The 883236-nt window shown below is 42.3% G+C and overlaps 12 protein-coding genes, 6 non-coding genes and 2 pseudogenes across 41 annotated transcripts in view; 10 read left to right on the forward strand and 10 right to left on the reverse strand.

Moving 5' to 3' along the window:
- Window positions 1-5084: 5084 nt before the first annotated feature.
- NR6A1 (nuclear receptor subfamily 6 group A member 1) lies at window positions 5085-211994 on the reverse strand. 4 transcript variants are annotated; one of them, XM_022578766.2, is made up of 10 exons: window positions 211437-211993; window positions 182586-182627; window positions 44743-44985; window positions 35513-35568; window positions 27244-27398; window positions 25669-25893; window positions 24106-24360; window positions 16697-16818; window positions 11840-11992; window positions 5085-10111 (listed from the first exon to the last, which is right to left on the reverse strand). In XM_022578766.2, exons 1-10 carry the CDS (start codon window positions 211534-211536, stop codon window positions 10023-10025), a joined length of 1440 nt encoding a protein of 479 aa, XP_022434474.2. In that variant the 5' UTR covers window positions 211537-211993; the 3' UTR covers window positions 5085-10022. The 4 variants fall into 4 exon arrangements, with proteins under 4 accessions (XP_022434474.2, XP_022434473.2, XP_089769871.1 ...); XM_022578765.2 differs by having other exon boundaries at window positions 25669-25896; window positions 211437-211992; XM_089913745.1 differs by lacking the exon at window positions 25669-25893 and having other exon boundaries at window positions 211437-211994.
- Window positions 105394-210769, reverse strand: LOC149749050 (large ribosomal subunit protein eL6 pseudogene; annotated as a pseudogene).
- On the forward strand, window positions 210057-245761 carry OLFML2A (olfactomedin like 2A). The gene is made up of 8 exons (XM_022578762.2): window positions 210057-217772; window positions 225892-226155; window positions 230737-230844; window positions 232981-233190; window positions 234991-235237; window positions 237416-237646; window positions 238719-238904; window positions 239891-245761. Exons 1-8 carry the CDS (start codon window positions 217653-217655, stop codon window positions 240493-240495), a joined length of 1971 nt encoding a protein of 656 aa, XP_022434470.1. The 5' UTR covers window positions 210057-217652; the 3' UTR covers window positions 240496-245761.
- A 6380-nt stretch (window positions 245762-252141) lies between these two features.
- Window positions 252142-252245, forward strand: LOC115802732 (U6 spliceosomal RNA). Its single transcript, XR_004023265.2, has one exon. It is a non-coding gene; the product is annotated as a U6 spliceosomal RNA (small nuclear RNA).
- A 21630-nt stretch (window positions 252246-273875) lies between these two features.
- WDR38 (WD repeat domain 38) lies at window positions 273876-278048 on the forward strand. Its single transcript, XM_089912651.1, is given in 11 exon segments — window positions 273876-274015; window positions 274899-275071; window positions 275677-275695; window positions 276030-276147; window positions 276262-276359; window positions 276711-276748; window positions 276750-276789; window positions 276998-277129; window positions 277263-277412; window positions 277834-277881; window positions 277974-278048. Coding segments are annotated over 11 exon segments (960 nt in total). The 5' UTR covers window positions 273876-273946.
- Window positions 278049-278347: 299 nt separating this feature from the next.
- RPL35 (ribosomal protein L35) lies at window positions 278348-282981 on the reverse strand. The gene is made up of 4 exons (XM_022578761.3): window positions 282877-282981; window positions 282268-282404; window positions 281024-281105; window positions 278348-278530 (listed from the first exon to the last, which is right to left on the reverse strand). Exons 1-4 carry the CDS (start codon window positions 282877-282879, stop codon window positions 278381-278383), a joined length of 372 nt encoding a protein of 123 aa, XP_022434469.1. The 5' UTR covers window positions 282880-282981; the 3' UTR covers window positions 278348-278380.
- A 3622-nt stretch (window positions 282982-286603) lies between these two features.
- ARPC5L (actin related protein 2/3 complex subunit 5 like) lies at window positions 286604-294242 on the forward strand. Its single transcript, XM_022578760.3, has 4 exons — window positions 286604-286873; window positions 291102-291174; window positions 292389-292565; window positions 293687-294242. Exons 1-4 carry the CDS (start codon window positions 286725-286727, stop codon window positions 293747-293749), a joined length of 462 nt encoding a protein of 153 aa, XP_022434468.1. The 5' UTR covers window positions 286604-286724; the 3' UTR covers window positions 293750-294242.
- GOLGA1 (golgin A1) lies at window positions 293745-348174 on the reverse strand. Of its 5 annotated transcripts, none has more exons than XM_022578758.2 (23): window positions 347710-348171; window positions 346856-346905; window positions 345715-345937; window positions 340948-341038; window positions 338885-338959; window positions 337853-337950; window positions 336411-336443; window positions 333878-334006; window positions 332444-332613; window positions 331851-331962; window positions 324105-324230; window positions 322061-322156; window positions 318242-318337; window positions 317214-317363; window positions 316564-316659; window positions 304065-304154; window positions 303145-303247; window positions 302880-303043; window positions 302397-302543; window positions 299343-299402; window positions 298614-298784; window positions 298001-298087; window positions 293745-297415 (listed from the first exon to the last, which is right to left on the reverse strand). In XM_022578758.2, the coding sequence occupies exons 3-23, from the start codon at window positions 345847-345849 to the stop codon at window positions 297335-297337; spliced, it is 2310 nt and encodes a 769-aa protein (XP_022434466.2). In that variant the 5' UTR covers window positions 345850-345937; window positions 346856-346905; window positions 347710-348171; the 3' UTR covers window positions 293745-297334. The 5 variants fall into 5 exon arrangements, with proteins under 5 accessions (XP_022434466.2, XP_022434464.2, XP_089769865.1 ...); XM_022578756.2 differs by having other exon boundaries at window positions 345715-346012; window positions 346780-346905; window positions 347710-348170; XM_089913739.1 differs by lacking the exon at window positions 299343-299402 and having other exon boundaries at window positions 345715-346905; window positions 347710-348174.
- TRNAA-UGC (transfer RNA alanine (anticodon UGC)) lies at window positions 300325-300397 on the reverse strand. The gene has a single exon. It is a non-coding gene; the product is annotated as a tRNA-Ala (tRNA).
- A 633-nt stretch (window positions 348175-348807) lies between the features above and the next one.
- On the reverse strand, window positions 348808-494561 carry SCAI (suppressor of cancer cell invasion). 5 transcript variants are annotated; one of them, XM_089913744.1, is made up of 20 exons: window positions 494397-494444; window positions 493638-493682; window positions 490235-490287; window positions 449488-449585; window positions 426745-426876; window positions 406459-406554; window positions 405766-405852; window positions 404461-404559; window positions 395926-396022; window positions 394779-394877; window positions 394475-394627; window positions 392667-392768; window positions 392011-392112; window positions 391190-391268; window positions 389194-389293; window positions 387292-387373; window positions 371345-371417; window positions 368302-368475; window positions 368009-368109; window positions 348808-358536 (listed from the first exon to the last, which is right to left on the reverse strand). In XM_089913744.1, the coding sequence occupies exons 5-20, from the start codon at window positions 426849-426851 to the stop codon at window positions 358390-358392; spliced, it is 1698 nt and encodes a 565-aa protein (XP_089769870.1). In that variant the 5' UTR covers window positions 426852-426876; window positions 449488-449585; window positions 490235-490287; window positions 493638-493682; window positions 494397-494444; the 3' UTR covers window positions 348808-358389. The 5 variants fall into 5 exon arrangements, 4 of the variants coding, with proteins under 4 accessions (XP_089769870.1, XP_089769869.1, XP_022434462.1 ...); XM_089913743.1 differs by having other exon boundaries at window positions 490235-493682; window positions 494397-494554; XM_022578754.2 differs by lacking the exon at window positions 449488-449585.
- Window positions 429154-429281, forward strand: LOC115802744 (small nucleolar RNA SNORA64/SNORA10 family). The gene has a single exon (XR_004023273.1). It is a non-coding gene; the product is annotated as a small nucleolar RNA SNORA64/SNORA10 family (small nucleolar RNA).
- A 5695-nt stretch (window positions 494562-500256) lies between the features above and the next one.
- Window positions 500257-529816, reverse strand: PPP6C (protein phosphatase 6 catalytic subunit). Its single transcript, XM_022578752.3, has 7 exons — window positions 529584-529816; window positions 512716-512811; window positions 507092-507157; window positions 505929-506070; window positions 502377-502456; window positions 501985-502194; window positions 500257-501054 (listed from the first exon to the last, which is right to left on the reverse strand). The coding sequence occupies exons 1-7, from the start codon at window positions 529656-529658 to the stop codon at window positions 500806-500808; spliced, it is 918 nt and encodes a 305-aa protein (XP_022434460.1). The 5' UTR covers window positions 529659-529816; the 3' UTR covers window positions 500257-500805.
- On the forward strand, window positions 502530-502601 carry TRNAK-UUU (transfer RNA lysine (anticodon UUU)). Its single transcript has one exon. It is a non-coding gene; the product is annotated as a tRNA-Lys (tRNA).
- A 5471-nt stretch (window positions 529817-535287) lies between the features above and the next one.
- On the forward strand, window positions 535288-553986 carry RABEPK (Rab9 effector protein with kelch motifs). 3 transcript variants are annotated; one of them, XM_022578749.2, is made up of 8 exons: window positions 535291-535367; window positions 536586-536650; window positions 539415-539572; window positions 543602-543754; window positions 547913-548074; window positions 550614-550763; window positions 553026-553175; window positions 553464-553954. In XM_022578749.2, the coding sequence occupies exons 2-8, from the start codon at window positions 536598-536600 to the stop codon at window positions 553754-553756; spliced, it is 1119 nt and encodes a 372-aa protein (XP_022434457.1). In that variant the 5' UTR covers window positions 535291-535367; window positions 536586-536597; the 3' UTR covers window positions 553757-553954. The 3 variants fall into 3 exon arrangements, with proteins under 3 accessions (XP_089769873.1, XP_022434459.1, XP_022434457.1); XM_089913747.1 differs by lacking the exon at window positions 543602-543754 and having other exon boundaries at window positions 535288-535367; window positions 553464-553986; XM_022578751.3 differs by lacking the exon at window positions 547913-548074 and having other exon boundaries at window positions 535289-535367; window positions 553464-553969.
- A 1145-nt stretch (window positions 553987-555131) lies between these two features.
- HSPA5 (heat shock protein family A (Hsp70) member 5) lies at window positions 555132-559829 on the reverse strand. Its single transcript, XM_022578748.3, has 8 exons — window positions 559457-559829; window positions 559132-559363; window positions 558557-558694; window positions 558135-558247; window positions 557647-558037; window positions 557279-557516; window positions 556808-556975; window positions 555132-556042 (listed from the first exon to the last, which is right to left on the reverse strand). The coding sequence occupies exons 1-8, from the start codon at window positions 559579-559581 to the stop codon at window positions 555480-555482; spliced, it is 1968 nt and encodes a 655-aa protein (XP_022434456.1). The 5' UTR covers window positions 559582-559829; the 3' UTR covers window positions 555132-555479.
- Window positions 559830-570700: 10871 nt separating this feature from the next.
- GAPVD1 (GTPase activating protein and VPS9 domains 1) lies at window positions 570701-644018 on the forward strand. Of its 5 annotated transcripts, XM_089913737.1 has the most exons (27): window positions 570701-570821; window positions 596175-596392; window positions 597184-598027; window positions 599557-599643; window positions 601536-601670; window positions 601817-602006; window positions 604486-604569; window positions 606033-606193; window positions 608441-608570; window positions 609662-609787; window positions 611738-611911; window positions 613773-613913; window positions 614976-615110; window positions 615578-615697; window positions 619091-619168; window positions 619286-619656; window positions 622957-623044; window positions 624032-624112; window positions 627500-627622; window positions 629299-629428; window positions 631519-631628; window positions 632310-632469; window positions 633483-633670; window positions 634155-634368; window positions 636561-636633; window positions 637905-638102; window positions 640005-644018. In XM_089913737.1, the coding sequence occupies exons 2-27, from the start codon at window positions 596208-596210 to the stop codon at window positions 640143-640145; spliced, it is 4467 nt and encodes a 1488-aa protein (XP_089769863.1). In that variant the 5' UTR covers window positions 570701-570821; window positions 596175-596207; the 3' UTR covers window positions 640146-644018. The 5 variants fall into 5 exon arrangements, with proteins under 5 accessions (XP_089769863.1, XP_022434450.1, XP_022434452.1 ...); XM_022578742.2 differs by lacking the exon at window positions 604486-604569; XM_022578744.3 differs by lacking the exon at window positions 604486-604569 and having other exon boundaries at window positions 608441-608507.
- Window positions 644019-675727: 31709 nt separating this feature from the next.
- Window positions 675728-675818, reverse strand: LOC115802734 (U6 spliceosomal RNA; annotated as a pseudogene).
- Window positions 675819-696014: 20196 nt separating this feature from the next.
- On the forward strand, window positions 696015-696131 carry LOC115802753 (U5 spliceosomal RNA). Its single transcript, XR_004023281.1, has one exon. It is a non-coding gene; the product is annotated as a U5 spliceosomal RNA (small nuclear RNA).
- Window positions 696132-709557: 13426 nt separating this feature from the next.
- The window catches only part of MAPKAP1 (MAPK associated protein 1), a 230645-nt gene continuing 56966 nt past the window's right edge, over window positions 709558-883236 (reverse strand). For 4 of the 7 annotated variants that reach the window (XM_022578738.3, XM_022578737.3, XM_022578741.3 and 1 more), the window contains 8 exons: window positions 840413-840585; window positions 818350-818526; window positions 803094-803203; window positions 769124-769231; window positions 753688-753828; window positions 735970-736107; window positions 715934-716031; window positions 709558-710110 (listed from right to left, as the gene is read on the reverse strand). In XM_022578738.3, coding sequence (XP_022434446.1) covers window positions 709985-710110; window positions 715934-716031; window positions 735970-736107; window positions 753688-753828; window positions 769124-769231; window positions 803094-803203; window positions 818350-818526; window positions 840413-840585 — 1071 coding nt within the window. In that variant the 3' untranslated portion in view covers window positions 709558-709984. Of the gene's footprint in view, window positions 710111-715933; window positions 716032-735969; window positions 736108-753687; window positions 753829-769123; window positions 769232-803093; window positions 803204-804663; window positions 804879-818349; window positions 818527-840412; window positions 840586-883236 lie in introns of those variants that run through there. The other 3 variants (XM_022578740.3, XM_022578739.3, XM_089913749.1) reach the window with 3 other exon arrangements.
- LOC115802731 (U6 spliceosomal RNA) lies at window positions 750003-750106 on the forward strand. The gene has a single exon (XR_004023264.1). It is a non-coding gene; the product is annotated as a U6 spliceosomal RNA (small nuclear RNA).

Genomic DNA, 883236 nt, shown 5'->3' on the forward strand with positions numbered 1-883236 from the left:
TTGTGGAGGCAGAGTGGGGCTCCTGGCAACACGTGGAAATGTAAGCACATGGACGTGCACATAGGCTCACACACGTGCATGAGTGTGCAAAGCCACATGGGGACAAATCACAGTCCTGCTGAGCTGCTCCATGACAGCGCCCCTGTGCTGGAGGCCTGCTCTGCATGGTTGGCTTAGAGACCACCCCCGCCCCCAGCCCCCTTACCTGAGCCAGGGCTGCAGCCAGAGCTGGAGAAGTGAGACTCTGTGGCTGGCGGTGTTCCCAGGGCACCCCACTCTTCTATGAATGGCAATCTGCATACCCTCAAGGGCTAGGCTGAGGGTCCTGAGATCTTCTAGACTGTGAGGCCTGGTTGAGAGCCTCAGGAGGAGATGCAGGAGATGGGTGTGGGGCAGGGCTGGGGCTCCAGCCTTGGGCCCGGGCCTCTCCGCCACGCTTCTGGAGCATGCAGCCGCAGCTGGGGCCCCCTTCCTGGGGTAGTTTATCTTACAGTGCACACGCTTGGCCCTCAAGGGGTGACCCAGCCTTGCTCCCCACATTCCTCTTCAGCCATGCAGCCGGTGGGCCCCCACAGCCCTGAGACAGAGCCCGTACTTGGAGGTGGTCAGGAGCAACCACTCAGAGACACCCCACTGCCCTCTTGGCCCCAGCCCTTTGCAGCTGTCTCTCTGCTTTTGTCTCTGCCACAGTCAATCTATCAGTTTTTGCCCCTTTCTCTGGGAATATCCCAGTTTTTCTCTCCCTAAGGTCCTTGAGTGGGACCAAGTCTGGGGATACCTCTGCTCTTCTTTCTGGCTCAGAGTGGCCAGCCTCAATGGGAAGGTATAGGAGAAATCAGGCTGCGGGCGAGGATCCTGGGCAAGTGAAGGCCTTAGACTTGTAATGGGTGAACCGGGACAGCCCAAGCAGCAGAAGTCCAGACCCCCTCCCACCCACCTGCTAAGAGACAGCCCAGATAATGGACACTGATCAGGGCCTGGAGCTGGTGGGCTTCCCCATGTATTAGCGAAGACTGCGGGGGCGGGGATGTAAGAGGAGGAAGCTGGGGCTGGAGGTCCCGGCCTGAGAGCCTCCTTCCTGTTTGTAGGGAAGTGACTGCCTCAGAAAGCTGCTTAGGGAAGAGGAGGGAGGCCATGGTGACTTCCGGGAAGCTGGCCAAGGGCCCGAGGCCACCCTCCCTGTGCCCACATGGGGCCTGCCGGCCCTGGCTTAAAATAGTGCAGTTCCTCCACTGCTGCTGCCAGATGCCAGCCCAGAACCCAAAGGACTGCTGCTCCTGCTCCTGCTCCTGGCAGAGGCCTAGAGCAGAGGGGACTCACCCACCTACCTAACCCTCCCCAGACTGAGGCTGGAGGCTGTGTCTTGACAATGTGTGTGTGTGTGTGTATGTGTGTGTGTGAGTGTGGCAGGGGCAGTTGCATTGAAAGCAGGGGTTCCTGGTTCAGAAACCCTGGATTCAAGTCTCGATTCAAAACTGACCAGCTGTGAGACTTTGAGCTGGTCCACCTTGTCTCCTTGAGCCTCAGTTTCCACTTACATAAAATAGGGTGAGTGTCTGACTTTCAACCTAAATGAGGCCACATATGTAGACCCCACAGAACCATGCTAAGCATACAGTAGACACAAAATATGTGAGTTCCCTTAGCCTCTCTTCCTGGCTGTGCCTCAAAGTCCTCAGCCTGAGGAAGGGCCTCCTTGAGGCTTTCCTCAGTTCCTACACTGCTCCTAGGACTAGGTGTTGAATAGGGAAGGTCTGTGGAGAGGGAGCTTGCAGGGAGGGCAAGGATGGGGCTGTGGTCTCCATGGTGAGACTTGTTGCCAAGGGAACAAGACTCCAAGAGCCCTGGGTCTGACAGTTGGGCACTTTTGCCACAGGATCTGAAAGAGGCTGATTACCACTGTGGACCTAAAACCTGGGTGGGCAGCCAGGCCAAGTCAGAGAGGGGGCTTCTGGCTTTTCTGGGTTTCTGCTATTGGAGTATGAGGGGTTGCAGCTCCCCTCACACAGCTTCCTTTTATGGACTGACTTCATTGAGCCCCTACTTTGAACCAGCTATAGTGAATCCTCCTTAAACCTCCAAGATACAAGCACTGTCAACTCCATTTATCTGACAGGGACAGTGAGGATCAGAGAGGTATCTATCTGGGCCAAAGCCACATATGACTGACTGGAAAAGGAAAGAGCTGGAATTAGAACTCAGGTGGTGAGACCCCTGGTTGATGTGTATGCTGTCACACAATCTGCCTGAGGAAAATGATCCCCAAGAGAGAGCTCCATGTAGCCACATCCAACCTCATCCTAACACCCTCCCCTGCCCACCATTTCTGGGGGTTTCTGGCTTCAGATTCTGACAACCCAGAGCTGCCAGCATGCCCTGTTTCCTCCTCAGTTAAATAGAGATGATCTTACCTCAGAGGGTTTGCATAAGAATAAGGGTCTCTGTAGATCCTAGTAGAAGGCACTCAATCAGTGCTGGTTTTTATTCATTCCTGAGGTTACATACAAGTTATGTAAACTTAGGCACATTACTTACCCTTTCTGGGCCTTTGTTTTCTTATCTGTAAAATGGGATCATTATAGCATCAACTTCATAGGGTTGAGGAATCAGTAATCAAATGCACATAAAATGCTTACTAGCACAGCACTTAGCCTTGCTCTATATGTGTTAATTACTTTATTATTCTTTACTTCCAGGTTATTGCCTGGCACTCAAAGAAACCAAAAGTTCAGCATTAGTTAAGTAGCAATTTATAAATTTAGAGCAGTGTCCTAAATTTTATTCCATGGAACACTGTCCCAACAGAATTTTAACAGGAGGAAAGAATGGTCCATGGTCAAATACTTTTGGTAGACCCTGAGCTAAACAAAATTAAAGTTTTCTTTAGGTAGGACTTCTCAAAGCCTTTAATATGCCAGGGAAGGTTGGGAACCAATAAGAGGAAGGTAAAGTGAGTTCAGTATTTCCCAGATTTTCGGCAGCAGAACTCCTACTTCTCTTTCCATGGAGACACCTGTGGGTTCTCTACGTTCTGATAAACCACAATTTGGTGTCTGTAGCATTCTACATATATTTGGGACAGCACTGCTTTTCAGATCAATTTGGGTCTGTTCATTCACCTCTTATAGAAATTAATCCTTTATTAGTTTAATAGAGCTTTGTTTTGTTAATAGCAAAAAGGTTCAACCAAAGGCCATTCCTGAGCTTTGTTACAAACTCCAGACATTCATATTCAGCACTATTTGAGTTGCTAAGGCCCATCAGGGAGGAAGCCTGTTGTAACTTTGGTATCAGATAGACCTGGATTCAAAAGCCAATTCTGTCACTTACTCGTGTGTCATTTTAGGCAAATGGCTTAACTTCCTGGAGCCTCAATTTGCTTATGAGTAAAGCGGGGCTGAGACCTATACCTTGCAAAATCGTTAGGAGGATTACAGGAGCCAAGGCATGTAAAACACCAATCCTAGAGCCTGGCACTCACTTACTAGGCTTTTAGCAAATATGTTCCTTGCACCTCTGTGTCTTATCTGTTCCCTCTTGTGGGGCAAAAAAGAATCTACTAATTAGTTCTGCAGCATTTCCTTTATTCTAAAACCATCTCTTTCAAACCTCAAGGGCTCTCTGGTCCCTTGTGCTGGAGGAGCCTGAGGTATGGGAAGGCAGCTGGGCTTCCCCTCATTTTCACACATGGGATTTAACAGAACTTGATCAGACTCCTCAGCTTTTAGCTTTCCGAACTGAGCTTTCATCTTTCCTGTCTTCAAATAACCCTCAACCCAAACTCTGCCACTTCTCTGATCGTAGGAACAACAGGATTACAGGACAGTTGGGCAGATCTAGGTTCAAGTCAGGACTCTGCCACTTCCTGTGTGACTTTGGGCACATCCCTTGACCTCTCAGAGCTTCCATTTTCTCAGCTCTAGAAATCCTCATCTATTTTCTGGAAAAACAGGTATTAACTGCTTGGACCATAGTGACATACAGGCAGGCCACCCACCAGCACACTGCTGTCACTGAGATTTAGCTCTTTCCTGAGATTTATCAGATGGTTTTCCTTCCTCTAACTCCTGAATGTGGCATTCAAGGCTCCAAGTCCTTCTCCAGCCTCAACTCTTGCAAAAACCTCCCATCTGCCACCATTCCTGCCATGGCAGAACCCTGTTATGTCTGAATATTCCATATGTTTCTGATTCACAGCTGGGCCTTCAAACATGTTGTTGACCCCTCTCTGACTTGGTCTATCCTCCTCTTTCTGTCTGGTGACTTTCTTCAAGGCCTACCTTCAACACTCATCTGTGAAGCTCTTCCTGAGTCCCATGACCTCTCCTCTCAGAGACTCCATTTTCTCAGCTCTAGAAAACCTCATCTATTTTCTGGAAAGCCAGGCATTAATTGGTTGGACCACAGTGACATAAACGTCCATACACATCCCCATATACATCCTTAATTACAATCCTGATCCCACTGTACTGCAAAGGTCTGAGTTTGCCTCTCCTGCTAGACTCAATTCCTCTAGTTGTGCCACTTTCTGGCTGGTTAGTCCCTTACCCTCATTTAACCTTAGTTTCTTCATTTACAAAATAGAGGTAATAGTTCTTGAAGTTCAAGGAGGTTCAGGTTTGTGAGAAGTCCCAACACACTGCCTGGCACACAGAGCAGGCACTTCAGTCAGTATTGGCTCACTGATTCAAACAGTTCTGAGAGATATCTCTCTGCCAGACTCTCTCAGCAATAGGAAGTGGGCGAGTGTCAGCTACAAGCAGAAGCAATTGGTCTGAAGGCACACCCAGCACCTAAGGACAACCCATCGTCCCTCCTCGGAACCCCAGACACGCTTCACAAACAGATGCCATGTGCAGAAGGATTCACATTTATTGGTTCAAATACAGTACCTAACATTTTCTAAACATGCATTTCACACTAATTGGTCACATTTCCACAGGTAGTCAATTCACAGAAAAGGGCCCATCCCTTGCCAGATGGCAGGGTGGGAGGTAGCAGAGGGCCTGGGTAGCAGAGCCCGCCAACTATCACTTGGTCATGCAGGATTGATGGAGCCAGGTTGGCGGGCAGACCTTGGCCGGCCCTTGGCCGGCCCTTTGGGGACAAGGGCTCAAAGACATCCTGTTTACTCGACTCCTATATAGGACTGTGGGTAGAGGTGGGCCTCGGGTAGGCAGCCCAGGGGAAGGCTCATGGATGCACGTGCCACCAGAGCTCCTGAGGGTGGTGTCACGGGAGGTGGTGCTCCCTGTGCCTTGGATCATAGGAAGGAAATGGAAGCCTCTTCAAGGGGGTGGCTAGTCCCTGGCTGGGCAGGTGGGAAGCACTCCTCAGACATGGCCCAGACATTACAACACAGCCACAAGCCCCTATTGCAGGCCTGGGATGGCAACATAGACAAAAACACCAACACCCCAGGGCAGGCGGGGTTTCTTTCCTAACAGAAACATGTAAACAGAGCAGAAGCTACAGTATTCTTTTCCCACATGATTCCTCAGAGAGGAATAGACCAGGATGTCACTCAAGAGGTAGTTTTTTTTTCTTTTTCATGGAAATTTGAGTCAACAACATTATCACCTATTATAAGACATTTCAGAGAAAGAAAACAATGGTCACCAAAGGGCAAACATGATCCTTTGGCTGGCAGGGCTGGCTCTCGGATTTGGAAGACTAGCCTCCACCATTAAGACAACTTTTTTCTTGGGCTCGAAGCAAGCTCTGGCCTGATTCACAGCTTCCATTTGAGCCTGCAACTGATTCCTGAGCAGGCTGTGGCCCATTGAGGGCCACAGGCCCAGAGAAGGGAGGCCAGATGGGGACTGGATTAGGCAGAGGGACCAGGCATCTTGTGAGCCGGTAGCGGCAGGGTCACTGTGGCTCATGTTGCAGGACAGCCATAATTCGTCAAGTCTCAAGGGAGCCCAGCTCTGGCCAAAGAGGAAGCCCCAGCATCTTTTCTGGGGGCCCTGCCTCTGAGGAAACAGTCCAGGTCTGGCTCCCAAGCCCAGAAAAGAAGCTGTTGCTTGTGGTAGCCAGGAGAGGGGTTTCTGGGGACCCTGTAATTAAATACACATCCCTGAGCTGTGGTCCTAGAAACCCTTGCCTCAAGGCTAACCAGTTTCCAGCACCTGGTGGAATGATTGCCGTTTCTTATCCTGAGACACAGATAAAACATCACTTCACAGACACTGGACATAGATGCTTCAAGCTGAGGGAAAAGGGAGGAATGATCAACTGCAAAGGCAGAGGGGAGTGCAGGGGGACTCTCATGGGTCAAGTTGGGGAAAATAAGAGTGGTGGCGTTTTTGTTTAGTTTTTTTTTTTTAATTTTTTTTTTTTTTTACTTTAAAAAAATCAAAGAAAAATTTAAAGTTTAATAAAAGGGCTGGTCTAAAAGACTGGATTTCTTAAAACAATTGCAAAATTTTAAAAAGCAACAAGGAAAAAAAAGACATAGACCAGGGGCCCAGAGCTAAAGACTTGGAACCACTGCTCAACTTCCTGCCCTGCTGGGAGGCCAGAGTCCCTTTACTTTGGCCAACCTTGGACATGGCCTACATGTTGCCCATACTGGGTTTGTCTGTCTGTCTCTGTCTGTCCCATTCCCCAGTAAATTGAGAACAAACAAAGGTAGGATATGGGCAGCAGAGCAAGGCAGCTAGCTCAGAGAGTCCAGGGCTTTAAGGACCTGGTGACACACTGGCCACGGCAGGACTCTCTTCCCTCATAGGGGGTGGCAGGTGAGAGGCACGGCGCTGTGGAGAGGGTGACTGTGATGATGCCATGGAGACCCCTCAGTTCCCTCTATCCCTCCTCCTCTGGATCTGGGGAATAGGACAGAGGTTCTTGCCTGCTGCTTTCTGTCCCTGGAGGTTTGCCTACCTCACTTACAGATCAGGCCTGGCTGGGGGGCTGGGTATCCTCTGAGCCAGATGGAGTGCTTTGAGACAGGTTCTGGGGAGTTTCTCCAGACTGAGGGTAAGACCACCAAGCCTTGTGAAAAGACTCCAAAAGTCTACAAAGGAGCCATAGAGCATGAGTTGTAGGTGAAGTTCCAAGATTCCAAACTTCTGTCTTGGGTCAAGAAAACATTCAAAGGGAAAGGAAGGGAATAGCTTGTACGTTTAAACGCAGTGCAATGAGGTGGGATTCTCCTTTACCACACAGCCTTCATGGTCATATTTTTATGGTGGAAAAATTCTCACTCAAAGTGAGTGCTGCTGGTGGCAGGGGATCAGAGAGAGGACAGAAGGGAGGGGAATTACAGACAACATGCACAACTTTTTTCTTTTCCACTAGCAAAAAGGCTACCTGTTAACCAAACACCATGGGAAGAAAGGCAAAACATAAACACATCAAACCTCCCCCTCCAACCTTTCTCTGTGTCCTTCAAACTGAATTCACAAATACATCTAGTGGCTGACCTAATGTCTCCACACTGCTAGCTACACTCCTACCTTCCTCTCATAATACCTGAGTTTGCGACGCAACACAGTCACTTTACCCTGTTTTAAAAAAGCCCACGTCATAAAAGGACTGGGTGCAGAAGACATTAAAGGTGGTCCACAGGTCAGGCTCCAGCTCGGAACACAAGGCCACTTGGCTCAGAGATTCTGCAGGGCTCTCAGCAATGAATGGGCTCTTTGTTCTTGTGGAATCTGCTGCAAACATTTGTAAAAATGGATTTGTACAATGGCAACTTGCAGAACCTTTCCCCCACTCCACAAATTAACAACTTGCTCTGTTTAATGCTGCATTATCAAAGAGACATGTTGCTGCCTCATGGAGAGCAGTTCCCTCTGACTCCCAACCCAACCAGTAAAATGCTTAATTTAAGAGAAAAGCAATTTCAAAAAATAATAATAATTTGGCTGATGGAAATCTAGCAAAGAAAGATGCAGCACATAAGAGCCATCCTGGAGAAGGGGTCTCTGATATGTGTATCTTCCCCTACCTTGAGGAAAGCGGCTCGGAGTCTGACCTGTAGCCAAAGAGTGTGATCTAGTTGGTTAAATAAAAGAGCAGAAAAACAAAACTATTGTGAATTTAGAAATAAACAAATGCACACACACAAATCTTCCCACTGACATGTGAAAAACATTCTGGTTGGCGCTTTTCCTGAGGACCACGTCTCTTCTTTTTCTTTTCCTTTCTCAGAGCAAATGGGGAAACGGCACTGGGAAGTAATGCTCTGAGTTTTAGATCCATCAAGGGATAAAGTCATCACTCTGCTGGTACCCGTAACATTTCACCGGAAAGAAAAAATTACAATCCGACACGGACTACCCGATATGCACACAATGTGGTGGCCCTCTGAGTAAGAGTGCTAGGCTGAGCTGGGAAGAGAGCAAACAGCCTTTGACTAAACAGGCAAAAGGAGGTCCTGTAGGCCCCTCAAGCCTAGCCAGGGATGTACCCAGCTAACTGGCCTGTCTGCTGCATTGGCTGTGGGAGGTACGTGGGTTTAGGCAGGGACAACTGCTGTAGTAAGGCAGAGAAGGGAAAAGCACCTGAAAGAGTCCCATGACAGACCTTGTGTGACTGCTGGCCAAAGCCAAGAGGGTAAGGAACATTTCCCAGGACTAGGTGGGGCAGGTAGTGAAAGAACAAGGGGTCCAGGCCATACCTGCAGAGGGGGCAGCCAGGCCTTTAGGAACATGAGGTAGTTTAAAGCCCCCCTTCCCTTCCAGAAGCTTTGGACTCCAGCCCTCCAGACCTTGGTCAGTCAGGCCACTGATAACTCTAAGGGGCAGCTGGGCCACTCTGGATCTTGGGCTTACTATTCTGAAGAAACCTGGTTTCATTTTGGGAGAGATCAGGAGAGCATGGAGTAGAATGTAGGGACAAAAATTCTGGTCAGCAGATGGGTGAATGATCCTTCCAGCTGTTTGGAAAAGAGACTGCAGTTTCAGATTCAGATCTGGAGGTGGAATGGGATGGGGTGGGGAGAGAAACAGGGAACTCCAAAAGAGGAGTGTTTATGCTATTAGCAGTCTGGCCTTTGTCCCACTACTCTTTGAAGGTGAAAGGAGAGTAAATCAGTAGTGGGCATCAGGATTCTGGACATGACATTCTGAACTCACCTGTTCTTTTCAAAGGGCCAGTAGGAAGTCAAGTTTATAAGGGAGAGGCAATGAGTCTAAGGAAAGTAAGGAAACTAGGTAGCTGTGAGCCCCAAGGGAGACCGTAGGCAAATCCCAAGGATTAGCTTACCGCTAGGGCTTTGCCTAGGTAAAAAGGTGACAGTGGCAGAAATTAGTAGTGGTCGTATGGATGGTGGGGAGGGGAGGCCCCACAGTGTGGTGTGAGAGAAGAAACCCTTCTCCCTGAGGACTCGTCTGGAGGGAGGACACCTAACTTAGATTTGGTCACTGTGCCCAACTCTCAGCTTTCATGCTTTCCAAAGAAAAGAGATAGCTAAATCCTCATCTCTTGTCCTGTTCCCAATGTCTCACCCACTTTGCTTAGTAAACCTCCTAATACCACTTTCCCTTTTATGGTGTGCTCTCTTACCTGGTAATTCTGTAGCTAGAAAAAGGCAGTTTGCTCTCTGACAGACAAACGTATGAATCTGCTGAGAGCATGTGGAAAAAGTAGGGTTGGTCACACCCCTCCCTTTCCAATGAGGTAGTCATCTTTGTCAATATTATGGAAATAGTCATCTCAGCCCCATCCCACCCTCTCCCTCAAAATACAAAAGAACTATCTCTAAACAATGACAACACTGTAACATTAAACATCTTCACATTCTGTAAACTGCAAGGAAATGCATCGGCTGCATTCACACAAAAGCATGTGCATCATGTTGAAGGCCATACATTCAACTCTGTCGTGAAATAAATATATAGAAAAATGAGGTTAAAAAAACAAGACAAACAAACAAAAACTCTTTTGCTATGGAGGCAACTGGCAAGGCTGCTCCACAGCCTCCATCTTGGTCTCTCTGGCTCTTTCTTCCGGAGCCTGTCCTGCCCACCCCAGGCCTTGCCATTGGCCTGAGAAGGGGTGCTGGGGACAGGTCACTCCTTGCCCACACTTGTCTTGCAGGAATGCAGCACCACCTTAAAGAGGAGGGGCAGCTGCTCCAGGGGTACATTCACCATCTTTCCTGGGAAAAGGCAGAAAAAGAAGAGTTAGCCGTGGCCACTAGTAGAAGGGCGTGTTTGCCTCCTCTTGGGCTGGTGAAAGAACACTGCCTTTTCTAGTGACTGGGGCGAGGAAAGTGCCATGAGTTATTACAAAGGTAAAACGGACTGGGCTAACATCCTATTACCCAGACCTATTTTGGTGCCTTAGGGAGTCCAGTAATGGTGCAAGCTCTAATTGTTGCTACTATCCAAAGAATACTGAACTGTATGCTAGGTGTTTAAATACATTATCTCATTTAATTCTCACAGTATTTCTGTATGACAGATTTTACTTTTTATCCCCATTTTACAGATGAGGAATCTGAAACTGAAAGGTATTCCTAGATGTCCTCTTAGAGAGAAAATAACGAGAAACTTATATCCTATTTCATTTCCTAGTAGATTCTTTAACTAGCATTCTATAAAATACTGCTCTTCAGAATAGTATAATGGGTTAATAAAACGTAGCAAGGAAAAAGGAGATGGGGTTTACAGGGGCAAATAAATTGAGAAATTCAGGGTTAAAACAGGTTTTTTTTTTTTATTGGCAGATTTCTAAGAGCACTCAGTATGCTAATATACTTTGTAAATATGAAGCTATAGTTCTTCTCCCTGACAGAACCCTACAGTCACCTGGTAATTTTTTTTTAAAATACTGATGACCAGGCTCCACTCCATATCAATTAAGTCAGAATCTTTAGAGGTGCAGCGCAAGAATGGATATTTTTTAAAAGCTTCCCAGGTGATTCCAAGGGCTGTCACTGTCAACCCAGCTCTGTGGGGGAGAGTGGGGTATAATTATTGACCTGTATTTCACAGAGCACCTGATTAATATTTTGCTTGGTAGAACATAGTTTCAAAAATGCTGAGACATACACTATCAAAACACTCCTAAAATTCCAATAGTTTATTTAAGTCCAGTTCACACCTCCTAGATTACTTTGTGGCCCAAAAAGTAAAATTTGATTTTATCAGACTGAAAATTTTTTTCCTTCAAAATTGTACTGCTGAATTTTACAGGAACAATCTCAGCCCAGAGGTCACATTTCTGAGCTGCCCCTCAGTATGTGCTAGATAACTATAAACAAGAATCTTTACCAAATGAAGTAAAGCAACAACAAAAGCCAGGATTTCATGTTGAAATGGACCTATTTAAATGTCAAGAAGCTCAGAAAGGGGTTAAGGCCACAAAACAACTAAAACAAAAATTTCTTTATGAACACAGAATTTTTGAGATTTTAAAGATATCACTTTTAATGAAAGATCCTCAAAAACCTATAGGCAATTCTATGAAATAAAATCAATTAAAACATTGAGATATAGTTAGTTCACATGCCATAAAATCACCCTTTTAACGTATATAATTCAGGAAATGATGTTAATTTGAGAAACTCTGAGCTTCTTTCCCCATCCATAGAATGGCCATAATATCACCAACCACCAGTCCTGCAGAAATTGAGATTAAGTGATATCAGGTCACAAAGGATCCTGCACATCACAGGAGCTTAGGAAATGTTAGATTCTCTTCCCTACAAAGGAAAAACAAACTTCTCATTATAATATAACTTTTCTGAGGGCAGGGGTAGTACCTCTTTTATTGAGCTGGTGATAGGCCTGGCATCAGCATCCTGAAAACATTGCTTTCCTCATTCCCTTCACAAGTTAAGAAAAGCAAGGAAGGGTTGGAAGCCCAGGACCCAGAATGTTACCTGCAATATAGCGAATCTCAGGTAAGCACATCATGAGGTCAGGAAAACGGTTCGGCTGATGTGTATATTTATATTCAGTGAAATCCTGGCAAATGTACCAATATCGTTTGTTCAATTGTTCCAGCTGCGAGGCACTGGTCAGACCCCTGATATCTGTGAAAAAAACCACAGGAAATGGGAGGGGCTTTATAATGTGGAAGAAACACTGGCTCCTTGAATATGTGTATCTTTCAATGAAAAGTTATTAAACATTGCCTCAACAGGGGATCTTCTCTGTTTCTGACAGGGAGGAACAAAAGCTCTGGGTCAGGGAAGAGAAATAAGATAAAGGAAAAAATTATCAAGGACAATCACTAGACTGAGCCCCCTGAGGGCTAGGCTTATCTTTCTCAACTCTGTACCCAGCTCCCAGCACAGGGCTTGGCACACATGGGCACCAGTGGATGTTGAACAACTAACTGAATAATCTACCTTTCCCAATTCATCCTTCACAGTATCTTTAAATTTGCTCTTTGCTGGAACCATTCAGAAATCTTCACGTTTCTACATACAGTTACACATGGTATCCTATGTGCTTCTACTCATACTATTCTACCTGGGCCACTGGTATTCTACTGGGTCACTCCAGTTTTTTTTTCTGTGTATATCTTGTTTTATTGTGCTTTGCTTTATTGCACTTCACAGATATTGCATTTTTTACAAATTGAAGGTGTGTGGCAACTCTGCACCAAGCAAGTCTATCAGTGTCATTTTTTCCAATGGCATTTGCTCATTTCGTGTCTCTGTCACATTTTGGTAATTCTTGCAATATTTCAAGCTTTTTCATTATTATTAGAATTTGTTATGAGGATCTATGATCAGTGATCTTTGATGTTACTATTTTAATTGTTTTGGGGTGCCACAAACCGCGCCCGTATGAGACGGTAAACTTAATTGATAAATGTTGTGCATTCTGACTATTCCGTTAACTGGCTGTTCCACTGTCTCTCTCCCTCTCATCGGGCCTCCCTATTCCCTGAAACACAACAATATTGTAATTAGGCCAATTAATAATCGTACAATCGCATGTTAAGTGTTGAAGTGAAAGGAAAAGTCACATATCTCTCACTTTAAATCAAAAGCTAGAAATAATTAAGCTCAGTGAAGAAGGAATGTCAAAAGCCGAGACAGGCTGAAAGCTAGGTCTCTTGTGAGTTAGCAAAGTTGCGAATGCAAAGGAAAAGTTCTTGAAGGAAACTAAGAGCACTACTCTAGTGAACACACAAATGATAAGAAAGCAAAACAGCCTTATTGCCGATATGGAGAAAGTTTGATTGGTCTGTATAGATCAAACCAGCCACAACATTCCCTTAAACCGAAGCCTAATCCAGAGCAAGGTCCTAACTCTCTTCAATTCTATAAAGGCTGAGAGAGGTGAGGAAGCTGCAGAAGAAAAGTCTGAAGCTACCAGAGGTTGTTTCATGAGATTTAAGGAAAGCCGCTATCTCCATTAAAGTGTGAGGTAAAGCAGCAGTGCTAATACGGAAGCTGCAGCAAGTTTTCTAGAGATCTAGCTAAGATAATTAAAGAAGATGGCTACACTAAACAACATATTTTCAATGCAGACGAAACAGCCCTATATTGGAAGAAGACACTATCTAGGACTTTTCATAGCTCGAGAGAAGTCAATGTCTGGCTTCAAAGCTTCAAAGGACAGGCTGACTCTCGTGTTAGGGGCTAATGCAGCTGACGACTTTAAATTGAAGCCAATGCTCATTTACCGCTCCGAAAATCCTAGGGCCCTTAAGAATTACGCTAAATCTACTCTGCTTGTGTTCTATAAATGGAACAACAAAGCCTGGATGACAGCACTTCTGTTCACAACCCGGTTTACTAAATATTTCAAGCCCACTGTGCAGACCTACTGCTCAGAAAAAAAGATTCCTTTCAAAATATTACTGCTCACTGACAAAGCACCTGGTCACCCAAGAGCTCTGATGGAGATGTACAATGAAATTAATTTTGTCTTCATGCCTGCTAACACAACATCCATTCTGCAGCCCATGGATCAAGGAGTAATTTCAACATTCAAGTCTTTCTATTTAAGAAATACATTTCCTAAGGCTATAGCTGCCCATAGATAGTGACTCCTCTGAAGGATCTGGGCAAAGTAAACTGAAAACCTTCTGGAAAGGATTCACCATTCTAGATGCCATTCATGATTCACTGGAAGAGGTCAAAATATCAACATTAACAGGATTTTGGAAGAAGGTGATTCCAACCCTCATGGATGACTTTGAGGGGTTCAAGACTTCAGTGGAGGAAGTACTGCAGATGTGGTGGAAACAAGAGAACTAGACAGAATGAGAAGTGAAGTCTGAAAATGTGACTGAATTGATGCAATCTCATGATAAAACTTTAGCAGATGAGGAGTTGCTTCTTATGGATGAGCAAAGAAAGTGGTCCCTTGAGATGGAATCTACTCCTGCTGAAGAAGCTGTGTGAAGACTGCTGAAATAACAACAAAGGATTTAGAGTATTACATAAACTTAGTTGATAAAGCAGCAGCAGGGTTTGAGAGAATTGACTCTAAATTTGGAAGGAGTTCTACTGTGGGTAAAATGTTCAAACAGCATTGCACGCTACAGAAAGTTCGTTCATCAAAGAAAAAGTCAATTGACGTGGCAAATGTCACTGTGGTCTTATTTTAAGAAATTGCCACAGCTACCCCAACCTTCAGCAACCAGCACCCTGATCAGTCAGCAGCATCAACACTGAGGCAAGGGCTTCCCTGGTGGCGCAGTGGTTGAGAATCCACCTGCCAATGCAGGGGACACGGGTTCGAGCCCTGGTCTGGAAGGATCCCACAAGCGGCAGAGCAACTGAGCCCGTGCGCCACAACTACTGAGCCTGTGCTCTAGAGCCTGCAAGCCACAACTACTGAGCCTGCGTGCCACAACTACTGAAGCCCAAGTGCCTAGAGCCCGTGCTCTGCAACAAGAGAAGCCACCGCAATGAGAAACGTGCGCACCTCAACGAAGAGTAGCCCCCGCTCGCCGCAACTAAGAAAGCCCACATGCAACAACGAAGACCCAATGCAGCCAAAAATAAATTTAAAAAATAAATTAAAACAAACAAACAAAAACAACACTGAGGCAAGACCCTCCACCAGCAAAAAGATTACAACTCGCTGAAGGCTCAATGATGGTTAGCATTTTATAGCAATTTTTTTTGAGGTATGTGCTCTTTTTAAATAAATTTATTTATTTATTAATTTATTAACTTTTTGGCTGCATTGGGTCTTCGTTGCTGTGTGCGGGCTTTCTCTAGTTGCGGTGAGCGGGGACTACTCTTGGTTGCAGTGTGTGGGCTTCTCATTGCGGTGGCTTCTCTTGTTGCGGAGCACAGGCTCTAGGCACACGGGCTTCAGTAGTTGCGGCACGTGGGCTCAGTAGTTGTGGCTCGCAGGCTCTAGAGCCCAGGCTCAGTAGTTGTGGCACACGGGCCTAGTTGCTCCGTGGCATGTGGGATCTTCCCGGACCAAGGCTCGAACCCGTGTCTCCTGCTGCATTGGCAGGCGGATTCTTAACCACTGCGCCACCAGGGAAGTCCCCTGTACTCTTTTTTAAGACATAATGCTACTGCACGCTTAACAGATCACAGTATAGCATAAACATAACTTTCACAGGCACTGGGAAACCAAAAAATTCATGTGACTCACTCTATTGCAATATTCACTTTATTGTGCTGGTCTGGAACCAAACCTGCAATATCTCCAAGGTACGCCTGTAGACGTCTCTCTCATTCTCATATATGTATATGAATATTATATAGTGTGTTCATATACATATAAACACACACAATCCCCCTTTTTCATATATAGAATATAAATATTCTATACATAAATCGTACCCAGCCTTTGAGGCCCAGATCTCAGATTTCTGGTCCTCCAAGTAGTTGTTACTGATCTCCCCCCCATTTGAGGCTCAAGCAATGTAACAAGTGCCATCAGAATGTATACTTCTTGAGGCCAGGAACCTGGGATCTAATTTATTTCAATGTCTTTAATGCTCAACACAGGGCCTGGCCCAAGGGAGGCACACAGAACACCAGATAAATGCATGAAAGGTGCAGAAGCAAGAGGAAGAGGTCAGTATTGAGGGAGGAGTAAGCAAAGAGGGGGGGATCAAGAGTCTCTGGACTAGGAAACTGAATACAGGAACACAGCATTTTCAATGTCGTAGGCCGCAAAACAGCCCAGCCCCACTCTGAGAGTAGAGTACTCATACGCTACTCTGGAAGAAAGGGAACACAAATTCTCCTTGCATACTCTGCTTACCAGCAGCTACCAAGCGCCGCTCTGCAGGTAATACTCCATGTAAATCACACCCACCACTCTTCAAATTAAAGCCATGCTTGATATGGGTGTGTGAGTTTTGTGCACCCCCGCTCTGCCCTGAAGGGGCCCGTCAGCCTGTCACAGATCCCTTATCTCTAGTAGTTTCATCAGTCACTCTGCTCTTCTTCAGTCACTGGTAAACTTGGTGCATATTTTAAATGACGCATGTACTGTCCTTGATGTCTGTGTTTAAATGCATTAAAACTGACTAAACAAAGCAAATCCTCTTCCTTCCTCTATGAGTTATAGAGGCTGTGGCATTTAGGTTTGAAGAAAAAAATCCAAACCATGCTCTGTGCTATAGTGGGGCAGAATGATGATGAGGGCAGCACAGGACTTCCAAGATCGGTACCCACATGGTGTGACAGATTGTGTGACAGTCCTGAGGGTAAAGGGGGTAGGGGTGAAACATGAAGGCAAAAGGGCAAATATTCACTGACAAAAAAAAAAGTCTTTTCTTCCCACCCCCAGTTACTCACCTTGATTTAGGAAGTTAATTGCTTTCATGCAAGCATACTCCTCATTGCTCACTTTTAGCTGATGGAACTTGTGATACAGGTAGATGAGCCGCTCAATCACCTCCATCCCTTCATCACTAAATCTGGGGAACAGACACCGGTGTTAATAATGGGCTCTGTTACCAGTGGAGATAATGGAAGGGAGACAGAAGTCACCTACAGCTCCTTAAGGCAGCTAAGATAGGAAAGAGGTTGAGCTTGGGGGAAATGGAATCCAGACACATTTGTGAAAGACAGGTGAATCCATGGTTTGTCGAGAGGCCAAGGCAGCTCATACGAGCTGCTCTTCCCCAGGTCAGTTGGGGTCAATCAAATCTAAGTTCAAATCCAGCTCCATCACATACAAGCTATGAGGCCTTGGGAAAGTCCTCTGACCTCTCTAAGCTTTGAGGACCTCCTCTGTAAAATAATGCTTGCCTGCTTGGGGTAACAAGGGTCACGGGGGTTTGGGATGTAAATGTAGAGAAGTATGACATCGTTAAGATACTGCTGTTGTTGCGATGCAGCCTGTAGTAACAATGGCAGCTACCATGGTGACTCTATGTGAGCTACTGCCACAATGAAGAAAAAGCTGCTGATTGTATTTAAGTTCACTGTTTCCAGCATGGCTGAGGTTATGTACAGTGAACATTTTTACTGGTATCCCTTGACTTCAGCTAGAGAGGGAGGGGGGGAAACATAAATTGAGCCTCCATGTCATGCCAGTTTCTGTGCTGGGCACTTTATGTGCATTATCTCATTTAGTTTTCTCAGCCCTACGTGCTAGGTGAGATTATAATCACCATTGTACAGATGAGAAACTGAAGTTCAAAGAATAGAAGGGACTGGTCCACAAGCACACAGCTGGTTAGTAGCAGAGCTAGAACCTTGAACCTGGGCTAACTCCCTAAGGCCTTGATTTTCTCAATATCTGAGGTAGCATCCATTAGCAGAGAAGACTCAATGCTGACCATGCTGCTTTTTTTTTTTTTTTAATGTTTTTTCTTTCAGGAGTGTTTTTTTTTTTAATTTTAATTTTATTTATTTTTGGCTGCATTGGGTCTTTGTTGCTGCACGCGGGCTTTCTCTAGTTGCAGTGCACAGGCTTCTCGTTGCGGTGGCTTCTCTTGTTGCGGAGCTCAGGCTCTAGGAGCGCAGTCTTCAGTAGTTGTGGCACACGGGCTCAGTAGTTGTGGCTCACGGGCTCTAGAGCGCAGGCTCAGTAGTTGTGGTACGTGGGCTTAGTTGCTCAGCGGCATGTGGGATCTTCCCAGACCAGGGCTCGAACCCATGTCCCCTGCACTGGCAGGTGGATTCTTAACCACTGTGTCACCAGGGAAGCCCCCATGCTGCTTTCTTTGGATTAGGAGTTAATTCCTTGGGGAAACACCAAGTTTTAGGCAAAGGAGCCCTAGGCTGGGGAACTAATACTCTGCGTCATAGTGGGTAATATCTTATACCAGAAATGGAGATACTCCCAAACCAAGGAGGCAAAGGCTTAGTGGGGAAATAGTTTATAAAAGCTGGGGTAAGGCCCAGCATCCACTCTTCTAGGTGTTCCAGGCAGGCCTCTGATGCAGCTGAGTCACAGAGAGATGCTTAGCCTCAGAGTTGCTTCCTGGTGACTTGTTCAGATCAGGGTACTACAGCCCCATGCTAGGCAAGAAGCCCCTATCTGGGTAGGGTCCAGAACTCCTGGGAATGTACTACTGCTGTCTGGGTCCTATTGCTTTCTGTGTTGACTGTGAAGGCTTCGCAAGGGCTTGGCTTCCTGGCCAGGCAGGACATTTTCTCTTCCCTTGGGGAAAGCCTGGCTCCTGTTGGGGCCAGAGGCACCTGTACTTCTCAAGCACCAGGGGGAGCCACAGCAGCAGCTACTTGCAATCCGGAGCCCTGACCCTCTGGGTCCCAGTTTGCTAGTTTGAACTACCATGTTTCTCTCTGCTCCTGGCCCAATGGCTTTTACAACTTTATTAATACGTTCTCAGATTGGCTGATAGACACACTTACATTTAATAACCACTATAATAACCATACCTATTATTCTACCATTTGTTGAGTGTTTGCTACTTGCCAGGCCCTTTGTTAAATATTTTACATACATCATTTCATTGGATACTTCCAATAAATCCACAAAAAAGGATACTATAATCCTCTTTGTTCACTTGTGGAAACAAAGGCTCAGAGAGGTTATTTACTGTGCCCTTATTGTATTCTTACATTTTACCCTCCTGATAATCTGTGAGAAAAGTAATATCACCTTCATGTTAGGGAAGAGGAAGCAGAAGAGATGCCTTCTCCAAAGTTCTAAGTGAATAGAACAAATTAGTGGTGGTGGGGACAAGGTTTAAACCCAAGTTTTCTCATTCCAAGTCTGTTGCTTTCTCAGCACTACACTGTCCATTCCCTGACTGTCTTGTTCTTAACTGGCAACTGGGAAAGGCTACCACATGCTACCACAGGGGATACCTCAGGAGGTCTGTGTTCCCAGAGCAACTCAGCTCAGGGCCCAACCCAGAGTGGGTGTCGGACTCGCTGCAGTGCACAGAACTGCCCCTCCGCTGCCTCCATGATGCTGAGACCTGCAGGAAGCAGTATGCCTGTGAGTGAAGATCACTCCTCATCACAGCACTTTGTCAGCTACTTCTGTTCTTGCGAGGGAAAAGGTCTTTACTAAAAATGCCCATCAGTGTCTGTTTGGAAGGGTGGGGAAGAGACGGGATGGGGTAGGGCTTGAAAAAGGAGGATGCGGCAGTGTCAGCATCTGTCTGGTGGCCGAGCAGTATAGCAAGGAAAGATAACACTCTCTCCCCTCATCAGTAACCTCCTGCCGCAAGCGCTCGCTCTGACTCTGCAGAACCTGCAGGTGTGTGGCTACCAGCCAGACCCCTAGACAGCAATGCTAAACCTATTCCCAGTTGAGTCTTGACCTGAGGGACACAAAGGAACTCCCACATGCCTGGCCTGAGTATATGACCCAGATCTGCCCTCTCTCTTGGGGAGAGCACATACCCTCTTTCCCAAGCTTCCTAGGATAGGCAACCAGCATGGACCCCTGGCAGCCAGCCCAGCAGCCCCCACTCAATCTCCACAGCCTGACTGCAAAGATTTCCTCCACACCCCGCATCCCACCCCTTGATAAACAAATTGTTCTCTGTTCCATGGGCCTGCTTTCTCCTGCAGCCGTGCCTCCTCCACATCTGCCCACTCCACAGTTCTAACGCCCCTGTATTCCCTGTCTACAAATTATCAACATTCAAAGCCTGAAAGTTGGACAAACACACCCATTCTTCTTCTAGGTTACCATTACACAAGCACGTTAGGACAAGGAAAACATTCCTGCCAGGATCCCCCAAACCACTGGACCATTCAGTCAGCAATTGAAGCTGACACTGTGTAAGTTATGTCCCATTAAGGGGGCTGAAAGGCCCAGTTGTCTCTTTTTCACTCATCTAAATGCACCTACTCCCAGAAGCAGCCATCAGCCACATCCTTAGAGGAATTGCCATCTCAGCACCCACATATAGACTCCAAGGTGAAAAGTAAGACTGCAGCTCCACGACACATTCCAGAAAGTCAAACTTTTGAGAAGGCTGAAAAATGTAGTAATGGTAAAGAATCTGGGCTTTAGAGCACAACAGATCTAGATGATAATCTCAACTCCATCTCTTTTAGCTTTAGAGCCTTGAGTTTCCACCTCTCTGAACCTCATGCTCCTTCCTCATGTGTGGAACAGGGTTAATATTAGTACAGTCTCTTAGGGAAGTGGTGAGGACTAAACAAATGTTTGCAAAGCACTTAAGATGGAATTTGGCACAATAAACAGTCTATAATTGTTAGCTACTATCATTATTAACAGCAGCAGCAGCAGCATCACTCGTGTTATCACAGCAAAAAGAAAAGACTGTGTTTCCTGAACCTTACAGCTAGGGTCTTAGCAGGGAAGCTGTGAGGCAACTTTCCAGAGATCTGGCAGAAATGGAGCAAGTGTTCACGAGATAGAAGTGTCCATTAAAGCCCATCTAGTGCAAGGCATCTTCTCCTAAGAGTGAAGGAGTCTTGATTAGGGCCAGGAGCAGTCACTGGCTGGTGCTACAATCTGCTTTAAATCAAATTCACCCGGCTCACTGTCTGATAACAGCCTGATTAAGGAAAATGGGCACCATAAATTTGATTCAATATTTGAGAAGAGAAAAGGAGGTGGTCATGTATCATCTGGGAAAAGTCTTTCATGACAGCAGGAACTCGCTTGCACTCAACAGTTGTGAAAAAGTAAAGGCATTTTGTGGGAGTGGGAGTAATGCCAGAGTAGGCAAGGTAGGGAAGAGCTGTGGCCAATTACAGACTCCATGCTCTCCACAGTCTGGGGACTGCCTTACAGTGATGAACCTGATTCCAAAGGTTCTCGTACTTCCATTTCCTCTGGCCTCCTGGGCAGTTCCATATGCGTCTCAGACTCAACAGACCCCAAGTCAAACTCAGAGCGGCTCATCTCTCAACCTGTTCTTCCCAGGCTCCATTATCTTCGCTAAGAGAATTGGTGTCCACCTGCCTGGCAGTATCCCCAACTTTTCCACTCACTGAGGTCCCACTGACTTTACCTCCCTGTCATCTCTTAACTGTGTGCTGCCCTCTCTATTCCCATCGTCACTGCTGCCTTGACCAGGACTTGTATATTTTTACCTGGGCTATGGAACAGCTTCCTACACAGCCACTGTCTTCTAGCCTTGTCTATGCAATCCATCCTGAACTTTATAGCCACAGGGATCTTTCCAAAATGCAACTTGACATGTAATTGCTCGACTTAAAAATGTCCCATGACTTAATACTATTCACACAATAAAATCCGAGTTTTTTTGATTAGCATTTGAGCACCTTCATGACTCGTCTTTCCTGTACCTTTCTCTCCTGTCATTTCTCCCCTAATTTCCCTGCTTCTCAGATATATCCTCTCTATACCCTAATCCACAGGATTGCTTTTTGTTATCTGCACAAACCAACCACCCAGAATCTCTAACTTCTAGGACTCTGTGTTATTCCCTGCCTGCCTCTTATTCTCTATATCTACCTAGAAAAATGCCACTTCAAGATGCAGCTCAAATGTCTTTTCCTCTTTGGCAACCATTCCCTGATTATGCAAGTAGAGGTACTCACTCCTTAGTCTATGCTTTCACAGTCCCTCATATGCCCCTCAATCTCCACTAATATCACCCTGAACTGTAGATTCTATCTGCTTCTATTTGCCCCCCCCAATCCCCTAAACCAAGAATACGGGCTCTCATCTCAGAAACCATGTCTGTATTATCTGTTATCCCAACACCCCTCCTCCAGGCACACATAACAGGTGCTCAATAAATGGGCATGTTGAACTAACATGTTGAAGTTTAACTTGTATTTTTCCATTGAAGGATTCCACAGTGGAGTGAGAGTCCTAACAACGAATCTACTTCTTATCCTCAGAACCCACTTGCAAGCTCAGCTGCAACATGTGTTCCAGAGTTAGCACTGTTCAATACAACTTTCTGTGACGATGGAAATATATATACATCTGCAACTGTCCAATACAGTAGCCACTAGCCACATGTGGCTCCTGAGCACTTGAAATGTGGCTACTGTAAACGAGGAACTGAATTTTTCATTTTAAGTAACTTAAAGAGCCACCTGAGGCTAGCAGCTACTATACTTGATAGTGCAACTCTAGATTCTCCTTGGTAAGGACCCTTCCTAGAAAATAAAACTTCCCTCACTAGTTCAGCTGCTACTGGTCCCTGCCTTGCTCTCGGGGCTCAACGGATTGGAAACAGTGGGATGGGGTGTCTTTCATGAAGCTTAAAGCCACGGAGAACCCTGCATGGCCAGTGATCCTTGCCTACCTGCAGAGGGCTTGGGGAAACTCACCATTCTATAGAGAGGGGAGCCCACAGGCTGACTTTGTAGGCAGCCTCAGGCTGCACTGGTGGATTCCAGGCAAATAGGGAGGCCGGGCTCACTGCTGCAAACCCTGACAATATTAGAGCAGGCTGACTGCTATCCAAACACTCAGTCAGCCCAGAGATACAGAGCAGGAGACAGGAATTTGATGGAAACAATGAATTAGAGGCTCAAGACAAGGGGTTAGGTTATCTGCAAAATCAGATAGCTCTGTTTAAGGACAAAATGTCATCTGGGTTAAAAACTCTGTCATTTATAGATTACCATCAAGCCTGTAAGCATCATTAATAAGGAAATATTAGAAAACCAGGGGGAGAAAGTACCCAGACTCCTCCCTCCCTCAGCTGTGCAAAGGGCCCTTGAAGGTGTTAGAGCTTCGCTCCCAGCCTAAGTCTCAACTTATCTTTACGCCATGGTGATTAAGTGGCAGAGGGAGATGCACCTCAGTCCTGTGTAGAGAAGTTTGGGGGCTGGTACTCTACCTTCTCCAGCTTTCTTCGATGGAGGAACCTTTACTTCCCTCTCTCTTGGTGCTCTGGAATCCCATGACTTCCATTATTTTAAACTGTCTAATAAAGGTGAACTATTGAAAGGACTTTTAAATGCGATTTAAACTTTATGTTTCACATGGATAAATCAGTAAGTCAGAAAAATTGTATAAAGAGATCATTTTTCCTGATTTTGGGGTATTACCATGTGCTCCAGGTCTCCAAAGTGAGTGAGGAAAAGACCTGCTCTAGGCAGGGAGGTTAGAAGGATCCTAGCTGGCTGTGATGAAACTTTATGCCAGAAAACATCGAGGAGGAGAGTTTAGTATTTCAGTCCCATTCTCCTATCTCACTGCATCTGAGATACAGTGAAAGAGCCTTGACTTTCAGTTGGGCAGGTATAGGTTCAAATCCAGGCTCTGGGTTCAAATCCAAAACCCTCAAGGGTAGGCCCCTCTGAACTTCAGTTTTCTCATCTATAAAATGGGCATAACAACACCTACAGCGCTGGAGACTGTGACAAAGAAAGATAATAATGTAAAATACCAAGCCCAGTGCTTGGCACACAGTAGGTACCACAATAACTCCTGAGTCTTTTTCTTGGATTGTAAACTACAGCTCAGAGCCCCTCACCTTGTAGGAAATGTTCTTTCCAGATACATTATCTTATCTCAGTAATCTAGATGTGACCAAAATAACAGCTTAGCACTTGCTAAGCTTGCTGCACATTATCATTTATTCCTCACAACTACCTTGTTGGGGAGATACTGTCATTACCCCACTTTATAAATTCAGAACCTGAGGATCAGAGACTTGACCAAAGTTACAAAGCTAGTCAGCAGCAGAGTGAAGATTCAAGTCCAGCCACGTGTGGCTTTAATGCCCATCCTCTGGAGTGTCAGGCAGCCCTGTCTTGCAGAGATGACAATGGTTTGGTTGCCTGAGACTTTCTCCCCAGCCAGCAGCTCTCACCTATGTAGTTCTTCATCAGAGGGTGAGTACTTGGCGGTGACATCAGCCAGCTCCCCGAAGATCTGCTTGCTGTAAACAGTGAGGGAGGACAGCAGGATTAATTCCTGCCACGTAGAGCTCAGGAGGCACGTGTAATCCTTGATTGAGAGCTCGCAGAAGAAAGGCAGTTTCTTGATCCAGGCAATCTGCCTAAAAAGCAGCTCGTCAGCCAGGCGGCAAAGCAGGGCAAATAGCTCTGCTTGAGTCACAGCATATCTGGGGGGGTAGGAACAGGAGAAATTTACTTCTAGTGGCCAGAATGGTGAGGATGGGGGCAAAGGGAGAGAGTACTCCTAAGGGCACAAAGGGTCTCTGGCAGTGGGCTCCTTGCCCTTGACCAAGCATCTCCAGCTCCATTCAATTCAGTTTAATGATAAAGGGGCAGGACTGGGGCCAGCAGTAAGCTCAGGGCTGGAGGAGCAGATTTGATAAGAAAAGGTTGCAAAGGGGAAAGGAGGCTTAGAAATTTGTGCAATTATCAGGGAGTATGACTTTTAATGCTCCATGTGTTAGAAGAAAATTCCGTCACTTTTGCACCAGTTTTGGAAATGAGAGCTCCATTAGGGTGAATCTGGTGCCTACTCAATACAGGGATTGGCACAAAAATGAGCCTTGGGGCGAGATGGCTGAAAGAGAAGAGAACAGGTTCAGAAGCTTTTCTTGCTCTCATTGCACCCCCTGGTGGTGCGAGTTCAGGAAAGTAAGCTACTGCGGGATGGAAGGAGCAGGGCATTTCTCATCTCTGGGCTGGAGGGGATAGGGTCCCAGTTTTCTTTCTCTCAAGGCCCCTGTCATGACTCTTCCCCACACCCCCACATCAGATTTATAAAGGTTTTGGTGGTGGCCTTCTTGTGGCAGACATCTGAATTTCCTCTTCTGAAATTGGAAACTAGCTTAAGAAATCTCAGGATATCTTTTGGAGCAGAGGGGGCAGTCTAAGCTTAATAACACTCAAACAGCCTATGCTCCAGGCTAAATGAATAATGAGTACAGCAATGGGTGGGCTGAATTATTATCTACTCAGGCAGAGCTGACAGGATTGAAAGAGTATTCCTTCCACCCGCTCAGGCCTGCACACAGAGCACACGGCCCTAGGCTACTGATGAGTATGTTGACTACAGATACAGGCAGATCACAACCAGTTAGTGCCTTGAGTGCCCTGTTAAGAAGACTAAACTTAATGTATGATTATTCCCAGAATTACAGCTCATCTCTGGCACAGAAGCACTCAGACCCATTCCAGAGACTGGCGTACCTCGGCCCAACTAGAAACAAAAGTCCTTTAATCCCAACTCCATAGGGATTGATAAATAGCCCCCACTCTATGAGAAAAGATGCTCAAGAGAAAAATGAGGGACCACTAACTTCAACGATAAGCAAAGATTTGTCCTCTGATGCTCGAGTCATTGCTTATTATCCCCCAACTCATTCCAAAGCCTGAGGTACAGCAGCCAGGGATGAAGATGGGTGTGGGGTAGGGACCACTTTGAAGCTACAGGGCTAAATAGACCAAGGCTCACTCACCCATCTTCAATCAACATGGGCGTGCCCAATGGCTCCAGGTCCTCGGCTGACACCAGCTGATGAATCAGACTATATGACTGGGGATCCAGGCTGCGAGCTTGTGGGGGCAGAAGTGGAGAGTGGGCAGAATAGCTAAAAAGGTGCGGTATATATTGATAGTGTGGAGGCACAGACATCCCCATGTATTGATCCCTGAATGCCATGAATCCATTTAGTTCCACAGACCTACTGGAGAGAAAAGTCTCATGTCAAGCAGAAACATTGCAGGTCTACTGCCTACTCAAAGGAAGTGAGCTAGGAGGTGGCTCAGGTGTTCTCTGGCCATGCACTCTGTCTTCATTAAGCTAAGGACATAATCAATGGTTACACGCATGTCTTCCCTACTAGATGGGGTCTCTGTGCAAATGTGCATATGTGTGGCTCACCTCTGGACACCCAGAACTTGGCAGAGCTGTACTGAAAAACACTGGTTAAATGACCTCTCTGTACAGGTGCCACATTTGGAGAGTTTCATGGAATATTCATAGACTATGATGACAAAGGTGAGTGTTTGTATTTTATACTGCTAGGACAACTAAGTCAGAAACAGGCTAAGTGCCTTGCCAGGCCACAAAACAAATCCAGCACCTAGCAAAGAACCTGGCATGTGGCAACAACTCCCTAAACATTCAAAGGAAGGAACAAACTAAGGAACAAACGAATGAATGAAATATCAAGAGAAAGGAATATTCTTATCTTCCCCACCTTTCTTGGAGAAATCTAACAGTCAACTAGTTTTACCTAGATGACCCCTCCTGTAACAGGGGCTGGCAAACTATGGTCCATGGCCTGTTTTGGTAAATGAAGTTTTATTAGAACACAGCCACACTCATTCATTTACATATTGTCTCTGGCTGCTTCCACACTACAATGGCAGAACTGAGTAGTTGAGACCTAGACTGTGTGGATTGCAAACCCTAAAATATTTACTATCTGGCCTTTATAAAAAATGTTTCTCAACCCATGTCCTAAAATAAAGATTTCTGGAGAAAGAAAATCTTCCTTGGTAGCTGATGGCTGTATTTTACACCTAACAACTAACTTAAGATATCATTCTAGAACCAAGAGTCTTCAAACTGGTATTTCATGACACGAGCAAATCTGACTAACTTGAAAAGTTTTCACTGTTTCCTAAAATTTATAATGTGAAAATCTTCACTCTTGCTGAGGCAGAGAAATGATAACTTAATTCGATATTGTCAATGTGGTTTTTTTTTAAATGATAAAGTAAGTGAGAGAAAAGAGCTACAATTAAAATGTTATTCTGTTAGGTGAAGAATGTATGGGCACGGATAGTGGCTATAGCACTTTATCAATCTGCGGAAGAGACTGCTGACATTTTCAAGGTCTTTTGCTAAAAAATGGGCTGTAAAATGCTGCTTTGCGTCATCGTCACCCCAACCCCAAAAGACTGAGGAAGCAAGAGTACAATGGCTGAGACGGACTGGCAGGAATACCCAGCCCAGCTCAGAGGTTGCTTGTGGGTCCATTCTTTGGGTGATCCCTAGATGATGTTGGGTTTGCCTTGAAGCTCACCTGCAGGACAGTGTGGAGCCTGGTGAGGGCTGGTTGCTCTCTGAAGCCCTGTTCCCAGGGGAACTGTGGTCGCTGTCACCATGGTTGCTCCAGTGAGTGGCCTCTTCCTCAAATTCCTGCCCAGACATAATCCTTTCGATCTCTTCCTCTGATATCTTTGACAAGGAATTGATATATGTTAGACTGGGTGTTCCTTCTTTAGGACTGAGAACTTATTTAAACGTCATGGGGCTTCTTAGAACTCTCTAGAGAGAAAGCCAAATTCCCTCCCCTCCACCCACATACTCCAGGTCTCTCTCTCACTAATCTTAGGACAGCTTGGTTGCCTGCCTGCCAGCACTATGGCTCACCATGGCATTCCTTTTGTCCATTTACCCTCCTCCCAGCCACAAAGCCTCTAGGTTCCTCAACACTCCTCTTTGTCCTTAGTCTATTCTTTCCTGCCGCTGAAACACCACTCTTCAATAACAAACTCCTACTTGCCATTTAAGACCCAATTCAAATGTCACCTTCTTTTTGAATCCTTCTATTACTAAGCGCAGACAGAATTTTAGGTCCTTCTTCTATCCACTCATAATTCTGTGTATTCTGAGAGAGGCAGAATACCATAACGGTTAAGAGTTTGAATTTTACACTCAAATCACCTTTGTTCTAATCCAGGTTCTGCCACTTTCTAGTTGTACAATCTTGGGCAAGTCATACAACTAGTTAAACCTAAGTTCCTTCACCTGTATAGTGGAGAGAATAATAGTATCTATCACATAGGACTGTTTTGAGGATTAAATTAATATATTATCACATGTTTAGAAAAGGGCCTAGCACATAACAACTATTATGGAAGGCTGACAATGATATCCTGATTATTATTGTTATTTTTATAGCACTTATGGTAATGTATCATAAAAATATCCTCTGTAAGACCTTAGGCTATGACAGGATCTAGAAAAAAGCAGTACTCAAATAAATGCATGTTGGATAAATGAATAAATGTCCACTTACTAAGTACTGACTACATACCTTTGCATGAGATTTCTTAGTAAGAAAGACATTTCTAAGCCTACTGAAAAAAGAAGAAACTGTAGCTCAGACAAGCAAACTGACTTGCCCATGTCTGAGCAGGAGTTTGAGGAAGAGGCCAAAGTAGCCAAGTATTCAGTCCAGTGCTCTAGCTACTATGCCATATAGGGAGTGGACACACACTTCTTCTCTAAAGTGTTTAATCCAGAGTTGAGGCCAAGCTGGCTAAAGTCAGCACACAGAATGAGAGTGAGTGCTGAGGAAAAAGAGCCAGATGAATTTTTGTTTCTTGTTCCTATGGAAAGCCTGGGAGGACATTTTCTCCCAAGTCTGTCTGACACAAACCTACATACTTCTTTGCCTGTGAGGGAACCTTGAGTTGCTCCAATCATAGATATAAATAGGCATTTAGAACTGGAAGTTAGCCAACACAGAGGACTTTGAGGGAAAACGAGAAATGTTTAACTGGTGTTCAAGTTGAGTGATTGGTTTTAAATAGTTTGGGTTGCATATTGAATTAGAGGGTTTGTCTTTTTTTATTCAGTCACATGTAGCAAAAAAACCCAAATCTTTTCTCTTAGAGGTCCTTAGAACACTGAAATCATTGTTTACATTTTATAAGACACATGAACACAAATGGTGCCATCAAATTACAAGCCATCTACTGAGGCCCCGAATGTGCAGCCTCAGTGATGGTGGTGAGAGCAAAACCAGAACGTCGAGGTCATGGAAGTACTTGAGCTTGGTAAAAAGGGCCAGTTATGGTAAAATCAAGCTTATTCCAGCTGGAAGTCAAAGTTGGACTGTACTTGTCTCTCCCTGAGGGTCTCATGGGACACTAAGCAATCATTAAGGCATTGAACAGGGGATGGAACTTGTTGGGAGTGCTTGAATCTGGGTGTAAATCTCATCTGTCACTTCCTAGCTGGTTACTTACTGTTGGGCAAGTCACTCAAGTTCTCTGAGCCTTAGCTCCCTCATTGGTAAAATGGAGATAATACCACTTCCCTCATAGCTCATGATTCCCTCACTGGGTGCTGGAGCAAAGAAGCATACAGGTTTGAGTCAGATAGACTTGGGAGGTTAATCTAAGATAAAGTTGTTAAGTGAAGGTGCACAATAAATGGAAATTCTATCACTTCTTTTTTTTTTTTTTTAAAGATGTTGGGGTAGGAGTTTATTTATTTATTTTTGCTGTGTTGGGTCTTCATTTATGTGCGAGGCTTTCTCTAGTTGTGGCAAGTGGGGGCCACTCTTCATCGCGGTGCGCAGGCCTCTCACTATCGCAGCCTCTCTTGTTGTGGAGCACAGGCTCCAGACGCGCAGGCTCAGCAGTTGTGGCTCACAGGCCTAGTCGCTCTGCAGCATGTGGGATCCTCCCAGACCAGGGCTCGAACCCGCGTCCTCTGCATTAGCAGGCAAACTCTCAACCACTGTGCCACCAGGGAAGCCCACTTCTTATTTTTAATTAAACACGGTTAAGAACTTGGAGATAACAGCTCTCTCTTCCTAACACACCACCTAGAAACAGTAAAAGACTAAAAGGAAAATTATATGCCAAGTATCAAAAACCCAAAAGCAATGACAGATGAAATAGGTTTTTCTGAGCATCAGCCTCCTCAATTCTGGAGAGAACATAGAGTCTGGAGATGTAAATGACTGAGGATCCCTTGGCATGGTGAGAGAGCCACAGAGGGTACTCAAAAAACATTAGGTAATAGTGAGGAAGGTTTTTCATTGAAAAAATGCTTAAGAATTCTCCCCAATGGATAAACTTTCTATTGTATCTAAGTATAAAAAGAATAAATACAAATAAGGCCATATATGAAAAGCCCATAGCTAACATCATACTCAGTGGTGAAAAACGGAAAGCTTTTCCTCTAAGATCAGGATCAAGACAAGGATGCCCACTCTTACCACATCTATTCAAGATAGCACTAGAAGTCCTCGCCAGAGCAATAGGCAAGAAAAAGAAACAAAAGGCATCTAAATCAAAAAGAAGTAAAACTATCTCTGTTCACAGAAGACATATGATCTTATATGTAGATAACTTAAAGATGTCACCAAAAAACTATTAGAACTAATATAAGAATTCAGCAAAGCTGCAGGATACAAAGTCAACATAGAAAATCAGTTGCATTTTTATATACTAATAATGAATTATCTGAAGAGAAAATTAAGAAAACAATCTCATTTACAATAGTATCAAAAAGAATAAAATAGGGGCTTCCCTGGTGGCGCAGTGGTTGAGGGTCCGCCTGCCGATGCAGGGGACATGGGTTCGTGCCCCGGTCCGGGAAGATCCCACATGCTGCGGAGCGGCTAGGCCCGTGAGCCATGGCCGCTGAGCCTGTGCGTCTGGAGCCTGTGCTCCGCAACGGGAGAGGCCACAGCAGTGAGAGGTCCGCGTACCACAGAAAAAAAAAAAAAAAAAAAAAAAAAGAATAAAATACTTAGGAAAAAACTAAGGAGGTGAAAGGCTTGTACACTGCTGAAAGAAATTAAAGACATAAATAAATGGAAAGACATCCTGTGTTCATACATTAAAAGACTTAATATTGTTAAAAAGTCCATACTATCCAAAGTGTTCTACAGATTCAATGTAATCCCTATCAAAATTCCAATGGCATTTTTTTGCTGAAAAAAAAATCCTAAAATTCATATGAAACCACAAAGAACCCCAAATAGCCAAAACAATCCTGAGAAAGAACAACAAAACTAGAGGCCTTGCACTTCCTGATTTCAAAACATATTACAAAGCTAAAGTAATCAAAACAGTAACGTACTGGCACAAGGACAGACATACAGAGCCCCCAAATAAACCCAGACTTATGGTCAAAAGATCTTTGACACAGATGCGAAGACTACACAATGGGAAAAGGAGAGTATCTTCAACAAGTGGTGTTGGGGGTTTCCCTGGTGGCGCAGTGGTTGAGAGTCTGCCTGCCGATGCAGGGGACACGGGTTCGTGCCCCGGTCCAGGAAGATTCCACATGCCGCGGAGCAGCTGGGCCTGTAAGCCATGGCCTCTGAGCCTGCGCGTCCTGAGACTGTGCTCCGCAATGGGAGAGGCCACAACAGTGAGAGGCCCGTGTACGGCAGAAAAACACAAAAAAAAACAAGTGGTGTTGGGAAAATCGGATATCCATATGCAAAAGAATAAAATTAGAGTTTTACCTTATGCCATATGCAAAAAGCAACTCAGTGGATTAAAGACTTAAACATAAGACCCAAAACAGTACAACTCCTAAAAGAAAACACAGAGAAAAAACTTCTTGACATTGGCCTTGGCAATAATTTTTCTTTTTTTAATTGGAGCATAGTTGAGTTACAATATTGTGTTAGTTTCAGGTGTATAGCATAGTGATTCAGTATTTTTACAGATTCTATTCCATTACAGGTTATTACAAGATAATGGGTATAATTCCCTGTGCTACACAGTATTATCCTGTTGCTTATCTATTTTATATATAGTAGTTTGCATCTGTTAATCCCATACCCCTAATTTGTCAATGACTTCTTGAATATGACATCAAAGCAAAAATAGAAATATAGGATTACATCAAACTAAAAGACTTCTGCAAAGCAAAGGAAACAATCGACAAAGTGAACAGGAGACTTCCAGAAAATTTTTGCAAACTATGTATCTGATAAAGGGTTAATATTCAAAATATATAAGGAATTCCTACAACTCAATAGCCAATTAACTAATTAATCAGCCTGATTAAAAAAAGCAAATACTAGGGACTTCCCTGGTGGCACAGTGGTTAAGAATCTGCCTGCCAATGCAGGGGACACAAGTTCGAGCCCTGGTCCAGGAAGATCCCACATGCCGCAGAGCAACTAAGCCCATGTGCCACAACTACTGAGACTGCACTCTAGAGTCTGTGAGCCACAACTACTGAGCCCATGTGCCACAACTACTGAAGTCCGCCCGCCTAGAGCCCGTGCTCTGCTACAAGAGAAGCCACCTCAATGAGGAGCCTGCGTACCACAACAAAGAGTAGGCCCCACTTGCCGCAACTAGAGAAAGCCCACGTGCAGCAACGAAAACCCAACACAGCCAAAAATAAATAAATAAATTTTTTTTAAAAGTAGCAAATACTTGAATAGATATTTCTCCAAAGAAGACATACAAATACCCAACAGGCACATGAAAAGATGCTCAACGTCACTAATCATCAGGGAAATGGAAATCAAAGTCATAATGAGAAATCACCTCATGCCTATTAGGATAGCCAGTATCAAACAAGCAAGCAAGGAAGCAAGCAAGCAAGCAGACAAACAAACAAAAAGCTCCAGAAAATAAGAAGTGCTGGAGAGGATGGGGAAAACTGGAACCCTGTGCACTTGGGTGAGAATATATAAATAAAATGTTGTGGCGACTATGGAAAACAGTATGGAGGTTTCTCAAAAACTTAAAAACAGAATTATCATATGACACAGTAATCCCCCCACTCGGTATTTATCCAAAAGAGTTGAAATCAGGATCTTGAAGAGATATCTGCACTCTCATGTTCCCAGCAGCCAAGGCCATGTTCACTTTAGCCAAGAGGTAGAAACAACCTAAAATGTCCATCGATGGATGAATAGATAAACAAAATGTGCTATATTCTATTTACAAAAGCCAGGAAATGGAAGCAACCTAAATGTCCATCAACACAGGAATGGATAAAGAAGGCGTGGTACATACTACTCATGGAATATTACTCAGCCATAAAAAGGAATGAAATAAAGCCATTTGCAGCAACATGGATGGACCTAGAGATTGTCATACTGAGTGAAGTAAGACAAATAAAATATCATATGATATCACTTATATGCAGAATCTTAAAAAATGGTACAAATGAATGTATTCACAAAACAGAAATCAAGTCACAGATGTAGAAAGCAAACTTATGGTTACTGGGGGGAATGGGGGGGCGATAAATTGGGAGATTAGGATTGAGATATAGACACTACTATATACAAAACAGATAACTAAAAAGGACCTACTCTACAGCACTGGGAACTCTACTCAATATTCTGTAATGACCTATATGGGGAAAGAATCTAAAAAAGAGTGGATATATGTATATGTATAACTGATTCACTTTGCTGCATAGCAGAAACTAACACAACATCATAAAGTCAACTATACTCCAATAAAAATTAAAAACAAAAAGCAAAAACAAAAAATGTGCTATATACATACAGTGGAATATTACTCAGCCTTAAAAAAGAAGGAATCCTGTCATATGCTGCAACATGGATGAACCTTGAGGACATTATGCTAAGCAAAATAAGGCAGTCACAGGACAAGTCCTGCATGATTCCACTTATATGAGGTATCAAAAGTTGTCAAACTCTTAGAAGCAGAAAGTAGAATGGTGGTTGCCAGGAACTGGGGGGAGGACGAAATGAGGAGTTGCTGTTCAATAGGTATAAAGTTTCAGTGGTAAGATTAAGAAGTTCTAGAGATCTGCTGTACGGAATGTGCATATAGTTGACACTACTGTACTGTATACTTAACAATTTGTTAAGGAGGTGTATTTCCTGTTACATGTTTTTTACCACACAAAAAAGAGCAGCTATGAATGGAGACCGAAATAAATTAATTTGCAAGAGACACATATGACTTGAATAAATGAATAAAAATGTTTGATTTAAAAAAGAGAATGAATGCAGCACACACCCCACACCTGAGTGCATATGTGTACCAAGCTCATGTGACAGAAAACCCTCCCATACATCATCAGCGTATGTCTCAAACCAACTCTGAATTCCTGTCTTTCTCTCATTCCCTCATATTCAATTGGATAAATCCTATCAATTTTACCTATTAAACATTTCTTGAATCTATTCCCTCTCTTCAATCTGCACTATCACTGTCCTACTTGAAACCACACTGTCTATATCTCTCGCCTGGACTTCTGTAAAACCCTTTTAACTGCTTTTTCTCTGCTACCAGTTTCACTGACCCTTACCCAGCTCCTCATAAACAATTTACATGGCTAGAACGATCTTTCCAAAATGCAAATTTGACCATATCCCTCTTTCTACTTAAAACCTTTTAGTAGTTGCCTCTTGGTCTACCCCCATAATTCTTGAATCATGGTCCCTGCCCACTAGGGTACTGAAGGATTCACTTCATGGGTCGTAAGCAGATCCAATTCTCTATCATGATGAAGTTCTTCTGCTGGCCAAGTAAGAACAAGCGATGCAGGCTGGCCCCACAAAGGCTTTACTGAAGGAGCTATAATCAAAGTTAGCTGAAGGCCACTTTTTAGAGAACTGATTCCAAACTCAAGGAATCTGCCTTATCTCCTGCCACTTCACAACATGTGCCCAGTGCTCTAGCCTGAGTGAATGAACTCCTTGCCATTCCTTGAAGATTCCTTTTACAGTCTATTCTGTCTAGCAGGAATAAAAGATGTTTGGGTTTCCACCCCTTCTCAACATAGCTAATTCTTCTTTTTCCTTGAAGACTCAGTTCAAACTTATCTTCTCCAGGAAGCCTTTCCTGAGTGTCTTCAGTCCTCAACCATGGCTCTGGTCCAAATGAAAAGAAGCCCCTTCTTTCTGTACTCCCTGGGCAACCTCTGTTATCACCCACTGTATTATGATGTCCGTTTACATATCTGTCTTTCCCACTACACTGAATTTACAGTACAGGGGGCCTGGTACAGAGTAAGTAATACTGAGTAAATGTTTGTGGAACTGAATGGGTATTACCTTCCCTACTTTACAAACAGGCAATCAATGAACTTTCTGCTGAAATATCTTTAGTGACACTGAACAGCAAAGTAGTCTTGCTGATTTCTGCCAGACTAAGTAACTATAACCTTAAGTGACTGACATAAAAAGTCCTCTGGGAAATTCCCTGGTGGTCCAGTGGTTAGGATTCCGCGCTCTCACTGCGGAGGGCCTGGGTTCACCTCCCGGTCAAGGAACTAAGATCCCATAAGCCGCGTGGCAAGGCCAAAAAAAAGAAAAAAATCCTCTGGATGCTTTAGAACCAGAATTGGATTCATCTTCTGTAAAAATCCTTAGGAAGAGTTGAGGCATCACAAGTGGAGCTTTAACCATTATCTTATATATTTAAGATTTTCAAAGCACTTTCATATCCAGACTCTAAAAGCAGTTTCACAGGAATGAAAGTAAAGATGGCTCCCCCTAGCAGCAGATAAGAGGATCAAGGTGAGCAGCTACAGGAGCAACTGGAGGCCTGAGCTTTCGGGGTAGATCACAAAGAGTAAGACCTAGAACTCACCTGGACTGGCCCAATGCTCTTATTCCGGCCTCCAGGCATGCCATCTTCTCTGATTGCTGGAAGGAAACATAAGTTAAGACAGTAAGAAGCATGCCCACAGAAGTCTAGGCACAAAAAGAGAACTTATTTGGCCAAAAGCATAAAGTAGTAATTGGTGAAGCTAAGATTAAAACACCGATCTTTCTGGACCCAAAGCACATATCCTTTCCATCATTCCAGGTTAGCTCATAGGCAGCAGATACTTTGGGGCCCCCAAAGCACTGGATACACACTACACACACTGTATACATTCAATATGCTCAACAAAGATGACAGCCTTATTAATAGTCCTACAGTTACAAATAACCCACCAAGATAATGCATTTGAAGGCCTTGATAAATTCAAGGGGGCAGGGGGGTAGATAAAAAGAATACTCCCATTTTTAAATAAAATATTTTTTATATCTAGTTTAGGTTTGAGACTAATTTGCAGGATGAGGAAAACAGGTTTTTTGTTTTTTAATTACTCAGAATTTTGACCTCATTGGCTCTTTTCTACAAAGGCAGTCAGTAGAGTTCCCTTGCAGTTGATTTCCCACTCATGTAATTCAACAAAAAGAAGCTATTTAGCATTTCCTAACTATAAAAAGCAGACTTTAAATAGTACCAGCCTCATTAAGAATAACAACTACTAACACTATTACCATCATTGTTTACAGAGTACTTAATACAGGGGCACAGACAAGGAACCCCTGATTTGCAATTACAGAAGGGTTCTGGTGTCTGGCAAAGCTTTCTGGAAAATATAACTTCTGAACCGAGTCTTAAAGGATAAATATGATTTATGCAGGCAGGAAAAGGGTGCTCCAGGTTGAGTGGACAGCATACAGAAAAGCTTCAAGTTGAAAGTAAGCGTGTGTGTGTGTGTGTGTGTGTGTGTGTGAGAGAGAGAGAGGGGGAGAGAGAGAGAGAGAGAGAGAGAGAGAGGGAGAGAGGGAGAGAGGGAGAGAGGGAGAGAGGGAGAGAGGGAGAGAGGGAGAGAGGGAGAGAGGGAGAGAGGGAGAGAGGGAGAGAGGGAGAGAGGGAGAGAAGAGTAGCAAGAGATAAGGCTGAAGAGGCCAACTGGGGCCAGATCATAGAGAGCCTTGGATGCCAGGCTAAGAGTATGGACTTTAGCAGAGGAGCCTGAGGATAAGATGGAATGCAGGGGAGGATGTGGTCATGTTGGCATATTTGAAAAATCTTTGTGATGGCAACTGTGGAAGGTGGCTTGGAGAGGGTAATATTAACAGAGAAGTAATGGCATCATGTGAGAGCAAGCTTTGCTATAATACACCTGGCTCCAAAAAAAATTAACATGCACAATCTGTAAAGTCGTTAGGGCAGGGCTGGTTGCCTCAAAAGCTAAGGGCTCCAAGTCTAACAGTTACCTGTGGTAACTGAAAGGCTGACAGGAAGTTCATTTTCCTTAAAGCAGCCATTATTCTTAGTCTTAGAAGATCACACACTCAGAATTAGACAAGCTTGAGTCTAAATCCAGTTTCTGCCAGGTCTGTGTAATTACAGACAAGTTTTTTTCATCTCTCTGAACTTCAGTTTACTTAAGAATAAAGAGGGCTATTGGAACCTGTCTTATGGGGTATTGTGAGGATAATATATAATTTAGCTAAAGCACCAAGCACAGGGCCTGGCATATGAAGTAGGAGGTAACAGCCTGCTTTACAAGGCTGCTGTGAATTTGGGTCAAGAAACATAGACAGCTAGATATATATTATCTAGATGCATGCTGGTTGTTGTCTAGAAGCTCTCTTTCAACCTTATTTCAAGTTCTAAACATCCTTAAAATTCCTCCTCTGCTGATCCAGGGTCAATGACAGTCTTCAGATACTCATATTTCCAATACTGATATCTCATATGTCTTTGCTTCAGCTCACAGGTACAGAACAAAGATCTGTCACTGGCAGATAGAACACTGAATATTTCTCACTTGATACTCCACTCTCAGTGTCTTGGAGGTGAGGAAGGAACTCAACTTGCTTTCCTTTTTGTTTAAAGGGCCACAAATCTTAAAGATTTACATCTTGCCAATTTCACCTTCTGATATTTAAAAACTCGTGCTGTCCCTCAACCCCACCTGGAGTAAGAAACTCCTATACGTGTTAGATAGTATCATCGGTAAAATTAACCCACGAGGAACGTATTAGTATTATCACTCCCACTGAACAGGTGACTCTAATGCTCAGAAAAATGAAGTATTTTGCTTAGGGTGATAGAAACTAAATATCAGAACCAGACTATCAGATTAAGACCAACCTTCTTTCCACCACTACAATTTCCTGAAGTGTGTGTGCATCCCATTGGAGAAACTAATTTTAGGTGGTGCTTAAACTCTTAATTATACATTTATCCTAATGTGCATTAAAAATACTGATTTGCCATTCACTGAAGTGATAAAAATTCCATTTGAAAATTAACTTTGATTTTTTCAAAAATATAATTTAAAGAAGAACATAAACAACTGGTTTAATCAGAGATGGTAACATCTGTTAAGACGGCATGATACTGCCTGAGGTGTGGGCAGCAATACCACATGTCACAGTGCCTCTGTTAAGAACCTGGATCATATTTTAAAACTTATATTCAGATACATGAGATTGCATTTGATCCTCACAACAACCTTAAAAAGTATATACATTATTATTATCCTATGCAGTTTAGGCACGAGGAAACGAAAGCTCAAAGAGGAAAAGCAACTTGCTCAAGGTTATTCAGCAAAGAACTGACAGAGCTGGGATTTCAATTTAGGTTTTCTGATTCTAAAGTTGTGCTTGTTCCTTGATGCTACACTGAGCTAAGAGCAAGTTTTTCAGCAGGGCTGAGAGTCTTCTGGTAGTGAAGTTATTAAAATAAAACAACAGAACAAAGGGCTTCTGGGTATAGGATCACAGGAACAGTTCTGTTGCACCTCTCGTCTAAGCCTAAGAGAATGGCACCAGCTATGGTTCTTCTATCTACTCAGAAGAAGCACACATACTTTTTCTGCTCTAGAACTCATATACCTACTATTCCTCACTTGCTTAGGCCTGGGTAGCCAACCAAACCCAGAAACCAGAAAGGTAGAAAGACACAAAGCTAACTACATCAAAGCACTGTTCAAAATCCACTGGTGCTTCCCTGTGGTCTATGGGCTAATTAAATACAAGCTCCCTAGCTTGGCATTCAAGATCCTCTGTGATCTGGTTCTTATGGGACTCTCCATCCTCATCTTTAGCCAAAAATGTTACACTGTACCTACAGAGAACTATTTGTTAGTTCTTGAACATGCCATGCTGTTTTACAACACAGTTTTGCCTCTGCACGTGTTGCTGCCTCTATTGAGAAAGAAACTTCACAGTGGAAAAATCTAACACCACCACGTTACCCAAGTGACACCACCTTAACTAAGTGACTCAACTTAAAATGACCAATAATGGGACAAGCTTACACCATGTGCTCTAGATAGGATGCACTAAAAGGACACAACATTGCTTTTGTGGCATTCTTGCCAAAACTGCACAACCGCAACCTAATTGTGAGGAAAGTGACAAACCCAAATTGAGGGACGGTCTACAAAATAAATGATTTGTTTTCTTAAAAATTGACAATGTTATTAAAGACAAGAAAAGAATGAGGAACTACTTCAGATAAAAGGAGATTAAAAAGACCTAAGAACTAAATATAATGTGTGATTTTGGATTGGCTCCTAGATTAGAAAATAGAAATTGCTACAAAGGACATTGGGATAACAAGTGAAATCTAAATACGGTCTGCAATTAGTTAATAGTATTATGTCATGTTAAATTTCCTGATTTTGATAATAGTGCTGTGGTTATGTTAGAAGGAAAGGGGAATGAAATCTGTAACTTACTCCCAAATAGTTAAGAACACACACACGGAAGAAGAGAGAGGGACAGAAGCGGGAGCCATTTTTACAAAGCTCTAGTTTGTAAGGAGCTTGAACTTCTATTCCTTCAAGATTCTGCTCAAGTATTATCTCTTCTTGAGATTTCTTGGTGCTCCATTTTTATCCTGGTAAAGTGATACGGCAATGCCACAGGATCACTGTCTCAACAATGTCGTTCTGCAAACAGCAACCTCCTCCAAGCTTTCCTTAACCTTTTTTTCACTTTTGAACTAGTTATCTAGCAAGTTATGAGACAACAAAGTTATGGGAATTTTAAGTATTTTCGCATAACTACTTAACTGATATGAATTCCCCATGTGGCTCAGTGTAGCTTCCTCTTGCCTCTGATGATTTTAACAATATTTCTCCCATCCCATTTCCTACCCTGCCCCCGCCACCACCACAGTCAATTCATCAAACCAGGAAGCATCCTACACTAATTGGGACACGAGAAAAGTAGGACTTGGTCATGGCCCATGAGAGGATCACTGTCTAATAATGGGGGCAGTGGGGGAAACAGACAAGTACACAGACAAAGAGCACAAGGTGATCAGCGTTATGCAGAGAGCAAAAAAGGGCGATGGAAGCACAAAAGGGTTATATGGTGGGGGGTGGTGTCAGAGAAGGCATCTTAGAGGATGTTACAAATAAAAGCTGAGTCTAGAATGAAAAGTATATATAGTCAGGTGAAGAAGAGGGGGTAGAACATTCCAGGAAGATGAAACCAAATGTGCAAAGCCCCCAAAACATGAAATATCCCCGAGTTCTTGGAGAACTGGATTATGTGGGAAGAGCAGCAGAGGGAGAGGGAAGGGATGCCAGAGGTCTTGAGAATCATTCTGAGGAGCCCGACTTTACCTAAAGACTGCAAGATGTGTGAGGAGGATGTGTTTCGGGGGTATTGGTGTAGTAGTGGGGATGGACAGAAAGGGCCCAGCCTCTACTCACCACACTTATTTAAATCTCCCTCATTGCTTTGCTAATTAATTTCCTTACCAGCCAAGTTCAAGGTCCGAAAAGATATCTATGTCCAGAGATGGGAGGGCATAGGCTGAGTGTAGGCTCACACATGACAGCTGTATTTTTTAACAGTTAATTTTTAAAATTTTGAGGTTAAGTTTAGATTTATAGAACAATTGCAAAAACAGTACAGAGAATTCCCGTATACTCTACACCCAGCTTCCCCTTCTGTTAACTAAGCTTACATAGCCATAGATCATTCATCAAAACTAGAAAATTAACTTTGGTAGAACACTATTCACCAAAGACTTTATTCAGATTTTCCCAGTTCTACTAATGTCCCTTTTCTGTTCCAGAATCCAATCCAGGATCTCACAATGCATGTAGCAGTTATGTTTCCATAGTCTCCTCCAATCTGTGACAGTTGCTTAGTCTTTCCTTATCTTTTGTGACCTTGACACTTATGGAGAGTATTTTGTAGAATGCCAGTTATTTTGAAGAATATTGCTCAATTTGGGCTTGTATGTTTTCTCATGATGAGACTGGGGATAAATCTATCCATCCCTGTGTGTGTATATGTGCATATGTATATGTGTGCCCTTCTTAGTGATCATATCAGGGGGTACATGATGTCAATGTAAACACACTGATGTTACTCTTGATCCTTTGGCTAAAGTGATATCTGTCAGAATTCTCTACTGAAATGTACTATTTTTCTCTTTGTAATTACTAAATATTCTGAGACTATTCTAAATATTCTGTTTCTATTTAAACCCATGCTCTCTTATTTTAGCTTCCATCAGTGGATCTTGCCTATAGCAACTACTATGGTGTTCTAATGGTGATTTTCTATTTCCCTCATTTTTTCAACACTTACTAGAATTCCTCTGTAAGGAAGAACCATCATTCCTCTATTTATTCAGTTCATTTTATCAGTATGAACTCATGGATATTTAATTCTTTGGGTTATAAACTAATATATATGTATATATAGCACCTTCTAATTTTCCGGCACCACAAGATGCTCCAGACTCATCTTATATATTCCCTGCCTCAGCCCTAAAATCAACCAGTTCTCCAAGGACTTCTGATTCCTTTTATTGATATTTAGAAACCAAGATATGGACGCTAGGTGTGCTCGTTACTATTGGGGGTGTCATTGGTTCTAGCCCTTCTCAATGGCTGAGCTAGGAAATATATGTATGTATACCAACTCATGTATCTACACACACATCTATATTTTTTTAATCTATCTAAACATGACTCCATATTACAATAACCTCTGACTCCAATCTAGTACCAGAGGTTTCATTCTAGCCTTCCCCTTTCCTGATTTATAACTTCTTTCCCTGATGTGAGAAACCCAACTCTCATTATCAACAGTTTATTTCCTTATTTGTTCAACCCTAGTATACAAACAAAGTAGTGAAAGAATTCCTAAACCATAACCTTGAGAGAATCAAATTTATAAACCAGAGTGCTTTGTTTGTATACAGTTCTTTCTGTCTTCAGTTTTAACAGTATACAGTCAAAACACTATTTTCCAAGGCCAGCTCCTTTCTTCCTCGTTCCCTTCAGTGTGGCTATGTGATTTATTTGTAATATTAGACTCATTTGCTAAATGCTACAGTCTCTCTCCACCCCTGCCCACCATACTGGTTGCTTAAAAAAATTTATATACAGTGAAATTCACTTCTTTTGTGGTACTCAGTTCTATAGCTTTTGACAGATGCATAAAATTATGTGTCAAACACCATAGTTCCATCACCCCAAAAATACTCCAGCGGCAACTGCAATTTTAATTCTGCTTTCTCAGCACCAACCAGGAGGTGGCAGGGTTTCTCTCTGAGACACAGCCTTCACCATGCAACTGAGCCTGTCTGCTCTGCATGCAAACGGGCCTAGGAAGGCAGCTCTACATCCCTCACACCTCATGTGTCATCTTCTCCTGGCTATGGTTAGAGGGGTTATGTTGGGTAAGCTTCTTCCTCCCTGGAAGAGGCAAGTTTGGCTGAAAGCCTCAGAATCTCACACTCTTGACTGAATAAGCAGGACGATTCATCAGAGAGTAGTCAAGAAAGCAACTCATAAATACGCTTTGATAAAATACTCTCAGTGAAGGCAACAAAGGAAGATGAGAAAACTGTAGACCAAAACCAAGTCAGATGACCAGACTCTCTCTTCAATACATTACTTGGTGGCTTGTAAGGATTTCTGCAGGAGTAAACTGATAGTGGGGAAGGGAGAGGATTTCTAGGTAGCAGAAGGAAACTAGCACAGGCAGGACAGTGCAAGGCATGCTTGAGGTACAGTAAATTCTGGACAAATGAGGTTAGAAACATAGACAGGGGACAAAGTTGGTAACAGTTTAAATGCCCTATTAAATGTTTTTATCATTCGGTAAATATAGCACATTCCAACACGCAACTAGTTATCCCATACAGTAGACATGTGAAGCAGTGTGTTGTCCATGTGGTTAGGTACAAGTTTTGCTTGATTAATAACAAATTACATTTTAAAAATTATTAACTGTCAATACAACAACCACTAATCCAACTACTTGTAAGTCATTTTACCTCCCTAAGCTGCCTCTGTAAACTGAGGGTAATAGTTAACAATAGGGTTGTTGTGTGTATTTAATGAGATAATGCATAGAAAGTATACAAGACTTTTTGGTACACACAATGCTCAGTAAATATTAGTATTGTAAGTAAATTATAAATGACCTATATTTACCTAAATGCCCTTCTATATCTCTCTTACCTCTCTTCATAATAGGCAAGTTTTCAAAAAAATCTTATTATCCCATACACAATTTAAAAAACCAGTCTGAAGTGTCTGCTACAAAACCAATTTGAACAATTCATTAAATCTGACTAATCCCCACCCCATACTATTACTATGAGCTCTTAATACCTCGCTGGGTATTTTATATACATAGTCATATTTAACCCTCTACAGAGCTCTGAAAGTTAAGTATTATCATACCATTTTAAAGGTAAGATTTAGCATCAGAGACATAAAGCAAACTGCCCAAGGTCACAGAGCTAGTCTGTCACCAACCTCTCCCCTCCTGAACCTCTATTCTTTTACTGAACTACACTGCAAGGCTCTCCACCCTCCATGAGAATACTCCTAAAGTTCTGACATTGGCCCTCTTTCTCTTCTGTATCCAAGTTCTCTCTTTGGGTGATTTCTACCCACTAACAAAACTTTACCACCTCTATGCCAATAGCTCCACAAACTTCTACTTGTAAGCAGGACTTTTCAGCTCAGTTCCAATCCGACTTCCTTAGTGGACATCTATGTGTGTGTCCTTCTCAGGTACTTCAAATTCAGCACCTACCAAGGTCAACATTTTGCCCCATTCTTTTATTAATTAATTTACTTTTTTTTTTTTTTTTTTTTGCGGTACACGGGCCTCTCACTGTTGTGGCCTCTCCCGTTGCGGAGCACAGGCTCCGGACTCGCAGGCTCAGCGGCCATGGCTCATGCGCCCAGCCGCTCCACGGCATGTGGGATCTTCTCAGACCGGGGCACGAACCCGTGTCCCCTGCATCAGCAGGCAGACTCTCAACCACTGTGCCACCAGGGAAGCCCCAATTAATTTACTTTAATTCGAATTATCAGCTTCAACCTCTGGTACTGCCCAATAGTCAGTATGTCACCAACTCCTATCAGGTGAGCTTCTCCCACATCTCCCCATCTGTGCCATTACTTTCCCCTCCTCCTCTCCTTCAGATCCTTCATACCTTTCTTGTGGACTCTTCTAAATACTTTCTAAGTGTTTTTTCTGCTTCCCCTACCCCAATCCATTCTTCAAAGCTGCCCTCTGGATTAACCCCCTTAGAATATTGGTTTATTCATGTCATCTTAGGCTAATGGCTCTTGGAAAACTTCCCAATAAATCCCAAATTCTTCACCAACCTGGATGCAGATTTCTGGGTATGCTCAACCTGAGTATGCCATGCTTATACCAAACAAAATGATAACACATTCAGGGGACCTACTGCCTTCCTGCCATTTCATATAAAATTCCTGCTTCCTTTCATCATGCCCTGAAAAAAGAACTAGTGGAGTATATTAATCCTACTTAGTACCTGATTGTTAATTGGGGTCTTGTCACATGGACCCTGTGCATTCATTCTCACAGGATCCTTAACATCTCACCAGTCTTTCCTCCCACCTAATCTGAGAGATCCCTGTAGGCAGATTCATTTTTGGGTCATTTTGGGTTACACAGTACAAGTGCAGGCTTGGGAAATGAATAACTCCAAGGCTTAATGGCTGACACTAAAGATAAAGTGATGGGTGAAGTGTGGGTAGCAGAGCCACAAGCACCACTCACCCTTCCGGTTCATCCCCATCTGGAGGCATTTGAGCAGGCGGCAGTACTGGCACCTGTTCCTCTGCTTCCGAGACATGACACAGTTCTTGTCACGACTGCACCGATATACCCGCTTGTTGCAAATGCTCCGCTTGAAAAACCCTTTGCACCCCTCACAGGAGATGATCCCATAGTGCAAGCCTGTGGCGCGGTCCCCACAAATGAGACAGGTTCGTTGTTCAGCCCGATCATCTGGAACAGAAACTGAACATATGCAAGTTAGAACACAGTGGAAATAATGGCTTTAAGCCTGCAGATCTAAAATTAGCAACCCTGGATAGACCCAGAACATTACCCTCTCCAGGCTAACTGGCAAAGAGGTGGCATCTTTAAAGCCCTTGTTGTAGGAACAGACTCCTGCATCTACCTGTAGATACCACAAACATAGCCTAACTAAAAAAAGAACTCACATTCCTTCCTCTGAGTTTCATCATCACTTGGACCAGTAACCAAGTCAGAAACCTGGAAGGTATCTTTGACTCCTCCTTCTCCCTTACCTTCTTTAGCAACAGCCCATCACTTCTACCCTGTAGGAAGGTGGTAAGGATTACTTACCATGTATGTAAGTGCCCAGCATATGGTATATACCCAATAAATGACAGTTATAATTATTAACAAGCGAAGAAGCTTCCATGCCCAGCTAAGCCATCCACGCATCCAATAGATATATACTGAGCAACTATTCTCTTCTAGGCACTGTTGTAAGGCATGGATACAGCAATGAATAAAAGACCCTGGTGAAGCTTACATTCCAGCAGAACATCTACTCTGTGTCCAGGCGCTGTACTAGGTATTGGGTATTCAGAAATAAATCATCATAATCCCCATAGTCAAGGAACTCACTGTCTAGCAACAAACAAATTAGTCAAAGCAGAAATTCAGGCTGGAATATAGCTCTTCACTTCCTCTTTGGACCAAGCAAATTCCACTCTGGACCAAGCAACTGCCAAAGAACAGGCATATGACAAAAAAAAGTGCCTTGGTGAACTATGTCAGACCTTGGTAGCGGGTCCAAGAAACCTCCAGCAGAGAAAGACAAATACCATATTATATTACTTAGAAAACAAACTTCTGGTTACCAAAGGGGAAAGGGAGGAGGGAGGGATAAACTGGGAATCTGGGATTAACAGATACATACTACTATATATAAAATAGATAACAAGGACCTACTGTGTAGCACAGAGAACTATATTCATTGTCTTGTAATAACCTATAATGGAAAAGAATCTAAATATGTACATAACCAAATCACTCTGTACACCTGAACACTGTAAATCAACTACATACCTCAATTAAAAAACAAAAAGGAAAAAAGAAACCTCCTGCAAAGATTCTGATCTGTGCCAAGCACCTAACACGTGTTATTGTGCTGAATCATCACAACAAACCTAACTGAGGTACCCTTATTTTACAGCTGAGGAAATTCATGAGGTAATATCACTCTTCAACAGTCACCCATCTAGTAAGAAAGGGAACTAGGGCTGGAACCCCCAAAGTCTATGTACCTAACCAACATACTCTGTGGCCACGGCAAGGCGAATCTATCCATTCTACGCAGGTAAGTCAGGCCCTTCCCTTGGGAAACACACAAACACACACACACAGCTTAAAAAAAGCCAAGGTCTCCCTTTGTAAATGAACAAACAGAAAGAAGCAAACTGTCCCAAATGGTGCTTGTCCAGATGTCAGATAGAGATTTCTGCACCTCTGATTCTTATAAAGGACTTGAAGGGTATTTAAAGTATGTTTACATTCATTATCTCACTTGTACCAAGACCAGGGCATGGATTATTTTTATCTTATAGATACAGCAAAGAAAATTCGGTGAGTACCAAGCGTGTACCATGCAGTGTTCAAGAAGTTTTTACTGTCTTATTTATTCATCTCAATGACTGTGAGAGGTATCTTTATCCCCATATTACAGAATCAAGAATCTTAAAAGAGTTAAGAAAGGGCCTTAGAAATTGGCTCCAACAGACCTTTATCTGAGGCATGAAATGAACTCCCTCTACGATACTCTAAGACAAGGGGTTGGAACTCTACTTGCACATATCCAGTGACTCAGTAAGGTACTTCATTCCATTCATTCCGTTTTAGATAGTTTTAATGGTTCAAAAGCTTTTCTTTACACTGAGCCAAAGTCTATTAACCTGAAGCTTTCCTCATTGCCCTGAGTTATGTGCTCACGGGCAAAAAATAAATGTATAGCCTAGCCTAGTTCATATACCAACCATTCAGAGATTTAAAGATAAGTGGGGTTCCTAATTTTTCTTCTCCTATTTCTTATTCTTAATCATATAGTATCAAAATTTCTTGTAAAACAAAGTATCCAGAACTAAATGGTTTGATTTTCTCAATTTAAGACTCAATTAGTTTTGTTTATGTATCTGCAGCTATCAACACCAGTATATACATAGTATTTTATAATTATCAATGCTATGCTATAAAAATGCTACACATTTTATAATGGGAAAAAAATGAAGCTTAAAGAGGTAAGGAAATTTAATTGGTTATATAATCAGGAGTGGAACTGAAATTAGAATTCAAGACTTTCTGATTTTGAGACTGATGTATTTCCAATCCCCCCCTACATTTAATTCACATCTGGTTCACAGACATCTAAATCCTGAAGTATTTATCACATATTAACATTAACGCATGTCTTTCTTATTCCATTCTTGGGAAGTGTAGGACTTCTAAACCCAATGGTAGGACTTTGCACTTGTCTTTGATCAAATTTATCTTTATATAAGAAATTCTATGTGTCATTCTGGTCTATGGAACTCTTTGGGGATCCGGTCCTGCCACCCAGTATATTAGTTATTTCTCACTCCTCCTCCTTTTCTCTAATATTGTATGGTCAATATTAGATCATTTTCATTTCCAACCTTAAAACAATATTCAACAGAAATGTGGCCTCAGGCAAGCTGTTGGAGCCCCTTCTCAATCTGACTTAACCAAATTAACCAGCTGGAAACAGCTGTTCAACTAGTTTTGTCTGTTAATTAGGCCAGACATTTCTCTATCTTATACATAAGGATATCATGTTATACGCCTCACTGAAATTTGTCTATCTTTTACATAAGGATATCATGTTATATTCCTCACATGAAATCTGAAATTTCAGATTCATTACATCTACAGTATTCTTTTACTAGTGAGCCTAACAACACAAAGGAGATGTTCATAACCATATAGCACTCTTAATCTATTCAATGTTCTTAATCTGTTACTCTACCTGAAAATATAACTGGGAAAAAAAATCAGGCAAATAAGCACTTCAAAGTAGAGACTATGGGAACATAGCCAATATTTTATAATTTTAAATGGAGTATAATCTACAAAAATATTGAATCACTATGTTGTACACTTGAAACTAATATTGTAAATCAACCATAATTGAATAAAATATATATATATATATATATAAAACAACACCACCAACAGAAACAATAGCAACAAAAACAAAGTAGAAACTATGGCTCTTAGTAACTTTAATGCTCAGTAAGATAACAGACACAGTTGTTGATGAAAATCTGAGGGTTTGAAAAATGATAGGTATTTAAAACTCTGAACAAGGCAGCTTGCTATCTACAAAAATAGCAATGGGTTAAAAAATAGTAGGAGAGAAGACTCTTACTAATTTATCAGAGAAGTTCAATGTTTGTCTTGATCAGGAATACTAGAAGGTAGAAGGGCTCAGACAGTGTACTCTAAAAATACCATTTCCTATGAAAAGGAGCCAGGACTCCTGAGAGACATGGTTGATTTCAGGTTTGAGGCAGAATGTATACAAGATGAGTCTTGTACTACCCAAGACTAATAATGGGGTTATGTCAAAAGGATACAGGGAGCAACATAAAAGCCTCCCTTAAATGGAACAGACTATGCATCAAAAAGAATGATGGCAATGGATTAAAACACTTCAGATATAAAAATCAATGAGTTCATAATAATATTAAAAAGAAAAACTTCATTAGTTACCACTGGAGGTTTCTAGGACACCAATTCAGTATTCTGAAAATTGATGAATGAAGGGAAAAAAAATCAAACATTAAAGTAAAAACTATTGGAATCTTCCTCTTTTGCTCTCCTCCCCATGAGTAAGAGAACACTAAGACAGTTTTTAAGAACTTTAAACTTTAATTGAGAAGACTGGCATTAGGTAAACAGATTTGCCTGGCAGTCAAGGGAAGAGGCTTGGGTGGGGAGGTAGAGTTGAACTCGGGCCCCATGGCAAGGTAAGTCTCAACTCAATGATGGAAAGGAAAGAGACAACTGTCAGCTCTACAAAATCTTCTGAGCAGAGGCAGTAGAACATAGAGATTAAGAACTTGGTCTCTAAAGTCAGAATCCTTGGGTTCAAATCTAGGCTCTATGACTTACTTCCTGTGTGACTTTGGAAAGCTTCTTAACCTCTCCAGAGGTACCTCAGTTTCTAGTCTATAAAATGTGGGTCATACTACCTTCTTCAAGGAACTGTTGTGAGAATCAATGAGTTAACAGATTACCTATAAATGACATGGAGCTCTAGCTTCCTCATGGTCTGTATTAGAATGAGACAGCTTTATGAACTCTAAAGTACTAGACAATATTGTTGACTGTCTTTTTTTTTTCCTAACTTAAAAAAACTTGAAAAATTCCACTAGCACAAAGGAGGAGTATTCAGTCAGTCTGGTGGCAGGGTAAGGTAATAACAGATTTCCTAGAGGAGGTGAGTTCTGAAGTATGCCTATCAGTTAGACAAGTGAAAGGAGAGGAGAGTATAAGCAGAAGAAACAACTGGCATATAAAGTAATGTCTCAATTTTGGCACTAGAAACCTCTAACTTGGGTTTTCCTCAAAACAATCTCATTCATTTCTAGAATAGCCAATATAGTTTACTAAGCTTCAGCAAGACTAACTCAAGATGAGTTACCCAGAAATATCCACAGATACAACATCAAGTTATGTCCTACCCCTCTATATGTAAAACAGTCATGATTTGCCCAGAATTTTTTTCCTGCAAGATGTTCTCAAGGATGCTTGCTGGTTACTCATGAGAAATAAATGTAACCACACATGGGCATTGTTAGAAAGGAAGGTAACATGCTTGTCTTTGCTACAGTCTTTCAAAACTTAGAAACAATCTTAAGAATTTATTTTTAATCAGAAATGATTCTAAGGCAGGTAACAGGAACTATCATATAATTTTCATTTCTTCACACATTAACACTCTTGTGTAGAGAGAGAAGGGCTAATACAGAGCTCAGTTAGGGTCACTATGAACACAGGTTAATCTTCAGAGGCAGAAACATCAAGTTCAAAGGAAATAAAGAAAATGATGAATAAGCAGCTGATATGGTTGGCTTAGAAGATTAATAACAATCTGAACCAGGTAAGAGCCCTAGCAACATCTCTTCAGGGTACCAATGACACGTGCCCGCTCACACAAATCGATGTTCCTGTTTCTACATCATTTAGCAAGAACAAAAAGTAAATGAATACAAGGATATTTATAAATGAATCTATCTGGTCGTCAATCTGACCAGAATTTTACAATACTGAGGTTCTTGTTTTATAAAAGTGGCAGGACCCCTTAGTTACACCTAACCAAGATTATACTGCAGTATTAAGTCTCAATCAAAAACATTAACAGTGGGCTTCCCTGGTGGCACAGTGCTTAAGAATCCACCTGCAAATGCAGGGGACACAGGTTTGAGCCCTAGTCCGGGAAGATCCCACATGCCGCAGAGCAACTAAGCCCGTGCGCCACAACTACTGAGCCTGCACTCTAGAGGCTGCGAGCCACAACTACTGAAGCCCGCATACCTAGAGCTCGTGCTCTGCAACAAGAGAAGCCACTGCAATGAGAAGCCTGTGCACCGCGACGAACAGTAGCCCCCGGTAGCTGCAAGTAGAGAAAGCCTGCGTGCAGCAACAAAGACCCAACTCAGCCAAAAATAAATAAATAAATATATTAAAAGAAAAAACAAAACCATTAACAGTAACATCTGGTACCATGACTGCTACACAGAAGAAGCTCATCTTGTTGAATGAATGAATGAATGAATGAATGAATAAATGAATAAATACTATGGCTTAGTGCAGTGTTTTCGAAATTATGTCATAACCCATAGCATCACGACTAGCATTTTTAGAAGAAATGAAAGAAAATATCAAAGTGCATCACATGTAGTAAGGGTAAATATTGTGAAACCTTCCTTTCAATTAAAGTGTGTGCATTTTATGTCTGTGTGTACATGTGTGCAGTGGATCACAATGTACTATGGATCAAATTGTAGAAAGTTTAAAATACACTGATTTTGTGGTTAAGACACACTGGGTATGAATTCCAGCTCTGCCACATCCTAGCTTTGTTAACTGTGGACACACAACTCAGTTCTCTTAAGTCTCATTATCAACTGTAAAATAGAGATAACAACAGTACTCACCTCACGCAGTTGCTAGGGAATAAACGATTATACGTAATGACAACAGCCATCATGTACCTGGTGCTTATTATGTAACAAGTTCTGTTCTATATGTGTCACATATAATAATTCGCTCATTCCTCACAACTCTATTATCCCCATTTTGTAGATGTAAAAGACTGAGGCACACATAGGATAAAAAATATGCCCCAGGTCCTCAACAGGACCTAGCTATCTAGTGGGTAGCAGAGCCAGGATTCTAAGCAGACAATCTTGAACCAGGATCTGAGACCTTTCATACTACACTATACTGCTTAATACAATTCCTAATATACAGTAAATACAATAAATGTCAGTTGTGCTATTGTTATTAAAGATACATTTCCTGTAAGATCAGAACCTGATAAAAAATTGCAACTTATGAAACATTCTGGAAAGTATTTTGTTTAAAAACAATCCATCTTAAAAGCAATAAATAGTGCTTTAATAAAAAAAAGAAAAGGCTTTGATAGAAATCAAATTATTATTATTAAACTCTTGGCAAATTAGGAATAGAAAATAAACTTGCTTAATATAATAAAGACTATCTAAACAAACCTGTACCAAATATCATACTTAATGGTGAAATGCTTTAAAAAACCTTTTCTTTTGAGATTGGAAGACAAGGATGGCCCATTATCAATACCTTCATTCAACATTGTACTGGAGGTTCTAGCAAGCACAGTAAAATTTAAAAAAAAATACAAAAACTAACTATATTTCTATCCCAGCCACAAACAGAAATGAAATTTCAAAAGATGTCATTTACAATAGCATATAAACATACCTAACTAGGTAACATACCTAAACAAACTAAACATATAAAATACCTAGGTTGCAATCTAATAAAGACATATAAGATCTCTATGTAAAAATTTTAATATACTTATTTAATGTGAAATATTTCTAAGATAAATTGAAGAAGATTTCAGTAAATGGACAGGTATGTTATGATCATAGATTGGAAGAGTTATTATTGTAAAGATCTACAGAGTCAGTAAAATTCTATTCAAAATCCCAGTTCTGTGTGTGTGTGTGTGTCTGTGTGTGTATACCTGACAAGCTAATTCTAAATGTATATGTAAATGCAAAAGAACAAAAATAGCACAAATACTTAAGAAAAAATAAGATGACTTTATCTACCACATATCAATATTCATTTTAAAGCTATAGTAATTAAGGTATCTTTTACTGGCTCACAGGTAGACAAACAGACCAAAGGAACTGAATGGAGAATCCTACAACATCATCATACATATATGGATATTTAATTTATGATATGAGTGGCACTGCAGAGCAGTGAGGAAAATACAATTCTTTTCCATGAACAATGTTGGGACAATCAGATACCTAATATGGAAAAAAAATAGAAACTTGATCCTACCTCACCCCATGCAAAATATTTAATTCCAAGTAGATAGCAGACCCAAGTATCAAAAGCAAAATAAGGGCTTCCGTGGTGGCGCAGTGGTTGCGAGTCCGCCTGCTGATGCAGGGGACGCGGGTTCGTGCCCTGGTCCGGGAAGATCCCACATGCCGCAGAGCGGCTGGGCCCGTGAGCCATGGCCGCTGAGCCTGCGCTCTGCAACGGGAGAGGCCACAGCAGTGAGAGGCCCACATACTGCAAAAAAAAAGCAAAATAATATACCACTCAGAAGATAATAAAGAAGAATATCTTCATGATCTTGGGATAGGAAGAGATTTCTGAAACAGGCCATAAAAAGCACGAACATAAAGGAAAACATTAATAAAATTGGACTACATTAAAATGAAGAACTTCAAGAGAGTGATAAGGCAAGCCACAGTATGAAAGAAGATATAAGCAATACACACAACCTAGAGTGCTCACATCCAGAACATGTAAAATTCCTTTACATCAATAAGAAAAAAGCAACCCAGTAGAAAACTGGGCAAGAGACCTGAACAGGCATTTCACAAAGGAGGCTATCCATATAATCAATAAACTTATGAAAAGATGTTCAAACCTATCAGTAATCAAAGACATGCAAATTAAGACATGCAAATTAAAACCATAGTGATACACTATTACACATCCATTAGAATGGCTAAAAATTAAAAATGACTTCAAGCTATGGTGGCAATTTGGAAAAACTAACTTTCACATACCATTGGTAGAAGTGTTTTACTGGTACAACTACTATAGAAGTGTGTCATTATTAGAGTTGAAGATACACCTTATCTTATGACCCATCCCAGGTACATACCCAACAGAAATACATGCACATGTGTATTAGAAGACAAGTTCAAGGATGTTCACAGCAGCATGCTTTATAAAAGTCCCAAATTAAAAATTACCATACATTCATCAACTTACTGTAGATAAACAGTGTAATTCGTACAATATAATACTTTACAACAGTAAAGATATTTGAACTACTGCCAACAGCATAGATGACGCATACAAACAGTGTTGGGTAAAAGAAACCAGGAAAAAAAGAATGCATACTGTAGGATTCCATTTGTATTAAGTAAGTTAAAACAACAACAGCAACAACAATAACAAACAAGCAATAGAGGGAAAGAGACACAGAGTGAAGAGAGTGCTGGGGTGGAGAGAAGCTTTTGGATCCTGTCAAGGTTCTATTTCTTGATTCGAGTGGTGCCTGTTTTATATTAATTCATTAGGCTGTAAATTTGTGTTTTATTTACTTTTCTCTAAGTGTTATATTTCACAATAAAAAGGTTGAAAACAAAAGATAGCAGGGCACTTCAGGAAAGGAAAAGGACATCATCAATACTAAAATGAAAGAACACAAACGTAAGGTGTGTTTGAAGGAACTGCATAGGATATTATAGTTAAATAGAGAGGAATGGTCAGAGATAAGTCCAGAAAGCTAGTTTGGAACAGAGTGCAATTGATTTTATCCTACTGATAAAAGGCTACTGAGATTTTAAAATAGAGGTATGTCTGGATCAAAGCAGTATTTTTAGGAATATTAACCTCACAATGATGTGCAGGTTGCCACAAGATGGATGGCATGGGCATCTAGGTAACAGGAATGATAACAAAGGAATGGCTGAATGGAAGTGAAAAGAAAGCACAGGAGCCCTAGAGACGGCTTGTTGACCGACTAGATTCCAGAGGGGGGTGAGGGGAGGACGGGATAGGAAAGTGTTTAAAAAATGAACTCGAGGTTCTAAACCAAGGTGGCTGTGAGAAATGTGATATCACTAATAGAAAAGAGTAAAGCAAAAGCTAAGTGACGGACAAAAATCAATGGCTTTAGTTTAACAGAGGATGATGGGCAAGTCAAACAGAAGTCTTCCAAAGGCAGTTACTTAGAGGACAATGGTTCAGGCTAGAATGAAGGATTTGGGAGCCATCAACCCAAGGGAGGGTTGAAGCTATGGCAACAGGTTAGAACTCCAAGGAGGAAGGGGATGTGTGGAGAAGCAGCCGGAAGGTAAAATGGAGACAGAGAGGGAAAGGTAAGAAGTTAGGGAAAGAAAGTGAGATGACATGATCAAAGAAGAAACAGGTAGAATATAAACCCATGATTGTGAGAAAGATAAGGGACAAAAAGGGTTTCACAAAGAAGAAGAGCACTGTCAAACACAACGCAGGTCAAAAAGTGTGAGGAATAAGAAAAGGCTCAAAGATCACTGATGAGAAGTTTCAGTGAACTGGTTAGAATAAAAATCAGATTCAATTAAAAACAGGTGAGTGGTAAAGATATAAAATTAGTATTTTATTATCACTCCAAGAGTGCTCTATAGAGAAACATTTTGCAGGAAGAAGCAACAGATTTAAGCAAATGTTTATTTTTTAACCAGGAGAAATTCATATGCATTTAAAGAAGATAAACATAAGAATAAAGCCTTTTAAGAGGATTAAGAACTGTAATCCAGACATACTTTCAAAATAAAAAGCAATGAAATGTAAAAAAATTAAACATTAAAATTTTTCTTATGTATTTTATTTTTATTAAGAAAAAGATAAAGGTACATGCCTAGTGTCAGAAAAGGAAAGCGATTTACCCAAGGTCACACAGCTAGTCAGTGATGGATCTGAACCTCAACCTTACTACTTTTCCAAAGACAGACTTCCCATTATACAAACTACCTCCTATGGCGGTGGGGTACAGGAAGAGAAGGATGGTATGTATCAAAATTGAGCCTCAGTGCTGCTGCTGCCTTTCTTTTTTTTTTTAACCAAAGAAACAACTGGAGTCACAACAAAATCTGTGCAACTAGATGTATTCTTACCATGCTGTGAGTGAGCACTAAGTACCTTCATATTAGCAACCAGTTCTACTTTAACTTGGTTAAATGCAGACCAAAACCTGTTGTTGAAATGCGTCTTACTGTCATACCTCCACTCAGCACTGCTGTTACAAAAATACCTCCCCAACCCCACAAAGAGCATTTTACCCATTCCAAGGGCTCAGGTTACGCAAATTACATTTGGAAACTGATTTTTATCAAAACCTGCTTTTCAGACTGTGATGAAGGCCAGATTTAAGAAATGGAGAGTACAGCTGCTCACTAGACCAAAATTATGCTGACAGCTCAGGCAATCTGGAACTTGGCTGGCTAAAGCGTATCAAAAACAAAGGGGATCTGTTTCAACTGGATTGCTGGTTCTAACTCACTGATCAGTTGCATAGTCTAAGTACTGACTGCACTCGGTTTTATAGGTTGCCACTATCTGAAATGAAGGCATCAGGCGGTGTAGCAGAAATGAAATTGGGAACAGGTACCCTCAGAATTTCATTTGTGAATATAGAATTCAAACAGAAATAAGTAAAAATCATAGGATTTCTCCTCTACTAATATATTCTTCCTCCTCTACACTTACCACTATAAAAATCCATTTCCAGAGGCCGCACATGGAGTTCCACAGAGGACATTTCTAAAAAATGACAACAGTTGAATGAAAGCAAGTGAGCAATTTACAAGACTGGTATTAACTGAATGTTTGGAAATTATCCCTATATGTCACTGAATGAAAGATGGGAAAAAGACAATGTTACCACCATTAACTGCTTAGGCCTGGAAACACAGATGAAATGGTTCACAAATTACAATTAACTGAATGCCACAGGAAATGAATTCAGGGAAAATATTATCCCATCACTCAACAGGTGGGGGTAAGAACATAAAGTTTCAGACCAAAGTCCCTAGTTCCTTCCAGTCTCTTATACGTAGGAATCTTTGAACTAGGAATCAAGTTTCAATTTGCAATGAAAACAGTTTTCATATTCATGCAAATTTAGGTTTTCCAGTTGGAGAAAAAAACCTGCAGATTTGTGGTTTGTCCTATTTGGATTGTTAATGGGAACTTTTAAGGATTCCTTGTTCATTTAGGGAAAAAAAGAGTTGGTTGATTCTGAGGAGTCTTCTCTGAAAAAAAAAGTAAACGTATATTTCATTAATAGATAGCTTGGATCCCCGCATTATGCCTCTAAACAAGTATTTTTGAATTTGGAAGTATAAAGTAGACATTGATTCACTATTTAATAATTCTTACTTCAAATCATCTCTTGACATTTATTCACTAAATAAATATTTGAGGACTTCTCTGTGCCTCTGGAACTATGAACGTGACCAGTAAGATGGCCTTGTTCTAGAAAAGCAGAAGCTGCTCATCTGTGTGATAGTGGTGGTGATGAGGGCTGGGGATGAAGTGAACCAGAGGTGCTATACCACATGGATTCATAAGGGCTGAGAGTAGTTACTATGGCTCCTGAAGCTTAAACATGGCTCCCTGTAGTAAAAACATACCAATCTTGAGAATTCCCTGGCAGTCTAGAGGTTAGGATTTGGCACTTTCACTGAAGGGGCCTGGATTCAATCCCTGGTCAGGGAACTAAGATCCCACAAGCCATGTGGTACAAACAAAAAAAGAAAAAAACCCATACTGATCTTAATTCAATCTGTGGACACTGCCCAACCTGAACCAGCCTGCTCCCTCTTCATTTCCACCAAGAGTTTTCAGCCTTCGGAGTTTAATATCCCTAGTTCCCCAAACTGACTTACACAGTATATGATTTCTAGTCCTCTTATCACACTGGTCATCTGCCTTCTCCTCTGGACATGTTCCTGCTTGTAAGGATCTTATGAAAATATGATACTCACAATCTAGTGTGGATTGATGAGTACGTAACAGAGGGGGTGTATTTCCCCTAGTCCCTTTTATATGTATATATTTTTTGGCTGCGCCGCGCAGCTTATGGGATCTTAGTTCCCCAACCAGGGATTGAACCCAGACCCTCGGCAGTGAGAGTGCAGAGTCCTAACCACTGGACCTGTATACTATGTTTTTAATGAATGCAAATAGGATTTATCACCTTTAGGGTGTCTGTAATGTATCTGTGACAGTATACTACTATATATATGACTGCATAAAAGATAATGGATTAATATTATTAATCAGTCCTGAGTATATAGTAACTCAAATCTCTCAGTCTTTTTTTCATGTTTCGCTGCTAAGCTGCCTCATTCACATCCTGTAAACTGGAACTTGGTGCCAAATAAAAGACTGTTTATTGCCTTGTCTGAGTCACCCTGATGTTCCTGCCTACTAAGGTGATATGAGTTTTCCCTCCTAGGTTTGGGTGTTCAATAGAAGCCTACAACCCACATTCCACATCCGTACTTCCAGCTTTTATACAAAATTGGTGAGGGTTAAGCTAGGCTTGTGATCTCAGGCTGTGATCTATCAAAAAGTAATACAGTTGGGGCTTCCCTGGTGGTGCAGTGGTTGAGAGCCCGCCTGCCGATGCAGGGGACACGGGTTCGTGCCCTGGTCCGGGAGGAACCCACATGCCGCGGAGCAGCTGGGCCCGTGAGCCATGGCCGCTGAGCCTGCGCGTCCGGAGCCTATGCTCCGCAACGGGAGAGGCCACAACAGTGAGAGGCCCGTGTACCACAAAAAAAAAAAAAAAAAAGAAAAAGAAATACAGTAAATAGTGATTTTTTTAATATCAAAATGTATTCAAGTTATATTTATAACTTTTCCCAATTTTATTGAGGCATAATTGACATATAGTACTGTAGAAGTTTAAGGTGCACAGCATAATGACTTGAAATGATGACTTGTGAAATGATTAGAAGTATAGTGATTAAGAGAATGAGCTAGGAAGTCAAATCTCTGTCTGGATTCAAATCTCAGCTTTTACATTTAGTAAATGTATGGCCTCAGTTCCCTCATTTGTAAAATGAAGGTAATACTACTACTTACATCACAAAGTGGCTGTGAGGACTGAGTTCATACATGTAACATACTTAGTGCTTAGAACAAACTTAATATACATTAAGTTCCTGGCACACAATAAAAGCTCAATAAATGTGCGATATTATTATTACTATTATTATATCATCACCATTTTGTCTCAGGATACCCATCAGTAAAATGAGCACAGTGATTCCCCCTGAAACGTTCCTATGAGGACTAAACAGGAATGTATGAGAAAGTGCCCCATATATTCTAAAATTCAGGATACCTGTGAAGAAAGGTGGTAACTGACCAGAGTGAGCTTCTAACTCATGCCTGGGCCTACTGGGTTTGCGTGCCAGTCAGGTGCAGAAAAACACCTATAGTCGCGCTTATATGGCTTTCCTCAGTGCCTGATTGCTCCCCTCTACATTTACTTTTGGTTTTGGAGATCGCTGCTTAGGTTAGAGAACTAAAAATTTACTTATTAAGCTTTTGCAGCAAACTGCCCTTGAAGTTTTTTTTTGTTTATTTATTTTTATTGTTATTATAAAGTCAAAAGCAACCCCAGCTGTGCATCCCTGTTAATCACTATTTTAGCTGTGTGACAATCTCTCTAAGCCTCAGTTTCTTCTTCTATAAAGCCAAAGATATTCATCTTTCAGGACTGTTGTGAGACTGAAGAGATTAAAATACGTAAAAGATTTGTGAAAGTGAAAATATACACAGTACAATTATACCAAGCCATTAAACCAGAGTCATCAAAATCTCCTTTAGGAAAGTATGTATATATATAAAATTATCTTTGGGTTTATTCCAAAGGCACTCCCAGGGACTTTCATTAGTGTGGCTTTCCACTGTCAAAATCCTGTGCTTCCACCATCAGACACTCAATTAGAGGGTGATCTGGCTACTGAAGGAGTCACTGAAAAGGATATTACAGACATTGAAAGTTGATGTGTTTGTTGCATTATCTCAGTTATTTGTGACTTCTCTGATTAGTTGGTCCTGGACTATGGAGTCATTAAATTTCAGAGCCAGAAGAGGCTTTAGAAATAAATTAGTTCCTCATCCTCACATTATAGATGGAGAAACTGAGGTCCAGAGAAAGTAACTTGCACATGTTTGTGTAAGTAACCTCTACACTACAGCTGCCTCTGCATTTCATTTAGCCTTTAAATGACCTATGTATCTATAATAATATTGTTATTCTGGATCACATGAATTTGCATACCAAACCTTCTATTCTAGTAACAGAAATTGGGAATACTATGGAATCATGAGTGTTAAAGTGTTCAAGGCAACTTTCTGAAATTTAAATATCGTAACCGAATATAGATGGGCCCTCAAAATCCCTATATAGCTTCACACTGAAATCCTTAAAATATATATGTAGACTCTCTATATATTGGGTTGGCCAAAATGTTTGTTCGGGTTTTTCCGTAACACCCTACAAAAAACCCGAACGAACATTTTGGCCAACCCAATATATTTAGAGATAGAGTGGACTGCTTTATCTGTCCTGATCACTGCTGGGCCTATCCACGGAGTCTTATAAAGTGAAAAGTACTCAAGAATGTTTGCTTGATGAATGAAAGAAATTGGACAAGCATCTCAGTTCTTTCCTTTTTGAAACATTGTCCTCCCTTGGCTTCTAGAATACCTCTCTCCTGGCTTTCCTACTTTCTCAGTCTCTCTCCCTCTTTTTTTTTTTTTTTGCGGTACGCGGGCCTCTCACTGTTGTGGCCTCTCCCGTTGCGGAGTACAGGCTCCGGACGCGCAGGCTCAGCGGCCATGGCTCACGGGCCCAGCCGCTCCGCGGCATGTGGGATCTTCCCGGACCGGGGCACGAACCCGTGTCCCCTGCATTGGCAGGCGGACTCTCAACCACTGCGCCACCAGAGAAGCCCTCTCTCTCTCTTTTTTTAAAAATTTATTTCTTTTTGTCTGCGTTGGGTCTTCATGGCTGCATACGGGCTTTCTCTAGTTGCGGTGAGCGGGGTCTACTCTTCGTTGCGGTGTGCGGGCTTCTCACTGTGGTGGCTTCTCTTGCTGCAGAGCACGGGCTCTAGGTGAGTGCGCTTCAGTAGTTGTGGTGCACGGGCTGAGCAGTTGTGGCTTGTGGGCTCTAGGAGCACAGGCTTCAGTAGTTGTGGCGCATGGGCTTAGTTGCTCCACGGCACGTGGGATCTTCCTGGACCAGGGATCGAGCCTGTGTCCCTTGCACTGGCAGGCGGATTCTTAACCACTACGCCACCAGGGAAGTCCCCCGGCCCTTTCTTAAACTACCATCATCTCTCACACTTGGATGACCATTCATTCTAATAATGGTTTCCCTACTTCTCCTTGGCTCCCTACAATCCATTTTCCAATCCATTCTATAATGTAGTGGGCGGGCCGGGGTGGGGTGGGTCTTTAAAAATTCTCCTCATTAGACTGTAAATACTTCCTCTTGCACATGAAATAAAATCCATGGCCTATATATAGTCCTATATGATCAGGTTCTGGCCTAATTCTCTGACCTCATCGAATTCTACCCTTCCTCCACTCACTGGAAATAATCCTTTCTCATTTTCAAAAGAGAAATTTATATCTAGGGAGAGGATTTCCGACGGGGAAATCACAGTACATCAATTCAATTGTTTAACATTTCTAAACTGTGAGAATTTAGAATGTAGAATTGTGAGAAAACCCACTGTAGAACTGTGAGAAAAACCCCTGGGTCATAAAGCACAGGTTGGCTCTTAAAGAAAAAGTCTGAGAGTTGTAAAAGCATGAGGCGTAAACTATGATTTAAGAATAATCTGGAAATATAAGCAAGCCGCTTTAGTAACTACACACTACACCCTTTCCATCTTCAGTCATTCAATTTCTGTAAAGAAAACTCATCCAAAAAGGAATCCATATCCAGAATATATAAAGAACTGTCAAAATTCAATAATGAAAAACCAAATACCACAATTTAAAAATGGAAAGACCTGGACATTTCACCAAAGAGGATATGTGGCTGCAAATAAACATGAAAAGATGGTCAACATCATTAGCTGTTAGAGAAATGAGATACCACAATGAGGTATCACTACATATTAGAATGGCTAAAAAAAATTTTGTTTTCAATTCTTTCCACCACTCTGCTTCTATGTATTCCCACAGTAGATATGTTTATACAAATATAAGTCCTTAACTAATAAATAAAATTACATGTGAACTAATTTTTTAGAAGATTCTGATCACATAATACTTTTTTATAAACAAATTTGCTATTTGGTTCATTATTTTTTAAATTTATTTTTTATTAAGGTAATATTGGTTTATAACATTATTTAAGTTTCATGTGTGCAACATTATATTTTTACTTCTGTCAACCCTATAGTGTGCTCACCATCAAAAATTTAGTTTCCATCTGTCACAATACAGTTGATCCCCATTACCCATTTCACCCTCCCCTATCAACTGCCTCCTCCTCTGGTAACCACTACTCTGTTCTCTGTATCTACATGCTTGTTTTTGTTTGGTTTGTTCATTTATTTTTGTTGTTGTTGTTTGCTTTTTATATTCCACATGAGTGAAAAAAATATGGCATTTGTCTTCCTCCATCTGACTTAGCTCACTTAGCAAAATACCCTCAAGCTTCATCCATATTGTTGCAAATGGCAAGACTTCATCTCTCTCTCTTTTTTTTTTTTTTATCTGGACCATTTTTAAAGTCTTTATTGAATTTGTTACAATATTGCTTCTGTTCTATGTTTTGGCTCTCTTGGCCCTAGGCATGTGGGATCCTAGCTCCCCCACCAGGGATTGAACCCACACTGCCCACATTGGAAGGCGAAGTCTTAACCACTGGACCACCAGGGAAGTCCCAAGATTTCATCTCTTTTTATGGCTGAGTAGTATTCCATTGTATATGTATATCACATCTTCTTTATCCATAGAATGGCTAAAATTTAAAAACAACAATACCAAGTGACGGTGAAGACCTAGAGCAGTTAGAATTCTCATACACTGCAACTGAGAATGTAAAATGATGAAAGCACCATGGAAAGCAGTTTGGCAGGTTCTCATAAAGTTAAGCATATCCTTACCATATGACCCATCAAGTCTACTCCTAGTTATTTACCATGGAAAATAAATACTTTGGTTCACACACAAACTTGTATATGAAATGTTTATAGCAGTTCTATTCATAATCACTGCAAACTGGAAATAACCCACATGTCCTTCAAGACGTCAATGAATCAACAAACATACAATGGAATACTGCTCACCAATAAAAAAGAATGAACTATTGATACATAACAACAATTTGGATGAATCTCAAAGGCATTATACTGAGTGAAAGAAGCCAGTTTCAAAAGGTTACATACTGTATGATTCCATTCATAGAACATCGTCCAGAAGATAAAATTATAGTAACAGAAAACAGTGATTGCTAGGGGGTCAGGATTAAGGTAAGGGACTGAAGGAGTTTTTTTTTGGTGGGGGGAGCAGGTAATGAATCTGCTTTGTATCTTTATTGTAGGGTGGTTACACAAACCCATATTCATAGAACTATGCACCCCTTTCAAAACCCCTCAATTTTACTGCATGTTAATTTTTTTAGAAAGCATCTAATACTACCTATTCAAAAACATTTTAATGCTTTGATCACCAGGTCATCAACTATTTCACCAAGATTAAATAAAAATACAATGATTATCTCAGTAAAAACATACACAACTTGCCCTAGAAAACCAAAAGAAATTTTTGGTCTAAACTCGTGAAATAGTCTGGGTAAGATATTATTAAGACTCTCATATACCACAGGGAATTCTACCCAACATTCTGTAATAACCTACATGGGAAAAGAATCTGAAAAAGAATGGATATATGTATATGTATAACTGAATCACTTTGCTGTACACTTGAAACTAATGTAACATTGTAAATCAACTATACTCCAACATAAAATAAAAATTAAATTAATAAAAAAAAGACTTTCTCAGACTTCCCTGGTGGCACAGTGGTTAAGAATCCACCTGCCAATACGGATTGGGACACGGGTTCGATCCCTGGTCCGGGAAGATCCCACATGCCGTGGAGCAACTAAGCCCGTGCACCACAACTACTGAGCCCGTGCACCTAGAGCCCACATGCTCTGCAACAAGAGAAGTCACTGCAGTGAGAAGCCCGCACTCCGAAACAACGACCCAACACAGCCAAAAGTAAAAACAAACAATTAAAAAAAAAAAGACTTTCTCTATTAACTAAAAAAATACAAGAGGCCCCATTTCTGTTTGCAACATTCCCCCAGGGCACAAATAGTATAACTTATTAGAACCATTTAACCAAGGCCTCTCCCTCTGCAGTACCTGGCAATTTGTAACAAAGTTAAGCAAGGCTATAGCATGCTCTCCCTAAGTCCCAGAAGCAGTAATGTCCAGTCCTCCAGCTCTGGGGCGGACCTGTGCCCTTTTCTAGCAAAGTACATTCATCTCTTCAACATATTTGCAAGAGGAGTACTGAAAGGAATGTGAGGAGGGTGCTCTTCTGCTCAACAGGGGTAGGGGTATACATTCTCAGACCAAGGCTTTCTCGGGGGTTTCCCCTGCATCTAGAACCAACCAATCTTTCTGTCTTATGTGGGCCTTACAGCTCACCCTGTACTCTGTCAGGTTGTTTTATATTGTTACACCTTTGCTCATGCTGCTCCTTCTGCCTGGGAGACCCTTTCCTCAGTTTAACAGCCTGACAAACATTGACCAACCTGTCATGATGCCTTCTTGGTTGAAGAAAGAGAACAGAAAAGAGCACTCTTACCTGTGTACAACCTTTGTACCTTCCAAGACTACTATTATTGTGCCTCAAACACCTTGTTGCACTTATCTATCTCCCTCTGCTAGACTGTAAGCTCCATGGAGCAGGGAGAGTATCTTCTTTTTTCTGTATCCCTAATATATAGCTCAGTACTAAGCATAGGGCAACCTCTTGTGAACGTCAGTTGAATGAATGAATAGTGTAGCTTCTCTACTTGCAAATCAAAGTGCACAGTTTATAAGAACTCTAGATGAGAAACTGATAAGGCATCCCAGAAACCTTATGCCAATGCTCAAAGCTCAGTACTCTGCTACCTAGGTCTCTGCCCAGTTCTAAAATCCTGGTGAAAGAGAGATAAATTAGCATGCTTCAAGTAAAACCATATGTTCTAGAAGGGTAGAAAACATAGTTGCCATACCAAAAGGCCACTTTCTCCAGAATTCTGACCAGATTTAGTATAAAGAGCCAGAACACAGACATGTTGCATTACTGGAGATTCACAGTCTATATGCCAAAAAGTGCTTTTGTAACTACTTTCATATGTAAAACAATGTTCAGAATAAGTGCTGGAGTCCCTCTGCACTCATAATTAAGACCACAAATTATGAAACTTAAATTATGCACAATTATGCATATTACAAAATCTTTCACAATTACCCTCACATTATTTTACTAATGTAGCCATCAGAACCACAGGGTTCTGCTTCCTGGAGGCCCTGGATCAATACTTTCACAAAACTAGTACTCCTTCCCCACCACTCCCCAAGACTCCCTAAACGTTCATCATTCTCTTCCTTTGGTTAAGACTAATGGTTGGTGGAAATAAAGAATTAAGAAACTAAGTTCAAATATTTTTCAGCATATGACATATAACAACTTTCCATACTAAAGCATATTCTATGGTGGGTAGTTTTTCTCTAGTAACAGATTGGTAACCTCATGGCAAGTGTTTTAGTGTACAAAACTCAAAAAAGTATGTGAGGGGCTTCCCTGGTGGTGCAGTGGTTAAGAATCCGCCTGCCAATGCAGGAGACACGGGTTCGAGCCCTGGTCCGGGAAGATCCCACATGCCGCGGAGCAACTAAACCCGTGCACCACAACTACTGAGCCCAAATGCCACAACTACGCTGCGCTCTAGAGCCCGCCAAGCCACAACTACGGAGCCCAAGTGCCACAAATACTGAAGCCTGCGCGCCTAGAGCCCGTGCTCCGCAACAAGAGAAGTCACGACAACGAGAAGCCTGTGCACTGCCACGAAGAGTAGTCCCCACTCACCGTAACTAGAGAAAGCCCACGCACGGCAACTTAGACCCAACGCAGCTGCAAATAAATAAATAAATTTATTTTAAAAAAAAGTATGTGAGGATGAGAGCAGAGGTTCTGAGGGAGAATTCATTTCTACATATTCAAAAGGAACCTAGAATCCTAACAGAACAATGTGATGGCCAGTTTCTTAAAGTACCATTTAAATACGCAATATGGTTAAAACAATGGTATGGACTATACCCAACGACAGGGAGAGAAACTAGTTGTGGCACGTCATCACCTCACCCCTATCCTGCCCCCAGTCAATAAAAGACGTGAGGGTAGTAGATTTTTTTGTCAGTGGCAATTAACAACTATCTCATGGCAAACTTAAAAAAACTATGAATGCATATGAGTATGTGCATGTATACATATTATTGTAATAGTAACAATGGCCAAGACTTCACGACCAGCACCTATTGGGTGCCAAGACTTTCATTTACACATCTCTTACTTCCACAGACTCAAGTGCATGTGTTTTGGGATTAAACGGCCACTGGGATGGTATTTACTTCTTTCTTTCTTTTTTTTTAAAGGTCCAAAACATGCATTTGCTGTAGAGAAGTTAGTTAATAAACTTTAATTAAATATACCTGACATTTAGTAAGTTATCCATAACTTATCAGCTCCTTTGAAAAGCAAAGCTGGGTTGCTACAGTCATCACACTGAGGGCACATATGCTAAAACCTCTTGGAAGGAAAACGTTTTGCTGACAGTGAACAGGATGCTAACACAGAAACAGACATGAGATTTAGAGTCTCTCCACACTTTTGCCAAATGCATTCCAGGACTCTAATTTTACTGTATTAAGAAAAATAGAAAAGTATTTGAATATTCTACTTTGCAACCATACACTTATAAGAGCAAAAACATTTCAAGAAATGTCTAACAAATGTAGTCAAAAAAATGAAAGAAATATAAGGCCCAAAGTGCAAACAAAATCCTAATGCCAGTTTTGAATAATGCTTTGGAAGCTAAATGTTCTTCTTCCTCTCCCAGCAACTGCCCTCAAATACTGGGGGGTTTTTTCCTTAAATTTTAAACTTTTTATATTATTTTAAAGGTTGCTTTCCATTTAGTTATTACAAAATATTGGCTATGTTCCCCATGTTGTACAGTACATCCTTGAGCCTATCTTATACCCAGCAGTTTATACCTCCCGCTCCCCACCACTATTGTGTCCTTCCCCCTTTCCCCCCACCACTGGTAACCACTAATTTGTTCTCTGTATCTGTGAGTCTGCTTCTTATATTCACTAGTTTATTTTTTAGATTCCACATAAGTGATATCATACAGTATTTCTCTTTGTCTGACTTATTTCACGTGGCATAATGCCCTCCAAGTCCATCCATGTTGCTGCATATGGTAAAATTTCGTTCTTTTCTATGGCTGAGTAGTATTCCATTGTGCATCTTCTTTATCAAAAACTCTAAATGAGGAACTTCCCTGGTGGTCCAGTGGTTAACACTCCATGCTTCCACTGCAGGGGGTGAGACTTCAATCCCCGGTCGGGGAACTAAGATTCAACATGCCACGTGGCATGGCCAAAAAAAATTAAGTAAATAAATAGAAATAAAAATTTAAAAACTCTAAATGATAAAGTTAATATCTGTTAAGCAACATTAAAATTATTTTTCCCTCTTTGTAGCTAAAAAGGAGGAGCTGCAGTTCAGGTAAGGAATTATGTCTGATTCACCTGTGTTCCCAGGGCTCAATGAATGTTGGCTACATAAATTATAATTTTAAATACAGAGATAAGAAAATGAACCACTGATATAGCCTCTCAACCAGAAGGCGGAGAGGCTGAAGACACCAAAGTTAAGCAGGGCAATGATTAGTGTGCTAATAATATTCCCAACTTCACTACCTCACGGTAAGGCTTCTGAGAAGGGGCTACTAAGCATGGCCTCGGTAATTATCTTGGCATCTATTTATCTCCCAAAACGCATGAAAGAATATCTTCTTCTTTCACGTTATAAGACTAACGTGACTATCCTTCCTTTTCTAATGACTTAATCTGTGTGCTCACTTAGAGGCCATCCTTTCTCCTTTTCCTTCCCATCAAAACAACTGTAAAAAAGACTCTCGGGGAAAAAGCTACAAATTTTGCAGGGACCCACTCATTACTAATTATTTTCATTAGCCCAGGAATAGGATATTAGCACAGCAACTGGATGTAGGAGAAGGCTCAGCAGCTCATCTCACTGGTCGTACCGCATTTTCCAATTTCCAAAGGGCCCTTCCCTGATTGTTCCCCACTGAATGGAGGCGTTCCCTGGGGACTTTTCTACTTGGAATATAAACAGCACCAGCCACAGCCTCACCCAAGAATCTTCTCCTTCCTAATCTCCTTAAATTTGCTACTATTTGAAACTTATTTCAATGTCAAAGCATGTTAAGCATGTGTTGGGCACTGAGACAGAGGTTCTCTTATTCAATTCCTATAACAATCCTGTGGAGATTGGTATTATCATCCCCTGTTGTACATATGAGGAAACTGAGGCTCACAGAGGTCAAGTGACTTGGCCAAGTGACAGAGCAGGCTGCCGAGGTTCTGTAGAAAAGCAATGGATGCAGTCAAGTTTTTATGAGCCATCTGGGCAGCACAGGACAAGTCCTTACCATACAGGCCAAAGGATCTGCTCAGAGGCCATGGAAGCAACAGCAGGTTTTTTGTTCTTTCGTTTTTGTTTTTGTTTTTGTTTGGTTTCAACGGCTAAAAATCCTATATGAATTCTGATTGGCCCCAACGACAATCCACCAAGGCCCACAGTCAGTTGACTCCTGACCTTCCATGCTTCTCATCCTAATTAATGCAAGGTTCTTGGATCACAGTGTGAGCATCAAGACCCTGTTAGAGTTAGCAATGACCTTTACATCTATCAGGCTTTTCAAAATATGTAAAACAGCTGTGCATTGGGACCACCCCCCAAAACCCTCAACCTTGAAATATGAGTGGGTACATTTTTCTTAATCATGGTGTTTTTAACCAAGTCTTTGAGACATGACTTCTTTATGTGACAAAAAAATATTTGAGAAACAGCTTGTTTTTCAAATGCCCAAGCAAACCACTGAGGCATGCAAAAAGAAAATTCTTAACAAATGGACTAATTTTCTTGGCTTTTAAAAAACTCAGTAGCAGGGACACAGCAAGAAAAAAATTATCTGAAAAAATCTGGGGGGAAGGGAGAATGTTTGGCTTCCATACTTGTGCCTCTGATATCCTTTTGTTCTCCCACCTCATTGTATTAAGGATGCTAAATCAAACATGATTGCAGTGATGTTTGTGTGTGAAAATGACAAAAGCAATGGCCTAAAATCCCAACCTCATCTTGAACCCTGAAGACTTTTATGGCTTTTCCTTCACTAGGCCCTCCCCCTAAAGCACATTAAAGACCACATTGTTCAAAGGGTCATGGTAGGTTTCATACCCCATTTTAATACAATGCAAATGATAACTGAACTTCCAAGTTTTGCTAGTAATATTTGTCTCTCTGGAAAATATCCATTAAAAGAATTGATCCCTTCTGTAATGAAGAATTATAATGCATCAGAAAGGCAAAAACAATGCTATCAAGGAGGTTTGTGATGATTAAATTTCTTTTTATACATCATTTCATTTTATACATATACATCGTATATACAGAAAAGGTGTATAGGTTAGAGATGTGTTAAAAATATCCAGATGATCTTGTGAAGTGTCGATGTATTCTCTCAAGCCTCAAAACTGTCCAGGAGACTGTGTCAGGTCTCAACTCAAGAAGCACAAAATAAATTAAACTTGGGGCTCATTTCAGATATAGGTCTTTTTCCCCACTTATTCCATTTGTATATTTGCAAGTTTCATTATAGACCTCCAGTTAGCTTACGCATTTATTCCTGGAAGATTTTTAAACTGGAAGAAGTTGTTTATGATTCCATTTTCCACAGCTATTACCATCAGTTGTCACCAATACTTTGGAGGTTTAGCAGAAGAGAAGCAGCAAAGACTCCATTACTCTTTCCAATTGCCATAAAGAATCTGCATCATAAAAATACCTACTGAATTACTGCCTTGGTCCTCTGAAAAAGGATACAGTAAAACAGGAATGTTACAGTTGGGCCTGGAAAAGGGGAATTCAAAAAATGAAAATCTGGGCTGGAGTAGAAGAACAAAAAACTTGGTAGCTTTTAAAATCATAACTTCATTGGCAGAATTTGTTCACTTTCCCAAGCTCAGGTATTTCTGTTTAACACCCATGTACTATGCATTAGGGTGTGGCATATCACAACTTCAGTGCATTTTAAAATAAGACCTATAATTTTTGTAGATTTCTTGGCTACAAATCTGGTTTAAACGATCTCAAAATAACACTAAGAGCATCTGTTTAGCTCAGCTGAAGTTTCAAGAACCAATACCAGCTGTTGGGAGAGGGATTTCACACGTGTTACTCAAATCCTAACCAAATTTTGTTTTTTTATTCCTTTAATAATGCCTCCAATACCAATAGAGTAAAACAAACGTTAGAGTAAAAAAGAAAAAAAAGAAGGAAGAGAAGAAAAAAGTAAAGAAAAAGAAAAAGAAAGACTACTCAAAGCTTTGATGCACGTGACTAAGACCAAAATGATCACCCTCTCCAATTCAATACAGTATTAGCATGAGGACAAAAGGCGTTTAAAAATCAATTTGGAGTTATTTCTAGTGGGGGTTGCCTGATCCCAGCAAGTTGAGGAATGAGAATATTCCCAACATTAAAAGGGCACTCAAGTATTTTTTCTCTTTTAAACAGCAATCTTATTTTCACACGGAATTCATTCAGTGGCATTGTTTTGGTTTTAGGTGTCTGTCTTGCCAGGCAGGGGCCGTGCAAAAGGGCTACATCTATCTTGAAGTGTGCACAATGGCCTCTCTGCGGCTTGCTCTCTGTTATTGATCCTTACAGATGCTCCAAGGCCCTTCCCCCACCTTTCTCCAAATCCCAACCCCCCATTCTGAAAGATAGCTTAAGAAATAAGACTTCCTGCCTAGCGACTGGCAGGGCTGAAAGACCAGATTGTAAGACTCCACAGATCAGGCCTGCCACAGTGAAAGCTTGAATAGAGTTAACCCTCTGTGAACTAAAACAAAACATTTGTATGCCCAGCTGTGACAAAGGTTAATTTAAATGGACAAGGGCCCAATATCTAAAACCAGGCAACGCTTTTTTACAGTAGCATTTTCACTGATCTCTTTTGTAAGTAGTTCGATTTTGCTTTTTAAGCTTCCAAAGACCTCCTTCAGCTGGGATAATTCATTTTGCCTTATTAGAATTTTGTATGGATGATTCAGGTGAAATTTTAAAAATTCACTTCTTTGTATTATAAAAGTTCTCATTTTAGTACCATAAGTTATTTTCTGCCATTGAACAGCTAAGAAAAATTGAAGTTTCAATATTTAATTAAGAACTAAGGGAGAACTTCCTGTTCAAACAGTTTTTCTCTTTCAGAACTGGTGTAATACCATTGTAAAGCATTTATACTCCAATAAAGATGTTAAAAAAAAAACAATAAAAACTGGTGGACTACATATCACTAACAGATTCAAACTAGTTGAAAAAAGTCCAAATCCTCCAGAGCTATCCCCTCCAAACTCATCTAACTATTGCTCTGGTATCTCTGCTTACCCCTAAACTATTCCAATGGATCCAGAGCAAATCTTAGTTCTTAAACTACTCCCTTCTGGAAAAGCTAGTATAAGCAGATTAGTTTAACAAAGAATTTCTGTGCCTATTGGGAGAAAGTTGTTCAAGATAAAAAATACCAGGTTGTGCATGTAATTGATAATTTCTATAAACTTTGTAGTTTCCACCAATTTATAATAAAAACCAATGAGGTAATTCTGGCATACAAAGTGCTGGGGAAGAACATATAAGGGAGTATTACTATAAAGAAGAATGTTGCTGTGAGAGAGGGTCCCATTTCCCTAGCTTGAGCATCCTCAGAGTTAGAATTAAACTGCAAAGCTGCCTATGGCAGATGTTAGGCATGCTGCAAGGGGCTGGGAAGCTTTCCTAAGAAAGCATTTCATAGATTAATGCCATTCCTAGAAATATACCAACTGCCTCAAAGAATCTGAAACTCTTCTGGCTATAACTGAGCAGTGCCTATGAGAAACCAAACTTTTGGCAAACTCTTAGGCTCTATACTTTATAAACACAGCAAACAAATACAGCAAATCTTAAACACTAAGATTCATTTTGTAGCTGTTTCTTTAGCTGCCTATGTCTTTTGAGGTCCAAAAAATAAAGTTGTGGGGCACTGGGGTTTCTCACACAAGAGCTTATTACAAGTATACAAATTCAACACTAACTACTTGCTATTAAATTAAAGAGAGAGAGAATATTTACCCATTTTAAAAACAATCCACTTAAAAAGAAATTAGCAATGGCTTAGTCTTATACCCAAAACCATAAAGTATCTAAGTTCCCCCAAAGGGAATGAGGATGCCTTATCAAAGGGCTCATGACCCCAATACTATCTATAATTAACAGTACTAAATAAGGCTTTGGCAGATGGTGAACTGGATTAGGGAATTTAAAATATAAACAAAATCTGTCAAGAAGTAAACGGAATAATTTTTTAAACTGTAAACTTTACCTAAGGACTGTGATGTAAAATGAGGTTTAAGATTTTTTTTCAAGTCACTATAAAATTTCAATCCATTTTTTCTTTCCTTTTTTTCTGCTCATTCTCTTAAAAACATCAACCACAATAACCAATTTACTACAGTTCTCCCTTGCTTTTCTCTATTTCAAAACATTTATAGCTAGTTGCTATTTACATGAAAACTTGTTGGCTGAATTCCGCCAAGACACAAAAAAAGGATTGGACTGCCTCCCTCTTCCCTCAAGGCTACTATCTGCTCTAAACCTTCAAAGAAAATTTCTAAACCTTAGATCTGAGCCCAGACTGACGCAGTCTGCTCCCTTACCTTCCCATGTCTCCATTTCATGCTTCTCGGAGTCTGTTGAGAAGTTCTATTGCAGCCATGAAGAAACAGAGATTACAAGACAAGTCCAGCTTGATGATCACCCTTCCGACACTTGGCCAATTTCTCTCTCTTAGCCTGTACTACAACAGTCATCCTCACAGGTCAGTTTACAAGCCAGTCATGTGATTAGAAAGTTCAGGCGCTAAGGTCACAACGTGTATGGAGTTCGTTTATTTCCAAAGGTTATCTAAGTGGAACTGATAGACTTATTTTCTTTAGTTAACAATACTGCCTACCATGACTCTCTGAAAACTGTTATGGGAACATTTAATAGGAAATACTCCACCGGTCTTTTTTTAAAGCTGAGATCCTAAACTTAAAAGGCAGCATTTTAGAAGGACCTGGTTTTCATTTAATTTAAAAGAGTTCTAGTATGTAGGATTTTTTTCTCTCCTTTCTTTCAAGAGCTATTTTATATTATATTCTTTTATAATCTGGATTAGAAAGTTTACAGTTAAAACCTTTGGCACAAGGAAAAGAAAAAACAAAGACTCCGTGTTATGCATGTGTTGGTGGGGTAGGAGTGGGATCCCCTGCTTTTTGTCATTATAATAAACACTGACAAGGCAAATTCTTCTGAGAAAATTAAAATGTGAAGCTGAGTTATTTGCAGTGTTCGCTTTAACTCTGGCCCTTAATTTTCATGCTGTGGTTATACACACTAGTTTGAAATAATGTGGAGAAAGGGAACTAGGTCTGCAATATTCTTTTGGAAAGCAAAGGTTAGAATTTTCATCCCCCGCCCCCAGCCAAGAGCTTAAATCTTTAAAGTAAGCTTCTTGCTTCATTCCTTTAAAACTCCTAAGATCTTAAGCAATCATTATGCCATGCCTCCTTGATTTGTGAACCATACCAGTGCACGTCACCCTGGGTGTGTGAGTATGTTCAAACACCGCCACAGAGCTGCAGAGGCTGGCAAATCTGAGCCATATGCTAATGACACATGATGTCAAACATTCAGCTCTCCATTCAGATATCAGAACACAATATCAGGGCAAGTTCCACTGAGAAGGTGGGATGATCCAAAGAGAGACCAACTGCCAGGGATAAGTGTTTTTTAACTGTGCAAAGTGTTTCATCCTATGAAATCTCCTTTAATCTCTAGGCTAGCCTTGGGAATAATTTAAAGGTCAGGCACATCTTACAGCAGTAGTCCATAAAAAAGGAGTGGGAGTGGAATCTGTCACTGGCAGCCATATAACTGAATGGCAAATATTGCTACCACTGTTACTAGAGGGCTTTCCCAACCAAAAGAGAGAGCATTAAGGTCATCTTACAAAGTATGGCCTAAAGGGAAAGTGACCAATGATTTCCAGGAGGAGAAAAGGCTATAATTTGTCTGCCTAAAAATAAATTTTCTGCCACTGGCATCACACACCTCACTCCAACACAAACACATCAACAAGCGTTCCCATCCTATTCCCACCCAGACAAGAGATTAATAAAGTATAGTAAGCCTCTTTGCTTTACTGTACCAACCTTTGGAGGAAAATATAAAATGGGGAGCTATTGGTCAAGGTCCAAGTATCAAGACTGAGGCAGCACTCTTGATTTTAAAGGGTGGGTCTTAGTAATAATCCTTGATGTACCCATAAGCCTGAGAACAAATCTTTAACATAGTTTAAGACAGGTAAGTCTTTGTCTTTGGATATAGAGTCATATTTCTTCAGTATCCAAAGTCCCACAGTTTTTTGAGAGCCCTTTATAGGTTCTACTAGGAGGAAGGGGCAGAGCACATGAACATGCACCTCAGTGACCATGTGAATGCAAAAGACAAACTCTAAATCTAAACAGGGCTCCCAATAAGATTGTTAAAAACAACGGCAGAGAAGAAAAATCATTTAAAAAGATTAAAAGGATTCATGGAATTTATGAGTGGGAAGGGGAGAAAAGAAGGTAAGAAAGCAACATTTTCTACTTGCTAATACTAGTTTTGTAATGTAGAAAAAAGTTGATGAACAAACTTCTACATCCAACCAACACCTGTGACATTTGCATACTGAATATCTAATAGAATTCAAAAGTTGAGTCCAAATTATGAATGGCAGAACCTTAGTTATTAACCTTGCAAGAAACTGGTTCCACTTTCATTTTAAAGATGGGGAAACTGAGGCCCAAAGAAAGGAAAAAGCAAGAGTCATCAGACCAACTGAGAGAAGAAATCCAAATATCCTAGTCCCTCATCTCCTCCATTATGCCACATTATCTTGGACAGGAAACAACAAAGCCTCTTTTTAGATATTACTATTCAACATCATTTCCATGTTTGTTTATTCAAATGGCAACTTTCAAAGAAGACTGCAGATTCTGAAGCTGAAGGGGGTAATCAAGATGTATTATGTTTAGTCCTTCAAAGTAAAACAAATGATAGCGATTCTAGTGGCTACACAATCACTGGAATCATTTCAGCCTTATTTGCCTTTAAGAAGTTTCAATGATAGTCTGATGCAAAGTGAAAGCCATGTGACCACTGATTGGAGGGGGACTAGTTAGAAAATCTATCCATTTCAGAAAAACAGAATTATGCGGAAAATATTTAAAATTCCTTTTTAAACCTTGCAAACCACAAAACCCAAAAGCCCAAGGTCTCTTGTTCTCATCTGTCAGATCCTTGATGCATACATTCCTTATGGCAAGGACAGGAGTTTAATTCAACTAAACAGGAATAATGAAACACAGTCAAATGAAGTCCACATTACCTGAGACTAACAAGCAAAGCTCCTGAGTTCAGAAAAAGAACAGGAGCAACAAAGAACATACTTAGATATGATTTCCAGTTTTGCCATCTGTTTCTGGAGTTGGAAAGGGCAGTCCATAGTTCAGGAAAAGACAAACAAAAAATAACTCAGAGCTACAAACCAAAAATATTTTAGAAACTAGGGTTTTTCATCCAATTCTACAAACATTCACTGAGTGTCTCCTATGAGCTAGGCACTATGCTGACTGAAGTGACAGAAATGAATATTATGTGATCCTCACCTTAGAGGTGCTCACCATCTGCTGACCTCTCTCCAGCCTCATTTCCCCCCACTCCACATTAACCCACTTGTACTGCAAACAACTAAACAGATAAATGACAACATGATGTTATGAGTTAAGGAAACAGATGAAGGAAAATTCATTAGATTGGAGTGGCATGCCACAGAAAGGGAGCTGAACCTTGGTGTTCAACATGTAAACAGGTAGGAAAGGTATTTCAGGACGTGAAGGAATAAGGATCACAAAAGACTTTTTAATGCCTATGATATAAAGTCAGGAATTAAACCTGTATGCAGAAGAGTAACATGATTGGCAATGGAAAAAAAGACTCCAGGGTGTGATTTAAGAATACCCTTATAGGGACTTCCCTGGTGGTCCAGTGGTAAAGAATCTACCTTACAACACAGGGGACGCTGGGTTGATCAGGGAACTAAGATCCCACATGCCACAGGGCAACTAAGCCCGCACGCCACAACTACTGAGCTCGCGCGCCTCAACTAGAGAGCCCATGTGCAGCCAACTACAGAGCCCACGCACTCTGGACCCCACACGCCACAACTACAGAGCCCATACGCCCTGGAGCCTGTATGCCACAACTAGAGAGAAGCCCGCGCGCTGCAACGAAGAGCTTGTGCACCGCAACTAAGACCCGACACAGCCAAAAATAAATAATAAATAAATTAAAAAAACAAAAAGAATAGCCTTACATATAACAAGCAGATGCAAAGTATGTACCTTGCTTGGACTGTGATTTGAACAAATCAACTGTAAAAAGACATTTTTGAGACAATCAAGTAAATTTAAATATGAGTAGGGTATTTAAGACCTGGAAAGAGTGAACCCTCCTTTAAAACATCTCCATAATTCTCCAGTCAAGATCTTGTACGTGGATTTTTAAAGTATCAGATTATAGTATGAATAAATCAGCCCCTTTTGAATGAAGAGAAAAAGAAAAGAAACAGACATACAATGTATAAACACAGCCAACTATTCTGTCTCCTGAGAAGTCTGAACGAGTTGGGACTTATTCATCCCATATGGCACCCTTACCTGTCTATCTTCTTCACAATTAAGTCCAGAGATGAATGAAAATAAAATATTGCAGCTCTGAATATATCAACAGCTCAAAGTGCTGTTAAGCAACATGTGCAAATGAAGTAAAAAAGATCACCGCAGTAAAAAGGAAGACTTGGGGGCAGGGCAAATGGACAGAGAGCCTTCCTCCTTTGGTGACCCTAAAAAGGAAAACCACTTGAAACTCAGTAGTTTCTGGATAGACTCTGGCCTAGGCCCTGACTTCTCACTGTTGTTTCATTTGTCTACCCATCTATTTGCCTGACTGAGAGGGAAAAAAAAGATGACACAAGAAGAGGTTTCTGCCTACAAGTAACTCACTGCTGTATAACTGAGGACTCTGGACAAAGGTGTACAAGATAAAAACTCCCAATAACTGTGGCATGATCTGTGTCTAGTCAATGGCTCTCAGGCACCTATAGTATAAAGGTCCACAATCCCAATCCCCTTTACAATCCAGCCCCTGCTGATCTCTCCAGCTTCATTTATCACTATTCCCTATAAATACCCATCACTCCTGCCATACTGACTCACCTGTAGTGCAAATATGCTAAGCTATAACATCTACCTGGAATAACTCTTCCCACTACTTCCTTATAGCTTCCACTAGCACTTACTCATCTTTCTGGACTCAATTTAAATATCACCTCCACTGTGAGGTATTCTAAGACTCTATCCTCCCAGGCATCAAATCAGACAGAGTCAAACCACACCCTTCTCCCATGCTGCCTGGATCCCTAAAATACATCATGATAACACAAGCCACCTACTGTTTTTATTTTACAGTTCTGCCTTCCTTATTAGTCTGAATATAACCTCAAAGAGTCAAGCTTTGGTAATTTCAGAGCACAGCCTTGGGTTTAGCATATATCACAGAGCAGGCATTCATAATATGCTAAAGCAATTAGAAGGCTTTTGGTATATGTGTTGTGTAGGTGAGTGGGTGGTATGCATTTTTTAAAAAATTAAACTTAATGGTGGGACTTCCCTGGTGACACAGTGGTTAAGAATCCGCCTGCCAATGCAGGGGACAATGGTTTGAGCCCTGGTCCAGGAAGATCCCACATGCCGCAGAGCAATTAAGCCCGTGCGCTACAACTGCACTCTAGAGCCTGTGAGCCACAACTACTGAGCCCATGTGCCACAACTACTGAAGCCCCGCGCCTGGAGCCAGTTCTCCACAACAGAGAAGCCACCGCAATGAGAAGCCCACGCACCGCAACAAAGAGTAGCCCCCGCTCGCTGCAACTAGAGAAAGCCTGCGCGCAGCAATGAAGACCCAATGCAGCCCAAAATAAATAAATAAATAAATATATTAAAAATAATAATAAAAATAAATAATAAACTTAATGGTGCATTCATAGTCTACTTTCATTTTCACATTTTCTAACTCTTCCATCTTACTTCAGAGGAGGTTTTTTTTCCCCTAGACAAACTCCATTTCAGAGTCACTATGTGTCAGGCCCTTTGTTATATATATATATACTTTTCCTCATTTGTAAACCTACCTGACACTGAATCTTCCAATAATGAAGACCCAGCACTGGTAATAAAAGATTTCTGACCAATATGTCCTATTTACTGAGTTCCTGTATTAGTATGGAATCATACATTGCTGATGATCTTCTGATTAACATATATAATATATACATATATCTGCCACTAGACTCCAAGCTATATGAAGGCAGGGACTGTGCCCCCTATTCTTGTTCACCATTGTATCCCCAGTGCCTGACACAAAGCATGTGCTAAATGAATATTTGTTGACTAGAGGAAGAAAGGAAAGGAGTTGCTTCAGAGAGCAGGATCATGGGGGAGGGAAAGAAAATCCTTTAGGAATACAAATACTCACAAAAAGATTGCCCTAAGCCATTTCTGCAAAGCCAAAACCAGTTCACCCAGCCTCAATTCCAACTACAGTAAATCCTACCCATACACAGAGCTCTCCTCTAACTGAGGGACTGGGTGTAATAAATCGGAAAACCAACAGGACCGGTTGTAAACCGGCCTAGTGGCAAACCTACCTACAACCAATTCTGTCCTTCCTACTCTACTAGAGATTGAACCTGACTCACTGACGATAAGCACAAAGAAAAGAGAAAGCAATAGTGGCTTAATAATCTTACGTTGGGGTACAGCCTGGCTTCAGCTGGCAAAGGGACTGATTTTTATCAAACAAGATATAATATACATAATCATATGAGTGAACTACACATAGCAACTGAGCCCTATCCTAGGTCCTGGAGTCATGGATTGCTCCCCTGAGCTTCACATCTTGATATCCAACTGCCTCCTGGGCATCTCCACAAAGATGCATCTATCATAAGCACCTCAGACATGTCCAGACATGTCCACGCTTTAAAACCTGCTCCTCTTTCTCAGCTGTTTCAGTGAACAGCCTCAACCACCCAAGCCAAAAACCTGGGACTCTCCTTAACTCCTTTCTCCCCTTTAACCCACCTAAATTCAAAACCTATCATCATTCCTATCTTTCCTATCTCCTCAAAAGCTGCTGAATCAGCCACTCTCTAACCATAGATGAGACAATTAGAATATCCTTTTAAAAAATAATTACAATTAACTGAAACACAAATGTTTAAATCCATGAGTTAATAATGACTCTAAAAAATCTGTCACCATTGAAGGATGCTAGGGAACTAACACAGCATATTGGAAATTATTAAATACTAAAAAGGGAAAGAATCAAGTATTTGCCCTGCCTTTTCTAAATGAAATACAGAACAGGGTAATCAACAGCAGTGGAAAATTTTCTCTTTATAGAAACATTCCAGCCAATGAGTGAACAAGAAATACTGGAATTAGAATGTTACTATAATGGCTCCTAGATACTGATCATCAACAGCTACTAACATTAACAAAAAGAGACAACAAGATGGTATATATATTTTCTGATGGAAGAATTCAACATCCCCATGAAGAATTCTTGCCCAGAAAGTTGAATCTGAAGGTGATCATGCCTCCAGATCCAAATACTAAAATTAAAGAGCTACAGAGTTCAGAAAAACACATTCATCTACGTCAGAAGGATGTAATCGGCAAAATCTGGGCTGTGGTAAATTCAACAAGACAAATCACCCAATCTCTTAAATGAGAGGGAAAAAGAGATGGAGGAGAAATCTATAGATTAAAAAAAAAAATCTTCTAGAGATACATACTGGAATATTTATGGATGAAATGATACCTGAGATTTGCTTCAAATAACGTGGGGGGGGGTAAAGATATGGGTGGGATAGGATTAGCCACTGGATGATGATTATTGTTGAGGCTGTGTACGTGGGTTCATTGTACCACTTTACGTATTTCTATGTACGCATAAAATCTAATAATATAAAGCAAAACAAACAGATCTTCCTGAACCCATACATTTATTTTCGTCTCCAGTATCCTGTTCTTGGCCACCATTATCTCTCATCTGGCTTATTTCAAGAGCCTCCTTATAGGTCTCTCTTGTTAGCTCCTATTTTTTTCCACCTTTCTACCTTCCCCCCTCCCAAATCCATTCTCCACTCTGGCTGCTTTCTAAAACTCAAATAAAACCATATACTCCCATTTAAAATTTGTCAATTCTTTCAGAATAAAGCACCTTCCCAAGCTTACAAGAGCCTTCCTGATCAAGCCTCTTGTCAACCTCTCCATTTTCCCTTCTCATATTCCCAGTGCTGTCAACAAACCGTGCTATTTACAGTTTCCCAAATGTGCCTTTGCATGTACTGTTCCTTCTGCCTGGCTAGTTTCCATGAATTATTTAATTCTCAGCTAACTCAGACATTATATCTTCCAAGAAATCTCCAATTCTTACCTGCCCTAAGGGTTCCAATCCTATGAATTTCTACAGTTCCATCCCGTTGGATGCCTACCTGCCCATGGGTCTGTGAGTATTCCAAGAATAGGGACGTGATGTGATTCATCTTTGTATTCCTGGCACCTACCACAAAACCTAGCACAAAATGGGTACAGTAGTCCCTAGGTATCGACAGGGGATTGGTTCCAGGACCTCCATGGATACCAAAATCCACAGATGCTCAAGTCCCTCACATAAAATGGCACAGTATTTGCATATAACCTATGCACATCCTCTTGTATACTTCAAATCATCTGTAGATTACTTATAATACAAAATACAATGTAAGTGCTATGTAAATAGTTCCTGGTATACAGCAAATTCAAGTTTTGTTTTTTGGAACTTTCTGGAATTTAAAAAATTTTTGGATCCATGATTGGTTGAATCCACAGATGTGGAATCTGCAAATACAGAGGGCCCACTGTACTTGATTCATGTTTGATGAATCCATAATTCTAAAGAAACAGCTAACTAAAATAAGAGGCAGCCTGAAATTAGATGGTTTTACAGGTATATACTTGTCTCTAAACTCATCAAGTTTTATACATTAAATAGGTACAGTTTTTTTGTATGTCAATCATATCTCAATAAAGTGATTTTTTAAAAAGACCATTCTCCCTTCTTTAGTCCAGAATTAGAGACAAAGAATTAAGCATTCTGAGCAGTTCAACACTGAGCAATTCCTGTTCTATGCCAAGCTAGAGGTGACCGCATTGAGACAAATGAGTGAAGATTCTGTCCTTGAGGAACTCAAGCCAGTGGGAAAGAATGATATATATGTCTTAGAAGGGGGGCAAAATATAAGGTGTGCTCAGAAGAAATGTGCTTGTTTTAGCTGGGGTGGAAGCAGCTTATCACTGTGTTCTTGGTGCTTAGTATATATTTGATTATTTGATGAACTGAACTGAAAGTCTGGAAGGGCTTCCTGGAGAGAGTGATAGCTGAGTTGTGCAGCTGTATTGTTCAGCTAATCACAGAGACTTTTGCTTTTTGATAAGATTTCCAAATAAAGCTAAACAAGGAATTAAAACCAGATGTTAGGTAAAAAAGGAAGAATTTCCATTTGGTAAACTGAATCACTTCTTTCTCCTGCCCCCCTCTCAGAGTCCATCCAGATTCCAAGGAGTCAACCTTCATTTGGAGCAAAAGTAGTGAATTATGCAGAGCCTCCAATGACCTCACCCTGGACTCAGCTGTATGAGGACAAACCAGTACAGAAATCAGAGAAAGAACCACTTCTAAGCCTGAAGAGACACCAAAGACTTCCAAGAAATGCTTTCCTGGGATTTGCCAAGCATCTTCTCTTGGTAATGCTGCTTGGACCAAAACACTAGCATCTCTGCAGGACTTAAATGGCACTCCAGCCAAAGGGAATAGTATCAGGGCTGTGGGTAGAGGCAGTCATATATGAACATTATGCATTAGTAAACTCCTCTCTTCTGAGTTACCTTAACTGGGTTAGCAGATGGATCAGTTTCAAATTTCACATCAATGTAAGAATTTACGGGGCTTCCCTGGTGGCGCAGTGGTTGAGAGTCCGCCTGCCGATGCAGGGGATGCGGGTTCGCGCCCCGGTGTGGGAAGATCCCACATGCCGCGGAGCGGCTGGGCCCGTGAGCCATGGCTGCTGAGCCTGCGCGTCCGGAGCCTGTGCTCCGCAACGGGAGAGGCCACAACAGTGAGAGGCCCGCGTACCGCAAAAAAAAAAAAAAAAATTTGACTGCCAAGAAATCATATCCTTAGAAATTACCCAATTCCAATGATAACTCCTGTCCTATAGAGAAAGCGAGCTCCTCCATGTATCCTATCAGTGTTAATGCAAAGAAGTAGTTTAGGTGATTTTTTTTTTTAGCATCTTCCATCACACACTCATTATATAAGTTGGTACAACATTTTGAGAGATCACTTTCGGCATTATGTATCAAAACCAAGCCTATCCTTTAAAATGCACATATCATTTTTTAACCTAGTAATTCCACTTCTAGAAAAGTATCCTACAGATATACTTGTGCAGGAATGAGAAAGTATTCACTGTAGTACTGTATATAATAGCTAAATAAATAACAAATTTTGCAATCTAATAAAGCTGTAAGATATATGTAACTATTATAAAAATGAGGTAAATCTTTTATGTATTGGCATGTAAAGAAGTCCATAACATGCTGTGAATGAAAAGAGATTGGTTTGATCCCTTTTATGAAAACTTAAGTACATTTAAAAGTACATAAAAGTTGCAAATGGATCTTGCCTCTGGCCAAGATGGAGTAATGGCAACCAGATTTGGCCTCCTGACTAGAGAAGACTGGAACTGGACAAAGTATATAAAATAATGATTTTCATGTATTGATTTTAGGCAGCAAAGGACAGTGATTCCTGGAAACAAGGAAAGCCCTATGAATATCCCACCTAACTGCCCAGAGAGTTTCCAGGAGGGAGCACAGGGAGAGCTCAGGTAGAGCCGAACAAGTCTTCTCGAGCTGAGGATTTGGAGTTGGGAGTCCAGGAGGCTAGCGTGGCTGGAACTAACAGGGCAGAGGGCTGGAAAAGATAGCGCCACATGGAGAGAGCATGACTGAGGTGTGCAAAGGGTTCTCCTGAGTCTTCAGCTGAGGATGGATGACTGTACACGTACGAGGAAACTACCCAAGGCTAGGGAAAGAACCACCCAAAAGGAATAGGGGAAATTATTTTCAGGGCTCACAAGAGCCAGGAATAGCTCTCGTTCTCACCAGCCAGAGTGAAAAATGTTCAAGATTAGAGAATATATTTCCTGAAATCCTGATTAGTATTCATATATCCCTGACAACTGGCCTTCAGGTATTCTCCTAAAAGCACTGATTGTTTTCTCAAGTTACCTATTGCCATATTCAATTCATACAGGATAGACTCTAAGACAGGTTGTGATGGTTGGTTTGTGGGATGAGATATGGATTATAAAGTCAAGAGGAGCCAGGGCTTACCTGGTGGCGCAATGGTTAAGAATCCGCCTGCCAATGCCGGGGACACGGGTTCAAGCCCTGGTCTGGGAAGATCCCATGTGCCACGGAGCAACTAAGCCCATGAGCCACAACTACTGAGCCTGTGCTCTAGAGCCCACAAGCCACAAATACTGAGCCCGTGTGCCACAACTATTGAAGCCCACATGCCTAGAGCCCATGCTCTGCAACAAGAAAAGCCACCACCATGAGAAGCCCGCGCACCGCAAGGAAGAGTAGCCCCTGCAAGCCACAACTAGAGAAAGCCCGCGCACAGCAACGAAGACCCAATGCAGCCAAACATTAATTAATTAATTAAAAATAAAAAAAAGAAGAGGAGCCAAAGAGATAAATCCAACAGCTGGAGAGAGCAGATCCTAAAACTTTGCCTCAGTTCATCTTGACTTGGACAAAATCCACCACTATAAGCAGAATTCCCCTTTGCAAATTGGCACAAAAATGACTGTAAAGATAACAATATCATAATCCCTCTTAAATGAACTGGTCACCACAATGAAATTCTCCTTTTCTTCTTGGATATTTTTCAAGCCTCTACAACTCTGCCCAAAGCCAACCTTCCCATTCACCATGTCTTCTTTGCAAGAGACACCCAAATGCATTAAAGCAATCCTTTTGAGCATATTCCTGGAAAACAACTCTGTACAATCTTACTTGACCTTTTGGTACTAATGAAATAATTATTAATTTGAAGTCTGATATTGCCCTTTTAATGGTGTTTTCTCAGTCTTGGTGAAGTTCACCTTTCACACAAATAAGATATGTGAATTCCATTGAACATCTCTGTTCAGATCAAGTTATTACAAAGTTGGGAAACTTAGATCCTTTATCATATAACATTGAGAATTCTCAGATAAATGCAGTGTAAAACGAATTTGATAACTTTCCAGGCTAAGACACTGCAGTGCCATTATTTTAATGACCTACTAAAATGAGAAATTAAACAAAAAGAAAATGGGTAGGGTACTTTTTACAGTAAGTACTTCACTATAAGAGTCACAGTGGTATGAAAATCAACACTCAGGGACTTCCCTGGCGGTCCAGTGGTTAAGACTTCGCCTTCCAATGCAGGGGGTACAGGTTTGATCCTTGATCAGGGAGTTAAGATCCCACATGCCTCCCAGTCAAAAATTCAAAACAAAAAACAGAAGCAATATTGTAACAAATCAATAAAGACTTTTAAAAAAATGGCCCACATCAAAATAAAAAATCTTAAAAAAAATAAAGAAAGAAAATCAACACTCAGCAAAAGGAAAATGCATGATAGACCTCAGAGAGGCAGTTGGTGACAGGCATATAGTTGGGGTTCTGGAATGGGAGCCAGGTACAGAACTGGAGGTGAAATCCTGGTCTATTAAAGACTCACCCAGCTCCTTTAAAATTCTAAATGTATATATGGAGAATTCTACAAAGGCCTGACGCTGGAAACTGTAAAAGGTTATCAGGCAAGCAGCAACACAATATTTATTCCAACTTCATGAAAGCACTATTTCATTAACTTCTAGTTATCCCAACCTTCCAGCTCTCTCTGTCCTCCCACAAAGCACCTAAGAAACATTTGTGAGGCATATTGTTTTTGTTTATTTCAGGAGGATGCAAAAGTTTGCAAGCAGATGCTGAGCCACAAATCTTTTTTAAAGAGATGAACAACAGAAGAATGATTATACGTTAACAGTCAAATGTTCTTGGAATTTGGATAACTAAAAAGAGCCACAGCTAGAATAATTGGAGCCAGAAAAATCTCCATCACTTATTACTTATATAATCTTAATTTCTTCACCCATAAAATGGGGATAATTATACCTGTCCTAACTGAAAAGTGTCCTAGCTGAAAAGTGTTCTGAGGAACCAATTAGAACTGTGGAAGTGTGGAAGTATAGAAGTGTGGAAACATTTTATAAACAGAAGTGTCAAACAGTTATTATTTTTAGTAAAAATAACATGTACTTAAAAAAAAATTGTTAAGAAAAGGACAAATATAATTGGAGCAGAAGGGAGAAGAGAACAGCACCCTGGTCCCAAGTCTATAATCCCAAAGTAATCATTACCAAAAGGGCATATTGATTTCGTTTTTATGATCTTTCTGAATTAAAAATTCATTATTTTTCCTTTGGCAGTAAAATGTGTTGACAGCTCATGAAACAGAAATTTCATGAGCTATAAAAGAACTAATCACATACACAAAAAATGAACTGGAAAATCATTAGAATAAAAAATGAGAATAATGTATTTCTTTACTATTGCGGGGAGGGAAAGTCTACATAACATAAAACCCAGACATCATTAAGGAAAAGACGATTGTATTTGCGTTTACATAAATGTCTAACTTCTGAAAGGCAAAGACACCCAAACATACATACACACACACACACACACACACACACACAGTATTTATAAACATAAAAGAAATCCGACAAATACGGATTAAGTACTATTTCTTATCCATCAAATTGCCAAAAAGTTTAAAATGCTGAGAATATTTCAGTGCTGGAAAAGGCTTGAGAAAATGAGTGTGCTTATACAATGTTGATAGTTGATACACAGCTTAAATACAGCTTATAGTATCTATCAACATTTAAACTGTGCACACTTTTTGACCCAAAGATCCCTCTTTTACACCTCTATCTTACGGAAATACTTACGGTTTACAAAGATATACATATAAGGATGATCACTGGAATATGCTACGATTTTTAAAAGCTGGAAGAAACTCAAATATTCATCAATATAGGAAAAGCCAAGAAATGGGGAAATGATTAAGGAGATAAGAAACCAGACTTTTTAGACCTTACTCGGTCATTTTGCAAGACTCATTCTGGATTTTAGTCAGGCTGTCATTAGTGGGCTACTCCCCCTGTGCTAAACCGACAGCCAAAAATCAAGTGGTTGATCAAAACCTGCTCAACCAGACAGCTGCTTCCAGAGCCCAGGGGCCGTAGGCTCTAGTCCAGGCTTAGACTGAGAAAGGATAATAAACAATCTATCCTATCACATCAGGAATGATGTCTTCCTCAGAGTGGAGCAAAGGGCCTGACAGCGATTGCTTGAGAAACAGGGCTGATCCTGAACTTGCACGACCCTGAGAGTGAATGTTGTCTTAAATTTTGTACTATAGGTATCTCATTTGCCTCATTCTAGTCCTGCTGTTGAAAACTGAGCAATTTACTTGTTAAATGAAAAGGATCAAGATATATGAGTCAATACTTTTTATTCTCATCCAAATGTTATGTAATGAGGTGCTTAGTTTTAGAAAACAGAAGTTGTGGTTTGTCAAAAGGCTCCTTTCCCTCCTTATGGTTCTTTACAAAAAGAAAATCTCAGAAACATAACCTGTAGGTTGTCACCATCCTACTGGGCATCATTTGAGGTAGAGACCTATACCAAGGAGGCAAGTCAGTCTCTCATCAAATCATACAAAGTAATGTCCACACTCTATGTGGCCTCCTATATTATAAAAGAGACTACAGGTGAAAAGCCTGCCTAGGAAGTTCCTGTCACAACTGGGGTACCTGTTTTAGTCAGTTGCTACCTAAGGCACCACTTTATTGTCCTAGGAAATCAGGTCTGAGGGAGGACCACGCATCATAGAAATGTTTGTAGCAGGCCACTCAAATGTCAAGTATTTGTTTCAGGAGAAAATACAGATATACAGCAATACTAAAGAAACACTGGGCATACTGTTTTACTAGCAGTATTAATGAAATATCAAAGGAGATCATCCTAGATTTGACAACTAGTCTTGAGGATTCCAAATTAGCCATTATCCTACATAAGAAATATAATATTTCCCATGGCTGCAATTGCTATATTCTGCTTGCTTTTTTTGTTTTGTGATAAATATTTTCATTCTTCTATGTTGTCTTTACACAGCCAATTTTAGCTCCTGTAAGTACAATCCCGAGTGCTGGACACCTAGGTTTTCTTTTGCCACAACAGATATTACAATGAAAGTCTCTGTACTATTCTAGTGATTGATGAATTATTCTCACAGCAGAAAGTCTTAGGACCGTTTCATGAAACTGGAGACTAGAGAGCTTCATGACTCCGGCTCTATATAGCTTTGTCAGTTCCTCTAGTGATGAGATCCATCTAAACTGCTGTGGGTATCCTACAGTTCACCAGCAGAGGGCAGCATCCCCCAGACTAACAGGGCCTAGGGATGAAGACACCGGGCATGGAGAGTGGAGAGGAAAGGGATAGTCAGAAGACAAAGGCAAAATCTACAGGAAAATTCTAACCAGGGTTCCCAATATCTGAGAGATGTGGTAAGCTCTGGCTCCTGCAAGACAACTGGGGATCATCCACAACTAGCAACATCCAACACTCTTGTGTCCTTGATTCCTTTACTGGAACCAGGATGGAAAAGCTACCTCCCCCTAAACAGGTATATACAGCGCTATATACTGGCCACAGAGACCATGCCAACTTGGATTCTGCCAGCAACAGAAATGACTAGAGCCTTACCTCTGGAGAGACTACAAAAGGATAGCATTAGGCTGTTGGCCTCACTCTGGCAGTTTCCATTGAAGGAAAGAATGGAAATGGTAAGCACACGTATCTATCCCAGATGTCCAAGTTCTCATCTCCCTTCTTCTTGGCTTCACTTTAAAGTGAGTTGGGGGTAAAGACGCAGACCTACTAGAGGATAGACTTGAGGACACGGGGAGGGGGAAAGGTAAGCTGGGACAAAGTGAGAGAGTGACATGGACGTATATACACTACCAAATGTAAAACCGATAGCTAGTGGGAAGCAGCCTATGCACACAGGGAGATCAGCTCGGTGCTTTGTGACCACCTAGAGGGGTGGGATAGGGAGGGTGGGAGGGAGGGAGATGCAAGAGGGAAGAGATGGGGATATATGTATATGTATAGCTGATTCACTTTGTTATAAAGCAGAAACTAACACACCACTGTAAAGCAATTATACTCCAATAAAGATGTTAAAAAAAATAAAGTGAGTTGGGGAGCAAGACAAGGATAGTGTAGGCAGCAATGAGGTGAAAGGTAACCAGCAGGCCAGAGCAGTTAGGGAACAGGCCTAAGAAAATGGAAATGGCTGTGGCTGAAATGTCTTAGTGTTCATTTTAAATCATCAACCAAGTAAGTCAACCTAAATTAATCTGAATTACAGTTTGGGCTACTCCAATATTGCAGCTCTTGAGAGCCTAGATAAATGCCAAATCCTTACCTATCAAAAGGCTGGAAACTACTTAAACTACTATTCACCACTGCCCTTCACTGATATGTTAACTTCTCTCTAGAATGTTTATATGATTGATAACATATAACCACATTACAGAGATAATAATGCAACATTGATGAGGCTGGAAAAACAGGCTCTCATATGCTGATTACAAGGGTGAGGGAATTGGAGGGGGTTATTTACCACCTTCTATGGGGGGGGGTGGTATTTAACAGCACCAAAATTTCCACTTTCACTTGGAAATTTCACTTCTAGGACTTAAGGCCAAAAAAGTAACACAAGTAAGCAAAGTATTATACAAAGGTATTTGCTGCAGCCCTATTCATAATAGAGAAGGAAAAAAAACAGCAACCAAATGTCTACTAATAAAAGACGAATTAAACAAATTCTGGCGCTTCCCTGGTGGCGCAGTGGATAAGACTCTGCACTCCCAATGAAGGGGGCCCAGGTTTGATCCCTGGTCAGGGAACTAGATCCCACGTGCATGCTGCAACTAAGAGTTCACATGCCACAACTAAGGAGCCCACATGCCACAACTAAGGAGCTGGTGAGCCACAACTAAGGTGCCTGCCTGTGCAACTAAGACCTGGTAGAACCTAAATAAATAAATATTTTTTTAAAAAATCCTGGCATATGTATTCATGAAACCATAAAAATAATGATATAGATCTATAAATCCTACCATGGAATAATCTGTAAGACAAATTAAGTGAAATAAAACAAGCTACAGAATAAAATAAGTATATAATTTTTGTTTTAAAAAACTGCAGGGCTTCCCTGGTGGCGCAGTGGTTGAGAGTCCACCTGCCGATGCAGGGGACATGGGTTCGTGCCCCGGCCCGGGAAGATCCCACATGCCGCGGAGTGGCTGGGCCCGAGAGCCACGGCCGCTGGGCCTGTGTGTCCGGAGCCTGTGCTCCGCAATGGGAGAGGCCACAACAGTGAGAGGCCCGCGTACCACAAAAAAAAAAAAACAAAAAAAAAAAACTGCATATTTTGGAAAGTCTGGAAGAACATACACCAGAATGCCCAAATTCAAATTCTGGCTCTTCCACTTACTAGAAAAGCAATTTTACATTTAGTCCTTCAACTTCAGTGTTCTCATCCATAAAATAAGGAAAAACAGTATCAACTTAAAAGGATTACTTCATATATATGCTATACGAAATAACTGAATTGAACTGAATATGTAAGGCAACAATGCCTGGCATACAGTAAATGCTCAAAACACTAAGAAGATGATTATTATTATTATTACCATCGCCACCCCTGGAAAGTGTAATTAGGGAGATGACTCATTTACCAAGTTTCATACTTCCATATATAAAGAATTTTTCAGAACAAGCATGTATTACTTTTATAATTAAAAGATACATCTTTATACTCAAGAGAAATGAAAATATGTCCACACAAAGACTTGTATGTGAATGTTCACAGCAGCATTATTCATAATAATAAAAAATTGGAAATAACCTAAATGTCCATCAACTGGTGGACTAAACAAAACAACTATACAAAAATGACTAAACAAAATGTATGGTATATCCATATAATGGAATGCTATTCAGAAACAGAACTACTCATATATACTATGACATGAACAAACCTCCAAACCATCATGCTAAGTGAAAGAAACAAGACACAGAGAACACATATTGTATGATTCCATTTAGATAAAATGTCCAGAAAGGGCAAATCTATAGAGACAGATAGATTAGGGATTGCCTGGATCAGGAGTTAGGAATAGGACTAACAGTTAAGGGACACAAGGGATCTTACGGGGATGACGAAAATGTTCTAAAACTGATTTATGGTAATGGTTACACAACTTGGGTAAATTTACTAGATATCACTAAATTGCACAGAGTAAAATATGCCTCAATGAAGCTGTTGAAACAAAAAAAAAGTTGGAAAAAGATTTCCTTGAAAACCATGCATTATTCTATGCTCATATAATGCTTTGCCCCTTGGAAAAGGACTTTCACATGCATTATCCTATTTGACCCTCATAAGAATCATGTGAGGCAGAGTAAGGATCATGCCCTTCGAAGAGAAAAGGAAAATAATGTTCAGAGAAGTTAACATAACTAGCCCATAGCCACTGCAGCACGTAAAGCAACTGGAGCCCAGCTCCTAAACATAACTAACTCAATACAAGTGGCAGCAGAAATATGCCAAACCTGCAAGATCCAGGGATAGTCACCAAACAGTGATCACACTTTAGATGAATACTGAAGGACAGAGGCTTTAAAACTTTTTTAAACTTTTTGAATAAGTGTGCATTTAAGAAATTTTATGTAAAAGACGCTTTTCTTCCCCCTTATACACTCTGCTAAAAGTGAGATCATTACAGACCAATTCCCAGAAGCAACAAGATATTTCCTTTTCAGTAGCTCGTAAAATGCTCAGCACACAATTGGGATTCAATATATGATTCTAACATCTATGAAAAATAATTATATATTTTAAAAGGCTTTATTTGAACATTATTCTAAATGTATCCTGCATTTTGTTTTGTATAGAAAAACTGGAGAGAAATAACAAGAGACAAAATTCAAACCATAAGCCATATGGAAGATTCTCTCTCTTTTTTTTTTTTGCCAGATGGTTACTTTTTGGCAACCATTTTGCTAAAAAATATAAAAGGCCACCTGCATCTGCAGTCACCACAGGCTTTCCCAGCATCAGGCAAGGAACTAAGAAAACAAAAACAATGAAAACCTAGTACGATCAACCAATAATTTCCCCACAGCTTTCTCTTACTGACTAGGTGCAGAGAACTACCTAGTAGGAAAGAATTGGTTCTGTGTGAAAAATCCTGTGTCTGTCACACTAAATAGGGTTGATAATGTGGTTGATATTGCTCACTCCCATTGGAAAAATAAGCGCGGGCAGGCAAAATGTCAAGGTTTCTTAGCATTTTCTGTTGATCACAGCTAAAAAGATCAAGACTCCTTGAACTGTTAACTAAAACACCTTGCACTAAACCTTGACAACTGAGATTATTTTACCTAATCACGGTCTCTGAAAAGAAATGCCTAGAGATAACTGGTAAACTAGAAAAGATATAATATCAGCAAGTTATAAATCTTGGACCATTATAATATATTTGGGATTTACTTTTGTCTTTACACCTGACATTATATTCTTTAGGATTTGGGCACCTAACAGAAGGTAAAGACTATCAGGGAAAAAGCCACAAGCCACAAACAAACAGGGTTTTGGAATTCTGGGCAGACCAAGAAAAGCACTAGAAAACCTGACAAAAAAACCTGAGCTCAACTCTGGCTCCTGAGGCCTTCTCATAGAGACATAGATCCAGAACAAGCAAGGCACAATGTACAAGCGGGCTCAATTTTTACATGATTTTATGCATACACAAACAGACCTTAGAAAATAGTTCATAAATCCACGGTTGTTGGGGGTAGTACCTCAGAAGATTCACTGTGATATAACTGTAGAATCTTAACAAGGGGGCTATGAGCCCAACACCAGGCAGAGAGTACTTCTAAAGGTCCAGAAATACATTTCCTGTTGCAGTCTGCCAAATAAAAGGTCTGTCTCTACAGGTTGTGGCAGGATTTTCTTTGCCCCTCTTAGCAGTCAGCCCTCTGCAGAGATGTTGGCATGACAAGAAAAAGAATTGTCAAAATGAAGTGAACTGAAGTAAGTAAGTATACGATGGCAGGATATTAAGACTATCTTTGATTGGTCAGTTCTGAGTTGTTAGAGGATTTCAGAGTGGGGATGGGAACAGGGATGGGGCTGAGAGATGGATGGCAGCTCAGGCAAGCCAAGAGGAACGAATGAAAGGTGAGTCCCTTCACATGACCAAGAGCAATAATCTATACCTTGTGAGCCCAATTTTTTAGAATCATAACACTCTGTCTTAATTTCCCCTTCCTACTGCCTGAGTACTAAGTAAAGAAACCCTAGTTTAATTTTTTTAGCCCTACCTCAGCTATACTATGGGGTCTTGAGGGATAAACCATTTATCTCTGCTTAAACCAGAGATCTAAAGATGTCTAGCCCCCCACTGAGGCCTGTTTGGTAGACAACTTAAGCTCCCTGGCCCCACACACATACCCTCCCACTCCATATTTTTCTTCTACCCTTACTGGGTCCTGACTTTCTGCCTGGCACCAGTGCTACATGTTTTATGTGTATCATCTTACCAAAATCTCATAAGAAGTCTGGAAATACGCTTATTATCCTAATTTTAGAAATAAAAACACTGAGTCTTAGGTTAGATAAATTGCCCAAGGTCAAACAGCTCATAAAGAGCAAAGCTAAAATACAAACCCAGGAATGTCTGAGTACTAAAGGCACAAGCTCTTAACTACCCTGCCATAGCAGTGGCAGCAATTAGTAAAAGACCTCAAGGGTATGGTTACTTACAGGGGAGAGAGCTGAACTACTTGTGAAGATTTCCTTCCAGGCAAATATGGAAGTTCTATCTTTCTTGAGGGTTGTGGCAGTTTCCTCGTACATGGTGGCAGCAGTGGGATCATGGATACAGGTTATCTAGGCTAGCAAATCTGTCCTCAGACAGATGAGAGTATTACCTTCTGCCTTTTTCTAGGTTGATTTTCTAATACCAAGTTGCATATTGATAAGACTCCTTTTTTATCTCATTCTCTCTCCAAATAGGTAATACCCCAATTCATTTCATATTAGGTATCTTCTCTTCAAAATCCCTGTTGGCATCATGTCCCGGCCCAGCCTGGAGATGTGTAGGGACAAAATGCTGAGATGGGTTATCCTAGGACACACCAACTACCTACATAAGAACATGAGGTTGTTTCCCAAAAGCACTAAAATCAAGAAAGTAGATCCCCTGACACAATAGTTTCTCCAAACAACATGAAACAACTCTTTGAGATATCAAATATTGTTCAGTCAAACCTTGTGATTTGAGCCTTGCTATTGGTTGAGTCCCTGCAGTTTGTGCAGTGCCCGGGGTTTTGCTCCAAATCCGTCACATTGCATTAGTGCCCTTCCTCCTCACTGCCTACAGAAATAACAGTCTTGAACATGGCAGCACAATCCATTTGTCCTGCTCTAATTACTTTTTGACATTATTCTTTCTGCTGCCAACGTCCTCCCTCCCTCTTTCTTTCTTCCTTTCTGCCTTAGGGCATCATTAGAATCATTTGAAAAGATCTTTAGGTTCCACCAGTATATATTTTGTTAACTTTTTATCACAAAATGGTTCCAAGGAGGAGTATGATAGTTCCAAGAAGAAAAGCCACCAGATTCTCAAAACCATTTCCAGAATTTCCCAGCTAGCGCAGAGAGAATGGCCAAGAGGAAAATGTCCAGGTTTGAAGTACCTGGACAAATTGTAGCTCTGCCACTCATTAGCTGTGAGACCTTGGGCAAGTCTGATAATCTGTCTCAGTCCTAGTGCTCTATTCAGACAAGTGGAGTTATATCTGATAACCTAACAAGAGCTTCTGTGAAGGTCAACTGAGATAATGCATGTGAAAATACTCTGGAAAGGGCTGCAGTTGTATTATTATTAAGAGACACAAAAGCAATGACCAATATTGATAAGAATCTCTAAGTCTTGTGTTTTTCATTAAACTTAGTGTGATGGTTAGTTTTACATGTCAACATGCCTGGGCCATCAGATCAAACATTTGGTCAAATATTACTCTGGGTATTTCCATGAAGGTGTTATTGAATGAAATTAACATTTAAATTGGTGGACTCTGAATACAGCAGATTGCCCTCAATAATGTGCTTGGGCCTCATCCACATTATTGAAGGCCTGAAGAGAACAAAAAGACTGGCCCTCCCCTGAGCAAGATATAAATCTCCAGGAGACTGCCTTTGGACTTGAACTGGAACATCAGCTCTCCTGGGTCTCTAGCCTGTCAGCCTTCAGACTGGAACTGCAGCGCTGACTTTCCTGGGTCTCCAACCTGCTGGCCCACCCTGCAGATTCTGGACTTGTAAGCTTCCGTAATTATGTGAGCCAAATTCCCTACAATAAATCTTTAGTTATCTATCTACATATACATACAAACACACACACATACCCCATACTGGTTCTGTTTCTCTGGAGAATCCTGACTAATATATCTAGGACTTAGTTTTGTTTAGGATTCACAAGGACCATCCTATGCTCTAATAATAAGGGACAGAAACATCATGGATACAATAAATCCAGAGGTTTATCTCCAGAGCTCTTTTTGCTTCAGGATGACAGATCCTGATTTATAAATTACATATGTTCCAAAAGTCACTTTTAAGCCAGCTGCCTGGAACTTAAAAGGTTTTTTTTCCTCAATAATAAAATGGAGCTTAAAGACAAAGGATTGAGATGCTATCCTTATAAGAGTGATTAACACAGTGATTAATATATGTTTGTTAGGTAAGTGCAAGAATCAATGTTGTTCTATTTAGAAAATACTTTTGGAAGAAAAGAATACAACATTTATGGGCTTCCCTGGTGGCGCAGTGGTTGAGAATCTGCCTACCAATGCAGGGGACACGGGTTCGAGCCCTGGTCTGGGAAGATCCCACATGCCGCAGAGCAACTAGGCCCGTGAGCCACAATTACTGAGCCTGCACATCTGGAGCCTGTGCTCCGCAACAAGAGAGGCCGCGATAGTGAGAGGCCCGTGCACCGTGATGAAGAGTGGCCCGCACTTGCCACAACTAGAGAAAGCCCTCGCACAGAAACGAAGACCCAACACAGCCATAAATAAATAAAATTAAAAAAAAAAAAAAGAATACATTTATTAAACCCTTCTCATGTGTTAAGTAAGCACTGTACTGGGTGTTTCACATATATTGTTTTATTCAACCTTAATACCTGTAGTACAAAGACAATGTTCCCCATTTCCGCAAATGACAAACTGAGCTCTGAAAGATGAGACAATTTTGGCATAGGTCCAACACAACTAGAATGTGGTAAAGTTGGGATCAGAATGACTCCATCGACCCATCTCAGACTGTAGGAAAGACATACTGAATAGTCTCTACCCTTATACATTAAAAAAAGAAAAAAAAGTAGGGGTGATGAACTATGACAGACCTGTTTCCCTTCCTCCACTCATTCCTAGATGTGGGATGGCAAAAAAAGCACAAAAGGTAGAAAATAAGAAGCACTGGGTAAAGCAGGCTTTGGAAATCTACAGGCTGAGGGGTTTTCAGCAATGTCAATGTGAGCACTATCATTATAGCAAAAGATTGGATGTCTTGGCAAAGATTGCAATGTCTTGGCAAACAAGAGTGAGGGTTTTGGTTTTTATTTTTTTAAAGAAAGCAACAGAAAATGCAGTGGTCCCAATGAACTGTAAATGTAGATGGGGGAAAGATGGTTTGTGAGGTGGGGGGAATCTGTTTGGTCTTTGTTGTTAATCTTAACAAGCCAGCACATCCTCTTTGTGCTGACAGCCTCAGGTCCAAGTGATAAGTCAAGCCAAAGCCAAGCCAAAGAGGTCTGTCTCCTGCAGCACTTCCCTTTTCACATCTCAGATGGCCTTCCAGGATCCATCCTTAATTCACATTCTTTCTGCCCCAAATGCACACACTTAACAGGGAAAACTAATTTCACATTTTGTATTGTTGTACACAGCCTGCCAACCAAGGATAGGAACTGGCAGAATGATAAGCAATGAAACAAGAATTGTTTGCTATTAAGCCAAACAAGGTTCATTTCAACTACATTAAAATAGGCCAAGTAGACCAACTGCATGAGAAGATATTTTCCTGCAACAAAGTGTGACAGCAGGTTATTTAAGCATAATTACTGTTGGAATTACATCACTGATAAAATGTTGCAACTCCAGTAGTTTCAAAACATACTCCTTCATCTTGATTGTAAAAAAAATCCACTTATAACCATGACTTCAGAATAACTCTGTAAGAAGGTATCATTACCCCATTTTATCAGTGAAGAAATTGAGGCTCAGAATGGTAGTCAAATGCTTAAGTGGTCAGAGCTAGGATCTGACTCTAAGTTTTGAGTGTTTTTTCCTTTCTCAAGTCAATTTCCCAAAGCTATCAAGGTCCTGTTTTATTAGGCCTCTCACTTTCTTGAGGTGTCTTGCTTCTAAGGACAATGTCAGATAAACACTACTGTAGTTGTAGTGTCTTAGACATTCCAATCTAAAGAACAACAAAGTCATGCCAGCCAAGTTCTAAATCATTTAGCGTGGCTTTTCTAGATAATGTAGTCATTGGCACAGGTAAGATTAACCTCCAATGATACTGATTTTTTTTTCCTCCAAAATTTTGGGCAACTTGATCTCGTTAATCATTTGTGAAATTGTAAACATTTTGTGAACTAAAAGCAAGAACCTTTTCCAGATGAACATTTGAGATGCTAAAGTAGTATGCCACGTTTTCTAAATTTTTTCATTCGTGTAATCAAAAGTGACATAACCTGCAAAATAATAGTTCTAAATCAAAATGAATATTTATAAACACATAGCTATATGTGAATTCTATTTTATGGTTTTTTAGTCTATTTTAGGTACAAATACCTACATAAAATCCCCAATTATATTCTGAATTATTATACCTTTCAGAACTTAGCCATTCCAGTTCTACCAATCAGCTTCTTCTTAAAACTAGTACAGGCTGCACACTAAAGGGGAAAGCACACGGATTCTGAGATCAGACAGATCTGGGTTCCAATTCTTGCTCTACTATTTCATACTTTTGACAAGTTACTCAATTGCTTGGAGTCTCACAGCTTTCTCGTACAAAACAGGGACACCATCCCTTAACCTTTAATGGGTTTTGTAACATATAAAATAAATGAACTACTATATCAGGCAAGCTCAGCTCCTGGGATACAGATGGCGTTCAATGAATGCCAATAGGTGCTTAATGAATGCTGTTATAAATTATTTTTAAAACCCTATAATGAATATGTCTATTGTTCCTCCTATGACCCAGAGAAAGGGAAATGAAGATTAGTGGTATGACATAAAGTAAAAACTTATTTTCACTTCTAGTATTTCTAGCATTTCAGCATTTATTTCCCCCGAATTTGTTAGAATACAGTTGTAACTGGAAGTGGAATTTAAGATGAAATATTTGGATAAAGGGGTCTACATTAGTTGATTAAATTCAAAAATTTAAATATAGTGTGTACTAAATAGTCTCCAAATTGCTACAAAGCAAAACCATTTTCTACACAGCTTGCATTTCTGCAGCAGAGCTTTGAAAGAAAAGAAACCACTGTGTAATCCCACAGATTATGTCTAAAAATAGGATGATAGGCCAGCTGTCAGATGCATACGTTGTAGGGAAAATGGGGCCAAGAATCTCTCCCCAAAAATCACTGCAACTCTTCTGGCATTTGCTCCCATAAGGATGAAAAATTGAAATCTATTCAATTCTAGCAGCTACTACTTTCTTTTCGGACTAGGACAAAGGTTTGGAATTCTGAAGATTTATGAGGCCTTTTGTGAAATCTCTCCAAATTTGCAAAGTGCTGCTCATAACAGGCTTATAACAGAAGTGTTATGATCTGGAATTACTGCCTCAACACAAGCTCATTTAAAAAAACTTTTGCTTTTTTGTGAACGCTTCCTGCCAGAGTTATTTAACCTTAAAAAAAAAAAAAAGATGCAATGATTGGGACTGGGTTAACTTGCTGGATAGCCTTAGGTACAGTAAGCCCTTTGTGGGCCTCAGTTTTCTCATCTGCTTAATGAGAAAGTTGTGGGAACGTCTGTGCAAGGTTATCTTTCAGCTATGATGCTCTAGGGATTTTCTGAGCCTCCAAATTTCCAGACAGGATGAACAGAAGAGAAAACAAATACCCTTTTGGAGCTAACCTGTGTTAAGGTGCTTCAGTCCAAGAGCTCAGCAACCCTAAAAAGGTGAACAGAAGAGATTTCAATATCTTTTCTGCTGACTGTTAAAGAAGCATAGGGCCAGGACTTCCCTGGTGGTTAAAACTCCGCACTCCCAAGGCAGGGGGCCTGGGTTCAATCCCTGGTCAGGGAACTAGATCCCGCGTGCCGCAACCAAGACCTGGAGCAGCTAGCTAGCTAAGTATTAAATAAGTAAATAAATAAATATTTAAAGAAGAAAGAAAGAAAGAAGCATAGGGACAATTATTGTGGGTAAGGGTGGGAAGTGTCCTGGTGAGAAGAAAGAGAAGTGTTATCTAACTGAAAAAAGTGGGCACACGTCAAGGAAATACATACAGCCTGTGTACTATGTAGTCCACAAATACATTCATCCTACTATTATACAACTGACACTTTTCTAGGTGCTAGGGACAGAATGTGAGCTAGATACGCATTCCTGTCAAGAGTCTCACCAGCTTCTCAAGGCAGTCACAGATCGTACCCAGGTCAATTTCAAACCCTGACCCTCAACAGTCAAATGGAAAGACTATAAAAAGGTTCAGCCTCACATCTGGTACACTTAATACGTTCTGGCTATACCTGGAGAATAACTTACCTTACACCAATGCCTTTAAAAGTTGGCAGTTTCAAAGAAAAATAATTGCATATTGAGTTTGAGAGAGGAGCTTTTAGGTGAGATACTGAGGATCAAAATACTATGTCAGGGGGCTTCCCTGGTGGCGCAGTGGTTGAGAGTCCGCCTGCTGATGCAGGGGACACGGGTTTGTGCCCCAGTCCAGGAGGATCCCACATGCCACGGAGCGGCTGGGCGGGACATGCAAGAGGGAGGAGGTATGGGGATATATGTATATGTATAGCTGATTCAGCTTGTTATAATACAGCAGAAATTAACACACCACTATAAGCAATTATACTCCAATAAAGATGTTAAAAAAAATACTATGTCAGCCATTTATAGCACTCATTTCTTGTTTTTGTTTTTTGTGTTTTTCAGGGAATAGTGATATCATTATTCAAAAACCAAGAGCAGAAAACGCAAGAGAAAGAAGACCTAGTGTCAGAGGTGTCTACTCTGCACTGTAGCTCAGAACCTAAAGGATTTCCTTGTAAAGCAAGGGTCCCCAACCCCCGGGCCGCCAAGGACTGCTACAGGCCTGCAGCATGTTAGGAACCGGGCCGCACAGCAGGAGGTGAGCGGCGGAGAGCGAGCGAAGCTTCATCTGCCGCTGCCCATCGCTCGCATCGCCGCCTGAACCATCCCCATCCCCACCTCCCCCAACCCGCCCCCAGGTCTGTGGAAAAACTGTCTTCCACAAAACCAGTCCCTTGTGCCAAAAAGGCTGGGGACTGCTGTTGTAAAGGACAGAGGTTTGGCTACTACCTAACAATGTCACCATGAAGAAACTAAATCTGATATGACATGCTTCTCCCACAAGATTATAGGCTTATTTGTTCCTAAACCTCAGACACACTATATATTGTTGAGACAATCCAAGGACTCGAGGAGTTCATGAGGATTCAATCATTCATTCAACAAATGTTTATTGGGTGCTTACAATCCTCGTGATGGGGATCAGAGCAAACAAGACTGGCATGGTCACTGCCCTTACAGACTAGTAGAAGGGACAAACATTAAGCAGTTATATAAAGAAATATTTAATTATAATTGTGATAAGTGTAATAACTGTCGTAAGTACAGAAAGTATGGGTAACAATTACAGGACCAAACTTGGCCTAGGAGAAGTGGAATAACATTCAAGCAGTGGAATATGAGGAGAGTGGGCAGAAAGCAAACTATCCAGAGAAAAAAACACATGATTTCTTTATAAAAAATGGTCTAGCCTTTTCTGCTCCCAAAGTCTCAGACATGTCTCTCCTCAGTGCTCTTAGCACCCTGTACTTGTCGGCACTACTGAGCTGATTTTACTGCAATGTGACAACCAGTTTTATGAATCTGTCTCCCTTACTAAACTGCAAACTCCTCCAGAATAGGGACCTTATCCAACCTATTTCTGTGCCTCTAATACCTAGCATTGGGCTAGATACTCAGTATGCCCTCAGAAAATGGTAATTATTATTACTGTGATTACTGCCCTTCAGTGACCACTAGATCATTACACAAACCATACAGCTTTGTTCTGTTAATTGAGACCTTTGTCCCACTTCGTAGAGAGACCCAAATAAGTGAGTCCCAGGAATATATCACCTACCACTGATCCCAACACATGCCACTGCTCTCAGCTCCTTTGCAGTGGTGATTTTTGCTTGTTTACATGGATGATTCAGAGCTATCTTTTCCACTGTTCTGTGGTGACTTCCAATTCAAGACTATCAGCCAAGAACAGAAATGCCTTAAAAGGTAGTGATATGAAGATCACAAGTTAGGAAAGGGAGAGGGGGGTGAAGAGAATTAGGACACAGCTGTAGTGTTCGTAGGCTAAAACACAGACTCAATGTGTCACAGAAAATTAAATCAGAGGCTGAATATTATTCCCGGTCTCCTGAATAAATGTAAGCAAGGGCCCTGGTACTCTGTCACTGGCTATACTGTAGCCATGCTAGGTCCTCAATGACATCCAGTTCTACACCCTAGAATCATTCTGAACTGGGGAGGCAAGGTCATTGCTCCTCCAGGCTAAATTCTACAAAGCTCCATTTGCCCCAGACAGAAAAAAGAGGATGTCAACTGCTAAATCCATTTTGATAGCTAGAGGAGGATTAAAGAAACTGCACACATGGTGATGTCCGAATCTGAGCAATGAGATTAACCTCCATGTGGACTGCCTATATCTCATAGAGGTTTAAAACAAACAGATCTGCCATCACATTTTCCACATCTAGAATTCAAACTGAAAGGGAAGCCCCAAGTGAGATATAGTAATGCACTCTGCTGCCCCAGATTCTAGAGAGACACTAAGACAGGGTCACCGTCCTCTAGAAAGTGTGGAGGAGAAAGACCAGGAAATTATCTACAGTGCCCAAGAAAAGCACAAACAAGGTGCTAAGTGGGAACTCACAGGCAGGAGTGATAAATCTATGTGGAGTGGGGATAGATCTGATGGAAACTTCACAGTCAGAAGTGGCATTAGAGCTCAATTTTGAAGGAGTAGACTACCAACAAGCAGAGAAGGAGGAGGAAGTGGCAAGTGCATTCTAGGCAAAAGCAACAGCAAGTACAACGACATGGCAGCATAAAAGCAGAGGTTATTTTGAAAATATGAATACTTTTGTGTAGCGTGGGTTTAAGACACATGACAGTGAGTGGCAGGAAAAGAGACTGAGGGACACTGAGGAAAGCCAGATTTAGAAAGGTCTTATATACTAGGCTAAACAGTTGGACTTCTTCCTGCAGGTGGGAATAACATACATTTAATATTATTACAGTTTATTTATTTTGTTAAATACCTGCTATGAAAAAGGCAAGGTGTTTTACATACTTTAGTGCATTTGATGTTCAAAACGCCTCATTGTACACACAAGCAAAAAGACTCAAGAGAGGTCAGGTAACCCAAATCAGGTCTGTTTGACTTCAAAGACTACACAAAATCTCCCAAAAAAGGATTCCTGGTATAGGAACTCCTAGACTTCTGATTCCAAACAATCTAGGGCTCTTTCCAACATACTATGTACGTTATAATGTAAGTTTCAGAATGCTCTCACTTGGGCCTACAGCAAACTGGTGGTATAAAAATGTTCAAGGGGGCTTCCCTGGTGGTGCAGTGGTTGAGAGTCCACCTGCCGATGCAGGGGACACGGGTTTGTGCCCCAGTCCAGGAGGATCCCATATGCCGCGGAGCAGCTGGGCCTGTGAGCCATGGCTGCTGGGCCTGCGCGTCTGGAGCCTGTGCTCCGCAACAGGAGAGGCCACAATGGTGAGAGGCCCGCGTACCGCAAAAAAAAAAAAAAAAAAAAAAAAGAAAGAAAATATGTTCAAGGAACCCTTGAAATCACTGGCATCAGACCACGTAGGTTCATCTACTCATTCTTAGCAGTCTCTAAAACACAGGAATACTAAGAAATCTAAGATCAATTTTTCTAATGGTCCTTGTCTGAAGGTTTTCTCTCTCCTGACATTACTGCAGTATTTTACATCAACAGCTATTTCAGAAGACAAGGTAGCCAGGTTCCCCAAAGCAGAAATAGGAACAGAATGAGACTGTGGCTTAGATACCACCAAATCTGACACCTGGCCGTGAAAATTCAACAGTGAGGACACACGACTTTGTTGAAACATGTCTAGGCTCTGAAGCGCATTAGTTGGTTGAATTTTGATTATGTTATTTAACCTTTCTGAGCCTCAAGTTCCTTATATTAAAAATGTAGTAATAAACACTACCTTTCAGGATAGCTATGAAAGCTAAATAGTATAAATAAGGTGAAGAAGGAAGGACTCAAAGCCTAGAGCATGGTAGGCACCCAAACCTACCTTTCCTACACACACATACATACTTAGCTAGCATTCTGTCTGCCTACTTCATATGATTTTTGTGAGGCTCAAATAGGGTGATGTCTGTGAAAGTCCTTAATCAAGTATCAGTAAAAAATAACTGTCATTATAACTAAGCTCAAAACTCTGCTCAGGGCACAGTGATGACTACTTTTTATAATCCTTGTCTTCAAGGGGCTAACCCTCAGATAAGTGCGCTACAAGTATACAAATGAGTGGAATATAGGTAAGAAGTAGTAGAATTAGTAAGTGCTAGAAGGGTGGTAATAATAGCTAACATAATTGAGCACTTAGCATGGGCCAGATCTAGTCTAGGTGCTTTACCTATATTATCTCATGTAATCCTGAAATAAGCCCTATGGAGCACATGCTATTATATGCATAGATATGGAAACTAAAGCACATGATGGCTAGGTAATTTGATTAAGTTTACACAACTAGTAAGTGGTGATACCAGGATTGAAATGCATGAATTCTGACTCTACAGCTCATACTATTAGAGATGCAGAGGCATGAATTAAAGAAGTGGAGAAATAATATGGTAACAAATAATGGGGTCTATTAATGAACTCATTGAGCACTCATATTGTGCCAGGCCTGGGCTAAGCACTTCACATGTGAGCTCTTACTTAATTCCAAAAACCCTCTGTGAGCTAGACACCATCCCAATTTTACAGATGAGGCAACAGATTTAATGATGTTGGGTTACTTGCTCAAGGTCTCACAGCTAGTTAGCAGAAAAAAACAGATCTCAAACTTAGCCCTGTCAGTGTGTAAAAAGCACATGCTCTTAACCTCTTTGCTCTTTGGATCAGTGGCAGGCAGTAGTGTTCAGGTTGGGCCCTGATGGCCAAAAAGAATTTGAATAGCTGATAATGAGTTGTATGGGAGTCCAAAGGGCACAGCATGAACAAAGGATTACACAGAGGAAGTCTGGGGGCTTTACAATAAAAATACAATCATTTTATTTTGTAATCCCTAAATCATAAGACAGGCTGGATATTCTTTTCTGCCATTAAAAACAACCTTTTAGGGCTTCCCTGGTGGCACAGTGGTTGAGAGTCCGCCTGCCAATGCAGGGGACATGGGTTCGTGTCCCAGTCCAGGAAGGTCCCACATGCCGCGGAGCAGCTGGGCCCGTGAGCCATGGCCGCTGAGCCTGTGCATCCAGAGCCTGTGCTCTGCAACAGGAGAGGCCACAACAGTGAGAGGCCCGCGTACCGCCAAAAAAAAAAAAAAAAAAAAAAAACTTTTAAATTAAAACAGCAGTATATATGTTATAGAATATTGGGAAATATATAAAGAAGCAAAAATAAGAAAATAAAGCATGTCTTAGAAAAGATGTCTTTGAAAAGAAGAGAGTTATGGAAAATTAGTTGGAAAGGTACTTCAGGGACTGACTGCAGCAGCTTTGGCCTTAAATGCTGGACTGGGGAACCAAAACTACATTCCAAATGCATTGGAAGATTGTGAGCAGAGAGGGAGTATAATTAGAGACTTAAGCCATGTTTAAGACAGACTTAAACGGAGAGACAAGAGGCAAGAAGATCAGGAAGGAGCCCATTATAGTAGACCAGGTAAAAGCTAAGGGTCTGAGTTATGAGCAGGCTATGTATCATGACCACTGTAAGCTCAGACTGAGTCAGACCTAAGTTTGAACTTGGCTCCATTACTTGCTAGCTATGTGATGCTGATTAAGTTAACTTAAACCTTGTGAGCCTCAGTTTCATCATCTATAAAGTAGGGATAATAAAACCCATGTAAAGAGTTGTTGTGAGGACTAAGTAAGCTATGAAACAATTAATGTGATTCAGGTTTCTCAACTTGACACTATTGACATTTTGGGCCAAATAATTCTTTTTTTATGGAGGAGCTATCCCTGTGCATTAATAGGATATTTAGCAGCATCCTTGGTCTCTACCTACCCGTCCCCTCCCCACCCGCCCTGGCCCCCAGGTTGTGACAACCAAAAGTGCTCGATCTTCCTTTTCCGGTTAGTGGCCTGAGGTGACCTCTAAAAATGGTTCACTATTCACTTGACCCAGAAAATGCCACAAAATCATGCAAGTCGAGAGGTTCAAATCTTCCTGTTCACTTTAAGAACACTCGTGAAACAGCCCAGGCCATTAAGGGTACGCATATCCGAAAAGCCACCAAGTATCTGAAGGATGTCACTTTAAAGAAGCAGTGTGTGCCATTCCGTCGTTACAGTGGTGGAGTTGGTAGGTGTGCCCAGGCCAAACAGTGGGGCTGGATGCAGGGTCGGTGGCCCAAAAAGAGTGCTGAATTTTTACTGCACATGCTCAAAAATGCAGAGAGTAATGCTGAACTTAAGGGCTTAGATGTAGATTCTCTGGTCATTGAGCATATCCAGGTGAACAAAGCCCCCAAGATGCGGCACAGGACTTATAGAGCTCATGGTCGGATCAACCCATACATGAGCTCTCCGTGCCACATTGAGGTGATCCTTACTGAAAAAGAACAGATTGTTCCTAAACCAGAAGAGGAGGTTGCCCAGAAGAAAAAGATATCCCAGAAGAAATTGAAGAAACAAAAACTTATGGCCCGGGAATAAATGCTGCAAAAAATAAATGCAAATAAAAGTAAAAAAAAAAAAGCGCTCGACATGGCCAAATAAACTCCGGTTGATAACTACCTGGCATAATTTCTGGCATATAAAGTATCAATAAATACAAGCTTTAAAAAGTTGCAGGGAATGAAGGGAGGGGAAGGTGGTTACTCAGTGATGAAAACAGAAATGTAAAAGTAAAACAAAGACAGGTAAGATGAATTGCCTGGCTGACTGGATATGGAGATCATGAAAGAAGAAGGTACAGGAGGTTGCCACAGCTTTAACTCTGTGTGATTCATCCAACCAAAACAAATAAGGAAAAAACGAGAGTGTGAAGGCTTAAGGGGCCGAGAGACATGCAAATAAAGATATTTGAAAGGATTAAGAATTCTGGTCTTTAGCTAGGGAGAAGGGTCAGTGTAGGTCTATGAATCAAATATAAAAATCACTCTTTATGTTTCCTGAGCTTTTAATGTTTTCAGTTATAGTTCCAAAGTGAGTACTAGTCACAAGCCTTAATTGTAGAGCTCTCAGGAGAAATAAACTTAAAAGACATGTTTGACAATGAATATGTATTGTCATTAAAATCAGAAAAAAAGGTATTCTCTTTTCAGAAGGAAATATAATCAGAAAAAATATATAAAGCAAATAAGACATTAAAAAAAAACACTACAAATTTGTACAAAGTGACAGACTTTGTTAGTGTTCCATCCTTTCACCAGAAAACTGAAAAACTGGTACGTACTGATCTTCCGAAGATTAAACCAACTTCAGAGCTTCTAGTATGTGCCATATATTTTAGAGATATTGGTGAAAGAAAAAAAGTTGAATCCAAACCTATGCATGTTCAAATTCCAGTAGTTTGATACCTTTCGGAAAAGTCAGATCTATCTGGCTCTATAGCCTCCCGGTCCCCAGGAGACCCCCATGGCAACTCTTGCAGCCTTTGCCAAGCCACCTGAGCAAACAAGTCTGTATCCCTGCTTGTCACCTGCTACGTAGTCTATTCCACGGCCCTTTCAAGCACTAGTCAAAGCAGAAAAGCACTGAAACTGATCTGACACATCTACATACAGTGACCGTACTTTGATTTTTTCCAAGATTATTATGTTCTGTGGTCTCCATGAACCAATGTTCTATAAATTCCAATATTCAGGAATTCAAACTAAATCTCCATATAAAAAGCCCATGTGATATCATGACACATTTGTCGAAATCCATAAAGTATAAAATATGAAGAGTGAACCCTAATGTAAACTATGAATTTTGGGTGATAATATTGTACAATATCAATGTAGGTTCACTGATTATAACAAATGTACCATTCTGGTATGGGATGTTGATGGGAGGAGATTGTACAATATGTTTGGAAGTGGGTATATGGAAACTCTGTACTTTCTGCTCAATATTGCTGTGAACTTAAAACCTTTCTAAAAAATAGTCTATTTAAAAGGGGAAAAAAATTTCATGTGAGATCTGTTGTTCTGATTTTGGATTCAGAAAACGTGATCCTTGTAGATGTGCAGGAGCAGATGTCAGAGAGAGGACTTATGCTAAGGGACAGAGACAAGGTCTGAGAAGCAAGCTCTGAACTCCTGGGATTGTCATGAAGAAAATAAAATTTTCCAGTCAAAAAATGCAGAAATCGGGCTTCCCTGGTGGCGCGGTGGTTGGGAGTCCGCCTGCCGATGCAGGGGACACAGGTTCGTGCCCCAGTCTGGGAGGATCCCATGTGCCGCGGAGCGGCTGGGCCCGTGAGCCATGGCCGCTGAGCCTGCGCGTCCGGAGACTGTGCTCCGCAACGGGGGAGGCCACAGCAGTGAGAGGCCCGCGTGCCGCAAAAAAAAAAAAAAAAAAAAAAATGCAGAAATCCAAATGGTGAGCTTTCTCATTGCAGCTGGATAAAGACTCCCATTTTTGTCATGGGGTAAATTTATATGTGCCAAATTTACAAAGAGGGGTGTAGAAAGTGAGTAAATGCCTCGGCAGGAAGCTCTCTAAACTAAATGACAATTTTTGGATAAGGTTAAAAGTAGGAAGAAATGACATCCCTATCTCAAATTCTTTAAAAAATCAATACCACTTCCAGTTTCCAGTCTGGCCATGTATGGAGCTTAGAAGTTGCCACTCTGTCCTAACAACAAGAAAAAGCTGAACAAAGTGGAAAATCAACAACTCTTCATAGATGTGGCAGAGAAGTGAGGTCAGATGGCAAAACACTGTCCCCAAAATTGGAGAGACAGATACAGTTAACAGAGAATCACAACCTACTAAAGCTGAAACTCTTGAGCAGAAAATTCCACAGGAACCAGTGCCAGAGTAAGAACACCTAAGCTGTAGTTGATGAATTGTTGGAAGCTAAGTGCGGCTAACTCTGAGAGTTAAAACTCCAGAGGGAGGACTTCCCTGGTGGTCCAGTGGTTAAGACTCCATGCTTCCAATGCAGGGGGCACGGGTTCAATCCCTGGTTGGGGAAGTTCCGCATGCTGCATGGCACGGCCAAAAACAAAAAACTCCAGAGGGACCCAGTCACAGGAGGGCTCCACACTTTTGTGAGTTTTACCTCCAAAACCTCTACCAGGACCTCACAGTGAGTATCAGAGAAAAATTCCTTCTTGCTTCCAGAAGAGAGAGGGGAAAAAGACCCCTGAAATATACCAGAGCATTCTGTTCTTAACAAGGCCTGCATTCAGGAAAAAATTATTTTATTAGAGCCTAACTTGCTGGAGTTTTATCAGAGCCTAACCAACCTAGGAGACGGGAAATACCCAACTCTAGCTTCCTCTAACATCCTACATGAAGAAAAAGGAATAACCCAACTCCAGCCCACCCAGCCATCCTGTCCCACCTAAGGGGGAAAAGAACCCTGAGAAGCACTAGTAAAGTTCGCTGTTCTGCAGCACTGGCTCACCAAAACACTGAGACCAAATCAAAGGACTATAGAATGCTTCCCCTTCCCCACATGTTACCACTACATTACTAAAGGCCTGTTTATAGCAGTTCCTTTTACCTAGTACACCACATTCAATTTTCAACAAAAAAACCCCACAAGGCATACTGAAAGGCAAAACAAGCATCAGAAATCAGAGTCAGACACTGCAGAAATGTTGGAATTATCAGACCAGGAACTTTAAAGAATATGATTAATATGCTAAGGGTTTTAATGGAAAACAGACAACATGAAAGATGGATAATTTAAGCAGGGAGGTGGAAATTCTAAGAAAGAATCAAAATAAAATGCTAGAAAATAAAAAATACTGTAATAGAAATGAAGAAGGCTTTGATAGGCTCAATAGTAGACTGGGCATGGCTAAAGAAAGATCTCTGACCTTGAAGATATGACAGTAGAAACTCCCAAAACTGAAAAGCAAAGAGAAAAAAGACTGAAACAAACAAAAGAACAGAATCTCCAAGGACTGTGGGACAACAAAAGGTGTTATGTATGTGTAATGGGAATACTAGAAGGAAAAGAAAGAAACAGAAGCAATATTTGAAGTAATAATGACTGAGAATTTCCCCCAAATTAATGTCAGATACCAAACTACAGATCCAAGAAGCTCAGAGAACACCAAGCAAGATCAATGTCAAAAAAACCCCACTACACCTAGACATCATATTCAAACTTCAGAAAATCAAAGGTTAAAAGAAAAAAATCAAATCTTGGACTTCCCTGGTGGTCCAGTGGGTAAGACTCCAGGGAGCCCGGGTTCGATCCCTGGTCAGAGAACTAGATCCTGCATACATGCTGCAACTAAGAGTTCGCATACTGCAACTAGGAGTCCACATGCCACAACTAGGAGTCCGCACGTCACAACTAAGAAGTCCACATGCTGCAACTAAGAGCCTGCATGCCACAGTGAAGATCCCACATGCCGCAACTAAGACCCAGAGCAGCCAAAATAAAATAAAATAAAATATAATATAAAAATTTAAAAAGGGTGACATAACTTAAAAGAAAAAAATTTTGAAAGAAGCTGGAGGGAACAAACATCCTACCTATAGAGGAGCAAAGGTAATAATTACATCCAAGTTAACCTCAAAATGATGCAAGCAAGAAGGGAATAGAGTAAAATGTTTAGGGTGATGAGAGAAATAAACCCACCAACCTAGAATTCTTTATCCTGTGAAATTATCCTTCAAAAGTGAAAGAGAAATAAAGAATTTCTCACACAAACAAAATTGGAGAGAATTCATTGCCAGTACACCTGCCTAGCAAGAAATGTTAAAAGTAGTTCTTCAGAGGGAAGGAAAATGTTAATAAAGTCAGAAACTCAGATCTACATAATAAGAAGGAAGAGCACTGGAGAATAAGGTAAAATTAAAACTTATTTTTCTTATTCTTAGTTCTAACAAGTAACAGTTTAAAATAATAATAGCGGGCTTCCCTGGTGGCGCAGTGGTTGAGAGTCTGCCTGCCAATGCAGGGGACACAGGTTCATTTCCCGGTCCGGGAAGATCCCACATGCCGCGGAGCAGCTAGGCCCGTGAGCCATGGCCGCTGAGCCTGCGCATCCGGAGCCTGTGCTCCGCAACGGGAGAGGCCACAACAGTGAGAGGCCCGCGTACCGCAAAAAAAATAGTAATAGCATGTATTCTACTGTATATACTTACGTGTAAGTGAAATGAATGACAACATGATATAAGGGATGGGAGGTAGGAAATAGGAATATTTTGTTATTATAAGGTATGCATACTACTTGTGAAATAGTATAGTGTTATTTGAAAGCTGACTTAGATTAGTTGTAAACGTATATTGCAAACTCTAGGGCACCACTAAAAAAAAGTTAAAAAAGAAGTACAATTGACATACTCAGAAAACAGAATCATATAAAATGCTCACTTAAAACTGCAAGAGGCAGAAAAAAATGTGGAAGACAAAATTAAGGACAAATAATAAGGGCAATAAATAGAAAATACTAACAAATATGGTAGATATTAATCCAACTATATCAATTATCACCTTAAACATCTTAAATACACTAATTGAAAGACAGAGATTGTCAGAGTGGATCCAAAAACAAGACCCAACTACATGTTGTCTACTGGAAACACACATATAGATTAAAAGTAAAGGGATGGAGAAAGATATATCATGGTAACATCAATCAAAAGAAAGCAGGTGTGTCATCAAAAAACAAGTGTTTTGATGTTTGATGTGTTTTAAGGACACCCCTGCCCTGCTTTCTTTTGATTGGTGTTACCATGATATATCTTTCTCCACCCTTTTACTTTTAGTCAAAAAGACAATAAGTAAGTCTTGGTGAAGATGTGGAGAAAAGGTAAATCTTGTGCACTGTTGGTGGGACTGTAAACTGGTGCAGCCACTATAGAAAACAGTATAGAAGTTCCTCAAAAAGTTAAACATAGAACTGCCATAAGATCCAACAATTTCACTTCTGGGTATTTACCCAAAGAAAACAAAAACACTAATTTGAATATACAGACATACATAACAATCTTCATTGCAGCATTATTTACAATAGGAAGATACGGAAGCAACTTAAGTGTCCGTCAATAGACAAGTGGGTAAAAAGATGTGGTTATGAAAAAAAAAAAAAAGATGTGGTTATGTATATAAAATGAAATATTATTTGGTCACTAAAAAAATGAAATCCTGCCATTTGTGACAACATGGATGAATCTAAAGGATGTTATACTAAGTAAAATAAGTCAGACAGAGACAAATACTGCACAATCTCACATTTGGAATCTAAAAAACAAAACAAAATGAAACAGACTCACAGACACAAAGAACAAATAGGTGGTTGCCAAAAGAGGGGGGTGGTGGAGTGGATGATATTGGTGGAGTGGATGATACTGGTGAAGGGGATTCAGAGGTACAAACCTCCAGTTACATAATATAAGTCATGGGGTTGTAATATATACATTAAGGAGTACGGTCAATAATATTGAAAGTTGTACAGGAAGAGATGGTTACTAGACTTACCATGAGGATCATTTCACGATGTATACAAATGTCAAATCATTATGTAGAACACCTGAAACTAACATAATATTGTATGTAACCTATATTTTTTAAAAAGTAAATGAATTGACAGATGGGTAGAGGGACAGATGGATGGATAGATATGGATTAAAGCAGAGTGAAACAATGGGAGAATATAGGAGGTGGGCATATGAGTATTCACTCTACAGTCTTTAACTTCTCTGGTGTTTGAAATTTTTGTAATAATATTTGGGGAAAAGTTTTTTAAATACTTCAAAAAAGTTATAATTTTTGGAACTGACTGATGAGTACATCGGGGCTCTTTATACCATTCTCTTTACATCTGCATATATTTGGATATTTCCACAATAAAATTTAAAAACTTTAAAAACAAGTTAACAGGCTAAAAAAAAAACTAAGAATGGGTATATTAATTTCAGACAAAGCAAATTTCAGAGTGAGGTAAGTTATCAGGGATAACAAAGGGCACTACATAATGATAAAGGCATCAGTACTCCAAAGATGACATAACAACCCTTAATGTGTATGCACCTAACAACACAGCATCAAAATATGAGGTAAACTCATTATTTAAATTTACAATTCTTTGACCCAAAATGTGGTTGAATACTTATTCATAGTTTCATTTTTAAATATTTATTTATGTCTGTGTGTCCAATTTTTATTGTGACATATATCAAAAGTATGTGTATGTATAATTTAAATCATCATAATAATATAGTAAACACTAATTTTTTAGCTTATGAAAAAATATGAGGTAAAAACTGATATTGATAGAACTGCAAAAAGAAATAGATTTGAATCTATTATTATAGTTGGACACTTTAACACCCATCTATCAGAAATGGACAGATCCAACAGCCATAAAATCAGTAAGAACACAGCTGAACTAAACTGAACTACAAATCAACTGAATATAGTTGATATTTACAGACTACTTTATCCAACAACAGCAATATTACACATTCTTCTCAAGCTCATGTGGAACATCCACCAAGACAGACCACATTCTGGATCATAAAACACACCTTAACAAACTTAAAAGAACACAAATCATACAGTGAATGTCTGCTCTCAGATCACAATGGAATTAAACTAGAAATCAATAACAGCAAGATAGCTGGAAAATTACTTAAAATATTTGGAGATTAAACAATACAATTCTAAACACATGGGTCAAAGAAGAAATCTGAAGAGAAATTTTTTAAATATTTTGAAATATTTTAAAAATGAAAATACAACTTATCAAATGAAATACAACTTATCAAAATTTGTAGGATGCATCAATACAAGTGCTTAAAGAAAAATTAATAGCACTGAATGTTTTAGAGTTGAATTTGAATTCAATATTAGAGTTGAAAATTGAATATTAGAAAAGATCTAAAATCAATAATCTAAGCTTCCACCTTAGGAAACTAGAATATGAAGAGCAAATTAAACCCAAAGCAAGCAGAAGAAAAGAAATAATAAGAACTAGAGAAAAAAAAAATCAATGAAATCGAAAATAAGAAATCAATAGAGAAAATCAACAAAACCAAAAGCTGGTTCTTTGAAAAGATAAATAAAATCAATAAGCCTCTAGCCAGGCTAAGAAAACAAGGGAGAAGACACAAATTACCAAAATCAGAAATGAAAGAGGTGACATCAGTACAGATCACACAGACATTAGAATAAAGAAATACTATGAACAACTTTATGCCCGCAAATTTGATAACCTAGATGAAATGGACCAATTCCCGGAAAGACATAATCTCCCAAAACTCACACAAGAAGAAATAATCTAAATAGGCTTATTATTAAATTAAATCAATAATTAATTATCTTCCCAAACAGAAAGCACCAGGCCCATATGGGTTCACTGGTGAATTCTACAGAACACGTAAGAACAAAATTATACCAATTTTCTATAATCTCTTCCAGAATACAGAAGCAGAAGGGATATTTCTTAACTTATTATGTGAGGCCAGCATTCCAAGACCTTGTAAGAAAATTACAAACCAATTTCTCTCATTAATACGGATTTAAAAATCCTCAACAAAATACTAGCAAATGGAATCCAACAATGTAAACAGAAATATACATCATAACCAAATGGGATTTATTCCAGGTATGCAAGGCTGGTTTGTCATTTGAAAATTATTAATATAATCCATCGAATCAACATGCTAAAGAAAAAAAACACTTGATCATATCAATAGATGCAGAAAAAAGCATTTGACAAAATCCAACACCCATTCCCAATAAAAACTCTCAGGAAACTAGGAATAGAAGGGAACTTCCTTAATGTGATAAAGAACATCTGCAAAAAACCTACAGCTAACACCAAACTTAATGATAAGAAACTCAAAGCTTTCCTGCTAAGATCAGGAACAATGCAAGGATGCCCCTCTCACTACTGCTTTTCAACATCACACTGGAAGTCCCAGCTATTGTGATAAGACAGCAAAAACGAAATAAAAGGTATACAGATTAGGAAGGAAGAAATGAAACTGTCTTTGTTCACAGATGACAAGATCGTCTATGTAGAAAATCCTAAAGAATCAACAAAAAACTCCTGGAACTAATAAGCAGTGATAATAAGGTTTCAGGATACAAGGTTAATAAACAAAAGTCAGTCACTTTCCTATATACCAGTAATGAACAAATGGAATTTGAAATTAAAAATACATTACCATTTACAATAGCACAACCCTCCCAAAATGAAACACTTAGGTATAAAACTAACAAAATATGTACAAGATCTATATGAGGAAAACTACAAAATCCTGATGAAAAAAATGTCAAAAAAGTACTAGAGAGATATTACATATTCATAGATAGGAAGAGTCAATATCACCAGATACCAGTTCCTCCCACCTTGATTTACAGATGCAATGCAATCTCAATCAAAATCCCAGCAACTTATTTTGTAGATATCAACAAACTGATTCTAAAGTTTATATGCAGAGGCAAAAGACCCAGAATGGCCAATACAATATTGAAATAGAAGAACAAAGCTGAAGAACTGACACTATCTGATTTCAAGAATTATTATGAAGTCACAGTAATCAAGACAGTGTGGTATTGGGGAAAAAACAAATAGATTAATGGAACAGAATAGAGAGCCTAGAAATGGACCCACATAAATACAACCAAACGATCCTTGACAAAGGAGTAAAGGCAATAAAATGTAGCAAAGTTAGCCTTCAAGAAATGGTGCTGGAACAACTGTATATCTACATAAAAAAAAAAAAAAAAATCAATCTACACACAGACCTTACACCCTTAACAAAAATTAACTCAAAATGGATCACAGGCCTAAACGAAAAACACAAAACTATGAGACTCCTAGAAGATAACACAGGAGAAAACCTAGATGACCTTGTGCATGGCAATGAATTGTTGGGTACAACACCAAAAGCATGACCCATGAAAGAAATAATTATAAGCTAGACTTCATTAAAATGAAAAATTTCTGGTCTGCTAAAGACAATGTCATTAGAATGAGATGACCAGACTACGAGAAAATATTGGTAAAAGACACATCTGAGGGCTTCCCTGGTGGCGCAGTGGTTGAGAGTCCGCCTGCCGATGCAGGGGACACGGGTTCGTGCCCCGGTCTGGGAAGATCCCACATGCCGCGGAGCGGCTGGGCCCATGAGCCATGGCCGCTGAGCCTGTGCGTCTGGAGCGTGTGCTCCGCAACAGGAGAGGCCACAACAGTGAGAGGCCCACGTACCGCAAAAAAAAAAAAAAAAAAGACACATCTGATAAAGGACTGCTATCCAAAATTATAAAAGAAACTCTTAAAACTCCACAATAAGAAAAAACCCTCAACAATAAGAAAATGAACAACCAAATTAAAATATAGGTGAGAAACCTTACTAGACACCTCACCAAAGAAGATACAGAGATGGCAAGCAAGCATAAGATGTTCAACATCATCTATCATTAGGGGAGTGCAAGTTAATATGACAAGATATCGCTACACACCTGTTAGAATGACTCCCACACCAAAAAAAGAGAGAGAGAGACAATATCATATGCTGGGGAGGATGGTGTAGAGCAACCGGAATTCTCATTCCTTGCTGGTAGAAATGCTACCTTGGAAGACAGTTTGGCAGTTGCATACAAACTAAACATACTCATACCATATGATCCAGTAACCACCCTTGGTATTTACCCAAATGAACTGAAAACTTATGTCCACACAAAAACTTACATACAGATGTTTATATATAGCAGCTCATAACTGCCAAAACTTGGAAGTGGCTAAGATGCCCTTTGGTAGGTGAGTGGATAAACTGTGGTACATCCAGACAAAGGAACTGTTATTCAGTGCTAAAAAGAAATGAGCTATCAAGCTATGAAAAGACAGGGAGGAAACTTAAATGCATATTAGTAAGTGAAAGAAGCCAATCTAAAAAGGCCACATACTATATGAATCCAACTGTATAACATCTGGAAAAGGCAAAACTATGGAGACAGCAAAAAGATTAGTAGTTGCCAGTAGTTAGGAAGGAGGGAGAGAGAGGTGAATAGGCAGAGCACAGAGAATTTTTAGGGCAGTGAAACTATTCTGTAACATACTGCAATGGTAATACACATCATTATCTATTTGTCAAAATCCACAGAACGTACAATACCAAGAGTGAAATCTAAACTATGAGGACTTCCCTGGTGGTCCAGTGGGTAAGACTCCGCACTCCCAATGCAGAGGGCCTGGGTTAGATCCCTGGTCGGGGAACTAGATCCCACATGCATGCTGCAACTAAGAGTCCACATGCTACAACTAAGAAGTCCACATGCCGCAACCAAGAGTCTGAAGGCTGCAACGGAGATCCTGTGCGCTGCAACAGAGATCCCGCGCGCCGCAACAAAGACCCCCCGGTGCTACATACATTCATGAATGTATGCATGCATGCATGAATAAATAAATAAATATATTTTTTAAAAGAGCAGTGGCTGAAACCAGCAATGGTCATTTTATAAATAAATAAATAAATAAATAAATAAAATAGAAACTATGGATTTTGGGTGACAATGATGTGTCAGTGTAGGTTTATCAACTGTAACAAATGCATCACTCTGGTAATGGATGTTGATAGTTGGTTGGGGGTCATGCACGTTGGGAACAGGGAGTATATTGGAACTCTCTGTAGTTTCCACTCAATTTGGGGGTGAACCTAAAGCTGCTCCAAAAATAAAGTTTATTAGTTAAATAAAATACATATGAAAGAAAAAATACTAATTTTCTAACTTTTCAAGTATTAATAGCTATTGCCTTTAGAAGCCTGGAGAAAAAACGGCGGTACAATTTTTACAAAGAACAAAACCATATATTCACAATTTTTGAAGTTAAAAAAGGCTCCCTTAAAACTGCTTAAGTGAATTAATCCCTGCCATGTTTTGTCAGTGGGCACTTATGACTCTAATGGGAATGGTGACCATGTAAACTTCTAGAAAGTGTGTAATTTCAGTGGCAGGTATCTCCTGAACATGGCCTCTCCATATATTTAAAAGGTTAATAGGGACTCCCCTGGTGGTCCAGTGGCTAAGACTGCGTTCCCAATGCAGGGGGCCTGGGTTCAATCCCTAGTCAGGGAACTAGATCCCACGTGCCACAACTAAGACCCAGCACAGCCAAATAAATAAATAACTATTTAAAAAATAATAATAAAGGTTAATAAACCTGCTTGGAGAGGCCTAGTAGTAATTACAAATGGTAAGTCAGGCCAAAACACTGGCCACCAATGGCCTGCATCTGAACCATATCCCTTGGGAGTGCTGGTACCTGCCTAGGTTCAGCCCTCTGTGACCTGGAATTCAGCTCTGGCTTCTTCCTGTGATACAGCCTGACCCCACGTGGGCTCAGCCCATAGCCAAGTACCTTTTTGCCCTATCACCTTCTGCCCAGTAACCATGTGGCTCTGGATCAGTGGATATTCCAAATCTCAACAGCCCTAAGTCCCTCAATGTTACAATCAGCTCCTGAAGATTTTGATGCCCTGAATTTTTAAATGATGTTGAAGTCACCACAACACAACTCTGAACTGAATTTCTTTTTAAAGTTAAAATGCTCAAGAATGATTTGATACTTTAAAGGGAAAAAAGGGGTATAAACACCACCACCATTCTCTGAACACTGGCAATGCCCTTGAGAGGCACTGGAAGTGCGTTAGTGAAGATAGCAAATAGGTAATACAAAGAGACAGCTTTGGAGCCACACCAAAACAAAAACAAAATCCATACACACCAAAAACAAAACAAAACAAAACCCCACAAAAAACCTGAGTTAGATTACTGGCTCTGTCTTAGGAATCTTGAAGAAGCTAGTACTTAACCTCTCTGTACCTCAATTTTCCTCATTTGTATAAAGGAGGAAATGACAATGCCAACTTAGTAAGGATGTTATTAAGAATTCAAAGTAACAGTTCTGCATAACAGTTTTGCAAAGTCCCATCTTTACCCTTGATGTGATCCATGAGAAGACAAAATGGGGGAGAAAAAGTAGGCCTTATCATATATCTAAAGAAATTATCCAAAATCCCTGCTTTAATTATATTATATTATAAATTATATATAATATATATAATTATATATTATAAATTATATAATCAAATGACTAACATTGGACCAGTCTCTTCACAAAAAAATGAGCATTTTCTTGGCAGCCACAGGAGTAATGTTTTATGACCCATGCCTTCGACCCAATCCTACCCACGTGATTTAACCCTTTTCCCTAGCAGACACTGGGGCACCTGACTAGTTTTGCCTACCCAAGAAACAAGGAGGTCCAGAAGCTTTGGAGAGCCAACCCAGTTCAAGCTCAAAAGAGAAAAAAACCTATGTCCAAGTCATGGCAGAAGAAAAAAAGGAAAAACAAAAACAAAACCCAGCAGGTTAATAAAGGAAGCTAGCAGAAGATTAAACTCCTGTTTTTCACTGAAAAGCAACTGCATAAAGACTAAAAACATAAATCTGTACTGATTAAAAAAGTGTTGGAGGTGGGACTTCCCCTGTGGTGCAGTGGCTGAGAATCCGCCTGCCAATGCAGGAGACATGGGTTTGATCCCTGCGCCGGCAGGATCCCACATGCCACGGAGCAACTAAGCCCGTGTGCCACTGCTACTAAGCCTGCGCTCCAGAGCCCTTGAGCCACAACTACTGACCCCACGTGCTGCAACTAGCCTGAGTGCTGCAATTACTGAAGCCCGCACACCTAGAGCCCGTGCTCTGCAACAAGAGAAGCCACTGCAACAAGAAGCCTGTGCACTGCCACGAAGAGGAGCCCCCACTCACCGCAACTAGAGAAAGCCCACGAACAGCAATGAAGACCCAACGCAGCCAAAAAAAAAAAACAAAAACAAGTGTCGGAGGTATCCTAGACAAACCCCACACTACACAGGAATAAGAAAGCAGCTCTATTTCCACAGTGTTGGGTTTTCAAAGGCTTCCATCCTATGACATAACCCTTTATTCTTAAAGCCTAGGAATGTCCCCTTCTACACAGTCTCATTAACTTAGAGCTCCAATTCGGCTCTGAGGTGAAGGTACAATTTTTAAAGGTAGGTATAGTGTAGCTTCTATCCCAACCTCAGCCACTACCTGACTTTGTGATTGTTTAAGAATCATTTCTTTTCTCTGAGCCTCAATGTTTCTTTTCTGTAAAATAAGGATAATACACAAAATAGTTTTTTGGGGCACTGTAACTGTTCTGTGTCCTGATTGTTCTGTATCCTAATTTTAAGAAATAAAAATAATAAATGAAAACAATAGGGATAATAACTTTCCCCTCACAGAACTGTCATGAGAATTAAACTAAAACCTATGTCAAAAGGGCCTAGAGGGCTTCCCTGGTGGCACAGTGGTTAAGAGGCTGCCTGCCAGTGCAGGGTACAGGGGTTCGAGCCCTGGTCCAGGAAGATCCCACATGTCACGGAGCAACTAAGCCCATGCACCACAACTACTGAGCCTGCGCTCTAGAGCCCGAGCACCACAACTACTGAAGCCCATGTGCCACAACTACTGAAGCCCACATGCCTAGAGCCCATGCTCCGCAACAAGAGAAGCCACCGCAATAAGAGGCCCGCGCACTGCAACAACAGTGGCCCCTGCTGCTGTAACTGAAGAAAAGCCTGCATGCAGCAACGAAGACTCAACACAGCCAAAAAATAAATTAAATTAAATTAGATTACAAGGTGGGGGGGGGGGGTAGAGCAGCAGTCCCCAAGCTTTTTGGCACCAGGGACCAGTTTCCTGGAAGACAATTTTTCCACGGACCGGGGTGGGGGTGTGGGTGCAGAAATGGTTCAGGCAGTAATGCGACCAATGGGGAGTGATGGGCAGCGGCAGATGAAGCTTTGCTTGCTTGCCCGCCACTCACCTCCTGCTGTGCGGCCTGGTTCCTAACAGGCCGTGGACCGAGGCTTAGGGACCCCTGGCCTAGAGTACAGTGCATGGCTAGCTCATAGTAAACAACAGGCATTAATTCCCTACCCTTTCCCTTTGATACAGCCTTATCCTCCAGCAGGAGAGGACATGATTTCTCCTTTCAGCAAAATTAACTCAACCAGTACCGTAACCAGGTCAGAAAACGGCAGGGCTGGACTCAGATGCTAGATATATTTCCTGTCTTGTATCTGAGCACTGACTCCAAGTTACACTGCAACAGCTCGCTTTTGAGAGGCCACATTCTCACTCTCATAAGCTAGGTATCACACAGCTATTATTTTAAGAAGCCAAGATTAGCTCAGGGGTAGGCTGAGTAACGAGATACAAGTGCTTTGGGAAACTGCTGGTTCGCAGTACAACTAATGAGTAATATCAACTGCATGCTGTCCAAGATATGGAAGACAATGCCAAGTGGCCAACAGCTCTTTGAAAAAGGCAGAGGACATAATCAGGGGAAGAATATTTCTGTCCCATCCTACAGCCTCTGCTTTGAAAATTTACATTTTATATAATCATTATTAAAGGTCAGTTTTGGTGTTTTCATTTTTGTTCAGTTTCACTGAAGGTTATAATCACTAGAAAAGCTATACAATGTGGTAACAAGGAAGGGCTTTGGAATCATTAGCAATGGTTTAAGTCCCAGCTCTGCTACTTCCTTGCTATGTGACAAATGACAAGTCATAACCTCTCCGAGCCTCAGATTTCTTCCCTATAATGTTTTTTCAAAGTTCAGATTGTCCCTTCAGTGGGTTTTAAAATCAATTTAGTGGCTTGTAAATAATATTTTTTAAGTAAAAAAAAAAAAAAAAAAAAAAGTAGATGACTACATGTAATAAGGACAAGTACTATACCATCAAAGTATGGTTTCAGATATAGATATTGATACATAGATATATATACAAGTACGTGTATAATGGATTACAATATAAAATATCTTTCTTACAGAGGATAATGGTCAAAACCATTTGAACACAACTGACCTATAAAATGAAACTATCAGGTGTGTAATGTTATGTTCGGTATTTTTCACAGTATTTGAAAAAATCAAATAATATGGGATAAATGTTAGCAATTAACCCTACTAGAGTCAGAATACCTGAATACAACCTTACTTAAGAATACTGGGAAGGGGGGACTTTCCTGGTGGTCCAGTGGTAAAGAATCCACCTTACAATGCAGGGGGCGTGGGTTCGATCCCTGGTCAGGGAACTAAGATCCCACATGCCGCAGGGCAACTAAGCCTGCAGGCCACAACTACTGAGCTCGTGCGCCTCAACTAGAGAGCCTGAATGCCGCAAACTACAGAGTCCACGCACCCTGGAGCCTGCGCACCACAACTAGAGAAGAGAAAACCTGCATACCACAACTAGAGAGAAGCCCGTGCACCACAAAGAAGAGCCTGCACACTGCCAACAGAAGATCTCGCATGCCTCAACGAAGATCCCGCATGCCACAACTAAGACCTGACGCAGCCATACAGACATACATACATACATAATCTTTAAAAAAAAAAAAAAAAAAAGAATACTGGCAAACGGACTTCCCTGGTGGTCCAGTGGTAAAGAATACGCCTTCCAACGCAGGGGAGGCGGGTTCAATCCCTGGTTGGGGAACTAAGATCCCACATGCCACAGGGTAGCTAAGCCCGTGTGCCACATCTACTGAGCCGGCAGGCCTCAACTAGAGAGAGAAAATAGAAGGAAGCCTGCATGCCACAGTGAAGAGCCCACGCACCTCAACAAATATCGTGCATGCCGCAACTAAGACCCGACACGGCCAAAAAATAAAAAGAATACTGGGAAAGTTCCTCTTTACTTGTCAATTTCAGATTCCCATCAGTATGCCCTTAAGTATATCATATAAATGAAACAGCCATCATCAACTGCCAAGAACACGTCCTTCAAAGTTACTGACACAGAAAGATCAGGTCTAATTAAGAACTGAATTTTAGCCTAAATTAATACAGAAAACCAGCATACAAAACCTTATCCACACAACAGTGATGTTGTGAAAACAACAAGACTCCTGTTGAACGAGCCCTCTTTGATGTGGAAAGAGCAATGAAACCAATGGTTGCCCCAGCATTCTTGTAAAAGAAGTATCATTCTGCTAGGACACCTAGAGCTGGCCACTAACATGCGAAAGCCTTGGCAAAGTCTCCAGCTTGGGAAGGACTCCAGTTAAAGGTAGTGTCAGGGGAATTCACTAGCAGTCCAGTGGTTAGGACTCTGTGCTTCCACTGCAGGGGGCACGGGAACTAAGATCCCGCATGCCTCCCAGAGCAGCCCAAAATAAATTAATTTAATTTAATTTTAAAAAAAAAAAAAGGTAGTGTCAGGAGGACTCTTATGCTTAAAACCTTCCAATCTCCTACCTTTGGGGAAAAATCTAAATTTCTTATCACAGCTCACAAGGCCCTACATGATAGGATCCCCTCCTACCTCTCCAACATTATCTCCTACCTGCATTCACTCCACTTTAGCCATGCTACTCTTTCTGCTCCTCAAACACACCAAACTCAATCCTATCTTAGAGCTCTTATATCTCGTTCTCATCGCTCAGATCACACTTCTTTTAGCTCTTTATCCTCTAGGATTCTTCTTGTCATCGTTTGGCTCTCAGCTTGTATATTTTACTTCCTCAGAGAAGCCTTCCTGAGTATTTCCTCATTTAAGGAGTCCCTCATCCAAATCTACCCCCAAGGCATTGTCCGTCATCACATTACCCTATTTTATTTTCCTCACAGCATGGTTTCCTGTTTTACTTTATATTACTTTGTAAACTTATTTTTCTGTCTCCTCACTAGCATGCAAGATCCATAAGAATCTGTTCTGGTTTATTCTTGACTCACCCTAGCACCTAGAACAGTATCATTCATATATGTATGAGGAACATCGATTCATTTGTTCTAGTGCATTCACTTAACTGCACTTTCAAAATAACCTAAGAAAGAGAATTTACATACACAGGAATATCTGTGAACTGAGTTCAACAAGGGGTTGTTCAGCTAAAGATCTATAATGTGCAAAGCTTTCCTCTGAGTATCCACTCATGAACCATCTCTATCACAGGGCTCTAGCTCCTGATGCCTAATGAAAGAATATCTGATTTGGAATCAACGCTTAGCCTTAATCTCCTGCTTCCAAACCCACTGATCATCACCTCACTATGGAGTTTGCATAATGGCTCTGGAGCCAAAAGAGACAAGGGTTCAAATCTCAGTTTTATCTTTTACATGCTATGAGGTCCTGAACAAGTTATCTATTAAATGAAGATAACAATACTTATCTCAGAGCTGTTTTGAAAGTTAAATAATGTAAATAAAACATCTGTCACAGTGTCTTGCCTATAATAAAAATCCAATAAAATTAGCTATTATTCTATTATTATTCATTAATTCACATTTTTTTCCAACTAATTTTTATTGATGTCTACTTCCTAAACAAGAGGCACAGGCACAATTCAAAAGGAATTTACTACAGTCCCTGCCCAGGAAGAGCTCACAGTGTAATAGGAAAAGATAAAGCCATAAAAAATAGATAGAGAGAATTATGTTTTAAGTCTCATCCAAGAAGGCTGAAAAGAATCTGCCCTTCTCTAGCAAATCTGGTATTAGGGCCTAGTTAATCTCTAAAGTAAAAAGGCATACCAAAACCCTTCCAACTGATAAAATGGAATAGCTTTTAAGATGGGTCAGACAGCTCTGTAAAGAAGCCCTCACAAGATTACAAGAAGAATGGTCAAGAATAATTGTCTTAATAGCCAAAAGGTGGGAGCAACTAAGTGTCTATCGACAGATGAAAGGATAAACAAAATGCAGTCTATACGTACAACGGAACGGAATATTATTCAACCTAAAAAGGAAGGAAATTTTGACACATGCTACAACATGAATGACCCTAGAGGACATTAAGCTAAGTGAAGTAACCCAGTCACAAAAAGACAAGTACTGTATGATTCTACTTTTATGAGGTATCTTGAATAGTCAAATTCATAGAGACAGAAAAAATGGTGGTTGCCAGGGGCTGGGAGAGGAAGGAATAAGAAGTTAATGTTAGGTACAGAGTTTCAGTTTGGGGAAATAAAAATATTCTGGAGATAGGTGGTGGGGATGATTATACAACAATGTGAATGTACCTAACGCTACAGACTACAGACGTTAAAATGGTAAATTTTACTTTACGTATATTTTACCACAACTTAAAGAAAAAAAGGAATGATTGTTCTGTAGTTTACAGAAAGAGAGGGTGTGCATCCCTTCTTTTCTGACTTTGATCATTGTTATATCCCATAGCATATCAACCCAGCTTCTCCAGGTTAAGACAAGAGAAAAATTCCTGGGCAGTCCCCATATATAGGATGCTGTGTAACATCTAAGAAATTACAAATACTTAAACATCCAAACCCAGAATTTACAGCAAAACAGACAGACGCTATACACTGACCATGGATTTATTTCCACAAGTGTAAGAGAGGCAGAAAATAAAACAGTATTTATATGTCTAAACACCAGTTTAGGATTATATAAGCTAATTCCTTTATTGCTTCAAATTTTTAAAAAATAGTGTTAATTTGCATTAAACAAAGCAACTTTCATATACTAAACAAAAATGTCACAACCGACAGTCCAAATAATGGCCTCATTTCCTAGTGGCCCAGAAAGACAGGAAATAATCCCAAGGACCCTAGTTCAGACAGACTAGAGAGAGTAGACTGTGCCTATCTTGCATAAAGGCTATGTCACAGTTCAGTGCGATCCTATACTTTGGTAGCTTCCCCCTAGCAGTCCCCTTTGTGACTAAGGGCTAGGATAAGAGTGACGGCTTCACAAAGGCGATAAGAGATAAAGTTTCTTCCTAGCACATTCAAAGACTCCAAAATCCAAAACTTAACTTCTCTGCTGTCCATCCATCCAATTTTCATTAAGAGCAATCTGTATCATCTAGGAAGCTTCAAAGTCAAATGTTACCTTTATTTTTACCTTATCAAACCCATAAAATCACGGCCAGGGTGTGCTCTGGACATGGGCCTTGGTTAAGGTCACAAAAATTCTCAAATCAAATAATTGGGTTAAGTTAGAGCAAAGTTCATCAACAATAAGATGACAGAATTCAGGAAAAGTCGGCTTCCTTCTTGCATTTCAGGAAGGCTAGCATTGTTCCTAATACTAGTACATAGGTGTAAGTAACCTCTGAGTGGGTAATGCCACCAAACAAAAGCAACACCTTCAAAGTCTCTCCCAGTGACTAGAGGCAGCCAGACACTTAAACTGCCAGTCCTGAATTACGGCCTCTGAATGGTGAGGGCTTCACATTTCACTGATCAGGGCACAGCCCAATCAGAAGACAAACCCCTGCACTGCCAGGGACCAGCAAATCCGCTTTCTTCCAGTGTGCACATGACTGAATGTGCTTCTGTCCATCATCTGGGTCATATATAGTTCAATGCGAGCTGAGCAGACAGGGCTGCAAGGAAATCTGGCGCGGTTCAATACCTCATCTAGTCTGGGTTCCAGTATATAATTTTTTTTTTACTGACAAACTCATTTCTCTACCGGGACAGGATGCTGTGCTGGCTGGGAGTTCCATTTCTACAGCAAGAATCCTATCTGGAAACAGAGAAGTTGTCCTCTAAGCCACAGCAGCTCGAACTTTTTTGATTGTTGTTGCTGCTTTCTCCCATCACCCCCACCCCCTTTTGACAAAGATCCAACTGTAAAAAGTCTTACGTAACAGTTCAGGACTACTTCGGTTCTTTTACTGGGTAAGCACTTTCAATTTTTTTTTTTTTTTTTAACTAAAAACCATTTTAACATTGAATCTGTTGAGAGGCTTGACTAAAATCTTTTAAGTAATTTGTGTGGTGAAATACTGTCAGTGGATTTTTTAGTCTCATTTCTGCACGTGCTCCTTTGTTCTCAGAACAGAAGCTTTTTATACACACCCCATAACGCAGCTGGAGAGAGTTATGAAGTCAGTTATTATAAGGAACACAAAGGTTGCTTTGCATTCTTTGCCTTTAGATAATTAATTTTGTATTTGTTTCCTTAAAACGAAGTATTAAAGAAGAGAGAAAGTGAATAAACAAAAGAATAAACTGTTGGAGAATCTAGCAAAGTTTGAAGTTTTTACCACCTTTTTTCTATCTGTAGTTTTGTGTAGCCAAACACTTGTGCTGCCTGGGGCGGTGGGGGTAGAGGCAAGCATAGACAGAGAGGAACTAAGCCAGACATGGACAAAGGCATGAGCCAAAGCCAGACAGTCCTGGCCGTTCGATAGGCCAGCAGTGGGTGAGACAGGTCAGCCAGCTGCAGGGGCGGGAGAGGGGGGAAAGGGGCATGGATGTGTGAGGTGCTCATGCGTGCGATCGTGACTAGATTCTGAAACTGCCAGCCATTTTCCCAGCTATGCTTTGTGCAATCTAAAGGAATGCATCTCCTCTGAAGCAGTCTTGCCAGAGCCCAGTGATAGCGAGGAGTGTGATAAATACCACAACATATGTAATCAGAAAATACTGGGATCTGGGGTGGGCAAGAGGGAATGCAGAGGGTGTGGAAATTTTTTAGTGATCTGGAATGTGTTGAGTGACAGGAAGTGCCCCAAGCTCTCCCCCCCCTCAGCTCTTCTCAGTCGCGCCTGCTTTTGTCTAACTCTTGTAATCTACACACTACTGCTTACAAAGCTGTCTGAGTTTAAGACAAAAAGAAACATAAAAGGCTCTCCCGTCGCACAGTACCTGCAATATGGAAGGAATGTAAAAAGCATGGCCCTTTTTAAGCCTGTGGACATTTTTTCAGGCGTACAGGAGAAAGATAATATAACAATTTCCCAAGGATAATGAAATTATGAATTATAGTCAAGCTTCCAAATCTAATTTTTAAAATCCTGATTCTGCTCTACTTACAAATGCTTAAGTTGGTTCCTAATTTGAAGGAGGCTTGTTTGTTTGGTTAATACATCGCATTTGAAGTTGTTTCTATTTTCTCTTTATAAATTTGTGCTTTGGGAGGAAAAAATGCAAATAAGTAGAATGCTCTGAAAAAAAGGAGATTTTTCCCTTCAATGGTTGGAAAGTATTTTAAAGGGTTGGTTTCTTGGAAAAAGCAGCTCCCTCTCTCTCATTTTTGCAGGTATGCTATAAAGATAACTTTATGCCATTATAAATGTAAGGTAGAAAACTTTTGACAGAAAAAAATAGTGTTCTAAGAGAAAAACAACTTAGCATTTTCCCAGACTTCCATATTATCAACAGAAACACTAAACTTAAGAGAAAAGTAGCCAAATAGTTCAACAACTAACTCTACTTTTGGAAGATGAAATGGAAAATTAAGTGTGAATAAAATGATACTTGGGAATGTTTCTACCTCCTACTACAAAAGATGTTAGTGGTCAGCCCAGGAGTTAATCTTTCCTAGTGTGGCTCTGAGCCTTCATGCCGAGCAGACGTTATTCACATGACGATTCGAAAAGTCCATTCATATATCTCACTACCTGGATTTGAATAGAAACCAGACAGCAATTCTTTAGTTCCAGCCACCATTCGCCCCACTGGACAATAGCGATTTGTTAGCACAGAGTCACAGGCTGTGGGACACAAAGCTTGGAGCTGCAAAAAGATGGGGGATTCAGAGAACAGGAAATTACAGGCCCGATGCACTCACTCCTGGCAGCTTTAAGAATACAAAAAAAAAAAAAAAAAAGGCAACACAGCGATGCCATGTTTAAGAGCTACTTCTAGCGTTTTTAACCACCTCCAATGTCATAAAAGCTCTATTGTTGGAGTACATAAAGTCACGAGTTCCATGTGCTCTCTTTTCTCACTACAGCGAACTTCATTCAATGCCTTGGCATAGTCAGAAAAATCAAAAGCACCCAGAGTCGATTAGTTGTGAGCTCTGATAGAAAGGAGAGGAGCATTTTACAACTAAAATGACAGAGAAAAATATGCTACTTAGTAACACATAATAAAATTAATATATTTTACAAATTATTTCATAAGGCCAGACAATCAAAATGAAACCAAATCTATCAAGACTCCAGGGAAATGAATTTTTCTTCAAAATATCATATGAAATCTACTATTTAATTCCATCAAAAGTTTCTTCAGAAGACATATATCAATTTAAAAACTCATCTTACACAGAACATTTCTGAGTCCTGGGTTGTATTTTCCAAAACAAAGAACTAAAATCAAAGCCCTGAGGATTTATTTTGAAATATTAGAAAGGAAAACTATATTTTCTTTTGTTGGTTATCAAATTATTATAGCTCCCTGGCTAAATTTAGAAACTGTCTCTACTTCCCTCTCTTTAGATATAAAAAATGAAATTAATGGACATTCTAGGTGAGGGGAGAGGGATAATTCTCCAATCTCAATGAGCAGTGGAAAACAGTTCATGGGTTCCTGTCCAGGCCCTCAATCCTCAACCTGAGCATCAAGGGGCCAGAATGGTGTCCATTTCAACAGGAGGAGCCCCTGCACAAGAAAGTTGTAAATGGTTTTGTTCTTCTGTGATCCATTAGCAAACACAAGTCCCAAATGATATCATACCTGAAATACTCATCAAATGAGATCATGAATAATCAAAAAGTGCTTTAGAAATATGAACTGTTGTATTCTACTTGGTCCTATGGCTTTAGGATAAACACATGCCAAAGTTTATGTTGCTGGAAAACCAATCAGCAACTTTTAAACTACTAATTATTGGATTTCCTCAAATTCTATAATTACTCATCAAACACAAGAATCAATTACTACCTCAAACTGTGCTATAATCACATGTGGCTATTTTTATTTGAATTTAGTCAAAATTAAATAAAATTTAAAATTCGGTTCCACAGTTGCACTAGCTACATTTCAAGCACTAAACAGTCCCACGTAACTAGTGGCTATTATACTGGACAATGCAGAAACTGGACATTTCCAACTGCAGGAAGTTCTATTGGACAGTATTGATCTAGAGCATATTTATATCCAGAACACCTGTTTTCAACTGCACATCCAGCTAGACATGAAAGAAAGTGATCTCTAAGCAAAAAATACAATGACAAGACAAGGTACCTAGCACTATGATACTTGAGAGATGTCTAAAAGAGCATTTTGAAAACAAAGGTTTCATTTTTTTCCTTGGTCTGTAATAAAGGTTATGAAGAATATTAAGACGGTAGCAGCAGACAGGTAGCAGTGGCCAGAGTAATTAAAATGTTCCAGAATGGCATTTAGTGTTATGACTACATGTCTTAACCTCCAAATCTACCATCAAATAATCAGACATGATAAACATGAATATGAGGTCCTTCAATTTGGATGCATTCTCAACCCATCCTATGCCTGCTAGATGGAAGAAACTGGGTCTTAGGGTCAAGTGCACATGGGTTGGAATCCTGGCTCTGCCACTTATTTACTATGTGATCCTGAATAAGTCACTTCCTCTCTTTGTCTCAGACTTCTCATGTATAAACCACGAATATTAATGCCTTCCTGACAGTCGTTTTAAGGTTCAAGGATCATATATATAAAAGATCTTGAACTGCTCCTGGCACATTGGAAAACACCCTGGAAATGTCGATTCTGTAAAAACACAGTAAGGGCTTGAGGTTCAATTCATTGTCTGAGACTCTTCCCAAACACAGAGAATGGAAATAGAAGGGTTGCAGGCTGCTTTATAGTACAGGCCATTCTCTGTTTAAATTTTAATTAAAACAAACATGAAGATGAAAGCTGTCAACACTGCACAAAGAATCTCACAAAGTCTTAGAAATATTAGATGAACTGACTGAATGATTATAGGAAAATTATCATTTGAAAAGTGACGTGGAACATCAGATTTTAATATCATGAGGTGTATTTAATACTGATACTAATTTAATGCTATTACATATATAAGAATCCTTTTCTTAAATTAAGAAATAATATTTCCTGGAGACTTTTTTGGAATAAGCTTTCTACTAATTCTTCTTGGTGATTAAAACAGAAACATGAAAATTCTAATATTGCCTATGACTAAGAAATTAAAATAGCCTCCTGCAGGTATGGGAAAGAAAATTCATGTCTTTTAAAATCAAAGCCATACACTTGAAACTAACACAACATTGTAAATCAACTATACTCCAATAAAAAAATTTTTAAATAAAATAAAACCAAAGCCATAGAAGGAATTCCTAGGCAAGATCTATACTACATCTGTAGACTCATTTTAAAGTTGAAAGTAATCTAGCAGAAACTAGAAAAAGTAGGTGTTTCTTAATGATGATGCCAAATAACTGAAAAATGTTGAACGTGCCACAAAATCTTTTCAGAGTACGAAAGGCAAGAGATTTTCCAAAGCAAACAGCAGAACAACATTATAGGGGAGATAATGTGGTACAGTGTAAAATCTGAAAAGGTAGGTTCATAATCCCAGAAACTGGCTGGATTAGATATGACATGAAATTTTAGCTCTGCCACTATCTAGCTAGGCGATTTTTAACAAAGTCACTTCCAAGTCTTTGTTACCAGTAGTGATCCAAAAAACATATCTATACTGGAGGCTAAATAACAGACAGCAATTTCGATTTGCAAGAGGGTATTCAAATATCTATCAAGCCCAGTGCTAGACCCCGGTTGAATGATGAACAAAATAGATACAGAAGCTGCCCTCTTGGAGCTGATAAGCTATTAACTGAGATAACCATGGCTAGAGACCATCTCATTTAAAAAATGGTAGGGATCTGAGTTCAGAAACTTTGAGAATGGACCCAATGATTTGGAGAAACTGCCATGCCATCCTTCGAAGCTGAACTAACATAGTTCATAAGAATATGAAAGAAGGTACACCCTCAGCTCCGTTTGATTCAAGCAAAGAGAGATGGTAAACTACAAGACCTTAATGGATTTCAAGCCATTATGGAAACAAAATACTGGGTTGGCCAAAAAGTTCCTTCGGTTTTTAAATAAAAATAAAAGACACATTTTTCATTTTCACCAAGAACTTTATTGAACAACGTATTCACCGTTTTGTTCCACTACCTTCTGCCATTTTTCAGGCAACTTTGTAATTCCATCTTCCCAAAACTTTTTAATCTTTTTGAGCAAAGAACTGTTCCAGGTGCCTTTTACAGTCTTCCACGGAATTGAAATTTTTTCCATTAAGAGAATTTTGTGGTATTTCCCTGGTGGTGCAGTGGTTAAGTCTCCGCACTCCCAATGCAGGGGCCCGAGTTCAATCCCTGGTCGGGGAACTAGATCCCACATGCATGCCACAACGAAGAGCTCACACGCCTCAACTAAGGAGCTGGCAAGCCACAACTAATGAGCCCGCCTGCCGCAACTAAGACCCGGCGCAACCAAATAAATATTTTTAAAAACAACAGATTTAAAAATTTAAAAAAGAGAGAGAGAGAATTTTGTAAAGACCAAAATAAATGGAAATCCGAAGGTGCAACGTCTGGTGAATATGGCGGATGAATCAGAACTTCCCGGCCAGCTGTAACAGTTTTTGCCTGGTCATCAAAGAAACATGCGGTCTTGCGTTATCCTGATGGAAGATTATGTGTTTTCTGTTGACTAATTCCAGATGCTCTTCGTCGGGTGCTGCTTTCAGCTGGTCTCATTGGGAGCAGTACTTGTTGGAATTCATCGTTTGGTTTTCCAGAAGGAGCTCATAATAGAGGACTCCCTTCCAATCTCACCATATACACAACATCACCTTCTTTGGATGAAGACCAGCCTTTGGTGTGGTTGGTGGTGGTTCATTTCGCTTGCCCCACAATCTCTTCTGTTCCACATTATTGTACACTATCCGCTTTTCATCGCCCGTCACAATTGGTTTTAAAAACGGAATGTTTTTCTTATGTTTAAGTAGAGAATTGCATGTGGAAATATGGTCAAAAAGGGTTTTTTTGCTTAACTTATGTGGAACCCAAACATCAAAGCGACTGACATAACCAAGCTGGTGCAAATGATTTTCAACGCTCGATTTGGATATTTTCAGTATGTTGGCTATCTCCCACGTGGTATAACGTTGATTGTTCTCAATTAATGTCTCAATTTGATCGCTATCAACTTCAATTGGTCTATCCGACTGTGGAGCATCGTCCAGCGAGAAATCTCCAGCATAAAACTGCGCAAACCACTTCTAGCACATTTGATCAGTCACAGCACCTTCTCCACACACTGCACAAATCTTTTTTTGCGTTTCAGCTGCATTTTTACCTTTCTTGCAATAATAAAGCATAATATGCTGAAAATGTTGCTTTTTTCTTCCATCTTTAATATTAAAATGGCTACATAAAAATTCACCAATTTTGATAAGCTGTTTTTTTAGATGCACGCTGATACGACAGCTGTCACACTATAAGCTAACAAAATCGTTTCGAATGAGGTTAAAGACAACTAAGCGCTACTAGAACCATCTTACAGAAAAACCGAACGAAAATTTTGGCCAACCCAACACCTTCAAACAAACATAGGGTGGTTTCACAGTGACCATTACTCAGATCTGTGGCAAACCACTATCTCATACAAAAATTCAGTCTCCTTCTGACAGGTGATGATTAAAAACAAGAAAATTTCTGGAGGGGAAAGAGTAAAGGGTGTCTGAACGTAGAAAAACAATCCAGGAGCAGACCGTGATACACTGAAGCATTAGGTGTGATACATATTTCCCTTCACCCCCTTCCTTAAGACTAAATTCCTAGCACTTACCATTTCCTTTAATGGCGCATGCTATGACATCACGACCACACAGCTAGCTAGTACTCAACCCATGACTCAGCTAGCTCTTAGCAACCAAGAATATTTCAGACATGGATGATAAACATGAAAAGAAGGCAGGGCTAGGGCTAGAGTCAAAACCGGGCTTCTGTAACAATTTATCGTACAAACTAGTACCATGTCTATGAGGTATCTAAATATTAACCTCTCTTCCAATTGGAATTTAGTCTTTGTTGTCATAGGACTATATAAGAAGTTGCTGTTAACAATAAAGTATCTCCATATACCACAATGGCACAATGTTATTTCCACAGAATCTGAGGCTCCCAGTACCCAAATCCCAATCAAGAAATTCCCATTCTTGTTCCTTGACACTTACAGAACTTGGGTTTCCACAGATTTTTTTCCCCCACCGGCAAGGACCCAATATCATGTGTATTTTGCTTTTCCTTTGTTCACTGAATAGCAAGGTCAACTGGAAAAGAGAGCTGGCAAATGTACTCAGAACAAATTATACAGTTAAATCAAAAAAGAGGCTCCCGGGCTTCCCTGGTGGCGCAGTGGTTGAGAGTCCGCCTACCGATGCCGGGGACACAGGTTCGCACCCCGGTCTGGGAAGATCCCACATGCCGCGGAGCACCTGGGCCCGTGAGCTGTGGCCGCTGAGCCTGTGCTCCGCAACGGGAGAGGCCACAACAGTGAGAGGCCCACGTACCGCAAAAAAAAAAAAAAAAAAAAAAAAGAGGCTCCCAATCTGGTCATCTGTTACTATGACCTAGATTTTGTTAGAAGTATCTCCATTTGGCTTTCTAATAGCATTACATTTTATCAGGCTCACTTCTATGTATAATCCTATATTACTAGAACAGACAATCTCTTCTGCTTGGCCACTTAAAAGCTTCTAGGTATATAGTTCATTCTTTCAAAGGCTATCTGTTGAATGCTTAGTATATGCCAAGCGTTGTTGTAGGCACTGAATATACAATGGCAAACCAGACAAAGGTCCTGTCCTTCAGCATCATAGTCACAAAGACTGGAATCCAGTCTCAGCTTAAGCACTCACTGACTGCGTGACCCAAGACAAATCTGCCTCTCTGAACCTTAGATACCTCCTCTAGGAGAAAAAAGGGAAAATAATACTACTTCAAAGAACTGCTGTGAAAAATGTTTGTCAGTGTCTAGCATAGTGCCTGGAATACCACAAATGTTTGACAAACATAGCTAAAGTTTTACAAATAGCGGATATTACTATTATCCATTCTGCTTTTATACCCATGTATATGAGAATCACTCTAGTTTTTTGAAAAAAATAACAGGTTTTGAAGGCTTATGTATATCTAAAATATTTATTTCAGATGTTAAGAGCTAAGCAGAGCAAGATCCATTAATGGGTCAACTGCTACTTCTGATTGTTGAAAAGTTTCTGGTTGTATATGCTAAACACAAGATAGCAAGAATACTGTGAGAAAAATACTTTGAAGTTGGGATGTTAATGGTGAAATGCATCACTACACTCACACAGATTTCAAAAGGTAGAGCACTTTATCTCCAGCAGTATTACTATTTCAGTTAATTTAATCAGAAATTGTATAGAAGAAACATAACTAAAATTTGGAGGGACTTCCCTGGTGGCGTAGTAGTTAAGAATCCGCCTGCCAATGCAGGGGACATGGGTTTGATCTCTGGTCTGGGAAGATCCCACATGCCACGGAGCAACTAAGCCCGTGAGCCACAACTACTGAGCCTGTGTGCTTCAACTACTGAAGCCCGCGCCTGCCCTAGAGCCCCTGCTCCACAAAATGAGGAGCCACCCCAATGAGAAGCCCGCACACCGCAAGGAAGAGTAGCCCCCACTCGCCACAACTAGAGAGAAAAAAAAAAAGATTTGTATTCTCAAGTCTACCAAAGCCATCAAGCAGGGCAAAGAAAGTATGTCTTTCCCCTAAAGATCATTATGGAAGTCTCATAGAGAAAGAAATGTCTCCGAAAGAAAATTCCTGGTTGACTATAGTGATATACTTTATAAAATAACTTATTTTTTCATCTTATAAAAATAGTATGCTTACTGAAGATAGACTGAGAAGCACAAAAAATATGAAGACAAAAAGTTATTCATAATCTAAAAAAAAGTTATTCATCATCCCACTATCTAAAGATAACCACTGTCAATAAATTTCCCTCTAGTCTTGTTTTGTAGTTATCAGTGATTTTTAAAATACCAGGAGTTTTTGTCATTATATTCGTAACACCTGATCTATATAGAAATTTGGATAATAAAAAAAATGTAAAGAAAATCTGTCACCTATAACGCCACTTACAGAGAAAATTCTTACTAATATCTTGGTGTAGTTCATATACAATGGAATCAATTCTTTATATACAATTTTATATTCTAATTTGTTCCCTTAAAAGCATTTTTTAAAGTCTGTAAAAATGACATTTTTTTTAGATATCCAGGTGGTTTCTAGTTATTTTCTATTATAAGTAATACTTTAGTGAACATATTTATACAGAAATCACTAACTACATTTCTGATAATTTTTTTAGTTTGACCAATTTACACTCCTACTAACAGGAACTGATAGCACCTGTCTCACCCTAAGCTCATAACACTGAGAATGTGCTATACATAATTAGCTGGTACCGAAATATAATAAGGTTTCCATTTCTTCAATAATGAAAAAAGAAGAGTTCTAAAGGAAAACTCAAAGTGAAATAAGGACAAGAAAATAGAAGAAACCCCCTAGTAAGATAAATTATACACCCTTGAAAATGATAGGCAGTTGACAGAAATCTTGAAAACCTTCCAACAGGATACAGGGAAGCTGAACATTAGGCTCCCCAAATCTCAGAAGTAAAAACAAATCAAATCAAATCACTCTATCTTGTAGATGTGTTCATTACTTGGAAACAATGACATGAATCAAGAATTAATCCCACTTTTGCGAGAAAAACAACATGGAAAACTGTGGTAATAAATTAAAATGCACAAAATCAGTATTTTCACATCTGAATTATTTTCAAATTTTAGGAGTGAGCAAAGAGTATTAACTATGGATATAAATTTTTGGTTTCCCAAATTTATAATAGAAATTACTATAAATTCTTTTTTTTTTTCTTTTTTTGGCTGCGTTGGGTCTTTGTTGCTGCGCACGGGCTTTCTCTAGTTGTGGTGAGCGTGGGCTACTCTTCCTTGCGGTGCACGGGCTTCTCACTGCGGTGGCTTCTCTTGTTGCGGAGCACGGGCTCTAGGCTTCAGTAGCTGCGGCACATGGGCCCCAGAGTGTGTGGGCTTCAGTAGTTGTGGCACGCCGGCTTAGTTGCTCGACGGCATGTTGATCTTTCCGGACCAGGAATTGAACCCGTGTCCCCTTCAATGGCAGGCAGATTCTTAACCACTGCGCCACCAGGGAAGTCCTATAAATTCTTACCAAGACAAGAAAATAACCAATAATATCACTTATTCAACAAAGCTTTACTGAATGACAACTTTGTTTCAGGTACTTTTATGTATAAGAAGAGGTCCAAAGTCATTAAAAAGAGTTCTTTCCTCAAAAAGCTTGCCTTTAGTATGCTTCCCAATCTGGCCCTCTTACGTCATGTAACATTTGCCCTGCCTAATTGCTGAAACATTAAATATTTCAGGCCTTAACTAGAAAAAGGAAAACCTTTGAGGACACACACTGTACTGAATAATCAACTTAAAAATCAAAATTTCTTAAGAAAGAAAAAAAAAGCCCAATGTCAGTAAAATCCAATTGAATAGATTCCACTTACATGGCCTCATACCAGCACAAAGTAATGTTTACCCAAGTACCTACAGTCAAGAGGAATTCAAACACTGACAGGAAGAAAAAAAACTTTTACTTCCCACAGAATAGCTAATAAAATTACTATCAGTTTTCATTTCTTTGTAATTTTCCCTGTAAATCCTGCTTAATTTCAGTCTGACAAGACGGATTTCTCCTTAAGAGAAAATGACGCCCCAGGTTTCCTGCAGATATTTGAGAATATGTATATCACACAGAAGAGAAATTGTCACAGTAACGGCATGGTCCAAAAATGAAAGCTGATCAGCTCGGTGTGAAAGGTCAGATTTCTGGTAAAGCTTCCCATCTGCTAAGACTTTGATACTTATATATACCTAATATGTTTCAAAAATACACCCTCCCCAAATAATAGCAAATAACATTTACCAAGGGTCTACTACATGTCAGAACCTGTGCAATGTTTTTCTAAACATGTCATTTAATAATCACAACCATCTACAGAATCCAGTACTGTTATTAGCACCTATTTTACTGATGAAGATATTGAAGCTTGGAAAGCTTGTCCACTGTCAAAACTGCTAAGAAACAGCACAGTCCAGGTGACTGGTTCCTAGGGGAACTGCTCAGTTCACTATAGCAGTTTGATTTTCTATGGTTTGGTGGGACTTTTTCCTTCTTTAAAATTTTTCCTTTCAAAGACTAGATAAATTTTTTTCTGCTTCTAACTTTGAAAAGAACTAGTTTCTAGGATCACAAGAATATGGGACAGTACGATGTAATTTTACATATGATGAAAATAGATTTCTGAATGTCAGCAAGTATGCAGTCTAAACTATGCATGGAACTTTTAAAAATAGCTAGATATCATTTATTTATTAGGTTTCAAGTCTCCAGAAAAAGTAGAAAGAACTATATAATCTCTCTTAAAAATTTACTTAAGTATAAACAATATAGTCTAATTTGGAGAAATACATTCAGTGTTTGCTAAAATAGACTAGTGTCCATTGCACCATTGCTCTATGCTTATATTGTAATGTTATTTAAAAGGATATATAATATCTTAAAAGAACAGCATCTCTGGATTATTATATGTGAATGTGAAAGCCTGTTGTAAATAGTAAAGCAAAATTATCATTAACATTATTTTAAGGCACTTGTTCTGCTTTAATAGTTCCTAGAAATTCATGGTTACCTTTTGATAACAGATAACTAGAATTCACCAGAAAAGATCCTTAATTTTGGGCAGGCAGTAAAATGTAGAGAAAAAAGCAGAGACAGTATGAAAACATGGGTTTAATCAAAGAATTTCTAACTAAAATTCTCTGAGCCTCAGTTGCCTCAGCTGTAAAGTGGGAAAATACTAAGTTCCTCATACAGCTGAATGAGAGTCATAAATGACAAAGTGCCTCACTAAAAGTCATGATTCACTGTCAACAAATACAGATTGGGAACATGAAACAGTATGATCAAGAAAAAAATTAAGATGTGTATCTAGCTTGGGAGCAAACAGTGTACCTAGTTTGGGAGCAATAAGGAAACGGATGTGATTTAGGAACTAGTGTATTAGGGCCCCATAGTGAAAGCCTTAGTCAGCTGAAAGCATTTAGATTTTATTTAACGGCAGTCAGGGCATCAAGTTTTAAAGTCAAATTTGCATTTAGCCACTGGGTAGAAGGTAAATTAGAGGTGGGCGAGACTGGAGGCAAGGAGAATACTGAGGCTACTGCAATCATTCAGATGAAAGAAAATGATGGTTTTGACCACAATAGTGGCAGTAAAGACGCAAAGGCTGTCACATGCTCCAACACAGATGAACCTTGAGGGCATTATGCTAAGTGAAATAAGAAGCCCGTCAAAAAAAGACAAGTATTGTATGCTGCCACTTATATGGGCTATCTAAAGTAGTCAAATTCATAGAAACAAGTAGAATGGTGGTTACCAGGGGTTGGAAGAAGGGAAAATGGGGAGTTGTTTAATGGATACAGGGTTTCAAGTTTCCAAGATGAAAAAGTTCTAGAGATCTGTTGATCAACAATATGAACATACTTAACACTTATGAACTATGTATTTTTAAAAAGTTAAGATGATAAATTTTACGTTATGTGTTTTTTACCACAGTTTTGTTGTTTTTTTTTTTTTTTAAGATGCAAACAGGAGGCCAGGGCTTGTTTTGTTTTATTTTGACATTTTGCTCTATTCAACCTCTGAGCAATTCTCTTGCTGTTTTACTGAACTGTAAAATAACTATGGCTAAATGAGATCTGATTTGCAGGGCACCTAAGTTCCACTTGACCTCAAGTATCTTTCGCTATTACTTGTCATGCTACTTACTTAACCTTTCCTTCATTAAAATTGCTTTTTAAAAAAGCATGCTTAAAAAATTATTGAAAAATAACTCAAAATGTGAGAAGTACTAAACAGAATAAAAGGTAAAACCCCACCAGTTCTCTCACAATCCTACTCTTGGCCCAAAGTATTATTGGTTTGGTGTGATTCCTTCCAGCCCTTTACTGTAAATTTTAAGAAGTTATAATTTAAGGCCTCTCTTAAGTGACTAACTCCAAGTCATTAACTAGAAATGGTCTCTTAACACAAGTCCTTGAGCCCTATGCTTCCCCTCAAACTTTTAAACCAAGCTTCCGCCTAGCTTTTTAAAATTTGTGTTTGTTCCAGTGTAAAAAGTAAAGCACACTCATCTCAAATGTACAGTTCAATGAATTTTTACAAAGTGAACACACTTGTGGAACCAACACCCAAATCAAGATATAGAGTATTACTAATACCTCAGAAACCTCCTTTGTACCCCCCTCACAGTCATTATATCCTCAGTAAACGTAACCACTATTCTGACTTCTATCACCACAGATTAGTTTAGCCTATTTTTGAACTTTACATAAAGGTAATCACATATTATATAATCTTTTGTGTCTGGCTCCTTTTGCTCAACATTTTGTATAGGACATTCATCCATGCTGCTGCATACTGTGACAGTTTGTCTGTACAGTATTCCACTTTACAGATTATACCACAATTCATTTACCCATTCTATTGTTGATAGATATTTAGTTGTTTCCAGTTTGGGACTATTACAAATAATGCTGTTACAAACATTCTCATAAATGTTCTTTCAGCATACACTTTATCCATTTTTGTTGGGTATATGCCTAGACATGGAATTGCTTATGTTCAACTTGCAAAGGTACTCCTGAAGAGTTTTCAAATGTTTGTACCAACTTACACTCTACTTCTGCTGGCAGAAGTTGAGTGTTAGACAGTTGTTCTCTGCAATGCTTTAAATGGTCAGTTTTTTTGTTTGTTATTTTAATTTTAGCCATTCTGGTGGCCATGTGGTAGTATATTATTTTAATTTTTTTTCATTATTCTGATATCTAGTGATGTTGAGTACTTCGGGCCAGAGTTTGATAGGTATTTGGGAGGTAGATTTAATAAATCTAAGTGACCAACCGCTTGAAGAGAAAGAAGAGAAAATCCAGAATGATAGAAAAGGGAAATATATTTAGAACAGGAAGAAGGGACAGAAAACATACTCATTTCTGAAATTATTAGATTTGACTCTGCCAATGGAAATGGGTGATACATGAGATTCAAGACTTGAATGCAACTACAGAGACTCAACGGGACAGACACATAAAGGTTCTCACATTAAAAATTAATTTAAAACAAACAAAAATCTCCAACACCACATCTTAGGTGGTAAAGAAAATAAACTTACAATCCAAAGGAAGCACGATAAAGATACACTAAAGTGCAGTATTTCAAAAACAGAACCTCATAGATGCTTATGATTTCCCCCACTATAACTTCTAGAAATTCCTGTGAAGACAACAGAAACAAATCTATAAAGAGTGATGAGTCCAGCAAATGCAATTAAAGAAAAATTCAAAGCCTTAATAAAGGACAAGTTCACTAAATCAGATAGACAAGGATCTCCTGTGTTCAGACAAGAAGACTATCTGTGACACCTCAAGTTTCTCTATTATGAGAACATGAAGAAGAAGAAAAGGCAGGCTCACAATTAATCAACAAACTATGTGAGGATTAAAGACGAGAAACAGATTTGGAGCTAGGCTCAGTCTTCTGAGATTCGCCTTATCATTGTAATATCTATAGCTAATTACTGCTTCTCTTTAAGTATTATGTGGTATCAAGAGCTTGGGGTCTGGAGACAGGCAAACCTGTATTTAAATCTTAACTTTCTATCTCTCCTTAGCTATTTTTTTTTAATTTTTTATTTTATATTGGAGTATAGTTGATTAACAATATTGGTGTTAGTTTCAGGTATACAGCAAAAATAGGCAAGAGACCTCCTTAGCTATTTTACTCCAGGAAAGTGACCATCTCTAGCTTCAGTTTTCTCATATCCAGAATGAGAATAGTAATGATCCACAGAACTACTGTGAACATTAAATGAGATAATACAAAGTAAAGCACTTAAATACAATGCCTGACCCATAGTTAGGTTCTCCATAAATGTTGATATTATCATCTGCAAAATGGGACCAATTCACATACCCATTAAGATTGAAAAGAAGTAAAGTGACATGTATAATGCCTAGCTATAGGAGGCACACAAATGGTAGATATTATTATTATCCCCTACTTTTAGGGAACTCTGTATCATTCAATGTCAAACTGCATATGAAATGGTATAGTGCACTGATTAAGAACACAATGGGTCTGAAACTCCTGAATTTAAAGCCTCTGCCACTTAGCTATGTGATCTTGGGCAAGTTATTTACCTTACTTTGCCCTCCTGTTTTTAATCTGTAAAATGGAAAAAATAATAACCATCTATCTCACTGGACTGTTGTGAGGATGAAACAACCTTCTTTATAATTGCTTTATTTGTAAAGCTCTAAAAACAAAACCTGGAACATAAGTACTATATAAGTATAAGCTGTTATTATTTTAATACCAGCAGTATACATGTTTTGTCTGAGACTTCTGCATCAAAGAAATGGGGAGGGGATTCCCTGGTGGTCCAACTCCATGCCTTCACTGCTGAGGGCCTGGATTCAGTCCCTGGTCGGGGAACTAGGATCCCACAAGCTGCGCAGCACGGTCAAAAAAAAAAAAGAAATGGGGAAATAAGTTCGGACATAAACAATTTAACATTCTTCTTATGGATAAGAGAAGCCCAATGAAAATATTCACATACTCATCCTCAAAAATGGAGGGAAAAAGCCTGAAAGAATAACAAGTTATACACAAGAACTGTTATCACTACTAAGGAAATATGACCTCATCTGTCCAGAAATAGTTAGGGGGAAAAAAATGTGCTTTCTGGCTCTGCCCTAACTGTGCAACAATTCAGATGAAGGAAGCCTACATTGCACAGAGAGAAGGAAATAATTTTTCCTACTTTTACCTTACAAAAGCCTGATAACCAACAGAGCTATCTAGAGAGACTGGTACATCCTCCTATCTTTTTTAGATAAAGACTACTTAGAACAGAATAATCAATTCTGGAAGCCTTTTTAGAAAGGTCTTTTTGCATTATTCTGACATCTTTCCACACTCCACAAATCTTCATTCCTGGGCAAGTCAGAAGAGGTATCTAAAGAGGCAAAAATGCCAGCGAGTAGCATATTTTAGAATTAAAAAGAAATCCCATGCTTGTTCTTAGGTCACAATGTCAATCCTGTGGACTGGTTCTTGTAGCGGACTCACAAAATGAACAAAATACTGAACTGCATCGACAACAAATAAAATCAATGAATTGTAGCTTATCTGTTCAAGAGTTTATGCCTTCTACCAGACTGTGGGCTTCTTGAAAAAAGATCTTATTCATCGCTAGCATCTAGTACATTGCCCAGTACACACAGAGAGTTCAATAAATGGTGACTGAATTTAGTCATTGAGCACCTCCCCCTTGTAAAAGGTACTATGTTAGGTGCCAGAGAGCCTGTAATGGTTCACTTATGTTGATGCCAAAACATTTTAGACTATTTAAAAATTAAACAAGGCCAGATTTGGTTAAGGAGCTGCAGCTGCAGTAGCACCCGCTCTCATCCCAGACTTAACTCCGAACAGCAAGGCTATCCTCCTCTGCATGCCTGTGGAAGCAAATTAAATACTTCCCTCAAATGATGGAGAGCCTCTTCCCATCCAGCTCTGGTGTGGTGTTCTTTCTGCTCAGCAAAGGAGGAAAACTCCAGAATCTCTGGTCATAAAAATGTGATGTTAGCAAGAACAGGTGCTGAGTAAGCCTGGTACGCTTCCAAATGAAGTCTTGCCATCTAGAATTCTGAATTGAGGATGCCAGACTCAAGACCATCTGGATTTGCTCCTCTGGCTTTGAGCTTTCTCTAAGAGAGGCCGGGAGAAAGTATGCTGTTGCCAGTATGTGTAATGTGTAATTGCATACTCAAATACTGTACTTTGGATAAGAGTCCAAGACTTGGCAAAAGGATGGAATGTAGCACGTGGAACTTTCTGAATAGAGAACCATGCAAAGGGAAGGGTTTCCTCACAAAACATAAACTAGGCAAGGTGTGAATTGCCCCTCAGTGTCACATTTTGGAAAAATTCACGCAGGATAATAAATACTTGGGAGTTGGGTGGGGCGGGGGGGGGGGGATGCTCAGAAGTATGTGAGAGGCAAAACAGCACCATTACCTCAGAAAGCAGTTAAGTTTATCTAACAATAATTCTTTATTTCCCCTCCCCCAATGAGATAAATATATGTGATTATAATTTGGTACATACAGAAAAAAATACCAAGCTGTGGACTCTGGCAGACAGACGGTGTTGAAATTAAACAGTGTGAGCTCTGGCAACTGCACTATGTACTCTTTCAAATTCTGACATCATTACTCTGGTGAGGGCCCTGTACCAAGTTGGCGTGGGTTCTAATGTGGTTTAGAGAGAGAAGTTCTTGCCTTTTTTAAAAAAGATGACCTACAAATAGTCTTTTTCATACAACAGGTAAATAAGTATTTCCCTTTACCCCAGATTTTGTTTTAAAGGACAAAGCCATGTTGCCAAGGTATTAAGAAAGTGTTAGAAATGATTCTGAGATTTTAAAGGCCACTCAATACAAGCTCTAAAAAGACATCTAAAACAGTACATGAATGTCTCTTAAACTAGTGATTATCCTTTTGTGGTAATAAAGAGTCAATTACAAAGAATGCTAATTTTCTTCATATTTATACTCTGACATTGGCAGCTTAGGAATCCTTTGGAGGCCAAGAATGGGGAGCCCTCCCTACTTCAGCCATGAGAACTTGGACAACTTACTTGACATCAGATCCTCAGTGTCCTCAAATGCTAAGTGAAACAGTAACATCACCCCACAAGATACTCCTCACAATACCAAATATATGGCAAATCCTCAATAAGTATCAGATAGACTTATGAAAGACCCTTTAAAACTGATGCTAAATTAGAACTTAATAGAGCTAAGTGGTCCGACTTTTCTCCACTCAGATTCAAGAATGGAAAGAATTTACATATAAGCTGGTTTTAAGATCAAGACCGGATTTGTCCTCTTTCAACAAGTGATATTACAAAAACAAGATTTCATTCTCCTCTCCAGTAATATCCAATAAAACACAAAATTCCAAATATGAAAAATGACAGGTTAAAGAAAAGAGAGAACAAAAAACCACTTGTAGCTCTCATAAAGTAGATGTAATTTGACTTGTTTAGAGTGACAGGATTTTTCATTTCATTTTTATCATGAAACATTTAAAATTTTCATAAAAAGTGATAATAGTAAAATGAACTATCAACTCCTATTCAACAATGATCAAGATTTTGCCACATTTGCTTCAGAAAAGATTATTACTATTTTACTTTTTGAGGTATAATTTACATACAGTAAGGTGAACAAACCTTAAATAAGTCTGATTAATATTTACATATGTATACATACATGTAACTACCACCCAGAACAAAATTATGGAACATTTATAGCAGCCCACAGATTCCCTTGTAACCTTTTCCTCCCAATGTATCTAATACTGTGAACTCAGATAGCATTATTCTTCACTTGTTAGGTTTTCCTTTCACCATTAATAATCAGATCTAGGCTTTACTTTTCTGTTTTCTTAAATAGTTTGCCAATGTCTATTTCAATCGTACATTTTTAGGCCATAATGATCCCATTAAACATAAGAAATTTATGCAAGACTCAAAGTAGTAATAGTAGAAACAGGCAAAAGACCTAAAAAGTGTAGTTTAAAAAAAAAGTCTACATATTTAGAATGCCCGTAAGCCCCCCAACATTTTAAAGGGGGCAGAAGACTGAGAATGCTAGCATAAAAGTGACCAAAAGGAAAAGTGGAATTCATTTTGATTTAAATAAATCCTAAAGAAAATACACTAGACAGTTTTTTAAATAAGAAGGTCTGTACATTTCTAAGCCTTTTTTTTTTTTTTTTTTGCGGCACGCGGACCTCTCACCCCTGCGGCCTCTCCCACCGCGGAGCACAGGCTCCGGACGCGCAGGCCCCGTGGCCACAGCTTACGGACCCAGCCGCTCCGCAGCATGTGGGATCCTCCCAGACCGGGGCATGAACCCGCGTCCCCTGCATCGGCAGGCGGACTCCCAACCACCGTGCCACCAGGGAAGCCCCTCTAAGCCATTTTTAAAAGAACATTCAACTGAAAATTTAAACCCTTCATATGTTGATTTTTATTGCCTGTCAATGTCTGAATAAATCCCACCCCAATTACATTTTCTTTAAAGTTCACAACCATTTTAAGGCCATGCTCTCATGCCTAAAAGCTGACATTCTTCCTAAATGAGCCAGATCCCTACACAATATTAGACCTAGTACACATACAAATTTAAAGCTAATCAACAGCTTTTTCATGGAGTAAAGTCCTATGTTTGGTATGTACATCTAACCCCACCTGTCAGTTACTGCATAATTTAGTATTTCAATCAAATGACACAACCTAGTTGATCTGATATATTTAGCAATATGCACCACTGTTAAATTAATATAGTCATGTGACTGGACAACATATATACTAAATTACTTTGGTATATGCAAACCAAGCAATTCTAGGGTCAACTGGAAAACAGTGGAGTGGGACAGCATATCTCAGTGCAGTGACAAATGCAATAACCACTACCTTATCAGAAGTGTTGTTGGAAGCATTAACTAAGATAACACAAAGAAAGGGTGTTACTTCTCTCACCTCCTCAGCACTCCTCACTCCCTTCGATTTACATGGACTAAGCTGTGATTTGCCAGAAATGCCCTCTCCTCATCTCCACATCCTAGAGCAACACAAATATTCTACTTCTAAAAGCCATAATTTTCATGAATTCATTTGTGTAACCAAGTATCTCTGAAAGACTTAGAATTGAACTTAGGGATAAATTCCTTTAGTTGGTTTGCTTTCATATAACTTAGTTAAGACTCCACTGGAAATAAAAATTTGAGATGGTATTAAGAAAGCCCCAAAGGGAAGAACTCCAGCCCTAAGTACTTCCTAGAAACAAAAAGATAAGCTGAGGGTTTATTAGGAAGCAAAGACACCCAATTGGCATGTGGCTTACAAAGAACTGACAACTAGTCTCCTTTCTCTACCCAGACCTCAAGTTTCCACTCACAATGCTAGCTAAGCATTTATGGTTAGCCCCTTATACAGATGTTACTCTTTAAATAATCTTTTTATAGAGACTATACAAAAATAGAACAATTATCATACTGGCTGCTTCTGATTACTGTTTATTTTGGAGACATAAATAACCCCCTGCCAGTTACTGGCTTTATTGTGACTGACACCTTATGGAGGGTGCTTTGATCTCTAAATTGATTTATTAAGCTGCAAACTGACTATCTCTTATGTTAAAAAGACTAGCAAGCTGAACTTTTACAACTTTCTTCCATCTGCCTTCATCCAAAAAGTAAATGTAGTATCAACTCAAATCAGCAATCCCTCCCCAATTATCTTATCATAGAACCATCTCTCAGGAGCCAAAAAGGGTACTACTTAATCAACACTAGCAATATGAACAAAAATCTTCATATTTTCATTGCTTTTCAAACCTAGGAGTTGCAAATAAAACATGTGAACCCACTCCGCTCCACCAAAACAGATGCATACTGCAACTTTTAGAGTAGACAGATTATAGGGTTATTAGTCACATCTCAAAAGGAAATATTAAGCATATTTTAAAAACTAACTTAATATATATTTAAATGATTTCATTTATATACTATTTAGATAAACAATGAATTAAATTTAATTCACTGTTAATAAAATATGTTTATATAAATATTTATCAAGTGCCTGATACATATCTGAACAAAATGCTTGTTTTCACTGAGTTTACACAACTGTAATACAAGGTACACCATGAGAAATGTTATAGAATCAAGGAGGAAAGACAAGATACCAGGAAGATGTCTACGAAAGCTTTAGGAAAAATCTGGCATTGGGAAAATAATTAATTCTACCCAGTCCGGCCCATATTGCTTTCACCCCTCTGAGCAATTAGGCATATACTGGAAAGTTTGGCAGCAGACAGACCAAGGTTCTGTGGCATTGAGCAAATCATACCCCCTATTAGAGTCTCATGTATAAAGTAAGTGTAATACCAAATACCTGGCAGAACTGTCGTGAAGATTAAATGTGGATGATTTACATATTTATATAGATTTTTAATATACTACATATACATATATAATACATATCTATATACTTTATCTATTTATACAAACTTTATTGTAAATATATACTTACATATATGTGACATGTTGAATACAGTATATTTATGTGTGTGTGTGCATATATGTATATGTACAAAAAATCACAATGGATGGTGAATGTTAACTAAGCCTAATGTGGTAATCATTTCACAATATATGTAAATCAAACCATCATGCTGTACACCTTAAACTTACACAGTGATATATGTCAATTATTTCTCAATAAAGCTGGAAAAAAATCACAATGCCTGACACTGAAAGGATGCTCAAGAAAAGGAAGTATTTATTATAAATACCTACTAAACACTGAACCCTATGCCAGGTACTATTCACCTCTGCATCTGGACAGCACTTGATATGTTGTTTAACTGCTTATTTTCCCCAAGATCATAAAAGAGCAAATCCCATGTGATTTACTTCTTATCTACCCACAAAGAGAATAAAACACACATAGTAACACATGTCCAACTGCCATCTGTTAAGTAAATTGAACTAACTTCGTTATAAAAAGGTAACTGAACAAACAGAAGGATCAGCAAGACTCAGAAAATACACGGTGTTTACCATGAGAACATAAAAAAACTGACTTTTTAAGTACAGCACAAAAAAGAAATTGTTAGATATATTATTTACGTAATTTATATTGATTGATCAACCTATACTGAGCTCCACTACATGCAAACTAAGCCCTTTGGGGATCCCAGAACAGGCTGTCTTCTCTCCAGCAGCCTACAGCAGCCCTCTGAGTCTGATGGGATTAAGGAAGTTTCTACCACTTGCCTAGAGTTTCCTAACATTTGGAGCTCCACAGTAGTGGTTCTCAAAGTGTGGTTCATAGATGTCCCCAAGACCCTTTTCACAGAGTCTGCAAGATCAAAGCTATTTCTGTACTAATTATAAGACATTATTTTGCCTTTTTCACTTGACATTTGCACTGACGGGGCAAAGACAGTGTTAAGTTAAATGGCTGGCCTTAGCACTAATTAAAGCAGTGGCACCAAAATATACTGATAGTCATTGTATTCATCACTGCCACACACTGGGGGGTACAGGTGCGGCAGGGGAGGGGGGAACCCAGACATTTTAACTGAAGAATGTCTTTGATGAAGCAATAAGATTTATCGGTTTTATTAAATCTTGATGCTTGAGTACATAATTTTTTTATATTTTGTGAAAAAAATGGAAAGTACACATAAAGCAATTCTACTGTACACTGGCTGTCCCAAAGGAAATGCACTTTGAGCTACTGTTTGAGTTGTATACTCAACTAGCCAATTTTTTCATGGATCACCAATCTACTTGAAAGAACAACTAACAGAAAATTATGGTAATTCAGACTTGGATGTCTGACAGATTTTCTTGAAAATGAACAAAGTGAGCATGTCATTTCAAGGAGAATAACTGACAGTCTTTGTTGCCAATGATAAAATTCAAGGCTTTAAACAAAAATTAGAATTTTGTAAAATTTATATCTGCCACTGTGTGCTTCACACAGCTTCCCAATATTTAAAAGTGTTTCCAGGGACTTCCCTGGCTATCCAGTGGTTAAGACTTCGCCTTCCAATTCAGGGGGTGTGGGTTTGATCCCTGGTCAGAGAGCTAAGATTCCACATGCCTCATGGCCAAAACACCAAAACATAAAACAGAAGCAATATTATAACAAATTCAATACAGACTTTAAAAATGGTCCACATCAAAAAAAATAAATAAATCTTAAAAAAAATAATATATACAATTATCTGAAGAAACTATTAAAATTCTCCTCCCTTTTCCATATATATGTATGGATAAAGGCCAGATTTTCTTTGTATACCTCAGCCAAAATAACATACTGAAACAGATAGAAAGCAGATGCAGATACATGCAGATATGAGAATTCAGTTGACTTTTATAAAGCCAGACATTAAAGAGAGCTGCAAAAATATAAAATAATCCCACAGTTCTCACTAAGCTTTTTGGAGAAAAAAATAACTACTTTTATACTTTTTTTTTTTTTTTTTTTTTGCGGTACGTGGGCCTCTCACTGTTTTGGCCTCTCCCGTTGCGGAGCACAGGCTCCGGACGCGCAGGCTCAGCCGCCATGGCTCAAGGGCCCATCCGCTCTACGGCATGCGGGATCTTCCCAGACCGGGGCACGAACCCGTGTCCCCTGCATCGGCAGGCGGACCCCCAACCACTGCGCCTCCAGGGAAGCCCTATACTTATTTTTATTTTAAAATGTTATTTATGTTGGTATGTAATGGGTTTGTTTTTATTTCAAATGAATTAATAAATATTTTAATTTCTCAGTTTTAATTTCTAATACAGTAAAGTGACAGCTATAATCCAAATAAACAAAAGCTCCTGGAAACCTCAATAATTTTTACAAATGTAAAGAGTTTTTGTATGACAAGAGATCTTAGAGATCTGACCTTGGGTTTGGTTGATATAATTTTTCTTAATGGAAAACTATGAAAACTGAAGTAACATACAGCATAGTCAAGACTGGGTCTCCTGATTTCAATTTTACATTCATTCTGGACCACGTTTCCTGAATTCACTAAAACAATAATTTAGAAGCCCCTCATTCCATTCTTCCCAGTAAGCAGGAAGTTTGACCAAATAATTAATTACAATAGTAACAGTAACTGAAATTTGCATGTTATGTCCTAGCTATTTTTATACTGCTGCTTTCACTTAATTCTCACAAGCCTGTGATATAAGTACAATTAATTACTAACCTCTAGATGAGAAGCAGAAGTTAAACCAGAAGTCAGAGAGCTACTTAATGGCAGAGATGGGATGTGAAAATAACACTTCTAACAGAGAGATATATCAGCAAAAAAGCTTTCTCGTAACTCTCAATCAAAACATTTGTGTGGTCACCCGCAGGGGCATTTAGGGAAATACAGGACCTGTGACTCTGGCCCAGTACACCTTCAGATGTAGGCAGAACAAAACACTAGCCTGGAGTATGGCCACACAAATTTAGTTCTACACTAAATGGCAAGAAAACAAGCAAATAGGGAGATGTGCTAGATATATAACCAAGTGCCTCTCTTCCTCACCCATCTAGCGACTCTACCATCACCCATTAAAAAGAAGTGACAGGAGTCAAGGGTGAAGGATTTGTTACTGACACACAGCTGGGGCAGTGAAAACTCCTGGCAGGTGTTCTCTAAGCTATAACTCCTCTCCTATGCAAACTAACCCCCAAGCTGAGTCCTCCTGGCTTTATCACACTGAGGCTCGACAAGAGCCATCATTAGTGTCCAAACTCCACTTTTTCCAGGCTGATGACATGTGTCAGACCTTGATTCCTGGTGCTACTCCTGCCTGCCAACTCCGGAAAGACTTCTGTAATGGCTTTGGGTTTTTAAAAAAATACTTCAAGTCACAAGGCAGCAGCTGACACCAACTCCCTCCTGAGGATGGACACTTGGCCAGGAGCCCAAGCTGAAGTGGATTTGGAGATTCTTGATCTTCTTTGAAATCATTCCTAACTTCTCGCTGGCAATTAAAATAAAATCCTCCCCAGAGAACAGCCAGAGGTTGGGCAAGCCTCTTCCATCCAGTGGTAGTCACCTTTGATTAGAGAAAAGTGTTAAAGTGTAGCAGCAACTGATAAATGTCAGAGCCTGGAGGGCCTTCAGAGTTTTGATCACTTACGGCTATTTCTCATTTCATACCATGAACAGTTTCTAAGCCAACACCACTCAGCATTGCTTACTTAGTCAAATGCTTCAGGTCAGCATACCAAACTCAAGTCAATGGTCCGTTTGCACTAGTTCTGAGTGCCTCCCTAAGGCTAAGATGTTTGACTTGCCAGGCAGATGACCTGACGTGCTCTGCACATGCCCAAGAGGACATTAGGAAACATCCACAAAAAAGTGGCCTTTTCATGGTGGAGAGGTAGTGTGGTATAAGTGAACACACAAAAAATGCAAGCACACACACAGAGTCAAGGATTTCAATTTTGATTCGCTGTGTGACTTCATTTCCCTTCAACATCTGTGTCCTTATCAATTAAAGAAAGATCTTAGCCTAAATCAGAGATTCCCAAATGTCTGTGGAATGGCTACATCAGAACCCTCCGAGGGCTTGTGAAAACTACAGAACCTATTCCTAAAGGATCTGATTTACTAAGTCTAGGGTGATACCTAGGAATCTGCATTTTTAGCAACCTATATTCCCCACCACCACCACTTTTAATTCTGATGCAAAGTCAGGTTTGGAAATCATTAGACTAAATGACCTCTAAGACTCCTGATAGCTTTCAAAGTTATAAAACTATAGACTGGAACTTATTTTCTATTCTTTCATCCCAGAATGTTTTCCCCTATCCACTATTAGCATTCCCACTCAAACATCAGGATTGTCTAATTTCAGGTTAGCAATGGAGACATAAGTCTAAGAGCAGTATGTCAAGTATTAATAGCTTACCCAACCAAGTACACTGCTATTTCATTTATGAAAGTAGATCTAAGCATCGCTTTTCTACACAATATACATAGAAAAATAAAACTTTTAACACATATTTTGCAAAGATTCAACTATTTGCTGGAAACAGTCAAGAAAAACAACATTTAAAAAGCATTTTACCTAAATGTTATGAATAACTAAAAAGTTATGGCATGAATATACTTAATTAGTACTTGTGACTCATGATGCCTTAACACAAAGCTATAATCTACCTGAGGCAAAAAGAATTTTATAACAATAGAGGTCAAGTTTTTAAAGCATCAATAATAAAGTACCATATGATTAAATTTTTAACCCAATAAACTAAAATGGGCCAGAGGAGAAATCAAAATCCTACGTTACTGATATATCAACAGGGTTTCATTATAAAAAAGGAAAGATTGAGTCCTCTGATCGCTGTTCTTGTTTATTTCATTAACTGGTTGTTGCAAACACACGCCTGTTGCTCTAAAGGACTCTCAAAAATCTCCTCCAACACTTTTCACACACTGTAATGAAACCCAATATTCTTTCCAGCTCATTCCTTAATTCCCATGAATATTAGCTACTGCATGATTTGGGCTCCTATTTCTTTTACAACTTTCAATGCCTAACTCATTTATGTACTCATTTATCTCAGCTAGACAACAATCCTTGGTACAGAGTTACTTAGAAGAGTTCACTGATAACAGATATCCTGTGAATTAATTTACCATGGAAAAACAGAGTCCTGCTTCCGGTGGGTTTGCAAAATAATCTAAAATAGTAATACCTCAAAACACATGAAGTCACTGTAATTAAGGGATGGAGAATTCAGGTGGCCTCTAGAATATTTTGATAGGCTTTGAAGTGTGCATCCCATAATGCCTTTGGCACTTGACCAATTTGCTATCTCACTGAGTTGGCCTCCCCGCTCCTGTCTTCTAGACTCATCTGAAATAGCTGAAGAAACCTGATATAAAGTTGCCATGTCAAATAGTAAAATGTTCCAAGCTATTAAGTTTAAGCTTCTATTCCTACCTCTCAACTCCTTGGTAAAAACCTCAAGCAGGCTAAATATAATAAAGACCAATAATTCCATATACAACTGCAATCTTTGGCAGACTCTTTTTTCCCCGCTTCCTAATATTCAAGTAAATACTCTGAATTTAGCAGCCTCCTTTGTAAGCTTTGCCTTGAAACAACACAATTTTTCAGCCTAACTTAAAGCCAGAATTAGTAGTCAAAGTGCTGGAATCAGATCCAAACCAAATGGTTGCTGGGGAAGTTGTTGCAGGGAGGCAGGAGATAGGGAACTGCTGCGAAATAAGATAAATTCATTCAAATATTTGTGTTAACTTCTCTTCCTGCAACTTATTTTAGAAAGTTGCTAACTGTACAAGCACAGAGTTACTAATTAATGATTGGTACCTGCAATTCGTACAAAACTTGATGAAGTCTAAATATCCACTCTTCCAGAGACCATCATTATATTACATCTTTATAGTTATCATTGTCCTAGGTTATACTGCACAGGTTATGCTATAGGGAAAGGTGTGACTAGATGATGGTGAGTCTGCACTACTGCTGGCAAGCAGCCACTCCTAATAAGATGGAGATTGAGATTTCCAAAACTAGCAATATTACACCAGTGACAACAGATTGCAAAATCTTGGTCTAAAGCTCTGGTCAGGATTTCTCATCCTGAAGTTCGTAGGGAGGCTATGGATGGGTTCTTAGATTCCATAAATGAAACTCCTTTCAAATTTTTGTGTTTACGTGCATGTATTTAGGGAGAGAATCCATAGCTTTCCACAGAGTTTTAAATTATATACCTAACTTAATCCTCACAATCAATATGAGATAGGTACTAACATTATTCTCATTTTTACAGATTGAAGAAATTGAAGCTTATAGGAGATAAAAACTTTACATAAGGTCACAAAGAAAGTGGTAGAGCATTAATTTCAAAAATGTCTTTAAAACACACATATACATATGTATATTATGTATTGGCTAGTCAGACATTGTTTTAATTATAAAAGGTTTTTACATTAGTGTATATGCACTGGAAACCAAATTCTGGGCAAAACATGCAATTTTATTTAGTAACATAAATAATAGTTGTAAATGATTTTAACAATTTAAATCATTTTGAAATAACTTATATAAAAACACAAACCTGACATGTATTACCTCATTTAGTCCTCAGAACAGTCCTATGAGGTAGATACTATCATTATCTCCATTTTATAGATAAGGAAACAGAGAAACAAAGAGGTTAAATAAGGTCACATAGCTATTAAGTTGCAAAGTCAAGATTCTGGCTCTGAAGTCTGTGCTCTTTTAATAGTGCTTCCCCAAACAATTAATATACGAAAAATGTAAACTACAGTCACTTCAAAGGGGAAAAAAAAAGCCAAATAAAAATCAAATTGGAGAAGTCTATCATGATAAGGTACTTCATTTATTCTATTTACCACATATGAACCAAGAGCAATGAGAAGAGAGACCTACCAAATACATTTGCATGCTACTTTCACATACATAACCTCCTGTGATTTTCACAGCTGTGTGCACAGGAAGAGCGAGTGCTATTTGTCCAGCATCTTAAAGATGAGTTAACTGAGGCTCTGAGGGGTTACTCTCAATACTATTCACCATTATCTGAACTTCCCTGCCTCTAGGATTTCCTGTACAGAGTTTTGAATATCTTTCCTTCTTAGTCTAGTAAAAATTCAACTAAACCTTCAAGGCCCAGATCAGATGTGACCATTTAAAAGATATGCCTTTCCTGACACTCACTCCTAGGCAGAATTAACCCTTCTTTTCTCTATTCTCCCTTAACATAGTTCATACCATTTCGTCAGCACAGCAATCATCCTCTTTGTCATCAGCTGTGTCTATGTCTAGTTCTCTGCGTAGACACTGGGCTCAGTGATGGCAAGGGCTGTATGTAGGAGAAAGGGTTCCTAGAAAAGATTCTGCTGTTGAGTTAGTAGAAGGATGAAGCAGAACATTGGCAGTCTGGCTAAGAGAAACATGGATTCATGCTGACATTTTGTTGTCATCTTTATAACTTAAGACTTTGTCCTCAAGAATAGCAACATTACCTCAAACACTTCTAAAGATGTTCCCTGTATAGTGTTTGGGAAGTTATGGGCAGACAGCCACCTGAGACGGTGACTCCCCTTCTATGCTACTAATCTCTCAAATACCTATTGTTTTATTAAATTTATGCTTCTTGTTTCTTTCAAGTATATCAAGAGGCCTCAAGAGGACTATGAAAACATTTACATCTCCAACTCAGAGCAATGTGGGTTTCACAATATTTCGTAGTACCTCTGGAAAAGGAAAGAAAGGAGGTAAGTGAAACAATAAAGGATGGCATGGTGAGTTTTGACAAACTCAAAACCAGTCTAAATGAATTTATTAATTTGGACCAATTTATTAAATGTGTAGTAGCTTCTATAATCTGGCTAATTTAACCCTCAACTTTTTTAACCCCTAGACTTCTGCACTGAGTACATACATCTCTTGGCCAAACTCACTGAAAAGATCCAATGCGTGCCTTAAATTTGCTTGATGATAAAAACTAAACTTAAGGATTTAAAGCAAATTGAAGGAATGAAGATAACGAAGGCCTTTATTGCCCTGAAAATTAACTGTCTCAAACACAATGGGAAACACCCCTACGTCACTTTAGAAACCTTTCACTCTTCTCTAGTTTTTCAAGTCTACGAAAAGCATTCTTTTTAGAATGCCATAAATTTAAGAAATCGTATTTTGTAAACATCTAATGGTTTGGGGGAGCAGAGGTCAGTATTTTTTTAAAGCCTGACTATTATCAAAATGGAATAAGACATTGACTTCTCTTCATATTATCAGGCCAAGGAGAAGACCATCTAAAATAAACCCATTAAAGAGTTTTTAAAATACCACACAGTAACAGTTGCTTGATGTTTTGTTGTCGATTGTATACAATTTACTGTCATAATACTGAGGACTCAACAAAGCTGGCTAACTGAAGTGTTTTGACAGAGGGTGAGATAATTAAACTGATGTAGAACGTAAACAGTTTATATCCAAACCAAATTCTCAGTGGCTGATTTTTTTTTTAATGTGTACCATTTGGCTATTTAAAAATGAATTTGAGAACAGTCAACTTTTAATATTTAAACTTAAAGCAAATGGTAATAACTATCCCGGATTAAAGATTAACCTCAATTCAGCCAGCAGTTCTATAAGCACTTTTTCTACGGAGCATGCCTGGATCCCTCCCATTATAAACCCTATATTCTGAAAAATTCCATGTAATTAATTCATTTTCCAGATTTTTCATCAAGGACATTCAACAGGCAATAAAAAATAACCAGTATGTCTACAATGCACTGATACCATTTCTGCCAAAAGCTAAGACACCTGACATTTTAGTTACCCTCTGTGACCTTACTGAGGAGAAATGCAGGCTTTCTATTAGGTGGTAGAGTTCTTATTTTTTGCTTTTTCAATATGGAAAATAGACTACCCCTGAACCTCTGTGGTAACTTGGTGATCCAGGATCTCAGCTAGAGAGATCACCATTTATAAAGGTCAATTTTTTTTATCTTCTTCTATGAAACATTTCACCTACTATTATTACAGGCAAACAAGAAGAGGATGTTTACTTGTTTGACTTAGATCTCACTGAAGGTCCTGCCCCCAGATATACAACAGTAAGTTTTGTGGTGGTCAACGGAAGAGGCAGTACGATCAGTGAGTTTTTGCTATCATAAAGTCCAGTATTCAAGGTCTAGCTTGCAACCTTGGCTCCTGGCTATGTAACTTTGGGCAAATCACTTAAGACTCAGTTTTCTCATGAGGTCAAAGTACGTTGAGAATTTAAGGAGATAAAAATATATAAATCCCAGTATACAGTAAGTCCTCAATATATGTTAATTTCTTTCTTATCCTTGCCCTTTAATAATTAAAGTACTACTATAAAATGGGATATCTGATATGTTCAGAATTACAAAATTATACTATTCAAAGCTCTTTTCTCAGATATCCATTTGAGTCTGCTTATATATAAATAACTGCAGCCTCACAATCCTGAAGTTTGTTAGCTCTGCGCTGTACACAAAGTGATTTCTTAAATACTCACAACTTCAAACCCGGAAAAGAATGTGAGAGGCTCCATCAGCAGTGGTCTCTCAGGCTCATTGGCTCCTGAAACATGGGTGCAGGCTGAAGAAGGGCTGCCAGGGCCAGGACCCAGTCTTCAGAGGACTCCAAGGAACATTCAACGCTGTCGGTGAGTTTGGGATTTGAAAAAACCACCGACCGTTGACTGTACCTTGGGGTCCTTATAGACAACACTATATTTCCTGAAGCAAAGGAGCATGCTGTGCCTTCACATATCACATTAGATCACCAAAATCAGTCCTGCTCCCCATCCCCCAGAGGTGGTCCAGTTAATTTTTTAAAAGCTCCCCTCTATTTCTCTTGCCCATTGTTCCTTGCTTTTTGTTGTGTTTTCGACAAACAAGTATTTCATTTCAACAAGATAAGGAAAGCTCCATGATAATACCTAACGTTTTTAAATGTCTCCTAGAAATAGGCCATTCTGGAGAGAAACTGGATGTAGCAAGAAGAGAATTATTAAAAACATGTATTTCATTTTGGAGTAAAATCCAGTTAAGTATTTTATAGCCATTTCTCCCATGTCCCCTCAAAACCTTTAATTAGGGACAAGGGGAGGATTTAATAAGCAAAAATAGCACAGAACTGTCCAATGTCTGCACAGTTCTTAACACATTCTACCTCCAATTACAGTTAATGTAGTTAAGTTCTGACAGCCCCATTAGAATACGAGCTGTTTGAAAACAGCAACTGCCTCACCATTTCCATCCACACATAAGCTGATTTCCATGTTCGTTAAATTCAAGTAAAAAGTCACGTCTGGAGTCAGAAGGATCTGGGATGAATCTTGGCTCAGAACTCCCTAACTAGCTGTGTGACCCTGGGCAAGTGTCCGAGTCTCAGCTTTCTCATGTATAAAATGGGGGATAATAAGTATCCCTACCTCATAGAGTTTTGAGATTCAATAAGATAATATATAAAGTGCTTTGTACCATTCCTAGCACACAAAAATGCTCAATAAATGTAAGCCATTATTATTTAACCCAAAGCATAATCTGTGCTAATTTACTTTGAAAGGCACTCATAATTCTCAGTTCAAAACAGAGAGAAAGAAATAGGGTCCTCAGCTCTTGTTTATACCTACCAGTATGCAAGCACTGCCTGTGTAGTCACAGAGCTACCCGTTAGCTTTTCCAAGAGCTCCTTCCCTTCCCTGAACCATAGTTTCTCCATCTTTAAGAATCTCCCAGCTCTACTGTCAATGTTATCTATAATTATGTGGATCCTCAACAGCCGGCTGGTTACTAAGAGAGATGCCAGAACCAGACCTCAAAAATCCAGCGTGGAAAAGAAGAGCCAGGAGTTGGGACAGGCCAGGGCAACTCCACCAACTTGAAACACTGATGGCTGCACTCAACATTCATTGCTGTCGGTGGGTTTGAGTCTGAGTCAACTCACTGATCAATGAATGCAAACTGCGGACCAAACAACCCAAGGGAAGCAAAATCGTGTGTAGAGAATCACCCAAGTGTATCAGCTACTGTGCTGGGTGGGAGCTGCTGCTCTCTCCAATGTACTGGCTAAAGGCTTTGGTTCTAATACAGAGTAAGCCCTCTAAATTCCTAATACTTTTCTTCGCCCCCCCCGCCTTTATTTTTTTAAAAAAACGATGTTTTAGAATTAAGGGAATATTTTATAGAAAGAATAAACATCATACCATATTTTAAAAAACAATGTTTTCATAATTTTTAAATTTAAAAGAATCACATGCTCATTATTTAAAATTCAAATAAGAAATAAATAAGAACTGAAGATCCCTTTCCTCATCATCTGCAATCATCTCCGCAATGGAAATCACCCATAACTATAATAAATCAGTTTAACAACTCGTTTAAAATAATAAATATAATTATAACAAACTATTTATTATATTATCTATCATTAAAAGGATAAATATCATAAGTAAACGAAATATTTATTTTATTTCCTTGAAGACCTTTATCCATGAACATATAAACAGATACATACCACAACTTCGTGGTTTTTTGGAAGGTGGCTTAAAACAAAAACTACCTCATTTTATTTTATTTTATTTTTTATTTTTTTGGCTGCACCGCATGCCTTGCAGAATTCTCAGTTCCCTGACCAGGGGTTGAACCCAGGCCACAGTAGTGAAAGCCCAGAATCCTAACCACTAGGCCAGCAGGGAACTCCCCAAAACTACCTCATTTTATACTTACTCCCACACAATCTTCTTTTTCACTCAGATATACATTACAGATAGCCTTCCACAACAATCTTGTTATAGTTATATTAACTATACAGTTATACGCCTTAGTATGAACACCCTGGTTATTATTGTTCAAATATATTTAAATATTCTCTTTTGACCAAAACTATAAGGTCCATTCATTCTGACCTTTGCAACTCCCATCCCTCAATTAAGAGAAAAAAACAAGTGAGATGGGAGATTCACTTCATTTCTCTTAGCAAAAATTAAAATATAGTATCAACTCTCTGAATCCTTTAAAATAAGATAAGCCACTAAATCTTTCATGATAATGACAGGAAAACAAATGCGTTGGTCATGAATAATTTATCATACACATAAGTCTGAGACAGAAACAGATTCTCATAGCAAAAGTCAAATTAAATAAGGCAGCAGGAGAAGAGGCTTGTCAACTTAGCCTTCTGAAAATTTTTTTCTCAGAGGTAGGAAGGAAGGTGAAGTGCAGGTGAAGTGAGACAAGAACTAAAAAGACAAATCAAAGCCAAAAGAAAAATGCAAAAAATGATGAGAATTGGGACTTCCCTGGTGACGCAGTGGTTAAGAATCCACCTGACAATGCAGGGGACACAGGTTCAAGCCCTGGTCCAGGAAGATCCCACATGCCACAGAGCAACTAAGCCCATGCGCCACAACTACTGAGCCCGCGTGCCACAACTACTGAATCCCGCATGCGTGGAGCCCGTGCTCCGCAACGAGAAGCCACCACAATGAGAAGCCCGCACACCACAACAAAGAGTAGCCCCCACTCTCTGCAACTACAGAAAGCCCATGCACAGCAACAAAGACCCAACGCTGGCATGCATGCATGCATAAATTTATTTAAAAAAAATGATGAGAATTCAGGAAAAATATGGGGTTCAGGCCAGTGTTTCCCAAACCTGGTTGTACATCAGAATCATCTAGAGTTGCTTTTAAAAATGCAGGTTCCTGAGTTCTACCCAGATCACAAGTAGGGCCCTACAATCCGTATTTTATTATAACAAGTTCACCAGGTATTTAGAGCCACCGAAGGCTGGTTTGAAGCAAAGCCAAGCCCACCAACTTAACACTGGATTCTGACCACCACACTTCATGTCATCCACTTCACAACTATTGCCCAAACTTCTGTGCCACCATCTGATACTGCCACTAGTCTTCTGAATACAGAAAAATATAGCCATACTTACGTTGCTATTGAGTAACTCTCTTCAGAGTGAATAAAACTTTGCACCATGTTGTGGCAGCCAAACAAATCAAATTGTGTCTGATGTTTTATAGAAACAGATGCACTTGAGTTCCTGTTCTCTCAAAAACTAAAACCTACCTAAAGAACCTAATGAATGGGACCTTCCCTGGTGGTCCAATGGTTAAGAATCTGACTTCCAACACAGGGGACACAGCTTCGACCCCTGGTCAGGGAACTAAGATCCCACATGCTGCAGGGCAACTAATCCCGCGTGCCACAACTACTGAGCCTGCATGCCACGACTAGAGAGCCTGTATGGTGCAACTACTGAGCCTGCATGCCACAACTAGACAGCCCACGTGCCGCAACTACTGAGCCCATGCTCTGGAGCCCGCGCGCCACAACAAAAGATTCCACATGCCGCAACGAGGATCCCACATGCTGCAACTAAGACCCAACGCAGCCAAAAAAATAAATAGAAAGAATGTCTGACATGTTCTTTGAAAAATGTACAACTAAACAAGCATGCCATTTATTTACCCAGACAATCAGCAGTCTCTATATATGCCAATGAAAAAATTACATATTTTAGCCACCAAAATCCTCTATAGTTTCTATTAGATAAAACTAAGCGCTACAGGAAGGGAGAACTTATGTGAGTTTGAGGGTGTTTCCTGCAGATGGGACTTGTAAATAAATACCTGCAACAGAGAAAATATGTGGCATGTATAGTGGACAAGAGCAGAATAGTTCAGAGATTATGTTTGGGCGCACTGAAAAAGTAAATGACAGATGGTCTTGTGAGCCAGGCAGAAAAGTTTAGAATTAGTGCAACAGGAAGCCACTTTAAGTGGTCAGCTCTGAAAGGAGATAACGAAAGCAAGACTTTGGGAAGATTCACCAAGCAGATGAAGTAGGAGGAAAGGGAGGAGAGATCTGAGACAAAAAGAAATAGAAATCTGTTGCACAAAAGAGCTAAGCTAAAAGGGAGGCAGCAGGAATAGACAGAATGTAAAGGATATCTCAAAAAGGCATTTTAGCTTTTGGTTTTGGTTGCTTTTTGTTTTTCAAATAGATTTTTTTGGGGGGGGGGTACTACGTAGTTACTGAAAAATTCATACATAAGAGAAAACTAAAGTCCACCAGTTGCCCCCGCCGCTCGCATCATTCTGTTCAGTGTATTATTCTTCCAGATATTTCAGAGATATTTAAAATATTAATATATGTATTTATATTTAGAGAAAATATCACAAATTACACATAATTTTCCATAACGCTTTTTTCACTTAAAACATTGTGGCCATCTTTCCAGGTCAAAGGATTAGAGCCATCTTGTAACTGGCTCAAACAGAAAAGATACTGACGAAGTTCAAACAGACTGGAAGCAAAAATGTTAACAGTTGCAATCTCCAAGTTGTAGGACTAAAGATGATTTTTAAGTTTATAATTTACAACTCATCTATATCTTAGAAGCGTTTGGCAATAAATATGAACTATTTCAACAATTAAGAAAAATTATTTAAATGCCTCTTCTTAAAAAGCAAAGATTTCTTTTAGATGCAAGATATACCTATGTTTGACTGAAAATCATATGGAAGAATCCACAGAGGGAAAGGAAGAAATGACGGACTATTTTTATTAAGAAAGGGTACCTGCAGAAAGCACAGCTGCAGGGACAGTGGAAAGTAAAGGGCTCCAGGTCCATGGTTGAAGTGGTCACTTTGGAGGGCAGACACATCAGCCTCAGAGAATGAAAATTACAAAGCAAATTCCAGCCTACTTCTGTTCTCCTCTCAGGCTATATCTCAATAGGATCCAACTGGGTGATCCCAAATCTTGCAAGGGGCCTGCCATGGAATAGACATTCCATAAATGGTTGCCAAATGAATTCCCTTATGTTTTATGACACAATTATGTTTATAACTTATGAAACTCCTTGAAGTAAGCATAGGATACCTTCAAACCATCTGTGCCATGAAGTACAGTTCCAACGCAGGTATAATTTTAATATCTACCGGATATCAGGACAAAGCTATCTTGATTATACTTGCTATAGAACCCCTGAATTTACATTGTAGCCCAACTTCCCCTCCTACTCTTCGGACTAACTAAATCTACTGAAAACTACATGCACAATCCATCAAAATCACATGCCCCTTTCTCTTCTCTTCCCAGTACAGTGGGTCCTCCGTATCCAAGATGTGGAGGACCAAAGATACTGCACCATTTTATATAAGGGACTTGAGCATCCTCGGATTCTGGTGTCCAAGGAGGATCCTGGAATCAATTCCTGTGGATACCAAGGGACGACTGTAAATAGCTGAGGCAAAACAGTACAGTAAAAAAGAAATAAATGGTTTGGGATAGTATGGAGTTAGAAAACCTGAATTTAATTCCAATTTCTGCCATGGTTATGTGTTCTTGGACAAGTGAGTCACCTCTTAAGCCTTAATTCTCCATGAAAGAGAGACTAAGTATACCTCCCCTATCTTCACAGGATTGTTGTGAGGCCTCAGAGAGAGCACAGTGAAAAAATGTGCTGCAAACAGCACACAGCAGTACAGCCCAATGCATCCTGGCCTTTGACGGTACTACTCCATGGCTTATCCTCACTTTTAGTAGATAAGATTCCCTCACTCCCCAAACTCTCACCTACTTGTCAACCAGAAGCACGTATCTGCAAGATGTCTAGCTGAGGTTATTAATCTATAACCTGGGGCTGAATGCAGGCATTTTTCTGTGTATACGTGTCACCAGCATAGACAGTCCATCAGAGCCACAATCTATTTATTTAGGTCTTTGTAAACTTCTCTCAGAAATATTTTAGTTTTTAGTGTACAAATCTTACACTTCTTTTGTTAAATTTATTCCTAAGTATTTTATTATTTTGATGCAATCGTGAATGGAATTGTTGGACCATTTTTGGACCATTACTAGCTATAAAAATACAGCTGATTTTTGTATATTGATCTGGTATCCTGTGACCTTGCTAAACTCAATTAGTTCTACTTGTTTTGTGGGGTTTTTGTGAATTATTTAGGATTATATATAGGATTATGTCACCTATGAATAAAAACAGTTTTAAGACATCCAATTTAGATGCCTTCCCCACTAACCCTCACATTACTGTACTAGCTAGAACCTCCAGTGAATGTTGAAAAGAAGCAATAAGAGCACATTCTTACCTACCTTATTCCCAATCTTAGGGGAAAGGTACTTATATTTACCCAATTAAGTATTATGTTAGCTTTAGGCTCTTCATGGATGTTCCTCGGTCAAATTGCGGAAGTTGCCTTCTATTCCTAGTTTGTTGGGAGATTTTGATCATGAATGGGTATTGAATTTTGTCAAATGTTTTTCCTGTGTCTACTCAGATGATCATGTGGGGCTTTTTAACCTTTATCTTATTAGACTTATTTTATGGCCCAGAATACTCTTAGAGACTGTTCTATGTGTACTTGAAAAGGATGTTTATTCTGCATGGAGTATTCAATAAACATGAGCTATGGTAAGTTGGTTGATTACTTCTCAATTTGTTATAAGCGTATGGTTGTTGTTGATAGTTTTATTCAGCTTTACAGTTGCTTTCTGGGGACAGGCTGTGTTGACCTTCTGACTCACTCATGCCAGAAATGAATCTCCTCCTCAGGTATGTTTTTACAAACCTCATAAGTGATAAAATCCTAATCTTGGTGAAACCAAACAGCTAGTCTGAATTCCAGTCTATTTTCCTGAAATTAGACCCAAGTACCATAACAAACTGCTCAAATACAACTCAATCCCAAAATACACTTAGGAGGAAAAACTTCCTGAGGAAGGCAGAGGAATAAATTCACTCTGGAATATTGGAATGATTTTCAAATCCCAAAGGCAACAATACAAAAACTTGAGTATCAAAGATTTATCTTCAGTTTCCACTACCAAAAGCCCTAACTGTTGGAGTCACTAGTACCTTCTATGTGTGTATACAATCTGAACCAGCCCCAGAGTCAATCATGGCTAGGGCGAGAGTACCTGGACAGCCTCAGATCTTGTCACCAGGTAGGTACTCAAATAGGTGTTATGCAGTGAAGTATACTGAGGGCTACAAGCGGCCCTGGCCACTTCAGTTAAGCTATCAGCTCGCTTATAACTCCCAGCCAATAACTGAGTGGTTTGAAATTATCTTTTCTACTTGCCAAACTTCAACCATTACCTAATGCCTGGATTTTCACTGCAGTTGCCAGATCCCCATCCTTTCCCACCACAGGGCTAGCAAATAATTCCTAATCAACCATGCCCCTGAATTTGCCCTACCTTTGCACTATCCCTCAAATACCGGACTTAATGGGGAGTTTCTACAATCTCCATGCTACCTGTTTCCTGACTGAAACTATCATACCAGGAAATTTGTCTGCTCTATTAATATTCTCCTTAGAATGCACCTGCAGCTTCTACTGAATAGTCAGTGGCCATAGCCCCAGGTAAATGGATATCTGGACACCAAGCTGGGTTTATCCTCTTTCCTGAGTATTTAAGATTTGAACACAAATGCTTCAGTTAGTCTGTGTTGAGCATGGCTGCTGGAAAGACATGACAAGGCAGGGCAAATCAGGGGCAGCCATCTTCCATCATGGACACAGAAGCAAAGAGTATCAGTCTGAACAAGAAGAGAAATATGAAACAGAAGCACCAGAGAAGCAGAGATAAGCCTCCACAGAGAGATGGGAAAGAAATCCTGGTCTTGCTCCTTCATGAAATCCAACTGAATGCTCCCTCCTTGGGCCCCAAGAGAAACCCTGTATTTTCCACCAATGTCCCCATTTTAAACTAGTTTAAGGAGAGTGTCTTTCTTACAATTTAACTACTTAAGTCAACACCTCTGGTTTTCCTCCCTTGCTACCAGTCTATATTTCCCAGGCACCAGCACTGTTCACAAACTTTCGTGTGTTACTTCGCCATAATACAGCTCCCTGTGTTCAACTCATGTTTTTCTGACTATGTCAAGTTTCTTTACAAACCTCTAAGACTAGATCATATTCTCAAAGCTCTAAAGTTTTCTTTGGCTATGATGAACAGGGGAATGAAAGGCAGTGTGGTCTTAACCTTTTAGCCTTAGCTTCTCATCTGGGAACTACCACCTACTACATAGAGTTGTGATGGGGATCATATAAGGTGAGAATAAAGTGCTTAGCACGGCATCTGACATATGGCAAGCCCCACTAAACGTAGCTCTTTTCTATAATAGCTTGATTAAACTTGTACACACTGAACAATAGGTAAAAATCATATCACTAATATTTAGGATCTAAATGGCACCAAGTATATCAAGAAAACTAATCAAGAGTAATTCCTGCCGGGCAGCAATCTTTTTACATGACAGCACTACACCACTAACATGTGAGCAGCCGTATCAACTCCCAATCAACATCTATTTCTTCCAAACTTGTTTCTAGCCCCACTGTACTTTTGAAGCTTTTCAAATTACCCTGTTATCTTTCATCTGCATTTGTAGGATCATTTCCACTAATTTACCAATGTTGCTTTTGAGGTTTGTTTGCTCGGTGATATTTTTATCCAAGGTATTTCAAAAGAGAAAACAAAGGTCAGAGGTTGAAACTAACTGGTCAGACTTAAATTATAAAACTTAAGAGAATATATTTTTGGTAAAAGATAATTAAGGATCAAAATTATCATGACTATTAGGAAAGGGTGACTAAGGTATTTTAATTTTAAGTTTTTGTCTAACAAAACCTCTCACAAAGAGAAAGAGAGACAGAGAGAAACAAAGGGACAGAGACTAGATTTCACAATTAAGATTATCTTGATGAAAATGATGTTTAGGGCCTGGCTTTTACTGCATCTTAGTTATGGTGAAAAATTCCTGGACAGCTGAGATGCTAAATAATGCACACACCAAAAAACATCAACAAAAATCCCAGCACAAAATCATTACATAAAGGATTTTACTTCCTTCTTGATTACCCTTCAACATAAGGAAAAACAATTCCTAGAAGAATCATTTGTTGTTAGACTCACGTAACAAATAATTCTGTCAATAAGACTGATCACATGAGTAGTAATTCTATCAACAGTATTGGAGCCATTATCATAAACATCTGCGCATACATAGTGAAGACACACATTCACACACAACGGTGAGATTTTGCTTTAAGTCACAGAAGACATATATTTTTTCTATTTCACACCTAGCTCCAAAGGCCCATTGCACTGAGCCTTCTTCTAGCTAGCCTGTGGCTGTTTTCTACCCTCTCCTCCTTCCCAACCTTTTAGCCCCATGATTCTCAAGGTATGAATTTAAAGGATCCTCATGGTATATTAATCCAACTTTCATCCATCTTATGAGTGCCTGATGTTCAGTTCATTTCTACTTATGAATAAAGGCTATAAGTAACTTGTTAATGGACTGTCAATAAAATTTGGTGTTTATAAACTAAAAGTAACAAGAGACTCTTTAGCATTCTACTAATAAGCCTGGCTGCCACAAAATGGATGGCAATGGTGCAAAGATCCTACTGCAAACACACACAGAAAATCAACTGGAAATCTTGCAGTTCTCTGAACTCCATTATCATTGTTGAGGGAATTAGTGGTAGTTTTCAATTACTGTTATTCTTGCTTTTTAATCTTCATTATGGCTCATTCAGCATCATTTTCAAATTAGTTTGATACATGCTGTGTATGATAGTACACCAACAGTATCCTTATTTTAAAATTTTCTAGTACTGTAATTAGACTTTGACATATATATGCCATGTTTCAAATATGAACCATACCTCAATTGCTAATGCACATTTATCATCCTCCCTCCAAATTTATTTGCACGTCATAGTCCATTGTCAATGAATTTTCAACTGGAAAGCAGGAAAAGGAAGGTTAAGTAGATAATGGGGTCCTGCCTAAGTGAGCTGTGTTTCTAACCTACGTAAGTGACTGAGGTCAAAAAAGTTGGCATCCATTGCCATAATCAAGCAAGCTGCAACAGGCTGCCAGGTCACTCTGCTTCCAGCCTAGTTGTCCTCCCAAATCTTTTCTCTTCTTAACTACTTCAGGGAGCATTAGAAACTCACCCCACCCATCATCTTTTAATTTTCACAGCCTGAGAATTCTACTCATGGCTTCTTAGAATCTTACATCCCCTTAAACGACCTTCTTCCTTCACTACTACCTTAAACAAATCCTCATTCAGGAAAATTTCTGTTCTCTCAATTTCCATTTTTATAAGGGAAACCCACACCTTCGACTATAACTTTCATAAAAACTCTTCTTCACGCCCAAGGAAAGAAGTCTCAGACCCAAGGGACAACAGGGAGCTATTAATGCCTCTTCTTGCAGTCTCCCTGGAAGTAGATTGTCAGCTCTTGGATATAAAAGCACATCCTTCTTGCCCCGACTCCCCAAACTCAGATCTCTTTGCATTAACGGTCAGCTCTATCACCTTTCCCCTCCATCCCCCAATATTCAAAAAAAAAAAAAAAGCAACTGGATAGCCACTGAATAAGCCAAGATTTTGAAGTTTGAGAGGCAATGGAAGGAAGGCAGCAGAATGGATTCCCACATAATATTAATTAGAGTTTCCAAACATGCTCTTAGAATGAGCTAAAGGCTCACTCCATCTCTCATATCTTGAGGGCTAGCAGTATTACTTTTCAGAAAATCTTGGTTTTCTGTTCCGTTTAATTATGAGTTTTACAAGCACTGTTTTCCGTTTTTCGGTCTGATTCCTTGCTCTTGGCTCTTCAGTTAGGGCCTGTTGCCACCTAGTGGACTAAGTGGGAATAAATGCCAATACATCATCACAGCTTCTCACCACTGTGCTCTCAGAAGAGACCACTAGATGGAGACTTCAAATTTGAAGCAGAAGGAGAGTGCCTAAACCTATCTAGAAAACCAGATAGTTGGTATAAGACTACACAAAAAACTAATAAAAGCTCACACAAATAAAAGCAAACGTGTGACACTGAGGTTAAGGATATAGGCTTTGACTCTTTTGAACAAAATCACAAAAATCTACAATAAATATTACCAAGTTGAATTACCAAGACTCCACGTTCCCAATGCAGAGGGCCCAGTTTCGATCCCTGGGCAGGGAACTAAATCCCACATGCATGCTGCAACTAAGAGTTCACATGCCGCAACTAAGGAGCCCACCTGCCACACCTAAGACCCAGTGCAACCAAATAAATATTTTTTAAAATCTACAGTTTTTGAAACATACATAACTTAAAACAAAACAAAAACAACAATGTGGCATAAAGACAGACATATAGACAAAAGAAACAGAACAGCAAGCCCTGAAATAAGCCCTCACCTATATGGTCAATGACTGTCAACAAGGTTGCCAAGACTATTCAATGAGGAAAGGACCATATTTTCAACAAACAGTGATGGCAAAAGTGAATATCCACATGCAAAAGGATGCATGTGAATGTCATCTTATACCATACTATACAAAAAATAACTCAAAATAGATCAAAGACCTAAATATAAGACATAAAACTTTTAGAGGAAAACAAAGGGGGAAAAGCTTCCTGGCATTGGATTTGGCAATGATTTCTTGGCTATGACACCAAAGGCACAGACAACAAAAGAAAAAATAAGTAAACTGTACTACATCAAAATTTAAAACATCTGTATATGAAAGGACACAACAGTGAAAAGGCAATCATAAATTGGGAGAAAATATTTGCAAATCATATATCTGATAAGGAGTAATATCCATAACATATAAAGAAATCTTAGAACTAAAAAAACAAAATAACAAGAAAAAAAAACCTGATTAAAAGATGGACAAAAGACTTAAATAGGTACTTCTCCAAAGATGATATACAAATGGCCAATAAGTACATGAAAATACGTTCAACAGCATTAATCATTAGGAAAATACAAATCAAAACCACAATGAGATACTATTGGGTGTGTGTGATACTATCAGAAACACAGAAAATAGGAGGATGCAGAAAAATCAGAACCCCTGTACACTGCTGCATGGGACTGTAAAATGATACAGCCGCTGTGGAAAACAGTATGGTGGTTCCTCAAAAAATTAAAAATAGAATTACCATATGATCCAGCAATTCCAGTTCTGGCTATATACCCAAAAGAACTGAAAATAGGGACTTGAAAAACTATTTGTACACTCAATATTCATAGCAGCATTATTCACAACGTTCACAATAGCTAAAAGCTATAATCAACCCAAGTATCCATCAACAGATGTATGGATAGACAAAATGTGGTATATAACAAACAATGGAATATTAGTCTGTCTCAAAAAGGAAGGAAATTCTGACACGCTACAACATGGATCAACCTTGAAAACAGTATGCTAAGTGAAAGAAGTCAGCCACAAAGGGACAAATACAGCATGACTCCACTTATATGAGATACCTAGATTAGCCAAATTCATAGAGACAGAAAGTAGAATGGTCGGTGCCGGAGTCTGGAGAATGGGGAAATACTGTTAATGGTTACAGGTTCATTTTTGCAAGATAGGAAGAGTTCTATGGATGGATGGTGGTGATGGTTTCATAACAATACTAGTGTGGTACTTAACGGCACTAAACCGTACACTTAAAAAATGGTTAAGATAATAAATGTTTTGGTCTGTATATTTCACCACAATTTTTTAAAATAAATAATAAGAAAAAAACTATAGCTAACATCATACACTTGATAGTGAAATACTGAACTCTTTCCCTCTAAGATCAAAAACAAGAATGTCATCCTTGGGCTTCCCTGGGCGCAGTGGCTAAGAATCCGCCTGCCAATGCAGGGGACACAGGTTTGAGCCCTGGTCCGGGAAGATCCCACATGCTGCAGAGCAACTAAGCCCGTGCACCACAACTACTGAGCCTGCACTCTAGAGCCCGTGAGCCACAACTACTGAGCCCACGTGCCACAACTACTGAGGCCCGCGTGCCTAGAGCCCGTGCTCCACAACAAGAGAAGCCACCGCAATGAGAAGCCTGCACACCGCAACAAAGAGTAGCCCCTGCTCGCCACAAGTAGAGAAAGACCGCGCACAGCAACAAAGACCCAACACAGCCAAAATTAAATAAATAAATAAAATAAACTTATAAATAATAAATTTTAAAAATTAAAAAAAAAAAGAATGTCATCCTCAACATTTTTATCTACTGTTGGACTGCAAATCTTAGCCAATGCCATAAGGTAAGAAAACTAAAAGTCATAAACATTAAAAAGGAAGAAGTAAAATTGTCTTTATTCATAGCGGTACACATAAAAAGTCCCAAAGAATTTATTTTTAAAAGTTACTAGAACTGGTAAACAAATGTAACAATGTCATATAATACAATCACAATATACAAAAATCAACGGCATTTCTATATACTAGCAACAAACAATTGGAAAATAAAATTTTAAAATAATACCATTTACTACAGCATTAAAAAAACATACTACTTAAGGATAAATTTAAAGAAAGCTGCACAAGGTCTCAACACTAATCTTTCAAAAACATCACTGAGAAAAAATAAAGTTCTAAATAAGTGGGAAAATATACTGCATTCATAGATTAGAAGACTCAATTCTAAAATGACAACTCTACCCAAATTGATAAAATCAATGAAATCCAATCAAATCCCAGCAGGCTTTCACTTAAAAAAAATTTTTTTTTTGGATGAGCTGATTCTAAAATGTAAAACGAAATTAAAACAAAACCAAACAAAACCCTAGAATAGCCAAAACAGCTCAAACAACTTGGAAAAGGAAGAATGGAGTTGGAGAACTAACACCATCCGATTTCAAGATTTACTATACAACTATAGTATTCAAAACATTGTGGTATTAGTGAACACATAAGTAGGTTAATGGAAGAAAACAGAGTCTACAAGTAGATCATACATATAAAGATCAAATTATTTTTCAGCAAGTGCATCAAAAATTTAACAAGGAAAGTCTTGTCAACAAATAGTGCTGAAACAAATAAATATTCATATAAAAAGACTTTGATTCCTATCTTACACCATACAAAAAAAATTAACTTGAATAAAGCTAAACCATAAAGTTTCTAGTAGAAAACATAGAATAATACCTTTGCAACCTCAGGTTAGGCCAAGATTTCTTAGGGAGGATACAGAAAGAATTAATCATAAAAGAAAAAATTAATAAATAGAACTTCATAAAAATGTACAACTTCTGTTAATCAAAAATCATGTCAATAAAGTAGAAGAGAAAGCCACGGATTGGGAGAAAATATTCACAACATACATATATGATGAAGGACTTGTATCATAATAAAAAATACCCACAACTCAATAATAGGACAAAGAACACAATTTTTTTTAATTATCAAAAGACTTTGAATAGACACTTCTAAAAGACAAAATATGAATGGCCAATAAGGGTATGAAAAGATAATCAATATAAATAGTCATCAGGGAAATGCAAATTAAAACCACATCGGTCCCATTACCTGCTCACTAGAATAACTAAAATTTAAAAGTTGACAACACCAAACACTTACAAGGATGTCGAACTATTAGAAATCATACTACTGGAATTGTAAAATGTACCATTTGGAAAACTGGCAATTTCGTAAAAAGTTTAACATACATCTACCATCTGACCCAACAATTCCTAGATACTTTAGAGAAATTAAAATATATACACAAAAACCTTGTACAAGAATTTTCATAGCTGCTTTATCATAATAGTACAAAACTAGAAATAGCCCGGGTATCAACAGATGAATAGATCAACTATGATACAGTCAATTGAATACTACTCAGTAGTAAAAAGAAATGAATTACTAACACCTGCAACAACATGGATGAGTCTCAAACATTACGCTGAAAAACACTAGACACAATAAAGCACCTGTTGTATGATTCCATCTATAAGACATGTCAGAACAAACTAATTTATCATGACAGAAATCCGAAGTTATTGCTTCTTGGGGCAGAATAGTGGGATCAACTGAGAAAAAGCATAAGGAAATTTTCTGAAGGGATGGCAGTGTTCTGTATCTTGATGAAACATGAATTACAAGGGTACATGCATTTGTGAAAACTGCTTGAACGTTACACTTAATATCTATGTGTTTCACTGTACGTAAATCATACCACTTTTTTTTTTTTTTGCAGTACGCGGGCCTCTCACTGTCGCGGCCTCTCTCGCTGCGGAGCACAGGCTCCAGACGCGCAGGCTCAGTGGCCATGGCTCACGGGCCCAGCCACTCCGCGGCATGTGGGATCTTCCAGGACCGGGGCATGAACCTGTGTCCCCTGCATCGGCAGGCGGACTCTCAACCACTGCGCCACCAGGGAAGCCCAATACCACTATTTTAAAAAGATAAAAAGTACATTGGCTTTGGAATCACACAGGCTTCAGCTCTGCCACTTAACAGCTCTGCGACCTTAGCCAAGTGTTAAACTGTCAGTTTCCTTATCTGTAAAATGGGGAGAGCAGGAGTTGAGAACAACTTCACAGAGTTGAAAGAATAAAGGAGACAATGTTTTAAAACCATTAGCATACAGTAAATGCTCATTAAATATTAGCCCAAAAAGTTAGAAACCCTTCATCATATATTTCAGCAACGAAGAAACATGCAGTAACAGCTAGAGCAGCTAAATACTTGGCAATTCACATATACTATCTAACTTATTTTTAAAAACAACCCCTAATAGAGATTATTACTGTTTTATGGATGAAGAAACTGACCTTCACAGGTTGCCTATGGTCACTTAGCAAGGACTGGCAAAAGCCAAGATGCAAACTCTCATGTTCTTTCCACTGCACCACACCGTGTCCATTAGGGTCACTTTCAGCAACATGACCTGCAACTGCCAGGACAGCACAATTCATACGAGAAGCTTACTTAAGGCTCCCTACATTCTTGATAGCAGGGTAAAAAGGAGGCCAATTCTGATAGCTTGATTAGTGAATGGAGGCAGGGCTGCAAGCAGAAGCCTGAAAATGCTGCTCTAAGCTTTTATCCTCTTTTTTGGCTTCAAGATGGTTCCTGATACTTGAGGATACAGGTTCCTATTCCTTAGAGCAATTTCAAGGTAAGAGAATTGTGAATGTAAAATCTATCATCTAAATGGGAAGCTGTAGCCTGGGTGACTCAATTTGACAGAATAGCTTGGAAGCTTGGCAGCTGAAATGAGAGCCACAGATTTTTAAAAAAATATATATCTCATTTCTTAATACAAGAGCCTTGTTAAAAAAAAATTAAGGGGTAAAACCTGGTGGTCCAGTAGTTAGGACGCTGCACCTCCACTGCCGGGGGCCCAGGTTCAGTCCGTGGTCAGGGAACTAAGATCCCACAAGCTGCAGTGTGGCTAATAAATTAATTTATAAAAATTAAAACAGAAATAGTGAGTTACTCTGTGATACCACACCTGCCCAAAGATATCACTGTTAACTGTTCAGTGTATCTTCTTCCAGACTAAAATTTACCTTCTCCTTAATGATTCTATAGTATTCCGTTACATGGATAACTACAAACCATTTTAGTCCCCTATTAAACTTTTGAGCTGTTCCTTTTTTGCTATTATAAATGCTGAAAAGAGTATCTGAGAATATACATTTTGCACACCTTTCATTTCTTATAGGATAAATAACCAGATGTACTAACTGCTAAATCTGCAAATTTAAATTTAAAAAATTTTAATTTTAAACTGCTAAATCTGCAAGAATAAACCCGAACATTTTTAGTGTTGACAGATATTGTTAGATTATACTCACAGACTTCCCATTTTCCCACACCTTCATCTGCACTGTTAATTATCATTTTTTAATGTAGGAACTGCAAACTCAAATGCCTAGAGAAGACTGGAATGAAACATAAATGGATGAAGGAGGCCATGTGGGTTTGTGACAAACCTGAGTGCGCATGCTCATTTAAAGAGGGCAGCCACACATATATACAATGGAATATTACTCAGCCATAAAAAGAAACGAAATTGAGCTATTTGTAAGGAGGTGGATAGACCTAGAGTCTGTCATACAGAGTGAAGTAAGTCAGAAAGAGAAAGACAAATACCGTATGCTAACACATATATATGGAATTTAAGGGAAAAAAATGTCATGAAGAACCTAGGGGTAAGACAGGAATAAAGACACAGACCTACTGGAGAACGGACTTGAGGATACGGGGAGGGGGAAGGGTGAGCTGTGACAGGGCGAGAGAGAGGCATGGACATATATACACTAAGAAACGTAAGGTAGATAGCTAGTGGGAAGCAGCCGCATGGCACAGGGATATCGATTCAGTGCTTTGTGACCGCCTGGAAGGGTGGGATAGGAAGGGTGGGAGGGAGGGAGACACAAGAGGGAAGAGATATGGGAACATATGTATAACTGATTCACTTTGTTATAAAGCAGAAACTAACACCATTGTAAAGCAATTATACCCCAATAAAGATGTTAAAAAAAATAAAAATAACAAAATAAAGAGGGCAGCCACTACTCTGCTCCAGCCAACAGATGCCATGTATCAACAGAAATCCAGGCCCAGTGCTGGACTATCCAATTTATCAAGAAGGCCAGAAATGGAAAATTTTATGAAACTCTTGCAGGTTTTAAATGTTGACAACTAACATGCTTTTATTTAAACATCCAGTTAGTCAAACAAAACACATCTATAAGCCAGACTACATTTAGCACATGGAATTTTGTGCTACGGTGAAAATGATATAACACTATTTTCACTGTGAATCTTATTATTCATGCAGTTTATCTTTTCCTATGCTTACCAACAGAGGATATATCTATTCAATTTTGGTTCATACTGTCAGCACCCTTCAAAGAAAGATGCTTATCTTTTCTTTCAGATTCAAATCTACAACAACAAATACTGGACCAACAAAAAAAAGATATGTAACTTCAGATACAGAAGCTAAGAGTCTTAACTGACCTGTATGCCCAGAAAAGGCTTATGAAGACTCACTTGGGACTGAATTGCTATACTCTCCTCAGCATACTTAAAGAACCCCAAGATTTTGAGAGAAAACACCAATTTGTAAAACTATGTATAACTCTGAAGAGGGTGGCTTTAATAATCCAGGGCTTCCCTCCACTACCTAATACATTTGCCTAACACAGCAAATTTTCTTCTTGGTGAGACATCAGAAAAGGAACAGAATTCCCACACATCTCTCCCTTTGTTATCATACGCTGAATTTAAACAACCACTTTCAGCTTTTTTAAAAAAAATGAAAAAAAAGCACAGGTTTATAGGAATCCTTCTCTGCTCTCAAAATATTACTGCAATACTGCTCCCACAGAAATAATTTCAGCAACCTATCTAATTTCAGAGTTTCTTCTCATTCCTTCTTAGTCATCCATTACATATCTCCAGACCCAGATGTTCAAGCATTCCCTGAACCCACCATAGATAATGGCAGAGATCCATGACTATCCAAGGATCCAACAAGAGCCTTTGAATGCAACTATCTTTTCATCAATTGTAAACAAGTCCTAAACTCTTGGCTCCATAGGGAGTCTCTATCAAGTCAGTATAAACTCTGAAATAGGGGCAAAGGTCAAGGGGATGAAGCTCAGCCTAAACTCTGGATCTCATCCCACCCCCACCCTGTTCAAAAGAATCCTTATCAGAAAGGAACTCCCCAGCAAAAGGCCACATTCAGGCGACGTGATCTTGCAGTGGTCTAGCAGATTCAGCTGAAGCTTTGGAAGCAAGGCTCTTGGAACTGTTATGAATGTGAAATACCAATATCACAAACAGAATGTTGTGAAGGAAAGGTGACATAAAGGGGAAAACCAAGGGAACTTATCTTATCTTCATTTGTTTCAGGAAAGAACCTGTTTGATAATACATAGTGGAATAATCCTGAACCTCAGAAGAAATCTCTTTGGGAACCTATTCCACAGTGAATTACTCTACTTTACATCCAAAATAACTCTAATATATGCAAAAGAGCCCAAATGACACTTAGAAAATAGTCTTCCTTCTGTACATAAAAGGCCCCGTTATATATGTTATAAATCCTTATACTGCCTTAAACTCTTCCATTAGCATCTGAGACTTGTCACAGTCAAGAGAGCTAGAAACAGGATAGAAGATTCATTAAAACAGCAGCTCTGAAGTCCCAGATGTTTCTCCACTGTGTACTCTGGGGTGAGTCATTTAACCTCTCCAGGCCTTAGCAGTCTCATCTGTTAGGATAGGAACAGTATCTTTTCAAACAGGCTTTATGAGTGCTTAATGAAAAATGCACATGAAGCATTTAATGTGTAATAAATATTAGCCATTATTATTATTACTAACTACTATTATGTAGTAAAAGCCACATATCATCAAATTTTGTGTCTGTCGTTCCTGACTAAACCAGAGTCCCTTGAGGGCAGGAACTGAGTCTTAGGCTTGGCACACACATCAAAGGGAAAAAGAGAAATGGGGAGGGAAGGAAACAGCGGACTAGGTATTACAAAGTCAAACTTAAATTTAGATATTTTATACGCTATAACCAACCCTTCTCACTCCCACTGAATATGTTCAAAGTACCTAGCACATAAGGAATACTCAATAAATGCTAATTTTCTTTGATCTCTAACACTCAACCTTAAGTTCATTATCTGCAGACCACACTTGGGTTTATATAAACTGTTTTCTGAGATTAAAAATTGTGACATATAGGGCTTCCCTGGTGGCGCAGTGGTTGAGAGTCCGCCTGCCAATGCAGGGGACGCGGGTTCGTGCCCCGGTCCGGGAAGATCCTATATGCTGCGGAGCGGCTGGGCCCGTGAGCCATGGCCGCTGAGCCTGCGCGTCCGGAGCCTGTGCTCCGCAATGGGAGAGACCACAACAGTGAGAGGCCCACGTACCAAAAAAAAAAAAAAATTGTGACATATAGTTTGACAACTAGGAATAGACCCATAGGACATGGTACAGAACATTGGAATTTTGGAATGAACCTATGGGTAACTCTAGCTGAGATGTACGTTTCTCTTTTATAGCTTGAAGGATCCACAAAAAGTCTCCTTGGGATCCCAAAACACTTGACAGATGAATGCAAAGCCAGAGCAAACTAGTGATGTTAGGCTGTCTTATTCTGAAGCTGTTTTTTAAATTGCCTGTTCATCCCACATCACTCATGGATCTCTGCCTGGTGGGCATCTATCAGTATGGCAACAGAGGGCAAAGATTAATTTAACTTTCAAGTCTTCTAAAAATGCTCATTTATCCAGGTCTTTGCTCAGTAGGAGAAAATATATACATATGTATATGTATGTATGTGTGTGTATGTGTGTGTGTGTGTGTGTGTGTGTATATATGTATATATATATATATATATATATATAAAAGTCTGAGTCAGCAAGAATCCCAAGTATGCAGTCTTTTAAAAATGGTAGGGACTTCCCTGGTGGCGCAGTAGTTGAGAATCCGCCTGCCAATTCCGGGGAAATGGGTTCAAGCCCTGGTCCGGGAAGATCCCACATGCCGAAAAGCAACTAAGCCTGTGTGCCACAACTACCGAGTCTGCACTCTAGAGCCCATGAGCCACAACTACTGAAGCCCGCGAGCCATAACTACTGAAGCCCGTGCACCTAGAGCCCATGCTCTGCAACAAGAGAAGCCACTGCAATGAGAAGCCCGTGCACTGCAACGAAGAGTAGCCCCTACCCGCTGCAGCTAGAGAAAGCCCACACGCAGCAACAAAGACCCAACGCAGCCAAAAAAAATAATTTTAAAAAAGTATCATAGGATTTATAAATAAATTAAATTAAATGGTAATGGCACATCTTTAATTACACAAATTTCTTCCTCAGCATGTTCTCTCTAAGACCTTGCTACTGACCAAAGAGAAAGTGCATAATCTGAGTATTTATTTTAAATAAGCAGAGGGTTAACTCCTTTAGTTTCCTAAGAGGTTAAATAAATGGGTTGGCAGATGGTCATTTTGGTTACCTGCTGCTGGTTGGGCGAAGGGGCCCAAAACACCCTAACAGTCAACCAGATGGTAAGAACAGTCTTGGCCAGCAGTACGTGAGCTCCACTCCTTTGAGGGAACTATTTACTTGAAGCAGTAACTTACACCTGCTAACATCTGGAATGATTTATCTTTGTGTCATTAGGCAACAGAGGATAGTTTAATTGAATAAAGTGGTTACAACAGTCGTTAGGTACAGAAAGACTGAGAATTTCAACATTATGCTACATAGCCTAGAATAGCGTACACTTAATAGTGTTTACCATTTGCCAAGCATTATTCCAAATGCATATATTACTTCCTTTAATCTCCACAATAGCCTTGTGAAGTAGAAGTACTTTTTTATTGTCCCCATTTAACAGATGAGAATACTAAGGCACAGAGAGGTTAAATAACTTAGCCAAGATTACAGAGCTAGTAAATACTGAAGCCAAGTTGAACTCAAGCAATCTTGAGCCAGAGTCCATGCTCTTAATTCAGAAGAGTTTTGGCTTATATAAAAAGCTAAAGGGCTCACTTGAAATGCAGACAAAAAATTTATATAAAACTATGTTCACGGGCTTCCCTGGTTGGCGCAGGGTTGAGGGTCCGCCTGCCGATGCAGGGGACACGGGTTCATGCCCCGATCCGGGAGGATCCCACATGCTGCGGAGCGGCTGGGCCCCTGAGCCATGGCCGCTGAGCCTACGTGTCCGGAGCCTGTGCTCCGCAACAGAAGAGGCCACAGCAGTAAGAGGCCCACGTATCACAAAAAAAAAAAAAAAAAAAAAAACTATGTTCACTGTGGCACTATTTATAATGTAGAAAAAACTGCAAACAACCTAAATGCCCAACAATAGGTAAATGGTTAAATAAACCATGGTAAACTTATTCACTTACAATGAAATATTATCTTGCCATTAAAAATATTTATGAAAACTGTTTCATGACTTGGGACAGTGTTCCCAATGTGATGTTGAGTGGGGGAGCAATAAACAGCATACAAATTGTATATATGGTTTCTAACCACATAAAAAATAAGCTCAGACACAAACTGGAAGGACATATTCTCAAATAAGAAACAATGGTTATTTCCAGGTGGTGGGATTAGGGGTGTTTATAGTTTTCTTTTAGTGTTTTCCACAATGAACACGCATTATCCTACCATCAGTTTAAACAAAGGCAATTTTTTTCTTTTAATCAAGCTGCACGAAAATCCTCAAGCAGTTGGTATAAAGAGCTAAAAAGCTTCTAATCTGTCTAAATTTCAAGTAGTTACTTTCCTTGGCATAATACCCTTTGAACACGAAACAACATAGTCAGTACATACCAAAAAGAATGCTCATCTTCAAATTTGGAAACTGAATTAAAATACGAGTATTTTCAATTTTGGTCAGTGTTTATTCTCTAATTATTTGTAGGATTATTTTACAAGAAGAGAAATGGATTAAACTATTTAGAGGCCAAGAACCCAGGAATGGTTTTGCTGAAATAGAATAAGGGACAAAAGTCTGACTAGGGAGGAAGAACAGCTGTTGCTAATCCAACTATTTACCCTTTGACCCTCTATCTGGCCAATAACTGAACAGTATCAATTGTTTTCCTGTATTATGTGCTGTTTACAAGCCCTGAGAGGCATGAAAGGAATTAATAATTTAGCCTAGATAGCCGACAGCCTTTATTGGGGAGCCCCTTGTCTGTGGGACAGAAATCAGAGCAAGTAACTGTCCTGAAGTCATAGGTCCCTTTACTGTTCTTGTTTTATAGCCTAATTGGTCCCCAAACATAAATCAATTATTTCTCCTGTTTTAAGAAACAATGACTTCTATTCTCTAACTTCCCTTACATCAAGTCAGTCCTTGTTCTCTTGAGTTTTACAACTACATGGTAAGCACGATGGCTGAGGAAAAAACTTGGGGAGCAGGGCAGACTGGGGTTATTTGGAAACAGAAGCACAGAAAGGTTATGCTGTTTTGAACTTCTCTTGACCTTTGACTGCCCTTGTCCTTTATGCTAATAGGCAGGGTACAGAGATGCTTCTTGTAGAAATGAACTTAGCCTGAACCTGTGCTGTAACATTGGACTCCAGGAAGCCCAGGAATCATAGGAAGGCAGCCAGAGTGTGAGTAGCTGCCCATATTCTAAGCATGCTACCCATATGGTCTATCACAAAAAATGTAGGGGAAAAAAAAAGGCTATACAAATTTTACGAAGTCAGTCTTTCCTCATCCAGTTCCAACATGTTGTCCCAAATTTGCTGTCTACAACCACTGCCAAGCAAAATGGGAAATCAGCAACAATGGTATTTCCTGGTCCAAAATAAGCAAGTATGAGTAGGCCTTCCTTATCAGGAATTTGGGGGGTAAGGGAGACATCGGAGCCTCTAAATTCCAAAGATGCATCACAAAGAAAACCCTATTATTCTCCATCTAATGTGCAGAAGTTGTGAAATATTAACATAGATGTTATTCCTTCCCAATCAGAAGCCATGGAATTTGTAGTATCAACAACCATAACCAACTTTACACAACACATGTGTACAGCCCATTTCAATCTTGAGGTGTGCTATGACTTGGTAGGACTGAGCATGCTCAGTTGAACCCCAAGATTGCCTCAGCACAGATGATAAACTTTTGTTTCTTCCCATTCATTATTATAATGTCAGATCTTTATGTATTTCTTCAAAGAGAAAGACCAAAAATACTAACTTCACAAAAATAACATGGGGACTATTGAAAATATTGGCCACATAAGCTAAGTAGGACTTTTAAAAGAAAAATGATTTTTTTAGGTAATTCCCATTCTATACTGATATATAAAATTATGATTCAATACCTGTTCATTCTCATGGAATGGAGAGGTATATAAAGCACAATATCTAGCTAGAGAGTCTATGCAGAAATGTTAAATGAGTTAGAATTACTTGGCCCAGAAAGAATAATCCAATAATAATCTTCATAAGAATATCAAGTGCCTTTCCTAGAAGATGGGCATGAGTATTTTCAATTGCTACTAAATGCAGAAAAAAAGAATAAATTTGGATACTATGTGCTAAATTAGAGGTTTAAAAAAGTGTATTTTGAAATAATTCCAGACAAGGAAATATTTTCCAATAGACTTAATAAATTAGGGCAGGACATAGATTTATTTATTTGTGTATCCCTGGAGCCTAGAACTGGGCCTGTTGCAGAGAACATTCAATGTTAAACTAAGTTCTCAATTATCTGGCTTGTTTTATGTGTAGTTCTATCTGAAAGATCACAGGGCATGTCAATATCCTTCCTAGTGTTCAAAAATGCTTCTAAGAGAGGACCATGACTCGAGAATTTACCTTTTCCTCCTCCTAAATGACGGCTATTCATTAAGAGAAAGACAGTGAAAATACTGTGTTCACTCACAGGTAATGGGATGTCAGGTAGGAAGGTGGGGTAAACTGAGCCTATATTACCTACAAAGCTGATTCTGAACTTTATGACTTGTAGAAAGACAAATCTATTTCCCTGGTGTTTGATAAGCATTATGAGACTTATTTTATCTTATAATTAATAAGTTAGTTGAACAAACATGAATGTTTATACTATTAAGGTGTGTGAGGATAATATGAGAATGTCCACAGCTGATATTAGTCAGGATGGTGAGAAGGTGAACTTTATCGCTTACCTCAACAGCAGAATGGTGACCAATAACCAGCCCCATGACCCTAACAAGTACAAGAACTAGAAAAAATAACTCTAAATCATCTCATGGAGTCTCAATCTAAAGTATCATTCGACCTTTTGGTATTATAGCAAAATAAGGTATGTATACACTGAATATTCTCCATATCCTGGAATGGTGTATGCCACATTATGAGAGCACTATAAACATAGATGATTATCTATGATCAAGACTTGTATAGTCCTGAAAAGCATCATTTAATTAGACTTTGAAATGGTCATTCTCATAACTTAAACTTAAGAATGTAGTTGAAGATGCTTTAGAAATTAAACTGTGGTATGAAGGTTATCAACTATAAATATCTAAACCTTTACATAATCCTTCTTTGAAATAAATTATATCAAAATTATGTCAACATTTTAAAAAGTGGTTGTGGGTATATGGTTGTATGTGTGCATAAATGAAAGCACAATTTTTGTTGGTGGTGGTTTCATGGATGATGGAGAACAAGAAACTAGTATTAAACAGAAATTTTCAGCAAAGAATTTTCTATTAAATGGCTAGACTGTGGCCACCAAATAACATGAGGAGAAGAAAAAGAAAACATAACTAGAAAAGAGAGAATGCCCTCCCCATAATCATAAATTAAAGTGAAATAAAATCTGTAAATAGGGCTTCCCTGGTGGTGCAGTGGTTGAGAGTCAGCCTGCCGATGCGGGGGACACGGGTTCGTGCCCCGGTCCGGGAGGATCCCACGTGCCGCGGAGCGGCTGCGCCCGTGAGCCATGGCCGCTGGGCCTGCGCGTCCGGAGCCTGTGCTCCGCAACGGGAGAGGCCACAACAGTGAGAGGCCCGCGTACCGCAAAAAAAAAAAAAAAAAAAAAAATCTGTCAATAGGTCTATAAATGTCATCTTAAGTTATACATTTCAAAGTACACACACATACACTTTTCTTACACATGAACACTGGGGAACATTCAGAACTTACTAGTGCTTGGGTCAAGCTCTGCCAGTTCGTCCTGACAAAAACCTAAAGAGAAAACAACAGGAAAAAAAGATTACAATTCATGAATTACTCCAAGGTGCCTCCAAATATGAAAAATCAAGTATCATATAGCGGGGAAAAAAAATCCAGACTCAGATGTCAAATCTGGATTTGAATCCTAGCTCTATAACATTTAGCTACTGTACATCCTTCTTTGAGCCTCCATTTCATCATCTTTATATAAAAAAATGGAGACAGTAACAGCACTTATCATGGATAGTAATGAGGATTAAGTGAGACACTGATATAAAATGCTTATTTAGCACAGTCCCTGGCACAGAGGAGCTCAATAAACAGCACAAGTAATTATGAGTAAGCATGCCAAAGTTAGCTGTAAAAAGTTCATAATAAAATTACAGTGTACTTAATACTCGTCATGTTCTACTATGTTATCAATGAATTATTTTCCAAAAGAAAGCAAAATATACAAAATATGAACTTATAAAATATCCAACAGGATAATTTTACTTAAAATTTTCACAGATGCTTAAGAATTTTACCTATACACACAAATGGGAGCAATTCTTCCATTAATAAATATGCTATTCAAGTTGGAATAAATACCTCTCAAAGCACATTTCAGGCCCAAAAAATCTGAGCTACATCTTTCTGATTGGTGTGTAACTATCACACTGAAGAGAAAAATCAAGCACAGTGAGTGGCAAACACCCAGCAGGTGTTCTATATACACAGGTGATGAAAGTTCTATTTTCCTGGAATGACTGCTTACTCTCTCCAGTTTGCCTTCTACTCATTCTCAGAAAAGCTTTTTCTTGCCTCCCTTATCCTTGTCTCATACACAAGGTCAAAGCCCCCTGTTATAATTATCTATAATGTTTTGTACACTCATCAGCAAGGAATTATTGGCTCAATGTCTCATGCCACTATTAGACTGTTCCACTAACAGTGTTCCACCACCCCAGGGGAAGGGACCTGGCCTGTCTTGTTCACAGCTGTAACCCCATTATGTCTCACAAACCTAGTACAAAGCAGATGTTCAATAAATATCAACTGTAGTATCTCAATGGTAAATTCAAAAACAATGGAGCAAAACTAGGACTAGAGGAATATAAGAACATTTTCTGTCATCAGAGCCAGGCAATCAGAAGCCAAAAGAGCAACTGAGCATCATGGGGAGAAGAAGGATTCAAACAGCAAGTAGACTGTTTAAACACCACTTTTAAAGTCCTTGCAATCCTGGGCATTCACCAAACAAGCCACAGTCCTTCTTGGTAAAGAACTATTCATCATCCTTCAAGACCCAGCTCAAATATGACAACTATGAAACGTGGAAAACAGAAGAGGCCTCTCCTGCATTCACAACTTAAATAACTGCCTCCTCCACTAGACAGTGAGCTCTTCAAGGGTAGGGACAGTGCCATATCCATCTGCAGAGCTGCTTCTATGCCCGAAACAGTTGCCGATACATTACGTAAGGCGCTCAAATGCATGATGAACTAAACAGAAAACACAACCCTGCCTCTAGATCACAGTCTAGGGGAAGGAAGTCACAGGATCAGAAAATCTAAGTCTGGCCTGAAAAGTGTGTGGAATGTCTGAATGAGGAAATCTGATCTGGAAAACCAGAGTTTGGAAGCTGCTAAAGTGGATGAGATGCCTAAAAAGGCTCACCTCAGAGCAACTTTAAACCATCTCTACCTAAACACATGGGGATCAGAAAAGCTGTGGAGAGATGCCAGGGAATGAGGAAATCACTCATTACACATGGGTCCAATACTGAACATCCTGCCAGAAATGAAACTGAGAATAAGCACTCACTTAACATAAATTGACTCAAAAATAGGACAAAAAACATGGGAAGGCAGAATAGTATAATGGGCAAGTTATAGTTCAAGCCACTTTTAGTTTAGTCATATGACTTTAGGCAAGTCACTCCCTATTCTGGACCTCAGATTCTGGACATTAAATGAAAAAGCTGTACTAGAAGTCTCAAGAAAAGACAAAGCCTAACACATTTTCTGAAAACAACATTCGGAACTCAAAGTAACTAGATCAAACACAAATAAAGACAGGGTGACCAAAAAAAAAGAAATACTATGAAAAATAGTTAAAGTGGACATCTATTGCTTTTATCTGCCTAGCAACCACTCCCCCCTTCTGGTTAATGGCATTCTGATTTTACTTTGGAGACTTATCCCTTTTACACTTTCAGTTGATATGACCCAAGTAGGATTGACCCTAACCCTGCTATAAACTGGGATTAACAACAGCACTTACCTTATAGGTCTGTTAAAAGGATTAAATGAGATAGTGCATGTAAAGACTTTACACAGTACTTGACAAAGTCAAAGCTCAACATATGTGAGCTACTACTAACTAACCCCAAGGGTCCATCCAATCTAGTGCTGTATCTGTGGTACCAAAGAGGAGATTATAGGAGGGTTAACTATTGACTCATTCATGACACCATCCTCAAAGACCTGGAATGGAACCCCCTAACATCACTAATGTAGTTTAATTACTTGCTGTGATTCCTGAACTTTTTTTATATTTTGAGCCTATAAACTGCTTGATGCAATAATTCCAGATGTAGTACGCTACCCCCCGAGAAAAGAAGAACTCTTTATATTTGCCTTAAAACGAATTCCTCCAGTGGTCACAAAGATCCCTGATTATGGAATTCAGTAACTATGTCTACAGTCCCTCCATCCAGTCCTGAGACCACTGGCTAATAATGTTGTCTCTGGCTTTACAGATCATCACTAATGCAGGAGGCTTGAGGAGATATGGAGAACAATGTTAATCCTACCTCCTGACAAGTCAGTGGAATGGCTAGATCTGGCTACCGTTCTCAAACAGTCTCACCCAGATTCTCAGCAACCAGATCCAGCTAGCAAAATGATTCCTAGCTAGAAGAATCCAAACCACTGCTAGAAGTAACCCCAATGTGTGTTCAATTCAATTCAACACAGAGGCAAAGGATATCAGAATTGTTCAGTAAAAAGCAGACTCCTAAGGCACATAAATACACAAATATAACCCCAAAACCTTCTGCCTCACAAAATACAACACATTAAACAGATTAGGAAATGTTCTGAGAAATCCAGAGTCTTTGGCTGGTGACTTAAATTGCTTTAAAAAGGGAGAGACAAGAGACACAGATTGGTTCCTAAAATGATAGATATACCACTAAATCAGCATGCTCATAAGCAATTTGAAATTTAGTGCAAAGCTTATATATATTCTGTTACCACGGTTTAACTTAAAAGGCAGATGCATAGTGAAAAGGACATGGGTCTGAGTTAGAGTTGGATTCAAATCCCATATCTGCCACTATTTTTGTTTAATTAACTACCCTATAGCTACTTCCTGAAATGGGGATAAAAATAACCATCTTGTTCAACTGTTGTGAGATTTGGTGAATATATATATAAATAATCTACTTTATGGCAAGAGATCAATAAATGGCTCTCAGTCTAGGAATTTTCTTTAATACAAAGGAAGATCCAGTTGACAAGCTTTTCTCCAATAGGAAAGAATTTGGCAAAAACAAAAAGATCAGTGACTCCTTAATCTGTGATTGGCTACAGTAATAGATTTTGAAAATATTGATTTTTTTCTTTATTTACTATTTTTGGCTATAAAGTTATACATTTACCACAATAGGATCTTAAATAAACTTTGAGTATCCAATTTTTTTCCAAATGTGAACAAATAAAAGCTTATGGGTAATGCCACTTAACAAATTCAAGTCTAAAACACTAGCTAATTGTAATCTATAATGTGTTTTTTACAAAAGCAAGTTAAATGTTACTCTAGGAATGTTTTAATTTCATTCAATTTGACTGTAGGAAGGCAGCATGGTGCAATAGAGACTTGGATCCTGGTCAGGATTCTGCCAATCTACTTTGAAGCCCACAAGGCAAAATTAAGGTGAGGCCCTTAAAAGGCAAAATTCTATAATTTTAATCAAACATCTCATCTTTCCCCAAAACAGAAATCACATATTAACATCAGTTTAAATGTTTTAATTAAATATGATATATAACATTATTTTACCTAGTCAACTGCAATTCAAGTTTCATGTACTTTAAAATGTGAGATATGAAGTGAAGCAGAGCTTCCAGAAGGAAGTCAGGGATCTAGAAGGATTTTGAAACTATTCTGCCTTATTAGGTTCCCTACTCTGTGATCCCAATTCCCTCTGCTTCCCACACCAAATCACCATCAGGGCTACTGACCATGAATTCGGGTTTTAGAGAATTTTGTTTTCCATACTCCCTAAGAAAAAAGCTAAAAATCTTTACCCAGGATTTGTACTGATACACAAGAGTCATTCACTGGTACTTTCTGGACCAAAAGCTCTGGTCACCTGTGTCAGTTTCCCATCTGCTTTGTGCCCCTGATCATGATTAGGTTCCCAATGAAACTCTGTGTCCTTCTTTCAGTCAGATCTGGTCTCAGCCCTAACTATCTCCAGCCTCAAGGCTGAGGCATATCCCAGGATCCCAGGAAAGGATGCTCAGTAAATGTTGAGGAACTACTTCTTTCTCCAAAAAGCAATGGTACTAAACCACATGATACCACAATGAAGTTCTTGCCAAAATATCAAGTTCTAAGAGAAAATAACAGTTTCAGTATTCTCTGCCTTCGAAGTCTAGACCAACAATGTCCAATTGAAATTCCTACAATGATGGAAATGTTCTCTCTCTTCATTATCCAAAATGATAGCCACTAGCCACATGTGGCTATTAAGCACTTAGAATGTGACTAGTGTGACTGAGCAACTGAATTTTTAACTTAATTTAATTTTTATTAATTAAAGTAGCCACATAAGGCCAGTGGCTATTATAATGGAAAACATAAGACTAGAAAAACAGTCCTCCCTCTTCTAAATGTATTATGCCACCTTTTGGACTCTGTTGCAGCTTTAAAGTAAATGAAATATGGAAATGCTTACGCTAGTGTTATTTACTAACCAATTCATAAGTTTATCAGTTGTTTTCAGAAAGTAATTCCATCAGCCTAGTAAATATAGTCACTTACTTCCTCAAATGTTATTAAGTACCTGCCCACACTGTAGCAGCTCCTAGGCCTGGAAGATACAGGTATCAGTAAGAATGACCCTACTGTCAGAGAATAAATAGTCCAGAGGGGTACAGAATAAAAATTAACTACAGAGTACAACAATATGAATGTACTTAATGCCACTGAACTGTACACTTAAAATGGTTAAAATGGTAAATTTTATGTTATATATATTTTACTACAATAAGAAAAGATTAAAGCCAAATGAAATAAAGATAGCGAAGGAACTTCCCTGGTGGTCCAGTGGTTAGGACTCCACACTTCCACTGCAGGGGGCACAGGTTCAATACCTGGTTAGGGAACTAAGATCCCACATGCCGTGTGGTGCGGCCAAAAAATATATATATATAGTGAAATAGATAATAACATTAAAAAAATTAATGGTAGGGAGTGAATGATGGACAGATTGGGACAGATGGACAAGGTGAAACTGGGAAGCACTGCAGAGTAGTAAGAGCATATATTTTGCTATCAGAATAGGTTTGAGTCCTGGCACCATCACTTACTACTGTGTTAACTTAGGAAGTGACTTCACCTATCTGAGCCAATTTCCTCATCTGTAGACTGTTGCGAGGATTCAATGAAATGATACACTTAGGGCAGTGGAAAGCGCTTAAGAGCCGCTATCAATATTAGTGAGAACACAGCAGCAACCATGGGGCCAGGGGCATGTGCAAGGGATAAGCATTCACCAGACAAACAGGGCTATTTGAGAAACATATGCAGAGGAAACCACGTGTAAAAGGCATGAACAGAGAAAGTGAACAGTGTTACCTGGTAATGTGATTTGACTGGAGCCCCAGCCAGGGCCATATCATAAAGGGTTTTAACTGCCATACACGGGGAGTTTTTGGCTTTTATTCTATAGGCAACAGTCACTGAGGAAAGGAAATACATGGATACACCTAGGAAGTGTGTCAATACCAGCCCAACTCTGACTAACTTCAATATAGTGGTTCTAAAATTTCAACCAGGTAACTATAAGCATAAGGGTTAAAGGGATGGGAGGAAAGCGCTCTGAGAGGGTAGACAAGATACACATGGCAAACCATTCACAGCTCCTGAAATTCTAGGAACTCTTCCCATTTTTCAGGGCCCCTCCCAACTCCATCTCCTATACTGCTTTTGGTACAAAGAATGGCTTAGGTAGCGGCTGAAAAGGAATGTAGCTTTTTTTTTTTTTTTTTTTTTGGTAACAAACATTAGCTAGCTAAACCATGGCCTGCCTTACAGTCCAGTCTGCAGCCTACAATTTAGCCCCAGACCCAAGCAAATACAGAAACACTTTTCTTTAGATTGGCTGAGCATTAAATTCACATCTGTCTCTTTCCTTTCTATCCAGTGAGTGGGATGCCACTTGCGCCATTAGCTTTTGTTTCTCACAGGCAACCTGATAAACTATATTTCAGGAATAACAGAAAATGCTTTTGAATACAGAGACAGCACCACAAGTCCGCACAGCAAAAGCTGGCTGGCAGAACAAGTCATATTTCCCTTTCTCCACCTACAAATGTCAAGGTCACATTTTAAAAACTGCAACAAAAACAAAGCCCTTTCCCTAATGTCATTTTTTTTAACATGAAGTCTTAGGGGCAGAAAAAAAGAGTGGGGGGAGGAGAAGCCAAGGATTCTCAATTATATAACCTATTGTGCCCACATTATTTGCTCAGCTTAAATGCTGCTTACAAGAAGTGTCTACATTTCTATGGAAACATTAATAAGTTCCATCTGATCAACCTACATCACCTTTCATACAGTTTTTCAGCCTTCTAGCTTTGTAATGGCAGCCTTGAAACCATACTGAAGGCAGAAAAGCCAGCTCAAGATTATGACATTTCAATTTTAAGATATTTTTAAAAATAAAAGCAGTACAAAGCTTCAAGGCTGTGGCTAGAGAATCAGAAGGTGAAAACAGTTTAGGAAGGCAATTCGGTTTGATGAGTCAGAGGTCATTAGTGTTTCTATGGAAATATAGTACAGGCATTTCTCAGAAAACTGCATGTACTGATGAGCCTCTGACATTTTTCATTTACAATTCCTGGATCTCTGTAGTAACAAAAGAGATTGTTGATAATTCTCCATTCAGCTTGGAGGTTAAAGAAATTTCAAAATGCACACATACAATAAAATGTATAAAATAATCTCTCAGCTGCCATTTATTGAATCTTTACTATAGGCCTGGCATTGGCGTGATGCTTTACACGAATTCTTCCTTTCTCCATCTTATAGGTTTAAACAGATTATTGTATTCTGTTACATGGAAAGAGCCACAAAAGTCAAAACAAGAGAACTTCTATTCAGAGCAGTTGGGCTAATAAAACCCCACCTTTGCAAGGTACATGCTTTTCAACAGCTACATGGGAACTTGACGTTATTTCAAAAAACAAACCCTGACATTCCCACAAAAGCAGGGCTTCAGAGTCCAAGAAAAAAACACCACACCTTAGATGAGTCCATTATAAACCTCCTCTTGAATAATCCAAGATAATCAGAAGCAGCTAGAGTAACTTCACTAACCAGATCAAACCGAAGTATAAAACTTTACATGAATGAATGAATGCAATATTGTAATTAAACAAGAACTAGGTTGTTTTGGAAAAATATATGTTACTCCCAGCAGGAGTAGGGAGAGTGAAGGAGATTTTTTTTTGCTCATTGTCATTTCAAAGACTAACTGAAGAAGAGTCCTACAGACAAAGGAGTTTGTTTGACCGTGGTCACAGAGCTTTCGAGGTCATTTCAGAACCATCTGTTGAGGATGATTTTTTTTTCTCCATTCAACTTTTCTGATTGAAAATATATTGTTTTTATAAACAGAAACATGCACATTTTAAAAATCCTAAGAACAATGAAAAATATTTTTAAAAAGAATGTATATATATATATGTATAACTGAATCACTTTGCTGTACAGCAGTAATTAACACAACATTGTAAATCAACTTTACTTCAATAAACAAGAAAAAGCCTAAGAACAAAATGATTCACCTTAACTCTCTAAAACTGACCAGTTCAACTGAAGGAAAAAAAAAAAACCTCCCAGACATTCTCTAAGTGACTTTTAAAGTACTTCTTATTAGAAACATAATTCTGGGCACTAATCTTTCTGACACACTAGTTAACCATTAATGCTAAAGCTCAGTACCATCTCTCATGTCTCAGCTTCAGAAATCCATTGTGTGAAAACAAAAAGATACAACATCTTTAAACTTCCACCCCAGAATCTTTCAAATATGAAGCAAAGCTAGTTGCTAGTTAATCAATCTATGAAATAACCCCAAAAGAAATTTTTTTTAACTATTCGAACTGGAGTCAAGATAGAAGAGCAAAAACCAACATATGTTTAGAGCACCACATAAATGCAAAAGACACTCCACAAACAGGATTAAGGGTGAAAAACTCCTGCTGCTTATTATTTTTTTTTTTGCGGTACGCGGGCCTCTCACTGCTGTGGCCTCTCCCGTTGCAGAGCACAGGCTCTGGACGCGCAGGCTCAGCGGCCACGGCTCACGGGCCCAGCCGCTCAGCGGACCGGGGCACGAACCCACGTCCCCTGCATCGGCAGGCGGACTCTCAACCACTGCGCCACCAAGGAAGCCCCTTCTGCTTCTTATATGCTACACTTTCCTACGTTCTAAAATTAAACTCAATAAATATTTACCTAGCATTTTCAATATAGGGCACTATGCTAAGTTAAAAGGGATACAAAGATGAATAAAGCTGGCTACCCCTAGATGCTTACAATCCCTCTCCCCACTGGTAACCACTAGTTTGTTCTCTATATCTGTGAGTCTGCTTCTTTGTTATATTCACTAGTTTGTTCTATTTTTTTTAGATTCCACATATAAGTGATATCATACAACACTTTTTATTTGTCTTCCTCTGTCTGACTTATTTCAATTAGCATAATAACCTCCAAGCCCATCCATGTTGCTGCAAACAGCAAAATTTCATTCTTTCTAATGGTTGAGTAGTATTCCATTGTATGTATATTACCACATCATCTTTATCCATTCATCTGTTGACAGACACTTAGGTAGCTTCCATATCTTGGCAATTGTAAATAATGCTGCCATGAACATTGGGGTGTATGTATATTTTCGAATTAGTGTTTCTGGTTTTTTTGGATATATAGCCAGGAGTCGAACTGCTGGGTCATATGGTAGTTCTATTTTTAGTTTTTTGAGAAACCTCCATACTGTTTTCCATAGTGGCTACACCAGTTTACACTCCCACCAATAGTGTACAAGGGTACCCTTTTCTCCACATCCTCACCAACATTTGTTATTTGTGTTCTTTTTGATGACAGCCATCCTGACAAGTGTGAGATGATGCTTCATTGTAGTTTTGATTTGCATTTCCCTGATGATTAGCGATGCTGAGCATCTTCTCATGTGCCTGTTGGCTGGCTCCCAATTTTCAGCATGTTTAGCAAGGAATGGAAGGCCTTAAATCATAGAAATAGGGAACTCCCTGGCAGTCCAGTGGTTAAGACTCCAAGCTTTCACTGCCGAGGGCCCAGGTCTGATCCCTGGTCGGGGAACTGAGATCCCACGGGCCACGTGGCACTGCCAAAAAAAAAAAAAAAAAAAAAAATCATAGATATAAGCAAGTCCAACATTTGAAAAGCTACTTTTTAGAACCTTCTTTTCTTGACTCATCATGAAGTTTGGAAAGGGTAAAACATCAATTCCTATTTCCAAACTCTTAACTCTTTATACAGAGATAAAACGTCTATACCAACTCTGATGTTAAAGCAATTTCCTAACGTTGAGACATCAATAAAGTGATACACTAGGGAGGCAAGACACCTGAACACTAGCCTTACTCTGGTACTAATAAGCCATTTGTGTGATGCTAAGGGATCTACTCCCTCTGTGCTCCATTTTCTCTTCAGTAAAAGGAGAAAGTCTGGCCAATTTTCTTAGTATTTTTTCAGCTCTAAAGTCTATGAATTTTTCAAAAGTTGGCAGTTGTGTATACTAGGGGATACAGAGGATATAACATTAACACTTGAGGAACGCTTAAGAGGTTTCCAAGATTCTTAGATTTTTTTTTTTTTTTAACTAGAAGAAACCTTATAAACCATCCCTAATCTCTTCCATCCCACTCTAGCCCCCATTTTACAGAAGGGAGAAACTGTGTAAAGGGAGTAATATCTGTAATATCTCTCTGATTTAAACAATTTGGCTTTGGCATTTTCCTAAAGGCTTTGGCATTTTCCCAATCTAAAAATGGCAACAATAATAGTATGTACATGTCACAGGGCTCCGGAGAAGATTAAATGAAATGAAAGAAAATTTAAAGCACTCAAGAGAGCACCTGGTGCATAGTACATGTTTAGTAAAAGTTAGCCTTTTTTTTTTTTTTTAGATGGACCAGTTATTCAATTAGGTTCTTTGTAAGAAGTTTAGAACACTATTTTGTGAGGATAAATTCCATTTGCAAGGGCAAACACAGAGCGGAGGTAGCCCTGGAGCTGAGGAGCAGCTTTGATTCTTCATAGAATTTGTGAGTCCACAGCTTTCTGATCAACCTTGCGCTGCTCTGTAATCTCATTTTTCTCTCTCTGTGGGTCGAAGATCTCACCTTCCGGGTGCTTGGGCTTACACAGCTTCTTCTTCTTGAAGCATCAGTGAGATGTTCTAGGATTTTTCACACCACTGATATCAATTTTGATAGAGGTGGCAATGACAAATTTCTGGTGTGTTCTGCGGAGAACTCGACTGAGGGACAGAGGCCCAGTCACAAGTAGCAAGCCACTGCTCAGATGCTTCAGAAAGATGACCCTCTTGCCTCCGTGGCGCCCGGTGAGGCAGATCAGAATGGTCCCAGGAGTGATGCCAGCACGCAGTTTTCTCACGTTTACTGAAGGGTTTTTTGCCATGACTTAACAGCTTTCCAGGCACATTTTCAGTAGGATAATACCTAGGCGTTTTGTGAAGTTAACCACTCGGGTACCACCATTCTTGTCACCACCAACTGGTTTTCTGACAGTAGCAAGGACCATCACCTTCTTTTTCTTTTCAACCTTGGATTTAGCTGCTGAATACTTCATCTTGTACAAGGCCTTTCTGGAATACATAACCAATCAGGAATACTGGCCAATTCCTCTGACCAAGACAGGGTTTCAGCTGCAGTGGGGCTTCCCCTTCTTAACCTTTTTAACCCTGTCACCAGCATCAGCCTTTTTTTTTTCTTTTAATTTTTATCGGAGTATGGTTGCTTTACAATGTTGTGTTAGCCTCCACTGCACAACAAAATGAAACAGCCATACACACAAAGATATCCCCTCCCTTTTGGACTTCCCTCCCATTTAGGTTACCACAGTACATTAGGTAGAGTTCCCTGAGCTATACAGTATGTTCCCATCAGTTGTCTAATTTATACATAGTATCAATAATGTATATGTGTCAATCCCAGTCTCCCAGTTCCTCTCACCCCACCCCTTTCCCCCTTGGTATCCATACATTTGTTCTCTACACATCAGCCTTCTTGGCTTCACATTTTTTCTCTTTAGTATCTGGCTTCTCAGCTTTTTCACTGCCATCTTGTAAGATGGGAAAATAGAGTTAGCCATTATTATCATAGTTGGGAAAGTCATTCTGATCTTCACCCTCCAAGCCACAAATATAATTATACTTGTGAAATAGACTTCTTGATTAAAAAATATAAACCACTTTGCAGCAGCTCTAGGGAAACTGTTCCACTCAGTGCACACATAGAGAATAGGACCTTTTATTAAGTCATCACTCAGTGCTATTATTGAGATGTTGGCTTCTTGATGAAGCTACAGCATTCATGTGAAAACTGACCTCTGGGTCAACCATTCAGATCTCAGATCACCAGACCAATGAAATAAATGACTGGGGCATGTTTGAGAGCTACAGATACTAGTCTACCCTGCCCAACTAAAATCATACTCTACTTGTATAATACATGCATCCTTTTAATTTTTGATACCTGTTATAAGGTCTGTCAGCTTAGGGGTAAAGTTCATCTTCTAACAGTATCATGCATTAGCATTAGCACAAACATAATGTAGCATTCTTACTTCCGAACATGTATCTCAAAACTAAGTGAAATACCAAAAATGTCACGCTTCCAGAGTGGGGAACCATTACTTGGTATACAGCACTTCTGATCTGACTTTAGCAATCCAGTTTCTGCATATGCTTCACATTCCTGAATAAGTCAAAGTGACCATATTTTTAGAATATTAGCTAATGATGTCAAGATGAGAAGAGTGTACTCATAAGGTCAACAAGGCAGACTGAAATACAAGCTGACCTGGAAACTGAAGTTGTGTAGACATACTGGTTGCTTACAGTCACTACCATGTTACAGTCTTCGTGTTTTCAGTTCATGATATTCTTTTTTTTTTTTTTTTTTTTTGCTGTACGCGGGCCTCTCACCGCTGCAGCCCCTCCCACTGCGGAGCACAGGCTCCGGACGCACAGGCTCAGCGGCCATGGCTCACGCACCCAGCCGCTCTGCAGCATGTGGGATCTTCCCGGACTGAGGCACGAACCCATGTCCCCTGCATCAGCAGGCGGACTCTCAATCACTGCGCCACCAGGGAAGCCCACGATATTCATTTTTTAACTTGTTCCACATAGTATTAAGTAGCCTAATGTTATTTTGCTTTATTTCCTAAAAGCCATTAAGTATTACAATTCCTTCCCATTCCACACAGAGATCTACTTCTGTGTCACATGCCCAGGGCCAGCACTGCCTCCCTGTTTGCAAGGACATGTCCTAAATCCCACAACAGCATCCTTCTCCAACACCACTAATTGGTTTTGGACTTCATTCTTTTCCTTGGAAACACAAAAAGGTATCTTTTAAAAAAAAAATGGTCAGGGACTTCCCTGGTGGCGCAGGGGTTAAGAATCCACCTGCCAATGCAGGGGACACGGGTTCGAGCCCTGGTCCAGGAAGATCCCACATGCCGTGAAGCAACTAAGCCCCTGCGCCACAACTACTGAGCCGAGCCTGCGCTCTAGCACCCGTGAGCTACAACTACTGAGTCCGCGCGCCTAGAGCCTGCGCTCCGCAACAAGAGAGGCCACCGCAATGAGAAGCACGTGCACCGCAACAAAGAGTAGACCCCGCTCGATGCAACTAGAGAAAGTCCACATGCAGCAATGAAGACCCAATGCAACCAAAAATAAATAAGTAAATAAAAATAAAATAAAATAAAATAAAATTTTAAATGGCCAGTTTAAAAAAAAAGTTAAGAATTTAAACAAGCAATTTTCAAGGGGCACAACTGTCCCCATGACTAAAAATGGAGGTGGCATTAACTCTGAAGTTTGGTTTTAATTTTTGCATCTGCCATTAAAGCAATGTCTTCTAAATACTAGACTCCTTAAGGTACAAATGGCCCTTAGGATCCTCCTCTATCAGAATATGGTGCTGAGATTCCAAGAGTGTGAGGCCTAGAGTCAAACAGCCTATATTTGAATCCCATCTCTCCCATTTACCAGGCCAAGTCACATAACTGCTCCCAGTTTTCTCATCTGCAAAATGACAGTAATAATGTAACTCTCCTTATAAGACTGCTGCACATAATTAGTACACGGTAAGCACGCAATAAATTTCAATTTAAGAAAAAAGACAAACGCTTAACTACAAGATTTTCAGAAAAAGATAATGATCACAAACTAAGGACTAATGATACTAATTTTGCACATGAATAGAGTTGCTAAATCACAATTCAGCTAAGAAATTGGTTTGGGACAAAATTTTTTCCTTTCAACAGGAAGAACACAAATACTTCATGCTCTAATCAAGAGAGACATTAAGTTTTTATGATTTAGAACTTAAAGTGGTAAAATTCTAGATACAGCATATGAGCTAGATAATAAAATTTCAAACCCTTGTTCTAAAGTCTCCATTACTTCATACCAGGGCATGCTGACAAATCTTACCCTGGGATAAGCTCTGGGTTGAAACCGTGGGTTCAAAGTGTCAAAGAACAGTGAATCATATATTTTAGCTTATGCCAAGTACTAGAAAAATTTTATTAACGTATCAATTATACCAAGTTTGACCTGCCATACACTACACCAGTCTGGCCTCTGGGATTAGAAACCTATTAGGAATAGGTTTCACAAGATGATTTATCAAGAATCCACAGTAAATGTTCAAAGATATAACCTAGCACAGACAAAGTACAACATAGTAGACAGGAAAATCAATTCATGGGGACTTCCCTGGTAGCGCAGTGGTTAAGAATCTGCCTGCCAATGCAGGGGACACGGGTTCAAGCCCTGGTCCGGGAAGATCCCACATGCCGCGTAGCAGCTAAGCCCGTGCACCACAACTACTGAGCCTGCACTCTAGAGCCCACAGGCCACAACTACTGAGCCCTCATGCCACGACTACTGAGGCCTGCGCGCCTAGAGCCCGTGCTCTGCAACAGGAGAAGCCACCGCAATGAGAAGCACGTGCACCGCAAGGAAGAGCAGCCCCCACTCACCATAACTAGAGAAAGCCCACGTGCAGCAACGAAGACCCAGTGCAGCCAAAAATAAATTAAATAAATAAATTTATGTTTTAAAAAAAGATTTCTGCCAAATTAAGATCGATAGTTAGCACAGCAGCATTTTCAAGAATGTTCAATTTGTCTCTATCCCAGCTCTCTGCTGCTCCTGCAGCTGGAAAGAGCCAGGGCAGAGAAGGGACCTCTGCCGGTGGAAAGATACAGTCTGCTCTGGGCTGCAGGTAATGGGGGAAAAGATGGGGTACAGGAAAAGGGAGAGAAGAAAAGGGCAAAAAATGACAGGGTAGCAATTTAGAAGAAGGAAACTGACAACAAATTCTGTAAGTTCTACAAGTTAGATTCAGCAAATTGATTTTTGTTGAACTGAATACTGGGTAAAGTGGATATTTGGCAAACCAGTTTCAATGACTTGGATTTCGGTGAACTGGCTTGCTTACCCAAGAAGTAGGTATATTAATGTTACTTACAGATAAGGAAATTGAAAAATGTTAAATAACCTTCGTACAGTAACACAGCTACACTCCAGGTTCTTCACACACTACATCAATTCATTCTCCAGTAACTTGTGTGGTGATTCTACATCCTTTCAGCACCACTACCCTCCAAAAAAATAAAAAAAGTAGGAGAGACAGGCTTTAAACCCAGGTCCAACTAGAGCTCATGCCTTAACACACCTAGTTAATCACTACATCATAATAATAGTTCTCTGAAATAATTTTAAATTGCCACCCATACCAATGCAGTTTGTCTACCATACTACAATAACTATTTATTCTACCCTCTTCTGCAAAAATTAGTATCTGCTGTTCAGAGGCTGAGTGGCACTGCTGCTGCCAGACTAAACTAGAATACTTTCAAGGCAAAAGTCAAGATTGTAGAGACATTATTACTTTATTTAGGCTGGACAACCTTATTACTCATGATTTTAGATCAAATTTTGCACAACTGAAATTGCTTGAGAACCCGTACTACCATCTTTAGGGATCCCACACTGACAATCCCTGATGTGTGTGTACATATACACACATACACACACACACACACAAACACGCACACACACAGGTATATAGTTTTATGATCAATTATTTTGGTCAAAGTGTAGGCTAGCCTAATTAAGTAAATGTAAAAACTAAAATAATCCTGAAGTCTACACAATCTATATAAGACATTAGTGCTTGCTCAAACTGTTTGCCTTACTACTGGGGTCTTCAGGGATTTATCACATTTATCATGCTAAGAGAAATGTCTTATCTCACCTACTGACACATAAAACTTGACTTTTCTTGTAGCAACATGTTCAACTTTCCTCCTATCAATAAGATAGTAGTTCAAGGCTCTCTAAACAACTGAAAATATATTTTGTTCTTTTTGGTAAGCAGAAAAATTCTCTACTCATAGATCTTATGATACAGCCCAAATATAAAGCATTTTTGCCTCAGCATAATCAGGAACTTTTACTAACAAAGTTCCCACTCCTGTAAAATATTTTAGGAATGAATTAAACTGTTACTTTTAAAAGGCATTAAACATTTATTCTGATTTTGAACACTGGGTTCAAAAATCTCTTTATGTTAAGATGGGGAAAAGAAAGATCTTTTAAGCAAACTGACACTTTGAAAAACATCACCCTACCTTAAACCTCTTCAAATACATATTTCAAATGCTCAACGAAGAAATGACAAAGCTAATTTTTTTTTGTCCATTCCAGGCTTCTCTTCTGCACTTTAAAAGTGCCTCTTATTATTTCTGATTTTCAACGTACACCCAAGGCTACCCTTAATGTTTTAGCAAATAGAATATGATTCTTCCTAACCTCTTGTGAAAACAACAAGGACTATAAATTTAACTCAAGACAGCTTTTGTCCTTCAGTTAGATTCAAGGTCATCTCAAGGCTTTTAATTACTAACCAGGATTTGAGAGGGTCTGCAATTGGTATAGTCGAGGGAAAGAGCAGCTGGCTTATTCACTTTCTTATTAAAGAGCCTTATAAAAACTGTGTCTTGGCAAATTGCAAACTCTCTTACCACCAGTGGTGAACACAAAGAAGCAGAGCAAATGATCTTCAAACATTTGTGTTTACTCTCAATCAACCTCAACTTTTAAAATTACTAGAAGACTCTTAAATCTTAATTTCAGCAAGTATGTTTTATGATTTAATTCAAAATTTGTAGATAGCCAGACTCTGAAAATATGTTTCCATTCTGAAACCAGCCCTGTTAAAAATTATGAATGCCCTTCAAATTAGCATAAAATTTATTTAGGTTTTTCACTATCAAACCCTGTGCAGGGTCAGTGTTTCAGCCACTGAGGAAGCCATGCAGATTATGCAGATATCTAAAGGAATGTAAGTTTAACTTCTCTCTCCATGTACTTAATTTCCAATCAAATTCAGTTTTAAGTTTCAGGACATATTCAAGACTTTGAAGAAGTTGATATAGTTGTATTTGAAGACACAGAGACACCCCCCCACCCCAATCCATCCTCCTGAAATTTTCAGAGGCAACCAGAGAAGGCTCCAGAGTGTCTTTGTGACCCATTCACCCATGATCTATAGGAAAAAGAAGGCAGCCTCAGAAGGGTCCTTAAGCACTGCTCTGACCAGGCTGGAGATACTGGGGTGGGGGGTAGAAGGCAATGTGCATGGGGGGCCTGGTGCCAGAAATCTAAAAGATTCAGAGGACAAAAGGCATTGGGAACGACTTCACATATCCCTCCATAACATAAGAACAGAGGAAATAGCCTACCAGTGTCTCAATTCTATCTCAAGCATGAGGCATTTATTTAAAAAATAGTAATAAGTCCTAGACGTTAGTATACAAGATATCTTAGTGTAAATTAAACTGGTTGATGGCGATGGTACACCGAGGTAGATACATACTTCTAAAAATTTATCCCCCAAAAAATAAGCCAAAATAAAAGAAAGCACAAGATAGTCTGAGCAGTATTGTTATACCAGTGAGAAACTAAAAACTATCTTAATGTCCAACAGTGAAAAACAATGGGCTGTCATATAGCTATTAAAAGTTTTAAATAAGTTAATGTTGAATCAGTAAAGTTTATAACATGAGAAAAAGGCTTAAAATTAAACAAAAAGCATAAAACATAACGGTATATACTGTATGATCAGAACAATACGCTAAAAAACTAGGATTTGAAGAGTCTAGAAGAAAACATAAGAAAATGCTAATAAAAGTTGCTTGGAGACAAGATTATACATAATTTTCCCTTCAGTTTCCATATTTTCTACAGTGATTACACATTTCTAATTTTAAAATCATTAGATTCCTAAACAGCTCACACCTAAGGAACCTAAGGGCCACAGGCAAATTCAAGCACAGAACTCAGAGATCACACCATTTAAAATCTAAATACAAGATAGAGCTAAATCCCTCCTGCTTGTATGCAAGCACTTCCAACTGTGTTGCCCAGGAAGCGTCCCTTAAACAACGCTCTAAACTTGCTTTCCAAACACAGCATTGGAAACACTGGGTATCCTTCAGCCAGGAGCCCTATCTATGCTCCTGAAACTAGCTTTGGAGAATAAATTTACAGTACTTCACACACTTCATACTACCCATAGATGCTCGGTAACTGTTTTTCTATTAATGGGCACACTATATGAAAAGCAAACTTACTTTGAAATATTTTTAAAAGGTTCACGGCAGATAGTGCATTTTATCTTCAAATGTTAAATGCATTTTTTCATCACAGTAGTACTTTCAGTAACTGCTCACCAGCAGTTAGCTCTGAATTCCAGCCAGCCCAACTATCTTTCAGATTTAATCTGTCAGCAAGTAAGGGAATATTTTTTTGTGGGAAAGCAATTGTAATTTCCCACATTAGGTGATTGATTAAGTCCTCTCCCCTAAAAGGCTGATTGGTTTCCTGGTGCCAGTAAAATGATTGATGAATATTTCAACTGCAGCTCCCTTGCTAACCCCCCTCCACCCCTCCCCCATACATTGCCGCCCCTTTCCTGCTGGGTTCCCTTTTTCCAGACCAACAGCATTTAAGAAGGTTTTGCAATTTTCCTTAATGAATCCAAGTTCTCAAACTCAGAGCATTTGATCTTAAGAGGATAGGACTCTTCTCAATGCTGAATGAGTTTTGCAGATAAAAATCCCTTTACAAGGAATAAGAGAAAACTCTGAAATGAACTGTGGGTTTAACTCAATGAATGAAAATGTACTTACAAAAGAAAAGTGTGACATTGAGGGGGTGGGGTTATAAATGAGAAGAAAAGTGATCGTGTTAAAAAGAAAAAAACACAAATGAAAACTCTACATTGAATTTCGAGTTTACATTACAAATTGTCATAATGTCATAACTTTAACTGCAAACATTTCTATGCGGTAGACCCAGAGAACAGAATTTACATGTAAATTATGTGATCCTACAGACTTTACAGCAGCCAGGTATTCTAAAATTTAAACAGGGAAACAAGGTATGGTAAGCATTAAGGAATGTAAATATTGTTTGAGGGATTATTGAACAGTATCTGTAATCAAAATCATCCCAATGAATTTGGGCTCTGAGTACCATAGTTATTTGCTTTAGGCAGGGCTTTCCTAAATTGCAACTTCCTGTTTTACCCAATTCATTTCATCATAAAGCTGGAAAATTCCTTCAGGGATTATCTAATTTAGCTCCTTCATTTTATACGTGGACCCATGGAGACATGCCTTTATAAGAAAGCTAGAATGAGAACCCAGGCAAAACCTAGGCGCATCAACTATTTCCTGAGCCTCATACCTCCTCAAATAATGTAGTTGGCCTCCTCTCACAAGTCCTTTCCTGCTCAAACTACATTGCTACCACAATCTATTAACCCCCACTGCCACATCAGTCTCACCATCTCCTTGCTAGGAAATCACTATCTATATTTTACAAGCTTTAGACAACTGGTTCTTATATTTCCATTTTCAAAGGGTCACATCAACCTTAGATTTGTCCTCCTCTTTTTCATATAGCCAGCTTTTGTGTGGCAGAAATAAAAAAGGTATAGGGGACAAAGCTCATCTTTTTCCTAAACCACATTCCCCAACATAGTCAAGCAAACAGCCAGGGGTTTATTGGCCATCGCATCTTAATCTGGTGTATCTGGTCACTTTAGGTATAATGAGAGCTACATTTCCAAACAGAAATGTAGCTATATTCTGGTTCCAGGAGGGCCTGTCAAACCTTGGATTTAGCTTCAACACATGGCTTGACTTACATACTTGCCCCAATTTTCTGAAGTGACTGAAAAGCACATTCCCTTCCCTTATATTTTGCAGACTTTCTCTGACTACCAGCAAAGAACTCAGACTCAAAGGGCTCTGATTAAAGCAAAAGACTCAAGATTCCTGACCTGACCGCTTTCATTCGTCCATTCATTCAACATTCATGAAACACCAATTTCTTGTGTTTTTAGTGCTGACGCTACAGATACAAGATATGATATCCCTGCCTTGAATGGCTCAAAACCCCTTCTTACCTTAGCACTCAAGGATTATCTCTGATTCTGCAAAATTATTTTCTGCTCAGTTGTTTTCTGGTTGGCTTATTAAAGCTAACATGAGAGAAAGAAAAAAAAATCACTTGCAACTCTAAGGGTGGATCTCTGTGACTCTCTAATCTATCGGGAGTTGAGTTCTGGGCCTCCTTAACAACTATAAATGGCCTGGATTCACAAGTGTCTGCTTTGAGGCAGACACTATGCTTGGCACTCTACAGACTTTGTCACGAGTCCTAATAACCCTACCCTCAATTTCAGAAACATTATAGTATGTGGGGAGAAGGAGTGGAAGGAGAGATTAAACCTAGGAAACAAATGATTAATGGTGTTACTAACTGTAAAATCTAGGGCTTAACCTCTGTGGGCTTCAGTCTTCACATCTGTAAAATGGAGATGATAATAGAACACCTACCTCATAGGGTTATGAGAATAAAGTGAGTTGATATATGTAAGGTGCTAAGAATATTATATAATAACAACTATATAAATGTTAGCTATTATTATTCAATGAGAACACTAAAGTTCAGAGAAGTCAAGTGACAAAGTCACACAGTTGTGATCTTTGTTCTGCCACACTCCAGAGTCCCTGCTCTTTCCCTCTCACACTATCTAACCAAAATCCTTCCTCCTTTGCTGAGACTACTACTGCGACTTCCAAAAAAACAAAGCCCTCTGAATAGATATCAGTGGGGGATTTCCCCCAGGTGGTTTATTATCCTGCTAAAAAGGCATTTTGGAGGAAGGACTGTAACGCTAGAGAGAAGCCTCCTAGCAGGTTAGATTTCGAGAGCACAGCAAAAATATGGAAGAAAAAAAACAAATCTGCCTCAGTTATTAAGCTTAGTAATTAGCACGATTTAACTCATCTGAAACTTGAAATAATATCCAAGCATTAAAATGAAAAAGGAAAGGCATGTATCTTCTCATTACTAAGCTGCCCCCCCACCCTGCCTGGGGAACACAAAAATGCTTTGAAAGGTACATTACGTGAAACTCCAAGAACATCAAGATAACTAGAGAGCTCTCAGGAAGGTAGCCCAAATATCACACTGATCGTTCATCATCCACCAATCTTCATCTTAAATTCTGATCCAGTTACTCCTTACTGTTACTCACATTGTTCTGTGACATTTCTTCTGCCAGCAAGCTCACTACCTAGCAACTACCCTAAGGAGAAAATCCCTAACCCTTTAACAACACAGTAATTGACTTACACTAAAATGTTACTCACACTAGGAAAGGGTATTCTTAACACCAGAAGAGGATACTTCTCCTATACAGATTTTATTACCACCTCTCTCAGTGCAAACCAGGTTAAAGGAAAACCAATCTACAAATTGACTTTGCCAAAATCACAACTTTAGAAGTCTCTGTGAAAGCCAAACATGTCTACTGAAAGCAAACAAGCAAACTATTCTTTTCTTTTATGTTCATAATTTTGGGTTCTTTTCTTTTACTTATTTTTTTAATTGAAGTATAGTTGATTTACAATGTTGTGTTAATTTCTGCGGTACAGCTAAGTGATTCAGTTATACATCCATATACACATTCTTTTTTTTAATATTCTCTTCCATTATGGTTTATCACAACTATTCTTGATGGAAGTTTTAAAAAGCAAGATAGGATTTTTATCTCGTAAGTATTTAATTTTTATAGCAATGATTCTTATCAAGCAATAAAGTATTTCTGTGTTGTCAGATTTATTTCCACAATTATAAATCCACCCTTGGTGAGGAAACAGGTTCTACTGGAAAATTTCTAACACAAATAATTAACAGTTAAGCAACAGGTTTCATGTAGCAGGTAACAAAAGCCTTATCAGAGAACTCAGTGACGTGAACTTCATTTAGTCTCAAGTAAAGAAAACTTAATATGAACTCATTTTCATTTTTTTTCCTCCATAGCCCCTTTACAGAGTTTTTAAAAAGAAAGAAAGGGGCTTCCCTGGTGGCGCAGTGGTTGAGAGTCCACCTGCCGATGCAAGGAACACAGGTTCGTGCCCCGGTCCGGGAAGATCCCACATGCCACGGAGCAGCTGGGCCTGTGAGCCATGGCCGCTGAGCCTGCGCGTCCGGAGCCTGTGCTCCGGAACGGGAGACGCTACAACATTGAGAGGCCCGTGTACCGCAAAAAAAAAAAAAAAAATCTGTTTAATTAATTATGTCCTTTTTCAAACAATGGTTTTAAAGGGAAAAATTAAGAACACAGAAATTTTGACACTACAATGATGGGATGGAAGAGCAAGCATTCACAGACCTCTGAAATGCTTTTATAGACAGATACAAAATTCCCTGATACTATGAAATATAAAGAGTTGGAAATAAAGAGTTGAGAGGGCTATCTACCTCTTCCACATGAAGAATTTAGTTGTGCATTTCTCTCTCTCAAAATTATAATTCTTGAGTATATTTTCTAAAAAACTACAAATTGTTTCCAATGCAAACAGTTGTTCAACCAAGTATCTACGTTTGATATATCCTTTGCTAATATCACCACTGCCATTCCAATGTGCTACAGCTTATTACTCAAACAATTCCATCATTATTACCAATTTCTCTTTATGATTTCTCACTCTGAGATGAGAGCAAAATCACTACTCTGGTTCAAACCACCCACAGAGTGTATCTTCAAATCAATTGCCCGGATTTGTTTCCAGAATACATTACATGTTGCTGCCTAGGGAATTGGTTTAGGAAACATTATACTTGGCAGCTGACGTATCAACAGTGCCCGTAGAATTGACACCAACCTAAAGGCCAGAGTCTGTCCAGAAAATAGAAAAATATGCTGCTACCGCCATCTGTGGTTTATGCTTGAATAGCTTCTCCCATGTAAACAAACTGAAAGGTGTAAGGTTCGCAATTAAGATCCAAAGACTTCATCATTTAAAGATACTTTTTAAAATTAACTCTTAATATAACAAACTATACAGTTTATTAAGTATATGACATAAGAATCTGTGATTCTCTATTTGAACTTTTTAATATAATGCTGATGGAGAAACCACAACTACTTTGAATGAAAATTTTTCCACTGCATAAAGGCTAACTTTTGTTTTCCCCAAACACACATTCCTAAAGAAATTCAAAACACTTAAGTGCCTCCTGTGGACTTACAATAAGGATAATTTCTCTTTTGAAATAGTGATTGTCAATACTAAAACACCCCCCAAATTTTTAAAGCAAAAAATGTATTTTTAAGGAAATTCAGGAATTTTCTATTTAGACATGAGAGTTTGCACCCTTCAAAATAAATTTTAAAGATTCAATTATCCCTATAATTTTTTTTCTAAGAACAACTTCCAAGATGCAAATGAAGCCTCAAAGTAGACTATTTTCGCAACTTATTTTCTCTCAGTTTGCTTTCTCAAATGACAACCACTGTAGCTTAGGGATCAAAAGATTTGGTGCTGCTGGGGGTGGGGAGAAAAGCAATTCAGGTCCCCGGCAGCCAGATGAGGAAATCCTGGTTCGCTCCCCAATTAACTGTTAATTAGAATTACCAGGTTACATAGTAAAGTCTTATTTAAATAATCATAAACAAAAAAAAATCTGTTTCTTGAAAAGCTGTTCTCTGCAGGCTACCGTTTAACAGCAGGTAGTAAGGGAAGAATGAAATACAGTAGGAAATGTTTTAATCTTTCAAGTAAAGTTTTCTATTTATAGTTATTTCTAAACCACACTGAAAAGGCAGGTTAGCCACCTCACAATGGTTTTCTTCTAATTTCTTCTAATTTTCCATTATCTAAGGTCTAACAGTCTTATCTTTTTCATAAAGACAAGCCATGGTGGAAAACAAGCAATAAATAGAAGACTGGGCCTGATTCTTGGAATACTGTATATCAAAGTTAATCCAGAGTTTGTTTTTTTGTTTTTTTTGTTTGTTTTTTAATATAAGAATAAGTTCAGACGAATCTGAATCTTCGGCTCTAACAGGGACGCAACAACCGAAAAAGAATTACCTGCTCAGTACTCTTGCGGACTTTAAATAATGCTGGTATTTCTGAACCCTAGTTATCGATCAAAGGCATCCGTAAGCCCTTAAGAAATTACCTGAACCAGGAAAAAGTTGACCTTAAGAATACAAAAGTTTGAAAGAAAACGTTTTCTTTCACAACTTGTTGGTCTCAGAAATACTTTCGAAGTATTACAAAGAGTTGGGTATATTAGATCACTACCTGTGTGGACATATTCAATAGCTACCTTCTATTTAAAATTGTTTCAAAGACTCTCTTATTCTTTGCTAAAATGCAAGATTTATCTGTTGATTCATAACTTCTGATTTTTCTGACTGTGAACCTTTTTCACATATAAGACGACTGGTTCACACAAAATAAGGCGTTTTTATTGTCCTACTTTAATAGAGTAGATTTGACCAACAACGTAAAATTTACTCGTAAGTGGCATCTTCCCAAATTTAACTTTCAACCTAATTATATAAATGGAAAAAATACTTAAATGGAAAATGTCATTTAACTTGGCTACAACACAAAAGTATACAAGAACCAAAAATTATGACAAGGCCCCGAAGTCCTACATGAGCTCGCTGAAAATAGTCTCCTAATGTGGAAGGAGCTATCCCGGCTTTTGAAATTCTGAAGCCAAAAGCTACCATCTGAATACAATTGATTAATGGGCCAATTTATTCAACACAAACCAAAAAATACCCACCTAGTTATAAAAACAAAGTGATGGCCTCTTAATACAGGATGAAACTCACAAATACAGCCCCAGGCCCCAGAACACGCAAGCATCATTAGCAATTTAAAGCCATCTTGCACAACAGGCACTAGAAGTGGTATGGAAACTTCCTTTACCAATATCATACTTGCAGTTGGCATTTCTACCCTCCAATCTCCACTAACCTAAACCTAGATATTTAAACCTTTGCTCCACAACCCCAGGAAAAAGTAGAAAAATCTGAGAAACCAAGAAGTTATGAATACAGAATACATGATTTGGGCATATTTTAGGAAATTTACCAGCAGTTTTTTCATTAGCTCATCTCCCTCCTCCCCCTCGCTAACTCCCTTTCACATGCTAATTCATGCAGTATACACACACACACGCACTTTTGCTATAGAATTCAGAATGATTTATGGATTAGGAACATGTCATGTTCATATTCTGATTACATGAAACAGAAATGCTCAGAAAGAAGATAGTGGATGGTAAATAAGAGATTGGAAACGTGGTCATCTCACACCTCAGCTGCTCAAAATCACCAATGAATCTGTTCATTGTTGCCTTTCACTGTTCTTTGGAGGTCACAGAACCTACTAAAAAAACACCTGTTTGCTGTTTTACTAAAGAACAACTGTACTATAGTATGTTTTTTTTTTAATGGAAGTAGAAAATTCTGAGGTGACTCAGAACTAACTTGATCTTTAAAGTCACAGAACTGAAAAGTTAGACTGTCATGGAAAACAACTGCTAATGTATTTTCAGGGATGAACATTCGGATGCTATGGTCTTAGCAAAAAAAGGCATGATGTTATTTAGTGAACTCTCCAATTCCTCTAAAGTGTAATTATATAAAACATGCCTTTAATTACTTAGAGTGGCTTATTATCTTCCTTTGCTTGAAATATTTAAGTCTACTCCCTTATTCTCTTAAAATAAAATGAACAAGTGCAATATTCAGCATATACTTCCTCAAATCATTCATCTTCCTTTAAAATTATGACTAAGTGAGTTCATGTTTGTCATCAAAACCTAAAAGCAACAACTGAAAATATCTAGCGCAGTCAGCACAGGGAATTCCTGGAAGGGTGATGGTGCATCAAAAGGCTAGCAACTCTACTGCAATAGAATAATAAAAACCATTAAAACCATTTAAAGGACTGTAAATTCAGCATCAGTGGCATTTCTGGCAGGAAAACATTTCTAAAATTCCACCTCCAGTTTATTTCTTCATGACACAAACCAAAAGACCTCCTATCTAGATAGCTATCTACTGCAAATAGTTCATATAAAATAGAAATCAGTCGCTAGGATAAAAAGCCAGGAGAATTCATTTTCTCTGCTTGGAACCTAAGCAGTTTCATGTACTTTTGAAGAAAAATATTAATTAGTAAGTGAACGAGAAAAAAAAAAAGGTCCCACCATTCCAAACTTTTTTTTTCTTTTTTGGTAATTCTTCTGTGAGCATGTTAAGTTATAAAAGATAATGAACATAAATTGTAAAACAGTAGACAATGCTCATTTTTACACTAGAAAATAAAACTTCCCACAACAATGTTTCACATATTTTCTTTAAAGCCCATCAAACTGCCAAAATCCCATTCTGTTTTCAACAAAAAGGAAATATTTGTAGCACTAAACTGGACTGATGCCACCTTAGCCTAAATGTATTGCTTGATAACATTCTTTTAAATGGTCCAGACGACTGAGGAAATGAGGCTGCAAAAGGGAAATTTGATTAAGAGTTAAAATTACCACTGAGTTCTTTAAAATGTACTAATGAATAATTAATAGCAAATGCAGTTCCTAGGCTTCCCTTACAACAATATTCTCAAGTAGAGCTGAAAGTACTGTCTGTAGTACAATCCATCAGCTACGTGTCGCACAGGTGGATACAGGAAGTACAGACACACAGAAAGGCATTATGAAAATACACACACTAATATGGGCCATAACATAGGATCTGGGACTTGGGTAAAAAATCAGCATGATAAATTTTACATCACGATTTACAACTTTAACACATTAACACCAAACCAAATCACCTCTTAAAAAGCTCACAAGTCAAAAGCACTAAAGAAATCCTTTGTTCCTATGATACTGTCTCCTTCTACCCTAACTGGATTCCAGCCTCCTCCTTTGTGACACGGGATTTTATTGATCTCAAACATGTTCACATTCAGAAATTAGTCTCCAAAGACATCCCAAGGGACTGCCAGCCACCTAGATACCACACATCACAGACATCTCAGAAAAGGACAAGAGCTTTGAAAACATATCACTATTTGGTCAGCAACATTTAGTGAAGTTAACCAGGCTCTCTTGGAAACAGACTTTTCCCTTAACTGGTAAAAAAAAAAAAAAATACCAGATCTACTCAAACTGGCAATAAATGTTTGATGAGTTAATAAATTTATAAAGGCGCAGATCCACCCCAAGATTTCTCCCCTTGTGTAGCTCCTCATTCATTCAACAACTGAGCACCCAAGTGACCTATTTTCAGGTTACTTTCTTCACACCTGCCAGGTCACTGTCCTGATTGAGAAACTTCTTGCTAAAGCAATTAATTTTTAGTGCCTCCTAACTGTCTCGGGTGTTTGCATTCAATTTGAAATCTGTTACTTGTTAGACACTGTTCGGTCCTAGATCTTTCAGAGAATTGCGCGTTTATGGCGCAGAGAGGGGAGGAGACACCGATCTCCGAGAGCCTGCCCTTTATTCGGAAATGAGGAGATTTGAAAGGTGGAAGGCAGGGCAAATAAATAAATAAATCGGGTTTGCCGCCGAAGCGTTTGCGGGCCGGTACGAGCACCCTTTGTAATGCAGGCCTCCCGGGGCTAACGCCTGCGCTAATTGCTCCAGGGAGCTTTCCAAGTTCAAAAGTTCACCTTTTACGACCTCACAAAAGCTCCTTACACGTTACCAATAAAAACATTCCGCGGCAAACACTGAGGGGGAAAATATCAAACAGATACAAATAAAACACCCTGCGGGAGTAGCAGAGAGCCGGGGGGAGGAGGGTGAGTCGGGCCCAGCCACAGCCCCGAGGAACCTGAGGACTTGGCCCGGACGTGGGGGCAGGGAGAGAGCGGTGGGAAGGGCCGGGCCAGGTGAGGAATCCTCCGGCCCTGGGCTCCCGGATCGCGAAAGGAAGAGGAGAACTGAGGTTGGGCAGGCGCGGGCCAGGACAGGCGGGTTTAAGAAGGGAAGAGGCAGGTGTCCCGGGCACCCGGTCGGGCCGGAGCTCTGAGCCAGCGGGCAGAAGGGGCTGAGCAGGGCGGGGGAGCAGGCGGGCAGGAGAGCGCGGGGAAGGAGCGCAGAAAGGCGGGGTGCGGGGTCCGAAAGAGAAGAGAACCGCTGAGCCGGCAGCTACGGAACTGGGGGTCGGCATCGAGGTGGAGGCTGGGGCAGCAACGGAAGCGCGGCACCGCAGAAGAGAAGGAAAGAGGCTCCATAAAGGTGAGGGGCAGAGAAAACCAAGGGGTCGAGGGTGTGGCGGCGGCAAGGCGCAGAGGGAGAGTCCACGGAGGGAGGAGGGACCCGCGTGGGGGAGAGTTGTGGGGGGGAGGGGAAGGGGCTCGTCGCCGAAGGGACCCTTTGGGGAAGAGACCCCCACAGAGGAGTCCCCCGGGGGGGGGAAGCGGAGGCTGGGAGCGGAGGGAACCCGAGGGGGAGGGGGCTTCCCCACTGACGGGACTCGAGGTGAGGGGACCGGGGGAGAGCGAGAGGGGCCGGCGCAGAGGGGACCTGGGGGAGGGGGGAGGATTCGCGCAGAGAGACGGGGGGAGGGGAGGCCTGTGCTGAGGGGACAGAGGGGAGGGGAAAACGAAGGTCGGGGTGGAGGGAACCAGGCAGGGGGAGGATCCGCGCGGAGGGGAACCGGGAAGAAGGGGGAGGAGAGGGAGGGTCCGCGCCGAGGGGGACCGGGGTGAAGGTCCGCGCTGAGGGGATCCCGGGCCGCCGCGGCTTCCCAGAGTGAGAGTCGGCTGAGAGGAGGGGAATCCCCGGGGTAGGGGACTGGTTCTCGCCCGGCGAGACTCTGCACGCCCCTCACCCACCGTTGCGCGGCGGCGGAGGGAGCGCGGCGGGCGGCTCCAGGAACCCCGCCGAGCCCCCGCCGCCTCCCCCTCCGCTAGGCGGCCGTTCGTCCCGCTCCATGCGGTGGTGCTCAGGGCCCGCGCTCGGTTCGCTGCTCCGCCATGACCGGCGCCCTCGTCGTCGTCGTCGTCCGCCGGGGGGGAGGGGGCTGTCAGGGGCCGGCGGGCTGCCGGCCGCGGCGCTCTCTGGGCCCCGAGCCGCCGGGCTCCGCGCCCCTCCGCGCCGCGCCCCCTCAGCACTGGCCAGCTCCCACCCCCGACGTCACGCGCCGCTGCCACGCACTGCCCTACGGGGCACGCTGGGAATTGGAGTCCGCCGAGCGAGGCCGGCCACGCGGGACCCCACCAACTGAAGGGGTGGGAGGAAGGAAAAGCGGCCTTGAGAAGGGAAGGCCAAGGCCTTTCAATATCATGAACCCTGATGAAAACTTCTGGTAAAAATTGAATAAAGATTGCTTCAGGACCTTCTCTTTATTGTGATTTATCCATGTTCAACATCCCCTACGACGCCTCGTATCCCCCCGCCCCGAGAATGAGTCTTTCCTAGAAGGCGGATCGCGAAGGAGCCGGGTGAGCACGTGCAATGAAGCCCAGCCCTGTGGGCGGGGCTTAGAGGGGGCGGAGCTTGGGTATTCACGAGGGCCTTCCTCCGCGGCTTCGGGACAAATTGGGCCCGAGATTGAAGGGCCGGAGTTTAACTCGAGGTGACTGCGTTCGTATGCAAATGGAATCTATAAAACTCCGCTTTCCGGAGTACTCTTTAAAGCCTTTTACCTCCGGGTGGGCGGGAAAGGTTTAAGTTTCTCTTCCTCCTCTTTCATTCTCCCCCTGCCCAAAGAACAGAATGGCAAACTAAGCTTCAGGCCATTGATGCCGATAAAGAAACTCAGACTCTTGACTCCTGAAGTCTTGAAGCCCTCCGTTTGAGAGGGTCCTTACCCGGTTTTGTTCGCCTTCCCTTCTCCTCAGCTTTCCTATCTGTAAAATGGGGTTGGAATAGGGACGGGGTCCAATTGGAAGTTCCCAATCTCCACACCCGCTCCTTGCCTCAGTTTCCCAGAGCAAAATCCCGGATTTTGCAATTTCCGCTGCTGAGCCCACCTCCTGCGGCCACCAGGTGGCGCGCGGCCTCCAGCCTCTGGGCCTGACGGGGGCGTTCGCCTTCAGCGACACTCTCAGGAAAGGGCTCATCGCGGCTGCCTCCCAAGGTCTAACTGAGCTCTACCTGGCCTGTTCGAAAACAAAGAACAAGAACACTGGTTCCTTGCCCACCTCTACTCTGCTGGTTTATGCCGCAGCTTCCTCACTGGCTGCTCATTCCCCACCCTGACCCCTAGCCCGCCCCACCAATCAGTTGGCTCCTCTATGTCATTGCTTGCTTAATTTTCAAGTCCTCATCCTGGCATTCGCACCCCTGCCTGGTCTGACCCCTGCCACATTTCCCATTACACCCCTTCCCTCACCTGCTAGACAGGATGTTTTGCAATGCTTCCCTGCATTTATGGGTTGGTTGGCTGTTCCTTACCGACACCGGTTAACCTGTACTGCATCCTTAATCTGCTCGGGCTGCCGTTCTGAGAGATTTACATTAACGCTATGCTCTGAACCTCATATCTGCTCTATGAGGTAGCTCCAACATTGCCGTTATTACACACTGATGAAATCACCCATCAGTAATGGGGATTCCAAAGCCAGTCGGTCAGACACCTGAACCTGAGCGCTTGGCTCCTTCACACTACTGGCTTCACCCAACACAATCCCAAACTCCTATTCATCTTTCAAGATCCTGTTCAAATAGCCCCTCACGGATATTAATATCTCCCACCAGGGAACATCTAGTTCCCCTCTGTGTTCCCTTACTGCTCTGTTGAGCTCTCTGAACTCTCTGTGGACTGTGAGAAATGATCTCTCTGTGATTGCTTCCCCACTACCGTTCCCCAGCCCCAGAGGGGGAGGGGAGCCCTTAGAGTTGGGGGTGGGGGGGGAGGGAGACAGAGGAGATGGGTCTTCTGGGCCATTCCCTCAGTTCTGGGTTCTAAAATGAGTTAGGACCAGGTGGCCTTCCTAGAGCCAAAACTTGCTTTTGTTATAGACCTCTGGAGGCAGTGAGTTCCCCTTCCCTGGAGATCCAATCAGGGCCTAAGTGGCACTGCAGAAACCTCCGGAAGGACTGGGGTTTCAGTGGTGGATGAAATTCTAAATCAACTCTCAAAGATGGACAGAAAAGTTCAGCCAAATGCTCAGCCCTTGGAAGTAGCTCCTCCTCATCCTTCAGACTCCAGCTCTGTTGTCACTTCCTCCCAAAAGCCTTTCTATAAACTTATTTATTTTATGTATTTATTTTTGCCTGAGTTGGGTCTTCGTTGCTGCGCACGGGCTCTCTCTAGTTGCGGCGAGCGGGGGCTACTCTTCATTGCGGTGCACAGGCTTCTCATTGCGGTGGCTTCTCTCGTTGCAGAGCACAGGCTCTAGGCGTGCAGGCCTTGGTAGTTGCAGCACGCGGGCTCAGTAGTTGTGGCGCACGGGCTTAGTTGCTCTGCGGCATGTGGGATCCTCCCAGACCAGGGCTCGAACCCGGGTCCCCTGCATTGGCAGGCGGATTCCTAACCGTTGCGCCACTCGGGAAGCCCCCAAAAGCCTTTCTAGATCTCCCTTTTTTCTCACTCTCATCATTATAACCCCAACTGCTGAGCACAGAACCTGAACACAGTAGACACTCAATAAATAATTGCTGAGTGGGTGAAAAAACAAGTAAAACATATCTGATTTTTCTACTTAATAAGTGCAACTTTGGTTACCTCCAAGCCTCAAAGTCCTGGTTTCTAAGGGAGGAGGGATAATAGTGATAGTTACTACCTCACAGGATTGTTACGAGAATCAAATAAGATGATGCATGCAAAGCAATTAATATAAGGTCTCGCATAATAAATGGGACCTGTTAACTAATGTTATTTAAAGAGTGGTCCTAATTCCCAGTTACTTCTCTTCTGAAAATGCTTCTTGGGAAGAGTCAACTACCACAAAACTGAGAAAGGTGGGGGAAATGACTGTGTCCTGAGACCCCAGCCACTGACTGTTCTAAGCAGAGAGGGTCCTGTGAGGTAGGCACGTACTGTGGACCCTTTCCCTTACATTGTCCCCCCAACAATCCTGAGAGGTCAATACTTTTCTCCCCAGATTACAAATGAGAAAACAGGCTCAGAAGGACAGGTGAAGAAAACTCCCCCCACCAGCAGGACAAATGACAAAAGAGCTAGGAAGGAAAATATCTAAGAAGAATGAAGGATCTGGGGGTGGGGGGAGTGCTGAGGTCAGAGGTAGACAAACAATCAGTCAGAGCTACAGCTAAGAACAAGGCAGGTAAGGGCTCCATCATGAGGGCCTTGTCCTGTGGTGGGAGAGACAGACACTAATCAAACAAAATAATCGCATACCCACAATTACACATAAGTGCTACGACTGAGAATATGCTTAGAAGTTCCTGGTGCTATGGGAGTGTGTGACAGGGCTCAATTTGGTCAGGGGCGGTGACGGGGGGATAATGAGCATTGAAGATGGAAGGATGAGTAGGAATAAGTCACAGTGGGTGGAGAGAGAGAGTTTCAGGGGGAAGGAACAGCCTGTGCAAAGGTCCCGAAGTCATGTTGAAACAGAAAATTCATTGTGGCTGGAGCCTACCCAGGGACAGAGTGCAGGAGACAAGGGTGAAAAGGAGGAAGCCAGAGGAAACCATGGGGCCATGTGGGAGAACAGCCAGCAGGGGGGGCAGAATTCTCTGATGACAGCAGCCTTGCTCTTCCAAGACCTAGCCAGAGAGTCCCAGCCAGGCTGCATGGGGAGAAAGGGCTAGGAAAGGAAACCCCCACCAGTTTCTGTTTGTTTTAAGTACATTTTGTCTATTATCTGAATAGATAGGAAACACACTGCAAAATTCCCAGGTTGCAAAAAAGTATTCAGTGAAAAGTAAGCCTTTCTCCTTACTGGATTCCCAGCAGCTGGCTCTCCTCCTTATCCATTAATTGTGTCCATTCCCAGATTGTGCACATAAGAACACACACCATATTTGTTTTGTACGCTAATCTAGCCCTCCCCAGGGGATCTCTAGTTATGAAAGAAGCTAATTTGTACTGAACACCTACTGCACATGATTCTTTAATTCAACTGAGAGTTATGGACCACCTGACCTTGTGCTGAGCCAGTGGTTCTCAAATTTTAAATCCCCTGGAGGGCTGGTTAAAAACCGCAGATTGGGGACTTCCCTGGTGGCGCAGTGGTTACGAATCCGCCTGCAAATGCAGGGGTCACGGGTTCGAGCCCTGGTTCGGGAACATCCCACATGCCGCGGAGCAACTAAGCCTGGGAGGCACAACTGCTGAGGCCTGCATGCCTAGAGCCTGTGCTCCGCAACAAGAGAAGCCACCGCAATGAGAAGCCCATGTACCGCATCGAAGAGTAGCCCCTGCTTGCCTCAACTAGAGAGAGCTCACACGCAGCAACGAAGACCTAATGCAGCCAAAAAAAAAAAAACAAAAACAAATTGGATCATTTCACAGCCCTGATTTAAAAAAACCTTCTTTAAAACAAACAGATTGTTGGGACTTCCCTGGCGATCCTGTGGTTAAGAATCCACGCTTCCGCTGCAAGGGGCACGGGTTCGATCCCTGGAGAAGGAAATAAGATCCCAAAAGCCGCACGGTGGGACCAAAAAAAAAAAAGAAACACACAGATGGTTGGGCCCCACCCCTGGAAGAGCTTCTGCCTCCTTAGGTCTGGGTTGAGGCCTTATATTTGCATGTCTAACAAGTTCCCAGGTGATGCTGAGGCTGCTGGTCCAGGGACCGCACTTTGAGAACCACTGAGCTAGCTGCTTGTGGACAAAGTATGTGGACAGGAAGGCCTTATTCCTCTCCCACAAGAGAAGGCATGAACAGACACAAAGAAACACATACCAACAATATAGTTCATAAAGTGATAGATTCCATGAGGAAAATGAAGAGGGTGGAGGAGTGCAGGAAGGGGAAGTGCTGGAAAGTAAGGATAGGGTAGGCGTGGAAGGTAGCAACATTTGAGGGCACAAATCAGTGTTCCTTTTTGAGCAGTTGAAGTTTACAAAGCCAGGCAAGCACACACAAGAGGAGGCTTCTTGGGCCCAGGGGGGTGGTAATCTACAGACATAGGAGAGGTTAGAAAAGGGGGTCCACTCCCCCCCACCCCCACGGCGTGCACAGAGGCAGAAGGACTTGCAGAAGTGACTGAGTCGTCCGCGTTGAGATCCGAGGGCAAATCCGAGAGAGGAGAGTTGGAGAAGGGGGCGTGATCAAGAGCTGTGGATTCTGAGAGGGTAGAGAGGTGCCGCTTTGGGTTGGGTTGCAGGAGGGCCCAGAGACCCCAACAAGGCATTTCCATAGTGAGACTGAAGACCCCTGGAGCGCGGGGGTGAGCAGGGAATTTGAGGATTGGCGACCGCAGATGGTTCCTCGGGAAAGTTTTGTTCCTCTGGAAAGTTTTGTTGCTCAGGAAGCGGAGAAATGAGGCGCTCCCTCAGGCGGATGGGGAGGGTGTTTAAAAGGTTGGAGTGGTGGAGTTTAGTTGGGGGTTGATGGGAGGGATCTCGGAGGGAGGAAGAAATGGAACATGCAGGAGAGAGGGGTCTGAGCCTTGAGAAGGGTAGAGCTGGCAGGGTCTGAGTGTTCAGAGAACTCAAAAGGTTCGCCTGCCCTGGAAACATCACTCATCTGAAATTTACAACCAACTCCAAAAGGAGAGCACTATTTTCCCCGTTTAACAGACGAGGAAACTGAAGCTCAAAGAGGTGAAGAGACACGTCCAAGGTCCCACATCTCAAAGAACAGGACCTCACTCGGTGTAGGGAGCCCGCGCTCCTCTCGCTGCCCCCGCTGCTCCTGCGGGCTCCGAACAAGACCCTTTTTTGTGTCCTTGCAGGGATGCCCTTTGGAGAGCCGCCCAATGGCAAAGAGGCCCGGCTGAGAGCGGGCCCGCGGGGTGGGGTGCCCCCCCTTCATCCTAGCTCCGCCCCCAGCGGCGCGGGGCGGGGAGCAGCGGGCAGACGCGGGGCGCGCGGGACTGGTAGAGCTGGCGGCGGCGCCCGGCTAGCAGTGCTGCCCGCGCTTCCCGGCCTTCGCGCCCACTGTCCGTGCCCGCCTTGCCCGTCCCGCCATGGCCGCAGCCGCCCTCCCGCCCCGGCCTCGCCCCGGGCCTGGGCCCCGGCCGCTGCCTCTGCTCCTGCTGCCTCTGCTGCTGCTGCTGCGTGCCAGCCCGGTGCGCGCTGACAGTAAGGTACGTGCGGCCCTCCGACTAGGGCGCAGCTCGGCGTGTAGCCTGGCGCGAGGGGGCGCTGTGGCTGGGGGTGCCGGCTAAGCATGGTGTCTGGGCCAGGAACAGAGGACCCAGAGGGGAGACTTAACAGGGAGGCCGCAGGGGCAGGGACCCTGGGAGAGGAGTGCGTGGGGGAAGAAGGGCTGGAGATAGATGGCAAGGGTGCTTGGGACCCCGAGCCTCTGGAAGGGGAGCTGGACACAGTCCAGTGCAGGGAGGAGGTCAGTACTGAAACCCCGGGCCAGGGAGAAGGGGTACGGGGTACTGGGAGCTTAAAGGCAACCCAGACAGGGAGATGCAGTCCCCAGCCTAGGGAGGGGATTCCCGGGAGCGCTGGGCAGGGGCAGCCTGGAGATCTGGCTCAAAGTTTCCATGGGAGGCTGACCCACGTGGAGACAGACCCCTGGGTAACTGCTACCCAGCGACTCCTAGGTTTGCAGCAGGCCCTGGGCCAAGGCTTTCAGGCCATACGTGGGACCCAATGAACCCAGCTGGGCTGGCCACTCTCCTGACCTCTGGGTGTTCCTTCCAGAGATCTGATGCACCCTCCAGAAGACACGGTGTCTCCAGAAGTGGCTGAGCTGTTCTCAGTTATGGCTGAAAGGATCTGCTCTGGTGTCAGGCAGACCTGGGTTCAAATCCCGCCTCCGTCTCTCAGCTAGGTGACCTTGGGCCTTTATGATCTCTAGATTAGTGAGATCAGGCCTGGATAATGCTTAGCATCACTCTGGCACCTAGTGGGTGTCCAATAAATGATACTGTGATTTTGAAATCTTACCACAGAGACCCCAAAACGGGGTGTGATCCAGAATGTAGAGAGGAGAAGCACTTAGAGTCAGTCAGAGCAGGGACCTCTTGAGCATGTTCTAGAAATGACCCGGTGAGGACTGGGTTGGGACTGGGGGCAAGTGAGAGGCAGGAGGGAGGCACTGCAGAGCATGAGAGTAAGAGTGACTTCTCTTGATGTCTCTCCAGCCTCTTTCCTGGGTAGGAGGTGAGGCTGCCCTGTCCACAGGCAGGTAAAGGGCAGAGGTCACTAGCCACATGGTAAGTATATAAGCAGTGGGCACTGGCAGACCTTCAGCCTGAAGATTCAGCTCAGGGTATGCAAACAAATGAGCTGCAGCCCTAACCACGTGCTCCAAAGACAAGGAGGGAATGAGTATCATTCCCATTTTACAGATGGGGAAATTAGGATGTATAGAAAGACAGCTAGCTTGTGGATCAAAAAACCTAGGTTCTGGCCCTTTGTTGTTTTTTGTCTTTGTGACCTTGGGCAAGTCACTGACTGTTTCTGGACCTCCGTCCCCCCATCTGAAAAACATTGTCTCCCCAACTTCCCTTCCGTATAGGGTCTTCTAGGATTCCCTGACCTGGCTCAGGTAGGGGAACAAGTGAGCAAAAAACCCCAGCTAACCTGGTCAGCACTCTGCCACCTCTCATCTCTCTGGCTGGGAGGAATATTTGGTCTTGGGCATCCTCTGAGCCATGCAGAGGGCTGTAGAGCTTGTGGGGGAGGGCTCGCATTCAAAGCAAAGCAAAGACAAAGAAAACCCAACACCCTGTTTATGTAGTGAGTCAGCCAAACACTTGCTAGGTTGCGGGTGTGTGTGTGTGTTTATTTGTCCCAGGGCAAGCTGGGGCTGGTGGGGTGGGGAGGCACATCCTAGAGTTTGGAGGATGAAGCAGCTGGGGGACTCAGCACAGCCCTCCCCCAGACACCTCCCACCCCACACCACTCAGCCAGCTGGGAAAAATAAAAATCAAGTGATGGGTGAATTTACTCTGCATTCCTCAGCACAGTCGGGCTCCTGCTGGCTCTGTAGAGAGAGCTGTTTTCATTATCACCCTCCCTCCCCCAACAATCCTCCTTCCTCTTCAAGCCTGTCCTATTTTCTGAGGGTGAGGGGAGAGCCCTTTGGAAGGCCAGTCTGGGACTTGAAATCTATCTAGGGCCCTAAAGGGTTAAGTTGGCCCCTCCTCAGACTTCCTGGTCCTGGGCGGTCCAGCCTCACCTTCTGCCCAGTACTTTCAGGGGTACAGGGGCAGCTCAACCCCAGTACTCACCAAGGAACTCTGTGGTCTTGGCCAGGTCCTCACTCAGCGTGTTTTAATTTTGTGTTTATAACAAGGTCTCTCCTAAGCAGGACTTAGGGTTTCCATCTAAGGAAGTGCTTTGCCCATCTTGGGAGTGGGAGAAGGAGTTCACAGCTTCCCTGGCATATCTGAGGGGCTGCCCAGTGTGAAGGTTAGGATGGACAGACAGGTAACCACATGAAACCCAGGCACAGCACCAGAGACCTCTGGGAACCTGCTTTTTGCTGCGTGTCCTAGGAATGTGGCTAAGAATTCCCCATCTCTACCTCAGTTTCCCCATCTGTGAAAGGGCTGCTGGCACCTCATGTTCCCCATGCATCCTGGGGTGGGAAGGGGGTCTTTGGTCAGCCCTGCTGCTTATCAGAGGCCCGAAGACAGTGGGGAGGCCAAGGCCTGTGGCAGCTGGGCCAGGGCAGCAGGAGGGCTAGCACAGGCAGGCGGTGGTGTCCCAGGCTGGATCACATGTTCCCGGCAAGGCCGGTCCCAGAGGCTTAGGTGTTGCTGCCCCTCCACTCGGGGAGCTGCTGCCTGTGGGTGTAATCGGAAACAGGCTCCAGAGCAGGCAAGGGCTGCACAGTGATGGAGTCCTCCTTCTGCACACAAAGAGTGTGGGACCCAGTGAGGCCCCGAGGGCTCTCTCTGCAGGGAAGGTCTTGCTCCATCTCTCCTATTGGCTGGGGCACGGGAAGAGCATCCTGGGCGCCAAGCCCCTGCCCAGGATTTACATTCAGGATCTCACACAACACTCTAAGACTTCAGTGCTCCCTCCCCGTTTGACAGACTTGAACACTGAAGCTCAAAAGAGTCAGGTTGGGGCTGCTGAAAAATCCAAGATAGGGAACTTGGGGAGTTTGGAGATTCCTGGGACTCTAGGATTCTCAGCCTTTAGCGGGCATCCAAATACCTGGGGAGCCTGAGAGAGTCTGAGTGAAGGGATGTGGAGTAAGGACAGGGCATCTGCATTTTCCAAGTCATTCCACCCCAGGTAATTCTGAGGCACATCTCACATCTAGTTGAGAACTCATGGAGGTTTGTGGAGCAAGAGAATAACAGATCAACAAAAAGGAGCTTTTGGAAGGTTAATCCAGCAGAGAGGAGGCTCCTGTATTGCCCAGGTAGCAGCTGACGCAACCTGAGCTTGGGCTGCAGCCGGGGAGTAGAGACCAAGAGATTGAGATAGGAGATATTTAGAATGAAGCATCCATCGGAAGAACATGACTGATGGGTTCCAGAGTAGGAAGGAGGCTCAGAGACCTGGGTTGGGCAGGAAGGTAGGTAGACACGGGTTTGGGAGAAGATGCTGGGCCCAGTTTTGGATGGATTAAGTTTGGGGTACCTTTGGGGTGTATCCAGAGGGAGGTGTCCAGCTGACCATGGGCTCTAGGGGAGGTCCTTCCCTGCAGGAGGACATGGAAACTGTCTCTCAGTGAATCTGGGCTGGCCATGAGAGAACAGGGAAGATTCAACCTCAAGGTGACAAAATTTGAAACTGTTCTGTTTCTAGAACATTTCATCGGTTGAACCCCCTCTTCCCCATTCTGGCCAGATTTATCCATCTCCCTTCAGAAATACCAAGTACACCTTCTCGCCATCTTATTGTGGGATTTCCTTGCCAATTGCTAGGGAGCTTTTTAAGCACAAGCCACCCACACTTCTGGGGGCTTTGGCAGCAGTGTGTGCTCAGCAAGCCTGCAGGGAGGCATGGGGGGCTGAGGCAGCAACTCCAGCCCTCAGGCCAAGGGCAAGGTGGGTCAGGCTCAGTGGGAGCCCCATTTCCCCTGCCCCACCAAGGCCTGATCCAGGGCCAACATCTCTATCCCAGCTCAGTTGCTGGTGGAGAAGCCCTTGCCTGGTGATTACTGGTGGTCATAGGAGGAAGAGCATGTGAACTAAATTTTGGAGCCAGCCTGTGCTGTGTGACCCTGGGCAAGCCCCTCATCTTCTCTGATGCTCAGATTTCTCCTCTGCAAGATGGGTCTGTGGTGAGAGCAAAGAGGTAGAAAATGATGTACAAACGTGAGGGAGATTTATTGGGAGCAACTTCAGTAGCAAGTAGACAACAGTTGTTCTATGCCAGGCACTCTGCATGCATTGACTCATTTTAGCCTCAGGACAAGCTTATGAGGAAAGGAGTGTTATCCTCCCCATTTTACAGAGGAGGAAGCTGAGGCTCAGAGGGGTCAAGGTCATGCGGGGAGGACACGTGGGAGCTGGGATTTGAGCCCAGGCCGGGCTCCTTTCCATGGTGCTCTGCCGCCTCCAGTCAAGCAGCACAGGACATAGTAACCACAGGAGGTAGGGGCCTGCCTGGGCTCCTGGCAGCCGGGGCTGGAGCAGAGGCCCTCTTCTGACTCCATTCCTGACTCCTGGCCTGTGTCAGGGCCTTGGCCGCCCCCATCAGGACGTAGCACCTCATCTGAGGAGGGAAGGAATGTTGCGGTCTGATGTGGAGGCCGCTGCTGGTGGGGATGGGCGTTGGATTATGGGTGAGTCCTGAGGAAGAGGCCTCTCTGGCCTGGCCACACAGAACACACACACATCCCCTCACTGGGCTCTTACCCCAACCTGGGGGAGTGGGTGGGGGGTGGCTAGGGGTTCCAGCGGAGCCGGGAAGGGGGCCCAGAGTCTCAAAGAGAAGACAGGCTTACCATAGTAGCAGCGATCTAAAGAATGTACAGCATCCAAGCCTGGCTGTCCGCGTTCACAGGCGGGGAGAATTGCCCAGCAGAGCCCAGGGTACACTTCGCCCACAGACAACCAGGGACAAAGCTTCCACCCGTAGCCACCTCCTTCCCCACACTCATCCTCCAGGGGACAGCAAGTCTACCCACCCTGGGCTCTGATCCCCTTGAACAAGTCATTTGATGGCTCCAGGGCTATTTCCTCATCTGGAGGACACTGCTAAGAATATCTACCAGTGCACCCATGTGGAGAAACAAAGGGAAAAACAAGCCCCTGTCAGGATTCTTGGTGGTAATAATAACAACTACAACATGTTCCTGGTATTCCGTCTCTCATTTCTCACACGGTCCTTTGCTGGGTACGCACTAGCAGTACCCTAATTTTACAGATGAGGAAACTGAGGCACAGAGAACTTAAGTAACCTACCCAAGAGCACACAGCTGTAGGTGGCCCATGGCTGTGTTCCTAACCACTGCCCCACACTTCCCCAGCACTCAGTGAGTTCTCAGTAAATGTCTCCTCCCTGGGCTGTGCACCCCAGGCTTGCTTCCTCCACCCACCGCCTGTCCACAAAGCAGCCTGAGTGAGTGTCCCATGATGCAGATCTGACCCTGGCTCTCTCCTACTTAAAACCCTTCATGAATCCCCAGTGTTTTCGGGAATAAGTCCAGATCCTCAGCCAAGTTTCAGGGCCCTCCATGAGCGGGCTCTACCACCCCCAGCCTTAGCTCCTGCCACCCAGACTCTGCAGGCACCAGCCAGAGTCAACCTCCTCCAAGCCTCCAAAGTGCCAGGCCCTTGCTTGTCTTTGCATATATGACTTGCTCTCCCTGGAATGCTCTACTCGTGCTTAGAGATGTCCCCTGGGGTACCCTCCTCTGAGCAGTCTTCATGGGTGTCTTTTTCTGTGATCTCAGAGCTCACTACATCAGCTTCTCTCATGGTTGAGAAGGTCAAGGATGTACCTCTATTTCTTCTGCACCTCCAGCTATCACCCAGAGTCTGCCTGAAGCCAGGGGTTCAAACAGGTGTCTGAGGGCTCAGAGCAGAAATGGAGTGCCTGCTGCCCTTCCCCAGAGGGCCCTGGGACACTCATGGGGACTGGGCTTGGCAGAAAGCCCAAGGGAGCCTTGAACTCACCTGGGTCCTGGTGGCTTCAGTGAGAGCTTAGTAGCCATGAGGCCTGCGGTGTTGGTTTGTTGATTGAGCCATAAATAGCTGTGTCCTGAGAGCCTGGAAGCCCAGGATGGGCTGGCTGAACCAGCTAGGGCAGTGGCTGGCTGGGGCTCCGAGAGCCCGGCTGGTGTGTGAGGGCAAGGTAGGCTGGAGGCGGTGACTGGGCCTGGCACCTACCGCTGATCTCACCAAGCTGAGTCTTGCAGGCACAAAGTCCTGCTGCCCCAGGGACCAGTGACCACACTTAGACACTGGGTATGTGGCCTCCCAGGGTGGGATTGAAGGAAAAGGGAGGAGGGAAGGGAAACCACTAAATGGAGGTCATTTGAGCCTCACTATGAAGAGGCCGGGTATGGAGAGTCATCCATTTTACCACTGAGGAAATGAGGCTCAGAGAGGTCATGTAACCTGTTTAAGGTCACACAGGATATGGGGAGACAGATTTGTAGGAGATGCAGCATAAACCAGTGATTTCTATCTGGAGGCAGATATCCAAAGCTGGATGTTCCCAGGTGAAGCTGTGTGAACTTGTGACTTCTCCTCTCTGAGCCTCTGTTTCTTTAGCTGTATTAACAATGGCTCACACTTAAGACACACTCACTATTGCTTAGGCTCTGTTCTTTACCTATATTAACTCTTTTAATCCTCACGACAACTCCGTGAGGCAGGAGCCCATTTTACAAATGAGGAAACAGAGGCACAGAAAAATTGGGTTGCCCACAATCTCACAGTTACTGGCCTAGGCTCCAGACACCATGCTCTCAGCCCTGTGCTCTAGAGTGTCTGTAAAATACGGGCTTGTTGATCCAACAGATATTTCCAGGGCTCCTACTATCAGCCAAGCAGGCACTGTTCTGGGTATATAGGAGGGAACTAGACACAAGTCCCTGCCTCTAAAGGTGCCTTCAGTAGAGTTGGGGAGACAAAAAATAAGAAAACACAGATATTTCAGATGGTAGTATGTGCAATAAAGAAAAGCAAAGCCACTAGATAAGGGGACAGAGAGAAATGGGAGGTGTGTGGTCAGGGAAGGCTCCTCAGAGGAGGTAATGTGTAAGTTAATGTGAGGGAATGAACTCAGGGAATATCGGAGGGATAGGGGTTTCAGGATGAGGGTACCAAATCCGCAAAGGCCCCTGAGGCTGGAGTGGAGTGAAGGAAAGAGTGGCAAAAGGAGGGCCTTGAGGGAGGGTGTCAGCCCACATAGGTCTTGAAGGCCAGGCTAAGGACTTTGGAGGTAACGATACCCCCCGCCATGCACAGATATTATTAAAGGGTGTAACGCACCTGAAACCTGGGATGTAGTAAGTGCTCCGTAAAAGGTCTCCATTCATATTTTTTTACTGTTGTGACAAAATACACATAACATAACATTTACCACTTTAACCATTTGAAAGTGTACAACTCAGTGGCATTTATGTAGTACATTCATAATGTGTGCAACCATCACCACTACCTAGATCCAGAACATTTTCATCACTCACTCCAAAAGGAAACCGTGTACCCACTAAGCAAACGCTCTCCATTTGCTCCTCTCTCTACATCCTGGGAACCACTAATCTGCTTTTTCTCTCTATGGATTCGCCTATTCTGGATATTAAATAAGTGGCTCTTTCATTTAGTATAATATTTTTCAAGGTTCATCCATGTTGTAGCATGTATCAGTACTTCATTCCTTTCTATGGCTGAATCATATTCCATTGTGGGGCTATACCACGCCTTGTTTATCCATTGATCAGTTGATGGACATTTGGGTTGTTTCTACCTTGTGGTTATTGTGAATGGTGCTGCTGTGAACATTCCTGTACAAGTCCTTGCTTTAACACCTGTTTTCAATTCTTTAGGTATATACCCAGGGGAGTAGAATTATTGGGTCACATGGTAATTCCATGTTTAACTTATTGAGAAACAGCCAAACTGTTTGTCACAGCGGCCATTACTCTTTTCATTGTTGTTATTATTATAAGGCTTCTGTTTCCTTGTAAGGAAATTTGTTTCCTTCTCAGCCCACTCTAATGGTGCCCCCAAAGGCCAGGGGGCCCGGATCCTGCTACCTGTCCCTCCCTCTGCTTCTCTCCCCCTCCCTCCAGCGCTGGCCTTCGGCTCACCGGGGCCCCTCTTGCAGGTGTTCGGCGACGTGGACCAGGTGCGCATGACCTCGGAGGGCTCAGACTGCCGCTGCAAGTGCATCATGCGGCCGCTGAGCAAGGACGCGTGCAGCCGGGTGCGCAGCGGGCGGGCGCGAGTGGAGGACTTCTACACGGTGGAGACTGTGAGCTCCGGCACCGACTGCCGCTGCTCCTGCACCGCGCCGCCCTCCTCGCTCAACCCCTGCGAGAACGAGTGGAAGATGGAGAAACTCAAGAAACAGGCACCCGAGCTCCTCAAGGTAGACTTTCTGGAGTAAAGGCCGGGATGGGACCGCACTCCTGCGTGAATACCTAGCATAGGCTGGCGCTGGCTGTCCCTCCAATGAAAAGGCCACACGTTCTAAGGCAGGGGTCCCATTTCACAGGTGAGGAAACAGTGGCTCCCTGAGAGGAAACCAATTCCTGACTAAGAGCATTCGGCCAGTCAGTGATGGAGGCAGCATCCTTTGGCTAGCTTACCTGGATAGAGACCTTTACCATCTAGTAGCATCTATCCCAGTGTCCTGTGTTTTACCCAACCAGGTCATCTGTCAGCACCTCCACGTAGTATTTTGTGGCATTTGATTGTTTTTTATGTAATAACGTTTCCCATATTCACGTACCGCCTTCGTGCCAGATGTTGTGCTGAGCTCTTTTCTTTTTTTTTTTTTAACATTATTTCTCTAAATTCTTAAACCATTTTGTGAAGTATGGGATCTTTGTCCTCATTTTAGAGGCAAGAAAACTGAGGCTTGGAGAAGTTAGGTAACTGGCCCAAGCTCTCACATAATGACATGCAGCCGCAAGTCTATACCATATTTTTATGTAAATTTTGGGCTTATAGTCCCCTCCCCCCACCCCACCATAGGAAGATTAGAAAGAGGCGCCACTTCTACGTGACACAGCCCTGTGCCGGGCCCACCACCAGGACCCATGGCTTGGACAGGCATGTGCAGGGAGACCACAGTCCCCCATCCAGCCTGGCACCTTCGTGCCATTCACACCATGCGCAACTCCGTGCTTGGCGGGCCTGGTGGGGCTGGGATGTGAACTCACGGCCTGCTGTGTCCAAAGCATGTGTTCTAAATCACCCTGCTCTCCTGTCTTCCTTTCTGTAATAGCCAGATAATTTGGTGGCTTTTGAGAGGATCCTTTTCTTTTATAATTCCTTCCAAACATGTGTCTGTTTTGCCCTTTTCGTGTCAAGAACCGTGAAGTTGACTGAGATGTTACCCTACTTGTAAGCTAACAAGTTAGCCTGCTAGTTTCATGGACGCTGGCAGTAGACACGAGCCAGAGACAAAGGACTTTATTACTCACAGTCGCCAGAGTGTCTCCACTTTCTTGCACTGGTTCTCCCACTCACTTCCCACAGGGTGATGCAGTGAGGGCCAGATAACACCTGCACACACAGTGGGATGTTTTCCAAGAGAGGAGCCCCAACTTAGAGAATCCAGATCTCTTATAATGAGCACCAAGCACACCTTCCCTGCTCCAGAGGGAAACACTCTCTGGATGCTCCAAGGCTGTTCACTCTGCAACAAGATGGCCTGGAACAAGGACAGTCAGTGCCTCTGCAGGCAAGACATGCAGAAAAGCAAGAGGCCTGGGAAGAACTGTCTCCCGACATTTGGCTAAAAATGTTTTCTTTAAATTTAACTTTAGTTTTATTTTTGTAACTACTGGATGGATACCAAAACTCTCGAAGTTGGGGGTGGTGACTGAATTTTAGGCCAAGTGGCCTCTTGACAACTTGGCAGTTCCTGGACCACACTGTCTCCCAAACCCAGTAGGGCCCTGCAGACTCCAGGCACTGAAGCCATAGGCCAGTCTTCAGTTACAGGGACAAAACCAACTTTTGCTCAAATCCACTTCTCAACAACTGAATTGTAAGCATACTTGACATGAGGATAGACAAAACCTTTTCCTAAATGCTGGCTAATTTAATCCTTCCTACAGCCCTTTGGAGAGGGAACTTATGTTCCCAGCTTTACTTGAGGGAGGAATCTGAGGCCCAGAGAGGAACTGTGACTTGCCTAACATAACACAGCAAGAAATCTGAATCCAGGAATTCTCTGCTGTGTCCCCTTGCCCAGTGGAGAGGTCACTGGGCAGTTCTCTCAGCCGGGAGCTGTCCCTTCAGTGCACAGCAGCCATGGGTGGTTTTATTCAGCCTTAAAGGACTGGAGTGGGGCAGTGGTGGGATTAACCCAGCAGGAGGGGTCGTAGGAGGAACACAGAGAAGATACTCTGCCTCCTTGACACTGTAGGAGTGTAAGTGAGTACCCGACAGGTACCCAGTGAGCCCCAAGAGGAGAAGTGGACAGAGGCAGTAGGAGACAGAGCTGAGGCCCCTCTCATTTGGCTAGGCTCCCCCTCCCTCAGTGGGCAGCCCCCCCAGGAGAGGAGGTTAGGGGAAGCCCCTGTGGAGGGGAACAGGGCAACCCACCCTATACCTGCCCCTGTCTCTACCCCAACCCTTCCCCTCAAGCTAAGAACTGCAGCTGTGATTTAGCCTTAGTTGCATGGCTCTGAGGAGGAAGAATGGGATTCTAGATTCCCTTTCCTTCTGGACCTGAATTCGGCATGGCCCCACCCTTGAGGAATTCCAGCCCTATGGGGACACAGCTCCTGACCCCAGTAATGGCAGTGCGGTCAGTGCCAGGCCAATGGACGTCCCAGGGACTGTGGGAACCCAGAGGAGGAGGTAACATTACAGCTGGGCTTTGAGGGATGTGTAGGAGTCCCTCGAGCAGAGCAGAAATAAGAACATTCTGGGTGAGAGTAAGTGGAGTGGGTGTGACCCAGGGTGCCTCCCTGCCCTCTCTCTGCCCCAGCCCCACTAGCCGCCTGTCAGTTCCACACTGTACTTCTCAAACCGTATGTGGTGAAAGACCAGCTTTTCAAACAATCTGTCAAGAACTGGGAATTCCTTGGCGATCCAGTGGTTAGGACTTGGCGCTCTCATTCCCAGGGGCCCAGGTTTGATCCCTGATCAGGGAACTAAAATCCTGCAAGCCACGTGGCTCGGTCAAAAATAAAATCTGTCAAGAACCAACACTCTTGTAAAATACTGTAAAAATGAATTGTTAGGAAAATGAATTGGAATAGAAACAGGCACGCAAAATACAAGTCCAGTGTTGTATTATTAGAGTCTACAGATATAAAATTTCTCTGTCAAATGGCTCTGAAAGTTTATAAAAGCCTACGCTTGCTTTTTGTAATTATTTTATCACAGACTGGTAACGAGCAGCTTGGACTTGTGCTGGTCCGCAGACTACATTTTGAGTTGCTTGGCTCAAACACACCATGTGTCTTCGCACCTCCAGCTCTTTGCACGAGCTGTTCCCTTTGCCTGGAATGTCCTTCTCCGGCCATCGTTGTCTGATTTGTGCTCCTTCTCCAGAGCTCAGTTCAAACAAAACTTCCTGCTGGCAGACTTTACTAAACCACACACACTCCCAGACAAGGTCAGTGCCCCATCGTTAATGACCTGGGCACCTGTGTGTGTTCCCACCTGCATTCCCCGATCCAGGCACCTCTGTGTTACTCTGCACTCCTTGACAGCCTGTAAAGGACCATGAAGGCTCGTGTCTGTATTGTCATCACTGTCCTGAATGCCTGGCCCAGAGTGAACATTTGCTGAGGCCGAAGAAGGTGGCAGGGGCAGATCAAGAAGGGCTTGAATGCCAGGGTCAGGAGATAAGTAGTCACACTTGGGCAGTGGGGAGCCACAGCAAGTAATCTAGCAGGGAAGAGACCCATGGTCAAAGCTGTGCTTTGGGAAGCCAGTTTTGGTGGCCATGAAGGCAGCAGAAGTGAAGCTAGAAGGTCCCATTTAGCCGCCTGGAATAGTAATCATTGCTGGTATTCATGAAGGCCTTGCTGTGTGCCCATTCTGAGCTGAGCCCTATCCAGACGGCACTGCTCCGCTCCACAACCCTGCTGCCCATTTCACAGAGAAGGAAGCTGAGGCCCAGGAGAGTCTCCGTGCATGGTCCTCAAACTGAACTCCACAGAGCCCTGGGGTACCATGCAACCCCTCGGAGTCTGAACAAGGTTGTAGGGGAACAGAGAAGACTCGAGGCCCTATCCCTGCTTCCACCAGAGCCCCCACCCCCTTTTTCTGTTTTAGAGATCAAAGTCTATTCAGAGAAGAACCCTCTGGCTTAAAACAGCTTGAACACCCCTGGGAGAGTGGGAGTAAAACTGTGTTGGAAACAGCTGGCCAAGGCCAGACAGGAGCGCCACCATGCTCAGGCCCTGAGAGCGTGTACAGGGGTGGCTGGAGGAACCACCCGCTGGAAGCAAGGGAAAGCTGATCTCCCAACCGGCTCCTTGTGCCAAGGTTTCCCTGACACTCTCGCTGGCATCTTGGCCACTCTAGCTAGGATGCTGGGCTACTAGATGCCCACACCAATCAGGCATTGCCTACAGGCTGCCCCAGGAGGACGTAGACTCCCAGGCATTTTGGTGGGCAAATGGCTCTTTGAAGAGAGTCACAGATGCAGACTGTTAAAAGGAGGCACATGGAAGCCAAGGCTGGGCACAAGAAACAGAAGCAGGGATCCAGGGGATGTGGATGGAGCTCCCCCCATGTCCACTACACACCTCGTGGGGTTGTTCAGGATTAAGTGAAATGGCTCATTCAAGCCCCTATACAGTGTCTGCCATATGGAGGTGCTCAAAAGAGCTTTTCTTGTGTTTATGAGCAGGCTGGGTCTAGTCAAGCAGATCACTCTGAGGCTCTGGGGTTCATGCTCTGGTGGGGCTCCTATTGCACCCTCTGTGCCTGGCCGCGTGCTGTGCCTTTTCCCTAACCCTCACCCTTCCCCGGGCAGCTGCAGTCCATGGTGGATCTCCTGGAGGGCACCTTGTACAGCATGGACCTGATGAAGGTGCACGCCTACGTCCACAAAGTGGCTTCCCAGATGAACACGCTGGAAGAGGTAAGGGCAGGGCTCGAAACAGAGGCCAGGCTGGTGCAGTGCTGGCGGCCAAGGGCAGTGTCCGAAGGGGCCTAGGCAATTCTGTCTGGACCCTGGTGGCTGTTAGAAGCTGGACTCCTGCAGGGAGCTGGGAGAAGGAGATACAGGCCACAGGGTCCAGCCTTTGAGGAAGAGGTCTGACTGGGCCTCAAGGGCCTGTAGGAAGCTGGAAGGCTGGGTGGAGAAACTGAGGCACCTGCTGGTTGTATGAAAGAGGTGCAGAGGGGGCTGAAACTTGCAGTCGCCCTCAGTTCCTCAAGACCAGGGCCCATATATTGCACAAGTCTGGGGCAACCATTTGCATGAAACACCAGCATTGTGCAGGACTGGCCAAGCTCACGGGGGCCAGGCTCGAGGTAGCATGGCTGTTCAAGGACCCACCTACCGTGGAGGCAGAGGTGCTAAGTGTCTTCTCCTGGTCAGGGTAAATGTGCTGGAGGGCTGGGCGGGTGGCTGATACTGCCCCCTGAGGACAGGGACAGAGTTGAGTGAGCATGGAGGTTCAGGCTGCAGGTTTGAGGTTTGCATCTCTGCTGGCACAGCCTGGCCTCCGCCTGTTTCCTGCATCCGGTCCCTGCTGGGCTGCTGGGAGCCTGGGGATATGCAGCTGCCAGGAGGGGCGTGAAGGCTTCCTTTCCCAGCTTCCTTTCCACAGGGAGGGGGGCACCTGGGCATCCTGTGACCCACGAGAGGAGATTAACCCCTTACTCAGCCCAAAGTTGGGGTCACAGTGGCTTCAATTATTCAAAAAGTGTTTGGTGAGTATCTCTTATGTGCCAGGCCCATGCCAGCATGGCAGAATGGTAACAATCGTTGAATTTCTACTGTGCACCAGTATTTCCTGTGCATCTAGTACATGCCAGGCTCTCCTGTTGTTGGTTCTACAGTTAGCCTCCTTTGACCTCTCCTCTGGTAATCTTAGGAAATGTTAACTCACTTCACGCAACTGTGAGCCAGACAATCTGGAGGGTATGTCTGCAGAGCCTGGAACAAACCAGAAATGATTTCTGCAGCCACAAGGAAATGATTTTTAAATTATCTTCTGTTTTGCATTATCTGTGCTTTGCTTCTGTTCACTAAGTGATAGCTATGAAAAAAAAAGAAAAAGAAAAAGTTTTTGCTAACACTGGGGGGAGGCGGAGAGAACAGCCTCACTGAGGAGGAGATGGCTTCTTCTGCCTAAGGGAAAAACATCGCAGGAGGTCAGGTGACAATCTGGGGTCCCAGCTTCCTTCTGCTTTCTTCCCTTACATCAGTGTTCTCAACCAGGGGTGATTTTGCTCCCCAGGGGACAGCTGGCACTATCTGGAGGCATTTCTGGTTGTCACAGTTTGGGGGAGGTGGGTGGCGGATGCTATCGGTCCTAGCGGGCAGAGGCCAGGGATGCTGCTAAACATCCTACAGTGCACAGGGCAGCCCTACAGCACCCAAATGTCAGTAGTGCTGAGGTTGAGAAACCTGCCTTACACAGTGTGCCTTCTGTCCACCCTGTGATCCAGGTGGGAGTGGGGCTAGGGGCTGCTAAAGCCAGGCAGAGTCCCCAGCAGTAGGGAGACAAAGAGGCAGGGCAGGAGAACAAGAGGAAGAGTAAAGGTGGGGCTTGGTGCAGTGGGAGGAGCCAAGCCTGCCCAGGAGAGAAGTCGGAGGCCTGGAGACTAGGAAGGGATCAGAGACCGTAGCAAAACCCCACAGAGTTCCGGTGTTTGAGTATTTTATTAAAAAGAGGTATTTATGTATTACTTGCTAAATTAAAAGGTAATTTTAAAGTAGCAAAAGATTGGTAGCAACTTAAAAGGTGGATCCGTAAGGGACTGGCTAAATACATTTTGGCCCATCCATACAGTGGAAACTGTGTGGCGAGTAAAAGGTATGGGGAGTGCTATATATACAGATATGCAAGAGTTCCCAAAATAGGCTCAAGTGAGAAAGCAACGTGCAAAGGAAAGGAAGGCAGGGAGGAAGGGAGGGAACGCCCCGCCCGTTCCCCCAGGCCCTGCTCAGGAGACTGGGCAGCAAAGCCTTATGGCAGAAGCTGGGGTGTCCCCCGGGGCTGGGGACAGTCAGAGGCTGGAAAGGTCTTGGGTCCCGCCCCCACAGAGTATCAAGGCCAACCTGAGCCGGGAGAACGAGGTGGTGAGGGAGAGCATGCGCCACTTCAGGGAGCAGCTGGGGCACTACAAGAACCACTCAGCCATCATGATGAGCATCAAGAAGGAGCTCTCCAGCCTGGGCCTCCAGCTGCTGCAGAAGGACGCGGCCACGGCGCCCGCCGCTGCCCCAGCCCCCAGGCCTGGCAGTAAGGCTCAGGTGAGGCCAGGGCTCTTGTGACGGGCCAGAAGGTGGGTGGGCTGGGAGCACAGTGTGCCAGGACCTTGGCCCTGAGGGCCAGCTGGGTGGGGCTTCGGGGCTGCGGGATGGGCCGAGGGCTGGCACAGCGGGGGAGTCCGTGGCAGGGCGGGGGCAGGGGCTGCCTGCTGCTCAGTGAGCCGTCAACACAGGTGAACTGGGGGCAGACATGGGGCTCCAGCCCAGGGACACGGTTGTAGAGATGACCCTCCCTGCCTGGTCCTGGGGAACCAGGTCGGCTGCGGCAAAACCACTTCTAACCTCCCCTGCTGCGGCTGGGCCCCTGGCTGGGTCAGGCCTGCTCATGGGTAGATGGACAATGCCTTGGGGACCCCAGCCGACTAATACCACTTCATCCAACCCATCCTGGGGTGGAGAACTCCTGCAGCAAACACCCAGCCTTCCATATTCAAACTCAGTGCACAAAGTGAGCAAAGGCCCTCACCAGGCTGAGCCACCAGACACACAACACACCTTCGGGCAGATTTGAAAAAGGCCCTCTTGTAGGCAGACATGCTGCAGAAAAGGCTCTCCCACAGGCCAGATAAATTAAAAGGAGGCGCCCCCTTTGGGTGGATAAATTGTACAAAGGCTCCTTCCTGTGACAGACACGTACCAGGGTGTGCGGCTTGGCAAATGGAGTACAGACTAGACTTCAGTCCCATTCGTGCCCTTTTGACCAGTTCCACATGCAGGATACAGCCCACCACTCCCACAGCGGCCTTGTGTTTTGGTGAGTGGAGGAAAAAGGGAGCTGACTTCTTCGCAGACATTATCTCAGTTAATCTTATAGCCACCTGCGAGGAAGGATGCTCGTCGCCAGTTTGGCAGATGAAGAAACACGGAGCGGGGTCACTCAGAGAAGGTGGCTGTGTTGGAACCCGGGCCTGCCTGGCGGCCAAGCCCACGCTCCTCCTCTCCACCCCTCAGCCTCCGTGCTGACATTTTGACAATGGGGCTATTTGTGTCTGCAGCAGGGACCGCCTAGATGCTGGTAAAGCAGGAGGAAGCCTAGTGCCTTGACCCAGAGCTGCCTTCCTGCTCATTCGTGTGCCAATTCCACAGTAAGAATGAATCCTCCTTGGGCAGTGGCACAGAAGGTCTAGATCCTGTACTTACTGTATCTCCTGGAGACCCTGCCTAACAATGGGTGATGTCACCGGCCCTAGGTTCTTGTGCCAAGCCAGTATCAGAGGCATTTAAAAGGAAGCAAAAATAACAAAATTCACAAAATGTTAGAAACAGCATGCCCTAAGGTCAATGCCCCGGTGACCAACCATCCCAGTTTGCCGAGGACTGAAGGGTTTCCCAGGATACAGGACTTTCAGTGCTAACACTGGGAAAGTTCCATCACACTGTAATGAATTGGTCACCCTGCCTTGGGGCCTGAGAACCTCTCCCTGCCCACACACAAAGATCAATGAGTGAGAGGGACAGGGATGGGAAGCTGACTTCCCCAGGGAGCACACCATTGTAGTCTACCCGCAGCAGGGAGTGTACAGGAGTTGGGAAGTAGAACAGGAATCTAACCTATCAGGCTGGGCTTCAAGCCTGCAGGGGAGCTAGAGAGCTGAGTGGGGAAACTGAGGCACACCCCACTCATGGATGTAACTATGGGAGGAAAGCTGTGACTTCATGAGCACCTGGGATGCAGGGCCAGGAGCGACATGGCCATTACCAGTCCCCACATGCTGAGCCTCCTGATGCCCCGCAACATCCCTCCTACCATCCTCCAAATCTGAGACTTCCCTTCTCCCCCAGGACACAGCTGGAGGGAAAGGCAAAGACAACAACAAATATGGCAGCATGCAGAAGAGCTTTGTAGACAAGGGCCTCCCAAAACCTCCTAAGGAGAAGCTGCTGAAAGTGGAGAAGCTGAAGAAGGAGGGCAAGGGCAGACTCCCCCAGACCACAGCCAAGCCCCGGGCCCTGGCCCAGCAGCAGGCTGTGATCCGAGGCATCACCTACTACAAGGCGGGCAGAAAGGAGATGACCGAGGCCGTGGCTGGTGAGTTAGAGGAAGATTGGAACCTTGGGGAGTGGGGGCCCCTACAGGGACCCAGGGTCTTCTCTACAGTCAGACTGCCCCAGATCTCAGCTCCATGGGTTACCTGTTGGTGCCCTTTGCTCATCCATACAATGGTGCCCTTTGCTCGTCCTGGGGTTGTTGGGGATGAAATGATCAAATCAACACAAAGGGCCACTCAGTTCCTCTCCAGTAGTTATAGCTGTCTCCACCCTCACTGGCCTTTTCCTTCTTCATTGAAAGATATGCGGAAGGTTCACTATGTACGTGCTGTACCTTCCGGACTTTCTGCCTAACACGGAGCTCACAGTCTCGTGGGAAAAAGCATACCCATAACCAGGCAGCTGCCTCTGGTGGGCGGGCAAACGCAGGGACCAGACCAGGGTTCTGGGAAGTGACCTGGGGCCTTTGAGGCACCTCCCGTTTCCAGACTGGCCTTGGAGTGGATGGCCTCTCCAGCACCTCCCACTCTTTTCCCCCCAAAGAAGAGCCCACAGACTCTTGTATCTTTCTTACAGCTCCCTGCCCGATCACAGTGAAGGACAACAAAATAATGAACCGAGAAACAAGAGACAAAATTTCCAAGAGTTCCCAAATTTCTGGGCCATCCCCACTGGTGTGGCTCCTGATTCTTCCCCTGAGCCCCTCCCCAGATGCCTGCTCTCCTCTGATGTCCCTGAGAGGTGTCCCAAGCCTGCTCCCCCTTCCAGGGTCCTGCTGACCACCTCCTCCAGTGAGGTTCTCTGCCCAGCCCATGCCCAAGGGGGCCAGGGGTAGAACTGTGAGGGACCAGTCTCCCAAGAGCCTCCTCAATTCTTGGCCTCTCAGGGCTCAGGGGCCTCTTCTCCCAGCTCCTGGTGCCAGCTGCTGGCTCTGAGTCCTGCCAGGTCAGCCTAGCCACGGCATAGAGCCTCTGACCCCTGGCCAGGGCTCTGCCCAGGAACAGCTGCAGGCATCTGACTCTGCCAGTGAGGGCCGTGGGAACAAGCCCCTGCCCTGGCAGGCTGCCAAGGCTGGGCCCCACCGAGGCCTGCTGACCAGAGGGGGTGCCCGCATTCCCGAGAGACTCCAGGGGCTGCTCCACAGCAGGGCCTGGCTAAACCCCCGTGCAAAGAGGAAGCCCAGCAGGGAGAGAAAAGGAAGAAGTCAGGTGATTGTCTTGGAGTCAAGGGGCCTCAGTGCATCTCTGGGGGCCACACCATCGCGGTAACAACAGCGGCATTCCTTTGTCTCTGGCATCACAGCCTGCTGAGTCCTTTCACACATGCTGCTGCACTTGATCCAGCAGAGGAAACAAGCTCAGAGAGGTGAAGTGACAGCCTCTAGGTTTCACGGCGAGTTAGTGGGACTGGAACCCAGAGGCTGAGGAGTTTTTGTCCCCTGCGCTGTGCCACTGAGTCTTTCCCTACCCAGACCCCATCCATTCCAACCCAGGAAAGCGTAGGTCAGGGAGGACGCAGAGATGGCCCCAAACCAGTCCCACGGAGATGAAAAAGTCCTCCTATCAGCAAAGCCCGTGCCAGCAGGAGTGGAAGAAGTGGGGGAGGGATGCCAAGAAAGCTGAGAGATGGGAGATAGGAGATGAACGAGGGGGCAGAGACAGAGAACTGGGGTCCAGAGGTGACGGGAAGCTGGCTGCACCTGCCCTTCCCTACCTGAAGTGGCAAATCCTGGGTGAGAGAAACTAGAGGGTGTTTCCAGGGCAGCGGACTAGGAGAAAGTCTGTAAAATGGGAGCAAGGGTGTCTGCCTCCTGGAATTGGATCCAGGAAATGAAAGAATTGGTACAAAGGGACATTGAGGGGGGAAAGGGGTCTCACATCTGGCACCTCATGTTCGCCAGGATCTGTGCAAATGTCTTGTGCACATTTTCCTCTAATCAACACAACAGCTTGACGTGGTGGACCTCATGACTCATTTCACGGAAGGGGAAGCCAAGGCCCACTGAGGCAGGGGACTTGGCCGAGGCCACTCATCTCAGGGGCCTATAGCCAGTCTGCTGACCATGAAGCCTTCCCCACCTCCCACTTTTCAAGGCCTTTCACTCCTTAGGGGCCACCCGCACATCTCCCCCATGGCCCCAGCGCTGGGACCCAGTGGGCCTGGACCCCGGGAAGCGGCAGTGCTGCTGGGATGTGAGCACAGGGTCTTCTCTCCACAGATAACGCCCTCAAGGGCACTTCCTGGCTGGAGCAGCGGCCACCCCGGGTGGAGGGCAGGCAGCCTGAGCCCAACTCAGCAGAGCGTGATGAGACTGGGCCCAGGGCCTCTGAGGGAGCGGACTTGGCCCCTGGCACCCCTGCCTCGGATCCCACCCCCACCCCTACCCTGTCTCCCATCACTAGTCCTCTGCCCACCACGCCACGTTCACGCCCAGAAGTCCCCAGCCAAGGTGAGTAAGCCTCCCAGGAGTCAGCAAACTACAGCCCGTGGGCCAAACACAGCCTATAGCCTGTTTTTGTACAGCCCTTGAGCTAAGAGTGGTTCTTACATTTTTTAAGGGTTGTTAAAGAATATGGGACAGAAGTATGTGGTCTGGAAAGTCTAAAATGTTTGCTATCTGATCTTTACAGAAAAAGCTTGACAACATTAACAGTGAAACAAGGTAGTGTTTCCAACAAATTCTTCTTAAAACGTCACCTAGAACCCCATCATCAAATCCAGCAACTATTTTCACTTCTGTATTTCCTCTGTCTAGTCTTTGGCCCTGTTTTTATCTCCATGTTTATAGTTTTGGCTTGTGTCTTTGGTAGAAATCTTCCTTATTAAGTCATCGATCGATAGAGCCCGTCCTTCTGGAGGGCATCTTGGCTACCTGTGATAACAAGACAAAACCATTCCCTACTTTGGTCCACGTGCATTCCACTTCTAGGAATCTCTTTCCTAAAGGATCCATCAGATATGTGAACAACAGCTGCAGCTTAACTGGTTTCCTTGCAGCCTATTTCTAATGTCAGAAAACTGAAAATAATCTAAAGGCCTAACACTGAGGGGACTGGTTAAATAAATTCAAGGGCGCAGCTGTCTGGCGGCCTGGTGGAACCTTGAGATCACATCATTAAAAGGCCATTTAATGATGTGAGAGATTGCTCAGTGGAAGGAAAAAACAGGATACCTAAAACTGTATATTCAGAATCATGTTTTTTTTTAAGTATGTCTGCATGACTATACATGCAGAGAAAAAAAAGGAAAGGAAGGAAATACAACATGTTTAAAAATTTCTTTGAATAATAGAATTTTGAATGATTTTTATTTTCTCCATTCTCCTTTTCTGAATGTTCTGTGTTTTCTACAATGATCAGACATTGCTTTGATCACGAAGAAAGAAAAAAGAAATACATAAGCCTGCAAACAAAACCTCAGGAGGGATTTAAGTAAGACCCAGATAACGTTCCCAGGACTGTTGCTCTGGCTCAGCGTCTGTGGGTCTGTGTACCAAATGCTGCACCCCTTGCTCCCCACAGGCAGAGAGGCGAGCTGCGAGGGCACCCTCCGGGCCGTGGACCCCCCTGTGAGACACCACAGCTATGGGCGCCATGAGGGAGCCTGGATGAAGGACCCCGCTGCGAGGGATGACAAGATCTATGTCACCAACTACTACTATGGAAACAGCCTGGTGGAATTCCGCAACCTGGAAAACTTCAAGCAAGGTCAGGGACCCCTGTGATGGGAAAGAGGCAGGTGTGGGTAGCCTAGGGAGGGTCCCCCATGGAGACTTGGCCCTCCTTTGCCTTGTGGTTTCCTGTGGTCCAGACTTCCCCTGCCTGGCCTAGCTCTGAATGGTCAGCCACCCCAAGAAGAGGAGTCTGGGGGCACCCCCTATGTGCTGGCCCCAGGCCAGAAGCTGGAATGCAACAGCAAACAAGATGGACATGGTCTTGCCCTCATGAGTGTAATTTACTGTCAAGGGTAACAATGCTTAGAATTTCCACTTGTTGAGGGCTTATTATGTGCTAATCACCAGTGTGTATCAGCTCACGATATCTTTGAGGTGGGGGTTATCACCCTGTTTTACAGATGAGCAGAGCCCTAGGCCTTACAGGACCTTCAGGTCTGGGCAGGGAAGGGCAGAAATTTGGTTATCAGATCTGGAACATGATGAGGGGAAAGGGTCATTTAGACATGAGCTGCCCTCCAGAAATGCACAATCTGATGTGCATGGCAAAGGCTTCAAGAAACAATTTCAATATAGTGCTAGAGGGAGGCCTCGGGGGCTATGGGGACCCAGCCTGGAGATCAGGGAAGACTTTCCAGAGGAGGTGATGCTGAGGCATTCCCCAGGCAGATAGGATGGGAAATGGCAGTCTAGGCAGAGGAAACAGCGTGGGCAAATGCCCTGAAACAAAGCACAGGGGCTGGTAACAGCCTGTATCTAAATCCTGGCTGTGCTGTTCCACAACCAGTGACCTTGAACCCTCTGAGCCTGTTCTCTCCCCGGCAAATGGGATAATAATAGTACCTCCTTCATGGGACTGTCTTGATGGGATCAGATAACTGGCCCAGCTCCAGGCCCATAGCTCACTCAGTATCCTTGCTGGGCCACCCAAGAGCCCTGGTCCCTGGCCTCCCTGGTCCCTGGGGTGGGCTGGGGTTTTTTCGGGAAGCTCTGGTGTGACCTTCCGCCCTCCGCACGCAGGCCGCTGGAGTAACATGTACAAGCTGCCCTACAACTGGATTGGCACAGGCCACGTGGTATACCAGGGCGCCTTCTACTACAACCGCGCCTTCACCAAGAACATCATCAAGTACGACCTGCGGCAGCGCTTCGTGGCCTCCTGGGCGCTGCTGCCCGATGCGGTGTACGAGGACACCACACCCTGGAAGTGGCGCGGCCACTCGGACATTGACTTCGCCGTGGACGAGAGTGGCCTGTGGGTCATCTATCCCGCTGCGGATGACCACCATGAGGCCCCGTCCGAGGTGATTGTGCTGAGCCGCCTGGACCCCGGCGACCTGTCAGTGCACCGTGAGACCACGTGGAAGACGTGGCTGCGGCGAAACTCCTACGGGAACTGCTTCCTGGTGTGCGGCATCCTGTACGCCGTGGACACCTACAACCAGCGGGAGGGCCATGTGGCCTATGCCTTCGACACGCATACAGGCACCGACGCCCGCCCGCAGCTGCCCTTCCTCAACGAGCACGCCTACACCACCCAGATCGACTACAACCCCAAGGAGCGGGTGCTCTATGCCTGGGACAACGGTCACCAGCTCACCTACACCCTCCACTTCGTGGTCTGAGCGAGACCTGGGCTCACGGGAGAGGAGTGGCCGTGGGCATGGGGGGCTCCCCACAGTGACTCCTGCAAGGGACTCCCTCAGCAAATATTTATTTACTGGGCCCAGGCCTGGAGCTAGGTGCTAGGCAGTGGGCACAGCCAGCGTCAAGCTTCCTCAGCACTCAGTGGAGTAATAATCACTTACATTTGCACAACACTGCCAAGAGCTTCATGTGCACTAACCCACTTAATCCTCCTGACACCCTTGGAGGTAGAGACAGTTAAGCCCATTTAACAGGTGAGGAGACTGAGGCCTCACTTTGGATCCGGCAAGCCCATTTTACAGATGAGACCTGACCATGCTCTACCCTAACCTCTCCCCTACCTCCAACCCTCTCCCCTCTCCCCTCATTTCTCTTGTTCTCTCAAGTCTATCTCCCTTCCCCGGGGCTACTCAAAACCAGAGGCCTTTGGGACCAACACACTAGTGTTGGGTGGAGGCCCAGCTCTGCGTGCCACCCCAGGCCCCTGTTCTGACGGAGCTGTTGGTGGCCCTGGGGCTTTGGGCCCTTTGGCTAATGGGCTAATGTCCTTGTTCCATGCCTTTGGCCAGCCCCCCATCCCCACCCCACCCACCGTCTGACCACATTCCAAACCTCCACAGTCACCCAGCCACTGAGCAGAAACCACACCCCGAGAAAAAATACCAGCCCCCGTTCCAAGACCCCCCCCCCAGCCCGTACTCGTTTTTATTTTCTCTTATTCTTCATCAGTGCCGTCATTTGTTCCTGCAGCAGCAGCTGAGAAGGCTGCAGGCGGCTGCAGCAACTCTACCAGGGTGGGGAACTGGGCCAGGCCCCGAGGCTCCCTCTCCACCCAGAAGTGCTGGCTTTGGCCACATACCCAGGCTGTGGGACCTCTCCCCAGTCCCTCCCAGAGCCTTTGCGCCTGGGGTCCACCTCATCCTTTCTCTCTGGGCCTTTGAACCCACAACCTATATGCACTCAGGGATACCTCCAGGTCGGCCACGAGCAAGACCCTAGGCCTGAGGCTGGGTGGCACCAGGATGAAACAGGTTTCTTCTTCCTTGTCAGTCCTAACCTGGTTATTTGGTGGGCTGGCCTGGGGGACCGGGGGAGGCTGAGATCTGGGCAACCAGGTCCAGAGGAGGCTTCGGACCTTCTGGGTGCAGGGAGGAGTCAGAGGTGAAAGCTGGGAGGGAAGGAGAAAGGGATCTGTGGATCAGACTTTTCCTGGCTTCAGAGATAATGGTGCCAGGGCTGCCCCGAGCCCAGGACTTGGGGCTGAGGGTGCACAGGTGGGCTCCCCCGAGCCTCAGACCCAGCAGCCCCGGGGACAAGACCTTCAGGCCTGCCCCACATCTGCTTTGAACAGTATTTTTAGAACTGGAAGAAGTTCTCCAGTCTGACTCCCTATATCTACAAAGGAGAAATAGGCCCAGAAAGGTTTAGAGAATGGCTCAGGGCCACACTGGGAACAGGACCCAGCTGATCTCCTTCCAGAAGGGCTTTGTCTTTATCCTTTATTCTCCACGCTCAGAGGCAGCTAGGCAATAGACCACCCAGCACCCAAGTCATCCCAGCACCTTTGAGGGGTGTTTACTGCTGATCTCTACACAACCCCGGACCCTGCTTCTTTCATTCTGTCCCCATGCCAGCTCCCAGGTATCTGTATATATGAACACCCAGCTGCCATGTTGGGAAATTCAGCTGCATACCCAAGAGTGTAAAGAAATGCATTTTGTGCAGGATACATTTCTTTCAGGCATTGTCAGGTGGTGATGTTTTGTTTAAGCCGTAACTCACTCCAGAAGTAAAGGGGAATGATGACGCCCAGCCAAGCAAGGCCTGACTCATAGTGGTGAACACATCCAGCCTCCCCCGCCCAACTGAACTCTGAGGGCTCCACTTAGAAACTCTTCAGGGGGCTGCAAGTCCCAGCCTTTCCCTTGGCCCTGGGTGTGGGTTTTAGAAGACTCTGTCTTTCGTGATATCACAGCCCAACCACGTGAGAAATGTTCAGGCTCCTCTTTCCCCATTAGTCTTAGAAAAGGGAAAGTTAGAATGGACCAATTTTGGAAAAGGACAAGCAAAATGGTTTTCTCGGGGAGAGGATGCTGGCTGCAGCCTCTAAACATTCACTAAGCCCCTTCTGTTTTCAGGCCCTTGTATGTAGGTTATGTTGTAGGTACAATTATTTTCCTCATTTACAGATAGTCAAACTGGAGCCCAGAGAGGTTAAGTGGAGGCAGGGTCAAGTGGAAAGCCAGGTTTCCAAATCGGTAATATAACCTGAGCATCAACAGTGGGCTAAGCAAGCCATGTGCATATTCTTGCATCTTCACAACAGTGGAAGGTATGTACTCTGAGTGTGTCCATTTTACAGACGAGGAAACTGAGGTGAAGGGACTTACCCAAGCACAACAGCTTAGCCTGTTGCACAGTCAGGTTTTCAGGGCTGGTCAGCACATGTTCTTTGCCAACTCTGTGTCACTCTAGCAGCAGCTCCAGAAATGGTGGTCGTTGCATTTAACCAGTGTAGCCAAACCACGAATTGCATCTACATAGGAGACCCAAGAAGGAGGTTGGGGTCAGTTTATAAAGAGCCTTGAATGCCAAACCAGAGAAAAGAAAATTCCAAGACAACTGGATTTTGTTCTGTTGGTGACAGGAGGCAGGGAAGAGTTTTTGTTGTGGGATTTATTACAGTTGGTAACAGGTACTTCAAACGAAGGAGAGGGCTAGCTTTTCCTACCGACCTCAGCTGTGACAGCAAAGGAAGTTGTCTCTGGTGTTTCTGAACAACATGCTATGTGAAGGGGCTTTGGCTGCCACATTTGAGTCCTCCCAAGAGATTTCTAGACCTTAATATTTAATTTGCTCTGTCTGGGAGGCAGCCCTAAAGGTGAGGCTGGGGGTATTTCCTGGGAATGACTTGAGGGCTACTGAAAGCCCGTATGTTCTAAAGCACCTTTTCCTCCATGACAGCACTGGAAACCACTCTGGTGACAGGAGGACACAGCACTGGATGGTTTTCAGGGAGCCCTGGATAGGAGTTAGGGAGTACTAGGTTAGAATCCAGCTATGCTTCTGACATGCTGCACAGAGGGGACAGATGTCAACTCCCTTTTATGGCTGAAGACCTGCAGCTTAGTGAGGACAAAGGGCAGCTGAGGGCCCAAGCAGTACCCTCCTAGAGCTAGAAGTCACCTTTACATACATTATCACTAATCCACCCAGGAACCCCAAGGTTGGCATTACTTTTCCCTGTTACAGGGAGTGAACCTCAAGTTCAGAAACGTTAAGCAACCTGCTCAGGGTCACAAATCTAACAAGTAGTAGAGTCAAGAGTTGAACCAGGTCTGTTTTTACACCAAAGCCCCAAACTAACTGTTGTTAGGAATTTTGTAACCAGTCAGGTTTTCTTCCTTGCTTTGGCTAATGGGAAGCTCAAAGTCAAATTTGAGATTATTTTTAACAATTGTACTGAGTCTCCTACTGGACTCTGGCTTCATTCTGGCTTTCTGCTTTTACCTTTACCCTGATCTCTTTATTTTTATTATATTGTATTTTATCTATTTTTGTAAATTGCCACAATACCTTTTTTTGCAACAAGGTGGAATATACCTAAATAAATACGTGATCAAAAGCTTGATTTAAAAGTCTTGACTAAATGCTATGGTCTGCATCCTTATCATAACACAGACATTTAATAACTTTAAAACAATACTTTGTTATGAGAATCGGCCTTGTTGCTAGAAACCGATCTGGATTATGAACTAGGGCAGAAGAATCCAACTCAGGCTGACAACCAGGCCCCTCCCAGTGAAGAGGAGAAGCAAGCCATTCCCAAAGGTATGCAGACACTACCTTGCAGCCCCGCCTTCAGCTGCAGAGAGAGAACCCCAGGGAGGGAGCCTTGAGCATCACTTAGTCCCATGTTCTCAAACTTCAGTCCTTCATGTACAGACCCTCGTTGTGATCTTTGTCATTTCCCTCTACCATCTTCAGTATAGTTTACTATTTCTTTTTTCAATCATTTCATTCTTTTTACTAAAATAATTTTATTTCAAAGGGAAGCTTTATAAGCTGTCAGCAAAAACGAAAACAAAAGATCTTTAAAAAAATTTTTTTAAGTAGGAATATTACAATAGTAAAAAGAAAGCCAGTGACCACAAACACAAGGTGACCGGGATGCAACACAGAACAAGCAGCACTGTCGCATCCCACTGGACACCGTGCCGGTGAGGCCGGCCAAAGCGCTCTGTGTAAAAAGGAAGATTAGCAAATGTTCAAGGGACATAAAGGGCAAACCAGCAGCAAGTGGATATTGTCCTTGATGTAATCAGAGGGATGGGATTGGAAGGGAATAGCTTCTCCCATGTGGCTTAATGGCCCTTCACGTGGTGGCTTAGGTACCTCCAAGGAGTTCTCAAACCACTGATGGGTGACTTGGATTTAGACTAGCTTCCCAAACACACACACACACACACACACACACACACACACACTCATTCAGCCAGGCCTTCCCTCCCCGGCCTCCCCCAGCTACAGGCCAGCCTCGGCAGAGCCCCTGCCTTGCCTGGTAGCTGGGCACTGTCCCTGTGGCCCTGGGCAATGACGAGGGTCCCAATCCCCACAGTACAGACAGGTCAGAAGCACAATGCCACACCTACCATGGCAGAGGCTGATGGGAACATGTCCCTCTCACAATTCAGACTCCACTAGGGCTGACCCTAGTCCCAAGCAAGCCAAACATGGCTGGGTTTTAGGTAATCTGGACCATGGCCTCCCCTCTCTGACCCCCTCGCCAGCACCAGTCCCATCTGCTCTCCACCCCATCCTCCCCAGCCTTTGCATCAGCTTTGCATCCCTCTGCCTGGTACACTGGTGCCTGCACCTGTGCGTGGTTGCCTCCCTCTGGTCACTCAGGTCTCAGCTTCCCCAGGGAAACTGTCCTTCAATGCTGAGTCTAAAGTCATCCCCATCGGGCTTCCCTGATGGCGCAGTGGTTAAGAATCTGCCTGCCAACGTAGGAGACACGGGTTCAAGCCCTGGTCCAGGAAGATCCCACATGCCACGGAGCAACTAAGCCCGTGCACCACAACTACTGAGCCTGCACTCTAGAGACCACAAGCCGCAACTACTGAGCCTGCGTGCCACAACTACTGAAGCCTGTGCGCCTAGAGCCCATGCTCCGCAACAAGAGAAGCCACTGCAATGAGAAGCCCGCGTGCCACAACGAAGAGTAGCCCCTGCTCGCTGCAACTAGAGAAAGCCTGTGCACAGCAACGAAGACCCAAAGCAGCCAAAAATAAATAAATAAAATTAATTTTTAAAAAAAACTTAAAAATAAATAAATAAAGTCGTCCCCATCACAAGCCCTCTCGTCTCTTCACTAGCAGGTATTTTTTTATTAGTTTTCCTGCTTAGGGCCTGTCTCCTGTCACTGGAATCTGAGCTCCATGAAAGCAGAGCTTGCTCCCTACTTGTTCATCAGCACCCAGAAGACCCCCAACAAATGTCTGCAAATAACCGAGTGATCTGTCTCAGAACCTTGGGCAAGTTCATGAACAGTCTGCTGAGCAAGCCACCCTTGGTTCCAAGGTCATGGCCACTGAATGGGCCACACTTCTTTCATTTTATTCGTGCAGCATATTTGTTGAGGCCATCCCTAAGTCAGGTTCCAGGCAGAAACCTCTAGAATGCAATCTCAGATCACTAAGGTTGGAGAGCAGATGGGATATTTCCAGTGACTCTCTCTGTCTTGAAATTCTATGAAAATGAGAAAACCCATCTTCAGGAAAAAATACTCCACCTAAACACCCCATCCTGGGCTGCAACCAGGGACCTGGGCAGCAAAAAAAGCTGTGGCGTTTCTGTTGTCTGTGGCAGGCACGCAGCTCTGAACCCCAGCTCAGTGTTTGAGGCAGCTCAATGGCCAACAGAGGTCAGAGGCTGTAGAGTTCAGTGAGCTTAGGCGCACCCTTACCATCCTGGTTAACAGCATGACCTGCCAGAAAGAGCAGTGACAAGGCTTGTGCGGTCTCGTGAGCCCTAAGCGTGATGCCCAATACAGGGTGGGGGTTCAAGAAGCAGTAGCTACTGTTGCCATTGTAACCAGTTAATTCCCTGCTCAGAGGATCTGCCAGCTCTCCTGGCAGGTCTGTGTCATGCACTGCGGGCTATCCAATGTGACTGATGCCTGTGTGCCAGCCTTGCGGGCACCAAGCTGAGCGAGGCTCACCCCTCCCCTTGAGAACCTGCTGGGAGGTGCGGAAGCCAGATGTAGCCGCACGCACATGGTGTTCTTGGTGCTTTGAGAGCCGAGATCCTGAGGTCTCCATGCCTTGCCAAGGAGTGTGGGCTGCTCCTGGAAACACAGAGGTGCCAACACCTCCCAACCTGCCTCCCTGTCAGAGTGAAGAGCCTCCTCTGGTCCCCTCTTGGTGTGGTCCTCAAAGGGGACCTCTCTCTGCCCTCTAGATTTTCTCCCTAGGACTTTTAAGTCCTAAAATTTCCCCTTGGCAGGTGGGAAACGAAGAAATATCAATAACTATCTATAGGATAGATATAGATGTCTACAGCGTCCGGGTGTGTGCTCCATGCCAGGCGCAGTGCCGAGTCTTTTTTTTTTTTTTGTATTTATTTTTGGCTGCATTGGGTCTTCGTTGCTGCACGTGGGCTTTCTCTAGTTGCGGAGAGCGGGGGCTACTCTTGGTTGCTGTGCGTGGGCTTCTCATTGCAGTGGCTTCTCTTGTTGCAGAGCATGGGCTCTAGGCACGCGAGCTTCAGTAGTTGTGGCACATGGGCTTCAGCAGTTGTGGCACACAGGCTTCAGTAGTTGTGGCTCGCGGGCTCTAGAGGGCAGGCTCAGTAGTTGTGGCGCATGGGCTTAGTTGCTCCGCGGCATGTGGGATCTTCCCAGACCGGGGCTCGAGCCCGTGTCCCCTGCCTTGGCGGGCGGGTTCTTAACCACTGCACCACCAGGGAAGCCCAGTGCCGAGTCTTTACAGCATCGTCCCATTGAATCCTCCCACTGACCCCACAAAATAGGTACTGTTGCTGTCCACATTTCACAGATGGGGAAACTGGGGCACCAACTGCTATGTCACGTGTTCAAGGTCACACAGCTGCGGCACCACCCTCTCAAAACACCACACTGGTGGTTCTCAAACCCAGATCCCTTCAGAATCACTTCCAATGCCCAGGTACCACCCCAGAACAACAGAACATGGCCTCTGGGGGCGAGGACTGAGATTTGGTCTGTTTTTAAAGCTGCCCAGGATATCGTGCCATGCCTTCAGGTTTGAGGGCCCCTGCCCTTCACCCTCCCACTGCTCAGAAGGAGCACCCCAGGTGTGATGGGGTAGATCTGTCAGATGCCAGGCTGCACCTAGGGAAGCACTCCCCTCCCGGCTGCCCCAGAAGAAGAAGGAGAGAGAGCAGGCATTAGCCTGGCATGTCAGCCATTTCTCCCCAACAGGGCGACGTGCGGGTGGGGGTGGGATTCCTAGGGCACAGAGCACAAAGGCTCCCTCTGCCCCCAGGCAGTGCCCAGACGCTACCCCACCCACCGGGTCCAGTCTAAGCTCTGCCCACAGCTGGGGCCAGCCCCTCGACCCCCTACATTCCAACAAGGACCCCATGAGGCAGGAACAGACAGGGCTTTCAGGATGCATGCCTGCCAGGGGGGATGAATTATTACCCCCCTGCTATGGCAGAATTATCTGCCATGAGCTCAGGGTGGCAGTTCACGTGCCAAAGGTTGGCTGGCCCTGCCCTGGCCCTGGCCGCTTGGCTCCGGGGCCCTCATTCCAACTGTGCAAGGACAGAAACTTTATTCTCTTCCACTGCAAGAGGCCTCCGCCCCTCACCATCTGTGCAGCATCCCCCTCAGGGATCCCCCTGCCCCCACCCAGGGGCCAGGGCCTCCCTTCTCCATGGCTCAACACAGAGCGGATTAGATAGGGTGATTCCAAAGTCAAGTTTCCCAGGTCCTTTTAAGCCGGGGATTTTATTGACAGGGAAAGCCATTGTTCCCAAGATGTCCCACCCCAACCTGTCCTGCTTTCTGCATGAAGCCCTGACAGATTTGAACAGCTGCTGCAGCTGGAACAAGCTTCTTGTGGAAGGAGCCAGGGCTTTGGGAGCCAGACAGCCCTTGGTTTGAATCCCAGTTCTGCCACCTACCACCTGTGGAACTTGGGCACTCTACCTGAAGTCTCTGGTCTCAGTTTCCTCCTCTGTAAAATGGGGATGACAACCTTGATCTTCCAGGAATGTTGTGAGGTTGAAATGAGCTAATGGATGTACGAAAGCACTGAGTGGGAGCACAGAGGGCGTACAGCAGGGCAAGGCACAATGCACCATGAGGGACCTCAAAGACTGACTTGGGGTATCACCCTCGGTCTGACCCCCAGGGCCTAAGGCCGGGCCAGACCCAAAGTGAGTTGTCGGCAAACGCGAGCATATCCTCAAACTGATGCTCTTCCTTGCCTTCTCTAACAAGAGAGTGGAGAGGGCAAATGTCTTTCATTCAGTGAGCCTACTTGGATTGATTGGTAGTGGTCGTCTACGGGAGCTGCCCACGCAGGCCCAGGACAAGGGAGGACAGTGAGGGATCAGCAATGTTTGCCATGAGAACAAGAAGTTTGGGTGGTGAGATATATGCTACGTTTGCCGTTTCTGTTATAGAACAAGGTCTAAATAATACTTCTCATTCCAGCTTTTGCCTGGATTTGTGTAACAGCCTCTACGTTGATCTTTCTGCTTGTTGTCCCTTCCTACCCTCTGATCTTCAGCTTTAGCTTCTAGAGTGAATTTTCTAAAATGAAAATCTGGCCATTTCACTCCATTACCTGTCACTGTCCCATGGCTCCTCCCATTGCTCTGAGGATCCCAGGGGTGGCTTTTAAGGCCTCCATTCACCTTCTCAGACTCATCCATGGCCCCTCACTTCCAAATATCCCAACCTCAAGCCCCATCGATCTGAGGGCCTTCAAGAACCAAGATGTGAGGATCCGAGGCAGCTTGGAAAGTCAAACCCAAAGCCCTGTGCCCAGACTCACAAGATCAGAGGGGTAGCCAGAGAGTTCACTTCATTTACCACCAGTGAGTTTAACAAACCAGAGGGAGCTGGTAAACTTCCAATGGACCCTGAAGTGCAGTTTAGCAAAGCTGTCACCTGCTCACCCTTAACCACACTGATGGGATTAGTCCGGAGTCGCCCCTGCAGAGGGGAATTTACACTGCTCTGTCTCCTGATTGCCCATTCCAAGACAAATCTCCTTGGCAGCCAGACACAGGGTAGAGGCTTCCAGGCACCGCTGGGTCCAAAGCTTTCTAGTCCAGGGTCCAGGCATGTATGAGGGCCCTTGCTCCACAGAAGGCCAGTGGGGTTCCTCCTCATTCCCTCTCAGTTCCAACTCTTGCTATTCCCCTGAAGACAATCAGATATTTCCGTCTTTCAGTTTCACAAACTCCTACCCTATGCTACCGCTCTGACCAGGTACAGAGATGAGCCTTGGGGATTCAGAGATGGCGCAATGCAAAAGTGTTCAGTGGACACTGTCAATGAGCCAGACAGGAAGGGCTGATGATCAGGGAGCATAACCAGTGCCACATGGCTGAGGAATGAGGAACTCATAAACAAATCTCCATTTGTTTCTAAAAGTTTGGGATGTCGACTAAAATGCTAAGGAAGAGTCTAGACTTGCTGAAGAGGCAAGCATATGAATGAGTTCCTTGAGGGAAAATAGCTTCTTTAAAGAAAAGAATCCAAACAGGTTTTTTTTCTTTCTTTCTTTTTTTCTGTTTAACTTTTTACTTTGAAATAATGACAAAGTTATAGAAAAATTAGAAGAGTAGCACAAATACCTCCTAAATACTCTTCCCCTTGATTCACCAATTATTCACATTTTGTGACATTTGCTTTATCATTCTATGTACAGCTTTTTTCTGAACACTTGAGGGTAAGTTGCAAATATGATGCCCCTTTTCCCCTAAATACCTCAGTGTATATTGCCTAAGAACATGAACGTTCAGATAACCACAGTACAATTAGCAAAATCAGGAAATTTAGAGATGACATAAAATTATATCTAATCTACAGGTCTTATACAAATTTGGTGAAGCTTAGAGCATTTTTTTTCCAGTTCAGGTTCCAATCCAGAATAACACATCACATTTAAGTCTCCCTTAACTCTAGAACGGTTCCCCAGCCTTCCCTTGTCTTCCATGACATTGCCATTTTTGAAGAGTACAGGTCATTTATTTTGTAAAATATTCCTCGATTTTCATTTTTCAGAGACTTCCTCATGATTAGATTCAGGCTATGCATTTGGGTCAGAGATACCACAGAAATGATACTATGTCTTTCTCCATACATCATATTAAGAAGCACTTGATGTCAATTTGCCTTATTACTGGTGATGGTTACTTTGATCACTTGGTTAAGGTGGTGTCCACCAGTTTTATCTACTGTACAATCCCTATTTTCTCTTTATAAATAATAAGTAATTTGCATGGGAGTACTTTGATGCTATATAAATATTTTATTTCTCATCAAGTTTTCACCCTCTAATTTTAGCATCTTGATCTTTATCTACATTAATTATTTCTCTGATGATTGCAAAATTGTGACTTAAAATTTTCTATTATTATGAGTCAGCGTTCTACTGAAAGAAGAGCTTACAGTATACATACATACAGTGGATGATGGGCACATGAATTCTTATCTTATTCAATGGGTTATAATTCATTACTATTATTGGGACTTCCCTGGGGGCCCAGTGGTTAAGAAACCGCCTGTTAATGCCGAGGACATGGGTTCAATCCCTGGTCCAGGAAGATCCCACATGCCGTGGAGCAACTAAGCCCATGTGCCACAACTACTGAGCCCGTGTGCCACAACTACTGAAGCCCGCACGCCTAGAGCCTGTGCTCCACAAAAGAAAGCCCACGTGCAGCAAGAAAGACCCAACGCAGCCAAAAATAAATAAATTTAAAAATTCATTACTATTATTATTTACTTGATAACCAAATTGTCCCAGATTTGGCCAGTGAGAGCTCATTCAAGGTGGCTGCTATGTCCTTTTGATGTGTCTCTCTTATTCGTTGAGCACTTCCTTATTTTCTGACACAAAAGGATGCTCTAGGCTCATCCTATATTTTCTCTGGCCTTGCCCAGGAACCAGCCATTTCTTCTAGCAGCTCTGGTTTCCCCAGGGGAGGATGGTATTGTGGTATTTAGAAGCAAGGAGCTGGGCACAGCTGGGCTCACTGTTCGCAGGGTATCATTGCTTCTAGGTCCTCTCAGTGGATAGAACTAGGAAACACATACACGTATAAATATGAATCCAAGAGTTCATACTGATGCCTCCAGTTCCCATCCGATACCACAGCGTTCTTCCTGGCCTTCTCCATTTCCTATTTGTATGTTCCTTCTACAACAGTGAGAAACCTGCCTCTCAACATCCTCAATATATTTCACCTTTTACTCAGTCTGCCAATGCACAGAGACTAGTTTCATAATTAGTTACTATGGAAAACAAGCCCATTAGGTAGAGTTCAGCATTTGTTTGCAATTCTTTTTATCTATAGATTGAGCGTATATATCAAAGTTCTGTGTTCAAAAGCTACTTGGGGTGCTTGCAGTACAGATACTAAAACTGGAACAATACAGAGAAGATTAGCATGGCTCCTGCACAAGGATGACCAAAAAATAGTTACTTAAATTAGCCCTTTTTTTCACTTCAGTGTGGTTTGTTATTCATTTGAAACATAATTCAATAATTTATAAATACAGAGCTACTTCATTAGAGATTTTTACTTCTTTCCATAGCTTGTTTTAGTTCTCTTATAAATAACATGTAACTAAATTTTCTTTTCCGCACTTTTTCAGCTTGTCTTCTTGTTTTTGGTTTAATAAAGGAAATTAACCCAGTTACATGTATAGTGAAAGCTAATATGTCTGGTCTTTTCCCTGACATCTTGTTTGTGTTATTTCTTTAATATGGATGGGAGAGAATTAGGAGAACCTTGTATCTGCCAGAGCCCAGCACGTGGTCTGGAGCGTAGCAACGCTCAGCAGGTATTTGTGGAATGTTGGCTGGAAGCTCAACAAGTGACTTCCCCTTGTACCTGGATAGATAGACACAGGGTCTTGACCTTACTGTGATTATAACGATGACTATGGCAGTAGTTACCATTAAGTTGAATAATTATGAAAAGTCTTAGCAAAGGGCCTGGATGGGGTGATCACTGAATAAACTGCACCTGCTATTGATTGAGCACTGACTAAGAACGAGGCATGGTGCTCCATTATCTTATTTAATCCTCCCAATAATCCCATTTTACAGATGGGGAAACCTGGGGTTTAGGGAGTCATTTGTTCTTATACCTAGGAAGCAGTCAAGTTGGGATCTGAATCCAGACCTGACTTCAAAATCCACACTTTATCCACCATATGTCCCAGCCTCTACAAATGCAAAGACAAACACATAGAGTCAGCTAATTCCAGGAACTCTGAAGCTCTTGCTCACAAGGTCAAACATTCCTTAGCTGGACCCAACTGCCAGCCAGTCCCCTGGAAACCCACAGCCAGAATAGAGGCCAATCCCAGGAAGTCAGGCCCATAAGGGTACAAGGAAATGCTCCTTTGTTGGACTTAAAACATTTGGCCAGAGTATGGGAAACGAACATTCTCATGCTCTGCTAGTGGAAGCATAACGACAGCCAACATTAATGAGAACTTATTCTGGACCAGGCCCTTTACACTGGGATTTTTCAACCTCAGCACTGTTGACATTTGGGACTGGATCATTCTTCGTTGGGGTGGGGAGCACTGCCCTGTGCAGGTAGGATGTTCAGCAGCATCCCTGACCTCTACCCACCAGATGTTAGTAGCACCCCACCCCAGTCGTGACAACCAAAAATCTCTCCAGACATTGCCAAACATCCCCTTGGGGGGCGGGCAAAGGCACCCCAGTTGAGAACCACTGCTTTATATGTATTACACTAATTTAATTCTCACAACAAACTGATGAGATTGGTACTTTCATTATACAGATAAGGAAACTGAGGCACAGATAAGTTAAAGTCCTACCAATAATGAGCACAGAGTAGGGATTAAAATCCAAGTAGCTGGAGTCCAGAGGCCACAGTGCTTCACTGCAGTGGCCAGCCTATCTGATCTGACCTTTCCAGAGAACAGTTTGGCAGAAAATTAAAAAAAAAGTAAACATGCATACCCTTTAGCCCACAGTCCCATGTCTAGGACGTTAAAGAAATGTACACACAAAGCTGTCATCTCATTGTTTACACTCAGCGGAAAGCTGGACGTGTGGTAAAGACCCATCTGGAGGGGACTAGCCTTCCTCCTGGGCCTGAGCACTGAGCTTGAGCCAGACATAATTTTTTAACCATGTAATTTATTCTGCAGACAATAAAAAGGGTTATGCAGATTTGTACTGACAAAGAAAGATGTCCTTGACACTGGATTGAAATAAAAAAAATTAAAAACCCACATGTATAGTATGGTTTTACTTCTGTAAAGTTTTATGTACATATAGCAAGGGGGGAAAGTGCCATTTGTAACAAGAGGTGATTACAGTAGCTCTTGCACTCGTTTAGAATATTATCTGATGGGATGCTTGGCATGAGAAGAAGGCCAGTCACAAAAGGCCACATGTCGTATGATTCCATTTATATGAAATGTCAGAATAGGCAAATCCATAGAGACAGAATGATCAGTGTTTGCCAGGGCCTAAAGAGAGGGGGACAGGGGAGTGACAGCTAATGGGTATGGGATTTCTTTATAGGGTGACAAAAAATGTTCTAGAATAAGATAGTGATGACGGTCCCACAACCTTGTGAATATACTAAAAGCCAGCGAATTGTATGCTTTAAAAGGATGAATGTTACAGTATGTGAATAATGCTTCAGTAAAACAGATTTTGACAGGGAGAAACTGACCAATCCAAAGCAATGATTGGGAAGCCAATGACACAATAGAGAATCTATTCCCCCAGGGATCCAGAGGACTACTGGAGGGGGCATTTCCCTCAGTGCGTGGAAAGAGGAGCTGCAATTAGTTGAATGTTGAAGAGTGCCTGGACAACTTGGGGACGGCTGGGGCTGACACGTGGCTTCCGAATACATAGATGTGTCCCTGCTTCTCCTGCTTCTCTTTACATTACTCTGAGTTCAAGTTCCAGTAGCCTCTTGAGTTAGAGGCTACTCCCTTTAACAGGCTTTAGTGGCACCAAAGGATAAAGCTCTAGCCGCCCCCCCACCATCAACGCCACCAGCCCCCACTCCCACCCTAGGAAGCCCACAGTCCAGGTAAAAACAATGTGCTCATCTCGTTACGTAATCACTGTGGGATAAACCCTTCCTGCTTCACTTCCAACCAGATCGACACCCCTGAAAACCCAACTCAAAATCACTTCAACAACATGGGGACTTGTTTTCCTTGTATAACAAGAAGTCCTGGGCATGGCAGTCCAGGATTGTTTATTCAAAGGCTCAGTGACATCAGTAAGGACCCAGATTCTTGCCTTTTTTGCTTGGCTGCCCTCTCATCTTGTCTCATCCTCAAGGGTGCAAGATGGCTGCTGCAGTTCTGGATCACACCTTCACCATCAACGTCCAGAGGCAGAAAAGGGATTGACTTGGTCCTTCTCAGAAGTTCTTCTGAAGCTCCTTCCCTCCTCATCGTCAGAGCTGGACCACACGGCCTGGCCGTACCCAACTACTGGCAAGGGGCTGAGGACCACCGTGATCAGCTTAGACTCATCAGGATTTACCTGAGTAAAATAGTAACTTAGTGACCGGAGGGGTAGACGCCAGAACAAAACCCAGTCTCTGCAGCGGTGGAGGAAGGGGAACAGGCAGCCAGCCACGGTGGCCACATCGGGATTCCTTCCCCACAGGCCTTGCCCTCTGCCTGGCACGCCTTTCTCAATCTCTCCAGGTTTACGCCTCCTCTTCCTTCACATCAGCTGGGCACCTCCTCCAGAAAGCACCCCCGTCCTCACTGGCTAGGTCAAAGAACCAGCACCCTCTTTGTAGCTCTGGCCGTAGTTGCAATTAATTAATTACGTGTGTCATTATATTTGATTAAAATCTGTCCCACGGAGGCAGCTCCACCCTTTATCCCCAGGACCCAGTCAGAGGCTGGCACAGAGTAGGTACTCGGTAAACAGTTACTGGCTAGACAGATATGTCAGTATGTTACAAGAAGCAGATGTGAGGTCTGGAAGATGATATCAAGAGCTTTCTCTGAGCGGTGAGATATTTATTAAAACATAACCCACACAGCAGAGTGCTGATGTCTTAGGTGCAGCTAGATGACTATACAAATGAATACACTGCTGTAAGTAGCTGGAAGGTGTGATAATGGAGTAGTTTTATTTTCCCCTCTGTCCTTTTCTGGGTCGTTTAAATCTTTTTCAATCTTACAAGGGGCTGGGTCATTTTTACAAAAACAAAACTTTTATTTATTTATTTTTTTAACAAAGAAAACGTCATTTTCAACTATTTGGATGTGGAAGGAACCCATGGAGTGCTAAGAATTTCTTCTTCTCTTGTTTTATTTTCCCTCCCTCCTTCCCCTGACCTCGAAGCAGGGGCATCCTCTTTGATAACCTCTTCCTATCCTCCAGGGGATAGGTATGAATTTGTTACAAAAGCCCAAAGGCTGTGCTGGGCTCAGGAGTAAAAGTGAGGCAAAAAGGTAAATTTCCATGAGAAAATTACACAGGTGTTTGTGTTTTACTTTTCTTTTTCTCCAAAAGCAGGAAGATTTGGGAGATTCGAAACATCTGGCTCTTATAATAAAGAATTGGAATCTATTCTCAAAGAAATGCCCAGATTAATAACTTGTATGTGATGAAGCGTTCATTCACTCATCTGCTCACGGGTGTCTGCTTCTGCGCCTGGTCCATCCCGAGTGTGGGGAGTATAGAGATGGATCAGAGTGGTGCCTGTCCCCAGGGAGATTCCCTAGGCAGGGTAGCCTTTGTAAATCGCTAGCTCCTGGTTTTGGTGCGATGGGTATTGGGCATGGGGGCGGTAAGACTGAACTGAGACTGGGGAAGCTGGTGGGGGCCAGGGCGAGTTTTCAACAGGAGAATGACATGATCAGATCAGGGTGCCTGCAGCGGGAAGGTGGGCTGGAGGGTGAGTAGAGAGAGTCAACACAGTAGTCAGAGCACAGTGGTGTGGCTGGGCCTCGCAGGGGCTGTGAGCACAGGGAAGGTGGAGGATTCAAGACAGTCTGTTGGGGCTGAATTGTGTCCCCTCAAAATTCAGATGCTGAAGTTTTAATTCCCAGTGCCTCAGAAGGTGACTGTATTTGGGGATAGGGCCTTTAAAGGTCATTAGGTAAAATGAGGTCATTAGAATGGGCCCTAACCCAATATCCACTGGTGTCCCCATAAGAAGAGATTAGGACAAGACAAGAACACAGAGGGGACCATGTAACAACACAGGGAGAAGGCAGCTACCTACAAGCCAAGGAGAGAAGCCTCAGAAGGAATCAACCCTGCGACACCTTGATCTCAGACTTCCAGCCTCCAGACAGTGAGAAAGTAGATTTCTGTTGTTCACGCTCCCCAGCCTGAGCTGTCGAGCTGTCATGGCCACCTGAGAGAACAATTGCAGAGTCCAGCCATAGAGTGGAGAGACTTGGGGGATGCCTAGATGTGAGAGCCAAGGGACAGAGAGGACAACCCCTGGATTCTGGCTGACACAAGAGATGGAAAGAGCTACCATCACTGAGATGAGGTAGGTGCTGGGGAGAAGGAGATGTGGGCCCCATGCCAGCCTCCACCCCGTCCCATCTCCTGCCTCTTGGGCTCCGAGGACCCTGGCCCCAGGACCTGCAATGGCTCCACCAGTGCTTCAGGCTTGCCAGCTCCATGCCATGGTGACAGATGCTGTCATACCCTGCCTCTGTGCAGCCTGGGTGGGGTACTGCCAGCTGGGCATTGCCTCAGTGTGAAGAAGTGGAAGGAAGAGAGGCCCAGCTAAGGCCCAGGCACAGATAGGGCCAAGGGCACCCATCCTTCCAGGAAAACAGTCTGGTCACCAGGATACGGCTCATCACCTTGCAGATAGCCCAGCTCAAGATGCAGTTTACTTGGGTGCACTGGGTTATTGGGCATCTCTTTCACTCCTGGTGATAATAAGAGCACCTGCTACCCAGGTATTGCATGTCTCCCCAGGCTCAGAGAGGTGAAGTGACTTGTCTAGGGACACACAGCTGGTGGGATAGGTCTGTCTCACGCTGGAGCCCATGCTCTTAACTGTTCTGATGGCACATTTCATTAAGTTTTCTCTCAAAGGGGGCTTGGGCGATCAACATTGGACTTTGTTAGTAACTTCTAGAGAGCATGGAGATTACATAAAGAGAAGTCATCTCAATATATGTTTCTGAATTTTATGTTTAAGAATATTTTTTAAGAAGGTTGCACGGCTCATCTGCTAAAAATATTTAAGTGTAAGAACTTGGAAGCCCTTGGAGGCAGGAAATAGTAATTACTGCAAAGCTCTCAGTCGGCATGAATGCCTGCCAATTCCCAGGTCATCTGGGGAGTCCAGGCCCTGCCCCAGACCGGCCCTTGGGGAGTCCCCCACCACGTTAGAGGCCCCGGCCAAAGCCACTTCCTTGGACTCGGCTGAGCTCTGAGCCTGCCTGGGAGTTAGCCTGCTTCCGAGCTGCGGTTTTTGCCCTGATGTGCTAGGAGCCGTCCCATGGTCTGAGGCCTGGCTTTGGATGATTCCTTGCCTCCCAGGGGAGGCTAAGGGAGAACTGGGGCCTGCATGCAGTAGGTCCTGCGTTCAAATCCCACCTCTACCTCCTAAAAGTCCACAAGACTTGAGTGTGGGCTGTGGAGCCAGACCCTGGATTAGAACCCAGTCTCGACCACTTCTCAGCCATGTGGCCATGGGCAACTCATTGCCCTGTGCACTTTAATTTCCTTACCTCTCACATGAGGATTAGAATGGTTCTGACCTCACAGGCTGTGGAGAGCATTAAATGACACAGTATGTATAAAGCCCTTGGAACAGTGTCTGACACAGACTAAGTGCCCAGTAAATATGGGATATTACTGTTACTGTGTCTTTGAGCAGTGCCCTTTCACCTCCCTGAGCCTCAGTTTCCCCACCTGTAAAATGGGAATAATACCAGACCCTACCTCAGAGCACTGATGAGCAGATTAGATGAGACGATGCAAGGAAAACAGTTAGCACAGTGCCTGGCAATTAGTGAATGTTCAACGAATTGTTAGCAATTATATTTATTATCCCAAAGCCCTTCTGGGAGGCTCACACGCTGGAAAAGTTGCCTGAGAAGGTTTAAGGATTAAATTAGTGAGAAAAGAGGCAAAGCCATACCATTTAACAGTTTCTAGAGCAAGGGTGGCCAGCAGCCCCGGGGCACTGTAAATGCCTTGGTGAGTGGCACGGGATGGGCACAGGACACGGAACCACGGAGGGGCTGGAAAGCATCTTGTTTGGATGCTGAGGCTGGAAGCTGGCAGCAGGGAATTCTAGGAGTGGAATGGGCTGGGAGGATGTCGGTTGTAAGCTTGAGGGACTGGACTAGGGGGGCAGACTGCCAAGGCCAAGGGTGGGGTGGGGTGTGGCAGCCTGGAATCTGAGCCTGTGGGTGGGAGGGGGGCATGGTTCCAATCTGGCCACAAGCTCAGGCAGGTCCCTGCCCGTCTGAGCTGCACTTCCTCATCTGTTAAGTGGAGCCAATGATGTACTGAATGACTCAAGGCACACTTGTGTGCTCCATTGCACGCGCATGGTAGAGACTCAATTACAGGGTTGTTAATACAACCTGGAAGCCTGGTCAGGTGTGGGGAGAAGCTAGTGACTGATCCACCTGACTGCATCTGAGACAGCCCACAGGCAGGTGGCAGAGGGTGCAGGACCCTCAAGCCTGGCGTTAGAGTATCTTGGGCTTCCCTCCGCTGCTCCCTCGGCAGGCTGAGACCTGGATGGTTTCCCTCGGGTCCTAAATGGGGAAGCAGATTTCCCAGCCTAGTTGTGGGATTGGTCCTGATGCCAGTGGGCACTGGAGAGGGGCCCTGTGGGTGAGGCTGTCCTCCAAGTGCCTTCTGTACACTCCCCACGCCCTGCAAACTACTTCCTGAGACTCGCCCAGGGCCCTTTTTCCCCCCAGCTGGTCAGGATCATCACACCTTCCTCCCTAGGGCCTAAGCTGTGGGTCTCTCTGTGCTGGGAGTTCTGCCTGTAGCCTCACTGCCCTCCCAGCTCTGAGACCATGACCTCCAGTCACAGGAGCCCTGTAGGGGCTTGGCACACAGTCAGACTCTGTCCTCTGGGGGGATGCATTCTGTAGACTTTTATTAATAACAACAATAGTTTTGCACTTTCTGTGTGCCATGCACTGAACTAAGCTCTCGCTTGCATTGAGAATGAACAATGGGGGCTTCTCTGGTGGCGCAGTGGTTAAGAATCCGCCTGCCAGTGCAGGAGACACAGTTTCAAGCCCTGGTCTGGGAAAATCCCACATGCTGTGGAGCAACTAAACCCGGTGCGCCCTAACTACTGAGCCTGCGCTCTAGAGCGCACGTGCCACAACTGCTGAAGCCTGCGCACCTAGAGCCCGTGCTCCGCAACAAGAGAAGCCACCGCAATGAGAAGCCCGCACACCGCAACGAAGAGTAGCCCCCGCTCGCCGCAACTAGAGAAAGCCCACGTGCAGCAACAACGACCCAACGCAGCCAAAAATTAATTAATTAATTAATTATTTTAAAAAGAAAATGAACAATGACCCTGTGAGGTGGGCTCCATGATCCCATTCCTAGGCTCAGGGACATCCCATATCTCACCCAGCATCACGCAGTGCAGGGTCCAACCAGGGCAGACTGATACTAGCTGTTCCTTATGCAGGAACCACACTGTCTTTGTGGAAAGAGCACTGCTTTAGGTGTTTATAGGCCTGAGCTCTGCCTCTCTCAGGTGACCTTGGACAGCTTTCCAACAGCTGAGATGAGCCCTGCCCTGCCTCCCCTAGATGGGATCATGGATAACAAATATTACCCCATTACCCCCATATCAGTCGTGGTTCTTCAGAGAAACAGAACCAATAGGATAATCTATATCTATGTCTATGCCTATGCCTATGCCTATGTCTATATCTATATCTGTATCTTTTTTTAATATAAATTTATTTAATTATTTATTTTTGGCTGTGTTGGGTCTTCGTTGCTGTGCACACTTTCTTTAGTTGTGGTGAGTGGGGGCTACTCTTCATCGTGGTGCACGGGCTTCTCATTGTCGTGGCTTCTCGTTGTGGAGCACGGGCTCTAGGCACGCAGGCTTCAGTAGCTGTGGCACGTGGGCTCAGTAGTTGTGGCTTGTGGGCTCTAGAGCTCAGGCTCAGTAGTTGTAGCACACGGGCTTAGTTGCACCGCGGCATGTGGGATCTTCCCAGGCCAAGGCTCGAACCCATGTCCCTTGCATTGGCAGGCAGATTCTTAACCACTGCGCCACCAGGGAAGCCCTATATCTGTATCTTTTTAAGGAATTTGTTCATGCAATTGAAATTCGTAGGGCAGGCTGGCAGGCTGGCAGGCTGGTAACTCAGGTAGAATTTGATGTTGCAGTTTTGAGGCAGAATTTCTTCTCTGGAAATGTATTTTGCTCTTAAGACCTTCAACTGATTGAAGGAGGAACACCCACGTCATTGAGGGTAATCCTCAGCGACTTAAAGTCAACTAATTGTAGAAGTCAGTGTTAACCACATCTACAACACACCTTCAAAGCCATAACTAGATTAGAGTTTGGTGTTACAGCCTAGCCAAGTTGACACATAAGACAGACCATCACATCCCCAATTCATATCCAGGGAAACTGAGGTCCAGAGAGGTGAACAAGCAGCCCAGATCCCATAGATACAACTTGGAAAGTGGGAAACAGGATCCTTGTCCACATATATGTCTATGCTAACATCTTTAGGGAGTAGGATTTCAGGTGATTTTTACTTTTTTCTTTATATCTTTCTTACTGTCTAGTATTTTTTTAATTGTACATGGATAACTTTTATAATCACAAAAAAAGTAAATAATTTTCACTTTGAAAAAAATGAGATTTTCTGAGACTATATCATCCTAGGTAGATAAAGCATTAAAAAAAAAGTTATTAAAAACAGTGACAAGTCTACAACTGATTATCCAAAGACTCAGAAAAACAGCATAGATAGATGAAAGAAATGTAACCAGAGCTTAGCTAATGGTGATTCTAGGTGGAAGATAAATTGATACTCATTGAATATACTTGGACATTTTCTGTGAGCCTTATTGTTCAAAATAAATACTTGGTTGAGAGGGGGATTTCAAAATAACTGGAGAGCGGGAGTAAGTGTCGACATAAATGGGCCATACAGTCCTTACCAACTTAGGTGATGGATATGTGGGGAAAGACTTCAGATTTCAAAATGTTAAGAGCACGGGCTGTAATTTTTAGGGCAACCACTAAAAGTGCAAACTTTCCAAATGATTAGAAGGAAAAATAGATAAGCGGAGTAAGATAAGAAAGGAGAGAAAAAGGAAATGTATAACAAAACAAGAAAAATAGAAGGCACAAAAGAAGAAGGTGGATTTAAATACCCAAGTAACTCGGGAATTACATTAAGTGTGAATGGACTAGATGATCCAACTAAGAGTCACCTCTAAAAACAAAGGATATAGCAAGGTCAAAAATAAAGATACACCAAGAAAATAACAACCAAAAGAAAACCGGCATAGCTATATCAACAGCAGACAAAACACACTTGAAGGCCAAAATCACTACTAGAAATAATGACATTTTATAATGACAAGAGGTTTGACTTGTCCATAAAATTAGCAATTTAAAAACGATATGCACCTAATAAAGTAACTTCAAAATATATAACACAAGTAGTAGAAGAAATACAAGGAGAGACAAGACAAACTTCACAGTCATAACGGGAGATTGTAACATATTTTCCTCAGTAATTTATAGAAAAGGCAGGGGAAAAAAATCAGTGAGAATCTAGAAGATTAAACAAGATTAAGAAACCTGATCTAATGGAACCATCTGGAACGCAGCAGCCACACTTCCAGAAGGCACTGCCTTTGCAAGGACAATGCAACATCTGCAAAAAAATGACCACATACTGGGCCACAAAGTGAGGGACTGAGATCATTCTGAGCATGCACTCAATCTAGAAATCAATTACATAAAGGATAACTAGAAAATCCCCACACATCTGGAAATTACGAAACACACTTCAAACATAAAATCATTAAGAAAACCTTAAAAATGGGCAACGGTGGAGAGACCCACTTGGGGCCTGGGGGAGGGGAACCTGCCTAGGAACCTCATCAGTTTTGTTTGTGGGGACAATGGGATGTGTGGCCATCTGACCCCATTATTCCTGAGTGGTTTTGCAAAGCCAGCACTTATTGAGCACCTAGTGTGTGCCAGGTCTGTGTGCTCTCTCCTGATTTCTCACCAGGAACTTCTGTGGCAGGTCCCCATTCCATAGAGGACCAAACTGAAGCTTGAAGAGGTCAAGTGACTCACCCAAAGTCACTCAGCTATAAAGCAGCCCAGGGTTGTCAGATCCTATGATTGTAATTACCTATGAGGCTGGTAGGATATACTCCTGTTTTTCAGATGAGGAAACTGAGGCTTATGGCATAAAGCCAGTAAGTGATAGGATTTGAACTGGGGATTTGAGCCCCGGTCTAACTGGGTGTTAAGCCTTTACAGAGTGGGAAACTGAGGGAGGGCCGCTGGGACTTGCATGGGAATGCACGGCTGGGGGTGACTGGAGGCTGGGATTCAGGCCTGAGCTTCTGGAAAGGCTGGAAAGGGAAACAAGTCTGAGAGGAAATGACTGCAAATGCCTCCCACCCGGACCCAGACAGGAAGGGAAGGACAATGCCCCAGACAGACTGAAGGAGAGGGCTTCTCACCCCCTAGCCCCGGGGCTGACAGGATTCCATTATTGTGAGGTCTCAGGGGCAGGGGCAGCTGAGCAAACAGCAGTCCTCTGGCAAGACACAAAATGGCCATTGAGGAGGGTTGGGGCCTTGGGGGAGCAGGCTGGGGGGGCGGGGTGCACGGCTGCTGTGACCAGCCCCTAGGTGGAGGAGGGAAGTGCTGCCTGCAGGGCATGCCAGCCACCAACCCTCTCAACGTATTGATGAGGAAGCCAAGACACTGGCCTGGGATCATACTGAAGGTCAGCCCCCAGCACTCTGGCCGTGCGGTGAAGGACTCAGTGGCCCCCTGTGGGCGCCAGTGCGCTGTTCCTGGCATGAGCAGGTGAGCCCAGGAAGCCACAAGTTGCCTATAGTTAATCCTGGAGCTCCAGGTTCCAGTGGCCAAGAGCAGACCTAGCCCAGAGAGGCCCGGCAAGGAGCCCAAGGTCACACAGCAAATGGAGGCTGCTAGTCTCTCCCTGCCCTGCCAGAGCTGCTCCTGCTTTCTGGCCAGAGCTCCATTTCCCACTCCACACCTGTCTCCCAACCCCCATGTACCAGCTGTCTTCTCGGAGGGCAGCACAAGGCTGGTCAGATTTCCACAGGGCATGTGGTTGCCAGGTGTGGCTGAGACAGTTGGCAGGGCAGGTGGGTAGAAGGGGCTGTAGCTGCAGGAGGCTCCAGCTGGGATCAGCTGCTCCACACCTGCTCTGGGCTGCCTAGGGGGCAGGCACTCCGGGGTATGCCAGACCCTGGGTCTGCATCCTGACTCTGCCCCTGAAGCTGGCTGGTAATCCTGGTTTTGAGGCTCTTCCTCTCCCAGGCCCTCGAGTTCCCCATGTGCACACGCACTCACCCTATGTGATGAAGTAACACGGTGGGGTGTGCGTAGCGTGGTGCCTGCTAGCATTGTGATGATTGGGTTATTATTATTATAATTACCTCCTGGTGGCCTGAGGAGAAAAGGTCAGGAGGCCTGTGGGCCATGTGACTCCCAGAGCTCAGTTCTTCCTCTCGGGTAGCCAGCACTCACTTCCTAGAGCTCAGTGTGCTCCACCCCCTTGTCCCTGCGGAATGCCTCTCACTGCTCCCCAAGCGCAGTCCACAAATACTGTGAAATTAGAGTCATTCTGGCTGGAGTGGGGCCAGGGGCCCTGGGTCCATCCCTGGGTCTCCTCCTCACGACCTTTCACCCCCTGAAGGAGTTCTGAGGCTCCTTCTTGCACCCTCTGGGTTCCATAACATCTACTTTGAGAACCACTGGCCTGGCAATGTGTTCCAAGCCCCTTAGTCTGGCACTCAAGGTGCATTCCCTGCACCTCTCCTCAGCTTCTCATTCCTGTTTCCTGTGGATGTCCCCCCAGTTGCCCAGTGCCCCCCACACCCCATTCCTGCCTCCCAGATCCTCTCCCTGTTTTGCAGCTGGCAGATACCCCCTTAACTCCAGAGGCCTAGAAGCCTACGGTCTCGGCCCAGAAGATGTCCCTCGCTGCCTGAAGGGGGCCAATCCCTCCTCCCTGAGCTTCTTGGGCATGGCAAAGCTCAGGAGCAGGCTCAGAGGGGTTGAGGGGCAGGGTTCAGCAAGAGCCAGAGGGAGGGATCTAGGTGAGAGGAAGGCAATGGGGGTGGAGGACAGAAACAAAGAAGGAAGGAAGGAAAGGGGAGAGGAAGAGGGGGGGAGCATGCCCCATCCCCCTTCCTGCCCGGAGGCGAAGCCCACTGTTCCCAGCTCCAGTGCGGAGGATTCTAAGATCCTCATTTTAGGGCCCAAGGTGGGCCACCAGCCCAGGGGACCAGGGGACAGAGGATAGGAGCCACCACCCATCCTGAGGCTCTTGCCCTTCAGTCCTCTGGGTAAAGCATCAGGCCAGATCTCACTGGGTGGACTCAAAGAGGTAGGACAGGGTTTAGTCTAACTCAGTGAGCAAAACCGTGGCTATGGCTGTCCTGCTGATGCTGTCGGGTCGCCCAGCCTGGGTGCTGTGTGTTCCACCGCTCAGGGCTCCACTCCCAGATGATCTGCCTTCCTGAGCTACTTCCCAGGGTAGGGTCATGTCCCCCCAAAACCCCAGGAGGTGGAAATAGGTCCACTAGATGCTGACCTTGGTCTACTACCTTCACAGATGCCCCAGAGCCTGAGCCAGCCTCACCGTTTTCTGCAACTCTTCTCCCCCAGAGCCAGGATAGACACAGGGAGACTAAGGAGCTGGGCACCAACTTCATCTGGATCCTATGCAGGGCCCAGGGGAGGCTGAACCCTGCTGGGTTAGGGATGGGCATCCAGGAGGACTTGGGCAAGTGTCTCAAAGCCTCACCATTAAGTTGGTCCTGAGCAAACAAATCCTGCATGCCTTTTTCCTGGGCATCCATGCAAGCACCTAGTGCTTCAACATCTACTGAGCCCTTAGTTTAGGCCTGCCCCATGCTAGTCTCAGGAGCCCCCCAGAGCTGGCCCTGGCACCGTGGAGAGGGCAGTGGGGCCAGTGGAAACAGCTCACATGGCCTCTGACTTCAGACAGCTTGGGCTTGAGTTCCAGCTCTGTCTCCTTCTCGTGCTAAGGCTAAGGCCTGGGGCAAAAAAAAACACAACCCTATTTCCCCATCTGTGAAATGGAGGTGAGGCTTCCCAGCAGATAGGGTCATTGTAAAAAATCACATGAAATGAGGGCTGTGAAAGGAAAACCAAAGCTGTACTGATGGAGAGTATATATGATATATATAATGTAGCCATTGATTCATTCATTCACCTATTCATTCATTCAAAAAGCATCTCCAAGACCTCCTTTGGGCCCATCCTGAGCACAGCTATGAATCATTGGCTTGCAGTCAGTGTGGCTTGGCAGAAGGGACTTGGGTTCAGGACCCAGGCCTGGCGTCCATTCTGGTTCTACTGCCCACCAATCACGTGGTCTTGGGCAAGTTACTTCCCCACTCCAACCCTCGTCTCCTCATCTGCAAAAGATGGGACTGTGCCCCATTCTGAAGGCTGACTGAGATCAGTCGCTCCAAGTAGGCCATCAAGTGCTGGGAGTTTCATCCCTTCCTCTACCTCTCCCCTGAATTTTTTTGGGTTGGGACTAATTTCTTCTGGATCCAGTGAGAGGGCAGTAAGTGGGGTTTGACCCCAGGCTGCAATCTGGGGAGACAGAGGGGGTGATTGAGGCTTGAAGGGGCACAATCACACAAGAAGTTATTGGTAACCACTGAAAAATAAGTAGCCATTTCCTGAGCACCTATTACATGCAAGGTCCCAGGCCAGGCGCTCTGTTTACTTTGCCTCATTTAACTGGCAACACTTCCCTTCACAGAGCCCCTTGGACCAAGCATCACTGTCTCCACTTTACAGAGGGAAAACAGGGCTCAAAGGAGAAGTCACTAGAAGGACACCCACGCCCAAACTGTTCACAGCCATTCCCTTTAAGGAATGAGGCTGGAGGCAGTAGGTAGTGAGCGGACACTTGTGTTATTTTTTAGCCATATATATATATATATATATATATATATATATATGTATATATGGCAGCCGGCATGTAATTTAAAACATTAAAAAAAAATTAAAAACATTGGTTTGTGTGCTAGGAATAAAGTTGTATAGAAATGTGACGGGGGGACCTTCCTGGTGGTCCAGTGGTAAAGAATCTGCCTTGTGATGCAGGGGATGCGGGTTCGATCCCTGGTCGGGGAACTAAGATCCCACATGCCGCCGGGCAACTAAGCCCGCGAGCCACAACTATTGACCTCGCTCACCTCAAGGAGAGAGCCCGTGTGCCGCAAACTACAGAGCCCATGTGCCCTGGAGCCTGCACACTGCAACTAGAGAAGAGGAAACCTGCACGTCACAACTAGAGAGAAGCCCACATGCCGCAACGAAGATCGCGCCTGCCGCAATGAAAGATCTCACTAAGACCAGACACAGCCAAAAAAGAAAAAAAGAAGAAAAAGAAAATGAAAACAGAAAATAAATAAATATTAAAAAAAAAAAATGTGACAGGGCCCAGAAGAGGCACAGAGGAGTGAGACCCAGGTTCAATGCCCTGTGTCAGCTGCAGGACCTGGGCCTGTCCCTTCCATCTCGGCAACAACCCCGGGATCATGGTGGGGCCATGAGCCACCCCAAATTGGCGTAATTGAAGGCACAGGCCTCACCCGAAGAATAACAGTGGCTGCAACACTGGGGGCTTGGGACAATGAGTGACTCTCCTGTCCTCAGGCTAGTCTTTAACACTGTTGTGTCCAGGATGTTTTAAGAATTAGAAAAAATTAAAGAAATGAAATAGCATAAAAGTCCTCTCTGGCTGGGCTGTGGCCCAGACTCCACAAGCTGCATGGGCCTGTCACAGAGGCCCTGCCCAGCCGTCCACCTGGCCCACCATGTTCTGTCTTCATCTGGGCCTGGCATCAGGAGGGTGGTGTGTCCGAGAACTCCACGGTGCTTGTCCCAGGGCCTCAGAGGTTTCTCCTTCTCTGTTAAGAGTCACTGGAACATGGGAGAGGCCCAGGGTGCCTGTGGGCAAGAGTTGCTGAACACAAGAGCTTGGAGCACAGGCATGGGGCCACAGCCCACGCTGGCGACAGGGGGTGGTGGTCAGGCCCCCTGAGCATCTCAGGTTCCTTCTGGCACCTGGGTCACTTTGCTACCCAAACAGGAAAAAAGTCTTAGAAAAAAACACACTAAAAACATAACAAGGTAAATAAGACCAAGTCTCTACATCTAGCAAACTGTACCCCAAGAGAGCCCGAGTGGAAGGTGTGACTGACACTACAGAGGCCAGAAGCCAGGAAAGAAGAAAGCAGCATCATCCCACTTTTTTAGAAAGGGTGAGTCCCCCGTCATGGACCAGCTAGCCCATTATTAATTGCCAAGAAATTCTGGACAGATCATTCGGTAATGATTTGAGAGCACTCAGAAAAGGAAGTGGTGACCAGAAATGCCAACAAGGGTCACTGGGAGTTAAATCAAATTGCTCTTGCCTCCCTGCTTTAATAACAGGGCAACTGCACCCAATCCAGATATATTAATACCTGGGTTTCTGTAAGACCTGGCAGTTCGTCTATGTATCTTTGGGGCTACAGTGGGAAAATATGGACTCACAATGTAATAATGCTTTAGTAACAGCTGACCAACCCAGAGCACTTACTACATGCAGGATACTATTCCAAGCACTTTGCATGTATTAACTCAATCCTCAAAGCAAACCTTACAAGATGAGTATTAATTATCCTCATTGTAAACATGAGGAAAAGGAAGCGCCGAACAGCTAGGTAACTTGCCCTAGGTCACTGCTGGTAGGTGATGCAGTCAGATTTGAATACAGGTCTGGTCCCTGAGCCCACAGGTGCACAGCTGATTTTAAACTGACCTAGAGACCCCCACTGATTAACAGGGGAGGGTGGAGGTGGGGGTGGAAGTCCAGATCTCATTGGGACGGGCAATCAGGATGCTCTGCCCTGGCTGAGGAGTGGGCACATGACTCCCGCTGGGCCAATCATATGATCTCCAAAGATCCGGAAGTGCCCAGGCTTCACCCTGGATTCTCTTCCCTGCCTCCTGTCCTTCCCTGGCTGGCAGTGTTACAGTCCTTCCCATCTTTGATTTCTCCCCCTTCACCCAGCCCCTTCCCCTATGGTCCCTTTTGGCCATCGATGGTTTCTGTCATTTACAACCAGAGACCCCTGCTTGAGGCAGGAGCTCGTAGCTCTCCTCTCAACTCAAATCTACCTCTAAGGCAAGGGGTCCTCCCCTAACCTGACCATTAGTGATGGGTGTGGATGGGTGCAAAAAAAGTGAGAATCTCCGGTGACAGACCACAGGGCTCTGCCCTTATCCTCGTCCTGTTGATCATCATGTTCGCAATTTGGATTTAGAATACAGAAGGCCTACTCATAAAATTCGCAGCTGCCACAGCGCCAGAATTAATGCTTTGTGCAATGGCAGCCAGACTTACAATGCTTTCAAGACTAGACTGCTGGATGGGATCCAAAGAGATGACATTTAACCAGCGTAATGTAAGGTCTTTCGTGTTGCCGAAGAATCCATTGTGCAAGCACCAGATCAGGGAGGGAGAGTTGACTGTACAGTAGTTCATGGGAAAAAGCTCCCACCGCAAATTCAGTGAGTCATCAGAATAACGTAGCTGTTGAAAACACAAATGACTCTGGTAATGCAGGCTGCGTTACTAGAGTTGGAGAAAACTGGAGATGACAGTCCCTTTCAACTTGGCACTTGTCAGTCCCTCCAAAGAGCATGTTTCCAGTTCTGGTCTTCATTCTTTAGGAGGGACAATGACAAATACAGTGCATTCCAATAAGGGTGGCCAAGGTTGTGCGGAAAGGACTGAGACTCAAGGGTGTTGATCACCCTTAGGTGATCCCTGCGTGCAGGGGAGTCCCAGAAAAGATGCCCCTGGCAAAACATTAGGGGACCAGCTGTGGAAATTAAAGAGATGTTTTGATCAAAGCCCTTGGGGTGGCAAATAACCTAAACCACTGGAGCTTACTCAGCAAAATAAGGAATTGACTCTAAGAAAACAGGTGTGTTTCAGGACGGCAGCCTCGGGGACTGGAGCTGGGAGCTGGAAAGCTGACAGGAAGCAGGGCATCTGACTCTCCACCTCTCTCTCCTCTCTGCTCTCTTGCGACAAAAGTCTTCTCTGCTTCCTGGGGCACTGTTGGAAACCGCATCCTAGCCCTGGCACCACGTAATCCACCAAACTGCTCAGGCCTGGGGGTGATGGGGACAAAGAATGGGGGAGAAGGTGAGGAAGCCAGAAGAGGGCAGGAGAGGTGGGCAGGGGCCAAACAGGCAGGCCAGTTATTAAAGAATAATCCAACAAACACCTGGGTGCCCACTGCCCAGCTTCAAGCACAAATATCACCAGGAGCAAGTACTCCTCAAGGCCCCCTGAATCCCCTTCCTTCCTCTCCCCACAGTTAACCCCTCTGGAGGTTTAGGAGCTACTCATTCTTTTCTTTATAGTTTCAGTACATATGGATGTATACCTGAGAAACGGAAGGTTGCCTTTGGCACGTCTTGATTTTTCTATGAGGGGGATCATACTTATAGTGTCTTCTGCTATGTTGCTTTTTTGCTGAACATTTTTTTTTTGGTTGCACTTCATGGCATGTGGGATGTGGGATCTTAGTTCCCCGACCAGGGATGGAGCATGTGCCCCCCACAGTGCAAGCTTGGCGTCTTAACCACTGGACCGCCGGGAAGTCCCTTTTGCTGAACATTTTGTCAGATGTTTGCATGTTGATATGCAGAGCTGTAGTTTGTTCATTTCCCTGACTTTTGTAGCTTTCATTGTTTGACTGTAAAACCATTTATTTCTACAGTCTTTGACTATTCAGGTTCTTTCCAGCCTTCTGGAACTACAAACAGTGCTGAATGTGTCCCTGGGAGTGGAATTGCAGACGCAGCCTGGGCCCATCTTCTACTGTGTTAGCGTAAGGTAGATTCTGACTCACCCAGGACTTTCCAACAGTCTGATGGGATAGGCTATCCTGCAGGGTAGTGAGATCACATTCACAGGGGTGAGGGCTGTGTGTTGGGGGTGGGGCAGAGGCTCATACCCCAACCTCCCCAAGCTTTACTGAAAGAGTGTCTGGTGCAAGGAATGAGCTGGGGGCTTAGGGGTTATTGGACATGGGTTTAAATCTCAGCTCTACTACTCTCCAACTGTGTGACCTTGAGCAAGTCATTTTCCTTTCTGAATCTCTAGTTTTCTCTTTAAAATGGCTGTGTACCTATAGCAGTTTCAGAGGGAACCAAGGGGCCTGGGAAGGAAGATACTTTGAGGAAATGAAGAGAGGCGAAGCTGGTCCCAGGACCGTGGGTTACCTTCAGGGGATGGAGTGAGTGGGCAAGTTCAGCACAGAGCCCCCTCCCCAGGCAGTCTGGGCTGAGGGAGGAGAGAATATGGCAGGCTCCCTGAGAATGAAGAGATAGTCAAGGGTGGAAAATATCCCCCCAAACCTCTCTTGGAGTGGCTAGAAACTGAGTGACTCCATCCCACGGGCAGAGCCTGAGCCAGTGAAATACTTCTGCTGCCACCGTAACTGTGACCCACCCATCCCCACTCCTTCCCCTTGCTTAATGGTACACATCCTGCAGGTTCAGCCCCTGCCCAAACCCAGGGTTGGCCATACCTTCAGCCCCTGCTGGGCATGAAGCCAGACAGCTCCTGATTACAAGGTCCTCTCTACATCATGAGGTGTATCTGCGCCGTGGGCCCCTTGGGTGATGGCTTAGGGCATTTGGAGCCTGACAAAGGGCATCCGGAGCTTTAGCTTGAAGTATTTTAACCTAAAGTGACAAAGATGGATGTCACCAGCCGGCCCACCCCCCGCCATTCTCTGAGCACTTACTGCACACCATTAAGAGGCACCATCTCACCAACTCTTGACAAGGCAACCACTGTCAGCACTCCCATTTTAGAGATTAGGAAACCAAGGCACTGAATGATCAGTTAGCTTGCCCAAGGTTGCAGAGCTAGTAGTTGGCAGAACCTGGGTTTAACCCAGAACTGTGGCTTTAATGCCCTATCTCTGGGGAAGGAGCTCTGACTCAGTCTGGGAGCTGGGCAAGGGAAGGCCAATCCAGGGGAAGTGATACTGGAGCTAGATCTCAAGGTAAGTGTCAGGCCAAGAGGGTGGGAAACACTGTGTGCACAGGCCCAGGGTGGGAGTGAAGATGGAGGGATACAAGAAAGAGCCCATGTGGGTAAGTTCAGGGAGTAAGATGGGGCAGGGGACAGGGGCAGAATGAAGCAGGAGAGGTGGACATGATGTTTTGGTCTCTGAGGGCTCTGGAATTCATGGTGGGTGATTCCAACCACAGACTCCTGGGTCAAGCAGAAACGTTTTAACCCCAGCTACACTGCTACGGGCTGAGTGGTCGCTGGGCCTGGTGGACAAGGTCTATCCAGGGGACTCTGGGAGTGATAGGCTACGCTGGGGAAGGCGGTTCTGGGCACTTCATGTAAAGCAGGAGCAGCTAGGTGGCTGGGGCATGGGCTGCAGGGCACCTAAGCAGACAGAAGGGGGAGAGGGCCTGGGGAGCCAGCTACGGGGGAGCCGTGTTCAGGACCCATGCCTCGAGCTGGGGGGATGGGTGGCCACGTAGGCCCAGATGGGTCCCTGGGGAGCCAATTCAGTGACCTGGGCCCTTTGGGAGTTAGAATGGGGGTGGGGCAGCCTCAAAGCCGCCATTGTCACCCCCTCGCCTGCCTGTCTAGGACCTAAAATAGAGCAGGAGAACGGCAGATCTCCATGAGAAGCATTTCTGGCAAAGAGGTCTGGGAGGAGGGGGTGTGAATCACCACTGGGAACACCTGAGTTTGAAGCTCCCAAAGCCCAGCTGTCCCAGCCCCATCCCCAGGGAGCCTGGAATCCACTGGCAAGTCGGGGAGTGGGGTTCCTCAGTCCTACTCCTGTCCAACTGTGGGGAGGGGACTGCATTCTGGCCCCAGCTCTGCCACGGAGGTGCTGGATGACTGGGCCAAATCTGCCCCCTCAGGGCCTGTTTCCCAGACTTCATGTGCTGTGAGGCCCCTGGAATTCACAGCAGGTGGTTCTGATATAGGCCTCAGGGTCAGACAGACATGGGATGAGGTCCCAATTCTTTTCCTATTGGCTGAGTGACCTTGAGCAAGTCCCCCGACCTCCTGGAGCCTCAGTTTCCTCATCTGAAAAATGGACATTGAAACCAAGTCTTGTTCTTTCTGGGTTTCAGCTGAACTATCCAACAAGGATCTTGACAGCTCCTGGGGCCTCCCTCCATGTCCTCCAATGGCACACTCTGTGCTGCCAGGAAGGTTAACAGTGACCTCACTTTTTAATGTCCTGTGCTTTGCATACTGCCTCTGGCTCTCCACATCCTGGACGGCTGATATGAATATCGTTTCCAGCCCTCTCCATGGGAGATCTTCAGCCTCAGTACTGTCCACTCCTGGAGGAAAGGGGTCTTCGATCCCAACTGGGCCCTCATGGGCACCTACCTTGTGTCATGCCTGGAACCCTGGGGGGCAAGGATGAGCCTCCCCTTTGTGCAGATGGGGAAACGATCGATTGTCTCAAACTGTGCACCAGTTCGGTGCAGCTGCAGAGGCAGGCGCGGTTGTGTGGGGCTGGCGTGCCCTCTAGCGGCCACCGTGCGCCACACTCCGCCCCGCAGCTAGAGCTGCCCAAGGTCCGACTGGCAGCCGTCGACTGGCAGGGAAGTCCCTTCTTGGAGCCATCCGCGGTCCAGCGTGCTGCTGCCCCACCTCACCCGGGCTGACAACAGTCTCTCCCAGGCTCTCTCCACTCATGGTTTCCCAGAGACCCCACAGCGGCTGGGCGCCCCGCCCCGATTGCCATGGAGACCGCTTATACACAGTTTCCCCCTTCCCCTCCACCTTGTCCTAGGTAGGGCCGGCAGGCCGCCGGGGCGGGCGGCCACGGCCGCCACGGCCCCATGAACAGCAGGGCCCCAGGGACGCTGGCCGTGGAAAGAGTGAAATTCTTCGGCCAGCACCGCGGGGAGGTGAGGCCCTGTAGATCTCTGCCCAGATCTTAGGCTTCTTGGCTTTAGAGTGGTTTCTGGTTCTGTGTAGTGGGAGTCCGAGTGTTCTCTGGGCTCCAGTTGCGGAATGGGCTCTAGAATTCTAAGCACTGGTTCCACAGGGGGCTCAAACTCCTGGCTAATTCCAATGCTCTTTGGACTCTGGCTTAAGAGGGAACTCGGGGCTTAGAGTAGATTTTGAACGAGTTCTGGGCTTCAGCTCTAGAATGGGCTCTTGGCTTCTACAGAAGGCTGCAGCCTCTGGCTTCAGTGAGGGCTCGCTCTGAGCTTCAGGTTCTGGTCTTTTTTTTTTTTTAAGTTTTGGCTGTGTTCAGTCTTCATTGTTGCGCACGGGTTTTCTTTAGTTGCGTCCAGCGGGTGCTACTCTTTGTTGCGATGTGCAGGTTTCTCATTGTGGTGGCTTCTCTTGTTGCGGAGCACGGGCTCTAGGCATGCAGGCTTCAGTAGCTGTGGAACGCGGGCTCAGTAGTTATGGCTCATGGGCTCTAGAGCGCAGGCTCAGTAGTTGTGGCGCACGGTCTCAGTTGCTCCGTGGCATGTAGGATCTTCCCAGACCAGGGCTCGAACCCATGTGCCCTGCATTGGCAGGCGGATTCTTAACCACTGTGCCACCAGGGAAGGAAGCCCCAGGGTCTGGTCTTACAGGACAGCAGAGAGGGCTCCAAGCTCTCGGCTCCCCTGCAGGGTGGTTCCTGAGTTCTGGTTGTTGAGAGAAGCCTGAAGTCCAAGCTCCCAACCCCAGGCTCCTGGGGCAGTATTTATGGCTGGCCCAGGAGTCTGGGGTTAGGGATGAGCAGAAAGGTGTTTCTTGCCCCAGGATAGGACTTTTGTGCTCTCCTTGCAGGTCAACTCTTCTGCCTTCTCTCCCGATGGCCAGAAGCTGCTCACAGCCTCTGAGGATGGCTGTGTATATGGATGGGAGACCCAGAGCGGGCGGCTGCTGTGGAGATACAGGTGGGGCTCTTCACCCCAGATGGGGAGACTGAGGCATATGGCCCTGTTGTGGCTTTCTACAGAGCCTACAATGACCTCTGACATCTGAGCTGAGCATCCATGCAAGACAGCCCAGGCAGGGCAGGGGCGGGAGGGCAAGGAGACAGGACCTGGTCCCTGGGGTCCTAAGTCTCTGACTCTAACAGACCTGGACTCAAATCCTACCACTTAAAAAAAAAAAACTTTAAAAATCTACATAATACCCTATTAACCATTTTAAAGTGTACAGTTCAGTAAAGTACATTCACACTGCTGTGCATCTAGCTTCCAGAAGTTTCTTCGTATCTTGCAAAACTGAAATTCTATACCCATTAAACTCCCCATTCCTCCCTTTTCCCAGCCCCTGACAATCACCGTCCTGCCTTCTGTTTCCATTTTGACTAAGTACAATACCTGGTATAAGTGGAATCACACACTATTTCTTTTGGTGACTGATTTCACTTAGCATAATGTCCATCTATGTTTACCCACTTTTTTGACTGTGATTGAACTCAAGTCATGTCACCTTCTCTGCACCTATTTCCTCTTCGGAATGGGGATAATAGTTGCTACGCTATAGGATGAGATAATGCAAGCAAAGTACCTGGCACCCAGTAAGAACTCAGTAGACGTAACTTATGATTATTAAGACAAGAAAAAACAAATCTGGTAATTATAGGGCAGATTGATTCGTGTCGTAATAGGGAAAGTCCAGGGGCTGGGGAGCTCTAAGAGGGTAATGAACCTACGCTGGGCTGTCAAGGAGTTTCTGGGAGGTGTCTGCATTTGATTTGGGTATTGATCTTCCAAATAGGCAAACTGAGTTGGGCATTCCAGACCAAGGCATGGAAGCCCAGGAATTTTCCAAGTGGCTGGAGGGTGAGGGTTAGAAGTGAGGAGAGGGGCGGTAGGCAATGAGACTGAAGAAATTAGCAGGGGTTGGACTGCAAGGGCCAGAGGTGGAGCGCAGTGCCCCGTTCCTTGACCACGGCCGCCCACCTAGGCCCCCGTGAGGTTCTGCCGCTTCTCCCCCGATGGTTGCCTCTTTGCCAGCACCTCCTGTGACTGCACCATCCGCCTGTGGGATGTAGCAGAAGCCAAGTGTCTGCAGGTCCTACAGGGTAAGTGGGCTGGGTGGGACTGGGAGCCAAGCAGCCAGGCCTGGTTTCCCTTTCGGACCTTGCTGTGTCCTGTGCCACCTCACCCCTGCCTCGCCCCCTGGCCGGTGCCTGCAGGTCACCAGTGAAGTGTGGAGACCATCAGCTTCAGCCCTGAATCAAAGCAACTGGCATCAGGCGGCTGGGACAAGAGGGTGATGCTCTGGGAGGCGCAGGTAGGTGGAGGGGCAGCCAGTGAGGCCTGGGATCCAGGGATGCACACCGTCCACAGTGGCCACACTTTCCAACTGGGAAAGGTTGTTCATCTTCCCCACCCCTGGCATCCCATTCCCTTGCATCTGGCTGCAGCTACCTCCCCAGTTCCCCTCTCCCTACCCTCATGCCTCAAGACCTCTGCCACGAGATTCCCCCTGCCTGTACTGCCCTCCTCTCTTGCCAAGGCCCGGGAAGCCTCCCCTAACCCCTATGCTGCATCACACTACCCAGGCAGCCCCACAAGGAGGGCCTGGGTCTGACTCACCTGAGGCAGAGAACCTGGCACGCAGCCTCTGGGCTCTTTCCTCCAGTCAGGCCAGGTGCTGCGCCACTTGGTGGGACACCGAGACTGTCCCAAGCAGTGACTTTGCACCCAGCTCAGACTGCTTGGTGAGCCACACCTCTGCCCGGGCCCCACCTCAGTGGCCTAACAAGCGGTTAGAATTCTACACCTTGACAGTGACTTAGCTCTTCTGAGCCTGTCCCCTCCTCTGTAAGATGGGGATTCAACAGGGCTTGGTGAGATGGTGCCTGCTTTCTGTGAGCCTAGCCAGTCGAGGAACCGGGAGGGACCATGCTTATGGCGGCTGTCTGCAAGGCCACGGGCTCTTGGGATTCCACCATCCGCACGTGGGAGCTTCGGGCAGGGACTCCAGTGATCTTCCAGCAGGAGCTGGAGGGCCACAGTGGCAACGTCAGCTGCCTGTGCTACTCAGCATCTGGCCTATTGGTGGGCTGGGTTGCCTAGGTTCCAGGGTGGCCCCTTGCTGACTACAACTCTTTGAGGGTCACTCTTTGAGGCCATTTTGGGGGCAGAGTATGCAGGCCCCAAACCTCTATGCTTAGAGCTGTCTACTTTCCAGGTGTCCGGCTCCTGGGACAAGACTATCCACATCTGGAAGCCCTCAACCGGAAGCCTGCCTGTCCAGCTTAAGGGCCACATCACCTGGGTGAAGAGCAGAGCTTTCTCCCCTGATGGGCTGCAGGTGGCCAGCACTGGCTACTCCCACATGGTAACCCCACCCCATCAGGCCTTCCTTCCTGTGAACTCCTACCCCACATCCTCCCTACCGGAGCCCTCAGCACCTCATGTCCAGAAATGTCCACATCCCTATCTGCCCTAAATAGGAGGCTACCAAGGGCAGGACCCAGGTGCCAACCACTTCCTTACCGAATGCCTGGCACTAAGGTCTGCACTGGCCCAAATGTTAGTGGCACTGACATTTCTATGACTCGGCTTCAGGGGAAAGGAAAGTACTGCACTGAATTTCTGTATCAGCTATTACGCAGCCCTTGTTAAACACACCTCACAGACAACAAAACCCAGATCAAGAAGTTAACATGTTGGCTAAGACTCACCCCAGTGTGATTTTGTCAAAGATGCCAGGCTTGCCTATGAGGCTTCCCTACCCCCCAGCTTGTTTTGATTTCCAGGTCAAAGTCTGGGACTACAATACAGGAAAGAGCATTGAGACCCTGAAGGTAAGGTCTGTGGCTACAGCAAACAAGGGTGCAGAGGAAGGCCTGCTAGGGGAGGCCCGCACCCACAGAGCCCCATACCATGCTTTTGGCAGGGAGTCCTGGATGTGGCCCACGCCTGTGCCTTTACCCCAGATGGGAAACTCTGAGTGTCTGGAGCTGCTGCTTAGGCAAAATTCCAAGTTCACTGCAAATCGCCCAGAGCTGCTCAAACAGAACATCACTACCTATGGCTCTCAAGACCTTCCACCCCTGCTTCTCCCTGCCCAGGGGGCACAGGACCAAAATAACCATAAGAGTGTCCAACAGGCCCCTGTGGCCAGGGCTGCCATGGCCCCCCACCAGGGCCACCACCAGCAGCAGGCCAGCCTGCTGGGATCCATCAGACACCAGGTAACCGTAACCAGGGCCGCACCAGCCCACCTCTCCGGCACTTAGTAGAAACCCCTATAAACACAAAGCAACACCAGCCAGTTTGTTTGTTTTATTGACACCTGGATGCTCAGGCCTTGACCGCGTACTTCCGGAGTGGGTACAGCCGCTCCTTCCGCTGCTGCTTCTTGGTCTTCAGGTTCTCTTCGTGTTTGTTGAGCCGGCGGCGCATGGCACGCGTTTTCTTGGGCCGCAGATCCAGGGGCTTGTACTTCTTGCCCTGGGTGAGGGGGAGTGGGGGAACATGAGGACCAGGGTTTGGGAGCTACTGCGGTAGCTAAGGAAGCCACAGAGTCGGAACTGAGACGCTGGGATGTGCCTGGGGAGATGCAAGCGTGAGGAGCTGTAGGACACCCAGCCCAGGAGGGGACTGGAGACTGAAGTGTTGCCAGGCCATACTTTGCTTCCTAGCTCTTTAATTCCCCCAAGTTCAAGGCTGGGAAGGACTGTCCTCATTTTCTTTAAGTATATTGATTTGCTGGGCTAGGAAGTAATTTTGCCCAAATCTCAGTGAAGCTGTAGTGGAACTTGGGGTGCACACCCAAGTCAGCCCACTCCCTACTTGGTGCTCTTTCCACCAGATTGCCAGCCGTGCAGTCAACGTCACACCCCAACCCAGCAAAGGATGTCTGGTGCCCACCGAGTCCTGGGGGCATTTCCTGTTATCTTGGCTTAAATTATGTGTGTGTGTACAGGAGGGTGAGATGTGCAGCTTAAGCTGGTGCTCAATTTATCTGAAGGACCTGCCAGGTACCTGTGGTGACATTCCCACCGAACACATGCATCTCAGAGGGAAGACCTGGCTCGGCCGAGACCATCCTGCTATGAGTGGCCAAGCCCCCCTTCCTGACTTGGCTCCTGCTCCTAGACCTTTCTCAGGGCATTGTCTCTCCATCTCTGCTCCCACTCGTTCCCGACCCACTTCCTCCTCAGTGAGGAGTCTAGGCTAAGGCAGCTCTCATGGTCCCCTTTGTTCTGCAAAGGTCCCCTGGGGGCTCTTCAGTTTGAGGCCCTGTGCTGGGTGCTGGTTTAGCTACAAATGAGACCTGCTCCCTGCTCAAGGAGCTCCCAGCACAGTGGAAAACGGAGAACAAGTGGTGCATCAGTGTGGAGGAGGAAAGAGATTAAGGAAGGTTTCACCTAAATGACTGACAACAGCCTTGAAAGCAACGGGCACGTCAACTGCAAGAGAAACCAGAGTGGGCACAAAAGCCCTGAAAAGTGACAGCTCAGGCTGGGAGCTGCCAACAGCCTGGAGGGGTAGGCACATGGCAGGCGTATGTGAGCTAAGCGGGGTTCAGGTCATGAACAGCCTCAGTGCAGAGAACTGCAGGGAAAAAGCTAAGCAGGAGATGAGGGCAAGCTCTGTGGGGGGACCTGGAAGCATGAATGTCTGTCCACCCACATCCCTCATATCAGTTGGTACAGGTCAGGGCTTCATCTGTTTCCAATTTACCAAGCACCTTAGAGCTCTGCTGTCCAAGAGTGGCCACTAGCCACACACACTGTTTACATCCTTCAGTCACTGTGGCCACATAAGCACTTAATAGGCACGCATGGCCAGAGGTTACTGTATCGAACATCAACATCTCTCATAGAGACCTTACCTCTATCTCCAGAAGTCCTGCCTGGCTGTTTGGGGGAGTGTGCTCACTGGATGGTCATGAAGGCAATTTTTCCAGGCCACAACTCTACATGGTCCCCTCAGAGCCTGATGAACGCTCCAGACCCAATTCTCAGAATACGTTCCCCCAAACAAATGCACACACGTCCAGGGGTGGCAGCAACCCTCCCCCCACATGCTGTTGTCCCCTGGGCAGCTAGCCCCGGCACACCGTGATGACTTTTTTGATGTGTCAAACCCTCCAGTCATTCAAACGCTAATTTGGGTATTGATATGAAGCCATTCTGCAGATGCTATCAAAGCCCCTAATCAGTCAGCTTTAATTAAGAGATTATCCAGAGTAACCTGGGTGGGCCTGATCACACTTGAAAGGCCTTAAAGGCAGGGCTGTGGCTTTCCCCCAAGAAATCCACCTGAGGGCAGCAGCTTCAACCAAACCTTGAGCTCCAGCTTGCTCACAGATCCTCTCTTCCCAACAAGTGTTCACCCCACCATCAAACAAGCCATTTTCTTGTAATAAACCAAATGTGTGCATACACAGTATATAAAATCTCCTACTGGTTCCACTTCATAGCTTGAACCCTGACAACACTAGTTTTAGGCACAAGCAAAAAATGATTATAAAAATTCTAGGCTGAGTGAGGGGCAGGCACCTGTGGAAAATCTCCAGGAAGCACTCAATCCACCCTTACCAAGACATGGTTTGGAACCTAGGCCCAATCCATTTACTGTAGGTGGCGCTGGGCAACTTAACCTCTCTAAGCGTTGAGGTCATCATTTGAAAAATGAGGATACCAGATGCTTGGCAGTGACTGACAGTGCTAGCAAGACCATTAAAACATTTAAACAAGACTGCCCAAACTCAGCTGGTGAGGTTTTATTCAAAACCCATCTCCAGCCAGACTCCCACATCTTTGATTTCTTGACAACTGCAGCCCCAAGGAAATGCAGTCTGCATGCCATATGCTAGTAAGAAGGCGAACACATCCACAAGCTGAGAAGTCTCTAGAAAGCCCAGTCCCAAGCACCCCAGCAGAAGCTTGCCATACTGCTCCTCTAGCCAAGCACCACCGTCCCTTAGCCACTAACCTTATAGAATTTCCTGAGGTTCTCTTTCTGAGTCTGGTTAATGACGGTGAGTACACGGGCGATGGATTTGCGAACAACACGGCTACAAAACAGAGACATTGATCAAGATGGGGAAGACACACAGCACTCCCCAAGGTATCTATTTCAGGGCTTGATCCAGATGTCATAGGGCAGGGGCATTCCCCATCAGCTCACCCACATTCACCCAGGAGGTACCTAACCCAGCCCAGGAAGAAGGTGTTCTGGAGAGAAGAGAGACAATAGATGAGTATCCCAGGACTGGGGACATGAACGGCTGGCACATCCAGTGCTTTCGAAGAGTTGTGAAGTGTTCACTGAGGAGGCTTAATGAGGAGAGGTGAAGGGCAGATCAGGAAAGATCTCCCATCCCAGGCCATATATCCTGAGGGCTATGAAGACGACCTAACCAATGCCAATCAGCTAAACGACCTAACCAATGCCAATCTGAATGAGCTGACTGGAGGGAATCATGCTGCAAGCTGCTTAGGGAGTCACAGGAGGGGCCACTGGAGAGGGGATAAGGCTGAAGACAGGAACAGGCTGGGGATAAGTGAGTTTGCAGTCATGTTGAATATGAGTGCTGCTTAGTAAATGACTGGTAAACACAGTCTTGAGGATTCAGCATGCACCACCACAGGAATATTATTGGGTGCCCATTTTGTAATAGAGGAAAGAAAAACCTGGGTGGTGAGCCAATCTACCCACCAAGTAGGATGTGGCAGAAGCGGAATTTATGCCCAGGTTGACTAACTGCAAATCCATGCTCCTTTCACAAATCTTGACTCTTGCTCCACGTACATCAGTAAGTTACACTACAACTCAAGTTAAGGGGTGCAAGGGGTCCCTCAACCAAGTGAGGGGGGATGCGGAAAAAAATCCAAATGCTGGTGGGAGGTAGGAGAAAGGGATCAATGAGACGTTCGAAGGTACCATTAAAATGAGTCTTCAGGGACACCCAGTTCTTTCTCCAGCCAGAGAAGTTGAAGGAGGTTACTCCAGGCAAAAGGACCACAGGTCAAAGGCACGTCACCACGCACCTGGGCATGAGCAAGGGGAGCCTAGAGAGGCTGGCTAGGAAGGGCACGACATTCCGACCCACGGATGCATGGAATGGGCACTTAAACGGACACCTCCTTAAGCCAACTTCGAAAATCCACAAATGTTCCCGACGCATATGTACCCCCCACGCCCAGAGGGCCGTAGTCTGGCCTCCCGTCACTTACATCTTGGAGAGTTTGGAAGCCGCGCCGCCTGTTACTTTAGCCACGCGTAGCTGGGACAGCTCCACTTTCAGGTCCTCCAGCTGTTTCAGCAGCTCCTCCTTCTTCTTGCCGCGAAGGTCTCGAGCCTTAATCTTGGCCTGAGCGAAAGAAAGGGTCTGGGTCAAACACCCAGCGGGGCCGTCTCCCCCTCGGCCACTTACCGAGGCTTCCACCGGCCATCGTCCCCTCCACCTGCGTCGTAATCAGTCCCTGGAGAGCGCGCGCCTCGCCCTGGGCCAGGAGCGCGCTGGAGGCCCAGCACTACCATGCCTTGGGCAGGGCAACCCAGGCCGCAGCAGACGCGCCCTCGCCCAGGCCTGCTGCGAGGCTGGGCCACTACCCCCATTCCGCAGGAGGAAAGACGGAGACCCCGGCGAAGCGCGCGTACCTCTCCTGGTCTAGGCCTACGTGGGGAGTAAGCGAGGGGCCGGCTGGGGCGGCGCTAGGCCATTACGCAGGGCCTCCCACAGGCCGGGTTGGTAGATGGGCTCTCAGGATTCGCCACGCGACTCCCACCCCAGCCCCTAAGCCCCACAGCGCGCGGATGGTGCCCGATTGTCTTACACTCACCATGACTGTAGAGTCGGCCTCCGCCGCCTTCTCGGAGGGAAAGAGGAAGGGGCGGGGCTGACCTCCACAACTACAGCCGGGTGGCGGCGGGCGTGGTCAATAACGCTGGCGGGGGAGCCCTGGCTCCGCCCCTGCCGCCTCACCCACGCGCGAGGAAAGCTGTGGTCCGGCCCGCCGAGCCCCGCCCCGAGGAGCCGGAGACCCGCCCAGCAGTGCCCGCGTCTTCTTCCCGCGCTCTGGAGAATACTTGGGTTCGGTGTATTGCCCAGAGCAGCGCTGTGGGGAAGTCGAGGCCTGGGGTGGCGGCAATTTACTGGACTAGTAAGGACTCGGATTCATCCATTCATTTATTCATTCATTCATTCATTTGGTAAACCTTTGCAGGTCGCCCAGTCTGTGCTACTCCGTGCTGGGCGCCGGTGTTCCGGGGGTACAGAGTATGAAGGTTGAGGGTTTTCAAAGATGAATTAACATGGCCTCTGCCTTGGAGGAATTTAAAGTCCAAGGTGGGCGGGGAAGGGCGGGGTCAGACAACTATAATCCAACTGCAAAAAAATTCTAGTGGAGACTGCATGCGTTAGGGGAAACATTCATGGCCTTTTCTTAGTGAACCTGACCCGGTTTCAAATTCTTATCCTGTTGCCTGGTGCTAGCTGACTCTCCCTTCCCCTCCCTGAGTCTTAGTTTTCTCACCTGTGATATGGGGTATTTATAAGGATCAGGAAGATAACATGTAAAACTCTTAGCACAAGACCTGATGCAGGACTTCCCTGGCGGTCCAGTGGTTAAGACTGAAGTTCCAATGTAGGAGGCAGAGGTTCCATCCCTGGTCGGGGAACTAAGATCCCACATGCCGTGGGGCACGGCCAACAAAACAAAACACCTGATGCATAACAAGTGCTCAAAATATCATCACCATCAATATTCCCAGTTGAATGAACACTTGAGATGGCCTGAAAGTTAAAAGGCGGATTTCACAAGGGAAAGTGCTCAGGCTTTCTGACTGGACGGTTGCATTGTTGCCCCAACCAGCAAGCATGAATCTGTGCTCTAGTGTCACTCCATTGCCCTTAACAAAGGCACACCCACACGTTAGAACTCTAGTTAAAGCCAGGTTGGCCCCTTGCTGCTGTCACGTGTCTCCTCCAGGAAGCCTTCTCCCATCCCCTTATGGGTTTCCGTTAATGGATAGTAGCCTTGGACTAAATTGGGACACAGACGGCCCTTGTGTGCAGAGCTTTCTGGGCAATCCTCTCTTTAGCCCCAAACATACTGAATTAAAATAAATTTATGTATCTATCTCCACAGCCAGCCTGGAAGTTCTCCAGGGGTCAGAACCATGGCTGACACCTGGTTTGGTTTTTCTCATCTCCAGGCCCAGCATATGGATGCTTGTTGGATGAGCTGAATTAATCAGCTTTGCCCAAGATCATGGGGAGGCATGCTTCCAGGAAGTGGAGGGAGGTGGAGAAGAGAGAGCAGAGGACATTCTTGGCATGGATTAGTCTTAAATGGAAGTTGAATGGTGCACAGGGACTTGACTATCATATTTTCCAAATGCTTACAGTTCTATTAAAGGTAATGATTGTGTACATCTTTTCTGAACTTGAAGTCACCTATGACTACCCTGTTTCTCTTACATGCCACATCCAACCCACTCCCAAATTCTGCAGCCTCTTTCTTCAAAATACCCAACCTCTTCCCACCACTGTTACTGGCACCTGCCTGGCCTGAGCTGCCATTGCCTGTCACCTGGACCATTGATGTCATTTCTTAAATCACCTACTTTGGCTCAGGCTCCCATGTGTTCTCAATACACATTTGAGGGACACTTTTCAAGTCAGATCATGTCACTGCTCTGCCCAGAATTTCCAGGGCTGTCCTGAGTTAAGACCACATCCTTTCCTCAGCCTACAAAGCTCTTCAGCACCCGCCCCTCCCCCCCACCTCCCTTCCATCTCATTTCTTCTCACTCTTCTGCTCCAGTATGGCCTTGCTGTTTCTGGAATACACCAAGCCTGCCCTGTCTTTGAGCCTTTGCTCAGCTCCCTCCTTCACTTCCTGCAGGTCCTTGATCAGCGTCACCTCCTCGGGGACACTTCTCTTGACCACTTTATCTGAGTTACTCTCAGAAACTGCATGTTGTTTTTTTCTTCTCCTCAGAATACAGTCATCCCTGACATAGTGTGAATTTTTAATTCTGCCCCCTTGACTGGAATGGAGATCCACGGTCATAAACAGTGACATTATTTCCTTCACCAGTTTATTTGGGGGCTATTTCCTTACTTGTAAAACGGGCATTTTGGTTTAAAATTCCTTCTGATCAGGATGTTCTGGGGATATGAATTTCTGTTGTCTTGTGGCCTCCCTAGGTCACACAGATTTCTTCCAAGGTATGGAGCTGATAGGCCGGTCTTCCAGGACCCCTGATACTTTTTTTTTTTTTTTTTTTGCGGTACGCGGGCCTCTCACCGTTGTGGCCTCTCCCGTCGCAGAGCACAGGCTCCGGACGCGCAGGCTCAGCGGCCATGGCTCACGGGCCCAGCTGCTCCGCGGCATGTGGGATCTTCCCGGACCGGGGCACGAACCCGTATCCCCTGCATCGGCAGGCGGACTCTCAACCACTGTGCCACCAGGGAAGCCACCTGATACTTTTATTTAGCACCTGTAGGAGTCTATCTTTAGCACCCAAGATTAGGTAGCATCCTAGTCTGACAATATTTTTTTGATCTGTAGACACAGTTCAATGGGAAGTATTCGAAGCAATGAAAACGAGTCACATCTCATTAACTTCTACTGGTCTTTATTAAAAGGAAAACTATTATATGAAAACAAAGACCCAATGTAGTCTCAGGCTAAGTCTCATTGATAGAACCCCTCAAGCAACAGCCCAGGCACCTAATCTTGGCACTACAATGTTGTCCTTGACTCTGCCCTATCTCTACCCATCTCAGACTCTGGGGGTTCGCTTCCTACCAGGATATTCCTCTCCAGCCAGGCAAGATATCTCAGCCCCCGAGGACCTTGCCCTTCCTGCCAGGATGGTGGCCACAGGGTCATCCCCCTATCCCCGCCCCCTACACACCCGGTCAAGGTGACTGCTACAGACGCGGGGCCGCCGCCCGCTCAAACTCAAATGTCTTCATTGTCTTGTCAGCACCCTGGATACACTTTAAACGTCTTTAAAGTCTGCCAGCCCATTAACAATACGGTCACTACAACAATAAGGCAGACGCAACCTCCACTGAGCTCAGTGGGGTGGCGTCCAAAGCTCCTATAATCCGAGACTTAGGTTCTCCCACCCCAGGTCACTCCCCGGGGCCTAAGAATTACTACTCATCCCTCAGGCCTCAGCTCGAAGGTTTCTTCTCTAAGAAGCCTGCCCGGCACTCGACAGGCCGAGCCGGGCGCCTTATCCTGGGGGCCCCGTGCCCCCTCAGTCTGGGCAGAGATGACACCCGGAGTCGGCGAGGGTGCCCGCCCCGGCCCCCTCGGGTGCAGGAGCGAAGCCGAAGTGCGCAGTTATAGCGTCCACGTGCTAGGCCTGCGCGGGATTGGACGCCTGCTCCTCAGACGGGAAGACTTTACCTCCGTGAAGCCAGGAGTCCCTCGGAGCTCCACAGGCCTCTTTCCCGGCGCTTCCCGACACGCCCCACCCGTCCCTCCCACCTGCACTTCCGGTTCCGGCGTGGGCCGGAAGTGGGCGGGCGGCTGCGGCTGCGCGCGGAGGAGGTGGAGGAGGTGCCGGGTGGCAGCTTCCCGCCCCCGAGCCGGAGCCGGTTCCGAGCGGAGTAGAGTGGAGGTCTTCCCCGGAGCGTAAGTGCCTGAGCGGGCGCCGAGCCCCCACCATGGCCCGGAACACGCTGTCCTCGCGCTTCCGTCGGGTGGACATCGACGAGTTTGACGAGAACAAATTCGTGGACGAACAGGAGGAGGCGGCGGCGGCGGCGGCCGAGCCAGGCCCGGATCCTAGCGAGGTGGACGGGCTCCTGCGGCAATATCCTTCTCCCGCGCGGCGGCCCGGACTCCCCTTTGGCCCGGCCTTCCCACTTCCCTCATCCCCGGCTCCGGCCCTTCAGGCCGACCTCCCCACTCCTCTCAGGCCCGGACCCCTCAGGTCAGTCTCCCGACTCCCTTCCGACCTGGCTCTCCTCGGGCCACGCATCCCCACTTCCCTCTGACCCGGCCTCCCCACTCACCTTGTCCCCGGCCGGAGCCCTCGGAGCCTCCCTCAAAAGCGCGGCCCCACGCGGCCCCCGGATCCTGGTGGGCCGGCCTGCTCGGCGGCCCCAAGAGCGTGCCGGAGGGGGCCTCCGGCTCGTAGGCCCCTCACTCTTGAACGAGACCTCTCCCCTTTCTTCCCCCTTGCCTCCCCACGCCCTCAGGCTGGCCCTTCCTTGGGCGCCCGATCACCCCATCCCTCCCATGCGGGAAACGGGGCTATACTCGGGCATGATCGGCGGGAGGCGCCGAGGTGAGCCACCGCTGAGTAATTGAGCGGCCAGGGCGGCTCCCAGGCACAGTCCTCTCGGGCCGGATTGCAGCACCACCTGAAAATAGGTGGGTGGATGGCTGCGGGGAAGAAAGGCCCCATGGGGGGAGCCAAGGCTGCAGCCTTAGTCCAGCCCTGAGGTTTGAGATCGCACCTCCCACCCCAGAATCATTCTGACCCTGCGGCTTAATGCCACTCTTCCTCACCTATTCTTAGTTATGACCATTCATTGGGCTTTGGACCTCGATGGTCTCAGCCACGTTCAACAAGTGAGTTTTGCCCCCCCCCACGCATAGGCTTCTTGTGCAGGAAGCAGTGGAAAAAACTAGTCGTTTAGAGCTAAGAAAAAACAGCATAAAGTGAGATGTAAAAGTAGAGCCCCACGACTGGAAATGACTGTTCTGTGGTCACAGAAAACAAGCATTTAGAAAACAAGATTAAAAATAGAGTTGGCTGTCACAGCCTGCTTGGTCCCGTAGCAGTTTGAGCACAGGAAACTGACTTATTCTCACAGGAAGGATTTTTCTTTATTCAAATGGTGTTACAGGAAGTGCCTACCCCTCCCCCGCACTGGCCAGGGCAGGGTTGGAGGCTCATGCTGTACTGTATATAAATCAGGTTCTGGGTGTTTAGTCAGTTGACTCAGCTTGGGAAGTCGAGCCCATAGACTGCCTTTGGGAGGAGTCCTACAGTGTTCCTCCAATGTGCCTTTGAAACAAAAACCTCCAGACTTTCTTTGTTTGAACAGAAATGTGTTTTCAAAGGTGGTGATTCAAACTTGTATTTCCTGCCCCATCAGGGTCACCCTGCTTACCCCATTGGTGAAATGGGGCCATGAGAAGGGCCCCCATGAGGGAAGGGTGATTCTGCAGTCTGGTGTAGAACCTGACTCATGGGCAGGCATTGCTGAAAGGACTCCAGCGTCAGGCCTGTGGCCCAGACCATCCACAAAGGGGGAGGGCAAGGTCCGGTTATCTGCTGTCTTGGCCTTGGTGCTGCAGAGACTTGTTGAAGGTCATCTCTTGATACGCTCCTCACATGATAGGTTCCTTGAGGCTGCTTGGAGACCTAGGCTTAGCACATCAGGGGATGGTAGTTTCTCCACTAATGACAGTGTCAGAAACCTTGTTACCATGGAGAGTGTACCTCTTGGGATTGGGGAAAGGGAGGTTAGCAAATGAGAACTGAAATCCTGGCAAATGTGGGGCCCAGGAAGGAAGGAGGAAGGAGCTAATATTTGCTGAGTCCCTACCATGTGCCAGGTCTTGGATTTATGTTACATTATTAAACTATAGAAAGGGCTTCTAGGAGTCTTAGAACAGAGGTGAGGGGAGTAGGGATAGGGGTTGGTTGATTGGAGTGAGGGGATGTAGGGAGTGGGCCTGTCCTAGTACTGTATAGGGAAGCAAGTCATGGTGGGAGATCACACACATGAAATAGAGCGTGGGCTGTGCATCCACACAGACCCAACTCAGTCTTCTATAGCTGTGTGACTTTGAATGGGTCACTTACACTCTCTGAACCTCAGTATCCTCCTGTGTTAAAAGGAGGAGAACCAAGCTGGGCTTATAGGTTCCATGGGACCATCACTGGACAACATCCCAGAAGGCTTTAGCACAGTGCTGGACATACAGTAAGTGTCCTGGACATGCACCTTGGGCCTGTGGGTGGAGTGGCAGCAGGGGATTGTAGAAAGAGCTTGGCTTTGGAGTCAGGCATCCTTGTGTTTGAAGGCCAGCTGGACAGCTTAGCTTTGTGACCTTGAACACGTCATTTTCCTTCTCTGAGCCTCAGATTCATTGCCTTTAAAATCAGAATAATGATTCTTGTCACAAAGAACTGTTAGCAGTGATGAGATGACATGTGAAAACACCTGGGCACAGGATCTGAGATCTTGTGGGGATTTTAAAGAATTGGCTCTTTTTCTTCCTTGCTGAGGCACCTTCTGGTCCTCTGGAGGGGGATCTGTCCAGAGCAGTAGTTTTGAATGATTTTGCAGTCTCCTCCCTTTGAGGAAATTTGTCGATGTTTGGAGATATTTTGTTTGTCACAACTTGGGGGGTGGGAGGGAGTGCTACTGGAATCTAGTGCATAGAGGCCAGAGATGCTGCTAAATACTGTACCATGCATGCACAGGACAGACCCCACATCAGTCATCTGGTCTAAAATGTCAGTCGTAGTGCTGTGGTTGAGAAACCCTGATCTAGAGGAGACCAGGGGCTGGGCACAGTTCCTTGGCCTCCACAGCCTGTTCTCTGGAAGGGCCTAAAACCAGCTGAGACAGAGGCCAGCTTGATAAATGGTATGCCCCTCCCTACTCCCCAGTTCTCCCCAGCTGCTGAAGGCCCCCTACCTATCAACACCTATAGTGAATGTTTGGTAGAGGGGTGCTGCAGAGAGATTAACTCTAAAGCAGTGACTCTTTTTGCCCCTGTGGACTAGTTATCCTACCCTTACCCATTCATCTTCTGAAATATTTTGTTTCCCAACCGTGCTGGTTAGTGAAGAGTGAGCGCCAGCCTTCGTTTCCTCTGAAGCCTCTGGGACTCTGCCTATTGCTCTGGGATGTCAAATTCGAAAAGAGTTCTGAGGTAGAAATTATCTGTGGCTGATAATCACACTGGCCCTAACCAGGCTGGGAAAAAGGAATTCCAAAGCTGACAGATACAGGGGTGTGGGAGAGTGGGCTGCCTCTCAGATTGGAAGGTGGATCAGAGCCCAGCAGGGTGCTAGGGAGCTCCACAGGGGTGGCTCCCTGGGTGTGTGGGCCCAGCTCAGTCAAGATGGAGGCCACACTAGGGAAGACCGGGGACTCGGCTTTGCTTGGGAGGTTCTGGCTGTTCACACATGGGTATCCCTGCATGAACAGGAGTAGAGACCCGATTGGGCGGCAGCCATTTCTTGTTCTATTTTTGAAGCTTTTTGGCTGAAGCCAGTGTTTCAGATGAGGAAATGAAAGTCAACTGATGTAATTCAGTTTAAAATAGGTGTCACCTTTGGGGACCTAACCCAGATTGTAATTTTCTTTTGAGCACTGGCAATTCAGAGCTCAGCAAAGATTATGTCAGGACTCCAGCTAAGGTTTGGGGAGCAAGGAGGGGAGGATTGATTCATTTTGTTGGCAAAAGGTTCTTTTAGATTGTTAAATTTCCCCCAGTTGGGACCTCACTGACTTGGGTAGGTCTTGGAGGATAAAAGTTTTAGCACATCTTAATTTCTTTAATAGTTTAACTGATAGAAAACATTGGATTAAGAGTTAGGAGACCTCCATTTGTGCCTTTGTTCTTCCCTTTTGAGAATGAGAAGATGAAAATGATAACCTTACTCGGTGGTCGTGAGGGTCCAGTAGGGCAGATAGGGTGCCAAGTAAGTGCAAATCAGCTCAGTCAGATTTTGCTGCAAGTTACCCTGCGGGGGCGGTTGCTTTGCTACTCCCTTCCCGGGAGGGAGCGAGTCCGTGTCCAAACTTGCTTTGAAGGGGAAGGTTTCGGGGCCAGCAGAGGAGGGGTTTGCAGGTTTGGCAGAGATGCCCCACCCACCCTCCGTGTGGCTCAGGAGAGCCTGTAGGCTACCCTCTGAACTGGCTGTGCCCACCGAGAGGCCACAGTGGGAGGCGGGTGGATGTGGATAGATGCCATTTGACTCCACTCTCTTGAGCTCTTTTTGAAATGAGTTCGTTAATAAAAGCATGAACATGCTAGAGCCTAGCCATCCTTAACTGGGGCTGATGCACAGGGGACATGCTTCGGGCGTTTCATGCAGCCTTGCGGAACTCTCCCGTCAACACCAAGAATCAAGCTGTGAAGGTAAAGGGGGCTGAACTGCAGCTCTGCTGGGTGGGTGTTGGGACCAGGGCTGTGATTGTCCAGTGTGAGCTCCCTGGGACTCTGGACAGCATCTGTTTCATCTCTGCATTGGTGAGTATCTACCAAGGAAGTGAGTTGGCACCGGGCTGTGTTTCCACGGACGCCTCCTGGCGCTCCTAACACCCAAAGCTGTCAGTGTTCATAGTAAACGCTCCCCAAAGAAACGTTCACTCCTCCCCGAGGCCTCATGGGGTGAGAAGTCAGCCCAGCCCTTCCTGATGAGCAAAGTTATAAATTAGCTTGCCATGTGGGACTTAGCAGTGGTTATGCTTTTATAAGCTATTGAATAAGCTTTATTTGCATAAGGATTTTCAGTGCTTTTATGATTTCCTGCCTCATAAAAACTAGGTGAGACCATACGGTTGTGCAGACTGTATCCGTTACGTTGTCTAAAAGCTCATCGCTGAGACTGTCTAAAATTTGGTCCAGGGAAAGGGGTCTCTTTGGAGCTGGGGTTTTGCCATCTTGTGATGGCACTTTTTTTTTTTGATGGCATCTTGATATAAATGGCTGCACCTGTCAAACACGGAGGAAAATGGCCCCTTTGTTCCATTGAGGGTGAACACAGACAGAAGGTGCAGCCAAGTAGACCTGTTTTTTTTTTTTCAATTTCCACAGTTATGATCCTGTAGAGTTGTTTTTATTTTGTTTTGTTTTTTTGCGGTACGCGGGCCTCTCACTGTTGTGGCCTCTCCCATTGCAGAGCACAGGCTCTGGACGCACAGGCTCAGTGGCCATGGCTCACGGGCCCAGCCGCTCCGCGGCATGTGGGATCCTCCCGGAGCGGGGCACGAACCCGTGTCCCCTGCATCGGCAGGCGGACTCTCAACCACTGCACCACCAGGGAAGCCCATGATCCTGTAGAGTTTTAAGGCCTTGCTGGTGTCATCAGAAATAGGGATGCTTCTCCCCAGGAAACTGCTTATTTCCCCCAAAATAAGTGGAATAAATTACTGGCTTTGAATACTTTGGGATACTTTGAAACTTAAATCAATAAAAGAATTTCACTTAAGCATTCCAAATGAATTAGAAATTGGGCAGTGTTTCTAATGAGTTCTGACTACTTGGTTTGGTGTTTCTGAGCCTGCAGTGCAGGATGTGGATATGCCTGGGCCATGGCTCTAGGCCTCACTCCCTTTCTCTTTCCTCTGTAGGAACGGGCCCAGGGCGTGGTGCTGAAAGTGCTTACAAATTTTAAGAGCAGCGAAATTGAGCAGGCTGTGCAGTCACTGGACAGAAATGGCATTGACTTGCTTATGAAGTACATTTATAAAGGGTTTGAGAAGCCCACAGAAAATAGCAGTGCAGTGTTACTCCAGTGGCATGAAAAGGTATGTGAACATCAGGCAGCCCACTGAGTCACCCCAGCCCCAGGGTTCAAATCAGCAGGCCAGGCCATCCCAAACAAACAAAGGACAGTCTGATAGGCATGTGAGAATAAGGGGCCATGCCTTAAGCAACCTGGGACATCTGAGCACTTAACCTCTCCCAAGGAAGCAACTGGTAGGGATCTGCCGTCTCTGGTAATCGCCGTTGCTTTAGCTGCTGGTTTGTGCCGGGCAGGCATGGGGGCAGGTGACTTGGCGTGGTAAGGTAGAGGCAGGCTTGCTGGTGGCTGGGACTTTGTAATACTTTCTTTGGGCTTGTGGAGGTGGTGGTTGTGGGTCTTAGATTCAGGCTGAGCCCTCCCATTAGCTCTGAGGGCTTCCTGCTCCAGTCTCAGCCTCACCAGGCCCAAGGGGGCAGTGGCAGATACCTTGGCAGTGTCTTTAACAGGGCCTTCATCCACCTGAAGCATGAAAAGCCTGTCCTTTGCTTGGGTCAGTATAAGAGCAGGGCCTTTCATCAAGCCTGTGTCCTTCCTGAAAGGCTCTGTTGAGTTTTAAGGGAGTGGCCCTTACTGAGGGATCGGTCGCTTGGGCAGCCTGGGGCTGGGCTGTGGCCTTTGGTCCTGCCGGTGGGTGTGCTCTGCCAGAAGGTGAGCTCCTAGGCTTAGTGGGTGGAGGTGGTCGTGGGGCTCAGGGGAACTGAGTGGTATGGAGGCCAGGCTCTCTGGTCCCTTTAAGGCAACTGGGTGCTCAGCCCTGTTGATGTTTCAGCTCTAATGGGCTAGTGTTTGTTTAAGTGCCTACGGCTATGCCTGTAGGCTGGGACATGATGAGCTTGTCAAAGGGAAACTGGGGGTCTCTGTGTGAGCTTGGTAACAATGTTCTCAAGCCCAATTCTCCTGCCTCAAGAGCTAGCAGCTCTTGGGAACCCTTTGTTCCAGGACAGGGCTCCATCCCCTGAATGTGGACCCTGTTGGCACCTCTTAACCGTGCTCTCGTGGGAATCCTTTTTCAGAAGGTCTATGACATGGTCAGGAGCGCATGGTCCCATCTTCCCTGGCAAGCTAGGCTCCCCTTGTCCAACCAAATCTCAACTGACACCTTTTCTTTTCCTGCCCCTACAGGCATTAGCCGTAGGAGGACTAGGCTCCATTATAAGAGTTCTTACAGCAAGAAAGACTGTTTAAAAAAAAAAAAAGACTCATGTTACCTTGAGAAGAATTTTGGATGCACAGGCTGTTGAAGAAGGGATTGACAATGGACCATCTTCCTCAGAACTCCCAAGTAAACTATTTCAGGACATGCATCCGCTAAAGTGTATTTTATTTTCAAGGTGGAGGGAGAAATCGTCTTACTGTTTCCTAAATCCTTTGCAGGATCTGATAGTCTATGCCTTTGTCCACAAGTAATGCAGAACTGACATTGTGACTGTCTACCAGAGTGGCTGGCCTGCATTGGTCAGGTGTACCTCTGTGCACTGCCTGTGTAAAAGCGGGGAAGGATGACTTGGGCAGGTGCAGATTCGAGGGATGTGGTAAAAAAGGGAGAGCTTGGTTTTTGTTGAAGTGGAAAACCCCCAAGGGTTTGTACAGACATCCCGACCTCCCAAAGAAGGCGGGCTCTCTTGGGTTCATTGTAAAGTGCCTGCTGCATCAATAAAGCTCTTGGCTTATTAGTATATACTCTGCAGTGTGTTTCATGTATATAAAAGAAGTGGGTAATGGATGGTAATGAATGAGAGGTCGCCTGTTCTGGAAACTGGAATGGAGGGGGTAGACGTGTGTCCCCACCGAGCCATGGGAGCGAGCGTGGCATTCCAGCCCTCCTGTCACAGCAGTACCTCAGGCCTGGGCTGCAGTGCTGCTGGCTGCTACAGAGAGCTGTTTTGCTGAATAACTAACTATTTATTGTTTTTACTTCTTTCATTTGTGTGTAGTTTTGGAGCTTATTTAATAAAGTGCCAAACATTCAATAATTGACCTAAGCTTTAAAAGTCTTCAGTTTGTGTGACTGCACTTGGAGTCTTTTGGGAGCAGGCTTAGACGGGCCCAGTCACCACCTCCTGACGCTGGGTTCGGCTGTTCGGCAGGAACACCGTGATGTTGTTTTCTTTAAAGGGTTAAGAGCCAGAAACAGGTAGCAATCAGCCTATAGATATAAAAGGAACATTTTGTTCCCTGTAACCACTAACAGTGGGCCTCTCTGAAGAGCAGAGATGCTTTTCTTTCCCTTTTGGCACATGTAACTGCTGTTTGCTAAAGGCAGGGACCCCGTTCATGTCCCTGAAGCTCTTTCCAGTCATGTGGGCCTTGGAGATGGAGGTTGACCAAAGTGACAATCCTCCCAACTCCTCTGCAGAACCCCACCCTTCCTGGGAGGTAGGACTGGGCTGCTGGCTTCATTAAATTACATGTAATGTTTATTCACCTAAACCTAATCTGGGGAGGTGCTTCCTGGAAGACTAGTGTTCTACAGGCCTTGAACTTGGCCTTGGGAGTTTTAAATGTGAGACACAATGTACTAAATTTAACAAGTTAAAGAAATACTGACACCAAACTATATCAATTAAATCCACTGCCTCTGGATTGAAGAGCTTTAATCAAAAAGTGTATTGCACCACAAGTGAATTTTCTACAGCAGTTTTAGATAATACAATCTCCCTGTGTACAACATGGAGGGTGAGATCAAGATCCAATGCTCATATAAAGGACTATATATACTGTCTCTATCACAGAACTTTTTATACAAGTAAAAGTGCATCAAATCACTTAGAACATTTATTCCACTCTTCTTAAAGCTGAAGGAAATTCAACATGCAGGAGGAAAGCCTGATTAGAATGAATCCTCCCTGTGCAAGTACAGACTTAGTGAGGGGCCCCACAACCAACGACGCCTAAAATGGCCGGCGAACGTGGGTGGTGGGTGAGACCAGCTCGAGGGCTGGAGAAGCCACTGGGGAGTCGGGCGGGGCTCCCACGGCTGTGTGGTAGTCGCCTCTAGCAAGCCCTGAACTACCCAATCTTAGGGACTCTTTCCTGGAAGAGCTGGAAGAGCTACCTCCTATTCATCAAAATTATGGAACAGAAGGGACTCCTGTTTTGTGTCCCCACCAGATATATGGAAAACAGCATTCTAAACACAGGTGAGACATCTGCAGGGGGAGCCATAGGAGGAGGTAGGTAACCGGAGAATGGGTCACTTGGATGGCAGAGAGCCCAAGTGGGGACGAGGGTGATGCTGCCCTTGCTTGGTACTTCTAGGTCCACGGAACTGTCTTATGTTAATTGCAAATCCTTGTTTTCCTGTGAGACATACTTTATTTTAACCCTAAACATAGTTGAGAAACATAACTTTACATCATTGGATAACTGATGATAAATTTAGGAGCTCCAGTTATTCAGTTTTTTATTTAACCAATAAAACTTTCATCAAACTATAACTCAATATATGGTTTCCCTTTAGATTTGATAGTGTGCCTTATCCAGGGCAAGCACATTCCCTTTTCTTTATAATGATAACTAATACACGTTTTTATCAGTCAGTTCCAGAGCCATTTGCATGCTATCAAGTACTGCAGCCAGCTGGGGGCTGCCTGGTTGCCATACATGAATGTAGTGTCATCTTAAATATTTGGGGGTAGGGTGACAGACAGGGAGAGACGGTGGCTCCACTTACAAGGCAGTCCACCCTCCAACGTTTTGGTCAAGCCTGGGGAGAGGGACAGCTGCTGCTTCCTTTGAATACAGCAGACTGTCCTTAGCAGTAGAAAATGTGATTAGCATTTGCTCAGTGTTACAACACAGAATTAAGAGCTAAACAAATGAAACACCACCACTGCTTCAGAGGGAAGCAGCTGCCAAAGAATGCTAGTGACATTCCAAAGGGACAGGGCTCCCAATCTTAGAAATAATTTCCTCTTGATGCTCTGATTTTCCTTTAAGAACACCAGTTAAATGGATTTTATAATACAGAAGACATGTTTATAATAGCAAGGAACTTTAGCTATAAAAAATAGTTTAAAATGGTTTACCAGCAACCTATCCAAGACAAGTACATTCATTAAAAAGGCAATTGAGTGTATTTGGTACTAAGGATCTTTTTATACATTTGCTAGTTTTCTTCAGTAAAATGAGATACTGTCAGAAAGGTGCATATTCATTAATCCACACTGGCCCCAGAGTACCTTAAAGACGGACACAACTAAAGTTCTCGGTGGTCTGGGAAACGACGTGAAATAATGTTTCCTTGGGAGAAAGGGTTAAAAAGCTGCTTCTAACTCATCTGAACCCAAACATACTGAAAGGGAAAGGGAGTTTTTAAAGGCCGGCCTCACTGAGTTGGCTCTTCGTGGCAGAACTAGGTGGGTCTGGGCTGCTGGGCACCATCTTGAAGGGCTGTCTATGTCCAGCGTCATCACCACACGGTAGATCAGCCGCCTCCTCTCTGACACATGCTGAGGGCTTCAGCTTTAAGTGCTCACCTTGAAAGAGGATTCAGGGGCAGATGGGTGCTGGCCAGAGCTGGGATTTTAGCAGCACTGTGGAAATGTGGGTAGTGCCAGAACCCTCTGGTGACCAGAACAACAGGATCAGCTACCTCCTGAGGTTCTTATCAGTCTGCAGGAGTGGGCCTTAAGTCTTGTAAACAATGTTCAGATGCTTGTACAAAATACTGCAGTTACAGTGATTAAAAACCCACCCAGACTGGTGTGTCAGTGTTCTTTTCACAGAAAAAGTGTCAGCCCTTGGAGGTTCATCCTTGGGTGGTGCCGCCTAGGACCATGGTATCCGAGGGTTGGAGATGGATGGCCGGATGCTGCCCTTGGGAGCTGGCTTGGACCCAAACCACGACATCTGGGTTTGAAACAGGAAAAGCTCCTGAGATGAGAATCAGGACTAGGTACGAAGCAGCTGAAAGAGCCCCTCCCCAGCCGTGGGCCGCCACCCCCGCCCTCCACACACCCGGACTCTGGCTGTGAGCAGAGCAGTGAAGACGATGGTTCTGGTAACCAGTGTGCAGGGCTGCAAGGCCCATTCTAAAGATGGGAGGGAGACAGGAGCAAAACCTGAGGTGACAGGAACAAGGGAGTGGAATTTAGGTAACATTTCCTTAAAATGTTTTCTATTATAGCATTTACGCAGGTACTTTTTGAATATTTTTCATTTTTTAACAAAGTCTGGGTGCTGGCCAGACCTGGGGCTGTTGATGAGGTGATACCAATGAAAGTGCTCTGGAGAAGAACACAAGGCCCTGTTAGTCAAGTACAGCAGAGACCTGTGGGCACAAAGCATGTCCTCGGTAAATACTACCCGAGTCCAGTTCATCAACCAAAAGCACCTTCCAAGCTAATGATGCAGCTGTGGGCTGGTCTCACCTGCCAGGGCTGGGATGACTGACTACATTTTTTGGGAGGCGGACAGCAGACCAGGAAACCCTACCTTATACTCCAGGGTTTCTCTGAGCATGTTCTCCTCCTCTTGTGAAAAGTTCAGCAACACTGACACAGCTTTTATAAGATGAAAAGCCTGAAACAAAGCAAATCTTGCTGCCATGGGCCTCGGTCAGTTATCAGGCGGTCAGGGGGCTACATGGCAGCATCTCCTGGTCCTGCTCCTCCTGTGCGCTCCGAGCTTGGTCAGCAAGGACCACGCAGAGGGTGGAGGTGGGCATTCTGAGGTCTGCTGGTTCTTTTCCTCCCCCACCTTTTACTTCAGGGACTGGCGAGACCACCAGGACGACCACTGCAGCCACCTGCTCTTCGGCAGGAGGCAGGACTGCTGGGCGGATTCAGTTCCCTGGACTCTGGCCTCAGCATCCGACCCACATCTCCTCCCAGAAGCCAGTTCCCTACTCGGTGCCCCCTGCTTGCTGCTCAACCAGCAGGTCAGTGCCCGCTGGAGAAATGACTGAGTGCTCACGTTGGTGGTCAAAGCGGAATGGGGGACAGGAAGAAAGAAATGGATTTGGTGGGAAGCCAGGCAAGGCGCGGACAAATGAACCAGGCCCTGGGGTGGAATTCAGTACCCAAAGGGCAACTCAAAAGCCTTTTACCTCAGATTCGCGACAGGACATGAATTTTAAAACCACATGTTTGAGGTACTCAAAGTTGATCTCGCGGGCATCAGTCAGGTCAGCATTATTCGTGACAGAAGGGGCCATGTTTGTCATTTCAGGCCCAGGCTTCTCCCGGACTTCAAAAAGCTCGTTATCAGGTCTGATTTTCTGAAAAACCAATGGAAGGATGCTACATTGAACCCTTCAAGACAGGTTCGAAAATCACAGGGGAGATTCACTTGGCCCTGGCTGTGATCACCTGCAGTTCTCTGCCACACCCTGCACAGAGTAGGGCGAAAAGGGCCCCACCTGCGAAGGAAGCACCAACACCTGAAGAAGGCAGGGTGCTGGCTGAGGAGGGAGAGAGGTATGTGGGGAAGTTCAGCCACTTCCTTTACCCACATCAGGACTCGTCTCCTGGGGCAGTGAGCACCCAGCCAGGGCAGAGGCGCCGCTCTCCCACGTCTGGGCCTGGCCTCTGCCATTCACACACGGCCATACGTCACCTCACTGACCTCTCAGACAACACACAGGCTCAGAGAAAGAGGGTTCGTGCCGGGGGTCACAGAGCCACTTTCCAGGAGCACGTTCAAGGTGGCAGGGCCACTGTCCCACCAGCCTGACTTCTCAGAGACCTCTTGCAGTCCCCTGGGGGGGGAGCGTCATCAGGCAGGAGGAGCACAGAGGCAGGAGGGCATGGGCAGCGGGGAGAAGGGGGCCACTCACCAGCTCCTTCTGCAGCGTCTTCTTGAGTTCCAGCATCCTCTGCTGCATCTGCTTTATGGTCTGAGGCAAAGCCCCACCCCCACAAAAGGCCATTCATTAAACGCACGTTTCACCATCTTTGAAGTGCAAAGGACCACAGAGCAGACAGACAACCCCTTGGGTCCCCATACACCTGTTAGAAGCCCCTGCTTCGTCTCCTGAGGAGCTTGCACTGCCACACCTGCTGCCTCGGCCTCCTTCCCCCACGTGCTGAGGCTGTGCACAGCCCTGCTCTCCTGGCCCCGCCGCTGCCGCGGTGCCGTCCCACCCCTCCCGGCCTGGGGCCTTAGGACTGCTTCTGGTGCTCGCCTCCACAGGCAGCGTAGCTAGAAACGCCTCTGCACAGTATATTCTGCCCTTCAGAATGATATTTATGTGCTATCATCCCCAACTAGGATACCTGGGCCAAAATTTATGATTCTCATCATCACCATTGATCTCCTGAAATACCATAATAATTTTTAACACTTATTTTGAACAGTATTAAAGATCGTGGTTTTTCAGCACAACCCAACAACAATGGGTTTTATGTCTTTATTTTCCTTATTTATTTTTAGTGAGCTTATTAGTATTATGGGCCTTAAATATAATTTATTACACATTCCATTAACCACCCGAAAGGCTGAACTCTGGTTTCCCAATGAAAAAATTTAATGTGTAATCGACATTACAGGGAAAAAATTTTAAATAAAAAATTTCTCCAAAATCTCACAACTATATCAAAATGAGTTTTTCCTGTGGACTTCTAGTCCACGTCACCATTCTTGCACTGAGTAGCTAGAATTTTGAATAGTAGTTTTCATTTATCAGAGTTTCCACAGCTTTATAGTTTTGCTAATTATAACTTTTAATGTGACAGTAACTCTAGGGGATGCCCCATATCTTCTTGTGTAGCTGAGTTACCTTTTTTTTTGGCCACATTGCATGGCTTGTGGGATCTGAGTTCCCCGACCGGGGATTGAACCCGGGGCCATGTCAGTGCAAGCGCCAAGTCCTAACCACTGGACCACCAGGGAACTCCCTGAGCCTCCATTTTCAAACAAAGCTGTAATAAGCTTCGTCGTCTCAAGAGCAGTATGGCCACGGCCCCCTGGGGATGAGACGGCTGGGAAAGCGCCTCCAGCTCCTGTCACACTGCCTGCAACACCCCACTGACAAAATGGTAATGTTTCGTTCCAGTCTGTATTCTCTGCTTGACTGTGAAGCTGGGCATTCCCCCAAAAGTACATTTGCTAGTTTATGTTACTTGATTTTCTAGGTTTTGACTCATTCATTAACTTATCCAATGAATACCGAGTCTCTACACTGGCCTAGAGGCTGCGGAAACAGCAGGAAAAAAAAAAAAAAGAAAAAATGTCTGCCCTCAAGAGAGAACAGTGTCAATAAGCAAATATACAGTGTATCAGAAGGTATTAAGAGGCCTGGAGAAAAAAAAGCAAGGTGAGGGGACCGGGAGTTCTGTTGGTGAGGGCTGGCAGGGTAGCAGGATGGCCTCACTGACAAAATGACACCATAAAGGAAGTGAGGGTAATTGGGGAAAGGATCTTCCAGACAGAAGGCTCAGCAAGTGCAAAGGCCCTGAGGCGGGAGGGTGCTTGATATTCACAGAAAGGCAAGGCCGCTGTGGCTGAGAGGGAATGCTGGGGGAGAGCAGAGGGTACGGGGAGGGGGGCAGTAAGGAGCCAGACCACAAAGGGTTTGTGGGCCACTGCAAGGACTTTGGCTTTTATGGGGACAGAGAGTCATCAGAGGGCCAGAACAGACAAGTGTCAGGGAAACCAATTAGAAGCCCAACACCATCCTCTAGGGAAGATAGGATGGTCATCTGGTCTCGGGTGGTAGCAGTGGCAGGGATGAGAAGCAGCTCATTGCGCGTACAGTTTGAAGGGAGAGCCAAATGGATTCCTTAATGATTTGGATGTTGCTTGTGAAAGAAACAAAGGGGACAAGGATGACTCCAAGGTTTTTGCCATTTACTGAGACAGGAAAGATGGCAGTAGATGCTAGAGAGCGTGGTCAGTCTGAAGTCTGCTTCTGGATGTTGTAAATTTCAGGGGCCTTTCAGACACTGACATAGAGAAATAGGGTAGATACAGGAGTCTACACTTCACAGGAGCCGTCTGGATTCAAGGTATGGATGTGGTGCCAGCAGCACACAGGATGGGGGAGATCGCCAAGGATGTGAGTGCAATTTGGAGAAGCTGTCCGAGGGCTGTACCCAGGGACACACAGTGTGCACTCTTCTATATTTTATATTTCATGATAAGAGATTAAGAGCCTGTGTGTGTGTGTGTGTGTGTGTGTGTGTGTGTGTGTGTGTGTGTGTGTGTGAGTGAAAGGGGGAGACAGGCGGGGGTGGGGGAGATAAAGAATGACCACCTTTCTCCTTTGTTGAAGAGTAATCACACAATTTGGGGGCGGAATTTCAGGCCAGAGCACTGACTAGCCAACACATTTAACTTCACAGGACATTTTAAAAACGAGGCTCAAACGAGACCCTGCATTTACAGGTGCAGAGGCCAGGCAGGGTGGGTGGAATCATGACATTTATTAAGCCTCTATCAAATACCAGAAAGTTTACAGGAAGCTAACAAACAGTTTCATTTCATCCCCCAACCTCCCCCTCACAAAACCACTGAAAGGCAGGTATCACTGCTCTCATTTCACAGCTGTAGAAAAAAGTGCAGAGGTAAGGTGACTGGTCATAGGACCTAGCTGGCGATGGCAGAGGGGGCTGGGGACACTGAGACCTGCCACTGTTCCAGCTCTAATACTCCAGATACCATCTCAGGTGGGGGGTCTGGGAGGAGACTGAGCGAGTGTGAAAGGAAGAGGGCCGTGCAGGAGGTAAGCAGAAGAGGAGAACCAGGAAGAAGCCCTTGTGATGGAAGAGGTAACACCTCCCCCAAGAGGGGCCCAGGGGCATCAGCACAACTCTTGAAGAACGGACTGGATGGTTTTAGGCACAAGGACAGGGAAAGGGACATAAATAGCTGAGGTAAAGAGCGTCCTCACCTTATTTTTCTCTAGAAGTTGCTGCTCCAAGTCCTGTTTTTCCTTCTGTAGCTGCCCTAGATCCATGGCGGTCCCCATCTCACCATTTGGTATCCCCTCTGCAGCCGGAAGCTGGTACGCGGGGTCCTGCCTGGCCCTCGAGGTCACCTACAGGGTGGTGGCAGCACAGGACATGGTCAAGCTAAGCCACAGATCCCTAGGGAAGGGGGCCAGACTCATTCCAAAGGTGACGACTGATGTGCTCCACCAGGCAGCTAGCCAGGAACCAGACTTAAACTATGGCAACCCCGTCACAGAGCCTGCTGGGGGGACAATTAACTCTCCATGCAAGGAGCCTGCTGGGAAGGAAGGGCTTCAACACCTGAACACTGACAGGTGTCATCACGTCAGATGGGCTCCTCAACACGCACAACCCCTCGTGGCGAGGCGCCCCCCGTTGGAGAGGAAGCTGAGGCACAGGGAGGCGGCTCAGGCGGGACTCACATGAGGCTCGCTGACTGAGAGCACCACGCCCTGCTCCCGGCTCCGCAGCCTCAGCAGGTCCTCCCGCGCGTCGTCGGCAGCCTCCGACTGCTCGGCCCTCAGGCCCCTCAGGGCCTCCAGCTCACTCTGCAGCTGGCGCATCTGCAGCAGGGCGGAGTCGTGACCTAGGCCGGGCAGAGGGGAGGTGAGCGCGGTGACTGGCCACCTCCAGGCAGGGGTCCGGGCAAGAACAGGTGAAAAGGCTCAGCCTTGGCAGACTCCTCACCTTTCTTCAGTTGGAGAATCTCTTGCTCTTTCTGGAGAATCACTTCCGTTTTTTCCTGCAGACTCTGCTCCTTCTCACCTCCTATGGCGATCAGGTTAGCAGCCTCGGAGAGAAAAACCAAGAGAGAAGGTTGGTAGCAATAATCCCATCTTCCCTAAAGGAGTCTCCACTTTTCCACTACCAGGGTCCTCCACGAATCCCTTCCCTCCCTGAAGGCCACAGCCTAGAACATTCCCCAAGCTAACCTCTGCTCCTATAAACATGCACAAATCAGTTCTCCTCGGCAGGGGCCCTGCACAGGGGCAATCACCCTCACTGCCCCTCTGGCCTGTAGTGGGCCTACCAGAGACATGGCCTTTCTGCCCAGCCTTCCGAAAGCTGTCAAAACCGTAACTTCCACGTCCTGAGGGCCTGTGACGTGCCCAGCATTTGATACAAATGACCTCATTATCATATTCTTGAAGGTATGATTATCATAGGGTCTTTTCAGAGGCAACTCAGACAGATCTGTTAAGGACCGAACAAAGACCTAGAGCCAGTTACCTAGATCTGGGGCCTGACTCTTGAGTCTGTCCTCAAAGGAAGGCTTTTCCCACCCTTGCTGCTGAGAGCTCAACTGTATGTGGTCTCTGGGGCCTGCGGCCGGTGGTGGCCCACCTCACAGAATTAGAGCCCAGTAGTACCTGGTTCTGGACTTTTCCCCAGGTGATGTTTATCACATTAACTATCAAAATTTTAAAAGGCCATCCTACGGGGTGAGGGTTTCTTTCTAACATCTTTCTCCCATCTTCCTAGAGACATCAGGGGAATCAAGCAGCTGACGACACTCCTGAGACCTGTGTCCACCCTCTGCCCTGGACAGACCAGGAGGTAGGTTGGTCCTGCCTGGGACTGAGATGGAGGCATCACAGGGGGCCTACCTGTTGCTGGAACTCTTCCCTTTGCTTCCGCACCTCCTCCAGGGCTTGAGCCATTGCCACACTCACAATTTCTCTTTGGCTCCATTCTTCCTACAATCCGGAAAATGGGTAGGAGATTGAGTCCAGAACCTCAGTTCACCTTTTTTTAGCTGCACACTTCAGGTGACGCCCACAGAGGGAGGGCCGTCTTGCAGGGCCAGACGAAAGTGTTTCCTGCTTCCCAAGGTTCCCAGGCTACTCTTTCGCTGCACTGCCTTCTGTTTGCCTCTGAGAATTGTTCCTGTGGACAACCCACCAACCTCTGGGAACAGGCACACCATGGAAGGTCAGTCGTCCCATGAACACACCAGCTAGTACTCAGGCCAAAGGCTAGGGGACCTAGACTCCAAAGAGGTGGTCTAATGAAATCAACACAGAACAAGAAGACCCAGGCTGACGTGAACGGAGTAGCAGACTGGAGCAATCTGGTTACAGAAATGATGATAAGCAATTACTGAATTTTAATACAGGAAATGTCACAAATTCATCAAAATCATCCATATTATAGGAGAGAAAACTGAGGCTCTGAGAGGTTAAATAATTGCCTGAGGTCTTAGAGCTAGTAAGTGACATGGCCACGTTTTAAGCCAGAGTCTGAGCTGAGCCAAGCCTTTGGCTGCTACACTCTACCACCAGTCTTTTCTACCACAAGCAGGGCTGCCCCGCTGCGTCCCCCGGCCAGAGCACAGGGACTCCCTCCTGACAATCACATCAGTCCTCTTCCCTGAGACTGACGCCGGGCTCGCTGATCAACCCCCAGATGAATAATATGACTTCTCAGGTGCCTGCACACTGGTCAGGGATGTCTGCTGTTTATGTCTACCCAGAATCACCCCTTTTGGTGGGGGGGGTAAGAGCCTCATCACTGCTATTCCCCACTCCCACCCCAAAATTCTACATGGTTCTGGTAGGGTTACCAATAATGATGTCCCCATTTTGTGGCTACAAGAATAAGCATGTGGGCTTCCTTGGTGGCGCAGTGGTTGAGAGTCCGCCTGCCGATGCAGGGGACACGGGTTCGTGCCCTGGTCCAGGAAGATCCCACATGCCGCGGAGCGGCTGGGCCCGTGAGCCATAGCCACTGAGCTTGCGCCTCCAGAGCCTGTGCTCCGCAACGGGAGAGGCCACAACAGTGAGAGGCCCGCATACCGGACAAAACAAAACAAACAAACAAAGAAAACAAGAATAAGCATGTGATTTGGGCCTGGCCAATCACAGTAAATCATCCCCTTGGCCAACGTGATTTGTCCAAAGGATGGCTCTGTCACCCAAGATGAACCAATCAAATCCCTTTTTATATCAGAATCTTTTTTTATATGGTGAAGCTGAGAGGGAGATGCCCTCTTCCCTGGGGTTGCTAAGTTGGAATGATACCAGCTTGGAGCTGCTGAGGTGATGTCCTCCCAACCTCTAGGACACAGTCTACATCATCGAGAAAAGCAAGGATGAGTTGGGTGACTGACAGGGCAAGAGACAGCATGACACAGGCAGAGAAGAGATCTGAGGCCCCAGGTTCCAGTTGGACAAGTCTTTCTGGTTCAGTGAACTATTCAACTCCTCCTACGATATCTCCTTTTCCACTTACACCAGTCCAGGTGGGTTAATGGATGGAGACGTCAGCCTCATGGCCAGTGCCATTCTGGTTCCTACTGGGGAGCTGTCAGAATTGACATTCCGTGAGTCCACCTCTAGTAGACGAGGAAAATTGGTGCAGGAACTCAAGAGGCTGACAGTGAGACCTCGAACTACCCCAGACAATCCCCTTCATCGGGAGAAGCTCTGTTGGTACAGGAGAAGGAGCAAGAGATCTCAGGCTGAGTGGAGCTATGAAACCCTGGCCCTGCAAGCCCAGGTGGGCCAGGTGACAGGAATGTCATGCCTCCACAGGAGCCTTTTCTGGGGAAGTTTAGAAGAGACGCTATGACTGCTGATAATGTCTTAAGAGGACAGCAGGCAGGCTGTGAGCGAGAAGGCAGGAAGCATGCCAGGAACTGTACTTGGTACTTTTCATCCATGGTCATGCTTGATCCCCCGGGTAAACCTCTTGAGGTCAAGGGTTATCATCTTCAGTTTGAAAAAAGGACACTGGATTCCCTCAAGCATCAGCTAGTGAGGGGCCAGGGTGACACCCAGAACTGAGTATACGTGGTTGTAGAGTCTCAGCTACCGCCACAGAGCCACACACGATCCAGGATTTGAGACTGATCGGCATAGCTCAGGTTCACTGCAGAAGCCAGCAGGCTACCCATGAGCACAGCCCTCTGCACCTGGGAATGATTTCCCCAGAGGGCTGTTTTGAAAAATATGGATCCAAACAAACAAACAAAAAGTGTGCATCTAAAAATAGCGCTTCAAAATACCAGAAGACTGACAGAACTAAAGAGAGAAAGAGACAAATCCATGATTACAGCTGAAGACCTAGCACCCCTCTCAGTAAGTGATGGAATATACCAAAAAAGAAAAAAAACAAAAAATAGAAGACCCACAGAAGATTTGAACAATACTATTAATGAACTTGATCTAATTAGCATTTATAGAACGCTCTCCCTACTAGCAGAATATATATTCTTTTCAAGTGCACTGAAATATTTACCAAGATACACTATAGGTTGGGTCATAAAACAAGTCTAAATAAATATCAAAGAACTGAAATCATTTAGAATATTATCTGACTATAATGGTATTAAACTAGAAATCCAAGATATCGAGAAAACTCACTCAAACGTTTGAAAATTAACCACACTTCTAAATAGCCTGTGTGTGCTGGTTTTTAAGTTATTGCCTCAGCCCAGACCCACCCTTTCATATTCTGCTTTGTGATGCTGTGCCTGGGAATCTGAAAACTCTATTTCTCCAGGTCGGGCTCCATATTCATATACATACTCATCTCTGCCAAAAGGGGGAGCTCCAGGGAGACTGGAAGGCAGGAGGAGGGAGAAAGACTTGCTCCTTTCCGTCAGCTTCCAGTTTCTGTGAGCAATGCTGCTTGGCCCTGGCAGCTGCAATTTCTTCCCAAAGCAGCAGCTGCATCCACTCTGCAGTCTTCCCCACACTTGCGGCTGAATTCTTTTACTGCCCTATCCCCCAACAAACACACCAGCACCAACTGTACAGAGCCCCCTCCTCACAGGTCTGAGTTTCAAATCTGTGGGGCTCCTCTTCTTAATTCCTAAATAATTCCAACATCTTCACTTTGTTCCCTGAGTCCTAGGGTTGGAAGCTGTGTCCTGCAGTTGCTACTATCTTTTAACTGTTTCAGTGCTGGATTAAAAACTTTACATTAGAACACAAATTCTCAAATAACTGGGGTAGTTCCTCTCTCCTGACTGGACCGTGAATCACATGCTGTGGGGCAGATTTTCTGTTTCTTCTTGTGCACATACTTGCAATAATCACTGCCCTCCATTCTTCCCTCTACATCTTCCGTACTTCCATCTAGAATTTTCCTTCACCTGAAAGATGCTCTTTAGTACTTACTTTAGTGCAAGTCTGTTGGTGCCTAATTCTTCGTGTTTTCTTGGCTTTCTTTAGTGCTCCTACAGCGCTGTGGCTGCATTGTAAAATTTACCCTGTTTGGATTTGTAAGGATTCTTATACCTGTACCTGTGACTTGAGAGCTTTCATCACTTTGAAAAATTCTCAGCCAATTATCTCTTTAATGATTGCTTCTGTCTCATCTTTTTCATTTCCTCTGGGCTTCTACTGACACATGATAAAACATCTCACAGTACCCTGTATGTCTTTTATCTTCTCTTTTCTGCATTTTATTCTGACCTTTCTTCCATTTCACTACTTCCCTCTTTAGTTCTAATCTGCTGTTAAGCTCATTCATTGTTTTTTTTTGTTTGTTTGTTTGTTTTTGCGGTACGCGGGCCTCTCACTGTTGTGGCCTCTCCCGTTGCGGAGCACAGGCTCCCGACGCGCAGGCTCAGCGGCCATGGCTCACAGGCCCAGCCGCTCTGCGGCATGTGGGATCCTTCCAGACCGGGGCACGAACCCATGTCCCCTGCATCGGCAGGCGGACTCTCAACCACTTCGCCACCAGGGAAGCCTTCATTCATTGTTTTTTAAACAACTTTACTGAAGTATAATTGGCAAATAATAAGCTGCACATATTTAAAGTATGCAACTGATGAATTATGCTGAAACCATCACCAAAATAAAAATAGTGAAAATATCCATTACCCCAAAAAAGTTTCCTCATGACCTTTTGTAATCTGCATTTTTACTTTCAGCTACTGCATTTTTCAGTTTTGGAATTCTAATTTGATTCCTTTTCTTTTTTAAAAAATTTTATTTATTTTTGGCTGCATTGGGTCTTCACTGCTGCATGCAGGCTTTTTCTAGTTGTGGCGAGTGGGGGCTGTTTTTTGTTGCAGTGTGCGGGCTTCTCATTGTGGTGGCTTCTCTTGTTGCAGAGCATGGGCTCTAGGCGTGCAGGATTCAGCAGCTGTGGCATGTGGGCTCAGCAGTTGTGGCATATGGGCTTCAGTAGTTGTGGCTTGTGGGCTCTAGAGCGCAGGCTCAGTAGTTGTGGTGCACGGGCTTAGTTGCTCCTCGGCATGTGGGATCTTCCCGGATCAGGGATTGAACCCGTGTCCCCTGCCTTGGCAGGTGGATTCTTAACCACTGTGCCACCAGGGAAACCCTAATTAGATTCCTTTTCAAAACTAATGTCTTCTATTATAATTTCCAAATCTCTGCTGAAATGTTCAATTTTGTCTTTTATATCCTTAAACGGAGTACGCACAGTAATATCTGAGCTTCCTAAAAGGTCTTCCTGCTTCTGTACTTGCCTCCTTTACAGAACATTTTCCACATACAGCCAGAGTAGTCCTTTTACTACAAAACTTCTCACGTCACTCCTCTGCTTAAAACCTCCAACTGCTTCCCCAATGACCTTCTATCATCCACCGCTCTCCCCCAGCCCACAGAGTGGCAGCTACAGTGGCCTTTGTGCTGTTCTCTGAACAAACCAAGCTTTTTTCTGCATAAGCGTGCTTCTCTTTGCTATTTCTTCTGTCTGGAATATTCCTTCCCCAAAAAATCGCATTGCTGTCCCCTTCTCGTTATTCAGACCTTTTGCTCAAATCTCACTGACACCCTCCCTCGCCTCCATATATATCTTTTTTCTTAATTTTTAAATTTATTTTTTTATACAGCAGGTTCTTATTAGTCATCAATTTTATACACATCAGTGTATACATGTCAATCCCAATCGCCCAATTCATGACAGCACCCCTCCCCCCATGGCTTTCCTCCCTTGGTGTCCATACGCTTGTTCTCTACATCTGTGTCTCAATTTCTGCCCTGCAAACTGGTTCATCTGTACCATTTTTCTAGGTTCCACATATATGTGTTAATATACGATATTTGTTTTTCTCTTTCTGACTTACTTCACTCTGTATCACAGTCTCTAGATCCATCCACGTCTCAACAAATGACCCAGTTTCGTTCCTTTTTTATGGCTGAGTAATATTCCATTGTATATATGTACCACAGCTTCTTTATCCATTCGTCGGTCAATGGGCATTTAGGTTGCTTCCATGACCTGGCTATTGTAAATAGTGCTGCAATGAACATTGGGGTGCATGTGTCTTTTTGAATTGTGGTTTTCTCTAGGTATATGCCCAATAGTGGGACTGCTGGATCATATGGTAATTCTATTTTTAGTTTTTTAAGGAATGTCCATACTGGTCTCCATAGTGGCTGTATCAACTTACATTCCCACCAACAGTGCAAGAGGGTTCCCTTTTCTCCACACCCTCTCCAGCATTTGTTGTTTGTAGATTTTCTGATGATGCCCATTCTAACTGGTGTGAGGTGATACCTCATTGTAGTTTTGATTTGCATTTCTCTAATAATTAGTGATGTTGAGCAGCTTTTCATGTGCTTCTTGGCCAGCTGTATGTCTTCTTCGGAGAAATGTCTATTTAGGTGTTCTGCCCACTTTTGGATTGGGTTTTTTTTTTTTAATTGAGCTGCATGAGCTGTTTATATATCTTGGAGATTAATGCTTTGTCCGTTGATTTGTTTGCAAATATTTTCTCCCATTCTGAGGGTTGTCTTTTCATCTTATGGTTTCCTTTGCTGTGCAAAAATTTTTAAGTTTCATTAGGTCCGATTTGTTTATTTTTGTTTCTATTTCCGTTACTCTAGGAGGTGGATCAAAAAAGATCTTGCTGTGATTTATGTCAAAGAGTGTTCTTCCTATGTTTTCCTCTAAGAGTTTTATAGTGTCCGGTTTTACATTTAGGTCTCTAATCCATTTTGAGTTTATTTTTGTGTATGGTGTTAGGGAGTGTTCTAATTTCATTCTTTTACATGTAGCTGTCCAGTTTTCCCAGCACCACTTATTGAAGAGACTGTCTTTTCTCCATTGTATATCTTTGCCTCCTTTGTCATAGATTAGTTGACCATAGGTGGATGGGTTTACCTCTGGGCTTTCTATCTTGTTCATTGACCTATGTTTCTGTTTTTGTGCCAGTACCATATTGTCTTGATTACTGTAGCTTTGTAGTATAGTCTGAAGTCAGGGAGTCTGATTCCTCCAGCTCCATTTTTTTCCCTCAAGACTGCTTTGGCTATTCAGGGTCTTTTGGGTCTCCATACAAATTTTAAGATTTTTTTTGTTCTAGTTCCGTAAAAAATGCCATTGGTAATTTTATAGGGATTGCATTGAATCTGTAGATTGCTTTGGGTAGTATAGTCATTTTTACAATGTTGATTCTTCCAATCCAAGAACATGGTATATCTCTCCATCTGTTGGTATCATCTTTAATTTTTTTCATCAGTGTCCTATAGTTTTCTGCATACAGGTCTTTTGTCTCCCTAGGAAGGTTTATTCCTAGGTATTTTATTCTTTTTGTTGCAATGGTAAATGGGAGTGTTTCCTTAATTTCTCTTTCAGATTTTTCATCATTAGTGTATAGGAATGCAAGAGATTTCTGTGCATTAATTTTGTATCCTGCTACTTTACCAAATTCATTGATTAGCTCTAGTAGTTTTCTGGTGTCAACTTTAGGATTCTACATGTACAGTATCATGTCGTCTGCAAACAGTGACAGTTTTACTTCTTCTTTTCCAATTTGTATTCCTTTTATTTCTTTTTCTCCTATGATTGCCGTGGCTAGGACTTCCAAAACTATGTTGAATAATAGCGGTGAGAGTGGACATCCTTGTCTTGTTCCTGATCTTAGAGGAAATGCTTTCAGTTTTTCACCATTGAGAATGATGTTTGCTGTGGGTTTGTCATATATGGCCTTTATTATGTTGAGGTAGGTTCCCTCTATGCTCACTTTCTGGAGAGTTTTTATCATAGATGGGTGTTGAATTTTGTCAAAAGCTTTTTCTGCATCTATTTAGATGATCATATGGTTTTTCATTCTTCAATTTGTTAATATGGTGTATCACACTGATTGATTTGCGTATATTGAAGAATCCTTGCATCCCTGGGATAAATCCCACTTGATCATGGTGTATGATCCTTTTAACGTGTTGTTGGCTTCTGTTTGCTATTATCTTGTTGAGGATTTTTGCATCTATGTTCATCAGTGATATTGGTCTGTAATTTTCTTATTTTGTAGTATCTTTGTCTGGTTTTGGTATCAGGGTGATGGTGGCCTCACAGAATGAGTTTGGGAGTGCTCCTTCCTCTGCAATTTTTTGGAAGAGTTTGAGAAGGATGGGTGTAAGCTCTTCTCTAAATGTTTGATACAATTCACCTGTGAAGCCATTTGGTCCTGGACTTTTGTTTGTTGGAAGATTTTTAATCACAGTTACAATTTCATTACTTGTGATTGGTCTGTTCATATTTTCTGCTTCTTCCTGGTTCAGTCTTGGAAGGTTACACCTTTCTAAGAATTTGTCCATTTCTTCCAGGTTGTCCATTTCATTGGCAGAGAGTTGCTGGTAGTAGTCTCTTAGGATGCTTTGTATTTCTGCGGTGTCTGTTGTAATGTCTCCTTTTTCATTTCTAATTTTATTGATTTGAGTCCTCTCCCTCTTTTTCTTGATGAGTCTTGCTAATGGTTTATCAATTTTGTTTTATCTTCTCAAAGAACCAGCTTTTAGTTTTATTGATCTTTGCTATTGTTTTCTCTGTTTCTATTTAATTTATTTCTGCTCTGATCTTGATTTCTTTCCTTCTGCTAACTTTGGGTTTTGTTTGTTCTTCTTTCTCTAGTTCCTTTAGGTGTAAGGTTAGATTGTTTATTTCAGATTTTTCTTGTTTCTTGAGGTAGGCTTGTATAGCTATAAACTTCCCTCTTAGAACTGCTTTTGCTGCATCCCATAGGTTTTGGATTGTCGTGTTTTCATGGTCATTTATCTCTAGGTATTTTTTGATTTCCTCTTTGATTTATTCAGTGATCTCTTGGTTATTTAGTAACATATTGTTTAGCCTCCATGTGTTTGTGTTTTTTACGTTTTTTCCCCTGTAATTCATTTCTAACCTCATAGCGTTGTGGTCAAAAAAGATGCTTGATATGATTTCAATTTTCTTAAATTTACTGAGGATTGATTTGTGACCCAAGATGTTATCTATCCTGGAGAATGTTCCATGCGCACTTGAGAAGAAAGTGTAATCTGCTGTTTTAGGATGGACTGTCCTATAAATATCAATTATATCTATCTGGTCTACTGTGTCATTTAAATCTTCTGTTTCCTTATTTATTTTCATTTTGGATGATCTGTCCATTGGTGTAAGCGAGGTGTTAAAGACCCCACTATTATTGTGTTACTGTCAATTTCCTTTTATAGCTGTTAGCAGTTGCCTTATGTATTGAGGTGCTCCTATGTTGGGTGCATATATATTTATAATTGTTATATCTTCTTCTTGGATTGATCCCTTGAGCATTATGTAGTGTCCTTCCTTGTCTCTTGTAACATTCTTTATTTTAAAGTCTATTTTATCTGATGAGTATTGCTACTCCAGCTTTCTTCTGATTTCCATTTGCATGCAATATCGTTTTCCATCCCCTCACTTTCAGTCTGTATGTGTCCCTAGGTCTCAAGTGGGGGTCTCTTGTAGACAGAATATAGATGGGTCTTGCTTTTGTATCCATTCAGCAAGCCTGTGTCTTGTGGTTGGAGCATTTAATCCATTCATGTTTCAGGTAATTATTGATATGTATGTTCCTATGACCATTTTCTTAATTGTTTTGGGTTTGTTTTTGTAGGTCCTACTCTTCTCTTGTGTTTCAACTTAGAGAAGTTCCTTTAGCATTTGTTGTAGAGCTAGTTTGGTGGTGCTGAATTCTCTGAGCTTTTGCTTGTCTGTAAAGCTTCTGATTTCTCCATTGATCTGAATGAGATCCTTGCCAGGTAATCTTCGTTGTAGGTTCTTCCCTTTCATTACTTTAAGTATATCATGCCACTCCCTTCTGGCTTGTAGAGTTTCTGCTGAGAAATCAGCTGTTAACCTTATGGGAGTTCCCTTGTAGGTTGTCATTTTTCACTTGCTGCTTTCAATAATTTTTGTCTTTAATTTTTGCCAATTTGATTACTATGTGTCTCAGCGTGTTTCTCCTTCGGTTTATCCTGTATGGGACTCGCTGCACTTCCTGGACTTGGGTGGCTATTTCCTTTCCCATGTTAGGGACGTTTTTGACTATAATCTCTTCAAATATTTTCTCGGGTCCTTCCTCTCTCTCTTCTCCTTCTGGGACCCCTATAATGTGAATGTGTTTGCGTTTAATGTTGTCCCAGAGGTCTCTTAGGCTGTCTTCATTTCTTTTCATTATTGGTTCTTTATTCTGTTCCACAGCAGTGAATTCCACCATTCTGTCTTCCAGGTCACTTATCCATTCTTCTGCCTCAGTTATTCTGCTATTGATTCCTTCTAGTGTAGTTTTCATTTCAGTTATTGTATTTCTCATCTCTGTTTGTTTGTTCTTCAATTCTTCTAGGTCTTTGTTAAACATTTCTTGCATCTTCTCGATCTTTGCCTTCATTCCTTTTCTGAGGTCCTGCATCACCTTCACTATCATTATTCTGAATTCTTTTTCTGGAAGGTTGCCTATCTCCACTTCATTTAGTTGTTTTTCTGGGGTTTTATCTTGTTCCTTCATCTGGTACATAGCCCTCTGCCTTTTCATCTTGTGTATCGTTCTGTCAATGTGGTTTTTGTTCCACAGGCTGCAGGATTTAGTTCTTCTTGCGTCTGCTGTCTGCCCTCTGGTGGATGAGGCTATCTAAGTGGCTTGTGCAGGTTTCCTGATGGGAGGGACTGGTGGTGGGTAGAGCTGACTGTTGCTCTGGTGGGCAGAGCTCAGTAAAACTTTAATCCGCTTGACTGCTGATGGATGGGGCTGGGTTCCCTCCCTGCTGGTTGTTTGGCCTGAGGCAACCCAACACTGGAGCCTACTTGGGCTCTTTGGTGGGGCTAATGGCGGACTCTGTGAGGTCTCAAGCCACGGAGCACTTCCCAGAACTTCTGCTGTGTCCTTGTCCCCACGGTGAGCCACAGCCACCCCCCGCCTCTGCAGGAGACCCTCCAACACTAGCAGGTAGGTCTGGTTCAGTCTCCCCGGGGTCACTGCTCCTTCCCCTGGGTCCTGACGTGCACACTACTTTGTGTGTGCCCTCCAAGAGTGGAGTCTCTGTTTCCCCCAGTCCTGTCGAAGTCCTGCAGTCAAATCCCACTAGGCTTCAAAGTCTGATTCTCTAGGAATTCCTCCTCTCGTTGCCAGACCCCCAGGTTGGGCAGCCTGACGTGGGGCTCAGAACCTTCACTCCAGTGGGTGGACATCTGTGGTATAAGTGTTCTCCAGTCTGTGAGTCACCCACCCAGCAGTTATGGGATTAGATTTTGCTGTGATTGCGCCCGTCCTACCGTCTCATTGTGGATTCTCCTTCGTCTTTGGATGTGGGGTATCTTTTTTGTGAGTTCCAGTGTCTTCCTGTCGATGACTGTCCAGCAGCTACTTGTGATTCTGGTGTTCTCACAAGAGGGAGTGAGAGCATGTCCTTCTACTCTGCCATCCTGGTTCCCGTATTCACCTCCATATTTAAAAGAGCCCATTCCTCCCTCTTCTCTGTCCTTTACTCTGCTTTATTGTCTTCATAGCATTTATAACTATTTATCAAGTGTTTACTGTCTTGATGAATGGATAAAGAAGATGTGGTACATATACAATGGAATATTACTCGGCCATAAAAAGGAACGAAATTGGATCATTTGTAGAGACGTGGATGGATCTAGAGACTGTGATACAGAGTGAGGTAAGTCAGAAAGAGAAAAAAATTATCGTATGTTAACACATATATGTGGAACCTAGAAAAATGGTACAGATGAACCAGTTTGCAGGGCAGAAATAGAGACACAGATGTAGAGAACAAACGTATGGACACCAAGTGGGGAAAGTGGCGGGGTGGTGGTGGTATTGTGACGAATTGGGAGATTGGGATTGACATGTATACACTGATGTGTATAAAACTGATGACTAATAAGAACCTGCTGTATAAAAAATAAATAAAATTAAATTAAAAAAAAAAGTGTTTACTGTCTCTAGTTACAAGCTCCACATGTTAGAGGAGGGGGAAAGATTTTGTCTGTTTTGCTCATTGCCACATCCCAGCACCTACAATGGGGCCCACAAGTACTCAGATGTTTGTTGAAGGGAATGCATGAAGAAATATTTGACTCTAAAGTCCATGCTTTCCATAACATGGCACTACTGCACTAGCACCTACATAGCTTAGCAGAGACTACTGGTAAAAGCTGACTCAGTGCAGGCCTCAGCTATGGATGTTCTCTGAGAAGATCTCTGCCAAAGGATCCACAAGATCTTTGTGTCATGACCACAGCTGGGCAAGTCCTGCAAAGATCTATCATCTAAGGGCTGCTATGAAAGGGGAAAGGGGAGCCTGGAGGCCTACAAGAAAGTGGCAGACTCCTTCCCCTGAATCCAGTTATGTCCCGGCAATGAAGGTGGCAGCATCTGATCAAAGCACCAAGTTCTCAGAAGGGAACGGGAAACAATCCAGCAGGTTGTTTTTTCTTCATTTCTGTACCTGCTCCCTGTTACAAACAAACAAATAAGGCCCTTGTGATGTTTTAAGGCCTTGCTTTACTGGCCTCACTGGAAATCAGTGACAGTGGTGCTTTGACAGCATTACTGTCAGGCAGCTGTTGACGAGGACAGAGAGGAAGGGCTGGGTCTCTGTGGTGGAGTGAAAAGTCAGAGCAGCACCACCTCTAACTATGGAACCTGGACAAATTACTTACACTCAGAACCTCGACGACATTAACTGCAAAATAAGCACAACTCTCCCTATGTCCTTCATCACTGAGAGGACTTAATGAGGTGACAATTTGTTGCAAACGCCTAGCAGAACTCTGAACAAATGCTAGTTCCTTTCCTTCTCTACTCTACGTATAGAACGTTCACCTGGCCACTCCAAATACACACATGAAAGACATGATACTTTTGTGAAACTGATTCAATTAGATAAATACCTTCAGCTTCTTTAGTTCAAGTTGGTGATGTTGTAGAGAATGTTCACATTCATTCTTACTTTCTTTAAGGCCTGCATTTTCTTGCTCCAGCTCTCTCTGCAAATTGAGAAAAGTATGTATAAAAGAAAAGGTCTTTACCATATTTCCCCTGAGCACAGGCCTATCTCTTTGACATGGAACCTTTAAAAATGCCCCCCTTCCTTTTGTTGCCACTGCAGGGGTGGGAGATGAGAATGGGGATTGGGGTGAGGAAGGGAGAGTCACCCTCCTCACAAGAAGAACTAAGGCACTTGATTCTGAAGCCTATGGAACAAGGAGGGGGACCAGGGAAGGGAGAAGCCATTAAGGATGAACAGTATACATTTTAGAAAGGCAGTGGGAAGCCGCTGATGGGACTGGTCAGGAAGCACCAGGAAGTCCATGTGCAGCCCAAGGAAAAAGAAAACCCATTTGTTCAGGGTTTTTATAAAAAGCAGCCTTTTAACATCCAGTCTCATGAGCAGGTGTTTTGGTGAAAGATAAAAACTGCTCCAAAAAGTGGTTCCCTACTTCAGAGGAGGGCTGGTCTTCTTCCCATCAAACAACTTGGCAGCCGAGCCACACGTGAACGTGGTGCTCCCGTGCCCGGCCCCTCTCCTTTCCTCACTCACCACCTTCCGCTCCGCGGCCGCATGGTCGGCTGCCCGAGCTTTCTCCAGGGCAGAGAGCTGGGCCTCCAGTGTGTGGATCTGCTCTGTGCACTGCTGCTCCAGAGCGAGGACCTGCTGCTGTGCACAGCTGCTCTCCTTGTTTGCGGAGGCCTGAGGGGGTAGCAGAGGACAGTTATTCGTGGTGACAATGGGGGCTTTATTCTGTCCCTCAGTGACCCAAAGATGAGTGTCCAATAGAAACAACTCTCCTTCCTGACCTCCAGCCTGGCTGCCGCTGAGGTCCCCTGGCCTGCCTAGGAGCTGGAATCTGGGATTGGTCTTGGTGCTGGGGGGACAGCTCTGGGCATCAGCCAGTCCTAAGACACAGCCCTCCTTCACTCTACTCATTGCTGCCCTCTATGGATGAGGCTTTTCCCTGGGGAGGCACATAACACAGTGATGAAGAACAAGGGCTTTGACCTAGGAAGGATGTGGGTTCAGCCATTTACTAGCTGGGAGACCTTGGGCTAGTGATCTGATCGCCTTTCTGAGCCTGCTTCCTCTGGAGAATAAGGATAACAGTACAGGCTCTTAGCTCTGCTGCAAGGACTAAATTAAAATACATGCAGAGTACTTAGCAGACACGGCAAACAGGCAACAAATGCCGTTTTTATTTCTCAAGTTTCAAGCTCAACACCTGACCTGGCACTGTGACTACCGGCCAAGCCCTTGCCACCTTCTCCCCAGAGCCTGGAGCTGTTCTCCACAGCCCCGGCTGCAAGGTGAGGTTTGAACGCCAGTGGAGACACCACCTCTAACAGTCCCAGAACTAGGCTGGGCTGTCTAGCCCATCACTATCTCTCTGGGTAACTCAGACACTCTAGCAGGTCCTGACTCCCTCTACCTGCACTGCCTATCTGCCCACAACTGTATCTAAGGTCAGGTCCAGATACCATTCCAGAATTTGGGAGTGAGTTTGGGGACCTACAAAGGAATAAAGGGAAAAAGCATCAAGGGCCTAGAACACAGCAGTCACAATATCCACTTACAAGCTCCTGAATCTGAGCTTCCTGAGCTGCCACAACGTCACTGCTCTGTTTTAGCTTCTCCTCAGATGCCTGCAGGCTCTGCTCTAGTTCTTTCACCTGAGGGGGGAAAGAGAAGCATCCTTTCGTTCAAAAGAAGTAGCAACAAAATGGCTTTTAAAATCAAATCTATTTAAATCATAAAACAGGTTCGTTAAAGAAAAATTTTTACTTACAAAAGAAGAAAGATGCTCATAAGTCTACCATTATAAAACACTATCATTCTAATATAGTTTCTTACAGGCTATTTTTATGACTTTTGTTTCTTTCTTTTATTACAACTTCGTATACAATTCTAGTAAAACTTTGTATTTTTCCTCCTTGCTCAAATTTCCTTCTATGCTTCCACGCAGTCTTCAGACCTTAGATTATTTCCTTAAAGGATGTTTCATAATTTCCTGAACCGCTGCCTACTGTTTTCCATTTTGCACATAAAATAATGCAGCAGTTGACATCTTCATGCAAAAAGTGTTGATCTGGTTTGAATCACTTGATTAGGACAGATTCCCAGAAGTGGAATTACTGCTCATGATACAAACTTGGGTTTCCCTCATCCCACAATTAATGATCCAGTCTGACTGTGTACTTGGCACTGCACTAGGACACGAGGCCAGCACAGCGGACAGGATGACACACTGCCTAGCACTGAGCTAGACATGGTTCTTCAATATGGCCTTTTCATCTGACTCAAGCTAACTTTGCCAATTTCTCTTTTAAAGTCCTCTTGTTTGCTGAATAAGGTTTGCCCTGGGGGAACTTTATTATTAAAACACAAGCTCATGGAAGGTTGCAGCTTTGTCAAGGAAAGGTAGGTACCAAATGAGAAAAAGAGTATTTTTAGGTCTCATGGTTTCTCATGTATGTTCACATGTAAGTTTTAACTGAAACAACCCCATGAGAACAGTGTGAGTACTTCCACAGAGAAGAATAGTAATGTTACTTGCTCATGATCACAAATTTTATTAGTGGTAGGGCCACGACTGAAACCTAGCTTTTATTTATTTATTTTTAAATAGGTCTTTATTGGAGTATACTTGCTTCACAATACTGTGTTAGTTTCTGTTGTACACCAAAGTGAATCAGCCATATGTATCCATATGTCCCCATATCCCCTCCCTCTTGAGACTCCCTCCCATCCTCCCTATCCCACCCCTCTAGGTTACCACAAAGCACCAAGCTGATCTCCCTGCGCTATGCTGCTGCTTCCCACTAGCTACCTGCTTTATACTCAGTAGTGTATATTTGTCGATGCTACTCTCACTTTGCCCCATCTTCCCCCTCCCACCCCATGTCCTCAAGTCCATTCTCTACGTCTACATCTTTATTCCTGCCCTGCAACTAGGTTCATCAGTACCTTTTTTTTTTTGATTCCATATATATGCGTTAGCATATGGCATTTGTTTTTCTCTTTCTGACTTATTTCACTCTGTATGACAGACTCTAGGTCCATCCACCTCACTACAAATAACTCAATTTCTTTTCTTTTTATGGCTAATATTCCATTGTATATATGTGCCATATCTTCTTTATCCATTCATCTGTCGATGGACATTTAGGTTAGTTCCATGTCCCGGCTATTGTAAATAGTGCTGCAATGAACATTGTGGTACAAGTCTCTTTCTGAATTACAGTTTTCTCAGGGTATATGCCTAGTATTGGGATTGCTGGGTCATATGGTAATTCTATTTTTAGTTTTTTAAGGAACCTCTATACTGTTCTCCACGGTGGCTGTATCAATTTACATTCCCCCCAACAGTGCAGGAGGGTTCCCTTTTCACCACACCCTCTCCAGCATTTACTGTTTCTAGATTTTTTGATAATGGCCACTCTGACCGGCATGAGGTGATACCTCATTGTAGTTTTGATTTGCATTTCTCTAGTAATTAGTGATGCGGAGCAGCTTTTCATGTGCTTCCTGGCCATCTGTATGTCTTCTTTGGTGAAATGTCTATTTAGGTCTTCCGCCCATTTTTTAATTGGATTGTTTGTTTTTTTGATATTGAGCTCCACGAGCTGTTTGTATATTTTGGAGATTAATCTTTTGTCTGTTGTTTCATTTGTAAATATTTTCTCCCATTCTGAGGGCTGTATTTTTGTCTTGTTTATGGTGAAACCTAGCTTTTTGAACTGCTGGGTTCAGTAAATATCTATGCAAGTCCCAGTTTGCAGGCAGAACTCAAGAAAGATTCAGATCCTCAAAAGGTTATGCACAGAGTTATTATATGACCCAGCAACTCTACTCCTAGGAATATACCCAAGAGAAATGAAAGTATAAGCCCACACAAAAACCTTGTTCATACATTAATGTTCGCTGTAGCATTATTCACAACAACCACAAGGTGGAAACAACCCAAATGTCCATGGACAAATGAATGGATAAACAAAATGTGATAGATGTACAATGGAATAAAAGTCTTAAAAAGGCTTATTCAGCCTTAAAAAGGAGTGAAATTCTGAAACATGCTATAATGTGAACCTTGAAGACATTATGCTCAGTGAAATAAGCCAGACACAAAAAGACAAATACCATATGATTCTACTAATATGAGGTACCTAGGATCATCAAATTCATAAAAACAGAAAGTAGAATGGTGGTTGCCAGGGGCTGGGGAGAGGAGAGAATGGGGAGTTATTGTTTTAATTGGCACAGTTTCTGTTTGAGAAGATGAAAAAGTTCTAGAAATGGATGGTGGTAATGGTTGCATAACAACGTGAATGTACTTTATGCCAGTGTACACCTAGAAATGGTTGAAATGGTAAATTTTATGTTACGTGTATTTTACCACAACAAAAGAATGGATATTCAGAAACAGAACTGAATTATAATAAAACAAAGCTGTATTTAGAGAAAAATATAGCTTTATATATATTTATCAAGAAACAAGAAAGATTAAAAAAATAAGCTAAGCATTTGCAATGGTCTGAATGTTTACATCCCTCCAAAATTCATATATTGAAATCCTAATGTCTGACATGATGGTGTTAGGATGTGAGGTGTCTGGGAGGTACTTAGGTTATGAGGGTGGAGCTATCATGAATGGGATTAGTGTTCTTATAAGCGGCCCCACAGAGATCCCTTGCCACTTCTACCACTTCACACTCATTAAACTGGCAAGAAGGCTGAGAAATGCCAATGCTAGAAAAGACAGAGATGCAGCGATAGGAACTCTCATGCATGCTGGGCGAGTAGAGCCAGGTGCAGGCCTTCTGGGAACATTCCTGTCCTACTGAGTCACATTGAGTCATATGCACTTGCTATCCTTCTTAAGGCAAAAGGGACAAGGATGTTCACCGCAGTGTAATTTGTGGTGACAGAACGAAGGCAATCTGGATATCTAGCATCTAGTAGACAACTATAAAGTATAGTAGGTAAGAACAACGAAGTGGACACAGAAGATGGAGCAGTTGAAAGTAACAAAGAAGACATATGCACAGTTGTATCATTTACTTAAATCAACACACAGACACACAAAACAATGTCACCAGTTTTAAGGTTATCCAACAATAAAAGGGTCTCTATTAACCACATTAGAGTGGTTTCCTATGGGAAGGAGGGGAATGGGGATAAAGGGAATAAACAGAGAAGAGAACAACTTTCTGTGGAACAATGATGGTAATGTGGCAAGAATGAAGAAAACGACTACCTCAGTTCTCTACAAGTAAGATCCGAAAGAGAGTCCCTTTGGAAGAAAACCTCTGACCCAAGGGGATTCTCAGCCACAACCACATCATCCAACCAGGGCACCACCCAGACACAGGAACCACTGGGAGTGAGGTCAGTACCCGAGTCTCCAGGCTGTCAGTGGCATTGGCCTGGCTGCTTCTGGCTGCCAAGAGCTGCTGTCTGGTATCCTCCAAATTCTGCTCAGCAAGTGTTTTCTGTAAGTTGAAAGAAGAGTAAAAGAAAATAGTCATTTCTCCATTGAATAAATATTTACTGACATCTACACCATACTACGATTTGTGCGAGGCACAAGGGACACAAGTACGCACCAAAAAACCCAAAACAGTTAACAGAGATAAAATTCACATATCATAAAGTATACATATAAAGTATACATAAAGTATAAATTTGACCTTGAGGCTGGGGCAAAAACTAACCAAAAAAGTATATAATAGAGTGTAATGGTGTCTACAAAGGAGCAGCACAGAGCAGGAGACCCTCACTGCCTCAGGAAACTAGGAGGCTTCGTTCTTCACAGGTGGCCAGGGCCCAAGGGAGCACCCAGGCAGAGGGATGACACTAGAGGTATGAAACAGCTGGAGGTATCTGGGGAGCTACAGCTTGCCAAAAGTCAAGGTGATGATGGGTTCAGGTCATGAAACAAGACTAGAAAGTTAGGCAAAGGGCTAGATTATGAGAAAAGCTTTTTATGCTACAGAAGGAAGTTTGAACTTAATCCTGTAGCAAATATTTTTCAAAGTGGAGTCATCCAAACACTTGCATTAGACTCATCTGGGTGGGTGGAGGGGTTTTTAAGTTTGAGGCCTTTTCCAGGCCTACTAAAATCAGAATTTCTGAGGGTAGGGCAAGACAGACATATATATATACACACACACACACACATGTATATATATATATATATATATATATATATATATATATATTTCTTTTTCTCCCCCAGATTTTTGGCTTGCAAGATCTCAGTTTTCTGACCAGGGATTGAACCTGGGCCACTGCAGTAAAAGTGCTGATTCCTAACCACTGGACTGCCAGGGAATTCCCTAGAAATGTATACTTCAAACAAACTCACCAAGTAACTCCTATGCACACTAAACTTTATAACAATGATGATGGCACAATAATGATTATAATATTAATAGTTGAAATATATTGAGACCCCATGATGTGCTAATTCTAATCATTTCCCAATAACAATTCTATGTGTTTGATACAATTTTAACCCTATTTTACAGAGGGGAAGAAAACACAAAAAGATTAAGTTACTTGCTCTAAGTCAAAACTTAGTAAGTAGAAGAGGTAAAGTGCAAACCTAGGGAGCCTGGTTCTAGAAATCAATCTATACCTTAGAAACCACGTTACACTCACTATAGACTGTAGGGTAATTGCGGAAGCTCTTCATGGGAGTGATATAGTCAGAAATGTTGTTTGGAAAGATGAGTTTCGTGGTGCCGTGGGAGACTGCGTTAGAGGGTGCAGGAGACACTGATGTTGTGTAGGCTAGTCTGGAGACTTCTAACACAGACTAGGCCAGAGTGGCTGGAAACCTGAAGTACAGCAGTGGCAGTGGAGATGGACACATTTAGTTGAAACTGACTGAAGACAGAAAGTGATGGGCTAATCTAGGCCCAAGGCTTGGGTTTTGTCACCTGTCATGTAGGAGAGAGCAGAATGTGGGCAGACAACAAGCAAGTTCACCTACACCACTGGGCTAGAGGCCAGTTGGCTCAACTGCCTCCTTCGGCTAAGGAGAGTCCACTTGCTGCCCAAAGCAATTCTCGCTCACGCCAAAGGCAGATGGTAACTACTTTCCTTGGCCAATGTAAAGTACAATGGGTAGGGAAGGAAAGCAGGGCAGTAAGACAACAACCCAAATGGCGTAAATCACTAGGTGGGGTTTATCAGTGATCAGGATGCCACTCCTTCACATGCATCTCTGAACAAAGTGCTCCCTTTCCTTCAGGAAAACGTCACACACAGGCAACATGATGCTGATTTTACCATAAGCAGATCAAAAGTTGGAGGGAGTGATCTTTTCACCAAGCTCTTTGAAGACTCTCTGGCTCTGAAACTCTAGGATTTTATGAAATCTCCAGTGTTGCTACGGCCCTCCCAACACTGGCCAGCCCAAAGGGAGCTAGTTACCTCTTTTAGAAGTTCCTGTACATGTTCTTCCCCTGATAAGTTCTGCTCCAGTCTCTTCTCCAAGGATGCAACCTTCTCCTGCAAATGTGTGATGAGTTTTTCTTTCTCTTGAGTTTCAGCAGTGGCCTGCAGGTGAAAGCAGAGATTACATTACACTGTCTCTCTCCCTCCCTTCCTGTATCCTCTAGAATCACCATGTTTCTCTGAAATTCTGTTTCCAACTGCATCCTAGAAGAACATACAGCCAGGAGATCTTCCCTGAAAATGGAACAGAGAATATATGAGATCAGAACCCGACACTACTCAGGTATCTGTTTCAGGCCTATTGCAGCAAGCAGCAAACGCTCCCAAATTTAAGCACCTGGCAATTCGGGAAGGAAGAATGCTACTACGTCTGTGGAATCTAGCCAGGACCCTGCGAAGATGTTCCTCCTCTCTAAAATATCCCCTGTGTTGTCATGATCTACTAGCTAAAGGAATGCTCCCCCTCCCACTCTCATCAAGCATAGGTTTAATCCTATTAATCCAGACGCCAACAGGACCTACAACTTTACACCAGATGCCAAGAACCAGCAGAGGTAATTCCACTGAAGAAGCTCCCAGCCAGCCCTACAGTGACCTACAGAACAATACACCTGGAAACGTGTGGCTGGATGAAGCAGTCATGATGCCAGTGTAGCTGCCTTAAGGCTGAAGACAGAACTGAAACAAACAATGATATTCACCCTGGCTCACAGGACAGGGAGCACCTCTGAATCACAGCAGCACCTTACACCATGGCCCCAGATCACCAGCTGCCCACTTATTTATTTCAGTCTACCTCTTTAGCAGTGATGGTAGTGGTGGCAGTGGTGGGTTGGGACTACATTTGTTCCTTTCACAACTGTCAATCTCCAAATGCTGCTCAACATCAAAGCTGAGGATCCAGAATCCTTTGAATATACAATTTCTTAGCTCACAGTGGTCCTTACATCCACTGAACATGCCCATTCTCCACTCAAAATAAGGTCGCATGGCATCAACATTTCATTGTGAAGACTTGAACCTCCTCACAAATACTGTGCTTCCTCAAATTCCCTCACCTTATGATCTGCTGCTCCATCTCAAGCCACAGACTTTCATGTTTAGCTTGCAACCCAGCCAGTTTTCTCCTCAGAATAAGATGTAGCTACTTGGGCCTAGGATTTTGGGAAGAAGCACTTGCCATTCTGAATTCTCACAGGGGTGACAACATATATAGTGGAGGAGAAGTTTGAAGAATGGATTCAAGATCACATAATTCGGGCTTCCCTGGTGGCGTAATGGTTAAGAATCCACCTGCCAATGCAAGGGACACGGGTTCGAGCCCTGGTCCGGGAAGATCCCACATGCCGCGGAGCAACTAAGCCCATGCGCCACAACTACTGAGCCTGCGCTCTAGAGCCTGCGAGCCACAACTACTGAAGCCCGCATGCCTAGAGCCCATGCTCCACAACAAGAGAAGCCACCACAATGAGAAGCCCGCTCACCACAACGAAGGGTAGCCCCCGCTCATTGCAACTAGAGGAAGCCCGCGCACAGCAACGAAGACCCAACGCAGCCAAAAATAAATAAATAATAATTTAAAAAGATAACATAATTCAAAAACTTTTATCAAGCCTATACTCTATGTGTTGTCTCTAGGGATATAATCAGCTATAGTTACTGACCCATAGAAGCATGGAGGCTGGTGGTAAAAAGAGATATACACACAGTTAATTATAAAACAATACAATCATGCTGTAACAGAGAGACATGCAAGGTGCTATGAGATATCAGAGGCAGAAAGGACTAATGGGGGCAATCAGATCAGGCCTCCTAAGCAGGCAAGTCCAGGTGGAAGGTGGGGGAGAGGAACAAGCTTTCTGGGTAAAAGGCAGCATGTGTAAAGGGGTAAACAGACAAGTTCAACATGACCAGGGGGCTGGGTGAAGAGGAAAGAAGCAGTGAAGACAACTGCCAAGTCTGTGGCTCAGATGCCTGGATGAATGGTAACATTATGCAAAGCAGAGAATACAGGAGCGAGAGGTAGTCTGATAGGAAAGAAAAAAGTTTTGGCCCAGCTGACCCATCTTTAATGGGTCTCTTACTAATAATGTTGATAACAGTAATAATTACAATAGCATGGTGCAGGAGCAGCTACAGTTTGAGAAGCATGTGCAAGCTCATCCTCTAGTCCTTAAAACCACCGTTCACTGTGTCCATTTACAGGGAAATTGAAGCTTAGGGACTACTAGCCCAACAGCACACACCTTGGTGACAGAATAAGGATTCAAACCCAAGCCTTCTTTTTTTTTTTTTTTTTTTTTGCGGTACGCGGGCCTCTCACTGTTGTGGCCTCTCCCGTTGCGGAGCACAGGCTCCGGATGTGCAGGCTCAGCGGCCATGGCTCACGGGCCCAGCTGCTCCGCGGCATGTGGGATCTTCCCGGACCGGGGCACGAACCCGTGTCCCCTGCATCGGCAGGCGGACTCTCAACCACTGCGCCACCAGGGAAGCCCCCCAAGCCTTCTTGACCCGAAGCCTGTACTCCTTATATTACACATCAGTATGAACTTGAGAGATACATGTGACCCTTTCCAGTAACAACCAAGAGAACAAACAAGTCTTATATAAGTCACCATGTTGGGCAGAGTCAGGAACAGAAGAATCAGTTGCCAATTTCCATTTAGTTTTCTTGCGTACCATATCCCACATAGAGCAACTCCCCACACTCTAGCTGTTTTACTTCAAGCCCTCAGCACCTAACGTGCTACAGCTAACACCATACTTAATGGTGAGAAACTCAAAGATTTTCCCACTAAGATCAGGTACAAGGCAAGGATGTCCCCTCTCACTACTCCTTTTCAACATCATCTGGAAGTTCTTGCTAATGCAATAAGGCAAGAAAAGGAAATAAAAGGAATGGAAGGCTTCCCTGGTGGCACAGTGGTTAAGAATCCACCTGCCAATGCAGGGGACATGGATTCGAGCCCTGGTCCAGGAAGATCCCACATGCCATGGAGCAACTGAGCCTGTGCACCACAACTACTGAGCCTGCGCTCTAGAGCCTGCGAGCCACAACTACTGAGCTCGTGTGCCACAACTACTGAAGCCCGTGCACCTAGAGCCCGTGCTCTGCAACAAGAGAAGCCACCGCAATGAGAAGCCCGCAAACTGCAACCAAGAGTAGACCTTGCTCGCCACAACTAGAGAAAGCCTGCGCGCAGCAATGAAGACCCAACACAGCCAAATAAATAAATAAATAATAAATAAATAAATAAATAAACCTTTCTGGAAAAAATTATAGAACCTTATTGAGAGTCATTTTTAAAGAAACAGTAACACTGAATATCTAGAGAGACAGACACTGTGTTCTTGGATAAGAAAACTCACATGATAAAGTAATCAATGTTCTGCAAATGCATCTTCAGAGTCAATGCAATTCCAATCAATATCCCACCAGGTGTGTGTTTGTTTGTTTGTTTGTTTATTTAAGGCTGTGCGCAGGCTTTCTCTAGTTGTGGCGAGTGGGGGCTACTCCTCATTGCGGTGTGCAGGCTTCTCATTGCAGCGGCTTCTCTTGTTGCGGAGCACGGGCTCCAGGCACGTGGGCTTCAGTAGGTGTGGCTCACAGGCTCTAGAGCGCAGGTTCAGTAGTTGTGGCGCACAGGCTTAGTTAGTTGCTCCATGGCATGTGGGATCTTCCCGGACCAGGGCTTGAACCCACGTCCCCTTCATCTTTTCCAATTTTTCCTGGAGACATCCGCAGCCTGGACAATATCAACAGACACTCTCTTCCCTCTGGCATCTGGTTTGGTTCAAGGTTGCATTTGGGCAGGTGACTGTGCTGGAGGCTGGGAAGTCCACGATCAAGGTGCCAGCATGGTCACCTCTGGTGAAGGCTCATTTCCTAGTTCATAGCTGGCACTTCTTTCTGTGTCCTCACCTGGCGGAGAGGCTAATGGTCTTTCTGGAGCCTCTCCACCAGGTTTTTTAAGGTGCCTGACAAGTTGTTCTGTGGAAGAGCAATAGGCCAACGATATTCAAAATACTCCTGAAAAAGAACTAGGTACGGAGACTTGTCTTGTCAGACACCAGGACTTATCCTAATACTGTAGCTAGTAAGGCAATGCTTAGTATTGTGCAAATACCACAGGTGCATACACCCCAAAGTCCAGGAGTGGTTCCATGTACAAATGGAAAACTGAATCATGATAAAGCTGGCATTGCAGATCAGTGAGAAGACAGATTTTTCAATAAATGGTACTAAAACAATTAAAATAAAAATAAGACACAGATCCCTTTCTCACACCAAAATCACATTTCAGGTACGTTAAAGACTTGAAAATAAAGTCAAGACTCTAAAATTTTCAGATAATAATGTTATGATTCCAAGTGAGGAAAGGTTTTTTTAAAGAGACAAAGTATAAATTTAAAGGAAAATAATAAATTCAACTATACTAAAATGAAGAGCATATGTTCAACAGAAGAAAACATAAAGAGTGTGAAGGCAAGCCCAAACTGGGAGAACACATTTGCAACCCACATAACTGACCAAGGAGCATGGTAGCCAGGATATATATAAAGAACTCTGACGATTAGTGAGAAAAAGACAGAAAATGTAATAGAAAATGGGCCAAAGATTTGAACCAGCACTTCACAGAAGAGCACGAATGACTGATAAACATATGAAAATATGCTGAACTTCATTAATAATCTGGGAAAAGCAAATTAAAATCATGGTGAGAGGGAATTCCCTGGTGGTCCAGTGGTTAGGACTCTGCGCTTTCACTGCCGAGGACCCAGGTTCAATCCCTGTTCGGGGAACTAAAATTCTGCAAGCCATGCAGCGCGGCCAAAAAAAAAAAAAAAAAAAAAAAACCATGGTGAGAATAGATTTCACATTCACCAGATTGGCAAAAATTAAAAGTCTGACAATATATCACCTTGTCAAGGAAGCAGATACACTGCTGGTGAATGTTTGTAAATTACTACAACTACTATGGAAAAACTGGGCATTACCTAGTAAAGTTGAAAAGTACAAATCTTTTGACCCAAACTTTTCACATCTCAAATATACCCTACAGTTAACTCATTCACAGGCAGACAAAAGTTCACAGCAGCCTTGTTTGTAAAAGCAAAAACCAGAAACACCTTAATGCCCACTGTCAATAAAATGGATAAATGAATTTTAGTAACTTCATACTACACAGTTGAGAAAAGATTAAATTATAGCGGCATGTGTCCATATGAATGTGTCTCAGAATACAACCTTGAGCACAGAAAGGTAGCATTAGAAGAATACCTACAGCACTTCATTTATATAATGTTAACAAGCATGATAAATGAAAGAAGCTACTGTTTAGGGATAAAATTATAAAGCGAAGCTAGGAAGTGCAGTAATTTCTAGATAAGCTTACTTAAGGTAAAAAGAATGTGATGGAAGAGTAAAGGGCACACCAGGAATCTCAAAGGTAAACATACTGTCCTTTTTCTTAACCTGTGGGGTAGTAGCTACATGGCAGTTCATTAGCTTGTTACACTATTTACCTTACTTATGTTTCATAAATATTATTTCATATCTACTCAATATTAACAAGGACAACAAAGAAAAGGACTCTAAACTCATCATCTTTATGAGAAAACTGACCTTCCTTTAGTGCTATCTTAGCCTGATGACTGACAGCATCAGCCACTCAGGTGCTTAAGCCAGAAACCCAGAAATCACCCCAAACACCTCCTTTCCTCTTGCTCCTCTCCTGTATTTACCACATTACCAAGTGGGTCCGTCTCCTCACGATTTCTTAAATTTGTCTCCTCCCCCATCATTTCCACCCCGACTCTTGTCAAAGTCACCGTCTAATGCCTGCACAACTGCAATAGCCTCCTAACTGGAAACCCTTTCAATGTTTCCTCTAACAGCCACAGTAATCCTCTCCCTCACTCTGTGTTACCCTTCCAGCCTTCTTCCACTTCCTTGAAGGCGCTACTCCCTTTACTGCCTGTTTCTGGGTTTATTGTTCATACTATTTCCTATTTAAAATTCTCTGCCATCATTCCTACCCTCACAAGCTTCAGTAGTTCATCTCAGTTCAAGTGTTACTTCCTCAAGGAAAGTGTTCTACGACTCCAACGCTAGATCTGATTTGATGCCCTCTTACAGGATCTCACAGCATCCTGTGGTTTTCCTTCACAGCAACACATCATAGTTTGTAATTATATATCTATGTGATTATTGATTAATGTCTCACTTCCCCTCTAGACTAAATTCCACAAGGGCAACGGTGATATCTGTTTTGCTCACCCTAGTATTTCTAACACCCAGCACAGAGCACAGAGCTTGACACATAATAAAACTCAAATTATATTTTTAGAATGAATGAGGGAACTCAGTGGGACCAGAGTCTGGAAAATTACCTTTTCCAATTATGAAATGGATGGATGGTTCTAATATCAAACGGTCCTGTGAATCCCAAAGTTTTGTGTCTGTTATTCTGTCCAACCGCCCCCCCCCAAAAAAATGTATTCTATACCCTTCTGTCTTCTCTGCTTCCTGCTGTCCTACCCATCCTTGAAATTCCAGTTCCTCCAGGAACAGTTCCTTGACTCCTGCACTGGAAATGCACTCTCCCTATGGCATATCCTTTGCATTTGAAAAATCCGTTTCACTTATTTGGGACTTACTGAGTTGTGAACTTTTTTCTTGTCAAACAGGAGGTTTGAGTTCTATCATGAAACAGTAGGCCTCTGAGACAAAACACTATAGGTGTCTAGATCTATTTACTGGGTGCTCCTTGTTGTGAGTCAACAAAGCCCTGTGGAACAAGCATGAGCTTTGGAGTAAGACTTGGGTTAGAATTCAGCTCTGTCACTTACTGTATAACTTTGAACAAGGTATATGACCTCTCTCGGCTTCTATTTAGGTATCTGTAAGTATGCTTATAGCTAGAAGGGGTATATAGACTTCTCTTTTACACAAATCTTACTGTACTGTAGTAATACTGTAAGTCTCTGGTGCACTTGAGATTAGTGGTTCTCAGGGGATGAGGGTAGGGTTTTTGGTACCACCTATTAGGGGGTGTTTTGTCTATATGAGGATAAGGGCTGGCTTGTCAATGCCTGAAGGATGCTGCTGGCATTCAGAACACAGGGGCCAGGAAAACTAAATGTCCTGCAATGCATGGGACAATCATACAGTACATACTGTTCTGCTCAAAATGGTAAGGAACACACCACTGAGAAACACTACAGTCAATAATGATATTATTATTGTTCACCCTTATATTCTCAGAATTTAGCACAGGCCTAGAGTAGAAGGGCAAAAAATGTATGTTAGCCAAACAAAAAAAACGAACAGTAATGATATCATTTATGTGCATTTGAACAAATCGGATTAGAGCCACGTATGTCAAAGGTACAAGCCTAGCCACGTCAACCACCGCTGTTGTGTCTTCTTGTGCTCAAGGTCCATGACATAGTAGTTTACAAGTTTGAGCAGATCAAATGGTGTGCTTTGACAGTTCCTGTCAGGACAATACTGACCTCTTCTGTTTAGCAATCCTTGCTCAACTACATGGCCCCTTCCATCTGGATGCAGCCTGGCTACACCAGGAACTAGGGCAATGTGGACTGCATGAGAAACAGAACTTTCACCAGCCACCCTGAGGCGAAAATTTCTGACAGATATAGTTTTTACCCCATTCATGAATCCTAGCAACTTGGGTCCACTCCTAGTCCTCTACTTACCTTTTGCAAATCAATGGAAAGTTGCTGAATGAAGGCTTGGAGTTCCTGTTCCTTCTGCTCCAGGGCTGTGATCTTATTTTCTGCACCTGTTTTTGAAGCTGTCACATGATCTCTTTATTGAAAGAAAGCAGACAATGAACAAATTTGGATATCCCACCTAAGACACATTCTTCCACAGGAAAAACACAGATGGTTCTTTACATGTCAGGGCTGCAAACATTAGCCTTGTGAAGATTATCAGTGGAAAAGACTCCTTCACTCTCTCTGAAGCAGAAGGCCCAAGAGAAAAATTCCACTCAGGTTTAGGCAAGAAATCCTGATCTACCTTTGGCTATTCAATAGCTTAGCAACTCTAAAACATACTAAAGTGCTCGGCAGGGTTGGAGTGTCTGAGCCTAGGCAGGTGAAGGGGAATGAGGGTTTGGAGGAGGTAGGGGGATCCTAAAGCCCTAGGCAGGTAAGGATAAGTCCAGAAGACTTTGCCAGAATTAAGATCAGGAAGTGCTACAGTGAGCAATGGGGAAAGACAGGTTGGCTGTAACCAGAGCTACACTAACACCGCTACCCATGTGCCCCACAGACCAAGCAAGAACCTCTGCTCTTCCAGCGTTGAGTAGTTTCTCTGAAGCTCTTCTATCTTCTGGCTTAAGTCTGCTGACATCTGGTTGGAGATCATCAACTCCTCCTGGGTGCGGCTAAGTTCTCTGGTACATGCTTCCAGTTCTTGCTCCATTTTCCCCAAACTTTCTTCTTTTTTTAAAAGCTGATACAAAGATAGAAAGTTTCACTGGACCACTACTAAGAAATACACCTGTAAAAAAATCTGGACAAGGGCTTCCCTGATGGTCCAGTGGTTAAGAATCTGCCTTCCAATGCAGGGGACGCAGTTCAATCCCTGGTCAGGGAATATCCCACAGGCCACGGGGCAACTAAGCCCACATGCCCCAACTACTGAGCCTGCGCATCTCAACTAGAGAGCCCACGTGCTGCAAACTACGGAGCCCATGCGCTCTGGAGCCTGCATGCCGCAACTACAGAGCCCACGTGCCCTGGAGCCCACATGCCACAACTAGAGAGAAGCCCGCATGTTGCAGTGAAGAGCCAGCGCGATTTGGAGCCCGCGCACCACAACGAGAGAGAAGCCCACATGTCACAATGAAGATGCCGCAACTAAGACCCAATGCAGCCAAAAATAATAAAAATAAAATAAATAAATTAAAAATAAAATCTGGGACTTCCCTGGTGGTGCAGTGGTTAAGAATCCGCCTGCCAATGCAGGGGACAGGGGTTCGATCCCTGGTCTGGGAAGATCCCACGTGCTGCGGAGCAACTAAGCCCATGCGCCACAACTACTGAGCCTGCGCTCTAGAGCTCGCGAGCCACAACTACTGAAGCTCGCACACCTAGAGCCCATGTTCTGCAATAAGAGAAGCCACTGCAACGATAAGTCCGCGCACCACAACGAAGAGTAGCCCCCGGGCTTCCCTGGTGGCGCAGTGGTTGAGAGTCCGCCTGCCGATGCAGGGGACACGGGTTCATGCCCTGGTCCGGGAAGATCCCACATGCCACGGAGCGGCTGGGCCTGTGAGCCATGGCCGCTGAGCCTGCGCGTCCGGAGCCTGTGCTCCGCAACGGGAGAGGCCACAACAGTGACAGGCCCGCGTACCACAAAAAAAAAAAAAAAAAAAAGAGTAGCCCCCGCTCGCCGCAACTAGAGAAAGCCCGCATGTAGCAACAAAGACCCAATGCAGCCAAAAATAAATAAATTAATAAATTACAAAAAATCTGGACCAATAAGGCAAGCTTTCATAACATTTTTGTGAGCTTAGAAGGGGTCTCATATGCCCAGTAGTTTAAAAAGAAAAAGGAAATACATTTCAAACAGAACTTTTCCACTTTAACAAACTGAAAAACATAGAAATATGATTAGTATCAAAGACAACTAAGGTATGCTTATCAGCAGTTAGAGAGTGATGACTAGCAAAATCATCTATTCAGGATTTAGCTTCTAAAACAAAAACGCGTACCATGTGCTTTACTTTACTTAGTTCCTGCTGCTGGAACCCCTCTAATTCATCCATTTCATCTCTCCTTTGGAAAAGATTCAAACTCTGGTTCTTCATTTCCTGTAACTGAGCTGTCAGAAACCTTTTATCCTATGCAAAAGAAGATATCAGCTCAGGCAACTAGGACATTAGAAATCCATATTATACAAGCAGAATTCTTAATAAAGGAAAATCTGAAGACAATTTCTTATCAGTAGCAATAATACATTGATAATGGGAAGCTTTACGGTAATTATTTACAAAATTATCTATAAATTCTTTAACTTAGAAATAAATATGTTTTAAATGATAGTTGTGAAAAGGGGAACAAGAGCAACAATTACTTAACACTTGAAAAGTGCTTAAGTTTGATTAGCAATTGCAGACATCCATTTTACATGTCTATCTCAATGACACACTGAACTGGCTGAATAACATGAATAACTGGAACAAGACTGAATGCTCTTAAAAAATTAGATGCATTTAAGTAGAACTAATTTTGGTTAGTAAGTTCAGATAGCAAGTCAACAAAAATTAGACATGACTGGTGTCAGAAGGTTACAATTTACTAAATAATAGCTTCCCGAGATGGATTCTCTTCAGGACAAACCCTGCTGTCACAGTTTCCAATTCTTGATTAGAAAGAAATTAAAACGGGGGGGGGAGGGGTGGTGGGACTGGGAGATTGGGATTGACATATATACACTAATATGTACAAAATGGATAACTAATAAGGACCTGCTGTATAAAAAATAAATTTAAAAAAAATTTAAAAAAAAGAACTTGCTGTATAAAAAAATTAAACAAAAAAAAAGAAATTGAAACAGTCTAAAAATAACACTTCCAAAAATCACAGTGGCTTAAAAGACCTACAAAGATGCCTCATTACGCTTTCCTGGTCTAAAATATTTCCCAACCTCTCCTGCGGTGGGGTGGGGGGACGGAGAGAAAAGATCTTAGTGAACTGAAGTAGATTTTATTTAGTTCAGTCCTATATGGATTCCCCCTTTACCATAATTTTAAAAGATGAAAAAATAGTCCAATGAGAATTCAACTGCTACAATCTTAAGAGTTTCTTTCAAGATAAGAAAACTTTAACCTAACCCATACCTTCATATTTAAGAAGACCATAATTAACACCATGTTTAGATATATTTTTTTTAAGCACAAGTTTCTTTGGGACATAGCTTGACTTTTCTGTAATTCTTTCCTTATGTAAATACGTTAAGGCATTCTGATAGCTTGGGTAATCAGATTTCTACAGAACACACAAAGAAAATCGCTGGTTTAACTTCGTGTTTCATCCCAAGAATGGAGCAATAATAAAACTCATCTGTTTAATAAAATTAACAGTAAATATATTTTACAACAGAATATATCAATCTAAGAAATAATTTTCTGGACTTCCCTGGCAGTCCAGCGGTTAGGACTCTGTGCTCCCAATGCAGGGGGCACGGGTTCGATCCCTGGTTGGGGAACTAAGATCCTGCATGCCACATGGTGCGGCAAAAAAAAAAAAATAGAAAAAGAAATAATTTTCTACCATAAAGAGTAACTTAGGAGTACTCAATGAAAACAAGGAATGAATTAGGAAGCAGCACATAATGTGGGCTGAGCAAATTGACTATTGATTATTTTAAATTAAAATGTCTTTCTAATTGTAGGTGTGAAATTTCATCTTCCTGTTCATGTCTGGGAGCCAGGAATACATTACATAAGGCACCTACACAGTGTTACACAAGCTATGGTGCTGGAATAATCAATTCTCCTCATCTGTGTCTAGCTAAGAGGTTCTCTTATCTACTCAATGCTGAGCCTTCAGAAATGCCCTCCTTCCCCACTGCATCCTCAAAAATTATTCCTAATGTTACCATTGTGTCAATCAGAGCCCCAGCAAGAAACAGACTCAAAGTAGATATTCTGCAGACAGTCTAATAAAGGGACTTTTCAAAGCTGTGGGTGGGGTAAGAAAACCCAAAAGAGATGATGTGCTAGTAACAGCTGGGCATAAAGGGGCAAAGGGATAAATAGGTTACAAGAAACACAAAAAGAGAAACTCTATCAGAGGGTGAACCAAAGGTCCAGCTGAAGCTGTGACCTTGGGCCATGGGATGCATCCAAACTGAAGGGATCTCACATGGAGATGGCTGAGGGAATAAACTTCCTGACCACACTCTTCCACACATAGTTCTTTTTGTGTTCCCCACAGGCACACTTAATTAGAAGCCAGAGGGCAATGGAGCCCTGCTGATGCATTCCCTATCAGCCTTCAGATACACAGAGAAAGGTATGAGAGGAGGTGGAGAGTGTATCTGGAGGGGAAAACAAAAGATATCCAGTACACCCACCAAGAAAAAGGAAGACATGAGCTTTCTAAATCAGAGTCTAATCACCCAGTGCCCTGCTTCCAAGAGGTGGTATAGCCATCAGTGTACTAGGTACTGAAGACAGCATTTTCCAAGCCCCAGAGAAGAGGCCAACATTCACAATGAGACAAAAACAAAGATGAACTAACCTTTTCAAGCTGATCCATTTTTTCTGACCATTCCTAAAACAAAACAATAAAAAAGTACAGTTTCCAGGGAAGAGTATCAATAAAATCAAGATCTTAAGAAAACAAAATAACCCTCTCCACCCAAAGCAGCCAATCAACCAAACAAAACAGCAAATATAAAGAAAGCCAAGAGTCCTAAAAGGAAAAGAAAATGAACTTTATATAAAATTCTAAAGCACATATATAAGCCTGCAAATTTTTACTAAGCAGAGCACCCAAACAAGGCTGTATCTGATGTTCTGATGCAGTTTTCAGCTTATTCCTGAGGGTTTTTCTATGAGTACTATTAATATTTCTTGGGAGTGGGTAGCTGGGACCAGCTGTGTTGGTAATTCCACAACTGCTATATAAAAATTAATTTACTGAAAAACAGGCGGGGGGCAGGGGTTGTCTTCAGCAGCCCCCGATCATTATTTTCCTTCTCATTTTCACTTTACCAATATCTTTTATGCCATCTGATAAAAGTTAAAGGAGAAGGGATGACGCCCCTTACTCACCAATCACAGAAGAGGGGAAAAAATAACCACTGGTACAAAAGGCTATATCCCAACTGCCTACAATCAGAGTCCACCAATTTTAGATTATCTCTTCATTTATATACATTCATATCACAGTTATTCACTAATTATTGGTGAATGATTTTTTTTTCTGGCTAGTAAATGTCTGACATGACTAATACACACTGTAAAACAAGTCAACCAACCACCCTACCTACTGCAGATGAAATAATGTATTTTCTTAAAATGAAATGTAATATAATAAATTGACCCTACCTTAATAAATCAGAATTATCATTACAGTATTTTGATGCTTATCTTAAATTTAAAATGCCATTGAACAAAATATACTTTATAATTATTGTAACAGCCAGTAATAGTATTAGTTTCTTATTGTCATTCATTCAGCATCTTTCAATGGATGGTTCTACTGAGATTACAGAAGTTCCTCTCAGTCTAGTTGGCTGGGGATGAGGAAACTTGGGACAGAGGTTGTAAGAACTATGTACTCCATGGATGATCACTAGCTTGATAGCACCTTCTCCACTATAAAGGCAAGTGTTTTGGGACTAGGCTTTCAGACAGGTTTTTGGAGGGCAGAGACCTTTTTCCTTATCTTGGGGTTCACCACCAGATTACGAACACACTACTTTCCTCTCCATTTTACAAAGTTATACAGTTTGGAAAATGATACTCTCACATTATGGACACATTTCATGATTATAACTGTAAAGTTCCTTAATAATTTCCCACCCTAAGGCCAAATGAAATCTCAAAGATCTTATATAGCATTCCTTTTCTCCTGGGTTGTAAATATCTTCTACCAGGTTTATGGCATGATTTTTGAAATCATGTCACTAAGTGAAATCTTTCCACCAGCCTTGGGCAGTGCCACATATAAAATACCTGGTCCTTTCTGGCTAATGCCAAAGCCAGTCCTTCTGCCATTTTGGCTCTGTTGGCTTGGAATGTCTCATTCTGCTCTTGAAATTTCCGCATGGAAGCTGTTAACAAAGAGGCTCTATTTGAGATATGGAGATATTTCAGAAACAGCATGTCAAATAGCCCATGTGATTACTTTACAACTGTCACCTAACAAAAAAGGCCAAGGTCACAGAGTGGATTATGAGACTGGGAAAAACCTGACCCATCTTGACTTTCCCAGAATCTTTTGCCCTTAGTAATAGACCACAGTTTTGTTTTAGCTTGTTTCCAATTGTTCTTGGTTTTTTGTTATAGTCAAGTATATACATTTAGGAAGATGCCAAAGGGTAACTTTTTAAATGATACAGTGATAGAACACTGAGTTAGGTAGGTTGCCAGAAAACACCAATGCTATTGCTAAGTGATGGCTACTACTACTTTATCAGAATTAAAACAAAAAGTCAAAACAAAAAACCCTTTCTTCCACTTTATTTTCCTCAAAAAAATTTTTTTAGTATATATTATATCAACAAAAAATAACCTTCTACTTCTGTTAGCATCTTTCTTGGATTGAACCCAAAGGAGAACATATGATTTAGGGTAAACTAAACAAAATCTATGTTCTATTGTTAGAGGAGTGATGACAGATAGAGATTTTCCCCAGTTCTTGAACAAAGCAGCAATGAAGCTATGGCTAGAACCAAAGTTTCTTAATGTAGGCCCAAGGACCAGGCACTTGATTTTACTAAAAACTAAGGGCAGCCAATAAACCAGCCAACTGGATGAGATACATAATAACCTTCTCCTAAGAAGCATGCCCATAAAGCAACATAAGGATGAACTGTATGCTTATAACTATCAGATAAATGTTATATCAACTTGATTAAGAAGTACACTACTTATAAAATAAAGATCTGGGCTATGATGAAGGACAAACTTAACCATACGCTATTGTTTCATTTCAAAAAACTAAACCCTGGAAAGATTGAAAAAAGCAGGAAAAAAAATACGTACAATCCTGGTGTTTTTCTAATGCAATTTCAAGCTTCTCTTTTATCTTCTGCAAGTTTCGGACCTGTTCAGCATAGTCTTGGGTGAGGAGGGTGACGCACATACCAGGAATGGACAAACATCAGGAAAGGAAGTTAATTAAACAAAAAAAAATGAATGAAAATGATGATGATTTTCTCAACCTGAAAACCATTCCTGTTAAGGAAAGCTGGGCAGACAGCCTCCCATTAACAATGAACAACACAGGCAAACAGGTATAGTACAAACTACCCACAGTGTAAATGGTGAATACAAACAGGCAGATTTGTTTAGCCTTGAGAGAGAACAAGAACTGGGCCTGGTCTGGTCATCAGAAATGCCCCGCCATGAAAACCACTATTATCTCATTACTTAATTTCAAATCTCAGTTTCACCTTCCTTTCCAGTCTTAGCAGTAGGGTAGATCAAAGGGAATTCACTGAACAGCTCACTTAGAGTCCATACAACTGAGTGACAGTGGTTAGGGCAATAGCAAACATCTTACCACAGTATTGCCTTTGCAATAAAAGTACTTAATTCTCTAGAAAAGTCAGCTTCCTTTCTACACAGAACTGAGCTGCCTATGACACATTAAAGGTGAAAGTCAGAATTAATTACCTTGGTAGCCAAAGAAGATAGTATGGTATAGTGGAAAAGTAGACAGGCTTTAGTTCAAATCCCAACTCTGTCAGTCCTTAGCTGAGAGACCTTAAGCAAATTATTGATCCTAAGTATTAGTTTCTTCATTTATGAAATGATATTAATTTATCTACCTCAAAGGATGTATTAGATAATAAACTAAATGTTCTATATGCCTTAATTATAAGACAAACTAAGTGCTTTAAGCACGTTGCACACAATGCTCAATAAAGGGTAGCTGATACTGTGGTTGTTGTTATTATTCATACTGAGCCTGTAGGTAAATACCCAGGACATAAGTGGGCTTAATAAATGTCAGTCCTCTTCCCTGTCCCTCCTCTAACATCAGTCAAGCCCAAACTATTTAGGGAAGATCCATATTACCTTAGAGCTTTCTCCCCAACACTGAACAAATATAAAGTTACTTCACCTCTGTTACTGGTATTACTTACAGGTAGGGGTAACAGGATAATAACAATTGAGTTTAAAGCAGACTGTAGTGGTTTGGATCCCAGCTCTACCACCTACTACCTCTGTGACCTTAATGTCACTAAGTCTTGTTAGGCTAGAGTGAGAACAAAATGAGATAATGGACTATCTAGGAGCTGTGAGTTATACTATGTACCTTTGATAATTACACAAACACAAATATTTCACATACAACTTGGTGAATTTTGTAGTCTGTTGCTTTCATTACAGTAAAATGGGCATAAGGCCAAAGGACAAAAACAAACACAGAAGTCATTGACCACTTCACAGGCTGAAGCTTTCAAAATGTATCTACTGGCAGAAACCAAAATAAGAACTCACAACTCTACCACAAATATGCCCTGCTCAGGCAAAGAATATAATAGGAGTGGTGTACATCGTAAACTGCACATAAAAGACATAATGAGAGTTATAGCTTCTATACAGGTGCTGAAGTTAGAAATACCACTGAAAAGTAGCCCAAAGACCCAGAAAGACATTACACAGGTGATATGTATCTGTAGCAAGTGGCAACGTAGCACCAAACCCTGTCTGGTGCTGAAGAATCCAACATCTGTTGGCCATTCCCTAAAAATGCTATCTCCTAACCCTCTCCACCTGAAAGCAAGCTAGGCTAACAGATGAAAGATAGTTAAATCTACATATACTTTTAATACCTTTTATATCCACGGCTAGAAATCTCAGGAGCAGAAAAACGTCAGTTTGTTTTTTTTTTTTAACTTTAAAACTCAGTTTTGAATTTACACTATTCAGTACACTAACAAAAGAAGGGATTAAAGGGGGTACAAGTTGCTCCTTTTTGACTGAGAATATCAAAATATGTCAAAATAACTGTAAGGTTATGCTGTTTGGCTTTTTTATAGGCAAAGAGGGTCAGGCAAGGCAAGTTTCCTTTGCTTCTTATGAGTTCTTAGACATACCAGAAAGCCTGGCCTCTAATTTCCGTATCTGTTCATTCCTTCTCAAAAGCTGGGATGAAAGATCTTCTCTGGAGCTGCTTCCATCAGACGCCTGTTGAGACAGATATAAGAGGTTGTATTCATACCTGGATTTTTAGCAGCGTGAGACCACAATATTCAATCAGAAAGCAACAACTCTTATTTTAGGTTTGGTTACACTTTAAGTGATAACTGAAAAGTTTCTCTAACTATAAAGTAGAAGCAACACTATCTCCATGTGTAATGTGAGGAGATACAAGATGCAAAACAGATAAATTGTGTGTGTGTGTGTGTGTGTGTGTGTGTATGCGCGCACACACACTACTGGAATACACAGTGGTAAACAAATCCATTATGATCATATTACACCAAGTACATAATACAAAAAAATATATTTTCAGATAAAAAAGTAAAGCACTTTATTTTTCCAAAGGTAAAATCCTGAGGTAAAGGGAAGAAGGTTCTTTAGCAAGGGATCAAAGAAAGGCTGGTTGGTCTGTGATGAAGAACCTATCACTGACATTGATAAAGTTTCAGTATCTTCATCTATAAAACAAAGGGGTATCAATCTATAGCTCTAAAATGCATCAAAAACTTTTGCAGATAATATACATTCAGTAAATCCCTGTATTAATGAGACATCAAATTTTCCCAATAATTTGGATTATCTTAAAACATGTGCACTACTACTACTTTGGGCACTGCTTACTACTGCTAATAAATACATCACTTTATCTTTCTACTTTTGATTATAAAATTTTAAAAATACAGAAGAGTAAGGAGGGTGGTTTAATGAACACTCTCTCTCGACTTTAACAACTGCTGATTTTTCCCATATTTGCTTCATCAATTTTTATTCTACTATAGTACTTCAAATAGCAGACATTGACATTTCATCCTAAACATTTTGATAAACATTTCTAAAATATAAGGACATTTTCCTTTATAGCCACAATGCCATTATTATACCTAACAAAATTAAAAATAATAGTATCTAATATCCAGTCTTCAGTCTTCCCCATTTACTGCCAAAATGTATTTAAAGGTGGTTGAACAACTCATTTTAAATATTCATTTACCCACTGAGCCACTTACTTGTCCATTATGGAGGGTATAGTTAAAAGGGAGTCTCAGGAGGCGGAAGGCCCAGGTTAAAGTTCCATCTTCACCATTAACAAACTACAAGAACTTGGACCAATTACTTAACTTCTCTGTGCACTGGTTTCGTCACATGTAAAATGTAACAAACATAATCTACGTCACAAAGCTGTGATGAGGATTAAATAAATCAATACTTGTCAGGTCTTGAAAACACAGCCTGGCACGTAAGTAACTTTAATACGTGTCATCTGTTAGTAGTACAAGTTATGATTATTACTGTCAGTGAGACATCTATTCTTAGCACTGTGCTAAGCACTGGGAACAGTGGTGAAACGGAGTCCCGATCTAAGACAGCAGCAGCTGCAGCAACTACGAATTACGAAGTGCTTATTAAGAGCCAGGCACCATACTAAGTGTTTTATATACTATGCAGAAAAGAGTTAACATCCCAGGCCTGAGACTGCTATCCTTGGCAAGGCCTGCTTGTAAGGTGAGCCCTTGGCTGGCCTGTGGGAACTTAGATTTTACAAGGGTTCTCACCATTCCTGATAAGAATGGCTCACTGTACCTAAACTAATTGTGCCAAAAATATGGTTTATATGCTGAACACCTGTTTTCGTTCTGGGAGTCTGGAATTTTGGTAAATGCTAGGCAGAGGGTGCCTATATGACTAGCCTCCAGTAAAATTCCTGGGCACTGAGTCTCTAATGAGCTTCCTTGATAGACAACATTTTATCCTGTGTTGTCACAATTCCTTGCTGAGGGAAATAAGTGTGCCCTATGCAACTCCACTGGGAGAGGACTCTTGGAAGCCTGTGCCTGGTTTCCTCCAGACTTTGTTCATGCACCTTTTCCCTTTGCTAATTTTGCCTTGTAGTAAATGTTTTCACTGTGATAAATGATAGCAGTGAGTAAAACTATATGCTGAGTCCTGTGAGTTCTTCTAATGAATAATCGAACCTAGGGGAGAACCTTGCCTGCCCACCCTGCCCCAACACACATACTTTAATAAAGACAGGTATAGTTCCTATCTCCATTTTATAGATGTGGAAATTAAGGCACAGAAAAGTGACAAAAAATTTGCCCAAGGTCACACAATAACGATGAAAGAGGAATCAAATCCAGGTCTACCTCCATAACCTGGCCTGAGTTCCTAACTGTTACTCGACTGCCTCTCATGAAGCTCCCAGTTTAGTGGGAGAGCCAAACAAGCAAATCATCAACAACAATGCAGTGTAACAGGTGATATTACAGAGGATATAGGAGACAAGGGACCAAATTCAGCCAGTAGGGATAAAGAGTAGAGGGGGTGAGATGGGCAGGTCGGGTCAAGGGGGCTTCCTGGAAGTAACATGTGAGCCAAGTCTTGAAGGATGCACACAAGTATGTCAGAGGAATTCAGAAGTGAGAGGAGGACATAGGAGAAATTCCAGAGACAGGAGACAGAATATGCAAACATTTGTAGGTATGGTGGAAAGTTGTCCATTCCATAAAGTACATTAAGTTCAATGTACAATGGCTGGAGCACAGGGTATAGGAAAGCAGAATGAGATAACGGCAGGATGGGTTAGCTGTGACAAGACCACCGAGGTTCACCTTATACTACAATAAAGACTTTGCACTTCATCCTGCAGATGATGCGGAAGCCACTGAGGAGTTTCAAGCACTGGACAGACATGAACAGGTCCGCTCTGGGGAGTTACTGGAGCCAGGGAGCCCAGAGAGGCTACCACATTTGTCCACGAAAGAAAGACAGCCTGAAATAAAATGGAAGTAAAATGTACTACTAGTAAAGGGAGTACAAAGGGTAAGTTTGAGTCAGGAGATGGAAGCCAAAATACTTGCTGACTAACTGGACACCAAGAAGTGAAGAAGTGAAGAGTCTAAAATGTCTCCAAGGTTTCTTGCTGGTGACTTGGGGGATGAAGGTGCACATGTGGAAATGGAGTTAATGAATTCAGTTTTGTTCATGTTAGAATTTGAGATACCAGAGGAAAGGCACCTGGTTGGAGAAATATATGCAATGGGATATAAAGGTCTGGAGATAGGGAGTGAAGATCAGAATGTATACATAAATAAGTTGAAACAGATAACTTTAGAAGTCACACAGCAAAGTATTTCCTGAATTCAGGCCAATCTCCATATCTGGAATACATTCAAGATGAGACACTTCACTTAGCAAGTCAGCGTGAAGGCAAAGCAAGTACTTCTGCCACAGAGCTCAGCATTAAAACTATGTCCTTCAGCCTGGTGATCAAACGTGCATTTATATTTCCTGTTAAATACAGGAGCCAATGATAATTTAGATCTGGTCATCTATTGTTCCACCCCAATAACCTAATAGCTTCTGCCACGTAATCTGACCTGAACAGATAGTATAAGAAAGGAGGACTCATCTGACCATGGAAACAACTCAAGTATCTATCACTAGTAGAAGACAGAGGCAAATTGTGGCCTTTTCAAATGCTGGAATTTTATACAGCAGTAAAAATAAATGAATCACCTACAGTGTACCATTTTTATAAAGTTTGAAAACAAGCAACATTAAACAACAGATTGTTTATGAATATATATGTATCTGGTAGGATATTTTAAAAAGCAAAGGACTGATACACACAAACTTTTGGACAGGTTACCTGAAGGGGCGGAAAGGGAAGGGAACCAAGAAGGAGCAAACAAGTGGCTTTGACGGTACCGATAATGTTCTAGTTCTCTGTATAGGTGACAGATTTAACAAGCATTCATTTTATTTTTATGCCTTATACTTTACACTTACATTACATACATTCTTTTACATATATCAAGCATTATAAATAACTTCTTTTAAGTTATCTAACTTTAAGAGGATCCTGTCATATGCCACCGACCCGATTTTAATCCTAAGGCATGACACTTACCTAACACAGCAGCATCCTCAAATCTTTCCAGCTACAAAGGTATTTTACAAATAAGGGACACAATGCAGCCATCAGTGCAATCTTTTCATCAATTTTCCCACTAAAATAGTGCTAATTCCCTGGCTAATTCCACACCAAACTCACAGACCTCGCTAAGCAACAATGACTTAGAGTGTACATATGTGCAGACACAACAAGCCAAAGTATTTTGAGAAACGAAATGTAAAAGAAGATGCACAAGGTATATAGATGGAAAAAGAGTACAAGAGGACAATGTAGAGAATATGCAAAGGGACCCACGAAAAATAAGAAAAAAAATAGAAAAGCACCTCAGAGCAAGAAGAATCAGATATAAACTACAAATAATCTTGCAATTTTAAAAGAAAATACTTATTGGAGGGACTTCCCTGGTGGTCCAGTGGCTAAAGGCTCCATGCTGCCAATGCAGGGGGCCCAGGTTCGATCCCTGGTCAGAGAACTAGATCCCACATGCTGCAACTGAGAGTTCCCATGCTGCAACTCAAGATCCCGCATGCTGCAACTCAAGATCCTGCGTGCCGCAACAAAGATCCCAAGGGCCGCAACTAAGACCCAGAGCAGCCAAATAAATACATAAATATCTAAAAATATATATATATATAAAAACGGCTATTACAAAATAATAATAATTTATTGCAAAGATTCCCTGAAATATTATTTTAAAAATACAATGAGGCTGTACCAAACATTAAAAACTAGAGAAGATACTTACAAAGTCATCTCCTGAGTCAGCTCCCATGGAGGCAACCGATTCCTTGCTCACTGATCGTGGGATCCTAGTAGCACCTCCTGGCCTCTGAGCGACAGCAGTCTCTTCTGCAATTTTCTTCTTTAGTTTTGCAAACATTTTGCTGTGTGGCTATCCTGCACTGATGGCCAGGTCTTGAACCCCCAATAGTCGTTAGGCCAGCAACCAGGAATTCCGAGACAGGTGCCTAAAAAGTTCCAGATATCCAAACTAACTGCATTCCCACTGAAATGTGGGCCAAAGGCTTGTGGCAATAGCGTATCTATAAATCAGATGAAAGAGCGCTCTAAGTTAAACACCAGAGAAATTTCACATCTGGGTTGTTTTGTTAAGCTTCAGGTTTCAAGATTAAGTTTCATAAGTTTACATGCACACTTACTAGAACACAATTACTAAACATCTGAAAAGCACTCAGGTGCTACAGATGCATGTACAGATAAGGAAATCCAGTCTCAAGGAGGTGAAGTAATCTGCCAAAGATTGTGTGGCTAAACGCAGCGCTGGCATTTGAACCCAGGACTCTGACTCACAAGTCCTTACTCTTTTTTTTTTTTTTAAATTACACCACATTGGCTGTGGCATGTAACACATCAAGTAAAATTTCCCACGGCAAACATTAACATAATGCTTCTGAATCCTTCCCCCAATAATATTAAGTTCAACTACAGTTTAGACAAAAACATGTAACTCAATACAGGGAGAAGGTATAATGTTCTAATGTTCCAAGATCGTTTGGAATCAGCTGTTCACTAGAAAATGTTGACAACTTTTTTCCTAAAAAAACAGGCAAGCCAGCCAACGTATCAGATATCCTTAAATGTTTCCTGGAAATGCTGTGTGGTTCTCTTTTTTAAGAGTGACTAAAATTACCTCAAGTCAATTTCTTTTTTCACAATGTTTTACATGATATTCAAACATCTTTCCCTCCTAACGTGCATGAAACATTTACATTCTGGGTCCAAACTTAACTTTTGATATTTTGTGGAGGATAACTAAGCTCCACTCTAAGATGTACAAATGACTTCTTACCATTTCAGAGCATCCATTTAAGTCTGTACAATTCTTCAAAAGTTTTACCTTCAGTGTCTGTAAACCACCTACTCACCTGGCTTATCTACTAGATTTAAAACAGCTTGGAGGTCAAAGCTTTCTGTCCTGCATGAAGACAAAAATAAAATGCATTGAATATTTCCTCTCAAGTGTAAGGCCAAAATGTTGCGGGGTCGGGCCGGGGGTGTGGAAGAGGAGGGAGGAAGGACTAAGGTGAGGGGGAGAGAAAATCTGTGCTACCACAATCCTCAGGGGTCTCCCCTCCCTCACCCTGGTCTTTGCATCTGTGATTTGCCTAAGAGCTTCACTTAAAGGCACAAAGAACAGAATCTCTCATTGTAGTAAGTGGCTAAACTCACTTCGCCTTGGGAGGAGCAGTGAGCAAAAGAACTTTAACGAGATTAAGGTTTCCCAGGGCTAGTATTTATTTCAGTTGATTCTGACAGTCACACTGTTTACCCGGCCAGACCCCAGAGCCTTGACTCGAACTAAGAAAGTCGCTGAGAAAAAGGATGGCTAAGTTGGGTAAAAGAGCTTTCTAATGCCCGGGGGCCAGCCACCTGCCACGGCAGTTTGGATCCCACTCAGTCTCCTTCCAGACCCGCCCGTGCGTGGACTGTCAAAGAAGGGAAGGACCAATGTGTCTCCCATTTGACAGCAGGGAAACCGAGACCCACAGAGGAAAAGTGACTGGTCCAAAGTCGCGCAGCGGGGGGAAATTCCGGAACCCCAGGCTTCAGGTTCCCAGGCCGGGGAGCCCGCCTCTGCCCCCACCCTCGTCCTTTCTGCACCCCGGTACTGCCCTCCGCCTTGGGTCTTGGGCAACCCAGTCGGGGCCTCTTTGGGCGCACTCCGAGACCACCGGGAGAAAGAGGGGCCTGCTCGTGTCTCCGGTCCCCGCCCGCGCACCTGCCGCTCTCTGGGCAGCCGGCAGACCCCGCCTCCGGGGCCTCTCGTGAGCGCCGGCCCGCGTCACCAGCCCCCACAGCCGGCCTGCGGGCAAAGCAGCAACCCGGAACCGCACTTCCACAAGCGCGCCGGAAGTGGCTGCGCGCGGGGCCGTCCCACCGTGCGCATGCGCCTGAGCGCCGTCTTCCCGGCGGCCGGCGCGAGCTTCGGGGTGACGGTTGGGCTGGAACCGCTGGAGGGCGCGGGGCTGGGCGCTCCCTGAAGCCGGTCCGCCACGTCAGCAGGCAGCCAAACCCTCGTAGGAGGGCTGGATGGCTGAAGCACTTCTTTCCTTTTTTTTTTCTTTTTGAAGGGGGCGGTGCGGAGCGGGGGAAGTGGTAGGAACCTGGTGCAAAGGGGAAAGAACTGATTGCTGCGGTGGTGTCAGCCTGCGGCGTGGAAACCTCAGGCCGTGGCTGCGCTGGCCCAACCCAGACTTTTCACTCCTCTCCCTGCATCCCAGTCTGCACCCTACACGGCCGCCTTGTACCTGCAAGCCCCTGCCGCCTTCCTCACGCTGGAACCTATGGCTCCACACGTTAGTACTGAGAACTCGCGCTTCGTAATGGGTGTTTTCAGTTTTGTGCCTGTGACCCACTTGTAGGACACGTAATGTGTCATTGAAAGAAGAGTTTCCGGAATCATACCCTTATTATATAGTGCAGTCTGATATATTGCATTTCATTAGAAACACACGCTAGCGGCAGCCCACCACATTCATTTCACTAGCCACTAATGGGCCTCCAACTTTTGACAGATGAAGAAAGTCCAGAGAGGTAAAACTGCCTTGTACAAAGTTACAGTACAAACTGGTAGCCTACGTCGGGTCTCGACTCCTTAATGCCAACCAAGCCAGACATTCCACATTGAAGTTGCACATGTTCTTGCCCAGACCCAACACCAGCCTGAGGGCCAGCAGCTTCAACCCAATCCCCTGAAACAATCCCTCCCTCAGTGTGTCCCACCTGGAGGAGGGCAGGGAAAAAACCAAGACTAGGACGTAGAAGAAATTTACAAACTAAAATAATAGCATCAAATCTTCAACCTCAAGACTGTTTCAAGTAACCGAGGAATTATCTGAAAGAAGCAAACCCTATCAGTTTAGCCCTTATGTTGTCAACAATCTGAAGAAGTAGCAAAAACTTTAAGCAAATAATGTTTATTTTTATATCGATGATACACTTAATATATACGTGAATTCAAGATACAAAATTCATTTACAAGAGTTCACACCTGATGAATGTAATCACATTCCTAGAGAGAACATTTATCAATGCAAAAATGTCTTCAATACACTGACAACAAAAATCAAATATTCTGTAATCTTGTTATTCAATAAACATCAAAACAATGTTTAACTCTCCATCCTCTACTATTTAAGAGCCCTCAAGGTGGTAGGCACCATATAACAGAAGAAAACATTGGAAAAGACAAGGGCCTACTGAATCTGCTCTGCAGAATCACAGTGTTTACTCTGATATTCATTTACTTAAGTAGTGAAAGGCTTGCTATCCTTTATGACAAATCACGTACCATACAAGAGTCAAAAGTGATGATCAAGAAAATAAAATGTTTTGATAACTTCTCAATTTCTAAAATCTATGACATATTAGCCATAACAGACAAAGCAGAAAAAGGCTGCTGAAAAGGAACACAATAGGAAAACATCCTTAAGAGTATGTATGGCTTAAGCAATTTAGAAACACAACAGATAAGACTTTTACAATACCACAGTTGTTCAAGTCCAATGATATTGACAATATAATTTTCCCCCTTAGTCATTGGTGGTAAATAGCCCCTTCAAATTTAATTCTACTGAGAACACATATAAAACTAGTGAATCCAAATGGTTTCTTGTCTCACAGAGCTGACTTGATGGATTTTGTTCTAAAGTATTAACCCACAATACCCAAAATTTAATACAAATGAGCAACAAGACTACGTTTCAAGGATTACAGTGATTTGTGAATAGCTAGATAGGCAACCAAATAGCTTCATTATTTGCACGACAGATTAGCAGCACTTGGATAAGAACTGTTACGTGAAAATTATTGTGCTTCAACCTCTCAAAGAGAGCTAATAAATATACCTCTATAATCCTTATAGTGTTACAATTCTATAACATTTCAGTTACAGACAAGCACAATTTTTAAAAAGTATTTCACACCACTACAAAATCAAGTAATTATATTCTCCAAATGTAATTTCTGTTACGATTGAAACAAGTGCATTTCTGCCTAATATCCATAATATAGACAATAGGTTCACCATTATTTTCAGGGAAAAAAGACCAAATATAACTTATTTTAACTCCTATTTGATTATCTTAACCTTTAGTGATGACTTGAATAAAGAAAAGGGTATTCAACCTTACAATGGAAACTACTCAGACAAAATAATAATGTGGCCTGAAATGACAAAATTCTTTAGAGCTAAGTAGGAAATGATTTAAAACTGCTTCATCACATTCAATGATTAGTGAAACCACTATTTTTACTGGTGCTACACAGTGAAGATAAACCTATTTGGATAAATTCCTTCATTTGTAAACTCTACTATGAAAATGGTAGGACATTGCATCTGCCTGTCCTATTACCTAAGACCTTTCTACTTTGACAGGAAGAAGCCTCCAAAATGTATCTCTTGATTGTTGAGTGGCAAGGTTTATTAAAAACAACAAATAAAAAACAGCTGGAGAACTAGTCATATGATCTATGTGATGAAAGGAATGTAACCAGATAACTATAAAAAGCCACAAACACAAAGACCTAAAATATTTTACTGAACCATTGAGTTCTTTTTAATAAAAAAGAAACAAAAGTTTTTTAAAAAACTCATTCTGCAAGAAATAGTAAATAAAAATTCTTATTGCCCTAAAACATTTGAAGCAATTTTTCCTGCAGATTTTTAATACATTACAACACATACCTATAATCTAAAAAAAAGTCAGTAACATGCAAAGAAGGGTAGGAATAGATTTTTTAATTTAAATAGTGTTTATTTCTATATGTTTGGAAATATTTACTCTTGGGATTATCATATATGATCATTTCACATTTTACAATGGTTTGATGTTTGAAAATATCAAACCATTTTACTGATTTGATGTTTGAAAAGACTTATGGGTCAAATTGTAATGTTTACAAATCTTAATTTTCAATCACAGATAAGTGGACATTCATGACAGTTTCAAGAGAGAAAAGAATATTAGTAATATAGGGCTTCCCTGGTGGCGCAGTGGTTAACAATCTGCCTGCCAATGCAGGAGACACGGGTTCGACCCCTGGCCCAGGAAGATCCCACATGCCGCAGAGCAACTAAGCCCATGTGCCACAACTACTGAGCCTGTGCTCTAGAGCCTGTGAGCCACAATTACTGAGCCCACGTGCCACAACTACTGAAGCCCACGTGCCTAGAGGCCGTGCTCCGCAACAAGAGAAGCCACTGCAGTAAGAAGCCCGCGCACCGCAACAAAGAGTAGCCCCCGCTAACCCAACTAGAGAAAGCCTGCGTGCAGCGAAGACCCAACGCAGCCAAAAATAAAATAAATTAAAAAAAAAGAATATTAGTAATATAACATAAAATTTTAAATAATGTTTACTGCATACCTAAAGGAAGGCTAGCTATAATTCCCCATCTCATTCTGAAGTGACATAAACACTCATTCTATTAATCTTCATTCCATAAGCCTATCAGAAAAGTAAAAAAATCTCAACCCTAAAATTACCAATGTCTCAATAAACAATACTACACCTAAAAAGATGATTGTCTTGGGATGTAGACTGGAATTGTTCACCAAAATAGGAAAATATTCCCAATTTATAGTCTGTTCTATGACCAAATTCAGGCTTTATGATTAAGTGAATCTGGAGTGCAGAATTAGTATACCTCAAACTGCTAAAAAACTCTGAAAGCACTGTTCAAATATGTTTTTTAAAAAATCATACTGCTTAGACTAGTTTGATAATTTAAAATATAACTTTAAAAAAACACAAATTAACAAAAATATTTTTAAATTAAGAAATGGTGCTTCAGTCAGTGATTAACAACGTTATATAGAAATGGAATTCTTCTTAAAAGTCAATATTACACCAAACTAAGTTAAAAATACCAATTTTAGCTTAAGAAAACATTTCATATCTACAGAATTCCAAAGGAAATATTTCTATGGCATCAACAAATTAGTTACACTTGATTTAATACATTTATCTTTACCCATTTAAGGGCATGTCCCCCTACATCATCCTGACATCCTTCCCTTCAATAGGTGATTGATTCCATTCACACATCAATTATCCTTCCTTAAACACAAGGCATGTTTAATAAATCTCTGTGTTCAAAAATTCAGTGAAGCTGGGACACAGTGTAATTATTATGTTTTGAAATTCTCGTTTGAGGAAGATTAACTGCCTTAATAAAATTGTTTTTTAAGGTAAAGTGGTCACAGTATCCAGGAAAGAACTGGAGGTACAGCATGAACAGGTATAAAGTATCCATGTCTAAGACTGCAGGAGAATAGGGGGAGAGAGGACTTGGTTTTCTAAGCAATTCTTATTTAATTGCAGCCTGACTGTTAGAGAGTCAGAGGTCATATTCACAATGTCAGTCTCATCTACTACACTTCTAAATGCTGCTGCTCTCCTCAAATCAATGTCCACATTAAGCATGAGTCAGTTCCATGAATTTTAAATAGCATAACATCTGCTCTGCTACTCTCCAGTTGCAATAAATGATTTGGTTACTAAAACAACTCGAACATCAGACACTATGAACGTTTTCACTGATTTTCTCAGAAAGAATACATCACCAAATTTTAATATGTATTTAAGAAAAAGGCTATTACAACTTTATTTAAAATTTAACATTGTAATTGAGAAGTGTTATGAATACTTGGCTGACATATTAAAAATACAATGAAGAGGCAAACGTAACATTTTGGAGGACAGTAGAAATGACTCCTGACTTTTCTCTTTAAGATAATTTAAAATTGGATCAGATAGATTTAATCTTCTGAAGAATAATGGGGTAAATAGTTGTTTGCAGTTATATTTTATCAAGCAAAAAAATAACCCCTACTTAATTTTTGTGGTGAATGTATTCAAGTGTATATTAAATATCTCCTACACTCTTCCGTGCAAATAAATATGCCCAGTGAAGACCCGAGTAACCGAATATTGATCTCTGTGATACTCCATAGGTTCACAAATTGGCACTGCACATATTTACTATCCTCTTATCCTCCCCTACCTGTCATTCTTGGTAGAGGTTTGAAGGCCCCATTTTTATAGCATGCCATGCACCTAATATTAAGAATCCTACTTCGTGTGTGAATGTATCAATTTGCAGAACACAGTGGTCTCACAGAGACAAAGAAATACAACTGGAGGCATTTTATTCACTGGAAGCATTTTCTCAGATAAGCATACTCATCTTTGATATGCAGCTCCAATTAGAAAAATCTCTCGTTAGAAATGCCAAGACAGGACTAAATTAATCACAGCTGCTGCAAATATAAAGGTTATCAACCTCTTGTTCCTCATTAAATTCGACCCTACCTAGGTAAAGCCCTCCTCTACCTAATGCTCCTTTTTCTGCCTCACAGAGGTAAGATGAGACACACCGGTGAAAAAAAAATTGTTCCCAAATTAAACTGTGGTATCAGGCATTAAAATGGCAACTAGGAACGTATTTCCCTACTTAAAGGACATTTCCCTATCTATTTTGAAATGTGATCAAAGTAATTTTTTCCACTGCCCCTTGATTCTCAATATAAATACTTATGTTACTAAGTAATAATACCCAACTACAGGCAAGAAGATAAAGTACTGATATAGCTTAAGAACCTGCTGGTGTCTCAGTTTCACATACTTAGGTTTTTCAGGTTCCTATCACTAATTTATCATCAGTTTAAATGGAAACTGGCAGATGATTTTAAAGCTAAGAATATCCAGCTTTCTGTTAAGATCTTCATGTCCTAATTTCAACTCCAAATTAGTCCATTTTACCCAAACACAAGCCCCTCAAAATAGAGGCTCACGATTGAGATACAACCACAACCTAATTACAGCAGCATGAACAATGCCACCATGATGTCCTCACAGAACTTAAATAAATTCAGCCCACAATGGGTATGGGTATATAATATACACATACTGTATCTCTGCATACCATATATTTACAAATATGTACATATATACAAAAAGTATACACAGAGATTCAGCATCATGAAAATATATACATGCCACTGCAAATAAAATAAGAATTTCAAATAAATAAGGACAACAAAAGAGCCCTCAATGTAAATATCCTTAATACTCTCCAAACAAACATACAGGAACATATACACCCAAAATATCACCAGGAGATTCATACCATTCATATTCATATCAAATCTTTTTACTCACTTAGGATGGGGAGGTGGTTCTGCATCACAGGCAGTAGCCAAGTTTGCAGACCTTAGTACCTTACTATATTTCCTGTCCAGAATATTCTCTGTATATCAGACTGATTACAAGTCTCTGTGGATAACTAAGTACAAGATTTTTCAACAGAGTCCAAAACCCTTCTAAGAGACAGAAAGTTACTAACTCACACAGGTCAGAGATTAAACTTGGAGAAAAATGCTAATGAAAGCTCTCAAAATTAATATATACATTGGATTTGTTGCTTTTCCCTTTACCTCAAAGAAATTCAGTTCAATCACCACCTAATCTGTCTCAGGGAATACTACTGCAAGAAGAAAACAAAGCATAGTAGCCACAAGTGAGAAAAAATAAAACCCAGATCCTTTACCAGGAAAATTTCAGTCATGACTAGATTGCACTTTGCTTTTATAATCTCAAAACATTTCAACTTGGTAAAAATATAAAGGGTACAATAAATTCTATGTGCTTTGAGAGGTTTTTGAGAGCACCACTTCCTAGGAAGAAAAAACACACACACACATACACAAAGGATATACCCTGGCTAAAATCAAAGATAAAATGTCTGACTTGTGGATTTTTTTATAAATAATAAATTAAAATTTGCTGGGGCTGATTGATTTACTGGTTTCAATATTTGATATATTAAAAAAATACCATAGCTTTTGTGCCAAAATATAAATCTCTAATTATTTCTTTCTTGTTCATTATAGAAAGCAACCTGAGCTACTGGAAAGACTGGGCTGAGATTAGGAGATTTGAGTTTTAGTTCTAGCTCCATCTTTATGAAAAAAAACTGAGTTTTTTGGGGTCGCAGCTTTCTCTTCTGTAAATTAGGGAAGATAGTCGCTTTATCAACTTCAGAAATATACGGACAAAGAAAGAGAAAACAATTCCATTGTGCTTAATTTTGTTTTGTATATAACTGACTTCTTGCACTCTTACACTATTTTGTTTACAGTGGTTCTTAGGTGAGGTGAGACACTGTATCAGAATCTCCAGGGGGGAGTTTGTGCAATTTGAAAGCAAAGAAGTGCCCTTTCTCATTGTTTTGCTTTGTTCTTAGTTCCAAAATTTAAATTTCTATGAATTCTAAAAATAAATAAAGGGTTTAACATTTTAATATTCATAAAGGGGAGCAGTATATATTGAGAAAATAAGATTCTCTGCCATTGCCATCTTGAGCCCATTGAGTGATTGTCCTTTTTCATTTCCTCTTCCTCAATTAAAGTAAGGTCTTAAAATGTAGAAGCTGGGTAACGGGTATAAAAGGTTCATTAAACTCTGTGTATGTTTAAAATTTTCATAACAAAAAGTTAAAAAAAACAACAACAAAGGAATACAAGTGTTTGCACAAATGTAACCTTCACAATAAGGCCTACCCCGATCACTCACTGAAACATTATTTTCTGCCTAAAAACAAACGAAAAATTTCCCTTGCCACGCTCTAAATTTTCTTCATACTATTTAAAACTTTCTAACATAAATTTACTTATTTATTATATTTATTGCCTGATTCCTCCTATTAGAATATAAGCTTCATGAAAACAAGGACTTTTAAGTCTACGTTGTCTGTTTCACCAATGCCTAGGACAAAATCTGGAGTATAGCGTTGCTCAATACACATTTTTTTAAAGGCATGAATGAAACAATAGTTTAGAATTTTCCAGCACAGTTTTCCTCTCAAGATTACTTTAGTTCACTTTAAATTTTTAACCACCAGTAAGGAATTACACTACTATTAACTTGAGGAGCAAGGTCATCATCTAAACACTAGCTGTGAGTTCCAAGACCCCTTGTTCTTAGACAAACACATTACTAATAACAAAAGCTCCAATTTCTTCTGGAGATTCTCTCTCTGAACTAGTTTCTACAACAACTAAGTGGGACCCAGATATTTTCTTGAAGAAAAACTAGGTAAAAATGATATAGAAAAGAAAATGTTGTGTATACTAAAATAAGGGAAACCAATTTTCCAGGTGGCAGGGGTGGGAAAATCAATATCTTTTGGAACCAAGAGTTCAAATTATAGAACCACAGAATTGGACAGAACCTTGGGCCAATGCCTTCATTTTACAGATGAGAGTGCTAAAAAGCAGAGACATGAAGACACTTGTCAAAGGGCATAAAGCTAGTTACCAGGAAAGCCAGGATTAGAACTCAGGTCTCCTAATTCTCAAGCCAGTGTTCTTTATGTTAATCAAGTGAGGATAAAGCTCAGGATGATAAATATTATTTTAAGCATCAGAGAACAGGAGAATATGTGTTGCTAGTACTGGCACAGAACTTCCAGGGAATTGAAACAAGAGGTCAGATAACTAAGGACAGTCTATTGCTGTGGTTCAGGTGAACACTGTTATGAAAGGAAAGCTATGAAGTTTATTAAGGTACTGGGGGGGAAAAAAAAAGGAAAGCAGTCTTTATCTGATAATAAAAACCCACTAGCAAAGGAAATCTCTCTCCGGGGTAACTTTTCCAAAGCCTTCTGAAATAATGTTTAAAAGAACAAACAAAAATGACTTTAAAAAAATTAATTAAAAAACCCACAAAGTCTCCCAAACCCAAGAACAATAACTTCAAGACTTCAGATGAAAAACCAACAAATTGGAACACATATATGAATAACTTAGACCAAAATAATTCTGTATGTTAGAAATAAAAACCAAGTTAAAAATATTACAGTAAAATTTCCCTAGGGACATAGGAAAGAGGCACCAAAAGCAAACACCTCCTTTCCCCTGGGACTGCCAGAGGTAGAGTTGTGAGCCTGTACAGAAAATTAGGTAGAAGGGCTTTTGATTCAACGATTTCTGAACTTGAATGCTGGGGAGTCAAAAGAGGGGAAAGAAATCATAGCTAGTAACTGTAAAATTATGAAGGGGATGAAAGGGGAGAAAAAACACAAAAATCTTTATATAATACACTGAACCCTATATAAAATAATAAAAAACTTGTGCATGAAATATAAAATAGTAAATATAAGGAGTTTTTAAAAACCTAATTTCCAAATTGTCAATGCAAAAGCAACTTCCATTTTAATTATATAACAATTCAGTTACCCTCAACTAAAATTAGTAACAACTCTGAAGTTTCATAAATCTGAACTAGGCAAAAAGATTACAAACTCTCTACTGTATACCACAGACCTCAACCTAGACAGTCTTTAAACTTGATCTCATTAATTAATAAAAGTTTAAATGGAATTCCTATGGAAACACTGTATTATGAAAACGACAACCTGATTTTTTGACTGAAAGATTTAAAAGTTGTTCTTTTTCACTTCCAGCATTCAAAGAATACAAAGAAAACAAAATATGCAAACATATCTCATGATAACACAGGACTCACACATTCCAAATGATATGTATCATCTCAAGACCTCAATTAAAGATTCAGCTTTTCAGATGCAAATCAATCCTATACAGTTACTGAAATTTTGACAGCATTTAAACGAATTAAATGCTTTTAAGAACTATCTTGGGCTTCCCTGGTGGCGCAGTGGTTGAGAGTCCGCCTGCCGATGCAGGGAACACGGGTTCGTGCCCCGGTCCGGGAGGATCCCACATGCCGCGGAGCGGCTGGGCCCGTGGGCCATGGCCGCTGGGCCTGCGCGTCCAGAGCCTGTGCTCCGCAACGGGAGAGGCCACAGCAGTGAGAGGGCCTCATACCGAAAAAAGAAAAAAAAAAACCAAAAAAAAAGAACTATCTTGATTAGGCATCAAAGAATCACACATTTTTCTATCTACTAACTTGGAATGAAAAGAAATATTATGGAAGGGCTCTGTTCTTGATTCTTAGTAGTCCATGCTGGCTAGTTTCACATTTGTGAACAATTACATGTTTTCCAAATCCACACATTTAAGGTCCAAGTATAAGAGTTGGGTTTTCCTCATTATACAAAAATAAATGATTTACTCTTCTCAGGGTGAGAATAGTGACTATATGAGTGTAGGATCAGATGTTAGAGGTAAGTATCCATACCTCAAAACCAAAAAATAAAAATTCCAAGATTGAGTTTTTAAAAGACCTGAAACATTGTATTTTAAAACAGTTACCCTAAAAGTTTGAACAATTTTTTTCAGCTTGTTTTTAAAATGGTGGTCCTAAATTGAAAAATAAAAACTAAATAACACCACTGTGTGTCTGTCATCACATTAGAAAACTGCACCATTTAAAATCTGTGGCAAATGAAAACTTGTTTCAACAGAGGATTTTTGTTTTAATAGTCATCTATGGTATTCTCAAGGAACACGTTTCGCACATCCAGAATGGATGCTAATTCCAAAATGTGCTTCTGGAGGTGAGGGTTCTCCACTGTTTCATCCCTTGGCAGTTGTGGATATGATTCTGGATAATTTCGTGTTTCCTGGTAAACAAAGAAGAGAAAAGTCAATTTTATAGTTTAAGGAAAGAAAATTATACACATTAATATTACTGTTAATATGAACAGTATTAAGAAGTAACTTAATATGCATATTTCTCCTTCATATTGGTAATATATTTGTTGAACATACGAAATTGCTGACATTTGACCATTTTGACCCAAAAAATGATAAGTTCATATGGTTCAACCCAATATATTCATTTAGTGAGTTATTTCATGAATATTTACTGGGGCCTATCATTTCTGGGAACTATGCTATATTGTGGAAACCATATAATTCCTACTTGCTGGGGGGAAAATCCTAAAATACACAGAATTTCAACAAGTATTTGTTAGTGAATAAATAAATACATGTTTCAGTAGAAATTAAAATGAGAGAAAAGACATGGGAAACCCTGAAAAGGTCAAATTAATGGGCCTGGGCAATTAATTATAGGAGAAGGAGGTGTCAAAAATGACTAAGATTTCAAGAATGGATGACTTGAAAGAAGAGTTGAGAGCTACTCAGAGAAAAAGAGATGTAAAGGAGGAGATAATTTGGGGATAGTATAAAGCTTCAGGTTTTAGGTATATTTTATTTAAGGTAATGGGCTATACAAAGAGGACAGCCCGTCAACCAGAATTTGAAAATTCAGGACCGTATCTCAGAAGACAGGTTTGAGGGTTTCCCTGGTGACAGATTGGTTAAGAATCTGCCTGCCAATGCAGGGGACATGGGTTCAAGCCCTGGTCCAGGAAGATCCCACATGTCGCGGAGCAACTAAGCCTGTGTGCCACAACTACTGAGCCTGTGCTCTAGAGCCCACGAACCACAACTACTGAAGCCTGTGCGCCTAGAGCCCGTGCTCTGCAACAAGAGAAGCCACCGCAGTGAGAAGCCCACGCACTGCAATGAAGAGTAGTCCCTGCTCACCACAACTAGAGAAAGCCCACGCACCGCAATGAAGACCCAATGTAGCAAAAATAAAATAAAATAAAATAAAATATTTAAAAAAGAAGAAGACAGGTTTGAGCAGTTTATGTCATACTATATACTATATACATATATAATATATACACTGATACAATCTACATGAAGATAAATATTAATAGCCATGAAAATGGATGAGGTTTCTAAGCATATTAGCAAAGAGAGTGAAAAAAAGAGTCCCTAGAAAGAGAGATGAAAGATCAGGGGCAAAAACAAAAAAAGGACTAATAAAAGAAAAAAGAAAATAGTTTTTGTAATCACATGGAAGCAAAAGAAGAAGACAATTTCAAGAATAAAGTGATTCTCATTTGGAAATTCTTCATTTGGTACTTTCTACAGACTACAATTTTGCCACATACTTAAAATTTACTGAAAAAATAAATTACCATTTTTCTATACATCTAACATGACACTCCATATATTAAAAGGTCATTTCTATCTCTCTTGTGCCTGTAGGCCTCAGTAATTACATATTACAGAGACTAAATTCTCATTTTACCACACTAAATACTATGAGGAGTGACAATAATGAAAAGCTCAAAAACCCTAAAAAAAGAAAAAAAACAAAAAACCAGGAACTGCTGGGGGGCTACTGTAAACTGAACAATTCTCTCAGCTCACACAGGGCTGGGACATGTTTGAATTCTGACCAAACACCCCAAGGGTGGAGAATATGTGTTGAAACAGTGGACATATAAAAGAGACCCCAGAGAAATCATGCTTCTTAGTACTAGGCTGAAATAAATCTACATCTGTATGTTAATGCTACTGTAATAAATCTGCCCTTAAAAAGCTTAAAAACAAGCCAGGGAAAGGTCAAAAAGATGTTCAAGTAATTTAACTCCTGCCAGAACAAAGCCCAACGCTCTTTAAAGACAACAAAATAGAGAAATCAACATCGGAAAATTCATAATGCTCACAGTTTAACAGAAAATTACTAAACATACAAAGAATTAGAACTATGAGACCCCTAACCAGGAGAAAAAAAACAATAAAAGCAAACCTATAAATGACAGAGAATACAGTATTAGTAGGTAAAGATTTTAGCTATTATTATTCATTCAAGAACACAAAAGAAAACATAAATATAATGAGGAGAAAAATGGAAAATGTTATAAGAACCAAAAAGAACTTCTAGAGGTGAGAAAAATGTAATCCCTGAAATGAAAAACTAAATGGACATAGGATTAAGAGCACATTAGACACTGCAAAAGAAAACATCAGTAAAGTTGAAGACAACAGAAACTGAAACACAGAGAGAAAACAGACATTTAAAAAAATGAAGAGCATGTAAATAAACCTTTTTTCACTTAAAAAAAAAAAAAAGCAAATCATTGACCTGTAGGACAATATTAGGTTGTTTAACATATATGTAATTGATGCTCCAGAAAGAGAAAGGGAGGAGTAGAGAAAATGAAGAAATAATGGCCAAAAATATTCTCAAATATATTAAATATCTTGATATTTAGATAGCTCTAAGATGCTCAATAAACCCCAAGCAGGAAGAAAGCAACAAAGAAAAGCATATCAAGGTAGTACATCATAATCAAATTGTAGGAAACCAATGTAAAGAGAAAACCTTAAAAACAGCCAGAAGAAAACACACATTACACATTGTAATAATAGAACAATTATTCAGAAAATCAGTAAGGCTATAAAGAAGTTGAACAACATTATAAGCCAACGAGACCTAACAGACATTTATAGAACCCTTCATTCAACAGTAGCAGCATATATTGATACATTCATTTCAAGTGTCCCTAGAACATGTACCATTATAGACCACATTCTAGACAATAAAGCAAGTCTCAATAAATTAAAAGGACTCAAACCATACAAAGCATACTATTTGACCACAAAGGAATTAAATTAGAAATCAGTAAGATATCTTGAAAATTCCCAAAATTTAAACACTAAATAACATATTTCTAAATAACCCATGGTTCACAAAACACCAGAGTGAAATAAATACTGTTTCAGATAAATAAGCAATGAGAGAATTAATTACCACCAGATTTGCACTATAAGAAATGATAAAGGAAATTCTGTGGTAAGAAAAATGATACCAGATGGAAGATTAAATCTAAAGAAAGAAATTAAGAGTGCCAGAAATAATAAATATATAAGCTTTTCCTCCTCATTAAAATTTTTTTAGGAATTCCCCTGGTGGTCCAGTGGTTAAGACTCCACACTTTCACTGCAGGGTGTGCGGGTTCCATCCCTGGTCAGGGAGCTAAGATCCCACATGCTGCATGGCGTGGCAAAAAAAAAAAAAAGATAATTGACTGTTTAATGCTATGATAACCACAAAGTATCAAATAGTATATATCATACTCAAAAAGTCAAATGACAATAATAGTAGAGACTGGGAGGGAGAAAATGGAAGAATACTATTGTAAGATAATTATATTAAATGTGAAGTGATATTAAAGTGATATTAAAAAAGCAAAACGAGACACAGCATAAATCTACAGTGTTATTAAAATAAAATTCTAAAACAAAACAAAACCTCAATTAAGTCAAATGAAAATGAAGGCAGGAGAGAAAGAAAAAAGGTACAAACTGCAGCCAGGACAAATAGAAAACAAATAATAGTATATTTAACTCAAACTATATTAAGAATTATACTTAATTTAAATGCAATTTAAAACTAAAAATGTCAAGTAAAAGGTAGATACGGTCAAACTAGATAAAAAAGCAGGACCTAACGCTGTTGAAAAGAATTCCACTTTAAATATTAAGACAGATATAGGTTAAAAGTAAAAGAATAAAACAAGATTTGCCATACAAACACAAACCAGAAGAAAAGTGGTATAGTTATATTAATATTGCACAAACTAGATTGCAGATCAAGGAATACTGCCACACATAAAGACAGTTCATAATGATGAATGGGTAATTTCAACAAGACATAACAACTCTAGGTATATACAAACTCAATAACAGCTTCAAAATGAACAATGAAGAAACAGCACCAAAATGAGAAACTAACCAATTCACAAGTATAATTAGAGGTTTAGATACTTCTCTATCAGGGATAGAATAAGCAGACAGAAAATAAGTTAAGAATATGGAAGACTTGTGGCTTCCCTGGTGGCGCAGTGGTTGAGAGTCCGCTGCCGATGCAGGGGACACAGGTTCGTGCCCCGGTCCGGGAAGATCCCACATGCCGCGGAGCGGCTGGGCCCGTGAGCCATGGCCGCTGAGCCTGCACGTCCGGAGCCTGTGCTCCGCAATGGGAGAGGCCACAACAGTGAGAGGCCCGCGTACCACAAAAAGAAAAAAAAAAAGAATATGGAAGATTTGAAGAACACTATTAAATATACTTGGAACATCAAGCTGAATTGACATTTATACATCACTCCATCTAATAATAGCAGAAGCATACATCTAATAGCATGTATTAGAATAGCATCTAATACATAGTCTTTTCAAGTGCAGAAAGAATCTTCACCAAGATAATTCATATGCTGGGTCATAAAACAAGTCTCAATAAATTTAAAAGTACTGAAATCATATAACTAAAGCAGTTAAGCTTAAAGGGTAGGTGCTTGTACTAGAAGAGAAAAAGGTTTTCAATCTAAGTTTTTTTGTGTGTTTTTTTTGCGTTACGTGGGCCTCTCACTGTTGTGGCCTCTCCCGTTGCGGAGCACAGGCTCCGGACGCGCAGGCTCAGCGGCCATGGCTCATGGGCCCAGCCGCTCTGTGGCATGTGGGATCTTCCCGGGCCGGGGCACGACCCGTGTCCCCTGCATCGGCAGGCAGACTCTCAACCACTGCACCACCAGGGAAGCCCTCAATCTAAGTTTTAAAACAGAAATTAAAAAGAGCAAATTAAAATAAAATTAATTAAAAAGAAGAAAAATAATAAAGTATGAATGGAAATAAATTAAGTAGAAAAGAGACAAACAGTAGTAAAAAAAAATCAATGAAAGTAAAATCTGTTTATTTGGAAAGATCATTAAAACTAACAAAACTTTAGCTAGACTGGGAAAAAAAAAGACAGGAAACATTACCAATATGAGTCATGAAAAATCACTAGAGAGTCTACAGAGACTAAAAGGATAAAGGAATATTATCAACAATTTTTTGGCAATAAATTAGAAAATGACTTGCAAGACACAAGTGATTAAAACTAAGAACAAAATAGAAAACATGAATAGCCTTTGAAACTGAATTCATAATTTAAAACATCCCCAAAAGGAAAACTCCAGGTCCAGATGGCTTCACTGATGAATTCTACCAATCATTCAAGGAAGAAGTAATGCCAATTGAAAAGAAACTCTTTAAGAAATACAAGAGAATGAAACACACCCCAACTCAATTTATGAAGTCAGCACTACCCTGATAACAAAACCACATAAAGACATCACAAGAAAAAATTAAATACCATACCATAATCATTCATAAACACAGATACAAAAATCCACAAGGAAATACTAGCAAAATGAATCAAACAATGCAAAAGGATAATACATGACCACAAAATGTGTTTAGCCCAGATATACAAGGTTCAGTCAATGCTATTCACCATGTTAACGGAATTAATATATATCAGGATCAATTAATGCAGAAAAAAAGTATTTGACAATCTTTTATACCCATTCCTGATAAAAACTCAGCAATAGGAATAGAAAGGAGCTCAGTCAACCTGAAAAAGGGTGTGTATGAAAAACTAACAATTAACATTATAATTTATGGTAAATGATTAATTTTTTGTTTAAAACCAGGAACAAGGCAAGAATATTCATTCACATTACTTCTATTCACCATTTTGCTGTAAGACCTAGCCCTGAAAAAAGCACACACATACACAAAATAGAAGGCATACAGATTGGAAAGGAAGATGTAAAACTGCCTTTGTCTGAAGATGACATGATCGTGTAGATAGAAAACCTTAAGGAATACACAGAAAGGTAACAAAGCAAATACTTCAGTTTAGCAAGACTGCAGGATACAGGTTAATTTATTTTTTTTTTTTTTAAGAATTTTTTGATGTGGACCATTTTTAAAGTTTTTATTGAATTTGTTACAATATTGCTTCTGTTCTATGTTTTGCTTTTTGGCCACGAGGCGCGTGGGATCTTAGCTCCCTGACCAGGGATCGAACCTGAACCCCCCGCATTGGAATGCGAAGTCCTAACCACTGGACCACCAGGGAAGTCCCACAGGTTAATTTAGAAAACATTATTCACTGATAATACATAAAAACATTTGTTTCTATGTATCAGCAACAAATAATTGGAAAATGAAATAAAAAATATAATTCTATTTACAAATCATCAAAACTTGAAATACTTTGGAATAAATTTAATAAGACACATGTAAGACCTGTATGATGAGAACCACAAAATATTGGTGAGAGAAACTAAAGAAGACCTAAACAAATGGGGAGATATACCATATTAATTCATTGGAAGACTCAATATTATTAAAATATAACTCTCCACAGATTGATTATAAAGATTTAAATGCAATCCCAATCAAAATATAAAATTCACATAGACATGCAAAGGATCTTCTAGAACTGTTAAAACACATAAAACATTTTGGCAATGGCAGGGGGGGCTCACACTACAAAGATTTCAAGACTTATTATAAAGCTACAATTATCAAGGCAGCAGTATATTAGAGAAAAATGCTATCAGTCAATGGAACAGAATTTAGAGTCTAGAAATATCCCTATACATATGTGGTTGACTGATTTTCAAAAAATAACAAAAGTAACTCAGTGAAAAAAGGCTAATCTTTTCAACAAGAGATACTAGAACAATTTCATACCCATATTGAAAAGAAATTTTAACCCTTACTTCACACTGTAAACAAAAGTTAACGCATATCATAGAACTAAATGTAAAAGCTAAGACTATAAACTCCTAGAATCTTTGTGACTTTGGGATAGACAGAGATTTCTTAGATAAAACACACCACAAAAGAAAAAGGAATTGATTCGTTCAAACTTCATCAAAATTTTAAAAGTTTAGTCTTCAAAGCCACTGTTAAGAAAACGAAAAGGCAACCCAACAGAATGGGATAAAATGCAGCTAACAAGCACATGAAAAGATGTCCAATATCCTCATTCAACAGTGAAATGCAAATTGAAACTATGGGTTGGCCAAAAGTTTCGAATGAACTTTTTGGCCAACCAATACAATGAGATACCACTATAAATCCAACAGACTGGTTAAAATTTAAGACTGACAACACTATGTGTCGGCAAGGATGTACAGCAACTTTCACATGCAGTTGCTGGGAAAAGAAAATGACACAACTACTTTGAGAAAAAGTCTGGCAGTTTCTTATAAAACTAAAGACATACCTACTCTATGACCAGGAAAATTCAAAACGTTAAGTCTGGAAAAGACTTGTATAGGAATGTTCATGGTCACTTTATCTATAATAGTCAAAAGTTTAAAACTGCCCAAGTGTTCATCAAAAAGAGAAGGCCTAGGGGACTTCCCTCATGGCCCAGTGGTAAAGAATCCACTTTCTGATGCAGGGAACGTGGGTTCGATCCCTGGTCGGGGAACTAAGATCCCACATGCCGCGGGGCAACTAAGCCCACGCGCCACAACTACTGAGCCCGCGGGCCTCAATGAGAGAGCTCTTACGCTGCAAGCTACAGAGCCCATGCACTCTGGAGCCCGTGCACCACAACTAGAGAGAAGCCCACATGCCACAACCAGAGAGAAGCCTGTGCGCCACAACGAAAGATCCTGCACACCTCAACAAAGGTCCCGCGTGCCACAACTAAGACCTGACGAAGCCAAAAAAAAAAAAAGAGAAGGCCTAAATAAACTGTGATATATTCAGAAAATGGAACTACTCAAAAAGAATGAGTTACTTCTACATGAAACAACACAGATGAATATTAAGAATATGCTTGATCAAATAAGGTTTACACTGTATAATTCAAGTTCATGAATAGGTGACATTAATCTGTAGTGAAAATAATAAAAAGAGCATTGTCTCCGGGATAATGGGTAGTGGACTGACTGGAGAGGGGTGTGGAGCAAATTTTCTGGAATGATGCTATGTTGTATCACTTGATTGGGGTTTGAGTTACAAAGGAGTATGTATTTGTCAAAACTCATCTAATTGTACACTTTAGTTCTGTGCATTTCACTGTATGCAAACTTTACATTAAAAAAAGAAGTAAATAAATATAAATTTCAGTTATTTATATGCATGATGAAGTGTTGAGGGGTGAAGTCCACAGTTTACTTCAAAATGCATCAAAAACTGAGATGAACTGATAATTGAAAAGAGAGATGGATAAATGGACAAATATGTGAGAAAGCAAGTATACCAAAATGTTAACTGCAGAATCCAGCTAGTGTGTATATGGGTATTCACTGCAAAACTCTTCCACATTTTAAAATTACAGTCATAAAATGGAAAAAATATCATATTTTAAAACTAAAAATGGCAAAAGACTTTTGAGAATATTTAAGCATATTTGAAAAAGAACCAAATGTTACTTATAAGAAGTGAAAAATGGCTAAAATTTTTAAAACCTCACTGAAGAGTGTTAGTTACATGAATACACAGAAAGAAACAATCTACTTAGAGCAAAACAGACCAAAGACTTGAACACACTCTTCATAAAGACGAACACAGAGTAACACATATGAAAAGTTGTTCAACCTCAAGAGTAATCCCAGAAATGACATTTGAAAGCACAATGAGCTACTACTTACACCCACCAGATTCACATGAAACACAAAGAATGACAGCAACAAGTGTTGGCAAGGATTAGACCAATAGCAACTCTTACACACAGCTACTGCAAGCATAGACTGGTATAACCAGGGCTTTAACTAGTAAGGCTGAATACATCTATAGTGTCTGACCCTGCAGTCCACTACTAGTATGTTCCACAGAGAAAATCTTATATATGTGTGCCAGGTAACTGATGGAAGATTTCACAGTGGCATCGTTTATAATAATAACAAACCAGAAACAACCCAAATGGCCATTATCAGTAGATAATGAGTAATTTGGGATGTATAGTCAAACAATTGAATCCTATATAGCAGTGAAAACGGATGAATGAAAGCTACAGTCAGTCATCAACATGGCTCAATCTCAGGAATGTGACAGTGAGTCAGAAAGCAAGAGGTAGAATACATACAATATGGATCCATGAACATGTTGTGTAGGAACACAAAAACATGTGACAAAACTATAAAGAAAAGCAAATGACAATTATAAAATTCAGGGTTTTAGTTTCATTAAAACTAAAGAGGGGAGACAGGATCAGGGAGGACCCACGGGGGGCCTCAAAGGTAATGAAAACTTTCTGCTTCTTAAACTGGGTGGTAGCTACTCAGATGTGCCTTAGATTGTTCATCTTTATACCTTACCTATTAATATGTGAATATTATATTGGATCTAGTCAAAGTTTATTTAATACAAGTGAAATATACGACTCTTAAATACCTAAAATGGCAAAATTGATCTTTAATGATATTCTTTGCCTACCCGAAAAATCTTGTGCATCCTCATGGTGGCTGAACAAAAGATAAATCTTGTGAGAAGCAAGCGAAGGAATTCATCTCCAAAAAACTGGAGAAATGCCTGATCTGCAAAGAGGAGAAAAGTGACAGTAAAAGGATACTTAAGTGGAAAATACATTTCAAAAGGCAAGAAATGTTCAGGAAAACCTTCTCAACTTTCCTGCCTTCAACAAATACCTTTACAAATTCAAACAATTTAAACAATTTTAAACCATTATAGTACATTCTGTTAAGTGTGCAGTTAGATTAGTAGGGTACCTATTGAACGTGAATGGGTCAGTAGCTGGGCAATATCGCGGTTGATTTTTCGAAGATATTCTTGACACTTTTCCCATAGGCCTCTACGCATGCTTGACAATCCAGAGACAAATAGGAAGGCCATTAGAGGATTGTTCAAAAAGAGAGTGAAGAGGCTACCTCGTTGAGATTGATCTGTAATAACAAACATGTTATATATATAGACAACAGTTTTGCAAAAGAGAGGCATTTGAGGAACATTTTAATATACTGACAATGTATAAAATTAAAGCTGTATCATTAAAGTATACTTCAACAAAGTACATTCGGCTTGGAACTACAAAAACATATCCCAGGTACATTGCTTTCTGCTGAAAAAAACTTAAGATAGAGCCTCGTAAACTTAAGAGAAATGGAAAATGAACATATTCCTTTGCTTTTTTTTCCCCTCCCACTAACAACTTCCATGCAAATATGGCAAGTGCTGGATCATGGGCAGCTCCTAATGGAACCCTCTGAGAAGCACTAGAACTGCCACTCTCTTTCATTCTCCTTTGTTAGTTGCTCTTTCTCTTCCTATCCCTTAAATATCAGTATTTTCTTTCTCCACATTGCTGATCTCACCTATGCACAAAGTTCAGTTATCATTTATATGCATACTAATTCCCAGTTCCCTATCTGAGCCTAAATAAGCTCCTTAGGTCCAGAACGGCGCTGTCCTACAGTAGCCACCAGACACACTTCAAAAGTGATGAGTCCAAATTGAGACACACTGCGCATTATAAAATATAAATGTCTCATTAACATTCATTCCCCCTGTTTGTTTCTACCTTAAAAAAAAAATGTGGCTACTAGAAAACTTAAAATCACGTGTGTGACTCCCATTATATTTCTATTGGACAGAGGAGCTCCAGACTACTATACTCAACCTAACTCTCAAAGGTAACCTCAAACTCAACATATCAAAACTTGTCTGTAGATTCTTTCCCGTTGTTCTCCTACAAATCTGCTTCTTATCCAGGATTATCATTTCTACCAGCACCTCAGCCAGACACCTGGCAGTCCATCCCTGCTTCCTTCCTCTCCCTGATTCCCTCTCATCCAGTCCAACATCAAGCCCTACTGGTTCTCCAGGATTATTATCTCCAGCTAACCAGCCACTGTCCTCACTCTGACCAACATCATCTCCCCATTTCCATCAAAGCTCCTCCCCAATTCATTCTTCACATGCTCGCATGCTTTTTCTCTGCTAGAACACTCTTATTCAACCATTTCCCACCCCCATCTAATTCTACGTATCCTTCAACTCAACTTTAGACATCATTTCATCCACTTTCTTAACCCTCAAGGGCTGGTCAGGAGTTCACCTTACATGTGCTTCCTCCTGTGAAACCCTCAGAGCACCTACAGTAACTGCCCATTAGGTTGTCTATATCTTCTACCTAGCACAGCACCTGATAAATAAATGTAGAATAAATGCTTGTTGAATGAATGAAGTGACTCTTGGTTAAAGAGGGAACTGCAGAATTCAGATACCAGAGGTGCAGGGACGTAATTTGACATTCCAAATACTTAGGTATCTGCTAGTTTTGTGTCCAGATGGGACACATTTAAGGGATTAGAGGTCTAAGTTTTACAGCACAAAAAATAGGATACTGGACTAAAAAATGTTAAGGACATGTATTCCAATTAACCATATTAATAATAACAATAGTTAGCACATATTGAATACTTACTGTGTACCCAGAATTATTTAATGAGGTAGGTACTATTATTATCTCCATTTGATAGGAAAGAAACTGAGGCACAGAATGGCTAAGTAACTTCCCAAGGTCACATAGCTGGTAAGTGGCTGAGTTGGGATTCAAACACAATCAGTTTGCCTCCAGAGTCTGTGTTTTTACCCTCTTCACAATAAAACCTTTCAGATTAAATAATTGTGGTATTAACCCATTAGGTTCATGCAATTTAAAATAAAGCTGCATCTTGATAGGAAAATTTGATAGCAAAAAGTACTTGCAATTGGAAGGGGTTACATTTCTCCAAAAATGATAAGAAACAGGTTAACAAAGTCCTCAAAGCAGGAGAGCTTTACCGTTGTTTGAAGGTAAGTTCTATCCCTTAGTGATTTGCCTTTTAGATACATGAACTTAGTATTTCTACATGTTTTTCCCTGTTAAATAGCAGAACTTACCTTAAAACAACGGTGAAAAGTCTCCAGCTTCTCTCGGGCATTCAAATGCTGACCATCACTTCCTGTGTCAAACTATGTCAGCAGACAGGACTTCTGGCTGGGAAGTAGCAGTAAAATGCCATCTCCCACAGAGAGACATCAGCACTATTCACAGTTAGGGAGATAGTGAAACAGTGACAAGTACTGCTAAAACAGGATTAAGGTTTGTTTAGTATTTTACCTAGCTTAATGACTGGGAATTAGATTAGATTTTATGTGTTGCTTACTGAGGACAAATTATTAAAGACAAAAAGTTTTTCATTTCTCAGCCACCTGAGAAAAGGCAAAACACTGACCTGTCTCTCTGGCACCCGGAGAAGAGGTTCTTTTATTTTAAAAATGCGAGGTAAAAATGTGAATAAAAGACACCCTTTAAATTGTGCCAGTTAGGTTATTCTAACACTTAGGCATAGATTGAGAAGTGTTCTAGACCAGAAATCTCACGGTCTTAAAAGATACTTAAAATATGTAGCCAGAGCTGGAGGAAGTCATGCTATATGGATGACAACCAGCACACCTGCAACACAAATTTTAAAATTCACAAATCATGAGCTCCCCAGTAGCAAGGGACCAAAACCTTACTCTTTTCTCAGGGATGATTTATCATTTCTTTCAGAATTATCTCAAGGCCTAACAGTAGCCCATTAAAGAATTCTGGTTGTTGGCAAGACTTCGGGGTTTATTTCAGACTGACACTTGCCACATCAAACTCTGTAAATCCACAACTGACCACTATAGGTGGGGGAGACAAAGATCAGAGCAGTATTATTCAAAATGTAGACATAAGTTTATTTGCAACCTACAGATACAACAGGGAATGACAAAACATACCTTGTAAAGCTTTTGGATATGCTGTAGGAGAAAGCAAGCAGACTAGTGGCTGTCCAAATAAGTTTGTGAAATTCTGTAATATATAAGAATTTAAAACTTTCATTAAAGATTTGACCAATGATAGTAACTTTCCAAAGCATATCATTAGTGTATAGATTGGGTCCTTTTACTTATAAACAGATGCAGAAACATCAGTAACAGCTGAAAAGACTGTCATTCAAGTTTAACATGCATAACAGGTTTTCTTAAAGTGGTGAAGTTTATTAAGTGAGCTATTGATTTTTCAAGTAAAGGCACACACATGGTTGAAGTGTCACAGGGAGAGGGCATCTGGCTGTTTATCCAGAGACTGCTCCATTGGGCAACATACACTAATATTTACAAGGGTAAATTTGCCAAGATCTATGATCTGGCTCTCAGCCTCACAGGCTCTAAAACCTGACTTACCGGTATGTGAAGACTGGATTAATCTCTCATTGTGAATCATATTAATTGCTCATACAGAATGATGTATAAAACCAGAATGTGAATGTGTTAATTTACGGTGAGAATTAAACTGACACTCATTACTCTTCGCATGATTAAGAATATCCTTTCCCTAAAGGCAGATCTGCATGGGAAGTAAAATCATAGACTGTTTGGTAAAACAAGAAAGAAACCTCCTAGGAGTAAACTTAATAAGGAGTGAAAAAAACAAAAATAACTAAAAAATACTCCTGAATGATAAAAATGAAGACTTGAACAAATGGAAAGATATATTGTGTTCTCAGAGGGGAACCCATTCTAAAGATGTCATTTCAATAATTTATTAAAATTTAAACCAAGCTCAACAAAAATAGCCACAGATTTTTTTCCGTGGCTGAAAGAAATTCTGAAGTGCATACAGATAAGGTACATTAGCCAGGAAAACTCTGAAAAAGAAGAGCAAAGAGGGGGAACTAGACTTACCAGACACCAAAACATACTTCAAAGCCTCAGTAATTAGAAATATGTGCCACAGCATAAGAGGCAGAAAACCAATACAAGAAAATGAAGAATCTAGAATTAGACCCCAAAATAGACAGGGCTTAAGGATATATGATAAAGATGATGGTTGGAATGGGTAGAAAAAACTGATAGCTATCTAGAAAAAAAGTTGGCTCCATACTTCATACCAAAACCTAGGATGAATTTCAAATATATCTGATTTAAATGTAAAAAAAATTAAACAATAACAGTGCTGAAAGAAAATAAGGGTTATTTTTGTCATCTAGAAGATCTTCCTAACTATTATAATTAAGATTGATAAACTCAGTTACAAAAATAAAAAATACAGCATGAACTAAATCAAAAGCTAGATGATAGGGCTTCCCTGGTGGCGCAGTGGTTGAGAGTCCGCCTGCCGATGCAGGGGACACGGGTTCGTGCCCCGGTCCGGGAAGATCCCACATGCCGCGGAGCGGCTGGGCCCGTGAGCCATGGCCGCTGCGCCTGCGCGTCCGGAGCCTGTGCTCCGCAACGGGAGAGGCCACAACAGTGAGAGGCCCGCGTACCGCAAAACAAAAAGCTAGATGATGAATTGGGGAAAAATATTACGAGCTTTTTCAAATCCATAAGAAAAAGACCACTGTCCTAATAGAAAAATGGGTGAAAGGTAACACGGAATACAATATTGATTGATTTTCATATATGGAACCTTCATAGATTATTCTATTAGTAGGTCTATTAGCATTTTATTTAAAATTTTCTAATCTATAATTATAAATAATCTGGGATAGAGTTTTTTGTATGTGCTATTTTTGTCTTGAAATAGTATCATTATCATAATGATTCCTAACATTTATTGAGTGCTAACTATTGTCCAGGGACTATCCTAGGATTCTTAGCTCCTAACCCATAATCTTAACAATCCTATAAAATTATTACAGAGTAGGAAAAAGAGTCTCAGAAAAGACCAAGGAAATGCTCAAGGTCATATAAATGTCTTGTGGCCTTTTATAGAATGAATTGGATATTTCTGATATTTTCCATTGCTCTGGAATTGTGCAGATTATAAAAGTTTAAAAGAATTTATTGGTGAACTCAAAATGGCTAGAGCCTTTTTTATATGGAGAAAAAGGAGATAACTTTGATCACTTCCCTCATACTATTTCATACCCTGTGATTGGGCTTTCAGATTTCCCTTCTTGTAGTCATTAGATATTTTTTTCCCAGGAAATTATCCATTTAACTGAGACTTTAAAACATTTTACAACTTTAGGGACTTCTCTGGTGGCGCAGTGGTTAAAAATCCTCCTGCCAGTGCAGGGGTCATGGGTTCGAGCCCTGGTCCGGGAAGATCCCACATGCCGCGGAGCAACTAAGCTCATGTGCCATAATTACTGAGCCTGTGCTCTAGAGCCTGTGAGCCACGACTACTGAGCCCGCATGCCACAACTACTGAAGCCTGCATGCCTAGAGCCCGTGCTCCACAACGAGAAGCCACCACAATGAGAAGCCCATGTACCTCAACAAAAAGTAGCCCCTGCTCACCACAACTAGAGAAAGCCCACGTGCAGCAACGAAGACCCAACGCAGCCATAAATAAATAAATAAATAAATAAATAAATGTATCTTTCTTCAACAGATATTCATTGAACCTACAAACTAGACACTGTTCTAGGTGCTAGGGATACTGTAGTTAAGAAAAAAAAACAAAAACCAGATTAAAAAAACCCTAAACCTGTCTTCCTGGAGCTGACATTTAGATGGGGGTGGAGGTGGCAGGTAGAGACCCACAGTAAACAAAATAAAGAAGTTATATAATATTACAGAAGCTGACAAGTGCTACATATGGAAAGACAGAATAGAGTAGTTAGCAGCACAGAAAGATTTATAATCAGACTGTATTTAAATCCCAAATCAGCCACCTTGTGCCTTGGTTTTATCAGTAAAATGGGGATAATAAAAGTAACACCTTGCGTTGTGAGGATTAAATGTGTTAGAATAGTGCATGGCATTATATAGAAGCTAACTTATGATTATAAGAAAAATAAAGTAAGAAAAGTGGATAAAGAGTGCTGGGGAGGCATATAATTTTAAATAGGGCAATTAGGGAGAACTCTCAAGAGGCTTCAGCTGATTAAACACCTGGAAAACAATGTGGGTATCTTTGGAAGAGGATTCAAGGTTGGGGGAACACAACACAAAGATCCTAAGCAGGAGACTGCCAGGTATGTTTGAGAAACAGCAAGGTCATTGTGGCTGAAGAGAACTGAGTGATAGGGAGACCAGCAAGAGATCAGAGATGCCATCTGAGGTGGGGAGGAGGCATGTGAGGGCAGAAAACATGAAGCCTTTACTCTGAGTGAGATGAGGAGCCTTCGGAGATTTTGAGTAGATAAATGTCCTAATCTGACTTACAGCCACACCCTGTAGGAGAGCAAGGGGCAGAAGGAGGAAGCCTAATTAGGAAGCTACTGCAATAATTCAGAGGAGAGATGATGGTAGCATGGACCAGGATGGTGGCGGCAGAGGTGGTAAGATTCTGGATCTATTAGTTATAACCAATAAAACATTCTGAAATGGATGTGGGTGTGAGGGAAAGAAGAGTCCAGAATGAAACTAAGGATTTGGGCTAGGGCAACTATAAAAGCACAATAGTCATTAACTGACTATTGTGCAGATTATAAAAGTTTTCCAGGGAAAGCTGGATCTGGAAGAGGTCTAGAAATTCTGTCCTGGGCATGTTAGCTTTGCAGTCTCTGTGAGAATCACCAAACAGAGGTGTAGAGTAGGTAGATTATATTCAAGTCTGGAGTAACTGAGAAAGGTCTGGGCTGGAGATATAAATGTGGAAAGTGTCAGCATAGAGATAGTAATTAGAGTCATGAAATTATGTGAGTGCATCAAGGGCAGTCTGTTGTAGCTGGAAAAGAAGAGGAAAAAGGATGGAGCCCGGGGGCACTCCAGTGACAGGTCAGAGAGATGAGGCAAAACCAGAAGAGGCTGAGAAAATCAGCTGACGGCAGGCCTCCTTTGCCCTGAGGCAATCAATAGAGCCACTTGCATTTAGGTTTTAAAGGCCTTATGCAGAGAAGGGGACAGCAGTCAGAGCTCAGGGTCTGCCTAAGATGGAGTCTAACAGAAAACTGGCCCTGCTAAATTGGAATTCCAAAGGGCTACACCCTTACTGTAAGGATGAACCAAAACCAAATTTCACACCTTCCTGCCCCCCAGGACCATGCCTCGGGGGACCACAGGAAAATTTTCTTGGGGCTGAGCAGAGCAGAGACAGAGCAAACAAACGAACCGAACAGTCCTGATGGTTGTAACTGTAAGCCAGCCCTCTTGCATGTTTGTAGCCCAGATTCATACCACCTAGGTAACCCCAAATACATGGTCCCCAAATGGCAGTGCCTCTAGGTGTCTAGCAGAAGCAAATGCAGACCCTCTCTGGATGAAAGTACCATCATTCTAGGGCTCAGTGAATTTCCCACAGATAATTTTAAGGATAACAAGAAGAATCTAAGGATAACAAGAAGAATCTGTAAGGTCGGATCTTAACAAACGGCACCGCGAAACAGAGGAAAGCTTCAAGTGAGCTTTATTAGGGAGCGCTCCCGGGCGAGGTTCACTGGTCCGAGAGAAAGGGGCCAGAGAAGTCGCACCCGGGCGAGGGTTGGGCAAGATTTTATAGGGGAAGAAGGGAAAGGGGTGTGGTGAATCTGGGAGGGCGCAGGGTATTCCTTATTTGGTGGTCTTTTCGGGTATCCTGGGGGACCGTTAGTCCCGCCCCTCGAAAGGCGGGAAGGCTGGGCTGGGTTCAAAGTCCCCAGGTCAGTTCCTGGAACTGGGTGGTCCGGAATGTCTCCAGGGCAGTTTCTGGAACTGGGTGGTCTGGAGAAGTTCGGTCTGATGCAACCTGTGAATCTGATTGTGTTCCCCTGCCTCGGGCCAGTTGGCCTTACATCCCGACATCTTTGGTGTAATTGGGCGGCGTTCTGATCTCTGGCTACTTCATGCTGAATGGGGGCGTCGAAAGGGGAGTCGGGCGACCAGAGGTCCGAGGCTTAGGGGAGACCAGCGGGGGGTTCTGTAGGAAGCAAGGTGTAAGGACCGAGGAGCATTTGGTTTGTGGCCACCCGAGAGACTTCCTCCATGCGCCTGCGAAGGAACCTAAGAAAACAGGGAGCAAACGTGAGCAAGATACAGATGAGAATTACGGGGCCTAAGACTGGTGTTAGCCAGGTATAGAGGGTGGATCGCCACCAATCAGGAATTGGGGAGGCGGACTGTTGGTGTTTGCGTTGGAGTTCTTCTCTTAAGCGATGGAGGGCTTTTACATTGTCTTCGAAGAGTCCTGTTTCATTGATGTAATAGCAGCATTCCTCCTGTAGGAAGAAGCAGGTACCTCCTTTGTCGGCCGTCAGGAGATCCAGGGCTCGTCGATTTTGGAGGGCAACTCGGGCTACTGAGGTGATCTGGCGCTGGAGGGAGGTGATGGAGGCGTTAGAAGCCTCGATGGCTAGCTGGAGTTTCTGTTCTAGGTCACGGGATGTTGAGACACTGTATGTTAGGGCTCCTCCCCCGTTGCCCGCAGCAACGAGAGAGGAGGCGAGGGAAATGCCTGCGACCATAGGGAGAAAGATGGCCCTTTGGCCCTTAGAGAGGTCGAGGGCCCGCGTGAGTGCTATCAGTTAAGCCCTTTGAGAGGTCGTCCCTTCTGGGAGGCTGTTAGCCTTGATAATAGTTGGGATAGTTACCACCGCATAGGCTGCCCGTCGGCGTCCGTCAGGACTGAGTATTGAGCTACCGTCCACAAAAAGAGTGCGGTCCGGATTTGAAAGAGAGGTGTCAAAGAGTCCCTCTCTTGGTGGTTTGAAGGGTTCTATGACATGAGGGCAGAAATGGGATGGAAAACCCCCGGTGCCAGAGATAGGCAGGAGGGAAGCCGGGTTCAGGTGAGGGGAGAGATCAAGAGAAATAGCTGGGTTTTCAATGAACAGTAGGTGGAACTCCTGGATGCGGGAGGGGCCCAGGAGGGAGAGAGACTTGTGGCCTAGGAGGTCGACCAGCCGGTGGGAGGAAAACACGGTTAGTGGGTGGGCCAGAGTCAGTTTGAGTGTTTGTTTGGTCAGTTCGGCTGCTGCTCCTAGGGCCCGAAGGCATGGTTGCCATCCCCAAATGGATGGGTCTAGCTGTTTGGAGAGGTAAGCCACGGGGCAGTAGGAAGGCCCTACAGGCTGGGCAAGGAGTCCAGTGGCTATTCCGGCCCGTTAATCCACAAAAAGGTGAAAAGGTCGGTTTGGGTTGGGCAGAGAAAGGGGAGGAGAAGATATCAGAGCATTACGGAGGGTGAGAAAGGCCTGTCGAACGGCGGAAGGAGAGGTGAGGGGTCCTTGAGGGGTTTCTTTAGCGGCTAGATATAAGGGTTTAGCAAAGAGAGCAAAGTTAGGGATCCAGTGTCGGAAAAATCCTGTAAGGCCCAAAAAGGAGAGAATTTGTTCCGCTGTTTCCGGAGGCTGGAGTTCACGGATAATCCGGGTGCGGTCGGCTGTTAGACCTTTTGTGGTAGCGGTAAGGTGGAGCCCCAGGTAGGTTACAGAAGATACAGATAACTGAGCCTTGGCTGGGGAGACCCGATAACGGCGAGAGCCAAGGTAATTGAGGAGATCTGCAGTATGTTGTCTTGAAAGGCTGAGAGATGGGCTACAAAGGAGGAGGTCATCTACATATTGAAGGAGTGTGCTGGGGGTAAGGGTGCAGGAAGTGGGGTCCCGTGCCAGCGCCTGACCGAAGAGGTGAGGACTGTCGCGGAAGCCCTGGGGAAGGACTGTCCAGGTGAGCTGACTGGAAGTATGAATATCCGGGTCCGTCCAGGTAAAGGCGAAGAGGAAATAGGAGTCGGGATGAAGGGGGATAGTGAAAAAGGCATCTTTGAGATCCAGAACCGTAAAAGTGGATTGTGGATGGGGGGATATGGGAGAGCAAGGTTTGGTACTACTGGGTGGAGAGGAATTATGGCCTCATTGATTAGTCGGAGGTCCTGGACCAGGCGATAATCCCCAGAGGCCTTGCGGACAGGCAGGATGGGGGTGTTGCAGGGAGAGTCAGTGGGGATAAGGAGTCCCTGGTTTAGGAGTCTGGTGATAATAGGTTGTAGGCCCCTAAGGTGAGTCTCAGAGATGGGAAATTGGGGCCTTGATGGAAATTTGGAGGGGTCCTTTAGGCGGATGAGAACGGGGGAATGGTGTGTTGCTATTATGGGCTTACAAGTAACCCAGACTTGGGGATTGATTGGGTTCGGTGTGATTGGAAGAGGGGGATAGGAAGGGGAGGGTTCTAGAGACAGGCCGAGAAGAGGAAGCAGGAGTTGGGAGGAGGGGACCTTAGGGTCAAGTCTGACCAGCTGGAGAGAGGCCCCTAAACGGAAAAGGACATCTCGGCCTAGCAAGGGAACTGGGCAGGATGGTATGACTAAGAAGGAATGAGTAAAAGGGAGTCCTTCAATATGACATGGGAGTGGACCTGTCTGGAGTGGGAAGCATGGTTTGCCATCAATACCCATGACCGAGATCTGGGAAGGAGAAACTGGCCCGGAGTAAGGAGGCAGGACCGAATAGGTAGCCCCCGTGTCCACCAGAAGTGAGATGGACTTACCCGCTACCTGTAGCATTACCCTGGGCTCGGCGAGGGTGATGGGGGTCTTCGAGTCCGGGCGCCGTCAGTCGTCAGCCAATCCCAGCAGTTCGAGTGGTAATGCCGTTGGGTCGGCCTGCCCCCCGCGTGGAGACGCTAAGGGAGGGCCAGCTGTAGGGCAGTCACTCTTCCAGTGGCCCGTTAGCCCGCAGCTGGGACAGGGCTTAGAAGGAGGTCGGGAATTAGGACATTGGCGAGCCCAGTGGCTTTCTTTTCCGCATTTGAAGCAGGCCCCTGGCGGGGTTGCCTTTTGCAGACCCCGTGGATGCTGTGATCCATGGGAGATGGCCGGCCTTAGGGCGGCTACAAGAGCTTGGGTTTGGAGGGCTACCTTCTGGTGCATCCGAGCCTGTCGGCTGGATTCTGCCAAGTCCTCACGGCCATTATAGACTTTAAAGGCCATTTTTACCAGATCTCGAATAGGGGTTTGAGGGCCGTCTTCTGCCCGTTTTAATTTCTTTCGGATGTCCGGGGCTGATTGGGTGATAAAATGGGTGGCTAGGACCGCTGCCCCTGCCGGGGTGTCGGGGTCCAGCCGGGTGTAGAGAGTTAAGGCCTCTGTAAGGCGATTGAGAAAGATAGCTGGATTTTCGTTAGGTTCTTGGGTTATCTCTTTTAGTTTTTCAAAATTGACTACCTTATGAGCGGCAGCCTGCGTGCCAGCCAGGAGGCATTGGATCATGAGGTCGCGTTTACGACGGCCATCTTGGCCATCCTGATAAGTCCAGCCTAGATCAGTGCCAGGTACGGCAGTCGCTCCGACGGGCATGGAGTTGTCGGTAAGGTGAACCTGATCTGCATGGTTTCGGGCAGCAGTTTGAATTCTTTCCCTTTCGTCAGGGGTTAAGGTAGAGGTCAGAACCACAAAGATATCGTGCCAGGTTAGATCGTAAGCTTGAGACAGGTAGCAAAATTCTTTGATGTAGTGGGAGGAGTCGGCAGAGAAGGAGCCTAATCGCTTTTCTATTTGAGAGAGATCTTGGAAAGAAAAGGGAACATAAACTCTAATCCTTCCGCTCCTGCTACCTCCCTCAGAGGGCACAGGAGATTTGAATCTTGGGAGTCGTGAGAGCGTGTACGTGCACTAATTGGCGAAGCGAGGGGCGTGGGAGGAGAAACCGTTGAGGGAGGCGGGGGAGCGGTTGGAGGGGCCAGAGCGGGTTCGGGAGGAGGAGGGACCGCTTCAGGGTAGGGTGGAGGTTGGAGAGGAGTTCTGAAGGGGGGAGTGGTAAGAGATTCGGGAGGGTCGGTTAGTGGGGAGGGGTCATCGTCAAAGGAAATTAGGGGCTTGAATGTAGGAGGTGTCTGTTTGGCAAGAAGGATCTGGGAAGTGGAACAATCAACGCAGAGGGAAGGGCGGGAGCGCAAATACCAGAAGGCCTGAACAGAGGGGACCTCGGACCATTTGCCTGTCCTGCGGCAGTAATTATCTAGATCACGGAGATGTTAAAATCGAAAGTCCCTTCAGGAGGCCATTTGGATTGATTGTCTAGAGGATATTGTGGCCAGGCCACAGTGGAATAGAAAATAAGCCGTCGGCGACGGAGATCTTGGGAGAAACCGAGGGCTGTAAAATTGGCTAGGAGACACCCCAGGGGCGTCTTAGAATCTGGTTTCGATTGTGAGGTTCCCATGACCCCCCAGTCTGTCCCTGAGTGAATGGAGAGGGAGAGAGGCGTCCCTGGTCTCAGTCTCCAATTCACGGCAGGTCGGAGGGCGGTCAGGCGATTGGGACGTCTCCACAATCACCCGAGGCCCGGCGGGTCGGAGAGCGGTCAGGCAATTGGGACGCCTCCACAGTTGCCCGAGTCCCGGAAAGAGGACGGAGGAATCCCTGACGCGTCCGCGATTAGGGACAGCGAGTCCGGTGGGCAGGGACTCTGAGGGTCGGAGGGAACAAGGGAGGGGGACTTACCTCGTTTTCTGCCGGATCGGGTGGATGAGTAGAGGTTCCCTGGTTGTCTCCTGGGGGAGGGGAGGAGCGGCCCGCCCAGTAACCCGTGGGGCTTGGTACCCCTCCCGGGTTTCGGCACAAAATGTAAGGTCGGATCTTAACAAACGGCACCGCGAAACAGAGGAAAGCTTCAAGTGAGCTTTATTAGGGAGCGCTCCCGGGCGAGGTTCACTGGTCCGAGAGAAAGGGGCCAGAGAAGTCGCACCCGGGCGAGGGTTGGGCAAGATTTTATAGGGGAAGAAGGGAAAGGGGTGTGGTGAATCTGGGAGAGCGCAGGGTATTCCTTATTTGGTGGTCTTTTCGGGTATCCTGGGGGACCGTTAGTCCCGCCCCTCGAAAGGCGGGAAGGCTGGGCTGGGTTCAAAGTCCCCAGGTCAGTTCCTAGAACTGGGTGGTCCGGAATGTCTCCAGGGCAGTTTCTGGAACTGGGTGGTCCGGAGAATTTCGGTCTGATGCAAACTGTGAATCTGATTGTGTTCCCCTGCCTCGGGCCAGTTGGCCTTACAGAATCTAATCAAAGATAATCAAGCATACAGGGATACAAAAACAGCAAAGGGTGTCTTTAAGCAGCAAAAGTAGATTTCAGGTGTAAGAATTACCAGATAATAAATAATATAGTAAGTATGCTTATTAAGTTTAAAGAAATAAAGAACAAACTTGAACACAGAAAATAGGGAACTATAAAAAGGGCAGTGAATTATTTGAAAAAGAACCAAACAGAACTTCCTGAAATGAAAAATACCACAAATAATATAAAAATCAGTAAATGGGTTTAATAACGAGTTAGTCACAGCTGAAGAAAAGAATTTGTGAACTGAAAGCCAGATCAGAAGAAATTATCCAAATTTCAGCCAGAGAAACAAAAAGATGGAAAATATAGAAGAGAGGTCAAGAGACATGGAAGACACAATGAGAATGATTATGTAAGATCAGAGTTCCAGAAAGAGATGAGAGAGGATCTGCAGCACAGCCAAGATTTGAAGAGATAATGGCTGAGAATTTTCCAGCAATAATGAAAAACTCTAACCTACAGATTCGAGAAGTCCAGCAACTCCCAATAGGTTAAATATAAAGAAACAAAACCTAGATAACTGCAGAACGCCAAAAACAAAGAGACGGTCTTTCAAAGTAGCAAGAAGGAAATGGAATGAGTGAGGCTGACTGTCAGAAGAGCTCTTAGGTAATCTTGTTATGAAGGTGAATGCCTTCCTAGACCACAGCAATCTACAGTCATCAGTCAAACACTTTAGGACAAGGCTGTTTAGATAAGTATGACTGTTTTGACAAATGTGTAAGTCATGTTTACTGGCAGGGATCCATCTCTGTCATATATAATTAAATACTCAAAGGATTTTCTTCTTCCAAGGAAAAAAAAAGCAGAATTCAAAGAAGTGTTGCCCAAAATGACAGGTTTGTGTTTTTTTTTAACCCCACTAGTACTACATTATTACAGATAAAGCCTATTCCCTGATGGAAATTTGAGAGCCTAAATGTGAGCCACACTTGTTATGTTACAGACCTCGGCATTTCAATTCCTCTCTTCTGAAATGAGGCTCAGACTAGCACGAAAAGCTCCTCTTTTTCTAAATGTAGAAACATCTTGGGCTTTGGAATGAGAAAGACTGCTGGAATCAATTAGGCAAGATACTTAACCTCCAAGAGCAGTTACTGCAGCTATAAAATAAGGATAATGGTGACTACCTTCATTTAATCATTCAACATATATTTATTGAGAATCTTTTAAGTATGAAGCACTGGGTACATAAAGGTACATGTATATGCAGATATAAACACACACGAGGGACTTCCCTGGTGGTGCAGTGGTTAAGAATCCACCTGCCAATGCAGAGGACACGGGTTCGAGCCCTGGTCCGGGAAGATCCCACATGCCGTGGAGCAACTAAGCCCATGCGCCACACCTACTGAAGCCTGAGCGCCTAGAGCCCATGCTCCGCAACAAGAGAAGCCATGGCAATGATAAGCCCGCACACTGCAACGAAGAGTAGCCCCTGCTCGCCGCAACTAGAGAAAGCCCGCACGCAGCAACGAAGACCCAACACAGCCAAACATAAATAATAAATAAATTTATATTAAAAAACAAAAACACATGGACTTCAGGGAAAACATAGCATAATGCTGATAGACCTTTACATTCTGGGCAGAACAGCTGAGCTTGCTCAGTGAATATGACTAGACCACGAAGACCTAAAGACACTGACATCAGAGATTACCCAACTAAATGGCCCAGCTAGATTGCCACACTGAGCAGCTCACTGTGACAAGCCCTACCTAGAGCCTCAGGGATTCTAACCATTTTGCTAGCTTCCACTCTTATATCTGAGCAGAAGGGCAAAAATTATGAGTCTCTAAAACAACATATTCAGGAAAAACACCAGAAACAAACCATAATGGAGGAAAGAGACACCATGCAGGGAGAATTTTTTAAATGATCATTGACATTCTCAAAGGGAAGAGAAGATATTTCAACCAGGATAAAGGCCAATTATATATGTGTATGTATATATGTTTTACATACACACAGATACATCTATATCTTTGTGAAAGAAACATCTAGAGAACAAATGAAAAGCTCAATAAAAGGGTCAGAAGACAAAGGCAAGGGAATTTCCTACAGAGCAAAAAGACTGGAAGATGGAAAATAAAGGGCAAAAAAATCAGAGGACTAGACCAGAAGGTCCAATATATGAATGACAAAAATCCTCCAAAGAAAGAACAGAGAAAATGGAAGGGAGGAAGCCACTGAAACAACTCAAGAAAATGAGCAGAGTTTCCAGATTGAAAGGACTCACTAAGTACATGCCAAGTACCATTGTTAAAAGTAAACCCAGGGGCTTCCCTGGTGGCGCAGTGGTTGAGAGTCCTCCTGCCGATGCAGGGTACACGAGTTCGTGCTGCGGTCCGGGAAGATTCCCACATGCCGCGGAGCGGCTGGGCCCGTGAGCCATGGCCGCTGCGCCTGCGCGTCCGGAGCCTGTGCTCCGCAACGGGAGAGGCCACAACAGTGAGAGGCCCGTGTACCGCAAAAAAAAAAAAAAAAAGAAAAGAAAAGTAAACCCAGACCAGGGCACTCTGTTAAGAAGCTGAAAAACACTGGAGACAAAGAGAAGATCCTATATATTTCCAGGGACTGAAAACAAGTCACATGAAAGAACTCAGAATTAGAATGCTTTGTACTTCTTAAGAAATGCTGGAAGCTAGAAAGCAATGGAACAAAGCCTTCCAAATTTCGAAGGGAAATAATTTCTAATCAATACCAAAACTACCATTTAAGTGTGATGGTAAATCAAAAACATTTGCAGAAGTGCAAGACTTCAAATATTTTACCTCATATTCACCCTTTCTCAGAAAGCTCCATTTTGCTGGAGATGCTACAGTAAAATGAGAGAATAAACCAAAATGAGAGAGTAAATGAGAGTGTCCAAGAAGAAGACATAGGATTCAGGAAACAGGGATTCCAATATAGAAGAGAGATGAAGAATTCCCAGAATAATAATGAAAAGAGATTCAGGGAGGAGAGCTGTGCAGTACATGTAGAGGGCACCAGTCCAGAGGCTTTGCAAGAGAATTCATCCCAAAGATAAAATTAAGAGAATGATGCATCTGAACAACCTGAAAGAAGGTTAAGCAATTGGTGAGGAGCTTGGGGTTGAATCTGTGATAAGTTCAGAAAAAGAACCAGGAGCAAGATAACATTATTTGCTCCAGGAAAAGTAGAAAGTTGCATAGAAAAGAAAAAGTTTACTATGTGGCTTAGATGTTAAAAGCATTGTATAGTCATAATAATATAAGCACTAAATATTCAGTGAATCAAAATTATGATATGTCTATTGTGTGGATAAAAGTTATAAAAGGTATGAATATGAAATGGGGATAGGAAGGGGAAAGAGAGCTAAATTTTTCTTCCATAATGGGATATCAATACATGCTGCTTAAAACATGTATTTTAAGAAATACAAGAAATAAAGATATTTCTTTAAGAATCAAGAAATATCAATACCAGCATGTGATTTAGAAAAATAATGGTTAAATACCAAAATAATTAACTTAAAAAGATGTAAATGGTAGCCTCTGGGAAGAGGCAAACAAGGGTAGGGCATGAGAGCGGGAGACTGCTGTTGTTAGTAACTCCTGGCGGAACCTGGCTGAGTAGATCTCACCCTGACCACACAAGGGAATTATGCTGATACCTGAGACCCACCCCAGGCCAAGCAAATTAGAATCACAGGAGTTGGGACCCAGGTACAAGTGGTTTTGAAGAGGGCTCTGAATGTTTCTGATGCACAGAAAGAGAACTACAGCTTTCAACTATATGGATGAGTTACTTTCATAAAAATTAAAAAGTAATACTGAAATGAAGAAATAACATGAAGTGTTTGTATTTACATGAAGAAACATTTAGAAAACACATATATGTTCATAAAACATTCATATGGATGAAATGGATATAACAAAGTATGTACTGAAGAAATAATACATGTCACCCAGTTCTTTTTCATTAGAAACTTGCAAAATGATAGTTTAAGAATTTTTATGTGCTTTGTGGGAAAAGTAAATGTCAGACACTTTCATATGTTAACACAGAGAACTGCACACCTGATTCAGAGGCATTAACTAGTTTTTTAAAAGACCAAATTAGTCTACATCATGCCCTTATTTGCCTACTGCCCATGGGCTCCCCATTTCATTTCTAAAGATCAGAATGTTCTTGACAATTTAATTTTTTAGAGGAGTGACACTGCATGTGCCATCAACACCAAACACACACAGAAATCTATTATTCCATTGTTATCCTGGGTGTTGGGATATTGAAATTTAGAATTAAATCATGAGACATAATTCCAATTATGCACAATGGTGTTTTTTCAAAATCATCATCCAATACGCAGTCTACATCCAAATGACACTCTGGAAATAGCAGGTACATAACATGAATGATATTCTTGAGCTTATAAAAGATGGTATCAAATAATGTCCAATTAAATCGAGAGAAATTAATAGATTGTGAAAATACTTTCAATGCATGCTAGATCATAGTAAGCAATACACTTGCTTACTGTGCATCAACACATTCTGTTACATTGTTAAACTGTAGCAAATGTTTCCTTTTCATTGACAAAGGCACAGAATGCTTTTTTTGAATTCTGTGAAGACACAAAATGCCTGGACTCTTCTGATTTTATATGTTTAAATGGGGTAGCCAATAAACCTTTTCCTCTAGCAGCCTCCCACCCTCTCAAAAAGATTAAAAATGACAACAGCACACTCACAATTTAAGAGTGTACATAGCTAGTTTTCCTAAAAATCAAAAGTTGTAACGTTAAACTTGACAAAATGGGTAGCAAGAAACATGCTGAACAACGTAGGGTGGGATGGATGCTCTTGGAATTCCGACTTTAAAAAGTGAAACTAAGCATGAAAATTAGATGGAAAAATATGCTTGGGGTCAGCTTTTTTGGCTACCAGACATTTCTGTTGCTCTCCTGAAATAAACGTATTAACGTTTGCTTCCCCATCTAATATATGAACACCCACAACAGAAATAATTTTAATTGGCAGATCTGTGTTTCCAGCATATTTCTGAGTATACTGTCCACTAATGAAATATTCCAACCATATACAAAGGGCTCCAAAAATTCTGTTTTCATTTTCCTGTAAATTACTATTGTTTGAATTTTAGCATCCAGCTTTAAAGTGTCTCACTGCTGCCATTCTTTATACAATCATTGAAAACCACTGCTTCTATAGCAAAATATAAAAGAAAGAATTTTCACATTAAGTCCCTGTTACTTATTTCAGAATTCAGGGTCATCTTTTTTTTACTTACTGTCGCAAATTAAAAAAAAACAATAATAAGTGCCTCTAAAACAATTTGTGTTGATATTCAATGAATATAACTCTATAACATGGGATAGAAATTCCACTTAAACTATAGTAGCTCAGTGTATAGAGGGGAAAAAGTTTGAAAACTAGAAAATAAAATGTTCCCATATACTTCAACCTCTATAAAAGAAAACTATTCTGGGTTATATAACAAAAATAAACCTCCCACCAGTGATCTTGGAAATCTTGAATTTTTTTTCCCGCAGGAGGATTTATTATTTTCCACTGAGTGTCCATTCATGCGTTTTCTTCTTGTTTCTATTCATAGCACCAGATCCTGACTAGCATGCACAACCTCAAAAGAAAAGAAAGACTAAATACAAACTGTGTAAAATTAAATAAAATAAAGCAAAATAAAAAGGCACATGTTCAGATTGGTTACCTCAGGGTGGTGCCATAGTGTCTAACGTGGAATAGCACTCATGGAACTCACCTTATACGCAACACTATTGGATGAATCCACAATGATGAACAGGGGCTTCCTTGTGAAAGGATAGAGATCTCCAGGATGAAGGCTGGGAAAACAACAACGAGAGTAACAGTGAATGACTGTATAACTTTATCAGCCAAGTCTCAGAAATCTTAATTATCAGTTTGGTCTGCTCACATCTCCTTTTTGTCACAGCACTGGGAGAAAAACAAAGATTAATTAAGCAAAAGACCAAAAAAGTCTGTATTTACTGGGGTAGACAAGTTAACAGTTTTATTTGGAAAAAAAAAATTCGAACATAATTATTATTCAAGAATATTCAAGCTAAAGAGAAGTCTCTATATTTAATATATATATTAATATATTTAAAGATGGATTAATAAATACACATGAAAATCTCAGAAGTCAGCATTTAGGGACTTTCTTAGTATTTAAAAGTTCCTCCTAAAAAAAAAAAAAAAAAAGTTCCTCCTAAGAACATGTTCTGAAAACAAGATGTAATAACACAACCAGATTTCTATTTCAATGAATCTTTCAAAATCTATATCCATTTTAAAGATTTTTATTATTTTAAGCTATATCTTAATATTGCAGACAATAAGCAGGGGCTCCCCTTCTATTATCTACATTTCCTCTGGACATGTGCATCAGAATCAGCTGGGGTGCTTGTTAAAGATACAGATTCACTGTGGCCCACAGAAGGCTAAAGCAGTAACATGCATTTGAGAGCCACTGCTTAAGGTCACAATTTTGGTGTGCATGCTCTTTCCCATGGCTGGTGGACAATGTGGATAGTTTATAAATATTTATGTAAATATACAAAATGATGTTGTCAATGAGCAATATCATCAAACCCCAATATATTTCAAATACAAGTTTTTCTGATATAAATCATTTACAACTATGGTCAACTATAGCACCAACACATGGCTTGGGGGACCATTAGCTATTATACGTGTAATTTGAAACATTTCCCTCTGCCCTCCCTTCCCCACTCTTTAATATGAAGAGTTACATTTTTATGTAAAGTGCTATTAGAAATGCAGTTTCAAGCAAGTCCTGTTTCCTCTATAATGAGACTGCTCTCTCTCAGCTAGGGAAATTTTAGAGCCCATAATGGCCCAACCAGTGAATGCACTGAGCAAACTTTCATGGATGAAATCTCCTTGAAATCATACAGCTAACTTCATTTTTGCTATATCACACCAACATAACCTTATATTAAAAAGCTTATATTGGAAGAAAAAAAAAAAAAGCTTATTTTGGGCTTCCCTGATGGCACAGGGTTAAGCATCTGCCTGCCAATGCAGGGGACATGGGTTCAAGCCCTGGTCCGGGAAGATCCCACATGCTGCAGAGCAACTAAGCCCATGCACCACAACTACTGAGCCTGCGCTCTAGAGCCTGCAAGCCACAACTACTGAGCCTGCATGCCACAACTACTGAAGCCCGTGCACCTAGAGCCTGTGCTCCGCAACAAGAGAAGCCACTGCAATGAGAAGCCCACGCACCACAACAAAGAGTAGCCCCGCTCACCGCAACTAGAGAAAAGCCCGCGTGCAGCAACAAAGACCCAACACAGCCAAAAATAAAATTAATTAATTTTTAAAAGGCTTATTTTGATATTAACGTGCATCATGTCCTGCCTTATTATTTATGTATATATTTATTGTCTCCTCCAACTTGAATGAACAGATCTCCAGTGATTGAATAGTTCCTGACATATAATACATACTCAATAAAAAATTGTAAAATAAATATTAACCAACAATTCTAATTGCCTAAGATAGTCAGAGCCGGAGATATTGCTGGAATCCAAATAAGTGTTATGAATAGCAGTCTAAGGGAACATTCCATTTTACTTAATATTTTATAAGAGAGAACTATAATTTTTATAATACATACCAGTGCATTTCCTTGTGGGATTGATTTCGTTTGTGGATGGCATCTCCATTTATAATATCCCGGTTACTATTAGTAAGTACCCCTCCAAAATCATAAGGACCTATAAAACGAAAGGGAAGAATCCTAGACTTCAATTGGAGAGTAGCATTGATCTGATGTTCAAACACAAAGGTGTTGGGTGAATCTTTCATCGATACAAATGGAAGATAATTACAAAACATTTTTATTAATTGAAAATTTAACATTTTAGTTTAACATAGCACTTAAATGATTTCAGCATGTTGCCTGTTCCAATATTTTAAAAGATCATCTGACCATCTTCATCAGTTCTTCAGATTATAATGAGAAACAAATCAAGAATCTACTGCATCCCATTATTCTGGGTAAAAAAGAGATGGAGATCTGGGATGTTCAAAATGATCTTCTCATTTCAAGCAAAACTAAAATCTCAAGTTCAACAAAATTATTTAAGTAAGAAAGTTGCAGAATGAAGTCCTAATAATTTCTTAAATATAATTTTAAAAGGGCCACTAATTGTAAAATGTAGGGAAATTTTTGAATGGAACTTGAAAATTCTCACTGACAAAAACTTCATTTTTAAGAAAAGAATTACCAAATACCAGTGTAGGAAAAAATCCACTATTATTATTATTACATCAACCACTGTAATTCCGGTTTGGGAATTAGCCTTTTCCCACTGGTCCTATCAGTTAGTTAAATAAACTCTTGTGTAAATGGAACAGCAACTGTGGGATGTTAGGAATAATCTCTCTCAAAGGACCATTCAGTTAGTAACTACTGTACTTTGAAAAAAGTAAAACAAGAGATCAATACATTAGGCAGGGCCCAGAAAATCTGATTCAATAGTGTATAAGATATGGAAATAATTATTTATAAATAAAAGTACTAACTTTATCACCAAAAAATTAAAGTATTTATAATTTTGCATCACTTTTTTTTTTTTTTTTTTTTTTTTTTTGCGGTACGCAGGCCTCTCACTGTTGTGGCCTCTCCCGCTGCGGAGAACAGGCTCCGGACGCACAGGCTCAGCGGCCATGGCTCACGGGCCCAGCTGCTCCGCGGCATGTGGGATCTTCCTGGACCGGGGCACGAACCCGTGTCCCCTGCATCGGCAGGCAGACTCTCAACCACTGTGCCGCCAGGGAAGCCCTGATTTTGCATCACTTTTAATAGTGTTATATTTTATCCCTTAAAAAAAAATCACTGCAATGAAGAGAGATTTATTTTGTTTTGTTTTCATTTTAACACTTTAAGAGGATCTGTAGGTCATGCAAGGAAGATGGCAGGGACATGCATTGTATAAAGGAATGCAAATTTCAACAAACAAATGAGGAGGAAAATGTTAAGGATGTTAAGAACAATTTTTTTTTTGTCCAGGTAAAGATTTAATTGCCTTGTTTACATCCAAGCTACTCATCTAGTTCAACCAATTTCATATATTCTGGACTCACATGTTCTGGACAACTTCAAGTTTTTATTCTAAAATAGCATCCCAATATTCTACAGATTGAATCCATAAAACCAAAGAAAGGACACAAAATAAAATTATGTCAAGGACTTGAACTTTCACAGTTACAAAAGTGCACTGATTTCTACAAGACTTTCAGCCACAGTGAAGCCGCTGACCAGATTCCCTAACACACTAAAGGCTCAGAAAAATTCAACGATGTGAAGTAGATAATTAGGCTTGGTTATTCCATGCACATATATGTGTTTGCTTTTAGCAAATCTGTTAGAGAGGCATGCATGTAGTATGTGAATTTGCTGATTTTTTTTAACTTTACCGTATAATATTTCAGCAAATAAAACAGACTGGGGTATCTACAAGATTGCCGATTCAGCAAATAGACCCGGTTTCAAATTTGGGAGCCTCTCTAGAAAGCTTGAGATTGTCTGTGGGCTATGGGCCATCGCCTTGTAGAAAATAAAGAGAATTCAAGCCCTGCTCACGACAGGGAGCATTCCTTTATTGTACCTTCACTATCAGAACGACCTGTGGGGAAAACGCCAGTGGCTGACAGGTAAATCAGAAGCACACTATTGGCAGGCAGCTCCTGAAATTAAAGAAAATCACATACACAAAACGACAAACAGAAAACAACAGTTTTATTGAAAGTTCATGACATTTTACAGTTGTAGGGAAAACAAGAACCTAATTTAACATATAATGGTCTCTTCCAAGAGAAAAGTCACTCTTGCTAGTTCCAACTTATAACTGTCTACACAGCAAAGATTCATTATTAACCTATAACCATTGCCAAAAGTTTTGAAGACAATCTCTGCTTCAAAACCCCATCATTTAAAGAACGTTCTCTGGAAAACTTAAGATGGAGAAGTAAAGATCCTGACTATAGGTCTAAAAGACAAACTTCCATCCGTGCCTTTCTCTATATAAACTGAGAGGAATTCCCTACTCATGGTTCTTTCAGACGACCAAAATGTTTCCCAGAGCCACCATTCAGGTGGCTATTCTATTTATAGAACATGCCTATAAAATCTGCTCCTGTTTTTCAGTTCTGCATTGACTATTATGCCTAAAGCAGTTTAGCAAGAAAAACCCGGAGAAAGGAGAATGATAATTAATCAATATTCTCATTAATTAATGGTAGGGAACATTCATAACATAATAAGCAATTTCCATTCCAAAAACAGCTATGATTAGGATATTCTAAGGCAGTTTTCATTTTCATATTTTTCCTAAATTCTTGACTCAAATATTCAAAGAGAAGAGTGACTCTCAGATTCCATTTAAGGCACACTTTCCCCATATACTAAAAAGTACTGGATGATAGATACCTTAAAAGATGCTGCTAAGAATGTGTATAGTTGGCTGAATGTTGGTTTGTAGAGCAGGTACTTGTGGGGGTTTTCTCGCCTGGTAGGCTTGTCAGCTGATTCCTATATTTACACACAGAAAACAATGCACATACAGTTGGTCCTCTGCATCCATGGATTCACCCAACCACGGATCAAAAATATTTAGAAAAAAAATTCTAGAAAGTTCCAAAAAGCAAAACTTGAATTTGCTGTGCACCAGCAACTATTTACATAACATTTACAACTATTTACATATAATTTACATTCTATTAGATGTTATAAGTAATCTAGAAATGATTCAAAGCATACGAGAGGATGTGCATAGGTTGTATGTAAACACTATGCCACTTTAAATAAGGGACTTGAGCATCTGCAGGTTTATCCACGGGGGTCCTGGAACCAACCCCCCGTGGATACAGATGGATGACTATACAAACTGTACGTGACATATGAATTATCAATGCCTATTTTTACTATCCTTTTCATTAAATATCTTTTTTTAATTAGCATTATGCTTATCTATTTCTCCTGCGTCTCATCAGGAGAATTCTTTATTCACACTCATGGCTTTCGCTGAATAATAGCATTCCATGAGGAGCAGAAGCAGCAAGTTGCAGATGTAGGGAGAAGGTCACCTGCATTCCTGGTTTATTCATCTGGGAAGCTAAATTCATTGGCTCCCTTTCCAGGGCTTGTAACATCCGGAACATGTCAACAGTTAGTTCACTGAACTTAACCTGCAAGGAAAACAAAACTGACCGTTAATGCAGTACGCAGACCTTGAAGTGTTTAATCATATTGTTACTCTTGACTTTCATGTGTACCTGATGACACTGGATATTTTATTCCAAAAAATTTCAAAAGACAGAAAGTTAAAAAAATTATACAGTGACACCCTTATGCTCAATAGCTAGATCCTATAACATTAACATTTTTCTATATTTGCTTCATCACGTCTCGCTCCATCTATCAATACTTCTATCAATCCATCCATTTCCACAGGTATTTTTAAAAACAAAAAGTAGTCACGTAAACACAGATACCTATATTAGATCCCATAAAACATGTTAACTTTTGGCAAACCAGCCAGGCTGCAATATGACTATGGCCCTTTTAAAATCACTTCATTACATTTTGGCACTACATAATGTTTAAGGTTGAATCCTGAGAATTGCCTGGAGGTCCAGTGGTTAGGACTTGGAACTCTAACTGCCGGGGCCCTGGGTTCAATCCTGGGTTGGGGAACTAAGACCCCACAAGCCGCGTGGCACAGCAAAAAAAAAGAAAAAGAGAAAAGACTGTATCCTTTTCTATTTTGTTTTGTTTTTAACAACTTATTTTTTATTTATTTTTGGCTGCGTCGGGTCTCAGTTGTGGCATGCAGGCTCTTCACTGCAGTGTGCCGGTTTCTCTCTAGCTGTGACGTGCAGGTTTTCTCTTCTCTAGTTGTGGCGCGCGGGATCTGGGGCGCGTGGGCTCTATAGTTTCCGGCACGCAGGCTCTCTCGTTGAGGCACGCGAGCTCAGTCGTTTTGGTGTGCGGGGCTTAGTTGCTCTGTGGCATGTGGGATCTTTGTTCCCCGACTAGGGATTGAACCCAAGTCCTCTGCATTGTAAGGCGGATTCTTTACCACTGGACCACCAGGGAAGTCCCCTCCTTTTCTATTTTGAATAATACTTCTACAGAACTTCATGTAGGCAAGGTTTTACTTTAAATTAAAATGTTTTAATTTAGAAATTTGCAAATTAAAGCTTTAAAATCCAAAATTGGAGAATTATAAGAAAAAGTTAACAACAAAAATGACAGATGTAAGGGAAGGATCCAAAATTAAAACTTGTATAAGTAATACATATAGAAAAGTGTATCCATTGGTGACCTTTCCAATATCCCATAATTTTCAGTAAATTACAGTTGTAGTACCTTAAATCCTCATTGTCATGGGACTATTCTGTCATGAAAAAATATCTGAAATTTGCTTTTGACAAATGTACTTAAAAATAACTCCTCCCCCATTTTTGCCTGATTGTAAAGGCAATATACAGATGTAGAAAGTTGTAAGGAAGAAAATAAAAATCACTTAAAATTTTGCTAAACTTTTTAGAGATAAATCTTTTATGATATTGGTAAATTTCTTCCTTGTCTTTTTCTTGTGCATATATGTATTATACATAGACATTTTAACATATATAATAAAATAATTCTGTTTACATAGGTCCATATTATTTTCACTTGCCATATCATAAGTATCTTCTTCTGTGATTAAAAATTCTTTCTAAACCATTTAAATGTCTATAGTACAGTCCATATATAGACACAGCATAATTTAATTAACTATTTCCTAGCAAATGGATGTTAGGATATTTACAATGAAATAATTCTGTAACAATCAAAAGTACTATTTTTCAAAGTGAATTTTAAGCATAATTCCTTCACAATTCTTTACCTGGTTACTACAATTACCAATAATGAGTGCATCAGCCAGAGACAACTGTCCCACAATCATGCCCTGTTCCAGCAATGGGGCTCCTGTTTCAGCAAGACGATTAGACGTGATAACAATGGTATTATCATCATTTAATACCATCACAGGGTCTGCCTGGAGAAAAAGCAGTAAGTGGTTGATGGCCAAGACAAAATGTCAATATAAGAAGTTATTCCTTCTTTTTGACATATACACATAGTAAAAAAGTATACCACATATGCATTTACATACATAATTATGATAACCTTTCTTGTCAAGAACTGACCTCAATGAAAGCTGCTACTTCTTGAAGCACCAGGTTCCATTCCACTTGATCTTCAGTATTAAAGCGGTGAGTGTAATCTTCAATTTCATCCGAGAGTTCCTGATTTTACAATATCACAAAGAGAAATGGTTATAGAAAAAAAATCATAAAAATACATTGTATATTGTACCATACTCCTGACAGAAACTGATACAGTTAAGAAGTTTGATTATTATCAGTATACAGTCCCAGTTATAACCAAAACAGAGTGAAAATTACATGGGCTTGCTTCAAAATCAAAAACTCCAAAATGATAACACATCAATAAGATCTTCATAGAAATCCACAGTGACCCATACCTACTCTGCTACATCAGCAATGACTTTATTAACAGGAAACTCTTAAAGGTAAACCCCCCCAAATTTTAACATTAAAAAAATATATATATAAATTCTTTGTATTTATATCATACTATTTCTTTTGGAAATAATCTTATTAGTAACTGGGGATGGAGGAAGAAGGCTTGTCAAAACTAGCATGTTATACTGAATCACTTTGCTATACACCTGAAAATAACACAATACTGTAAATTATACTTCAATTAAAAAAAAAAGCAAAAACTAGCATGTTATACTCGAGCGCCAAAAAATCAAGAAGTATGCCATTGAAACCACTAACTGAATACAGAGTGTAACCAGAATGTAGCATGCAATAATTACAGATATTAAGTGAATCTAGAATGCAGTTAACTCTTAATTACCTGAGGTAATGAGGATAGAGTGATGCAGATATACTAAAGGGAGGAAAAATCGAAACTCATTCACACCTTTGTAAAACATTTTTCTTGACCTAACTTTTCAATTATTTTCTTAAACCAAATATTTTAACTTTTGTTTACATTTGCCAACCATTCATGGATGGGTGATGAAATGTAAAATAAACTAAGGGGACAAAAGTAAGAAATTAAGACAATTATCTCTGGTGTATTTGAAATATGAAGAGTTGGAAAAATTTTTTATCATTACCCTTGTCATAAGTTACCATACTCTCAAAGTTGTAATGATTTAGATATATCAAAATTATTTTAACCTTAAATCTATTTTTAAAAAACAAAATTATCCATAGACAATGAGAGATTAGGATTTTAATTATTTTAAAGTACATTTACCTTCACCAGATCCTTTACAACATCCATTTTGTTGAGAAGAAGACAAACTACTATAAATCTTGCATAGTATCGTAGCTTCTTAACTACCAACTCAGGTCTATGGTAGAAAAATGGAAAATCATTCATGACATTTAAAAAAATATGCTTTTTGATTTTTCTAACTTTCTGATAGCTTTTTAAACTCTTTTGATACTATTTTGCACAGTTATAAACATTGCTTCATATAACCTATAGTCTTTTAACACATTTCTTACTCAATGGTTCATTACATTGTTCATTCATATATTAAATTCATTCAAGAAGTATCTATTGAAACTTAGATGCATCAGGCACTATGCTAAGTACTAGATTAGAATGATTTAAAAAAAAAAAACTATAGACACAGTCCCTTCCCTCACAGATCTTACAGACAGAAAAGCATTTAAAATGTAGAGGAGACGGATAAATACTTAAAATACTGGAATAAATATTACAATGATGTAATATTACAAAATATTACAATGATTACAATTTGAGCCCACAGGACAGGATCTTGGGTGAGAGAAGGCATCTCAGCGAGAGTAATGTTTAAGTTAAGACTATACGGAAGACGTTACAGTAGAAACTAACACAACACTGTAAAACAACTATACCCCAATAAAAAAAATTAAGGGCTTCCCTGGTGGCGCAGTGGTTGAGAGTCTGCCTGCCGATGCAGGGGACATGGGTTTGTGCCCCGGTCCGGGAAGATCCCACGTGCCGCGGAGCGGCTGCGCCCGTGAGCCATGGCCGCGGAGCCTGTGCTCCGCGACGGTAGAGGCCACAACAGTGAGAGGCCCGCATACCGGAAAAAAAAAAAAAAAAAGAAGAGAAGTCACTGCAATGAGAAGCCCATGCACCACAATGAAGAGTAGCCCCTGCTCACCACAACTAGAGAAACGCTGTGCGCAGCAACGAAGACCCAACGCAGCCAAAAATAAATAAATAAATTTTTTTAATTAAAAAAAGATGAGAAGACAACTAGTCAGGAAAATATGAGACAAAAAGACTTCTAGGAAGATCAGTCTTTGTTTTGAAATCTTATTTTTCTGACGTTAATACAATCAAGCTAGTTTTCTTATGCTTACTATTTGTATGCCATATCTTTTTCTATCCCTCTACTTTCAAGTACCTGTGTCTTTTCATTGTAACGCATCTTTTGTAGACAGTATATAGTTAGGCCTTGCTTTTTTATCCACTTTGACAATCTCTGCCCTGTATACTCAGGAACTCAGACCATTTACATTTAGCCTTATTGTTGCCTTGGCTGAGTTTGCAACTCTCACCCTGCTATTTGTTTTCTACTTGCCCCTTCTGTGTTTGTGGTCCTCTACTGCTCCCTCCTTGCTTTCTTTTCAGCTAATCAAATATATTTTAGTATTCTATTTTATATCCTCTATCAGCTTCGTACTTATACTACTTCATTACTGTTCTTTTTGTGATTGCTAGGAATAGCAACACACGTCCTTAACTTATTAAAGGCTACTTACAATCTATATTACACCTCTTCACGCCAGACCCTTAATATTTATCCCTTATCTGGAATTCCCTGGCGGTCCAGTGGTTAGGACTCTGAGCTCTCACTGCTGAGGGCCTGGGTTCGATCCCTGGTCGGGGAACTAATATCCCTCAAGCCTCACAGTGTAGCCAAAAATACATATATATATTTATCCCTTATCAATTCAAACCGGACATTTTCAATTTCTACTTCCTGTTTTCCACATCCTGCATTGCAAATAAAAAACCTTACAACAATATATTTTTTGTATATGTTTCACATTTTCCGTAATAAAAATTTTTTAAATTCCTCTTTGACCCATGAATTATTTAGAAATGTGTCTACTGATTAACATAATGATTTTTTTAAACTATGTCTCGCTCTTAATTTTTAATGGAATTGCACCACCGTTAGACAACGTATACTTGAAAAATTATTGAAACATTTTTTTGTGGCAAATATAAGTCAACTTCACAAAAGTTTCATATAAGCTTGAAAATTATGTGCATTCGCTTATTGTCGTATGCACTTTCATGCACATTAGAACAAGTTTTCAATTATGTTACTCAAATCTTATAGTTGCTTATCTTCTTGACACATAATTAAATGTTATATTAAAAATCTCCATGTACAATACATGTGACCATTTATCAATTTCTCCCTGAAAATATGCCACTTTTTGCTTTGTTTATTATTATGCTACATTACTGGGCATATACAAGTTTAGAAATTTTTTATTTTCCTGAGTTGTTCCTTTTATCATTATGAAGTAAAGCTCCATCCTTAATAATATTTTCTGCCTTAAATATAAATAATGTATACATAAATAGAGCAGCATTTCTTCCCCTTAGTATCTGTCTCATTTGTCTTTTCCTATGTACCTTATATCTTTGGAGGGCCTCTTGTAGATAGTATATTACTGAATTTTTCTTAAAAAGGCATACTGATAATCTCTGACTTATCCCTAGGAAGTTTAGATCACTTTCATTGACTATGATTACCAATGTACTTGGACTTGTTTCTACTTTATTATTTCGTGCTATATTTATACTTTTTTCATATATATTCCTTTCGTACTTTTTACTGTAATGATCATAATTCACTTTCCTCCCCCTTCTACCTGTTTTGAATTTACACCTTCTCCTTATGTTCCTTAAAAATATTTTTCTTAATATTTTAATAAGCAAACTTTACTTACTCTAAGCTTCCTCTGAACAATAAATGGATCTTACTAGTATGGATGAATTCTTTATTTTCTCCCTTCTTTCATGTTGTTTTCCAGGATTTGGCACCATTTTATCTTAATAACCTCAATTAGCCATTATTAAGATGATTACTGTCTTATAAAGTCCATGCTTCCTTAGGAAGCAAGGGGATAATTTTTTCTCATGAATCCTTGTATATCATCCCTTCCTTTTAGTTTCAATTTTCCTCTTCCTGAAGAAATCCTCAGAAGTTCCTTTATATCACCAAAACCAACCATGCCCCTGCAAGGCTGTCATAGCACTGATCAGAGGGCTAATGACCTGGGGATTTCCCTCACGCTCTTGACAGCTAAGCTTTCCATTTAAAGGGATGGTTGATCCTTTTTTTAAAATAAATTTATTTATTTTAAAATCTTTATTTATTTTTATTTAATTTATTTATTGTTTCTGGCTGCGTTGGGTCTTCACTGCTGCGCACAGGCTTTTCTCTGGTTGCAGCGAGTGGGGGCTACTCTTCGTTGCGGTATGCGGGCTTTTCATTGTGGTGGCTTCTCTTGTTGCGGAGCATGGGCTCTAGGTGCGCGGGCTTCAGTAGTTGTGGCTCGCAGGCTCTAGAGAGCAGGCTCAGTAGTTGTGGTGCATGGGCTTAGCTGCTCCGCAGCATGCAGGATCTTCCTGGACCAGGGATGGAATCCGTGTCCGCTGCACTGGCAGGCAGATTCTCAACCACTGCACCATGAGGGAAGCCCCAAATTTATTTATTTTATTTATTTATTTTTGGCTGCATTGGGTTTACGTTGCTGCATGTGGGCTTTCTCTACTTGCGGCGAGCAGGGGCCATTCTTTGCTGAGATGCACAGGCTTCTCATTGCGGTGGCTACTCTTTGATGCAGAGCACGGGCTCTAGGCACACAGGCTTCAGTAGCTGTAGCACACAGGCTTAGTTGCTCTGTGGCATGTGGGATCTTCCCAGACCACAGATTAAACCCATGTCCCCTGCACTGGCAGCCGGATTCTTAACCACCGCACCACCAGGGAAGTCCTGCAATGGTTGCTCCTTTTTAGCCGGTACTTCTAGGTGTTTTGGACGCGCAGGCTCAGCGGCCATGGCTCACAGGCCCAGCTGCTCCGCAGCATGTGGGATCTTCCCGGACTGGGGCACGAACCCGTGTCCCCTGCATTGGCAGGCGGACTCTCAACCACTGCGCCACCAGGGAAGCCCCCTTCTAGGTGTTTTGAAGACACTATTTTAGATTATCTAGGCTGACACACTGTCAGAAGTGGAATTCAAAACGGAAGGAAAATTTGTAGGAGGTTGATGTCAATTCATACTTAAAATATTAATAAGACAATTCCATTAATTTTTTGAGAAAAAAACAGGTTCTATGAAACTATATGATAAATTATACAATCATGTAACACAGACTACATGAACATATACTGAACCAGGGATTGGCAAACTTTCTATAAATGGCCAGACATTAAATATTTTAGGTATTGTAGGCCAAATATGGTGTCTATAGCATATTTAACTTTTCTTTTTTCACAACCGTTTAAAAACGTAAAAAGGATTCTAAGCTACCAGACAGTACAAAACCAGGCCATAGTTTGCAGATCCCTGTATTAAAAACACATACAGAAGTGAGGAGGCATTTGACTTTGGAAACCACTGTGTTGAACTGCTATCCACTCATACACATGAGAGGGTATCCTATCAAGCCTGAAAACCTGAATGATGACCCACAGCCTTCTGCCTGCTGCAGAAGAAGTCATCCTGTGAAGCTCACGACTGGGAGGCGTCAAGGTCTTCAAGTTTAGATTCACATTTTCCACTATTAAAAACTTCAGGGCTTCCCTGGTGGCACAGTGGTTAAGAACTAACTGCGAGCTCTATTTACAATAGCCAGGACTTGGAAGCAACCTAGGTGTCCATCAACAGATGAATGGATAAAGAAGATGTGGTACATATATACAATGGAATATTACTCAGCCATAAAAAGAAACAAAATTGAGTTATTTGTAGTGAGGTGGATGGACGTAGAGTCTGTCATACAGAGTGAAGTAAGTCAGAAAGAGAAAAACATATACGGTATGCTAACACATATATATGGAATCTAAAAACAAAAAATGGTTCTGAAGAACCTAGGTGTAGGACAGGAATAAAGAGGCAGATGTAGAGAATGGACTTGAGGACACGGGGAGGGGGGAAGGGTAAGCTGGGACGCAGTGAGAGAGTGGCATGGACACATATACACTACCAAATGTAAAATAGATAACTAGTGGGAAGCAGCCATATAGCACAGGGAGATCAGCTCGGTGCTTTGTGACCACCTAGACGGGTGGGATAGGGAGGGTGGGAGGGACACGCAACAGGGAGGAGATATGGGGATATATGTATATGTATAGCTGATTCAGTTTGTTGTAGAGCAGAAACTAACAAACAAACAAAAAGAACCTGCCTGCCAATGCAGGGGACATGGGTTTGAGCCCTGGTCCGGGAAGATCCCACATGCCACGGAGCAACTAAGCCTGTGCATCACAACTACTGAGCCTGTAGTCTAGAACCCGCAAGCCACAACTACTGAAGCCCGCGTGCCTAGAGCCCATGCTCTGCAACAGGAGAAGCCACCGCAATGAGAAGCCTGCGCACCACAATGAAGAGTAGCCCTGCTCACTGCAACTAGAGAAAGCCTGTGCACAGCAACAAGACCCAATGCAGCCAAAAATAAAATAAATAAATTAAGAAAATAAAAAATAAAAACTTCAGGGCTTCCCTGGTGGCGCAGTGGTTGAGAGTCCGCCTGCCAATGCAGGGGACATGGGTTCGTGCCCCGGTCTGGGAAGATCCCACATGCTGCGGAGCGGCTAGGCCCGTGAGCCATGGCCGCTGAGCCTGTGCGTCCAGAGCCTGTGCTCCGCAACGGGAGAGGCCACAAGAGTGAGAGGCCTGCGTACTGCAAAAAAAAAATAAAAACTTCAGTACTGTCACCACTAGAGGTGACATGATTTTCTTTGGCAAAGTTCTTCTGGCACTCCATAATTGCTGCCTCGTCTAACCTGTTAGGACCACTACTTGTAAGATGCCGACTCTTGACACATCTGCCTGAGAAACTGTTTTTCTGGGTGGCTAACTGAAATATCTCCCCCCAGCCTCTGTGTGCTTGGAAATTTCACCTTCTCAGGATCTAACTCTGAACAGATTCAGCCTTAGTCATTTACAACCATCAGGGTTTGCAGCTTCTAGGACAAGTGATTATGTGCTATTGTCTTCTCCGCTAAACACGATGGGCCATGGAATTAGGACATGCTGAGAGTTGTGTATGTTTGGTGATAGGCAGTCACCTTGGTAATTGTTGGAACATACCATTCCTCCTGGCTTTGACACAGTCCTTAGGTACTGAGACAATGCAGAGAGAACTTGGCCTTTGGAGGAGAGATTTTTGCTTTTTAAAGCTACTGTGAAATTGTGGAATACTTTCTTACTCAGTTTTAATCTACCAGCTGTTGATTTTAGCAGCTGCTGCCAACTGCTACCTTGACTGGCCCCCTTGCCCTCGATGAACTGAGAAACAAACAACTTACCAACTGAACAAAATCGTTCCTAAGGTACAGGGAACAAGGTCGAGATTTCACAGACTGGACTGTCATTTGATGCTATGTTAGTGGCCTAAGGCAAGAGATTTTGTCATCCTGGCTCCAACTAATCTCACCTCTGTTCGTCTACCCTGCTCTAGGAGGCAGCACAGGAAAACAATTCATATGCGGTGTTTGCTATTAGTGTAGAAAATGATTTTAATAAGTCAGACTGTTGGGTTTTTTTTTTTTTTTTTTGCTTTATGCGGGCCTCTCACTGTTGTGACCTCTCCCGTTGCGGAGCACAGGCTCCGGACGCGCAGGCTCAGCGGCCACGGCTCACGGGCCCAGCCGCTCCACGGCACGTGGGATCTTCCTGGACCGGGGCACGAACCCGTGTCCCCTGCATCGGCAGGCGGACTCTCAACCACTGCGCCACCAGGGAAGCCCAGACTGTTGGGTTTTAAGCCAAGGGACCTAAGGCCAATTTCCCTTTTGGCAAATTAGAAAATGCGGAAAAGTGAATTATATGAGGTATTTTACTATTGCTTAAAATAGTTCTTTGCTTATATGTATTTTTCATACTCATAAAGTGTTACATAGCCCTTTTGCATTTTTTTAGGGATATAATTTATCTCACCAAGAATTTAGACAAATTGTACAACATGAATGCAAAAAAAGGGGGAGTTGGAGGAAATACATCTATAGTGAAAGTATCTGAAGCAAACCATAAGAAAATCTGAAAGGATAGTAATTGATGGAACTTCCTAATAGAAGGAGGAAGTAAGGCCAAAAAGACTTGGGGGAAAAATGTAGACTTCAGCATCCACACACCTTACTTGTTTCAAGCAAACTCCTCTAGACAAGTGTGAACAAGATTTGCAAGGGAATGAAGGGGATTTACAAGAGTGGGGCTTTCCCCAAAATGTTGCTGTTTAGCTGGAAAGCTTATGGTAGCCAACCACAAAGTGTTCTCTAGAAAAATAGGTAAAAACTATGTTTTCTTCTATTTCTAAGAGAATATAATCTTTCCACTTATATAACAACTGTGAGTTCTGTTGCTGAGAGTAGAAAGAACTTTCAGATATTCCAACAATTCCTGGAATGCTAGCAATAAAGATTCTCCAGCAGATCCCTGATTTCTTCAATAATTACTTTCTCATCTGGAATCTACCTGTACTCCAAATATGTCTGGGACACCCATGAAAAGGTAATCATCTAAAAGGAAAAGAGAGGGATTTCCCTGGTGGTCCAGTGGTAAAGAAACCATTTTCCAATGCAGGGGACACGGGTTCAATCCCTGGTCCGGGGAACTAAGATCCCGCATGCCGTGGGGCAACTAAGCCCGTGCCACAACTACTGAGCTCATGCGTCTCAACAAGAGAGCCCGCACACTGCAAACTACAGAGCCCATGTGCTCTGGAGCCCGCGCACCACAGTTACAGTGCCCACACGCCCTGGAACCCGCACGCCACAACTAGAGAGAAGCCCGCGTGCCACAAGAAGAGCCCGCGCACCACAATGAAAGATCCCGCTTGCCTCAATGAAGATCTCGCGTGCTGAAACTAAGACCTGACACAGCCAAAAAGATAAAGAAAATAAAGAAATAAAAATAAATAAATATTAAAAGGGAAAGAGTACACTTGCCCGGCTTCTTTTCATTTTCCTTCTCTCACCCTAGCATTGACCACACTGCGAGATACATAATAAGTGCTCAACAGATTACTATTGGGGATGAATAACTTCTACATGATTTTTTTTCCCTAACAGTGGAGCTACACAACTGCAAAATGGTATTGGATTTATAAAAGAAAATTCAAACAGCATTACAGCCTTTTCTTTAGTCCTATATGACAGTTGTCAACAGGGTTTTGAATGTATACGAACTAAGATGACACAGGCTAAACAGAACAAAGGTATCAGCTAAGCCTCATTTTGGAGTTGTTTCTTTTCTATGAAACTTCGTGTGATCCCAATCTCTCATAAAGAAATAATCCACCCTTCCTTTGTGCTCTGACTCTACCCTGGTACTGTGACATCTGTTACAACATCTGTAATATTTACTGTTTTTAGGTAACACATCTCCGTATGCTTAAGAAGGTCTAGCATATAGCAGGCACTCAATAAATCCCATTAAATGAATTAAAGTTATAAATAAATGTGTGATTTTCTGCATAATTTCCACAGACTAAAAATGCTGAGTGCTTTATCTTCTTCTTTCTGAAAATGGTAGGTGCATACCTGTCCTCTTTATTGACTTGAGAATAATATGATCTTTGTCTGATTGCAGAATAGAAGGAGAAAGCTTCATTCAGATAGCTGGTCTCAGATGTGCGCAGGCTATGAAAAGAAAAAGAAACTCTTTACATTTGACAGGATCTCAAACTCTTCACCATGATAAATACTTGTTCCATTATTCCTCTCTTCCTCTACTCCAGGGGATGGGAATGACTATTCTAAATTTGAGTCAGCAAAGCAATAATCATATCACCCTTAAAATGTATAAAAAGAATAGTAACGATAATAAAAAAAAAACACCTCCCTGCCGCTCCCAAGCCTTTTTTGATGGCAACCCAGAGTACACGTTATTCTCATTCTTCAAAGGGCCTCTCCAAACAGCCTTCCACTCAGTTAAATCTTCCCACCTGGGACCAGGTCTTTCATGACCTTCCCCAAATTCATATAGTAATTTGTCCTTTGGCTCATTTCTTTAGTTTTTTCTCAGAGGACTCAGAAATGGACTAATCCATATTAATCTTCATAGGATGCTGGTGAGTTGGATTTTCTGTTTAACATTTCTAGTTTGTTTTTTTAATTGGAGTATAGTTGACATACAATAATATTTGTAGTGTTATAAGGGATTTCTTAAGAAAATATTCTACCAGGGAAGGTGATTTTAATGATGGGAATCTGGGTGGCATGCCAAAAGACAGGGAAAGGAAGGAATTTTCTGGCCTATTAAACTACAAATGGTCCAAGCCTTTTTATGAAACACCTGGTATCACTTAATGATAATGAGACATTTAGATCCTAAAAGGAGCTCTCTTCTTTCCTTGACTCATGGGTGGGACTATATAGATGATATTGCACTAAGGATACAATTTAAAGTATCTTTATTGACTTCATGTAACCTTTTAGACATATATGAGGATGAGCTTTAAGGTATCCTCCTGAAAACCACTCCTTCAAACATACCAGTCATGATATGTCTCTGTACGGTATCAAGATTCAGGTGAAGCCATTAAGAACCATAAAATTCATTTAGTATTTATCTTTTATCTAAAACCAAGATCATACTCCTTTAAGTTTACAAATGAGTCTGACCAAACGAACTGTGTGGAAGGTGAGCCTCTGAAACAAATAATGTCACTTTGATTATGGAAGGGCATTTAAAAATGCTGTCTTGATCAATATGATCTGAACTTTTAGGATTTCATTTGTAACTCCTCAGTTTTCCCTCCTACCAGGTATGTATTGATGCATACTTCTGCATGCTGTGTTCAAATCAGGACAATGCTTTATGTTTTCCATTTGCGATTCACTTACTAATAATGGTAGTATAGCTGCCCAATCTTAGAAGCAATTTCCCCTATTTGCCACCGCTTCAAGCCATACCGATTATCCAAGACTTGTCTGTTTTACATAGGAAATAAGAAAATAGAAATAAGAGAATATAAATTTCAAAAATAACCAAATCTGTTAATTTAATAGGATAAAGTATCACCCAATTCATCATGAAATTTTGAATACATAAATTGAAATTCATGAATTTTTCATGAGATTTCAACATAATCATTCAATTAAATTCAAAAAGCATTTATAAAATGTCTATTTAAAGTAAGTTGAAATATAAAAACAAACTTCTTTGACCTACATGCATGAAAATTAGAAGCAACACCCCCCCGCCCCCCCCCCGCCAAATAGCTTGCCCAAAAAACAACATCTATTTTTAGAATGAAACCATGAATCTGCCTATCCATGTTAGAGTTAATCTGCACCATTTCAGATAATATTGTCTTTAAAAATCAAAAAATTTGAAAACCTTAAATAAATAGGGAAAAATCAGTTTGCTTTCATTTGGGTCACAAAGATGAAATACATTAAGATACACGAAGAGATAAAGATGAAATACATTAAGATACACGAAGAGATAAAAAGCACTGCAGTGGTATATATCAGTCAAACTGTTACTAATAAAAAATGGACCCTCACTCTCCTTTAACTGTAAAAATCCTTTACCGGTGCTGCTGCTGGAACTTCCAGAGTTTGGTGTAAACATCAAAAGTTCTTCCAAAATAAGACTGCCACTGCTTCTGCCCATATTGTGGCAAATCTCTGTAATGAGAAGTAAACATATATTAATTTTAAAACTCGTATGCTACTTGGAAATTGAGTCTTATGATGATACAAACTGGATGGATTTAAAGCACTTGCATTCAAGCTTTCCTTAAAAAAAAAAAGTTACATTTTTTAGAGCAGAAATAGTTCTATTACGGGGGTCCAGTACACATTCTTTCCTGTTCTTCTCACCTACCTCTGACAGCTCATTTGTAGGCTCCTCTGCAGATGCCTCTCCCATGAGGTTTCTAGCACTATCTCCCTTCTTTCTGGGTGCTCGTATTCATACTCACTTATATACTGATAACTTCCACATGTTTGTCTTCAGCTAAGAACTCAGCACTTGGAAAAACATTGCTTTAGGGAATAAATCTAGAAGTGGATGTGCAGGTGGTATTGTTGTTCTCAACTGTTCTACCCCCTCCCTGTAAGTGAAACTATATATCCTTGTCCTTGGGCCTGGCCATTTAACTTGCTTTGGCCAATGAAATATAAGTTATCTACCACATGTCTGAGAAGAAGATTTAAGAGGTATTACATGGTTCAGCACTTTTACTTTTCCTTCTGACCTAAGACCAAGATAGGGCTGCTCCTCAGCCTGGAACACAGAAGGCACATTTAATGGAGCCTCAGAACTGCAGACAACTTGTAGCTAACATGGGAGCCGGAAATAAATTTCTACTATAGTAAGGTACTAAAATGTTGGAGTTATTACAGCAGCCAGTAGAGTTATTACAGGAAAAGCCTGTAGAGAAACCGGTACCAGGAGTAGGTTATTGTCCTAAGAAATACATTATGTGACACTGGCATTGAGACTGAGTGTCAAGTAACTGTTACTGAAGGCTGTCATATAATACAGTGGCAAAACTGCATTTGCCTGCAATAACTTGGAAAGTAGATAATGTGACTAATGAACTTGTGGATTTATACAAATAAGCCAGGAAACAGTATGCTATTAGGCACACGTAACAAAATATGAGAAAGAGATGAACTCAAAACAGAACTAGCTGCGAGCAGGGCTGAAAAGGAAAAGAGGAAATCCACAAATTCCAGAACTTTCAAGATTGAAAAATACAACAATTTCTAATGCATAAATGTAAAAGACCCAGTTGAGAAATGCTAGCTATAAGCAGCACCTAGACAGTCTCATCCCCAGGGCAAACCCTCTTCATTAAAGCCTGTGAAGAAATTTATGAAAGTGGCGCCAAGTACATTCTTTCAGGGGGACAAAATAGATCTGGGGAAAGAATCTAAGGATTTGGCTGTCTTGTAGAAGGCTGATAAGCTCAAGGTTACCTGTAAAAGAGTCTAGAAGAGAGAGAGGGGAGTGTCTCGAAATATTGTGGGCATGGCTATTGGTATGTGGAAGCTAACCTGAATCAAACAGACAGAGTCAATGAAATCTTGAGAGCGTTGTACTCTCAAAAGCCATTTGTGTTACAAAGGAATAATAAATATTCATTGATTACATCATGGTACACTTCTTATTTCACTCATGCAACTGTGGACAGCTAGTAGTGGATGGCCTCCCTTGAATGTTTAGCCTGGCTGGCAGCTAAGGTGCTGGGTCACATGTTTCTCATCATCTAACAGGCTAGCTTGGGTCCATTTACATGAGGTGGTTGCAAGGATCCCAACAGCAGCAAAAGGGAGGGCAGCTCAGATATGCATTTTTCTTTTTAAGACTTTCCATCATATTTGCACTGTCCCATTAGGCAAAACAAATCTCATGGCCAAGCCCAGCGTCAGTGTGAGAGGGGGATGACTCATGGGCATGGATATGGGGAAGGGAATGACTTTTACAAACAATCTGTCACAGAGACCTTATGCTTTTCTTTCTTTTTCAATTTGTTTAAAAATAAACAAATAAATTTATTTATTTATTTATTTATGGCTGTGTTGGGCCTTCATTGCTGGGCACGGGCTTTCTCTAGTTGCAGTGAGCAGGGGCTACTCTTCGTCGCGGTTCACAGGTTTCTCATTGCGGTGGCTTCTCTTTGTTGCAGAGCACGGGCCCTAGGTGCACGGGCTCAGTAGTTGTGGCGTACGAGCTTAGTTGCTCCGCGGCATGTGGGATCTTGCCAGACCAGGGCTCGAACCCACGTTGCCTGCAGTGGCAGGTGGATTCTTAACTGCTGCGCCACCACGGAAGTCCCTCTTTTTCAGTTTTGAAAATATGTCTCTTAGAAAACAAAAATACTATACAGTGTATAAGGCAAGAAATAAAAAACACCTTACTGCTTTTCCTTTCTAGTTCCCAGAAATAACCACCACTGAAAATGCATTTTCTCTCTATATTTAAATATATGTCAGTTTATCTATTATTTTACATAAATGGGATCAAACTATATATAATTTTCTCTAACATGCCTTTTTAGTTTAATAATATATCAGGTTTCTTTAATGCATATAGAACTACATCAATATTTACTGTGTAGAGTGTCATATATAATGAACCAATCTACTTAACCAATCCCCTCCTGATGGACATTCATATTGCTTCCAGTTTTTCCCTGTCATAAAAATGCTGCAATAAACATATTCATACTAATAAACTTGAATAGTTATGTGATATGAGTAAAAGGCAAATTTCTGTAAGTGGAATTAATGAGTAAAAGAAGATGTGCATTTCTGTACCAGATGTTAAGACAATGAGTAAAAAAGCAAAAGGTTTTCCTACCCAAAATTTTCAGACACTACAATACAAGAATGAACAAGCAATTCCAGTTTTAAATCTATTTCCATTATCCTTACAATAAGTAGAAACTCATTTCAGATTACCAAATAGGTTAACTACAGACACTAGTTTCCAAATTTATTGCAAGTTTTTATCCTTTTTATGTCTCCATGGATCTTTAGTGAGAGGGTGCATTAGGAAGAGCTAATCAGTTATTTTTATTTTTTTTAGTTATTTCTGAAACATACATTTTAAAATACTAACTAGAATTATGACTTATAACATTATACCAGAACATATAAGATTTTTAGGAATTTCATGTATGTCTGAAACATTTATATTAACATATTTCCATACAAATAACCCAAAGAAAGTTTAGTACTAGTTTTGTTTTTTTTAAGTTTTTATTTATTTTTTTATACAGCAGGTTCTTATTAGTCATCAATTTTAACACATCAGTGTATACATGTCAATCCCAATCGCCCAATTCATCCCACCACCACCGCTTTCCCCACTTGGTGTCCATACATTTGTTCTCTACATCTGTATCTCTATTTCTGCCCTGCAAACCAGTTCATCTGTACCATTTTTCTAGGTTCCACATATGTACATTAATATACGATATGTGTTTTTCTCTGACTTACTTCACTCTGTATGACAGTCTCTAGATCCATCCACGTCTCAACAAATGACCAAGTTTCGTTCCTTTTTATGGCTGAGTAATATTCTATTGTATATACATACCACATCTTCTTTATCCATTTGTCTGTTGATGAGCATTTAGGTTGCTTCCCTGACCTGGCTATTGTAAATAGTGTTGCTATGAACATTGGGGTGCATGTGTCTTTTTGAATTATGGTTTTCTCTGGGTATATGTGCAGTAGTGGGATTGCTGGATCATATGGTAATTCTATTTTTGGTTTTTTAAGGAATGTCCATACTGGTCTCCATAGTGGCTGTATCAATTTACATTCCCACCAACAGTGCAAGAGGGTTCCCTTTTCTCCACACCCTCTCCAGCATTTGTTGTTTGTAGATTTTCTGATGATGCCCATTCTAACTGGTGTGAGGTGATACCTCATTGTAGTTTTGATTTGCATTTCTCTAATAATTAGTGATGTTGAGCAGCTTTTCATGTGCTTTTTGGCCGTATGTCTTCTTTGGAGAAATGTCTATTAGGTCTTCTGCCCATTTTTGGATAGGGTTGTTTGTTTTTATAGTATTGATCTGCATGAGCTGTTTATATATTTTGGAGATTAATCCTTTGTCCGTTGATTCATTTGCAAATGTTTTCTCCCATTCTGAGGGTTGTCTTTTTGTCTTGTTTATAGTTTCCTTCGCTTAGCAAAAGCTTTGAAGTTTCATAAGGTCCCATTTTGTTTATTATTGTCTGTTTGCTAGTATTTTGTTGAGGATTTTTGCATCTATATTCATCAGTGATATTGGTCTGTAATTTTCTTGTTTTGTAGTATCTTTGTCTGGTTTTGGTATCAGGGTGATGGTGGCCTCACAGAATGAGTTTGGCAGTGTTCCTTCCTCTGCAATTTTTTGGAAGAGTTTGAGAAGGATGGGTGTTAGCTCATCCCTAAATGTTTGATAGAATTCACCCGTGAAGCCATCTGGTCCTGGCTGAAAGATTTTTTTTTTTTTTTCCTGGTACACAGGCCTCTCACTGTTGTGGCCTCTCCCGTCGCAGAGCACAGGCTCCGGACATGCACGCTCAGCAGCCATGGCTCACGGGCCTAGCCGCTCCACGGCATGTGGGATTTTCCTGGACCGGGGCATGAACCCGTGTCCCGTGCATCAGCAGGCAGACTCTCAACCACTGCGCCACCAGGGAAAACCCTGCTGGAAGACTTTTAATGACAGTTTCAATTTCATTACTTATGATTGGTCTGTTCATATTTTCTGTTTCTTCCTGCTTCAGTCTTGGAAGGTTACACCTTTCTAAGAATTTGTCCATTTCTTCCAGGTTGTCCATTTTATTGGCATAGAGTTGCTGGTAGTAGTCTCTTAGGATGCTTTGTATTTCTGCCGTGTCTGTTGTAATGTCTCCTTTTTCATTTCTAATTTTATTGATTTGAGTCCTCTCCCTCTTTTTCTTGATGAGTCTTCCTAATGGTTTATCAATTTTGTTTATCTTCTCAACGAACCAGCTTTTAGTTTTATTGATCTTTGCTATTGTTTTCTTTGTTTCTATTTCATTTATTTCTGCTCTGATCTTTATTTCTTTCCTTCTGCTAACTTCGGGTTTTGTTTGTTCTTCTTTCTCTAGTTCCTTTAGGTGTAAGGTTAGATAGTTTATTTGCAAGATTGTTTATTTGCGATTTTTCTTGTTTCTTGAGGTAGCCTTGTATAGCTATAAACTTCCCTCTTAGAACTGCTTTTGCTGCACCCCAAAGGTTTTGGATCATCGTGTTTTCATGGTCATTTGTCTCTAGGTATGTTTTGATTTCCTCTTTGATTTATTCAGTGATCTCTTGGTTATTTAGTAACGTATTGTTTAGCCTCCATGTGTTTGTGTTTTTTACGGTTTTTTCCCTGTAATTCATTTCTAATCTCATAGCGTTGTGGTCAAAAAAGATGCCTGATATGATTTCAATTTTCTTAAATTTACCGAGGCTTGATTTGTGACCCAAGATGTTATCAATCCTGGAGAATGTTCCGTGCGCACTCGAGAAGAAAGTGTAATCTGCTGTTTTAGGATGGAATGTCCTATAAATATCAATTAAATCTATCTGGTCTATTGTGTCATTTAAAGTTTATGTTTCCTTATTTATTTTCATTTTGGATGATCTATCCATTGGTATAAGTGAGGTGTTAAAGTCCCCCACTATTACTGTGTTACTGTCGATTTCCTCTTTTATAGCTGTTAGCGGGTGCCTTATGTATTGAGGTGCTCCTATGTTGGGTGCATATATATTTATAATTGTTATATCTTCTTCTTGGATTGATCCCTTGAGCATTATGTAGTGTCCTTCCTTGTCTCTTGTAACATTCTTTATTTTAAAGTCTATTTTATCTGATATGAGTATTGCTACTCTAGCTTTCTTTTGATTTCCATTTGCATGGAATATCTTTTTCCATCCCCTCACTTTCAGTCTGTATGTGTCCCTAGGTCTGAAGTGGGTCTCTTGTAGACAGCATATAGATGGGTCTTGTTTTTGTATCCATTCAGCAAGCCTGTGTCTTGTGGTTGGAGCATTTAATCCATTCACGTTTAAGGTAATTATTGATATGTATGTTCCTATGACCATTTTCTTAATTGTTTGGGGTTTGTTTTTGTAGGTCCTTTTCTTGTCTTGTGTTTCCCACTTAGAGAAATTCCTTTAGCATTTGTTGTAGAGCTGGTTTGGTGGTGCTGAATTCTCTTAGCTTTTGCTGATCTGTAAAGCTTTTGATTTCTCCATCGAATCTGAATGAGATACTTGTTGGGTAGAGTAATCTTGGTTGTAGGTTCTTCCCTTTCATTACTTTAAGTATATCATGCCACTCCCTTCTGGCTTGTAGAGTTTCTGCTGAGAAATCAGCTGCTAACCTTATGGGAGTTCCTTTGTATGTTATTTGTTGTTTTTCCCTTGCTGCTTTCAATAATTTTTCTTTGTCTTTAATTTTTGCCAATTTGATTACTATGTGTCTCGGTGTGTTTCTCCTTGGGTTTATCCTTTATGGGACTCGCTGCACTTCCTGGACTTGGGTGGCTACTTCGTTTCCCATGTTAGGGAAGTTTTCGACTATAATCTCTTCAAATATTTTCTCAGGTCCTTTTTCTCTCTCTTCTCCTTCTGGGACCCCTATAATGTGAATGTGTTTGCGTTTAATGTTGTCCCAGAGGTCTCTTAGGCTGTCTTCATTTCTTTTCATTCTTGGTTCTTTATTCTGTTCCACAGCAGTGAATTCCACCATTCTGTCTTCCAGGTCACTTATCCATTCTTCTGCCTCAGTTATTCTGCTATTGATTCCTTCTAGTGTAGTTTTCATTTCAGTTATTGTATTGTTCATCTCTGTTTGTTTGTTCTTTAATTCTTCTAGGTCTTTGTTAAACATTTCTTGCATCTTCTCGATCTTTGCCTCCATTCTTTTTCTGAGGTCCTGGATCATCTTCACTATCATTATTCTGAATTCTTTTTCTGGAAAGTTGCCTACCTCCACTTCATTTAGTTGTTTTTCTGGGGTTTTATCTTGTTCCTTCATCTGGTACATAGCCCTCTGCCTTTTCATCTTGTCCAGCTTTCTGTGAATGTGGTTTTTTTTCCACAGGCTGCAGGACTGAAGTTCTTCTTGCTTCTCCAATCAGTTATTTTTATTTTTTTTTAATCAGTTATTTTTAAATTGAAGTTGCTGTTAGAATCTTTAAGACTCTTACCAAGTGGCTACTGCTAGGAAGACAGTATTTTATATAAAAGCATTAGGCAGCAACATCAACTTCATGAGAACTGATAACCCTTGAGTGCTTCTTTAAAGATACTATGTAAAGCCTCTCTGCATATTTTCAAGTAAGCATTTGCCTACAAGTTCCTTTGCATTTCCAAAACTGACCAATTTAATAAACCTCAGTAATACATCTTGTTAAGGGAGAAAACAGAATTAGAACTCAGTATTTTATTTCATGACTATATAATTTCAGGTGTTCAGTGGAAAGGGCTTTAGGGGAAGGGACTTTTCTATGAGGGCTAAAAGCACATAAAATGTGGTCGGCCTAAAAGGGTTAGAACAAGGCTCCAAACGTAAGTTGTAATATACAAGTATTTTCTGATTTATAGCTATGAACAATGTAGACTAAATTCTATACAATTTTTGTTAAAAGAATTTAGTGCATCTACCATTCCAGTCTGAACACTCAGCTATAAAGACAGCAATGTCTTTTTCAAAACAGTGTTTAAGTTTTTTTAAAAAAAAAACTTCCTAAAGGGTAAATCCCATGATCACCCTTTTTCTAGTGAAACATATCGTAGAAGCTATTATACTCTAATAGGATTAGAGTCCAAAATTAACTAAGTTACTTTATAAAGAGTCTTAGATAAATTCCTCTACTATTCAGAGCTTGACTCTGGTTTTAAACTCTGAATATACCATCTGGTCATTATTACTGTCAGTAGAGATGGGAAATTAATGGTCCATGGAATTAAATTAAATGGGGCTGTGTGAATTATCCCATAAGCTAAATGACCTTCTATTTTACATTTTGCAAAGGCACCTCTGTTATAAATTGGCTGCTCATATTCTTTTGCCAAGTTTTCAGAGGAAATCGAAAGCGCAACGCTAATCTCACTCTGTTTTAAAATCCTCAACTCTTATCAGCGAAAGTTGGGAGACTATTAGTGCAAATGATTAAACCTACTTCTCAGAGATGTTTCAAATGTAAAGTTGAGATGGCACTTACGAAGTTTCTTCCAAGTTTCTATAAATTGACCACCTTTACTAAACTGAATTAGCTAAGATCATTGATGCCTACCGACACCTAAAATCCAAGTCCAATAGTTACTTTCCAGTCCTTATATCAGTGCTCCCTATGACATTGACATGGCTCATCACTTCTTCACCATCTTGTAACCCTCTCTTCTTTCTCTTCTAACAGTCTCTTTCATTGGTTTCTCTTTCCTTAGTCCGGTCCTAAAATGCATGGCTTCCCCAGCATAGGTATGTGTAATACACACAAACACACACACACAGACACAAACACACACACTAAAATGAGGATCAGAGAGCTTAAATGATTTGCCTGGGAACTCATGGCCAGTAAATTGTTGAGTTATGACTGAAATTCATAACCCCTTTGCACCTGTAATCTAATACTCTCTCCTTTCTACCACAGGGAAAAACAACCTAGATTTTGATTCTACATTAGTAAAGTCCTTCTCTGGGAGCTCACTCTTAGAATGCTGTTGACAACAACATTGTGACTTGTTTTGACAACAAGTCAAAAACTCTGAGTTGTGTCCTAATAAGCAGAAGGTTAGGGCACACAGAGAGACACCTGGGATGCACGTGCTCAAAGAGACGACCATGTGAGGACAGAGCAAGAAAATGGCCATTTGCAAGCAAGCCAAGGAGAGAGGCTTCAGCAGGAACCAACCCTGCCGACATGCTGACCTTGGACTTCCAGCCTCCAGAAGTGTGAGAGAATAAACTTCTGTTGTTTAAGCCACCCAGAGTGTGGTATTTTGTTATGATAGCCCTAGCAAACTAAAATAGTAAGTGATAAGGTAGCCTTCAAATCCCAAAATACAAATGGGTGGAAACAAATCAGCAACAGCCAAAAGTCCTGCACGCTATCAGTATCTGTGCAGGAAGAGAGAGAAGAAACAATGGGGACAGAGGATGGACTATGAAGAAGAGAACCTCCCAAAACAGCCAGTATGTATCCACTGGAAAGCACAGTGGACCATTACGAGAACAGAAGCTAAAAGGTGGAGGAATTCTGCCTGAGCCAATAGCCACATGTGGCTAATGAGTACTTGAAATGTGTCTAATTAGAATTGAAATGTGTGAAAGTGTAAAATACTCAGTGTACTTCAAAAACTCAGTATGAAAAAAAAGAATCTCAATACTTTCTTTATATTGATTACATGTTGAAAGAAAATATTTTAGATATATTGGATCAAATAAAATATACTGTTAAAATTAATTTCACTTTTTTTTTTACATTTTTAAAATCTGGCTACTAGAAAAATTTTAAATCACATTTGTGGCTCACATTAAATTTTTGTCAGTCAATGCTTCTCTACATCACGTGATTATGACACCTACTGCACCCTGGTGGCAGCCCTCCTCAACTGCAAGTGCAACTATTTGGGGTAGCAAACCATATAAAATGAAAGCAGGCATCACAAGCTTGTACAGATAATTTAGGGTATTACCTCTGAAATAACATATACTTTATTATTACCTGTTCGCAGAACTTTGCCTCTAGGAAAGTATTAATTTTTTGAAGAAGGAAGAGAAAGGGGAAAAAAAAGAGGGACGAGAGAAGTAAGAGAGAGCGCAAGAGAGGGCAGGGGGAGAAAGGGGACAGTGTGAAAAAACTGTTAATTTCCCAGTTATCCTTTCCTATATAGGAACCAGGGCATCCTAAAAATAGGCTGTTGAAGAAAGCATTGTAGATGATTTCTTCTTTACTTTGAAATATAAGGAGCATATTTAATAAAAATTTCTGCCATTACTTTTATTTAAGGTCAATACACTTCACTTTGGTGCACTTCTTTGCATATTTGTTTGTTTATTTATTGCCTCCAACATTTATTTTGGCTTTGAGTATTTGCTCCTCTGGAGTCAAATAATTAGTGATTTGCAGGCCTCTGCTGTTTCAAAAGTCATGGATATCACTGGTAGGCACAGGTGCATACCTCAAATACATGTCTCAAGATGCTGCCTTAAATAATCTCATCAAGTATTCCATTCTGCTTCGACAGTCTTAGTCACCATGGTAACTAGAACCCTGCAAGCATTTCGGCTTTTGATGGTTTTCTGACATTATTCAAAGCTATCTCTAACATCATTCTCACTTCATTATTACTGTAACTACATATGCAAGAGCTATTATAAGCAATACGCCATTCATTTTATCTATTTCTCACCTTCTGGACTATGTTTTCTTACACGGTGAGTGGATAGAAGAGATTATTTATTATGCACATATTTTAAGGAGGTATTTTCAGTCAAGTTGTAGTGATGTGCATGAACCTAGAGTCTGTCACACAGAGTGAAGGAAGTCAGAAAGAGAAACACAAACATCGTAAATTAACGCGTATATACGGAATCTAGAAAAATGGTACAGATGAACCTATTTGCAGGGCAGGAAAAGAGACGCAGATGTAGAGAACGGACTTGTGGACATGGCAGGGAAGGGGAGCATGGGATGAATTGAGAAAGTAGCATTGACATATATACACTACCATGTGTAAAATAGACAGCTAGTGAGAAGCTGCTGTATAGCACAGGGAGCTCAGCTCGGTGCTCTGTGATGACCTAGAGGGCTGGGATGGGGGATGGGAGGGAGGTTAAGAGAGAAGGGATATATGTATACATGTAGCTGATTCACTTCGTTGTACAGAAGAAATTAACACAACATTGTAAAGCAATAATACTCCAATAAATAAATAAAGTTGGTCTAATAGATCTATATCAAGCCCTGCTGCTTGATATCAGAAAATGCACCTTTTTTACTTACTGTTGGAATATTTGGCTGTATATTGGGCCACTACAAAAATCTCACTCATTTAAAAAATATTTTTAAAAAGATATTCATGAAAAAAAAAAAGATATTCATGGCTGGGAAAATGAAAAGGCTGTGACAACTTGGATGACAATTTACTACATATAAGGCAAAAAGATACACCTTCAAGAGTAAAGAGAAAGTTTATTGTACCCAAATAAGGCATTACGTATATAGACACTCTAGCCTTTCATGCACTGAAACATACTTTTTCACTCTGCTCATAAACAGTTAAAAAGTCCAAGTGAGGGAATACAAGGGGGTTGCTGCCGTGCTGTTATGTTCTCTTTCTTTGTCCAAGTACAAGGCCCATGGATATGTTCAGTTTGCAAAAAATACACTTATAATACGTGTACTTTTCTGCAAGCATATTAACACTGCAATAATAAGTTCAATAACCAGCTTGTGAACTCAAGAAAGAAAGAGAAAACACAAAGGAAAGCTTGCCAAAAGATAAGCACCAATAGTGAAGGGAAGGCTGGGAATCACAGGCCCCATGTTAAAAGCTGATTCTGGGACTTCCCTGGGGGCGCAGTGGTTAAGAATCCGCCTGCCAATGCAGGGGACACGGGTTCGAGCCCTGGTCCGGGAAGATCCCACATGCAACGGAACAACTAAGCCCGTGCGCCACAACTATTGAATCCCACGCACCTAGAGCCCGTGCTGCACAACAAGAGAAGCCACCGCAATGAGAAGTCTGCACACCACAACGAAGAGTAGCCCCAGCTCGCCACAACTAGAGAAAGCCGCGCACAGCAACGAAGACCCAATGCAGCCATAAAAAAAATAATAATAAATTTATTTAAAAAAAAAATCTGATGCTATTCCACCTGGACTCCCACTTCACCCCTTTCCCCGAAGTTCCAAAACTGGTCCAGAGCCACTCCCAATATATTTCTCTTTCTCTATAAGCACTGTGATTCTGTTTTCTATTCAGACCAACACAAAAATGGGGGGTTGGGAGGGGGACGACCAAAAAAACTCTTATTTTAATTATTCCCAAGGAATCTTTTCTATTTCAAAAGAAATGTGCAAAAACTACATCAATGCTTGAAAGCAGAGATGTGTTTAATTTCCATAACTCAAAGAGGTTCTTCGGAGAAAAGTGTGGGGAAGAATGCCACACATCCCTCCAACCCACCACCATGGGCAACTAACAGACCTACAGATGTTCTGATCGCTTTCCAATCAAGGTCTAACAATGAACAAAACACTTTCATTTATATAAACAAGCACAGGAAATACACACACTCACATGCACCAGACACCGTGAGAAAATCAGCCCCCCAGAAGAAAGAGACCAAACTGAGTACTAAGAGCAAAGAGTCCCCACTAAGAGTTAATATGGCTTATAGAACATAAATTTAACAGAGAACTTCTGATAAAACAAGATCATGTAAAACATACTATTTTCACAATTTGCTTTTTAAAATTTAACCACATACTGTGGGCAACTTTTCATTTATATCTCCACCAACATCTTTTTAATAGTTCTATATTATTCTGTGTGTGTGTGTGAAATGAATTTTCTTTAAAAATGAAAAGAAAGGGGCTTCCCTGGTGGCGCAGTGGTTAAGAATCCGCCTGCCAATGCAGGGGACACGGGTTCGAGCCCTGGTCTGGGAAGATCCCACATGCAACAGAACAACTAAGCCCGTGTGCCACAACTACTGAGCCCGTGAGCCACAGCTACTGAGCTGGTGCACCTAGAGACCATGCTCTGCAACAAGAGAAGCCACCACAATGAGAAGCCCGTGCACTGCAATGATGAGTAGCTCGCCGCAACTAGAGAAAGCATGCATGCAGTAATGAAGACCCAACACAGACAAAAATAAATAAATTTTCTTAAAAATGAAAAGAAAGGGCTTCCCTGGTGGCGCAGTGGTTGAGAGTCTGCCTGCCGATGCAGGGGACACGGGTTCGTGCCCCGGTCTGGGAAGATCCCACATGCCGCGGAGCGGCTAGGCCCGTGAGCCACGGCCGCTGAGCCTGCGCGTCCGGAGCGTGTGCTCCGCAGCGGGAGAGGCCACAACAGTGAGAGGCCTGAGTACCGCAAAAAAAAAAAAAAAAAGAAAAGAAAAGAAAAAGGAAGAGTCAAAGTACTAATCTCTCAGTAAACTACAGACTTGCATTGGCACTAGCCACATCTGCTCAAACAAAAACCCAAAAGCATATAGAGAAGATATATACTTTACTCACCATAAATCTAGTTTTTGTAGAAATAATTAAGGCTTGTTTAAAATGAAGGGGACCTGGGACTTCCCTGGTGGCGCAGTGGTTAAGACTCCACACTCCCAATGCAGGGGGCCCGGATTCGATTCCTGGTCAGGGAACTAGAGCCGACATGAATGCCACAACTAAGAGTTCACAGGCCACAACTAAGGAGCCCACGTGCCGCAACTAAGAAGGCAGCGAGCTTCAACTAAGGAGCCTGCCTGCTGCAACTAAGACCGGTGCAACCAAATAAATGAATAAATAAATATTAAAAAAATAAAAATAAAATGATGGGGACCCTTCACACAAAACACTGAAAATAAATCCCTGGTGGATTTGCTTACCCACTTTTCTAAGTCAGAATGATATCATGAAATGATCACCACAGTAACTCACAATAATAACATCCATCACCATACGTAGATATCAAATTATTTTTTCTTGTGATGAGAACTTTTAAGATCAACTTTTTAGCAACTTCCAAATATACAATACAGTATTATTAACTATAGTTACCACACTGTACATTATATCCCTATTACATACTTATGCTATAGCTGTAAGTTTGCACTTTTTAACCCCCTTCACCCATTGCATCCCCGCCCCCCTCTTCTGCTGCTGGCAATCACCAATCTGTCCTCTGTACCCATGAGCTCGGTTGTTTCTTTTGTCTTTTGCTTTGGTTTTTGTTGTTGTTATTTTTAGATTCTACATAAAGTGAGATTATATGGTATTTGTCTTTCTTTGCGTGACTTATTTCATTTCAGCATAATGCCCTCAAGGTCTATCCAGGTTGTAAATTCCAAGATTTCCTTCATTTTTAATGGTTGAAGAATATTCACATATATATATATATATATGTATATATATATATATATATATATTCCACAATTTCTTTATCCATTCATCCGTCAGTGGACACTTACATTACTTCCATATCTTGGCTACTGTAAATAATGCTTCAATGAATATGGGGGTATATATATCTTTTCAAGTTAGTGTTTTCATTTTTTTCGCATAAATGCCCAGAAATAGAATTGCTGGATCCTGTGGTAGTTTTAACTTTTTAAGAACCTCCATACGGTCTTCTATGGTGGCTGCACCAATGTACATTCCCTCCAACAGTGCACAAGGGCTCCCTTTTCTTCACATCCTCACCAACACCTGGTATTTTTTTGTCTTTTTGATAACAGCCATTCTGACAGGTGTGAGGTGATATCTCATTGTGCTTCGATTTGCATTTTCCTGATGATTAACAATGTTGGGCACATTTTCATGTACCTGTTGACCATCTGTACATCTTCTTTGGAAAAATAACCAGTCAGATCTTCTGACCATTTTCTAATCAGGTTGTTTGTTTTTCTGATTTTGAGTTGTACAAAAAGGATTAATTCCTGAACCCAGTATAGTTTTAAGTACTCAATAACTAAACGGAAATAGGTATCCTGAGCATTATAATAAATTTCTCTGACAATGAATAAAGTCCTCAAGATTAGATCTCACACAATGTTTCCATGTATTAGGGTTTCCTACTATTTCCACAGACACAATTTTACTCTGCAGTTATTTTAAAAATAAATAAAACCTTTGTTATAGTTAAAATGGCACTTTAAAAGAATCAAAATGAGGGAATTCCCTGGCAGTCCAGTGGTTAGGACTCAGCGCTTTCAGTGCCATAGGCCCAGATTCAAGCCTTGGTCGGGGAACTAAGATCCCACCAGCCGCACGGTGTGGCCAAAAAAAAAAAAAAAAAAAAAAAAAAAAATCAAAATGAGAACAGTTTTGAGCTGGTAAAATATATTTACACAACCAAAACACTGAAAAAGAAGGTGAAGTTCACCTTTATTTTTAGGTAACACATATTTTTGGTACGTGGCCAAAGGATAGAGATGTACCTGAAAGTGATTTATACACCGTGGAGTGCTATGTGGAAGTGTGTTCTGTCACTGTTACTGTTTCAGCAGTCACAGGGTGATTTGAGTCCAGCAGAGAGTCTCCAGCAGAAGACTACTTGAACTTTATGATTCATTTATGATTCAGAATCAGATCCGGAAAATAACCCTTTTTAAGAAGAGAAATGCCACTGCTAAATTCAATATGCTTCTCAGACATACTGAATAAAGAATTTCCATTCAAAAACACATCAAAATTTCTAGTGTCTGTCTTATGTGAATATACAGATAGAACAGCTAGTAAACTTTGGATCAAATACATAATATCTAGTTTTTTAAAAAGCAGTATAGCAAAAACCGCTGATATGAAATGACAAGGTGAAATGTGTTGGGCATATGGTGGACAAATTGAACACATTTTCTAAAAATGCTGAGAAAAAGAATAGAGATGAAAATCAAAAGAGAGTAGATGCTTAATAGAGGCTTTAGATTGCAAATTCAATCTAAGCATTACAGGTATGAACAAGAAAGGAGAAACAGGGAACAAGCAAGAAGAAAGAAAAAATGAATTAATCAATTGAAAAAAAATGTTTTCTGATAAAGAAATGCCTAAGATCTCATACCATACACAAAAGTTAACACAAAATGGGGCTTCCCTGGTGGTGCAGTGGTTAAGAATCCACCTGCCAATGCAGGGAACGTGGGTTCGAGCCCTGCTCTGGGAAGATGCCACACACCATGGATCAACTAAGCCCATGTGCCACAACTACTGAGCCTGCACTCTAGAGCCCATGAGCCACAACTACTGAGCCCGCATGCCACAACTACTGAAGCCCACAAACCTAGAGCCCATGCTCCACAACAAGAGAAGCCACCACAATGAGAAGCCTGCACACCGCAATGAAGAGTAGCCCCTACTCACCGCAACTAGATAAAGCCCGCGCGCAGCAATGAAGACCAAACGCAGCCAAAAATAAAAATAAAATAAAATAAAAATAATAAAAAACTTACAAAAAAGTTAACACAAAATGGTTCACAGACCTAAATGTAAGAGTTAAAACCACAAGACTCTTAGAAGGAAACATCATCCGAGTAAATCTCAGTGACCTCAGGTTAGGCAATGATTTCTTAGATATGATACCAAAAGTACAAGTGATGAAAGAGAATGACGAGTTGGACTTTATTAAAATTAAAAGTATTTGTGCTTCAAGGGACACCATCAAGAAAGTGATGAGACAACTCACAGAACGGGAAAATATATATCTGCAAATCATTACATCTTACAAGGGACTTGTATCCAGAATATACAGAAAATGACTACAACTTTAAAATTAAAAGATAAATAAACCTATCTGAAAATGATCAAAGGATTGGAATAAATATTTTCTCCAAAAAAAAAGACATAAAAATGGCCAATAAGCACATGAAAAGACGCTGAACATCATTAGTCATTAGGGAAATGCAAATCAAAACCATAATGAGATACAACTTCACACACACTAGGATGACTATCATCAAAAAGACAGACAATAACAAGTGTTGGTGAGGATGTGGAGAAACTGGAACCCTCATACATTGCTGGTGGTACAGTCTTCTTGAAAAACAGTCTAGAAGTTCCTCAAAACGTTAAACTTAGAGTAAGTACCATATGAGCCAGCAATTTCACTCCTAGGTATATATTCAAGAGAACTGTAAACACATGTTCATCCAAAACCTTGTTCACAAGGTTTTGGCTGAAACCCAACTCAGACAAAAATAAAATAAATAAATAAATAAATTTATTTATTAAAAAAAAAAAAGCGACTTCAAACCAGGGTGTACTGGGGTCGTTTTCTGAATTATAATAGTGAAAGAAAAGAATTCTTTAAAAAGATGCATTTAATCTATAAAGCAAAAGAAACCAAACTGATCTCAAAGATCTCTTCTGTAGCACAAAATAGGAAGCAGCAGAGTGTGGGAGTTAAGAACACTGTCTTTGGAATCCTTCATTTAACAGATGTTTGTGAAGCACCTGTGACGTGCAAGACCCTGGTTTAGACAGCAGAGAAACAGTGACACATAGGGTCCTACTCTTAGGGATATTTCATTCTAATGTAGGAAGACATCATAAGCAAATAAGATCACTTGAGGTAGCGATGAGTTTTATGAAGAAAATTAAATAAATATAGAGATGAGAAAGTGATTGAAAGTATAGCTTTAAATACAGTGGTCATGGAGGGCTCATTTGATGACCCTGTATTATCTTTATAATTGTAAGTTTTTTTAAAGATATATATATATATATTTTTTTATTGTGAAGACATATTTACTCTCATGCAGTTATTTAATAACCGATGTGAGTTAAAAGCTCCTTCAGTATCTCCAAGGTGCGCAGAAAGGTGCATTACCCAGTGCAAGTTACCCTCCTCACTTAAGGGCATTCTTCTTTGGGGAGGTGGGAATGAAAATGGGCACAGCATTTTAGTTGCTCAACATTATTTACTGTGTACAAAGCCAGGTAAATTACATATAAGTAGACTCCAAACATTCTACTAACACCACAACTAAGCAGCAGAGTATCAAAATGATTAAACCTTAAGCAACTATATTAGAGTCAAAAAATCTACAGGCAAGATTCAAAAAACTTATAAAGCAGAAGGGCAATAAACTTCTGATAGGCAGTAAACTTAATTCACAGAACTTTCTTATCCTTCCTTATTCTCTCAGCTGTATGTAACTCGATGAAGTAGGCTTTGTAAACGTGTTCCAACTCCTCCCAGTCAGAGGGTTTGCCATATTCCTAACATTGCATTTTAGAGACTTATTATTTTGATAGATTGGACTTTTAAAAAAATTTTTTAAAGAAGTGTCTTGGAGGGCTTCCCTGGTGGCGCAGTGGTTGAGAGTCCGCCTGCAGATGCAGGGGACACGGGTTCATGCCCTGGTCCGGGAAGATCTCACATGCTGCAGAGCGGCTGGCCCTGTGAGCCATGGCCGCTGAGCTTGCGCGTCCAGAGCCTGTGCTCCACAACGGCAGAGGCCACAACAGTGAGAGGCCCACGTACCGTAAAAAAAAAAAAAAAAAAAAAAAAAGAAGCACCTTGGCGTATAGTTGATTAAAGATATATTCTTTAGGGACTTCCCTGGTGGTGCAGTGGTTAAGACTCCAGGCTCCCAGTGCAGGGGGTTGGGGGTTCGATCCCTGGTCAGGGTACTAGATCCCACATGCATGCTGCAACTAAGAGTTCACATGCCACAACTAAGGAGCCCGCGTGGCACATCTAAGGAGCCAGTGAGTGGCAAATAAGGAGCCCATGAGCCACAACTAAGGAGCCTGCCTGCTGCAACTAAGACCCAGAGCAACCAGATAAATAAATAAATAAATAAATACATAAATATTTAAGAAAAGATACATTCTTTAAAAAGAATTTTTTTAAATTAATTTATTTTTGGTTGCATTGGATCTTCATTGCTGCGTGCAGGCTTTCTCTAGTTGTAGCGAGTGGGGGCTACTCTTTGTTGCGTTGCATGGGCTTCTCATTGCGGTGGCTTCTCTTGTTGCGGAGCACGAGCTCTAGGTGCGCGGGCTTCAGTAGTTGTGGCGTGTGGGCTCAGTAGTTGTGGCCCATGGGCTTAGCTGCTCCACGGCATGTGGGATCTTCCCAGACCAGGGCTCGAACCCATGTATCCTGCACTGGCAGGTAGATTCTTAACCACTGCTCCACCAGGGAAGCCCAAAAATATATATTCTTTAAAATAAACTCTGTCAGTACAATTCCGATCCTAGGGATGTAGAATAAAATTATAAAATATGTGAAAAGAAGATTGCATTTTTACCCAGAAATAAATTGCAAATTAAAAATAACTCACTAGGGCTTCCCTGGCGGCGCAGTGGTTGAGAGTCCGCCTGCCGATGCAGGGGACACGGGTTCGTGCCCCAGTCCGGGAAGATCCCACATGCCGCGGAGCAGCTGGGCCCGTGAGCCATGGCCGCTGAGCCTGCGCGTGCGGAGCCTGTGCTCAGCAACGGGAGAGGCCGCGGCAGTGAGAGGCCCTAGTACCGCTAAAAAAAAAAAAAAAACTAACTAACTAACTCAGTGGGCTTCCCTGGTGGTGCAGTGGTTGGGAATCTGCCTGCCGATGAAGGGGACACGGGTTCAAGCCCTGGTCTGGGAAGATCCCACATGCCGTGGAGTGGCTAGGCCCGTGAACCACAACTACTGAGCCTGTGCGTCTGGAGCCTGTGCTCCGGAACGGGAGAGGCCGCGACAGTAAGAGGCCCGCGCACCGCGATGAAGAATGGCCCCTGCTCGCCACCAAGTGGAGAAAGCCCTCGCACAGATGCAAAGACCCAACAGAGCAAAAATAAATAAATAAATAAAAATACTTTATCAGAAAAAAAAAATAATAACTCACCAAACACAACACTGTAAATCAACTATACTTCAATAATTAATTAATTAAAATAAAAATAACTCACAATCTTTACAATTATTCACTCCTATATAAAGTTTCCCAAAAAAACCTATTTATCCTTAGTATTTTACCCATAGCATGAATTTATTTATGACTGAAACTAAGCTATTGAAGCTTTAGGTCTGAAGTAAGTCAATATCCTAAGAATCTCATGAAATGAAATACGGCTAAACCATTTAAATAAAACAAAATGGTACAAAATTATTTACCCACCACACACAAGAATACACAAAGACACATTTTGACAAAATTGCATACAGCTTCTGCTACCAGTCAGTCAGGGCACACACAACTAATGTAAAAATAACACTGTCTAGAACACTCTTATTTTAGTTAACAGATACTTCATCCTAAGAAAAAGAAAGAATAAAAGAAATAAGCAAATAAACAAGTATACAGAAAATGTAACAGAAGAGAAGCCCCAGGTTCACTTGCATATGCATCCCAGGCTCCTTAGTTATCGCAATGTGTAAAATCAGATGTAAAATATGATGTGGAGTAAGGTATACAAGACCATCTAACAAAACAGCTCTCTCAACTTGAGTAAAACAATATAAGTTACCCTCTTCTGTTGTTTTCTCACCTGAGAATGAAGAAAAGAAGCATGATCATCTCTAGTACAGATATTTATATAACATTTTATCCATAACTTTTCAGAAACTTACCACACATCAGCCATGGGAAAAAAAGATACAGAACTAGATAAAAGTTTAAGGCATCAAGAGTCCACTAACCTTAACCCGTTGAACAGTTGCTTAGATTTATCCAGAAGGTAACAAAAATCTGTAACTGTTTTCCTCTCTCCCTGTGGGATGTCATCTTCAGCACCTCCAGAGGACATGATTTCTTTAAGAGCAAATTCAGTCCTGTAAGAAAACATGTGTCTATTTACCAAGTAGGTGAAAATAAAAAGAGAAACAGACCTTAGTTATATCATCTGATAGCATTTTTTTAATGATAGAGACATCTTCTGATTACAATCAAATCATCAAAATAATTTAAGTATAAGATGGTGTGGAAGAATAGACAATCTCATATTGTGGGTGGGAATGAAAATTGGTACATCCATTTTAAAAAGCAGTTTTTATAATATTATTTCATCCAATAAATATTATTTGAATGGCTAAAATGTTCCAGGCACTCCTCTACATGGTTAAGAATAAAAAATGTTGAACCTTTTAACCTATTTATCTATTTTATCCATTCTGTATATCTGTCCCAGAAAATGATCCTACAAATGGAAAACCCTTTGTCCATAGAGATATTTTTTTCGGTACCATAGTATTTAAAAGCTGTTATGAAACTAAAGAAACCAAAGAGGGAAATGGCTAAGTACTTCATAGAACACTAATGACTACACTCTACCCTATCACTAACTTACAGTTATACTTAAGATGATAAAGCAATAATATGGATATACTTCAGTATAAAAGGGATATAAAAACCACATGCACACAAACACACACATGTACATATATTTGAAAGCTATTTATTACTGAATCCAAGCTATCTTCCCATGTAATCAATCATGTTAATCAGCCATTTTAAAAACAGCAAGTTGCCAGATAGTATACATAGTATGAACCTATGCTAAAGAAAAAAAAATTCATTTGTATTCACACACAGATAGAAGTCCCTGGGACAACACAGGGAAATCTGGTCCCAGTGCAGGGTGAAAAAATAGGCAGAGCAGACAAGGACCAGACACCAGAGATGGTAGTTGGGGGTGGTACAGTTATTTTGGCAAATATTTTTCTCTCCAACATTGTCTTAAACAGACAATTGCAGTTGCAAGGCAGGAAAATTGTAGCAAGCCTAGAACTGTCAAGGGGCTGCAGGGTAACATATGGGTGGCACTGCAGCCAGCTGCTGGGGAAGTAGTTTACAACACGCATTGACAGTGCTGGGTGGTCCTGCACGTTCACAAGTTCCTTCTTCCCACAACCTCTTTCCTCACGTCATGGACTAGGTGGTTTTAACAAAGGAAAACAGACCTTGAAAAGTGCAGAGTCTGGGAAGGGATTCCACACTACAGTGATCCTGGGTAAGTCATCTCCCACACTCAACAACCCCCTGCCTTCATTCTCTAAACCCAGAAGGAGATGCAGAAACGAGGCACAAACTGTACTTTCTCCAGCCCTCCCCATATAGTTCATGAGCCAAGGTGGCTAATATCCCCAGGACACAGGAGTTTACAGGAGAAAAACACAAAATCAAAGTTCAAAATAAACAAATTCAATAAGAAAGGATATTAGATATAAAGCAGGAAGAAAATATCATAATGAAGCAAATAAAAATACTGGGTATGAAAAATATAATCAATGAAATAAACTTAGTAGATGGATAAACTAAATAACAGAAAAGATACAGCTGAACAAATTAATTAGCTAAAACGTCAGGTTTAAGGTACTCTGCCAAAAGACATCCAGAAGAGATAGAATACACAAAAGAAAATTCAAGAGATATGGAAAAGGGAAATGAAGGAAATCAACATCCACATCACAGCATATAAAGAAGAAAGAAAAAATCATGAGAAGGCAATAAATACTTGCAGAAATAAACTTCTATAAACTTCCCAGAATTAGAGAAAATATAAAACCTCAAACTAAAAGGACTCAAAGAATGTTAAAGGAAAGAAAAGATAAAGAAATAATCCCACAGCCAGAAATATTAAAGTGAAACTTAAGAATCCAAAGAAGCCCTCTCCCATTCCCAAACTATCCAGTCCTACAGCCATTAGGTGGGGCAGAGCACAGCAGGTGTCCATACAGAGGGTAGCCTCCTGGGTATCAGAGCACAAATTGTGAGGACACCATCAACATCCATACAAAGGGCCAGCTTGCACGGGATGGTGGAGCCTGAGTGCAGTGAGAAGGGTAACCACGAATGGGGACTGGCATGGGGAGTGAGAGCCTGAGCAGGGTGAGGAGGGCATGTCCACATGGAAGAGTTCAGAGGTAGAGAGAGATCTGTCATATATAGCGGATTCATCAAATAAGAAAATCTACTAAGGAAAAGGGGACCCAGAGTTCTCTCTGTAAGAGAAAGAAAACACAAACATGGAAAGGGAAAAGGTTAGAATGAACCCTGTGGATTGAAACTGCAGGTATGGGTAAACTAATGGATGTTTAAAAAGAGTGATATATCTCTCAGCTCCCTTAATGACATTCTGAGTGTGGTTGGCGTATTTTCAGAGAGGGAGAGGAAGGTGCTCCTAATGCACGACAGACTGGCCCACAGTGGCCACTCTGTTCCTAGAAGTGCAACAGCTTCCGTCTGCATCTGGGGTTTCACCAACCCTCTCTTGTTTTTCCTTTCCCAGCCAAAGCCACTTTTGATGCCATTTCCAAGACCTACCTTTACCTCACTCCTGATCTCTGGAAAGAAACAGTGTTCACCAAGTCTCCATATCAGGAATTCACTAACCATCTTGTAAAGACCCACACAGAGTTTCTGTGCAGAGGACCCAGGCTCCAGCTGTAGCCACCACATATTTTTATATGAGAAAAGTAAAGTGAATGAAGCCAGTTAAAAAGAAAAAGAGAGACATAAACGTCTGGCAGGGGAGGGGGGCGGCATGATGTGTACATAAGTATACTCCCCAGTTCTGTAAATCTGTCTAGTGAGAGGGCCTGGGAACAGTGACCATTCCCCCCAAGACCCCCACCAATGGTATGAACATAACTAGCACCCAAATCTTGGCTTCTAACACCATTCTCCAATAAAGGGAACCAGAGCTCCTTGGAGAATTGTAATTGTCTAATTACAGCCCTGGAGCAGAAAAAGTACAAGATGAATCTGGAATATCCTGTGCCAGAGAGCAACAAAGTGCTCAAAGAATGATAGACACATAAGAAAAGGATATAGGACTTAAGTGTCTATCAACAGATGAATGATAAAGAAAATGTGGTATATGTACACAATGGAATATTATTCAGCCATAAAAAGGGGAAGTCCTGCTATTTACAACAACATGGATGGACCTTGACAGCATTATGCTAAGTTAAATAAGTCACACAGAGAAAGACATATACTGTATGATCTTACTTATATGTGGAATCTTACAGAAAAAAACAAACTCATAGAAACAGAGAATAGATTGGTGGTTTCTGGAAGTGGGGGTGGGGAGTGATAGAAAACTGTGAAGGTGGTCGAAGGGTACAAACTTCCACTTATAAGATAAATAAGTTCTGGGGATGTAATCTACAATATGGTGACTATAGCTAACAATATTGTATTATACATTTGAAAGTTGCCAACAAAGTAGATCTTAGTTCTTATCACAAGAAAAAAAATTTTTGTAACTGTGTGAGGTGATGGATGATAACCAAACTTATTGTGGTAAGCATTTTGCAGTATACAATACATCAAATCATTATGTGTACACCTTAAACTAATAGAATGTTATATGTTAATGACATCTCAATAAAACTGGGATAAATAAATGAATAAAAAATAAAATCAAGCATTACAAAAGGACCTAGGATCTAGCTTGAGGGAGCATCCACTAGCCAAATTGGGGATAATTTCAGCATCAAAACAAATAATGATAGTAATGGATTATAACCTATTAAATAAAAATAAGAAATGATAAAGCAATACTGACATAAGTGAATGAATAAATGTAAAGTTTGATAGTGAATGGGATAGTTTCAGAGTACTTGCCCACAAAATACACATTAATTCCAAAAGGAAAAAGTAACATCACAACAATGAAATATGGCAGACATCACCTTGATTAAGTGACCAAAATGAACATCATTCATAATCAGACAAATCAAAGTCCTCTACCACCTGATAGGATGAGAAGTGATTTTCCTGCCAAAGAGACCTAATCATGAGGAAACAGACAAAACCAAATTGGGAGAGATATTCTACAAAATAACCAAACTGTAATCTTCAAATATGTCAAGGATATTCCCCCAAAGAAAAGGGAAGACTGAAGTGCGATGCCTGATTCAGAGCTGGATCTTTCTGCTGTAAAGGATGTTATTGGGACAAGTGGTGAAGCTTGAATGGAATCTGAGAAATAGATGGTAGTAATACATCAATGTTAATTAGAAAAAAATATGAAACCTGGAATTCCCTGGCAGTCCAGTGGTTAGGACTCTGCACTTCCACTTCAGGGGCCACAGGTTCAATCCCTGGTCAGGGAGCTAAGATCCTGCATGCCGCGCAGTGTGCCACGCCCCCCCCCAAAAAAAAGAAAGAAAGAAAAAAACCTTACCAGTAACCAACGGAAAAAAACCCCTAATACAACAAAGTTAGCACATTAAAAATATACTAATTATTTAGCACACTAAATGTGTCAACAGATGAATGGATAAAAAAGATGTGGTATATATATATATACAATAGAATATTACTCAGCCATAAAAAAGAATGAAATAATGCCATTTGCAGCAACCTAGAGATGAACCTAGAGATTATCATACTAACTGCAGTCAGACAGAGAAAGACAAATATCATATGATATCAATTATGTGTGGAATCTAGAAAATGATACAAATGAACTTATTAACAAAACAGAAACAGACCCACAGACATAGAAAACAAACTTACCATTACCAAAGGGGAAGGGGAGGGATCAATTAGGAGTTTGATATTAGCAGATATAAACTACTATATATAGAATAAACAACAAAGTCCTACTGTATAGCACACAGAACTATATTCAATATCTTATAATAAACCATAATGGAAAAAAGAATATGAAAATGAATATATATAATACCTACTTTGTTGTACACCAGAAGTTAATACAACATTGTAAGTCAACTATACTTCAATTAAAAAATAATATGCTGCAACTAAGACCCAGTGCAGCCAAATAAATAAATAAATATTTTTTAAAAACAAAAATAATAATAATAAAAAAGAGAAGTCTGTAAAATTTTCAAAAGGCAAAATAAAGTAATGAACATACAAAAAAATACGCTAATTACTGCAGTTGAGTATGCACTGAAACCAGCATATTCACGAGGGGCAGTGGAAAATAGTGCAGACCCTTGAGATTCATTGTATGTATCGGGGGATACATTTATTCTTTCTATTAGACTCAGCAATTACACTTCTGGAAACTTATCTTAAGGAACATGTTAACCATCATTACTGATAAATTACTCATAACACAGGGAACTGGTGTTCCCCTCCACCCTCCACTCTCACATAATTACCTATTTTTCAACCTCACTGAAATATGGGCAAGTCTCTGAACCAATTCTATTCTTACATAACATCACAATTTTACACGTTATTCTCTTCGCCTATTTTGGTCACCTGGCAAGTTTATATTCATAGTTTAAGACATTACTCAAATGACACCTTTTCAGACTTTCCTTGAAAACCTAATCTCTACCTGGCACTTACATATGATCAAGTCAGTAGAGGCTTCTCCAGTGACACCATAAAAAGTTATACATGAAACAACTGTTTGTTAAAAAAAGTCTGTCTCACTGTCTACACCTACACTGTCCGAAACTATAGTTACTGGCCACATGTGGCTACTGAGCACCTGAAACATGGCTACTCTAAGTTGGGATATGTTGTAAATGTAAAATACACCAAATTTAGAAGATTTAGCATGAAAAAAGATGTAAAAATCTCAGTAATAATTTTAATATTGTTACATGTTGAAATAATGTTTTGGTTATTTAGTAAAATAAAATACATTATTAAAATTAGTTTCATCAGTTTCTTTTTACTTTTTAATCTGATCATATTTCTTTTTCCACCAATTTTATTTTATTATTATTTTTTTATTGAAGTATAATTGATTTACAACGTTGTGTTAGCTTCTGGTATACAGCAAAGTGATTCAGTTACACATAAATATACATACTCTTCTTCATATTGTTTTCCATTATGGTTTATTACAAGATATTGAATATAGTTCCCTGTGTTACACAGTAGGACCTTGTGGTTTATCTGTTTGTTTGTTTGTTTGTTTTAATGTCGGTTCATTGGTTTGTTTATTTATTTATTTTTGGCTGTGTTGGGTCCCCATTTCTGTGCGAGGGCTTTCTCCAGTTGAGGCAAGCAGGGGCCACTCTTCATCGCGGTGTGCGGGCCTCTCACTATCGTGGCCTCTCTTATTGCGGAGCACAGGCTCCAGACACACAGGCTCAGTAGTTGTGGCTCACGGGCCTAGTTGCTCCGCGGCATGTGGGATCTTCCCAGACCAGGGCTCGAACCCGTGTCCCCTGCATCGGCAGGCAGATTCTCAACCACTGCACCACCAGGGAAGCCTAGTTTATCTGTTTTATATGTAGTAGTTTTTATCAGCTAATCCCAAACTCCTAATTTATCCTCCCAACTTTCCCCTTTGGTAACCATAAATTTGTTGGGTTTTTTTTTTCGCTATGTCTGTGAGTCTGTTTCTGTTTTGTAAATAAGTTCATTTGTATCATTTTTTAGATTCCACACATTAAGTGATATCATATGATATCTTTGTCTGATTTACTTCACTTAGTATGATAATCTCTAGGATCATTCATGTTGCTGCAAATGGCATTATTTCATTCTTTTTCATGGCTGAGTAATATTCCACGGTATATATATACCACATCTTTTATCCATTCATCTGTCGATGGACATTTCGGTTGCTTCCATGTCTTGGCTATTGTAAATAGTGCTGCGATGAACATTGGGGTGCATGCATCTTTTTGAATTTAGAGTCTGCTCCAGCTACATGCCCAGGAGTTGGACTGCTGGATCACATGCCAACTCTATTTTTAGTTTTTTAAGGAACTTCCATACTGTTCTCCATAGTGGCTGCACCATTAAGGTGATTATATTTCTATCAAACAGATATAAAGCTGTCAATATTCATAGATGATACAAACCTCTCCATAGAAATTTCAAAAGAACCTACAGATAAATTATTAGAATTAACCAGTGAAATTAGCAAAGTTGCTGTATATAAGGTGAACTATAAAAAGGCAACTGGAAAGGGGACCTTCAAGATGGTAGAGGAGTAAGACGTGGAGATCACCTTCCTCCCAACAAATACATCAAAAATACATCTACATGTGGAACAACTCCTACAGAACACCTACTGAACGTCGGCAGAAGACCTCAGACTTCCCAAAAGGCAAGAAACTCCCCATGTACCTGGGTAGGGCAAAAGAAAAAAGAAAGAACAGAGACAAAATAGGGACAGGACCTGCACCTCTGGGAGGGAGCTGTGAAGGAGGAAAAGTTTCCACACACTAGGAAGCCCCTTCACTAGTGGAGACGGGGGGTGGGGTGGGCGGCGGGGGGATGCTTGGGAGCCATGGAGGAGAGCGCAGCAATAGGGGTGCAGAGGGCAAAGCGGAGAGATTCCTGCACAGAGGATCAGTGCCAACCAGCCTGAGAGGCTTGTCTGCTCACCCACTGGGACGGGTTGGGGCTGGGAGCTGAGGATCGGCCTTTGGAGGTCAGACCCCAGGGAGGGGACTGGGGTTGGCTGTGTGAACACTGACTGAAGGGGGCTACTGCACCACAGCTAGCTGGGAGGGAGCCCAGGAAAAAGTCTGGAACTGCCTAAAAGGCAAGAGACCATTGTTTCGGGGTGCGTGAGGAGAGGGGATTTCTTCCTTGTCTGCCCAAAGAAAGCAGAGCACCGCCTAAATGAGCTTCAGAGATGGGTGCGAGCTGCGCTATCAGCTCAGACCGCAGAGATGGCCATGAAATGTTAACGCTGCTGCTGCAGCCACCAAGAATCCCACTATCCACACCTCCCTGGGAGTCTGTGCAGTCCGTCACTGCCAGGGTCCCGTGACCCAGGGACAAATTCCCCGGGAGAACACACGGCAGGCCTCAAGCTGTTGCAACGTCATGCTGGCCTCTGCCACCGCAGGCTTGCCCCGCATTCCAATTATAACTACAGTACCCCTCCCTCCCCCGGCCTGAATGAGCCAGAGCCCCCTAATCAGCCGCTGCTTTAACCACGTCCTGTCTGGATGGGAACTGATGCCTGAGGGCGACCTACACGCAGAGGCGGGGCCAAATCCAAAGCTGAACCCCAGGAGCTGTGCGGAGAAAGAAGAGGAAGGGAAATCTCTCCCAGCAGCCTCAGGAGCAGCAGATTAAATCCCCACAATTAACTTGATGTACGCTGCATCTGTGGACTACCTGAACAGACAACGAATCATCCCAAAATTGAGGCAGCAGACTTTGGCAGCAACTGTAGACTAGGGGTTTGCTGTCTGTGACTGATTTGTTTCTGATTTTTATGTTTACCTTAGTACAGTTTTTAGCGCTTGTTATCATTGGTGGATTTGTTTATTGGTTTGGTTGCTCTCTTCTTCTTTTTTGTATTATTATTTTTGTATTTTTTATTTTAATAATATTTTTTCTTTCTTTTTTTCCCCCTTTTCTTCTGAGCCATGTGGCTGACAGGGTCTTGGTGCTCCGGCCTGGTGTCTGGCCTGAGCCGCTGAGGTGGGAGAGCTGAGTTCAGGACACTGGACTACCAGAGACCTCCCAGTCCCACGTAATATCAATCGGTGAGAGCTCTCCCAGAGATCTCCGTCTAAACGCTAAGACCCAGCTCCACCCAATGATCAGCAAGCTCCAGTGCTGGACGCCCCATGCCAAGCAACTAGCATGACAGGAACACAACCCCACCCCTGAGCAGAGAGGTTGCCTAAAATTGTACTAAGTTCACAGACACCCCAAAACACACCACTGGACACAGCCCTGCCCACCAGAAAGACAAGATCCAGCCCCACCCATCAGAACACAGGCACCAGTCCCCTCCACCAGGAAGCCTACACAAGCCACTGAACCAACCTCACCCACTGGGAGCAGACACCAAAAGCAACGGGAACTACGAACCTGCAGCCTGCGAAAAGGAGACACCAAACACAGTTAAACAAAATGAGAAGACAGGGAAATATGCAGCAGATGAAGAGGCAAGGTAAAAACCCACTGGGCCCAACAAATGAAGAGGAAACAGGCAGTCTACCTGAAAAAGAATTCAGAGTAATGATAGTAAAGATGATCCAAAATCTTGGAAATAGAATGGAGAAAATACAAGAAATGTTTAACAAGACCTAGAAGAACTAAAGAGCAAACAACAATGATGAACAACACAATAAATGAAATTAAAAATTCTCTAGAAGGAATCAACAGCAGAATAACTGAGGCAGAAGAACAGATAAATGATCTGGAAGACAAAATAGTGGAAATAACTACTGCAGAGCAGAATAAAGAAAAAAGAATGAAAAGAATTGAGTACAGTCTCAGAGACCTCTGGGACAACATTAAACGCACCAACATTTGAATTATAGCGGTCCCAGAAGAAGAGAAAAAGAAAGGGTCTGAGAAAATATTTGAAGAGATTATAGTTGAAAACTTCCCTACTATGGGAAAGGAAATAGCCAATCAAGTCCAGGAAGTGCCGAGAGTCCCATACAGCATAAACCAAGGAGAAATACGCCAAGACACATATTAAGCAAACTATCAAAAATTAAATACAAAGAAAAAATATTAAAAGCATAAAGGGAAAAGCAACAAATAACATACAAGGGAATCCCCATAAGGTTAACAGCTGATCTTTCAGCAGAAACTCTGCAAGCCAGAAGGGAGTGGCAGGACATATTTAAAGAGATGAAAGGGAAAAACCTACAACCAACATTACACTACCCAGAAAGGATCTCATTTAGATTTGACGGAGAAATTAAAACCTTTACAGGCAAGCAAAAGTGAAGAGAATTCAGCACCACCAAACCAGCTTTACAACAAATGCTAAAGGAACTTCTCTAGGCAGGAAACACAGAGAAGGAAAAGACCTACAAAAACAAACCCAAAATAACTAAGAAAATGGTAATACGAACATACATATCAATAATTACCTTAAATGTAAATGGTTTAAAGCTCCAACCAAAATACACAGACTGGCTGAATAGATACAAAAACAAGCCCCATATATATGCTGTCTACAAGAGACCCACTTCAGACCTAGGGACACATACAGACTGAAAGTGAGGGGATGAAAAAAGATATTCCATGCAAATGGAAATCAAAAGAAAGCTGGAGTAGCAATTCTCATATCAGACAAAATAGACTTTAAAATAAAGACTATTACAAGAGACAAAGAAGGACACTACATAATGATCAAGGGATCAATCCAAGAAGAAGATATAACAATTGTAAATATTTATGCACCCAACACAGGAGCACCTCAATACATAAGGCAAATACTAACAGCCATAAAAGGGGAAATCGACAGTAACACCATCATAGTAGGGGACTTTAACACCCCACTTTCACCAATGGACAGATCATGCAAAATGAAAATAAATAAGGAAACACAAGCTTTAAATGACATATCAAACAAGATGGACTTAATTGATACTTATAAGACATTCCATCCAGAAACAACAGAAGACACTTTCTTCTCAAGTGCTCGTGGAACATTCTCCAGTATAGATCACTTCTTGGGCCACAAATCAAGCCTTGGTAAATTTAAGAAAATTGAAATTGTACCAAGTATCTTTTCTGACCACAACGTTATGAGACTAGATATCAATTACAGGAAAAAGCTGTAAAAAAGGGCTCTCCTGGTGGCGCAGTGGTTCAGAGTCCGCCTGCTGATGCAGGGGACATGGATTCGTGTCCCGGTCTGGGAAGATCCCATATGCCGTGGAGCAGCTGGGCCCGTGAGCCATGACCGCTGAGCCTGTGCATCCCGAGCCTGTGCTCCGCAACGGGAGAGCCCACAACAGTGAGAGGCCCGTGTACTGCAAAAAAAAAAAAAAAAAAAAAAAAAAAAAAAACTAAAAAATACAAACACATGGAGGCTAAACAATATGCTACTAAATAAACAAGAGATCACTGAAGAAATCAAAGAGGAAATCAGAAAATACCTAGAAACAAATGACAATGAAAACACGATGACCCAAAACCTATGGGATGCAGCAAAAGCAGTTCTAACAGGGAAGTTTACAGCAATACAATCCTACCTCAAGAAACAAGAAAAATCTCAAATAAATAACCTAACCTTAAACCTAAGCAATTAGAGAAAGAAGAACAAAAAAACCCCAAACTTAGCAGAAGGAAAGAAATCATGAAGATAAGATCAGAAATAAATGAAAAAGAAATGAAAGAAACAATAGCAAAGATCAATAAAACTAAAAGCTGGTTCTCTGAGAAGATAAACAAAATTGATAAACCATTAGCCAGACTCATCAAGAAAAAAAGGGAGAAGACTCAAATCAACAGAATTAAAAATGAAAAAGGAGAAGTAACAACTGACACTGCAGAAATACAAAGGATCATGAGAGATTACTACAAGCAACTATATGCCAATAAAATGGACAACCTGGAAGAAATGGACAAATTCTTAGAAAAGCACAACCTTCCAAGACTGAACCAGGAAGAAATAGAAAATATAAACAGACCAATCACAAGCACTGAAATTGAAACTGTGATTAAAAATCTTCCAACAAACCAAAGCCCAGAACCAGACGGATTCACAGGCGGATTCTATCAAACATTTAGAGAAGAGCTAACACCTATCCTTCTCAAACTCTTCCAAAATATAGCAGAGGCAGGAACAATCCCAAACTCATTCTACGAGGCCCCCATCACCCTGATACCAAGACCAGACAAAGATGTCACAGAAAAGAAAACTACAGGCCAATATCACTGATGAACACAGATGCAAAACTCCTCAACAAAATACTAGCAAACAGAATCCAACAGCATATTGAAAGGATCATACACCATGATCAAGTGGGGTTTATCCCAGGAATGCAAGGATTCTTCAATATATGCAAATCAATCAATGTGATACACCATATTAACAAACTGAAGGAAAAAAACCATATGATAGTATCAATAGAAGCAGAAAAAGCTTTTGACAAAATTCAACACCCATTTATGATAAAAACTCTCCAAAAGTGGGCATAGAGGGAACCTACCTCAACATAATAATGGCCATATATGACAAACTGAAAGCCAACATCATTCTCAATGGTGAAAAACTGAAACCATTTCCTCTAAGATCAGGAACAAGACAAGGTTGCCCACATTCACCACTACTATTCAACAAAGTTTTGGAAGTTTCAGCCACAGCAATCTAAGAAGAAAAAGGTATAAAAGGAATCCAAATCGGAAAAGAAGAAGTAAAACTGTCACTGTTTGCAGATGACATGATACTATACATAGAGAAACCTAAAGATGCTACCAGAAAACTACTAGGGCTAATCAGTGAATGTGGTAAAGTAGCAGGATACAAAATTAATGCACAGAGATCTCTTGCATTCCTATACACTAATGATGAAATATCTGAAAGAGAAATTAAGGAAACACTCCCATTTACCATTGCAACAAAAAGAATAAAACACCTAGGAATAAACCTACCTAAAGAGACAAAAGACCTGTATGCAGAAAACTACAAGACACTGATGAAAGAAATTAAAGATGATACCAACAGATGGAGAGATATACCATGTTCCTGGATTTGAAGAATCAACATTGTGAAAATGACTATACTACCCAAAGCAATCTACAGATTCAATGCAATCCCTATCAAACTACCAATGGCATTTTTCACAAAAATGAACAAAAAATTTTTGTTTTGCTCATTAGAACAAACAAAAAATCACACAATTTGTATGGAAACACAAAAGAACCCGAATAGCCAAAGCAATCTAGAGAAAGAAAAACGGAGCTGGAGGAATCAGGCTCCCTGACTTCAGACTACACTACAAAGCTACAGTAATCAGGACAGTATGGTACTGGCACAAAAACAGAAATATAGATCAATGGAACAGGACAGAAAGCCCAGAGATAAACCCACACACAAATGGTCACCTTATCTTTGATAAGGGAGGCAAGAATATACAATGGAGAAAAGACAGCCTCTTCAATAAGTCGTTCTGGGAAAACTGGACAGCAAACTGGACAGCTACATGTAAAAGAATGAAATTAGAACACTCCCTAACACCGTATACAAAAATAAACTCAAAATGGATTAAAGACCTAAATGTAAGGTCAGACACTATAAAACTCTTAGAGGAAAACATAGGCAGAACACTCTTTGACATAAATCACAGCAAGATCCTTTTTGACCCACCTCCTAGAGAAATGGAAATAAAAACAAAAATAAACAAATGGGACCTAATGAAACTTCAAAGCTTTTGCACATCAAAGGAAACCATAAACAAGGTGAAAAGACAACTCTCAGAATGGGAGAAAATATTTGCAAATGAAGCAGCTGACAAAGGATTAATCTCCAAAATATACAAGCAGCTCATGCAGCTCAATATCAAAAAAACAAACAATCCAATCCAAAAATGGACAGAAGATGTAAATAGACATTTCTCCAAAAAAGATATACAGATTGCCAGCAAACACATGAAAGGATGCTCAACCTCACTAATATTGGAGAAATGCAAATCAAAACTGCAATGAAGTATCACCTCACACCGGTCAGAATGGCCATCATCAAAAAATCTACAAACAATAAATGCTGGAGAGGGTATGGAGAAAAGGGAACCCTCCTGCACTGTTGGTGGGAATGTAAATTGATACAGCCACTACGAAGAACAGTATGGAGGGTCCTTAAAAACTAAAAATAGAACTACCATATGACCCAACAATCCCAATACTGGGCATATACCCTGAGAAAACCATAATTCAGAAAGAGTCGTGTACCACAACGTTCATTGTGGCACTATTTACAATAGCCAGGACATGGAAGCAATCTAACTGTCCACCGACAGATGAATGGATAAAGAAAATGTGGCACATATATACAATGGAATATTACTCAGCCATAAAAAGAAACGAAATCGAGTTATTTGTAGTGAGGTGGATGGACCTAGAGTCTGTCATACAGAGTGAAGTAAGTCAGAAAGAGAAAAATAAATACTGTATGCTAACACATATATATGGAATCTAAAAGAAAAAAAAAAGGTTCTGACGAACTTAGGGGCAGGACAGGAATAAAGACGCAGACATAGAGAATGGACTTGAGGACAAGGGGAGGGGGAATGGTAAGCTGGGACAAAGTGAGAGAGTAGCACTGACATATATACACTACCAAAGGTAAAATAGATAGCAAGTGGGAAGCAGCCGCATAGCACAGGGAGATCAGCTCGGTGCTTTGTGACCACCTAGAGGAGTGGGATAGGGAGTGTGGGCGGGAGACGCAAGAGGGAGGGGATATGGGGATATATGTATACGTATAGCTGATTCACTGTGTTATACAGCAGAAACTGACACAACATTGTAAAGCAATTATACTCCAATAAAGATATTTCTAAAAAATTTTAAAAAATAAAAAGGCAACTGTATTTCTATATCCTAAGATAAATAATTAGAAAGTGAAACTTTAAAGAAAATTAAAGCATTGACATTAGCACCAAATAATACCAAATAACTAGGAATAAATATAATGCAGATGTGTAAGACCTCATCACAGAAGACTGTAAAACTCTGAGAGGTAAATTAAAGAAAAATTAATAGAAAATTAAGAATATGCCATTTTTTTTACTGGAAGCTTGAAAATTATAAACACATCAATTCTCCCTAAATTGGTCTATAGATTTAATGCAGTACTAATCAAAATCTTAATAAACTTATTCAGATTTGTGGTAATAGACAAGTTGATTCTATAATTTATATGGAAATGCCAAGAGCCAACAGCAGCTAAATTAATCTTGAAGAACAACAAGATGGGAAGACTTACTCCACTGGATATCAAAAATTTTATAAAGTTCCAGGATTGAAGACTGTGGTACTGGTGCAGGAAGAGAAAAGCAGACCAATATGACAGAACAGAGTTGAGAAATGACCCACAAGTAAACAGATACTCGATTTATAACAAAGGTAGCAGTGTAAAACAATGAGAAAAAATAGTTTATCAAAAAAATAAAAAACAGAAGTAAAGAAAGGAAGAGAAAAAGAGCTAGTGTGGGGTCAACTGGATATCTAAATTAAAAGAAAAAACATGAATCTTGAGTCCTACTTATGTTATACACAAAAATAAATTCTAGGTATACTGTGGATATAAATGTAAACGGTAAAATAAAGTAGTACTTATATGATAATATAAGAAGCTATCTTTATGACCATGGGGTAAAAACTGATTTCTTAAACAGATCACCAAAAGTACTCATCATGAAGGAAAAATTGGACAATTTAAAAAACGAAGTATGTATTGTGTTGCTCAAAAGACACCATTAAGAAAGTGAAAAGACAAGCCACAGAGTAAAAGAAGATGTTTGCAATATATATATTTGACAAAGGACTTGTAACCAAAATAATAAATGAAGAACCCCTATAAATCAGTAAGAAAAAACAATCAATCCAATAAAAAAGGAGACAGTAGGCAAAAGGCTTGAATAGACACTTCACAAAGGGGATGGCCAAATGAAAGGGTGCTGACTTTCATTAGTCGTCAGAGAAATGCAAATTAAAGCCAAACGACACATCTACCAGAATGTCTCGAATAGTTTTTAAAAACCTGACAATCCCACATGTTGGAAGAATGTGCAGGACCATGAGCTACTAGAAAACTATTTAGCAGTATCTACTAATGTGTACTCAGCAACTAGGAAAATATACCAAGAGATATGCACCGTGTGTGCACCAAAAGACATTTACTAGTATGTTCACAGAAGTAAAATTTGTAACTGCCAAAATCTGGAAGCAATCAAGTATCTATCAATAATGAATTAGATAAATAAGTGGAATACTATATAGTATAATGAAAATGAACGCACTACAGCCACCTGCAACAACATGGATGGACCCAGCATAATGCTGAGTGAAAGGAAGCAGACCCAAAAGAACACATATCATATGACTCCAATACACAAGGCACAAAACAGATAAAATTAGACCTTGGTATTTGACAGACTGATCAAGATAGTGGTTACTTTTAGGGAGAAGGCAGGAAATAAGAGGAATGCTAAAAATATTTTATTTTTTGACCTGGAGTTAATGTTGTGAAAATTCATTAAGCCATACATTTATTATGTATAAAGAAAGAAGGAAGAGGAAGGACAAACACCAGACTCAGGTGGTTTTTAAAAGTAAGTTTTACAGGGGCTTCCCTGGTGGCTCAGTGGTTAAGAATCCACCTGCCAATGCAGGGGACATGGGTTCAAGCCCTGGTCCAGGCAGATCCCACATGCCACGGGGCATCTAAGCCCGTGCACCACAGCTACTGAGCCTGCACTCTACAGCCTGCAAGCCACAACTACTGAAGCCAGCGTGCCACAACTACTGAGCCCACATGCTGCAACTACTGAAGCCCAGATGCCTAGAGCTCGTGCTCCACAACAAGAGAAGCCACCACAATGAGAAGCCCACGTACTGCAACGAAGAGTAGCCCCCACTCGCCGCAACTAGAGAAAGCCCGTGCGCAGCAGTGAAGACCCAACACAGCTAAAAATAAAATAAAATTTAAAACGTAAGTTTTACCAAACGCTTGAAAAATGTAACACTGAGTATACTTCCCTTCCAAGATTCATTTTAATAAAGCTAATATAATTTTGACACCAAGGGCAAAAGAAGGGCAATACAAAAAAGCAGAACTACAAGACAAAGTCCATATTATATAAACAGTTGTTACTGCCTCAAATGTTTGTAATATTAATTTTGACACCAAGGGCAAAAGAAGGGCAATACAAAAAAGCAGAATAACAAGACAAAGTTCATACTATATAAACAGTTGTTACTGCCTCAAATGTTTGTAATGTTAATAGATTATGGATAATTGAAATTTTAATATAAAGCAGCAAACAAAATTTCACTGGTTTACTACAAAATAAATGGTAAATTAAGACTTATGAATGAAATATATAGGTCTATGTCAATTATTTGGGGAAAATACATAATATATGGTAATCTATAAACATTAGTTCTGTAGACATTTATGGGAAGCATATGAGCAAACATACCACATGGGTAACAATAAAAGATGATACAGGGCTTCCCTGGTGGCGCAGTGGTTGAGAGTCCGCCTGCCAATGCAGGGGACACGGGTTCGTGCCCCGGTCTGGGAAGATCCCACATGCCGCGGAGCGGCTAGGCCCATGAGCCATGGCCGCTGAGCCTGCGCGTCCAGAGCCTGCGCGTCCAGAGCCTGTGCTCCGCAATGGGAGAGGCCACAACAGTGAGAGGCCCGTGTACGGCAAAAAAAAAAAAAAGATGATACAAAGAAAAGGACATATTTTGTTGTGGGTTATGTTGTTGTGGGTTAAATTGTGTCCCCCCGCAAAAAAAAAAAAGATGTTGAACTCCTTACCCCTTGTACTGTCAATGTAAACTTATTTGGAAATAGGGTGTTTGCAGATATAATTAAGATTTAAGTTAGCAAGAGGTCATATTGGAATAGAGTAAGCCTTTAATCCAATATGACTAGTATCCTTATAAGCTGAGGAAAAAAGACATAAAGACAGACACCCACAGAGAGGAGAATGCCATGTGAAGACACAGACACAGAGGGAAGAGCTAAATGAAGAAAGAGACAGAGATTGGAATTATGTAGCTACAAGCCAAGGAACCGCCAGAAGCTAGACAAGAGGCATGGAACAGATTCTCCCTCTGAGCTTCAAAAAAGGAACCAGTTCTGCCAGTACCCTGACTTTGGACTTACGGCCTCCTGCAGTATGAGAGCACAAATTTCTCTTGTTGTTAACAACCCAGTTTGTGGTAATTTATTACAGCAGCCCTAGGACACCAATCCATATGTGATACAGTCCTAACACAGATTACAAAATAGGCACAGGAGCATAAGAGCACTGAATGCACACAACTGCTCAAAGACTTGTTCTGCTAAGTACAGAGCATCTGGCAAATTATTGACCTGCCTTGTTGACAATTTCTTTTCAAAGGAAGTCTTGACAAAAGCAACAAGAGAAACTGCTACTCTGGACTGAATTCTAAGTAAATGGTGAGCAATACAAAAGCATGAAAGAAATCTATGCAGAGTCACAACAGAAGCAGAAAGGGCCTCAGAATAAGACAGAAGAAGCATTCCTGTTCCAAACACTTTCTAGTTTTGTGACTGTAAACAAACAAAAAACTTTAGCTAACACTGAATTGCACATTTTTAATCCACAAAAACAAGCAATTTACACTTGTTCTGCTACCTTAGATGACTGCTGTGAAGACAGGTGTGAAAGAAGTCTGAAAACACTATATAATGTATAATACCACCATCATTATTATTCTGCAGTTTAGTGATGTTTCAAAAAGATAGGGAACGACCCTGTGATTAGACCTAAAAGGGAAACAGGTCGAGAAAAGAATGGAAGTACACAGGAAATGAAACCAAAGTATAATAAAAAAGATTTATTCTGACAAAGTAGAGAAGATATTTATAGAAATCACAGGGTAGGAAAGAGACATTTTCTTATGCATTCAGATTTTTTAAGACAGGTAAGAGATGGAATGGCTATATAATTAAGCATCAGCATTAGAGAGTCTCACACATATGTTTTCTCAGCTATAAAAATGGAATATTAATAATAGCTTCCTCATCAAGCTGTTAGACAATAAAATGAACTAATGGATATAAAATTGCCCTGTAAATTATAGTGTACTTTAAAATTATTAGTTGTAAAATTGTTATAAATGCACTCAAAACAGAGCATAAATTGAAAAATAGCAAGTACAAAACAATGTTGAATGTGTGTGTGCGTATGTGGGGGTTGATTATGACGGTTTTGCTATATTCAATGAAAAAGGAACAAGAAGCTACTGCTTCAGATGGCATTCCTATAATAGGAACCAAATAGAGTGCAAAGCATCTTCACGTATCAAAGAGAGCAGAAAAATATCCTAAATTATATACAAATTATTTTCTGAAAACAATTTTTCTGACTTACTCCAACATGCAGTTGAGGTTAAGTTTCAAGCTATAACAGCAATTCTTTGAGAAATGCCTAAGTACCAAACTGCTCATGGTTCAATACAGAAAGAGACTGAATGAACTGAGGGCAAAAAGAGGTTAAGAAAAAAAAGCCAAAAGAGCGAAGGCATGGAGCAGAGGTGATATACAGACATATAGCCAGAAGGCCATTTGTAAGATATTGTCCAGGAGACTATACATATATCATTTTGCCTACCAAATGTGGAGAAACAGAAGTGTTTACCTAATACATCTGCATATGCAAATTCCAGTACTTATTCAACTGAGACATAGCACACAGCCTAAAAGAAAGGAAAGGAAGCCTGTCACTCAGTCAGCCATCTAAACAGAACAACAATCAGGACTTCCCTGGTGGTGCAGTGGTTAGAAGTCCACCTGCCAATGCAGGACACGGGTTCGATCCCTGGTCTGGAAGGATCCCACATGCCGTGGAGCAACTAAGCCCGTGTGCCATGACTGCTGACCCTGCGCTCTAGAGACGACAAGCCACGACTGCTGAGCCCTTGTGCCACAGCTACTGAGGCCCGTGTGCCTGGAGCTCATGCTCCGCAACAGGAGAAGCCACCGCAATGAGAAGCCTGCGCACCGCAATGAAGAGCAGCCCCCGCTCGCCGCAACTAGCCCACGCACAGCAATGAAGACCCAACGCAGCCAAAAATAAATAAATTAAATAAATAAATTTTAAAAAATAAAAAAATAAAATGAAAAGAACAACTATCAACAAGATACATGCAAAGGCTATTTATGAACCTAATGGGGCAGGAAACACAAAACTATGTAAAATGAAAGAAAGTAACAAATATTTATACCCTGGAGAATGATGTGAGGAAACATGACTTGAAGCAGCCTGGGGCTAATAAATCATAAAAACTATTTTGGGTGGAAAACCTACAGAGGCAGCAGTCAAATACTATGTAGATCAATTTAAAGGGCCATTTACGCACAACACAAAAACTCGAGAGGGAACAAGACGTTCAGGCAAGAGTCTCAATCAGCTACCACGACACTACTCCTATTCAGTAGGTAAAGAAGCGCAGACTTTTCCTTCTTTTTTTTTTTATAATTAATTTTTATTGGAGTATAGTTGCTTTACAATGCAGACTTTTCCTTCTTAATCACATACAAAGACAGCAGAAGCAGCAGCCAAAGGTCACATAGACAATACGCTAAACAGGTACTATGGGGACTTCCCTGGTGGTCGAGTGGGTAAGACTGTGCTCCCAATGCAGTGGGCCTAGGTTTAATCCCTGGTCAGGAAACTAGATCCCACATGCCGCAATTAAGAAACCCACATACCGCAACTAAGAGTCCACAGGCCGCAACAAAGAAGCCTGCATGCCACAACTAAGAGTCCGCATGCTGCAATGAAGATCCCGCGTGCCGCAACGAAGACCTGGTGTAGCCTAAATAAATAATAAATTAGCAAAAAAGAAAAACAGGTACCATGCAAATCATTTGAGGCCATCCAAAACCAACATCTCAGCATACTCTGAGAGAAGGCTGTTAGTCATCCAAATGTTAGTTAGGTCATACCTGATTTGCATTAAGAAGAATTAAAGGGGCTTCCCTGGTGGCACAGTGGTTAAGAATCTGCCTGCCAATGTGGGGGACACAGGTTCAAGCCCTGTTCTGGGAAGATCCCACATGCTGTGGAGCAACTAAGCCCGTGCACCACAACTGCTGAGCCGGCGCTGTAGAGTCTGCACACCACAACTACTGAAGCCCAAGTGCCACAACTACTGAAGCCCATGTGCCGTAACTACTGAGCCTGTGTGCTGCAACTACTGAAGCCCGTGTGCCTAGAGCCCATGCTCTGCAACAAGAGAAGCCACCACAATGAGAAGCCCACGCACCACAACGAAGAGTAGCCCCTGCTCACCACAACTAAGGAAAGCCCGTGTGCAGCAATCAAGACCCAATGCAGCCAAAAATTAATTAATTAAAAAAAAGAACTAGTGACTTCGCTGGTGGCGCAGTGGTTAAGAGTCCTCCTGCCAATGCAGGGGACACAGGTTCGAGCTCTAGTCCGGGAAGATGCCACATGCTGTGGAGCAACTAAGCCCATGCGCCACAACTACTGAGCCCGCGTCCCACAACTACTGAAGCCCGTGCTCCTAGAGCCTGTGTTCCACAACAAAAGAAGCTACTGCAATGAGAAGCCCACGCAATGCAACAAAGTGTAGCCCCCCACTCACTGCAACTAGAGAAAGCCTGTGTACAACAACGAAGACCCAATGCAGCCAATAAATAAATAATTTTTTTAAAAAACTAAAAAAAAAAGATAGTTGTGATTTATACTGTAACAATGTTGCTTTCCTAAATTGCATTTTTTATCTGCAATAAGCTGGAAGCAGAAGTAAGAAAATAATAAACTTTTCAACAAAAGAGAAAGTTATTGTTTCTTTTAGCAATAACTGATTGGAGACATCTATATCTATATATGATATATATGTTACAACTTTACTGAGATATGATTCATATACCAGGCAATTTACCTATTTAAGAGTACAAGTCAGTGGTTTTTAATATATTCCTAAGTTTTGCAACCATCACCACATCCAACTTTAGAAATTTTCATCACCCCCCAAAGAAACCCCAGATTCATTAGCAGTCATATCCCCATTTTGCCCCCAAATCTTCTCCCTCCAACCCTGGGCAACTACTAGTCTACTTTTGGTCTCTATGCATTTAACTTCTGGATATTTCATGTAAATGGAATCATACAATATGTGACCTCTTCTGACTGGCTTCTTCACTTAGCATAATATTTTCAAGGGTCATCCACATTGCAGCATATATCAGTACTTCATTCTTTTTATGGCTGAATAATATTCCATTATATAGGTATACCGTATTTCGTTAATCCAATCATCAGCTGATGGACATTTGTACTGATTTCACTTTTTACCTATTATGAATAATGCCACTATGAACATTTGTATACAAGTTTTTGTGTGGCCATGTTTTCATTTCCTTTGGGTATACACCAACCAGTAAAATTGCTGGGTCATACAGTAACTCTGTGCTTAACCTTCTGAGGAACTACCAGACTGTTCTCCAAAATGGGTGCACCATTTTATAATTGCAGCATGCACGAGGGATCCTACTTCTCCATATCCTTGCCAACACTGTCTTTTTCATTCTAGCCATTCCACTGGGTGTGAAGTAGTATCTCACCGTGGTTTTGATTTGCATTTCCCTGATGGCTAGTAATGTTGAGTATCCTTCCATGTGCTTATTGGTCCTTTATATATCTTCTTTGAAGAAATGACTACTCAGATCCTTTGCCTATTTTACGGGTTATTTGTTTTTGCTATTATTGAGTTGTAAGAGTTCATTTATTTATTCTAGATATAAGTACCTTACCAGAGACTTCCCTGGTGGTCAAGTGATTAAGACTCCATGTTCCCAATGCAGGGGGCTGGGGCTCGATCCCTGGTCAGGGAACCAGATCCCACATGCCACAACTAAGAGCCTGCATGCCACAATGAAGATCACACATGCAGCACCAAACATCCTGCATGTTGCAACTTAAGACCTGGTACAGTCAAATAAATAAACAAATATTTTTAAATAAATAAAAAAATAAGTACCTTACCAGCTATATGATTTGCAAATATATTCTCCCTTTTTCTGGTTTGTCTCATCACTTTCTTAGGTTGATTATATTTCTATTTTTTCTTTTGTCGCTTTAACCTTTATTTTTATCAAAATAATAGATACAGAATTAGCAATTCAACAGTACCCAAAAACACTTAAATAAAAAGCAGCAGCCCACTGGCTCACCCTTCCTCCACCAGCTCCATACCACCAGCAACAACAACTTTCAACTCTTCTGGCTGATTCACCTGGTAGTTTCCCTACATAAGCCTACATAAGAAGCATTTCTTGCAATTGCTTGATTCATCCATTTTTGACATTACAGATTTTCTAAAATAACAAATAAGGAATTAGTTCTCTTATACTTCTAGAACCCCTCCCAATATTGTTATACCATTATTTGGGGTTAAATCAGTGAATCTTTAAATTATATACCTTCCAGTTAAATCAATAATTAATGTTTAAATAATGAACGCTTTTATAACTTCATTATATGGCATCAAATAGGGTATTATAAGAGAGAGGGAAGATCAGCATATAATTGAGAAAGATCCTCAGACATCTTTAACTGACAGGAGGCTGCACTTCTTTTAAATCCTATTTGTCATTTCTTTTTTTTTTTTTTTTTTTTTTGCGGTACGCGGGCCTCTCACTGTTGTGGCCTCTCCCGTTGCGGAGCACAGGCTCCGGACGCGCAGGCTCAGCGGCCATGGCTCACGGGCCCAGCCGCATCTTCCCAGACCAAGGCACGAACCCATGTCCCTTGCGTCGGCAGGCGGACTCTCAACCACTGCGCCACCAGGGAACCCCAACACACAGTTTTTATGCAAGATTCAATCACAAAAGCAGGAATCAGATCCCTTCCCTTTGTGAAGGGAATAAGTGCACACCACTTATTAACAAAGCACACGAATTACTCCTTGAATTATAATGATAAACAAAATGACATGCAAATTATAAAAGGTACGTTGATTGCCTACATACTACCAGAAAACAGCTTAAAATATGGGATTACTTGTCTAGAGGAAAGTTACCAAGAAAAGAAATCACCCCTTAACAACCCGGACTTGTGGTCACTTGCAGCTGAAGGAAGAGAAGGGCAGGAGGCAGGAGAAATCCAACTACCAGCAGCCAGAAACTATGCCAGGCACTTTATATACCTATTTCATCTTCACACCTCTCTAAGGCAGGCACTGTCACCAGCATTTAGAGATGAAAAAAGAGGCTCAAATAAGTTACTTATCCAAAATTACACAATTGGAAAAGTACTCCAAAGTCATGCTCAAAGGACCCTCACAGTCAGCACCCTTGTATGAGAATGCAAAGATTACAAAATCATGTTGTCTGATCTCATTATCCCAGTGCTTCAAATCCTGTGGGCCCTGTCTACCTTTCCCTTAAAACATAGCTTAGAGCATTTTTAAGGCTTTTCCCCCCAGTAACTGGAAATCAAATCACTCTTTGAAAAAAACGTACAAATCCCAAAAGAATCACTACAACAAATATTTTTAAAGGGACTTTGGTTATCAGATCATCCCATTAAGGAATGAGTCCAACTATTAGATATTTGACTTTGGGCATGTTATTGAACTTTTCTAAGCTTTGAGATTTCTTCAACTCCAAAATGGGGATTATAATATTTACCCTTCATATACCTATTATGATGATTCAATTAGACAATATGTGTAACACTATAGTCCAGAAAGTGCTATAGTCAGTAATATTAAAACTGGTATACAAGTCTATCAATCACAGTACAAACAGTCCAGTGGTCATTCACTTGACAAACACTGACTGAGAGCCCCCTATATGCAAGGTATTTTTTAGGTGCTGGAGTACAACAGTGAACAAAACAGGCAGAATCCCTGCTTTCACAGAGTGTACTTTGTAGTGGAGAGAAAAAAAAAAAAAGATAAAATAAATATAATGTTCCAAGTGCTAAGAAGTACTATGAAGAAAACACAGCAGAGAGTGTGATTGGGGGTAATATTTTAGTCAGAGTAGGTGAGGTGACCTCTGAGAAGGTAACACTGGAGGGGTGACCTCAGTGAAGTGACAGAGTGAGCCAAGTAAGGATCAGGGAGGCTCAGGTTCCAGGTGGAGGGAACAAGTACAAGGTGCTGAGGCAGGTATGTACTTGGTAGACTGACGAACAGCAAGAGGTTCTGTCTATAAATACAACACTGAAAAAAAAACCCAGAAAAACCCAGCTCCTCATAAACAAATATAAACAGGATTCATGGCTGCTGCTTTTTGAGCACTACATAAAAGAGGCAGACGCATAGCACAGGGAGATCAGCTCGGTGCTTTGTGACCACCTAGAGGGGTGGGAGCGAGGGAGATGCAAGAGGGAAGAGATATGGGGATATATGTATATGTATAACTGATTCACTTTGTTATAAAGCAGAAACTAACACACCATTGTAAAGCAATTATACTCCAATAAAGATGTTAAATAAATAAATAAAAATAAAAGAGGCAGAGCAAGAGACTAAAATCCAGACACTCATTTCCCAAGCCCAGCAACCTGGTGGGGGCTGAACCTGCCCGTAGCAGGTATGCATTTTTCTGAATGACCCATCTAGCCAGAGAGACTGCCTTGGTCTAATTTGCACATAGGTTCCAGGTAAGCCCCTGCAGCTCCTATAGGGCTTCCTTTTCAGTAGAATTTATTGGATCTACAATCATCAAAGTGGTGTTAATATGTCTGTCAACTGAGAAATGGAAATAAACTAATTATGTTGAACTAGATTCTATAATGACATTCATTAACGAAGAGTTATAATGTGAGATGATAACAACTTTCATTGTTCCTCTTGATTTTGATAAACTGTTTTAATCTAGTAAGTTAAAATATGGCTGTGTGATATACACTGAATCTGGACTCTGAAGGCCCAAGTACAAGTCTCAATTGTGCCATTTTCCCCAAAGTCATTCAGCTGACAGTTTAACCTAACTTCGGTTTCCTCACTTGTAAAGTGAGGAAATTCTATTCAAATGTAATCATTTTCTTATTAAGACATCAAGTAAAAAAGCAAGTGCAATTATAAATATTATAATAAAAGGAGACAATGGTTTTATCAAGGAAAAAGACCTTGTGTATATCAATTGACATTAAACTAAAAATCAAATAAATAACACCAGGCTTCCACATATAAAAAAATAAAATTCTTTGCTGCTGAGGAGTTCCATCTGTTCCTGCTGCTTATAACCCACCTAGAGGGTCAAACTGTGCCATGATGATGATGATGTCATAAAAACAGAGCAACACCGCTGACTGAGGACCTCTAACGAGAGGACCAAGCGTCAAATTGATCAGAGTCCTCTCATCTGGGCTGATCAAATCTTAATCTTCTGCAGCCCTCTACTCTTGGCAAACTTCAGGTCTGTCCTTAGCACAAGGAGGCAGCTATTTTTTAGCCAATTAGAAGTCATTAAACTGACTTAAGTGTCTCCACCTTCTCAAAATGTTCCTGGATCAACCCTGTCAGAAACTGTTTTTCTCCCAACTCTAAATTACTCTCATTTAGCTCAGCTGCCATATATCAGTCATTCATGTACATTAACCATCCTCTTACTAGATTGTAAGTTACTTGAAAGTGGTAGCTGTCTGAAATCTCCTTCCTCAAAGCACCTTGTACAAGGGCTCTGAATACTCTTCCCAGACAACTCCAGAAGATGAACTGATCAGAGGTAGTGAAAAAGTCTGTGTGTACCCGCCACATGGCAGGCCCTGTTCTGGGTGCTGGAGAATTTTTTTTTTTTAATATTTATTTATTTGGCTGCACCAGGTCTTAGTTGTGGCATGCAGGCTCTAGTTCCCTGACCAGGGATGGAACCCGGGCCCCCTGCACTGGGAGCACAGAGTCTTAACCACTGGACCACCAGGGAAGTCCCTGTGTGTGTGTGTGTGTGTGTGTGTGTGTGTGTGTGTGAACTTAAGATACCAAAGATGACCAGAAGTAAAGAAAAGTGACTGTGGCAGGGTCTTGAGAATCTGCAAACTCTGGAGATGTTCATCACCTGAGCATCTAGGGATGCCAAATAACTGGCATCTAGAAAATGAAAAAAGGTAAATGTTCACCCTTCTGAGAAAGAAGTCTATAATAGATTGGCACAGTGGTGCATGAAGAGCCTATAAGTGTCTTGTGAAGACAAGGAAACCCCTCAAAATCCCAAAGCCTTCACCAGACTTCCGATCTAAAAATATGCAGATTGGGACTTGCTTGGTGGCGCAGTGGTTAAGAATCCGCCTGCCAATGCAGGGGACACGAGTTCAAGCCCTGGTCTGGGAAGATCCCACATGCCACAAAGCAACTGAGCCTGTGCTCCACAACTACTTAGCCTGTGCTCTAGAGCCTGCGAGCCACAACTACTGAGCCCATGTGCCACAACTACTGAAGTCCGTGCACCTAGAGCTCGTGCTGCACAACAAAGAGAAGCCACTGCAATGAGAAGCCTGTGCACAGCAATGAAGAGTAGCCCCCACTCGCTGCATCTAGAGGAAGCCCGCGCGCAGCAACAAAGACCCAAAGCAGCCAAAAATAAATGAATAATAAATGAATAAAAAATGAATAAAAGGGCTCCCCTGGTGGCGCAGTGGTTGAGAGTCCGCCTGCTGATGCAGGGGACACGGGTTCGTGTCCCGGTCCAGGAAGATCCCACATGCCGCAGAGCGGCTGGGCCCGTGAGCCATGGCCGCTGAGCCTGCGTGTCCGGAGCCTGTGCTCCGCAATGGGAGAGGCCACGGCAGTGCGAGGCCCGCGTACCGCACCGCCCTCCCCCCAAAAAAGAATAAAAATAAATAAAAATTAAAATATGCAGATTAATTATCAGGAGACTGACTTCTGATATCAGCATGTGTTCTACAAAGATATATTTGGGACCGACACAGAGGCGACGTAGCAGAGTGGTTAAGAACACTGGCGCCAAGCTGCCTGTGCTCAAATCCTGGCTCTGCTACTAACTACTCAAATAGAGCTGTGTGATACTCGCCTAGTTATTTAACCTCTTCGTGCCCCAACTTCTCCATATGTAAAATGTGGATGAAATAGGATCTGCCTCTTCGGGATGTCATGAAGATTAAATGAGAATGTATGTAAAGTGTTCAGAAGAGAGCCGGGCACACATTAAATGTCATTATCGTAGGATTACCATTTAATTTACCATCTAAACCGGGACAATTTGGTGAATAAAAAGAGACATTATTAATAATGACATCAAGACACTGCAAAAACCTAGACTGTATCAGGCAAACCAGACATATGGTCACGCTATGAGTCAGTGTTCAAAGAAACCTAGTGAGTGTGACCAGAGAATTCCCTGCTTCACCTCTTTATTTGCAGGCCACCCACAGATGCAAATGCGAAAGGTTAACAAGTGAATTATATTCATCTGCATGCACATGTGTCGGCACTAAACGAGCATACTTAGTTTTTCCTGTAAATGGCTTCAATTGTAATACACCAATCAATATCAGCACAATCCCTCAAGATCAATGACAAGCATCCAACAAATACTGAGGACATGGTAACGGTAACAAGCAGAAAGTCACCTTGCTTGTTAGGTAAGGTTAAGTTGTAAGGTAAGACTTGCTCCTAGCCCTCAAGAAGCTAACCACCAGTTAAATGATTCCTGCAGGTAGTTTCCTCCAATCATTCCCTAGAGGCCACCACTATAGCAAATACACCAAAGCAGGAAGGAATCTCAGAGAAATACTGAAAAAGATGAAAAGGCGACTTGAAAAATGAACACAGTAAAAAAGAGAAATAGAGTACTTCATTATTTTACCTGGCACTGCCAAATAGTTTAAGACATTCTTCAAAGAAAAAACAAAATTTGCAAAAAGCATTTGTGACAGATAGCTTTTGTTTTGGCCTACGCAGCTTCCACTTCCCTTTCTTTGCAGAATTAATGCTCTTCTGTTACATGCAATCTCATTAGAAACAAAAAATTCAACTTGGAAGAAAACATAATTCAAGAGAGGGAAAAAGAAGAAGGAGAGAAAATGAATCAGGGAAATTGTGTGTGATAATGGCTCAAAAAGAGTTCTCAAAAAAAAAAAAAAAAAGAGTTCTCATGTTTTAGAGACAGGTACTGAAACATTTACAGATGAAATGATGTGACGTCTGGAATCTGCTTCAGAATATCAGGGTCAGGGGAGGGTGGTGGATTTGGATGAAATGAGACTGGCTATGAATTCATGATTGTTGAAGCTAAGTGATAAGTACATTGGGGGATAATTATTCTACTTGATTTTCTCTAAGTTTAAAATTTTTCATAGGAAAAATATTTAGTTCATATACAGTATGGTCTTAACTTTATAAAAGCATTTCTCTATTCTTCTGTATATATGCATGGAAAGATATCGGGGATAATGTTCATCTAGTGTGAATGATTTCTGCGTGGTGAGATCTGGGATAACTTCATTACTTTCATCCTTGAATTTTCTACATTGTGTGAACCTCAAAACAGTAATTGTGCATTACTTCCCCAAACATAATCGAGTGATATGTCTTAAATCAAAAGCCTAAAATCAAATATGACAACAAATATGTTAACATTGGTTAAATTTGGTGTGAATATGAATAATTATTTTCTATTTGTATTTTCTGTATTATTACTATTTTTAAATATTTATTTATTTATTTTGACTGCTAGGGGTCTTAGTTGCAGTGTGTGGGATCTTTAGTTTTGGTATGCGGGATCTAGTTCCCTGAATAGGGATCAAACCCGGGCCCCCTGCATTGGGAGCATAGAGTCTTAACCACTGGTCCAGCAGGGAAGTCCCTTCTGTATTATTTTTAATTTAAACATTAATCAAGTACTTGTGAAGATTCTCTAACACAGGTTTCTCAACCTTGCCACTACTAACATTTGGGGCCAAATAATTCTTTGTTGTGTGTGGCTGTCTTGTGCACTATAGAGTGTTTAGCTGCATCCCTGGCCTCTACCCACTGGATACAAGTAGCACCACTAGCACCCTACTTGTTGTGACAATTAAAAACACCTGCAGGGACTTCCCCGGTGGTCCAGTGGCTAAGGCTCCGTGCTCCCAATGCAGGGTGCCCAGGTTCGATTCCTGGTCAGGGAACTAGATCCCACATGCTGCAATTAAGAGTTTGTATGCCACAACGAAGACTGAAGATCCCGTGTGCCACAACTAAGACCTGGGACAGCCAAATAATTAAATAAGTGTAAAAAATAAAAAATAAAATAAAATAAAAATAAAAACACCTGCAGATATTACCAAATGTGCCCTGGGAGGTAAAATCACCGCTAGCTAAGAACCACTGCTCTAACATAACATATACCTTATCCAAAGCATTCTCAATTCTGCAAAACACAAATTCCCCAATCCTTAGGTATATCCTGCACATCTAAAAATAATTTTCAACATTATATCACTTTCTCTCTTATTCTTAATTCAGTTACAACTCTACTTGTAGTTCAGACTACCTCAAGTAGATAAACCAATTTTGCTGATACATGTTTAATGATTCAATAAAAATTATACTATTTATGACACTTACTTAGTTCCAAAGCCTGAAACTAAAAACCTTAGGCTATATATAGTACTATAACCTTCAAAAATATGGGGAAAAAGCATTAAAAGGTTACATAATCCAATCTTCTTAAAATGTACTACTCAACCTTTGGTCAAACTAAACAGTCCCCAAACTAGTCCCAAAGCAGAGTAACTCACACAAAGATGAACGATCAAAGAATAACACAACTATCATCTAGCCTCTTACTACTCAAGTGAGATCTGCAGGCCAGAAACATCAGCATCACAGCAGAGCTCATCAGAAATGTAGAATCTCAGACTCCATCTCAGACCTACTCAATCAGAATCTGCATTTTAACAAGCTCTCCTGGTGATGTCCAGGCACATTAAGTTTGAGAAGCAGTGATCTAGCTTTATACAAACTTGCTCGAAGCTGAAGTTTAGAGGGCTATATTCTTGTAATATAGAGAACAAGTTTCTTACACTTAAGGAGATGAAAGAAAAACTGTATAATTACAAAAAAGCCACAGGGTCAAAGAAAAATTAATGTAATCCACCTCTACCACCCCCTCCCCAAAAAAACTATCTCTAATCTTATGAAATCAATCTCAAGGGTGACACAAATGCCTTATTTTAAAATCAAGCTGAGAAATCCAAATAGTCATCTATAATGGATCCCTCCCATTAAGAAACAAGAATTTAATTAACTCTCCCTGTAAAGAGTAAAACTAGTCTGAATAGCATAAAGCTATGTTTCCTAAACCTGGCTGATTATCCAGGAATTTTTTTAAATATTTATTTATTTATTTAGCTGTACCGGGTCTTAGTTGCAGCACGCGGGATCTTCATTGCCATGTGCGGTATCTTCATTGCGGCATGCGTGATCTTTAGTTGTGGCATGCAGGCTCTAGTTCCCTGACCAGGGATCAAACCCAGGGCCCCTGCATTGGGAGCACGGAGTCTTAACCAGTGGACCACCAGGGAAGTCCCTGGTTTTTGTTTTTTTTTTTAATAAAGATTTCTGAGACCTACTTCCAGATATTATGATTCAAGAGTGCTGGGATTCTTTTTTTTTTTAACTATTTGAGTCATTTCTGATGATTAGTTCCATTTAAAAATCACTGTTTTAAGAGGATTAAAAAAAAGATACTGTTTTCTTTCTCATTACATTTTTTAATAATGGATATGCATTTGGCCTATTTCAAATAACCAGTATACAATAAAAGACTCAAAAAAAGGGACTAATGAGTCCTGGAGAAAAAAGTTTAGATGAAAGTGAGATTATGTGGTGTCAATTAACCTACACCTAGAAAAAGGCTGGTCAGTCTAGTTAGCAATCGTGTAGTGCCCTGGAAGAAAGGAATCATTTCTGAGTGTCTAGACTTGAACTCACTTCTAGAATGACTAAAACTTGCAACCCCCTTTAGCACCACCACACTGTACATAGAGAAGCTTAGAAAATTTTTCTTAATGAATTAAGGATGCTATGAAATATCTGCTAGATTAGTTACACTGCCCTGTGCAAGATAAGATTGCATCAAGGCCCCTAGATAGGTCTGGAGTCTGAGAAAGAAAAAGAAGGAAGAGAAATAGGAAAAGAGGAGGGAGAGGAAGAGAAAGATAAAAAGGAGAAAGAAGATGATGAAAAAGAATTTTTCCCCAAAAAAGAATTTCAGTAGCAACCTAGTGGGCTATTTCATGAATCTGTCCATTTCTTACCCGTTCTACTGTCACCATCCTAATCTAAGTCAACATCATTTATACTGGAGTCTCACAACTGGTTCTCCCCACTTCTGCTACTAAACCCCTTACTTCATTCTTGATGTAGGAGCCAGAGTAATCCTTTTAAAGCTCCTTGAGATAGAGCCAGTGACTCAAGAAATGGTAAGTTCAGGGACTTCTCTGGTGGTCCAGTGGGTAACACTTTGTGCTCCCAGTGCAGGAGGGCGGGGTTAGATCCCTGGTCAGGGAACTAGAGCCCGCGTGCCACAACTCAGACCTGGTGCAGCCAAAATAAATAAATAAATACATAATAAATAAATAAATATATATATATATATTTTTAAGTTTGTTCCCTTTAAAAAAAAAAGTAATGGTAAGTTCAGAAGTCATTCCTGCAATAGATGCAATAGCAGGGCTCAGAAGGGGCAACAACAGTGTCTGTCTTAGTGCATTTGGGCTGCTATTAAAAATGATCACAGACTGGATGGCTTATAAACAATAGAAATTTATTTCTCACAGCTCTGGAGGCTTGAAGTCTGAGACCAGGTCGCTAGCATGGGTGGGTGAGGACTCTCTTCCAGGGTGCACACTTCTCGTGATATCATCACACAGTGCAAAGGGGCTGAGGAATCTCTCTGTTGCCTCCTTTATAAGGCACTAACCCGTGAAGTTCCACTCTCATGATTTAAGCACCTCCCAAAGGCCCCATCTACTCTGGGGGTTAGGATTTGAATGTACGTATTTTAGGGGAACACACTCATACCGTTAACAGTATCCTTAACCACACATCTCTAACCAAGGTCTTCAGGCGGTATGACTTTGGCAGTAATTCCAGGCCTTCTGATTCCCTTGTTCCTGCCTGTTTTTTGAACCAGATTCTCCAGTCTTTCCATCAGTGCTATGAGGTACTTGACAATCTTCCAATAAATTCCTTTGCTGTTTAAGTTGGCTGGAATTAGGACCTGTAATTCTCAACCAAGACCCTTTCCTGGAACAATGCCATGCCTTTTTCCTTTTTTTTTTAAATGACCTGTCACTAAGTTTAGCCTTCCAAAAATGGGTAGAATTAAAAATTTTATTTTCTTTATTCTAATAACTTTCAATACATCAATACTTAAATATGTAAATATATTTAGATACATATAAAATTCAAATTAAAAATCAGGATGTTCTTCCTTAGAGTCTTGTGATTTAAGGAGGCAGGAAGAAGAGAAAGAATTGTATGAACTGTATGTGTATTGTTAGTCTCTCTAACTCCTATGTGAAATTTGGTGCTTCCAAGGAATATCCTTTACTTATTGGCAAAAAATATGCTGGATATTTCAGAAGGATATGTGGCTTAAAATATATCTGCATTTCAAAGAAGAGATTACAGATGCTTCATGAACCTTCAAGAATTAAATAACAGTCAACAAGCAATAGAAATTTCAATATTTCAATACCAACATTTAAGAATATAAACATATTCAGGACATAACTGAAAATATAACAATAAAAATGATCTCTTACTGGATGTTAAACCTGGATTAAAAGAGACTTACTAAAGCAGCGTAACATTTATTTACCGCGAAATGATTATACTAGTGTACAAAATCAAACATAAGCCTTCAAGAGATAAACTCTTTTGAATGACAGGATTGTTTTAAACTCATTTGGCACTGTTCAGTGTTATACACCAGAAAAAATTTGGCGGGCCAATAACCCATAACATTATAATTGACAAAGATGAGGCATGGCAGTGAGATACAGTCATACTGCTTGTAAATTAAGAAATGGAGGGGGCTTCCCTGGTGGCGCAGTGGTTGAGAGTCCGCCTGCTGATGCAGGGGACGCAGGTTCGTGCCCCGGTCCGGGAAGATCCCACATGCCGTGGAGCGGCTGGGCCCGTGAGCCAATGGCCGCTGAGCCTGCACGTCCGGAGCCTGTGCTCTGCAACAGGAGAGGCCACAACAGTGAGAGGCCCGCGTACCGCAAAAAAAAAAAAAAAAAAAAAAAAGAAATGGAAAGGGTGGGGGGAGAGATGGATTGGGAGTTTGGGATTAGCAGATGCAAACCATTATATATATGTATAACTGAATCAATCGTTGTACACCAGAAACTAACAAAACATTGTAAATCAACTTTACTTCAATTAAAAAAAATTTTTTTTAAAAAGAAATGGAGCAGGTAAATGTGGGAGAGAACTTCTTTGGTGGTGTTTTTCCTATTTGTTACTGCAAAGGAAACCTCCAATCTCGTTCTTAAACTTTCAGTCTGTCTGAGGTTATAGCTATTATTCCAAAAGCAATTACAGAGACTAGAAGTGGAGATCTGAGGTTTTGTTGTTGTTTTAGCTGAAGTAAGATAATTCCTGGGTTTGTGTGCATGTGTTCTTATCCCTTAATCAGTAAGTACATTTACAATTTCAAAACTCTCACTCCTTTTTCCCATTTCTTCTCTATTGGAAAATCACAGATTAAGAAAAACCATTACCCTAGATAAATGTCTCCAATATTACTTTTGATGCAAACATTTTTAGACAATTTTAAAAAACAGATTGAGTAAATAATGAACATGGGAAGATTACATGCCTGTTAGTAAGGGGTGTTAAACTTATATTAATCACTGGTACAACAAATGAATGTATGTTTTGTTCAGTGTAACTGTCTCATTGGAACAGTATCTGTAGTTTAAAACCAGTCTCTGCTGACCTTTTTAAAGCTCTATAAAAACCATCAGCAAAGCCCTTGACTGCTAAATATCCTGAGATTTGTTTTGTTTTGTTTTGTTTTGTTTTACTGTGGCCATACATAACATAAAATTTACCATTTTAACCATTTTTAAGTATACAATTCAGTGGCATGAAGTACATTCACACTGCTGTGCAACCATCACCACCATTCACGTTCAGAACTTTTCCATCTTCAGATCTGAAACTCTGTACCCACTGAACAACTCTCTATCCCTCCTCCCCCAACCCCTGGCAACCACCATTCTACATTCTGTCTCTATGAATCTGACTAATCTAAGTACCTCAGATAAGTGGAATCACACAATCTTTTTTTTCACTTAGCATAATGTCCTTTTGTGTCTGGCTTCTTAGCATAATGTCTTCAAGGTTCATCCATGTTGTAGCATGTGTCAGAATTTCACCCCTATGACAGTTGAATAATACTCCATTATATGTATATACCACATTTTGTTTATCCATTCATCCGTGGATGGACACTTGGGTTGTTACCACCTTTTGGCTATTGTGAATAATGTGGCTATGAACACCGGTGTACACGTATCTGTTTAAGTCCCTGCTTTCATCCTTTGGGTATATACACAGAAGTGGAATTATTAGATCGTGTAGTAATTCTATGTCTAAATCTTTGGGGAACCACCACACTCTAATGTAAGATGTTAAAAGCACAATTATCAGTGTATTCTACAGACCTATGAGAAGTAGCTCTTATTTTTGTGTTGACTGTTCACATTGCCTACATTTACCTTAAAATTGTAACTTGTAACACATTTGTCAGAAGTGGCCCAGGATTTCACATTTGAAAGCTGGGGGTGGGAGATAGTAATAATAGCAGCTATCATTTATTGATAGATTCTGAGCTAAGATGAATACACAGTACCAGCCAGCCAATAAATTAAAGTACAATCTTTTCCTAAACGTATTTCTCAGAAGGTTAACAGTTGTTATAATAGGGGTTTGGGGGAGTCAGTCAGTCAAACAGTTTAGATTTTCTCCTGAGGATTTTTCAGACTTTAATACGTCCTGTGACTTTCTAAGGGTGATATATCAAGCTGTTATTCAAACTTTTTGCCTTTTGTTGAAGATCATGTTGCAGAAATGTTGTGATCTAGGGCAAGGTTCTCAACTGCAGAACTCTTAGCATTTGGGCCCAGATCATTCTTTTATGGGGAGGCTGCTCTGTACGCTGCAGCAGGCCAACAGCATGCCTCTCCTCTGTACACTAGATGCCAGTAGCACATTCCCCAACTTAGGACAATCAAAAATGTCGCCAGACATGGCCAAATGTCCCCTGGGAGGCAAAATCATCCTCAGTTGAGGGCCACTGGTCTGTTATTATCTCAATAAGTTCACTGTCCATTTCCCCACTTAAATAGAGGCCCTCCTGCCTCAAACTTACATGTCATCCTCCTTTCCACCTTTTCTACTGAAGAACAGCTGCTCCTCTCAGCCTCCACCTGTGCACTGGATCCCGTTCCCACTTGTCTCACGCCACGACCTGCCCGGCAATTATTCTCTGGACAGTATGTTTAATTTCTCCCTCAGACGCCAAACATGCTCATTTTTTTTGTTCCTAAATAAAACAAACAAACCCAAACCCTTTCTCCTGCCCCTTAAGTTCTCTCTCTCCTTATCTGTACAACCAAATGTTCATAAGGATCCATCTTATACTCATGGCCTCCACTTCCACTTTTTTACTTTTACTACTTTTATACATTTACTTCTCTACCCAAGAAAATCTGGGTCTACGGACATTTTTCTATTCTCTCAAAGAACCTACCTGCCCAGTTCAGTGGTCTCCTCAGGGTCCTTCCATTACCTCACATCACAGGGTGTTTTAAAATATTTTTGAATGAACTTCTGAAGAAAATATTTGACCTGGTGAGCAACCTGCCTCCTGAATTCCCTGACATTATTCTCTTTGTTCTCTTTTCACCTTATTGATGGCTTTCTCTGTTTCTCTGTTTCTTCTGCATTCCCTAAATACAAGTACTCCTTTGGGGATGGTTTTTCAGTACTCTTCTCAACGATTTCGATGACTCCAAATACCCCTAGGAATTCCCTGTTCATCTCTGCCCCCATATTAAACCCTGAGCTCTAAATTAAGACTTTTTTTTTTAACATCAAGGTGACATAATTTTGAATAAAGGGAACCAAAAGTAATATTACCATAAACAATAACTCCCACCAAGCAACGCCTTCTGCACGCAGGCACTGAAGAAAGTGTTTTGCAAAAATACATGTTAACTCACTTAATTTACTCCTCTGCAGCCCTATGAAGTCAGCTTCCTATCCCAACATTATAAATGAGGTTATAATCTCCAAGAGGTTAAGGAACTTTCTCACACAGCTAGTAAGTTGTAAATATAGGATTGGAACTACATTTTTACTTCAAAGCCAATTTTCTTAATCAAGTGTATTGTTTCATCTTATCTTCTAAAGTTCTCAAAATTCAATTCTCTTAGCTCTTCTTGATTTCCACAGAATTACAGGATAATTTAAAGTCAACACTGGAAACTGTACACTCTTGGCCTCTGTATCAAAGAAAACATTATTTTTCTAAGAATCCTAGGGCTAAAAGAAAGTCTGCATTATATAATTCATCTCCAAGCCTGTAGGCAGAATTGTATCTAAACCATTCCAGACAGATGGGTATCTTCTATTTTTAATGACATCTACCAAAGGAGATTCTCGCCTACTAAATTTAGATTGTGAGCCAAAGGAAGGAAGTGTATCTAATTTTATGCTCCATATAGCTCACCTTCACATACAACTGGCAATATATATCCTAATAGGATTACTTCCCCAAGTAGAAATGAACACAAAATCTACAATCAATACTAAGGCCAGCCACTAGAAAGGGATTCAGCTAGTCTCTTCAAGTTGACAAGAGAACAAAATCATTCTAGTCCAAAGTATGAAAGAGCTGGCATCATATTCTTCCTATTATATTAAAACCCACCTAGCAGAGTAACTGGAAAAATGACAAAGGAGTTTCTAGTATGAGGTATACCTGTTACATGGCTGTAACTAGTTACGAACAGTTAACTCCAAATCTTAATGGAGAAGAGTCATGAATGCATCTTAACTGAGTAACAATTTAAGATTTATAGTTCTACCCTTGCCAACACTTCCTCTAGGCATCAGGCTTGAGGATCCAAACACTTAACAATCGCCCCAAAGATTTCAGTCTAATTCTGCCTGTCAGGTCATCTTCTTTGCCAGCTCTCAACACATCAAAGGAAAAACAAACAAAACAAAAATTTCACAAAAGCTGCAAAATGAAGCGATTTGTTGCAGTGTACTTTACTTAGTAATTCTTTGCAGGGAAAGCAAAGAAAAAAATTCTTTGCACTGTTTGTTTCAGCAGAAAGCTAAAATCACTTTAGGATAGTTATCTCAAAGAAGCTACTGGCTAGCCCAAAACAAAAGTTTAATTGGCCCTTAAGTCAAATACTTTCCCAAATTAACCATCTGGGCATGCTTCTTCACAAAGTTGGGAGGGCTTTAGCATTCCTTAAAATAACATAACCCCATGGGTCAAATTGTACTGTAAAATTAAGTTCAACTTTTTTTTAATGATTAAAGGAAATTTAAAGTGGATAATCACATGAGTATAAGTTTTGACTTCCATTATCATACTAAAATCTAGTACCGACTAGCAATAAATGAAAGATGATAAACCCAGGGAAATGTTTATATAAAATTACAACAGTAGTGTTGGTACAATTCCAAAAATCCAGGTTATAGCTAAACCATTTTTTAAAACAAACGTTCAGGGACTTCCGTGGTGGCGCAGTGGTTAAGAATCTGCCTGCCAATGCAGGGGACACGGGTTCGAGCCCTGGTCCGGGAAGATCCCACACGCCACAGAGCAGCTAAGCCCGTGCGCCACAATTACTGAGCCTGCACTCTAGAGCCCACGCACCACAACTACTGGGCCCGCGTGCCACAACTACTGAAGCCTGCACGCCGAGAGCCCGTGCTCCACAACAAGAGAAGCCACCACAATGAGAAGCCCAGGCGCCGCAACTAGAGAAAGCCCGTGCACAGCAAGGCAGACCCAACGCAGCCAAAAATAAATTTTTTAAGAAAAGAGCAGGCTGCTTCATCTCCTATAAAAAAAAATATATATTCATCAGAAATAGCAAATGTCAAAGATAAAAATACTGACCTGACCCAATCAGGCAAGTCACCAAATATCTTTCTGAAAGTAATTCAAGATGCTTCCCAGAAGACAGCATCTATTTCTATCTAAGTAATAATGAGGTAGTACATTTGCAGCCCAAACAATTCTTTCTCCCATTTGTTTAGTGAATAATTTGACAACAAATTGGAATTCAGGTACAAGGTTTTATTTTGTCACATTCTAATTTTGTAATCACTGTTTTAACCCACCTAAGTAAAAACCTGTTACAAGCACAAAATATATATTTCAAACTAAGAAATATCTTCAATTTAAATCAAAATGGCCTACTCCAAAAAAGTCTAAACAAAAATGCTACCTTACATTTGGCCGTACAGCAGCAACTGTATAATGCCAAGTTTTATTTGGTGTCTGCTGGAGGCTCATGCAATTTTTTTCTCAGCTGCTTCTCAGTCACCACCTGATCTGGAAGTGGTTAATTGCTTTATGATTCCAATTCATTTTTTATCACAAACAATCTTTTATTGGTCATTAGAGTAAGTTATTTATAACACAGGGTATTTTTAATAACAGCTTACTTGAGATATAATCCACATGCCATAAAGCTCACCTCTTTAAACTGTATAACTCATTGGTTTTTAGTAAATTCACAAAAATTCTATGTCGATCATCACTACCTAATTCCAGAACATTTTCATCACCTCCTAAAAGAAATCTCATACCCATTAGCAGTCACTCTTCATTTTCCTCTACCCCTAACCCTGGCAACCATGAATTTACTCTCTCCCTCTATGGATTTGCCTGTACAGGATGTTTTACATAAATGGAATCACACAATATGTGGACTTTAATGACTGGCTTCTTTCACTTAACATAATGTTTTGAAGATTCATCAATACTGTAGCATGTATCAATATTTCATTTCCTTTATGACTGGATAATATTCCACTGTGTGGAAATACCGTATCTAATTTAACTATTCATCTGCTGATGAACATTCGGGTTGTTTCTACTTTTTGGCTATTATAAATATGCTGCCTTGAAAATCTGTGTACAAGTCTTCGTATAAACATGTTTTCATTTTTCTTGAGTATATACCTACAAGTGGAGTTGTTGGGTCACATGGTAACTCTGTTCTTAACTTTTTGAGGAACTGCCAAATTATGGAAAAGCGGCTACATCACTTTACAATCCCACCAGGTCTGTAGTGAGGGCACAATTTCTTCATCAACCTTGTAATTTTCTTTTTTATTATAGCCATACTAGTGGGTACAAAATGGTATCTCATTGTTTTGATTCAAATTTCCCTAGTGATTAGTGATGTTGAGCATCTTTGCATGTGCTTGCCAGCCAAGTATGTATTTTCTTTGGAGAAATGACTACTAAAATCCTTTGCTCACTTTTAAATTGGATTATTTGTCTTTTTATTAGTTGTAAGAGTTTTTTTAATATTCTGGATACATTCCTTATCAGATACATGATTTGCAAATCAATTCTGCCATTCTGTGGGTTGTCTTCTCAGTTTCTTGAGGGTGTCCTTTGAAGCAAAAAAAAGTTTTTAATTTTGATATAGTCCAATTTATCTATTTTTTCTTTTGCCACTTGCACTTTTGGTGTCATATCAAAGAAACCATTGCCTAATCCAAAGTCACAAAGATTTACTTCTATGTCTTCTTCTGAGTTTTAGTTTTAGCTCTTACATTTATATTTATGATCCACTTGGAGCTAATTTTCATACATGATATGAGGTGAGGGGTCCAGCTTCATTCTTTTCCATGTGGATGTTCAGCTGTCCCAGCACTTTTGTTGAAAAGACTATTATTTCACCACTGACTTCTCTTGGCACCCCTACTGAAACTCAATTGATCAGAGATGTATAGGTTTCATTTCTGGACTTTCAATTCTATTCCACTGATCTATATGCCCGTCTTTATACCAGGACCACAACACCTTGATTACTGTAGCTTCGTAATAAGTTTTGAACACTTAGTTTTTGTTTTTGTGGTACGCGGGCCTCTCACTGTTGTGGCCTCTCCCGTTGCGGAGCACAGGCTCCGGACGCACAGGCCCAACTGCCATGGCTCACAGGCCCAGCCGCTCCGCGGCATGTGGGATCCTCCCAGGCCGGGGCACGAACCCGTGTCCCCTGCATCGGCAGGCGGATTCTCAACCACTGTGCCACCAGGGAAGCCCTAGAATCCTAGTTTTTAAGCTCTGTTTCAATACTGGCTCTGCTGTACAGGCTATAATACAGCTGCAATCTGAGCTCAAAATAAAACTTTTCTATAAAAAGAAATTTTTCTCAAATTAAGTGGCAATTTTTTTTTGCTTCTTCAAAAATTTCTTTAATGATGTTATGTTGAATGCATTTTTTAAATTGTTAGTATCAATGTTCTATGAACCAGAAGTGAACCAGACTGATTTTAAGTCTTGCCCTAGGTAAGATTTCAATGTACAACACAGTTACAAGGACTGCGTATAACTGAAGTTATGGACCATCTCTATTCCTTTTAATATTCTATAACATTAGTCTAAAACCTATCTGTGAACCTCAAGGGGCATGCATAATAAAAGACAGAAGAGTGTGTCACCAGTATAGAAACAGCCTAGAAAGCTTAAATTAAACAATTTCATAATAACCTTCTCTCAATTCTAAGAATCTAAAGCTATTCTTATTTAAAGTGTTAACACTGTTTTTGTTTCCTAAATGATAATGACCTTCAAAGGGGCTTGACAGTTTTTACTTTTGCTGGCAGTCACTAAAAGCGACATACCAACTTTGAGAAGCCATCTGGTGGTGAGAAAACCAAGCCATCACCATACATATCAAATTTCAAATAACTCACTAACACAACAGTAATTAAGGAAAAGTTCTATTTCCTCAAGTGCTAAAAATGTTCCTATTCCCTTCATGACACTAGGCAAATTACTTGTATCTCAAAGATACCTTCCTTGTTCCTCTTCCCCACAAAATAAACCAATCCCAGCAGACGTTCCTTCAAAGTCCTTTTAGGCTCAATGATTCTGTATAATATATCTGAATGCGTACAGTGGAAATGGGAAATGTTGTACTTTAGAAATAAAGAGAATCACAGATAAATACTCTGGTACAATTGCTTAATTATATTTTCTGTATTTCCATTTTTGGCACAGAAAAGGAAACTGCTTTAATTACTTACTCTATTTTATCCCCAAGAACTTAAAACCCCTCTCTTAATGCATTTCCAAACCTTAATCTCAGAGAATTAAATACTTTATAGGAAAAAGATATAAATAAGTTAATATTTACTCAATATGATCTTAGAAAATTTCTAAGAAAATTTTGGTTTAAATTTTTTAAACAGTTTAAATTACTTAAGTGTAAGTAACTGACTGTCTATTTAACATAAAAGCCCAATAGGAACTCCCCTGGTGGCGCAGTGGTTAAGAATCTGCCTGCCAACGCAGGGGACACGGGTTCGAGCTCTGGTCCAGGAAGATCCCACATGCCGCGAAGCAATTAAGCCCGTGCGCCACAACTACTGAGCCTGTGCTCTAGAGCCTGCAAACCACAACTACTGAAGCCCGTGTGCCACAACTATTGAAGCCCGTGCACCTGGAGCCCACGCTCCGCAACAAGAGAAGCCACTGCAGTGAGAAGCCCGCGCGCTGCAACTAGAGAAAGCCTGCACACAGCAATGAAGACCCAACACAGCCACAAATAAATAAATACATAAATAATAAAATTAAATAACATTTAAAAAATAAAATAAAAGCCCAATAAAAAATACAAGCACTGGAAGATTCATTTCCAATGGCCTAGCCACCCAGTAAAATTTTTTAGACTGGTAAGCTTTATTTCCTGCCTGACATCATCAGGGATCTAGTTTCACAGCTTTCCTGTACAATTTCTACTACAATACTTTTCTGGCCTCTCTTGGCACCTGTAAACTGCTGCTAGGTAATATTTCTGTTGTCAATGGACTACATCTTTTATAGAAAGAGACCTTCAACTGAACCCTCTCCACTTCAAACTCACATCCTTCCCTAACAGGTGAATCTTAAACTAAGTCTACTATAACAAGATGGAAACATTTTATGGTATTGAAATGTTACATATTCACTAAATCTCCCTGATCACAGAATTCAATTCAAGTTACAATCTCTCTTGAATAGAAATAAAAAATGGTTTTGGTAAATCATATTCTGAACTAGAGTTATTTTTCTTTCAATTGCCCTAGAATTATAGACAGATATCTATTCTAAGTTTTAGGAAATAAAAAAATTGAGTGAAATACAGAAAAATAAATACAATAATATAAATGGTACTTCCAAAATTTAAGAACAATACTTTTTTTAAAAATTTTTATTTATTTATTTATTTATTTTTGGCTGCGTGGGTCTTAGTTGCTGCGCGCAGGCTTTCTCTAGTTGCAGCGAGTGGGGGCTACTCTTTGTTGCAGTGTGCAGGCTTCTCATTGTGGTGGCTTCTCTTGTTGTGGAGCACAGGCTCTAGTCGTGCAGGCTTCAGTAGTTGCAGCACGCGGGCTAAGTAGTTGCGGCACACGGGCTCTGGGCGTGCAGGCTTCAGTAGTTGTGGCACATGGGCTCAGCAATTGTGGCTCACAGGCTCTAGAGCGCAGGCTCAGTGGTTGTGGCGCACAGCCTTAGTTGCTCCATGGCATATGGGATCTTCCTGGACCAGGGATCGAACCTTGTCCCCTGCACTGGCAGGCGGATTCTTAACCACTGTGCCACCAGGGAAGTCCCAAGAACTATACTTTCAATTCATTATTCCTATCTTTTTATTCAATACATAAACAACAATACCCACTGTCAAAGAGGTAAAATGTACATTGTAGAGACTGACGGAGCCAAAATGAAGTACTGAAACAACCACTTAAATCAAGGTCTCTCCATTTAAAATCTCAATACAAACCCAAGTATGCTTTAAGTTAATTCAAACATCTATTTGGCCCTAAGCTTCAGATGATACCAAGTTTTACCAGAGATAGAACCTGCTTGCTAGTTTACAATCCACCAGAGAGGATAAAAAAGTATACAAATTTAAAAGTATATATTAAGATGGTATGACATAGTCTGAAGAAGATCAGGACTGGAAGTTTTATTCATTATTAGACTTATGACCTTGAAAGGATCATTTGTCTTCTTAGAAAAACAGCTGACCAAAACTGAAACAAAAATTAAAAGATCTCAATAGTCCTAAATTTATTAAAGACATAGATCTGTAATTAAACAGTTTCCCAAATAAAATCATCACATGGCTTCACCAGAGAATTTGTCTAACCATTTATGGAAGAAAAAGCATCAATATTATGCAAACCTTTCTAGAGAAAAAGAAGGAATGTTTCTCAATCCATTTTATAAACCAGGATAACCCTGATGTCATAACCTAAGGAAGGGCAGCATATGAACATAAACATAGACGCAAAAATCCTAAAAAATATACTAGTAAATTGAATACAGCAAATATATTAAAAAGGATTATTTATCATGCACAAGTAGGGTTTATTCCCGAAATGTGAGGTTGATTTAACATTAGGGGAAAAAAAAAATCAATGTAATTCAACACACATTAACAGGGGGAAAAAAAGAGAAAAAAATATCATACGATCATCTCAATAGATATAGAAAAAGGATCTGACAAAATTAAACACTCACTCAGAATTTTAAAAAAAAGATTTCAAGGACTTCTACTTCTGGCCAAGATGTAGTAACAGGGATCAGATTTACCCTCCTACATTAAACAACCAAAAGAAATCAGCAAAATAGATAAACAATGGTTTTTCAAGACACTGTACATTGAGAAACAACAACAACAAAAAAACCCCAGTGATCTCTGAGGACAAAAAAAGGTGAGTTCTATAATTGCCCCCAAGACACGGCCTTGAGAGCATTTCCTGGGTGTGGTGCAGGGAAAGGGAAACCAGGCAGAGCCCAAGGGATATCACAAGCTGAAAAGACAGAGCTGAGAGTCCAGGGAGACCAACGCAGCTAGAGTTCACAGGGCAGGATATCGTATAGGAGAGAAAATGCTGGAGATGTGCGGGGAGTTCCTCTCAAGTATTCCACTGAATACACATCAGCCCATGAATGGAAGCAAACCACCAAAGACAGAGGAAAGAATCATCAGAGAGGACTAGAGGGAACAACGCTGGGAGCTTATTGTTACAGGACCAACAACAGTGTCTGTTCCCACCAGCTAGACTTGGAAAACCTTGTAATTCCTTGGTATTCAGAAGGGTCTTGCCATAGTAGTAGAGAATGACAAGCCCTAGTGACAATAGCCCTAAATGCTGCCCTGGTCCACCCAACAAAGCTTAAACCAAGACCCAGAAGCATCAAGATATTTCCAAATAATTTAACTGCATCTCAGGGAAAATCTCCAGAAATTTATAAGAAGAAAAACAAAACTCCAATCCCTCCACAATGTCTAGCATCCAGTCAAAGATTACCAGGCATCCAAAGAAGGAGGGGGAAAAAGAAGAAAAGAAAAGAAAAAAAAAAAGGGACTTCCCTGGCAGTCCAGTGATTAAGACTCCGTGCTTCCAATGCAGGGGGCATGGGTTTGATCCCTGATCGGGGAACTAAGATCCCACATGCCGTGGGGCGTGGCCAAAAATAATAATAATAATAAAATAAAATTTTAAAAAAGCAAAGAAGCGGAAAAATACGACCACTGATGATGAGAAAAATCAACCAATCAAAACCAACCCATTATAATAGTTATCATAACTATTATAATAGTTATCATAACTATAGAGGCAAGCAAACTTTCCCTATAAAGGGCCACATAGTAAATGTTTTAGGCTTTGTGAGTCATACACCCTCTGCTGCAACAACTCAACTCTGACAAAAGTCTTGAACAGCCTTGTTACATAACAAACAGGATATACAAATAACCAATAAACATATATACAAATAACCAATACCCCAGTACCAAATACCATTTTCCAATAAAATGAAACAGTGTTCCTTGGAGAAATGTCTGATTCTATGACTGAGGCAAGAAATATACAAGATGAGCCCGGAGCATCTTGTAGTGCTAGAAAGTAAGAAGTGTTCTAAAAAATTTTTTTTATTTTAAACCCACAATGACAGGAGTATGTCAAAGGGATACAGCAGCCAATTGAAGAACTCTCAATGGTCAAGCTGGAACAATTTCAGCAACAACAAAAAATAAAGCAGTAATGGATTATAACCCAAAGTATAAAAAAAATCCTTGAGTTCAACTATATAAATGATTGAATACATAAACAGATAGACAGACAATAAATTAAGTAAATAAATAAGTGGGAGAACAGACAAATCTCAATGAAGAAGAATTTAAGATAATTTACGTATTTTGCCTTCAAGGAAGTGGTGCACAACACCCATTCTTTGAGTGTGGACTGCACATAGTGACTTCCTACCAAAGAATACAATATGAAAGTGGGGAATAAAGGAGTAACTTTACAGTCAAGAACTCTGATACTCAGCTAGGCACCAAGGTTAACATTAACAGTGATAAGTCATGTGGACAGCATGGACCCTCGATATGATGTGATGAGAATGACATTTTACCCCATGGTCTTCCCCAGTTGAAAGACATCTGAAAAACTACTTGACAAATATGCTTTAAACTGTCAAGGTCGTCAAAAATAGGAAAGATCTGAGAAACTGTCACTGTCAAGAGGTCTCTGAGGAAATATGACTAATGTGGTATCCTATGTAGAACAGAAAAAGGACATTAGGTAAACACTAAGAAAAAAGTAAAATAAAGTATGGACTTTACAAACAGGACACATATATAATATTTTCTCTGATGCCTCTTAAGCATTATATGCTCATTATAAAAGAAATGTAGAAAACCCAGAAAGTATAAAAAAATAAGTAAAAATCCTACTTCCTAAAGATAACCATGATTAATATTCCAAGGCCATGGTTCCTAAAATGTGCGTCCACGCACCTCGGGGAACCACAGCAAACTCACAAGGGTGCTGCGGTTATTTTAAACTTTCAAGGGAAACACAGTGACATCTGTCGGATACTCCACAAACTACAAGCTCAGTGTTCAGCAGTTCCGTGTTAACATTAGACCACTTTACATTCCTTGCCATAATGCCATATCTTTGCCATATCTTTGTGAAGCTGGTTTTTCCAGTGGTTGCTGCAACAAAAAAACAAATACCATGTGAAAATCATGTGGCACAGGAAAGGAGGTGATGATACCCAATATGACCCCAAGGTTTGAGAAGCTGTGAGATGCCCAAGCATCTGTTGTTAAGAATGAAATAAAAAATGTTTTCTTAAAACACACACACACACACACACACACACACACAGAGTAATATTATTATACACCTACCACAGTGGTTAAAATTTTTAAATATCAAGCGCTGGCAAGGAAGTAGAGAAACTGTAACTCTCATGGAAGTGGATGATAGGAGTATAAATTGGTACAACCACTTTGGAAAATGATTGTCATTATTGAGTTGACAAAACCAAATGACCCAGAAAGTCTTTAGATACTTACCCTAAAGAAACTCTTGCGCATGTACATCAGGAGGTATTTTTTTAAATGTCTGTGGTTGCATAGTTTGTAACTTAGAAACAATTCAGTTACTCACAGATCAGATAATGGGTAATTGTGGCACAGTCATGTATTTGAGTTCTATATAACACTGAAGATGAAGGTTAAACATCTACATGTATTAACATGAAAGAATCTCAAACTCCTAATGCTGAATGAATAAAGCAAACTGAAAAGGAATACAGGCAGTATGATTTCATATAAAGTTTAACAAATCTAAAACTAAACAATATATTTACAATTACATCCATATGTCAAAAACAATGAAGAAAATACAAGGGAATAAAAACCACTTCAGGGACTTCCCTGGCGGTGCAGTGGTTAAGAATCCGCCTGCCAGTGCAGGGGACACGGGTTCGATCCCTGGTCTGGGAAGATCCCACATGCCGTGGAACAACAAAGCCCGTGCGCCACAGCTACTGAGCCTGTGCTCTAGAGCCCGTGAGCCACAACTACTGAAGCCCGTGCACCTAAGAGCCCGTGCTCCGCAACAAGAGAAGCCACCACAAGGAGAAGGCCACGCACCACAACGAAGACAAAATAAATAAATTTATAAGAAAAAAAAAAAACAGTTCAAAGTAGTGCTTTCCTGATTGGGAAAGGAAGGAAGAGAGGCATATGAGGAACTTTCAAGGATATTGATAATGCACTATTTTTAAAGTTGGCCAGTGGGACAAAGATGTTTATTTTTCTTTTTTAAAGTACCCATATGTCCTATATGTTTTTTGTACATATATTAGATTTCATTTTTAAATGATTAATTAAACTAAACGCTATTTATTCAACAAAATATTTCTTGAACACCTACTATGTTCTGGATATTATGAGTGCTTTATGAACAAAGAAACGTCCCTGCCCTCACAGAGCTTATATTCTCTTAGAGCTGAGGAAGAAGACAGAAAGCAAAATGCAGCAACACACACACACACTTTTTTTTTTTTTAATTGTAAGAGCAGAGAAAGGGTTATCAGGAGTAGGGCAAATTGTAGTATGAAACACTCACTGGATTACTCTTGAGATGTTAAAAAGGAAAAACCCCTACTTTCTTCCCATGTAGGGAAAAACCCAGTTCTTCCCTACTATTTTTCTCCTGTGAATCTCCATTACTACTCACACAGAACACTTCACTCTGGTCACCAAATGTGTGGCAGTTTCCCCCCGCACCACCAAGCAATCCCCTGACACCGGCAGGAATTCAGCTCAATTCTGACACTGTCTACCTGGAGCAAGCATCAGATTCCACAGGTTAAGGGCTCAGTCCCACGAGACTGATACTTCCCCAAATTCAGATATCAGTCACAAGCCCAGGTTACCCCCCGTGCTTCTGACTGACCAGCTACAGACTGGGGGTTCCAATGACCCCCTCCTTAGGTTTGCTTAATTTGCTAGAGTGGCTCACGCAACTCAGAGAAACATTTACTTACTAGATCAAGTTTACTGTAAAAGGATATAACTCAGGAACAGTCAGATGGAAGAGAAGCATAGGACAAGGTATGTGGAAAGGGATGTGGAGCTCCCATGCCTTGTCCAGTGGCTTCCATACCACTCTCCCAGAACCTCCCCGTGATCGCCAACCTGGAAGCTCTCTGAACCCCGTACTTTGGGGATTTTATGGAGGCTTCATCATGTAGGCATGATCGATCATTAACTCCATTTTCAGCCCTTCTCCCTTCTCAAGAGAATGGGTGGCAGGGCTGACCAAGCTTCTAACCATGGCTTGGTCTTTCCGGTGACCAGCCCTCATCCAGGAGCCCACTCAGTCACCTCATCAGAACAAAGACATTCATCACCCAGGAAATTATAAACGTTTCAGGGGCTCCGTGTCAGGAACTGAGGGCAAAGACCAATATATATTTTCTATTATCTCACAGTAAAAACTCTTAGGTTTGTACCAGTTTATAAGAAACTAGGGGGGAAAAATCTAAGAGATGAAACCATCAACAGTACGTTAAAAGAAAACCATTCTCTGTTTCCAGTATTCTTGAGAATGTCAAGTAGGCTATCTAGCCATTAAAAGTTCTCAGAACTTAAAAAAAAAACACTTAGCACATCTAGATGCTTTTAGAATATCTGTTGAACAAATGATTGTTTACACATGAAATCTGTCTTAACCATCTCATTTTCTGTGCTAGTATTTTTCATAAAATGAACAAATTTTTAAAAAGAATTTATGAAAATGGCTGAACTCTCAGTTACCCTTTCATCTATTATATGTATTTCTTTATCTGATGTCAATTTTCAAACAGGACAACAAAAAAATAGAACATGCTGCAGAGAATAAAGAAATCTAAACTTTGAGAGAAGAAAGAAAAACCTGAGCTGTTCAGGAACTCTATGCTGACTGAATCAGAGACTACATTCCTGCACCTGAAGATGTTCTTCACCCAGTAACGTGGCAAATTGCTTGTCCATCATCTAGTCTCAAGCATGAGGCTTTGGCTGTTATCCAGTAAAATGAATGTCACTTAAACATTTCTGCTTTTAAATCTTGTATCTAAGAGTCCTGTAATAGCACGAACTGTCTAGAAACTGAATTCTTTTCATTCTTAACGGTCTATACTTTCTTTGATACTTAAAAGTAAAAATGCACTAGGTTACCCACAACAATTAATTTTATCTAAGTACCTGAACCACTGGAGAGGAATACCTGCTAAAACTATACTATATCAATTATAGAAATTGGTAAAACAGAAAATAATGGTTTGGGAAGCTTTAAGGAAGTTTGAAGCATTCGAAACCAGAAGACACCACATCAAGAACTGTTTTCATTTTACTTATGGGACTTTAATAAACCCTCATAGGAAATTATCTCCAGCAGAGTTAAAAAAATATATTCCAATGTCACTATTTCAGTCTGTAATAGCAAAAAATTTATAGAGCCAGACAAAAACTGTTTTGTCTTGACTGTGCCACTTTCTAGCTATGTTACTTTGGGTAAATCACTTTATTTTCATGAGCCTCAGTTTCTCTATTTGAAAATGGGAATAATACCGTCTGTCTTCTAATGAAGTAACAAATACAACCTTGATCTGCTAATAAGCACCAGCACCCTAGGGATTAAGTTATTCTCCCTGGGGCCCCTCCTCCCATTTAGTTCATTTACTCTACTCTGTAATCAACCAAAACACTAAAGAACTAAGAACTGATAAAAACACATAGTGAACTAAACACGTCAGATCTATACATTTTATTGCATGCAAAGTATTCATCAATAAATTCAAAGGGCTTGCAAAAAAATAAACTAGTGACAACAGGTAATATATCTGAGACACCACTGCATAATCAGTAAATGCCAGTCATTATTAAGAAGTCTGAAAACCCTGTTTTCAAAATTTCTCAAACAATCTAAAACATGCTTAGTAATTCCTTAGTCCCTTCAGACTTCCTAACATCCTTCTGTCCCTAACTTCTTGGGAGTATTTACTCCATCATTTCAGATTTCTGCTGGTTATCCTTCCCCTACCTAGTCTAAAAATAATAAGGCCAATAACAGTCACCGTGATTAGCAGTAGTAATGAACAGCCAATATTTTGTGACAGGCACTATCACTTGATATGTATATATCACCAAAGTCTCTCAACGACCATATGAAGTAGATACCATTTTTTTTAACTTATTTTATTTAAAGTATAGGTGATTAACAATGTTGTGTTAGTTTTAGGTGTACAGCAAAGTGATTCAGTTATACGTATAATGTATCTAGTCTTTTTCAAATTCTTTTCCCATTTAGGTTGTTACCATTTTATAGATAAAGAAACTGACTTACAAAGAGGATGCTGCTTTCCAAGGTCACACATCTGGCCTGAGTCATTCAAAAGTCACTGTTCATTATTAACATGCACACGACCTTCTAAGTTACAAGGACATGAGAATGGAGTTATCTGGGCAGGGATATTATTGTCCAGTTTTTGCTGTTTTGTACTATTCATTAATTTAAAAAAACAAAATTTAATAAACATGTAAAATGAAAGTCAATGAGATAAAAATCTATAAAGGAAGAAGACACAGGATCTGTTTTCTTCTCTTGACAAGGCTCCTGAAGGTAGAAATACATCTAGTTCTTAAAGCTGAGGCAGTTTAATACATAGTATGGTCTCTAACTCTGGCAAAATGGAGTGCCAATTCAGTTATTTTCTGTCGTACAACTTAGTGGCTTAAAACAACCTTTCACTGTGATTGTGAGTCTGCAATTTAGGCAGGGCTTGGCAGAGATAGCTCTTCTCTGCTCTACGTCGGCACCCACTGGGGCAGCCTGGTGGGGATCTAGAGGATTATGACCTGGTTTTAGGATGGCTCACTCGCACAGCTGGCAAGCTGATGCTGGATAGCAGTTGGGTGCTCAGCTGGGGCTGAGGGCCAGGAGCTTCAGTTTCTCTCTTACACGGGCCTCTCACTTGGGCTGGCAGCTAGGTTCTAAGCATCTATCCCAAGACAGGAAGGTGGAATTACATGGCATTTCAATGACCTAGCCCCAGAAGTCATATGGTTTTGCTGGAGCCATGCTCTACTGGTGGAGACAGTTATAAAGGCCTGCCCTGGTTAGGAGATGGGGACACAGACCTCACCACTAGGTGGAAGGAATGTCAAGGTCACATTGTAAGAACATATGGGATGAAAGATACGATTGAAGACATCTTTGGGAAACACAATCTACCACACCAATGGAATAGTTATGTTCAGAATATATTGAAATTGACTTTTTGCTGGTGTTTATTGGTCTTTATTATGTAGACTTTTCCTGCAAAAAGCAATGGGTAAAGAGATTGAAAATAACCTTGAGGAACTCCCTGGCGGTCTAGTGGTTAGGACTCTGTGCTCTCACTGCTGAGGGCATGGGTTCAACCCCTGGTCGGGGAACTAAAATCCCACAAGCTCTGTGGTGGCGTGGCAAAAAATAATAATAATAACCTCCTCTGTGATGAAATGAATTCAGTGGCCTACGAGTAATTACCTTCAGGGCCAAATGATAGAGAAAAAGAGAAAAAAGGATGGGTAGGTACTTCCCAGAATAAAAAAGATGATAAAATAAGGAAACTGAGCAATCTCTCAATAAAAATTAAACATATTTGAGCTGGAAGAAACTTTGACATCACTTAGTCCACTGCTTTAATTCTAGCAACTACCAGAAAATTGAGCTTTTCTCATGTACCTTACAGTGAAGATTAGGGAAACCTCTTAATTTTAGTAAAACTCTAAAATGCATAAATTTTTATTCATTCGTTTCATTCCCTATTGTCACTGGCAATGAAAATGCTTAAAAATGAAAATGCATCAAATACGTTCAGAGTTAACAGGGTAAGGGAAAAGCTGAGGCACCTGCATCCTGTTTCAAACCCTTTTAAGAAGGGTTTATGAGCAGAGAGAACAACAGATTACATAATAGATGTGGTGAAAAAAAAAGATGAATCAAACCCCTGAGGCACACAGGAAAAAAAGAAATGGGGTAGCTAGAAACCAGCCAAAGCTCTAGGGATTTCACCAGCATGCTGTACTGTATGCTCTTTAAAAACATTCTTATACAAAGAATCCATCCTTAAACCACAGTCCTATCTCCACATACTAGAGCTAGAAATAGCTCCAGAGATATCTAATTCAGTGCTTTCCAACATTTTCAAGTATAAGAACCTTTTTTTAAGAGTAAAACTTCTGTGGCCATCCATATGAAAATTGTTGTGATTTTATTATCTGGTTATGAGAAAAATCAATAATGACAGAAATACCACAAACTCACTAACACCTCTACTAAAATGCTACTGGTCTTTCTGTTACAAGTGCAATAGCATGTACATGAGACATTCGATTTAGGTGAAGTTCTTAGGAAACACTGAATACAATATCAGGTATTGGTAAACATGAAGTAAACCATATTTGAAAAGACTGAGACCAGTAATTTTTAAGAACTTCCTTTTTTAGGTATGTTACAGTAGGATTTCCCCTGCTGTGCTTATGGTTGGACTCAACAACTAATCTCTTCCAACACAAATTCTATAATTCTCTTATAAATTATTAAAGGCATTCCCCTTCCTTTTAACTTACATCTTAAAGATTTAAAACTGGTTTGGGACAATACAGATGCATGTTTCTATTTTATAAAAAAGTAAGAATCCTCTTACTTGTTGATGACAATTTTATTATCACCATCCAGGAGTTACCTCAATAGGTAAATGGCTTGCTTATCTATTAGAAAGACAGGCTAATGGCAGTAATTCTAAATCTAAGATCTTTATTTTGGGCAGCTGTTCTCTAAAACTCTATATGTGATAACTCTACAGTTTGGCAATGATCACAATAGTTTAAAAGTTCTGACAGCTACTTTACAGGCTTTTGGGAAACCATGTGTGAGCACTTGCAACATGGGCTCCCCATCCAGGAAGAACTCCCAGGATACTGCCAACAGGCACATATGCTTTCAAGGCTCATGGACTATATGGAGAGAGCTTGACAGAAAGAAACCCAATTGCAAAACAAGACTATAAAGAATGGTGCCTAGCCTGAGAGTGAAATGTTTCCAAGACAGCTGCCAAGTTTATGAAAACACAGCACCCCTCCTGCTTAGTTTGTGGTGAAGATGGCCATTTCACAGCAGACTGCATTCATGAAGAGAACCCACAGCTAATAATGCAGAAGCTATGACAGCCTTAGGAGAACTATGGAAAACCAGGAATGAAACAAAGGCCACGAAAATGACTAGGTTTATGTATTGAACCAACAAGATGTGGGAGGTGTGTGTGTGTGTGTAGATAATAAGGAATTGGCTCACACAATTATGGAGTCTGAGAAGTCCCAAGATCTGCAGTCAACCAGCTGGAGACCCAGGAGAGCCAATGATGTGGTTCCAGTTTGAGTCTGAAGGCCTGAGAAACAGGAGGGCTGATGGTTTAAATTCCAGTCTGGGAGCCAGCAGCCTTGAGATCAAGTAGAGCAAGGTTTCAGCTCTCATCCAAAGGCAAGGAGGACTGAGGTCCCAACTCAAGCAGTCAGGCAGGAGGAGTTCCTTCTTACTCAGCCTTTTTGTTTGAGGTCTTCAACTAATTGGATGAGGCCCACCCACATTGGGGAGGGCAGTCTGCTTTACTCAAGACTACTGATTCAAATGTTAATCTCATCCAGAGACACCCTAACACGCCAGGAATAATGTCTGACCAAATATCTGGGCACCCTATGGCCAAGTCGACAGATAAAATCAGACATTATCACAGCTTACTTGACTCTGATTTGCCTACTCTTCCCAGACAACCAAGAAGGGGTCGAAACAGAGTTCAAAACCTGGTGACAGGTACCAGGCAGAGGAAAACTGACCCCTTCACTAGGCAACTACCTTTTGGCTCTTCCCTTAATAAGAGTGAACATGAGCAGAGGACTACCTCCCAATCTGTAGGACAAAAGACCAGGGAGAGAGCAAAGACTCTGAAGATGATGACATGCAAATGGCTGGAGATTCAGTTATTAGCACAGGGACACATCACTGACTGAAAGTAAACTGTCCTTCAATGCCTTTAATCAAAAGATAGCTGCTTCCAAAACACACACACGCACAGAGCACATCAGAGACCTCTCCAGAAGGAGAAAAAGCTTAGCCAGAGATTGAGCCCTTTGGGTACAATGGAGCCAGTGCTGGAAGAAAGGAGACTCTCTTTAAAAAAAAAAACAAAAACATGGGCTCACATAACTCAGACCTTGTGAAACCAGGATAATAAGTCAAGCTGTTGGAGAGGGCTGTAGTCACCTCAAGGCTCAACTAATGTAGGACTCCCTTCCAAGCTCACTCATGTGGTTGCTGGCAGGCCTGGCTTCCTTAACATGTGGCCCTCCTCATAGGCTGCCTGAGTGTCTGCACAGCTTGGCAAGTGGCTCCCCTCTATGCAGGGTTGCCTTGCATCATGGCAGGTAGCCTCCTCCAGAGGGAGTGAGGAGTGAGGAGAGAGGGAGAGAGGGAGAGAGGGAGAGAGGGAGAGAGGGAGAGAGGGAGAGAGGGAGGGAGAAAGAGAGAGAGAGAGAGAGAGAGAGAGAGAGAGAGAGAGAGAGAGAGAGAGAGAGAGAGAAATACCCAAGATAGAAGACGAAGACTCCTTATAACCTGATCTGGGAAATGACATCTCATTATTTCTGTATTCTCTTCCCTAGAAGTGAGTCACTAAGTCCACCCCACACTCAAGGGGAGAATTAAGCTCCATCTTTTAAAGAAAGGAGAATCAAAGAATTTGTACACAGTTCTTTAAAACCACCACAGGGACTAAAGGAATTACTGAGGGGAAAAAAAGAAAAAAAAAAGTAGCTGGGTAAGTTATTAAGACATCAATGGACATTTTATTCTCACTGTATTCCCCAATCCCCAAGAAAACAGTCCTTGCCTCAAGGGAGGTTTGTGTTTGTTTTCTGAAAATGTGAACTCCTTGAGGAGATTATCTGAGGGAAGGGTGGAAACATAGTGCCTTTGAGGGCAGAAAGGTAGAAACTAGAAGAAAAAAGGGGGTAATTTAACTGGGAAGAGGAAAGAGAGCTTTGGGACTCACAAAAAGAGGGGCCTTGCAATTCCACCTCCTAGCAGTGTTCTAGATAAAGGACAAGTGACAAGTATTTACAGGGAAACGGGTATGTATTGTATCTGGGAAAGCTGAAACCTCTGCACCAGAATCCCCATGCCTGGCAAAGATTCTTGTGCCTCAAGTCAGCCGTAACTATTAGAGCCGCCAAACACCAAGGACCCACACCCTCTTAGACAACATGCTTACCAGGCACAGCCACAGTGGACATAAAATAACCTTCCACCCTTCTCCTTGTTCCTCACAAGCCTCTCAGATTCTTGTACAATCCTGAGGAGGGGTGGATGCCCATTCTTAATCCCTAAGATTGAATTTTTCATCAGTTTGATAGGACTGGGGGGAGAGGGGGTGTCCCAAGGTTGGATTTAACTTCATTTAAAATAAATAATATATATAGTAACGCATGGTTACCTGATATTGTGAAATAAGATTCATACTGACTATATGGTCAATTAATTCACTACCTTATGGATATCTTTTACAATTCACTAATCTTGGTGGTTTCAAAAAAGTTCCAAACAAGTTGCTCCATCAAAATATTAAGATTTTTCCATCACCAATATATTACTCCCAAATTTTTCCAGGCTTTACTCTCCTAATATATAGAATATTAAGCAATTAATTATATATCCATGTGTATCTGCCTGGGTTTGCTACCCTCTCTGAAAAAATCCTGGCCTTGGACTTCCCAGGTAGTCCAGTGGTTAAGACTCCAGCCTTCCACTGCAGGGGGCACGGGTTCAATCCCTGGTCGGAGAAGTTCCGCATGCTGCGCAATGCGGCCAAAAAGAAAAAAAAAATCCTGGCCTTGTGGGAAAGCCATCCATTTAGGTTGGGGATTCACAATTTCCATAAAAAAGAAAAATCAATTCTACCACATAATTCACAAGTCAGTTACCTGCTCTCTCAATAGATCCAACCATAACCAGCACTGCAGATTACCTATACTTCAGGATCTTGACCTAAAATATGTCCTAATTGTGTGCTATTCAACCTTTATAAAAAACCTAAATGAAAAAATACATTTTTCGTAGATTATGAAAGAACACAGTATAAAATCCATTCTTCTGGATTTGCTGCTTTCAAAACTACTTTTAGATTATACAGTTCTTTCTTTCAGATAGACTCTCAGAATATAAAACAGATAGTCAGAAGCAGAAGATGCTAGAATAGATAGGTCTCCTTGGAGAATGGCCGATTCTAGGCCTAAGTAGAAAACATACAAGATGTGTCTGGAATACCTTGTCCAACGTGGAAGCTACTCTACTGGAGTCGTGTCAAAAAGACCCAAGAGCCAATTTAGAAGAGACTTCCACTGGTCAATATGAACATCAACATGAAAAATAACCAAGCTGGATGGAAATTCATTGCATACGTTTAAATCCACGAGTTGATAATATTATTATTAATAAAATAAAGAAAGAAAGCCAGTCACCTTTGGAGCATGCTAGGAAACCAATTCATATTGAAATCTGCTATAAAAAAAAGAAAGGGGTGGGGGACAAGCATTTATCCTGCTTTTCCTTCTACAAACTGTACCTAAGGAAAATTTAACAGTCAATGAAGAACAGGTCAGTTGCCAAGGAGCTGGGCGTGCAAGGAGGATGTGACTGCAATAGGACAGCAAAAGCAAGTTTTGGGGGTAATGGAAATGTTCCTTACTCTTCTTGTAGTGGTGGTTATAGGAATCTATACATGTGTTCAAATGTCATGGAACCGTCAATTTGCATGTTAATTTCAAAAAAAAAAAAAAAAAATTAAGTCAACAAGGGAACTTCTCTTTATAAAAGCACTCCAGCTAGTAATGAAGAAGGAATGAAAGATTTAGAATGTCACCCTTTGTAACCTCAAATGAAATTATAGACACATTACTATGAGTTCCTAACAGCAAAAAACAAAAAACAGGGCTTCCCTGGTGGCGCAGTGGTTGAGAGTCTGTCTGCCGATGCAGGGGACGTGGGTTCGTGCCCCGGTCTGGGAAGGTCCCGCATGCCGCGTAGCGGCTGGGCCCGTGAGCCATGGCCACTGAGCCTGCGCGTCCGGAGCCTGTGCTCCGCAGTGGGGGAGGCCACAACAGTAAGAGGCCCGCGTACCGCAAAAAAACAAAAAAAAACAAAGAGGCCTTGATGGAACTACACACTACTCCTATTACGTATTCTTTCAAAAACAAACAAAAACCAATAATACCTGAATCTCATCAAGTCTCTAAAACTAGTTCTAACTACAAATTTATAAGACACACAGGGAATAGAGAAACATGGTAAATGATACCATGGGGAGAGAGTCAGCAATATTCAGACTGTAGAAAAACTGGTCAGTGGTTGCCAGTTGGTCAGTGGGGACAGAAGGGAATTTGGGGGAGTGATGAAAATGTTTTATATTATGATTGCAGTGGTGGTTACACAACTGTGTGCATTTGTCAAAATTCAGAAAACTGTACACTAAAATAGGTAAGTTTCATTATTATAAATGTTATCAATATAAATCATACCTCAACCTTTTAGAAAATTAAAAATTCAGATTGTGGGAAACTCTTAATAACAAGCATGCTTTCTTTAACAAATTAACAGCATGGGGGAAAAGAGACAGAGTGGGGAAACTATAGATTTTTTTTTAAAACTTAAGATCTAATCAACAAATTGCCAGTTCTGAACCTTATGTGGATCCTGATTTGAACAATTTTTTTATAAATAATTAGTCAACTGTGGATATCTGAACACTGATGACAAATTTAATGATATTAAGGAAATACTGCTAATTTTCAAGTTATTGTTAATGGAATTGCGGTTATGTGCTTTAAAAGAGTCCCTATCTTTCAACAATACATACTAAAATGATACAGATGAATGATATGTATAGAATACACTTCAGGTGAAGTATGTGGGTATATAGGTGAAATGGGAATTGAGCTGATAATTGTTCAACCTGGGTGATGAACAATTCAGGTTCACTGTAGTATTCTAAGTTTATCTGTATTTGAAATTCTCCATATTAAAAATATACATGCATACAGAAAAGTAGATCTAGAGCCTTAAAGGCGAGCTAGCCTGCTTAACCCTTTTTTGACTACTACTGGCATCCCAACCCCCAGGAAGCCCTTGAATTACTGCCAAGGAACCTCTGGGCTCTTTTTGAGCACTGCTGAAAACCACTGCTTGAGCTAGTCTAGGTTTAATTCTTGAATAAAACATTACCATGAAAATACCGAATACTTTGACCATCCTCTCTTGGGCTCCCCCCACCAGAGAGTCTGCTTTCACAGAATTAAATTCTGGCATTTTGCCCTAGGTTTTCACTGACACATGCTACATGAAACAGCTTTACCAAAACCACTGCCTTTGTGTAGGGATACTGCTGAGGCAAACACTACCACAAAGAAACTCTGCAATATTCCTGTTTTTCAATGTAGATTAGAAGACATTCCCCTAGTTTTCCACATAAGTACCTCCAAAGTCTGTTTCTCACCAAAGAGTGTACTCACTGTATAGAGATGTCTCCCAGAGATAAGCACTCCTTGTTTGATGACTACCTACAGAAAGACTGCAATGGACAGATAATACTGCAAAGAGAGAACATCCAAAAGACAAAGCTGTCTGGTTTACTTCTACACCAGGTACTGTAACATTCTATTGCCATCTGCACATTTCACTCAACATGGTCTCTCTGGGTTATCTCATTCTTTTCCATGACTTGGATCACTAAGTGTTTGCCATTGACTTCTAAATCCGTACCTCAAGCCCTAATCTCTCTCCTCAGCTCCAGACCCATGTTTTCATCTGCCTGGTTAAAGATGGTACACTGAAGCACTTTACACTCCATATAGCTAAAATAAACTCATACTCTTACCCTTCTGAACTTGCTCCTGGATCTGCTGCCTCAATTAAATGTGTTCCCATCCAACCTACTATTCAAGCTAAAAGCTCCCCAAGATACTGTGAAGAAAAGGAAAAGGCCGGCCATAGACTAAGGGAAAAAAATCTGTAAAACACATACCTGATAAAGAAGTTTCAGAATATATAAAGAATTCTTATAACTATTATATAAGAAGACAAAAAAGTGACCAAAAAATGGGCAAAAGATTTGAATAGGAAACCACAAAAGAAATTATAGGAATGCCAAACAAAAACATAATGATATCACTGCACACCCTCAGAATGGCAAAGGGGGTACATATATGCCAAAATTTATCAAATTGTACATTTTAAATATGTTCAGCTTATTGTATACCAATTACATACCTCAATATAACTTAAAAAGAATGCCAAGCATTGGCAACGACATGGAGCAAATGGAATCCCATACACTGTGCTGGTGGGAATGCAAAATAGTACAGCCACCTTGGAAGACAGTTTGGCAATTTCTTAAAAAACTAAACGTGCACTTACCATAAGACCCAGCAAGTCCACTCCTAGGCATTTACTCAAAAGCAGTGAAAACATATGCTTGCACAAAGACTTATTAACTCACATGTTCGTAACAGTTGTATTCATACTAGCCAAAAACAAGCAACAAGCCATCAACTGGTGAATGAGAAACAAACTGTGGTAAATTCATACAATGAAATGCTCCTCAGCAATAAGAAGAAATTAACTACAGTTACAAACAATAACATGAATGAATCTGAAAAGCATTATGCCAAGTGGAAGAAGCTAGACACAAAAGACTACACGCTGAATGATTCACTTATATGAAGTTCTAGAAAAGACAAAACTATAGTGACAGGAAAAAAAGACCAGTGGTTGCCAGAACCATGACTGCAAGGAAACATGAGCAAATGCGTGTGTGTGTAGGGGGGGAGGCGGCAGGACAGCCGTGTTCTATATCCTAACTGCAGTGGGTGGTTACACAACTGTATGCATTTGTCAAAACTCCTCAAATTGTATACTTAAAATTGGTGACTTTTATCACATGTAAATAATACCTCAGTAAAGCTGATTTTTAAAAACACTGGAAGGAAAGGCAAAATAAAAATACTCGACTAAGGATAGTCACAGCTATCATTTATTGAGTTCTTAATGTATGTCAGGTAACATTATCATGTATTTTACATTCATTATCTCAATGAATCCTCTCAATAAGCCATTCAGGGACTTCCCTGGTGTCGCAGTGGTTAAGAATCCGCCTGCCAAGGCAGGGGACACGGGTTTGATCCCCGGGCCGGGAAGAGCCCACATGCCGCAGAGCAACTAAGCTGGTGCTCCACAACTACTTAGCCTGCGCTCTAGAGCCCACAAGCCACAACTACTGAAGCCCGCATGCCACAACTACTGAAGCCCGTGCGCCTAGAGCCCATGCTCTGCAACAAAGAGAAGTCACCGCAATGAGAAGCCCGTGCACCGCAACGAAGAGTAGCCCCCGCTCACCGCAACTAGAGAAAGCCCGCGTGCAACAACGAAGACCCAATGCAGCCAAAAATAAATTAAATAAAATAAATAAATTTATTTTAAAAAATAAGCCAATTCATTGAATCATCCAACAAAGAGCTACTGAGTACCTATTATATGTGAGGCAATGTTCTAAGTGCTGGGAACAGAATAGCAAGGAAAACAAAAATCTCTGTACTCACGCAGTTTATATGCTACTAGAGGAGAGTAATAATTCTACAAGGCGGGTACTATCATTACGTGCATCTGGCAAATACTTTGTCCAAGAGCCCAAAGCTAGTATTAGGAAGAGCTAGGATTCAAACTCTAATTCAGGATTTCACAACCTCAGCATCACTGACAATTTGAGCAGGACAATTCTTTGGTTCGGAGGTTGTCCTGTACGCTGTAGGTGTTCAGCAGCACTCCTGGACTCTACCCAATAGATACCCTGAGTTGTAACAACCAAAAATGTCTCCAGACATTGCCAAATGCCCCCTGGGAGGGAAAATCATCCCTCGTTGAGAACTACTGCGTAATTTCTAAACTGACACAACAGCCCAAGCATTTAAAAACATCTTTCTTCCCACACCTGACACTGGTCCTGAATTCACCTCACCTAAGACTTCATCATTTGTCAGTCTACATCCCGGCTCTACTCTCTATCATTTCAACAGTCACACGACTGCCAAAATTCACCTTCTAAACCTTCAGACCCTAGGTGAAATGTCTGTAGAAACTGCCCTCACTACCAGTACGAAGAATTACTATAAACTCTTTGTGTACATACAAAGTCAATTACAACACCTTATTTTTGTGTCTGTCTTCCCCACTAATGTACGAGCTTTTCCCCAGCAGGGGCCGTATCTCATTCATGTCTACAGCCCTAGTACCCAGAACTAGAAAGCATTTGAAGGTTGTTTTTAATTCAACTGTAATTCAAACAAATTACATACATACACACACACACACACACACCACAAATCATACAATAAAGCTTTAATCAACATGAATCCTATTACGACATGAATCCTAAACAAATGGGTCTTGCTCCTAATAGGATCTGAAAGGATTCTCTAACTAATAACCCAAACTTTATTAACAAACATATTGAAGCCTTCAGAATTTTCCAAAACCACATAGAGATCAAGTTTCCTAATCTTAAAATTCCTCTCAGTATAGTACAGTTTGTCAGGGGCATTAAACAGCATCACATTATTTTGGACCACCAAAGCCCCATCCCACACTACCTCCCTCTTACCACCAATGCACTTGTTAGTTCAGATGCTTTTACTGAGCACCCCCTCAGTACTTGAGGCTCAAAGAAGAACCAAGGAAGGGAAACAAATGTTTAGTGGTGGGGGTGGAGGGAAGACACAAAGAACTGGTAACCGTCGGCCATGTGGTGCTTATTCAAATTATCTCAGTTTTTCTTAAACTGTCTTATAGTTTGGTCCACTAGGAATGTTCTCAAAAGATAACTCAGCAACTAAACTAATGTCTATCAAAAAGAATGACTTAATAGCAACGATCCTAAAATAAAAATCACATTTTTGGCAACTGTTTCCTAAAATGCAATAGGATACACAGTGTAACAGTCAACAACTCTACACAGCAGGCCAACTCAAAGGGATATTTAAGGCTACATTCAGCAATTAATTCACCTTGCAGTGTTCACCAGGAAGTTGTATCATTTGATGTTGAGAATTTTATGGCCACAGTATACAACTCATAAAAACAGCTATAAATAATTTCTGGCTACAACCATTACATCTTCTCTCTATAATCCACCTTTAGAGCTTACCTGGCCATTATTTTTTCTATTTTTAGAGCAATCCCAGACCTGCTTTCTGAAGAAAATCTTGGTCTCATCCACAGGATCTCTTTAGAGATGTATGCTGGCTGTCCATTCAGGTCAAAATGCTGACTCAATCAGGATCTGACCTTAGACATGCGGAATGTGTGCCCTCACTGGTGCCTGATGCTTACCAAAACTTGATTACAGAAATAATATTCATGGAACAAATTATTCATTCAATAATTCTATCAAACGTTCTCTAAGTGCCAGACACCATTCTAGGTGCTGAGGATAAGCAGAGTCCCTACAGCTTACTCATTCCTCCTTATCTCTGAACCAAGCCAAACCATCGGTGAGCAGTATACCTAAATCCAGTTGCTGTGGCTCTTCGGAGGATGTTCACCGGTATTACCTAAACCTGGATTGAGAAGCATTATAAGAAGCAATCTTAAAAAACAACAACAACAAAAAACTTCCTACTATATTTGTCATTGGGTTTATTTTCCCCCACAAAACCACAGTGTCCCCATTATGAAAACCAGTGAGAGAAATTTTTCTCTACAAGTCAAAAAAAGTGTGCCTCTCTTAAACATGTGTTGGATTTTACAGACACCATGAACCTGCAAGTTGAGCTTTATTTTCTTCTTAGCTTTTGTTCTAGGAAACTCAGAGCCAAATATGGAACCTACCTTTGGTAACTGTCTAGTCTATATAATAACTTTGCCACTGATTTAATTTCATTACTATTCTCTCGTGTTTTTTGCCTTAATATCTTTATTTTTAATCCTTCATACTGTACATATTTTGAAAAGAAGTGGGAAATAAAAGGTATTTAATAGGTGCTTTTTTTTTGCGGTACACAGGCCTCTCACCGTTGTGGCCTCTCCCGTTGCAGAGCACAGGCTCCGGACGCGCAGGCTCAGCGGCCATGGCTCACGGGCCCAGCCGCTCCGCGGCATGTGGGATCTTCCCGGACCGGGGCACTAACCCGTGTCCCCTGCATCGGCAGGCGGACTCTCAACCACTGCGCCATCAGGGAAGCCCTAATAGGTGCTTTTTAACCTAAAATTTACTGTATACTTTCTACGTGCCAGGCACTATAATAAGCATTTTACAACCCTATAATGGTTGAACTATTATTATTTCCGTTATACAGATGAAGAAGCTGGGGCTCAGAGAGGTTTATTAACTTGCATATGATCTCACAACGTGTATCTGACAGAGCTAAGATTCAAATTCAGCTCAAACCATTACACCTAGGTGTATCTACAGGCTATCATAGGAATAAACAAAGCAGAGAAGAGGAAGGTGAAGGAGAGGGTAGAAAGTTTGCATGGAAGATGTGATGTTTGAGGGAAGTCTTAAAGGTGGGGAGCTTGCCAAGGAACGGGGAGAAAGTATTCCAGAGAGAAAGAGAAATCATGTGCAAAAACCCAAACATAAGTTCTGGGAATGGCAAACAGGACATAGAGTTACATTCAGCAATTAGTTCATTGTGAAGCGTTCACCAGAAAGTTAAGTCAATTAATTACTGGATGTTTAGTAGATCCATTATTGAGAATTTGGCCGTTATTGAGTACATGGCCACAGTACTCAACTGTGGCTGGAAAGACAGATAGAAGTGAAATAAAGGCAGTCTTTTTTTTTTTTTAATTGAAGTATAGTTGATCTACAATTTTGTGTTAATTTCTGCTATACAGCAAAGTGAGTCAGTTAAACATACATATACATTTTTTTATATTCTTTTCCATTATGATTTATCATAATAGAGGGCAGTGTCTTTTTATGATTACACTAAAAAGTCTGAATTATGTTCAATAAACAAGGGGAACCACATAAGGATCTCAAGCTTGAGAATTAGAAGATCAACTTGCACAGTATGTGAATGAATTACAGATTCAAGGTAGGGAACCCAGTCAGGAGGCTATTCCAAGAGTCTGGCAGTGGGGTAATGAAAGTTAAACAAGGGCTATCAAAAAGAAAATATAATGCAAGCCATATATGAATTTTTACTTTCCTAATAGTTATGTTAGAAAAAGTCAAAAAAAAAAAACCTGAAAATAATTTGAGTAATACTTTTATTTAATCCAATATATCTAAAATATTATTTCATGAAATAATTGACATAAAAATTAGTAATGAGAAATTTGCCATGTACTTTTTGTACTAATCTGAAATTTGGTGTGTTTTTTAATACTTAGATATATGCCTCACTTTGGACATTAAATTTTCATTGGAAAAATTTGATCTGTATTTAGATTTCATAATTTACAGATGAAAAAGCAAATTCACATACCCAAGTTGTTCCAGACATAAACATTTTCCAGTAATTAAATATCGGTTTTAAAATTTAAATTAATTACAATTAACAATATTTATTAAAAATCCAGTTCCTCAGTCATGAGAGCCACATTTTGAGTGTTCCACAGCCATATATGGCTACCACATTGGCCCATACAGGCCTAAAGAGTGACAAAGGAACTTTGGCTGTTTGCACCTTCCACCATCAGCATTTCACATCTACCTACTGTTAAGGTTTACTGTGTATTAACATCAATAACTTAGCAAGAATTAACTATTACAGTGGTCCTACTGGTCACATCCTCACTACTGTAACTTACTTTCTCTAGGCCAATGCCTACATCCATGAAAAACGAATCTTCGAACGACTACACAGAATTGCTATGTAGTACCTGACACATGGAATGTGCTCAGAAATGCTTGTGGAATGGATGCATGCTCTTCATTACTCAAGGAACAATGCACTTGCTGCAGACTACCTAAGCCCTTTGTTTCTATCTTCCTATAGTTCAACTGCTTATTAGACTCTACGTACAATGAAAACAGTAAAAGCAACAAGAAAACCTATTTTCGGGACTTCCCTGGTGGCGCAGTGGTTAAGAATCGCCTGCCAATGCAGGGGACACGGGTTGGAGCCTTGGTCCAGGAAGATCCCACATGCAGCAGAGCAACGAAGCCCGTGTGCCACAACTACTGAGCCACCGTGCCACAACTACTGAAGCCCGCGCGCCTAGAGCCCGTGCTCCGCAACAAGAGAAGCCACCGCAATGAGAAGCCCGTGCACCGCAACGAAGAGTAGCCCCCGCTCGCCACAACGAGAGAAAGTCTGCACACAGCAACGAAGACCCAATGCAGCCAAAAACTAATTAATTTTAAAAAAAAGAAAACCTATTTTCAATTGTATATTTATTAGAGGCATTATAGTATAATGGTTAAGAGCTTCAGCTCTGGAGTCAGACTGCTGGGATTCAAATCCTGGTTCTATCACTTATGAGATGTGTGATCTTAGATAAATGCTCAGCCTCTCTTGTGCCTCAGTTCTCTCTTGTGTTAAAACAGTGATAACTGTACACAGTTCCCTGGGGTGTTTCAAGGATTACAGAAGATAACACAAATAAGCACTTGCACATGGTACCTGGCACACAGCAGATGTTCAATAAACATTAGCTTTTTAAACAGAGCTGGTGAAGAAGTTGAAATTACGGCTAACATAAAAAACTAGGCCTTCTCAATTATCCACATCTCTTTCCCACATAATCTTAGATACCAAAAAAAAAAAAAAAAAAAAGTACAGGCAGTACTTTGAAGTCCTGGAAGACAGAGCTTGCAGATACTTATATTCATTAAGAAAGGAGCTAAGTAAAAAACTTCATCTACTGACAGTGTATAATTATGCAGTATAGTATAGGTGCAGCCAACCAAACGGAAAAAAACACGAAGCAAAATTGGGAAGGCATTTTGCCTTACCTGCTTTTCCGTTTTCGAGGCGGTTTCTCCACTGTGCCAGTCAGTCTGTAGACCAAACAAATAAGATGGTAACTAAAAGTAACATATAAGATCACATCTGCGGGCCCTACTGTGCCAGTCAAGAACTCAACGCACCACCCTCGAGCACTACAGGCTGTCTAAGCCCATACCTGCCTGACCTTACAAATGCCTTACGTTCTGTTTCCCCTAAATACCAAGACCAAGCGATCCTGGGACTCACCGTTCCCCTAATGTCTGCTTAGCCCAAACCCTGCTCTGCCCCCTGGTCTCTCACTCCATCCTCACCTCCTATTCGTCACAGCCCAGCTCCCCAAAACCACCCACCGCCACCTACTCATTGTCTGCTTCACCACCCCCGCAAGCCCCTCCGGCTTCCCCTTTCCAGTGCCCACCCCCTCCCGACACGGGCACTGCCCCTCCGAGCCCCGCCCCTCCAGGCCCCGCGCCCCCCGCATTCCACGGCCCCTCCACCGGGCGCGCGCGCCCGGCCCCTCCCGGCCCTGCGCCCCCAGTCTCACCGCTCTGCGCCCCTTCCCTCACACGCCCCTCTCATCCGGTCTGGAGGATGCGACCGCCGCCTAGCCCGCTCCGCCGCCCCTTGGCGCCCCCCGAATTCCCCGCAGCCCGACCGCCCCTCCAGTCTCGGCGCCCCGAATGCTTCACGGCCCCAAGCTGCTGCCCTGGGCCCGCTCCCGCGCCCCATCCCCAACCCCGACCTCCATTCAGCCCCCGCCCCACCTTGGGGCCAGGCGACTCCGCGGCTGCTGGGGCTGCCGGGCTCCTCTGACCATCCGGCTCCTGCTCCGCCGCGGGAGCTGCTCCGGCGGCCGTAGGGCTCGCTCGGGAAGCTGAGGCGGCGGAGGCTGGAGTAGGCGGAGAGGCGGGCGAAGGGCCTCGCGCCTCTGCCAGGCTTGCCGCAGGGCCCGCCTCCTCCGCGCCTCTCCTCAGCTCCCATTGGCTAGAGCCGTAGTGTGGCCGAAAGCCTGGAGGCCGATTGGACGCTCGGGCCGTCACATCCCGCCACCTAGAGTTTGGTTGAGACTGCAGGTGGCGGCGGAGGTGCCTTAGAGGCTGCTAACACTGCCGGGGAGATCTAAGCGCCACCGTGCGGTCGAAAGTAAAAACTGCATCTCCGGCGCCAGACACCTGCGGCGGGCAGGTTCTTCTGGCTCTGAGTCCTGCATCCCACACACCTGCTGGCGCCCCTCAACACTGCACCACGCCAGGAGCAACAGCTAAGCGCTGCAATTTCCCAAACTCCTCTGGCAGGTGCGACAGTGAGGTAAGTCTCCAAAATGAGCTTCATTTTGAACCACCTCATATCCGGTCCCTGACTACATCATGCTGAAATGGTTAGAGCTCACAGATAACACTTCACAGAGGATCCGGCAAGAAAACTGTAAGAATCTATCAATATAAAGTGTGGTTTAGATGCTCAATCCTCTGCAGAAGAGATAGCAAGCTTGGGTGCAGGCTTCCAAGAAAGCAAGAGATTTTAAAAATAAATTACCAAGAAAGGAAAATCAACCCTGCAAACAGAATTGATGCCGTAACCAAAAGCAATGTGTTCGGTTCTTAAATGCCTAAACGGAACTGACCCCTGAATGTGCTGCTAACTGTCCTGTGATACTGCAGATGCTTGTGACTTCTACTCCAGCTAATCAATTTTAAAATAAATTTCCTTGCATTTTTAGGGTTGTTGACAGACCTAAGCATGCAAGACTACCAGCACATAAGCATTATAAATCAGTTACCTTTTCTCTTCTACTTTAACAAGGCCATCCTTGAAAATAAGACATAACTCAGTAACATATTAACAAAATTCTTCCTCTAAGGTAGAATCCCCTTCAGTCTTTCTGCAATCCTGTGTAGTTTTTGTTTGGTAGATCCTCGGCATATATTTGGAGCTGGGAAGAGGCATAAAACTTTCTCTTAAGCTATTTCTGTTTTATCAGAATACGCTTTTATGCATCAATAATGTGACAGCCTAGAATTATACACACCAAAAGTTTGGGGACAAATCTCTTACTGATCTTCACAAATGGTAAAAATGAGACTACTATAGTTTTTCATAAAGCCGAATTTATTTGGTGTAAAGGGCTGTCCTTTATTCTGAGATGGCTCTTTTTACATCTTTCCTTCTATAAAATGATGATGATGGTAAATTGTAATGGGACCTTTAAAATGGCATTGACAAGGAAAAACAAAAAGTTGAACATCTGTTGGCTCCCCAAATTAATATTTTACATAATCCCAAGATAACAGAACCATAAATCCCCTCAATACCAACAAACAATATCCACCCTTATAATCACCAAGCCAGAAAAGAGAGAGAACCTCAGAATCATTTGTCAGAGAAGACTAGGGGAGATGTGGTAGGAGGAGTCCTGGTGGGGAGGATCAACTTACTAGGAGACTAATCTTGAATGTCACTCATTATGTTTCTTAAAATATGAATTAAGGGCTTCCCTGGTGGCGCAGTGGTTGGGAGTCCGCCTGCCGATGCAGGGGACGCGGGTTCGTGCCCCGGTCCGGGAGAGTCCCGCGTGCCGCGGACCGGCTGGGCCCGTGAGCCATGGCTGCTGAGCCTGCGCGTCCGGAGCCTGTGCTCCGCAACGGGAGAGGCCGCAGCAGTGAGAGGCCCGCGAAACGCAAAAAAGAAGAAAAAAATATATATATGAATTAAAATCATCCGCTTGGTTTTCAAGGTCTTTCACAATTGGCCAACGCCTCTCTGATACGTGGTATTGTCAATAGAGCTGCAGCTATTCATTTCTTACGCTTTCCCAAGGAGTACCCTCAAGTTTACCTTCATCATGTCCAAGTTCTAGTAATCCCCATTTCTGTGCTTTTACTATACGAATACATGGCCCATCATTCTAGTATACATTTCACACTTCCTCTTTTAAGCCTTCCCCAATTACTCCATCTTACCTCAAACATTTCCTTCTCCAAATTTGTTGTACTTACATAAACCACACTATGTCAGCAATTATATATTGCCTTGGATTATTCTTACTTCCCAACTACACTGAATTTGGGCAAATGATATGTAAGTGGGCCCTCAATAAATGGCAGCTTTGGGCCAGGGACTGGGTATTTTATATGTGCTATTTTTAATCCTGAGATCAACCCTGTATGGCATTCTTATTTTAGACACAGAATTTTAAGATTCAGAAAACCCAACTTGCTCAAGGTCACAAAGCTACAATAACCAATACTGCTTAAGATGTACTACTCTAGGATGCCCTAAAGGGGTTCACATTCCAGCTCTCTTGTGCAACCCTGGGCAAGTTACCTATGATCTCTAAGTGTGTTTTCTTGTCTGAAAGAAAAAAAAAAAAAAAAAGGTACTATAGTCATTGAGCCATAGTAGGGGTGACATAAAATAGGGCATGTACAGCATTTAGCTAAGTGTGCTCAATACAGGTTAGCTGCTATTACTGCCTGGCAGAGCTGGGGTTTTTACCTAGATTGATCCCGAAGCCTATATTCTTTCCACTATTCCATTGCCTCCATACAGTCTTTTATAACCCATTCCCGTTTATATAAAAAAGCAAAGTGCTGAGAACAGCGGCTGCCCAGGGACTGAGTGGAATATACTTACACAATAATTATTTTTGTTGACACACGCACACAAGATTCATACATTTCATGCATTTTTGAATTAAGAAAACATCTGAATGATCCAAACCAGCATAAGCTTACTATCATGAGTAATATGCCTTACGAAAGGCACATATTCACCAAGTGATTAACAAGGAAACAGAAAACTAGTAAGAGGGGAATAGGGTCCTTCTCCAAGCATCTACTGTGTTTGGTTTCATGCTAGGAGGACTTTCCAAATGCTTCTTTTTGGTGTTTTACTACTGTATATTTCATCAGCATGACTGCACAGTTTAAATACACAATTGAAAGAGTTGTGATGATCTCATGAAGCTGGGTTCTGGGCACTGGATCCAGGACGTAACAATGAACTGGAACACTGAAGAGTCAAATGCAGAACAAGAAAAGTTTCACTTCTGTTTACTAGTCAAGCAACTAAGTGAAGGAATAAGCATTTTTTAATTTTTAAATTGTGTTACATAAAATGCTAACTTCTTGTTGGGACAGACTGCATTAGATAAATTTTTTTGCCAAACTTCCTATAATCTTTTTATTAATTTACAGAGAGAATATAGCACCTTTCATCCAAAGAACTGAAGGTGCTTTACAAACATTAGCATTTAGAAAACAAGTACATTTAAAAATCTGGATTCTTGCTGTTAAATCTCTTCGACTCCAGATACACAATTTTTTGGAGGCTGATGGAAAGCAATTCTGTTTCTGACAACGGAAGAGGCTCAGAAAGAGTTCGGATTTCACAGTACAGGCATTTTCCAAAACCTGGTGCTGGGCTTACAAAGCAAAAACACACAAATCTTAATGCAAAGAACAATATTTCAAACCTTATTTCAAAAGTGAAACACAGGGTTTAAGACATCAAAATCTTCCAACAGTTCTAGACATCCGGACAGAGTAGGAGCTGATGCAGGTTGCATATTAAAGATGTGCTCTTGATCCAGGCTTTTTAGGATCACACCCAAATGAAGACATTTAGAGTTGTGAGATTTTTCAGGAAAAAGCATTAACCTAGGAAAAGCTAGCCAAGAGCATATCAGGAAAATGAGGAAAGGGGAGTAATTGGCAATTAAAAGTAGACAGTTCTCACTAGAGCCTAGGACATTTTATTAGAAACCAAGTATATCATAGGCAAATAAAAATGGTTATTACCCCCATTAATACAACATAAGGGATTTTACATTCAGCCTAGATACAGGGAATAACAGAGCCTCATGCCTACAAATCTATGACTTGCAAGTATTTTCCACCACATGATTACTCTATATAGTACATAGCCCTTATTTATCAGAGGGATCCAAATATTCCTTTTAGGCTTACAGAGTCCAATACATTCACTCTCTCTTCCCTTTACATGTCTAATAGTAAAAACTTTTTTTTTCATGCAAAAAGCCATTATTCAGTTGAAGAGAAAAAAATCAGGCAAAACAGAGATGGCAATTAAGGAATGGACAGAATATTATTGGCACATGCCCAACTAGTGACAAACAAATGCAGTACACCATGACTTAAAAATAACAGTCACATTACACGGGTAACTAAAACAACTACATCAATCTAAGCTAAGGAGTGTCAAATGGGAAGGAAGGGCTGAGGGTTACCAATTTTATTGGTACAACTTAAATGCAGAAGAGAGAAAGCACTTAAATACAATTTATGGTAACAGAAAAGAAAAATACTGCAGAAAGCTGTTCAAAGACCACACCAAGTTGTCTGCATCATTAATTTCCAGTGTTTCACAATTAGTAAAATACATAGCTACATATCCCTGTAAGATAAAAATACCTTTCCCCCTGAATTACACTGGGGTCGGGGCAGTAAAACAAAGCTACTGACCCAACAGTTCAAGTGTGTGCAGCAAATGTCTTAGCCACTTCTTTCTTACAGCTATACAATTAAAAACTACACAAGGAGCTGTGTGGTTGGAGGAAAAAATCAAAACACTATTGTGCTCACTTAATAAAAGAAAAGCCCTGATGAAAAATTATGTGCCAAGAAGCTTAGACTATAAAGATTTTTATTGCATTTTTAGGTAACCTGGAAGTTCTTATCCTGAAGGGGGACAGTTGGTTTTCAAAACTACCTGAACAGATGCTAAAGTGCTTTATTAATTGGCTGGCTTCACAAAGATTTCCTGGAATGGCAAAAATTAATTATAGTAGTAAAGGGATACCAACTATTTCATAAAATGGTTAATTCCAGCATCATTTATGACCACAATCATAAGAGACACTGGAACACTTGTCCTTATTAAGTGGACAGTTGCATATCAAGAACTGATCATCACAACCCTTTGGATATTCAAATTACTTACACAAAGCCGAAACATAGTATCACAGACCTTTACAAAAAAGGACAATTTGGTTTTTTCAACACTTTTAAAACTCTGCTTCAGATTACAGTTCACAAGTACAAGAGTCCTGACTTTTCAACCTTTCCAGTTGCAGTTAAAAAATGAACACTTTCTAAAAGTTAAGGTCAAGTGTTACAGTAAGAATGATTCCTATTGAAAAGTACATATATTTTACTTAATGATACTCATGATAGATTGTAAACTGGATTGATCACATTCTACTCAACTGGTATCAAATGAACACATCAGCATTACAAGTATTAAATGTTTTTCTATTACTAGAGAGGATATAAACCCAAACATTAATATGGCAGTTATTTCTTTAGGCACAGTTTAGTGATTTGTTTTAAAAATATATAGTATGGAATTTCAGTTGAAGTTTTAAACTTAATAACCAAAGGGTCAAGAACTCCGATTAGGAAAAAAGAAAAAAAGAATAACTTTCAGCTAACAATGTACACTGTTTAAAATTTCTAACACTTTAACCTATCTGGGTTTTATTTAAGATTACTTTATTAAAAAATACAAGGAATCTGAAAACAGATCAATACAATTATCTTAATGTACAAAGTCATAAGCTGTAGCAGTTTTTAAACTAAAATTTAAAAACACAACAAGGAGGGCAGCCCTTTAGACCAATTTATTTTATATCCATTTAAAATATCATCCAACAAAGGAAAATGAAGTTTACAGCTGGGACAGGTATACATAACTCGAGGCATTTGCAGTCCATCGTGCCCACTGAATAACAACTTTGCTGCTGAAATTTCTTAAAACTTACCGAACTAAAACAAAAGACTGAATAATACAAAAGGAGGAGTATTTCAGTGTAGTCTGTTCTGTCAATTGGCTTTTTTAAAAAAGGAAACATCCTGTTTCCCGTAGACCAGTAAATAAGCAAGAGCTACATGCAGCAGTGTGAGTATTAAGACATTTCTCAAGTCTTCTCAAATGAGTCCAAGGCGGGGATGGGATGGGGGAGAAAACTGATAGAAAAACATTGCTATAGACACCATAACAAACAATAAATTTAGATAATTTAAAATTAAAAAAAAAAGGCAAGAGGCAGCATTTCAGCAGCAAAGTGCTCAATAAAAAGTATATTGTAGAGGGTAATACACGAAAGTTGGGGTAAGAGGGCAGAAAAATGGGTCAGCAGGATGGGCGAAGGCCTCAAAGGAAATACGGCGTCGTTGTCCTGGGAGGAATAACACGTTCTGAATCTGGAACTGCCCGGAATAACTTTGGTTCTCTTGTATTTACATCTTTGAAGACCATGATCGAAGCAATATTTCCACAACGATAACAGTAATTAGGAGCAGACCATACTGTTACCAGCTTCTCATCAAACATAAATTTATAGCCTTCATGCACTAGTTGGTGTGCTCTGCAGATGAGCTTTAAGTTGTTGATATGAACAAACTGCAATTTAGAAAGGTTTTGTTAAGTATCCAGCACATTTTTTAAAATATCAGCCTACATATATAAGAAAATAAGCATTTAAATAAAGTATAAATCCTATAATTACTAAAGCTCTCATGATTATAGAATCCATTCTACAGTTATCCCCACTAATTTCCATAAGTTATAGAGCCACTTTGGCCTGAGTTATAGAAATCATAGTAACATAATTAGTTAGAAGTTTCTGAAAGAAAAGCATTCTGTAAGTGCTATCAGATATGAAACAAAGTTTTTATGGTTTAATAATAAATATATTACTATCAATATCTATCATTTACTGAGGCTTTAGTATGGTTCTTACAAAACTCTTAAAGAGATTTATTACCCTTCTCTTGCAACTTCAGGAACCAGAGGCTCAGACAGGATAAAACTAGCTCTCTGACTTCATTATGCTGGATTTTACTTCACCCTGTGGTGTATGTGTATGTGTAAGTGTGTGTGTATATATATTTTTAACTGAAAGTAGTTAATCTCAAAAATATTGCTTATTCACAATAAATACATGTCAAATCATTATGTTGTATACATAAAACTAATACAATGTTATGTCAATTATATCTCAATTAAAAATATATACACAAAGAAATATATATATTAAAAAGTTGCCTATCTTGCCCTTGTTATCTCAATTACTTAATTGAAATGTTTGAAAGAAAAGGAACATTTATTTTACACATAGTACCAATGGATGCTAAAGGAGGTGCTTTTATTACGTGATCTCATTTAACATTAAGGAAAGACATACAGAATAAACTAGACAAGATATCTGATATCCATAGCCACCACAGTTTGAGTAAACTAGACTAGAAGTTTGGTATATATAGCCACCATAGTTCTTTATGTAGTCCGTTAGCAACCAACAAACCACTTTTCCGAAAATGCTGGCTTTACCTCATTTGTGACCTTTGCACCAAAAAGCCAACCTGCTCCTCGGGGACTGATTGCCCAAGTATCCACATCTTCAGGATCTGACCAAACCAGATCACAAAACGCTCCTTTATGAGGAATTTCCTGGTTCCGTTCAATGGTTCGAATTTGATCCAGTGTTTTGATATCAGGAGATAAACCACCATGAACACACAAAATCTGCTCATCTATTAACTAGCAAAAAAGGAAAACAAGGAGTTGAACATATAATAATAAACTCAGTCATATATCTAAATCCATCAGTGAGTGCTAATGATATCAATATAACTGAAATGGCAATTAGATAAAAATATGCCAAGTGTTACTGGCAGGAAAATACTTGAGCTTTTTTTAAAAAAAGATTTACATAAACTTACAGCTGCTACTGTGAGCATGTCAAAAACTTTGGTACAGTATCTCCAGGCATTAGCGTTTCCGTATTTGGTTTGGCACTCATCTATGAGAGAAACAAAGAGTTCTCATTAATGAAGTTCTGAATCTGCTGATAAAACTAAGGAATACAGGGGAGTTCCCTGGTGGTCCAGTGGTTAGGACTCAGCGCTTTTACTGCCGTGGCCCGGGTTCAATCCCTGGTCAGGGAACTAAGATCCTGCAAGCCATGAGGTGCGGCCAATAAATAAATAAATAAATAAATAAATAAATAAAGTAAGTAAGTAAGTAAAGAATACATCTAATACTGGGACAACAGAAATTTGCTTAAACTAGGATGGCAAGTTATGATACATAGTTATTAGCCCTAGTAGGTCCTCCATGTAGAACAGAAGGAGACCAGCGTCTAACTAGTCTAAGAATGTGGTCCTGCTTTTCATTCCAGAAGTGGCTCTAAGAACCAGCTGAAATTATTAGTCAAAATGCTATAATCAAGAAGAGTTGGGCTTCCCTGCAGGAGACACGGGTTCGTGCCCCGGACCGGGAAGATCCCACATGCCGCAGAGCGGCTGGGCCTGTGAGCCATGGCTGCTGAGCCTGTGCGTCTGGAGCCTGTGCTCCGCAACTGGAGAGGCCACGACAGTGAGAGGCCCGCGTACCACAAAAAAGAAAAAAAAAAGAAGAGCTAAATATTAATTTCACATAACCCAAAGCAAAAGCTTTTGTCTTACTATTAATACCGGGGGGAATTTCCTGGCGGTCCGGAGGTTGGGACTCCATGCTTTCACTGCTGAGGGAGCAGGTTCCATCCCTGGTTGGGGAAGTGGGGCCCCGCAGGTCAAATAAATAAATAAATAAACTTAAAAAAAAAAAAATACTGGGCAATTCTATCAAACAGAGTAATGTATTTAATGTGACTACCTTATTCTAGCAGGATAATCAAACAAATTAGAAGAGCATGGATAATTCCCATTTCAACATTTTTCAGGCCTAGGTTGCCTCTTCTGAGATTTTCTGCAAATTGTGCAACTACATACTTGAGTTCCATTAAGTACCCCTGTAGTCATCACTAAGGACAAACTGCCAATCAGTTCTTACATATTCTCAGCTGAACATTCTCTCTGCTGTCTACAACAGTTAATAGGGTACATTATCTCTTCTCTCAGTTAATACCATGAAGTTCTGCTCTTTGGCTTCTTCCTTAATTTCGAAAAAAAATGGATGTATCACTAATTGCCCTAAGTACAGCTGAAAATGATACAGGATATAAGACTGTGGGGTATGGTCAATCCTCATAATTTTCTAAATTATATCTCTACGTGAGGCAGGGTCCTTAGTGTAAACGTCTCATGAGACAGCTCTAACATTGAGCTCAGTTTACCAGTAGGAATCTTGTGAATTTTTCACCTTAACACGTAAGCAAAGCACTTGGTTCATAATAACTGCTAACCATATATTTATCAGTGTGAACTGAAGGCCCAATATAATAGCTATATATAGACATTTTTACTACTTTAAAATCAATGTTAAGTTCCATGATGACTAAAACTGTCTCCCTCCTGAGGAGCAGATGGGCTTCCTCTTATCAAACAAAACCATAGATGAACACTAGAGCACAGCTTGGGATGAAAAAAATTCAATACTAGATGTTGTGCTGTTGTCATTTTCTTCGGTCAAGGCATCTTGATTAAAATGTCCTCCTTCCTCTCCCCCTTTTACCTCTTTTGCCCTACACTGATATGTTGGTCAAATTCTGGGGTGTAATTATATATGTAACATTAATCTTATACAGTTGGAGCCAGTTGCTTTCACTGAGCTAACACCACATAATGTATTATCCAAAATACTGATTATTTTGCAAAAGAATCAAACACTTTTTATTCCAAATGATATTTGGCATTTTGTGAATGAAAATCTGAAGTAACTTCTAGAAAGGAGATAAATATTAGCCATCTAACTTTTCAATTCCTATTAACAGTATATCAACAATAAATTGTCGGGGAGTTCCCTAGTGGCCTAGTGGTTAGGATTTGGGGCTTTCACTGCTGTGGCCCGGGTTCAATCCTTGGTCGGGGAACTAAGATCCCACAAGACACGCGGTGCAGCCAAAAATAAATAAATAAATAGATAACAATACGTTGCCAAATTTCTCAATTTAATAATTGATAATGGCTGACAAAATCAGGAGTAAGAGAGTTCAGCTTATCTTTATAATGACAGAAGATAATTCAAAATATAAAGTCTAAAAACTAAAGGGTTATGAAATTAATATTTTCAAATCTCTCAATATCTTCCTTAATTGTGTTCAAGGAAAATTCTTATTAATAATATCAACAGGGCTTTCCTGGTGGCTCAGTGGTTAAGAATCCATCTGCCAATGCAGGGGACACGGGTTCGAGCCCTGGTCCTGGAGGATCCCACATGCTGCGGAACAACTAAGCCCGGGCGCCACAACTACTGAGCCTGCGCTAGAGCCCGCAAGCCACAACTACTGAAGCCCATGTGCCTAGGGCCTGTGCTCCGCAACAAGAGAAGCCACTGAAATGAGAAGCCCGCGCATGGCAATGAAGAGTAGCCCTCGCTTGCTGCAACTAGAGAAAAGCCCGCGCACAGCAACGAAGACCCAATGCAGCCAAAAATAAATATATATATATATAATAATAATCTCTATAGTTCTGTTATCTACCTCCTTCAAAGACCTTCCTAACCTCATTTTGAAAAACTTTCAACCATATAAAAATTTTATAGAAGTAGCTATTTTGCTTTTAATGGCTGCATTCTATTTATGACCTGAGGTCCTAGTATTCTCTGGAGAAAGCACACAGATTTACAGTACATCCATCCAGTATAGTACAGTGCAGCTATAAAATAACATCAATGAAGTGAAAAGACTGATCACAATATTAAAAAACAAGTATGATCCCATTTTAGCTTGGGGTGTGTGTACACACGTATGTATAAACACACACACACATACATATATATAGGATAGGTTCTCAAACTGAGTGTGCAAAACATTCCCTTTCAGCAGATTCTAAGGTCCCACCCCAAAAGTGGCGCCTAGCAATCTACATTTTTAACAAGCATCCCAAATGATTCCAGTGAGATAAACTGAGGACTACACTTTGAGGCACTGATCTAGAAAGACATACACCAAAAAGTTAAAAATGGTTCTCTCAGACTAATAAGCTACAAGGATATACTGTACAGCACAGGGAATACAGCTAATATTTTATAATAACTTTAAAAGGAGTATAATCTGTAAAAATACTGAATCACTATGTTGTACATCTGAAACTAATATAATATTGTAAATCAACTATACTTCAATTAAAAAAAAAAGAATGGTTCTCTCTACATATCAATAGTCAGATTTTCAACTGACTGAGGGAAGAAAAGGAGTTAAAGGTGAGAAAGCAGAAAAAGATTATCTGTATTTTCTAATTTGACTATGAAAAGCACATGTATGACTTGTGTGGCTTTTTTCCCAAAGAGGAAGGTAAATCAATATTCAGAATCAGAGAAATAGAAGGTCTTACCATAAAATCCATACACCTGTGTAATCTGTCTACTCTCATGATTTCCTCGCAAAAGTGTAATACGATCAGGCCATTTAGCCTTTAGTGCAAGAAGGTAAGTGAAGGTCTCCAAACTATAGTAACCTCTGTCTACAAAATCACCCTGTAAAGTAAAAATTTACAGTTACAAACAATACAATAGCAACAATATTTTTAAAAAATTATACCAAAGGGCACAAACTCAAGAGACACAGCCCAAAATAACAAAAATGAAGAGTTACACATTGAATTATTTGGAAATTGGGTTTTAACAAAAAATTCAAATGGAAATAAATAAGCTGTTCCTACTAAATGTTTGTGCTAGTCTTATGCTACAGGAGCCTACAGGAACCTGCTGTGCAATTCTCTCAAGGATTTTCCCTGCAAAACCACCATTTTTTCAATTCTCTGTTACCTACATTAATAAATGTTTCTAAAAGATCATGTGTGAATCAAAAAACTTTAAATGAATTTCAAAAATCTTTTTAACTGTATCAAAAGAGCTGTCAACTTGAAGAAAATAGTTTTTTTGTAAAAGGAATTACCATAATTATAACAGTATTCTACATTTAGCTTTGTGTTTAACAACTGCATAAGAGGATATATTATTTACACTTCCCATTTATGTTTTACTCGGGCCAATATTAGACCAATAGGAAAACAGCTAAAAGATTAGAAAAGTGACCCAGAAATTTTCAGAAGGAAGGAAAATAACAGAAGGACTCAGAAAAAGTTCAACAGTAACATTATATTACAAAAAGAAAGTAAGCAAATATCTACCTTAACAGCAAATGTGTATATGTGTATATTAATCAATCCACAGATTAATAACAGGTGAAAATGAATGCTCAAAAAAAATCTGATAAAATAACAGTAAACTGAAGATTTATGCCTTAAACCTGTGGGCTATTTTACGGCCTAACCATTACTGAGGGCTACAACCCAGTCCTGTGTATACAGCAGTTTACAAAAGCAATTATTCTCAACTAGAGGACACAGCAAAAGGTAGAAAAGCATAGAATCACCTTTTCACGTATTTAAATAGTGATTGTCACATGGCAACGAAATTATTACATAATTTACATGTAGTAAGTCAGATCCCTTCCATTTAAAATAAGTACTTGACATCACTGGTGTTTACATACCATAAATATGTAGTTTGTGTCAGGAACCTGACCTCCAGTTCTGAATAGTTCACAAAGGTCATAAAACTATAAAAGAAAGGCAATATATGCTGATTACAAATTCCTGTGAAGGAGTAAAATAATAAAACCGAGGCCAAACTGTATAAAGAAGCAGTTAATTAAGAGGACTTCAAATATTTACATTTATACAAAGAAATGAAGTGCAAACTAAACTGCCAAGCACACAGCTCCCAAGCCTTAAAAAAAAAAAAAAAAAAAAGCACTAAAATGAAGCTCAGTTATCACTAAAATCATTCCTAAGTCATTAATGTTATAGGCAACCCCCTTTCAAATTTCTTTCATACTTCTCCCCATCTATCACTTGAGAATTTGAAATCATTTATCAGTTACCTGTCAATAAGCTAACCCAATCACCTTGCCCCACCTTCAGCATCTATCTTAAAGAGACAAAAGATAAGGAAACAAGTGGATAAGAATTTCTTTGGAAGAATGAATTTACATGACACTTCGTAGTGTCGTAAAGAGCAGACCAACCTACCTTCTTACACTCTACTTTGGAAGATGTGTACCCTCAGCTTCTACAGCTGTGGAGAGTCTTCTCAATAATCAGTAGAAAAAGAATAGTATATTTCATCATATTCTACTTGACTGAAAATTTAACTGACAAAAATGTGCGTTTGATAACTTCAGTCAACTCGATTATCCTAATCCTACTTCCTGAAGTCACAATTTTTCTGAAAAAGGATTTTAGATTAAAGGAACTGACTATAATATACCATACCAACTACAACCAATAATTTCCTTCACATCTATCTTTTACACTTGAAAGTAGTATTACTACTTAAATTTCTAACACTTAAAACAGTACAGAAATCTTAGTCATAGTGAACAAAACTGAAATTTAAAGATTAACTACTGAAAGTACTACCCTTTGTAGCAATGTTTCATAAGTCTGAAGAGTTGTCACTTGCTTAAAAAAAAAAAACTTTAGAAAGTTTAAAATAAAATTTTCCTATCTTCTTAAAATTAGCAAGCAAACAAATGAAACAAATTCAGTCTCAGTCAACTGGTAGACTTTTATTCAAAATATATGCTGTCCATTTCTACAAAGTGGAATCCATTCCTTTGAAGGAATATACTTCTCACTTCCCACCCCACAGATATATATATGATGTGTGTATGTATATCATATATATGTATAAATACAATCACATACAATATGAGCAGTAAAAAATAAGTATATATATATAAATACACTTTCAGTGTATATATATACACATATACATATATGTGTTTGTGTTACTTTGGCCTAGTAACTCCACTTCTGTGACTATATCCTAAAGGCAAAAAAAAAAAAAAGTCTGTATAACATAAAGAAAATGCATCATAGCATCATTTCTAATAACAGAAGAAACAACCTTCGTAACTAACGTAAGGGAATATTAATAAAGTACGATCTACCAATTCAAAGACCTGGACCTTAGGCAGTCATAAATAATGATTATAATGGAAACTATGTAGCAAAGTGGGAAAATGACTAGGGAAAAGAATGGAACACAAAACTATACCTCTAATATAACTATACAATTTTGTCATGTAAAAATTGAGTATGTACACACTCAAAGTCAGGAAGGAAACATTAAAAAGTTTTATGAAACAATTGCTTCTATAAAAGTGTGGTGAAAGAGTGTCCTTAGACTTTACTACTGATGTCTGTAGAAACACATTCTTGAATAAAAGCTTTGTAAGTTTCCATTTAACTTATATATATTTAATGGATGATCAAAAATTCTGCTTTGGGGACCCATAGTTCCTACTCCATATTGGTAGCTTTTTCCAAAATTCTTTAATATAATAAATATTTACTGAAAACATATGCAGACAATTAACCTTGTCATACATTACTGGAAGCCCATCTCATTATTTCACAAATAATTTCTACCATCTATTGTATGTTTTTCATATCACACACACTCTGTAAATGTTCTCATTTTAAAACAAAACCAATCCCGAGAAGTGGATTTTATTCCATTATTAGAGGCAAGGAAATAGGTGGCTAACTCAGCAGTTTTTAAACTTTCTGGTTTCAGGACCCACTCATAGTCTTAAAAATTACAGGTCCCCAAAAAGCTTTTGTTTATACGTTATATGAATCAGTATTAACCACATTAGAAATTTAAAGTGTAACACATACCTTCATACAGGTATGTGTTACAAAAGGGAAGAGAATTTTAATAACCTTTAGAGATAATGGTGCATATTCTTCTTTTAATACATCAAAACTTGACAATTGGTCTCTTCTCAAACTCTGTTAGATAAGTTGGTCTAACACTTTGAGTGGGTAACACACTGGTTATTTGGAAAATGGAAATGACATTTCTTTATACATCATCAAAAAAATATTTGTTAATTTACTCACCTCATCAGAAAAGTCTTTTAAGTATCAGAAGCTAGTAGCCTCATGGTGGTAAACTCAAATTTTCTAAAATTCCAATATTTCACTTGAAAACTCAAATACTGTCATCAGCAACAAATAACATCAATTGTTTTCCTTGAAGTGACTGGCTCACTTTGTTCACTTTTGCAAAACAGTTGCCAAATACCTGTAGTTTGTCATTCATTCTCTCAGGTAAAAACAGCGTTCCATTTAAAAAAAGAGGCTATTTCAGCAGGAGATGCAAAGAACTGCACAAGTACTTTTCTTTTGAGCAAACCATTTTTCTTTGATATGCAGTAGATGTGCTTTATGCATACTTCCTATTTCATCACAGGGACTACTCAAAAGATGTATCTACTGAGGGGTCAAGAGTGCCAATTAATATTACTGCTTCATCATGGACATTCTTAAGTGATACTGGCATTTTATTTTACTGTACATGCATGCATACTGGTGAAAAATACAATGACAACCAGCATAGGCTGGTGACACTCCCTTGATTCATGCTGAGGCACCAACAGTTTTACCCTCAGTTGATTTTCTGCCAACTTACAGGTGCTCAAGGGTCCACAGGCCATATTTAAAGAACTGAAGAGCTAGCTGAAATGGCTTCTTAAACAGCTGTTATGTACCCAAGCAGGACTTAACTTAAACCAAGCTCTGTCTGACACTGAAGTCTACAATCTCCTCACTAGATTATGTTGTTTCAATGCTTCTCAGCAACTGTATGCTTATCAACATTTCTTATGAGTTTATGTATACTCATAAACCAATCCTGCAATTCCAAAACTAGCCCAAGGGGAAGACAACTGTACAAGTCCCAAAAGATACACCTTACATTAGACTAGTCTGCAGACACTTAGAAGCTCCTCAAGTCCCATGCTTTTGATGAGCAATTGTTTTAAAGGGTCAAGTACAAGAGAAACACGGCTCAATTTGGTGGTAGTCTTAAAATAACATGGGCTGGGAGTTCCCTGGGGGCCTAGTGGTTAGGATTCCAGGCTTTCACTGACGTGGCCCAGGTTCAATCCCTGGTCGGGGAAGTGAGATCCCACAAGCCATGCAGCCAAAAAATAAATAAATAAATAGCATGGGCTATCGGGCACCCAAATGAGTTTCAAATCTCAGCTCTGTCCCTTAGTAGCTGTGCGAATTTGGGTTAATTCCTCAATCTTTCAACTCAGTTTCCTTCTCTACAAAACCCTACCTCATAGGAACCTTAAAAAAAAAAATTGACATGCAATATGTGAAAAAGTACATTATTAATGTCAAAACACAAGATAAATGAAAGTAAGAATTGTACATTTGACTGAAGGTATATATAATCTATCAGTAGAAGTGCAAATTTATTATCTGAATTAATTTTAGCAGTTTGAAGTTGTCTCTAACTTCCTGACCTCTGATTATGACTGTAATTCATATTATTGAAAAGTCTTGGGGAATTCCCTGGCAGTTCAATACTTAGGACTCTGCACTTTCTGGGTTTTTTTTGCGGTACGTGGGCCTCTCACTGTTGTGGCCTCTCCCGTTGCGGAGCGCAGGCTCCGGTCACACAGGCTCAACGGCCATGGCCCACAGGCCCAGCCGCTCCGTGGCATGTGGGATCTTCCCGGACCGGGGCATGAACCCGTGTCCCCTGCATCAGCAGGCGGACTCTCAACCACTGCGCCACCAGGGAAGCCCAGGACTCTGCACTTTCACTGCCAAGGGCACGGGTTCGATCCCTGGTCAGGAACTAAGATCCCACAAGCCTCGTGCTGCGGCCCATAAACACAGGTAACCCCTCAATTTTAATATTATAATCAAGGGAAAGCATTACTTGGTTTATTTCAGCTTTTAGAAATATGTTAAGGCACTGCTTATATTAATACCTTTTATGTTAGCAAAATACAAATATTTATTATACTTTTGGAGAGAAGTTACATGGAAATTAAGAAGAACTCCTAAGGTCTACTTTAGAGAACTAGAATTTTAACAGATTAAATATGACATAGTGGGGGCCTCTATTTAGAAGCTGATAACATACAAATGTCATTTATTATAACCTCACACATCCAGAGAACAGACTGAAAAACCAAAAAGAAAAGAGCTAAGTAGTCAAAATAGAACTTTATGGGACTTCCCTGCTGGTCCAGTGACTAAGAGTCCGCCTTGCAGTGCAGGGGACGCAAGTTCGATCCCTGGTCAGGGAACTAAGATCCCACATGCCACGAGGCAACTAAGCCTGCATGCCGCAACTACTGAGCCTGCACGCTCTAGAGCCCTAGTGCCGCAACTAGAGAGAAGCCGGCAACGAAGAGCCTGCACGCCGCAACGGAGACCCAGGGCAGCCAAATTAAAAGAAAAAAAAAATAGAACTGTACTCATGGAGCAGCCCTCAATCACAACCAAGCTACACACATTTCTGCTCCTTTAGGCAGTCATAGTTAAGGTCCTGTAGGAATTCATAAATACTATATTGTTCACAAATATTATGTCTTATAGCCCCAACTCCATTGCATGCACAGAGCAGGCCATGAGTGTTCTGTTCAGCTTTCATTTCCCAGTAAAAAAGAAAAAACTACAAATACACAGTTTTCTAACTAGGCTAAACACTGACAGTAAGAGTCTAAAGATGAGGTGTACCCCACCTGTCAATGCTCTGAAACTCTTAAAAACAAACAAAACCCCAGCAGATGAAAAAATGAACTGTCTTTCTCATCCCATTCTAGCACTGACTTGCTGTAAAATCATGCACCAATAATTTTATCTTTCTGAACTGCTGCTATTCTCATTCCCACTAAGGAAATGATAAATTTTCAATAAATTTCAATAAAATTTTCAATAAAATATGATATTAAGTGAACAGAACAGAAATGAACAGAATGAATAGAAAATTAGTGCCTAACACCAAAGCATCTGCTATCAATCATAGTAACTAGGAGCAGCCCACATTTGTATTTTATACCTCCCCCTGTCCACAGAGCAATAATGCTTCTTCACTTTCTAAGTATGATTTCAACAAAGTCCATGAATAATTTGACCACTGCTTTTATTCACTTTAACAGTAACCAGGAATCATTAATGTCACACAGACTGAGGCACCCTAGCCAACCACCAGCATTTTTTTTTTAATATTTTGCAGCACAACTGGAAACAGACATGGACAGACAGTACAAAAGCTAAAAATCTCCGCATGAAATTTTACCTGTCCGTGTATGTCTCCACACACTGTTACTGGTGTTGATACTGGCTGGACATTTGACTCTTCCAAGAGGAGGTCACAAACATAGTCACAAAGCCGCTGTAAGAAGAGAAAATAAAATGCAACCTTTTATTACAATATTAAAACTAAAGACCAAATGCAAAAAAGACAAGAACTAATCCGTGTATTATTCCACAGGAAAGGAAACTATGATGATTCTGGGATTCGATTTCTGTCAGCTTTTACCTTCCTTTCACAATGCCTATTCCAAAATGCAAACTCCCTGGCTATACAGGTAATAGGTTCTAGAAGACAGAGAGCTCTGCAAGGAACTGTAAAATGATGTTTTTCAACAAAAAAATGCAAAAGTCAATAATTTTAAGAGGAAAAGGTTTTTACCTGCTAATTTTTTTGTGTGTGTGTGGTACGCAGGCCTCTCACCCCTGTGGCCTCTCCCGTTGCGGAGCACAGGCTCTGGATGCGCAGGCCCAGTGGTCATGGCTCACGGGCCCAGCCGCTCCGCGGCACGCAGGATCCCCCCGGACCAGGGCATGAACCCACGTCCCCTGCATCGGCAGGCGGACTCTCAACCACTGCGCCACCAGGGAAGCCCTTATCTGCTAATTTTTAAAGTACATTGCAAACCACGCACTTACCAAATATGACCCAGCAACTGCATTCTTGGCAATGAAAATTTATGATCACATAAAAACCTGTACACAAAGGTCCATAGAAGCTTAATTCATAAGAGCCAAAAACTAGAAATAAATCAGTTGTCCTTCAACAGTGAACAGTTAAATTATGGTACATTCACACCGTGGAATACTATTCAGCAATAAAAAACAAACTACTGACACATGACAATCTGTATAAATTTCAAGGGATTTATGCTGAGTGGGGAGAAAAAAAAACACCTATCCCAAAAGGTTATATACTGTATGATTCCATTTATATAACATTCTTGAAATAAAAAATTTATAGAAATGGAGACCAGATTAGTGATTGCCAAGGGTCTAGGAGGTAGGGGCAGCAGGAGGGAGATGCGTATGGTTACAAAAAGGACAACATGTGGACTCCTTGGGGTGATGGAACTGTCTGTATCATGAATGTGGTATTAGATACATGAGAGACTACAGATATAACAATACTGCATAGAACTAAATACACACACAAATGAGTACAAGTAAAACTGGAGAATTATGAACAAGATCGTGGAGTGTATCAATGTCAATATCCTGATTGTGGTATTTGTTCCACAAGACATTACTACCAGAGAAAACTGGGTAAAGGGTACATGGGATCACTTGGTATTATCTCTTACAATTGCATATAAATCTACAATTATCTCAAAATAGAAAGGTTAACAAAATTAATCGCAAAATGTAAATTTAAGAGTCACTCTACCTTTTAAAAAGAACTCTAGGGGAACTTCCCTGGTGGTGCAGTGGTTAACAATCCTCCTGCCAATACAGCAGATACGGGTTCGAGCCCTGGTACGGGAAGATCCCACATGCCGTGCAGCAACTAAGCCCATGCACCACAACTACTGAGCCTGCACTCTAGAGCCCGCATGCCACAACTGCTGAAGCCCACGCGCCTAGAGCCTGTGCTCCGCAACGAGAAGCCACTGCAATGAGAAGCCCATGCACCGCAACAAAGAGTAGCCCCTGCTCGCCACAACTAGAGAAAGCCCGCGCACAGCAACAAAGACTGAACGTGGCCAAAAATAAATATAAATAAAGAATCTGCCTGCCAACGCAGGGGACATGGGTTCGAGCCCTGGTCCGGGAAGATCCCACGTGCCGTGGAGCAACTAAGCCCATGCATCACAACTACTGAGCCTCTGCTCTAGAGCCCACAAGCCACAACTACCGAAGCCCACGCGCCTAGAGCCCGTGCTCCACAACAAAGAGAAGCCACTGCAATGAGAAGTCCACGCACCGCAACAAAGAGTAGCCCCCGCTCGCCGCAACTAGAGAAAGCCTGCATGCAGCAACAAAGACCCAACACAGCCAAAAATTAATTAAGGAATTAATTTTTAAAAAAAGAACTCTAGGGACTTCCCTGGTGGTCCAGTGGGTAAGACTCCATGCTCCCAATGCAGGGGGCCCAGGTGTGATCCCTGGTCAGGGAACTAGATCCCATGTGCATGCTACAACCAAGAGTTTGCATGCCACAACTAAGAGTTCACATGCCACAACTAAGAGTTCACATGCCACAACTAAGAAGTCCACATGCCGCAACTAAAGAAGTCTGCATGCCGCAACGAAGATCCAGCGTGCTGCAACTGAGACATGGCACAGCCAAAATAAATATTAAAAAAAAAAAAAAAAAGAACTGGGGGGGAATCTTCCTTCCATCTGAGACCAGTTAATACTACAGTCAGAGGCCCTACTAGATTTTATGAAGATCTGCCAAGAAAGGGCAAGTTAAACTACACAAGCATAATGAAATGATTTTAAACATTAATTAAGGAATCTAAATGCTACAATTTACTTAAATATATGAGAGACATAGTTTAACAGTTATAGCGGGCTTCCCTGGCGGCGCAGTGGTTGAGAGTCCGCCTGCCGATGCAGGGGACGTGGGCTTGTGCCCCGTTCCGGGAAGATCCCTCATGCCGCGGAGCGGCTGGGCCCGTGAGCCATGGCTGCTGAGCCTGCGCGTCCGGAGCCTGTGCTCCGCAACGGGAGAGGCCACAACAGTGAGAGGCCCGCGTACCGCAAACAAACAAACAAACAAAAACAGTTATAGCTACAACACTTTACACAGAGGCAAGCATAGGAGAGAACTCACAATGGGAGGGGGGAGGACGAGCAAGAAAAAAGTCCCCCCCCGCAAAAAAATGAGAGGAAATCAAGCTGTTTAAAACATTTTCAAAATAAAAAGGTTTGCTCTTATTCATAGGATAAGTTCCTGATCTTCAAATAGCACCTCAAAGGCAAGATCATCCTTTTGGCCTGGAGTCCTTCTGGCCCTGAGTAGGGAGCTCCTTCTGTGCTGAATTTCCTACAACCCTCAGATGCTTCAATAAACAATCCTTGGTCCAGATATATAATCCATCCATTATTTGCAAAAGGAACAGATACTGGTGAGTGAAACAATGTTTCTGAACTCAGAGCCTTAAGTTTATCATGAAAGATGGTCTCTAAGGTTCCTTCAGTTCTACTTTGCATTTGTTTAAAAAAAAACAAAAACAAAAAACCTCAGCTTTTTCCTTCCTATGTAGGGAAAAACTCAGTTCTTCCCTACTTTGTGCTTCTTTCCTATGTGTCTCCCTTACTAGTCACACAGAACACTCAGTTTTGACACTCCTGGTCACCAAGGTTTTTTCTCCCTACAATATGCAATTCTCTGCAACACCAGTGGGGTATCCTACGATTTAACTCAATTCTGACATTATCTACCAGAGATAGTGTCAGATCCCACAGGTTAAGGGCTCAGTCCCACAACACTGCCCCCCCCCAACTCCCCTGCCAATATACACACACACTTCAGACACCAGTTGCAAGCCCAGGTTATCACCTGTGCTTCTAACCAACCGGGTATAGATCAGAGGTTCCAAAGACCTCCTCCTTAGGTTTGAATAATTTGCTAGAGCAGCTCACAGAACTCAGGGAAACACTTGCATTTACCAGTTTACTAAAGGATGTGATAAAGGATACAGATGACATCCACATTTAAGAGATATGTCGGGCAAGGTATGGGGAAAGGATGGAAACCACTGATCTTTTTACTATCACCATAGTTTTGCCTTTTCTAGAATGTCATATAGCTGGAATCATACATATGTTGTCTTTTCAGGTTGGCTTCTTTCACGTAGCAATACGCATTTAAGCTTCCTTCATGTCTCTCCATGGCTTGATAGCTTATTTCTTTTTAGTGCTGAATAATATTCCAATAATATTCCATTATCTCAATGGTTTATTTAACCATTTGTCTACTGAAGGACATCTTGGTTGCTTTCAAATTTTGGCAATTATGAATAATGCTGCCATAAACATCTGTGTATAGGTTTTACAGTGGATGTTAAGTTTTCAACTCATTTGGATAAACACCATGACTGCTACATCATATGGTAAGGGTGTTTAGTTTGGTAAGAAACTGCTAAATGATCTTCCAAAGTGACTGTACTAGTCTGCATCCCCATCAACAATGAGTGAGAGTTTCCGTTGCTCTACAGTTTTGCCAGTGTTTGGTGCTGTCAGTGTTTTGGATTCTGGCCATTCTAATAGGTGTGTAGTGGTACTGCCTTGTTGTTGTTTTTGTTTTGTTTTGTTTTTGGCCGTACCATGCGGACTATGGGATCTCAGTTCCCTGACCAAGGACTGAACCTGGGCCCTCAGCAGTGAAAGCAAGAGTCCTAACCACTGGACCGCTGGGGGAATTCCCACCTTGTTTTAATTTGCATCTCCGTAATGACATATGATATGGAGCACCTTTTCATAGGCTTATTTGTCATCTATATATCTTCTTTGCTGAGGTATCTGTTCAAGTCTTTGGCCCCCCCTTTTTTTTTTTGGCTGCGTTGGGTCTTCGTTGCTGTGCATGGGCTTTCTCTAGTTGCGGAGAGCGGGGGCTACTCTTCGTTGCGGTGTGCAGGCTTCTCATTGTGGTGGCTTCTCTTGTTGCAGAGCATGGGCTCTAAGCATGCAGGCTTCAGTAGTTGCAGCACATGGGCCCAGTAGTTGTGGCACGCGGGCTCTAGAGCGCAGGCTCAGTAGTTGTGGCACACGGGCTTAGCTGCTCTGCGGCATGTGGGATCTTCCCGGACCAGAGCTTGAACCTGTGTCTCATACATTGGCAGGCGGATTCTTAACCACTGAGCCACCAGGGAAGCCCCTTTGGCCCATTTTTAATAGGGTTGTTTGTTTTCCTAGTGCTGAGTTTTAAGAGTGTTTTGTTTATTCTGGATAAAAGTCCCTTATCAGACATGTCTTTCACAAATATTTTCTCCCAGTCTGTGGCTTGCCTTCTCATTCTCTTGAAAGCGTCTTTTGCAGAGCAACGTTTTTGTTTGTTTTTTTAATTTTCTTTTTTTTGGCTGCGCGGCTTGTGGGATTTTAGTTCCCTGACCAGGGATCAAACCTGGGCCCTCAGCAGTGACAGCATGAAATCCTAACCACTGGACCACCAGGGAATTCCCATGCAGAGCAAAGTTTTTAATTTTAATAAGCCCAGTGTTTCTCAATTATTTTTTTATGAGTAGTAGATTGTTTTGATTTGTCTGGGTTTTGTTTGGGGGATGGGGAACCAGGAATTTGTGGGGCTTTTTTAACAACTTCATTTAGATATAATTCACACATCGTAAAATTCACCCCTTTAATGTATAAAATTCAATGGTTTTCAGCATGTTCACTGTTGGGCAACCATCACCATAATCAATTTTAGAACATTCTCATCACCCCAAAAAGAAACTGTATACTCATTGGCACTCATCTCCCACCTCCCACAACCCCACCCCACAGCCCTAGGCAATCACTAGTCTGCTGTGTCTATGGATTTGTTCATTCTGGACATCTAGAAATGGGGCCTTTTGTGACTGGCTTCTTTCACTTAACATATGTTTTTAAAGTTCATCCACATTGTAACATACATGATTTGTTTGTTCTTCTTTATAGTTGAATAATATTCCATTGTATGTATTTACCACATTTTGCTTATCCATTCATCAGTTCCTGGACATTTGGGTTCTTTCCACTATTTGGCTGTAAGAATTTGATTTTGACACACTAAGTCTGCAATGCCTATCAGACTTCAAAGTGCCTAAGATGTGCTGTAAACAGCTGACCCAGTGAGTCCTGAATTCAAGGAAAAGGATGCAGGCTAGAGAGACCAATTTGGAGATTGTCAGGAAATATATATTTCAAGTCATGAGACTAGAAGAGACAACTAAAGTGGCTGCTTACAAATAGGGAAAAGGATAAGTTACAAAAAGGAGTCTTAATACTTCACACAGAAGTTAGGGACAGAAGGAGGAACCAGCAAAAGGGACTGCTTGATGAGGTACAAAGGAAACCATGAGCGTGTAGTATTGTGGAAGTCCGGTGAAGAAAATGTTTCAAAAGAGGAGTAATCAGCTATGTTCAATACTGATGGAAGGGGCTTCCCTGGCGGCGCAGTGGTAAAGAATCCGCCTGCCAATGCAGGGGACATGGGTTCGAGCCCTGGTCCGGGGAGATCCCACATGCTGTGGAGCAACTAAGCCCGTGCGCCACATCTACTGAGCCTGCACTCTAGAGCCCGTGAGCCACAACTACTGAACCCGCGTACCACAACTACTGAAGCCCGTGCTCCTAGAGCCCATGCTCCACAACAAGAGAAGCCACCACAATGAGAAGCCTGCGCATCTCAACGAAGAGTAGCCCCCTCTCGCCACAGCTAGAGAAAGCCATCGACAGCCCAACACAGCCAAAAATAAATAAATAAAATAAACAAAATTTTTAAAAAAGAAAATACTGATGGAAGGTCAAATTTTGGAGGAATAGAGTAGGGCCCAGAGAGAATATTCCTTTACTCCTAAATCAACAAGTACCAATTGCAGGATATCTTACACAAGTAACACAATGGCACAGTTCAGAGGTTAAGAGCACAGTCTCTGAAGTCAAAGAGATCACAGAACAATATCACCTCAACTTCTTACTACCTATTACTTAGCTTACTGTCTGTTACTTAGCTGTGTAACCCTGCTAAGTTACTTCATCTCTCTGTGCCTCAGTTTCCTCATCCACAAAATAGAAATACCAACCTGGGGGACTTCCCTCGTGGTCCAGAAGTTAAGAATCTGCCTTCTAATGCAGGGGGCACGGGTTCGATCCCTGGTCGGGGAACTAAGATCCCACATACCTCAGGGCAACTAAGCCCATGCGGCGAAACTACTGAGCCTGCCTGCACACCACATCGAAGAGCCGGAGTGCCACAACAAAAGATCCCACATGCCTCAATGAAGATCCCACGTACCACAACTAAGACCCAACGCAGTAAAATGAAAAAATAATAAAATAAAATAAGCTAGGAGGATATACATCAAACCCAAAACAGCAGTTGCCAGAGATGTCAACCAAAACGCATTCCACTTTCATCTTTGTTTATTTATTTTACTTTTTAAAAAAGCATGAAGGGGCTTCCCTCGTGGCTCAGTGGTGAAGAATCCGCCTGCCAATGCAGGGGACACGGGTTCGAGCCCTGGTCCGGGAGGATCCCACATGCCGTAGAGCAACTAAGCCCGTGCGCCACAACTGCTGAGCCTGCGCTCTGGAGTCTGCGAGCCCCACTGCTGAGCCTGCGTGCCACAGCCGCTGGGGCCTGTGTGCCTGGAGCCTGTGCTCTGCAACAAGCACCGCAATGCGAAGCCCATGCACCACGGCGAGGAGTGGCCCCCGCTCGCCACAGCTGGAGAGAGCCCGCGCGCAGCAATGAAGACCCAACACAGCCAAAAATAAATAAATAAACAAATAAATTTATTTTAAAATATATATATATATTGAGTTGGCCAAAAAGTTCCGCAACAACTTATGGGAAAACCCGAAGGAACTTTTTGGCCAACTCAATATATGACTCAATTTATTTGAAATGCCTGGAATAGGCAAATCCATAAAGATATAAAATAGATTAATGGTTGCTTAGGGCTGGACTTTGAGGTAAGGGGTAATGGGGAGTTTCTGTTAATGGGTATAGTTTCTCTTTGGGATGATAAAAATGTTCTAACATTGATTATGGCAATGTTTGCACAACTCTGTAAATATATTAAAACCCACTGGGAAAAAAACCCCACTGAATTATACACTTTAAAAATTAATTTTATGATATGTGAATTATATCTCATAAAACTGTTATTTTTAAATTAAAAATATATATTACTTCTTTAAAAATAATAATTACCACGTTGACCATAACCACTCAAATCTACTCCTTGTGGATAGAGGTAGCTGTCCTCCCAATCAATTTCAAAAGATCAGTGTTGTACAACATCCTCTTTCTATTATAATCCATTAGACCTGTGATATATAATTTATTATTTGTATAGTAATTAGCTCCCAAAGTTTACAATTACTGTTTGCATTTTTTTTTCACCCTAACTCACTTCCATCTAGCTTAAGGGTAGTTCCAAAGAACAAATATGCCATGATTGGCCTGTATTTTTTTATAGTCTTTCATTACCACCTCCCTTCTCAGTCAGCCAGAAAAAAGAGCACTACTTTTTTTAGGTTAGCCTCATAGAGCAACAATTTATACTTTTAAATGTACTTTCTGAAACTATACAATTTTTAAAATAAAACAATATAGTGATGTTTTAAAGTACCTATCTCAGGACCTTACCCACCTTTCTTAGGTATAATGCCTTGCTCAATTAATATTTGCGATTTTTTTCAGGTACACTCACCAAACCTCCTCAAAGAGAATTCCACCAAGGTATCTGCAGAAGTGCTTTGCTGTAATTTGTCCAGGAGTGGGCAGAGTTTTCTGTTTGTTGCCAGGAGGCCTGCTTGTTCTCAGGCACTTGTCCCACCCACACTCTTTCAGATTGCACATCTTTTAAGAAAAGGCCTAACTTCCATCAGTGAAGGTCAGGGCCCATACCTAATATATTCTCTGACATAAGCATATAATGTTGATCTCTCCTCTTGCCCACTCTTGTAAATTTGGGGGCTCCATCAAATTTGGTGTACACCCCTTTAAAGATCAATTATTAGTATGTTACCCAAACAAACCAACCTACTATAAACTCCACCACGAATCAAGCCAGACTGTCCTCTAGAGAGGGCTGTCCTCACCCTGCGTTACACTGCACTCCGTTCCCAATTGCTTTTTCCCAAATTGCACTTTAATGTCATACTATCAACCTGTAGTAAAGGACATTATAGGAAACAGTCCTCTACAGAGCTTGTCATTGCGTGGACTATAAACAAGGTGCACAGGATGCTGTGATTAAATAGTTGCCTTCAAGGAGGACTGGGGGAGGAATGTCTCTTTGTTTCTTCCATCAAGGATAGATGTGATTTCCCTGAGAAGCTTGTTTTTATCATCTTACAGACTCTGTAAGTTTTTTTTAATTGATCAGTTTACATCTTTCTGTAGGCTCCTAGAAAGCTTAAGGCCTAATCTCAAAGAAGTAACCCAGTCATCATAGCTTTTATTTTATATGTACTATTCTTATTTTTCCTATTGGCTCCATTTTGGTTTCCTATCTTTATTTTCTTTTTGTCTCATTTTTCTTACTTATTCTGGATATAATTTATCTTGCTATATTGAATGCTTCTTTGTAAACCACTCTATATACTTTTTAGAACAAAGTGAGTTATCATTTAACATTCTGAAACTAATCACAGCACAGATTCGTGAGGGACTCTATCGTTCCCATTTTGAATGCTGCAGAATTTGCACCCACATATGACTGGCTCTCCTGGTCCATAATGCCTCCTGAACTGCAAGTCACTTATGGTGACTGGCCCAAACCCCCCAGGGCTGATCTGAAAGTAACAGGAGACCATTAGCTAAAGAACATCACTGTGAAACCCTACCAAAAGCCAGTGAGTGCCTAGCGAACCATGTAAACTGCTTAAGCAACATCTTCAACCCGAGGCCAGGCACGCTAACTTGAGTAAAGTTAACAGCTGCCTCCTATAACTGCCACTTCTGCAGTCCCAACAGAGGACTTAGAGCACTAAGCCTCTAAGCCAAAGCCACTGCCTCTCATCACTCCAGTTCAGCAGCAGCTTACAAATTCATGTCAAGAACACATAAAAATAAGAAGTCTATGAAATCTCAGCACAAACTCTACATATGTCAGCCAACTACACACACACTGGCCTCTCAGAGCCCAGTCTTGCCATGGGAGAGGCTCCTCCAAAGCCCTTCACAGCTTTTTTTTGCAGCTTGATTTGTAGGAAGCATGGTTTGTTTCTCTTTCTGCCCCAAAGCAGTCACTGAGGCAAGATTCTCAGTCTTATCCCAAATTTAGGGCAAACTACACCCATTTCTCCCCACGGTGCCTAATTAATTCCTAATCCTTGAAAAAGGAGAAGTTCATGGACCCATTCTTAGGAGACCCTATTTCCCTTCTCTACGTTTTCCTCAAGATACTTGTTTACAGATTCACTCTATTCTCTGCTCCTGTCTCCCTGTTCTCTCTTGCCCCTCAAATACACTGGGTTTTGAATTTCTGTAATTCTTCGTTTAGCTGATCTTGTTATTGGAAACATACTATTTCCTTTATTTACTTTTACATACTGGTATTTACAAAATCTCTTCTTAAGAAATAAAAATCTATCTAAGATTATATTCTACACAGCCTTTGAATAGTCTCTACTATAACACAAATGACTGGGAATGAAGAGTGGGAGCGGGAATCCAAGATGACAATGATATTCACACGCTAACAATCCAGAAGGAAATATCTGTACCTTCAGTAAAAACCAGAGTTTCTGAGCCCTGGCACTACCGACAACTCTATGTTGTGGGGGCTGCTGTCCTGTGCACTGTATGATGTTCAGCAACATCTGGCCTTTACACCCCCTAGATAACTGCGAAAATCTACAAGTGTCTCCAGACATCGCCAAATATACGCTCGGGGGCAAAATCACCCCCAGCTGAGAACCACTGGTCTAGACCTTTCTCCTGAGTTTAACACTATTAGAACAGTGTCTGGAGCACATTTGGTAATCAATAAATATTTGTTACCCAACAGACCTGTTTATCCAACAGTTTTCTGAACGTTTCTGCCTCAGTCTCTTGACTTGGCAGCATCTCAAATTCAGTCTGGCCCAAACCAAACTCCCTTGTATGCCTTAATCTAGTTATTAGTATTTACTAAGTAATCCATGCCAGAAACTAAGAGATTACACTAAACTCTTCTCTCTCTCTCTCAAACCTAGACATAATCTGTCAACAGGTCCTATTATACCATCTTCATTTCCTTTTAAACACCACAACCACTTGTTACTGGCTTACTTCAAAAGCTTTCATGTCACCTGGTCTATTGCTCCTATGACATTTTTGTCCCATTCCAATCCAAGGTCCATAATGCTGCTAGAAAATTCCTAAAACCTGTCACTGTCCCCCTTAAAAACCTCTCAAGGACACTCCTCTATGATAGTGTTTCCCAAACTCCATTCAGATATCATCTTTATGATTTTGTCATATTCCTACTACATACAACAGTGTATCTAATAGTTTCCTTTGAATCTACTTTTCAGTTAGCCATATTTTTTAAAATATCACCAAGCATGATTTATTTGTTTTTCCCTAAAATATAAAAACATTTCAAAGTGTTTATACATGAACCATCTCAAAGATAAAAATTCAAGTTTATCAGCCTCATCTTCCATGATTTGGTCTCTGCCTGTCTTCTCTGCACCACCTCAAGCCATACCAAACTACTTCAAGTTGACCAGCCATCTTCTTTTAGATTAAGCTACACCATTGCACATGGTATTTCGTCTGCTTCATGTTCTTTCCTTCCTGTCTTGTCTACCTGAAAAAACTCTGCTCATCCTCTCATTGTTCCTCCTTTGTGAAACCATCTGTGGCTCCAGAGTTAGATGCTGCTTCTTCTATGTTCTCCGATATGCTGGACAGCTCTCTATTTTAGCACCTACCAAACTACGCAATGATCATTTGTTTACCTCTCTATCTCCCCTACTATATTGAGAGCCCCTCAAAGACAGAGAGAAGTGCCAAATTCTATCTCTAGCATCCACAAGGAATAGTACTTGACACAGGAGACAGTTAAAGAAATGTCTGTTGTAAAGCAGTACGGTTTGATTCAACACACCTTAACTGAGTGTCTATCACATACAAGGCAGTGTTCTAAGACTGGAGAATACAAAAATAAACAAGATATGATCCTGGCCCTTCAAGAAGCTTGCAGTCTAATGGTGGAGACAGGTATATTTACTATCATACAAGACAGAACAATACAAGTGGTAGTAAAATGGAACAAAAAGTGCTGTGGGGCAAAGGTTAGTATAGAACAGAAAGAATGGAAAATATTTTGGCCTTGCCAAACATCCTGCGGGATCTTAGTTCCCGGACCAGATACTGAACGTGGACCATGGCAGCAAAAGCACCGAGTCCTAACCACTGGACCACCAGGGAATTCCAGAATGGAAATTTTAAATAGCAAATAAATTCAGGTACATACTCTGCTGACTCACTGTGGCAAAAATCACTTAAACCTTATCAAGTCCTGATATTTGTTCTGCCTATCACAGTGATAGAGTGGACATGAAGGTACTCTGAAAACTGTAAGTAGCTGTGTAAATTCTAACCATTACTAATAATTCTGACTATGGAATCCAGGAGCCCTGTATGGAGAAAGTGACATCTGAGCTAGAGCTAAAAAGGGCATGGAGGGGAATTCCCTGGTGGTCCAGTGGTTAGGACTCTGTGCTTTCACTGCTGTGGGCCCAGGGTTTGATCCCTGGTAGGGGAACTAAGATTCCACAAGCCATTTGGCGAGGCCAAAAAATAAATAACTAAATAAATAAAATTAAAAGGGGCATGAAGGGTATTGTATAGAGGAAACATAAGTGGTAGATATGGACGTGAACCCTGGAGCCAGACTGCCTAGGTCTGAATGCAGCTCCTTCACTTACCTACTAGCTATATGCCTTTGAAAAGTTACTTAATCTGCCTGTGCTTGAGATACCTGTCTGTAATATGGGGCAAATGTTAGTACCCAACTCACACAGTATTAAATGATTTAATATTTGTGCTATATAAGTATTAAGTAGGTAAAAGAAAGAGACTAAGCAGAAGCAAAGAAGCAGGGAAGTACAAGGCACACCGTCAGAAGAAAGCACTCTAATGTACTCAGAATGGAAGGTAAAAAGAAAGGTGATTAAGTGGAAGACATACTTAGAAAAGTATGCTATTTGCCATCCTAAAAGGCTATTAACTGTATCAGAAAGAGCTCTGCACAAAGAGCTTTCCAACTTAATTCATTGATTAGCTGGACATCCTCAGGCAGATCATAAACTCTACAAAGCTCAGTTCCCCCTCAGTAAAGTGAGAAGAATACAGAACTAGGCAAACTCTGATTCTCTCTCAGCTCTGAAATTCTAGAAAAGGGTCTGGGGAGTCATTAGAAGTGTGCACTGTCCCATAGGAAACCTACTACCACATGTAGCTATTGAGCACCTGAAATGTGGCTGATCCAAACTGGGATATATTGTAAATGTAAAACATATACCACATTTTGTAGACTTAACACAAAAAAAAGACAAGGTATTATGTTAGTAATTTTATATTAATTGCATGTTGAAATTGGGTTAAATAAAATATTACTAAGATTGATTTCACCTTTTTTGGGGGGGTTTTTTTGGGTTTTTTTGCAGTACGTGGGCCTCTCACTGTTGTGGCCTCTCCCGTTGCGGAGCACAGGCTCCGGCACCTGTTTCTTTTTACTTTAAAAAATTTAACAATTTGAGGCTCACATTTCTGAGCATTTTCTATTGGACAGCACTGCTACAGACTATTTTCAGAAGATCCAAGAGACTGTGATTCTGTAGCCAAAAAGACAAAATGCCAAGCATTATCAGAAAGGGTCTCAGAAAGATTATCAATGAAAACACTGAAAAAACTATTCTAGCCCTATAGAAAGCCACAGTCTGTCCCTAACTGCTGTACTGTGTTCATTTTTCCTTGAAATACCTAAAGAAAGATAATATACAAAACCAAACAACTCAGGTAAACAGAATGATCAGTAAGACAGGCAATAAGGTGAGTGACAAGACTAACAGGCTTCAAATCCAGAAGGCTCAAGACTACCATATATGAGAATCTATAAAATCAGATAGAGGCTGAATAAGGAGGTACAAAAGGCTCTTCACCAAGTCTTAGAAAAAAGCAAGGGAGAATTCTCTGAAGCTTTATGGAGGCATTTCAAACAGAGGTACAATTTTGCAGAGCAGTGGCCTTATACGAAAAACAGAGATGGCTCAGTGGCCTTATATGAAAAACAGAGATGGTTCAGACTAAACATAAAAGTGAGTTCCAAAAAAGATTACAGCAACTATCAATCCATAGAAGTGGTTACTTCTCCCTGTGTTGCATATCTGAGGTAGACACTAGTATTCTCCCAACCCCTACCATGGAAACTGTCTTCAGTTCTTCAGTAAAAAAAAAAAAAAAACTGAACACCAACTCAGTGTGCAACTTCTTTACTTACATGGGACCTTTAAGAACTGTCAAAGAGATCAGACAATCTCCAAGTTATAGAACCTCTCCCATGACAAAATACTTAAGTGTAAGTATTCAGTAAACCTGTCTTTCATCATTCATTCTTACATTTGGTCAGATATGGAATCTGTGGCTTCTAAGATCCTCTCTAAAATTTTTTTAGTGGATGAGAATCACGAACTCTTTTTTAAGAAATGTTATGCTTTGGTCCACTCACCTTCATATATCACCCTTATTCCTTCAAAACAGTTATGTACATTTGACCCAGGACTAGTGATTTGACCATTTCCAATTTAGATATAGAGAAATCATGATTAGATCTAGAACATCCTATGCATTTATTATTTTATTTAGTATCTCCAACTTCCAATTTAAAACACAGGTAAATTTCGGCCTATTTTTCTACCAGAACAAATCTTTTCCATAATGATCATTAAGTGGCCCCAATGATTTTTCCTCCTTTGATAGAATATTTTATTTTGGCTTTAAAGCCTCAGAAAAAGTGCTCCTGGAATACTTTCTTGGCCTGCCTAATTTTAGTTTGCCCTTCATGCCAAGAGGGAGAAACAGAATTAAATTTCTTTAAATACACCAGAGATGCAGCACAAGAAAATTAATCTGATAAAAACATTTCCAGGGCTTCCCTGGTGGCGCAGTGGTTGAGAGTCCGCCTGCCGATGCAGGGGACACGGGTTCGTGCCCCGGTCCGGGAAGATCCCACATGCCGCGGAGCGGCTGCGCCCGTGAGCCATGGCCGCTGAGCCTGCGCGTCCAGAGCCTGTGCTCAGCAACGGGAGAGGCCACAACAGTGAGAGGCCCGCGTACCGAAAAAAATAAAATAAAAAAAACATTTCCAAGACAAAGAAGAAAAGCCTCCACTTATATAGAAAAATTCAGAATTTTTTTTTCTAGTGGTTGGTCCGGGGGGTGCGGGGGAAATTTACTAGGAAACAGATACACACTAAGTACAGTCCAATTGTGTTGCAAAGGGAAATGAAATGGTTTAATAACTATATTCTCTTAGGTTAGGAAGGAAATCTAATGTTTATCAAATTAAGAGGTCTAAAGAAAATCCAACTGATTTGTCTTTCAAATCATTTCAACATCCAATATCGAGATACATTTCATAATAAGCAATATTTTACTCATTATAAACACAAAGCTTAAAACTGCCTTACATATCCTAAAGAACAGAAAATTCCACACCAATTCACTGACATGCAAAAACCAACTTTAGTTTTCCAATGAACTGGGTCACAATGTCGCGTTTTTTTAAGGAAAAATCCTTGTTTCCTAAAAAGCCATATAGCAAAAAGAAGCTACAAAACTATCGTCACAAGAGCATGAAAGCTACATTTCTAATACTGGCTTTGTCCCCATTTTAATTAAATTATCCTGTTAAAAAGGGGAAAATGGACAAGAATGACTCCCCTATCAAACAGCACATATAATTAACATACAAGTTAGTTACATTCACAACAGCTCCTGTGGTCTTAAACATTTTGCACACTGTTGACTGATGTTAAATATCAACTCCCTGTACCAAGAGATGGCAAAAGAAAAAACCAGTAATATCTTCCTTAAGAGAAAAAAACTCACGGACAAAAAGAAATTACTTTAAACCCACAGCTTAAAGAATAAAAAGAACTCAAAATTATCAACAGTTTACCCACTTACCACACAGCAAATCAAAGTTAATTGAACAAGAACAGGCACTACCACCAACCTCTAAACACTGCTAGTCACCTAAGCACTGGTTTTAACAAACGCATAGAGACACTTGTCAAAAAAGCAGTATCCTAAAGACTTACATTCCTTTATTCTTACATTCATTTCTTTACCCAAACATAGGTTTACTGTTGCTAGTACTCTGCAGTACAAAGAACGACTCATTTCCTTTGGATAACCAAAACAATGAAATCTTGAGCTAAGAAGAGATTGGGGCAGGGGGTGGGGGGGAGCGGGGACAACTTAAAGGACAGAAACGTATTGGTGTTTATTGAGAGCCTGTTACTTTATCCACTTAAAACAGCTCAAAGACGTGCTCGAAAACGGGTTCATATTGGAAGGAGCAGAAGAAAACCAACACTCCTAAAAAGCAACTGGGAGAAGTGCTCGAACAGAAGGACGACTTGACGTTCTCTCACCCTACCAGGCTGCTCGGGCCCCCGCCTGCCCCTTCCCATGCCCATCCCCATTCCTCAGGCACCTAAACCCACTGGGGCCGCGTTCCGGGAGCACGCTGCATCCCCTGTCAGACGCCGGCCTCCCCGCGCTCCTGTCACCGCCTCTGGGGGGATGACGGCTGCCACTGCCCGCGGGGGCTCGCCTCAGACTCCGAGACCCGGGGTCGGTGTGAGGGGAGAGGAGTCTTGTAAGCAAAGCCGTGAAGTCTCGAGCTCCGGGGCAGCCCCAAGGCCAGGACGGGCAACCCTGGCGCAGAGGCCGCGACCTCCCTTGGGATCCCCGCCGAGGGAATCGGGATGGCATTCGGGGTACTCGGGCTGCCCCCGCTTCCCGCGTGACGCCAAGTCGGAACGAGTCGCCTCGCACCGCGTTAGGCCCTCCACCGTGACGGGACAGGACACTGCCGGGGGTCCCGCGGAGAGAGGAAGGGCGGGCCGGCGGGAGCTCCGCTGCCGGAAGGGGGGGAGCCCCGAAAGCAGCGCTCCCGCCCCGGCCAGTCTCACCTTCAGGTCGTTCTCCGGCAGGTATTTGCACAGCCGCGCTATCTCCACATACTTGTCCAAGTCCAGGGGCGCCATTTTAGAAATAACAAGCCCCGACGGCAGCAGCGGCGTCCGCGGCTGTGCTAGCGGCGGCAGCGGCGGAGGCCGAAGCCGGAACCCTCCCTACGTCACGTCCGGCCCGTGAGACGCGTCTACGCAGCGGCGTAAAGCTTGACCCGATTTTCCCCGCTGCTTCGGCACGCCCCATGCTCTCTCCCGCGGAACACAGGCAGCAGGCCCCCAGAGCTCCCTGGGTCTAGGGAGCTGAAACTGCTGAGACCCGTAGTTGTTTACCGTGGGGTGTGCTGGGATTTGTAGTTTTCTGTAGTGGCCAGCTACTCTTCTTTTCCTCCCCTTCCCTTCCTCTAGACTTTCACCTCTGCGGACCCAGCGAGGCTTTTCCGATGCAAAATGGCAAAGTAGGTGACACTAGCCATTCCCTGGTTTCTCACTCCGACCCTTGTAAGCATTCTCTCACCAGAATATCTTCACTTAAAAATTGGGTAAGCCTGGGGACTTCCCTGGCGGTCCAGTGGTTAAGACTATGCGCTTCCACTGCAGGGGGCACGGGTTCCTCCCTGGTCAGGGAACTAAGATCCCGCATGCTGCACGGTAGGGCCAAAAAAAAAAAAGTTGAGTAGGCCTGGCCGTATAGTAACCTGTTTGCACCTTTCCAAGGCATTAATAGAAACCTTGCCTAAACCCTTGGCAGAGATGTCAGGCTACCAACTTTCCAGCCTGGAAAGAAAGGAAACAAATATTAAAGCTCTTCTTAGGCCAGGCACTATACAAATGCTGTTTTTCTGTCTAATCCTCATAACGATTGATAGCAAAGGAAGGCTCAGAGAGGTTGAGTAACTTGCCCAGATCTCACAGGGTATAGGCAGGGGAGCCAAGACTGGAATAGGTCTGGGTGGCTTAAGTCTACTTCAGTGCGTGTCCCATAAGGGCAGAGAGTTTTTTTGTTGTACCAAGAACAGGACCTGGTACTTAGTACACTTTCAACATTCCTTCACTCAACAGCTATTAATTGAACACTTAACTATATGCCAGGTACAGTTGTAGGTGCTTAGGGTATTCTGCAAACAAAACAGAAGAAGATCCCTATCCTCAACCTGTAGCTATATTCCAGTAAAGGAGACAGAACATAAACCATTAAACAATAATATAGTAAATAACTGCAGAGTATATGAGAAAGTGGTGGGCTTCTCTGGTGGAACAGTGGTTAAGAATCCGCCTGCCATGGGCTTCCCTGGTGGCGCAGTGTTTGAGAGTCCGCCTGCCGATGCAGGGGACACGGGTTCGTGCCCCGGTCCGGGAAGATCCCACATGCTGTGGAGCGGCTGGGCCGGTGAGCCATGGCCGCTGAGCCTGCGTGTCCGAAGCCTGTGCTCCGCAACGGGAGAGGCCACAACAGTGAGAGGCCCGCATGCCGCAAAAACAAACAAACAAAACAAAACAAAACAAAAATCCGCCTGCCAATGCAGGGGACACGGGTTCGAGCCCTGGTCTGGGAAGATTCCACATGCTGCGGAGCAACTAAGTCCGTGCGCCATAATACCGAACCTGTGCTCTAGAGCCTGCGAGCCACAACTACTGAAGCCCGCACGCCTAGAGCCTGTGCTCCACAACAAGAGAAGCCACTGCAATGAGAAGCCCGTGCACCGCAACGAAGAGTAGCCCCCACTCGCCACAGCTAGAGAAAGCCTGCGCACAGCAGAGAAGACCCAATGCAGCCAAAAATAAATAAATAAATTAAAAAAAAAGAAAGTGGTAAGTGCTAGGGGGAAAAAAAAACAGAGCAAGGGAGATTTAGTGATGCATGTTTAGGAATCAACAAGGAGGTGGGGGAGTTAGCCACGCAGTTACTTGAGACAAATTATAGAGAGGAGCTGATGCAGAGACCCTAAGATAAAAGCATGTCTAGAATCTTTGGGAAATGGCAAGATTAGTGTGGTTGGATCAAGGTGAGAGGAGTAGGAGAGGAGATGAGAGAAAAGAACACTGATTTTTACTTTCGATGTAATGGGGAATTATTGCCGAGTCTTGAGCAGAGAAGTAACATGATCTAACTCATTTTAAAAGGGTTGCTCTGAGCCGCATAGCACAGGTAGATCAGCTCGGTGCTTTGTGACCGCCTGGAGGGGTGGGATAGGGAGGGTGGGAGGGAGGAGAAGCAAGCGGGAAGAGATATGGGAACATAGGTATATATATAACTGATTCATTTTGTTGTGAAGCTGAAGCTAACATACCATTGTAAAGCAATTATACTCCAATAAAGATGTTAAATAAATAAATAAATAAATAAATAAAAGGGTTGCTCTGGCTGCTGTGTAAGACTGTAGGAGGCAATGATTGCAGCTGAAAGACCGGTTAGGAGACGGTTATATAGTCCAATAGTAGCAGGTGCTCAATAAATATTTGTTGTTCAAGTGACCCTGGACTGGATCCTCTGGCCCTAAAGTGTATTTTGACAACATGTGGCGAAACTTTATTGAGGTCTCTGGGTGATGTTCTTTGTATTATAACTGTTCTGTAAGTATGAAATTGTCTCAAAGTAAAATTAATTTTTAACAGTCTGTTGCAGAATGGTGCCCACAAGCATAGATTTCTTCATTTATTCAACAAATACCTATGATGTGAATGAGACAGATATGATCCCTGCCCTACGGCACTTACAATCTGATAACAAACATGTAAATAAAGAAAGAATTAATTACAAAGTATGATTAATGGGAAAAAAGGGGAAAAAAGGGAAAGAAGGAGTGCTGTAAGAAAAATGGGGTAGAATAGGCCTACTTTAGGTTGGCAACATAGTGGAGGTAAAGTGTGCAGACTCTAGCACCAAATGGCTAGAGTTCAAGCCCAGGCTCTACTACTCCCTGTGTTTTTGGCAAAGTTATGTATCCTTTCTGTGCTCCAGTTTTCTCAGTTCCAATGTGGCGATAATAACAGTGCTTGCCTCATATGGAGATGATAAGAATACTTACCTTCTAGGCTTGTACTGAGGTTAAATAGAGTTAATATATGGAAAGGGTTTAAAACAATGTCGTGTACAGTGAGTGCATTGTGTTAGCTCTGAATATTGGGTGGGCAAAAAAGGCCTTTTTGAAGAGGTAAGATTTAAGACTTTAGGGGGAAAAAGAAGTATAGGGATAATATGCTTAGAGTTTTTTGGAAGAAAAAAAAACCCCAAATGAGGGAAAGATGCTATTGTTGTTTGATTTTTTTTACAATCCTCTGAAAAACTGACAATTCATTTTTCATCTTTGAACCTCAGTAACTGGGAATTAATCCTATTCAAATATCGTCTCAGAATTGGGAAGGGAGACAAATAGGGAGATGGATATGAACGTTCTTTACAAACAATAAAGTGCTTGAAAGGAAGGTGTCACCAGCATCATTGCTTCCCTTGCTGATAAGTCAGTGAACAGGTAGGTAATGAAGACAATCCCCTTCCAGTGAAAATAGGGGGCAGTCCTCACATTACCAAACTGTCTGGCAGTAAGAAGGTCCCTCCTGCAGACCCACCTCATTCAGTGAACCTCACTCTTGACATTCCCAGTTGGGTGAGTTCTTAGAAAAGATGATAGACACATTGGGTGGTGTGTTACAGAGACAGTGTACAGAGCTTGCTGACTGCAATATGTTCTTAGTCTTCCTTGCACGAAACAGGAGACCTGGGTTCCTGTTCTCCCATTTATGTGGGTTAGTCATTTTAACTTCTCTGGGCCTCAATTTCCAATTTAAAAATAGATCTCCAAAGTTCTTTCCAGCACTTCCTGAAAAGTGATTTCTAGTCTAAAAGCATAGATCCCACAATGAAAATTAGTTGCTATTTTGCCCACAAACCTCTTCCAATTTTTCTTGTTTATGTGCAACTCCAGCATGGCACCTTGAAATGGATTTAGCCTAAAGACACAGGGGGTGAGAGGGCATTCTGCATCTGTGAGCAGAAATCTCCATCTAGATGCACATGGACATATGGCAGAGCCAACCTGGCCTTAGTTTTCTTTCCTGAAAGAGAGCAGGAAACTCCTCTTTGGCAAACAGTCAGTGGAGATTTTTCCATAAACATGGGAACTCACAAAGACTCCAGGTCTTTGGAATAGGATATGTGAACAATAAAAAGAGCTACAGACTGCAAATTCCATCTTGTCAATAAATTTTTGTTATGGTTTCAAGTAGCGAAAAGATTTACCAAGTTCACCTTTCAGCTGTACTATCAAATCCTCTCAACTGCTCCCTCTCTGAGGTAGGTAATTACTATTCCCATTCTAGAGATGAAGAACCTAGAGCTCAGAGAGGGTGAACTTGCCAAATGTCAAGGTAGATGGTTAGTGCGGGACCCTGGATGTGAACCCAAGTATGTCTGTCTGCTTCCCACTCTGCTACCATAGCTCTGTGCAGCAGGCGCTCCTGTGATTTCCTTCCTTAACTGTTTCCTCCAATTCCTAGGATAGAACAACTCAGCCCTCCTGATTGTGGGGTTCTCTGAAACGTAGACATAGGTGAGCCAGCTCTCCATTTTCAGGAAAGCCACAGGGAACCTATGGTTATGAAGGAGACCACAGTAATGTAGATGAATACATCTCACTCACGACTGGTGTCTAGAGTTCATTTACACCTAGGAATAGCATTACATTTTACATACAACCAGCTCTGCGCCAGTCACTGGACACTAAGCAGTTTATATACATTAGCTCATGTATTCCCCACCATAACCTTGTGACAGAAGTCTTATTAGCTCCATTTTACAGACCGGTGACACTGGGGCCCAGAGAAAAGTATCTTCCGCAAAAATAGATATTACCTTGATGAACTTTTTATTCCTTGCACTTTTTACAAGCGTACCTAGTTATTTGTTTTTCTGTTTAATCTCTCTCTAGTTTGTAAACTCCAGGAGGCCAGGGGCCAGGTTTGCCTGGTTCGGCATAGTGCCTGCTATAGTTACAAACGCGAATTATGGAATAAGTCAGCTCTTTAGGGCGCCAAAGCTTGAACTGGCCTAAAGACTGCACAGGGGGACTTCCCTGGTGGTCCAGTGGTAAAGAATTCACCATACAATGCAGGGGACGCAGGTTTGATCCCTGGTCAGGGAACTAAGATCCACATGCCGCGGGGCAGCTAAGCCTGTGCGCCACAACTACTGAGCCCGCGTGCCACAAACTACAGAGCCCATGCACCCTGGAGCCTGCGCACCACAACTAGTGAGAAAAAACCCGCAGGCCACAACTAGAGAGAAGCCCACGGGCCACAACTAAGACCCGACACATACCCAAATAAATTAATTAAAAAAAAAAAAAAGACTACGTAGGGAAATTTCACACCTAGGAAAGCACGCTCAACTCTCCCTTTCAGAAACCATTCTAACAACCGCTGGAACTGAAAATATCCTAGCTCCTTTAAAATAGCCCAAGGGATTTGGGTCACTAACTGGATGCCCAACCCCTGGCATTTCGCTTGTAAGTCGTCTCCAAGTAGCTCTGTCTTACTCAGCCAGGGAGGTAGGGCCCCAGGACGACCCGGCCAGTTTAGTTCTGGAGAAATACACAGCTGGGTCGAACCCAGGCCGCTAGGCCCCCTCCCGGCTCCCTTCCAAAGGCGCGCCCTGGGGACCCGGCCCTGGGCGTGCAGAGCGGTTGGCCGGGGCGCTCTTCCGGGGTCTGAAGGAGGGGCGAAGATCCAAGAGCCGCCCCTATTGGGGCGGAGCCACGGCCCCAGGACTGGCGTAAGCCGCCTCAGGTAATGCGGTCCGGAGGTGGGGGGCTCCGGGACCCCGGTTTGAAGCGTTCCCGGGCGGGGTGGGGCGGCGGCGCCGCATCCTTTAAGGGAGTGGAGTTGGGCTGGGTGGAAAGCACTCGGGAGACCTCCTCTGGCTCCGGCCTAGCCACACTGACGGAAAGGAATCGGCCTGTTCTCTCCTGACCCTGTCTCCTATCCCCTAGCGTTGCCAAGCGGGGATGGGACTGGGGGATGGACCTAACAGGGGCGACTGCTGGAAGTCCCGGTCCAGGTGAAGTTAACACCACTGAGCTTTAGGCTTTGGGGACAGCAGTTAGTGACTTAGGCTGAAGATTGGATTTATCCATTCACCTCCCAGAAACCTCATCCATTTTCTTTCTTCATTCACTCATCCCTCACTTCTGCTCTATGCCGGGCCTCTTGGTTGGTTCTCTGAATGAATCCGAGAGGCCCAGCTCGCTTGGAATTTAGTCTAGTGGAATTTATTCTAGAATCTAGAGAGTTTTAAATAGATAATTACATTCAGGGTTATCCCTGCAATGACGATAGCTTAATAGATACCTTCAGGTAGAGAATAAAGTAACTTGAGGATGTAAGTGGAAAGCAACAAATCAGGGAAGGTTTCACTAAGGAGGGGACATTTGAACTGGGCTTTGGAGGTTGACTAGGAGTTTTCTAGTTGACCAGAAGGGAAGGGACATTTCAGGTAAGGGAAGCAGCATAGGATGCAAGTTATGAAAGGGCCTGGCATTTTAGGGGAACAAATATAATAAGAACAGTTCAATATAGCAAGAAATTGTAGAGGTGAGTTCCTGAAAAGAAGGTTGAGACCAGAAGGCTTTGAATGTCATGCTGAGGCCAGGATTTATCCTAGAGTTCAGTATTTCTTGGCCTTTTAAAATGTTTTCTTTTGATAAACATAAATACCTTATGACCTCTGAAAATTATTTTGATATATACCCCTTCCTATGAAAACCACGGACACAGAAAACTTTAGGCAAAAAACAAAAAAACTCTGTAATGGGATTACGAAAGTTGTGTCATAGTTGCCTCCCAAATATAAGTTTATATCAAAAGGTTGGTAATGCTTATTCAAATTAATCAGGCCCTAGAAATTGGTACATCAACAGGAAAATTTTTAAAGAGGCAAGTAACCTGATCTGTGTTTTTTATGTAGAAGATAATTGTAAATGTCTAAAAAGTACCTTTCTTTCTTAGGCGTAGGACACCATGAAGCAGCTGCCAGTCTTGGAGCCTGGAGACAAGCCCAGGAAAGCAACATGGTCTGTAAGGAAGGATTCAAACAAAGAAACACATGAGTTTTTTTTTCATTTATAAGTACTTTACTAACAAATTTGATCCTCTATGAAAAAGGGTAGAGTTGAAACTGTCTGCGGTTTCTGGTAATTAGACTCAAACTGTCTGAGAAGGTCTTCAGAGGAAAGGTAGTGGGGCAATAATTATCACAGAGCTGTGTTGATTTTATTAAAATCCATTTGCCAGGAAGAGTAGGGCACTGACCATCTGGCATCCTCAGCTCCAACACTGTGTCTTCCCCCAAGCTCTAACTCATTTGTAAGACTTTCAGGGAATTGGATTTGGATTAAACTGGCTTCACTATTTCTTGAGCGCTTGTTCAACCAACCCTTCGTTCAGCAACTAACACTGGCCTGACAGGGCCACCGCTGTGTAGGTGCTGCAGGTACAAAGGTGAATAGTCTCAGTGTAGTGGGGGAACAGTGACCGGTGCTGAAGCAGGACGCACAGAGGGCTGTAGAGAGGAGGCAATGCTTCTGCAGGACCTTGGAGGAGAGCCCCTGATCTGGCTTCCATGCGTCCACTCTTGCTCTCTACACATCATAAATCTGATCATGGCATTCCCTGGTTGAAAACCTTTTGTGCCTCTCCATTGGTCTTAGGATAAAAACCAGAGTCCTTAAAATGGCCCACTGGGCCCTGCGTGATCTGCCCCTGCCTGTCTTTCCAACCTCAAGTCCCGTTACTCAGCCTTCGTTCTCTTTCTCTTCCTTTAATGTGGCTTGCACTGTCCCACTCAGGAACTGTATGTGCTGGTCCCTCTACCTGGATCATCCTTTCCCCCCATCTTTTGTCCCTCTCTTTGCCCAGCTAACTTCTACTCATACTTCAGATCTCAGTTCAAATGGGGCTCCTTCAGGAAGACTTCTTTGACCACCTCTGTCCCCACCTACCTCTCCTTACAGGGTAGGGTCCCCCTGTGATATGTTCTCATACTATATATCCTGTATATATCCTGTACTCCTTTATAACACAACTGAAATGAAATGGATATTTGGAAATTATCTGTTTAGTGTTTTTCTTCCCAACTAGTCTGTCAGGGCTGTAAAGGCAGGGACTTCTTTTGTCTTATTCACCATGTAGCTGGATGGCTGTGTGCTCTTGAATAAGTCATTTAACCTTTCTAAGCCACAGGTCCTCAGTTGTAAACCTCAGATGATGATAATAGTACTGTCCCCAGAGGGGTTTTGTGCAAGTTAAGTGAATCCAGGGTTGTGGCGAAGTTAGCAGCATGCATGGTATGTGGTTAGTAGTCATTCAGGTGACGATGTGGAATGTGTGAATCTGGACATCAGAAGAGAGATCTGGAAAAGAAATAGAGATTTGAAAGTCACTGATGAACATGTACGGTAGATGGGTGGTAATTGAAGCCATCAGTACATATAAAATTGATCAGGCAAGCAAACCTAGACTGAGAAGAGAACTCATGAGGATTGGGAGAAAGCTGGAGGGAAAGGAGTCAGAGAAGGAAACAAAGTGCAGCCAGACAGGTGGATAGAGAACCAAATGGAATGGGTGTGGGGAAGCCAGGTCAGGAGAAAGGTATGAGAAGGAGGGAAGAGCCAAGAGTACCAAATGCCAGAGAGGTCAGATAAGACTGGGCCTGAAAAACAGCTGCAGAGCTTTCTTTTCCAACCAGAAAGCTTGAAGAAGTGTGCTTTCTCAGTCAGCATTCAGAATAACTTTACAGAACAGAATGAATGGATCCTGTATTTGATTTTTCAAAGTCCTAGTTTTGTCTTCCATCAGGTCGAGCTTTATGAGTAATCTGGAAAAGCTCTTAAGAATCAGTGAATGGGGCTTCCCTGGTGGCGCAGTGGTTAAGAATCTGCCTGCCAATGCAGGGGACATGGGTTTGAGCCCTCGTCAGGAAGATCCCACATGCCGCGGAGCAACTAAGCCCGTGTGCCACAACTACTGAGCCTGCGCTCCAGAGCCCGCAAGCCACAACTCCTGAAGCCCGGGCTCCTAGAGCCTGTGCTCTGCAACAAGAGAAGCCACTGCAACGAAGAGTAGCCCCCGCTCACTGCAACCAGAGAAAGCCCGCGTACAGCAACAAAGACCCAGTGCAGCCAAAAATAAATTAAAAAAAAAAAAAAGAATCAGTGAATGACAGAGACTATTACATGGCAGAGGGAAGCATCACTGGCTAGTCGCAAGAGCTTTGGGGCTGTTCTCATGTGATTACACATAAAGCTCTAGCCATCGTTAACTGAGTCCTTCCTGCCATGTTACAAGATTGCATCTCATTCTTCACGGGTGAGAACTATTGCTGTCTTCATTTTACAAATGAGGAAACTAAGGTTCAGAAAGGTAAAGTGACTTCCAAAAGAGCACACATCAAGAAAGCACTTGAACTGGGACTTGAACTAGGTCTGTCTGAATTTGCAAATCATGTTCATAACTACTATCCTGTGCCAGGACACACCATTGGACATTTCTGGGTATCAGTTTCCCCGTCTACCAAATGAGGACAATTACTAGCCCAGGGCATCCCCACTAAGTTAATGTAAGATGAAAGTAGTGACAAAATTGAAAAGTCAAAGGTTATGTGCAAAGGGAAGGTACTGTTCATTAATTAGGAAAATGCTGCTTTGCTGGACATGATCTAAAATGACTGTGTATGTATAAGACCCTTCATTCTGGTGACTGTTCCATAAGGAATGCAAAGAACATACTGCTGCATTTATTCTCTGCTCAGGCCTCCTGAATATACCCTCCCTTTGGCAGGTACACCTTGACCCCGGTTGGAGACAGCCCCTGTGCTCGGGTTGGCCATAGCTGCTCATATTTACCCCCTGTTGGTGATGCCGAGAGAGGGAAGGTCTTCATTGTTGGGGGAGCAGATCCAAACAGGAGCTTCTCAGATGTGCACACCATAGATCTGGGTAAGACCAACAGCTGTGGGGAATTCCCTGGCGGTCCAGTGGTTGGGACTCTGCACTTCTACTGCAGTTTGATCCCTGGTCGAGGAACTGGAATCCTGCATGCCACTCGGCGTGGCCAGAAAAAAAAAAGACCAGCAGCTGCGGAGCACATGCCCTATATAGCCAGAGAGCAGGGCTTTGTGCTGCCAGCCATGACCATTCCTAAGACTATCAGTTCAGACCAGACAGTAGGGTTTTTCTCTGAGAAAATGAATGTCACTGAGAGGTCCCTAAGGTCTCAACAGACTCCAGGAATATATCCACCCAACCAAGACCTCCTTGATTTGGGGGAAAGAGTCCATATGGAGCCCTGGATAACCAGCCATTCATTCATCAACTATTTCTCTGGGAGGCATTGATGCCTCCACCTCTTCTATCCACATAGCCAATTAATCACCAAATCCTAAATATCTCTTATTTTCATCCATGTCTGTCCATTTGCACTGCTACTACTGTAGGCGAAGCATCATTATCTTTCAGCTAGACTGTTACAACAGCCTCCTCACTGGTCTGCCTGCTTCCAGGTTTACCTCCTGTACACTGCATTTTCCATACTTAGCTGAGTATTTTCTAAAATATAAATCTGATCATGTCACTCCCCAATTTCAGGCTATCCCCAACTTCATTTCTTAGCTCCCCCAAACCCACACTTGCTCCACTGAATATCCTTCAGTTCCTTGAACTCTTTTGGTCTCCAACCCTTTGCATATACAGTAAATGCCCTACATAAGAATGAGTTCTTTTCCAAGAGCTCACTCGTAAGTCCAGTTTGTTCTTTTTTTTCCTTAATTTTTTATTTTTGGCTGAGTTGGGTTTTTTCATTGGTGCACGTGGGCTGCATGTGGGCTTTCTCTAGTTGCGGCGAGCAGGGGCTGCTCTTCATTGCAGTGCACGGGCTTCTCACTGCGGTGGCTTCTCTTGTTGTGGAGTGCGGGCTCTAGGTGCACGGGCTTCAGCAGTTGTGGCTCATGGACTCTAGAGCGCAGGCTCAGTAGTTGTGGTGCACGGGTTCAGTTCCTCCACGGCATGTGGGATCCTCCTGGACCAGGGCTCGAACCCATGTCCCCTGAATTGGCAGGCGGATTCCTAACCACTCTGCCACCAGGGAAGCCAATCCAATTTGTTCTTAAGTCCAACAAAGTTAGCCTAGGTACCCAACTTTTACAGATAACGCCAGACATGTGAACAAACTTATGTGATTTGGACATGCGAATGCACGTTTACATCTTTGAAAGTTTGCAACTCAGAGGTTCGTATGTAGGGGACTTACCGTATTGTTCCCTCTGCTTGGAAGGCTCTTCCTTTTCCTTATCATCTGGCTACTATTCATCTCTCAGATCCCAGTTAAATGACACTTTCATCAGGAACCTTGCCCTGATACATCTGCCACTAGTTTAGGACTAGTTTAGGCACTGCCACTGTAAAGGAGAGACTCTTCTGTTTTCCTTCTCTATTCCCATGCCTCCTCTCAACACTAGTCTTCCGTACTTCCCTTCTGACTGACAGATGTGTGGGGATTTTCCCTCACACCAAATAATTCTGCAGCACCAGCTGGACGTCCTACAACTCAGTTCAGTTCTGCCTGGAATTAGCATCCGATTCCACAGATGAAGGGCTCAGTCCACGAGACTCTCCCTGCTCCCCTTCAGATGCCAATCACAAGTCCACCTGTGCTTCTGACCGACCAACTATAAATGGAAGGTTCCCATGTCACCCGCCTCAGGTTCCATTAATTTGCTAGAGAGGCTCACAGAGTTCAGGAAAATAGCCAATAGAAGAGATGCATAGGGCAAAGCATGTGGGAAGAGGCACTTCGTGCCCTGTCCAGGTGCCCCACCTTTGCAATACCTCCATGAGTTCACCAGCCTGGAAGCTCTTGCAACCCCTCTTTTTTTTATGGAGGGATAATTGAGTAAGTTATGACCATTGGTGGCTCTCTCCTCCCCCCGGAGTTGGGGGTAGGGGGCATTGTCTGGGGCTGAAAAGTTCTAACCCCGTAATGTAATGGTTAGTTCCCCTGGCAACCAGCTCCCATCCTTAGGGGCTTTCCAAAAGTCACCTCATTAACATAAACTCAGGTGTGGTTGACAGGGGATTTGTTATCAATAATAAAAGACACCTTTATCAGTCTTATCACTTAGGTCGTCACAGGGATTTTCAGAGCTCTGTGCCTGGAACAGATGAAGACCAAATATGTATTTCTTAATGTAAATCACAATGACACAACCACTCTCTGTGTTTCCATAGTATCCTGTACTTCCCCATCTTTATCCCCCTTCACAGCCCTTTTCACATGTGATTGTTTGTTGTCTGTCTTTTATATTGCTTCTCATTGTATTCCCAGCCATTACCACAGGGCCTGGCACAGAGTAGGTGCTTTATAAGTATTTGGATGAATGAATGAGTGACTACTATGTACCACACAATGGCAGAAGAAAATTGGTGTTTTGTTACATGTTTTGTTAGGTCTGTGTGTAACGTTGCTGTCTACTGTTGTGTTTTTTTTAAATAAATTTATTTATTTTATTTTATTTATTTTTGGGTGTGTTGGGTCTTCGTTGCTGCGCGTGGGCTTTCTCTAGTTGTGGTGAGCGGGGGCTACTCTTCGTTGCGTGCATGGGCTTCTCATTGCAGTGGCTTCTCTTGTTGCGGAGCACGGGCTCCAGGTGCGCAGGCTCAGTAGTTGTGGCTGGCGGGCTCTAGAGCGCAGGCTCAGTAGTTGTGGCACATGGGCTTAGTTGCTCCGCGGCATGTGGGATCTTCCCAGACCAGGGCTCGAACCCGTGTCCCCTGCATTGGCAGGTGGATTCTTAACCACTGCGCCACCAGGGATGCCCCTGTGTATTGTTTTGATCTCAGTTGTTTACTAACCAAATGTGCAGGAGAGTCTACATGTAAAACTTGAAGTGGTTTGGCCTCTCTTGATAATCTTGGAAGATCTGACATCCATATGCCTGTATGTCTACATGGTGACAGTTTTTTGCAACTGAGCTGCCACCTATCAGTGGGGCTCTCATTCTCCAATTTCCTCCAATCCTCTGTAGGCATTTGAATTTCTATACTCTGCACTAAGAAATCAAAGGTAAATTAAATCTCTTTCAGCTCTCAAGAAGCTTGCTGTCTAGTACAGTTACAATTCTTTCGTGACCTATTACTAGCTTTGTGACTCTGGCTAAACCACCTAAACCATCTGGACTTCAGTGTCCCATAAAACAGGGATAATAACTTGCTTCGCTTGGCACTTGTAATGATGTAACAAGATAATGCCTGTAAAGGTCATATGTAAGTGGTTTACTAATTAAAATAACTAATAAGTTAGGTATTAAGTCTGTGAAATTGTTTTAGCCAGAAGTCATTTACTTGCAGGTAATAGAAGCTCTCTTAAACCAGCAAAAAAAAAAAAAAGAAAGAATGAGAATCCAAAGGTAGAAGATTTGGCCTAGCCTCAGGAGAGAGTGGAAGCAAGAACTAGAAAGCTGTCAAAACCCATCTACTTCCCCCCTCACTCTCTTTGGAGAGATCTGCTTCTTTATGTAGATGTTTCATTCTTCTCTTCTCCATACTTTGGCTTTCTCTCCTTCTCCACATATGGTAGAAGATGGCCACCCAAACCCAGAAATCTGTTTGAATTCCAAATTCTTGGGAGAGAGGATCTGATTGGCCCATTTTGAGTCCAGTGACTACCTTTGACCCTATCAGTTAAGGCTAGAAAGTCAAGGTGTAGTACAACCAAGTCTCCTGGGATCTATCCCTGGGGTTGGGAGAGTGGGGACAGTTCCCATAGAAGAGGGTTTATGGATGAGTCAGACGCCCCCCCACCAAGTGTCTGATATAAAAATTTTTGGAGGTTGACCACATTCCCTTTAAGTGCTCTGATGGTTGTTCACTTATGCTTTTGACCCTTTTCTCCTCAGTACCCTCCCCCAAGTTTGTCAACCAGTATAAGCCATTGGCAGCCCCAATCTAGGAACTGGGTGAAATGTTTTCTAGGAACACACCAGTGGGATTTAGCCACCTCGGAGGGCCTTTTGCCCCGGTACGAGCATGCCAGCTTTGTTCCCTCCTGCACACCTCACAGCATCTGGGTGTTTGGAGGTGCCGACCAGTCAGGAAATCGAAATTGCCTACAAGTTCTGAATCCTGGTAAGTAGCCAAAGGTTATTTATTTACCAAAACGGATAAATAAATCCAATTCCAGTACCTGTACCAAAGTGCATTTGGATTGTACTGACTAATCCGCTTAACTTTGCTGACCTCATAGAAAATAGAAATTTTAACTTCTGGCAGAATCTGAAAAGAATAGAGTTACATTTTGTTTTCCTCGTAACGTGTACAAATTATCCATTTCTTAAAAGCCAAAGCTGGATGAGGCTTCAGAGAAAAGCTATGCCAAGTGGGCAACCCAGGTCCCACAAGGGGAAGTGACTTTCCTAAAGTTACCAGGGAGCCAGGGACTGGGGCAGGCTAGAACCCAAATCACCTACATTGGAGGTCTCAAATGGGGGCGATGGTGCCCCCCAGGGGACAGTTGGCTATGTCACACCTCGGGGCAGGGAATCAAGTGGGTAGAGGCCAGAGTCACTGCCATACATCCTGTAATGCACAGGAAGGCCCCTCACAATAAAGAATTATATGGTCTAAAAGGTCAGTAGTGCCAAAGTTAAGAAACCCTGATCTAGATCCTCCTAGTATGTTTCTTTTAGTCAGAAAGTGCAAAGCTCCTGACAAGTCTCACTGGCAGTTTTATCATAGAGGAAGCAGTTTGGGGACATCACTACTGCGAGGATGTTGCTGAACCACCCATAGGAGGTGGACCTGACTTTTTGTCAGTTAAAAACATTTTTTTTGTTGTGTTTCTCTTTATAAATATAGTTTATATTCATTGTAAAATATTTGAAAAGTGTAAATAAGTGGACAAAAGCCATCCACAATCCTGTGACCTAAGGCTATTAATAACAGTTCTGTGTACTTCCTTTCTGTCTTTTCTGTGCATTTTTATAAACCTGAGATCATCCTATTTCACCACTACGCTCTTGTATCTTTTTATTTTTAATTTCATAATTAGCACAGAAATAATTCCCTATTAATAAGGCTTTGTTGAAATCCTTTTTAATGGCTGAATCACACTTTTTAAAGATTTTTTATTTATTTAATTTATTTTTGGCTGCATTGGGTCTTAGTTGCGGCACATGGGATCTTTCTTGTGGCGCATGGGCTTCTCTCTAGTTGTAGTGTGTGGGTTTTCTCTCTCTAGTTGTGGCGCGCAGGCTCCAGGGCACATGGGCTCTGTAGTTTGCGGCACACGGACCCTCTAGTTGAGGCGCGAGGGCTTAGTTGCCCCGTGGCATGTGGGATCTTAGTTCCCTGACCAGGCATTGAACCCGCATCCCCTGCTTTGTAAGGTGGATTCTTTACCACTGTACCACCAGGGAAGTCCCTCAATTTTTATGACAATACCATAATTCCCCGGTTGTTTTTTTTTTAACATATAGGTTGTCTTCAGATTTTTATCATTATAAATAACAAAGCATTGAACATCTTTGTTCAGAACTCATTGACTGTATTTCAGATTATTGCCTTAGGGGCTTCCCTGGTGGCGCAGTGGTTAAGAATCTGCCTGCCAATGCAAGGTACATGGGTTCGAGCCCTGGTCCGGGAAGATCCCACATGCCACAGAGCAACTAAGCCCGTGTGCCACAACTACTGAGCCTGTGCTCTAGGGCCTGCAAGCCACAACTACTGGGCCCACTCACTACAACTACTGAAGCCCGCGCACCTAGAACCCGTGCTCCGCAACGAGAAGCCACCTCAACGAGAAGCCTGCGCACCGCAACGAAGAGTAGCCCCCGCTCGCTGCAAGTAGAGAAAGCCCACATGCAGCAACGAAGACCCAAAACAGCCAAAAATAAGTAAATAAAAAGAAAAAAAAAAGTGCTTCCATGTTTAAAAAAAAAAGAATTATTGTCTTAGAGCTCATGCCCAGAAATAAAAGAACTAGATAAAACACTGGACTTTAAGGATTTTAGTACATGCTATCAAATTGCTCTCCAGAAAGATTTTTTTAAAACTTTTTTTCTTTTTGGCTGCACTGCGTGGCTCGCGGGATCTCAGTTCCCCAACCAGGGATTGAACGCAAGCCATGGCAATGAAAGCCCAGAATCCTAACCACTAGACCACCAGGGAATTCCCTATCCAGAAAGATTTTTTTCAACTTATCCTCTCTCCAACTGTGTTTAGTAGTTCTTGTTTCACTCCTGACCAGTATCGAATTTATCATTTTTAAGCACTGCTAATTTGATAGGCAAAAAGCCCCTTGTATCTAATTGTTTAAATATGCATTTTGTTAATTACTAGGAATCTGGACATTTTTCACATAACAGTCAACTCTTGCCCAGTTCCCTCTATCGATAACAGGTTTATTTTTACAACAGCTGGTCTTTGTCATTTTGGGATAGTAACAGTTCCTACCTTGTTAAGTTTGGCAAGAATTTAAATTAACTCAAATCTGGCACATACTTAATGCTCAATAATTGTTGTTGTGGTTGATGTAGCTATGGTTCGACAGATGGAAATCAGTTCTAGATTGGACGGAGATCAGTTCCTTTGATTTTCAATGATGGCATCTATTTAAATAAAATACAGTGAGAATTTGGAAAGCTTTTGTCAAAGGAATTGATTTTCCACCAGATCCTTTTTCTCTCCTAGAAAGTATAGTTTGACACCATGCCCAAGAAATATGAAAGATGTAGGGGAATCATTAGTTGCTTTTGTTACTAAGGCGAGTTCCTCAGCTGGCTTAGAACTCCTTTCGTATTATTTGTGCTAACGTTTGGCTTGGTAGCCACACCATCCCAGGATCTTCTGAACTTGGAGGTTGTGCCCCTTCTAACTCCCCCTAAAATCCAAAAACTACCCAAGACCTGTAGCTATAGAGACAATTACATTATGCTTTGTTTTGGGTTTTTTTTTTTTTTTTTTTGTCCATGCAGCTTGCGGGTCTTAGTACCCCAATCAAGGATCGAACCCGTGCCCCCTGCAGTGGAAGTGTGGAATCTTAACCACTGGACCACCAGGGAAGTACCCATTATATTTTGGATATAGGCTGAGACTTGTTTGGTCTCCAGGTTCATGTTTTGAGTCCTACACATATTACACATGCTTCGTGCGTCACTTTTTATACTGAATGAAGACCTTTACAAAAGGCACAGAATTTCCCAGTCAAGAAATAATTCCTGGGAATTCCCTGGCACTTTCACTGCCGTGGGGTCAGGTTCAATCCCTGATTGAGGAACTAACATCCCACAAGCCATGTGGCACGGGAGGGAAGGAGGAAGGGAGGGAGGAAGAATTCCTGGTGTGTTGCAGTGGAATAAGTATGGGAGTTTTGACAGATCTGTGTTCAGAGCCCTGCTCTCCTACTCACTAACACTGTGACCTGGGAGAAAGGATTTAGACTTTCTGAGCTTCAGTTCCCCCATCTGCAAAGTGGAGATACTTTCCATCCACCTCCCAGGGTTGACTGAGGATGTCGGGGATGGCAGAGTGCTCAGGGCAATGATTCCGCACAAGGGAGGTGCTCAGTTACTGCTTGTGTTTCTATAAAATTCATGCTTCATTCTGGAAATAAATAAGCTTCTGTACACCTACCCACGTGGTGAAATTTTATTCTCAAGTCAGAAGAGTGGAAAATACATAGATCTTGGTGGTGTTGAAACAGAATTTGAATCCCAACTCAGCCATTTACTAGCCATGTAACCTTAAATGAGTGACTTAATCTGTCTCTGCTTCAATTCCTTATCTGTAAAATGAGGAAACTAGTATTTATTTAGTACTTACTGTGTAGTAGGGACAATTACTGCTACTACTGAAACTGTAATAATATTGTCTACTTTCTTTTAATGGCCACATATCCTGAGAAACTTGGCATATTTAGTTTCTTGCATCTAGTGGGAATGAATTTTAGCAGCTGTTGTGCTCCTCTGAATGGGCACAGGGCAGGGTAGTCAGTCATCAAAGGGGAGGAGGGTTCAGAGAGGATGTTTGAAGGCCTCCAAAAACAAACTGGCCTCATTCTTAATTGTACTTGTGGCTTTTCAATCTTGGGAATTTGGGTCTATCTGGGCAAACTCTAAGTATTGCCCCCTACCCCTCCTTGAATTTGGTGGCATGAGATCCCCGCCTAGACCTACACTGTCTGCCTTAAGGATTGGGGTTTGCAAAGTGACCTTGCCCAGCCCCAGAGTTGATGTCAGAGGCCCCTCAGCCTGGGTGTTTTAGATACCTACCTTCTCTGTGGACCAGAAACGAGGACTTGGACTATTCCAAAGGTGACCAGCCCACCACCATCCCCAAGAACATTCCACACGTCATCGGCAACCATTGGAAACCAGCTGTATGTCTTTGGGGGCGGAGAGAGAGGCGCCCAGCCCGTGCAGGATGTGAAGCTGCATGTGTTTGATGCAAGTATGGACTCAGGGGAACCCTGGGGCTGCCACTTACCTGGTCGGGGTTACCCCGGCCTGCAACTTACCCGATATAGGAAGCAGAGGTTAGAATATGACAACCTGGCTGTGTGTCTCACTTCTAGACTTCTTCAGTATATCCCTTAGCTGATATCTTCTACCCATAGCAAAATTTGCATGTAAAAAGGAATAATTGATCAATTTAAAAAATTTAAACAGTATAGTTTATAAAGCAAAAAAGTAAAATGTTGCCCCTTACACCTTTCCTTCCCACTCCCCAGACAGAGGTAAACGCTGTTAGCCATTCCTAATGTCTACCTCCAGATTTTTCTGTGCAATTATAAATCATATGCACATGTGTTTATGAACATCTATGAATTTTCTATGGATTTTGAAATTATATAAAAACTTTAAAACACACACATAGAATTATTAAATTATAAATGTTGGTCTGCCTCTTACTTTTGCAGGTCTAAGTGTAGATCTTAGTACTAGTCGAAAGTATAAACTTTGAAGCCATAGGACAGGGACTCAAGATCAGATCTGACATCTAGTTTCTGTATTACTTAAGACTAATTTCTTAATCTCTCTAGGCCTTAGTTTGCTGATCTGTAAAATAGAGATAGTAATAGTGCCTACCACAAAGAGTTGGAAAGATTAAATGAGATAATGTGATATAGTGCATAGCACAGTGCCTGACACATAGGAAGCACCTAATAAATAATCACTGTATTATCATTATTATTCCTTCATTTAATCACACATCACGGATCTTTCCTAAGTCAGAAATTTCCTTGCAAAGCATATCTTTCTGTGGGAATCCCTATTCATTCAGTCATTTTCCTATTGACTGACATTTTGCTGACAGTGTTACAGTGAATATATACATTAATTTCTGTACATGTTACAACATTTAATATGGACTAGATGCTAGGAAGTGGAATTACGTAGGGTCAAAATGGTATGAACATTTAAAATTGTGAGACCTCTTGCCAAATTTTTGTCTAAGCAGTATTTATTTACATTTCTTCCTCTTACTAGTGGGCATTTATGAATACTTTACAAATAGCATGTGACAAAAATAATTTTCATGTGTGTTTTTGCAGCCTTTTTTGAGAAAAGGCAAGCAAAATTTCAAACTTAAAAAGTTTAAGAATTAAGACACGTCACAGTATGACTTTATCCAGAAAGAATGAACTGTGTGATTCTTTTAAAGCGGTTTTAAATTTTTAAATAATATTGGTTTTGAATATATAAAACTGTAAGAGAAAAAAATATATATGTATATATATATAAAATACTGTCACCCCAAAATTGTTAACATTTAGGTACAACTATGGTGTGTTTTTTTTTTAAATAGCAGAGATAATTCTAGGTGTACTATTTGTATCCTGTATTTTTCACTTAAGCATTTCCCCTGTAATCACAAAGTTCTTTCAGTGTTTTTAATGAATACATAGTATTCTATCATGACTGTAGCAATAACTCACCCATTCACCTGTTGATGGACTTAGGCTATTTCCAGTTCTTCTCTATTACAAACAATGCTGTGGTAAACATATTTATGCATAAACTTTTTCTGATTATTTCAAATGTATTCTTTGGGACTCTAGGGGCTCCTTGAACAACCTTCAGGCATGTCACAAATGGTAATTCAGAGATAAGTTGTTTGGCAGGCTTTTGTCTCAGATAATTTTTGTAGCACTCCTTTAAGACTTATCTGGTATGTTGAAATGATTAATTTTCCTGAATTCTATATATGTACAATTTTGAAGAGATGAAGGGTTTTCAACACGTAAAATACATCTGCACTATTTGGATCAAACCCATATTAATAACTCTCATGTATTGAGTACTTTCTCTGTGCCTGTGCTTTCCGTATATTATCTCATTTAATCCACGCCTCAACCCTGAGAGGTAGGTATTATCAGGTAATTTCTCCTCATTTTACAACTACAGAAACTGAAGCTTATAGAAGTAACTGGTGCAAGGCCACATAGTTATTCAATGAAATAACCTGGTTTTAACTCCAAATCCCATGCTCTAACCATTATCCTATACAACCACTTCAGGAGGCCCTGCTAACTTTAAAAGTAGTCTATTTTTTTCTCCACCCTTCCAGCAAATCAATTAAGAATATTGTCTTAAAAAAGAGAAAACTCAAAAAAAAAAGAGAAAACTCTGAAGGCCTGTCCCAGAAGAAGTAGATTCATTCTTTTTAACTCTGTGGCAGTTCTAGGTTGAAGAAACTTAAGGGAGGTCTTTTTTTAATTCAAAGCAAGAAGTGGTTCCTTATTGCCCAGTAGAAGGGGCAGGCATATTAGGCAGTGAATTCTCCAGCCCTGGATGTGTACCAGTAGAGGCTGTAAAGGCTGTGGATGGAGGGAGGCCTGGGTTGGGTTGGCAAGTTGCAGTGAATGACCCCCCAGGTCCCTTTCTGCTTGGAGCATCTCTGCTTACTGGGAGGTGAGGCTTGGTATATTTCTCGGGTTCTTGCTTCATAGCTTTGTCATCTAACGTCACTGAATTTATTTTTCTAGATACCCTGACCTGGTCACAACCAGAGACACTTGGAAAACCTCCATCCCCCCGGCATGGTCATGTGATGGTGGCAGCAGGGACAAAGCTCTTCATCCATGGAGGCTTGGCAGAGGACAGTTTCTATGATGATCTCCATTGCATTGATATCAGTAAGTAGGGTGGAGGGCATGGGGGCTTGTCTGCTTAAGATTAAATAAAATAGCTTTGATTGACTAGAGCCTTGCTCTTGACCAGCCAGCAGAATCTTCACTAGATTCTGTGAAATGTGGCCTGAATAATAATAAGAAATAATAATAACAATAAAAGCAGGTATTTCTGTTTGCCATGTACCTACCCATTCATTATTTCTTATCCTTCCAACAACCCTGCTCTTTCATTAAAATTCATTATGCTTTGTGTTTCCCGACTGGATTTCTTTCAAGCAGTACCCATTAACCCCATGGATAACTTCTAGAGTGTGTCTGGAGGTGGACAACCAGAACTGTCACGCTAAATTGTTAAGAACACTGAGAAAAGGAAAGTTAGCAATAACATGAGAATTGTCTTTAAGTGTCTGAAGGGCTGATGTGCCCTAGAGAGCCTGGACTCTTTCTGGATCATTCTTGCAGACTATGAGCTCCTTTAGGGCAGAGACTTTGTCTCTTTTTTTCCGCCAGTGTATTTCCAGCATTGAGCACAGTGTCTGGCAGGTCTTGAGTGATGAGTGCATATCTGTTAAGAGTGGACAGATAGGGACTTCCCTGGTGGTCCAGTGGTTAAGACTCCGCGCTTCCACTGCAGGGGGCATGGGTTCGATCCCTGGTTGGGGAACTAAGATCCTGTATGCTGCACAGTGCAGCCAAAAAATTTAAAATATTTTTTTAAAAAAGTGGACAGATGAACAAATGAATATGTTCTGCGTTGCTCCAGACGACAGGAATTGGAACTATGGGCAGAATGCATGAGAACTGCTGTGCAATGTATCGGGCTACCTTGCCAAACAATAGGTTCTCTGGTTTGGTGACATCTGAGGCCAGCTGATACTGGCTGGGATTCCTGCATTGCCTAGGATATTTGGCTGGACTGGGTGATTCTCCCTTCCAACTCTGAGTTGCTGGACCCCTGCCTTGAACTGACAGATGGAAAATATCTTCACAGAAGCATTCCTTGCAAGCAGTCAAACAGAGTTTTAATGCTTATTTTATTTATTTTTTCTTAAAAAAATTTTCTTTTAATTTAGCTTTTTGGCTGCCTTGAGTTTTAGTTGAGGCACACAGGATCTTCATTGCAGCATGTGGGATCTTTCATTGCAGTGCACGGGCTTCTCTCTAGTTGTGGCGTGTGGGTTTTCTCTTCTCTAGTTGTGATGCACGGGCTCCAGAGAGCGTGGGCTCTTGTAGTTTGTGGCACGGGGGTTCTCTAGTTGAGGCACGCGAGCTCAGTAGTTGCAGCGCATGGGCTTTGTTGCCTCACAGCATGTGAGATCTTAGTTCCCTGACTAGGGATCAAACCTGCATCCCCTGCATTGGAAGGTGGATTCTTTACCACTGGACCACAAGGGAAGTCCCTTAATGCTTATTTTTAAAAAGAAAGTCCTTTTCTCTTATGCAAGGAACTACTTCCTAACTATTTTTCCTCCTTTCCAGCCCAGGTAGTTCTCTAAAACCTAAAATCCAGCGATATCCTGCCTCATTTAAATTCTTGTCTGAAAAGTTGCAACTACCTGCAGAAATAGGTTGGAAATAGGTGCTGAGGCAGCACATTACAGCACAGAGAACACAGGTTTTGGAGTCAGACCTGAGTACAATTCTAGCTCTGCCACCTGCTAGCTGTGGGATCTCCGACAACTCTCTTTCCCTCTCTAATCCTATTTCTTCATCTTTAAGAAGAAAGAAGGTAGGCAGAAGTAATAGCAATTGCATACCGCTATTAAGAGAATGAAGTAAGCAAGATACTTAGTGTCTAGCCAGTACTCACAAAGTTGCTTTTTAAGGAACTGTATTTCAAACATGCACGTATGTGCACATACAGGCATGCTTGCACACACAAAACACACACACACACACACACACACACACACACACAGTTGGAACCTCACCTACTTCTGGGCTCCAAAATACTTAATGGTGATGGTCACCAAAGACTGGATCACATTCCTCAGTGTGCTCCAAAGACCACCCACATCAGAATCACCTGGGATGCTTGTTAAAATTATGGATTACTGAGCCCCTCCCTCCCTCCCTGGACTAGCCAAACAGAATTTCAGCTCCCCCAGTGATTTTTGTGCACACCAAACCTTGCTATAGGATCTCTCAGAGCTCTCAGTGAATGAAGTTCAGTGATTGGTTTGCAAACTGCAGCAGTCTGACAGGTTAAGTTGGAAACCACAGTCTAGGCCATGTTGTACCTAAACACTTTCTATCTCTTGGCAGGTGACATGAAGTGGCAGAAGCTAAGTCCCACTGGGGCAGCTCCCACAGGCTGTGCTGCCCACTCAGCTGTGGCTGTAGGAAAGCACCTGTATATCTTTGGAGGGATGACTCCCACTGGAGCCCTGAGCACAATGTACCAGTATCACATAGGTGAGCAGGTGTTGTTCACTGTGAGTCTTTAAGCAAATATGACCATTCTTTGAAAAGTATCACAATGCTTTTTGGTCTTTCATTTTGGTCCCTCCACATCTAAATCCGAAAGAATGACAACCAAACTTTTAGGGAATGACATCATCAAAGCAGTAACAGTGCCATTAGGGGTTTTTCCCTTTTATTTCCTGTTTCTGTTAGGGCTCAGGTGATACAGCACATCACAGAGCATTTCTGGAAATTTCTTAACACAGACCCTTTTCTTTTTTTTTTTTTTTTCTAAAATAGAAAAGCAGCATTGGACCTTGCTTAAATTTGATACTTTTCTACCCCCTGGACGATTGGACCATTCCATGTGTATCATTCCATGGCCAGTGACATGTACTTCTGAGAAAGAAGATTCAAATTCTGCCACTCTAAACTGTGCTGCTGAGAAAGGGGATTCCACTGAGAAAGGAGTAACCCAAGGTGGTGACTCTCACGAAGAAGGTCAGACTGACACACTACTCTGTTTTGTGTTTGGTGGGATGAATACGGAAGGGGAAATCTATAATGATTGTATTGTGACTGTAGTTGATTAATAAAACCACATTTTTACTACTTTTAAATGTCAATTACTTTCAGAAAAGTTAAATGAAACCTTAGTTGTTTCATATCTCCAAAATCTTCTGCACTATATATCCCTCTGGCTTTTACCTACTTTGGTAGGTAAAGAGATGAACTGGATAGCCCAGGGCAAAAACCTCTATTATATAAAGAGTTTTACCAGCAATACAACCCAGGTAACTAATAGATTGGCTGATTGTTAAGAATACTAATCACAAAAATGTTGCAGAAATCCTAATTGCTAGATACAACAAAAGCTGCAGAAATTAGGGAGTGGACATTCACAGGCAGAAGTGTTTTTAATATTCATGAGCTGCTCCTCAGAAAGAGGTGCAGACTGTTGGCTCTTGGTAGTGAGAGCCACTGGCCCTTATCTGTCCCCACTATGCCCTATCCCACTGCACATAGCACTGCAGGTCATTTTTTTTGGCGGTATGCGGGCCTCTCACCCGTTGCTGCCCCTCCTGTTGCGGAGCACAGGCTCCAGACACGCAGGCCCAGCGGCCATGGCCCACGGGCCCAGCCGCTCCGAGGCGTGTGGGATCCTCCCGGACCAGGACTAGGGCATGAACCCGTGTCCCCTGTATCGGCTGGCGGACTCCCAACCACTGCACCACCAGGGAAGCCCTGCAGGTCATTTTTAACGTTTGTATGGACGTTGGCCTGAAGACCGTCTGTCCAAATGCTTTTGGGCAACGCAGCAGAGGTCCAGGCCTCAGAGTAAAACTATCACACTGTCAGGTCCTAGTTCTGCAAGTTAACTTTTCAGCTGGTTGCCCATCTATAAAATACCTATCCTTGGGCTGAATTGGATTTCATGTTAGCATGACAGCCTGCCCTTTATTGACCATACTTATTAAACTTTAGTAGGGCTAAATGTAGGTCACCATTCTAGATCCCACTCCTGTACCACTGAGACGGAGATTGACATAACTGAGGTTCAAAAATATACCTTCACATTCTAAAATTATGAATTGAATCCAGGTGTGTAACGTTATCATTAGTGATGCATCACTCTATCAAATCTCAAAGGAATCCAAGCAGGTATAAAGCATCATTAGTACTAAAAAGCCACCAGAAGGTTTTGAAAGGTAAGGGGAAATAGGAAATTTCAATAATGCTCAGGAAAACTCCATTCTTGGGCCCTGTAAAATGGCCCTTGCCTAGTTAAGGATATGGCTGAACCTCCCACCCCTTTTCTTAGATTAGGTTAGGCAGATTTCCAGAAATGACTGAATAAAAAAAAGTGTTTTCCTTACCTCAAAACGCCAAACACTCCCCTCAACCCAAGACTCTAACCTTAAAATAAATGACTAACCTAATTAGCTTATCACAAAAATTAGACCAGTGTAAATAACAAACATTTATTGGTGTCACTTATGGTAGAAAAAAGTTCCTACACCAGATGCACATGACCCAACTGTTAAATAGAACATTTTCAAGGTGAACACACATCCTTAACCCAGCTTTTTTACCCACTTTTGATGATAGCCAATTCTTCCTTGCCCCCCACCCCGAGACATGTGAGCAACTGCTAATGAAAAGCAGTAAACAGCCACTTGGGCTATATAGCATTTTCAACTCCACTCCAAGGTGAAGATTCCAATTACATTCGAGACTTAAGTTCTCTCAATTTTCTCCTAACGAAAGTTCCTGAGTCCAGTTATTTACAATATTACAGCACTAGCAGAGCAGTGTCTACAACTCGTCTTTGTCTGCTGGTTCCTCATCACCAGTTGGGGGAGGGCCTGCACTTCCATAGAGTTTGCTGATAATTGGCTGAACAATTTCTTCCAGCTCCTTCTTTTTAGCTTTGAAATCTTCAATGTCAGCATCTTGGTGACTTTCTAGCCACTCAATCTTTTCTTCTACGGCTTTTTCCATGGTCTCCTTATCTTCAGAGGAAAGTTTACCTCCCAGCTTTTCTTTATCTCCAATCTGATTCTTTAGAGAGTAGGCATAGCTTTCCAACTCATTTCTGGTGTCAATGCGCTCCTTGAGCTTTTTGTCTTCCTCAGCGAACTTCTCAGCATCATTGACCATCCTTTCAATTTCTTCAGGTGTCAGGCGATTTTGGTCATTTGTAATTGTGATTTTATTTTTGTTGCCTGTACCTTTGTCTTCAGCTGTCACTCGAAGAATGCCATTCACATCTATCTCAAAGGTGACTTCAATCTGTGGAACCCCACGGGGAGCAGGAGGAATTCCAGTCAGATCAAAAGTTCCCAGAAGGTGATTGTCTTTCGTCAGGGGTCGTTCACCTAGAAGTCACACACAAAAAACTTAGTTAGCTGTTACCGACAAACATTAGTACATCTGGATCCCTACGTTTCATTCTGTTAGAGCCTGTAGTGTCAAGGGCACTCTATCAACCTAGAAGTGGGTCAGTGTTGGGAAAGGAACAGTGAGTTAAGTTACTAGTAACTCTTAATTGAATTTCATCTACTTTATAGCAGTATGAACCCTTTACTTGTTCTTGTATTTTAATATTTATCTTTTTAATTTATTGATTTGGCTGCACCAGCTCTTAGCTGTGGCATGAGGGATCTTTTAGTTGTGGCATGCGAACTCTTAGTTTCAGCATGTGGGATCTAGTTCCCCGACCAGGGATTGAAACCGGGACCCCTGCATTGGGAGTGCAGAGTCTTAGCCACTGGACAACCAGGGAAGTCCTTCTTCTTGTATTTTTGAATTTACTTATTTTGGCCATACCGTGCAGCATGTGGGATCTTAGTTCCCCGACCAGGGATCGAACCTGTGCCCCCTGCAGTAGAAGCATGGAGTCCTAACCATTGGACAGCCAGGGAATTCCCCCAGAAGGTATTTTTTAATGGGAAAGAGTGCTAAATAACTAGATAAGAAATAGATTTTAGTACTGGCTCTACCAAACTCAACACTAGTTAAAGTAGGGCCCTCCCACCTGAAAATAGCAGATATTTCTTTCCCTAGACATTTCAATAGAGTATGTTAAAAGAAGTCAAGCTCTTCAAAAACATACCATGGTATTAACAAATGTAAGCAATTACCTTCATAGACCTTGATGGTAACAGTTGGCTGATTATCAGAGGCTGTAGAAAAGATCTGAGACTTCTTGGTGGGCACCACAGTGTTCCTTGGAATCAGTTTGGTCATGACACCTCCCACGGTTTCAATACCAAGTGTAAGGGGACATACATCAAGCAATACCAGATCACCTAAAAAGGTAAGTTAATCAAGCTAAGTTCTAATTCAGGAGTCACAGGAGCAATTCCAAGCAGACCCCACAAACAATACAACTTCATCTTCTCCATCTTGCCACTTGATTAGGTTCTATGCAAAATCATTTCAGAAGCAATGAATTAAATATAGTTGCTAAGGATCTTGAGACTGTGCCAGGTCTTGATCTCACTGTACCCTTGACTAGCTGTGTGAGCTTGCTGCTCATAATCTATTGCTTTCTAAAGCAGCAGCTAATTATACTCTGAAGCACTATGGAAGATGCTGTGACACTGGCTTACCTGTATCTTGATCACCAGAGAGTACACCAGCCTGGACAGCAGCACCATACGCTACAGCCTCATCTGGGTTTATGCCACGGGATGGCTCCTTGCCATTAAAAAACTCTTTAACCAGTTGTTGAATCTTTGGGATTCTAGTAGAGCCACCAACAAGAACAATTTCATCAATATCAGACTTCTTTAAATCAGAATCTTCCAGCACTTTCTGGACAGGCTTCATGGTAGAACGGAACAGGTCCTAGAATAAGTGACAAATTACTGTGATGATGCCTGTCATACCCAGGTATAGTCAAAATACCTAAATGCATTGTCCCAAACTCAGACAGTCTAACTAGATCTCATTAGCAAAGCAAAAAACAGGAACATACCATGTTTAGCTCTTCAAATTTGGCCCGAGTCAGGGTCTCAGAGAAGTCTTCTCCTTCATAGAAGGACTCAATTTCAATTCTTGCTTGATGTTGAGAAGACAGGGCCCGTTTGGCCTTTTCAACCTCACGCCGGAGTTTCTGCACAGCTCTGTTGTCTTTCCGAACATCTTTGCCAGTTTTCTTTTTGTAGAGCTTGATGAAGTGTTCCATGACACGCTGGTCAAAGTCTTCTCCACCCAAATGAGTATCTCCATTAGTGGCCACGACTTCAAAGACACCATTATCAATGGTGAGAAGAGACACATCAAAGGTTCCACCACCCAAGTCAAACACCAGGATGTTCTTCTCCCCTTCCCTCTTATCCAGGCCGTAAGCAATAGCAGCTGCTGTACTGTTAGGAGAATGAGAAAGAAAAAAAATAAATGACTTAGTTAAGTCTACCTTTCCCCATTTGGCAAATATGCCATATTTTTTAATTTAACACTTACGGCTCATTGATGATCCTCATAACATTCAACCCAGCAATAGTTCCAGCATCTTTGGTTGCCTGGCGTTGGGCATCATTGAAATAGGCTGGTACAGTAACAACTGCATGAGTAACCTAAAATGATAACAAAAGATAATTAAACATATTTTATCACACGGCTTAACCTTTATTTAAGTTACAGCCAAACCATCGCTTTATTAAGATGGGTATAATATATAATTTTATACCCATGGATTTGCAAGCATTAAGTGATAACACATGAAAGGCGCTAGTATTTTGTCTGGCTACAGTAAAGCACGCAAGTAATTAAAACTGATGCATGGATGTCATTCAGATTTTTAAAACGATGAAAGCATCAACACAACACAATCAATCAAGAATAGTAATAATAAAACTGCTCGACAATGTTCTAGAAATACTTACCTTCTTTCCCAAATAAGCCTCGGCAGTTTCCTTCATTTTAGTGAGAACCATGGCAGAAATTTCTTCAGGAGCAAATGTCTTTGTTTGCCCACCTCCAACATCAACTTGAATGTATGGTTTAGTTTTCTTTTCAACCACCTATTTTAAAGAATAATTATTTTCAGACGTAGAAGCAATGACATTTTAAACTTTAAAAAGAGGAATGTCTGAGACCCACTTCTTCCCCCACAGTTTGGTTTACTTTGGTCCTTTGGAGCTGAATATTGAACAGAAATACTTTAAGGAGTATAGGTGCCTGATAATTACAATCCTCTTCAGTTTTAACCAGTCTCTTAATGCTAAACTATCGCGGACAGAGTAGTTACGCATGAAATTTCTTTGCCAACCTAACTTTCTTAAGTTCTGTAACACACTGAAACTATTAAATAAAAATTATAGATACACCATGTCTGTATCCTTTTTGCTCATCTCTGCACTGTTTTTCAGTAACTTCTTAATCCTAAATACTCCCACCACCACCCCCACTTTTTTTTTTCCTCTCACTTTCTATTTAGAAGAGAAAAACCAGGTCGAACCTTGAAAGGCAAGAACTTGATGTCCTGCTGCACAGACGGGTCGTTCCATGTACGGCCGATGAGCCGCTTGGCGTCGAAGACCGTGTTCTCAGGATTGGAGGTGAGCTGGTTCTTGGCTGCATCGCCGATCAGACGCTCCCCTTCAGGAGTGAAGGCCACATAAGACGGCGTGATGCGGTTGCCCTGATCGTTGGCGATGATCTCCACGCGGCCGTTCTTGAACACCCCGACGCTGGCGGAAAAACCGAACAGAAGAAATCAGCGACGCTCACGGCAGCCCAGGAAGCCACTCCACATTCTCCCCTTTTCCACAAACCCCACTTACCAGGAGTACGTGGTGCCCAGGTCGATACCGACCACCGTGCCCACGTCCTCCTTCTTGTCCTCCTCCTCCGGCCGCGCCGCGCCGAGCATCAGCAGCAGCACCGCAGCCACCAGGGAGGGCTTCATCTTGCCGGCACCGTCGTCCACTCACTCAGCAGGCAGGCAGGGCTTCGCAGGCAAACCAGCCACAGGCCGCAACACAAGAGCGCACCAAGGTGCCCGAGCCGAGGACGACACAGCCCGGGGTCAGGAGCAGCAGCGTACAAGGCGAAGGGCAGGTACGGAACTGCAGGCCGCGGCACCTACCTCTCACACGCACGAAAACCCCAATACAACGCGCCTGTGAGAGCTCAGTCAGCGTCGACCGCGCCGTTGCCTACTCCGCTTATATAACCTCCCTCCAGCCCCGTCGTGGAGGCTGCCGATTGGCGAAGGCCCTGCTCGTTGGAGGCCGCTGATTGGTCCAGGCCACCAAGCTGGCCGCTGCGGATTCGAAGCGGCCTCCTCCGCAGCCAACGTCACCGCGACGCCCCCTGGGCTGACTCATTGGCTGCTGGGCGCGCCCAACAGCCACCAATGGGAGGCAACATCCGCCCCATGCTCCGGCTCCATTGGTTTAGCAGCTGCCTGTCCGTGACGCGACCTCCCACTTCGAGGCGGTTTCCGTCGGTAACCGCTGAGGTCCCGCCTCCACGCTGGGCCCTAAGGATGCCGGAGCCAGTCCAGCGTGCCTGATTCCCCCGAGGCAGTGGGACCTGGGTCCCTTGCTTCTCCACTGCCCGCCCGCCTGCCCTTCCTCCATCCTTACCGATGGAAGCGGCTCTTCTTCCTCCTCGCCTCCATCCCGTCCCAGGCAGGCAGGTATCAGCGTAGATGCTGTGATCACCTCAGAACAAATTTCTCTGCCCTTCGTAGCTACTACGGGTACTAGAGTGTCCAAGCCCCAGGGCCTTTTGTTGCTCACCGGGCTGCAGCCCTCGACTGGGGCCTGGTCTGGGCACTGCCCGGTCGCGAGTCATGGCTCCTACTAGCCAGTTATTTTTCCCCGGCACCCCCTGCCCCGCTGTCTTTGTCTATACCAGGCCTCTCCACATTGCCTTGCCCCACGGTAAGTTCCAGGGCAGGCCTGGCCAAAGTAATTGACTCCGCAATCCCCTCCCCATGTGGCAGCTCTCCCCTGAAGAGCTTACTAATGCCATCATTCCCACCCTGGGATGTATCATTTTCCTAGCTTGTCACCCCCTGTCTTTCCTCTTCCTGCCCATCATTTCCCATTGTGGATCAGATTATCATTTACAAGGCCTTCCTCATCCTTTTTGGATATGTTTTTACCTACACTGCTGGAAAAGGTCTGATCTGTGCTTAAACGCATTTGATAGACAAAGACGTCTTGATAATGCCTTACTCTTGTAGCAAAAAGTATAAAGGCTGCTATTTACTTCAGGCTTACTATGTGCCAAGCATTAGTCTGTCTCCTGTGCCTTTTGGTCCTTACAGTTCAATACTTGGCATTTCACATTTTACAGATGAGAAAATTGAAACCAAAAGAGATTAGTTAACTAGCTTGAAGTCATAGAGCTGATAAGTGATGGAGTTAGGATATCCAAGTCAGCTTGACTCTGTAGCCAATGCTCTTAACAATTTTTAAAAATGAAGTTCATTTATTCAACAAATCTTTTTGGGTGACCTACTAGAGACGGGCCAGAGGCCTGACACAAAATATTTTTGAGATGATTACAGAAAATTCATGGGACTTATCATAGTCAGGAGCTAATGACTCTAGTATTTTTTGCACTAAATGTTTTCTTGAGATTCACTTGTATGAACAATACTGTGTCCAAATAGCACTGCAACATCTTACACACAGTTGACTAAGATGCTGAGCCTAGGAGTCAGTACTCAAGAATTTTCCTATCTCCTTTAGTGCTCCTCAAGGTTATACTGGTGACTCAGAGTTGACTCCATTCTTACTACAGAAGTTGCATCATCCATCTCTTTCAACGGATTGTATACAAGGATTGTATTGTATACAGTATACAAGGATTTGTATACTGCTGTAACACTGACCCTTCTTTAGGTTACCTTAGTCCATTATCAAGATAGAAATCACCATTCCACCACATTACAGCTATGTATAATTTCAAGCAAATTTTCTGTATATATCGTAGTCCATATCCATTAAAAACAGAGCTCTCAGTTTCAGCCTCACCCTTGATTGATGGAGTAACCTTTGCAACTCTACTTTTTCTGAGATTTAGAAAAGTGATATCCGGCTAACTGCTAAAGGGAATTGAGTATATCAGTGGTTGTAGTATCTTTTAAACGTCAAGTATATTAGGTATGTTATATATTACAATATATTGCAAAGTGCAGTCATTTATGGATTGAATAGGAAAGTGCATAGATAAATCTAGTTTGCTGAATCGTAAATGCCAATAATAGTGTCAGTGCCAAGTTATCAATATTTAAATAAGTGCTAGACACTATGCTAAATGTTTTAAGTGCATTATCTCTTTTAATCCTTATGAAAACATTTTTTTAAACCCCTAATTTTAGGGCTAAGGAATCCAAAGCTCCAAGAGGCAAAGAAACTTGCCCAGGAGATCACACAGCTGAGAAGATAGGGAGCCAGGATTTGAGCTTTGGCAGTTTAATTTTTAATTTCTATAGTCTAGGTTGTCATCCTGAGCTTCAGGTTTAGAACACTTACATATCGTTTTTAGGATATAGAGTAGTTACATAGTTTACAAGTATTTTGATACTGGGCGATAGACAAATGTAGAGTTTATCCAGTAATTTAAACCAGCTCATTTCACTTGTGCTCTTATGGGTAAGAAAATAGATTTCTATTTCCCATCTGATCTCAGAAAGCTAAGCAGAGTCAGGACTGATTAGGATTGAATGTTATTTAGTCCCCAAATCTTCCTTTCTGAAAGGGCATTAAAGGCATAGAGCAAGAAGGAAAAGGAAAAGTCCTATGTAATTGACAAGTTGAATGTTGACTGACAAGTTGAAGTTCTGATAATTAAAAATTTTTCACATGCTTTGTTGGAGAAAATATTCAACTAAGAGATAGGACACATGACCGTAGGAAAAAACAACCTCCTAGAGCCTCAGTTTCTTCATCTATTGAATGTCAGGGATTTCTGTCCCTGCCTGTCTTAGTGGCTTGTTTCAAGGATCAAATGAGATATTGTATGGGAAAGTTGTAGAATAGTGGTAATGCTATTATTTATCATGTAAATATACTATGAGAATAAATTTTAGAAGCTCTTCAAGAAAACCACCTCTTGAGAGTGAATTTTCAAGATTACTTTCAATGGGAAATAATAAGTTTGGTGATTACACTGAATTTGACAAAGATTTTTGGAAATGCTTTGAAAAGTGCTACATCTAATTACTCTCTTGGGGACTTCCCTGGTGGTCCAGTGGGTGAGACTTTGCGCTCCCAATGCAAGGGGCCTGGGTTGCATCCCTGGTCAGAGAACGAGATCCCACATGCATGTCTCAACTAAAGATCCCGCGGTGAATATCCCACGGTGTAGAATCCTGAATGCCGCAGCTAAGACCCAGTGCAGCCAAAATTAAAAAAAAAAAAAAAAATCTCTCTTACATTGGCCACAAAGATGTCTTTTTTATTAAGAGACTGGGAATAATTCCTTAGCCTTCATTAAATAGGGGAGTGAAAGAAAAGTATCTCCCTAATACCTGAGCTGGGAGTAATAGGAGGTATGAATCATGTAAGACTTTTTAGTACTTCTGAAGGTGCAATGTGCTATTCAATAAGTTTTGTCTTCACTTTTAGAAAATGAATTTAATCATTAATAAAGAAACTTTCCCGCCCTTCGCCACACACAAAAGTAACAAACAGGGCTTCCGTGGTGGCGCAATGGTTAAGAATCCGCCTGCCAATGCAGGGGACACGGGTTCGAGCCCTAGTCCAGGGAGATCCCACATGCCGCAGAGCAAGTAAGCCCATGCACCACAACTACTGCGCCTGAGCTTTAGAGCCCGCGAGCCACAACTACTGAGCCTGCGTGCTGCAACTGCTGAAGCCCGCACAGCTAGAGCCCGTGCTCCACAAAAAGAGAGGCCACCACAATGAGAAGCCTGCGCACCGCAACGAGGAGTAGGCCCCGCTCGCTGCAACTAGAGAAAGCCTGCGCGCAGCAACAAAGACCCAATGCAGCCAAAAATAAATAAATTAAATAAATAAAATTTTAAAAGTAACAAAGCATTTTCTGTAATTCACGTGTTTTTTTGGAGAAAGGTATTTAGGAGGGCATGTTGTGTCAGTGTGATGGGAAAGATCATGGGGTTTGCAAGCATTAAAAACTGAGTTCCAGTTCTGGCACTAACTAGCTGTGTGACTTAGGGCAAGTCACTTAATCTCTCTGAGGCTCTGTTTACTAGTATGTAAAATGGATATAATTCTGCCTCCTCACAAAACTATTTATGATTAAGGTACTTGATTAATGGTAAAGCATTTTAATTTTATACATAAAATGTTAGTTTTTTCTTTTATCTTAAGTTTTCCTTTGAAGTAAAATAAGCTACTGAGGATAAAGAGCTACCTCTATAGCTTCTGAGTGATAATATTTGATATATGTCTTAAATTTCTAAATTTTTAAAATAGGAAATATATATACATGGTGTAAAATTCAATGGGTGCAATATACAATATACAGTGAAAATAAGTTGGCCTGCCACCCAGTCACCAGCCCTGTTACCCTACACTAATGAAGGTTATCACTGTCACTATGTTGCCTTCTAGAGATGTTTTCTTCATATGCAATGTGTATGTGTGTATTGCTGTTTTATTTTTTAATTTTTTTATAGCCTCCCTGCTTATTTTTTAAAATTAATTAATTAATTAATATATTTTTGGCTGTGTTGGGTCTTTTTCACTTTGCGGGCTTTCTCTAGTTGAGGTGAGCGGGAGCTACTCTTCATTGCCGTGTGTGGGCTTCTCATTGCGGTGGCTTCTCTTGTTGCAGAGCACGGGCTCTAGGCCCGGGGGCTTCAGTAGCTGTGGCTTGCGGGCTCTAGGGCACGGGCTCAGTAGTTGTGGCACACGGGCTTAGTTGCTCCGCGGCATGTGGGATCTTCCCGGACCAGGGCTCGAACCCGTGGTCCCCTGCATTGGCAGGTGGATTCTTAACCACCGCACCACCAGGGAAGTCCAAGAAGACATTGTTCTTAATTATCTGCTAAAAATTTATTTTTTAAAACCTGTCTCTTTTATATCTATATAATTCAATTGGATTTATTTATTTATTTATTTTGCGGTATGCGGGCCTCTCACTGCTGTGGCCTCTCCCGTTGCGGAGCACAGGCTCCAGACGCGCAGGATCAGCGGCCATGGCTCACGGGCCCCGCCGCTCTGCGGCATGTAGGATCTTCCCGGACCGGGGCACGAACCCGTGTCCCCTGCATCGGCAGGCGGACTCTCAACCACTGCGCCACCAGGGAAGCCCTGGAATTTATTTTTTTAAATGTGTCAGTTGTATATATCGTGAGTACAATTAATTTTTTTCCACATGGATACGCAAATGTCCCAGCACCATTTTTCATAGTATTTTGTTAGCCTCTGTCTTAATTTCTATAGCTATAGAGAGCTGGCCCTTGAACAACACAGGTTTGAACTGCATGCGTCCACACGTGTTTTCAATAGGAAATACTACAGTACTACACAATCTGAGGTTGGTTGAATCTGTGGATGCAGAACTGTGGATACAGAGGAACGACTGTAAGTTACATTCAGATTTTCTGCTATGCAGAGGGTTGGTGCCCCTAACCCCACACACTGGCCAAGGGTCAACTGTAATAAATTTTGATACCTGGTAGGACAAGTCCTTCCTTCCACATTACTCTTCTTCAGGAGTGTTGTTGGCTAATCTTGGTGCTTTGTATTTCCATATAAATTTTAGAATTAGCTTATAAAGTTAGCAAAACAAATTTTATTAAGTAAAAAAAGCAGGTTACTCAATAGTATGAGAGTATTACACCATTTATTTTATTTTATTATTATTATTTTTTTGCGGTACGCGGGCCTCTCACTGCTGTGGCCTCTCCCGTTGCGGAGCACAGGCTCCGGACGCGCAGGCTCAGCGGCTATAGCTCACGAGCCCAGCCGCTCCACGGCACGTGGGATCTTCCCGGACCGGGGCACAAACCCATGTCCTCGGCATTGGCAGGCGGACTCTCAAACACTGCGCCACCAGGGAAGCCCACACCATTTACTTTTAAAATAAGCTTTACAAAGTATTAAGTTTCTATTTAACTTATTTCTGTATTCTAGAATTTCTTTAATTTGCATGAATTTGGCATTTAAAAATTTGTTATCAGGAGTAAACAATTTCCATTTTGAAATGACAATTTATGATTTGTCAGTATGATGAAATAAGTAGCCATTAAAATTGTTGATATCTGATTTTCAAAGAGTATATAAATTGTAAGCATGTTACTTTTTTTGTCTATACTTTTTGTTATTAAAAAAATCTCTGTTTATCTATCAGGAGCTTAACAAGCTTGAGAAACTTTGAGAACTTAAAACTAAGTAATACAAGACAACGAAAAAAGTTGTCAGTGAAAGATGTAAAATATGATTACGTTAAAGATATTTCGTATATTATAATTAGTCATGGGTTAAATTCAAATACAGATAATGCACAAAAGCTTTATGATCCATTAACATTACAGCTCCTATCAGTCTGGACATCCCTTGCACTGGTAGAAAAATAAGTTTTATAGTAGATTTCATTGGGCTGAAGTGTGAGTAGCATGATTTATGATCCTGTTCTACAGGAAATGATCCTCATTTCCAGTATTCTCAAGTTTTAGGCTTTTATCTGTTGTCCTCGATTTAGCCAATAATTTAAAATTCCTTGGCAAGTGTTACAAAACCATACGACTATGTGAATACACTGCCTTAAATCATAAGCTCCATCAGCTTCATAGTAAATCGACCTCTGAGTATCACTATTTCTGAACCTGCCAGTGGGGGCCAGTGCAGGACAACCAAGGGCCCAGAGCATGGAGTAGGGCTGTGACTGGAATCTTGTCCTTTACTTTCAATTGGACAGTTTAAGCGCAAAAAGGACTTTATGAAGGATATTTTGTGCCACCTGTGTATGGGACAGCTTTCATGTCTGTCTCTCTGGATTTTCCAGAGATTTAGAAAAATTTTCCCATTAAGAAATAACATATAGTTAATTCACATGTATTTTTTGTTATTCAAAATGTGATGAGTCAACCCAAATGTCCATCAACAGGGGATGCTAAATTAACTAGGGTAGATTGTACTATGGAAATATTGTGCAAGTTTCAAAACAATGAGGTAGATTTTTATGTATCTATATGGAAAGATGCCAGGATTTACTATTACATGAAAAAAGCATTATAGAACATGGAAAAGTATGTACAGTGTGATTCTATTTGGGTTAAACAACCCACCACCAAATCTGGGCAGATACCTATCAAATTGACAAGAGTAGCTACTGGATGGAATTGGGTGGGAATCAAGAGGAACTTTTGACTTATTTGTATTGTATACATTTTTTAAACTTTATTATTTATTTATTCTTAAAATTTTTGTATTGGAGTATAGTTGATTTACAATATTGTGTTAGACTCAGATGTACAGCAAAGTGATTTCGTTATACGTATACATACATCTATTTTTTTTCAGATTCTTTTCCCATATAGGTTATTACAGAGTATTGAGTAGAGTTCCCTGTGCTATACAGTAGGTCCTTGTTGATTATCTATTTTATATATAGCACTGTGTATATGTTAATCCCCACCTCCTAGTTTATCCCTCCCCCCCACCTTTCCCCTTTGGTAACTGTAAGTTTGTTTTCTTAGTCTGTGAGTCTGTTTCTGTTTCATAAATAAGTTCATTTGTATCATTTTTTAGATTCCACATTAAGTGATATCATGATATTTGTCTTTCTCTGTATGACTTACTTCACTTAGTATGACATCTCTAGGTCCATCCATGTTGTGTATTGTATACATTTTCAAGAACAAGAATTAATATATTACTTGTCAGATTGAAAATAAATTTTATAAAATAAATTAAGAAACAAAAAATGACTAAGTTAGCCTTTAGCATTGAATGTTTGCCTGCTGTTTGAGTTTGAACTATGTCAAAGCATAACATTTGTGTTTTGCTTTATGGTAAAAAGCTTTGACCTACGGGATAGATAGGGTTGGTGACGTTTCTGTTTTACAGTTGAAAATACAGTCTCAGGGACTTCCCTGGTGGTCCAGTAGGTAAGACTCCGAGCTCCCAGTGCAGGGGGCCCAGCTTCCATCCCTGGTTGGGGAACTAGATCCTGCATGCATGCCGCAACTAAAGAGCCAGATGCCCCGTGTACCGCAGCTAAGACCCGGCGCAGCCAAAACAAACAAATAAATAATTATTTTTAAAATTTTTAAAAATAAATTAAAAAAGAAAATACAGTCTCAGAGTTCATTCTCTGCTGTATTGGTTTCTATCCATGTTATTGCTATATTTACATATCACCTATTTTATAATTTAATTGACTCAGATTAGACACTAAGATTAATCTTTGCACAAGCTGTAGCTATCTACACCTAAGTATGTACTGGTTCAAATAAATTCATTTCCCAAACTGTGTGCCAAATAGATTTAAAAAATTGCACATAGATGAAGTCGTTGTTTTTCTCCCTTTCATCTTGCTCTCCCTCTTCCTAATCTTTATTTTTTTCTGGATATGGCCCTGCTTTTCTTTCTGGTATGGTTTGCTCTCAATTAACTTTCGTATTTCTTTCCTAAGTATAGATGCATAATAACTTAAATGTTACTTTTCCCAGGGGCATGTGCTTTTTAATTAGGATCTCTTGAGGACAGGCTCCAAATTCAAACGAATGCAGGTATTGGACTAGATGATCTCTGATACTCAGCTCTAACATCCAGGATTCAATGTTTCTAACACTAAGGATGACATTTCAGGGGGCTTTCATGGATGTGAGGAAAAAATATTTTTGTCCAGAAATACTTGCCAAAGACCCCGAAATCACTTGGCATAGCACCTGCTTTCATGTCTTACCTCCAAGACTGGCTGTGCACAAATGAAGGAAAGAACATTAAAAAAAATTCTGAGTATGTCACTGCTCTCTGCTTCTGTGGCAGAGTGGTCTGCAGAGTATGAGGTTGAGCGTGTGAAGAACTGAGCTCTGATCAAGATCTGGTACGAATTCTGTGAATATGGACAAGCAATTTCATATCCCTGTATGTCAAGGAAGGCTGAGTGATATAGTGGAAGGAAAAAGGCTTTGGCCATGGTTTACTGTTTATTCATCCCATTCATTTTTTTTTAAAGAAGATATGTATTACATCCTAGGTAGTATGGCAGGTTCCAGAGAGACAGTGGTGAATAAGACGGGGTTCTCTGCCCTCAAGGAGTACTATTTATAGAGTGTCTTTTCACCTCTCGAGTTCACTTTCCCCTGTGTAAAAGGCGTTGAGAAAAATACTTCATATTCCACAAGATTTACTGTTGTTGTGATCATTTTTCTAATGTGCAGGTTGTGTTCCTTGGATGCGCTGGCTGGAAAAAAAGATTGAGAACAACTTACCTAGTTCAAGCTCTTCATTTGTAGGTTGACAGAGAAGGGCTCAGAACAACTAATTGACCATCCCAGTGCCCTTTTTACTTACTACACACAGTGCGGTTTCTTCACAACCCTCAAGAGCTTTTTGCAACTTTGGGGGCCCTTTCCTTTCCCCTTAACCTGGCCTGTGTGGTCCAGCCCACTTATAGTACTGTACTCAGTGTTAAGTGAGAGCAAACTGCTCAGGCTGGGTTCTTTGTTAGCAATCGTTACATGCCATTTCTTTCTTCAAATCCAGTCATTCAGTAACTCCCAAGTGTTAACTTCCTTCTTTAAGTCATGGCCACTCAATTTGATGAAGACTTTCGCCAGGAATCTGGAGTACTTTGTACCTTAGCTTATTATTATGATCCTTAATCTGTGTGAATTATCCTTTTACCCTAAATTGTAAACCATATCCTGTTGCTTTCTTCATTCCCTTGTTGCTTTGGACAATGTTTTATAACAGAGCTGAGGAATAATCTTTGATCTGGTGGAATTCTTGATTCAGTTGAATGGCAATATGATAGCAATAATACCTGACCAGTTTACCATAGAATGCTCTTGTAATAAAACAAGGCTATAAATCTGAGGCAAATTTTGACAATTTTTAAAGATAATACATCAAGGAGGATGACTGAATGGAAAGCAGTCTGGGAGCTGAATCAAATCTGAACTTGTTGCAAAACTGATGCTTTTTTTTTTTTTTTTGGTCTGGAGACTCCTAGTGTTGGACGATATAATCATTGTGTTCAATTTTTTGAAAGACTATCAAGTGCAAAACATTCTATATTGCTCCAGGCAGCATAACAACTAGCAATGGAAGAAAGTAAAAGGGAAGTAGATTTTGTTCAGCAGAAGAACTTTCTAACATTTAACGCTGCCCAACCGTTGACCAGGCCTCCTTATTTAAGGAAGTGAGCACCCTGAAATTTGAACTGTTTGAAAGAGAAGTTGGATGACTATCTGGCTGGAGTGTACAAAAGGGAATTCCTGCCTGGGCCGGAGGTGGACTGATGACCTTTAAGCTGTCTTCCAATTCTAAAGTTTCTAGGACTGTTCAGCTCAGTTACCTTTATATTTGAATATATATGAATTGTTTTTATAAAAAATTTTGTATTAGATAAATTGTCAATCGACCTAAAAAACTGTATGGTCAAGTAAAATTTGATAAAAGGAGTGGGAAATCAGATTTAAGACTGAAAATCCAGATAACACAAAGGCAATTACTGACCCTTTTGACAGAAAGGAAGAAGAGTGGTGTATGGGTGTGTGTGTTTCAAATGATGTGTTCTGGCCAAGTGACATTGTTATCTAAAACATAAATGCTCTAAATTGTTTTACTTTACACATACTTGCTCAGCTGGATTATTCACATCCAGCAGTACCGTACGCGGAAGCAAGGGCGAGTGTTTGGTGAACAATTTTCCGGAAGCCGTTTCGCGGTACCCCAGCAGCTCAAGACGGCTCCAGCCTGCAGCGGACTTGGGTGGTGAAAGCGGAAGAGGCACCGCTGGATGCCGGCCTGAACTACTAGTCCCAGGGGCCCCCGCGGCGCCGCGCACGCGCCATGGCGTGGCGGCAGCGCCGCCGCAGGACGCAGGGAAGCCAACTAGCGAGTGGCGGCGGTGGCGGCGGCGGCGGCGGCGGCGGTGGCGGTGGCAGTTCGCCGCGAGGGCAACGGCTCCGAGGCCGAGTGGCGGCCCTGCTCAGACATCGGTGCCCTCCTCCGCATGGTCTTCTTGGTGAGTGCACGTCCCCGATCCAGCTGCGCGGAGTGCGCGGCTCCTTGCCTGGCGGCCGTGCTGCTTCGGCCTAGGGCCGCAGGCTGCGCTGACGGTGGGCCGCCGGGTCCAGCTGACCCCTGGGACCTTCCCTGCAGTGAGGGGAGAAGTGGGGGTGGGGGCACACGGTTAGATCCAGGGAGAGATGTGGCGGCGCTCAGGGGCCAGGGCAGCCTGGGGCGGACTGGAGGGAGGGACGCGTGGGGGATGGGATGGGAAGGGACAGGAGGACCGCGGGGTGGCTTCGGGTGAGAGCCAGAGGCGAGCGACCTGGCAGCCAGGGAACTGAGTATGGGAGGCGAGGAGGAGGTGGAATGTCTTCTGAGTGCTGCTGGTGAAGATGTCTTGCTTCGGAGACTCTTGACAAGCTGGACTCACGGGTCGGGCAGCCCACCTACCAAAAACGTACACACCATACTTGGCATCTTTACACTTCCTGTTGGAGGTCTGTCAGTGAGGAGCTGTTGGTTGCTTCCATCTCCTTTCCTTCAATTTTGCCTTTTATTGACTGGCAAAATTTAAATGGGTGCTGGATAGGCAAATCATAGAAATAAACAGGGTTCTGTGTATACATCTCGTAAAAACAGGGAGGCATGGTGGTATGTTCAGATGAGAGCTAGATCAAAGGAGAAATCAGTGCTTTTATTTTAAAATTTGTGGCAAAAATCAGTTTGAGCAAGGTTTTGAACTAGAAAGGATTTTTAACCTGGGATTCACCAGTTGGTGGATAGAAATCAGGGGCTCCTTGAACTAGAATGGGGATAAAATCATGTTTTTATTTTTATTATCTGATAACTGTATTATCATTTCCTTCAATAATGAATGTAAGCAACAAACTGCAGTAGAATTAGCAATGCCTGTGACTTTGTCACCAATAAAAATTACAGATATTTTTGTGTCATGTTTACAGTTGTTGCAGATATCTTAAAATATCATTTGTGATATACTCAATAAACATTTTAAAAATATCATTTATGCTTATAATTTTTTTGAATTATGGTATTACTGAATCCACTGTTAGATCTTGTTACTTAATGTGATAATAAAGGTGTACATATATTGCAATATCAGGGTTTTTTCATTGTTTTGCTAATATTCAGTATAATTAGTTGTTTTTGTAATCGCATCTATTTAATTATGCATTTAAAAGCAATCTGAGAAGGGGTCCATAGGCTTTACCAGACTACCAAAGAAACCCATGGCACAAAAAGATTAAGAATTCCTGAAGTAGAAATAAGTTTTGGGGATCTATAAGTCTGCCTGGAAGAATATTTTTCTCATTAGATAAGAAAAAAGTCAAGGCAGATAGGACGATAGTGTAGATGAAAGAGGGAATTTTGTAATCAGGGAAGTAAGAGAAAAGATTTGACTGGGATCAGAGTAATAGTTTTGAAAGATAGAATAGACCACAGATATTTCTTTCAGGGTACTAGGGAATCGGCAAAATAATCTGAGGAAGAAAGGGAAGTGAGTACTTTGGCCCTTAGATTTTTGTGTTAAGGCATCTCCTAGTTCCAAGTGATTGAAGGGGTTGAGCCCTCCAAGCTCTTGTATAAGCCTGTGAAAGAAAATTTTAGCGTGTGCTGGTTTTCTTTAAGTCATGTAGATAGTGTGGCTTTTAAAGGGGTGAGGATATTCTAATTTTTCTGTCTTTTTTTTTTTTTGGCTGTGCCGTGTGCGGATTGTGGGATCTTAGTTCCCCAACTAGGGATCGAACCCCCGGCCTTGGCAGTGAAAGCTCTGGACTGTCAGGGAAATCCCCATCTATCCTTAAGTGAAAAACTGCAGGATCTCTCTTCAAGTATATTTTCCTATTGCCATTCTTCTTTTCATATATGATAGAAAGTAAAATGTGCAGATTATAGAGTTGAAGAGTTGATAAGTCATTTTCTTGAAATTCCATTTTAAATTCTTGTACTTCAGCTTCATTTTGGCATCAGACTTCTCACTGACAAATCACTTTTAACATTTTTTCAGAATATACGTGATTTGAAACTTGCACCTGTTTGTAAAGCACCTGTCAACATCTTGTGTGAGATGTTTTTTTCCTCTAAAAGAATAGCAGTAATGAAAAACCACTACGGCAGACTATTTGTGGAAAAGATTAAGGGGAGGGTATGGAGAATTGAAGAAGAGTATTTTGTGAAACAGATATTGGTGCCGAAATAGTTTGTGTTGAATTAAACACACCGTATTACAAATCACTGCCTTGGAGAAGTCTTGCCTGATACCTTCTGGGTCCTTACACTGCCCCCTTGGCCATTCTTTCTCCCCTGCCCCTTTATTTTATTTATAGCATATATCTATCTGGCATCATATTATTTGTATATTTATTTTATACATAAAGGGTCAGGAAAATTTAGATTGGAGATACTACTACTGAATGAGAGAGTGGGAGACTGGGGAGTGCTGTGTGGAGATGGCATTTGAACTGGACCTTCAGTCATAGATGTGATTAGCTATAGGGATATTGGAGAAGGGCTTCAGGTGCAGGGAACAACTTGAACAAAGACAAGGATAGAGGAGTTTGTAAATCAAATAAACATCTAAGTCAGCTTGCCTCCCTCCCTCCATCCCTCCCTTCCTCTTTCCTTCCATCCATCCATCCAGTGTGTTAGGTCTGTAAAAGGGAAAACGGGAGAAAGGATTATGTATAAAGGTGGCTTGGGACGAACAAAGGCTGAAACCTCCAGGCTCCCCAGGTGATAGCACGTGACCGTTTGCCTCCAGGTGGATCTCTCCCTCCTAGAGCCCACAACAGTGAAATTGCTCACAGGAAACCTGAATTCTATATACTGAAGAACCAGAGAGGCAGCCTGGGGAAATGAAAAGAGTCTGGGCTCTGGTGTCAAATAAATCTAGTTTTGAATTCCTTGTTTGCTTCATGATAGCTGAATGATTATGCAGTAAGTTATTTGACTTTTCTAATCCTGTTTCCTCAGCTGTAAAATGGAGGTGATAAATAGCTATCACACAGGATTAACTTCAAAAATAATAATATATGTAAAACCTCAGGAACATGGCTTTCACTCAGTAATTGGTAGTTATCTTTTGGTGTTCCAGCTTTCAACCTGGTTTCGTCCTTTTCTACCTTCATACCACATCCCTGACTTTAAAACAAGTGCTACTCTTCTGGTGCCTTCCTGGCCACTGTCACAGCGTTGTCACTTCCCACTTCACCCAGTTGGCTCCACTGTGAGTTTGTGAGCAGCTTTCCAGTGATGGCACTTAGCAATTTACCAGGTGATGCTGCCTGATAATGGCATTCTGGAAACGGCAACAATATGTATTAACTCTTATTTGGTGAAACTAACAATACAAAATTTGCCACTCTTTAAACATGATGTGCTTTAGTTTAAATTGGTTTATTTGGGAAAAGTACCCCTGATATTTGCAGAAAATTGAAGCAGGGAAGTGGATATATTCCCAATTGTAAGATGTTTCACTTTTATTTATTATTTTTTTTTTTAGGAGTGAGAGTATTGGGGAGTTGGTTATACATTACAATTCTCCAAGATAAAGTATGTTTTTTTTGGGGGGGTGGCGGGTAAAAGTCTGATGTAAGTGGAATCCTTCTTACTTGCTTTGGAAAGACCAAAAATAATTTTTTCTTAAATGATTAAATTTTCCCCTTCAACTTTATGGTTTTTTCACCCACACATTTCCTTCTCTGGAGTTAATTTTCTCTTAGGTAAGAAGGATTTCAGTTATGTGTTTTTTTACATTTGAACTACCTAAACTTGGCCTAAACTCTTTAATCCTAATCAAGATATTTTCATTTGTAAAGGAACTAGGATCAATACTTTCTGTATTGTGTACACATTTTAGATGAAGCTTTAGATACTAAATTGTTTGATTTCTGGTTTTTAGAACTATAGATAATTAATGTTTCCTTCTTTATGTTTACCTATATTTCCTTATTTTTTTAAGTATGTTTCAATATGTATTATGATTTTTTTTTTTTTTCGGTACGCGGGCCTCTCACTCTTGTGGCCTCTCCCGTTGCGGAGCACAGGCTCCGGATGCACAGGCTCCGCGGCCATGGCTCACGGGCCCAGCCGCTCCGCGGCATGTGGGATCTTCCCAGACCGGGGCACGAACCCGTGTCCCCTGCATTGGCAGGCGGACTCTCAACCACTGCGCCACCAGGGAAGCCCTGTATTATGATTTTGTAAAAACATTTTCAGAACGGTAGTTCTTCATTGCTTCTAAGCTGAAACCCAGTTTTGAACTCTACAATGCAAAGATCAGAAGAAGTGGTGAACATCTGTTGATACTTGAAGTTCTCATATTTAATATATATAAATGAACAGTTGAGCAAATGTTTTAAAAAATACAGACTTCTGAAGGGTCTCTATAATGTATTTTTTCTTTTTTTTTAAGTTTGAAGATCAACCAGATAATTGATAAGTATTTATACCTGAAAGGAAAATATAACTTAATACTAACGCTGCAATTAAATTATGTATATTAAGCCAAAATTGTCTTCATATTCACCTTTTTTGTCAGCCATTTTAAAAAGATAAGGCTCTACATAAAACAAATGAAATTGCCATTTGCAGCAACATGAGTGGGCATAGAGAATATTGTACTTAGTGAAGTAAGTCAGAGAAAGACAAATATATCACTTATATGTGGAATCTAAAAATAATGCAAATGACTCTATTTTCAAAACAGAAGCAGACTTACAAATATAGAAAACAAACCTATGCTGACCAAAGGGGAAAGGGGCTGGGGGGATAAATTAGGAGTATGGGATTAACAGATACAAACTACTATACATAAAATAGATAAGCAACAAGGATTTACTGTATAGCACAGGGAATTATAGTCAATATCTTATAATAACCTATAAGGGAAAATAATCTGAAAAAAAGATTTATATATCTAAATCACTTTGCTGTACACCTGAAACTAACACAATATTGTAAATCAACTATACTTCAATAAAAAGAAAAGAAAAAAATATAAGGCTTTAAGCATACTTTAACTGTAAAAACAGGCAAGATGTCTGTTCATTAATCTAAGATGTCTGTCTGAAAAGATGCTTGCTTGGGCTTGCACCCATGTAATGCCTGTACACCCACGCTGGAGACTAGTGGGAAGCGTGTCATCAAACATGTTCAGTTCTTCTTTTTTTTTCCCTTACCTAATTTATGTTTTTAGTTTATTTTCTGTGAATTTTTGAAAGGATTAATATTGGAAAATTTAAAAGACAGAAATTTAGTTGGGATATTAGCCTATTTCCTTTTTTTCAGGATCCGAACCAAATTATCCTCCCAAGCAATCTAAATTTTATCCAAATACATCTATTTTAAAAGTTTTTAGGACTTAGGCTAAAGTCATCTATTTTCAACCCACTCTGAACTGTTTCCTTTCATTTTCGAATGCAGAACCCTGACCCATTTCTTGATTTTACTTTCACTGTTTATAAATCCTGACTACCTGACAAAAATAAATTAGGTCTGAAAGTCATAGCACTTAAGGCAGAAATGCAAAATGTTTACAAATACGGATTTCTATGTCAGAAAAGCTTAGGAAAGAATAGATTAATTCTTTTCGCAGACTTTATTTCATCTTTACCTCCTTTAGAACCAAGGAATCTAACTTCGATTTCTCTAAAATAAAGTGCCTTTTAATATCTAATTATTCAGGGATGTGGTGGGCCAACTTGGATTCTGATGGAACGTAACTTATTAAGTAAGTCTCCCTCTGAGTAAGTTTCTATTCCATCATTCCAAAACATCATAATAACAGTAATGACAGTAATTGCTAACATTTATTGACTTCTATTTATTTATTTTTTATTTATTTTTATTTTTTATTTTTTTGCGGTACGCGGGCCTCTCACTGCTGTGGCCTCTCCCGTTGCGGAGCACAGGCTCCGGACGCGGAGGCTCAGCGGCCATGGCTCACGGGCCAAGCCGCTTTGCGGCATGTGGGATCTTCCCAGACCGGGTCACGAACCTGCGTCCTCTGCATCAGCAGGCGGACTCCCAACCACTGCGCCACCAGGGAAGCCCAGACTTCTATTTATTTTTGAAAAGCTATTTAACTAACAAGATTTTCTTCCTTTTTTTTTTGTTCTGGAAGGTTCCTTGTAGGTAGAACACAGTGCTAATAATGCTATTTGAAGTTTGATAATAAATAGTTGTAATTTTATGAAGTACCATTCTGGTAAATGTGATGACACAGACATGTCAGTCTGCTGTTTACATGCTTTCCTTAAATTTGAGGATGTACCCTTGGATCTTGAAACAGGCTTTACCAGTATTACAGCTCAGCAAAAATGCAGCTGAAGCTCAAAGTCCTCTTTCTGCTCTTATGTTTGGTAGTTTTGTACACCCACTGTATTTATGGAAGAAGCTAAGTTTATGCTGGGGACCAAAGCTTCCTCAAAGCATGTGGATGGTGAAATCTTCCTCTCAAGAGTTCTAAGGGTTTTAGGGTTTTTTTTTTAACTATTTGGTTTATCTTGATCTCCAGATTTATATATGTCTTAGTGAGATGTCATTAGAGATTGTTGAATAAGAGGGAATTAGATTTGGTAGTATATAACTTCAGACTAATAAAATTAATGAAGGTTTAAATAATTGTGAAAGTTCCTGATACGCATTCCAGATTAGGTGGATATTTTTGTGTTATTTATTGCCTTTGGGGGAAAAAAAGGGATATAATTTTAATACCATTGCAGTTCTCCTTGTTGGTGTGTAGCATGTTATTGTTGAATTATACCGAGAGATTAAGTATTGTGTCCTTTTTGTTGGACTTGAAAATTTCACATTTTTTATTATTCACAGAATTTGTCTGGTCTTGAGTGTTTAAGTAATTGTACTAGCAGATCTTTCAGCAGGGGAGCTGTTAGTGCCAAATTTTTATTATGTTTTCCTTTTTAAAAATATTTAAATTACTACAGTAATAAATGTTCTTTGTTAAAAAAAAGAACAACTAAAAACAATGCAAAAATGAAAGCCTTTTTCCCCTGCATGTATATGCATATGCTATATGATTTGGATTTTTTCTTTTTTCCCCCCAAATTATAGTTAACACTTGTTCTTGCTAAGTGCTTTACATATGTTAACCTGTTAAACCCTCACAAACTTATGAACATACCCTACGAAGTAAGCTTCAATTTTACATCCATTTGCAGATGAAGAAACGGAGGCAAGGAGAAGTAATTAGCCAAAGGTTGCTTAGCTAGTGAGCAGCAAAACCGAGATTTGAGCTCAAGTAGACTTACTGTGGGGTTTGTGGGTTTTTTTGGGAGGGGGGAGGGGTTTTGTGTTTTAACGCCTGTACTGCCTCTGGGATCTTACCATGCATATCGTTCTGCAGTTTGCTTTCTTCACTTAGTGGTACGTGGTAGATACCTTTCCATGTACCTCTACCTCCTTCTTAATAATTATGTAGTATTCCATGGTAGGGGTGTACCATAACTTACTTAATGTCTTTCAAACTTAATCTTGTTTAACAGTCCCATTAGTAATGATTTCAAGTAATATTTTAAAAAGCCAAGGTTTTATAATGGAATAGTGAGGATACATTAGTATTTACTAAGTAATGCATATTAGCTGTCCAAGTGTTTTGATATTCTGTCAGTTGTGTGGTCTAGTAAAATCTGAGCTTAATCCACAAGCCATTTATTATGCATGAATTTCATTATTTTTGTGGTTTGTCTTTTTTAGTTCTGGAAAATTAATGTATTGGGGGTAAAATTGACATCTGTGTTTTATTTATTCACTTTTGGTAGGGTCTGGAGTTTTCTGTAATAGCAAGAAGTCTTATATTGTTAATTTGAATTTTGGATACTATCTAGCTTTATATTATATACTTATATCTTCAAAGTAGTGTGCCTTTCAGTTCCCTGTACTTGTGCCAGGAATAGTTGATACTAAGTCCATTCTTTTTTCTACAATGTTTTACTTTTGTTTCAAAAATACCAACTAAAGATATTAAAGTATCACTTGTTTCCATTTTTTTTCCCCTCTCATGATATACGTTTCTTGATTGTGAGGAAATATCTTTTTGGTACATTAATAATTATTTCAAACATGCTCATTGGGAAGTTAGTAGATGTTTTCAACTTAAATTTAGTTACTGTTCTTCAGTCATTTTGGAGCTGAGTTAGCAGCAGCTTGGCTGATTCCTAACTGGAGCATTGCTCTTCATCATTCAGTCATTTATTAATTTTTTAATAAATTCAGACATTGATTCAGCACCTGCTAAATGCCAGTTCCTCTGCCAAGTAATGGGGATACCAAGATGACTATGTCCCTACTTTAGGGAACTTGGAGTTTTGTTGAGAAAACAACATTTTGTTGCAAATAGTCTATGAGAAAGTATCTGAGTCAAGAGATTGGTAAAGGCTCCTCAGTTTGAGCTGGGCCCTGCTGCCTACCTGGGACTCAACTGACCACTAAAAGGAGTAGGCAAAGGATTCTAAATAGAGGGTATGCAGAAATCCAGTCTGTGACAATGACTCAAAAGTGTCATTAGAATGTCATGTATCCCTATGAGAATGTGGGTCCCTCAAGAGCAGACCTTAAACTGTCCCGTTCATCAGTGCCTAGCGCTTCGTAGGTGTTTAATAAACATTTTTTGAATGCGTGAGTGAAGGATATATGTTAAATAAAGCTTACTGTGCTTGTCTGTCCATTTTTTGGAAAAAGATGAGCTCATTATTTTTAATACTTAATGATTTTTAGAGTATGTAATTTAGCAAAACATAAAATGAATAAGAAACTATTCCTGCATTGGAGGAGGTAAGTCTTGTAAGGGGAAACACATTTAGACAAACCATTGTAATTCAACATGATTATATTTATAAAAAAATATTTGCAAAGGACACCCATCTCTGGTATGAATTGGTTAGGTCCCTTAAAAGTGGTGGGTAATTAAAATAAATCTTCAAATTATTTGATTGATACAATACAGCTAACATTGTAGTAGGTCATTAAAAAATGGCAGTTAGGTCCTTTTTTGCCCTATCACATTAGTATAAATAGTACATAAATACTATGATGAAATGTACCTGTTTAGTGAACAAAAAAAGTAACTGACAGTTCTGTCAAGGTGTAGGCATCAGTATATAACAATGTGAACCATGCTTAATCCTTGAGTAAAATCATGATTTTTCCCAAATCTGCAAACTACTTATACTATTGTTTATTTAAAATGTCTTTTTTAAAAAATTTGGACACCTTTAAAAAATTTTTTGAAGAAGCTTTATGTTATTACCATAATGAGGCTACCATCTCTCACCCTAAATAGAAAGCAACTTGAATATAATAAAAACAAAGCAATGTTATAAAACCTAGCTTGCTACTGTTTGCAGAAGGTGCTGAGTTTGAGACCTCTGTCTTTAATTAAAAGAAGGGTTTAGCAAGTGTTAGGGAAGTGTTGAAGACAAATTGGCACCTTGCTTAGATTTTCTGCATGATGTAAATAGAAAAACTGAAAGAGACTTTAAAATGGGGTAACTTTCCCACTCAGTGTCATAAGGGAGGAAGGATGCAGCCTGTTTGTTGTCAGGAGCGGTTCTCCTAGAGCTTCACAGAGGGAAGAGATTTGGGGGCTGGGCCTTAAAGGAGAAATCTGAGTTCACTTGAAGATAAGGAAGATTTGAGCCCCTTAAGCCTAGATAATAGCATCTGCAAATGTTGGAGACTTTAGGATATAGTATGGCAGCAAAATCCGATTTTGGGGAAGTGGAGAGATGGTGGGAGATGAGATAGGAGTTATAAAAAGAGGGATTTATGGCTGAGAGCTTGATACCCTGTAGCATATTGTAGACATTATCCTGTAAGCAGTGGAGAGTAGCATGACAAGGTTTGTGCTTTAGGAAGATTGCTTCAACAGTAGGAAGGAGAGACCAGGAAGGAAACTATTGAGATGATGAGACTCTAAATAGTTTGAAGGATTGGGAGGAAGATGATAATCTTGAATTTTCCGAACCTTTTCCAATAAAGGGCCATTTTGATCTTATGCGCTCCCACATTGGAAGAAGGCAGATGGTACGCTAAGAGTATAGATCACTTTGACAGTACTGGTTACCATCTGAGGTCACCTGCCCACAGAAAATCCCTGTTAGCTCATAGAGAAAGAGAGTGAGGTGACCAAGATGTTCTGGAACCAGTTAGGGAACTTGGATCTATTTGGAGATTCATAGAGTGTAAGTTATGGGAAAGGAATGGTACCCATAATTCCTTGTTTTTCCATTGAAAAACTGAATTCCAGAAAGATTATATTAATCATTAGAGATTATATAGCTAGTTTTGAGCTCATTGTATTTTACTTTAGAGTGCTGTACCCAGAACTCTGTTAGTACATTTACATCTTTTTAAAAAATGTTTATTTATTTATATATATATATATGTATTTTTTTTTTTGGCTGCGTTGCGTTGGGTCTTCGTTGCTGTGTGAGGGCTTTCTCTAGTTGTGGCGAGCAGGGGCTCCTCTTCGTCGCGGTGCGCAGGCTTCTCGTTGTGGTGGCTTCTGTGTTGTTGTGGAGCACGGGCTCTAGGTGCACAGGCTTCAGTAGCTGTGGCTCACAGGCTCTAGAGCACAGGCTAAGTAGTTGTGGCGCACGGGCTTAGTTGCTCCGTGGCATGTGGGATCTTCCCGGACCAGGGCTGGAACCTGTGTCCCCTGCATTGTCAGGCAGATTCTTAACCACTGCACCACCAGGGAAATCCCACATTTAAGTCTTAAAAGATACTTTAGGGCTTCCCTGGTGGCGCAGTGGTTGAGAATCTGCCTGCTAATGCAGGGGACACGGGTTCGAGCCCTGGTCTGGGAGGATCCCACATGCCGCGGAGCAACTAGCCCCGTGAGCCACAACTACTGAGCCTGCGCGTCTGGAGCCTGTGCTCCGCAACAAGAGAGGCCACGATAGTGAGAGGCCCGCGCACCGCAATGAAGAGTGGCCCCCGCTTGCCACAGCTGGAGAAAGCCCTCGCACAGAAACGAAGACCCAACACAGCAAAAATAAATAAATAAAATTAATTAAAAAAAAAAAAAAAGATACTTTAGCTAGGAACTTCCCTCCTGGTCGGGGAACTAGATTCTGCACGCATGCCGCAACAAAGACCCAGTGCAGCCAAAATAAATAAATAAATACTAAAAAAAATTAAAAAAAAAAGATACTTTAGATAGCACCTGCTATGTGTGTGTATGTTTAATTATCAGGGTAGTAATCTAGATTAGTCCCTAGTAACTTTTTCTAAACTTTCATATACCATTTCTTTAGTAGAATTTAGGTTACTTAGTCCTGAAGTCCAACTAAACCTGACTTTGTCAGGCAGTTTGAAACTTTCCAAGAAAGGGGGAGTTGTCCAGCTACTGACTGACATATTAATAGTTGTTGAAAGAGTGGGGTGATTAGAAGTAACCTTGACTGTAAATTAAAGCACTCACTCTTGGGAGGCAAATGGCTTGGTGGGTAAAAGCTGGGTGAACCAGATACACCTGGATTCTAGTCTCAGCTTTGCTAGTTATTAACTTGACCTTGGGAAAATAATTTAATTTCCTCAGTTTCCTCATCTGTAAAAAGGGGCTAAGAATACTTACCTTTCACGAGTGTTACACAGGTTAAATGAGAACGTCCATGTAAAGCGCCTGGTTGGTGCCTAGTACATGACGAGCCTGAAATGCATGGTAGTTATTATTGTTTTTATTTCCTAAGCACCCATATGCTTTACTACCACCAGTCAAAACTCTCCTCTTCAGGCTCAACCATTACTACTTTTAATGGCTTTTTTTTAAAGTTTGATATTAAATGGAAATTAATATAAAAACTGGCTTTTCTTAAACAATTCTGGCTAGGAAATATATTTGCCTTGCTTCAGTTGACCAGGATTTAGTGCAAAATGTAACATAGCTGTGGAAATTTTGTGTTAGGAAGTTTCTGTATTTTGTTTCTGATCACAGTGAACTGAAAGATAAAATACTCTTAGTGTGATAGTTTAAACATCGCAATGTGTTACCAGATGTAAATGGGTTCTGGGACATCATGGGATAGCTGCTAATCCTTCTAGATGGTGGTTGTTGGAGACTGATAAATTACAGTGTTCACATGCATTTCTCAAATTTGTATATTTTTTTCATACTGAAAAAAGTTGCTAAATTGGATGCTTGGTTTTAGAATTATGTTATTTATGTAATTTATTTATTTATTTTTTGGCTGTGTTGGGTCTTCATTGCTGCGCGAGCGGGGGGCTACTCTTTGTTGCGGTGCATGAGCTTTTCATTGCAGTGGCTTCTCTTGTTGTGGAGCACAGGCTCTATACGTGCAGGCTTCAGTAGTTGTGGCACATGGGCTCAGTATTTGTGGCTCGTGGGCTCTAGAGTTGTGGTGCACGAGCTTAGTTGCTCTGCGGCATGTGGGATCTTCCTGGACTAGGGATCAAACCTGTGTTCCCCGCATTGGCAGGCAGATTCTTAACCACTGCGCCACCAGGGAAGTCCCTGTTTATGTATTTTTTAAAAAATTTTATTTATTTATTTATTTTTGGCTGTGTTGGGTCTTCGTTTCTGTGCGAGGGCTTTCTCCAGTTGCGGCGAGAGGGGGCCACTCTTCATCGCGGTGCGCGGGCCTCTCACTGTCGTGGCCTCTTTTGTTGCGGAGCACAGGCTCCAGACGTGCAGGCTCAGTAGTTGTGGCTCACGGGGCTAGTTGCTCCGCGGCATGTGGTATCCTCCCAGACCAGGGCTCGAACCCATGTCCCCTACATTAGCAGGCAGATTCTCAACCACTGTGCCACCAGGGAAGCCCCTGTTTATGTAATTTAAGAAATTTAAATAGACTTTACTTTTTAGAACAGTTTAAATTGCAGAAAAACTGAGATGATAGAACAGGGAGTTACCATATACCCAGAATCAAGTTCCTGTTATTATTAACATCTCATATTAATGGTGCATTTGCTACAATTAGTGAGCCAGTATTGATCATTATTATTAACTAAAGTTCATGCTTTATTCAGGTTTCCTTAGGTTTTTTTTTAAATGTTTTTATTATATCCTATTTTTTAATTTATTTTTGTCTGCGTTGGGTCTTTGGTGCTGCGCACGGGCTTTCTTCTAGTTACGGCGAGTGGAGGCTGCTCTTCATTGCAGTGCGTGGGCTTCTCATTGCGGTGGCTTCTCTTGTTGAGGAGCATGGGCTTTAGGAGCACGGGCTTCAGTAGTTGTGGCGCGCAGGCTCAGTAGTTTTGGCTCACAGGCCTAGTTGCTCTGTGGCATTGTGGGATCTTCCCGGCCCAGGGCTTGAACCCGTGTCCCCTGCATTGGCAGGTGGATTCTTAACCACTGCGCCACCAGGGAAGCCCTCAGATTTCCTTAGTTTTTACCTGATGTCCTTTTTCTGTTCCAGGACCCCATTCAGGATACCACGTTACATTTAGTTGTCATCATCTCTGTAATTTTTAACTGGATCATCTTACACACATTAATTTATTTGCAAAGCATGCTTTATTCTCACATTTCAAAGCCATACCTGTGTGTGGCATATTATGTTACTAAAAATGCTCTTCGATTGAAGATAGTTGGCCTTTAATTTCACTTTTAACAAGCCTTTTACGAGTGTAGGTTTCATCATGTTAGCAAGTTGTCTGTCTCACCTCTTTAGTTATGACTCTGATATTTACCACTTATTTTCATGGAAAGGTTCGTTTTGGTCACTTCTGTCATGTGATGGACGTGGAGTATGTCTCATTGTGTCCTAGTGAAATGATAAAAATTACCCTACCTCTTTTTTTGGGTGGGTGGTGCCTGCGCCGCACGGCTTGTGGGATCTTAGTTCCCCAACCAGGGATTGAAGCTGGGCCCTCTGCAGTGAAAGAACCGAGTCCTAACCACTGGAGTGCCAGGGAATTCCATACCTTACCTCTTTTAAAAAAAAAATTTATATATTTTTATTTTATCTTTGGCTGCGTCGCGTCTTAGTTGCGGCCCGTGAGATCTTTTTTTTAAAATTAATTTATTTTTGGCTGCTTTGGGTCTTCATTGCTGCGTGTGGGCTTTCTCTAGTTGCAAAGAGCAGGGTCTGCTCTTCGTTGCAGTGCACGGGCTTCTCATTGCGGTGGCTTCTTTTGTTGTGGAGCTCGGGCTCTAGGCACGAGGGCTTCAGTAGTTGTGGCTTGCAGGCTGTAGAGCGCAGGCTCAGTAGTTGTGGTGCATGGGGTTAGTTGCTCCACGGCATGTGGGATCTTCCCGGACCAGGGATCAAGCCCATGTCCCCAGCATTGGCAGGCGGATTCTTAACCACTGCCCAGGGAAGTCCCTTGGGATGCTTTTAATTAGAAATTTTCATCAAAGAAAATATGAAACATGATTCTCATTCCATAAAACATTTGAAATAATTTCCCCCTACTTTAGAGTCCTTCTTTTGGGTCACAGGGGTTTGTTCAGGCATAGTTGCTAACATTTATAATATGTGTATCCTCCTTGGAACTGTTAATGTACTTTCTAATTCACGCATTTCACCTTATCAGGTTGTGCCTCCTTTTCATGCTCTGTATTACCGTAGGTATGCTTGCTTATCAGCACTTGACAGGCTTTTTCTGTAAAAGGCCAGCTGGTAAATATGTTAGGCTTTGTGGGCCATATGGACTCTGGAGGACTATGGCGACTATCTAGCCATGCGGCATGAGAACAGCCACAGATAATACATAAACAAAGGGGCATGACTGTGTTCCAGTAAAACTTTATTTATACACGTAGGCAACTGGTCAAGTTTGGCCCACAGGCTGTAGTTTTCCAGCCTCTATACTGGTGTTGGAAGGATACAAAAACCCCATGTGCTTCACTACTTCAACTAAAATCTCCCTGCTGGGCTCTCGGTGATAAGTCTTCATGAGTTGAAAAGCTTAAAATCTGACTTGACATGTATGGGTATAATTGCTTTTATTTTTGTAGAAAATGTGGCAAGTGCAAGTGAGCTTTTATAGAATTTTATAGAATTTCAAAGTCCAATTTTTGACCACTCCAAAAAGAAATTATCTAACTTGGAAAATGCTGGCAAATTTCAGGGAAAAAAAAGTTCTATTATTGTGAAACGTGCCTAATGTTAATTTAAAAATCCTTTGATTTTACTTATGAGAGCACAGAGCACCTTGTGACAATGCAGTTAGCAAAGATATGTGAGAACTTCTTGTGTTTGGCCGTGGTATTGGGGGTTGGGGATGCATAGGTCTAAGAGATGTTCTCATCCTTTGAGGGGACCCTTCATTCTTGCTGGAAGGACAAGATATAGACACTAAAGATGAAAATAGGGAATTCCCTGGTGGTCCAGTGGTTAGGACTCGGTGCTTTCACTGCTGAGGGCCTGGGTTCAGTCTCTGGTTGGGGAACTAAGATCCTGCAAGCCGAACACCTCGGCCAAAAAAAAAAAAAAGATGAAAATAAAAATTAACAGTTCCAATTTAATGGTATGGATAAGCACTGCTTTAAGAGTTCAGAGTTGGGATTTATCACTGGGGCAGACTATATGGTTGGGAAGGAAGGTTTTATTGAGCCAGGCCTTGGAAATTAGAAGGAGCAAATAAGGTGATGTAAATATGAAGGTGAATTAAAAATAAAAATGATAAGGCAGATTTGCTGGGACAGGAGGGTTCATATAGGGAAATAGTGTGAGATAGGACTGGAGGTGAGGGTTAAGGCAAGGTTGGCCCTTAAACATTAGGTTAAGGAGTTTGGAAATTATCCGCTAAGAAGTAAGGAATAAATGTAAATTTTGAGCACTTTTGTTTTTCCTTTAAGTCTTTCATGAAACTTCCACATAGTATATTTAATGTTTTCAGTATGGTGTGCTTATTTTATTTAGCATCTATTGATAATTTCATACTGTTTACCTCTTCTTTTCCTGTCCATCAAAGACTACACCTCTGTTCCTCCTGTGTTATTTCTACCTCTGCTTATGATGTTTCTAACGTGAATAGGTTATTGAAATACCTCTTTTTCATTCATATATTCATTCAGCAAATGTGTACTACTGAATGCTCATGATGTGACGGGTTCTATTCTAGTCAGTGTGAATAGAGCAGGGAAGAGATTAGGCAAATATCCCTCTTCTTAGGGAGTTTACATTTTCTTGGGGAGATGGACAGTACATAAGATAAATAAGTGAAATGTATAATACGACTAGTGCTAACAAGAAAACTAAAGCAGGGAGAGGTAGTATGTGTGTGTGGCAGGGCAGGGGTTGGAATTTTAGGTAGGGTGACCAAGAAAGACCTCACTGAAGAAGATGACTCTTGATAAGACCCAAAGGAAGTGAGAGACCTGGGTGGTGAGCAAGTACAAGGGTACTAGGGTGCAAGTATACCTGGCATGTTGGAGAATATGGCTGGAGCAGAGTGAATGAGGGATCTGGTAAGAGAGTCGTCGTATGTCCTTGTTTATGTCTCTTGTCTCAATGAAATTATTAATAGTGTCCACTTTCACTCCCAGTAGTGTCCTAGTTTAGATGGTAAGTTGTATGGTCTTCTGGTAATAGGAGGTGAGATCAGAGAGGTAGGGGGGATGGAGGCAGACCATGGAAAGCCAAGAAAAGAAGCTTTTGGAGCATTTTGAGCACAGGAGTGATGTGATTTGACTTAGAATTTCACAGGCTCACTCTGGCTGCTGTGTTGAGAGTAGGCTGAGAGCAAAGACTGAAGCAGGGAGCCTGAGGAAAATCTCTTCTGATGCTTCAATTTCCTCAGTGAAGTAGGAAGCAAGGAGCTGAGAATAAGGAGAGGGGAAGAGGCTGGAGATTTGAGGAGAGATGGTGGTATGAATTAGTTGCCTGGGAGAGTGGGGGAGTGAAGGATGGACGGGGGAAGTAATAGTGTGCGTATCATGCATCAATAAGGGCTCGTATAGGGTTTGTGATCATGAGTTTAAAGTGATATTTAGCATGGTTGTGTGTGTTGGTTTTCTCATACACAGGTATAAATTAGGAGTAGGCAAAACATTTTCTTTTTTCTTTAAGATTTTTGGATATGGACCATTTTTTTAAAGTCTTTATTGAATTTGTTACAATATTGCTTCTGTTTTATGTTTTGGTTCTTTGGCCCTGACGCCTGTGGGATTTAGGTTCCCTGACCAGGGATCGAACCCACACCCCCTGCATTGGAAGGCAAAGTCTTAATCACTGGATCGCCAGGGAAGTCCCGCATTGGATTTAACTGGGATTGAGGTTTAGACGAGTGAGGGGGCAAATTGAGAGTACATTCAGCCAGTGACCATGATTGACCATGGGGTTTATGCTATCTGGGTAAGGAGGGAAGCAGAGGCAGGAGGAGAGTGAAGATTAGCAAAAAAGGTGGTAGGATTAATGGATTGAAAGTCTTGGTAGGGTCAAATGATCACTGGAGTTTGGGGGTGTTGAAGGAAGGAGAGACACCATAGTATATGATGGCAACAGGGATGGGTAGTAGGTCATATAGTCTGATGAACTTGATTAAAGAAAGAAAATTTAGCAAGTTATCTAGTGTTCTGGGTTTATTTAAAATATCTTTTAAAAAAATATATATTTATTTTGGCTGTGCCGGGCCTCAGTTGTAGCACATGGGATCTTCATTGCGGCATTTGGACTTCTTAGTTGTGGCATGCATGCGGGATCTAGTTCCCCCACCAGGGATCAAACCCAGGCCCCCTGCAATGAGAGTGCAGAGTCTTACCCACTGGACCACTAGGGAAGTCCCCTTATGTAAAATATCTTTATGAAAATGTCTTTGAAGACATTTGGGACCACTGAAGGGTTTAGAAGGGGAGTTCTTATGTAGATCAGGTGGAGCGTTACTTTCATGTGTTAATTTTTTTAAGTGAAGCTATATTTGAAGGTTTTAATTTCTGAATTGCATAAATTGATTCATATTTTGCTATGTCATTGGAAACATTTTATGCATCCTATCTTGAACAGCATTTTGGTTGTAATTAGACTGTGAACTCCTTGAGATTAGGGGACCTGGCTAGGTTCCAACAAGTCAATAACGTATTTGTTGAATTAAATTGTATTAAGGTAGCAAGAAGGATATGGCTTGAGAATTTCTAAAGGATTTTCCTCTATCATTTTATAATGAAAAAATTCTAACCTACAGAAACTGTTGAAGGGTGGTACCGTGATCACCATATACCCACCAACCAGATTCAACAGTGGTTTACATTTTGCTGCATTTAAAAAATCTTTTAGTTTTTTTGAGCCATATACAAGTGAGTTCCAGACATCCTAACAATTTACTTCTATGTACTTGAATGTGCATCTCTCAAAAATAATTCACCTGTGTAACCACATGATTTCTGAGTCATTCTTGTAGAGACCAGGACTATAATAATAGTGTGCTGGCTCTATCACCTCTCACCCCTGTGGCCTTATGTAAGTTACATAATATCCCTGAGCCTCAGTTTCTTTTGTGGCAAAGTACCCGTCTCAGAGGGATGTTATGAAGATTAAGTGTGTAAAGTTCTTAGAACCATACCAGGCACAATTTTCAGTTTATAAAGTGTTTTCTCATATGATACGAAATTGTGGTGAATAACACCACCCCCAACCCTTGTCACCAGAGTTGGAAACTTCTACCTCACCTTCCCCTAGTGTAGGTGTCAGCAAATCTATTTTCTATCTCCAGTATCTCTCAGATTTGTCCTGTTCTTTCCATTGCCACTGCAACATTACTTTTTTTGTTTGTTTGTTTGTTTTTAACACCTTTATTGGAGTATAATTGCTTTCCAATGGTGTGTTAGTTTCTGCTTTATAACAAAGTGAATCAGTTATACATATACATATATCCCCATATCTCTTCCCTCTTGCATCTCCTTCCCTCCCACCCTCCCTATCCCACCCCTCCAGGCGGTCACAAAGCACCCAGCTGATCTCCCTGTGTTATGCGGCTGCTTTGCACTAGCTATCTGTTTTACATTTGGTAGTGTATATATGTCCATGCCACTCTCTCACTTTGTCCCAGCTTACCCTTCCCCCTCCCCGTGTCCTCAAGTCCATTCTCTAGTAGATCTGCGTCTTTATTCCCGTCTTGCCCCTAAGTTCTTCATGACCTTCTTTTTTTTTTTAGATTCCATATATATGTGTTAGCATACGGTATTTGTTTTTCTCTTTCTGACTTACTTCACTCTGTATGACAGACTCATAGTGGCCTTACATTTAGGTCTTTTTTTTGTGTGTGTGGTACGCGGGCCTCTCACTGTTGTGGCCTCTCCCGTTGCGGAGCACAGGCTCCGGACACGCAGGCTCAGCGGCCATGGCTCACGGGCCCAGCTGCTCCGCGGCATGTGGGATCTTCCCGGTCCGGGGCACGAACCCGTGTCCCCTGCATCGGCAGGCGGACTCCCAACCACTGCGCCACCAGGGAAGCCCCATTTAGGTCTTTAATCTCTTTTGAGTTTATTTTTGTGTGTGGTGTTAGGGAGTGTTCTAATTTCATTTTTTTACATGTAGCTGTCCAGTGTTCGCAGCACCACTTATTGAAAAGGCTGCCTTTTCTCCATTGTATATTCTTGCCTCCTTTATCAAAGGTAAAGTGACCGACCATATGTGCGTGGGTTTATCTCTGGGCTTTCTATCCTGTTCCATTGATCTATATTTCTGGTTTTGTGCCAGTACCATACTGTCTTGATTACTGTAGCTTTGTAGAATAGTCTGAAGTCAGGAGCCTGATTCCTCCAGCTTCGTTTTTCTTTCTCAAGATTGCTTTGGCTATTTAGGGTCTTTTGTGTTTCCATACAAATTGTGAATTTTTTGTTCTAGTTCTGTGAAAAATGCCAGTGGTTCTTGCCTATCAACAATTTCTTAGTCTTTCTTCATCTAGTTCCATCCAAACCACCTCATCTTTTTCTTTACTGCCAAAGTTTATGTTCTTAAATGTAAATTTAATCATGTTAATCCGTTTAAACTCTTTTCCCATCTCCCACAGTGCAAAGTCCCAGTTTGTTTTTTTTTAAAATTAATTAATTAATTTTTGGCTGCGTTGGGTCTTCGTTGCTCTGTGCAGGCTTCCTCTAGTTGTAGCGAGCGGGGGCTACTCTTCGTTGTGGTGCGTGGGTTTCTCAATGCAGTAGCTTGTTGCAGAGCATGGGCTCTAGGCGTGCGGGCTTCAGTAGTTGTGGCTCGTGGGCGGGCTCTAGAACACAGGCTCAGTAGTTGTGGAGCACGGGCTTAGTTGCCCCACGGCGTGTGGGATCTTCCCGGACCAGGGATCGAACCTGTGTCCCCTGCATTGGCAGGCGGATTCTTAACTGCTGTGCCATCAGAGAAGTCCAGTCCCAGTTTCTTAACACTGGCTTCTGTGTACGTTTGGTCTCTGTAGCCTTATCTCATTATACATTTCCTCCCCTACCCCTGCCTCACTCTTAACACACACAACACATGCCCCCAAACTGTAGCGAGCCATGTGTAGTTCTCTGAATGTACTGAGTCACACACTTCTGTGCCTTTGCTTGATTGGCTGCCTGTATCTAGAAGTCTACCCCTACCAATTATCCTCTTTATGTCTGGCAAATACTTATCCCCCACCCCCATACTTGTCTTTTAAGACTAGGCACAGGTACCTAACTTCTCAGTCATTCCTTCTCTTTTGTCTGTACTCTACATTGTACAGCCTTCATTCAGCCATAGCATTATACCCGTAATATTTTGGGGAAGCCATTTGCTTGTGTGTCTAACTCGTTTTATTAGATTAGGAAGTCCTTGAGAACACATACTAGATTTTATCCTTTTTTTGTATCCCTAGTACCTAATATGTTGCTCATGCCAGGCACAAAATAAATGTAGATACTGTGTCCACATTTTATGGATGAAAAAACCCCTGAGGTTCACAGAATATGCATTATATACCCAAGGTAACAGAACTAATTAATGAAGCATACAGATCTTTTTTTTTTTTTTCGGTACGCGGGCCTCTCACTGTTGTGGCCTCTCCCGTTGCGGAGCATAGGCTCCGGACGCACAGGCTCAGCGGCCATGGCTCACAGGCCCAGCCGCTCCGCGGCATCCTCCCGGACCGGGGCACGAACCCGTGTCCCCTGCATCGGCAGGCAGACTCTCAACCACTGCGCCACCAGGGAAGCCCCCAAATCTGTTTTTAAAAGATTTTTTGATGTGGACCATTTTTAAAGTCTTTATTGAATTTGTTACAGTATTGCTTCTGTTTTATGTTTTGGGGTTTTGGCTGTGAGGCATGAGATCTTAGCTCCCTGACCAGGGATCGAACCTGCACGCCCTGCACTGGACCACCAGGGAAGTCCCCAAAGCATACAGATCTTTAAGAGCCCATTTCAGTACTATTTTCATTAACTATAATATTTCTCATAGTTACAACCATTTGTTCAGTGATTCTGTTCTTAGTCTGTGGATTTAGAGCCCCCTAGAGGATGTTAGAATTCCCTCATGAAAGTCTGCAAAGTCATATGTGTTTTCTTTAGGCTGAGTTAATAAGATTATATATGTACGTATGGCACCAATTTTTTTGAATGTACTCGGATGCTTTTGTGAGTTAATAGTGAATCATCTTGGTGAAGTAGACATATTTAAACCTTTTGAGAGGAAAGCACTCTGAGGGTTTTAATACAGGAGACTTGGAATAATAGCTTTGTATAGTTTGCTAGGGAATTGATAAGGTACAAGAAAGTTTTTAAAGCAGTTACATTCAAGTTAGATGATAATATCTGAAACTTTTCTAGTCATCAGTAGTTCATTAAAATAATTTCTGTAATCAAACTTAATTAAAAATTGTTGAATCTATTTCTTTAAATAAGATGGCTTTAAATATATTTCCATCTGCTACCATATGTTTAACTCTTTCTTTTAGTCTTAGCACCAAAAATATTTATTTCATATATATGAACATATTTTCATTGGATCTGTAAACATATTGAGAGTTCTGTGAGCTAGGTTGTCACCTCTTTCAGAATCTGAATTCACTACAAATTGTATTTTATCAATTCCAAATAAATCCACTATGAATCTGATTGGCTGGGACAACTTCTTTTTTTCTAACTTTATTGAACTATAATTGACATATAACATTGTGTAAGTTTAAGTCATATAATAATGATTTGGTACACATATATTGCAAAATGTTTACCACAGTAAGGTTTGTTAACACATCCTTCACCTCATGTAATTACCATTTTCTTGTTACTATGGTGAGAACATTTAAAGCTTTACTCTCATAGCAGCTTTTAAGTATATAATCATGTTTAATTCTTTTTAAAAATTTTTTATTGAAGTATAGTTGATTTACAATGTTGTGTTTAATTTCTGCTGTACAGCAAAGTGACTCAGTTATACATATATATATCCCTTTTCATATTCTTTTCCATTATGGTTTATCACAGGATATTGAATATAGTTCCCTGTGCTATACAGTAGGACCTGTTTATCCATCCTATATGTAATAGTTTGCATCTGCTAATCCCAAACTCCCAGTCCTTTCCTTCCCCACCCCTAATGTTTAATTCTTAATGAGAAGCATTTTTCTAACTTAGTGACTGCTGCCTCGACACAATGTTGTATTCTGCTATTTGGCCCACAAGCGCTTCTGTTGCTGAGATAAAATGATTGTGGTCTGGCAGGCATTCTAGCTTCAAGGGTATAGCTTAAATAATAATGCTTTAAAATATGTGTGCTATTTTTATCAGTTTGTTTAGCTACTAGATAAACAGGAATTGTGTGATTTCATTCATTCATTTGGCAAATACTTATTCAACTCCTGCTGTGAACCAAGCCCTCTCCTCAGCCCTGAAATTACAGCAGTAAGTCGACAAAACAGACAAATCTTGGCCTTGGCGGCCCTTGCCTTTCAGTGGGGCAGCCATACTCTAAGCATGATGAACATGCATGTAACAACAACCCATGCTGGGTTGGGGCAAGTGCTTTTTTAAAAAAAAAAAAGCCAGAAGAGGGAATAGGAAGTGATATTTTCTGTTTTAGAATGATTTGTTTCAGAAGGCCTTTCTAAATAGACGTTTGAGCAGAGACCTGAATGAATTAAAGGCACCAGCCTTGCAAAGGCATCTGGAGGAATAGGCTTCCAGGGAGAGGGTTCAGCAAATGCAGAGGCTTTGAGGAAGGGGCATGCTTGATCTGTTCAAGAGGAGGCCAGCGTGTCTGGAGCTGTGTGAGCAGGAGTTAGAATGGCAGGAGATGAGGTTGGAGGAATAGCAGGGTTAGATCATGTGGGACTTTCAGATTTCATTCTAAGTGTCAAATAAGCCTTTGGACAGCTTCTAGTGGGGGAATGAAGTGGTCTGACTTAAATTTAAAGGATGCTCTATGCTATGTAGATACTCCAGTAGTACAAGAAATGAAGCAGGAGTTCAGTTAGGAAGCGGTGGTTAGAGACCTTTGGGTGAGAGATGATGATGGAGGTGGTGAGATGTGTTTTGAAGAAAGAGTCAACAGGCTATGTTGACTGATTGCAGTGTGAAAGAGAGCAGGCAAGGAAAGTCCAGTGTTGATAAATAGACACGGGACTTTTTTTTTTTTTTTTTTGAAATTGACAAGGAAATTTAGTTATTTCTGAGATATACATTTTAAAGTAATAACTAGAATTATGACTTATAACATTATACCAGAACATATAAGATTTTTAGAAATTTCATGTAATGTCTGAAACACTTATATTAACATATTTCCATACAAATAACCCAAAGAAGCGTTAGTATTTGTTTTTGTTTGATTTTTTTTTATACTGCAGGTTCTTATTAGTCATCAATTTCATACACATCAGTGTATACATGTCAATCCCAATCGCCCAATTCAGCACACCACCGTCCCCACCCCGCCACGGTTTTCCCCCCTTGGCATCCACACGTTTGTTCTCTACATCTGTGTCTCAACTTCTGCCCTGCAAATGTTCATCTGTACCATTTTTCTAGGTTCCACATACATGCGTTAATATACGATATTTGTTCTTCTCTTTCTGACTTACTTCACTCTGTATGACAGTCTTTAGATCCATCCATGTCTCAACAAATGACGCAATTTCGTTCCTTTTTATGGCTGAGTAATATTCCATTGTATATATGTACCACAACTTCTTTATCCGTTTGTCTGTCGATGGGCATTTAGGTTGCTTCCATGACCTGGCTGTTGTAAATAGTGCTGCAGTGAACATTGTGGTGCATGTGTCTTTTTGAATTATGGTTTTCTCTGGGTATATGGGCAGTAGTGGGATTGCTGGATCATATGGTAATTCTATTTTTAGTTTTTTAAGGAATGTCCATACTGGTCTCCATAGTGGCTGTATCAATTTACATTCCCACCAACAGTGCAAGAGGGTTCCCTTTTCTCCACACCCTCTCCAGCATTTGTTGTTTGTAGATTTTCTGATGATGCCCATTCTAACTGGTGCGAGGTGATACCTCATTGTAGTTTTGATTTGCATTTCTCTAATAATTAGTGATGTTGAGCAGCTTTTCATGTGCTTCTTGGCCATCTGTATGTCTTCTTTGGAGAAATGTCTATTTAGGTCTTCTGCCCATTTTTGGATTGGGTTGTTTGTTTCTTTAATATTGAGCTGCATGAGCTCGTTGTATATTTTGGAGATTAATCCTTTGTCCATTGATTCGTTTGCAAATATTTTCTCCCATTCTGAGGGTTGTCTTTTCGTCTTGTTTATGGTTTCCTTTGCTGTGCAAAAGCTTTGAAATTTCATTAGGTCCCATTTGTTTATTTTTGTTTTTATTTCCATTACTCTAGCAGGTGGATCAAAAAAGATCTTGCTGTGATTTATGTCAAAGAGTGTTCTTCCTGTGTTTTCCTCTAAGAGTTTTATAGTATCCGGTCTTACATTTAGGTCTCGAATCCATTTTGAGTTTATTTTTGTGTATGGTATCAGGGAGTGTTCTAATTTCATTCTTTTACATGTAGCTGTCCAGTTTTCCCAGCACCACTTATCGAAGAGACTGTCTCTTCTCCATTGTATATCTTTGCCTCCTTTGTCATAAATTAGTTGACCATAGGTGCGTGGGTTTATCTCTGGGCTTTCTATCTTGTTCCATTGATCTATGTTTCTGTTTTTGTAGACACGGGACTTGAAGGATACATGCAAGGTATTTACAGTGGCTGCCTCTGAGCAGTGGCCTTATTAAGAGCTTTTCTCTTTTTCTTCCTTTTTTTTTTTGCTTATCTGTATTTACCAGTTTTTCTGTACTGAACCTATAATGCTTCTGTTGTAAAATATATATAGAGATAGATTATTTTAAAACTAGAGCTAACCATGATACTAAATGTAGCCTAATATTTAATGTGTTCTCCTACCCTGTTTGGTTTTTGGAAAACAATTTAAGGACATAAAAATTTTTTATTTTTGCTCTTAGTGATCAGCCTTTGTACCTTCTCCACATTTGAAGATGGTGAAGCTAGATATTCATACTCTGGCCCATCACCTCAAGCAGGAACGCTTATATGTAAACTCTGAGAAACAGCTCATTCAGAGGCTCAATGCAGATGTACTTAAGACAGCTGAAAAGTTGTATCGTACAGCATGGATCGCTAAGCAGCAGAGAATTAATTTGGATCGGCTTATTATAACCAGGTAAAGAAAAGGTTTTGAGGTCTTAATTGTTATAAACCACCATAATTCTGCTTATAGCAGTTAATAATTGCTAACTGCAAATAAATCTATTTCCAACAAAGTGCATGGTTTAAGATATTTTAAATCAGCATCTCAATGGTGAGTCTTTGTTTATTTTGCTTAATTAACCTATTAACCTAAGCACAGTTGTAGAGAATTATAACTTAAGCATTAATATTTTATACCATACCAGTTAATTTTGTATCTTGGCATTATATAAAATTGTATTATTGTAGAGAGTAAATTATCTTGTGTTCTGCTTTTCTCCTAATATTATTTAATATATATTTGCATGTTTTGCTATCGTATATCTACTTTTCAGTTTTAGAAACCTCATTTTTCACTGTGTTAATACCTGATTGTTCTGTTGTTCCAAGAAGCAGTTTTTAAGTCTAGAAATAGTGGTGCTGTGGTATACTGTCAAGAAAAGAAGTCAGACATAGAAGAGTACATACTGTATGAGTCCATGTATATGAAGTTCAAAAAGAGGCAGGACTGATCTTCAATGATACAAGTCAGAATAATGGCTATTTCTCAATACTTTTCATTGAACCTGACTTAATATGAAGAATTTGTCCTACTTTTTGGTTATGACTTTCTTTACACATTTAGATGCTGGTGGTCTAAAAGATTTTAGCAATTCTGAGTGATCTCATTGCCATGACTGTCATCAGCTCACATTTCCATGTTTTAGTATAGTATATTATTATTGTTGTTAACTTTATTATTTTGCCTCTTTGCTTGTTTTTTAGTGCTGAAGCTTCCCCTGCTGAATGTTGCCAACATGCCAAGATTTTGGAAGATACACAGTTTGTTGATGGGTATAAGCAGTTGGGATTTCAGGAGACTGCTTATGGAGAATTCTTAAGTCGATTAAGGGAAAATCCTCGTCTTATTGCCTCCTCTTTGGTTGCCGGAGAGAAACTTAATCAGGAGAACACACAAAGTGTTATTTACACAGTTTTTACCTCTCTCTATGGCAACTGCATTATGCAAGAAGATGAAAGCTACCTCCTTCAGGTTTTGAGATACTTGATTGAATTTGAACTTAAAGAAAGTGACAACCCCAGGCGACTTTTGAGGAGAGGAACTTGTGCCTTCAGCATCTTATTTAAACTTTTTTCTGAAGGACTGTTTTCTGCCAAACTTTTCCTCACAGCAACTTTACATGAGCCAATCATGCAGCTGCTTGTTGAAGATGAGGATCACCTGGAAACAGACCCAAACAAGCTAATTGAGAGGTTCTCCCCGTCTCAACAGGAAAAGCTCTTTGGAGAGAAAGGCTCAGATAGATTCAGGCAAAAGGTTCAAGAGATGGTGGATTCGAACGAGGCCAAACTAGTGGCTTTGGTGAACAAATTTATTGGTTATCTCAAACAGAACACATACTGCTTTCCACATAGTTTGAGATGGATTGTGTCACAGATGTACAAAACTCTCTCCTGTGTAGATAGACTGGAAGTTGGGGAGGTCAGAGCAATGTGTACTGACCTCCTGTTGGCCTGCTTCATTTGTCCTGCGGTTGTCAATCCAGAACAGTATGGAATAATTTCTGATGCTCCAATTAATGAGGTGGCAAGATTTAATCTGATGCAGGTATGCTTTTGCTAGGCATTCAGTTTAAAGTCAGTTGATTGGGCAGTGGGAGTGGGGACAAAAAATATGGTGACATTATTCATATATTCTTACCATTCCTTTTCCCCAAACTGTCCTAAATATTTGCTTCTTACATTGTGTTGGTTTTTAAATGGAGTCCTCATACACTTGAATGCATAGTTGAATTTGATTTTCTAGAACATGCCCTTACCCCTTTTCCATGATTTCAAACTCCAGAATGATTGAAAATTGAGTGTCTTTTATACTTCACTTGGTAACAAAACCTAACCTGAACTAATATGAGGCTATTTATAATTGTTAGTTATTCCATTTCATGTTCATGAATATTCATGTTTTGCTGAAGGAATGTTAATATATCTGATTATAGGAAGCCAGCCTAAGTACTAGACATGTTACATGTATGCAGTAACCAACCTTTCTAAAATCTCCAAATTTTGGAATCTGAAACTCCTCTGGAACTAAAAGTTTCAGAAAGAGGATTTTGGATCTATGTTAGTGCTTTTTTCCCTAGTCATCTGAACTACTGAAATCATGTTATTATGTCTTAAGGGATTCTTTTAATTATATCTTATCCCTAGAAATACTGTGAGGAAGAGACAGAGTTTATTTGGAATAGAATATGTCTTGTCTTCGGATGACTTTTTTTTTTTAATGATAAGCTTTTTTTCATGATCAGTTCTATCATATTGGGGTGTTTAGAAATTAACTATATAGACATCCCTGAAATAAAAATTTTTTATCATCTCTGAAACACTAAATTTATTCTTATGATAATGTTGTTATAGTTTTATTTTTGTCATTCCATTGGAGGTTGAATCACATCTTTTCAAAAGGAGTGAAAGGGGGGATTGTCCTAGGTATGAAGATGATGCTGTATGATAATAACTTCCAGCAAAGTGTCTTTAGAGAGAGTGGATTCACAGTTCACTTTTGGCAGTAAGGAGGTGGCTCTGTGAATTAATATTTACTTTCAAAACAGCTTATGTTCTGAAGGAATTCTTTGCTTTTAAGTCTAGAAAAAAAATTTACCTTGAGTACTTTATGAATATAGGGAAAAGTACTTAATAACTTGAGCTAGTTTGAGTCAGCTTCTACAAATTAATTAAATTTCTAAACACATGAAAAGTACAGCAGCAGAAACAAAGGTGTGTACCTTCATTTCCTAATGTTGTAATAATATGAATTAAAGACAAAGCAAAATTTTCTACTTATTCTTTATAACTCAGCCTAAATGTAATAAAATATAGTAAAAGCTGACATAGACAAGATGCACATTTTACTTGGGATCCTATTTTGTATGCCTGGTCAGGTGGTGTGAATGTTCCTTTTTTTTTTTTAATTTAATTTTATTTATTTTTTTTTTATACAGCAGGTTCTTATTAGTTATCCATTTAGTGTGTTAATATTCTTATGAAATAGATTTATAGAATGGAATGGAAGTGCTTTCACAGTGAGGACTGTGTAAGTGTCTACAGCCTATGTCTTCCCACCTCTGCTCTGGGTTGCAGGTTGGCCGCCTTTTGCAGCAATTAGCAATGACTGGCTCCGAAGAGGGAGATCCCCGGACAAAGAGCAGCCTTGGAAAATTTGACAAAGTAAGAGTGAATACTGTGTCGTGCGAAGTACTGTTTATAGAAGGTTCTGCTGAAGTATTAGTGAACCTAACTATTCTCCTTATTAAATCTTGTCCCTAGGTGATGTGTAAACTAAATATTCTTTTCAATTACCCTTGGTTTGGCTATAGAGGATACGGTGTTGGATCAGCAGCAGTTAAAGGAAGATGTCATCTGTATAGCATATTCACTTTGCTGTACAGCAGAAACTAACAAAGCCTTGTAAAGCAACTATACTCCAATAAAAATTAATTAAGAAAATAAAGGAAGATGTCATCAAAGATTACTAATTCTCAAAAAATATATATATAAATACCAATTATACTTCAATTAAAAAAAAAGATTACTAATTCTCACTTATAGAAATGTTGAGGAGATGCCGTTGTAATGAGAGCCAAAGAGCTATTAAGATTATTTTTAAAAGTTTGATTTAGGGCCTTCCCTGGTGTTGCAGTGGTTAAGAATCCACCTGCCAATGCAGGGGACATGGGTTCGAGCCCTGGTCCGGGAAGATCCCACATGCTGCGGAGCAACTAAGCCCGTGCACCACACCTACTGAAGCCTGCGCACCTGGAGCCCATGCTCCACAGCAGGGGAAGCCACCGCAATGAGAAGCCCGCGCACTGCAACGAAGAGTAGCCCCCGCTCACCGCAACTAGAGAAAGCCTGCACGCAGCAACGAAGACCCAGCATAGCCAAAAAATAAATAAAATTAAAAAAAAAAAAAGTTTGATTTAAAAAAATTGTCACTAAATCAAGTCTGTGAATATATGAATCAGCAATAAATGTATAATTTTAAGTGTATTTCATAAGTTAACATAGCATTGTTCAGTTGGTATAACTGAATAAAAATTTAAGGGACTTCCCTGGTGGTCCGGTGGTTAAGACTCCACGCTCCCAATGCAGGGGGCCTGGGTTCGATCCCTGGTGGGGGAACTAGATCCTGCATACATGCCACAACTAAAGATCTCACATGCTGTAACTAAAAGATCCCACACACCACAGTGAAGATTCTGCGTGCCGCAACTAAAGACCTGGCGCAGCCAAATAAATAAATATTTTAAAAAATAAAAAAATTTAATTTATCATACTTTGAGTAGGCTCTACATTCAACCTAAAATTCAAAGGTTAGATAGTGAAGTTTCCCTTCCACTTCTGATCTCTAACCTTCATTTCCTCCCTAAATGTTCTTCATGTTATCAATCTTTTGTGTGTCCTTCAAGAAGTCTGTATGTATACAAGCAAATTCCTAATATATTTTCCTAATTACGAATGGTAGGACTGTGTGCACTGTCTGCCTCATGTTTGTTTCATATACCAGAATATCTTGGAGATTATTTTACATCAGTTCATAGAGAGTTTAATTTTTTTAAATGTTGGGTTTAGTATAATTTTCAAGAAGAAAAACTTTCTACATGCTTGTCCGCCTCAATCAGAAATTTTATTCCCTTTATTTATTTATTTTTAATAAATTTATTTATTTATTTATTTTTGGCTGTATTGGGTCTTGGTTGCTGCACACAGGCTTTCTCTAGTTGTGGCAAGCAGGGGCTACTCTTCATTGTGGTGCGTGGGCTTCTCATTGTGGTGGCTTCTCTTGTTGCGGAGCATGGGCTCTAGGCACACGGGCTTCAGAAGTTGTGGCACGTGTGCTCAGTAGTTGTGGCCTGCAGGCTCTAGAGCACAGGCTCAGTAGTTGTGGTGCACAGGCTTAGTTGCTCCACGGCATGTGGGACCTTCCCAGACCAGGGCTCAAACCCGTGTCCCCTGCATTGGCAGGTGGATTCTTAACCACTGCGCCACCAGGGAAGTCCCTGTTCCCTTACTTTAAAGAGGAAGTATTTCACTGTGATTTTTTTCTCCTGTTTGGACAGAGCTGTGTTGCTGCTTTCCTTGATGTGGTGATTGGAGGCCGTGCAGTGGAGACCCCGCCAATGTCCTCTGTTAATCTTCTGGAAGGGTTGAGCAGAACTGTAGTTTATATAACCTACAGTCAGCTTATTACTCTGGTAATGGCTTTATTCTTTAATAGGACTTTCTCAAAAGTCATTTATCTGAACATGGGCAGAGTCCTAGATGAGTACATTGTGTGAGAAATATATATTGTGTTTGAAAAATTGATTTCATAAGCTAAATGCCCTTTTACGTTTGCCAGGTGAATTTTATGAAGAGTGTGATGTCTGGAGATCAACTGAGAGAAGATAGAATGGCTCTTGACAATTTATTGGCAAACCTACCCCAGGCAAAGCCAGGAAAAAGCAGCAGTTTGGAAATGACTCCCTACAGTACTCCTCAGCTGTCTCCAGCAACCACTCCAGCAAATAAAAAGAATCGATTGCCTATAGGTAAAGAGAATTTCTCATATTGAGGCTTTCCTTTAAATTTAATATTTCTTTCTTAGCCTTTGTTATTGCTTAGCATTTGGGAATATAGTTTTAAATAATTCGGAGAAGTTCTTCTCTTCATTTTTACTGGTGGTAGTTCAATTTTTTTTTGGCTGCCTTGGGTCTTTGTTGCTGCGTGAGGGCTTTCTCTAGTTGCGGTGAGTGGGGGCCACTCTTCAGTGGGGTGGCTTCTTTTGTTGCGGAGCACGGGCTCTAGGTGCGTGGGCTTCAGTAGTTGTGGTATGCAGGCTCAGTAGTTGTGGCTCGCAGGCCCTAGAGCGCAGGCTCAGTAGTTGTGGCGCACAGGCTTAGTTGCTCTGCGGCGTGGGGGATCTTCCCGGACTAGGGCTCGAACCCGTGTCCCCTCTGTTGGCAGGCGGATTCTTAACCACTGTGCTACCCTGGAAGCCCTAATTCAACTTTTAAAATTAAAAAAAAAAAATTGCACCAGATTAGTTAAGGTTCATCCGTAGGCTTAAGCTTTTTTTTTTTTTTTTTAAATAAATTGATTGATTTTTGGCTGAGTTGTGTCTCCGTTGCTGCACGCAGGCTTTCTCTATTTGCAGCGAGTGGGGGCTATTCTTCGTTGCGGTGCGCAGGCTTCTAATTGCAGTGGCTTCTCGTTGTGGAGCACGGGCTCTAGGCACGTGGGCTTCAGTAGTCGTGGCTCGCGGGCTCTAGAGCGCAGGCTCAGTAGTTGTGGCGCATGGGCTTAGTTGCTCCACGGCATGTGGGAGCTTCCCAGACCAGGGATCGAACCTGTGTCTCCTGCATTGGCAGGTGGATTCTTAACCACTGTGCCACCAGGGAAGCCCAGGCTTTAGCTTTATCTAGACACACTTGTCATAATTAATTGGAATCATGCCACTTGCAGTATACTTTGTTTACTTTAAGTCATCATTTGAATTATGTACTGTCATCATTTGAATTATGTAGCCCTGTTCTTTCCACAGAGTTCTAAATAATATAATAAAACAATATTATTTTAGAAATTTCTATCAGTAAAGTTGAAAATATATAGTTACTATTTTTTCATTATTATTAATAGCCAGTCTTTATTGACTGAGTTAAGATCTTTGTTATTTTATAAAACAAGGCAAAACTTCTGTTTTGTCAACTTTAAGAAATAGGTTTAATTAAGCCTTATTTCCTTAGTAAACATTTATCCATAATAAATCTATATAATCTGTAATAATATCTATATAAATCCACAAACAAATTGAGCATATGTATACTACGTACCAGGCACAGGGTAAGCATTTTCTAAATGTTCTTTCACATTTAATTCATGCAAAAAATTGACACAAAAAGTGGTCTGATCACTGTCCTGCAGGCGGGGCACTGTGTTCAACACTGGTGATACAAAGACCCGTAAGTCAGGCCCTTACACTTAGGTTAGTTGCTGATAGTCCAGTTGGGGAGAATGAGAAGAGACCAGTACCCTTCAGTGTACTGAGTGTCTGATGGAGATAAGCATAGAGGGTTATGGGGACACCTAACTTAGCGGTGTGGTGATGCTGTCAGGAGAAGAACCGGGAGCAGGTGAAGGCTGCACTTTCTCTTGGAGGATGAATGGAAGTTAGACAAAGTAAACAAGACACAGAGAGAGTGTTTAGACCAAGGGAGCAGAGTATTTTAGTGCCAACTTTTTAACGGTCGTGAGGAGCTCAGCAGCAGTTAGTGAGCGTGAATAGTTATTATATTTTATACATTCTTTTTTTTTTTTTTTTTTTTGCGGTATGCGGGCCTCTCACTGTTGTGGCCTATCCCGTTGTGGAGCACAGGCTCCGGACGCGCAGGCTCAGCGGCCATGGCTCACGGGCCCAGCCACTCCACAGCATGTGGGATCCTCCCGGACCGGGGCATGAACCCGTGTCCCCTGCATCGGCAGGTGGACCCTCAACCACTGCGCCACCAGGGAAAGCCCTATATTTTATACATTCTGAAGAATGGGATTTCATTTTTAAACTCCCATGAGCTGATTTGTTAAGAATTGTCAGTTTCTTAAAATTAATCTACCTTACTTTTAACATAATATGGAATAATATTGTCAACAGGAATGTGGCATCATATTCTTCAAGTCTTTGGCTTTCATCATCTCAAAATGTCAATTTTCAGAATTACAAATAGAAAAATAAACTTGACATTGAATGATTTTTAATATTATAGGCTATTAGCACTTTTTTAACATGAAGAAATAAATGATTTTTGGTAAACCAGAGATTCTTTTTTCCATGATTCACTCGTGTTCTTTCGTTTCTTTTCATCCAGAGTGTCATTCATTAAATAAGAGTGTAATGGAAAGTAAATTTCAAATGTTTGCCCAGTATTATTTTGTATAGTCATGTGACCTGGTCATTGAACTTATTTCATGTTTTAAAAGATGTGTCCATTATTCAGAGGGTTGATTTTCTTTCTGTTTAATGCTTTCGCAACCCAGGACAACAGTTCGCAGCCATAACTGTCTGGGATTCCTTAGCCACCAATCTTACTGCTCATATTATTACTCTAGTAACCCCTTTTGGTGGGTAATAGGCTGTTCCTTTTCTTATGTAACTTTTATTTAAGAAATAGTTTATGAACTTTTGCTCCATGTGCATGTTGCTTTTGCTTTATGTAAATTGGTACATAAATTTTGATTACTTGCATTTTTATAAATTATGAAGTTTGTTCCTTAAGATTCACATAGTTGTTCATAAAGTTGAAGTTAAGTTTACAATTCAAGAGAAGACAGTGAGGGTCAGCAAAGAAAGGTGTAAGTGAACCTATTTTAGACTTTTGGAAGTTGATGTGTGCTTTGGGTTTTGAAAGTAAGAGTGATTTATGAACTGATCTACAGCATTGTGGAGAGAACATGATTGTTTATAGTTCTGTCTTCAAGTAGGTCAGCTTTCACCGAAACTGAAGTTGAAAGACTTTTATTATAATTGAGTGCTTGTGCTTGATGTCTGCACTTTTATTTGCCCTGAAGGAGTATGTATTTAGTATTCTGGTTGTATTGAATCTTATTGTCCTCTGAAAACAACCTGACACTTATCACAGAAGACTAAAGTTCATAGAGAAATTGTCACAAACTATCTAAATCTTTCAGTTTCCAAAAGTTCTTGTAAGGGAATTCCCTGGCAGTCCAGTGGTTGGGACTCCATGCTTTCACTACCGAGGGCCCGGGTTCGATCCTTGGTTGGGAAACTAAGATCCCACAGGGCGCTCAGTGCAGCCAGAAAACAAAACAAACAAACAAACAAACACAAAAACCCACCAAAAACAAAAGTTCTTGTAAGATCTATAGGATGGATTACTTTAGAAAAAGGTATTACTTATTTACTTATAAGTAGGGGAAAAATACCCCCAAGTAATTAGATCCTTCATTAATTTAGAATGTTCCCATAAAGCAGAAAGGAAACTTATATTCAAACAAAGAGAACTCTTCTGCATCTTTAGGAAGAGGTTAATACATTTCAGGAAAAACTGTGTTTTCAAAAACTGATTCTGGTTTTGTCAGCAGTTGCCGACGTGTATAACTTTTTATGGCTATCAGATTTCTATATGAAATTTTCTAATGCTTTTAAGTTTAGTTATTAGTATGGGAGACCTGTGGCAGTTAAATCATTTTGTTGGAGAAATAGTTGAAGATATTATACCTTGAAAAGATAAGGAATAAAGTAATGCTTTTCTTGTCACTCCCAAGTCTTAAATTGATTGGGACGTGTTTGCTGTTCTGCAGGTGTAAACTGTGTCACTCCCTGTCAGGTGAACATGGATCATTGTTTCTGTTGATCAGTTTTGAAGGAGAATTTGTATTAGTCATTAGTAGAGTAGCTGGGAAGATTTGGGCTTGTTTTTTTTTTTAAATTCATATTCTCACCACTCTTTTTGTGCATGTGCAAATGTTCTACATTAATAGAAAATATATTTTTTGTATTAATGTGCCATTTTCTTCATTTTGTCTTTTTCTCTAAATTATCTTACTTGAAATTTTTTTATTAGCAACTCGGAGCAGAAGCCGCACCAATGTTCTGATGGACTTACATATGGACCATGAAGGATCAGCTCAAGAAACCATCCAGGAAGTGCAGCCAGAAGAGGTGTTGGTCATTTCCTTAGGAACAGGTCCCCAGCTTACTCCAGGGATGATGTCAGAAAATGAGGTATGACTGTATTGTTATCCTTAACTTGTAGCTATTAATGTTAAGAACTTCAGATTCTTTTCTTCTCAGTAAAGGTCACTTGCTTCTATAAATCAGTATACATTTAACAAATATTTTTCATTATCTTCAGTGGGTCTGCCATGATACCCCATCAAATGCTCAACTCGCTGTGAACAGTTCTGGAGGTCCTTCACATTAATAAACCTGTGGCACTGTAGTTGATAACCAGATCCATACCAAAAGGAATTCTCCTAATAGTAGTAGAAGAGGCAGGAAGCCAGGAAATTGTGTTATGGAAATTGAAGAGACTTTTCCAGTGACCTGTAGGAAATATTTTATGTTTCTTTTCTTTTTAATGATATAGTAGTGGTATTCCTGCTTTAAAGAGCCAAACAGTATTTAGAAATAATTTCTGTTCTTTGGCTGGTTGGGAAGAAATGGAAGAGATAATTGAAAGGAAAACTAAGTAAAATATTTTAAGGAAATGGGGTTGGGGATATGAGAATCAGTTTTAAGATATTTGTAAACAGAAGAGCTTGGGACAGAAGCAAGAGGAAAGAAGTTTTGACTCTCTAAACATAGGAGCCTCTTGTCATAGATTGTGACCGCTTGAGAAAGAAGCATTTTCTTACCTTCAACAGTGTCTGCTTATTATTCAACAAAGCCTATTCCTGGCCTGGGAAGAAGGGACCAGTTATAGTGGTTGATACAGTGATGATGGTGGTTGATTAAGTGGCGTGACTTGTAGGAAAGAGGACCATCAAAATCCACAACCCTGTCCCCCCACACACATTCAAGGTGAATAAGCTGGCAAAAACTGTCAGAATCAACTTTTTGGGAACTCTAGAATGTAATAAACTTGTGGCAACCAGGGGAAATGCTTAATGAAGAAAAGAACTGCTGCGTTTCAGTAAGAGAGTCTGTGGCATTTTACTCCCCCTGTTACCGTCCCCCGACCCCCCCCACCCCAATGGCAGCCTTGAAGACAGCTGCCAGCATTCCTGCGCAGGGAAATATCTAGATTGTGGTATGATCCTTTTGTTTTTCGTTAATTCATACCACTCTCAAGGCCTTTAGATGGATTTTTCCTGAAGATTCATCGCACATTGCTCACTCTGATGAGTGTGAAGGCTCAAGTTATCTTACAAATACGAAATGTAAAATCTTTATGTCTGCATTTAATTTCAAGCAAATAGGGAAAAGATTCTATTTTTAAATGACCTTTTAAAAGCATCACATGAATAAATAGATGGAGCCATTAGAAAACCTTTAATTTACTTATTTAAATGCGGGGTCAAAACAGAGCCTTAAGGGTTTTCTTTCTTTTTTTTTGGCTTTGTGTTGTTTTTTCTTTTTAATTGAGGACACTCTTCTTCACATTCCAGCAGCAGCCTAGGAACCCAGTGGTTGTGAGTTCAAGTTCCAGGTGTGCTTAGTACATGCTGTGACATCCAGCAAAGCACTCAGTTCTTCATTAAGTTGGAGATACACATACAGAGCTGAGTTATGAGGTTTGTGGGGAGTGAGAAGTAATTGTTATTTGGAAATCATCTAACAGATAGAAAGCTCTGTAAAAAGGCAATGAGCTCTAAGCTAGATGTGGCATAGAAGTCATACTTCGGCTTCTGGTATGGACTTTGTGGCCGTGTGTATGGTGATCAAGTGGAGGTTCTAACTAGACTGATTAATTCTGGTGCCTACAAAATAATTTGTTTACATGTTTTTTTCCTATTAATTAGTTTATTAGCTTTTAGAAAAACGCACACAAAATTAATATGTCACTTTACCGTGCCAAATGCTTTATGTGCATCTTTTTATTTAATCCTCAACAACTCCATGGCATATATACTGTTACTATCACCATTTTATAGATGAAGAAGATGAGGCTCAGAGAGCTTAAAATACTTATCCAAGTTTACATAGTTGGCCCATGGCAGAACTGGGAGGACCGGACTGCTGAGTCTGAAGCCTCCGACACCTGCAAACCTAATCACTGCTCATCGATGTCCAGTTGCCTGTTCAGTTGCTGAAACTGGTAGGGTGATGGAAAGACATAGGCTCAGTTCTTCTAACTGGTACACTTTTATCCCAGGGGTACTTAAAAACTTGATTGGAGCCCTATAAATGGGTTTTCAGTTAAAAATGATAATTTAATATTAAGACGAACTTAAATATGCATTTGCCATGGTTTGTTTTCTTATCAATAATCTCTCAGTTGTGATAAACTAATGGCATTTTATTTTTCAGGTCCTAAACATGCAGCTTTCGGATGGAGGACAAGGAGATGTCCCTGTCGATGAAAACAAACTCCACGGTAAACCTGATAAAACCTTGCGCTTTTCCCTCTGCAGTGATAATCTGGAAGGAATATCTGAAGGTGAAGGGTTACTTCATTCAAGGAGTTGTGTGATTCAAGTAATATTTTGTTTTGTGTTCTTTAAAGGAGCCTTAAAAATTACAATTATGCCACCTGTGCCTCTCACTGAGGAGCGTAATGAAGTTTTCCTCTAATGATCTTGAACAGTTGGCTGTAAAGATTGTTTCTTTGAATAAAATTGACATTGCAAGAGACCTTTGGTCATATAAAATGGAGACGATCTAAGTCTGCTTTGAGACTTGAATAATACCAAGTTTTATTTCACTAGTATTAACATATACCAAAGCTTGTAGAGCTCCTTTAGAGGGATATAATGCATGTCTAAATGGAAAAAAATGGACTCACTAGTATTTCAGGGTGTTGTGTATACTGCTAATGTTTTAATGAAGCAGAAAGATACAATGGAAGTAGGATAGGAATAAAAAAAATTAAAAGGCAAGATTGTAAAGTGAGAATATGTCACTCCATGCGCTAGAACAAGCTTTTTTAATGAAAAAGTTTCAATTTGACTAACATTTTAAAATAAACATAAATGGTTATAACTTTTCCTTTTTTTCTCACTTTTGAAAACATAAGTAGTGTACATTCATTCTAGAAAATGAAGGAAAAATTGAACCATCTGTGACCTTACCATTCTGTTAATAACAGTTAACGTTTTGGTTTATTTATAGCAAAATTAGGCTTAGGCTGTTTTGTAACCTTTTTTTGTTTAACAATATAACAGTAACATTTCCCTTTGTAATTTAGCATTCTTAAATAACATGGTTTTTAATGTCCATTTTCTTTAACTTCAGTTGGGCATTTATCATAATTTAAACATTCTTCTGTGATTACACATGTAGATTGCTTTCACTTTTCAGACATTGTAAGAAGCACTGCAACAAGCGACCTTAGGTGAATTTTTGATTAGTTCCTTAGGATAAATTTCTAAAAGCAGAAATTCTGGCTTAAGGGGTATGTTTATTTATAGGGCTTAACAGCATTAAAAGCACTTTAATCAGTCTTTTTAGTCTCTTATAAAGGCATGAAAAATTACATGGTGGCTCATGACTGTCAAAAAAAGCTCACTCACAGTATAAACGTTTCTCTAGGTCCTTCAAATCGTTCTAATTCAGTATCCTCACTAGACCTGGAAGGGGAATCTGTATCAGAACTTGGAGCAGGACCTTCTGGGAGTAATGGAGTTGAAGCTCTACAGCTGTTAGAGCATGAGCAAGGTAAAGTGAGGTTGAATTCAGCTGTTTAAGCAGCAAAGAATTTACCTGGTTGCAGAATAAACAATCTGTTTCCATGTAAGTTGGCTGTGTTCAGTTGATTATATAATGACCATTAAACTTGCATTTACTCATAGTTCCTTCAGGTCTTAAAAATGTGTTTAGTTGGCAATTCCCTGGCGGTCCAGTGGTTAGGACTCAGCAGTTTCACTGCGGTGGCCCAGCATCAGTCCCTGGTTGGGGAACTAAGATCCTGCAAGCCTCGCGGCTCGGACCAAAAAAAAAAGTGTGTTTAGTTGCTAAGTGGATTATTCAGGCTAAAATTACATAGAATAATTAAAATGAATTGCTTGAATTCTGTAATATTTGGTGTTTCAATTCTGTAATATTAAATTTTTAAGGGATACTAAGATAAATACGCAGAGCTCAAGGAACTTAGAATAGGGAGAGAATGGTAACAAATGATTAAAATTATCATAAAAGTGCTTTGGCAGTTCTGAGTGAGAAATACATGTGGTTGAAAGTGTAGGGAAAAGCTTATTGGGAGAAAATAATAACCTCAAAGCCTGGCTGGCATTGCATTGGCTGAAACTAGAGAGATTCTAGGTGAAGGAATAGTAGTATAAGCAAGTCAGGCAGGTGGGAAGCCATAGTACTTACTCAGGAACTGTCAAGTAGGGTAATAGGGTGAGGTAAGGATGAAAAGTAGATGGATCCCTTTTGTGCTTTAGGAAGATTAACATGAAAAAGTCCTTTGGATTTGTCCATTTACAGATCAGTGGTGGTTTTCACAGGAATGTTGAGGGCAGATGCCCTCAACTGGATTTGAGGCAGTGACTTTAGTGTGTGTAAAAATCACCTGGGGAGTTAGGGGGGAAAAAAGGCATTTCCCATGTCTCATTTTTAGAAATCCTGGATCAGTCTATTTTTGGAAAGGAAAAGAGTATTGCCAACTGGGTTATGTGTGGGGTGAATAAAAGTAATGCTATGTTTTTACTGGATCAGTTTGTCACTGTATTATTTAGGATTAAAATTTCTGCAGGTAACAGAAACCTAAAATAATATTAGCTTAAGATAGAGAGGATATCGCCTCTTTAACAAGCCGTCTAAGTGATTCTGATATGGGTGGTTGGCAGTTTACACTCGTGAATACTAGATTAAGAAGTGAGTGGGGACTTCCCTGGTGGTCCAGTGGTTAAGGCTTCACGGTTTTTTTGTTTTTTTTTTTTTTGGTATGGGTTTATCTGTTAATTATCGCCACAATAATGCTACATAACAAACCACCCCAAAACTTGGTGCCTTAAAACAATAAACATTTATTTTTGCTCTCAAGTCTGTGGGTCAGCCAGGTGGTGGTTCTGATTTGGACTGGGCTCATTCATGCATCTCTCATCATCATGGTTGAGTAGGGAGCTCTGCTAATCTTGGCTGGGGGTCCGTTGGTCACTGGGGAGCTGGCTCATCTAGGATGACCTTTGCTTTGTTCCATGTGGTTCCTCATCCTCCAGCAGACTGGTTTCAGCTTGTCCTCATGAGAGAACAAGGATGAGAGAGAGCAGAGGTTTCTAAGTTCTCTCTTGAGGCCTAACCTCACAACTGGCACACTTCCTCCTTACCTTTCGGACAAAGCAAGGAACCAGGCCTGTGCAAATTCAGAGAAAGGGGAATATATCCCAATTCTTGACCAAAGTCACACTCTAGAGGACAGGGAGGCAACTGATTGCATGGATGGCCCCAGTTAATTTACTGGAAGGGGAGGACATATGCAGAACTCAATTCAGAGAGGGAAAGAGTACATCCTCGAGGGAATAATTCAGTGTTTTAGTACTATGTGCTGAGTGTTAATGTTAAAATGTGTAACTTGAAGTTCAAAGACAAAAAGGTCTTTAAAGTTAATATAAAAAATGATAGCTGTGCTACCATTTTTTAAGTGCTTAATTTTGTTTTTGATAGCTACAACCCAGGATAATCTTGATGATAAGCTAAGGAAGTTTGAAATTCGTGACATGATGGGGCTGACAGATGATAGGGATATATCAGAAACAGTGAGTGAGACGTGGAGTACAGATGTCTTGGGAAGTGATTTTGACCCTAACATTGATGAAGATCGCTTGCAAGAAATCGCAGGTAACTGCTATTTAATGTCTCTGGAAGACTGCTGTTTATTCATATCCACCCACCCCTCATGGGAGGGAACTTCAGTGCTCTGACAAACATGGTGTGTATGTTAGCAGTAACTGGGAAACTGAGGTAATTGTATGTGACAAGGCATTTGTGTATTTCTTTTTTCTTTACTTAAATATAAGTAGTATTTTCTCCTGTCTACATTTAAGTGCCCCTCCCCCTACAAAAAAAGAAAAAACAGTCTTTTGAATCAACTTCTTGTCAATTCTTGTTCGCAGGGCATAGTATATGTTCTTAGTCTATGATTAGCATATTCTTCTTTTGAGACTAAACACCTTGCCCTAACATGAAAATTCTTACAGGTTATAGCCATAAAATCTTTCAGAATAATATGATACTGAGATTCTCTAAAAATCGAATTTACTTCTGGAAGGTTTAATTCAGTTCCAAAGAATGACCAGTTTTTTCTTTTTTCTTTTTTTGATATCAAGTTTATCGAGGTACAATTTACATACGTTAAAAGTTACCCTTTTTAGGATATTGTTCTGTCTGTTCTGAAAGATTCATACAGTCTTGTAATCACCATCTTTATTTTCTTTTTAATTCATGGAACATTTCAAACAAATACAAGAGAGAACAGTATAATGCACACCATGTACCCATCACTCAGCTTCACCAATTACACATACATACATGGCCAGTTTTGTTTCATCTCTTCTCCCACCTTGTTATCCCCTCCCCCGATTATGTAATCACAGGTTAATCAGGCAGGTTCCAGACATTATTTTATTTGTAATTATTTCATGATGCATCTTTATTTTCTAAATTTTTAAATTTAACTTTTATTTTATATTGGAGTATAGTTGATTTATCAGTACAGTGTTGTCTTAGTTTCAGGGGTATAGCAAAGCGATTCAGTGATATATATATCCATTCTTTTCAGATTCGTTCCCCATATAGGTTATTACAGAGCATTGAGCAGAGTTTCCTCTGCTGTACAGTAGGTCCCTGTTGACCATCTATTCCATATATGGCAGTGTGCATATGCCAATCCCAAACTCCTAATTTATCCCTCCCCCCATCTTTCCCCCTTGGTAACCATGACGTATCTTTAAAAGGTACCTTTTACCAGTTTTTCCAAAGGTTCTTCATCTACTGAAATAAGATTGTTCTTTTATTAGGTTTAATCAGAAGTAGTGGAGCATTCTGAACTTGAATATTTTTAACACAGGTTTACAATAATGTTTAATCTTTCTATTTGTATTTTTAAGCAGTGCAAATAGATTTCTCAATTGGTTTTGCATTATTTTGTTCCAGATGCCAAAGTACAATAGTATTTTTCCTGGCAGTGAGCTGTATTTGGGCAATAAGCTGTATTTGCAGTTGAATGAGTGCTACAGAGGAGATGTGTGTTTTCCTGCAAATATATTTTATTGCTCTGAATATGTGGCTAATGTGCCAGAAGAAAACATATTTGGCCAGTATAACTTTCTATGGTTAAATGTCTCTGTTTGAGTGTTTTTAATCCCTGAAGGACTAAAATATTAGAGAGATATTAGGGACACGTAAAATTTGCTAAAAAATCAAGGTGAAAGCTAGTTGAAATGACTTGTCCTAATGATCTGTGTTTTCTCGATGGAGACTAAGGTGAACGGTAGGAAACTGATGAAAAGGAGCTTGTGTTATTGTGACCAAAGTGGGAAATTTATGTTTTTAGTGGTGTTATTGATTGAAATTACTCTTTCCTTGGCTTCTTTCTTGTGAGTAGAGAGATTTTGGTAGCTTAGTGTTTGGCTTTTTCCCATCATCACTGCTCTTTCCCTGAGGACGTTTGTTAACCCTTTACTCCCCACTGGTTATACAGGTGCAGCAGCAGAGAACATGTTAGGCAGTTTACTGTGCCTGCCAGGTTCAGGGTCAGTGCTTCTTGACCCCTGCACTGGTTCTACCATATCAGAGACAACAAGCGAAGCTTGGAGTGTAGAGGTATTGCCAAGTGACTCAGGTTAGTATGCTGTCATTGTTTGCTTTTTGATTTGCACAGAAGTTTTAAATGTAAAGTATCCTAACTTCCATATTATGTACATTTTGTCAGATATACATTTGACAAGTATGAGGCCATCACATTGCTAAGAATTTCAAATGGAAAATTAGTTTAGGGTATTTTCTGTCCATCAAGAAAAAATGCAGTGTTGGATGGCATAGGCTAAGATGGCAGGTGCTTTCTGACTCTGTTCAGTTATCTTGGAAGCAATCGTTAGTAACTCATTCAGGATTCTATGTGGGACATTGAGTTCAGTATCTCCCACTAACTTATCACAACCACTCTGAGTGGTTGGATGCCTGGTAAGCATGTTTAGATTTGGAGAACTTGACCCAAAGATACCTAATGTATTTTTGAAATGCATTGACATTGAGGCTCTGGAATCCTGAGAATTATTTTGTGCAGGATTATTATAAACATATAAAGTATTTTGTACTTTCTCTTATGTATTGCATTTCTGCTTTTTTTCTGATTATGAAAAAAATATAAATCCTTGTCATCAACTAAATGTCAACTACCAGAATGCAAATATAAGTAACTATATATCTGAATTACCTTCTTTTTGATCGCTTGGCTCAAGAATAATGAAGCAACCTTGATATGTGTTTTTTAATGTTACCACATTCAGACATGCTAACCTTTACATAAGGAGACAGTAGGATTAGCTCAGTATTGAACATCCATAGGAGTTAATTTTTAGAAAGTGGTTGATTTAATGCTAAGCTGTTCTGTATTCTCTTGTTTAGTTTACTTGTTAACCAATAGAATACTGTATGAGATTAGTGATCTGGAAGCAGAGTTTTCATCTGTGCACAGTGAACTGGCCTGTATTAGGATGAAAATCACAACCTAGACCTCTTTTACACTTGATCTAACTAACTTTGCTAACTGGCCCAGACTTAAAAGTCTATTTACACTGATTTCATTCATGCCCTTGGTAGCTTTCTTCATCTGGGTTGCAAAAGCTGAAACTGTGATGTGCTAGTAGAATCACTAATGTGACACCTCACTTTTTCTGTTTAGAGGCCCCAGATCTAAAGCAGGAGGAGCGACTGCAAGAACTGGAGAGCTGTTCAGGACTGGGTAGCACATCTGATGATACGGATGTCAGGGAGGTCAGTTCCCGCCCCAGCACACCAGGCCTCAGTGTTGTGTCGGGTATGTCTGGCTTGTTTTAAGGAATAAGGATTTGAAGGTGTGTTCCCACCTCCCCATTTATAAAGTTGATAGCAAAGAGATGTATTTTATTTAAGATCTGAGTAATTTCCAGTAAACTTATTTCTGTGGGACCTGACATCTATGAGAAGTTAATGTGTGCCGTTATAGAGCCTGTCAAAGTAGTTGACAAATGGTCTGTGTGTGTTCCCTCTATAACTCTATCTGTTCTAGCTTGGTAACCTCTGCTACTGTATTTAGACATCACATGATAATTCTGATTATGTTGTACAAATCAAGGTAAATATATTTAAGCAATTGTACAATAAAGGATATAATACCAAACAACTCAACATGTAAAGAACTGAGACACAAAAAATGTGAGAATGTATACATTTCTCCAAACTTCATATACTTTTTGTGTAGTTATTTTGTTCTTGCTGTTTATTTTTTACCATTTTTTTTTAAAGGCATAAGTGCAACCTCTGAGGATATTCCCAATAAGATTGAAGACCTGAGATCTGAGTGCAGCTCTGATTTTGGGGGTAAAGATTCTGTCACTAGTCCAGACATGGATGAAGTAACTCATGGTAAGAAGGGGAAATGAGAATGACTTTTAGAAATGATCACATCCATGGCTGAAACTGGCAGCCTTTGACACACTGCTGGTGATAGTATCAACTGTTGCAGCACTTCAGGGTGTAGTTTGGCAATATGTGTGTAAGGCCTTAAAATAAGGTTCACATGCTAAATTTGGTTCAGTTAGCCCACTTCAGGAATCGGTCATAAGGAAACAGTTCATGTATGGAGAAAGTCTTATGCACAAAGATGTTCTTCATAATATTTATATTGGCAGAAAATTAGAACCAACCTAAGAACTGAAAAATAGAATGGCTAAGTGAATTTTGATGTAACCACTTATTAGAACTTATACAGCTATTTTTAAAATGCTTTAAAGAATGTGAAATAATTTGGAGAAATACCTAGAACATAATACCACTTGGAAATTTTATTTTTAAAGAATTTTATATGGAAGATAATAAAATGTTAAAAAACCTATCCTAAAGAAAGCACTGGGAAGAAGTACCAGAGTGCTAGTAAGTAGTGGTTTTATATATTGGGCACTGGGTTTGAAGTACTTTTTTTGTTTTGTTTCGTTTTTTACATTTTTGTTTATTCTAAACCAAAGATTTTTATCCTCAACACTATGGACATTTGGGGCCAGGTAATTCTTTGTTGTGGGGGCCTGTCCTGTGCATTGTAGGATGTTTAGCAGCCTCTCTGTCCTCTGTCAGAAGCACACCATCCCCCTCCCTCTCGTGCAGTGATGAAAACTAAAAATGTCCCCAGACATTGCCAAATGATCCCTTAGGGGGCAAAATAGCCCCAGCTGAGAACCACTGTTCTAAACCAGCAGTTTTCAAGTGTAGTGTCCATGGACCACTGAGGGCCCTTAAGACATTTCTTGGGGGCTGGGGAGGTATGAGGTCAAAACTGTTTTCACGGTAATAAAAGGTTATTGTCCCTTCTACCATATTGACATTGCAAAGGTGGGTAAATTTGCTGAGACCTTAGCATGAAGCAAGGCAATGGCACCAGACCAGACTAGCAGTCACTGTATTCTTCTCTCACAGTTTAAAAAAAAACAACAAACTTTACTTATGAATGTCTTTGATGAAGCGGTAAAAATTATTTAATGCTATATCTCAACCCTTGAGTACGCATCTATCTAATATTGTGAAGGACTAGGAAGTACCCCTAACGCATTTCTGCTGCATTCTGAAATATGATGAAGTGTCTCAAGGAAAAGCACTTATATGATTGAGTTGAGAGCTAACTAAGTAGCTGTTTTTTTTTCTTGTTTGTTTTTCATGAAATACCATTTTTACTTGAAAGAATGACAAACTGTAGTTATTCATACTTGGATATTTGGCAGGCATTTCTTGAAAATTAACAAAATGAGCCTGTCATTTCAAGGAAAACAACTGACAGGACAGAGTTTGTTGCCAATGATAAAATCCAAGCTTACAGATAAAAATTAGAATTTTGGAAAACTCGTGTCTACCTCCACGAGCTTGACAACTTCCTGCTAGTTAAAAACTTTTCTGGTGAGATGGGTGGTGATATCAAGAATGTCATTTTTTTTGATGTTACATGATGAAATGTGTCAACATTTGGAAGATCTGCATATCTAATTGAACCAGTATTTTCCACATGATCAATGTATGATGTTACAAAATCACGCTTGGGTAAAAGATCCATTCAAAGTGCAAGACAGACCAATTAAATTTTAATGTAACAGAGACGTTAGAGTGATTTGGTTTCAGATTCCAAATGGTAGCTAATCTTTAAAAAACTACTACTTAGCAAGATTTGGTAGAGTATGAAAGAATAATATCCACAATTTTCTGAAAAGGCTGTTAAAATATTGTCTCTTTTCTACCTGCATATCTTTGTGAGATCAGCTTTTCTTTATATATACTTTAACCAAAACAACATGTGCAACAGATTGAAAGCAGAAGCAGGTATGAGAATCTAGCTGTGTTCTATAAAGTTATACATTGAAGGAACTTGCAAAAATGTAGAAGTGTCACTCTTCTGGCTTATTATTTTGGAAAATATAATTATTTAAAAGGGTTATTTGTGTTACCATTTAATAAGTATATTTAAATGAATTAACATAAAATTTTAATATAAAATTTATTAAATGTTTAAAATTTTTATTTATATATTCTTTTCAGTTTTAATTTCTAATATGGTAAATATCATTAGATATAACCAACATAAGTACGCTTTTAGGGTCAACAAATTTTAAGAATGTAAAAGTGTCCTAAGACCAAAATTTTGAGAACTGATATTCTAAACTATCTTTCATAATGATACACTATTTCTAATTTTTTTAAATGAAGGTAATTATAAGACACAGAACAAAAGGAAAATCAAATGGCAAAATAGTACTATTATTCATTATCAAAAAAGAGCTCGGACTCAAAAAGTTTAGAGGAATGTTTTCTTTTATATATTTGTAAGTTTTAGTCTCTGCATATTTTAATATCTCTGATTTTGGTTGTTTATAGACATATGCTTAGAGGAGTCATCTTTTACTCTGTAGTTTTAAAATATTGTACTTTAGCAGTTCAAGTTTGTTTTGTAGTATAATGTAGTATTACTCATTTTTTAAATAAATTTATTTATTAATTAATTTATTTATTGGCTGCGTTGGGTCTTCATTGCTGTGCGAGGGCTTTCTCTAGTTGCGGCGAGCAGGGGCTACTCTTCGATGCGGTGTGCAGGCTTCTCATTGCAGTGGCTTCTCTTGTTGCGGAACACGGGCTCTAGGCACGCAGGCTTCAGTACTTGTGGCACGCGGGCTCAGTAGTTGTGGCGCATGGGCTTAGTTGCTCCACAGCATGTGGGATCTTCCCAGACCAGGGCTCGAACCCATGTCCCCTGCATTGGTAGGGGGATGCTTAACCACTGCACCACCAGGGAAGCCCCGTATTACTCATTTTTGTTATGAGTTCTCTTATAAATTGTCTTTTGCTGAGAGCAATATTAGAATTTCAAATTTTACAACTTTTTATTTATACTCCTTCTATAGGTAGTATTGCCCCTAGTTTTATAGGTGGAGGGAAGGTGAGATTCAGGGAACTTGTGACATTCTGAAAATTTTGATGATTTACATCTTCTGGCTCTGCTCTTTGCATTAACCATAGTACAGTTTGGCCATTAGAAGTAATAGGCAGTGGATACTAGACTACTTAAATGTAATTAAAATCCATGTAAATATGTAGACAAAAACATAAAATGAATTTGAGGTAAGCAGAATATGCTATTTATTAGATCATGTTTTTTCTGATATGGCCCTCAAGTTGTAATTGGTCAAAAAGGAAGACTGTGGAAGAGAACCTTTTTCACAGTGTTGTAACTCCTACTGAGTCATGAGTTCTGACTTGGTCACACAGTTTGCCCATCTCTTTTAGGTGCCCACCAGCTGACCTCTCCTCCTTCTCAGTCAGAGTCTCTCCTTGCCATGTTTGATCCACTGTCTTCACATGAAGGTAAAGTAGTCAAATGAACTTTTTGACTCTTGTTTTATCATGGACAGAAGAACAAAACCAAAACCTTTTGTTGGACTTTGTTGTGTCTCAGCTGCAGACTTTTTTTCTGTGTTCCAGGGGCTTCTGCTGTAGTAAGGCCAAAGGTTCACTATGCCAGGCCATCACATCCACCACCAGATCCCCCAATCCTGGAAGGAGCTGCAGGAGGAAACGAGGCCAGGTTGCCAAACTTCGGTTCCCATGTCTTAACTCCAGCTGAGATGGAGGCATTTAAGCAAAGGCATTCTTACCCTGAGAGATTAGTTCGCAGCAGGAGCTCTGATATAGTGTCTTCTGTCCGGCGACCTATGAGTGACCCCAGCTGGAACCGACGTCCAGGGAATGAAGAGCGAGAACTCCCCCAAGCCGCAGCCATTGGTGCTACTTCTTTGGTGGCTGCACCTCATTCATCATCTTCATCCCCGAGTAAGGACTCCTCAAGAGGAGAGGTATGGGACGCAGGCCTTGTAGAAGAACTTGCTAATTATGGTCAGCTTTAGTGTTCCATCTGCCTAGTTCTCTTGATACCTGAAATTAGTGTGGAATATATAAATCTACGATGAAGGGTGGACAGTAGTCATGATTAAAGGTGATTTGTCAATCCTTTATGTCCACGACCGTAACCCATTAAAAAGCCTTTACTTTGGTTTTGTAATAATGTATCTTGCATTTTTATAATACTTTTAACTTTCCTCCAAGCAATTTCGTATCTCATTTAAACCTCACAGTTTCCTTCAGAAATGATTAGAGGAAGTACTTTTTTTCCAGTGCGTTATTATTTTTAATTTTGAAACAATCACAGAGTTACTAAAAAGTTGGAAGTAGATACAAAGAACCTCCCCCGCAACCATGTGAGAGTAAGTTGCCAACCTGATGCTCCAATGCTCCATCATCTATGAATACTTTAGTGTAAGTTTCCTACAAGCAAGCACCTTCCCCTACACATCATAGTACAACCATCAACATCAGGAAATTAAAATTCATACATTAATAATAATGTATCAGGGCTTCCCTGGTGGCGCAGTGGTTGAGAGTCCGCCTGCTGATGCAGGGGACACGGGTTCGTGCCCCAGTCCCGGAGGATCCCACATGCCGCGGAACGGCTGGGCCCATGAGCCATGGCTGCTGAGCCTGCGCGTCCGGAGCCTGTGCTCCGCAGTGGGAGGGGCCGCAGCAGTGAGAGGCCCGCGTACCGCAAAAAATAAAAATAAAAATAAAATAATAATGTATCAATACATTAATGATAATTTTCATACCCCATTCATGTGTCTCCTGTTGTCCCAGTAACATTCTTTATAGTGAAAGGATCCCATTCAAAGTCACATCTTGTATTTAGTTGTCATGTCTTTTTAGTCTTTCTTTCTTTCTTTTTGGCTGTGTTGGGTCTTCGTTGTTGCGCGTGGGCTTTCTCTAGTTGCAGCGAGTGGGGGCTTCTCTTTGTTGTGGAGCATGGGCTCCAGGCGCGCAGGCTTAAGTAGTTGTGGCATGTGGCCTCAGTAGTTGTGGCTTGTGGGCCCTAGAGCGCAGGCTCGGTAGTTGTGGTGCATGGGCTTAGTTGCTCTGTGGCATGTGGGATCTTCCTGGACCAGGGCTCGAACCCGTGTCCCTTGCATTGGCAGGCGGATTCTTAACCACTGCACCACCAGGGAAGTCCCTTTAGTCTCTTTCAGTCTAGGACATTTCCTCAGTTTCTCCTTGACTTTCACGACCTTTATACTCTTTTTTTAAAAATTTATTTATTTATTTATTTATGGCTGCATTGGGTCTTCGTTGCTGTGTGCGGGCTTTCTCTAGTTGCAGTGAGTGGGGGCTAGTCTTGGTTGTGGTGCACGGGCTTCTCATTGTGGTGGCTTCTCTTGTTGCAGAGCACGGGCTCTAGGTGCGCAGGCTTCAGTAGTTGCAGCATGCGGGCTCAGTCGTTGTGGTGCACGGGCTTAGTTGCTCTGCGGCATGTGGGATCTTCCCGGACCAGGGCTCGAACCCGTGTCCCCTGCATTGGTAGGCGGATTCTTAACCACTGCGCCACCAGGGAAGTCCCTATAGTCTTGAAAGTTACAGGCGTTATTTTCTAGAGTGTCCCTCAATTTGGGTCTGCTTGGTATTTTCTCATGATTAGATTCAGGTTATTCATCTTAGGCAGGAATATCACTAAAGTGACACTGTGTTCATTTCACTGCGTGCTACCAGGTAGCACAATTTAAATTTGTCCCACTACTCTGGTGTTCACTTGGATCATTTGATGAAGGTGTTGTCTGCCAGGCTTCACTACTGTAAGTTACTCTTTTCCCCTTTGTAATTAATAAGTATTTCTGGGAGGAGAGAGGCCGTTGAAAATATGTAAATATCCTGTTCTTTCTCAAATTTTAAATTTATCCACTTATCATATCTATGGTCTCATGATTTTCTATTTTTAGTCAATGGGTTTGTTACGGCCATTTATTTTGAAGCCCAGTTGTCCCTGATTTGGCCAATGGTCACCCCTTCAAGCTGGCTCCTGTGTTCTTTTGACATTTGGGTATCTTTCTTTGAGTATCTCTGCTTTCTGGAACAAAACGTTATAAGCTTGTATTGTGTCTGCTTTAGTCCTGGAATCAGCCATTTCTCCAAGGAGCCCTTGTTCCTTTTAGTAGAAAATGGTTTTTAGAAATCAGGATCTGGCTGTTAGATGTGCTCTTTGCTGTAGGGGTGTAGCTGCTCCCAGGACCTCTCAGTTGACAGAGCTAGGGAGAGAGAGTGTGTGTGTGTGTACATGCACATTAACATGTGTATTTATTTCTGTATCTTTCTCTTTATATGTATAGAACCATTTCCAGTCTAAAAACAATAGAATTCATTTCATCTTCCTTCCATTCCATATTTGCAGTTCCCTTCTCCAGCAGTGAGAAAACTGCTTTCATTATTCTTCATGTATGTACTCATTTGATCAGTCCCCCTGTATGTAATCAATATCCCGTCCCCACCGCTAAACCCTCCCTGGATGCCATTCCTCTGCTTAGGTTCTGATATCCCATTCACATGGATGCCCTTAGAGAAGGTATTTTTAGTTCCAGTTTTGTAGATGAAAAAACAGAAATAAAATGATTTCTCTAAAGTCACATGATAGGTTAGTACAGGAATTACAGTTCTGCCTTTTGACATGTGTCTTAATAATAACTCATTATAATTGGTGATCAAAACATGAACTTTGAAGTTGGTCAGGTCTAGGTTTGAGTCCTGGCTGTGCCCCATACAGTCTGTATAACTTTGGGAAGATGAGGAGATAACCTTCTTTAGCCTCATATTTCTCATCTATAAAAAGGGCTTAATAACAGTATTTATCTCTTAAGGCTACTGTGAAGTTTAAATGAGATAATATATGTCCTTACATTCAGTGTTTGGCACACAGTGCATACATAGTTTTATTATTAATATTACTGCTACCATCTCTACTACCCCTCTAGATTTTATGTGCATTGCATTTATTCATCCCATATGAGTATTTATTGAGTGCCTACTCTATGCTAGACTCTGTATTAAGCTTTTGGTTTACTGACAGTAATGCGACAGTGCCTACCCCCAAGTGATCCATCATAGTCTGGTGCTTGAAAGGTATACATCCCTGTTCCAGAAGTTGCCTGTACAACAATAAGAACAGTTTTGCTTTGAAGAAAAACTAGTGGTTTTTGTATTTCACAGACTAACTAAAATCCTTTTCATAGTAATTTATCCTGCTGTCCAACTCCAAATAAAGCATCAAACTTTTTCTACAGACTGAAGAACGCAAAGATAGCGATGATGAGAAATCAGACAGGAACAGACCTTGGTGGAGAAAGCGTTTTGTTTCTGCCATGCCCAAAGGTAATTTTATAAAATATCAGAATGTGATATCAGCAACGAGAAGTAAAGCCCCAAAATCTCTTTCAGAGAGCCAAAATCTGACCTCCTCCGTGAGGCCTGTGGGGCCTCAGTTTCTTGCTGTTTTGAGGGTATGGAAAATGATTTCACTCAGGTGAATGCCAAGGTACAGCTTTGGAAGTGACAGTTCCTGTTCTTCGCAGGAAGTGGCAGCGGTTTCATAAATGAAAGGCAGGCAGGTCACGGTTGTTTAAATATCATATACCATTGAAGTTAAATATACAGGACTTTTGACATACGTATTGCTAATAATTATTTCAGGAAAAAGGGATGCTTTTAGTAAACAAACATTGACAATTTATCCTTTACGTTCCTGGAATAAACTTAAGCTTCTTATGTTTATGTTCATTGAGAATGATAATACCCTGAATATTAGTGTTTATTCTGGAATGCAGTTGTGTAGAATTGTTTGCTTTTCTTGTGAATAGCCTGACATCATACCAGTAGGTATTGAAATTTGAGTTGGCAAAAGCATCTCTTCCAGGAAGGAGAGATCATGCAGGATTAGAGGGAAGGGCTTCTTCCAAAGGCCTCTTCTCGGCTCTGTGATGCTCAGGAGCCGCGGAGCACCGCTTTCACGCCAGACTCAGCCCACTTTAGGAGGAGAGACTGAGGCTCAGAGCTTTGAATGTGTCGTGTTTTGAGCAGAGGTTAAGAGGCAGTGGTTTTGATTCAGTCCCAATAGATTCCTGTTAAATCATTCTTCCTGTGGCAGATGACCCCAAAGCAGATTCTGGAAGCTTCTTTAAGCACCTTCAATGCTATTTTAAGAATGATTATCAGTTGACACTCGGGATTTCTTAGCTTTTAAACTTTTCACCTTCCTTCCACTTAGAAATGTTGGCACACCAGTTAACTCCAGAATGACTGCTGTCTTCCGAGTAGTGCAGTATGTTATATGTCACACTACTGACTTTATTTAATTTCCAGCTCCTATACCATTTAGAAAGAAAGAAAAACAAGAAAAAGACAAAGATGATCTGGGGCCTGACAGATTCTCAACACTCACAGGTTTGTAGACCCATGGACTTCCTGGCTCCTTCATTCCCAGAGCACATATTTCATAACACTTTTTCTTGGGTGCCATAAGCGTTGCCTTCTTAGAAGAGTGTGTCTGTGTGTGTACAGTGGGGAGTATGTTCTTCATAGCTCTGTGGTTTCCAGTTGGCGGCCACAGTGAATCTCAGTGCGCTCTTCCTGCAGACCGCCACCACCATCATCATCCTCATTACCATAACTTCCGTTTATGATGAGGCCCCTGATCCTGAGCCTCTAGGCCTACCTAGAACCCGACATTTCAGTGGGATGATGACACACAGTGCCTTTTAGGAAAGTGTGGTGATGGTTTTAGTGCTATGCATGCCATATCTTTGGATCATTGACTGAATAGTTTCCTTTAACGTTGATCGTAGAATTCTAAATTTATTTCCATCTATAGTTCTTGATTATTCAGGATCATTGTGAAATTCTATTTTACCTAATCATTTCCTTTTTTCGTGATAAGTGTTCGAACAATCTCGTAAATTTATAAACTTTACCAATTTTTTACAGCTTGAATCATTTTAACATTGCCATCTGACCCAAGGAAAATACAACTAGGGGTTGGGTTCTTACCTCATTCAGCATTTGTATTTTTGCAGCTTCTTTTTGGCATATTATGAATGAACACCCTAAAAGGAAAAACTATGAGAGGTAGTGTTGATGACCCAACCTTGAGTTTGATAGCTGTATACTGTCTCCAGTGACTGAAGAACGTCTAGAGGGAAATTAATTTCTCACCTCTCTTTTTCTTGTCTTGATTTTAAATTATGTTATCCTACTAAGGTAAAATGAAGACTTTTATTTAAAAATGGGATAGGTTTCAAAAGAACATCCTCCTCAAAGAGCTCAGTGTAGTACAGGTAGAATCCCATTTCAGTGCATAGTTATTGTCATGTCTAGTTCTAAAATAAATGTAGACGTTTCCATGTCCTAGTGTACATCCCTGTTTATTTGATGAGGTGACTTGCCTGGAATAAAGGGTTTTAAACGGCAGGAGCTGTGCTTTCAGGCCAGGTTCCCTGCTGAGAGCAGTCAAACCTATCTCATTCAGTCAACAAATGCTTGTTGAACATCTGACTCATGCCAGGCACTGTGCTAAGTGTGGTAGGTGTTCAGTCAAATCACACATGACTCTTGTTCTTTAGGGACTTACAGCCTTATTGAGAAGCAGTGGAAAGGCATCCTTTCGGCAAGATTTTTATGTTTTCTTACCATGCTCCTGGCTTTAGAACACCACCACCATTCACAGAGTAGAATGCTCTTAATAAAATCTCAGGTTTTCAAAATGTTGAATTAATAACTTTGGAGAAGTTATAAATTATTTTTTTACTCATGTCTTTAGGCAATACATTTTTCTTAGTCCTTGGTGCCTAAACTGTAAGCTAGGTAGAGTAAGTTTTTTTCCATAAAATATTTCATTTTGTTTGTGTTTGATTCAAGCAGTTTAGCTTCCCTACTGGTGCAGAAATTTCTACCCACTCCTAATTAATGACCCAAAGAAAAGTATCATTAAGTCAATTTTTTTTAATGTTATGAGAGGGAATTTCTTAACAGTCTGTCCATAATCTCGCCACCTTAATTTTCTTTTTTTCATGTTCTCTCCCAATCTTTCCTTATCTATACGTGGCTTTTCATGATGAAATCAGAGTGTGTATGTAACTTTGTATTCTTTTACCACATGTTATTTCATAAACCCTGTCCCAATTTCTGCTTGACATAGTTGGTTTTTTAATAATTTTTATTGGCTCTGAGATCATCTGTCATTATTTTATTGCGGTGTGAACATTCTCTTGCTTTTCGATATTTAAATTGTATCCATTTTTTTTTACTATGAAAATACTGTTCACAGCTTTGTATATATAGCATTTTTTGTCTATTTTAATTGTCCTCAGATAAAATTTTTAAGAACGGTGTTACAGAAATAAAAGTTACAAACAACGTTATTGCTTTCACTATGTTTAACCGGTTTTTAGAGCCCTCAACAGCACTCAAAACCAATAGCAAAAAAAAGATTTTGTAATGATAAAGGTTTCATCAGTTTACATTTTGAAGAAGATCAGATTTTATTAGGACTCTCTTATCATGCATTCAAACATCATTGTAGCAGAAAGATTATATTATTTTGGAAATCGTTTCTCCCTACAGTTTACCACAATTTTACGGAGACATGAACACTATTTTTTTCATGGAAACAAAAGAAGAGCCTATGAGCATACTACTTAACCTCTTTCTACCTTGATTTCTTCTTCTTAAAAATGGGGGTGATAGTAGTACCTCCATGTAGGGTTGTTGCGATGATTAATTGAGATCATTCATGTAAGGTGTTTAGCACAGTTCCTGGCACGTGGTACATGCTCAGTAAATGTTAGCTGCTGTTAATATTAGCTGCTATTAACACGTACACATATATAAATTCTAGTGATTTTTATCTGTTTTAAGACTTTTTAACAAATGGGATTCTACCAGAATGTAGACATTACCTGCTTGGCCTAGATCTGTCTCAGGAGTTTGCATTTCACTATGGAACTATATTTTGTCCCATAGATCTGTAGCACTTCTTTGCTTTGTTAACTGTTAATTAGTGACTCTGCCATCTGACTCCAAGAAAACATTTTGATGTGCTGATTTTGCTGACCGGATAGTGGGCCAGTCAGTAACCAGTGCTGCACCTGTGATTGTTATAAACTTTTTCTCTGTGCACCCCAGGTACAATTCCAGCACTCCTCAACAGTGTCTAGATTCTCTAGGAGTGCCTCTGACACCATTGCACGCACAGAAGTGCTCTAAATCCAGCAGCTGTACTGTCATAGTGAGATTTAGTAAGATAGAATATGAATATCTGAAGTTTCCAAATGTGGTGTAGTGAGAGAAATTCATGAAGGAAGAGTGGAGGAAGACATTTTAAAAGTATTATTTAAAAGGCTTTAATTTGAATTTGGAGTACTTTTTTTCCTCCTTCAGCATAGAGATGTCTGAATAAATGAAGTCTGTATATAAAAGTGCAGTGTTGGAAGTTCTGGTAGCATGAATTGATGATAACAGTGATTTGAATGTAAACACTTTAGAAACCCATCATCCATTCAGTCTGCACTGAACTTTTTGACACTGTCATGCAGAATTCTGACGATGATGAGAAAGTGGAGTAATCCTCCCAATTTCGTGCTTTGGCAAGGCTCTCAGACCTAGAAATGGGACGAGTAGGCAGCTGCATGGTGCCTCTTATAACATTGAGATATGTGCTCTTTTTAAGTCTTACCTCCTAATCCGCCTTTGGGATTATGCTACTGGTGTCGTACTAACATCAGAGTGGGTGCAAACCAAGGGGAGCTAATTCTCTCCCTCTCCTTTCCCCTTCAGATGACCCGAGCCCTAGACTCAGTGCACAAACTCAGGCTGCTGAGGATATTCTGGACAAATACAGGAATGCCATTAAACGAACCAGTCCCAGTGAAGGAGCACTGGCAAACTACGAAAGTGCAGGTGATAATCATGATAAAGAATGGAATAGTAACCTTCGTATCACAGTGATGAAGGTGGTCTGAATTAAAAGTAACCTTGTAATAGCTGCTTTTGAAGAGTTGTCAGAAAAATATGGTACAATTCCCAAGATAAATTAGAGTATCTCTGGAAGAATCTCTGATAAACTGATAACGTGAGTTGACTCAGGGCAGGACTCATAGGGAGCCTGAGAGGAGAACTTCCTACATTTTTTTTTAAATTTATATTTATTTTGGTTGTGCCGGGTCTTAGTCGCGGCACAAGGGATCTTTGTTGCAGCACGTGGACTTCTTAGTTGCGGCATACGGTCTCTTAGTTGCAGCATGCGGGATCCAATTCCCCAACCAGGGATCGAATCTGGCCTCCCGGAGTCTTACCCACCGGACGACCAGGGAAGTCCCATCCTACACCTTTTTTTTGTCTTTGAAAAGTTTTAAAATAACAAAGAAGTTGAAGGAATAGTACAGTGAAGGTCTATATTCCATCTACCTAGACTTAGCAATTGTTGACATTTTGCCACATTTTCTATATTTTTTTTTTCCTGAGGCATTTGAAACTATCTCCTAAGAATAAAGATATTTTTTCTACGTAGACACAGTATCTTTATTACACTAAGGAACTTTTATTTCTTTTGATTTTATACATGCATGTATTAACTAAATTGATTCATTAAAAACATAAAAACAACTGTGGGAACCACAGGTCTGTCCTGGCTGCATTTGTGAGTTCGTACCCAGCTCATTCTCAGGCAGTGGGAGCAGCCCTGGTAATGAGGACCGGAGACCTCAGTGCAGCCTGGCCAAGGGGTTCACAGCCAGCTGTTTTCTGACTGGGCAGGATTCCATGTCTGTAAAATGAGGGTGTTACGTGAAATGATTTTTTTTGGGCTTCCCTGGTGGCGCAGTGGTTGAGAGTCCACCTGCCGATGCGGGGGACGCGGGTTCGTGCCCCGGTCCGGGAGGATCCCGCGTGCCGCGGAGCGGCTGGGCCCGTGGGCCGTGGCCGCCGGGCCTGCGCATCCGGAGCCTGTGCTCCGCAACGGGAGAGGCCGCAACAGTGAGAGGCCCGTGTACCGCAAAAAAAAAAAAAAAAATGAGGGTGTTACGTGAAATGATTTTTTTTTTTTTTTTTTTTTTTTTTTTTGCGGTACGCGGGCCTCTCACTGTTGTGGCCTCTCCCGTTGCGGAGCACAGGCTCCGGATGCGTAGGCTTAGCGGCCACGGCTCACGGGCCCAGCCGCTCCACGACATGTGGGATCCTCCCGGACCGGGGCACGAACCCGCGTCCCCCGCATCGGCAGGCGGACTCTCAACCACTGCGCCACCAGGGAAGCCCTGAAATGATTTTTGAGGCCCCTTTTAGCTCTGTGGTTCAGTGATCGTGATTACAGAGTATTATCCTTATTAAGTTAATAAAGACTTTCATTGTTTTAGATTAGGATTCAGATAAGAAGTAAAACTATTTTCAACAACTGCTCTCTTGATATATTATCATTGCTATCAATAATTTAGTTAAGTGTTTGAAGTTCCTTTTTCTTTCAAAGAACTCTTGTTGGAAGGCACAAGTTAATTTATTGTTGAGTTGTTCTGAATACCTACCAGTGCCAGAATGTTCCAGATTAACCTGCTTATCCTTTTGGGGGGCTGGGTTTTGTTTAGAAGTTATGGGTGACGGTGAAAGTGCGCACGATTTGCCTCGTGACGAAACCCTGCAAAACATCTCAGCTGACGATCTCCCAGATTCCGCGAGCCAAGCCGCCCACCCTCAGGATTCAGCTTTCTCTTACAGGTATTTCTTTTATAGGATTTAGGACCTTTGGGTTTGAGCTTTTCATCACCATTGCAGTCACTTCAAGTCAGGTGTTTCATTGAGGCACTTAATAAGTGTGTAAAGCAGAGAGGTAAGAATGAAATACTATTCACTGAGAAGACTTTGCTTCCCTTGTGGATGTCATACATCAAAGGCTTTAATTCAGGGATTGAAAACAAAAACAAGAAAACCTCATATGCTCACAGGGGCCACATAAGTAATTTATTTTATTTATTTATTTATGGCTGCGTTGGGTCTTTGTTGCTGCGCGTGTGCTTTCTCTAGTTACGGCGAGCGGGGGCTACTCTTCGTTGCGGTGCGCGGGCTTCTCATTGCGGTGGCTTCTCTTGTTGCGGAGCACGGGCTCTAGGCTCACGGGCTTCAAGTAGTTGTGGCATGTGGGCTTCAGTAGTTGTGGCTCGAGGGCTCTAGAGTGCAGGCTCAGTAGTTGTGGCACGTGGGCTTAGTTGCTCCAAAGCATGTGGGATCTTTCCGGACCAGGGCTTGAACCCGTGTCTCCTGCATTGGCTGGCGGATTCTTAACCGCTGTGCCGCCAGGGAAGCCCCACATGAGTAATTTAAATGGAACCGTGGCAGTGCCTGTGCCTGTGCAGAATTCCCAGCTCTGTGTGTGAGAGGTGCTAGGGCAGGACTGAAGTAGAAGGAGGGTCCGCTGCAGAGTTGTTGAATGACCCACTGTCCCCAGTAAGCCTCCCAGTTTGGCATTCTCCTCATTACCTGTGCAGGTCTCTCCATTTCTAACAGGGCTTGAGAAAGAAAATGACTTTAGGAACCTGAAAAATTTGCTTTCGTTTCACAGGGAACCGGTGTTTTTCCAGACACGGATTATCACTTTTAAAGCACTAATCATCCATCCATCTCTCTGTTTTTATCTGTGACCTTGCCTCTGTCTTTCTTTCTCTGTTTTTAAACTTTTTATTTTAGAAATATTCAAGTATGTACAGAAACGGAAGAGTCCAGTGATGTGCCTGTCACCCAGACTTAACAGTTACTAATACGTGGCCCATGTTGCTTCATGTTTACCTCCTCCCCCAATTAATTTAAAGCAGACTCTAAGCAGCATATCATTTTATTTTATTTATTTACTTTTATTGAGATATAGTTGATATATAATATTATATAAGTTTCAGGGGTACAACACAGTGATTCACAATTTTTAAAGATTTAAATTTTTATTTTCCAGCCATGACTTTACTGTTATATAGATTCGGAGTCTCTGCAAAGTAGGCAAATATTACATTTGTTTGGGTTGATTTGTAAGTTACTCGTTTTAGAGGAAGCAAACCAATAAGGAAGGACTCAGAACTAGTCAGATGAGGTGGACAAGTGATAATCCTGCAGGAGGAGCAAACTTTGGCTTGTTCTCGGAGATGTTTTGACTCCTTTTTTTGGATGGCAGCCTTGGACGCTTTGAAGAAGCTCTGGTCCACGCCCTACATTCCCCTCCCAGTATGAAGGGCTGCCCTGCTGTGGAGGGTGACGCCTTACTGAAGGGTGCTCTGCCTGGTGGTGGCAGGTGGTTCAGTGGCGGAAGTTGAAAAGAAGCAGGTTTTGGCTCAACACAGAGTTTCAAGCAGCAAGGCAACAGAAAGGGCTTCTTGTCGGGGGTCAGCTTGTCTTGTGGCAGGATCAACATTCCTCAAGAGATGTGGTAGAAGGCTTCCTAAATGTGGGTGGTGAGATGGATCTGATGACTTCTGCTGACTCCCTCCCAGCCTGGGCGTAATCCAGCCTTGACTGTCCTCGTAGTGCTTAGCATAGAACTCAGCGTATGTTAGAAGGTCAAAAAGGATTTGTTTGATTCTGGTGACTTTACCGAATGGTCCTTGCCCAGAGCACTTTTGCAGCCTTGCTTCTCAGGTAACTAGAAAGCCCACTCCTTAAGTGAGGTGTCAGTAAGTTGAAAATTATCTTTTATTTATGACCACTTGAAACATTTGAGTCCTGACGTGGTAGCCTATTGATTTGTGTAGTAAATATGATAATAGTTCATAAAATATGACCATATGTGAACAAAGAAATTAATGTATCTTCAACTCATTCTTCAGAGATGCAAAAAAGAAACTGAGGCTCGCTCTTTGTTCTGCGGATTCTGTTGCTTTCCCAGTGCTAACCCATTCAACAAGGAATGGTTTACCAGACCATACAGACCCAGAAGGTAAGTTGCTGCCTGATAGCTTATTTTTTCCTATATTTATACGTTGAACCATATGAATTGCCAGTATTCAACTGTATTTAAACTATACAGCAGGGCTTCCCTGGTGGCACAGTGGTTAGGAATCCACCTGCCAGTGCAGGGGACACGGGTTCAAGCCCTGGTCCGGGAAGATCCCTCATGCCGCGGAGCAACTAAGCCCGTGTGCCACAACTACTGAGCCTGTGCTCTAGAGCCCACGAGCCACAACTACTGAGTCCGTGAGCCACAACTACTGAAGCCCACGCACCTAGAGTCCATGCTCCACAACAAGAGAAGCCACCACAATGAGAAGCCCTAGCACCGCAATGAAGAGTAGCCCCCGCTCACCACAACTAGAGAGAGCCCGCACGCAGCAACGAAGACCCAACATAGCCAAAAATAAATAAATAAAATAATAAATTTATTAAAAATAAAAAAATAAACTCTACAGCAGTTCTGTACAGTTCAATGTAATACATTTATATTAGCTATCAGTTAAGGGCACTTTGATTATTGATGGCTCATTAAAATGTTCTCTGATTGATACTGCTTAGTTCTACTGATACAAGCGTAATTGACATCCCAAAGGCTGAGGGATGACCTTCAGCTTATGAAAAGCCTGTGGAAATTCTCAACAATAACAATTTTTATTTTTTTATTTAGACAATGAAATTGTCTGCTTCCTAAAAGTTCAAATAGCTGAAGCAATTAATTTACAAGATAAAAACTTAATGGCTCAACTTCAAGAAACAATGCGTTGTGTGTGCCGCTTTGATAACAGGACTTGTAGGAAACTACTGGCTTCTATCGCTGAGGACTATAGGTAATTATACCCCACATGTTTCACTTATACACCTCTTTTCAGCTGCAGGTATTTTCTTCTCAGTCCTTATTTCAGAAATGAATCTAGGCTCACCACAAAGTGCTTGGCTATGTTTACCTGGATGTAGATTTCCAAGGAATGCATTTGGCTATTTAGTCTGGAAATGTAGTTATAAATGAGCATCTCTTCCTAACACAGAGTGCAGTTTACTTCAGCTTTGCCCCACCTTTAGCGGAGGGGACACCAGGATAACTAGGATATCATTTCCCTTTTTTAGAGGGATAGAAAAGACTGCATCCTTGGACCAGGGAAGCAGGTGCAAGTCTTGGAATCACTACCCTTTGTCTGTTGCCAGTCCCTTGCTGACATTAAAATGTAGTTGAGAAGCTTAGGAAGTAAAGAGACTTAGGGAATGGGTGCTCTAATGATTGCTATGTTTAGACTATAAGCAAGTGGTATGTTTAATGATCTAGCAGTATATTAATCTGTACTTTGTTGTCATTTTAGTCATTGTAGCAGTCAACTTCCTGTTAAGTATGAGGTTCTACCAGCATGGAGACTGCTCCAAAATAGCAGACCAACGATGCAAAGGGACTTAGCGATGTTTAGGGAATTAAGGGGCTAAGTGTTCAGCCCAGTAGATGATGTTCTTGACACACATGCAGAAGAGCTCTGTTTCTTTTTTTTTAATTGATTTACAATGTTATATTAGTTTCAGGTGTACAACATAGTGATTCGCTTTTTTTTTTTTACCGATTATACTCCATTTAAAGTTGTTATAAAACATTGGTTCTGTTCCCTGTGCTGTACATTACATCCTTGCATCTGGTTCTGTTTCTTGATCTGGAGCATAATTAGTCCTCAGGATGGTTGTCTGCAGCCTGACATGCTAATTTGTAAAACCAAAGTCTTCGGAGTAGTTTTTTCATTTAAGGAAAAATCAGGACTCTTAGTCTCCGAAGAAAGTGTGCACCGTGTATGTCTGATGTCCTGCAGAGCATATTTCCTTTTAGGAAAAGGGCCCCCTATATTGCTTACCTCACTCGTTGTCGACAAGGACTGCAGACCACACAGGCTCACCTGGAGAGGCTACTGCAAAGGGTTTTGCGGGACAAAGAGGTGGCCAATCGATACTTCACCACTGTCTGTGTGAGGTTGCTGCTTGAGAGCAAAGAAAAGAAGATCAGGGAATTCATTCAAGGTAACTAGAGACCTTTAGGTTAAGCTGTATGTTATTGGGAAGATTTGGGAATTTTTCTTTTGCTGCTTTTTTTGAGTACCTACCTGTCTAAGAGAAGTTCCTTGAATTAGCAATTATTTCTTAGTTATTAAACCTTGATGTCAAACCAGTAAATTCCATGTTTATCCTGGATTGAATATCTATAGTTTATTAAAAAGTTGGGAGAGGGCTTCCCTGGTGGCGCAGTGGTTGAGAGTCCGCCTGCCGATGCAGGGGACACGGGTTCGTGCCCCGGTCCGGGAGGATCCCACATGCCGCGGAGCGGCTGGGCCCGTGAGCCATGGCCGCGGAGCCTGCGCGTCCGGAGCCTGTGCTCCGCAACGGGAGAGGCCACAACAGTGAGAGGCCTGCGTACCGCAAAAAAAAAAAAAAAAGAATTCTAATAATTTCCTATTTGAAATTATTCAAATACTGTATTTTAAAAATTATTATTTTGCATTTGGAGACTTTCAGAAACTCACGGCAGCTGATGATAAAACTGCTCAGGTGGAAGATTTCCTGCAGTTCCTTTATGGTGCCATGGCCCAGGATGTCATATGGCAGAACGCGAGTGAGGAGCAGCTTCAGGATGCCCAGCTCGCCATTGAGCGAAGTGTGATGAATCGGATCTTCAAACTTGCCTTCTACCCTAATCAGGACGGGGACATACTCCGTGACCAGTGAGTGCTTCTAAGCGTAGCGGCCTGTGTTGGACTAAGTAGGAATATACCAGCCAACCCCCTTATTTTAGACAAGCTGCACGTGAGACTTAGTGTCTGAGTGGTGAAGGAAAAAATACATGTTACCTTTTTTCACCCATCAGAGTTATCAGAAAGAATGAAAATACTCTGTTTTCAGAGATGTGGGGAATCAGGCTGGAGGGTGTATAAATTGGTACGGCCTTTGTGGAAGGCACTGCTGTTTACTCTGTCTCAGCTGTTCTTCCCTTCTTTCTTCTACCTACTCTTATCCTTCAGGTCTTCACTCAGACATCACTTCCTCGGGGAAACGTTTCCTGGCCTTTCTGACTAGGTTAAATGCCCTGTCAGCCCTCCCTCAGGCCTGAATACCTTCCTTTAGCACTTGCCACAGTTGCGGTTTTACATTTGTTGGAGGCATGGTTTCTCAAGCTGGCACTACTGACATTTTGGGCCAGATAATTCTTTGGAGTGGGAGGCTGTCCTGTGCATTGTAGGACATTTATCAGCATCCCTGGCCTCTACATGCTACAGGCCAGTAGCACCCTGCCACGTGTGAGAACCAAGGGTGTCTCCAGACATTGCCAGATGTCCCTTGGGGGCAGAATCGCCCCTGTTCCTGGCCACTGGTTTGTGTGATCGATTGATGAATGCCTGTATCCCCCACTGGATTGTTCCCTCTGTGAGAGCAGCAGTATAGTGCTTTTATTCATCACTCCATCAGGGCATCCAGCACAGTGCGTGACTTCTATTATAATATATACTTATTGTTTGTTTGGAATGAAAAGTTATATATTTGAAAATCAAAATATCTGGAATTGTATGGTATATGAATTATATCTCAATAAAGCCTATTCTTAAAAGTAAACCTAAAAAAATTAACCTTGAAAAAAAAAATCTGGAATGATAACAGTGGTTATTTTGGGGTAATGAGGCTATGGATGACTTAGCTTTTTTTTTTTCCTCTTCTGCATTTTCTTGACCACTGCTTTACGATGCTGTTTCTGCCCCAAGCATGTTGAGATGGCCACCGTGCCCCCCAGCAGTGACATGGGCTCTCTCTGTGGGCGACTCTCAAGGGCCCATGTAATAGGGTGGGGCATTGGTTGTTTCCATAAGATTTTTTTTTTCATGGAAATTTTACAATATTGTATGTACATTTGAGAAAGTTCACTTTCCTGTGGGTGGGTTAGGCTTATTCCAACCTGCCTCTCTCGCTTGTTCATAGTCTCAGAGGCTTTTTACTCCTCCCCAAGTTTCTGTGTGGAATTTGCCAAATGGGCCCTGTTTTCTTTCCAGAGCACCAGTTTTTGGCTTCCACAGTGGGATGAGGAATGGGGACATTCAAACTGTACTTACTGAAAAGAGCACCTTTGAAGCAAGTTCTTCCTACCCTCCCTTCTGTGGTGTTTCTGTGGGTTTGTAGAGTGGAGAGTTAATCCTGTGTTCTGGAAAGAACACTCGAAGTCAGGAAAGCTGGGTTTAGTCTCTGCTCCCTCCTAACCACTGTGTGGCCTTAGGCAAATCCTTCTCCTGTTTTTTTCTTTTTGGTGGTACGTGGGCCTCTCCCGCTGCGGAGCACAGGCTCAGCAGCCATGGCTCACGGGCCCAGCCGCCCCGCGGCACGTGGGATCCTCCCGGACCGGGGCACGAACCTGCATCCCCCGCATCGGCAGGCGGACTCCCAACCACTGCGCCACCAGGGAAGCCCCCTTCTCCTTTTTAAGCCTAGTTATTGTCATCTCTGAAATGAGAGGTGGAGTGTCCTCAGAGTCCCTTGTCTAAGCATCTCTGATCTTTCGTTTCTGACCCCTGATCCCTCTACTTCCTCTTGGCCTATTTACCAGTTAGTTGTCCAATTAGCTTCTAGGCTAAGGGCTCCTCTGCTTTCTCCCTTGGAATGCTGTCCTAGTCCAGGAAAGGAGGGCTTCTCTACTCTTCTCCCTGCATCCCCTTGGCTCACTCAGCATTTCTAAGCAGATCCTAAATAGGAGATTTTTTTTTTGACAAGACAGAGTCCTTACAGCTAAGAGATAGTCTCAACTGTATTTGTAATCTGTATCTAGAAGTAAGTTTAAAACGTTTTAAATGTTTTGAAAAACATTAATTATGACATTAGGTGTACCTTATTTTCTGAAATATATATTTACTTATGTATTTTTTGGGGTTTTCAGAGTTCTTCATGAACATATTCAGAGATTGTCTAAAGTAGTGACTGCAAATCACAGAGCTCTTCAGATACCAGAGGTAATACAGGTTTATATAGTGTGGGTGGTATTATTTAATTAAAAATTGCTTGGTATACCCTGTGTATGTTACCAGTTTTTCAAGGAAGCAGAATGTAATAAGTTGTACAACACCGCTTGCACTAGATGCAGTTTGGTCTAACTGTAAAGTTCTCAAAGGTCCTTCCACGGATTAAAATTCCCTGGCATGGGAAGGGACCTTAGTAGTGGAGAGGAGGGAGGGCCAGCATGGAGGAGCCCCTGCCCTGACGCCAGCCCCTGCAGGCGGGTCTTCCTGTCCATAGCTCTGCTCCTCCTGGGGCAGCAGTGCTCTGCACTGATGCTTTTATAGTCACGTTTCTGCAGGAAAGTCCCATATGAAGAAGGGATCCAGTGGTACTTCAAAGAGTGTGAAAACTACTCTCCAGGAGAGGGAATTGAATCTGAATGTGACCTCAAAATTACCTTTTAGTTATTGATATTAGCATTTTTATCTGTCATACAACTCTTACAAAATCTGAAAATAGGAACGTTTTAGGTATACGAGTTTTCTGGTTGTTTTATTAAAATCCAAACATGAAGGGGACTTCCCTGGCAGTCCAGTGGTTAAGACTCTGTGCTCCCAATGCAGGGGGCACGGGTTCATCCCTGATCAGGAAACTAAAATCCTGCATGCCGTATGGCGTGGCCAAAAAATAATAATAATAAAATCCAAACATAAATTGGCATAAAATTTTTAATTGTCTTCGATTTCTAGAACTACTGCAACAAAGGTACATATTAATTTTTAAAGTATCTTAAAAGTAGCTTGTTTGTGCTTTTGGAATCAGCTACAATACAGAGATAAGTCCCATTCTAGCTCTTTAAGAAAGATAAATGTTTGAAATTTTATGAGTTCTAGGTTCTGTGTTATCATATGCCTCTATTAATATATAACTGGGTGGTTTTTTTGTGGGGGGCCACGCCCGGGACTTGGGGGATCTTAGTTCCCCAACCAGGGATCAAACCCAGGCCCGTGGCAGTGAGAGCAAAGAGTCCTAACCAATGGACTGCCAGGGAATTCCCCTGGGTGGTTTTATCTTAAAATGCAAAGCAAATAATTTAAAAGTTTAAAAGTTAAGCTTCACTCCTAAGCGGGAGGACGGGGAGGAATCGCGATTTGGTTTTACTGGAAAAAGGGAAAGGCAACAGCCTTACCCTTCGGCCTCCTGATGTGGAGGTCGCTCTGTTCGCTGCACGTAGTTGCCGTTTGATCCAAGATCTGTCTAACTGTCTCTGTGTTGTCTCACTTAGGTTTATCTTCGGGAGGCACCGTGGCCATCTGCACAGTCAGAAATCAGGACAATAAGTGCTTACAAGACGCCCCGGGACAAAGTGCAGTGCATCCTGAGAATGTGCTCCACGATCATGAACCTCCTGAGCCTGGCCAACGAGGACTCCGTCCCAGGAGCAGATGACTTCGTCCCTGTTTTGGTTTTTGTGTTGATAAAGGTGGGTCCCTCACTACTGTTAGTGAGAATAGTTTATTTGGTGTCCTGAGTCAGCTGGTGCAGATGTCACCAGATGTTAGAGACTTTGGCTCTTTTACAAGTTTCAAGCTCTGTGTTACCCAGAAAGGAAGTATCTAATGTCAAGTTTTGTTCTGTCCAGAAGTTAGGATTTTCAAAAGAAAGGAGGGGAGGACTAGATTGCTAGAACATTTTCAGCTTTTAAAGCAGTGCCTGAAGGTCTTGGTTGGAACTCAGTAGATAATTACTGAACGAAAGAATGAATGAGGGCAAGTTCTTTTTATCATGTTTGTTTTTTCAAGTAAATTTATTTATTTGTTTTTGGCTGCGTTGGGTTTTCCTTGCTGCACGTGGGCTTTCTCTAGTTGTGTCGAGTGGGGTCTACTCTTCGTTGCGGTGCGTGGGCTTCTCATTGCGGTGGCTTCTCTTGTTGCGGAGCACGGGCTATAGGCGTGCAGGCTTAGTTGCTCCAAGGCATGTGGGATCTTCCCGGACCAGGGCTCGAGCCCGTGTTCCCTGCGTTGGCAAGCAGATTCTTAACCACTGCGCCACCGGGGAAGCCCTTATCATGTTTTTACCATCTTCTTTCTCATTGAATTCTTAAACTACTACATTTACTAATCATCTTTCTCCTCTTTTAGCCTCATATTTTGTAATTGTACCTTTTTTTTTTTTTTGCGGTACGCGGGCTTCTCACCGTTGTGGCCTCTCCCGTTGCGGAGCACAGGCTCCGGATGCGCAGGCTCAGCGTCCATGGCTCACGGGCCCAGTCACTCTGCGGCATGTGGGATCTTCCCAGACCGGGGCACGAACCTGTGTCCCCTGCATTGGCAGGCGGACTCTCAACCACTGCGCCACCAGGGAAGCCCTACCATATTATTTTTAAAAGTACTGACATTTCTTTTTTTGACTTTAAAGTTGCATCATTTAAACGGTTTATTTTGAACATTTTGGTCGGGGGGTGGGGAACCATATGGTTTGGGTGCACACACCACCAAATAACTGCATCACCCATGTGTTCCAGTCAGCTCGGCCCTCTGTTGCTGTCTAAAGTATGTTTGACATATAGCTTACTAATTCTTAATGTTTGCAGTATTTCTGCAACCTGAACTCTTATCTCAGAGTCAGAACCTGTAGGATCAATGTGTGATCAGCCTTCATAACTTTTCCTGTTGCCCATTGCTCCGCTCTCTTCCACAGGTGATGTGTTTAGTCTCTAGGCAGAGCCAGTTTAAGCTCCTTTGAAGGAGCAGGGCTTAGCCTGTCCTCCTAACTTAATACACCTGTCCTTTCTCTCCACATGAAGGTGAAAAAGCAGGAAATGTTCTGTGTTATCTCTTGCAGCAGAGGACATACTCTCTTTTTTAGTCCCCCCCACCCCCCGCAGCTGATTCTAGCTGGACTTAACTAACCAGATATAACTCAATTTGCCTACAGCATTTCTTTCCTTATCTAACATTCTGAAATCCTGGGATGTTGAGTAAATCCACTGGGATTAGTTCAGCCTCTTTAAGGACCAGGGAGGTCAAGTGCTTTGTTAGGATAGAAAGCTCTAGATAGTTCAGCTAGGATTAGAACCTGAGTAGCCTTTCCAGTACTGTTGCTACTCATAGTAGCTAGGGTTTACAGATTAGTTCCAGAAAGGATTTGGGGGATTATTTTCAAAAAGACTGGTATCTCTCTCTCTTTTTCTTTTTTTTGCAGCATGTGGGATGTGGGATCTTAGTTCCCTAACCAGGGATCGAACATGTGCCCCCTGCAGTGGAAACATGGAAAAAAGACTAGTATCTCTCTCCACAGAAAAACATTTGAAGATGTTACTGTAAATTATATTTGCAGAGCTATACAGCTGAGTAATTGACTCTTTTATTTTTCACTTCTCTAGGCAAATCCACCCTGTTTGCTGTCCACTGTTCAGTACATCAGTAGCTTTTATGCCAGCTGTCTGTCTGGAGAGGAGTCTTATTGGTGGATGCAGTTCACAGCAGCAGTGGAATTCATTAAGACTATCGATGACCGAAAGTAACCAAGACCAAGGCCCACCAAGGCAGCAGACTGTTAGGGGGGCACACGGATCTCTTAGAAAATGTACCAGCTGCTTTGAAGGCTGAAGATTGTTTTTGTATAATATTGTACAGTGTTGAGACCTTTTAAAACAGATCTTTACTAAACAGATTAATGAGCTAACAAGCAGGTTCTCTTTTCTTTGGGCTCTTTTCCTTTCTGAGTTGCATATTTCATTAATTTCTTGTCCCCAAGTAGAGACTAGTACTGCAAAAAGGGACCACATTTTTCAGGTATTTTGAAATACTGAAAAACAAAACAGAATCTCCTAGAAAATTCCTAGATTTCCGTTTATGGATACCCATTGTTTCTTTTCATTAAAAAAAAAAAGAGAGAGAGAGAATAGTACACCTCTTTTAAGGTGCTGTCTAATCTTATATGCATCTAATGGAAGGAAAATACCAGTTGCACTGAGGATCATAATAGTGGTGACATTAGCGGCATTATCTATAAATATACTCACCTAAATTGAAAAGCTAAGAAGTAAATGTAAATATAATATATATTTATATTTGATGTAATATGGACATCTTCAGATTCTAATAAACAAGGAATATTGCTGATAGTAGGTTGTCATGTACCCTCTTGTGAAATGGTTTCCTTGACAAAATTTAAGCTGAGCTTAAAAGCAAAAGGCGAACAAATACACAGAAGTATTTATTAAAGTGTAATACAGTTTATTGAACTTTCTAGGTGTGGAATTTGATGCACAGGGCTGCCTTTGATGAAGGGTATAGGAATCACTGAGTACGTCACTTAGACATTTCTCACCATGGATGTCTTTGAGCCCGCAATAGGAGATAGACTCTTTAATTGCCATACATTACATACAAAGGAACAGTAGATATCTAATACGTTCTTGTGGTACTTCTCATCTGAAATGCTAAATATAGTGTAGAAACCCCGAACAGAACTCCTTACAAACCTTTAACTGTAATATATTTTTGATGATGATTCACATTGAATGCACATACCAGGAATTCAGTGAATGTCATTTTATTAAAAACTAATTTGTATTGTCCGCTCTAGTGATACAAGTTTTACTAGTGATAAACTATTTTAATCAACCATACTATTCTTATGGGAAAAAGAACCTATTTTGGCAGGTTTCTGTGCCTTTGTTTCCCTCTTCTGAACAAAAGTATGTGTTTCTGTATTTTGGTTTGATTGTATGTTGATAATTAATCAGGAATGGGTTTTGGTGTCTGAGAAACTGGCCAAGGAAGCCCACCAAAGCTTCAAGCACATAGGTCATCACTGACTGGTTATACTTTTTATGTTTCCTAAACATGTTTAGCTTCTTTTATAAAACTTGGTCCCCTACTTTGAGTCTCTTGTTGCTGGCAGCATTTCCAGGCATTTTTAAGGGAACTGTGGCCAACAGCCTTGAGCAGATGGGTACAGAGGCTGTCTCTTCCCTCTCTCCAGGAACTGTGTGCTCCATTGTTCCTAGAGAAGCTGGGTTTTCTTTTATGCCTCGACCTCTTCTTGTTCCTTTATTCTAAAATGCCGAGATAACAAGTTGCATAGGAGTGTAGGATGTGGTTTCTGCCTTTTAGGGGGAGATCAAAATTAAAGTAGTACTAAAAAAATGTCCTGTGAATGTTGGATCAAGAAATCTGTGTTGAGTCATGTGCTTCATGGGCTGTAACTGTCAAGCTTGTCTAGGTCTTAGAAGTCAAATCCCATCATAAATACTTGACAAACTGTCTATCACTATTTCTAAGGCCTAGGGGGAGTTTAGCATTTGATTCAATAAATGTTAAGTCAATAGAAGACTTGGAATAGTTGAAATTCATTGTTTTGGGATTTAACTCATAGGTCAATGAGAGATTTCTCTCCCCCATGATGGTTACTAAACCTAGTCCATGTTGTCACTGTGGAAATAAATGTGAAGATGTGGACATTGCACAGGGCTCTTTTCTGTGGCAGAGAAGGTGGTGAGTTTGGGGTGGTGGGTTTGTATTTTGTGGAGGCAGGAGATTGGACTCTGCAGTGGGCTGGAGATTGGGCTTGAGACAGTGTTGAGGGTAGGACCCCAGGGATTTGGCATCAGAGTTACACCTGAGGCATGTGGTGGCAGAGAAGCACAGCCCAGCTGTCTAAGCTGTTTTCCTCTGGAAACCTGTCAGGAGTAAGGACCACTTCAGCATCGACCATCACTGGTTTAATTTCATGACAGCGTTTATTATAGTGTTGATTTCTGAGTTTAGGAATTGGTAACTTTCTGCATGGCGGTGGTGGGCTGTGAGGTAGGGAGTAATTTGATTTTGCTCTTTCAGGAAAGTGGAATAGTTGTTCTTTAGATGTTTCTTATCACACTTCCTCCCGGTACATAGTTTATATGAAGGATTGTGCAAAAGTATAAAATCACATATAGGAAACATTCGGTAGCCACCGATTATTACATGGAATTTACAAAGGTAATAAATGTTAAATGTTCACTGAAATCTTGTGGAATTGTGTAATGAAAAATCAGTTTATATTTTGTATTAATACTCTGCTTCTGGAGACAAGTAATAGAAATACAGATTGAAGATTGTCCTTGTAAAATTATTATTTTTTAAATCTAGTAAACATTTTGTTTTCTTTCTCTACTTTAGGTCAAATCTCAGCCACAGTTACTGATTTCTCCTGCTTTTTCTTTTTAAAAACCTGCTTAGGAAAGCCTTTTTTATACAGATATGAAATCGCTGTAAGAGGATTAGGCTTTGTGAAGGGTCGAAAATAGATGTGGATGTGATGCATGGCTTTTCTTTCCCTGTTGTGTCCTGGAAGCCTTTAATGTAGACTTTCAACATACATGTTCCTGAGATGCATAAGTGAGAGAACAAAAACCCGCGCCAGACCGTGAGGAGGCCACGTTCTGGCCACGAGAAGCTGTAGCTGACTGCGTGCCAGTCGGCACCGTTTCCCCATTGCCTACCATGGGAATTCCATGGGCCAAGTGAAGGTCGATGTTGTGAAGTTGTAACACTTCCTCTCTCTGATGAGATTGAGTGTGAAAAAGGAAAGCAGGAAACACTTGCTCAAAATTGTTAATGGATTGCGTAGCAGTGATAGAAACGTTAGCGGACTCAGCTTCCTGCATTTGTGTGTGTCCTAGACTTTCTCTTCCCTCCCCATTCCTACTTTATTTCTTAAGGAAAAGTCTGCCCTGTTTTTAGTTCTTTTAACTCTAGTAAGTTTATCCTATGTGTAATGGCCATACTTTGGGGGGCGGGAGGGTGGGAATCAGAAACAGTCTTGAAGCTCAAAGAATTTTCTGTGAGTAGATGAATAGTGATGAGCTATTTGAGATGCTTTGAATGCCAAAATGCTTGAGAATGTTGCCAGATTAATAATCATTTAATATATTTTAGAGTGTAGGTTACCCAAGGAGTAAGGGTGACCGGGAATAGCTTTCTTACTCTTGAGAATACTTGGAGAAAGGAAGATGCAGTTTGCTTCAGCATCAAGGTGGGTGCGGTTGAGCTGTGGGGTCACCACGGAGCCGCGTGTCCTACAGGCCTGTGCTCTGCGCAGGTTAACTTCACGAGAGAGGAAGTCCTCTGCACTTGGCTAATGGCAGACAGTGTGGGCAGGGGCCACACGCCTTAAGAATTCACCTCTGCTGAGTTGATATCCTGTCTTGTCTACTGTATTCTTGTGCTTCACCTGTATTCAATAGCTCTGTACTGCCTCCTCTCGAAACAGATAAAACCTTATATAAGCCTCAGTTAACGAGCTTGCACCATCTTGTATATGTACAGGAAACCCATCATGTCTCCTAATGTGGTTACTCATGTATGATATCGTGTAAAATTGATTAAAAAAGGGAGAGCAGTTGAATTCATTGGGTTTTATGTTTCCATCATCTATTTTGTATTCAGAAGCGTTTCTGAAAATTTCTTTGACTTCTCAGATATTACTGATGTTCTCCATGAATTCACACCTGTCTTTTTCATCTGAACATCTAAGGGTATTTGTGAAGTGCAGTACAGGAAGGAATTAGAGTCATCCAGCAGTTCCTGAAGAGATGGTGAACGTTTACTCTTTTAAGCCGGTTCCCGTCTGACCCCTGTATCTGTTCATCAGCCCTAGTTCTGAGCGCAGAAGTTCTGATCACAGTGGTCACGAAGCCTTTATTAATCTCAGCTGAGGGGAGTTTCTGTTAGCCAAGGAGCCCTTGTATCGGAGGCAAGCTCACTCCACTCGCTGGTGGAAAGGCGCTTTCCCCATATTGATTGCACTTCATTTGGAAGGGAACACTTAAAAATTGGATTAGGGCTCAGTTTTCATTCAGCCTGTTCAGTATTAAAATTAATACTGTGACTTGCCTAGAACTGAAAATAGAATTCAACGTTTCTTGCCAACTTGGAATTACCTGTGTCACCTGGACTCTTGTTATATTTGTGCCCACTCAACACTCTCTCTAAGTAACTGGCTCTGCAGCTTTTCCCAGAGGATGCAGAGCTAGTGATGGTGTTTAGCTAGGCCTCCCTGCAGTGCTGCCTGGAATACGTGAAATCAGGACGGAAGCTCCTCCTGGCTGTAATGTGTCCTCTACCTAGAGATTTAAGTATTCATTGAAAAGCTTTTGCTTCAGTCGTTTCATTCCAGAAGAATCCTACTCCATCTTCTTAGGGTATCAAAATGCAGTACATAGACTTTTAAAAAAATTGATCGAAGAGGCTGGAAAATCTCTGGTTGTGGGGATCCAGCAAACATCTTTCACATTTTGTGCTAAAATGGAAAAAGCTCTCAGTTCCCAGTCACCGAACCTGCTGTAGACAGTGCACATGAAAACCATGGTAATCTTACCTCTGTTAACTAGGAATTCAGCATATTGCTGGCCAAAAACATTAAATTTTATGCTCCTGTGAAAAAAAGTATCCAGTGTGATTTTTTTAAAATAGAACATTTCATTTCAGCTCCCCTTAGCCCTCCTAGTTTGTAGTTTTGACAAAACTTTTGTTACCAAGGCTGTTGGTTAATATACATAACTGCTGATGGTTCATATCAATAATTCCTGGTGAATTCAGTCAAGGGAGCTATCTGATCTGACTCACTCTGACCAAATGGATTATAACCTTTGGGGGTGGCACCCAAAACAGGTCCATTATTAAGTGCCCTAGGGAGTTCTAGAAACCAATGTTTTCCAGACTTCACTGTTGAGAATCATCTGGTACTCTTGTTGGTAAATCAGAACCCATAGGGGATGGGACAGGAATCTTTCAACAAGTACTCCAGGTGACTTATTCTCACGGAAGTTTAAGGAGCACCGTGAGTCAGCATTTCACAAAGTATGGACCAGTGGACCACCTGCACCGTCCACCTGGGGATGATAAACTGCCAACTCATTATCCCACCCCAGGCCCATTGAATCAATTTTGGGAGAAAAGCCTGGGAAAAAAATCTGCATGCCTAGCAAACTCCCCTTCTGACTCTCACTAAAATTTGTGATCTGTGAAAAAGGTGTTCAATTGCTAAAGGCTTAGTTAGCTCTATGTCCCTAAGGGGTCTGAGGGAGGAAGTCCCTTTTAAAGGATAAAGGACCTGGCATCCAGTCCATATCCTTTAATGACAGGTGTTTTTTTAAAATTTGCTTAAATCTAAGTATTATCTGTATTGATAATCTGTCTGGTTATGTAAAAACTTTCTTTCCCAAACCTCAAACTGCTAAACATCTGATGATCCTGGTGTTCAAATTTCTGTATGAAATCTTGTCTAATCTTCCTCATTGTTTTAGCTTTTAACGTGGCTGTTTCATTTCTGTTGTGTTTAGTTTCCATTCATAAGTGGTGTCCCATGTAAAATAACAGCATTGGTTCCGGCAGCCTCTGGCCTCCGAGTGGACTTTTGCCCCCAAAGGGCAGCCTGGCCTGCCCCCTGCTGAAAGTGAGAGAACCTGTAAGCAGCGAGCATCCCCTCCTATTTCTGGTCCCCTCAGTCGCTATGTGGGTTCCAAATCCTCCCTCTTGCCTGCTCACTTTAATCAGTAACAATCCCTGTTTTCCTTGTTGTGGCTGTGATGGTGACAGTTGAGGCTGAGTCTGCTGCAGCTTAGGGGTAGCAAGCTGGGAATGAGCCAGCCTGGTGGGGAGGAAAACTGGAAGGAGGTGCGTGCATAAGAAAATAACAGGCGATAGGAAGGGGAGGTGCTAAGGCCATCCTCCTAGCACAGTGTCACAGTGATGCTCAGAAACACCTCCTCCACAGCAAAACTGGGCCACACCAATGAGACTAGAGAAATGTTTTCCCTTTCTGGATCACTCTTGCCACTTACTGGAAAGCCACAGGTTTCAAGTGGTGTGTGGTTGTAATACCAGGTCCAGGGGCCTGAAGACGGTTCTAATCTTAGATCTGCCACTAACCAGGTCTAAGGCAAGTGAAAACCTCTTTGAAGGGCTTTTTCTGAGTTGGGCTTTATTACCTTAGTGATCCTGGACATCCAGTCTTGGTGAATATATATGTATATATGTACATATACATATGGATGTATGAATATGTATATATATGCATATATGTACGTGTATACCTGTGTATATATACACACACGTGTATATGTGTGTGTATATATACACACACACACACATATATGATTTTGAAATATTTCTCCCATGCTAGCATTTAACTGAGGGATGTAGTAAACTGCAGTGACACTACACAAATTGCCAGAAGGACCATGGGTGTTTGGAAGCCCTGATGGAAGAGGCTGCCCAGTGAGCTGACCCAGGGAGGGACTTTAGACTCTAGCCAGTGAACACAAATTTAGGCACCAAGCTTCTTTCTAATCTGGTTTAATGAACTTGAATCAGGACTGATTTTTTTTTACATCTTTATTAGAGTATAATTGCTTTACAATGGTGTGTTAGTTTCTACTTTGTAACAAAGTGAATCAGTTATACATATACATATGTTCCCATATCTCTTCCCTCTTGCGTCTCCCTCCCTCCCACCCTCCCTATCCCACCCCTCCAGGCGGTCACAGAGCACCGAGCTGATCTTCCTGTGCTATGTGGCTGCTTCCCACTAGCTATCTACCTTACATTTGGTAGTGTATATATGTCCATACCTCTCTCTCTCGCTTTGTCACAGCTTACCCTTCCCCCTCCCCATATCCTCAAGTCCATTCTCTAGTAGGTCTGTGTCTTTATTCCTGTCTTACCCCTAGGTTCTTCATGACATTATACCCTGAGAAAACCATAATTCAAAAAGTCATGTACCAAAATGTTCATTGCAGCTCTATTTACAATAGCCCGGAGAGGGAAACAACCTAAGTGTCCATCATCGGATGAATGGATAAAGAAGATGTGGCACATATATACAATGGAATATTACCCAGCCATAAAAAGAAGCGAAATTGAGCTATTTGTAGTGAGGTGGATAGACCTAGAGTCTGTCATACAGAGTGAAGTAAGTCAGAAAGCGAAAGACAAATACCATATGCTAACACATATATATGGAATTTAAGAAAAAGAAAAAGGACTGATGTATTACGGGTGACAAGACACAGGCCGGGTAACCCTGGAGTAGCACTCCTCCCCGACAGCAGCCAGCGGGGCACAGGGGCAGCACTGGCTCTGCCTCGATATCCCAGGAACACACGAAACACCTGTGAGCACAGAAACCACTCCACCTGTTTTTAACTAAAAGGTTCCCTTGTGTGCTTAAGTCTGTGCTGCTGTGATCATGAATAATAAAAACAGTGACACAGTTTCTGAAACTTCCCTTTATATTGTTGACTGAAAAAAAAAAAAAAACACAGCATGAGAGCTGTGAGTCCAGTTTTGTTTGGGGACTTACTAAGGAGACAGCTCTCAAATAGCTCTGAGGAACTGCTCTGAAGAGTAAGGGCAAGGTCAGTATATGTATGATTTTGGTGGAGGGGGTACGTGCAATCAAGCACACATCTCGGTAGAAGGTTGCCGCTAGTCGGGAAAAGCGAATGCCTCCATCAATGATTTTAGTGCTTTTCTAGGTATGAGAAGATGCAAGAAATTGGGTTCATAAACTTTTCTCCTGAAACTACCTGAAGGCCTGTTCTGCCAGTTTTCCCAGAGCACAGAGCACCTCATTCCTGATCTCCACCCTGAAATCCTTTCGGGGCTGTGTTGAAGGTCAGCGACTGCAGTGGCTAGTGACCTAATTATAGAACCAGATGGCGAGTGACTTTTTAGTTGTCAGTACCCTTCTGGATTTGGATATTTCCATCCTTAAGTGCCCTACCCCATCCCGCTTCTCCTGTTCCTCACTGCCCCCAATCCCTGGATCGCTCACGCCCCCTGGAGAGTCTACTGAGGAAGCATCTCCAGTGTGCTCTCTACCACAGCTTTTTCTCACCTCCGTTATCACAATGACCCCCTGACTGGTTCCCATGCCTCCCTTCCCCCACCCCTTCCTCCTAGAGTTAGTCAAGTCTGATCAGATTCCTCTTCTGCCCAAAAGCTTTTCCTTCCTATTTTGTTTCCAATCTGGATTTTCATCCTTATGCCTCTGTCCCTTCTTCCCCTCCAGCTCCACTCTTACCCCTCAAACCTCTCATCTTTACCCCGAAGTAAATCATGCTTTGCCTGCATCAGCTACAAATTGGCACTTGCCGTCTGCCTCTACAAGGATCAAATTATGAGCCGCTGCAGCTGCTGACCTTCAACACCACCTGAAAGGAGTTCAGGGTGGAGGTCAGAAATGAGGCATTCTGCGCTCTGGGAAAAAAACTGGCAGAAGAGGTCTTCAGATAGATTTTCAGGAGATGATTTTATGAGCCCAATTCTTGTATCTCCTCGTATCTAGAAAAGCACTAAAATCCTTCCTGGTGATGTCTGCTCGTGACTAGTAGTAACCTTCACTAGAGACTAGCAGAAACCTGCAAAAAATATGTGCCTGACTGCATTCACTCCCCCTTCACCAAAATCACATATATACTGACCTTCCCCCCTACATCTGTGGAGCAGTTTCTCAGAGCTATCTGAAATGCTGTCTCCCGGGCCATGGTCCTCATTTTGCCCCAAATAAAACTTAACTCACAACTCTCACGTTGTGCTTTTTTTTTTTTCCGGTTGACACCCGCCTCTGAGCCTCCGCCTTTGCTGACTCCTCTGGTTCCAACACTCTCCCTAACTACCTTCTCCTCCAGCCTCCAATGGCTCCCTGGGGAGGAAGACTCCCCAGATTCCGCCATCCTTCCCGTTCTCTCCAAGTGGGCTCATCCCCTCTACACTTCTCTACAACGTAGTGCTCTCTCTGGAGCCTGTGCTCTCTTTGGGGACGTCCTACTCCAAATGGCAGGTGTCCCCAAATGTCTGCAGACGGGGGTGGGTGAGAAGCCAGACGGTAGCCCTTGGATCAAGGATTCCGCTCTCTTTTCCTCCCCAATTCGGCCCCTGCCGGGACAGGGGCTCTCCCTCCCCTACCTTCATGTGGTCCGGGGCCGGGAGCTCTTCATGTCCTCAGGGAAGAAGACTCTGCGCCCCAAGGCCTCCATCTCCACCGGGGAGTTGGAGGTGGGTGCAGCCTCGCGGCAGCCCCTCCCCGCCGCTCGCGCGTGTGTCCAACCCGGGCTCCCTCCCGCGGGCCGCCGCCCGGCTGGGACCACGCACCCCCCGTGGGAGAGGCCGGGTCACCGAGGTGGTCCCTGCCCAGACCCGAGCTGGATAAGGAGCGCGGCAGCCAGCGAAGTGCGGGCACAGCGGCGCCAAGTCCCTGGCGGCGGGGAGCTGGGGGTGGGGCTGGGGGTTGGGGGGGGGGGTCAGGCTGGTCGCCCAGGATGCCCAGGTTGTCCAGCTCCAGCCGGCCCGCAGGTCTGGAGACTGCAGGACCCTTGGCGGGGCCTCGGCGGCTCCTTCTGCGTCCTGTGTTGCCCTCGGGGCCGCAGGCTGCCCCTGGGGAGCCGGGGCTGGGGTCATGCCCTTCCTACCCCTCTTAGCAGTCCAGATCCCGGCGCCAGGTGGGGACCGAGGATATGCCACACTGTCGCCTGTCCGGTGTCTGCTCCCCGCCCCTTATGAAGCACGGGGCTGGGATGGAGGATCCCAGGTGCCCTATGGAGCCCGCCTGCAGCAGCCCTGAATCAGGCCACGTGCGGTTGTCTGTTTACACTGCCTCCCCATCCTCTTTGTTCTGCAGGCGGGGGTTAATCCTACTCTGTGGAGAAGTAGGATTAATTATTATCCCTATTTATTTATTACTTTAGGTGGAGTCTACAAACTGGTGTCCTCTGGGGGCAACAGTACCATGTTCAGTAGGAAATCCTGGGATTTGAACCCAGGGCAGCATGGGTTCTTCCCCAGGGGCATCCCAGAGGTTCCAGTGGTGGTGAGAGAGGGCTGTGGCCGGACCTTGCTGTTCCCTGAGTTGACGTCTGGACTGGCCGGTTTCGAGGCCCCTGCTTTGCTGTTGCTTGGGTGACATCTTGTGGACAAGGACGGGTACAAACCATTGGTGGCAAAGGCTGTGGCGTGAAGGCCCCTCTCAGGCCTCTCTGGACGAGGCGTCAGACTCCTGGACCCAGAAGCCCCAACCAGCCCCCCTTAATCGGGCCTTTCACTGAACTCTTTACTAGGACAGCTCTAGGTGGACCCCAAGACTCACCTGTGTCCCCTGCTCTAGACACACAAATATACCAGGTTTGTCTTGGCCCACCCCTTGTTGGGGCAAATAATAACCATTATTATAACAACCTAATGACAAGGTTATTATTCCCATTTTACAGGTGAGACATCAGCCCCGAGTCACATAGTCAATGAGTAACCAAGGCAGGACTTGAGCCCAGCTCTGTCAGGCTCCAGCACCTCGCCGGACACAGGGCTGAGAACTGCGGGGGTCCTTGCACCCCACTCTCCAGGTGGGTGCTGCTGAGGGGGAACGTATTATTGGTCACAGGAATGCCTTGAGTTTGGGGACCGTTTTCAGGTGCCAGGCACAGAGCTATGTGATTTACACGTCTCCTCACAGAACCCTCACCTGTGAGCCCCATGTTACAGATGAGGAATCTGAGGCTCAGAGAGGTGAAGTGGCTCATCCAAAGCCACACAGAAAACAAATGGCAGAGTCAGGATCTGATCCAGGTCTAGAGGATTCCTGAGTCCTTATTTTTAGCTACTGTGCTTCTTTGCAACATAGCATCCTCATAGGACTATGGGGGAATCATATAAAGCGGGAGTGGACGGAGCTTTGCAAACGGTGCCCCTGATGGTGCATTATTATCCTGATCCTGGTGTGCACTTCTCCTTGTGTGTGTGAGCCCCTTGAGGGCAGGGCTGGATGCCTATGGCCTCCCGGTACCCAGCATGGAGCCTGGCACCCAGTGGGCACCAGCAGTTGGACAGAATTTGAATCTCGGGAGCAGGGAAGGCCCACTTCCCCACCCACCCCTACATGGCCTAGGTCCACTTCCTAGTGTTCAAGGCCAAGGCAAGGATAGTCAGTCTCTACCTCCTGATTCGCTTCATTCAGAGGAAGGGGTGACCTTCTCTTCCTCCTTTGTTGTAATAGGCTGGCACCTGGACTCCCACGCAGGGCCCAGAGGGAGAGGGCTTTGTTGCCGGAGATCCCTCACGGCCCCGGAGAAAGCAGCAGGGCAGGCGGAATATGAATGTGCCTGTGAACGCAGAGGAACAGATGAGAGAGAGCCTCCAGGTGACTGGGTGGAGAGGACCCACCGGGGCAGCCGCCTCCTCTCTGCGCACAGATTGAGCCCATGATGAAGATGAATGAAAACCCCTTTGCTGGAAAATGTGGAGGCAATCAAGACGGCTACCTGTGCCGAAGGGCCCTCCCACCAGCTCCGCGCGGGGAAATGTTAGGATTTGGAATTTCAGCACCAGCCACGTGGTTAGCACAGAAAGCCGGCAAAACTCATGATAAGCAGCCCCAATTACAGGATAGATGATACAGGACGCCCGTTAGCTTGGCAGGAGTTTGTGGATTCAAACAGTGGCTGCGGGCGGGTGTCAGGCAGCCCCTGCAAACAGACGACACCTTACAGAAAGAAAGGCAGCCCACATTGGTGAGGACCCTGGCCCCAGCGTGGACCCCTCAACAAGGCGGTCATCACGACCAGAAACCTTTCCTGAGAGCAGCTTTGGGGTTTTAAAGCCTGGATGAGGGTGAAGCGGGGAGATGATTTTGTGGGTTATCTAGCATCTGCTGACGAACACAAACCGAACTTGTAGCTTCCAAATTCCACGCTGGGAGGCAGGGCTGATGACCACACTGTGTCTTCATCTTTCCGTGCTGAAAAATCCCAATTTTTCTCAATTTGTCCACTGCAGAGCAATGTGTGATCATTCGGTCTCATGCACCTTGGATCAGGAAGAAAGGTTTGCCTGGTGTATTAATATTGTCGACCAGATTGCAGGGGGCATGTTTAACTCACTTCAGGTGCTCTAGAAGCATTCGCACAATGGATCAGCTAATTACAAATCATGCCTATTTATTCATTAAACAGGGCCTGGGGGAAATTCAAAGAGGCAACACTGTCTTCACTTCATTCAATTTGCAGTCTGTGATTAAACGGAACACAGCTGCAAGACTCCAGAAATGCTGCCTAATATCCACCTTTTTCCTGGTTCAAACGGACCCCTTCTCTGGGGGCCATTTCCACCCTCAAGTGAGGCCTTGTCATCATTCCTCAGCTCTTCAGACGCTCACTGGCTGCTTGTGACTCCGGGCAAGTCCCAGCACGAGCCCATGACTCAGTTTCCTCATCTGTAAAGTGGGTTTGTGATCTTCTGGCTGTCGGGATGGGTGTTCAGTGGCTCTTCCAGGCCCCAGCCAGTAGCTGGATGGTGAGGGTTCCTTCCCTGCCCTCCTCCTCTGCCCCCTACACTCCTGGGCTGTCATTAAGAAGGAGGCCCCAGGGTCACCCAGGCAGCCCTTGACAAGGAAAATCTGTCTGCTGCTACCCTGGGGACCCAGCACAGAGCCCAGCACCCACGGACTGCTTGTTCAGTGCTGGATGGGACTGGCCTGATGTCTCCTGTCCATGACCCTGGGCATCCAGGTGTCCCTCTGGGATAATGCTATGGACCGTCTCAGTTTGCCCAGAGCTGTGGGCTTTCCTGGGATGTGGGGTTTTTGAACTAAAACAGGGACAGTCAGCCACTCTGCTCTCAGAGCCCCCATGAAACTCTCCTTTTCCAAGTTCCCTAAAATAAACACAAACTTGAGCTAACTTTACCTTTCAGCCCTGCAAACGTCTGGGAGGCCCAAGAGTTATTTACTATCATCAATAAATTATAAGAACCAAACAGCCAACATTTGCTTAGCGTTTTCTAATCCACAGACTGCTTTTAATTTACAGGATGAGAGTTTCAGGCCTTCCTTTCCATTTACTCAGTGTCTGTGGACTGAGCCCCCAGGGCTGATATGGGAGATAGGACTTCAGGAGCTGAGGCAGAAGCACACTGGTCCTCTGTGAGGCTGCGGAGCCAGCAGCTTCTTGGATTCTGTGACCCTCAGCTCAGGTCACGTTTCTGTCCCTCCCTCCTGCCTCCGTTAGAGGCTTCCACATCTAGAAAGTATCCCTAGCCAGGAAGTAGAATATTAGCCTGAACCCTATGAAAGTACCCTTTTAGTGGAGCCCAAAAAGTCAAATATTAGCATTTTCATATGGTTCAGCCTAAGAGAGTAGTGGTGAAGTCCAGGCCATGATGCAACTTGAGACAACTTACTTAATTTTTCTGAGCTTCAGTTTCTCATCTGAAAAGTGGGGCTCTTAATAAGTTCCTACATCCCAGTGTTGCTGCTGGAATTACACAAGATCATCCATGTATGGCATTTCAGTAATGCCTGGCACATAGTAGGTGCCCTCTGAATTAGAGCTTTTATTTTCAGACTGTATCTGTCATGTCGTTCATCTTTCTGAGGTGCCTGTGGTCAACCACGCAGCAGGCGCCCGACAAATGTTGATTGAATGAAGGAGTGGAAGTAAATGCGGCTCCCTCCGCTGGTGTTTCCCAAATGACCTTGAACTCAGATAGGCTGCTTCCCCCTCCGCCAAGCAAGGGGCTCTTCCTCTGCCCTCCCCCTTCTCTTGTGGCCTCTCTGTAAAGCACCCTGTTTCCCCCCCCCAACCATGGCTCCCTGCGGGGGGTACTGATGGGTTGCAAGACAGGTTTCCATCCCCCCTATGGTTTCTAAAACATACAAATCATTCTGGCTGCACTTCTGTGTTTCATTACAAGGAATGCACATTTGAAAACAACAGAGGGTGAGGTTTAAAAGCAACATGAAATTTTTATTACATATATCTCCAAATCTGCCATTAGGCCTGTCCCCGCAGTGTTATTGACCTTGATTCTTTCTCATTTGCATCCTGCATTTTTCATCCTTTGGAATATGGTGTTTTGGGACTTCTCCATCATTAAGTGGATTTACAGCAATTTCCCTGTGTGTTTTCTCCAAGGGATTCTGTTATGAGATGCACATTAAATCTCCATTAATACCTCATTATCCGACTGATAAGATTACCATGATAATGAGGCAGAAATTCTAATTGTTTCACATCTTATTGTGCCTTCCATTTAATCCTTTACTCTACCTGGAAGTTGGTCACGAGCTGGTGGGCACCAGGCAGAAAAAGACTTCCCAAATGGAGGACCGGAGGCTGGGATCATCGTGATCTATAGTGATTGAGAGAAAGAAAGGAGGTAGAATAGTGTTTAAATGAAGTTCCTGGGCCAAAAGTTTGGCGGTGGAAGAACCATCTGGGCTGGACCTAGTTGGATTTACAGAGCTCCTCTGCTCCAGTCCAATACACACTCACACACATGCACATGGATGCACACGGACACAGGTGCACATACAGACATGTGCTGAGACATATGTGCATGCACTCACACACACATAACCACTCACACGTGTGCACGTAGGATACACACACACACACACACACACACACACACACACACACACACACGGGCCCATACTCCGAGTTCAAAAGAGCCCAGCCTCTTGACCTCACGTTTCATTTTCCTACTGGCCTGGACCCCCTTCCAGACCATCCCTTACTCTGGAGCTTTCCGTGAGCCTGCCTTCCAGACAGATGAGCTAATTTGACAGAGTCAGAAGCACGAGGCCAGAAGACACTGGGGGAGGAGGAGGGAGGGGCAGAGACAGGGGGAGAAGAGGCCTCTTCAAGGGAGAGCCTACCTAGGACCCCATGTGAGGGGTGCTCACCCCAGGGCATCTCCTGGCCCTCAAGTGTGCTCGTCTGCGTCACATCAGCTCCCTCTGTCTCTTGGGGAGGGAGGTCCCCTGAGAATGGTCCTGGAACCATTCCTCCACGGCTGTTCTGCTCAGAGTGCATTGAGCTTTGCACAGTCACCAGGAAATCCCCAGAGCGGGAGTACTTGGGCCACAGAAGAGCCTCTCTCTTGGACTTTATCCTGCCTTTCTGCTTGGAGAGCAGGCTCTCAGCCCTGTGGGAGCCCTACCTTGAGGCAGAAAGAGCGCATCCAAGCCCCTCCAGAAGGATGATGGATGCCAGTGGCACAGTGTCTGCGGCTGGAGAAACAGCGTGTCTGAGAGCCCAGTTCCTCAGGTGTCCTGAGGCCAGGCCTGGCCTGGAAGGCAGGAAGCTGAGCCACTTCCACAGACGGGAGCAGCGGTGTGACTGCTGGACAGGGACGAGCTTGCTGGTGCCAGACATTATAAACATAGCAATAAAAATGCAGTCTTTCTACAGTGATCTTAGGTTTAATGGCAAACCGGTGCTAGTATTCCGGTTTCCTTCTACATTAGTTTCCTAGGGCTGCCATAACTAAGTACCACAAACTGCGCGGCTTGAAACAACAGAAATGTATTCTCTCACAGTTCTGGAAGATACAAGTCTGAAATCAAGGTGTCAGCAGGGCTGTGCTCCCTCTGAGAGTCTGGGTTGAATCCTTCCTGGCCTCTAAGCTTCTGGTGGTGGCTGGCAATCCTGGGCTTGTAGCTGTATCTCTCCCGTCTGTGCCTCTGTTCTCACATGGCCTTCTTCTCTCCGTGTGTCTCTCTCCTTTTCTTATAACGACACAAGTCATATTGGATTAGGTTCCACACTAATGACCTCATCTTAACTTGATTACATCTGCAAAGACTCTATTTCCAGATAAGGCCACATTCACAGGTACTGAGGGTTAGGACTTCAACGTATCTTTTTAGGGGACACAATTCAACCCATAACACCTTCTGAAATATATCTATGTAATTAAAATGTTAATATTAGGTAAATACTAGTACAATTGGCAGAATTTATGAATGGGTTCTCAGATGTCGAGGTCAAGGTCTGGCCCAGATCTGATGACCCTCGCTATCCCATTTTCCATGGCAGTTGTAGAACCACAGATTGGTGGAACTGGAAAGGCTTCCTGAGACCAACCAGTTCAGCCTTATCATCTTCTTCATTGTACTTTAATTATTTCAATCCCCCCCCAAATTACATAAGTACATAGTTTACAAAAGTCAAATAGTACTAACAGCTCCTAACAAAAGCCAGCTGTCCCTTGACCCGTCCCTACCTCCTCCCTGAGTCCCTTTCCCCAAAGGCAATTACTTTAAAACAATTCATAGGCACGTAATTCATATTTGTCAATAATATGTTTATACCACTATTTCACAGCTCATCAACTTTAGACATTATCTACTCACTTCCTGCAATGGAACATGAATATTTAGTTCTCTTATTAGCCTGCCTTCAACTTTCTTTTCTCCATGCTCACAATGTAGGTATATAACAATATTTGTTAAATCAGTACTCAGCATCTATGTAAGTGTTTTTCACATCTGAGCCATGTAGGAAATTCTGATCACGTTTCCTTCCATGGGTAGCTCTTTGGATCCTCATGTTTTCATTTGATTAGTTTTTTTAATGTCCCAGTTGTTAATTCTTCCCCAACTTTCCAACTCCTCTGAAGTCTGTTTTCCATGTGATCTAATAGAAATCTTGCAGGTCTGAAAATGGCTTTATTCCATGCTCATGTGTGATTGACAGTTTGGCTGGGTATGGTATTCTAGGTGGGAAGTCATGTCACCAGATAATTTTGAGGTTTATTCCATTGTCTCCTACTTTCCACTATCACTGTTGATCTGGTAAATGGTATTTAAACCTGGAAATGAACACACTTCTTTTGCTAGGCCTTTCCTCTGGGGATTTGAGTCAATCTATCCAGGAGCTGAGCTGAGTTTGGATCGTGTTGTTATGGTTACCCTCAGTGCTTCACAGTCCTGAGCATTACCTGGCTCCACTAAGCATCATTGCATGTGCTTATTTGCCATACTCATATCTTCTTTGATGAAATGTCTATTCAAATCTTTTGCCCATTTAAAAAATATTTATTTATTTATTTGGCTGCACCAGTCTTAGCTGTGACAGGCGGGCTCCTTAGTTGCAGCACATGGGCTCCTTAGTTGTGGCACGAGAACTCTTAGTTGCAGCATGCATGTGGGATCTAGTTCCCTGACCAGGGATAGAACCCCGGCCCCCTGCATTGGGAGCGCAGAGTCTTAACCACTGTGCCACAAGGGAAGTCCCTGTCCTTTTTTTTCATTGAGTCGCTTTATATTCCTCCAGCGTTTTTGTGTTTTTAGGGTTGGGCTTGATTTGCCATAGGATTTTTCTCAGTGTCTGTTCCACCCTCAGCTTTCGGTCTTCCCTCTGCACTTGTCTCTGCAGCCCTGCGTGGTCTTGCCCCTCCTCCAGCGGCAGCTCCTCAGCCTGGCTGGGGGAGGGGCATTCTCTCTCCGTTGTTTGGTTCTGCCTCAGTGTTAGGCAGGAGCTGGGTCTCAGCGATCCTGCCCCTCCCACAGTGGCAGGTGCGGTCTAAGGGTGTCAGCCCAGGATGTATTGCTACCACTCACCCAGAGTTTGAGCGTTTTTGTTTGAATACCCAAGCTGCAACGGGTCTTCACCTGTACCCTGAGGGCTTTTCCTGCCCTGCTCTCTGATGCTTAAGGCTCTGCTCTCTAGGGGAGAGAGTGAAAAAGGAGATAGTGGGTGGGGCTTCATGCCTTTCCTACAGTGACTGCCTTCTAGGACCTTCTAGGGCCTCTTGCCCTGCCCTCAGTCTTTCTTATGTGCACTGGGTGAGATCCTTGGGGAAGAGCCTGCACGTGGGTGGGAATTCCCGTGTCTGCAGCTCCTGGCAATTGTATACCTCACACTAACTCACACTTCGCCTTTAGCAAGTTGCCCAAATTTTTAGCTAAATTCTTCCTATCAACTTGTATGGTGTCTGTACCATGGGATCCCGTCTCTCCTTGGAGGCTGTGATTTTTGCTAATTATTCAGCTTTACAGAAACCACAAGTCTGGTATTGTGCTTTTTCAGTGCCATCAGCATGCCACTCTCCCCTGGGCCCAGAAGGAGACGACACAGAGCAGGTGCCCTCATGGGACACCAGGCTGTCCTGGTGGATCTCACTGGAGGCTCCCAGCAGCCTGAGCCATTAGGAATTGCTATCTCTACTGTACAGTAGCAAACCTGAGGCTTGGAACTTCCCTGGTGGCGCAGTGGTTAAGAATCCGCCTGCCAATGCAGGGGACACAGGTTCGAGCCCTGGTCCAGGAAGATCCCACCGGCCACACAGCAACTAAGCCCGTGTGCCACAACTACTGAGCCTGTGCTCTAGAGCCTGGGAGCCACAGTTACTGAAGTCTGCGCGCCGAGAGCCCGTGCTCCACAACAAGAGAAGCCACCACAATGAGAAGCCCATGCACCGCAACGAAGAGTAGCCCCTGTTCAACGCAACTAGAGAAAGCCCACGTGCAGCAATGAGGACCCAACGCAGCCTAAATAAATAAACAAACAAATAAATTTATTTATTTAAGAAAACCAAAAAAACCTGAGGCTTGGAGGAGAGGACCAGCCCGTCAGAGCTGGGGAGGCACTTCCAGCCTTGGCCCAACTCCTTGCCAGGTGCAGCTGGGAGCTGAGCCCTGCCTGGGGCTGGTGACTGGGGCTGCAGTCCCTGGGCCTCCTCTTCCCTCCGCCTTACCCGCCACTGTGTGCTCAGCCCCACAGGAGGTAGACTGGGCCCTGTGGTCCATTTGGGCAGCTGAGTGTGAAACTTCAGGCTCAGGGGCCAGGTTGCCAGGCTTTGAATCCTGGCCCTGACACTTATCAGCTGGGACACCGTGGGCAGGTGAATTCCCTCCTCTGAGTCTCAGTTTTCTCACCTGTAAAATGGGAATAGTTTATACTTACCTTGCGGGTGGTTGTGAGGGTCAAATGAGGGGATATGTGAGGTACCCACAGGGCCAGGCCCCTGGCAAGGGCAGAGCTGGGTGGAGAGGAGTCCACTTTGCCCAGAAGCTGCTGTGCTGGTCTGTCAGCCTCCCCTGGGGGTGCCAATGGCTGTCCACCAGACTTCATCCAGACAGGGCAGCCTGGTCCTCTGCCTCCTGAAGGAACTGAAAGCAGCCTGCTGTGAATTTAACAGGGGAACCATCCAGGGAAGATTTGGAGCAGAGCAGGGCCAGGTTAGCAAATCGGTCCCTCAGTCACTGTTATAGGTTGAATTCTATCCCCTACGAAATTCAAATGTTGAAATCCTGACTCCCAGGACCTCAGAATGTGACCTTTTTGGAGACAAGGTCTTTACAGTGGTAGTCAAGTTAAAACACTTATTCTGTGTATGGGGTGGGGGAGAAGTAAGTGGGGGTCCTGGTGGAGGGGTGGGGAGGGGCTGGTCTGGGACGAGTTGAGCACGAGGGGTGGCTCAGAGAAGGGCAGAAGCAGGCCTGAGGCTCTGCAAATGTGACCACTCTTCCCAGAGGAAGCCTGGTCTTGTGGGATCTCGGATGATCTAAGGGGCCAGAGCAGGGGAGTCCAGGGATGGGAAACACCTGGGTGCCCCGGTGCCGGAGACCCCTCATCCCTGACTCATCAATAAGGAGTCCGGCTCACACCACCCATCACACAAACCCCAACGCTCATGGATGCCTCCCCTCAGAGGCACAGTGTGACGGCACCTCATCCCAAGTTAAAATACTTGACTGCCTCTGTAAAGTTAAAAAACCTGATTCCCTCTCTAAAGAGCTTGTCTTCCAATAAGGAAGTCATTAGTGTGGGCCCTATTCCAGTCTGAGTGGTGGGGACTGGTGTCCAATAAAAAGGAGAAATTTGGATGCAGAGAGCATACCAGGAGAAAGGCATGTGAAGAAGGAGACAGAGATTGGGGCGATGCTCCTACAAGCCAAGGGACACAAAGATTGTCCCCAAACCACCATAAGCTGGGAACGGATTCTCCCTCACAACCCTCAAAGGGAACCAACCCTCCTGACACCTTGATCTCAGGCTTTTGGCCCTCAGAACTGTGAGACAGTACATTTCGGTTTTAAGCCACCCACCGTGTGATACTTGGTTACAAGGATCACGGCTGATACGGCAGCCCTAGGAAATAGAGCCACTAAGCCACACTGCCTTCACTGGGAAGGGCTGGGGAGCCGGGCCCCAATGTCACTGGGCCATGTGCCTGGAAGTTTGGAGGGGAAGGGTCCCCCCTTCTGCTCAGCCTGGGTCTGCTGCCCACCAGCCACCTTCCAGGCCTCAGACATGGCCCAGGGCCTGGGGCCCACTGTGGGGCTGCCCAGGGCCAGGTGCCTGCCCCCAAGACTTGAGTCAGGTGTGGTTGGTTGGGAACACCTGTTTTGTTGTTGTTTTCCTGTAAGGGTCTCTCATCTCCCAAACCCGCTACTTTTCATAAGAGACTCAGCAAGTTTGGAAGCTGGAAAAGCTCCTGTAGATGAGTCTTCCCTGCTTGTGTACAGTGGGAAAACAGACGCAAAGATCGGCAGGGCCTGGCCCAAGGCCGCACAGAGAGGCAACGGCCAGCCTGGGACCCGGGCAGGGGGCGGCCTCTGTGCCCACTGTGGGTGCCAGGCGGACCTCACAGGTGTTGGGCCGTGTGTCACTTGTTCCCTCCTGCAGCAAGTGCTGGCTGGCGTGGGCCTGGAGGCCTGGGGGGACCAAGACCCTCCTCTCCACAGCCTCTCCTAGAGCTGCTCCCTCCTGCCCCCCCTCCACTCCAGGACACAGACAGAACGCCCCCCCCCCCACACACACTATCGCCTCCAAGCCTTTGCACAGGTGTCCCTTGCATCAGTCAGTCCATCCAGAGCCACTGGGTCCTGTGGGATAAGGGGTTTGTTTAGGGTTAGGCTTGATGTGGTCGTGGAAGGACCTGGGATAGTGACAATCCAGAGGAGAAATTGGGGGATCAGGGGAAGAATCACCAACCAGCCAACCTGGGGCTCAAGGTCCACCTAGCCATCCAGCTGCTGACTGTGAAGGGGGTGCTTGGTGGGGCGGGGGCGGGGTCTACGAGGTGTTGCCAGTATGTAGCTCCCGCCTCTGTGGCTCTGCAGCCACGGGATACACAGGGCACACAAGGGTCCCTCCATCCATCTCAGGGGATGTTTACTCCTCTCCCAGCCATGTCACACTTGCCCTTTGATACACTAGAACTAGAGCAGTGATGCAAGTTTAACTGCTATTAGTGCATTCTGTGTTACATAATAGAGGGACGGGAGAGGGAGAAAAAGGAAAAGGAAAAGAATTGATCATATACATAGGTATACTCATAGGTAAACAAGGAAATAATATTAGTGACTACTGCAGTCCTTGTTTCTGCAACAGGCCACATGGCTAGAGCTGGTGTTAATTCCTCTTCCATCACCATTCTGCATTAGGCACCCAGCTGGTTGTGGTTCCATGCCTGCTGGGGGGAGCCAGACCTTCCCTCCTGAAGGTCTCTGTCAATGTTCCTGCCTATGTTAAGTTATCGTAATTTCCATTCCAGATATATATATATATATATATATATATATATATATACACACAGATATACATTTTGGGGGCACACCGCATGGCCTGTGGGATCTTAGTTCCCCAGAGGAACAATTGATTTAGTGGAAATATTATTGTGTCCACTGGTGGGAATGTCTCTCCCTTGGGAATTCAGAATTGCAGGGATGGGAAACAAATATTTTGCTAGTGGGCCACTAGGGATAACAGTGAGAAGAGCTACTCCCATTTCTATCCAACTTGACTCCTGGACTCGTGAGTCCTGGCTGTTGGAGAAACAACCCCACATGCTGAATGTTGATGCAGATCACAGTCTGCACCCTGGAGGATACTGCCCCAGTCCTGCGAGGTGTTGCCCCTCTCTGGTGCCATAAGGGGGTCTCCAAAAGGCCATCCCACCCTTCTATAAAGCCAGCTGCGAGATTGGTTCAAGATGGCAGAGTAGAAGGGCATGCACTCACTCCCTCTTGCAAACAATCATCAACAGGGAGACACTGGAACTCACCAAAAAAGATACCCCACATCCAAAGACAAAGGAAAAGCCACAATGAAACAGTATGAGGGGTGCAATCACAATAAAATCAAATCCTATAACTGCTGGGTGGGTGACTCACAAACTGGAGAACATTTATACCACAGAAGAACACCCACTGGAGTGGAGGTTCTGAGCACCATGTCAGTCTTCCCAACATGGGGGTCTGGCAACAGGAGGAGGAATTCCTAGAGAATCAGACTTTGAAAGCTAGCGGGATTTGACTGCAGGACTTCGACAAGACTGGGGGAAACAGAGACTCCACTCTTGGAGGGCACAAAGTAGTGTGTGCATCGGGACCCAGGGGAAGGAGCAGTGAACCCATAGGAGACTGAACCGGACCTACCTGCTAGTGCTGGTGGGTCTCCTGCAGAGGTGAGTGGTGGCTGTGTCTCACCGTGAGGACAAGGACACTGGCAGCAGAAGTTCTGGGGAGTACTCCTTGGCGTGAGCCCTCCCAGAGTCTACCATTAACACCACCAAAGAGCCGGGTAGGCTCCAGTGCTGGGTCGCCTCAAGCCAAACAACCAACAGGGAGGGAACCCAGGCCCACCCATCAGCAGACAAGTGGATTAAAGTTTTACTGAGCTCTGCCCACCAGAGCAACACCCAGCTCTACCCACCAGTCCCTTCCATCAGGAAACTTGCACAGGTCTCTTAGATAGCTTCATCCACCAGAGGGCAGACAGCAGAAACAAGAAGAACTACAGTCCTGCAGCCTGTGGAACAAAATCCACATTCACAGAAAGATAGACAAGATGAAAAGGCAGAGGGCTATGTACCAGATGAAGGAACAAGATAAAACCCCAGAAAAACAACTCAATGAAGTGGAGATAGGCAACCTTCCAGAAAAAGAATTCAGAATAATGATAGTGAAGATGATCCAGAACCTCGGAAAAACAATGGAGGCAAAGATCGAGAAGATGCAAGAAATGTTTAACAAAGACCTAGAAGAATTAAAAAACAAACACCTAGAAGAATTAAAGAACAAACAAACAGAGATGAACAATACAATAACTAAATTGAAGAATACACTAGAAGGAATAAATAGCAGAATTACTGAGGCAGAAGAACAGATAAGTGACCTGGAAGACAGAGTGGTGGAATTCACTGCTGTGGAACAGAATAAAGAAAAAAAGAATGAAAAGAAATGAAGACAGCGTAAGAGACCTCTGGGACAACATTAAACGCAACAACATTCGCATTATAGCGGTCCCAGAAGGAGAAGAGAGCGAGAAAGGACTAGAGAAAATATTTGAAGAGATTATAGTCAAAAATTTCCCTAACATGGGAAAGGAAATAGCTACTCAAGTCCAGGAAGCGCAGTGAGTCCCAGGAAGGATAAACCCAAGGAGAAACACGCCAAGACACATAATAGTCAAACTGACAAAAATTAAAGACAAAGAAAAATTATTGAAAGCAACAAGGGAAAAACAACAAATAACATACAAGGCAATTGCCATAAGGTTAACAGCTGATTTCTTAGCAGAAACTCTACGAGCCAGAAAGGAGTAGCACAACATATTTAAAGTGATGAAAAGGAAGAACCTACAACCAAGATTACTCTGCCTGGCAAGGATCTCATTCAGATTCGATGGAGAAATAAAAGGCTTTACAGACAAGCAACAGCTCAGAGAATTCAGCACCACCAGACCAGCTCTACAACAAATGCTAAAGGAACTTCTCTAAGTGGGAAACACAAGAGAAGGAAAGGATCAACAAAAACAAACCCAAAACAATTAAGAAAATGGTCATAGGAACATACATATCGATAATTACCTTAAACGTGAATGGATTAAATGCTCCAACCACAAGACACAGGCTTGCTGAATGGATACAAAAACAAGACCCATCTATATGCTGTCTACAAGAGACCCACTTCAGACCTAGGGAAACATACAGACTGAAGGTGAGGGGATGGAAAAAGATATTCCATGAAAATGGAAATCAAAACAAAGCTGGAGTAGCAATACTCATATCACATAAAATAGATTTTAAAATAAAGAATGTTACAAGAGACAAGGAAAGACACTACTTAATGATCAAGGGGTCAATTCAAGAAGAAGATAAAACAATTATAAATATGTATGCACTCAACATAGGAGCACCTCAATACATAAGGCAACTGCTAACAGCTATAAAAGAGGAAATTGACAGTAACACAATAATAGTGGGGGACTTTAACACCTCACTTACACCAACGGACAGATCGTCCAGACAGAAAATTAATAAGGAAACACAAGATTTAAATGACACAATAGACCAGATAGATTTAATCGATATTTATAGGACAGTCCATCCTAAAACAGCAGATTACACTTTCTTCTCAAGTGCCCAAGGAACACTCTCCAGGGTAGATCATATCTTGGGTCACAAATCAAGCTTCAGTAAATCATATCAAGCATATTTTCTGATCACAATGCTATGAGATTAGAAATCAATTACATGGAAAAAAATGTAAAAAACACAAACACATAGAGGCTGAACAATATGTTACTGAATAACCAAAAGATCACAGAAGAAATCAAAGAGGAAATCAAAAAATACCTAGAGACAAATGACAATGAAAACACGACAATCCAAAAGCTATGGGATGCAGCAAAAGCCGTTCTAAGAGGGAAGTTTATAGCTATACAAGCCTACCTCAAGAAACAAGAAAAATCTCAAATAAACAATCTAACCTTATACCTAAAGGAACTAGAGAAAGAAGAGCAAACAAAACCCAAAATTGGTAGAAGGAAAGAAATCATAAAGATCAGAGCAGAAATAAATGAAATAGAAACAGAAAACAATAGCAAAGATCAATAAAACTGAAAGCTGGTTCTTTGAGAAGATAAACAAAATTGACAAACCTTTAGCCAGACTCATCAAGAAAAAGAGGGAGAGGACTCAAATCAATCAAATTAGAAATGAAAAAGGAGAAGTTACAACAGACACCGCGGAAATACAAGGCGTCCTAAGAGACAACTACAAGCAACTCTATGCCAATAACATGGACAATCTGGAAGAAATGGACAAATTCTTAGAAAGGTATATAACCTTCCAAGACTGAACCAGGAAGAAATAAAAAATATGAACAGACCAATCACAAGTAATGAAATTGAAACTGTGATTAAAAATCTTCCAACAAACAAAAGTCCAGGACCAGATGGCTTCACAGGTGAATTCTATCAAACATTTAGAGAAGAGCTTACACCCATCCTTCTCAAACTCTTCCAAAAAATTGCAGAGGAAGGAACACTCCCAAACTCATTCTATGAGGCCACCATCACCCTGATACCAAAACCAGAAAAAGATACTACAAAAAAAGAAAATTACAGACCAATATCACTGATGAATAAAGATGCAAAAATCCTCAACAAAATACTAGCAAACAGAATCCAGCAACACATTAAAAAGATCATACACCATGATCAAAGTGGGATTTATTCCAGGAATGCAAGGATTCTTCAATATAGGCAAATCAATCAATGTGATACACCATATTAACAAATTGAAGAATAAAAACCATATGATCACCTCCATAGATGCAAAAAAAGCTTTTGGCAAAATTCAACACCCATCTATGATAAAAACTCTCCAGAAAGTGGGCAGAGAGGGAACCTACCACAACATAATAAAGGCCATATATGACAAACACACAGCCAACATCATTCTCAATGGTGAAAAACTGAAAGAATTTCCTCTAAGATCAGGAACAAGACAAGGATGTCCACTCTCACCGCTATTATTCAACATAGTTTTGGAAGTCCTAGCCACAGCAATCAGAGAAGAAAAAGAAATAAAAGGAATACAAAGTGGAAAAGAAGAAGTAAAACTGTCACTGTCTGCAGATGACATGATACTATACATAGAGAATCCTAAAGCTGCCACCAGAAAACTACTAGGGCTAATCAATGAATTTGGTAAAGTAGCAGGATACAAAATTAATGCACAGAAATCTCTTGCATTCCCATACACTAACAACGAAAGATCAGAAAGAGAAATTAAGGAAACAATACCATTCACCATTGCAACAAAAAGAATAAAATACCTAGGAATAAACCTACCTAAGGAGGTAAAAGACCTGTACTCAGAAAACTATAAGATACTGATGAGAGAAATCAAAGATGACACAAACAGATGGAGAGATATACCATGTTCTTTGACTGGAAGAATCAATATTGTGAAAATGGCTATACTACCCAAAGCAATCTACAGATTCAATGCAATCCCTATCAAATTACCAGTGACATTTTTTACGGAACTAGAACAAAAAATCTTAAAATTTGTATGGAAACAGGCCTGAATAGCCAAAGCAGCCTTGAGGGGAAAAAAAAGAGCTGGAGGAATCAGACTCCCTGACTTCAGACTATACTACAAATCATACAGTAATCAAGACAATATGGTACTGGCACAAAACCAGAAATATAGATCAATGGAAGAGGATAGAAAGCCTAGAGATAAACCCACGCACCTATGGTCAACTAATCTATGACAAAGGAGGCAAGGATATACAGTGGATAAAAGACAGTCTCTTCGATAAGTGGTGCTGGGAAAACTGGACAGCTACATGTAAAAGAATGAAATTAGAACAGTCCCTAACACTATACACAAGAATAAACTCAAAATGGATTCGAGACCTAAATGTAAGACCAGACACTATAAAACTCTTAGAGGAAAACACAGGAAGAACACTCTTTGACATAAATCACAGCAAGATCTTTTTGATCCACCTCCTAGAGTAATGGAAATAAAAACAAAAATAAACAAATGGGACCTAATGAAACTTAAAAGTTTCTGCAAAGCAAAGGAAACTACAAACAAGATGAGAAGACAACCCTCAGAATGGGAGAAAATATTTGCAATGGACAAAGGATTAATCTCCATAATATGTAAACAGCTCATGCAGCTCAATAGTAAAAAAACAAACAACCCAATGAAAAAATGGGCTGAAGACCTAAATAGACATTTCTCCAAAGAAGACATACAGGTGGCCAGGAAGCACATGAAAAGCTGCTCAACATCACTAATTATTAGAGAAATGCAAATCAAAACTACAATGAGGTATCACCTCACACCAGTTAGAATGGGCATCATCAGAAAATCTACAAACAATAAATGCTGGAGAGGGTGTGGAGAAAAGGGAACCCTCTTGCACTGTTGGTGGGAATGTAAATTGATATAGCCACTATGGAGAACAGTTTGGAGGTTCCTTAGAAAACTAAAAATAGAATTACCATATGACTGAGCAATCCCATTACTGGGCATATACCCTAAGAAAACCGTAATTCAAAAAGAGTCATGTACCACAACGTTCATTGCAGCACTATTTACAATAGCCAGGTCATGGAAGCAACCTAAATGCCCATTGACAAACGAATGGATAAAGAAGATGTGGTACATATATACAATGGAATATTACTCAACCATAAAAAGGAACAAATTTGGGTCATTTGTAGAGACGTGGATGGATTTGGAGACTGTCATACAGAGTGAAGTAATTCAGAAAGAGAAAAACAAATATCATACATTAACGCATATATGTGGAACGTAGAAAAATGGTACAGATGAACCGGTTTGCAGGGCAGAAATAGAGGCACAGATGTAGAGAACAAACCTATGGACACCAAGGAGGGAAAGTGAGGGTGGGATGAATTGGGAGATTGGGATTGACATATATACACTAATATGTATAAAATGGGTAACTAATAAGAACCTGGTGTATAAAAAATAAACAAAATAAAATTCAAAGATTCAAAAAAAAAAATTAAAAATGCTTTGTCAAAGAAACTCTGGCAAGCTCGGAGACTTTTAGAGCATGAGCCACACATCTCCTTGCATGGTCCTGCAATAAACCTCTCTCTGCTCAAAAAAAAACAAACAAACTAGGGTGATCTGAACAAGCTATGAACTTTAGTTAGTAATAATGTACCAAGATAGGTTTATTAATTGTAACAAATGTACCATACTAATATATGCATAACTGGGTAAGGAGGTACATGGGAACTCTCTGGACTATCTTTTAAATTTTCCTGTAATTCTAAAACTATTTTTAAAAATAAAATTTATTTTAAAAGTAATAAAAGCATGAATACAAGGGCACACACTTTACCTTTCATGGATGCAAGGGCACAAACTTTACCTTTCACTTTGGGCTCCAATATGGCTCAGCTATCACTGGCTCTATCCCCGCCTCATTTGAATGGAAGGTCCCAATATTTTGTATATTTATTTCAAGATCATAGATGTGTTTCCACTGAATTTCAGGCAGGATTTTTCCCCAGAAGCAATCCTGAATCTGTAAAAATACTACAGTATGCTATGATATTGAGCAGTCAAACCCCTCAATAAATGAAAACTTTGTTTAAAAAAACAAAATCAAACATCATCTACAAAAAAGAGCCAATTTGAAATTCAGTAACTATAAAATGATACTTTGGAAAAATTGCTGGTAATTTTATTTTAAAAATTAAAAATAATACACTATTAAAAGTGTCTTTAGAAAAAGTCACATGTATCAATGTTCATCTTTGCAGTTTTTTTAATGCTAATACACTAAATATACACTAAGTGCTGCCATTTTTTTCCTTCCAAATAAATATTTTATACATACACCCCCCCACAAAAAAGCCAGCTGCTTTAGACTGATAGGGAGTTCCACAGTGAATCAGCGAATTCCACGGACCAACTGCCAGACTTAATTTGCTGCAAAATGTGTGCCCTGGTTGAAGCAATGTTTTGTGGAATACCATGTTGGTGGATAAGGCATTCTGTAAGTCCAGGGATAGTGGTATTGGCAGAGCATTTGGGCTGGGAAAGCAAATCCATACTCAAAAGAAGTATCTATGCCAAGGAGAGCAAAGTGCTGCTTCTTCTATGATGGAAGTGTGCTCTGTAATCCGTCTGCTACCAGGGACGCTCTGGTCTCCCTGGGGAGTGGTGCCATATAGCGGGCTCAGGGGACTATTGTGATGGCCTGTGGAAGAGAAAGAGAGTCCAGGTTCCTGTGGTCTAGACTATGCAGGAGGGCTGGAGAGCTGATGTGACCCTGAAGTTGGCTGGTGAAGGTATATTACTGGCCCTGCCCACTGGATGTAAACTGCTGCTGATAAGAGAAGAGGTACCAGATGTACTGATGAGCTCCAGCCAAGAAATGACATCAGAACAATAGCTGCGATTAGAATCACCACCTGATGGGACTTCCCTGGTGGTCCAGTGGTAAAGAATCCGCCTTCCAATGCAGGGGACGCAGGTTCAATCCCTGGTCGGAGAACTAAGATCCCACATGTCGCGGGGCAACTAAGCCCACGTGCCACAACTAGTGAGCCTGAGTGCCAGAAACTACAGAACACACACACCACAACTACAGAGCCCACACGCCACAACTAGGGAAGAAAACCCGCACGTCACAACTAGAGAGAAGCCCACACGCTGCAGTGAAGAACCCGCGCGCTGCAACTAAAACATCCCGCCCTCCGTGCTGCAACGAAGACCCGACGCAGCCAAAAATAAAAATAAATACATAAAATAAATAAATAAATATTTGAAAAAAAACTACACCTGACGAAGTTTACAATAATCCACTGCCATTGTCCAAGATCCATTGTCTCCGTCTTCTGTACAGACCCAGTAGGTGAGTTGAAGGGGGATGTGATAGGAATCGCCACCCCTGCATCTTCCAAGTCCTCGATGGAGACACATCTCTGCAGCCCTCAGGAATGTGGCCTGCTCTGGTTTACCAGTTTGGTAGGGGGCTTCCATCTGGCCTTTCCTCCCATAACAGATCAGGGAACTGCCCGTTGCTGAGTATGTCATTTCCAACTGAGCATTCGAAACTGGGAAAGTAACCCTGACCTGTGTTCAGGGACCCACTGGGTCCAAGTGAGCAAAACTCTCCTAGTTACCTGATTTGATTTCCAACAGTGTTTTAAAAACATGACGATACACAGAGAAAGACAAATATCATATTATATTGCTTATATGTGGAACCTAAAAACAATGGTACAAATGAACTTACTTACAAAACAGAAATAGAGTCACAGATGTAGAAAACAAACTTACGGTTACCAGGAGGGAATGGGGTGGGGGGAGAAATAAATTGGGAGATTGGGATTGAGATATATACCCTACTATATATAAAACATAACTAATAAGGACCTACTGTATAGCACAGGGAACGCTACTCAATACTCTGTAATGACCTATCTGGGAAGAGAATCTAAAAAAGAGTGGATATATGTATATGAATAACATTCACTTTGCTGTACAGCAGAAACTAACACAACATTGTAAATCAACTCTACTCCAATAAAAATTATTTTAAAAAACGAAGCCATAACTCTCTCAAAACAAAAACAAAAACAAAAACATGACCATACGTTCTTGACATTTCTCCCATAAAGAGGTGGAGATTGTGTCCCTTTCTCTTGAATCTGGATGGGCTGTTACTCCTTTGACCAATACAGTTTAAAGGAAGTGATGCTATGTGACCTCTGAGGCCAGGCCTCCCAAGGTGATGGACTTCTCACTTTATTTGCTGGTACAGTTGCTCACGGAACCCCGAGTCGCTGAATAAGAAGCATGACTACTCTGAGATCATCATGCCGGCACTCAGGTCAACAGTCCCAGCTGAGCCCTTGCCCACCAGCCATTGCGGCCAAGGCACCAGTTATGTGAGAAAAGCTGTCTTGGACCCTCCAGAGCAGCTCATTACCAGCTGAGTGCCATTGAGTGATCTCAGCTGACACCAAAAGGAAGAGGAGAATGTCCCACTGAGCCGTGCCTGAACTCCACACCCATAAGATAACGAGACATAAGAAAATGGTTGTAGTTTGTTACACAGCAAAGATGCCCAGAATACCTCCAGAAGCCCTTACTCTGACTGGACCACAGTGGCATTTTGGGTCTCCTGGAGCTAATGTCAGCTCAGAGCCAACATCCAGTAATTCCTAAAATATCTGGCATTTCCCCTTCTCCAACACACAGTCGTCACTCAGGCCTCAGGTCCCTTTGGGGGAAAACCAGGAGGAAAATGCATGGTATACAGTCTTGGCTGTGTAGTGAATCCTTCCTCAAGTGGATCCAGCCTCCCCTTTCATTCAAGGGGCTCTGCGTCTATGAAACACCTGGTCCAGGCATTGGTGGGCATTGGCCAACATTCTCTACTACGTTGCTTTAGTTCAGACTTCTGTTTACCAGACCTAGAGCTTTCCTGCTTCTACAAATCAAGATTTTCTTACACCGTCCACCTACTTTGGCCTTGGGGGTGCCATGATTGATTGATCATCAATTACTAAGAATTTCATCCCCCTGCACCACCCCCCAACCAGAGAACGTAGTGAGGGGGTGAGTGAGCAGGAATTGAATAAAAAGTCCACTCAGGGAATCCCCTGGCAATCCAGTGGTTATGACTCCGCACTCTCACTGCCTAGGGCCCTGGTTCGATCCCTGGTCTGGGAACTAAGATCCCGCAAGCAGCGAGGTGCAGCCAAAAAAAAAAAAAAAAAGAAAGCCCACTCAGTATTTGAGCACTCCCGTGAATCTTTTGGATACTTTCTTCTACATTCTACTAAAGGAATCCTGGCATCTCAGCTTCACTCAGTGTAGGCTACCTTGGGACCAGCTTTCAATGAACCAGCTGAGCAACTATATACCGCCATTCGCAGTTGCTTGAGCTAACACAAGGAATCCAGGATCTCTGCTTAGTGCATCCACCCACTTCAACACGTTATACTCCTTCCATTATGATGCACCTCCCTTTGTGTCTATTCCCATACATGTTTCCCTGCTCATATAAGCTGGAGACATCTTGAAATACTTTGGTGTGCACGATGCCTCCTCATGGGTCACACCTTGTACCTAATATCCTGAAACTTGCCGGTCTTGAGTCGGGTTATAGATCTAGAAGCAACGAGAGGCGGGAGATGGTCTTGAGGAAGATCATTATGCCTTGGCCACTAGGGTTTCTCCAGGCACGGGGATAACCTCTAGCTCATCACTCAGACTTTGGCTGGGATTCAAGACCCTGAGCTCATCTTTTTTCCCTAAGTTTTCCGGTGCACTTAGAAGCACCCGAGCAGCCCCACAGTCCTGATGCTCTCTATTTCCAGTCACGCTCTATGCCAACAGCTGCTTGGTCACCCAGAGCCTTCTATAGGCCTTGACTCCAGGGACTGAAAGGTGATCATTTAAGTGACTGCTTCACAACTGCCTGCCATGGACCACCAATGTCCCCTTTACCCCAGCAGCAGGGTCCTTAAAAATGCCTCTAAATCTGCTTAGATTGAAACAGCGATGCCAGATTCCCCTGGAAGCATCACCAGTGCCAATGACTGTATCAGGCAGGACTGGGTCAGGAGGCAGAGCCCTGTGAGTGTTATGGGATATGGATTTGTCATGGGGATTAGGTTTGACATGACTGTGGGAGGAGCTGGGAAGGCGAAGGTCCAGAGGGGGAACTGGAGGGCCAGAGAAAGAGCCTCCACCTGGCAATCTGAAAAGCCAGGCGTGTCAGGGCCTATCGGAGTTATGGCCTCTGGGGGACTCTCGGCCGAGCCTCTGGAGGTGGGCTGGGGGCTGCCGTTGGTCAGGGGGGCCAGCAGGCAGGACATAGAACTGGACGCAGAGGTGAGGACAGTGAGGACAAACTGGCTCCACTGGCCACTCTGGGTCTGCCTGTCTCCACGTCTGATTACTATGACCTTCAGAGAGTAAAGGTCACTGCTTCACCCTCACTTTCCACCCTCGCATACAGGAGCCATACAGGAAGGCATGCTGGGAAATGTACTTTGGCACCACGCACACGTCTCCCTACCTGAATCTCCCCTCCGCCCCTCCTCCCAGGCTGGGCTTCTCCTGTACCAGCACCTCCCCCGTCTGCCTGATGGCTGCTCCGCCTCTGCCAGCAGACTGTGAGATCCAAGATGCCGGGCTGAGTCCCCCAACTCATCACTGTGTGACCAGGCCCTGGCACAAGCTTGGAACAGAGCGGCGCTCTGTGTTTGGCAAATGGACAAGTGAATGAATGAATGAATGATGGCCGTTGGGCGCTAGGAACACAGGGAGAAAAGTCAGACAGAGAAGAGGTTAGATGTTGCCCCCAGTATTGAGTACTTATTCTCTGCAGGGCCCTGGGGAGAGGCTGAGGGTGGAGGAGGGAGGCGGAGATGAGCTGACCCGTGAGTGACCACGACACATGTGGGTGAATGTGTCCAGCACCCTTGGATGAACCCAGTAAGAGACTTGGCGGGGAGCTCAGAGGAAGCGAGGCCACTGTCAGCCAGTGAATCATGGAGGACTTCCTGCAGGGGTGTCATGGGGGGAGGACTGAAACAGGTCGAGTTAGGTGGGGCGGGTGCCTTCCAGATGGAGGAAAATGCTTGTGCAGACACAAGCCCAGGGCACACACCTGAAAGAGTGAGGTTTTTGCTTAGCCCTCACTTCAGGCTGATTTCTAGGTTTTGATTTCCAGGGTAATCCCTACTATTAAGGAGGATGGTCTTGGGAATTCCCTGGTGGTCCAGTGGTTAAGGCTCCAAGCTTCCACTTCTGGGGACACAGGTTTGATCCCTGGTCAGGGACCGAAGATCCCACATGCATGGCACAGCCAAAAAAAAAAATAAATAAAACAATTAAAAAAAATGGAAGATGGTCTTGTTCACATTAAGATTACTATTCACATTAGTATTCATGGTGTAAACAGGAGGCACAAACAGAAACCTAGTTCCTGAGTTCACTCCTGTCTCCTGGCTCAGCCTCTCGGGTCCATTCTCTACAACGTGGCCAGAGGGATACCTCTAAATCCCTCCATGGCTCCCCATTGCCCTTGGGATGTGGTCCAGCCTCCTTAAGATGACTCCAAGGTCCTCCTCTCTCACCTCCAGGCCTTCCCACGGGCTGCCTCCTCTGCCCAGGGCACTCCTCACCCCTTTAATGCTGCCTCCCAGACCAGCCTCTCCTGTCGCCGCCCTGGGCCAGGGATTCCCTTAAACTTCCCAACTTACCACTCATCAGGTTTGTTGGGTTAGAGTCCTCCCCGGTCACCCTTGTCATCTCTGTTCACCCCGGAACCCTGCTCAGCAGCCTGAGCTGGCCTCCCAGGGCCACCCTGTAGCCTGGCTGGGCTCTGGAGCCGGGGGGACCCACAGCTGTGAAGGGCACACAGATGGGGCTCTAGAAATTCTTGAGTAAATGGCTGAAATTGTGGTGTTTTCACTTACTTTGTTCTCATGTCATTCTTGCAAACTTTGAGGTAAGTTCTGTTATTATCCCCACTTTTTAGACAAAAGAACAAAGGCTCAGAGAAGGGCACATGGATACTGGCTATGCTCAGCTTGGTCTGATTCCAGGGACCAATAAACAAATAAAGGCAGGAGTCTGAGTAAGAATAAAGGAAATCAGGGGGAAGACTCCGGCGACTTACTGATCTTTGTTTTTTTAAAAAAATATTTATTTATTATTTATTTAGGCTGCACTGGGCCTTAGTTGTGGCATGCATGTGGGATCTAGTTCCCCATCCAGGGATTGAACCCGGGCCCCCTGCATTGGGAGCGTGCAGACTTACCCACTGGACCACCAGGGAAGTCCCTAATTGTCTTTTAATAAGCACATGCCGTCCCTACTCCAGGGCAGGCCCATTGCTCACAGTGGCAGTGACCTGCTGTTATTTGTTCACTTTTCCTGAGAGGGAAGAAAGCAGGCCTCCCGGGCTGGCCTGGTTGGCACATTTCAGTCTGAGGGGCCTCTCTGGGGCAGGCGTCACTCTCACGTGCTGCCGGACCTGGCGCTTCTGAAGAGGGACTCTGGAGCCAGGGTGTCTGGGCTCAAATTCCAGCTCCACCACGTACCAGCCTCATGACCTTGGGCAAGCTACCTCTCTTGGCCTCAGTTTCCCCATCTGTAAAATTGGGATAATAATAGTAGCTACCTCACAGGGTTGTGGTGAGGATTAAATAAATTAATATTTGTAAAGAACGTAGAACAGGGCCTGGCACGTAATAAGTCCTGTATTAGCATTTGTTTACCCCCCACCCCCCATATATATACAATTGTTAGAAAATGTTTGAGAGTAATTTGAGCAGCACATATCAATTTTTTTTAAGATTTATTTTTTATTGAAATATAGTTGATTTACAATGTTGTATTAGTTTCTGGTATACAGCAAAGTGATTCAGTTTTCTATATATACATATATATATATACATACACACATACATATATATATTTTTTTCATATTCTTTTCCATCATGGTTTATTACAGGATAACAACATGGAACTCTTCTCGAATGTGATGTCATCCTTGTGCTAATCTTCTCTAACTTGTTCCAGTTTTCATATATGTGCTGCCAAAGCAAACATGCACATAGAAAAGTTTTAAATGTGCAGCAGCCGCTCAGCAATCCCACTTTGTGGAACCTATCTGATGGACACCTTCAGAATATCCATAATGATAAATATTTAAGAATGTTTCTTGGGCTTCCCTGGTGGCGCAGTGGTTGAGAGTCCGCCTGCCGATGCAGGGGACAAGGGTTCGTGCCCCGGTCAGGGAAGATCCCACACGGCGCGGAGCGGCTGGGCCCGTGAGCCATGGCCACTGAGCCTGCGCGTCCGGAGGCTGTGCTCCGCAAAAAAAAAAAAAAGAATGTTTCTTGGAGCATTATTTGTAAGGACGAAAAGTTGGAAACAACACAGATGTTCATCAGAAGGGGAGTGGTTAAACAAATTCTGGACATCCCCAGATGGAACACCACGCAGGGATGAAAAGAGTGAGTCGTGTGTATGAGGTCGAATCATCTGAAATTGCTGATATCTGGCCGTTAATGATTTGCAAAGTAGTGACGGCAACTTCAGAGGATTCAATCTAATACTGTGCACTTGTATTAGAGCAGTTTGAGCTGTGGTGACAAACAGACCCAGAAGTGTTATGGACAAACACAACAGAGGTTTGCTGCTAAAGTAACAGTCCCAGGTTGGGGGGATGAAATAAATGATGGGGGGGACGTCTCTTCCATGAGGTGATTCAGGGACCCAGACTGAGGAAGAGTCTGGTATCTTCAACGGGTATTTTTCCCAGGCTGTGTGTTAACTCCGGCCAGAAGGGAGAAGGAGCGCCCAGGCGCATGAGGGAGGCTTTATGGCCCTGGCCTGGACGGGCACCCCTTACTTTGGCTCGCACTCCATTGCAGACAAATTAGTCATACGGCCACACCTACCCACGAGAAGGCTGGGAGATGTGCTCTAGCTGTGTGTATGGGAAGCAGGAAAGGTGGGGTTTTGCGGATGGATGGGCTGTCTCTGCCCCAGTACTCTCTAAGCCTCAGTTTCCTTATCTTTATTATGCGGGTAATAATAGTAGCTACTGCACAGTAAATGGCATAATACGTGTGCATTCAGCAGAGCCCTTGACCCATAGTGAGTGTTCCATAAATATTCAGGTGGCAGGCTACCTCCCAGAGGTCCCTTCTGGAATCGAGTTCCAGTTGCCCACAGGCGTAACTTGCCTGACTGTGGCAGACAGCATTTCCCCACATGCTCTTGTTACGGTGGGTCACTGACATTCCCCTATCCTTGAACCTGGGCAGACCTTCATAACAGGTGGTGGAGGTGATACTGCCTGACTCCTGAGGCTGGTCCTAATGGGCAACATGGTTTCTGCTTGGCGTTCTCTCTCTCTCTATCTCTCTCTCTCTCTTTCTTTCTCTGTCTCATGCATGCAACGGTTACTCTTGGAACCTAGCCACCATGTTTCTGGAACCTAGACCACCTGAAGAGGCTGTGTGTGGGGATTTCAGCTGACAACCCCAGCTAGGCCCCCAAAGGACAGCCAGCATCCACTGTCAGATGTGTGAGCAGGGAACTTTCGGATGACTCCAGCCCCAGGCTTTGAGTTTTCCAGCCGAGGCCCCAGACATTGTGGAGCAGAGATAATTCATCCCTGCTGTCTGCATTCCTGACCCACAGGAATCAATAATCAAATAATGATTGTTGTTTGAAGAGACGAGATTTTGGAGTAGCTTGTTATTCAGCAATAAATAACTGATAGAGTGATGCGCTTTTTAGTCTTCCCTTTCCTTGTCTTATTCCCCACTCCCCTTCTTGTTTCTCCTGGGACCACCTCCCACATCACCCACCTGCACCCACCTGTCTCAGGGTCTGCTTCTGGGAGACCCAGCAAGGCAACACGTTATTTGGAAAAGATACATGTAGAAAAATGACAAATGGAAAATTATTGGATGCCTCTTCGGGAATGAGTTTGAGAACCAGAAACTTTACTTTTTATTCAACATCTGTCTGAATTATTTACATGTTAAGCAATTCTTCATTATAATTTTTAAAAGTATAAAAAATTTCCATAAAACCTTGAGTCAGGTCTCATCAGATCCAGTGCTGGACCCAGTGAGCGGATCTCTGAGCAGGTGAACTTCAGACTTTTTGTACTCGCCGTTAGTGGAGCTGGGGTGTGGTGACTTTTTCCTTTTTTCAATGCTTTAAATAAACTTTAAAAATTGTGGGGCTTCCCTGGTGGCGCAGTTGCCGATGCAGGGGACACGGGTTCGTGCCCCGATCCGGGAGGATCCCACATGCTGCGGAGCGGCTGGGCCCGTGAGCCATGGACGCTGAGCCTGCGCGTCCGGAGCCTGTGCTCAGCAACGGGAGAGGCCACAGCAGTGAGAGGCCTGCGTACCGCAAAAAAAAAAAAAAAAAAAATTGTGGTAAAATATACATGAAATTTACTATTTAACCATTTTAAAGTGGCATCAAGCATATGCACATTGTGGTACAACCATCACCACCATCCGTCTCCAGAACTCTTTCATCATCCCAAGCTGAAATGCTGTACCCTGGCCCCTGGTGGCCACCATCCTCCTTTCTGTTTCTGTGAATTTGACTCCTCTAGGTCCCTCATATAAGTGGAATCATACAATAGTTATCTTTTTATGTCTGGCTTGTTTCACTTAGTGTGGTGCTTTCTTAAGTGGTCCCAGGATAACTTGCCTGGTCACCGCCATCCATGACCACACTTCCTGGCACGAGACCTGTACTCACGCTGCACAGGTGTGGCTGGTGGGCATGGCTGGCAACGTGGCAGGCAGACGGGACTGGTCCAGACACTCTGCTGCAGACGAGCTCACGGTGCCTCCCCTTTCCCAGTTCCGAGCAGAATTGCTGGGCGAGGGTTAATCAACATTCAGTCATGTTTCCAAGTTTAAATGGAGCATTTGTTTAATTATGTGTAAGTAGCAATACATTGTGGCCATTATCTAAATCACTATTTTATTTCCTGGATGTGGTTTCATAATGCAGGGTTTCTGCTCCAGCCTAGCATCATTAACAGAGAAGTTAATGAATATAAAAGCGTAAAGGCTAATTACACTTTAATTTACAATCATGGTCTCATTTTGGGACCACATGAAATCTGTTTTGAAAACAATTAAAAAAAAAAAACCCGCTCTTGCCCTGGTAAATGGAGGGACTCCGGCCAGGAGCCCAGCTCTGCCTGCCACGTAGTGGCTGAGCGTCATTGGCTGGCACCGATCCCCTCCCTGGCGCCGTTACTCGGAGGCTGGTGAGGCCAAGTTCACCGCCCTGTGACTCTGTCTTTTGTTTCCAGCAATTTTCCTCTTGCCTTCTTGTGGCTGCGGGGAAGAGTTGGGGGAGCCCCATCTGGGGCACTGGTGGTCTGACCGTGCAGCTCTGATGTGGCATCACATCGAGTCATGACAGTTGCAGTTACTTAGTTGTTTTAAAAGTGGTGGTGATGGAAATTGGTGGTGGTGATGGGTGAAAAGCTGACATTTACTAGGTTCCTACTGTGTGCCAGGCACTGTGCTGGGTACTTTTATATATATTATTTATTCCTTGAAATTGCTCATCAATGGCAATTAGTCTCCCTGAAATTTGAATTCATTCCTGTGAAATGTTTAATGGAACTATGAAATCATTGTTAATTTTCTTAGGATAATAATGGCATTGTAGTTATGTAGAAGAATGTCCTTATTCTTAGGAGACGAGAAGAAGTTTGTGGGTGAAGGGTCATGATATCTGCCACTCACTTCCAAATGGCCCAGGAAAAAATATTATATATGTATATATATTTATATATAAATGTTATATATTTTAATATGTATTATATATAATATATGTATATATATTTTATATATGTATAGAGAGAAAAAGAGAGAGAGTGAGAGACAAAGGGACAGAGATAGAGAGAGACCCAGAGAGAGAGACAAAGAGATAAAGGGCAGAATATGAATCGGTGTTGAATCTAGATGGAGGGTATACAAGTGTTCATTGTGCAATTCTTTCAGCTTTCCTCTTTTTCTCCCAATTGAGGTAAAAGGTCCATTTAATTAAGCCCAGCATTTGTCTGTATGATTTTGCATTATGGATTACTGGAGTCTGGAATAATAATTAATCAGGTAATCGAATAATAATTAATTAAACAAATATGCAAAAAAGCAAAATAAAACCACAGAGGGGATGGCCTGCAGTGGGGCTTCTGAAACCCTCAATTCAGGCTTCCCTCGTAAAGAACAATCATTTAAGAACATCCCACCAGCTCCTGAGCATTTGTGCTAGGGCGGGCAGCAAACGGCCCTCTTAGTATTAGCTGAGCCACCCCCAGGAATTCATCCACAGGAAATATCGGGGTAGGGCTCCAGCATTATTCATGTTAAACTTAACAGTAGGGACAACGGAAATAGAAGAATCTGAAGAGAAAACAATAAAGTGCATTTTAAGACTTTCTGTAATTTCTACACACGTTTGGGGGAGGCTCTGCCCTCCCCACCCACGTGGGGCGGGGCGGCTGGCAGCCGTATGACTGCACCCCCTTGGCCATAGCTGATTGGATCAGGACAGACCCTGGTACTCAAGCTAGGCCAATCAGAATGCCTTCCCCAGGAATTTGGAAAAGGGACGAAGGAATCCCCGATTCAGTCTGAATCTGGGAGCTGTCAACAGCAGTCTTCTGCCGGGTGGGCTGAGGAGCCTGTGTGCCGCCAAGAGTATGGAGCAGCCCTCACGGAGAGAGCCGGAGAGCCCTGGGGGAGACCCAGCAACCTTCCCAGGCCCATTGGTCCTGTCCTTGGATTTCAGGAGACTCCACTGCAGTGTTCTCTTAAACTCTTTCTTTGTCAATCTGGCTTGAATGGGTTTTGGTTACAACCAAAATAGTCCTCATATAGTAAGCATGTGTTATTTTAATAGTATGAAGGAAAGGAATAGAAATCACAGCCATTTACTGACTGGGCTGGGCACCTGGTGCTGTGTGTCCCTGGGCCTGTGCAAACGCCCTCAGATCCATGCCTGGTTACTCCCACTCTGCCCAGGCCCCTCAAATGGCCAATGGGAGGCACTGGGGGAGACAGGAGAGCAGGAGAAGGGAGAAGCCAGGGTATCTTTTCCCCCTGTTGCTGTGCCCTGGGCAGCGTCTGGTAGGGACCATGCTTCCTCTGCAGCTCCCCTCTTCCCCACCATGGGCCCTCCTTGGTTCCAGCTTCCACCGTGTGGCCCCTGTGAATCTCATCTCCTCCTATTGTGCTCCCCACACAGGGGGGCAAGTGGCTACCTACTTCAATAATCTCTGGGTCTCTGCCTCATCCCGTTTGGCTTCTCAGCTCTTATGTCACCTGTGTAGTTAATTCCCTGGATCAAATTCCCCCTGTTGAAACACTGTTTTCCCGGTCTAATGCTGACTGAATCACATATACTATCTAATTTTACTCTCGAAATGCCCCTCTGAGGGAGATATTAGGATCCCCGCTTTGCAAATGAGGAAGCCGCTGCTCAGAGACGCTAAGTAACGTGCCCCAAAGTCACACAGATTTGCCACGACACTCAGAAGCTCTTTGAACTCTTATTACTATATCGTACCAGAATGCTTTGTATAGTCACCTCTGTAGTTAGAAAGAAAAGTTATTAAAGACAAACAACAAGAAACAAATCCTGGGTAAGTGCAGTACTGATACAGAGCGTCTGGGGTGGCCCTGCAGGTCTGGGAAACTCTCTCAGGCAAGCCCAGCCTCTTTCAGCCCTGGGAGAGCACAGGGGCGGGCCCTGGAATCCCAGGCCTCAACTTAGTAGTCAGAGCCCCTGGGCATGAGCGTCTCTGAGCCCAGTTCTCTCCTCCATCACGAAAGAGAACTCAAGTTCAAAGGTCAGTTTCCCGCAGAGCTGGCATGAACACACCTCAGGCAGCGATGGTTTTGTGACTGCACAGTCGTCATAGTGCCTGCCTGTAGCCTGGCATGGAGTCACCCCCGATAAGCCTGTTCAGGTCTCATGCCTGTGTCTCGTCGCTCTGGGGCCTCAGTCAGGAGTGCAGGTGCAGAAGAGGGACATGGACGCTGGGTCTCAGCACTGACCCACCTCTGTGCCTCCAGTTCCAGGACCAGTTCCACCTGTTCTCACTGACTTAGGATTTTTATTGCTTCAAAAAATATGTTCATTTTTAATATCCATGAATGGTTTCAGCTTGAAGGGCTGGTTCTATTTTTTCCTGACACATATGAAATGAAATGTGTAACTACCAAAGGAAAAATGCTCTCGAGAGATCATGGGAAACAGCCCCTCCCAGGCAGGCACTGACGTAGGGGCCAGGCAAACTGTGCCCCCCCTGTTAGTGGAATCATCCTGGACAAGTGACTTCTCCTCTCTGGCCTCAGTTTTTTTACCTGTAAAGTGGGATAATCTTGGTCCCTACCTCAGGGGTATTGCCAGGGATCCTTCAGCTAATCCAGAGGCCTGGAGGATGGGCACCATCTACGGTTATTATTTTGTTACTGTTTTGTTATTATTGCCAGCAATCTGTGGCCTGAGTGGGTCCCTTGTGGACTAGGGAAGTAGAGGCCCAGAGTCCAGGGCCTCCCAGATGCCCCAGGCCAGGCGCTGGGGTGAGGGGTGGGCACCCTCCCTGCCACGGAGCTGCAGAGGGAAGTGCTGCTGGGTGCTGACACAGGGACTCTGCAGCCCTTACTGAATGGCCTCCAGTCTGGGGCAGTTGGGAGGCTGCTCCTGATTCCCTGGGGACATTCTAGCTCTGGCACCTGGCAGCTCCTTCTTTCAGGTCTGACCCCTTTTGTGCATCCAACACAGATTCCCCCTTTGGGCACCTAGGGAATTAGCTTGAGCCTGCATTTTGGCATCACAGGGACCTGGTTGCAAGTCCTGTCCTGCCATGCAGGAGCTGTGTGACTCTGAGCATGTTGCTTAACTTCTCTGAGGCTCTGTCTCCTCAGGTGACATGGCAGTGATGATGATACCCACCTCCCGGGCTCAGCCACGTAACAAGTCCTTACTATCGGCTGGGCCAAGGTGGGTGTTGGTGAAACGATGGGGATGCAGCCCAGAGCAGAGGGACCTGGCAGTCTAGAGGGGAGAGTTGCTATAGTAACGGTAAGAATGGCCACATTTATTGAGCTCTCACCGTGCGCAGGGTGTACTGCTATGTGCTGGATGTTGACTGACTGCCCCACTGTTACCAGGAACCTATGGGGAGAGTGGATTGCCTCACATCAAAGCTCACACGTTGTGAGTGGACAAGCAGGGATTCGAACCCAGGCTGGGCTGACTCCAAGTGTGGGCACAGTCTCCAGCTGTGATACAGTGATACAGTGTACAGAGACTGTGATACTGTCTCCAGCTGTGTCAGTTTCTTCCACTGGACCCCGTTGCAGGATTAGGTGAGGATTCATGGTGACATCAGTCACTCCTTTAGGGTTGTGGTCCAATGGGGAAGCCTTTGGTACCTTTGAAAGTTCTGAATCTAAAACGTTTGGGGATGGGGCACATCTGATGTCACCCCTGGGGGCAGTCCCCTTGCACCCCTCTGCTGGCAGGAGGCCCCCTTGTCTTGCTTAAGCCTCTCTCAAGGCTGGTGGGATGGGCAGCTCCTTGCCCCTTTTGGCTTGATTCTCCTAGAGCTGCAGTACAGTTATCAGGGTTGTACACAGAATGACCCTATGGGCACTCACGACCCCAGGGGCACATATCATAGACATGGCAGATTTTCTGAAGTTAGGACAATTTTCTGAAAGATGGGAATAAAGTGGAAGTAAAGGTGCCTTTCCTAATTCTCACAGAGATGCCATGTGAACCAGAATCATTTCTACTTTGGGAGAATGACACCTCAGTCCAGTGAACTCCCACTCATCTTTCAAAACCCAGCTCCAGTAATCCCTCCCTGGGAAGCCTCTACCCTCAGTGTAGGAGTCATTGCCCACTTCTCCACCTGGGGCTCCCTCAGCCCCTCCCTCCCCTCTGCCAGGCTGAGAGCTGCCGGCTGCAGTGATGGCTGCATTGGATGGGACTCCACCTGCCCCCTAGCCCTTGCCTGCCCCAGGAGAGAGTCCATGGGCATCCCAGAAGGCCAGCCTGGGCCTGAGCTAGGGGGCCCTATGGAGTTTCATGGGCACCTAAAAAGTTGGATCCACTTCCACCCACTCCCATTTTGCAGATAGAAACACTGAGGCCCAGAGCAGGGAAGGACTTGCCTGAGGTGTCACAGTGAGTTGGGGGCCCAGATCTCCTGACTCCCCACCGAGGCTGTGGCACCACTTCTGGTGGGGAGGCAGCCAAGGGACGTGGGACAGGCTGGCGATGGGGACAAGGACATGAAGATACCTCCCCCGCCCCCTCCCGTGGTCCTGGAAGTAGTTTCCAGGCAACTTCCTGGGGGAATTCCCCACATGGAGCCAGGATGTCCGACTCCTTGGAGACTGATTCACTGGTGGAACTGTAAAGGGAGCCGGTGCTGGAGTCCGGGCTAGGGGCCTGGGGGCAGAAGTGAAACCTTACCCACAGCTGCCCGGACCCAAAGTGACCCTCCTCCCCTTCCTGCCGAGAACCCCCCATCTCTAGCTTCCCTACTCATTCCATTCACTTCATCCTTCTGAGATTTATTCCCAGGCCTCGGAGCCTGAAAATAATTTGCTGACAAAGCCCCGTCCCGGGCAGGTGCTTTAATTGGTTTTGTGGGAGCAGGTCTGGGACCATCTATTTAGAAGGAAATAGAAATTATGGCGGTGCTGCCCGTCCTTTCCCTGTAACGGGTACTGTGGAGTGTGTCTATGTGTGTGTGTGGTGAGGGGAAGGGCAGCTACAAGGAAAGCAGAGGCCTGGTCACAGGAGATGCAGTGATTGGGCGGGGGTGTCTGGGGCCACGGGGCAATGAGAGTAGGTGCTGCAGGCCGGCCCCCTCCTCAGCCCTGGCCCAGCGTTGGAATCAGAGCAGGGCAGCTTCTCAGGGCTTCTCACAGAGCCCACGGCGAGGAGAAGCCATGGGGACTCAGGGGGTCCAGGGGCAAGGGCACGGCTGGGCTTAGCTCTCAGGAGCCTCGTCCCCGTCCTTCCTCAAGGGCACCCTAGCGCCTGGCCGGTGGGCACCTTCTAAAACACAAATCACATTTGTAACTCCCCCGCACCTTTTTCTTTTGGCTGCTCTGCACAGCTTTCTGGATCTTAGTTCCCCGATCAGGGATCGAACCTGGCCCCAGCAGCGAAAGCGCCAAGACATAACCACTGGACTGCCAGGGAATTCCCACATATTTGTAACTCCTTGACTCAAAGCCCTTCCATGTTGCCCCACTGCCCTCAGAATGAAGCCAAGTTCCTTAGCTTGACATTCAAAGTCCCTCACAGCCTGTCTGCCCTCTGATGACCTCTCCAGCCACATCATTCTTTTCTCCTGTCCCAGCTGCTCCCTACCATGGTCTCTGGTCGCTCTACCAGGTACCTTTGGTCCATCCTGGCATCCCGCCCCTTGTTAACACTTCAATTGCCCCACGACTGAGGAGATCATCATTACTCTCATTTTATAGCATAGGAAATGGAGGCTCAGAAAGATTAAAAGTTACCTGCCAGAGGTCACACAGCAGGGCTGGGACTCCAACCCAGGCCTATCCAGTGCCCAATCCCATACTCTGAACTACCAAGGTGCACATGGGAACTAGCCAAGTTCCCTCAGGCCTCTAAGCCCCATGTCCTCCCCTGAAATATCCCTGCTTGCATTTTTTCCACTGGCAAACTCCTGTGCATACTTTAAAGCCCACTTGATGTCACTTCCTTGGGAATCCTTCCTTGACTCATCCCTCCCATGTCCAGTCTCTCCTTTGGGCTTCCCCAAGCCCCAGCCAAGCCCTCACTCAGCTCTGATCTCTGGGTTTGTCAGTGTCTGTCTCCTCCACTTCATTCCTCCCCCACAGACTGAGAGCTCCAGCTGAACTGTTGACCCTACAGAGTGGGGAGCACAGCCCTGAAGCACAGATGGGTCAGATCCTGGGACCTGGACTCTTTCCTTGTCTGGGGTATTGAGCAGCCTAGACCACAGCTATTCTGTGTGATTCCGAGCAAGAACCTGTGTCTCTGTGGACTCAGTTTGCCCATCTGTAAAAAGGGAAGGTCAGCCTGGAGGCATCTGACACTTGGGGACTCTGAGGGCCAGGCTTGGGCTGGAGTCTTACACCATGTGACCAATGTGATTTGTGACTCTCGTGATGTATGTGTGGGGGGTGGCCACTCCCTATGTCAGGGTGGGTCACATCGAAAGGCCAGTGCTGATGCCCAGCTCAGCCTGGGTTCCACGTGGTGACTGTAGACTGGGCTGGCAGAGCTCTGAAGTGAGTCTCAAATTAGGGCTGCAATCGCAGCTCTGCCAAGCCTCCCGACCTCGATGAGCCCCGGTTTCATCTGTAGAACGGAATAATAATAATACCACCTCACAGGGTGGATTTGCCATGAGGATCACAGGAGAGATGCACAGGGCCTGGCCCAGAGCACGTGCCCCAAAGGTGTTCACTATTGTCATGGGTGCAAAGAACTTTGGGTGCCATGTCTTTGCTGGCACAGTAGGGGGTGGCAGGGGGTGCCTGAAGGATCTCAGTCTAGACAGACAACCAGACTGACTCACAGAGACCAGGCCAGAGCTAAGGGGCCTGCGTGGGTCTTGTTTTCCTGGCCCCAAGGTAGCCAGTCGGGCTGGGGCTCCAAGGGGCTCTTTTTCCTGGTGACTTTTTTCTTGAAGACTCCAGGACATGTTAAGTGGGTGGGGGCAGTTCCTGAGGACAGATGGGCAGGGTGTGTGTGGGTGGCTCAGAGGAGGCTTGGGGCGGGCAGAGCTTCCGGGATGAGGCAGGTGGTACCCGGAGGAGACCAGTATGGTCAATGGCCCAGGAGGTGGCGGCCAGGTTCGGGGGTCCCCATTCACATGCCCCAGAGTCAAGGTCCCGTCCAGATTTCCCCACTTCCAGACTGTGGACCGGGCCTCAGTCTCCCGCTCTGTCGAACGACAAAGCAGCCCCTGCCGGTGGCCGCGTGGTGGGGGGGAGCGCGAGCAGCGCGGGCCCGGGAGGCCACAGCCGTGGGGCTCTGGCCGGGCTCCCGGGACCCGCGCGGCGGCAGCTCCCGCCCCTTCCACGTGGCCGCTCCGAGAGGGCGTCTGGCTTAGGCGGGCCCCACGGACCCGGGAGACGAGGAGACACCCCCCTCGGCGCCCGGGCCGACGCCCGCTGAGTGCGGACCGCAGGTGGCGCCAGGGGGCCGCGGTTGGGCCTCCCTCGCGGCTCCGGCCGCCCGGCCGAGGGGCGGCGCGGAGCGGGGAGGCGGGCGTCTCGGCCGCTCTCGGGGCCGCCTGTCGGGCACCGCGGCCGTCGGGCGCCCGGGCCGCCGAGACCCCGGTGGGTGTTTGGGGCGCTGGGGTCGCACCCCGGCCGAAGGAGGCCAAGGCCCAGGCGGACGCCCGGGCATCCCCCCGCCGACCCTCGAGCGGCCGGACCCGCCTCCTCCCCATACACCGGCCACCTCGCAGGGCCTTCCCGCCGCGTGTGTCCGGCTCCGCGCGGCAGCGGGTGTGCGCGGGATCCGGGGGCTGTGTGTGTCAGCCCGTGCGGATCCACCGCGTGAGACAGTGGCCGCGGGCGGGAGCAGGGATGTGTCCGGCTGGTGTGTCCGTGGGGAGACCTGCGTGTGGCGGGCCGGGTGCGAGTGCGCGAGGTCCTGCTGGGCTTCCTTTGTTCCCGGCCCTCAGGGGGGTCCCAGGCCGGGAGCTGCTGGGGACGGTGACAAGGGCAGGCAGAGGAAGAGGGACGTTCTCTTCCTCACCCTCAACTTCCCACCTCCGGGTTCTCTGGCCTCTTTCCGGAGTTGGTCAGGATCCCTGCTGGAAGGAAAAGGAGCTGTGTGTGTGTGTGTGTGTGTGTCTTTGTCAGAGTAACCTCTTGACTCTTGAATCTTGGGCAAAGAAACCTTTTGATCTCTGGGGCTTCCCTGACTCCAGGCTCCAAGGGAGAAAGAAGCCTCACCACAGGGATGCCCTGGGGCAGCTGACTTGAGGGTTGGGAATAGGATTGATTTGCCCCAAACCAGCAACAGAAGAGAAGGGCCTTGGAGGTGGTGAGCTGTGTCTGGAGGTTTTTGAGCCCCAGGACTTGTAGGTCCTTTCCAGTTCATTCCAGAATCCACACAGAACCCTACCAGAAGCAATTGCCCTGAGCCAGACTCTGCCCTGGCAGAGAGGGTTTTTGGGAGTTTTTTGTTTTTTATTTATTTTTTATTTGTGGCTGTGTTGCGTCTTCGTTGCTCCTCACAGGCTTTCTCTAGTTGTGGTGAGCGGGGGCTACTCTTCGTTGCGGTGCACGGGCTTCTCATTGTGGTGGCTGGTCTTTGTTGTGGAGCGCGGGCTCTAGGTGCATGGGCTTCAGCAGTTGTGGCGTGGGCTCAGTAGTTGTGGCTCATAGGCTCAGTGGTTGTGGCGCACTGGCTTTGTTGCTCTGAGGCATGTGGGATCTTCCCAGGACCCGGGCTCGAACCCACGTCCCCTGCATTGGCAGGCGGATTCTCAGCCACTGAGCCACCAGGGAAGCCTGGAGAGAGGGTTTTGAGAGGACTGAGGCCCCACCCAGGTCAGGTAAGTCCAGTCCAGCAGAGCAGGTAGGATGTATCGTATGGTTGGTGGCTGCACATCTAGGAGGGATTTGGTCAGAGGAGGAAGTGGGAAGTGGGGTCGACTCGCAGGAGCCAGGGCTCGGAGGGCCTCAATGCCAGAAAAAAGGAAATTTGGACTTTCTCCCACAGGGGCCAGGAGAATCTCCCCCCCTACGCCCCCACCCAGTGCACCCCCACCCCCCGCCCACACACACACACACACACACACACACACACACACACACAGGTTCAGAGCAAGGGAGCAAGAGAAAGGGAATGCTGTGTGATCTGGAGGGTTGCTTAACCTCTCTGAGCAGTTTGTAAAACAGGCTTTGTAGTAACTTGATTTTGAGAGGTCCCACAGTATTTCCCCCTTCCCTTGTGGTAGCAAACCGAGCTCCCACTACCGAGTACAGGGAAGAAAGCACCGTCCAGGCCCAGCCAATCAGAGTTCCCCTTCCTGGCGCTGTGACTGGTTCAGGATTGGGCGTGTGACCCCCCTCCTGGTCAGAGGCTTTCCTGCTGGTTGGGCTGTAGGAACTCTCACTACCTATTCTTTCCATGGCTTTTGAGCCATAAACCCCTTATTGACTTTAGATGGTTTGTGTTTTTGTTGTTCTGCTGTTGGGAAAGTCTTGAGTAGTTCAGAAATACAGACAGTGCTTCTTTGTGTGGAGGTTGGTTCATTGATGCCATGCCCAGTGTGAGCCGTGTTGGGCAGCTGCAAGAGCCAAGGTTGGGAGTCAGACAGACCTCGGGGGCCCCATCTCTGCAGCTTCTCCCTGAGTGACTCTGGACATGTCACTGCCCCTCTCTGAGCCTCAGTTTCCTGTGTTTAGAAAGGGATACATAGTTCCCCTCTCCAAGCAGCTGCAAGGACTGAGTCCTGGTAATGGCAGCCCGGCTGGAGGGGCAGGAATGACTGTCCCAGGAGCATCCAGTGAGAGGCAGGTGATTGGTGAGCAGTGTTCCGAAGGGGTGGGGGGCTGGGGCCTGGGTCAGCGTGGCCGCAGTGAGGGGCTGCAGGAGTGAGGGAGGGCAGCGGAGGAGGCCGGGAAACCCCATTCCTGCCTTTCCCAGATCAAGGGTGGGGGGCAGCAGTTTCCCTCGGGACAAGGGGACGAGGACCTGGGGAGGATCCAACAGGAGAGACGGGGAGGCAGAACAACTGCTGGGCTGGACCCAGGTGAGGGGAGACACCCAGAGCCCCTGCCAGCTCAGGTCACCAAGCCCGCCAGTGACTATGTTGGTCGCATCCGTGAGGTCTCCTGCTCATTTCTCCCTCCTCACCCCTTCTCTCTCTCTCCCTGGCCTCTGGTTGCCTCCTTCTGCCCTCACAGCCTCAGTGTCTTTCTCTCTTATTCACTCGACACAGGACAGCCAGGCAGCCCTTAAACCCAAACGTGAATCCCTGTTGCCCTTTGGACCAAGTCCTGAGTCCCTTATCCACCTCAGGGCCCTGCCTGTCCCTCAACTTCCCTGTTGCTGCGCCGCAGCCTTATGTTCTCGGTTCTCCCAACCCCTGAATGCCAGGCCTGGAGCACAGTGGTGAGGGGCCCAGCCTTTGGTGTTGGAATCAGGACTCTGCTAGCTGTGTGCCCATAGGCAGGTCCCACCCTCTCCGCATCTCAGCTTCCCAGTCTGCGGGATAATAAGCACCTACCTCAGCTGGGAGGTGTGGGCACCAGACCTGTGCAAGGCATGATTCTCCTGTTATCATCAGTGCCTGTCCAAGGAGGTCCTCCCAGCCTCTTAACCCAGCTCTCTAGGAATCTCTGGCTGGCCAATGTCTCCACCCAAGGCTAGCTGCCCCTCTTCTCTCATCCCTCAAGGCTTTGTTCCCACAAGTGTGGAAGGACCGGAGTCTTTGCTGGGGGGCTGTCATCACCCACTGGGGCTGCTTGTGTGTCCAGCTATCCTCCTAGGAGCTCTGACCTGCTGGGGAAGGGAAGGGGCACACCTGGTCCCGGGGGCTGAGAGCCCTGAGAGGGATCCAGAGGATAAAGAGACAGCATTTTCCAATAATTGCAGCGATTAAGAAGGACTCCCCATTCTATCCTGGACAAAGAGAGGAGGACAGCTGAGTCCTGAGTGAGGCAGAATTTGACCTGAGCAAACCAGCTTGGGCAGAGAGGTGCACAGACACTAGCTGGAGAGAGGTGACACGGTTAAAGGGTCATTGTTAACGAGGTCCTTACCAAATGCTTGGTTTTTCATTGTTTTTGTTGTCTAGGTTGATGGAAAATGTACTCTTTTTTCATCATCAGAGAACAAGAGAATGTTCTGTTTACCACACACCAGGTTTCTGTCTGATCCTGTTGCTGACAACCATCAGATGTGGCTGGGTGGGGGGGGGCGTATTTGGGAGTCACGGAGGGGTGAGAGATGCAGTGCTGGGCCCAGGGAGGAGGTGGTAGAGCAGGGGGAAGTGGGCAGACTGGGGATGTGTTTTGCGTTGGGGTGACGGCACTTGCTGAGGGATCGGTTGTGGGGTGATGGACAGGAAGTGCGAGGGCCCTTCAAGGTTTCTGGCTTGTACAGCCAAGTGGATGGAGGCACGGCTGCTGCAAGGAGGAGCAGGTGGGGGCCCCCGGGCTGGCCTGATGGGAGCCCTGTGAACCTTTGGCCCTGATCCACGCCAGACGCTGGGAATTGGGAGCCCAGAGCGGCCTGTCTACCTTGGACAGGTGGGCTATGGTATGTGGCTACGTGGGCCTCAAGATGTTTCTCATCATTAAAGAATGTGAGTCCTGGGCAGGTGGGTCTGTGGACATGGCCCTGACAGGCTGCTTTGCCAGGAGAACTCAACTGCCTGGGGTCTCTCAACCCCATCCAACCCCTGTCACCAAGGGACACAGGCCCCATTGTTAGAGGAACAGGAAGGGACTGAGGAAAGAGGGAGGGCCGGGCCAGGTGGGTTTGCCCACTCTCTGGGCCCCCTGATGCAGACGTGGATTCAAAGCCAGCTGGTCCCCCCAGCCTAGGCCATCAGGGGAAGCCGGGATCGGGTCCAGGGTAAGCAGGGTGTGGAAGGGCATTGTCTCTGGAGTCAGAGAGACCGAGGTTCAAATCCTCCCACATACTGGCTCTGTGTTGGGCAACTGCCTCTCTGAGCCTCAGTCTCCTCATCTGTAAAATGGGAATAATGGTAATTCCTACCTCCGTATGGGGTTGTTGGAAAGATTCAAATCCAAGAACATGTGTGAAGTACATGACACCACAGACAGGAAGTGCTCAATACATTTTAACTCATTATTATTATTATTATTATTGTAATAGATCTTGGATGCAGCAGTAGATGTTCTACCTCCAGACCTTTGCAAGTTTTGTTTCCTCCACTCAGAATGTCCTGGTCCGGGTGGTGTACCCCTCCTCATGCTTCCATGCTCAGGTCAGGGGTCTTGTCTCTGGAAGCCCTTCTGAGCTCACCCCAGCACCCAGCTGCCCTGATGCGTCCCTTCGTATGCCGCCCCGTGCCTGGTGTGCAGCAGTTCCTCACCAACGACTGTCTCCCTTCTCCCACACTGGCCACCACAGGTGCTGGGTCTGACGTTTTTCTGTGTCTCCAGGGCCCAGCCAGAGGCCCCACGACCCCCCACACCTTGCTTTCTGGCTCCCTACTTGAATTCCAGATCTCTTTCCTCTCAGATGAGCAGAGCCTGGGCAGGGCCCAGCAGCGGGGTGTGGGATGCCAGGCAGTTTAGGAGGGCAGCCAGGTCCGTGCTGCCCTGGGCTGGGCTGGGGTTGAGGAAGGTCCTGGGAGGCCCAGGCTGGTGGAGGTGGAAGGAGGTTGAGAGTGAGGGAGCAAGGTGGTGGCCGTCTTTGCCTGGGGCATCGTTGATCACAAATACAGGTAACGAGGGAACAAGAAATGTGGGAGTCCCTTGGGGGGGGCCAAGGCCCAGGCAGGCCGATGGCATCGGCCCAAGGGCATGGGCAGTCCAGCCAGGCCCATGCCCCACTGGCCCTGGGCTCAGGTCAGTTCCAGGCCTTTCTTCTCAGCCCGAATGTGGAATCCTGTCGGCCTGGTGTTGGGTTTCGAGCGGAAGGGAGGGATTTTATGGCCTGGGTGAGGGGAAGTGGCAGACAGGCAGGGGGTAGATGGCTTTCCCGGAATCCCAGATCGCACTTTAATAATTTGTTTCAGAATTAATGTCCATTCGCTCAGTCTTCACTGTTCCAGCTCACTGGAAGATTAAATAAAAACCCGTGCCCCCCTCTCCGCCGCCCCACAAATGGAGGGAGACCAACCCCATTCTCTCCGGCTGGGCTGGCTGCCTGAAGCCAGCGCAGGAAATAAATCTCTCAGAGAAAACCACTTTGCTCACACGATTTCAATCCAGCGGGGCATAGTGGCCCCAGTCACTCCTTGTTTTATTTAGCTGATAATCTTTTATTGTATCAGGAGACTCTCGCAGAAGCACCGCGTCTTTACAGGCCTGAGGCCTCCCCAAACAGCTGGGCCGGGCCTCCTGAGGAAGCGTGGGCTCCGCCTTCCTGGGCACCCTCCCGCTGCTGCAGGTGGGCAGTGCCGGGTACCCAGAGAGGTGGGTACTCAGGTGCCAGGACAGGGAGTGGCTGCCCCTGGCTGCAGGGCACAGGCAGGGCAGAGGCAGGGCCTCGGCAGGGCTGGAGCAGCTACACTTCACCTCTGGGGATCAGGCCTCAGGGGCCCAACCCAGGGAGGCTCGGCAGCCAGGGAGGCCATGGGCAGAACTCCACCTGAGGCATCTTCCATTCATTCATTCATTCAGTCAGTCAGTCACTCCGCAAATATTGTGAGCCTTCCCTGTGCCAGACTCTGAGAATCAGGGGTGAGGAGACAGACAGACAGACAGGTCCTGCCCCTGGAGTGACAGCCTCTCCTCCAGTAGTTAGCCTTTGTCTCACTGCGCCACCTGATTGAACTTTCCTGCTCTTGTACCATCTTCTCTGACTCGGGCATAGTTCCATTCTTTTTTTCCACTTGGTTTTTATTTCATGTGGATTATCAATTACAGAAGCCAAGATATTAATTTAGTAATACTTAGAAATATTAGAAGCTGACAGAGTATTCTAAAAATAAGTAAAAACAAGTCTTCACATCAAAGAGGGACATGATTGGATAAAGGTAATGAAAATCCATCAATCTTGGGGTCAGGAGAGAAAATCAGCCAGCATTAAGATACTAGGTAATTACTTTATCCAATTATTCATTACTTATTTATTAAATTATTTATTATGTTTCCACTAATTATCCAATATTTATGATTTTTTCCGTTATTCCTTTCATCTTGCCTTTTTACATCATTGCCTTTTAAAAAATAATGTATTTTATTTTATTTTAATTAATTAATTAATTTTTGGCTGCGTTGGTTTTCATTGCTGCATGTGGGCTTTCTCTAGCTGCGGCGAGTGGGGGCTATTCTTCGTTCTGGTGTGCAGGCTTCTCATTGCAGTGGCTTCTCTTGCAGAACACGGGCTCTAGGCGTGCGGGCTTCAGTAGTTGTGGCACACGGGCTCAGTAGTTGTGGCTTGCGGGCTTTACAGTGCAGGCTCAGTAGTTGTGGCGCACGGGCTTTGTTGCTCCGCGGCATGTGGGATCTTCCCGGACCAGGGCTCGAACCTGTGTCCCCTGCCTTAGCAGGCAGATTCTTAACCACTGCGCCACCAGGGAAGTCCCCATCATTGCCTTTTTAGTATCAGTTAAACTTATTATGTATTAATAACTTTCTCACACAAAGTTCTTTGAGTTTATAAATCTTATCTACTGTATCTTTCATAGTTCAACCTGAGGCACCAGGGTATTTTGTATTCTCACTGGGGTTGAATAAACTTCATGTAAATAAAGATTTGGTTCTGATTTCTTCAACACATTTCTTGTTTTATATTTTTCTCAAATTTTTCTTATTTTGAAGTTAATTATAGACATAGGAAGTTGGGAAAATAGTATGGAGAGTCTGGGGTACCCTTCCCCGCAAAATTCCCGCAAAGGTAGTATCTTACATGGCTGTGATACAATATCAAAACAGCAGGGTAGGCAGGTCTGAGCAAATTTAGGATTGGACAGTTTGGACAATTTCAAATTGCCTTGTGCTCCTGGGCCTCATTCCTGCTCTGCACCCCTTGACTGATTGTACCTGCCTCGCAGGGTCCTCAGGGGAACCCTCAGCATCGCCAGGACGGTCGAGAGAGAGTGTGGGTGAACCTGACAGGACCCTGACTGCATTCATTGTGGGCCTTCTCTGAGCCAGGCACTGGCAGGTGCTACAGAACCTTATGGCGGCCAGACAGGCAAGGTTCTTGTCTTCCCAGGCCTGCTCTGGATTAAGCCCCAGACTCTGGGGCTTTCTGGTGGGAGGTGGTTAAACACCTTTTATTATGGGCTGAAATGTATCCCCATGAAATTCATACGTTGGAGTCCCAACCCCTGTACCTTAGAATGTGACTGTATTTGCAGGTATGGTCGGCAAAGAGGTAATTAAGTTAAAATGAGGTCATTAGGGTGGGCCCTGATCCAACATGGCTGTTTAAGAACAGGAAATTGGGACACACACAGAGGGATGACCGCGTAAGAACACAGGGAGAAGGGGGCCATCTACAAGCCAAGGAGAGGGACTTTATAAGAAACCAACCCTGCTGATACCTTGATCTTGCACTTCTAGCCTCCAGAATGGTGAGAAAATAAATTTCTTTTGTTTAAGCCACCCAGTCTGTGGTACTTTGTTATGGCAACACTAGTAAACGAACACTCTCCAATATGTTAATCTGCATTTGGGGGAGTGAGGGGGACCGCCCCCAGGAGCTGATACCAGATGAAACACAAGACACCCAGTTATATTTGAATTTCAGATAAACAATGAATATTTTTTTGGCATATATTGAATGGGACATACTTATACTAAAAAAATTAAATGTTTATCTGAAATTCAAATTTAACTGGGTGTCTTGTATTTTCATTTGCTACAACTGGCCACCCAGCCTTAGAACTAAGGCAGTGGCTCCCACCGGGACAGAGGCTCAAGGACACACAGACCAGCCCTTGCTGCCCAGAGGGAGTGAGAGCTGGAGGCTGCTTCCCAGGCCTGAGCCACTCTTCCCAAACGGTTCCCATCTCCTGCACAAACATATTTATTGGGCTTGATGGCAAACAGATTATGCTTGTCCCAGGAAGGGCAGCTCGAAAGAGAAAACCTTGGGGCTTCCCTGGTGGCGCAGTGGTTGAGAGTCCGCCTGCCGATGCAGGGGACATGGGTTCATGCCCCAGTCCGGGAAGACCCCACATGCCACGGAGTGGCTGGGCCTGTGAGCCATGGCCGCTGAGCCTGCACGTCCAGAGCCTGTGCTCCACAACGGGAGAGGCCACAACAGTGAGAGGCCCGCGTACCACAAAAAAAAAAAAAAAAAAAAAGAAAGAGAAAACCTTGAAGTCTGGGAAATAATGAGGGGAAATTAAAGTGCATTAAGACCCTTCTGAGAGATAACGTCAGGGTGAGTTACAGGCCCGATAAGGAACTGGGGGCTCACACAGGGGGCTCAGAAAGGTCGCCCAGTGGCACGCAGAAGACCAGGAATCATAAATATGGGGCAAGATGCCCAGCTGGGGTCGCCGGGGTGAAAATATTGGGGTCATTCCGAAAACAATTATCCTGCTTGGTTTGCTCTTCAGGTCCTGTAAATCTTTCACCTTTTATAAAAGATTTCTGGGGAAAGAAGCACTTTGGAAGCTTTAACTGATTTTTGTGGCCAGTTCTTGGTGGTTCTGCTAAAAGAAAACAGACAAAAGGGAAAAAGTAATTACCCAGCTTTCTCAGGGGCACAGGGATGGGCTGACTGGCTTCTTCTTATTCCTGGGAGAGATTAGGCTGCCCCGGGTTTTGACTCACTCCATTTGGAGTCTGGTCACAGTTTAACGATTATTTTCGTTTGTTTGTTTTGAATCCAGTCACAGTGGGGCTCTTGGTACCCAGTGGATGCTGCTTTTTGGGGTAGATGTGGCAGCTGTGTGGCGGCCATCTTGTCTGGTGTGGTGGCCATCGTGAGTGTCGAGGCAGCCATCTTGAGTGGTGTGGCAGGCGTCTTGGCCTACATGTACCAAGGTCATGTGCCCACACAGAGCCCCTGAAGCTGGAGAATGTGTCTAGGCTGTGCTGGCCTCAAGCACACGGCTCCATGCACCCCTGTTTTCTCATTGTCTGTCCAAGGGAATGCTTGTTCAAGCTCTGTGCCTCTGTGTCTCTCTGTCCATGTTCCGGGACAGTTGGCAGCACCAGCAGAAGGTAATCATTCATTCCACAAAAGTTTATTGAACACCTGTTATATGCCTCTACCTCAGAACTCTCCCTCCCATCTACTAGCTCGTTTAATTCTCATGACCCTGTAGAGGAGGGATTATTAGCCCCATTTTGCAGATGAGGAAATTGAGGCTCAGAGAGGTGAAATGCCTGGCCTAGTGTCACGCAAAAATAGGGGGCGAGGCAGAGCTAGGATTTCAACCCAGATCAGAACTGTGGTCTTCCCAGTGTCCCATGCCTCTTAGTTAAGAACAAGGGTTAAGATTACGGGGTCTGGGGTCAGATGAAACCTTGTTGAAATTTCTGCCCTGCTTCCCCCTAGCTGTGTGACCTTGGGTGAGTCACTGAGCACTCTGAGCCTCTCTCTCCTCATCTGTGCAATGGGCACAGTGCTATAGTCCTGCCACAGTGGTGTGGTGCGGAGTCAAGCAGCCCATGCACCTGGGGGCAGAGCCCAGGCTTGGAGCTTCTAGTGTCCTATAGAGGGGGAGGCTGTTCTTTAATGAGAAGACAAAGAGTTTCTCCCAACCATCTCTCGCCATCTGCCAACTCCCAACAGGATATAATTATTCAAATTGAATAAATGCTTGCTGAGTGAGACTTGGACTTCCTTTAGGTTCACACCAGACTCAAGTGTAGGAGAGGGGTAGGGAGGGGGATCAGGGTGGGGAGTGGCCCTGGGCTGCTCCGCCAGCCATGCATGCCCCAGACCAAATTCAGTGTTCACATAGGAATTCATCCATCCATTCACTCATTAAACAAACATTTTGTGCCAGGCCTGCTCTGGTGCTGGGGATACAGTGAGTTGGGAGCAAGACAAACTTGAGTCCTCCAGGCCCAGAGCTCATATCTAGGGGTGAGAAACAGACGGGAGCCAGAGAGGCCTGGGGAGAGGCTTTTGCTGGTTGGAGGGTGATGATGGAAGCCTGGACGAAGATGGAGTGGTCCTGATGAGCCCCATGGAAGTGTATGGGATAACTGAGGCTCAGAGAGGTAAAGTGACTTGCCTAAGGTCACACAGCTAATGGGTGGCAGAGCTGGTTTTCTCTCAGCCAGGACCTGATCCTGCCTCCTTTGGATTGCCTGAAACAACATCACCACTCTGAGTTCTTAGCTGCCCCAGTTCTAGAAATGTGAACACATGCTCTGGCAAAAAAGGTGTTTGGGAAACACTGCATATGCCACCCCTTTCTGGAGCGTGGTGCATGGTGCCCATTAAAGGCTCTGAGGGGTCCTGCAGGAAAGGAACTTGCTTAGCCCGCATCCCCATGGGCTTCCACTCCATGCAGTCAAAGCACGTTGGCCAAGTCGATGCCTTCAGGGGGTCAAAGTCACCCAGCTCTGGTGGGCCCCTCCCAGAATGCTCTGGAAACCAAAGACTCCAGTCAGTGGTGAGTAAGAGCCCAAGGCGCCAAGGAGGGCTGTGACAGTTCAGGCAGGCTTCCTGGAGGAGGTCCTGGAATTAGACCAGCAGGGAGAGCTCAGCTCAGGCATCTGCAGGGAGGCTGTGGACATGATGGTGATGAGTGAGGGCTTGAGGGGCCAGAGGGGCTGTGTTCAAATTATAGCTTTGCTCTTAGCTGCTGTGTGACCTTGGGGAGATGACAGGACTCCTGTGAGCCTCAATTTCCTCATCTGTAAAATGGGATAATGACAGAACCTCAAGGTGATACTCAAGGCCTTAGCCCTTAGCCCAGGGTGGCTGGGAGGAAGATTCCACGGTTGAGAGTGTCAGCCTGGCAACGGAGAAGGAGGGCTGTTCACATTCTTTTTCTCCTCTGAAGAACCAGAGACTGTGGAAAATACTCCTTGACCTGAAAAAGCCCCAACTGGACGCTCCTGTGGGTCTGTTACAGACACGACTTTGCAAATCAGATATGACAGGGAAATGTGGGCCAAGATGGTGGCCAGCTGTTCAGCAGTGGGGAGAGGGCTGCTTAGAGACCCGCATGGCCTCCTCGGAGAGCCGACGCCGTCAGCCTCGCTGTGCCCGGAGCACAGGTGTGTGAGGGCGCACACCCTGCTCAGAGGGAGCGGGGATGGGCACGGGCAGGCGGCTCACGGAGGAAACTCTCTCACACCACACACCACACCAGACACACACACCACATATACACACCACACTCACACCACACACACCACATCACACACACATCACACACACACACCACACACTCACACCACACCATACAAACACACCACACTCAAACCACACACACCACACATACACACCACACACACACACATCACAAATACTCAGACCACACACACACCACACATGCACACCACACACACACACCACACCATATGCATACCACACCAGACACACACACACACACCACACCAGACACACACATACACACACACCACACCAGACACACACACACTGCACACACCCACACCACATCACACACACCACACCACACTCACGCCACACACTCCACACACACACACTGCACACACCCCATATATACACACCACACCACAGTCACCTACCATACATGCTCACACACTCAGGCCACCGTTCCCGAGGGCCGCTGTGCTTGGAGCGAGGCCGCACCTCCTCTGTGCCCACACGGGGGCGGTGGTGCACGAGGTGGGGCACTGGGGGTTGGAGTCAGAAACAGGTCCAGTTCCTTCCTTGCTGGGCAAATCCCCTTCACCCTTTAGGCCTTATTACTGTGGAAGAATGCTGTCGGCCTCTGCTTCTGGGTGACTTTGGGAAAAAATTTTAAAAAGGTATTTAGCACAGTGATTGGCACATAGTAACTGCTGAGGAGGTCCAAGGACTCTACCTGTCGCCCCCTTCCTCTGCTCTGCTGACTGAGGCCCTTCCCTTCTCCTGAGCCTTGTGGTCCTGGGGGTGGGGACAGTGCTGCCAATCACAGCAGCCCATCCCCTAGCCAAAGGGATTGGCCCAGGGGTGAACATGTGACCGCTGCCAGGCCAATCAGAGACCTGGCCTGGCATGTGTATATGGTATGTGGATAAGAAGTCCTTCCTCTGTGGTTCCAAAGCCTGGAACAGACTGGACCTTTGTCCACATCCCTCTTGCCATGTGGAGGATGCCCCTTCCAGGAGCAGAGAATGAGGCCCAGAAATGGGACAGCAGAGCTGAGGGTGATCAAGGTGACGCAAGGCAGCTGAAGTTCTGTCCACACTTCACATTGTGACACACACATTGATGAAAGTCTGGTCTCCGTATTGGGAGGTGTGAATGTCAGCTGGGGGCTGCTCTGTGATAAGATAGCCTAGGACAACTGTCCCGTCCCCAAGGGCCCCTCACAGCATCCTAGGAAGGGACACAGATAAGACCCTCCCCCAAAGCCAAGGGCCTCCTTTCCCAACATGGATGGGAGGAACCAACGATCTGGGGAGAAGCCCCTAAGAGCCCCTCTTTCCATTATAAGTGGAAGATTTATTGGGTAATGATGACGTCAGCCATTTGGCAAGGGTCTTTGTGCACGCTGAGCTCTCAGGCCTTAAGGAGCTGCAGCCAGGGGCCGTGCGGTGAGGCTGCCCGAGCCCAGAGGGAGGCCGAGGAGCCACCTCCTGCTCACAATGCTCCCCAGGGACGGGGCTGGACTTGCTGGCCACTCTCCTTCCTCTCGCTTGGTGAGCTCCTCTTGGGGTTTCTTGCCCTGGAACCTGTCCTCCCCAGGCGTCCACCAGCTTGTCATCCTCCAGTTGGATCCACCAGAGCCAGGAGTGTTCTCAGCCCCCAGCTGCGAAGGGGTCTATGAGGAGAAGGGTGTGTCTGTTTCCACTCCCCTTCTAGACATCTGGTCACCCAAACACTAGAGAACGGGTCTCGGCCCCATGGACCATGAGATCCCAAAGAGAGGATGTGAGTCAGGTCATTTCTGTACCTTCAGGGCCCGTGCTGGGCATGGCACAGGGTAGGCATTAGTGGACATGTGTTGACTGAATGCTGAGTGCTTACATTCCTTCAGAGTCAGGGAACTCACTCACTCCCCATGAGGAAACTGACTCATTAGTGGCCACCTTGGAGAAGGATCCCTTAGGCTTCTTCTGGGGCAGGCTCAAGAGCATCCCTACCTGGTCCCTGGGTCCCCCCAGTATCCCACACCAACAGCAGGCCTTCCTCTAGCCAGGATGGAGATGCTCTTTGTAAATCTACGTTAACAAGCCTGCTGCTTTAGTTGCAGACACCGGTCAGAGTCCAAGCTGTGGCTCGTCTCTGTCAATCAATGCATTGTATCGTCCCCTGAAAGCGATTAGAAAGGAGAGCCGTCATCTCACTGGATTTCAGGTCTCCACATTGTAAAGTCTCATTCTGGTTAATGATTGCTTGGACGGATGGCCCCACGAGCCTTTCACCACACATCGAGTTTTGGTGATGACTCCTACTGTGCTGGGTCCTCCCAAGAGGGAGGCTTTGTTATTTTTGCCCCAGTTTCACAGATGGACCCTCAGAGACATGGGATTCACTCAAGGAGCCTGCCTGGTGACCCATGGCAGGGGGTGTGGGCCTGGGCCAGAGCAGCCCCGGACCCCAGAGTTCGAGGCTGGTGGGCCAAGTGCCCCAGGCAGACCCCAGACCTCGGCCTGGTGAGCACGGGCATGAAGTCCCCACTCCGCTTTCCCCCAAAGGCTGCTGTGAACGCCCCTTCCTGCCATTTTCGGAGCCCCTCCCTTGGCTGTCCCTGGTCTCGTCCCAAGAGGGAGCTAATGGGGGGCTGCCGCCCATGGGCTAATCATGGTGCTTTGCAAAGACACCCTTGGGCATCCCTATGGCTGGGGGATGAGTTCTCGCTCTAGGAGCTGGAGTGGGGGTAGGCGTCAGTCAAAATGATCTGCTCCAGCTCCCATACGTCACCCCCCTGGACCCCTTAGCAAGGCCAGCCAGTTCATGCTGGAGGTCACCTCCTCTGCGGAGCTGCTAACCTCCCCCTTCGTAAGTATTCGCTCAAACACAGTCTGTGCACTAACTCTGACCTTGGCCCCATTTTCCTTGCCCCTCTTTGGGGCAAGGAAACAGGCACTGACAGCTTGCCAAGGTCACCTACTGGCAAGTGGCAGAAGCAAGGTCTGTGCCAGGCAACCAGGCCATCTGGCTCCCCTGACCTGGGCTGCTGTGAGGAGTCCTCCTGGGGCCCCAATAAAGCCACAACTGTATTTATTTGATAAAGTCACAGCCACTCCAGCAAGGAAACCAAGACTGCTGACACCTCCTCAGGACTCCAGGGTTTGGCTCAGACACTCCTCAGAGTAACTCCCAAGATGAGGTGGGCACAGAGATTTGGGGGTAACCTAAGTCTAGAACTTTCTCTCTTGATTTACAGCCTTCCCCAGCCCTTTTCTCCAACACCCAGCAGCTAAGCCCTTAGAAGAGTCAAGGGCTTGAAGAACGCTAAAAATTTAATGTATGTTAAAAGGGTATTAAATTCTAAACTAAAATTTACATGGGAATATGACATTAAAATATTTTTAGCTTTCAGGAAGCTGGGGGCTGGAATGCTCTAATATAGACAAATGTTATCCTTTTAAAAAGAATTAGCAAAAAAAAAAAAAAAAAAAAAAAAAGAATTAGCTTCACAGTATTTCTTATGTATTCGTAGAGTAAATGCATGAAGATGTGAACCCTGCCTGGGGGCTTGTCAGCAAGGCAGGCGGGTCTGGTGAGGGGAGAGGGCCCTGGGAGGGAGGACCTAGGCCCCCAGCTGGATCCAGGGGGCTTCCCTGGGGTTCTGGGGATGCTCCCTGAAGCCAGCTGGCAGGGGGAGGGCTTGGCCCTCGTGTTCCCTGTACGTGACTAGGCACCCTGTCTCCATGGCTACCTGTTACTGATCCCCTACTGTGCGCCAGGCCAGTGACACTGAAGATGAGACTCTGTCCCAGTCGTGCAGATGAGAAGACAGGCTCAGAGAGGCTGAGTCATGGGTCAAGGTCACACAGCAAGGAGGCAGATTTTCATTCCTTCTGCAGCTTCTCAGCTCAAGTCTTGAGGCTGTTTGAACACTCACCCACCTGGCCGCCCCCTCCCTCACCGGCTCCCAGTGACTGGAGCAGGGCTTCCCGGCGTCCCAGCCCTGGTCTGCCCGCCACCTCACTACAGCTCCTGGCTCTCATCTCTCCCAGGCCTCTCAGGTAAAGTGCGCCCTCCCTGCCAGGTGAGGGGGCCTGGAGGGCATCAGCCTCTGTGTTCCTGCTGCAGCCTGAGGCTGTGCTCAGATGTTTGTGGAATGACAGGGTGTGTGTATGGAGTGGGTACTTGCTGCTGCCACCCCGGCCAGGCCCTGGGCTGGACCCAAAGCTAACGCAGCCTACCCCCCTCCCCCCGTACTGGGGTTTGGCTTCAGGAAGTCTGTGGCTGAGTTTTTTCCCAAAAGGGCCACAGGAGGGCCGTGAAGACGGGGCTGGGAGATGTGACTGGCTGTGACTTCTACAGTGCGAGCCTGTGGCGGCTCCAGGGTTGAACCCGGCTCTCAGAGGTGCATCATTTATCCATGCTGGCGCCCTCCTCGCCTGTCTCTGGGGTCAGGGCATTGGCTACAGGAGCCATGGGAGGGTGGGGAGGCGGGCACCATGTGACCACACACGAGATGAGTTGGGGATCACCGAGGCTGAGCTCGCGGGGCCCTGGGAGAGGGTGGGAGGCCTTAAATGACAGATGAGGGGTGATTTTGCCCTTTTCCACTCACTGCCCTAGGGCCCCCTCTAGCCGGTGGCCACCTGGCCCAGCTCAGGGGATATGAGTCTTCAGGGGCAGCGTCCTGCTTCTGAATGAGGAGGGGGCACCCCAGGGGCAGGACCCTGGGACCGGGGTGGGGCAGGCAGAGCTGGGGTTCCTGACCCAGCTGCCTCTCCGCCCACCCCCCTCTGCTCCAGGCACCGTCACAGAGAGTGACACAGCCCCAGCAAGTGACTAGCAAAACCCCATCCGCCAGAGGTCACGGTGAAGGGGGGCCTGGCACAGCTGGTGGTGCTGGTTGGATGCCGTCCCCGGGAACCTGGGGTGGGAGCTGCACCCTGAACCCGCACCTCAAGGCAGGGCCAGGATTCCTGCTGGGGCTCTATGACTTCAGGCTGTGGCTGCGTCCTGGTCACCCCGAGGAGGTCCCTGGCCCCCTCTGGGTGGTGAGAGCTGAGAGGCCCAGCAGGCAGCCCCCCGCCCCAGCCAGGCCAGGGCAAGGAGAGGGGCTCAGCCTGGCTCAGCTCTGGTCCCAGGAGACATCGCCAGCCAGGCCAGGAAATGACCACTCGCTGCCTGGCGGCCACCTCCCAGCCGCAGCACCTCCGGGAGGTCACTCATTGGCAGTTAAAAATCTACTGTGACTTGTTAGAAAAATGAATAAATGGGCACATTATTTTTTCATTCCAGACCTCAGCATCTGTTTGTCTAATCAGGAAGGAGAGTGGGGAAGTCGGCAAGGGCTGCCGTGCACGGTTTATGTAAGTTTTCCTCTGTCAGAGGAGTTTAAATGGGTAATGAACAGGCCGTGGTGATTTGAAATATAATCCCATTACGGTGACGAGATTACAGGCCTTCCAGACTTCACAAATCACTCTTAGGGCTTTTATAGCAAACACCACCCTGTGGGGATTTTGCATTTAAGCAGAGGTGTTTGGTGGGAACACAACATGACAGGCTTAACCCTTTCCCTCTCCTGGCTGCCTTTCCAAAGAGCAGGATACTCCCAGCGGGGCCTCTAGGGAACCTTCAGGATCAAGGGCATTTGGGCCACATCTGCCGAGATGGAGGCCCAGCAAGGTTGGGGACAGCTTGTTTTGATGGGGGGGGAGCAGGTGGGAGGCGGGAGAGCCTCTCCATCACTTCCCAGCTGCATGGCCTCAGAGGAGGCTTCTCTTTGCCTCCATTTCCTCATGTGTAAAATGGGGATTAGGTGGGCATGTGGATGGACTGAGAAAGTGGTTAATAGAATAGTAACTAACCTATTCTGAGAGCTTAATAAGAGGCAGGGGGCAGGCACTGATAAAAGAACAGCGTCAACTTAACTTTACCTTCGCCAGCGTGGGAGGTGTGACTGTGGTCCTTCACGATGTGATTTCAGGGGTGTGTGGGTGGATGTTTTCAATTCAAACAGTTATGTATTTATTTCAGTGTGCACCAGAAAGCGTATATGCTGCACACCAAATCCGGAACTCCATGGCCATTCTTGTTTAGCATGAAGTTTAAGGTAGAGAACAGCATTAATCTGGATCAGTATCAGGGGAAATATTTCACTGTAGATGAGGTGCTACCTTGGGGCGGCCTGTGAATGGGCACTTTTGGGAAGCACAGTGTCATCTCATGGTGGCAGACATTGAGACTGTTTCCCCAACATTTGTGACTTCCCATCCTGAGTGGTCGCACCTCTCTGTCCCCCAGGTGACTGATTCTGGCCAATGAAATGTGAGTGAAGGTGGGAAGGGACCCGTGTGCCACTTTTTTGGGTTTCTTTAAAGATTTTTTTTTTTTGATGTGGACCATTTTTAAAGTCTTTATTGAATTCGTTACAGTATTGCTTCTGTTTTATGTTTTGGTATTTTGGCCGCGAGACATGTGGGATCCTAGCTCCCCTACCAGGGATCAAACCTGCACCCCCTGCATTGGAAGGTGAAGTCTTAACCACTGGACCACCAGGGAAGTCCCCATGCGCCACTTTTGAACCACAGTATCTCACTGTTGCTGCCCATTCTCCAGCCCTTCTGTCCCCCACCTGCGCCTTTGTGGAAGCCCGAAGGCGCCTGGACCACGGCCGACTCTGTGAGATGGGAAGTAAGTGCTGTGTTAAAGCCACTGAGGTCTTGGGGCTGTTAGTGTCACTGCAGCCCAGCCACCCTGCCTAGTAAACTCATCCAGTCTTCACAAGGCCCCTTTGAAGAAAGTATTATTGTCCCCATCTTACAGAAGAGGAAACTGAGGCTCAAAGAAGTAAAGTAGCTCATCTGAGGACACACCAACCAGGAGAGAGCTGGAATTTGAACACAATCTGCCCGACCCCAGGGTCTGCTCTCATAAGAGGGCACTCAGTGAGTGTTCGCTTCACAGAATCAGTTGGTGAGGAAGGACAGGGTGGGCAGAGCCGCAGGGTCTGACTCTGGGACTTGGACAGGGTGCAGGCTCGCAGCATAGGGCCCCCAAATCAAGCCGTCTGTCCCCGGGGCAGAGGGCCCAGGCCCGGCGCCTGTGTGCCCTCCTTCCTGGCACTGAGGAAGCTGGTCTTGGCGCTGCCACGGCAGTTTATTTGGACTCTGGAACTCAAGGAGGGGACAGCTCGGCACAGCCGGGTCCCCCCTCAGGGGGGCACCACTGGGGAGAACATGGCGTTCGCACAACCGGACTAAGCAAGATGACAGATGCCAACAACATGTGGCCGTTTATCAGGGGGTCACACACCAGGCCCTGTGCGTATATTGTTTCACTGAGTCTTGATTCCAGCCCTGCAAGTTGGCGTCTTCATCCCATTGTACAGACAGGGACCCCGCGGCACAGAGGCGTTAGCCCCTTACCCGGAGCGAGTGAGGCCGGTGAGGAGGGGCTGGGATCGGGACCCACACCTGGGAGGGGCCCCTCAGTCCTCAGACCGACTTATCCCCACGGAGCTCTGGGACGGATGCCGCTGCTTATGCCCAAGGAGGAGGCTCAGCTCACTGGCCAGGGTGTGGGGGGCTGGGGTCTGATCCCGGGTCTGCACCCTGAGCCCTCTGACCCTGAGCTGGGGAAGACCCTGCTTTTTTCTTCTCTTCCTCCCGTTCCTCCCTCTGGAAGGAGGAGAGCAGCCCTGGCAGCACCAGCAAGAGTCAGATGGCAGGAGCTGTGCCAGGAGCTGGGGGGCCGGTCCTGCCAAGGCTGCCATGGAGGCCGTGATGGCTCCTCGGGGATGCCAATGTGGGTATCGGGGAGCAGGCCGGGGTGGCAGGGCGGAGGCGCAGACCCCTTCTCCCCACCTCTGGCTCCCCTCCCCAGTCTCGGGGCCCCTTCTTCAGCCTCCGTGGCAGCCGCCATCCTCGCCAGCTGGGAAACTCAAAAGCTGTTGATGCCGTGCCCGGTGGTGAAGCCACAGTGTCTCCCTCCCTGGGGCCACTGAGGCAGGGGCTTCCTTCTCCCCTGAGAGGCCACAGCACGTCAAGAAGCCACGACTGCTCGCTCAGCAGGGCTGCTGCCGCCCCACCTCAGGCCCCCAGGCCCCCACCCCACCTGTTGCTCCCACCGCCCGTCACTCTGCCTGGCACTCACCTGGCCCATGCTGGTCCCCACAGGGCTTGCATGGCGCTCGCTGCAGTGTGGCCTGGGGGTCACCTGCCACCTCTTGACCTCACCAGACTGTGAGTGTCGTGATGACCAAGTTGGGTCTTTGCTCCCCTCTGTCCCAACGTTTCCCAGTCCCTCACCTGGGGAACCAGGGACCTGAAGGGGCAGCTGGCAGGCTTTAGGGACATGACAAGGGAGGGCACAACCTTCCAGCTTTTTAACCCATGGAGAGAAGACTCAGACGGATGTCAACATGGTCTCCACACAGCTGAGGGGCCCCTGAGGCAGTGGGGAGACTGGTCCCGGGGACCAGGGAAGAGAGGGGTTAGGAGGTAGCTGCCGTGCCCGGTGGGAAGAGGGACCTGGCACGCAGGGCTGGCAGCACAGGCCCGGGGAGTCCTGGCCAAGGGGGACCAAACAGGCCAACAAGCACAAGCACTGACCTGAACGGCAGTGCGCCGTCGCTGGAGGTCGGCAGGCTGAGGCCCAAAGACCCTGGGAGGAAACATACATTTGCTGCTCCGGGGAGGAGGCTGGACCAAGCGAGCTCACAGTATTCCTCAACTCTTAGCTTCTTGCTCAGATGCAGAGCAGCTCCTGCAAGTTTTGGAAAACAGAAACCACTGGAAGGAAGTTTGGGCTCACTGTGATTCTGAGACATTTAAGACATTCTCTAGAAGGGTCTGCAGGGACCACCTACTCCAGCGCCTGCATTTATAGATGAGGAAACTGAGGCCCAGCAAGGCAGTGCCCGGCTCAGGCCCGCAGCCGCTAGCCATGGAGGGCAGGGCCCAGAGGCTCAGAGCACGGCTGCCGTTTAGTCACTCTTGCTGTGTCCCAGATGGAAGGTGGGACCCTTCCAAGCCCCAAGTCCTCAACCCTGGAATGGAGGTAGTGACAGGACCTGCCAGAGGCTGGCTGCGGGATCACCTGTGCCTGTGCATATTTATGAGGGGCCGGCACCCAGCCTGCCCTCAGGTGTTGGCGGCTGCTCAGTGGCCAGCGGAGGCCAGGGCTCATCAGGCCACCCAGACTTGGCAAAGTCCCCATCCTGAGTTACCATCAGGTCCGTGGGGGCCACACTGGAGCCAGGTCAGGAGACTCGCTGGAAGGTGGAGGCGTGGCCTGCTGGGTCACTTGGGTGTAACCTGGGTGTGCTGAGCTCCTGCTTTGTAGAGCTGGGCCCTGGGGAGACAGGTGGGAGGTGCTCACAGTCTTACCTTAAAATCCAGGTATCGGGCGTGAGAGGGGCCGAGGAAAAACTGAATTTAAACAGTCTCGATATTTGGTGGACCTGGGCAGTGGTTAGCACTCCCCTTAAATTATTCCTTCAAGTGTGTGTTTCATGTAAATTGCACATGTGCTGTATTTCACCATATGAGAATGGTGTTGATTTTGTAATTGAAGGAAGTGATGATTTCAATGTCACCCTTGAGTGAAGAGGGTCATCCTGTCTTGCTCAGTATTAAAGGAGGCCCACAGTACATTTCAGAGCCGCTTGGCACCACAGCAACTGCTAGCAAACGTCACCGCCCAGAGTGATTCATGGCGGTCACCACCCTCAGCAGTATGTGTGCAAGGCTTCAAGAATTCAAAGAAATACGTGAAAGAAGGTGTTTATGATTTTTATTTTAACATTGAATATGTCACAAGATTTAATGACCAAATTAGTCATTTACATTTTTCAAAGATATCTAAATATAAAATTGCTAAAAATTCAAATACAGATAGCAAGCTACAAATAATATGTCTTTCGTTTCTGGGGTGGATAGGAATGGAAGACATTAGAAAAGGGTGCTTCTGTTGGCTGAACAAAGATCAGAATGAAAGAGGAATTCATTAGGTGCCTCTGTGCAAATGGACCCTCAACTGTGAGAGGCTGTTTCAGCCACGTCGCTTCCTGTACAATGATTTAAAAAACTTTGAAATGCAGGTCCTCAATGAAACCTCAGTCCACCATCTTGGCCAGGGCCAGTGTGAAAGGACGTCACCCTGGGAGGGACCCTGGAGAGGCTGGCGAGGACCACAGAGGCATCAGGTGTGGCCAGAGGGGTGGTGTCAGCAGATACCTGATTCCTTGACCCCCACCCCCTGGGAGCTGGACCCCTGGCAGCAGCTCCTCCCGCCCCGCAGTCTCTGATGCAGTGAAAGCAGCACTTCCTTCCTGCTCAGACCAGGGGGCAGACACTGTGAGGAGAGAAACGGAGCCGAGGCCCCTCTGAGACAGCGCAGCAGAGACTCTTCTGAGACCAGAAAAAATCCACATGCGGGTCCAACTGTCAGCTGAAACTTAGACTTGTTATTTAGGAATCAGAAGAGACCACTTCTGGCTGGGAGCTCAGTGTGACCCCCACTTCTCCGAGCCCCGAGCTTTACATGCAGTCCTGCCTTCCTGAAATCAGAGGTGCTGGGATGAGCCGAGGAGAGCAGGCTTCTGAAGGGGAAAATGGCGCAGCCTTGGACACACATCACTCGGTCCCCTTCCTAACTTTAGTAAGATACTATCCTCAAAGCAATGCACTCATTTAAACAAATGGCATAGTTAAAACTATTGACTAAATCCTAAACATTTCTTCTGAAAAATCGAGCCCTAGCTTTTCCAACCCACCTGTTCAATATGGGAACAGATTTTAAAGAGAATAACATAATCAATCCTCTGCCCCAAAGAATGGTCCATCATACCAACCACGATAAAGAGTTTATTAAAAGGAAGAAAAAAAAAAAAGAAACGTACATTTTTGTTCTTTGTTTGTTTTAAGAAATTTGATCAAGTTGCAAGGACATGTCTGGGCATGGCTATGTATATCTTCGCGCGGGGCCGTCAGGCAGTGAAGATGGCTGGGCAGCTTGTGGCTCCTCTCGGTGTCGTCCGGCCCCGGGCACTGCTAATCAAAGCCATTACCACTCAGGGTTCGGCCCCGTGGCAACGTCCCCAGCTCTGTTCTAGGGGGGTGCCCCCACTTCCCCAAGAGCCCACCAGCCCTGTCCTCGTGAGCCAAGGGCTGGCCTCCCCGAGGACTGCAGGACACAGGGTGGGCTCTAGGGCCACCTGGCCCTGGCAGGCAGGCTCTGAGCTATGGCAACAGATTGAAGCTGGAGGCCGGTGTCACTGTTGCCCTGATTTCTTTTCCTTCTGGAAGCTGAAGCTTGTACGTCTGTTCAGTTTTCTTTGTTTCTGAGCAAAATAGTCAGCCCGGGCAGTGCTTGCTCGTGATTCCAGGATGTAGTTAACCTAGAAAGCAAAACGACACAGCCCGTCACTTGTCAGCCACTCTGCTCGCCTGGGATGAGCAAGGGAAGGGCCCTGCCCTGGGCTGGGCGCCCTCCGGGCCCAGTGCCCCCCTGTGCGTGGCGTCCAGTCATCACGGCAACCCCGCAGGCTGTGACCGAAGCCCACTGCACAACACGAGGCTGGTACAGGCCTTTCAGCCAGTGGTGGAGCTTTTCTGATTCCAGAGCCCGTGGTCCCTCCCAGAAGAAGCCTGTGTACCGGGGTTCCTGGTTCTGCCCCCAGCCTGCCGTGTAGCCCTGGGCTCGCACATTAACTTCTCTGAGCCCCCTCTTCCCTTGTCTGAAAGACAAGGATGTCACAGGGATGAAAACCAAACCAAAACGAGGCTCTGTGTTCAGCCTCCCACCAGCAGGTACAGAGGTCCCAACTGGGGTATTTTAATGCTCACAAGCACCCCACTAGCTACGGCTCATTTGATAAAAAAGGGAAGTGAGGCTCAGAGAAGAGGACCAAGCTGCCCGGATCACCGAGAGGTCAGGGTCAAAGCCGGGAAAGGTGCCGTGGAAACTCTGTGCAGGATGCACAGCCAGCTGCCTCCCAGGTCTCCACATTGCTGCTCCCACCTGGTTCTCTTGGGGTCTTTTCAGATTTCCCCCCAGTGGTCACTGTCACCATCACCTTTGGCACTGAGCATCTGCCTTATCTGAGCCTCACCCCATGTTTGGTTCAAGGGGCAGAGGGAAAATTAAGACTTGGTCCCTGTCCCAAGGACCTCACGGCCTAGTGAGTGTCCAACAGAACAAGTGTGACAACAGATACAGAAGGAGCAGAAAGGAATGGGGAGAGTAACTATCGGGGACATGTGGGGCAGGGAAGGCTTGTGGAGGGGATGAATGAGATGGGTTTTGAGAGACAAATAGGAGTTTGAGGTGTACAAGGGGTGGGGAGAATCAGCACGCATCAAGGCACAGCAGTGGAACACAGCAAGGGGGTGTCCATGAACTGCAGAAGCTTAGGGATCAGTCAAGGTGAGGCAGGGAGGAGCCAGGGAAGGGCAGCAGTGCCGTGATAAGACCTGCACCTGGTGCGAGGATGAGCCCCTGGCTGGGTGGTGGTGGCGGTGGCAGCAGCAGCAGCGTTTGGAGTGCTTGTCAAGGATTGAGTCATTCAACCCTCACAACAGCCTTAGGAGATGGCTGCCATTGTTATCCCCATTGTACAGAGGAGAAAACTGAGGCACAGAAATGATAACGTCATTTACTCAAGGTCACAAACCTAGAAAGAGTACGCGCCAGGACCTGGACCAGCTCTCCAGGCCCCGGGCCTCCTCAGAGGTCCCCACCCCCTCACCTCCTAAGACCCGGCTCCTTCCACTGCCCCAGCTGCCTCTGGCTGGGCCTTTCTGAGAACAAACACTGTTTCTCTTCAACCTCAAATATCTCAAAGTTATGACTAGAACCCTGAATATTCCTGGCTAGAGAAACGAGCTGCCCCCTCTGTTGACTACTCTGAGGGCCACGTGTCTCGCGCCCGGAGCGGGAGAGGCCTCTGAGGACTGAGAAAAAACCGAGGTGCTCCGGGGAGGTGGTGCAGATGCCTTGCCTCGCGTGGGGCTGGGGCTCTGCCATGGTGTCCCCTCCAGACTTTCTGCTCTGATAGTCGCCGGCAGCAGGCGTTAAAGGCTGGTGTGTGAGTACAGAAGGCTTGACGCGCTCGGCCCACTGCCTCGCCAAGTTACCAGCTGAAAGCAATAAATCATGAGGCCTGCAGGGCCGGGTGACGATTTGGGACACTAGAGACAATGCATGGAAAGAAGAGGTTTATCATTCTTAATAAGAGCAATCTTTGGGTTCGATTGTTTGCACACTCAACCAATCTACTGTTTTCAGTGTATTTTTGGCACATGTAACTTGACAAAAGCATTTTAAAATGATCCTCAACAGGCCAACTATTCCCTAAATTTATTATCTTCAGTGCTTTGTGATAATCACATAGATAATTTTAATGGAAGATTAATGTAATAATCAAAAGATAAAAACGCCCTTTGGTCTGCCATCAGCTGGTTAATATGCTGTGGCTTAAGACTTGCACAGTTTTATGCACTACAGAGTGTTTCACTTTCAATGCATTTTACAGCTTAAGGCATAAAAATATAGGGAGTTTTCATGGTCAATAAAGTCACAGCCTCCATCACTCGATCACGAGAAGAACCCAATTTGAAGAGACCAATGATTCCTCTGAGATTCACCTCGAAGCCTGCAGAACTAGGGGCCACGCAGGGATTAGCTCAATCCCATCTCGGGTGGGAAGGGGCAGGGCAGGTCTGGGACTCCTCAGCTTGGTTCAAGATGAGGCTCCACCTGTATGTGCTCTGTGGCCTTGGGCCTCTTTTTCCTCGTCTATAAAGTGGGGATAATAATGTCTACACTGGGCAGGGCAGCTGCAAAGATGAAATGAGATAATGTACATAAAATGTCTTGTATACAGTCGGTGACCAATAAATGGGTCCTATGGGGAAAAACACAACAAGCTAAAAATAACTTGGAGAGTTGCCTGCTTGTAATAGTTTCTTTGACATTAGCCTCTGGTCCTTATTTCCTCCTTTCAGTTGCAGACACTGGTCAGAGCCCAAGCTGTGGCTCGTCTAAAGTTTCAGTCTAAAGCTCTTATTTTATGTGAAACTCCTCAATTCTAGAACCACCACATGTATTACTTGCGTCTAAGACCGACCTGAGAAGAACCTCTGATGGCAACATTTCTACCAAGTGGGGCCTCAGTCAGTTGGTGTTGGTGCAAAGCCCCACGAAGACATTGGGAATGGCAGATTGGGCTAAGTATTTAAACTGCTTTAAAAATCAGAGATCGGAGACGTGAAATTTAATCTTCCATCAGGATCGCGATCATTAGCTCTCTAAATAAATCAGGCTGGGACTTCTCCTGGAGTCTTGTGCATGATGTAATATTTCTACAAGCATTTTCATATGAAAACAGACATTTTAGGGAAGGCGACAGGCCTTGGGGATTTTGCAGAAAAGCATCTGCGTCGAGGGAGCATTTGGTCCTGGAAAATGATTTCTCTGCACTTGTTCTTCCACAGTCTTGCAGTGAAGTCATAAACCTGTGTTTCTGTCATCAATCTGCTGCTGTGAAAATTATTTTGATGTCAAACACAGGATTATAATTTTACTAGAATCCTTCTAGTAAAATCCTTGAATATTTTAATGCTGGCTACAAAAAAAAAGGCCAGGACTTCCCTGGCGGCACAGTGGTTAAGAATCCGCCTGCCAATGCAGGGGACATGCGTTCAAGCCCTGGTCCGGGGAGATGCCACATGCTGAGGAGCAAGCTTGTGCGCCACAACTACTGAACCCGTGTGTCACAACTACTGAAGCCCGCAAGCCTAGAGCCCGTGCTCTGCAGCAAGAGAAGCCACCGCAATGAGAAGCTCACACACTGCAACGAAGAGTAGCCCTCGCTCGCTGCAACTAGAGAAAGCCCGCAGGCAGCAATGAAGACTCAATGCAGCCAAAAATAAAATAAATAAATAAATTAAAAAAAAAAAAAAAAAAGGCCAGCCCTGACGGGGTAATGGAATATTTCTCCACCTGGCCCTGGAGTGCGGCACACGCTCCCTGGGTCGTCGGGGGATGCGCTGGCAGGTAACTCTTACCTTGCTGCTTTCAGGCACTCCAGGTGGGCACTGTCCCCTGCCTGTTCCAAGGGGCTCCAATCCGGGGTGGTCTATGAACCCTCTGCTTTCCATCCAACTGGTCACGCTACTCTGTCTCGGGTCTAAACTGTCCTCCTAGCAGCTTTATTCTTTTAATTCTCATCTACTACTTTTGAAAATCTTTTGAAGCCATGAGGACTTTGCCTCAAAATGTTTCTGTGAAACAATTCCATTTCATCGAAATCTCCTGTTCAGCTCCTTAAGTCTATGCACACCTGGGAGGTTAGGAGCACAAGTTCTGGAATCTGCCAAACCGGGGTCAAGTTCTGGTTCTGCCTGTCACAACCCTGGCTAAGTTACTTTTTTCCTGAGCCTCAGTTTTCATCTAGAAAATGGGAATGACCTCATAGAGGTGTGAAGGTTCCTTGAGACAGGACAGGTAAAGTGCCTGGCCCAGGTCCTGCACTTTGTGACCCCTCAGTGTATCTTAGTACTTTTATTACTATTACTTGATGACATCTACTCTTAAGAAGAGAACGAATAATCACTTAGGTAGCTTCCCCGTACCATTTAATATTCGCTCTAGCAGCTAATATTAGCCTTACGGTGGGGTAGGGCAGGGTAGGTACCATGATCCCTATTTTACAGGAGGAGAAACTGAGGCCCAGGGAGGTGATGTGACTGGTCAGAGTCACACACACCTGGGGTGGAGGAGCCCCCTCTGGCTCTAGGCCCTGTTCTGCTACAGCAGTTCTGTTTTCTCTATCTGGTTATTCTACGTAAGATTTGGCTTGGAGAAAGGATTCTCAGTTTGGAAGAGTCTGCAAATCACTAGACCAGGGCTGCTCAGAGCGTGGCACACAGACGGCATCCTGTGCAGCGCCTGAGAGCTTCTCAGCGACACAGGATCTCGGGCCCTGACCCATATTTCCTGAACCAACGAGACCCCACAGGAGCTTTTCTCAGTCTGACCCCGCTTTGCAAGATTCTGTGTGGCTTGGCCCCTGCAACCTCTCTGCTCCAGACACACAGGCTTGGGTGCAACCTCCCAGCCACACCGCACTCGCCCTGCTTCTCTGCTCCGCCACAGGCTGCTCTCTCTGTGAAATGCCTTTTCTCTCTCCTCACCTGGTAAAATGTGTGCTTTTCCATCCATCCTTCAGGGCTCAGCTCTCCCTGCCTCCCTACCCCCTGTACCAAGTCAGTTTACTCTTTACACACCGATGGGGCACCTTGTGACTTATTTAACAGTCTTTTTAAAATATTTATTTATTTATTTATTGGCTGCGTTTGGTCTTTGTTGCTGTGTGCGGGCTTTCTCTCTAGTTGCAGCAAGCAGGGGCTACTCTTCATTGTGGTGCATGGGCTTCTCATTGCAGTGGCTTCTCTTGTTGCGGAGCACGGGCTCTAGGCACATGGGCTTCAGTAGCTGTGGCACACGGGCTCAGTAGTTGTGGCTCGTGGGCTCTAGAGCGCAGGCTCAGTAGTTGTGGTGCACAGGCTGAGTTGCTCTGCGGCATGTGGGATCTCCCCGGGCCAGGGCTCAAACCCATGTCCCCTGCATTGGCAGGTGGATTCTTAACCACTGCGCCACCAGGGAAGTCCCTCTCTGTAATTTTCTTAACGTCTGTCTCCTCTGAAAGAGGACAAGCTCACTGAGGGCAGGGACTGGGGTCTGTCACTGCAGTATCCTGAGTACTAGCCTGGCACACAGAAGGTGCTCCGTGAGCACTGTTGAGATATGGTAACAGACAATTCTAGCATCAAGCCGGGTATGTTTAGAACAGGTTAATTATCGTGATTACTTTAAGGTGTCTTCAAACAATAACAATAATTTCCTCAGAGTCTGTTCCAGGAAACTCAAGGAGCTCCTGAGTGGGGTTGGAGGGAAATAAATGGTACGTAAAAAGAATGAATAAACACATGAAGAAGGAGGATTATCGGGGGACTGGGAGGAAGCTGAAGGGGGTCCTGGCTGGCTGAAGCAGGTGCAGAGCAGCTGACCTGCGGTGTGGCCCAGGCCTGGGTGCTCACCAGCCGGGTGACCCGTAGGCAGTGCAGTGACCCTGCAAAACCGGCCTGGGAGCCTCGTGCAGTGCTGGGGGGGAGCCGGTCCTGCACACGCCAGGTCTGGGCCGAGAAGGAACACTCACCTTGAGCACGATTTCATTGACAGTAGCAGCGTCAGATTCAAAGTAGAGGTGTTTATAGTCGTGATTGCTTAGATACGTGAGTTTAAATATCGCGTGACCTAGAGGGAGAGAGAAAAGGCAGGGTTGAGGGGGCTCTGGCGGGTTACCTTGGGGGACGCCCCCCATATTCTCTTCTCCCCTTGTCATTTCAGTTCCAGCGAGAGCAAGTGGAGGCTGCAGGCCTGCAACTCTTCCCAGGAGTCGTTCACCTTCTCATCACAGGTGGGGAGAGAGCAGGCAGTAAACAACAGATCAAACAGCTAGTTATGTCCCATTCCACTCTGAAGGGTGTTCCGGGGACGCCAGATTAGGAAAGCTCTACAGAACTATTTCTACATAATAGTCGCATGGAAAAGGTGGTATTTTTTAAGGCAGAAGACCAATTAACTCCAAATTATTTCTCTAAAAATAACTGTGCTTAAAGTCAAATAAATGAGCAACAGGAAGGAGGAAGGCCGATAGTAACGCTATTACCAGGTTCTCCGTAGCCTGGCTCCTGCTGGGAGGGGGAGTCCTGGTCATGTGGTCCCGCGTGGAAGCTGCTCCCAAGGCCCAAGGCCTCCGGTCATTTCCACCCTGGAAGGATGGGTGGACTGGGGGCGGCGGGGGGCGTGGAGAGGCTGCTCTAAAGGCTGCCATGGAAAGCTGGCACCTCACAGAGCAGACTGACTCAGGGGGTCTGACCCCCTGAACACACAAACCACCTCCAGACCCAAATGCTTTTGTAACCCTTTCCTACCACCTTCAGGGCAACCTTGTCATTTCTGGAACTGCTTCCTGGTCTAGCCTCACCTCACTTCACCACTCTCAGATGCCACATGCCAGCCCAGGGCACTGCACATACCCACCTGCCCACGCTTGGGATGTCCCCTCTCATTATCCTGTCTCCAAAAGATCAGCCAATGCTGGGTACTTTAGCTCAACTGGCATCTCCGTGGGATACATTTCTAGGCACGTTTCTCATGTGGCCTCCCGCAGTGCTCGGCCCGTCAAAGAAACCTGCTTACCGGATCACGCCACCTGCAGTCGTGACCGCACCCCCTGTGCCTGTCCTTTGGGCCAAACATGCCAATCAGATTCCCTCCTCTAAGTGGAGACATAGGTGCCCGCCGTCCTCACTCCCATGTGACGCTCTCCCTAGCCCATCAGCTCATGCTGTCCTTGGGTTCTGGGAGACCCCTGTGGACCTCCAAGAAAGTCCTCTTTCTCCTTAAGCTATTTTGAAGTTGGTTTCCATTACTGGCAACCAAAGGAGTACTGCTCCAGAGAGACGTGTAGTCAGAGCTCGGTAAACATTCCCAGACCAAGGAGCAGCTGGTGACATCTCTTACCCAGAGGCTTCCTCCTACCAGCCTCAGAAACAACTCCTTCTTGTCTTTTCTGCAGACTTCAGTGCTTGTGAGATTAAAATTCAGCATATCCTTTCTATTAGCCCTTCTCATCCGTTGTCCTTTTAATTGAAGCAGTGGCTGGTCATAGTTATTAATAACATATCACCCATATTACTGTAAGTTCACCTCTTTCCCAGAGAAATCTTCCTGGAAACTTTATTTACAGTAGCTAATTCTTCAGATCTTCAAAAATAAACTGATACATGCTGTACATTTGTGGCCAGAAAAGTTAAGCTGCTGGTATTTTATCCTGGAAACATCATTATGATATACTTTCTGACTATAAATTCAATATTGAAAAAATTAGCTAATAATTTCTGAAAAACCTCGCTTTCCGTCACTTGACAAATTTAGCCTGATTCTAAATCGTGGTACTAAAGTGTTAGAATTTTTAGCTGAAAGCTAATCATTCTGTGAATATATAAATTACTTGTTTCTGAGAAGTGAATCTCACACGAATGGATGTATCTGTATGTATGGACGTGAGCGTACGTGTGTATTCTTTTATCTTTACAGGATTCAGCTCAGAATGTCAGAGCCTTGATGGTGATATCACTGTGCGGAAGAACAATGCAGATTTCTCTGTTGGCCATGCTGTGACCAAGCAGAGCCATCTATGAAGGTCACAGGGCTGTGAAGGACAAACAGAGACACCCCCTCCAGGAGGCCTTACTGCTGACACCTGGCCGTGACAGACACAGACACCAGTGCCTGCAGCTAAAAAGGACCAGAAGGTCTTAGGGAGGTCTGTGGACCCGAAGCTTCGGGGTTCACTGACCACTTTGATAAGTGATCTCATGGACTGTCTATACCACCTGCTCCCGCTCGTCACTGACAAAACAAAACCCAAACCTCAAGATACTAGAGCATGTTTCGCCTGAACAACTGGGACACCATTAAAAACCTGTCCTGCACTCTTTAGGAAGAGCCAAATCTACACATGGCACACGTGACATGCAGTCTGCAGGGGCCCGGGAGCCTCTGGAAGGAAGCCTCCACGCCATCCCCTTGGACGGTACGGGCTCACAGAGGGGAGGCCTGTGGTTCATCCGCACACCAATCATAGGACAAAAACAAACTAATCATCCCACATCGAGTGTCTGGAACGGCTGCATATTTGGGTCAGGTGACTACAAACACCCCCCCATGTCCTGTGCTGAGCTAGGAGGCTGTGTGTGTCCTCTGCCTGTCCCCAGCACTCTTACCAGACCCCCAAGGAAGAGGGAAGCAAGTCAGAGTGATGAAGAGTTCCAGCCCTGACCATCTCACTGAAGCCTCTGACTTGTCTGTCCTTTCCAGAGAGAGCATTCACATCACTGAGGGGAGAGGAGACAGAACACCATCTGGAGAACCTGTATTAGGATTCAACAGCTCGGCCCTTTTGTAACTATTACAGAGCCACAGATAGACTATCACACAGCTAAAAACCGGGTGCGGTGCGGTGGGACAGCTACAGCAGACGGCCCCTTCCTGCTCTGTGGGAGGACTTCGGAGGGAGAGCTCTAGTTAACTCAGAGCCACGCTGTCACTCGTGCTGGAGCCACGGAGCATGGGGCCAAGGCACGCCGAGAGAGTTTTTGCTGTGAGGCTTTCCCCCTTGCTCCAGGGATCCCTGTTTTGCTGGGTGGCCAGAGGAATGAACACCAGGAACACTGAGAGACAAGTATGATGAGCATGACGAAGAAGGTGATCCCAGGGAGATGCTGTGGAGACCCCAGGGGAGGTGGCTGACCTGGTAGCGGAAGGGCCACTCGAGACACAGCTTCCTGGAGGAGCCGACGCCTGACTGAGCAGTCTTAGAGGAGGAAGGGGGGTCAGCTGGGTAAACGTGGGGTGGAGAAGGATGCGACAGGGCGAGGACAGAGCGTGGACACACACACGGGGGCGAGAGGCAGCACGCCTCCGAGCCAGGGCTCCGAGCAGGCAGGTTCACGAACAGTGGGTGGGCAGGAGGTGCTGTGACACAGGGCAGACTAAAGGGCTGGGAACACTGGATTCAACAGCTGAGGGAGCCACTAGTGGACTGTAAGCTGGGCAGTGAATGGTCAAATTGGGCTTTTGGGCATTCACCCTGGCTCACCAGGGCCTGGAGGCAGGGGGACCAGCTGCCACAGTCATCCAGGTAGGAGCATATTCAGTTTTGAGCTAGACAGGAGTAAAAAGGATGCTGAGAAAGGGACTGACTTGAGAACTATAGAGAAGGTAACAGTGGCAGGACTTGGGAATTCTTTTATAGGAGTTAATAAGCAGAATTCACACTTGTATAATTTCACCTAATCCAAAGCCCATATATTAAAGTGTAACAAGTTAATTGACCTCTTTCTGGAGATGGATCTACCTATCAATAAACATGAGTGGTTTATGCTATGTGGTAAATTCCCACCAGAGGTGTCTGGGAAGGGATCACTGGCATTTCAACACCAGCTGAACAGAACAGGAACACAAAGTGAGAAAAGTCTGTTATCAAAACTTTACCAGCCTCGGGCACCTCTAGGCTCACCTCAGGTAAAGGAGGAAGATGGGGGGGGTCAAATGTCCTCCTCAGCTGCAGCCCATCAGGGCACCTGTCCCGGGGTGTTAGAGGGAATCAGAGGTGGGCAGGTTACCCTTGGAAACTCAAAGAACATCAGCACCTTTCATAGGGAATGAGTAAGCCATAAGGGTAAACTGTCTCTGTAAAAATGCCAGTTGAGAAAAATGATCCAGGCATGCCTTGTTTTATGGTGCTTTCAATTTATTGTGGTTCGCAGATACTGTATTTTTTACAAATTGAAGGTTTGTGGCAACCTTGCACTGTCAGATGATGGTTAGCATTTTTCAGCAATAAAGTGTTTTTAAATTAAGGTGTGTAAATTATTTTTTTAGACATAATGTTATTGCACATTTAACAGACTACAGTATAGTGTAAATATAACTTTTATATGCATTGGGAAACCAAAAAATGTGTGTGACTTGCTTTACTGTGGTGGTCTGGAACCAAACCTGCAATATCTCTGAGGTGAGCCTGTGTATCAGTATGATTTAAAAGAAAATACAAAGTCTAATATTGCAATTAGTCCAAATTATTTTGTTTGGGTTGTTAAATTCTGTTTGGAAATTGAGGTATAACAAAAGCCTGGGATGCAGAGGGGGAAAGTGTGAGTGCTAGTCAGGGACTTGGGAAGAAATCCAGTTCTGCTGTGTTCTAGTGGTGGGACGGTCGGAGGCACTGTCCCTCCAGAGGCCAAGGTTTGCCCAAGAGGAGACAGCATCCATCAGGCATCTCACATGGCACTTGGAAACAGTGGGGGCTTAATGGGTGGTGGCCATCATTCTTACAACTGTGATGGAACTGATGTTTGACGATAATATCCTCACTGTTCTGACGATTTGGTTTTTAATTGGGCCTTCTTTGAGCAGACTTGCTTTAGAGCTGTAGGAATAAAATGCAATATAATGGGGTATAAAATGTGGCATCTAAGCCCCGGTCACATATCCAGATTTGCTCAGGGCGCTGAAACTATACCTCTGCTTCTGAATACTGAAATGGAAGTCTGGATATGTAAAAATGTATTTTTACTAATTAGCAGCACAGGTGTCAGAAGTGGAGACTTTTGAGCTTTCGTGCTGTAATTTATCATCCGCATTATGAGTTTTAACTTAAACCAGAGGCTGTGCTGAAAAAACAGGGTCTTCTGGTCAATTGAGGGGAGTGGTCATTCAGAAAAAGCTGCTAGCATCACAAGATGAGACAGCTTAAGCAGAGGGCCAGCAGCGCATGCACTCCTGCTCAAAGAAGTGCTCCCAGATTTCCACTGCAAATGGAACAGAGATTGTTGTTTGAAAAGAGGCTCCCTTCTAAACGACCTGTGGGCACCGACTGTGGTTGGCAATGACTGGTCAGAGCTGGGACTTCCAAACTGAGCCTGAGGCCCACCTTTGTCTAAAACCCCCCAGGTGTCCCACTTGCCAGGAAAGCCAAAAATAAACTTGAATTTTTTGGTTTTCCTTTTCAATTAAAACATTATAAAATATATTTTAAAATTACTAGAAATTTAGAAGACAGAGGAAAAACTTCCACACTCTACCCCCGTAATACCAACATCCTGGCACAATGACATCCATGGTCTCTTTTCTAGTCATTCTCACATGTCTGTTTTCACACAGTTGTAATCAGATTGTATAGTAAAATTTGGGGAGAATTTTTGTTGTTAACATTTTAGCATAGCCTTTTCCTTGTTGCTACATAGTCTCCACAACCATCTTTTTCAACAGCTGTATTTTATTCCAACAAGTAGGTGTGTGCCATGGTTCATGTTACTATCTTTCCATTGGGCATTTAAGTTACTAATAAAATTGCCAGTATTATAGATAAGCCTATGAAGAACATCTCTGAGTATTTGGATTCCTTCTGAATTCCTTTACATCAGGCATGGATACTTCTAAAAAAATGGGTTTCCAGGGTCTGATGTTTTCTGGTTCCTCTGGCTTGGAAGTGGGTGGAGAGCTCTCATTGGATTTCCCTTTTTTTAAAATAACTTTTTATTTATTTATTTATTATTTATTTTTGGCTGTATTGGGTCTTTGTTGCTGTGCGCGGGCTTTCTCTAGTTGTGGCGAGCAGGGGCTACTCTTCGTTGCAGTGGGAAATGGATGGCCTGGGATGCTTTGGTCTCTGGGCTGAACACCCCCTCTGGGTCTGGTCTCCACTGCGAGCAGCATTCCCAGCTGCCTGTAGGAGCTTCAGTTCAATGTAATTCAACTGGCAAAGACTGGTGCTCCTTCTCGAGCACCCCGATGGTGGCAGAGGCCCCAGTAACTGTGATGACCTCTTTGACCTCTGGAGCAGGGACAGAGTCTGATCCACTTAACACTTTTGCCTGTGTCATTCACCCCCTCCCCCTGCCCCCTTTGGCTCCTTCCTATAAACATAATTAAAGCTCTCTGATTATAAAAACTCCCATGGCAATGTGATTTCCCTCCTTCCTCTAATTTACTGAAAACACTCTTGCTAAGGTCACCACGACCTCTATGTTGAGAGATCCAGTAGATACTTCTCGGCTTTTATTTTGCTTGGCTTCTCAGCTGTATCTGATACTTCTGCAGTCCTCTCTTCCCAGGAAGCCAGAGTCAACTGATTTTTCAACTGACTTCTCCAGTCAATCTGTTTCTTATATGTCCTTTGTGACCTTCTTGTCCTTTATCTTTCTCTTAAATAATGGTCTTCCCCGGTGTCCTGTCCTTGACCCTCATCTCTTTTAACTCCATTTCTCCTCTGTCAGGTTTGCCCCTTAGGTTTTAACTACTACCCAGATATTGATGATCCCGAAGCAGATATCTGGCTCGGACCTTTCTCCAGACTTTCAGGGCCAACCAGTGAGTACAGCTGCCATCTTCATATGGCCTGCAGTGTTGCACATCCAGAACTGAATTCTACATTTCCCCTTAAATCTAAAGGTCTGTTAGCCCAACTGGAGGCTTCACTACTTACCAAGTTCCAAGCATTTGGTCCCCTAAATAGTTTTCATATATTCATCTTCCATCCCTTCCCATCCTGTGACCACAGCCCTCACCGAGGTCCTGACCGTCTGTTGCCTCTTCTTGGTTTTCCTACTTTTGGTCATGTCTTCTTCAGATCCAAACATCTACCGAGAGGAGTCATCCTTTTGTAACACACATCTGGTCATATCACTCTCCTACTTAAAACTCTACAGTGTTTCTTTTCCTATTGTCTTCAGAATAAAGTCCAAGCTTTTTAGATGATTTTCAAGACCCTAAATCAGCAGTTGTCAAACTTCTTGGTCTCAGAATCCCCTTACACTTTGAAACATTACTGAGGAGCTCCAAAAGCTTTTGTTCATGTGGACTATATCTATCAATATTTATTATATTAGAAATTAAAACTGAGAAGTGTAAAAACTATTAAATCGGACTTTCTTGGTGGCACAGTGGTTAAGAATCCGCCTGCCAATTCAGGGGACGTGGGTTCGAGCCCTGGTCCAGGAAGATCCCACATGTCATGGAGCAACTAAGCCCGTGCACCACAGCTACTGAGCCTGTGCTCTAGAGCCCGCAAGCCACAACTACTGAGCCCGCGTGCCACAACTACTGAAGCCCGCACGCCTAGAGCCCGTGCTCCACAACGAGAGAAGCCACGGCAATGAGAAGCCCGCGCACCGCAACGAAGAGTAGCCCCCGCTCACTGCAGCTGGAGAGAGCCTGAGCACAGCAACGAAGACCCAACGCAGCCAAAAATAAATTAAAAAAATAAATAAAATTAAAAAAAATCCATATGATAAAATTTCCTCCTGTATTAGAGTATAAGGAAAATAAATACCGTGCTATCATGTCCATCTTTACAAGTACTGAGTATCATGATTTCTTCAGAGTTGCAAAAGGCTCTACATATCACCACTAAATATTAAGTTCCATATTATAATAGTAAGTTCCATATTACCATACCACTGTGCTTTTTGAGTTCTTGGACTGATTTTTAACAGTTTTTGTTTTGTTTCATTTTTGGTCAACTCTCGTCAGTTTTAACTTCCTACTATCTCTATTATTAAGTTCTGTAATTCTTTATCCACCTTCTATTTTTCTGCACTTAATATCCTTTAGGAAGAGAAACCAGATAACGAAGCATGGTTAAAATCTGTTGAGGAATAAGACTTCATAGACCGAGTTGGGGCTAGGGATACTCTTCCATCCAAAAAGCACAGAAGTTTAAGTGACTTGGCTTTGTGTCAGTGGCAGAGGGAAGAATATAAGCCTCTGTTACCATTTATATATAACTTTAGGCAAGTTACATAACTTCTCTGAGCCCCAGTTTCCTCAATTATAAAATGGGAATAATATCTGTCTCACAGAGTTGTTGCTAAGATTAAGTAATCCTAGGATAAAAATCAACAATCTGAGACTTCTAAAATAAATGAATATAAACCTCAGAGGGTTGTTTCAAGAATTAAGTAGTGATGGGAACATATATATGTATATGTATAACTGATTCACTTTGTTATAAAGCAGAAACTAACACACCATTGTAAAGCAATTATACCCCAATAAAGATGTTAAAAAAAAAAAAAGAAGTACTGCATATAAAGCACTTGGGACACTGCCTGGCACATGGTAGATTCCCTTGTCTTTTTGCTCTCACTCTCCAAGATAAACAAACTTTTCCAGACAGGCTAAGAGAGCCAAGAGGCAAAATTAAGGATATTTTATAGATACTTATATAACAAGAGAAAAAGAATTTCTACGTTTTTTAGCTGACAAAATTCAAAATATAATCATCAAATGTATTTTCTGGGGTTACTGCAGGTTACTTCTGAGAAGGACATTTTTTTTGGGGGATGGGTGGGTAACATTTCACTTAAATGGAGTTCAAAGTTAATGTTCCATATCATCAAATCAATTGCAAATATTCACATGTTAAAAACTATTCTTAGTGCCTAGGCCATACAAAAATAGGTGGTGGGCTGGATTTAGCCTATGGGCCAGAGTTTGTCTATCCCCACTCAAAGAGGTCTCACTTATTTCCTTTTCCTTTGTTCATTCTGTATAGTTGCTAATGGTGACATTTTGAGTACGCTTGATTTCTTTGGGTAGATCTGGGTTTCTATCTGGTATTTTTTTTCCCCCTCCAGCCTTCAATATTTCTTATAGTAAAGGTTTAATGGCAACAAACTCTTTTATTTTTGGAATGTCTGGAAATGTCTTCATTTCACCTTCATTTCTGAAGGATATTTTCACTAAGTATAGAATTCTAGGTTGACTCCATTGTCTTCTGGATCACATTATTTCTGGTGAGAAGTCAGCAATACTTCCTATCTTGGTTTCTCTGGATGCTCATAAGAGTTTTCTCTTTATCACTGGTTTTCTGCAATTTGATTATGATGTGCCTTGATGTGGTTTTCTCTGTATTTATCCTGTTTGGCCTTCTTTAGACTTCCAAGATTGGTGGATTGATATTTTAAATCAAATCTGGAACAGTTTTCTCTACCTTCCCTGAGACTCCAACTACATATATGTCAGAACACTTGCTGGCTCCAGCTGACAGTCTGACTGCAGCCTAGTGAGAGACCCTGTGCTAGAGGACCCAGCTAAGCTGTGCTGGATTCCTGACCCACAAAGCTGTAAGAAAATAAATGTCATTGTTGTTTTAAGACACTGAGTTTTGGGACAATTTGTCATGTGGTAATAGATAACTAACCCTCTGACCTTTTTTCCTAATCTTCCTGATTTGCTCCCATCAGTGAATTTTTTGATTCAGGTACTGTATTTCTTAGCTCTAGAATTTTCATTTGGTTCTTTTTAAAGTTTCCATTTCTCTTCCTTTTGAGTTATTAAGTCTTTGAACATATTTATAATATGAATTTTTAAGTACTTATCTGCCAATTCTATCATCCCTGCCATTTCTGACTCTGCTTCTATTGACTGATTTTTCTCCTGGTTACAGGACACATTTTTTCCTGCTTCTTTCCATGTCTCATAATTTTTTTTTTTTTTTTTGCGGTACGCGGGCCTCTCACTGCTGTGGCCTCTCCCGCTGCAGAGCACAGGCTCCGGACGCGCAGGCTCAGCAGCCATGGCTCACGGGCCCAGCCGCTCCGCGGCATGTGGGATCCTCCCGGACCGGGGCACGAACCCGTGTCCCCTGCATCAGCAGGCGAACTCTCAACCACTGCGCCACCAGGGAAGCCCCTCATAATTTTTTATTGAAAGTTGGACACTATGAACGTTCGAGTGTGGGATGTTTGCATTTTGTCATCATCTTTTAGCTAATATTGGGCTTTGTTCTGGCAGTCAGTTAATTTACATGTGGATCAGATTGATCCTTTCAGGAATCCGTTTAAAACTTTATTAAGAATTAAGGCAGTCTTTAATCTAGGGCTAGTGTAGCCTTGCTCCTAAGATACGGCCTTTCCAGAGTTACTAGTAAATGTCCTGGATGCTTCAACTACTGGGGAGCTATGAACTAGAGTTTTGGCCAGAACTTTAGTTTATAGCTCCCCAGTAGTTGTTCTTTGACCAGACTTGTGAGATCCCACAGGAGGCACACACAGCTTAGTATACAACAGAAGATTAAAAGGCATCTTTCTAGAGCTCATTCTCAGTAGGGCTCCCTCCTCTCCATACTTAATTTTGCTAATTTCAGTTGCTGAATTTCAGTTCCCCCAACTCTGATCTGTGTCTCCCAGGTCAGTGAGACTGCTATGCTCTCCTTGGGAAACCCTGGAAGAAAGCTGAAGTGATAGTAGGTCTCAGCTCATTTGTTGCCCTTCTCTCAGGGCTCACTGTCCCGTACTGCCTGTTTTTCAATGTCTGCAAACAGTTTCTTATATTTTGTGCAGTTTTCCAGTCATTTATGATAGAAGGGCTAATCTGGGTACAGCTACCCTGTCCTGGAAGTTGCCTATGGGAGTCTTGTAAGCAATACATATTTTGAATTTAATGAAAGAATGGCTTACTTTTTCCATGTCTACAAGAATAACTTAAAATCTAAGCACTCCATTTATTTATTATGAAAACACAGTTTGGAGCTTGGCAGGAGGCAAGGGAAACAGGTTCTTCCAATCATTTATCCAGCTGAGAAATCTTCACACAGATTTCTTCAGTAGGAAACAATCTCTGCCCTTACCCTCTTCTCAATTCAGATCTCTTCTGATGTTACAACCAAGAAAAAAAAAAAAAAAGAATTTGAGGAAATGGTAATCAAAATCTAGGAAAATGTAAATGTCTGTAAACTTTCCATTATACCTACATAACTGTTTTGTTATTATGGGTCTATAAGGCCCAAGTCAACAATTAAGTGAAAATTTAATAGCAAAAAGAAGGCTTCTCCCAGGAGGATAAAAAGGTGATACCCCTGAAATGTTTTCTACTCTAACAGATATCAATATTCCAATCAACACAAGGAAATTCTTTCTCATTTATTAGTAAGTCTTAGGGAAAAATGAAGAAAGTTTACACAGAATGTAAGAAAACCCACTGAGTGTCTCAGTACCAGCCAATTTTCTTCATAAACATAGACATTCTTATATGTCATGCAGTGAGCAAACATGCCCCCAACAGCTCCCATGAGCAACTGTAGTACCTGATAATGAATATGGGAAGGGCTCAGAGTAGAACTGCCTGCCTCCTAAATTCAGAATGTTGACCCTTCCAGAGACCACACATTGTACTAAACACCTCTTTTCCAGGAACTAGAGACAAGCACAGTGGTCCCATCTATCATATGCTGAGGGTACACAGAATAGTAGGTTAAGAACAAGATGCTGGGTTTGCCTTTTCACTACAACTTTGAGAAGTTCTCCAATGTGCCTCCGTATCTCTTTGTTAGAGCCTCACTTGCTCTTGGCTGATTCCAAATTCCAAAAGCAACTTTTATTTTATATTTAAAATTTTGTTGATGTGGACCATTTTTTTTAATTGAAGGAAACTTTTAAAAAAATTTTTATTTAATGTATTATTTTTTTGCTGCGTTGGGTCTTCGTTGCCGCATGCAGGCCTTCTCTAGTTGTGGCGAGCGGGGGCTACTCTTCGTTGCGGGGCACGGGCTTCTCATTACGGTGGCTTCTCTTTGCTGCGGAGCATGGGCTCTAGGTGCGCGGGCTTCAGTAGTTGTGACATGCGGGCCCAGTAGTTGCAGCTCGCAGGCTCTAGAGCGCAGGCTCAGTAATTGTGGCGCATGGGCTTAGTTGCTCTGCAGCATGTGGGATCTTCCCAGACCAGGGCTCAAACCCGTGTCCCCTGCAATGGCAGGTGGATTCTTAACCACTGCACCACCAGGGAGGTCCCATGATGTGGACCATTTTTAAAGTCTTTATTGACTTTGTTACAATATTGCTTCTGTTTTAGTTTTTTTGGCCGCAAGCCATGTGGGATCTTAGCTCCCCAACCAGGGATCGAATTTGTACGCCCCTGCGTTGAAAGGCGAAGTCTTAACCACTGGACCACCAGGGAAGTCCCTAGAAGCAACTTTTAAATGTTCAGTGTAGTTCAGGCAGAGTGAGAGAAAGAGCCACTGAGCACTGACTGTAGCCCCTGGACAGAAGCTGCTGGACTGCTGGAGGATGCAGCTGGGAGCATAACTAGGCATGTCCAGTGCAAACGTCAGGTGTCAGTTAATAATGATCAGGTCAGTCAACGGGACACATGCTGAGTTGGCTCCCACAGGCTAAGTTCTCAGGGGTCTGGCCAGTGTTATCCAGCCGCAGCAACTGTTCCCTGAAACACAGTGATGGCCTATTTAACAGCAGATCACAGCTTGAGGTTACTGTAAACCAAACTGGGTCAGAGAACCTGAGAATGCAGTCTGGCATTCGATGATGCAAGCTGGCCTCACGCTTACAGTGTTTCTCCACCTTTATCCTGTGGCACACGCCAGGTCTTTCTTTCCCTCCCACACACTTGGAAAAACTGAGGTGGTCCCCCTGTTGCCTAGAACCCATCTCCCAGCAGCTCCCTTGTTTTGGAAGAAGATGATAAATAAATCAAAATGCACTAAGCGGCACTTCCACAGGCACTTGCCTCCTTCACTGAACGTGCACCTCATCAATCACACTATTGTCTGCTTGAAAGGCGAGCCTTGTAAATGTCATCTCCACTCAGGCCCAAGGAGAGGCGCATCCAAATGCAGCAAGGAGTTTTAATTGGATAGTGTAATTAAACTAAAAAACCCCAGCAGACTCCCTTTGACAGGACAGATGAAGACCCCTTTTAACAGGGCTGGGAAACATATCTGTTAGAAGGACGAGGCACTGCCTGCTCCTGACTGTGCTCCAGAGTACCCTTGTGAAAAGGCAATTCAATAACTGGGGCATTTAACACGTTAGAGTCTGCTGTGCTCTGTAATCGAGCAGTACTTACCGTATTTGATCTGGAACTTATGAAATAAGTCCTTGTCAGAGAATAAAAACACAGCATAGCTTGCCCACCTGATGTCTGAAGTGCCTGGACCCCCTGGGAATCGACAGAACCTTAGGATGTGAGTATAAATGCAAGCACCTTATGAGGCATAGAGTATGCCAGCACGGCCATGGACACTCACCCACCCACCCACCTTGGGGTGCAGCTCTTTCACCCAGTGGTAGCTGAATGCTCACCCTCATTTCCCTCTCACACATTCTCACGAGCATCTAGAGAATATGACAAAATTCCTGGGTGCCTCTCCTCTAGGAACTGGAATACCTGTCACGTCAACGTGTTTGTGTGTGTGTGTGTGTGTGTGTGTGTGTGTGTGTTCTCTGCTGGAATTACCCCTGTCAAGTAGGCAGAAAAGAAATCAGGTGGTCAGAGGATTCAGTGTATGGGCTGTGATGTGCCCAAGTTGATTTTAGTACAAAACCTGAGTCCTTTTCCCAGTCTCCCTGCTCTCCTTTGTTGGGAGAAGGGGTGGGGGATGCGCACACAGACACATGCACACACGCTAGAGGCCTGCAGCTCCACAAACAAGGTAACAAAATTAGTGAGAACAAATGAAGAGGTTCGTGCCTGCACTGGATTGTCTTAAAAGCAGACCATAACAATCCCTTTCCGATGGAATGCTAGTGTCCCAAGGTCAAGGTCAGGGAACCCAGCATCTGGATGGATCAAGACAGCCTCTAAGCTGGGGCTCAGGTGGGGTGCGGAGGCAAGGTTTCAGACTCCCCCATGGAAAGCTTTCCAAAAACACACACTTTATTTACAAAAACCTCCAAGTCAGTTTGCCTGGGCCCTCAGACTGACTGATCTTTCTTTTCTAAGAATGGTGAAGGGTTTGTTAGATGACTGCTTTTACTCCTCCATAAAGCCTCCTTGGAGCTCTGTTTGCAAATCTTTGAATACTCTTTAATACTGGTCTTTCACCATGAGTTGATAAACCCATTAAGAACATATAAGTGGGGCTTTCCCGGTGGCGCAGTGGTTGAGAGTCTGCCTGCCGATGCAGGGGACACGGGTTCGTGCCCTGGTCCGGGAAGATCCCACATGCCGCGGAAAGGCTGCGCCCGTGAGTCATGGCCGCTGGGCCTGCGCGTCCGGAGCCTGTGCTCCGCAGCAGTAGAGACCACAATAGTGAGAGGCCCGCGTACCGCAAAAAAAAAAAAAAAAAAAAAAAAAAGAACATATAAGTGAATGCTTATAATCTATGAAAACTGGATACTGAATTAAACCATCAAATACCTTTAGGTTTAAATGCAAACGACATAAAAGCATTTCAGCCATCAATTTGGCTATCACTTGTAGCCAGTATGAATTCTGCTGGAAAAGCTATTTTCGTGCAGATGTGGAATTCAATGGGAAAGACTGACTCGTGTACCAACATCAATCAAAATGTCGACTTCCCTGGCAGCTCTCAACAGTAAGGCAGGTTCAAAGGTCACAGGATAAAGAAAAAGCCAAGCTCTGGTTCAGCTCTAATATCTCCTCGGTAGAAGTCTTGCAGAAGTACCCCCTTCTGTATTAGCCCTGCTTTCATTAATCTTCTTGCCATCTTCTTTAACTAGTCATGCAGAACCGCTCGATAGCAAGACGTATAATGGGGAAGGCCCTGTGCCTATTACCACGTTAACATTCTCTTAAGCCCCAGTGCAACAATGGAACGGGAAGGCAAAGGAAATCTGCAACTGCAGGGTGCAGTGCAGGCAATTCAATTACAGCCTGGGCTTACCTATGTCCTTCTGACCTATAAAACACAAGAGGCCTTTGTGTCTAACTGGCTCGGCCATTAAGGTTGCTGAAGATCACAACAATGCTGGTCTTTTCTATTTAAGCTAAATCAATGTGGACAAATCATTATTCAGTAGCTTTAATTTAATTAGTAAATTAAATACACTACTTTACAGATCTTGTCAAGTACTTACGAAAAGAAAGATTCATTTAAGTGGGAGGTCACCAGTAAACCCAGCTAATTTAACTCATAACCTTAACTGAATCTCATTTCAAATATCCAGCAGGTTCTATTCACGAGGGCTTAAGAGTCTCCTGCAGTTGTGGTTAACTCACAATCTCAAAGAGCTCCTGCCCTGAATCCAAACAGTGTTTTGGACCAAAAAAAAAACACAAACAATCCCCCACCAACACAACCAGCATCAACAGAATCCGATTTCCTTTAAATTATACTATTGCAAGAGAATGTAATCAGGTTACCTCTATTACGTTACTTCCTTAAGATTTTAGATCATCTATACTTAATTGAGATACAGAGCTCTTTTCAGCTATAAAGACGACAGCTACTTTATTAAAGTTTAAATATGATTTCTTAATGATAGGCTGCTTCCTTTAAAGACTCTAAACCTGCACGACCTTCTTACGATAAAACCAGACCTGGCACGCTTAAGTCTGGTACTTTATTTAAATACAGCCCAGGAGTCCCCGACGGGTGCTAATTTCACAGAAAGGTCCCTTTCTTTTGTTTCAGTGTTGGAATTTGAGGCTAGTACTTAAAAAGAGTGTCCACTGCATTTAAAGCCTACATCTAGACCTGTATAAGGATGGAGAATTATTTCTGAGACAATTTAACCATGGTCGTTTCTGATGGAAACATTCTCCTATATGATGTATACGTCTTTGTTCAGTTAAAATGAAATTAGAATTAATTCATCTTTTAGAGGTTTGTGACATCCTTCAAACAGCAAAAGATATCCTAAGGAGTGGCAAAATCAGACTTAGAAATCACTGATTTGAATAATAATGGCAGCGTACAGCTTTTTTTTTTTTTTTTTTTAATCTATTAAGGCAGAATGTGTTCTTAATTTCTCAGGGCCGTTGACACACTGATTTTCTCAACTAACTTTTGTAAGCGTCCATATTTATATGTACAATTTTTTTAAAGGCATGTATCTATTTAGTCATTAAGTTCCAGGTCTTAAACACTCACAGGGACAGAGCAATAAATCTTCCCTATGAGAACATGGCCTATGAGGTAGAAGTTAGGGGAAGGAAAGAGAGCCATAGAATTGCTATTTATGGAGTATGGCTTCAGAGTCTGGGTCTTTCTGATTCCACAATATATGTAATTACGTGTTTCACTGCAGGCGCTCTAATGCTCAGTCCCTTTGCCAAGTCAGCTATTCACATACTTTTTGGATACAGCATCAATTAAACTTGAGTTGTGTTCTTTATGACGACCAAATTAATGGTTTGACAGCAGCTTTTTCAATAAACACTGCAAACTGGCCATATTTGAGGTTTTAAAAACCGTTTCTTTTCTGTTCAAAATTCTGACAAACATGTCTCAAGTAAGACTGGGGACAACTTCATTATCCTCCCAACAGTTAATGCCTTTTTGTAAAGAAGGCTGTTTAATAACATGTCTGCTCTGTTTTCACAACTAAATTATTCCAGTTGGTCACACGTTCTAGTCTTCGGCAAGACACTTGTGTTATGAGAGATAAAAACATGAAAAAGGAAATATACTGCAGAAATCAAAAACCTTATCTACTTCTAGACTCTCTCTCTTTGCCATAATTCGTTTAAGAAGGCCCCAAGAATTTTTGATGTAAACTCAACTACAAACATACATCACTATGCTGATAAAGATCACAGGCTAAACTTATGAAATATAGTGACTTTCATTTCTTTAGTGCTGTTAAAATAAGTTTTTTCTAAGGTTCAACAGACACAAAAGATAAAAAGGGTTACCATTAATCTTTTAAAAAAAGAAGAAGAAGAAGCCGCATAGATTAATTCTGTGGTCTGATGATGTTCTTGAAGATGAACTTTTTAGATTAAGTCAATGAATTAATTTGATGAAGATACTGGAAATCATAAAAAAAAATAATAGCATCAAGCTGATTCATTTAATACATCTTTGTTTTGGGCACTTTACAACATAAATTATGTTGAATAACTTTCGGTTTCTCAATTCTGGCCTCATTAAGTTCTATTTCAAGACATTCACTGAGGACAACCCTGCAGGCAGTGTGCTAGGGAACGAAAATACAGAAACCAGTCTCTGGTCAATGAGTTAAGCATGGAGATGGGGGTGGGAGACAGGGTCAGACCTCAAATAAACACAGCTCAGTGTGTGAGCTGCTTTACCAGAGGTGTGTGCAAACACCTGGGGGCAAAATTACAGAGAGAGTCTGACACTGGAGCTGGATCTTGAAAAATGAGTGGGCCGGGTGTGAGGAAACTGAGGTGTCCATGAATTAAAGAGAGGGTCAGGGTGGAGGTGTATTCCTGGCAATGGGAAAAGCGGAAGCACAAAATTCAAGGTGTGTTCGTGTGCCAGTAGTTCACAGTGACCACTGTGGTCACAGTGACTACAGCTCAAGTTCAGGATGAGAAATTACGGGCTATGAGCTTGGAGGAGTCAAGGTCCGTAAAGGCTGTGCTGGAGTCTGAACTTTATTCTGTGAGCCTGCAACTTTCAAACATTTTTTGAAAACAGCAAAATCCTTTTTATCAATTGACTTTTTGAGTGCAGGATCCCCAAATTGGTAGGGATTAAATGCAGAATCCTTTGTTTGAAGGGGAGGCCTCATGCCCAACTCTGCCCTACACACAGACACACACACACACACACACACACACACACACACACACACACACACCCTGGCCCCTGAGAACCCAGAGCTTTGAGGGACAAGGTCTGAAAGTGCTGTGCTGGGGACGGGGACTCAGAAGTATCTCACTGGGGCAGGCAGCGTGCCTCTCTGTTCAGGAAAGTGTCATAGTTCTAGATCTCTGGGGCCAGAGTGAGAGAGGGGGAAACCTCTACAAAACCTACATGTGCGGTTTTTACACAGAACCGTTCCGTGGGTCTAAGAATAAGACAAAAGACTCTCCTGCTCGACTGTCAATACAGTCGTATTGAAATGGTGGGGCCCACATCTGCTCTGGATCCCTAATGCTTGGAACTTGGCCTCGCTCTCACAGATGTGTGATAATTACATTACTTCTTGACTGAATGACCTTAAGAGGCAACAGAAAGGTGGTAGCTGTGCATCTGTTTCATTCCCTCCTAGGTTGGGTGTGTTACATCCTTTACCATTTGGTGCCTGAATCACAGCCCTCCTGGACACAGTGAGTGTCTTGGTGTGAATGTAAGGGAAATCTGAATCCTATTTCTAGCTCTTTCTCTAACCTCTCCACTCCAGTTTATCCCCCTATGCAACGTGTAAGTGATTGCCTTTCATTTCTCAGAGACATGGAGAATTTATAAAATGTTACTTTTCAAAGCATTCTGAGTTCTTGGGAAGAAAGATGCTGGAACAATGAAATTTTTACTGGTTGACTGGCTGGAGTGAGAGGATTAGGAAGAAGATGTTTATCTAAAGGCAGATGGAATCTGGCCGCCTTGGGGCAAGGGCCCAAGAGTAGCAGGCGATTTTCTCACCACTCCTTCTGGCAACCATCTTGCCTCTGCAAGCCATCGAGGCCTCACTGGGATGACAGAAATGGTGGGAAGTGGGGTGGGCATGGCTTTGACTCCTTTCCCCTGCACCACTATGTTCTCCCTTCTTGCTAAGCTGTAGGCTAATGAGTTGAAAAGAGGAGACCATGTAGCCCAGCACTGCTGTATTTGACAAAACAATTAAATACCCAACCATAAATGAGGCCAAGTGGCACATGTGCCCAGTTCGCAGGCCGAGTTTTTGTTCTTTAAGCCCCTGTTTAATCAGTTTCATCTCAAAAATTTGAGCCATATTACAGACACTTGCTGGCCTTTAGATTTCTTACTGTTCCTTTTAAGTATGTCATTCCTTATATTTGTTCCCCAATTTAGCAGACACTGGAATAAAGGGGATTAACACAAATTGGGTGCTTATTAGGTCACACTGCAAGTTACTAAATCAGAACCTACTGGTGTGGGTCCTGGGTGGCTGCGTTCTAAATAGGCTCTGCAGGCAGTGCTGGTAACGCACTGGATTTGAGAACCACTGTCTTCTAGCCTTCTCCAGGCAACTAACAAATCATCCTTTCTTCCATGGAGGAATATCACTGCAATCTGTGTCCTTTCTGCCTCTTGATGGGACTGAAGCCCTAAAAATGATTAATCTAAAGCCTACACTCAATTACTTAACTGCAAAAATATAATACGCTAAAATATACACCCAGATTATATCTACTTTGATAATTTAAACAGAGGAGTGCCAACCCAGCAGTGATCTCTTCTGCAGGACCAGGCAGGAGTTTAATTACGAGCTGGTAGGTCATGCAGCTGCCAATTATCTGGAGGGTGATGACACCTCTGGCATGATGGATATCTAAATCTAGTCTTCAGCCACCACAGGAAATCCTCCAACTTCCCTCGATCTGGCAAGGAAAGAAGGCAGGTCCAGGTCTGACAGGTCCAGTACCCAAACGGGAAGGGGAAAGGAGCACAAAGTGAAATGAGGGCTCTGGTGAGTGCAGATTCCCGTCAGGAATCTGCCCCTGTGCCCCCAGCCCTCAGCAGGGGGCTACTGAGGTCAGGAACCACTGTGAGGTTCTCTACTGCCCTCAAGACTGAACAGAACAGGGGCCCATGTCAGGCTCTGGGCACCGTAATGCAATCCCATTTAATTAAAAGAAATTTCTGGTAATGAATTAAACAGACCCAAGGAAAAAAGGACACAGTGGCAATATATTCTCCTGGTACCCAGCACGCAGAAGGGAAGGGAGGAAGAGCGGAAGGAGACATAAATAAAAGGGACTACTCACTGGGGCTTTTTTCTTCAGCAAGGTCACAGGCACAGAGCAGGTCAGAATCGACTGAGATGGGTTTCTGCTTAATCCAAAACTTAGTGCTGGCTTTCTGATTCGTAACTGGGTCTATCTCTACTTTGTCTCCAGAGATACCTGTAAGGCCAAGGGGAGGACAAAAAAGAAGCCACAAGAAGTACAAGGTGTAAGTGCTTTCAGTGTAATCATTTCACCTGTCTTACGAATCCTAAATTGCATGAACATGAGCTCTTTCTAGGGCTTTGGGGAATGCCATAGGCTTCTTAAGACAGACATAAGGAGATTCCAAATGGCACAGAGAAGTTGCAGTCTGGTTTCCCGGGTGGGTGAGCTGGGGTTGGAGCCGGGGAGGGGGAACAATCAAAAACCATACAAAAAGGTATTAAGAAGCTTACCTCCTTAGATATAACACAGATACAATATAGAGTTTATCTACATTTTGTTAATGAAATATAGTTACTATGAGATAAGGTTCATTTAAACAATTTTGATCAGTGGTCTCTGTTTTGTTTTGTTTTGCATTAGAAGATCTGGGTTGGACAGATAAAGCTGTAACATCACCTATGCCTAAATACCTAGGCTACCAATGAAGAGTTTCTGATCTGGAAAAATCTTGCACACTAAAAATAGGAAAAATCTCTCTCTCACACTAAATAATTCTCTGACACTAAATAATTATCCATACTGTACTTAAAGGAAGTCAAAGGATCCTTCACATTAAACATTCCAAGTTCAAGTCTTGGAGCCTGGCTTCAGGCTGTGGAGGTCACTGCTTCTCCACCGATGAAGAGACAGCACTGGGTGTGCACTTTATGTAACAAAGACTTTCTAACAGGAATCCAGAACATTAACTACAGGGACTTCAGGTTTCATTTTCAGAGCTGTGAAAGACATAACACACTGTGCAGTGACTGGGAGCAAAGGTGTTAGGAGAACCAAGGTAACGCCAGGGATCGCGGGTGTCCTGGGATAACTGCAGAAACGCACAGCAATTGCTCTCCTGGTATCACCAAGCAGAAGGTGCCCAGCCTGACACAAAGGTTTTGGCTAGATGCTCTCTTTTTCCTTTTACTGAAAATCGAGGAATCTGTTCATGAAGTGAAACAAAACCCTTCAATATCCTTCCAGAGTGGACCCCAGATGGAATCTTAAAACTAATTAATTTTTAGGCCACAGTTTAAAGGTCAGGCTCAAAGTGAAAAAAAGCAAAATGAAGTAAAAATATAAGAAATAATTAAAACAATCAAGAGTTCATACTGAAACAGAAAAGACAACCAGAATTAACATATTTCATCCTATGGATCACACTTAGAAATTTTAAAATATAATGTGAGAAAACTTAGTAGGCCATAAGATAAGGTAGATAAAAGAAATAGCTAAATTAAAAAACAAAAATCAAAAGAACACAATGACCACAGTCAGACCAAATTTAAAATTAAAAAAGAAAACAAACAAAATCCTAGTGATTAGTTCTGCCACATGCTCCATTCATCTCTATTTTACTTTATGAATAAAGAAATCCCAAACAGCAGTCAGACAAAGGCAGGAGACTGGACAGACTGCGGAAGAGTCTCGCCTGCTGTCTGAAGGAGACACTGCAGTTCAGTTGCTTAACCCTGGTCATTACCGTGTGGTCTTTGGAAAAGACGAACAATTGGTATTTTTTATTAATCGAACGCTGGAATTTGTCATTAGACATATTTCAGGAACACCGTATTTCAATTAGGCATAACGTCATAAGCCCAATTGACTCTGGACGTCCAGGTCTAGATGATTTCAGGAGGGCGAGAATGTATCAGGAGACCAATTTTATTACATTTCACTTAAAATAGATTACCCAGTTACACTCTTCCCTCCAATTTGGTCATTAAATGTTAAAGATCTGGACATTTCTATAGTTCCCTGAAAGAAGAAAAGTACTTACACCGTGGTTGTTGGTAGTGTTTTTTTTTCCCTCCTGCTTCTTGTTTTGACATTTATAAAAGTCAAAACGAGCAGAGCAAAATAAATGTGCAGATCTCTTATGTGGAATAAACCCTGCCCCACATTCCTTTCTCAGAAAGGGAGGGGGAAAGATCATCATCAGAGACATGGTTTTAAAATTTTGTTCTACGGCCCTGCAACTCCTGAAGCCGTAGTCAGTCAATATTGTTAATGTAGCTTGTTAATTTGATAGGATTTGTCAGGTAACTCCACTGGAAAATTATATAAAACTGTTCCAGATGAAAAGATGATAGTGACATGAATTTAAGTGATAGAACAATAGTGGAATATAAACCAGAAATGACACCCAAAGTGGCTGTTGATTTATTGCCGTAGTGAGTTTGGTTCTGGGCTCCCATGTATATTAGTGCTACAAATCTGGGTCCATTTAGCAGAGGGATGCGCATACATACATCACCAGCTCCTGCTCCAAGCCAAGGTCACTCCCCATTGCATCAATCTTTTCAACAGAGCCTACTTCACAAAGCAGGACTCTTGTAACCATCTCAGATATAACAGACTCTCGTCCTCTTTCATCTTTCTTTTATCATGTAAAGTACACTTTAACTTCTATTATTTTTATCTGCAAATTCTTACTGTATAGTTTATCCATTATGGGTTGTATCTCTGCATCAATTGCCTAAGCTCTGCTCGGCCACAAGAACACTTTCCCAAAGACACCCTTTCCTGGGGTTATTGTGCAGTCACTGTTCACAGAGGGGAACCCCAAGCCTGCAGTTTGGGGATGAAGATGTGGGAGACAAGCGCACTAGATTCAAGACAGGCAGGCAGGTGGAACACCGTTTAAACAAGTGGTGAGTTCCAAAAGAGATGCGTGTAAATCAGATTTTTTTCTGAATCAAATCACATTTTCCCAGTGACTTCTAGTTTCAGAGATACTTTATCTTCATTTTGGATTGATCTGTAATTGGCAGGGGCTCCCAACACTTTAGTTTTAAGTTTCTCTGCCCTGCAGGCTTTCAGTCAAGTAGTTAATGATCTGTAAAACACTCGCCTGCTTAGAGGAGTCACTATTTAAAGAAACCTGTAGGGGAATCTTTCCTGACGGGAAAAATCCTTTTGTACATTAAATAACCTCACCCTACTTGAGATACGTGAGTCCGGCTTCTTAAAGCAGGGCACACGGCCCCACAGGACCCTATTCGCTCTTGCTGGACAGTGGCAGCCCACTGCCGGAGCCCATTTTCCTGAGCACACCCAGACCCCACTACTGTTGAAGACAGAGTCTGTGGAATCCAGCCGGGAAGCAAACAGGAGGAGGCAGCCTGGTGGAGAGGAAACCAGTTTGGAGGCTGGTACTACAGGCCAGGTCAGGGGCAAAGAGCGGTGAAGCATTAACTGGTACCAACTATGTGCCAGAAAGGTTAGAAATCCTTTGTGTGCATTGATTCAAATCTCACAACAACCTTATGAAGTTGGTTACTATGTTTTTCCCTATTTTATAGATGAGGAACCTGAAACACAGGGAGGTTAAGTAACTTGCCCAAGTTTACACAGCTACAAAGTGGCAAGGCTGGAATTTGAAGAAAGCCAGGTCATCTGGTTCCAGAATCTGTCCCCTCGTCCACTGCACTATTCTGCAGGGACTGTGCGAGGTGTTTTACGTAACATGCGCTAGGAGAGATGACGGTACTTGTCTAAGGCTGGGGATATTGACTGACTGATTGATTTGGCTGCGTTGGGTCTTCGTTGCTGCATGTGGGCTTTCTCTAGTTGCGGTGAGCAGGGGCTACTCTTTATTGCAGTGTGTGGGCTTCTCACTGCGGTGGCTTCTCTTGTAGAGCTCGGGCTCTAGGCGTGCGGGCTCAGCAGTTGGGGCTCACGGGCTCTAGAGCACAGGCTCAGTAGTTGTGGCGCATGGGCTTAGTTACTCCGTGGCATGTGGGATCTTCCCTGACCAGGGCTCGAACCTGTGTCCCCTGCACTGGCAGGTGGATTCTTTACCAGGGAAGCCCAAGGCTGGGGAGCTTTTAAGTGGGAAAGCTGTGTTCATACTCAGAGCCATCTGGTTCCCAGGTATGATACTTTCTACTGCTCTGCACGGCCCCATTCAGCTAGGTCAAGGAGATGTGGTAAGAAATTCTGCCCACCTAGTCTTTAGTTTCCTCTCTCAATTTTCACCAAGGAACAAATAATATTCAAATGTGCCAATAAATGTACACCTATTTTTGTTCATACATGGCAAACTGGAGCATGGAATCCTATCAATATTCTTCTGTTTGACCACTGAGCATGGTTCTGAAAAGTTTTTGTGTAAAGTCACTGAAGGAAAGGCAGAGGCACTCCTTAAAGTGTCATTTATGCACTACTTTATAGTAATTCAAATTATAAACATACGTCCAAGAAAACAAGGGAAGCTGGCTTTTGTTAAGTTTACATTTCTCCAACTTAAATGGCCAACAAGAGTTAATACAACCATGTTAGAATACAATGCAACCATGAAAAATTATGTGTAAGAAAAGCTCTGACTTGGAAAAATTCTTATGACACTAGGTGAAAAATATTTATAGAAAAGAGATCAAAAGGATATGCTTCATATTGGTAAGAGTGGTCAACTCTGGCCAGTGGGATTACATCCTTTTCTATATTTTTCCAAAGTAGAAATTTCACCAAAAATAAAAACAAACATCATTTTAAAAGTTGACTTTGTTTGTTTCTACTTCAGAATTCAGTACTCTTTCCCAATTTTTATTTTTTATTTATTTATTTTTGGCAACGCCATGTAGCTGCGGGATCTTAGTTCCCCGACCAGGGGTTGAACCCGCGTCCTTGGCAGTGAAAGCGTGGAGTCCTAACCACTGGGCCGCCAGGGAATTCCCTCCCAATTTTTAAAATGTGAGGAAGTAAGTATGTTAAATTCTGTAACTGGTAATCATGAGAAGTGATCCTAAACTGAAGACTACTTCCACCTAGCAGTTCTCCAGTCCCTGAGGGGCTGGACTGCTGGGAAGGGCCCCCAGGAGCTGTGTTATACCCAACCCGGTGCCACTCTGACAAATGGTCCTGGGGAGGCTCCACCCCAGCAGCCCAGCCGGTGAGGAGGAGGAGAGGATGGGGGCTGGCCCGAAGCAGCCGGAGTCAGCCCCTCCCCTCGGAAACATTTGTCTCCTTAACCAGCTCTCCTCCCCAACCCACTTATCCAAAGCCATCCGTCATGACCTTTTCATGTTCTCACTTCTGACAGCTTCCAGATACAGTGAGTCAAACTTCACTGGAAGCAAACTATCACACCAACTGTCAAAGGCAGAAAACACTGCCTGATTGCTGTCCTCCATCAACGCCAGCACATAAATCCTTCCTTAACAAGCAGCTCAAAATAAACAAAAATGCAACTATAATGTATATACAACTCTCTGGGAGACTATTTGTCCAATGCTTTAGAGTTATCACAAGGAGACCCTTGTCTGTTTTAGCTAACCAAAAGATTCCCGTAAGAGGAAATGAGCCCTGTATATCACCTTCTGCTAACACAGACTGGGTACCTACTTGGGGCAGCCCCTGCGCTGGGTCCTTTTGTGTGTAGCAACTTAATGAGAGCTCACCACATCTCTACCAGGAAGGCAGTAGCAGCCCATTTTACATTTAAAGGCAGTAGTGCAGAGAGGTTAGGAATAGGGGACTTTGGAGTCACAGAGTCCTGAGTTCGGGTATCAGCTTCCCTACTTCCTAACTATGTGACTTTGGGAAAGTTGCTATAAATAGATGGTGATGATAATAAAATCCACCTCATGGGCTTGTTATGAGGATTAAGTGAAGTAAGACTTGTAAAAGTGCTTGGAATAGTGCTTAATCCATAGCTAGTGACATATACGACTACTTCTCATGACTATTGTTACCCGGAGTCAGGCACTGGGCTAAGGGATGTGATACAGACCCAGTGATGAGGGTCAGGACAGGGGAGTGAGCTCAGAGAGCCCTGGGAGGGATAGGAACAAGGGACCTGCCCGGCGCTAGTCTGGGGTGGGGGTGGGAGGTGATTCTCTCTGGGACCGGCTCTATACCCCAGTACTGGAAGCACCGGGATCCAGAACAACTGTCCACCTGGGAAGCCCAGTGCCCTCATCCCCACGAATCCTTGCAATAACCTCCCATCACCAAGAGGGCAAACCTCTTCCCAGCAACCTCCAAGAGTTCAATTCAACATCAGGAAGAACGTTCTCACATCTGGAAGTTGTGGAAACGTTTGTGCTAGGGAACCCCTGCCCTACAAGGTCTCCAAGTCATGAATCTGGAGATCTTGATCTCACTGGTATTATCCTGGGCAAAGTTACTTCTCCCTCGGTGAGCCTGAGCTTTTTCCTTTGTAAAATGAGGAAACAACAGTACCAACTCCTAGGGTGTCATGAAGGTAGAATGGCCTAAGCATGTACAAAAGAGCAGAGTGCCTGGCACATAATAAAGGCCCAATTATTATCAAAATTATTATTAAAAATGACCTCAGAAAGGTGAAATGATGTACTTGACCAGGGTGAATCAAGTTAGAAAACGGCAAAGCTGGGGTTGAAGCCCAGGTCTATGGGACTAAGTCCAGTCCGTGTGTGTTCCAACATGTCAGCTGTTTCCTATATGCTTGACTCTTAGAAGGCACAGCTGCCCCACAAGGCACACTTAAAATACCCTTCTAGTAAGCTGAAACACCAGTTTGGCAAAAATTAGGGCATTTAACATTCCACGCCTCAGTGTATTTCCTGAGTTATTGCTTATTTGCTTGGACATCATGAGCTGTGGTTCATTCATCAATTTCCTACAACTGTGAATCCAAGACTACAAAAGCCCCACTGCTGTTAAATCCTGGAGTAGCTTTTTATACAATTCTGCAGTCCTCTTGTCTTCAGGTTACCTAGAGCCTATGAAAGCCTGGAAAAGCCCCTGGGGAGTGTCACTGAACAACTCTTGGCCAGAGTGGATTTTGCTGAATTTATACAGCCAATCGATAGCATCTACAGAGCAGGCAGGGAAGTCTTTGATACTTCTCTGAATTTACCCACAGGATCAGACACAAAGGCTGTTTGGGCTTAATGAGAGATCACCAAGTCTGGGGCTTTCATTTCCCATATGAAGAAATTGAGGCTCAGGGCGGGGATATGACTTGTCTGATGTCACCCATTAATGACAGCTATAACCATAATTCACATCCCATACTACCAAGCTAGGGCTTAAAAAGACCCACTTTGTCTCACTATGCATTATGTTTACAGTGATCAAATGCATGACAGTACAGGGACTTGCCTGGTGGTGCAGTGGTTAAGAATCCGCCTGCCAGGGCTTCCCTGGTGGCGCAGTGGTTGAGAGTCCGCCTGCCGATGCAGGGGACACGGGTTCGTGCCCTGGTCTGGGAAGATCCCACATGCTGCGGATCGGCTGAGCCTATAAGCCATGGCCACTGAGCCTGCACGTCCAACAGCCTGTGCTCCGCAACGGGAGAGGCCACAACAGTGAAAGGTCCGTGTACCGCAAAAGAAAAAAAAAAAAAAAAAAAAAAGAATCCGCCTGCCAGTGCAGGGGACACGGGTTTGAGCCCTGGTCCAGGAAGATCTCACATGCCACGAAGCAACAAAGACCGTGCGCCACAAACACAGCAGTAATGCTGTGCTTCCTAAGATAATTTATAATATCACCTGCAGAATGAGGAAAAACCTGATCGTCCCTACGCCCAGGCCCCAGTACATTGTCAGAGCTCAAGTGCCAAGGATGAGGAAGTGGTAAAAAGAATACGGAACCTTGGCAAACTCTCACGTATCCGATTCCCACTAATTCTATTATGCCAGTGGTTCTCAATGTTTTCCAATTCTTAATTCTTTCTCAGCCATCTGAGGAGCCTGACACATTGTCACTAGTAACCGTGGATTACTGAACAGGAATTCTCAAAAGGGCAGATCTGGGAGCAGAGAGGAAAGTATACAGTTAGAAAAAGCCTCTCGAGTTTCCGACATTCCCTGTCAGGGGATTTTCCCTTGACTTGATCACTGCATTAAGCATTAATGTGGTAAAGAAATTTTCTGGAGGCAGTCTTGATAGTATCTGTCCTGCTACCTCATAAATTCATTAGGATTTGATAAACTCTATTCCAAATTTTGGTTCAGAAAATGTTGTCACAACAGGGAGAGAACAATTATTTAATACTAGAATTTATTGCTAGTTTATTACTATTAACACTAGAATGCTGGGACTTCCCTGGTGGTCCAGTGGTTAAGAATCCGCCTTCCAATGCAGGGGACGCAGGTTCGATCCCTGGTTGGGGAACCAAGATCCCACATGCTGTGGGGCAACTAAGCCCTCATGCCACAACTAGAGAGCCTGCGTGCCACAACTGGAGAGCCCATGTGCCGCAACTACAGAACCCACACGCTCTGGAGCCTGCATGCCACAACTACAGAGCCCATGTGCTCTGGGGCCCATGCACCACAACTAGAGAGAGAAAACCCGCACACCACAACTAGAGAGAAGCCTGTGCACCACAACGAAAGACTCTGCACGCTGCAACTAAGACCCGACACAGCCATAAATAAATAAATAAATATTTTAAAAAATATTGGAATGCTAGAATTTGCATTCTCAAATTACTCAAGGACCCAGGATCCTGGAGTTAAACATGATGCAAGTCTCCTCATGAACGTTTTAGTGCCTTTGAATGGAGAAGGGTATCTCCTTAGTATTCAATATGAAATGGAAGAGTGGAAGGAAGATCAATCCATTTCTTAAGAACATGAATTTCCAGATTACGTAATGACTTGAACTATCCCATTGGAAAATAACAGGGGTGAATATTTTATTCATACAAGCACATGACCTACTTTCAGTGTCAGAGTGAGCTTGAGGAGTAATAAAGTCCAGGCCACAGCTGTTGCTTCCACTCACGTAGTTTTGTGTTGTAATGTGTTTCTTAAGTTTGCATAGTACATATTAAAAAATAATACTGTGATAAGGTCTTCTTTGAGTGCTGGCTTTTAGGTACTGACCGGAGGGTTAAATAATAACTGCAATAGGATAAACCAGGAAAGACAACAGATGGCAAACATGCTGCCTCTCATCATGCTCAGGCCCAAGGCAGACATTTTTAATCAATCACAGAGTTTATGTTGCCCTCAGATGCAGCTTGAGAGGCTACCTCAGCACAATGCTCTGGGCAGCCATTACAAACTTGGAGTTGTTTATGAGATGAAATCTCTTTGCTTTCTCTAAGGTATGTGCTACTGTACTTGATGCTTTTGTTAAAAAACTACTGTGATCACAAGTGTTATGATTATGCATATGGATTGTTTTATGAAGAGATAATGGAGGTAACCATGAAAACTTCTGGTAGAGGTTGTTTTATAATATAATCTTTATCTGTAAACCCTATACAGAATTATGTTAGATTATATATGCAGTAATGACACAGATGGGATTCATGGTATATTATGTATTCAGTAACATATTCCTTTGGTGACATAGGGATGGTCAATGTGGACAAATGATAAGGTGAAGGAGTCAAGTTAGCACAAGTGGCACAACTATCAAAACATTTCTCAGCCTGAGACCCTGTGCTGGGAAAACCAGGCTGACCTGCCCAATAGGTAAAAACAAGCGTTGGACAAAGAGATAAGGGGTAAGGAAGTCCTTTGAATACTGTGAGATTGCATTTCCCAAACCCCATAATTAAGGAGAGATTCTGAGCCAGCAGGTCTGGTATGAGGCCAGGGAGTTGGTGAGTCTGATACACAGTCATGGTAGGAACCACTGCCTTAAAGTACCATATAAATGAGAGGTATGCTATGGTCATGTCTTGACCTTCTCTGCCTTGAGTCTTACATGGGTTTATGGGCAGCCCCTTGGCTGGTGTGTTGTAATTCAGTTTCCGTCAGCCAGCCAACAAGAACTTAGTATACTATGGGCTTCTTAGATCATGGCTGGCATTCACCATCTGACCCTTTTATTTATTTATTTATTTTTGTGGTACGCGGGCCTCTCTCTGTTGTGGCCTCTCCCGTTGCGGAGCACAGGCTCCGGATGCGCAGGCTCAGCGGCCATGGCTCACGGGCCCAGCCGCTCTGCAGCATGTGGGATTTTCCCGGACCGGGGCACGAACCCGTGTCCCCTACATTGGCAGGTGGACTCTCAACCACTGCGCCACCAGGGAAGCCCCCATCTGACCCTTTTAGATTCAATTTCCCCAAACCTACTTCAACCTGCCAGCCTTGGCATGTTTGGGTAGCACCCATGTCTTAGTGCCTGATCCTACGGTCAAGCATACAGGAGCTCAAGTTAATGGAAAAAAATCTCAACTTGGTATAAGCTCAGGCAAGATCTACACTTAAAGGGCACCTGTACTTTTACGCCCAACATGGAAGGGAAGCAGACAAGATGAAATAGTCCAAAAATACTTTCTGGAAATACAGGAATGACGGCTTTGTTTGCTGAGTTTTCCAGGTTGACAGAGCATGGGTGGCAAATAGATTTCAACTTAAGAACGAAGTAACGCCAACTGATTGGTAGGGACTGCTTATAAGGCTGTGTTGGATGGGACTTCCCTGGTGGTCCAGTTGCTAAGACTCCGTGCTTCCAATGCAGGGGGTGCGGGTTCGATCCCTGGTCGGGGAACTAAGATCCAACATGCCACGTGGTGAAGATAAAAAAAAAGGCTGTGTTGGAAATGATTCTGAGATCAGGTCTGGGCCCAGAGGGAAGAAGTGCAGTGACTGATTAACAATGTGAACGGAGGATGGACTAGCAGCACACGTGCTACACTGACACTGACCTCCAGATGCTAGGATAGGGAGAAGAGTGAGGGATGGGCAGAATTTTTGGAACTGGCCAACTAGAAGTAATCACTTCCTTGGCGAAGGGGCGTTATTAATGACTGACACATCTGTCATGTGATGGACTGGATTTAGTGTATAGGATTGAGTTTCAGTCCCAGTTCTGCTACTGGGACTGGATATCCTACTGTATATCTGATGGCTGACAGGGAGGGAAAGAGAGTTAGTACTTATTAAGTAACAGCTATGTGCCAGGAAGCACTAAGTGCTTTATATACATCGCATGATTTCATTAACTCCTCCGAGCTTCAGTTTTGTCATGAAATGGGAATAACATCGTCAGTGTGCTGTGTCAATTAAATATGGTAATGGGGTGAAAGTTCATTGTATACCGTACATTGTTATATTGATAGAAATACAGAATATTAGTGCAATGACGATCCGCATTCAAGGCATGATCTAGTTGTTAGCCACAGGCCTCAGCCTCAGACAGTCTTGGATCCCAGCCTCATTACTTACTAGATTTTCCCTTTACCCCAATCTCCTCAAATAAAAAACAGAGATAATATCAGTACTATCTAATAAAGTACTATGATTACAGGAGGCAACGCATGTAAGAGAGTGATCAGCAGAGTGCTTGGCACATAGCAAGCATTTGATAAGCGATAACTGCTTTTAAAAATTATAATTCTTCCTGTTATTATTTAAAAAGATCAGATCTTTGTCCCAGGTTTCATTAATGGACTCCAATCAAGTTTTTCATTCATATAAAAGTCTGGTGGACCATTCTCTGCAGGAGTGAGAAATCTCAGCATATGCTGTCCTTTGCCAAGCAGGATTGGCCAATTTTAGAAAGCAACAAGGCTGACCTGTCTGTTTCCGTTGATGACGGAGAAGTGTCCAGAATGACGGTGATTTCTGGCTTGGTGGGTAAATTTACTAGATGGGTGGCACTTCCCTCAAGGACAGACTGAGTGGCATAGAGCAGAGGATTAAAATGGTCTGTCCCCACGTGCAGCTTGTGTGAGGAGTACTGTATCACATCAAAAAGTAAACCTGGGGGCTTCCCTGGTGGAGCAGTGGTTAAGAATCTGCCTGCCAATGCAGGGGACATGGGTTCGAGTCCTGGTCTGGGAAGATCCCACATGCCGTGGAGCAACTAAGCCCGTGAGCCACAACTACTGAGCCTGCGCATCTGGAGCCTGTGCTCCACAATGGGAGAGGCCGTGACAGTGAGAGGCCCGCGCACCACGATGAAGAGTGGCCCCCGCTCGCCGCAACTGGAGAAAGCCCTCGCACAGAAACGAAGACCCAACACAGCCAAAAATAAATAAATTAAAAAAAAAAAAAAAAAGTCAACCTAAAACGTTGGGTGAGAGATGGGGAGCGGGTTGAGTGAGAACCGAAGTTGCTGCACGCGCTGCTTAGGCTGCTCCCTAGAGTCAATGCACTGCCATTGGGATGGGGTGTGTTTGTGCCTGAGTTTCTGTCCTTTCTGCCTGTGACTGGAGATGGGCACGATGTAGGATATGCTGCTTGACAACCAGTAAGATATGATATATCCGGATGGGCAGTAACACACTACTTCATTCATTTCTCTTTTTAATATGGTGAAGAGAAAAGGCTTTTAAAAAAGAAAAAAGCTCCTTTCCACAGAAAAGCCATATGTGATCACTGTAAAAATCCCAGGAAAAAAAGAAAAAAAATCACTTGTAACTTTACCACCCATTGATAACTATTGTTAGCATTCTGATATATTTCCTTGGAGGAATTTTTAAATATATATATATTTATGTATACGTGTGTTGGCATATATGTGCTTATGTACATATACTCATATTTGCATAGCTGCAAATCATACTGTGAATGTTATTTTTTCTATTTTTTTTTACATCTTTATTGGAGTATAATTGCTTTAAAATGGTGTGTTAGTTTCTGCTTTATAACAAAGTGAATCAGTTATACATATGTTCCCATATCTCTTCCCTCTTGCGTCTCCCTCCCTCCCACCCTCCCTATCCCACCCCTCTAGGTGGTCACAAAGCACCATATTTTTTCTATTTTAACATATTGATACATTCCCATTTCAATAAAAATTTTGAGAGGGCTTCCTCTCAAAGGTTTTATAACATTTCTGTATATGGCTGTACCACAGCATACTTAAAACACGCTGCTGATCACTGGATTATTCAGTTAACAATTTGTTATTAAAAGAAATGCTGAGACTAAAAAAAAAAAAAAAAAGTCTGGTGGAAAATTGATGTAATTTTGGGTCTTGCAAATCAAAGTCTGAGTCTCTTATCCCCTGACTTTCCCAGAAACAAACAGCAGACAGTAAAACTGGGACACTGGCCCCTACTCCCCAATCAGGAGGCAGGCTGCTACAATGGCACCGCAGAGCTTGGGAATGCCGAGCCTCGGCTCTGCGCTCTCATGTACCACTAACTCAGAGTGGACGGGTGGTTTTTTGTGGAATCAGCAGTGCTGCTGGGTAAATGCCGCACACAGACACTTACCACTTAGAAGAACTTGCCACAGGGGGCAAGTGGAATCTCTGCTCTGACTGACACAGGATGGACGAGCAGAGGAGACCATCCATCAGTGTCAGGAAAGATCTGAAGCACCCGGCTAGTCAGTTGAAATAAAATAAATTATTTACTGATCTCAGAATCCAGCTGCTCACTTGAATGCTCATAAAGAACGTTTGCTGCCCTGAACTTCGCAGTAGATGCTGTTTCAGAAAGAAAGAATTTCTGGACTACTGTGTGCAGCCTTTTGTTGTTGTGAGAATGAAAAGGGTGTTATCTGCTTTCCAAGAAGGAAGTAAGGGTCTTAATACATACCTGAGCTCATCTACATGCGAACAGGAAACGAACTTATTTATTCACTGCATGATACAGTACTCGTGGGCACAGTTTATCCGACTGTCACAAAATTACTTAGGATTAATTAATGAAGTTTTTGCTTATAACGGTAAAGACTGAATTTAGATTCATAACAGAAACAAATGTTCTGACAACATCTAATATTTTAGAAGTTCCTCAGTTGTGACTTTCCACCAGAGGGTGCTATGTGTGCCACTGGAAGCATTCAGAGGTGACTGGGACCAGCTTCCAGTCACCTCATTTCTGAGATCCAGTGCTCTAGGCAGAGACACTTGCATTACTATGATCATCTATTTCTACCTGACAAGTCTCCACCGTGACTTTGCCAATAGAGCCACTACTTAATTTGAGTGACCTGGTTAAATACTTTCAAGATGGTGGACTAGTGCTCGCTTTGGCAGCACATATACTAAAACTGGAACGATACAGAGATTAGCATGGCTCCTGTGCAAGGATGACACGCAAATTTGTGAAGCGTTCCATATTTTTATACCCCGAGAAAACCATAATTCAAAAAGAGTCATGTATCACAATGTTCACTGCAGCTCTATCTACAATAGCCAGGACATGGAAGCAACCTAAGTGTCCATCGACAGATGAATAGATAAAGAAGATGCGGCACATATATACAATGGAATATTACTCAGCCATTAAAAGAAACGAAATTGAGTTATTTGTAGTGAGGTGGATGGACCCAGAGTCTGTCATACAGAGTGAAGTAAGTCAGAAAGAGAAAAACACATACCATATACTAACACATATATATGGAATCTAAAAAAAAGGTCATGAAGAACCTAGGGGCAGGACGGGAATAAAGACTCAGACCTACTAGAGGATGGACCTGAGAACACAGGAAGGGGGAAGGGGAAAGGGTAAGCTGGGACGAAGTGAGAGAGTAGCACTGACATATATACACTACCAAACGTAAAACTGATAGCTAGTGGGAAGGAGCCGCATAGCACAGGGAGATCAGCTCGGTGCTTTGTGACCACCTAGAGGGGTGGGATAGGGAGGCTGGGAGGGAGGGAGACACAAGAGGGAAGAGATATGGGGATATATGTATATGTATAGCTGATTCACTTTGTTATACAGCAGAAACTAACACACCATTGTAAAGCAATTATACTCCAATAAAGATGTTAAAAAAAAAAAAGATGGTGGACTAGGAGAGAAAGCAATAGGCAAAATAAACATAATAATGACAATGATAACAGCACTAAGATAAGCTACTATGGGCCACTTTCATACACAATCTTGAAAGGTAAACATTATAATTCCCACTTCATAAATGACAAACACTAAGACTGAAAGGGGAAGGGACTTGTCTAAGCTGACACTGCAGGCAAGTGGTAAAGCTGGGATTCAAACCCATTTTTGCCTGCAGAACTTGGGCTCTCTGCGCAGACCCTTTTGTGGACTTTTTCCTTTGAATGAATATACAGATCAGAATCTGATGAATTCAAGTTTGGCTTTTTGCCTTTGGAAAAAATGTGGGGAAAGAAGCCTCGCTCTTGGTTATCTTTCCAAGGCACTGCTTTGCACCTTGGGAAACAGCAGGGATTATGCTCACCTGGGAAAATCCTCACCTTGTACCCTGGACCTCTATCTTGACTGCAGTTAGGCTACTTACTGGGCTTCTTAAAACTAGACCCACTCAGAAAAAGCAGACCCTCTGTTACTGGGAAAGCACTGCAGGCAAACACAAATGATGTCTGAGTAGCATTCTTATTTTAGCAAATTTTTTTTTTTTTTTTTTTTTTGCGGTATGCGGGCCTCTCACTGCCGTGGCCTCTCCCGTCGCGGAGCACAGGCTCCGGACGCGCAGGCCCAGCGGCCATGGCTCACGGGCCCAGCCGCTCCGCGGCATGTGGGATCCTCCCGGACCAGGGCACGAACCCGCGTTCCCTGCATCGGCAGGCGGACTCCCAACCACTGCGCCACCAGGGAAGCCCTAGCAAACTTCTAATTGAAAATATACAAAGTGTATAAATCCCAAGTGTTTATATAACTTGACTTTTCCACAAAGTCTACATACCCATGTAATCAGCCCCCAGATCAAGAAACAGAACCTTACCAGTACCCCAGATGCTCCCCCATCCAGTCACTAGAGCCTCTTCACTCTCCAGGATAACCACTATCATTACTTCTACATATTACTTTTGTGTACTTTTGAACATTATATACATGGAATCATACAACATGTGCTTTCTCCCCCTTTTTTGGGCATCTGGCTTGTTTTTGAGCAGCCTTATTAATTTTACTTCTATGAGAGATACCAGAAAAAGCATCTTTATAAAGAACAACACTGAAGAACTTTGTTTTAAGAATTAACATTAAATAAACAATTTTTACCACTTTAGAGGTTTTTTTTGTGAGAAGGGAGAAAGAAGTTTACGGAGGGGGAAAAAAGGTAGGTTGTGTGTGTTCCAATTCAGATACTGGGTGCTAATTCATCTATTTAGTCTGTCAGAATCACCATCATCTTACAAGCTCTTGTTTACTGAGCACTTGCTATGTGCCATGCACCCTTCTAAGTATTGCGTGTGTGATAATGACTTTTCATCCCTGTAATTACCCTATTTATGAGACAGAGACTATTATCTTCATCTTACAGAGGAGGAGATTGCGGCTCTGCATCACTTGACTGTGTTGATACAGCTAATGAATGAGCCAGGGTTTGAACCCAGGCTTCTAACTCTTCAGTCTGTCCTCCAAGCTTCCACTATATTGCCTCTCCACTAACAGCTCACAGTCTACCAACTGCCAGGCCCTGCGCTAAGCTAAGTGGAGTATCTGACTCATTCCCCACAGCAATCCTAAGAGGCTGGCACACTGATATTCCCATTTAAACAGAATGGAATCAAGCCTCAGAAAGATTAAGACACTTGCCTAATACTGCTGGTTGTCGACAGAGCCACAATTTAAACCAGATGTGATTCTGATGCTCATCTCTTAATTAGTAAGCTACTGTCAGCATATCTCAAGCTCCTGTCGGTCAAGTTGGGATGAACATTTGAGAGCTTTTTGAGACTTATTACAAATTAGCCACACTAATGCCCACATTAGAAAAGGTTTTATTATGAGACATTTACAAAACATTTGTGAGAAACATAACATTAGTGAGCCTTAGAGTTAGAATTCAAACTTTCTCCCTTTACACATGAAGCAAACGAAGCCCAGGAAGAGGCAGTGTGGCAGAGGTCTCGGCAGAGCCCGGGAGTAGCTCAGCTCCCTGACTGGGTAAGCCTGGCACCTGTACCCGCTCCCCTGCCCTCCCATCATCCTCTTTTATGCAGCAGGTGCACTCCAGTTGGCCAGACCAGGGTTCTGCCCCTGATACCACTACCTACCTGCTGTGTGAGCATGGGCATGAGACTTCACATCTCTGCACCTCATTTACCTTCTCTGTCAGATGGAGACGGTAAAAGTACCTACCTTTTAGGTAGGTTAGTAGTGCATGTAAAGCACTGAGCACAGTGCCTAATACACGCACATACCTATAGATGACGGCCATGAGGATGGTGATGATGTTGGCGTATTCATATTCTGCTGACTACTACGACACTTTTTCTACCTCTGTTAGGTTTAAGTCAAAACAGAAATTTAGCACTTAATGGAAACAAATTAACCCCAAATATTAATTGAATTTTAGTTCTAGATTATCTGGTGAGGATCCAAATATAACTTCTGAGATCATTAAAAAGCTTCCCGAATAAAGGCACGAATGAATAAGGAATGGATTCATGGAGTAAGAAAAGGCAAGTAGCAATGTTACAAAGCAGTTCTAAGGATAGGATGTAGGAGAATTACACAATGAAAATTATGGAACTTCACATAAGTCAATGAGTTTGCAAAGAGTCTCAAGTTAGTTCTATTTCTAATATTCTGCTTCATAAAAAAGAAGACAAGACAGAGCACTAAGGTGGGAAAAAGGAGTTACTTTAAATTTCACTGCTTCAACATTTTCTCTGAAAACAAATTACTGTTAGTCATTCAGGTCACATAAAAGTTGTATGTTATTTCTTTCCCCATTTCGACATTGACCACTGATAGAAAGTTGACACACTTACCTAACTGTACATCAGTTGTGAATCGGAGTCTGTGAATCATGCTGACTTTGAATGACTTGTAATGGTGGCTGCTCAGCATATCCTGTACTGTAGCTATGTCAATTTGAGAATCCTCCTCAAAAACCCCGTCTGCCCTTGAACCTGGGGAGGAAAAAGCAGTTTAACACATAAAGATACATGAGGCTTGGCAAATGGTGTCTGCTTAAAATGCTTTGGGATAAATTAAAATAATATGGGCTATTTAATTTGGAAAAGAAAAGGCTGAGCGATGACTTAATAATGCCATTCCAGTAAACAAAGAATGGTAACATATTAATCACTGAACAATTAATTCCACAAACACTGCCTGTTCTATGGCAGGCCCTTGGCTGGGCAGCAGCAATACAGAGGGCAGAAAAACTCCTGCTCGCCAGAAGCTCTGTCTCCACAAGAGTAAGTCAAAATCACAAAAGCATGGGTGGTCACACTTCTTGCTTCTTTTTCTATTAATTTTCCTGATCATAAAAGCAGTCCATGCTCCTTGAAGAATCCCTGTTCTTCCCACGATTTGCAAACTGTCTGTTTAGCAACTTCCTGTCCTGCGCCCCACAGCCTCCAGTGGTTCAGGTACCACTGTAACAGGTACCACATTAGAAAAGGTTTTATTATGAGACATTTACAAAACATTCGTGAGAAACATAACATTAGTGAGCCTTAGAGTTAGAATTCAAACTTTCTCCCTTTACGCATGAAGCAAACGAAGCCCAGGAAGAGGCAGTGTGGCAGAGGTCTCGGCAGAGCCCGGGAGTAGCTCAGCTACTCTCGGCAGAGCCCGGGAGTAGCTCAGAGCCCGGGAGTAGCTCGGCTGTAACAGTCTCCTCAATGGCCTTCTGGCCACCAGGATCCCTCAGCAGTCCAGCTACTACAGGACTTTCCGATTTATCTTTCTAAAGGTTTGATCACTCATTCACTCATCAAACGTGTAGTGTGCACTAAGTACTCTGATATTGATAGTGGGGACAAATAAGAAGACTGGAGCTCAAAAATCTTCCCTGGCTTCCCAAGGCCTCCTGAACGAAGCACACTCTTTTCAGTCAAGCAATCGAGGACGTCCACAATCTTGCTGAAACAGAAATTTCCCATTTTATTTGTCATTTCTAACACATACCTTCTCTCAGCTCTTCCCAAACTCCTCAGACTATATATAGGTTCAGGTTTTTCTACTTCTGGTTCTTTGCTCATGTGGTACCGTTGGCCTAGAACATCCCTCTGTCAAAACTCCACCCAGGCTAGCTCAGATTCCACCTCCTCTTGAACTCCATGGCAGCTGGTTTATACTGGACTTGGAGCCAGGGAGACCTGGGCTCAATTCCTGGCTCTGCCTCTAACTTACTGTGTGATATTGGCCAAGTGACTATTTCTCTCAACCCCAGCATCTGCCATCCACAGAATACCAAAACATATTTAGAGAATCTAGTATGTAATACGCTTAATAAATAGCAGTCATGATTATTTTTATTCTCTTGTCATAGTGGATCACATTTAGGCTTGCACTAGAATTGCTGAGTGGTTGCTGTGTCCTAAATTGGAAACTTCGTGAGGATCAGTAAAGTCTCTTATTCATCGCTACACCTTTTCCTGCAAGCAGTACAGGTAACTGGCATGCTCTCACTAAATTTCGCTAAATAAACAAATCAATAATAATAACGATAGCTAGTACAGGTGAGTACTCATACATCAGGCATGGTGCTGAGCGCTTCACACATGCATTTAAGTCTCAAGACAACCTGGTAGGTAGGTCCTATAATTTTCTTATTACACAGATGAAGAAGCCGAGGCTCTGAGAGGCAAAGTCACACGCCCAAGGTCACATAAGCAAAGCTAAACTAACTCTCGTCACCCCCCATGCCTGAGTTTGAAATGTGGTCTTCTGAAGGTGTGGCTGCTGGTGGGAGGGAGCATCTGTCTGGAAGAGGCCAACCAGAGCGGGGTGCCCAGGGCCTTGTGATGAGTATACAGGGGCGGTTCCAAAGGGAGACCACGACAGAACTCCTTGGCACAGAGTTGGAGGAATGGAAAACTCTAGATTTGGGCATAGAACTGGAAAATTCTCTATGCCTACCAATTACACACTTTCCTTCCCACAGTTATTCCTTACAGGGGAGGCTTTTAAGGCAAAGCTGTTTTCTGATGCCTTCACATTTAACTAATTTATTAGGAATTGTGCGTTTTATTTCCAAACACTACAACTATTCCCAGCTTGGACCATTCTAGCACCTACAAGGATGCTTTCCCCTCGGTAAGGCTGCAGCCTCGGCCTTAACGGGCCAGTCACTGAACGCCTGTGACACAGTCCCACGTGTTGACCTCTCCGCCCAGGTCACCCTTCTTCCCATTGCACTCCCTCCTGGCCTTTTTCTCCAGGCCTCCTCCCCATCCCTCTGATGAGCTTGGCTCAAGTGACATTCCAAGGAACCCTAAGTCTAGCTCAGCTCTGTCTGTCACTGCACCCTGCATTTCCCTTCAGGTTATTTATCACACATAGTAATCGTCTGTCTCCACCACTAGACTGTAACCCCAAGAGCAGAGGCAGAGTAACTGCTTTACTAAACACCACAGCCCAGACCCTGCTAGTGCTACCACAGAATAAAGCAAGAGCTCAATAACAATTTACTGGATGAATACCGAGTGCCGTATCCCCAGGATCAGAGAGGCGTAGTGACTTAACCAACATCACATTGCCAAGACTAGCAAAGTTGCACTCGACGTCTGCAAGGGTCATTTGGTAACCCTGTTTCCTTTCTCTGGAACACCTGTGATTTTGGATACAGATGCTGTGATCATGATCGCTACTGTCTCCAGAGTAATGTCCACATCGCAAGCCAAGAGGCTGGCTAGAAATTAAAGTTTCAAATAGTTATTCACTTTCTCCAAATATACCTTTTACTAAAACAGAGCGGCCAAGATGTGTTTACTTTTACTTTAGAACTTTTTAAACTGAGAATTTTGGAGAAATACTAATATCCTTTCATGTTTTAAATCATTTAAAGCCATCTTTTCTGAGAAAATGCCATTATTAGATACAACTCAGCTTAAGAACTTCTGTTTTCTTTACCAATTAGTATTTTCTAAATATTGCAGGTATTTGATTTGGAAAGAGGTAACAGCTCATTATGTTAGCATGCCAATTATTTTTAAAAAACCACACTTAGGAGTTTTACGTTTTATGAGGTTGGATTAAAACTAATTTAAAAATTACTATAACGTGACATAATTCTTTACTGAGCAATTTCAATGCCAGCTGCTAATAAAGCATCTTAGATGCTTTTAGATAAAGTGGTGCATAAATATGACTGGAAATTGATTTAGCTTCTTGCAGAAGCTACTGAAGAATGACATATTTTGTTTAATACACCAGCTAATGTAGTCCTAAAAGCTCAAACAAGTGCCAGTTTTCACTCCTAAATTTGCTGTGCGAGATTAATGAAAACTTTATATTTTGCTGAAATGTTAATAATGGGCAGATGAGATGACAGGATTTTAGTAGAGGTCTTAAAGCTATGGAATAACCAGCAAGGCTTGTCAGTTTCCTCATATTAATTTTGTTCAAGACTTATATAGCTGGAGCTGGCTCAACACATTAATGTTTCTTGCATTGACCTTCTACTCTCTGACAGTGTAAATTCATATCCCATTTAAGGATTTAAGTCCCCTTGATACTTGGGTGAGTTCTGAGCCTTGCCCCAGTTGACAAGGGGTGTGTTTACTTTTATGGTCAAAAGGGCAGCAGCACCGGGGGAGCAGAGAAGGAAGAAACAGTCCTGCACTCACCTCTGATACACGCTGCTCACCCCCAAGCAGGTTATCTGCTGAATGGGAACAACTTCTGGTTTTGGAGTTCCAGTGCCATTTCTCAAAGTAGGCTCAGGAATTCCTCTGCTTGGAGGGGACGTGTCTGTGTGTACAGATCAGTCAGCCATGCAACCTGCAACTACTGTCCCCATGCCTGCAGTGTGCTAGACTGGGAAGGGACATTGATGAAGATAAGGCAGGGTTCCCGACCTTCAGGAGCTTACAAATTCACTACAGAACACCAAGAAAACAGGACAAGGCAGAGAATAGTGCCCAATAAATGATGCATGCAACAGACACTTAATCTAAAGGCACACATCTGAAGCAGAGCATTACAGCAAAAGCATTTTTTTTTTTTAAACCGGGAAAGTTCTGACTTTGCATTTTTACTGTTTGTATCCTTCTAGAAAGGGGTGAACCCAAACACACATGAAAGATGCTTAATACTGCACCACAGTGCATATTAAAAATATTACTGTACTATCAACTTCACATTCCAAAACGACTTCTGTTAAGAGAAGACATTTTTATCTACTCGAAGTAAAAAATAGAACCAGAATGTCTTAAAAATAAACATATTAAAAAAAAACACTCCCCAAACTGTTAATTTAATTGAAATATAACCCTTTGGTATTTTGTTAAATTAGCAATTAAAAAGGTCACAAGCAATTAAATGAAACAAAAGCCACACTGTGTTCATCTACATTAATGCTGAATTGGGTCTCCTCATGAATGACAAGATAAATTGTAATGGTGCCTTCAAAGACTTCACAATGTATTTTGTCAAAGTCGAGAGTGTTAATGTCTCTATGTGCCATGGATTACCATAATGTATTGTGTCAAAACGCTTGAGCTGCAATAACTCAAAGATGTATTGTGATAGATCAAATTTTTTGGGGGGGGCCTAAAAGTGACTTGAGCACCAGAGCTCAAACGGACTGACAACAGGCTCTGGAAGGATGACAGAGAGCACGTTCATGATACAGAAAGCGCTGGGGAACAAGCAAAAAATCCAAGAGAGGAAGGAGCGTAGCTGTCTGGAGTAAGGAATCAGGAAAAAAGGAAACAAGGAGTGGCACCTGTCTTAATGGCAACACCAGGCCAGGGAAGAGGGAGCAAAGGGAAGCAGAGAGGAGGGGAAGGAGGAGGCTGGCGGGGTGTAAGGGCTGCACCGAAGAAAGAAAGAGGAGGTACTGAGAGAGAGCCGGGATGTGGCCCTAGGGCTTAATAACACTGGAAGGAACCTGGAACATGGAGTTCAGAGATGTAGATTCAAATCCTAACTCTTGACACCATGGGTCAAGAGCAGGTCAAAAACCTTGCCCAAGGTTCCACTGTTGGAAAGAGGCGGAGCTGGGACAGATCTATCGGACTTCGGAGTCATGTTCCTTCTCCTGCCCCTCCAGTGTCACCACATTCCTACAAGCAGCAGCAAGGACAGGGACTGCGTGGGTAACTGTAAACTTTAAGTCAGTGGTTCTCAAAGTGCAGCTCAGGACCCCAGGTGTGGGGGGAGGCGGGTCCATAACCTCAGTACTATTTTTATAATAATAACAGTAAGACATGATTTGCCCTTTTCATGCCTAATATCTTACAAGTGCACAAAGTAATAAAAAAAGTTCACTGATATGTTTCTGATTCCACATTGCAACCAACCTTTAGGAAACTATCACTTGAGTTTTGGTATAGCAACAAATATTAATATGCACTATTTTCTGAAAAGGCTACTGAAATACTCCCCTTGTTTCCAACAACCTATCTATGTTAGCCAAATTTTCTTCATATACTTCAACCAAAACAATGTATTGTAACAGACTGATTGCAGAAGTAGATATGAAAATCCAGGTGTCTTCTATAAAGCCAACATTACAGAAATTTGCAAAAATAGAAAATACTGCCCACTGGTTCAGGAGATTAGTCAATAACTTATCTTCCTGGTGGAACAAAAATAAATGCTTTTCAGAGAAAGGAAAACAAAACAACAAAACAAAAAAAACCCCAAACCAAAATAAAAGAGTGCTCTTATCATTAAATTTTTAAAAGAAAATATTTTTATTTTATTTTTAAAAATTTTAATAAAAATGTTATTTATGTTCACATGTAATGGATTTACCATTATTTTTAATGAATTCATAAATATTTAAAAATCTCTCAGTTTTTATTCCTAATAAATAGATATAACTCAATAAACAAAAGCTCTTTGAGGCCCTCAATAAATTTTAAGAATGTAAAGAGGTCCTAAGACCCAAAAGTTTGAGAACTGCTGCCTTTATTGGTTCTTATGCCATGTTTTCATTGTTCCTGGATGCCCATTTGGACATGGAACCATGATGGGACAGAAAAGTGCAGTTACAGCTCTGTGTCTGTATTACATACCTGAAAACAAACACAAAAACAAACAGAAAGCCTGTACACACATTGTTAGAGTGACAGGCTTGTTTGCCACATGATCAGATCAAGGCTAATTACAACTAATATTGTTTAAGAAGCATTTTCATATACTTCATGATTTCACTGGAACTGAGGGAGATACTTACAGGTACATACGTGACTGTCTTTCAGACAAATGAGCACTGATGATTAAATCAAAGCTCAGATGAACTCACTGTACGGCTCTGGCAGATGTCTTATGTTCATAGACACAAACTACATGGAACATCAGACTTCATTTTATGGTTCAATGAGTCTCACGCCAAGTCTGAAAGGGCTAATCTAGGTATAAGTTAAAGTAACTTCCGTCTTCCATCTCCAAAAAGATATACGCCGAGTCTAGAACTCAACTGGAAGTTCGAAGGCCTTTGCTACATCCTTACCTCATAGGTACACTCTCTGTAGCAATGATGACCCTGTTGACCATTCCTCCTAAGTCCGCAAACAGTCACCCAGCACCAATCGTGTGCCAGAGCTGTGCTAGTGCTTCAGGAACACAGGAGGATGGCAGCAAGTGTTTGCATTTGGCTGGTGCAAAGAGTCTGTGAAGGGGAATAGTAGAAAATAAAATGGTGGGGGGTGGAGGGGGAGAAGTCTTCAGAGATAGGCACTGACCATCTCAGGAGTTGGCATACAGTAAAATACTGCTGTGCAAACAGCTGAATGAAGAGTAAACAAACTACCTTCTGCCCCATTCTATCTTGCAGCCTTATTGCTACTCCCCACATAGAACAATGCCTTTTTCAGCTAAACTGGATTTTGTTCAGATTATACCATCTGGCCAGAATGTCCTTTCCACTCTTTAAAATTAATACACTTCAAGGTCTAGTCCAAATGGAATCTTTCCTGATCCCTTTCCTGAAACCCTGTCTCCCTTTGTTGAAGGCTCTCATGATAAGTCTCTTACACGATAAGCATCTGTACTCCCCTTCTGGACCATGGGCTCCTTGGAGGCAAGAACATTCCATCCTACAGAGCACACAGTAGATGTTCAATAAATGCTGTTGGCAGCCTGAATGAGGTTGATGCCACACAGGTTAGCCATAACAGTACCTGCGTTTGTACACCATCCCTTGTATTTACCTTGGTTATTAGAACCTAACACACCATTCCTAGTTTTCCATTCAGATGCCCTACCAGACAGGGATCCTGCCTCAACAACAACTCCAAGAGCAATTATCATTTACTGAATGCTTACTATATATGCCAGACATTATGCTCAGCACTTTAAATATATTATCTCATTTAAATTTCTCACTGCTCTTTTAAGTTGGATAATATTATCTTCTTTCTACAGGTGAGAAAAATAAGGCTCAGAATGTCATCCTGCTAGTATAGCCATACAACTAATACAAGCTGGAGTTAGGAAAGGAACCCAGGTCTAATTCCAAAACTGTGCCCTTAACCACCACATAACCCCTTGGGTAAAATGCTCCTTGGATGGGCTGGGAATGTACAAATCCATGGGCCATAGCAGTATCTAAGGAGAACACAATCACACCTGCCTTTGCCAGAACAAACAATCAGGGATAAAACCTAACTCCCTCTACTCCTTCTGTAAGACTCAAAGCTAGATGTGTGAGTGAGTCATGGAGGAAAAACTCTCCTTTAGCTTTCTACATCCATCACTTTTTTTTTTTCCCAAAGGCCATTTAAATCCCCAAAGACTCATAAGCCCCAAACTTCTCTTCTATTAAACACTTCCCTTTGGCTACTAGTCATTTTTGCTGGTCTCTAAAAAATAATCCATAGGTGATATACTATAATGTACACACGCGCACTTGCTTGCCCCTCTGCGGTAATCTCTTCAAAGCCGTCAGGGTTGTACTGTAGGATACACCCTTCACTGAATTTGCCATGCTACAACCAGGGTAGGGATCCTTGCTGTCAGTGCCTAATTGATTAAACTCTTGGAGTCAGAGCCTTTCCACAGGGAGATTTCAGACCCTCAATAAATCAGGATAATCTTGTTTTATGAGGTGATCAGAAAGAAACGATTTCTGGTTTGTAGAATTTCTAAAGAGAGCGGATCATGGAGGTGGGAAGGTGGGGGTGGGGGAGGTGTCGGCTCTGCATTCAAGCTCCTGCCTGTCCCCCAGTCTCATCTTCCAACACTCTCTCCCTTGCTCATTTCATTCCACTCCATTCATTCATTCCCAAATACACCTAGCTCTTTCTCAAGACCTTTGGACAAGTAGTCCCTTGGCCTGGAACATTCCTCTTACTCATTAGCAGAATAACTCCTTCCTCAAGGAAGCTTTCTTCTCCCATTCTCACCAGCTCCAGGCCCCTGCTATATACTCTTTTATACCCTTCACAGTGCTCATCACTACTGTGAGCTCCATGATGCAGGGGCTGTGTATCCTCTACTGCGCCAGCACAGCGGCTGGCCCAGAGGAGGGGCCGTCAATATTTGGGGGATGAATGAACAAATATGTGTCTAGGGTGAAGCCTGTACAGGATGAAGCATGACTATTCAAGCGTCTGAACCACTGGCTCATTACAGGTTTGCCTGGAAGTTAGGTTGATGTCAGAATTCCCATCACTTCCTTTTCCTCCATTGTGTCTTTGCCCGTGTTCAAAACACAGGAAAAGTAATGGAGTCTTCTTAAGAGCCTGGGCATTTTGGACAATTTACATGACAAAATATCTAAGAACTGAAACATCTGATCAACACCGAGGCATCTCTCTCTCTGACTCCAGAGTCAGAGAATGAGGGCACACATGCTGGAAGAACCCCTCTTCCCATCAGGGGAGTCACTGCAGAAATGTCACCCGATGCATTACCAAACCATTAGTCAGGGGCTACAGGGCGGATTCTAGGTCCAGGAGCCTACCAGAGGGATGCAAATCCCTGTGCCCCCACTTAGAGCCCATACAGGGTTTGTGGCTCGTCAAACATGTTTCCTTACTGCTCTAATGTACCAGTGTATCGCTTAATGAAAGTTCTTAATTGTAATTCAATTAATTACATACACAGAGTCCCCAATTACATTTTCCAATCAGACACTGGCTGTGGTACAGGTCTAAATGCACTTAACCAATTTTAATATATTAAGATCAATTTCCCTTGAATACTAATTACTACCTAATGATAAAATGAAAAGGGGGGAACTTTCAAGAAAGGGGGAGAGTGAAAAATGCAATTCATGTGGAATTTCTCAGCCCACATAGCACAATGCACTCACTACTGAAGAAGTAGGTGTGGACAGGGCACAAATTTGCTTCCAGTTCAGATCAGCACTGTTTTTTGTCCTAGGTATCACCTACCCTTGGTGCAGGCTGTTGCCCAAAGGGACCTGTGGGATGTCTAAGCATCTAGAGGGAAAAGGCCAACACACACAAGCACAGACTAGCCGTGGGGTCTGCGCCCAGGCACTCGCTTTGTGTCTTGGGCACACAAAGCCTGGGAATGGCCAGCTCTTGCATGGGGCATTGCACTTTGCCACGTGCATTTAAGGCACACAATCTCAACTTAATCCTCATAACAGCCGTACAGGGTAGGGATTCCTTCCTACAGGGTAGCCCTACAGATGGGGAAATGAAGTTCAGAGAAGGACTTGCCTAAGGTCACGCTGTGGCTTCAAACATCCTGCCTTTCCCCTACAACACACTGCCAACCAGCCCGCATCAACCAGACAGCAAGAGGCGGAGACACATTGGTATTCTGGCATCGGGGATAATGTTTCTGTTCCATTTAAATTCTGTTAGCGTGCAGCAAGCAGGGAGCTATTATCCAATATCTACTTGAAAAAACTCTCACCCATACAGAAAATTCCTTACAGTGAACACATTTCCCCCCACCAGAGCCAGACACGTAACTGGCTTTCAGCAGTAATTCAACCTAAAATATGTACCATGAACATCACAAGTCATTTCCATTTGTAAACAGAGTTTATTTGCAGGATCACATTTTTTTTGCTTTTGAAGACTGCTGTTGTGGTACAATAAAAGAGGCTTAAAGCCCTGGTACTTAAGTCACATGATAGGAATTTGAGAGATTAGTAATTTGTAACTGAAGAAGGCAAACCCTCCAGAAGCCAAGTAGAACCACTAGGGAGTCTCCAGGGTTGGCAAAAAGAGCACACGCAGGAGGAGGGACTGGCCCACTAAGAATAAGCACCACGAAGAGGAGATGGAAACACACCAGGAGAAGCAGTCATTCACTGCCTACAGTTGCTTTTTTATTTAGTAAATTGGAGGGGGGTGGGGTGGGGGGAGGGGGAATCCCAAGTACCACCACGAAGAAACCCTTATACCTGAAGACGCTCACCCAAAGCCCAAGTTCCTTTTAAACGGTATCACACACTGCTCACTCAGTGCCCTAGTGAGCAGCCTGGTGATGCCAGGGACTCAGGAGGCTCCCTCCCTCCCAGGGAATGAACCACACCTGGCCACAGGCACTGGGATGTAGGGGGAACTCAGACTCAGGCCCTGCCCTTGGTGGATGGGGGTGTGTGGTCACAGTCCAGTGTGGGAGTGGGCGAATCCATTCAGTAGAATCAGTGATCAGAGAGGGGTTCTAGGCTTCTAGGAGGAGCGGCCTCTTCTCCTGGGTCTTCAAGGAGAAACTAAAGGAGGCGAAAGAGGCCACAAACTGAGACCCAGAGATATGCTCCCCTGCCACAGTCCAGCTGTCTGGGTGACTGCCCACCTCGAGTTGAAGCTCTTCCTTAGCATAGCCTTAAATTAAGGAAACTTCATGAAGGTACTGAAATAATGGAAGCTCTCCTTGAAAAGGAAAGGAGATCAAAGGAGATTAAACTGATGTTTAAAGAACTGAATCCCCTTTCTATAGCAACTTCTATTTAGGAAACAAAATAATTAGATTCAGCTCTTTCACTAGACTTAATGGACAGAAGACACATTCTTCTAGGCCCCCTAATTATTATTCACGGGATGATGAGCAAATCACCACCTTAAAGGCTCAGTTTCTTCTTCTATAAAATAAAGATGATGACCACTCTAGCCTAATAACAACAGCACCTCTATCTCATTTAATCCTCACAACAACCTTGTGAAATAGATTCAACCACTTCCATTTACACAGGAAACTGAGGCTCAGAGAGGTGACATGATTTGTCCTACGTCAGAGGCTGCAGTGTCCACCCAAGGTCTGCCTCATTCTAAAGACTGTGCTTTAAGCACTATGCTGAACTACTATGTAGAACACTTGTGACTGATAAAACAGGGAAGACACAGCGTCTGACACTTTGTGGCACTCCATAAAGCGGGTTCAATTTCAGGTCTATTTTAGCTCTGATGATGGGAAATTCCCAAGTTTCTCTCTGAAAGCTATGGAATCGATAGGTTGGTTCATGCTGCATCTTTCCTTTAAGGCTCTGGATGGGCTACCCACATATGATCAGTGGGTAAAGGAAAAGGTCACTGGCAACATTTGGCAGAAAACGAAATTGAGGTTCAATCTGGTGCCAGGATTTATATAGACACTTGGACAAGAATGGAAGTCTTATAATGTTACATCCTCTCCATAATGTACTCAGGCTTACTTCTGGTCTGATTCCAACTTCTAGCAGACAGTTGGCTAAAGGATGTAGGAGATTATCAGACTAGAGTCCAAACTGGACAGCCCAAGGACTTTGGCTTGTCGTTTTCTTACTTAGGCCAAGATCCAAGCACAAATGCTACCTCTCAGTCCCTAGGCAGGAACTCTTATCATATTAGCTTCATTCGCAAGCTTCTCTCTCATAGTGTACAAAGACAACTGTCATCACCCTTCTTAGGACTGAAAATTTAGGTTGTTTTATCAACAATCTCAGGGTGGGCTTCAGGGTCAGATAGCTGACTTAGAATTCTGGTCCTATCACTTACTGATTAGCTAACTCTGGGCAAATCACAACCTCTCCCCACAATTAGAATAGTATCTTGTAAGATGGTTGTGAAAATTACACAAGAGAGCAAAATGTCTAGCGTGATGCCTTACAACAGAAGGCCTGAATAATTAAAAAAACATCCTTTGATGCGGTTGGTATAAAAAGCCATGCCCTGTCCCCCTGTGGAAAAAAAACTGAAGGGCTTATATCTACTCTTATGGCAGTCTTCTCGATCAAATGTTTTTACTTATAGCAACACCTCTTCTGGGACAGCAAAGCACATTTGCTGGAAAGTACCCTGCCTCTAAGTTCTCTGGTCCTGTGACACAGACTTATACATCTGCTCTGGCCCCCACGCTCCTTTCCCCTCCATTCTGCATCACTCCCTTCCCCAACACACACCTCCTTGTGGGCCCTGACAGTTCTATGATTCCAGACCTCCACATCCATGCCTCATCTGCTCTGTGAGCCACAGAATGCTGCTCTTCTGTTATTTATTAATTACAGTTAATATTTATTGAGTGTTTATTATGTGCCAGGCACTCTTCTAAGAGCCTTATGAATCCTCCTATCAGCCTTATGAAAGTAAATTAACTACCTAAGAGAGGTTAAGTAAATTGTCCAAGGTCACACAGCCAGTAAGTGGCAGGGCCAAAATGTGAACTGAGGCAGTCTGGCTTGATTGCATATTCTCTTAAACACTGCATAATAGATGCTCATAATTTAGCTCACTTCTAAAATGGCTTTAAGGATAGCAAGCCTGTGCTGATCAAATATAGCAACAGAGGTGAAGAAAATTCTGTTTTTGAAATATTTTTCTTTGTCTCAATCTAACTTCTTAATAGGTAGCTACTGGGGAACAATATGGGTTCTTTTTTTTTTTTTTTTTTTTTTTGCGATACGCAGGCCTCTCACTGTTGTGGCCTCTCCCGCTGCGGAGCACAGGCTCCGGACACGCAGGCCCAGCGGCCGTGGCTCACGGGCCCAGCCGCTCCGCAGCATGTAGGATCCTCCCGGACCGGGGCGCAAACCCGTGTCCCCTGCAGCGGCGGCAGGCGGATTCTCAACCACTGCGCCACCAGGGAAGCCCCAATATGGGTTCTTGATTGAAATTTCTATTTACAAAAATTTAAAAAATCTTTTCTATAAAAAGAATAAATTGTTTTTATAATTTACTTCCACTTTACAAAGCCTAGTTTCAACAGTCTATTGATTCCAAACCATGGACTGCCTGGCACACTCTGTAAATGCTGGTACGGTCTTCTTTCACTAACAAAGTGATTTTGACTCAAAGGCAAGCACTGAAAGTATCTTGCAAATCCTTTAAGATGGGGATGCTGAGGCTGACAGAGGTCATGCAACTTAATTAAGACTATGCTCGTACTTAGAAGTAGAGTGACAACAAGAGCTCAGCTTTCAAATCTTTATCCACCAATCCTCATAGCTTCTCTTTCCTAGTATAAGAACCTTATCTTAAAAGGAAAAAAAAATGAAACTAAACAAACCTAGGACACATCTAATTTGGAATCACAGTATACTGTGAAATACTATGCAGCAGTTAAAAAAGAAAGAGGTAAATCTATATACGGAATAATATATGGATTGATGTAGAATATGGAGTACTCTCTATGTGACATACTGTTACAATGATACAAGAAAAATATAGAACACTGATGACAGTTTGCTACCATTTTGTTTTTAAAAGGAGGGAAGGGCTTCCCTGGTGGCGCAGTGGTTAAGAATCCGCCTGCCAATGCAGGGGACAAGGGTTCAAGCCCTGGTCTGGGAAGTTCCCACATGCCGTGGAGCAATGAAGCCCGTGCACCACAACTACTGAGCCTGAGCTCTAGAGCCCGCGAGCCACAACTATGGAAGCCCACGTGCCTAGAGCCCATGCTCTGCAACAAGAGAAGCCAACGCATTGAGAAGCCCAGGCACTGCAACGAAGAGTAGCCCCCACTCGCCGCAACTAGAGAAAGCACACACGCAGCAAGGAAGACCCAACGCAGCCAAAAATAAATAAATAAAATAAATAAATTAATTAAATAAAAAAAATAAAAGGAGGGAAATACGTGTGTGTATATATATGTCTTTGTGTGGGTACATTCATATACATATACAGGATATGCTTGCATGTGCTTAGATGATCCCTGGAAAGACACCAAAATCACTGGGAACAACTGTTGTCTCCGGGAGAGGAATTAGGGGAGAGATGAGAGGCTAAAAGTTTTCACTTTAGATACTTTGTTATCTGAAATTTTTTTGCATGTGTGTTATATATCCAAAATATATACCAAGATCCTAACAAATAACATTTTATCTTATTCGTATAACATGGAGTCAACATGAAACATTTTGAAACAGAATCCACTAGAGTTACTATACGCAGGACAAGGCCCGTAGTGGGTGATGAGTGAACGTTTGCTAAATTAATGAACGTCAACCTGGTATGGGATACCCTCAAAGACTTGACAATCTAGTGTGAGAGACAGACATCAATCAATCATTGGGAAAAATAAATAATTATAAACAGAAATACATGCAATGAAAAAAAAGTAGTATGCTCTATGATGGAATATAACAGGGGACCCAAATGAGGAACAGGTCAGGTTTAGGCAATGAGGGGACAGGGAGATCACAGGTGGCCTCTATCGAGGTGACATTTAAACTGAGAAGAAGGATAAAAAAGTTAACCAGAGTAGGGGAAAGTGTTCCACACAGAAGACACTGCCTGCGTAAAAGCCCTGAAGCAGGAATGATGGAGAGTCGGCTGTTGTGATCACAGTTTTCACATGTCACTCGCCCCTTGAGTCAATAGGAGTATAGAGGAGAGGAATGGCTAAAATTCATAAGTCTGAAACTCTAAAGAGTGAATGAAAGAAATTAACTGAACTTTTAAAGAAGCTTTCTGCATAGCACTAGGAACTACTACATTGCCTCCGGCCAAGAGTATGAAAATGGCCAGAATTTTCTAAAACCTGATGACTGAACAGTGATGCTGACAGGGCCAGTTGCTTTATATACAATACAGCCTTTGCCACAGAAAAGGCCTCATATTTCTAAACTGTTTCCAGGACTGTTCCTAACTTAGGACGATACAGTTTAACAGATAAATATTAATCACAGAAGGCTAAACAGGATGCAGACCATCTCCCAAAAAGCATGAAATCAATCATTTCATTCTGGGATACAATTCTGGCATGAAGGCTGATGTCTGCCTTGGAAAACAAAGTCACCTCAAATCAGCCTAGGGAGGCCAGACCAGTGAGTATTCCCAAACACAGGACTTTTAAGCATGTTGCAACGGACAAAGCAGGCACGGAGCGAGGAGGCCAACGTACTGTTCTCGCGGACCAGACAGAACTCCCAGGCGCTCTGGCTCTCCAAAGTGCTCTCCAGGTCCACAGCGACATTGGGCTCACTCTGCTTCTCCAGGCGGTACTGAGGGCCTGGAAGATCAAAGGGGCAGGAGGAGGGGAGGCAGTCTGAAACAGTGAATTTAACATTGGAAAAACACCACACCCCAGTGAAAAGCTGATAAAGCATTAGGAAAACACTGAAGTCTGTTTGGGGTCTCCCAATCCAAGAGGGAAGAGTTTGAGTTTTTTTTCCACATGGCTTCACACACTTGTCTGTTCTATTATCAGGTCTATTTTTGCTCAGTTCTCCCCAAAACAGGATGAGAGATAGAAAGCTTTTGAGTCAGACTGACTTGGAATCACAATGTGGCTACGATGGTTTCCCAGATATGAGCAGGTACCCTACCCTCTCTGAATCTCTGTTTCCTAATATGTAATGTGGGAATACTTATACCCTGAAGGATTATTGTGAAGATTAGAGATGCTACAGGAAAAATGCTTACGTAGTAATGTACCTGCCTCATAGGAGGCAGTCCTACAAAATTATTTATTAATAATTATTATATGATAATGAATAATCAATTATAAGCAGGAATAAGGTATGTTTAGAACTCGAATATAATGACAGTCCAAAAATGCCAAAAAAAATCTAAAACGTAGATGGGGTTAAAAAATAAATTCCAGGGCTTCCCTGGTGGCGCAGTGGTTGAGAGTGCGCCTGCCGATGCAGGGGACATGGGTTCGTGCCCCGGTCCGGGAAGATCCCACATGCCGCGGAGCAGCTAGGCCCGTGAGCCATGGCCGCTGAGCCTGCGCATCCAGAGCCTGTGCTCTGCAACGGGAGAGGCCACAACAGTGAGAGGCCCGCGTACCGCAAAAAAAAAAAAAAAAAAATTCCAGGTTTTTGGGTTATGATGACAGAAGGACAAGTGGCTGCTGATTCGTGTTTTTGTTGAAATATTTATGAAAACACAAGAGGCAGAGGTTCAATAATACTGAAAACCAGGAATATCAGTTACCCTGCATCACAAAGGGATTCTGGCAGATCTTAAAACACTGGGGCATTTTATACATTTATTCATGTATTTCTTTGTAAAGCCAAATGACAATCTTGTTCTTCTCAGATAACACCTAACGGGTCCAATGATCGGATTCAAAAGACTGCTCCTGTTGTTAATGGTTACTGAAAGATTAGAGGTGTAAGAAGCTGTCTTATTATTTTGACTATGAAAGGCCTGTTTGGTCAGACAGCAGAGGTGTGAGAGATCTGATGAAGCATCAGAGGCCTTACAGGGCTCCCAGGTGGAACACATATTTTTAGATGTGTTCCTCAGCTGTCCTCAACCTGTTGATTATTTACATCCAACACTTCTCCTTCATCAGTCTGAGGCATTTCACTCATCTCAAGTCATTCTCCTCCCCCACATTCTAAGTTCATCCGTAGCATTGTAGAGTTTCAGTTCACTTTCATGGTATATTTGATCCTTCCTCTAATTGGTATTTCATTAGCATTTCTGCCAATTATCAGAGTTCTTACATACATTCAGTCCTTTTTACACTACTTACGGGTTTTAAACCTTCACTAAGTTAACAATGCTCAAGACACATACAACTATTTAAGGAAATACATGCTCAGAAGTCTACACAATTCTTATAAACTCTAATACACTGTATTCAGGTCAAGAAGGTATTGTAGTTCAACATTATATATAGTTCAATTTTTTTTTTTTTTTGCGGTACGTGGGCCTCCCACTGTTGTGGCCTCTCCCGTTGCGGAGCACAGGCTCCGGACGCGCAGGCTCAGCGGCCATGGCTCACGGGCCCAGCCGCTCCGCGGCATGTGGGATCTTCCCGGACTGGGGCACGAACCCATGTCCCCTGCATCGGCAGGCGGACTCTCAACCACTGCGCCACCAGGGAAGCCCCCATAGTTCAATTTTAATTTCAAAAATATTAAGCAAATAAAGTTATGGAAATACAGATAATTCTTATTCTCCACTACCCATCACCTGTCGGTGCCAACATTTGTCAATTACCAAGCATGCTTGCTGCTCATCACTGGATGCTTTCATATTCACTGGTGGAAATAATCACCGAAAAGTCATGCCCAGCTGAACTTTAAGAAAACATAGCTGGTGAGAGATTCCTATGATCCCTCCCCCAACAGCTCTGCCCGCCCCCCCTCCCTAACACCCACCTTTCACAGCTGTGGGCAGCCCATTAGAGAGAAGAGAACCACCCCTGAACCCAGAGAGCTGCTTTCTAAAACACTGGCCTGTTAATCTCCAGCTGTCCCACCCCTAGATCTCCCAGCAACATAGCATATATATGCACTGATATCCACTCCTATGACTTTACAGTGAAATCTGGGTACAAAGTTTACCTACAATAATTCATTTTTTTATGATAGTCAAAATTTGGGAATAACCCAGATCTAACAACAGGGAAACTGGTTAAACAAAATATTGTGAAATACCATGGAGATATTAAAAGTGATGCTGCAAAAGTATTTGATTTTATCGAACACATTTATAATATGCTACTTTATGAAAATAGCAAATTATAACACAATATGTGTAAGATGATTGTAATTATGAAAAATATATGTAAAGTCATGGCGGGGGGTGGGGTACATACTGGAAGGTTATTTCCAGAATGTGAATAGTAGTTACACTGGATACTGGGATAATGAATGTTTTTATTTTTCCTTAGTGTTTTCCTGTATTTTTCAAATTTCCTATAGTTACTTAAATAAAGGCTACCTTTATGATTTTTTTTCCCGTTGGCCGTGCCGTGGCTTAGTTTCCTGACCAGGGATCGAACCAGGGTCCACGGCAGTGAAAGCCTGCGTCGTAACTACTGGACCGCCAGGGAACTCTCTCTCTTTCTTTTTTTTCACTTTTATAATTTTTAAAACATCATATATACTTATAAGCCCTCCAATTTCTTACTGTGCCATTTTTCTGAGGATACTGTAATTACCACACTCTGTGGCATCTCCAATGGGTCTTTCATTTGCAATAGTTTAATCAAAACTAGACATCATCTGTTTATGTAGATCAATACTTTCATCTTAAGTGACCCTGTAACCTCTCTAGGCACAGTATATATAGGGTTTTGGGCATCTAGAGCTGTTCGCCTACCTGACAACTGGATGGTAAGCAAGCCACCCCTTTCCTGATTCAGGGAGCCAAGGCCTGGCCACATCAAGGTGTATTTCAGGCTGGTCTCCTTTGTACTCGTTTTCCTTTTGGTCTCTGTAGCTGTCTGGGAGACGTGGACGGGGGAAACCAGAGGAGGCAGGGAGTACTAGGAAGGGCCCCTTATCCCTAAACACAAGTCCCTGCATCACTCTCTAAGCCACAAATGCCACCATTCCATATTCACTTTCTTATTTCTTGGGTTTTGTAGATATTTCTTTTCTTTTTTTGGGGGGGGGACTATCATATTACTTATTTACTTTTTTAAATTTTATTTTATATTGGAGTAGAGTTGATTTACATGTTGTGTTAGTTTCAGGTGTACAACAAAGTGATTCAGTTATACATATACATGTGTCTATTCTTTTTCAGATTCTTTTCCCACATAGGTTCCCATAGAGTACTGAGTAGAGTTCCCTGTGCTATACAGTAGATCCTTGTTGATTATCTATTTTATATATGGCAGTGTGTATATGTCAATGTAGATATTTCTACTAAAATAGTTTGTTTCCTAAAAGTAGCTTTAGGACTTTCTCCTTGAAGCCAAGTATTATTAGGCTTCATTATATTCATTATATTATGATGACTCTCAATTACTGCATGACCATTATATGCAAGCATGCTGCATATGTTAGCTTACTGAATCCTCACAGCAACTCTTAGAGGCAGATATTATTATCCTCATTTGACAGATTGAGACCCTGAAGGTTGGCAGGGTGAAGTAACTAGCCTAAGATCACACAGGTAGGAAGCAGGAGGGGAAAATGAAACCCAAGGGTCTTTGGCCCTAAAGCCTATGTATTTTGAAGGTTTCTTCCTTTTACAAACTGTAAATTACAGACTAATTATAAAAAGCCATAGTTTGTACCATAAGTATATATATTTTTTGTAGACTCATGGATTCACCTGGGTTCTAAATTACTTAACTTGTGGTTTCTATACATTCATTTCTATGATAAATGATCTGAAATAATTTATTTTAATGAAATCCACACATGCTAAATATCCCATGCTATGGCTGTATCCTGGTTCCTTATGAAGACAGGATCACCTTATCTTTCCATCCATCCAGGAAGACTCTCTCCCCGTCTTTCAGAATATTCCTATGTATGCCCAGTTTTTTAAGTAACAGGTTCCGCATCAACTTCCACTCTCGGGACTCCATGGTCTTCCATAAAAGCTAAGGAACAACTTGGAAACCCACTTCTGAACTTAGCAAAGGACGGATGGGTCTTAACTTTGGGGAAGGCAGGGTAGTTAAGCTATAGATGAGACTTGAGATCTAGACCCAAACAGAAAACTGCCTATTGCAAATCTCAATTTCTCTCCTAATTCTTGCCCAAACGCTGGATAAGATATTTCACAGAGAAAGACTATTTTGCACGTTTTCCCCTGGAAAGGCCAGATGGATAACTTTAGGTCACACTGTGTAATGAGAGGCAGGGTATATATTAGAAGCAATACAGCCTGATGATTAAGGGCATGCACTTGGGGCCAAATTGCCTCAGTCTAGTCCTGGCTGAGAAACTTAGCTGTATGACTTTGGGCCAACTTACTTAACCTCTCTGTTTCATCTATAAAGTGGGGCTAATAATAGCACCTAGTTTATAGGCCTGTCTGAGGATTCAATAAGTTAACAGTTGTAAAGCAATTAGAACATTAATAGTGTTATTTAAGTGTCAGCCACCATCATCGTCATCACCATCGGCCATATCATCAGACTTTTATAAGAGATCATAACAGAACAGCGCCTACTATGTGCCAGGTACTACGTTAGGCCTTTTATAAAGATCGTCTCATTTACTCTTCGTCATCTTAGGATGTAAAGAGTATGAATCCCATTTCACAGAGGAAGAAACCATGGCTGACAGAGGCTAAATAACTTGCTCAATGTCCCACAGGAAGTGGTGGAGCTAGGATTCATGCCTAGGACTGCCCAGGCCTACAGTCTACATTTTAAATACCACAGTGGCTCACTCATAAGTTCTTAATATATGTCTGTTGATGACAATCAAGATTATGACAACCCAGACCTACTATATATCAGACAATAGTTTCTAGCAAATGCTAATTTAATTTTCAGGCAGCTGACACAGGAGGAGAGAAAAGCAGCAGCCAAAAGCCATTTTATAGAGACAAGCTGTGAGGTCAGTTTGTATTAACATACTTTTGCCAAAGAGATGATTATATAAAAATATAAGGGCTCTTTCACACCAAATAGGACACACTTCTCAAGGCAACATCCTCCCTTTGGAAAGAGTTTTTAAAATGTCACAGCTGCACGTGGAGCTACACACCCTCTCCTTCACAGCAGAGAAGAGCACAAAAGGAAGATTCTGGGAAGCAGTTACTCTGCAGCAACAAGAAAACCTGCTTGGGCATTCCGAGGATGTATTTATTGCAGTAAAACCACATCACCGAATGGTCTAGGAACAAAATACTGCTCTGGGCACTTTGGGAGGGTTCCAAGTTATAATACCCAGGCAGGATTTTTATGGGATTTTGTAAACCCGAGGCAAACATCTTAACACATAAGTTTCAAAGAAAATCTGTAGTATCTATTGGATGGTGGATACACGCTCAGTTCAGCTTCCTCAATCTCTTTAATCCTTGACTGAAACATAAAAGCATGTGGCATGCCATTCTTTAACAGCAGAGAGCCAGCTGACAGTTGAAATCTAACGGGAAGGAAGGGCAAAAGCCTAAAGAGAGAGAAGCCATACGCCCCTATCACTCTGCATCTTATTTCTAAAGGCCCATGGGAGAAACCTCCTTCAGACCTCCCTATCTGGAAAAGCTGTACTTCCTCAGAGCAACTAGCTTGTTCTGTACCTTTAGACAGTTTAACATAAATCTTGTAACTAACTGATACTGTTTTCCTTTCTCCTTTGCCCAGGAGGAAGCTCAGCACTAAATGTGTGACGACTGGACACTCATTTCTGTGTCAGTTAATCCTCTGGACCTTTATTTCCATTTTCTTTCAAGTAGTTTTTCAATTCATTCATTTTTTATCCCATCAGTGTATTCCAACTGCTTTTTGGATTGAAGTGGGATATAAACAAATTAAACTATCGTTATTATTGCTGAGCATGGGAACAAGTTGGAGGACCACCTATCTGGAAAATGATAAAGGAAAAGGCTGAACACTTTCATGAATATACCTTCACGTCAGCTGTTTTCCATTCGCCAGCTTAAAGAGCTGCTTTAATCTGAAAGAGCTGCTTGTATCCAGAAAAAGTATGAGCAAATAAGAGGAAAAAGAAAAGCTGGGTTTTGAGTAGAAAACTCCTCTGTCTGCACCCTCTCACTATGCATTCTGGGGAAGTTACTCAATCTCTGCGTATTTTCTCATCTGTAAAATGAGAATAACACAACTTCCTTGAGAAGGAAGGAGCAGGAACCGCTGTGGTGAGGCTTAGGTGAATGCCTAACCTCAGAGTCACAAGAGGCTAACAGCCCCGTTAAGGGAAGATACACAGTGGCAGGGAACGCTGGCACCAGAGCAGATGTCCGTACCCTTTCTCACGTGTGTCCAAGGTAGGAGTGTGGGGTAGGAGGGCATGCAGATCTATTTAAACAAGCTTGCTTTTAAGTTATAAGCAGCATTTAAGATCGGAGACTTGTTCAGCAGCCAGGATTCCTAAAGTTCCTTAGTCTCTCTGGTCCTACGAATACAGTCTAAAAATGGTGAGTAAATGTCAGAACCCACTGAACAAACCACGGCAGCACAGATGTCAAAAGATTTGTGGTGTTACGATGTCATCCATACATTCATCTAACGAACATTTTAGGAGCATCAACAATGTCCCAGACACAGAGATGAATAATCAATGATTCCTGACCTCAAGCAGGCTGGGGGAGGTGGCAAGACACATGCGAGCAGATGAAATTGTCAAAGAGCCCCAGTCAGTGCTCTTCCCCAGGCAACGACAAGGTGCTGTGGGAATACAGAAGAGGGGACAATGAACTTCTTCTCTGAGGGGGAGACATCTGAACTGAGTCTTGAAGGAGGACTGAGAGCTGGGAGAGGGCAGGGGAAGTAGTGCATTCCTACAGAGGGAACAGAATGTGCAAAGGCAAGGAGGTACTGAAGAGCCCACGTGGACCAAGGGAAACTCCGCGTGCAAAGGGCCTAGGCTCTGTGGGGTTTCAAGGGGAAGCTGGCGCTGGGATGCTTGGCCCAGACTGTTGGTCAAAGTCTAGATTCTCTCTTATAAGAACAGATGCTCACAGAGCAGGGGAGTGACACAATCAGCTTTATACTTTGGTACACTTCTCCTGGCGGCACTGCCAACAACGGGTTTGAGGAGACTGGTGGCAGGGAGGCCCGCTTGGCAGGCCGTACCAAGACTTGTCTGCTCTATGGCAGGGGCCGGCTGAGTCCCAAGTCCCTCACTGAGCCAACGCCAAAGCCATCACTGACAAGCTGACGCCGTCAATATCAGAGCTCAGCCCTAACGTCAGCTACGCTAAAATGTTCGCATCTAGTGTCAGCTCCATCGCTGATAGCTCTTCCTCTAGGGGTGACTGTAATCATTTTCTGTTTGATCTTAATACAAGCACCGAATCATATTCAAGTGATAACCACTAGTAGCTTATACTCCCGCCCAGGCTTGGATTGGATAATTTGGAATTTAAATAATAAAAAAGAACATGCTGACATGACAGTAAGGTCACACTTTATCCTCCTCTAAGCCAATATATAATTTGCTCTCAGTCAAACAGCCAAATATAATCAAATTAAATACCATTCCTATTACAAAAGAAGAAAGACCAAGGCTGTTCCAATAAACCAATTCTCCTGCCTAAACTGCAAAACCTTCAGGAAAGGTTTTGAAAGCATGACCCATCAGTTCTAATTTTTAAAACTTATCCTTTCAGTCAAGACTAGAAAAAGGCCCATTCCAACTTTTATCTTTACTACAAAGTGCTGTTATCTTGGCCTGATGTCAGGAGCTCTATCTCTCTTTCTGCTGACAAGCAGAGAGGAGAAAGATAAGATTGGAAACGAATCTCACTTCTCTGAGTAAATAAATAATCAATACTCATCTAAATGTAAATGAGAAGGTAGCCCCCTCTGATAACAGCACTCTTATCAGAGAGCCAATTTTCTTCAGACATTTGGCCTCAACCAAATCACCATCATTCAGCCCCAGCCTAATGGCAAAAAATCGTAACTAAATTGAACCGATCACCAGAGATCAACTAAGTTCGGCCCTGGCCACTTCAGGTTCAAATGTTTGGGAATGCAATTTTGCCCCCATTAACTTTCAATAGCAATGAAGAACAGACTGGTCAAGGGGTCAGTTTGTGCAATAAACAAACCCCAGAAAGGGGGCTGGCCAGAGAAGATGAGCAGGAGTGGGTTTAAGTGTTTAAACAATGTTATAACTGGAGCCAACCCCAAAACTGTGAAGGGAAGGCTGCTTCTATGGGGTGGGGAGACAGCATTCTTTCCTTTTATGAAAGGCTTGGTTGAAACTGAGGAGACAATGATGATTCAACTTTATTAAAGCAAATGTAAACAAAGAAAAAGAGATATTAAAAAGCTACAGAAGCTAAAAATAACCTAAGGTTGGAATGATCAATTTCCTTCAACTAATTTGTATCAGACTTACATCTGACCCAGCAGTGCTGCACTGACCTGATTTTACTGAAATAGGACGCCGTCTGCAAGACAAATCACTTTAAAACCACTGCACTGGGGTTTCCATTTCTTTGCTGCAAGACTCAATTCACTGCTGATGAGAGTATTGGGGAAATTATGACCATTATTGATAGGACAGCAAAACCATTTTTACACAGTAGTCTTCAAGTCGACAGAAAGCTTGCACCGGACCATTAATGAAGGTGTCAGCTAGAATCAGAAATTAAAGACAAAGGCTGGGAAAGGACTAATTTTTAGAGCACGTTTAAGGACACCAGATACACAGAAGCGGCAGCCATTCATCCTCTTAGGAGTAACAGAGCCTAAACAAGCATCAGCTGAGGAGCAGGCGGCTCTGCCTACAATTAGGGAAAGGAAATGCTTCTTTTCTTTTCTGCCTGGCCCTGGAGTTCTAAGAGCACAGGCTCTCAGCATTATCAGCTTCAAATCTTTACCAGCCAAAGGAGGACATGTCTGGTATGAGGCAGAACTATTCAAAGTGTAACCATCTTGATATATCTGGTTTTGTGATTAGCAGTAATCTTTTACCAAGATGTCTGCACGACTACTTGTATTTCCCAGCCAAAAAATTCCTGTATATCCTGGCTCCTCCAGTACCTCTTCAGAGCAGTTCCTCAGAACTATCTGAGAGGCCGTCTCCCAGGGGAGAGAGTAAGTCCCCAAATAAAACTGAAACTCACTGCTCAAAACAAAAACAGACAAAAAGTGTAACCACCTCTGTTCCTGCTGTGAGTATCTAATCCTAGAAGGTGGACATGTGGTGGTTTAAGTGTGGGTTTTGGAGTTAGAAAGACTTGGGTTAAAATCTTGGCTCTCTTACAAAAGCTCTGTGACACTGGGCAAGTTAGTTGATCTAAACCTTCGTGGAGTAATTGCAAAGATTATGCAGAACACAATGCCTAGGACATAATAAGCAGTCAATAAATGCCAGCTGTATACTACTATGCAAATTTTAACAAAATCACCAATTTGCCCTTTTAGAAAATAACAACAGTGACTGACATTGAGGACTTCCTTGGCCCTTAGCAAAGTCCTTTACATGCATTAGCTTTCCGAATCACAGAACAATGAGGTAGGCCCTATTCTAATCCCCATTATTACAGAGGAGGAAAAAACACTGTGGCCAAGTCATGTGTCCACAGCGAGGCCAGAAGAATCCAGGTGTGTGATTCCAGTGCCTGTGCTCTTAACCACACCGCTATGCTGTGTTCCAGAAAGAGCATTCTATAATCTTCTTGATCTTTGGGTTAAAAAAAACAATTGTAAGGTTGAGATCATTTATCAGTTCAGAAAGGAGTGAACATGTTGGGTGGGAAACTAGGAGGAAGAAAGGGTGGGTAGCTGGTCTCACATGAGGGGGTTGAGACTGAGAGCCCCTCAGTCCCCATGGCGGGCACCTATCTGCCGAGCACTTCAAGTGAACGCCATCCGCTTGCCCTGATTTTGTCGCGGGGAGAGGGGGCCTTTTTCTAAGTTAAATGATTTAGAGTTACTGCCTCAATCCACAGTTCTGAAAGTGTGATTTCTTTAGGGTTTAACTATACCCATTTCTAGTCTTGTTACAACTTTTTTATTGCGATAGAAAACATTTACTGGAAATATGTTACTGCTACTACCAGATCATAAAATAAAAAGAAAAATAGTTTATGTATTGCCATCATTTCCAATCATCAATCAGAAAGTGCCAAGAGGAGGAAAGGAAAGGGCGTACAGCTGAGATTTCCTTCTTTGTGCAGGAGAAAATGCAGGAGCATCGTAATTCTTTAGAACAAATTTCTTCTTGAACATCCAGCCTTGCAGAAGGGCTCCTGGGAGGAGTCAGGAGGCACACCTTTGGGCATCTCTCTCCTCTCTGCAGCCCTGTCTGACTCCCTGTCAGAATCAAGAGCTCTTTCATCCCAACCTCCTTCGGGCCGTGTTCCTCTCAGTGCCCGGAGCAGGCTGGATTAGAAGCATTGCTGTCTATTTTTCGTTGTTCTCCCCCGGCCTCCCAATCAGGGCACTCTTTGAAGATGGGGGTGGAGGGGCTTTTTAAAAAACCTAACTCTACTCCCAGAGCTCCAGCACAGCAACAGATTCTTTGTACGTGCTTAATAATCTCTGTTAAATAGAATGACTTCAAGAAGGTGGCATTTAAAATTGAACAACCTTCGCCAACGAAGGACTCTAGCCTAAGAAACATTACTCCAAGCACACAATGATGTATGTTCAAAGATGTTCACTGCAGCACTGTTTCAATAGTAAAAAGTGCACACGATCTAAATATCCTCCAGTAGGAAACTATCAAATACGGTGTATCTGTACACTGGGATGCTATGGAGCTGTTAAAAAAATTAAGCTAAGTTAATAAGACATGGGAAGATTTCTATGATACATTATGAAATTTAAAAAGATATGGAATGTATAGTATATATTCCATTTTAATAAAGTAAAACCCCAGCTATATATGTGCATTTATATGTGTGTGCATGTAAATTTGTTGAACACACACACACAAGCACAAGCACAATCTGGAAGGATATGAACCAAACTGTTCTCACGGTTATTCTGCTACCGTAGAATTACCTTGGGTGCAGGATGCAGCAGTAGCACAGATGAAGGCTTTCACTTTTTTCTTTACTTTATAGACTTCTATCTTGTTTGGCTTTTTGACAGTGGGCATATGATTAGCATTACTACTATCATTAAAAATCCAATTTTAAAAAATGAGGTTGAACAATCTTAGAGATGATTCCAGCAGGATCAGACTAGGGACTGTGGCCCCTGGAGCCTCCTCCCAGATCATGTGGGCTCAGTGGCTGCTGGGGAGACACCTAAACAGTTCGGGAGCCAGGGACTAAAATGGCAGAGAGCCTGTTTAGGAGTTCCCGTGGTCCTAAGTCAAGCCACGGAGTGGACCACAGAGGTTTCCAGAGCTGCTCAAAGGAGCTGGGCAGCAAAGGTGAAGATGACTGGAGCATCTGGGGCTGGGCTGCTGGTGCCCAGAGGCCATTCACAGAGAGAGCCAATGACCACAGACCAAGGGTCAGATTGCCCACCTAGTCTGGACAGCTATGCCTGCCCTGTCCTCCTCATGGATTCTGGATGGTACTGTGGAAAACAAGAGTGATCCCATACTGTCTCTGTCTGGCCTCCTCAACCTCCCTCTACAGCAGTCCTGATGCCTTCCTCCATTCAGTCTTTGAGACAAGAGGTGGTGTGTCAGCAGTCCATCCCTGCAGCCCAGGTGTTGGGAGAAGGTCTGATATGATTCCTGCCCTAGGCTCAATATTGTGTGTGTGTTTGTGTATGTGTGTCTAGGGAGTCCTCTGCAACCTCTGCCGAGCCCACCACATTTGAGAGGGTATGGTGTAAGGGTTATAAGCCAGACTGCTTGGGTTTGAATTCTCAGCTCTACCACTTACTGGCTGTGTGACCCTGGGCAATTCACTTAACCTTTCTGTGCCTTACTTTCACATCTGTAAAAGAGGGATAACAACAGAACCTACCTCTTAGAGTTGTTCCAAAGATCCGATAAGTCATGCGTCTAGGTTGCTGCCTCTGCTTTCCAAGCAGCACTGGGAGAGGGAGGTGGGGGGGCAGGGGTGCTTCTAGTTCTCCAGAAGGGGGCTGGAACCTCTAGAGGTCTGCCACATTGGTCTCATCTCCCTCTTCTCCACCTCCCACCTAATGACATAATAATCCAGAAATATCCTCCAAAACTATGTCATTTCAACCCTCTGTCTGGAATAATCTTCCCTCTACTTCAGTTTTCTAGCACTCATTCTCTCCTTGAGGAGTCAAAACTCTGCTCAGGTGCCACTGCCTCGGGACTCCTCTGTGCTACTCATACTAAAAAGAGCTCTGCGTGGGCCTGTTTCTTGTACTTGCTGCATGCAAGTTGAGGGTGGGAGCACATTTTTGTATCCCTGCATTCCTAGGATGGCCACGGTACAAGGGCTGTTAGTGAATATTTGGTGACTAGCCTGAAGCCCAGCCTGCTTGCCTACCCTCCTGATCATCTCTTGCTCCTAAACTCTACCTCCATCTGACTCCAAATGTCCCCTCTGTCTGGAGACTCCCAATAGTGCCCCAAATCTGACTGGGTTTCCTGGGGATGGGTGGAGCTAGTGTGGATCAAGCTTTGGACACTGGCTGGAGAATGGAAGACCCCCACTGACATGCGCCAGTCCCGCCTCCCAATCAGGCCATTCCCTCACCCAGGCCCGTCTTCTCCAGCCACAGCAACCTGTCCTAACATGCTTCCTACCAGAGTGATCTGAGCTACCACACACAAGCCTAAGTGGAACACACTAACATCAGAACGAGAAGAGGTAAAGCCTGGGCAACCTAAAACTTCAGAACTTGGAAAAGGCTGGAAGCCACTGGAAAGGAGGCTCTCTTACGCCAGCTCAGGCGGGGAGGGTGCTGGAAGGGCCAGACACTTCACCACCCTGAGGAGTGCTAACAGTGTGTAACCTGTCACCATCTAGCTGGTGTGGATGCACTTCCCTTTGGAGAAAGGAGTCCAGATATTACTTGTAAAAAAGAAATATTTTTTCTTCCTTCAAATCCAGATATCACTTGTTAGAGAGAATGGAAATCTTTAACACTGTCCCTTAGCATCCAAATTTTCAATCCAATCTGTTTCTCTTGAGTCACTGTGACATTACCAAATTTTACATACAGTTATCTGTTGCTCTGTAAAGAAATACAGATGGTTTTTGTGGAAATAAACAGTCATTTACTTTAAACAATTGTAAAATAGTTTATGGAAACAAGTGGGGTAATGCATTCAAATAAATGCCAAAACTGGTTGATGGGGAGCCAGGATGCTAAATCACACTGCTGAAGAATTCAGCTGTGGGGAGCAGACAGTAAATCCAGAGTGACAGGATTTCCCGTGATGGCAAAGGTTTCTGACATCCAGCCCAGTACTCAAAAACCACAGCAGTTGAAACCCATTTTCCTTAACACAGCCTTGACAGCAGCGAAATTAGTGAATTTAGTCACAAGCACCTAAGAACGAAAACAAAAGGAACGAACAAAAAGGAGACTTCATTCGTCCGCAGCCCTTTCTGAGTTATATAAAGCAGTGACTCCAACCTGAGTCAATGGACAGCAAGCTTAGGGCCAACTGTTTTCAGTCGTCAGACTTTGTTATGATACAGTGGAATCTGAAGGCTTCCCTTCAAATCTGCTTACGCCAGAGACTGGCTTGGGTAAATAATACCCTCTCTGAACCTCAGTCTCCTCCTCTGTAAAATGAGGATGATAGTTGTATGTACTTGACAGGCCGTTGAGCAGATGCAGTGAGGCCCCAGGAGTGACAGCATTCTGTAAACAAAGCTGGTGCCAGCTGCCCTGGTGGAAGGGGCTTCTAGCCCTGGGCAGGACAGCAGGCCTCCACCAACGCCCCAAGGAAGCACCACTGACAGTGAATGACTTGAGCCTGCCTTGTGGGAAGGGAAAGAACTCCAAGCACTTTTTTGTTTCTAATTTTATAGGACAACCAACTATAAACTTGTTAATCTTCCCTTCTCAAACCTTTTCCTTGTACCTGGGTTTCCAGTGATGACACGAGTCTCCCAATGAATTAACTCAGTTGTTCATCAAACATCTACCAAACTCCTACCACGTGCCACACCCTGAGCTAGACGCTACAGATGCAAAGATGAGTAACACTGACTCTGGCCTTTGAGGATTCTGCACAGTGAACAAGGCCTCCCAAGTTTGGAGTACTTCTTAACCAGCCTTCCTCCTTGTTGCTGACATTAGGTCAGCCCCCAAGTTCTGCAGGCACTACCCACTCACCAAGTCTCCCTGGCATGCTTATCACCCAGCCCACAGTGACGGTCTCCCACCCTGCCTCCTCGCCTCCAGCCATCCATTCCCCACCCTATAGTCAGAGGGTGCTCTCTGGAGTCAAACTCTGAAGGTTTATCACTTCCGGGCTTCCAATCCTTTCACAAGCTCCCCATGGCCAACTCCTCACCCTGCTCTCCAAACAGTCTATCCATCTTACTTTCCTGTTCCCCTATGTCCTCTGTGATCCAGCCAAACTGGTCTCCTCACTATTTGGTGCACACACTCCGTGGTCTCCCACCTCCACGTCACTGCTGTGCGTTCCCTGTGCCCACACCGCCTGCTACTCCAGTCTGTCAAATCCACATCCCTCCTCTACGGCTATTCCCCAAGCCTAATCTGGCCTCCACAATGGGCAAAAAGTTGTACCACTTAACACTCCTCTCATCTGTGGGCTCTGCTCCAGGGCAAGAGGATTTCTGCAATTCCAGGCCAACCAAAGTCAAGGCTTCCTTTTTTTTACTCTAGCCTTGGCCTTCCTGTCTCATTCAGATAACTGCCCTTGATCCTGGCCCAGCACTGCCCAGGACCCTGTCCCCAGGCCTGGTGTCCTGCTAGGTTCTCAGTGTGCCTCTCTGAAAATCCTGCCTGCCCAGATGCCACCCACCTGATTGGATTTCCTTGTTCATATATTACACATGTAATTTATCTGAATTCAACCACATGTGCTTGATAAAAATAAGGGGAAAAAGAGGTGGAGACATGACCAAGACAACACCTGAAATAGTTTGGAGAATTCCACTTGCCGTGACTCAATGAGGCCCAGGAGAGTGAGTGTGAGGTAACAGTCTTATTCATCTTTGCCAACTACGAGACTTGGTAAATGTGTGATGAATGACTAACTGAATTAACCAGGTGGATGGTGGTGTCTCAGTTTTCCAGTTCCTCTTACAGTGTGAGCATCTTTCTGTGCCAAGTTTGATTTTAGTATTTATATATATGTACTTTTAGTTTTCATCTGTTCTAATGCTAGTGAAAAAAGCTAGCTGTGTTGGATTTAAAGAGAAAAATCACAGCACTTTGGCCTCTGACAGCTTTTTTTTTTTTTTTTTTTGTGGTACGCGGGCCTCTAACTGTTGTGGCCTCTCCTGTTGCGGAGCACAGGCTCCACACGCACAGGCTCAGCGGCCATGGCTCACGGGCCCAGCCGCTCTGCCGCATGTGGGATCTTCCCGGACCGGGGCACGAACCCGTGTCCCGTGCATCGGCAGGCGGACTCTCAACCACTGCGCCACCAGGGAAGCCCTGACAGCCATTTTTAAGAATTTTTTTTCCTAGAGGCAATTTTGACAACAGGAATTTTGCTCACTTGTTGCCTCTGTGACTTGACCCTCTCAGGACATGGCTCTGTACTGCTGTCCCTGGATGCTGAGAGCGTCGTCTCCTTCCCTGGTCCTTGCTGCCTGCAGTTCCCCCTCAGTCTTTGTGGTCCTCGGGTATGGATTGCCCATCTGCCCTGCTCCCTGTCTTGGGGAGTCAGACCCTTCAGAGATAGGTTCCGCCTGCCAACCCAGCTCCTCTCTGCCTGTCCACCTTCCTTCTAACCACCACTGTACCAACTAGGGCTGTGCTTCAAGTCAGGACACAAGCCTTAGTTAAGCATTTTTCTTATTGCTAGTACCCTGTCTGGCTCCATAATACCCAAGTGGGCTCTTGCCTCAATACCTTCCACTGGATTGGTAGGACCTTAATGGCAGGGTTCAAATCCCAGCTCCACCAAGCTTTAAGATCTTGGGATATATAAATACCCAATGGAATACTACTCAGCCATAAAAAAGATGAAACCGTGCCTTTTGCAACAACATGGATGGACCTTGAGGGTCTCATGATAAGTGAAATAAGTCAGACGGAGAAAAACAAATACCATAAGATTTCACTCATACATGGAATTTAAAAACAAACAAACAGAATAATAAAATAAATGAACAAACCAAACAAAAACACATAGATACAGAGAACAGAATAGGAGTTACCAGAGGGGAAGGGGGGTGGGGAGGGTGAAACAGGTAAAGAGGGTCAACCGTATCCGTATGGTGATGAATGGAAACTAAATTTCTGGTGGGGAGCTCGCTGTAGGGTATATGGAAGTAGAAATATAATGTTGTACACAAACTTATATAATGTTATAAACCAATGTTACCTTGATAAAAAAAATAAATCTTAAAGAAAAAAGACCTTGGGAAATTACTCAAGCGCTCTAGGCACTGTTTCTTTATCTCTAAATTGGAGATAATGATAAGTACTAACTCATGAAGTTGTTTTATAGATTGAGATAATAATGTATGTAAAGCACTTAGCCTGGCACGTAGTAAGTGCTCAATAAATGGCAACTATTTATTACTATATTAATACAATTTTGCACACTTTACCATGTCAACTCTGAAGCCATCAAACAGGTAAGAAGCTGAATTATACATCCTCAAAGCCAATTGTGACTTATAACCTAAGATGTTAAAATATGCTTCTCCTTGTGCTAAAACACACAAAACAAAAAGGCAAATGCAATGGAAAAGATGGCAGTAGAGGAGGTAGAGGAGTCGTGGCTGCCAGCCATTTCCTTTCTGGGAGTTTTCCCTTTTGTTAGATCTATTATCTTGGAGCTGGGCTGCCCTGCTGGCTTTCCATTTGCCTTGCTAATAACAGTAAATCCAGCAACTTCCACTGCAGCTCCTGTCTCCTTCAGCTGACTCTGAGGCCAATCAGCATTTCCTCTCTGCTCAAGTCTGATGTTCCCTGGGAAGTCCTGCTGAAGACAAAATTTATGACAAAAGTTTCTCCAGCTTTTAACCCTTCTGCCTATCCAGACCCAGATGCAAAGCGCTCCAGAGGAATGCTAGGTCATTCCTACATGTGCATGCCTATGTTCTCACTGATGCTTTGCTTCTCTGACAAGGGGCCTCAGACCCCTGGAAAAGCTCAAATGAGCAGCTGGGCAGACAGATGCACACATTCTGGGCCATACCTAATGTGGACTAAATTTGAGCTGGTTCTTTAGCAGCTAGAGTCTCTGCTGAACCAGGACTCAAAGCAGTCATATGCATAAAAAAAAAGCGTTATATTACAAAATTTTGAGTATGACTGGGTCTCATAACAGTGAAATTGAAGGGAGGGGACAGGACTAATATTTACTGAGTAATAAATAACAGCTAAGTGCTTGGTGTTTGACATGGATCTCTAATTCTCACAACAATGCCATGAAGAAGATACTATTATTATTCTCATTTATAGATGAGGAAAATGAAGTTCAAACAAGCTAAGAAACTCACCAAAGAGCTAGAAAGAGTAACAGGAGCAAGAGTGGAACCAGGGAGGTGTTTCTAGAACCCAGGTATTAAGCTTCAGTTAAGACTACCAACCAGCGGCCTGTGATCTAGTTGTGACCTATTTTATTAAAGAGCAAACTAAAGCAAAGGAGCTCAGAATGGGAGAATGACATGACCACGGTCACCCAACTAGTAGTGACAGGGCCAGCTTTAAGCCAATAAAGGAAGCCTGCTCCTGTGTTCTACAACAGCCATGCCCTGAAATAAATCCTCCAAGGGCTGCAGAGGAGGAGAGAGCACTGCTTCAGGATTTTGGGAGACAACGGGGTGGCACTCCACAATCTCTTCAGCTGGAGAGAGAACAATGGCTGTCAGCCGAGGCTCCAGCTCACGGGCAAAGGCAGCAGTGGTGCAGCGGCCCCACCAGGCCCTTATGGACCTGGCACAGAAGAAGGGTCTCATTACAGGGTTTTCATTTTAAGTAAGTTCGAGCCTTCTGGGAGAGCTACATTCTAGCTCAATGGGCTTTTCTACGACCTCTTTTCCACCTCTCCACAGAAGTTAGATGATACACTTAACCAGATTAGTAGATTCAGTAAACTAATTTTTGTCTCAATTTAAAAAAAGAAAAGAAAAAAAAGTGTCAAAATGTACATGTGACAGCTGTTTGGGACTCTAATGTTATGGAAAAGCAGCTGTTTTCATTTATATCTGAGATACTAGTCATTCTTAGAATGGGACAGAGTACTCAGCTAATAGCTTGTGCTTTAACCTGTGGAAAATACAGGTCACAGAGACAAAATACGTTGGCAAAATCACAATATGATGGTTATACTCATATAACATTTTGGTCTTAAAAGGTTTGGAAATGTTTATAAGGGGAAGCAAATATTTAATAACGATGTTCTCATAGAAAACTGACATCCAATACAATGAAATGGATTGTGGCTTTTAGGAGAAAGGAAGTTTCCAAATAGAGAAAGTCCATGTAGGTAAGGGGAAGAAAGAGAAAGCTTTCTAAGCTCTAGAATTTGAAAGTAAGCTGTCTTCTGTTTACAAATTTTAAAAACTATTCTTACTCTTATCAAAGTAACCTGTATCTACAGTTTTATAGTTATAAGTCCTATAATAAAAACCAGTTAATTCCCTGCCCATCCCCAAGTCCTTCCTTACTGGTAGTTAGTTTAAACTTTTTTGGCTGTTTCTTCTGGTACTCACTTTCACATTCTTTTTTTTTTTTTTGGCGGTACGCGGGCCTCTCACTGTTGTGGCCTCTCCCGTTGCGGAGCACAGGCTCCGCGGTCATGGCTCACGGGCCGAGTCGCTCCGCGGCATGTGGCATCTTCCCGGACCGGGGCAGGAACCCGTGTCCCCTGCATCGGCAGGCGGACTCTCAACCACTGCACCACCAGGGAAGCCCTCACATTCTTTATTAGCATTCCTATTCAGCTGTTTTTAATATTATTATAAATATCAGACAGCATCTATTAACTGCCGCTACATAAGGTGAGGATTTAACGTGTGCTCGCTCTCCCTCTCCTCTCCTCTCCCAACCCTCTTTAGAAAGTGTCTTTCTTCCTCGTTTCCTCCCTCCCTTCCTCCCTCCCTCCCTTCCTTCCTTTCTTTCCTGTAATACAGTGTGGGCAGTAGCTTCCTCCCACAGGGTACCCTTACTTGATTATCAATACTTAAATGTCTGTTTGGGGTACACTCCTCTGGCTCCCAAAGCACTCATTAGAGACCGATGTTAGTAAGGGAACCTGGGAGGCAACACTAATTTTGACTGATCTGCATTGCATTTCATTTTTATGATATTTACATTTTCATTCAATGATCTGATTCTCTAAGGAAGTCTGACCTCCAATAATCAAAGTGCAGTAAATCCATTCCCAAATAGAAAGTGGGCAGCCTTGAGCCTGGGCTGGAGGGAGTGAAGCAGCTGTAGGCTGCAGACTGGCTTTCGCTACTTCTCCTTAGTTCATTCCACAAAATGTGTTAGCCAGCTATGGGCCAGCTATGGTGCTGGTCAGGTCCAGGGCTGGTAAACCAAAAGGAACCCATTTTTCTCCACGAAGGGCTTTCCTTTTACTCAAATGAAAGCTCGCCACCCCTATCCTAAGCTGTCTCCCAAAGGAAAGGAGGGTTCTCATCCTTTGCCTTAGTAAGGGACTCATCAACATCTGGCGAGACCGACGTATTAGGAACTTACTGGGGAGAGGCCCATGGCACCTCTGACACTAGGCTGAGTGGCTGAGGGACAGCGTTCTCTCTAGCTTCCAAGGCTGAGATATGGCCCGTGTTTCTTAATTTCCATTGTGGTCCTGGATGGAGTCACTCAGTGTTCATGGATTCACCCAGCTCTTGCTGCCCTGTCCACTTCTCCCTGCACCAGGGAGTGGTGTTGTTAGCCAATATTAGGAGGTGCATGGAAACGACCTGCTGAAGTGGAAAGACTGAGGTAATGCCCTGTGCTGGGGGTGAGACGAACTCCCTTCAATTCACAAAACTGGGTCCTTTTTGTCAGATAAAGGACAGATTAAAAGCTGGAAGTAAGATTCCCTATCCAATACATCTTGTTGGCTTGCTTACTTTTCATTGGCCATCTCCCCACTGGGGTGAGAGCTCTCTAGGAACAGGCCTGGTCATTCTTCACCACTGCCTGCAACACAGTAGAGATTCCATAAACATTTACTGAGTGACGAGTCTGGTGCTGAACACACTGTGCTCAAGAGGTCTGCAGGACCCTCGGGATTTTTCAGGCTTAAATCACACTTCGTCTTAACTTCATCGTAATTCACGCTGTCCTATTAAATGCAGTGTGCCACAAACAAAGGGTGGAGGAAGGCGGGGGTTATGATTTGGTATTTCTATGATTATGTGGTGACAGTTTTGGGGAAGACTGAGGAGTTGCAACAGACCACCTTGTATCTTTTGCAGCAGTTGGGTTTTAATCACATCTCACTGGCTTTGTATTTGAAAAAACTGGTTCGCTGGCACAGTCGAGTCTACGCATCTTGCCGACTGGCCTGCCGTGATCAGGAGCTAGGTAACGAGCGAAGAAGGCTCCAATACGTCCTCCCCAGCCCTGCCTCCACTGCCACTCCAATGGCTTCTGATTTTAAGCCATCTTTGTCTCTGGGCATTACTGGCATTGTAAGGCAGAAAAAGAAATGCCCTCACTGAAGAGGATTTTTCTTTTTTCTTAACGCATTTAGAGCTGTTGCAGAAAGTCCGGTATTTGTGACGTACTCAAAAAGGAAAAGCTCATTATGGAAAGTAGTTACTGAAATTCTTAACACTGCCTTTTAAATTGCTTATGTGGAAAGACCAGCTCCACTGCCGGGCCTCGGAAAGCAGCGAGAAAGGAGTAGGTGTCTCAGGTCCCTGGCTGGTCTTGGAGAAGCCTTCTGTGGTGGGGTAACTGTTCTCAACTGACGGTTTCTCACGCCAAGTGTCTAAACTCAGTCCTGGCAGAGGAAGAGTTTTCCTCACAGCTACTAACAGGACGAACACACTAATGGTCTGCCTGAAGAAAGAGGGTCTTCTACTTCCTCTGGGGGAGGTCAAGACTCTTGGTGGAGAGAATCAAGGGGTGGAGGCAGCACCCCAAACCTCTCTGTCTGTAATCATTCACTCAAAAATCATACTGGTATTTAATTCTATTTCCTCTTTTAAATGTTTTCTGAAAAGAAGCAACAGGCTCTGTGAGCTACTCACTGTTAATACAAACACTTGTAAAAATCACTTGTAAACATGTTTGTTACAGGCAATTATAGTTTGTTCACTTTGTCTCTAGAATCTTTGCATAGTAAATTAAATTTGCTGATATAAGCTATATGGTGAATAAGACCTGTGATCATTAACCCACCCCTACATAGATGGTTTGGGTTTTGTTAGTCAAAAATCATTACAGTTGACTCTCTGGATCTAGTTTTCTCCTTGTTCAATGTAAAGGGTGCTTCCAGCAGATCCATATCCAAACAAATTCAAAGACTGGTTCTATCACAGGGTATAAACTTTCTATAGACTTAATTCACTGGTAAACGAAAAGTACAGGCAAAGGCCAAGTCATATGGGTAGGAAAGGAAATAAATCCTAAAAAGCCAGGTTTTACAGTACGTCTAGTGTGGTAGTGGCGATAGGGATAAAGGCAGCTGATACTCACTGAGTACTCAGTACTGATTGAGTGTTTTACATGTATTTAGTCAAAAAAACAACCTTGCAAGGTAAGTAGTATTATCCCTATTGACAGAAAAGGTAACTGAAGTTAGAAAGGTTTCACTTGCTAACTTCACAGCTTGTGTGAAAGGTACAGCTGGGGTGGGGACCTGGGCTGGTCTGGTTCCAAAGTCTACGTGCCCTTTCCATCGAATCACGCTGCCACATCCAGCTGAAGTAGGTGCACTCATCTCTCCAGGGAGAAAAGCATACTTGCCTCCACTGAGCTGTCGACCCTGTAACCTTTGCCAATGGGAAGAAGTACAGCACAGTGCTTAGGAGTATAGACTTAGGTTTAAGTCCCAGCTCCCAGCTTACTTATGACCTTGGACAAGTCCTGCAACTTCTCTGAGCTTTAGTTTTCTCCTTTATAAAACAAAAATAACACCCAATTCAAATAGTTGTTTTAAGGCTGAGATAATTTTTTAAAAAGTGTTTGGCCGATTGCCTAGCAAATTTTGAATATTCAGTAAGTGGTAACAATTATTATATTCATAACTCCACATGCTACTTAAAACCAGAGGTCAATGGAAGAAACTGTGATCTCAAAGATATTTAACATATGAAGTAATGAAAGATAAAACATCGTACAAAATGAAGATTAGTGTTTTCTATGCCATAAGGACATATATTTGTAAGTTCATAAATTTATATTAATGTGAGCAGAATTTAAATTACATATTTGTAATTTTAATGAGTTCTTTCCTATTTTATTATGAACATTTCTAAACCACAAAAAAGTTGAAAGAAATGTACACTGAAAATCCATGTAACCACCACCTAGATCCTACTATTAACATTTACTATATTTGCTTTATCATGTATCTACCCATCAGTCCATCTTTTTTTAAAAAAATGTATTTCAGAGTAAGGGGCAGGTGTCAGTACATTCACCCCTGAACACTTCAGTGTGTATAACAGTAACTGGTACTCAACATTTGTTTAAGAATCTTTTTTTATATTTTGGTAAAGTTTACATACAATGATACGCACACATCTTACAAGTACCACTTGATAGTTCTGGCAAACGCATATACCTGTGACATCAGCTCCTGTCAATATAAAGACTATTACCTTTACTCCAAAAAGTTCTCTCATCTGCATTACATTTTAAGTGGGGAAGCTGTGGTACAGGGGGAAAAAATGGGCTCAAGAATTAAGGGATCTAGGTTCATATCTCATCTACATTACTCATTAGTAACACACACAGGTATGTACACATACACATAAGATATATGCACACAGCTTCAGTTTTCTCGACCACAGAAAAGAGATAATGCCCATCTCACAAGGTTTCTGTAGAGATTAAATACAAAAATTCTTGAATATAATAACTATTCAGTAAATGTAACCACAGGTTACTTTCTCTCTACCCTCCCTTCCACACTCTCCCCATTTCTCAGGATGTTGTCTTCAAAGAGAAAACAGTAAGGACAAAAAAACCCCACAACAGTTAAATGAGAGGTGAAGGAAAAAGGCGTCTCTCCGCATAGGCAGTCCTCTCCCGATTTATCCACTGTGACTTCAGCTAATTAAACATCTGTCTCAATGGTCTCCTCAGCAAATCAGTCATCCCCACTTTGTGACACTGATTGTTGGTTGCAGCCTTTTCCTCACTTGCCACCATTCCCAGAAACTTCTAGGAGTTTACTCACCAGGCACATGGCAAGGAATGATGCAGGGTCCCCATTAACCCCCTACAGTTGCCCTTGGTGCCAGTGCTGTTCATAATGCTGCCAGACGTGTCCTTAGATGTGCCTCCCCAAAATAAAACTGTTAAGGGGTGAGAGCTTTTTTGTCTACATTTCTATTTCCAGTATGATGCATTTTCTAAGTGCTATATATATGTACCAGACTAAAATATTTAACCAAAAATCTGTTTTTTAAAGTAGTTTTGATAACAAAGCAAGCAGGTAACAACGTAACGTCTCAAATGAGGTGAAGTGCAGTCTCGTGAATTACCAGCTAGTTCTCTCTAAATGCAGAAAAAAAAAAAAGCTTTGCTGGTGAACAAATGGCCAGGAGGCAACAAGCAAAACGACCTGGTCTGGACGAGTGCCTTTCTCTACATCCCGTGTGTGTGTTCGCGCACGCACACACCTGCTTGAGCTGCAAAGGGGGAGGTGGGGTGGGGAGAACTGTATCTAAACTACGGGGCTCTTCTCAAAAATAGTTTTCTGAAATAAGACTTCCTCTCAATCCTTCTTCCCACTAAAACAACTGAGTGACTTAAGAACTATCTTTCAGAAGGGTTAAGTGGCTAATAAAAACATTTAAAATGCTTAATTATGCTGGAAACCTAGAAATGGAAACTAAGACTACATATTAACTGCTAACCATCAGCTTGGCAAAAGTTAAAGATTGATAACATTCAGTGCTGGAGGAGGGGGAGGGAAGAGACGCTCTCACATGCTCTTTGAGTGTCAAAGGATGGGTATAAACTTTGAGAGGCAATTTGTTTTTCTCAACATTTTAAATAAGTAGACCTTTGACAAACAATCCCATATTTAAAACCTAGCACAAATGTGCAATGAATACTGCCACAAGATTGTTCACTGCATGTTTTTTTAATACTGAAAATTTGGAAATAACCTAAAAGTCCACCAATAGAGAGCAAAGTTAAATAAATTTAACCAAAAAGATAAAAATGCAGTGGTCACTCTAATATAGAAGAATGCTTATGACATAGTATTGAATAAAAAAAAATGCAAAATCATACATATTGTATGGTGTCATTTTTAAATGACATGGATACATTTTTCATGAGTTCATTTAACAAACGCTTTTTGGGTGTCCTCTATTTGACAGGCATTCTGCTAGACGTTGTGTATTTAGTGATTTAAAAAAACCCAAAAAACATAAAACACGGTCCTGCCCACATGAAACTTATAGCCTATATGTATACCTGAATGTGAAGTGAATTAAAAAAAAACAAAGGGCTCACACTGAAGAAGGAACCTTCATTTTTTATTTCACACATCTCCAAAATTTTTGTTTTCAACCACTAATTTTATTAAAAAAGAAAGAAAGAAAGAAAAAAAAAACCACAACTCTTTAAGAGCCTATCTTTTGCCACCACCTTGTTGTTGTTGTTTTTCACCACCTTGTTTTAATATTAACCCCAGGAGACCTGGTGGCAGCTCCAAGCTTTTTCAATTCTCCCCCAAACTGTGCATTCAGCTCGAATAAAAGAAATCCGACTTTACCCTGGTGTCCACCCCTCTGCTTGCTGAGCTGAGCACCACCCACTGCCTCCACGCTCATCACCCGTTGGATAGAGTCCTCAAGAGCCTCCTCACTGGTGTCTCTGCCTCTTGTTTTGCGTCCTCTAATCCATTTTTATAACATAGCACGTTTTCTAAAAGAAATTGACTCTATTGCTCTCCTTGCAGTGGTTCCCCTCTGCCATCAGAGCAAAGTTCAAATTCAGCATAGTTAACAAATACGATCTGGTCCCAAAGGACCACTCGAGCCTCATCATTCCCCACCCTGCCATCTCCTCCTACTCTACTGCTTTATTAGACTGAGCCACTTGCGGTTTCCAGAAGGCACTAAGCTCTCACTTTGTTCGTTTCCGCCTAAATGCTCTTTCTCAGCCCTCTTCACCTGGCCAGTTTCTACTCACCTTTGGGTCTCAGCTGGAGCATTTGCTTAGGATAGTCCTCCCTGACTCCCTAAAACTGGACTAGGGCTTCCCTCCTACAATGTGCACCCAGGCCCTATATTTGTTTCCACTCAGCACTTGCATGGTATTGTGAATGGCTGTTCGTTTGTCTCCCCAGCTAAACAGTAAGCGACTCAAGGGTAAGGACCATTTCTTGGCTTCTACAAAATCCCTAGTGCCTACGTAGTGCCTGCTGCATAACTGTCCCCCCAATAAATCAGTGTAGTTCTATTTCTGAGTACACTATCAGGCCTGGCCTGATCCGTTCTGTCCCCGCCTAGCTTCTGCAGCTTATCCTCTGCTCCATCCCTGCTCTAGTAATTTGGAACATCTATGTTTTGTGGCTATACCTCAAAACACCTCTGCCTGGAATGTTTTTCTCACTTACCCATCTGGCAAAGTTCTAATTAATCTTCAAAAAAGCTGTCAAAGAAATTACTTACTCCAAAGCATCTTTTCTCAGCCCGCTGCCTCACCCAGTAGTTTTAAGTAGTCTCTTATCTGTGTTGCTTTAGTAGCTCATGTACCATATTTTAGTGCCTCTGAGTCTGTTTTCTCATCAGGTTTTCCACCTGATTTCTAGTATGGTGGCTGGCACGGAGCAGACAGCATTGGATGATGACCGCTGAACTAATAAACAGGGTATCTCAGAACCCAGAGCTTTCGAGCACACACAGCTTTCTGTATGGTGCCCTTGATTCATCTTCTCAACCTCTCCCACGTTACAGCTCAGGAAAGTAATAAGGCTCAGAGGCAAGTACACGACTACACATTCAGTTTTCTTATTCTAAAATACATTTTAAAATATTTCTAAAAGCAGGATACAGTTTACAATCAATATATACATTTAATATTCTTTCTTTCTTTTTTCCTGAAGAGCTATTATTAAATTAGTGGTGTTCTAGAATTAGTCCCTAGTGGACCCCAGGAAAGGTCCTCTGACTCCAAAATGTGTGTGCCCCCTGTACCAGCACAGAGCCTCTTGGGAGTCTATGTCTTTTCTCTTCCTTTCATTCTTTTTCTTTAATCTAATCCATGCTGGTGACTGCCCCAGGTGGAGTGAATGAATAGATTTTGTGATGGAAAAGGAACTTCTGAAAGATTAGCAACCAGCAGGAAGAGTAAATGCCGGTCAAATGTAGCTCTGGCCAATGACACATTTCAAGGTTTTCTCATGTGGCAGTTGCAGGAGCTCATAATACCCTTTTAAAATAACTGGGTCTCTGAAGTAATTCCAAAAGATTTTTGCTTGAAATAAATTCTCTCAACTCCCAAGCTTTCTGGATAAAATAGTTGACTGCAATGCCATCTTTAACATGCTCTGCTTTATACTCAAGAAGATCCATCAGGAGCCTCAGATCACTCCAGCCAGGGGGAGGCTCGGGTGAGATGAAACAACAAGATAAAGAGGCAGAGCGAGGAGGCAGGAGGAATATGTAACTGGGAGATTCCAGCCTGGGTCACTTCTGACTTGTAAACATCTTAGCAGTCCTCATTTACTGTATCATTGTCCTACTGGGTCACTGGATACCAAGTATCAGGTCTTTATTTCTTATCCAACCCCCACGTGTGAGTGGCATCTGCATGACTATTTATTCTTTCATGAGGAGGAGCAGTTTTCTGCAGAAATTCCTGCCTTTTTGACAAAGAACATTTAAACAGTCCTATTTACCTTTCCTTCCTCATTTTTTAAAAGAGGATACAGTATAAGGAAAGCAAATGTCTGTGTCTCTGGCTGGCAAACTACTTTCACAGAAGAAAGGTTACTGGATTTTCTGTCTTTACAATTACACAAGAAGCAGGACTCTGTTCAGTTTTACAGCCAGAAGATTCTTTAGCTAACTTTAGCCTTTGGAGAGTATTTCAGGTTAGAAGAGTGTTAAAAATGCTACTGCATCTAAAACATATGGGCTTCTCTTTTCCATAGGGCAGCTCAGGACAGGTGTATGTTGCTTTAAGAAAGCTAGACATAAAACATTAAAACTGACACCAATACAGACAAACTGTGCAATTACAAAAAGAATTCCTGGCTTTATATCCAGATTCACCACAGGGTTCCTTTAAATGCTGCACTTCCCTGATGCATTTAGATCTTAGAATCAATGAACATTTCTGTTTACAGAATTTTAAATTTGTTCTCCCATTAGGGTTCTAATAAACAACACGGTACAATAAAAAGAGTATGGCTTTGAGGTCAAAAAAGCCTGGGCTCCAATTTAAGATTATGTCATTTATTTACTGGGGAAACCTGGGTAACTTTAACTTCTCCTAGAACTGAGGAAAGGGAGGCTGAGAGAGGAAAGACAGTGTATGATCCCATGTATAGTTATCATAGTTCCTTAATTCTAAGATGCACATTTGCCCCTACTTTTTAACATTTCTAAAGTCTCATCTATAAAATAGGCACAATAAAATCTCCTTTCTAGGGGTGTTATGCAGATTAAATGAGATGCTATCTGTAAGTACACAAAGGCACTCAATAAATCAGCTCTTACCCCATTGGAATATATCTTGGGAAAAGACCAATTTCTCCCTGACACATAAATCCCCTTAAAACATTGTTAATAAATAATAATTTGTATATAACTGTCTAGGTCTATTTGGCGTGAAAGTAAGGCGTCTCATGTGAGGTTGTAGGGAGTGAGTCAGAGACCCTGATGCTGCTGGTTCATTCGAGCAGGTCTCTTTTGGGTATAGGCTCCGAATCCCCACCCTGGCTTCCTGGGCTCTGGGCCTGGTCTGTATTCCTGTCATACTGCAGCCATCAACTCTGTACTTCTTTTCAATTCTTTTCTTTGTGTTCATATTCTCTGTATGTCCTACTCCCTCTTTGGGCCTCGGTGTATTTCACAGTGGTTAGAAGTTTAGATTTTATTCTGAATGCAACTGGAAGTCATTGAAGGGTTTGGACCAGATATAATTCGATTTATATTTTAAAAAACCTCTTTGCTGCTTTGTAGGCAAGAGACTGGAGGGGCCAAGAGCAGAGGCAGGAAAAGCAGCCAGGGTGTATTTCAACAGTCCAGGTGAGGTCTTGGTGATCTGGATCCATCCAATGGAGATGGAAAAGACTGAATTCAGGACATATTCTGGAGGTAAAAATAAGAGGACTTGCTAATGGATAAGAAGATGTGTGGAGTTAGCACAGGGAAGAATTCAAGGGTCATTTTTACTACATTTTTTTTGGGGGGGGTGATGGGGGGAGAAAGTTAAGTAAATTAACTTCAAAGTAATCTGAAATGTTCTTTTTATATTAAAATAGTAAGCCTTTAACAGCCGAGGCTTTGAAAGACACTGCCCCTCTCCAACTCTTCACAGCTTAAATGTGAAGGTCACAATTTCAATGTCAGTTTCTCTGGGAGGTGTTCCCTGACCATCCATAGAAAGCAGTGAGCTCCCCTGCATCTCATCTTCTCTCTCTCAGCCCCTCATGTTTACTCTCACTTTAGAATGTAAGCTCCTCTTCAGCAAGGGTCCGGTAGATCTGCTTCACCACAGTCTCCCTGCACCCAGCATAGGTCTGACCCATGAGAGCATGAGTGAGTGTACACACAGCTACAAATACATTATAGATCAATATTTACACCTTACATGAATTTTTAAGATATAACTTGAGCATCCAATGCTGTCATCATTAGCCGTCCCTCAGATCAGAACCTCACACACCCTGTGGTAGATGTTCACTCCCCTCTCTGCTCCTAGCAGTACTTTAGGGAACAGTGTTTGAGAAGTCCTAGACTAGACTATCTCCTTGGTGACATTCTAGGGGTCTAGTGAAAACACAGTAAATTAGCTATCAATAATGTGGTCTGTAACTCCAAACAGAGATGTTAAGAGGGAGTTCACTTGACAAAGCTAACATTTATCTTTCAAATTCTAGGTGAAATTTTGTATGGGAAAAGTAGGAACTAATGTCGTAAGTCTTATTAATATTGTAAGAACTTTTCAAAAAGGATCTAATAAAAATTAGATCAGACTAATAAAAATTTGTCTTTCACATCAAAAGGCAAGACTGGACGGGGGTGAGAGGAAGTTGATATGCTTCTGGTTCAATCCCTCAGCAGATAATGAAAAACGCCTCCATTTTATAATAACAACAAACATTGAAACAGAGCCACACAGATCACTATTCTGCTTAGAAAACCCTACTTCGAAGCCTTCTCTCTTTTGTAGACCCAGAGATACCTCTATTTCTGCATCAGCGTTACAACTGAATTTAGGTCTACCTCCATTCCTCAAGTGCCTCTGTCATACCCAACATCATGCTTCAGGAGGCTGGTAAAGGTTGGTGTGTAATAACATTTTAAACAACATCAAAATACTAAGAAGCTCAGAAGGTCATCACTGATTGTGAGGATGAACTTGATAAAAGGAGAACTTGACAAACTAAGGCCTTTACTCACTAAACAACAGGTTAGTGTATTTTACTGGTTAAATCAAGGGACCTGACAGGCTACTCGTCATTATGTTAAAAACATACCCACCCAACTGTTAAAATTAGTAAAGAAGTTTCAGCTAATTCTTCTAAAACTGGATTCTCCATTTACAATTTTCTTAAATCATGGGGACTTTCTGCCAATGCAAGTAGATTCCAAATGTCAAGTAGGTCAGTAATAAAATGAAAAGCTGGAGAGAGACTTTTAAAAGAGACATTTAAAAATGGGCTTAAAAAAATAGGCCTTGGGCTTCCCTGGTGGCGCAGTGGTTGAGAGTCCGCCTGCTGATGCAGGGGACACGGGTTCGTGCCCCGGTCCGGGAGGATCCCACATGCCGCGGAGCGGCTGGGCCCGTGAGCCATGGTCGCTGAGCCTGCGCGTCCGGAGCCTGTGCTCCGCAACGGGAGAGGCCACAACAGTGAGAGGCCTGCGTACCGCAAAAAAAAAAAAAAAAAAAAAAAAAAAGGCCTTAGCAGAGAACTGACTGGGACACACTATGAAAAGATTACTGTAAGTTCAGTACATGAATATTAATAGAAAAAACCCTGCAGTGTTCATAAATAGTTATGACTTGATGAAATAATTACAAATAATGCAAGTCAAAATTTTAGATCAGTTGCAAGTATCTGTAATGATATTCTATCCATAAAAAGCAAAAATATTTTAAAACCCTAGAGGTTTCCATTGACAAAGCTATTTACCTAAACAAAGAAGACTTCTTTTGCTCAAATATCTATCACCTTCTGATTTTCTACAAATGAAAATTGGTGAGGGAATGCCAGGGGGAAGGGCAACAGAGTATTTAAACACTAGGCCAGTCATTAAGCCCACAGCTTGATTTAATAATGAAATAGTTTAAGTTCTCAATTTATTATTATTAAACAGAGAGTTGTATGGTCATTCGGGAAAAAAAAGATGAGAGATGTTAAAGGTTTGTTGAGTAAGCAGCTAGAGTTCACTGTCAGCCTATGAAAGGAGTTCTGAAATCCTGGTCTAATACGACTAACCTCTAAGGCACAAGCAGTGTGAGAACTCTTGACCCCACATGGCACATGCTATCTAATCTCAAGTGCTATTTCTCCCTTCTCACTTAAATTAAATAATAGTAGCAAAGAGACAAGTGCTGTTCTGCACTCAATCAGGTGAAAGCTGTTTGAAGAGAGGGCTGAGCCAGACACTGGGGCATGGCGGGCACCTTCTTGCAAAGACTGAGCGGGTCACTGTGGTAGAGGCCTAGGAAGTGCAGGATGAGTGTCTCTAACCTGGCATCTCCTGACACCAAGTTCATGACTAAGTTCATGTGTCATAATGGGTAAGTAATAAGTATTTCACAGCCAACTGTGAGCACTAACAGACTTTTTTTTTTTTTTTTTGAGTAAATGTACTTGTGTTTCTTTCTATGACAGGACGATTTTCCCCTTCATTAATCACCCTCCAAAACAAGTCCACTCCACAATACAAAGTTCCAAAACACAAAATATACCCTGCCTTTACCAAGTTAACTTTAAATAAACATCTTTTCCAAACTGGAGATAATCCCTCTATTTCATGAGACCAGACTTAACAAAGCAATAGAAAGAGCTTTTTATTTTAAAAAGCTTTTTGGATCAAGAAAATGGGACAGTAATTTATGTAAATGCATCAATCTCAACTGACTTCTCTAGTATGAAAAGGAATAAATAATGCAGATGACTGTTTTTCAGACGAGTCCTAACTCTTTGCCAATGATATGGCAAAGACTCTGATGGAAATGGCAGGGATGTGTACACAAAGGTGAACATAAATAAATGTGTGTATGATAAACGTGGCTGCTGGAGATGGACACAGATAAATAGGTAGGCAATTGGACAGGGATGGCTGGAGACGGAGGGAAAGACACTGGTTCAGCTGTATCCCAGTGAGTTCACAGAGCTTTCATGATCTAAAAAATGTGCGACAGCAGAATTCCTATTAAGAAGGTTAAAAAAGTCCTACCTCCTCTTGGGTAATTCAGAATAAAGCTATCTCAGAATATAATAAATATGTCATAAAATACACTATTATATAAAAAATTTAGGGACAAAAACAAGACGAAAAAACCAGGATCCTAAAGGTAGAAGAATGCTTATTTAACACCTTTAAATATCTGAAACTGTTTGAACGCTATTAGATTGGCACCTAGAACCCTAAATTTCTACTTTCCCCTGGGAAAGTAGAGGCTATGCCTCTTCAATCATCCCTTAAATGCAAAGAGGTTTGACCCCCATGCAATGGATAAAAGTCACCCAAAAAATGAACAAAAGAGGTGTTTGGAAAAACCAGAACACCATTCATCCCAGCTAACGACTTGTTCATTATGAGTGATGATGGATAAAGACTTCTCATGCTGAGATGAAATCAAGATTTATATGCATTGTTTCCTCTCCCAACTTGTGGGAAGATCATCATCATTTAATTCTATCTCTGCGGCCAGTGATGGGCATCCAGAGAGCTGGTTATCAAACGGTGCAGTCAGCTGGCAAAAGCCGAAACGTGCAGTTGGCACATCTGGACGGAGCCGCCACAGCCGAGGGTGAACAATGACTCCTGGCAAGCATCCAAATTGCTTGCAGACGCTAGCAGGTCTCATCTACAACCGCCCCTACCAGCATCTCTCTCTCTCTCTCTTTTTTATGAGAATCAGATTTTCATTGCTCCATTCAATTGCTCTCCTCTGCCATTTTTTACAGCTCTTATCGTTCCCTTGGAATATGGCCTTGAGACAGCTCATCCGTGTCCTTCACTGTGTTATCTCTTCTAACTTTTATTAAAACTTCAGCTTTCATCTGAAGATAGCTAATTAAATCTGGAACAGATTATATTCCTCCCCTTAAAAGGAACACAGAACTATTTTCCTCAACCCAAGCCATGCTTTTTTTCCCTTTCCAAAACATAAAACCAAAGGTGTTTAAGAAGTCTCATTTGCTTACAAAGCTAAGATATCTGACATGTCATAGATAGGTTGATTTATACTAAAGTTGTCTACGGTGTGATAAATCTTTGAGCTATTTCTCAAGATAATTATTTCTCAATATTGGGAATATTTTCTTTTCTCATATCCTTTAAATATTACAGCTAATACCACAAGCTTATTTTCTGTATAAATTGAGTAATGAGGAATTAGCAATTAACAGCTACTTGTGTCAAGTGATTTATCTTAAACAAAATTTTTTTTTACAGTTGCCCGCATTTTGGTAAAAATGAAAAAATGTTTTCTTTTATTCTATACCCCAAACACTAGCAACCAGAAATTTCCCCCAAGGAAAACTACATGAAAACATGAAATTAAAAGCAGTGCTTCAAATTTAGGGTTAAATCAGTTTTCCAGACAGCTTTACGCCAACTAATAGTTAGCTCAAGTAGCTTTGTCTTAATCTATCGCAAATTAATGATGAAGCTTCCATAAGTGACACGGACACATTCTTCTCACATATGTCACTGACCCAATCCCTTCCTTGGGCCCAGGGGCAGCTTAAAATCACTCTTCTGTACACTTGCTATTGAACCCAGCAATGACATCTGAACCAATCCAGCCAGCCATCGAACACCCACCCATACCCACACCCACACCAACACCCACACCCAGCACTTTTAACTAAGGGTTAAGCTTCTGTTGCCAGAGTATGATTTAACTGTCCCACCTGAAATTTTCTGGGATCCTTTTCTTCGCTTCACTGCCTTTAGCAAGATTTCTTTCATGGTGACCTTTGTGTTGTCCACCTGAATAAGGGAGAATCCATGAGCAGCATTTCTGTAGGAAAAGACAAACATTAAATCAAGACCAATATTCAACCACAGGGATGTTAATACAGTCCTCACTGAGTTTCAGTTTGAGTAAGTGTACAATCAAGTGTCAATTATTTTGAAAAGGGTTAAATAAACAAACTTCTAACGCGAAAAAGAGAGCGCGTGCACGCGCGAGAAAAGCATTCTAATATGAACGGTTCCAAGTGAAAGGGAGGGCAGAATTAGGGAAGATGTTTCTATTTATCTTAAATTGAATCCAATTGGTCTGTGTGGGTCACTAGTACCATGGCTTCCTAGTGTTGGTTCCCAAGCCAAATCCTGCAGCAAGAACAAACGATAAACTTGGCTTGTGTCAGTAGATGTCACTGCAGGCAGATACTACCATTATATTAAAGCTCATGGAGCCCTGGAGGGAAAATGGGGGGTGGATATGATAGCCCAAAGCAATTTGGAATAAGGAAAACAAAGACTCTCCCTAACTGGCAAGCAAATAAATAAATTAATAAACAAGCATTAAAAAAAATACACAGTCTGTGTACACTTCAGTAGTAATGTTCTAATCTGCTTAGTCTTAGAAGGTCAAGCAAAATATTAGCTGAAGCGTAAATAATTACGACAAAATAGTAACACTACTTATAAGCTTCTAGGCAATCACACTTGGGGTGGGGGGCGGTCATCTAGATAAGAAAAAACTGGTAAGGAACAAGTAGCCTTAAAAAAGAAGCCCATCCCTGGGTGAGGGATAACTTCACTACAACCGTTAACTGCAATAGGAGGTATCACAAATACTACTCACTATGCTTGGGCACTGAAACAAAACAGGCCAATTCCAAGCAGCTCATGTAACAAATGGGACCCAAGTTTCCAACTATGGAACATGGGAATTGCCACAAGGAGTTTGGTTGCATTCCCATTTCCCCATAAGAATCTCAAAGCGGAACACAGCCAAAAAACATGGCAGAACTTCATACTGACAAGAAAACTGAAAGAAAAGCCAAGCCCCAAGCTAAGCCATGGAAAAGCTTCCCAATGGTAGGACAGACTGGGAAGGGGTCTTAAACCTAGTTTGGACCCAACCAGGTGGCTGGCTTTCCAAGGGGGCTGGGGGCTGATCTCAAAACCAAGGACCCAATTTGCTTCCCTAATACAAAGACATCTCCACACCCCCTCCTCTCCATACGGCTTGCTGTTTAATCCTTGACATTCCATTTGTTAAAAGGCAAAAGCCGATGCTGGTCTAGCCAGCACGATCATCCATTTTAACTTGGTCAAGTTTTGCTCTCGAACAGCAGGCCTGAGAACTGTCAAGCTAATTTTACTGAACACTCTGTTACTGAATCATGCCTGAGCCCCGGCCGTTCTTTACCTCAGAAGCTGGACCCCATCCCAGAACAATCTTTAAAAGTTTATTTTACTGATCAAAGCAAAATAAGAAATAGCTCTTTTTTTAAAACTATATTTAGGGAGCGAGGTAGTAAGTGATGCTCTGGCAAGAGTTCTGAAATGTAAAGTGCCTTGTGCATTTATAAACTTGCGGGTATTTGCTCTGGCACTAGGCCAGTGTGTGTTTGGAACAAATGCCAATCATTCGCGTTCAGACTTGCCTTCCCCTGCTTTCTCCTTGGAAGTCCGTATGCGCTCCATCTGTGACAATATGCTGGGCGATGGATGAGTAGGACCTAAAAGGAACACCAGTTCTTGGGTACTCGCAAGCTAGTATTGGGCTAGATCTCCCAAACTTCCATCTGTCCGGGTTCCACCTGAACTATTTTAGATTTGAGTCTGCTTGTAAATTGCTTACATTCTCTCCTAATCTGCTGCTGGCTGACAGCGTTATTTCCAACCAATACATTTATCTTTTCAGCGAAGGCAGACTAAAAGCTCAAAAGGTAGCCTTGTGTTTGGACTAACTTCCATAATTAAAAGTGTCCTTTGAAAAGATTTTTGAACAGAGGAAAATCCCTAGTCTGTATTTTTCTGTCATTTTACCCAAACATACCTGGGTGACAAGGTTAAAGCATGTGGAGGAAATCCCTGGCACTTATCATCCACAGGCATTACTGATAAACTGTGTGGTGGAGGAATAAAGGATTACCTTCTGTATTTTTTCATTACACTTTTCTTTTGTTACAGAATACATAAATCCATTGTGGCACAATGTAATATGTATCACCATGCTACACCTGCGGACGCTTCCGAGCGGCTGCCATGTCTGTGCAGTCAGGAATGATAAGTGAACCACCCGTGAATGTTAACGATAGTGATCATTCTGAGGTAACTCGGCTCTCCATCTTCCTTTACAGCCTCTGTGCTGAAGCCAGGGTAGCAAGGTTCATGAGAGGAAAATGAAAACAACAGTGAAGGGAAGGGGCATGCTCGGCACTCGGAATGTGCCTTCGCGGGTGTGCGGGATCTCACTCTGGGGCTCCGTTTCGGTGAAAACGTGCACATTTAAAGGAGAAAGAGGTTGTGACCCACGTCCTGCGCCCTCAGCCAGACTTAATGAAAGTTTCCTCAGGTCAGCCTTGCACTCCACTCACTCCTCTCCCTCCAGATGAACGCCAACATTGGATCTTGTCCCAAGTCTACAGCACTTAATGTTTCTAAAACACAAGAGTACAGGATCTAAGTGGTTCTCAGAATCCATATAGGTGCAACTGTTAAGTTGTGCTCCCATTTAATAAATGGATATGGAGACCTGCTACCACAATTTTCAGCTTGACTTCAAAAGAGTCTGGGTTTTATGCCTCATTTCTTCATATCCAGGATTTTTTATGGGCTTTCTAAAATGTCTACGGAAATATATCGTGTAAAGGCACTTTTATTTAATGTTGGGCACTGGGTCTGAGACTGAGGAGATGTTGATCTTGGGGGACCCGGGGCAGCAGGCGGGGAGGGTGCTAGCCCTGCTTCCCTTCTTCATGGCACTGCATTTCAGTCTCTGGGTTGTGACCTGCGCCGGGGATTACCAGCCCTTGGACAGACAGGCAGATGGATGGACAGACAGGTGGGCTGCAAACCCACTCTCAGCTAGGAAACTGCTCCTCCCCCAGCTCCCCTCGTGGACAGACAGCTTCTTTTCTGCCAGTGCAGGGCATTCTAGGGGCACTGGAAGAAGCAGCTGCCCTTCCGCAGCTCCTTGGGTTGCCCGTGCTGGGTCCAGGATGAAGCGCCACCTCAGGGAGCTGACTGAATGCTGGCAGGAGTGCTTCAGTCAATTCCAAGTTAGGTCCTGTCAAGTCTCGTAAACACTGAAAAACGTATGGGTATTTTAAAAAGAGATTACTCACTTGAGGAATTCAGCTCTGTCCCAGTGCAAAGCCACTCAGTTACCAGAGGGAAGTTTTTATACCAGCATTAACCTAACACAATGAGCATTTCTGCACTAAGCACTGAACTAGAGGCGGCAGTGGACAAAGAGAGAAGTAGGGGCACAGGTCTTTATCTGAGAAGCTTAGATTCTATTTATAGGGGCAGAGCTGGAATCAGAACCCAAGTTGGAAGGCAACATATTGGAGAGGAAGACACATGGGTTGGGAGTTAAATACCTTTTGGTTCAAGCCCTGGCTCCGTGGCTAACCAAAATGTTGTCTTAACATGTGGGAACCTCAGCTGTGTCCACGAAATGAGGAGGCCATGTCCCTACAGAATTGCCAGGAGGATAAAATAGACAATGAATGCCAAGCACCTGGAACTAAGGCTGGCAAACAGTAAAAGGGGTTTACGATGTTCCTTCTCTTGTGTTCCCCTGTCCCAAGTCATCACCCCAAGAGAAGAGGCCCCATTCAGCCCATTTCCCCCAAACCCCCAGGAGATACTGCTTATTTGGGGGAATGGATCTCAACCTTCATTGCTCATAATTGATAACACAGGGCCATGAAAATGTGCAATTGGCTGGGCATGGTGGCAGCACTGGGACACTATCAGTAAGCAGCCCCTGGCCCAGGCATCACAACCCCCCTGAAGCTCAAAGCAGGGCACCCTGGGCTCCGGTTTTAAGGTTTTCCTTTTTGAGAGAGTAAACCAGAGAAGTAGGTACGTTCCACCTCGGCTTAACTCAGCTTTGGGTGGGGATGGTGGAAGTCAAAAATCATGGTGGGCTTCCCTGGTGGCACAGTGGTTGAGAGTCCGCCTGCCGATGCAGGGGACACGGGTCCGTGCCCCGGTCCGGGAGGATCCCACATGCCGCAGAGCAGCTGGGCCCATGAGCCATGGCCGCTGAGCCTGCGCGTTCGGAGCCTGTGCTCCGCAACGGGAGAGGCCACAACAGTGAGAGGCCCGCGTACCGCAAAAAAAAAAAAAAAATCATGGTGATAATGCAGAGAAATCCAGTGAGATTTATTAAGTGTCTGCTTCTGCAGAGTACAAGATGTTATTCTTCAACAATTACAACAATAATAGTAGCATCTACTACCTACTGAGCACTTAGTATGTGCCAAGTGCTGTGTTAAGCCTTTTAAATCTGCATTAACTCATTCTATCCTAAAATAGGCACTAATAAGTTATATCCATTTTGCAAAAACTGGGGCTGGAAATATTAGGGAATTTACCTGAGGTCACTCATCTATTAAAGATCCTATTTTGGATTCAGAAATCAACAATACGGTCCTTAATCCAAGTAGCACAGTCCAGTGGGAGAGAAAGACAAAGAAGCAAACAAAGAATTACAGCTCTGCATGATAAGCACAAAGATGAAGGCAAGCTCAGAGTGCTGCCAAAACATAGGGGCACTGCACCCAGCCGGTAGGGGTGAGGGGGATCAGAGAAGCTTCTTAGTGGGGAGGTCTCAAAACATAGCTGTCATTTAGCTCTGTATCATACTGAAAAAATGGTGGCAACACCAGAAGGCAGCAGAGCGCAGCAAGTTCTAGAATACAGCCTGCTTTGGAGTCCCAGCTCTGCCTTCCTTGGGTAAATGATATAGTCTCTCTAACTTCTAGTTTTCTCATCTACAAAATGAGGCTAATTCTTAGACTATAAGATTGCTGTCAGGGCTAAATACTTCTAAAATAATTAACATAATACCTGTCATAAAATAAATGTTTAATAATAGATAATATAATAAGTATCAGCTTTTCTTCATACAAAGAAGTGATATATAATGATGAGAAAATGACTTCAGTCAACATTTACTGAGCACTTACTTTGCTCATTTAATCCTCCCAGAAAAGGTAGGTGTTATCATCAGTCCCATTTTATAATGGAGGAAACTGAGGTTTGGCAAGGCTGAGACACATACCTGGAATTACGCAGCTAAGAAGTGGAGGAACCAGGACTTGAACCCAGGTCAGCCAGACTCCAAAGCCTGTGTTTTAAACCTCCCTATGGCCAAGGGAGTTTGGGGGGACTAAGGGGAAGAACAGACTTCCAGAGAGCGTATCTTCCAGATTGGAACCACTGCCCAATCTATGGAAAAGGTCAACTCCCACTGTAACAAATTCAGTTTGATTATAAATGTCCCAGCTCTTAGACTAACCATATGACCTACGAGACTGCTTTTTAAAAGCCCTTGGAAAACGTCCTGGTTTCCTGAGCCACAGCATCAGTTTGTGAAAGTGGGAAAAGGCTGCCAAGAGTAGCACTCCCTCCTCCAGTCCTGACCAGTTCATAATCGTGATGAAGACATACTCCTTTGGTTCCCAGCCTGTTCTGGTCCCAATTCCATGCATGTTCATTTTTGAGCATTTCAAGGTAGAAAATGAAAATATATGAGCAAGAGAAAGCCTTATAATAACTGCAGCATGCCTGCTTTAAAGGAAGTCCTTCGGGTATTTCTTTATCCATAAAGAGAGTTTACACTAGTGGGAATGCCACATTTTGTTTCCCCTTGCGCTGACAAAAATTTTTTTTTAAAGATCAAAGCGTATTGTGTGAGTATGTGATATTTGACATTGGACAAAGTACTCTTTTTCAAAAGAGACATTTTCCAAAAACATAACTCACTAGACTAATGGGCAGTGAGAAGCCAAAATGACTGCCCTCCGCCTTCTCCTTGTCTATCTTTGCCAGAGTCCTTGGGACTTGCCAAATCCGGTCATGCCTGCTTAGCTTGCTCGACTGATTGTGCCAGAAAAGAAAATAAGACACAGATGTATTTGAGCTCTTTGAGATGCCAGTAAGAGAGACAGCTAATGGCTTCATTTCGACCCTCCCCTTCCAGCTGGGCACAGGTGGGGGATAATGAGGTCCCTCTCCCTAATCAAACTCAATTATTTACTACTCTATATAACCGCAAAGACACTCACATTCAGTTCAGAATATAAAACACACCGTGGGCTACCTCCAACCACCGCCACTGGGTATTTATAACAAACTCAAGTGGCTAACAGTTTGCCTTGGCAGGAGTTTAAGTGTGTAAAGTTTTGCGAACTGTTTCTGTTCAAATATGTCCTGCTGAAATGGGGTCCCAGGCGGGGTTCCACAACTGTCAGGTCAGTGAACTGCATAACATCTGAGAATGTATTCACCACACAGTGCAGACAGGATCTGGAAATCAAAAGCTTCGTTCTATTGCACCCTTCTGAGAAGCATCACGGTTTTTTCAACAGCAAGACTGACGCTGTATTAATAAACATTACAAGTCACTAGCCTGACAGGTACATAGCAGCAGCTGACAGACTCCAACACAAGCTGAGGGGAGAACAGAGGAAAGCAAAATGAGACATAGTAACTAAACATGGCCAAAGGGGGTGGATCATGAAACAAATCACATTAACATCAGAAATGTGAGTCCCAAACTTTTAAGATATATAGCAACCAAAGCAACAATCTGGTATAATTTTTGGATACCAAAGTAAGTTGATGGCTATCTAAAATATGTGCTTTTATTGTAGGAACAAAGTTATCCTGGCACAATCTCAACAGACAGACATTCCAGTGAGCAAAACATACATATTTAGCTTGTCTGACCTTTAAATTCTTAGAAGTATGTAATTAATGCTTTCCATCTTTATTACTTACTCCAGTATTTCTGTCACTTTAAACAGACGCAAAGAAAAATCTTTTCTTTTCTCTAGACAGTAGCTGTTGCCAAAAAGGAAATCAAGTCACATTTACAAATACAAAATTAAACAGGCTGCATATGTTACACTTCCATACACGAGGACAATCTAGACAATGAAAATGTTTGCTAATACAACAGAATGAAAAGAAACAACACACAGTCAGTCCTCTATGACTCAAGCAACCAATAAATAACTAGGATAATTTATAGCCATGTTGTCAGGCCTGGTCACAAAGAGCACAGGCATCTTATTTTATTACTTGCCCTATTTTAGCTCTGCCCCTTACCAAACTGCATGACCTTGGGTAAATAACTACCTGTCTCTGATCCTCAGCTTATATATTATAAAGATACGTTGCTTATAAGGAATAAATGAGATAATGGCTATTAGGGGCACCAAACTGAGTGTGCAAAAACGCTCATTTCTTCCCCCTCACTCCCACTACCTCCTCTCAAGACCATTAAGGCAATATCACATTAAGAGTACGTGAGTTTTCAAACTAATGATATCTTTTCATAACGGTCTGGTCACTTAGGGTGTATTGTGGAGATCTCATCAAGAATGTATACTAAAACCACTGAGACCCTTTTTTGAAAGGCTCTCATACAGGAAAGAGCAATGAATCTAGGGCATGCCTCCTAAAAAAGCAGCTAACCTTTCCCTTTATGCAGAGCCAAGAGAAGCCACAGCAGTCTCTGGGAGCTCTCTGGGCCACACTGACTGAGGCAGCCCAGCTTCTGGTACAAGATCCTCCAACGTCTACCCCGTGGTCCATTTCCCAAATAGCAAAATCCTAACTGGATTCTATTTGCTCTGCAGCTCTTGGTTAAAATGACTCCTTTCCCACATCCACCTGACATATTAAACATTTTAAGTAAAACACATATATAGGAGGGCAATTTAATTAACTGACTTCTGATCTAGGAAGATTCTGTCCGTTTTATTGTTTTTGACTTTTCTTCCCTTAAAGCCCTTCTTCCCCACCCCAGAGTAGGATCCCAGTGTGAAACATTAATGTCAACACATGTAACGCAATGACACCACCCCAGCTGCTTTTGTCATTGTCATTTTTAAAGTCAACTCAGTTTCACAAATTCTGATTGAATTAGCCCATGCTGGGGGATGGGAAGAGATGGACAATGCAAGTTCCTCTCCTGTCCACTGCAAGATCTCATTTTCATTTTCCCTTGTCCTACTGTCTAAAGGCCTTGGCATGGTCATTGTCGGCAAGGAGCACTTCTTCAGATGCTGAAAACCAGCTGAGAGCCAGCTCTTAACTAGTATTAGGGGCCACCCTAATACCTTTGTCCCCTACTTCTCCCCTCCCACACTCCTGACAGCCAAACAGCTTCAACGCTTAGGCTCAGAGTAGCTACTAGCAGTCAGCAAGGTAGGGACTCCTGTTTATATACACATTTGCTCTATCCAAAATCAATCAAGAACAATGGATACCTTAGAAATCCGCTTGCTGATCTGGTAAAGGAGGCCGTGTCCACTAACAGGCTCCTAATTTGCACTTTGTTAGAGTAATCCATTCTCCTTCCCCTAACGACAACTCTATTTCCAGGGGTTTCCTGGGGCCCAAGGGCCTGGGAGGGCAAAACCAGCCTAGCCCCAACTCAGTAAGAATATCAAAAGGTATCCAGCTTCACACTCTTTTCCACAAAACACTTTTCCAATTAGGGATTCATTTAAGTTAACTAGCTCCTGTTTTTAAATGTAAATCATTATATAATGTAATAAGTCATTATCTCTGCATGATGGAACAAAGAGAAATTTGAAATTTTCTTTTATATGAAAAAACAGATTTTCTAATTTTTCTATTCTGTTTTCCATAAGATCTTACGGAAAAACCCGAACTTTTGAGCCAACCCAATCTAATGGACATGTATTAATTGTGCAATAAAAAAATAACCCAAAGAAAAGTTAAACCCCATATACAACTTAGTGTAAATTATTCAGGCTGATAAACCTCTGATAAAAATAACAAATAGCAACTACATAACACTTCCTACACACTAGGGTCTGAGCTAATTTTCTCATAGCAGCATTTCCTACCTGAGGTTCCTGGACCCCCTAGGGTCAAAAGATGCATTCACAGGCTCTCTTGAGTTTCAGAATTTAAAAATTTTGCTTTTAGTTCAATGAAAATCATGTACATATGATTTGCACTGAAAAGCAAAATTTTATACAGATATATAAATAGATGTATATAGTGACTTATATAAGCAATAGATAGACAGATATGGATATAGACCATTCCCAGTCTTCCATGTTCCTCATTCTCCATCCAGCTGGGGGAGCCCTGAGTCACTGCTTGGAGGAGAAATACCCAGGAGAGCCACCTGACCTTCATTAGACAGATGTGAACAAGAAATAAACATATAATAAAGCCAGGGTCAACCAATCTAGCCCATGTCCATTCATTTACGTATTTTCTATGGCTGCTTTCGCATTATGATGGTGGAGTTGGCCCACAGAGACTGTATGGCCTGCAAGCCTAAAATATTAACTATCTTGTCCTTTATAGAAAAAGTTTGCCAACATGTGGGATAAGCTGGTGAGATTTGGGGGGTTGAGTATCCTAGCAGCTGGTTATTTAACATCAGTAATCGACTTAGAAAGGCCAAACGGCATCAGTGCAAGCTATATGCCAAAACAGTTTGTTGAATAAGGAAAAGTGACAGGAGAAGTGTACACAAGACTCTTTACGGAACAGACTTGCTGATCTCTGAAGAATTCATCCCCTGCAGTATGCAAGTCACACTGTGCACAGGACAAATGAGGCAGAGAGCCCATCTATGAACAGAACCAATTGACAACAGCAGAAAGTAAGGTGACCCATCATCCTGGTTCACCCGGGACTGAGTGGGGTGCTCTTGGACTTAGTACTTTCTATTTTAAAAGTCAGTTCCCTGGTGGGGAAGGGATTCTGGGCTTAGTGGTTAGGATTCCGGGCTTTCACTACCGTGGCCCGGGTTTAATACCTGGCTGGGGAACTAAGACCCTGCAAGCTACGCGGCGTGGCCAAAAAACTAAAAAAAATAAAAGAGGGAAAATCCTGGGTAGGACTGGCATAAACTGGTCATCCTAGCAGAAATGTTCTTTATTTTTCCAATTAAAAAACATTTAAAATTTGGGGGAGGGGTGCACTATAAATCAATTGGCCCATTAAAATAATGGACTAGTACCTAAAAATACATTCATTGTTTAAAAGGACAAATAATATGATAGTCTGATGTCTCATATGAAAATTAGAAGACTCAAGTTGACAAGTAAAACAACATCCATTAAACCCCACATCAGTGATTTAATTTCAGCAAAATATCATCTGTTGCATTAAAGTTGTTAATTTTTATTTTATTAATGTTATAGTTTTATTTGCATTTAATTTGTAATTTTTTTGGATTGCATAAAGACATGGAATTTATAGCTAGAATTTTACACTTGTATGTGTTTAAGTAACATTATAATAAAACAAATTTGGGCAAACATTGAAGTTCCAGGAGAATTAATTTTCCTTTAAAAGAGGTCTGTACATTACTTACATTTAAGAACATTCCTCACAACAAATCCATGAGGTAGTAATTACCATCCTCACTTTACAGATGAAGAAACTGAGACCACAGTCATGGAGCAAGTCACTAGTGAAGCTGAAACTTGAACCCAGGTTAGCCTAAGTTCAAAGGCTGTGCTACCTCATTTGGAGTAGGGAAAGATGGTATATTGGAGACTCCTGGTTGAACGGTATGAGGGCCTCTGAAAAACAGAAGGCAACCTGGGGCTTCATGGTATTCAAAAGGCAGAAACAGGGCTGTAGAAGAGGTTAAGTGGGCTCAGAAAGCAAGGTGGGACAGAAAGCTTGCCCAAGGGCCTCCTTCTCCCCGAGCAGCCCGCAGACACCTGAAGATTCATTCGTTCATTCCTTCTCTAGGAAGCCCTGTGCTAGGCGCAGGGATGGGTTAAGCAGTAATGCAAAGATGGTTCAGGCGGTAATGTGAGCGATGGGCAGCGGCAGATGAAGCTTCGCTCACTCACTCACCTGCTGCTCACCTCCTGCTGTGCAGCCTGGTTCCTAACAGGCCGCGGACAGGTACCAGTCCGCGGCCCGGGGGTTGGGGACCCCTGTCTTAAAGGATGTCTGCCACAGAGGATGTCTGCAGATCTCCAATGTCCACCCCTGTCCGTGTTCAGCAAAAGTTATTCCAATTCAGCCTTTACTCAATCCCTCTATTTACTCCATTACCACCATAGTAATGGAGCTATGCTGGGTGCTGTGGGGCACTAATGATCCAGTTCTTGCCCTCAGAGGATTTTTATTAATAATAACAACAATTGCAGCAAACACTTATTTAGATAATGCTTATTTAGGCTAGGCACTGTTCTAAGTGCTTTGCACATATTAACGCATCCAATCCTCACAACAGCTCTATGAGAGACGTATTATTACTACCCTCATTTAACTGAGTCGTAGAAAAGTCAAGTAATTCATCTGAGATTTCACACACACTAGTAAGGGCAAGGTCAGAATCGGTATCCAAGAAGTCTGCCTCCAGGGGTCACCATGCTCTTGAACTTTGGCCTTAAGACGGTGGGATTCACTTGAATGACTAGACCAATACTTGATTCCCCTACCCACATCCCAACCATCAGTAGGGTGTTGGGAAAAAAATGGACTTTGAAGTTAGGCATGGGGTCAAGTCCAGGCCTGAGAGCAGTACTTCCCAGCCTCAGTTTTCATGTCTCTAAAATGGTCATAATAAAAACTGGGCTATTTTCAGATTAAATGAAATAACATATACATAGTTGGCCCTTAGTAAATACTAATTCACTTTCCATTGTCAAACCTAGCTCCTTCTTCCTGGTTCAGTGCAGTGTCTATGCAGCCACTTCCTGCCCATTCTCCACTGGGAGAGAGATGCAAAGAGGAAAGGGAGGGAATGAAGAGAAGGAGCAATGGTTTCACTTCTTTTGCTGGCACTTCACTCTCTGAAACTTTGGATATGTCCCTGGAGATTCCTAAAGGTCTGCTCTGTCCTGCATTTCCAGGAGACATTTTTCTAACTTGGAATTTAGACCAGAAAGGTGAATGGGAGGTTGTTGAACCAAAAAAACATACACAGGGCAAATGGTCAGTAATTTGTACTATTTCATCAGACAACTGAGAAAAAGAAGAAAGAGAAAATGTATTGACATTTGTTCTAAATGCTCACATATAAAGATTTTACTTGACCTTGTGTTTTCATAAACACTCCAGACATGCTGAATAAACTCCTGGACTTCAGAATAAAAAACGGATTGACTGTGGTGTGTGTGTTTGGGAGTGAGAGTGCAGGGGTGGGAGTAATTCAGGAAAAAAAAAAAAGTATCAGGTTTAAAGCAGTTGTTTTCCCATTCTCTCTTCCCATTCTCTGGAAGGTAGGGTTCACAGTGAGACACTGTGTAGCCTTAGATGCTTCTCCTAGGAAGGTATGCCCAAACCTCATTCTACTGAAAATCACTGATTTTAAAGCTCTTGTTTGAAAAAGGACTTTCAGATCAAAAGATTGCTATGATCATATGTTAATATTCATATAGTAAAAATTATGTGCTAATGAGAACAATTCTTCTAGTGATTTATTAATAAACGATAGAATTTCAAGCAGAAACTACTGACATTTCATTATATACATCTTTTTTTTTTTTTTTTTTGCGGTACGCGGGCCTCCCACTGCTGCGGCCCCTCCCGTTGCAGAGCACAGACTCCGGATGCGCAGGCCCAGCGGCCATGGCTCACCAGCCCAGCCGCTCCGCGGCACGTGGGATCCTCCCGGACCGGGGCACGAACCCGTGTCCCCTGCATCAGCAGGTGGACTCTCAACCACTGCGCCACCAGGGAAGTCCCTATATACATCTTTTAAAGTAAAAAGAAAAAACTTCTAATGACACCTTGTAATGGTAAGACTGAAAAGATGGTTTTATGAATTTTATTTGTAGCACTGTAATAGATACCTCTTCAGAAGGCTATATATGTCAATACAAAGCGAGAATCTGAAGATGTTTCTACCCTGATCAATAATCCTATTCACAGGGAATTATCCTAAGGAAGTTATTCAACAGAAATAAAAGGGATATAGATAAGGACTATCATTATAGAATCACTTGTTAAAACCAAAACAAGGAAACAATCTTAACATCCTCTGACAGGCATCCATATCACCCCACAGAGTTTTCTGTTGTATTGCTCATCACAGTTGAATGATCTGTTTGACAACTCTCCCCCAACTAGACAGTAAGCTCCATGAAAACAGGGGCTGTCTCTGTCTAGATTTTTTTGAAAAATTCAAGTACTACTTTATTAAATGAGTTATTTTATATAATATGAACATCAATATAATTACAATTGTAAAAATTTTTTTATAACAAGGATGAACTGATTTTCAGATTTCCAAATCAGAGTCAACTGTACATTTATACAGAACTGTCTTTGCGTGAAGTCCAGAAAGGAACAGCATAAACATGAGGGTTTCTGTAGCCCCTTTATTTTTGCTGATCGACAGTTTGTTAGAAAAGCAGCTGCAGGTTTTTACCTAAGGTCTCAGACATTACATAATAAATGCAGATTGTAGGAATTAAGAACAGATATCAAAATACTTGTAATATAATGTTAAGTAAAAATAACACAATATGTACACTAGAACTGAAACTGTAATATATATACATGTGGAAATGATTATACAGAAATGAAAATAATTATACTGGGATGGAGGAATCATTGGAAAACTTTTAAATTACTTTAATATTCTTTAAAGTTGTTGTTTTAGTGCCTCTGAAATGTAAAAAGAAGGAAAATATGTGACGTTATATACACCAAACATGATTTCAGGGTAGGGATGAAATGACGATAATAAAGCTTGAGGAGCCACCCCCGGCTCACTCCCAGGCACACAGATTTCTTTCTTTGGTCAAGGGTAGAAACACCCAAAATACTCATATATCATAGGTAACATAATCCTATTTTTAGTAAAAACCTGAAACAAAGGCAATATGTTTTTAAAAGATAGGGGAAAGTCCTCTAAAGCAATCCCTCTTCTGGACAGTGAATTTGCTGGTTACTAACAGCAGGGGGTGCCAAAGGGATCACTATTGCTCCCAGGAGATGGCCAGGAGTGGGACTGTCACGGCCTCTGTTAGAAGACCTTAAGCTGAGAAAACGCTGCAGGTTTTCCCCTAACAACCAGGACATGTGTAAGACTCAGGTGCTCTACAGATGTGAATGGACAAAAACTACATTTTTATTTTAACTAACTTCTAACTGATATTTAGCATCTCCTTGAATTATGAACGCAGTCAACAAACCACAGTCATATGAGCAGTACTGGTGACTCTGTCATGAACAGAAACCACAGATACCATCATAGCACATTACAATTGTTGCAGATTTCTCAAATATCATTTACACTTACCACTACTTTGAAACAAGAGACGTCAGGAGTTACTGTTAGACCTGCCTCTGGATCTTGTCATTTAATGTATTAATAAAGCCAGTACATATTACTATATCACAAATTTGTTTAATAATTTGATAACTATTTAAATATAATGGAATTCTTTCGTACTCCTGTGAATTTTACTCTCTGCATTTACAAACACTTTTCTGAGAAGGGCTTCTGTAGGCTTTACCTGACTACCAAAGGCACAGGAAAGATTAAGAACCTCTGCTCAGTCTAATGCAAGGCAACTAAGAAAAATCAAATTTGATTTGAACAAAGTTGGAGAGAAAAAGAAGTATTTTAAGTCACAAAAGAGAAGTGGCTGCAATGCACATTTTCAGTTTGGATTCCTAAATGAGAAAGAGGGAAACCCCAAATTTGTCCTTCATAGGCCCCAAAGTACCCCAGTATTTCCAGAGGTCTGGTTCCTAGACATGACATTCAAGATATGCCTAATAGAATTTGCTACTGCAAAGCAGTCTGCATTTAATCCAGGTGCAGAGGCACAGAATACAATGCAAATGTTGTCCCCAACGTCTCTCTGAAAGTAATCATTACATGTTGGCTCTCCAGATACCAAATATCATTCATTTGATGAACAAAGCCAAAATCAAATCCAAAGTACTAGAAGGTAGAGGTGAGATACTGAGATAAGTAACAGAGTCAATACTTACATTCGAACAAAGAGCGACTCTTTGGATGTCAGACCAGGAGATGAATACTTTTCAACCAAGGCCAAAGTACTGAAGCCAAACTTATGAATGGGCTCGTTGGAATCCAGTGGGGGGAAATCTGTGTCAACCTCCCCATCATCCTCGGCAATATGCAGGCAGTAGGCACTGACATTGTCACTGTAAGAAAAACCAAAAAGGTAAGTAAACACCAAGGTGAGGGAGGGATGCAGAGACCAGAAGCTATGGTGTACAGCAAACTGGGACACTACTGTTTTTTACCCCAAAGCCTGGTGATACAGTTAGATCTCCCAAACCCTACTTCATTTGATAAAGAGAAAACACATGGCACCACAAAGGGGGAGAAAAACAGTGTGAAAGGAGAACATTTATACTGCTCTATTCTTTCAACAAATATTTACTGAGCACCTGTTAATAGATAAGACCCAGAACTTAACCCCTTTGATCAAAGATGAGATTGAGTATCAGCCCTCAAAGGAAGCTTAGAGTATAGCAGAGGGAAAAAGTAAGCACTACATTAGCTATAATATTTATAAATGTAAATAAAATAAATATCATAAAAGAGAGACAAAACTATAAAGGAGGAAAAAATTATTTGGAGGGAATCAGAGGCCTTTGATTTATGTTCAGGATTAAGAAAATATCTATGCTCTAGATCAGAAGAACTCAAGGTAACCAAGACAATCTTTACAGTTCTCCTTTCTCTGAAGAATATCAGGTTCACTTGGCAGGATCTGATTCCAAACACCAAGGACACTTAACAGAGTAAAAGCAAATGATGCAATTCATCCTGACGCAGATACCTAGCCTTCTCAACTACTCCTGGACTTGTCTCACTTCCCCAGAACGTCCTGTCAGTACTCCCAGATTCCAGCTTTGCCCAATTTAGAATTAACACTCCTTCTCCTTTGGGGGAAATAAAAAGTCAATTTGCTGAAAAAGGGTGGGAAACTATACTAACATAAAGAAAATTTAAAACTGAAATCAACTTAAACACTTTAAAATACCCTGCACCAAAGTTGAATTGTGAAACTGCAAATCTGCTAGCATTCAGAAGTATGAACCTAATAGTTCACAAGGAGGTAGGACTCTAAATTCTGTGGCTTAAATTTGGAGTTTTAATTATATGATTGATGGTTAAATTAATTAATTGCAAAGTGTATGCTAATTGTTTAATTGGTTGCTTGATCTATATAGATCATTTTTTGAATTAAATGAGTTGATTTACAAAGTTTATTGATTGGATGTGACAATGAATTATTTCACTGACTACCTGATTTGCAATTTTCCCAATTAATTCACAAATCTTTAGCTGCAACTCTGCTTATTGAGAGAGAGCCTACTTCAGGTGATCTATACTCAGTCTGTCATGACTAAGAGATATTTATTATATAAAATAGGTAATAAGGACAGATTTAAATTAATGGGACCTGTAAATTTACTAAATGGATGGATAACAAGAAAGTAATCTGTCTATGTTTGTCACTATAAATTTCATGTATTTGCAATGCTGTTAAGAAACTTAAAATTCATCTCTGAATGGTATGGGAAACTTACCAATCTTTGCAAAAGGTTACCAACTTCAACACAAAACACTTGTAGAAGGAGAAGAAAGCCCTTTAGATGAGGAAAATATCATGGTGTAGTAGCTAAGGGCTTTCTGTCCAAAGGGACTTGAGTTCAACCTAAGCCCCATTGCTCATGGACTACGTGATTTGAGAATACGCTTCGTTCCCTTCAGATTCCAATTCTACAGAAAGGGTACAGTCACCTAGAGGGGGTTTTGAAGTTTTGATGAGATAATATATGTAGTGCCTAGCATATAACAGAGGTAAAAAAATAAATGGCAGTAACTATAACAAAGTCAGATGGAAAATAACATGTATAGTTAGGTCAACCCTTAAAGACAAATTGTGGATGCATATTAGAGCAACAAAGCAACAATGAAAGTGAGCAACATGTTCTATGTGCAAACATCTGTAACTGGAGTGAACATGTCCACCGTGCTCCAGCCTTGGGGCCACTGAGCCTCTGGGATTTTATGAGCAGGGCAGACACTGATGAAGCAAGCAATGGACAGCACAGATTATTTACTGCCGTGTAAATCATCCTGAGGAATGTCTGTGAATCCCTAGCACCACAGAGGTTTCAAGGGCAAATAATAAGTCTATTGATCAAAGCAGAAAGCCAAACAGTGGCATCAGAAGAATCCTGCTTTGATTGTCACAGGACGCCCCCAAATCTCCTCCAAACAAACTCAGCAAATGTCACAGCCTAAGCTCTGAAAGCCAAAAGACTCAATGTGCCAAGTGCTATTATTCCCCCCAGTTCTTAAATATAAAGTGTGATATCATTTATTCATTCAAAAAACATTTGTAAAGTGCCTACACTGTGCTGTAGCCTGTCCTGAGCACTGGGAACACAGCAAGGAAAAGAGTGAATAATCCACTCTATGTTTCTGGGTCCTCAGTAAAGTTTAGCAGTAAACAGTGCTCCACCCCCTATCAACCCTTAATTGAACAACTAAGGGGAAAAAAAATGACTAAAATTCCATATTCTATGCATGGATATTGGTTCCTTTGTGCCTTTACAGGGGAATCATTAATAAAAGAAGCTACTGTGATATTCTGACTTCTAAAACTGCTTCAGGACTTCAAATCAGTACTAGTAAAACAGCCTTTAGTATCATTAGCTACATTTATTGAGTACCACGTGCCAGACACTGTGCACAGTGGTTTAGACACATAAGCTCACTGCATCTTCCCATCAGCTCTGTGAGTCCTTTATTATTATTTCTATTTTACAAATTACAAAACTAAGGCTCAATGAGGTTCATCTTACATGCAAGATTAAACAGCATGTAAATTATAGAGCTGAGATTCAAACCCAGGCAGTCAAGAGCCCTCACTCCTGACTACCATCTACTCCTCTGCCTAAGCCATAGTGTATCAAGATTTCCCAAGGCCCTTGGGAACCTACAATCGTATGGAAATGCTACATATGCTAAAAAGGAGAAGGAAACCACGACATATTATTTATAAAAAATCAGAAGCTTAGAGAGATTTATTTCAATCTCCTCACTTTTACAAATGGGGAATAGATACCTAGAAAAGAGGAATAAGGTGCCCATGATCACCTAGTTAAATGGTGGCAAAGCTGGTTTTCAGAGAATTCAGGTTTCCTTACTTCTCTTCCATTACTCTTTGATCAAATCAGAAATTGGTGGCATTTTGAAATGGGGAGAGAAAAAAGGGGCAGCTGTGGTCCCTGACTCAGGAATTTGCCAAATATAGACACCTAGAGCTTCCAAAACAACAAAAATGGGGTGCCTCTTCATGACAGTTTGTTGGAAGGATGATGGGTTTTGCAGTGAAATCTGGTTTTCATGCCAACACAACCACGAACCAGCTATGTAACCAAATCTATCTGAGCTCCATTTTCTTACCCATGAAAGGCTTTCCTTGATTTCTTTAGGAGAATCATTTGGATCTCTAGGAGAATCCAAGTGATTCTCCTCTGTGTTCTTACAGAACTTGGCTGATATTTCTGCATATAACTTACCACACTGCTCTTTTTCTTATTTATGCATCTATGTTCTCCTAAAGAGCAGGGATTCTTCTACTATCTCTGCATCCGCACTGAAGAGTAAAATGGCTGGCATTTAGAACAAATATTTGTTGAATGAATGAATATATGAATGTGTAGACTGAATCACTCTACCCATGAAAAAAACATAGAGGGTATTAATGATGTGTGTGTTAACGAGAAGAGGAGAAGTAATAAGCTTTTCTTTTTCTTTTTCTGGCTTTTCTGGCTTTTAGCCAAATGGGGCTTTCAAGGCAGTGCACATGTATCAGAGATAGCAATTCAAGACAAGGGAAGAAGGCCCAGGAAAAAGTGAAAATGAAAGAGGCATTCTTACAGTTCACCAATATGAGTACTGGCATCTCAGTTTTTTATGGAGAAAACAATAAGAAATTATTACAACTATATAAAAACGTTCAATTACATACATATAAAAACACTAGAAGAAAAGGGACTAAAAAGTTCATAAAGATTATATTTACATTAAAGCAATGAGCACTTTTTTCTTTCTAAATTTCTATACTTTCCAGATGTCCCATAATATGTATATATAACTTTCATTTTCCTTTCTTTATAAAATATTTAATTAAATTTTTGATAAGTATAATATTAATATTCTTATTGTAGACAATTTAGAAATATGGAAGAGTACAAAGAAGTCTGGGAAATCTCTCACCCCACTACACAGAGAAAATCATTTGTCCTAGAGACTCTGAGCATGGCCTGTCTGATTGGGAAGTGTGCTCATTTTCTCTATTAGGTTCTGGAATTATGGAAGAAATAGCCATAACTACTGCATAAGGGTCTTATAAGGATTAAATGACATAGTTAACTGCACAGTGCCCGGCATGAAGAAGGATTCTCATTTTGCCAAAATTTCTTCTACCACTTTTAAGCTTCTGATTACACAGAAGCAGAATTAACTATCTAACAGAAGCATGGTGGATAGCAACGAGACAGAGAAGCCTCAAAGTCCTGTTTGTGAGTCACTACCAGAGAGAGAAGAATGATCAAAACGGTAACAAACAAGCACAGGACAACTGGATCCACAAGAAGAGGCTTAATTTTAGAGTTGGGTTGGCATGGAAGGAGCAGGCCCTTTTAGGTACCATGGAGCTTGTAAGAGGACTGGAAGTTTAAGAAATGAGTGGATGCAAAATGGAGCCTGCTGCCAAAGAGAGATCCTTTTGGGGGAGATATATAGATCTCCAAGGCTTTAATGAGTACAATTAACTGAATTTCCCTTATTCATATTTCAACAAATAAAGCTAAATTTCTTCATTAGAAAAATTTATTGCATTAAATTGTTGACCAATATTCATTTTATGTTCAAAGGCCAGTATGGCTTTTATGAAGAGACAGAAGCCTATAGCCCATAAATAGATGGTATTTAATTCATATATGAAAATTCAGGAGCATTCCAGGAAGCATCCCGGATTTCTACCAAATGTGATCTGACATGTTCATTCTTATCTTCAGAAAATGCAAAACACACTAAAGTATGAACACAAGACAGGTTAAGGCTTATTGTTTTTTAAATGAAAAATAAAAGAATGCATGATTCTGAAATGTCCAGAATGCTCATTACATGAGCTCTGCTGCTTATTTTGGTGACAAGCAATATTAAGAGTGTGTCAGGCATTAGCAAGAGAAAGATCCTGATGGTTGCAGCTCAGAAGTTCATCTCTTTGAAGTCAGAGAAAAGATTTTTAAGACTCCCAAGATTTCCTTTTCTCTAAAACACACCCCCCCATAAATGGAAAGTAGAACTGATAAATAACATCATAACGTTTGTCAAGCCACAGCAACCTCAGACAGGAATAGTTAAATCTAAATTTCCTGGTAAAGTTTTAGGGAGAAAATGTCCACTAATTTTTAGGTAGAAGCAAGACCTTTATATTGTTCTGTCTGAGCTCCTTTTAGGACAGTTTCTATTGCTATGTCTTCAAGTTCCCTGACCACAGCATGCTTCCTCCTGCCACAGCATCACTGCCACACAGTTCCATCTGCCAGGAGCCTTCCCTTGCCAAATGCCCCTGGCATCACTTTCTGAGGGAATTCCTCCCTGGTTCCCAGGTTCTCACAAATGGCATTCCTTCCCTGCAGAGCACTTAACTCAGCTTCTAAGCAAACATTATTTGGCTTAATTATTTGCCCATTTCCCTCACTAGGTTGTAGAATTCATGAAAGAGAAACTATGTCTTGTTCCCCTCACCACTGTACACCCAGCAAAATGCCTGGTACATAGCAAACACTCAATAAATATTTACTGAATGCATGAATGAATACAAATGATAAGTGAAATGAGCCAGTTACAAAGTGCTATTACACTTGATAATTTCTTCTTCCCCACCAAACTGTAAATTTTTTGAGAGCAGCAGTTGCATTTCTCTTGTTCTCCATTTTATCCTCGATACCCAGGGCCTGGAACTCCACAAATATTTGCTGAATGAAGAAAGGATGAGGGACTTAAGTCTTTGAGATTAAGCAGGATATCAAAAGAAGAGTGAGAAAGGCATTTCTAAGGAAACAGCAAAAGCAGACATGGTGCGTGTCAAGAAGCTGCCAGTTAAAGAATGCGATGCGTTAGAATGTATGGGAGCATAGCGGGGGGTCAGATGGGAAGGGCGCCTTAGGCTGTATTATTTAGGTAAACGGTTCTCAATGAAGACTCTAAGGAGTATAAATTAGAAGCAGCAACCTAGAAATGGAAGGAGAGTAGACAGTGGCAGGCATGCAGACAGCAAAAAAAAAAAAAAAGGGGGTGGGGTGGGGTGGGGGTGGCGGTGTGGGGAGTATAAAGAATTCAAATTGCTAAGTTGTCAGAAAACGTATAATGTAAAGTCAAAAGTTCCTATATACTTTCATACGCCCACAAGGGCATCACTGTATCATAGCATGGTACCATTAACTGACTCATCAAGAAAGGGCTAAATTATGCTACTGTTGCTGAACTAATACAAGTATTCATTGCAGTAGTAGCTGCTGGAGTTACAGTATTTAGCAGCAACAGAAACAAACATTTACTGAGCACGTGCCATGTATTTTCTCATTTTATTTTCATAACCACCCTGACAGGAAGTTTCTATCCTCATTTTACACATGAGAAAAATGGAATACATGGGCTGAAGTAATTCATCCAAGATCACCCTAATGGTTAGTGCCAGAATGCAAACCCAGACTATGACTTTAAATCCCACACTCTTAACCACTGTGTTACATACTGATAAAGAAGGCAGAGGAAAATGTTAACACATGTTAGTGAGCTTCTATGAAATATTACAAAAATAAAGAAACCTCGATACTGAATGAGATAAACCTCAACTATCTAAGCGGTCCACCAAGTTTCCCAAGGGCTCTATGAGAATGAAGTGAATCCACAGTGAAATCCACTGCATGGCTATATCATGTGTTGGCATACTCTACAGCTGCACTTTCCAAACATGTGGCTACTGAGTCCTTGAAATGTGGCTAGTCCGAATTGAGATGTGCTGTAAATAGCAAATAAACACTGGATTTTAATATGTGACCAAAAAAAAAGAACATTAAAAATCTCATTAATAATTTTTATATCAATTACATGTTGAAGTGATAATATTTAGGATATAATGGGTTAAATAAAATATATTATGAAAATTAATTTCACTTGCTTTTTGGAAATGTTTAAATATGTGATTACTAGAAAATTTAAAATTGTAAATGTGGCTTACATTTTTAGCTTGTATTATACATTTTTTCCAGCTTTATTAAAATATAATTCACATATAGCATTGTTTAGGTTTAAGGTGTTGATACAATACACTTACGTATTACCAAATGATTACTACCAAGTAGTATTAGCCAATACCTCCATCATGGTGAGAACATTTGGCAACCTAAGCAACTTTTCAAATGTGCTGTACTCTGATCCCAAGAACTTATAACTGAAAGTTTATAACCTCTGACCAACATCTCCCCATTTCCCCCACACCCTAGGCCCTGGTAACCACCATTCTAATCTCTGTTTCTATGTGTCCGCTTTTTTAGATTCCACATATTAATGATATCATACAGTATTTGTCTTTCCCTGTCTAACTTATCTCACTTAGCATCATGTCCTCAAGGTCCACCTATGTTGTTGAAAATAGCAGGATTTCCTTCTTTCTCATGGCTGAGTAATATTCCATTGTGTGTATATATACACCATTATCATCTTTATCCATTCATCCATACATGAACAGTTAGGTTGTTTCCATATCTTGGCTATCGTGAGTAATGCTGCAATGAACTTGGGAGTGCAGGTATCTCTTTGTGATCCTGTTTGCATTTCCTATGGATACATACCCAGAAGTGGGATTGCTGGATCATATGGCAGTTCTATTTTTAATTTATTGAGGAACCTCCATACTGTTTTCCATAGTGCCTGTATCAATTTCCATTCCTACCAACAGTGCACAAGGGTTCCCTTTTCTCCATGTCCTCGCCAACACTTGTTGTATCTTGTCTTTTTGATGATAGTCATTCTAACAGGTGTGAAATGATTGCACTGCATTTCATTTGGACAGCACTGCTCTATAGCCATAAACTTCCACTCACTGAGCACTGCGATAATCTCCAAAGTATACTACACCAGCTTTGTATAACACAGCAAAATTCTTCAGGTTTTTAGTATCAGTATTTCACCTGTCAGTAGCCTAATGAAGAGCAATAGTAAATAAGAGACCAGTGAAATATGTTGAATGTCTAAGGGACACCTGAAAAGAAGAAGGCAAGGACTGGCTACTCTAGTGTACAATGGAGTCATAACACATGACTGAAATCTCTGCATAAAAATTAGGATTAGTCAGGGCTTCCCTGGTGGCACAGTGGTTAAGAATCCGCCTGCCAAGGCACGGGACAAGGGTTCGAGCCCTGGTCTGGGAAGATCCCACATGCGGCAGAGCAACTAAGGCCGTGCGCCACAACTACTAAGCCCTCGTGCCACAACTACTGAAGCCTGTGCACCTAGAGTCCGTGCTCCACAACAAGAGAAGCCACCTCAATGAGAAGCCCGCACACCACAATGAAGAGTAGCCCCCGCTCACTGCAACTAGAGAAAGCCCGCGTGCAGCAACGAAGACCCAATGCAGCCAAAAAAATAATAATAAAATAAATAAAAATTTATTTTAAAAAATTAGGACTAGTCAAAATTATTCTTAAAAATCCCTTAAATTATCTATGAAGTAAAATAAATGTGGTTTTCTGTCAAGAACAAGTGCATACCTCCCATCTCAAGTTCTTGACAGGGTAAAACCTCACTGAATTTTATTTTTTTCTCTTTTACAAACGGGTGATCCTAAAAAGATAGTGTTTCACTCTTGAATCTGGTGGAGAAATATAAATTAAGGAATGTTTTAAAAAATCTTACAGGTCAGAAATAGATGCACACAAATATAGTCAACTGATCTTTGACAAAGGAGCAAAGACAACTCAATGGAGAAAGGATGGTTTTTTTCAACTGGATATTAAGAAGAAAAAAAAAAGAAAAAAAAACAGAAAGAAATCTAGACACAGACCTTACACATTTCACAAAAATTAACTCTAAATGGATCAGAAACCTAAATGTAAAGCACAAAACTATGACACTTCTAGAAAATAACATAGGAGAAAAAGTAGGTAACTTTAGGTTTGGTGATGACTTTTTAGCTGTAACACCAAAAGCACAATCTATGTAAAAAAATTGGTAAGCTGGAGTTCATTAACATTGAAAACTTCAGCTCTGCCAAAAACGCTGTTAAGAAAATAAAAACATGAGCAGACACCAAAAACAACAGAAACTACGAACGTGCAGCCTGCGAAAAAGAGACCCCAAACACAGTAAGTTAAGCAAAATAAGAAGATAGAGAAACACACAGCAGGTGAAGGAGCAAGGTAAAAACCCACCAGACCAAACAAATGAAAAGGAAATAGGCAGCCTACCTGAAAAAGAATTCAGAGTAATGATAGTAAAGATGATCCAAAATCTTGGAAACAGAATGGACAAAATACAAGAAACGTTTAACAAGGACCTAGAAGAACTAAAAAGTGAACAAACCATGATGAACAACACAATAAATGAAATTAAAATTTTTCTAGAAGGAATCCATAGCAGAATAACTGAGGCTGAAGAACGGATAAGTGACCTGGAAGATAAAATAGTGGAAATAACTACTGCAGAGCAGAATAAAGAAAAAAGAATGAAAAGATTTGAGGACAGTCTTAGAGACTTCTGGGACAACGTTAAACACACCAACATTCGAATTATAGGGGTCCCAGAGAAGAAGAGAAAAAGAAAGGGTCTGAGAAAATATTTGAAGAGATTATAGTTGAAAACTTCCCTAACATGGGAAAGGAAACAGTCACCCAACTCCAGGAAGGACAGAGAGTGCCATACAGGATAAACCCTAGGAAAAACATACCAAGACACATATTAATCAAACTACTGAAAATTAAACACAAAGAAAAAATAATAAAAGCAGCAAGGGAAAAAAAACAACAAATAACATACAAGGGAATGCCCATAAGGTTAACAGCTGATCTTTCAGCAGAAACTCTGCAAGCCAGAAGGGAGTGGCAGGACACATTTAAAGTGATGAAAGGGAAAAACCTACAACAAAGATTACCCTACCCAGCAAGGATCTCATTCAGATTCAATGAGGAAATTAAAATGTTTACAGACAAGCAAAAGCTAAGAGAATTCAGCACCACCAAACCAGCTTTACAACAAATGCTAAACGAACTTCTCTAGGCAAGAAACACAAGAGAAGGAAAAGACCTACAATAACAAACCCAAAACAATTAAGAAAATGGTAATAGGAACATACATATTGATAACTGCCTTAAATGTAAATGGATTAAATGCTCCAACCAAAAGACACAGACTGGCTGAATGGGTACAAAAACAAGCCCCATATATATGCCGTCTACAAGAGACCCACTTCAGACCTAGGGACACATATAGACTGAAAGTGAGGGGATGGAAAAAGATATGCCATGCAAATGGAAATCAAAAAGAAAGCTGGAGTAGCAATTCTCATGTCAGACAAAATAGATTTTAAAATAAAGACTATTACAAGAGACAAAGAAGGACATTACATAATGATCAAGGGATCAATCCAAGAAGAAGATATAACAACTGTAAATATTTGTGCACCCAACACAGGAGCACCTCAATACATAAGGCAAATGCTAACAGCCATAAAAGGGGAAACTGACAGTAACACAAGCATAGAAGGGGACTTTTAACACCCCACTTTCACCAATGGACAGATCATCCAAAATGAAAATAAATAAGGAAACACAAGCTTTAAATGATACATTAAACAAGATGGACTTAATTGATATTTATAGGACATCCCATCCAAAAACAACAGAATACACTTTCTTCTCAAGTGCTCATGGAACGTTCTCCAAGATAGATCATACCTTGGGTCACAAACCAAGCCTTGGTAAATGTAAGAAAACTGAAATCGTATCAAGTATCTTTTCTGACCACAATGCTGTGAGACTAGATATCAATTACAGGAAAAAATCTGTAAAAAATACAAACACATGGAGGCTAAACAATACACTACTTAATAACCAAGAGATCACTGAAGAAATCAAAGAGGAAATCAAAAAATACCTAGAAACAAATGACAATGAAAACACGATGACCCAAAACCTATGGGATGCAGCAAAAGCAGTTCTAAGAGGGAAGTTTATAGCAATACAATCCTACCTAAAGAAATAAGAAACATCTCAAATAAACAACCTAACCTTACACTTAAAGCAATCAGAGAAAGAAGAACAAAAAAAACCCCCCAAAGTTAGCAGAAGGAAAGAAATCATAAAGATCAGATCAGAAATAAATGAAAAAGAAATGAAGGAAACAATAGCAAAGATCAATAAAACTAAAAGCTGGTTCTTTGAGAAGATAAACAAAATTGATAAACTGCTTGATTGACTCATCAAGAAAAAAAGGGAGAACACTCAAATCAATAGAATTAGAAATGAAAAAGAATAACTGACACTGCAGAAATATAAAGGATCATGAGAGATTTACTACAAGCAACTCTATGCCAATAAAATGGACAAATTCTTAGAAAAGCACAACCTTCTGAGACTAAACCAGGAAGAAATAGAAAGTATAAACAGACCAATCACAAGCACTGAAAATTGAGACTGTGATTAAAAGTCTTCCAACAAACAAAAGCCCAGGACCAGATGGATTCACAGGCGAATTCTATCAAACATTTAGAGAAGAGCTAACACCTATCCTTCTCAAACTCTTCCATAATATAGCAGAGGGAGGAACACTCCCCAACTCATTCTATGAGGCCACCTTCACCCTGATACCAAAACGAGACAAAGATGTCACAAAGAAAGAAAACTACAGGCCAATATCACTGATAAACATAGATGCAAAGCTCCTCAACAAAATACTAGCAAACAGAATCCAAACATCACATTAAAAGGATCATACACCATGAACAGGTGGGGTTTATCCCAGGAATGCAAGGATTCTTCAATATACGCAAATCAATCAATGTGATACACCATATTAACAAACTGAAGTAGGAAAACCATATGATCATCTCAATAGATGCAGAAAAAGCTTTCGACAAAATTCAACACCCATTTATCATAAAAACCCTGCAGAAAGTAGGCACAGAGGGAACTTACCTCAACATAATAAAGGCCATATATGACAGACCCACAGCCAACATTGTTCTCAGTGGTGGAAAACTGAAACCATTTCCACTAAGATCAGGAACAAGACAAGGCTGCACACTCTCACCACTCTTATTCAACATAGTTTTGGAAGTTTTAGCCACAGCAATCAGAGAAGAAAAGGAAATAAAAGGAATCCAAATCAGAAAAGAAGTAAAGCTGTCACTGTTTGCAGATGACATGATCCTATACATAGAGAATCCCAAAGATGCTACCAGAAAACTACTAGAGCTAATCAATGAATCTGGTAAAATAGCAGGATACAAAATTAATGCACAGAAATCTCTTGCATTCCTATACATTAAGGATGAAAAATGTGAAAGAGAAATTAAGGAAACGGTCCCATTTACCAATGCAACAAAAAGAATAAAATACCTAGGAATAAACCTACCTAAGGAGACAAAAGACCTGTATGCAGAAAACTACAAAACACTGATGAAAGAAATTAAAGATGATACAAACAGATGGAGAGATATACCATGTTCTTGGATTGGAAGAATCAACACTGTGAAAATGACTATACTACCCAAAGCAATCTACAGATTCAACACAATCCCTATCAAACTACCAATGGCATTTTTCACAGAACTAGAAGAAAACATTTCACAATTTGTATGGAAACACAAAAGACCCCGAATAACCTTAGCAATCTTGAGAAAGAAAAACGGAGCTGGAGGAATCAGGCTCCCTGACTTCAGACTATACTACAACACTACAGTAATGAAGACAGTATGGTACTGGTACAAAAACAGAAATAAATCAATGGAACAGGATAGAAAGCCCATAGATAAACCCACACACATATGGTCACCTTATTCTTGATAAAGGAGGCAAGACTATACAATGGAGAAAAGACAGCTTCTTCAGTAAGTGGTGCTGGGAAAACTGGACAGCTACATGTAAAAGAATGAAATTAGATCACTCCCTAACACCATACACAAAAATAAACTCAAAATGGATTAAAGACCTAAATGTAAGGACAGACACTATAAAACTCTTAGAGGAAAACATCTGGCACAACACTCTATGACATAAATCACAGCAAGATCCTTTTTGACCCACCTCCTAGAGAAATGGAAATTAAAAACAAAAATAAACAAATGGGACCTAATCAAACTTCAAAGATTTGCACAGCATAGGAAACCATAAACAAGAGAAAAGACAACCCTCAGAATGGGAGAAAATACTTGCAAATGAAGCAACTGACAAAGGATTAATCTCCAACAGTGACAAGCAGCTCATGCAGCTCAATATCAAAAAAACAAACAACCCAATCCAAAAATGGGCAGAATATCTAAATACACATTTCTCTAAAGAAGATATACAGATTGCCAACAAACACATGAAAAAATGCTCAACATCACTAATCATTAGAGAAATGTAAATCAAAACTACAATGAGATATCACCTCACACCAGTCAGAATGGCCAGAATGGCCATCATCAAAAAATCTACAAACAGTAAATGCTGCAGCAGGTGTGGAGAAAAGGGAACCCTCTTGCACCATTGGTGGGAATGTAAATTGATACAGCCACTATGGAGAACAGTATGGAGGTTCCTTAAAAAACTAAAAATAGAACTACCATACGACCCAGCAATCCCACTACTGGGCATATACCCTGAGAAAACCATAACTCAAAAAGAGTCATGTACCACAATGTTCTTTGCAGCACTATTTACAACAGCCAGGACATGGAAGCAACCTAAGTGTCCATCAACAGATGAATGGATAAAGAAGATGTGGCACATATATACAATGGAATATGACTCAGCCATAAAAAGAAATGAAATTGAGTTATTTGTAGTGAGGTGGATGGACCTAGAGTCTGTCATACAGAGTGAAGTAAGTCAGAAAGAGAAAAACAAATACCGTATGCTAACATATATATATGGGATCTAAAAAAAAAAAAATGGTTCTAAAGAATCTAAGGGCAGGACAGGAATAAAGATGCAGACATAGAAAATGGACTTGAGGACACGCAGAGGGGGAAGGGTAAGCTGGGACGAAGTTAGAGACTGGCATGGACATATATATACTACCAAATGTAAAATAGATAGCTAGTGGGAAGCAGCTGCGTAGCACAGGGAGATCAGCTCGGTGCTTTGTGACCATCTAGAGGGGTGGGATAGGGAGGGTGGGAGGGAGATGCAAGAGGGAGGAGATATGGGGATATATGTATATGTATAGCTGATTCACTTTGTTATACAGCAGAAACTAACACACCATTGTAAAGCAATTATACTCCAATAAAGATGTTAAAAAAAAAAAGTAGAAGCAACCAAGCTATCCTTCAGTAGGTGAATGGAAAAACTGTGGTATATCCATAGAATGGAGTATTAGTCACCATATGAAATGTGAGCTATCAAGCCAGAAAAAGACATGAAGGAACCTTAAACACATACTGCTAAGTGAAAGAAGCCAGTCTGAAAAGGCTACATATGGAATGATTCCAAGTAGCCTACATTATGGAAAATGCAAAACTACAGAGACAGTAAAAAGATGAGTGGCTGCCAGAGGTGAGAGGAGTGGGATGAATAAATAGAACACAGGGCATTTTTAGGCTGGTGAAATCATTCTGTATGATACAATAATTAGAATTGTACAATACACAAAGTGTACCTAATGTAAACTGCTGACTTTAATCATAATGTATCAGCATATGTTCAACAATTGTAACAAATGTACCACACTAATGCAAGATGCCACTAATAGGGAAAAATGAGAGGCAGGAAGGAGGTAATGTGGGAACTTTATAATTTCTGGGCAATTTTTCTGTAAATCTAAAACTGCCCTAAAAAATAAAGTCTATTAAAGAGATTTAAAGGTAACCGGCTTTAGAACTATAAAAAAATTCCAAATAGAAAATAAAGAACACAAAGAAAGCATAAAAAACAAAGTTTAAAACAAGTAGACTGGGCTTCCCTGGTGGTGCAGTGATTGAGAATCTGCCTGCTAACGCAGGGGACACGGGTTCGAGCCCTGGTCTGGGAAGATCCCACATGCCGCGGAGCGACTGGGCCCGTGAGCCACAACTACTGAGCCTGCGCGGCTGGAGCCTATGCTCCGCAACAAGAGAGGCCACGATAGTGATAGGCCCACGCACCGCGATGAAGAGCGGCCCCCACTTGCCACAACCAGAGAAAGCCCTTGCACAGAAACGAAGACCCAACACAGCCAAAATAAATTAATTAATAATTAAAAAAAAAAAAACAACAAGTAGACTAACATGAAACCAACATGTCAGTAGTTATAATAAATGTTAGTAAGATAAACTTCCCTATGAAAAGACAGTGACTTGACTGGGCCAAAAAGGAAAAACCTCACAAAGGTATTCAACATAGCTAAAACAAAATGGCAAAGGTAAAAGGTTGAACAAAGATACACTGGAGAAGTACAAAGAAGAACAGTGGAAAAAATAGCTCATTGTTACTGAAATAAAGAAAAAGGCAGGGCACAATACATAAATAAAACAAATCGGACTGTTTTACATTGAAAAAGGTACATAAAGATATGAAATGCATGAATCTTTTTGTGCACTGATATATATATATATATATATATATATATATACACATAAAGAGAGAGAGAGAGAGAGAGAGAGAGAGAGCGAGGGAGTGGAAACCACTGAAATCTCAGGAGAAAAATCACATACACACACAGGAAACTTAATTCATTTCTCTGAATCATTCATGGACGAAAAATAGTCAAAAACTGTTAAGAACATAATAGTAATTAAAAATGCTGATTTAATAAGTATATATTGAATTCTGTAACCTATAGAGAATAATTTTTCCAGAATCTGTAGAATATTTATAAAACATTATTATACAGTAGGCCTCCCAAATATAGATAAATCTCTAAGCATAAATTTTATAGGGCACATTTTCTGGTCAACATTCAGTAAACATAAATCTACGTAACAAAGTCAAAATTTACATATTCAACTACCTAGAGACTGAAATGATTTCATTTAGCTTCTTACAAATAGATTTTAGTTTCCTCCAAAATCAGTGCACCAAAATAAGCAGGAAATTATCTTAAATACCACACTTCAATCCTGCTCAAGAATTAACAAGTGTAAGAGTCAAGGAAGCCAAGAATTCCAGCCAATTCTCCATTCCTTCCCAGAGGCCACAGCCTACTTCCATAGACATTTTTCAAGGCACAGAGACAGGAGAACAACCTTCTCAAATAAATAATTTTCTTGAAAATAAAGGAACGCTCTCCCATTCATCTAGCAATTTGCCCCGCTGTGAATGAAGAGCTCTTCCACAGGGCCAACCCACTGGAAAAGATCAAGTAAGGATCTATTCCAACACTTAAGTACAAACAAGCTAGAAAGAAAATAAACCTGTACTTCACTTCCTGACAGGAAGAGATACCAGGTATTTACTTTATAGACTGTCTTATATCAAACAGAACTGAGAAATCCACTATCACATAAGAGTTGCAAAAAAATTTCAAAAGACCATGGCTTCTTTGGAGTCAACGTAATTTTGTAATTCAACATATACTTACAGAGCAACTGTTTTAAAATGTCAGCATGCTAGGTACACTCAGGAATATAAATCTTAATAAGATACACTCAACTTCAAAGGTTTACAAACTAGTACAAGAAATAATCTCTATTTGGGGGGTTCAGAATTGGTAATTAAATTGTTTGAATCTTCCTTAGCCTTACTAATTTTTGGTCTGCTTTATCAGTTTCTGATAGCAGGTATTGAAATTTCCTGTTCTGTCTGTGGATCAGTCAAGGATGCTCCTTAAAATTACCTTAAAATATTCTGAGACTATGTTGCTAGATGCATACACAGTCAGAATTATTATATTATCTTGGTGGGCTATTCCTTTTTTCATTATATAGTTTACCAAAATATCCCTATTGATGTTGTTTTTGCCTTAAATTCTACTGTCCTCCTCCCCAACTCCCTTTTGCCAGGTGGAGCTGAAGACTCTGGCCCATGGGAAAGGAGGCAGCAGAATGTCTGCTTGACAGCTTTTGGACTGAGAAGGAAATAAGATTCTTTTTTTCTTTTTTCTAATTAAAAAAAGATTTTTTAAAAATTTATTTAATTTATTTATCTTTGGCTGTGTTGGGTCTTCCTTGCTGTGCGTGGGCTTTCTCTGGTTGTGGCGAGCGGGGGCTACTCTTCGTTGAGGTGCGCAGGCTTCTCATTGCAGTAGCTTCTCTTGTTGCGGAGCACGGGCTTCAGGCGCGCGCGGGCTTCAGTATTTGTGGCACACGGGCTCAGTATTTGTGGCTCGTGGGCTCTAGAGCGCAGGCTCAGTAGTTGTGGCGCATGGGCTTAGCTGCTCCACAGCATGTGGGATCTTCCCAGACCAGGGCTCAAACCTGTGTCCCCTGCATTGGCAGGTGGATTCGTAACCACTGCACCACCAGGGAAGCCCCAAGGATCTTTTGTAAAACAAAGGTTTTTAATTTTGATGAAGTCCAATTTATCTTTTTATTTTCTACTGTGGATCATGCTTTTAGTGTCATGTATAAGAACTCTTCATCTAGCCCTCAGTCCCAAAGATGTTTTCCTTTGTTTTCTTCTAAAAGTTCTATGGTTTTACATTTTACATTTAAGTTGCAATTTCACTTTGAGTTAATTTTATACAAGGCACGTGGTTTAGGTTGTAGTTTATTTTTTTGGCTTATGGATGTCCAACTGCCCAGCATCATTTGTTGAAAAGTCTATCCTTGCACCACTTAATTTGTATGTGCTTTTAATATGGAGACTCATTCTTAACTGCCTTCAATTCCGGGAAATTCTCTGGCATTAGCTCTTCAAATATTGTTTCCCTGCTGTTCCCTCTATTCTTTGCTTCACATATGGGAGGCTCTCTATCTTTCCCCCATGTCTCTTAACTTACCTTTCCTTCTTTGTATCTCTTTGTATCTTTGTGTTGCATCCTGAGTTGAATTCATTAGTACTATCTTTCAATTCATTTCCTCTTTAACTGGGCCCAGTCTAAAGCTTATCCAACATAACTTTTTTTTTTTTTAACTTTCATGACTGCATTTTATATTTCCAGAACTTTTAATTGGTTCTTTTCTAAATCCACCTCTTGATTCTCATCTGCTCAGTTTTGTTTCACAGTTTCCTAGACGTTTACTCATGGGTGTTATTCCTTCATCATTTTGATGAATTTAAATATATTTATTTTCAGATTGCTTTATTATAATTTTGTTGGGTGTGAATTTTTCTCCGGATTATTGTCTTTCTTTCTTAGTACTAGTTATACTGGTTTGCTTTGGAATTTTAATTTGCTAGCTCTTCTTGAATAGGAATGCTTCCTCTCTTTTTCTCTCTCCCTTTCTTCCTCTCTCACGCCTCCCTGTCTAACGCCACTGTCTTCCATCTTCATCAAAGCAGAGGCCTCCAGTCTAGAGCCAGGTCTTACACTGGCAGCTCAGGGTTCCTATCCTTCAGTAATACTAGGGACACTAGGGATATCATAAACCCAGTCACATTGTGGCCAGGTCCTGGTCACACTGCTATCTTATTCCCCTGCCACCCCAGAAACACAACTTGAAACGAGCCACAGACCCAGGCAGCTTTGTTCAGTTTCTTTTCATAGGCAGGACAATCCCACCCCAGCTCCTAGTTTCCAGCAGTGAGACTTCCTCTAGTCCCCATCCAGGCATGAAGTTCCTTTGGTCCCTATACCCTCAAGCAGTGTTTCCCACTTTTTTTGACATCTTGGGATACTTCGAAAATAACAGCATCTGTATGGCACACAGATAGATGGATGACTCTGTTCCCTACCCAGAAATGATGGCTGGAGGCTCTGACTACCCTCAGACCACCTAGTTGCCCTAAAGCCTGAGAAAAATCAGTATTTCACATACTGATAAACTCATTCACAGCATGTTCCTTTAGAAGTAATGCTCTAAAAGAATCAACTCCCAGCACACTGCCTATTTCTGAACTTGGTTCTGTTCTTAGTCCACAGGATGGTTAACTGGTTATTAAAATACAAGTATAGGGCTTCCCTGGTGGCGCAGTGCTTGAGGGTCCACCTGCCGATGCAGGGGACACGGGTTCGTGCCCCGGCCCGGGAAGATCCCACATGCCGTGGAGCGGCTGGGCCCGTGGGCCATGGCCGCTGGGCCTGCGCGTCCGAAGCCTGTGCTCCGCAACGGGAGAGGCCGTGGCGGTGAGAGGCCTGCATAACGCAAAAAAAAAAAATTTTTTTAATTAAAAAAAATACAAGTATGTCAACAACATACTCATCATTACTATGTATTTGAAGCAGAATATAGAATTTAAAGCATGAACTTAAAGGGTCATCATAACCACAAGTCCGTGCTTTTCCCTCTGTTTAGAGCACCCTCCTCTCAACTTCTCTGCATCACCTTTTCCTACTCCTTCAGGTTTCAGTTTAGATGTCACTTAAGCAAGGTTGCTTTTCATGGCTCCAGTCTCACCACCAAGTATGGGGTCAGAGCTTCTCAGGATTTTGCGTGCTACTGTATTGGATTATTATAGTATTGTATTATCATTGCCTACTGTATTGTGTTATTATTGCCTATTATTATTACCTTTGACAATAACCTCCTTGATGGCATAAACTGCCTTTTTCACTCCTGTATTTCCAGATCTAGCACAGTGCCTGTACTAAGCATGAACTCAATAAATATTTTAATATCACCTATAACAGAGTTCCATGGTAAGGACTATAATGTAATAGTGAAGAGTGGGGCTCTTGAGTCAGAAATTCCTGGGTTTAACAAATAACAAATGTTGACGAGGATGTGGAGAAAAGGGAACCCTCCTACACTGTTGGCGGGAATGTAAATTGGTGCAGCCACTGTGGAAAACAGTATGGAGGTTTCTCAAAAACCTAAAGATAGGACTACCATATGATCCAGCAATTCCACTCCTGGGTATATATCCGAAAAATAACAAAACACTAATTCGAAAAGATACATGTGCTCCAGTGTTCAAAGCAGCACAATTTACACCTGCCAAGACATGGAAACAACTTAAGTGTCCATCAACAGATGAATGAATAAAGAAGATGTGGTATATATATGCACAATGGAATACTACTCAGCCGTAAAAAAGAGTAAAATTGTGCCACTGGCAGCAACATGGATGGATTTGGAGGGCATTATGCTAAGTGAGATAAGTCAGAGAAAGGCAAATACTATATGCTATCACTTACACGTGGAATCTAAAAAGTACAACAAACTAGTGAATAAAGCAAAAAAGAAGCAAACTTACAGATACAGAGAACAAACGTTATCAGTGGGGAGAGGGAAGGAGGGGCAATATAGGGGAAGGGAGAAAAAAGGGATATGGAATTATATGAAATCACGTGTGTGAAACTTTTGGAAACTGTAAAGCACTACAGAAGTTAAATAATCGTTCATTCAATTAAAAAGAAAATCCTGGGTTTAAATACCAGTTCTACCACTTACTGTGTAATTTAGAAAAGTTACTTAGCCTCTCTACACTTTAGTTTCCTCATCTGTAAAATGTATGTCACAGTTCAACTCCTATTACTTGCTGTGTAACCCTGGGCAAGTTCCTTTGCCTCTCTTGGTTTTGGTTCCTGCATCAAGCAGTGTTCTAAGGATTAACTCAGACAACATACATCAAGTAACTAGCATTTGCTTGCTTCCACTTCACGCTGAAAAGGGACAACACCATAGCTCAGCCTTGAGCACAGCTGCAGACTCAACCCTTTTCTGAGCCTACATGGTATCCTGGTTGAAAAGGCTTTCTATTGCCATAGGAGCAATAAGGATTATCTTCATATCCACAATTTTTTCAGGCAAAGTGGAGGGCAATGTCAATGAGAACCTGAAAGAATAATTTTAAGTACAAATTTAATGTACCTAAAGGAAACACACACACACACATCTAACAGGCTGGACCATTCTAACTCAAAATGTGAGAAGAGAAAGCCTCCATGAGAATCCATTTCCAAAATGAAGGCATCCACTACATTCAGCTGTATCCCAAACCCTACTGCTGGGAAGGGCACATAAAACTAGGAGAGGATGCCTGTCAGATAAGAAATTCAAGTATGGGAGAACTAATGCAGCAAACCACTTTAAAGTTCAAGTTATGATGTACAGATATAGAGACTCTACTTTCAAGCACTACGTTTTTAATATAATAGTTTAATGAGAAATAGAGTCTAGTAATTGAGAGAAAAATTGGTCACTGACTGATAACAAAGAAAACTGTAATTCAGACCAAAAGGAAATAAAGTAATAATCTTGGCATCAAGCAGACTGGAAAACAAATTCTGACTCTGTCATCTCCCACTGGTGTAAACTTCAGCAAATAACAACTCTCTGATCCTGAGCTTCCTCCTCTGCAAAATGAGGATCATGATGCTCACCTCACAGGAAGCGGGAGAATTAAATGAGAAATCAGGTATGAAGTGCCCAGCACCATGCCCAACTCATGACTGGTGCTCAACAAACACTAGTTCCCTCCACTACTGCCCATGCTCCTTTTATCAGCAAGCATCATAAAAGGGTTTGGATCCTGCTAAAATGCATTTCCTCATGTCTGGATTCACAAATTTATCAGTCTGTTTGCAAGCAAACTCTCTGAGATAAGCCTGAGTTACACAGGCCCAAGATCTGGTGAGCAACCTGACCTGGATCAGTGTGGACGTCTGGCTCCCAGGCCAAAGCCTAGAACGACTGACCAGGCCCAGAATGCAGCATGGGTGGCCAGGAGACAGCCAGAGACTAGAGCAGCCAAAAAGAGGGAGGATTACTTGAGCTTCGGCTCCCGTCCTTCGCTTGTGTACTGCCAACAGATGAGCCCGATCAGGTCCTGTACCCTGGCGCTGGCCATTGTCACCACGGTCATTGGCAGCAGTCTGTCCTGGCTTGAGTGCAGGGGGAGGTAGACATCGATCTTCTTGGTTGCTGTTGTGCCTACATGACCCTGTGGACAGAGCACATGCATGAGGGTAAAGCACACAGTTCCGGTCATGCAGACCCTACTGAGCTACAACGACTGCCCTCCAGGGCCTGTGTTCTCATTCCTTTTGCACATACCAGCATATGAGCCTGGGGTGGTCCCAAAGTGGAAACACTGTCTAGTTTTAAGGGGTTTTTTTCTTCTTTAATTTTAATTTTCTAATGTTCTAATGGATCCAGCTCTGCCAGCAGTAAGGTAAATGAGCACTACGACTAAAATAAACAAATCAGAGTGGTGAGCAGACCTAACGTTTGGTGTCAGGAGATTTGCTTTGTTACTTATTCAGTGTGACCTTGGAAAAGTCATCATCAGACCTTGGCATAAACTGCCCTCCCTGAAAACTGCCATATCGCTCCTTGAGACCTTGGGATAAGCTGCCATATTCTCCGAGGAAGCATTTAGCAGTACTGGAACCAGGGGCTTGCCTTCTCAGAGACGATGGGGGGCTAATTCCATTATGCAGTACATCTGTTACTTCACTCATCTGAACTGAAGTTCAAGGGTCTCTGGTCTTATTACTGCCCTAATCACCATACTCACACTGATCTACATGTCCCTAATCCCTCCCACACACCTCTTTCTCCTCCCTCCCAAACCCTCCACTCCCCTCTGGAACTCCTGCACTAATCAGCAAACGTCCATACAGCATTACTTTTTTTTTTTTTTTTTTGCCGTACGTGGGACTCTCACTGTTGTGGCCTCCCCCGTTGCGGAGCACAGGCTCCGGACGTGCAGGCTCAGCGGCCATGGCTCACGGGCCCAGCCGCTCCGCGGCACGTGGGATCTTCCCAGACCGGGGAACGAACCCGTGTCCCCTGCATTGGCAGGCGGACTCTCAACCACTGCGCCACCAGGGAAGCCCCATCATTACTTCTTTTTAAAAAACATTCCCTCCACCTTTTTGCCTTAACTGAAACCTGCTGATCATAAGGATACTACTTCCTCTGCTGTCCAGAAGACTGTTTTGCTTTGTTCTTTTTAACCCCCAAATCCTTAAGGCCAGGAGGTGGAGTAGGTATTCTTGTTCCTGCTACTTCCTAACTATTAATTCTCCTTTCTTACAAAAGCCCCTGTTCCTTTGAGACCCAAGCCATCCAACTACACCATCCTCTACCTCTCCTTTTCTGTTACCCACCACCCTTTCTTTGGTCATTCTCCTCCCTCACTGAAGGCCTGAGCTCTTGGCTCATAGTCTTTCCCACCCCAATTCCTGTCACCATTCCTGGCAATTTCATCTAAAAGAACAATCTGTCCAATACACAAGTGTCTCAATCCCTAGACCACATCATCCCCAGTGCCTTTTCATCCACCACCTCAAATCACTTATTGTGGTGGGTACACCAGAGATCTGCACTAACTCCAAAATCTCAAGTTAGAACATCCACTCACTGAATACACTTTTTTTTATAATTTTACTTTTGTTTATTTATTTTTAAATTTTGGCTGCACCATGCGGCTTGCAGGATCTCAGTTCCTGGACCAGGGATTGAACCCGGGCCACAGCAGTCAAAGCGCTGAATCCTAACCACTAGACCACAGGGTTAAAATCTGAATACACTTCAATATACCTCTACTTCATCTGTTCAAGTAGTCCCTCAAATTCTCCAACCTATTATCTGTTGAACCACCACCTTTTAATTATCTTTCAGTCACCCTTATTTCCCAATGCCACCCTCCAGATTACATGAGCCATTATAATCGTTCCTTTGCAAATACAGTTTTAATACTCTCTTCCTCCACTGGACACAATTCACAGAACCCCAATCTTGTATGAACCCAACCCTCTGCATTGCCCAGCTAAACATCACTGGAGAAAAATCATATAACTGTACAGATTGATTTTACTTTAAATTCATGATGATAAACCTCAAACAGACACTCAACACTGTATAGCAAGCCTATTATATCTCCTGATCCAACCTGCACCCCACCTGAGACCATTAGCGCATACTTTTGCTTCTCTCCTCAAACTTCTCATGAACCTCACCTCTTGACCTTCAGCTCCTGTCCTTCCCTCGTGTACTGCCAACAGATGAAAAATACTGTGGACCCTTGAACAACACAGGTTTGAACTGCGAGGGTCCACTTCCACGTGAATTTTTTTCACTTGATATGGGCTACAGTACTATAGGATCCACAGTTTGTTGAATCTGTGGATACCAAACTGCAGCATCAAATTTGATCATGTTACACTCCTGCTGAAATTCCTTCAGTGAGTGGCTCCTATGATACTTTGAATAAAATCCAAATTCCATGCAGCGTGCAACAAAGCGCTGCGTGATCTGACCCCTGCCTAGCCCTCCAACATCATCTACTGCCACTCTCCCCCCACCTCCGCGCTTCAGCTACACCAGCCTTCTAGAAGTGCCCTGAATGTGTGTACCTTGCCTGCTTCTTCCCCTTTTAAGGTCATAGCAAGTGCTACTGCTAGATTCACGTATCTAGAAGGCTCTTTCTCATGATTTTTGCATCCTCTATTATGTGGCCTCAGGCAGATTACTTAACTCTCTGTTCTTCCATGTCCTCATACATAAAATGATAATAATAGGACGTGCTATCTATCAGAGGACTGACTCTTGTGAGGATTATTATTATTGTTATTGTTATTCAAGGCTGAGCTCATATGACCCCTCCTCCACTGATAATCCTATAGAAAGAAGACCCTTCCACAGTTATCCTCTCACACATATCCTGTTCATTTCCTTCATAGCACTTAACAATTTGATATTATATATTTATTTATGTACATCTTCAGTGTATGCCTTCCCCACTAGCCTCTGAGCTTCCATGAGGGGAATCATAATAACGTCTGCTTTGTTTACTGCTCTATACACAATGGCTAGCACTGTGCCTTGCGCACAGAAGACTCTCCAAAAAAAATCTGTTGAACTACAGAATGAATGCATGAATGAGTCAAATGCCTACTGGGACACATGGTAGGAACTCAATAAATGTTAGTTTCTTCCATCCATCTCACTTGCCCTTTTCTATGGGTCTGTTTCCTGATAGCAGATGGAGATGGAGGGACTTGAGCAATCAAGTGGTTCCTTAACACTCTATACAGAATTCTATCGATCTAATAAGGTGGGAAAAAATATCAGAACTAGGGTAAGGAAATACATAAAATCAGTTTAAAAAACATTTTTAGAGAGATTCCACTTCTCAAATAACCCAGCATCTAATATTAGATCCACTGTTTTTTTTTTCACTGAGTCTTCTATGTTATGAAGCAAATAATAAAAAAGTAATTCTCCTACATAATGCTCTCTCCCTATCCCTCTCACGCATCCACATGTGTGCGCGCGCGCGCGCACACACACACACACACACACACACACACACGAGCGCGCGCGCGTGTATTTTTCAGCTTGGAAGTAGTAACTCCAAGGACTAGAAAAGATGTCTCTAAACAGCAAGTGTTTTGATCCTGTCAGGCAGTCAAAAGGTTAAAATTAAAACAGTGGCAATCTTTCTGGAGTGGGTTTATAGCCCTCTTACCACTCTCTTCTCAACCTCATTTTCAGAACCCCTAACTGCTGTCACTGCTCTCCTTATTTCTGTTTATTCCTCCTCCTTCTTCTGAAGAACTGGAGCTGAGGGGCTACAGGAATCACAGTATCTAAAGATACAAAGATTCAATGAAGTGATAAATGTGAATGTACTTTGCAAACTATAAAGTGCTTTAGAAATGCAGCACAGTACACTAGAAAGGACCTAAGTTTTATAATCAGACCCATTTCTATTACTCAAGTCTATTACAAGGTCACATGAGGCCAAAGATGGATGCTACAGGGGCCCTAATAATAATACCTATCATTATAACAAAAGCTAGCATGTATTCAGAGCTAAATAAACTCTGCTAAACGTTTGCCTAAGTTATCTCATTTAATTTTCACAATCACTATAAGAGGGAGGGTTCTATCATTACACTCATAATATAAATGATAAAACTAAAGCTTATAAGACTACAGTCGTCTGCTCAAGATCTCATAACCAAAGTGAAGAGCCGGGACTCAAAGCCATGTCTGTCTGACTCAAAGGCCTCTGCTTTAAACATCAACACCTTCTTTCACTAAAGTTATCCTAAATATAATCAATTCCCACTCTCCAAGGCTTGAAAACCATCTCCCCCTCCTTCTCACAAACATGCCAACAGCACTGCCTAAAGCAGTCTCCTACAGAAGGAGCACTCTGAGGGGCTGCCCAAGGAGAACCGGTAAGGATTGAGGCTCCAGAGATCACTGCCACTGTCAGCTGACTGCAGGCAGGGCACTGCTGCTTAGGCAATGAAAGCAGATAGTTATACAGCACTCTGACGCATCCCTTTACTCTCCGCATTTCACAGTGAGATAGCAAGTGTGGGGAAAACTACGAGAATAAATATGGCAGACACTTATTAAATGAATGAAGCAGTTTATTTTTTTGATCTTCTAATTCCATCTTGAGGCACTGATGACAGGGGAAAAGTGCCTTGCACAAACCTTGAAATTATATATTTTTTAATAAGGAGCCTCTTCTGAAAAAACTCAAAAGGTGGTGGCAGTTAGCTCTATCTAATAGTCCCTGTGTTGCAATATTTAGAGAGAATCATCTAAAACATAAAACAATCCATCAATATAATAGAAAGTAATTAACTTATTAAAAAAAAGTGACCAAAGAATTAAAAGTATTCATCACACATCAAGGCAAGCAATATTCCAAAGAGTAACCTCTAGCTATTAAAAAGCAACCAGCAATAAACAAAGATCATATACAGATTCACTGCATGGCAATTTATGTGTTCCACAGAATTGGGGAAATGGAGGCATAATTAGAGCACAAGGAAAGGGTCACCACAGAGACAGGGAAAACTGGTTTAGCTCCATCTTTCCCAATCACTCATGCATTCAACAAACACCCACTGAAACACCATATTGGGCTCTGAAGACAAAATTAAGTAAGACAAAATGCAGACCTTCATCAAATTCATGGTCTGTTGAAGGTCTATACTGTACATTGTGATCAAAGCTTTAAGAGGGAAAGTACAGGCTATTACGAGAGCTCAGAAACAACCCAGACTAAAGGGGGTTGGAAAAGGCCTCCAAGATAAAAAAATAAAAAATAAAAAACTTACCCTTCCATCCAATAGAACCACTAACCCAAGGAAAAGACACTTACTGTATTTAAACACCTTCTATACCAATATACAAAAAAGTGAATATGAGTTCTCCCTGAGACAAAGGATTATGAGCGTTTAGTTTTAATTTTCTGCTTTATATTTTTCTGCACTTTCTATACCAAGCATGTTATTACTTTTATAATTAGAAACAAAATAGTAAATATTATAATTAAATGACAAAAAAGGAGATAAAAAGAACTACTGGGTTTCCCTGGTGGCGCAGTGGTTGAGAGTCTGTCTGCCGATGCAGGGGACGTGGGTTCGTGCCCGGGTCCGGGAAGATCCCACATGCCGCAGAGCGGCTGGGCCTGTGAGCCATGGCCGCTGAGCCTGCGCTCCGCAACGGGAGAGGCCACAACAGTGAGAGGCCCGCATACCACAAAAAAAAAAAAAAAAAAAAAAAGAAGAACTACTACACAGAGCTTAAGAGTTTTAGGTAAGAGAAAGAGAGGATCAACTTTGAAAATGTAGTCTATGTTAAGGCATCCAGCAGAATTTACTAAGGACACATTATGTGCCAGTTGCTGTGACAGGCTGTTGGAAAAAATAAGTTGAAAATCTAACTCAGACACCTTTCAATGGCAAGTTAAGTAATTTTTACCAAAGAAAAATGAAAAGTAATAAACCCATATTGAGCTAATTTGGAGTTGAACAACTCTTTCCAGAGCAGCCCCTAAATCAGGAAATGGCCCTAATTCAGGTTTTAGAACAAAAAGAAAAGTATTCCTGAAGCAAAACTATTCCTCAACACAACTGCAACTGATGAAGACCGACTAGACTCCAGAGTTCATATCACACGGCCTGTCCGTGACTTGATGGCCTAGCAAATGCAGCCCAAATCTCAAACTCAACATGTCCAAGACCTGTTTCCTCCTTCAGCTTGTCTCTCATTCTATATTTGATCTCAGTTAAGGCTTTCACCACCTACTCTGTCACTCAAGCTAAGAACCTTAACTCTTTTTTCTGTCTCATCTTTCAAATGTCTCTGAAAATCTCTCAAATCTTCCTCCTCAATGCCACTGCCCTAGTTCAAGCGTCATCATCTCTCAGCAAGACTGCTGCAGCAATCTCCCAACTATCTCCCTGTCTCTAAAATCTCTCCTCTCTCCAAATCTTAATTTCCTTACTGCTATCAAAGCGATTTTTCTCTAATCACTGAACATGCTTATCACTCAGAATACATGATGGCTCTCCCCAGTGTTAGCATTCCAGCTCTTTAGCATGGCAATTAATACCCTTTGCAATCTGGTCCCAATGTATCATTAATGAAGTATATTGAAGAGAGGTTAAGAGCATAGATTTGGGGTCAGCCAGATCCAGGTTTGAATCCAGACTCTGCCACTTCCTTAGCTGCTAGACCTGAGACATTGGGCAGGTAACTGTACTTCTCAGAACCTCCATTCCCTTACTTAGAAAAGCAAATAAAATGTATATAAAATGCCTGACACATAGCCGCTAATCAAGAAGTGTACCTCTTCTTCTGTCCTTCAATTCAAATGTCTCCTTTTCCTAGAAGGTGGAAGTCGAAATTAATTTCCTCTTCTCTGTCCCCTAACAATCTGACTTGCATAGCCTTATGGCTTCATTTTTCTCTACCTACCATTACAACCTCCTTCCCCACCCTCTCATGTAACTGTAAAGGGAAAAACTGTACCTCACCCATTTTGTATTCTCCAAGGGCAAAGAATATAGCAGGGGTGTGGTGTTAGCTTACTGAATTGAAAGAAGTCCTCAGACTGTCTCTCAAAATGGACCCACCACACCTAGCACTTCTCTCGTATCCCAGGTAAACTGGTTATACCTCTTCTACTTCCCAGGCCATTCTTCAGGAGCCCTCTTTCTCCTCTAAAATATCCCCAGCACCTAACATAGGGATGACATATAGTAGTTACTTACACATATCGATGGAGTGAATGATTAATATTCTTTTAACACATGATTTCTAAATACTTGCATTATATTATAGCATACAGAGGTACTATCAACCTGTTCCCCTATTATTAAATGGACGTTGTTTCTAATATTTCACTATTGTGAATTATATTCTCAGAAACATTCTCTTCTATAAATGTTTGTACACATATTCTAAGGAGTAGATTACTAGGCCAAAGAGTATCAATGCTTTGTGGCTTGTGATATATACTGCAAAAGCTCACTTTTTAAAAAAGTGTCTCTAAGCCAATCATGAAATATCAGTACTATGAACTATAGGTCACCCAATTAATAATTAGTTCATAAAATGTAAAGATAATAAATTTTAAATAACTTCTATATATGGAATATGAATGGGTACAGAAATGAAATACATAGAATTTCAACATGATGAATTAAAACATTACATCTGTGCCAGATTTTTTTCCCATCTGATCCCATTAATTAAAATAATATACATTTTGCTGCCTATCATAAAGTTGACTTCAAAATTATGTACCTGCTAGTTTCCAAAATGAGGAAAGCAGGAAGAACAATAGATAGCATTCAGTTCCAAATCATCCTGAATTAAGAAACATTCATATCAAGTGAGTTAGCTGAATTAAGTCTTAAGGACAGAAGGTTCAGTTAACAGCACTACTTAACATCAAGGTTTGTCAGTAATAAACTGAATATCAGATCTCAAAACTGTTGCTAAGTGTTCAATTTCTCTGTCAAGGGAAAGGAACAGAGTAAGGATAGACAGCTTGGCTTCTGCAATTAAAGAGACAAAAAGCAGGCAACATTATTCCATTAGTCACAACTGCACAAGCAGATCATTATATGTAATTTTAAGGTAGAAATAAATATATCAGTGTATCCCGACAATATAATGATGCAAATTGATAAAAGGGTTATTTGTAGCCTTCAAAACTTAAAACTCTCTTAAATAATGGCTGCAGTTCCATTCCACCAGTACCTTCTTCCCTCAACAAGGACCAAAGAATGCTATAGTCTACAAATGGCCTAGTCTTTAATAACATGATACCCAGACTTGGTACAGGGGTCTCAGATTACCACTACTCTGATGATGATTTAGGGACTTCATTTAATCAGAGTAAGGATTTTAAACAAAATCAAGCCTAATTCTGGTCTAAGCCAGGTTTAATTGACCATGGCTACATGAAGAGGAAACAAAAACCCCAAACCCCATACTGAAGCATTCTGCTCTCAGTAAGTGCTGTCTTTATGAGCTCAGGCAAAGAACTCACTTTTGTACATTCAAAATGGTGGCACAGAACTTATGAATAGATTTTGCATAAAATTCTATGACAAATCCATTCAGAACTAGGGGCCTGGCTTTGTAGTGCTATCTTAACCCTCAATAAATCAGGAATGCTTAAAGCCTATTAAATTATCATTTCCCTGATCTGGCACCTGGAGTCAAGTTAATTTGTCAAAAACATTCCTAGAGTTTGTCACTGGACACTGTATTTTCTGACAAGTTAAGTTTAAGATAAAATTGACAAAATCTCATTAATTTTCTCTGAATCACCAACCTTGGTTCCATTAAGCTTTTATTATTAAGAACGTCAACTGTCACTCTTTCTTTAACAAGGTCAAGTTCTGGTCTGGGTACCTCCAGGATCCTTATTCTATTAATAGGGACAAGCGAGGCATTGCAGTGTGGTGGTTAAAAGCATAAGTTGTAGAGTCAGAAAGACCTGGGTTCAGTTCTCAGCAATGCCACTTACTGTGTGTCCTTGGACAATTTTATTTAACCTTTCTGGGTCACTATTTCCACACAGAAATAGTGTATTATAAAAGTACCTCTTCATGGATTTGTTGAAAGGATTCAATGAGACTACGCATGTAAAGCACTTATCACTGTGCCTAGTCCACAGTAAATACTCAGGAAATGTTGGCTGTTCATTAAGTTGCCTTTTTTCCCCTCTACTTTTACACTCATAGACTTAAAAACAAACAAACCAAAAAAAACAAACAAAAAAACTTTATTACCATTCATACTTTTAAAACTGCAGGGAATTTTCAAAACAGTTTCAGCAAATGGTTGTCCTACGACGTCTCCTGAACACATTCCACTGATGAGGTCCCTGCCACCCTCTGAAGTGGACCCTTGGCTTCAGTCTGCAGGCAAACAGTTTTGATGGCTAGAACTTTTTTTTTTCGTTGAGGGACACTTTCTCTGCAGATTTTCCTCACTGATCTTAGTTCTAGCCCTCAGAAACCTGGAACAAACTTACCTCCACTTCCACAGACACCCCTTCACATACATGAGGACCTCAAACAAAGTAGCTCAGTTCCTAAACACTGCAGTATGAGCCATGCTGTAACCCTTCTCAGCGTACAGCACAGTATAGAAAGTGTCATTTCCCTCGGCTTTTCCCAGGCTGATGATTTTCTTGAATTTTCTTTCTGTAACATCTGTGACAAATATAAATTTATAGTCCCGCACCTGAAACAAGAAAGGGGGCTGGTGCTCTCAAGGAGCCTCCCCATTTAAAATAAACCCTCCATAGTTTGATGTCCTGTCTTTTCTCACTTTAAGAAGAAATGCCTAGAGCTACTGGTTTGCGCAATCTGTTATCAAGTGAAATTTGAGTAATAGCCTTGAATAATTCTTTTTTTCAAGACATCGACTGAAAGACCAGCAATCATTCATGTTTAAATACAGGTAAGAAATTTTACAAAATGGGGGGTGGGGGGGAAGGAGGGAGGATGAAGGGAAAAAAAGAAAGCCTACCCATACTGCACCTGGAATGAAAACTGTTTTCTCGAAGTCTTAAATTCAGAAAGCAGTCCTTGAAAATGTCAGTTTTTACCATGACATTTGATGATTATGTTTGCTTAGGACCTCTCCGCAGAGTCTACAGAACTGGTCTGGACCCAGCCCTTCCAGCCTTGAGCTGTGTAACTTTGGGCAAGCCCATAACCTCTCTGAAAGTCAATTTCCTCAGTCATGAAACACGGATGAGACTACCTCAATAGACTCACTGGACGTACGAAGCAAAAATAAAGCATGTTAAAATGTTCTGTGAACTGCAAATTGTCATACAATGTCAATTATTTCTTATTACTGTTACTTATGCTGTTGCTCAGACCAGGCAGATCTTCAACAAAAAGTCCCTTCAAACAAGGTTGAGAAGCAGAGGCAACAGGAAAAGATCTCTATTTCTTCAGAGAGAAGAGCCATAGCATTCTCTTCTCATTCAGCCTCAGGATGGTTATAGCCTGTACCAGGAGGTGCTCTCACACAAGCACAATCCAGTCATCTGAAAGCATAATGGGATGTAAAGTGTCCATTTTGAATTTTCATGGCCATTGTGGGATTCTTTAGATCATTAATGTTACACAGCACTTTGCATTTAATTATACAAACAATGGGTTCTATAATGATGAGAATATCAGGGAAAGGTAATTTGCATGAACTAAGCCCCATCACCTAGGGTAAGTTTAGGGACCTCTTCATTATTAAATCATTTATATAATAAAGGCAATATGCTTTAAAAGTAAAAATAGGTTTTCTAAAACCATAAAGAAGAGTAACATGTTTTAAACTCTATCAATGATCATAATACAATGAGTCTTTTTAAGATTTAATATCAACTTTTAAAATTAAAACTCAATGGGGAATGTATACTTGGCTCCATTACTAGATGATGTATCTTTAGAAAAGGTTACAGTATAGCCATTATCATCCTCCTAAATTGTATGGAAAATCTGGTACAACCCTCCAAGTACCCCAAGGACAATTTAATTCCAGAGATAGTGAAGTATTTGGAGAATATAAAATTGTATAAATATTGAAGGAAATAATTCAGGTGCATCGATCATATTCATTTCTTGCAGGGTTTCAGTTGGTTAAATGTTTCAAAAGTTTTAAATGTCAATATACAATTTAAAAGTTATATTGTGTCCTTGATTTTGAATAGTTTTTTAAAACCCACAAATTTATATACTGTAGTAGGTTCATGACTGTTTTAGCACTTTAAGACTCAATGTTTCTTAATGATATAATTCAAAAATTTCACTGAATCATAATTCAGTAACTCATAAAAACCTCTTAAAATTAATCTTTCACACATATCTAGCTTATCCAAAGTTAGAATTTAATTAGATGGTCTTGGCACAAATGGGCTTACTACTTTATTTGTTCAATCAGTGTATGTCTCTTCAGTAATTATAATGAATTCAAGTCCCTGATGCACCTCCTAGCAAACAATGTAAAAGCATCAGACAAAATGGAAATAAATAGCTTTATATTTCTCCAATTACAACATTCACTTTCATCCTCAAAATGCACATGTGAAATAAGTGGGATAGGTGTTATTCTCAATAGGAAAAGGCCACACAAAGGACCTACACCCCTGGTGACAAAGAAAGATGCTTGTCTGCAGCAGAAAATACATGTTTTTTACATTATGAAAATGATACAACTGCAAAGAGCCAACTGAGAAAGTCTGCATTAAACAGTTTGAAAGTACATACTGAAACATAAATAGGAGCAAAAGAACTATATTATTATTTATTGAGAACATTTCCTGTTGGGAAGACTCACTTCTAACTATATATAAAATTCACAATTGAGAAGAATCCAAAAAGTCTGACTCTCAGGCCTTTATCCCACGTCTCCCAGATACAATAAAAGGAATACTTCTTTACTGTTGGGTACATAGAAGGGGCTCAATAAATCCTCACTCACCATGTTTCAGAGGTTAAAAACACAAGGGAACACCAGCTCCCTTAAGAGTAGGCAGAATCCTCCGCTTCTGTTCTCAAAAAGCAGTGGTCAAGTAGCAACTCATGGGCCCCAGAGAATCCTTACTCTTGGGTTAAGAGCCTCATCAGTAACTGTGAGGTGTATCTGTACTAAAAGTGGCTACCCAGGTGGTAGTACCCAAATGTGCTTTAATGATGACAAAGGGAGAAAAAAACAGTTTGGTCCTTGGAGAGACAGGCAAGCTGCCTATGACATCAACATGGCACAAGCTCCAAGACAAGCAAAAGGTCTGATGAGACAAAGGCCCATCTCAGGTTGCAATTCTCTGTGGAAACAGGCAGCGGCGAGGCCTGCTCACTTGCAGGAACTGACAAATCACTCGGGTACCAGGGTCTCCCGGGTTTCTCCTCAGCCCTCTGGCATTATTTCCCTCCTGTTCATCCTGAGTCTTAGTCAGTCCGATCTCCTCTGAGGTCCTAACTAAACCAGACACAGGGAGAATCGGGATTTTATCTTATTAAAATAGATATGGCTAATTTGTCTTTTCAAATTCATTTTAAATTAAATTGGATTTCCTCGGAAGGCTGCTAGGTCAGTTCCCCTGCTGCGAAATGCAGGACAAAGGTTAATTGCACGCCCTTCACCAGCTCTTCTACTCTCCTGGGCAGGCTCTGATAACCTGCCCCCAAGAGGTGGGAAGGCTTCAGTTTATTGGGCGATAATGTTGCCATTAGAGCCATTTACCATTATGCCAAGAAACATTTCAATTTTTTTTTTTACCTAAATAACAAGATATGATAGCAATAACAAGAATGAAATGCAACAATGTTACCAATTGGTGGTTAGTTCTTCTAAAATGCAAAACCCAAAGAATAAGACCTAACCTTGCTTTCCTAAAAGGCCCCAACAGATGCAAATGTACACACCCTCCTGGAGCAAACAGTTTTCTGGTTCCAGTGTAAAATTCCATTAACATTTTCACTTAATTTATCTCGTTTAAACTGTCTATGTTCATGAAAATTTAACCCAGTAATTCCCTGTTATACAAAGCATAACAGAGTATGAATATTTAAATACAATGTAAATAAAACACTTTATCAATTATATTTTTGTATTCTAAATTAGTGACTTCACTTAGCATGTCTGCCTTGCACAGCACCACACAATTTTTCAATTAAAGGTCCAGATGTTTCAAAGGCTCCAGTAGGCAACAGCAGTTATGAGAAATGCTTTATCTGCATTGTAATCATCACCACCACATCAGCTCCAGGCTGCATTAACATACTCATGTTTTATTCCTGCTCCCCTTCTAACAGAGCAGGTAATTATACAACACAGTGGAGAAACACAATCCTAAGGGCCGGACAATTTCCTTACAAGCATCCACCTGAGCAACACATTTTCTTAAAAATTTGGGGTGACTGTTTAGCAGGAACCCTGATCATGCAGAATAATTTCTTTAAATAAAAAGAGTGAATCACAGCCATACCAAGCTTAGCGTCAAATAGTATTAAGATGCAAGATGGCCTGCACATACACACACTTATGTATACTGAAAATCAACTAGAAGTTTGTATGTGTAAAAACCACTACCATCTGTTAGAATCTAAGCCATTTCTTCTCATTTTTAATGCCAGTGTCATCTCTTGAATGAGTCAACTCTATCTTTATTCTTAGTATTCAAAAATGACAATTCATCTCACCTGAGACTGACCAAGTACAGCAATAATCCCTGTGCCCATTTGATTAAAATATATATATATGAGCAGAACAAAATGCAATTCTGACAGCTGAAACAAATATATTTTTAATTAAATAGTTAAAGAGATTTAATTAAAGAGTTAATTAAATGACTCTCCCACCCAAAAATAGAAAACAATAACCTCTGTTATAAGAGATACTGCTACGCTTAGGAAACATAGTATAATTTAATGGGAAAATATAGTTCCTCATTGTTAAGAGAAACTGCAACAAAATTAACTTTAATTGTAATTTTAAAAATTATTCTATAAACATACTTATATTTTGAAATATTCCAAAAGGAGATGTCCTAATGAAGATGCTATTCAAAAGATAAATGCCTTTACAAATATTAAAACTTCAGACAGGTCAAATCCTAGCAGGTTACACTTCAGCATCTGAAAGCAGACAGCTTCCCTTCCTTCCTGAAGGAACCTTAGGTGGAACATTTTTAATACATCACCATGTCACTTTTTAATGCGCCCCAATCTATTAACCACATGGCAAACTAACAGGGATTTTTAAAATATGAATTTTATGGCTTTGTGCTGGTGATTAATTAAATAAATAGCCACCGTTTCACAAATCATCCCTCTAATTAGTCTAAAACAGACACTTTGCATTCACTGGTGTTACTGCCATCTGAAGCTCACAGAAGGGCAGGAATGGTGCAGCACGGCCGTGTCTCTGCACTTTGGAGCCCATTGTCCCAGGCTGCACGGTTGGCATCCCACCCTGCCACCCAGGGGCAGAGGTGCCATCTTCACAGGTGCTGCAGTCAGCTGGAATTTGATTCCAGCTGCTCAGAAAAGATGTTCTCCTTAATTATTCTCCCTCACCCTAAAGGAAACAATGAAACGACAAAGGAATAAAGTGCAACCTCCAGCTGCAAAGAGAAGAGGTTTCACCAACACAGTTCATGGAGTAAGAAAGTTGGCTCCAGCTATCTAGTTTAGGAATAAGTAGGGTGAAAGCCTTAGAACTCAAACTCAAACATGTTATATCATTATCTTGAACTCAGATATTAAGCGATTACTTCCAAACCCTATTATTTAAAAGACTCCATTCAAAATCTGAAAAGGTCACTCTTTTTGAAACTAAAAAGAATTCAATCTAACTTGTTTTAGTAGTATATTTTAAAAGATAAGGGACTTCCCTGGTGGTCCGGTGGCTAAGGCTCTGCGCTCCCAATGCAGGGGGCCCAGGTTCGATCCCTGGTCAAGGAACTAGATCCCACATGCCACAACTAAGACCCGGCGCAGCCAAATAAATAAATACTAAAAAAAAAAAAAAAAAAAAAGATGATAATTCCTCTGAAAGCAAATTAAACTTGGAGATAATGTTTAGTGTCGGGGGGAAAAATCAAATGGGAATATCTAAAGAATTCAATTTCCTTTAGGAAATACATTAAGCAGTTTCCTAATCTTGGTATTTAAACTTCATTAGGCAGGAAGGAAGGAATAAGGGGGGGAGGGAGGGAAGAAAGGAAAAGGAAAAGGAAAAGGAAAAGAAAAAGGAAGGAAGGAAGAAAGAAAGAAAAAGGAAGGAAGGAAGGAAAAGAGAGAGGGAGGGAGGAAAAGGGGGAGAGGGAAAGGGAAGGCCTAAGGGGAAAGGAGTGGGAAAAGAAAGAAGGAAAAATTCAGTAGGGATAACACACCAAGGTATGCTACAGATTATTCTGTAGAAAGGCTATCCTCATTTCCCTTCTCTCTAAGAATAGGAGGAAATGACGTGTTGCAGAAAAGACGAGGACCCTGAAGCAAGATAGACTTGTGCCCTCAGCTAAATCATATAATCCCACTTAGCCTCAGTTCCTTCCATCCTGTAAAGGGTTTTAGCCTCTATTCTCTATAATTATAGGGACACTGAGATACTATGGATAAAGCAACTAGCACATTCCCTGCACAGAACAGATGTTCAACAAATGATGGTGATGCTGATGGCAATGAGAAATGGGAGGAAGGCAGAGCCTGGGTGACTACAGCCAACACTGCAGATGCTGTGTTTCAAATGTGAAAAAGAGGGACAAAAGCCCAAATGTACATGAACACAGAACATGATCCTCACTGCACTAAAGAAAACCCAAATCACTGGCAACTAAGAAGAAATGGTGTAGTTTCTCTAACTTTCATCTTTTCTGGGCACAGAGATAGGGGAGGGGTGTCTCTAAGACTGTTCATATGGTAGAAATTAGAAAGAAAATGAATGAACTTTGCATTCAGCAGACCTGGGTTTGAATTCTGGCTTAACTACTTACAAGTTGTGTAAACTCAGGCAAATCTGTTCACCTCCCTAAGCCTTCGTTTCCCCAACCCCAAACAGGGAAAATGATATATTCTTTGTAGGGAATCTGGGAAGAATGAATAAAATAGCATACTAGGCACTCTGGCATATATTAGACACTCAGATAGTTTCTACTACATTAAGTTAGATCACATGAAACTCTGATATTCAATCATTTATGATTCACAAAAATTGCAGTTCCATATGGTTTTGCCTAATATAGTGACTGAGACAATGAGTAGCATGAACTGGAAAAGCAACAGAAAATTTTCAAAAACGGAATGACTTACACTATCAATATAGGAAGATGACCAAGATATAAAAGGTGTTTTTATGACTGGCTCATGATGCCAACAATACAGCAGCTAACATGTATTAAACACTTACTATAGGTCAAATATTAGCCCATATATTTGACATCCATAATATTAGTTTATGTAATCCCAAAACAATTTAATGAGATAGAGTCAACTATTCTCCCCATTTTAGATGAAATGGGAGTTTGGAGAAATGAAGTAACTTGCCCAAGGTCACACACCTGGTGAAGCTGGGAGCTTTCTAACTGCAGAGCCTGAGTTCTTACTCATCACTTATAATTGCATGGCCACACTGCAAAGCTACTTGTTTTGCTTTTAATAAAACTATATGGGTGGGCAAAGGGCTGAAATAAACATTTCTCCAAAGATATATATAAATGGCCAATAAGCACATGAAAAGATGCTCAACATCACTAATCAGTAGGGAAATGCAAATCAAAACTACAACGAGGGGCTTCCCTGGTGGCACAGTGGTTAAGAATCCGCCTGCCAATGCAGGCGGCACAGGTTCGATCCCTGGTCTGGGAAGATCCCACATGCCATGGAGCAACTAAGCCCGTGCGCCACAACTACTGAGCCTGCGCTCTAGAGCCCGCGAGCCACAACTGCTGAAGCCTGCGTGCCTAAAGCCTGTGCTCCTCAACAAGAGAAGCCACCACAATGAGAAGCCCATGCACGGCAACGAAGAGTAGACCCCCGCTCGCCGCAGCTAGAGAAAGCCCGCGGCAGCAACGAAGACACAACACAGCCAAAAATAAAAATAAATAAATTTATATATAAAAAAATAAACCTACAACAAGATACCACCTCACATCCATCAGAATGGCTACTATCAAAGAAACAGAAAACAGTAAGTATTGGCAAGGATGTGGAGAAACTGGTAAACCTGTGCACTGTTGGTGGAAATGTAAAATGATACAGCCACTGTGGAAAACAGTACAGAAGCTCTTCAAGAAATTAAAAATTAGAATTACCAAATGTTCCAGCAATTCCTCTTCTGGGTATATATGCAAAAGAATGGAAAGCAGTGTCTTGAAGAAATATTTGTACACTCATGTTATAGCAGCATTATTTACAATAGCTAATAATGGAAGCAATCCAAGCGTCCACTGACAGATGAATGGAAAAGCAAAATGTGGTATACACCTACAATGGGATGTTATTAAGCTTTAAAAAATAAGGGAGGGACTTGCCTGGTGGTGCAGTGGTTAAGAATCCGCCTGCCAATGTAGGGGACATGGGTTTGATCCCTGGTCTAGGAAGATCCCACATGCCGTGGGGCAACTAAGCCCATGCGTCAGAACTACTGAGCCTGCATTCTAGAGCCCGTGAGCCACAACTACTGAAGCCCATGCTCCTAGAGCCCGTGCTCCACAACAAGAGAAGCCACCAGGATGAGGAGCCTGTGCACCGCAACGAAGAGGAGCCCCTGCTCAACGCAACTAGAGAAAGCCCGCGCGCAGCAACAAAGACCCAACGCAGCCAAAAATAAATAAATAAAATTTTAAAAAATAAAAATAAGGGAATCCTGCAGTATGCTACAACATGGATGAACCTTGAGGATACTTATGCTACGTGAAATAAGCCAGACACAAAAAGACAAATACTGTATGATTCCACTTACATGAGATACTTAGAGTAGTTGAATTCATGGAGACAGAAAGTAGAATGGCGGTTGCCAGGGACTAGGGAGAGGGAAGAATGCCGAGTCGGTGTTTAATGGGTATAAAGTTTCAGGTTTACAAGATGAAAAGAGTTATGGAGACACACTTGTAGTGATGATTATATAACGTTACGAAGGTATTTAATACCACTGAACTGCGCACTTAAAAATGGTTAGGCTGGTTAAAAAACAAACAAACAAACAAACACCGTACTGGGCAAGAAGCAAATAATTTACAAATCATTTTCTGGGCCTTCCAAAGGATGGACATGCCAGTGGGCAAGCAAGCACCAGTAGTGAGAGTATTTCACACCAGCACCTACAGTGACTGGGATGACGATGCATTCAAAAGTCCCTTGCAACCATGGCATTCTAGGATACTTCTTCTCCCATGTCATAGTGTTACTTAAGATAGAAAAAAAAAAAAAAAAATCAGACATGCTTGGAAGTTTCAAGGAAAAATCCTGAAGTTGTAATCAAATAGCTGCTGTGTTCCCATTATGTTATAGTCAAGCCATTTTGCTGTGTGACAAAGGCAGCAAAGCTTTTTATTTATTTGTTTGTTCATTTACCTATTTATGTATACCTCTCATACTTCCTGAATCCTTTCATGTAAACAGTGAACAAGTCATCACAGAAAGGGAAATGGCACTGACAGTGGATGCTATGAATCCATTCCCTTCAAGTCAAGAAAATCCCCAAACACCATGCTTTCAAAGCCAGGACTGTAAAAACAATCACACTTGCATTTAAGGCTCCTTGGAGCGGCCTCTGTGGCACCAAAACCCACCAAAGATAAAGAAGATGTTTGTGCTAAGTTGGGAAAGTGGAGACATCAGCATTTCCGCCTTCAAACCATTATTTCTGCTCTCCAGACAGTACCTGATAAAGCATCTGAAGTGTTGTCTTCTGTGCAGCCACTGCTCTTCCAACGCCTGTGCTCAGGGGTTTCCCTGGGGTTTCCTTTCAGACAATTGCAGCAGAGACTGAGAGGAACCTAAAGGAGCTGCCTTAACCTTCCCGTAAACTGATATTTCCATAGAGGATTAAGACAAACGTTTCAAATAAGCCAATTTCCTTTACTAAAAAACCAAAGTGACAACAGTAGTACCAAGAGAAATATATAAAGACAATGAATGAATAAGACACACCTTTCTTGTCTTTGGGCATGCAAAAATATAGAGCAAAAGGTTAGATGGAAGTGGGCTACACAATTCCCTCTTATTTCTGATGTTCCATAGTGGGGCCCAATGAAAAAGTTACACAAGAATTAGATTGAGTCATACCGAGGGGAAGAAGAAAGAAATCTAAAAGCTACTATCTACTATATGTTGATGCTGCATGGTATATATATTTCTGTATTTGTGTTGATTATAAATTTTTCTATTCAGAAGAATGCAACTGTATTTCTTTTCTAATAAGGTACTTGCAGAACTCTGGGGATACCAAATGGTTACTTGCTGAACTGGTGAGAATGAAGATCCCTAACTACCCTTGAGATCCCTAACAAGCTTCCTTCTCCTAAAGTACCCTAGGCAACTCCACTGGTCCACAGGAAGTAAGAGCTCCCTGTGACCCAAAGGTGTAGGGATGTACAACTAACTGAACAGAACCCTAAAAAAAAAAAGCCAGAATAGAGAACATCCTTAAGAAATCCTGCTCTTGGAAAACTGAGGGAAGCCAGAGGGTTTCCTTGGCTTTGGTCACCTGCCAAGTTTACTGCTTTCTTCCTCATCTTCTAACCTTGTAGTACCTTTCTTGTTTTTCCCTTTATGGCTGTCTCTCCCACATACCCATATTCCATTTTACACTATTACATGGGTAATGTGAGATGTTTCACATTTAACACTCTGTATTAGCACGGTGAACACTTCTGGAAAGACAATAACAAAAATTAAAAAGAGCTAACATTTACTCAGGCACTAGGTTGAGCCCTCTATGTATCTCTCTTGATCTTCAAAACTGCCATCACTCCATTTTGCAGATAAATAAATTCCTAGGAAGTTAAAGAAATTGTTAAAGGTCACACAGCTAGTGAGAGAACTCAGGTGGAAACCCAGGTCTGACTGACTCAAAAGATCACCATCTTTACCTGCTATAATTCCCTCTCAAACCAATATATTTTAAAGCTTTTTTTTCTGGGGGGGAGGGGAGCCTTGTATTATATTTTGAATCAACATTTTCATGAAATCAAGAACCATGATATATTTATATATAAGTTGTCTCATCTTTCTCTTCCTTCTGTAATATGTATTTTTTCCACAGCATTTAATATAACACATTAAAAAATTTTTATTAAAGGACTTCTATTTCAGCCACATATCAAAGTATGTACCCTGACCAACCATCTAAAAGAAAACAACTAAAGATTTTGATAAATATAAAAAATATATATAATATAAAAACATCTATTTTACCCTATAGGCTGGCAAGTGTTTAAGGAATTCACAAAGGCTCAAAATTTAAATGAAAAGGGAAACCCAGAAAGGGAAACAGAACACAATTTTTGCCTTAATGATGGTATTTGCCAAGCAAGGTGATATTAAGTATCTACTTTTTTGGTCAGCTGGATACACAGGATAGCCCATTCATAATCTATAATAAAGCTGGAACCCAAAAGACCTACACGTGGGAGTAAATTAGAATTAAGGCCTCCCCACCTGATGAGGAAAAATGCCTATCCAAAAAAATTTTTGTTTTTTCTGAGACTTTATAACCACAATCCAACATTCATATTCATATAAGATTTTCATACCAAATTCACATTACCTGATGGACCAGAAAGACTCAACCAAAAATTTAAAGTCGATCCGGGCTGACAGTACTCCCAGGTACCAGGCAGAAGCAAACAAATCCTCTCAGGAGGAACCGTCATGTCTCAAATAATTCCAACAAAAAAAGTTGCAAGAAATGAGTTACAGCCCCAAATCATAAAACATAGAATGCATTATTTAAAAGACCCACAAAGACTAGAGTTAACAGAATGATCAGAAACAGAATATAAAATAAATGTTTAAAGAAAAATTTTAAAGTATTAAAAGTTTGGGTAGGATATTCTGTATCTGGGAATAGAATCTAAAAAAAAGAAAGAAAAGAAAAAAAAGAGTGGCTATATGTGTATGTATAACTGATTCACTTTGCTGTACACCTGAAACTAACACAACATTGTAAATCAGCTATACTCCAATAAAAAAAATTTTTTTAAGTGTGGGTAGGAACAAGAGACTGTAAAATATTATTCAAGATGTGACCTGATATTGTAACTGAGTAAGAGAATGCCACTATCCTTAGAAGATGCAAGGTAAAGTATTTAAGAGTGAATGGCACTTTTGAAATGGCTAAATAAAACATAAAGTAAATATAGAAAAATGTTAACAATGAACATAAGTGGTAGGTATAAGGATGAACTAAGGAACTAAGGAAATTATTATTAAATGTTTCACAATAAAAGTTTTAAAAATTCCCAAACAGATCTTTAGAAGATCAAGATGGGACTTCTAGAAACGAAAAATACAATGACTAAAATTGCAAATGTATTGGTTCCACAGCTGAAGAGAAAACATATGAATTGGAAGATAGAGTTGAAGAAATTACCTAGAATGCAACTCAAAGAGACACAGAGGAAGAAAATAGAAAAGAGGGTAAGAGATACAGAGGACAAAGTAACATTCTAACAAGTTTACCCAGAATTTTAGAAGAGGAAGGAAAAATAAATGGTACAGAGGCAATGTCTGAAAAGAGAGTGGCTAAGAGATTTCCAGAACTGATGAAAGACACTACTCCACAGACTCAGAAAGCCCAGTGAAATCCAAAGAGGAAACACGGGGGGGGAAAATCTATATCTCAAAACATAATGAAACTGCATATATACTAGGCAAATACTAACCAACCAGAGTTAGTATAGCTATATTAAAAAAAAAAGGGGGGGGGGACTTCCCTGGTGGCGCAGTGGTTAAGAATCTGCCTGCCAACTCAGGGGACACGGGTTCGAGCCCTAGTCTAGGAATATCCCACATGCCGTGGAGCAACTAAGTCCATGTGCTGCTACTACTGAGCCTGTGCTCTGGAACCCACGAGCCACAACTACTGAAGCGCATCTAGAGCCTGTGCTCCTCAACAAGAGAAGCCACCACAATGAGAAGCCTGCGCACCTCAATGAAGACTGAACCCAGCCTAAAATAAATAAACCCAGCCTAAAATAAATAAACAAATAATTAATTTTAAAAAAAAAAGGGGGCTTCCCTGGTGGCGCAGTGGTTGAGGGTCCGCCTGCAGATGCAGGGGACGCAGGTTCATGCCCCGGTCCGGGAAGATCCTGCATGCCGCGGAGCGGCTGGGCCCGTGAGCCATGGCCGCTGAGCCTGCGCGTCCGGAGCCTGTGCTCCGCAACGGGAGAGGCCACAACAGTGAGAGGCCCGCGTACCGCAAAAAAAAAAAAGGGGGGGGGGGCGAAGAGTTCACTAGAGATATAGTCACAAATGACAAATGGTTCAATTCACCAGAAGAAATAACAATTCTGAAATTGTATGAACCCAGAAACATAACCTCAAAATATATAAAGGAAAATTTATCAGAACTACATGAGAAAATAAACAATTTATCAACATAGGGGAAGATTCTAACATATCTTTGTCTAATTGATATCAGGCAGACAAAAAGATACAGGTTTTAACACAGTTAACAGGCTTGACCTAATGGATATATTCAGAATTCTGCACCCAACAGCAGAAGTTGTTCCAGCAGTCTTTCTAGGTTCAGAGGTAATATTTGTGAAAAGTGACTTACATTAGTGGGCATAAAATCATGCTAAACAAATTTCAAGTAATTGGTATCATCAGGCCATCTTCTTTAACCACAAAACAATTAAGTTAGAGTCAATAATCAAAAAGAAAAATTAGAAAAACCTTCTAGGTTTGGAAATTTAGAAACATTCATAAATAATTCATGTATCAGATAAGAAGTAATACAAATTAGAAATATCTAGAGGCAAACATATCAAAAAATGTGAGATTACGAGATAAAGCTAAAGGAAGAAGGACCTGTACCCCCACAGCAACTAAACATTTTAATGATTCCCCCAAAGGGACCAATGGCCATTTAGTCAGGCAATCATATACAGAGAAAGGGCTATATACCAACATTTCAAGAACTGCTGGGGAAGCTGAAAATGGACCGTTGTTGAAGCTGAAAATGGACCATGGCTGCAATACAGCCCCACTCAGGAGTGGCCTTAAAAGACGACAGTGATAGGAAGTGTTCTCAATAGCCAAAGTTTGGACAACGCATTTGCTCCTCTCCTTTGTGTGGAAGGAGATGTGTCAGGAGGTTAAAATATGTAGACCCGTGGGAACTTGGACCTCAGGAGAGTGCTCACTACCCTAACTGATAAGAGCAGCTCAAGTGTGCCTAAACTGTGTAAACGTGGTTTACCCTGAACACCTGCCTTCCTTCTAGGACTCTGGAATTTGATACATGCTAGGCAGAGGGTGCCCATGTGAACAGCTTCCTGTAGAAACCCTGGACACTGAGTTTCTAATAAGCCTCCCTAGCAGACAATGTTACCTATATTGACACACCTTGTTTTGGGAGGATTAAGCACGTCCAGTATGATGCCACTGGAAGAGGACTCTTAGAATTATGTATCCAGTTTCTCTACACTTTGCCCAATATGCCTTTCCCTTTGTTGATTGTGCTTTGTATCCTTTCACTGTAATTAACAAGACATGAGAACTACATGCTGAGTCCTGTGAGTCCTCCTAGTGAATCACTCTCTTAGGGACTCCCAACACAAACTTCCTCTACCTTCAGGCAGTCTTTGTTACTGGTCTCCCAGTGCTGGCACAATGGACACATGAACAGTTAGCCGTGATAGCAGACTGAGGCTATCATGGACCCAAAAGCATGATCTCTCACTCACCAGGGCTGATTTTGCTACTGCCCACTATCAAATATCCAATCTGACAGCAACACAGAACAATGCTGAGCCCCCAATAAGTCACCATCCCTTAAGGAGACCAACCAGCCATTTGTGGCAAGTTGAATGTACTAGACCGCTTCCACTCTGAAAGTGGTTTTGGCAGAGATCAACACATGTTCAAATATGGATTTGGCTTTCCTGCCAGTAATGCCTCAGCTAGCACTGTTATCTCAGAGTGTTTGATCCGCCAAAATGGCAGCCCACATAACACTGCACCAGATCGAGGAACCCACTTTATAGCAAAGGAGAATCAGTACTTGCATATAACCATGGGATTGTCTGGTCATACTACACACCATACTACCCAAAAGCTTTCAGTCTAATAGTGACTGAACAACCTGTTGAAGGTGCAGATAAGACACTAGCTCAGAGATGACACCCTGTGAGGCTGGGATGCCATCTTTAGGATGCAATACATATAGAAAATAATATCAACAACCATTATATGGCATTATGTCCCAGTAGGTAAGATACATGGTTCTAGGAACCAAGGAGAAGAAGCAAGAGTGGCCCCACTCATCTTACTCCCAGTGACCCACTTGGGGAATTTATGCTTCCCATCCCTAGAATTTGGGGCTCTGTGGATTTAGAGAACCTGGCTCCCAAATGGAAAACACTTCTACCAAGAGACACAGCAGAAGTCCCACTAAATGTTAAACTATGTCTGCTGGTCAGGTTCCTCATGCCAAGGGACATCAGGCAAGAAGAAAAATCACTACCCTGACAGGAGTACTTGGACTCTCATCAGGACAATGCAGGCAGGAAGGAACATGTCTGGTCAGTAAATCCATTTGGACATATTTTATTACTCTTTTGCCCAGTTTTGATGGTAAATGGACAAATGAAGCAGCCACAGCCTTTGAAAGGTAACCAGGGCTTGGAGCCTCTGGGATAAGTGTCTGGGTCATCATACCATAAAAGCCACCTAGACCAGCAGAGATGCTAACTGAGACTTAAGGGACTAGAATGGATACTTGAAGAGGGAGATGAGTATCAGTTTTGGCCTCAAGACCAGTTGCAGAAATGGGGAGTGTAGTTTATTCTATGAACCTTCCTTGTATAAGCTTCCCCCCAAACCAGAAGCCCACCATAGAGATGAAGGAGTGGTCCCAGTAAATGCATATTTACTTATATGAATCAAGTAAACATAAGCAGTACAAAGGACAGACTGCACGGTCACTGCAAGAATATTAAGGCCTGGCCCCCTTATCCCAACTTGGGACAACTCTAAAGGGCCATCCTAGCTTCAGAATGTGCTCCATGGTATAAGCCCTACTGTCCAATTCCTTCTACCCAATCCTGTTTCCTTCCCTTCCCCCGGCAGACGATGATCCAGAAAGCACTCTCTGACAAATTTCCTGCATGCTAATCTCCATTTCAGAGTCTGCTTCCCAGGGAAACCCAGCCGGTGACAACTAGTTTTATTAGCAAGTTCTACCAAACATTCAAAATATAGAGAGTGCTAATATTAACCATACTATTCAATGGTACTGAAAAAGAACAATTCCTAAAGCACTTTATGAGGCTAGAAAGCCTCCATATCAAAACCTGAGCGTAGGGACTTCCCTGGTGGCTCAGTGGTTAAGAATCCGCCTGCCAATGCAGGGGACACAGGTTCGAGCCCTGGTCTGGGAAGATCCCACATGCCACGGAGCAACTAAGCCCGTGCACCACCACTACTGAGCCTGCGCTGTAGAGCCCGAGAGCCACAAATACTGAGCCCAGGTGGCACAACCACTGAAGCCCACACACCTAGAGCCCGTGCTCCACAACAAGAGAAGCCACCGCAATGAGAGCACGCACAGCAACAGAGTAGCCCCCGCTCGTCACAACTAGAGAAAGCCCTCGTGCAGCAACGAAGACCCAACAGAGCCAAAATTAATTAATTAATTAATTAATTAACTGGGTTGTCTTTAAAAAAAAAAACCTGAGAGTATAAGGTAGGAATATTACAGGCCAGTGTAAACAAAGATGCAAAATCCATAGGAAAAAAAAAACTAACCAACCAATGTAGCAATATATAAAAACTAAGATAGTTGATGAACAAAGTTAAATTTATCTTCTCAAATGCAAAGTCAGTTAAACAAAGAAAATTACTGTAATTAATCAGATTAAGAAATTAAAGGAGAAAAATATATAGTAGTCTATATAAATATAGAAAAAGCACTCAGTACATTCAACATTCACTCATGATTAAAAAATAATAATCTTAGCAAACTAAGAAATAACAAGGACCTTTCTTAATCCAACATAAGCCATCTATAAAATAACAAACATCATTCTTAATGGTGAAACAATGAACGTACTCCCTTTAATATCAGGAACAAGACTATCTCTTTTCAGCATGGTATTAGAGGTCTTAGCCAGTTCAGTAAGGCACGAAAAAGAAATAAAAGTACAAGGATTGGAAAGAAAATAATAAAACTGGGAATTCCCTGGCAATCCAGTGGTAGGGACTCGGCATCTCCACTGCTGGGGCCTGGGTTCAATCCCTGATCAGGAACTAAGATCCCGCAAGCCACTCAACGCAGCCAAAAAAACAAACAAACCAAAACTATTATTATTTGCAAGTGACTGACTCCAGACTACAAAAAAAAGGTACAAAATATGATTAATAAGAGTTTAATAGGGTTGTTGAAATTAAATTGATGTAGAAGAATCAACTGCTATTTCTGAACACTAGGAACAAACAGGGAGACACTGATTTAAAAGATATTGAGAATAGAATCAAAATATATTAAGTATGTGTGATTCAGTCTAACAAAAGACATATAAGACTTCTATGGAGAAATTACAAAATTTGATGAAAGACATTTTATATCACTTAAATAAATGGAGAGATATATCATGTTCAAAATGTTAAAGACGTCAGCTCTCCCAAACTGATCTACAAACTTAGTCCAATTTTAATCAAAATCTCAATAGGAATTTCTGAAAAACCTGACATGCAGTTTCAAAATTTACATGCTGGCGCAATAAAGAGGTCAAAATACACAAGGCATTCATGAACAAGAAAAAGGAGGTTGATGGGACATGATTTACCAGATATCAGAAATTGTTTTAAGTCTGAAATAATTAAAACAGTGTGATATTAACCTGGAGAAAAACAACTAAACCATGAGAACAGAAGAGAGAGTGGAGAAACATACACATAACGAAATCTGATGTATCACTGAGCTAGCACCACAGATCAGCAAGAAAAGGAGACACTTCAATAAATAATGCCAAGGGACTGCCCTGGTGGCGAAGTGGTTAAGAATCCACCTGCCAATGCAGGGGACACGGGTTCGAGCCCTGGTCCAGGAAGATCCCACATGCCGCGGAGCAACCAAGCTCTTGCACCACAACTACTGAGCCTGTGCTCTACAGTCCTCAAGCCACAACTACCGAGCCCACGTGCCAGAACTACTGAAGTCCACGTGCCTAGAGCCCATGCTCTACAAAAAGAGAAGCGCCCGCAATGAGAAGCCCCCACAATGAGAAGCCCACGTACCACAACGAAGAGTAGCCCCCGCTCACAGCAACTAGAGAAAGCCCATGTGCAGCAACGAAGACCTAACGCAGCCAAAAATAAATAAAATAAAATTTATTTTAAAAAATAAATAAAATAAAATTTATTTTAAAAAATAAATAAAATAAAATTTATTTTAATAAATAAATAAATAATGCCAGGACAGCTGATTAACCATCCAGAAAAAAAAAAATGAAAATGGACCTTTACCTCACACCACACATTTAAAAACAAAATGAATTCTAGATGGATTATTTAAATATGAAAACTTTAAATACAACATAGGAAAACATCTTTATGATCTTGGGGTAGAGAAGGATTTCTTAAACAAGACACATAAAGTATAAATAATGAAGTATAAGACTTATAAATTCAATATTAAAAATAAGAATTTCTGCTCATCAGAAAACACCATAAAGATAATGAAGACAAGCCACAATCGGGAGAACATATTTGCAACAGAATGGTTAGTGTCCAAATACATTAAAATGATTACTATCCAAAATACATTTTTAAAAATTCCTTCAAATCAGTAAGACATGATAAACAAAAATGGACAAAAGATTTGAAAAAGTACTTCATAGACCAGCAAACATAAATAATCAATACACACACAAGATGGTCAATCTCAATTATAACCTGAGAAATACAAACTCAAATCACAGCGAGATGATTTCACATCTACAAGATGAAAAAATTAAGTCTGATGGGATAAATGGGACACTTACATACTGCTGGAGGGAGTGTAAATGGGAATAACCACTTTGGAAAACAATTCAGTATTATCTATTAAGGTTGAAGATGCACACATACGCTATGACCCTTTAATTCCACATCTGCATGTACTCTGCAACAGGAATTTTCAAACCATGGTCCTGAGGGTTGGGAAATCAATTTAGCCATTTTCGACCAGCATTTTTTTTTTAATAAAATAGAACAGATTAGAATAAAATATATCAGAGTGCATTTACACTTGGTTCTGGTCAGTATTCTTTCACAAAATTTTGTTTCGATGTATTGTATATATGTGCACATGTACTTAATGTATGTGTGTACTGGGTCAGGATCTAAAATGTATTCTCTCTTATTATATGTGATTCATGGTCAAAACTGTTTTTAAGCCTCTGCTTTTGGGGTAATCCTTACACATGTAAAATATTTATAAACAGTATTGTTTGTAATAGCAAGAACTGTAAACAACCCAAATGTTCATCAACGATCAAACAGATAAACTGCAGTATACCTGTACAATGAATTAACTATACAGCTACAGGTATCAACATGGGTGAATCTCAGGGACATAATGTTGAGAGAAAAAAGTTACTGAAGAATACTTAAAACGTAATTAAGTATTTATTATAAATATAAACATTTATAATATTTAATTATATATAAATATATGTAAGTATATATAAATACATTTATATAAAGTTCAAAACTATATTGTTTAGGGATACAAATACATGGGATAAAGCTATAAGGAGAAGCAAGGGAATTAAAGACACCTTCTATGAGTGGGAAGAAAGCAAGGAAGATACAGAGGGGACTTCAGAAGTAAAAGTAATGTTCTTACTCCCAAACTGGGTGGTACATGAGTGATTATTGTACAACTTTATACCCTGCCTATACCTTTAAAATACTTTTCTGTATCTACTCAATTAATTTTTAAAAATTTAAGACATATTTACAAGTGAATCCATTTCTCTACTTCACAGATGAATGAGGAGCCTCACAATCTTTTCAGCTTATATGGAGAAGAAAAGAACCCAGTTATTCCCAAGCAACCAACAAGTTCCTTTAAGGGCACACGGAGGGAGGTATGGAGGGAAGAAAAGAGAAATGCGTTATGTCCTAGAACACTCTTAATTTTTCTTCATACTCTTTCCTCCTTCAAATTCTTCTGGTCCCCTACAGTTTACCAAAAACAAAAAACAAACAAACAAAAACAGAACCCTCTTAAAGCAAAAGTTTTAATGCTAGAGACAACTCATTATAGGACTACTATGAATCAAGAAACAGGAAGTTAGTTAGCAGGAAAATAAAAATCAAAAATTCCTGCTAAGAAGCTCTGGAAAACCTTAAACTGATTTCAGTTGCTAATTCTTTTTTTTTTTTAGTGTATTTATTTATTTTTATTTTTGGCTGCGTTGGGTCTTCGTTGCTGCGCGTGGGCTTTCTCTAGTTGCCGTGAGTGGGGGCTACTCTTCATTGTGGCATGCGGGCTTCTCATTGCGGTGGCGTCTCTTGTTGCGGAGCACGGGCTCTAGGTGCACAGGCTTCAGTAGTTGTGGCAGGCGGGCTCAGTAGTTGTGGCTCGCAGGCTCTAGAGCACAGGATCAGTAGTTGTGGCGCAAGAGCTTAGTTGCTCCATGGCACGTGGGATCTTCCTGGACCAGGGCTCAAACCTGTGTCCCCTGAATTGGCAGGTGGATTCTTAACCACTGTACCACCAGGGAAGTCCATCAGTTGCTAATTCTAATGCTGGTCTATATTTAATAAAATGCACGGTTATTACTCGTAGAACACAAAGACATAATCTCATAGTATATTGTCAAGTGCTAATTCTTCTCCAGAGTGAAAGAAAAAGGAATGCCAAGTGATTTCTAAGGGAGAAAAGACCCATAGTTACTCAAAATACACATCTCAAATGATTATCTTTTCAACAATGGCAAAAACTAAACAAAAACCCCACCCTATTTAACACAGGCTGTTACAAGCATTGCAGGAAAGGATCATAGACTACAAAGACATTCTCAACTCCCCCTCCCTTTTTTCACTCATTAAATTTTTTCTTAATATTTTCTGCTTGACATAATCACTGGCTAGCTACATTTTAGATATTTATGGCTTGTAATTTAAAGAGAGAATTAACATTTACTTAATGCCAACTTTTAGCTTAATGCCAAGTACTGTGGTAGTGGTAATAGTGATAAAGATAACAACACTAGAAAAGAGAAAGTGGTCAGAGGTACAAAAATGGAAATGAAAGAGGTAAAAATAAATCACTATATTATATTATTCTGTATTAATAATACTCTTGTACATGGAAATCCCATAAGAACTAACGAAAAATTACCATAAACAGGGAATTTGGTAATGTAAAGGAATACAAAATTAACACAGAAATCAGCACGTTTCGCACACATACTAAAAATGTAACAGAAAGTAAGACCCCATTTACAACAGCAATAACTGCAAATATCTAGGAATAAACTTAAGAATTATTCAAGAATATGAAAAATACTTCCCCAAACAAATGAATTCAAAATCCAGAAGCTGTAAAGGGAAAAAATGACAAATTACACTATATTAAAAAAAGTATATCTAGCCCAAAAAAATCCACAAAATCAAAAGATACACAATAAACTGGACTAATCTCCCTAACATATAAAGAACTCCTAGCAAATAAGAAAAAGATCAAGAATCCAATACATCTGGGAAATTCACAAAACTGCCAAGGTTCTTAAACAAATGAAAAGCTCAACCTCACTCATAAGAGAAATGCAAATTAAAATGACACAGATTCACTTTTCACCTATTAGACTGGCAAAAATCCAAACATTTGATAAATTCTGTGGTGAAGCTGTGAGGAAACAGGCACTCTCACATATTGCTGGTAGCAGTGTAACTGACACAATCCCTATGCAGGGCAATTTGGCAATACTTACAAAAATCACAAATGCCTATTCCCTCTGACCCAGCAATTCTGCTTCCTGGAATTTATCCTACATATATAATTGCACACTTTTAAATGCCATATGTACAAGATTATTCACTGCTGCATTGTTTATAATAGCAAAATATTAGAAACAACTCAAGTCTCCATCAACAGGGAACTGGCTAAAGAAACTATAATATTTCCAAACAATGGAATACTATGCAGCAATAGGAAGGAATGAGAAATTCTCAGGGCACTAATACAGACAGATTTCCAAGTTATACTGTTAAGTAAAAAAAAGGAAGCTCTGGAACAGTGTTAGTAGTATGTTACATTTTGCGTAAAAGGTGAAAGAATATAAATTCATATTTGTATATGTACACTCTGGAAGATCTACAACAAACTAACAAAATGGGTATGGGTAGGCACTAGATGAATGGAAGACAGGAACGAGAAAGACTTTTCACTGTATAATATCTTTTTACATTTTGAATCATAAGAAGCATTACCTGTTTAAAACATGAAATCAAAAATAACAAGAATAGCTGCTATCATTTATTGAGTACCTGCTTCAAGGTGGGCATGTATTATCTCATTTAATCCTCATAACACACTGAAGTGGGTAATATTAACTCCAATATAGAGGACTGAGGTCCAGAGAAATTTTCACATCTGTAAACCAGTGACACCACCGCCTATCTCACAGGCTGTTGTGAGGATTAAATGAAATAATATATATAAAATACTTAGCACATGCCTAACACACAGTAAATGCTTAATCAATGCTTTACCATTCCAAGACAATAACTGTTTTTAAGGATATTTCAAACAACTGAACCATATAAAATACAATAAAATTGGACAAGAAGTTTGGCAAAGATGTTTTAATTGGAATTTTTATACATGTAGGTTAAATAGCCTCTTCTAATTAATTGAAGGCTGCTTTAGATATGCTATATCCTCATGATATAAATCACATGGTCATTAAAATAACTGCTCATATCCCATAATTATACATGGGTCTTTAAGACCACTCTTTAATAGGCTGAATATACTTAATGAGAAAGGATATCAATGGAAAACTTTAGAAGCATAACCGATGTTTATTTCAATAAAGGTGGGGTGTTGTACATGTGATGGTGACTTCAAGACAAATCTCCAAATGTAAGATCTGATTCCAAAATATTGCCATTTCAAATTCACTCAGTTACTCATGGACAACAGGATGTCCCCACACCCTGAAACTACACAATCACTACACATGCTGCTAGGCTATAAGCAAGATGTTCCTTTGGGGAAGTTTCAAAAGAAACATCAACTTTCCCCTTTCCCCTTGTTTCTATAGAAACAAGCTATACTGATAAGATTCCCTTTAATACTTAAGCCCAATGAAAAGAACATGAAGAAGAAGAAAAAAGAGCTACAAAGAAGCAACTGACTTTCCATAAGCTTACCAAAAGCCATGGTCAATATAAATAAGACTGAATTCAGGGCAGAGATTTACAAAACATTTTATTCTAATTGTAGTTTTAAGTATTTGTCTTCATTCTGTCTAAAAATAAGCTACGCTTAGAATCATCCAACTACATGGTAAAAAAAAAAATACACAAGTATAGAAGGAAAAAACTAGGGTCATATTTAAAGTATAGAAGGAAGCAAAATATAAACAAGTCTTTATCACTACGCATTGAAAGTTTAAAATTTATTAAGAAAATGCTCTGTCCACAACATGCAGTCACTAGTATAAGGGGAACTATTCCTTCTGTTTCCAGGCTTCTTAGCTTTAGCCACAAAATAGGTCTCTCTGCCCTTTTAGAAATATTGGGGAAAATCAGATTCCTTCTCTTTGTCCCAGGAAGAGTGAGTTAACTGACATGGCCTTAGCCGTTCCAGGCACTCAGTGTCTGCTCAGCAGTTGCTCCTGTGTTCAAACTTTGGGGGTCAGGGACCTGGCCAGCTTTCTAGCAGCAGGTCTGAGGGCCCAGATCTCTCTAATTCCATTACTGGCATGGAAAGGGTATGAGACAGCAATTCTGAAAAGTCTGTCTCCTCTGCAGATCAGATATTGCCTTGGGTGAGTCATCCCAATGTCTAGACCTGCACTGTCCAATACAGTAGCCACTAACCACATGTGGCCATTTAAATTTAATTTAAGTAAAATTTAAAATTCAGTTCCACAGTCACACTAGTCACATTTCAAGTACTTAACAGTCACATGTGAGTGGTGGCTACCATACTGGACAGCACAGATATAGAACATTTCCATCAACATAGAAACTTCTACCAGATAGTGCTGGTCTACACTCAGTGGAGGAAGTATTAGGGCTGCAAATCATAAGCAGATTTGCCAGTAATAAAATGAACATTTAAAATTCCATTTTTCTGATTTCTACGTTGGAACTCTCAGGGTACCAAAGTCAGATCAGGGAGAGGTGTGGTTAATATTCACCTCCAAATCTCTAACAATAATAACTAATATGAACAGAACATTTATGATGTGCCATCCACTAAGAGCTTTAATTATTTAATTCTCACTATAATCTTACATAGAAGGTGTTAACCATCATATCCCTTTTACAAATGAAAAAAGTAAGGCTCAGAGAGATTAAGTGATTGGCCCATGGTCACATAGCTAGTAAGTAACAGAGTCAGGATTCAATTTTAAAAAACAAACAAGCAAACAAAACCTGTAGGTACAACTCATACATACACCAGAATTAAGTAGGGCTCATCCCACTAAAGCCTTCTGTGAAATTTTCATCATTACAGAATCATAGAAAATTAGAATAGGAACAGAAACTAATGCAGTGTTGTTTCATGACCATCTTTAACCCACGACCCCTTCTGATAACTATAAAAATCTCACACTCCCCCAAAGATGATGTGCACCTCACCATGGCCATTAAAATTTATTCTATCTTCTGCATATCCCCAACAGTCAAATCTTAATGAGGCTTTACTTCTTTGTAAGTATTGTATAAAAATTATTTTTAAATTTTCCTTACATAATATTAGAATATTGAATATGCTTTTTCAAAATACATTCATTACCCCCTCAAACACACACATACTGAATCAGTAAAAATTGATGACTCTGTCCAATCTTCCCAATTTTAGAAATGAGAACAGTGAGGCCAAAAGAGGGTGGGAATGCCTTGCCTGCAATGAAAGACAGAACTGCTGAAACCAGAACACACTGGAAAGGCTCAGCCAACACACTTTACTTCACCTGACCCTTGAACGGCAAAATTCCTTAGGGCCCCCAGCCCCCCAACCAAAAAAAGTTAAGATTTGGTCTCATTTGATGGTAGATCTTGTGAGATTTGTGGTAATGAAGCTCTGGGAGTACTTGGATAGGAATTCCCTATGCAATCTTCATAGATTGTTGGAGCCAGAAGGGACCTCAGAGAACTTATCTATCTCCTAATTTTAGAATTGAGGAGACAGAAGCTCAGCTCATTATATATAAAACTGAGGCATCTTACCCTTCACCATTTTATAGTCTCTATGACAAAGGTGGCCTGTTCATTCATTTAATTTTACTAAATGACTACTGGATGACAGGATCTGTGCTAGTTGCTGGGTTATAAAGACAAACTGAACATTGTCCCTGTCCACACAGAGCTTACATTCTTGTGTGTGCGAAGGATATGTAAACATATAATTACAATGGAGTGTGATAAGTGCAACTTCTGGGAGTGAACTTGAGGGAGTCAAGGGAGGTCATATGTGGGCTGAATCTTAAAAGATAAACAGGAATTCACTGACGAAGACATTCCAGGCACAGAGAACAGAACATACAAAGAACGGGAAGCATGATATGACAGAATATGGACGCAAGTGATGAGATGAGGGAAAAGGTATTTTTCTCGAAGCTTTATTGAGATATAATCGACACAGAGTATTAGTTTAAGGTGTACAACATAACGATTTGATCTATATATCTATATCTATCTATCTCTCTCTATATATATTGCAAAATGATTACCACAATAAGAAAAAGTGTATTTCAAATAAGAGGCTTTACTATGTAGATTATCAGGGAAAGTCACATAAATATGAAGGATAAAACTCTGACCATTATCTTTCTACTTGTGAGCTGTGCTTTCACTATAAGTCACGTAAGGTAAGAATGTCTCTTCAACAAATGGTGCTGGGAAAACTGGATATCCACATGTCAAAGAATGAAGCTGGACCCTTACCTTACACCACACGCAAAAATTAACTGAAAATGGATTAAAGACCTAAAGGTAAGGTACAAGACTATAGAATGCAAGTCTAGGGAGTTAAGGCTCCTTCTATTTTACTACACTGCCTCCCAAACAGCAACAATGAACACTTAACCATGGAAAGATGGTTAACACTCCCTTTGCTGTGCCCAGCCTGGCAGAGCCATGTAGAACCCTCCTCTGCCTGAGAACATTTCTACCACATTCAGGCAATGCTCAGATCTTCCTGGGTCTTCTCTTCTCCGGGCAGATTTTGTAAATCCCAACTCATACACCCCATTCCCAGTCTCCACCTCCTCCTGGCAGCCTATGTCTGAACACAGGCTGTTTACAGTCGCCAAAGTCCGTCTTATAGGCACACACTACTCCCGCACACTAAACTCTCTACTTTTGCTAAGTGGAGGCACAGTGATTTATTCAGACCTGAGGATGTCAATCCCTTGCTCAAAATATGACTCTCAGGATCAGGTCAGAACCTTCTTGATCAAGCCTCATCTCTTGCCTCTTCCACCCTCTACGTTGCAGGCACACTCAACTACCTTCTTTCTCCCAGAATCCACCAGAATTTCTCTCACCTCAGATTTTTATACCTGCATTTCCCCTGCCTGGAAGCTTCTTACCTAACTAACCCCCTCCCATCCTTCAAAGTTTGGCTTAGGGTTCATCTAAGGGGTCTTCCCTAATACCCACCCATCCCAAGTCCCAGCCAGGTGCCCCTCCTTTAAGGAGCTCAGCCTACTGAACTTTTCCTCCCATAGCATTTGGTACATCTTATTGTAATTGTCTCAATCTTCTACAAGATTACATACACCATGAGTTTGGGGCCTCTGTTTCATTTGCCATTGTATCCTCAGCATTTAGCAAAGTTCCTGGCACATATAGGCTCTCAAGAAATATTTCAGACTGAATGAACGAATGAGTTTTTCTTCTACCTCTCTGGCTGTGTTCAGTCATACTGGGCTTACAACCAACTTTCTTCCATGTACGTCTTGGTTAAACCATATGTTGCCCTTCTCTTTCACTGCCCCCCATACACAAACAACTGCATTTTATGGCCTAAGCGCAAGTGTACCATTGTCTTGTCAAGGCCACTTCGGTCCCTGACTTTGTTACAGCACATGCCTGTTATTCCCCCCAGTTTCTGCCTTCCATGAATGTGATCAGCCTGTCATCAATGTTCTCACCAAGCCCCTAAACACACGGAGTCCTGCAGCTTGCCACAATAGATAGCTATCCAGATCAACACGTGTCTATAGTCACTCTGTGCCTCGTCGCTCAGGCCAGGTGCAAGCCCACCTGACCACAATGTTACTGGCCAACGTTTCTTCAGCTTGCCTACAAGAATACTGTACAAGATTCTGCTACAACAGTCAGATGCTTTACTGAAATTCAGAACACCATGACCACAGTACTCTAGATAATCACACTACCGAAGAAAGAAATGAGGTTATCTTGACCTGCCTGGTTCTGAGTGAACCCACGCTGGCTCCTAGTGATCACTGCTTCCTTTTTCCGCGTTTACAAGCCCCACAGCTGTTCCTAAGTGAGATTTGTAAATCAAGGCTGCCCTATCCCAAAGCTGAAGAGAGATGTCTGTGAATGCCTGGGTTGCTGAAGGAGGCTTCATGAAAGTAGGCGAGTTTTAAGGAAGATTTTAACGCAGAGGACCATGAGAGCTTGCTAGAGGACAGAGGGAGAACAGCCAAGCCTAAGTGTGCCTAACAGACACAGCAAGGCTGGATGTGAGTAGCAGAGACAGCAAGCCAGAAGGCCTGGCCCGAGTATAACCTGGGACAAGCAGGGACTAACAAAAAGCAAGTTCTTCTTTCTTGGCTGCTTCCTTGATCAGAATGGTCAACTAGAGTTGGCCTTCTGCCAGAATTCTTGTTTTGAATATCGTAAAACACACACACTAGGTCAAGCAGAGCCAGAAAGTAACTCCTATGTACAAGGCAGTTGTCAGAAATGGCCAGTCTAGTTTCTCCTAAGAACCTTCTGATAACAGATTCACCACTAGGATTACGTGTAATGGGCGATTTTGTTGTAAAGGACTATTGTGCAATATTTTCCATTTCTCTTCCAGAAAAATGCAGAGGTAATTATGTACTCATAGCCAGTGTAGCAAATCAGTTAAATTAAACCTGTATTTCATCTAACTCATATAGGATATGAATAACATAACTAACTTTTCTAATTTCATACTCTAGTACTCCCAAGTAAATAAAAGGGAAAATAAGTAAAGTTTTCCCCCTACAAATAGAATCTGTCACTTCCCAGGATGTGCACTTTTCAGCTCACGCATCCTAAATGCATGTGGAGATATTATATGCACTTTCTATTTAGCAATTTAATTATATCTTTGCATTCAAAGAGGGGCAATGGTTTGCAGTAATAATCAGGTGAAAGCATTCTAACATTAATATGCTGGAATCCGATGTGTTAATTTGATGCAACTTTGCCTTGACAATATGTGATTAATTTGTTCTCAGGCTAGCCCTGCTCCCAGCTCTGACAGTTTAAAATGCTGGGTTTCTTTATCCATATCGCTATTTGACACGCCTTAGCCCACTGCTTTGCTAAGACCACTGTTAATTTGTAATGAACTTGCTTTTCAGGGGGGTTCCTTCATTTTTAATTCTGTCAGTGTCACCTCCTTGAGGAAAATTACAAGTTTCCGTAGGTGTGATTACTGCCAAGTGCTGCTGATAAGAGGTTTGAGAAAACAGGGCTTTATAAAGAAGTCTGTATTTAATCTGCTGAAACAGACTTATTGCCTCCAGACAGATAAATATAATACAAAGTTCTCTTACTTAAAAGTCATTCCCAAGTTCTCCCTCACCACCACCTCCTCCTAAACAAAAACACAGTTCCATTTCCAGGATTCAATGAGTCACTCAGGGAAAAGAGGTGAAAGTATAATAAATTTAGCAATAATGGTGATTCTTGTCACCAACTTAGACTTGTAGTGGAGTCTTATAAAACATATGAATATACTTTTCACAAAGTGGGGAAGAGGGAAAAGAATCTCACTGAAATACCTATGGTTTCACTTCCTTTCTAACTGGCAAATGAACATTACACAGCCTCACGAACCCATTTTCTGTGGTCAAACTGAGTACTGGTGAAGCTAGGCAAGGTTTAAATTTCTCCTTGGAACAGAATCCTGAGAACGCTTGACGAAGGGCCACAGGGGAGACAGAAAGTCAAAGCTGCAGCACGTGACGCTGAATATAATAACCTATTAGAGTAACAGGAGGCAGCTTCTGTAGCACTTTCACCGGTGTTCTCCATTTAACCTTCAAAATAACCACATCCAGTAGGTGTTATTATCCCCATTTCTTTCACATGAGGAAACTGAGGCTCAAAGAGTTCATGAGGACTTACCAGCAAGAAAAGGGCAGAACTCTGGGATAGGAAAACACATTTTGTGCTGCCTGTCCTCTGCTTTTCTCCATCACCATCTACTGGATGGAAAAGTCATCCCCTCTCTAATTAGTCCACAGACAAAGCTAACCAGTCTAACGTTGGAGTCTTTCTCTTTAGCTCTAATCCTTAGTCTTTTTCCATTTAATCAGAGGCATGCCATTCTTCAGCAATTCCAGCCTTTCCACCAGGAAGCCTTCTGTTCCCAGAGGGCCAGGCAGACATCTAGTCCTACTAATTTTACCCTCAGAATTATCAGATGTTCTCGAATGTCTATTTACACCAAGAGCAGCAGCTTAGAATAGCCCCACTCACCCCATACATCAGTAGTGGCACGCACCTCTCCTCAGATGATTGGGGAAGTTTCCCAATACTTCACAAACTAAATAAAAGCTCCTAGATATAAACTACCACTGGGTTCCCCCCACTTCCCAAACTATCTTTTTCTCTATATGTTCCCCAGCTACTGCTCAAATTAAAAAAAGAAAAAACAACTCCCTTCCACTATATATTCAGGCCAAAATGACTCCTATCACTCACTGCATCCTCACCAAGAAGAACACTGTTCTACTCTTTGCTAAAACACTCCCACCCTTGCCTTCTCCACAAGACCGTTCATGAAGCAGCCTTAAAGAAAGAGGTATGTAAACTCTGCAATATCTGCCAAAGGAATGTAAGCTAGTCACTGAAAAGGAGTATTTATTATATAAAAAGAAAAATTCAACGATTACCAAGGTAGGTGCACAAGCATGATGCAAAATTACACCTAAACTAAAACTAAATTATGCTAAAGATAAGTTAGCATCTACTGCTCAAAAAGAGATACACGGAACTTGGATTTTTAAGCTGTCTTTAATTTAGAACTTTCTTAATGCTCCTTGCTGTGGTTTGTTTACCTATTAGTCTACATACAAGTTCCTTCAGAGCAGGGGTAGGAATTTATTCATATATGTATCCAGAGGGCCTAGAAAGTAGACACTCAATAAGTTTTCACTAAATTAAATGAAATAAAACTGCTAAGGGGCATGTCTATACCTGCTTAAACATGGCCCACCTAGAGCAGCTCAGTTCAGTCTGGCACACATACAACCCCCGGGCACCACCTATGGCTGGTGTGGTGGGAACAGCTGCTGCTCTGAGATGCCTTCCCCTAAAGGACAGACAGCTCCATGGCAGAGACTACATTCCTTATTCCCAGGTCTTCCTCCTCCACTGATGTGTGTCGGCAGGAACTCTAGGGTACTACTCCCAAACAACAGAAGAGAGGAGACTGGCTCCAAGATCAACTCGACTGTGAACCAAGCAAAGGCAGAAAACACCTCTCCAATGACAGGTGTTGTGCCTAGAACAGAAAAACATATCTTGAAAGAGATGTGCAGACAGGAACAAAAATAAAACTGAATAGAAAGAAGGAAAAAAGCTAAACCAAACACTTAACCTAAGGGAAGTACTGGTTTGAAAAAAGTATGTAAGAAAAAATGTTAATGTATATATATCAAAGATATAACAAAGGCAAGTGAAATAAAGTAGATAATTCAAAACTCCTGTACACCTAACAACTCTATAACTATAATATCTGCCAGATAACTGCATATTCTCTAACATGTGAGCTGGAAAAGTCCATCTAACACTGCCAGAAGGGTCATCATCCCTAGAGAGAAAAGTCTAAACCAAATACTGCACATAGTGTGGGTGTACTAGTGTGTCTAGCTACCAGACCATCCACCACTGAAAAGCACTAATTAATTGAAGAAATTAATCTATATGAGTTGGTCATTTATTATGTGCCAGTGACTACAGCAACATTTTCTCATGCATGAGCCTTCCGATAAGTCTCACAACTCCTACCAGCAAGGCTGGAAGGAGAGGACGCTGGGGTCCAAGAGAAGTTAAGCTCTTATTTACCCAAAATTGTACAGACACTAAGTGGCAAAGCCAGGACCCAAGACTGTCTGACACTTAACCCAACACACCCAGACCCCTGCCCAAAAAGCCCACTGTGAAGCACACATACACACACGATCTGACTACAAACGTCACAAATCAGTCTCTAAGTATAATGTAAATGATACAAAAGTGCAGAGGGAATGGCAAGATAAAAAGTGGTTCAAGGGCTTCCCTGGTGGCGCAGTGGTTGAGAGTCCGCCTGCCGATGCAGGGGACACAGGTTCGTGCCCCGGTCCGGGAAGATCCCACATGCCGCGGAGCGGCTGGGCCCGTTGAGCCATGGCCGCTGAGCCTGCGCGTCCGGAGCCTGTGCGTCCGGAGCCTGTGCTCCACAATGGGAGAGGCCACAACAGTGAGAGGCCCGCATACCGCAAAAAAAAAAAAAAAAAAAAAAAAGTGGTTTAAGTATCAAAGCGCTAACCAGAATGAATTTTGTTCTGTTTTCTGCAGACAATGAGGCAATGGGCTAACTGCAGTCCGGGTTGAAGAAATGACTGGAGCAAAGGTGTGAAAAAATTAGAAATCATTTGCAGTCAGACTACCAAACTGTCAGGTAATCAGCAAAAGGGGTTCTGTTGGGAGGCAGGGTGACAGACGATCTACAATCAGGCTGACCCAGGTTCAAGTAGGGCACAAACTTTCCTAATTACTGGCTTTCATTCATTCGTTCCACTAATAATTATTTTGCACCACGTGGAAGTTCCTTTGTAGGGTTTTCTCCTCTCTGCCTCTTGGTTTCCTCATCTAGAAAACAAGAATAAAAATCTCTATCTCCCTGGGCTATCCTGGGGCTGAAATGAGAAATGATGTATTAATTAAAGTAGCATACCTACAACAGAAAGGTAGGTGATGGGTAAATAAAGATCAAACTTCACTGAACAGTAAGAATTAAGTTGGAAAGTATGTGGGGAGAAAGGCTGCCACTGCTGAAGGGCTCTGTCAAGTGGAGTTTAGTTTTGCTACCTCAGGAGGGCAGTGGGGGTATTTAATCTGGCCACTGTTATACACGACACACAGAAGGAGAGGGCACAGGTGGCAGGGAGACCAGCCTGGAAGCTGCTGCTGTAACATAAACGGGATCCGAGAAGGTCCTAGAACAAAGGAGTGAATCTGAGAAGTGTCAAATCTGACAGACACTGAGAAGGAATCACTGGATGACCTTAGGGACACATCGTGAGGAGAGAGTGGTGAAAAAGAAGAAAAGTACTCCCATCAATTCACATCTTTAAATGGCTTAAATCTCACTTTGGAAATAATCTTTCTTTGAAAATAATCACCTAGACGTTACTGATTTCACAGAAAGACCCTTTGTTTTGCACACAAAATACACTTTAATATTTTTCTGCTTTTTCTACAAGCAACACCCTTCCTCCTAGTCAAGTCTAAATACTTACCAGGCTGTACAAATTACCTCGATCCTTCCAAAATTAAAGTGCAATCAGCTTACTCTCACTCATTTCCCTCAATCATTTGGGCTTGAGGAAACAGAGCCTGTACCCTTTAAGACCAAAGCACATAAGCCATTGTGTCATCAGCAGAACAGCAGCGCTCTATCCCTAAGCACCTCACTGTCTCCTAAATGGCTTCAGCTACAAATATTCCACTGGCAAAAAGACTTTATGAAAACCTCAGGGCAAAAGGAATGATCCCTACCTTTTCGGCCAACCCCTTGGGGAAAACATGGAGCCGCTCAAAATCTGGCTGAGAATTAACCTCACAATAACAAGTAGGAGACCTTTGGGAGCCCTCACACCTCATGCAAGCATAACGCAGAGATTAGGAACGCTGTCTACAGCCGGACTGCCTGGGCTCACATGCTGACTCCCCACCTCCCAGCTATGCAACCTAAGGCAAATTATTTAACTTTGCTGGGCCTCAGTCTCCTCACCTCTCAAACTGGGGATTACTGTAATAACTCTTCGCAGGGCTGTTGTGAGAAGTAAATTAATCATTACATGCAAAGCACTCAGAATGGTGACTAGCACATAGTAAATTCTTAATATATGCAAGTTGCTATTATTAATGTTATTGTTATCATTAGAGTCATGTGAATTACC

This window comes from Delphinapterus leucas, chromosome 6, assembly GCF_059928025.1.
Source record: "Delphinapterus leucas isolate spDelLeu-1000000601 "Yukka" chromosome 6, BTC_Dleu_Yukka2, whole genome shotgun sequence".
NCBI classification, from domain to species: Eukaryota; Metazoa; Chordata; class Mammalia; order Artiodactyla; family Monodontidae; genus Delphinapterus; species Delphinapterus leucas.

Bases quoted from the DNA above. Each gene is read 5' to 3' on its own strand.
- NR6A1 (XM_022578765.2), bottom strand. From the start codon at position 211,536: ATGGAGCGGGACGAACGGCCGCCTAGCGGAGGGGGAGGCGGCGGGGGC. The intron at 182,628-211,436 runs GTGGGTGAGGGG...TTTTCTCTTTAG, and splicing joins CCCTCCGCCGCCGCGCAACG to GTTTTTGTCAGGACGAACTG. The intron at 11,993-16,696 runs GTGAGTAACTGG...TTTTTTTCACAG, and splicing joins AATTAACTTCCTAAATCAAG to ATATCAGGGGTCTGACCAGT.
- RPL35 (XM_022578761.3), bottom strand. The intron at 281,106-282,267 runs GTAAGTGACGGG...TCTGTTTTGTAG, and splicing joins GCTTCCAAACTCTCCAAGAT to CCGTGTTGTTCGCAAATCCA. The intron at 278,531-281,023 runs GTTAGTGGCTAA...CCCCTCACCCAG, and splicing joins ACCTCAGGAAATTCTATAAG to GGCAAGAAGTACAAGCCCCT.
- HSPA5 (XM_022578748.3), bottom strand. From the start codon at position 559,581: ATGAAGCCCTCCCTGGTGGCTGCGGTGCTGCTGCTGATGCTCGGCGCG. The intron at 557,517-557,646 runs GTATGTTCCTGT...CACTTATTCTAG, and splicing joins AATTTGAAGAGCTAAACATG to GACCTGTTCCGTTCTACCAT. The intron at 556,976-557,278 runs GTAAGCCAGTGT...TTACCTTTTTAG, and splicing joins CTCTGGTGATCAAGATACAG to GTGATCTGGTATTGCTTGAT.
- OLFML2A (XM_022578762.2), top strand. From the start codon at position 217,653: ATGGCCGCAGCCGCCCTCCCGCCCCGGCCTCGCCCCGGGCCTGGGCCC. The intron at 226,156-230,736 runs GTAGACTTTCTG...TTCCCCGGGCAG, and splicing joins AGGCACCCGAGCTCCTCAAG to CTGCAGTCCATGGTGGATCT. The intron at 230,845-232,980 runs GTAAGGGCAGGG...CCGCCCCCACAG, and splicing joins AGATGAACACGCTGGAAGAG to AGTATCAAGGCCAACCTGAG.
- SCAI (XM_022578753.2), bottom strand. From the start codon at position 494,449: ATGGTCAGAGGAGCCCGGCAGCCCCAGCAGCCGCGGAGTCGCCTGGCC. The intron at 405,853-406,458 runs GTAAAGGATTTT...TATGTAAAACAG, and splicing joins AAGTTCCAGCAGCAGCACCG to ACAAGTCTTGGATAATCGGT. The intron at 368,110-368,301 runs GTACCCTACTAA...TCCTCTTTGCAG, and splicing joins GACCCATTCACGTTCAATAG to ATCAGGCATTTCTCCAGTTT.
- GAPVD1 (XM_089913737.1), top strand. From the start codon at position 596,208: ATGGTGAAGCTAGATATTCATACTCTGGCCCATCACCTCAAGCAGGAA. The intron at 602,007-604,485 runs GTAAAGAGAATT...TTCGCAACCCAG, and splicing joins AAAGAATCGATTGCCTATAG to GACAACAGTTCGCAGCCATA. The intron at 631,629-632,309 runs GTAAGTTGCTGC...TTTTTTATTTAG, and splicing joins AGACCATACAGACCCAGAAG to ACAATGAAATTGTCTGCTTC.
- RABEPK (XM_022578749.2), top strand. From the start codon at position 536,598: ATGAAGCAGCTGCCAGTCTTGGAGCCTGGAGACAAGCCCAGGAAAGCA. The intron at 548,075-550,613 runs GTATGGACTCAG...TTATTTTTCTAG, and splicing joins GCTGCATGTGTTTGATGCAA to ATACCCTGACCTGGTCACAA. The intron at 553,176-553,463 runs GTGAGCAGGTGT...TTTCTAAAATAG, and splicing joins AATGTACCAGTATCACATAG to AAAAGCAGCATTGGACCTTG.
- ARPC5L (XM_022578760.3), top strand. From the start codon at position 286,725: ATGGCCCGGAACACGCTGTCCTCGCGCTTCCGTCGGGTGGACATCGAC. The intron at 286,874-291,101 runs ATATCCTTCTCC...GGGCTGATGCAC, and splicing joins GTGGACGGGCTCCTGCGGCA to AGGGGACATGCTTCGGGCGT. The intron at 292,566-293,686 runs GTATGTGAACAT...CTGCCCCTACAG, and splicing joins TACTCCAGTGGCATGAAAAG to GCATTAGCCGTAGGAGGACT.
- GOLGA1 (XM_022578758.2), bottom strand. From the start codon at position 345,849: ATGTTTGCAAAACTAAAGAAGAAAATTGCAGAAGAGACTGCTGTCGCT. The intron at 304,155-316,563 runs GTATTTATCTAA...TCCGGATTGTAG, and splicing joins TTGAACTAAAGAAGCTGAAG to GAAGAATGGAGCCAAAGAGA. The intron at 303,248-304,064 runs GTAGGCCCCCTG...TTTCTCTCCGAG, and splicing joins GGGAAGAGTTCCAGCAACAG to GCTGCTAACCTGATCGCCAT.
- PPP6C (XM_022578752.3), bottom strand. From the start codon at position 529,658: ATGGCGCCCCTGGACTTGGACAAGTATGTGGAGATAGCGCGGCTGTGC. The intron at 512,812-529,583 runs GTGAGACTGGCC...CTCTTCTTACAG, and splicing joins TGCCGGAGAACGACCTGAAG to CGGCTTTGTGACTATGTTTG. The intron at 506,071-507,091 runs GTATGTAAACAC...TTTACTTTACAG, and splicing joins ACACAAACTACATATTTATG to GGTGATTTTGTAGACAGAGG.